Raw genomic sequence first — 1,153,433 nt, forward strand, 5'->3', positions numbered from 1 at the left:
TGTTTGTAAAATTCAAGCCACAAACTGACACAATCTAAAGAAACTACAATCATGTCTATAGATATGAAGTACAGTCATCTCTTGGCATCCACAAGGGATTGGTACCAAAATTCTCAAATGCTCAAGTCCCTTATATAAAATGGCATAGAATTTGCATATAGCCTACGCACATCCTCCCATATACTTTACATCATCTCTAGATTACTTATAATATCTAATACAATGTAAATGCTATATAAATAGTTATTAAACTGTATTTTTTGAATTTATCTTAGTTTGATTGACTTTTTTTCTCCCAAACATTTTCCATCCACAGTTGGTTGAATCTGAGGATACAGAACCCATAAATACAGAGGGCCAACTGTATACCCATTCTCAGATTTGCTATTTTAAAACTTCTTTTTACAAGTGTCAGATTATATAAACACTTGGCCTGTATTCTTCAAAAATATCAATGTCATGAAAGACCAAAAAAGGACAGGTTGATGAAATTTTCCAGATTAAAGCAGACTAAAAGGATTAAAAAATTAAATAAGAGACCTGAGAACTGTGATGAAGGTGGGAGTGAGAAAAGAAAAAAAAAATGTTTTTTTTTTTTTTGAGACACAGTTTTGCTCTGTCACCCAGGCTGGAGTGCAGAGGCACAATCTCGGTTCAGTGCAACTTCCGCCTCCTGGGTTCAAGCAATCTTCCCACCTCAGCCTCCCAAGTAGCTAGGATTACAAACATGCACCACCATACCCGGCTAATTTTTGTATTTTTAGTAGAAACGGGGTTTCACCATGTTGGCCAGGCTGGTCTCAAACTCCTGACCTCAAGTGATCCACCCACCTGGGCTTCCCAAAGTGTTGGGATTACAGGTGTGAGCCGCTGCATCTGGCAAAAATTTTTTTAATTAAATAAAATGCCTACTCCTATAGTGGATACTGGATGGGGAAGAATATTGCTATGAAAGACATTATTGAAGAAATTAGCAAAATTTGGATATGTATTCTGGATAAGACCATTGCAACCATGTTAAATTTCCTGATTTTGATCATTGTACTGTAGTTATATTTAAAAATATACATTTGTCTGTGTAGATGCACGCAAAAGGTGACGTCATGGCTTACTCTCAAATGATTCAGCAAATACATGTGTACATGTCTGTGTGTATGTGTATACACATATATATACACATGTGAAGGACAGACACAGATAAGGGGAAATACAGAGAGAGACAGAGGGGGAGAAAATGGGCCAAAAAGAACAATTGGTGAATCTAGGTGAAGGATAAAAGAGCATTCATTGTGCTATTCCTAGGACATTGAATTTTTCAAAATAAAAAAAGGATTTTAAATGTCAGTACAATTGATAGCTAATTCTGATGCTAGAACAATGTTATCAAGATGTTTTCACATATATCTATGTTTAAATATAAACTATTATTTTCATGTTTATAATGAATGTGATGCATTTTTCCAGTCAAAAGACATGGTCCGCAATGCAAAGTCAGGGCCCACATCTTGGTGTTATGAACAGAAACACAGAGATTAGCACTGTAACTTCCACCTACAGAATATCCAATAGTTGCTTGTTAAGGCCGTGTAGTTTTAGGGAACATTGTTAAGGACATGAAAGATTTTTTTAATCACTGTGACTGATTCCCTCGTTGAGAACAGGAAATTACATAAAATATGGAGAAGTTTTCCTTCTTCCCACTTCAGCTACCAGATGGCAGAAGAGAAGCAGATAGTCTTTAGGGAATGTTAGCAGCCCCAGAGAAAAAAAACCAAAGACACTGTCAATGGAAGTTACCCAAGACACAGCCATAATATCCACCAGCTTCCCCTCCACATTGGTTGAGCATCGCCATCTTGCTGGAAGGCTGAATGGCTTCCCAAGGCTCTAGATAAATCTCCAAGACAGAGAGCTGAAAAATAGAAATTTCTCCAGATGCAATGCTGCCAGCAAGGGGGCTGAGCTCACACAAACTATCCACAGCAGCTGCAGCTGAAATCAGGTGAGCCAAGAGATTGTGATGTGGGAAACCAAAAGTGTCCACAGGCTGCTTTCAGGAGGAGACTTCTGCCAATACTTCACTGCTCCCCGCCCACCTCTACTCATTTGCTCCCCCATCTCCCGAAAAGGAGGAAGATTGATTGATCCAATTGGGGAAATAGTGATCTTTATTGGGCCCTGTTTCACTAGTGGGCTAAGTTGCCGCATCTCAAAAGCAGATACCTCATCAATATTTTGTCTCTTTAACCACTCAAACTCAGGCACAGCTGGCCCTCTTACCTACTTTTTCACTTCGTAGATTTCTGACTGCATGTGGCAGGGACACTTGGCAAGGTCTACCTGAAGAGACTTTCTAAACTTTCTCTCTGTTCTGCCAAAGTGTAAGGTTAACCAGGTAGATCTGTACCACAGACAAAGATGTCTTTAATTTAGTGGGAGGGAGCAGAATCTGAGATCTTTGGTTTTAATGGGCGGACAAAGGACAAAGGAGGGTGACAGGTCACCAGAATAAGACCTATTCAAAGAGCAGGTGTTTAACTTAACAGATGTGGAACAGGAAATACGTTTGTTTAGTTGTTTTTGCTTTTTTTAAGTTCAAAGGATACGGAAATAATGACAAAGAAACAAGGGACTATTAATATTTATCAAGCAGATTTGAAAAACAATCACACAGATGTTTTAAAGGTGAAAAATATAACAGGTAAGTGAGAAATCCAGTGGATTAAATAGTAGATTAGACACTGCTGAAGGATAAGACAGATATCAAGAAATTATCAAAAGATCAACCCATAGAGCAAACAATGGAAATTACAAGAGAGAAGTTAACAGATGTGGATGGTAGAGTGAAAAGTTCCAGCATATATCTATTCAGTGTCAGAAGGAGAAAACCAAGTGAATGGAGGAGTGGTAATACATGGGAGATAATGGCTATCATTTTCCAGAATTGGGTAAGTTTCATAAAGTGCAATAAAATGTTAGCAGCATAAATAAAGAGAAATCTGCACCTAAACATATTTTAGTAACCAAAAAAGAGAAGGTCTTAAAAGCAGCTGGGGAGAAAAGATATATTGCATAAAAAGTAGTAAAACTTAGACTGATAGCTTATCTCTTCTAAAAACAATGGAAGACAGAAACAAGTGGAAATATATGTTCAAAGAGAAAATACAGGCACACCTTGGATATATTGCATGTCAACTTCCAGACCACTTCAATAAAGCAAGTCGTACACATTTTTTGGTTTCTTAGTGTATATAAAAGTTATTCTGAGTTATTCACTTAATAGACTACACTATTTTATAGTCTATTAAGTATGTAATAGCATTATGTCTAAAAATATGTATATACCTTAATTTAAAAAAAATGCTTGATTGCTAAAAATTGCTAATAATCATCTAAGTCTTCAGCAAGTTGTAATCTTTTTGCTAGTGGAAGTTCTCACTTCAATGTTGATGGCTGCAAACTGATCAGGGCGGTGGTTGCTGAAGGTTGGAATGGCTTTGGCAATTGAAAAAAATAAGACAACAATTAAGTTTGCCACATTGATGGACTCTTTTGTGAAAGATATCTCTGTAGCATTTGGTGCTTTTTGATAGCGTTTTACCCATAGCAGAACTTCTTTGGAAATTGGAGTCAATCCTTTCAAACCTGCCGCTGCTTTATCAACTAACCTTATGAAATATTCTAAATCTTTTATTGTGATTTCAACAACGTTCACAGCATCTTCACCAGGAGCAGATTCCATCTTAAGAAGCCACTTTATTTGCTCATCCAGAAGAAGCAACTCCTCATCCGTTCATGTTTTCTCATGAGATTGCAGCAATTCAGTCACATCTTCAAGATCCACTTCTAATCCTAGTTCTCTTGCTATTTCTACGACATCTGCATTGACTTCCTCCACTAAAACCTTGAATCCCTCAAAATCATTCATGAGGGTTGAAAGTAACTCCTTCCAAACTCTTGTTAATGTTGATATTTTCACCTCCTTCCATGAATCGTGACTGTTCTTAATGGCATCCAGAATGGTAAATTCTTTCCAGAAGGTTTTCAATTTACTTTGCCCATATCCATCAGAAGTATCACTATTTATCACAGTTATAGCCTCATGAAATGTATTTCTTAAATAACAAGACATGAAAGTCAAAATGACTCCTTGATCCATGGGCTACAAAATGCATACTGTGTTAACAGGCATGAAAACAACATTACTCTCCTTACACATCTCCATCAGAGCTCTTGCATGACTAGGTGCATTGTGAAAGAAATCCTTTTTTCTGAGCAGTAATACTCAACAGTGGACTTAAAATGTTTAGTAAACCACACTGAAAACAGATTTGCCATCATCCAGGCTTTGTTTTTTTTAGTTCACAGAGCACAGGCAGAGTAGATTAAGCATAACTCTTAAGGGCCCTAGGATTTTCAGAATGGTCAATTAGCATTGGCTTCAACTTAAAGTCGCCAGCTGCATTTGCCTCTAACAAGAGTCAGCCTGTCTTTTGAGGCTCTGAAGTCAGGCCTTGACTTTTCTCTAGCTGTGAAAGTCCTAGGCGGCTTTCATCCAATACAAGGATGTTTTGTCTACATTGAAAGCCTGTCGGCCCAACATAGTGGCTCATGTCTGTAATATCAGCACTTTGGGAGGCTGAGGCAGGAGGATTGCTTGAGACGAGGCCTCATCTCTACAAAACAATTTTTTTGTTGTTGTTTGAAATTAGCCAGGTGCAATGGCACACCGGTAGTGCTAGCTACTTAGGGAGGCTGGGGTGGGAGGATTCCTTGGCCCCAGGAGTTCAAGGCTACTGTGAGCTATGATTGTGTCACTTCACTCCAGCCTGGGTGACTGAGCAAGACCCTATCTCTAAAAAGAGAGGAGACGAGAGGCGAGGAGAGGAGAGGAGAGGAAAGGAAAGGAAAAGAGAAGGAAGGAAGGAAGGAAGAAAGGAAGGAGAAAGGAAGGAAAGGAAGAAAGGAAAAAAGAAAATAAAAGAAAATTCTTATGGATAACTTGCAGCAGCCTCCCTCTCCATCAGCATTTGCTTGCTTCACCTTGCACTTTTATGTTATGGAGATGGTTTCTTTCCTTAAACCTCAGGAACCAAACTCTGCCAGTTTCAAATTTTTCTTCTGTAGCTTCATCACCTCTTTTGGTCTTCCTAGAATTGAAGAAAATCAGAGACTTGCTCTGGATTAGGCTTTGGCTCAAGATAATGTTGTAGCTGATTTGGTCTTCTATCAAGACCACTCAAAGTTTCTCCACATCAGCAATAATGCTGCTCTTTTGCTTTCTTCTCATTTGTGTGCTCACTGGATTAGCAGTTTTAGTTTCCTTCAAGAACTTTTCCTTTACCCTTCTAATTTGGCTGTTTGGTGCAAGAGGCCTAGTTTTAGGCCTATCTTTGCTTTCAACGTGCATTTCTCACTAAGCCTAATCATTTCTAGCTTTTGGTTTAATGTAAGAGATATGCAGCTCTTCCTTTCAGATGAACACTTAGAGACCATTGTAGGACCATTAATTGGCCTATTTTCAATATTGTTGTGCCTTGGGGAATAGAGAGGCCCTGGGGAGAGGGAGCGAGATGAGGGAATGGCTGGTCTGTGGAGCAGTTAGAATACACACATTTATCAATTAACTTCACTGTCTTTTATGGGCATGGGTCTTGGTGCCCCCAAATGATTCCAATGGTAACATCAAAGATTGCTGATCACAGATAACCATATCAAATGTGATAATTTTAAAATTTGAAATATTGCGAGGATTACCGAATGTGACACAGAGATATGAAGTGATCACATGCTGTTGGAAAAATAGCACTGACGCATTTGCTTGACCAGGGTTGCCACAAATCTACAATTTGTAAAAAACATAATATCTGCAAAGCTCAATAAAATGAAGTGAAATAAAATGATGTATGTCTATATTTTTCAAGCCCAAATTCTATACTCAGTAAAAATATCTTTTGAGAGCAAATGTTAAATATAGACACTTTCAGACAAATAAAAACTGAGAAAGCATAAACTGGGTGGTGTTTGTTTAAATAATATAGGAGAGAGCTATATAGTGAAACTGAAATAACCTTATTAATTATATAAACATATATATCATATGCACTCTTACGTCATACTTTGTGAGAGAGAAAAAATAGTGAATCAGTTTACTGGCAACAATTTTATTCTAAAAGATCATCTAAGGAATGTGTTTAGGCAGCAAGAATGCCCACTTTCCCCACTGTTATTCAACATAGTACAAGAAGTCCTAGCTACAGCAATCAGACAAGAGAAAGAAGTAAAGGACATTCACATTGGAAAGGAAGAAGTCCAATTATCTTTGTTTGCAGATGATATGATCTTATATTTGCAAAAACCCAAAGACTCTACCAAAAAACTATGAGAATTGAAAAACAAATTCAGTAAAGTTGCAGGATCAAAAATCAATATCCAAAATCAGAAGCATTTCTATATGCCAACAGTGAACAATCTGAAAAAGAAATCAAGAAAGTAATCTCATTTATAATAGCACAAATAAAATTAAATTAAAATTTTAAAAATGGAAAGATATTCTGTGTTCATGAATTAGAAGAATCAGTATAGTTAATATGTCCATACCACCCAAAGCAATCTACAGATTCAATGCAATCCCTGTCAAAATACCAATGACATTCTTCGCAGAAACAGAAAAAATAATTCTAAAATTTATATGGAACCACAAAAGACCCAGGATAGCAAAAGCTATCCTGAGCAAAAAAATAAAGCTGGAAAAATCACATTACCTGTCTTTAAATATACTACAGAGTTATAATAACCAAAACAGCATGATACTGGCATACAAACAGATACACAGAACAATGGAACATAATACAGAACCTAGAAAAAAATCCACACACCTGCAGTGGACTCATTTTCAACAAAGGTACCGAGAACATATACACTGGGGAAAAGACAGTCTCTTCAATAAATGGTACTAAGAAAACTGGATATTCATATGCAGAAGAATGAAACTAGACCCCTATCTCTCACCATATACAAAAATAAAATCAAACTAGATTAAAGACTTAAATCTAAGACCTGAAACTATGATACTATTACAAGAAAACATTGGAGAAACTCAGAATATTGGTCTGGGCAAAAAAGTGATTCCAGAAACATAGATATGAGATGCAAGAAGGGATTTTGAGCAAGAAAAATGGATGAAATATGCAAAGGGCCAAGCAAATATTCACAGTGTAAACAGTAGAAAAATACAAAATTCAAGATAGAGCAACAAAATATATAACTTGGGGAATAAGTCAACTTAAAGTAGTTTCAAATATTTTATTATTGTGCAGGAGCTGATAAACACATTGATACTCATTTTGGACTCTTCAGTTAAATAGTGATATTAATATTTCCAGGATATATGCTTAAAAAATGGAATTTTCTAAAGAATAGACACTATTAGTAGAGAGAAAAAGTTAGAATGAGGTGAAAATTCATTAAAAACAAAGTAGGAAAAGAAAACAAAAAATGTTTTTTAAAATAGGTCAAATAGAAAGTGAGAACTAAAATAGCAGAAATTAAATGAGATACACCAGTAATCAAAATAAGTATAAATGAAGTCTCTAGATAACAAATAAATAAATATAAATGAAGTCTCTAGACAACAAATAAATAAATATAAATGAAGTCTCTAGATAACAAAAAATAAATAAATATAAATGAAGTCTCTAGGTAACAAATAAATAAATATAAATGAAGTTTCTAGATAAAAAAGATTGTTAGGCTAAACTTATTTTAAAATACTACAAATTTTTTCAATCAAATATTCAAATTGGTCACATCTGAGTTTGCCTTTATACAAATAAAAGAAATATGGAATCAGCAATCTTAGATAGAAAACAGTGGTAGAGCCAGATCTTGCAAATTATTTAATTTGTTTTTTCTTTTGAGAAACTGAGTAAATTTGAAGCTAGAACGCCCATTTGAAACAATTTTTTCAATCTCAATGTTTTTGTTCTATGCAGTGTAGCTTCTGTGAAACTCAGATGTTAAAATAGCTCCAAGTTGACTGGCTTGAGATAAACATGTTACTGGGGCTCCTACTGACCCAAGGCCCCCCTACAAGTGGTCCCCCATCTCTTCATTCCACACAAATAGTCATTTACCCAGTGAGTGTGTGTAGTAAATAATCTTAATATTATTAATTGTTTGGCCTCATTCCTGAGATGCCTGGGTTACCCACACTCTATTGGCTTATTGGACTGACATTTTCTTTCTTTCTGTTTTTTTTTTTTTCTTCTTCTTCTTTTTTGAGACAAGTTCTCTGTCACCCACACTGGAGTGCAGTGGCATGATCATAGCTCACTGCATCCTCGAAGGCTGGGGCTGAAGCAATCCTCCACACCCGGCTAATTTAAACAAAATTGTTTTTGTAGAGATAGGATCTCACTATGTTGCCCAGACTAGTCTTGAACTCCTGACCTCAAGCAATCCTCCCATTTCAGCCTCCTGAGCAGCTAGGATGATAGGCACCAGCCACCATGCCTGGCTAATTTGAACTGACATTCTCTTAACGAAAATACCACAATGAGGTTTGTGGCCATGTCAGAGCAGGAGCTTAGATGTGACAATAAGAAGTAAACAGTCTACTTCCCCTCACCCTCCACTCTACCCCCATGACTATCCTGCATCTAGCCACATCCCCTAATATGTATGTGGCTCAGGGTGACCAGGAAGAAAATAATTCCAGACTAAAACTTCATAAATGAGACATATGCAAATATTTGAGTCTTTTAGAGGGGAAGAAGGGAGACCATTGGTGCGGAGGGCAACAGTTCTGCAGAAATTGACCTAAATTGGGCTAAACCCGGCCTTGCTGAGGGATCCTATGCCTGGTAACTTGATCTTTAATCCTTTCAGGCTAATAACCTTAAATACCTCAAAATGAGCTGAGGTTATTTTGTTCCAGGTACTATACCTGCTAAATAGTCTCCAGAAAAGACAGGTGGGATGGTGAAGTGCGGAATGCAGGAGTGTATAAAAATGCTTTGTGGAAGAGGAAGGGTAGACTTCTCACTGCTGCTACAATCCTCTCTTTTTGGGGATCAGTGTAGCAGCTGATTGTCCCGGTAGCTATTCGGGGAATTTAGAATTCTGCCCTTCAGGTTAGGAGCATGCTTCAGGGCTCTCCTGCCTTGCATCACTATCTTCATGGATTTCCATATTCTTTGTCTTTAAAGAAATGTTTCATCTTCTAACTGAGCTTCTTGGCTGTCCATAAAGTATACCACCATTCCATCATGATACCAAATAGGGATCTTGAGATGAAGGTTTCCTGAATTGAGGAAGAATCTGAGACCATAGCCTACACTCAACAAAGCCTGCATATTGAAAATGGCAGTGGGTCTGAGTTTAGTGGTTATGCCTGCAGATTCTGTGAGAGGGAAATTTGGAAAAATAGGAGTTTCCCTGTGCTTGTTTCCTCATCCATAAAATGGGCATCATAATCTCTTACTACCAGACTGAACATATTAATTCACTATAAAGCATGATAACCAGTAAGAATTCATTATAGTGTTCCCTAATAATAGTTACTTTTATTATTGTGATATCATAATTATTGTCATTATTATCACATTAATGGGTACTTGAACCAATGTCCCCAGGTCATTCCTATATGCACATGGAAGGAAAGGGTTATATGATAAAACAGAAAGAGCTATATTAGTTGACGCCCAAACATCTCTGCTACAGGAACTTATTTTCAGAAGATATGAAGTTTAGAGGGAGAAAGTTTTTCTTGACTGGCCAAACAGAGATACAAACATTGGAGATTTAGGGGCACGTGGAACAAGGAAAGACCAAAGCCCCCAAGGAGAAGAAATAATTACAGGTCAAGGGCAGATCAGCATCATCTCAGTGGCTCAAGCTGAGCACTGATTAAATTAATTGGAGTTAGGGTTAAGGCGGCAAGCTCTGGCAAAGCTGGCAATGTCACTTTGAGCAGAAAATCAGAGTATCAGCCAATGGCACACATGTTATATAAAGCCATCCGTGTCTCGTTTGGAAATTCCCATAGAGAGTGAGCTGCTGGTCTAGCAGACTATTGAAGTCCTGTTACCTAATAAGTGGGAATACTTAGATGGAATACGTATTTTATAAATAGATTCCTGATTACATTAAATAATAGAAAATAATTTTCTGGCCAGTACTGATAAGAGCCCCTTCATTCTCCATTGCAATTATCAGGATAAACCAGAGTGTTTTGTTCATTATGATCAAGGCATGAGCTGCAAATATTGCACTTAAAAAGCATTTGCTCTTATCTCAAAAAGAGCAAGTGGTCTGTCGCTATTCTTACTAGCTCCCAATTTGTAGAAGGTCAGGTTCATAGACTCCCCAGGGATACATTTGAGATATTTTGTGCGTTCTGGATGATATTGTTAACTGGATGACTGAGTTCACTGTAATAGCTCTGACTTTTATTGTTGGGGACTGAAGACTTCAGGCTTCTTGGCTGCAGCTACTTCAAATCCTCATCTTTTCTGATAATTTAACAGAAGTTGTGAGGGAAGGCAAAGCATGGAATGGTTAGCCAAGTGGGAGTCCTATTGAGGTTTTTAATGGTCTCAGGCAATTGGAACCATCTCTGGTCCCAGAGGAGGCTCCTTCCCCTGTAGTAGTGATTACTTACTCCTTAGAAATACTTAATGCCCTGGGGTTAAAGGTTTTGAAAACTACTGCAAAGGCCACTTTAGCCACAGTGCTTCTACAGGGCAATGAGACTAAGCTGGTTATGCATCATACTTAATCGAGGCAGTATATGCATGAGTAGTTTCTCAAAATATCATCCCCAGTCAGCAGGAGCTACATCACCTGAGTGCTTGTCAGAAATGCACATTCTTGGGCTTTACCCCAGACCTACTCAGTCAGAATCTCTGAAGATGGGGTCCAGCAGTCTGTTTTTAAAAGAACTCCAGAAAATTCTGATGCACACTAAAGTTTGAAGAAACCTGGTTTACAGAGACCAACAAGTCTTGACTGTTTTATCAGAACTGACCTGACAAGTCAGCTAGACCAAAATCATGTTGGCATATCAAAAAGTCCTGAACTATGGAAAAATTTACCAACTGTAAAGTAAGTTTCTCAAAGGGCCTAACTCTCTTCTATAAACTGGTGCCCCAGGCTACAGGAAGCACTCTAGGCCATTAGCAAAAATAAATAAATAAAAAATATTACACCAACTCCAACATTCAGGAATTCTGATGCAATTGGTGTAGTGTGCTGCCTAAGCCTCAAGCATTATCCCCAGTTGATTTCAATATGCCACTGTTGTTGGCTGATTGCCAAAACTGACCACATGTTATGCCCCTTCTAGCATCCATACTCTTTGCAAGGTGCCTCTGTCATTTCTCCTGTTAAGAGAAATCTGTTTTTCCACTCTCTTGAAGGTAATGTTGGCCACATGACTTGCTTTAGCCAATGGGACAGTAGCAAACATAATATAAGCAGAAACATGGTGCTATATGTTGGATGTTTGCCCCCTCCAAATCTCATGTTGAAATTTGATCCTGAATGTTGGAGGTGGAGCCTAATGGGAGGTATTTGGGACATGGGAGCAGATTCCTCATGAATAGATTAATGCCCTCCCTGGGGGAGGGGATGAGTGAGTTCTCACTCTATTAGTTCCCAAGTTGGTTGTTAAAAAGAGCTTGGTACCTCCCTTCTCTCTGGCTTTCTTTCTCGCCATGTGATTTTCACACATGCTGGCTCTGCTTTGCCTTCCACCATGAGTGAAAGTTTCCTGAGGCCCTCACCAGAAGTAAATGCTGGTGCCATGCTCCTTGTATAGCCTGCAGAACTCTGAGTCAAATAAACCTCTTTTCAAAATAAATTTCCCAGCCTCAGATATTTCTTTATAGCAACACTAAATTGACTAAAACACTTGGAAGGTACTTATACATTGGAGCTTGCTCATTTATTGCTTTTGGAGCCTGAAACTGCTATATGAAAAGCTTGGAGGTTGAGAGACTATGCAGAAAAGACCCCAGTTAGCCCATCTGTCACAACTCCAAACATCACAAATGCAGACAGCTCCAACTCACTTGCTGACAACAAATGCATGAGCAAGCCCAACCAAGATAAGCCAAATGTGAAACAAGAACTGAACCACCATATTATGAGCTAAATAAATAGTGGTTGTTTTAAGCCACTAAATTTGGGGGATGTCATTAAGCAATCATGGACAGGTGGAAGTTAATGTTTGCTGTCAATGAATGGTAAAAGGAGCTGAAAGGAGAATCATCAAGTCAAGGTCGTTCCAAACACCCCTCTCTTTAGGATTGCTTGGTTCAGCCCACGAGGCCACTCTGAGCCTTCACATCCCCTCCTTTCAGGCAAGAATACCCGATAACCAGTAGATTCCATGAATCTCCTGATTCACTCAGCCATCATTAACGGCAAAAGGAGAACTGGATCATAAAAGCCTAAAGAATTTGGAGAGCTTCAAGGAAGATATAACACAGATTTGAGTCCAAAATATGTTTTTACAGGAGAACACTGAATAGAATATTTATTGTTAAGCATCTGAGACAGCTTTGTTTCTGGATTATCCCCAGCAGGGATTACAGAAAGCTTACGAGATTTGTATATTAAATCATCACAAAAATTTTTTCAGTATGTATAAGGAGATGTATTTCTTAATAGAAAGAAAACCAGTAGGAAATAATAATTAAACATGATCCTTCACTCATGATGTATGGTGGTTCCAATATCCTTCTGCCACTCAAGGTACGATAAGGAGGATGGTATTTTCACTAGGGGGTAGGTTTGATTTGACTCACCTCTCGTCCTTGGTTATGTCTCATCTCTCCATCCTCACTGGGCTTTAGTCCCTCCCCTCTTCTAACTCTATTATCTTATTGCTATCTTTTCTAGCCGGGCCTCTATCTAGTTCCCTTAACCCTTTACTTAATCTATTCCTTCTTTTACAATGTTTTAAATTTTTATTATCTTAAAAGACAGGGTCGGCTGGGCATGGTCGCTCACGCTTGTAATCCCAGCACTTTGGGATGCCGAGGCGGGCAGATCATTTGAGGTCTGGAGTTCTAGACCAGCCAGGCCAACACGGTGAAACCCCATCTCTACTAAAAATACAAAAATTAGCCAGGCATAGTGGTGGGTGCCTGTAATCCCAGCTACTCGGGAGCTGAGGCAGGAGAATCGCTTAAACCTGGGAGGCAGAGGTTGCAATGAGCTGCACTCCAGCCTGAGTGACAGAGCGAGACTCTGTATCAAATAAATAAATAAATAAAAGACAGGGTCCTGATCTATCACTCAGGCTGGAGTGCAGTAGCATGATTATTATAGCTCACTGCAACCTCAATTTCCTGGCCTCAAGGGGTCCTCCTGCCTCAGCTTTCCTAGTAGCTAAAACTACAGGGACATGCCACCACACCCAGCTAACTTTTAAAAATTTTTTGTAGAGACTGGGTCTTGCTATGTTGCCTAGGCTGGTCTCAAACTCCTGGCCTCAAGCAATCCTCCTGCTTTGGCCTCCCAAAATTACAGGCATGAGCCACTGCACCCAGCTCTAATTTACTCCTTCTTATTTCCAGATTTTATCTTGAATTTAACTCTTCCAAAAGGCCCAGTCTAGACTAAGTTACTGGTCTGTTTTCCATATTCATTCTTCCTGTATGTACTTTTATCATAACGCCGTCACCTATATTGAGGTGACTGTAGACGTTGGGTAGCTTCAGAGTAGAATCAATATCTTATCCATTGTTGCATGTTTTCTATTAGAAAAACTTTTGACTACACGTGACAAAAACCTGGCTAACACAGCCTTAACAAAGAAGGTTTATTCTCTGCCTGCTCAAAGTAAAAAGCAATCTGGAGGTAGGCAGTTGGTGGCTGTGATTCATACAGTTTAAATTGCAAATAGGAATTCTAGCCCTTTCTGCCTTGCTGCTTCAACATCCTGAGGTCATGACTGATTTTATTTCATCTTTATTATTATTAATAAACTCGTAGGTGCAAGATGGCTACTATGCTTCTGGGTACCATGCTTACAATTAAGTCAGGAAATGGAAACACCAGCCAGGTTTACCCGTTTTTTCATGAAAGCAAAAGTTATTCCGGAAGTTGCACAGCAGAGGTCTGTTTAGGTTTCATAATTTAAAATGTGTCTTATGGACTTCCATTACCATGAGAGAGTCTAGAGTAGCAAGTAAAAGCAGAATATTTATGTGTGCTGCGTGTGTTACAGTAAGTAGCTAGTCAGACATGAGCAGAGCAGGAGAGGGCTCCCTGTACACACACACACACACACACACACACACACACACACACACACACACACCCCGAGAATGTCAGGCGACCATTGGGTGATGGTCAGGCGGTTGTTAACTGTCTCTCTAAAGTAATAATTTGCCATAGCCAGCACCAGGGAAAGGCAGTTTCTCAATAAACATAAACACCTGAAACTGGTGATCAGAAGCTTCCTAAGAAGATCTCAGGAGCTGGGCGAATGGGTTCATGCATGTGCATTAAGAGACAAAATGGTAGAGTTTAACTGGTATATGACCTTCTAGGAATATCTGACTGGTAAGGGAAGAATACCTCAAGCGAGCATGCGTACAGCTCCAGTAAACACACTGCGGATGCTCCACTCCCAAGGGCTTGCAGGCCACTGCACATGTACACAGCCTACCCCACGGAAGAATCAGGGGAGAAGGACCACAAGACTCCGGAAACATGCCAACATATAAAACTTCAAATCAAAAGGTCAAACCGAGGACTTGATCTCTCAGGTCACTCTCTTGGCCCTCTTGCAAGTGTACTTTACTTCCTTTCATTCCTGCTCTAAAGCTTTTTAATAAACTTTACATTGAACTTTAGACAACTCTTGGTCTAAAACTTGCCTCAGTCTCTCCTTCTGCCTTATACCTCCTCAGTCAAATTCTTTCTTCTGAGGAGGCAAGAATTGAAGTTGCTGCAGACCTGTAGGGATTCGCTGCCAATAACACATGCATATTTGTTGAATAACTATATGAAGAAATTGCATTGCAGATAAGGGAAGATAATACCGAACTTCTCCCTTTAAGAGTCCTTGACTCTCACATCATGAACGCTACAGGACAGCAATATTAGGCAGAAGGTTGTCACACCTGACTCACTGGTGGCAACTTTAATAAAATCCAAGGATTCATGCATTAAACTTTTTGCAGGACATTGGGTGAGCCATGTAGGTGGTATAAATTATGGAATCCAGCCATTCTACAGTCTAATGGAGAGGCTATGTATAGAGGTTGAACTGGAAAAGGTCATTTCAACTTTAGAAAAATTTCTTCTAAGGAAAATTCATGTGGGAATTTAAGGAAGTTAATGTCTAGCACCCATTTTTTAACCCATCCAAATTTGGAACCAACAAGGAGGTGGATGCAGACATCAATCAGAATTCAAAGTATAACTTTTATGTCTCAAAAATGCTAAATGCAGGAAAGTGCTTTCTATCTGCTCTCCAATATGGCTTCCTGAGTGGAATTTGTGTATGAATTACAGGTTCTTGGGAAAACACCAGTTGCCCCATGGGGGCCTGTTCCTGAAAAACTTACATAATGAAAGGGATGAGAATGTGAATGATCTTTGCTAGCAGGCTGGTATCACAGAGCAACTTGACACCAGCTTGGAATTGAGCTTCTTCTGAACTCACCTATCAATTGAGTCTTTTCTCCTGTCCTTCAGAGGACTGGGTAAGGGAATGGAAAAAGACCAGAAGTGTTACCCTTTAGAAATCTCTTTAATGGAAACATGAAATCAGGGAAGGGAGACTCCATCCCCAGCAGACAATATGAAAATGCCTTCTTACCTTCTTCTCTAGGTACACTGATAAATTGTTTTCTTAGCACCTGCTGCTAAACTAGAAAGGTTTAAGAGACTTGTATCTTAAGAGATGCCATGGCAACAAGGATAAAGAACCTGTGGCAGATGGGACATGTTTATCCAGAGACAGTGTTTGCTAGTGGCACCTTACAAAGAGTAAATAATGATGATGATGATGATGACAATATTAGTAACAATTCTACTCTGGAAGTTACTCCAGAAGTGAAGAGAGACGGGTTTTATTTTGAGTGAAAAATGGAAAATAGAAACCAGAAGCATTAAAGGATATAAATTAAGATAAAAAATAAACAATGTGAGAGGGATATGATGAAGAAATTATTAGCCATGACAATTTGGTGTTAGCCTCTGTTTAGAACAGTGTTCCTCAAATTGTTCTTTATTACTGCCCCCGTAAAGAGACTTTTTAGATGTTTTCATACTAATCTCCTCCCCACTCCACCCAATTGATAAAATCCTAACACCACGATATCCCGTGTATCTGTTTATGTTACTCTGGTCCTTTGATGGGCCAAAGGCCACTGTAACATCTAAAATCCTGCCCCCCACCCACAACACCACACACACACCAAAAACCAATTTTATTTCCTTTGGAAGCAATATTGCCCCTGTTGATTGAGAATGCATGGCTTAAGACAGTAACAAATACTTTATATTCTGCGTCCATTTCTTCAGGCCTTTTGGATTCCTTCAATTCCTCATAAAGAGACCTAAAACTCATGACCCAGGAAGAAACTAAAAATTGTTTTAATAAAATGACCAGGTATTTTTAAAACATTTCACTGCTTGAATTAACATTTTAGCAGCCAGGTAAGGTTTTATGTCTCATAATAGCCCATTCACACACCCTGCCCTAGCAACCAATACTTCTTCATATTATCACCATACAAAACTACACAGTCCATCAGTCAATCAGGCAAGCAGTCTAGCAACTTTTAAAAATCAGTTTAGAGGGTTTTTAAAAGGTAGATTCCAAATTTATCATCCTTTAAAACCAACAGTGCAATTGGTAGAAACTATGGTGGTTTGTCTATGTCAAATCTGTGACACAGGCCCCTAAAATAAGGCATTGTATCAGTTAGCTACTGCTGCATAACAACACATCCCAAAACTCAATACCTTAAAGTAATAAAAACTCATTATTGCTCACATGTCTCCAGGTCAGCTGCATATACTTGTGGTCTTGACTGGGCTCATTCATGCCTCCATATTGTATTTTGAGGAGGCAGCTCTGCAGTTCTTGGCTAGGCTCTCTCATATGTTTGGAGGTTAGCTGGCTAAAGGCCAGTCTAGGAAGCCTTTAGATGTTATAATTGGGCTCCCCTCCATGTGATCTCTCTTCTTCCAGAAAGCTAGCCTGGCCTTGGTAGCATGCAGGTATCAGGGGTCCAAAGAGAGAGTAGACACTACACTAGGTAAACTAAGTAGCTTTTATGATTGTTAGATAAATTAGTAAATCACAAGTAAAATAAACAAACACACAGCACTGATGCCCATAAGTACTGATTTCCTTATGAAAAAGAGAAACCGAGTGGCATAATGGAAAGGGAATTAAAGTAAGGGCCAGAGGCTGGATTTCTTATTCTAACTTTCCTAGGATGTAACTTTAGACGAATAACTCATGCTCTTTCATTCTCCATTTCCCCACCTGTAAAGTGTTATGTCTTTTCTTCCCATCTCCAAAGCTTGTTCTGATGAGCAAATAAGATATATATATATATATATATATTTTTTTTTTTTTGAGACGGAGTCTCACTCTGCCACCCAGGTTGGAGTGCAGTGGGGCGATCTCAGCTCACTGCAACCTCCGCCTCCTAGGTTCTAGCAATTCTCCTGCCTCAGCCTTTTGAGTAGCTGGGACAACCATGCCCTGCTAATTTTTGTATTTTTAGTAGAGATGGGGTTTCTCCACGTTGGCCAGGCTGGTCTTGAACTCCTGACCTCAGGTGACCCACCTGCCTTGGCTTCCCAAAGTGTTGGGATTGCAGGCATGAGCCACCGCGCCTGGCCTGAGATTTGAAATGGTGAAGCTCCATATAAACGTGACTTATTGTCCCTTCCCCCATGTGTTTGCAATCTCTGAACCATTCCTTTTACTAATTGCTATAATTAATAAGCAGAAATTTTCTGTGTTACTTGAGTAAAAGGATTGGAGAAACTGTTCTTCAAGAAAAATGAGGATACTTAGCTTTAATGTTTGGCTGTGTTGGTAAAAAGCCAAATGACTTTGGGAAACCCCTATGACCTTGGGAAACCCATATGACTTTGAGAAAGCCTGTGACGCTTGACCCTTAAATTCTTTGAAGGGAAAATCACAGTCCCAGATTTTATTATTTCTGAGGTTTCTTCCATCACTCAGATTCTAAATGAACCGAGCTTTTATTGCAACAAGTTAAAATCTACTACGTTTATGTTAGTAGAGTTAAAAAGCAAAGGAGATAGAACTAACTGACCCAGGCATTCTGGTGGATTAGAAGGAATAAGAGAATATTCTTAATACAGTGAACCTTTGGAAATGAGAGGAAAGAGAGAGGAACAGAAAGGGAAACAAGATTTGAAGAGGACAATAAAGAGGAAGAGTACCGAAGAGCTAGAATGAGAGGAATATACTTAGATTACGGCATTACCCACAGGTCTTAAACTAAAGTTCTATCAGCTGGAACCCAGAAGGGTGTTGAAAAACCAGCACAGGACTTTTACAAAGTGGAATGCTTTTAGTTGGGGCAAACATATTCCATTTGGCCATAGCTCCCAACACTCAACCCAAATCATGCCTTCGTGTTACCTGCTTGCTTCCTTTTAGGAATCTGATTTTGCAATCCCTGGTTGTTACTGAGCAGTAATTAAAACACAGCTCCTCGCCCCAGCAGCTCCAGTTATATACTGGATGGAAAAATTACCCTATGTCTCTATTTTCTCTAAACTGTAAGCAGTAACATCTGATTTAGGGGGTTTGTGGGAATAATGGGGATTAGCAAGTCTAAAGAGCCTAGCAAAGTGGCTGGCTCATAGGAGGTACTCACTCAATCTTCATTCTTTTCTCCTTTCCTTTCCTTCCTTCCTTCTTTCCTTCCTTCCTTCCTTCTTTCTTTCCTCTCTCTCTCTGTCTCTCGCTCTCTTTCTTTATTTTTGAGACAGAATCTCCCTCTGTTGCCTAGGCTGGAGTACAGTGGCCGGATCTCTGCTCACTGCAAACTCCGCCTCACAGGTTCAAGTGATTCTCTTGTCTCAGCCTCCCAAGTAGCTGGGATTACAGTCATGTGCCACCAGGCCTGGCTAATTTTTGTATTTTTAGTAGAGACAGGTTTTCACCATATTGGCCAGGCTGCTCTCGAACTCCTGACCTCAAGTGATCCACCCACCTCAGCCTCCCAAAGTGTTGGGATTACAGGTGTGAGCCAGGGCACCCGGCCTTCATTCCTTTTTTCTATCTGTCTCTCTTGTTTCTCTCTCTTCCATTCATTTCTCTTCTGCCTATTTTCTTCATTTGTCTGTCCTTTTTCTTTCTCCCAGTCTTTCTCCTCTCTTCTCTCCTGCCTCTGATGCAGGGGCTCACACCTCAGGGACCTCTGAGCTCAGCAACTACTCCTCAGAAAGGGAAGTACTTCCTCCAAGATTAGAATCAGCTCCTGCCCCATTCCTACTTTTAGGAGAATTTTACTGCAAGATTCATGCCACAGTGACAAGAGGAGAATGAGGGTGTCTCAGAATACCTTCGATTGGATGGCTTATAAACAACAGAAGTTTATTTTTCACAGTTCTGCAGGCTGGGAAGGAAGCTCTCTGGGCCCATTTCACAAGGGCAATAATCCCGTTCATGAGAATTGCACCTTCATGACCCAATCACCTGCTAAAGGCTGCACCTCTTAATAGCATCACCTTAGAGGCTAGGGTTTTCAACATATGAATTTTGGAGAGATGAATATTCAGACAATTGCAGAGGAGGCTTCCTTTTCTGAACGTGGGGCTTCTAGAATCAGTTTCATATCCATGGACGAAAGTTTTATCAGAAAATCAGGATTCCAAGTACCAAAAGTAGAGAACAAAAAGTGATTTGGAAAAAAAAAAAAAAGGCCAACAGCTGCAGCTACTTACCTCCCATATCAAAGGAAGTTATTTTAATTACTTTACTCTTTCTTCTTTTAGTTGAAATTGTTTGATACGGCCAATACCGAAATACAAATGGAAAAACACCATGGTTTTGGTTTTTAAATGATGATTTTCTTAAATAATTCTGAACTCAATGCCAGTTGAATTGTTTCATTTATTTCTTGATGGTGCTGCCCTTTATGTAAAGTTAACGGTGTGAAATGCACTAAAGAAATATAACTTGGATTTCTGTTAATAGTTTCTGAAACAATCTAGAAGATGATTGTAACCATTAATGAGATTGCTTTTAATTTTTTATTGTAATGGGTTATTTATTCTCTCTACATGGAATTTTGCTGGGTAATTGATTACGTTAGTTTCATTCCACTTTGCGACTTTGAGATTTTTTTTTTTTTTTAGACAGTCTTGCTCTGTCTCCGAAGCTGGAATGCAGTGGCACAATCTCGGCTCACTGCAACCTCTACCTCCCAGGTTCAAGTGATTCTCCTGCCTCAGCCTCCCGAGTAGCTGGGATTGCAGGTGCCTGCCACTGTGCCCAGCTAATTTTTGTATTTTTTAGTAGAGATGGGGTTTTGCCATGTTGGACAGGCTGGTCTCAAACTCCTGACCTCAGGTGATCCACCCGCCTCGGACTCCCAAAGTGCTGGGATTACAGGCGTGAGCCACCATGCCAGGCCTGCGACTGTGAGATTTATGTGTGTTCACAACATTGGAGAACAATTTATGTCTCTGTCATTTCTCTCTTCTCATTTTAGATGCTTGTATGTGCTCTTCTTAAAGAAAAGAAGTTTACCCAAAGTGTTAGGTGCTAAGACGTCTTCCCTAAACTCCACCTGATTGGCCTTCAAACCACAAGCTGACTTTCATGTCTTTAGGGGTTAGAGCCTCTGTTACCCAGAGCTGCAACCTCAGTATAAAAGTCTTCATAGAGTACTGGGAAGGTGAAAAGTGACTTTCCTGACAACTAGGCCATGGTGTTCCTTACTGAACATAAATAATGCTCACAGCTCAAACAAGATGGGATAAGACCACTTGGCACCCAGGAAAAATGATTAAACATGGCCTTCTATTGTTTAACAAGTGACAGATGATTCTTTATGAAATGTACATCCAGCCCTGCTTTAACCTTCCCGCATCCTAGAGAAAATTATTCAGATATCCCAGCTTCTAGACAATGTCCAATCCAGCATGGCCCCTGTTTTATTAAACCCTCCCTAGAGTCATCTGCTACGGGCTAAATGTTTGTGTCCCTTTGAAATTTATATGTTGAATCCTAGCCCCCAAGGAGGTAGTATTAGGAGGTGGGGCCTTTTGGAAGTAATTGGGTCATGAGAGCAAATGCTCATGAATGAGATTAGTGCCGTATAAAAGAGGCCCACGGGAGCTCAGTTACTCTTCCACCATGTGAGGACACAGCCAGAAGGTGCTGGCTATGAGGAACGACCCTCACCAGACACCAAATCCATCAGTGCCTTAATCTTGGTCTTCCCAGCCTCTCTAGTACTGTGAGAAATACATTTCAGTGGTTTATAAGCTACCTAGGCTAAATAGTATTTGGTTATAGCAGCCCAAACAGACTAAGACATCATCCAACATAAACCCATATCCTGTAAGAAGGATTTTCAACCCCATTACCAAAAACCCCTACCAAGAACCCCCCAACTCCTCAGGGAGGGGTTCCTCCTTTGCTGTAGCAAGCTAAATAAATCTCACTTTGGGCCAGGCATGGTGGCTTACACCTGTACTCTCAGCACTTTAGGAGGCCAAAGCAGGAGGATTGCTTGAGCTCAGGAGTTCCAGACCAGCCTGAGCAACATAGTATTATAAGACCCCATCTCTACAGAAAATTTAAAAAGTTAGACAGGCATGGTGACATGCACCTATAGTCCCAGCAACTCAGGAAGCTGAGGCAGGAGGATCACTAGGGCCCAGGAGTTCAGGGCTACAGTAAGTTATGATTGTGCTACTGTACTCCAGCCTGGGCAACAGAGCAAGACCCTGTCCCTAAATAAATTAATTAATAAATCTCATGTTGTCTAACTCAAGGTGTGTTCCTGAAGGTCAGTGAGCTTTTCATAAGTACTTGATTAATGAATTTTCTTTTTTAAAAAATCAACTAATTTTGTGAGCGTCTTCCTTTCCAAACTGCAACTCAACTTCTATGGCACCATTCTCTCCTGATCTTCCTGCTAGTCCCTTATCTTCTCTGCCTCCTTTTTTGTTCCTTTTCCTAAGTCTGCCCATTACAGGCTGGTGTTCCCTAAGATTCCATCCATTTCCTTTTCGTAAGTCACAGTTTTTCATCTATAAAATGGATATAAATGTTTACATATACTGAGGTAGAAAATTGCTAGTTTCCACCAATATTCATTCTTTCTCTCTTCCATAGAAATCAACTAAATTTTTTTAATATTAAAAACTTTACACATATACTAAAAAACAGAAGTTTGTATAATGTCCCCTATGTACGTATCACACAATATTAACCATTATCAATTTGTGACAAATCTGGTTTCATCTGTATCCCTCATCCCAACCTCACCATTATTATTTTGAAGCCAATCCCAGAGACATCAGACATTATATCATTTTATTCATCAATATATTAGTATATTTTTCTAAAAGATAAGTAGTTTTCTCCAATGTATCACACTTAAAAAGTGATAATAATATCATCTAATACTCTATCTGTGTTTGATTTTCTCACAGTGTTTTCTAACTTTGTTTAAATCAAGATCTAAATAAGGTTTATATATTATATTTGGTTGACAAAATCTACACCTTGAATATTTTTGTCCTTGAAATTTTTGTTGAATATACCATTTCTTTTTCTTTTCCTTTTTTCTTTTTTGAGACGGAATCTTGCTCTGTTGCCCAGGCTGGAGTGCAGTGGCGCCATCACTGCAGCTTCTACCTCCTGGGTTCGACCTATTTTCCTGCCTCAGTCTCCCGAGTAGCTGGGACTACAGGTGTAAGTTACCACTCCTGGCTAATTTTTGTATTTTTAGTAGAGACAGGGTTTTACCATATTGGCCAGGCTGGTCTCAAACTCCTGACCCCAGGTGATCCGTCCACCTCGGCCTCCCAAAGTGCTGGGATTACAGGCATGAGCCACTGCTCCCAGCCAATAAACCATTTATTTTGTCCTGTTTTGTTTTCCACCGTCTTGATTTGATAATTAGCATTTCCTAGGTGTTGTTTAACATGTTCCTTCATTCACTGTGTTTTTTCATAAATTGGTAGTTAGATCTACAAGCTTAATAAAAATAAGACATCTTTTAGAAAAATTACTTCAAAATGGTGGTGTCTACTTTAATTGGAAGCACATATGTTCTGCTTTTTTTATGATGTCAGCAGGTATTGCAGATCAGTACCTAGATCAATCAATCTATCTCTCAGTCATTTTTAGGGATTGCAAAATGGAAATAATTCTGATTCTTTTATTTCTTCTTCATTTGTTAGTAAGAATATGTTAGCAAGAATACATTTAAAGAGAGAAAATGTGAATATTTTTAAGCCAGTGCTATTTTTAGTCTCAGTCACATGTGGCTGAAACCATGTTCTAATACAAGGATTGTTACAAGTATTAATTAAAATAACACAGGTAGCATGCCTAGTAAAGGAGGAACAAAACTCATCTGACACAATGGTTTCCTTTAGTGCCTATCAGCTGACAATTCCCAAATCTTAATCATCAACCTAAACCTTTCCAGACCCATGTATCCAATTCCTTAGTAACATCTCTACCTCAGAAACAAAGTGTCCATATCTGAACTTTCTCCATTCTTCTTCCTTTAATTGTATCTAAGGGGAATAATCACCATCAATTTAGTTGCCTAACACAGCAACTTAAAACCATCTTATAGGCTTTCAACTCTTTTGCCTCCCACGTCCATTTCGTTTCCATATCTCATTATTCTGTTTCCTAAAAGGACCATGAATTTGTCCTCTCTACCTGTTCTAAGTCTTCACTTTCTTAATCACTGCTTTAGTTCAGACCTGTGGCATTGCCCTTTTTGACTCCTGCAATAAACACTTCCAGTCTCACCTTTATTATGTGAAAGCACTTCTTGTCTTTGTTGGCATGACTGTTTCCCCATTAGACTAGAAGACATTTGAGGATAGTACATTTGTTTTTCTTTATATACCTAGTGCTTAGCAGAGTCACTGGTAAATAGCAGTTACTGAATAATTAATAAGAATCTGAAACACCTACAAGCAGGTAACAGGGCTCTATGTGTGTTCATGTAATTCAGGGGTGTCCAATCTTTTCGCTTCCCTAGGCCACATTAGAAGAAGAATTGTCTTAGGCCACACTTAAAATACACTAACACTAATAATAGCCAATGAGCTAAAAAAAAAAAAAAGTCACCAAAAAATCTCATAATGTTTTAAGGAAGTTTACAAATTCGTGTTGGGCTTCATTCAAAGCTGTCCTGGGCCACATGCAACTCATGGACCGTGGGTTGGACAAGTTTGACTTAATTCATCTTCAATATAGCCCTATGTGGTAAGTACTATTACCCTCTCTTTACAGAGGAGGAAATTGAGGCATTAAGTGGTTACATAATTAACAAATTTATTCAACTAGGAAGGGACAGAATTAAGAATAGATCCCAGATATTCACTAATTGATGAAAGAAATAAGAAAGGGTGAATGAATTGATAAACAGAGATTATTCTCTATTTTATGAATATCTAGTAAGCCTCTCATCTGGGCTCATTTGCAAAACACACTCTACCACGATGCCAGAGAGATATCTAGAAAAATCCATTGGACCCCAAAACATGTGCTTTATCTTTTTACTAATGCCAGAGATTTCACCATCAGAATCCATTGCCCTCTCTTGAAGTTTTGCTCTCCTAAGTTACCAGTGCACTTTGGAAGACAAATACTTTTGGTTACTCACTGTCATGTATTCTTTAGTGTGGATGAATGAGGTTAGGATGGGTGGAGTTGGGATGGGAAGGATCATGAGAGCTGTGGTCTTCTAAGTTGGGTGGTGATATCTCATGTTGAATTGTAACTCCCACAATTCCCACGTGTCATGGGAGGAACGTGGTGGGAGGTGATTGAATTATGGGGATGGGTCTTTCCTGCACTGTTCTTGTGATAGTGAATGAGTCTCACGAGATCTGATGGTTTTAAAAATGGGAGTTTCTCTGCACAAGCTCTCTCTTTGCCTGCTATCATCCATGTAAAACGTGACTTGCCCTTCCTTGCCTTCCACCATGATTGTGAGGCCTCCCTCAGCCACGTGGAACTGTAAGTCCACTAAACCTCTTTCTTTTGTAAATTGCTCAATCTCAGGTATGTCTTTATCAGCAGCATGAAAACAGACTAATATAGTTAGAGAAGAAGAAACACTAGCAACAGCAGAATCTAACTTCCCCTATGTCTGGATTCTTCATTAGATTTTATTGCTGAATGTTTATGGGCTTTTATGTTTGTTTGTTTTTTTTTTTAATAGAAAGGCTTGGGTCGCCAGAACTGGAAATTAAAAGTGGTAACATGGAAATCTACTGCATCATTAAACTCACTATAAAGATGGAGGAAATCTCACAGCACCAGAATTTATGAGATCAGGCAGGGCCTGGCTACCCACCAGCAACTTTTCATCCACATGCCTGGGTGATAAATTACACTGTCATTTTCAGGGACCATTTGCTATAGAAGAGCAAATTAACCCAGTAATTTTAAAATTATATCTGAGGCTTCATGAAGATGCATCCAGTCTGGTTATGTTTTGGTCCTAAGGCCCTGGCTTCCGGATTCTTCTCTGATCATACTAACTTCAGTTGCTGTTTGATTTAGGAGTACCATTATTTTTATAGGCTTGAAGCCTGTTACAGTGGAAAGCTAGCAAAGGTGAAGGTTTTAATTACCTCTCAATTTTCTCATGACTTTGAGTTCTACCTGTCACTATTGAGTTTCCTTAAACTAAGTTGACTCTGAAACCTGTATGTAATTTAAGAGTTTGAGATATTTGATTTTATTGGCTAAGTTGCATTTATGTTCACTTGAATGAGAAATTACTTCTTCTTTTATGATTGAATGCTTTATGCTATTAATTGATGACTATTGATAATGTAGTATTTGAATCAATACTATATGATTTTTAAAATTAATGTATTTTTACATATGAAAATGCCAAAATATTCCCTGACTCAGCTTAGTTGGAGATTGTTCTCTTGTGTTTAGAAAAGGAAAGCAAATTTCCTCTGCTGTTCTTTTTCTTTATCCTTCCAAAGTCACTCACTCACTCATCCACCCATTCCTTCATTGGCTAAATACTCACTAGGCATCAAATATGTCCCAGACATTTTATTAGGGGATAGGGATAAACTGGTGGGCAAGGGTGGCCCTGTCCCAACTTCACATTTGAGTGGGTTTTACAGAAAAGGCAACAGACAGTTGCAGAACAAGCCTATGTAGGTAAGTACAGAGTGATCTGGACAATTCAATGATGCCATGTAATCCAGCCTAAGCTCAGTGGGTGCTACCAGCTCTCTTTCTCTCCTTTCCCCTTCTACTCTCCTCTCCTGTCTTCTGCTCTCCTCTCCCCTACCCCACATGGCTTTCTTCCCTCTCTGTGTGTCAGCATCATTTATCTTTGGCAAGACATGCTTCTTCACTATGGTTATGCACTGACCCCTGTGCATATTCTCCCAGCATGGAAACCCTGGCAGAAAACTTCTTTTTCCTCTGTGTATATATGAATTTCAGGAAAGATTCTAATGGAACTTTCTTAAATGAATCCCTGTGACCAGTGCAATAGGACACTATTTTTGGCCTGGCCTGAGCTATATTATTTTCTGTGTGAGGATAGGTAAGGTAACATGATTGTCCATTCCAACAAACCACCTAGAATGAGGACCATCCATCACAAATCTCATCAGCATCCTTTACTCCCCTTCTGAGCACTTATCATAATTTGTAAAATATATTATTAAATTTTTGTTATCTGTTAAATGTGAGTTTCTCTAGGCACTAATGTCCATAAGAATAGGGACTGTGGAAAATACTGTGATACTGATCCACCCAGAAGATAATATCCTTATTCTGCTTGCATCCAATTTGTATACCCCTGTATCCCTACCGCCTGGCACATAGTAGGACTTAAAACATATTTGTTGAGTGAATGACTAATGGATACTATTGACTCACTATACTCCCTTGAAATGGTCCTCTTTATCTTTAAATTTCCTCTTTTAATTCCACTGGAAATTTCATATCTTTTTGAACACAGGTACTTAGAGTTTAGTAGCAAAGAGAATGGGATTTCATCATGAATTCAGGCAGATAAGAGTTTAAATCCAAGTTCTGTCACTTCCTACCTGAAAGTCACCTTGCTTCACTGTCCTATGAAGATGTCTGCTTTGCATTGCTAATTTCATAATTAACTGAGATAGTATGCAGCATGCTTATGATTGCGCCTATAGTGGTTTTACAACGTGCCTGCAAATTCTTTGTCGTTCTATCACTCGATAGAGTATAATTCTCCTCCCTGAGAATGCACTGGCCTCAGTGACTCTGTTCTCATTAATAGAATGTGGCAGAAGTGACACTGCATGACTTTCAAGTTTCTCTCAGGGCACATGCCTTTGGAGTTCTGGGCTACCATATAAGAAACCTGGCTACCTGAAGCTGCCATTCTAGAGAGATCACATAGATATAGAGCCCCCGCTGCTCCAGCCCACAGCTGCTTGTGTCTTCCTAGCCCAGGCACCAGGCATGAAAGTGAAGAAGCTTCCAAGATGACCCAACTCTGTCCTGTGCCTAATTACACAGCCACCATCAAGCTGCAAGTGCAGGAGAAGCTGCAACCAAGAGCCTGCAATAGAGCCCATTTGACTTCCAGAACCATGAGAGGTAATGATAATAAACGGTTGTTGTTTTGTGACACTAAGGTCAAATTGGTTTGATATAGAGCTATTTGTAAATAATCATATTAATGAGTTACATGGTAGATGGTCAGTAAATGGTAATTTTAAAGCATAAACTTTAAACCACAAACTACCATCTCAGAGTACAGGATATATCACATATCAAACAAGCAAATGAGGTAAATGATGTTAGGACTAGCTGTCACTTGTAATAATCTCAACTGCTGTAAATAAACTAGAACTGACTTAGCACGCTGCGTATTTGATTTAAAAAATAATGTGTGAGACAATGTAGCCCAGTGGTTAAAGTCATCAGTTTTGGAGACAGACCACTTAGTTTCAAAACTTAGTTGGTTATTTCCCAAGCGCAAGATATCCGACAAGTTTCTTGTCCTCTGTAATATTGTTTTTACATAAAACAAAGATTTTATAATAAGCATAAATGGAATAATTCATGTAAACTTAGCCCACTGGTTAGAAAACAGTGCCTGATAAATGATAGTGATTATTATTTCGGGAATCTGCACCCAAGCAAATGAAAGCTACTGGGCCAAATGGTGATGGACTTCCAAACCGTGAGATACAGGCAGTAAGGAGCCATTGGATTGATTCAGAAAGCCTGACACAGAGACAACAGTCCACACATAAAATGCATGCTTGACAGAATAGCCTGCAGATGCCATCTGAAGATGCCTAAATTATCCTATGGTAATAATTAACATTCTGTAGCATGTATTCATTATGCTTTTTATTAGATAATATTGTTGTTGCCCAGGCTGGAAATCTCATTGTGCCACATTCTTCTGGTAGTAAATTCTCTCCCTACACTTCATAAACTCTTTGAGAATTACATTAAAATTTTTATTTTCCTGGAACAAAATGTATGCCCATGGTAAAATTCTTTCACTTAAATTAGTGAAATCAGAGCAGTAGCACATTAACTTTTTAGGATTCTGTACTGCAAGCACAGATTATTAAGCCTTATCTACTCAAGTCAGGTTAAAATTTTAAGTAGCATTCTGTTATGTGTTGTTCATAAGTTTTCTTATCCATTTATGGTGGAAGAGAGGAGCATAGACATATTAATGCTGCAACTGCTGGATGTTCATTCAAGGTTTTGCCCCTGGGACTATACACAGATAATTGGTAAGGTTAGAGCTTCATATCTCTAAGTGGAATCAATTTTTAAGTGATTTCTAAAAAAAAAAAATCAATGTTCAAGGTTTGCCTTTTCTTTCTTTTTGGCTGAAGATCTGTTCTGCTGGTACAGACAAAAATAATACTACTATTGAAAACTGACAAAACAGATGAACAAAGGAGGTTATTTAACAAAGGGAAGCCCCAGAAACTTCCCTCCTGTTCTCTCCAAGTCTTTCTGTGGCTTAAAGAAATAACCCTCCATCCCGGTTTTGCTGTCTTTTTCTTTTTCCTTGGTATCAAATGAGAACAATGGTTTCTTCAAAGTGAGTAAACACTGATGCACTGGGGGTGAAAGCTTTAGAAAGGTGGATGTTTCTGCCATTATTTTGTGGACAATATGCATAGATACATGCCTGTTCCTTACTTCAGGAACAATATTTTGTCTGTGAAAGGTTATAGGAGAGTGGTCGTTTTATATTCATGTGTTTCAGGAGACAGTTTTTTGATTGCTTGTCAATGGGTAATATGTAAACAATGAATAAAATAAAAGCTTAAAATCAAAGCTATAGAGGTGTCTAAGTTTTTCAGGAAAGGTATACATAGGGAAATTTTAAAGATGAATTTTTTTAATCATGGGGGTTTATTTTGTCCTTTTTTAAAAATTTATTTTTTATTTCCGTATGTTTTTGGGGAACAGGTGGTGTTTGGTTATGAATAAGTTCTTTAGTGGTGATTTCTGAGATTTTGGCACACCAAAAAGAAGGATATTTGTGGCAATTGAACCATCTCAGTCTTCCTCATATAAATATTAAGCCAAAGAGCGTGCAGAGGAATGTCTTACCCATAAGTAACGGGTAAGGAATGTCTTACCCATAAGTAACGGGTAAGGAATGTCTTACCCATAAGTAACGGGTAAGGAATGTCTTACCCATAAGGAATGTCCTCCCTGAGAATGGGCTGGCCTCAGTGACTCTGTTCTCATGAATAGAATGTGGCAGAAGTGACACTGCATTGACATATGCATTGAGTAGATACCACCTGTGTGCAAAATACTCTTGTTACTTTATCAGTCTAATAATAACAGGCCTCACTCTCACAATTCTGAACTCAGAGGATACATGTATTTGGTTTGAGGATTTGGCACATGGAATGCCTTCTTTCATCATAGCCCGCAGTACTCTGGCACAGGAAAATGAAAGTGGAACTCATGTCAAGTTTGAATCTCAAATTATGTCAAAGCATGAGATTATTTTCAGTGCAAAGAGGATTGCAAGGGAGGGCTTACATTTTATGGTTGTGGAAAATTAAGAAAAAATACCTTTGGAAGAGAGAAAGTGGAAATATTATCATATCTTTATTTGACTTCAGCATTTGTATTTTTCATCCCAATTGATAGATAAAAATGGGCAAGAAAATAAATGTATATATTTAGAGAACTGGTTTGTCAAAATATAGCCAAATATCATATTAGTCACTGGGTTATTTTACAAATATTAATAAAATAATAATATTAAAATAACAAACTTAGGCAAACTTACTATCTGCCAGGCACTGTTCAAATTGCTGCATACACATGAATTAATTAAATCCTCTACTAATGAGAAAACAAGTAATGGAGAGTTTAAGCAAATTTTCCAATGTCTCTCAGAGCTGTGGTTTGAACCCCAGCATTCTGGCTCCAGAGTCTGTTAACCACTACATGTGTATGGCCGAAGTTTTAATTGTAAATCTATGGAAAAGATGAGTCAAATGTTATGAACTGCCACATTCAGTGGCATTATGGACTTTTTTGGATTATGGATCTTTTTTGATGGTTGGACATACTAACCAGAGCATAAAAAGTTCTGAAAATACAGGCATTCACTCATTTGACAATTAAATCCTTCTTCAACAACCGTACTCAGCCCTAAGGACATCACAGTGAACAAGTCTTCCTTCCAATTCTTAAAGGGATTCAGTCTCCCAAGGAGACAGGAAAGCTGGGAATTTAAATACAGAGTTATAAGTGTTAAGATGGGGAGGCATCATGGGCATACAAAAAAGAAGCTACTGATTCAGACTTTTTGGTGGAAGGAAATCACAGAAGCTTTCTTGAAGGTGGTGACTTCCAATCAGAGATCCTGGTAAAATAAGACTTTAACCTGTTGAAGCAAAACTAAGGGGTTGCAGGTTTTGGAGAAGTGAAAGAGTCCAGATAAAGAAAGCAGCATACGAATGAGGCACTTCTCTTCCAATTAAGAAATTTTAAAACCACCTTGAGTATATGTGCCTATTATTATAGTAGTTTATAATTAATAATAATTAATACTTTAAATTGGATTTAATAAAATTAGCAGCTATTATTTTCTCATTTTGGAGGAATATGGGAATGGTAGATTATAAAATGACTGTACCTTTTTCTCCTCTTTATTTTTATTTTTATTTTTCATTTTTTTGAGACAGATTCTCACTTTGTCACCCAGGCTGGAGTGAAGTGGCATGATCTCGGCTCACTGCAATGTCTGCCTCCCAAGTTCAAGCAGTTCTCCTGCCTCAGCCTCCCAAGAGGCTGGGATTACAGGTGCCCACAAACTCACCTGGCTAGTTTTTGTATTTGTACTAAAGACAGGGTTTCACCATGTTGGCCAAGCTGGTCTCGAACTCCTGACATCAAGTGATCCACCCGCCTCAGCCTCTCAAAGTGCTGGGATCACAGGCATGAGCCACTGCACCTGGCTCCTCCTTATTTTTAGAACATAGCACTTTAAGATGTGTAATTCATTTAGGAATATGTATATGTGTGTGTGTTATACCCACGAGAGAGGTATTCAAAATCTTTGGGAATTTTGACACTGCATCAACCCATAAGGCCAAAACCCCGGTACTATATAAAAATGTATACATATTTTCCCCTACAAAGCTATTCTGCCCCAACATCACTCATATAAATATTATTTTTTACATCATTATGAAACGAACATCCATCATGTCTCTATGTATCCTCATATAAAAAGTACGGTTTGCTCATCTCTGAAAGGTTGTATAACCACTAAAAAAAAAAAAAAAAAAAATTCCAGTAGTGTGTTTTTCATTTGTTTCAGTTACATAAGTAGGTGTCCTATTTTGCAATAAACAAAAGACCACCATTGATAGTAAAACTGCAGAGAACATTTTGTCAATGTTTCAGGAATGCTTTTTGAAGCAACCCGTGTCTTTCTTTTCTGTTTCAAGAAGATCTGTATCAAAGAGAACTAAAATACATTGAAACCATGCTAGTCATTAGAGCTGGCAACTCTCTGTATTAGGTTAGTGGTATCAAGGTACTTACACACCCCAAAAGCTGTATTTAGTAAGTGTAAAAGTACAGGCTCTTCCATTCAGACAGGGTAAGTGTTCCTTTATCCTGGAAGCAGTCTACCCTGAATTAACATGTGTCTTAACATAATGTTATTTCTTTTGATGCTGGGGTTTAAAGGAGACACATGAACTTCCCGAAGCCACCAAGACATCATCCAGTTTTGTTTATTTTTTTACTCTTTGATAATTTAAACAAAACACCAAGCAGTGCTGCTTCTGAATAATGCTCACAGAATAATGTATTTTAATGTACCCTCTGTATTTCTTCACTCTAAAGGACATTTTAGACCTTTTGTTTTAGCATTATCACCCAGCTACAGATCTGGCAGAGCAACATGGTGTGCAATTTTGTGTCAGTCTACATAATTCATCAAAAATAAACAAGAAAAATTTAAGAAAGCAAAAGAAAATTATAACTAGTAATGAGTCAGTATATAACATAGGCTGAATTACATTATGGTTTGTACAAATATTAAAGTCGTGGTTTCATATTTTTTTTAATTTTTGTATCTACTCAAAAATCAATTGCAAACTAGAAGCTGACTATGGCTTATATAACTGGCTAAAAGCACAAAGATATGAAGGGAAAATGGGAAACCAAAATTGACATTATGGAAATATTGTTAGAACAATATAGAAAGAAAGTGTTTTGAAGAGAGATACAGTTATGTTATATAACACGGAAAGGTGCCCTGAAATGTTAACATGACTGTTTCCATTTTCTGTGAAGATTTCTATCTCCAAGTCTCAAGTACATCATAACGGGTACAACTAGATCCTATTACAGAAGAGCCTTGTGTCAGTGACTTCAGGGTTATCTACATGACATTGTTCCTGGTTTAACTGAATATAATAGTGCCGCATTTATTCAGCATCACTAGATAACCTTTAAATAATGAAATCCTCTTCCTGTAAGCTACAAAACTTTTTTTTTCTTTTTTAATCAGGTTACTCTACCACTTAAAGATTAAGACTCCACAGTACTTGGGAGTACAAAAGCCAAACTCCTTGAATAGCCTGCAATGACTTCCTCACAGCATTTCTAGCATCTTCTCTGTCTTACTTCAAAAATAAATACCCCAGCCATGCAATTGTTTCACGACCCTCTGCTTACTAAAATCTGCCCTAGCTCACCCCCTTAACCAAACCAAAATGATCCTAAGACTTCCCAGCCTGTTCAGTTCCTCTCTTTATTTGTTTTCCCCATCTCTTCCCTTGTCATCAGTTTCACTCTTCGCTTCCTCCAGGACAATGGAAACAAAATTTAAGCATGCATCAGAATCACCTGAGAGGCTTGTTGAACCACAGGTGGCTGGATCACACCCCCACATTTCTATTTCACTAGGTCAGGGGTAGACCCAATCTTTGCATTTCTAGCAAGTCCTCAGCGCATGCTGATGCCCCTGGTCCCAAGATTATATTTTGAGAACTCCAGGAGATCACTTCTCTCCTTTTAATTGCTCTTTCAAATTTCCAGAAGGCTTTCAAACCAGATAACTAATCTTATTAGACTTGAACACACAGCTAAAAATAAATGTCAACTAAGAGAGAGTCTAAGGAGATTTCCTCTAAGACAAGTGGGTTTTGGTTTGTGGTCTTTGTGACATCTATTTTGGTTTCTCAGAGATCTTTTGCATAACACCCTCAGTGCTAGCCTGTGTCCTGGGTGGTTCAAGCTACAGAATCATTGATCTCTAGATGACTGAGTTGTTATTCTACCATGAGCTATAGTTGTTGTGAATTCTATCACCTTCAAATTTTTGCACAGTTATTACAACCAAGCAGAACTCACCAATAGAACGTCTTTGAGCTAGTGTTCTCAAACTTTCACATGCATAAGAATCTCCTAGGAGATCTTGTTGCAAATTCTAATTCAGCCAGTCTGGGTTGGGGTCCACAGGATTCTGCAATTTTTGTTTTGTTTTTTTTTTTTTTTTTGAGACAGAGTCTCATTCTGTCACCCAGGCTGGAGTGCAGTGGCGCGATCTTGGTTCACCACAACCTTAGCCTCCCAGGTTCAAACAATTCTCCCTGCCTCAGCCTCCTGAGTAGCTGGGATTACAGGCACGCACCATCACTCCTAGCTAATTTTTATATTTTTAGCAGAGACGGGGTTTCACTATGTTGGCCAGGCATGCCTCAATCTTCTGACCGCAAGTGATCCACCCAACTCGGCCTCCCGAAGTGCTGGGATTACAGGCATAAGCCATGCAGCCAAGATTCTGCATTTCTAATGAGCTCCCAGGTGATGCTGATGCTACTGGTCCATGAACCATACTTTGAAGGAAAAAAGGTATTAGGTTGTCTTTGGAGAACTCCACCCAAATAATTTTTGACTTAGTTAAAAAACAGAGCATAATGAAGAAACTCAGTAGACACTCAAAACAATGGACACTTCTGCAGGTTAAAATCATCTTTTATCAAATCCTTATAATTACCATGTCTGTTACTCACTCATGTTGTAGTCATAGGTAGTATTTATCCACAAATTCAGCCTTGCAGCAATCTGTCATATTCAGGTGAGTGCCAAACACCAGCAAGCATCTCTTTGAGGGACAACAGACAGTTGTCAATGGTCTTCTACAGGCTCACTACATGTTGTGTTTGTACACCTCAAGGGAATCTGTTTGATAGCACCAAAAATAGCAGGGCTTTTTTTTTTCTCCCAAGATAAGACAGTATACTATGTACTACTCACTCTGGGATCAGGAGACCATTGTCTTGGGTTTTCTAGAAGCAGAGCCTGAACCAAGGATGTGTGTGCACATAATTTATTAAGGAGGTACTTTCAGAAGACCTATGGGAGAGAGAAGGAAGTAGAATACAGAATTGGAAGGAACCAAGCAAGGGTGAGGCCTCAAGAATGGTAGCCTCAACCTGATCGGTGTGGGGGTGCTCTGGAGCACAAATTGCATAGCAAAGTTGTCTGGTACTGGGTCAAAGAGACCAGGCTTTTGTGCCCTCTTACTTATTAGTCATGGCCACTTGGTCATGGGAGAGTTAACCTGCCAGGCATCTCCAGACCAGGTGACTCCCATCAGTCAAGGGCAATTCTCCAGGGAAGGGTGCAACTGTGAGCCATTAGCTGCAGCTCTCGTGGCAGCTGAAGGATGAGGGTGCAGGACAGTAAACAGGATACGAGTGGAGAACCAACAGTGCCAATTGGGAGTGAAAATGGATACACCAGTGGACACAGATTGCTTAAAATGAGGGCTCCTCTTCATGGGCAGATAAACAAACCCTTTCCATAGGGGGCCTTTAGGAGGGATATGGGAATTACGGGCTAGCATGGATACAGAGAGGCCACGTGAGAGAAGCAAACAGCTAGCCTGAGTCCTTGCTCATGACAGAAGAAACATGGGCACATTTAGGACCCAGAAGCAAATCTCTGGGTTTTAAATTAGGTCCTAGTCAGGAGCTCAGCAGGGAGGAATAGGGAGATGTCTTGGGTAACTTGTGGAATAACAATGCAGTCTCTGTTCTGCAAATCCTTCCCCAGGAGAAAGCTTGGCAGGCCTGTATGCATTCTATGGGGCTTTCCTTTCCAGTTACCTTTCCGCAGGCTTCACTTTCTCCAAGTTTGTGCTCTCCCAAGAAATCAAAGAGGCCTTCTGTCCTATCAGATGACAAACATCTCACTTTCTTGGCACCTCTCCAAGAATAAGCAAATGCCAGACTTCTAGATTTTCGTAAATGAAAGATTCCAAAACCTAGAAAATCCTTTCCAGGGCTGATGGGAATATATGTATATATAAAAAGCTGTCAGTTATTTCTTGACCCCAATGTCTGTGCATTTCAAAGTTAATTGCATTTATTTTCTATGTCATGTCTTTCTGGTTTTAAACAAAGTTATGTAAAACAAAGACAAATTTAGTTTTAAATGTCCTAATAGGCAATATTTTGTCCCCAGGATAAACATTCTAAACATTTCTTTGTGCTAAAATTGAATAATGCTTTCTAGTTGTGGAAGGTAAGTACCTTTGGGAACAAACACAATATTGTCTATTCACCACCTTAAAATTAATTAAAAAAAAAAAAACTGTATTAGCAAGGAGTGAAAGACATTGTCTAGACAGCTTCCTTTAGGCAGAATGAACAGTGGCCAGTGCAGCTGGATGTTCTGCCCTTTGGGATATGGGCAGTCATAGACAGCTGAGGGTTCAGGAAGGAAAGGAGGTAGCTAGGGAGATTCTCCACATCTTGACAGAGCAGTAGAGCAAGCTTCAGAACATCATGCTTCTCTGGGGTCCCATTAAGATCCCATTAAGGATCCATTAGGGTGGGCAGCCAGTACAGGCTGCTACAATGGCAGACTCCTGTATCAGTGGAGCTGGAAGCTCCAGAGAGCATGTTCATTCTGCATTCCAGATTTGGACATAATAAATGCCAAATGAAACTCTTGGTCTGCTCCCTGAACCTGCTCCATCCACAGTCCTGTCCACCCTAGTGAATAGCAACTCCATTCTTCTAGTTGCCCTGGCCAAAGTAACTGTGGTCATCTTTGCCTGATCTCTTTACCTCACAGTCCATGGCCAATCTGTTAGCTAATGTGGTTGGCATTCCCTTTAAAACCAGAACTTCATCATTCTCACCACCTTCACTGTTCTCATGGTCCCAGTCAGCACGATCTCTTGCCTGCACTGTTAGAATATCTCTCTGCATGGCCCTATGATATCCATCCCTGGCCCACAACATTCTTAAGAGGGCAGCAAGAGTGATCCCTCGAAAACACAAATCAGGCCAAGTGTGGTGGCTCACACCTATAATCCCAGCACTTTGGGAGGCAGAGTCAGGACGATTGCTTGAGCCTAGGAGTTACCCCCTGTGTAGCAACACAGGGAGACCCCATCAATACAAAAAATAAAAAAAACTTTCCGGGTGTGGTGGCGCACACCTGTGGTCCCATCTACTCAGGAGGCTGAGGCAGGAGGATCACTTGAGCCTGGGAGTTCAAGAGTGCAATCAACATCATACCACTGCACTCCAGCCAGGGTGACACGTGAGACTCTGTCTCTTAAAAAAGAAAAAAGAGAGGGGTGGGGCTGGGTGCTGTGGCTCACACCTGTAATCCCCGCACTTTGGGAAGCCAAGGCAGGTGGATCACAAGGTCAGGAGTTCAAGACCAGCCTGGCCAAGATGGTGAAACCCTGTCTCTACTAAAAATACAAAAATTAGCTGGGTGCAGTGGTAGGCGCCTGTAATCCCAGCTACTTGGGAGGCTGAAGCAGGAGAATCACTTGAACCCAGGAGGTGGAGTTTGCAGTGAGCCGAGATGGCACTACTGCACTCTAGCCTGGGCGACAGAGCAAGACACCATCTCAAATAAATAAATAAATAAATAAATAAAAATTAAAATTAAAATTAAAATTAAAAAATTTGAAAAAAACCTCCACAAATCAGATATATCCCAGTCCTCTGTTCAAAACCCTCCAGTGAACCCCATTTCACTCAAAGTAAAGCCAGAGGTTTTAAAAAAACAACAGCTTCCCAAGCCCTACATGTTCCCCTTCCCTCCTCAACACAGGTATACTAAGTTACCCTTTTTTTTTTTGAGACAGAGTCTCACTCTGTCACCCAGGCTGGAATGCAATAGCACTATCTTGGCTCACTGCAACCTCTGCCTCCTGGGTTCAAGGGATTCTCATGCCTCAGCCTCCCAAGTAGCTGGAATTACAGGGGTACACCACCATACTTGGCTAATTTTTGTATTTTTAGTAGAGATGGGGTTTCACCATGTTGGCCAGGCTGATCTCAAACCCATGACCTCACGTGATCTGCCCACCTGAGCCTCTGAAAGTGCTGGGATTACAGGCACGAGCCACTGCACCAGCCCAACTTTTTAAACTCTTTACCTAATGTAACTCCCCTTGTTCCCTCCAACACTGGCCTCTTGCTGTTTCTGGAACACTCCAGGCATAATCTCACCTTGGGACCTTTGCCTGGAACAACATTTCCTCCCAGCATGGCTAGCTCCCATGTCTCAGGCAAGTCTTTACTGGAATGTCGCCTTCTCATTGCCTGATCTATTTAAATAATAATCCCCCTGCCCTAGCACTCAAACACTCCCTATCATTCTTCTGATTATTTTTCTCCTTTAATTCTTATCACCATTCAATATACAGTACTGAATATTTTACTCCTATATATGGTTTAATTGTGTATTTTCCCCAGTAGAATATAAGTGCCACGAGAACAGTGGTTTGCACCTGTTGTGTTTGCAAGTTGATGCCCAGTGCCTAGAACAGTGCCTGGCATATTAGTGGCCAGAGGAATATGTAATGGAATCTTGCAATGTGTGAAACACTCCACCAGTTACTGTCTAGACTTTGACCCTGCAACTAGATAATTAGCAAAACAGACAGGGCTTCTTGCTTTTACGGGGCTTAAAATCTACAGTTGTACTGCCCAAGTTAGTAGTACTAGTCACATATGACTACTTAAACTTAAATTAGTTAAAATTAAGTAGAATTGAAATACTATTTTTCTTTTTTTCTTTTTTATTTGAGATGGAGTCTTGCTCTGTCACCCAGGTTGGAATGCAGTGACGTGATCTTGGCTCACTGCAACCTCTGCCTCCTGGGTTCAAGCGATTCTCCTGCCTCAGCCTCTTGAGTAGCTGGGATTACAGGCATGCACCACCACGCCTGGCTAATTTTTATATTTTTAGTAGAGATGGGGTTTCACCATGTTGGTCAGGTTGGTCTCAAACTCCAGACCTCAAGTGGTCTGCCTGCCTTGGCCTCCCAAAGTGCTGGGAGTACAGGCGTGAGCCACTGGGCCCCGCCCAGATACCGTTTTCCAATCACACAGACCACATTTCAACAGTCTCATTGGCAACTGGCTTCCATGATGAACAGCCCAGAGGCAGAGCATTTCCAACATCACAGGCAGTTCTGTTGGATAGTGCTGACAGACATGGAGGGTTCCTCTACTCCAATTCCCTCATTTATAGGTGAGGAAACCAAAGCTCAAGGAAATAGTGACTTGACTAAGATCACACAGCTAGTCAATAACAAATCTAGTATGAAACCCAATTCTTCCGATTCCATGTGTAGATAAACACATGCTGAAGTCCTACCTACTTCTTTAAGACAAATCAAAATATGAAACAAGTAAATAAAACAGACAAAAAGCCCTCCCTTTGCCTTATTGGAGTGAATATAATCAACTATAGAAACAGAAAGGGAGAATGTATTAAGTGGGTATTCTCTCTTTTTCCCTGCTATTGTCTGAACTCTTCTTATTTGGGAGATATTTCCTGCTTTATGAGGCTTGGTAAAATGTAGAGCTTAACTCCTTTTTAGACGCTGGGAAAAAAAAATGAATAGCTTTCCCTCCTTATGTGGTGGCTGAGTCATGGTGAATAGGCTTGGTTAATCAGATGCTCCTACTTGGAACTGAAGCCGCCATTGCAAAATTATAACTGAGACAGTGAAACAGATCTGACCTAACCAACTCCATCTTGCTTCTAACCTCCAGGCTCTCCTTGTTTGTTCTGGGCGTAGGCTGAACTAACGTTGGGAGGAACTTAGTTTATAATTTGAAACAAAGAATCTAACAGCCCTTTCCCAAAACAAACCTCCTTCTGGCCTAGAGACTAGACTGTCTTTGTAGGACTAACAAATTAGCCACAAGATTGGAAATTATGGTTTAGGAGTCATGCAGCTGAAGGTTATTTTATTTTATTTATTTTTGAGATGGAGTCTCTGTCACCCAGGCTGGAGTGCAGTGATCTCAGCTCACTTCAACCTCTGCCTCCCAGATTCCAGCGATTCTCCTGTCCCCAGTAGCTGGGATTACAGGCGTGTGTGCCACCATGCCAGGCTAATTTTTGTATGTTTAAGTAGAGACAGGGTTTCGCCATTGTGGTCAGGCTGGTCTTGAACTCCTGACCTCAAGTGATCCACCCACCTTGGCTTCCCAAGAATTACTTTTTCTCTATTGGAATTCTCCTGTTTTGATGAATCTTCTCTGTCTAGGCAGCAGGCAAGGTGAGCCCATTGGGGAGTTACAGAACTTTTCATGGGAAGCTATGAAGACAAAAAAAGGAATGTAGCAGCCGCTTAGGTTCTCAGGTGACTGCAACTGCATACAGTGAACAGGCCACAGACTCAGATTCACCTTGTTTCCTGTGCATTTTCAAATCCCAACTATCTATCCTGCCTACCATTTGTGTGAGCTATCTGCTATTCCTAAATGTTTTTTTCAGCTCAAATCAGCCAGTGTTGAATTCAGTTGCTTGCAGCTCAAGTCCCTGACTGATACAGTGTACCAATCAAATTAAAATGCATTTGATTTTTATTTAATTTATTAAAAAAGGTTTATTTGGTTCATGATTCTGATATTTGGAATGTTCAAGATTGGTCATTTTCTTCTGGTGAGGGCCTCAGGCTGTTTCCACTCTTGGTGGAAGGTGAAGGGGAGATGGTGAGTACAGAGAGAGAGGAAGAAAGGGCTAATATGCATTTGATTTTGGAGGCAGGAAAACTCATCTTTTTCCCTCACCCCTCCTAGGTTTTTTGACTGGGGCTCTGTTAATTAGACTGACAGAAGTCAGATTAACAGAAGAAAAACAAACAGAAGTTTATTAACACGTGCATCATACATACACATGGGAGCACTCAGTAACTCAAGGTCATTAGGACAATAAATTTATAGAGAAGTGATAAGACAAAGGAAAAGGACTTTGAGTTTTTAGGGGTGGCAAATTGTAGGAAGGTAAATTTATGGGGAAACTAGTGGTAGATAAGAGCTAGTTTTAACAACGTCTGTTACCTGTATTTCTCTGGCACCATCTAAGGTGTCAGAAGAACTTCAGCTCTTCCTGGTAGAGATGGGAGGGGATGCGCCTTTAAAAATTAATGTCCTGCAAATAGGGGAAGGGCAGATAATTTTCTTCTATCTGCTATTTCTCAATTGCCTTCGGTTCAAAATAATTCTTATGCCAAAGTGACATATTTTAGGGTGGCATATTCCGATACCTTTCAATTTTAAATGAATGTTTCCTGGTGTTTTTGTTTATATTGAACCTTGAACATCAGGCCATCATTCTGGCTTATATGGAAAATATAATTCATAACCGAACACCAGCAGTAGAAGATAGATTGCTTGAAGACTTGAGCTTCTTATTTATTCAGCAGAATTGGCTGTTTCGATTGATCGTGTATTCAGTGATTAAGGAGCAAAACGTAAACATTTCCAGATTTATGGTCACTCTAGCTTTGTATAACCCTTGAAAAAGAAAATGCTTGGAAAACTGAGGCTTAAAGTGCTGTGATACTTCTAAAGTTCCGATGATAAATATTTTTTTGTGATTTGTATAAAGTTAGACATCAGTAACTGTGTTTAGTCATTCTCATCTACTCAGGAAATCTGTCTGGAAGGAAAAAGCAGTGAGCCATGGTGAGCTAGTGAGAGAATTTTCCAAGTTTGAGAATGTCAACAAAGTAAAATTGTTCATGTGTGCTTAGCAATAAAATAGTCTAGCACTTGAATTTACCGAATTTAATTTCTATTCCCAAAATGATTGGGTATTTAATTTTTTTCCTAAAACTAAAGAGACATTTTTAAAGTTTTTTCTAAAACTGTATTAACCACCTTGACCCAATTGATATTTATAGACCGTCTTACCCAATCACTGCAAAACGCACATTCTTTTCAAGTGCGAGCAGTGGGAGCAGAAGGTTCCCGAGTATAGACCAAGTGCTGGGGCATAGAAAACCTCTCATTTCAACCGGCTGAAATCCTACCGTGTATGTTCCCTGCACATGATGGAGTTAGATTAATAACATATGGTGGAAAACTTCAAATCTTTGGAAATTAACACACTTATAAATAACCCATGGCTCATGGGTTTTAATATCGCAGAGGGCATTTAAAAATATTTCTAACAGAATGATAAAAATAAAGGAAAGGAATTCAAGTGTAAGAATTTTCTAATATCATATATCTCAAGACAATAACAATGATTAAAATATACCTAAGATTTGCATAGCACTTTACAGTTTACATATATTCTGACATTTTATCTTAACAACCACTGTAGAGATGACGTTAATATACATGGATGTCACTCCAGTCCAGAGCAGTACATTAAACATCTCTACACTTTTAAGGAATGACTAAGAGGCCTGTCAGGCTGCTGGTCAACCCCCTGGGAGCATGATCTTGCCCTTCTACCCTGGCTTCCAGCCTTGTCCCATGCTCTCCCCCAATCGGTCCTCCCCCTTTCTGTGCCTGAGCCCGTTCTGTTACTTCCCTTGCAATGCATAATGATATTCAAGAACATTTGTGCATGAACTTGCATGTCTACCTAGCTGTGGGATAGTTTAAACCAAAGTTAGCTATCCCTACCCTCTCCTCCTCACTAAATAGGCTAGCACACATGCAGGCCTTCTCAGTGCAAGTCCAGTGCTTCTTCATGACAGGAAAACCTTGCTATTCGAACACATTTTGTACTGAGAAATTTAATTCCACTTAAAGTAGTGACCAAAATTTCATAGGAAGTAGTGAAAAAATGATTTAATATTGAAATAAGCCTGATATATGAAAGAAAAAAAATTATGAATTTAAGTTTATTTTATTTTATATACATTTTTAAAAATTGGGTGAAAATAATAGTTTTACACTAGTTGCTAGACCAAACAGCAAGTAAATCAAATGCCGGCTTTTGTGTATAAGTAGTATACGTGTAATTATGAACATATACAGGAGATATAATGTTTTTCATGTCACAAATGATTTCTGTAGCATGATCATAAGAAGGGCAAATATTTAAAAATAAATTTGAAGACTTCGCTAGCCTTCCCAATGGTTCCTCTTAACTTTTGATATTAAATTATTCAACTCTAAAGTACATATTTGATCAAAATTCTGGTCTCACTTTTCTTCTTCACTTGTTAATCCTTTCAACTTTGTCTTTATCAGATTTTGGGGAAGAGCTGGGAAGTATGGTTCAAAAAGTTCACTAATTTCATTTTATTAACAGCATAAAATCTAGCATCTTTTACAAGACGTATAATTTTCTGGCCGGGCACAGTGGCTCATGCCTGTAACCCCAGTACTTTGGGAGGCTGAGGCGGGTGGATCACCTGAGGTCAGGAGGTCGAGACCAGCCTGGCCAACATGGCAAAGCCCCATCTCTACTAAAAATACAAAAATTAGCCAGGCCTGGTGGTGTGTGCCTGTAATCCCAGCAACTCAGGAGGCTGAAACAGGAGAATTGCTTGAACCAAGGAGGAGGAAGTTGCAGTGAGTGGAGATCACGCCATTGCGCTCCAGCCTGGGCAACAAAGCAAGACTCCATCTCAAAAAAAAATAATAATTATACTTTTCTTTGGCAATTGTTTGTAATGCATTTACATTATACTATTTAATATCATCCATCAGATGATTTCAAATTAATTTTATATATGCTCATAGTGATCTCTGTAACAGTAGGCAGATGAATCATTAATATTTAGAAAACAAAGATCTCTTCCCCCTTTACTGCAACTACCTCAACAAGAAACATTCAATATAGAAGAAAAGTGTGTTTTAATTAAATTTTATGTTATTAAATGAGTGCCATTTTAGGAGTTATGCAAGGAAACATGTTACAGCTAAAACTGCTTGTTCTTCTCTTTTTCTTGGGCACACACTTCAACTACCCTTCCCAGCCCTCTTGCAATTTGGTGGAGCCATGTGAAAAGTTCTCCTAATGGGATGTGAGCAGGGTGATGTAGGCCATTTCCAGGCTAAGGAAGAGAAGAACTGTGAATATCATCTATATCGTCTTGCTTCCCTATCTGCCAGCCAAATGCAAAGGATCTAGTAGAGGACCGCAAGACCCTAGAGAATGGTGGTTCTCTCTCTTAAGAAATAAATCTCTAGTAGGTTAAGATATTGAGATTTTAGAGTTTTTTGTTATAGCTTGGTATAGCAAGGTACCTCTGTTAATCCATCTTGAATAGCATATTGCATGAGTTCATTACACGGAATTATTGTGTCTATGTAGGATTACTGCTGAATGGGCTAAATTTGTCCTGGAATTTGAAAGATTTTGAGCAGTTATAATAATTCCATTGAACAAAAATTTATTGAGTGCTTATTCTATGTTTAGCAGTACATTGAACATTGCAGAGGGTGTCTGGAGAGAAGATGCTGAAGGGAAGGATAAATTGTTATCTAATCCCACTTCTCACCACCTCACCACCAATATGTCTTTCCTGGACCATTGCTGGTACCTACTCACTGCTCTTCCCAAAACCATGCCAGCCTAAATGCGATCCATCTTCTAAATCATGCCACAGTGTTTTTTCCAAAGCTCCAATCTGATGGTGTAATGCTCAGTTTAAAATCCTCAAGAGCTCAATCACCCCCAACTCCACCTTTGCTTTTGAGATAAAGTTCAATATAAATCAGGAACCCTGAGCAAAAACCTATAGATAGATATAGTTTATATATATATAATATACACAAACACATATATTATGTACATGTTTATATATATAAAAACACTACGTATATAAATTATAGTAATGCCAGCTACTATAACAAATAAACCCAACATTTCAGTAACTTAACACTGTAAAAATTTATTGGCTCTCATGCAAAGTCCAGTTTAAGTGTCTATGACTGTGGGAGCTCCACGCAGTCATTCAGGGGCTCATGCTGATGGAGGCTCTGCCATTTCTGACAGGTGGCTTTGGAGGTTGCCCCAGATGTTGACATTTAGATGGTGCACAAAGAAAGAGTGTGGAGAATCACACATGGGAAATCAGTATGGACAAGGCCTGAAAATGGGCCACATGACTTTTGTGAACCTTCCATTGGCTACATTTCACTCAGGTGACTGCACATAACTTCAAAGGACACTGGGAAAACAGGCCATCTGTAGCCCACATGAAAGAGGAAATGGATTGCTGAATATTTAGCCATCTCTTTTGGTTTTCAAACATTTGTTCTTTTTTCTCATGCTCCCTCCCCAAGGGAGACAACTCAAAGCCTTACCCAGTCACTATGCTCAGCTCAGTTGCAAGGTCACAGGTGGTGGGAGAGACCACTGTACCCCCATGTGGCTTATGATAGTCCAAAGACCTATAATTTAAAAAGATAAATTATCTGCAAACCCTCACAATACACAATACACAGTGATCCAGTAGAGACCAAAGAAACCTCCCATTCATAAAAGGGAATACTGCGAGATGCACAACTAGCAAATTTGAAATCCTGCTACACACACATTGTGAACAGCTTTCCCCATGAGTACCCTTGGGGTTGTGGGGACTTTCTTGCTAGACCCTGATTCTAGCAAGAAACAACTTCCTTCTTCATTTTCCTCATGTCCTAGATCTGCACTCAAGGAGTCTCTTTCTTGTCCATAAACCTCTATGGCCATATCTGGGGAGACTATATCTTCCTTGGGCGATACACAGTTTTCGCAGCCAGATTCTAGCTGCAAATTTCAGATCTCTGATGGTTGTATTGTGGTGTTTTGGTTTCATTCATTCTTAACACATTTATTAGGCATATATTCTGTGTGAAGCTCCATCTAGGTACTGGGTACAGTGGTTTAAGAAGACAAACAAGGTCCCTTTTTTCATGTATCTTACATTCTAGGTAAGGAAACAGACTGGAAGTTGTTTTAAAGTTCAAACAATCCAAACGTTTTCAGTCCTGGCTCACAGTTTCTTTGGCAATGCAAGCGCTTCAAAAATGTAGTACACTCACGTCATTACATAGTTCTGATCCTAAACATAGTTCTCAAATCTGTTTTTTGTTAGTTTGTATTCTAGGCCCAACATCTTTCTTTTTAGCTAAGGGCAACTACTTTGAGGACATATGGAACAGACTCAGGTAGTAAGAAGTTCAAGGCGGTTTATCTGATCTTTGTATCTGGCTGAATAACTTTGTTCGATTACGGAAATTTCCTGGAACATTGTCAAAGTTCTTTCAGTTTCGTCTACCACTATATGAGAGTCCAGCCCCATAACAGGGATCCTTTTGATTTCCTTTCATATTGACTTGAAAACCAGCCATTTCTTGTCTAAGCCTATTGTGATCATCTAATATCTTGCTAAACGCCATCTTTAGTGGCCAAAATGCTGACTTTTCCATCCACTTTTCCCAGAGCAGTAGTTCTCAGAATTAGGTCCCCAGACCAACAGCATCTGTATCACCTGGAAAGCTGTTAGAAATGAAAATCCGGCTGGGTGTGGTGGCTCAAGCCTGTAACTCCAACACTTTGGGTGGCCAAGGTGGGTGGATCGCTTGAGCTCAAGAGTTTGAGACCAGCATGGACAGCATAGTGAGATCCTCCATCTCTACTAAACAAATACAAAAATTAGCCAGGTACAGTGGCACACACCTGTAGTTCCAGGTACTTGGGAGGCTGAGGCAGGAGAATCACTTGAGCCTGAGAGGTGGAGGTTGCAGTGAGCCGAGATCGCACCATTGCATACCAGCCTGGGTGATGGGAATGAAAAGGAAAACAAAAAAAAGAGAAATGAAAATCCACAGTCCAGACCTATTGAATCAGACACTCAGGGTGTGGTGCCCAGGAATTTGTGTATTTATAAGCCTTCCAGATGAGTCTCATGCATACTAATGCTAAGAACCATTGCTCCAGAGCAGGAAGTATATGTTTGTGGGTAGAATAACACAAAAACATACAGAGAAAGTGGGGCGACCAACCATTAGGTTAAGATGATTAAACATCGGGATATTTTCAGACATTGAGAAAGTCAGTACATTTTTTCCCCTGAACAAATTTTTAGGTAATGATTATAGGCTCTTTAAGGATAAGCTTATTTTTCTTTCTTTTTAACTTTTATTTAAGTTCAGGGGTACATGTGCAGGTTTGTTACATAGGTAAACTTGTGTCATGGGGATCTGTGGTACAGATTATTTCATTACCAATACCGATTAGTTATTTTTCCTGATCCTCTCCCTCTTCCTTCCTTGTACTCTCTGATAGGCCCCAGGGTATGTTGTTTCTTTCTATGTGTTTGTGTGTTCTCATCATTTATCTCCCACTTCTAAGTGGCGGTATTTCGTTTTCTGCTCCTATGTTAGTTTGCTAAGGATAATGGCCTCTAGCTCCATCCACGTCCCTGCAAAGGACATGATCTTGTTCTTTTTTATGGCTGCATAATATTCTATGGTGTATATGTACTACATTTTCTTTATCCAGTCTATCATTGATGGGCATTTAGGTTGATTCCATGTCTTTGATATTGTGAATAGTGCTGCAATGAACATATGCGTGCATGTGTCTTTATAACAGAACAATTTATATTCCTTTGGGTATATACACAGTAATGGGATTGCTGGGTAGAATGATCACCTCATTTTGAGTCCTGAATCAACCATCTCATAGATTAGGTCCAAACTCACCCTTTGTAGTGACCCAAGCCAATAAATTCCCTCTATGCTCAAACAAATTTGAGTTGAGTCCTGACATAGATAACCTTGGTCAACTGCTTGACTTCTTTACTGATGCAGCTTAGCATTAATTCCTAAACATTCTTCTATATCTCTGCTAGAGTAGAAAGAGAGAGGGAAGAGAGATTTCTTTCAGTATGAAGCAGTAAATCTTTCTCATACTTTGTTTTTTGTACATTGCTTTATGGTTTAAAAACACATGCATTTGAAGTACAGATAAATCAAAATAGAAAATGGAAACATAAGAAACTCGGTTTTAAGAAATCACCATCTACTGTGTCATTAAGTCTTATAAAAATTTTTCTGCCATTGATAATTTTGGTGTCTCACCCAGACACCCAGTTGATGTAAATGTTGGCTGTTCATAGTTCATAGATGTACCCTTCTCTGGAGAGCTGTCCTTGGCTGTGGGAGCTGCCTCACCCACAATGCCCTGGGAAATGGTGGCTTCTCCTACAAAGAGCCCCCAGTTAGTAGCCAATATGGTGAATTTTTAAAAGCCCAGCCCCCTTGCTTTAAGGGAAGACAGCTCTGTGGTGCTGCTCTTGCTCCAGAGCTCCCTGCAGGAACAGGCTGAGGCTACCCTTTAGCTGAAAGTGATCCTATCTAGTTTCTTTCTGGTGCTATCTGAGTTGTTCCTGAGAACATCTCAGATTTTGCCTCTACAGAATCCTAGCTAAGGCATCATCATTAGCGCCTTCATACTCCATATTCATCTTTTCATTTCTATTCCTACTGAAACTACTCTCAGCATTCTATCTCTCATGGTGAGAGTTAGCTAGAGTTAGCTCTAGCCTTTCCTGTATAGAATAGTCAGTTTTAGCATTTACATCCCTACTAAAAATGCTTTTGAAGAACTTGGCGGCTGGGCATGGTGGCTCATGGCTGTAATCCCAACACTTTGGGAGGCTGAGGTGGGTGGATCACTTTGAGCCCAGGAGTTTGAGACCAGCCTGGCCAACATGGCAAAACCCCATCTCTACAAAAAATACAAAAATTAGCCAGGCATGGTGGTGTGCACCTGTAGTCCCAGCTAACAGGACACTAAGGTGGGAGGATCAGTTGAGCTCAGGAGGTTGAGGCTACAGTGAGCCATGATTATGTCAGCCTGTGTGACATAGGTTGTCTCAAAAAAAAAAATACAAAAACAAACTTGGCTCTGCTTAAAGGTTTCTGTAAAACCCTCCTGAATACTCACCTCTATCTCCCACACACCCCCAGATTTTAAGCATTCTGCTTTGACCCTCACAACATTCTGCTTTATAGTAGTTAGCCTTTTGCAAGCCTGTCTTATTTGAGAAGAGTTTGTGTATCTTTCATCCATGTGTCCCTAAAGCGTTTTTCAAAATTTTCCCCTCAGGATGCACACCAATAAATGCACTGGTGAGGATATCTTAGCTACAGCCTTAGAGCCCTTTAAATGCCCCCTGCTTGGCAGGGCTTGGTGACTCATGCCTGTAATCCTAGTCCTCTGGGGAGAATTACTTCAGGCCAGTAGTTGGAGACCAGCCTGGGAAACATAGCGAGATGCTGTCTCTACAAAAAATTTCAAAATCAGCCAGGCACGGTGACACATACCTATAGTCCCAGCTAGCTACTTGGGAGGCTGAAGCAGGAGGACCACTTGAGCCCAGGAGTTTGAGGCTGCAGATCATGCCACTGCACTCCAGCCTGGACATCAGAGTGAGACACTGTCTCTAAAAATAAAAATAAAAATATAAATAAATAAATAAGCAAATCCCCCTGGTGCACAGCAGGGCTGGCACAAGAGCCTAGAGCAGAACAGAAGGATGAGGAGAGATTAATTCACCCCAAGTGACTATAGAGATTGTGGAAGGAAAGGGGACAGGGAAAGGAGTAAATTAAAGGGAAGCCCAGATTTGCATGAGTGTAACAATATATTCATAAACAGAGAAGGCTTTGATTGTATGGGAAGAGGGGAGGCAGGTCTTTTCCTGGGCCAATCAGATAGTAGGAATGCGGTGGTGGTAGGTATAGCTGCTGGTGTACTTATTATATAGTCATAATGCACTAAGGTCCCAGTCAGGGTAAGGTTCTAGATAAAAGGCGCTATGATCTCAAGGCAGGTGGGGCCAGCTGGAGATAAGAGGTACTGGCATGGCTCCCTATCTTATTTTTCCATGAGTTTTCAAGGTCAATACGAGGTGGGAGACCACTCTCCATAAGAGGATGTCATTCTGTGTTGTAACTCATAAAAAGAATATGTCATTAGTGTGTATAACTTCTACTTGTGTCTGAACTTCCCCTTTTCCCAACAACCAGGGGCAAGAGGTCCCTCCTGCATATTCCTAGTAGTGATTAATCAGGGAACTGGCATTTTGGACACATGGGCTGGGCAATTTGGCATCTTTTTTTTTTTTTGAGACAGAGTTTCACTCTTGTTACCCAGGCTGGAGTGTAATGGTGCGATCTCAGCTCACTGCAACCTCTGCCTCCCGAGTTCAAGCGATTCTCCTGCCTCAGCCTCCCAAGTAGCTGGGATTACAGGCGTGCACCACCACACCTGGCTAATTTTGTATTTTTAGTAGAGACGGGGTTTCACCATGTTGGTCAGGCTGGTCTTGAACTCCCAACCTCAGGTGATCTGCCTGCCTTGGCCTCCCAAAGTGCTGGGATTACAGGCATGAGTCACCACACCCGGCCCACTTTTTAAAATCCTATCTTGACTTGGAAGTATATTTCTTCACAGCCATGCCTTTGATTATAAGTTACATCATTACATTATTTTATGTACAGTAGCCCTCTTATTCATGATTTCAGTTTCAGTTACCTATGTTAAACCATGATCCAAAAATATTAAAGGAAAATTTCCAGAAATAAAAATGTATAAGTTTTAAATTTCACACCATTTTGAGTAGTGTGATGAAATTTCTGCCTATCCTACTCCATCATGCCCAAGACATGAATCATTCCTTTGTCCAGTGTATCCATACTGTACATGCTACCTGCCCATTGGTCACTTAGAAGCCGTCTCAATTATCACATCAACTGTGGAGGTATCACAGTGCTTTTGTTCAAGTCACTCTTATTTTACTTAATAATGACCTGAAAGCACAAGAGTAGTGAGGCTGACATATTGTTATAATTGTTATATTTTATTACTAGTTATTGTTTTTAATCTTACTGTGCCTGATTTACAAATTAAACTATATCATAGCTATGTATGTTTAGAAAACAACATACTATATACAGAATTCAGTATTATCCATGACTTTCAGGGGTCCTGGAACATATCCCCTGTGGATAAGCAGGAACTACTGTATCCTTAAGGGAAAAGAAATGTGGGCGGTGAGATTTTATGACATCATTGTTGTTAGTACATTCTAATTTCATAGCTATTAAAATGTGACAATACATATCTTACAACCAATATAATGCAGAAATATCTAGACTTTGGTTAAGAACTCCGGCTTTGGAAACTAATTTTGATTCAAGGTTCAAATTTTGGCTCTGCCATTTATTAGTTTAGTGATCTTGCAAAATTTACCTCATTTTTCAGAATGAAATAGAAAATTGTAAGCCTTTAAAATCACAGGGCCATTGAGAGTATTGGATGAGTCAGTACAGGCAGGACGCTCACCATAGTGGACAACGGCGCATAGTAAGAGAGGGTGAAGATATTTTGGTTGCCAATCCAACAGCCTTTCTTTTCTCTCTTCCTCATTAACTGAATGCCAATGTTATTTACCTGCCTCAGAGGAACAGCCTGTTAAAAAGTCCAGATTTCTCCTAAACACAGAGGGAGAAATCATAATTTGTGTAAGTCAATCAGAGTTGTTTTATCTCTTGTCAAGTGATTGGTTTAGACATTAGTATGTGATGTAATTTTGGCCAATGGGATATGATGGGAAGTGTCTTGTGAGGACTTTAATAGAGGGATGCATCATGGGAATATTTTGGAAGTTGTCATCTGCATAGGATTGCCATCTTGGTGCTATGAAGGTGCAACACCACCATTATGACAGAACAGAAACAAAGAAGCCCTTGGATTCTTTTTTTTTTTTCTGGTATAACAGCCATTTTTTTTTTTTAGACGGAGTTTTGCTTATGTTGCCCAGGCTGGAGTGCAGTGGCATGATCTTGGCTCACCTCAACCTCCACCTCCCAGGTTCAAGCGATTCTCCTGCTTCAGCCTCCCAAGTAGCTGGGATTACAGGCATGCACCACCATGCCTGGCTAATTTTTGTATTTTTAGTAGAGACGGGGTTTCTCCATGTTGGTCAGACTGGCCTTGAACTCCCAGCCTCAGTTGATCCGCCTTCCTCAGCCTCCCAAAGTGCTGAGATTACAGGTATGAGCCACCGCACCCAGCCTGCCCTTGGATTCTTGAGAGATACTAATGAACCACTGGGAACCATACCTGTAATCTCCTTCCTCTAGACTTCTTGCACAATAAGTAATTAAAGACATCATTAAAGCAACTTCAGTTGAATTTTCTATTATTTGTTGCAAAAAAGGCTTGAAACTGATGCAGTGTTTAGTGGCTATGAGCTCATAAGTATTTCTGCTACTGTTGTTAGTGCTTACTTTACCATCTGTTCCTAAGTTTCCTCATCTAACACATGGGGAATAAAAAGATATTTGCTTTTGAAAATTGTCAATAGGATGGATGAGATAATGCATATAGAGAGCTTAGTCCATTGGCTAGCCCAAAGAAAGCATTTAATGAAGTGTAGCTTTTCCTCCTATTATTATTTTGTTGTTTTAGTGCCACTATTTAGGACAATGATGTGGATTGTATTATTTTTTCACAACCCTATCTTTGCTCTGAGGTCACTTTTAACAGAATATACTTTTATATTCTGTTAAATTCACTTTTAACAGAATATACTATTCTACAACGTACTGACTTTGGGCTTGGCCATGTGTCTTGGTTTGGTCAATGGAGTGTGAGAAGATATAATCTATACCGTGTCTGTCCAAAGGTTTTGAATGTGCTCATATAGTTCTGCTTGCTCTCTTGTATTTCTGCCATTTTCCTTGAGGAGAACATGTGCCAAGTAGTCTCTATTTCTTCATCCTGGGTCCTTGAATGAGAGGCATATGGAGAAGATCTAAATCCAATCTGTAGCCTGAAGCAGAGCTGGCTCAGCTAACCTACAGCTGACAGTCCAGGAAGCTGCTGCGGGAAAAGAATCTCAACAGAAACATAAATTTTCCTTTGAGTCACTGAGACTTGGGAATTGTTTGTTATATAGCTATTATTGCCATGAAAAAAAAAAACTTGACTAATACAGTCAAAAAAAGAGAAAATACAAATTGAGCTTCAGAGTCTTCCCCAAATTTATTGCTTGGTCCAGGGAGACTTGTGACATCTGGGATAGGTCCTGAAACAGTAGAAGAACTGATCGGACCAGTGGATTCTGGGCCCTGCTGATGATCTTCTAAGAGGTGAAAGGCTCAGGCTACTAAAGAGAACTCCTCTTTGCATCATTTAACTGACATGTTTGGGCCAGATTCTTCCTACTTGATGTTTCTTCAGGGCTCCCACTAATGGTAATTGAGACACAGTTGGCTAAGATTGGCTTGGGAGGAGGGGAATAGTTTGGACACCATCAGAGGTATCTTTTGATTAAGCTGTGTGGAACGTAAATTACTTCGAGGGAAGTGAGTTTAAGAAACTGGAACCAGAGCCAGTGCAGAGGATAGAAGGAAGTCGGCTGGTGAGAAACAGGAATGGGAGACTAGGACAAGAAGAACCAAAGCTACAAAGCATGAGAAAGACAGAAGAGCAAGCAGCCAGATGCTCCATAATCGCACATTGGAAAAAATCCAGAGCCGAGTACTGAGTGGAGGTCAGTCCTGGAAAATAGGTAAGGTCAGGAGTGCAGCAAAAACAAAACAAACAAACAAACAAAACAACAACAACAACAACAAGAAGCGTTTGTCAGGGTCAAAGCCATGGCCCATTTGTTTTAAGCCACTGAGGCTGGATAAAACCTACTTTTGAGTAAGTACTGGAGCCAAGAAATTGGGTGGATGGATCCTTAGTGTCCCAGGTGTCACAGGACAATGAGACTCTTCACTCTGGTTATCTGGCTGCTACCCCCATGCCTCTGGGACTCCATTTCGGAATTTCTCATCCTGGTTCTCTGAAAAACTAAGCCTGCCTTAAGCCTCAAAGTCGCGGTGGAGTCCATGGTGCCTGGCACTGCTGTCTGCTTGTCTGGATGTCTGCACATTGCCTATTACCAGATTCCTCTCCTATCTGCCAGGACTCCCAGTGGCTTCCTCTTGCTGGGCCTCCCCTACACTCACCTTTGGAGGAGCTAGGCCCCTGACTTCCACCTGCCACCAAGCCTTCCCCTCCCATGCTCCACCTCCCACTTTGCTGTGGCTCACCCAGGAGCATCCACAATGTTCAGCCTGGTCCTCAGTTTCTGACTGTTCTTCCCATCTTGCTGTGCTCCACTGCCCAGGGTCTGGCACACATGTGGGCTGGAGAAATGCTTATAGCCTCCTTGAGTGACCTTCTTTACTTAACTTTCTGATCCCTGAAATTATATTTTTATAGATATGGTCCTTTGGTTCACATTAAAATATAAATTCCCTGTGGGAGAGACCCTATTAAGCCTTGCAGGGAATTGCTAATTTACATCTTAATGTGAATGAGGTTATTGGATTTTTTTCCCCCCTTAAAGCAATCCTTGATGGAGGTAGGAGGAAAATAGAGAAACCATGATTATCAGATAATAATTAAAAAATGGCTATAGAGACAGGGAAAGGAAACAAAAGAGGAAATTTGGGTTCATGGCTTTTTGTAAGGTGTTCAGTGTGGATAATTGTTCCAGATGCTTCTTTTGACCTTGATGGGTAAAGGTTTTGTTTTGTTTTGCTTTGTCTTATTTGAAATTTAACTCTTACTGCATTATTTCTATATGGAGTGATGCAAAGCAAAAGGATTAATGGTAAATATAAATGTGCCCTTAAAATGAAAATCGGTCTGCATAGGGAAGATGCATAGGATGATGGGTATAAATGAATCACAAAACTGTCTGACTATTGTGTAGGCTGTAGCTAAAGCAACCCAAGAAAGTAGATTTCTCTAAGGAGACTGATCTCTCTGCTGTGATATGACAGTGGGTATGGTCCTAAGTGTGCATTTTCAGAAACTCAGTTTTGCTGGCACATGCAAATAGATCAGCCTCAAAGGATTGACTCATAGCTCTCAAGCTCACAAGAGTATGATGAGAGACCTTTCTAGCTTGCATAATATTATTTTATACATTGTCAGTGCACCTTCTCCTAGTATCAGGATCATTGGGAAGCCAATTCAGTAGCAAGATGGCAGTCTGCTGGAAATGAGTGTACAGAAAGGCTTATCTTCATAGCTACAACTGAGTTATTAGGTGCCAGGAACCACTTTATTTCTCATTCTCAAAACAATCCACAAGCTAGTTATTTTCATTATCTCCCTGTTACAGATGGGTAAATGAGGCTCCAAGAATTTATGTGTTTACCCCAAGTCATCAGGCTAGAAAGTCCTGAGCTGGATTTAGACCCAGGCAAGTGAGTCAGTAAAACAAAACTATGTGGTCTTGGGCTACATGGAAGAACTGAGGGAGGTAGCCATTATCACCATGTGGCTCCTGAGCACTTGAAACGTGACTAGTATGACTAAAGAACTAAAGCTCAAGTTGTATTTATTTCTAATACATTTAATTTAAATAGTTATCTATAGCTAGTGACTTCTACACTGGACAGGATACCTCTAGATGCCTGCTTAGAGAAATCCAAAAGTGGAGAGAGATTTTTTTTTATAAGAAGCCTTTGTCATACAACATCCATGAATCTTAAATATTATTGTCCCCAATTTTCAGATGAGAGCACTGATATTCAGAGAGAATAATTGATTTGCCCAAGGTTTTACAGCTGGGAGAAGAATCTAGGTCAGAGACACCAAAACTCCAACTTTTTCAAAGAATCGGGACTTCTCCATAATGCATGTAACCATGCGCCTATAGTTGGACATTTAGGTTCATTTCAATTTATTTTTCAGAATTCATCTTTCACTGAAATGAATATTTCAGTATATAAGTAATTGTCCCTGAAATGAATTATATATTTTGAAGAGGCTACTCTAAGTGAATTTATAGTGACAGAGTATATAAGTATTACAAATAATTTCCAGGAATATTTACACTTCCCTTAGCCAGGCTACAGTGTTTATTTCATCTGCTGTAAGTGTGGTCATTTAAGGAGGCCTTTGCTAATTCAGTCATTGAAAGATATTATATTGTTTTAGATTTTTATATTTATTAATTACCATAAGTGAAGCTGGACATTTTTCTCTTATTTCTTCTGTAAATTAGCTCTTCCTGACCTTTTTTGAGACCATAACATTTTTTTCCCATTGAGGCCTCCTAGATGGATTCTAGATCTTCAAAAGCTACAAACTGTCAGAAAAATGTATTTGGGATAAATCAGACCTCTCCTTCGGCTGTTTTCTTCTTGTATTCAGAGGAATAACTTTTTAAAAGGAGTCACTTTGGAAGGTTGCATGGCCAGCTGCCCAAATGTGCAGGAACCGTTAACAATTTTACTATTCCTAGGCTTCTAAGAACAAAGAAGTTCTTAAGAAGCTTGTGGGTATACAAAATGAAAACCGAATAATAATAATAAATTAATGATCGGTGATTCTATGACATCATGATTAAAAATGAGCTCCCCTACACTTTTACGCTGCTGGTGGGAATGCAATTTAGGTTTCCACAGCGGTACAACCACTATGGAAAACAGTATGGAGATTCCTTAAAGATCTAAAAGCTGAACTACCATTCCATCCAGCAATCCCACTACTGGGTATCTACTCAAAGGAAAAGACATCATTATATGGAAAAAACACACGTACATACGTATTTATAGCAGCACGATTTGCAATTGCAAAGATATGGAACCAACCTAAGTGCCCATCAACCAATGAGTGGATAAAGAAAATTTGGTACATATACACCATGGAATACTACTCAATACTACTCATAAAAAGGAACAAAATAATGTCTTTTGCAGCAACTTAGATGGAATCTGGAGGCCATTATTCTAAATGAAGTAACTCAGGAATGGAAAACCAAATATGGTATGTTCTCACTTATAAGTGAGGGCTAAGCTAGGAGGATACAAAGGCATAAGAATGATGTAATGGACTTTGGAGACTTAGGGTGGGGGAAAGGCTGGGAGTGGGGTAAGGGATAAAAGACTACATCCTGGGTACAGTGTACACTGCTTGGGTAACAGGTGCACTAAAATCTCAGAAATTACCAATGAAGAACTTATCCACATAACCAAAAACCACCTTTACCTCCCAAAACTATTGAAATAAATATTTTTTAAAAATTTAAATAAACGATGTTAGTATATTTTGTAACCCAAGAACTATCTCCGATAGGTCTCAATCAATTTAGAAGTTTATTTTGCCAAGGTTAAGGACAATGTCTGAGAGAAAAACAAACAAACAACAACAACAACAACAACAAAAAAAAATCAGGGAAACCCAGAAACTGTCTATGGTCCGTGCCTTTTTCCAAAGATGACTTTGAGGGCTTCAATATATAAAAGGGAAAAGTGGGCTGGAAGGGAAAGAGGGAAGGTATCATCATCCACATATTTCAAGAGAAAAGAAGCCAGTGGAGGTATCATCAATTATGCATTTGCCTTGTGCTCAGTGAATGGGCACTTTACGTAAGATAAGGTGAACAGAGTCGCTACCTATGGAGATATTTTACCTGTAGCTAACTGCTTAAGAACAAAAGGAAAGGCAGGTTCTTGCATGACTCAGCTTTCAGTTTAATTTTTTCCTTTTGGCATAGTGAATTGAGGTCCTGAGCTTTTAATTCCTCTCACAATTAAATGTGTATTTAGATCCTTAACTCCTTAGCAGATTAACCTGGGAACAGAGAAATTTAGTAGCTTAAAAGACGCTGCCACTTGAAGATGAATAAGGCAGAAGATAAAACAGCTCTAAAGCAAAGATATGATTTGACAGTAAAAAAGAAATTCAAATTTTATAAAATGTCAGGAATATATCACTAAGTGAGTTACACCTATGCATTGAAATTTGATGATGACGATAGGTGTGGGGTTAAGAGCTAATTAGTGAATCTTAAGTAATCATTATCTCTAAAATGAAAAGCAATAAGAAACTGGAAAAGTTAGTCTTTTTCCATTTGCTTCTCAATTGTATCAACATGAAGTATTAGTTTGGGCCCCACTGGTCATCACCTTGCTCAAACTTGTTTCTTTTTTTCAAGAATAAATGCTGTCTGGCCAGGTGCAGTGGCTCACACCTGTAATTCCAGCACTTTGGGAGGCCAAGGCGGGCAGATCACCTGAGGTCCGGAGTTCGAGACCAGCCTGGCCAACATGGCGAAACCCTGCTTCTACTAAAAATACAAAAATTAGTCAGGCGTGGTGGTGGGCACCTGTAATTCCAGCTGCTCAGGAGGCTGAGGTAGGAGAATTGTTTAAACCCAGGAGGCGGAGGTTACAGTGAGCTGAGATCTTACCACTGCGCTCCAGCCTGGGCGACAGAGTCAGAGTCCGTCTCAAAAAATAAATAAATAAATAAATAAATTCTGTTTATTTAAATTTCATTTCATTTATCATGGGTTTCTCTGCATTCATTTTTATTTTTTAATTACAGCAGTCCCCTTTTATCAGCAATTTCCCTTTCCTCGGTTTCAGTTACCCTTGGTCAACCACAGTTTGAAAATATTACGTTATTTTGGAGAGAGAAAGAGACAGAGGGACAGGAAGAGACCACATTCACATAACTTCTATGGCAGTATATTTTTACAGTTGTTCTATTTTATTATTGTTGTTGTTAATTTCTTAACAACAATCTGTGCCTAATTTATAAATTAAACTTTTTCATAAGTATGTATGTCTAGAATAAAATCATAGCATATATAGGGTTCAGTACTATCTGCGGTTTCAGGTATTCAGTGGAGGTCTTGTAGGGGGGACTACTATATTGCATTAAAGCATTAGTCATTTTGATTACTGAGTGTTTTGGCAGCTCTGTAAATTTTGTGTCTCGGGCAAATGCCTCACTTGCCCTAGTCCTGGCCATTCCCTGGGTGGGAAACATTTCTTGATCAGCAACCTGTCCGTGGGATCTGTGAACTCTGACCTCTGAAGCTTCTTCCTATTCCATCATCCTTTTCAGCCACATTTGAAATTGACATTTGGGAAAAGACTCTCCTCAGGTTGCTTTATACCTGAAATAGTCACAGGTTTATCTGATCTTAGCAATTCTTCCCCCAAACCTAGCAGGCTTATGACCTAATTGCCTGCAATCCGTTCCATGTGATCAATGACCAAAATCAAGGTCTTGGTTATTATTCTGAAGCCCTATTTGCTTCACTGACTCAGATGCCATGTCTCTTTTTCAACTTAATGGGGCTTACCTTATGGGTGTAGGGGTTTAGTAAGAAGGCTACCCACTTACTCTTATCTTTGCCTTGAGTCATTTTATCCAACTGAACAGTTTTACTCAAAACCATACCCCTAGGCACTGAAAAGTTTTACTCAAAACCATACCTCTAGGCTGGGCGTGGTGGCTCACGCCTGTAATCCCAGCACTTTGGGAGGCCGAGGTGGGTGGATCACCTGAGGTCAGGAATTCAAGACCATCCTGCACAACATGGTGAAACCTTGTCTCTACTAAAAATACAAAAATTAGCTGGGTGAGGTAGCATGCATCTGTAATCTTACCTACTCAGGAGACTGAGACATGAGAGTTGCTTCAACCCTGGAGGTGGAGGTTGCAGTGAGCCAAGATCATCACGCCACTGCACTCCAGCCTGGGTGACAGAGTGAAACTTCATCTGAAAAAAAAAACAAAAAACATACCCTTAGTCTGTTTGCCTTGAGGTCTTTTAATCAACTGAAAGTTTATCCTGCTATTTTGTTACATCAATCTTTTATTTTTTTTAATTCCATCTCTTTCTTTAGGAACTGGAAGCAGAGGGCTTTACCAAAATTACGAGGTCCTGAATTTCTAGAATCTCTGTTTCCTCTCATTTTTACTTGCAAGTTGGCAATTGTTTCTTGAGCTCATTGCTTTCTTGTAGCACCTGCGCCAAATGCAGCCAACTGCAATCAACTCCTGAAGTTTTCATCCTCTTCTCCAAGAGCTACCAGTTTATTAGGCTCATACGACTCCTGTGTTATACAGAAAATGGCTGTGAAAGATATTCCCATCCTAATCCCTGGAACCTGTGAATATGTTATTTTACATGGCAAAAGGGAATTAAGGCCAGGCACGGTGGCTCACGCCTGTAATCCCAGCACTTTTGGAGGAAGGGGCGGGCAGATAGTCTGAGGTCAGGAGTTCGAGACCATCCTGGCCAACATGGCAAGACCCCTGCCTCTACTAAAAATACAAAAGAAAATTAGCTGGGCATGGTGGTGCACACCTGTAGTCCCAGCTGCTTGGGAGACTGAGGCAGGAGAATCACTTCAACCTGGGAGGTGGATGTTGCAGTGAGCCAAGATTGCACTACTGCACTCCAGCTTGGGCAACAGAGCGAGACTCCGACTCAAAAAAAAAAAAAAAAAAAAAAAGTGGCGGGGCGGGGAGGGGGGGAATTAAGGCTGTGGACAGATTAAGGTGGCTGATCAGCTAACCTTAAAATAGGGAAATTATCTAGGTGGTCCCAATCTAATGGCATGAGTTATTTAAGAGCAGAGGCGTAAAAGTCAGAGGGATTCCACACAGAAAGGGTAAGTCAGAGAAAACAACATAAAAAGAATACACAGGCACACCTCAAAGATATTGTGGATTTGACTCTAGACCAGCAGTCCCCAACCTTTTTGGCACCAGGGACCGGTTTTGTGGAAGACAGTTTTTCCTCAGACCCAGGCAGTGGAAGAGCTGGGATGGTTTTGGGATGATTCAAGCACATAACATTTATTTTGTACTTTATTTCTATTATTATTACACTGTAATATATAATGAAATAATTATGCAACTCACCTTAATATAGAATCAGTGGGAGCCCTGAACTTGTTTTCCTACAACTAGACAGTCCCATCTGGGGGGTAATGGGAGACAGTGACAGATCATCAGACATTAGATTCTCATAAGGAGTGCACAACCTAGATCCCTCCCATGAGTAGCTCACAATAGGGTTCGCACTCCTGTGAAAATCTAATGCCACGGCTGATCTGACAAGAGGTGGAGCTCAGGCAGTAATGCTCCTTTGCCTGCAGCTCACCGCCTGCTGTGCAGCCTGGTTCCTAACAGTTCCTAAGATATCAGTTGGTGGCTCCTGGGGTTGGGGACCCCTGCTCTAGACCACCACAATAAAACAAATATCACAATAAATTGAGTCACGCAAATTTTTAAATTTCTCAGTGCATATAAAATTTGTACACAACACTGTAGTCTATTAAGTTCACAAAAGAATTACGTCTGAAAAATGTACATACTTTAATTAAAAATACTTTATTGGTAAAAATACTAATGATTATTGGAATCTTCTGAGACGCATAATCTTTTTGCTGGTGGAGAGTCTTGCCTTAATGTGGATGGCTGCTGATTGATCAGGTTGGTAGTTGCTGAAGGAAGGCTGTGGTGGCTGTGGCAATTTTAAAACAAAATACAACAATGAAATCTGCCTCATTGATTGATTCTTCCCTCATAAATGTTTTATCTGAGGAGGCAATGCTACTTGTTAGCATTTTACCCACAGTAGAACTTCCTTTAAGAATTGGAGTCAATCCAAAGGTCTAATATCCAGAATCTACAAGGAACTTAAACAAATTTACAAGAAAAAAACAAACAACCCCATTAAAAAGTGGGCAAAGGACATGAACAGACACTTCTCAAAAGAAGACATTTATGTGGCCAACAAACATATGAAAAAAAGCTCAACATCACTGATCGTTAGAGAAATGCAAATCAAAACCACAATGAGATTTTCATAATCATCAGTCAGAATGGCAATTATTAAAAAGTCAAGGAACGACAGATGCTGGTGAGGCTGTGGAGAAATAGGAATGCTTTTACACTGTTGGTGGGAACGTAAATTAGTTCAACCATTGTGGAAGACAGTATGGCAATTCCTCAAATATCTAGAACCAGAAATATCATTTGTCCCTGAAATCTCATTACTGAGTGTATACCCAAAGGAACATAAATCATTCTATTATAGACACATGCACACATATGTTCACTGCAGCACCATTCCACAATAGCAAAGACATGGAATCAACCCAAATGCCCATCAATGATAGATTGGATAAAGAAAATGTGGTACATATACACCATGGAATACTATGCAGCCATAAAAAGGAATGAGGTCGTGTCCTTTGCAGAGGCATGGATGGAGCTGGAAGCCATAATTCTCAGCAAACTAACACAGAAGCAGAAAACCAAACACCACATGTTTCCACTTATAAGTAGGAGCTGAACAATGAAAACACATTGACACAGGGAGAGAAACAACACCCACTGAGGCCTGTCAAGGGGCCAGTGGGAGGCAGAGCATCAGGATACACAGTTAATGGATAGGTTGATAGTGCAGCAAACTATTATGGCACACATTTACCTACATAGCAAATCCTGCACATGTATCCTGTGCAGCCTGTGGGAACAGATATGCTGTTGTCTAGGCTTTGTTGTTTCACTTACAGAGCACAGGGAGAGATTTAACATAATTCTTTTTTTTTTTTTTTTTTTTGAGATGGAGTCTCGCTTTGTTGCCCAGGCTGGAGTGCAGTGGTGTGATCTCGGCTCACTGCAAGCTCCACTTCCCAGGTTAAAGCCATTCTCCTGCCTCAGCCTCCCGAGTGGCTGGGACTACAGGCACCCGCCATCACATCCGGCTAATTTTTTGTATTTTTAGTAGAGATGGGGTTTCACCATGTTGGCCAGGATGGTCTCAATCTCCTGACCTCGTGATCTGCCGGCCTCGACCTCCCAGAGTGATGGGATTACATGCGTGAGCCACCGTCCCTGGTCCATAATTCTTAAAAGCCCTTAAAAGCCGTAGGATATGCAAATCCTGCATATCCTGCATATGTATCCCAGAACTTAAAATTAAATTAAAAAAAAAAAACTGCAGTCAATCCTCTCAACCCTGCCACTGCTTTATCAACTGACTTTATGGAATATTCTAAATCCTTTGTTGTCATTCCAACAATGTTCACAGCATCTTCATCTGCAGTAGATTTCATCTCAAGGAAATACTTTTTGTGCTCATCCGTAAGAAGCAACTGCTTATCTGTTCAACTCTCATCATGAGATTGCAGCAATTCAGTCACATCTTTGGGCACCACTTCTAATTCCAGCTTTCTTGCTGTTTCCATCAGATCTGCAGGGACTTCTTCCAATGAAGTCTTAAACCCTCAGTCATTCATAAATGTCGGAATGAACTTCTTCCAAACTCCTGTGAATGTTGATATTTTTACCTCTTCCCGTGAATCACAGATGTTCTTAATGGCATCTAGAATGGCAAATCCTTTTCAAAAGGTTTTCAATTTACTTTATGCATATTCATCAGAGGAATCACTAATTATGGCAGCTGTAGCCTTACAAAATGTATTTCTTAAATAATAAGACATGAAAGTTGAAATGACTCCTTGATCCCTGGGCTGCAGATTAGATGTTGCATTAACAGGCATGAAAAAAATATTAATCTCTTTGTACATCCCCATCAGAGCTCTTGGGTGACCAGGTGCACTGTCAATGAGTAGCAATATTTTGAGAGGAATCTTTTTTTCTAAACAGTAGGTCTCAACAGTGGGCTCAAAATATTCAGTACACCATGCTGTGAACAGATGTTCACAGCCTAGCTGTTGTCTAGGCTTTGTTGTTTCATTTACAGAGCACAGGGAGAGATTTAACATAATTCTTTTTTTTTTTTTTTTTTTTTTTTGAGATGGAGTCTCGCTCTGTTGCCCAGGCTGGAGTGCAGTGGTGTGATCTCGGCTCACTGCAAGCTCCGCCTCCCAGGTTAATGCCATTCTCCTGCCTCAGCCTCCCAAGTAGCTGGGAACTACAGGCACCCGCCACCACACCCGGCTAATTTTTTGTATTTTTAGTAGAGACGGGGTTTCACCGTGTTGGCCAGGCTGGTCTCAATCTCCTGACCTCATGATCTGCCCGCCTCGACCTCCCAGAGTGATGGGATTATAGGCATGAGCCACTGCACCTGGTCCATAATTCTTAAAAGCCCTAGGATTTTGTTTTGTTTAGTTTTGAGACAGAGTCTTGCTCTGTCACCCAGGCTGGAGTGCAGTGGTGTGATTTCGGCTCACTGCAACCTCTGCCTTCCATGTTCAAGCAATTCTTCTGCCTCAGCCTCCTGAGTAGCTGAGACTACAGGCACACCCAGCTAATTTTTGTATTTTTAGTAGAGATGGGGTTTTGCCATGTTGGCCAGGCTAGTCTCGAACTCCTGACCGCAGATGATCCATCCACTTCGGCTTCCCAAAGTGCTGGGATTACAGCACCGAGCCACCACGCCTGGCCTAGCCCTAGGATTTTTGAAATGGTAAATAAACATTGGCTTCAACTTAATGTCACCTGCTGCATTAACTTCAAATTTTGCAGCTTCTTCACCTCTCTGTCATAGGATGAAGAGAATTAGGGCCTTGCTCTGGGTTAGGTTTTGGCTTAAGGGGAATATTTGGGCTGGTTTGATCTTCTGTCCAGACCACACAAACTTTCTCCCTATCAGCAATAAGGCTGTTTTTGTTTCTTAACATTTGTGTGTTCGCTGGAATAGCACTTTTAATTTCTTTCAAAAATTTTTCCTTTGCATTCACAACTTAGCTAACTGTTTGGTGCAAGAGGCCTCACTTTCAGCCTATCTCTGCTTTTGACATGCCTACCTCACTCAGCTTCATCATTTCTAGTTTTATATCTAATGTGACAGACATGTGACCCTTCCCTTCACCTTGAACACTTAGAGGCCATTGTTAGATTAGTAATTGGTCCAATCTCAATATTGTTGTCTCAGGGAATAGGGAGGCCAGAGGGAAGGAAGATAGATGGGGAATGGGCAGTTGGCAAAGCAGTCAGAACACACACAACATTCATCACTTTATATGGGCGCAGTTTGTGGCACCTCAAAACAATTACAATAGTAACATCACAGATCACTGATCACAGATCATCCTGATAATAATGAAAGAGTTTGAAATATTGTGAGAATTGCTAAAATGTGACACCGAGACACAGAGCGAGAACACACTATTGCAAAAGTGGAGCCAACAGATGTGCTTGATGCAGGGTTGTCACAAATTTTCAATTTATTAAAAAAAAAAAAGCTATATCTGCAAAGCGCAATAAAATGAAACAAGTAAAACAAGGTATGCCTGTATCTGCCCTTGCTGGCTTTGGTGGTGGAGGAAGGGGATAACAAGTCAAGGAATGTGAGATAGCCTCTAGAGGCTGGAACAGCCCTCAGTTTACAGTCAGCAAGGAAATGTAAATCTCAATGCTACAACTGCAAGGAACTGATTCTGCCAACAACCCGACTGCAAAAACCCAGATTCTCCCTTGGAGCCTGAAGAAAGAAATGCAGCCTGCTGACACCTTGATTTCAGCCTGGTAAGACTCACATAGGACTCCTGCACTACAGATCTTTAAGATAATAAGTTTGTGTTGCTTTCAGCCTAAATTTGTAGTAATTCACTGGAGTAATAATCAAAATCTAATACATGTCCCAAGATTCCATTGACAACCGTTTTAAGAAATATTTTGCTCCCGTAATATATGCGTCACTGTTTTTCCAGACTCGGATACACATTAGCCAGTTGTTCACCACCTAACTGACAAGTCTCCACCAAACATTTTAGGTTTGTGTTATGACAGCCCTCTACTTCCAGTTTCAATTCCTACATGAGTCAGAATAGCTTAAACTATCCTGTCATTATAAATTAGCTAGGAATCCCAGTGATTTCACAAAGGTTTATTACTCATAGAAAATCTGCTATGGGCCCAGCAGAACTCCAGGACACCTCCCTTCCAAGAGGTGACTCAGAGATCCAGCCTGCTTACATCTCATGACTCAGTTTAATCTAATATGTATATTTTTAGGGGGCCACAGCAGGAAAAGAAAACCCTGCAGGATTTTTACTTTCTCAGATGAAAAAATCACTTGTCACTTTTGCTCACAGTCCATTGATTCACAAATAAAACACAGCTCTGCCTAACTCCAAGAAGGATGAGAAATGTAAAGTTTTTTTTTTTTTTTTTGTATGTGCTCAGAAAGAAAGAACTCAATATTGGTGGTGACTAGTGATATCTTTCTATACTTTGTTACCTAAAAAAAAATCAGACTGGGTGTTATGACGCATGACTGTAATCCCAGTGCTTTGGGAGGCTGATGCAGGAGGATCCCTTGAGCCCAGGAGTTTAAGACCAGCTTGGGGGATATAATGAGACCCCATCTCTACTGACAAAAAAAAAAATAGCCAGGTGTGGTAGCACATGTCTGTAGTCCCCATTACTTGAGAGGCTGAGGCAGGAGGCACGCCTAAGCCCGGCAGGTCGAGCCGGCAGTAAGCTTTGATCACACGCTCCACTGCACTCAGATTGGTCCACTTTAAATCTCCAGTTTAAATTAGTTTTAATTTAGACCTTTTAGAGATCTTCTTACCTCCTGACTTGGAAACTTGGAAATTTCAGGGAGAGAAGCAGTGTGGGCAGCATTATTAATTCTTCTCCCACGCAAGAAAGGAAATTCATTGTCTTTTTTTTTTTTTTTTTTTTTGAGATAGAGTCTCGCTCTGTCGCCCAGGCTGGAGGGCAGTGGCGCGATCTCGGCTCACTGCAAGCTCCGCCTCCCGGGTTCATGCCATTCTCCTGCCTCAGCCTCCCGAGTAGCTGGGACTACAGGTGCCCGCGACCTCGCCCGGCTAATTTTTTGTAGTTTTAGTACAGACGGGGTTTCACCATGTTAGCCAGGATGGTCTTGATCTCCTGACCTCGTAATCCACCCGCCTCGGCCTCCCAAAGTGTTGGGATTACAGGCGTGAGCCACTGCTCCCAGCCTGGAAATTCATTGTCTTTTATGGGAACATTTCTTTCCTCTCCTTCCAGGTTGTAATCCTTTGTTTTATATAAATAGTGAGGAAATAGGAGAAATGGAAATAGAAATGACTGTCTGTTGGTGGAAGAACATGCCCCAGTCTTCCTCTGGCTGGGTATGCAGCTGATGGCCTATTTCAAGGTGATTTCCCTTAGGATGGTGATGCATTGTTTCTTGGGGTGATGTCCAGCATAGTTTTGCCTCTGCCCCACCGAGGACCTTGTGGAGAGCAGCAGCCAAGTCTCCCTTTGTCCTCAGCCCCATCTCTGGGTTGGGCATCATATAGCCTGAAGTAGCTACTGGGTTTGCTTCCTTTTCTATCCTTTGTGCTTCTTCATGCATGGAAATTGCTGAAGCCCTTTTGTATGCCCTCTAAGAGTCTCAGAGCACTGAGATACGGTAAAGATTGCCCACATCTTCTTACCAGCATGCAACACCATAGTCCCTTCCTGCCTGGCTCCTCTCCCCAACCCACCACAAGTTCCTGTCATTGATAATGATCTCCACGTGAGAAGCAGGCATTATACTTTATGTCCTGAGACATAAGACAGAGTTACTTTCAGTAACTCTGCAGCTACATCTCAAGCTCTCCCAAGAACTTCCTTCCCCTGCTCCCTCATTCAAGCTCCAGTTAGCTGTAATAGCACAAAGTGGGCCAATAGGTTTTGTAGACCAGATGCTGCCCAACTACATGCCCCATGAGATGCCCATCTTCCTTTCTAAGGGGCAAAACAAAATCTTTAGAAATGGTTTATTCAGAGCATCTCTCTTTCTTTGGTGTGGTGTGGGAGAAGAACCCCTCTCCTTTCTCTCATGAAGAGGAAGGGAAAAGCCATGGTTCTCCTTACTATTCAGCAGCTGAAGATGCCAGTGATTCTCTTTTTACCTCCCTAGTCTCTTTGGGAAAACATAATGTACATAAACAATCAATAAAATGCATTACAATAATGTAAGTGCTATATAAAGTCATTCCTTTATAGTACTACCACTAAACCATTGTAGAAGTTCAGAGAAAGAAAGAGATTAATAAGCTCTAGAAGTAGTCTGAAAGAGTCCTGAGCCAGCATTCATTGAATTTTTGTAGGTGCCAGATACTGTACTAAGCACTTGTGATTGTTAATTTTATGTGGCTATTTGACTGGGCCATGGGGTGTCCAGACATTTGGCCAAACATTATTCTCTGTATGTCTGTGAGGGTATTTCTGGATGAGAGTAACATTGGAATCAGTAGTAGACTGACAATCTTTTTCCTGATATTAACAAAATTATGGAGAAACTGGAGTGAAAGAAGCCACCTCGACGATCCTTTCCTAGATTCACCAAAACTGAACCTGGAAAACTCCATTGCACTAGTCAGTTCCTCATCTGTACCTACATTTAATTCCACTTAACTCATTTCTGCTTCTATTTATTTTTATTTTTCTAAATTTAGCCCAAAGGCTGAGTCAGCCTAGCCTTAATGTCCATAATCAGTTGGGCCTGGCTCACTGAAAAAGTACTGTGGTGCCTTCATGGAGATGACACTGAAATAGGCAAAAGAAAAATGCACGCAAAGCCATTAGCCAGATGAAACTAGAGTCATGCTTCCTTGGCAAAACATCAGTGCAGTATTAAAAAATAGTGAGGAACAGTGGGCAATAGATGCTATCTGTCCAGATGCCATTTCCAGGGTTCTAGATCTGCATTTTGGGGCTGGGAGCAATAGGGCCACTTTAAAGGGGCATCACAGAAGCTGTTGATGTTTCAAATGGGATTAAAACAAAACCAAATCAAACATTCCCCACATGCTGTAGGCAGTTTCAAATAAATGATTTGCCTTGAGATTTTCAGTAGTCTACATGGAAATTCTCAGAACTATTTTTCATTCTTTTTTAAAAAATAATGAATTTATTTATTTCTTCAAGGTGTCAGAGATTTAATCCAAGCTGTAATTAGCAGTTCACCTCTCCAAGTACATTTTACAACTAGATCCTAGATGTTTTCATTTGCATAATTCTTGAATGTCATTTGTGTTAACTTAATATTTTTTGTGCAGTCTTTCTGTTATCAAAAGCTTTCCCTATATTTCATCTCATTTGAAAGAATAAATTCAGATTTCAAAAGGTAATTTTAGAAGTGTCTCTTTTAATCATGATAAATTTGAAACATTTCTTCATTTATTCTCTAGATTTAGTATTTACCTTTTTTAATATCTCTGTGTCTATGTATCTATTATATAATATATTTTATTTATATTTTATACCTATATTTAAACTGTATATACTGCTTTATATTTACACTTAATTTTATATTTATATTTGATCTCCTATACCAGCCGTCCCCAACCTTTTTAGCACCAGGGACCAGTTTCCTGGAAGAAATTTTTCATGGAGGGTGGTGGGGGGGATAGTTTTGGGATGAAACTGTTCCATCTCAGCTCATCAGGCATTAGTTAGATTCTTATAAGGAGCATGCAACCTAGATCCCTTGCATGCACAGTTCACAACAGGGTTCGCACTCCTATGAGAATCTAATTCCACAGCTGATCTGACAGGAGGTGGAATTCAGGAGGTAATGATCACTGGCTATACCGTCTTAAACTTCTGCTGGGCGGCCCGCTTCCTAACAGGCCACAGACCAGAGGGTCTGCGGGCCCGTCTTGTACTATTTACTATGTTGGTAACCAGTACATCTAGGAAATGCTTTAACAGACTTTTCGAATAATATATATTAAATGATATAGTTTCTTCCTAAAAACAGGATTAATCAAGGTATATTTATATGAGACAAAATATGATTTTCAATCCCACTCTGTCAGATTTTTACTTAACTCAGGATAGGCCAAGTATTTGAGTACTTTGAAACTTTACAGCCTCTATTAATGCCAAATAGAACCCTGCTATTGTGTTGTAGAATTAAATCTGCATAAGAACCACTAAGTTACTTTTTCATTTAATTCCTTCCTTCCTCTATAATAGAACAATGCTCTCTTCCGCCGAGATGTCCGTGTCCTAATCCTCAGAACCTATAAATAGGTTTCCTTACATGGCAACATAGACTTTGCAGACATGATTAAATTAAGGATTTTGAGATATTGGAGATTATCCTGGATTATGTAGGTGGATTGGATATAATCATATATTTACTTAAAAGTAGAAAGGGAACAAGAAAAGAAGGTCAGAGTGAGGGCATGTGGGAAGTGTTTGACCCGCCACCAGCATTGCTGCATTGAAGACGGAGGAAGGGAGCCATGAGCCAAGGAGTACGGGTGGTTCTAGTGGTTGGAAGATGCAAGGGAGCAGATTCTCCTCTAGAGAGTCTGGAAGGGAACACAGCTCTGCTGGCACCCCTATTTTACCCAGTGAGACTCATTTTGATCTTCTAACCGACAGAACTGAGATAATGAATGTGTGTTGCTTTGAGCCACTAAGTTTGTAAGTAATTTGTTAGAGCAACAATAGAAAACTAATACACTGTCCTTCTTTGTTTTCCTTTTAGCAATTTAATTAAGTACCTATCATACTAGACCTTGGAAATTAGAAGACAAATGAGCTAGAATATAGAAATTATTGCTATGCTTTTCTGATTTTAAAATTTCCTAGTAAAGAAATATTTCCTTTCCCTCTTGCAAAGCACACTAAAACAAAAGAAAATGAGGAAAAAACACAACTTCCTGACCCTTAACAAATATGTAAGTAAGGGGTGCAACATTCAATGATGATCAACTAGGAATATAGGAAGATGCTGAAACAAGACACCCCACTGAAGTAGATCTAAGACTAAGACAATAGAGTAGAATTCTCCAAAGCACACAGCCTATTTTTAGGGATATTTTAAAAATTTTGAAATGTAATTTACACATGATTGTTTTAAACAACAGAAAGGAAGCCTATCAGCTGGTAGTGAGAGCTTCCCTAGACAAAATTTTCTACCAAAGAGTCAGGGCTGATGAAGACTTACGCAGATATGATTATTTGTAGGAAGCTGTCTCTCAGTGCAGCAGAGTGGAGGAAAGAGACCTTGCTTCGGGAATAGCCCTGAAGCTGCCTTTTTGTGGGCTGGAAGGATAAATGCAAATCTGTTTCACCAGGAAACTTCAGAGAAGATGAAGTAAGATATAACCAGGAGATTAGTTAGCACAGGTAAGGGAAAAATGGGAGAGAAAAATAAATCACAAAAATAAAGACTCCAGTGAGAAGTACAAAGAAAAAAAAATCTGTGCCGAATAACACAGTAGCAGACATGGAAGATAGGATTAAGAAAAGTGAGCAAAATATAACGTAAAAGAATGAAGAGTTAAGAAAGATTAGAGAGAAATGACATATGGAAGACCAACAAGGCAATCTAAGGCACATATAGTTCATCTCAAAATATGAGAAAATATAATATGAGAAAATGTTAGTCATAACAACATTGAATTTAAAACTTGAGAAAGCATTCTGTCTTTCACTGTTAAATATTACCATTGATGTAAAAATATTATAGTAAAATTATTTTACTTTTAAGATAAAGAATCCTTTGGAAATCTTGGTTAAAAAAATTAATCTTTAAGGGAAAAGGCATCAGACCAGCCTCAGACACCCTCACAGCAACATTATATGCTAGAAGCAATGCCTACAAAGTCCTCAGGGAAAGAAAAGGTAAAACAAAAATTTTAAACAAAGTCAAGCAATCAATTAAGTATGCAGTGAACAGACAGACATCTTGGCATGCATTCATTAAGGATTATGAATTCCATAATCCCTTAAAAAATTATTATAGGCCAAATGTCAGCAAACCAAGAGATGACTGGAGAAAATACAGCACATTCACTGTCAATGAAATGATTTAATTATAAGACTAAGACTAAATCAAATGCCAATCAAACCCAGAAAATGTAGGAGTAACATAGTAACATTCAGGAAAGGAAGGAGGAGAAAGATGAAAAGCAATGTAAATATACTGATTACCTTTAGAACCAGATGTCAAAGATATTATAAATCAAATAAAGCAAGTATTAGAAGTAAAGATATATTTAAAGCTTCAAAGATTAACACTGAGACAAGTTACGTGGTAAGCAACTACAGTTTTGGATGCTGAAGAGGAGGAAAAGGAGAAGGGAGTGGGAATTATTACTTTCACTGTTTCTTATAGTAAGGAATAGTCATGAATTGTACAGATGTAATAAATCATGGCACATCCATACAATGGAATGATATGAAGCTGTTACAAACATAGAGGCTGCTCTACATGCATATATATAATTTACAAAATTTTAAAGAGAATAGTGTATAAGAAGAACAAAGAATGTATGTATATAAGTTTGTATACATACACTGGTATAGACTCACAGGCAGGCTAAATAAGGCACAGGAATATAATGCTTCCCTCTCAGAACTTGAAGTCTTGGGGAAAGGCAGTCTTTTTCTCTGTATTCCCCCCAACCCCACCACCCCCCTGTTTTTTTGAGATGGAGCTCAGGCTGAAGTGCAGTGGCACAATCTTGGCTTACTGCAAACTCTGCCTCCCAGTTCAAGCGATTCTCCTGCCTCAGCCTCCTGAGTAGCTGGAATTACAGATGCCCACCATCACGCCCAGCTAGTTTTGGTATTTTTAGTAGAGACAGGGTTTCACCAAGTTGGCCAGGCTGGTCTTGAACCCCTGACCTCAAGTGATCTACCCACCTCGGCCTTCCAAAGTGCTTGGATTACAGGCGTGAGCCATAGCACCTGGCCATACCCCTTTTTATTGATACATAATAATTGTACATATTTATGGGATAAATATGATACTTTGATACATGCATACAATGTGTAATGATTAAAGCAGAGGAAATTGGATATCCATCACCTTAAACATTTATCATTTCTTTGTATTGAGAACATTCCAAATCTTCTAGCCATTCTGGAACATACCCCTTTTTATGACTTTTGAATTTTGTATTTTGTGCATGTACTGCCTATTATAAAATGTATACTGCAGTTGTTTTGGCAGGGAAAAAATGAGTTAGAATCCTGATTTTACCCTCCAGAGTTTCACGCTCCTTTGAGGTGAGACAGATAAACAGATAACTCTTAAATAATGAGGCAAGTGCTATGAAATAAGACGGTACCAGGTGCTTTGGGGAAGTCTAAGAGGCTTAATTCCTACTGGAGGGGTTAGAGAAGCTGAGTTTTGAATGGAAAGAATAATTTAAGAGATATTTGTAAATGGTGTAGATGAATCTACTTAATAACAGACTCGAAATAAAATATGAGGCTGCTGAAGAAGCCAAATATGGAAACATCATCTTGTACCCCATAAATATATACAACTATTATTTGTCAATGAAAAATAAAACAAAAAAATAATAAAAGATTCACTGGTTCTGGTTCCAGCCACCTGGTAGATTGCAGGGCTACTTATTTTTAGTTCAGCAAATACTTTTTACCACCTCACTATATTCCAAGCACCATGTTGAACCCTGGAGATTAGAATTTAAATAAGAAACAGTCCTTTTCTTTAAGGAAGGTGAAATCTAATAATGTCATGTGGTAGATGGCAGTCATAACTTCAAGTATTCACTGCTCTCTCGATCCGTACCCTTTGCAGCACCCTCCCACTATGGGCAGGTCACTTTGCCCTATACCTAAACACCGGGCCCAACCCAGTGACTTGCTTTGGGCAAAACAAGATGGTAGCAGACACGATGCAAGCAGAGGTGTGAAATGGGCTTGGCATTGGCACTTCCTCTCTCTGGTACTTCTGCCATTACCATGAAGTTGAGATAGAATAAAGCCCTTTATGAACCAGCCAAAATGGACACATTCATTTCTGGTTGCATTAATATTATTTTGAAAGAGAAGGAAAAAGCATAAACATCACACAAATCCTTTGCTGTTAGTTATTTGTCTGCAAATCTGCTGCATTTTATAAAACACTATATATATAAGGTAAACCTGGTGGGTGCATCCACTCCAAAGAGTAAGACCTATACCACAATTTTGTGCAAAATAAAAAAGTGTACTACATCTTTGGGGCCAATTCAGCCCAGTGCCAAGCAAAAGGCTTTTCAAGAGGAGCATCTCAGCGAACACTTGGCCCATTGACTGAGTGTCCTTATGCAGTGCCCAACCTGACCTACTGTATGTGGTAGTCCTGCTTAAATTTTAGATGGGACTTTCTGGCAACCTCCGCCTCCCTGGTTCAAGCCATTCTCCTGCCTCAGTCTCTTGAGTATCTGGAATTACAGGCATGCACCACCACGCTTGGTTGATTTTGCATTTTTAGTACAGACGAGGTTTCACCTTGTTGGCCAGGCTGTTCTCGAACTCCTGACCTCAAGTGATTCACCCGCCTCAGCCTTCCAAAGTGCTAGAATTAGAGGCATGAGTCACTGCACCCTGCCAGCTCAGTTTAATAAAGTCTAGAAAAGGAACCTCTTTGAGGAAACACCTATGAAATGCAAGGAAATTTTTCTTTTGATCATGAGCTAAAATATAAGCTTCATAAAATTCTGTAAAAATTCAATTAATCTTGTCTTCTTTCTTCTGGATTTTGTTGAACTGATGTGAGTCCAATTTCTGAAAAGGAAGCTGGAGTCCCATCAGCTGGGTATGCAAACTGACCAAGTCACACAGCCTCTCGGACTTAAAATGTTCACCAACCAGCACTTTGGGAGGCCGAGGTGGGCGGATTATGAGGTCAGGAGATCGAGACCATCCTGGCTAACAAGGTGAAACCCCATCTTTACTAAAAAATACAAAAAATTAGCCAGGCGTGGTGGCGGGTGCCTACAGTCCCAACTACTAGGGAGGCTGAGGCAGGAGAATGGCGTGAACCCGGGAGGCGGAGCTTACAGTGAGCCGTGATCCCGCCACTGCACTCCAGCCTGGGTGACACAGCGAGACTCTGTCTCAAAAAAAAAAAAGTTCATCAATTAGTTGAAATGATTGGATTACTTGACCCTCTAAGTCACTTCTAGGTGGAAAACAGAAAAAAATTATTATTATTTTGGTCAGTATTAATCACAATGGCAAAATTGACTAAAAAATAATGTAAAAAATTTATTTTTGTGTGTGGGTGAAAATTTTGGGCTTCCTGAGGCATAGAGGAACAATCATTTTAACTGAATTGTGCTTTTGTTGTGATTCCAACCACATGGAGTCAGTGAAGGAAAGAAAAGAACATTGAGTCTTGTTGAGTGTGCAATTGATATTTATATTGTAAGTTAATGTATTTTTCTAATCTTGTTGCAGCATAACAGAAATGGTAGGAACGAATCATTGTATTTACAAAACTGATTTGTTCACATTTAAAGAATGGAGAGAAACATAAAACCATGCAATTAGGCCAGCAGTTGAGCAGCCTCATTAAGTACTGGGTATATTTTCCATATGCTCTGATTTCATTTTACGTAATCCTGTCATAAACAACATGTAAGTGGGAACAGTGCACTCATTTGTAAATCATATTCTGTAGGTTAAATGCTGATATCAGTTTTGAGGCTTTTCTGATTTAAATTTAACAGCACATATTCCCCACATTTCAAGGGAATGATTACTGATGTTTTGGCATCAGAAAAATACTTTAATTGTCATTTGAATTATTTGGAGTAAACCCCTTTTTATCCAGAAATATGTCATAATTTTATTTCTGTTCTTTTGAATAAAATATTTGGGAATTTACTTTACCATGACACAGAATATTCTTTATTCTCACGAAACAACCCAGTATTGAGCACTTAGTATACCACATTGTGCTAGGAATAGAGAATATGGAAAGAAGTAGTATAGTAGTACCAGGACCAGTTTTCTTTTCCTTTCCTTTTCTTTTCTCTTCTTTCTTTTCCTTCCTTCCTTTCTTCCTTCCTTCCTCTTTCTTTCTTTCTCTTTCTTTCTTTTTCTTTTCTTTCCTTCCTTCCTTCCTTCCTTCCTTCCTTCCTTCCTTCCTTCCTTCCTTCTTTCTTTCTCTCTCTCTCTCTCTCTGTTTTTTTTTTCTGACAGAGTCTTGCTCTGTTGCCAAAGCTGGAGTGCAGTGGCCACTGCAACCTCTGCCTCCCTGGTTCAAGTGATTCTCCTGCCTCAGCTTCCCGAGTAACTGGGATTACAGTTGCGTGCCACCATGCCCAGATAATTTTGGTATTTTTAGTAGAGATGAGGTTTCACTATGTTGGTCAGGCTGGTCTCGAACTCCTGACCTCAAGTAATTCACCCGCCTTGGCCTCCCAAAGTGCTGGGATTATAGGCGTGAGCCATCGTGCCCGGCCAAGACCAGCTTTCAAGGACCTTTCATGTGCACTTTTAAAAAAATCCCACAATTTTTTTTTTTACCATCAAAACAGATTGTATAAATACCTTCTATTTTATTATACAATGATATACTGCACAACAATAAAAAGGAAGAAATTACAGATACAAGCTACAACGTGAATGAATCTCCCAGACGTACTGATGAGTGAAAGAAACCAGACACGGAAGAGTACCTTTTGCATGATTTCATTTATACTAAGTTCACAAACAAGAGAAAGCAAATCTGTGGTGTTTGAATAGTGGTTACCTGTGGTGTGGTGGTGGTGGTGGTGGGGTGTGTGTGTGTGTTTGTATGTGGGAAGGATATTGACTGAAAAAGTGCATGAAGAAATTTCTGGAGTGCTATAAAGGATTTATATCTTTATTGAGGTGTGGTCACATAGATGTTTACAGAAGTAAAACTCCTCAAGCCCCCACTTAAGATTTTTGTACTTTATTGTACATATATATATATAAAATATCTCCATCACCTTCTTCATCATCATCATCCAGTCTAGTTGAACATCTGCAGTGTAATCATATCCTAAGCCTAGCTGATATATACAAAATTCTATTCTTAAGCAAGTAGTTTGGAATGGAATTAATCTTTATTTTACTTTTCTATTTTCCCTTTACACTCCAATCAATGATTAATTTAATCAAAAGTTCAGTGGGGGTTTTTTTTTTACCAGACATTACATTGCACATAAACTCAATCCTTAGGCAATTTTCTTCATTATCATTTTCTTTGGTAGTCAAAGAAAACCAAAGTTGTTTTAGTTGTTCAGTGCACAGGGGAACAAGACACAAAGTTAGGGAAAGGATACCCTGAGGTCCAGACAGCTCGTATCAGGCCTGTCTGTGTGCTGCCCACTTTTCAAAGATATATGTCTCTAATTAAGGTAAACTGGACAAATGGGCCAGTGGTGATCTCTGTCTTCCAAAGGACAGCATGCAAAAAGCTAGGTGAAAACTGTAATTAATGTGCCACTTTAAATGGGAACAAGAGATGTACTGCCCTTTGTCTAAAAGAGATACAACATGATCTTTTGCTAATACGGTTGAGACTATTCAGCTAAAGGTCCTTATTGTCACTATTATCCTTTCATATTAAGTAACAATGACAATAAGCAAGACTTTATACAAATCAAAGTAAAGAACTGGTGGCGTTTGCAGTTTGCTTTGGCTTTTCTTGTGGTGAATGTTAATTTTCATAACACAATGTTGCCAGGTAATTGATAACTAGAGTCTGCAGCTGAGCACGATGAGGTGTTCAGGGATCCACATTCTAGAGAAAGTCTTCAAAATTGGTCTAGGCATCCTCCTTGCTGCAGAAACAGCTCCATCTTACTTGCCTTCCTGTTGGCCAACCCATTAGCCTGGCTGGGATGGGCAATTTTCTCTATTTTCTCTGGGCTTCCAGTAGATACTCTAGAAGGCTCTTCAGCTTAACTTTCTTGCAGATGCCTCACCCAACAGGGTGGCCTACCTAGCATGTGAGACCCAGCATTGAGATGCTCTAGACTGGACCACCATGAAGAGAACTGTGGAGCCCGGGAAAAAAGGAGAACCTGGGGTTGGAATTCCAGAAGGACCTTCCAAGGGCCTCCCTTATTATCTCCATGGCAGAGAGCTTGCATTGCACTCCTGACAGAGTGTGTCCCTGATATCCTAGCCAGAGAAGCAGCCACAGTGAACCAAGAGAAGGCCATAATGGCTATAGGTCAAAGGTAGAGACACTGGCCTTTTCTTCTTGCTGCCCAACATGCTGGCGGAACTAGGCCTTGAAGGGCAAATGGCAGGGTTGGGGAGGGTGGCTGGGGAAGGGCAGCGGGTAGGAAAATGTTTAAATGCCAGATCCTATGCCACTAACCTTCCACTTCAAGAATTAAGGCACGTAGTAGGGCCTGCAATGGGACAGGGAGAAGACAGAAGACTGAATTTAAGTTGAGTTTGAAGGTGAAGGTTTAACCTGATGATATGGTTTGGCTGTGTCCCCACCCAAATCTCATCTTGAATTGTAGTTCCCACAATTCCCACATGTTGTGATAGGGACCCGGTGGGAGGTAATTGAATCACGGGGATGGGTCTTTCCTGTACTGTTCGCCTGATAGTGAATAAGTCTCACGAAATCTGATGGTTTTATAAAGGGGAGTTCCCCTGCACAAGCTCTTGACTGCCACCATCCATGCAAGATGTGACTTTGCTCTTCCTTGCCTTCTACCATGATTGTGAAGCCTCTGCAGCCATGTGGAACTGTGACTCAATTAAACCTCTTTCCTTTATAAATTACCCAGTCTTGGGTATGTCTTTATCAGCAGCATGAAACAGACTAATACACTTGGTCTGAGTTTTAATGCTAAAAAGTGATAAACTCTGCCCTAGTGGACCCACTGCTATATCCTTAGAATAGGCTGCTTTTCCTACCCTCCCTCCTATAGGCATTCTTAATGCACATCTTCCTAAACCATCAATCAGATCATGTCATGACCCTGTTTAACATCTTCCAATGGGTTCATGACACACCCAGACTAAAGTCCAAAGTCGTTTCTGTGACCTTACATGGTCTGGCCCCCTGCTGCCTCTGTGACCCCACTTCTGCTCACTCCATGTCTTGCTCTGCCACTCTGGCCTCCTTTCATCCCTTGGACATGCCAAGCATATTCTCATCTGAGAGCCTTTGCTGGTCTCGCTGCTGGAAACACTGTTCTCTAGATATTAACATCTCTCATTCAGCTTCCACTCAAATGGCCTTAGAGTGGCCATCTCTGACCCCTATCTAAAACAGCTGCCTCTCTACCTCATCTCAGGGAGCCTTCTTTTCACCATGGTTCTTAGTAACATTGAGTAAAACTACTCAATGTTTTACATATATATATATAGAGAGAGAGAAAGAGACAGAGAGATTATATATATATTTACTTATATAGGTTATAAAACACTACTTAGCACTACTCAATGTTTTATATATATATATATATATATATATTTTTTTTTTTTTTTTTTTTTTTTTTTTTGAGACAGGGTCTCACTCTGTTGCCCAAGCTGGAGTGCAGTGGACATGACCTTGGCTCACTGCAGCCTCCACCTCCCAGATTCAAGTGGTTCTCCCACCTGAGCCTCCTGAGTAGCTGGACTATGGGCGCATGCCACCATACCCAGCTAATTTTTGTATTTTTTGGTAGAGTTGGGGTTTTGCCATGTTGGCCAGGCTGGTCTCGAACTCCTGACCTCAAGTGATTTGCCCACCTTGGCCTCCCAAAGTGCTGGGATTATAGGCATGAACCACCACACTCGGCCCAATGTTATATATTTTTAATATGCTATTGTCTATCTCCTGTGATAGTATCTAAGTTTCTTAGGGGCAATTATTTTTGTCTCTTGCTTATTTTAGTATCCTGGCCAAAGAGTAGTGCCTGGCACATAGAAGGTTTCAAAAAATTTGTTCAATGGGCCAGGCACAAACCTGTAATCCAAGCTCAATCCTTTGGCTCAAACCTGTAATCCGAGTACTTTGGGAGGCTGAGGCAAGAGGATCATGTGAACCCAGGAGTTCACAACCAGCCTAGGCAACATAGTGAGACTCTGTCTCTACAAAAAAATAAAATAAAAAAATTTACCAAAGTGTGGTAGCGCACGCTTGTAGTCCAAGCTACTGGGAGTGCTGAGGTGGGAGGATCACTTGAGTCCCTGGGTTTGAGGTTGCGGTGATGATGCCACTGCACTCCATCCTGGGCAACAGAGTGAGACCCTGTCTCGAAAAAAAAAAAAATTGAATGAATGACCATCTAATACGTCATCAAAGGCAGGGTAAGGGAATTTAGAATTTGGATTGAATTTAAGATTTAGAGAAAAAAATTATTTAATGTTTATACCTAACTGAGTTGAGATTCCTTAATAAACACATTATTAGATTGAAGACTTAACAGTAACAACAAAGATTACTGTGACTTGGTTTACCAATATATAAAATGAAAGATAGGCTTAATCTACACAACTTTGAACTCTAAGGCAGGAGGGCTAGTTTTATGGAATCTGATGTGTGTGATAGATTTTAAAAACAAAATACTACTCTATTTTGTGTCTCCTTTTATCAAAATTGAAGTTGATTTCTCCATGTTTTGAATCTGGGCATGGCCATGTGGCTTGCTTTGGCCAGTAGAACATTAGCAAGCAGAGGTATAAAATGCTATTTTAAATTGGGGCTTTCCTTCTTTTGCTGCTGGGAACTAGGAACTCACCATACGAAGAAGCCATATGGGAATACCCTGTCATCCTTGCCATCCGGATGAGGCTCCAAGCTCCGCATGTCTGCAGCTGCATGAGTAGGCCCAGGAGAACAACACTGCTCAGCTGATTTTAGCTCCAGTTACCGATTCACAGAATTGTGAGCTAATGAATAATTGTTGCTTTAGGCTACTATGTGTTGGTGTGGTTTGTTACACACTAAAGGCTAACTGATATAGTATGTTTGGGCATTATCTACTAATATTATGTTCTATTGTTAAAAACTGTCAAGACTCACAGCTTCAGCTCATCTGTCTGTGAGTGATACCTGGGGAATAGAGGAAAATATACAGGAAGCCCTGGAGAACTGGGTTTGAGCCTAGTGATGCTACTTCTTGGCCCTGTGACCTGGGGGCAAATTGCTTAACCTTTTTGAACCTTGGTTTTCTTATACATATAAAAAAAAGAACAGGCCTAAAATACTGCCCTAACCTCTTGCAACTAAAATTCTATCTAAAGACAGCAACATCAGCATGGTGTGGGAACTTGTTAGAAATGCAGAATCTCTGATCCCACCCCAGATCTGCTGAATCAAAATCTGGAGTTTAACAAGATCCCCAGGCAACTTGTATGCCCATTACACACTGCCTTATCATGCTGGAATCACTCAAAATCACCAGATCCCTTTTTTTTTTCTTTGAGACGGAGTTTTGCTTTTGTTGCCCAGCGTGGAGTGCAGTGGGGCTATCTCAGCTCACTGCAACCTCCGCCTCCCGTGTTCAAGAGATTCTCCTGCCTCAGCCTCCTGAATAGCTGGGATTACAAGTGCCCACCACCACGACCGGCTAATTTTTTTTTTTTTTTTTTTTTGTATTTTTAGTAGAGACGAGGTTTCACCATGTTGGCCAAGCTGGTCTCGAACGCCTGACCTCAGATGATCCACCCGCCTTGGCCTCCCAAAGTGCTGGGATTACAGGCGTGAGCCACTGCGCCCAGCCAAAATCACCACATCTTTAATATCCCTAACAGTGAAGAGCCACCAGCCTTTCCCTGGGATCTATCTTTCCTTTCCAATCTTGCGGGGAAACTTGGTCTGGGATATTTTTCTTGGCTTCTTCACAGGCAGACAGCTTCAGCTGCTGAGGAGCTTTTTTTCCAGGCTCAGCTAAAATTACAGCTTAGTAGTTGAGCTGGGGAGTGGTCAGTGGGGCCTCAGGTTCCTCTTGCTTAAGGATGCCCAGTTGGTTAAACTTTTGATGATTATTCCCCCCATCTCTTAGCCCTGCCTGGAAATGGCCAGGATGTGCCAGGGGAATGAGCCTTTTGCATCTACAACTGCCCCTGCCCATCAGAGCCTGGACTATTGTTTGCACACACATTCCCCCTCCATTTCTTACACTTCACGCCCCGTCTGGCCCTTTCTTTCCTCCTGGCCAGCCGGACCGGCTCAGGCGGCTGAGCATGCCTAGTGCAGCTGCGAGCATGGCCCCAGTCCCCACTGCGCAGGTGCCACGTCTCCGGGTTTTGGTGGCCGCCGGCCGGGAGAAGGAGGAGGCGGAGTGGGGAGGAGGGAGCCCTCCGGAGTCCGGGAGCAGCACGTTGTGAGGGTCCACACAAGGGTGATGCCAGACCGAACACCATTAGGGCCTGGGTGTGAGTGTGACTCGGAGGCACCTGGGGGCCGTTGTAGGGCCGGGAAAAGCCAGGAACTGGCTGGAGCAGCACCCCAGCATCCCAGGGACCAAAGTCTGGGGGGTTTGCATGTCTGAGGTTGCACTTGTGGGAAGACTTTTTGGAACCACTTAATCTCCGTGGCTCTGTGTAAGACCCGCGAAATAAAAAGAGGCAGTAGTACTCTTTGGAAGACTGTTTTAGGGATTAAATGAATAAAAAGCGTTTAGAACACTGCAGGACGCATTGTAGGCGTTGTATGGGTTTATGAAACCGAATATAAACAAATAAGCACGTCCCCCACCTAGCCAACGGCTTTGGGGGCCCCGTTCTGGCCAGTCCTGAGCCCCTCCACACGGCCCACGGCGGGCTGCGGGTCTCCCATACGAGGAGGGTGCCGCTCTTCTGCCCCCGCTCCCTGGGTTCTGCGCCCAGCGCCATCCCGTGCGTCCCCGAACCCTGGGCATGGGGCACATGCCGCGGGGAGCCGCCAGGGAGACCCCAGAGGAGCGCGCCGCGGGCCGGCTTCCCCGGATGCCCCACCCACCTCCTCTTGGCGCTGCCCACTACCTGCCTCGGCTGCTCGGCCCCCGGCTCGCGAGGCTGCGCCCCCGACCCAGTCGGCGCCCACTCCTCGCCCTGCGGGCTCGCGGCAACTGGGCGGCCGGCCCGGCCCCTGCCCACCCCCAGCCCAGCCCGGCGCGCCGCACTGGGCATGCTCCGTAGCCTGGGCAGGTTGGGGCTGCGAGGCGACAGCTCGGGCTCTGGAGCCGGGAGGCGAGAACGAGGAGGGAGGCTCGGGGGCAGGGGAGGAGGGAGCGGCTGGCCGCTGAGGGGCGGCGGGGCCCGGAGCGGGGGACGCGCAGGGCCCGGCGGTGGGCGGGCGGGTCGGCGCTGCCCCGTGGGCTCGCTGGGGAGCCACGGCGGAGACCCCCGCCCTCAACTGAGGTAAGGACCGCGCGGCGGGGAGACGGGGAGGCGGGGAGGCCAGGGAGGGGGGGCGGAGGCAGGCGGGAGGGCGGGACTGGGGTGCGCCGGGAGGGGGCTTGGCGGCGGCTCTTTATGGCGAGGAGGGGGTGGTGGCGCCGCGCCGGGAGCAGTAAGTGAGCTGCACCGCCAACAAGATCTCTCACACACAGACACACACACGCACACGCACACACGGGCGCGCACACACACGCGCGTACACACTGGGTCTCCAGGCAGCGGCCGTCGCCGCATCCCCGGCAGCAGCTCCAGGCAAAGTGACAGGTAGGAAAAGGCATTTCGGGTCCCGCCCGAGGATGCTGCCGCCCGCCTTGGCCCTCAGGGCTTGTTTGCTTTCCGCGGGTGCGTCCCGGACGCGCGCGCGCGCGCACCCGGATGCCCAGCGGGGACCCCGTGCAGGTGCCGGGTGCCAGGCGCCCTGTGCGCGCGGGAGGCAGGGGACCCAGACGCCATCCCCCTTCCCCTGTAGTCATCGCCTGCTGGGTTTCCTCAGACTCTCTCCAGACGTTCACCCTCTTCTGGGCTAGAAATAGCTCGGCTCGACGTGTATATGATTATTTTGGTTGGAAATAGTTGGCACCGTGCAACGCATGTAAATGTGTATGCGTGTGGATCTTCTTGCCTCTTCTGGGGAAATCATAGAAATGATTGACCGTTTCCACTTAAAACAACACTGACAGGCTTAGCACTCATTGGGGGCAGGGTTCGGGCCTCCTAAAAGCCTGTTAGTGAAGGAAATCCTTATTTTCAGAATTTTAAAGTTGCTTTTGCTTTAAACAATTAGACTCTGTATAGTACAGTACTTCTGAGTGTAGACTTCGTATATGGTACTGAATCGAAGTATGGAAATATGGAATTCTCTAATTTCCAAGTGTGTTTAAGTGCAGCTTTATCTAGAATCATAAAACTAGCATTTTCCTAGAGAGAAATACAACTGCCCACTATAGTTTCCATAAATATGGATATATCTGAAAGATGACCCTACTCTTCCAACTTTTTTTCCTCTTAACTTCTGTAGTGATTCTAGCTATTGTTCTAAAACATGTATTTGAAATTTAATTTTGGCCAGAATATTCAGGAAAGGTGTTTTTTTTTCCATATATGTAATACTTAGTGGTCTATATATTTAAGTTATAGGTATGTGGAGATAGCTGTTTAATAATTCTTTTTGTCTGGAAATAATGTTATTCAAACATAGGCAGCTATGTATCATTTTAAAATGATATTGAATTTCCCCTTAAAGAGAAATCAGATTTATAATGTAAACATGACCAGGAAAAGCAACTGGTGACTTTACCTGGGGAGGCTCCAAGGAGGTTAAGAAAGTATCTGAACAACTGTGTTTTTCAGAATAGAAAAATTGTGTGTGTGTTGCGGGGGAAGGTAAAATTTTAACTTTATTCTTTTATTGTTTTCAAGACGGCTGTTTTCAGAAGTGTGTGGTTGAACTGAGACCCTCATATTTTATACTCTTCAAATTTGAGTGGCCTCAGTTATAGAATCATACAGAAGATCAAAAGTCTAGCTCAGCAGGGGCATGTGGTGTAATCCCTCACTATCTGTGTTATGTAATCCAGAATGCTGTTTTTCATAGGACAGTCTTGCATGATCCTTAGCTGGTGTATTGATCTATTATATCATCTTCCTTTTGAACTGTAGTAGTTTAATAAATGATTGCCATCTTTGGAGAGCACCTGTTTTCATAAAAAATCACTTTTTGAAATGGCAAAACATTTTTATTGGCACTTTTATGAACGTAAGACTTGCTGCCAGACGAGTAACCTTTTGAATATGACGTATTATAACATATCTAAAGGTACCATGTGTTAGCTTATGGACTACACTTCCTTCCAACTATATTATTACTCAACAGTTGGAACTTAGTTTTGATTTAGTTTTGATGATATTACTACCCAGCTCTGAATTAATCGCTGTTGAAAATGCTGTTCTACAAGTAACTGTCAAAACAGAATTTCTAACTCCATTTGATCACTGGGTGCACATTTAAATCTGTCGGAATAACTCCACCTTTATTTTGCAAATGCATACCCACGCAGAAAGCTTTGTTCTAAAATACTCTATTGGAAGTTTTATATTTGTATGCCTGAAAATGTGAGTGATGTTAAACTGCTTACATGTCCTGGAATCGTGAGGCGGTGTGTTTTTGCCTTATGAGATAAAGAAATATATGGTAGTTGAAAAAGTGTTACAGGTTACCAAAAACCTTTTGCAGGGAAAGATTTTAAAAATTTGTATCACCTCTGCAATATTTCAACCACAGCAGAGTCCATTCAGTGCCCGTAGCACAGCTAGTTTGCCTTTCCCAAGATTATACACAACTGTCTTCAGATTAATGTATACTGCTGACTTTGGCAACATGGGACAGTTATATTTGGCAATTTCAGTAAACATGGTATTTTCCTAAGATACCACTAACTTCATTTTGGGGTTTGATTTATTAAGAATTGAAATGTTTGCCTGGTATTCATCTTTACCCCACCCTGTAAGTAAAATTGAGGTAAAAGTGAGCTTCAGGGCTGCTGTGCTGTTTTCCTTGTGATCACATTAGCATGCTAATTTGTGAAAGGATGTTACAATATAAGTGAAATTAGCTTCTGAGTTTAGTGTCTGAATTTTCATCCCCAGTTTTTCAGATGTAGCTGGAAAACTCAAATAACAGAATTAATGAAAAAATTTTGCAGATTATTAAAAAAAATTAGTAATTAGCTGAGTTTGATTTTTTATTTTGAAATCTTGAAAGTAAATGTTATCTTTTTGGATTAGAGCACTTAGGTAATGTAAGAAAGATTTTGGATTTCTCATGTTCTCCACACTTAATAGTAAACTATTTTTGGGGAAGTATAAATTTTCTTTGAAACTTAAAATTATTTAGCAGGCTGTGACTAAAGTATTGTTTGTGATCACTTATAAAGTAAGGGAGAAACAGCATGTTGATTAGCACCGCTGACCCAGGTCTTTTAATAAACTGTCTATCTACCACAGTTGAGTCCCTGTAAAACCAAGAACTTCTGTATTTGATATGCCAAATCAGGTCAAGGACTAATGGAGATGCTTTAGTGATCACCGTTGGTATTTTATGTCCAGATTGAAGTTTTTAAAATAGTTGCTTTTCACCTCATAATATATGAATGTGTAGGCCATATTAGTGTCAGTCAAGGAGACTTATCTGCCTGTTGGGAAATAAATACAGCTTTTCATCGCTGGTGGGAGGCAGCAGTGACTTTCTGTGGTTTTGCTGTTGGTTTTCAGATGTGAACTGTGTTTGCAAGGACACTGCTTCATTCTCAGTGCTGTCCATTCCACATTTTCCTATTTCCCTCTCATATTGGGAAAATGAATAAACTTGTGTAGCTCTTTATTCTATTCCTTAGTATTTGTTTGTTTAATAGTTTTGCTTTTGATAAAGCCTCACCCTTTAAAGTAGAAATACTTTCTCAAATTGTAATATTATTTATCTAGTTATGCCTTAGAATGATATAAAGGTTTTACATGTTCCTAGGCTGTGATTCTTTAGCTAACCAAATATAAAAATGAGTTTACTTCCTTGCCAGTGGAGGCAGACCTGGGTGATTATGCATTACTGAGTGGATGAGTGTGATGTTTACATTGTCTTGGTTGGAATTAAGCTTGCTTTGAAAATATCACCCTGGAATAACTTTTATTTGCAAGGCCCACTTCACTCCATTGCAACAACCACTCCCAAACCCCATTTTCTGGGTGGAAGGGTAGAAAGAGTCTGGGTGGAAGCTCACGACTTTGGATGCTTTTTTATGCTGAAGGCGTAACCCAAGTTTCTAGAGGAGATGAAAGTAATAATGCTGTACCTTTCAAATCTCAGCTAGGAGATCCTTATGTTCCAGGGAATGAATGACCAGCAGAGTCTTTATTTTCCCTGCATGCACTTCGTCTACTTTTCCTTTCCTTTATCAAATAAAAATAGTTGAAATGGACATAAATCAGAAGGTTTTTCTCTGAACACCTCTCTTACTCACTACTTATAAAACCTTCAATGAGAATGTCACACACCATGTGACCATAAGATAGTGTTATCTTCTCCCCTTTCCTGGGATTCTCCTTCAAAGCTCAAAGGATCTTTTGGTATGCCTAGGGCTGGGAAATTCCACCTCTAGCTACGGAAATACCCTTGGGCCAGGCAAATCATGGCTTTAAGATACATTGCCCTTCTTGTCCTCCCGAACAATTAAAGCATGTCTTTGGCTCCCAGACATGAGTGAATTGAAGTAGCCATTTCCTTAGAAACAGGAAGAAAAAAGCAACTTGAAGTAATTAATTGTAAGCAGCTCATCCAGAGAGCAGAGACCACAGACCCCTGATTTTACATTTGACATCTCCCTTTCTTCTCTAGAACAGGAGTTCTTCATTTTAGGGCCAAGGATGCAGTTTGGTGGGTCCACGAATGTAGCTGGCAAATGAATTACATCTTTATATTCACTTACTTCCAAGTGACAATTGGGGCAGGTGTTAGGGCTACTACTAGATCTTGGCATTTAGTGGGTTGAAGAGAAACACATGTATTACTTCACATATCCCTTTAAAGAGTTATTTTGATAATTATATTTCAATGAGATTGATTTCCATTGTACTTTTAGGTATTTAATTTTATATATTTAAACATATTATGCTGGGCCAGGCATGCTGGCTCACACCTCTAATGCCAGCACTTTGGAAGGCTGAGGTAGGAGGATTACTTGAGGCCAGGAGTTTGAGACCAGCCTAGGTAACACAGTAAGATCAATTTATGCAAAAAATACCAATAAAAAAATTAGCTGAGCGTGGTGCACATGCCTGTAATCCTAGCTACTTGGAAGGCTGAGGCAGGAGGATCGCTCAAGCCCAAGAGTTCAAGGTTATAGTAAGCTGAGATCGCATCAGTGCACTCCAGCCTGGGTGACAGAGTGACAGTCTATTAAAAAAAATAATAAAATGAAAATATCCTGCTGAAAAGGGTCTTTAAGATTTACCATATTGCGAAGGGCATTCATGACCCACACAAGGTGAAGACCATGTGCTCGAGAAATGCTTCTTCCCAGAGGCAGCTGGCTGGGTGGGTGTTTTCACTGTGGGTTTGCGTTGAGCAGTGGTTGCTGAGATCTTCAGGCGTTGGAATCAGGCACTGAATTCCTGACAAATGCCTTGTTTTAGCTTGAATGCTGACAGATGCCCTCTTTTAGCTGTGTGACCCTGGGCATTCACTCTGAGCCTCAGTTGCCCTATCTGTAAAATGAGGAGAATAACCCTATGGGGCAAAAGTGCTTGGTGCTGCACTGTGAATGATACAGGGTACTGTTACTGCTGCTACTACAGGTGCTCAAAGGATCCCAGGATCTTTGGGTGTGCCCAGGTTTGGGAAATTCCACCTGTAGCTACGGAAACACCCTTGGGCCAGGAAAATCATTACTTTAAGATACATTGCCTTTCTTATGCTGCTGAACAATTAAAGCATGTTTAACAAGTGCTACTGCCCCTTCTCCTAATGGTACTACTAGTATTATGGCTCTCATCTTGTTCTCTTTCATAGGGGTAGATGGCATTGACCTTATCCATACAAAGCAGCCTGAGAAAATTCCTATAAAACTTACAAGGGACACTTACTTTGCCACTCTGCAAGTACAGAAAGTTTCAGTCACCCCACAGGACCACCATGAAGTACCAGATCTTCCTTTGGACTTGCCAAGCCCAGTGACTGCATTCGGACAGAGGGACCTAATATTAACTCAGTCCTAATAGCTTCAAAATTCTGTGACTTTGGTGTTTCAGAATATAATTCAGTGAGCCAGATGCTGTCCCCAGGGTATCTGTCTCCCAGCTAGGCTTTTTTTTTTTTTAAACAAAACAAAACAAAACAAAACATATTAAGCCATTTAGGCCTGGAGGGAGAAAGGCCTGCACTAGAAGAATTAGGGGTCTCTGGCGTTCAGGGGCAGTCACCATAGCTCTTGTTTTTCCATGGAGTTTCTTGGAGAGTACTCAACTTCTCTGCTTTACATAGTATTATAATAACAACAACAAAATGAAACAACAGACATTTGTTGAGCAGTTAAAATATGCCACTTAATCCTTCTGACAGCCTTTTTGGGTGTGTCCTAATAGCATCTCCAGTTTATACTTGGGGAAACTGAGGTTAGGAGATGTTAAATTAATCATCCCAGGATGTTAAAGTTAGAATTGAGACTGAAACTCAGGTAGGCTGACATCAGAACTCCAACTTCTAACCACCGTACTGTGTATTACCTGTCATTAAGCTGGTACATGCTGCAGAAAGACTTGTTACCATAACAAGTTTTGTAATAATTATTTTAAGTGACTAGGCTGAGATATGACAAAAGCTTCTGGCAATCCTGCTGTGAATATGGAATTGGAATAAGAAATTGAGGATAAAACAATGCATTCTTATCTAATCCTAGGTACTTCTGTTTCTGCAGTTGCATGCCAGAAATCCGAGACAGGGAGAGCACTAAATGCTAATTCGTGGTAGCCTAAACAAATAGTTTTAGTTTTCTGGAAGGCCGGTTTTTACCTGGTGAAGTTCCTCATGGTTTTAATGAGGGTGTGGTGTACTCTGATTCCTCTAAGGGCCGGGTAAGTGAAAGGCCCAAGTGTGGCTGACCAGGTGTCAGAGACCTTAGGGAGTGGTGAGGCTTGCACCCATCCAGGGGCCCAATTGTGCCCGTTCCCATGGAGCAGCTACCACTCGGGTCTGACAGGTTTCTGCCAGGTGGGCCTAGGGCCCAGGATTACCAGTGCCTCTGCATTTTCAAGAGAAGCATGAAATCCAGATTTATTTGGAGTCTTCTCATTTTAAAATGTTTGGAAATAATTAAGATGGAAAACAAACCTGTCAGCCCATGGTGTGGCCAAACAAAGCATGTTTGTGGTTTGACCCAGGAGCTCCTACGTTGAGCCTTTTGTTAGCTGTAAGTGCTTGGAAACACCGTGTACTAGAACATGTCAATAGTTTTTGTTTTGCCCTTTAATTTTTTTGGCTGTAAAATTTCTTATAAAGGTTGTTATGGTCATTTATTTCCAGTGTACATAGATTTCAGATTCTGAATTTCTGCTTGTTTATTCTCTCCCTATACCCTATTTTTCCAAGCTGTTGGCAAATACACAAAGTTGAGGGGGGAAGGGCAGGTTTTTTCCTCCTGTTTCATGGTGCTCCTTTAAAATAAGAACACCTGGCCGGACGCGATGGCTCACACCTGTAATTTCAGCACTTTGGGAGGCCGAGGCGGGTGGGTCACTTGAAGTCAGGAGTTTGAGACTAGCCTGGCCAACATGGCAAAACCCCATCTCTACTAAAAATACAAAAATTAGCCGGGTGTGGTGGCAGGCGCCCGTAATCCCGGCTACTCGGGAGGCTAAGGCAGGAGAATTGCTTGAACCTCGGAGGCAGAGGCTGCAGTGAGCTGAGATCACATAATTGCACTTCAGCCTGGGTGACAGAGTGAGACTCTGTCTCAAAAAATAAATAAATAAATAAAAAATAAGAACACCCAAGTGTACAGAAATAGGTGACTTCATTTATGGAGACACAGAGGTTCTCTTGCCTGCCTCACTGATTTGAACTCTAACCAGTCACAAGATGTCCCCCCTGCTATTTGGTAGTAGCTGTATTTGTCCTGAAATATAGAATACAGATCTGTTCCTGCAGACCAGTGTTTCAAGATGCAGTCCGCTTAACAGCCCTCATTTTCCTTGTTGCTTTTAAATGAGAGACCACACTGGATCAAATGAAAATGCAGTTCCTTCGGGATGTGTTTCTCTCATATCTGCCAAGATGCTATTATTGGACAAATCACCAAAGCCCTCTCTGGGATTTCTTTTAATTTTTTTTCATTGGTTTTTTAAAATGATGTAAGTAATACATTAATATGTTCCAATTGAAGTGATAATGCAGAAATATGGAAGCAAAATGCAAAGTACCCTTTTCCACCTACACCCATTCCCAGATACAGTCATTGGCAATAGTTTAGAATGCCTCTTTCCCTCCTTTTTTCTGTACATTTACATGTATAAGTATATATACATGTCATTTTCTTATTACATATACTGGATCATATTGTATACATTTTTGTCTGTGACTGACTTGCTTTTGTCCACTTAACTGTATATCATGGAGAGCTTTCCATGTCAATATGTTAGTTATCTTGTTCTTTCTAACGTTGCATAAAATTTGGTAGTATGGATGTACTGTACTTTATTTAACCATTCTTCTGTGGACACTATTGCAAACTGAAAGATTCAAGATCTTTGTTCGTAGGTCTTTGTGCAAATGTGTGAGAATTTTTTTTGTAGCTAAATTTCTAGAAATGGAACTATTTGGTCAAAAGCCTATGCACACTTCAAATTTTGACAGAGTGCTGATGAATTGCCTTTAAAAAAGGTCTCCATGAAATTTGTGGAACCTCTGATTATGCAGCTGAACATAGCCTCTAATTGCAGCATGTCCCACATTGTTACCTCGCTTTACTAATTCAGTTAGATTTCACTTGTATATGGCATACCAGGAAGTGATTTTAGAAACAGACTATGTCCTTAAAATCCCTTGAAAATACAGTTCTTAATCAAAACAAATTGATCAGTTAAGGGGCTAATGTAAAAACTCTTTTAAGAAAGACATATCTTGTAGAATCAGAGAGTTGAAAATCTGTTTTCTGATCAATTTGGTGAGCTGTGAAACTCTAGACCCTTCCCAGCAGGGACATGTCCATAAGCACCCTTTAATCTGTTGTTAGAGAACTGAGGTGGTCCACAGCCAACACAGACAGATCAGACATTGATACTGGCCTGGGAAAATTAATTTCATTGCTGAAAAATCCTATCCAGGTGTGTTTGTAGCTTTAGGTTTTCAAATACTAGTTATTTAAGAATCTCTTTTGCTTTTTACTTAAAGAATGAGAAGATTAGGAGATAATGCTATTTAATGAGTTTTATTTAATGGATACTTGAATTTAATGTCCTTGACTCTTATTTTTTTATATTTTATTTTATTTTTGAGACAGGGTCTCGCTCCATCGCTCAGGCTAGAGTGTAGTGATGCCATTATGGCTCACTGCAGCCTCATCTTCTGGGCTCAAGCGATTTTCCTGCCTCAGACTCTCTAGTAGTTTGGACCAGAGGCGCACGCTAGCACACCTGGCTATTTTTTTCTGTTTTTGTAAAGACAGGGTCTCGCTATGTTGTCCAGGCTGGTGTTGAACTCCTAGGCTCAAGCAGTGCCCCCACCTCAGCCTTCCAAAGTGTCGGGATTACAGGTGTGAGCCACTGCATCTGGCCTGGCTATGTTTTTTTGAAATGATATGTTGATAAAGGACTATATAAATTAGAAACTATACCTTCTTTTCTTTTCTTCTCTTTTCTTTTCTTCTTCTCTTCTTTTCTTTCTTTTTTTGAGATGGAATGTCACTCTGTTGCCCAGGCTGGAGTGCAGTGGTGCGATCTCGGCTCACTGCGACCTCTGCCTCCCTGGTTCAAGCGATTCTGGGTTACAGGTGTGCACCACCAAGCCCGGCTAATTTTTGTATTTTTAGTAGAGATGGGGTTTCACCATGTTGGCCACGCTAGTCTTGAACTCCTGACCTCAAATGATCTGCCCGCCTCAGCCTCCCAAAGTGCTGGGATTACAGGTGTAAGCCACCACGCCTGGCTGCTACACCATGTTTTCTTTTAAAGAGATATTGGGAGAAATATTGCAGGAAATCTAGGTCACTGATTGATTCCTAACTGTGTTCAGAAGGGACTACTTTGATAACTGTAATTGTTATTAATGATATGAAGTAAATTATTTGTGAATTTTACCACATTCCTTGAAAGACTGAGACTCAGTCAGGGTTAGTGAGTCTTGATTAGATAAATGACAGCAAAGTGAAATACTGTTTCTGTTTCCCAAAGATGGATTTAGTCCTTTCATCTGTTTCTCCAGATACTCATTTTTTAAGAAAAATTCTGGTTTGGTTGGCAGTGACATTCAGATTCTGATTGTATGCCTTCTGCATGTTTATTTTTACAACACACTGTGAATTGTAGAAATATGGTGGGACAGTCATATTTCCTTGGCATTGAAACCTTGCATATTCAAGAAAGTCTGTGCTAGGTTTTGCTCATGGAAATGTTATAGTGTTTCACAGTTTACAGGCAATTTCCTTTGATAATATCTGTGAAAGCACAGTGGAGGGCACCACCTGGTCACTCTTTCAACCTGTATCATTCAGGGCCCTGCTGGGGAACAGATGGCATGTGTACGCCAAGTCCTTTGAGGAGGGCTTGTTAAAGGGACCTTTTGCAAGGTGTGGGCAGGTGTAGGGAATACAATCAGGGTAAATGCTAAAGAAAGACCTAGCAGTGACGGGGAGTTAGTCCTACTCTAAGGAAGGGGCAAGAAAGGCTGACAAGAGCTGTATCCCTTTCTAGAGGGACCCCGTCTGCCTGTAATATCCCTCCAGGGAGACAGAGGGGAATATATATACCTTCCTCACTCTCTGCCTGTCCCCTAAACGCTGGCTAGTGTCTTCCATTAGCCGAACCCAGACAGAAGCCAGAGGGCAGGAGAGAGGAGGAAAAGGGTGGAAAAGGTAAGTGAATGGGTCTGGGAAGGCCAGTAGCAGACCCCCACCCACTTGCCCTCCAGAACAGAGGTTTGCATGGTTGAGTGGTCAGTCCAGGGTAGAAAGCTTATGGTCTGGTTTTGTGGACAAAGAAAATAAAACTGCATCTACAGTGATTAAATTGAAATTGGGAGTTTTCTACAATACCACATGGCTGGTATCAGTAAAATTTGTGGTGGGCCTTAGAGTAACATTAAAAAAAATTTTTTTTAGTTCCCTTTGGAATGGATTATGCTTTATGCTTCTTGGGAAATGCGTAGAATGGGAAATGTTATGTATTTATCTGATTAACCAAAAATGTAGGCTTATAGATAGGACAGACAGAAGGGATTCATAAAGTCTCTCAGCATGGAGTTGGATTCCTAAGATAGATATAATTCCTTTGATTTTAATATTTTATAAAAATATTTTATTTAAAATGTCAGGTACCTGGGGGAAGAGACTAGGAGGAAATTAAGGTTATTACAGTAATTTTCCTTCAAGGAAGTCAATTTAACAGAATCATTAGCATCACTGAGTAGAAATGAACAAGCTGTATTTCCCCATTTGTTCAGCATGGCAGCAAGACTCTGAAATTTCAGGCTCATTTATTCTCTCATTTTCTTGGCCCTGTTGCTTGAAAAGGTGAAGTCTGCTCTTTGGTTTGTGTACTTGTCCTGAATGAACAAGCAATGGAACTTAATTAGAATCATAAAATAATACTGCTATAAGATATATCAGAGTTCATTTCTTCTTACCTCCAAATTGTGTGCAGTAAGAAACCGAGATACTAGTTATTAGCAGCTACTACTTTGCAAGTTCTCAGAGTTGGTCACTCTGGAAAAATCATATCACCTCTCCATCATGAAGGAATTGCACTAGATTAATTCATTTTTGCTTTTACCCTTATATGTTCCTGAAGTCCTTGATTCCAAGGGTTTGGTTGTCCATTACTCACTATCTTCATAGATTAGAGGCAGAGCTTCTTGAGTACCTCTTCATTACTTAGCCCTTAAAATGGTATTCTCTGGAGGTCTCTACATTGCTTTTGACTGTGTTCACTCTGTAAACTCTTTCTGTATAAGATAACTCATTCACTTCTACCATTTTTATAACCCCCAATTTACTGAAGACTCCCCTATCACTGACCTCTTGTCGGAGCTCCAGATATATCCTGTTGTCTGCTGGAGATCTTGACATTGAAGTCTATGGGGACTTTCAAATCAAAGTGTACAAAACAGGAGTCCTCAACTTCACTCCAAACTTGTGTCTCCTTCCGGTTTCTAAATCTTCATGAAACAAGCTATCCATCTGTTGAGTTTACCCCATCAATATCCTTCATTTTTGTTCACTTTTCTCCATTCCTATTGCCGCTAGCCTGAATTTATGTCTGCAGAATTTCCTGTCTTGATTGTTCCAAGAATTTTTCATTCAGTCTCTCTATACTGTCTCTTTCTTATCTGTGCCTTCATTCATGTCTTCTATTGGCTATTCAGTGAGCATCAGGTACTTTAACAGTGAGATCTTGCTCTCAGGAGTTTACAGTTTACTGGAGGAGACAAATAGACACTACTTTATAAGTTTACATCTTTGCCCGTTGACTCTGTTCTCCAAACCAGCTAAAGTAATTTGCACAAAACAAATCTTATTATAGCATTACCTCTAAGATACTTCAACAGCTCCCTGTTGCTATCAGGATTAATTTGTTTTCCTAATTTGCCAAATGTAAGCCATCCCTGGCCTGACCTCTGTGATGAAGTTTTAACTCCTTTATTTGCATCACCTATACTAGGCTGTGTTGAAATCCAAGAACATAAAGCCTGCTGCACTGTGGACACTGTGGCTTTGCACTATGACTTTGCACTCAATCCCCTTCTTCAACTGGCTGACTCCTACAGGCCTTTAGAGACTCCATACAGTTGCCATCTTCCTATAAAGCCTTCCTTGATTTCCACTCCAGTCCAGATTGGGTGCCCTACTTTAGTCCTCCTGTTGAACAGTTTGCAAATTTTAGCCACAGCATGACTCTCTTGGGAAATGGAACAATCTGGTGCATATTAGTGACTAAGTTGATGTCTCTTAAATGAATAAATAACTAAATGCCATTATTGCAAAGTCTGCAGATTGGGTAAATTAGGAAAACAATCTGATGATTAAGCAAAAAAAAAAAAAAAAAGCCAAAGTTTAGTAAACCAAAGCCATCTGCAGACCTATTAAAGAAAAAAGTATTTCATGATTATTTACACTGGTCATTGAAAAGTAGCAGAATAATCAACTTGGAAATATGATAAGTAATTTGAAAATTCTATATCCATTATTTCTGGTAACAGAAATCCTGATATTGTAATCAGTATACTAGATCCAGAGGAGACATTTCCCTGAAGATAAGTTATCATTTTTTTCCTGATAGGCACATACTCATATTGTTTTTCCTATTTTATGAGTTCGATTTTAATCAAGTTATTCTTATTTTTCTTAACAGTGTGTTATAACCTGGAATTAGAAAAAAAATTTCTTATTTCAAACTTGGTTGGAAATTTAGGAACAAAATAATTTATTTAATCAGATTATTTTATTAAGTGGGACTCTTAGTAATTTAAAATGCTTTGTATTCATTTTCTTGTAGCATTTTCTTTTCAAAATGACCTGCAAGTACATCAGTGCCAAACAGAGAAAGAAAGAAAGCCATTAATTAATTGAAGGGAAATATTCTACTGAATACAATACTGTTTTTGAAAGAACATGTTTTATAGTTCCAAAACCAGAAGGGAGCATTTTATTCGTAGTGGTTTGAATTTTGTGAAAAGAGTGTCTTTGACAGTCTTCACCAGGCCCCCCTCCCCAAGCTTGGAGCATTAATAGGACTTAAGAGGTGTTTTCTTCACATTTGGCTTCTTTTTGATTTCACAGATTTCTTTTAGCTTTGTGTCGAAAAGTGCTAAGTATGTTAATTATTAGATATATCATTATTCACATTTCAGTGCAGACAACATTTAGGAGGATTATAGTTTAGTTATTGCAGCTTTTCAGAAAACACTTCATAATAGCACTTGGAAATACAGATAGAGAATATTTCCTTTTATTTAGAGACTTTTTGGACCTGTGAGGCCCTCTGAGAATCTTAAGCTTGGCCCCATTCTGTCCATTTTTCATTTCCTTTGAAAGAGTTTCAAAGTAACTGGTTAAAGTTTCTCCCCATCTGCCATAAGTAGCATAGAGGGATTTCTTGTGCAGCTACCAAAGGGAAATGAGGAAATTTAAAAGTGCAGATGATTTGGGTATTAACACATATCCTGGCAGTGACTCTGCTAGAATCAAGCTCTCCCAAACCATTTTGTTTTATGTTAATTTTTATTTTCTCAGCTACAGTATTATAAACATGGCAGACCAACAGGTTTTCCATAAAGATTGATGATCAGGAGGAATCCACTCCTTAATTAAGAGCAGCAGATGCCTTCTGAAAACCTTCTGGAAATGTTCTACTTTATATTGAACCAAAGTGCTTCCAGCTTTGTTGGAAAGGTTAAGGCAATAATTACATGGAAGGTATGTCTCATTTGTCAACAGGGTTTTTGGTCTAGAATATCTCAAGAGCAGTTCCTGTCCATTTCCTTCTAGAGGTGACGGCAGCCTTCTTATTGCAGAAGGGTTATGGTGCAGGGAACATAAGTGCTTACCAATAACTGCTTCCTATCCTCACACAGGATACGAGACACAGGGTATGAGACCCTCAGAAAGGAAGTCTCTTTCTCTACACACACACACACACTCATACACACACACACACACCGCAGGTGCTTGAGCCACACTGTGGAATGGGATACATAAGAAATGGAGCCAATTCTTTGATATTTTTGTCTTTACTGGATGGCTTTGCAATATTTTAAAATGTTGAAACTTCCAGGATTCTTTAAGACTGGGCCCCTAACCCATTATTTATTAGGCTTAGGCATTGTGCCCTGGGCCTTCAGAATACAATCCCGTTTCATTCTCTCAGCAATTCTGCAGGTTAGGTATAATTACCACCATTCGATACTAAGAAAACTGAGTGATTACAGCACTTACTGAGGGTCACATGGTTCATCAGTGGTATAGACAAGTTTCAAAATAAGGTTGACCTGACCTGAATCTGAATGGCTGCATCTGTGACCGTACAGGCACAGAGGAAAGGCCATATGAGGACACGGGAGAAGGTAGCAGTCGTCAAGCCAAAGAGAGAGGTCTCAGGAGAAACCATGCTTGCTGGCACTGGCACCTTGATCTTGAACTTCTAGCCTCTGGAACTGTGACAAAATAAATTTCTGTTGTTTAAGCTAGTCAGTCTATGGTATTTAGTTATGGCAGTCCTAGAAACCTAATACAGTGGAGGGTTTCTTTTACATGCAGATGAAAGCAGTCCTTGTGATACAGAAACAAAGTATTACAGACCAAAAATATCAGAATAATAATTTTGGCATTTGAACACATGTTCCTAATTTCAAAAGGTGATTTTTGTCTTGAGTTGGTTTAGTTTAGAGAGTATTTGCTTTCACTGAGCTTTCGTAAGAGTTAATTTGTTTACAGGCAGAGATGAGATAAATCATGTCTTTCTTTAGCCTGTTTCTTTATCTGTTTCTTTTTTTCTACATGAATTTCACATACTTCTTTAAGGAGTCTTATAATTAAAACATGTTAAATGAGCTCAAATCTTTTTCCATAATTAGGAACTTGAATCATTGCCTAATTTGTAATTTGATAAGTAATGTGTATTTGTTGAATTTTTCTGCTATCAATGTAAGTCCTGGGGTAATTTTCTAAAACAAAATAAAAACGGTTTTGGCTCTGTTTTCTTAACATATTAACAGTAGTCTACGAAATATTTTAATTTCTCTTTAGTTAGTTGGTGCTTTCTCTTTGTAATTTTTTTTTTGTGTGTGGGGAATAAATTATCATAAGACGTTCATTAAGTGCATTGTAGGGTTTTGCTTAATTTGGTGCCTGTCAGGAAAAAACCCAACAGCACAATGGAGGTGCTATGAATGAGTTATTTTATTTATTAATTTCAATCTAAATTTATCACCAATGGAGAAATAAAATATTTGTAGAATTGAGGTTATAAAACAGCAAACATAACTGCTGAATGATTTATATTCAGTACATTCTTTAATATAAAGATTGGATATAAAGACATCTTCAATATAAAGCATGACATTGATTTGCTTTAAATAAAAAAAGAATATATTTTCACAAGGTCAGGAGATTGAGACCATCCTGGCTAACACAGTGAAACCCCGTCTCTACTGAAAATACAAAAAAATTAGCCGGGCGTGGTGGCGTGCGCCTGTTGTCCCAGCTGCTGGGGAGGCTGAGACAGGAGAATGGCGTGAACCCGGGAGGTGGAGCTTGCAGTGAGCTGAGATTGTGCCACTGCACTCCAGCCTGGGTGACAGAGCAAGACTCCATCTCAAAAAAAAAAAAAAAAAAAGAATATATTAATTTTTCTTTTTCACAATATTATTACTTGAGTGAGCTTTTTAAACAGTATGGTGCTATTTTATTAGTTAGGCAATGCATACATTTGATTAAGTGTGATATAGTTTGTTTAAAATACTATTCAGAACCTGACATAGCTACAGCATAGAATGGGGTCACATAATAAAGGTTCTTCTCCTTTATATATGTGCGTGAACTTTCAGTGAGTCACATGAAATGACCACTGGTTTGGTCATTTGAGTTTATTTGAATACATTAGTTATGAGCTATTTAGTTCTTTCAAGCAGTCATAATTCATTCTCAAATTTTAAATCAAATATGTACTGTAGCTAGCACGTAGTAGGGTTTTAAATGTGTCCTAAAACTAATATGTAAGATGAGGACATGGGCCACAAACTGTTATTTTGCTTTCCTTCCTTATTTCATGGTTTTGTATATCTTATTTTGGATTTGTATGCATTCTGCTGTTTCTAAAATTAGTATCTAAGCAATGCATTTTTAAACATTAATTATCAAGTTTTGTCTTACTTTTAAATTCTGCCTTATATAAGGCAGCATAAATGGGCATTACTGCCTTGCTGACACCTACTTTCCTGGGGTGAAATATATTGACCTTGACTGTAACCTTGACATTTAAGATAGTTGACTAGACTCTGAAAAGAGAAAGACCAGCGTGATTGTAAATCACACCTATTTGTATAACATCCTCAATTACGTAATAAAAATAATCCAGAAAATTGCCAAGATACTTGAACATATTATACGGGGATTGGTCTTAGAAGCACAGACTTACCCATGGGAATTAGTTCATTTTCTGAAGAGTCCTTCACCAAACTGAAAGTTGAGTTTACAGTCCTGAGAATGTGATGCCTCTTTGGTTATTATAACCACAAAACAGTGGAATGGCTGTTTCTTCCTTTAAGCAAAATGATATGTTTAAACTCTTTTTTTGAGGGATGATTTAAAATGTGTTAATTATGTGGCTTAATTTGGAATATAAGAGATGATATAAATTAAATTATCACTGAAATTTTTACCCTGCCTGCCTCACTCACTTTGACCTTAGGACCTTACAAAGAGTGAGAAAAAGCCATCATGATGAGAAAAAGTGATCATCTCAAACTCGTGTATGTAGATGAAAAAGGATATATGTTTCTGTGTGAGGATCCCATGTAGAAATACCTTTATAAAGTTACTTGCAACTACAGCATCAGTAAATTGGGAAGGAAATGAACATTTTTTGAAGTGTCTTGTGAAGGTCAGGAACTCCTCTAGGGACTCTCCTTTGGGAGGAAGTTTAGCAAAATGGTTGTGAGCGTGTATGATGTGCATTGTGGGGTCCTGGCTTTGCTACTGAGAAGCCGAGTGACCTTGGTCAAGTCATTGACCTCGTCCTCCTTATCATCATTTTTTATATCTATCCTGTGAGATAGGTGGCAGTATCCTCATTCTACAGAAAAAGAAACTGAGGCACATTTAAGTAATTTGTTCAGGGCCACATAACTAGCAAGTTGTAGCGCCTCAGCTGGAGTCAGACCCTGCTCAGGATTCTACCCTCTTCTACCCCTTCTGTGTGGTCTTCCCCTCCTTCCAAGGCTGTGTTTGCCTAGCTACCAAGTTGACAGTTTTGATCAAATGGGTTGGTTGCTTTCATGTTGAATGAGCTCAGATTAGGAGCACCGATCATAGGGAAAAGGTTCTGAAAAGGAAATTGGGAGAAGTGACTTATAGCTGGCCATTGCCCTAGCTGATTATGTGTTCTTGAGCAAGTCATTTCACATCACCGGTTTAAATGAAGGGCTTAGGCTTCTAGAACTATTTCTTTTATATTTACCCTTTTATCATCATGAAGTGTTTCTCTTTGTCTCTAGTAATCCTCTGTGTGGAAGTCTATTTTGTCTTATTAATATAGCCAGTTCAACGTTATTTTGCTTACTGTTTGCATGATATAACTTTTTTCATCCTTCCAACTTATTTGTGTGTTTCCGTTTAAAATGTGTCTCTTTGTAGAGAGCATATAGTTGATTCTTGCTTTTAAAAAAATCTATTCTGATAATCTTTGCCATATAGATGGAATGTTTAGTCCATTTACATTTAAAGTTGTTGACATAATTATATTCTGTGGTTAACATTTTATGAAATATATTACATTTGCATTTTGATATTTCTATATCTTCTCAGTTTTCTTTCAGATTTAACTTTATGGAAAAAAGTCACAAGACTTATTTTATACTATACATAGTATACTATACATAGGTTGTATACATAGTATAATTGGTTTGTTGGATGGGCCACACTTAGTAAGACATAAACAGAAAATAGCTTTATTCTCTCCTCTCCTGTACTTTGAATGATATATTTTTTTGGCAGATCCTATAGCTGTTCAGTCATTTTACAGTATTGGAACAACCTAATTTTCAAATATTAGAAAAACATAGTACAATGTAAATCAAAACTTCCATTTTCCCATCCAGTTTGTAGCTTCTCCCCTTTTTTCATGCTTAGGCTTGAGCCCAGGCTTAGCGATCAGCAGTAGGGAAGAAAAGGAATTCCTGGTTTAACTCTCCTCTCTTCCTCTCCTACACATTATCTGGCTCCTCCAGAGTTGACACGGGGGACATAAAAGGGGCCAAGGCTATTGCACGTAGCAGGTGCTGTTTGTTTTCAAGGCCAGTTCTTTCTCATACACACCCTGATGGATTTTTTGGAGAGCCCTTGCAGGTCCATTGGCATCATGCCATTATTTGCTTTGAGCACTGCAATATCAGCTCCTCATATTCCAGTGGAAGATCACTGGAGTGTCTCTGTGTCCTTGTCCAGGCAGCCCACTCAGATGGAGGCTTTTCAGGATCATTCAAACATGACAACCTTCCATAGTATTCACAAGGTCCACAGGAAAACTCTCATCTTAACACCATCAGACCCTGAGGGCACAGCCTGCTTCTACTTCTACTGGGGCTCTGTTGCCTTGCAGATGGCATCAGCCAGCCAATCTGATGCACAAGCCATGGTTTCTGCACTGAAGCAGGCATCCAGGCAGGGAATAGAATATCAGCCTCTGTCATTGCAGATAGCCTCAATTTATTATGGCTTTTCTTTTCTTTTCTTTTCTTTTTTGCCTTCCTTATGAGGTGTTAGAGAGAGAAGGAAAGGGATCTGTTGAATTTTCTTTGAAGAGTTTGCTGCAGTGCAGTTCTTCTCATACACAGACTCTTGGAGGTGATCTCTGGACTGGCTTGGCCATGTGTAGCAAGTCCTATGGACGTATACAAGGAACTCATCATATCACCTTTGGCATTGAAACATTAGCAGAAAATTGAAACAATATTTCCTTTTCTCATCATTAGAAGAATTTAGAGATCACTGGCTTAATAGTAAGATGCACAGATAAGTGTTAAACCTTCAGCTACATTTATAATTCATGAACTGCCACACTGTAAGCTTCTACCTTCACAGTAATGAGAAATACTAAGTACCAAATAAATGCTTAATGAATCAAGTCATGGTGATTGCAGGATATTGGTCTCTGGGAAAGGTAAAGGTGACCAATATAATAAGAGGAATGAGGTTGCTAATCTGCAAAATTCTTTACTGATTTGGTTAAACAATGGGTCACTTAAGTGGAAAAAAATAGAATTCAAAACTACTGTTAGCCTTGTCAAACTAGTTGGTCAGGCTGGCCTATATAAAACCTGAAACTGGATTGACAGGCACTTCTGCTGGAAATCTCTAAACAGTACAGATCATATAGGTATATTGATAAATGTATATATATGTAAATGTGTACTTTTTTGAGGAATATGTATATACTTTTGCATATATATGCAGACATATAAATATGTATTTTATAGACTAATATAACTGTCAGAGAAATGACATAATGATGTCATATAATATATAAAATATAAAAATATACTTTAAGAGTTGGCAAATAATAAATAGCACAGATAAAGGAGAATGGTTTGGAACAAGAAACAGGTAATTGCCCCTAATTTTTGGAGCAGAAATAGATGAATATGAAATGTATATATCAGTTCATTAGTTAGCTTATTTCAAAGTACAAAATAGCCTTAAAAGATTTAATGTGATTTTGTACCAGAATTTATAGGTGACAATATGATAAGAAGTTACTTTAAAGTTATAAATTTAATTTTGACTAGTTAATTATCAATATATTTAAAAATATATTAACATGTGCTTTATCCTAATTAAAAGGAGATTATATCTCAGTAGTGTCTAAGATTTTTAAAAATAACTTTGGTACTTATAAAATATGTGATTATATAAAAAATATTGGAAAATAACTGAAAAGCACAAAGAAGAAGAGAAGAAGGCAAAACTACCTTTAATCTAATTATAATAGGTGGTAACCAATATAGGCCAGAATGAGAAACACCAGATTGCTTTTTGTTTATTGATACATTTTTTCCATGAGTGACAAAAATTGGTCTTTTCATGGTAGAACTTCCTTTGATCTATATTTAATCAGCTCACTTAATTTTCTGTTTAAAACTAATAATTCCTTTCATGGCTAGACTTTGTATGTAGGAAGTGGTTCTAAGATTGTGTCCAATATCATCAGAAATCTGCTTAATATAACTCCTAAAGCTTTATTTGTAGACTAGATATTTGTATAATATTTGGAGCCTTTGTCAGTTGTTAGGAATTATTTTAAGATGTGGAGAAAGAAATAAAGTTAGCTGGTGAATAAGGAAGTATTTTCACACTTAGTCCTGTTTTTAGTTTTAACCCTGGAATTGCTTATAGCAGTTAGTGTGGACCTCAATATTTCATTTTGTAAATGAGCCGTGTCGGTATGATGGTGGGGTTAAATGCAAGGGAGATGCTTTTGTCCTACTTTTCAAGGTATACTTTAAGCAAGGTAAGCATTCATAAAGGAGTCCTAATTTACTAGAAAGCTTGAAGTTTTGGAGCAGAGATTTTCAAAGAAGTTGTATGCAGAGTTCTTTCTGAGCTATGGCCTGATAGTGTCTTTGTGAAAGTATCTTCTTCCCATTTCTTTTGTTATGAAGCCTGTTTTTTAAAATCATTGGCCTTTGGTGAAGATTGAACACATTGAAAAATAACTGTATCGGAGAAAAACTGTGAGTGTTATAGTGTTATTTAATTGAGAATACTATTTATGTGTGTGTGTGTGTGTGTGTGTGTCTGTGTCTGTCATAGGAAAGTATTGAAATGATGCATTACTGAAGAAAAAAGGATTTGTTTACCTTTCCAAAGAGAATCGAGCTATTTGGGACAAAACTCAACATCCTTTTAAATCATATTTTTTTCAAATGTATGTGTATGGGAAATCTTAAAATAATAGATAACTAACTAATAGAAAGGGGGAGGGAAAAAATGGAAGCGTGCTTTGTCACCCGATAACTATCCCAAAATAAGTTTGGCTTCTAACACATTTTTAGTGTGTTTTTTTTTTTTTCCAAATGGGTATTAGATAGCTTCCGTGGTAGAAGTGAGGACTTGCAGAATACTCTGTGTTACTAAAAAATTGCTGGAAAAGTTAACCTGAAATGGCAGAGTAAAGAAGCTCATGTTTAAGCTAATATACTCCAGTAACTTTTGCATCTCTGCACGTTCATCACAGACTGTGAGCATATTGTGTATAAATAATTACCAAATGTTTCGGGGGTGGTGATTCTATTTCTTCTCCATGAGAATTTATAAAGTTGTTAAATTCGGTTTCTTTGGAGTCATCACAGTTTATTTCACTGAGATGTTTACTGGATAAATATTTTCACAGAAGTTTTCATCAACTTCAAAGAGGTAGTATTCAATGCAAAGTATTAGAAGCCTATTGCAATATACATGCAATTTTTTTTCTTTCGACAGTAGACTTGTTTCTCTTTTTGGTTCAAATGAATTCATTATTTTAAACTGCTTCAATCAATTCGATATGTTGTATTCATAGACACAGTGGGTTTTATTTGTAAGCCTCCCCAGAGACCAGGGTCCCCAGGGTCTTGGTGCCACATGTTCTGTAAATGTGACAGGAGAGCTGGGGTGTTTGTACCATACATGGGAGAGGGCTGATTTCTGAGAGAAACTAATGCTGTTGACTCATAAGTTTCTTTTTATCATTTCTAGGTCATACAAGTACATGGTAGCTTTAAAAAAAAAACATGCCATAGGCATGTAGAGCCTTTATAAGTCTCGACAACTGTAAAATGAGCTAGAGAAAGTCACTATCTGGGTCATGTGGAACCATATCTGGTTTATGATATGGGCATGTAGTAATTGTGCTTGAGATTACAGTGGAGCCTCACCTTGCTTATGTTTTTGGCCATAGACTGAAGGTTCCTTTGAATGTTCCCTCAGCTAATGTAGGTATGCAGTTTATAAATAATATTTTCATAAGGACAAAAGTGAGAAGCAGCATTGTACAGCAGAAATGTGAGAGCTGACTTTCCTAGGTTCTGACCTTCCTAGGTTTGAGTATCCAGTCTGTCTTTTGCTAGAAATGTGACCTCAGGTGAGCTCCAAAGCTCCCTCTGAACTTGTCCTCATGGGAAAGGGGAGAGACTAGTGCCTAACTGGGGAGCGGTGAAGACTGCATGAAATACTAGATGCAAAGTGCCTAACACCTCACCTGGTTTATACAATAATAGCTACCTGTTGTAGTTCTGTTCTTTTCTTTCTACAGACATTTGACCATTAAATACACAATTATTTCAACCCATTATTATATTTCTAGAAGTGATGCTTACAGATTTTTTTTTTCTTTTTGAGGACTGCATGCTTTTCATAAAGTCTCTTGGAAAAGTAATCTCTATGTAGTTTTGCTTCTTCATTCATTCAGCATTTGTCAATACTTGTTACTGGCTTGCTTCCTGAGGTCTAGGAGTTTATGTTGTATCAGGAGAGATCCACAGATAATAGAAGTTACTGTAGAATTTTAAGTTCCACAGAAGGTGCATTTCTGAGGCCCTATAAAGCAGAGTAGCAGCATTTGAATCAGGTCAGCTCTTCAGCCCTCGAGAGGTATTTTCATGTTCTTGTTTTCTGTTTTTTAGTGATGTTCCATTTCTGGTGTTTAATCTAGCCATGCCCCTAAATATTTACTTTTCTTTGTGAGACAGGTTAAGACTGTCTTAACTTAGAAGATTCTTCATTTCTTTGGTCACTGGATAGCATTGCTGTCTTTTTTGTCATCATTCCGTTTTGCATTGTTATCATTCTCTTTTGCATTGTTAATATCAGAATGTAATGGTCCTTAGGAAAGCACAGTGTGGCTCGGTAGAGTGATGTGCCTTGTTGTTTCTGATGCTTTTTTGATTCTCTCTGAAGCCTGTTGGTGAGCCTGTTGGGTGAGACATCCTTAGTGTTGACAAGTGGGAATTGTTGATGAGGTTTCCACTGCAATGGTGATGTATCTGTTACTGGTTATAGGGTGCATCGCAGTTAGTTAAAATAGGAGCAGCTTCTCAGGATACAGAAGGGGGAAAATAAGTTATTGCTGGTGTATATATTAGAATATTTTTGGCTGTGAGTGATAGAAAACAGCAGCCTAAACTAACAGAAGTTTAAGAGAAATGCACGCTTGGGAATCTAAGCATTTTGGGCAGATGTGGCATCTCAGCAGTGCCATCAGGGAACCAGGTTCCTTCTGTCTTTCTCACCACTCCTTATCATTTAGCATTTATTTGTCTTCATAGGTGTGAGATGGCTCTGCACCACTCAGGAGCTATTTCCAGGAAATGAGGGATTGGGACTTGTTTACATCATGAGAATGAACTTTCTCAGAGCTCTCTCTCTTGTATCTCATTGGTCAAAACTGTGTCATGTGGCTATCCCTAGCTGCCATAGTATCTGGGAAAGCAAATCATTTTAGCTTAGTATATTGGCTCGTAACGCTATAAATGTTGGCTAAACAAATAGCTATAGCCACCATACCTGGGAATTTTGTTTTTGTCACATCTACTAGCTTAGTTTTAGATTTCATGATTTGGTAAGTATTAGATGCTACTTCATTCATTCACTTATTTGACACATATTTATTAAATGCATAAGGCCTTAGGATATACCATTGCAAATTTAATAAAACTAGTCCTCATATTATGGCTGCATGAATGTAAAATATCTAAGTATGGTTGCGAGCTAATGGATGTTTCTCTTAGCTCATGTAGTAAATGGCAAGAACTGTGATTTTCAAATTGAAAACAACTGAATTTTGTTTAGCTGACCTCCGTCATGTAACTCGTTCGTAATTATTAACCCTACCCTCCCTCCTCTGACCCTCAATCCTTTTACTGATAAATTTGGAAGCCTGCCTCCTGAGGCTGAGTTGCTCTGGTTTTCCCATAATACTCCCTTTTCCAGCTTTTATATGCTTACCCATTAAGTCAGACAAATTTCCTTTTCAGAGTTTGGCATTGTTTCTTTATTGGAAAGGAAACAGATTGTTTTAGGCCAGGAAAGCTTGCAAAAGAAAATAGAAGACCATGAACTATGTTTTTTATTTTCTTGTTTTTAATCATCACATCTCATGTTAGGATTTAGTGTTAGATCTCGGCGTGTTTTCTGCTCAGAGGGAATGTGAGGTTCTTCTTGCACCTGGTTTGTCTTTGATGTGGGGTTGGCACAGCTTTACACATGGTCTTTCCCCAAACCATGACATAAATCCTGCTTTTTATTTTATGGCTAGGGTCAGGTTTCCAGTAGTGGCGTCTGGCGGGGTCAGTAAATCAAATTCCTGGGCTGTGAGGATGATTTTACTTGTGGGTGACTTTCCCTGCTTGTTGTGAAAGCTCAGCTTTAGCGTCACATGGCCCCTTTTTGGCTCTTTCAAATTTTAGTCAAATTGAGTGGTATAATCCATAAAGTGCCCATCTTTTGGCTGTTTCGCAGTGACAGATCACTGAGCTAGGATAAGCAGGTAGCAGATCTGATAATTTATATCTGTGGCCCCAAATCTTTGCCACGAATAAAGGATTTTTAAAAAAAGTTGTTTCCTCTTGGATGTTGGAATTAGAAAGAATTTGTTCATGAAACATCACATTGATACTAATGATATGTTATTCATTTCCCCAATTACATTAATCAAAGGTGTATTTAACTACCTACAATTTCTGACAAGAATGAGATAACCAGTGTTCCTATGTTGATGTTACTTAATTCAAAGCAGGATACCTAAAATCAAAAAAGAAACAGAAGATTTATTGCAACTAAATATATATTTGTTATTTGGCTTTGGAATATTGAAATAAATATTCAAAGCCATTTTTATGATTTTTTTAAACCATACCTACAAGCTTTTCATTTTTCCTAGTGTGATATTTGATTTTTAAAATTTTTGCCTAAAGTATTTCTTTTTTTTTGTTAGAGAGTATTTGAAAAACAGAAAGGTTGTGATAGTTATGATCTGTGCATTTCTCTCTGTATTTTCACAAATAATTCCCATCAAATGAACATTTAAAAAACTTTTTATTATGGAACATTTTGAATATACATAAAAGTACAGTGAATATCACAGTGAACCTTCATATATCCATCATTACACTGTAACAAACTCATGGCAGTTTCGTTTCATCCATTACTCCTCCCCATCAGTGACCTCAACTGGATTGTTTTGAAACAAATCCATATTTGAAGCAAAAATAGATATATCATTTCTGGTTGGTCAGTTATGAACTGAAGATCTATAAGTGGCCCCACCCCAGTTGTTACTATGTCACAGATTATGATTTGGCTTAGTGTACGTGCAGTGACCCATGTGTGCATATTGATCATCAATCCATCGTGGCTTTCTTAGCTATCTTGGCTTTCTTTTGTTAGGAGAGCTTACCTGCAACTGTAGTTTCAGAAAATAGAACAGGCAGCTCTTACCATCACTATACTATATTGGCAGTGAAGGGGACCAAAGTACTGCTGGTTGACATATGAAGTGGTGAAGAGCAAGAGAGGAAAGGCCCCAGATGCTGGCTTACACTGGGGAGTCCACATGGGGCATTGGTGTTGCTCCGAAGGAGAGAGGTTCTGCAGCTATCTAAGCTTAGCCAAGAAGAGTGGAACTCATTTTGGCTATTTGCAGACATGGACATGGTTGCAGGGTTCACGATCCTTTCAGTAGGATGTTGTGAGAATTTCTTATTTAAAGTTTAAAAAGGATTTTTATTCTGAAGTGAAGCAAACACAAGCTAATGGAGGATTTCTCATTTGGGGAGAGGGACTCCCCTGGACTGTGGTCTCCTTGAATGTATGCATTGGCGGTCATTTCAAATCTTTGGAGCTCTTTTGGGTCAGAATCCTGGTCATTGTTTTTGAATCTATATATCATTATCCCCATTGGAAGTTAAATTACAGATGGAACCAAACATATATCATGGTCAGAGACAGAATTACATTCTTGTGAACATTATCCCATTGGTCATTTTAATTAGATTTGACCGGAAACAGTTTATAGTAGTGGATGATTAACTTATATTAAACTAAACCATTTACTTTCTTATTTTGGCTTGAATATGTAAAGTTAAAATAATTTATATTAACAAGTGATTTTGAAAAGTCATATTTAGTATTTGTTAGTGACTAGTAGGTTTCTGTGTCAATTGTTTATTGAAAGTAATACATGTATAATAAAATCAGAGGTATCCTGTTTTTATTTAAATTTTTATGTAGTTTTTTTGTAATCTAAAAGTCTTAGCTAAGAAAAATAGAGCCCATAAATATAGTTTATTGGCTTGGACAATAAAAAATCAATAGAAAGAGGTAGCAGCTCATAGTTCTCTTACCTTCTGCTACCTGCACAGCCCATCACAACCTTTTCACATCATTTTCCCACTGGAAAAGCAGAAACAAGAGTGGAGTTTTATATATTTCCTTCTTTGTTTATACATTTACTTTATGGAATTAAGCAAAATGTTTGAAAATATGTCATTGGGATAGATGTGAAGTAAATACTTTAATTCTAATTTTGAGCAATTTTCATTTACTTTTATCCATTTTCCATTTGATTTTATCCATTTTGTTCTTTAAAAAGCAAATCATTGGAATTAAAATCTGTAAAATGTTTTATGTAGATAGAAATGAAGAAATATTTCAAGTCTAATTTAAAGATTTCCATTTGTTTAATATTATAAATGAAACACAACATGGTAAGATTATAGGCTGGTCTTAAAAATTCACATTTGCTATTTATTGTTACTAGTAGGTAGTTTTTCTTCTATTTTTTCTTCACAGGAAAAGACGATTTCTCTCTGATTCAGAATCCTGAAAATGTGATCTCCCTTAAAAAGGTAGGTGTATGTGCTTTTTAATTTGTGACTAAAAAAATTTTATCTTGAATAAATTACAATCCAGATGATTTAATCGAGAAGCAATTTTTTATGCCACTAACACGTGCCATTGTGAATTGAATTAAAACCTCAGATTCATCTTTCTAAATTCAATATTTAAGTTTGCCAGTCTTTTTAAAGAATGACTATTTTGAGACAAAAGTTGATGTCTACAGCAGTCAATGTATGTGATGTATAATAAGTGAATGCTTCTCAGCAGATCCATTTTTTATTGCAATACATTTATTTCAGCTCATCTTGATGAAATGTGTTCCTGTCTTTTTCAGTGGGTGACATCTTTCTAGGAAACCAAGACAGTGTGGAAATGTAAAATGGTCTGTGGCCAGTAAAAAATGTGATATCTTTCATTTTGTGGTGTGAGATTTCTTTTTCAGTGTGTGGATTGTGATTTGCTGCATACTTTGTCAGCTGTAATAAGGTTGGGGGCATTCTTGGGTGTACGGTATCTTTTTGTAATCCATACAGAGCCTGCAAGAGATTTCCAAATTTCATGGAGTGAACTCATACTAGCTTAGGAGCCACTTTGGCTTTCTTTTTTTTTTCTTTTCTGAGGCAGAGTCTCGCTCTGTCACCCAGGCTGGAATGCAGTGGCGTGATCTTGGCTCACTGCAACCTCTGTCTCCTGTGTTCAAGGGATTCTCTTGCCTTAGCCTCTGAAGTAGGTGGGTCTATAGGTGCCCGCCACCACACCCAGCTAATTTTTGTATCTCTGGTAGTGATGGGATTTCACCATGTTGGCCAGGCTGATCTCGAACTCCTCATCTCAAGTGAGCTGCCTACCCCAGTCTCCGAAAGTGCTGGGATTATGGGTGTGAGCCACAGGCTGGCCTTTTTTTTTTTTTTTTTTTTGGTTTTTATCTCATACTTTTTATTCTGAAATATGGACTGGCTCTCCTGTTCTGAAAGGTGTAGTTGGGGACTTGGTTCTGACTAGAGCCATGCGTTCAGGGAGTGCCTGTGGAGACTGGGAAACCACTCCCAGTTTCCCAGCATGAGTGGTATGGTGGGTCCCATGGGGCTGTCACCCCAAACCACAGGACTGCCTCAGAGATTTGGGGGGTGTTTTAAGGTCACAGTGGTCAAATCTGACCTTGTGCCATTATCCTTTCATGTTATCCTCTAGTTGGCTCTCAGACTGTAAGATTGTAGCTTTTAGATCATTTCTGGGCTGAGAAGTTAGGGTGTAGAAACAATTTGTCCTGATTTAATTATAATAACAAATTCGTGATGCTGATGGTGTCTTTCCTCATTCTTCTGCAACCTCACAAGAGTGACCATTCACCTCCAGCTTTTAATTCCCCATCCAGCTAGCTCCCAGCCATCTCTGCCCTGGGAATGGCTTGGTTCTCTCTGACAGAGCTCACCAAGCAGTTGCTCACATGTTACTTATAAAGCACCCACCTCTAGATAGCAAAAAGTGAAGACTATGGTCCATACTATATCATTGGAAATCTAGTGTGGAGAACGAACATACATTGATTTCCAAATTGGAAATAGAGGAGTTGAAGCTGAGTTGTAATGTTCGGCCCATTTAAGATAAATAGAGCCACCCGTGTAAATTTGGCATTTGGACATAAATAAACCCTATGAGAGTATGCTAGCAGAGTGAACTTACAGAGACCAGAGAGATTGTTGCGAATTTGCTTCAAAATTGGAGTTCAAAAACCTGCTGTATGCAATTATTGCAGTGAATTGACTGCATAATAGTTAAATAAATGTTTTCTTTTTTTCTCAGATTATTTATTTAAATGTTGGCTTCAAAGACGATATAGAGAAACATGAGTTAATCAAAGACAGAGAGTGAGGATAATCTTTGATAGAATGATGACTGCAAAAGAGCTGATAAGTGTGATATAAATGCTGAGTTATAAAAATACACTTTTAGGAAATCCAAATTATTAAACCTTGATCATCTTTGAATAATAATTGGACTTAACTGCAGCATAAATCATCTGTATCATGTATCTGCTAGCAGATATGTATAGAAAAAATTCGACTTTCAACTACTAGGAAAGTTGCTTTTTCGCATTTATCCAACATTAATCTAAAATCCCTCTTGGGAATAAAAACTCACATATCTGCAAGGTCGCCAGACAGTTAGGAGCACATTCTGGAAAAGGCTCCTCAGCTGCGTGGGTGACAGAGCCCAGGAGGCTGTGGAGTATTGTAAAAGTCCTGGAGTATGTGGCAATTAATTCGAAGGATGTCTCATGTGTTAAATAGTCTCATATATATATACACGTATATATACGTATATATATTAGTCTCATATATATGTATATATACATATGTACGTATATATGTACATATATACATATATATACGTGTGTGTATATATACATATATGTGTGTGTGTGTGTGTGTATATATATATATATATATGAGACTATTTAATACATGAGACATCCTTGGAATTAATTGCCACATACTCCAGGACTTTTACAATACTCCACAGCCTCCTGGGCTCTGTCACCCACGCAGTTGAGGAGCCTTTTCAAAACTGTGCTCCTAACTGTCTGGCGACGTATATATATATATATGTATGTATATATACGTATATATATATGACTATTTTAAAACTCTGTATCATTCCTGCTATAAGGAAATATATATGAATATGAAGTGTTACTGAATTAAGAGGTGCTTTTTTATTATAATGTATTTTCTTAATCAATAGAAATTAAATCTACTTTATACTACTACCATTTATACTACTATTATAAATGGCTAACAATTCATTTTGACATTAAACATGGTTCTCATAATCAAAGAAGCTCATAATCAAAGAAGTTGAAAGTTGTTGCTCTAGAACATGGGGAAGGTATCTGAATCATGTTAAGATTGGATCCATGATTCGAGCAAGACAGGGCCAGAATGTTTTTAAATAGTCAGAAGAAAGAAATACTCAGATGTTTATTTTATTAGATATTAGATTAGGTTACTAGGGGCAATAGAGGAACTTTCTTCTAAAAACTTTTAAACAGTCCATTTTCTTGTATGGTAGCTTGGTTAGATGTATTCTTCAGTACGAAAGCTAGCAGCCACATGTGGTCATTTAAATTTAACCACATATAGTTATTTTAATTAAGAAAATTAAAAATTGAGTTCATCATTTACACCAGTCACAATTCACATGTTCATTAGCTACATGTGGCTAGAGGGCAGCACATAGAGCATTATCATCATCACAGAAAGTTTTTTTTTTTGACAGTGCTGGGGACAATTGTCATCACTAGGACTGCTCCATGCCACGAGTAGTACCAACACCACAAAGCTATTCCTAGGGGCTTTGCCCCTGGGGTCCTGGCATGGAATGGAGAAGACAAAGCCTGGTTTACCCTATAAATCGTGGGAGATTTTTATGGACAGGAGTCCTTAGTGAATGCGTGGAAAAGAAAATTGTTTCCCCATAATCTTCCAGCTCCCCTCCCTTTCATTATGGCCCATATCCCCTGACAAGCGGCAGGGGTCCATGTGCCAGTTTGAATTAACATTTTATTGTGTGTACAGTAGACATTTATCCCCATTTGGGCTACCTGGTATCTGAATCCTTTTCCTGAATTTGGGGGCATTCGTCATTGTGTGAAGCTGGGTGGATAAAAGTGCCATTTCTTTTAACTTCCCAAGCAGAAATGCCCACTTTTGTGTTTTTCTTGATGTCTGCCAGCAAGTAGGCACACTCATGGGACTTCAGGTTTGTCACATCTGGGACTGGGGCTCTGGCGAGGTGACTTAGAGAGGCAATGGTTTGGAATTCTGCCCATCACTGGTGCGGGCAGGACCATGGTGGCAGGTCCAGAGCCACCTGTGGTGACCAGCACCAACAGTGCAGTAGGTGAAACAGAGTTAGTTACTGGGAACAAAAGCAATACTAATGGAAAGAGCCTTCCCATGAGTATAAGGAGCTGGACTAGTCTCCCTTGTTCTAATGGACATCCTCCTTACGTGGAATAATAACAGGACAATTTAATTTTATTTGTTATTGTTAATTTTTTTTTGAGACAGGGTCTTGCTCTGTTGCCCAGGCTGGAGTGCAGTGGCATGACTGCAGCTCACTGTAACCTCAAACTTCATAACAGGAAAATTAAAAAAAAATCAAAAGAAACCACTTAGCTGTAACACAAGGAAGATATGCTGACTTGTTTAATGGAAAGGAATATACTTTAATGGAAGAATACATATATCAGAATTTCAAACATCCCCCATGGATTTAGTAATGGAGCAATTCCATTTTTTGTTTTTGATAGACAATTGTGTTTATAATTCTGTTTCTTATATGCACCATGTAATCAAAACTGTTGCCTGTGAATAATCACTCTTTTTCTGATTCCTACTTGGCTAGGCTGGTATGCCTGTTTTATTGCTTTTCCAGAACAGATAGACTCACATATTGTTTCACGTTATGTTTTGAGTTCTTAAGCATATTGTCTCTTCCTCCTGTGCGCTGATTCCCACTTTCGTGCACACAGCAGCTGTGTGACCATCTGCATCATCTCGACAGTGCCACAGCTTCCTCCGTAGAATGCTACGGTGTGTCGCCCGTGGAGGGATTCCTCATCCCAAGCATGATTTTTATGTGGGTAGGCTGCCCGCCTGTGAGGCGAAGTTTCTGGTGGCCCATTTCTTCATATTTCATAATAATTGGTCAGAGGCTTGCCTGGCAGTGGAACCATCACCCCAGGGACAGAGGTTGCCTGCTGTCCATCATCACTTAGGCTCAGCCCTCAATAGAAAAGAAGTATGGTGTGAAGCAGCCGCCCAACCAGAGAGACTGGTGGAACAGCCTCCATTTGTATGTAGGTGAGCTACATGATTTGTCCTCACCAACACAATGTGAACAGTCCTGTAGGGCAAATCTGGGACAAGGCGTCGAAACCCCAGGCTCTATCGTCCTCTTTCCTGTGGTTAGATGCAGATGACTGGGAGGCCTAAGGGGATGGTGAGAGACAGGATCAAGTGAACCTGAGTCTAAATCATTGCGTTGTGGATGGCTCCTCACTATTCCTATTCAGGAATCCACATGTTCCTGAACAGAAAATCTTTAATAGTCATAGTTGCCGTCTTTCCCAGTAACAAACTCTATACAATGAAAGATGGAGCATAAATTATGCGAGCAAGAAAGAGAAATAAGGTTCTATTATGTTAACTCTTTATGTATTTTCAGATTTATTCATTGCAGAGGCTGACATTACCCTTGTACACCCTCATTCAGCCACATAAATCTCATTATTTCTTTTTATCAGGTATTAGCTGACATTTTTTCATTTTTCAGTTGCCCATTATGTGGAATCATCTTCTTGCATTGAGTAGTAGCATGGCTTATACAAGAGTATGATTATAGCCTACATACATTTCCCTACATATTGCCTAGTGTTGCTTACAGATAGGTCTAAGAGTTAGAGGAAAGCTTAGTGCCTCATTGTAAAAACAATTTGCCAGTTTTGTAAATCAGCTTTTTTTTTTTTTTTTTTTTTTTTTTTTTGAGATGGAGTTTTGCTCTGTCACCCAGGTTGGAGTGAAGTGGCATGATCTCGGCTCACTGCAACCTCTGCTCCCTAGGTTCAAGTGATTCTCTTGCCTCAGCCTCCTGTGTAGCTGGGATTATCGGTGCCTGCCACCATGCCCAGATAATTTTTGTATTTTTAGTAGAGACAGGGTTTCACCATGTTTGCCAGGCTGGTCTCGAACTCTTGACCTCAGGTCATCTGCCCGCCTCAGCCTCCCAAATTGCTAGGATTACAGGCATGAGCCACCGCACCTGGCTGTAAATCAGCGTTCTGAGTGAGTTTTTAATCCTCTTGGATCACTACAAAGATTGCGGTAACTGAGAATGCAAGTTCAGTGACTAATTTTGCTTCATAAATGTATAGAAAATGGTTGATGGTCTTATTAGAAAACATTTCCCAGGCTTAATAGTTCTGTATAGATGATAGAGATAGCCAATGAAGATGGAAAGAGGGAAACAATTATACAAAATCATCTTAGATTACAACAGAAGGAGAAAGTATTTGATACTCATTTAAAAGCAGCAAATGTGGTGGTTCGAGATATACATTTTGCTTTTGGCATGACATGTAAATGATTGCTTGGCAGAGATGAAGAATTAGGGATTTAATGTTTTTGCTTTTTAGTTTACTGTGTATTAACTAATAACATTTTCTTCTTCTACAATATGGAAATAGCAACTGTATACCTGTAAGGTTATTAATGGAGGTTTTATGCATGCTGATATATTTGAAATGTTTTTAGTTCTTTAGGAGAAAAGTGCTTAATAAACAGAAATAACTACTTATGTTAACAGTTTATTTCTGTTGACTTAATATACCTACTTTTTCCTCTTAATAATGCCAGAGCATATTTGGGGGGGGGGCTATAGCTTGAACAAAAATAAGACATTATTAATATCAGCACTTTGTAACCTGAGACAGATGATTTAATCTCTCCTGCCATGTTCTCTGGGGTTTAAAGGTGCTATTCAGCAAGATTATTATGAACACCAAAAAAAGTTTGCATAAAATAGCTGCTTGGCTGTCACTTCCATATAAGCTATGAAGGCGATGATGATAATTAAGTCTAGGACTTGTAGGAACCACATATACTCACTCCTACTGCCTTTGTTCTTCTTCATGTCTGCTCTGCCATTGTACTTTTTTTTTTTTTTTTTGAGACGGAGTCTTGCTTTGTCTCCCAGGCTGGAGTGCAGTGGTGGGATCTCGGCTCACTGCAAGCTCCGCCTCCCGGGTTCGTGCCATTCCATTGTACTTCTTAACACATTGGCATATACTCTGTGCTGACTACTCCAGTATGGAGTGCTTCTCAAACTTTTTGGTCTAAGACCCTTCTGTACTCTTAAGAATTGTTCAGAGTTCTAAACAGCTTTTTAACATGCAGCTTATATCATAACTATTTGCTATATTAAAAAGTAAAATGGGGACATTTACAAATACTTATTTTAAATAACAGTGATAAACCCATTACATGTTAACGTAAGTAAGAATTTTTTAAATGAAGAATTACTGTATTTTTCCAAACAATATATGTTTGGTGAGAAGAATGGCACCATTTAATATTTTTGCAAATCTCTTAAAGTCTTGCTTAATAAAAGATATGGGAATTCCCTTATTTGCTTCTGCAGTTTATTGAGATATTGAACATGATGAAGGCTCTGGAAAACTCTTTCAGAGAATGAGAATAATAAAAGGAAAATAATTTCTTAGTATCATTATGAAAATAATTTTGACCTTTCAGAACCCTGAACTTGTCTTGAGCACACAATTTGAGAGTGATTGGTCTACGTTAAATCCCCAAAGGTTGTCTTTAGAGTATTTCCAGTTTTGCCACATTTACTACTTTGTACTAGAAAATCCCTTTCCCATCCAAAATATTAGTAAATAACTATTTCTATCTAGTTAATTCTTATTCAGAGAAATAACTAAGAGGCTAAATTATAATTGTTTAATTTTAGGCTGCAATTTTCCCATTTATTAATTGCACCTTCAGAATATGCTGGCATCTTAACCCATTTCCCCCATTCTCACAGCTGCTTTTAAGTCATTTTTCTCATTGATATGCACTATTATGAGAGCCTCTAAATTGGTCTCTGTTCCAGTTGCTATTGCTGTGCAACAAACCACCGTGAAACTAAGTGCTTGAAACAGTAACAACCACAAATCTGCAGTTAGGGCAGGGTTTAGCAGAGAAAGCTCATCTCTGCCCCTTATGGCATCAGCTGGGGATATTTTGACTGCATGCCAGAGGATCCACTTTTGAGATGATTCACCTACATGCCTGGCAAGTTGATGCCAGCAGTTGGCTGGGAGCTAAGAACTAGGGACTTCCGTCATCACCATGTGGGCTCTCAGTGGACTGCTTGGTCTTCCTCATAGCATGGTGGCTGAGTTGCAAGAGTAAGTTTTCCAAGAGATAGAAGTAAAAGTTGTCACTTTCTTAAGGTCTGGACATGGGAACTGGTCTAGTGTCACTTCTGCTAGATTATAGTCAAGCAGCCACAAAGCCTAAGTTCAAGGAGTGGGAATACAGACTCCTACCTCTCAACTGGAGAAGTGTCAAAGAATTTGGGGACCATGTTTTAAAATTACCATACTCTGTCTGCCTCAGTCCTTCTCACCCGCAAATTGCCCAGTATTTGCATCTTGTCCTCAGATTCAATTTCCTAGAACATAGCTCTGTTTGCCCTGTAGCTCCCCATTTTCTACCTAAGAACAAAATTAGTCTTGCATTCAGAACAGTCCATTTATTAGTTTACCCTATTCCTTCTTTAGTATACCCTGCGTTTTAGCCCAAATTTATCTGGATTTTTCTTCTTTTGCCTTTGATTATACTTTTTTTCTCTCTTCCTAGAATATTATCCCTTTAATCTCTTCACATCCTAACATTCTGTCCTCATAATAAATGCTACCACTCACATGAAGACTTCCTTAAGCTCTCCATCCTTCTGTAGTATGTCTTTCTGTTACCTCTCATCATACAGTTTAACTGTACCATTTTAAAGACCTCCCAATTTCTGTCTTGTACAATAATATATGTATATTTTATATGCTCTACTAGATTTTATGTTCCTTGGAGGAGATCCATATTTTTAAATATAATATTAATCTTTAGTTGCTCTGATATCTTGAGATATATGTAACAAGTGCTTGATTTTTAAAAAAATGAGTGAATGAAGATACGAATGAAATTAACAGAGTATGTTTAGACTCACCTAAAAAGCTATTAGAAGTACTATGATTGTTGATTAAAATTGCTGGTTAGCTGCAAACTAAATAAGTAAAAATTGATGATTTAATTACCAAGCATAAATATTAGACAATATTATTAAAAAGAGATCACATCCAAAATAACAGTACAACCATACAAAAGTTTGGAATGACTTTCCTAGAAATGTATGGTAGGAACTAAGTAAGGAAAGCTACAAAACTGAATTGTAGGACATAAAATGAGTTTCATATTAGTGGAGAGAGATTCTTTGTTCTTGGAAAGCCAGATTCAGTGTAGTAATACAAAAATTTCAGATTTGTTCATTTGAAGTGTACACTCAGTACAATTTCTATCAAAACTAGGGAACTTGACAAAATAATTCCAAACTGCATCTGGAAGAATGAACCTATTAATACTCTCAGAATTACAAGAAATACTTATGAGGGGCACTTGGCATCTTAGATATTAAAGAATATTTTAAGTCAATGATGATTGAACAATGGTATTGATACAGGGATACATCAATGAGTGAAGTATTAAAGAACGTTGTTTTACATACACATGTATGGTAATTTAGTATATGATAAGATTGGTGTTTCAGATTGGTAGGAAAAAGATTAATTACTCAATAAAAGGTATTGGGACACCTGCAAAGTCTTCTGGAAAAATAAAGCAGGGTCTCTACCACACTGCTAATATAGAAATAATTCTATGGATCAAAATTATACATATAACAAGATAAACTGTAAATTTATGATAAAAATCTATGGATAAATATTTTTACAATTTATGTGTATGTGGGGAAGTCATCTCTAAGTAGAAACCGTGAAGGAAAGGATTTAAAAATGTGACTACATATACATATGTTTTACATCTTTATTTTTCAAAATGTCAGCAACCATCTCAACTTGTTTGAAGGACAGACCATATACCGGGAAAACATTTACAAACAATATGATCAACAAAGGCTGATATTTCCAAAGTATAAAGAGCTTTTAAAATAAACTCTGACAACCTTATCAGCAAGATGAACATTTAATAAAGTTGTGGAGTTAAAATAATGAATATGGGGCCGTCAAACATATAAAAAGATGGTCAAATCTGTCAGCAATCAAAAGTGCAAATTAAACCAACAGTGGTATATTATTAGGTTGGTACAAAAGTAATTGTGGTTTTTTGCATCGAAAGTCATGGCAAAAACCGCAGTTACTTTTGCACCAACCTATATTTCTCGGTAACTAAAATGACAAATAAAAACAAGCAAAAAGTTCATAATTGATGATGCTGTGGGCAAACAGTGTAGTTTTTTTTTCAAACTGCACTGAAGGGCCATATTTTCCCAGTCTGTTTTTGACAGATATGATTGTAACATACAGTAAAAATAAGTAGCCAGAAATCAAAAATCACAGATATTCGGAATAAAATATCAAATATGACACACACGCGCGCACACACACACACACACACACACACACACAAAATGTTCATCAGACATAAAATTAACTCTCTCAAAGTGCGTTAAATATTTCTAAATGTTTACTCTCAATTTCTGGACCTAACTCAGTGGACCAGTCAGGAACATTTTGCAGTCTAGCACCATTCTATGGACCACTCTTAGAATAGCACTCCTTTAATGTGCCAATGGGAACATAAACTGGGTCAGACTTTGTGAAGGGAAGATTGGCAGTATGTATAAGATTTTAAATGTGCAAACCCTTCTATTTCTAGGAATTTGTTGTAAGGCAAATTGGATAGTTGTGTAAGATTATTTATCCTAACATCTTTGGTGATAGAGAAAAAGATGAAACCTAAATATCCTCCAGTAGGGTTTTTGGTTAAATAGTTATGGTAGTCAGACTGTGGAATACTATGCGGTCATTAAATAATTAAGCAAATGTATATTCATTTTTTATTATAGAAAATTTCAAATATACACAAAAGTAGAATGAATGCCTAAACCATCTCCATATGACCATCACCCAGCTTCAACTGTTACCCAGTCATGGCCAATCTTGTCCCTGCCCCTTCGATTAGTTGTGTGTTTATTTGTGTGGGAAGATTATCTTGACCTTTTGTAAAGAAAAACCAGGTTATAGTGGAGCATTTATTTACTTGTTCAACAATTATGGATTATACTCTTATGTGTGGTGTGGTACTATTCTAGGAGCTGGGGCTTCAGAAGTGCATTAAAGAAGTAAAAATCTCAGCTTGCAGCTTAAATTCTAGTGGGGAAGACGGAACAACCAACAGTCAAAATTTTAGCATATAGTTACTGATTATCATTACAGAGAAAAGGGGGAATAGGGAGCAGAGGATGTGTTGTCATTTTAGAAAAGATTAACAGGGAAGCCTACCCACCCAGCCTGAGATGGTGGTCTTTGAGTCAAGGCCCTAAGTTGCTAAGGAAGGATTACATGTCATCTGGGGGGGCGACCTCCTCAGGCTGTTGGGGATGGGAGGTAGCAAATGCCAATGCCATAAGGCAGAGGTGAGCCTGCTGTTTCTGAAGAAGAGCAAGGAAGCCCCGGGTTGAACATGAGGAGAGTGCTGGGAGATTGGGCAGGAGGGTGGCGTAGGGAGGAGGGTCTTATAGTCTTCTGTGTGGACTTCGACTCCTGCTCTAAATGGAATAGGGAGCCTTTGGAGAATTGGGACCCAAGAGTGATGGGATGTTACTTTTGAGAAGACTCACGTTGGCTGCTGAGTTCAGAGTACACTGTGAGGGAGCACGTCCAGAAGAAGGAGAATCAGGAGGTTATGTTCCTGTGTAATCAAGGGAGATTGGGGGATATTGATTTTAACGAGGTTTGGAGGGATGGAGGTGGTTTGAAGAGGTGAGATTCTCGATCTCTTTTGAAGATTGAGTCAGTAGGATTTGATCATGGATTCCACGTAAGGTATGAGGAAGGAAGAGGTGGTGAAGGGGATTCCAAGGTTTTGTGCCTGGGCAATTGAAAAGATGGAAGTGCTATTTACTAGAATGGGGAAGACTGCATTATGAGAGGTTTGAATGGAGAATATCAGGAGTTGGTTTTGGATATGTAAAATCGTGATTCCCATTAGGTGTCCAAAATGAAGACAGAACCAGGAGTTAGTTGGATATCAAGAGTCTGGAATTCAGATGGGACTAGGCTGAAGATGTGTAAATGTGGGAGTTGTGAGTCTGGATGAAGTCACTAGAAAAGTGAATGTGGACAAGAAGCAAAGACAAGACTCAGAGGACTGAGTCTAAGGGCACTTAGAGGGTGGGGAGATAGGGAAGAATCAGTGTTAGAGATCAGGGATAAAGTGAGGGCATATGGTGTCTTAGAATCCACCTGCTGAGTGTTTCAAGGAGGGAGGATTAATCAGAGGGGCTGTCAAAGAAGATGAGGACTGAGATTTGACTGAACAGGAGGCTGGTGCAAAAGTTGGATCAGCACAACATGTCAGCTTGAATTCCTTGCTGAGGTATGAATTGTGAAGCATGGAAATGATGATGATGATAATACTAATTATTATTAAGAATTCAAAAGGAACAAGATCTTCTTTTTTTTCAAGAATGCCAAATATATTCCCTACCATTAAAATTGGATATAGCAGCCAAAAAAGAAAGAAAAATGAATTAAAATTACTGAAAGACAATTTTACATGTCCTGTCAGATAGTTTAATTTAAATGTAAGCTGGTTGATCCAGGTGCAGCTGCCCAAACTTGGAATAACATGGGGGAAAAGCCTAGTGAGAAAGCAAAGTCAATTGCAGGAGAGAGATACAGAGTGATGAGAGAGAGAGGAAGAGAGAAAACAAGAGAGAGAGAGAGAGAAAGAGAGAGAGGAGAAAGGGGTAGTTGAAGTAGGTTGCATAGGAAAAACCAGGTGCCTGGTAAACTTTATTGAGTCCCAGAAATGTAAGGTGCCCCCCACCAAAAAAAAGTGTTAGCTGCTCTTAACACTAACTTTAGCCTGAATAGACTTGAAAATGTGTACATTTTTCATAGATGAATAGTTTCCCTGATACTTAAACAATATAGCACGATCTTCAGAGCAGAGATGTGAATTTGTGTCCCTGAGTCTAAAGTATTGAACATTTATAAAATGGTGTGGCTGTAAGAGTACCAGAATTGTGCTGGAGTTTCAGGTTCTTCTTTAGGCAGTTGATTTGATTAAAACAAAAGAAAACAAAAACAAACAACCAACTCACACTTCTGGTCCTTTCTCTGGAAATTATGAATAAAAATATCAATATGAATAAAATTATCATGAAATGATATGAAAAAATATGAAATGAAATTATGAATATCAATATGAAATTATGAATAAAAATATCAATAGAACTTTAAAATAGAATTTTAGCAGTCTCCCTATTTGAGAAGGAGAATCTCACAATTTTCACTGGTAGGCAATTCATGTGGGATTGTAATGCATGAGTGTGGGAAATAAATAAAATGATTGCTTTTTTTTTTTCGTAATGGCCTAAAATGATAGCTTCTTGATTTAATAAACCTTTCCCCTACTCCCTACCACCACCCCTCTGCAACTTACATACAATACACATATTCTAGTGCTTATCAAATTATAAAAGCTGGGCTCATGAAATAACAGGAGGATTTTTGTTTTCTGATATCAGTCAAAAATTGTTTGGAAGACAGGCAGAACAAGTTAAAGTGAAAGCCTAATATAGTGAAGGGAAAGATTTGTGTGCCAGCCACAGATGGACTAAGTTCGTTCTCACATAAATATTATCCTTTTTTTCTTGCCAGGACTGAACTGCAGTCATTGTCTTAATTAACTCAGGGAGTTTTCAGTTACAGCTTCAAAATCTCAGTCTTCTGGAAATTGTCATCTGGCTTTGTGTTGTCCCTAAGTAGCTGTGTGACCTTGAGGGAGGCACTTAACCAATTCAGGCCTCAGTATTGGGAGTCAAGGGTATGGAGGCCCAGTTTAGCTTTCTTCTAGCCCTGATGTTCTGTGAATCTGTTATTCAAGTTTATGGACAAGTTTCCGCAGAGAAGGTTAGTAGAGTTTTTTAAAATTATTATTATTAAGCAATGGGTATTTTACTAAACAGTACTCAACTATTTTTTGCAATGTGTTAATTTGTAGAACATTTTGAAACTCCGCATAGAAAATGAATGCACAGGTCAAGGCTAGCATAGCCTTTCAACCATATTGTCTGGAATTGTTTTTTTTTTTAAACATATAATAAAAATTAAAGTTGAAGAAGAAATGGCAAAAATATATTTTTGATGAGAAAGAACAACTTACACTGATTAGCATTTATTTCAATGAAATATGACTCTTTAAAACATAGGATTTAAACATCTTTCAATGGACATATACATTATTGTCTCAGATTCATAAAAATGTCTTGTAAGCTATCATTTCTCCTCTATTTACACTGTCTTTTGTGGGGGAAATAAAAAGACTAAACAGTGTTTAGATTATCTCTACACATTTTACATTTCTCCCAAAGGCTGCTGTGTAATGGTTGGCATCTGAGAGAATAAACAGGAAATTAGTGAGGCTGAGGTTCTCCTTCATCTTTTGCCAGGGCTGGACTCCTTGCTTCATTTATTTTCATAGGACACCAGAAATCTGAGAACAGTATTTAAGCTGACTACGTTTCTTTTATAGCTGGCCTTTTATAGATGGTCTACATGTGGCAATCTACAGATTGCCAGATCTTTCTGCTTTTCTCCAACTTAGTGTGTTGGCATTTGAAGTACCAAATGTCCTCTTCACCAATGAATAGTTTAGAGGAAGATGAACAGTGTAGCCCTTTAGGCATCGTAAAATACTGTATTTTTTTTCATAATCATGAAGGTAATATGTTTGTTATAGAAAATTTGGAAAATTAATATAATCCAAAATCCTACAACCCACAAATCACCACTTTTGATATTGTACTGTTGTTCTTTTTGGTCTTTCATCAATTTTTTTGACTACTTGTATTCATTAAGCAGGTATTCAATTTATTATTCAAACTGTTTCCAAGGTGAGCTAAGAATGTTAATAGGTGTTCTGGGTCACTGGGGGCATTGGGAAACTTTCCATGTCATATACGTTTGGGAAAATGCCAGATTGAATGATGTTAGACTTAGATTTGTCGCAGACACCCCCCTCAGGGATGAGCTTCCTGAAAGGGCTCTATAACTCTTCTCTACTTGGGAAGGTACATTGGGCAAAGCCTGGAAGTTATTGGACAGAGAACTGGCTTTGGCCCTGCACCCACTAATGTTGTAATGGGGTGTTCTTCAGATGGCAGTGTGGATCTTATTTGGTTTTTGTTTGTTTTACGAAATTGAGATCTCATGCTTTTGTAACCTCCTTTTCCTACTTAATATATTATGAATGTTTTCTACTTTAAATCTGTTTTTCAAAGAGTTGCTTTCTCTCATTGTTATTTTTGAAAATATTCCATTTATGAGAGTTCCATTTATGAAGCTGGGGCCTAGCCCAGGTGACAGATCATTTCAGTCTGTGGGGATACTCTTGAAAGGTTCTGTCTGGGTTATAAAATGTTTATACTCATTTGAAATGTTTCCATCTTCCACACACCCATTCTGACAAACCTTTAATTTTGGACAACTGCTGTTGAGGCTGTGGATTCACAGTTCCCAAAGCCACTGCTAATTTGTTTGCTTTAGAAAGACCTGACAAAAATAGACTTCTTTTAACACAAATGGATAATTTTCTCCCATTGATGGGCAGTTCATTTAAGAATATTTTATTTATTGTATTATAAAAATAGCCTCTTTGAGACGAATGGCCTGCTCCAAGTAACTCTCATAAAACATAGGGATTTTCTTCCATACAGAAATAATTACTTTGATTTAAAATGGGATATTGCCTTCTCAAAGTATTTTTTCCACTATGAAGTATATAGAAATATGTATTTAATGTGTCTTAAAGTCCACTAGTGGGAAGTATTACTATCACCTTTTTTCAAGGCTCATTACCTAAAATATTTTTCTAAAATTAAAAGCAAAGACAAATATGCCTTACATTCAGACCAAATTAAAAAATGGATCTTTATTTTGGATAGTCCCTTTACCTGTGCTTTACTTTCATTATCACAAAAATATCCTTAACGCTTAGCATTTCATAACAGCTGTGAGCAATTTTTATTATGTAATTGGAAGTGTTAAGAATCTGAAGAGAAGGCCTTTTACAGTGATTATCTTTGTGAACAGTGTTTAGATACGTTTTGGAGACCTGTTGAAACAAATACCCTACTCTTTTTTTTTTTTTTGAGATAGAGTCTTGCTCTGTTGCCCAGGCTGCAGTACAGTGGGATGATCTCAGCTCACTGCAACCTCTGCCTCCTGGGTTCAAGTGGTTCTCCTGCCTCAGCCTCCCAAGTAGCTGGGATTACAGGCACGGGCCACCATGCCTGGCTAATTTTTGTATTTTTGTAGAGATGGGGTTTCACCATGTTGGCCAGGCAGGTCTCAAACTCCTGACCTCAAGTGATCTGCCTACCTCGACCTCCCAAAGTGCTGGGATTACAGGTATGAGCCACTGTGCCTGGCCCAAATACCCTACTCTTTATTGATTGTCTCACACTGATTGATAATGGTCAGTTCCTCAGGCATACCATATGTCTTTAAAATATTATAAAAAACTCTGTAAAGTCTTTTGTTTTATAAACAGCTTATCTGGGCTAGGCCTGGAGCATATTCATAGACTGTCCCTTTATGCAATTCCTGGGCAAGTGCATGGCTTTGAAAAAGACTGGAGCTGAAAAGCATAATGTGTACTTTTGGCCTGGGGATTCTTTATAGAGAGTATGCAGATTTCCCCAAGGAAAACTGATTTTGCATGCAAAAGCTGTCTCTATAATTATAACAATTTCCTCTTGCCCTTTTTTTTTAAAAAAAATTCAGCTTCTCAAATTGGTAAGTATAAAATTTTACCCTTTCCACAAAAGCAGGCCTTGCTGAAGGAACTGACTGCTGAAAAATCTCATGCCAAGTCCCTAAAGCAGCTAAAGGGAGACATTATAAGGTTTGAAATGCAGCAGTCTAGGAGGTGAAGGAATGGCGGTCCTGTGAGCCTTGACATCAATTTATGTGAGTGTGTGTGCAAGGTGCCATCCCACAGCTTATACTTAGAAGAAAAATGGACTCTTTAAAGTAAACTTTGTTAATTGAGTTTTTCTTTTTCTGAGGGTTGTGCTTACATGGTTTAAATTGTAATAAAAATTAAAATGCTTGAAATGTTTTAGAGTCGGAGCCCTTTGCTGCTTTAGCTCATGGGCACCTCCGAGAATGCTTCCTCAGATAGCAGCACAAAACACTGGCAGTTCTCCAAGAGAACATTCTTTGAGAACCTCACTGTGATTGGGAAAGGGAACTTCACATTCTGATTGTGCAGAAGTGCAGGCAGGATGTGTAGTCTACATTCTAAGGTTGCTTGTTGTCTTCCATGGAAAGTGTTATTTTATTATATCTTTCAGATATGTTATAGGTGGGAAAATCCGAATAACTGCTTTTATCTTGGTCAGGAAATACAGGGAATTGGTGTACTGGGGAAGATCACATATTACGAGACACACTTTATTTACCTTTGTGGAGTATTACTTTTCTAATAACCAAACTTGTTAAAATGCTAAATTTTATTTGTGTTTTAATAACCCAGATTGCTAAATTGGTAAATAATCTAATATACTAAATTGCTAAAATAATGCCAAACATAATTAAACTTTCATTTGGTTCTGAACAATTTTCAGTGTCCCCAAGTCATTATCAATATTGCATTAATGTAGAAATCTAGTCATTTGGCATCCCTATTAATAGAATGCCAAACAAATTGAGTCAGACATATATACCTAGTGTTGTGTTGCATGCAGCAGGGTAGAAAGGGAGTGCCTAATCAAGCTCACAATGTGATTTTTGCTCAAGTTGTGATGTCTGGCCGGGCGCAGTGGCTCACGCCTGTAATCCCAGCACTTTGGGAGGCTGAGGGGGGCGGATCACTTGAGATCAGAAGTTTGAGACCAACCTGGCCAACATGGTGAAACCCTGTCTCTACTAAAAATACAAAAATTAGCTGGGTGTGGTGGTGCATGCCTGTAATCCCAGCTACTCGGGAGGCTGATGCAGGAGAATTGCTTGAACCCGGGAGGCAGAGGTTGTAGTGAGCTGAGATCATGCCATTGCACTCTAGCCTGGGGAACAGAGAGAGACTTTGTCTTAAAAACCTAGAGGGACTTACTCCTGTTGGAGGCACACATTTCTAACGAGATAATTTGGGATTGACATAGGACTGTGCTTAATAAGGTGTTCAGAGGGGTGGTGCTGATGCTAGGAACGGAGAAGACAAAGTAAGATGATGGCAATGTTGAGTTAAGCTGGGCAGTGACCTGATTTGTTTATCATTTGGAGGAGAAGTCAGAAAAAAAAAGAAACAGCCTAGGTAGAGGATTAGAGATGAGTATGAATATTGAGTGTGTCAGGGAGGGTAATGATAGTCTGAGCTCACTGCATTAAGATGAAGTGTTAAACACTAATAATGTTGAAGCTTATTCCAAACCCCTAGCTTTTCCCCTTTTTCCTTCTAATTACTACTCAGCAAGGTAATGAGTGATGGCTCAAATGTGGGATTAATCAGGGGAGAAAGACTATCAAGTTCTGTTCTGTTTGTGCATCCAGGGGAGAAGCTGCTTAGAGCAGTAGCCAGTTGTTGTCAGCACTCTTCCCCCAACCCCAAATTAAAGGCAGCTTTCTGGAATCATATTATGGCACCTGGGGAGAATTAACATGGCTTCCTAAGATGCCTGAGTAACGACATTTCTTCCTGTCAAAGCACACTGCTGTAAAAGAACACACTTCCTGATGATGGCCTTGACCGACCTCACGTTTAAGGGCCTGTGCACAGTTCTGTTGCCTGGAGTAGGTGATCTGTGACACCGGCCTTTGGTTGCTGTGTTTGGCCATGAATCCACCCTGATGACTATGAACTTCACAGGGTAATTGGCCAGGATATCCCTTCCCTTACTGTCATACTTGCTGAGGTGTTAGTTCTGCAAATAGTATCCTTTGTGGATCTTTGTGTTTGTTTGAGTAGGTGAAGGACTTTATTTTATATTCTTTTTCTCTAGTTACTTCCTTATTTTAATAAGTAAACCTTATTCTAAGGGTTAGTTTCTATGCTGAGAACAGTGGGTCTCTAGACTACTTAAAATTTTCCATAAATCTTACGTTATTCATTTTGTAAATCCTGAATAAATTGAAACGAGAACAGTGCTGATGGTCCTCATAGAAACTGAGGTGGAATGTGTACACATTTTAAAATTTATGTAAATGAGGTGCTTCTAGGTATAACACATATATAATCCTCCCTATATATTATTTAATAATAAAAATGCCTCCACACTATAGTGCTTTATGAATAGATTTTTAAAACTTATTTTTTTCTTTTTTTTTAATACTTTAAGTTTTAGGGTACATGTGCACAATGTGCAGGTTTGTTACATATGTATACATGTGCCATGTTGTTGTGCTGCACCCATTAACTCGTCATTTAACATTAGGTATATCTCCTAATGCTATCCCTCCCCCCCTCCCCCCACCCCACAACAGGCCCTGGTGTGTGATGTTCCCCTTCCTGTGTCCGTGTGTTCTCATTGTTCAATTCCCACCTATGAGTGAGAACATGCGGTAAAACTTCTTATAGTATAATTGAAATGTAAATTTAGTGTAATTAATATGAATTTATTCATTTAATTTGGATTATTGATGGGCTTGATTCTTCTTAATCCTAATGAATACTTGAAGGCCACAGGTAGTTGTTTAGCATTAGCAAAGTTTATCTTAAATTATTTCATATAATTATATTTTAAGTATGATTTTAGGCTCTAGATTTGGCCTTTTTCAAATTTGTAATATGCTTTATCAAACATTAAACACCATTTTAAAGTAATGTAACAGGAATTTGGGAAACAGAAAAACATACCTCTTTTATAATTTTAGTACTTTAACATAAGAGCCAATATCGTTTTTTGTACATTTTGAATCCTCCACATGGACCACACATATTTATAGCTAGAAATGTGAATATATATATATAATTTTGTATTATTCTTCACTTATAAAATTAGCATTTCTGATATTGTATCCGTGTGTGTGTGCGCGTGTGTGTGTGTGTGTATGGCTTCAAATCTTTTATGAAAGAAAATTAAAGGTTATGAAAATATTAGTGCCCAGTTCAATTCCCCTCACTCCACTCCATTTCACATTCTCCAGAAGTAACTTTTCAGAATTCTATTTTTTTCTGTTTATACTTTTATACTCTTGTCTCATGTATGTGTCCCTTATATGTACGTATAAGATATATATGTGTGCACATATATATACATTGTGCATGTACATAGATACACACATGCAGAGTATTGTTGTGTATTCTAAAAATGTACATATCTGCAACTATTTTGTCTGCCCAGTTCTATTCCATTAGTTTTGCCTCACCTATCCTTATATCAGTATCACAGAGCTAAGACTAGGATGAGGCAAGCAAGGTGCGCTGGACATAGAATTGGTGCAGACATCTGCCCTTAGGCTGTAGGAGCTTCGGTTGCCTTCCCTAATCTCAGCCATGACAATAGCTTTATAGAAACTTTTGGTATGTGGTAGGTTGAAGTCTTGGCTATTTTTGGCCCCTTTACCCTTCAAATAAATTTTAAAAAACAGCTTGTCAAGTTCCATGAAAAAAATCCCAGTGGAAATTTGACTTGAATATATGAAATTTATAGATTAAATGAGGGTGGGGAATGGACATCTTTAACATATCGAGTCTACCCACCTATGGATATGCTGGCTCTAACTATTGATTTAGGTCATTTTTAATGTCTCTCAAAAATTACTTTTTCTATAACATCCTACATGTTTTTTATTCAACTTATTTCTGCATGCCTTAGAGTTTTTGTTGTTGTGAATGTGAATTTTTAAAACTGAATTTTCTAATTCACTGTGGTTGGTGTATACGAAAGCGTTGGTTTTTGAATGTCCCTGCTTTTTCTGCAGCCTTGCTTAACACTCCAATTTGTCCTAATAGTTTGTCTACAGATTCATTTGGATTCCTTCTGTAGAGAATGCTATTATCTGTAGTTACTTGGTTTTCATACTTGTAACTTAATGACTATATAATACTTCATTCATCATTTACTTTGCTGTTGAACACATGGGAAGTTCCTGATAGCTTCTATTTTAAATATAATTATAGTGTATACCTTCATACATTTTTTCACCTTTCCAGTTATTTTATTGGGATTCAATTTTGTAATTTCTGTCAAAGGGTGTGAACATATTTTTACAGCTCAGGATATGTGTTGCCAAATTGCTTTGTAGAAAGCTTTAAATCCTTTTACACTGCCACCAGTAGCATGTGAGAGCATCAGTTCCACCACATTGATTTGAATGATGGAAATCGCACCTGGAATGCTGTGAGTCTTCTGACTGATTTCCTGTGTCCATTCCTATCCGAGCTTAATCAGTCCTCCACACAGCAGCCAGAATTATCTTCAAAAATTTAAATCAGATTATGTGATTCCCCTGCTGAAAAATCCTCCAATGGCTTTCCTTTAGATGTAGAATTTAGCCTAAACTTCCAACCAAGATTCCTATATTCTGACCCTTTTCTTTCTTCTAACCTGCTCTGCTTTTGTTCTCCTGTGCCTCGGCTACACTGGCCTTCTTGCTCTTGCTGAAACTTGCTTACCTTATTCCTACCCCAGGGCCTTTGCATTGGCAGCTCCCCCTGCCTAGAACATTCTCCAGATCATTATACTACTACCTCTACCTATCGTGCATTTTTCTTGCTCAGCTGTCACTTCCCTAGAACAGACTTCCGTGGCTTCCCTTTCTAAAATAACCCTTTTTGGTCACATTCTTTTCTCTTTACTTTATTTTCTTTACATATTTTTTTATTATCTGAAATTATATAAGCTTGCTTATTATTTATTTCTTTGTTTACCATTGGCTTCTTCAAGTAGAATATAAAGTCCTCAAAAAAAAAGCTTTGTCTAAAGTGTTGACTATCATTATATATCAAATTTTCTAATAGCATCCTACAAACATTAAAAGAAAAAGGACAAATTAATATTAACTTTTAAAGCATGACATATCTAAAATATTATTTTCATGCATAATCAATATAAAAATTATCAAGACATTTTACATTCTTTTTTTAATTAAGTCTTCAAGATCTGGTGTGTAATTTACACACAGCACATCTCAGTTTGAATGAGCCACATTTCAAGTGCTCAGTAGCCACATGTGATTGGTTCCTTCCATATGTGACAGTGGAGGGCTAGAACAATGCCTGAGACACAGGGAAAAATCATTAGAGACTCGCTGAATGGGTGAGCAAGTGAATGAATGAATGAATTTTATTTAGCATGTGTAAGTAATGAAAATCCAAGTCAAATTAAGAGTAAAATCAAGATCCCATAAAAAGTGATTTATTATTAGAGAAAAGTGAGGCATTAGCACATATCCTTTACTGGAACACTATTGTGGTATCTGAATGGGCTCAGTTACCTGTCACCTTTATTAAGGCTCTCATGTGCTCTGAGCATCTTACTAGGATGAGAAAAATAAGATGAAATCCTTAAGATGTTGGAAGTCTGGTGAGTTGGTAAGAACTTGATGCCTAACTGTGTTGTACATTGTACGTGTTACTGAAACAGCTGTGGGCATCATGAATTAATTTTTCCCAGGCTTTTATTCATATTCAAAAGCTTAGACTAATAGTCACATTTTATTAAGTACATTTTATGGGCCCTTAGCATTTTGCTAAATGCTAAGGGAGCAAGTATTTGCCCTCACACTATTTTAATGTGTATTTCTCTAGGTTACATTCTTAACTTACCTGCACTATCCTCCAAGCATAATTCTTCAAATTTTCAGCTGTATTGAGATTCTAAATGGACTTCCAGTGTGGACTTTTCTTCGTTTTCAGCTTATAATTGGCAAGTTCCCATAGGAAAAAATCATTATTGGTGCTATAAAAGTACTTCTTATCTGTCACATTTGGGAAATGAAAGTTTTGTAAAGGTCAAAAGAAAGTGTGCCCCCAATTATGATGAAGACTTGTACATCATCACAAATAGTTTAATAGCTTGGAACTTATCTTAGTCTCTCTTACAGTGTATAAAGAGAAAGGAGAAAAAAAAAAAAAAAAAAACCAAAGTAGTCACCCCATAGCAATTTTACCATACAGTTTTAGGAGAGATGAAAAGGATCCCATGGAAATCATTTGATCAACATCTATCTATATCTTCTTTGTGGTTTGGAACTGTTTAAGTTATATAAGCCTACAAGTTTATTAGTTCACCTTTATTAATTTGTCAAGGTTAATGACTGCATAATGAGTTGAAGATAATTAAAGATTTGTTGGCAACCATCTGCTAGTGTTTACGCAGTACAGTAAGTTTTATAACTCATCTTGTAATGTTTCCTAAGGAGATTCTTTGCCACCTTACTAATTTTAAAAACACAGACCACGCTGTTGCCTTAGGCAGTGTAAGAATTCTTTTCCTTAATCTTTTAGCATATGACAGCCTATTAGGAAGATCAGATGATACACCTCTAAGAAGCCGGGAGTGTGTTTGCAGACACTGTTGAGAGTGGAGTGATACCAGCCGGTCGGACACATGACCTGGCAGTTCCCCTTTCTTTCAGCAATCTGCTTTGGCAGCCAGTCTGCCTCGGGCATCTGTGCTAATTATTCTGCCCTAGCAGCAGAGCTGTGGGCACTGCTCTAAGAAGGATCCCTCCTTGCTCTCCTTATGTGAAGGCCCATCTGCGTTACGGAAGTGAACAAACTGACTGAGCGCAGTCTTCTCCTGAGTGCCTACTGTGTGCAGCCTCATTATTAATAGATAATGAAGATAGCCATGTCAGATTAAAAGGAGGGATTGGGAACAGTTCAAGGCCCTCTCTGAATGTCTTATTCAAATTCCCATTTTATCTGTTCTCCCTTGACACGCTCCTTTTCTCAAACTCCTGAACTCAAGTGATCCACCCACCTTGGCCTCCCAAAAGTGCTGGGATTACAGGAGTGAGCCACCATACCCAGCCGACCTGCTCCTTTTCTAAACCTCTCTCTTCTTCCTTTCTCTCTCTTAGCAACATCTTGCCATCTCCCCTTCTCTCTCTTTATAGTGAGTAATTACTAGTTGCTCTGTATTCTAGTTCCAATATCTCTCCCATGTTCATCCTCTTGGATCCATTGTCTGGGTCAATACTACTTCTCATCTGTAGAGTGTCATTTGCTTCCTAATGGGTTTCCCCATATGTTCCTGCACTCCCTTGACCCAAGCTCACCTCCACTCACCTTCTGGAAGCACCATTCTGATCCCAAGGTGCCCTGCTGCAGTCTTCCATGGGTTTCCACGGCCAGGTGAATAATGTCAAAATTCCTTAACTAGACCGTCAGGAGCCTCCTCCTCCATGCTGTGAGGTCTCCACCTCACTCCCAGCCTTATCTGCCTTCCCTGAACTGAATGGTCCCTAAACAAAATGAGCTGCTCTCTTTTGGTGTTTCCACCTGCTCTTGAGGTCCCCACCTGAGCTGTCCTTTGCCCCACATGTGTTGTTGTGCCATCACAGCTCTCAGCCCCAGTGCCATCTCCCTGAAGCCCTCCTCGCACTGGAACCTCACCACACCCCTCACCGGGATGATCTACCCATCTTGACCATCTCCTGGCTCTTTAGATCTCTCTGGAAGGTCTCAAAGCTTTTCCCTTTGTTGGATTTTATCCACACACCATTGGAGGCCCTACCTGTCAATTTCCAGAAGGCAGTGTGCCATTGACCCACTTTTGTGGCCACCACAGTATCCAGAGAGCACTTGGAATTCACCTAACACCTGGATGAATGTTTCTTGAATTTCTTAGTCCCTGATATGGAATATTCCTTGCTCTCTATTTTTTTTTAACTAATTTTTTTGTTTAGTAACCATCACCCACAATGACCAGAATTTTCTCTCCTCGCTTCTGGCTTCTCCACAGGGCTCTGAACGCCGCTTACGTGTCGTTCCACCTGTTCTCTATTTTTGCCCTAATTTCTCACCATTTTCTGTTTCTTCTGAGTTGTCCATTCTCCACCCTTTAATTTCAATTAGTCAGTCATAAATATTTGTCCCTATGGCAGGACCAGCTTTTGTCTGGTCTAAATGTAGGAAGTGGCTTGTTTATAATTTCCTAGCACAAGTAGGCCAGTTACTGAATACACCGATATAAAATGTACTACTAGAATATTCAGAAATCCTTTAGGGAGAATTGCTGGTTTTCCTGTGAAAGGGAAAGACAAGTCTTCAGTGGAAACAGCACTTTAATATCAAGTTTTGAATGAACTGTATTCATTTCATTCAAAACTCAGCTCTGACAAATATGGGTAAAGGACATCAGTTTCAGAAATGCAATGCAATGCTTGCAATTATGGAAATTATTTCATGTTTTCCAATTGCTTATATTAGGTTGATTATATTTAATGTTTATTCCTGACACCAAATTTATGTATTTTAGTTATAAAATTTGTGAATTATAGCTGCAAAATATTATAGTTTTCAAGTCAAATTATTACCAGCAGCATTCCTGTCAACTTTGCTTTCCTCAGGACTTTCAAATAGAAATGTTATTAAATATTTCCTTTTTGTCAGTGTTTGCACTTGAAGGTAAATTTAAACATGAGTGTGTTGTTTGGTTTCTCTCATTGTGGATGGACTAGCTAGTTTAATATTTAATGGCAAGTTTTGATGTATACTGATAAGAAGAGAGACAAAGAAACATTATTGTATTTAAATATTATTTTTCTGATTGTAAAAGTGGTGCTTGTCGTAGATAACTCTGTAAATTCAGGAAAATGTAAAAATAAAGATCACTGTTGTTTTACCACACACAAAAATTACTATAACTCAATGTTATATACATTACCTATTATATACTGTATTTTAAAATAAAATTGGGATTATATTGGACATACAATCCTGTTTTTTTTCTGTTAACATTATATTGTGATTACGTCCTACGTGATTTTGTTTTAAACATGGTTTTTAATGGTTGCATACCTTTAAAACAGGAAGAATTATAAGTTATCCCAGGAATCTTCTGTTACTGGATACTTAGGTGTTTTGTTTCATTGCTTTAAAATAATTTCTACTCCTCTTCACAATGTGGATACTTGGGAATTGTCACATCATAGTCAATTTCACAAGACAATATAGATTAACTAGCCATGCACTCTTAATGTACATATGCAGTATTTCAGACATTAGAAGTAGGGAGATCAGTTTTGCTTGATGCAGGCAGTTAAAAATCACGCGCATGTAAAGAAAGGACCAATTTTACTTGCCTCAGTGTTGGCCCAAGTTTGGAGACTAAAGCATTTACAGACCATTAGCTCTATACTTCACTCTTGAGACCACTTGTTGTAATGAGCTGTCAATTATTGTGCATCTAAGTGTAGTTAAAGGGACCATTGGGCTTGCAGTTTAAAAGCCAACATTTATAAATGTGTAGGAATTGAATTATAAATGCAGTGGTTCAGTAAGGATGTACTGCATCATGGACCTGTCTGGATACAGTATCTGGTCTCTGAAAGATTTTAGTGTTCATTAAAAACATAAGAAACTGTAAAAATGTTGTACTCTTGAGCATATAGCTATACAATTTTTATGTTTTTACAATATAGTTTGGGAAAAATATTTTTTTTAAATCAAGAGATTTTAAAAAGTAAAGCATTTCTTTACTAAGGTATTTATTAAATATGCAATGAATTAATTTCAGCTGACATGTTGGAGTGAGGAGAAGGATGGAAATTGGAGATTTCCATTTGATTCAGTGAAGCTACAGTCTATTAAAAAAAGTATATTCTTCACTACCTGTTTATCATTAGTTTTTGAATAGTATTTGCCTTTGAAAATCTGTGTACTTTGAAAATATTTTATTGCAGCTTGTAAATATGGCCTGAGTAACATTTCACATTTTTTCATGGTTAAAGATGCCTTTTGCTTTGAATGTGCCAATTCTAAATATCACTCTTTTAAGAAACTCCTGGAAATCTCTTTTTTTTTTTTTTTACATTTCAGCTATTTAATTTTATCATGTTCTTAAAGTCAATATTTTGTATGTGAAGAGTGCCCCTTAAAGTTTATTTCTTCTTTTTATTTTTTAACATGAAGTAATACCTGCTTGCTGGGATAAACAATATAGATGAGTAAAAAATATTTTGTTCAATTCCACCTTCTCTCTTCATTTTCTCATCTTCCCTAGAGGCAATTACCATGAACAATTTGGTGATTATTTCTTCAGATCTTTCACCCAAACTTTTACAAAGATAACATAGGTAGATAAGTAGGTAGATAGGTAGTTGTTGATCACAGATGTAAAATAGGTTTTCTTATATAAATGACTTCATTTCTTTCAAATGGTATACAAAACCTGTATAACACAGTTATTTACAGATCTATGTTGTATGTAGCTGTCACAAGCAGGAGTTGGCAGACTTTTTCTGTAAAAGGCCAGAAAGTATTTTGGGCTTTGTGGAGTATACCGTTTGTTGTGATTATTCAGTGTTGTAGCACAAAAGCAGCCACAGGCAATACCTAAGTGAGTGGGTGTGTGGGACTGGGTTCCAACACATCTGTATTTATGTATGCTGAATTTTGAATTTCATATAATTATGATGGGAGTTGAAATATTATTCTTCTTTTAATTTTTTTCAGCTATTTAAATATGTAAAAACCAATCTTAGCTCTTGGGCTTTTGCAAAAGCAGGTGACTGGCCTGATGTGGCCCATAGGCTATAGTCTGCCAACCTCTGGTCTAGAATATTAAAATAAAAATCATTTACAAAATTAAATCTCAACCGGGTGAGACAGCTCACACCTGTAATCCCAGCACTTCGGGAGACTGAAGTGGGAGGATTGCTTGAGCCCAGGAGTTCAAGACCAGCCTGGGCAAAAATAAAATAAAAAAATAAAAATTACCCAGGTGTGGTAGCACATGCCTGTAGTCCCAGCTAATTGGGAGGCTGAGATGGGATGGGAGGATCCCTTGAGCCTGGGAGTTCAGAGCTGCAGTGAGGTATGATGGTGCCAGTACGTTCCAGCCTGCGTGACAGAATAGGACCTGTCTCTAAAAAAGTAAAATCTTATATTTTGTAAGAGGTAAATATCACAGTGAGATTGGTGAATAAAGGCAAATAAAGAAAATACATCTTTTATAGAATAGTGATTTAACACTTTACAGACTGTGAATGAGAGACTGTATTTAAGAAACAAGCAACAAGCAATGATAAGAGAAAAAAGGCAGAGAATTAGCTGATGTGAGGTTTCAAGTACTGGAGAGTCCAAGGGGGTCTTAGTGTTGTGACCAATTCACAAACTCCCTTGGCCATTCCCCAGGGAGAAATATTCCTGATCCCTTTTAACATTATGCTTTTATTTGCATGTATCATCTTTTTATATGAACTTTGTTTTGCAGTGTTAGTTGATAAGTCTCATCTTTGTAATTGACAATTGTTTTTATCTCCTGTATTGTATTTTAAAAAGTTTATTATGAAGTGTTTATATTACTTATAAGGAAATAAAATAGTTACATTGAAGATTGCCCAGGAAATACATTTCATTTTAAACCTTTTCAAATAGATGCATTGTAATGTTAAGCCTGGCCCCATTAATTTATTTCAAGGGACGTTCTCTGAATGCCTGAAATACGCTTGACTCCATCAATTCACCAGGCGTGTCTCTTGATGGCAATTCTGCTTTCAGACCAATGAGAACACCGTGATCCAGTTTAGCTGCCTTCTGGAGCAATTGCTAGTTTTAATATAATAAAAATAAAACAATAGGATGTCTATTGTGATACCTGTGAAACTGTCATTTTTCCACTAAAATTACAAAATGCAACATACAATTCATAAAACTAAAAACTTATTTTTAATGAAATAAGAAGCAGTTTATTAAGGTATATTATACTATCTGATTTTATGCTTGGTATGGAACTTAATGAATGTGTGTGGTAAGAAGTAAAAATGGATTAGTTGGGTGTTTTTTTACAAACCACTTGTTCCACATTTTTTTATTGCATTTTGTTCACCTAAAGTAGAGAATAAAATAGTGTGTTATTTTTCCAATGTATAACTTGGCAATTTAGATATAACTCGTAATGAGGAATATTCCTACTAGATAATCAAATATAAGAATCTCTTTATATATGTATATGAATGCACACATGCATATATGAATAAGGGCTTATATCTTTTATTCTTCTTAGAGGTTCATGGCATAAAATTTAGAAACTAGAGACCAACATAAGGAGAAAATAAAAGGATGTGTATTTTTACCACCCAGCCATAGCCCTATTGATATTTGTGGTACTACCTTCCAGTGTCTCGTGTCTGTCTCTGTATGCATATACACATATAATTATAGCTCAGTCCTGTATTTCTCAGTTTATATTTGTTGCTTGTCTACTATGTGCCAGGCACAATGTGAGGCAATAGGGACATGACAGTGACCAGAACCATCCCCTCTTTCCCTGAAGTTTACTTTGTTGGGGGAGACAGGCATTAACCTAAGGTCACTATGTGTCTAGTAGTAATGAGCACTGTGAAGAAGATTAAGACCAGAAAAGGGGACAAATTTGTGTGTGTGTATATGCATGTATGTGTGTGTGTGTAAAAGTAAAGACAGTAATGGAATTGTACTATCCATACTTTTTATAGCTTGCATTTTTAAATAAAAACAGTATTAATATTTTTATTTCACTAAATACACTTCTAAGCAAGTGTTATTTTGAATGCTATACTCTACTTTTCTATAAATGAATTAAGTTTATTTAAGAAGTTGTCTAATATTGTAAACATTGTTTACTTTTAAAAGTTGCTATTTTAAGTATTGCTGTAAGGAATGTCATCCACTGAAGACACGTGTTTTTACACATCCCTAGAATAAATTCCTAGTAGCAGAAGTACTGGGTCAAAGAATGATCATGTGAAGGCTCTTGATGTGTGTTTGATATGTTTTAAAATGTTATATGGCTGCTTCATGACTCAATTTGTTTTCCTTCCCCTAGTCCCCTTCACTCTTCCTTCCATATTTTAAGTTTTAAATCTAAGCAAAAGTAGATAGTATACTTCATATTTAAAGAACTCTTTAATATGTTACCATGATAACATATTACTTTGGTGGTGAATTTTGTGTTTTGTTTCTGAAGTCAGATTCTTATTGTGAGTGAGAGGGCTAATGCACTTATAATATAATTGCATCATTGCACAAGCTAACAAAGTCCTATTGTTGCTTACAAAGTTGGTATGGAATGAAGGAAAAAATACATTAAGCACAACAAACCAGCAGCAGCCTTGGAAATGCAAGAGATTCAGAGCAAGTTTTAACATGTCATTTCATTTGCTTTTTTTTTTTTTTTTTTGAGGTCTGAAAAAAAGTCTAAGAATACTGAACTGCATTACAAAGGAAGCATTCAGTCTTGAGAGAAAACCATTTTAGCTTGCCTTATGATAGATTTTTCTATTCCAGCAAAATAAAATAAAATTTATTATTTTAGGTAAAAATGCCCTACTTTGCTGTCACTTTCCACTGGTTTTCTTTCAGTTGACATTACCTGTAATACTAACAGTCATAAGTCACATACTTACATAGCATATCCTCTGTGCCAGATACTATATTTCCTCATTTTAAAGCTAGATGGGAATTACTTTCCACAAAAGAGAGTGGACGTTTTACCACCAAGGCACTAGAGGTTTAGTAGCTCTAACCCTTTTCAGAAATCATAGACAGAAGTAGAAGGGCGGTGTTAAAGCAATGCTCATTGAACTCTAAGGTGTGCACAAATCACCCGAGTATCTTGTTAAAATGCAGCTTCCCAGGCAGCAGGTCCGAGAGCCTGAGACTCTGCATTTCTAACAAACTCCTAGGGAAAGCCATTTCTCTTGGTTCAAGGAACACGCCTCACGTAGCAGGCGTGAGGTACTTCATACTGCTCATCCTGAAAGCCACCTCTGTGATAAAATAATAGATGATTAAAAATTTCTTATTTTTATTTTTATGTATCTTGTAAGTTTTCATCAGTGATCATATATTAGTCTTATAATGAGAAAAAAAGTGAATAAATTGATTTTTTAAGTAGAGTAGTCCCTTTCCCCAGATTTCTATGGATGGTTTTCCTTGGGCCTCTCTTTGAAGATCTTTGAGGTAGGTCTTTGAGTGGGTTGTTAGACACTTCAGGTGCCCTGCCCATACTACTCAACATTTAACTTTAAAAAAAAACGGTGGTAAAATTATCTATCTATCTATCTATCTATCTATCTATCTATCTATCCATCTATCTATCTAAATGGAGTCTTGCTCTGTCACCCAGGCTGGAGTGCAGTGGCACAATCTTGGCTCACTGCAACTGCCATCTCCCAGGTTCAAGTGATTCTCCTGCCTCAGCCTCCTGAGTAGCTGGGATTACAGATGCCTGCCACCACACCCGGCTACTTTTTGTATTTTTTTAGTAGAGACGGGGTTTTATCATGTTGGCCAGACTCGTCTTGAACTCCTGACCTCAAGTGATCTGCCCGCCTCGGCCTCCCAAAGTGCTGGGATTACAGACGTGAGCCACCACGCCCGGCCCATATTTTTGATATGATATAGTTTGGATGTTTGTCCCCTCCAAATCTCATGTTGAAATGTAATCCCCATTGTTGGAGGTGGGGCCTGGTGGGAGATGTTTGGATCATGGGCACGCATCCCTCATGAATGGCTTAGTGCTATCCTCTTGGATGAGGGGTTCTTTCTCTAGTAGTTTACATGAGATCTGGTTGTTTAAAAGAGTGTGGTATGTCCCCTCTTCTCTCTCTCTCACTCCCACTCTTTCCATGTGACACCACCCGCTCCCTCTTGCCTTTTACCATGATTGTAAACTTCCCGAGGCCCTTACCAGAAGCTTATGCTGGAGCCATGCTTGTACAACCTGCAGAACTATGAGCCAATTAAACCTTTCTTTATAAATTACCCAACCTCAGGCATTTCCTTATAGAGATACCAAAATGGACTAACACACCATCTTAACCATTTTTTTAAATTAGTTTTTGAAATAGAATCTCACTCCCTCACCCAGGCTGGAGTGCAGTGGCGCAGTCTTGGCTCACTGCATCCTCTGCCTCCCAAGTTGCTGGAATTACAGGAGTGTACCTCCATGCCCAGCTAATTTTTGTATTTTTAGTAGAAACGGGGTTTCGCCTTATTGACCAGGCTGGTCTCCAACACTTGACCTCAAGTGATCCACCCACTGCCTTGGCCTCCTAAAGTGCTGGGATTACAGGCGTGAGCCACCGCACCCAGCCAATCTTAACCATTTTTTAAGTGAACAGTTAAGTGACATTAAGTACATTCACAGAATTGCACAACCATCATTACTATTCATCTCCAGAACTTTTTCATTTGCAAAACTGAAACTCTATATCCATTGAACAGAAACCCCCATTCCTCCCTCCCCCAGCTCCTGGCAACCGCCAGTCTATTTTCTGTCTCTGCAAAATTGACTACTCTAGGTTCCTCATATAAGTGGAGTCATATAGTATTTATCCTGTTGTGTCTGGCTTATTTCACTTAGAATGATGTGCTCAAGGTTCATCCATATGGTAGTATGTGTCAGAATTTCCTTGTGTTTTAAGGCTGAATACTGTTCCATTATATGTGTATACCACATTTTGTTGATCCCACATCCATCAATGGACACTTGGGTTGCTTCCACCTTTTGGCTATTGTGAATAATGCTGGTATGAACATGGATGTGCAAATCTCTCTTCACATCCCTGCTTTGGTACTTAGCATTTTTATGCCCAATTTCCAACTGCCTGCATCTGTGTCTTCTTACCTGAGGGTGTCTTCTGACCACCTGCTGTACTCACATATGGGCCGAAAAGTCAGTCCCCCTCCCACCAATTAGGATAGAAATTGGTGTATAACTACACCAGGTCCCTTGCTTCTGGGGTGGAATAACTGGAGAAGTGTATTCTTCACATTTCCCCGAGTTCCCCAGTGGGATCAGACCGCAGTTACCCTTGGTGGTAATCTGCTTGATATCACATTCTATACTGGCTTCCTTCCCTGGTTCACTTTTCCTCAGTCACCTTGTGTTTCCTGGAATATTTCCTCCCAAATAAACTTCTTGTTCTCGAATACTGACTTAAGATATGCCTAAAGGAGAACACATCTAAGAGAGTTAAAAAGGTGCTCTGTGAATATCTATTTACACCCAGGGATACTCTCTTTTTGGAGAGCAACAGTGAGATTTCAATATGTGTGGTGGATTCTTAGTTGGGGGTACATCTGCCTTCCCACCCCATTCAAGTGATGTTCCGAATAAAATTAAATCTGTTCATATGAGCATTTAAACCTTGTTGTAACATTTTATACGTGTTTTCAAAACTCTTTTTTTGCTTCGTTTCTAACTCAACAACTTATTCTCCCAATTTAATTACCATACATGGAGCTGGATCCCGAAGAAAGAAGAAAAACAGCTCTACAAACAAGTAGGTCTTTTGTTGGATAGGATAGTTGTTTTCTATATATAGATTCTTGTTTCTTCCTTTTGCTACCATGTTTAGCCTCTGGGGCTTCTCTTGGTTGTATCTAGTTTGTTGTTCTTGGCTCATTTTGACATTCTCTGTGTATTGTATTTTTAATATTAAATTATGTATTTAGCAGCAAGCTTAGAAATAGATGAAGTTTCTTGTACTAGAGCTGCTACTCAAGATGAAAATGCAATGCAGCCGGCAACGTAAGTCAGAGCTGTGCTTCAGTGTCTTTGGGGGTGTCTGGCTTCTAGGGAGGTGTGAAGTTCCATTGATCTTTGGGAGCTGTTAATGTAGGAGATTAGTTTAAGTATTTACACACCAACCTTATTTAAGGCAGCTACTGCAGAAACTCAGTAAACCATTTCAAAGGGAAAATGTGTGTCTTTCTAAAAACTGCAGCCAGCTTCCACACTCCCCACACCAAAAATAAATCTTTTAATTGTGTATGATGCAGTAGATGCATGCATACTTCAAAAGTCTGCCTAGATCTTCCTCTTCTGAATTTAAAAGATAAATTACTCTAATTGCTGTGTCGTCTAGCTGGTTTATAGTAAATGAATAACTTTCAACGTAGAAAGCAGTTACAGCTACAGAAAATAGACAGTAATGTCACTGCAAGTGTTTCCTCTTTAAAGTCATTGAAAGAGTATCATAGCAGATGTTTTCTGTTTTGGACTGTTTTCCCATGAAACCCATGGATGACGTTTGCACATGATAATTTAGCTCCTTAAGTTAGGAACAAACTTATCTGATTTCATATACTGGAGGTTGGAAATCCTTTTTGTTAACTTAGCACAGTGGTAACTGGAAAAAATAAGCTTTTTAAAAAGTAGGATGAATTGAAGTTGTGATCAGATAAGCAAGAAGTAATATGAAGCCCAAGCAAAGCAAACTTAGTCATTGTTTCTCTGTGCCAACACAGACCATCATATTCATTATGTCCATCAAAATAGGGGAGGTCTAATTTAGACAGATAAAATGAAGTCCATTCTTCTTTGTGAAAGGAATCGGAGAGTTTCCTGGGAAAACAGCTCAGCCTCTCTAAGCCTCTTGCATGTCCATGGGCCTCATGGCCAGCATGTAACAGCATCATGTGAAGTTACATTGCATGCTTAGGGGTGGTACTAATAGCATAACTTGACTCTTTTTTTTTAATTCAAGGAGCAATAACTGACTTTCTACTCTGGGCCAGATCTGCTCTGTTCTGAAGATACCTGAGAATGATCAGTTCTTTCTGTTTAGCTAGTAATCTTTCAGTACATCTATTGCCCCATCAATTGATTTATCAACCAGTTGACTAACTGATCGATCAATCTCTCTTCCCTCTTTCTCTCCCTTTTTCCTTCCTTCCCTCCTTCTTTCCTTCCTTCCTTGCTTCCTTCCTTCTTTTCCTTCCTCCTTCTGAAACAAAATATTAAGCTAAAGCTAGAGTCAGGCAGCTTCCTGAAAGTTGAGCTCTGAATCTTACCTTGGGTCCTCAGTAATAAGATATTATTGGATCTCTGTGACTGGTAATAACTTTACTTGTTGAAGGAATGAGATTGGCTCCTTTGAGTGCAGTTGGTGGTTAAGGGCATAGCCTCTGTATCAGAGTGCTTCTGTTTGGCCCAGGAAGGGACTAACGTGTATGGTGGTTGCAGTTTTAATTTGATATAGATTGTTTCATATATGTAGTCACTGATTTTTAATAAATCTGTTGGTTCGTAGTTCAAAAAGTCTGGGCAAAAGAATCTGGTTTACAAGGAAATCCTGTTCCAACCATGGTAGACTGTTACATTTGGTGACCCTGCTGAACTCTGCCTCCTATCACTCATGCCCTTGTCTATTATATTCCTCATTGACTCTAGACTTGGCCATATAACTTCCTTTGGTTGATGGGACATTAGTAAAAATGATACAAGCAGAGGCTTGATAATCATTTGGGCTTGTTTTCTTGGAATGCTGCTTCCTGGAAGCCAACCTTGATGCTACATAAATGTTTGGACTAGACTATTAAGTGATTGGCCACATCGATAGAGACCCTGAATGATGAGAGGCCGTCTCGCATGTTCCAGCCCCAGTCAAACTCCCAACTGACTGCAGTCTATTGAGTGACCTCAGCTACACCATTTATAACAGAAGAACTGCCCAGCTGAGCACAGCCAACTTAATGAATTGTGAGGAATAATTTATTGTTGTTTTAAATTACTAAGTTTTACAGTAGTTAGTTACAAAGCAATAGATAACTAAAACCATGTCCTACTTTACATGGTCTGTGCAAAAGGACAAAGGGGACCTTGTGTATGTTGTGGCTCATAGAAGACTGCATTTCATAATGCTATAATGCAATTAAGAGCATAGTCAGCAAGGGCACAATGTTTGTGTGTGTGTGTGTGTGTGTGTGTGTGTGGTTGTTAAATTGTGAGATCACTGCTTCTACCTTTGCAACTGAATGTCATGCAGTATTTTTATTTCCACATAGTTATACTTAAGGAAGCTACCTTTAAGAGTAATAGCTCTTTTATTCATTCAGGTTGTGAAAGACACAGAATTATGAAGAAAAGAGCAGTGACCCCAAGTCCTACAACCTAGAGTCCAACTTTAGGAAGTTTTCATATTGTAAAGATGGTTAACATAATGAAAAACTATACTTGATTCTTATTCATAAGCCTGGTGAATAAATTAGTAAATTAGATCCAGTTGAGAGTGCTGACACTCTTGATATCCTTATAAAAGTGCTTGTAAGCATGGACACAGATATGTGGATTCTTCTATTGGATTTATCGTTTGCGATGCCCACCGCTGCATTTCATTCTCTACATTGCAATCAGATTGCTTTTTCTAAACGGCAAATTTCTGACTTATTTCTGCCTATACAATAGCTCCTCACTGCCTCTAGTGCAATGGTTCTCAACTAAGGGCAGTTTTGCTTCTAGGGGCATCTGACATTGGAGACATTATTGACTATACTTGGGCACTACTGTACTATATTGTAGTGACTAAAATAGAGATGCTACTATTTTCTAGTGAGTAGAAGCCAGGGATGCTGCTAACCATCCCACAATGCCCAGGACCACCCCCCGAAAACAAGGAATTAACCAGCCCAAAATGTCAGTAGTGCCTCTGTTGAGAAACACTGCTGTAGGGTAAGGCCCTAACTCCTAGCTGATGCTTCCCTTTCTAATTTCATACCTCTGACCTTTGGCTCATACTTGTCATGCATGCTCCTTATGCAATGGCAAACTACTTCCTATTTTGATATCTTCTTACCTTTAGGTCTTTGCTTATGTTGTTCTCATAGTCTGTGGGTTTTATCATTGTGCTTTGTGCATACTTCTGTTTTTCTGATCACACTGAGTTGCAATTACTTTTTTTTGTTGTTGTTGAGATGGACTCTCACTCTGTCACCCAGGCTGGAGTATAGTGGCATGATCTTGGCTCACTGCAGCCCCCGCCTCCTGGATTCAAGCAATTCTTTTGCCTCAGCCTCCCGAGTAGTTGGGACTACAGGTGCACACCACCATGCCCAACAAATTTTCGCATTTTTACTAGAGATGGGGTTTCACCTTGTTGGCCAGGTTGGTCTTGAACTGCTGACCTCTGGTGATCCATCTACCTTGGCCTCCCAAAGTGCTGGGATTACAGGTGTGAGCCACCACACCCAGTCTGCAATTACTTTTTAAAATCTGTTGTCCCTACAAGCTTGTGAGTTCAGGGTGAGCTAGCACCAGGCTACATGGCTAGGAAGTATTTGATGGAAAGAATGAATATTTGCGTGAGACCACTACTGGAAAAGGGGCTGAAGCTGCATAAGTGGATAGCTGGCCCACCCTCAGCGAGCTTTCCTCACATTGGGTGAATCATTCCCATGGAGGCACTGTGGACAGCAGCTCTCCCTGTGCACATGATTTTAATGCCACTTCACAGTGGTTCTTCCTCTGTCTTTTTGTGTTTTAAACCTTTAGGAGACATCAGTGTCAACTCCAGGTGGGCTTCACAATACTCCAGGTAGCTTTGAGAGACAACGTAAGACATGCAAAGAGTGTGAAGACAAAGCTTTGTGCCTCAAATGTCCTGCTGTAAAGACCAGGGCAGGGGAGAATTTTTGAGAAATGAAGGACTGGTTCAAGGCACTGTCTTTTGCCCCAAGGCCGCATTAACATTAATTTAGCATAATATAGACCAGTTGTTCTCAATCTTGCCTGCACATCAGTATCATCTGGGTTCCTCAAAAAATACCATTGTTGGTGTCCAGCCCCAAGAGCTATTGGTATAATTGGTCTTCCTGAGTTTCAGAATTTTTAAGTTTCCCACGTTTCTGTTATGCATCCAACTTTGAGGACAACTGATATAGAAAGTAGATTATAGATCTTCATGTTAACATTTCCACAGTAATTTACTATTTTCCTTCTTGGTAATGTACTGTTACTTAATAATTTTATAATTTTTAGCATAAGTAATAAATTAGTACTTCTAACTTCATTCAAATTTATAATTGCATTAATTTAATTAATATGTAACTTTTTGGTAAATGACATTGTATAACCCCATTTTTTTTAATATCCTTCTCCCTCTTGGCCCTGAAACTCAGAAGCAATATCATCAAGAAGCAGCTGACCCGTCTTCATGTTGGTGGAAGTTGGAAGGAAGCCATTTTTTAGATAGTGTGCCCAGAAAGATACAAAATTAGAACTTTCCTTTCGGTTCCTGTTCTGCCTCCCGTTTCCAATACCCACAGTTCTGTTTGCCTAAGAGAAAAAGTAGGAGCATCCCCCATGATCCCAGAAAGTCCTTCTCAGAGGCTAATTGTTACTTTTTATGTTTTTCATTTGGTAACCAATGTTATACTTGTTATGAATGTGCTAGTTAGGAAGAAAAGTGAAAGAGCTGTCTAATTTATTCTACTCGTCTTCCCTATTTGGTGGTTGGAATGAATTTTGGCATTATTTTAAATAGGAAAGCTAGAAATAGTAGTTTTATTCATTCCATGACACTGTATGTCAAGCACCAATTTTTTTTAAAGTTTATGAAAATTTGGGATCCAATGACTTTTGCCATTGAGTAGGTAAGCACTGCTGTAGAATGGCTCCTTTTGGCAGAAGATAATAGCTTTCAAGGCAAGAATTATAATCATTTAAGCTGTAGAATTTTAGATTACTATATTGTTTCATTTCAAGAGGGAATGTTAGGGTAGAAAGAAATGGTCAAAATGATATAGATAGTGCAACCCTCCCAACTTCTGCACAATGTGTGTGTATATATATTTATATACACACAAGGTTTTTATTTGTCAAGTATACCTCACTAGAGCCAAATATACAATTTAACTTTAACGATTATATAATTTTTATTTGTCAAGTATACCTTATTAACACTGAAAAAACAAACTAACCCCCAAACAAAGGCAAAAGAAACCAGAACAATTTGTACACCAAAAACAACTAAGGCTCAGAGTAATTATTGAATTCATCGGTTGATCATTTTTTATGGAATATCCTGGGTCTGCCTCTCTTGGAAGTGCTGTGTTGGGTGTGAGGAATGAGGTGGTGAAATGATTTGCCCATGGAGACATATGAAGTTACAGCAGAGCCAGAACTACAAAGCACGACTTTGTTTCTTGAGGGTATTAATTTATAAGAAATTTCCAGGCTTGATTTTTCTAATTTCCCCACCTTGATTTTTTATAGGTATATCCTATAATGGGTTAAGAGGGTTTCCAATAGATGTTTATGCAAGGTTTGTGAGTTTTAAAATGATTGGTTATATTTATGCTGTCAAACCTAGAAAATTTGATTAAAATAATATCTAATAGCCATTTGGTTAATAAGTTAAATCTTTACTTTCTAAAATTTCTTTTTTCTATTGTATAGAAAAGCACATTTTGCTTTTCCTGAATTACCTATGTCTAAGAAAATCCTCTGAAGAATGGAGTTGTGCGTAAGTCCTAGTACTGGGACACATAATTCATGTCCCTTTTACTGCTGTAAATTTTTAGCAAGATTTTAGGTTGGACAAGAAACTTAGAGCTCCCCTTATCTAAGTTCATTTGACAGATGAGAAAATTGAGGCCTGGGGAGGTTGAATTATTTGATGAAGTTTACAGAGCTAGTCTGAAGCCAAGCTGGGGACTAGAAGTCAAAACTTTTTGACCCCAAGGTCGGTACATTTTTACTTTAGTGCAGAGTAAAAACTGTAGGCAACATTTCTTATACACATAAATGCACACACACACACACCCCACACACAATATCCTCACACTCTAAAGTGAGTCTATTTTCAGAAGTGTGGGTTGTTAGTTATGCATTGTCTTAGGTTGGCTTCTCCCAAAGCTGGTTTGAGTCAAGGATTGGAGTGCAAGTAGCTCACTTGGGAGGTGGTCCTGGGAAGCACCCGTAGGGGAGTGGAGGAAGTGAGATAAGGAAGGAAAGTCAGCCAGTACAGTGTGTGCCGATAAGCAGATTCCACTGTGGGCAACTGAGGCTCCTCTGTGCTGGGGCCCTTTTGGAGACTGGGTAGAATATGCTTCCGAGTTGTCCCACAGGAGAGGCAGGCAAGGAGCTGGGCTATTTATTTACCAGCTCCTAGGTCACTGCTTGGGGGCTTTTCCTGGAAGCCTTACTCCTTGCACTTGTAGCTGAAAAGTCTACAAAAGAGGGTTTCAGTTCCTAGAGGAAGGCTTTTTAAGTGTGGTTGATAACTGAATCAGTGGGAATGTGGAGGGATTGGCAGATCACTGGCAACTTCTGTGTGCACTCAGAAAGAATTGCAAATGGGTGTAAGTGCATATTCTACACACAGTCGATTCCAATATGACAAACACCTTGTCTTTGCTCTTTCCTCTTTCCATCATATACTTACTGCTTTCATATGGGAAGGATAGAGCTGAGAAATAAATATTGAAACTGATACCATCAGTGTTGGATATTCTGTTTGCCCCTTGAGAGTCACTCTTCACTTTCTCCAGCCTGCTCTCCTGAGGCTGGGCATTAATTGCAACATTGGTAAGCTTCCCTGCCCTCTGGCTTTAGAATGGGTTCAGGCAGTGGGAGCTTCTAGAGGAGACTGGAGGGAGGAGAACTGTGAGGTCAGTTGCTTAAGAGACTCCCGGGTCTCTTCTTGCCAACATGCTGTTGGTTGACTCTGTCCCCCTCCTGGAAGCCACAGTCGACCAGGAAGATCTCTTCTGTCGTTCTAATACTATTCTTGGTTTCTGTAGCTCTGTCCTCTTACTCCTTCAGGCCTAGGACACGTCATATTCCCTGCATGGTTTCCCTAATCCCTGCCCACACCTGGTAAATAACCTCTTGTTAAACTCCCTTGTTGCCCCGTTTGAGTGTTCCATCTGTTTCCTGCTGGGACCCTGACCGAGGTAACATCTTTGAGGCATTTACTCTCTAGACAGAATCAGATGAAATGAAACAGCTAGAGACATTATGAAGGTATAAGATAATGAGGCATAAATCGTACTCAAGCCCTAAGGACACTCAGCATGTAGGATCCATTAACAAAGAAGGGTTACTTACTAAAGAAGATGTTTTTTGGAGGGGTGCCTTAGGTTGTAATTGGTAATCTGTTTTTCTCCTGCTCTGTAGGAAGCTCTGTTTAGGTAGTGAATTGAAAATTGGAAGTTCTGCCTTATTACCATGTATGCAGTTAATTATAATGTATTTAACTCTATAAAATGGAAAATTTGTAATTCAAAGAAATAGAAGGGTGAAATGGATCTATCCATCTGGAAATTTCAGAGATTTCTCTCATGTGTGCTAATTTTAGATAAGTAAGTATTTTCCCCTTAATTCCTTATGTTTCTCGTCCCTTTAATGGGTTATAATTTATTTTTCTCAAGTTTTTTTTTTTTTTTTTTAAGTTGGTGTGAAAGGCATTTCAAGCTGCTTAGAATAAGGCACTAGCAACAGAAAACACCCATTCTGTATGTATTTACAGAGGGCCTCTTGTGATTCAGGCACTTTGCTTAAGTACCATTAACTCAATAATGAATGATATTTGATCACTGCTTTCAAGGAAATCACAATGTAGTTTGGAAAATAGAAGCCCAAACAAATACTTGTGACAAATATTTTTAAGTATTATAAGTATGTAGAGAATTTTACATGCATATAAATGAGGATTTATAAGTAAGTCTGTCAAGAAAAGGCAGAGAGGTTAGTGAATGACAGAAATGTTTCATAGAGCAAGTGACATTGAGTTGGGTCTTGAAGGATGATAATGAACGTATCAGGAAGATAAGAGGAGGAATGGCATGAAGGAAGGTGTGCATTTCCTGGTGGCTTGAAGATTCAGTGAGAAATATGATTTGGGAGAAATGTTGGTGGCCTTTGGAGAAATGCCTGGACTTCGGCCATAGGATAGAATGGTAATCTGATTCTTAATATGCATCATCACTTAAAATAATATAGACTAAAAATATTAGTTAAAATATACTCTAAAAATATTAGGGGAGTGTAAACAAAACAAAAATAATGTCTTTGGGGATCTTTAGACATTTAATGGGAAATATATTGCTAGATATCATATAGCACATGTTTTAAATACTGAAAAATGTATGATTTTAATTCAGGAGCATCTCAAAACAGGGAGAAGACCCACTGGTATCTTCTGTCACTACACAGCTTTGCTCAGATTTGTGTGCACTTATACTAAATTTGCCATTACACAATTACCTTCTATCACCATAGAATTACCTAAAATATGGAAATATGATGGGTTGCTTGGAAATATGGTGGATTGCCTTTTCTATTTCTAATGATTATATTAGCATCCATACTTCACAATCACCTGTTTAGCAGAACATATCTGGATACACCAACCATAAGAGATATTTGTGCCTTATTCCTTCTAATTATTCTAGTCCCTAAAGCTTAAGGGGTCAGCAATCTTGATGTTATAAGGTGGGCTAATTGATGAAGACTGTCTTATCATTACAACAGTTATAGATGCAATGAATTTTTGAGTGCTGCTTACTAAGTAGGAAACTGATAAACAAGAATTCCACTCCAGAGGCATGAGCAAAATGGTAACTATAGTACATGGGTATTATAGTCAAAGCCTTTGTAAATGGAAACCCCTTAAAACGGTCATGTTAAAGGTCATTATATTGTCTAGAAACTTGAGGTCTCATGAAGTACAGGGAGAGGAACAAAGTCCAGTCAGGTATCATGGAACTATTAATAGAATGCCAACGTCCAGAATTAAGCTTATACTCCCTGTCATGCAGAGAATGTCTTCTTGTCTATCTGTTTTATTCTTTCCTTATCTTGTTTGCTAACCATGTTCTATCTATATTCTGTTTTAGTTATCTCTTGCTTTTTAACAAACCACTCCAAAACTTACTGGCTTAAAACAACCACCACCATTTAGTGCCTTTCATGAGTCTGGGTGGTAACTGGGCTCAGCTGGGCAGTTCTTCTGTTTCATGTGGTGTTGGCTGGGGCTCAAATTCTCTGGGGGTTCATATGAGCTGGAATGCTCAAGAGGACTCACTCACATGGTTAGTAGTTGATGTGTTTATTGGATGGGAGTTCAGCTAAGATGCCAGCTGGAACATCTCAGTTCTGTTCCATGTAGTTTCTTTCCATGTGGCTTGGGCTTCTCACAGTGAGGGAGCTGGCTTCCAAGAGGGAGCTTATAGATGTGCAAAAGTGGAAGTTGCCAGTTCCCTTAAGTCAAGGGCTCAGAAGTCCTGGGTGACCACTCCCAGTGCATTCTGTCAAAGCAGTCACAGGGCCAGCTTCCAGGAGAGAGGAAATAGACTTGACTTCCCAGCAGGAGGAGTGACAAACCATTTAAAACCACATTTTTTTTTTGCAGAAGGCCCAACATGTTCCACGTGTCACCAGCCACCACTATTCACGGAAACTTTCATAAGTGTTCATCATAAATTGCCTATAGCCTCTGTGTCTCTTAGTTCAAATGCCCCCAAGGGACATTCATATTGGTTGCTGACCATCCAGTCACCTGTGGTTGACAGGGCCAAGTCTTGTGCTATTAAAGATTTTCTTTGAAGGGGCTGAGGTGGGATTAGTGCTCTGAAGATTATTTGAGAGAATGCTCTGTGCCTGGCCGTTCCTCTGAGGCTTGAGATAACTTTTCTTTCCATGGTCCAGAGAGCTCTGCCTGACACTTGCCTTCTAACTTTTTCTGGAGTAATTCTCTCCCTCATTTTTCAGCTTTGCTTTTTTGTTTTAAGTTTGTCTAATATGCCTCTTTCCTTTCTGCTCTGTGTCCCTGAGACAAGAAGGCTGTCTTCTCTCTCCCGGTCCTTATCTGTCAGCTAACTTCTAACCTGCTCTTCAGATCTCAGCTCAAATATCACTTCCTGAGGGGAGCATGGAACACTCTGGATTAAGCCACATCTCCTGTCCGTCTCCTTTTCCCTCATCTTGCTATCACACTTTGTAACCTTATACCAGTGTGGCTACTTGATTATGATCTGTCTCCCACTGAAGGCTCTAGAAGGCAGAGGAATGTGTCTGTCTTCCTCAGAGCTACAGTGGCCATGCATTGCTCATGTTAGGTACTGATAAGTGCTTGCTATTTGCATGATTTAAAAATTGGAAGTTGAGATGGTTTGGTCATTTGTCCCTTCCAAATCTCAAGTTGAAATATGATCCCCAATGTTGGAGGTGGGGCCTGGTGGGAGGTTATTTGGGTCATGGCAGCAGATTGCTCATGACTGTCTCGGTGCCCTCCCCGTAGTAATGAGTGAGTTCTTGTTCTATTAATTCACGTGAGAGCTGGTGGTTTAAAAGAGCCTGGCATCTCTCTTGCTCCCTCTCTTCCCATGTGATATGCCTGCTCCCCCTTCGCCTTCCACCATGAGTAAAAGCTTCCTGAGACCTCACCAGAAGCTGGTGCCATGTTTATACAGCCTGCAGAACCGTGAACTAAGTAAACCATCTTTCTTTATAAATTACTCTGTCTCAGGTTTTCCTTTATAGCAATGCAAAATGGACTAACACAGAGGTAGTTGCCCTGAAGAAGAAAGGACCAAGGGGAGAGAATATTTATCTTGATGAAAGAAGTTAAGACTAGCCTCGTTTCAGGGAATATAAGGACATAGTTTATTGGGGACTCCCGCTCATCCCCATTGGTGATACCATGTGAATCAGTGAAGTCCTATTGTTAAGGGTAGAGGCTGCATGTTAGTTTGAAATGTAGCAAGAGTTCCTGCCCAGAGATGGTCCATAAGTGCCTGATTAAAAGCCAACTTTTTCTTTTCTTTATGCTTCTACCACCATGGGGCCCTAAATCTGTACTCAGAGATCTCAGTGATGGCTGAACTTTGTGACCATTGGGCCAGAACTACTCATTCCATTCCTATTTGTTCTCCCATGAAGCCAGTATCTTGTTTGGCTGCAAGCCAAAAAGATTGGTTAGATTACAGCTTGGGATATGACGGATGCACCTCTGAGCATAATCTCCATGAGATAACCCTAACCAAAACTTTTTGTCCAGTTCTTCTGTGGCATGCTATTTATCTAAAAAGAAAGTTAGTAAGTTAGTAAAAGAATCAAAATGCCAGATGGGAAACATAAAGATGGAGAAGGAAATAACTGAGATTTTGTTTTATTTAAAGATTCTACACTCTTTGCATGCTAGGATTTTTCAATCCCCACTTTTAGATTGAGATAAAGATGGGGGCAATCTTGTTTAAGTTCACTTAATTTCCCTGAAATAATTTAATGCTGTAAATATGTACTGAACACTCCATATGTATCTCCGTGGAGGGTGTAAAGACACATACAAGTTGGTATATAATCTTGAAATTTATACCTACCCAGGAATTATGGTATGCGTATATGACATGAGGTCCCAGTGCAACAATCAGATAAAAAGGGAATAATAGGAATTAAATGGGGGATGGAGTAGTCAGGAGTGTTTTTATAGAAAGGCTAGACATTGAGCTGAATCTCCATGGATGAGTAGATTTAGGAAAAGTTGCCTAGAAAGTAGAGGGAGAGGGCATTCTAGGCTGTGAAAGCCCCATGTCTGAAAGTTAAAGTGTGAGAAGGAGCAGGAATGCCCTTTCACACACCAAAGGCAGTGAAGGTATACAGGGTAGGGGTGGGAGGTTAGGGAGTGGAGGGCTATGGCAAGCCACTGAGTGAGATCCTTGGAGGCCAGGTGCAGAGGTGGAATGCTTGCAAGCAGAGGAAGTCATATCATAAAACCTGTGATTTGGAACATTATTTCCTTTGCAGTTGGTGAGGTAGTTTTGATGAGGAAGAGGCTGGAGCCAGAGACACCTCCTGGGAGATGTTGCGGTCAGCACCACAAGGGTGGTGATAGAAACTAAGAGAGAGGGAAGTGCACAAAATGGGTTCAGAGGAAGAATGGGTGGATTTTCATGTCTGGATTCATAGTGAGGAATACAAAGAAGGAAGAAATAAAGGGATCTTGAATCTGGGAAAATTATTTCCACGATCACCAGTACAAAGATTGGAAATGGATGGTCATGCCAAGGTTGTGTGGACCAGAGGAATGGAATAGCTTATAAGCAATGTTAAATAACTGTGGGTTGGTTGAAAGATAAAGGCTGGAGGTGCAAATGAGTGCATCATTAGATGCTGTTGGATTAAATAAATCCAGTGAACACAAACTTGGGAGTTTTACTAGGCATTTTAAGCAGGGAAGTGAAAAAAGAATGTCCCATATCTTCAGATACTGACATCTAATTCAACAGTAAATTATGTTGTTCTACATTCACAACATACCCCAAATTTAAGCAGTTTGTATTGCTGGTATCACTACCTTCTGGTCCAGTCATCACCCTTCTTCACGTGGATTTTGCAGTAGCCTTGGAGCTTGTCTGTTCCTGCTTGAGCCCTTGCCCATCTGCAGTCTGTTCTCAACACAGCAGCCCAAATGATGCTCTGAAATAGATATCAGATCACGTTGCCCTGCTCCTAGTCTAAAGTGGTTTCCCACCTCATTCAGAGAGTAAGCCAAAGCACTCACAAGGGCCCCAAGGGCCTGGCACGATCCCTTCCTCTTAATCTCTGACTTCATCTGTTACTACCTTCTCCTTTGTTCACTCCATGTTGGCTTACCTTGCCAACTGCTTTTCCTTACACACACTGGGCATGGCTGCCCCAGGGCCTTTGCACGTTCTCCCTCTGCCTGGAAACTTCTTTACAATATCTGCAGGACTTGTTCCTCACCTCCTTCAAATCTTTGCCAATTGGGGCCTTTCTTTTAGTGTTGCCATCCCTGTGACTTGTACCTGTCCCTTTCCTTACTTTAGTCTTTTTCCTCCATAACCTTTAGTGTCTTCTAATGTCTAGACCATTGGCTGACTCATTTGTTGTCAATCTCCATCTTTAAAATTGAAGTTCCATGACAGCAGAGATTTCTGTCTGTATCATGCATGGACATCTTCAATGCCTAGAACAGTGCAGGTACTTAGTAGTAAACATTTGTTGAGTGAATGAAACAAATGCTGTTAGAAACTTCTTTTTGAGTGGAATTTTGATTTCCTTGAGATCAGCTGTCAATAATTTCTATCTTTATATTCAGGCATAGTCAGTGCTCAGTAAATGTTGAATAAGCAAATAGAACCTGAAATATAAAATCCTAACATTTCACATTAGCTAGTTCCAGAAAGTTTCAGTACTAAATGTAACATTTAAAAAACGGTGGAGGGGAGGGATGGTGGAAGGGTAGTTTTGGTGCATTTGGCTTAGCCTCCACTTTCGACTTCAGAATTCACATTGCAGTTTGGCAATTCTTTCATTATTACTATGATTATTAATTGGATGCTATTTAAAAATTTGGCTTTTAAACTCTCAGCTGATGTTTTAGGAGATTATACTATACAGGGTACAGAAATTGCTGGGGCTGACTGTAACTATTCATGGCCAATTAAGGAACAGCATTGGCAAGAAATGCAGGGTAGATACACTTGTGCTTTGTGGGAATCCTGGTGGCTATGGCTTCATAGTATCAGGGGACTAGCTTGCTGGGCTTCCTTCTGCAAAAGGGATCTTAATTTGGTTACCTGGTGGATGCTTTTATAAATGAGAAGAATAAACAGTCTTGAGGGACTTACCTTTGTTGGAGAGTTAAAGAGAGAAAGAAAAGAACAAAGTGAAGAAATTACTCTTTATTTGGGAGCATTTCCTTGAGAAGTCTTTCTGAAGTTTGCTTTTAGTTTTATTTGGTATCACTTTTATCTTTTCCCAGGGGATGCAGATGTCTTTTGAAGGAACGCATGCAGAAAAAACAAGCTGTAGGAGGCAGAAATAAATTCTTGAAAGTTTAGTAAGTTTCTGAAGGACAGAACTGCTTGGAGAAGCTGGGCTGTACCACATCTTTAAGGTTGATGTCTGGGAGAACCAACTACTGTGTTTCCTGGTATGACCATTGATGTGTTTGTTGATAGATACAACTAATGGCTAGGTTCTTACTTGTGCTTTTATGTGGGACTTTTTAAAAGAGTTCAAACAATAGGGAAATATGACACAAAGGAACCTGAAAAGCATAAGCAGCAGATTACACCTTTGCTTAACTTTAAGGTTAAAACAATCCATAGAAAATTGTTTCAGATTTTTCTAGCTAGTGAAAATACTATACAGCCCTTTGCAGATATAGTATCTAAGGGGTTTAAAGAAAGTTAAAGGCTGGTGTGGTGGCTCAGGAGGCCAAGGCTGGAGGATTGCTTAAGCCCAGGAGTTCAAGACCAGCTTGAGCAACAAAATGAGACCTAATCTCTACAAAAGAAAAAAAGAAAAGAAGAAGAAGAAAGAAGGAGGAGGAGGAGGGGGGAGGAGGGGGAAGGAGGGGGAGGAGGGGAAGGAGGGGAAGAAGGGGAAGGAGGGGAAGGAGGGGAAGGAGGGGAAGGAGGGGAAGGAGAGGAAGGAGGGGAAGGAGGGAAAGGAGGGGGAGGAGGGGGAGGAGAAGGAGAAGGAAGTTCAAATAAAATTAAGTCCTAGAGAACAAGGCCATACACATACGCAGCCAAAAGATCATTCATGTAACATTGCCTAAGACTTCTCCATGGTATCAGTTAGCAGGATGTTTAAAATCAGTGGCAGAGCTATTTTCCTAGCTCTGCCTAAAAGTGCCAGAGGTATATTGTGTTTTCAGTCTGGGATCCAAAGCCATGTGAGAAGAAACATCAGAGATGAAGGCTTTTTTGGTTTTAAACCATGTTAGCTATGTTTGCACTCATTTCTGTCCTCATTAAAGAGGACAACTGGGGTAACTGAGATAGTGAAATGTATCCAAGGTGAAAGTGAGTGAAAACAAAAATATTTCTCCCGTATGTTTTTGTGATGAGAAGCAGGAAATCTGAACCACTGAGCTCTTAAGAAAGTCCTTCACTGCACCTTTGTTTCCTGTGTCAAAGAGGCCACATTCATTACATAGCACAATTCTTGGAGTGAATCCTTCACTCTCGACAAATGAGTTAAAATGTTTTTCTCTAAAAAATAAAAGATGCATCTTCAGCAAATTTTATTTTTATTAGGAAAAGCCACTACTGCATCCTACTTTTATTCTGGGTGTGTTTTATATTTTTGACAAGTGCTCTCACATCAAAAAAATGTGTCTACATTAATTCAAAATTCATAATGATCACTCTTATCCTGCTGATACAATTATCAAGGTTCTTTTTTTTTTTTTTGGTCTTCTTTCCCCTGCTGTTGCCTAGTGTTTGTAATTATCTTTTCTTGAGTTTGGGCAGGGGAGAGGATAGGGAGAGAATGTTCAGCAAAAATCAGTCATGTATTTAGTGTGCCTTCCCATTCGTTCATTTCATCTTCCATCTATCCATTTATCTTTCCATTCACGCACCCAACCATGCAATATTCATTGATCATCTGTGAGCCACCTGAATTGGAATAGCAAGGATCTCTCCTATCAAGGAGTCTAGAATAAATGCCAGGCATTTACAGTGGGAAAATGTTAATATCAGGTAAATTCTGTCTTGGGGAGAGGTCTTGTGACCTGTTTTTGGGGGTTTTAGGGAAAGCTTCCAGGAAGCAGTACTGTCTCAACTGATACATAAAGGGCAAATTGAAGTTAGCTGGAAGAACTGCATGTTTGGGCTAGAGTGTGGTTAAGCAATGAGGAAGAATTTCCAGCAGAAGAAACTCCATGTTCTAGAGGTCATATTTTATGTGAGGGTTGTATTTCTAAAGTTCTTGCAAATTTGGAACTCCCATGATTCAAAATAATTCTGTCAAAAGATGGTGGATATTTTCATTTACCAGCTAACATGGCCCTGTGGCCACTCTGTAAACAGAGTTTAGAGTTTCCTCTGCCCCAGCCAGCATCAAAACTACAATTCTTGAAGAATTGTTTCGGTGGGGGTGCCTACATAGATCCAAATTAATGTGAGACCATATTAGTGCTTTTGTATCACCTTATTTCAAAGCTGCATGATTCAGGTTCACCTCAAATATGACCAAACTCTGGAGTTTCAGAGCAGTAGCTCATGGCCCATTTGATGGTATTAAAAGTAGATCAGGATGGATAGCATGTGCACACAAGACTAGGGGTGAGGGAGAAAGGAGATAAAATGGATAAGGAATCAGGGACCAGGTCAGTGAAGGCTTGTAAACTGTGTTAAAAGGTAAAATAGTCACATTAACATTTTAAAGAATTTATTCGTGTAGATAGTAATTCATGAATTGGGCAGCATCAGGTAGTAAGTGGTTCAGGGCTCCGCTGAAAGGGCACAAGGGGAACATTTTTATAAGGTGTTCTAGGAAGCAAGACAAAAGTATTTGGTTAAAGTAGAAAGTCCCTAGTTAGAGGTTAATTGGTAGTTTCTGACTCTTTACATGGTATTTTGACTCACATTGATTAGGTTTTGGTTTACTTAGGAACCCAAGGTGCCGGAGCCATCTCAGCCTGATGGCTTCTCAGTTAGTTTTTAAAAGCAATTATAATAAGAGGATGGCAATGGGGATCCTCTGAAGAATGCTGAGGAAGGAATTGGCAAGGTCAGCATGATGCTTTTGTTAAAGTGTAAATAGAAGAGAGCTGAAATTAGACCATATGTGGATTTCAGATATTTTTGGAACATTTATCTTTTATTTCTAATTAAACTTTGCTTATAAACAATGTAAGCTTTTGTGATATCAAAGTCCTCCTCTTAAGGTGTTTTGTTAATTTGCTTTTGAAGAGTCCACTAATCATCTTGTGAGAGAAAATAAAAGACGTGGCCTGATTGGCAAAAAGATTGGATAGAGGTTCAACCCAGAATTGGGGTCTAAGGCTAGGGGAGAATCCGATTAGGGAATCATACTTGGAGGTCTATGGTAAAATAGGTTGTGGGAAATATGGGTTAGACAAAGTTAAATAGACTTCTTTATTGTGGGGCTTCTAGATCCTTAAAGACATTAATGTATGTTAAGGTGCATAGGATGTCATCAACTTGTTTCACAACTAAGGAACCTTTGTTCCAAAAGTAGTCATTACAGTCTGGCTAAGGACTAGTATTCCAAGGAATATGTATCCGTTTCCTTTTGCCACAATAATGCTGCATAATAAGCAACCACAAAACTGCAGTGGAATAGAATAACATATATGTATTTAGCCTGTAAGTTTCGGGGGGTTCAGCTGCTCAATGCTTGACTGATTTCAGCTGATTTCATTCATGTGTCTGTGCTCAGCTATGGGTTGGGCAGGCAGCACTGGGTTAGTTCATATGTCTAGGGGCTCAGCTAGCTGTTAGCTGACCTAGGGTGGCATAGCTAACATCTATGCTAGATCAGGGTGACTCATCCCTGCTAAATATGTGTCTCATCCTAAGATACTAGACCTAGCATATACTCCTGGCTATGGCAGAGGAGCAAGAATGAGAACAAACTTAGTTGTGCAAGCACTTTTCAAGCCTTTCTTTGCATCATGTGTGCTAATATTTCCATTGGCCAAAGGAAGTCACACAGCCAATTCTAGAGTGAGAATGGCACCACAAAGTTACGTAGCCGAGACTGTGGTTACAGGGAGGGAGAATTGTGCTCTTTTTGCAGTCAGACTATCCTAGATCCCAACTTAGAAATTGCAGGATGAGATTACAGTCAATTGAGCAAGGAATGAGGTCAGACTTTTCTCCATGCCATGGCCACAGGACTGTACTTTTGATACTGATACGCAGCCTCACAAATAGATGTCTGTGCCATGTCAAGGAAGAGAGAGTTCATCTGGGTCTGCACAGGTCTTTATTGTTTTTCTATTGAATTATTTCATTGAAGGCTGAAAGGATTGTGGACATCATCTAGTTCTAGTTGCATCGTGTTGGCAGTCGTGAAGGAGACAGTCCCAGAGAGGTTAATTGGGCTCCTTCAATCCCAACAGCTATCTAGAAGCAAATCTGGGCCTTGAACCCAGATTCTCAAGCCAATTGAGTTTTAATTACCTCAAAGAAGCTTTGTTGTGGGGTGGAAGGGACTGAAATGTATTTGCAATCTTTATATAGGAACAAATCACATTCCTCCTGGAGGAAATGAAATATAAATGATTTTTGAAATAGGAAGAATAGAGAGTAGTCATGCCTTGTTAGATGTCTCACAAAGGGCAAGGGGTAAGGATAGTTAAGCATTGACTGATTACTGAATACTGTGGCTGGAGATCCTTGGTAATAGAGTTTCGTTTTCAGATTTTTTTTTCTCCTGTCTCTTCCCTCGCCCCAAGAATTTCTCCTGCATCAGGGAAGTCAACAGAGGACTTCTGAGCGGAGAGTAAGAATTTGTGTTCTAGCTCCTTCTTTATCAAACAGAAGATACAATTGTGAAGGCAGACCCAGCCTTCTAGAATAGCTGGCACATTAACACCTAACTTACCTGACATTGGTAGGGAACAATCTGTGCTACATAAGTAAGATTTTGATAATGAAATCCTAACCATTTAGCACTGTCAAAGTAGCTGTTTTCGTGATGGAAATATTTCTGGTCTAACAGATGTGTTTCCCTGATTTAATAAACAGAATAATTGAAACTTCCAGCCTCATCCTTTTAGACATCAGTTATTGAACTGTGCAGTAATATAGAAACATGCCTTGTAAAGAGCCATGTAAGTGTAAGGTGTTGTTATTGTTTGCTTGGGTTTCTGGAGTATGTGGGCCACTTGGCTGTAACCTTGGCTTTAGACAGATCTGCTTTCTAAATTCTTGTATTCCTTGTTTGTTTTCAGAGGGTTCCCTTGCCCTCTGGCCTCCAGGTAGGTGTAGCCAACAGGAAGCACTGGTGGAAAACTGGAGGGCCAGAAGAGAGAGAGGTCAGGGTGTCTTTCTCTGCCTCTCTGCTTTCTTTGGTATCTCTAGGAACACATGTGTCTCTTCCATGTGTCTCTTCCAATCAGCTCTCACCAGACTCCCCTTTTCTCCACAGCAGCCTGATCTCCACAGCTGTTGCCCTGGTCTCTGTCAGTTGGCTCTAGCCTCTAGGCTCTGATAACGTCACATCCTTCCATTATCCCACCTGTTAGGGAAGATAGCAGCTCTCCTCAGTTGCTAGTCTCTGGGCTGCCTCACTGTCCCTCTGTGGTCTGTCAGTCATTCTCACATCTGTAACAAGTCACCTGATTTGAAAGACCTAGAGTAGTTTCTGTGTTCTGGTTGACTTTGACTAATAACGATTTATTGAATTTGCCTTCTCTTGCAACCCTTACTTCCCTCCTGATTTGCTTCTTTCAACGTACTGTGCAGGTGACATCCACGTTATGCAGTTTATTTCATTGGACATAACAATGGAAACTCTTTTAAGCAATAGAGCACAGTGGTTTTGAGCCTGCGCTCTGGTGTTAGAATGTTTGCATCGTAGTCCTGGCTATGCTACTCATTGGCTATGTGACTCTGGGCAAGTTTCTTAACCTGAGACTGACTTTTTAATCTAAAAAAATGAAAGTAATTTCAGTACCTAAGTTGTCTCAATATGAGTTTCCTGGGAAACAAACTCCCAACTGGAGGTTGGTGTGCAGAGGTTTGTTTATTCTCAAATACTCTTGAGATTAACAACATCTGTGGAGGGGAAAGGACGGATTCAGGACTGGGCAGAGGGAGAAGTTGAACTGCAGTGCAATCTTAACAAGAGCCTTAGTTAATCCTCTGAAGCAGGTTGGGCCCTTATTCACTGATGTTGACCATTGGAGGCAGTTGACCATGAATGGAACAGCTTCCTCCAGCTGAGGGAATTTTCCAGAGAGGACTGACAGTTGAGGGCATTCTGCCTGCATCACTCACAGTAGCAAGGAATCAATTCTTCAGTCCCGAAGCAGTGTCTGGGCGTCACATCACAGTGTCCATGACCTATATCCAGGTGTGTAATGTGAAAGATAAATACAGTGATTAAACCATAAGAAATGCCTTGCTAGGTGCGTACCACTTGGTGAATGCTCAACACTATTAGTTAACATTATTGATGAATTAAATACAGAAGTTTCAGTTAGTGGACTTTATGATGTCTAGTGTAGCTATTCTGAGAGTTTTGACTGATTTCTTCTCCATAACCCAGTCCTAAAGGGTTGAGGAAAAGCAGAGTAAGTGGTCTGGGATAAATAGGGTTCCATGATTTGTATACATATACTGTCATGCACATTTGTACTTTCCTATTACTTTTAATGTGGTGTCTTTAAATATGGCTTACCCATAGGTTCTTGTATCTTTATTCCTTAAGGTATTCAAGGTATTTAGCATCAAATTTGGTACAAATCAATGCAGCTTCCATTTTTCGAATACTTACTATGTAGCCATGGTGCTAAACATGCATCGTCTCGTCAGTTCTCAGGATGACTCTAAGGTGCTGAGATTCCTAGTTTAGGAGGAGGCCTGAGGTCAGTGAAGTTAAATGACCTGCCCCAGGTCACCCAGCCAAGAAGTGGCAGAGAAGTTCTCCTGCCAGGGCTGCCAGATTCACTGCGAGCCTAGGCTTTTCACTACACATTTGGACGATTTAAGCAGCAGTAGGGGAAACCTTCTCCTCCGAAAATAACTCTAGCAAAGTGTAGGTGTTGTTTTGGTAGAAACATTTCAGCTGTTGCCATAAAAATCTTCCCCCAAATGGCTTTGTGAGAGCAAAGCTGTGCAGGCTCTGCTTGTGTTTATGATGGGAGCCTTATGGCTCAGCCACAACACAAATGATTTGTTTTCCTGGCCTTGTTGGCAAAGTGATTTAATTTCTGGGTTTCCCTGAGGAAACAATCTAAACAAATACAGTAGGCCCTCCATATCTGCCAGTTCTGCATCCATGGATTCAACTAAGCTCAGATAGAAAATATTCAAAAAATTTAACAATACAACAATAAAAATAGTATAAATAAAAACAGCATAACAAATATTTATGTAGCATTTACATTGTATTGGGTATTATAAGTACTCTAGTGATGATTTCAAGTATATGGGAGAACGTGCATAGGTTATATACAAATATTATGCCATTTTATATAAGGGACTTGAGCATCTGTGAGTTTTGGTACCTGTGGGGGATCCTGGAACCATTCCCTTACAGATACTGAGGGATGACTGTTATGGTTTGGCTATGTCCCCATCCAAATCTCAACTAAATTGTATCACCCAGAATTCCCACATGTTGTGGGAGGGACCCAGGGGGAGGTAATTAAATCATGGGGGTTGGTCTTTGCTGTGTTATTCTCATGATAGTGAATAAGTCTCATGAAATCTGATGGGTTTATCAGGGGTTTCCACTTTTGCTTCTTCCTCATTTTCTCTTGCTGCTGCCATGTTAGAAGTGCCTTTCAACCTCCCGCCATGATTCTGAGGCCTCCCCAGCCATGTGGAACTGTAAGTCCAATTAAACCTTTTTTTCTTCCCAGTCTTGGATATGTCTTTATCAGCAGTGTGAAAACAAACTAATACAGTAAATTGGTACCAGTAGAGTGGGGCGTTGCTGAAAAGATACCCGAAAATATGGAAGTGACTTTGGAACTGGGTAACAGGCAGAGATTGGAACAGTTTGAAGGGCTCAGAAGAAGATAGGAAAATGTGGGAAAGTTTGGAACTTCCTAGAGACTTGTTGAATGGCTTTGCCCAAAATGCTGATAGTGATATAGACAATAAAATCCAGGCTGAGGTGATCTCAGTTGGAGATGAGGAACTTGTTGGGAACTGGAGCAAAGGTGACTCTTATTATGTTTTGGCAAAGAGAATGGCAGCATTTTGCCCCTGCCTTAGAGATCTGTGGAACTTTAAACTTGAGAGAGATAATATACGGTATCTGGTGGAAGAAATTTCCAAGCAGCTGAGCATTCAAGAGGTGACTTGGATGCTGTTAAAGGCTTTCAGTTTTATAAGGGAAGCAGAGCATAAAAGTTTGGAAAATTTGCAAACTGACTGTGACAGAAAAGAAAAACCCATTTTCTGGGGAGAAATTCAAGCTGGCTACAGAAATTTGCATAAGTAGCAAGGAGCCTAATGTTAATCCCCAAGACCATGGAGAAAATGTCTCCAGGCCATATCAGAGACCTTCACAGCAGCCCTTCCCATCACAGACCCAGAGGTCTAGGAGGAAAAAATGATTTCATGGGCCGGGCCCAGTGTCCCTGTGTGGTGTACAGCCTAGGGACATAGTGCCTTGTGTCCAAGCTGCTCCAGCCATGGCTGAAAGGGGCTAACATAGAGCTTGGGCTGTGGCTTCAAAGTGTAGAAGCCCTAAGCCTTGGCAGCTTCCATGTTGTGTTGAGCCTGTGGGTGCACAGAAGTCAAGCACTGAGGTTTGGGAAACTTCACCTAGATTTCAGAAGATGTACAGAAATGCCTGTATGCCCAGGCAAAAGTTTGCTGCAGGGGTGGGGAACTTCATGGAGAACTTCTGCTAGGGCATCGTGGAAGGGAATGGGGTCAGAGTCCTCACACAGAGACCCTACTGGGGCACTGCCTAGTGAAGTTGTGGGAAGAAGGCCACTATCCTCCAGACCCCAAAATGGTAGATCTACTGACAGCTTGCACCATGTGCCTGGAAAAGCTGCAAACAAACACTCAACGCCAGCCCATGAAAGCATCTGGGAGGGAGGCTGTACCCTGCAAAGCCATAGGGGTGGAGCTGCCCAAGACCATGGGAACATATCTCTTGTATCAATGTGACCTGGGTGTGAGACCTGGAGTCAAAGGAGATCATTTTGGAGCTTTAACATTTGACAGCTCTGCTGGATTTCAGACTTGTATCGGCCCTGTAACCCCTTCGTTTTGGCCAATGCCTCCTATTTGGAACAGCTGTATTTACCCAATACTTGTACCCTCACTATCTAGGAAGTAACTAGCTTGCTTTTGATTTTACAGGCTCATAGGCAGAAGTGACTTGCCTTATCTCAGATGAGACTTTGAACTGTGGACTTTGGGTTGATGCTGAAATGAGTTAAGACTTTGGGGGGCTGTTGGGAAGGCATGACTGGGTTTGAAATGTAAGGACATGTGATTTGGAGGGGCCAAGGGTGGAATGATTTGGTTTGCCTGTGTCGCCATCCAAAACTCAACTTGAATTGTGTCTCCCAGAATTCCCATGTCTTGTGGGAGTGTCCCAGGGGGAGGTAATTAAATCATGGGGGTTGGTCTTTGCCATGTTATTCTCTTGATAGTGAATACATCTTGAGATCTGATGGGTTTATCAGGGGTTTCCACTTTTGCTTCTTCCTCATTTTCTCTTGCTTCTGCCATGTAAGAAGTGCCTTTCAACCTCCCGCCATGATTCTGAGGCCTCCCCAACCATGTGGAACTGTAAGTCCAATTAAACCTTTTTTTCTTCCCGGTCTTGGATATATCTTTATCATCAGCATGAAAACAAACTAATACAATGGCTTTAAATTTATTTGTAATTGGATGTTTAAAGAGGAGCCACAAGGAAAAGTCAAAGTGGGTGGCCCAGGTACGTTTTCATTCAGTGAGTGATACGATAAGGGGAGGAATAAGGTGCATAGGTGAATTCACTCAGTGTTCTTTCTTCCTAGTATTTGGCTCTCCATTCTTCATCAGGAAATGATTATTATAATCAACCAAAATTTTGCAAACAAGGTGGGCATTTAGGTATGTAGGTGTTCAGCATTATTTTTGGAGAACAGAGCAAATCCGGTCATTATTTCTTTTTATTGAAATAAAAGTAATGACTCCTTTTCTGTAGGAAAAAATAATTTTTCAAAATAGGCTACATGGTACTGATGAGAAGTTAGGAAGCTGCATGATATTCCAGTCAGATCAGGATCCCAGACTCCCATCTTTCTGGTCCACTATCTTGATCTTTCCATTTTCCATTGGTCACTTGGGCCAGTTTGGTTTAGGCCATCAGGTCCACAGTGCACATGTGCAGCGAGGAGGGATTAGAGAGAAGAAAGGAATCCTTTTAGTTGAGGCATCTCCTGCCATTTTTGTCATCTTACTCTTAAGTTCCATATAACACTTTAAAAAAAATTTTCTTGACCAATATTTGGTCACATGGTCACATCTCAGTGCAGGAGAGCCTGGGAAATGTAGTCTTGTTTTGGGCAACTGCCTGAATAAAATTGGGGCTCTCTTACTGATGATGGAGAGGAGAATGACTATTGAGTTATAACTGGCAATTTCTGCTACATTTGGGATTGGAATACTAATGCCACAACCAAAAGTTTTGAAATAATGGAGTTAACATTAAAAGGTGAATTTTGTTGGTGTGTGTTTCTCTAATAATGCTCAGTCGTCTGTGGCTGGTGTGCATAATGAACATACACAGCTCCTAAATCTGCTTCACTCTGGCCCCCTTTCCTGGGGGAAACAGTGTTTGGAGAAGCACACTTTATGTCATTCAACAGATATTGATCAGCTACCATATACCATGCACTGTACCAGATCTTAGCAGAGTCTAGGAGCTACAACATTTTCCACATTTATTTGACCACCTCCCCCACAACCCTCTCCCTCCCTCCCTCCTTTCCTTTCCCTCCCTCCTTTCCTTTCCCTCTTTCCTTTCCTTTCTTTTCCTTTCCCTCCCTTTCCCTTCTTTCCTTCCTTTTTCCCTCCCTTCCTTCCTTCCTTCTTTCCTTCCCTCCTTCCCTCCTTCCCTCCTTCCCTCCTTCCCTCCTTCCCTCCTTCCTTCCTTCCTTCCTTCCTTCCTTCCTTCCTTCCTTCTGCTTTTGGGGTACAAGTGGTTTTTGGTTACATGGATGAATTATGTAGTGGTGAATTCTGAGATTTTAGTGCACCTATCACACAAGCAGTGTACATTGTACTTAATAGGTAGTTTTTTGCCCCTGGTCCCCCTCCCACCCTTCCCTTTCTGAGTCTGTAAAGTCCATTATATCACTCTCTATGCCTTTGCTTACTTATAGCTTAGCTCCCTCTTATAAGTGAGAACATATGGTTTTTGATTTTCCACTCCTGTGTTACTTGATTTAGAATAATGTCTCCAGTGCCATCCAAGTTGCTGCAAAAGACATTATTTTGTTCCTTTTAATGGCTGAATAGTATTCCATGGTGTTTATGTACCACATTTTCTTTATCCATTCATTAGTTGATGGGCACTTAGGTTGGTTCCACATCTTTGCAATTGTGAATTGTGAAGACTCAATTCTTTGTTGAAAAGAGCTGCAAAGTCACTTTACAAAGGGTGTGGAAAGCTGAAGAACTTGAGATTCAGGGCCTTTTTAGCTGTCAATCTACTACAGTGTCCCAGGGAGGAAAAGCTTAATTTGTATGGATGCTTGATTCTTTCTGTACCTTTTCTTTCTCTGTTTCCACAAACTCACCCAGTTAAAATTTCTGTTCATTGAACACGATGGCAGCTAGGTTGATGGGATTAAATCAGTTGTCTTTACCTGCCTCAGTGTGTTGGGATCCTCAAAGCTCAGTGAAACCACCAGCTGGTGAATAAGACTTCTGAGTGGGTGGGTTTCCTGATCTCACTTGATGTTTTTTGGGACAATAGCGATGCCCCATTTCCTTTGTGCTCTGTAGCTAAACTCCCAGGGAGTAAGACATGTGGCATAAACATAACCTCATAGACTATACCTACATCGTGCCCACTTTAGCTCTTTCTCACTTTTTTTTGTGTGTGCCTCCAGAACACACAAGACAAGTAAATACAGTATGGACAATAAGTTACGAGTGAGGAGAGAGTGTTTTGAGACAGCCAATAGCAAACATCGTAGAGACCTTCTCTTTATAGGTCAATATCCATTGTCTTAGTCTGTTAAATTCTTCCAGTCATAGACCGTGCAATGTATGCATAAGCTATCAACACTGAAAAAATTATGATGGTCACTAAGAAGACCTTTTTTCTGTACACTTTCAGTGCTTCTTCAGTCATCTGCCATGGGTACTTCTGTTCTTCATCTCCAGATTGTTTCTGGAAGTCCTGTGGGCAGCTCTTTAACACTGGAAACATGCAGTCTCCTCATCCATAAAATGGGCAATACCTCTCTCAATGTATTCGAGAAGTCACGTACACGTCACATATGACCATTACTCATAATATGTAACACTGACATGGCACTAACTATGTGCTGGGTACAGTTCTCAACAGGCTTATGAGGTAGGTGTTATTACAGTCCCATTCTTAGATGATGGAATTGAGGCACAGAAAGGTTAAGTAACATGCCAGTGTTGCAGAGACCTGAGGTTTGCACCCAGGTAGCCTAGCACTGCAGACCTGTTTCATATTCATGCTGAAGGACTAACTGCCTCTGTAGGTGTGAGTACTGTGCATGGAAAAATTAGAGAAGTAAAGGTCTAATTTTGACAGAATTGAGAGGGGAGGGGGCATTGACTTAGGTTTTAGAAATTAACTTACACTCTTAGTATGTAGGTTGCTGTGGCAATTTACATAGCTATTTCTTTCAGGTACATTTGACATTCAAAAGCAATCAGATCGTATTATCTGTTCTTTGAGGGATTACTGGGCTCTGTGAATCTTGAAGGTTACATTTGCAATCAGCATTAATTTTATTGTTAACCATTTTCCTTCATGTTGGTTACAGGGTTGCCTCCCTCCCTCCCTCCCTCCCTCCCTCCCTCCCTCCCTCCCTCCCTCCCTCCCTCCCTCCCTCCCTCCCTCCCTCCCTCCCTTCCTTCCTTCCTTCCTTCCTTCTTTCCTCCCTCTTTGGGCTTTAGTGGAGCTTATAACTAGTTGAACTAGATGGATCAACTCAAGTTGATTATTCAGGAGGCCTTATTATCCCCCAGAGAGCAGACACGGAGCTTGGCTGGACCTCACGGATCACTAGTCCATGTCACTGCACAATGTTCTTCCTCTGTTCTTCCCTATTTTAGTCCAAAATGCCTGCTAAATGGAGTGGAGTGAAGAAGGCACACAATGTTAATATGAAGTGACTTCCCCAGTGCATTTTCTGATTCATCAAGATGCTCACATTAAGCTACATAAACAAATGGAGGAATTCCCCTGGAAGCCAAGGACAGAGAAAAATCATATGAGAAAAAAAAAAGATAAATAAGAGATACCAACTTGCCTTTTATATTCAAGCAGATTTTCAAAAAGTCTCATTGCATGGAAAGTGGCTATAATTTAAACAAAAAGTCATTTACTGTGCTAACATTCATGAAGACAGCAATTCTTGGGATGCTGCATGAATTGGGCAGAATGTTAAAATGCTGAAGGAACCTTGTGTCTGGTTTAAATACATTTTGGTTGGTGTCATATGGGTAAGGAATGGCAGCCTCATTTTTAACTCTTAGTAATTAAAAATTGGAACCTTTAAGTAGAGAGAGAAGGAAACTATAGTGTGGAATTCAAGATAGTGCACTTGATTTTCTCATTCTTGGGGAGTCACATGGGTTTATGAGACTCCTCAGTTGTTTGACGTTTTATTTAAAAAATAAAACAACAAAACGAGCTTTCCCTTTCATCTATACAAGAGTCCATGAAGAAGCCTCCTTCTCTTATGTTGTAATTCACAGACCAAAGAGTTGAGTTTGAGTATATAATTACTCATCTAGATACATTTACAAAATACTAGTAATTTTACTGGTAGTAGCTCATTTATGCTGGGTGTGATGGTGCGTGGTCCTAGCTATTTGGGAGACTGTGGCTAAGGAGCCTCCTGAGCCCAAGAGTTTGAGGCTGCAGTGAGCTGTGATCATGCCACTTCACTCCAGCCTGGGCAACAGAGTGAGACCCTATCTCAAACAAGCAAAACTAATTTATGTTGAATTCTTCCTATATGTCAGCTAGCCTTTCAGCCCTTTACCTGTTCCACCATTTATCTTCACGATAACCCTTTGAAGTAGGTACTATCCTTGTCTCCATTTTACAAATGAGGGAACCAAGGCACAAGGATTCTAAGTAATTTGCCCAAAGTCACACGGCAAGGAAGTTTCAAAGCTAGGATTCAAACCCAGGCTATTATAATCACTACACTACAAGTATTTTCAAACAGTGTTTCCCAGTATCAGTCATACAGATACCATCTGCATGCTTTTTGCCATAGTTGTATTTTACTTCTATTATTATTTAATGTTTCTCACTTTTTTTTTTTTTGAGACAGAGTCTTGCTCTGTTGCCCAAGCTGTAGTGTGGTGACATGATCTCAGCTCACTGTAGCCTCCACCTTCCGGGTTCAAGTGATCCTCCTCCATCAGCCTCCCAAGTAGCTGAGACTATGGGCAAGTGTCTCCACACCTGGCTAATTTTTTTTTTTTTTTTTTTTTAGTAGATTTGGGATTTTACCATGCTGGCCAGGCTTGTCTCAAACTCCTGACCTCATGTAATCCACCCTCCTTGGCCTCCCAAAGTGCTGGGATTACAGGCGTGAGCCACTGCACCTGGCCACTCTCACTTTTTTTTTTTTTTTTTTAACCGTACAAAACAGTATTTAAAAGAGAAACCTTACACCTCTATCTTAAATGGAAAACTATTATGTGTGCAAATAGTAGATACCCAATAAAAACTAAACAGTGAAAACCATTTAGTGTTATTCAATCCTAAGTAGATGCCACTGGCTGTCAAAAACCCTGTGTCAGAGGATGTCCTTTCTTTATTGAGGCAGAGAGATTTTAAAGGCATGCTCTTATAGGGTTGAGACTATTTGATGCAATCAGTTCAGAGTCAGGGATTACATTTTTCTACTAGGAGAGTCTGTCTTATTCCATACTGAATTTGTAAATCATCTAAAATCACCTTGTAGTTTATTAGTGTTAATGGCTCCTACACTCTGAGAATCACTTGTCTAAAATACAAAGATGTTGTACTGTTTTTAGAATTATCTTAGGGAAAGTGAAGCAGAAAGATGTTTAAATGAATTCAGGCCTGTATTATTAAGCCAATCCAAGTAAAGCTATTATCTGAATGATTAGCCCTAAAGTCCCTTACCACTTTATCTGGTCTCTAGAAGGCCAGTTTAGGTTGCTTTGTGGAAAGATGTATGGGTGATTTTTATCCAAGTTATTATCTAAGAAGGTGTGGTTACTCCTGAATTTTAAATCAGACTACTTAGAAAATGGCCTTAAATTGATCCTTTTTTTATCCTTGACAGATACTTATTGGTTGAAACATCAGAGAGCTTTAAGCTTTCTCAAGTACATGTTGGAGACCACTGGGACTAGTGTCCCTTTGTTACCAAGAGGACAGTGTATGATATGCATGATTAACATAGGATTATTATATATTGATTATAGTGCAAAAAGTAAAAGGTGTCTTTTCATCTCTGAGTTTAAAATAAATGAAGAGATTTAACATGTTTTTGTGTGATAAGAGGGATCTTCTTAATTCCCAAGACCTCTTTAAAAGCAATTCATGAACATACTTAAGACTCATCAATTGAACAATAAGTTAATCTGCATCTGAAGGTTTTGCTGATTATCTGATCATATAATTTCCCTGTATTCTGATTATGTTTTTCTGATGCCTTTTACAGTATATGAATTCTTAATCAAGATGATTCCGTTAGCAGTAGCTCCTCTATACACAGTGAGCCCAGGAGGGCAGAGAGCTTGGCTTGATGAAAGTTTTTACAGACATAAAGATGGTGAATGAAACTGGCTTCATCTTGCTCAGTATCTATTTTGAAATATTATATTTAAATATTAAACATTAATATTAAATATTATGGTTCCAAAGTCGTAGCAAGATATTAACTGTGGCTTGCATGGATGGTGAAATTATTACAATGGTCTTTTACCGTTCAGTGTGCTCGTGAACTTCAGAAGGCTTCTGATAGATTTTAGGCCTGTTTAGTTGCCCATAGTTAGGGAGAAGAGGTGGCCATACTACAGTAAGACAAGCTGAACGTCCCTCCACACTAAAGCTGCCACAGGACCTGTGTCGCCAAGGGGCTGCTGCTCAGCTCTAGCCAGGACAGCAGGGTGAGCTGGATCCAACACCGTTTGGTGGCATAATAGAGACCACCTTTATTTGCAGGTTTCATCTGATTAGTAGAGAATTGTGGCTGGGAGTGTGGGGGGGTGGGTCCCTAACATTTGCTGTGGCTTATTTAGATGCAGCCCTTAATTGTCCTGCCCTGCCCTGGGCTAGGTTTTGGAAACCAGAGCTCGTTAGAAGTGTGTCCTGGCTTGGGGAAAAGATGAAAGAAGTCCAGGATAGTTAGGTCCTCAAGGAAATGGACCATGTCTGTTTACTCATCCGTATATACCTGGCACCTGACGCAGCGCCGGGAGCATGGTGGGCACTCAGTAGACACGTGTTGAGTAAATGAACGCACAGAGTTAAATTGGGCAGCTGATGTTTTTGGTATTTTATAATTTTTGCTTGGTGACAGGAAACCACAACAAAATATGTGCCTGTGTGTGTGCATGCATGTTTTATAGCTTCCTGAAGAAATAGAATCAATTTCAGTTTTTGCAACTAAAAAAGAATGCAGAAAGTGAGCTTGGAGTGAGGAGCTGCTTTCTTATAATGACAAAGAATAGTTACAAGCTGTTTTCTAGACCGAGGTAGTGGTGGAGGTAACTTCTGCTCCTTTGTTCTGTGTATCTTTGTGAGAAGGGAGAGCCTGCAAGGGCATAGAAAAGGGAGAAGCCTTGTGGAAAACAGAGAGGTTTCTTCTGGACTTCAGGTTTGGAGGATTAGCAGAACATACTAGAAAATAAGGTTCTTTCTCTTGGGAAATTACTCATGCTGGCAGCCTGAAATAGCATGAAAAGGACTTTTATTAGTGGCAGGTCTTCAGATAGTTTGCTAGAGAGGAGAAGTGCTTCCAAGTTGAGTGAAAGCAGAAAGCGAGCCAGAGTTGCATTAGCAAGTGATTCAAACAATGAAATCTCAAGCAGCAAGGCAGCTGACATCTCAGCACTTACTCTGTGCTGACAGATAAATATAAATTATTTTTGAGACAGTGGTTATTTGAGATATGTAAAAGTTTTTAGATAGATATCATTATCCCAATTTTACAAATAAGGAAACAAGTTTATAAGGTTTGTAATTAGTCCAATGCCCCATAAACAGCTGGTACATAATGGGGCTAGGGTTTGAACGCAGCTTATTTGATTTGAAAACCTAGGTTCTTTCCACATGTTAAGTAATCCCTTGCCTTTTTTAGAATTGCATTTTATAGTTAGCATTTATCCTAAGTGGTTCATGGTTTTTACCAATTTTAAAGGGAAAGTTCTAGTTTTATAGGGAAGATAACGTTGGCTTGTGAACTCAGTGAGAAGATGGACAGTAGAGAGGTTAACTTGTCCAAAATCAAATCGCTCTGATGCCAACCCAGGTTCGTTGGAGTGCAATCTGCTGCTCTTACCTACCATGTTGTGCTGTCTGGCTGATTTTACCACCCAGGAGCTGTTGATTACCAGTGTTTGGTTAATCATAGGAAAGTCTGGCTTGCAGCCATTGCCAGTGCACAAATCATGTTCTGTGAAATAAATTTTATTTTATTGACTCGAAGAGACAAAAGTGAAGCTATGTCTTCTGAATAATACCCAGCATTGCTTGTATTGGACTTTGTATATTTTTTTTCTTGGAGTAGAATAAAGTATGTAGACAAAATAACTTATGAAGCATTTTTATTGTTCTGTGGATTCTGTTCTAACTTGAAAGGTAACTGCTTTTTCACTTTTTAGATTCTACAAAAAAGAGTGTTTGTTACCTGGTGAATCAAAACAGAGGTTCCATTCTGTGATATGAAAAGATAATTATTAATAAACTAAAATTAAATAACACTAATACTATTGGCAGAATACATTAATGCCGATAATCACTGATACTATAATAGATGTTCAATGCAGCCAGCATGAAGAGCTGGAGGAACATTGATGAGAATTTTAATTCATATGATATTTAAGTTTATATCCTTTATTTCTTTAGCATGTTCTGTTTTTTTTGTCAAATCTTTTAGTTTCACGATTCATTAGAGTGGATGACCCAGGCAGATGGAATTGGCAGTGTTTATTAGAATGTCATACCATGCTTTAAAATAATGTTCTCTGCTAATTTGTCCCTTGTTCCCTGAAACAATGAGTTGACTTTACCCTGAGCATCCTGGGTTGTCAGCTTTAAAGTCAATCTTTTGCAAGGTTGAAAGGATCAAGGGCATTATTACATAATTGCTTTGTCTTTAATCCATAGACTTTTGGAGGAAAAGGAAACAAAATGTGGTGATTTGTGTATGTTTTGGGTATTGGGCAAGAGGAAAGAGAGAAGCAGAGGTATACCTGTACCTAAAAAGTTTTCTTAACTGTCACGTCATGGTGAATTAATATGTTGGTGCTTTCTTAAACTCCTCAGTAATGAGAGTCAAAAAACAGATTCAATATGCTGTTCGGAGTTAATATGGGAAAAGATGCTGTATATTTATATTAAAGGGAATTGGAAAGGATGGTATTTGCTCTGGAAACACAGCCTTCGTTCATGTTTACTAGTCCTATAGTAGTTACGTTCATCAATTATGTTTTGTTTCCTAGAATGTACGACATCCTCCATGTTTTTTTCTTTCTATAATTTACATTTATATTGTGTTTTTCCTTTTTTGTGGTAATAAACTATTGTAAATGTGAATAATAAATATATTATACCAGTGCCTCTTGTGGAGGTGCAATATCAGCTCATTTAAAAAAAGCCTAAAAGCCTTTTCTTGTTCTCAGTAAAAATGTTTATAGTCTTACTTTACATATTGTTCTGAAAAGCTGTTTTTTAAAATGTACAGACCTTTCCGGGGGTATGCTGGTATACATTTAACCACTGGTGGGGTGGAGGTGATTTGTATTTTTACCAATTTCTGGGGTTTAAATATTCTTACCATGGCCAATTTTAAGCTAGCAGTTTGGCATCACTGAACGTGGGGATGGGAATAGATGCACACAGTTGTCTTTTGCAGGCCTTGGAAGCTGGCTCAGCCACTGATTTTAGTACCAAGAGATTGGAAGGGGAGCAGTGGCTAGAAGGGGTAGTGGAGAGGCGGAAAACTAAAGAATGTAGAAAATAATAAGAAACTAACTAAATTGGGAGATGGGTTTCTGTTAAAAGAACTTGAGTAAACATGTCGACTCTGTTTTCTGAAACTGCCAGGATGAAAAAAATAACTAAAAGTGGGGGGAAATTTTTCACTAAAAGTAGAGAATGGCTAAATCCCAAATGTTAAGCCTCTGAAGAATATCTGCCAAATTTGGAGCAAATCTGAGCAGAGTCAAAATATGTGTCTCTTAGAGCCCCAGCAGGTGGATTTTTTGCAAGGTCATGGCCAAAATCCCTAATTGGGAACAGAGAGGTTGAAGCCCTAGGTGGGTTCCTGGAGAAGCAGAACTTGTTCCTCTTTTGATGTTTTGTTTCGTAGATTATACAATATCCTCCATGTTTTTTTTTCCTTTCTATAATTTATGTTTATATTCTGTTTTTTCTTTTTTGTGGTAATAAATTTTTGTAAATGGGAATAATAAAATATTATGCTTATAGATTTATTCACTTTAGACAGTATCTGTTGAGTCCTAAATATGAAAAAATTTAAAACGTGAACATTCATATTTTCTTCCATTTTTCCAATCTCTTGATCATGCTACTTATTATTTTTTACATGATCATGATTTATCACATTTTTATTACATTCTATATACTGTAATTTGCCTCCATTTCATATTTAAATAAATTACATTGCAAACATCAGAACAAAAGAAAATATCAAACCAGGAAGCATAATAAATTGGAATAATAGAATTAAGATGAACCACCTGCTTATTAGAAATCATAATGTAAACGAGATAAGTTCATTTATTGAAAGGAAACTGTATTTTGCGTGAGTCATCCAAAAAAGTGATTATAGGCAAACTTAAAAGTAAGCAGTGGTTATAATTAATACAAAAGATGAAGAGTATTTTTACTTTTAACTTTATTCCTTCTGTGGTCTGAACTTTTTCAATAAACTTGTGTTACTTTACCAATTAATTTTTAAAACATCCCAGACTATAGCCATTGATTATAGTGAGACACAGCTGCATCATTTTCATATTAAACAGTGACTGTTTCACTGCCTGTTTTTTGTCACATGGCAGGCCTTCAGTAAATGGTGACTGAAAGAACATTTTCTCAAGATGTTATAGTGTTATTATGATGTGTATCTAATAGTTGCCCCAATCTTTGGAGTCTCTTTTTTTTTATTTGCATGCACCCTTGTGAGGGAAGTGATTTTATTGCTGTTTTACAGATGAAGAAACTGGGGCTCAGGGAAATTAAGTGACTTGCCCAACATCAAACCATCTCATGTCTTCTGAATCATTTTTTAAGTAAAATATTTTTCTCATCATATGACAGTCTCTTAAATACAATATTTTAGTTATGATTCTGTTGACTGATTAGAATCTATATAAACTGAAGACATTTTAAAATTATATTAAATATTTTCTTATTAGAAGCATTAGAAGAGTATAACTCAGTTTAGAAAGATTTCAATCTTTCAGGGGCATGATTGGGAAAAATAACTTGTGTGAAGTAGTTTGTTCTTTAGTAGTCAAGTGGATGAATATATGCAGTGTTGACTTAATTATCTTTGTGGAGTAGCTGTGAACCACCAGTCTATTCTGTGGTTCTATCCTGAAAACTGCCTTTTCAATATAAATAAGAACAATAGACTGTCAGGAGATTTCTGGGGAGGTGGAGGGAACTGCAGGATGCTAGGACTTGAGACTGATGGAAACGTTTGAGGTAGAGTCAGGTTTCACACGTGGTTTGCTGGAGGTGCCATGACTCAGTTTCTTCCTCTTGAGTCTGCCTGTGTAAAAGTGGTTGAAATGTGCACATATGCATGCAAACACTATTGCATTTGGGTGGTGTTTTTTATGGTTACTTCTAGCCTGCATCAGCATTTTGGCTTGGGCGCCCACTCTGTATGATATATTGGCTGAACGTTCATCTCTGAGGTCTGACAGTCGGCTTTTGAGAGCAAATGGATGGCCACAGTACAGGCACGTGCCCGCTATAGCAACTGCCAAGGTTCAAAACAAAATGTCCAGCTTCTCGAGGGCACAAAACATGCTGTTTCTTATATGTTCTAGTGTAATGCAAAGCATATACTAAATATCCACTAAATACCTGTAGGGTGTGCTTCCATTCGCTATACTTTCATTTGGGAAAGCTTTATAATAGTGTGAAATCTAGTACTGATCACACTGTAATTTTTAGAGATAGTAGTACAAGTTGGGACAGATGGGGAGCCTAATAATTTAATGATTTTACCAAGTGCATTGAAAACTTGTCACAATATCAGCTTGGTGGATTAAAAATTGGCAAATGAAATCTGGAGTTTTTAGCATTTTCCAAATCTTTCTTACAAAATACAATTCTCTCTGGATGCCTCTCAAATACAGGGTCCCATGATTAACTAAATGTGGGAGGCACAGCATAAAATCTCTTCTAACAGATTTATAATGAAAATAAGCATACTAAAAGCTTGGAGAAATCCTACAGTATAGAATTCTACTTACATTAGTGTGGATTGGCCATCCTAAAACATCCTGGAACCTTGTTTTGCAGAACATTTTACATTCTCTGAGCATTTTGGGAAATGCCAAATTTTTTATTGTAACGCTGTCACCGATGGATGGGTAAACCTGGGGCTGTTTGTGTGTGTGTGTGTGTGTGTGTGTGTGTGTGTGTGTTACCATGTTAATTTGATGTAGAATTAAAATCCTCTTGAGTTATACCAACAGGACAAAAGTCTCAACATTTTACTATCTGTGCAAGGCAGATAATCTCTAGATCTCATTTTAGACAGTAGTTCTTAATTATTTTTCTTTATATCAGTGCTATTTGTAACTTAAAAATTTTTAAAGTTTTATTTCCTTTCTTGAACTCTGAAGGTATTATAAAGGAGAAAAACAGTAAAAGATGCCAGCCCAACTGGGGAGGTTGGAACAGAGATTATGAATATATTATAACCAAGTTACTACATTTCCTGAATTGTGGGCAATCAGTTGTGCCTTTCTTTCAGTTTATATCCTGAATTTTTTGTAGACTTCAGTATAGAAAAAACAAAGATTTGTTTTAAGGAAGAGTTCAGGTGTGGCCTTCCAATTTTACTCTTCCTATTATAAACAAACACCCAACCTCTGATCAGGTGGCTCTTCTTGTTATGTTTGGGGCCTCTTACTCATTCCCGGGCAGTGTTCCTCGGCAATATGCCTGTGACAAGCGTTTGCTGTATTTGTTGTTCGACTTAGGGTAGTTGAAAGAGTCTCTCTCAGCCACTCTCTCTGGATATTTTGTTGTGGCTGTGGGCACTGTTTGCCCAGCCTCTCACTTTGTAGCGGAGGGGTGGGACTCTGCGTGAAAGGACCAGCGTTATAGTCCCTGGCTTCTCCGGCTAATTCATCCCGAGGCTCCTGCCCCTTCCCATTCTGGAAGGAGCGAGCTTATCGTAGACCTGTGACTGCCTCTGAAGTTCTCCACCTGCCTCAGGCGTGCTCTCCAGTGCCTGTTTCTGACTGAGTGAGGTTGAAATCCTACTGACTCCTTTTCAGGTAAAAAAGCATACTGAAAAATGGCTTTAGGAATAGCAGTTAAGATTTATATAGAGGGGGCAGTTTTGTTAAGTTTATGGTTTCTGTTGTTTGTAGAGGGCTATCACAGTTTTATTTTCATGGTCCCTGAAGGTAAGCAGATATAGCTGTATTTAGTGATAGAAAATACTATATTGCTTAGAGAACCCAAACTTTCCATGAAAATTGTTATATTTATTATTACTTTTTTCTTTAGACTCTCTTATAAGAGAGAAATTGAAGACAAAATTATGCCAACAAAGTATATTAGACACTATGATTTTGTGGTAATTTTGGCATCAATTAGATATTTATTTTAATATCTCTTTTTATAAAATTTTCCTAAACCTAACTGTAACTCGAATAGAGTTTTCCATAAGACATGTATAGGTATGATTTGCTTGGCTGGTAGGATTTCTTGGTGTGTTTTATTTATCACACTCCATATTTTAAAAATTAACTGTGTGTGGGAACAGGGGATATATGGGAAATCTATGTACCTTCTGCTCAGTTTTGCTATGAACATAAAACTGCTCTAAGAAATGAGGTCTATTAAAAAAAAAACAGTCCCTTGATAATACTTTCTGTGAATACTTAAATATAATGTGATAAAGCACAGATGATGTTAAACTTTTTTTATAAGGCATAAATTTTAAAAAGCTAATTCATTTTTCTTTTTCATAATTAGTAATGAAAATATGGGACATATTTCAGTATTTTGTTTTGATTGCCACTTTTTTTGTTCAACCATATTCAGATGGGTTAAATGATTATTTTCAAGTCTCTTTTCCTAAATAAGAAGTGAGAATAAAAATATACTTTGAACATGAACGCGTACTTATTCATTGTCTTGGAAAGTTAATGAGCCATTATGTAAAATTCCTTTCTGAAATCAGACAGTAAAAATTAACAACTTAGAAAGTTAGTTTGTGTATTTGGTAATTATGTTTCTAAAACCCATTTTTTCATATAATATGCACATGTTCATGGACAGAGGAGTGATGCTGAAGTATGAAACTTGTACTTAGTACCGAATAATTGGCTTTGAATAGCTTTAGAAACATATTTCATATTTGCGTACTTTATTTTTTCAGTTAGGCACGCCTTAAACACATGTAGTTATGAAACAAACGGTGAAACCATGACTAGCCACAGATATTTGAGCATAAACAATCTTAATTATAATGACTGAAGTAAACAAAGCATGACCATTAAAATAAACTTATTTTCGACAGATTTATACATGAATAATATGCAACATTCTATGGCAATTTTTAAGGGTGCATGAAGAACTTTCACAGCTGTCTTTTATAGCTGAAGCAGGGACAGTGGCCTAAGAATTCCTTTGATAGTTATTACCTGTTGGAAAAAAACCACTTTATGTGCTTTTTACATTAAAGAGCAATTACATACAAAGTGATGCACTCTCCAAAGATACAGAGAATATTTCCAGACACATTAAAGCATATGAAACTTTCCAAATTTTCAACACAAGTTCAACTGTGTTTTATCTTTATAGACTCTCCCGGGGCTTTGGGGCAAGTTATCTTATACAGACGGAGGCTAGAACTGAAGCATTATAGAGCAGGAGAAGGTGCTTCCAGGAGACAAGGTGTGCAAGGCTTAATGTTGCTTACCTGTTTACCTGCACCTGTTTACCTGCACCTGTCTTCTCTGAAGGTGACGCTGTTGATGAAGCTGCTGTTGAGAAGACCCAAGTAATTGAGACTCGGTCTATGGGCTTGTTATCGGATCACTCCACTGTTTTCCACACTTTAATGTGCGTGTGAATCATTTGTGATTTTGTCAACTGCATATTGTACCACAGCAGGTGTGGGGTGATGAGGCCTGAGATTCTGCATTGCTAACAGGCTCCCAGGTGCTGCTAATGCCACCATTTCAGGGACCACACTTTGACTAGCGAGGAGCTACACCACCAGATACCAAATAACTGCTCAGGTCATTGTTTTTCACTTAATGGACATTGTCTGTCCATAGTGGGCAGTCAGTTTGCGAAGCTCATGACTGAGATGTGATTGAGGGGAATCGACTAGCTGGAGACACTGGCGCCTTTGTGGCTGATATAACTGATGATGTGTGGCTTATTTTCTCTGGAAGAAATGTGTGGGATTGTCACCTCTGCTGAACTTCCACAGCAGTCTTTTCCAGGACTCGTCATCCTTGGCAGCCCCAACTCCTGCCTGTCAGCCCAAGTCTCCCTTTGCGGTTGCTACAGCCACCAAGGGCTCATCCTCTTCTCCTGTCTGCCCTCATGTCCTGCCAATCAGGAGCCTTTTAAATGCATTGAGTTTGATTTGCATCTTGAACCTGAGTCTTCTGTGGCATCCTCTGCCCAATCTGGCTTGCAGGTGCTCCACTTTAGCTCCCTGTGAATTTAAATATAGAAACTTTATTTGTGAGGAGCTGCTTCCTTCCTCTCACTTAACACACAATTTTCCAATGTAATAATCCAGTTTTGGGCATTTGATTTTCATAAAAACTTTCCACGTCTCAGCTTGTGAGATATGTGTCTTGAGTTCTCAATGTAAACACTTTGCCAGTCTGTAATTCCAGCACTTTGGGAGGCCGAAGCAGGAAGATTACTTGAGGTCAGGAGTTTGAGACCAGCCAGGCCAACATGGTGAAACCCCATCTCTTAAAAAAAAAAAAAAAAAAAAAAAAAAAATTAGCCCGGTGTGGTGGTGCACACCTGTAATCCCAACTACTCTGGAGGCTGAGGCAGGAGAATCGCTTGAAACGGGAGGCAGAGGTTGCAGTAAGCTGAGACCGTGCCACTGCGCTCCAGCCTGGGTGACGGAGCAAGACTGTCAAATAAATAAATAAATAAATAAATAGATACTCTGCCAGGGTTCTAGATACCATGTGAATTGAACTCCTGAAGGGAAGGAAGTGGGCAGTGGGGTGTTGGTGTGATACTCCAGATTCTTCAGTGATTCCTTCCTATTGTACTTTCCTCCACAACATTGTTTGTGAAAATTTCAAACATATAGTAATTTGAAAGAATTTTACAATGAACAGCTGTGTATTCACCTCCTAGATTCTACCATGAACACTTTATTGCCTTTATTATCTGTCCATCCACTTATCCCTCTGTCTTTCACTGTCTTATTTTTGATGCATTTAAAAATAAACTGCAGGCATAGTTTGTATATTCCAGCATGCTTATTATTAACTGGAGTTCAATATTTCTTATCAGTTATTCATACGAAATTTCTATTCGATGAAATGCACACATCCTTACTTGTACATAGCTTGAACTTTCAACAAGTGGACGCACCCAGATAAATCAGTCCTGGCAAGATATAGAACATTACCACCACCAGAGAAAGTTCCTGCATTCCTTCCCCAACCTTTACGTTCTTTTCTGAGTCTCTCCAAAGAAGGATTTACTGATTGCAAGTGATTTGTGGTTAGTTTATTTCTTCAAAATTGTGCTTTGATCAGTTTTATTTCATGCAAGTTACTTTCATACTTAGGAATGCATGTTGTACAACACTTTCTTACAAATTAATATTTAGTTTGTTAGGACTAATTTATTTCTGACAGAACTAAAGTTTTAACAAGAGTAGCTTAGATTATCTGTTTTTTACTTGGTACAGATGTTTTCCAATGACTTTATTGATTCTTATCATGTTTTATGAGATGGCTGGTGAGATAACATAAATAGAGATGCAAAGACATGGAGGTAAACCATGTTCTGAGAGGTTCTTTGGGCTGACACACCTGGTTTCTCTGGATATAAAGAAAAAAAATTCCTCTTTCAGGCAGCTGTTTCCTACGAAGATTGTGTTTGAGGATGCAGTCACCTCATCATTTAGCCTGAAATATAAGTTGGTTCACACTGCTTCTTCAGAAACAGAAAGCTCTATCCTTGTAATAATGATAATTCATGACATTCCATGTTTGTGGGCAGTAGTTTCAGTCAGCTTTACCTTCAGGTACCTAACAAGGTCTGGGGTTGATTTGGATCTGCCCTGATGTGGGTTCACAGAGTCGGTAAAACCTCAGCTATCCAGAAAGCTAATTGTCTGAATTGCCAGACTCTCAAAATGGCCTGGAGGCAGAAAGTTAAAATGTACCACAATCTCTTTGGTCATGAAGAAGCAGTTTTTGAATATCTAACATAGCGGTAGGGATATAGTCAAAATGAATGAGTTATACCAGCACCATAAAGTTGTTTAGGGGCTGTAAAGTGCTCACATTGAGTTCTTTGACGGTACCATGAAACTCCCATTTTTGGTTTGCTCCTTTTCACAAGTCACTACTTCAGTGGAATATGAGACTCATCTCTGAAAACTCACACAGCTCCTTAAGCTCTTATTCACACCTTGACATAGTTTTTTTGTGTGTGTGAATATGATTTATAAACAATGGGTTTATTCAGGTATTTTCTGTAAGAAATCCACATTGTATAACTTGCAGTTACCTATCATATGGTAGGCGCTCAGAAGCTTCTTTTACAGTCCCCTTTAGAATGCTACAAAGAAATATATAGTGATTTTCAAAGGTACATCATTTAGTAGACAGTTTACGTTTCCTTGCTCACAAAAGAATGCAAGAGAATATTCCAGTAGTTTCAAAAAGTACAGTATGCAATCCTTAGAACCAAACTGCACAAATATTCAGCAGCTATCTATTCAAAAATTAAAACCAGAGACCGTATTTTGTTAGGGCTAATGTATAGTTGTCAAACTATAGACCAGAACAACAAGAATCTGTATGTGCATATTTATTCTAATCTTGTTTTCCAAGTTACTTAATTTATAGTTGCTTTTCTCTGAGAGGAAAGGACAGAACAAGTTTTGCAAACACTTGCTAAAGTCAGTTTTGGCAAAAAAAATAACTCAGAGAGCCATGTTTTAAGAAAAATAAATTCAGGTTATAAATTTAAGCATCATTCTACTGGGTTGCAACAGTATCTGAGACTTCTACTTTAAATATTTCATCTGATGATGTAATTGGAGGTGGCAGAAGCATATTATCTACATTTATTTGTGCAGTTGTGTATTATGTAAGTGGAGAATTGTGGGAAATAGTGACTATTTCCCCCCTCCTCATAATTTTAAGCCTCAATGGAATAGAAAGAAATATCAATCGATCTTCCATATTTGGCAGAGTGCTTGCAGAGGCCACTGTCTCTGCAAACATGATAAACCTCATTTTCCCCTTCCCCTGTCAACTTGTCAAGAACAGAATTAACAGGAGGATTATATTAAGGCAAAATAATTTGGGGTTTTCTGTTTTGTTTTTGTCTTTGTTTTTAAAAGTTACTTCCATGTGTCTGGCCATGTTTCAGTAATAATGTTTGGCACTTTAATAATTCCTTTCATCTGCAAAGAGCAAATTGTTTTTCTGAAATAATTTCATTTTGTAGAATGACTCCATAGAGCAGGTTGACCCCATCCATGATCTAGAATATAAGAATTCATCATATAACAAAGGACCACCATTTAATGCCAGTTTTAGTATGTTTTCAGCTTCAACTAAAAACTTAAGATTCCATAATAAGAGAGAAGTCACCAAGCCAATTCCCTGTTGAGTGGAATATCTTACTCATTTTCTACATACATCCTACCTATCCTTGAAAGTTCAGCGTAAAACCTCACCTTGCTGAAGCTTTCCTCACTGCTATAAGTCAAATCCCTGTCCATCTCTCCCTTTCCTGAGTGCATATTGCATTGGCTTATAAACCTTTTGGTGTTACTCTCCTGTGTAGATAAAGACTGTTAATTACTCTCTAATTATATTTTATATATTAGTCTTCCCATGTCTTCCAATGTAAGTCCTCTTTGCAGAAACACCATCTTAACACTTATTTTGCATTTCCATTAACCTTTTCTTGTTTAGTGTTTTGGAAAGCTGTCATTTAATAAATATTGTTGGCCGAGTGCCTGAATGTTAAGAGAGGCCACTGTCTCTGCAAACATGATAAACCTCATTTTCCCCTTCCCCTGTCAACTCGCCCTAAGAACAGAATTAACAGGAGGATTATATTAAGGCAAAATAATCTGGGGTTTTCTGTTTTGTTTTTGTCTTTGTTTTTAAAAGTTACTTCCATATGTCTGGCCATGTTTCAGTAATAATGTTTGGCACTTTAATAATTCCTGTCATCTGCAAAGAGCAAATTGTTTTTCTGAAATAATTTCATTTTGTAGAATGACTCCATAGTGCAGGTTGACCCCATCCATGATCTAGAATATAAGAAAAATCTCACTCTGAAGTTCAGTTTCCAAAGACTTGGGAACAGATGATGAACTATGCTTTGCTTGCAGTGCCTCCTGGCTGTAAATATAGGAGCTCTGTCAACTGCTGAACTCTTGGTTGGCCTTGCAAAGCTTTGGTGTGATCTGTGGTCTGGGGTGTAGCGTTGAGCCAGTAAAAGGCATTGCATTGTTTTATCCATCCTGTGACCTTAGTTAGATGCATCGCATGATTGGATCTACCCAATAAGAAAATAAAGAGCAGTAGTCAATGTTTTGACCATACTTTTGGTCCTGCACAGTGTTACTAGTTGCCAACTTTATGCAAACAGATTTACCTCATCTCCTGATAAGTTAGAAGATCTGGCCAAATGCAGACTTGTGTTCTTCCTTTAGAGGAGAAACACGCTCTCCAGTTCCACCCAGCATCCCGACATCTGAATTAGTTTCCTGTTGTTGCTGCTGTAACAAACTGCCGTAAACTTAGTGGCTTAAAGCACAGATTTATTATCTTACACTTCTTGATGTTGGTAGTCAAATAGGCCTGCAGGACTGTGTTTTTTCTGGAGGTTCTGGGGGAGATAATGTATTCCTTGCCTTGTCGAGCTTCTTGAAGTTGTGCACATCCCGTGACTATGGCTGAATCGCTCTGAACTCTGTTTCTATTGTCACATGTCTTTCTTTGATCCTTCTTCCTCTCTCTTTCATTTTTAAAGGATTTTTGTGATTACATTGAGCCCGCTCAGATAATACAGTCACCTCTCTATCTCAAGATCCTTAATTTAATCTTGTCTGCAAAGCCCCGTTTGCTGTGTAAGGTGACTATTCACAGGTTCCATGTTCCACACCCCAAATTCACTTCCCCACTTCTACCTTCAGTGAAGCATCTAACTCCTTCAGGCTGTGACCTCTACAGTGCTGAGGAACTGGCACTGATTTCTATTTCCCTGGAGTTGGATATTTATCCACCAAATAAGATGAGAATATTTATTTAAAAAACTGATTCTCCCCCTTCACAAATTACCGTATCTAGGTATATCTTATTTTTAAATGCTATATTAAATAATCGCACAAAAATAAAACAACTCTCCTTTATTTCTTGGCTTGGTTTTGCTGCTGCTGCTGCTGCTGCTTCTTGTTTTGTTTTGTTTTGTTTTTTTCTCCTGGAGACAGGGTCTCACTGTTGCCGAGGCTGGAGTTCAGTGGCGTGATCATGGCTCACTTCAGCCTCCATCTCCCAGCTTCAAGGAATCCTCCTCCCTCAGCCTCCCTAGTAGCTAGGTCAAAGGGCACGTAACCATGCCTAGCTAATTTATTTTTTATTTTTTATTTTTGTACAGACAGAGTCTTACTATGTTGGCTAATCTGGTCTCAAACTCCTGGGCTTAAGAAATCCTCTACCTCTACCTCCCAAAGTGCTGGGATTACAGGTGTGAGCCACTGCACCTGGCCTATTCTTCTTTTTTTTTTTTTTTCTTTTCAATTTTACCTGGCAATATTGTATATTTCAATCCTTTTTTACATTGTAGTTTTCTTTTCATCTACATTTCCTACTAATTAAGATGTTTCTTCCCTCCTTGGTCCCTTGACTATTAAGCTCTTTAAAGCCTAATTATTTTCCCCTGGGAAATTGCTGCTGCTATTGCTATTTGTGGTTTTCTTCCTTGTTTTTCCAACTTTTAATATAACTTCTTTTTAATCACTAGTCCTTCCTTCACAATTGTCTTATCTTTGTCATCTGACACTGGAGAATAATATACAGTTTGAACTTATGACTGTCATTTATCAGCAGAACATAGTGTAATATTCATGTTTGCTGATAAGAGAGTGGCAAAATTAATGTCAGAAATACAGAAGCTACTTAGTAATCTAAGAATTGAGAAAAACTCATCTATCCACAAATTATTTGAGGCAGGAACAATTTGTCCATCTTTGTTTCTAAGAATCATGACATTTTCTCTTTTGACCTGTCTTATTGTTATTAATACTGATGGTGTAGCTAGTGAAATAAATAGATTTCTTTTTAGTTGATTCATAGATATGCCATTCCAGAACTATAGTAGGACATAGGTCCAGAAGACCGGGTATACAGCATTGGTTGTCACCATCAGCATCAGCATTACCTGGGAATTGCTGGAAATGCATGTTGTCAGACCCCACCCCAGACCTACTGGATCAGAAGCTCTGCGGATGGGCCCCAGAAATCTATGTTTTAACAAGCTCTCCGGGAGATGATGAAGTGCAATCAAGTTTAAGAAACATCAGTGTTTTGTATTGTCACACTAGGGTGCTGGGGAGAAGGGTGAACCCTTCTAGGTCTCATTCTCTAGATCAGTTTATGCATTCATTTGTTTAGCTTCCAGGGATGTCATTTCCAATAAACTACATTCTCCAAATATTTTCAGTTCCGATAAACAGTGCACTAAAGATTCTCAGTTCCAATAAACTGTCCAAGTAACCTTATTTCACCATGGAAAGAATAATCTGTGGATTGGCATCAGGAAGAAATAGTCCTTCTTAGTTTAAGAGTCTACCCATACTGCTTAAAGCCCAAGTTGTGCCAAACCAAATACAAATGTTATGCTGGAGTGCACCAATTTATTCCTCTCAGGTCCGTGTCTCATCCATAAAATCATGGCAGTTCCAATAAGTGATATGATATCAACTCACTGCAATCTTTAAAATGAATAGACAGCTCACTCTATAGAAAAAAACTCTACTCCCTCCCCTCATCTGCCTCCTGCAGAGTCATTCAAAGTAAACCCCACATCTACCACATAATCCCATATTCATAGCAAATCAGATCATCCCTGACATTATCTCCAAATTTGGTGAAAGGTCCATTGGGCCTGTTAAAATATCTTAACTTTATTGAACTATAATTTACACGGAATGATATGGATCCATCTTTAGTGCTCATTTTGCATTGCGTGAGTCTTAGCAAATGTGTACACCACCACCACAATCACAATTTAGGACCTTTCTGGCACCCCAGAAAGCTTGTTCCAGTCTTCTTGAAGTCCATTTTTCCCAAGCCCTTGCCCCCAGGCAACTACTAGTCTGCTTTCCTGTCACTTTTAGATTCTTTTTGCTCTCTCTGGGATTTCATACAAATGGAACTATGTGTTCTTTTTATCTGGCTTTTTTCTTTCAGAATTATGTTTCAGAGATTCCTCCATGCTATTGTTTCCTCTATAGTTTTTTTACATTGCTGAGTAATATTCAATTGTGTGCACATACTACCACTTATTTACCTGTTGATGGACATGTGTATATTTCCAGTGTCAGGCTGTTAAGAGTAAAGTTCCTATGAACATTTGTGTACAAATATTTGTGTGAACATGTTTTTATTTCTTTTGGGTAAATAAGAATGGAATGGCTGGGTGAGGTGGCAGACGCATGATCAGATGTGTAAGAAACTGCCAAATTGGTTTATAAAATGGTTGAACTATTTTCATTCCATCCAACAGTATCTGAGTATTTTCACTAGGCCATTTTTACATGTATTATCAGACAAATAGAAAAAAACCTTAATTTTATGTTGATATCTACTGCATATTTATTTACATTATGCACACATATATAAATGTATATACATACACACAAACAGGGAAATGTATACATATTTTATTATATCATATGAAGAAGCACCAGTTTTCATAGTAAAATATAAGATCTTACTTTATGCATAAAATTCCAACCCATGAGCATATACACAAAACCCTTAAACTACATATAAGTAATTTCTGTGTTTTCCTTAGTGTTTGTTTACTTTAGTCATTTGCTGGCCATTACTGACAGTCAAATAGCAAACTTTTAAGAAAAATAATAGAAACTCTAACATGAGGAAACTTAGAAGCTTTTTTCCCTCTGACTTGGGAAAAGATAACTGCCACAATTTTGGGGCTGTGACTTCTGGTATTGTATCATGCAAAGTTTAAGAACTTCTGGGATAAGCAGTGGGCAAAGGGAGTGCAAATGGAGGAAACTGAGAAAGAATGATTATATAAGGAGCAACAATGATGGACTGGTGGCGAAGAAAGAAAGATTTTTCAAGGAGGGGTGGTTGGAACTTGGAAATCAAATAAGGAATCAAATGAAGATGGAACCCATGGCTGTGGCCCCATGGAGACAGAAAAAGTCAGATTTATACACAGGTCATTGTGACACTAAGCAGAATGTGAAAAAATATATCCAATAGAAATAAAAGCAGCATGTTAGTAGGGGCAGGAGAGCAGAGTAATAAAAATAACCTCGTCTCTATATATGAAATGCTGGAATTGCTGAATAGTGTTCCTGGAGTGTGGGAATAAACGATGTGGTTGAATGGGTTTGGGTTTGTTTTACAGATTTTATCCTAAAGATATGATAACTAATTAAACTACTGCTGTTAATTTGTGTCGAATACCAAGCAGAGCCTCGGGACTGGACTGAGACAGGGCCAAGGTGCTGGTATAAATTTCAGTGACTCATCTCTTGTGTCTAAAATAGCAGTAGGCTTGGGGGCAAAGTATAATCAAGGGAGGAAGTCATTTTGACACATGTTCCCCTTGAAAGCAACTTAGAACCAATGTAAGTAATTCAGTTTCTCAAGCTAGTGTTGGAAAAGGGGTGTAGATGGATAAGGGTGGGAAATGGAAAGTGAGCTTGCATCTAGTCATGAAAGACATTGTGTTGTATGCAAAGACGTTTTGATTTGATCCTACTTGTTTTCAAGATGACTTTAGGCGTACACTTGGGCCTAAATGAAAACATTCTAATGGAATACATGCAAGGGCTCAGCGATTCTTAAGGGATTACTTTCCATGTTTCAAACTTTTATGTATACCCTTTCTTAAAACTGATCTGCCTAACACCTGCCTGTCCTCATCTCATTTTGTAGAAGGAAGATACTTATCTCATCTTTCCAAAATATTAATATGGTACATTGTCCTATGGGATAAAAACATTCCAAGTGCTAAACAGAAAAACACCGTGTTCTGCAACAAAACTGTGCTTAAAACATATTTGTATCATCAGTTGATAAATCGTTAAAAATAATTTTGGCCAGGCCAGGTGGTTCATGCCTGTAATCCCAGCACTTTGGGAGGCCGAGGCCAGTGGATCACCTGAGGTCAGGAGTTCGAGACCATTCTGACCAACATGGTGAAACCACGTCTCCACTAAAAATACAAAAGCATTAGCTGGCTGTGGTGGCGGGATCCTGTAATCCCAGCTACTTGGGAGGCTGAGGCAGGAGAATTGCTTGAATCTGGGAGGCGGAGGTTGCAGTGAGCTGAGATTGCACCACTGTACTCCAGCCTGGGCAATAGGAGTGAGACTTTGTCTCAAAAAATAAATAAATAAATAAATAAATAAAAATAATTTTGAATTTGGATCACCTTCTGTGGTGGCATAAAACTCAAAAGGAGTTCAGAGATTGAAACTTTTCTTAGGGCAAAAACATTTTATCAGCACTTATGTGAAGAAAAATGAAAAACTGGAATAAAATTGATGGTAAAACTTTGTTATTTTAGCATTAAGTAATATTCATAGATGTATGGATTAATTTTTTAAAAGCCCTATCCATCTTATCAAAAGATATATTTCAAGTAAAGTTTTATATTTAATAATTACTAAAATTATATTAATATTTATGATATTTATGTGGTTTTTGTCAATTGCCTACCAGTGAAAACTTTAGTATAACTTAATTAAAATACATTATTTCACCCTTAGGGGCTAAATTCAAAGTAAATTTAAACTTAAAATTCTAAATTATGTATGTATTTTGTTGTATATAGGGATATATGATAGATCGATAAAATACTTTTAGTCACAAAAATGTATTCATTAGGATAAAATTTTGCAGGGGAGGTAGAAAAGAAATAGAAAAAAGGCATTAAAAAACATAAATGTTAAGTGTGAACTTGCTTATTTTTAAATAATTTTGGTGTTTAGATTCTAGATACATTTAGGTATATCTAACAGCTATTATGTTTAAATTGTCAACATTTAGAACATTCTAGAAATTATATCTTTAACAATCCTTTTGAACTTATGATAAAAAATGAAGATAACTTAAAATTGACTTTTGGTGAGTTTTTCTAGATTTGTCTAGAGAGGTATAGGCACAGATTTTTTGAGGACCACAATTATGGGTAATGGAATATCACTGAAGGATTTTGAATAGGGGACTGTTTGATAAGATTGGTGGCTTTGAAAGGGTATTTTTCCATTGTGCAGGTGGATAGGGTGGCACATAGAGGTTGGGGTGATGGTAAACCAGGAACAAGTAAAACAGTGAGGAGAAGAGAGAGGGAGAGTTCAAAGCATGAAAGGGAGCAGGAGACTCAATATTGCTGGCTTCAAAGGTGAAGTAATAGGGCCATGAGATTCCTTGGCTCATGGCCCCATTACTTCAAGGAATGTGGGTGGCTTCTAGAAGCTTGAATGACAACGAAATGGATGATTCCTCTAGAGCCTCCTTAAAGGAATGAAGCCTTGTTCCCATCTTGATTTTAGAGGTGAGATCCATGCTGCATTTCTGATCTACAGAACTGTAAGATGACATATTTGTGTTGTTTAAAGCCACTAGTTTGTGAATTTTATTACAGGAGCAATAGAAAACGAATACAGCAGATTTACCCAGGTTTTCCACTGAGGAAGGAGATGAGTCATTTGATACTGAGTTAAGTATGCCAAAGGTTGGCAGTCTAGACTTGTGGGCATTTTAGCCTCTTTGAGTACATGCTTGTTTTAGTGAATGAGAGAAAGCTGTTATGAAGGAACATTTTATATGAACTTGCTTGTTTTCATTTCTCTACACCTCACTGTCCTCTTCCTCAAAGCTCGGGGTTAGAATAGATTATCTCAGGTTCTCTTCAGCTTGAAAATTCTAAAATTATTTGCCTTGCATAAAATGAAAGAAACAAAACACACCACTATCCCCATAAAATTCCTTCTCTGGTGAGAATGAGGGGAAAAAAGGAGAACCACCTACAAGAATTATTGGTAAAAACACACATAGAATTCACTATAAAACACAAGCATGTGCTGTGCTTCAGATGCCTTGTTTAGGAATGTTTAGTTCTAAATGCTAGACATAAATCAACATATGTTCTGGAATTTTCATGATGAAATCTCTCACTGTGCATCAAAGTAAGAGAAATAGAAAGTTCTGAACAGGAGCATGTATTGTCCTAACAATCTTGTGGCCCCAATATTCATCATAATAAAAATGTTTCTGCCTTGGTATTATTATGGATAGTAATTATTATGGATAATAAAGAATGATGGTGTATTAGTCAAGATCGGCTAGCTTATACTCTGACAATAAACAATTTCAAAATAAAAAAGACCATTAGTACTCATTGTTCAGCGATTTAAATCTCACAAGTAGAATCAGCCTCTTGATGGGGGATTTTTCCATTATAAAGCTGGTGCTACGATCTGAATTCTGCAAATTGGGGCATTTATTAGTTAGTGATCATATGGGATTGGTCTATGGTAGGATGCATGCTGAAGTCAGTTCTTTAGGGCTACATCTTGCCTAAACTCAGTTTAGCATGACTGGTGTTACAACCCTAAATTCCTTTCTGCATAGGGGAATAAGTAATTTCTGATATAACTGCTGCCTTTCACACAAAGGTGGGACTCTTGCTAAGCTGCTAGAGTGCAGTCAACCTTGCCACAAAGACTATGCAGATGACTTCAGTGTTCTCAATTCCTCCCTTGGTTGAAGATCACATTCACGCCCATTTCACCCATTCAAGGACTTTCAGGTGCAAATTTTGCAAGAAAAAGCTCCTCAGATTTCCCAAGAATCATCTCATTAGAAAGGAGTTTGGAATGTGATTCTGTCTGGATGCTATTTCTGTGATACCTTGAAAACTTTGTTCCTACAAAATTATTTAAGCATTTGAGCAAAAAAATAAACAAATGTCCTTGAATTTATTATCCCATATGGGCTTGCCAACTGCTACAGTGAGACTTGTGGAGATGACAAGTCCCCTGTGAGTGAGGCATTTAAGCTGCAGGACCCATATGTTGTGCCTGATTGTAATGCAGAGAAAGTTCTTTGGAAACTATGACCTTAACCAAGCTTTGAATAGCTGACCAAGATAAAGCCATCAGAGATGTCCTAAGGGTTGCCATTCATAGAGGGTCATCAAAAGTCTTTGGCCTCATGCACTTTGTGCCACCCTCCTCACTAACATTCTATTCATGATATTAGTCTTTTTGAGACCTCCCAAATGGTGCTGATCCAATTCATTTCTGCAAACAGACTTCAGATGTTATGAGGTGTCTGTCAGATGAGGCTCAGGGTACCAAGCATTGTTTTTGCTTGCCATATTGATCACTGTTAAAGGTGTATCTCAAAGTAAGTCTTGATAGTCCCTAGCAATCAAAAGTGTTTCCTCAAGTCCTAATTTTTTAGGTGTTTTTCCCTATACCTTCTGAGTCTCTTACTTCAGGCTGCTATCACAAAATGCCATAGACTAGGTGCCTTATAAACAAAAGCCATTTCTTACCGTTGTGGAGGCTGGAAGTCCAAAGTCAAGGTGCCTGCAGATTCCGTGTCTGGAGAGGGCCCTCTTTCTGGTTTGTAGATGGTCTTGTCATTGTCCTTACATGGCACTCAGGTGGGGGGGATGGTGGAGGCAGAGTGTTTGTCTCTGTTCTTTTATAATGCTGTAAATCCCATCATAAAGGCCCCGTGCTCATGACCTAATCCAACTCTAATTACCTCCCAAAGACCCCACTTCCAAATACCATTACACTGGGGATGGGGGCTTCATTATGGAAATTTTCGGAGTGGAGGACACAAATATTCAGTCCCTAGCAATCTCACTAGGACAACAAAGTGAGACAAATAATTGTTCTGTAGAGCTTCTTAGAATAACACCAATGCAGTCTCCCAAAAGAGAGAAAGAAGATCAATAATAGGGGTTCTAGGAAATTGCTTTCAGACCTTGGGCTAATTTTGTGAAATGATTTTGAGAAAAGGAAGGGCAGAGTGAGTAATAGATTTTAGCAACAGTCATGAGAGTGGGAGTTGAGAGGGCGGTGTCTGTTTTGTTGTTCTTTGTCCATAGCGTCTCACCTATAACCTGGCCCATGGAAAATGTTCAAAAAATAAGTTTTGTATAAATGAATTGATCATTAGCTGGAGTGGTTTTATAGCAATAAGAATTACCTTGTTGAAGAATTGGTTCTTCTTTGCCTTTAAATGTCTTCAGGTTTGGGCTCCATTCTTGTAGCTAGCTGCTGACTATTGGTTTACCCCATGTAAAGTGAGTAAAGGGTTGAGGGTTTTTTCTTATCCTTAGGCTATCAATCACCTGCTTCTGGGGCTCTCACAGTTAAAAGAACTCTTTAAAGTTGGCTGTGCTGGAAGCTACCCATTATACCAGACTGAAGTGTCTACGGGAGGCATGTTCTTCCTTTTTTGTCTAAAATTGAGGGTTTTGGGGAATTTGCTCAATCATCCCTAGGCCTAACTCAAGTCTCAGTAACCCGGGAACCTGTGAGCTATTACAGAAGATGCATCCGTAGTATTTACTGAGTGCATGGATGGGTGGTTTACAGACTTCTCCTCAACAAATAGCAGGGCTGTAATAGCAAGTGACAGGGAGCTTCTGGCAGAGGTAGAGACTGAAGGGCAGGTGGTTGGCCTGTTGTCTCTAGGAAATGAGCTCCCAGCTCAGGCGCCTAGGACATGGGACTTCTGATTTTTAAACTGGGACTAGTTGGGTCACCCAGTGCTGAAACCTTGGCCCTCTGCTGACAGGCTAAGGGGCTTCCTGGTGTAGCTCTCCCTTCTCAGCTGTCTCAGCCATGTCCTTCCCATGCTCTGAGATACCACCAGCAGCAACAGTTTGGGGATCATGTGAAGGAAAAGTAATAAATACCTATTCTGTTTGGTCACATCTAATTGCTCATTTTCATCATATTTACAAGGAAGAATACGCTTACAGGGCCTGAAGCTACCACTCAGTGACTTCAGGATTCAACGTGTCTTTCTGCAGGGGTCAGGGAGTCACGCTGCTCTGCCTCACAGCACAGCTAGGAAGAATCTGTCTGTGTCTATTAAACTACAGGGAGAGCACCATTTGAAATCTCCCCTGCCCCGGAGGATGTTGTCCAAACATAAGTGGTGTCCCAGAGTTTTCTCTAACTCTCCAGCCCAAGTCCCTCTTACAGCCCAGGGAAGCCTGGGGCTCACCTACCTCATGAAAATGTGCTGTATTGTTGGTGTCCCAGCCAAGGTACCCCAAGCATAATGGGGTAACTCCAGATTGGGTCACTAAGCCCATCTCCCACTACACAACGGCCACATTTCCCTCCCTCCCTCAGTTAGTTCTGGGGAGGAGGAAGTGATGAGGGCTGGTGAGGCTTCTCCAGAACAAGATGGAGATGCAACTCTAAAACCAGGTAGAGCGGGAGGCATGGGGGAAAGGGCTGTGATACCACAGAGGACGTAGAAATTCTTTTCCATCACCACACATAAGAAAGAAGAAAAGCTGCTAGATTTTTAAGTTTCAGTTTTGGAGTAGTATCAAAAAGGACCATCAAGCTGGAGATATTTATTTAGATAAGAATGCTGGTCTAATTTATCATTATTTTCAACTTCTCTTGCTTGTAGTTATAATTAGTGATAAGTAGTATTTTAAGTGTTTTTTAATGGTTTTTGGAAATATTGTATACAGATGTTTAAAGTTGTATACAAATTGAATTAGGGAAAATGGAATCTCACTTTCCTGTTTGTATGTGTTATTGAAAAATATTATTTTAATTTTACATCAGATATCTTGATACCTCACTGGTATTAGGCTGAACCATATGAAATTGCTGTTTTTGTTGATCAAAATGATTAAATATTAGTTACTTCATATAGCTCATTGTAACATATTTATACCCTGGGTCTTTATAACCAGAGACAAGTGGATTAATCTATGAAGCTATTAAAAAATTCTATAGTAAATATATTTATAAACTGAAGAATCTGGTTTAACGTGAGCTGCTTTCCCTGCACTATCAGTTTTTGCAAGTTTACATTTTTTTCCTGCAAAAAGAGGCAAAATTAATTTTAAAAATCTAAAGCCATTGGAAGGTACCAGAAGATGGAACGTTTCAAAGAAGGAATTAAATTGAAGGTAGAAGGCATCCTATTTCCTACATTGACTTCAACCCCCACCACCTTCTGCAATGATTCTGAAGGCGATCCTTGCTCAAAGATGACCACCTCAGTATTGTGGTCATGGGAAAAAAGGGAAAAGGGATCAGCATTCTTTAGCTCCTTTTATGGCTTTATTTCAGCTGGGTTTTCAAATTTTACTTGAGTAGATAGCTTTATTTGGCTCAGAATGAGTCAAAGTGGTTTTTTGGTGAATGTTTCCTTTACCTTCATAAGCACTTTCTTTAAAGTTCCAGGTGAAACCCCCAGCATGGTGGACACTGTGTCGTGATGTCATTGCAGGTGCTCTATTTGAGAAGCCATCCATGGTTTCTTCAGTTCTAGAAATGCTTCAGATTGATAACATTACTATGCTCATAGGTTTTATGTTGTTTTGAAATTAAATTAATATAGAAAGGAACCATTTGAGGGTGGTGACCTAGCATTGTGCCTCAAAAAAAAAAAAAAAAAAAAACCCTCTGGTTTTTATGATTAGGAGGCAATTTTTTTTTATTCAACTAGTTTTGACTCTTACGGAAATAAAACATCGCCACTATGAACCGATTTATAAGCTGTCAGGTGATCTTATGTGTTGTATACATATAACACACACATCTAGGAGCTGTTTTAAAAATCTTGACAGTTGTACATTCAATTTATGTAATGCTAGCCCTACTGTAAAATACTCTAGTTTTTTTGTTGGGACAGAACCACACCTAAGTGAAACTTGCAGCTAGCTGCCCATCTGCCCATGAATAGTTTACTACCTATTTATGTATTTATTTATTTTTCAGACAGGGTCTCACTCTGTCAGCCACCCAGGCTGGAGTGCAGTGGCACAATCATAGCCCACTGCAGCCTTGACCACCTGGGCTCAAGCCATCCTTCTGCTTCAGCTTCCCCAGTAGCTGGGACTACAGGTGTGTGCCACCATGCCCCACTGGTAGGGGTCTCACTATGTAGTGCAGGTTGGTCTCGAACTTCTGGCCTTGAAAAATCATACTGCCTTGGCCTCCCAAGTTGCTTGGATTATAGGTGAGAGCTACCACGCCCAGCCTAAGACTTTGCTTCCTTGTGGAAAAACTCCCTGGAAGGGAATCCCCTATTAAATAGCAGGTGCTAAATAGAAACCTAGTGTTTGACTGAGTGATAACATTTTCTATAGTTTTTTTTTTATTTATACTGAAATTTAGAAAGGGCATATTATTCAGTTTTGTTCTTCAAATCATCCTTGACTCCTCTCTCTCACACTCACACGTGGTATGGTAAATTCTGTCTGCTCTACCTTCAAAGTGTACCCACCTTCTTTTCACTAATTCCCTTGCTGCCATCCTGGTCTGAGCCAGGTTCTCTTTCACCTGGATGACTGGTCTCTTCTCATCCTGGCTTGTTTCCCACACTGACCCCTCTCCGTAGCCTGTTCTGCACTCAGCACCGAAAGTGACTGACTAAGTGTAAGTCAGCTCCTGAGCCTCCCTGCTCAGAGCCCTCCAAGGGGTCCTCATCTGACTCCGAGTAAAAGCCAGAGTCTTTACTGTGGCCCACCAGGCCTGTGGGATCTGACTCCTTTTTGCGTGACCTCATCTCTAGCTCACTGGGCTTAGTTACACTGGCTTCCTCGCTGCTCTGCTGTCATCCTGGGGTCTTTGCTGTGGCTGCTTCCTCTCCCAGTAATGCTCTGCCTTCCCCCACTCATCCACATGGCTAAATCTCTCATTTCCTTAGTCTTTGCTCATTTATAAAGCTAGATTTCTTATTAACATTAACCCCTACTCTGTTCTCTATTTTTGCTTTTTCCACAGCACTTACCATCCTTTAATATATGGTATAATTTATTTATCATGTTTAGCGTTTACTCCCTCTCTAGAATGTAAGTACCATAGTGGTGGCAGTTTTGTTTTATTTACTGATGTTCACCAAGCACTTAGAAAAGTGCCTCATTCATAGTAGTGATTCAGTAAATATTTGTTGAATAAATGAACGCCCATTCAAGGGTGGTGTGGTGGGTGAACCCTTATTGTCCCTTGACCTTGGATGCCTGTTTTAAAAAATCATGTTTAACAAATCCTAAAGCCATTTTTTTATGGTATGGGTTTCAGACTTCACATTTTACATATCTACTCATGAGATAAGAGTCAAAAGAAAGTTTTTTAAAAAATAGTATTTGTCAAAACCCATTCTGATTGTTTTTTCTTATAATGACAGATTAGTCTCTGCCAACTCATTCCAGAAGCTTCCATTTGATCCTCAGAGGTTTTTAATTGGCACGAGGCTCTTTTCAGGAAAGGGCCACTTTAACATCTATGGAAAAATAATCATGTACTTTTAATTCCACTTATCTGAAACCAACTAGTAAACCCAAAGAAAACACTGGGTGTTTTAATTTTTTGAAGTGGCTTGAATTGTCCCGAGGTCATGGCATCCAGTGAATTCACTTCTTTGTCTTTCCTGTCTGGCCATTTTTGTGCCTTCTGGGTGTGAACAACTCAAGCGGTTTGCCATGTGCCAAACGAGCTGCTGCCTCTTCTCCTTTCCAGTGGGGTGGTCCAGGTCCACTTTGCAGACTGAGTTCTTTTCTCTCTGCAGGTGCCTTCTACTTCTAGCTAGTTATCTTGTGCTTCTCTTCCCAGCCTGTTTATCTAAATGAGTTTCTTTTCCTCCAGCCCAGCTGCCTCCTGAAGGTACAGGAAACCCCCAGTGAAACCATCAGTTCTGCCTCTGATGGTTTGCCTGTCCTTTGCCTCAGACGCTTAGACCTCGGTGCCCTGGCCACAGTGACCCTTTTATTTGCTTTCCTGCTACTTCCCTACCTGTTGTTTTATTTTTTACTTATTATTATTATTTTTTGAGATGGAGTCTCGCTCTGTCACCCAAGCTGGAGTGCAGTGGCGTGATCTCAGCTTACTGCAAACTTCACCTTCTGGGTTCAGGCGATTCTCCTGCCTCAGCCTCCCTGAGGGATTACAGGTGCCCACCAGCAGCCTGGATAATTTTTGTATTTTTTTTTTTTAGTAGAGACAGCGTTTTACCATGTCTGCCAAGCTGGTCTCAAACTCCTGACCTCAAGTGATCTGTCCGCCTCGGCCTCCCAAAGTCCTGGGATTACAGGCATGAGCACCATGCCCGGCCTACTTGTCGCTTTAAAACACAGCCATGCCTCCACCCACTGCCGTGCTCTCTCTTCAAGAAACACCAGCACCACTTCCTGCTCTAAAACATTTGCACACCCCTGCTGAGAACCCTAATGACACTGTGTACCTCCTTTATCACAGACACTTACTCTTCTGTCTTCTGTTTTCGTGGTGTGTGTTGCTTCATTTCAAGGACATAACTATGTAAACTTCCATGCCAGACTGTAAACCCTCTGAGGGTGAGGATTACGTTGTATCTGACCCTATGTGTAAAACTTTGCTGTGTATGGGTTCAGTAAGTATTTCATAGGACCATGAAACATTACTGGTTGAATGGGCTTTGGAAATAAAACTACTGTATAGGCCAGAGTTCTAGAACTGTCCAGATTTTTAAACATTCTGTCCTTTTATCTTCTGAAAATTATAGTTGTATTTTTCCACTGATAGAAACTAAGTTTTAGTTGGAAAATGATAATTTCCGTAGGCAAATATCATCCTATAGTTTAACCCTTCACATGAGTGAATTGTGATTGAAAGAAGATTCAAGGGTGGGTTGTCCATGTTCCTCTTACTATTCTCCATGTGTTTTACATGAAGGCATTTTGCGTTCATTTGGGAATTATTCTTATAGGTCTCTCAGTTTTAATACAAAATGGGTTATAAATATGGCTCTGGTAGTGAATCTCTCAAACTAGAAGATTTCTCCCAGCCACAATTCAGTTACATCTAGAAGATAACATTCACACATTTCTTCATTCATTTCAGCAAAGAGTGACTGTTATGTGCCAGGTATATAATATGAATTGATCAGACACAAGTCCCTGCTTTCGTGGAGCTTACATTCCAGGGAGTGGAGACAGATGAACAAAAAATAAAATGAAAAGTGTGCCAGATGGTAATGTGTGATGCAGAGAAATTAGGCAGGGGAGGAAGGATGGAAAGCCAGGGAAATTGTAATTTAAAATAAGGTGATTGGCAGGGGCCTGAAGGTGGTGAAATAATTAGCCCTATAGGTAACGATGGGAAGAACATTACAGGCGGATGGAACAATGGCACTGTGTGGGAGTCACTTGTCATGTGCGAGGAACAGCAAGGACATCCTTCTTCAACTTGGAGAGGGTTGGGGAGTAGGACTGGTTGATTCAGAGAGGTGGAGGGGAATTCAGACCACTTCAATTTCTTTTCAGCCTCGACACTAGTGACATTCTGGGTTGGTTAATTGTTCATTGTGGAGGGCTGTCATATGCATTGTAGGATGCTTAGCAGCATCCCTGGACTCCACCTACTAGATGCCAGGAGCATACTGTCTCAGTCCATTTATGCTGCTGTAACAGAATACCACAGACTGGGCAATTTATAAACAACAGAAAATTATTTCTCATAATTCTGGAGGCTGAAAAGTCCAAGATCCAGGTGCCAGTAGACTAAGTGTCTGTGAAGCTCTCTGCTTCATGATGGTGCCTTGTTGCTCCATCTTCATATGGCAGAAGGTAGAAGGGCAAAAGGACCTAGCTAGTTTGCGCTAGCCCCTTTATAAGGCACTAATCCCATTAATGAGGATAAGACCCATCATGGCTCAGTCACCTCCTAAAGGCCCCACTTCTTAATACTGTTACACTAGGGATTAAGTGTCAACATGAATTTTGGACACAAACTTTTAAACCATAGAGCACACCTTCTCCCCCACCCCCGAGGTGTGACAACTAACAATGTCTCCAGACATTGGCAAATGTCCTCAGAGGCACAAACTCACATTTGGTTGAGAACCACTGCTTTACACCAAAGTAAGGACTTTGTTAATTTGAGTGGTTCTTTCATTTTAAGGAAAGTCCTCTGGCTGGCTGAAGGGGAACAAAGATGGGACCAAGGAAGAAAATTAGCACATGGCCATTTGGGAGGTGAGGATACCTAGAAGCTGACTGGGGCTGGCTGGTGATATGGTTTGGCTCTGTGTCCCCACCCAACTCTCATCTCAAATTGTAATCCCCACGTGTCAAGGGAGGGAGGTGATTGGATTGTGGGAATGGTTTCCCCCGTGCTATTCTCATGATAGTGAGTTCTCACAAGATCTTATAAGGTGCTCTTCTGCCTTCCCTCACACTTCTCTCTCCTGCCACCATGTGAAAAAGGTCCTTGCTTCCCCTTTGCCTTCTGCCATGATTGTAAATTTCCTGAGGTCTCCCCAATCATATGGACCTGTAAGTCAATTTGTAAACCTCTTTTCTTTATAAATTACCCAGTCTCAGGCAGCTCTTTTTAGCAGTGTGAGAACAGACTAATAGAGCTGGGGTTGGTCAGGAGTGAATCAGATTTTGGATATTTTGAATGATTAACCATCAGGATTTGCTGACAGACTGGAGACCAGGTATAAAGAAGGAGTCAAAAATAACTACGAGGATGTGGGCCTGGGCAGGGAGGATGCAGGCAAGGAGCAGGTTCCTGGGGACGTTGAGAGCTTGGTTTGAACATTTTGTATTTGAGAATATTGATTATTCTCTGTATTCTCCCTCACAATAACCCTGAGAGGTGGGTATGCTCTCCTTTTACAATAAGAGGACCCTGAAGCTCATGGAGCTTGGTTAATTGCCCAAAGTCACACAATCTGTAAAAGACAGAAAGGGACTTAAATCCAGACATGTCTAACTACTAACCCCCTCCTCCTTGATATACTTTGAAGTGATTTTGTATGGTTTAGAAGCCTCCAGTATGAAGTAATAGTATAGTATTTTATACCCTGCAGAGTTTAATTCAGTAGACTAATTTTTCATGAAATGCAGTTCTGCTAAATACTAACATTTCAAAACAGAGACAGTTGTTTCTTTTGCATTTTATAGCAGGATAGAACACAAACATGAACCTTAGGAAGTATTTTGCATACAGTAGTAAAATAAATCACATGGAATATCAGGGCTATGGTTTGAATGTGTATCTCTGTCCAAAATTCATACATTGGAACTTAAACACTGCTGTGTGGTGATGGGACGAAGAGATGGGATCTTTAAGAAGTGATCTTTAGGACTAGTGACCTTATAAAAGGGCTGGAGGGAACTAGATAGGCATTTTTTTTTTTTTTTTTTTTTTTTTTTTTTTGCCTTCCACCGTGTAGGGACACAGTGTTCAAGGGGCCCTCTTAGAGGCACAGACCAGGTCCTCACTAAACACTGAATCTGCTGGTAACTTGATCTTGGACTTTGCAGCCTCCAGAACTATGAGAAATAAATTTCTATTATTTATAACTTACCCAGTCTGTGCTATTTTATTATAGAATCATGAACAGACTAACACAATCAGTGGTTAGTTGGATTTTAAGTGAGTTCTAAGTTGCTATTTCTCCATCTGTCCTGTTGGTACCTAGTCCTACCAGTTATATGGCAAATCAACGGTCTGTGGTCAGTTTTGTTTGGAAATATACCCCGAGTCCCTCTGCTAGGGATCTATAATACACAGACTACTTCTCCCTTCTCCCCTCCAGCACCTCCAAAATATATTAAGCATCTCACAGGTACAGGTGGTGCTAAACCATTTTTCCATCTCGAATATATTTCTATAGGTCTGCTATGGTCATGGCTATGTCCAGATATTAATTCATTCTGTATGGTTTTTTTTTTAAATATACACATCCTTAGAGCTTAGGTATGATGCTAGCAGGCTATTTTGCTCCTCTGTCATTTTTCTGCCAAACCCTTCTGACTTTTTAGCTGTGCTACCACCAGACCACTGAGTGATTAACGTGAATGGATTTTCTTGAAATAGATCCTGAGACCTTTTGCATCTAAAAGCAGGTTCCCTATCTCTTTCAGCTATATAATTGTGTATTTAAACAGTGGGACTCAACAAGGTAATTGCAGTCTTGGAGTTCCTAGCAGAGTGAGCCATCGAGCCGGCAGTAGGGAGCTGTGTGCCATGATTGATTCCGTGGGGGTTTGGGAAATTTGAGGTGATATGAGCCGAACTGCTCTGAAGAGTTGCCCACAGGTATCTCTGCTGTTACACCTTGTATAGTTTTGTGATGACTTAACCTAATATAAAAGATCACACTGTCATTTCTCTTTGAGAATAATCAGTGACAAGGGAGGTTTCTTAGGAGGTCTTTGGCAGTTTATTCTTGATGAGTTTTTGGCAGGGCCAGGTTCATGAATGTGTGACCTGTGGAATTGCACAGGGTTCTAGACTCAGAAAGGTCCTGCCTGTGTTTTGTGTTTGGTTTAAAGATAGCTGTCAGAGTCTTGAATTTTTTTTTTTTTTTTGAGATAGGGTCCTGCTCTGTCACCCAGGCTGGAGTGCAGTGGTGTGATCACCGTTCACTGTAGCCTCGACCTCCCAGGGTCTCCACAGGGAGGCCCTATCTCTACAAAAACAAACAAAAAAATTAGCTGGGCATGGTGGCGCACACCTGTAGTCCCAGCAAGTCAGGAGTCTGAGGTGGGAGGATTGCTTGAGCCTGGGAGGTTGAGGCTACAGTGAACTGCACTCCAGTCTGAGTGACATAGCAGGACCCTATCTCAACAAAAAAAGAAAAAAAAATGTCAAGACAGTAATAGCAGAGCTTTAATTCAAACACAGAGCCTTTATATGCTATAGCTCAGGTTGGAGCACCTATCCGTTAATTAGCAGTTTTGCCCAAAAGGGGCCTATGCAGATCTCAGGCCCCTCAGAATCTATGTTCTAGTTGGAAACAAGGGCTAATCATCTGTATGTAAAACAAGCTTTCAGGCAAGATGCAAAATGCTTCTTGATCAGCAGCATTGCCAAGGTGAAAGTTAACTATGCATGTTCACTCATCATTCAACAAATATTTATTGAGCACCTACCATGTGCTGGGCAATGTGCTAGGAGCTGCGATGGATGCTATCTTGGGTTCCTTGTGAAGCAGACGTCATGACAAAGATTTGAGTGCAAGTGACTTATTGGAAAGATGATCGCAGGAAATACTGGTAGAAGAGTAAGAAAGCAAGACAGAGACATGAAGGAAGCCAATAAATGGTTTGTTTTCACAGAGAAAAACTACAACTATGTGCAACTAGGGCCTAATCCACTGAGGACCAGTGTAGAACATGCCTCGGAATTTTCCGGTAGAAAGACACAGGTTGATTCCTTTCCCACTAACTCTGATCCATCTGGTTGAGAGCTGCCCAGGGTTATTTCCAGCCTGCCCCCTGTGCCAGAATGAACACAACTCCTCAGCTAGAGAAAGCTCTTAGGCAAAGAATCACAGCATTTGTATTAGAAAGCTGTATGTGAATATTAGATTAGTGGGTGCTAAGCGTGAGGGGATGAAGAGTGACAAGTTGGGGCCACCGTTTTGAATAGATTGGTAGGACAGAGCTTTCTGAAGAGGTGACTCTTGAAAAAAGACCTATGTCTTTTTAAAATTTTACTATTTCAAAAATGGGAGTCATGCATCAAGAAAAATAGGATTCTTAAGTCATGTTGTATATAATAGACAAATAATGAACATATATTTTGATCTTTGGGAATGTTTATATTCTTGAAAACATTATAACTTTCAGAGAGTATTTGGCTATTTGGTTGCTAATTTTCTTGACAATCTCTTTTTGAATACTGTGGCATCTTTTCGTCTATATTCTAGGTTTTCTCAGTGTTAGACCATTAGACCTCATGATCAGAATATTACAGTTTTCAAAACCAAAGTTACTGTCTTCTTTAAAGTATGGGATATAGTGTCTTTAGGCATGAACTGCTTTTTTTTTTTTTTTTTTAAATTGGAAGCTATCACTCTTTTTATACACGTTCATTGTGAACTTGGTGTTTCGTGTTTTTAAACAACTGAATGATTATAAGTAAGGAAATGACTGCCTTGAGTAGGATAGTGAAATAATAGGAAGTGAAATATAAATTTTCACATTAGAAAAAAATGATTCCCACTTCTTTGTTGGGACAAGAATGTGAAGAGTGTTCCTTATGATAAAATGACTCCAAATTGACTCACTTTGTCTAATTAATAGATAGGCCTTACTGTTTAGATGTTTGTATTTTACAAATGTATTTTCCAACACAAAACCACTGGAGGGTGAACTCAGGTAATTTTAGCTACATTTTTTTTCCCTGTAAAACATAGTTTCACATAGCTTTAAAATCAACCTTTTTGGGCCGGGCGCAGTGGCTCATACGTGTAATCCCAGCACTTTGGGAGGACAAGGTGGGTGGATCACAAGGTCAGGAGATCGAGACCATCCTGGCTAAAAAACGGTGAAACCCCTTCTCTACTAAAAATACAAAAAATTAGCCGGGCGTGGTAGCAAGCCAGGCACCTGTAGTCCCAGCTACTCGGGAGGCTGAGGCAGGAGAATGGTGTGAACCCGGGAGGCGGAGCTTGCAGTGAGTGGAGATTGCGCCACTGCACTCCAGCCTGGGCGACAGAGCAAGACTCCATCTCAAAAAAAAAAAAAAAAAAAAAAAAAATGAACCTTTTTTTTATTTCCTTACTTCAACCCAAATGGATGCATCTGTAAAATTGTATCTCTCATAAATCATTCTAATAATATTTGCGGTGATTATAAAAGGAAAATACATAGGGCTTGCTAATTATGAGAAGACATTTGTTTGTTTGCTTGCTTAACAGTTACTTCATGCATTGTCCTAATGCTTCTTTGCAGAAATCTTTTAGTAGTTAGTGCCTCTCTTTTTGTGCAGTAAGCAATGGATCAGACTGTAAACTTTTACTTTACTAAGTGAGGCGATGGCAAGATTTTAAGACCAAATTAGGAAGTTTGGTTTTTCTCTGGGAACTATTTCATTTTTAGTCCAATTTTAGTCTAGAAAAATAGGGTTACAAACAAAGCCTAATAATTCATTGCTTAACAGAAGTTAAATGAAAAACTACAGTTTGCATCAACTTCCTGGTTTTTCGCAAAATCATCCTGCATATTCTTTTTAGCTTTGTGTGGAACTGGGGCTTATCACACTTTAATGTGGATATGAATCACCTGGAGTTGGTGTTAAAATGTAGATTCTGCACGTCCAACAAGCTTCCAGATGATGCAGATGCTGCTGGTCTGTGGGCACCTTTGAGGAGCAAGGTTTCTGTGTTGGTTAATTTTATACGTCAACCTGACTCGGCTAAGGGTTGCTCGATAGTTGGTAAAACATTATTTCTGGCTGTGTCTGTAAGGATGTTTCTAGAAGAGATTAGCATTTGAATTGGTAGACAGAGTAGAAGACAGTGTCTTCACCAGTGCAGGTGGGTATCATCAGCAGTTCATTGAGGGGGTGAATAGAAGAAAAGTGCAGAAATGGTGAATTCTTCTCTTTCTGCTTGAGCTTAGACATCCATCATCTCCTGCTCTGCCCTTGGACATCGGTGCTCCTGGTTCTTGGGCTTTTTGACTCAGGCTGGGATCCCATCAATCCTCCTGACCTCCTATCTCAGGCCTTTGGACTCTTATTGAATTACACCACCAACTTTCCCGGCTCTCCAACAGATTGTGGGACTTCTTGGCCTCCCTAACTGCATGAGCCAATTCTTAGAATAAATCTCAGTTTATATATATCTCTCTATATCCTACTGGTTCTGTTTCTCTAGAGAACCCTGACTAATACAGTCTCAGACAACTGGCTTCAGGATTCATCTTGCCTAACTGTGGGGGCAAAACCATGCCTGGGGAGGGGTGGACTGCTTTGAAAAACAAAGAGGTTTTGGAGATAAAGTTAGCCTGAAAATTTTTCTGATTCAGACAACCTTGCATCAGAAAAATTTTGATGAGCCTTGCTTAGGAGTGCAAAAAGCAGATGTTACAGTTTTAAGCAGAAAGGGGCTCTTGATGTTAAGTAAAGGACTGGTAGAGATTACAGAAGAATTTCAGGTACTGTAGTAATTACAGAGGCAGAACTCTTTTCTCCTTAGCAACAGTCTATGTGTGGGGAGCAGAAGCTTGTTATAGCAGAGGTCCCTACAGAGAAATCTGTGTGTGCAGGCAGAGTCAAAAGCAATTGAAACAAGTTTGCACTAATGACTTTGGGGACCAGAGTGCCCTGACAATGGAATAGGAGGGCCATATTATCAGGGGTGACCTCTAATTTGCAATTAAAATGACTTCTGGGCATGTAAATGGACAACTGGGTGGGAGGATTGTGTAATGTGGGTGGCACTCAGTGAATTTCTTTATCTTAGACTTTGATGAAGGAAAGTTATTCCCCTGCTCCTTGCAAGCTCGGTAGTGACAGATGGTTGTTGCTTCCTTGCTGGTTTCTGTTCCTAGAGGAATAAAGTAGGAATTGGTGTTCAGAATTCAGGCTATGGAAAGATACTGATGTTTGGGTGGACAATTTAGGTATAAGAGGACATTGGCTGCTGTTACTCAACCAAGGCAAAGAAGGGTTGTGGAGAGTCATGAAGATTAGGGGTAGCCAAAACTACTCATGTGATCCTTGAGCAGGTTATTAACCTCTTCTAGCATCAGGTTAGTCTGCTTTCATGAGGGTAATAAGGCCTATCTTTGGTGGGTTGGAGATTTTATTTATGAGGGGCCTAGCAGAATATTTAGTACAAAGGTTCTCAGTAAGCGGAGGTGTTATTTTAGAAATTTATCTTGAGGTATAGCTCATGATTAGATTTCAAGATGAGAGCTAGAGTTCTGAATTGAATTTAAACTTGAATTTCATCAATACAGTATAGCGACAAAGCCCAGAGGGAATATAAGAGATGTAGGCAATGTAAAATGCAAGAAAGCAAGATGCTCAGTGTAGTAAGAAAACTGGTAGATTAATATTTTCCACAAATGTGACAAAATACAAATTTATTTACAGAGCTCTTGGCACATTAATGGGTGAAATGCCTGGGGCTGTAATGATTAGAGGAGAGTTAAATTCTTGTAATAACCAGAACTTAGAGAATTATTAGATGCCTCCAGGTAAAAGACCATGTGGGCCTCTCCAGTTGTCTTTCTTCTGATCACCTGGTTGTAGCAGAGAGACTTTATTATTGTCAACCCATAACTCACTGCCTACCCATTAAGCAATTCCACAGATTCTTTCCTAGGACCTGTGCTGTCCAATATGGGCACCGCTTGCTGCAATATGGCTATTTTGCACTCACCACGTAGCCAGTTCAAGTTGAGATGTGTCTGCAAGTATAAAATACACACCAGATTTCAAAGACTGAGTATGAAAAAATAATGTAAAATATCTCATTAATTTTTGTGTAATATATGGAATACATGTTGAAATAATATTTAGAATATAGCGGATTAATGAAAGATATTAATATTAAAAATTGGTTTTACCTTGTCGAATGTGGCAACTAAAAAATTAAAGTTATGCATATAGTTCACATTTTATTTTTATTGAATATTGCTGCCTAGACCACCCTGGGACCTGTATAGGAATTTCCTGGAGAGGCTTAAATCAAACTCCCTTGTTGCCAAACAGAAATAAAACAAAACCAGGCCGGGCGCGGTGGCGCATGCCTGTAATCCCAGCACTTTGGGAGGCTGAGATTGGTGGATCACCTGAGATCAGAAGTTTGAGACCAACCTGGCCAACATGGTGAAACCCCGTTTCTACTAAAATACAAAAATTAGCTGGGCATGGTGGTGGGCATCTGTAATCCCAGCTACTTGGGAGGCTGAGGCAGGAGAATTGCTGGAACCTGGGAGGCAGAGGTTGCAGTGAGCCGAGATTGTGCCATTGCACTCCAGCCTGGGCAACAAGAGCAAAACTCCATCTCAAAAATAAAAAAATAAAAAAATAAAAAATAAAAAAAAAACAACAAAATCTTATGCTGATTCAGGAGAACTTCTGAGCTGAGAACCATTGTCATTTCTCAACAAAAGGACTCTGCATGAGCAAGTTAACTGAATTCCTGTGGTAAACATGTTAGGTCCCTCTAGGTATAGTCTCAGAGATATAACTAAGGTTTTTATATCATTTATACTTAGCTTTTTCTTAACTTTGTTCTAAGTCAGTATTTGCCAACTATTATCTAGGAAGCAATGTTTTATCTCAAAGGTGTCTGTCTCTAGAACACATTCCCCCCCTCTCAAAACAAATACAGTAGAAGAACACTGAAACAAAAGAAAAATCACATAGTGTACTTTTGGTCAACATTTATCTTGCTGTAAAAATAGAAGAAAGAGAAGAAGGTAGGTTGGCATCTATTAAATGGTATTACAATTACTGGTTCTGTTTCTTTGTGGAATATGGGGAATCAACAAAGTAAATTTATTATTTCTGATCCTAAGTTGTCAGGGAGTTATTGAAAGGGAATTGCAGTCCTATTTCTGCAGCAGAACTAATGTGAAAGGAGAATGGTAAATTAAATAAGGTCAAAATGATTTAGCTAGCTGCTTCAGTCTCCTGAATGATCACTTGTAAGATGCAAATAAATGTAGGGCTTTGTGCTATTAAATAGAGTTATGGTTTTTATCTTGGAATGGATACTGTGATGTGGCTGAGTAGTCATATTAATAGGATATTTTTGGTCACTCACTTGTCCTTAGATTATCTCAGTTCCAGAGATGGGAATGATTAAGATTGTACCCTACTCATGAGGAATAGAGGAGACAGTGTGTCAAATTGGAATAGAAGAATGAGCAATGAATTCTTTCACCAGCATATCACTGTGTTCCCAAATTTTGATTTACCATTGTATTCTCTTTCTTAAAGGCCACCTATGAAAATAGTAGAGGGCTATTTTGACTCTCATTTAATCTTTGCTGTATCTTCAAAGTTGAGAGGGATATCACATGGCTTGTGATTTCATAGGAGAGGTTTAGGATTTCAGAAGTGCTTGGATAAGGTTGGTCTATACTCTTAACATGGTGTGAGGAGCAGGAAGATAATATTGCCAATGGGGACTCTATTAGTAAGTGTTAATAAATGTTGAAGTGCTTTTAAAAGTAATTCCAAAATAGTCTCTAGTCTTTTTTGTGTGTTCATTTCTTTTGGAACTATAGGATTCAAAGCTCTGGATTGTAACACTAAATCACCTTGACAAGTCCCTAGAATCATAACTAGGGAAGTACATTGGGTTTGCCTTGGGAAAGAATGATATAAAAATGGAGGTGTGTTTTTCTTCCTACCCTCCCCATCCCAACAGTGGTGGAAAGTTTCATTTATTCATTCAATAAGCATTTATTAAACAGTGTAGAAAGCCCATGTGAGATAACTTTGAGAATAAACCTAAAGGACGGTACGTTGAGTATTTGATTCCAAGTTGGCTTTTTCAATGTTCCCATCGCTGATGGAATCCTGAGAACCCTGTTAGCCTAGCACTGACTGTTTCTTTCACTCTTGGATCTCAGATGGTGGGGACACTGAAATCTAGGGGAAGGTTGTCCGGTACCACTTACAATTCCAGTTTCTCTGGTTCTTCGAAATTGTCCTGAATTTCGTTAAAATCATTATTTTTAGTCTTGAAACACTAGGTTATATTCATAACAAATGGTTTTGATCTTGACAGCATCCTTAATTTTCTGAGAGAAATGAACAAAAATTGGTATTCTAAATGCCAGGTCTCCCAGATTTTTATTATTTCAGACAATTGTTGCAGCATGCAAAATTTTTAAAATTACAATTTACTTATTTTGAGTCTTATCTCTGTTGTTCATGCTCTCCACTGCATTAATCTTCATCTATTTACATTTCAGTCAACCTGTTTATCTGTTGTTAATCCATCTTCTGGCTGATTCCTGTCAATCTCAGCCTACAATAGCTCACTGGGAATATATTACATAAAAGTCATCAAGGGCAGGAGAGAGAGAATGGTATTCTGATTTTGATCTTTATTCAGAATTCTCAATGGCTTTCCCTCGGTGATAGCAGCAGATGTTCCCAAAGTTAGTTATTGAAAATGACAGTCTCAGTTTCCCGTTTTTCACTCTTGACTCTCAAAAATGGATACCAGCTACTTAGTATGTCACTGTGTTGTAGCTTTTTAAAGATTCATGTTAAAACTATTCATTGTTTTTCAGACTAAGTGATTGTAGTTTCTTTAACTTTTTCAATGCTGGGTTTGAAATCATTTCCCTTTCTTACACGTCTGAATGCAGTCCATCAACCAATGCTGTTGTCTCTGTTTTCAAAATCTGTACTGAATCCAACAGCATTTCCCAATGTTAACTGTTACCGCCTTTGACCACGCCACTGTCATCACTCATTCGGACTCTTGCAGTAGCCTGTTAACTGGTTTCGGTGCTTTGTTCTTGCCCTGCCATAGTCAGTTCTCCAAAAGACAAAGCGTTCCTTTAAAACTTAGGTCAGACCAGGCAACTACTGCTCAGAATGTTCTGATTGCTTCCCATTTAATTGAAAATCAGATCCAATCATTGTCTTTTTATATGATCTGACTCCCTTTTACCTTTCTGATTTCATCCCTTCTGGTGTCCTCCTCCTTCACTTGCTGTTTTCCAGCTACGTTGGTCTCTTCACCCTTGCAGAATACAGCATTCCCCTCAAGGCCTTTGCATCTGCTGGTCCCACTCCCTGGATTCCTCTTCCTCTCAGTCTTCTTGAGGCTGACTCACTCACTTCTCTCAGGTCTTTGCTCATAAGTCACTTCATGAGTGACACCCTTGCCAAGGCCAGTTATCTCAAGTGGTAACCACTACCCCTCCCCTCCCCCCAGCTTGCTAGGAATGCAATAAATATTTGTTGAATGAGTAAAATAACTATTTTTCATGGAAAGACATTTAATTTCCTGTTCCATCTATGGGAATAGATAAGGAATGCATAAAATGATCCTCAGCAGCAGAAGGCAGGTAAACATGACAACAAAGTGGGAAGAAATCAGACATGGTAAAAATTCCATATCATATATTTAGTTTTCTTAAAGTACAAACAGTAACAGAATAAAAAGTGAATAAGTTGTTTAAAAATGGAAATCTTCCTTGGAACAGCTAATATTTATAATCAGATCATTATTATGCAATTATGTAATGTTACTGGTATAATTTTGTGTTTTCTAAATATTAAATGCTCCTCCCTTTGCGATTAAATTTAAACTATCAATATGCTTGACAAACTGCCTTTTATAATAAAATGTACCTGTGTGTATAGTACTGTATATATATAATTGCATATGCATGTGTTTGCATTATCAATAATGTATGATTTTTATACTCATAAAAGTTATGATGTATTAGAATTATTTCCTATTGCTAAATGGGAATCTATTGTGATTATTATTATTGGTGTAATATTAATATTGGTAGGTATTAGGCACATATATGCAACCTTGTAGACGGAATATTTCTTCTGGAATCAGATCTTCTGCATGTTATAACTGTGTGAATTTACTTAACTGTCTGGGCTTCTTGCCTTGTTTTTAAAAAGGACATAATAATACATTACTTATTTAAAGGTAGAAAGGTAGAAATACATGGTACTCTAACATTTGACAGATTGCAAAGAGTCATCATTTTAAAAATCACAATGAGATATTATCACACACCTATGAGCATGGCTAAAATAAGAAGAAAAAAAACTAGATGGTACCAAGTGGGTGAAAATGCAGAGTATCTGGGATTCCCATGCATTGCTGGGAATGCAAAATGGTGCCACCACTTTGAAAGACAGTTGGACAGTTTCTTACAGTGTTAAACATATAATACATATAACCCAGCCATGCCACTTGTGGGTATTTACCTAAGTGATGGAAACTTATGCATAAACCAAAATCTGTACACTAGTGTTTATGGTAGCTTTATGTAGAGTCATCAGAAACTGGAGACAATCCAGGTATCTCTCAACTAGAGAATGAAAAAATAATCTCTGGCATATCCATACAATAAAATACTACTCAGCAGTAAAAAGGAACAAATTAGTGATGCGTGCACCAACACAGTTGAATCCCAAAATGCATTACGCTTCGTGAAAGAAGCTGGAGTCAGACTTGGAAGGCTACATACTATATGATTCCATGCAGTAAAGGCAACATTGTAGGAAAAGAATACAGATCAGTGGTTGTGTGGGAGTGGGAAGAGAGACTGACTTTCAAAGGGGCAGCCTGAGGGAGTTTTGAAGTAATAGAATTGTTTTATGTCTTGATTGTGTGGTGGTTACATGGCTGTATGCATTTGCCAAACTCACAGCATTGCACATGAGAGAGTCTATTTTATTGCATGTGAATTAAAAATAAAAATAAATAATTATCTTGATTATTAAAACCAGTTATACCTCTGACGCCAGGCATTGATGAATCCTAAATGTCCTAGGTGGGTGATCACATCTGCTCTTAGTTCCCCATTTTATTTTACTTTAGTTGCTGTGGTTTCCTGGTGTGGCTTTGTCCTGCTTCAGTTATTATTCATGGCATGATGGACTTTGGCTCTGATGTCAGAGGTAGCAATGGTGGAAAGCTTTCCCACATTCTCCCAGAAGCAATTTCATATCCTTAGAGGGACCTTGCCAGCTGACTGGTCTAGCTCAGTGGTAGTGGTGCTGACAAAGGCTGGGATCTTGTCCTGCAACTTCGAATTTGTAGATATATCAGCTGCTTTAGTTCCTTTATAAAAACCAAATAGAAATGAATAGGAAACAGAATCAGAGCAGGCTGTTTTTCAAAGAAATTACTCCAGGCTATGCATCTGGGGCCCTTGTTTTCAATATGGTACCTGTCTCAGGGCTCTGACATCAGCAGCTGTGTTCTGGGTCATGAAAAGTTTGCAGACTCCAGCTCCATCAAAAAAAACAAAAACAAAAACAAAAACCAAGTAACTGCTGTATCGCACTGTGTTGTGCCCCAGTGGGCCAGCATATGAGGTAATGTCTCATGGAACAGATGGTTGACCAGTTGTCTTTGGTTAAAAAAAAAAAAAAAATATATATATATATATATATATATGACAAATATAAATACTAATCTAAACATATAATTTATAACTAGAGAACTTTAGGCATTTGGGGGTTCTTGTAAGCTGTACTTACTCTTCTTCTGTTCTCACTTACTGGCTAGTAGATACATTTTATGTTTGTTGAGAATGTGACTAATGTAAAGGTCCTTGAGGTCATGAATCTCTTGTAAAACCAGCCTGTTTCCAGTTTTCTAGACTATTTTGGATCCTCTGTTTTAGGTATATCACCCTGCTTCTATACAGCTGTCTTAAGAGTGCTATAAACCTAGATTGAACAGGAAACCAGCTTCCTACCAGCAGGTTAGAAGTGACTTACAATAAACTAAAATGAGATATTTTTCTCTCTGGCATTATTCTGGAGCAACAGCTCTTGAGTTTCCTATGCTACTATTCTTAGTTTAATTTGCACAGATCATTTTCTCTATATGCATAGTTATGTCAGTGCAGAAATAAAGGAGTGGGAGAGGAATGTAATTGAGTACTCACTCCAGGTTTCAGGAATGTGATAGGCACTTTTCGTGTATTATTCCATTTAACTTCACAACAATGAGTTAGGTAGATAATTTTGCTGCTTTACAAACAAGGAAACTAGGTCCAGGAGAGGTTAATTTACTTATATTCTCAAAGATAGGTTTCTCTCACTCCCAAAACCACTCTATATTCCGAAGGCTCCATTTGGGAATAGTGTTTTTTTTTTGTTTTTTTTGTTTTGTTTTGTTTTTTTCCCATTTCTTTGTCACTTGCAATGGGGGATGGAGATTGCACTGGTCTTTTGAGATTGAGACCTGGAGCTTCTTCTTAGACCTGGTCTGAGAACCATGTCTGTTCCCTGTTTTACTTTTCAGAGTCCCAAGAGATTTGGCCTAATTTTATGTATTTCTTAAAATCTGCCATTACACACGTTTGATCACTTGGTTCTTTCTCCCCCATGACTGCCTTTAGAGGAAAATTGAGTCCCACAGTTGCATGGCTCTGAACAGGAAACCCATAAGGCTTTCTTATTTTAATAACTCTACCTCTAATCACCACAGGGAAATAGGAAAGCAAAGAGAAGAAAAAAAAACAAATTAAAAAGATTCAAAATAGTTAAAATCTTAGTCGTTGAGTCGTTGAGCCCAGTTTACATAGTTTCTGAAACTTAGTTGTTATTTCTTAAAAGATACTAAAAGTCTTTTTTTTTCATAGAGATTACTTTTATTTATCATTGGAACTGTAGTTCAAAGCAGATTCAAGTTGGTACCACTTGTGAAATTTTCCAGTCACTATCCAAGCTCTAAGATTTTTTTTTTGGGGGGGTGGGGATCGAGTCTTGCTCTGTTGACCAGGCTGGAGTGCAGTGACACAATCTCGGCTCACTGCAAACCTCTGCCTCCTGGGTTCAAGTGATTCTCCTGTCTCAACCTCTTGAGTAGCTGGGATTACAGGCGTGCAGCACCATGCCTGGCTATTTTTTTTTTGTATTTTTAGTAGAGACGGGGTTTTGCCATGTTGGTCAGGCTGGTCTTGAACTCCTGACCACAGGTGATCTGCCTGCTTCAGCCTCCCAAAGTGCTGGGATTACAGGCATGAGCCACCGCGCTCGGCCGCTCTAAGACTTTCATTATGAACCAGTGACGTAAGAAATGTCTAAGAAGTAAAGCTATGTGTCATGTTAAAGAGACTGCCACTGGATGGGACTGGGGAATGTATATTAGGCTTAAAGAACTTTTGCCGCGCCATAATGAAAGCCAGAGCCACGTGTGATCATTGAACATTTGAAATGGGGGTAATTTGAATTGAGATGTGTTGTAGCAGACTATACGTTGGATTCCAAAGACTCAGAATGAAAAAAAAAACCCGAATTTAAAATTTCTGAATAATTTTTATATTGATTACATGTACATTGATTATATTTTAAAATTCTATGTATACTGAGTTAAATAAAATACAGACAGTCCTTGACTTATGATGGTTCTGCTTATAATTTTTTCTCTTAACAATGGTGCAAAAATGGTAACACATCCTTTAGAAATCATACTTCAAATTTTTATATTTTTGCAGGCTAGCATATGTAATGAGTTTCTCTTGCAATGCTGGGCAGTGGCAGTGAGCCACAGCTCCAAGTCAGCTGTGTGACTGCGAGGGTAAACAACCATGAGATATTCAACGCTTAACTATAAAATAGGCTTTGTGTTAGATGATTTTGCTCCACTGTAGGCCAGTGTAAGCATTCGGAGCACATTTAAGGTAGGCTGGGCTAAGCTATGGTGTTTGGCACGTTAGGTATGTTAAATGTATTTTTGACTTACCGTATTTTCAACTTAGGATGGGTTTTTCAGGATGTAACCTTATTCTAAATCTAGAGCATCTGTATATTATTAAAATTAAATTTACCTTTTTAACTTTTAATTTTGAGGTAATTACAGAGTCATATGCAGTTGTAAAATATAATACAGAGAAATCTCATATATCCTTTACCCAGTTTTCCCCACTGGTAATATTTTACAAAACAACAGTACAGTGGCAGAACCATGCAATTGACGTTGATGTAATCCACTGACCTTATTAAGATTTTACCAGTTTTACATGCACTCATTTGTGTGTGTGTGTTTTTAGTTCTATGCAATTTAATCACCTTTGTAAATTCATTATGACACGACCACAGTCAGAAATGGAATTCCATCCCAAGGATCTCTGTGCCACAGCCATCTCCCTTCCTTCTCTCCTCTCTAACCCCTGGGAACCATTAATCTGTTCTTTACCTATATAATTTTGTCATTTCAAGAGTGTTATAGAAATGGAATCACATAGTATGTAACTTTTGAAATGAGGTTTTGTCAGTCAGCAAAATTCCCTTGAGATGCATTCAAGTTGTGTTATCAATAGTTATTTCCTTTCTATTGTTGAGTAGTATTTCGTGTTTCTTTTAACCTTTGTAATGATGCCACTAGAAAGCTGAAAATTACATATGTAATTTGCATTTCTGGCTTTCATTGTGTTTCTATTGGACAGCATTGGTTTAAGGGAATGTTTGTTAGAAGTAATTAAAAAGCATATTTCTGTTCAGATTTTCATGGAACTTTAGGTATTCCTGTGTTAAATGGTGTATTTTGTTCTGCTAACTTTAAATCAGGTTATTTGGAAATAAGCAAGGGAGCAGTGGCTTTAAAAAAATCATTTCAAGAGAGTAAAATTATCTGTGTCCCTCCCACATCCCTCCTCCTGCCTTTTTTTTCTTTCTTTCTTTCTTTTTTTTTTTTTTTGTCAGTTTTTCAGTAAGAAACCCTTTGTATTTCTATCCACAAAAGAAGTTTTTCATCAGGTTAGGCAGCAGAGGGGCATCTTGCAACCACTCCCATGGCATTCAGCACACTGGTTTGAGACTAATTAAATAGCTCATATTTATCTGATATTTTCCCTCTTGGGAGCTCCAGAAACTTTTTTCTTTTTCAACTGAAGCTTCAAAAAGAAACCAGCTCAGTTAGCTTATGAAGGAGGGAAGAAACAGGACACAGGGACACTTCAGAGCAGATTAGAACTGAGGTAAAGGAGAATACCATTTTCAATTAAAATTGCCTGGGGAAATTAGGTAGGCAGAGAATAATTACCTGGGTTGGCACACATCCAAGTTTCTGAAACTAAGACCCTGCTTGGATGTTCTGAGGGATCACTGACAACCACAAGTAGCCAAGGACCTTGAAGTTTATGTCTCATCTCAAATGTATTCAAGAGTTCTGGATACAATGGATGGCTATTTTAAGTCAAATTATATAGCATGAGATGTTCTAACAAAACCCTATAAAAACCAATACCCTTGGGAGGCTGAGGTAATATGGTGAAACCCCACCAGCTTAGCCAATATGGTGAAACCCCATCTCTACTAAAAATACAAAAACTACCTGGCATGGTGGCGGGTGCCTGTAGTCCCAGCTACTCGGGAGGCTGAGGCAGGAGAATCACGTGAACCCGGGAGGCAGAGTTTGCAGTGAGCCGAGATCGTGCCACTGCACTCCAGCCTGGGAGACAAAGCGAGACTCTGTCTTAAAAAAAAACAACCAAAAACCAAAACAAAACCCAAAAACCAATACCCAAAACAAACGATACCACAAAGCATCAGATTAAAGGAGGTTTCTGTGACAAAATAAATATACATTTCTGTGACCTCAGCCATGTAACCAACAGGACACTGGGGCTGAGATTGAACTGTAGGAGAACATGAAGAGGACTGATTAAAGTATAGTTTTAGTCTCTTACCTCCTTAGGCAAGGGGCCCTAGTACATTAACAGTCCTTGGTTAGCATCTTACAAGTACCAAGAAACATCACTGAGTAAATGTCCTAACACAAGGACTTGTCCAACCTAGTCGTGCAAATGAGTCATTGAAAGCAAATCTGCCTTGAATGCAAATGTCAAGATTTAGTACTGTACTCCCCACCCCAGCTCTACCTCCAGTGACCTATTACTATTATACAACTGCTAAGCATGGTTTCTCAGGGTCTGTGCTGCCTGTGGCTGGTGGCACGTGGTGCCATGCTGCCATTGCTACGGGGGGATAGAATCGATGGAAAAGGTTTCCGGTTATTGAACTATAGATTTTTTCTTTCTCATTACCTAGAGGAGGGTCCACCATCTGCTCCACAATAGGAAAGGGATCCAGTCATGTTTCTTACTTGCTTCTAGTGTTAGCTTTTGCTGTGTTTTCATTGTTTCATAATCTCTCAATTTCAAAATGGCACATAGTGGAAGAGGGTTTAGAAGGAAGAAAAGAGAGAAAAAGGAATCGATTATATTTTTTCTCTTTCCTCTTTCAAAATAAAACACAGGGGTAGAGGAATACTTGTATTATTTTCTTTTTTAAAGAGATTTTCATAGACTTGCTGAACAAGGCAGCTGCTGGTATATAGGGTATTTTAATGCAAATTACAGAAATGTACCCCTTTCCAGGGCTGCAGGCCTCACTCACCTCTTGGTCATGGACATGAGCCATATCTGTCTGAGTGCAATGCATGTGTGCTTGGCCACCATCTTGTGCTGCATAATAGATGCAGAAATAGCCCCTATTTTATACTGTGGAAGCACAGATGGATGCGCAGACAGTTGCCTTAAGAGGAAGGGTCCCAGGGCCAGTGCATCAGGGGTGAATTCATGCTCCTTTGCTTACCTGTCATATGACTCTGGATAAGTGAGATGACTACTCTGTGCCTCAGTCTGCTCATCTATAAACCATTTCTATCTCATAGAGTTTGATGAGATATAATGAGTTAATATACATAAAACACTGAGAGTGGTACCTGGACATAGTAATTTCTCATTGATTGGTAGTTATTACTATTTGCTTCTGACAGTTTTGCTGTCTAACCAAACATGTTTCTGAAGGGAGATTTCTTGAGTATTCTCATTTTTTTAAGTCTTATCTAATAAGCCATGTACTAGTGGATATATTAAGCAGGATTTTAATTATATTTAAACTTTTACTTTTTTTTTTTCTTTTTTTCTGAGACAGGGTCTTGCTCTGTTGCCTAGGCTGGGGTGCAGTGGTACGATCACAGCTCACTGCAGCCTTGACTTCCTCGGTTCAAGTAATCTTCCCACCTCAGCTTCCTAAGTAGCTGGGACTACAGGCATGTGCCACCATTTCTGGCTAATTTTCTGTATTTTGTGTAGAGATGGAGTCTCACTATGTTGACGAGGCTGATCTCAAACTTCTGGGCCTAAGCAGTCCTCCCATCTTGGCATTCCAAAGTGTTGGGATTACAGGCGTGAGCCACCACACTTGACCTGCTTTTACTTTAAATATTAGTGTGGTTATGTATATGCTGCCTCTGTGTAACTTCCCAATAATCAAGTCAGTTGAATGAAAGAGCAGTTTAAATTGGTTAACACCATGTACAAAATATAACCTAATTTAATTAAAACATTTTGGCCCATGTTATTAATTGGATACCCTGTCCTAACAAAGCAAAACAAAGGAAACCAAAATTTTTGGTCCTTCTAGGTACTGAGTGTGTGTTTGCTGCTGCTTTTAAAGAATGTCACTTTTCTAGACATCTAGTTTCATAAGGTTTAGTTTAAGGTAAAGAAGAGAAACATCTCTTATAGATTTAGAACTTGGTAGAGTACAGATATTCTTTGCATTAGATATGGAAGTCCAAGAACATTTGGGAGAATTGTTAAAAATGTACTGACTGGTTTTATTTAGGCTCTTTGCTGGTCAGTTAGCTTTTCTTGTGACATAGCTGCAGAGTCAAGACTGAGTTACATAGATGACAAATGCGTGCTAAGTTAGGTGTTAACAGGCAGAATTCTAAGGTGGCCCCCCGAGACTACTGCCCCTTGGTTTACACCTCCTGTATGATCCCCAGGACTGTGACTATGATGGGATGTCACTCCTGTGATTAGGTTATGTTACATGGCACAGTTTACTTTAAGAATAAAAGTTTGTCCTTGATGGACCCTAAAAGGGGTTGGAGAGACCGATTCAGAGAGAAAGATTCCATCAGGGGAGATTCTCCATGACTGGCTTTGAAGATGGTGGGGGCCATGTGACAAGGAGTGTTGATGGCCTCTAGGAGCTGAGAGTGGCCCCCAGCCAACAGCCTGAGTAAACTTGTAAGCACATTATTTCTCTGAGCTTCCAGAAAGGATGAAGCCTAGCCAACACCTTGATTTTAGCCTTGTAAGATGCTGGGCAGAAAACCCAGAAACTCCTGGTTAACATGGTGAAACCCCGTCTCTAATAAAAAATACAAAAAATTAGCCGGGCGTGGTGGTGGGCGCCTGTAGTCTCAGTTACTCGGGAAGCTGAGGCAGGAGAATGGCGTGAACCCGGGAGGCGAAGCTTGCAGTGAGTCGAGATCGAGCCACTGAACTCCAGCCTGGGTGACAGAGCAAGACTCTGTCTCAAAAAAAAAAAAAAAAAAGAAAGAAAAAGAAAACCCAGAAACGATGTCTGGACTCCTGACCTACAGAGCTATGAGCTAATGAATGTGTGTTGCTTCAAGTCACTACGTTTGTGGCAATTTGTTATGCAGCTGTAGAAAACTAATACATGAAGGAAACCAGGCAAAAGAATGTAGGTTAGCAATTGCAAAGCCATTACCATTATCTAGAGAAAAATAACACCCATAAAAAACTTGTAATGAACTCCTCTAAAGAGCCCTGTTTTGCATTGTAGAGCCAGTTGGCCACAGTAAATGACAGATAGAGGTAAGTTTTCTGGGCAGAGTTTAGATGCTTTCTCAGGAGGGGAAATGAATGGCTAAAGTAGCTCTTTTTCTTGGTGTTTACTGCATGACGGCAAAGAAAAAATACAGAATAGGAAGTTGGAATCCCACCCTTCCATGCTTATACATGTTGCTGATGAGGGCTTTCATTTAGGGATCACTCACTTGGGTTGGTGAGAGGAGAACATAGGTGATGGAGTTGGCTGGGTGGAAGTGCTCTGGAGGGTGGGGGCTGTGGGGATCTGAAAACCCAAGCTTTCTCTGAGGGGACAGATGCCTCTCAGCTGTGGCTGAGTTGTCTGCAGCATTCTGTTGCCACATCATCCAAATTTCTAAGAGAAGCTGGGAGTCTGTATATTTATGTGTAGTCTCTCATTTTTTAATGTTAATAACCGGCTCAAACTTTAAAAGATCACCATGGATTCATATAAACATATATGTGGCCAGATCAGGCCCATGGGCAGCCTCTCTGTGAATGCAGCCTAGAGAATTAGTATATGGGGGCAGTTCCAGAGACTGAGAGAATTGGAGGGGGTGAGTGCCATGAGTTCTAGAAGTTTTGTCTGTTTTTTTCACTGCCATATACTCAAACTGAGAACAGCATCTGGCACACAGTAGGTGCTCAATAAATATTGTAGCACGAACTTGAGGAAACATAAACATATTAATACCTTACATGGATATAGAAAATATGACTGCATTGGCGAAACTTGTTTCTAAGATTTGATTACTTTTAATGTCTAGGCATAGTATGATTTGGGCTAACACAGTGTCCTTTTGGCCCACCCACTTTCTTTTTTTAACCTGCGATTCATTTGAGGGCTTTTATGGAAGTCATTAGCTGCTACAGAACAAAGCAGGCATTGATCCCTTCTGTGTTGCTTGGGTGCCTTGCTCCTCTTATCTTGTCTCACTCTGACCCTGACTTCTAAGATGAGTCCTAACACCACCTGCATTTTACAGATAAGAGCTGGTTTCAGAGAGGTGAAGACAGTTGCTTGAAACTGCATAGCTGGTCAATGATGGTGCTCAGCTCTTCTGACTGCCAGGTCTTTGCCCTTCATCTCTGTGCTTGATACCCAGCATGCATTGGAACCAGTCATGTCAGCATCACCTGAGAGCTTGAGCTTCACACATGCTGAATCTCAGGCCCTGCCTCAGACCTACAGTCAAACAGAATGTGCATTTTAACCAGATATGCTGGTGATTTGTATGTTAAAGTTTGAGAAGCATTGTCCTACCCCACTAGGTTCTAAACTTGGGTTATTCCTGAATCACTTTTATGGATTTGGCCAAATCTGAGTTTTACCAGAACTTATGACTCATCTTTTCCACTTAAATGTATTTGCTTAAAAAGAAAATACAACCATGATAAATAATGATGGTAATGTGGTAACATTACTATTATAAGTAGCTGTAAATAATTATAGTTATGTACCCAATAGAAGTTATGTACCCGTTCAATAGAAGAATGATTCCATTTTCTATAAATAGAAGGTAAGTGCTAATGCCCATGCATTCTACATTACCTCTCCATGTACCATTGTAAAATGTCTGTATTTTAAGATGGTACATGGAAACTGTACCATTAATAATAAAGTGTAATAAACCATAAAATATCTCTTCATGGACCATTAGTGGGAGTGTGTTCCACTTTGGGAAATAATGCTATGGTCGATTGTAAAAAGGTCCACAAGGTCTTCCCCACTGTACATTCATGCCTTTGCAGTGTGCAGTGCCCCATCAAGAGGTGGGACCATTTCTCTATCTTTTGAATGTGGGCTTGCCCATGTGACTAGTTTTGCCAAATGATATATTAGCCAATGCGATACAACAGAGGCTTGGAAAGTGCTTGTGCTTTGGGGCCTGCCTTCTTGCTTCTCTTGCAAACTAGAGAACACCAAAATAAGTGGTTATTGATTTAAGCTACAAAAGTTTGAAGTCTTTGTTATACTGCACAATCTCACTGACACAACTGCTTTCCAACATTCTGTTTGCTTGCAAAACAATCATTTCCATGTTCAGTATTAAGTCAGAGTAAAATGATCTGTTTTTGTTCAACCTTGCCCAATTACTCTTCACTTTAAAACAAAATCTAAATATTGAATATCTTGGGGGAGGACATCACATGCTAGTCTCTTTGTGTTCAGTACATATATAGATTCACTAAAACAGGCATGGCAATGTCACCTTTAAATATTTGTACGTTTCTTCCTCCTCTGAGAAATAAAAGCTTCACCCTTGGCTAAAGTTCCCCATCGCTTTGAAATAAGACTATGTAAAACACTGTGGCATGATTAGTGGTGGTTTACAGTAAAATATTGGTGTTTTCTTATGGCTTGAAGGCAGTTCCATATGTATGCTTTTCTTTTGTCAGGGTAAAATAAAATTGGATGTTTTCCATCACAAGGAATCCCCTGAAGAATCACAATAAGACTTTTTAATATATATAAATTTTATCACTTACTGTGTTTTCTTGAAGAATGTGAGTGTTTTCTCATTTTTGGAAAAAGCTGACTGGCAAACTCACTGAATTATAGCCTTTTTTTAAAAGACTGCTTTCATGAAGTATAATTTACATACCATAGAATGCACTCACTTAAAATGTACAATTCAATGGTTTTTAGTATTAATATATTCGCGGCATTGTGCAACTATCAACACAATCTAACCTTTGAATCTTCGTTACCCCAAAAAGAAATCCCATCCTGCTCCTCTAGTCATAGAGAGCCACTAGTCAGCTTTCTGTTTCTGTGGATTTGTCTGTAGTGGACATTTCATATACATGGGAACATACCATATGTGGTCTTTGTGCTTGGCTTCTCTCCGTTAGCATAATTTTTTTTTTTTTTTTTTTTTTTTTTTTAGACAAAGTCTCACTCTATCACCCAGGCTGGAGGGCAGTGGTGCAGTGCAATCTCGGCTCACTACAAACTCTATCTCCCAGGTTCAAGCAGTTCTCTTGCCTCAGCCTCCTAAGTAGCTGGGATCACAGGTGTGTGCCACCACACCCAGCTAATTTTTGTACTTTTAGTAGAGACAGGATTTCACTATGTTGGCTAGGCTGGTCTTGAACTCCTGACCTGAGGTGATCCGCCCACCTTGGCCTCCCAAACTGCTGGGATTACAGGCGTGAGCCAACATGCCCAGCCAGCGTAATGTTTCTTTGAAGTTAATTCACGTAGTCTTGTGTATCTGTGTTGCATTTTTGAATTGCTGGATAATATTCTATTATGTGAACGTACTACACGTTTTGTTAATATGTTTATCAGTTGATGGACATTGGGATTGTTTACAATTGGGCTATTATGAATAATGCTGCTATGAAATTTTACATGTAATTTTTATATGGATATATGTTTTCATTTTTTCTTGGGTTCATATCTAGGAGTGGAATTACTGGGTAATACAGTTACTTCATTTTTAACCATTTGAGCAACTGCTAGACGGTTTTCCGAAGCAGCTGCATCATTTTACATTTCCACCAGCAGTGTATGAAGTTTCCAATTTCTCTAAATTCTTGTCAACACTTGTTATGTCTTTTGATTATAGCTTTTCTAGTGGCTGTGAAGCAGTGTCTCATTGTGGCTTTGATTTATATTTCCCTAATGGTTAAGTATCTTTTCATGGTTATATATCTTTTTTGGGAAATGTCTATTCAGGTCATTTGCCCATTTTTAAATTGGGTTATTTGTCTTTTTCCTGTCCAGTTCTAAGAGTTCTTACATCCTGGATAAAAGTTCTTTATCAGATTTCCTGTTCTGTGGGTTCTCTTTTCACTTTTTTGACGGTGTACTTTGAAGGACAAAAGTTTTTAAAGAGGTTCGACTTATCTTCTTTTCTCTTTTGTTCTTCATGCTTTTGGTGTCACACCTAAGAAACCATTGTTCTGGTCACAAGGATGGTGCCACCCAAGATCACAAAGATTTACTCCTATGTTATATTTACTTTTAAGAATTTTATAGTTTTACTTCTGTGATTCACTTGGAGCTAATTTTTGTCCATGTTGTGAGGTAGGAGCCTATCTTCATTCTTTTGCATGCGAGATACCATATGTGGTCTTTGTGCCAGTTGTCCTGGCACCGTGTGTTGAATAGACTGTCTTTCCCCATTGAATGGTCTTGATACCTTTGTTGAATGAAACAGCTTTTGTTTGCATTAACACTGATACAACTCTGGGATTTGCAATTTTGTTTACCTATTATGGGAAAATATCTTTCTTCTTTGAAAGACCAAAACACGTGGGAAGACATACATAAACACCCCAGACACACACACACACACACATACACACACACACACAGCCTCTGTCTCTCACACACACACTCATGCACACAGTCCCTTCTTTGCCAAAGCCCCATGTAATCCCTTCATGACCCAGAATAATAGTATTTGAAAGGAAAAGTTGGTATGCTGGAGTCTTCATTCACATATTACTACAACTCCAAGTCAGTTGCAATAGTTTGGCTATGATATGCCAGTAGCTAAATAGTTCATGACAAATTGCTTATACTGCTTAACTTCTTTGTAGTTAAGTATTTCAACATTGCCTTCCCCACATGTTGCAATATCTTATATATGCCCAGAATTAGAAAGGTTTATGGAACAATGAGGCAGTTTATGTTAGATAGTTGCTAGGGAATTAAAGAAGAGAAGGGAAAACATGTGTCCAGTCTCTAAGTCTTTGATTACGAAATGACTTGGGCAGCAAGTGGTTTCTCAAAACGAGGAGCATGGTATGGCAGGATCATTAATCAATGAGCTTTTTGGGAACTCGGCCTGTTTCATAGCCTCAGGAGACATAAAAGAGTCATATAGTTTAACATTCCAGCTGTAGGTAGGCCACCTAATTATTCAGCATTCAACAAAGATTTATTGAGCATCTACTCCGTGCCAGGCATTATGGTAGGTATTGGGGAAATACCTAGTGGTTTTCAATAACACATAATCCCTGTCTTCATGGGAGTCGTATCTTCATTATTAATACATAATTACAAATATAAATGTAATATTGAAAATCTGGTAAATGTCATGGAAGAAGTGGCACTGTAGGGGCTAAACATGGGTGAGGGTGCCTGGGTTTGAATGCCAGCTTTGTGGGATTCTTGAATATTCAACTTCTTCATTCCCTTTTCTATAAAATGAGAGTACATACATTTTTGAGTTTTTATGTGGATTATAAATGATGATTCAATCCATGCTTAGAGCCAGCCTGCATCATAGTAAATAGTCACTAAATTAGTAAAGTCAGGGTACATGATGCTGTGTATTCCCTAATTCTGTATATTTGAAGTGGGATGTTGCTTTCTGTAGAGACTTTGGAGTGAATTGGCTTTTTTTCCATTTTAATTATAAAAATAATTTGCTTCATGGTAAAATATTACATAATGGTTAAATGTTAGGTTAAAATCAAAGACCTTACCCTTTAAAAATCTCCTTTTAGTACTGGTCCCCTAGAGGGAGCTAGAGGTAGCCACACTCAGTGTTTCTTGTTTTCCCTCCAGATGCGTTATTTGTGTATAACGATATATATGTCTGTGTATTTACATATAGATTAGTGAGGTTTGTCTTAACACAATGGAGCCATAGTATCCATATTACTACACTACTTCAGACTTTTTAAATTAATAAAATGACCTGAGAATTTGTTTCTATGTCTTTTCATATAGGTACAGATTTCCTCTCTTGTTTTTCATGGTGTAGTCTTGTATTATATGAATGTACCAACCTACCTGAGACCTTATTAAAGGACTGTGCTGCAGTCATCTCTATACATAGATCGTGACCTTCACAAATTTCAATTCAAACTTTATAGACACAGTTTTCCCAGGTGTCATCAGTTGCCTCTGCCTTCTTACCATATGGAAATGGGCTTCCCCTTACTTTTGTGTACTTCTTTTTTTTTTTGAGATGGAGTTTTTGTTGGTTTGTTTGTTTGTTTTTATGAGATGGAGTCTCTCTCTGTCACCCAGGCTGGAGTGCAGTGGTGCCATCTCGGCTCGCTACAAGCTTGGCCTCCCAGGTTCACGCCATTTTCCTGCCTCAGCCTCCTGAGTAGCTGGGACTACAGGCGCCTGCCACCATGCCCGGCTAATTTTTTGTATTTTTAGTAGAGACGGGATTTCACCGTGTTAGCCAGGATGGTCTTGATCTCCTGACCTCGTGATCCGCCCGCCTTGGCCTCCCAAAGTGCTGGGATTACAGGCGTGAGCCACTGCGCCCGGCCTGAGATGGAGTTTTACTCCGTTGCCCAGGCTGGAGTGCAGTGGCATGATCTTTGCTCACTGCAACCTCTGCCTCCTGGATTCAAGTGATTCTCTTGCCTCAGCCTCCTGAGTAGCTAGGATTACAGGCACGCACCACCACACTTGGCTAATTTTTGTATTTTTTGTAGATATGGGGCTTCACCATGTTGGCCAGGCTGGCCTTGAACTCCACTCCTGAGGCAAGTGATCTGCTTGCCTCGGCCTCCCAAAGTGTTGGGATTATAGGTGTGAGCCACTGCACCCGGCCACTTTTGTGTACTTCTGACACCACCTGGAACTTTTCCTCCCACTCCACCTTGAAAAGATCCTGAAATCTAGATTTCAGCCAAATCAGAAATCCAATGTCAAATCCAGATCAACATAAACAACTTAATAACAAAGACAATACGGAAACAGCCATAAAAAAAGACTCTCTTTGCAGATAGATGTAATTCTGTTATAAAAAGAGTTTTTTCCAATTACAGTTCATCTAAGGACATTATACTGCTAATCAGGAAAAGATAATTATATTTACTTTGAGAAGGTTTTAGATAGCCTTGTTGTTCTATTGCTGCTTAATTATTTTAATAGATTAAGAGGGTGAGTAGGATATTAGCAGCATTGTAGAGAGAGTGTATAAACTCTGTTGGCTGAGTATAGCAGTAATAATTCTGATATGATGACTGTGTGTCTGTGTCATTTGTTTGCAACTTACGCCACTAATTTTTTTTTGTTTTTCTGACGTTTTTAAATTTACATTAGATTCTGATTTTGAAGTGCAAAGGACTGTTTTTCTGCATGAAAACTCCAAAAGTCCTTTACATCGATTTGTCTTGTCTGTGTCTGTTTCAGAGGACAGTGCTGCTGTGAGTTTGACGAAGTGGACATCACCTGCAGTCAGTCCAGAGCTGCCCAGTGAGTACTTTACCGCCTGTGTGGAGAGTCTTTGGTTGTAGGTTTCTAGAACTTTCAGTCTGTAAGATGAATCCCTTCATTCTGGCTGATGCTGCTTCTGAAATGCCTCTCAAAAGTGATTCACAGACATCTTCCTTGATGCGGCAGAGCATTAAGCAGGATCTCCCAGCACTTTCTAGGTTCAATTTTATTAATTTCACTACTAACCTTGGGCACTTTACCCTTTGCTAGATTTTCTACTTGCTCTCTGCAATAGTGTTGCCCGCATTTAGTAAGCATCACATGTTTTTGAAGTGATCATTGTCTACAATTCTTTCTGGGGAGAAATGTTTATGTGACTTGTTTTCAGTCCTGTGCAGATTTTGCTTAAGAAGATGCCCACTGATGTGAAAAATCACAACTGTGTACATTATCAGCAAAAATCCTCCATTTGGGGGGAACTACCAGGGGATGATGTAAATAAATTCTTCCAGTGCTCCCCTAATGGTTCATTTTACAAACCTTTAAAGAAACGCAAAAAGGGGAACTGGAAATATCTTTATATGGCTGATTTGTTTTATTTATAAACTGTAACTTGCCAATACGTGTATTCCAGAGCCAGAATCCTAGTGAATATGAGACATGTTCTTTTATAATCCCTTGAGCAAATTGCTGTTTGTTTATTTATTTATTTTTGAGACGGAATTCTCGCTCTGTCACCCAGGCTGGAGTGCAGTGGCGCAATCTCGGCTCACTGCAACCTCCGCCTCCTGGGTTCAAGCAATTCTCCTGCCTCCACTTCCTGAGTAGCGTTACAGGTGCCTGCCACCACGCCTGGCTAATTTTTGCATTTTTAGCAGAGACGGAGTTTCACCATGTTGGTCAGGCTGGTCTCAAACTCCTGACTTCGTGATCTGCCCACCTCGGCCTCCCAAAGTGCTGGGATTACAGGTATGAACCACCGAACCTGGCTGAAATTGCTATTTTTTAATTGCTGTTCCAAGTAAAGCATTTGGACTATGTATCATTTCTTACCTCATTTTATAGTAATGGCGTGAACCAGCAACTTTATTGTGTCTCCTAATAGGTCCTCCTGGAGGATCTGTTCCTCTGGGCTGTTGGCATTTAATGGCGGAGTTTTTTCCTCCAGCGTGTTGCATGTCATGTGAGATACTTCATTATCTTCTGGCAGTGCCTGTGGCTGATTTTCTTCCGGCCTTTCCATGAGGGGAAGGAAGAATCGCACAACCTGACACTTCTCTAAGTGGTCAGTGTTTAATGATGACAAGAGATATCCAGAAAGTAGATTTATTATTGAATGTTGCTATCTATTTTTAGTCAAGTGCGCTATCTTTTACTACTCCCCAAGGATGACTCATAAACCATGTCTTAGTAGGCAAAGAAGAGTTGGGGAGTAGGAGGGACTGAATAATTCTCTAGGGACTTTAAATCAGTGTGGACACATCATCTGCTTTTCACTCCTTCATCACATTAATCTGGACTATCCACTTTCTCTGGATAAGAGTTGTATTATCCTTAAATAGGTCATTTTTCATCAGCTGTATTTATAAATGGTTCCTATGATGAATTATGTGCTTATTGAATATAAACACTTGATTCAAGAGTCCAAAAAAAGAACCCCAGCAGAGCTCAGAAGTTTTGTTAAATATGTTAAGTTCAAAGAAGAAATTCCTCTACATTAAGGAGTATAAATGCCATGCATTTAATTTTACAAAGGCTTGGCTGGGTGTGGTGGCTCACGCCTGCAATCCCAGCACTTTGGGAGGCCAAGGCGGGTGGATCACAAGGTCAGGAGATTGACACCATCCTGGCTAACACAGTGAAACCCCGTCTCTACTAAAAATACAAAAAATTAGCCAGGCATGGTGGTGGGCGCCTGTAGTCCCAGCTACTCAGGAAGCTGAGGCAGGAGAATGGCATGAACCCAGGAGGCGGAGCTTGCAGTGAGCCGAGATGGCGCCGCCACTGCACTCCAGCCTGGGCGACAGAGGGAGACTCCGAAAAAAAAACTTTTACAAAGGCTTTGGATGGCTCCAGATCCTGGGGCTGAAACAGTACATGGGCAGTGTACTCTCGTTCTCACCCAATAGGACCTGATTAGACTTGGAGCCCCAGATGTCACCTGGTGGTTGGTTGCTTATGTTACGCTTGCCTTCCTTCCAGAGAATCCTTCCATATGTCCCTCCATCCTTTCCTAAAAATAAAACCATTTGGCCTCTACTCTAGCATCATTCACTTGCTACATATCTTGAATTGTGAGTTGTTTTTAAAATACTGAACTAAAATCTGATTCTTCTATAATATCTTCCCATACTCAAAATTGGAAACATCTAAACTCTGGAACCTGAGCATTTCTGGCTTTGTCTTGAAATGCCTGCTTTACTTCCCCACACTTCCAACGGTGAGCAGCTCTGACTCTATGTCAGTTCTAAATGTATTTTTTAAGGCCTATTTATATGCAGAGTAGGCATTCAGAATATGTTCTTATTTCTATAAAGGCAAAAGGTATATTTTGGATCTTGCTTATATGTCACATTCAATTTAGCTTTTTTTTTTAAAAAAAAAACAAAACGAATCAGTGTTGGTCAATAAACTCCTAAAATAGAAAATATTTATTTAGAGAACAAAATGACTGTTTTTGAATGAATTATCCTCACCCTTGCATTAAGTGACCTTTGCATTGGGAGCTTTAGATTGGCTCTTGCTGAAGAGGAATGCCTTAGTTTAGTCCAATCAAAAACTGCTTTCAAGTTTCAGGAAAAGAAAGTAAACAACCCTTGATAACTTCTCTCCTGTGGCATTTTAGTTTGGAAGATACACTGTTCTTCTGAAAAACCTATCTAATGTTGGGGGTGCTTTCTTCCTTTTAAATTGTTTTAATTAAATATTCATTATAGACCGGGCACGGTGGCTCACGCCACCCAGCATTTTGGGAGGCCGAGGCATGCGGATCACCTGAAGTCAGGAGTTCAAGATCAGCCTGGCCAACATGGTCAAACCCCGTCTCTACTAAAAATACAAAAAAAAGTTAGCTGGGCATGGTGGCACATGCCTGTAATCCCAGCGATTCGAGAGGCTGAGACAGGAGAATTGCTTCAACCCAGGAGGCGGAGGTTTGCAGTGAGCCGAGACTGTGCCACTGTACCCCAGCCTGGGTGACAGACGAGACTCCATCTCAAAAAATATTTATATTAATTATATACAGAATTTATAACATTAGTGTTAGGCATGCAGCTCACCAAACTTAATGTTGACTTTTCTTTCATTTTGCCTCTACTTTAGAGCCTTACTCATTGTCCTGTCTTCTCTTACACCTTGGAGACATAGATATGTTGTACCAGCTATTAGCATATTTTTTTCTTGATCTAAGATCTATGGCCTAAGGTTGCTGCAGTGCTCTATAGGAATGAGGATGCTTCTTATTACCCTGTAAATACTTTAGTTATTTCAAACTCTTGAGTGTTACAGAAGCTCTTATCCATGGTACAACAATAGCAAGCACAAAAACCTGTGGTTTCTTTCACATTTTCTTAGAGCACATTCATGCCTGCCAAGAGTCGTGAGATGAGCTCTCCAGAAGCAGACTGAGAAGAGGATTTCTGCACAAGTGGTTTATCAAGGCAGGGCTCCCAGGAGAAACTAGTGAGTGGGGGAAGGGAAGGGAAAGGGAAGAAGCCAAGCAGGGGATGATTCAAGCAATGTGCCTGCCCCAGCCTGATCCTGGGGGCAGAGTTGGGGGGTGCAGTGGGCAGCTCTGGAACATAATTGCTCCCTAGAGTCTGTTCCACATCAAGGCAATGGAGCTGGGCTTTTCCACTCCTGCATTAGTCACTGACTGTGGGCAGGTAAGAGAGGGCTATAAACTTCCAAGCACCTCTGCTGTCTTCATCTGCATGTGAAGCAGCTTCGGTGGTTGAAGAAGGTTTTTCTTAAGAAATGTTGGTACCATCCCTTAGCAGCAAAGCACACAAAAGCCGGGAAAGGGCACACAAGACCATTAAAGGGACCCAGTGTTATCTGGGCAGGACACTAGAGTGTCTGCTTTACCAATCCACATTCCATCTTCCTCCCTTCCTCACTCCTGCGGGCACATTTTTAATCCTTAGCCCATTTCCTGGTGTAGCTTAAGCACTTTCAGAGGCTGCATAGGATTATTTTTCCTCCTCTGAGAATGGAGTCAGCTACTGGTTCAAAGAGCTAAGTCCTAAAGTAATTGCAGCGTTGGGAGACACCTAGGTAATTTTCAGTGAGTAGAATTTCTACATATATTAGAGTTTTAGAAATAGAAAACTTGACATTTCAAAGCTTTCCTTAGTAAAATCATGGATAATGATTTCAGTGCCCTGAAAGAAGAGGTGAGGATGTCATGTGATTGTATGATTGGAGATTATTCTTACTAGAAACATTTCCAGGCACACAGGTTAACTTTATTATTCTTCATTCTCATCTCTTTTAGCCATCCTTTATTTTATTTCCTAATAGTTCACCTTTGCCTTTGGAAGTATTTTCTTTTCATAAGCCTTTAAGGGAAATATATAGTGTTTCTTGGGCACCTTCTATTTATTTATTTTATTTATTTTATTTTGTTTTATTCTATTTTATTTTATTTTATTTTGACAGGGTCTGGTTCTGTTGCCTAGGCTGGAGTGCAGTGGCTTGACATAGCTCACTGCAGCCTGGAACTCCTGGGCTCAAGTTATCCTCCTTCCTCAGCCTCCTAAGAAGCTGGGACTACAAGTATGCACTACCATACCTGGCTAATTTGTAAACTTTTTTTTGTAGAGATGGGGTCTAGCTATGTTGACGAGGCTGGTTTGGAGCTCCTGGCCTCAAGTGATCCTTCCAACTTAGCCTTTCAAAGCGCCAGGATGACAGGCATGAGCTACTGTGCCCAGCCCTCTTGGGTGCCTTCTATTCAGTACAGCACAAAATTTCATGATTGTTCACCTGATGTCCTAGACCAGCCAACACTGTCCAATAGAAATATTATGTGAACAACATAGAACATTTTGAATTTTCTTGTAGCTTCATTAAGACAGCAAAAAGAAAGAGGTTACAGCAGCCTAAACTGGAGGCTGGAATGTCCAAAATCACAGGTGAAATTAATTTTAGTTACATATTTAACTTAGCATATCCAAATAATTATTTCAACATTTAATCAATGTAAACATTATGGAGGTTTTACCTTTTTTTGTCCACTGAATATTTTGTACTTAAAATGGCTTTCAAGACTAGCCATATTTCAGTGCTCAAAAGCAACATTTGGCTTGTGATACCATATTGGCCAGTGCAACTTTAGAATATTATAGAGAAACTCTGGTAAAAGGCCTTATTCTCTTTGAATAAGACTCTTAGTCAGTGCTTCTGAATCTCCCAGCTTGGTAACACTACTCAGTAAGGAAATGAGCCAGCACCGTGGTCCAGAGAGAGTGAGCTGATCTGTCCTTGAGGTGCTATTGCTACTTCCATTTTTGGATTTAGTGCCCTGTTGTACATGAATTAGGATTAAAACATTTAGGTTTGGCAGCTCAGATGTCACTGATAACCTTCAAAGGTCACTTAGAAGATAGTGGGCCTTGAATGGAGGGTAGAAAGTAGAAAAATTTTAAAGAGGAAAGGGAGGGAATTTCAATGGGAAAAAAAATCTATATATGTATATAGTGTGTTTTGGGGGAGGATTCTAGAAAAGTTTGGGTATAATACTTTTATGCAAACTCATGGGGCTGGAGTGTTACATATACAATGAGAAAGGTATAGTTAGTGGCCAAACTGATACCAGACTCAAAGAGTCGAATTTTGCAGTACATGAAATGAGATATCACCATGACATAGTATATACGTTGGGACCTATTCTGGTTATTTATTGTTGTGTAAGAAGTCACTTGAAGATATAGTGGCTGCAAACAACAGCAGTCACCTTTTTACCTCTCAGTTTTTCTGTGGTCAGGAGTTAGGGAAGGGCCCGGCTGTGCATTTCTGGCTTGGGTTCTCTCATGCAGTTGCAGTCAGGTGGCAGCTGACGCTGGAAGAGCAGGCAGCTGGTATGGCTCAGCGTTTCTTCCTCCTCACCCAGTCTCATGTGGTCTTTTCTATGTGGTCTCTCTTCATGGGCAGCTTTATTCTCATAGCATGGCAGCTTCAGAGCAGGGGAACAGCCTGCCTGGGCTTCAGTGTGATTATTCTGTCCAACCAGGTGGAAGCAACATTGCTTTATGACTTGGCCTTGGACGTCATGCATGGTCACGTCTATCACATTACAGTAGTCCTCTCTTATCTGTAGGGGTTACGTCCCAAGACCCACAGTAGATGCTTGAAACTGTGTTAAGTACCGAATTTTATATATGTTACATTTCTTCTATTTGATAATCAAGATAACTACTAGTGGCCAATGAGTGGGTAGCTAGAGTGTACAGCATGGATAAGCTAGACAAAAGGATGCTTCTGGATGTGAGAGATTGCATCGTGTTCCTCAGAATGGGATACAATTTAAAGCTTATGAATTATCTCGGGAATTTTCCATTTCGTATTTTTGGACTGTGGTTGACCTTGGGTACCTGAAATCATGGAAAGCAAAATGGCGTCTGCCCAGTTTCAAAGGGAAGAGACTTATGAGTTCAACTCTCAGAGACAGGAGTGTTGAAGTCACAATGTGCGAAGATAATGTTGCAGCTATTTTTGGGCAATATCATCTGCCTCAGGGACCCTCTCCATTGTCACTTCTGTACCCATCTTGCTCTCTTGAGCTGTGCTCTGGGAGTGCTGTGGTATGAGCACAGCTTTCATTCCTGGGCACCCTTCTATACAGCCCTTCTATACAGTGGCTCTCTCTTCTCTCCTTACCCAGTAAGCTGGACTGGACAGTCCTTAACAAAATGTAAAGTCTTCTGCTTAGTCACTAAATGGCCAACCCTGGCCCTCCGTTTATTTTTCATTATCTTTCCTTCTTTATTGTTAGAGGCCTTCCCAAGCAGTGGGCAAACACCAACCCCAGCTGTTCTTCTCTCATTTTTTAATTTGTGGAGCAATTGAGAGAGAGGAGAGAGAAAGAGCAAAAACAAAAAGGAGGAAGAATTTTCTAACCCCTTACTGGTCTTACTGAAAAGACTTGTCTTACCTTCTCCACCTAAGGATGTCATCTCCAGAAGACAGAATTCTTCGGTTTGGCCAACTGCCAGGTTTTTCTCACCATCTTTCCATTTCTAGGTTGATTCTCCTTCGCTCTGTCTCTTGCTGTCCCTGGCCAACTGGGTTTCTCTTCCCAAGGTGATTAGAAGGAAAGGGGAAAAGCATGGGGCCAACGCCATGACCTTTGAGAGAGAACTTTCCTAACAGTTGCTAAGCTCAACATTCTACCAAATACTGTTCCCTCTGGTTTTCATAGGAAAATCCCTCTCCTTTGCCAGAATCTCATCTTTACCTCAACATGGGCTCTGAAACTAGGTGCATAGTGAGCATTGACTTGCTTTCTTTTCCCTCCTTTCTTTTGTGTAGTCATACTTTCAACTGGAAAAGATTGAAATGCCAGCTGTGTAAGAGTTTAGGGGAAGCATGCTGAGTTCTGCAACTTATTTACTATGAAATGGATTCAAAAAAGCTGATGGATGGATAGACCGATGAATGAAGGGCTAGATATTCAAAAAAGCTAGTAGCGTAAAGTGTTCATTGTAGAATCTAGCTGGTAAGTATATGGGTATACTACCCATATATATCACATAGTATATACTTACGCTGTATAAATATACATAATCTTAATTTTTTTCAACTTTGTAAAAGAAAAAGTTAAGAGAAGCATTAACCATAAATTATAGTAGTGGGATACATTTGAAAACAAAATGTTCATTTCCTACTTAACAAATGCTTAAGGCTTGTCTTGGTTTTCAGTTGAACTTTTTAAAAGGTTGTATTAGCATTGTTAATTGTTCTACCTTCAGTTTACCTTCAAGGTTTAAGGGAGCTGGAAAAGATCTAACAGTCGAGTCTAGAAAAATAGTCTAAAATTCTAGCCGTTGCCGTTAGATTTTGTAGTTTCTTTGAGCTTGTCACATATTGCTTGTGAGTATGCTATTGAAGTCATTGTATTACGGTTGTTTTTCTGTGTCATTTCCTGAGGGCCTTTGTGGTGGCAATAGTAAGAACGTCTTATTCCAAAGATAGGATTTCTTGTTTCCTCACCTGTTCCACACACTCCCGTGTTAAATTGGGCATTCTGAATCTTTTCCAGAACTGAAATATGGATTTTTTCCCCTGCATTGGGCATGTTTGCTTTGTTTTATCTGCTTCTATAAGAGAGAGGGAAAAATATAAATCCAATTCAGCTCCCTGGATTATTTTTTGATATATCAATAAAATGTTTAAAGTCATTGGAAATTGTTGCATTTGAAAAGTTCTTAACTATTATACTTTTCTGAAATGAAAAGAAGAGCAGGCATCTTGTCTTTGCTGTCCTCAGGTGGGAAAGGGCAGCTTGCTGAGGACTGAAGACTAAAATAAACCCTCCCAGGAGAGGAACCGGCCGGTGAACTTGGCTGCAACCACCTTGCAGATCAGCTGCTTCATTCCTTTCCATATTTTGTGGCCTGTGGGGGGAATCAAGTGTCACAAAAGCAGGAAGAGAGCAATTTGAGGAAGACTCCAGAGGCGCTGCTGGTAAAAGTGCTGACGTGATCTCCTGACCCTTTCCGTATGGCTGGAGGACTGGTGGTTTTATAGTGACCATTCAGGTAGCTGGGAGGAAGCAGTCCTCCTGTGAAAAATAAGCTGTAAGAAACTGTTGCAACAGTTGTGTTTTTTTATACTCCTCATGTAATAATAAAGTGGTCTAGAATTTGGATAGATGCCATTACATTTTTGCATTGGAGGTATGTTAAAGAGCCCATACTGAGCTAATAGAAAAATAGAAGTTAACCCACTCTTCTGAGCAAGTAGAAGTTTATTGAAAAACTGAATGATGGCTCTTGGTGATTTTTAAGTTTGTCACCTGGCTGGATACATCACAGTGTGGTGGGAAGAATGTGAGCTCTGAAACCTGGGACCTGGGTTGTCCCATCTGTAAAATGAGCACAGTATTACCTTTTTCATTGGTTTTGGAAGTATTGACAGGGAGATGGTGAATATATAGGACTTTTCTTATTGCAGATACTGAGAATCTTCGTCCCCATTTTCCTTCCTTTCCTATAGATGCTGATATTATAAAACAAGATTTTCATGAGGCTCAGAACTAATTTCTAGTGAATTCACTTATTCCTCCTCTTCTGTGGGCTTCTGCTCTTTCTTCTGTACAAGTAGAAAGGAATTAAGAGTCTGCAAGGCACCGATGTTGAGGAGCTCGGGGTATCACATTATTCTCATTTTGGGACCCTTTTCCTACCTAATAGTGCTCTGTCCCTGGGACTTTACACAGTGACATTTCTGTGGATTCTAATCATTTTACCTTCCCATTAGCAACAGCAAGTGTTCTGATTTCTTCCCATCCTCACCAACACTAATTTTTTGTTTTTTTGTTTGTTTTTTTTAAATTAGAGCTTTCTTAGTAGGTATGAAATGGTACCTCCTTGTGGTTTTGCTTTATATTCCCTAATGACTGATGCTATTGTTCACCTTTTCGCTTGCTTGCTGATCATTTATACGTCTTCTCTGCCCTTTGCCCATTTTTTAAGTGGGTTGTCTGCTTTTTTGATGTTGTTGAATTCGTTGTAAGACTTTTTTTTTTTTTATATGTACTGGGCACTTGATCCTTTTCAGATATATGACTTGAAGATATTTTCTCCCATTCTGTAGACTGTCTTTTCATTTTCTTGATAACATCTTTTGATACACAAAAGTTTTTAATTTTGATAGTCAAATGTATCTATTTTGTCTTTTTCTCCCACTTTTCTTGTCATATGTTAGATCCCTTCATATTTTGTTGTTATATTTAAGAATCCAAGTTTATGAAGAATTACCCTAAGATTTACACCCTGTGTTTTCCTCTATCAGTTTTATGATTTTTAGCCCTTATATTTAAGTCATAGAGCCATCCTGAATATGATGTGAGGTAGGGGTCTAATTTCATTCATTCGCATGTAGATATCCAGTTGCCCCAGCACCATTTATTGAAGAAACTATTCTTTCCAAGATTGAATCATCTTGGCACCCTTGTCAGGAGTCTATTGGTTGTAGATTTGTGGGTTTATTTCTTGATTCTAAATTCCATTGCATTGTTCTGTATGCCTATACTTATGTCAGTGACACACTGTTTTTATTACTGTGTCTTTTGTAGTAAGTTTTGAATTCAGGAAATGTGAGTCCTCTGGCTTTGTTCTTTTCCGTTATTATTTTGGCTACTTGGGGCTCCTCTTGAAGGAAGAGTTTTATTTTATAAATAAAAATGTAATACTTTTATTATTGTTTTGTCCTGCAGTGATTTTTCAACTATGGTATTATAGCTCAGGAGAAAGCAGCAACTCCAGTAAATAATCATGTGATTGCATATGGGGTTATTATAGGCATGCTACAATCCAAGGGCTTCTTTTGCTTAAAGTTTTACATTCTAGAAGCCCTGGAAACCTTGATGAGAACTGCGTCAGTGGTATTCAAAGCAAAGCCAGTGCACAGACTGCTGTTAAAGCTGCTTGTTAGCATTCCAAGGAGCCATATTCCAGCAGCCTTTTGGAAAAGAGCAAATGTATGAGCTTCTCATTTGCAGTGATAACTAGACACTGTCCTGATTTATGCATATGTTTGCCTGTACTAGTTATTGCCTTCAATTATAGAAGCAATTCTGAAAACAACTTTCTCTTATGTAAAAGAAAGCTGTGATACAGGCATCAAAATCAGGAAAAAAATCAGAATTGTGATGAGACAGAGTAAGGAAGAAGGCAGGTGATTTTCCTGGGATAAGTCACGTTTGTTTCCAGTATGTTTGACCTCTAGACCATTCCTTTTTGAGTAGAGGAGACTATGTAGGATTTTCCTTTTGGAAAGAACTTTTATCTGTGGATCCTCAGCAACTACTCTTTAAGCACTTCCAGATGGTCTTTAAAGTCCTCATCTATTGGAAGCTGAGAGATTGTTCCTGGGGGTTAGGGGGTGGAGATAGAAAACTGCTTTAACTACTGGATACCTTGACAATGGGAAGCTATAAGAAGGAGACACATGTATTTTTCAGCTGACCCTCATCAAAATACAATTAGAAGTAGGTACATATGTGTGTTTATGTGTATATGTGTGTTTGTGTGTTTATGTGTATATGTATTAGACACTGCTGAGCCTAGAGCACTGAGTGAAACACTTCAGTAACTATAATGGGAGAACTTCTTGGATTAGACAAACTAAAGGAGGAAGGAAGAAATGGGCTAGGGCAGAAGGCCCAGGGTCATCTTCATGGGTAGAGAAGGTTGACTTCTGGGCCCCTGCAGAACCTCCTAAAGCTGAGATGGAGAGAATGCTGAGAAGCAGATTCCTAAGAGGAAGCTGATATCAACAGGCCTGACTCGGGCCAGCCAGAACTCACCACTAAGTCCTTGGTCTTCATGGTTTGGCAGGAGCTTTTGGCATTGCTGTGAGGATAACATTCTCATCTGGTGCAAACAACAAAATAAAACAAACCCCATGCTCTTAGAGAGTGCCTGAGACATTGTGAGTGTTTAATAAATGATAGCTATTATTTTTGTTTAATATACAAAAAGAGTGGTTCTTAAAGGTCATCCCATAAAGCAGCCTTTTTTAAGGATCTCCAGAGGAAGTGTGGACTACAGTCTCCTGTCTGATTCATCCACTGTGAGAGTTTATTTCCCTACGGGAGTGGAAGGACTAGCAACAGTAAAATCGCATTAAACGGGTACAGAATGAAGCTCCTTTCAGTGGATGTGTGCTTTCAGATCTATCACAAGTGTGAGTAGTTGTCATTTTTTAGCCACTAAAATTGATTCAGAAATTCTGCAAACAAAGGAAGGATTTTAGGATGCCGTGCAGCCAGAAAAAGGCCACATGTCTCCTGCTTGTGCTCAGTGCCTTTCATGGAGGTTATTGTGCAGTATGGAAGGTCAGTAACCAAAGTGCATGCTGCAGGGAGAAATACCAAACTGTCAACAGGGATTCCCTTTCAAGGTTCCATTGGAGTTGGAAGTTTTACCTCTTTATTTTATGTTTTCTCAAGATGTGGTGAACTTATTTTTTTTTTATTTGGTACCTTTTAATACATCTAAAAACAGTTTTTACAACAAATCTGGGTTCTTTGTGTTTAAAACTTTTTTCCTTCAAATTTTAAGTTCAGGGGCACATGTGCAGGATGTGCAGGTTTGTTACATAGGTAAACATGTGCCATGGTGGTTTGCTGCACAAGTCATCCCATCACCTAGATATTAAGCCCAGCATCCATGAGCTATTCTTCCTGATGCTCTCCCTCCCCCTACTCCCTGCCCTCTAACATTTTTTTTGAAGGTTAAAAAGGAATTATCAGAGTGATTATCAGGGAAAAAAGCTGGGCAATGTATTACACTTTTTTTCTCCACTGGTAATGAAAATGAACTAGGGCTAATAACAAAATACCGTAGACTGGATGGCCTAAACCCACAGTTCTGGAGGCCAGAAGTCCAAGATCAAGGTGTTGGCAGGTATAGTTTCTTCTGTGGCCTTTCTCCTTGGCTTGCAGATGGCTGCTTTCTTTCTTTGTCCTCACGTGGTGTTTGCTGTGTACACTCACATTCCTGATGCCTCTTTTTGTGTCCAAATTTCCTTTTCTTATAAAAACACCAATCACACTGGATTTGGGCCCACCCCAACAGCCTTATTCTAACTTAATAACCTCTTTAAAGATACAGCCAAATACAAATACAATCATGTTCTGAGGTACTTGGGGGTTAAGGCTTCAACGTATGAAATTTGAGGGCAGTGGGGGATACAATTTTGTCCATAATAAGCAGTATAGGGGTAAAGGAGAACATAGATAAAGCAGGAACTAAGAACCAGAAAAGTGGGTCAAAGTTCAGGGCCATGAAGTTAAGAAAAAGTTTTAGGAGGGGAATCTGTAGACTGAAAATGGCAAAGAAAGGATTTCCCTGACTGACCAGTGTCTCAGTTAGCTTTCACAAAATAACAAACTACCCTCAAAATTTAGTGGCTTAAAACAGTAGCCCCTCATTTAACTCACAATTCACTGGGTCAGCAATTTGGGCTGGCCTTGATTGGGAAGTTCTTTTGGTCTCCATTGGGCTCTCTTATGGGTCTCTGTTCAACTGCCAAGTATGCTGAGGGCTGGGTGGTGTAGGGTGGTCTTAGCTGGCATGGCTCATTTCTTCTCCATGTGTCTCTTGCTTTCCTGCAGAGTAGTTTGGGCTTGTTCACATGACAGCAGCAAAGTACCCAGAGTACGAGAGCAAAACCATGCCATAATTTCTGCCACAATTCTATTGGCCAAGGCAAGTCACAGGCCAGCCCAGAGATTCAAGAGGTGAGGAAATAGACCTTTTTAGGTGATGGCTTTAGGAGACAAGGATTATTTGACTGTCAAAGTCCCATGGCCTATTATATTTTATATTAATAACAGACTTTGCTTATATTCATGTATCAGAGAATAATAACCTGGAAAGGAATTACAAGCGTATTTATTTATGGGTGGTACTTCTGTATTCCCAAATTTGGAGACATAGTTTAATCAGAGCATTTCTTAACAACGTTGGTTGGCTTTTATTTTCCTGTGTTGCTTTGTCATCCAGAACACTGGGAGAGATCCTAGGAGAACTCTGGGTGATAGTTTCCATTTTCAGAAGTCTGGGTGATAGTTCCCTTTTCTTCCCATATCCTACTTTGAATGAAGCCTCCATGGATGAGGTAGCCCAGGGGAAACCTCCAGCTATTATCTTGTGGGGTCAGGTCGTATGAAGCTCTTACAGGAGAACTGGGTCTTTAGGGTGTTGTGTAGGGGGGTAACTTAGGAAAATTCAGCCATAACACCTTATACAGGAGATTATGCTGCATATAAACCCTCTTGGAGAGAGCTGCCACCTTCTTGCCATATTCACTAGTCCTTGGTATCCACATGGGGCTCTGTTAAGGGAGCCCCCCCATCTAATTAGTTCAGGTGTTATATACAAAATGATGTATATAGCAGTGCTCCTTAGCCTCGTTGTGGGATAGTGCACTGAATTTCTATGGAGATGGGGAAGAACATATTAGCATTTTATAGGGCAGAGAGAGGAAACTTGTGTGTAGAGTCTGAAAATTTCAGTATTAAAGTTTTATATTTGGAAAGCAATCATAAAATTTTCAGTACATTTACATAAAAAACATCTTGGCAGATTCTTATATAGTTAAACATATACTAACCATATGACTCCAGCAATTTTACTTCTAGGTTTTGTTTCCCAAGAGAATGAAAACTTACATCCACACAAAGACTTGTAAACGTATGTTCATAGCAGCTTTAGTCATAATAGCAAAAACTGGAAACAACCAATTATCCACCAACAGGTGATGGATAAAAAAGTTATGATGTGTGCATGCCATGGAGTACTGCTTAGCAGTAAAAAAGCAATAGGTCATTGATACAAACAACAAGTTGGATGAACCTAAAAAACATTCTGCTGGGTGAAAGAGGCACCTCACAAAATAATAAATGCTGGGTCATTTAATTTATAGAATGTTCTAGAAAAGGCAGATCTAATCCATAGTGATAGAAAGCAGATCAGTGGTTGCTTACATCTGGCATGTGTGTATTGAAGGAGGGTGATGACAAAAGAGTCCAAAGAAACTTTTGGGTTGATGGACAGGCCTCTAATATCTTGATTGTGATGCCAGTTAGCATAGATACATTTTATTGCATATAGCACATACCTTAATAAGTTTGGCAATTTGGGAGGAATTGCCTATGTTTCTTGTAATACAAGGCATCATTACCCTAGAACAATATAAAATCTTTATGATCATCAAAAGGGAACATGGGTTTGATTAAAGATTAAAGCTTTGATCTACCTTTAGTTTAGGGATTATTCATTTGTCTCTAAATTGTCTATTGTTGAAAACAGTGGGCAGGAATAAACAAGAAAACCATTCAGAGTCTTATCATATTATATACCTGGCTCATGTGACTAAGCCAATATCTTCTAAATTAAAACCAAATTTTAGGAATTCTTCAACAGAAGTATGGAAACTTCACTTATTTAGTTGAATTATGGTAGCTACAGCTGGGTAAAGTTTGTAGGTAATTTTCAACATTTGATGCAGTGCAAAGGACTAAAGATCCGGTTTATGGTTTATAGATCATATGTTTATGTCAATCAAATATTATTTCTTTGATGAAAACTGAGTGGTACAAGTGGGTAAATTTTTGTGTATGCTATGTGAGTTCTGGAAGAGACAAAAGTAAATAAGAACAGGAGAAAAATAGTCCCTTAGAATTATCAAAATCCTATTTTGGCTGTTCAGTCTCCGATAGTTTAAAAGATAAAGCTGAGAGAAAAAATATGATTGTAATATGTTTATTTGGGTTCAATGCTTGATGTAACTTAGCAAGAGAAAATTCTTTGCTTTTAGCATCAAAGAGTTTATTAGTTCCCAGATGTCATTCATTCCCCAGAGTGCTAGAGACAGTGATTTATATTGTCAAAGGCTGACAATGCCAAAATGGAAGCAGATTTTGTTTTACTTCTTAAGCCAAATTATAGTCTAGTTGAAATTACTCAAACGTATCTCATTTTAGTTTCATTTTGATTATCCAAAAATGAGTTTCAGATTTCATCTTCTAAATGTTTTAATGATAAATGATAATGATAATGACCTAAAAAAATTTTATGTTTCCGTCCTCATTAGTGTTTGCTAAATAGTCACTTTTTTGTATTTTTTTTCTGTCATTTGTTTATTCATTTAGCAAATATTTATTGAGTGTCTACCATGCACCAAGCACTGCTCTAAGCACTTGGAAGAGAGCAATGTACAAAGACACATCCCTGATCTCATAAAGGAACATTTTCTAATAGAGGGAAATAGATAATAAAAAGAAGTAAACACGTGAAAGAACAGGATAATTTCATGTAGTGATAAACATTAAGAAAATAAAAGGAAGTGGTATGGTAGAGGCTATGGTAGGATAGGTGATTCATTTGGATTTATGGTCAAAGAAGATTGTACTATGAAGGTAACGTTTGAGCTTAGATCCAAATGATGAGAAAGAGCCAGGAATGTGAACTAAGAGTACCACTTTCTAGATGGAGGCAAGAGCAAGTAAGTTTGCTTGTAAATAAGGTTGCAAGTAAGTTTGAGAAGAACTTATGTTTAACTAACAGTGGCCAGTGGGGAGCAAGTGGTAGATTAAGTCAGAGGGGTAGACAGCAGTTAGATGCATGATCACCTTTAGACCTTCGTAGGAAGGAGTTTTTAAAATTGTTGATGTTTCTTGTTTGTTGTTTGTTTGTTTTAAATGGAATGGGAATTTATCGCTAGGCATGCTCTGATTTCTGTTTTAGAAAATCACTGCTGCAGTGGAAAATGAATTGGGAGTGTACAGTTGGGGATAAACTGGAAGCAGAAAAGCCAGTTAGGTAGCTATTGGATTAACACAAGAGTAAAGGCTTATACCTAAGTGCTGGAGGTGGTGACGTAGAGAAAATAAGCAAGTTTGGGAACTATTTTCAAGGCACTTCAGCAGCAGATGAGTTGGATACAGATGGTAAGGTGAATAAAAAAAGGCAGTGAGGATGACTCCCAGGGTGCCAGATTGAACAATAGGTAGGAAATTTACTGAGATGGAAAAGACTAGAGGAAAAATATGGATAAAAAATCAAATGTTCTGCTTTAAACTTTAAAGCTTTGTATGCTTATTGAGTGTTTGAGTGTAAATGGCAAGTAAGCGGTTGGATATATGAGTCTGGAGCAGTCAGATCCATGAGAGCTGGGGATGCAGAAGTGATTAATGGAAATAGAGACAGCCTCTAAAGCTTTGGGGCCATCTGTGATCACCTAGGAAGAGAAAATACATAGAGGTGGGTCACTCAAACATGTAGAGGTTAAGCAAACCAAAAAAGATCAGGATTGTGGACAAGTGGTGGGTGAGGTCAGGAAAAACTTGGAGATTGTAGAATCACTGTCACTAAGAAAGAGAATGTTTCAAATAAGAGAGAGTAGTTCATTGGGTCAAATGCTGTCAAGATGATTGATGGAGTCAGAAAAGTGATGGTTGAATTTCAAAACCTGGAGATCATTGAGGACCTTGACGAGAGGAAAGAAGAATTGTAATTTGACTGGCCTGAGGAAAAAGGAAGGTAAGGAACTGAAATTTTCATAGGTTGACACTTGTAAGATGTTGGATTGGAGGTAATTTTATCATTGAGAAAGGGCATAGGAAAAAGAGGCTGGTTCTTTGAGGTTACTATATGATATAATCATTTTAGAGAGTGGAAATATAAATACCCAAAGAAGGGTTACTGGACAATGCTTGAGTGTTCATTTGAGATTTGTCCTCATGCATTTAAAGTAAAGACCAGTTTGTTTGGCCATCAGTTTTCTCCAGCCAAACTCCATTACTGCAGTTGCTTAGTAGAGAATGAAGTGTAACCATGTTTGGGGAATTAACAAAGCAAGTATTCTGGAAAGAGAATGAGGCAAGGGAGTGAAGAGTGGTTGTAAGATGTGATGGACAATGGAATATAGGATGGGTAAGAAGGAAAGGGACACCTAAGGACTGTGATGGATAATGAAAGTGTGGTAGGGTCAGTGGAGTGTAGGCCTCAGATTGGTCATTGATGGACTTGGAGTTCTAATAGAGAAGAGGACAATCATTGGGCAGGGAAGGGGTGCTTGCATCTGATTTTGAAAGGAAGTACAGTTGTTGGTGATGATGATGTCAAGCAAATGCACATAGACATGGCTGACTGAAGCTGAATGGACAAATATACAATTGGAAGTTAAAAAGTCAAGGGTGTTGACCTCACCTGTGCTCCTGTTAGGCCATAAATGTTAAAATGTATTGATCCATAGTATTATAGAAAAATGTATAATAGTGTCTAAGTTTCCTTTGACTGTAGTTGATGTAAACTGACTCTTTTTCTGTAGTGGACAACAAACTATACATATTGTAGCCTCAGGCATTCAGAAAGACTGGTCTCTTTCCAAATCCCGCTTTCAAAAATCTCAGAGAAGACAATGACTCGCTCAGCATTGATTGTGAGGCCTCTGCAGGAGCAGTCAGCTCTGACTGGCAGAATTCTCAGATGTAGAAGTGGGTTGTTGGGCAGATAATCCTGTAAATGCCCCTTGCAGACACCAGCTGGTTTACATCAGTAAGTGAGTAAGAAATGCTTGGGCAAGACACACTTCATGAACCAACTCTTATTGAAGAGGGATGAATGTAATTTAAGCTCCACAGTCATTGTTTTTGGCATCTTCACGAGTGGTCTGGATTTTGTTATTAACTTACCTTTCCGGTTTAGCTCAGCAGGAAACTTAGCAGGCTGTGATTGTCTTTATCTATTCCAGGCCAGATATCTTTGTTGCCTAGATGCCTTGGCTTGTCTGTGATTTGTTTGTTTATAAGAGTTGTGCAAATCATAAGGGGATAGCTTCTTGGATATTCAGGAAGTGAATGAACCCAGGTAACCTGATAAAGAAACAGGACATTCCCAATATGCGGGATCCCCCTTCAGGGCTTTCCATGGTCACCATTCCTTCCCTAAGCGTAATCTCTTTTTTGACTTTTTATACCTTAGATTAATTTTGTCTCTTGATGTCTTGATGTTTGTACAGGAAAATCTGCTTATGGTAAGCAGGTACTCTGGCACAGATAAAACCAAGAATGTTTAAGTGACCTATAGGTTAGTGCTTCCTCCAAGGCCTGAAACCCTTGCTGCTCTCCACCCCTCCAACCCTGCCAACCGCCGCCTTCCAGAACAAGGAAGAATAACCTTCTAGCATAAATAACTACTTTACCCTCAAAGTCTGCTGGTAATTATGTAATGATATAAATTGATAGGACACAAGATCTTTTCAGGCCTTTCCTTTTGTGTGCGTGTGTTTTTTTGCAAATACAACTCTCTGGAACATTCATATCAAGAGTCCTGCAGAGAAGAGCCTACTTAGACTGAGCCTAATTGCACAAGGCAGTGTCTAATCTTTCGTGTGTGTGTCTGTAGTGGAGACCTCTCTCCTGATAATGGTAACAGATGCTGATTTTTAAGTGCTGTCTGTCCTTCTGCAACAGATCAGTGCTGGGAGATGTCAGACACCAAGGCAGAGCTTTCCTGGACTCATTTTGGATTGATGGGAGAGGCACTTATTTCAGACAAGCGGTAGCATTCTACGTGAGTTTCTATGGAAACTAACAATGTCAGATGAGATCAACAGCTGAATGCTATTTAATCCAAAGGCAGCTTAGGTTATGTGATTTTGGATAAAAGTTGTCCTGTAAGAAACAAAGGAAAAGATCATTTCTTTCATGGGAACAGACAACTGAAATATGATTTATTTACCCAGCCACATACAGATTACTCCTGTTACGTGTTGAACACATAGGACATCATGACACCTATGTGATAGGTTTTATTCTAATAACTTCTCTAAATGATACCTTCATGATACTGTGTCACAGAAATACAGATTGTGGAATAATGTGACATTCTCCCACAGGTCTTAAGAGAGAATGAATGAAAAAAAAAGATGGCTTTTCTGTATTATACTTTATTTTTCCTCACTTTTCTTTACTGTTTTATTTATTGTGGTATAATTCACATGTGGGAAAATGTACAAATCCTAGGTCAAGACTTTTCATATGTAGTATACCCATATCACCACTTCTCAGATCAGGATGTGTGTGTGTGCATACGTATGTTTAAATGACTATATGCTTGTCACACACATCCACATCCCCCAACCCACACCCCCATATATCCTAATCTTTATTAGCTGCAGCATGAGATAACCAAAGTGAAGTTATTGGAGGAAAGGTAGGTGATGAAGATTAGATTAAAGCAGCAATGGCCCTGAATGAAACGCTAAGGAGTTTGGACTTTTTCTAGTAGGAGCTTGCTCCTCAAGGTATTGTCCAAGGACCAGCAGCATCACTGAGGAGCTTGTTAGAGATGCCAGATCTTGGGCTCCACCTGATCTACTGCCTCCGACTCTCTGGGATGAGGCTCAGCCATCTGTGTTTTCACAAACTTGCCAGGGATTTCTGTGCACACTCAAGTTTGAGAAGCATGACAGTAGACCACAGATCCTGAGAACATAAACCAGTAGTGCTACCAAAGTTTGCACAAGAAAAGAGGAATTTTAAGTGGTGTTAATAGATACTTTGCACAGAAGTGAAATGCTGAACTAAACACAGTTAGACACTTTTCTTTACCATGACATTCTCAGAACCCAGAGTATCCTGATATAGATTGTGAATCCCCTAAAGGGAGTTATAGTGGAATCTTTTTTTTTTCTTTCTTAGTATTTTTTATAAGAACCAAGGGAGGAATTAATATTGCTTGGAACTTTGGAGACACATCATGGTGGGCAGTGACAAGGCAGAGAAAGCATTTCATTAGGAGAGGAATGGAGTAGCATGATGAAAGCAGTGCTCTGCGAATAATCACGTAGAGGCATGCAGGTTTAGAAGACCGGCCTGGTTAGGGATAGGGACTGCGAAAGAAGGAAATGATTAACTTGGACACCACTGGGGAGGCTCTGGAGTTTTCCAGAGCAGCTGGAAAGAGAGTTCTGAGCAGCTGGATTAGAATGGTGATTCTGAGAAGTATGGAGGTATGGCTATTGTAGGAAGAACTAGGTGCCTATGGATATAGTGCCAGCATATACTGTTTTAACATTGAACTCTGAAGGAGTTCTGTTGTCACTTCAATACAAGCAAACATCTCATGGCCCATGAACATGGTTTCGGAAAGAAATAGTCCTTTGCCAACAGCCTGAGGTTACTGCCTGGTCAGTGGGTGCAGGCTGCTGCACAGGTGTGCACTGTGGAGGAGGAAGTGGAGTTGACCCCCCCGAGGGACACCTTATCCATATGTGGGTGTCATCCTTCAGCACAGCAGGAACACTGGTGAACAGCATAGCCTTTGATTTCCAAATCCAGTCTTATCATTTGAGTCCTTTCTGATATCACGCTGTCACCAGGCAAGGCCACCTTTCTGGGTGGCTGCTGTGTTGACTGATTTTGATATCGCAATACCTGTGTCTGTGATTTTCCAGGGCATAAAAGGAAAGTGGACATTGTTAACAGTTCCTCATGACTGAGGCTTTTAGTACAATTTTCCATGCTGTAAATAAATGATGTTACTCAAAGACAATTAGGTTATATTTGAGAAACTTTCTGATTTGTATCAAAAAGTACCCTCCTGTGCCTCTGGATAGCCAATTGGGCTGGACCTATGTTGAATAATTATTCAGTTTGGAAAGTATAACATTTTAGATTTTTAAATAAGAGTAATGTATGCACATGTAATGAGATAGATCAATTCCTGCATCTCCACTTAATTTTTTGGAGGCGATCACTATAGCCGTTTCTGTTTTTAATTCTTATGGTGGTCATTGCTGTAATCTAAGTTAAATCTTCAGTCTTCCAGTACTCAGTTGATCAGTTTTAATATTAGCTATTGACTTACTTAATGAATAAAGATTTATATAAACTACAATCTTGATTTTTTGATACTTACCTTACTATTTATAGTTCTTTCTGTGGCCCATGTTAGTTTAAATAGCATTTTTCTGTATCTTATTCCTCTAACATTTGAAGGTCTGTCTTGACTCCTTACCCTGTAAGATGGTGGTATTTGCTCCACTATCCTCTCTTGAACTTTCTTCCTTCCACTCCCACTTCTTAACAGTCCTCTTTTACGTTGTCAAGTATCCAAGCATTTTCTTTGTCTTATTTTTTCATATCTTACATCATGATAGCTTTCCCATGTCAGTATAGATTGCATTATAAACTGGATTTCAATGGATATATCCTGTAGGGGAGAAAAAGCAGTATCTTTTCCACACCCATCTCACAGTTCATGGCTGATACCCCTATAACAAAGGCAGATTAGCAAGAGAAAAAGGTAACAAATTTATTTAACCAAACCTTTCTGTGATACAGGAGTCTTTGGAAATGAATGCCCAAGTATCCAGGGAAAACTGTATTTTTGTGGACAGTTGTGCTCAAGTATGATTGAAGGATGGAAGGGTACGCTATCATGGTATGTATTAGTCAGGGTTCTCTAGAGGGACAGAACTAACAGGATAGATGTATATATAAAGGGGAGTTTATTAAAGAGTATTGACTCACACAGTCACAAGATGAAGTCCCACAGTAGGCCATCTGCAAGCTAAGGAGCAAGGAAGCCAGTCTGAGTCTCAAAACCTCAAAGGTAGGAAAGCTGACAGTGCAGTCTTCAGTCTGTGGCCAAAGGCCTCAGAGCCCCTGGCAAACCACAGTGTCAGTCCAAGAGTCCAAAAGCTGAAGAACTTGGAGTCCAGTGTTCAAGGGCAGGAAGCATCTAGCACAGGAGAAAGATGAAGGCTGGAAGACTCGCAAGTCTGCTCTTCCATCTTCTCTTGCCTGCTTTATTCTAGCTGCGCTGGCAGCTGATTAGATGGTGCCTGCCCAGATTGAGGGTGGGTCTGCCTCTCCCAGTCCACTGACTCAAATGTTAATCTCGTTTGGCAAAACCCTCACAGACACACTGAGGTACAATACTTTGCATCCTTCAATCCAGTCAAGTTGACACTCAGTATTAACCATCACATAGTAATAAACTGGGGTGAACTCAGCAAGGCCTGTTTGTTCAGATTCTTCTTGGTGTCTGTACAGAGGAGTAGCCTTCTGGAATGAGGGTCTTATGACCTACTTTCAGGGGAGGTAGGCCGAAGAATTTTTTTTTATGACCATGCTTCAAGGGAGAGAAATGAGAGAGGATTAGAGAGTGACCTCCAGGTGCCATATTTTGGGGTAGTGTGTTCTGAGCCCAATAATGATACCTAGTGTTAAGTAGGTCTCATAATTTTTGTAACTATATTATTTCTCTCTGCTCACCTTCTGCCCAGTTTTCCCTTTCATTCTCTCTGTAACCGTCGTATATTGTAAATAACTTTACAACTTCAGCCTTCTAGCCTGTGAATTTTCCTAACTATTATTGTGTTCTGTGCTGTGTCTGAGCTTGATTTTTTCCTGCTATTCCCTGCGCCAGCTCCAAGCCATGCCCACTTCAGTTCCCTCTGGGCATATTCTGGTCTGTAGCATTCCCTGCCTTGGTCTCTGATTGCACACTTGTCCTTGCTTTTTTGTCTTTATCTTCTATTCTTGTTTGTTCTTGACCCTTTCTCTTCTCTTTGGTTATCTGTCAGTTCTCTTTGTTATTCCCTTTCATTTGATTGGGGGGTTGGGAGGATAAGAGGGAAAGGAGAGAGGAGGAGACGAATAACAAACACAGAAGTTCAGTCCAACAACCCTGGCCACTTAGGTAAACTGTTGTCTGCTCTGATGGATCATGGTACACACCAGAACTTTGTTACTGCATTTCCTGGTGGTAGCAGAGATCTCAATTGTTTGATTTGCAGAAATCCTATCTAATACATTGAATCAGTCATATTTCTTCTTCAATTCTCTGTCTCCAATGGTTTAGAAGGAAAGATAAGACCTATGGAAGGAATATTTAGGCCCAGTTTTCTTTGAAATTTATGCAAAACTGGAAGTAAATGAAAAATTAATTTGTAGTGGGTTTGGGTTTATTGCTTAACTACAAAGGAAATGCTTACTTGAATGAAGGCTTCTCTGATTTCTTTGTTACCAGTAATGATTTTATGGCTGGGGTAAATACTGTTACCTTTCTCCCCTTTCTCTATTTATCTTGCCCATTTACACACCTCCCTTGTACTTCCTGCTGTCAGAGAAGCTGAAATCAGCAAATCTGTCTGTAGATCATTTTCTTTTATTCCTCTGATGGCAAAATGGTAACAACAGAGGCATGCATGCATACACACACACACACACACACACACACACACTCACTCCAAACCACACAAGAGAAACCAATGAACCAAAAGCAGAATGGGAAACAAAATTGGCAAAGCATAAAAGAAAAGGAAATGAAAGAAATGTGATTATTGTTGACCAACACTGAATATAATTTTCCAAGTCAGGATACTTGTGTGATGAATCACCAGATGCATTCAAGATTATGTCTAGAGTAGCAATGGAAATAGGAGGCTTTAAGCCAAGGGTATAACCTGCAGGAGCCAAAATAAGGAGAGCTTCTTCCCTAGAGAGCAGGTCATGGGAAGGCAGGCAGGAGCCTTGATAAAGTCAGTAGAATCAGAGAATGGAGCTGAAGCATGACCAGAATGTCAGCATAATCAACTCTCCAGAACCTTGGTTTATGACAATAAACATTTATTTTTGGTCACAAATTAATGGGTCAGCTAGGCTTTTTTTTGCTGGTTTGGATTAGGCTCATTTGGGCTTACTCATGCATCTGTGGTCAGCTAGTGGGTCAGTTGGGGGCTGGCCAATTTTGGATCACCTCTGTTGGGACAACTCAGCTCTGTTCCATGTGGCCTCTCAGCCTCTCTCAGGTTAGCCTGGGCTTGTTCGAGGCATCTGAACAGGGTTCCAAGAGAAGGAGCAGAAGCATGCAAGGCCTTGGGAAGTCTACATTTGGAACTGCAGGTGCAGGTGCTGTTTTCTCATTCTGTTGGCCAAAACAAGTCCCAAGGTGAACCGTAGAGTCAGAATGGGAAGAGATGTCAAAGTTACAGGACAAAGGCCAAGCATACAGGGAGGTTATTAAATGGAGGCATCAAAGCAGTCTGCCGCAAGCTGGGCAGTTATTGAGTCAGATTCATGGGTATGGTAGACTCCCCAGTGCTTGCAGAGTGGAGGAAGTTCAGAGAATAAAACAGAAAGAGTCATTATGAAGAGATCAGCTTTAAAGAAGGGGATTTGGGATAGAAAACCTCACAGGCTCCTTCCTAATAACAAGGGGCAAGTTCCTTCAGGGCAAATGAAAACAAAGGGATGGCTCCTGTGTCCCTTGACAAGCTTGCCTCAGGGTGATAATTCACGTCAGCATTAAAGGGGACCATTTCATCTGGGGGAATCTAACCAATATAAGCAATGGCTGGACCTTCTTAAATTTAGGCATTTTCTGATTTACTAACAGGGTTGAGATAAGGGGCCCTGAATGTCCAATGGACACAGATGAGACTCTCATGCCCTTCTCTTGGCTTAGGCTGTTTAGCTGGGGATTTTACAGGATTGGAGGTGCCTCTTTCTTGTGCTTTACCCTAAATCAGGGAATTAGAGTAGTGGTTTTCAAAGTGTGGACCCTGGATGAGCAGTATCCATGTCACCTGACAACTTGTTAGAAATGCAGATTCTCAGGCTCACCCCAGACCCATGGAATCAGAAACTGTAGGAGTGGGATCTAGGCATCTGCGAGTTAACAGCCCTCCCCAGGTGATGGTGATGCGTGCTCAATTTGGAGGCAGCTGAATTTGGGTTCTGTGTGGTATTGATGGGTTCAAAGCCCATCAAAGAAGTGGAATGGATAGATGGATTTAGCAAATAAAAAATACAGGACATCCAGCTATATTTGAATTTCAGATCATCAACAAGTAAATTTTTTAGCGTAAGTATGTTCCATGTAATATTTGGGATGTACTTTTAATACTAAAACATTATTTATTGTTGATCTGAGAACCAAACATAACCCAATGTTCTGTATTTTACCTGGCAGCCTTGGAAAGAGGTATAGAAAAACTGCAGAAAGTTCAAAGAACATCAAGATTGTTAACAGAATAGAAATTCTAGAGAGAAAGGTTAAAGAAATTAACCTGATGAACCCAGAGAGTACAGCACTGGTGGGATTAATAGGTTGGAGGATTTTATTTAAAGGGAATGCTGCTGAGCTGTTCTTCATGAATGCCCAAATTAATCGAGAAGAAATTTGTTTTAGAAAGAGGCAAGACTTCCTGCCAATAAATGACTTCAGTGGGGGTTCTGAATGATTTTGTGATTCTCAAAGGAGGTCAGATCCATTTGGGATTTCATGGGATTGCATGCAGCCAATACTCCAATTTGTGTTTGTGAAAGAGCAGTTTAGAGAGGCATTTGCCAACAGGAGGTTGGAGCAGGTGATTTCTCAAGGCTCTTGATGACTTCTCTGTTTGAAGCTGCAATTTTTTGCATCCTTCTTTTTTGAAAAGCGCATAGCCTTTTGATTATTTTTCAAATCCGAATGTATCTGGAAGTTTGGTTTTTTAAAACGTGGATATAAAGGGGAGGCAGTAAAGCAGAGGTGTTAATAGGATGCTTTAAAACCAGACCGCATGGATTCAAATCCCAGCTGTGCCACTTCCTAGCCTCCTGCAACCTTTGGTTAGTTTGTGCCTCAAATTTCTCATCTGTAAAATGGGAATTATTGTAAACTACTCATTATTATCTCATAGGTAACTGTAAGGTTTAATTGAGCTTATTCATGTAAAATATAAGAATTGTGCCTAGAATATGGTTAGCCTTCATGAAAAGTTATTTTATATTATTAAGGACTAGAGTCTTTTTGTATATCCTGGACATTCAGAGGTTGTTATGGCCAGAAGCCATTGGTGAATGGTCAGTCCTATGACATGTATGGTAGAAGCATTGTCCCTTGTGAGCAGTAATGTCCTGTCCCTCTCCCTGATCCCTAATCTTGAGGTGTTGGTTAAGCTTAGAGTGATGTTATTCTATGGTCGTATTGCTGCATCCTAATCATGAATCATTTCTCTTTCTCTACTCAGATGAACTTTCCCACATTTTCTAGAAATCCCCAAGATAATTGGGTTTCATTTCCCATTGCATGTTGAATTCAATTAAAAAGCTGTAAGAGAATACCATATAATGTGGCTGAGAATATAATGACATTTCCAAAATATTTTTTAAGGAACTTGAACTCTAAATCAATTTAGTTCTGCTAGTAAGGACAGAGATTTAGTCATGGAAAAATATTAATCTGATGACTAGTTTTTATCAAAATTAAGGATCAATTATGACTAGTTACTTTCAGAAACTTAGTTTTGGAGATGAAAACAAGTGATTTGTTTTCTGAACTCCTGCAGGGAAGAAAAAAAAGGTAATATTGGCCCCATACAATACATAATTTCTGTCTACGTGTGATTGAAGTGTCAAATGATAAATCCCAATCCCCTGTTAGAAACAACAGTTTAGTCAGTCTATTCAGGACTTTACTGTATGTACTTCATGATCAGTTAAGTAAAGAGTGTTTAGGTGGACTTTTTTTGTTGTTTTGCTGAAAAGTTTAAGTTTGTTCTTTAAATGAAGTTCCCTTTTGAATTTGCAATAAATAGTAGGCACCCAATTTTGCAGTGCTTGAATTCTGATAGTAAATAGTGATGGTTGTTATTTTTCTTTTATTAAAGAAAATACAGTATAATGCCTACATCATGGCTTATAATATTAAGTATTTAGTCTTCTTCTTGAGTCTGTGAATGCTGGGCAGTTCTGAGCAAGTGGACCAGGCTTGACTGATCTCAGCTATGCTCATGTGTATGTCTGTCAGCTGACATGTTGGCTGGTGGCTATCTGGGCAAGAGCAGCCTTCTCCTTCACACCTCTGGAGTTGGCCAGTTGTAGGTTGAGGATGGGACAACTGTGCCATGTGCCGCTTATCATCCAGAAGGCTAGCCCAGCCTGTTCATATGGTGGAGGCAGGAGTTCAGGAGTTCAAGAGAGACAGAGAAAGAGACTGGAAGTAGGCAAAGTCTCTTGAGAGCTAAACTGGGAATTGGCACCAAGTCACTTCTGCTGCATTCTGTTGGCCAAAGGAAGTCCCAAGGTCAGTCCAGAATTTTGGGGAGTGAGGAAATAGATTCCACTTCTTGATGGGAAGAACCACAGTATCACAAGACAAAGGTGTTTGGGGGTAGGCCAAAAAAGGGCTCACAAAATCCATGTCAAATCCCTGGAATCTGTGAATGTTACCTTCTATGGCAAAAGATGTGATTAAGTTAAGGATTTTGAGGGGAAGAGTTTATCCTGGATAAACAGATAGGCCCTGCCCTAAATTTAGTCACATGCATCTCTACAAAAGAGAGGCAGAAGAAGTCTGAGTGAGACCCACAAAGAGGAGAGGGTGATATTAAGATGGAGGCAGAGATAGGACTGAAGCAACCTTAAGCCAAGGAATGCTTCCACCAGCAGAAGTTGGAAGAGGCAAGAAATGGAGTATCCCCCTAGAACCTCTGTAGGGAGTATGGCCATGCCAGCACCTTGGTTTTGTACTTTTGGCCTACAGAACCAAGAGGCAATAAATATCTGGTGGGTTTTTTTTTTTTTTTTTCCAGCCTCCCGAGTAGCTGGGACTCCAGGCACATGCCACCATGTTCTGCTAATTTTTGTATTTTTAGTAGAGACAGGGTTTCACTATATTGGCCAGGCTGGTCTCGAACTCATGACCTCATGATCTGTCCGCCTCAGCCTCCCAAAGTGCTAGGATTACAGGTGTGAGCCATAGCACGTGGCCAATATCTGCTGTTTTTAAGCTGTCTAGTTGGTGGTAATTTGTTAAAGCAGCCCAAGAAAACTGATACAGGTGTGGATACAGGGAGGGATAAAGAATTGAAGACATGTTTGCAATAATCTACATATACCATAAACTTAGATAATTTTATATAGCTCTTTTTCACTTAATATGACAAAACATTTATTCATGTTATTACAATACTGTTAAACACTATTTTGAATAATTGTATAATACATAATATATACTGAGTTGATCTAGCTGAACATTTTATTGTTATTGACAATTCCTTCCATTTTTCTGATGAAGCCCTGTGCATAAAACAACATAATCTCTATGCTCTGAATCACCATTCAGTTTCTCCCTTACCACTACACATACCTTCAATGGCAAAAACCACAATTACTTTTGCACCAACCTAATAGTTCTGGGAATTGTTATAACCGCCCTGTGAATGGTCTCACTCTCCCTCCAGCAGATGTACAAACACAGCTATACCAGATTTGTTTTCTGATGAAAAACACAGTTCAAGTTACCTCTAGCTAAAAACTTTCAAAGTTTGCTTTCAAATATTAGTTCTTTAATCCAACACTTAATACTCCTGTGGTAATGTTGTCTAAGTACAATTGTCATATAGCACTTTTTTTTTTTTTTGTAAGGCTTTGGCATCTTGAGGACAGCACTGCTTTTTTCAACTTTGTGTATCCTAATATCATCTGCCTTGGTGTTTTGGAGGTATGGCTCACTCTGCTATCTGCTGCATGATGAGTGAATAAAGGAGTTAAAAAGGGAAACATACTTATAATTGTCTTCTCTTGTCATATATGATCCCAGTTATTCAATATGACTGGATTTGAAATCGACTGGGTAAATTGCCTTGTTTTAGTTGCTTAGGGGAGTCTTAATATTTTCATACCATTGACCCATTTGGCATCTGGAGAAGCCTTCTCAGAATAGTGTTTATTAATACCTAGAACAAAACATATAGGATTACCAAAGAAATCAGTTGTATTGCACAATAGTTCAAAGTATTATGAATTGCAATATAGTAACTGTGTGCATCTTTATATTAATACATAAAATAACATATAGCATTAGGCCTCTTAGTTACTACTATTTCAAAGTAGTGATGACAGTACCCAGCATATTAAGATACTTCAACATCATAATGTGATATTAAGATATCTGTGGTTTTTATTGGTGGCAGAATCACAGATCTTTTTAGTACTACTGTAGTTTGTTGCCAATGCCCATAATTGAAGAAAACTCTGCATTTTAATGAGAGGTAGGTATAAATGAAATTGTAACTTTGTTTTCATTTTAGTTCATGAATTACCTGAATTCTGTAGACCGCAGGTTGAGCACCTGAAAAGCTTTTTTAGAAATAGCTCTAGCCTCTGTTTTCCCCAGTTGTCATCACATAAGTTTGATTAAATATTTTGAGTAGTTTATGAAGTTATGGGTAGGCAAGACATTTCTGAACACTTGCATGTATAACATAGCACCTAAGATATTGTAGACATTATGTAAACTCTTTCTGAATAAAAATACAACCCTCTTCAAGTGCAGATGGAAAATAAAAACTCACTCACTTGGACACATTTCTGTTACTAACCTTCCTGGGTAGTTGTTTTGTTAAGTTTAGTTGTTTAGTTGAATCCTTTCCCTGTTGGTACTAAATTGATAAGTTGCTTGCATATAGTGTAGTCTATGAATAATCCTCTTTGATTTTTATTTGTTGAGTTTGTTCCCACTTCCAAAGGGGCTTGAGGTAGATTGGGTTCTGAAACAAAGTGCAGAATAGAGCAATTATGTAAACATAGATTTCCTGGAGGTCCTGAGGAGGCAGGTACTCCAGGCACCTGGTGATCTGATTTCCACTCTTGGGCATTGCACTCTGGTCTGATTTCTGTAGGTGGAGATAAAATGGGAAGCATTTAATGCAGCCTCCATTTCCTCTCAACAGAAATTATACAAAAATATTTTTTATTTCTTAAAAAACATTTTTCTTTCAAATTTAAATAGCCTGTAATACCTTTCTTCATTTTACAAAGCCCCGACTTATAGCAGCATAATATTTATTAATAGAGTTAAGCAGAATCAATGCATGTGTCCTGTCACACTGAGAACTGTAGTATTGTGGACAATGTTTCTAATGTATTGTGATCGGTTAGCTCTCATGAGAATAAGATGAATGTTTATATTACATATATATTATATATCTCCATCTATACCCATTACTATATCTGTGTATATATATGTATATATACGTATATACACATGACATCGAAAGTATGTGTATGTGTGTTTATCCATGTACTGTGATTAATACTAATGTACAATGATGTTCACTTGAACGCCAGCATTTTTTTATGTGGTTGATCTTTGCATTTTTCTATCTTCAGGCCATCTAAATCCTCTGACTTTGAGGTTTTTTGATTTGGTTGAAACTAATACCAAAATTGGAAATCTTTTATTACACCAGGTTAACTCAAAGAGTTTCTTAATATGGGATAAAGGGATAGTTTGTAAGATTAGGAATAAATGTGATAATCACTTGAAGTTCTTGGAGCATACATAGTGTTTTGATTATTAATTTTGGCATCGCTAAACATGTTAGAAATAAAAAAGGCCAGCAGCCTTTTGTGTCAGATTAACTTAGTAAAAATTACATAAAGAGTTTGCATTATTTATTTCTGTTTTCTGTTTCATTGAGTGGAAAATTTAAATCTGACCTACTGACTCTTTTAACACACTGAGAACTATGTATTTATTTCTAATTTATTGAGTGTCAGAAATATGTCTTCAAATTCCCTAAGGCTCAACTTCAAGGCAGGTTCCTTTATGAGGTTTTCTCTCATCCCCTGCATTAATTTCCTATTGTTGCTGTAGAAAATCCTCACAAATTTAGTGACTTAAAACAACACAAGTTTATTTTCTTATAATTCTGGAAGTCAGAAGTCCAGAATCACTGGGCTAAAATCAAGGGCTAAAATCAAGGGGCTGGCAGAGCTGCTTTCCTTTCTGGGGGCTCCTGAGGGGGACCCTTTCCTTCCTTTTCCAGCTTCTAGCAGTTGCCTGCTTTCCTTGGCGTGTAGCTCCCTTCTATCTTCAAAACCATCAAGTCTTTCTTACAATGTCATCTCTCTGTTTCTTACTCTTACTCTTCCTTTCCCCCAGTTTAAGGACTTTTGTACCTTTGTGATTCCATTGAGTCCACGTGGATAATCTGGGATAATCTCTTTATTTTAAGGTCAGTTGATTCAGTTGATTAGCATTTTAATGCCAGCTTTTTAAAAAAATTTTATTATTATTATACTTTAAGTTTTAGGGTACATGTGCACAACACGCAGGTTTGTTACGTATGTATACATGTGCCATGTTGGTGTGCTGCACCCATTTTTGAGACAAGGTATCTCTCTGTCGCCTAGGCTGGTGTGTAGTGGCACAATCACAGGTCACTGTGGCCTCTAACTCCTGGGCTCAAGGGATCTTCCCACCTCAGCCTCCCAAGTAGCTGGGACATCAGGTGTGTGCCACCATGCCCAACTAATTTTTATTTTTTTAAATTTTCTGTAGAGACAGGGCCTTGCTATGTTGCCCAGGCTGGTCTCGAGCTCCTGGCTTCAAGTGTCAGTCTCCCAAAGTGTTGAGATTACAGGCATGAGCCACCATGCCTGGCCTCTTAATGCCATTTTTCATCTTAATTCTCCTTTGTGATATAACCTAACATAGTCACAGGCTCTGGGCATTAGGAAATGGCTGTCTTTAGGGAGGTATCATTCTGCCTATCACATCCCCTAAACCAGAAATGATCTATGTGTCTTTCATAAGGTGTTAGGGAAACACTATCTCAACGTGCTATTATTCACGTGCATGCTTTATCTCTCCTTTATAATTTAACCTATGGGAAAGACAGGACCCTGTCTATATTATATTTATGTTCTCCTCAGTATATAGCAACACTGAAAGAACCAGGTAAATATTTTTTGAGCAAATGAATGATTCTGTATCCAAGGAATGCATTAGTTATAAGGGAGAGAGGTCAGCTATAGAAAGAGAGAAAAAGAAAAAAGGCAGAAATTGACAGACTATTATCAGCACTACTCATAAGAGAATAGTGTCTTCATATGCACCATTGCCTCTACGCAGCAAATAATTTAACTTGTTAAAGTTATGATCCACTTAAGAGTTATCCTATTCTGTCTCACTATAAATCAGTATTTTGGCACAAAAAAATCCTTCAGCCTCGTGTTGGCTTACTAAGAATAAGTTCCTTGAAGCCTTGCAAGCTCTGGGCATCCTACCTTTATGAAAGTGACGGACACACTCTGTGATGGATGCCCTGTGCAGAGAGACCTATTGGGTAGCCAGCCTGCACCTGTCAGGTGGTACCCACAAACCTTCCTTAAACTCTGTGAGCTTTACAGCATTAAAACACTTCTAAACACATGCAGCTTTTCTATGAAGCACTCTTAAGAACAAAGGACAGTGAATGAATTCCCCTAAGATGTTCAGAAAGCCAAGATTTCCCCCAAGTATTACCTTAAGACTGCATATGAGTTATATATTTTACTCCCATGATGCATTTGTATAGTTCTAAATATATAAAAATTGTTTGTTTGTTACACATCCAGGAAGTGTCCTTTTGAGATGTGTGAGCACATATTCTTACTATAGTTCTGTAACGTAGGCAGGCATTATTTGCCCGTCTTGCAGGTGAGGGATTCAACTCACAGAATGGAAGTGGCATGCCCATCATCACATATCTGGCATGTGATGTGTGCAACACAGTGAGTAATGAATCTAGATTACTTCACCTCTAACTCCATGCTTATTACACATTTAGTACCTCACAAACTACATCTCATGTGGCATCATGATTTGTAGGCCATCAGGTGTTCTGTTAACTTATGAACTGAATAATGCAGCATTTTCTAAAATGTGTTCCATGTCACATTACTCCAGTAATATTCTCTGTGAAGAGTTTTGTAATCAACAATACTTTCAGAATTAAAGAGTGTGTTAGTATAGTAGTGACTATGCATGTCCAACAGAGAAATGTGTTTTAACTTTGTTTTTACCCCAGTGTCTTCCAAACTGATATAGCCACAGAACCCTTGCTTTCTGCCCTCTTGCTATTATCTGTTGGGCAAGGGACAAATTTCTAGGTCCTGGATCCCCAGTTGCTCAGTCATGATTATGCATCCAGCCATGGTGTGCAAATTGAGCTGTTGTTAATGGGCAAAGGTTGGCTTTGCCACCTGGTTTTGTTAGGAGAGCTTTCAGCAGCAAGAACTAGAATACCTAAGTCATTTTGTTTGAGCCCTTGCTAATGAAAGTGTGGTCCTCATATCGGCTGCATAGATGTCACCTGGGAGCTTATTAGAAATTTAGGATTTCAGTCCCCATCCTTGATTTTGTGAAAGGGAATCTGCATTTGAACAAAATCTCCAGGTAATTCATATGTAGTGTAACATTTAAAAAGCACTGATTTTAACCATAAGAACAATTATTTTTTATCTAACAAGAAATACTGAGGTGAAGCGTTCTATTTTATTGGCAACTCGGTAGTGGCATCAAGGACCTGGATGCTTGTCTCCTCATGGTGGTAAAATGGCTGCCAAAGCACCATACATTATCTCTTCCCCCAGCTGCATTTAATTTCAGGATGGAAAGAGGCAGAGGCAAAGGACTTTGTTCTTATGTGGCTCCCTTTTTTTACTAACTTCTTGCTCAGAAGGTCACTTGCAGCCTTCCCCTTAGTTCTTACCCATTAGATGGATTACTGGCAATAATAAATGACTGGCAATAATAAAGACCTCAATTCCCTTTGATCTTGACCAATGTTGTTTAAAAAATATATAATGCTAGCCACATACATAATTTAACATTTCCTAGTGGCCATATTTTTTGAGAAAGCAAAAAGAAAACAGGTTAATTTTAATTATATATTTTATTAACCAATATATTCATACTATTATCATTTCCACATGTACCCAATATATAAAAATTGTCAGCGAGATATTTTATAATCTGTTTCTTCAAAGTCTTTGAAATTAAGTCTGTATTTTATGCCTATAGCACATCTCAATTCAGATACTAAATGTTCATCAGATATTCTTGATCTGTATTTAGATCTCATAAAAGTCACAATTAAAAGTGTTCACATACCTAAGTTGTTCCATGTAATAATTAACCAGTAACCAAATCAGTAGCAGATTTTAAATGTAAATGCAAATTAATAAAAATTAAAATAAATTGAAAACTGGGTCCATCACATTTCACATGTTCAGTAGCCACATGTGGCTAGTAGCTATCATATGAGACACTGCAAGTATAGGTCCTCACTACTCAAAGTGTGGTCCAAGGACCAGCAATGTCAGCATCATCTGCGAGCTTGTTAGAGCTGCTAAATCTTGGGTCCTATGCTAGAGCTACGAAATCAAAATTTACATTTTATTTTAATGCATATTAAAGTTTGAGAAATTCTAGTCTAAGCTGTTCTCAATCTTGGCTCTAATTTAGATTTAATGTGGGAACTTTAGAAAATACTGTTGCCTGCACCCTATCCCAGAACCTTGGAATCAGACTTTCTGTAGTGGGGTACAGGCATTCATTTTTTTAATTGAAGCTTTCTAGGTTATTCTAGGATGCAGCTGTGATGGTAAATTTTATATGTCAACTTGACTGGGCTAAGGGATATCAGATAGCTAGTAAAATATTATTTCTGCATATGTCAATGAGGATGTTTCAGGAAGAAATTAGTAAAGAAGATTGCCTTCACCAGTGGAGCTGGGCTTCATCATCCAATCTGGGGAAGGGCTGAATAGAACGGAAAAGCAGAGGAAGGGTGTGAATTTGCTCTCTCTGCTTGAGCTGAGACATCCATTTCCTCCTGTCTTTGGATCCTGAAGCTCCTGGTTCTCAGGCCTTTGCACTTAGATTGGTACCTACACAACCTTGGCTTCCCTCGTTTTTAGTCCTTCTGGTTTGGACAGGAGTGACACCACTGGCTTTCATGGGCCTCCACTTACAGACAGAAGATTGTGGGACTTCTCAGCCTCCGTGATCATGTGAGCCAATCAGTCTCTTGTAATACATCTGTCTGTGTCTCTCTGCATATCCTTTGGTTCTGTTTCTCTGGAAAGCCCTGGTAAATGCAGCTGCTAAGTTTGAGAACCACTGGCCTAGACTAATCCTGATCCATCATCTCCAATCAGACACATTGTAGCCTAAGCAGTACTATGGTAGAAGCTCTCGGGTGAGTAACCAACTGTGACTTCCCCACTGGGTTTTGCTTCCCTCTGGCCTGTGCACATTTCCAGCAGAGCGAGGGACCCAACTAGAATCAGCTATACTTGCTGGAGTTGCACATTCTTGGTCTTTGTCCATTCACTCACTGGCTAACTCCTTCCTCTCCTTGCCTGTCAGCAGTTTCCTCATTCTTCACCTTCCTCGTTCTCCAGGTAGCAAACAAGGTAGGGCTCCTGCTCTGTGCTGATACCTACTCAGACCCAATCTGGAAGGCCATCAGTGACTGCCAGTTTCTTTCAGCTCCTCATCCCCACTCTTGCCCCAGTGAAAATGGGTTTCCCTTCCCTGTTGCCCTGTTCCCGTCTCTTTTTCCACTTCTAGATGGCATCTTGCACACTTCCAGTCTTTGTTTCCTTCAGGTGCTCATAATTCTGCAGTCATTTTGCTTATTATGTTTTGCCTCTTTGTTGATGATAAGCTCAAATGAGGTATGCATAAAGTCTGTTCATAGAAAGCAGCTCTGAATCTGTGAGGCCAAACTTAGATGTGATTTAATGACCATATTTGGGTACATTGGAAGCTGCCCATGTTCACTTCCCAGGTTTCCTGAAGATTGAGAAGGTGCACATACCTCAAAACATAGGCTTGCAAATTTACGTGCCTCTGTTGCCAGCTGGATCTGCTGGGTTTCTCTTTGGAGAAGGGAATTTTAGCAGGACACACATGAAAAAATAAGTGCTCCTCTGTTAGGAATCTTCAACTGAGAAGCTGCCATCAGTGCAAACAAAGCCATGTTAGAACAAAAGTATGTTTGGTCTGCCCAGCTCTAATAGATGATGTTCATGTCCCTTGGGCTCAAGAACAAAGGAACTGCCTGACAGTCTTTTGAAATCTCACCTGTTTCTTGGTAGAGAAGCTTCTGTGCAGTATACATTTCCATGATAAGTAACTGCTGTCAAATCTAATAAGAAGACTAATCTAAAATTTAGGCTGTATAAAAGTTAGGCTGTGTAATAAATAAAATAACCTGATTATATTAAAAAATAACTGTTTTTATTTGAAGACTGAGCACTTGGAGAAATATAGGAGTTAGCCAACAAAATCAATTCTTCAGCTTACATTTGAAAATGAAGTTCCTGTTTTAAGTGTATAAATCCTATGATAAAAATGTCTCAGACTAGAAAATGCAGTTTTTGAAATGTAAAGTTTTGATGTAGGATTAAAAATGTTATTTTCTTGGCCGGGCGTGGTGGCTCATGCCTGTAACCCCAGCACTTCGGGAGGCCAAGGCAGGTGGACCACTTGAGGCCCCTAGGAGTTCGAGACCAGCCTGGGCAACATGGTGAAACTCTGTCTCTACTAAAAATACAAAAGTTAGCCAGGCTTGGTGTTGCATGCCTGTAATCCCAGCTTCTTCGGAGGCTGAGACACAGGAATCTCTTGAATCTGGGAGTTGGAGGTTGCAGTGAGCTGAGATCGTGCCACTGTACTCCAGTCTGGGCAACGGAGCAAAACTCTGTCTCAAAAAATAAAAATAAAAAAAATTGTCTTATCACATTTACATAATTATTCTCTAATATTTATATTGCAATAAAAATGAATCTGGTAAAATTCCCTTGAAATGTGGGGATGTTTATTGCAAATAGTCCAATGGCTTTTCAGAGAAGCTCCTTGAGAAATATCCATATGATTCAAATTATGTGCAGAACAGCAAAGTAGTAAAAGTATACTATCAACTTTCTAGTATTAGAATTAAGAAATGTCAAGAAGAACCACCTCAAATTTTGGAAGGCCAGAGAAATTTTGATTCTTCTGCAATCACTGTAGTCAGTAAAAGAGATAAACCAAATAATAGTAATAAATACACATATCTAGTAAAATATATATTTATACCTGCTCATATAGTGAAGTATATCTAATTTATCCAATACTATAGATAAGACATGGATGTGTTGTACCTTGCCCTGTTAATGGTGCGCTCACCAATAATCTCATCATCCTCTATGGCCCTAGGCAGAGTTCCTAATACTTTTGTTTCATTTGACAGGTTTGAAAACACTCAGAGAAAAGCAGTATATACCCAAAGTCATAAGAATTGTAAGATTCAAAGTCATTCTTCTTGTTAGCTTCTGTTCTTTTCACTGCAGTATGCTGCCTCTTTATTCTTTGAGGCCCTCAGCCAACAGGATTTTGTAGGCGTGCTGGGCTTTTAGACATTAAAGAACTAGCCAGTGAGTTGAACATTCCATGGTGGATTAAACCAGCCTAATTAACTTGTCTCTCCTCTCTACTACAGGTTTTCAGTCTTTTTTTTTTCTTTATTCTGGAAGCAGTAAAACTTTGAACTTAGTTTTTTTTTGTAAGTTTGAACTTAGTTTTTTTTTTTGTAAGTTTAGCATAAATTTAATGGCAAAATCATGCCCAAACCAACAGATGGTAATATATAATCTTTATTTATCCCACTTAGAGTGAATAGCCATAGATTTCACTCCATAAATACCTATGTATTTGATAAGGATCCACAAACATTTTCTGTAAATGGCCAGATAGTGATTATTTTAGGCCTTGTGGACCATACCATCTCTGTTGCAGCTACTCAACTCTGCATTCGTAGCGTGAAAGCAGACATAGACAGTACGTAAATGAAGTTGTGGCTGAGTGCAAATAAGTCTTTATTTGCAAAAATAGGTGGCAGGCTGGACTTGGCCCATTGACCATAGTTTGTCAACCGCCTAGACTAAAAGGTGATACTCAGATCTGTTGGGACTATTACATAACATATATATATATATATATACACACACCATATTACCTTTCTGAATTCTGAAATATTTCAGACTTGAAGAGTGTTTAGTAAGGGATCAAGAGTGTGTACCTAAGATTTAAAGGAAGTTTTATAAAGGAGAAAGTCATCTCTATTATGGTCAAGCATTAAAGTTCTCGTATACATATGTCTGGAGGGGCAACTAAGGTTCAGATATTGCTAGTGCGTTGATCAGGAATGAGTTTTGTGAACAGCAAAGCATTGGAACACATAGCTTCTTTGTTGTCCCTTGTAACGAGATCAGAGGTAGGCAGTCCAGAGCTGGTTCAAGAGCTAAGTGATTCCCTCAGGGATCCAGACTCTGTCCATGTTTATTCTCCAGCATCCTTAGTTGATGAGCCTTCACCCTGATGCTCATTGTCTCATGGTTGCGAGATACATCCTGTATCTCCAGTGTCAAATGCACACTCCCAGCAAGGAGAAAAAAAGAAAGCAGGGAGAATTGTCTCTCTTAGAGAAGTAGAAACTTACCCCTGCAAATCTCGACATTCCTCTTGTCGGCTAAACAAGGTTACAAGGCTACTCCTAATTGTAAGGAAGACTCAGGAAGCAAGTATTTTTAGTTGGATTCATTTTCATCACCCTGTAAAAACAGGAGAAAGGATGTTGGGTGGGCAAGTTGCACACCATCTGCTGAGGCATCTGTTCTTGTTTGGTGGCTGTTATATTTCGTTACAGATATTTAACATCATATCGTCTTCTCCCCTGGGGAACATATCTTTTTAAGTATCCCCAGTGTTAGCAGCTTGTTTTCCATCTGAGTTGGGAAATTAAATAACATTATTCACATTTTTATGTAAATGTTGTATAATGTGCATATATAATTACTTGAGAATGGTTTTCTTCAGAAACACATTTTCCTATTTTCCTGAGGATTTTAGTTTTGGAGGACTTTGTTTACATGTGACTCTAGTATGCTGAGTAGCAAGGCTTGAGGGAAGAGTGAAGTTGACATAAATGGAAGGCAACTTGCACATTGAGGTTTGTGGGCAAGTGATTGTTCTCATGGGGGATGATTCCATCTAAGAGCAAGATTTTATGAACTCAGAGAATCTTAAGAAGAAACAGTTACTCAGTAACTTTCTTAAAATATAGATCTGATACAGGTATGAGAGAAGAGCAATTAAATAGGCACACAGAGATCATTTTAGTTCTTAACTTGAATATCTTGGGATACTTCCTTTCCTCCTAGAGGTAGTATTTATTCTGTTTCTGGAAACAGGGCATGTAACTTGCTCTTTCTTTGGTGTAGACTACCATAATAAGAAAGGATGGAGGTAACTGCATGATTTTAATTGTGTCTTTTTGCTTTAGTAGAATGTCCTAAAATGACACAAGTGAGAATAGTGTGAAAATAAATACATTCATTTATTGGTTAAGCTTTAAATGTGAGTGAAATTTTCTTCAACTAATTATAATACTAAATTAATTCTAGAATCTGTTTCAATGTAGCCATATAATTATGTAGAACTATAACCCTTTATTGCCCAGATAAATCTTGACCCTGAAATAATGTACGATAGACCCTCATCTGCTATAATTCTGAAAACTGCAGTAAGAAAGCCAAATTTTAATCCAAATGTTTCATGGTTCTTTGGGCTTCCAAGATGACAGGCTCATCAAAAACTATTCCCGACTTGGCCAGAAATGGAAAGATCTTCATTTTGATGGGTAGAAATGAAGAAGCCACAAAGATACATATTTGGACCAAGATTCCTTCCTTTTGGCTTCGAGATCTTTCACTAACAGGACTGAACGAACCAGAATCAACAGTATTGGGAAAAGTAGATAACTAAAATACAGATTTTAACACAAACAAATTTACCAACTGATTCAGAAGAAACAGAAATCAGAGAAGAGACGGAGCTTTAAAATAAATTTAAATTTTATCAGGGAGTTGTGGACAGACTCCTATGAAAAGGAGGACTTCAAGAGCAAGAAGCGATTCTTGGAAATTAAGTCTGATTGTTGACTTTTAAAAACAGCATATTAGCTGAAAGAAAAGATGCAGAACTTTTCTAGAAAACAGAACAAAGAACCAAGAGTTGGAAAAAAAAATGAGTGAAAGTGGAGACATTAGAGAATCATTCCATGTGGTCCTACATCTTCTAATAGAGGGAAAAAAAAGTGGAGGAAATAAAGATGCACACACACACAGATTTTTTAATCATTGTATCATCATCTCCCCTGGGCAACATATCTTTTAAAGTATCTCTAGTGTTAGCAGCTTGTTTTCCATCTGAGTTGGAAAATTAAATAACATTATTCACATTTTTATGTAAATGTTATATAATATGCATGTATAATCACTTGATAAGTGATAAGAAAAAGAATTTGAGTGGACCAGTAACTAAACACATTTTCATGATATTTCAGAATACCAAGGAAAAGGAGAGGATGTTAAAAGAGTCCAGAAATGGGAGTGGGGTGGAAAGTTGACCACAAAGATAATTTCTAGGCCGGGCATGGTGACTCATGCCTATAATCCCAGCACTTTGTGAGGCCGAGGTGGGTGGATCATGAAGTCAGGAGTTCAAGACCATCCTGGCCAACATGGTGAAACCCTGTCTCTACTAAAAATACCAAAATTAGCCGGGTGTGGTGGCGTGTGCCTGTAGTCTCAGCTACTCAGGATGCTGAGGCAGGAGAATCGCTTGAACTCGGGAGGCGGAGGTTGCAGTGAGCCAAGATCCCGCCAATGCACTCCAGCCTGGGTGACAGAGCTAGACTTCCTCTCAAAAAAAAAAAAAAAAAAAGATAATTTCTAGAGGACAAGGGAATGACTTCATGGTTTGGAGGTAAAATTATTCTGAACCTGCAATTTTGTTCTCAGACATACTGCACATTTACCAGGAAGGTGAAATAAACACATTTTCAGACAAGTAAGATCTACATTATTTGATCACCCCAGATCATTCCTAAAAGAATTAATGCAGTGTAAGCTCAATAAAACAAAAGAAGGAAATATGGGTTTTGAGACCAGGTGGAAAAACTAGACCAAGGAATGCAATAAAAAAAATCTAAGACAATAGTTATTTGGCAAATCTTTTAAAGCAGAACAAAAAGTTGGCAAAATTATCAATAGGATTTTTGGGGAACTCAGAAATCCTAAAAGCAAATGACATTTCCCTAACAGGAAGTGTGATGAAATGGAATGGTCTGAGTGAGTGGATGTAGTTTATACTGTTTAAGAGGGCCCCTTCTTCTCAGTTTTTCTTTGTTAATGTTTTTTGAGCAGCACAACTTTAGTGATAATATTGCATGGCTTTCTCTCTGCATTTATGCTTACCACTTGTTTCTGCAGAGAACAATTATGTAATTTTCATATTGTAAATGTTATTCATTCAATTTTTAAAAACGTGTAAAAAATAGATAGTACAGAACATGATATCACCTTGACAATGTAAAAGTAATAATTAATGGAGAAAGATTGGGAAGTAGAAAGGGGAAAAGAAATGAAGAGAAATACAGGGACTCTAATCTGTTATTTTACAGAGAGAGGATTTAAGAGAAACTCAGTTTGGTGAATTAAGAAAGAGAGGTTTAAATACAAGGCTGTAAAAGTCAATTAAAAAACGAAATATTGAAATAAAACTGGCAGAGATGGAGAGAAGGAGGGAATGGCATACTGTGGAGTTAAATGATAATTTCTCAGTAAACAAATCAAGAAATAGAGGTTTGAGCATATTATCTAAAGATACACTCTTCAACCCAGCATCCCAACCATGTGTGGTTATTGAGCCACTGAAAGGAAGCTAGTCCAAATTGAGATAGGCTCTAAGTATAAAATATATACCCAACTTTTCAAGACTTAGTATGAAAAAAAAGAATGTAGAATACTTCAATAATTTTTATATTGATTACATGAATTGATAATATTTTGGATGTATTTGGTTAAATAACATTTAATTTATTAATATTAATTTTACCATTTAAAATTGTTCTTAATATTACTACTAGAAAATGTAAAATCACAAATGTGACTTACACTATACTTTTACTGAGCAGTCCCTGATCTAGAGATTTGGAGGTACATTTGAAGAATGGAAATTAGAAATGATTTATGTGTTCATACCATCCCAGAAGTGGACCAGGGTGCAGTGGGAAAGGAAGAGCTTTTATATTATATTTTATATGTTTTAGAAAATTTTCATACTAAACACTGAGCAGTTTCAAAGGGCTATTTGTAAAGTATATGAAAAGCATGAGGAATACTATGATAACAAACACCCTTAGTCACCACCCAGTTTAAGAAAAAATAAATAAAATACCATAGACTTTGAATGCATTTCCTCCTTCTACTTCAGGCTACTCTACTGTTTTGATTTTCATTTTCTTAATAAACATAGTTATTCTCTTTTTGTAAAAAGTTTCTAATTGAAGGATATCTTGTGTAGTTTTTTGGCGGGGGTTGTTGAATAATTTGTCAGTATTAAATTTTAGAATGTGTGTGCCATTTGATGGCACAGTGGTTCCCTTTGAGAAATGTATTCTGTATGTTTTGAAAAATGCAGACTGCAAAAAATGTATACAGTGACATCATGTTAATTTTTAAAAGCATGTATGTTTATATAATTGTATAATTATAGATCTACATATACATGTATATGCTGACATTGATGTATACATTTACTTGATATATATGTGTATATACATGAGCTTATGTATATATAATAACTAGGACTAGTGCTTGTGTCTCAGAAGTCTTACTGGATCGGCAGAGGAGGGAACTTCATATTCTTGTTTTATAAATTTTCAGAGAGAGAGATGATCATAGAATTATGATTTTATTTACTTAGATTTGTTCATTTTCTGTATTTTTCAAGTAAAAATCCCTTAAAGAAATAAAATACATGTTGAAATATGTTCTAGCCCCCAAGACTATCTTAGAACAGAACACATTGCCTTAGAAGGTAAGAAGCAATATGTTTACAAATGAAAAAGAGGCTAAGTTGCATGAAAGTATTAAAGCCATTATTTTTCTTCTCTCCCACCCTAAGTATATTAGTCCAAGAGGCAAGTGTTAGCACTTTCAAAGCAATACTAAAATTGATTCTTTATCTCATTCTTTCAGTCTAAGACACTTTTAAAGAAACCACCAGTCTTCCTCCAATGTGCTTCATTTTCTAACACAGTGTAAGAAGCATGTGAGCAGATCACATTAATGTAATGATGTGTGCTTCCAGCAGGACAGTCAAAGCAAAGGGGATGCATGAATCTCTCTTTTTTTTTTAATTTGCTGAGTGTAGACCATGTATAATTTTTGGTAATGTTTACTTCTTCTCTAACCATATATGTGCATGTGCATTGAAAAGATTTTAGGAAATTCAAATTACAAACAAGAAATTAAATACTTACAGTAATTCTGCCATCCAGATATAAACACTAATAATATTTTGTTGTATTTATTTCTAGAATGTCTAGACATATACATATAACCATTTTTAAAACTTAGGAAATATGCTGTGCATATGATTGTTTTTCTCATAGAATATTGTGAGTGCTGTTTCATGGCATTGAATGTTCTTCATAGGCATAGTTTTAATGACTGAATTAGATCATTTTAGAGAAATCAATTAAAAATATTCTAAGAGTTTAAATTGGGAATGAATATATCTTTGTGGTGAGGACTGAACATACTTCTTCTTTTACTTGACTTTGAGTATGTAATTGATTTCATGAGTAAAAAGATAATGAAATGCTTACCTTGTCATAATCAATAGTGATTTCCTAAGCTGTTAATGTTAGGTGAATGGAAGTCTTCCCCTGTGGATATGGAAGACATATCCAAGGATACATTGTTAATGAGAACAGACTGGCTGTGCACTTTGATACTCTCCAATAAGTGAAAAAACAGAAACTTCATTAATGGAAAATGACATGGAGCTATATACCCTTGCATTTTAAGACAAAGATGAATCTATATTCTGTCCTTGTCTCAAGGAGGCAGAAGGTTGCAGATTCCTTTTTGCTGTGTTGTTTACCTTTAACTAATGACTCATTTGGCATAAACCAGCATTATCAAGGTGAATTCCACCTGAGCCAAGTCTAATACATGTCATACAAGACAGGATAAGGTGATCATTCTGGAAAGTGGGAATTTGGAATTGTGTCTTCTATCGTTAGTTGAATGAATGGGATAGGCTGAGTTGGAGGAGGAACGATTCTTTTGGGATATGGGGACTCAAGAACGAGTGCCATCTGAGAACCATTAACTTTTTTTAAAAAGTGGAAGATCAGAGACATTCACAAGGACTATAATAAGAAAGAGTATGATAGCTCAACATGAGAGAATAGATGAGGTAGTCAGGTGAGTAGGTGAGTGAGCGAGTGAGTGAGTGAGAGAGAGAGAAGAGGGCGGAATTTATAAAGAGCATAGCTCCCACCTCCTGGATGCCTTCTGCAGGCCAGCCACTTGTCTCCCATGGGGTGGGAAGGGAGTTACCTGCAAAAGGAAGAGCATGGAGGATGAGGCAGGATTTCTTTTCACTTGGCATGTAAGGATGATGAGACTGAAGGAGTAGGAAGGAAGGAAGTAGCTTGAGGTAAACAGAGATTTAATAATAGAGGGGTTTGAAGAGTTGACACTGTCTGGCATTCCATGAGGAAACGAAGACTCCTTGTAAATGACTTGCAGAAGGTTACATGGTTTTTCACAGGAAGCTCCAGGAAGCTGCCTGGTACTGTTGGATATGGACATGAACTATTTATTCCTCTAAGATCCTGACATCTGAGACAAAGCCAGGATGTTTTATACAACTCTGGACTAGATGTGTTCTCTGATGAAAAGTGAAACTGCATCCTCTTTGCATTGGAATTTGCAGGCACTCTCTCAAGCTGCTTTAAGTGAGAAAAAGGGGAACGTATTGAAAGAACACAAGGCTGTGTCCAGGAATCTCAGAGTAAGCAGGGGAGGATCTAAAAATATGAACTGGAAAGCTTTAAAGAATCCAGGCAGTGATTGATTTTCAGCGGCTCTCTTATCTCTGCTCTTCCAGTGCTGTTTTTCTCTGCCCTTGTTTCTCTGTATACATGAGGTTGGGTGACTGTCCTAGATATTTACATGCCTATTTCAGGCAGCTCTTAACTAGCATTCCTGAAGTTCAATCCCAAACTCTCAAGAGAGGAAGAAGCTGATTGGCTCATGTGCTCAGCTTTGAGCACATGTCCCTCCTTGGTCCAGTCAGCACTGGCCAGGGGCAAGATCCCAGCACAAATATGGGTGCCATGGATAGCCTTGTGGATAGGGGTCTGATAATACTTGTCAAGGAAGAAAATTGTGGGCTGGAGTTCTCTAAAATTGTCCGCTACCTAAAATTGACCACTACCCTATGATATCTTAGCAGGTCTGGGACAGGGGACATGATCTTTCACCATCACTGTCTTGTCTTTTCTACCAACAAGAATATCTAGTCCCTTGCTATTGAAAGTATGGCCCATGGACCAGCAGCTTTAGCATCACCTGGGAGCTTGTTAGAAATGCAGACTCTCAGGCCCTTCCCCAGGCCTATTGTGTTAGAGTCTCGTGGTAACAAGATACCCTGATAATTGTAGAGCACTGACTTTTGAGAAATGCTAATTAGATGGAGGAGAGAATTAGGAACCAACACAGACCAGGGCTACTGAGATGGCTTCTTCCACAGGTACCTGTCTCCTTTTATCTGGCAGCTAATTTGTTTTGGCCAAGCTTCAGCTAAGAGCTATCCCCTGCCCTCACTGAGCTCTTATTTAAGGTGTTTCTGCTAGAAACTTGAATTCAGGATGAGCTGGAGAGAGCTGCCTGTGTTCAAGAGAAAGATAGTTTTTGTGTCCATCTTATTGTGTATTGGTACCAAAGGGGTGATCAGTGGGATGAAAAAAGGAAAGAGAAAAGCAGTAAAGGTGTTAAAATCATGTCCAAAAGGCAAGTATCAGCAAGTTCACTTTTAATTAGTTATTACCTTGAGGTTACTTATATTCAATCATTATACTACACCTGTTTTCACTTCTGCCTCTGAAAGTTTTTTAACGTCTTTGAAAAGGCATCTTTTCATAAAGCTTAAGCTCTTTGTGGGCTAAATAACAAGTTTTGATTTAGGAGAAATTACTAGATAATTCTGTATTAAGTCTATTTAGAATACAGACTCCCTCAAGAAACTCACCAGGTAGAACATCTATGGCAGCAATTCAGAAATCCATGCCATTAATGTTTCAGACTTTGAAGTCTAAAAAGATAAATTTCTGACACTCTACCTTGCAGGAACTCTGTTTTCCTTCATTTTCTCTTTTATACTCCCTAAAAGGCCCTGGGAACTAATGTGTGTCCTACAACCTGCCATTATTGTTAAATCAATCTGCTTATTTGCAGGAACGCTTTAATTATTTAGTTACCTGATTGGAAAATCCATATAAATTATTTTCTTATAAAAATCCTTACTTTGTAATAGAAGTGATCAGATGGAAATAACAAGAATTTCTAATTCTGTGGGCAATCAGGTGGCCTCTCTCAATGGGGCCCTTCTGACATGAATTCAGAACTTTCATCAGTGTTTATGTTGTTGGAGTAGAAATGTGTAGTTTCACTGGATCATGTTGGAATTGTTGAAGCCAATTGCTGTAATGCACTTGATTTTTTTGTGACTAAATTTCTGTATTTATTAAAACAGTTTCATTTTGTCTGGAAATGTAATATCCTTTTCTTGAATAGGCATGTGGAAGTATTTGGAAATCTTTGAAGTACTGTTTCTCAACCTGAGCTGCGTATTGGAATCACCTGGGGAGCTTTGACAACTACTGATTCCTAGGACCCATCTCCAGAGAGTCCAGAGTAATTGCTCTGGGTGCAGCCTGGACTGTGGGATTTTTAATCCCTTCCCTCCCCTGAGATTCTAATGTGCAACCAGTGTCAAGAGACATCATCCTGTCGACCTGTTTACCAAACAGGTGTGGATGTGGGCAGACAGGCTTGTCAAAATGCGTTTTCCCAGATGCCATCCCAAGACAACAAATTCATTAGTTTTGGGGCAACTCCAAGAATCTGACTATTTAAGCAAATCTAAGCCCCATTGTGATTTTGATAGAGGAGGCCCTTGCACCACATTTAGAAACCCTTTCTTGGAGATTATTTCTAAAAAGAGAATGACTGGGACCAAAATCTGTTCAGTGTTGTAGTATTAGGGACCATCAGTGAGTGATTGAGGTGTACTTGAAAAGATGACGAGGCTGGGGACTGGGCGTGGTGGCTCATGTCTGCAATTCCAGCACTTTGGGAGCTCAAGGCAGATGGATCACTTGAGGTCAGGAGTTCGAGACCAGCCTGGCCAACATGGCAAAACCCCATCTCTACTAAAAATACAAAAATTAGCTGGGCATGTTGCCACACCCCTGTAATCCCTGCTACTCGGGAGGCTGAGGCATGAGAATCACTTGAACCCCGGAGGTAAAGGTTGCAGTGAGCCGAGATTGTGACACTGCACCCCAGCCTGGGCAAAAGAACGAGACTCTGTCTCAAAAAACAGACAAAAAACAAAACAAAAACAACCGATGACCAGCAGTTATGTGGTATAGGGGCAAGACTCCTGGGGTCACAACAAAATAATAGAGTTCTGATTCTCACAGTGTTTTCGTTACCAGTTCTGTGGCCCTGGGTATGACACTTAATCTTTCTGGTGCTGTTTCCCTTCAACTCCAAAAAGAGGGCTTGGATAATATTAATCTCAGGTCCTCTGAAGCTGCCATACTTGATTATTCTCTGATGGTAAAAATTTTCCATTAGCATAAATTCTTACAGAAACTTCTAGCAGTGCTGTTGATGGATGCCCTGCCTCAGTGGGTCAAAAAGCATAGTGCCTGGGCAAGCGGCAGCATGGTCATCTTGTTAGAAATGCAGATTCTCAGGCCCCACCACAGATTTACTGAAGAAGCATCTTGGGAATGGGTCCCAGCTGTTTTAACCAGCCCTTCAAGAGATTTCGATGCATGCTCAAATTTGAGGAGCATGCCTCTAAAAATAGTACTTGGAAAAAAGAAAGTTGATAAGTATTCTTTTACCTGTGGTGAAGAGAAATCATTTGCTAAACATATAAACATTTAACACTATTTAGAAAGAAATGTTGGCAAGCAGCTTCAAGTGGAAGGGTAACTGTTAAGAGAAATACTGAAATCTACAGCCTTGCTATACAATGTGTGGTCTCCTGATGGGTCAACATTGCTATCTCTGGAGAATTGCAGAATCTCTCTCTCTGCCCCAGATCTACTGAATGAGAATCTGCTTTTTTTTGTTGTTTTTTGTTTGTTTGTTTTTGTTTGTATGTTTGTTTGTTTAACAGGTTCACTTAGTAATTCATTTGCAGTTAAAGTCTGAGAAGCACTGTTCTAGATAAAGATGTTAAGACCATAATGTCAGCTTTCCCTTACTTTTGTAATGTGTACCTATCAGTAAACTGTCCCACCTCACACGTCTGAAATCAAATCCAGTAAAAAAATTTTGGCCCTGTAAGTTGGATCCACACCTATATCAATTTAATAGTTAGTAGCTGTTGTTTACATTGTGTTTTACCTTTTTGGGGCTTTTAAGCCTTTTAAAAAAACATTCCTTATGGGGAAAAAATTGCTTAATACTGTCGCTTTCTTTTTCCTTTTCTTCCTCTTTTGAAAGCTGCCATTTCAGTCTGACTCCCTATAGTACTTGAACATTTTTAAATTATTTTTTTCTAGTGTCTGACCACTTTTCTAAAATGGAGGCTGGGTAGAATATTGAGGGTTTGTTCTGTGGGTTTGATTTTATCTTGATTCATTGCTACATTTCTATATTTGTGTGGGTCTCAATAAAATTACAAATTAGAAGATTAATGTTAAAATGTTACAAATTATAAATTAACATTAAACTGCAAAATGTATGGGAAAGAATCCTTAAGGATCTGCAGAAGAACCTTCTAAATTAACAGAGAACTAGCCTTGTGCAGCAGTACCTTAGGATAGAGATAGGCAACCTGAGATTTCACAAATAGAACAGAGCAAGTTTATGATAAAATGGGTGGAAATGGAGCACGACATACTACGTGTATATTCTTATGTAGCAACTTTTAAAAATAACTCTTTTAATCATTTGTTCCCTCCAAAACTTAGGTACTCTCTCTAGTCACAGTTCCTAGGTACTGGGAAATTTATTGGCTTCAAATTATGAGAAGAAAACAACAGTATTAAAGTGATTTTCATTAAATATGTGCCAAATATGACATTTCTTCAACCATTTTGTCAACTAGGACATTATATCAACTCGTAACTTAAATCATCTTTATGACTTATCTATAAGCTACATTTGCTGTGTGTGCCTTCACTATGTTTGCTATGATTTGGGGAATCAAGAAAAATTCCTAAAGCTAGGAATCTTAGAACACTGGCCTTACATAATTACTTCTTTTCTTCTATGGTTATTCCATATCTATTTTTCTGTTTAGAAGTAGAAATTAGTCAAGCTTTTTAAAATAATTATTATTTGTAATAAAATATATCATAAAAGGGCAGTTTTTATTTGATTTTTGAGGCTATTTTTCTCTCTAGAAAATCAGTTATTGACCTTTTTGGGGGGTTAAAACTCATCTGAAAATCTCATGAAAGCTGAAGAACCTGTGCTTAGATACATGAAAATATGCAGAAAAATATACATTTTGGGCTGAAGATTAACCTTCAGTGTCAGTGCTATAATTTGCATATTTGTCCCCTCCTGAATTTATGTTGAAACTTAATCTCCAATGTGGCAGTATTGAGAGGTGAGGCCTTTAAGATGTGATTGGTTCATGATGGCCCTGCCCTCATGATAGATTTATTTGTTCATGGATTAATGGAGTAATGGCTTAGCATGGGAGTGGGTCTGTGGCTTCATAAAAAGAGTTGGAGACACCTGACCATGTTAGCATGCCTCCCTGAGGTGGCACAGGGCATCACATGGCAAGGGGGCTGAGTGTGCTAACATGGTTAGGTGTCTCTTTCTCTCAGTTCTATAGAGAGTCTCCACCAGCAAGAAGGCCTTCACCAGATGCAGCTGCCTGACTTGGGACTTCTCCACCTCCATAACTGTAAGACATAAATTCCTTTTCTTTATAAACCCAGTTTCAGGTATTCTATTATAAGCAACAGAAAAGGGACTAAGGCAATCAATTAATTCAGTAAAGACTTTTTTGATGACAAAAACAAACTAGCAAAATTAACTAGTATGTTCACCACAGGAGTTTTAAGTGAGACAAAGGTAACTTTTTGGTTCTCATTGAACCCATGGCTGGGTCTAGGGTCTTGATCAGTCTGATCATACTTGGTTTCTTTCTGTTTCTCTGCCATGTCTTCTGCTGTGTTTGGTTTCATATTTCAGTCATTGACAGCTCCAGGCTGATATCCCATTATTCCAAACATAGCAGAATAAAGACTCTAATTTCAAAGTATCTCAAGTAAATCTCAGAACTGAGCTTGTGAATCTTGATTGCTTATATCTGGGTATTTTGTCCATTCCTGAACCAAGATTATTCCATCTCCAGCTGTGGTAGGTCATAGCCCAAGTCACAGTCTTTCACTTTTAGAGTCAGTTTCACAGGAACCTCAGTAACTAACAGCAGGAAAAGGAAGGATTTCTAGATGAACAATCAGTGCCCTCTTATCCATACAGGAGGGTTGATGTTAAGGGGGAAAGACTATCAACATCCACTGCAGAAGCAGAAATGGTGTTAAGAGACAAAGACTATCAGCATCCACAACCATGAGCAACCACTGTTTTAGAGGTAAAGAAACTATATAATTAGCACAGGCCAACTCTTTTTTTATTTTTATAATGCCCAGACTACATGCATGTCTTAATCATTTCTTTAATATAAAATTTCTGTGCACCTAATGAGAAGGTATTTTTAGCTACACATCCATGACCCTTATCCTCATTGTTGCATTTCTCCTCTGAACCTTGTCATCACCTACCTTGCCCAAAAGGCACTGCTTCTTTTAGCCATTGAGCAAGGTGGGTAAGCATATTGAGTTTGCTGTCATATCCTCCTTAAAGGTGCAACAATGCAGATAGCTCAGTCACATGGGATCAAAAAAATGAGGCTTATTCCTAATACTTTAGGCTATACTTGTGAAGCCTCATGGGAAGTTTTTCTTTAAACAAGTCTACAGCACTTATTTTAGGCTTAACTAATCTGATTAGTTGTTAACAGAAAAGGATACATTTAAAGTCCACGGATATGCAAACATTTAATCAGTGAGTATAGGTTTTATGTTCTGTCTTCATTTATCAGTGATGAGAGTGACCTTGGCTATGACCTCCCACAGCTAAGGATGGAATGCTTTTGGTTCAGGAATGGAGAAGATGCCAAGACCTGACCAATTAGGATTAACAAGCTCAATTCTGAGACTTTATTTGAAGTACATTGGAAGTGGAGTCTTTCTTCTGCTGGGGTTAATACTACTGGCATATTAGCCAGGAGCTGTTAGCCATAAGAGATAATATGTTCAACTATGTCATCATTCCAACACAGTGAGCAAGGACTGAGTGCTACTGAAAAATCTGGTAAACAGAAGGTTGTTTCACTTTGGCTATATTTTGCTGGATTTAAATTGAATGTTTCTGAAACTTCTGAATAATTCTGTCATAGAAAGATCCACGACAGGGAACATTTTATAAATAAACTACTCTTATATCAACAGAGATCAAGGCAAAGAAAAGAAACCACTCTAGGTATTTCACACAGGAAAGATTTAATACATGGGGATTGGGTACTTAGAAAATGGCCTGAAATGCTGGTGAATGATGAGGAATGTTGTAGCCATCACTGGACTTTTGAGTTCAAGAGCACACCCACTGTTGCTATTGCTGCTGTAATTTCCTCTAAAACCTGTATCTGTCAAATTGTGATTGCCAGGGGCAGTAGCAGCAGGAAAATGGCCACTGCCCTTTAAATATTTAAGTGCTTCTAACTGGTGAAACTCAGATGCATAGGAGTCTTGGAAATTTAATGTTTAACCTTCTGGCCTCCCTAACCAAGGAAGGGTGGGTTGGCAGTATACAGAGACAATCCACAGTACATAATACAGTATTAAAAAAATGGGTTCCCCTGGGATTTTATTAATGAAGTTCCTTTTTTATTCAAGAGAAACTACCTGTCTATGACAGCTTAAAATAATATTAAGCATCACTAAATGGTGAATTAAAGTTTTTTCTTTTTATTTATTTTAAAAGGTACAAACAGTAAAATTCATACTTTTTGATATATTAGATTTGACAAATTCATTGAATCATGTTATCACTGTCGTAATAGGATACAGAACAGTGTCTTTACTCCAAAAAATTCTTGTCTGTTGTTTGTCTGTATTCCAGCTCTCTTCCCATCTATACCTCCTGGTAACCAAGGATATATTCTCCATCACTACTAGCTTTGCCTTTTCCAGAATGTCATGGAAAGGTAATCATACAATGTGTATTGAATGTGACATTAGTAGAATGCATTTGAGCCTCATCTATGTTGTTGCTTGTATAGATAATCTATTTCTTTTTATTGCTGATCAGTATTCCATTGTGTGTATGTACCATTCATGACTTACATTTTGAAAGAATCACATATTTCCTTTTATTCAAACTCTCCATATATTTTTAAAAAATAACATGGATATTATGAACCCTACTTGCAACTTCAAACTCAGTGTTCTTTATTGATGATTAATAAGGTTATATAGTTTAATTATGATTCCTGGGTAGGATCAAGAAAATTAGACAAATCTCAAGAAATTTCTAGTCTAATATATAGATCAAGTATGCTACCTAGAATGTACCAAGTGCCCATTTATGCCACCTCAATGAGTTTTCCAAAAAAACCAAATATTTTTTAGATGAATTATTTGTTGATTTCCATACTATCCTGGAAAGATCAGTGAATACCACCCATATTTTCATTTGAAAAGATGGACTCATTTTTGGCCTTATTCACAGACAGCCTTTCTTCCAGACAAATTTCAGCATATTTTGATGACTCATTGTAGAAATTGGTTTATTATTTGCAGCAGGAGAAAGCATTGCTAGCCAACAGCTGAGAAAAAGAAAAGGTTACAACATTCTGTTTTAAGTCTCTAAAGGCCTTATTGGGCAGAATGTAATTTCCAGCTGTGGATTCATCCAGCCTTTGAGGACTTATCCCCTGCCTCTTTTCTGAAGTGTTCTATGATTGTTCATTACCTCAAGTTGTCCATTTTACATCTTATTTGAAAGCAGGACCCTGACAGTGCTAAACTTTCTGAGGCTCAGCTGAACTGTCAGAGGTAAAGAAACCAAGAAGTTTGCTTGTATTTATTCTACCCCAGACATTCTGCATATTACATTCATTATCTCACAGCTTTATCAGGTAGGTAGTAGTATTACCAACATGTAACAGTTAAGGAAGCTGAAGTTGAAAGAAGTTAGTTACCATTCCCAGGATTTACATAGCTCATTCAAGAATTTTTGAACCCAGGACTCTCTGGTAACAAAGTTTATGCTTACAACCATTTTGCATTTAAGCTTTCTGTCATTTAGAAGACATTGACGTTGTCATTACTATTTTTTATACATGAATTATGTGCATCTATAATTAAGATGACAACTGCTTGTCCAGATTACTTATCCCTGTAAAAAAATGTTTCCGAACAATGTGAAGTGTGAGTAAATAATACATCCTGCATAAAATGTTTTGTGGATCAATGAGATGGCTTATTAGAAACATTTAGCTTCTTCCAAGAAGGGTTTCCAAAATGGCAAATGTAGTAGAATTCTTTATAACACTTGTACCTGGAGTCAGAAGTCACATGTAGCATCAGACTAACTATATCAGTTGGGGCTTTTAGGGTTGTGCTTTTTGGATTTTAGAGGGATGTGATTTGACCTTTGATTAAGAAGGCATCATGGGGCTGGGTGTGGGGGCTCACACCTATAATCTGAGCACTTTGGAAGGCTGAGGAGGGAGGATTGTTGGGCCCAGGAGTTCAGGACCTCAGCCTGGGCAACACAGCAAGATCCTATGTCTACCAAAAAAAAAAAAAATTGGCTGGGCGTGGTGGCATGCACCTAATAGTCCCAGCTACTCGGGAGGCTGAGGTAGGAAGATCACTTGAGCCTGGGAAGTCAAGGTTACAGTGAACTATGAACATGCCATTGTACTCCAGCCTGGGCAACAGAATAAAACCCTGCCCACGCACCCCCCTCAAAAAAAAAAAAGAGAGAAAGAAAATATCAAGGTACCATGGCTAAGAAGGTATAACAATTTCTTGATACAGAACTTTGTTGCTGTTGCAATGAGGTTCGCTGTATCACTTGAAAATAATTTGAAGAAATTAAATCAGATCAGGGCCTTGTACCTAAGACCTTACATGTGCTTTAGTAGTCATAAAATATGTTATGTTAATGAGGATGCTGACTGGCAATCAGAAGTCTAAAATGGGGCATTACTGACACTTTACATGCTGTCATGGTTAATACCATAGCTGCAGGTCTCCAACCTAGACTATCGAGGGTCTGTGTCTCAACCCCTATCTCCTCTCCTCTCCTCATTCCTCCTCCACCCTGAATTACATGCAAGCCTGGACAATATTGCTTTAGCACTTTCTAAGTATATTTTATGTTGGCAAGTCATATATTTACTCAGTTCTTTTGTGCAAAGCAAGTAAGCTACCAGAGCTCTCCCCTTGGGGCCATTAATCAAATTGTTTTTGAGCTTTTCTGCTCCCCAGGGTGGGGACGTGTGACAAATTTCTTGGTGAGCATACCCTTAAAATGAAAAGATGTTCTTGGGTGATATCAGACAAGGTCAGTTTGTTCTTTGGTCTCATGAAAAGGCTCTCCCAGTTTGTTCACTGTTACTAGTGAACTTGACTTACCTTGTGAGCTTCTGGTTACAGGGATTTTTTTTTTTTTTTTCATTTCATTTTACCTACCTTGGTACCCAGCAGTGTTGGATACATAGAAGGTACTTTCTATATTTTGTTTTTGGAAAATACTTTAAAGTTACACAGGAGAAAATATATCCATGTAATTCAGAGGAGGCTGGATTCCCTTCAGGAATGGGGGCATTATTGGTTTTAATCCTCAGTATACACTTATTAGAAAATAAACAATGAGTTGAATGTTTGACGTAGGTCAAGTAGCATGCAGGAAGGATAATCATAGACCTGCTTTTGCAAAGCGTACAATCAAGAGTAAAAGACTTACAATGTGAGGATAGAATGATGTCACTACCACTTTTATCATTACTCTTGCCTAGTATGTATCGAGCAATAATGAAATGTCAGAACTTCTTCTAAGTCATTTCAATATTAACGCCTTTAATTCTCAAAACAAGGCTCTTGAAGTAAGCACTGTGATTATTCCCATTTTACAAATGAGGAAACTGAAATACGGAGAGGTTAAGTACTTGCTGAAGATCACACAGTTATAAAAGGCATGCCTGCTATTTGAATTTTTGCAGTCTGACTCCAGAGCCCATACTTGTATGTACTGGTCAGATGGAAGAAGCAGGGGATCCCAAATGAGCCCCTCGCCCAAAGCTGTGGGTTAGAGAAGGGTCCCAGAGTCAGTGACATCTGTGCTAAGTCATGGATGATGGGTAGGTATTTGCCAGGTGAAGGAGGAGGAAGAGGAAGGTGTTGAGTTATGTTGTGTTCGGATGATAATACAGAACTGGTTATTATGGTTGCAGTGTGTGTGTGTGTGTGTTTGTGTGTGTGTGTGTCTGTTTGGAGCAGATGATACAGATGCTCGAGCCAGAGTATGTACGTCTTTGTTAAGCCATGTTATTACTAAATGTGGGTTTTTATCTTGTGTATTGTTGTGAGCCACTGAAGGGCTTTAATCAGGTAACATGATAAAACTTACATTTTTAGAAAAGTTAGTTGGGCTTCTGTGTAGACAATGAAAGAAAGAACAGGAGGAAGATTGCCGGCAGGATATTAACTAGGAAGCTTTGCAGCAGCCCAGGAAAGGACGGATTAATACAAAACCTAGAGTCAGGGGAAGACGGGGCAGATGCCAGAGAGATCCAGGGAGTAGAATCCAGCAGGACTTCGTAACTGATTGGCTGGATAGGAGAGAAGAATTAGACAGAAGAGTCACATTTAGAGTATTTCAAAGAAAAAAAATTGAATTCCACAGTTCCTGCTTCAGGCCAGTTTTTCATTGTTCTTACAGTTCATTTTTCTTTAGAAAGGAAAAGGCACATCAAATGTTAAAGAAACAGATGTACCTGATTTTTTATGGACTCCTGGTCCATTTGACTTTCCTTTCTAATGCTATAGTTTCTTGAGTTTACACTACTTGCGGTGGCGAATACTTTCAGTAAACTTTCTTGTATGTCATCTCTTAAAAATTGCAATACCAATCCCTTTAAGTTGCCATAAAAAAGAGAGGGCAATGCAGGATGAGAGAAATTATGCTTGTCTTCAGTATCTTAATGGGCACCATACTCCTTAGATATTAAGACTGAATCTGACTTTTACCCCCCAAATTATCAGATTCTGACCCTATTTTATTTGCACATGTAAACACATGTTTGGGAACAGCAAAGTTATTTCCATCAGCCTTGGACAATGCATTTTTATAATGGCAAATTCTATTCTTAAATATCCCACGTAGGGTTAAAGAGGAAAATATCTTCTGTCCTACGAAAACCATGCCTTGTGCTTTGCCTCTACTCTTTGTTTCTGATAGGGGATACCTGAGCATCAGAAACTGTGTTTCTCTTGAGAATTTCCATCTGCTGGTAGGTTTTCTCTATGGTTCTAGAGAGCAGATAAAGATACAAGTATCCCTTATTATATGACAGTCTTGCTTTTTCTGTACAGTACAGGTTTTCAAGTAGTAAAATTCCTACCTTGTTTAAAATGTTTAAAATCTATACTAATTATTTGGCCCCTTTCCTCTTTGTCCCTTTTAGTTTTGTAATTGTCATTCAAGTGTAAGAAAAATATAACCATGCTTAAGATACTTGAAAAAATCTTTCCAATTCAGAACTCTTTGAATGTAATAGAGACTCTTTAGAATTTTACCATATAGTAGGAAATACTGTTTCAACCACCATATGAACAATGATTTATGATATTTCTTATTGTATTAGCCCGTTTTCATGCTGCTGATAAAAACATACCCGAGTCTGGGAAGAAAAGGAAGTTTAATTTGACTTACAGTTCCACATGGATGGGGAGGTCTCACAATCATGGCGGAGGGCACAAGGCACTTCTTACATGGAAGCAGCAAGAGAGAATGAGGAAGCAAAAGCATAAACCCCTGATAAACCCATCAGATCTCGCAAGACTTATTCAGTATCACAAGAATAGCATGGGAAAGACTGACTCCCATGATTCAGTTACCTCCCACTGGGTCCCTCCCACAACATGTGGGAATTCTGGGAAATACAATTCAAGTTGAGATTTGGGTGGGGACACAGCCAAACCATATCATTTATGAAACAGCATTACCTGGTGGGGAGGAAACAAGTGGCATATTATCAAATGGGATGCTATTATTGCACGAGGTCATGTGGCTGTTAAATGGTAGACCCAGAGCTCCAGCCTTGTTCTGTGCCATTCCTAGGCCCTGCTCTTTCTTACTTTCATACCACACATGTCATTCCTGCCTCTAGCTCACGGCCACAGTCTAATTTTTTGATAGGGAGCAATTCCAGAAATGAAGATTCAAATCCCAACTAATTCTGTTCTACTGAAAATATGGCCCATGGACCAGCAGCATTGAGATCACCAGGGAGCTGTTGATAGCTGCTTGTTTATGGAGTGCTTATTTTGTCCAAGTGAGGTGCCAACTCCATTACATGCATTATCTCATGACCTTCTCAAAAGATGTGCAATGATACAATCCTTCTTTTTCCACAGATGACAAAAGTAAGGATAGGAAACTTATTGACCATACTTGTCCAGTGCTGTACAAGGAAAGGTTGGAGGTGAATTTGGACCTAGCTGTTCTGATTTCAGAGCTTATACTTTTAACCATACACTGCAGTTTAGGATGCATGTGGCGCTGTTTCAGGGGAGAGCACAGTAGGGAGTGGGAAGGTGAGGAGGAAAGGAAACGGATGGCAAATGTGTCGCCTAGGTAGGCTAGCTGCTGTAACAAAGAGGACCACAAACATGTAATGGCTTGAAAATATTTATCTTTGCTCATATAACAATACTGGGCAGGTGAAGGGGTTGATGCGACTGCCACATGTTTTCGTTTATTCAGGAATCCAGGCTGATGAGAGCTCTGTCATTTTTAGCACGTAGCTGCCAAATTCACCCTGGAGTCAGTGTAGCTAGAAGGACGAAATCACCAAGAGGAAGGGATGTTCCTGGGAGGATATTTTATGGGCCATGCCCAGATGTGATACAGCTACTTCCAATCACATGTCATGGGCCAGGACTCAGGTGTGGGGGCCTGAGAAGAGGAGCCGGGTGTGAGTCTCAGACGGGGAGGAATACCTGGATTTTACTGAGTTTTCAGGAAATAGTAGGTCATAAGCCGCTATTAGAATCAAGCCTCTGGGTACATTTTTATATGTTTTATTCTTTCAGGCTTTGTGAGAGGGGGTTATTTATTTCATTTGCAAAGCAGTGAATTGAGATCCAGGGATTTGTCCAAGGTCACGTGGCTTGTTCTGTGCCATTCCTAGTCCCTGCTCTTTCTTCCCATCATACCACACATGTCATTTCTGCCTCTAGCTCACAGCCACAGTCTAGTCCTTTGATAAGAAGCAATTCCAGAAATGAAGATTCAAATCCCAGCTATTCTGTTCTACTCAAAATATGGCCCATGGACCAGCAGCACTGAGATCACCAGGGAGCTAGTGAGAAACCTGCAGTTTCATACTTGGGAGGCTGAGGTGGGAGGATCGCTTGAACCCAGTTTCAGGCTGCAGTGAGTGATGATTGTAACCCTGCACTCCAGCCTGGGCGACAGAGCAAGATCTTGTCTCTAAAAGAAAAAGAAAAAGAAATAGAAATGTGCAATTTTTGTCCCTACCCCATAACTGCTGAATCAGACTGGTCATTTTAATGGGGCCCCCAGGTAATCTGGATGCACAGTAAAGTCTGGGAAGCCCTGGACCAGGTTCCTGGAAGCCAGCCTCTCCACCTACTGCCGCTATGTGACTGTCATCTTCCTTCCGTGTGGGAGAAGTGGATTCACTGCATGTTAGCTACAGGGTATAACCACTGGAGTAAAATTTCAGCCTTTTTGAAGAGTAAACATGTTTAACCTAGAAAGGACTACTTAGCAACATAATATTGAAAGACCGCTCAGCCCATTTTTTGAAAAGCATGAGCTGTTGCCATAGATAAGCCAAACAGGCCTGAGCAAAACAGAGGAAAAGCGAACTTTGCTATTTTGATTTGTGGATGATGATTTGATTTTCTAAAAAGAACAGCTTTGTTTCTTTCCCTGAGAACATAAGATTACTGAGTTCTTAGAGCCTCAGCTCATGCAGCTTTCCTGCTTGGGTATATGGGTAGGGCAAAGCCAGATTAAAGATGCACAGTATCAAGCCATCTGACCTCCAATGCCAGATTTCCTGCAGTAGTCTAATTACCAGTTTATTAGCTGTTAACCTTGCACCACAGTTACAAAACGGCAACTGCTGGTTAGAGTCTTAATAGTTGATAAGTGTCAGGGAGGGTCTTCCTTCTGGTGAGACCAGTATCCTTGTGAGTCTCATGATGATAATTTGCTTTAGAGCTCAGTCACTGGAAGGGAGGAGAGAAGGGACATAATGACCGAGGGTACCCAAGTACTGTGACAGAAGGCCATAGACAGCTTTCCTATCTAGGAGGAATTCAGCCTGAAGCCCACAGCTCAAGGGGCACACAGACCAGGCACTCCTGTTTTGAAACAATAAAATGAAACTGTTTTTTGCAAGTTTTGTTCACTTGATCATTTTGCCCTGTGTCTGTGATTTCCCTTAGAATAAATTAGGAACAGTACCTCGGTTTTAGTATAAGACCATGTGCAGCCACAACAACATTGCCTTAGAAGGTAACTTTATGCTATTTGTATTCAATTAAATCTCACAAGCCACCCAGAGTGAATGTTTTCATGTTGCTTTCTTAGAGATATGAACACAGAGAACAGAAGCTTGCTTAAGTTCAGAGCAAACAGAATTCCAGTTGCACGGACCCTCCCAGTTACAGCTGTGTGTTTATCAATACTTGGTGGATAGGGAAGAGGCGGCTTGTGAACTGCAAGACTTTAATGCATGTCAGTAACCTTCTACTACAAATTGAAATGATCTGTTAATCAGGAAAGGGTTTGCCATTTTTATGCTAGTGTATTTCACGACAGTCCAGTTGGAAAAGAGTTAGTATTGATGTTCTATTGGCAAGGTTTCCAGACCAGATTTGATTTATAAGAACAGCACTGCATATAAGAGTGTACATTGCTTAGATAGGACATCCAGGAACTGTGTTAATCTACATTTTCAGGTACTTCTACTCAAGAGAAGCACAGAAAATATCTTTACAAAGTTCCAAAATTAAATTTTAGAAAAAGGTTTGAACAAAAATGTTTGCTTATTAATTTATCCATGGTTACTCCAGCGAGCTCTCTCATGACAACTCATGGCATGCTTTACTAGATGCTGGGCCCTATGCATGGGTTTCATCTGATATTACCCTAAAAAGGACTCTTCAGATAGATATCATAACCTTCAGTTTACAGTTTGAGGGAGCTGCATTGGATCTCACAACGAGCAGATATGAGCACTGGACTTCCAGGGTCCTCAAAAGTAGCAATCACTGTGAGTACATGATGGCAGCCGACACATAGAATGGACGTGGTCCATACAGGCCATGACTAGGGCAGGTTGTCTCACTCACACAAGGCCTGTTCATTTATTCATTCATTTCTCTTCACTTGTTTAATAAGTACGCATTGAGAAGTTACCATGTGCCAGGATAACACAAAAATGAAAGATTCACAGGTCCTGCCCAAATGGAGTTCCCCACTGAGTTTTTGTTTGTTTGTTTGTTTAAATACAAGCTTTACTGTATTTCCTTTCTTGGATGGTTACATCTAGGTAAGACAGATACGTTGTATGTTGGATGGCCTCAATTAAGCAAGATGCTAATAACTTTATGAAACTGTGGGGAAAATTTGGGGTATGTTATTTGGTTAAAGAATAGGAACATTTCTAAGGACAGATTACAAAGTTAAACCTAAAATTAAACAGTTTGCTTGCCAATGTATTCCTTTTGTGTATTCCTTTATCTGTGAGTTCATTGAATGCTTCCTATGTGCAAGGTATTATGCAGAGTGTAAAAGTTGAATTCAGTTTCTCATGCAGCTGAAACTTCTTTCAGACTTGGACATGAGCTTGAAATAATTAGAGTGCTAGATAGAAATGTTCATTGCCTTGGAGAGGTATGTATAAAGTACTTGGGATTTAAAGGAAGAGAGAATTAGAGAAAACGTGAAGGGGGGGAAATGACATTTGAGCCAGACATCAAAGGACAGACAGGATTGGAAGATGGGGAGATAGGTAGGAATAGAAGATTCATTTTAGCCAGAGAGAACAATAGGGAAAATAGAAGAGTGACTAGCAGGAAATTCAGCTCAAATTTGAGATATGAAAGATATTTTATAGGTATCAATAATTGACTTACTTCCAAAGAGTTCATCATCATTTTAATCTTCCTTGAAGATTATTTTTTAAATCCAAGTAAGATATTTTAAAAATTAGACCGTACATAAAAGTTGAAAAAGGAAAAAAATGCTGACCTTCACTCCAGTGAAACCACTGGCTAACGTTTGAGTATTTTCCTTCAAGTCTTTTGCATTTTGTTTCTGTGCCTCTTTTTGAGTAGTTGAAATAATGTATTGCATTCTGCCTTTTCATTTAAAATAATACTACCAGCACCTACCCACGTTATGAAAGGCTCTTTGGAATCGTCACATTTAATGGCCTTATACTGTTCAGCCATTTGGCTTTGTCATAGTTGACTTTACCCCACCCTATTGCTGGAGTTTAGGGTGTTTCATGTTTTCCATTGCTATGAACAGACTAGCTGTTGGCCAGCCAACCCTTTTTGTATTTCACAAATGGTAAAGCCAAGGCACTTGTAATAAGCCAAGATGGGGACTGACTTGTTCAGTTGCTAGAAGCCAAAAGACTCTTGCATAAAAAGCTGCCTTCTGACTAGAAGAGGGGCTGTGGGGTTTCTAGGAATAGAGATTAATAAGGTGCTTAGGTCATATCCCCTGAGAAGTTTAATCTGAGTGGGCCACTGACCTTCTGGCCTCTGGAAAGGAGATCCGTTGAATTTCTAAGCCCTTTGGTACTCCTCCCATTTCCTGCAGAATTTTGATTGTGGGTAAAGTTTCAAAACACTGGCTCTTCGCATTGGATTTCCAAGTTGGGAAGAGAAGGCAGGAAGACCTATCAAAGGACAAAGATATTGTGTTCTCCACTTCGATCTGAAAGATGGAATGGCAGGGGAGAAAGGAAGGGAAAAAAAGGAGGTGGGTGTCTCTGTCCTAATTTCACTGGGTTTCTCATCCTGTTAGTTGAAGTTAGCAAACAGGAAAGCATTCTCCTTAGGAAGAAAAATGGCAAGAAAACTGATGCCTGCCTTGCTTGGATTTTTAGTGTTGCCAAACACCTATGTTTGTGACTTATTGATTTTGTACTATGAACCTAGCCTGCTTTGCATCAGCTCTTCTTGTCTTTGGTCGCGTCTTTTCTTTGTGAAATTTCACTTGGTGAGGAAATACTGAATTGGAGGGAGATACGGTCCTTACTGAGCATGCTGAAGTAAATCCAGCTATTAAATCCAGCATAAATCCCAGCAGAAAGTAGTGTATCAGAAATGTGGTTCTGTATGCCGAACATGTGTTCATAATAACAGTGCCTGGAGGCATATTTGTATTATAGTTCAGCAAAGGAAGGAGACAGGAAGGAGACTCTTAGCTTAGGGCAAAGAAACATCTGCTACAAAAAAAAAAAAAAAAAAAAGAGGTATACCACATTTATGTAATAAATACTGTTTTGAAAGTTTCTCTGAAATTAGTTTCTCATATTAAATCATGCTTCAAACTTTCTTAGGAACTTCACTTTTTCAAAGAATCGTTCTATTAAATTTTTGAGAGAGAGCAGAATTTCTTAACAGTTAAGTATACTAACCCTGGGATGAGGCTACCTTATTCAAATATTGGCTTCACCATTTAGTATCTTTGTGACTTTGGAAAGTGATTTAATTGCTTGAGGGCTTAATTTCCCTATCTGCAAAACAGACACAATAATAGGACCATCACATAAAGTCTCTATACAGATTCAATGTGAAAGAACATTTTAGAATGCAGTATTAGAAGTAGTTTAATCACTTTAAAATGTTGCTATTAATAATCTGTTAATTAGCAAGTGATATTATGCATGTAAAATAAAATTTTGGAACAATATTTTTCTTACAATGAGCCAGGTCTGTAGGCTAGGCATATTAAAATATTTAAAATAAGTCATGGTATATTAGGTTAAAATGATGGAATGAAAACACTCCAAATCAGAGTTTCAAAGTAATGCAACTGAACTGTAAAGCAAAATAGGTATAACACAATTCTATGCTAAAATGTTTTAATCTTAGGTTTATCATATAACATTTTATTACCTAAAACTGCTAAAACATATAGGTTTTATATTTAAAATGATAGTTTGTATTTAGTTTGAAATGTGGAGCTGAATGATTTTGCAAAATTAAATTGGGAATACGTTATATTTTAGGTACCCTGGAAAATTGTCTGTGGTTAGATGGCTGATACCTTTCCTTCTTATTTAGTTTAATTGAAAAAAAATTGGCATTGAAGAATTAAACACACTCTAAAATTTCAATAAATATTCCATGACTACTTTATTTATCTAGATATCAACTTACTAATAATATCAGCCATCCAAGTTAAACAAAAAGTAAAACATCCAGAAGTGAAAAATACAGCCAAATGTTGTACATGGCTAGTATACAGATCCTGCTATAAAATGCTATTATAAAATCCAGCTGCCCTCACTCAGAGCCTACTGATTCTTATATATCACATAATCTTTCCCTTGTTCCTTCCTCTGAAGACGGTAGGAGCTATAAACAGGAACAGTTTGGGAGAAAGCAAAGCCCGGCATCAAAAGAGATATAGAACAAAATGTAGACACACAACTTTGTTATCACAGGGCATGATGACCAAGGCATTCCTTTCCTCATTCAGTTATTCACTTCTTCATCAAAGATTCTCTAATCATCTGTGATAGTACCAGTCTGTCTTCTAGGTATAGGCTTTAGAAAAGTAGGTAGGAGAGATTCAGAGAAAAATAGGATATAAACATTTCTCTGTCAGGTTGCTCACAATAAGGTTGACGTATTTGTGTTCACAATAATTCATGTCATCCAGAAAAGTGATGTTACAGTTTTATGTACTTCAGAGTCACAGATGGTTTGCTTTAATTTTATTATACCCCCATACTCACACCCTGGACTGCTTTGCAAGTTTCTAGTTGCTTCCTCTCCCTGCCTTTTTATTTTGGATTTCCTCTCTTCTTCCCTGTATCTCCTTAATACTCTTCAATAATATCATTTATATAACACAATCACAGTGCCCACTTACTCACTAGAGCCTCACAGAGATCTGTCATCCGATTCAGCCTATTTTAGCAGGTATATAGGTTAGCTTTTGTTGTGTAACAAACCACCCTCAAATTTTGTAGAATTTTTTTAATCATGTTTTATTTCTCACAATTCTCTGTATTTGTTGAGTGGTTTTTCTGGCCATGGCTGGCTTGGCTCAGGTTGGATAACCTAGGATGGCCTCACTCACTTTATTTGGGGCCTCAGCCAGGAGGACTGGATTGACTGAGACTTCTCTCTATGTGGCCTCTCATCTTCCAGTAGATTGTCTTAACCTTTTAAACATGATAATCTCAGGGTTTCAAAGAGAACAAGAAGGAAACCCCAATGTACAAGTACTTTTCATGCCTCTGATTTGTTTCAAAGCAAGTCACATGTCTAAAACCCATTTTCAGTATCCACGTGGAACGAAAGTCTTCATATCTTGATGGGAGAAGCTGTGTAGTCATATTACAAAGGAGTGTGATCAAGGGAGGGGAAGACTTTCTGGTCATGCTTGGAAATGGTCTACCATGCCTGGAGAAGGAGTGGTAAATATATCCCCCCAGAAGGGACACACTTTATCTTCAGGCAGAAACCATTGGCCTGAACTAGTCATATACATGCTCCTCCTTCTACCCCTGCCCCCAACTGAGGCTGCATGCAAAGGAGGATGACAAGTAAATAAAGCCCTCTATGTATTAGATTTGTCTCACATGACAAGTAAATAAAGCCCTCTATGTATTAGATTTGTCTCACATGACAAAGTTCTATTTCACTTATTTTCCCTTGACAAAATCCATTGAGGCCTTTCAGAGTTAGCCATATTCAAAGACACCATGAATTTCCATCTTCAACTCTTAGGTGTCTGAAGGCTGATCTTCTAATAGGTGGGGTTTGGGGGATGGTTTTATGAAGTACTTTAAAGTTTCAGAAGCAAGATGCTGTCTTGCTGCTGATCATTTATAGTCTCGAACATTACATGTTGCATTTCACATAAGAATTCTTATCCTTTATGGCCTAGCTCAGAAGCTTTCTCCAGGAGGCCTTTCTACCCTTTTCTCTCCTGGGCAGGGGTTATCTCTCCTGGTTCTAAATTCCTGTAAAATATTATTTTGCTTATGTTGAATAGTCTACCTACTCTGCTGGATTTGAGTTTGTTAGGATAGAGTCTGTGTCTTACCCACTATTGAATTCTGTGTAGTATCTAGTCTAGCAGGGACACAGTGAAATAATAAATCATCCCTTGATAAAGAAGGAGGAGGCTATATTTAACCCTAATGCCCTACTTTATTCCCTTTCTATTATATTTTTTAATGTTCCATTTAATTGTTTTCTATCCCTGAGTCACCAACACTTAAGGCCACTGTCATGTATGGATTCCTCTGTTAATTCCTTCATTGAGAAAAGTCAGAAGAGGGACACATTCATTCATTCTATACAGGTCTATATTGAGCACCCACTACGTGGCCCATATATTTGTGTGACAGAGACACAGCAGAAAACAAAATATATGTAGTCACTACTCTGGTAGAGGAAAACACAAACAAGATATATAAAGGATCAGAGATGAAGTTGTTGATGTGTGTTACGTAGAAAAATCTAGGAGGTAACAAGAAAGAGAGATCCTGATGGTGGTGAGATGCCATTTTGTTCTGAGTGGCCAGGAAAAGCATCTTAGATATGGTGACATTTATACTATGATCTGCAGGCAGTGAGCCATGCCGATATTTAGGGAAGAATGGTCTAAACTGAGGTAATGGTAAATGCAAAGGCCCTGAGGCAGAATTGCAAGTGGCCTCTATGAGGTACAGGAGGAAGTCCATGTGGTTAGAGTCAAGTGAGCATGGGAAAGGAATAGGAGATGAATGGAGAGAGATATAAGGCTAGATTATGTAAGGTCTTACAGCGTGTTGTATAGATTGGCTTGTATCCCAAGAGAGATAGGAGCCTTATGAAGAAAGGGTAAAGAACCAAAGGTATGGAGAATTACATGGGTTTGAAGAAAGAGATGGGGGCGAGGGAAATGTATGATCTTTTTCGTCCCTCTCCTCCAACATTAAGTGGATTTCTCACCTTGGTCCCCCCTGTGAAAAATCTACTTCCAAGATTGACTCTGTGTTTGCTAATCATCAGTATCTATGACATGTATAGAAATACCTTCTTCCACAGGAAATAGATAAATAGATCAGAGATAAATAGACTATATAGTGTTTGCTGGTAATTCTTGCCATTTTACCAGATATAATCGTTTAAAAAAACATGTCCCATATTTATGTAGTGCTTTATTATAATTTAGGTTCTCAAAAAGATTAGTTTTTAAACCAGGTCTAGAGTTCTGCTTAAGTTGTTTCAACAAAACCCAACTCATTATATGTTATAAATGAAAAAGCAGTTATTTAAATTGCAATGGCCTTGATGTCACAGGACTATAAATGAGAGGATGCCCAGGGGAGGGGAGAACGTTCACTTTCAGCATGATAAAACATCCTGCATGAAGATATGTTATTTTTACAAACTCATTTTCTGCAAAGAAAACCATCAAAAAACAAGGAACTTTCTGTGTAAGTGTGCTAGGAATGTTTTTTTTAAAAATTTGTTACAAAAGTAATATAATAAATGTAAACAATTTAGAAATTTTTAGCATTTTAAAAATGTAATTATAGTCAGTTTATAATGGCATTATTTTAACCAGGGCAAACCAGCCTTGTTATGAACACATTTGTTTATTTTCAAGATAATTTGATTAGAGCCAACTTATTGGTTTCATGTGACTAATACTGGGCTGTGGTGTGCATTGCTTAGTCAAAGAAAAAATTAAATTATCATTTTTACTTTCTGTGGCCTTTAGTAAATAAAGGCTGATTTACTAAATAAAGCCTGACTTACTAAGTTCTTTTTAGCATAGTATAGTTCTCCTCATAGTAGAATTCATAGGAAATCTTGGCCCTCTTTTATGATAAATTGATATGCTTGGGTACATGCCTATTTATTACTGCAATATAGACCTGCTTTCTGAGGTTCTTCTTTCTCAGGAAAGTAAATAAACATTACAGAGGATATTTGCTACTCTGTGTGACCTAGTAAAGAGTTCTCCTGGAGAAAACTTTGCAAATAACATGATCAACAAATGCATGCTTTGGGGCCATAAACAAAATAAGCAAAAAAGTTGTTTTAGATCCTAGAAAAGCTTGATGGAGCATTCTACTGTCTGGTAAACTAAAGACCAGAGTAAATATGGCTCCAGGTAGCAAGTGAACAGCCAGACCAGGGTCAAGGCCAGCATTCGCTTGCAGGGGTTAGAATGCTGTACAGCAGTGAAAATAGTGTCCATGTCTGTTGTGAAATAGAACAATGCCATAAATGCGTAGACATCATCTTTTCTATCTTGGGAGCCTCCTGCAAAGTGACATTATAGGCATATCTGTTTTCAGATGGGGAAACTCCTTGAAATATAGTTTGTGGGATTCTCTTTCAGCTTCACAGTAATTGGTTGAAGCAGGTCTTAAAATTGGTTCTTTTCACATGGAGTGCACTTTACCATTAAAAGGAATCCATGTGTCTCATGAAAATGTGAGTTATCTTGTGTAAGTATGTGTGTTGGTGGGTATTTGAAATTAGCCTGGAGTTTAGGAGTTTTAGGGGTTTTTCCATCTACTTTTAAATTCTTGGACGTAGATGCCTACAATTAGGTAGTTTATCAATAATCAAATAGGCTAAAATATAATGAACACATTTGGGATATATCTCCACCCATAAACCTTCATACTTCTTTGTAAAAGTTGTGCTGAAGAAGTATGTGTTTATCATATTAGGAGGTGGTTATGGGTATAGTGGAAGAGACAGATTTAGGTTTGGAAGGTAATAATTAGGGAAGGTTCTCTGGCTTCTGGTTTTACTTCAATGTTTACATCTATTTCTTCAGGCCTAAAGCCTTTTGTCCCATTGTCAAAGAATAGTTCAGGACCAGTGTTTTATTCCATGAGGCCAAGAGAGAAAATGCCAGTTGTGTGGCCAATCACTTAAGCTTAAGAATGTGACATAGTACTTTGCAGAGAACTAAGAATGTATCTTGAGGTACTACATCTAGGTTCAAATATAACCACAACATACAGTGGGATTCACAGTTATTTTAAGACCATGCCAGTGAGGTCATTCTGAGTCATGACCTCATGGATAGAGGATTCTAATCAACTGCTGAAGTCTACAGAGAACTAAATGAACGAAAGAGTCCTGAGATCTGGTAGGAGGGAATTTTGAAGCGCCATCAGTATCCTTGTATAGACTTTCCATCCCCTAGGATCTGTATGGTCAAATAACCAGAAAGGCTTCCATGGTCACCTTCCTGGACACCTGGCTGTGAGCCAAACAACTTCTTCAGTCTCTTGCCAGGTCTCTAGTCTGTGAGTCAAAGAATACCATATTTATGAGTGATCTTTTGAGATAGTGGGTGCTCTGTGAATTTCAGGTAGTGTTTTTTTGTTTGTTTGTTTTTTCCTCACCAGGGAGCATCATAATTTTTCAGCATGTTTGTTAACAATGTACATTTTATTTTAAAAAAATCATGACAATAAATTCATACATTGCCAAGTAACAGGTGTCTGCTATCTGATTCTGTCAGATAAACTTTATACGTTTTCTGGAATATATGAGTTAGAAAACTTCAGGTATCAGACTCAGCTGACTCAAGTACTGACATACCAGGCATTTCTCTGTTTAATCATCACTCAAGTCATGGATGAAAGTATTAGGAAACAGAAGGGATTATGAAGATAACTAAAGTTATTACTGGCACTTGAACTGAATTTGTCTTAAAATATCAGTTTACTTTGATATGTGCTACAAAGACCTTAACCATGTTTCTGTCTGATTCTTTTGTGAAATGAAAGTACCAATACAGAATGAACTGTTTTGATAAGCTCCCTCACAATTTTAAAGTATAGAGTTAATCTCTAAGAACTAATAAGCAATGATTCAATTTTCTTGATTTTATTTTTATGAGCCACAGTTTTATATCCCACTGCTTATCTGATTTGAAAATGGTTGTAATATTTTGAGAAAGTTAATATCGAGTCATGCCAAAACCTTAATAAACTTAGTCTTGAACTAATATTTCAGGCTCATGAGGGATTTCTGTATGCTAAGATAGATTTTAATATTACAGAAATGCAATAGTGACCTTTCCATAAAACCTTAATAAAATTACTTTGTTCTATAAACTGAAGAAGAGATGGGAACTTTCTTGAAAGAGAATATGCATGATTTATCTGCATTTCATGGCTTAATCTTATATCTCATTTCTTCAGATCTCTTATGTTTTTCTTTCCCTTAAGGCAAACAACAGTAATTTCCATATTTTTAAACTAGAGAACAGACAGAATTTTTCAAAGGCATGTTTTCCCTTTGCACCAGTGAGATTGGGTTTTGGACTGGCAGTTCAAGGATGTGGTTCTATTGCAGCTCCACCAGCAGGATTGTGGCACCTTGCCAAGCTCACCTGAGGTTTCTTGGCCTATGTTCCCACTCTATTACAGGAAGAGCTCAGATTAAGTATGAAATCCCTAGGATTATCTTTTATCAACTGTTGCTTAAATGTTATAACTTTCATATTCTTCAACATTCTTGTATTTTGTTGATATGGTTCTTAAAATTGTGGCACAGAAATGTACAAAATACTGTAAGCAATGTTAGGATCTGAAAGTTCACTAATTTTATTATAGCCCTTTATCAGTGACCTCCCTAAGACTGCGTTAAGGTTTCAACAAGTACCTCTTCACCATTAGCTTATTAAGGTTGGAGTTCACCAAAAGTTCAGATGTTTTTCACATAAAAAGGCCTTTTTCCTTTGTCCTGTAGTTGCTTTTTTTTTTTTTTAACTTCTACGATCTTTGCATTGCTCACTTTTACATCAATCTTGATAATTTGTCTTATTCTTCAAAGCAGTCCTTTTGTAGCAGTGAGCCCATCTCAGGACATATTTGGACATCTGGAATACTGGAGGGAGCACTGGTGGAGATGTCTTAGGAGGCTGCTGAAAACGAGGGAGTGGAGTTTTGGAAGGGTGAGGAGAAGAGTGATACCATAGGATTGCCCTGGGAGGGAGAATACTGAGAGCCAAAAAGGATAAAGGACAGAGGAGGTGGAGGGATGGCCACATGTGGAAAGAGGATCAGGCTGAAGGTAGGAGTTACATTCTAGAAAGGTTAAGAAAGATCAGGATCAACATAAGAACATTGAGCTTAAAGACCAAAAGTTTCAGCTACTCAAAAAGGCATATTTTGAACAGAATATATATGCTAGATTCCATATTTTAAGACATTTACAGTGAGTTGACAGTTAGGAAATGAGGGTATCCAGCAGTCTTTTTTCCTTTTTTCACAAAAATTGGCCATGGGAAGGTATAACATAGATGGCCAAAATATACCTTAATTATAAGTCTTCTTCTCTGTACAACTTCAGGGCACAATAATTAATTTAGTGACAGTAGATATTTTATCCCCAAAACTCAATTTAACTTATTATCCGTGCAATTGTCATACTTGAATCTTATCTCTTTTCCTGTCTTACCTTGGGGGTTGGTTTCAAATATGGCAGAATAGAAATAAAAATATATATACAATGGCTTAATCACACTTGTGATTTCACCAGTATTAAATATAGGCAGCAACATTGATTTTATTAAAATACTCCCTATAAATATTCCCCAAATAGCATTGTAGACCAATTAATGTCATGGCCTAAGTGGCTAGATTGTGATGTTTTTATAAAACTAAGTTTTCTCTATCATATTTGGAACACTCTACAAACAAAGCCAGGATTTAAAGACACAGTGATCTATTTAAAGTGAATAATGATTTTATAAGGGAATAAAAAAATAAAAGAAACTTGAAATTATTCGGATTTTTTTTGGATAATATAAAATATTTACTGATGTTGATGCTGAGGTTACCAGGATCTCTGTCCTCAGGTCATTTCAAAGTGGAAAATTGGAAACTGATAGTAATGTGGACATCTCCTTTATTGAAGCAATCCTTATTTTTTATTAAACTACCTCTTATTAAAGCAGCTTAAATACAGTCCCAGGAAAGGATGAGTTTCCCTCATTTTGGTTGGAGGCCATATCTTTAGAGTGTTTTTTTACTTGAAATTAAGGAACTTTCGTCATGAGAACCAAGGTCAGACAATGAGGGTGTTCGGTCAAAAGGTTTGTTAAGTTCTATTAATAGTTCTACCATATTTGAGGGATTCTAAGCTTTCTGAGCTTTACTTTCCACATTTTTCCAGTTGTGTTAAGATTTCTAACTTCAAGAGAGTATGTAACTTCAAAAGAGTATGTAAAAATACTTGGTAAATGGTGAAACAGTAAGTGGATGCTGGGTGCCTTTATTGTGAGAGCTTCGAGAAGTGTGTCAGGTCAGGGGTAAATAGCCCCTGCTTTTAGAGCAGAGTGGTGACTTTCATTTCTCATTACTGCAGAAAGTCCAGCATCTCTTGCCTAATGAGAATGTCATCCTCCTGGTCTCCAGGTCAGGCCGTTGAGTTCTCTCTGATGTGTCTTTGAAACTTGCCGGCAGTCTTGTAGCATTTTAGAATATGCTGGATCAAACTTTATCCTTTCAGGGAAAAAAAAAAAAAAAAAAAAAAAAAAAAACTAATTGATTGCAGACACAAGGACCAAAGCAATTTTTGTAACTGTTCATTAGTACCGACACTTGGGAAAACCAAGGATTTGTCTAACAAGGGGCAGGGAACTTAGTTAAAGAAGCTCCATTTTCTCTCTCTTTTTCCCCAGCCTGCGGATATGGTTTGAATTAGAAGTTAAAGAAATTTGCTAAAATGAAACACCATGTGAACTCTTTGGAATCGCTTCACATCCAACTCTCTGACCTTTGATATCCTTCCTATTGCCTCTGGGCCTTGTTAGAGTGAGGAATGTTTTTCAGTTTCTATATAAGCAATGGAAGCAAACATGTTTTAAAATAATGCAATAAAAGCACCCATCTTATGAAAGGGACAATTATTTGAAGACTGTTGACCTTACAAGAATTGGACAAGGATTTGGCATCTTGAAAGTGTGCTTTGATACTGAAGAGTTGTTCTAGAAATGCCACTATGTCATTACTCTGTCAGTTACTCTTCAAGACACAATAGTAATGCATTGTTTTAAATCTTGCTTGGCCCATCTGAATGTGGCTTTCATTTTTTCATTTTTGGAAATGTATTTCAGGAAGGATATATATGGTTATTAAATAACATTTATATTTCATAGGAGCTCAAATAATGTTTAATCAAATGTTTATTAATGTAAACTAAGAAGGCATCACAGAGATAAAACTAATATAAGCTAAGAAAACATCAGATAAATTACAGTTTCAGGATCTGTATTTTACAGACAAGGATACTAAGACTCAGAGGGTTAAGGGGCTTCCTCAAGGTCACACACCTAGTTGGGACAGAGCTGGGGCTGGAATGTAGGTCTTCCATCTCCAATTGCCCTTCTCTTTCCATTCCAGCATGCTATATAGCTCATATTAATTTAATATTAATTGTGGAAATAGTGTAATATATAATCAAAGGCAGACTCATTTTTAAAAATGGTTAATTTACTTATAAAACTATAAACTTTGTATTTTTCTGATTCACTTTTACAATGTCACATTAGATTTATTTCAAGTTGTGTGAATGTTATTGCTGGTATTTCTGATGTGAATGAAATAGACTCAATTCCACTCTCCCTGCTGGTCTATCAGAAAAAGCCAAAGACAGCATCTAATATTTACACCTAGTTTTAATGTGCAGCCTCACTTACATAAACCAATTTGCACAGTAAATTTCCCATTATTTTAAGTAATAGTTAATTAGTAATGCCAAACCTGAGGAGGAGGGGCCTGAAAAGGTGACACTTTTAATATAAGTTAACTGAGATTAAGGATTTTGTTTCCTTTTCCTTTCAGACTGGGTGTATTTTTGTGCATAAAAAAGACAAAGAGGAAGAAAGGTTTAGAGATTTTGAAAATAATGTGCATGTATAAAAAAATTAAATCAACCTCCCCAAACCTCAAATTCCATGTAATTTTTTTCTCACTATCTCTATTTTATTAGTTCCATCTCTGTACTTACTTTAAGCTTTTGGACTTCAGGTGGAACAATTTTGGGCACATAAGGAGATAAATGACCTTGTGTGAGATTTGAGATTTATGTAGGTGACATTTTTTTGACCAAAGGTTACTTTCAGATCATGGGGCAGTACCCCTGTGTGGATGAACATATGAAGACTGTTGATTTCGGATATCCTTAAGCTTGAAAACTTGAGGAAGAATGTTTTATTTTCTCCTTCTATGGTCTGAGCTCAGTTCTAATATGCATGGTCTTAGGCTTTATCCTCTTCTTATGACTCCTGTATAATAATAGCAAAGATCTATTTATAAAAGTAGCTTGGAGAATTTTTAAATACAAGGAATTTTGATTAAATTGAAGAGCTCGTTGTGTGTGTATGTTTATTTTAATGAGAAAATAGTTTTAAAATAAAGAATGCCTCCAGTCCTTGAATTTGTGCCTGCTCCTTTCCAAAGCACTTTGCCCATTTTTGTGAAGTCTCATTTTACAATCCTCAGGCTTACTCCATACTCACGCTGGAGGCAACCTTCAGAGAGCTTATTCAAGTGAAGATAAAATAAAAATCTTTCCTTTGAAATAGTCCAATAATAAGGCAAAATCAGGCTTCTAAAAAGAGATTTCCCTCTTGACATATATGATTCATGTTGGCGATGTTTTGCCTGATAATTGTGGCAGGCAGTCCAAGGGCAAATGAAGGGCAAAGTACAGAGGGCTGGGCATAAGAGACAGGAGGACCTTATGGGCTGCCCAGAGGTCTCCTCTAAAGAGACAGTCTCTAGGGATAAGAACATCACGCACCTCATGAGGACATGTCCAGGATCAAGCCCCACCAGTGAGGACCTAGGTGCCAATCTGAACAGCCCTTACTAAGGGACAGTGATCAGAGAGGGTCTAAGGAGAACAGAGGTTCAGGCCATAGAGGTGGTGTGGTTGGAATGTTTATTCTAGAAATTATTCATAGGCACAATCGAGGCTGTCAAACTTGGTAAAGAATGGAAACTCATTCTACAGGCCTGGTTTTAGCCTGCAGCAGGCAGGCAGCAGGGTATGAGTGGAGAACAAAACACTGTGAACAGCATTTCAGGATACTGGAGAGAGGAGCAGGTATACACAGAAATGGTACTAAAGTGTGCATTTGGGCTGGGCACAGTGGCTCACACCTGTAATCTCAGCACTTTGGAAGGCAAAGGCAGGTGGATCACCTGAGGTCAGGAGTTTGAGACTAGCCTGGCCAACATGGCGAAACCCTGTCTCTACTAAAAACTCAAAAATTATCCGAGTGTGGTGGTACACACGTGTAATCCCAGCAGCTCGGGAGGCTGAGGCAGGAGAATCGCTTGAACCCAGGAAGCAGAGGTTGCAGTGAGGCCAGATCGTGCCACTGCACTGCACCCTGGGTGACAGAGTGAGATTCAAGAAAGAAAGAAAGAAAGAAAGAAAAAGAGAGAGAGACACCCAGAGAGAGACAGAGACAGAGACACAGACAGAAGTAAGGAAAGAATGGAATGGAACGGAATGGAAAGGAAAGGAAAGGGGAAAGGGAAAGAAGAAGGAAGGAAGGAAGGAAGGATGGAAGGAAGGGAGGAAGGAAAGAAAGAAAGGGAAGGAAAGGGAAGGAAAGGGAAGGGAAGGAAGGGAAGGAAAGAAGTCACTGCGCTCCAGCCTGGGTGACAGAGACAGACTCTGTCAGAAAGAGAGGAAGAGAGGAATGAAGGAAGGAAGGAAGGAAAGGGAAGGAAAGGGAAGGAAAGGAAAGGGAAGGGAAGGGAAGGGAAGAAGTCACTGCACTCCAGCCTGGGTGACAGAGAGAGACTCTGTCAGAAAGAGAGAAAGAGGACGAGAGGAAGGAAGGAAGGAAGGAAAGAAGGATTAAGTGTGTGTTTGTGTAAGAGAAGAGTCCATTGTCCTTTCTGCCTTGATTTGTTTTGGGGGTTGGTTGGGAGCTCCTCCACAGAGTAAAATATTCATTCATTCATTCATTCATTCATTGTTTACTGCTATATGCTGGACACTATAGTAGCAAGCAAGGCCCCAGCCTTCACAGAGGTCATCATATAGTGATGATACAGATAAACAAATAGCTGTTTACCAGGTAGGGTGGTGAGTTCTTCAAAGGGGGAAGCACAAGGTGCTTAAATGAAAATACAGAGTGGTGCCTGGCCCAGTTTCTTTAAATAATAACCAGTAAGTTTAGGGGAGTAAATAACCAGTAAGTAAATAACCAGTAAGTTAGTGAATGAGAAGAAAAGAGAAATGTGCAAAATGCTCAGTACTGGGGGGCAAGGAATCAATTCTGATAAATACAGAGAGGAGAATGTAAAAGGAAAGGTGGTGAGGGAAGATGCTGCTTTCCAGTGCAGCTGAGGGCACGTTTCTTCTAGAATCCTTGTGTTTTAACATAATCTTTCTCCTCAGCTCATTTGTCAATTGCAGTTCCTTAAATTTAAAGGAATTTGCTGGTTGACTCTTAGCCAATATTTTTTCCTGAGTTCTTAGGAGAAATATTAGCATTCATAGCTTGTAGTTAACAGGGAGCGTAAAGGTTTGGGCCAAAAGAGGTAACTGCTTGAAGTTATTTAAGTGACTGTGAAGTCTGCACTGCAGATTAAAGGGATGTTGTGTTGGCTGAGGGTTTGGTTATGACTCAGTCACCCTTTATTTACTTTCTTCAAGTTGCCTGTCATTCTTAACTGGTTTCTTCTTACTTAACTCTTAAGGATGAAGCTTGAAAAAAAATGGTTGAGAAAATTATCATTTACTTCAGGCTCTCAGTATCTACTCTTGGTCTTGGATGGAAAGCAAGTACTGGCCTTCAGAGTCTCCATAGGCTTGGTTTTCCATGGACTTCCTGAGAAAAGCGTGCATTCTAGACAAATGGACTGTCTTTCTTACCGAAGCTTTAGTTCCGAATACCTAGCCAGCTTCTTTTCCTGGTAAATTGGGCTGGGCTGGATAAGGATTTAAAGACCATTTTCCTCTTTCCCCTTTTTTCCCTTTTGCTGGAGACTTGATCTAAGGCTGTTTTCTCAAACCTTAGCTTACATTGCAATCACCTGGCTAGCTGGATACGCCGTGGATTCCTGGACCCCACCAGCAGACTTTCTGATTTAGGTCTGGATGGGGGTTGAGATTTTGCATTTCTAAGAAGTCCCAGGTGATGTCTGCTGTCGGGGTACCATACTTTAAGAACCAATAATCTAAGGCAAATCCAGGGACCTAAAGATTCTCTAGTCTTTCCCCTATGCTCCCAGCCTGAGTTCCCATCTTGGCTAAAAAGAAATAACTCAAAGAGTATTCCTGCAAAGAAGAAACTTAAGCTGAGGAAGAGGTCAACCTAAGCCTCCATTCTCATAGTCCCCACTCTGGAACCCCAGGACTTTTTAAAGACTGGGGTCCTCTGTGACCAGGAAGCCCTGGGTTAAGAACCCCTTGAAAGATCCAGGAGAGACCAGTATGGAATCTGTGACCTCTACCTAAAACTATACTTAATTTGTGCATGTTTCCCTTTTGTTTTCTATGTTCCAAGACCTCCTCAGAACTACTACTGTTAGATCAAAAAGGGCTGAACTCTCCCTGAAAATTGTTGCATATGGCTAGCACCTCCTACTAAGGGAGAAGTTGTTGCTTTCCTGCACGGTAAAGTATAGACATCCACCATGTATTCTGTTAGTTCTGTCCTTGAAAACAGTGACAAGTTCTACTTTTGAGAGAGGGAAAAAACTGTTACTATACAGTCTTTCATTTACAAATATCCCAGGGTGCTCTAATCCTCTTATTTCTCAGAACTTTTATATTCTTTAGGGCTGATGATAACTCTGTTTATGTTAAATTCTCAGTAGTAATAAAATACCCTCTGCTCTTTGCTGCCCTTAGTAAGAACAGAAATACTTTATTTCAGAGGCATAAAAGATAAGAAACAAGATGACTTTTGTATAAGGTGTAAGGAAGGGATCCAGTTTCAGCTTTCTACATATGGCTAGCCAGTTTTCCCAGCACCATTTATTAAATAGGGAATCCTTTCCCCATTTCTTGTTTTTGTCAGGTTTGTCAAGGATCAGATGGTTGCAGATATGCGGCATTATTTCTGAGGGCTCTGTTCTGTTCTGTTGGTCTACATCTCTGTTTTGGTACCAGTACCATGCTGTTTTGGTTACTGTAGCCTTGTAGTACAGTTTGAAGTCAGGTAGCGTGATGCCTCCAGCTTTGTTCTTTTGGCTTAGACCTAAAACCATAAAAACTGTAGAAGAAAACGTAGGCAGTACCATTCAGGACATAGGCATGGGCAAGGACTTCATGTCTAAAACACCAAAAGCAATGGCAACAAAAGCCAAAATTGACAAATGGGATCTAATTAAACTAAAGAGCTTCTGCACAGCAAAAGAAACTAGCATCAAAGTGAACAGGCAACCTACAGAATGGGAGAAAATTTTTGCAATCTGCTCATCTGACAAAGAGCTAATATCCAGAATCTACAAAGAACTCAAACAAATCTATAAGAAAAAAACAAACAGCCCCATCGAAAAGTGGGTGAAGGATGTGAACAGACACTTCTTAAAAGACGACATTTATGCAGCCAAAAAACACATGAAAAAATGCTCATCATCCCTGGCCATCAGAGAAATGCAAATCAAAACCACAATTGAGATACCATCTCACACCAGTTAGAATGGTGACCATTAAAAAGTCAGGAAACAACAGGTGCTGGAGAGGATGTGGAGAAATAGGAACACTTTTACACTGTTGTGGGACTGTAAACTAGTTCAACCATTGTGGAAGTCAGTGTGGCGATTCCTCAGGGATCTAGAACTAGAAATACCATTTGACACAGCAATCCCATTACTGGGTATATACCCAAAGGATTATAAATCATGCTGCTATAAAGACACATGCACACGTATGTTTATTGCGGCACTATTCACAATAGCAAAGACTTGGAACCAACCCAAATGTCCAACAATGATAGACTGGATTAAGAAAGTGTGGCACATATACACCATGGAATACTATGCAGCCATAAAAAATGATGAGTTCATGTCCTTTGTAGGGACATGGATGAAGCTGGAAACCATCATTTTCAACAAACTATTGCAAGGACAAAAAACCAAACACCACATGTTCTCACTCATAGGTGGGAATTGAACAATAAGAACACATGGACACAGGAAGGGGAACATCACACACAGGGGCCTGTTGTGGGGTTGGGGGAGGGGGGAGGGATAGCATTAGGAGATAAACCTAATGTTAAATGACAAGTTGATGGGTGCAGCACACCAACATGGCACATGTATACATATGTAACTAACCTGCACGTTGTGCACATGTACCCTAAAACTTAAAGTATAATAATAACAAAAAAGAAACAAGATGACTTTTACTCTGGAGCATATTTATAATATGTCAAAAACAAATTCTACTAAAATAGATTTATTATTCATGAAAGAGAAAAACCCAGTTAGATTATATATTCCTTTCCTCAGGCTTCTATAGCCCGCACCCCCCTGCACACTATATATATATTTTTTTGCTAAAGGTTGATATATCTTGCATGCTATCAAAAAAATTTCTTTCTAGCAGTCACTTCTGTAATTCACTACTATAAAAATGATTAATATGTGTGTACACGTGTTCTCACTCATAAGTGGGAGCCAAGCTATGAAGATGCAAAGGGATAGGAATAATATGGTGGACTTTGGGGACTCAGGGGAAAGGGTCAGAGTGGGGTGAGGGATAAAAGATTACACATTGGGTACAATGTATACTGCTTGGGTGATGGGTGCACAAAATCTCAGTAATCACCACTAAATAACTTATTCAGGTAACCAAACACCACCTGTTCTCCAGAAACCTATTGAAATTTAAAAAAGATTAATATACAAACTATCTTCTGTTTCTGAAAGATCAAAATACTGTTAAGCCAGGGGTGGATTTACTAAGCACTTAAGAACATGACCCCTCAGAGGACATCACGTGTAGATAGGCCCCACTTCTGCCACTGAGCCCTCCTGTACCATTATTGCTCCCTAGCTTGAACCCTCACCTGCACCATTCTAAAGTTGAATGACAAGGGATTATCAGGCTGGAAAACCTCAGTCATGGACAACTATGTACTTTTAATATGATTTCAGCTCCTTGATGTGTTCTAGAGGATTTTGGAGGGCTGGCATAGGAACTCAGATGTCATTTCCAAGGGAATTGCTACAGGCAAACAACCAACATCCAAACAATCTTTTGAAACAGCTCAGTTATTCTCTTAGGAAGCTGTTATACTTCATTGTATTCTAATTTCTTTGAAACTGATTATTGCAGATTGAATTAAATTGCCAGGGCTCAGAACACAATACCTGAAAACATGGCGCCTTGACATACTGAGTATTTTGAGATAAAGGAAATTGAGAAAACTGCAGAAGCTGGAAGGTCAATCTCTGACCTTCTTTCCTGAGACACCTTCATGTGACAGGTGTCCCACTTTATGCCTGGAGGGAAGGAATGATAACACAAAGATACCAAGAAGAATGTGAAGAGACCTTTCTCAGTTCCCCCCAGTTCAAGACCATTATATCGTACCCACTTTTGTCTAATCGTGCTTCTATACGACTATCCATTCTTTATCAAAACTAAACATAGAAATATACAATTATCTCAATTTCTGTCTTTGTTTCTGAAGGCTCCTGTGTCACCTAAAACTCACATTAAATAAATTTGTATATCTCTCTTGTTAATCTGTCTTTTGTTATAGAGGGTCTCAGACATGAACTTTGTGATGGATGAGGAAAGATATTACTTTTTCTTCCCTAGAATATATTGACAGTTATTCATTATATTTAAATTAAGCTGGATCTCTAAATACTCCAGGCAACTAAGCATATTTTAGACATGTTTTGTAAAATCCTGATAGATTGAAACCTATAACACGATCACAAATGTCATCTAATAAATTTATAAACCTGGATCTTCACCCCAGGTAACTAAACATATTTTAGACATGTTTTTTAAAATCTTCATATAATGGAACCAATAGCATGATCACAAATATCACCTAATAAATTTATGAAGGCAATACACTTTAATATTTTTATTCATCTATTTGTAATTATTAAATTTTAAGGAAGTTACACTTGCCCCTCAGTTATGATTAATATTGAGGTACGAGAGGCAGGGACAAATAGCGAATGCTTGCTTTCTGTTTTTATTTCATTCCTGTGCAATTTGTGTTCTTTTATTACACTCCAGGAAATTGTTTTTAATCACGTGATGCTTTATAATAGATAAATCATAGCAAAGGCTATAGATTTCTTGTAGCCCAGAATTCATTAAAGTCTAATTCCAGTACCATCACAATCAGTTTTTTCCCAAATATAAGTATTGCAGAGGTTTCAGTTAACATTCATTTTAGTCAGTATATTAAGTAACTCCTTACTAAGTAATGAATAAGGATCAGTCATAACTGGGATGTGTGAAGGCTCCCATTGTACAGTGAAGGTTTTAAATTCTGAAAGGGGAGAACAGCGTTTTACAGCTTTATGTATTTATCTCTTCCTGTTATTTGTTCTTGCCAAGATTTCTGCTAGAAAACATAGACATTATTTTAAGACTAATTTATATGAAAAGAAACGAGTTTTAAAATTGTATCCTCCATTTGCTTTAGAAAATATTTTTTCTGGAATATAAAAATTACAGTCACTATGAATATTTTAAAATACAGGAAAGTATTAAAGAAAAGAAAATTACCTAAAATTACATCAGCTAGCTGTAACTACTATTTGTTTTGGTATATGTCTTGCTAGTTTTTCCTGTTGTAAAACAGTGTACATATGTAAGCAATATGTGTATAATATATAACATAAAAATTTGGATCAGACTCTTGTGTAATTTTATAGCCTGTGGTTATTTTTTTTCTTAACTGTATGTTAAGAGCATTTGTCTTTGCTTCACAAGAGTTGTGAATATTTTTAGAAACTCTTCTAAATTTGCTATTGTTAAGCAAATAACTATTCCTTTAAAGTACTATTTTTAATGGGTACAGTATTTAAGTACTAGAGTGTGTTTAATCAATTGCTTAGTGATGATTATATAAGGCCAATATTTTTCTACCATAAACAGCACAACAGTATTCTTGTACATAGATTTTGTACACATTTACATAGGATAAATCCTACTTGTACAATTACTAGATAAAAGAGTATGGATATTTCAAGGCTATAGAAATGTATTACAAGGCCGGGCACGGTGGCTCACGCCTGTAATCCCAGCACTTTGGGAGGCCGAGGCGGGTGGATCACGAGGTCAGGAGTTCAAGACCAGCCTGGCCAATATGGTGAAACCCCGTCTCTACTAAGAATACAAAAATTAGCCGGCTGTGGTGGCACGCACCTGCAGTCCCAGCTGTTCGGGAGGCTGAGGCAGAAGAATCGCTTGAACCTGGGAGGCGGAGGTTGCAGTGAGCCGAGATTACATCACTGCACTCCAGCCTGGGCGACAGAGGCAGATTCCGTCTCAAAAAAAAAAAAAAAAAAAAAAAAAAAAGAAATGTATTACAAAATTCTTTTTTACCAGATATGCCCTCACCCCATCCATCAACAGCATTGCATATTATCATATTTTTCTTCCTGTACTCTTTGTATGTTTTTTGAAAAGGTTATTTAATGGCTTAATAAAAATGGAGGTATTTTTGCAAATGGGGAAGTTATCCCTAATGATACAATATATTAATGTCAAATTAGATTCTTACTTGAGGTAAAGCCATTTATTTAAAAGCCCTGGATGATCTGATGACAGCTTGTTGATATGTTTTTAGAAATATAAGGATATCTTATTTAAAGATTGAAGAGCAAGGCACTGAAATATGTGTGATAGATTCAACTAATTTACTTGTGGTCAGTGGAAATTTTATCTCAACTCTCTATGTTCTGGAAAACAACTTTGGTTGTGCCATCATGAGGTCACTTAAGGTCATGGGTTATTTGGTTTAATGGGATTTGTATGGTTGGATGGGGAAGGGATTAATTTGTTATGGAAAATTTTTTTGTCATAAGGTTGAAGTTAAAAGTTGCACTTAATAAAATTTATAACTGAGTCATGGTGCATTTATTCACTTGAAAGCTATATGTTATCAAGTAGAAGCAAATGCTTTTTCAGATGAATTCATTTTTTCACAAATAGGAATAAAAAATGAAGAACACCTTGTTTGGCTTCGGGGGAGCTGCAGGATTTGAAGTTTATATTTATTGCTGAGATGCAAAATTGTTACAAGACATTTGGAACCTGGGGAAGAGTATGCAGAAATAATGTCATTAGTCCTCAAAGGGGCTTTGGAACAGAAGGACAGGAATGATCTGAATTCATTTCTAGGTGAAGTTTATTCTGTACTTTTCTTTCTGTCTTCCTCTGATGATTCAGTTGAACACACATATGTTGAATGACCATTCCCTTCAAATCAGAGCAGTCTCTACTGCATTCCAAACTTATTTGGCAACTTTTTAGTTCTTTTAAGAAAGGTGCTCAGCTTCAGGGGGCCCAATATATGCATTTTCTGGGCTACTATAAAAAATTAGCACAAACTAGTGGCTGAAAGTAACCAAAATTTATTCTGTCACAGTTCTGGAGGCCAGACGTCTGACATCAAGGTATTTTCAGGGCCACATTTCCTCCAGGCTGTGGGGAAGAACCCATTCCTGGCCTATTTCACCTTCTGGTGGCTGCCAACTCTTCTTGAACTGTGGCTACATCACTCTAATCTCTGCCTCCGTAGTCGCATTTCCTCCTCCTCTTCTGCTTGTGTCAAAACTTCCCCTGCTTCCCTTTTGTAAGGACATTTAGGGCCCACCTGGATGATCCAGAATAATCTCCCCATCTCAAGATCTTTCGCTTAATCTCATCTGCTAAGTCCCTTTTTGCCCTGTAAGGTAACATTCATGAGTTGCAGCAGTTAGGAGGTGGGTATCTTTTGGGGGCCATTTATTCAGCCTACCATACCCAGGTACCTTAGATATGGCTGGTTTCACATACTGCCCTCTGTTCACTCTATACCAGAACGTGAGGCACATGTCCAGAGACAAAAAATTCCTTGTGAAAGTATTGACCTAAACTGGTCTAGGTTGGTGGTGGTGGTGAGGGAGGGTGAGCAGCACTGACTCTAAAGTTGATCCAGCACATCTGAGATAGGTGGTCTGGTAATTCCTGAAGACCACCTTATAGGTCTAGCAAGGAAGACAAGACAGCAGGTTTAAAGACTCAGGACAGAGTAGGCCAAGAAAACCAAATCTCTTCCTTGGTTCACCCCAACCGAATGGATAGAAGGCCATCTTTATGGGTAATGCACATGTCCTACTTGAATATTTGGCCCCTCGACAGCCCACCTCAGCCCCCTTGTGTTCCTCCTAACTCTGCCAGTTTCTTATTATCATCTTTAGAAGGAGCTTTTGCCACTTACTCTGGAACAAGACCTTCTAGGACTCCCCTTCTTTCTTGTCCCCCGCTTCCAAAGTTTCTTGCAGTCCAGGGAGTTTTTCCTCTGCCCCAGTGCAATAGCTAATCCGATCCAGTTGCACAAGGATTTAGAACAATGCGACTATTTAAAAGCCTTCTGGCCTCCTTCCAGTAACTGCTCAATGTGTTTACACTGCAAGAGGTTTCAGGCTGTCTATTCTTTGACAATGTAAAGTCTCTTTCACTTCCCGTGTTCCTCAAAGAGAAGGTGGATCCTTTACTGTGGGCTCTGCATGGTGAGATGATGCCATTCTAGGAGGTGGAGGAGACAATTAAACCTTGAAATATCTTGTAAGTGAGGCCTTGGAAGGCAAGCTAGAGAATTTGAGAAGAGGAACTTTTGGCATGGTACAATCAAAGCCTTTTTTTTTTCAAGCCAGTTGGCTGTGGGTTGGGATTTGAGATAATTGCAATAAGAATGTAGTTACAGGGTGGCCAGTTCCTCCCCTCTTTTAAAAAGAAGTAACTGTCCCTTTAACATTCTCTGCAGTCACTGGGACTATAATGTGTACCTTCATTTGTTCCCATTTTAAATCAATTATCCGGATCAAACTATAGTGAAACAGGATTGGCTGGGTCAACATTTTCTAGTCTGTAGGTCATCATTGCACCATGTGTGTAAAATAAGCCAGCTAGTGCCCCTGAGGTCAGGCCCTAGGAAGTTTTCCACAGATAGCACAAAGAACAGCCTCGACCACAGCCACCAGTTTCAAATTGGGAACATTCAGGATACTCCAACATCATTTTGCCAGAATACTTCTTACCTTGTTCTGAACCCCAATGCTCTGAAGGAATAAGCAATGAAATGAACTTTCACCTCCACTGCAGAAGAGATTAAGGTCAAAATTACCCTCCTCCTTCACCTCCAAAGTTCTTCATATAGTGAGACTATTGTGGTGAAATTAGTACCCAAGGTAGAGATGAATATTTTAGTTGTTAAGAATAGTAGTGAGGTCTGAGAAACATCATATACTGGGTACTCATGTTGATGCTGGGAGAACCAGAGTTAAACCAATGGAAGATGATGCAAACTGTAAAAAGCTTTTTTTTTTTTCATTTTTATTTTTGATATTAACTTTTTGTATCCAAAGCCTCTTATTGATTTAAAATGAAACCAAAGGGGTGAATTAAAAGGGATGGTTGTCAGGAGTGAGACAATCATAGAACACATAAAATTCTGCAGAAAAGAGATGTTTTGCCCACCATTCTTCACAGCCTGGCAAACTGGGATGGCCACCATGTTGTTTTTTAATCTATTTTTCAAGCTAACACTTAGCTCCCTGTAGTTGGTTATTAAGGGGGGTCTGTGGGTCTATTTTTCTCTGCAGATCTGTTTTATAGCATAGAAGGCATGAATGCACATCATCTACCTCAGAAGCTTGTTTCTAAGCTTCTTGGGTAGAAGCTATGTGGTTATGTGTGTACATACATGCTATATTCATCAAGCTATGCAAAAGGTTTCAAAGTCAAACTTATTTCTTCTGTGTAACTGATAGAAGGCTTTGTATACTTCGATTATCAACTCCACATTCCCCCTACCCTCAGCCTTTGGTAACCACTGTTCTACTCTCTGCTTTTATGAGTTCAACTGTTATAGATTCCACATGTAAGTGAGCACATGGATATTTGTCTTTCTGTATTTGGCTTATTTCACTTAGCATAATGTTCTCCAGTTCCATCCATGTTGTCACAAATGACAGAATTTCTTCCCTTTTTTAAGGCTGAATAATATTTCACTGTGTGTAATACACCACATTTTCTCTATGCATTCATTTGTTGTGGGATACTTGGGTTGATTCCATAACTTGGATATTGTGAATAGTGCTGCATTGAACATGGGAGTGCAGATATCTCTTTGACCTACTGATTTCAAATCTTTCCAGTAAATACCCAGAAGTGGGATTGCTGGATCATTTAGTTCCTCAAAAAACTAAAATTCCATTTTTAGTTTTTTGAGGCACCTCCATACTGTTTTTGACAATGGCTATAGTAATTTAAGCCAAATGTATTTTAACTTTGAAAGATATATACTTTTTATTTAGCTTTTAAAATATTCTGATTAAAGTTATACACAGTATTCTCTTAGAATGTTCACATTCTCCTTATTTAATTACATCCCACTTTTCATTGTAAATGTTGTGAGTTTGTGCTGCAGCCACCTCCTCCTCCTCCTCCTCCTCCCTTCTGCCCCCACCTAAATCTCCCTCCCTCTGTGTCTCTCACTCTTGCTCTAAGTACTTGCCAAATATATACCCAATTCAGAAAACAATTAACTTTTGCTTTTACTGATCATTGTTTTACTATTTTTTTTTTTGGCTACATATTACATATCTAGGTTTGGTTTGTAATGCTCTCATCTTTTCTTTCTAAAAAGTTTATAATTTCTGCTTAACTCAAGAACGATTAAGGGGTGTATGTATGTGTGTGGGGGGGGTGTGAATGTTTAATTTCCATGTATATAGATGTTGTACACTCTCTGTCATTAATTTATATGTTTCCTTGTTGTTGTCAATGAGCATGACCACAATATTTTCTGCCTTTTGAAAAATGCTGAAATTTCCTCTAGGGCCTAATCGTGATCGGATTTTGAGATTGTCACATGTGTGTGGGTAGCCAGGGTGCAAAGAGGGAAAGAAAAAAAAATATTTAGAGAGAGAATAAATATATTAAGAGAGAGAATAAATCTCATTAAGTACTGTTATTTAAATTGTGTTACTTTGAGTTATTTAAGTTGTTTGTACTAAATTATTAAGTATGATATTCAGATCTTCGAGATTCTTACTTGTCTTCTTATTCTGTTATTCTGAGAACCATTGTCTCCTGTTTGTGACTTTGCTAATTTCTCCTTGTACTTTGTCAATTTTCAAATGTTGTGATGCTATGTGGTCACATGCTTAGATATTAATGGCAGTTAATGTGATGTATTATTACTCTGTCTCTGCTTTTTCTCTTGAAGTCTGTTTTGTCTCATGTTATTGTTACACCTGTTTTCTTTTTTTCTTAGCATGTGCCCATGGTATCTTTTTTCATTCCTGCGTTTTCTTTTTTATTTTCTTTTTTTTTTAATTTTAGTTCTATCTTTTTTTAATTATACTTTAAGTTTTAGGGTACATGTGCACAACGTGCAGGTTAGTTACATACGTATACATGTGCCATGTTGGTGTGCTGCACCCAGTAACTCGTCATTTAACATTAGGTATATCTCCAAATGCTATCCCGCCCCCCTCCCCCCAACATCCCTGCATTTTCAAACTTCTTAGATAGTTTTCAAAATATTTCTGTAAACAACCATAATTTTACCTAATCCGAAAACCTCTTTTATAAGTGAATTTAACCAATTCGTATTTACTATGCTTGGTGATGTGTCATTTTATTTTGTGTTTCCTACTTATAATATGTTCCTGTCTTCTCTCCATTCTTTATCTGCTTACTTTTTAAAAGAGGCTCGAGTTTCTTTTGCTATTTCTCCCCTGCTAATCATTTGGAAGTTATGTTTTTTTAATTTTAATTTTCTATAGGAGAACTCTTAAATTCATAACACCCATATTTAAACTTCTATTTTCCTACTGATGTCTAGAGTTTTTAGTATCTCTGTTCCCTTCCCAAAATGGTTTTACTTCCCTTTGTCTCAAACTTTGTTCCTCCAACCACTTCACTGGCCACAACTCATATATTGATATAATCTAGGATTTGGGTTGGCTAATTTTTAAATATATTTTTTCTTTTCTACTTTTTTGGCATAGTACAATAAAACTTAAGATTAAGCCTATTGTTTCTTTTTACTTTATTTTTCTTAACATTATTTCCCATATCTCTCTTATTTCTCTATTTATTTTCCCCTGACAGAGTATATAATACATTAAATTTTTCAGAGTAGATTACTAAATCTTTCTGATTACTTACAAGTCTGTAAATAACTACATTTTTCTCCTAAAAGTTGAAACAGTATTGCACACAGAATTTTAAATCCAAATTTATTTTCCACAGAACTTCAAAATTGTCTTACTGCATTTAGCGTTGTGGGTGATGTACCTGATATCGGTCTCATTGTCATTTACCTCTAGCCTATCTTTTCTCTTCCTGCATCTTTGAGAGATTTCATCATTTCTGCATATTTTGTGTCTTCAGTGTCACCATGAGGTATATTTGGGGGTGTATATCTTTTTCCCCCATTTATACTACGTGGAATCAGTGGATTTTTTCACTTTGAGGACTCAAATATTCAGGTTTCAGAAACGTTCTTCTACTGTTACTTTATTTCCATCCCTCCATTGTCTCCATATAAGGTTGGTAAACCTTTCCTTTCTATTTTCTATATCTCTAACTTTTTCACCCAGGCTGGAGTGCAGTGATGCAATCTTTGTTCACTGCAATCCCTGTCTCCTGGGTTCAAGCAATTCTCCCCGCCTTAGCCTCCCGAGTAGCTGGGATTACAGGTGCCTGCCATCACACCCAGCTAATTTTTGTATTTTTTAGTAGAGATGGGGTTCCGCCATGTTGGCCAGGCTGGTCTTGAACTCCTGACCTCAGGTGATCCACCCCCTCCCCCCACCCCAGCCTCTCAAAATGCTGGGATTATAGGCGTGAGCCACGGAGCCCGGCGTGGTGTTGCATTTTTAAGAATCCCTTGGCTCAACACTTCATCTGAGTTTTCTTTACAATTCAGCTCATCTATTAAGTTTTATTTCAACAATCTTGTTTTAAATTTCTAGTATCTGTGGTTAATTATATTTTAGGAACAGAATATTCTCTCTCTTCCCTCTGAAAAAATCAGTATGCTGAAGTCAGGTCCTGTTTTTCCTGCTCACTCTCTTTCCTTGGGTGTAAGTTTTACTTGATGTGTTTGGTGTTCTTCCATGTTCTTTGCATTGCTTAACTATTTGGTGACTCATTGTTGTATGCTCCCCTGTCATGCAAGATGTTTGGGTTGTAGTTATTGCATACATACCATGGTGCATGTTGCCAACAAGGATGGGTAAAAGGAATGCTGAGTTCTTCCTAGTTGCAGGGAGCCACTCTGAACAGTGCCTAGCCTCTCTTTAAATGTCCTACTCACTGTCTATAATAAAACTGTTGCAGGACTTTTCCTTAGTTCAGCTAAAAACAGGGTTCTTTGTCCCACAGCCATGAAAATTCAAGCTCACAGGCAATTTAAATGGCAAGTAAGACAGGTAAAAAGGAAGAAAATGGGGCAACAGGGGCTCTTGCAAGCCCAGAATCCCTGCTAGAGGGCTTCCTTCTAGGCCATTGGAATCCCAAGTTCCACACAGAAGGAGGAGGGGCCAGACTCCTCTCTGCTACAAACATTGTGAACACCCCGAGGCCCCACCTCAGTGGGCAGGCTGGTTGGAGTTTCTCCAGGGACCCCCTATGAGCTGGCTGTCTCAAAATCAGACGTTCTCTTGTTCCCCGCGTGGCCCAAGGGGTGAGGAACAAAGGGGTAGGGGAAAGAGAGCCTAAGAGAGGGCTAAAGAGAGGACCAAGAGCTATAAAAAATTCTGGCTACTCCTACGTGATTCTGCAACTTATACCCTGTGGGCTCCTCCTGCCCATATGTTCACCTTCAAGCCCATAGTGCCCTTAGCTATTTACAGCAGGCCTCTCTTATGTATCGATTTTGGTCTACGGTTTCCTTATTTTATCTGGTGCCTTCAGATTTTAAAAAAAGAATATATATACACACACACACACACACACACACACACACACACACACACACACACATACACATCTTGTTATTTTGTAGGATTTGGAGAGGGAATGGAAACTTCCCAAATGATCACCTCTGGTATTTCTTGATTATGATATCTCCAGGTTTAGAGAAAAGAAAGCAAGTTGGGGGTCAGACAAAGGGAAGAAGAAAAAAATGTATTCCACATATTTAAAGAAAATCTCCTGCAAACACAGAAATGCGAAGTGATTAACCATCCTCAATTGTTTTTTCATTTTATATACTAATGAGCTATTCTTTTTCATTTTTAGGTCTCGAATATAATCATGGCCAAACCTTATGAATTTAACTGGCAGAAGGAAGTTCCTTCCTTTTTGCAAGAAGGAGCAGTTTTTGACAGATACGAAGAGGTAAAGAAGTGTTATTAATCTTTTCTCTCAAAACATTCTAATAATTATTACATTTTAATTACAGTATTGAGTAAATATTCTTTGACATAAGTAAGAACATCTTTAGGATTTATAGGTTGGAGTTGTTGAAAAGAGGCAAGTTGTGAGCTAGAGTAATAATGATAATGATACTATAAATTTTTGAGTGCTCACTATGTGCCAGATGACCTTCTAAACATTTTATGTGTATTATTTGTTTAATTTTTTACAACAACCTTACAAGGTTGTTGCTATTAATATTCTCAGTTTACAGATGGGTTTTATATAGTAACAGTTTTTGCTTAATGCAGTGCTTTTGGCAGTCATTCTACATATAACTTTGTATGTGTTATAAATGTAATAGTGATTGAACTTTGTGCCAGTCATGCTTTGCTCATTTCATTGATATAAACCATTTTGACCAAAGCTTTGCATGCCTCTGATTCTATCATTTATTGTCTGTGCCCTTGCAAGGTGGTGATGACTCCAGACTTTCTATAGAGCAGGGGCTTTGGGCCACCAATCTGTTCAGAATGGCTGGGTAGGTGAATTAAAGCCTCATTTGCATTGTAAATGCATGATTTTTCTTCTGTTGTACTTGAATTTGAGGTGACTTGGGAAGGAGTGTATAATGAAATTGATGTTTCCTTTACCAAGAAGTTGAAAGTAAAACATACTAAAACTTCATTTAGAGTCAGAGTTGGTTCCTTTCAAAATCAATGAAATGTATGAAGTGGCTAATTCGCTGATCTTCCCAGAGGTCCAGATTGTCAGATGCAGAAACTAGGTCTTCTGTGAGCTGACATAGCTTAATACTTGTTGACTTGATATTTCTGTAGGGTGCATCTCTAGATTTACAGGATAGTCACTTTTTAAGTAAACAAAATTGCAAATGCTAAGGATGGACCTAAACATGGTTACTATTCCTTGTTTGAATTAAAATATTGAAGTAATAGCTGTTCATATGTCTGAAATTGAAATAACAGTGAACTGCATTCTGCTATAAGATGAAACAGAATAATATTCTGCCATCCAGAGACAAGCACTGTTAATTCTTATGCAGTTTTCTTCTAGTCTTTTTTCATATTTGTTTTTCTTTTTTTTCTCTCTCCCATGGTTGAGATCATAGAGTAATATTTTTAAAATATAAAGCAGATCCCATTTCTCCTGTGTTTAAAATGCTTCCATCACTTCCCATTGTAGCGTAAAGGGAAGTTCACAGAATGAAATACAAGGCCTTCTATAATTTGGCTCCTGCTTAATTACCTCACCTTCATTTCTCTCCAGTTTCCAACATACAGCGTATGTTCAACTATAGCAAATCACTTACAGTTTCCCCCATAAACTATTCTACTACATGGTTTGTTTATGCTACTCCCTCTTCCTGAAATGTATTTATTCCGACTGGTTTGATTGGTGAACTCCTCTCATCTCAGAACCCAGATGAGAAATCTCCAGTTCTGTGATATCTTCCTTGACCCATTGAATGAATAAGAGACGATAACTTATTTTTTGCCACCACTAACCTATCCTTGCATATTTTACACTGCCTTCACATTTTATTTAATGTTTCTTTCTCTCAAACTATATTCTGAGTTTCTTGAAGTCAAGGATCGTATTTTACTTATCTTTTTCTCTCCAGGGACTAGCAGAATACCTGTAACCACCAAATTCTTTGTGGATGTCTAGCATCTAAAATGATTTTAGATCCAGTTGATTCCAATTCAGACTAATAATTCAGAGAAGGTAATTTTGAAGAGATTACATGCAATCATTGGTTCAGTATATCTCCTACTGTTATGTAAGAAAAAGCTATTGGAGAAAAAAGTACTTGACAACAGTGAAATGTGATTTGATGAACCAGAGATTCATTTGAATCCTTCTTATTTCTTGTGTTTTTTTTTTTTGATTATTAATCATCACAGCTCATATTAGGAAATACTGATCACCTGTGCTTCTAAAGGCATTTGCTTTTCCTCTGGATTCCTCTACAAACTAGGCAAAGTTAGAAGAAAAGAACCCTTGAACAAGTATTAAATACAATGTAACTAAGCTTTCAACTCTTTCAAGTGCAATTTTACTAGGATTTTGAGCAAAAACGTTTTAACTTTATAAAGTAAACATGCGTCTTCATGATAACATACCAAACCACAAAGCTGAAGAATATTTCAAGCTGGATGACAGCCAGTTTAAAAAATAATCATTTCCCACTCCTATAAGACTCAGTTCTTTAGAGCCAGAGCCATGAAAACATTTAAGGCAACAACATGTAAGCAGAAAAGGTTCGTTTCTATGGTTGGTACATGAACAGCCATGAGGGATTACAGCTGAAAGCCAGTGGGAGGAATAAGATTGGAGAAACAAAACCCAAGCATCCCTAAAGTGTCATAGCAAAGGTACCTTTTGTGAAGGGGCATAAGTGCTGTCAGCACCATATGATAACTAATGTTATTATCATGAACTCAAATAGCAGGTAAACATAAAATTGTATTCCATGTATTTGTTTAAAGAAAGCAGCTGGGCGCAGTGTCTTACGCCTGTAATCCCAGCACTTTGGGAGGCCAAGGTGGGCAGATCACTAGGTCAGGAGATTGAGACCATTCTGGCTAACACAGTGAAACCCCATTTCTACTAAAAATACAAAAAAAATTAGCCAGGCGTGGTGGCACATGCCTATAGTCCCAGCTACTTGGGAGGCTGAGGCAGGAGAATTGCTTGAACCCAAGAGGCAGAGGTTGCAGTGAGCCAAGATCATGCCCCCACACACCAACCTGGGTGACAAAGTGACGCTGTGTCTCAAAAAAAAAAGGAAGCAGGGAGTAAGCAGTCAGTAGGTGGGGGAAAAATGTTTAATAGGCACTGTTTTAAAAATAGTCAATAAATGTAGTAAGTGCAAATGCATTTAAAGTTTATTTTATTATTTCTGCATTACTGAAGAATTATTTTTGAGGCAGCCAGATTTTTACAAATGACCTAAGTGGTAGGCTGTGATTGTATTGCCATGACACTTCTAATTCTGTACTTTTCTAACTTTACTTGACTTACACGTTATTTAAATGCAAAATATATTTTGTTTCCTAAGTGATGCTTAACATTAAATCTTCAAAATACAGATTCGTCTCTTGTGGAGGAGAGAAATAGCAGTGCTTTTAAAAATACATGCAACCCAGATATCTCTAACTCAACCAGCCCCCTGACTTTCCTATAATATCCACATCAAAGATCTGAAGAACCCATTCCCTGGCAGGTCAGGGCCTTCCCAGTCTTTCCTAGAATTCCTAGGTGCTTACCCACTCTTGGTGATGACTTATGTCCTCAAATGCTTCGCTACCATTCAGTTTCCAGGACTGTTGACTACTCCAATTTGTTTCCTTCCCTAAACCCACTTTAACATCAAATCCCAGAAATACAAGGATGTTGTATAAAGTAGACTTTTTACTGAAGATTTACTGGCAGCAGAGGAGAATTGCATCATACACCACACCAAGACAACTTTAAGATTAAAAATCGGATATCATGCTGAATAAGTTTCATTAGCCAGCCCAGCCAGGGGTGTCTCTCTTTTTTCTTCTTTGTCCCTCTCCTCCATCAAGATTCATGTTCCTGTTTCCTTTATTTTATTTTAATCACACTCAGAGTCCTTTTTCACTTTTCCAGATGCTTTTTTCTTAACTGTCAAACATTTTCTGTCTCTCAATCTAAAGAAGAAAACTTCAAAATTCAAGTCCCTCCTCATCCTGAGCTGTTTGGCTCCCCTTTCACCTCAAACTCTCCTACTCAGACTCTCCTGAGATCTTCCCTTTTGCATAAGCCTGAAAGTCAAAGTATGTCCTTAAAACACACGAAATCTAAAAAGAGCTTTATTCTTAAGAAGGAGACTGCCATCATAGATAAGTGTTCACCAACAGAACTTTCCACAATGATAGAAATGGTCTACATTTGTGTCGCCGTTATGGCAGCCACATGTGGCTGTTCAGCATTTGAAATGTGGCTACTGGGACTGAGGGACTTAAGTTTTTAATCTTACATAATTTAAATTCAAATTCATATAGGTACATGGGCCTAGTGGCTTTCTTATTGGATGGCATAGATAATCAACTCAAACTACAACCAGATTTAAAAATTCCATTCTCCTTTCTTGACACTAAGGAACATTCTCAGTGCATTCCATTGGAATCTCCAGAATTCATCATCCAGTTCTTCTTAGGGGCAGCCAGAGCGGGGGTTCAAATGTTTTATGGATGACTCACCTCAGCCACTGACCTCGTCTTTCCCACATCATAAATCCCAGCTCGGGCTACCCCTTCTTCTTGCCCATGGGACTTTCTTGTATCTGAGTCCAGCTGCCTAGATGGAGTCCCTTTTCCTAGCAAAGTCTTGGTCTTCTTGGTCTTTATACTAGCCTCCCCATCTTCCACCCTACACACACACACACACACACACACACACACACACACACACACACACACGGAGGAAAACTGAGACAATTATTGCAGGTGTCAGGATCAAAGGAGTATCAAAGTGCTGGGTCAATACAAACCTAAAGTGAGGCACAGTGGGACAGGCTGACTTTGGCCTCTTTCCAAGGTGGTTCTGAAATCAAATTGTGAGCAGCCACACCATGAAGCTCAGAAAAGCTCAAGCAGCCTACACCCCACAGGCTGTTCATCAGCAAAGCAAAGCGCTTTCCAAATACAATTTTCAAAAGACTTAAAAACACAAGCCTCATATAAAGTATTTTGATTAAAAGATATATTTAACTAATCAGGGAGGACATTAGCAGGATGATAAAGCTAGTTCCAAGAGCACTTGAGGAAGAGAATTTTATGTAGGAAAGGAAAGGAAAAGTGAAATAAGTTTTGTCAATTAGATACAAAACTGGCTAATGTCCTATAAGGCAATAAAACTCTAACCTATTATAGATTTGCCTTTTTCTACTGGACACAAGTCATCTACATCATTATAGAATAACAGCAGAAAAATGCTATCTATTAAACTTCGAAGAATCTATGTCCCAAACAACAGTAAATAGTAGGTCAAACCAAAAATACATTTTTCTATAGAAGTAAATCATTCTTAGGTATGCCTCTTCAATCATGCTTTGATGTAACAATGAAAAGAGGGATGGCCATCTTTGCATATTATTTTTAAGCTTGAGATAATTTAAATTCAATTATAAAACAATGTCCAGATATACCTGTATTTACACTAAAAGATACTTACAGTCATCAAAATGTTAATAATCATAATAAATTAGTTTTTCAACTGTTATAATCAACCTATTAGTTTTTCAACTTTTATAATCAACCTAAGGGTAGAGAAAACATTTAATTATTTTTGACCAAGCATAACAAAAAAGCTGTTACCTTTATCTATTTAAAGTAAGGGTGCCAGACAGATGCTGGAAAGTAGAAGGGACTTGGAGAAACAGAGGAAAGTCCAGAGGCTTTATACTCTCAGCAAGAGGGAAGGTTGGTAGTTGATGTACAATAGAGGCTTGCAGATATGATTTAAAGTATAAAAGTAGCCAATCACAAACCAAAAATAAAATAATTTCAAATTTGGAGTTGGGGGAGAAAAAGTAGTGAAAATGTGTTAAATGGAGTTAAATTGCTGTGTTTTTATCCCAAGAAACCGATTTCTGCATATTCCTGGTGGATAATTAGTTTAGTTACTGGCTGTCTTGCCATGAGTCCTGTTTTCTTAAGCTCCTGTCTCTATTAGGGTTGGACATATGGAACAGAAACCTGTTGGTGCCACTTTATTATGCACTGCAGTAAGTACTGGCTTCATAGTTTGGACGGCAGCTGTACTCACCGCTATACCAACACCACTGGCTGGGCTTCTCAGTTTAAACTCCAGGCTTTCAGCATGTGGCCCTGAAGCCCTTTCACTCTCACCCCTCCACTTTCTTCCACTTGCATATTGTGATGAGAAAGGTGGTAGAATGATCTCCTTGTGGTGTGTGAGGAGAGGAAGGGGCAGCAGGGCTGGGGGACTGACCCCAGAAGCCTCAATGAGGAGGCCTGTTTCAGGCTGAGTCTTGATAGGTGAGTCAGTCAACCACTCAAAGCACAGCTAAGAGGAAGGGAGAGGCCAGGGCTTCTGCAAGGGTGTGAGTATGACAGCACATTCTATTGAGGGGGTAAGGGGATTATTCAGCTAGGGCAGAGGGTAGGGCAGTGGAGTACAGGGGTGAAGGCACAGAGATGGCCAGTGTCCACACCATCAATGGGTTTACTTTCCAGCCCAGGGCATTGGCATTTGATTCAGAAAGCTCTAGGGAACCTTTGATGGGGTTTCAGCAGGGCAGTGATCAGTTCTGGATGACCAGTGACAAGTGGATGTGGCTGGATTCCTTGTGGGAGTAGTCTGGAGGGTAGTGTTGGGCTTGAAGGACTTAATGGACAGTCAGTCACACATATGGAGAAATACGGGAGGATTTTGAGTGTAGGAATAAATGAGAAGATTTTTCTAACCTGGTGGATGTAGAGTATGTGAGAGAATAAGTGTAGAATGAGGTTGGAATTTCTAGCACGGGAACTGGACAGCTCAGATGCAAGGTGGAGAGAATGCCAGAGAAGGGGGTACATGTATGGATGCATTTATATTGTTTCTTTCTGAAATGACGAAGAACCAAAAGCAAAAGTGATATCTTCTGTAGTACCTAAGAAGCATTTTGCATATAATCACATTAATACTAGTTAAAAATACGTTGAATAGAAAGGGAAGAACGTAATAAATGATCCAAGAGGATGAACACATGGGCGCATCTTCCTCTCTCAGTCCTCCTCTCTCAAGGTGATTGTTGCTGCCTGATGGGATGAAGGAATGAGGACCCCAAGACCCTCACAGCCACAGGCTTCCTTCACTCACCCTCTTATGTGGGTGATACTGCATTCCTCAGGGTAGAGGAATTTTTTTTTTTTTTTTTTTGAGACGGAATTTCGTGCTTGTTACCCAAGCTGGAGTGCAATGGCACAATCTCGGCTCACTGCAACCTCCGCCTCCTGGGTTCAAGCAATTCTCCTGCTTCAGCCTCCCAAGTATCTGGGATTACAAGCATGTGCCACCATGCCCGGCTAACTTTTGTATTTTTAGTAGAGATGTGGTGAAACCCCGTCTACATAAACAGAAAGTCTATTTATACAGAAAGGTTTGAGGAAAAAGAACCTCTGACAGTTAGAATATTCTGAATTATAATTAGGGGTAAGATTGTAAATGTGTATACTTATATGAGTCTTTCACACACTCTGTATATTGTATGTGAATTATCATATTGGAATCATTAGGCTACAACAAGCTATATAGCAACTTAATGATGATAAACAATCTTGAGTACAGTTGGCCCTTTAACAATTCGGAAATGTTTTAAAGACATTACAACTTAATCCATGGTGCGAACCACTGCTCTAGAAGGCTGAGATAAAGCAATGAACAAGACAAACAAAGTCTCAGTCCTTTGGGAGTGTATGGTCCAGCGGCAGGAGACCAACAATAAACCAATAAGCATAGAAATGAATGGTTTCCAGCAGTGTTCAATACTCTTATGTTACTAAAAGGAGTGATAGAGGGATCAGAGAGACAGGCAGACACTGAGGAGTAGGGGAGGGGACATTGCTGTGGGTTGGGTGGTCAGGGCAGGCCCTATTCAGGAGGTGGCATTTGAAGTTGTAGCTGAATGATAAGAAGGAGCTAGATTGGCCGGGTGCGGTGGCTCACACCTATAATCCCAGCACTTTGGTAGGCTGAGGCGGGCACATCACCTGAGATCAGGAGTTCGAGACCAGCCTGGTCAACATGGCAAAATCCCATCTCTACTAAAAATATAAAAATTAGCCAGGCATGGTGGTGCGCGCCTGTAGTCCCAGCAACTCAGGAGGCTAAGGCACAAAAATCGCTTGAACCTGGAAGGCAGAGGTTATGGTGAGCTGAAATTGCGCCACTACACTCCAGCACTCCAGCCTGGGTGACAGAGCGAGATTCTGTCTAAAAAAAAATTTAAAAAAAGGAGCAAGTTTGGCCAAGAACTAAGGGAAAAGCATTCCAAGACATGGAAACAGCAAATGCTAGGCCCTGAGGCAAACAGTCTTGGCATGTCGAAAGAAGAGCACCAAGGGTGGAGTGAGCATCATGGTCAGGGCATGGTAAGAGGAGAATTCTGAGAAGCAGGCAGAAGCCCCTCATGTGGAGCAGTAGTTCTCTCAAAGTGTGGTCCCCAAGCCAGCATCATCAGCACCACCCAGAACCTTATTAGAGATGTGCATTCTCAGGCCCATCCCACGGACCTATGGAATCAGAAACTCCAGGAACTGGCCCAGGTGTATGTGCATTAACAAGCCCTTCAAGGAAGTCCGGTGCACACTTAAGTACGAGAATAAATGGTGTAGAACCAGGCCGAGGTGTTTGGATTTCATTCTGATTGCTATGGGGAGCCATTTTCAAGAGGGACTGGCATGATCTGATTTACATTTTGGAGACAGTTACTCTGGAGGCCATACAAAGGATGTTTCGCAGGCGGGGGCCAAAAGGTTGGAGAAGACCAGGACTTTAAGGAAGGTGAGCTAGAGGCTTAATCCTTCCTTTTCCTGACTATGTCTCCATGGGCGATTTTCTTAATATCTCTGTGCCAGAAAAATAGGGGATGTTAAGGTGGATGGGTCGAAGAATATCAGTTGTTCTCCTTAGGATTCTGTGAGTCTGCACACACCTTTCTTGTCAGCACAGCTGTGTGACTTCTTCCTGATGTGAGAAGAAAGCCAAGGCCAGGCATCTGAGCACCACCTCAGTTGGCCCGAACACTGAAACAACCCAAAGCACCAAAAACTAAGATCAGCCAGGTTTTTGCAAAGCAAAACCCAAAACAACATTCAGGCCTGTTCCTTCCTCTACACCAGCCTTTGAAATAACAGTGCTGATAATATTATCTGGTCTCTCATGCCCCCAAAGCTCAGAGCTCATTGTCATCCAAGCATGAGACCTTTAAGGAAAGGTCTGTATTGTAGGTCATCTCATGCTGAAAAGTCATAGAACTGGGTCAGCATACTTTTTCTGTAAGGGACCACATATTAAATAGTTTAGATTTTTGAGTCCTGCAGCCTCTGTTACAGCTATTCAACTTCGTCATTGTAGCCCAATAGCAGCCATAGAACATAATATGTAAATAAATGAGCAGGCATCTAGATTAGAAGACAAACAATGCCACATAGAAATGAGTAACAAATTGGTTTTGATGGTAATGGTAGTAATGAAATAATTCTAGTTTCAAGTAATTATTTTTACTCCTCGTGTTCTTTTACTACTGTGTTGTATTTTTAATTTAGTCACCCTCTATTTCTCTTCCTTATCTTGATAGATCATTGTATCAGTTTATCACCTTTTGCTGCATACATAACAGACTGCTCACCTTTCTTTTCTAAGATGCTCTCATTTTTGTGGGGTGGGGCAGGGGCTTGCTCTTCTCATTTTCATGTCTCTTCCCTCTCTGAAGTTTCTTTGGGCTTGCTTCTATTTCTTCACAACAGTAGAAGATAACTCTATTTCCTGGAGGAATGGAAGCATCTCCCCCATGAAATAGTGTCTCAGTCAGTTTCACGGAAAATGGTAATCCTTGAGATCCATGCTTCAAGGATGCAAGAAGGACGTCTTATTCATGGAAAGATGTGAGATGCATCCATTAGGAAACTAGACAAGGAAATCTGGGGTCCCACTAGATTTACAAGGAGCTTGTGGAAACAACACAAGACAGGAAGAAAGTATGGAAAAAATATGGGCAATTAAATTAAAATATAAGTGTAAGCACCTAGGGGTTCTTGCTGCCAGCTGCACAAAGAAAGAACATGGCATTGTAGTAAAGAAAGAGTTTGGGCAGGCGTGGTGGCTCATGCCTGTAATCCCAACACTTTGGGAGGCAAAGATGGGCAGATCACTTGAGGTCAGGAGTTGGAGACCGGCCTGGCCAACATGGTGAAACCCTGCCTTTACTAAAAATACAAAAATTAGCTGGGCTTGGTTGCAGGCACCTGTAATCCCAGCTGCTCAGGAGGCTGAAGCAGAAGAATCACTTGAACCCTTTGGCACAGATTGCAGTGAGCCCAGATTGCGCTATTGCACTCCAGCCTGGGTGACAGTGACAGAGTAAGATTCTGTCTCAAAAAATAAAAAATAAAAATAAAAGAGTTTAATAGAGACAAGGCCAGCCACACCACTTGAGAGATGAGTTAGTATTCAAGTCATCTCGTCCAAAGCTGCTAGTTTAGGGGTTTTTTAAAGGCAGTTTGAGGGAAGAGGAGGTGCGGGGGGCTAGGCTTCTGCTGATTGGATGGGGCAGGGATGAAATCATGCTGAATCGCTTCTGGGTGGGGCCATAGGAGTGGGGTTGGCAAGTCCAGGTGGGTCCTGGTGGAGACATGGGTGTGAGGCATGCAAAAAAAAACCTGAAAAGATATCTCAAAAGGCCAGTCTTAGTTTCTACAATGGCAATGTTATTTGCAGAAGTAACTGGGGACATTGCATATCTTCTAACATCCAGAATAATGGCTGACAGTCATATATGTCTGCACCTTAGCAGGACTCAGGCTCTCCTCTCAAACAAAAGTGGTTGGTTTTTGGGCAATGCCTATTATCATTTAAACTGTAGCCTAAACATCTTCCAAAGTTACCTTCGTCCAAAAGCCCAGGAATAATTAAGGAAAAGGCAAGGTGGGAGGTGGGTTAGCTTAGCTAACTGTTGTAATTTTTCTCACTGATATAATTTTTGCAAAGGCAGTTTCATAAGGAACTAGCTGAGGATCTACTTAGGTCTCTCAAGTCCTACTGTACTATGCTAAAGAATTAAACACAATGGCTAAAATTACAGTGCTGATTCTCTATTGCTTCTTCTCAAATGCTCAATATTAGCTACCTCAAGCCGTGTCTGTGGGCCGCAGGTGAACAGGAGGGTGTTGGCCAGGGCATCCTTTTAATTAGGGTTGATGAGTGCAGTCTTGCAGATCATCAGGCTAGTGGTGAAGAGACCCGAAGGACATCCTGGTTTCATTCTCTTTGCACATCTCTTTGGAATTGCACTCTCTTAATGCATGTGGTGTAGCCATTGAATTAATAGAGTTCATTCAAGTGTGGACAAATGAACAGTCCGATGAAATATACAGCACATGTTAAAATGAATTCTTTTTTCCGTTGAGCAGTCTAGGGAGAAGAAATTTTTTTTAAAAATCAAGTTAATAATTTTGAAGTCCCTTCTCGATTGATAAAATTGCACTTCTTTAAACCTGTGCAATTTCATGCCACTGAATTCCCTATTCCTGAAAATTTTCAGAAATTATTTTTTTCGTTACTTGTTTTGGTTGTTTTTTGAGAGGGTGCTGTATTAGTGAGGGTTCTCCAGAGAAACAGAGCCAATGGGATATATAGAGATATATAGGTAGGAAGAGATTTGTTATGAAGGATTGGCTCACACAATTATGAAGGCTGAGAAATCTTATGTCGTCTGTCTATAAGCTAGAGGCCTAGGAAAACGAGTAGGGCAGTTCCAGTTCAAACCTGAAAGGCCAGAGAACCAGGGGAGCCAATGGTGTGTAAGTGTCAGTTGAGTCCAAAGGCCCCAGAACCAGGGGCATCAGTATCCAAGTTGAATGTCCCAGATCAAGACAGAGTGAATTCATTCTTCCTCCACCATTTTGTTCAATTCAAGCCCTCCGTGGATTGGATGATGCCCTCCTGTATTCGGCAGATCTTCTTTATTCATTCCGTCAATTCAAACACAAATCTCTTCCAGAAACAGCCTCACAGACACACCCGGAAGTAATATTTCATCAGCCATCAGCCTTAGCCCAGTCAAGTTGACATATAAAATTAATCATGACAGGTGTTTTTTAGCACAGACAGTAGTAAATCACTACTACTTTGAGCACTCACTAGGTGCTGGACCTTGCACTTGACAAATGGTATACATGATCAGGAAAGGATCCTGATCTAGACCCTAAGAGAGAGGATTCTTGGATCTCGCCCAAGAAAGAATTAGAGGTGAGTGCACAGAGTAAAGTGAAAGCAAGTTTATTAAGAAAGTAAAGAAACAGAAGAATCGCTATTCCATAAACAAAGCAGCCCTGACAGATGCTGGTTAGCTATTTTTATGGTTATTTCTTGATCATATGCTAAACAAGGGGTGGATTATTCATGAGTTTTCCAGGAAGGGAGCAGTAATTCCTGGAACTGAGGGTTCCTCCCCTTTTTAGACTATATAGGGTAACTTCCGGACATTGCCGTGGCATTTGTAAACTGTCAAGGCAGTGGTAAGAATGTCTTTTAGCATGCTAATGCATTAATACGAACATATAATGAGCAGTGAAGACAACCAGAGGTCACTTTCTTCTAGCCATCCTAGTTTTGGCAGCTTTTGGCCAGCTTCCTTAGTGCATCCTGTTTTATCAGTGGGGTCTTTGTAACCTGTGTCTTGTGCTGACCTCCTCTCTCATCCTGTAACTAAGAATGCCTAACCTCCCGGGAATGTAGCCTAGTAGGTCTCAGCCTCGTTTTACCCAGCCCTGTTCAAGATGGAGTGGTTCTGGCTCCAGAGCCTCTGATTTAAGCATTATTTCACTTAAGCCTCGAAACAACCCTGTTTTAAGTAGGTCTTTTTAGCTTCCTTTTGCAGTTTACAAAACTGAGGATTAAAATGGTTAAGCATGTTACTTGGGGTTTCACAGGCTGGTTACAGACTTAGCAGGAAAATGGCCTGCCAGCTAGCCTACAGTGGATCTCCAAGTATGGTTTCAGACAGCATCAGCAACATTTGTGAGCTTGCTAGAAATGCAGATTATTAGGCCCCACCCCAGACCTACAGAATCAGAAACTCTGGGGGGAGGGTCCAGCAATCTGTGTTTTAAGAGCCCTCTCAGTGATTCTGATGATGCAGCTCAAGTTTGAGAACCTAGGTCTAGGGAAAGGTAAGGAATTGTAGACTTACTAGAAGGAAACAAAATTAGATCCATTTAAAGTTCTTTACAGCTAATCTTCCTCAAACAGGCAACACAGAGAAAAGGGTGAAGACTGTTGAATAAAAGAGACTTCTTTATCTAGGCTGAACATATTAGATTTATTGAACCCTTGACACAGTGCAAAGTACTTGACATCAGTCATCTCTTTAAACCCTCAGGTGGTGGTGAGGGCTAAATGAGATTTTCCACAGTTTACAGATGAGGAAAGAGAAGCTTAGGTCACTTAAGAATTGCTTGTTAATCAACATGTAGTACGTGATGGAGCTAGCGTCCAGAACTAGTGTATTGCTAAAGAGAACATACACAGGTCACACAGCTTTATGACCCAGAATGGCTGTCAGCAGAGAAACGTGTTTTTGAAGATATATATGATGTATAAAATACATAATTAAAAAGTCTTTCTAAAGTTCATTAATAGGCTAGAACCAAAGACCTGTTTAACTTTTTACTCACCGTTTGCATTATTTATTCTAGACCATAAGTATTATACTACTAAGTCTAGGTGTTTTTAGTCTAGTTCTCTTAGGGAAATGAGAATGGGAAGACTGTATTTTTCATATAATTTCCCCCACATTCCCCAAGGAAAGTATTTACCAGGGCTTTTTTAGGTTTTTTGTTTTTTGTTTTTTTGAGACAGATGGAGTCTCACTGTGTTACCAGGCTAGAGTGCTGTGGCATGATCTGGGCTCACTGAAACCTCTGCCCCCCAAGTTCAAGCGATTCTTCTGCCTCAGCCTCCCAAGTACCTGGGACTACAGGTGCATGCCACCATGCCCAGCTAATTTTTGTATTTTTAGTAGAGACGGGGTTTCATCATGTTGGCCAGGCTGGTCTCGAACTTTTGACCTCATGATCTGCCTGCCTCAGCCTCCCAAAGTGCTGGTATTACAGGCGTGAGAGCCACTATGCCTGGCCTTTCTTTTTTTTCTTTTTCTTTTTTTTTTTTTTTTTTTTTGAGACAGGACCTCACTCTGTCACCTAGGCTGGAGTGCAATGGCACAATCATAGCTTACTGCAACCTCTAACTCCTGGGCTTAAGCAATTCTCCTGCCTCAGCCTCCCTCCCGAGTAGCTGAGATTACAGGTAAGAGCCACCACACCCAGGTAATTTTTTTTTTTTTTTTTTTTTTTTTGTAGAGACAGGGTCTCACTATGTTGACCAGGCAGGTCTTGAACTACTGGGCTCAAGTGAGCCTCCTGCTTTGGTCTCCCAGAGTACTGGGATTATAGGCATGAGCCACTGTGCCTGGCCCCTAGTCTTTAATTTTTTAGGGGGGAGAAAAACTAGGTAAAATATACTATATGGAAAGAATATAATATTTTCTTTCAATTGATGGACATAGACATAAAATATTGTCAGCGAGAAAGCCTATCTTTTTAATATTTATTTTGATAAACTAACAAGGAGCATATAATTTATAAACTACTTTCTCTTAAAGCCATAAATAGTAAGCACTTGCTCTGAAATGCTGCTTTGTCAAGAACGTTAATTGAAGCAGATGAGCAGAGTCAGTATAGCTTCCCAGGTCCAGCCTGCATTCCCTTTCTACTGCAGAGTTACCCTGAGGACAGCATGCTGGCACCTCCACGGCTCTTCTGCTGTCAACTTTTCTTCTCCCAAGTACCTGAAAGGGCAGGTGATCCTCTTAACTTTGTAGACATGTGAAAAGGAGACTAGTTTTTGAATGCTCACCAAAAGCCAAGTTGCCAGGATATTGTTTGCAAATACAGAAAGGGTTTTTGTACTAAGTGGTATTTAAGGCAAAATCTTTGCCAAAGAACTCTATCCAGAAGCTTGAAATACACATAGTTGGTTAAGGGAATGCATTTGGAGTTAAACAGAAATAGGTTCAGTTTTGGCTTTGGTACTCAAGAGATGTGACCATGAGTCAGTCTTAACACCCACCAAGCACTAAGCCAGAGCTTCCTTGTTTGAAAAATGGGAGTGATAATACCTACCTCGCATTGCCATCATAAGGAATAAGTAAGATGGATTTTTTAAAAATGGAAGTCAGATTATGCCCTTCTTTTGGTTTAAACCTTTAATGGGTTTCTACCTCATTCCAAGTAATTTCCAAAGTTCTTTCTGTGTCCTGCAAGTCCCCTACATGACCTACCATTTCACTGTCCCATTGATATTCCCTGAGCATTCTAGGCACACTCTGACCTCGGGGCCTTTACACTTGCTGTTCTCCCTCTGGACTACTCTCCCCTGTACAGTCCTCATGGTTCACGTCCTCACTTCATTCTGTTTCTGCTAAAATATCACATTCTCCAAGAGGCCTTCTTACTCACCTACACACACAGGCTCCTGACCCTTCTGGATGTTTTATTTGTTACATTTATCACTGCCTGATAACTTACCCTTTTTTGTTCATTGCTGAAGTCCTTCTAGAAGATAAGCCCTGAGAGTAGACTTTGTTTCCTGCTGTATCCCCACCAGGGAATTAATTCATCACTCAACATATTTCATAAGTACCTACTATGATCCAGCAATTCCTTAGTTACTTATCTGAGACTGAAATTCATTGATATTTGCATGGTTCCTAATTTTTAAGGAATTTTAAAGCCCCAAAGAACTGGAACTGAAAATGTCACTTTGGAATGTGGAGAAAGGTTAAGCCAGAGACACTATCTGTGGCAGCTATGGAGGTGTGTCGCTTAAATCTCCCTTCAAGAGGCAGCTGCCCCAGGAGTCCCCTCATTGGACAGTTTTGCTGCAGGGGCTTCAGCACCGTCAAAATGTCCCTGCCCAGGCTGTACTGAACATGGCAAGCTGCTACAACCGGGCCTTTCCTGCCCAAGTGAGGCTCCTCTGGTGGGCGTTCTGTGCTCTGCAGCTGCAATCCAGCAATGTTCTCAGCTGTACTGCAAGCTGAGACAATTCCTCCCCAGTTCTCCCTGCTCCCTCCTCTCCTCTCTCAGGTGTTTGTTCTGAGGTCTGGTTTGGAGGCTCTCCCTGTCACTCGGTTTCTCTCCCCTTTCTCTTTCACAGGCATTTGCCCTAATGAATTGCTCACATTTCCAATTCTGTCTTGCCTGTAGTCTCAGCTACTCAGGAGGGAGGCTGAGGCAGGAGAATTGCTTAAGCCCAGGAGTTAGAGGTTGCAGTAAGCTATGATTGTGCCATTGCACTCCAGCCTAGGTGACAGAGTGAGGTCCTGTCTCAAAAAAAAAAAAAGAAAGAAATTTAAAAAAGAAAGGCCAGGCATAGTGGCTCTCACGCCTGGCCAACATGGTGAAACCCTGTCTCTACTAAAAATACAAAAATTAGCTGGGCATGGTGGCATGCACCTGTAGTCCCAGGTACTTGGGAGGCTGAGGCAGGAGAATCGCTTGAACTCGGGAGGCAGAGGTTGCAGTGAGCCCAGATCATGCCACAGCACTCCAGCCTGGTGACACAGTGAGACTCCGTCTATCTCAACAACAACAACAACAAAAAATCCTAAAAATGCCCTGGTAAATACTTTCCTTGGGAAATGTGGGGGAAATTATATGAAAAATGCAGTCTTCCCATTCTCATTTCCCTAAGAAATGTCTTGGGGGTTTGTTTCTAGATGGAGAAGCCCTTCCCTCAGGGTAAGAGGTCCTCAGGATAAGCCTCCAGGACTCTGCTGCCATTTCCTGAGGCCGACTCTGAGCTCACTGCAGAATTCTCTAGGTGGTAGCAGTGGTTCTTGTGTGATGTTCCAGTAATTGCTGCACTTATTTTAGACACAATAAAAAGTGACAGAGCCAGCATTGACCCTAAGAGCCAGTGGGGACTGTGTATCTTCAAGGCCTAAATATAAGCTATTTCAGAAGACAAAAGTCCAACTGGAGTGATGTATCATGCAGCTCTTATGGAAAAAAAAAAAAGCATTTTCAAAAGCTGCATTATTTAAACGAGAAATGCATATATTTAAAGGGAAGTTCCATAAAAGTCATTTGAGATTCCTTTTCTTTCAATGACTGTATTCAGCATTGTCTATTATCTCCATATATCAATAGTTTAAAATATTTTTTCATAGACCTGCCTTTTCAGAAACATCTTCTATGTCACTGTATTTTTAATTACTTGCTCAGTGTAATTTATTATGCTGGAACTAATTGTGTTTTAATTAGAAATGCTTTGCTAAAGAGAAGAACTTATCAGTTTGCAGCGGTGTTTCCGGTGCAACTACAAAGCACGTCTCCTGTTTTTTTTAGGATTTTTTTATAAGGGGACAGCCACATAATGTGTTTTGAATATTTGTTGTAAATATTTATTAAGAATCCTGTTTACTTGCCTCCATAACTCTAAGTTGTTCCTCTTTAATTTTTCCTTATTTTAGTTGCTAAGGCAACTGTTTTGACTACTGTGACAGTTTTCCTGCCCAAGAAAGTTACTTTGAGTGACCACCCACTCCTCTTGAAAACACATTTTGCTTTCTCCTTCCTTCTGCACGCTGAGAGGTAGTTGTTGAATATTTTAGGAATAATTTCTTCACCTCTTTTCTGGCAAGAGTCAGGGAACCCTCCCAGAATCTGAGCATCCAGATTTTGCCTCACAATCCTCACAGCAGAGACACTTCAGGGAGGGAAAATTACAAACCTAGACAGATCCGGAGTGTTCAGCCATTCAAACTGGCCTGCCTCACAAATCAAGTCCCAAAGATTTAACATCTATATCGTCAAGTAAAAGATAAAGTGGGAATCCCTAGCTATTAGTGACCATAAAGTCAATCGTTAGAAACAGTTTGGCCTCTCCCAGGTGTCTAATCTGGGCATTTCATTTCTCCCCCAGATTCAATCATAGTTAAGCTGATTAAATTCTCAAAGAACCAAGGATATTTCTGAGACCTTGTATCTAAGTTCTTTCAGGCTGCTATAACAAAATACCATACACTCGGCAGCTATAAACAACACATTTATCCCTCACACTTCTGGAGGCTGCCATGCTTAACATCAAGGTGCTGGTAGATTCGGTGTCTGATAAGAGCCCATTTCCCGATTCCAAGATGACACGTTCTTGCTGTGTCTTCACACGGTGGGTGAAAGGGGCAGCCGTCTCTCTGGATTCTTTTATAAGGGCACTAATCCCATTTATCTCCCAAAGGCCCCCACTTCCTAATTCCATGACATTTGGGATTAGGATTTCAGCATAGGAATTTTTGGTGGGGTAGAGCACAAACATTCAGACCATAGGAACTTGGTAAGCACCATCAGGCCAAATTTTATTTTATTTTTTAAATATATAATATGAGAGATCAGAAAAGATGGTGTACCTTCCTTTGTTTCTTTTCAATAGCCTTCATCAACTCTTCCAAGCCAGGTCACTTAGAAAGTTGATGATGTTCTTTATTCCTGAGGTAAGAATAAAATGAAAGGGGTGGATTAAATCTTTCTACTTGACACCAGAATAAGCGTTCTCTGTATCTCACTGTCATTGCTGGAATGAGCACTTTAAATGCTCATGGTTGATTACTGAGGGAGAGACATTTTCATTTTTGTTCCTATTGGTTTTGAAATGAAAGATAGACAGCAGGTTTATCACCTTTTGAAGTTGCTGAATAACTCACTTCATTGCCCTCTTGTCATCTGAGAACGTGCTCTGTCATGTCAGGGAGGCGCAGGGCAGAGTCTCCCCAACCAGGAATGACCTCTTCTGTTCACTATACCCCAACATGCCCTTGAAAATAAAAACTGTGTTGTGATGACTCATCTGTGGCAGCAGCTTCTTGGCCTGATTGTAGACTGAGGCCAGCCTAGGCAGAGTGGGATGGAGGAGTTGGAGCAGGAACAAACAGAAGATGACCTTCTGTGCAGAAACCACATTTTCAACAAGTCTAAGTCAACCCAGAGTTACAAACTCTGGGTTTCCCTTATGCTTAGCTTTGTATTCTAGCTCACTGGAAATAGACATGCACTAATACCATTGCTCTTTTTAAAGATCTGTGTAACAGAAATGGATTCCCTGTCAAAATGTATTTGTATTTCTGCCTCATATTATATATTATCTGCATCCTCTTGGGTGACTTGCCTCACCTCAGTTAGGAAAAGTTTTCTCATCTGTAAGGTAGGGATGGTGGTGTTTACCTCATTTGTCTTTGGTGGTTAATAATAATCAGTACTAGCAACATTATAATGATTATTATTACTATGTTTTATGTTAATAATCAATACTGGGCCAGGTGCAGTGGCTCATGCTTATGATCCTAGTGCTTTGGGAGGCTGAGGCAGGAGGACTGCTTGAAGCCAGGAGTTCGAGTTCAGCCTGGACAACATAGCGAAACTCTGTCTCTACAAAAAAAAAAATTTTTTTTTAATTAGCCAGCCATGATAGTGAATGCCTGTAGTCCTAGCTACTCATGAGGCTGAGGCAGGAGGATTGCTTGAGCGCAGGAGTTTGAGGCTGCGGTGCTATGATTGTACCAGGAGTTTGAAGCTGGAGTACTATGATTGTACCACTGCACTCCAGCCCGGATGACAGCAAAATTCTGTCTCTTAAAAAAAAATCAATACTGGCCGGGTGTGGTGGCTCACGCCTGTAGTCTCAGCACTTTGGGTGGCCGAGGTGGGTGGATCACGAGGTCAGGAGATCGAGACCATCCTGGCTAACACAGACAAACCCCATCTCTACTAAAAATACAAAAAATTAGCCAGACGTGGTGGTGGGTGCCTGTAGTCCCAGCTACTCGGGAGGCTGAGGCAGGAGTATGGCGTGAACCCAGAAGGCAGAGGTTGCAGTGAGCTGGGATCATGCCCCTGCACTCCAGCCTGGGTGACAGAGCGAGACTCCATCTCGAAAAAAAAATAATAATAAAACAAAATTAAAAAATCAATACTAATTTACTTAGTTCAGACTATGTGTCAAGCGCTCTAATGCCCAGAAATAACCTGTGAGATAGGTATTGTGGTTGATGTTGTTGTCTCTGTTTTTAGAGATGAAGAAATGAATATCTAACCACATTTGGATCAGGTTCATCTAAAACCCTAAAGCCTATGTAAAATACCCAATTGTTTCTGCTGCTGGTGAGTTGGTTTTTATGCTTACATGTTTCTCTCACCTTCCACAGGAAGCTGTAATGTGAAATATGTACCACCAGATAAAATAACGGAAGAGGGATTTAGATTGAAGGGAAAAAAGTAAACAAGGGAGAGTACATCAAATGAGGGGTAAATTTAGCAGGCAGCAACTCAACAAGCAGCAAAAATGATCTGTAAAGTTGAAAGAGGTGAGCCTCAGATTTGCTTCTGGTGTTCCTGGTGGCTAAAGCAATGTAGAAAACACAAGCTGTTGTAGGGTTCACAGTGTCCATTAGATTGTAAGGAAAGCAACAGGTCAGTAGGTACAGAGTTTTTCCTGGTCCTAGGATCTGAGAAAAAATTCTTACAGAATTCTTACAAAATACACTCCCCCATAAAAAACTGTAATAAGTACAGAATGTTTCAGTAGTACAGTTGTTCAGTTATCTATGTGGTAGGATTCACGGGGAATCCATAAGAAATGCAGTAATTAAAACCAAAACACTTCAGAAACCCATCTGATCCTTTTTGATGATTACTGGCGTCAGTGGCAAGGAGAATAGCAGAGGCTTCTTCAGGTATGACTGCTGAGCAGTTACCTGGGCCCACTCCTGAACAGTGTCAGTCTTTCACGTGTCAGCCTCAAAGCAGGTGTAGCATATTGTTCAAAACACTTGATCTGCATGCCTCAATGTCCTCACTTGTAAAATAGGTATAAATAGTGAAGCAGCGTTGTCTGTCTGGGGTAATACCCGAGGTTCGTTGTCCCACAGCCATGGAAAACTAGGACGTGGACACACCAGAGTGAGGTTAAGAGTGGAAGTTTAATAGACGAAAGAAAGAGAAGAGCTCTCTGCACAGAAAGGGGTCCTGGAGAAAATGGGTTGCCACTTCCGCAGTGAAATGCAGAAAGTTTAATAAGTGAACTTAAGGAGGGGGTGTGTGATTTACACAGGGGATGAAAGATCGATTGGAGGAGGTGTGCCATTTGCAAGTGTGCAAAGAAGCTGGCCACTCCACCCTAATCTTTTATTATGCAGATGGGTATTCTCGCTGGCTGGTGCCATGTTGCCTGGTCCTTACTGTACACGTGATGACAAAGAAAAGGGAAGATGGAGCCTCCGTGTTGAACATACCTGGCTTCCAGGTAGCCTTCTCTTGGCGCAGCTGCCAGCATTCACCTGTACAAGCTTCCAGCTTGTTTATCTATGTCTGTAGCTCAGTTTTTCAGGCTGCTCTTTGTTAGAAAAGAAATGATTTGGGGCTACTTTTATTAAAAGGGAAGCCTTGCCAAAGACTCCTTGTACCGGCACTATCTGCCTAATAATTTCTTTCTAGCTCCTATATCAATAATAAAAATGGTACCTCCCTCATAGGAATGTTGGGAGGATAATAAGTTAATGTAGAGAAAGTACTTAGAGCGTTGCCTGACTCTTAGGAAGCACTGTGTATGTTACCTAGCAATAGTAGGCATATTACTAGGTGCCACAGGCCTTTTGAACTGCTCATCAGGAGACTAGAACGGCATCTCCCTGTTGGATTCCAGCTGAGCATCAGTTACTGGTGGAAGGGGGAAAGGTCTATATTTAACAACTTAACCCAATAGGAACATCTGTCCAAAGAATCACAGGCCATCAAAAGGAATGCAGGAGCTACACATGCTGTTATTTTGTCTGACAGATTTTTTCACAAGGTAATACTTGTAGTGCATAGCAAGGGTCTGTGATGGAGCAGCTACAGCCGTGCCCTCTGGCTCCTCATGTGGAACGTGAGCTGAGAGGCCCAGTGTCCTTTATCTCCTGGGATCTTAAAGCAGATGGAAGAGGCACAAATGGAATGAACATTCTATATCCTTCCAAGCAAGAGACCAAGCTCATGAGGGTAAAAGCAACTTAATAAGGACCCATGCCCATCTATTACATCAGTCCATAAATCATTCTGATGGCAGGATGTTATCACTGAGGGCTTTAGTTTAACTTGAAAAAAATAAAAATTTTTGGCTCTGAGAGAGGAAGTGTTTGTGCAGAATCACAAAGGATCTGCTAGGTATGAAGCTTAAAGGATTTCCCTGGAATAAGGAGAGGAAATAAATAAGCCATAAAGCATCTCTTGGGCTCTGAGCTTTCAGGATCTGATAGAAAGCTGGACCTCTTGGTTAATTCCAAACCAGACTCCACCTGCTTTCCCAGTCTGAAGGCCACACCCATCATTCTCCCTGGTTTATGAGGTCTCTTTGGTAGTAGTCACACATAATGTGATTTAAATTGGATGAGATCCCTTATGGCCTCTTCCTCAGACTCCTCTTTGTTTCTCTCCAACCTTGACAAGGTCTTTTTAACTTCCTCTCCATTCTTATCAAACCAGGAAGCAAGGAGGGTGAGTCTCATGTGTACCTAGTGGAGTCTACCTAGGCAGTGTTCGTTTATTGACCGTCCAACAATCTTCTGGTGATAGGCAGAGGGGCCCTGCTTGGTCAAGGTTGCCCAAGTCAGACAAGCATGGGCTTTGGAATCAGAGAAGCTGGCTTGAATTTCAGGTTTGTTACTATTTGACTGTGGCTTTGAAGAATTTAGTCTCCTCTGAATCTTTTCCCTCGCTTCTCTCTGAAACCGCATTGGCCAATATGGTAACCACTAACCACATTGTGGCTGTTTAAATGAAAAATTAATTAAAATAAAAAATTCAGCAGCTTGGTTGCATTACCCACATTTCAAGTGCTCCCTGTGGCTCATGGTGAACGTATTGGGCAGAACCCATCTGGCACATTTCCATCATCACGGTAAATCCGTTGGACAATGTTGATCTAGTCTAAAACCTTGCAGAATTATCATGAGATTTATGTGAGATAGTATTTGTGAAATACCTCACACAAGAGCCCTAAAATGGTAGCTATTTTCTCATAAGTACGACCATTTAGTCAGCATTTACTTTGTCCCAGGTACTTAGACATTCTCAATATTAATTCTTTGAAAGCCCTGTGAGTCGGTATCAGTTTTCCCAGTTTACAGCTAGGAAAAGTGAAATATGGCAAGGTTAAGCAGAGTAACTGCAAGATTCTCCAGCAGTTGCCTGGTGAGGAGGCTGACATGCAAACCCAGGAACCAACCACTACAAGGCCTGGGCCTCAAAACCACTGTGGACTGCCACCTCTTCTGAAGGTCTTCTTTCCCAGAAAACGCAGTTTTGGGATGGAATGTGAATGCCTACTCCATTTCACATTTCTCTACGTCCTAATGTATCTGTCCAGTGACAAACACAGAAAAGCCCCTGGCCAACTCATGTTTAAATAAGGTAGAGTTAAAGCTTTTATAATCTGGTCCAAAATAGCTGTCCCTAGCTGGTAATAAGACTTGACTATGCCCTATTTGAAGATGCCAACTCCACAGTATAAAGATACAGACATTTGCAGTTAACTTGGGAAGTGATGGCGAGAGAGAGGGCAAGAGAGAAAGGGTAAGAAATAACTACAACTCACAATTAAAATAAAATCAACTACCACTTAGCTGTATCCCCATCCAAGGAATTTCTCCACTTCAATCAGAGTATTTGGCCTGCTGAGCTCTCTGACATTCCTTATGAGGGGATTAAACTTTATTGAACAGAATCACTTTAAAAATTGAAATAAAGGAAAAATTTTTAATGTTAGTTGATTTGAAAGTAACTTGAATCTTTGAAAAATAGGTTGTGATATTGATTAATGTTGAAACAGCATGTGTGAGGGAAAATATACTAAAAATAACACACAAGTGAAAAACATACTCTATCTTTGATAAGAGAGGGAAGTGTCTCTGTAAGCCTGTAGTGGCACAAACCCCTCAGAGCGGGGATCTCTGAGCCAGAAATAGCTTCTAGCAATGGTGATCTCCAGCAAAAGTGATTCTAGACTCTCAAACAGAATGCCTTCTGGCCTCCGCTTAAGTGGTTTCACAAAAGGTGTTCCTGTCCCTTTCTAGCCTTGCTCTCTAGTGGCCTAAGGAAAGAGTTGGGCTGGATGAGCTAACATGTCCTTGAGCTCTAAGGCGTGACTGATGAATTTTAACTAATATGAGAATTAAAATTCTGCCCGCCCCCCCCAGGAAGTTCTCTTATGGTTTGTTTCTTTACCAGAAAATTCTGTTACCATTTAACTGCAAAACAAATAGATTCCCAAAGGAGAAACGTTCCAGCTTTCTTTTATGATCTCCCCTGCAGGGCCCAGATCTGGAGGAGGATTTTTCTGACAATGGGACTTCACAATAGCCTGGCCTCAATCTGGTCAGGGAGCCATAGCCCACTTTCAGGTCGGGAGGGATTCATGTGAAATTTAAAACTGCTGTTAGGGAAAAAAGAATAGAGATGATGTGTCTTTACTCACCAGAGGGTAGGGTTATTATGTTTGTTAGTAGGAGGTGGTGAGAAACCAAATTAGATTGTGTTTTAGTTCCTTTCAGCTGATTACCTCTCATCCTCAGATTTGCTCTGTGAATTCATGGGTGGTTTGAAGCATTTGGTCCAAGAACCTTTCAGCCACAGTTGATGAGCTGATTGTGGGTTTTGTCGTGAGCCTGGTCTTTAGTGTCAGCTGGGTTTCATTCTAAGATCCCCCTGGAGAATTTCTATTCTGATAATTGCTTCTCTTAACAACTGATATGTTTTTATTTTATGAGCTGGATGGGCACCTGGTAAATATTTTTTTCCCTTTTTTGCTTTTGTTGCTAGGGAGCCCAGAGCCAAGTTGCTATCCTGTTATAACTGTGTAGGACCTTATGACAGGCATTTCTGAGAGCTGCCTTTTACTCTGGCCTTAGTTTACTATTCCACTTTATTTTTCTTCTCTTTGCCCAGATTTCTCATCCTATTTTGAAAATGATTTCTTCACAGTGTCAAACAGTGCTCCTGGTTCAATAGGAATTCCCAGGAGGTGCCTCAAAGTCACCCCCAACCTCGAAGATGAGTTTGTATGCATTACAAAAAGGGACTCCTGCCTTTAGGCAGAGGGCCTCAACCAGTGCCCTTGTATTTGCACTTCTATCCTTGGCAGTCTTCCAAGGACTTCCTTGACGGGTTCTGGGCCTGGTGCAGCCCCCTCAATTTGAGCAACTTCTTGTTTATTTGTTTTACATATTGGCCTGCTGCAAAATCTTTTATTAAAAAAAAATTCATTTGTTCATTCATTTTTAAGTTAATTTGTTAGTTTTATGGTGCTTTTGATGTGCTAGGTGCTAGAACACAAAGGTAAACAAGACTGCTTCAAGGACTCTGCCCTCTTGGAGGTTGCTGCATTCTGGTGTGGGAGCCAGTCAGTAAATCAAGGATCAGGGAGAGCCTCTCTGAGGAGGGGATAATGAAGACAAGGTCTGTAGAATGAAGAGGAGCCTGATGCACCAAGGGCAGGAGAAAGAGACTTCTGAGCAAGAGGAACTGCAAGTGCAAAGGCCCTGATGCTAGAGAGAGCTTGAGGGGTTGCAGGAAAAGAGTTTTTATGGTTGTGAACAAGAAATAGAAGGAAGAACAGAGAGTGGCATGAGATAAAATTTGAAGGACCCAGATCGTTCCGGACCTTTTCAGCCAGGTAAGGAGTTGGGATTTTATCCTAAATATAATAGGAATCCATTGAATGGTTTTAATAAATTCATTCAAAGTTTAAAGAATCAATCTGGCTCCTATGGGCTGCAGAAAAAGCAGAAGTGAGAAGATCAATCCATGGGAGAGATAATACTGGTTTGGGCCAAGGTGGGTGGTGATGGAGAGGGTGTAAAGTGGGTGTATATTCGAAATGTTATAGAAGAAGACTTGCTACTGAAAGTGAGAGGAAAAGATGAGGGAAAATTAAGGATGACTCTTAGTTTCAATAAGTGACCAGATGCTAGTGACATTTATGGAACTAAGGAAGTACTGTGATGGAGAAACTTGGAGAGAGGGGAGAGAATAAAGAATTCAGTTATGGACATACTTATTTCAAGACATCCTAGTGGAGATGTCAAATAGCAAATATTTGAACTCACAGAGGAGAGGATGGGGCTGCTCTTACAAATTTGAGGGTCATCAGGAAATAGATGATATTGTAGACACAAGATTGAATGAAATCTAGGAACACAGTGGAAATGAGAATTCCCAGAACCAAGTCCTGGGGACTATGTAAAAGTTGAGTACAGAAGGAAAAGGCGGGAAATTAGACTAAGGTAATGGAGCACAACCAGGGTTGGAGAGTGTTTCAAGAAGGAAGGAATAATCAACCTCTCAGAGATCAAATCAGGTGAGGAAAGGAAGGTGTGCACTCTTATTTTGCAGCATGCTGGACTGGCCAGAGAAGTTTTAGAGGGTGATAGAAATGGAAGCCAGATAGAGTTGCTCAGATGGTATGAAGAGAGGTAATGGAAACAGTGAATATTTCCAAGATATTATGTCCTGAAGAGGATCAGGGACATGGGGTAGTAAGTGGAAGTAAGAACAGCTAGAAGACATTTGTGTGCTGATGGGAATGATCTAGTAAAGAAAAAGAGCAAACCTGATGTGTGTTAGGTGGTGAAAAATGAAGGATTGAAGTGCTTGTGTAGGTGAAAGAAGATTGAATCCAGAGCAGATGCTGGGGGGTTGACCTTTGACAGGGGAAAACATGCTTTATTGGGGGAAAGAAAGAGAATTGTGTCCACCTGATGGCTTTTCCTTACTTGATGAAACACTGTAATTGACTGAATGTGAACAGGTTTCAAAAAGCAGTGGACTCATCCTCTCAAAGAGTAAGTAACCATTGAGAAGGAAATATAAGATTAAACGTCACTGTTGACTATCCATTTGAGGTTTATAATCTTGAATTTAAACTAAAGCCAGACAGTTCCATTTTGTGATTTTCACCACCAAGTTTGGTAATAAAATATGCATAAAATAGACTTCGTCTTTTGGCCAAGAAAACACTAAATGAGACATGGAAGTTGCAAACCACCTGTGAGGGAGTGATTGCAATATTGGGCTGCTTTGGAAATAAGCTAGATAAGGATGGAAGTAAAAGGAGGAGGGAACTGGTGTGTAGTGAGAGATTGGCAGGGATAATCAAAAGGGATATTTGACTTTGCAAAGAAGTCAAATATAGGAGGGGAGAACTGTAGAGCTAGGGGCTAGAAGGACCAGATGGAATTCCAAGAGTGAGATATTAGGAATTGAAATGTCCAGGTGGTAGTGGCAAGCTCTCGGGGTACTCAGGGGGGAAGGAAGAAAAGATTTTCGTATTTAAGGAGGCTAAGGAAGTGAAAGTTCACTCTCAAAATAAGTTGGAAACCCATTCTTATTTATTATTTGTATTTCATGAATCATCTCAAATCCTTACTTGGAATTAGGTGATAGGGTGCACATAAGTAATGATAGTGGCTAATTCTTTGTGGATCTACTCTGTAAACACCATTTTACGATGTACTTTTGGGCACTGTGTACCGAAATTCTTCATTGCCATCAGGATATTTGTTGGGATATATTTGGAAATGGGCTAATTCTCATGTCTTGATTAGTTGATAATTCTCATTTTTTTAGTCAGTAACAACATAAGACCCGCCATGGCCTTTTGGGTAATAGCTAATGCTTTTCAGGCAGCACGGAAGACCCTTGCAATGAAACAACTCTTCTATACATGTCCCATCACACCCCCTGTCATTCTCTTGAGGTGCTCTAGCCACACAAACAAATTTCTAATGTGAGGTCAATACCTGCTCACTCTGCCTGGCATGAAGATTCATCTAAAGTATCAACTTCTGGGTTAAGCCTTTTCTAAAAGGTTGAACTGTCCAAAAATGCCATTTTGAAGGGTCAAAAAATGTCATATACTGGCGCTTTCATATTGTTAATAATTTGCTACCACTATTACAAGTCTGAACCACGCATTGTTGATAGAGCTATTACTTGCTGAATTGGAATTCTGTGTTATGTGCTTTATGTTCACCATCTCATTTAATTCCAGCAATAAACCCAAAAGGTGGGTGGAACTACTTCCACTTGTTAGACAAGGATTCTGAAATTTAGAAAGGGTCTTTCTGGGAGAGAGTACATAACAAATGGTGGAACTGGGTTTTGACTCCAAAAGCAAAAATTATACCATGCCCTTTCCTTTGGTCTTATTCATGGCAATGACAGCAGTACAGAGCACACGCCTGATACAGAGTTGGAATACATAAATACATACAGTAATACTTCATCTGCCAGAAAACTACCCAAATTGAAGGCTGCTTTGTTCAGGGACCCCTAGGACTACTTTATGATGGCCTAGTATCTTGGCATTGGATTTACCTTGATAAATGTTGTTGTTCCCCTGTAATTTAGAAAGATAAATTTTAACAGGTGAAACTAAGAGTCTGAACGGCCCTTAAAACCTTAATCCTGTAATTACTATTTATTTGTTTTAAGGCACTGCCTTGATCCATGTTTGCCAGACAGGTTCCTAATTGCTGGCATTGAAATGATCTAGGAAGCCAATTTCTTCAGCTCATGAAAAGAACATGTAGATTTGTTGAAGTGTGGATGATAAGTATTGGTGTAGTGCAGTCAGAGGGCACAGGACATCTATGTTCATTTCCCAAATGCCCTTTTTCTTTCATTCACATGGATTTTTCCTCTCATTCCTAAGCACAGTGGTGCTCTAATAAGACAAGAAGTCAGTTGGCAAGTGTAACACAGATGCTCTGATGCCTTGAATTTGGCTAATATTCCTTCTTCATTCAAACGTGATTCTGTAGCTTTCCCTGAGTTTCTGGTGTCAAAATTCAAAGCAATGGTTGTCAAACTTTCGTGTGTGTCCGAATCTTCTAGAGGACTTGTTGGAACACAGATTGCTGGGTCACATCCCCCCAGACTCTGACTCAGTCCATCTGGACTGGGGCCCCATATTCTGCAATTCAGTAAAGCTCCCAGCTGATGTTGATGCTGCTGGTCTAGCGACTACACTTTAGCTCTAGGGGCTGTTCAAGATCTGCTTTACAGGACACCAAATGAGGTTAGATAAAAAAGCAAAAATCTCAGCAAATATCTGAACGCTAGATTTTACAGACAAAAAAAAAAAAAAGAAAAAAACACAAAACAAAAACTAGTGACTTAAAAAATAATGTATCTCCTGATTTTTGACATCAGTGGGCTAGAACTTGGGAATCCTTCTTCCAAGATATTAAGGAAACTTTCTTCTCTGTGACTTTCATGCTTTCAGTCAGTATGCTTTGTTCTTAAACCTATCCTAGAGCAAGATGTTTTATTAAATTGATCAGTTTTACAATATAAACTTGAAAGCAAAGAGTTTTCAAAATGAAAACATTCCATAATACAATAAGAATTGTGGATATTAGATACAAAAGGGTGATTTCTAATTTGTTTAGAAGCTCAGCAATATTTTCATTTTTATTAGATTCAAAATGGTGTGAGTCATGAAGATCAACACATTTCTTTTTGACAGGAATCCTTTGTGTTTGAACCCAGCTGCCTCTTCAAAGTGGATGAGTTTGGCTTCTTTCTGACATGGAAAAGTGAAGGCAAGGTATGGCCCAAGAAGAGCAAGTTGTTCTTTCTGCTTTGTGGTTTAAGCCATTTTGTTTCTCAACAAGTAGACTGAGTGCTGTTGATGAACCCTACCCTTATTCATTCATTCAAGATTTTTAAAAATGTGCCTACATGTGCCAGGCGTTGAAGTATACAGTGATGATTAAGGACATTATCCTCATAGATTCCAGTCTAGGAGCAATGTCAGGCATTAAAAAATAAGTTACAAGTCATTGAATGTTGTGAAAGAGAACACTGGATTGTCAAAGAGCTTAATTTAATCTTGGGAGTTAGAAAGAAATCTGCCAGAAGAAGAGATGCTCAAGCTGAAATCTAAAAGGTACATTAAAAGTGTGTTCATCTCATTATACCCTGGGACTTAATTCGATGTATGATACAGTGTCCACATTTAATGAACAATTGAGCTGAATTTAAGAAAAGAATTAAAGTTATATAAAAATTAGCATTTTTCTCCCATTTCATGTACACACATGTATTTAATGATTATTAGCAATGTTTTATATATAAAAGTAACAGATTTTAGAAACATTTTTATATTCAGCATTGCACATATATATGTCTATATATATGTATATATATGTGTGTGAAATGGAATACTTGGGGTCTTGATTATTTCTGATTATTTACAATAATTATTATTACATGGTTTTAATTACCTCTTCAAGCTGACTGTAATCAGCACTGCCTTCATCATCAGAAATTTTTGCCAAGCAGTTTGCCTGTATCATAGGTATGGCATAATTTAAGCTCATTGCTGTGTTGTATTCTCTCTCTTCAGGAAGGACAGGTGCTAGAATGCTCCCTCATCAACAGTATTCGGTCGGGAGCCATACCAAAGGTACCTGTGATTGGTGTTTGCTTTTCTAAACACGGATTTACTTATATTGGAAATGGCCATGGCTTCTAGAGATAAAAAACTCACTCTTTGTATCCAGGCTACTTAAAACATTTGATCTCAGTTTTGAGAATAACATGTGGTTGCTGGTTGTGGTAATGTCACATTTATTCACATGAAACCTCTGTGACTCTCCTCTGGTGAGAGAGAGGCTTTGTGGACAAGCAGACCCTAATAAAAGGCTCTTCTATCCAATTGCCATATTCCAGGTCCTCCAATAACTACAATCAAAACTCTAAACAAAGACCCTCACATCTAGTTTCTAAATCAAAAATTTTAGGCCAGACACAGTGGCTCACACCTCCCAGCACTGTGGGAGGCAGAGGGAGGCAGATCCCTTGAGCCCAGGAGTTTGAGACCAGCCTGGGCAACATAGTGCAACCCTGTCTCTACAAAAATTACAAAAATTAGGGTGTGTTAGCATGTGCCTGTAGTCTCAACTACGCAGGAGGCTGCGGTGGGAGGATCCATTGAGCCTGGGAGGCAGATGTTGCAGTGAGCCAAGAATGCACCACTGTTCACCAGCCTGGGTGACAGAGCAGAGACTCTGTACCTCCCCCAACCAAAAAATTTGTAATACCTTTCTTATCAGTTGATTTCAAGGAATATATAGTGTTACAAATTTCACCTCTTCAGGTTTTAGAATAATGCTAGGTGTCTGGGCCCTTATGTTTATTTTTACATTAAATGTGGTTTCTTTTTACCACGTTTCTTCCTCCATGCTCTGTGATGTAACTTATTTTTTTTTTCTATCTGTGTACCTCTATACAGGATCCCAAAATCTTGGCTGCTCTTGAAGCTGTTGGAAAATCAGAAAATGATCTGGAAGGGCGGATAGTTTGTGTCTGCAGTGGCACAGATCTAGTGAACATTAGTTTTACCTACATGGTGGCTGAAAATCCAGAAGTAACTAAGGTAGCTTCAGTTAAATGGCCTCCTTCTCTTCCCCACCATGTATATATGTTGTGTGTTTAATTTTAGGTGTGCTATATTTTTATATACTTAAATTGTATGGTAATTTAAAAGTTAGCATTGCTTTGCTGACATGTTTCTGTAGAAAATCAGCAATTAAAATACCCTTTTAGCATGTCACTCCTGTGGGCCAACAACCCAAATACCTACTATGATATGTTGTAGGGATACTAGTCCAGCACTTCTCCAACTTGAGTGTATACCAGAATCCCCTGAGCTCTTGTTAAAATGCAGATTCGGATTCAATAGGTCTGAGGTGGGGACAAGATTCTCCTTTTCTAACAATCTCCCAGGTGGCATGGATACTACTCATCTGACAACTACAGTTTGAGTGACAAAGGTCTAGATCAGTACCACCCAGTAGAAATGCAATATGAGCCACATATATAATTTAAATTGTTCTTGTAGCTGGGTTTTAAAAGTAAAAAGATACAGGTAAAATTAATTTTAATAAAATATTTTATTTAACCCAGTAGACCTAAAATATTGTCATTTTAATAGAAGATCAATATAATATTTATTAGTGACATATTTTACATTCTTTTGCTCATACTAAGTCTTAGAAATCTGATGTGTATTTTCAAATCAGACTAACCACATTTTAGGTGTTCAGTAGCTGCATATGGCTAATGGCCACCATACTGGGTGGGCAGTACGGGTCTGGATGGTTAAGAAATCCAAACTCCCCCTCCCAATAAGTTATTAAAATATTGGGTTAAGATCAGTCTTTTAATACCATATCCAACATACCATTGCCCTGGCAAGTGAGTCTCAAAGAGACTTCTCGAAGAAGTAGAAAGCCTCTTAAATATTTTGTCTGCTAATCATGTGTTTACAGGGTGATTTTACCTCTGTACAGAGCTCCCATTATCTTTCTGTAATGTGTGTGAAAAGGACTAAGCCTTCACTTTCCATGGCAGAAACATGGGTTTGGGGGAATGGGGAGGCATTTTGTCTTCTCATTAACCCTATAATTGGAAACTCAGTGTAGGTTGAATGAGAGAGGGTTCCAACAAGTGGAAACTCAGTGTAGGTTGAATTTCTAATATCATTAGAAATATTGAATTTTAGAGCTAACAGGAAATGTACAGGGAAGATCATTTGAGGACACTGAGATTACAAAACTTAACCATGAATCCAGGATAACTTATGGCAGAATTGAGTTCTGTTGACCCCTAAACCATCAAAGCTCTATTACCCTCACTCACAAAGTATGGCCCTCATTCCAGAAGTACGGACCCCTCCTGGGAGCTTGTTACACATTTGAGTCTCAGGCCCACCCAGATGTTCTGATCCTGAATCTTCATTTTTGACAAGATGCTCCAGGTGACTCGGATGTGTGGTGAAGTTTGAGAACTCCTGTTTTGTAGCTCTGGAGGCAGAAATGGATGCTCGATGTCACATAAGAGCGTTTGGTTCTGTCCTTATTGTGGTGGTTTTATGCTATCTTTCAGGTCACCTCACTTTGGGAGAACAGATTTTGCAGTGCCTTCAAGTTCTTTTATTACTCTTCTGAGATCAACTCCTTCTTTAATTACCAATTCATATTACAAGAAACAGGATGATGCAGTATGAGCTCAAGTATTGGGGCTTTGGGGCCACATTGCCTGGGTTCAAATCCTTGCTCGTCCCCTTCCGAGCTATGTGAAGCAGATATACAGCTGGACCTCTCTGTGCCTCATTTTCTTCATCTGTAAAATGGGAACAGTACTAGAATATCTGCTCTTAGGATGATTGTGAGGCTTACATGAGTTATGACGTGGGAAGCACTTTGTGTACTGCCTTTCTTATTGAAAGCCCTCAATATGTGTTAGCTATTAGGATGACAGAGGCCAAGAATTTTAGAGTTCGAAATGGACCTTAGGAAGGGCTTCTCACCTCATTTTTCAGATGAGAAAAATGAAGCTAGAGAGGTAAAGGAACTCTGAGACCACACAGCAAGCTGGGCCAGAGTCCAACCTAAAACCAGGTCTTCTCATGCCCTATATGCTGCACCCACTTTGCCCTGTGCCCTGAGCAAATACAGTCCTGGGGAGATGGCTCAAATCAGTAAATCCCATAATGTTTTTGCTTTCCATAATTTGGTTGCTGTTAGTCTTGGCCCATTCTAAGAACCACGTTCTGAAACATACCCTTGAGTAGATTATGGATGTGTACCGTTGGCCCTTGAACAATGTGGGGGTTAGGGCTACCATACCCGTGTGCAGTTGAAAATCCATGTATAACTTTTGACTCCCCCAAAACTTAATAGCCTACTGTTAACTGAAAGACTTATGATAATATTAACAGTCAATTCCCATACTTTTTTATGGTATATGTATTACCTATTGTATTCTTACAATAAAGTAAGCTAGAGAAAAAGCAAATGTTAATAAGAAAATCATAAGGAAGAAAAAATATATTATTCATGAAGTGAAAGTGGATCATCATAAAAGTCTTTATCCTCATCATCCTCACGTTGAGTAAGCAGAGGAGGAAGAAGAGGAAGAGGTTGGTCTTGGTGTCTCAGGGGTGGCAGAGGTGGAGGAGGTGGAAGTGGAGTCAGGAGAGGCAGGCACATTGGTGTAACTTTTACTGAAAAAAAAATCCATGTATAAGTGGGCCCACATAGTTCAAACCCATGTTGTTCCATGACCAGTGGTATATGTTTGAGGGTTGGGGGTGGGGGGATGTATACTTCAAGGGAAGATTTGAAGGTTTTCTCCTAGTATTATTGCCATTGAAATTTAAGAGCAGCTAGCCAGTTAAGAACTAAAAAATAATTCTGTATTGGATTTTTTATTCAAACTCAATACTATTTGAGCCTGCTCTTACTGAAGAAACTAAGTGTTTCAGCTTCTGGGAACTATTACATTGAATTTCATTAATAGCATAATATATAAATAAATATAAATCTCATTGTCCAAACCGGACAGTGCATTGTCCTTTCGGTTGATTGACACTGGAGAAAATATTGAGTACATTTTTTCACCAAATATACCTGCATGTGGATACTCTTGCCCCCTTCCTTATCTCAAAACTTAAAATAACCATATTTACCACCTTCAGCATTGACAACATTTTCTCCATCACCATCGTTTTATTTCTATTCCTCTATATGTGTTTCTATTCCTAATAGAACACACAAGCCATCAAAGTGAAAGTCTTTATATGAAATACACATAGATATAATTACCTCAGTTCGAAATGGTGGCAGGATACATAAATCAAATTGGGTCAATGAGAAATGTAGAGATTTCCCAGGGTACGTGAAATAGTGTTTGTGACTCAATGAGTGGTTCTACTCAAACGTGAGTATAGCCTAGGAGCCTAGAATCAGGGGGCCATGAAATATACTAACAGCCCTCTTACTTAGCCCATGCAATGAGAAGGTGCATTTTTGGTCAGTTTATCACAAAAGTCAATTCGAGCAAGTAATCATTTTTTAAAATTAATTCATATATACCTTAAACACTGTAACTTAAAGCATATAAATGTTGTTCTATTGTTGACTAATCTTTTAATGTTAGGGACAAGCCTTTTCATTAATTGTGGATCTGTTGAGTGGGTTTTATATTTTGGGTTTTTTTTTTTTTTTTTTTCCCCCTGTACTTTACTCTGAATGCCTCAGATAGCCAGTTTGGTTTCTTTAAGGTGGATCTGAGACTAAGGACACTCATTGGGCAGAGTGCAATGGAATGCAAAATCCTACAGTTCTGTGACTTTTTTCCCTAATCTTTTAGTTATCTTGTCTACACGGAATTTGAGAAAAATATTTTTAGCAACTTGCCTTTAAAGAAATCTTCCCAAAATATTCAGCTAGAGAAACAACAACGCCCTTTCTTTCCACAAGATCGTGTCATTGGTTTATGCAATTTTTATGACAACTGACAATAAATAGGTTTGAAAACAAAAGTAACTCATGGTAGACATGTAAGGAGAGAGTAAAAGAGTACAAAATATTGGAAAGTGGCTTGCTGGCTGGGAGAGTCCAGCACTCCCTGGGCAATCTGTGTATTTTGTTTGTCTTATAAACACCTGATGAGTCTTGGTCTGACAAGTGAAATGTAAGTTAAGTGAGTTTCTAGTACAGAACTTCCTTATGAGTATCCTATGAGATTCATGAGTCTTTTTTTTTTTAATTCCTAGGCTCTTATTACACTTAAGATCTGACCATTTGGAATAATTCACTTAACCCAACATTTAATCTAGGCAAAAGGGTAAACTTTGAACTTAGTGTCTTTTATACCAAGGACCATGTTCCATGTGGAGGAAGCTTGCCTGACTTTCAGCAAGCCATTTTCCCTTCTGTATTTTTCTACTTCTCAAAGAGGATCTCTGATAGGTTTTTTTTCATATTCAAGTGGGTGCTTTAAGAGTCAATAAAATATTATCTGAAATCTGAGTTTCTCAGGGTTGAATTTTAAATAAATACAAAATACTTTCCAGTGCGTATGACTCTGAAAATATGATTGTGCTTTTTTCAGTAAAAGATAACAGCATTGTTAAGAGACACCTTGGTAGCTCACCTTGTCTTTTCTTCAGCTTCTCTCTCTGCTTTGAGAGTAAATAAGTTTGTGTTGCCACTCTTACCTATTTAGGAGATTTGTGCTCAGTTCTATATACCTTTCTCCTCTACCAATAAGTCCCAAATCAAAGCTTTCAACTCTTCTCACCTGCTTCTCCCACAGTTATTTTCATCTCAACAAATGTGCTCTCAGTTGCAGAGACCATTCTCAGTTGCAGAGACCATGAACACCTTCCTCTTGTGTCCTATGTTAGTCTGTTCACAAATACTGTTTGCTCTACCCTCAGCAGGTATCCAGAATCCGGCTGCTCCTCACTGACGTCATCACGACACAGTGGCCCAGGCCAATGGTCCAGGCCAATATCATTTCTTCCGCATTGTGCCCCAAGAGGTATCTAACTGGTCTCTTTGCCTTAGCCTTGCCCATTTTGGTCTAGTCTAAAAACAGCAGCTGGAGGGATGTTTTTAAAATGTAATTCAGATCAAATCACTCCACTGCTCAGAACCCTCCAAGGCCCTGCTAGATATCATCCCCACCTCCCTTCCCCTTTCTACCTTAATCTCTCTCTTTCCTCCTACGCATTTTCTTCCAGCCTCTGGGACTTGGCATTTGCTGTTCCTTCTGTCTGTATCATGCTCTTTCCCAGTTACACACAGAGCTTTCTCCCCCACAGCCCTCACGTGTCTGCTGGAAAATTGCCTTAGCAGGAGCGCCCCATTTCACCAGCCTTCAGCACTTCCTCACTCCTTTTCCTGCTCTGTGTTTCTTCTTAGCACTACTTACTTACCATAATATCCATTTATTCATTTATTTTCTTCCTCTGTCTGCAGGACAGCACTGTTCTGTTCACTGCTGTATCTGCAACATCTAGAACTGTCAGTGCCCAACACTTAGTGAGTGCTCAATAAAAACCTATTCTATTGAGGTATTTATGTTGACTAAATGAATTCCAACCCAAGTGATAAAGGTGTATAATCCTTAATGTTGTGCAACTCAAGTTTGTACAGTTTAGTTGTTAGAACAGCCAGGAAGATGATCCTTTGACAACAAGACTGAGAAAATGTGATTCAATGATAGTCTAAAGGGAAGACAGAACTCTGGGATCCCGTGTGTTATTTTTAGAGTCACATTTCAGGATGTAATAGGGCTGCTGCTAAGAATCCATGACAAGACTGGAGGTTTTGACCCTGGTGTCCTGGCCTCTTTCCAGTTTGGATCATTATATCCTCCTTACCTAAATCCTTCCTGTCGTTACAGTTAGAGAATTTAGCTTTCATTTCCTCTCCTAAACAGCTGCCTGTTAAAAAGAATTACTAACAAATTGCTGTCATATTTACCCCAAACCTAGTACGCCTTTCGCTAATAGGCGAGTCTTATACATCATAAAGCTTAAAACACTTAAGAATAAATGCAGCCTACTAAAAAAAAAAAAAACAACAAAATTTACCCAGTGTGATGGCAGATGCCTGTAATCCCAGCTACTCCAGAGGCTGAGTCAGGAGAACTGCTTGAACCCAGGAGGTGGAGGTTGCAGTGAGCCGAGATCGTACCACTGCACTCCAGCCTGGGCGACAAGAGTGAAACTCCATCTCAAAAAAAGAATAAATACAGCCAAATGAAGGTATTTTCCCATTTTTTTCTAAACTGAAATAAAGCTCTTTTTTTTTTTCCTGGAATCATTCTCATCTTTTTGCTCACTGTTTTACAAGGCACTATACAAATAATTGAATATGAGCATTCTAATAAGTTAATTTCATTAGAAAAGCAACTTTAGTTCCTCTCATGTTTTCTTCTCGCTCAGAATACAACTAGCTTGGATGGATTTTGGTGTCTAGCAAAGTTGAAGGCAGTTCAGATGTCTTTCATTAATAAGTTACAGCTGGCACTGCACAGCAAACTGAAATCGCAGAGTCACCAGACGTAAGATGGAAATGCAGGCCTCATTCAACATCTCCATAAATAAATCTGTTATTCTATACCAAGTTGAATTTTCCTTTGATTACAAAAAATAAGCTGTTATTATGACGTTCAAAATGCAAATATTGGGATTGAGTTTAGACCAGACTGCTCATTATACTTTATGCAGGTTTGTAAATATTTGGCAAACTTCATAAATTATGCCTTGTAATCAAGTCATCAAATAAGCATATGAATAACTACTATAGAAATTAAATTACAAAAATATTATGTATTCTTTTGTGTACAAAAAGATAAAGTCAGGTTATTTGTTACCAGTAATAAAATATTATTTTAACAAATTGGGCTGAATGTCAAAATTGCTTTGCTAAACTTGAATTGTGTTGAGTGAAAGACTTACTGCAATGGTTCCAGAAGAAGGAATTTATTCTTTGTTTCACTAAAAAAAAAATTGATTGTCTATTTAAATTGAGTCCTCCTGGCTTTGCTAACATCCTGCAAAGCCTCCAAGCCCTGCAACCAGTTCCTCTACTGATATTCAACCACAGCATTACCCCAAGGGATCAGAGACTTCAGCCTTGTCTGGGGACTTCTTAGAAATGCTATTGCATTTCTTAAAATTCAGTTTTAATTATACCGTATAGCCCAGTGGCTCTCAATACCTGAGAACTTATTAGAGATGCAGATTCCCAGGACCTGCCCCACCCTACTGAATCAGAAAGCTAGGATTTCAGCGGCCTTCCAGGTGATTCTTATGCACACTCAAGTTAGAGAATCACTGCTATGCAGAAAAGCCCAATCACTAACATTTATATCCTGCTTTACTTGCAGAGGCCTTGAAGAACTTACATTAACTTAGTGGTCTGATGCCCAGGCTCAACTGAGCTGATGCCTGCTGAATACTAAAGCAGCTAAATTGTAAATCTGAACTGCCTATTGATCACCCAAACCCCAGTATACTAATTAATAAAAGCTTCTTCACCACATTGCTTCAACAGTTTTTGAGGCTCAAATGTGGGATGAGTGTGTAGGTCTCTGTGTTAATTTTTGTTTTGTTTTGGGTTTCTTTAACGTTTCCAAGACTGAAAGTTGACATTTTCTTGTTAATTGTTTTTCTTGAAGCTCTTCTGAGTTCATTGGAAACAAATCAGTGAGGGGGGGCATTAAGCTGTCTGGAGTGCAGAGCTGTGAATCAGAACAAATAATTGAGTGCATATTCTTAAGTTTAAATGCCCCATCCCACCTAAGAGTTTTCTTTTTGCCAAATAAGGATAATGGGTTTTATTGTTATTTCTGTTGCTGGGTTGAATTTACGGACCATCAGTCTCTGCCTTACATGGGCTGTGGTCATCAGAGAATCTGTGGAGCTGGTGAAATCAGTCTCCTGGGGCCTCCCATGACCACCTTTTTCCTCTGTGGCTCCTTCTTCCTTGCCTGCCAGTTCTCATTTGCTCTTGCAAGACCATCTCTCCTAGCAGCTGCTACCTCAGTGTCTCATCCGTGATGGCGCTCTCTGAACTCTGAATTATTTATTTGTGCATCACCAAAAGTGATAGTTCCTTTAGACCAGATTTTTGAGCTCAGATGCCTGTGGGAGCCAGGGAAATGATGTGAATAGCTGAAAACATGTCAGGCAAAGACAAATACAGGAGGGTGTGGACTTTAGCAAGTTGGAGTGCACATACGCTGTTGAGGGGGACACTTTCACTTATTTCCAGCTAGTTTTCCAACTACCAAAACATGGGCCTGAGGTTTCTAGATTGTTTTCATGTCCGTTTAATACTAATGTGGATTTTTTACATGAAATCTCTTGATATTAAAATGTTGGCAACTCATTTTTTAAACATTGTGCAAAATGACAAACATGTCTGTGGATCATTTAGAACCATAGCTATAGACATCAGGCACCATGTAGCATTAACACACTTGCACTAAAGTGAATGCTAATATTGACTTAATGTGTTCACCTTATTGGCATTTTAAATGAAAGATACCTGTTTGTTCCTTTATTTCTTCATTCAGCTATTCATCCAGGAATATTTTTTTGATGAAACCTGAACTTGGACAAATCATTTCAATTATATTAATCTTTTTAATCCTCATTTGTTAAAGAAAGGAATTGCACCATGTGTCCTTTGAAGTCACTTTCTCTTATAAGACTTAAGGAAGGACTGGCTGGGCATGGTGGCTCACACCTGTAATCCCAGCAGTTTGGGAGGCTGAGGCAGGCGGATCATGAGGTCAAGAGATCGAGACCATCCTGGCTAACATGGTGAAACCCTGTCTCTACTAAAAATACAAAAATTAGCCAGGCGTTGTGGCCCATGCCTGTAGTTCCAGCTACTCAGGAGACTGAGGCAGGAGAATCGCTTGAACCCAAGAGGTGGAGGTTGTAGTGAGCCAAGATCATGCCACTGCACTCCAGCGTGGCAACAGAGTGAGACTCCATCTCAAAAACAAAACAAAACAAACAAACAAAAAAACTTAAGGAAGGACTCTCTTTGCAAAATAAAGTGTACCAGGAGCCAAGGACAGTCCAGGTTAGTTGCTTTGACAGGACACTTGTGTACACATGGAAATCCCTAGATAAGCTTAACCTGGACTACATCATCATGACACCAGGAGTCAGCTACTAGGATAGGAGGCTTTGTGGTTGGAGAGGTGACAGAAGTCATTCTGGGTACTTCCTGTGGACATTAAAGGTTGAGAGATCCTGAGATAGAATGCAAGAAAATCAGTTGTTCTCGGCTTCAATCAGTTACACAAGAAGGAAAGATCTGAGAAACATTCAGTGTGGAATCCAGAGGTTTTGTTCCTGGGTAAAGTTAGAGAAGCTAAAATAGAGACCAGATTCTAATTCTGATTAACTGGGAGTACGATGATACAGCTAATCAGAAATTGAGGGTCTGGTTACTTTGGATCAGGGAGAAAAAGGAACAATGAATTTGTTTAAATTTTTTTCTCTGAGGAACCTGTTAGTTGCATGACCTGCTATGGGTGATGCAATAGGACAGAGACCATATACTACTTAGGATCCTTAGGGGCTTGTCCATGGGGCGAGCTCTGTTCTATCTCTGTGGCACATCTCTAGGCCTCTGAAATCCTGAAAAGGTCTACGTTTGTTTGTTTGTTTGTTTGTTTTTGAAACTCCCTACTTTCCTAAGGAATTAAGTGTGGATTTTTAGCTGGCATTTTTCTTAGTGCTGGACTTACTTAAAAGCTCCTGGTCAAAATGATTCTTCAGGAACATGCAGCTGAAGCTAGAGGATATTTGCTGTTGTTTTCAGGGAATTTTGTCACCTGTATCAGTGAAGTTATTTCTTTGGATGAGACTATCAAAGATGAAAGAGGCCTCAAGCCTCCGCTTAGCTCCCAGGTTCTCTGCAGCTGCACTGACCATGTTGACAAGGTCATTTAAACATTTGCATGGACAGTGTGTTTTTATACTGTTGACTGGTATTTCCTGAATGCTAAAGGAATGTTGCTCATGATAGAGGGTGTAGTTGCACGACATTCTATGTAGAAAGCACAGGATAGTAAAAAAAGAAAAGAAAAGAAAAGAAAAAGAAACTAAAAATCCCCTAGAGTGTATTTCCCCTTCTGTGTCTTTTCTTAATTCAAGTGAAATTTATATAACATAAAATTAACCATTTTAAAGTGAACATTTCAGTGCCATTTAGTACATTCACCATGTTGAGCAAGCACCACTTCTACCTACTTTCAAAACATTTTCATCACCCCCAAAGGAAACTGCATGCCCAATAAGCGGTTCCTCCCCATCCCCTCTCCCCATAGTGCTGATAACCACTCTAATGAGTCTTTTTATTCCCCACACACTTTCCTTTTTATATGCAGTTGGACTCATGCTGTTTAATATACTGCATTTTATTATATGCATTTTACTGTTTAAATTAAAACTTTTTCTTAGGTTTCAATGTAACCGCAAATCCCCATGATCTGTGAGGTGGATTTTCATGGGCGCTCAGCTCTTGCTGTTTTAGAAATCATCCAGCCTCCTTCACAGTTGTGTTTGAAATACTGGCTCTTCATGGGGCACATGGTTTTCAGTGCTGGAGCCTTTCTCACCACTGCATTTCATGAACTTGACAGGTTTCATAAGAAGAGACTGTAGACCCAGCCCAGAGAAGCTCATTTTGTCCTAGTTGCAAGTGTTATCAAATGACTCCAAGGGAATGCAAAATGAATTACTCTAATTGCACTAGAAGCATAATGTGAAGTTTGTATTTCACCCTTTGGCCCCTGGGAGAGAAAAATGTCACTGACTTTAAATTGCTTTTCCATTTTCCACATAGCCCCAGTTTCCAGTGCTAGCAAAAAATTGCCATTGGGAACATAATGTATGCTGACATGGGCCTACATGTATTTGTATGTTTTCTCATCTGTGCGGCAAAATTAAAAACTGGATGGCATGAAGAAGTGGGTAGAATCCCTTGTATTACATGAGACTTTGTTGCCTCCAAGCTCTATGATCTGGAGCCAGTAATTTAATGATCATAATCCGGGGTCAGCAGGTGCAGGCCATGGGCTGAACACAACCCTTAGCCTAATTTTGTATGTCCTGTGAACTAAGAATGGCTTTTACATTTTTGAAGCGATGTTTAAAAAATAAATTAAAAAAAAAAACAGGGAAACTAGACAACATGGAACTATGTGTGCCCCTGAAGCCTAAAATATTTACTATCTGGCTCTTAATGGAAAAGATTTGCTGGTCTCTAATAATAATACTAATAATAGTAGCAGCAGCAGCAGGAAAATAGTTTATATTGTATGTCAGACACTGTTCAAAGTGCTTGATATGTATTATCTCATTTAACTCTCACAAGTCTGTGGGATAGGTATTATGATTATCCTCATTTTACAAATAAAGACGCCCAGAGAGGTTGAGTAACTTGACTTTTCCAAGGCCATACGTCCAGTAAGTGGTGTTTTGAGCCCAGGCAGTGGCTCTCTCTAGTGCTCTAGATCCTGAATTCTACCACCACCCTGTGCTGCAATTCACAGTTGGCTTCTTTTTCTTTTTCTCTTTTTTTTTCTGAGGCAGAGTCTCACTCTGTCCCCCAAGGCTGTAATACAGTGGTGTGTTCTCAGCTCACCACAACCTCTGCCTCCAGGGTTCAAGTTATTCTTGTGCCTCGGCCTCCCAAGTACCTGGGATTACAGGTGCATTCCACCACGCCCAGCTAATTATTGTATTTTTAGTAGAGACCGGGTTTCACCATGTTGACCAGGCTGGTCTCAAACTCCTGGCCTCAAGTGATCCACCCACCTCGGCCTCCCAAAGTGTTGGGATTACAGGCGTGAGCCACTGTGCACAGCCAGTTGGCTGATTTAGCTTATCTGTATAAAAACTGGGGCAGGGAGTGGGGGGAACAGCCTCTTTCACCTGTAACACTGTGTGATGTTAATGTACTTTTTAGGCAAATGTTTTAAGATCATTATCTGTGGGAGCTATAGTCATACAGTAGTACTTCCCGAATTAGTGGCCCGAAAAAAGGATTCCTTAAAAAAGTCCACATATAAAGGGGGTTCTTTGGTCAGCTAAGCATGAGAAAGCCTTTAGACAGGTTTCTTTATGGTAGCGCTTTCAGAAGAAGTATTTCTTTTTTTTTGGAGGAGCTGGGTCTCAGATATATTTGAGTCTTAGCGCTTTACTCTTTTTTTTTTAAGTTTTAGGGTACATGTGCACAACGTGCAGGTTAGTTACATATGTATACATGTGCCATGTTGGTGTGCTGCACCCATCAACAGAAGAAGTATTATTCTTACGTGGATCTTAGCAAGGAAGAAAGCTATTCAGCTGTTTCCTAAACTTTTTTTTTTATTTTTTGATGGGACACCATTAACATCTTTCAGAACCAGTGTGGCACTGAATAAAAGTCAGTAAATTATATCATAGAGGCATTATTCAGCTCAATATTTTTCTAGAAGTATCAAAACAATGATGTAATCTAAGGATTCGTTTATTCATATTTACCATAAATATTCTATTTATTTTCCCTGTTTTTCCACTTCCACTTGTCTTCACTCCTCACTGTTTTCTGCTGTGTGTGGGGAGACTTTACCTTAAAAGATAGAGAACCAGGTAATGAAACTCAATCCCACCGATTTAGTTTCCTTTTAGTAGCTCTTATATTGAAAGTCCTATTTAGTTTATAGAATTACCTATAGATTTGATTTGCTTGAACTAAATTGGTTGATGCTGCCTAGTTAAGAGTTAGACAAAGGCTTCTTGATTGATTATGTTGATCTCAGACTAAGCAGGTATGATTGTCATCAAGTTGAAATACTATTTACTTTGGCATGACTTAATTTGCCAACATTGTCAACAGGTACATGTCAGGAAGAATGTGACCTTGGGGGTGATAAATACAGGCCATCAACTAAAGAAACAACTTTATGAACACCTTTTAATTCACCAGCTGTTTACTCATCCCATACCAACAGAATTTTACAAATTTGACTGAGTTGAGTCCAAAAGTAATGCTGTCAAAAAACTGATGGTTGCTGACTGGCTTAAGATGATGCTTTTGGTTTTCTCAACATTTTAAAATCCCTCCGTTCTTCTAGAGCTCTCCATTTGGATGCCAAATAATGTTACATAAAATAAACCAAAAATCTGATTTTCTTTTTGAAAGATTTCTGGGGATGTAGGAATGTAGTTGGTCTGTGGACTTTCAGGCACTAAAGAACATCATGTGTTGTATATCTAAATCAGAAGCACAAGTGAATATAGGCATTAATGTAAGTATACTCTACGTATACATTTTTCCCTCCTGATCTTTAGTGTCCATAACAGTATGTTTATTGTAGTAGATATTTGGAAATAGATGCAGTTATTTGTGACAAGATTCTATAGATCCAATAGGACATTGCTACAGGGTATCTATTAATATATAGAATCAGGCTTAGGCAATGCAAAAATTGTGTCTAAGGAATGCTAACAAAGCCATTTGGTATGGAAGTTTGGGACTGCAGCTTCTGAACAGCACAGGTGTCCTCTTTTTCTTGTGACTATTTAGAGGCCCTTTTTGACCTAACTGGCCAGTGTTGTCAAGATAACCAGCAAGGCTGATAGACTGTTTTGACTCTCTGGGAGTGACTAAATTAATTTTGTCTAGGAATGTATAAATATTATCCTCACCCATTCAATTATCTCTTTCAAACATAGCCACCCATACTCATAGATGGTAGCTTATTTCTTGCACAAATACTCATTCACCATGCTCTGAGGGTTATTTAAGAATCATATGATTTAATTTTGTCTAGGAATGTATAAATATTATCCTCACCCATTCAGTTCTATCTTTCAAATACAGCCTCCCATACTAATAGATGGCAGCTTATTTCTTGCTCACATACTCATTCAGCATGCTCTGAGGGTGATTTAAAAATCATATGACACTTAATATATTTCTTCTTCCACTTTCATCAACTTTACTCTGTAGCTTCAGACTGTGTCAAGAAAAAGAGGCCCCAGTTGCTCTCTTTTTCCCCCTTTCAGTTCTTCTCTTTTAGAATTTGAAAACTTTATGAGGATTATTATCGACTTCCCAAGGGCTTTTGAAATTAATGTTGGGTTGTCTTTTTAATTTTTGTGGGGGCAAAAGTCCTGTTGCTTTTTAGCCACCAGTTTCAGAAGTAGGTTGCTGTCAGTCATTATCACAGGCTCACTGATGTAGCTTTCTATCCTGGGTTTATCAACTGGACTTGTGTAGGATGGCAGCTTAGCTCCTTTATTATGCAGGAAAGTCTTCACTGTCTTTTTTCTTGCACTCGTCTTTCTTGCAGCAACAGTTCATGGTGAATTGCCCTCTTGTCCCATGGGCATGTGGGCGTTTCCAACACTGACATTGATATCTTGTGAGACTAACACTTAGTACCTGCACTTGTGTGTCCTTGGTGGAGCCAGGAGAAATCAGCTGACATGAAAGAGAGAACTTGTTTAATTTTTACTTCTTAACATGATTTAGAAGTTGGTCTGTTATACAAACAAACATTAGTGGTTTTGTTCCTTTTTAATTTTAGGCTGGATTTAGTGTCCTAGATGAATACCTTTGAAAGACAAAATGTTCATTTCAATTGTCAAGTCCTGCCTGTACCATCAGCTTCTCCACTCTCCACCTCTGCCACTGGGGTTTTATAATTCCCAGGCCTCAGACCTGGACCAAATGCTGTGGGAATGGGGACTCAGGCTTTGGGAACACTGGCCCTTAGCGTCTGGCTCCTCCTGCTGCTCTGCTGGCTCTGGCCTTGGTCCTTAGGTCTGGACTGGACAGTTGGTGGCCCAAGTCATGTTCTGATGTACCCCAATTTTAAGAAGTAGACCTCTGTCTGGTTTCTGTACTGGCCCAAGTCATGTTTTGATCATGTACCCCAATTCTAAGAAGTAGACCTGTGTCTGGTTTCTGTACTGAATCATCTAGTAAGAGTTATCCCAAGAAGCCCAGATCTTCCAGACCAGAACTATCTCAAGCAGGAGGAGCTGTAACTTCCAACAGTCTTCCTCTGGGCCAGCTCCCTGCTGCCTGATGAGATCCTGGAAATCACCAGCTCCTGAATTTCCTGTGGCTGTGAAATATCCTCTTACCCAACCTCCCTACGGCTGCCTGCATTGCTTTTATGTTGCCTGTAACTTTCTTTCAGATACTTCAACACATGCAGTGGGGTGTGTGTGAATTTTCATCCAAAACCAGGGAATGAGAATTTAAAATTTTAAATGCTTACCCTAAAGGTAGGTAGTTAGCGTTTGAAAAATTTGAATCAAAGCTTAAAGATCAATCATTATATATAAATTATAGCTCAATAAAATTAATTCAAAATAAAATAAAACAAGCCTACCCTCCAGTGGCCACCTACACATCCCCTTCAGTTAATTTTCTCTCTCATTAGCACCAGGTGCTCTGATACTAGCCTCCTGGAGTGGTTGCTACATGATAGACACCTGGAGGCTTGTTAAAATGCAGATTACTGGGCCCTGCCCCCAAGTTGCTGATTCTGTAGATTTGGGATAGGGCCTGAGAATGGGCACTTCCGGTAAATTCCTACGAGATGCTCAACCCGCTGATCAAGGGAACCACACTTGAGAACCTCTGGCATAATGCAGACTGGAACTACCTTTTCTTTGGTGGAGTTCTTCATGGTATTCAAGATATGCAATTTGTGTAGAAATAAGGTACAAGCCCTGGTATCCTTGTGAGCCTAGGGCACAGGAATCTGGCAAGCCCAAATGCCTGCCTGGTATCTGTTGGAAGCTTGTTAGAAATGCAGAATCTCAGTGCAGATGCCAGGCTTACTAAATCCAGCTCTGTGGTTCACAAATGCCCCCAGGTGATCCAAATGCACATTAAAGTTTGAGAAACACCTGTCCAAACCAAATTTAGTTCACATCATCTAGTTCAATTGTCCTCAACTATAGGTTCACGTTAGAGTTACCTGCAGTGTTTAAAAAAGCAGATTGAAAGACAGCCCAAGTACAATTCTAATTATTAGTTAGAATCTCTAGGGTGAGACCCAGGCTTCTGAAATGTCTTATAAGTCCCCCAGGTGATTCTAATGTACCACAGGTGCTGGGAACTACTAGTCTAGTCTCTCTAAGTGCTATCCGCATAGTTCTTTTAACAATGTACTAGCTGGAAATGTCTTCCCTTTAGCCTGCCCTCAAAGTTAAATACTGACAATTTAATGCCAACTAAACCTTCTCCTAATTCAAATGAAATGATTTCATTTGCCATGCTTTTTTAAAATTTTTTTATTTTTTATTTATTATTATTATTATTATACTTCAAGTTTTAGGGTACATGTGCACAACGTGCAGGTTTGTTACATATGTATACATGTACCATGCTGGTGTGCTGCACCCATTAACTCGTCATTTAGCATTAGGTATATCTCCTAATGCTGTCCCTCCCCCATCCCCCGACCCCACAACAGTCCCCAGAGTGTGATGTTCCCCTTCCTGTGTCCATGTGTTCTCATTGTTCAATTCCCATCTATGAGTGAGAATATTCGGTGTTTGGTTTTTTTGTCCTTGTGATAGTTTACTGAGAATTGTGATTTCCAATTTCATCCATGTCCCTACAAAGGACATGAACTCATCATTTTTTATGGCTGCATAGTATTCCATGGTGTATATGTGCCACATTTTCTTAATCCAGTCTATCGTTGGACATTTGGGTTGGTTCCAAGTCTTTGCTATTGTGAATAGTGCCACAATAAACATATGTGTGCATGTGTCTTTATAGCAGCATGATTTATAGTCCTTTGGGTATATACCCAGTAATGGGATGGCTGGGTCAAATGGTATTTCTAGTTCTAGATCCCTGAGGAATCACCACACTGACTTCCACAATGGTTGAACTAGTCCACAGTCCCACCAACAGTGCAAAAGTGTTCCCACCCCTCCACATCCTCTCCAGCACCTGTTTCCTGACTGTTTAATGATTGCCATTCTAACTGCTGTGAGATGGTATCTCATTGTGGTTTTGATTTGCATTTCACTGATTGCCAGTGATGATGAACATTTTTTCATGTGTCTTTTGGCTGCGTAAATGTCTTCTTTTGAGAAGTGTCTGTTCATATCCTTCGCCCACTTTTTGATGGGGTTGTTTGTTTTTTTCTTGTAAATTTGTTTGAGTTCATTGTAGATTCTGGATATTAGCCCTTTGTCAGATGAGTAGGTTGCGAAAATTTTCTCCCGTTTTGTAGGTTGCCTGTTCACTCTGATGGTAGTTTCTTTTGCTGTGCAGAAGCTCTTTAGTTTAATTAGATCTCGTTTGTCAATTTTGCCATGCTTTTATAGACTCATAAGAGGAAACATGTTGGTGGTGATTTATCTACAGTCCCTATTTATTTTAGAATCTGAGGCACTGGCTATATGTCATGGCAAGCTAAAACTCAAATGCCTTCATGAAACTAAATTTCTAGCTTAAGATGAAGGTGTAGTTCCTGCACTGAATAGCCTTCATCTGTAGATTTGTGAAATGTTGCAGTTTTACATCTAAGCACCTTATAAGGAATTCTATCTTAGACAAGATTAGATCCTGTGGCAATCTTTACTTGAAAAGCTTCATAGTTTGCTCCAAGTGCATGGAAATGTGTCTTATTTCTCTTGAATGCCCTTTAGGTCTTAACAGAATTCACAGTGCCAAGGAGTCAAAAACTGTATTTCAAATTATATACATTCCTGACATATTATTTGAGCAGATTAAAACTGATTGATAGAGCAATTTAGGCACCTTGAAAGTAGCTGCTTGAAAAATGCCAACTTTTTCTTATCTCCATTCACTTAAACAAAAATGGGCCAGGTGCAGTGGCTCATGCCTGTAATCCCAGCACTTTAGGAGGCCGAAGCAGATACATAGCTTGAGCCCAGGAGTTTGAGACCAACCTGGGCAACATGGCCAGACCCCATCTCTGCAAAAAATACCAAAATTGGCTGGGTGTGGTGGCTCACACTTGTGGTCTCAGCTTCTGGGAGGCTGAGGTGGGAGAATCATCTGGACCCAGGGAGGTCAAGGCAGCAGTGAGCCTTGATTGTGGCCACTGCACTCCAGCCTGGGCAACAGAACAAAACCCTGTCTCAAAACAAATAGAAAAGTAAAACAAGAAAACAACAAAATTAATTGATCTAGATTTGTGAGTTGTCGATACCAAGAAGTTCCCATGTTTTAAATATTTCAGATGGCCCCGTCATTGATTATTCTCACAGCTCAGACATAGGGAAGATGAAAGCTGCTGCCTATAGCGTCTTGCATCCTCTTGCTTCCACATACAAGAAATGTGAACTTCAATCCCCTAAAAATGTGCAGGTCAGAGTTTCCATTCTAGTGAACACATTTGTTCAGCCCAGGTGGGGTGGGACATGACAAAAACCAAGAGTGGGTCTAGAACCATGGGGCTCTTCCCAGGGCTATCACTATGAGATAGAATATCCTGTGTGTAGTCACTCTCAGAAACAGCAGCTCCCTTAGGAAACTGCTGTGTCCTGAATGTTTGTGTCCCACCAAAATTAATAAACTGAAATCCTACCCTCTAAGGTGATGGCATTAGAGGATGGGGCCTTTGGGAGGTGATTAGGTCATGAGCGTGGAGCCCTCAGGAATAGGATTAGTGTCCTTATTTTAAAAAGGTACCAGATATCCCCCTTGCCCTTTCCACTGCATGAGGACATAGCTAGAAGGCACTACCTATGAACTAGAAAGCTGCCACTGAATCTGTTGGTGCCTTGATCTTGGATTCTCCAGCCCCCAGAACTGTGAGAAATAAATTTCTGTTGCTTATAAGCTACCCATATATTGTATTTTGTTGTGTGTCAAACAAAGACAAAAACCAAACTCACATCTTATATGGGCAGTGGAAGGAGAACTCCAAGTTGAGGGGGGCTGCTCTTTTAGACCTATGATTCTCAAATTCTCATGTGCACACCAGTCATCTGGGGATCATGCTAAAATGCAGATTCTGATTCCATGGTTCTGGGATGAGACCTGGGACTCTGCATTCCTAACAAGCTCCCAGATGATGTTGATGCTGTTGGTCTTGGGGCCCTTTGAGTAGTAAGGGTTTGCAACAGTGCTTCTTAAATGTGTGTGTGCAAAAGAATCACATGGAAGGCTGATTAAAACGTGGATTCCTATTTCCCATCCTGAAGATTGATTCAGCCGGAGGCCTGATAATTTGCATTTTAACAAGTTCCCAGGTGATCCTGATGCTGCTGGTCCCCAGACTACATTTTAATAACAAGCCTCTAGTTAACTTTTGAACAACTTAATTAAGATACCTTCACTAGTAGCCTCTTCTGTGAAAATAGAGAGCCAAACATCAAAAGATGAAGGAGGATGCTACTGAGTCCCTTTGGAGAAAATTACGTCACAAACTTGGAGAGTGCCACAGGGTCTCTGTTCATTTTTCCATTGACAATATGCTTCTTTGACTAAAGACTAAAAATAATTCTTCAGGATCAAAACCTAGAGATAAGATTGGAACTCTAAGATTGGAAGTAGTGCTGCCTGATGAATAATAGGACTAGTTATTTTAGGATGATGGACCAGCCTATGCCTAGTGAAAGCTTAGAAATACCAATAGCAGACTGGGCACGGTGGCTCACGCCTGTAATTCTAGCACTTTGGGAGGCCAAGGCAGACAGATCATCTGAGTTCAGGAGTTCAACACACCCTGGCCAACATGGTCAAACCCCCTCTCTACTAAGAGTACAAAAAAAAATTAGCCGAGAGTGGTGATGGGCACCCACAATCCCATCTACTCATGAGGCTGAGGAAGGAGAATCGCTTGAACCTGGGAGGTAGAGCTTGCAGTGAACCGAGATCCCACCACTGCACTCCAACCTGGGCGACAGAGCAAGACTCCATCTCAAAAAAACAACAAAAAAAGGAAATACCGAAAGCAAAATGTTATTGGTGGCCAATTCTTAATATACGTCATGAGATTTGGGGTGATGTTTACTTCTTACTGTGTATTTCTTTGCTTTACACTTTCCTGTGAAGCATATTTAAATATTGTTTTCATAAACTGGGGGAAAAACCCTAACCAATATTTTTAAAAGAAAAAAGTAAAATATATGCTCAGTGTAAGTTCATAGTATTTTTGGTTTGTGTTTGTTGTATCTGTGTCTCTCTGCGTTTGTATTTTCATGGGAAAGGGATTATTTTTGTCTATGTCAGTCCTAATGTTCCCGGGGCAAAGGTGATAGATGGGTAAGAGCAAGGTCTAAACATATGCCTGGAAGTTGGACAGGGCCTGGGGTGGTGAAAATAAATTTAAGGAGTCCCAGAGGAGAGGTCAAAAGCTCCAGGAGAGAATTAGAGGCAGCTTCTCTTTCTCTCCTTGCCCTCCAAACAATTCAGCACAAGCCCTCAAGTCCCTTGAAGAGTCTTTCTTTCCCCCTTCTTAGAAGGGCTGAAACACACTTTAAGTTAACTTAGGAATGGTTAGAAAAGGTTAAAAAAATGGGAGAACAGTAGCAATTAACAAGCTGCTAGGGAAACAGGGAAACCGTGCTGATTCGAACATCAGAGCCGACCTCCTGTGGTCTGGTTCCCTAGCACCCGGCTCAGGCTTCGGCTTGGGGTGGCCGGACCAGAAGGAAAGTGCCCAGTGTGGCAGAAGTCATCTCAGGAGCATGTCGCCATCCAGCCAATGACTTGTGTTCCAAGGACTGGAAAATGCACTTCCTGGACACTATGTAGATGATTACCACACGAGCTTATTTTCAGCAATTCAAAAAAGAATCTCCAATTCGTGGTTTATTGCTTCTGTTAGTCTGGAAATGGTCAAACAAGTTGATAGGCGTCTAGTTCACGCCTGGTGTAACTTTCCAACAAAACTCCAGGGCTCTACTGACACCTGCTGGCATTTCATCTACTTTATGTTTAAAAAAAAACCAACAAGACAAAGAAGCATTAATATTTTTCCTGCAGTCCTTTGCCCTTGTTGTGTTACTTGTACTTTACCTGAACGATAATAGAAGGGGCCTTTACCATGTCGTGAGGAGAGAAGTGTGGGCAAGCCATTGGGTGAAAATAAAAATCCCCAACACGAAGAAGGTACCACAGAGCTCTTGTTGCCTGTCTGCCCTGCACCAGCTGCTCTGTGACCTTAGGCAAGGCCATTGACCTCACTTTCATCATTGCAAGAAGAAAGAGGCAGCAACCTTCCCTCCCAGTTCCCTTTAGGGCTTCTGAGGATGCTGGTGGCATTTCCTACTAACTAAAGCATGGGCCCTGTCACTGGAGTGATGGCCTTAAAGGTCACTCTCACTGACCTTTCCATCACAATAAACAAGATTCCTTGCCAGCGTTGTATGTTCAAAAGATGGATGAAAGTTATTTAAGCCTCTTCAAAGTGCACCATCTCTGTAATTTATTTCGACAAACAGCTAAATTAGAATGATCAGAAAAAGCCCAGTGAACAGTCTCAGAAATTGTCCACTTTTTTTTTTGTCCTAGGAAACTATGGACTTTGTTTTGTGTTTTAGAACATGTAATAAGCCTGCAGGTTGAGAAAATGCATCCCAGTTAATGCCAACCCAATTATTTGTGCTTTTTCTGTCTATTCTTGGGAAACTCTGTGTGGGCCTGTGGTTTGTTAGGTCAATAACAGGATATTTGATAGTCTGCAGGGAGTTATAGTCCATATTTAGCCTGACAGAGGAAGTGAGTTCTGCTGATGAAAAATAATTGAGGCATTTCTTTAATTCTACTATTTCATTTCTTCATCTTCCTTCAGAATCCTGACCCCACTATGATGCTTGCTGAGGCTTTCGATGCTATTTACAGCTCTGCTTTTGCTAGTCACAAAAGAAAATTTACCTCTTATAACCCCTAAGTCTTCCCTCAGAAAACTGTTAGGTATGACCAGGATCAGTAAAAACTGTTAGATTCACACCCATTAGTTTGGCTACTACTTAAAAAAAGAAACAAACAAACAAAAAAACCCAGAAAATATCAAGTGTTGTTGAGGATGTAGACAAATTAGAACCCTGAGCAAAAGGGTTCCCTTGTTGCATTTGCAGTCCTTTGTTGGTAGGGGAAAAATGGTATGGCCACGATGAAAAACAGTATGGTATTTCCTTTAAAAATTAAAAAATAGAATTACTATATGATCCAGAAGTTCCACATCTGGTTATTTATCCATAAGAATTGAAAGAAGTAACTTATTTGTGTATCAATATTCATAGCAGACATGCAATTCACAATGGACAGGGAATCCATCAGAGGCGAATGGATGAGTATATTATTCAGCCTTTAAAAGACAAGAAATTCCGACACATGGTAGAGCATGGATGAACTTTGAGGACTTTATGCTAAGTGAAGAAAGCCAGTCACAAAATGACAAATTCTGTATGGTTCCACTTATATGAGGCACCTAGCATAGTCAGAATCACAGAGACAGAAAGGAGAATGGTATTAATATTTATCAAGGGCTGGGAGGAGGGGGAGATGGGGAGTTATTTAATGGATATGGAGTTTCAGTTTTGCAAGATGAAAAGAGTTCTGGAGATGGCTGGTTATGTTGGTTGCATAACAACATGAATGTACTTACTGCCACTGAATTTTTCATTTAAAAATGGTGAAGGTGATAAATTTTATGTTATGTCCATTTTTAACACAATTAAAATTAAAAGGTTAAACAGCAAAAAACAAAACAAAACAAAACCATACTCTGTTAGAACGCAGTCATCACCTTTGCCCTTACAGAGATTAAATTGCTTGACTTTTTAAAACCTCGTTCTACTGGGCAGTGCTGTCCAACAGTCCCATCTGTGATGATGGAAATTATCTGCACTGTCTGAGCCATCAACCCCATGTTGGTGTTTAAGCATGTAAAATGTGATTAGTGCAAATGAGACACTGAACTTTATATTTATTAAATTTAGCCATATGTGTCTAGTGGATACCATACTAGACAGTGCATATAGAGTATACGTCTATATTACTATCTATTCCAAGATATTTTCCCTTCCTCAGCACTAAGCCGTAAATCTAAGCAGTCAGGCTGTAAACCTAAGAAGGTAAGGAATCAGCTTATGTGTGGGCCACAATTCTATTTAACCCAAATATCAATTTGCTACGAAGTGTTTTGCCGAGCGTATGATTCTTTTATGGCATTCATTGGCATCAGTTTTTGGACCCAAGGGCAGAGTTGGCCTTAATTCATGGGCTGAGCTTTTCTAGTAAATGCCCTTTTAGAGACCCAAATTCCTCTACTGCCATGCACAATCTCCCTTCACTTGTCCTTGTAAAACCGTGGAGTGATGGTATGAACTACAAGTGAGGTCCAAGTCCTTATACAGAAATTATGTGAGCACATCGCTCTTTGCTCTGATCACCCTGGCAATGAAAGAATGTTTTACTTTTTAAGGCTTTGCTGGAAAACATAGTTAGGTAAGATATGTAACAAACTCTTAGATTGAAAGGATCACACAATAAAATTGATGAACCCCTATTCATTTATCCTCTAAAGTGAAAATAGTTAAATATGTCATGTATTTTATAATGCTGGTTGGAAATAATTAAGATTGCCAGCAACTGAAAAAGGGCTTATATTTAAACAAGCTGCAAATAGAAAGCTTCACAAGTCAATCAGTGGGCAACATTCCTTTGTGGCAGCCCAAAGTTTAATGGCACAATAGATGGCACATTTGTCTTCATGGAAAGAATGAAAGCTGTTTATTAAAGAATAAAATATGAGCCTGCAAAATATAGATGGCTGTGTGACAGGAAAGGGACAAAAGAAGAGTTTGTGTTTTTATTACACAAAATGGATACAATCTATCTAATAAAAACTGCTCTATTTGACTCCAGCAGATTTGCTCACCAAGAATATTTTTTCTTTCTCTTTCAGCAATGGGTAGAAGGCCTGAGATCAATCATACACAACTTCAGGGCCAACAACGTCAGTCCAATGACATGCCTCAAGAAACAGTGAGTGTTGTTTGCATTACTCTTTTTTCTTGGCAGTTATCAAACAAATGGTCAGATGAAGAGATGAAGGCTAGGTGGTTCCTTCCTCCAAATTCCTGCTTGCCTTTCCCTCCATGCTCCTGACCTTGGAGTTGACCAACACACACCTGTACTCTTCATACCGCGTAGAAAGGCATGCATGATAAACCCATAGCCCAAAACCTATATGAAAAGAACAGTTGATGGTCAAAGGACACTGGAACCTCAGTCACTCTGTATCCTGTCAGTTGTGGGTACTGACTTTTGTGTCCCCAGATTGAGTTTTCTGATAGACAGCTCTGCATGTCTGGAGCCATCGCTGAGTGCTGGGGTAATTCTATCCTCTGCTGCATAAAACTGAGAAATGAGGAGTGTGACCAAGAGAAGCACTTGCCAATGCACCTGTGCTAGGGTGAAAAAGAAGCCTCAGCCCCAAGTGCAGTGCTCCTTGTTTAGCACACCATCAGGGATCCAAAGATACCTCTGAATTTTTTTCTGTAGGATTCAGTTATTTAAAGATTTGATCAAGGATCCAGTGGTGATTTCCAAATTTATTTTTTCCATGAAAGAAGGAATTACTCCAGCTTACAGTATCTGAAATCCAGATGAGTACTACAGTGGTGGATTTAAACCCTACCCAAGTTAACCTTTCAAGGTGACATGAAAATCACCCACAAAGGAATCCTAGCCAAAGTCAAACATCAGCCAGTTTGAAAAGCAGTGATCCATGAAGGTGGGAGCCATCTGCCTTCACAGGGCCATTGGCAGGCAGTTGTGAGGTGCCAAGGGGAACCATGTTGAGAAATTGCAGGGATAAGCCTGTATCTCTCAAAATTATGCCCCAGCACCAAGAGTGTGATTCATCATACTCACTTGGCAACGGGCCACGAGGTTAGTCCTAAAGGTACTGTCATGTCTTATCTTCTGGTCATTGTGGCAGGTGCTTACAGGTGTGGTCTCTAGGCTATAAATCCCGGCTTCACCATGGCAAATTCTTACACTTGTGCCTCACTGTCCTCATCTGTGAATCAAAATTACCATGCAGATGAAATTGGAAAGTATTCATTATTCAGTACTACTTATCTTGTTATGGTATCCCTCCAATTTTCTTTCACCCTTTTAGTGGAGGAAAGTTATTTAGTCTTATCTATTTCTATGTGTTGTGCAGCTGCTTCTCCTTTTCCTCTGCAGTTGCCCTGGCATGTGTTTTTAAAGAGAAACCCAGTGGATATTCTGATGTAACGACTTCAGGCACTGATAGTCCTAAAGGGTCAAAAACTTTTAGAAGGCTTGCTTATACCTGAGTGACACAAATATCTCTATCTGACATGAGATCTAACAACATCCTGCCCAGATCCCTTTATGAAGCTGGTGTTCACCCAGCCATCATCTGCCATGAGAATGGGCTCACCAAGGCCTCAGACCTGTCCACTTCTTCAGAGCATTGCCGTCTGCTGAAGGGGAGCTTCCATTCCTGGAAGATTATACTCTTCCCTCCTCCAGGAGGAAGTCACATGAGTTCCAGCTAAATCAAGCTCCATCTGAAACCACAACTTTGTTTAACTCTTTTTTCTGCTCAGTCTCCTCTCACTCTCTTCATCCCTAAAACATCCCGTTATTAAAGTAGTTAGTGGTGCTTCTACGAAACTTAAGACAGAAACTTTACTAAATCATCATGTTCTGCAAATTGTTAGCACATTATTGATTGGAAACAGGAAGAATGGGAGTCATTAGCTAAGAAAAGTCCTAGCTCCAAAGTACAGATAAATGTTCTGAGTCTCCTAAAAGCCTGGGGAAAGCAAGGAATTTTTCACCATCAATTTGAGTTGATGAACTAGTCTTACCACTGGAAATTAAGGAGGCGCCCATGTGATCAGTTCTTCGCAGCACTAGGAGCTGGGAGTGATGAGTCCTCATGAATCCTCAAGACAAGGCTGGCTGGTGTCACCGTGCAGTTGCATTTCCCACCACCTTAATATATTATTACAGAGCAATAATCGAGCAGACCAATCACAAATAAGTACCAACAATGTGTTTTGCTCAGTGGAAGCACCCAGTCATCTCATTTAGCTAGGGTTGCCAGATAAAATAGAGGACACTTAGTTACATATGAATTTTAGTTAAGAAACAAAAATATTTTAGTATAAGTATATCCTATGGAATGTTTGGAACATACTTACAGTAAAAGAAAATTACCTGTTGTTTTTCTGAAATTCAAGTTTAACTGAGAGCTCTATATATTTATGTGCTAAATCTGACAACCCTAAATTCATCTTATAGCACATAATTGTCTGATTTTCAGAACCAATGTTCTTGATTTAAATGAACTTTTAAAGTTCTTAACAGAATTGAAGCTGCTCCCTCTAAGAAACATTAAGGCAATGTTATTGCTATTGTTTTGCAGCTGGATGAAATTGGCATTTATGACCAACACAAATGGTAAAATTCCAGTTAGGAGGTAAGTAATCATTCCTATCTGCTGTCCGTGTCCCGGGTCAACGCTTGTGATCCCAAACCAAAGAGAGAACCCTTCACAAGTATTTGTGTGTTAAATGCTTTAAAGATATTTCTGGAATCTTAGTTTCAATTGCTTTGACAAATGCTATATTCAGTTTGTAAAAATCATTTATGGAAGTAAAACTGCATTTTTTTGGTCAAAATAGGTGGCAAAAGAGGTACTTTGACAATTTAAAGAACATCAGAAAATGTAGAACTGTTTTTTAAAATCGGCAAATAAGTGGTTTTTAGGATTTATGTTTCTTTTGCTTATTTGCCATGAGAAACTGTTAGCTAAACTTAAAGATTTTATTGTGCACCTACTGTGGAAGGGTGTGGACCGTGTCTTGAGAAGTGTGATGCCTCTGAACAGAGCATTTTCATTCTGGGCTTTGCTGCTCCTCTGGTGCTCAGGGCAGATGGGGATCCTTCTCTGGCTTCGTGCTGCCTACTCTCTACGTGTACTGTAACTGACACCACACACTCTGTGGAGCTATCCTTTCCACCTTTGCCCTGATGCAAGTAACAATGACAAAGAATAAAAAGGCTTGAGGCAGGGCATGGTGGCTCATACCTGTAATCCCAGCACTTTGGGAGGCCGCAGCGGGTGGATCACAGGTCAGGAGATCAACACCATCCCGGCTAACACAGTGAAACTCCGTCTCTACTAAAAATACAAAAAGAAAAAAAAAGTTAGCCAGGTGTGGTGGCAGGCACCTGTAGTCCCAGCTACTGGGAGGCTGAGGCAGGAGAATGGCGTGGAACCTGGAGGCAGAGCTTGCAGTGAGTCGAGATGGCACCACTGCACTCCAGCCTGGGTGACAGAGTGAGACTCCATCTCAAAAAAAAAAAAAAAAAAAAAAAGACTTGAGTGGAATCAAGAATAAAGAAAACATGGACAGGATACATCCTCCACATGTGTTCTTTAATACTTAGGTGGACAGATTTCACCCTCTGAGGATTCCCCATGCATCCCTCTTTTCTGCTTCTCACTTCCTTCCCGGGGTTAGGGTTTACACATGGTCTCTGGGTACAGTTGGAAACTCTTTCCACAGTAGTGATGGGAATTCTTTACCAAACTCTCCAGTACCTTTTTGGTTGGTGTTTGTTTTAAGCATTCATGGAAATTCCAGAAGCTGGGCTGGGCCCCAGGGCATCTGCTTTTCACATGAAGACAGGCATGTATCTGGATTCGTGAACCTAAGCCCACAACCAGAATCAAACATGGGTTCCTCAGATGCCAACTCTCTCTTCCAGGGTTCTCCAGACTCAGGTTCATGTTCACTTCTCTGGACACCACTTTAGCAAATACGCAAATCAACAAATAATAACAAACAAAACCCAGAACTACTGGGTGGAATCCTGTCTTAGAACTGATCTGTCTTTCAGAGATAACCAGGTCACCGGGTGCGTAGCATCCGTGTGGATGCATTGAGCAGTGGCATGTGCTGTGGCTCCTGGCATTTCTGACTCTCCTTTGCCTCCTTCCCTGCCCAGCTGCTTCATTCTGCTCTGCAGCTTCCATTCTGCATACCTGTGAGACTATCTCCATACTCCCTGGACATTACTCTTTTCATATCTAACAGAATTGTCCCAGAAGTCCTCATTTTTCTCAATCTTGTATATTAAACAATCACGACCTAAAGTATCCATGTGACCACTTAAGTGTCGAGAAAATGTAAAGCATAGAAGTCATGAAGACCTTAGATATATATTTTTTTAATTTAACTCTTTATTGAGGGCTTGCTGAGTCACGGACCTCATGCATTTGTTGTGGTCTTTCCAAATCTATCTGTAGGATTCTCTGCTTTTATTTAATAACTTGCTAGCAAGTCAACTTTCTGTCTGCTTTAGAAGATTGAAAAAAGCCCTGTTAGCAGCCTTGACTGATGGTTGTTGGCAGATACTTTATGCTTATCCTTATTTAAAATCCTTTGCTCAGTTGAGTAATAGCAGAACAATTATTTTAATGTATCCCAGTACCCTACAGCTATTGCATTTTTATTTAAAATCAGAGAGCACAAAGCAGTGTGAAGAATAGAAATGTAGGTTGGATGTGTTTTTACATGCCTTACTATCCTGCTTTTTCTTCCAAGATGAGGTTCAGGAAATGGGCAAAGTAGAGACACATAGATTGTGATCAAAGCACTTCTAACCAGCAGTCTTGGTTTCATTTGTATGTATCCTATGAATCAAGTCATTGTCATACAAGCTTTGAAGTTGTTTCTGATTCCAGTGATTTTTATCTAACATGTTCACATACAAAATATTACCACCTTTTTGTAGAAATAGCTTAGATATTTTGGCATCTTCTTTAGCTCTCTTTGACATGGACTCCATGGTGCTTGCCAGTATTAACAGGTGTTTGACACAAGACGGCTGTGATTTGGGGGCAGTTTGTTAGAGTTGATGGAGAATTGATACCATGCCAGAAAAAAAATCAGATAACTCTATTGGTGAATGAGCTTCCAAGAGTTAGTTGGAAATTGTTGTGTATGTTTTAATGGATATGAAGAGTAAACACTTTTAAAATGTTATTTATTCACTATCATTCTGAAGTTTTTAAAATGGAAACTATTAGTGTACTGTCCATAATATTAAAAGAGATCTGGCTTCATAGTGATTACATAGCTTGGGAATGGTTCCTGCTCTTTAGCATTAAACCAAAATTTAATATCCAGGAAATTGCAGGAATAACACATGAAGAAAGTCTTACCTTTTGTTTCCCTCTTCTCTTGTCTTGCTGTTTACATAACCCATGCAGTCTGCCTTTCTCTCAAATTCACAAATTTACACTCAGTGTATCCTCCCACTCAGACCAAAGTTTTGGAAATAACAATTCTCTTTTGCCACCTTCCCTCCTCTCTCGTAACCTGGAGTGAACACCAATGACTAGAAAATTGGGAAGTGAGTAGCCAGACAGTAGTTATGGGCAGGGGCTGGAAGAGATCCCAAGCAAAACGGCTGTGTTAAAGAAGGCTGAGAGCCGCAGGTGCAGTCTTGGAAGCACCCCTATATAATCAGCCCAACCATGTCCTGAAGGCCCAGCAGCCCACGAAGAAGGTATGATGCTGCTGGGGCAGTTGCCCCATCCTTCACTCAAGAGTTCTCTGTAAATTTTAGAACACGGTGTTAAAACCATTGTGTAGATTGCAGACCCTGTTTCAGCTAGCAAAGAGTGGGACTCCCTTAGTTTCTAGGATCGTTGCTGTTTTAGCCACTTGCGAAGTCCCCCGGAATAGAATTTAACCAGGACTCTAATAGGACTGGACACAACTCAGGGGTGTTTGCTTTTGTAGCATTTCTTTTGGGGAATGGGGGTGGTTTAGTTTGATTCAACAAAAACTCATTGAGTACCAGTTAGCTATGAGGCACTAAGCTTATGTGAACATGGGGCTATATAGAGATTTGAGTAAATCACATTCCCTTTGTAAATGCTCTATGTTCCCATGAAACACAGCCACGATATTATCTCGCTTCTTGCCCCCCTCCATCTCCCTTCCCCTTGAGACATTCTTCTACTTTCTATGTGTTGGCACCTGGCCAAACCCTAGCCAAAAGATTCAATTTCTGTGTAGGAAACAGAAGCGATTGGTACCCAGGTTCTGTTTCACCAGAAAGACTCAGTCTCCACACCCGCTGATTTCATGCCCACGTTGATCAGTTTTCATCTTGTTAAGCCAGGCATGTCCAAACCTAACAGAGGCTTCAGTTAGCTGGGATACCCCTGAGATTGCTATGCAGAGATTGTTCTCCTGAGAGCAAATGCCAGATCCTGCCAGAGTCTTACTAGCTAGGTTAACACAAACTTTTTATGAAATAATAGTCACCCTGAACAGCTACTTTCCCCTAAATTAAAAAGGCTAGAAAATTTTTGTCTTACCCCAAATTTAATGTATAAAAATTACCTGAACTCTAGAGATGAAAAATGTAAACATAGCACCCTCTATACTAGGAATCTTAAGCATTTATTGATGTCACACACATTTCCCTCCCATATTTGTAGATTTGTTAAAGAGAATTCACAGGCCTCCTTATATTTGAATACAACTGTCTCAAGAACTCTTAAAAATGTACTTCTTGAAGTATTCTTGGACCTGGCATGAAACAATAAAGCTGTGAATGAACACATAATTCATTTACCTACAGCTACTTCTTAGTCTATTTTGGGAAGTCCTACTCTGCCCCTGAAGTGGTGCTTTCTCCCACTCAGGAAGAGGAACTGTCAGCACTCTCATTCAGAACTTGCCTTCTACTTAGCACGGATGGCGGAAAGTACAAAAATGCTGGGCATGAGATGCTGTTAAAAATCCTTCTGTGCTCACAGGGGAGGCATTCCAAAGCCAGCCCTCATGGATATAAGTAAAACTCCATCCTCAAGTCAAGCTGGACTTCTGAATGTCGAGTTAAAATGAAATTATCATGGTAACACATTACCTGGGCTTCCAATCAGGGAGTGAGTGAAGGCTCCTTGGTGGCTAAGGTATGGCTCAGAGCCAAGTGTGGTGTTCCAGGGTACCAGGTCCTCTGCTCAACAGCTTTCATTCTGAGTGGCACCAACATATTTATAATGGAGAGTCTCTCCTAACTTTTATCATCACCAGGAAGTGTGTTCATCAAGGTGTTATCTATTCTACTAGCCTTGATGCTCACTGTTCTAGTTAAAAGGCTATCCAAAAATACTATGTCTTGGGGTACTACTGAGATTTGTTGAAACATTGGATAATTGTTCCCCTTCCCCCTCACCCAACCCATCATGTTCACAGTAAAGTCCCTTATCCTTGAGGCAGCTGACATTTCAGAGGGGCTCAAGGGTGCTTAGCTTGAAAACAAGAACAAAATATGTCTGATCACGCCCGTGTCAACTGTGGTTAAGTGTGGGAACCAGGATAAGGACAACTGAAGGCATGGATTGAGTTGTAAGGGGCCGCCTCCTTTTCCCTAGGCCCAGATATTGTCAACATGAGGGTTTGTTCTAGAGCTACTGTCTTATCTGCCACATTCCTTTTTCGTAAGAAGGCAATTTGGTAGCATCAGAATTTATCATTGTTTTTGTCCAAAAATGTGTGTCCCAGGCCAGGCACTGTGGCTCATGCCTGTAATCCTAGCACTTTGGGAGGCCGAGGTGGGTGAATCACCTGAGGTCAGGAGTTTGAGACCAGCCTCACCAATATGATGAAACCCCGTCTCTACTAAAAATACAAAAAATTAGCCAGGTGTGGTGGCGTGCACCTGTAGTCCCAGCTACTCGGGAGGCTGAGGCGGGAGAATTGCTTGAACCTGGGAGGCAGAGGTTGCAGTGAGCTGAGATAGTGCCACTGCACTCCAGCCTAGGTGACAGAGTGAGACTCTGTCTCAAAAAATAAAAAATAAAAAATAAATGTGTGTCCCTCCAGTGCCGCTTGCCCCTTGTTCTCCCAAGCACCAGGGGGACCCCTGGTCTTAGATTCAAGTTGCATCACTAGACTAACCAGCTCTGGGAACCAGAGGGACACTGGAGGAACTAGTTTGGGAAATGAAAAATATCTGCAATGAGAAGTAATTTTATTCTCCTCTTCCTTTTACCCCAGTCTCACTCTCCATAGTAGGACCTGGATCTTTGCATCAGAGAAAACATAATGAACAATAACTGGAATGTGTGTTTCTTTCTTTTCTGCCCTAGTATTACTAGAACATTTGCATCGGGAAAAACAGAAAAGGTGATCTTTCAAGCACTCAAGGAGTTAGGTCTTCCCAGTGGAAAGGTATGCATTAACTTAATAATGTATTTCTAAAACCATTTTGTTTATTTATCTTCTCATATGTAATGAGCTAGATTATTTATATTAAACTGATCTCAATTAGATTTGGAATTATATGTCAGTGACATATAGTACAGTTAATTTTCTTTTCTTTCTTCTTTCTCCCTCTCCCTTCCTCTCTCCCTCCCTCCTTTCCTTCCTCCATTCCTTCCTTTTGTTTCCTGGGCATTTTAACCTAAATCTCTAAAGATGTAAATAGTTTGCTTCAAATGATTTTTGTCACCTTTCTTAAGAAAAGGAAATGAAGGCCAGCTCGCTGTGTTACACAGTTTTTATTTTAGAGAAGCTCACCAACACTGCCTCAACCAGGCACAACATTAGCATGAATAATTAACTAATAAATTCAATTCTACAAGATGGCTATGCAATATTTTGTGAAGCATCTCTCCCCGCACCATTTGTATTCATGGCCCTTCAAATTTAAAATAATTGAAATTAATTTATTGACTTGAAGAAAGATTGAAGCCTGGTACTATTTTAGTAAGTCCTATTTGAAATATAAATTTCAGTTTGAGAAGTAAAATCTTACATGGTTACCCTAAGCCCGTTCACATGGTCTTGCGAAAATTCACAAAATAAGCATAATTAAACCTTGGGCTTGATTTATTCAGCATCCCTCAGGCAGGCACTTTTCTCCCTCAAGGTGAGTTGGAGGAAATATTTATATTCGTTCTTTGGGGTATTTCCCATAGCAAGGCCAGCTGTAGCCAGGTGTTTGCACACACAGAATCTGGCAGCATGATAACTAGAAACACTGATGTACACGCACTGTTTTTTAGTGAGATGGCCTGGCAGTGCCTGGAAGTTGGCCTCCTGGCTTCTGTCAGCAGGAATCAGAGATGAAGACCCTGAGTCCAGGTGGTCTTCACTGTGCTTCATGACCCTGTAGCTTCTCACCCTCCAAGGGAAAAAAGGTTCTGTGATTCATAACATGATTTTATTCCTTACAGAATGATGAAATTGAGCCCGTGGCATTTTCTTATGAAAAGTTCTATGAACTGACACAAAAGATTTGTCCTCGGACAGATATAGAAGATCTTTTCAAAAAAATGTAAGTTCCACTTATGAGGAAGTGCCATATAAATATTATCACTGTCCTTTTCGATTTTTTAAAACGTTTTTGTCCTATTTTAATAGAGTATGTTGGTAGCATCTAGAAATATCTAGTCAGGGTTACATTTTTAACCCCATACTTTATCAGTGTAAAAGTTCACTCTGAGTTTTTGAGAAACTTTTACATATATTAATTGCAGCACCTGGAACTTTTTTTTGCATTGGCTTTACTAACTACCTACAATTTTAACCTGCTCCTTTAGGTATTAACCCATGATGTGAACTAACTAGATTCAATTTGGAATGTTAATATGTTTTTGAAAAGTTTATTCATTCCAATTATTTCAAATGGATGACTTACATGTTGTTTTTGAAATAACATCTTTTGAAAATGGTAAAAAAAAAAAAAAATTGCAGACTTTTTCTGTGACCTAGTGGGAGTGTTTTCTTTCTGTTGTTGTTGTTGTTGTTTTATTTTTCTCCTCTTATGAACAGTCTCTGGCCATTTTAAGAATTCACCACTACTTCAAGGTTAGAAAATAAGTTTAGAATTATCATCAACAAATGTCAACATGTAAATCGTACCTACTGTAGCATCATATACAAAAACTTACTTTTTCTAATAAATTTCTTTTCAGCAATGGAGACAAAACTGATTATTTAACGGTAGACCAATTAGTGAGCTTTCTAAATGAAGTAAGCTTTTTCATACATTAACTCCATAAAGTCTGTGTGCAGTGGCTTGCCTTCTCTGGTGTCCTCATTGCATGCCTGCATCATATGCCCGTATTCGCTTTGCTTCTGACCTGCTGATCTTTCCATTATGGCTTTACCAGGTGCAAAAATCAGCTGCCGCCCTGTGTGTTCATGTGCTTTCTTCACATTGGCTTTGCACACCGCTTTTTGTTGGTTTCTGGCTGTTATATGTAGCTCTGGTTCTGTGTGTATGTGTGAATTGTATAATATATTCATTTAAGTAAATGTGTCTATGTTTTTGCAAGATGATATTTAAGGTACTTTTTTTCTATTGATCTCATTAAATAGAAAGAGAATGGATTGAGTTTACTACACTGTAGTTGGATTCTCCATTGCTAACTTTATCTCATACCTTTGCATGGACTGGAAAGCTTTATTTTTGTCTTTTAATGGATTGCATGTAAGAAAAATATGTTGGCTCAAATAGAATATTTTGACAACAAGCAAAACACTTGAGTTCCTGGGTGAAAATATATTGAGTTTTAGGCTAATAGGATTGCAGGTTAAATTTGTACTTTTTCTTTTTATAACAAGCTCAGAGCTAATTTTAGAATGTGATTAACTTAACAACCAAAACTGATAGATAGAATTGCTTAAGCACAAGAGAAAAATATTTTCGAACAAAAAAAGTTTGCAACTTTTATTACAACTAAAATGAACTACTTTTTTCTTCACACATACAAAAAAAGTTTTCCCTTCAGTGAAACCCATCAAGACTCTTGTTAATCCAAAATGGAAAATTCACTTTTTTTTCTAACACATTAATAAGAGTTTGAGTGAAGGATGGAGAGTATGCTTTTGTTTCAAAATAATTTAAGTTAATCATTATACCATATAAAGAGAAAATGCAAGAAAAGATGGTATCATGCCAGATAAAACGATTATCTTAAAAGATAAAAAGGCAGACCTTAATTTCCCACTTCATAGAGACAAATTACATCTTCTTTTCTTCCCTTGTGAAGGTTCAGTGGCTTCAAATTTATAAAGGTCGCACTTTAGAAACTATGTTAACTAAAGTGTAAATGCACTGATGCAAGAAAGAGAAAATCCTACCCCACATATCAGACAGATGCCTCTAAAATAATCCTTCGTGTACAATACAATGTTTATTTTACTTGAAAACATTTCAAATTTTTCCACTCCACTGGTTTTTAGTCATATAAATACAATGTTCATAATCTTTACCCAGATACTATCCACATTCTTATGCCACAGCTGCTCAGAAGTTAAATTGCTTTGTTTTGTTTCTTTAACCCCTTCCCCTTCTTCTGCCTTTTGTTTTTTGGTTTCTTGTTTTGTTTTGTTTTATATCCCTTGGCTTCTTCATGCACTTTGGTTCAGTGATCATCTTAGGTTTGGTGAAGTGAAGAGGGAAGACGGTTTAGTGTAAAGGAGAAAATCTACCACATCTTCAGTTTGCCACTTCCCAAGACAAGGCCTCTTGTGCTCTTTGGGATGAAGCCCTCTCTTAAACATTACAGAGACCTTAATACTGCATTTCACTGTTAAAGGATGAAGCAACTCTTAGGTCTTGAGGATAAGTGCAGTATTTATAGGCTCTTATCTGATGCATTTCCTTTTATGGGTTGTTTTTGTTGGTGTTCCCAACAGTCACTCCTGTAATTCTTAGACATAACATTTAATTTTTTAAAAATATCATCATCCATACTTTCTTGTTCTGCCATTCAGATTCTTTCTTTATTTATTATTTGTCAACCTTTTATCCCTCACAATTACAGTAGACAATAGTATTCTTTTTTATAATAGTGTTTCCTTCTATTTGATGTCTTCTTAACATTAAGGAAGTACCTTAAATTTTGGGGTGTGACTGATGGAATCAGTGTGATTCTAGATTTCTTTAGGTCATAGGGACTGTAAGACTACTCAGGAAACTCTATAGCCTTTATTTTTAATCCAAGTGTCTGCCCTGAATTTCTTCCTTTTCTATCCTAGTGAACTCAACTGGAAGAACTAGACAAAAACATGAATGTCGGCTTGAAGAAGCCTTGTCAAACATAGAGAACATTTTGCCTGTTCCTTGCACCCCCTCTTTTGAGTCCTACCCTGGCCCCTCTTATCTCTCCAAAATCAAAAACACCCCTTGGGCAGAACAACTTCAATACTCATAACAAAAGGAGACAGACAGAGCTCACTCAAGAAAGAATGGGCATTGGAATGCAAGGGTCTATGACTCCAAAAGTTTAAACCTAAACATTTTCAAAATGCCTTAGCCACATAGTCTCAACAAGCCAGTATTCAACACTGCATTGGAAGCCCCTGTGAAGGTTCCTTGTGAAGGTTCAATGGCTTCAAATTTATAAAGCTTGCACTTTAGAAACTCTGTTAACTAAAGTGTAAATGCACTGATGCAAGAAAGAGCAAGTGCTACCCCACATATCAGACAGATGCCTCTACTTTTAAATAATCCTTTGAGTACGATACAATGTTTATTTTACTTGAAAATATTTCAAGTTTTTCTACTCCACTGGTTCATATAATGAGACAAAAAAATAAACAAGTCCCATGAACACTGGAAAGGACAAGGTCCTAGTCTCATTTGCAGATGTTGATTGTCTACTCTGATATAAACAATTCAACGGAAAAACTGTTTGAAGTAATTAGAGAGTTCAGCAAGGTAACCAGAGAAACAATGAGCAAAGCAAAAAGCTGGAGACACACATACACTGCCATTAACCAGGTAGAATAGATAGTAGGAAAACATAAATCCCATTTATATTAGCAAAAGACATGCTGGTTCCTACCACCTTCCAGCTGGTTAATCCTTTCACTCTTTCTATGAAGGTTTTTATTCATATACTAATGTGTATCTTCAGGGGGCTGCAAGGAGAGGAGAGACTATATATATAGTCCATTTACTGCTTTGGTCACCCTGTAGGGTGACCTCCTCCCTATCCATGCAATCAACACTGACTAGATTTTCAGTAGTAGCTTTAGACCTGACTCCTCATTGGCTTCTCAGTATTTCCTTGTTCGTTGCTCCCCAAAGTGTGATCCATGGACCAGCAGCATCGGCACCCCTTGGGAGCTTATTAGAAATGCTCAGTCTTGGGTCCCACCCAGACCTGCTGAGTCAGAGTCTGAATTTAACAAGATCTCCAGGTGATTTATCTGCACGTTCAAGTTTGTAAAGCACCATCCTAGTGGATTACTGGATTCCTCCTTGGAATGTTTAGTGTGAGTGGGAAGAATATGAGAGCAACATATACCTTCTGTTATTCTCCATTAAGAATTTAGCCATAGGAATCCACCACTCAGAGCTAAAATTTTGCCACATCTATGTCTCTTAGTCTCATCCAATGGACTGAGGGAAATCTTCTTTGCCTATAATATGAAAATAGCAAACTAGAGTCCAGGAGGGATAGCAGAGGCACTTAATGTGAGCTGCCACGTGGTGAGACACTACTACTGGCTCAATTGCTTGTATGTGGCAAGACTAGTTAAAATCTCTTGGCTTTGGTTAGTTTTACCTCCCTTTCCCTATTCCTAATGAGAAGCAAAATTGATTTTTAGTTTTACCTTCATTCTTTGTTTGACTTCTTACAAAGATGATAACTAGGGTCCTGCAGAATTGGGAGATGGGTGGAGGGCAGGAGAGAGAGATCAAAACAAGGAAGAGATGGAAAAGGCCTTAGGTGGCCACAGGAATCAAGGAGTAGCTTTACTTTCTTGTTGCTGGTAATCTTCCCCCTTCCTCACACATATCATAGGATCACATCAGGGCTCAACCTGACTTTTTTCTTTTTGCAGATGAAAGAATATTTTAAAAGGACCCATGATCTCTTTCCTTTTACAAGATCTTTATGCTTTAAATGCACAGGCAAAGAGAGAGAAGGAGGGTATTTAGTCTTATGAGTAAGCTTATCCTTGCCAATTATTCCTTCTATATTTTTAAAATATTATTTATGTCAACATTAATCTCTCCCAGTGCTACTTGGATTGAAGCCAGACGATGCCTCTTCTCAGCACCAGTAAGGACGTAATAGTGGAGTTCTCTTCATCTCCTCCTTACTTACTTGGACACAGTTCTGTGACCTATCTTTGGAAGTCATTTAGAATCTCATTTTACAAAGCACTGGATACCATGGGGTGAATAACCTGAGTACCTTGTTTCCCCAAATCCTGGCTGAAAACTGATGGTTCCTCAGAGATGTGAAACATTCACCTCACTGTGCTTGTGTCTCTGTGGAACTCTACTGCAGCCTTATTACTGTGAGATCAGCTGGAAATGATCCTTCTCCTCTTCTTTTTCCATATGAAAATGATAGTTTTCTGACGCTAATGCAAATCTTATATTTGTTTCCTTGCCTTTGGATTACTCAGATTGATTTGTGTTACCTTTTTGAAGCATGAAGATTTTAGGGAGAGCTGAAGATTGTTATCTAGTGGAGCAGAAGCAAAAACAAATGCAATTTCACATTGTCTGCACTTCATGCTTATTTGCTGCGAATGTAATTTGCAGAATAGGGGATTATGATACATCCATTTTAGGGCTTGGTTTTCCTGGCTTTGCTTTCCCATAGGCAGGATGGTCTAATGAATGTCATACCCTCTGACTAAATTTTAATAGTATTTAATTGGGAGGACATCTGAAACACTGAACATTCTTCTATCCTTGTGAGACTTAGGTACTTTTCTTTTTACTGATGTGCAAATATGTTAAAATGCATACCTTTATATGTTAGGTAAAGTGATTCTTATACTTGAGCACATCAGAATTACTCAGAAGTCTTATGAAAAACACAGATTAATAGGTTCCACCCCAGAGATCAGCAGATTCAGTAGATCTAGGGAGGGACGTGAGAAGCTGCATTTCTAGCAAGTTGCCAGGTGTTGGTGAGGCTGATGCTGCCATCCACAGATCACACTTCAGGTAGTACCTTGTCAGAATAAACACATGTATGTATATTTTAAAATGCACAAAAATGTCTGAGTTCTGTCTCCTTTCCTAATTTTATCTCTTCTCTCTCCTGTAGCTGAATCCCTTTTTTCTCTCATTTTTTAATTCATATGGATTTGCCCCATCATCTCCATGAGTTCAAAATATTTACCAACAAACATATTTTTAAATTTAAAAAACTTAATTTTAATAAGGAAGAGAAATAAAGTGGCCACCTATGAACATAACAGTGCTGGGGTCTAAAAAGGACCTTTTTCATCCTGTATCCATCTTCTTCCATGATATTATTTATGGAGATGTGAGAAGGGATGTGCCTAGAAAGATGGGTTTTTTGTTGTTGTCAGTTTGTTTGTTTTTAAAACAATGCATTCTCACCAGAACGGTGGAGCTCCTTGTTTCCTTGAGTAGTGGGCTCCATTGCACGATGGCATCAATTTCCTAAACAAGGTGTAGCATGCCTTCACTTGCCTGGCATTCCATGGTCCACCTCACAATCCTCTTTCCTGCATATCCCATAACTTTTGTTCTTGGTGGCCTCGAGGCCTGCTGTTAATATAACAGTTTCTGTTGTAGCATATGCATGAATGTTAGCTGTTGTGAGCCATAATTTCTTAGATTACAACAGAAGCATGCTTCATTGGGATAAATTGATGAAATTTGGTATTGATTCCTTATGAGTTAATGCTCTTAACTCGGTGGGGGAGGAGGGGACCCAGAAAAGGCTGGGCCCCATATGCATGAGGAAATGACATCCAAGTGCTCTGTTGGCCAAAAGCATTCATTCTGTGTATAGCTCACTTTTCCAATGCCCATTCCAAAGCAAATAGGGAAGGGAAATCCATATGAACTTCTAACAGTTGCTTTTTAAATACCTTTCCAACAATGTTTTTCAGTCCGTGCATATATTTGGGTAAAGAGTTGTCACCAAGGTCCTATTTATTGACCAGGTTTTGCTCACACCTGCTTATCTGTCATTATTCCAAACTTCCATTGAGGTTTGCTTTATTTATGCACTTATTCATTATTTTTGTAAGGGCTGAACAGGGACACAGTGCTGTCCTCTAATCCTCAGTGAACAGAAAGGAAGTTTAGTGGGCCCACTGCCAACACACATACACACACAAACACACACGATTGGAGCTGAGTAAGTTAGTAAACTGGGTTTTTCATCATTGCCATGAAGTTAGGATGATATCATTGCAGGGACAGCATTGCTCCTGGTGCCTCATGTCATAGCAGGAGCTCTTTAGGTGTCAGTTTGAAAACAATAATGTCACCAACCTCTTAAGTCCCGTAATCATTCATGGACTCTCTGCCCAGAGAATTCTATATTGTTTATAGCGTGTAAATATGCTTGTACTGATTAATTTTCATCATTACAATTGGTTCGTTTTGAAAAAAATAGTTACTCAAGAAAATGAAATTTGTTGAGTGCCCAAGAAATCATGGATTGATGTAGAAAGGTGTTATGAAAAAGAGATGATGTTTGCCTGTGTAACATTAGGATTTTTGTTGTTATTGCTTTTGGGGTTTTTGAGGGGTGCACTTAAATTAGTATATTACCTATTTGAACTATTTTGGGGGGTTGGTGTTTGCTTTTTAAAAATATTTTGACCTCACATTTTATAGATATTCTTGCCAAATGTCTTCCCTGTTGTGTGGGAACTGGAAGACAGTACAATTGACATGCACACTTTATTATGTATCCTTCAACTTTTGAAGGGGAAAAAATGTATTCTCTCTCTCTGTCTAGTTCAGGGAGAGTAACCCAAAAGTATTCCCAAATGTGGACTTTTTGAAGTATACTTTAAGGAGAAAGGCAGGAAGGCAGTGAAGTCCTATCTTTGTAATTATAAACATGACAGTCTAGATATATTTTGTTTTATAAATTATAAACTTAGTAATGTCTAATGCCTCAAGGCCAAGAAATATCAACCTAAATGGAGTTATTTTCTTATCATAGCATCAACGAGATCCTCGATTGAATGAAATTTTATTTCCATTTTATGATGCCAAAAGGGCAATGCAGATCATTGAGATGTATGAACCTGACGAAGATTTGAAGAAAAAAGGTAATAAACATGAAAAAAGGACTTAAAAAAAAAAACAAGAAAAGATGCAACTTTTAAAGCCTTGGTTTATTTAAAGGTATCTGTAAATGCTTTGCAACTCCCTGAGCCATGGATTGATGACTATTTTTTTTTCCTGCTCTTAAGTTCGTATAAATTTTACCTTTCATCAGAATTAGTCCATCCTGACTGAAGTATACTGTTACATTTATTGTATTATTAAATACATTATAGTGATGTTTCCCCATGTACTTTCTTGTATTAGATTTTAGTATTGCATATTACTTGAAATATTAAAACAACCAATACAGTCTCTACTTGCAATCCTTGAAAATAATTTTTGTCATATAAAAACTTATACCTTTTCTTTTTCTCCCTTTTGTTTTGCCAAGCCAAATAAATTTAATACGTGATTTGATGTGCACTAACCCTCATTTGACCTCTGGTATGAAAGATAAATACAATTGATATGAAATTAAATAGTCAGGAATCGCCTTAGCTAATTGCTGGTGTTTCTGGACCTTTGTCCCTTTCAAAGAAGCTTTGGAAACAAAGGGTTGTTCGCTCAAATATTTGTCAAAGGAAAGGCATGGGGAGAAATTTTAAAATCAGTCCCACAGCAGTGAGAAATGCTTGCGGAACATGGGAGGGAGAGCTGGGGGTACCTGAGCTAGAGCCTTTGGCGTTATGTCTCAGTGGAGAATGTAAAGAGATGAAAGTTCAAGTTCCATATGTCCCGTATGTCCGTGAATCTCAAGGTCTCAGTTTCCTCCTTTTTAGAACTATTTTTTTCTTTGTATCTAATGCCAGCGAGTGTGGTTGAATGGTCTATATGTTATCTGGACCCTCTTTTTAGGTATACCTGGCCCTCTACACTCCATGATTTCACCCCTGATATTTTTCCAAGCCCAATAGTTTTCCCTTTAGTTGTAGTTGTACAGTTTACACTTTCTGCTATGGCTGAAGATAGCTATTTTAAGCAAGAATGCTTCATTCCTTCCCTCTCTGTCAATATTCTGAATATCATAATTTATTTCACATTGCTTATGATTACAGCAAAGGGAGGTACAGCTTGGTAGAAAATCTAACACTTCGCATTCGCAGGAGGTGATATGATTCTTGTCACTTCCCTGTGACCTTGAGCTAGGAACTGGCCTCCTGGGCCTCAATTTCCCTGCTTGTAAGGTGGTGGGGCTCATGCAGTAATTTGGCTAGTATTTCCCTTCCCTACCTTCATTCTTTGAAGTTTGTAGAGGGCTGACTGGGTGCCAAGCACTGTGCCAGATGCTAGGAATTCAAAACAATAGGAAATGTCCCCAGCCTTGAAGGCAGTTGCGATCTGTTCAAGGAGAAAGACAAGTGATTCAACAATTCCTTGGCAGTGTGATAAATGTCATGATTGAGGTGTGTCCTTGTTTATTTCCAAATTCCTTCTAAGTTTTAAAGGTCTATGAAGTGACCATTGACACATCTAAAAAGGGTAGCTTGACCATTTCACAAGTGATGGAAAATTTAACGTCTGTCATTTTCAAGCATGGGTGAGAATGGAGTACAAAGCCATTCTTATAAACTTCTGGTAAGACCCTACATTGGTACAACCATCTTGGGGAATATTTTGGCAATAGTTTATAAAGTGAAAAATATGCCTCTTATACAGCCCAGCATTTTCACTTCTAGGTATGTACCCTAGAGAATCTCTCATCCATTTCCCAAACTCTGGATACCAGAGCAGCACAGTTCTCAGATCTCTGCTCCATCTATATTCACTCTGTACCTGAGCTCATCCAAGCCAATGGCTTTACATTTCTTCTATTAAACTCTCCAGTCCTAACCTCCAGCTTACACTACAGACTTGTAGTAGAACTCTCCATCTGGATGTTGAATGGGCATTTCCAATGTATATATACAACATATTTCGATCCTTCCTACCCCTAGATATGTTCCTTTCAAAGCCTATAAAATAGTACCGTTATTTACCCAGTCAAAACCACTGGGCTCATGTTGGACTTGTTTCATTGTTTCACATCATGTCTGGTTCATTTGCAAAACCTGTAAGATCCAGCCTCAAAAGAAATCCTAAATAAATCACTTCTCACCATCTCCAACATTACTGACTATCCAAACCTTCATCATCCCTCTCCAGGCAATGCCTTCTCCTTCCTACTCAGTGCCCTACAATTTATGCTCCACACAGCAGCCAGAGTAAACCTTTTAAAACCAAATCTAATCATGTTATTCCACCCTTTGAAACCCTCCAAAGGCTTCCCAACACATTTAGAATAAAATCTAAAATACTTAGTGAGGACTAAAGCCCAAGTGATATAGCCTTTGGCTCCATCTCCAATCTCACTTCAAGCTACATTTTTCCTTGGTCACTTGCTCTGTCTTGCTGTCATTGAATGATGTTGGCACGCATACACCTGCATCAAGGTCTTTGCACTTGATGATCCTTCTGCCTGGACTGGTGTTTCCTGGGTGTGCACGTGGCTTGCTCCTCACACATGTACATGACCTCAGAAGGGCTTTCACTGGCCCATATTTAACACAGCATCCTGCCATGCTTTATCACCTTCCTCCCTGCTTTCTCTGTCCTTCTAGTACCTCTTTGACATTATATTTATTTGTTTACTTATTTGTTTCTGTCACTCATAATATGAGAGTTTCATGAAGGCAGGGCTTACCTGTTTCTTCTATCACTGCATCTATCCTGGTGCCTCTAAAAGTACTTGCTCTTTAGAATGAATGAAGGTGCCCAAGGAAAGAGGTATACAAATTTCTACTTTCATTTATAATTAGAAATGACCTAACTATCCATCAACCAAATAATGGATAATAAATTATGATATATTCATATATGGACTTCTGTACCTTCAGTGAAAAATAAATGAACAAGATCTACCTACATAGCTGGTATATAAAGATAAAAATAGCAAGTTGCAAATGCACACAGTGGGATAGTTTTTACATAAAATTAAAAACAGCCCAAACTACCCGTTGTTTGGATAAATGCATATGTAGTAAGGTTGCAGAACCATTTTGGAGGTAAACACCAAAACTAGGATACTAGTTATCTATCTGGTATGGAATGGAATTGAGGTGGGGTATACAGGATGCTGCAGTGGCATCAGAAATTATGTATTCTTTTACATGTAAGTCAAATAATCAAAAATGTAAATCAAATAAGGCAAAATGTTGAGATCTGACCACACTGGTGTAGGCCCGTGGCTATTCATTATGCTATCATCTGAACACTTCTGTAAGCTTGAAATCAGTTCATAACTTGCAAGTTCTTAAATAAAACAAAAACTTGAAGCTGTCGATGCATCAACCATTTATAAGTTGCATAAATACTGATTGTTGCTCCTGTAGTTACCACTTGGGCTCTACCCCATGTCAGAAAGGTGTGATCGAAATGAAGGGTGGCTTTTGGGGCCACGTTTCAATGACCACTGTATACTCTTCTCACCAGTCCTATAACCTGACTTTTAGATAAAATTGAAAACTGAATTGTTTAAACTCAGAAGCACCATCATCTCCAAGAAAAATCCCTTTTCCAATTCAGTGAGAGCAATGTCTTATAATTAATACATTTTCCATTTTTAAAGAGCACCTCTCGTATCTATTCTCATTTCCCATTATGAAGATCTTGGAAATCAGATAGGGCCAGTCTTTTTCCCCAATTGACAGAAGAAGAAGCTGAGATCTAGGAGCCAAAGGAGTGAGTAGCAAGAGCAGAACTTGATACAGGCCCCCTGGACCCCTGGTCACCATAACTCCCAGTGCTGTGTTTCTGAACTTGGGGGACCATGTACATCTGCCATCATGGATGTAAAAGCAGAATACCACCTGTTTGTGGAATTCATTATGTTACTTATAATGTGCAACTCTCTTATTTCATTCAAGTTCTGACAGATGAAAGTTCTTGGGAAAGAGACTGTGAAGACGTTTTTACTCTTAAAATTTAAGCTGCCTCAGCTTCCATGAATAAAACATGAGATGTGCATCTTCAGAGCTACAAGTGCTACTAAGATGTTCTTTTTCCCCTAGGCCTTATATCAAGTGATGGGTTTTGCAGATATCTGATGTCAGATGAAAACGCCCCAGTCTTCCTAGATCGTTTAGAACTTTACCAAGAAATGGACCATCCTCTGGCTCACTACTTCATCAGTTCTTCCCATAACACTTATCTCACTGGCAGACAGTTCGGCGGGAAGTCTTCGGTAGAAATGTACAGACAGGTTCTCCTGGCTGGTTGCAGGTGAGGAACTCAAGATGGCAATTTGTTTTTTGTGTGTGATGCCCTTCAGTTTAATTTACTTTTCTCTGAAAAACAGGAAATAGTAATCAGGATGAAAAGGAAATTTGTTTATTCTCTTTAATGGATTATCATGATCATTTAACCTTGAGAAAAGAAGGACAGTATCTCTTTCGGAAAAATCTGCAGTCATCCAAAAGACTTTACTGTGAAAAGACTTTTCTTTACTGTAAATTTAAAATATGCCCCCAAAACCACAAAAAAGAAAACATGCATATTGTAAGAAGGCATGTTGAGTTTTTTGTTGATTATAGGTACTTGTTATTAGCACCATGCTCTAACCAATTGAGCTAACTGGCCATTGATTATAGGCACTTGTAAATTAGCTTTTTTTTTTTTTTTTTTTTTTTAGTATTTATTGATCATTCTTGGGTGTTTCTCAGTTTCTCAGAGAGGGGGATGTGGCAGGGTCATAGGATAATAGTGGAGAGAAGGTCAGCAGATAAACATGTGAACAAAGGTCTCTGGTTTTCCTAGGCAGAGGACCCTGCCGCCTTCAGCAGTGTTTGTGTCCCTGGGTACTTGAGATTAGGGAGTGGTGATGACTCTTAACGAGCATGCTGCCTTCTAGCATCTGTTTAACAAAGCACATCTTGTACCGCCCTTAATCCATTTAACCCTGAGTTGACACAGCACATGTTTCAGAGAGCACGGGGTTGGGGGTAAGGTTATAGATGAACAGCATCCCAAGGCAGAAGAATTTTTCTTAGTACAGAACAAAATGGTGTCTCCTATGTCAACTTCTTACTACACAGACACAGTAACAATCTGATCTCTCTTTCTTTTCCCCACATTTCCCCCTTTTCTTTTCGACAAAACCGCCATTGTCATCATGGCCCATTCTCGATGGTCGCTATCTCTTCGGAGCTGTTGGGTACACTTCCCAGATGCGGTGGCCGGGCAGAGGCGCTCCTCACTTCCCAGACGGGGCGGCCGGGCAGAGGCGCTCCTCACTTCCCAGACGGGGCGGCCGGGCAGAGGCGCACCTCACTTCCCAGATGGGGTGGCGGCCAGGCAGAGGCACTCCTCACCTCCCAGACAGGGTGGCGGTGGGGCAGAGGCGCACCTCACATCCCAGATGATGGGCAGCCGGGCAGAGGCGCGCCTCGCTTCCCAGATGGGGCGGCTGGGCAGAGGCGCCCTCCGCTTCCCAGACAGGGTGGCCGGGCAGAGGTGCCCCCCACTTCCCAGATGGGGCGGCTGGGCAGAGGTGCTCCCCACCTCCCAGATGATGGGCGGCCAGGCAGAGGCGCTCCCCACCTCCCAGACGGGGCGGCTGGGCAGAGGCGCTCCTCACCTCCCAGACGGGGTGGCGGCTGGGCAGAGGCGCTCCTCACTTCCCAGTCATGGCAGCTGGGCAAAGGCGCTTCTCACATCCCAGACGGGGTGGCGGCCGGGCAGAGGCTGTCCTCACTTCTCAGACGGGGCAGCTGGCAGAGGCGCTCCTCACATCCCAGATGGGGTGGCGGCCGGGCAGAGGCACTCCTCACCTCCCAGATGGGGTGGTGGCCGGGCAGAGGTGCTCCTCACCTCCCAGATGGGGCAGCCGGGCAGAGGCGCTCCTCGCTTCCCAGACGGGGCGGCCGGGCAGAGGCACTCCTCACCTCCCAGATGGGGCAGCTGGGCAGAGGCGCTCCTCGCTTCCCAGACGGGGTGGCCGGGCAGAGGGGCTCCCCACATCCCAGACGATGGGCGGCCAGGCAGAGATGCTCCCCACTTCCTAGACGGGGTGGCGGCCGGGCAGAGGCTGTAATCTTAGCACTTTGGGAGGCCAAGGCAGGCGGCTGGAAGGTGGAGGTTGTGGTGAGCTGAGATCACGCCACTACACTCCAGCCTGGGCAACACTGAGCATTGAGTGAGCAAGACTCCGTCTGCAATCCCAGCACCCCGGGAGGCCGAGGCTGGCAGACCACTCGAGGTCAGGAGCCGGAGACCAGCCCCATCAACAGGGCGATACCCCATCTCCTCCAAAAATAGAAAAACCAGTCAGGCGTGGTGGCGCGCACCCACAATCCCAGGCACTTGGCAGGCCGAGGCAGGAGAACCACGGGAGTCCGGGGCAGGGAGGCTGCAGCGAGCCGAGACCACGGCAGTATCGTCCAGCCTCGGCAACGGAGGGAGACCGAAGAAAGGAGGGAGGGGGAGGGGGAGGGGGAGAGGGAGAGGGAGAGGGTAAATTAGCTTTATTTGATGTAAAAGTTCAAAAATTTAGTTCTCTGAGAGTAGAAATTATTAAAATGGTTTTTGTTTTATAGAAACTGGCAAATATTTGAGATTTAAAATATGGCAAAAATGATGAAAGTGAAAAATAAGAAATGTAGTTACATTATGTTTTTTTCTTGGTTATCAATTAAACAATATTTTTTAATTCGTATTTTTTTGGATATGGAAATATGTTAAAAGAAATTAACTGTCTTACTACTTCCATTTGCAAACTTCCTCTGAATACCTGAGTATGAATCACTAAACATTTTCTGAAATGGCCAAAGTAACATTATCCAGCCTATCAAAATTAAAAGTAATTTTTAAAATTTTTTTTATTTTATTATTATTATACTTTAAATTTTAGGGTACATATGCACAACGTGCAGGTTTGTTACATATGTATACATGCGCCATGTTGGTGTTCTGCACCCACTAACTCGTCATTTAGCATTAGATATATCTCCTAATGCTATCCCTCCCCCCTCCCCCCACACCACAACAGTCCCATGTCATCTAAAACCCAGCCCACATTCATATTTCCGCAGTTGTCCCCAACCAAATTGTCCTTTTTTTTTTTTTAATGGGGACAGTGTCTTACTTTGTTGCCCAGGCTGGAGTGCAGTGGCATGATGTCAGCTCACTGGAACCTCCCCTCCTGGGTTCAAGCAATTCTCATGCCTTAGCCTCCCAGGTAGCTGGGATTACAGCCTCCCAAGTAGCCATCACACCTGGCTAATTTTTGTATTTTTAGTAGAGATGGGGTTTCGCCATGTTGGCCAGGCTGGTCTCCAACTCCTGACCTCAAGTGATCTGCCTTCCTAGGCCACACCATGCCCGGCCCCCAAATTGTCCTTTATTGCAGTTTTGTCACAAGTAGGATTTCATCCAGAACCATGATGCTTGTTATATTTCTTAAGTCTCTTAATCTCACTCAGACAATCCCCTTTTGATAATACCAACCAGATGAGGAATATAATGTGGTTTTAACCTGTATATGCCATGAAATAATCAGGTTATTTAATTTATTCAATTTTCTGTTCTGGAAGAAAACAACTTATTTTGATGCCTTTCTTTTAATTTGTATGCACACTATTTCATTGTAAAGTTTCAATATTGTAACTTCACTATGTCCCTAGATGTGTTGAACTTGACTGCTGGGATGGAAAAGGTGAAGACCAAGAACCAATAATAACTCATGGAAAAGCAATGTGTACAGATATCCTTTTTAAGGTAACTTTAAAAATAATTACACAGACTTTTCCAAACTCTGTGAAAATGCAGGAAATAGGGAGATGGAGAAGAGAAAACAAATGATTCATTTTTTCAAGCATTATACCTTCATATTCCCTTCTTTCAGTCTTGAGGAAAAAGTCAAGACAAAGATCTTTTCCACTGAACGTCCCCTTCATGATACTGTTCTTGCTTTCAAATGGTGACTGTGTTACATAACAAGGTTTCTCTGGCAGAGTTTACCTAGTTTTACTTACCTTAGAAACAGTGTCTCCTTTTGTTATCTACTTATTTGCTTATTTACTTTACATTATTCCTAAAGGACTTCAAGGTGGCATAAAAAGATAAATAGAATACAGGAATAAAATAGATTGTAAATAGGGCCTACAAGAATAAGAGAGGCCGGGCGTGGTGGCTCACGCCTGTAATCCCAGCAGTTTGGGAAGCCGAGGCGGGCAGATCACCTGAGATCAGGAGTTGGAGACCAGCCTGACCAACATGGAGAAACCCTGTCTCTACCAAAAATGCAAAATTAGCTGGGCGTGGTGGCACATGCCTGTAATCTCAGCTACTCAGGAGGCTGAGGCAGGAGAATCGCTTGAACCCGAGAGGTGGAGGTTGCAGTGAGCCGAGATTACACTGTTGCATTCTAGCCTGGGCAACAAGAGTGAAATTCCATCTCAATAAATAAATAAATAAATAAATAAATAATAAGATAATGAGGTTAGACAAATCAAAAGAATGAAATTCTGTGGTTTGCAAATGTCAGCTGCAGCTGTCTGTCGGTTTGGTATAACTCAGGATAGATATTACAACACCAGGAGCAGCGGTTCTCAACTCCACCTACATGTGAAACATCACCATGGGTATTTTCAAAAACATAGGTGCTGCTGGGCGTGGTGGCTCACGCCTGTAATCCCAACACTTTGGGAGGTGGAGACAGGTGGATCACTTGACGTCAGGAGTTCAAGATCAGCCTGGCCAACATGGTGAAACCCTGTCTGTACTAAAAATACAAAAATTAGCTGGTGTGGTGGCGTGCACCTGTAATCCCAGCTGAGGCAGAGTCAGAATTGCTTGAACACAGGAGGCGGAGGTTGCAGTGAAACCAGATCATGCCATTGCTCTCCAGCCTCAGCAACAGAGCGAGACTCTGTCTCAAAAAAAACACACATACACACACACGCAGATGTCTAGATGCTATGCATAGTATTTCTCTTAGCCAAGATGTTGGAGAGTTTTGACCAGCAATGAATTCAAGATAATACTTCTTGGTATGTACCAAGGGTATATTCAAGTGGGAAGCCATGAATTTGCATAGCCAGGAAGAATAACTAAATGACTACCTCAGCCATAAGGAATGCCTCAATAAAATATTTCAAGATTATCTAACCTTGGGCTTTATCATGTCAAATGGATTTGCCTAGATAACTATTGTGAAATATTTTTCTGATTAACTGAATGATGAGATTTGCCCTGTGATTAGCTACAAACCAGTAAGAATTTGGGGATTTTTACCAAATATGATGCTCTGGTTGTAGAAGTGCTGGTTTGAAGCCTTTCTTTCTAAAGCTAAGCAGAGACGGGGCCAACCATCTCTTAAAGCCTCTCCTATTTCATGGAGAATAGTGAAAGGGAAGATTATGTTTAGCTCCTTCAAATGTTGTTTTCTGTAATTAAGTTGTGTGTTACAGATGGGGGGTCAAGAACACTTCTATGTTTCACTTACATGTTGCTTGACCAACGAGAACCCCTTCCCCCGGCCTTGTAACCAGGCTAATAGGAAACAAGGGATACTGCAAATGTCACGTTAGTACACAGAGGTCTACATCAAGTTAATGAAGTATAGCCCAAGACTGATTTCCAAACACAGAGGAAAGTCAGTAAAAGCCTCCAGCAGTCCTTAGGTTACTACCCACACTTTTCTGCATGAGGTGGGGAGGAGTCATACAGTGGTCTGGAGTGAAAACCTCTGTGCCAGAGATCACCTGCTCCTCAAGAAGAAAGGTGGACTCTGAACTCCTGGCCTGGCAGATTAACAAGCCGCAAACTGGCATGCCATTTAGGTGAAATCTCTTGTAAGTTAATAGCACCATAATTCTGGAGAAGTAAAAGATAGCTTAAAAAATTGTCATTAACCATTAACTGCACCCTGGCTATAACCACAGGGAACTCAACCTTTAGAGGTATCAAGGTAGATGGGGGCTCCAGGTCTGAATTGCTGGAATTGACTTTCTGAAAGACTCAATTAATAGTCTTTGAATAGTTTTGGGTGCCTTAATTTTTTTGCTCTTTTCTCTCATTAACATTTTTTTTGTTTTTAAAGGATGTAATTCAAGCCATCAAGGAAACTGCATTTGTCACATCAGAATATCCTGTAATTCTCTCCTTTGAAAATCACTGCAGGTATAATGATCCATTCTGCCACAAGTCTCTATGTGGTATTGTTTCCTAACCCCTAATGCCCACTCCTGCTCTACAACTTTTTAAGCAGCTGAATAGTTTGTTTTGTGAAGTACTAAGTTCAAATAATTCTCCAGCAAGGGCACCTACTCTTATGCAAAGCAAAAAACAACAACAAAAAAGGAAAAACTGACAAAAAACCACCCTTGTCCCCCCAAACCAAATCATTTTAATGTGTTTCAGAAATACTTGTTCCAAATAAAAGTTCAGAGATTGGGACACCTTACTTAAAGTTCCATTGAGCTGGAAGATCTGACAGTATATTTGAAATCAGATTTGATGAACTTGAAAGACATTTTTTATTCTTCTTTCCAGCTCTTAGTTTTGGAACAGAATCTCCTCCTTCTTTTAAAATTATACCAGTTAAAGTTTTTGATACATCTCACATTAGCATTAAGAGGACAATAATGCATTTTGCCAAGTGAGAATCTTTAATGGCCTAGTAATGGGTGCTTCTTATTCTTGGACGGTTAATGGGTGTTTGAATTTACAAATGCCACTTTTTCCTCTCCAGCAAATATCAACAGTACAAGATGTCCAAATATTGCGAAGATCTATTTGGGGATCTCCTGTTGAAACAAGCACTTGAATCACATCCAGTATGTATTTTTAACAAACCATACTTCCAGCATGAATGGATTCGTTTTGAAAATTTCTGAAGGGTCAAGTAGTACTAGAAGACTAATGCTAAAGATCTTCATATTTATTTAAATTCTTTGGTACGGAGAGCTTACATCATGCTTCAGAGGGATGTAAAGAGACACAAAATAAACATCTGGTTCAATTTAATTTGGAGGATCTTTGGGTCTTATGGTTTTCAGATCTCAGTCTTAAAATTTCATAAAGCACCCAGGCCAAGAGTCCAGATTCAGGTCAGTTGTTCTCAAATTCAGTTACATGTTAGAATCACCTGCAAAACTGTTAAAAACACCTGTGTCAGGGCCCCACTTGGAGACTGATTTAATTGATGCAGGGTCAGCCCTGAGCATGGTGTTTTAAAAGCCCTCCAGGTGAACTGTATATGCACCCAGGATTCAGAACCCATGGGAGGCTCATGCTGTGGAAAGTGCCCTGGATTGATGTCACGACATCCTGAAGTTCATGTTCCTAACTCCAAAATAAATCACTGGGCAATGTTGCACATACATTTTTGAACTTCATTTTAAACCTACTAATTTCTTCATAAAGCAAAGAACATTAACCTGTGCTCCATAGATAGGCTTTATGAGATCTGTGAATTCATTCTAATTGCATGCAATTTTTTTGTATATACTCATTCTAGAGAGTTAATCACATTTTTATAAGGATCCATGACCTCCAAGAGATTAAGATCCACAATCACAAGATGTTATGAGCTCCAAGGCAGCTAATGAAATCAAAGTAGAAAGACCTGCTATTGACAGCAGCACCTGATGGGCTCAAACCTGGTAGCATGAGGTAGTGGCAGAAGAACATCACAGCAAATGACAGCAGGAAGGTGCTTTGTGCTACATGTAAACACTTTATGAGGTTCTGTTCAGAAGTGTGTCTATGGGAACTGAAAAAAAATATGAGAGACAAGGATATCTGTATCCTTTGTCCCCCTTCCTTCTTCTCTTGAACTTGCAGAAGCAGTTGCTGCAGGTGACCTGCCCATATCCTTGCAGTGCCTCCTGTTTCCCTGAACACTGGCCTGACTTTCCACTGCCAACATCCACAGCTTTTTGCCTGAGAGTGAGCTCTGGTCACTGGAGCCTGCTCTGCCACACATGAAAGACCAGCAGTGCCAGGGAATTATCACCCCTATCCCATGCTTCATCCCTTCCGAGGTGGGATAACCCTGAGCACCTGCTCTTCTCTGCCTCCCAGGGTTTCCCAGCAGGATCGTGCTCCAGCTGGCTGCAGTGATAACACACCCTTGATGAGCTGCCTGTCTTCTTTTTCTCACTTTCCCACACCTCTGTTGGAGTTTCCTTCCAAGTAGACGACCTGGTGCAATACTACTTTTCTCTGAGGCTGATTTTAAGGGAACCCAAACTAAGAAACAGCTCTGATTTATTTTATTTGTTTTTACCTAGGCCCTCCGTTTATCTTCCTGATTAGGTTAAGGTGATTGCTTTTGTGGAAAGTTCACTGTGTTCTTAGTGAAGTGATGTGCACATACTTTTACCAGCTGAAGGGTGTCCAGGTTCTTGGCATCTTGAACAAAGAATCGGACAAAATACACAAACAAAGCAAGGGAAGAATGAAGCAACAAAAGCAGAGATTTATTGAAAATGAAAGTACACTCCACAGGGTGGGAGCAGCCCGAGCAGAGGGGCTCAAGAGCCCCATTACAGAATTTTCTGGGGTTTAAATACCCTCTAGAGGTTTCCATTGGTTACTTGGTGTCTGCTCTATGTAAATGAATAGGATGAAGTAAAGTTAGAAAGTCATTTACTTGGTGTACATCCTTTGTAAATGGAGAGGATATTTCCTGTCATAGCTGAAGTGTTTCCATTTGATTTAGTTCTAGGAAGTCAGCATGAATAGGCCTTATATTCCCTGCCTCAAGACCCTATTCTCCTTTGAATACAGGACAGGTGTCTTGGGAGGCATGGGTAATATAAATGGGAATAAGACCTGCTCCAAAAGCTAAAGAGCTTTCAACCTTGGGAGTGGGAGCAGGACACAAATGTGAACACATAACTAGAAAAGAAGATGGCCTATGGTGCTTTATTTGTTGGAGGCGTCCTGGTACAAGAGAGATCACTGGGGAATGGGCCAGTTATACCACGCTGCTGGAAGGAAACAGCATTTCAACAAAGGGTTTTATTTGAGGCAAGACAGACATATGAGTGCACAGTGCCTTACATACAATAAGTAGTATAAAAGCAAGTTTTGAAAATGAATGGATGGGTGGAGGGGTGGGTGGGTGGGCATATAGAGAGATGGGTGGAGGAATGGGGAATGGAAGACTAGATACAGGACGGTTCTGTAGATCAGAGGTGATAGCATACAGGGGCAACTCCTTTGCAGGTATAAATCTAAGCAAATGATGCTGTAGTCAAGTTCAGATTCCAGGAATTGGAACAACTCCCTTCTTGATTCCCTTATCAAACCTACGAAACCACAAAACCACAATCTCAAGTGTTGAGGGTTGGGTCAGCCTACTGAGCAGACAGGCTTACTATACAGCCTGACACTTGGGGGGATCTGGGGAGCCTCTCACTTGGGAAAGCTAATTCTGAACCCAGCCATCACAATTGTCCCTTGCACTTTACCAGATACTTAAAAGGTGCAAGGCCCTCTGGGGAGCAGGAATCCCTCCCCGGCACATCCCAGGCCAGACCCCTGCTCCACTGGGGAGGTTGGAGCAGCTCTGCACACCTCTGGAAACTATGTGGATTTCAAGTTTGCAGCACTAGTCTAAGGAAAAGCTGAATGGGTGTGCTAATTTGGGTTGGGGAGTGAAAACAGAAGGCTGTGCCGCCTGCCATCTAGTGGGTGTTGGGTTGCATCACTCCCAGGCCTCCCAGGCTCCTCCTGGACTGGGAAGGAGAATGGAGAAGCACAGCCCTTCCTTAATTCAGCTCTTTCTGTTTCTCTCTAGCTTGAACCAGGCAGGGCTTTGCCATCCCCCAATGACCTCAAAAGAAAAATACTCATAAAAAACAAGCGGCTGAAACCTGAAGTTGAAAAAAGTAAGTGAAACACACACATATATAATGGAAGCATACATAACATGTGTGGACATTTCAGCTGTTGAGAATTCAATTTATTTTAAAACCACTGATTTTGGGGGGAAGGGTGTAGGGGTGATGTTACAGGTACTTTTCAGAGCAAGATTGCCACATTTCCATTTAAATTTAATTTCCATATCAATTAATTCATGCAGTAGGAAAAGCATATCTATATATTCAAATGCCAGAATTTGGAGAGGGCCCAAGGAAAATTGAGAGGAAAGTAGAAGCATTTTAGAATTTTTCAAGATATAAGGAACCAGCATTTTATAATTTTACACAGTCTAAAGTCCTCATAAGTTTCCCTTTTCAGTTTGCCCCGTGCTCTATACCTATCTAGGGATACTAGGTACATATGAGTGTGTGACTGTGTATATGTGAATAGAGAGATCTAGAGACAAATGATTTTATATAAACATGTTTCCTTTTATTCTCCCAGGATGATTTCCTTGAAAATATTTTCTTTCAGAGTATATCCTAGTTCAGTGAATTAATGGTATCAAATATTGGCATGATTACACTTCATTTTCCCCCCAAGTATTCTAAATGAAAAATTTTAAATTATGTTAATGACAGTTTATTTTATTACAAAAGCAATAATGCCATAGAAAAATCAAGACAATGAAAAGTGTAAGAAAGTAACAGCACTAACATATATTGTACACGTATTCATATACTATAGACACATGTACGTAATGTACATGTGTAGATATATACCCACATTTGTAACATGACTGAGATCATATTAATGATACTGAGTTTAAATTTTTAAAATTTAACCAAGTAAGTATACTTACATCAGCAGGATATAAATCTACATACTAACTTTAATCCTAATGTATGAAACACTATATAGAATTTAATATATATGACATAGAATTGTATGCATTTATTATAGCATGATGTAACGAGTCCCAAGTTGATGGATTTTCACTACTATAAACATGCTTGAATGTTATTTTGTATGTTTGTGCAACCCTCTCCTTGAAATCAATTGGTGCAATTAGAGTTATTCAGCCAAAACGTATATATATTTTATATTGTGATATAGTTTGTTATGCTTTCTTTTAGGAAAGTTCTACCACCTTAGACTCTTCACCAGTCATATATGAGAGTGCCTGTTTCCCACCAATATCCTTAATGCTGGCTGTTGGCCATTTTTAAATGTGTGTCCAACTCATAGAAAAAAATTGGTACCTTAGAGGTTTTTTTATTTGTGTGTCTTCAATAACTCCTTTTTTGCATATTACTATTTGTGGTTTGTCCCTATGTGTTTTCCCATTTTTATTATTTTGTTTACCTTTATCTTTCTGACTTATAGAAACATTATTTAGTCTTATTTTGTATAGTAGGATATAATCCCCATTAAATCAGTTGCAAATATTTTTTCCTGAAGTTTTGTTGCCAACCTGCCTATTTTCTATCAGTTCCCCATAACTGTTCATAAACCTTGGTCTGTGCCAGATTCTCCAAATTATGGGCTTTTGTTATCTAGCCTTAAATCCTTCACGAGGACTGAACCTCCTCTCAAACTTGGTGACCAGAATTTTGGGCATTTCACCCATGTCCCCGCAATTCTTCATCATGTGTATATAAGGTGGTTGTTGCAGGTTTCTTACAAGGTCGAGACCACCAGGAAAGGGCGAGAGAGAGATCACTGCTGAACCTTAGAAACATGGCGCCTTGGTGCCTAAACATTCTATTTCTTCTCCCTTTTCACATCCTCCTCAGTGTCGATCTCAAGGCCTAGGGTTTGTATGTTACCTAGCATCTGTCACCATCTCTTTGTGTGTTTTTGCTAACAGAACAGCTGGAAGCTTTGAGAAGCATGATGGAAGCTGGAGAATCTGCCTCCCCAGCAAACATCTTAGAGGACGATAATGAAGAGGAAATCGAAAGTGGTGAGCTGTTTGCTTTTATTTTAAGTTGCATGCTTTGAAAATACTTTTTAAATAGGAAAACCAGGCTGGGCACAGTGGCTCAAGCCCATAATCCCAGCACTTGGGGAGGCCAAGGTGGGAGGATTGCTTGAGCCCAGGAGTTCAAGACCAGCCTGGGCAACATTTTCGTAGAGATGAGACCCCATGTCTACAAAAAATAAAATATTAGCCAGACGTGGTGGCCTGTGTCTGTAGTCCCAGCTACTGGGGAGGCTGAGGCAGTAGGATCCCTTGAGCCCAGAGGTTCAAGGCTGCAGTGAGCTATATGTAATCCTACCACTGCACTCCAGGCTGGACAACAGACTGAGGCCTTGTCTCAAAAATAAATGAGTAAGAAAACCAGGAATTTCTTTCAGAAGACCCTTTTATATAATAATGCCGTTTTAATTCCTCATAGTAATATTTTGGTATTCTTGGTATTTTGCCAAACACTTCCCATTTTTTCTGGCTACTAAATTTTAATGGCCTTGTCATCTCCCTTCCTATTGGCCATTCAGCTATTCAGCAGAAATTCATAGCCAGAGAATCCCTGAAGCACTTGCTGTAGTAGGCAGAGGAAGCAATATAAGGAACATTTTGTAATCCCTTTGTATAGACAAAAACATGAACTTGAGTCTGTTAATGATGAGAGTAGAGAGGCAAATAATTTAAGAGACCCTCAGGCAAGTGATAGGTTTGTCTCCACGAAGTGAACTAGAAACTAAAAGCCAGTATTAAAATTTCAAGTTCAAATTCCTTCAAATAACCAGCTCACCAGAATTATCTCTGTGTAGCTAGATAATTTTAAGAAGGCAGTCTTGCTTAAAATATTTGAGTATGTGCTATTACCTTCTCTTTTACTTTGATCACATAGCAACAATCATAATGTTCAGTTGTAAATGGGTCATTTGAGAGTTTGGGGATGATTTTAGAGAATTATTTGTTTGTTATGTTTCATGAGAATTGATGAACGAAATGACAAGGACTTGCGTTGGTTATACAATGCCTTGGATTTATATACAGGCATACCTTGGAAATATTGCAGATTCAGTTCTAGACCCCTACAATGAAGTAAATATTGCAAAAAAATTATTCACAAGAATTTTTGTTTCTCAATGCATACAGAAATTATTTACACTGTACTGTAGGCTATTAAGTGTTCAATAACAGCATTATGTCCAAAAATGTAACTTAATTAAAAAATACCTATTGCTTAAAAATGCTGACAATTATCTAAACCTGCATCATATTGAAATCTTTTTGTGGAGGGTCTTGCCTTGAGTGATCAGGGAGGCAGTTGCCAAAGATTGGGTTGGCTGTGGTAATTTTTAAAAATAAGACAACAATGAAGTTTGCTGCGTCGATTGACCCTTCTTTTCACAAAAGATTTCTCTGTAGCATGCAGTGCCATTTGATGACACTTAACCCAGAGCAGAGCTTCTTTCAAAATTGAAGCCAATCCTCTCAAACCCTGCCGTGATGCCTTCTCAACTAGGTTTATGTAATATTTTAAATCCTGTGTTGTCATTTCAACAATGCTCACAGCATCTTTACCTGGAGTAGATTCCGTCTCAAGAAACCACCTTCTTTGCTCATTCACAAGAAACAACTCCTCATCGGTTTAAGTTTTATCATGAAATTGCAGCAATTCAGCCCCATGTTCAGGCTCCTTTTCAAATTCTAGTTCTCTTACTCTTTCTACCACCTCTGCAGTGACTTCCTCCACTGAAGTCTTGAACCTCTCAGCGTCATCCATGGGAGTCTCCCAAACTCCTGTGAACGTTGATGTTTTTACCTCTTCCCATAAATCATGAATGTTCTTTCTTAATAGCATCTAGAATGGTGAACACCAGAAGCTTTTCAGTTTACTTTGCCCAGATCCATCAGAGGACATTCTCTTTTAGGAAAGCTAGACATAGAGCTAAAAATCCAAAAGTTGGAAGAATTAACTAACCTTATTCAAGACTCCTTAATAAAGACTCCTGACTGTGGAACAGACTTTATAAGTGACTCAGTTGCATGTCCAGTCCTTGGGTTTGACATTACTCCCAGAGAAAAGTCATAATGACTGTACTTTCATTTGTTTTATGTGGCGGGGAGGGTCTAGGAGGCTAAAGATATCTGATACTACTCAGTTGATACTTGTTATTATGGTCATCTGTTACTATGCAATAAACCATCCCCAAATTTAGGGGCTTATAACAACACCTTATCATTTTCTGTCATAATTCTGTGGGTCATGTGGGCTTAGGTTGGTGGTTCTCCCTTGGGTTTCTCATGCTTTTGTCAGCAGATGACATCTGGGGCTGACTGGCTCCCTTGGGTGGGTTATCCAGGACAGCTTACTCACATGCTGGCAGTGGATGCTGGCTGAACGCTGGGAGCTCAGCTGGGCCTCACTGACCATAGTACCCCTGTGGCCTCTCTCTGTGACTTGGGCTTCTCATAGCACGATGGCTAAGTCCCCCAGATGGAACATCTAAGAGCCAGTGTCTCAAGAGGCAGGAAGCAGAAGCTGCTAAATTAGTTAAGAGCTAGGCCTGGAACTGGTGCAGTATCACTTCCTCTATGTTTTATTCATCGAAGCAGTCTCAGGGCCCATCCAAGTTCAAGAGGGTGAGTGAGTGACAAGGTCACATTGCATAAGAGCACAGAGGAGGGCAGATGATACGGCAGCTGTCTTTGGAAAATATAGTCAGCCATGATGCCTACTATATTTTTTCACATTTTTTTGCAAATAATAAATCTAAACAAGATTTAAGAAAAATATATTTACAGAACTATGTTTCAAATGATCAAGAAAATACTCCTAAGATACAAAAAAGATGACTATTCAGTAAAACCAGTTCCTTTAAGTTAAATTTCATAGATGGTAATTAAAATATGTAAGGCATTACTGATACAATAATCCAGTAAAACAAACTGCAGAAATAATGGAATAAATTAACACGAAAACAATGTTAATAATAATTACTGCCATCGTTGTACCAACAGTGGACCAAGCAGCTTACATTATGGCCTTATCTAACCTGTATACAGCCTAATGAAATGGGTATTATTATTATTATTATTATTGAGATGGAGTCTTGCTCTGTCACCCAGGCTGGAGTGCAGTGGCGCGATCTCGGCTCACTGCAAGCTCTGCCTCTGAAATGGGTATTATTACACCAATTTTTCAGATGAGAGGACTGAAGCTTAGAGAGGTAACATATTTTGCACATGATCCCACAGCGGGCAACCGATTGCACTAAGATTCAGTCCCGGAGCTACCTGATTCGAGTCAAGACTTTTGTACCTTACAGTACTGCCCTTTCAATTCACAGGAATATGGTGAAAACATAGATATGCAAAAATACTTTTTTAAAAAGGAGAAAGAATAGAACGAATGAAAGTCAAAGATGTGATGTTTCCTAAACACACACAGTCATCTGAAATTAGCATCTGTATGGCTTCATGTATTATTCTTAAAGGTGCTTTCCCACCATCTACATCCATATGGTAATTATTCCTCCAGGCAGAAAAATATTTGCCTCTAGTGACTCCCATGTTATTCCAAAATATACTTGAGATCTGGGTTAAGTCTTAACAGAAATAACCACATGATTTAGTATCCACGTCGGAAAGTACCTAGGGACAGAATCATCCACCTAGATGGCACAAGGCTCCTGTTTCACCTGTTATGTGTGTGATTCTTAGGTTGCCTCAGTAATACTTGGCTTTGGTTCTGGTCAACCAGTCGGCTATAATTACCTTAGTGCCACTGTATGAATCCACTATCTATGTGTGGCTAGAGTCTCTAATTTAAATACATCAACACAGCAGGCAAGGGGAAACCAAGCATAGTTCAATAGGGGAGGCCTGCCTGGAGGCTGTAGAAAATAGAAAAGGCTTTCAGTCAGTGAAAGCAGGTGCCCAGGCATTAGGCTGGATTTAGATTCAGAAGGACATATGGCTCCCAGGGTAGGAGACAAGTAGTGGAGAATATCAAAATTGTATGTGGTTATAGGTGTGTCTGTGCATATCTGCACACTCAGAAAGTGATCATGTATTCATACAATTCTCTTAAGGTGGTCATTAAGTCTCCACCACTTGTTTGGGGTATGCCCCTTTCCTTCAAGTGGTTTACATCTGTATTGGCAGTTTAGACTAGACATAAATTAAATGAAAATTTAATAGTGACATGAGAAGTTTTGAAATCTTGGTTACTGACTGTAGGTCATGGAAACCTAGTCCTGGAAGAACTGTGCTAAGAATTCAAGAGACAGGTAGATCCATTATCTTGCTGTGTGATTTCAGACAAGTCAAATCATATCTCTGCATCTAGTTCCTCGTTTATAAGTAAAGACAGATGCTGGATTAGATTATTTTAAGATGTATTCCATTTCCTCAAATCCTTTTCTTCCTGCCTAAGCCTTACAATTACCCACTTGTTGTTGTTCTTGTTTGGATTTTGTTTTTTTAATCGTCTGCCTCTACAATATCCCTTCATCAGAATTGTTAGCTCCGGAAGAGGAAGGTGGCTGTTTCTTTCCCTCACCCTCTTCCTGTGCCTGGAGAGATACTTCACAAAATAAAACAGTCTATCTAGAAATTCTGAATCCAGATACTACCAGTTGAAAGATACCACTGTTTTATTATGACTAAGAAAGAAAAAGTAGTTTCCATTCACTGGAAAAAACCGTCAGTTGAAGAACATACTACAATATCAGAAATATTAAATACAAAAAAAGTACATCTTAGAATCGGTGAAATCATTTTTTCATTTACTCCTGTTCTTTCATTCTCCTTTGTACTTTTAAACATGCTTTAAAAAAATCTATCTCATTCTTATGGGTCTGCTCATCTCCTTTCTGAATTTCTCAGAAATTATTTTAGTGGGTTTTTTTGTTTTGTTTTTACAGTAACGTTCCCTCATGCCCTGTGGTGTGACCATGTGGATTTATATTGTCCTCATCCTGAGGTCTGTGGGTTTCTCCTGATCCTGGCTAGATTTTAGGCAAATTCTTTATCTGGGAATTACTGCAAATAGTGATTGTGTGAATCCAAATCTCACCTCAGCATGTTGCACATTTTCCAGCAGGTACTTCTTTTTTTTTTCCCACGAACATCCTGGGTGGATTCTGGCATTCTTGTCACTTTCCTGGACCAATGAACACAGCGTGTGTACTTCCTTTCACAGACTAGACCACGCTCCAGGGACACCAGCTTTATTTGGCACCCACTTCCACTTCTCCTCCTACCTGAGCCTGACAAATGAGCCCTGAGCCTTTGAAACCTATGCTAGGTTTGACAAATAGTTTGCAGGAGTAGCACAATCCTTCTGAGGCCTTTCTTTTTTCTACCACTCCAAGCTATAAGTCATTATGCCCATAAAATTCAAGTGGACATTTTAGTCTCTTTCAAAATTATCCGATGTACTTGTTTTCTTGCATCTTCTTATTTACTCTTGATGTCATGAAAGATCAAAACACCTTTTTATGAGTTATAGATATTCCTGCAGTGTTTGAGGCTTTCATTTTTAGAATTAGTATACTAGAATAGAAGTAGCCATCCACTTAAAAAAAAATTATTAAGCATCAAGCATTTCAAACCACATTTTAGGTGCAGGAGAAATAATACATAACAAGATGTGCTCCTTGACGTTGAATAGGTAAGAGTTTAGTGAGAGTTTTACTTGAAAAAATACTGCATATATCAATGTCCCCATTTTCTTTTAGCATCCTTTTTCTCTAAAAGTGCTTATGTTCTACCCAAGATTGTGAACAAGGTCTGACTACTTGGCAGTGGTTTGGTGTCATGGATTTTCCATTTGTCTTTCACACAGCTGACCAAGAGGAGGAAGCTCACCCTGAATTCAAATTTGGAAATGAACTTTCTGCTGATGACTTGGGTCACAAGGAAGCTGTTGCAAATAGCGTCAAGAAGGTCAGAGTCCCCTTTCTTTCATCACTCTCAAGAGGTAGCAGCTGTTATTTATGAAATTTTGGAAATGTGAGAACCACAAGAGAATAAAGTAACCTATAATTCCCCTTCTAAATTGCTTAGGATACGAGTCTGTGCTGGGTGACCAGAACTTGACACATACACAATATTAAATTTAAAAGGACATTTAAATTACTCATTAGTCAGGGCCAGTGTTAACCACTACCCATTTGGCCAGTGTCCTCTAAATATTATCATTTATTGTGTTATTGCAGCTGGGGAGGGAGAAAATGACAGCATCCCAGGGGTAAGGTTTAATCTTGAATTCATCAGGAAAATGACCCCTGAACATCCCGAGTCTAGCCCTCATTTGAGAACTAGTCCTGCTAATTATATACCTTCCCCCTAAAGTACAGTAAGCATAAAAATGTTTCCAGATATTCAGCCAAGGAAAATAGTTATTCATATACTTACCTTTTATCAGGCATAGTCTAGGCCATAATGACCTAAAAGTGTAAAACACACTTGCCTTCTGCCCTTAGGCAGCTCATGGCCCCCAGTATTTTAGGGAAAGGGATCGGAAACAGCAAACAAGCAAGTAGTCAAATAACTATATAATTACAACTTACGGTAAGTGCAATTATGAACATAAACACGAATGCTGAAGAATAATGAAGTAGAAAGAATAAGGAAACCAGAACGCAAGGGGTCAAGAGGAATTGGCCATGCACAGAGATAGAGGAATCACTTTCCATGCGGAGGGACCACAGTAACAACAGCAAGGGCTGTGAGTAGAGTGGCTTGAGTGAGGGTGGAGTGAGACAAGATGAGATGAGGCAGGTAGGTGGGAACTGGGTGATGTAGGATTTTGGAGGCCATTATGAGAAATTCAAATATTCAGTGAAATGTGACACTACTGAAAAAGTTTAGAGAAGGGGGCAGTGTAGCCTGATTCAAGTTTTAGAAGATTGCTGTGGTTGCCATATGGAGACTAGTTTAGGAGGAAACAGGAGTGGAAGCAGGAAAAGCAGTGAGGACAGGCTGCTGCTCTAGGCCAGATGAGAGTCCCCGATGGTCAAACCAGACAATGCATCAGAGAGGACTGAGTGGCTTCAAGACATGTTGAGAAATGGGACAGCCTACTGATGGATGGAATGTGGGAATGAGAGAGAAAGAAGTGAGATGACCCTCTAGTGTCCTTGTTTGAGGAACTGGGTAGGTGATGGTACCATTTACTGGCATGGGGAAGACCGAAAGAGAAAGAATTCAGGAGTTTCAAATGGGATGACTATTTGAGATGCCTGTGAAGTATTCAAGGGGAGGTGTTCATATAGCATTGCCATCTGACTCTTTCTCTGGGTTCATTTCCTAACTGTCTAACTTTGGGTAAGTTACTTAACCTCTGTGTACCTTAGTTTCCTCATCTGCAAAGTGAAGACGATAACACCTATTTCATGGGGTCACTGTGAAGAGTGGATGGTTTGTGACATGTCAAGAGCTTAGCGTGGTGCCTGGCACATGGTAACTCCTGTAAAGGTATTAGTTGCTGGTATATTATCATCCTTTTCATCTTTATCATTGTCATTATCCTCATGATCACTGGCGTCATTATCACGCGTATATAGAAGACAGGTTGAGCTAGAGATACAAGTTGGGAGTTCAAAAGATCGTATTTGAAACAATGGAAATACTGAGATGATTCACAGGGAAAGGTGGAAAAGAAGGCCCAAGTGGAGCCCTAGTTAAAAGTGGAGCCAGAAAAGAAGAGCAAGGTATGGCTAGAGAAGTAGGAGGGAAATTAGGCAGTGACACCAAGAAAACCAGGAAAGAGAACAGTGTTAACAGAAGGACTGAGTGGTTGACTGTAGAATATGTTAAAAATCTTAGACAAATTAAATTTAACAGAGTTTAGTTGAGCAAAAAAAAACAATTCCCAAATTGGGCAGGACCCAAACCAGAAGAGGTTCAGAGAAACTCCAGTGCAGCCATGTGGTGGAAGATTTTTTGGCAGAAAAAGGAAAGTGACCTACAGAAAACAGAAGTGAGGTACAGAAGCAGCTGGATTGGTTACAGGCTTATTTGCCTTATTTGAAGAGAGGTTGAATAGTTGGCCACCTTTGATTGGCTGAAACTCAGTGATTGGCGCATGAGTAGGTTCCAGTCTGTTTACACACCCATTCAGTCTACAGTTTACTATGTGAAAGTTTATGAAGAAACCTTTAGAATAGGTAAAGAGACACCTTTAGGCTAAACTTAATTTAACAAATGCTACTGACTGATTAAGTAAGAAGACTCAAGAGTGTCCTTTGGGTTGTTAGCATGGAGGTCATTGGCAACCTTAAAGAGACATTTCAGTGGAGTGCCAGGCAGGGTGGTGACACTGGATCACACAGATATGAATGACTAGAGACTATGCTTTTGAGAAGTTTTGATGTGAAGGGGAGCAAGAAATGGACTGGTGGCCAAGGGCACCTGAGGAGCCAAGGGAGTGTTTTCTTTTTCGGACGAATGAATCTGGAGTGTGTTTGCAAACTTGGAAGTGGTGCAGTAGAGAGGAAGAGCTTAGTTTTGCAGGAAAGAGAGGGGATAACTGCCTGGAATTCCTTGAGGAGGTGGAGGAGGGTGGGATTGCTGTGGTGCAAAGGTGTGGCCCTTCACAGGAGCAGGAACACCTGATTAGTGAAGACAGTGGATGAAGATGCAGGTAGGCAGATACATTTGGTGATAGGAAGAGGGGAGAGTATTTGTCTGATGAGCAAAGCCAAAGGAATATTGCCTTTACACCCTATCTTTTCTGATATAGGGAATTGTGACTACTCTGAGAATATTGAACGTCTATTAAGACTCAAGAGTATTGTTTTAATACAAAAATTAGCCAGGCGCCATGGTACGCACCTGTAATCCCAGCTACTCAGGAAGCTGAGGCAGGAGAACTGCTTGAACCCAAAAGGCGGAGGTTGCAGTGAGCCAAGATTGTGCCACTGCACTCCAGCCTGGGCAACAGAGCAAGACTCTGTCTCAAAAAAAAAAAAAAAAAAAAAGTTGCTAAAGCCTTCATCAATATTGTCTTAGTGTCTTAGTCAGTTGGTGCTGCTATCACAAAAATACCATTGGCTTAAACAACTAAAAACTATTTGTCACCATTCTAGAGTCTAAGAAGTCTAAGATCAAGGTTCCACGCAATCAGTTCCTAATGAGGGGGGCCTTCTTCGTATTTATGTCCTCATGTGGTGGACAGAGAATAAGGAGGCAAGCTCTCTCTTGGCTTGGCCCTCATGACCAAATTACCTCCCAAAGGCCCCATCTTCAAATGCCATCACATGAGAATTAAGGTTTCAGTATATGAACTGGGGACAGTATGGGGGGCTGCACCAGCAAACAGTCCATAACAAATACCCAGACATGAATGCTGAGTTACTCAAGAGTGACCATTCATGCTGCTTTTCCTAAGCCCCATGACTAAAGCGCTAATTAAATAATTATAATAAAACATCTAAGTAGGTAAAGACTGTCCACGAAGGAGAGAAAGAGCATTAAGATTAGTCCTTCTGGTGCATAAAACAGTGAGGCCATCCATGGCTTTTTGTCATCAGTAATGTCCCACCTTAGCAAATAAATAGAATAACAAGTTTACCTACACTTATTTAAATATCTATGTATGTATGGCTAATAAATTTGGAATTTTGCCCTTTAGAGAAGTAAACAAATTATTTCCTTTCTCTAATTAGGCTTCAGATGACCTTGAACATGAAAACAACAAAAAGGTAACAAAATAATTCCCTTGCACATTTTAAATCAGATGCATCTAATTTAAAAAATCTTCAAAGGAGGGAATCAGTTGTGGTGAAAAAATGATTAAATCCTGATAAAAATCACAAAACTAGGGCAGATGAGTAAGATGATTTTCTAAAAGTAGGTATTTAATGCAGTAAGGCATTTTCTTCACTGGAATTAGAGATTTCATTCCTGCAGTGGAACTACATGATCATCAGCATATTGAATTTGAAAATAAAAATGAGCGAATAGGTCATCAAATCCATATTATAGCATAATAGAAAGGATGATCTTAGTTCCCACTACATTGACATTCTGGAAGATCACTGATTAATTTTACACTGCATAACTTCTAGGAGTATTATTTGATGTTATTAGCTATTGGCCTTATTGTAGGAAAGGTAAAGTTACATTTTCACTTTCTTTCATCCTCTTCAAAGTTCTTCAAGTGATCACAGTGGTTTTATTTAGTAAGTATTTATGGTTTATCCTACAACAGTGAGACTGACAGCCACAGGCAGAAGTTTGCCTAATAACTTCATTCTCATACTTCAGAGGTTCGGAAAATACTGCCTTGCTGCCTGTGAGGTCCTATCCTATTTGAAGTTGAGATCGTATCTTCTCACCCTCTAAATATTAAACTTGAAAGAATTATGAATAAATATGGTCACAGGCCTGTCCCAAAATATTTGTGAGTACATTACTCTCTTGTTATAGAATTTCATAATTCATAATTTGAGTCAACAGTATACAGATTGACATTTGGTCATTGTCATTTATTAGCTAAGTTATTTTAATTCTCAAGGCATCAATCTTCTCATGTGGTCAGTGGGTAGGACTCTAATCCCCACTACACATCACAGACAGTAATGAGACTGTGTGTGCAAGAACTCATCCTGGTGCCCAGCACATAGCACTGGTGGTATTTATTATTATTAAACACACATGGAAGGAACGGACATGGCCGTTGTTTGGTGGGGGAGCAGGAGGACACATTAAGAAAATGATAAAAACAAAAACAAAACCAAATTACATTACTTGATTATTGTTTCAGGCTTTTATTGGTGAAATCAGTTTGATAATTTAGAATGCTCAGATTGTTAAGTCATCAGTTAAGACAAACAAATTGACCATTTTTGTTTTTTTTTTTTTTTTGAGATCGAGTCTCACTCTGTTGCCCAGGCTGGAGTGCAGTGGCGTGATCTCCGCTCACTGAAAGCTCTGCCCCCCGGGTTCACGCCATTCGCCATTCTCCTGCCTCAGCCTCCCGGTAGCTGGGACTACAGGTGCCCGCCACCACGCCCAGCTAATTTTTTTGTATTTTTAATAGAGATGGGGTTTCACAGTGTTCACCAGGATGGTCTCGATCTCCTGACCTCATGATCCACCCGCCTCGGCCTTCCAAAGTGCTGGGATTACAGGCGTGAGCCACCACGCCCAGCATCTGACCATTTTTTAACTCATGGATTACATCATCCAACTAAGCAATTTATCCAACTAGATTCACTTTATGCAGGAAATTTAGCTTTGCAAAGTTCTCAGCAAAAATATTGATCACTTTTGAAGGTATTATTTTTGTTGTTGGTTTTGTTGTTGTTTTTTCTATCAATAAATAAACTAATTTGTTTTCTTTTTTCTGTATGCAGAGTAATGCAATTTCAATATGTCCTATGCAGCAAGTTATTAGGTTACTTTTAAGATTAAGTGCTTTTTAAATACTATAAACCACGTATGTATGTGGCTTGCATTCTAGAGTGCTACAGTGAAACATAGTCCCCAAAGAGGCAGCATCATTAGCACCTGGGAACTAGTTACAGCAATGACTGGCCTCACTGCAGACTCACTTCAACAGAAACTCTGAGTGTGGGGCCCAGGAATCTGTTCTAGTTTAAAAAGTCTTCCAGGTGATTCTGATGCACGCTAATGTTCGAGAGTCACTATTTTTGATGTTGTACCTCAATTTGTAAAAATATGATGCTATATCTATTTCATAGCATTGCTGTGAGGTCCAATATAGTCATTTTTTTTTTTTTTTTTTTTTTTTGAGATGGAGTCTTGCTCTGTTGCCTGGTCTGGAGTGCAGTGGCACAATCTCAGCTCACCTCAACCTCTGCCTCCTGGGTTCAAGCAATTCTCCTGCCTCAGCCTCCCAAGTAGCTGGAATTACAGGCTCACGCCACCACACCCAGCTAATTTTTGGCATTTTTAGTAGAGATGGGGTTTTGCCATGTTCGCCAGGTTTGTCTTGAACTCCTGGCCTCCCAAAGTGCTGGATTAAAGGCGTGAGCCACTGTTCCCGGCCAGTAATTTCTTGAATATTTTAAAGTCCCTTAAAAATCTAAAAATGTCCTACAAATGTAAGATAAGCTTAATATTTTATGATTACCTCCTTTTGCATTATTCAGAGCTACAATAGGCACTAACTTCTTAAAGTATCCTTTAGTATAATTGAGGAAGAAAAAGTCTTTACCTTTCAGTTTGTGTGTGTGCAATTATCTTTATTAAGGAAATCTGCAGCACGTATCCGTGGGTCCTACTGAAGTAATCAACTTATATGTTTTCTTCCTTGTGCTTGTAGGGCCTGGTCACTGTAGAAGATGAGCAGGCGTGGATGGCATCTTATAAATATGTAGGTGCTACCACTAATATCCATCCATATTTGTCCACAATGATCAACTACGCCCAGCCTGTAAAGTTTCAAGGTTTCCATGTGGCAGAAGGTAACATCAAAGGTTAAATGCAGTCGCCTTTTTTGCTTGATTTTCTTTTATGGTGCTGATGAGGTTTTATCTAATTTGTTGCCATTTTTCTTTGTGGGTATGGGGGCTGTTCCACCTCACCTTATTTTTGTTTCACAGACCATAGAAACCACCTTGGTATGTGGTGACATTACATTGTCATTCACGACTTCAACCACAAGGTGGCGATGAGAGACTATGGATTTGTTAGTGCTGGGCATGTAGCTTCTTCTGTTCCCAAGTGCATTCACAAGACTCCTTTTAATCAAAAGCTGGTTTTCAAAAAAACATAAGAAGTATTTAAAAACTTCATTTCTGGGCTAGAGAAGCCATCGTAATCATCATTATCATCAAAAATTCATATTTCGGTGGTGGCTGTGGCAATTGGGGTACATGTAATTTCTTTAATGACTCCCAATTTAATTCAGCACTTATTTTTTTTTTTTAAAGACAGATGTCTCCATCCACAGGATGTCAATGAAAGTAGGAGCTACTGACATGATAATGTAGCATTAGCCTCCAAGGCCTCATGATTCAGGGTGTAATTGCATTTATTTATTGCTGTTTTTCGGTGAAGGTTTGATGGCAGAGTTCCTGAATCCATCTTTGCTTTTCTTTTACAGAACGCAATATTCATTATAACATGTCGTCTTTTAATGAATCAGTCGGTCTTGGCTACTTGAAGACACATGCAATTGAATTTGTCAAGTATCCTTATGTATCAAGTGGAATGAGTGGTTGACTCACGTTGGTTTGGCAAGAGCCTCTGAAATAGATAAATGGCTAACATCTCATTCTGGTCGTGGAGTTAATAAAATGATATGTGGGAAAGACCATGGCAGCTGTGACAATCTGCCCAAATGAAAATTGTTTTTATAATCCACACAGTGAACTGTGATCTTAAGCATCATTTGTAAATGTGAAATCTGCTCTGTGCTGTCTACTTGTTTGTCATTGTTGGCCTAGACCTTTGTTGTTTTAGCTCTTTGTTGTTTATTTTTCTCTGCTGTAGGACTCTTTTTTTCTGTTTTCCTTAATAAGTTACAGTTATAACAAACGGCAAATGAGTCGCATTTACCCCAAGGGAGGCCGAGTCGATTCCAGTAATTACATGCCTCAGATTTTCTGGAACGCTGGCTGCCAGATGGTTTCGCTGAACTATCAAACCCCAGGTAGGAGCTGATGTCCAGTGACCCCAAATTCCATGAGAACGCTTTGACAGGATGGTGCCAGCACTTCCCATCAGTTGGCTGTGGGCATTTTTTAAAGGAAGCAGACATATGGCAAAGCAATGTGTTATTGGATTTATATAATGGTGAGAAATCAAAAAAAAAAAAAACCCAAAATAGAGCAAACAATGGTAGAAGATAATGTGTTGTGATTGGAATTTAATTCCTTTCATAAATGCCATGACTATTCCTGCTAACCATTATCCCATATTCCAAAATATTTCTCATTTTTCTTCCTTTTGGATCAAAGTTGTTATCTTTGTTTCCAGAGGCAGAATTAAATGAAAAGAATTTGAGTATCTTTGTACAGTAACAGCGACTCATTTCTCCTTTGGCAAACACCCTGACCACTGTGAACATTCAGCAAATATGACCGATGCAGGGGCACTTCACTAAACAAATACAGAATATTTTGGAGTAAATGCCACTAAAATGGTATATAAGGAGTTACATATTTGAAGAGGTACTAATCTATAACTTGGTCCTCCAAAGTGTACTCAAAGTCAGGTTTCCAATATATAATGACTTTTTTTTTTCTGGAAGGAAAAGAGTAAATTTTTATAATTGATAAACACATTTTTAAAATTTTTGAGGTTTGCTTAAGAGCCTAGGATCACAGTATCAAGACTAGAGGTAGCAAAATAGAAATAGAATAGATAGAAATATGCCACAAACCCTCTTCACTGTAGATGGTCAATTCTACAGCATGGTTCTTACAACTGGTAAAATAAAACAAAACCAGAAAGCTCTTTTTTCCTTCAACTCTTTGCCATTAAGAGAACTGCCCATGCTTCCCAATTTGAGGATTTTTTAAAATCTATTTTGTATTTTAAGAATCCCTGTCCCCTTGTTCCCTGCTATGTGGATTGAGTGGAAGATCCTTTGACTTTCATTCCTTTGGCATGAGTGTGAGCTGACTGTGCTTCTCATGCCTTGAAGGAGCCTCCCCAGTGACGGGAAGCTCCTCCTACCGGAGTCGCCATTCTGCATGGGGTCCCCACAGTGCTTGCTAGGTTAGACTGTGACGTGATAGCTACCAATACAATCCTGAGTGTTTCTAGCTGGGGCCCAGTAACAAGGCTCTGATGACTTCACTTACTTAAAAAAGCCCAACTTGTGTTCTCAGTTGTCAGTGAGTCCATAATATGGATTAAATGGCTAGCCCAGCTTATGTTTTATTCTGTAATATTAGGTTTAAACACAACATTTTGAAGAGGAAAAAATATCCATCAGTTTACCCATTTCTTTTGCGGATGGGAAGAAAGAAAAAATTTTATTCACTTGCAAGACAGAAGTCAAAAGCCATGTGCTGCCAGTGTAGACCCCACTAGAGTAATTCCCCCTGCCTCCCATCCTGGAAGCATGCCACCAAGTTTTATGTGATACTTACCTAGTTCATTTTCCAGTCTTTTAAATCAAGTTTCATATTCACCCTCCCGGGTATCTCCAGGGTTCCTCTGCCCAGGGATCCTGAGACCCATCCTCTCCCACTGTAGCAGGTTGGATATCTCTACTCTCAATACTCATCAAACAATGGTGTGACTCCTATATTGAATCCAGTTTTAAAAGTGACCTTTAGCATGATCTTTATGAAAACACATTTTATGTTTAATTTAAATGAAACATGAGGTCAATTCAACATGGAAGAGAGTATGCCTTAAATAGACCAAGCAGAACCTTGTAGTATTGAAGAGGGGCCTGTGGGCCTAGGAGGAATCTGATACCTATTGTTTAAAATCACCCCATCAGGGTCTTTTTTGTCTAGGAAGACAAGATGCTAAATTATTTTTGTCTCTTGACAGATTTAGCGATGCAATTGAATCAGGGAAAATTTGAGTATAATGGATCGTGCGGGTGAGTAATATGATTTAAACTGTTTTCACCTAGATTGAGAACTCCATACTACAGCTCTAATGAAGCCATGTCATTTTCAATTAGGGGCTACAGAATTTAAGCTGGGTTTGAGGGATGGAATAGAAAGAAATGAAATACCTAGAGAATATTTGCACATATACATTCTTCATCTACCCCATTTCACTAAGCAGGTTTTGGGTTTTTTAAATCACAAGTGAAGCAGTTCATACATATCCTACAGTTTAATCCTCTCACTTTAAAATCCATAGCGGAGGATTTTATGTCTGGGACAGGTAATAATCCCTGCACACTTGGACATTAACTGGAGATGTAGGCCTTAAATATATGCATTTTACCTAGGACAAATCAAATAATGAAGTTAATTTCATATGTAATGAAGTTGTAGGTGTCGAGCTGAATTTCATTCAGTTGGGAATAAACCTTTGTCCTCTACTGATTCTTTTTTGTGTCTTGTAAGTAGCAGTTATCAAAGAATAATGCTGTGAATATTGTCCTAGTTTCCTTAAATAGCACTCTTGAAAACTGTGAACCAAGAAGTGAAATAGGAAATGTTAATTCTACAGAAACACTGAAAGGTTAAATGAAAATATAAAATTAGAATTCTCTTGAGATAAAAAAAAAAACTATGTGGTCATCCCCTCACCCCACCTCAGCCTCATGCATCTGTCCCCAAACAAGTAAATATTAATAACTCCAGACCACTGCCCAAAGGCCTCTAGAGGAATCCAGTGGAAAACTATCCCGTCATAATGATGCTATTAGGAATTTCTTCATGGTGGCTCACCTGATTGGATATCTTTTTATCACTGAACACTGCCAGTCAAGATAACATTTTTCAGCGGTTGTGAGTTAGGAATGACTTTTCAGCATGCACTCTGCCTCCCTCTGCCAGCCTGGTGAATGGTTCTCTGCCAATGTGGCTGCAAACACAGTGACCATGCTATTCCCCAAATCACCCACCACTTACGTACCTGGAGCATGCCCTACATTTTCCTCTGCTGTGTGCTTTGGAAGAAAATAAATTGTGTAGCTGGGAAGAGAAAGATCTGAATTCATATTTCAGAATTTCGTGAAAGCAATTTCGTTATTTAATGCCAAGTGTTCCAAGCCAGGAGATTTTGCGCATAAATTGCTTCGTAGATCTCCTCCTCTCCCAAGTAGTGGGCCGAGGCATCAAGCCCCAGGGGTTCAGCCCTGGACTGTGAGTAAAAGCCCTAGGCTGGGAGTCTAAAGACCAGGGTTTGAGCTCAGCTCCCAGCTGCTCCTGGTTCTTGCTGTATTGCCTAGAGCAGGTGTGTTACACCCAGAGCCTCCCTTCTCTGCTTGATCAAATGGAGACGGTGACACCTGTCGCACAGGGTTTGCTGTACTCAAAGGAAAAAAAATGTCTTTTTTCTAGAACGAAACAGGGAACTGAAAAAGACTTTGTCCTTTGACAAAAACCGAGTCCTTTCTGATGAGACCCACCTTTGGGCTTCCCTCTCAGTCGCTGTAGAATCCAGTCTGAGCAAGAATCGTGCTTGTTCAGTTTGGTGAAAATCCCCAGCCCTTGGTATCTGACCACCCTGGATATCCTGTCACCTTGGCCGGCCTTCAGCAATAATCCTATCAAGTCAGTTTGGCCAGAAATCCTTATCCTTGATGTTTCCTCATAGTAGTTTTCCATCTGCTGGCGCTCACCTTACTCCATGGTTCTAAATCTCCATGTATGCTTGTTGGGGTAAGGGTTGAGCCCTTATACCTATCACCATGGCTCCCTACCCCTTTGAATAAAGTCCACTTTACCATGTTTAACAAGTGTTTGTGTACATTTTTTTCTTTAACAGTTTACGACAGCTCAGTCAGGTTGAATGAGTGTACGAAAGTACTTCAGGAACTGCACATTTCTGTGCAAAAGTGAGATTTAAGAAAAGCTTAAGGCCTTGTGATCAATCACACACACAGACATTGCAAAATTCAATGAGTGCTCTGTTCAGTTGTCCTTTAAGGACGCCAAGGAGTCAGCCTCGGCACTCCTGGCTCTTACAGGACCTGTTGGGCATGGCTGTGCTCACTTCTGAAAACTTGCAGTGGCCGGGTGATGCTTGAAGCACTTTCCTCGCCCACCTCAGCGATCACACCTAAGATGCCATCAGCTGTCTAACATGCCATGAGGAATCCTGGCAGCCTGGCCTGATGCAGGGAGTATTGTTTCTGTATAAAAAAATCCTGACGGCTCGGCCCAGTGGCTCACACCTGTAATCCCAGCACTTTGGGAGGCTGAGGCGGGCAGATCACAAGGTTAGGAGATCGAGACCATCCTGGCTAACACGGCGAAATCCTGTCTCTACTAAAAATACAAAAAATTAGCCGGGCATGGTGGCGGGCGCCTGTAGTCCCAGCTACTTGGGAGGCTGAGGCAGGAGAATGTCATGAACCTGGGAGGCGGAGCTTACAGTGAGCCAAGATCGTGCCACTGCACTCCAGCCTGGGTGACAGAGCAAGACTCCATCAAAAAAAAAAAAAAAAAAAAAAAAAAAAAAGTCCTGACAATCCTATGTTGTTTGTTTTTCCTAGAATTTCTGCTTAGCCATTATTAGCACGTGCAGTGTCTCACTCTCTCCACCGTTATTTATTTTTTCTTAAGACAGGGTTTCGCTCTGTCACCCAGGCTCAAGTGCAGTGGTGCAAACGTGGCTCATTGAGGCCTTGACATCCTGGGCTCAATCCATCCTCCCTCCTCCACCCCTCAAGTAGCTAGGGGTGCCCACCACCACACATGGCTAGTTTTTTTATTTGTACAGATGGGGTTTCACCATGTTGCCCAGACTGGTCTCGAACTCTTGAGCTCAGGCAATCTGCCTGCCTTGGCCTCCCAAAGTGCTGGGATTACAGGCATGAGCTACTATGCCTGACCTCACTGGTCATTTGTAAATGCGTTCATTTATTTTAAAATACCTTCACAGAAAAGGATACTGTTGCTACTTTAGCCTGAATTCTGTGCTGATGTGTTGGACGCTATGTGACTGAAAGCATACACCTCACCAGAAAGGCTGAAAAATAGCCTGTGCAGTGGGGCAGCCCAGCTTGATAAAGTATCAGTGATGCTGTTGACTCTGTAATCTCCTAATTCCCCTTCCCATACACCCAGCTGGTGGCAAAGGCTGTCAGTGGCAGGGAAAAGAGAAGAAATTGCCGTCACCTGCATGCCTCTGTGTTCCATGGCGATGGTAGATGTGGGGCCCAGTGCTGCACAGGAGCTCCTGTCACTGGTGCTCGGGCACTGCATGGTTCTCACCGTGTCACCCTTGTGGTTCTCCCACCCACCTGCAAAGACTTTTAAAAACTGCCCCTTTGGGCTGAGTCTGAGGACTGCATTTCTTAAAGAGGCATTCTGTGCCCTTTAGGCCTGTGGAGGCAAAGAATCCCTGTTTTATATAGAACATCAGTGTGCAAAGTACACAAACACCCCCAGGATCTAGCAACTGTAGCAAAACGTCAGATACCCTCCTGGGAAAACCCTCTGTGCTCCCTGGCTGATCTTGTGGGAGGGCGCACCACTGGGCCCAATAAGTGTGAATGTTACCAGGAAAGTGAGCAGTGCTTTTAACAGTCTCGTTTTTGAAGATGGAAAAATGGAAGACATTTCCCTAATTGCAAATGAAACAAAATAGTGTAAATTAATATCTAAAATCTTTTTAGACTTTCATAGGAAAGTGAGTGATTGATATCAAAATGGTATGACATTTTATGATTCAGAGGCTGTTTTTTATACAGCATTTCTCCCTTGCCCACAGGCCGTACATTCTAAGAACCCCAGTGGATGCCTGAAACCACCAAACCCAACATGTATTATATATATTGTGGTTCTACACATTGCATGCCTGTGATAAAGTTTAATTTATAAATTAGGCATAGTAAGGGATTAACATCAATAACTAATAATGGAACAGTTATAACAATATAGTGTAATAAAAGTTATGTGAATGTGGTCTCAAAATATCTTAATTTTTTCTCTTTTTTATGTTTATTGGCTATTTGGATATTCTGTTTTGTGAAGAACTTCTACTCATTTTCCTATTGGGCTTTCTATCTTTTAAAATAGATTTTTTATTTCAAATTTTTATTTTCCAACTTTTACATTAGGTTCTATTTTAATATTTTTGGAACAGAGTTGACCAGGGGTAGCTGAAGCCTCAGAAAGCAAAATTGCAAATAAAGGGGGATACTGTATAGCATAGCAACTTGCAGTTATCATCAGCAGCCATTTTGCTTTCTTGCAGCTGAATAAAATAATGGCATGTTGGACAACTGATGGCATCTTAGGTATGATGAAATAGGATGCATTTCCTTATGACCCCATTTTCTCATTCTTGGTGCTCCTATCCACCCACCTGGTTAGCAACCCTTCTTCTCTCCCTCTCTTGCCTTCCAAGGCCCTACACAGTCCACAGAAAATCCTTGGATCCCTGTCTTGGCATTGGCTTTGGCCTTGTGCCTGTGCCTACTGCACAGACCTAGATGTCTGGAATGAGTTCATTTTCTGTACCAGAAAGCACCAAACAGACCATCTATGTCATTTGCAGGGCCCAATGCAGAATGAAAATGAAGGGCTCCTGAGAATTTAGGATGGTGGATGCAGAGCATTAAACCAAGCATGGGGCCCTTCTGAGTTCAGGGCCCTGTAGAACTGCACAATTAGCACATCCACATAGCCAGCTCTGGTGCCAGATTCTGGCTTCAGCTTCCCTATCAATGCCCCAGGTCCCTGCACCCTCACAGCCACCAGGGATATGAGAGGCAACCTCTGCTGCTCTCTCAGACTGCCTTGGACCCAGAACAGATGCTCCTTTGACCTTCAAAGAAAGCTTGCTAAGTGTCCTATCCCAGGCCAGGGCTTATCTCATGGTCCTGACAAGCTTCTGCATACTCTGTTTTACTCTCTTCAAGTATACAAAATGAACCCATTTCACCGGAGCGTGCCTGCTTTGGAGAATTGGATATGGGTTTCTTGCCCCTTTCCCCTGCCATTTCTCATTTTGGATCAATTCACTCCTTCAGAGATGAGTGTTCTATGCAGATTTGAAAGGGGGGATGTGGAAGAATGCTTTTGACCCTGAGATGTCATTGTCATCCCGTTTCTTATTTTGGTGGGTAGGAAGGGCTCTTGATCTTTAACAAAGGACTGTGGAAAGTGAGGAATCTCTGGACACTCACTTCCCAAGGAGATTCAGAACTGGAAAGGTGACTCCAGTCCTGTATTCATCCAAGTCCCGACCTTCCTCGGGAGGCAGAATCCCTCATTTGCCACAGCTGGGGTCCAAATGCTGCCTGTGTCATGAAAGCCAGAACCACCATTGTTACCTGCCCTCACAGTCTGTGTCGGTTTTCCTTCCAGAGAAAGCTGGTGGGCTTCCCTCGGAGATGCAGGCGTAGTATTGTAGCTACTCACCTACTTTCCATCCTGATTCTTTACCTTTTGCTGTATCATCATATTTTCTAGTTGCCAACTCTAGCCACAAAAAAAGCTACAAATCTAAAATTCCATGAATACAGAAGATAATCTCTTCTATATAGAGAGCTTTTATATTAATATTGTGGGTTGCATTCTCTTGGAGACAAGAGTGTTCAAAATTACCTTCAACATTTCAACAATTGTGTAAATTTCTATATTCTTGATAAAAAATCAGTGTTGTCTCTTAAAGATTCCTTTTTGGACTATCAAATGTAAGGGAATATTTTTAACACTTTGTTTTTTGTTCAGACTTAGAAGATAACAATGAATGGTGACTTTTTCAAAACTAAGAAAAGTGACATTAAACTTTAATGAAAAAATATCATGACTCAGGATCCCTTTTGGGTTGTATTTTAACAGATAATAAAGTTGACATCATCTAGACTTGAAATTAATAAAAGTTATGCTTCTAAGAAAAATTAGAGATTTGAGTTCCCATAATTTTGATTCTTTTACATTTAAAAGCAAACCTTTACTTTTGGGAAAAAGTACTTTTATTTTCATTGATGTACTGCTCATAGTATGGATTCTTTAAATCTATGGTTATACTTATTTCTAATAATTTTTTAATTTTTTAAAAGTTTTTTGACACAAGTTTCAGGGAAATTATAGAATCTGTGATTATATGACCACTACCCCGTGGACATGAGGGGCAGACATTGTGTAGTGAGGGTAATTGCAGAACATTTTCATCACCTCAAAATCTGTATCGTTTAGCTTTCATCTCCTAATAGGAATTTTAATCTACCCTCTGTCTCTGTATTTGCCTATTCTGAACATTTGATATAAATGAATTTATATAACATATGGCCTTTCGTGCCTGGCTTCTTTCACTTAACATAATGTTTTCAAGGTTCATCCAGGTTGTAATGTGTATCAATACTTTATTATTTTTATTGCTGAATAATTTTCCATTGTATGGATATACCACGTTTTGTGCCATACATTCATTCATCGATGGACATTTGGGTAATTTCCATCTCTGGATTATTACAAATAATGCTGCTATGAATGTTCATATGCAAGTTCTTCTATGAATATGTCTTTCCATTTATCTTGGTTACATGCATAAGAATGGAATTGCTGGGTCATATGGTAACTCTATGTTTAACTCTTTGAGGAACTGCCAGACTGTCTTTCTAAGTGAATGCATCATTTTACACTCCTACTAGCAACATATGAGAGTTCCAATTTCTCCACATTCTTGTCAACACTTATTGTTATCTGACTCATTAATTACAGTCATCCTAGTGTATACGTAGTGATATCTCATTGTGGTTTTGATATTCATTTCTCTGATGACTAATGATGTTAGACATCTTTTTATGTGCTTCTTGGTTTTTTGTATATCTTATTTGGAGAAATGTCTGTTCAGATCATTTGACCATTATTTAGATGAGTTATTCTTTATGTATTCTAGATACAGGCCTCTAATCAGATATATGAATTGCAATTTTTTTCCTTTTTGTGACTAGTCTTTTTACTTTCTTCATAGTGTCTTTTGAAGCATAAAAGTTTTCAACAGAAAATCCAATGTATCATTGCATGTGCTTTTGGTATCATGTTTAGAATCCATTGCCAAATTCAGGTCATAAAGATTTGTCCTTATGGCTTCTTTTAGGAATTTTGTAGTTTGGCTCTTGCATTTAGTTATTTTATCCTCTTTGAGCTAATTTTTGTATATGGTATAAGGTAAAGATCCAGTTTTATTTATTTATCTATTTATTTGCATGGAACTATCCTGTTATCCTGTCACTATTTATTTAAAAGACTATTCTTTCACCCATTGATTGGTCTTGGCATCCTTGTCAAAAATCAATTGGCCATAGATACGTGGATTTATTTATAGACTTTGATTCAGTCTCAATGATTTATGTGTTTTTCTTTATGTCAGTACCAGACTGTCTTGATTAAATCTTGTAGCTTGGTAATAAGTTTTGAAATCAAGAAGTGTGAGACACCCAATTTTGTTCTCTCTTTTAACATTGTTTTGGCTATTCTTGATCCCTTGAGTTTCTATATGAATTTTAGGATTAGCTTGTCAGTTTCTACCAAAAAGTCAGCTGGGATTTTGATAGAGATTACACTGAATTCACACATCAATTTGAGAAATACTTCCAGCTTAACAATATGGTCTTCCAACCCATGAAGGCAAGATGTCTTCCCATTTATTTAGCTCTTCTTTAATTTTTTTCAACAGTGTCTTGTAGTTTTCAAATTGTAGACACTTATTTTTTTTAAAAAAGTTTATTCCTAAGTGGTTTATATTTTGCTGCTGTTATAGAATTGTTTTCTTAATTTCATTTTTGTATTGTTCATTGTCATTGTATAGAAATACAATTGACTTTTCATATGTTTATCTGGTATCCTGCAATAGTGGTGAATTTATTTATTCCACTCCTTAGAGTTTTTTTTTATTTATGGGATCATGTCATCTGTGACTAGAAATAGGCTTACTTCCTTCTTTCCAATCTGGATGCCTTTTAATTTGTTTTCTTGCCTGATTGTTTCTACTAGAAATGGAGAAATAATTTATTTTTATTTTCACCTACCTCTAGCTGAAATGTCAACTACCTTTGATTGTGAATGTAGACAACAATCCACAGTCACATTAGTGGTACCCGTGACTCTCTCACCAATGTAAATCACAGACATTGTCATATTTCACTACTGTTGTTACAGCTGTCTCAAAATATTTTTGTACTTTAGATTATTGTCATCATAATTAGATCTTACCATTAGATCTTATAATTTAATGCATTATTAAAAGTACAATTAATACAGAGGTAGAATATCACATATTTTTATATTTTGATAACTATAGCTAATATAATTGGTTTTTCATTGTTATTCTTTGCATTTTATTTTATACATATAAAGAAAAGTATTTAAAGGTGACCAGGGGATAAAAAAGTTCCAGAGAAGATGATAGGATCAGGAAGTCCTGGATACCACTGAGGCTGCAGCTCTTTAAGGTTGTGCATAAGGGCGGGCACATTCTCTTCCATCCTTAGGACCCTCTGCCTAAAATCCTAGCTCCTGTGTTACAGATGGAGAAAAGGAAGCATCCATTGTTTCAACTAGCGAGTGTTTTAGTCTTTGTAAAACCTACTAATAAACTTCTATGCTATTGTCCTACCAGGTACCTTCTCAAACCAGATTTCATGAGGCGGCCTGATCGAACATTTGACCCCTTCTCTGAAACTCCTGTTGATGGTGTTATTGCAGCCACTTGCTCAGTGCAGGTAAGGCCCCTGCTCATCACAAGGTAGTATAAATGTATATGCAAGTGGTCCTTGAAAGAAATTATAAAATATTGAATGTTAAATTGCAAGATCCATGTGCTGCTCACAACTTTGACTTAAGATTCCACCCCCTTTTTAAAAAATGAGACCCATTTTTTCACTAGTAAAATTATTAGCTACTTAAAGTGAAAGATACCATCAAAAAAGTACCTGCTACTTGATTCCATTTATACAAAATTCTAGAAAATGCAAATTATAGTGACAGACAGTAAATCAGTGATGGCCTTTGAAAAAAGGGCAGGGAGGAATGGGTTACAAAAGGGCACAAAGAAACTTCAGGTGATGATACAAATGTTTATCATCTTAATTATGGAGGTGGTTTCGCAGATGTGCTCATATGTCCCAACTGATCTAATTTTACATTTTTTTTTGTTTGTTTTTTATTTTTTGACACTGAGTATCACTCTGTTGCCCAGGCAGGAGTGCAGTGGCACAATCTCGGCTCACTGCAACCTCCTCCTCCCGGGTTCAAGTGATTCTCCTGCACCTGTAGCTGGGATTACAGGTGCCCACCGCCACACCTGGCTAATTTTTATATTTTTAGTAGAGATGGGTTTTTACCATGTTGGCCAGGCTGTTCTCAAACTCCTAACCTCAGGTGATCTACCTGCCTCAGCCTCCCAAAGTACTGGGATTACAGGGATGAGCCACCATGCCTAGCCTAATTGTACATTTTAAATGCATATAATTTATTGTATGTCAAATATACCTCAAAAAAGCTGTTTCAGATTGTTAGCTAGAAAATAATGTAAACAAAAAACCCTAATAAGTGGCTATAGTCATTTAAACACTAAATGAAAAATCATCTCTCCATAGCTTTATCGTGGATAGACTAACATTATAAAACTGTCCTAGCTGACCAATGTCAATATCAGTAATGACAGACAAATTCTAGCTTCACTTTTCTGTGTGTCTCTTTTCAAGACTTCTAAAATAATTCATTAATAAGTATGGCATGATGGAATTAGAGCTATGAAGGGTCTTAGGACATACCTGAATTCATCACTTCATTTCATAGGTGTAGACACTTAGGTGAGATGAAGAGGCCGTGGACACTATTTGTATTATGATTCATATATATTTTTTCTTTGTTTTTTTCTAGACAGTTCTAGAAGGCAGAACATCTGCTTGAAACAGCTGGGGTTTTTTTGCCTATAGTAGTTGTTCGATAATGTTTTGGTTTGATAGAAATGAATACATTATTGCCATAGATAATTGAAATTCCTGCTCCCACCCAAAAGACAGAATTTCTTACTTCCTGATTATTTTTTGCTACTGATGCTTACACAGAGCTTACTTCTCTTTGCTCTCTTTCGTGCTGCTACAGGTTATATCAGGTCAATTCTTATCAGATAAGAAAATTGGCACCTACGTAGAGGTGGATATGTATGGGTTGCCCACTGACACCATACGTAAGGAATTCCGAACTCGCATGGTTATGAATAATGGACTCAATCCAGTTTACAATGAAGAGTCATTTGTATTTCGGAAGGTAGGACATTTTCAGCACGTCAAACTTACTCTAATAACTTGGGAGCCATGTTTTAGTTCACAGACGCTACACGATACAGGGGCACTTATTCAACCGACAACATCTTCTTTTTCTCTTCTCCTAATGGCTAACTTCTGTAGCTGTCATAGGATCATTGGTTCTATTTGGCCCTGCCCTCCTTTTGGTTCTCCTCTCCTCCTTGGAAGAGCCCATCTCCTGCACAGCAGTGCCTCAGCTCTGGGTTTACCATCTTTTAGAATGAGTCCTTGCTGGTGGACACCATCGTACACTAGAGAGTTCTTCCCTACCCTGGAAGTTACTGGTAACTTACACTATTCCTTTAGCCAAGTAGTCAGGTAAGATGCTGCACTCCAAAATTTTGGTCAATAGATGTCACTACATGGGTCAGTTGGCATGGTCCTGTCTCTCCTGAAAGAGTGACACCTGTTGCCTACTTGCAGGTCTTATCCTTCTTGTACTGTTGTTAGTGTTTTATTTTTTTCTCCTAATACCGTATGTTGGATCCTAAAAACAATCACAGCCATTCTCTCTAACGTTCGGTTGTTAATCTCTTATTCACCTTTTCCCTTGGTTTATTTTTTGTCTATTGAAGATGCAGTGGAAAATCCGCACACCGGCAGTGCTGTCTCCAAGAATGTTCACTTTCCTTTCTTACTTACTCTGTTGTCCTGACCACAATGATTTCTTGCTGCTTCTTTAGGCACAAGTTTTCCAGCTGGTTCTGCTCCATTTGTACATCATGCAACACAGATAATCGGCTTCTTTCCTTAACAAAATAGGGATTATCCATTTCAGAATAGAGTAACTGGCTTACAGAAACCAAATGAAGGGAGATCAATGTAGGTTTGATGAAACAGGCCATTTTGACATTTAAGTTTACCCTGGGATCCACACAATCTTCGCATCCCATTGTCTTCTTCTCTGCCCCTGTCAGGATATGGTGTAAATTACATGCATAGCTGTGATTTGGTTTTTTCCTTCCCTGGTATTTCCAATTTGTTATAGCTGGATCCGTTACCAGTATGGCTAGTGTTCTTTGGCATAGTGAATAATCCCTACTCACATTTCTAGAAGCTGAGAAAGTTGACTCAGGCATTCTTTGTTTTGGTTGAATGAGAAAATACCCAGCTTAGTGTTTATATATAATAGTTCTGGCAGTAGAAACGAGATGCCAATTCTGAGTCCTTCTCTGTTCTTCAGAAGTTAAATCGTTTTTTTCATTGCTAGCAAGTGCTTTAAAAACTTTGTTTTCTTTCTTGTCATTGTTGTATTTTTCACTAATCTCACATGGCAAGAATGGCAAAGCCCAAGCCTCTATTCACTGCATAAGGAGCAAGAGAGAGGGAAATTGGCTAATTTACCATGGTTTCTCCTCTTCATCTTCATTAAGCTGGAATTAAATTATAGCCTTTAGATGTAAATAGGCAACCAGTCCATTGTCTAGCTTTAAACATAGCACTCAGATCAAGCAAGATGTCCTGGTTGCTTTTAGCCAATAAAAAGGCATTCCTGATTAAACACATTGGATACCCTTTTTGTAATGTTGCTATTTTGTAACTGAATCAGGTTTCTGCTATCTGAACTCAGATTTTATGTTCATTTATTACGTTTGGGGATAGCAGGAGTAGGTGTCTTAGAATCAAAGTATGTTAATGTTTCTAGCTACCGCATCTTACTCTATTTAACATCCCAACATTTGCTGGAAACTGAGGAGTACGAGAAACAAGGAGGACCCAAATTTATATACAAAAGTTATCTCTTATGCATGAAGCATTTATTCAGAGATACTTAATTTATTTATTCAGAGATACTTTATTTATTCAGAGATACTTTCGTATTCTTAAAAACAAACAAATATAGATGTCAGCAATATGCCAGATATTAGATCACAGGATTAGATCCCCAATTCCCAGGCCCCACTCTGTCACTGATATGTCTAAGATCAAGGAAAGTGGCTTTATTTCTCATCCATTATATGGGTGGGGACAAGGATCAATCACAAGGGTTGAAGTGGTAATCTTTAACATTCATTTCATCTAACATTTTTCATGAGATAATTTCCAGGAAACATGTTCCAATTGCTTTTCTCAGTGTCTTGGGCACTGTAGCTCATGCAGTACATTTTGGGGAATGCAGATGGATCATGGACTTACTTTCAACATCACGGAACATTTAAGAACAGCATGGATTTGGTCCACACTCCTTAGAGTCATGGTTCTTGGGCGCTGCATTGGAAAAATCAGTGAAAGTCCTGTTCTGTTTGCAGGTGATCCTGCCAGACCTGGCTGTCTTGAGAATAGCTGTGTATGATGATAACAACAAGCTGATTGGCCAGAGGATCCTCCCGCTTGATGGCCTCCAAGCCGGATATCGACACATTTCCCTTCGAAATGAGGGAAATAAACCATTATCACTACCAACAATTTTCTGCAATATTGTTCTTAAAACATATGTGCCTGATGGATTTGGAGGTAAGATAAACATTTGGGTACAGAATATGATATAGATGAGGTCCTAGATTATAAGATTATAAAACATCTTGTCCATGCTTTAAAAAACAACAAAAATACTGTCTATTCCTGCTAATGCTGCCAACCCTGATTACCTTGAATACATCAAGAATACATCATAACCTCAGGTTTCATAGTAAGAAATGAAAATGCAAAACGAGATGATCTTTAAAGTCCTTTCTTATTTTAAAATACTATAATTTTATGTTGTTTATCAATTTTTACAAACACATTTTGTGAAGGGTATATTTATATTGACAATCAGACTAGGGAAAAAAACATAAATAAGGTGAAACCATAGATATCTTATCAATAGTATCGCTAAAAGATTTAAATTGAATTCAGCTATCAACATGCCTGAATTTTCTTCCAAATCCACAAGAAAGTTCAATTTCATAAAAAATCCTAGTCATCAATCTACATGCTTTAAGGTAATCAATGGGAGGAATCCAAAGCTAGATTAAGTCATAGGATTTTGCTTACATGCAAACATGTTAACTTTTTATGGCCTCCATCTAAGCCAATACATTAAAAGAAAGCAAAGATCCTCTATATTGTCAGCCTGTTGAACCATAAGGAAATAGTACAGCAGGATGATGGCATCCGATTAGCCAAGGGTTCAAATCCTCACTCTCCACTGCTGGCAGGGTGGTCTTGGGGAGAGGATGTAACCTCTCAAACCCCTCATTTCCTCCCCTGCAAAGTGAAGATAATAATAACTACCTCCCTCATAGCATTATTGTGAGGTGCTTATCATTAGAGTACATGATATAGCAAGGCTCAGAAATGTATGAGCGCATGGGGGTGGGCGGGGTGTCTGTAGACACAGATATAATTTCTATACTTTACTGGAACACATCACTATTTTGTCTGGGGAATATGGGATAATTTTGCTGTTTGTTTTTAGTAGTGCATGCTTCTGTGGAGGGCAGATTTTCTGCAACTAAACCACAACTTTACCAGTCTAATATCAGAGTCAAAAATTAAAATAAGCCATGAGGATTTTTCCATCCCAAAATTCATAGTCCAGGCTCCTTCCTCCTTCTCCTTTGTCTTTCATAAAAAAAAAAAGGAAGCACATTAGAAGCTACAACATACAGTAATAGAGGTAATAACCCATAAAAAGCCTGGAAAGGGATGCTGTGAGGCTGGGTAAGAGGATCAGAAAGGGGCACTGGAGACAAGTGGTGGGTTTAGGAGCAGCAGTCCGTGGCAAACCTCAGAAACCTCCCTGCAACACAGCATGGTGGTGGCCATGGGGCATCAGCTGATGAGTTAAATCATAATCCACATACGTGAGCTTAGAAAGCAGGAACTGTGGAATACCTCATACATTTTAGAAATAGTTGTATAAACCCATATGATGGAAGATTTAGAAGTTTTGCCTCTGCATGGGTTAACTTCCCACTGAAACTCTAATTCATTCTTGGGAACTGAGCCACTCGAATAGAAAAGGGAAAGAAATCATTTGTTTAGCTTCTACTTTATGCCAAGAGCTTTATGTAAAGAGATCCAAAAGCATGAAGTTGTTCAGAATGGATGTAAGCATAGGGAGATCTGTGCTGCAGAAACATCTGTATTTACAATGTAGCTTATTACCCATGTTGTATTTAAGTATTGAGCCAAATTAATCTCTTTAATATTAGTCCTGCCAGTATTCTTTCCTAACATGTCATTGTGGCTGCTTACTTTTTATCAGAAGCGTTTGAAATTTCTATGTACCATTGATGAGATTCTGCAGTCAATGCCTTAACCAGATTTGACATTCAAATACAATTTATTCAAAATTCTCTGGTCATTTATTTTATATGTGAAGAAACCAGGGACAGACATTATGTGGTGTCAGGGTCTTCCCTGTAGATAACAGAAGAAGAATATGAGGACTGTCTTTTTCCAAATCTCTGATCTTCTTTATAGCTTCTTGACTTATTCAAAATATACTTATATTTTCTCTGTTTAGCCAACCTCCCACATTCATATCTCAGTGTGTTTATGTGCTGAACCAGTGAGACAGGAAATCTATAGAGTCTGTGTTCCCTGGAGTATTGATATTCCCTCTTCATTCCACAGGAACAAGTTCAAGATGAAGCTCAGCACCATCACACTCAGCATTTTCTAGAAAAAAAAATGGTTTTTTTTTCCCTAGGAAAAAAAAGAAACTCATCAATATACATCATTAGATTTATATTTAGCTAAAGAAAGATAGTGTGGATTTTCATTACTTTTTTCCACAAATATGCGTAGCAGGTTTATTCTATAAAAAGTTAAGTAGCTAAAATATGTATCAGAGAGCAATTCTGAGAACACAGAGGATCAAATGAGGGTCACTCACAAATCTGCTGCCCAGAGACAGCTATTGTTTACTTCCAGTCTCTTTTTTTCCTGTTTGTTTATTTATTTATTTGAGACGGAGTTTTGCTCTTGTCACCCAGGCTGGAGTGCAGTGACACAATCTCGGCTCACTGCAACCTCCATCTCCCATGTTCAGGCGATTCTCCTGTCTCAGCCTCCCGATAGCTAGAACTACAGGCGTGCACCACTATGCCCAGCTAATTTTGTGTTTTTAGTAGAGACGGGGTTTCACCATGTTGGCCAGGCTGATCTTGAACTTCTGACCTCAGGTGATCCACTTGCCTCGGCCTCCCAAAGTGCTGGGATTACAGACGTGAGCCACTGTGCCTGGCCTTTTCTGTTTTATTTTTAATAAAATTAAATCTTACTATACTGCTAATTTGGAATTCTAATTTTTTTTTAGAATATGTTTCCATGTCATGAAATATTTTTATATTTTTATTAGCTGTATAGCATTACATTTTATGTCAGCCATAATTTAGTTATGGATAAACACTGAAGTTTTCTTCCTTGGCCGCTGAGGAAACAGAGGCAGGAATTTGAGTGCAACTCCTTCTGCTTCTCCTTCTCATTTCTATAGCATAAAAACTCTCAAAACTGGCCAGGCGCGGTGGCTCATGCCTGTAATCCCAGCACTTTGGGAGGCCGAGGCGCGTGGATCTCATGAGGCCAGGAATTCAAGACCAGCCTGGCCAACATGGCAAAACACTGTCTCTACTAAAAATGCAAAAATTAGCCGGCCATGGTAGCACACGCCTGTAATCCCAGCTACTCTGGAGGCTGAGGCACAAGAATTGATTGTACCTGGGAGGCAGAGGTTGAAGTGAGCCGAGTTCCTGCCACCGCACTCCAGCCTGGTTGACAGAGCAAGACTCTGTCTCCAAAAACAACAACAACAACAACAAAATAACTCCCAAAAGACACAAAGAAATAACAGAGCAGTGATGGCTACCATGAGTTCTGAACCCTTCCTGGCTGTTTCTAAGCAGCCCAGATGCAAAATGTCCAACAATATAGTCTCCTATCAGAAAAAAAAAAAAAGTAACATTTAGGACAGATGATTAGGAATGAATCATGAAAACTTGGCTTAATTTTTTCAATATTATTTTGCTACAAAACGTAAAGAAAAACAACCCTGTCTTTTACTCCCTCTGTCATACACAAATAGAAGTACTAGATTGGGTGCTAGGAGCATTCTTCCTTTATCAAATCCAATGAGACTCCGAGTGCTGGGATTATCTTTGCTGCTTTATCTGTAGGTGCCAACGCCACCGTAGATGGCATTTGCCCATTGCAAGGCTTTATCATTGTTAGACACTGCTGTAGGAGACAGGAAGCAGTTCCAGGGCTAATGGCAATGAAACGAGTGTCAGTATTTCTTTTTCACCCACTGTTGCTTTGGGTGAGTTTTATCACTTGTGTTTATTTTATTATTACTGAGTGAAAGGGGAGCAAATAAGAGAGTTGATGCTTTGCTTCCGAAATCTATGGAGCCTCAGCATTGTATCGAAATGTCACTCCCCGCTGTGTTTCATGAGCCTGCCAGCGCTTTGTTCCTCGGGCAGTGCTGATCATTACTTCTGCAACCATAAATTTTGCCTCCTCTTCTACAACTGTTTTATGTCAGGGAAGATGAAGTGACCCTCTATTTCTTTGTACATTTCCCCTTTCCACCTTCCCTATGATTAAAAATACATCTTGGGTCTCTGCCCAGGGTTTTCATAGGGTTGCTTTCCAACCATTTTTACAAAGATAGTTGACTGTTTCTTATATCAGATATTTCCAGAGAAAGAATGTTCTTAATTAAGATGCCATTCCTGGGAAATAATCTCAGGACTTCCTGATGCAGTTTAAACTTGTTCCATCTGTCCTCTTCCTTAAGGGTGCTAAAATGTCATATTTTATTAAATATTTGTTGAAAAACCCAGTTGCATATTCACAGTGATATCTTTCTTGTGGCCTTTTCTGTACTACAGAAAATATTAGTCAGACTTCAAGAAGAAAAGCTCTGGAGGGGAAGGGGGCAGGATGGATTATGGCAAAATACTTTGGAAATTGCTAGACTAAGCAAATTTAAACAGGCTTATCTATTGCATGGCTCCTGGGATGTATGGTGAATGCCCAAGGGGAGAGGGAGAACATGAGCATTTCCCAATCTTATTTGACACAGGATCTTGTTGCCCAAGCACCTACTGTATTTTCTACCATTCTAGGAAATGCAGTTTGAGAAATGCTTAATCTTTTGGTAGGAACCCAAAGGACTAAGACAAAATCATAGACTTGGGATTTGCCTTTCTTTATCAGCACCACATTGCAGCTGATAGGGGAAAAGGATTTTTCTTCTGCCTGTACCTCTTGGTAAGTTAGGAATAGTAGAGGGGAATGGGAGGGAACCTGGGCCAGGAGTGAGCACATAGGGGTGGGGAGGGGGAGTGTAGGTGCCATGGGCAGTGCTCACCACTGAGGCACTCAGTGATTTGAAAAGCATTCGTTAAACAAACAAAAATCAACTGAGTTCTCCTGAAAAGCCAATAAGCATCTGGAAGTCTGTACTAAGGAATTGCTATCTTCATTTCCATTCTTAGAGACACCTAAATTGATGCTTTCAACTCTATATGAAAGTCAGGAAGCATGGCAGGGAGGAAGGGAGGGGAAAAGCAGGGCCTACATGGAAAGTCTTTACTAGGAGAGACCAGCTTCATGGAAATGACATTATGCCCAGAAATAGATGGTGTTTTTAAAAATACACATAAGTAGAGCTTTAAGTTAAATCTTAATGAAAGAACCAAATCAGAAAAAGCAGACTGGTTTCTTTTAAAAAGAGAGGTTCCGGAGCCCCTGCTGTGGCCTCCAAGAATCTAGGGTGTTTTAAGCCACCCACATGGGTTCTGCAGAGTCAGGAGTTTGCATGCATCCATCTCTACCCTGTTAGATGTACAATGTGGCTCCCCCCTAGCAAGGCCTACTCACCTGCCAGTGGATGCCGATCAGCACTGGAAATGAATTCTTGCCACAGTGATTTATCCTGTGGAACCCTAAACTAAATGGGAAATAGGCAGCCACAGTACTCCCCAATAAAAGGAAGGAAGCCCAGTGAAATGTCATATTGGCACCAAAGAAAGATACTGGGTTTACTTGAATATGCAAAACTTTGGCCAAGAATATACCAGATTTATTTAACCACTTCCTCAAGTTATTTTTCTGGGCTGAGGCAAGGAAAAAATAAATACCATTTTTCAAGTACAGTTACACCAGTAGGTAAGTATGAGATATTTGAGGTAGAGCTTTTCATTCTCTGATTACAGATTATTTTAAATGTGGCTATTAAAAATCAATTTCCTTTTTTGATATGCAGCACTCTTCGTATCTACCTATCCATATGTCTCACATATATATGCCTCTGGCCAGTGGAGAAACTGAATTACAATGAAAAATTATCTTAAAGATGCCAAGGCAGGCCTTGGCTCCCTAATGCTGATCCCTTTGCACTTTGGCAGAGAATTTTTGTCAGAACTGTCCCAGGTATTCAAATGCCATTCTTCTGCATTGTTCTATAACTCCAGCTACAGAATGAACACCTGCCACCACATGACCCAATTAGACATCCTAGAAAGGGGTATCCAATCTTTTGGCTTCCTTGGGCCACATTGGAAGAATAAGAATTGTCTTGAGCCACAAATAAAATATACTAACACTAACGATAGCTGATGAGCTATAAAAATAAATAAATAAATAAATAAAATTTAAAAAATAAAAATAAAAAAAGTTTGTGCATAATTCTCATGTTTTAGGAAAGTTTACAAATTCGTGTTGGGCCACATTCAAAGCCATCCTGGGCCACATGTGGCCTGTGGGCCATGGGTTGGACATGCTTATCCTAGAAGTATCTAGTTTGTTATATGAAATTGCTAGGAATGAAGCATCCATTTCAAATAGCCTGCTAACTTTAGCCTTGCTCAAGGCATTTAGTCCTTTTGTAATCTCTTTTTTGTCTTATCTGATTTAATTTGAACAAACCTTACTTTACACTTTTCATATTTTTGTTGCATTTTGTTCAAGAACATTATATTGCATTATTATTGTATATTGTAATTTCTTAAAGGTAAAGGCAGCCTCTAATTGCAAATAAAACATCTCAAATAAGACGTTTCAAAAAATAAGACCAAATAAGGCAGGATGTTAGGATCTGGCATCATATGTCCCTAATAGTGTCTAGATTTGTTAATATTGGTAATTCAAGATAGATTTAAGTAATGATATTTATCCAGCTAATGGATAAATCTTCAGCAGGCTCCGATTTTGTTGTATCATTTAGGTGACATCTACATAATCCGATAGCAGATGGCTGTTGAGAGGATCTCAGATAGCTTGCCTGTGACAAACAAGACAATATGTGGATTCAGCTAGGTCAGGATTGTGTAGAATCAGCCCTAGAAGCTGAGACCAAGACATTGCTGCATAAACAGGAGGAAAACCACTGGTATTCTAGCAGGAGGTCTCCAGGGGCTGCTGGACCCTCCATAGTCTTAATGATAAAGCCTGCCTTGTACACTTAAGCACATGACTTTTTATGGAAGATGCATACCCAAGAATTTAAGTAGTGAATTTTTTCCCCCTCAATTACTGTTGGCAATCGAATGTACAGTTGTCTTGTTCTCCCTCTGCCCTGGTTTCCTAGAACTACTGTAACAAATAACCACAAACTGGGTGGTTTAAAACAGCAGAGATTTATGGAGGCTAGAAGCCTGAGACTAAGTGGTGGGCAGGGCCATGCCCCCTCTGAAGGCTCTCGGGAAGAATCCTTCCTTGCCTCTTTCTGGCTTCTGGTGGCTTCAGACAGTCCTTGGCATTCCTTGGCTTGAAGATGCACCACTCCAGTCTCTGCCTCTGTTGTCACATGGCCTTCTTCCCTGTGACTCCATGTTCTCTCCCTTCTTATAGCGACACTAGTGATTGGATTTAGGGCCCACCCTGATCTAGTATGATCTCATTTCAGTCCTCTTCTAAAACCTAAGCAAAGACCCTGTTTATAAATAACATCACGTTCTTAAGTTCTAGGTAGACAGGAGTTTTGGTGGACACTATTCAACCTACTCCACCCTCTTAATTCTGCTTTTAATTTTTATTTTTTATTCTTTATGAGACAGAGTCTTGCTCTGTCGCCCAGGCTGCAGTGCAGTGGCATGATCTCAGCTTACTGCAACCTCCACTTGCCAGGTTCAAGCAATTCTCCTACCTCAGCCTCCCGAGTAGCTGGGATTACAGGTGTGCACCACCACATGGGGCTAATTTGTGTGTGTGTGTGTGTGTGTGTGTGTGTGTGTGTGTGTGTGTGTATTTTTAGTAAAGATAGGATTTCACCATGTTGACCAGGCTGATCTTAAATTCTTGACCTCAAATGATCCACCCACCTCAGCCTCCCAAAGTACTGGGATTACAGGCATGAGCCACCGTGACCGGCCTCTGCTTTATTTTCTTAGTAGTCCTTCCATTCATCATTCTTCAATAACTATTTTAAAGCTTATTAAGAATAAATTTTGTTAGGAATGCCTATCAGGCATTTGAGTTATATAAAGTGCTATATTATTTAACTAAACCATTAACTTTCTGATAAAATGACAAAGAAATCATTTTTTGCACTAAGATATTCCTAAATTCATCTTTTTATAGAAAAGTTGAAAGCCCATCTAAGTATCTACCAGTGGGGAATAGTTTGATATAGAAAATCAATGTGACATTACCCATTTACTAAAAATAATTTTCAGAACTATGCCGATATAATATATGCATCAGTGAAAATGCAGGTTATATAACTTCTAATAAACCATGGAAAATATGTATTCATGTGCAAAAATGACACAAAAATATACAAAAATGCTTGGTTAGGATAGATGGATCATTTAATATCTTGCTTTATTGATTCTTTAATGTCTTGCTTTATTGATTCTGTAACTTATTTTAAGTAATTAAAGTATTATCTGTTATTCCTATGGAAAAGACTACCAGTTACTCCTCAAAAATGCCATATACTCTCTTCAGGCCCCCAGACTGATTATATGTTATTAAAAATTAGCGAGTATTTGTTTCCTAACCACCCAGTCCTGTGTGTTATCACTGAAATGTGCCATTGGGATTGGATACTTGGCAAAACATATCTGACGTGGGAATGTACAGAGAAGCATAGACCAAGTATATCTCCTCCAAAGAAGGCCAGAAAAGTTTAATGGATACAAGTTAAACCTCACTCTGCCTCATAATGGTGTGGACAAGTGGCAAGAAGAGGCATTTGGGAGTCAGGCACAAAGAGTTGCGCTAAAAGTCTAGGTTGGTCAAATTGTGTCTTCATGTGCTGAAGGACCTTAATCATGCCCACTTCATGGCATCCTGATGACGATGAGAAAGCCATGTGGTTCTCCTAACACAGCATCACCTCATGGTTGACCAGTGACCACAGGGCAGAAGGATGCTGAGTAGAAAGACATGAATTGGCATCAGAGGAGTCTTCTGAACATTGCATTTCCTCTCTAAGCAATGGAGGTAGACCCTGTGTCTCCTCCAGACACTACTGACTGAAGAGAGATGTCAGCACCATCAGCACCACTAAAAGTAATGTTGGGAGCCAAAGTATTGCCATGAGAATCACCGAATTGTTGTGAAGAGAGATAGCAGCAGTATGAATGCAGAGATCGAGTTGCCACCTCCTGCAAGCACCTCTAAAAGTAATGTTGGGAGCCAAAGTATTGCCATGAGAATCACTGAATTGTTGTGAAGAGAGATAGCAGCAGTATGAATGCAGAGATCGAGTTGCCACCTCCTGCAAGCTGCCACCTCCTGAGCCTACTTGAGGAACTTAGCGTCACAAGTGGGACAACCAGCCTTTATGTCCCTCAATGTGATGCATATAAAGTCACAGCACCTCCTAGAAGTATCCTTAAAGAAAGATGTCAAGAGGGATTGCTTTAGACTAAAATTGACTTAAGAGACATAATTATCAGAGACATAGTGTGAAATTTGGTACCTTGATTCAAGCAATGTAACTATAAATAGGGGAAATATTAAGATGGGCTGTGTATTATATCATAGTAAAGAATTACGCCAATTTTGTTGGATATAGCATTGGGATGGTTGGCTCCAAATTAAATTTAGAGCTGCAGAGACAAGTTATTAGGAATTAAATGTTCTGATATATGGAATTCACCTTAAAATATTTCAATAGAGAGGAAAGAGAAAAAATGAAAGGAATATAAAGGAAATGTGGCAAACAAATGTTTATAATTGTTGGGTTATCATCATAAATATATGAGGGGTTATTGTACTGTTCTCTCCACTTTTGTGTATACTTGAAATGTTTTGTAACAAAGAGTTTAAAATATATAAATAAATTCCTAGAATATTAACTTGCCAAAAATAATTGTCTGTGATTTTTTTTCCTGAGCAAGATTTAAGAACTAATTTTTCCACAGCTGTTGTTGAGAGGCAAAGAGTTCTTAGGGATCATGGGTGATAAAAACAGACCTTCTCACATGCCACTGGTGGGAGAATAAATTGATGCAATTTCGGTGGAGTGCAATTTGGCAATAACTACCATAGGACAAATACTCTTACCCATCATTCTAACTTCTAAGAATCTATTCTATAAATATATGTAGAGGTATGCTATGAAATGTTCAAAGACATTCACTACAATACTTTAATAGCAAAGAACTGGAAGGACAAGCTGTCTACCAATAGGAACTGGTTAAAGAAATTATCACCCTTAAGAGAATGGAAAGTTTAAGCAACCCTTATAATTAATGTATTAGAGCTATATTGCCAATATGAGAATGTTTCCCAAGATATTTGACATTAAAAAATGGTGCAGAAAACTATGAACCCATTTGGAGTTTTAAAAAATATCTGAAAGGATACAAGAAATGGATAATAATAGTTACCTTCTGGGTGTAGGATTGGCAGGAGAGAAAGTTTTCACTTTTCATTTTATATATTTGAATGTTTACCATGTGCAGATGTTATTTTATTTTATTTGTTTATTTATTTTTTTTTTTTTTCTGAGACAGAGTCTCACTCTGTCACCCAGCCTGGAGTACATTGGCACGATCTCTGCTCACTGCAACCTCCGCCTCCTGGGTTCAAGTGACTCTCCTGCCTCAGCTTCCCAAGTAGCTGAGATTACAGGCATGCGCCACCAAGCCCAGCTAATTTTTGTATTTTTAGTAAAGACGGGGTTTCACCATGTTGCCTAGGCTGGTCTTGAACTCGTGACCTCAGGTGATCCACCCTTTTCGTGTTCCCAAAGTACTGGGATTACCGGCATGAGCTACTGCGTCCGGCCAACCATGTGCAAATGTTATTTTCTGTTATAAAAAGGAAAAGAAAAAAAAATTGAAACCTAGAGAATTATGTGCCCCATGTACTGAGAATGTTATCTTAATAATTATCCTAAGATTGTAATTAGGAAGGCGATTCTGTTAGGGAAACCTTTATAAACTTACACAGTATTTAAAATGTATAAATTATGGATGGTTTCGAGTTAACAAGAATAATTTTGCCTTCTATAGTATGAGTAAATTGTGCATGATTATATGAAACTCTGAAAGTACTTGGAAATCTTCAAATGGCATTAATATAAAATATGAAATTCTACTATCTTTTAAGTTCAAGTTATACCTGAGAAAACACTAGAGAAAGATTTCATTTTGTCTACCATGGAACCAAAATTGGCTTTGAATATGTATTATCCTTCTGTATCGAAAAATAAGACCTACATGCCTCAGGTACTTTTTGTGTTCATCATCTCATTGAATTATCATGATTATTCTGCAGGGCAGGTGGTATCCACCCTAATTTCCAGATAAAGAAACTGAGGCTGGGGACATTAATCAACTTGCTGAAAGTCACACACAAGTGAAGAAACAGTCTAGAACCCACACACTTCACTCAGTTTGTCCTGACACTTTGCCTCCTTCATATCAGGAAAAACTTCGTATCAGGAAAAACTAAATAAAAAAATCATCTGGTCTTTGGCCCTTGATTTTAACTCCTTTCTTGTTTTCTGCAACTAGCTGTGCCTTCCTCAGTGTGTCTTATGTCCTAGGAAAAGATTGTTAACAGAAAGCACAACAGGTATCCAGGATTGTAGTTTATTAAGCAGTGTTTTAATGAATATTTTCAGTAAAACAGAGAATCAACGGCTCATTGAGTTTTTTTTTTTTTTCCCTAGATATCGTGGATGCTTTATCAGATCCAAAGAAATTTCTCTCAATTACAGAAAAGAGAGCAGACCAAATGAGAGCTATGGGCATTGAAACTGTAAGTAGAAATGATTGATTAAAGATGGCCAAGTTGTGGGAGTTTGATTATCAAACAGTGTTTACAAAAACAAGACAAAGTAATGAATTAGCAAATTTAAGGAGGGTTTTTAAAACTGAGCTCATCAATTCAACAACAGTTAACTTTCTACAAAAGTGTGGCATGTTTAATAAAATGTGACTGCCATCAGTAAAATCCACTTCATCATCAGTGGCTTAACTCACACCTGGGGACCCCTTCCCCATTAGAAAGACAATGCAAAACATTTGTTATACTTTTGGGAAAGTTTAAAATGTAGGTGGAGCATTTCTAATCAGAAAAATGCAACATCCGAAAAGTTCCAAAATTCAAAACTTTTTGAGTGCTGACATTGGATAGTCATACCTTTGCTTTTTGAAGTTTCACTGTACATAAACTTTCTTTCATGAACAAAATTACTAAAAATATTGTATAAAATTACCTTCAGGCTGTGTATAAGATGTATATAAAACATAAATGAATTTTCTGTTTAGACTTGGGTCCCATCCCCAAGATACCTCATTATGTATATGTAAATGTTCCAAAATCTGATATCCAAAACATTTCTGGTCTCAAGCATTTCAGATAAGGGATATTCAAACTGTACTGTACAGGATGTTTCTATGATACACTGAAATACCAGTTAACCCAGTTCAGTGAATTAATGATAATTGCTTTTTATTTTTAATTATTTATTTTTTAACAGATAGGATCTCGCTCTGTTGCCCAGGCTGGAGTGCAGTAGTGTGATCATAGCTGACTATAAATTTAAACTCCTGGGCTCAAGCCATCCCTCCACCTCAGCCTCCTCAGCAGTTGGGACTACAGATGCATGCCACTGTGCCTGGCTAATTTTTTTACTTTTTTTGTCAAGACAGGGTCTCACTCTGTTGCCTAGGTTGGTGTCAAACTCTTGGCCTCAAGCAATCCTCCCACCTTGACCTGCCAAAGCATTGAAATTACTGGCGTGAGCCACCATGCCCAGCCAAAATGGCATTTATTATTGATTTTTCACTGTTTGCCAGCCTTACATCCCAACCTTCTCCCATTCCAGTGCACACGTGGGTTGTTTCTTTGTTTTTAAATGTTCTCTTTACCAGACTCCTCAGTTTGGAATGGATGTAGCATCTCTCCAATAGCTAGAAAAAGAGAAAGTATTCTCTGCTTGTTAAGAAGTTGGATCTTCTTTCCTTGGCTGGATCCTTTGCCTTTAAGAGAGTAGAAGTCTAGGAAGAGTATGGTAGAAGTTTACTGGATTCAGTAAAATAAAGAATGTACAAGATATTTGACCTTGAGTGACATTCATTTGGGTCAGTGTAAATGTTTCTGTTCCAGAGTGACATAGCCGACGTGCCCAGTGACACTTCCAAAAATGACAAGAAAGGAAAGGCCAACACCGCCAAAGCAAATGTGACCCCTCAGAGTAGCTCTGAGCTCAGACCAACCACCACGGCTGCCCTGGCCTCTGGTGTGGAAGCCAAGAAAGGTGAGAGAGAGCCGTTGGGTTCCTTATCTTCTGCACCCGCCTTAATTACACAGTGTACAATATCTATAGCTTTAGGAAATATATAAATTCGAAGTTCTTTGTGGGAAAGAACCTTTTACACAGTGATGTTAACTATTCATCCCCACTCTCTTCCAGACCCTCCCATAGGTCATTACCTGGACAGGCCGTGGGCTCATGAACCAACATAGTTATTCCTATTGGACATTTCTAAATTCTCATACTGATAATTTTCCCCCATAAGTAGAAACATGATTATTTGTTTGTAAAATTATCAAATGAGCACTTGAAGGCCAATTCCATGTGGTTACCTGTAGATGAAACAAAAGATCATTAAGAGGTGGCATCACAAAGAATCACGTGTCTCATATTCAGCCAGTATGTAGGGAAACAACTGTGCTGGTTATTTTAATTGGTTTCCATATGAATTGGCCAGACATCCATTGATTGGATGGCACCCATTCCATACTGGAGGGAAAGTGGGCAGGGAGAATGCTGATAGGGAGTGGCAAGGAGTTCATTTTTCTTGTTCTGGAAAGAATTCTGGGGTCATCCTGAGAAGGTCATGGGAAATGAGTCAAAGGAGTATTTGAAGAAAATTATAGTCTTGGCAGAAGAATTCATTGAAAGTGGGCATGCTAAGGGCAAGGTAAGAATTATGATACTCATGCTTCTGTTATAACACACCTATCACATTGTGTTAATAAAGTATTAACAACCAGACAAAGAGGTTATTGCAGGTGAGACCACACCTCATCATCAGTGTGTCCCTGGAACCATGCCTAGTTAAAATCTAGTAGTCTATTTTCTCAGGAAGTAAAGGACTGTTTAATGAATGATAGGGGCAAGGAAATCCAGATTAAGTTGGAAATTGTCAAAAGGAAGGAAGAATAGAAATAAGTTGGCAGCTTGAGGCCGGGTGCAGTGGCTCATGCCTGTAATCCCAGCACTTTGAGAGGCCGAAGCGGGCAGATCATGAGGTCAGGAGATCGAGACCATCCTGGCTAACATGTTGAAACCCCGTCTCTACTAAAAATACAAAAAATTAGCCAGACATGGTGGCGGGCCCCTGTAGTCCCAGCTACTCGGGAGGCTGAGGCAGGAGAAGGGCGTGAGCCCGGGAGGCGGAGCTTGCAGTGAGCTGAGATAGCGCCACTGCAGTCCGGCCTGGGTGAAAGAGCGAGACTCTATCTCAAAAAAAAAAAAAAAAAGAAAAAGAAATAAGTTGGCAGCTTTGATATGGGCCTTAGGCAGAAAGGGGCTTTTTGATAACTCAGACTTCAAGGACAGATCCCAGAGATAGATGGTACCATTGAGAGAAGTAGAGGAGTTAGGAGGAGGAGCTGCTTTTGGTAAGGAAGATGATTTTGGTCCTGTATATCACTGAGGACAAGCTGTTGCTGATACATCTGGGCAGAAATATGCAATTACCAAATCTATATCAGGTGGAGAAGAAGAAGGAGGGACAGAGAAACAGAATAAGAATACTTAGAAGGCAGAGTGAATGGGAAAAAAGAAAAAAGAGAGATCTATGTTCTAAGAAGAATTAGTTTTGAGAAGATGCTGTAGACAAGTCCAGAGAAGTGAAGACTACAAAATTATAGTTGAACCAGGGGTGATTGGATGATGAAGGTAGAAACATGGTTAAAAAAATGTGAGACATAATTTAAGACATAAAATGGTTGTTTTGGAGGACAGTAGCATGTTGGTAGGAACTAATAAAGAAAAACAAGGAAAATGCAAAAGAGAGTACATGGTAAAACAAGGCTATAAGGAAGATCTGAATCAACAGAAAGGGTGAAATTCAGCTGGATAAGGAAGGAAGAGATATGTTCTGTCTGAGCTAAGAAGAATGATGAGTGAATAGAAGTTTCAGGATAGACAGGAAGAATTCTTGACAGACGGTGTATCAGTCAGCTTATGCTGCGTAACAGATGACCTCAAATTTTAGTAGCTTAAGACAACCACCATTTATTGAGATCATGTTTCATTGGGTTGGTTGGTCTAAGCTGGCTTGGCTAATCTCTGTGTCTTGCTTATGCACCTGTGATCAGCTGATAGGTTGACTGGAAGGTAGATGTGGGATGACCTTATGCACACATCTGTCATTTGGCAAGTTGTTTCACATTATCCTGAAGCCTGAGCAGGCTTGTTCATATGGTACTCCCCGAGTTTAAAGAGCAGCCCTTTTCCAGCCTCTGCTAGTCTCCCATTGGCCATAGCAGGTCACAAAGTGAACCAATATTCAAGGGGTAGAGAAATAGACTCTACCTCTTGATTAGAGGAGAAAGAAATAGTGGTCATTTTTGTAGTATAACACAGATAGATTTTATCTGATCTAAGAAGTTGGTTAGGTGGCTGCTTTCTGCTGAGAAACGTAGAGGTAGAACTGAAAAACAGCAGTATAGAAAAGCTTTGGAGTTGCCCCTGGCTGGAATAGAATGATCCACAAGAAATAAGGAGAAGGTCGGCCACATAGCACACAGGACCCTGGTGAGGGTCGGTGGTGTGTACTAAGTTGATGTAGCTTGATCTCATTACTTCTTCAGCAGTGCCCACAAACTCAGCAACAACTGTGGACAAAGTACAGCTTAGGGAGTTGCAAGCCTGAAATTATCATAATGTGTATGGTCTGGGACCAAAAGTTTGAAGACCATTAAGTTATGACACTGTAACAGTTGGCTATTGATGTGTAACAAGCAATCACAAAAGTCAGTAATTTAAATAAGTAAGCATCTATTATAGCTCATGAGGTTGTCTGGGTGGCTTTTCTAGTTATGGGTGGATTAGTATCAGTGACTCAGCTGATCTTAGCTATGCTTATTCAAATGTTTGGGGTTCAGCTAAAGTGTCATTGGCTGGGGCAAGTGGGCTGTCTTCCTTGTGGACTCTCATCTTTCATCAGCTTAGCCTGGGCTTGTTCACATGGTAGTTGCAGTGTTCTAAAATGGAGGTGAAAGTACAGATGCTCCTTGACTTATGACAGAGTTACATCCTCATAAGCTGAACATATCATTAAGTCAAAAATGTGTTTAATATCTAAGCTACCGAACATCATAGCTTAGCTTAGTCTAGCCTATTTTAAATGTGCTCAGAACACCTACATTAGTCTACAGTTGGGCAAAATCATCTAACACAAAGCCTATTTTATAATAAAGTGTTAAATATTTTGTGTAACTTATTAAATGCAGTACAGTGTAGAGTATACAGCTGACTGGGAGCTGAGGCTTGCTGCAGCCCCAGCGCATATCCCTAGCTTAGGAAAAGATCAAAATTCACAATTCAACATATGCTGTCTACTGAATGCATATCACTTTTGCATCATCACAAAGTTGAACCACTGTAAGCTGAACCATCTGTATATCAGGTTCCTTGATGAGTCCTAGACTTAGAACTGGCATGGCATCCTTTCCACTACATTCCATCATCCCAAGCAAGTCACATGGCCCAGCTCAGATTCAAGAGTTGGGGAAACAGATTCCACAGATTGATGGGAGAAATTCCAAAGTCACATGTAAGTAGGTGTGGAAACAGGGAAGAGTGGAATTTTTTGGCCATTTTTGCACTCAGTCTGCCACCCTGATCATAATATATAGGTTAATGTTCCAGTGGGGTAGATACTAGAGGGGAGAGACTTTTCTAGGAAAGGAAAAGGTTAAAGGGAACCAGGAACAAGATGAAAGTAAAAAGCTTGCTTGGTAGGTGTGAGGGAGTGAGTGAAGTTGGCAGGATGGAGATTGCAGTCAGAAGAGGTTACTCTAAGCTACTTGTCTTGGAGGAAGGGCAGTTTCAAGCAGTGTTAACATCCCGTTTACAACTGTCAGTGGGAGGTGAGGTAAAGTGGAGATGAAGATTTCTAGAATGGAAGGCATCATGAAAACAGAAAGAAAAGTCACTCAGCATATTCTTCTCATGCGTATTGAATCACTGTGTTGGACGTCTGGGAATGCCTGCATAGGAAAACCACAATTCAGATGTTTATGAAGTTCATGGGGCAGGGCAGTGTGTGACCTAAAAGGACACATGTGGAGGTAGTTAGGCTCAGCAGAGGCTGCTGTAAGTGAGAGGTCTGTTCTTTTGTATGATAGTTTTTAGGAGAATGGCATGGAAGTACAAGAGAGAAGTCTGCAGGTGTTCTTCTCACGCCTCTCCATGGATTGGGGTGGGGTGGGGAATAAACTCTACTCCAGGAGCCTTTGGGGGAAGTGATGTCATTTGAGAAAGCAAGCCTCCATTTCTTTCCAGAAAACTGTCTTAATTTGAGTCACCCCAAAGACCCTGAGAGAAGGCTTCCAGTGCAAGTAGTTTATTCTGGGAGGCAGTGGACATGGATAGAGACGTGAAGAAGTGACACCAGGGAGGGAAGGCAGCCAGTAATTAGAATGTTTTAAAGCCAGTTGCCAGTAGGCACCTGGAACTTAACGCCTGGAGAAACTCTGGGGGCTGGTATTGGACATACTTCTCAGAGGTCTCCTCTTAGAGGGATGAGGGAGCTGGGGAATGTATACCCTGACTCCTGTCAGCCTTTTCTTGAGGGTTCCCGTGGAAGGGATAAATTCTCGGCATTCAGACGATGGCAATTGGAAGTGAACTAGAAGAGCTGATGTAGAGAGGGCATAGTGTGTGGCTCGAGCAGACGGCATTTGCTGCAGACCTCTATGAAGGTGGGGAGGTGTGAAATTCCAAACTGTTTTTCTTAGACATTCAGCCAAACAGCGACAACTGCACCAACACGACTTTATTTTTTTTTTCTGATTTTAAGAACAAAGGATTAAGAAAACCCAGCTCCTAATTTCCAGATTAGCGATTAAGAGAAAACAAGTTATTGTTAAGGAACTATGCTGATATGAACAAAAACTTTATGTAGTGAAACTTCAATTAGCTAAAACCCAAAATGTGCTGCCTAACCTACTTTCATACCAGGGAGGCCTGTAGACCTGCACAGTCCTATATAGTAGCCACTAACCACATGGGGCTACCACTAACCACATGGGGCTATTTGAATTTATTTAACAATGAACTTAAAAGTTAAACCTTGAGTTCCTCATTCACACTAGCCACATTTCAGGTGCTCAAGAGCCACAGGTGGCTAGAGGCCATCAGTTGGACAGACCCACGTGTGGAACATTCCCATTATTGTGCAAAGCTCTATGAGGAAGGCTGTTCTTGGCATGCAGATGGAACTGTCCTCTTCTGTAGAGTGTGGTTTCTTTTTCTAACTAAATCACTTATGGGAACCAACATTTTTACAAATTGTGTCTTTCCCCCAAAACACAAAACCAGGTAGTTGAGGGAAGTTTATGTTTTTGTAGGTTCCTTTTAATCAAGACTTAGTTGAACCAAGATCAAAAAGAAAATAAAAATTGAGAGAGAGAAAGTAAGTTTCATCAGACTGGGTCAAACTCTTAGAATTTGCTAGATCTCTGGAGGACCTTGCATACTCCCCAAATCCTGTATGTTCATTTTACAGATGAGAGAGCTGAGGCCTAAAGACAGGGAGCTCTTTGTGTGCCAGGAGTCACTCCCTTGCCTTACCCTGCCTCAGTCACTAGAGAGACAGCTTGTGAAAGCCAACTTAGGAGATCAGTAGAGAGCCCCATGGACCCTTTATACCCCGATCATAAAATGTTACAGATCACAAGGCTGATTTCCCTCAGCCAAAACTTTCCTTCTGCGGCCTGACCACCCTATCATTGAATGTGCACATCTTAAGATGAATGAAAGGGAAAAACAAGAGCCTGGGACTTGATGCCTATCTTTCTTGAATATATCATACCTAGCCTTTGGGATTCTAATGGAAATCAATTATAGCACAGAGTACACATTCATTTTGTTTGCCTAAGATGAAAATCTGCAGTCAAACAGAAACTGTTTGAGGATCTGGCTACAACTGTTGTTGCCATGACAACACCTGGCCTAGCATCACTCAGATAGCAGGATGACTTAGTGTATTACCCTAGCTCCTCCTGGTATGCTCCTGTTATACACTGGTTTGATTTTATTATTTCCTGTATGTTTAAGGCATTGCTGTGCTCAATAGCACATTGCTTAAATGCTAAGATTGAATTTGGTAAAAGGGAGAAGCCAGAAAAAAATGTTTTATTCTTTCACGATGACTGAATTGAGAATAGAGTTGGGAATTAGTTGACTGGCATGATATGCCTTGAAATACAAAGGTAAGAATAAGGATAATAGATACTTTTGTGCCTGATCAGCTCCCCTTTATGGGTTCACTATCCCATCTCACAGCTCCTATGAATTTTGGCTGATTGGGCATTTCAGCTGCTCTTCTCCATAGAATTGCCCTGGGACCATGAGAGTTCCCTTGCCTGAAAGGTTTTGTGAAACCTCTGTAGCACTCAGCTGATTGATCCAGGGTTACAAATGCCCAGCCTCTTTTTGCCAAGGTGGAACGACTCTTGGGTGCCATTTGTACTGAAGAGCTCCCTGCAGGATCAGACTGAGGCTGGATTTCTACTGGAAACACACCCTACCTTGTTCCTCTGCCCTGCTCCACTTCTTTCATTCCCTTAGGGGTTTCTCCTGAGAGTCTGCCCTCAATCAATCACTTGCACATGAATCCCCTTCTCAGGCTCTGCTTGTAGGAAACCTGACCTAAGTTAAGACATTCAACATTTCAATTGTCCAGTTAATTGCTTTGTAATAGGAACTTAAGATGTTTATATTCATCATATGTAAAGCTGCTTCAAAGTCTTTCGATGAGATTTCGATATGTCAATTCTATATTACCAGTTATTCTCTCTGATTTTTAGTATACATAGTGACTTAATTTTTTTTGTTTGTTTAGGTATTGAACTTATCCCTCAAGTAAGGATAGAAGACTTGAAGCAGATGAAGGTAAAATTGGTTGACTATTTTGCAAGCACTCTTGTATTACACATATTGGTGACACCAATATATTTTTGTTTCTCACCAAGTGTAATCATTGTGATTACAAAAAGAAAAAAACAAAAAACCTATTTTTGATTCTATTTTTCTCCCAAAGGCTTACTTGAAGCATTTAAAGAAACAGCAGAAGGAGCTAAATTCTTTAAAGAAGAAACATGCAAAGGTACAGTGTTCTAAAGCTACTATTTTGTGTTATGTATGGATGAATCATTTGTAGCCAAAAACACTACTTTGAAGCCGATACCAGACCACTTAACAGCAATAACTCATTCTAACTGGTTAACAATGAAATTAAAAAATAGAATCGGTTTGGGAGTGCTTGTCACTTGTTTGTAGTCTGCATTTCTAACAATTCTTTCAAATGCATAACAAAGCTTCATCCATTTAAAAATTGTTTCACTAGGCCGGGCACAGTGGCTCACGCCTGTAATCCCAGCACTTCGGGAGGCCAAGGTGGGTAGAATAGGATGTCAGGAGTTTGAGACCAGCCTGACCAACATGGTAAAACCTGTCTCTACTAAAAATACAAAAATTAGCTGGGTGTGGTGACATACCCCTGTAATCCCAGCTACTCAGGAGGCTGAGGCAGGAGAATCGCTTTAACCTGGGAGGCAGAGGTTGCAGTGAGCTGAGATCATGCCATTGCATTCCAGTGTAGGTGATAGAGTAAGACTCCATCTCAAAAAAAAAAAATTATTTCACTAATAACATGACTATATAAAATATTAAAGACCAGCTCACAATTCTAGCCACTAGTTATCTAAATTGCCAGGTCACTGTCACATAGTTTGCCATACACACTGGTGCATGGAGGGAGATGCTAGCAATCTGTCAACCTCCCACTCACAGCACCAAGAGAGAGAACACTTGTCACTTTTTCTCCCTTATGTAAATCTTGCCCAGTAGCCTACTTCTGAAATAGATTTATTTTTGCTTTTTACCCATAAGAAGTGATATTTTGACAGTGTTTGTGAAAAATTACAAGAGCTAGTTGCAAATTGTAAGAGAACAGCAGGAGGTGGCCCCAGGAATTCTCCTGTGGGTTGAAAAACTTCGTGGCCCTCAAACATCGTCACTTCCAGACTCCCTCACAGGTAAAGAAGAAAAAGGTAGTACCTCTTTCCTTCCTAAGAACATATAATAACCAGCTGCTGCTGGTAGGATAATGTCTGTCCTCTTTTATTAAGGGCAATGAGAGCAAGAGAAACTTAATTTATAATTTATTAATTTGAAAGAACTTCTGAGTTCTTTTAAACTAATCTTGCATTCCTGTTTCTTTATTCTCTGACCCAAGCCTCAAACCAAGGCATGTCCTTCAGAACTTGGCTTGAGTGATGTACCTTTTAATCATTCCACGTATTGAGATGCCGAGAACATTGTCTGGAACCCTGTCCCCTGTCATTTCTTTAAGAGTTTGTGCTAACACTGATTTTTTGAGAAGTCATTTCTTTAAGAGTTTATCCTAACACTGATTTTTTTTAGAAGTTAGGCCTAATCTTATCCTAGTAATGTTTCCTGTATTACAGAACTGTTGGGCTCAATGGATTTGCTGATACAGTCACTTCACTTCAAAGACTGTTTCTAAGTTTCATCAATAATTCCATTCAGTGAAATTCCTTACATTGCTCAGTGGGGTTATTGGAGACAGAACAATTTAAAGTAGGGGCTTCAATGTTGTTGGTTATTGACAACAGGCTGAACTATGGAAAGCCAACAGAAAAAGAGTAAGAATGAGAAATAAGAGAGAAAGCACCTTAAATGACTTTAATTATTTGGAATAGAGTGGATGCCCGTATGCTGCAGCACTATCTAACAGATTTTTCTTGCATTTAAATTGGATCTCTTTTATTGAGCAGACACCTCAGTGGCCTTTGGGCTAGTTGGAAACATAAAGATTTTGGCTTCATTTAATATTTTCTTGAGGCATGGCCAGAAAATATGCTGTGGCGGGTGGTAATAATAGCAGCAATAATAGCAGCTAGAATTCCTGCATGCTCAGTAATTCTCAGATGCTGTGCTCAGCACCTTATATGCGTTGTCTCATTTAAGACTCTACCCTGTAAGGTAAATTCTATGAGAGTCTCTATTTATATGTGAGGGAATTAGGAATTAGTGAAGTTATCTGATGTCCCAGAGTTAGGAAGCAGCATAGCTGATATTTGAACCAAAATCAAGAGTCCAGAATCTATAGTCTTGCACCATACTCCTGTGTAGGATATGGGATGCTCACGAAGTGGACAAGTTCCCTCATTGGGTCAAATGCAGTGACAGCACATGGGACATTAGGGAAAATCACTATCAACTTTGGGCAGTGTTGATATACTGCTGATTATCAGGACTGTGACTAAGGAAGGATGCCCCTCAATTTTTAGAACTTAACCTACATCAGAGTTGTCCATTAACTCCCTGGAGCCATCATGCCTGGCCCAAGCTAACTTCTAAGATGAAGAATATAATGAATATTTACTTGCCTAATATACACCGATGCCAGCTCTGTTAACATGTTGTCTTTAGGCGAGACATGGTGGCTCATGCATGTAATCCCAGCACTTTGGGAGGCCAAGGCAAGCAGATCTCACCTGAAGTCAGGAGTTTAAGACCAGCCTGGCCAACATGGCAAAACCCTGTCTCTAGTAAAAATACAAAAGTTAGCCAGGCATGGTGGCAGGTGCCTGTAATCCCAGCTACTTGGGAGGCTGAGGCAGGAGAATCACTTGAACCCAGGAGGCAGAGGTTGCAGTGAGCTGAGATTGTGCCACTGCACTCCAGCCTGGGTGACAAGAGCAAGACTCTGTCTCAAAAACAAAACAGAACAAACAACAACAACAAAAACATGTTGTCTTTAAAACCAAAAAATGAAAAACTGTTTAAGGAGAGGGGAACAATGTGGTGAATCTATTACCATTGGACATACTTCATGCCTGATCTCCATATGACGTGTTTATCCTAACACTGATTTTTCTGTCAGTCAACACTTTTAAAGTGGCAATACTAGCTTGTACATATTGATACTTGCTTAAGCACATATTCTTAGGTATTCTGATAACAGTTATATAAAGGAGTACTATAATTATATGAGTTTTGTATCTGTTAGCTTTTGCAGGGTAACAAACCACCCTAAAATATAGTGACTTAAAACAATGACCATTTATTTGGCTCACAATTTTGTGCATCATTAGTTGGAGCTGGGTTTAGCTGGAGGGTTCTTCTGGTCTCAGCTGTATTCACTCATGAATCTGCTGTTACTACCAGTTTGGTTGGCAGATGGGGGACTGGCTGATTTAGGTAAGCCTCTGTTAAACCAACTTCCTCTCTGCTTTATGTGGTCTCCTGTCTTCCAGCAGGCTAGTCCAGGCTTGTTCACATGGCTGGGGTCCTGAGAGACCAAGCAGATCAAGCATAGTTTCTTGTGGCCCCAGCTCAGAACTGACACACCATCACTTCCACCTCATTTTTTGGCCAAAGTAGGTCCTAAGTCTGGCCTTATGAGGTCTCTACCTTTTGACAGGTGACAAAGTTACATCAGAAGTGGGAGTGGATGCAGAAAGGGAAATAACTGTGGCCATTTTTATAGCCTACCGGCCATTCAACAGATTAGCTTATTAATACTTAAAAAAACACAACTTCATTAAATCACCTAGTTTTTAAGTGGTGGAGCCAGGATTTGAACCAAATTCAGCCTGGCTTGAGAACTCAGACTTGTAACCACTATACTCAGCTGCCTCTGATGTTTCCCACACTAATTTTTCTTCTCTTCACACATCTTTTTCTTTATGGTCTCAGTAACAGGTTTTTAAGAGCAATCATGAACCTATCAGGGCACAAATATCTTGGGTTCCTTCAGGACTGGTTTTTCAACATAAGGTAATTGGGCCAAGAGCTGGAGGCTTTACAAAAATATGTATTCTTATGCCTATCTGACACTTAGCTATCGTCTCTAAGAAAAGAGTATAGGAAATACAGAAATACATTTTAAATAAACTCCTCTCCTCTGCATGCTAAATTTTGAGGACTGTTTTTTTAGGAACATTGTGTAGCACTTTTTACTATCTCTTGACCCCTTGGTAGAAACCCCACTAATCGCCTGCAAAGACACTTATCAAGCCTCCTTAAAGAAACAGAGGTTTTATCCTCTTGCCACATAATAGTGAGAATTAATTCCCACATCCTTTCTGTGAAAGGACATCGACAGCTCTTTTATAATAGTTTTCAGCCACCCAACATGGAGCTAAGGCTTACCACCCCAAAGCCTTATGTCATAAAATGACCTCCTGATGAAGAAATATGGCCTGGGCTGCACTCTCCCTACTAGTGTGCCCCTGGCCCAAACAGCCCTTGGTAGCTAAGAACAGGGAGTATTATTTAGTCTATATCCAGCAACTGTAGGGAGATCTCAGCTCCTACATATCAGCCTAGATCAAGCTTGTCCAACCTGCATGCAGCTCCCAGGCCACATGCAGCTTAGGATGGCTTTGAATGCAGCCCAACACAAATTTGTAAACTTTCTTAAAACATGAGATTTATGCACAGACTTTTTTTTCTCTCTCTCTCATTGGCTATCATTAGTGTCAGTGTTTTATGTGTGGCCCGAGACAATTCTTTTTCCAATGTGGCCCAAGGAAGCCAAAAGATTGGCCACTGCTGGCCTAGATAAATAATTCTACTTTTTAGACTTAAAGAGAAGCAGAGAATCTATGAACTATATCTCAGCAGTTTAAGAAATAAATGTATGGTCCCAAAGAGAGCTTATTTCCAAACTTGCAGGTTAGCTACCAGATAGAAAAGGAACAGTGGGGTGAGTGTGAGGTTCTGCCATTTGCAAATAGGTGTGCAATTTGCTGTTAGGATATTGAGAAGAAAAGATGGGGGTGACGACCATTTGCACCCCAGATGGATATAAAAATGCTCATTAAAATGCCTATTTTTGGAAAATGGCAATGGTCAACTGCCTTTGACCCCCTGAATGTACTGGCAATCAAACTTCTACTTGTCTCATACTTTCTAGAACCACTTCAATTCGAAATGGAAACTAGGGTAATGGTTTTTCAAGTGTCTATTATATGAGACACAGAAAAAGGAGAATTAATTAACAATAATCCTCCCCCAGCACATGACTCATTGGGATCCAGAGCTGCAGTTACTTTCATTAAGAGACAGGCATGCTTTTCAATTGTCCAATGAGGTCAATTCCTCACAGCCAAAAATGTAAAACCCAAAGTTGGATACATATCTCCAGTAACATGTTAGAAGGGGAATTACAATTCAAATGCCTATGGGGACCAAGCAGGAAGTAGCTGAGGGAAGTTGGACAGGTGTTGACTCCACAAAAGCTGGGAGCACTCATCTCTATCCACAGGCCAAGTCAGTCTGAGCTACCACCATTGGTGCCTGGAGAGTAGATGGGTCAGTCGTGTCCTCTTAAAGGAGAGTCAAAAAATCAGAAAGCTTATCTGAATTTCCTGATCTTTTACTATCGGCGTCTAATTCAACCTCTTTTTGAAACTGCGTAGGAAAAAACAAAACAAAATCCAAAACTAAAAATTACATCTGCAGGCAGGATACATTTCTTAGGCCACCAGTTTGCAGTATCAACATTAAATGAGTCAAATGAAATGCCTGAGAAGCCTCCTAAACTCTGGCATTTTTAGTAAAGCTACTGATGGAAAATTTTCTCTTTGCTATGCAAGCAATTTAGCCGACAGCACCAAGACTTGTTAAACTCATCAATTTTAATTCATGGTCAGACCTTAGTACCAGACCTATAACTTAGTTTTGCAGTGGAAAGGGGCAGAGACACAGCAGTTGCCCTCAGAGTCCACCTATTGGTAATCTCAGAGTTACATGCTGAGCAAACATGATTTACTCCAATTTTTCAGCACCCTCTGTGGTGCGATCATTCACGCCCATATCAGTCACAAGAATGAATTGCAGCAGCAGTTTTCCCCAAAAGAAGCTGAATTTACTCTTAACTTGGATAACAAACATACATAAATTCTTCTGAATGCTATACATGTTTTTCCCCAAAATGTCCCAGTTAAGATTTACTTTAAGTCAACACATTTAATTTTGGTACTCTTGGCTTGAATGAATGAGAAATGTATGTCTCTTCAATAGTGTTTCATGATTTAACTAAGGACCAAAAGAATAAAATCAATAATGGACATTTTTTTAAGCTAAGATGGACTTAGAGATCATTTCATGCCTCCTTCATTTTATAGCACAATGAGCTGAGACTTGACCAGAGTCACATGGAAATCAGTAATTCGGATCCCCATTTCTTTCTGAAAGGACAGGTGGTGTCTGGGAATCAAGTTATCCCAAAACACTTCAGCAATCACTGCCTACTGCACAGGGATGGAGTTTTGAGTAAAAAGAGAAACAGAGACAATTTTTTAGGACCAGCTTTCCTGTTACTGACATTAATTGTAATCACTTTAATTCAATATGCTTTCAGTTTTTCAAATTATTTTTGCATACGTTTAGTAACCTTGCATCTCATAAGCAACTCATGAATTCGGTTAGGCAAAGGTACCTAACTCAGTTTTCTTTTCTTTTCTTTTTTTTTTTTTTTTTGAGATGGAGTCTTGCTCTGTCATGCAGTGGCATGATCTCGACTCACTGCAACCTATGCCTCCCGGGTTCAAGCAATTCTCGTCCCTCAGCCTCCAGAGTAGCTGGGATTACAGGAGTGCACCACCACGCCTGGCTAATTTTTGTATTTTTAGTAGAGTTGGGTTTTCGCCATGTTAGCCAGGCTAGTCTCGAACTCCTGACCTCAGGTGATTTATGCGCCTCAGCCTCCCAAAGTGCTGGGATTACAGGCATGGGCTACTGTGCCCAGCCCTAACTCAGTTTTCTAATAAAGACATTGAGGCCTGGGAAGATTTATATATGTTACACAAGGGCAGTTGTTTAATTATTGGCTGAGCTGGGACCAGAATCTAAGTCCTCTTGCTATTTTCCTATGGTGACTTTTTATTCATGCAATAAATACTTCTTGAGCATATACTTTGTACCAGGCTTTGTGCCATGTACTGGTAAAGAGAAAAGACCTGCCCTGCTCTTGTAGAGCATATTACATAGAGTTGAATCCATCATAAACAACTTTGTGGTACAAAGAGCCCTATTCCTCATATCTAATTGGATTAATAAGGTTCACCAAAATATTTTCTTAGGAAAATAATCTGTGTCAATTTACATCCAAGCCTCAAAGTCTCTACTTGTCCTGTTCTGCACTAAAATATTTAAAGAAATAGTCTTCACCCTCCTTTCAATGATATTTGCAAGATAATATAGGACTGTGGCACTTCTGATATATTTTGAGACCTGCAGAAAGCCCCTTATTTATTTAATTTTTTGCCCAGGAAAAATTAACACATGGGTTAGCCAACCATAATGATTTCTAAATCTTAGAAAGAAGACTAGGAGGAGGGCATTTTAGTAGGTACCAAAGTATTACAAGAGTAGTTAAATATATTCAGGGATACATCAACATGTTCCTCTATTCCTGGGGCAGTAGATCAAGCATGGAGGAAACATTTATTGATTTAATTAGTCTGATTGATATCCCTATCTCAAGTCACTCTCTGTATGTTATCATGGGTATTGAATAGTATAGATAGGTTTGTATGTCACTGTGTTTTGAATAAGCTGTAACACACATTTGATACATTAGATTTACTTTTAATCCTAACAACCCTATGAAGTAAATGTCACTATCCCAATTATAAAGATGAGCATACTCTGGAAAGGTAAGTGACTCACCCCAGCACTGAAAAACCCATGTCCTTAACCCAGTGCCACATTGCAGAAGCTCTGGAGGAAATGTGTTTATAGCACAAAGGTGCACACACATTGGTAATATGGCTAGATTTATGGGGCATTCCAATTACAAATTAAGCCCAGATCCACAGCAAGCCCACCTAGCCTTTGTTCCCACTGTAAGTTCCTATGTTGGGAATCTCCCTATCCAGCATCACCCTTCTCCACTCCTTCTCCTAAAGACAAGAATGCTGAGGCCTTGTGCATGAATGCGTTTCTAAAGAATTTATATATAAATGAATTGTAGATCAAGTCCTGTGTTAAGTCTCTTAGCTGGGAAATTAAGGAAGTCTTGGTAAAGACTTAAAAATTCCTTCCCCATTTATATTTTATGAAACCGTTAAAAGAAGTTCATGAATTAGATTTGCATAAAGTCAAGCCTACCTTAGAAAGAAAATAAATTTGCTTTTAAATTAAGGCACTCTTTTCTTCAATAAGTGAAAGGAAATATGACGGTGAGAGGGGTTATATAACCTGAACAACATGTACACCCATTCCAGTCATGAATAGCATCCCATTTCTCTGGTTCTCAAGAGTAAGATTAGGCTATAACACCAAGTATCATTTAGAGTTGGAACTTTCTGATTGTACTGATTTCCTCTGTGCTTGGGAGGCTGAGCAGCTAAAGAAATCTGATTTCATATAAGTCATTGGCTGTAGCTAAATGCCTTTTTCATTGTCCAGGAAGAAATAATGTTTATATTGAAATACCTACTTTCCAAAGCATTGCAGCCCCAATTTCAATGGTTACGTGAAGCAGATGGGAAAATGTTTTAAATATCTGTAAAACAGAAGGCCATAGCTCCTGAACACTTTATCCTCATAAACTGCTTCTAGATAAGTAAGCCAGTGAAAATATTAAGTGATGTAGATTCAAATTCGGCTGATGGTGACAAACACAGTGATGCCTCTCATTATATAATAATGGCATTCAAGAGCTCCAAAATGTGCAGGTGTCTAGAAACCATGTCACATGATGAGTAGTTACATTTAGCATATGCAAGAGAAGAAACATGGTGGCTGAACTTGCATGTTTGAGGACCAATGTGTGGAAGGGGCAGTAGGCTAATTTCATGTCTCAAACAGCAGAACAAAGATGAATGGGTGGAAATACTACAGAGATGTGTATATGTAGAAGAAAGGACTTCGAGATGATTGGCACTACCCACTGCTGAGCAGGAGTGCGTTTGAACTGGGCATGTTCACTAGACTGAGGCTAGAGACTCCCATGTTGGGAATGCCCTTGGACAAAAAAACCGGTGTTGAATGGGAGATCTGGAGTCTGTAGCGTTCTCAGATTTGGTTATTCCTTGAATTTCTAAATGAAGACTCTAGGGAAGCTGGTGAAAGTTATGCCAGCCCTATATGGTGTAAGCCATGCTAAGAGTCCAATTCATAACTGCAAATCCTTCTTGCTCAGGAACACAGTACCATGCAGAAGTTACACTGCACGCAAGTTGACAAAATTGTGGCACAGTATGACAAAGAGAAGTCGACTCATGAGAAAATCCTAGAGAAGGCAATGAAGAAGAAGGGGTAATGCTGTTTATTTCCTTCTGAAGACTTTCTCTATGTTTATATTTTGTCTTTTCCCACAGTTTTGCTGCTGTTTAGGTCAAGGAAGAACTTAGTGTTGACTTGATTTTCATCATTAAAAATTATTCCTGGAAAGTAAGAAACTCATTCATTTTAAATGCTCTAACATCATAACAGGTCAATGAGTGGATGTAGCTTCTGGTTTGGGGAAGGTTCTCAGCAGAGATTCTGATATCTTTTAATTCATCATAATTATTTCTAATATGAGAAAGAAATCTTAGCCTCAAATAATTGAAAAAATACCTCTTTACTCTGAGAATTGATTGTCCTTTTTGATTTTGAACTAATTTTAAATTTACAGAAAAGTTTCCAAAATACTACAGAGTTCCCTTATACCCTTAACTCACTTTCCCTAAATGTTAACATCTCACATAATCATAGTACGGTTGTCAAACCAGGAAATTGACAGTGGTGCAATACCATTAACCAAGCCACAGTGATTTTTCACATTTTACCAGTTTTTCCACAAGTGCTTGTTTTCCACTCTGGGATCACCTCCAAAATTAAATAGCATTTAGTTGTCATCTCAGTATGTGATAATTCCTCAATCTCTCCCTGACTTTTGTGACTTTCACTTTTGAAGAGAGCTGGTCAGTTGTTTTGTAGAATGGCTCTTCTTTTGGATTTGTCTGATATTTTCTCATGATGAGAGTGAGGTTATGCATTTGTGGCAAGCACACCATGGAAACAATGCTGCTTCCTTCTCAGTCCACTATATTGGGGGGATGGGGGTGTGACATTAATATGTCCCATTATTGGTGATGTTAACCTGGATGACTTGGTTAAGCTAGTATCTGACAGGTTTCTGCACCGTCAGATTACTTTTTTCCCTCTATAAATACTTTGGGGAAAATTCCATGAGACCATGCGTACATTCTATTTATCTGAGAAATTATTTTTCCTGCCTTTGACCTTCTCCATGGATTCCCTCTGGTTTTTATCTCTTTCCTTCAATCTCTGCTGATGTCTTCTAGTTTTCCACAACCTTTGGCACAAGAGAAAAGGAGAATGAGATTTCTTTTTCCTACTTGGGTTTTTTGGCATTTGGTTTTTGTTTTTTATTTTTTGTTTTAACAGTCACCCAAGATATACCTAGAAAACTAAACTCTGAAAACAGAACAGATTATGTTAGTTATAATTTTCTTGGACATTGGTTCATATTGCTGAAATTTCAGATCCCAAGATCTAAGTTCATGACATGAAACCAATGTAAATTTGCTTGAGGAGTAAATGGTGGGTAACTAAAATGCCTGCCCTGGTATCAGGCCTCACTATTTGAGAGGTACCCTCATTTTTATTAAAGTTGTATTTTTCAGAAAAATACAAATCAGGCACTGATTATTGAGCATCTGTTATTATGTATCATCTGCCTTTTGTTTTCCCCGTAGGTTTCACTGTGTATTATTGAGGCAGAAATGTGCCTGTTGCTTAGAAAACATTTTGATCTGTATTTTAAGTGAGTAAGTGAGTCACCCACCTCGGAGCTCATGTGGCAATATTGGTAGTGATTACAGTAAGTTTTGAGGAGCTGTGATTCTTCTAGATTCTAACCACATCAGCTTTGGCCTATTTCTTTTTTGTAAATTAATTTCTCATATTTAATGACATTTTAGGCTATAATATTGAAACTGATGGTAGACAGACTCTAATACCAAGGAGCAAATTGTTGATGACTTTATAGTACTCTCCAAGAATAAGGTTATTTGTATTTACAAGATACCTTTTCAAAAAATGTTTCATGCATTTTTGTGGATCAGTGTATTTAGAAACACAGTTTTGGCTTAACCAAACCAAAAATTTGTATTAAGGAGATTTCAGATCCAAGCACCATAGAGTAAATTTCTTTGCTAAAAATAATATTACAGTTTTCTGATTCAATCAATCATGAGTGCTACCTTTAGAAATTTTAAAAAAATTGATAAAATATGTCTTTACCTCATGATTGTTTTTACTCTCAAGATAATGTGGGATCAAAATGTAATTTATTATAAACTTGGTAGTTATTAGAAGTGTCCCTGGTGTGACACTTAACCCCCCAAACAGGCTATTGAGTGCTCTTGGAGGTCTCTCAGCAAATAAAGCCCTGTTTTATCCTAAACGTAGATGAGACTGGAAAAGTCTAATCTGTAGATTTCTTCCTGAGCCTCTGCTGTCAAACGCAGCACTCCTACCAGGCTCTTCACACAGAGCATTTCCAAGTACTCTAAACAGTAGAATCTTAGCAATACATTAAAAGTTACTTCAAAATCAGACATCAGATACTTTCTTCTGGAAAGCCGTATCTGAGGAGAGTTTCTCATCATTAATATTGACCATGGTATCAAGGTTGCCTGGACTTAGTCTTGCTATGTCACCCAGGCTGAAGTGCAGTAGCACAATCTTGGCCCAATGCAAACTCTGCCTCCCAGGTTTTAGCAATTGTCCTGCCTCCACTTCCCGAGTAGCTGAGACTACAGGCACATGCTGCCATGCTGGCTAATTTTTTGTATTTTTAATAGAAACAGGGTTTCACCATATTGGCCAGGCTGGTCTCGAACTCCTGACCTCAAGTGATCTGCCTACCTTGGCTTCCCGAAGTGCTGGGATTACAAGCATGAGCCACTGCACCCAGCCTCCCTGGACTTTTTACTGCAACTGAGTTGCTAAAAAGTTAGTGAAAGGGGAAACTGTGACAGTCCTTGGAGCTTTCTCATGCAGGATCTATTTTTGAAACAAATGAAAGGTTTCCCCTTACTCTTACCTACTCAGCTGAAAGGAAAGATTGACCTGGGAAAGGGAAGCTTTATTCAAGTGCTTCCAGCTTTGGCTAATGACTACCTCTCATATGCTTTCCACTCAAGGATCTTTAAGGTGATGGTAAAAAGATGAATGGGGGAACAAGGAAAGACAAGCTAAAGTTGGGAAAATTCTAAATTACAGAAATTATTTTGCATAGCCCGAATATAAAGAAGGTTGATGCACTAGAAAAGGGAAAATAAAATCTTGATTTTCAAATAAATATTACAAGTGCATGCCCTTATGCCCTCAGATGAGAGTGTTGAATAAAACCTCTCATTGCATTTACTGTGAAAGATTTGTCTAGAATTAAGTCACGGGAATGTTTCGGCAGTGCTGCAAACTTATTGAATAACAGAAGAGAGAAGAAACTTGCTCAGTGCCAGCCATTGAGAAGTGCTAGATTTGATGCGAGACCTCGCATTTTTAGAGTAATGCTTCTCTCAGAGGAACTTGGAATTATATTATAATGAAGCATTCTGACTTGAGCTATAATAACCTAGAGTATACATGCTGAAGATGAAGCTCAGGACCTGTTCTTGTTTCAGCAGCGATGTGGATATTCCAAAAGGAAGACATAATCACTGAAATAAGCAGTAATAGTTGCTGGGCACTCGCCTAGCATATATTTCCTACTCACAATAGAATAAGAAGCAAAAATTGCCCTGTGGTGCCAAGGATTGCTATTTTCTCCTTCACTGGCATATTTAAAAGACAAAAATCTGGCTTTATAACGAAATGGAAGAATGAAAAATTCACTTCAAGTCTGAGGACCTATTTTCCAGTTTTCATCCCAAATAATATTTTATTGAATAAGTGAAAAATAGCTTGAGAAAAACAGGAACCAAAATGGAAACTGACAACAGCCCCTTAACAATGAAATAATTGTTAGGTTTGAAGTGCCTCTTTGTATAGTGGTTGAATTGAGTAATCATGAAACAGATAATATGTTGTAAGGTGTGAATCTATTACTAGAAAGACCAGTGTTGCCCAATGAGCCATGACATCTCATATTTGATGAATATATTATCTTCATCAGAAAGCTTTGTAGCAAAGACCCATGGGAATGGGAAAATATCTAATTTCTGGCATACATTTGCAACTTTCCATTTTCAGGGGAAGTAATTGTCTCGAAATGAAAAAAGAAACAGAAATCAAAATTCAGACGCTGACATCAGATCACAAATCTAAGGTAAGAAAATGCCCATTTTTACAGCAGTGACTTGCAGAAGACACTTTGTAATTTTTTAGAAGGAGTACCTAGTGTAAATCAGAAATAACAGTAGCCCAGAGCTGGTCTAGTAGCCCGCAGCTGATCTGGGATGTCAGGGGAGCCCAGGGTTCATGTTTGCCTCAGACTCACTGGCTTTAAGAAGAGCCATTTCATGGAACATCTTCTTTTGTCTTGTCTGTTAAACTTTGCTAACAATATTTATGTTGCCTGCCTCAGAGGCATCGAGGAAAACAATAAATGAAGATACTAAAAGGAAATATTATATAAAATACAGAATATACTTCCCTATAGAAATAACATTAAACATAGGACAGAAAACCGCCCAAATTGGGAGGTGATACTTACTCCATCCTAACTTTACATGGAAATTTGGGATGAGAAAAAATTAAGAGCTGATATTCTAAAAGAGAAGCCTAATTACTCACATTTTCTTAAAGACAGGAGAAAATAGGAGCTTGAGAGACTTTAATCAACTTTGTGGGCATTTGGAGAACTAAGTGTTAAGTCCCAGTTAAGAATGAAAACAATTCTTCCAGCAATGATAGTTTTTAAATGAAAAGGAAAAAAAAGAAAAAAAAAACCAACAACAACTGTTAAAGAAAGCTCCCAAAAATAGCTGTGGTTGAACCAGCCAGCCTCATCTATCTATATGCAGCTGTGTCATCTGGCCCAATGGCCCTGCTGCATGCATGGAGCAGGCAAGATGTTCAAGATGTTCTCCTTGGTAGCTGTATGTTTTGTAGGGCATGAACTCTATAGAGGCAGTAAGGCATGTGTCTTTAAGAGTTATTCCCCACTCTCTCTCTTCTTAACTAGAATGTTTGAGAATTAGTAGTTGTGCAAACTGTCATGATTCTTAGATGCTTGGCATCAATAAGAAAAGCCTTGGCAACAGTATCAGTTTGCTTTTGCTATATAATGAACTGTGTCAAAGAAGAGCACATTGAAAAAACTACTACAGTTTATTAGGTCACAATTCAGTGGGTCAGAAATTTGGGCCATACTTCTGCTGATTTTGGCTGGAGAGGGCGTATGGCCTTACTTATGTATCTGGTAGTTGTCTGGCTGTTGCTTGTTTTCCTACATGACCTATCAACCTCCAGCAGGCTAGCACAGGCTCAGTCAGAGGGTAGCCACAGGGATCCCAGCATAGCAGAAGGGCAAGTACTTTCCAGCCTCTGCTTGCATCACATTTGCTACTATCTCATTGGCTAAAGCAAGTCACAGGTCACCCAGCTTCAAGGAGCTGGAGAAACAGACTCCAGCTCTTGACAAGAGGCACTGCAAAACCCCACTGCAAAGAGCTTGGATATTGGGTGGGGAGGACTTTCTACCCTAGTGTCTATCAGGGTTGACACAGTAAGTCATGATCCAGAAATAAAAGAACACACAGCTCTCTATTCAGACATGTGGGCTTGTGGACATGAAGCTGGAGAAACATAAGGTGATAAAGAGAATCCTGATGGAATTGGTAAAAGAGCCTAAGGCCCACACAAATCAGAGTGTTGGCTGAGTGTGGTGGCTCACGCCTGTAATCCCGGCACTCTGAGAGGCTGAGGCAGGTGGATCACCTGAGATCGGGAGTTTGAGACCAGCCTGGCCAACATAGTGAAACCCTGTCTTTAGTAAAAATACAAAAATTAGCTGGGCATGGTGGCACGCATCTGTAATCCCAGCTAATTGGGAAGCTGAGGCAGGAGAATCGCTTGAACCCAGGAGGTGGAGGTTGCAGTGAGCTGAGATCATGCCACTGCACTCCAGCCTGGGCAACAGAGGCAGACTCTGTCTAAAAAAACAAAACAAACAAACAAACAAACAAAAAACAAAACAGAGTGTTGCTAAGTGAGGCAGTAAAATAAGGGTTCACAGTTAACTATTCAGAGCCAAAGCAATTGATTTATTTTGATAAGCAATAACTTCCTGCTTCCCATTGATTAATACATATTATTTTTTGGTGGTTATAGGTGTCTCATGATTCACCAATTAAGTTGGTGGGAGGAATCTGAAATACCTGAATAATGTTGTGCTTTTGGGTTCATACCTGACCTATGAGGATTACAATGGCACCGTCCCCTTTTTCCCAAACAGGTCAAAGAGATTGTAGCACAGCACACAAAGGAATGGTCAGAAATGATCAATACCCACAGTGCTGAGGAGCAAGAAATCCGAGACCTGCACCTCAGCCAGCAGTGTGAGCTGCTGAAAAAGCTACTCATCAATGCCCACGAGCAGCAAACCCAGCAGCTGAAACTGTCCCATGACAGGTGGGGGAATTGCCATCTCCAGAGTAAACATCTAATATTTAAAAACAAAAGCTGATTTTGTGTGTATAAGAGGGCCAAGGTAATAAGTGAAATCAATTTGACGTACAACATGTAGCTCTTTTGTGTATCTCATCATATGGCTGATTATGAGCAAGATGAGCTATAAGAAATGGCCCCCAGGGGCCAGGTGCAGTGGCTCACACCTGTAATCCCAGTGCTTTGAGAGGCCAAGACAGGAGGATTACTTGAGCCCAGGAGTTCAAGACATAGCAAGACCCCATCTCTATTTTGAAAAAAGAAATGGCCCCTGCCATCAGAGAGCTTACAGGTGTTGGCAAGATACAACACCCATATGAAAAGTTAAGTCAGATAACAAAGTAGCATATGACACATATTTTAAAATGTCATGGGCACTAAAGGCATCCAGCTCAGAGGAGCTCTACCTTTTCAGAGTGGTCATGGAGACTTTTCAAAATGGTAGGGCTGGAACTGGCCTTTGGAGAATGATCTGGAGTCTCTTAGGAAGAAAAGACACACAGAGAGATAAAGACCAATCAGTTGAGCTCCTAGAGTGACCAGGTTCTGATCATTTAATAGCTACCTGTGGAGAGAGTCTCCATTTCCCTTCCTTACAGTGTTAGGACTTCTGTGAATTTTGTAAAGATAGGCCTGATTAAAAAACAGCAAAGTATCAGTTTATTTTGGCCTGTACCCACTTCAGCAAAGTGAATATTGCATTTGAAATACTGCAAGCCATGAGCTGGACTTATCCCTGAGCAGAAGAAGGTTGGTGTTTGTTACATCTTTTTATCATAGCTCGGTTGCAGCTTGCTTGGTTCTCACTTAGTGCCTACCGTATGCCACAGTTAGGGTCTCTTGAGACACAACAAGAGTAGAAAATAGAAGCATTATACAAATAAATCAAACAAAAAAATGTGTTTAATGCCAACTGCATAAGTTATCTGGCTGCATGCCCAAATTCCCAACATTACTTTGGAGTGACAGATACTGCCACAAGAACAAAGTGTTTTTGCCCTGGTTTCCCATTCTCATTTGAGGCAACTAAATGCAGTCTCCCATGCTCCATTTTCTGTGGGATAATGCGCTGTACCCCCATGCATTTTAAAGCATTCTATTTCGTCCTATAGGATTAGAAGTTGTCTTTTCTTTTTTCCTTAGAAATGCTCTTGATTCACTATGCAGAAAGTTGTGTTCATCATTCTGCCTTTGATGATTGCTACAATGCCAGATTTTAGGTGCCTACCCTTATTCAAAGATACTTCACGGAATACAGCACGGCACTTGTCTAATCTTCTTTTACATTGTTGAATAAAGAGAAAAACATTAGCTCACAACAGTAGGCATTATCTGAAAGGAAAAAACAAAATATACTAATTCTTGAATTGCTTAGGAAGTCATTTGAAGAGATCATGACCTAGTTACTAAAATACTTTAAAAAATAAATCCATGGGCTTCATTCCAAGATGGCTGAATAAGAACAGGTCCAGTCTGCAGCTCCTAGCATGATCGATGCAGAAGATGGGTGATTTCTGCATTTCCAACTGAGGTACCTGGTTCATCTCATTGGAACTGGTTGGACAGTGGGTGCAGCCCAAGAAGGGTGAGCCAAAGCAGGGTGGGGTGTCACCTCACCCAGGAAGCACAAGGGGTCAGGGGACTTCCCTTTCCTAGCCAAAGGAAGCCGTGACAGACTGTCTCTGGAAAAACAGGACACTTCTGCCCAAATAATGTGCTTTTCCCAAGGTCTTAGCAACCGGCAGACAAGGCGATTCTGTCCTGTGCCTGGCTTGGCAGGTTCCACGCCCATGTAGCCAGGCTCACTGCTAGCGCAGCAGTCAGATCGAACCGTGAGGCAGCAACCTGGCTGGGGTAGGAGCGTCCACCATTGCTGAGGCTTGAGTAGGTAAACAAAGTGGCCAGGAAGCTCAAACTGGGTGGAGCCCACTGCAGCTCAGCAAGGCCTACTGCCTCTATAGACACCATCTCTGTGGGCAGGGCATAGCTGAACAAAAGGCAGCAGACAACTTCTGCAGACTTAAACATCCCTGTCTGACAGCTCTGAAGAGAGCAGTGGTTCTCCCAGCACGGCGTTTGAGCTCTGAGAACGGACAGACTGCCTCCTCAAGTGGGTCCCTGACCCCCATGTAGCCTAACTGGGAGACACCACCAAGCAGGGGCCGACAGACACCTCATATAGGTGGGTGCCCCTCTGGGACAAAGCTGCCACAGGAAGGATCAGGCAGCAATATTTGCTGTTCTGCAGCCTCCGCTGGTGATACCCAGGCAAACAGGGTCTGGAGTGGACCTCCAGCAAACTCCAACAGACCTGCAGCTGAGGGACCTGACTAGTAGAGGGAAAACTAACAAACAGAAAGGAATAGCATCATCATCAACAAAAAGGTCATCTACACCAAAACCCCATCTGTAGGTCACCAACATCAAAGACAAAAGGTAGATAAAACCGCAAAGATGGGGAGAAACCAGAGCAGAAAAGTTGAAAATTCTAAAAACCAGAGCACCTCTTCTCCTCCAAAGGATCGCAGCTCCTCGCCAGCAATGGAACAAAGCTGGATGGAGAAGGACTTTGACAAGTTGACAGAAGTGGGCTTCAAAAGGTCAGTAATAACAAACTTCTCTGAGCTAAAGGAGCATGTTCAAACCCATCGCAAGGAAGCTAAAAACCTTGAAAAAAGGTTAGATGAATGGATAACTATAATAAACAGTGTAGAGAAGACCTTAAATGACCTGACGGAGCTGAAAACCATGGCACGAGAGCTTCGTGACACATGCACAAGCTTCAATAGCTGATTCGATCAAGTGGAAGAAAGGGTATCAGTGATTGAAGATCAAATTAATGAAATAAAGCAAGAAGAAAAGATTAGAGAAGAAAGAGTAAAAAGAAAGGAACAAAGCCTCCAAGAAATATGGGACTATGTGAAAAGACCAAATCTGTGTTTGATTGGTGTACCCAAAAGTGATGGGGAGAATGGAACCAAGTTGGAAAACACTCTTCAGGATATCATCCAGGAGAACTTCCCCAACTTAGCAAGGCATGCCAACATTCAAATTCAGGAAAGACAGAGAACACCGCAAAGATACTCCTCGAGAAGAGCAACCCCAAGACACATAATTATCAGATTCACCAAGGTTGAAATGATGGAAAAAATGTTAAGGGCAGCCAGAGAGAAAGGTCGGGTTACCCACAAAGGGAAGCCCATCAGACTAACAGCGGACCTCTCGGCAGAAACCCTACAAGCCAGAAGAGAGTAGGGGCCAATATTCAACATTCTTAAAGAAAGGATTTTCAACCCAGAATTTCATATCCAGCCAAACTAAGCTTCATAAGCGAAGGAGAAATAAAATCCTTTACAGGCAAGCAAATGCTGAAAGATTTTGTCACCGCCAGGCCTGCCTTACAAGAGCTCCTGAAGGAAGCATTAAACATGGAAAGAAACAACCGGTACCAGCCACTGCAAAAACATGCCAAATTGTAAAGACCAATTAGGCTAGGAAGAAACTGCATCAATTAATGGGCAAAATAACCAGCTAACATCATAATGACAGGATCAAATTCACATATAACAATATTAGCCTTAAATGTAAATAGGCTAAATGCCCCAATTAAAAGACACAGACTGGCAAACTGGATTAAGAGTCAAGACCCATCAGTGTGCTGAATTCAGGAAACCCATCTCACATGCAGAGACACACACAGGCTCAAAATAAAGGGATGGAGGAAGATCTACCAAGCAAATGGAAAGAAAAAAAAAGAAAGAAAGAAAAAACAGGGGTTGCAATCCTAGTCTCTAATAAAACAGACTTTAAACCAACAAAGGTCAAAAGAGACAAAGAAGGCCATTACATAATGGTAAAGGGATCAATTCAACAAGAAGAGTTAACTATCCTAAATATATATGCACCCAATACAGGAGCACGCAGATTCATAAAGCAAGTCCTTAGAGACCTGCAAAGAGACTTAGACTCCCACATAATAATAATGGGAGACTTTAACACCCCACTGTCAATATTAGACAGATCAATGAGACAGAAGGTTAATAAGATATCCAGGACTTGAACTCGGCTCTTCACCAAGCAGACCTAATAGACATCTACAGGGCTCTCCACCCCAAATCAACAGAATATACATTCTTCTCAGCACCACATCACACTTATTCTAAAATTGACAACATAATTGGAAGTAAAGCACTCCTCAGCAAATGTAAAGGAACAGAAATCACAACAAACTATCTCTCAGGCCACAGTGCAATCAAATTAGAACTCAGGATTAAGAAACTCACTCAAAACTGCAAAACTACATGGAAACAGAACAATCTGCTCCTGAATGACTACTGGGTAAATAATGGAATGAAGGCAGAAATAAAGATGTTCTTTGAAACCAATGAGAACAAAGACACAACATACCAGAATCTCTGGGACACATTTAAAGCAGTGTGTAGAGGGAAATTTATAGCACTAAATGCCCGCAAGAGAAAGCAGGAAAGATATAAAATTGACGCCCTAACATCACAATTAAAAGAACTAGAGACGCAAGAGCAAACACATTCCAAAGCTAGCAGAAGGCAAGAAATAACTAAGATCAGAGCAGAACTGAAAGAGATAGAGACACAAAAAACCCTTCAAAAAAATCAGTGAATCCAGGAGCTGGTTTTTTGAAAAGATCAACAAAATTGATAGACTGCTAGCAAGACTAATAAAGAAGAAAAGAGAGAAGAATCAAAAAGATGCAATAAAAAAAGATAAAAGAGATATCACCACCGATCCCACAGAAATACAAACTACCATCAGAGAATACTATAAAAACCTCTATGCAAATAAACTAGAAAATATAGAAGAAATGGATAAATTCTGGGACACATACACCCTCCTGAGACTAAACCTGGAAGAAGTTGAATCTCTGAATAGATCAATAACAGGCTCTAAAGTTGAGGCAATAATTGATAGCCTACCAACCAAAAAAAGTCCAGGACCAGACAGATTCACAGCCAAATTCTACCAGAGATACAAAGAGGAGCTGATACCATTCCTTCTGAAACTATTCCAATCAACAGAAAAAGAGGGAATCCTCCCTAACTCATTCTATGAGGCCAGCATCATCCTAATACCAAAGCCTGGCAGAGACACAACAAAAAAAGATAATTTTAGACCAATATCCCTGATGAACATCCATGCAAAAATCCTCAATAAGATAAATACTGGCAAACCAAATCCAGCAGCACATCAGAAAGCTTAACCACCATGATCATGTCGGCTTCATCCCTGGGATGCAAGGCTGGTTCAACATATGCAAATCAATAAATGTAATCCATCACGTAAACAGAACCAATGACAAAAACCACATGATTATCCCAATAGATGCAGAAAAGGCCAACAAAATTCAACAGGCCTTCATGCTAAAAACTCTCAATAAACTAGATATTGATGGAATGTATCTCAAATTAATAAGAGCCATTTATGACAAACCCACAGCCAATGTCATACTGAATGGGCAAAAACTGGAAGCATTCCCTCTGAAAACTGGCACAAGACAAGGATGCCCTCTGTCACCACTCCTATTCAACATAGTGTTGGAAGTTCTGGCCAGGGCAATCAGGCAAGAGAAAGAAATAAAGGATATTCATCATCCTGGCTAACACGGTGAAACCCCGTCTCTACTAAAAATACAAAAAAATTAGCCGGGCGTGATGGCGGGCGCCTGTAGTCCCAGCTACTTGGGAGGCTGAGGCAGGAGAATGGCATGAACCCGGGAGGCGGAGCTTGCAGTGAGCCGAGATTGCGCCACTGCACTCCCGCCTGGGCCACAGAGCGAGACTCCGTCTCAAAAAAAAAAAAAAAAAAAAAAAAGGATATTCATTTAGGAAAATAGGAAGTCAAATTGTCCCTGTTTGCACATCACATGATTGTATATTTAGAAAACCCGTTCATCTCAGCCCCAAATCTCCTTAAGCTGATAAGCAACTTCAGCAAAGTCTCAGGATACAAAATCAATGTGCAAAAATCACAAGCGTTCCTATACATCAATAACAGACAACCAGAGAGCCAAATCATGAGTGAGCTTCCATTCGCATTTGCTACAAAGAGAATAAAATACCTAGGAATCCAACTTACAAGAGATGTGAGGGACCTCTTTAAGGAGAACTACAAATCACTGCTCAATGAAATAAAAGAGGACACAAATGAATGGAAGAACATTCCATGCTCATGGATAGGAAGAATCAATATCGTGAAAATGGCCATACTGCCCAAGGTAATTTATAGATTCAATGCCATCCCCATCAAGCTACCAATGGCTTTCTTCACAGAATTGGAAAAAACTATTTTAAAGTTCATATGGAACCAAAAAAGAGCCCTCATTGCCAAGACAGTCCTAAGCAAAAAGAACAAAGCTGGAGGCATCATGCTACCCAACTTTAAACTATACTACAAGGCTACAGTAACCAAAACAGCATAGTACTAGTACGAAAACAGAGATATAGATCAATGGAACAGAACAGAGCCCTCAGAAATAACACCACACATCTACAACCATCTGATCTTTGACAAACCTGACAAAAACAAAAAATGGGGAAAGGATTCCCTATTTAATAAATGGTGCTGGGAAAACTGTCTAACCACATGTAGAAAGCTGAAACTGGATCCCTTCCTTACACCTTATACAAAAATTAATTCAAGATGGATTAAAGACTTAAATGTCAGACCTAAAACCATAAAAGCCCTAGAAGAAAACCTAGGCAATACCATTCAGGACATAGGCATGGGCAAGGACTACATGACTAAAACAAAAAGCAATGGACACCAAAGCCAAAACAGACAAATGGGATCTAATTAAACTAAAGAGCTTCTGCATGGCAAAAGAAACTACCATTAGAGTGAACAGGCAACTCACAGAATGGGAGAAAATTTTTGCAATCTACCCATCTGACAAAGGACTAATATCCAGAATCTACAAAGAACTCAAACAAATTTACAAGAAAAAAACAACCCCATCAAAAAGTAGGCAAAGGATATGAACAGACACTTCTCAAAAGAAGACATTTATGCAGCCAAGAGACACATGAAAAAATGCTCATCATCACTGGTCATCAGAGAAATGCAAATCAAAACCACAAGAGTTGCCATCTCACACCAGTTAGAATGGTGATCATTAAAAAGTCAGGAAACAACAGATGCTGGAGAGGACGTGGAGAAATAGGAACGCTTTTACACTGTTGGTGGGAGTGTAAATTTGTTCAACAATTGTGGAAGACAGTGTGGCCATTCCTCAAGGATCTAGAACTAGAAATCCCATTTGACCCAGCAATCCCATTACTGGGTATATACCCAGAGAATTATAAACCATGCTACTATAAAGACACATGCACACGTATGTTTATTGTGGCACTATTGACAATAGCAAAGACTTGGAACCAACCCAAATGTCCATCAGTGATAGACTGGATTAAAAAAATGTGGCACATATACAACATGGAATACTATGCAGCCATAAAAAAGGATGAGTTCATGTCCTTTGCAGAGACATGGATGAAGCTGGAAACCATCATTCTCAGCAAACTATCACAAGGACAGAAAACCAAACACCATATGTTCTTACTCATAGGTGGGAATTGAACAGTGAGAACACTCAGACACAGGGTAGGGAACATCACACACCGGGGCCTTTCGGAGGGTGGGGGACTGGGGGAGGGATAGCATTAGGAGAAATGCCTAATGTAAATGACGAGTTGATGGGTGCAGCAAACCAACATGGCACATGTATACCTATGTATCAATCCTGCACGTTGTGCACATGCACCCTAGAACTTAAAGTATAATAAAAAAATAAATAAATAAATGAAATAAATCCATGGCAGAAGCACTTTTCAAAGCAACAGCAGTATTTTATCTTTTTCTCAAACCCCTGGTGGTTGTGTTTCTTCCTCATGATCACAACTATTATTCTTTGTTAAAAATCTTTGCTTTCTTGACATTTGTCAGCAACATTTGGTCATTGGTGTTTGTTGAATGAATGAATACAGAAAGGTCAATTTCCTAACAAGTTATGGTAAAATCTGAGAGGGATCTTCTTGTGTCCAGAGTTTCTATACATGTTCCTGCTGGAGTGGCTCTAGGGTAGCTGAGTGAGCAACTCTCCAGTTCAGTATTGCCCATCTCTTTGGATGCAGAGCAAATAGCAGTGCCTAGGTAACCTGACTGCTTGGATGCTGGTTTCCAGGCAGTGCTTTCAATAGATCTCCATAGGTTATAGAAAAAAATTTTTGTAATAATATACTATGTAGCATTTTAAGTTTTATTCCTTTAATGCGTGTGTGTCATGCATACACATGCATTCACACATGCAGTGGTTGGTCACCTGGAAACCTGCTGTTTTGCTATTCCCTGTGCTTACTTGAAACCATTTAGTCCCTTTCATTCCTGTGGCTGATAGAAACAGGAAGGCCGTTTGTGATGGTTAGAACATTCTCTCTCTCTCTTCCAGCCCATCTGATCCCAAATAATATGAAGCAAAACTGAGATCTTTATATTTGTGGGCAAAAATACTGTCTCCTCATCACAGGCCATCACTGTCACTTCACCACTAGGTGGCCACTGCCCCTCAAGGATCAACATCCACATAGCTTGGGGTCCCGTCCCTCCTTTTTCCGAAATACAGAAGTCGATGAGCTCAATAATAGAAAGAAAAAAAAAAAAGAGTGAGAGGAGTGAGCCTAGTCATATTGCTATAAACAGAAGTATTTTTGTTTTTTTCATGTTTAAATTATGTCTATATATATAAAATGTAAACTTTACTGTTGTAACCATTAAGTGCATGACATTAAGTACATTCACTTTGTTGTGTACCCATCACTACCACCCACCTCTAGAACTTTCTTATTTTCCCCAGGTGAATCTCTCTACCCATTAAACACAAACTCTCCATCCCCCCTCCCTGTTTGTTTTCTTGTTTTTAATACATAGGGAAAGCAAGGAAATGCGAGCACACCAGGCTAAGATTTCTATGGAAAATAGCAAAGCCATCAGCCAAGATAAATCTATCAAGAATAAAGCAGAACGGGAAAGGTAAGTCTGAGAGTGTTCACTGCAGGAATATGGCATTGACTTGAGGACACAGTCTCAACTTTCTTTATGTGTGTACACACACACACAACTGAGACAGCAAAACACTTGTGGCTTTTGACTAGGAATTCTGCTATTATAATTGCAATGGAGATTTGTTATTATCACTGTAGAACAATCGTCCACATTTTCTGGTTGCTTACTACCACCAGTAAAATTAGTTTACATTCAATATATATGTGCTGCTTTACAAACAAAGTTGCATAAAATATGACATAATAATATAATTCTTTTTTTTATTTTATTCATTTTTTTTTTTTGCTTGTTTGTTTTGAGATGGAGTCTTGCTTTATTACCCACGCTAGAGTGCAGTGGCACAATCTCAGCTCACTGCAACCTCCGCCTCCTGGGTTTGAGCGATTCTCCTGCCTGAGCCTCCCTAGTAGCTGGGATTACAGGCATGCACCACCACACCTGGCTAATTTTTGTATTTTTAGGAGAGATGGGGTTTCACCATGTTGGCCACACTGGTCTTGAACTCCTGACCTCAAGTGATCTGCCCGCCTCAGCCTCCCAAAGTGCTGGGATTATAGGCGTGAGCCACTGCGCCCAGCCTATAATCAATATAATTCTGAAGCATCCTTCCCAGGTTCCACTGGGTCATTCTGCAAGCCTCTCCCCTGCTCAGGTGTCAGTCCGTTCTGGATGGGCCGGTTCTGAATAGCAGCAACAGTCAGGAGGGTGGTCTTCTTCAGTAGTCCTTCACATGGGATCATCTTGAAAGCCCCCATCCCATTTGTCTCATTTGTCCTTATGTTAGGTGAGTTTTCTGGAAGCAGATCAAGGCAGGAATTGATGTGCTTGTGATTCACTGAGGAAGGGACCTTCAGAGAAAGGGAGTGAGAAAGCAGGAAGGCCCAGGGCAGGCCCTAAGCAAGGATGTGGTCTCACCTAGGGTCCCAGTAACCTCAAATAAAAAATTCCACCACAGATTTGTCCCTCTTTGAAGCAAGAGCACCTGGCTTTTGTGTTTCCATATTAGGCAGTCATTGGCTGCCTGAGACTGGGGGGAAGGTTTGTGTGTCCTCTATAGAAGGTGCCAAGTGCAAGCCCTTTAGACACAGCTGGTGAAGGGGATCTGAGGAGCTGTCAATAGTCATGTTACCCAAGGGATAGGCACTTAATTCCCAGCGATCACCAGTGCTGCCCATCATCCACCTCAAGGAACATCTGAGAATACAAATGCTATCAGCTCCATAACCAAGAGCCTGGGTTACGCCACCAGCAGTTAGGGACAGTGGGGTTCCTTCTTTTGGGGGAATAATACCTAGCAAGAAGGTGGCCTTTTGGCCAAAGTCCAACAGAGAAAAGCTGTTTTATGAGCCAGGTGCAGTGGCTCACACCTGTAATCCCAGCACTTTGGGAGGCCGAGGTGGGCAGATTACCTGAGGTCAGGAGTTCGGGACCAGCTTGACCAACATGGTGAAACCCCACCTCTACTAAAAATACAAAAAAATTAGCTGGGTGTGGTGGTACCTGCCTGTAATCCTAGCTACTCAGGAGGCTGAGGCAGGAGAATTGCTTGAACCCCAGGGGCGGAGGTTGCAGTGAGCCGAGATCCTGCCATTGCACTCCAGCCTGGCCAACAGAGCAAAACTCCATCTCAAAAAAAAAAAGAAAAGAAAAAATGTCATTCTCTGGATGTTATTCTCAGATAAGCAACTTTGTTTAAGGGCCTTATATACATGGAAATGACACCTTCTTCAGTTTGAAAACACCGAATATTCCAGCCATGATAAAACCTCATGAATTTGAACTGTTTTAGACTATCCAAAGTGAAATATAGAATTAACCATGACAAATGTGCCAATTAATAGCTTTTTACCATCTTTTTCAAATATGTTACAAAGTAGACTTTAGCTCGGTTGAGGTCAAATTATCTTCAATTTGGAGTTACTGCTAACTTAATTAGCAAGGTTCTTAAAATGTATCTTATTTTGAAAAATGTACTTATTTGTTGTAACTTTCTGTTTTTATTTGTGCAACTGTATGTGGGTACGTGAGAAAACTTTACATGTATACAATGCCCAGTGATCAAGTCAGGGCATTTAGGTTGTCCATCACCCAAGTACTATACATTTTTGGCTAAGTATTGTCACCCTACTCTGCTATGTCTTATAAGTTTGTATCCAGTGGTATGTGGTTCCAAAATATCTACAAATTGGCTGTTTTTTAAAAAATAATTTTTCTATACCAAATGATAGTTATATTCTAAACCCATACTGTGTGTATGTTTGTATCCACTTTATCAAACTGAGGAGAAATAAAATTTAAAAATTTGTCATAGCACTAAGAAAGATATATAGAAACTGAAAATCATACTTACATTTTTAGATCAAAGAAGACATTTTAACAGAAATTACCCAATATTTATAACTGAATGACAATGTAAACACTATTTATCAATGTGTAGAGGGTAGTTAAAGTGATATTTGGAGTGAAAAATATAGCCTAGATGCATATATTTTTTAAAAGATGTGAAAATTAATGAGCTAACCACTCAAAGAGAATATGAAGTTGGAAAAACAGAGTGAACCCAAAGATTTCTGATGGAAAGAAATAAATTTAAAAAGCAAAAAATACTGAAATAGAAAACAAAATGCAATAGAGAACATTCAGAAAAACAAAAGCTTATTTGAAAAGAATAATAAATCAGTTAACTTTCACCAAGACTAAAGAAGAGAGAGAAAGCACGAATTAGTGATGTTAGGAATGAAAAGGGGAACTACAGAGAAAAATGCTTTGAAAAACTAAGTCTACTATTTAAAAAAACTACCAATAAATTTGAAACGTTAGATGGAGTGGAGAATTGCTTTGAAAAATATAAATATCCAAAACTGACTGAAAATGGAGAAAACCTGAACAGACTGGCAATTATTACAGAAGTTCAAGAAGTTATAGGTCTTTTCACTCATGAAAAACACTCTACCTCACCAGTAGTCAGGGAAATGCAAGTTAAAACAATGAGCAATGCCATTCCATAGAAGCATCCAACTGACAGAAAGTCTGATAGTACTAAGAGTGGGCAAAGATATGGGGAGAGAGTAACACCCAGACACTGCAGATGGAAATGCAGTTGGGGACAACTGGATTGGAGTAAGGAGGAGCCTGTTCGTACCCTGCCAAGTGGCAAGTCTGAGTATACACCCTACAGCAGCCTTTGCCTGTGTGCACAAGAAGATATGCACCATACTTCATCCACTCATCTGTTTATTCAACAGACACTTACTGTGTCAGGTATTACAGGGCCCACGCACCCGATCGTTGTAGCGTTGTTTGAAAATAACCTAATTTTTGTTAATGGCAATGAGGAAATAGTGTAGTCTGTTCATAAATTGAAAAGTCCATACAGCAAATGAAAATAATGAAGTGGTCTGGAACACAGGTGTATCTCTAAAACATAAGACTAAGTGGTAAGCTATGGGAAGAAACCCAGACTATGTTACTCTATGGGTATATTTAGAAAACACAGGAAACGATGCCACTGTGCCTGGCCAGCAACATCAGCATCACCTGGGAGCTTACTAGAAATTCAGACTTCCCACCCCAGGCCCACTGGATCAAAGTCACTAAGGGGAAGGCACAACAGTCTGTGGTTTTTATCATCTCTCCAGGTGATTGGTATGCACAGGAAAGTTTGAGAAGCTCTTATATTACACATGGGCACATCTGTATGTGGTTCAAAATATGAAAACATGGGTGAGAAGATCCACACCAAATTCACAATAGTGGTAACCTCTGGGGAGAGAGGAATAAGGAAAACTGAATCAGGAAGAATACAAATGGGGCTTTAATTACATCTGGAACTGTTTATTGCCTTTAAAAATGTGAGATAAACATGGCAAAACATTAAAAATATCAGTTAATCTGAGGGACACATACACAGATTTTTAAATATTCTTCTCTGGACATTATATGTTTGAAAATACTGCAATAAAAATTAGAAAAATAAAGCAATAATTCCATCCAGAGAATTTGATGGAATATAGCTCTTTATTGTTTGATATAATATTAATTTCATTCAATGTCATACCAACCATTATTTGTGCCCATTGCTTTTAGGCGAGTCAGGGAGTTAAACAGCAGCAACACTAAAAAGTTTCTGGAAGAAAGAAAGAGAGTAAGTATTTTATTATATTTTTGGCATTCTTCCTTTAAAAAACTATAAATAATAACTCATGCTTAGCCACCAGACCTCTAGCTAATTTGTTTAATTTGATTTTTCTGTACATTAAACATTCCAGCTTCTCTGCTCCCTGAAAGCTAAAATAATGTCTCACTAAAATCTTTAAGGTAATGATTTGGCACCATTTTATACAGAAAATGAAGCCAGGTTTAGTCATGCGTAAGTCCTCTATTATTTTCTAAGATTTTAGCAGGAAAGATCCTCCCAGAAAGAATTATGAGTTTAAACTCTCCAAATTTTGAGATGATTTTTTAAAAAATTATTATCTCTTTCACTTAAATTATAAAGTTACAAGTCATCTGTCATCCCTGTTTTAAGATTGTAACCCAAAGTTTATCAGAATTTTTTTTTTTTTTTGCAGCTTGCCATGAAGCAGTCCAAAGAAATGGATCAGTTGAAAAAAGTCCAGCTTGAACATCTAGAATTCCTAGAGAAACAGAATGAGCAGGTATTTTACCTAAAATAAGTAAAACATGCAGGCAGCTAGCCAGCTTTGGGATACACATGCCATGGCCCACAGTGGCCAGTGGCTTGCATATTGTAATTGAAAGGCAGATAGAAGAATTTGTTGCCCATTACTATATTTTCTCCATTATACCCAAAAAGAAAAGAAAGTACCAGTTTTTGGAGCAGGAGCAGAATCTGGCTGTGCCAAAAAAAGAATATTTGGATAAATTATGGGGATTATGGGAATTCTAAGAATGAAATTACTAAAAGTGAGAGGATGAAAAGAAGAGATTACGAAGTATTTCTCCATTTTCATTTAGAGTTTTACAATTTGCAAACTATAGGCAAGGGATATGATGTTTAAAAGCAAATGAGAGAAACCACCTATTTTCAAACTCAATCTGAAAACGAAGCTTAAAAACCTCCCTGGGGCTTACAGGTGGTATCTAAAGTCATGGGCCCCCATCACTCTACAAATCACTGAGCATGAGTGGATACCATAGTGGATACACTAAATAAAGAAATATACACAAATAAAGAGTTATCCAGGCCGGGCGCAGTGGGCTCATGCCTGTAATCCCAGCACTTTGAGAGGCCGAGGAGGGTGGATCAGGAGGTCAGGAGATCGAGACCATCCTGGCCAACATGGTGAAGCCCCGTCTCTACTAAAAATACAAAAATTAGCCGGGCCTGGTGGCATGCACCTGTAGTCCCAGCTACTCAGTTGGCTGAAGCAGGAAAATCACTTGAACCCAAGAGGCGGAGGTGGCAGTGAGCCGAGATCGCACCACTGCACTCCAGCCTGAGCGACAGAGTGACTCCATCTCAAAAAAAAAAAAAAAGAGTTACCCGAACAGCAACTGTTTAGTTAGGCCAATGGGCATATACCAGCACCAAGGTAAATGTATTTTTATCTGGTGCATAGTACAGGTGGGCACCTTTCCAAATGGGCTACAGCCCATCAGCCTTCTACAGTAACCTTTAATTAATGGAAATCCCTCTAGTTCCTATGGCAACAAGACCCTCAGTTATCATTTACATTTCAGACTCTCTCAGTTCAAATGTTATTCTTTAGGTGCAGTTGGTATAGAAGTTATTATTCCTAGGTAATTCAATTTAGAAACGGAGAGGTTTTGATGAAATATGTACTTGTGCCACATTATTCCTTCCTGTTTTCTCCCATCTATAAAACAATCCTATTTAAGGAATACTTTTTTCCAGAGTAAATGACTCCCCTTGAAGAATACTTAAGTAGGAATTATACTAAAAAGTACCTTTGAGAAAGTAAAAGAAAAAAAACAAAAAAAATAAAACAAAAAAATAAAATCATTTTTTTGTATGGCAATTGGGTAACAGATAAATCTGACTTCTAGTTTCAGATTCTTTACTTTTTGGTGGACAGAAATTTTATTCATCAGCATACTTCCTAGTTATGTTTCCCATTTCCTTTTCAGCTAAGTGCTTCTATTCATAAGCAAGTCCACTCCAAGGGGACAATACATGGTTATTGTCCCACAGGTACAATTCATTTGACCAACTCATAAACACATCACATTCTGGTACAAGTTACCTAGCTTATGTTTTTGCTCTTAAAGCACTTCTCAGAAAGTGCTCCTGGGGGAAATATGGGAATATGAATAAGGATAAAGTCACCATCTCCAAAGCTTTAGAAGTCACTTCAGTGATTCAACAATGGGTAGGGATAAGGATGCCTTGGAGAAGGTTTTTAAAAATTCTCCCTAGAAGAAGGGCACAGTGAAAGGTAAGGCACAGTTATGTGTTAGTTAACTAAATTAAGAAACTACTTGGAAATTAATTGTGTTGCTTAGCAACAAGTTTGACTAAAGAATGTAAATGTGCTCAGAATTACTCATCACTACAATACTGGTGTATGCCAGAGCTAGAGAATACAGTCATCTTGTGTCGCTAGTTTTGGAGCCGAAGTACATAATTTTTAAAAATCAGTTTGAGCTTTTATCCTAATACATGGCTAATTCAAGCCACACCAGAGTTCTTGCATTAAACTGCTAGATTAGTGATAGCTGTATTGATTAGATTGTATTGGGAGGGTGCTGGCTTTTTGTTGCAGAAATTCAAATAATGTCTTTTAAGGTCTACCACCCACGACTGACACTTTGAGTCACAAAAGCTTGGGAAAGCATAGAACATGAAAAGGCTTGAGACCTGATAAAGATTTAATGAGATTCAAGGAAAAGACATTCAACATATCATACTGATGCTTCTGGCAAGCAAAGAATTTGGACTTGGGTTTCTGTGTTAAGCTTTGCTTTAGAAATATGGCCTGTTCAATTGCAAATTCAATCCCAGATCTTTCTAGTACACATTTTTTGGCATTTAAGGGTGAGAAAGCTCTCAATTCACAGTTACTCTGTATGGTACAACACTGTCATGGGCACAGTGCAAAAGATACAGTGACTTCATTTCTTTCCTCATAAAAAGGCAAGGTCTGGAACTATATAGTATAACTGCCTTCATAACCAGGTAAACATTTCATCAGCAAGAACAGTTCTTTGTCTCCAGACAATGCAGACTTCTACAACAATCTTCTAAATAATTGTTAAATCCCAAGACATTTTTTCTAAGCCAGAGATAAATGTAAACATTCTCCCATAGTATTTCCCTCAAAGGTTTCTTTCTGTTCTCCTGTGACCCTACTCCTAATCGGTGTCCCAGATCTCCCCTTCCAAAGCAAGGCCTGGAATGGATTCAGTCCATTAGCTAAACCAGTGTTGGGGGCACTGGCAGAAACAAACCAGGCGTCAGTATGTTTTGGTCCTGATTCTGGATCCTCACCTTCTAGGTTATTTGTAAGCCACTTTATGTCCTTGCCTACTTGGTCAGCCAACTATTCACTTAACACTCTGAAGGTTGGGGATGTTTTTCCTACTTGAGTTTTTTCATAGACTTCCCAGCTACACAGTATATCTCATCTGTCTTGACATGTACCATTTCAAACATTAACGACTCCATTACTGTCACACACTCGAGTCTCAAAAATTGATTTTTATCATCAATCCTATCATTTAATAAAGAGAGGTAAAAGGTTTTGCTTAAAGGCCAGGTTCTCCACTTACTGCCACAGAAGAGAGGCACAGTCTGGGAATGACAGGCGTTGGTTGTTTGTTTTGTTTCTTTTTTTCTGTTGAGATCAACTACGGGAAAGTTTGTCACTGAGGGGTGTGTACATGTTTTATCCTTAGCTTTTTGCTTTTCTGTATATGGTTTTGCATTCATTTTTCAAATTCACTTCAATATTCATTTATTTTCTTTGTTTTGTATGTATGACTCAATTTTGACATTACTATTTTTGTACAAACAGCTTTTGAAATCCTGTCATGCAGTGTCCCAAACGCAAGGTAGGACCGAAACTCTGATAAGCAAGACGTTGCTTTCCTTCTCAACTACGTCCGTATTCCCTGTGCAGTCTCCATTTATGAGTCACATCTGGTCATAACTAATATCTGAAGGGTTTGGATTTAAAAGCTTGACTATTCCATGCTTGGATTTCTGATGTCATATTCATGCCAAAATGCCCTAAGTCTTTAGAGAATTACTTCTGACGGTATTTGAACCTGTATTTTCTATTGCAGATCTAGGAAACAGATCATGGTAATAAAGACATAACCAGAACAGTGATGTGCAGCTGTCATTTGGACTGACCGGAGCTAAGACAGGGTCACAGAGTCAGATCACTCACAAATGTTAATATGACTCCAATTAATTTTTAAAGCACCCGCTGAAAGTTGGTTGGTGGTTTTTAATGATGGAGCTGTGCTGTGCATGTAGAAACCTTACACGATGACTCTTGTCATGCTCTCTGCTAAGTCCCATCTGCCAAAGACCCTAATCACTCCTCATAAGTAAGGTGATCATATAATTTATTGTCCATACCAGCATAGTTCTGAGAGTGAAAGGCAGCTCTGTTCATAATATCTAGGACTACAGGCATAAACTGGAATTGCCTCAGACAAATGAGAATGAATGGTCACCCAACTCATACAAGAACTTAGCTGTTGGAATAGTCTTGTAATGTCCTATGATTCTTCCTTCTACACCGTGGTCAATACTTTCTTCAGAAGCTAAAGGGGGACAAGCACAGAGAATCATTTGCTACTATTTACCGAACTTGGAAGTATTTAATTTCCAGTGCTGATAATGTTTCACTGTCATCCCTTATGAATACTGTTTGTGTCATAGTTTCATGTTTGTATATTTTTCTCCATTTCTTCATTTCTCTATTAGAGTATTACTATACTTTAGGCATAAAAAATATCTGGGCAGAGGGAACCAACCATCCCAAATTTACACAGAAAGATTTAATTCTTTGGTGTTATTATATCCATCCTCACCAAAATGAAGCTTAACGCCAAAATATAGAAGTAAGAAGAAGAAGGAAATCACAGTATAGTCTGGGGGTTAAATTAATTTTGTCACAAGAATTCATTTGGAAGATGCTTCTCATATAATCTACAGAGTTGACCAAATCCCCTCCCAGTGACCTTCCATTTAGTTGGAATATCTAAGCAGACATAAATAGTAACGTCGGGGCACTTCAGAATCTTCATCTGATTTATATCTTCATAGGTCCATGTTTCTATTTTCAAATGTCCTTTATTTCAAAGCAGCATGTCACTAAAAAAAAGAAATGGGCAATCCTCATTCCTCAAAAGATACGTGCATTGGGTTGGGCAAAATCATCCAGGCTACCAGTTGGATAATAAAAGTCGAAATGTACTATTTGATTTTTTCCTATGTTTCCAAGCAAGTATTTCTCACCAGACACTGACCCCATCATATCCCCTTTCCTCTTCTCAAATTAGCTGGTTTTCTTAGTGACAATCTGAACTCATGAGGTTGAATTCACCATTGCTTACTTCCTGGTAGTCCATAAAAAGTACCCTAGAGAAGTAAGAGCCCACAGGGATAGAGTTTGCACAATAAGATTCCTGAAAGCCTGCATGTTCCTGTAACATTCCATTTACAGAAGACTCCAGCCAATCCAATGTAATATGCTCTCACCTGAACTTCTCTATCAATTAGATTTTTAGGGAATTACTTTTAACTAAATTTCAGGCTATTTAGGAAATAAGTTGTACATAAGCAATGCTTATTCTAATGTGATAAAATTATCTACACACAGTCAAAGCAACGTGTCAATCTGTAGAAACTAAATCAAACAGTTTGTGGTATAGTCTAAAGATAAAGCAAGTGGTCTACCCTCTTCTCAAGTGGTTCTCCTGGCACTGTGTAAACCAGTCCCCAAAATTTAATGTGTATAAAAACTTCCTGGAGATCTTGTTAAAATGAAGATTTTAACTGATTCAATAGATCTGGGGTAGACTCCAAGATTCTACGTTTCTAAGAAGGTCCCAGGCAATGCTGATGCTGCTTGTACATGGACCATATTTTGAGTAGCAAGGATGTGGTGACAGGATCATATTTATGGGAGAAGAGAGGCCAGGGTTGTTAAGTGCCTTCAGTTACGGATTTCAACACACGTAAGGCCATGTTTCTGATGTTATAGGCGAAGGAGATGCAGCAGATGGTGAAATTGGAAGCCGAGATGGACCGCAGACCAGCAACAGTAGTATGAAACTCCAAAATGCAAACTGAAGCAGCAAACCCACAAAGCATCAAAAGACTCACTCACAAACTTCTGAACACAAACTCCATGGATGAAAGCTGTTTATTTTGTTTCCTTTATGTGTAAACAAGATGATATCTGAAACCAGAGAGACTTGGAATGTCTGACTGACTTCTATTTAACAGCTTGAGTATTGCATTTCCTTGGCCAAACAAAAATAGCTACAAATCCACAAAAATTTACTATTCCAGTAAGGCAGAGTTCAACCATTGATAATACAACTTAAACATGTTTGCTATAAAATACCATCACAAGTAAATGAGCTTGGTGTGAACAACTCTCCTTTGTGATGCCTTAGGACATGTTTGAACTGCAGCAAAAAACAAAAACAAAAAACAGTGCATTAGCAATTTCATAGCAAGTGCATGCACTAGGAAAAGAAAACTCTGTCTACAAATTTATTAGCAGAAGTGGCGGTCTGCTAGACAAATAATTTTGCAAAATTTTTCTACATCTAAGTTACCTCATCAGTAAGTGCCATGTCTCTACCATGCCATCAGAGGCTAATTTCCTGTAAAAGTTGTGGAAATTGTTAGAACAATAGAAAAATAGAGCAGTGTATGTGTGCCAAAACTCATCATTACTCAAAGGAGAACTGTGTTAGGCACATTTAAGAAAGTTTACATCTGACATTGCTTTATAGGAATTGTTTCTGCAGATTCCGGGTATTATAATTCACACCATAAAGATTGTGAAGTGGTTATTGGCAAACGTTTGTAAATGTGACCATGTATAAAGTATTTATACTCTTTAATTCACACTGTTAGAGAGCAAAATCATCTAAGTATTGCCACATGACAAGATTAGTAAACAGGAATACTAGAACTATGTTTGCATGATACACAAGCACCAATAAAGACTAATCCATACACAGTTAACCTAATGCCAAATAAATACTGGTTAAATAAATGTATGGCACAGAATATAATTTGACTATCAAGACTTTTAGCATAATGAAAAACCCTCTCTCTATATATATATGTGTATATGAATTATGTGGGCATTCTTGATACTTCAAGTTCTAGTTTGAAAAAAATACATAACTAATTTAATTTTACACAAAAATATTTATGCAGATTTTCAGAATTTCATATCAGGAAATGACCTTTTTATGTCTGTTAAATATCAAAACAATTTGCTACAGTGTTAATTTGCATGGTCTTTAAGCCTGCTGTAGTTGAGTTGCAGACAGTGCATGAAAAAGTATTCCGCTGGGAATTGAGCCATGCCACCAAAGCCAAGAGGAGCGCATGGAAACCCGGTAGTCTAGAACTAATCAGATTACTGATTTTAGGGCACAGCACCAAATGAATTGTTGTATATGCTTGTAAAAATTGATTCTGTGTGTTCCTCTGAACAAAGCGGAGAAAATGATGATACCATCAATATTGAAATTAAACTTCCAACTTCTCTAATAAAAAATTAAAACACGCATAACACTCGTCAAGAGTATTTGCTCCCAAGACACATTCTAGCAAATGTTTTGCCTTTTTCATATACATGATATCATCGTTATTTTCAAAGGGGGCTTATTAATACCCTCAGCATGTTTTTCACCCAAATGATGCAAAACATGCAGATTCTAGTTGACTTCAGATGTAATAGACTTGTTTTTCTCCTATTTATGATTTGAAGTGGATTCTGTAAAATATCTCTTGTTCTTAGTTTCCTTATCTGTAAAACAGTGGAGTTAGACTACATATCTTTTGGCACTAACAAACATCTCATGAAAAATTATGGTTAATAAAATATCACCACATTTGGATTGCCAATTTTCAAAGATTCTGAGTGGCTTCTCATCATCAAATCAAAGCAAATCAAATCCAAGAGCTCAACTATGCTCACCATTCTGTAACACTTGACTGAATTCATCACTTGCCTCCTGTTGTTTCTGCTTTGGAGAGGTACTACTAGTTTTTCCATTTTTCTTATTTCTTCCCTGGCTTTTCATCCTCCTAGGCCACCATAAGCATTTATATTTTCCAGTGTTATATATGGAACCAGTTTTTTTTTCTTTGATCCAGGTTACTTTTAGTATTTGAGACATCATACCATTAATCCATTGTAGTAGGATTAAAATGTACACACAACTCAAATGTGCAACAAAAGCATGTGTTGCCTGCTATTGTAAGTTCATATTGCACTCAAACCTTGCCTTATCCCTTATTATGAAGAAAATTTAATAGCCAATTAAAGTAACTCAGTGTCTTCCAGTTTTGTTTTTTTTTAAAAAAAAAAAAAAACATTTTCAGGGACATGTTTAGTTACTTGAGAGTCAAATCCCCTGTTAGAGATCCCTCCCCATTCAGGAGATCTTGCTTTTTTCCCCAGATGGCATCTGGGTATGAGGGAAGCTCACGTGTCCACCTGGCAATTGGTAGGAGCATCTGGTTTCCCCATTGTTGGACAGGTCCTAACTGCATTCTACTGCAGCTTTGCAAAGTGGGCCTTTCCACCCCAGTGGTTCAAAGTCCCTGCTCTGCCAAGTCCTCATTCTGGTATCAGTTTATTCCAGCATTCTTCTCAGATATGCACAACTTCCAGGTCTTTGGGGGCTGTGCAGGAACCAAAGATGCTGTCTCAGGCCCATCCATCAAAACACTCCTTTGGACATTTGTCAGCTACTAGGGCCATGTAGTTTCAATACCACAGAGTTTTCTAAATCCAGGAGGCTTGAAATGTTCCAGAGCAATGCCCCAAAAAGCAAGAAGCAAGCAAGCTTTATACTGCCCCAAGACTATCTGGGTTTCTACTACATCTTGCTTCTCCCACCATCAGAACTTTTTGTTCTTATTTGGGAGCCAGGGCACTTGAGTCTCAATTCTTACCTTTATTCTTTCTTTCAGCCCAGAAAAGATATTCAACTCCCATTCCTGACTGATGGAATACCCATACAGTACTATACTTCTCTTTTCCTAAGTAGGTTGCTCTTCACATTTTAGGGGAATAAAAGGCTTCACGGAAAAAGAGCCAGGTTACCAAGATAGGGAAACACATCAGAAAGTACCATCTTTCATCAAATTGAAGCCATTATTGATTATAGCATATACCATTATTTTATATACCACACAAAATGAAACACACTGCCAATTAAACTATAATACCCTATCCAGTGATTGTCAAGGCACATCCCAATTTCAGAGATGTTAAAATGTGAAAAATACATACATCTTGGAATCCATGAAATATGTAGTATTCCAAAAGTAGTATACAAACTCCTCAACCCTAAGCCTTAAAGAGGAGAGGAAATTTTAAAGATAGGACACAAGAGAATCATTTTATCACAAAACTGAAACTGGTTTTGTGGAACTGAAAAATGGTTCCAAAAAAGGAACCATTCTGCAACTGAGTTTCAAATTTAGCAATGAGCTTCCTGGAAAGCAATTCAAAAAGGGGAAGAAATCTATCTTTCACCGTCTTTATTTGAAGAATCTTGTTTCCTTTAGCTGTTTCTTTCAATCACATGCCTTTGATTTCTACTTCTTTGCATGTAATTCTCAAATCTATAATTCTAGGCTTTACCTTTCTTTCCCGAAGCTCTGACTCTCCCTCTCAGATTGTCAGTAGTTAAATAGGCGGCCATGTGCACATTGTATGTGATTAATTAAAAAAAAATAGAGACTCTTTCTCCATCTGTCCTCCCCACATATTTTAATAGTCCATAACCAGTGCTAAACCTTGTGGCCATCTTTTTCTGCTCCATCTCATTTCCTCCAGCACCCAATCTGTTCATAAAACTTATGAATTCTGTCCTGTCTTGGAAACTTTCTTCTCCTTCCTTATAACTCAACGTTCAGAATTTTAAACTTGCTGTTCAATTTCTTTGCCCTCCGAATCCCTTTTACACAGAGATTAATCTTCCCAAATGACACCTGCAATCATATTACCATTCTGCTTGTAAATGCAGAATTCCTGTCTACTACCTAAAGAATAATGTTGAAATTAGTGATAACAGCATTCATTTTCTGCCCCCAACATGCCCACTCATTTTAGTCAATATGAATTTATCACTATTCTTTGTTCACATACACATAGTACACATCTTTTCTAGCCGCATTACATAATAATGTTCTATTAAGTCTTGAAAAGCAACTTCCAAAAAATGCTATTCTGAAAAGTTCTCTCATTCTCCCAAGCAAGAAGTAACTTGCCCTTTTTCATTTATCCATTTATACTTTAAAAGCTATTTAAGCATAAGACTTTTCCACCAGTCCTGACTAATTTCTTTTCAGGCTTTGTTCAGTTGCTCTTCAAAGAAGAGGTAGTCACTAGATATCGAATTACTAAGTTATTTTCTATGAAGTAAAATAACCATCTGTATAGCCTCTTGGGCAGGAAATGCCTTTGAAAACTTAATGAAAACCTAAAAGAAGCTTTTTTGCAAAGTGTCTTTTCAATTCCAAGAAAAATAATTTTTCTCAATACTTATTGTTAGCATACTTTTAAAACAGTGCAATGATCACAGTGGCCATCAGGGATCTAACAGTGTGGATCCATCAACATTAAGAGATTATGGAGAGTGAAGAAGGAATACCCCTATTATTTTATTGCTGAGGTTATCTTAGGGATGCCTCGTTCAAAACTCTAAATAGCTTCTCCTTCTTCATCACTTGTGCAAATCTAACAGAAGGCCACACATTTCTACAACTTTTCTTTGATGCTTGACATTGAACAGAATCTCAAGCACATATTTTAATTGCATCTTTAATATCATAATAAATCTGGTGGTACCTCTGGGATGAATATTTATGAGCCATCTTCTTTAATAATATTTTGTGGAAAACGTTCTGCTCCATAGGTTAGAATAATGAAAAAATATTAGGCAGGTGGGGGGAGTAGGGAGATGGTTAAAATAGCAGCATCATTGCTTTTACATTAAAAAATTGGTGTCTACACTGTACTTATCGTGATAAATGATGCTGTGCCTTTTCCACTCCTTTCCTCTCCTAGCATTACCTTCTTGGAAGGTCAGGGTAAGGGGCAATTTCTGAAGTACTTCATCCTGGAAATTTTTGAGTGTCCAGCACAATAAAATTAGGAAAAGTTTCCAAGGAAGGCCAATTTAATATTGTATACCTAATCACTTGCACCAGGACTCAATAGCTTTAGATGAATCAGAATGTACCAAAAACAAAACAGAAAAAGGATTTGACCGTCTGTCATTTCGGAACTTTGATATCATATAATGTGAATGAGGAAATGTTATACTGATCCATCAAAATTGTTTACCCTTTTCAAGCAATTCATGGATTTTCTCAAAATTCACATGCAGCTTTTAACAATTCTATCTTTTGTTTTTCCTTAGACAAATCTTGGTATTTTGTTAGGGTGTGGTATTTGTTATAGCACAGCATATTGAACCCTACAGACTCTACCCCTGTATTATGAATTCACTTATACTACATCAAGTAGCCATATAAGTGGTTATATTAGACATTTCTTCAGCATTGAACTAACTTTATTTGTTCATGGATTAAATATTTATTGGAAAACCACTCTTAACCTCTCTACCCTTGTAACCCAGTTCCAACTCATTCTGCTCACCACACAACAGCCAGTAAGTAGAGAGACAAGGAGTTGGAACAAGGAAGGTGACTTTAGTTCAAAGAGCCAGAAAACTGAGAAGATGGTGGACTAGCGTCCTAAAGTACCATCTTTGGTCAGTACTCATTTCAGACTCTTTATGGTAAGGGTGGTGGGAAGAGGAGGAGTTGGGATCAAGAGGTGACTGACAACTGCAGACATTTGAATGCCAACAAGGGTCTGAGGAGGTTGGAAACTTCTTTGTCTTTGTCTTTAGCCAAGTCACAATGTTCCTATAAATCTTTAACAAAACATAGTTGCTTACATACTCTCTCTTTAATCCCAGAGTACAAATACAAAATTGCTATTTTTGTATTTTATCTGTGTGCCCAAATTAGCCTAGCCTATGTGCAGGAACAGGAAAAGGTCCCTTAAACAAAAATGGGGTCAGTTATGTTAGTTCTTTTAGTGTTTCACTGTTACACACTTCCAACTTTTTCTTTTTTCTTTTTTTTTTTTTTGAGACAGAGTGACTCTGTCGCCCAGGCTGGAGTGCAGTGGCACCGTGTCGGCTCACTGCAACCTCCGCCTCCTGGGTTCAAGTGATTCTCCTGCCTCAACCTCCTGAGTAGCTAGGATTACAGGCGCGCACCACCATGCCTGGCTAATTTTTGTATTTTTAGTGGAGATGGGGTTTCACCATGTTGACCAGGCTGGTCTCAAACTCCTGACCTCAGGCAATCTGCCTGCCTCGGCCTCCCAAAGTACTGGGATTACAGGCATGAGCCACCGTATCCAGCCCTTCGACTTGTTTTTTTACCAGTAATGCACTCTATTTTAAAAACTTATCAACAGTTTTAGCTTTAGGCGATATTCATAAGGTAGATGGGTGGCATTAATGGCCCCAATATTTTATGCACAAAATTATTTAGAACAGTGTATAAAATTACCCTGAGGCTATGTGTATACAGTGTAATGACACATAAATATATTTTGTGTTTGGACTTGGATCCCATCCCCAAGATATCTTATTATGTATATGCAGATATTCCAAAATCTAAAAACAACCGAAATCTGAAACACTTCTGGTCCCAAGCATTTTGGATAAGGAACACTCAAGCTGTAGCAGCAAACTGGACACGAGTGGAGGCACATTTTTGTTTCTTCACTTTGAGTCTCTGACACTGCCGTGAGAGCACATGAGAAGGCTGGCTTGCTGGCAGGAATGGGCGACTTCCAGAGAGTGGAGTTATCTCGTTCATTTTACCAGCTGACAATAGATGTGTGAGCCTGCAGCTGAGATCAGCCATGCCTTTCCCAGAGCCGTGGGAACACCCAGCCAACCTATAACCATATGAGAAATAGGAAATGGATGTTGATTTGAGCCACTGAGTTTTGGTATTTTTTGTTATGTGGCCATAACTAACTGATACAGCCAAGCTCTGGGAACAGGAAGATGATAAAACAGTCTCATTTCAAAGTCCCAGAGACTGCAGCTTTCAAAAGCCACTGGAATCACCTATAGGCATGGAACATGGTTTTCTCAGGGAGTGATTCCAGCTGCTAAGCCTCATGTTTGATGTTTCAGGTTTCTTTTTATTTGTAACCTTCTGAGGGTCTGCTGTTCACTTCCTCTAAGATGGACTGCTGATGATTTCAACTAACTTTGTCATTTGACAAACACCTCCTCCTCCCCTTCCTTCTTCTTCCTTCTCCTCCTACTCCTTCTTCTTCTTTCTTCTTTGACTTTCTCCCTCCCCCTCCCTGTTTTTTCATTTTTTTTGGTTTGCTTTTAAACCTTCTCTCTTTTTCCTTTGGGCTCCCTGGTCACTCAAATGACATCCTGCCACAGTCTTGGATGCTAATATTAAGTAGCTGCTTTCGGACTGGTCTGTTTGAGTTATGGGTCCTAAAATTGCAGATAAATGGGGAATTACTTTACCACATTACTTTGTCCAATTGCATAAAATATGGGACACAGATTTTTAAAATGCAATAGTCTAGCAATGGAAATATATGGTATTGAGTAGTTACACGGATGTTAAAGCAAAATTCTTAAAAGAAAAATATAGGAGCATATATTAGATATTAATAAGAGGAATGTATTTAAATATACTTAGAATAATTTAAAAGTATATTATGCTAAATAATATATGCTGAAATAAAATTCAGCAAAGTAAAAATATTTTCTAAGGCTTGGAAGTCTATTAAGCTAAACATCTGCCAATCTTATGTCCCAGCAATTACACTCTAAGAGTGATGAGTGTAAGCCAGGCATGGTGATACACACCTGCAGTCCAAGCTACTTGGGAGGCTGAGGATATAATTCAAGGCTATGCCTCCTCTTTATTCCCAGAGTACAAAGTAGTGTTCTATGATCGCACCCAAGAATAGCCACCACACCCCAGCGTGCAATGCATAATGAGACCCCATCTTAAAAAAGAAGAAGAAAAAAGAAAAAAAGAAATGAGTGTACTGTGTAAGTGTTCATCAAAAAGCATGTTCTTTATTCATAATAATAAAAAGCTAGAAACAAATCAGATGTGTACCAATAGGAGGATGCATTGATGAAATGTAGTATACTCACACGGTAGAACACATGAAAGTACTTACCTTATGATTCCACATACATGAAGATCAAGGAAAGGCAATGCTAATCTTGAAGGAAGTCAGAGTAGTGGTCCTCTCTGAAAAAACCTTCCAGGATGATGGTGATGGTCTATGCAAGTGGTTCTCGAAGTGTGTATCAAGGATCCCTTGGCAAGCCATTGTGTCCCCCAAGAGACTGTCAGAGGGTCTGTATAGTCCTCTTGTTTCCAAATCCATCTCTGTGGGAGGCCAGATTTCTTCATATACTGCAGTGAAAATGACATACCACAACAGACCAAATGAAGAAAAAGACATTAGAACTCAGATGGCTTCTGTAAAGCCATACGTTAAAGACATTTGCAACAATGTAAAACAATGCCACTCCTCCCACCAACTTTTAGAAAATATAGTTATGTTTCACAAAAAAGTTATTGTAATAGTACAATATTGGTTATATATTAACAAGTGACAGTTTTGTTATTTTTATTGAATTGAGAAATATTTTGAAATTCCTGTTTCAAATTTTTAACATAGTAATGCTTACAGATATAATTCACATAAACAAACTCTGAGTTTTTTAAAAATATTAAGAGTGTTAAGGAATCCCTGAGGCCAAAGATTTTGAGAACTGCTGGTCTATAACTTACGCTGCGTGGAGGTTACATGGGTGTTTATACAGGTAAACACTGATCAGGGAATCAGGGAATACACCTAAGATTTGTGTCTTCTGTTGCATGTATAATTCTCAATTAAACCCATGTTTTAAAAATATAGCAATAGATATATGCTCATGGTATAAAGAGAATGGGGGGAATGAAATATAATTTAGTATACAAAAATACATATACACATTCAGAAGACCAATAGGGATGATGCCAAAATAACACAGTTTACTTCTGAAGCCTTTTGCCTAGTGGAAACCATCGAAGAGGCATAATTACTCAGAAGAGTTTTGAGCATAAAATTAATTCAGCAGGCTTTGCTGCTCCACAAGGAAACTATTCTACTCCTCTCAAAAGCCTGTGCTGAGTGAGGGAGGCAGAGTTGGATGTGGAATAGACTCTCTTTATTCTTCCCTTCTAGCATTTTCCATGCCAACTCTCCAAGTCTGCAACAGAAAATGATTTGAAACAATACAAGAGTAACTTAAGAGAGAGCCTCTCACAAGGGACAGGAAATGACACACCCAAGAAAATAGCAGAAATATCCACTTAGGAAAGTTGGCAGCTGTCAGATTAAAGAGAACCCAGATGATAAATTTGGCATAAGTTCTCCCAAGGGGATCTGCAGTAACATTAAATGATAGTGCAAAGCAAAATGGAAATGGGTACAACTGGGATCAGCTGAGATAGATGAAACTTTCTACTTGTAGAAGTCAGTGTGGCAATTAACAGTCTAATTTGGGATCCCACTGACTACAGCTTAGATCCTAACTCCGCTATTCACTAACTGCGGACTTCAGGCATCCTACTTAATGCCGCAGAATTGGAGCTTTCCATCTGTAGAATGGATGTAATGCCACCTACCTCATGGTGCTGCTGTGAGAATCAAGTTAGCTTTTGAATCATTTAATACATACAGTTCCAGGCATATCCTAAGTGTTCAAAGAGTGGTATTTTGAAGATCATTTGTGGCTGTGTTTACCTTTTTAGCTGAGAACTCCTCTTCATCTTAATACATACTCTATAGAAACTCTTTTAGGAATTTTAAAATAATATCATGTCATTATTTTTGCATGATATATAAAGGTATGATTTTAAATATTTGGAAAAAATGTATTAGATTGATATACTTTTAATAATTGGTTAGCAAAGTTCATTTCAATAAGATGTTTAATAGAGTAATATTCATTAGATACCTCTGAAGAGACAAATTGCAACTTTTTCAGTATACCAAGCTTTAAAGGAAGATAATACATTTTATTTATTCATTTATCAGTTAATAGATATTTGGGTTGTTTCTGATTTGGGGCTATTATGAATAATGTTGCTATGAACATTCACATACAAGTTTCTGTGTGGATGTATGTTTTCTTTTCTCTTGGGTATATACCTAGGAGTAGAATTGCTGGGTCACATGGTAACTCTACGTTTAACTCTTTGAAGAACTGCCAGACTGTCTCCCAAAGTGGCTGCGTCATTTCACACTTCCACCAGCAGTGTATGAAGATTCTGAGTTCTCTACATCTTTGTCAATACTTATTACCTTTTTTATTATAGTCATCCTAGTGTGTGTGTCGTTGGTATCTTATTATGGTTTCGACTTTCATTTCCCTGATCCTTAATGGTATTAAGCATCTTTTCATGTGCTTATTGGCAAGTTGTATATCTTTTTTTGTAGAAATATATATTTCAGAACCTTTGCTCATTTTTAAATTGTGTTGTCTTTTTATTATTGAGTTGTAGGAGTTCTTTACACATTTTAGATACTAGTCCTTTTTCAGATATATAATTTGCAAAATTTTTCTCTCATTCTGTGGGTTGTCTTTTCACCTTCTTCATGGTGTCTTTTGAAACACAAAAATTTAAATTTTGATGAAGTTCAATTTGTCTATTTTTCTCTTTTGTTGCTTGTGCTCTTGGTGTCATATTTAAGAAACCATTGCTTCATCCATGGTCACTGAGATTTATGCCTGCTTTCTTTTAAGAGTTGTATAGTTTTATCTCTTACATGTAGGTCTTTGATCCGTTATGAATTCTTTTTATATCTACTGTAAGGGTGAACGCCATTCTTTTGTATATGGATAGCTAGTTGTCCCAGAACCATTTGTTTTTGTTTTTGTTTTTACATAAGTTCTAGAGATCTACCGAGCCTCTGTTGAAAAAACTTTTTCTCAATCAAATTGTCTTGGCATCCTTGTCAAATATCAATGGATTACAAATGTGGAGGTAAACTCACTGTTAAACTCCCATCATGTCCATTGGCATTGCTTAAGATGTGGATGACCTTCACCTAGCCAAATCCCATGTGTCTCTTCTACATGCTCATCAAAACCTCTCTGCAATGTTTGACAGTCAACCATTGCCCCATTCTTGAAACACTCGCTTGTCTTTGTCTTCATGACCTCAAACTATGTGGAGGCACAAACTTCCCATGCTCCAGTCCCACCTTATCTAACAAAATGCTGTATTTTCTTCCTTTCACGAGAAAAGATGGATCTCAGGAATCTTTTGTCTATGATGCTTCCATCCCATGACACCCTTCCAAATTCTTCCCTTCTCAGAATGGAATGCAGAATTTATGACCCAGACCACATCTGTTAGCCATTAGTTCTAGACTTTTGTCTTTTACACACTTATTCTTATCACCTCATGTAGATTGCAAGTTCACATTGTATTCCTCTTCTATTACTGCGTAACAAATGACCACAGAGTTACTGCAAACCCACTTACTATCTCACAATTCTGTAGGTCAAAGGTCTGGGCACAGTGTGGCTGGATTCTCTGCTCAGAATCTCACAGGACTAAAGTGAAGCGTCAGCTAGGCTGTGTTCTCATCTGAGGCTCAGGATTCACTTCCAGGTTCAAGTAGTTATTTTCAGAATTCAGTTATTCGCAGTTATATGATTCAAATCCGCACTCCCATGCTGGCTGTTGGTTGATCAAAGATAGTTCTCAGCTCCTAGAAGCTGCCTAGTTCCTTGTCACAAGGCCGTATATATAGGTCCTCTTTACAACATGACAGCCTACCCATTCAAAGCCAGCAGCAGAATCTCTTTTAGCATTCCTCTTTCAGGAAGGATCTAGCAATCCCTTTTAAGGACCCACTTGATTAGGTCAGCCCTACCAGGATAATCTCCCTTTTGATTACCTCAAAGTCAACTGGTTTGACTTATTATATCTGCTAAATTAATTACATCTGCAAAATTCCCCCATTTCAGGTAATACAACCTAATCAAGGAAGTTAAATTTATCAGATTCATGGTTCTGCCCATGCTTCATGGGAAGGGGTTATTCAGAGTACATGTGCAAGGAGATGAGAGTATTGGGGGCCGTCTTAGATTTCTGCCTAAACACCACATGCACGCACACACACACGCGCGTGCACACACACACACACACTCATAGCACAGACCCCGAATGTTAAAGTTAAATCTAACATGTTTATAGCATTTAGTGAGCTCTCTCATTTAATTTTCATGTTACAGGCAAATGGAGAACCTTATCACCATTGTACAAATGTTGAATCTGAGGTCACAAAGCAACACCATGGAGATTAAAAAACAGAACCCATTTATTCTCCTGTGTCCAAATTTCTGTTCTCTGTAGAACCACCACACTGTCATAGAGATCATCACATCCTATACTTAAAACCCAGGAACACAAAACCACCTGACAGTTTACAATGAACAAAGAGCATTTGTCAAAGGCACAATGTCATTTCATTGTCATGGCAACCTATTAGTACAGTTTTTATCATTTCTGCTTCAAATGAGGAAATGAGTGAGTGAGCCCCTCAGTACAGCACTTAGCACAGTAAAGAACAAATAATACAGCCTGACCAACATGGTGAAACCCCGTCTCTACTTAAAAAAAAAAAAAAAAATTAGCAGCTCATGGTGGTGGGCGACTGTAATCCTAGCTACTCAGGAGGCTGAGGCAGGAGAATCGCTTGACCCTGGGAAGCGGAGGTTGCAGTGAGCCAAGATCATGCCATTGCACTCCAGCTTGGGTGACAGAGTGAGACTCGGTCTCAAAATAAAATAAAATAAAATAAATGAACAAAGAATAAATTCCCTGCTTTTGGTGCTGTTATAAATTAATTTATGGATACCATCATACAAGGTGCTGTGAGGAAAATGCAAAGAAACATGATCCCTGCACTAGAAGGATTTATTTGTTGAAAATACCTCAGGATTTGATAAATCCCATGCATTCCCAACATTAATTAGATTTGGTTTAAAGAATGCCAATCAAAAAGGGAGTTCAGCAGGGTAATAAAATCTAAACAGAACTTTGCTTTTGAAAGTCTAGTCTACGAGTCAGGAAACTATATATTCCACTGGCCAAATCTGGTCTCTCACCCGTTTTTATATGGCTCATGAGATAAGAATGGGTTTTATGTTTCTGTGGTTGGAAAAATGTTAAAAGAAAAATATTTGGTGATTCATAAAAATTATATGAAATTCAAATTTCAGTGTCCATAAAAAAATTGTATTGGAACACTGACATGCTCATCCACTTAAATATGACCTCTAGTTGCATTTGCGTTATGACAACAGGGCCAAAGATTTCTAACAAAGACCATATGACCTGCAACGTCTAAAATGTTTGCTCTCTGGCCCTTTGCAAGGAAAGTTTGCCAGCCTTCAGTCTAGCCCATTTACCCTAGAGTAGAGAAGAGGGGAGGGATGGGGGTGCAGAGGCAGAGTGGCAGGAACCCAACTCTTTAGCTTTGGGGGAGGAGAAGCAACAAAGTCTTCTTGGAGCCCTCAAAGACACAGGGTTTCTGAAGTCCAGGGCCAGGAAGTGGCAGAACCTTAGATGGTTCTGATGCCTGACTGATTCCAAGCCTTGGTTTCTGCTGCTTTTGGAACCTTTGCAGACAAAGGGAGCTGCCAAGAATGAAGGCTTCCTTGGGCCCGGCACGCTTGCCCTTGCTGGGTTGGACAGGAGACAATGGCTACAGTGACCTCTGGGACTGAGGAGTGGGCACCTCCCCCACTCCCCAGGTGTTTAAAAGCCCTAGTGTGATTGTGTGGTTCTGAAGAAGAAGACAAATGATGCGGGATGTCACAGTGTGTGTTCTGCAAAAAGCAGAGCCTCGGACAAAAATTTGAGTGCAAGTATTTTATTTGGAGGTGATCCCAGGAAATATAATGAGGGTTTGGGGGATGGAAGTAAAACAATAAAGGAATAATTATGGAGAATGTTACCTCTGTGGGCGATGGGCATAATCCCCCTAGATATTCGGCAGGATGGTGTAGCATACACCTCAGAATTGTCCCACCAGGGTGGAGACAAGGGGTATTTATCCATCAGCATTCCCTTCTCTTTGGATGGGAGTTTTTCTTGAGGGTAGTGACTCCCTAGTAGCTCCAGCCAGCCCCTCATGGGCCAAGCAAGCTCCTGGAGCCAGAGAAGCCCTCAGGGAGAGAGCTGCATGTGCCAGAGGCAGGAAGTCTTAGGCATGAATGAGATAGTACTAAAGCCATGGGAGGTTGAGGAGACAAGGGAATATGAGTGGGGCACCAAAAGTGTCTACTGCAGTGGGCTCCCCTTCAACTTTGGAGAGTTAGCAGCATTGGGAGAGAACATGCAAAGTAGACTTACTTTGTTTAAAAAAATGATACTTCCAGCTGCTGGAGTGTGCCCGATGTTCATATATGTGCCTTAACTTTCCTGTTAGATGGCAGACTCCTCAATGTTATGCAAAAAGACACATCCTGAAGTTTTCTTAGTGGATTATTTGATAAGGAAAAAATATTAAGAGTTATTTGCTTCCTCTTTTCTTTTTCTCTGGCTATCCTCCGGTATGGATGTTATTCGCAAGAAATAGAAACAACAACAAAAGTCCCGAATAATCTAAAATAAAGTACTCTTGAATGATCAAAATTAACTACCAAAGTCAGTGAGAGCTAACCAGCTCTGCATTATTATTTCCCATCTTAGATATTCTAGCCATTAGGACAGAAAACATGAAAGACACAAATACCGTAATGTGTGCTATATTTTAGTAACAATAAAACCTCTAAAGATATGACTGCATTGTGGGCTTTGTTTAATGATTAACAACAAAAAAAAAAAGGATGGTGCATTTCCAGTTGAAACTGAATCCAGCCAGCTTTCCAGATTTCAAAGGCTTTATAATGGAAGAAACAGCCCATAAGTGGGTCACAAACAATCTTGTCCATTAATCATCCCAAGTCTAGCAGATATGCATGCCGGGTGCCAAGAAAATCATGAGACTCTGTCTCAAAGACAGTGTGCCTTTCTAAATTTTCTTCTTAATGTAAAAGTCTAATATTTGGGTTCAGTGATATTTTGCATTTGTATGAGAAAATGGACCCCACTCTAAGAGCAAGGATAAAGCAACACACCCAACTTTCAAGAGGCAAGAAGGATCCTTGGTAATCAGAGTCTCAGGTTTATACATCCAGCAATGACCTCCCTGTTGATGCTCAAATACTCAAAGCTGCCATTGGAAATATAATGGGCATTTCAAACTTAACTTATTCAAATTAGAATTCCTGTGTTTCTTGCCTGCTCCTTCCCAGCCTCAGGTTAAAACTCTCAGGATTATCTTCGATTAATGGCTTTCTCTTGTCCCTTTGGTATAATCGATAAGTATTATCAGCTCCTCCTCCAGCATATTTCTGAAATGGAATCACTTCTCAACACTACTGAGATAACCACCCTGGTTGTAACCAATGTCATCTCTTGCTTTGACCACTCTAACAGCTTCCTGGTTTCATTTGCATCCACTCTTGAGCTCGTGCAATCCTCTCTGCACACAGTAGAAGAGTGATCTTCTTAAAGTATAAATCAGACTGATTTTGCAGCTCATCTGCTTAAAATCCCATAATACTTCCCTCTCCACTAAAAATAAAGGCCAAATTCCTTTCCTAAGCCTATAAACCTTCATGTGATTCTGCCCGTTATTCCAGGTATCTATTGTTGCATAACAAACTATCCCAAAACTGAGTGCTTGAAGTAACAACAATTCATTATTTCTCATGGTGCTCTAGGTTGGCTGGCCTCAGCTGGCTAGTTCTTCTGCTCCACTTGGTATTGACTGGGGTCACTTGTATGGCTGTGCTTGGTTGGGAACCCAGCTGGGGCTGAAATGTCCAACATGGTTTTCCTGACACATCTGGTGCCCCAGTTGGGATGTCTGCCTGGGCTGCTCGCTCCTTCTCCACATATCTCTCCACATTTAGTGGTCAAGTTCAAGTTTCTTTACCTGGACGCTGAATCTCAAGAGAGCAACAAAGGAAACTGCCAGAATCAATTCTTAAAGCCTAGGCCATGACATTCCATTGGTCTATGCCATTGGTCAAATTAAGTCATAAGGTCAGCCCAGACTCACGGACTCAAAGGGGAGGGAAGATAGGCCCACCTCTTGATTGGAAGAAGGATATTAATATACAAGAATGGGAGAGATTTTGGGCAGCCATTTTGGAAATAACCTTCCATACCTACCTGCCTCTCCAATCTAGTTTCATATCAATCTACCCCAGTCACACTGTGCATCTTTGTCATTCCAAAAGGTGCTGAGATAGCAAGTACTAGTGTTCCCCACAATATCCTTCCACCCATCATCTTCCAGAATAGAACTGAATCTCAGCTAGGTTCATGACTTCCCAGAGTAAATACTACATTTCCTAGGCTCCCTTGAAGCCAGGTATGAACATATGACCATATGATTCCATTCTGAGCAATGGAACGTCAGGAGAATTGTCCAGTGGAAGTGTTGGTGAACCTTCCTTAGAATACAGCAGTGGCCTCTCCATTAACCTCTTCCTCCTGTGCCCTGTGCTCTTCTATGCTGGTTGGACCTATGGGGACATGGAGAATGAATGTCTTGCCACGCTGAAGAAGCCTCAGTCTCTGAGCCCACATGATGGCCAACCAGCCCTGGAACAATGATCCCAGGATGTTTCTTTGAAGGAAATAGACTGCTAATGTGTTTAAGCTACAGTTAGAAGGTGTTTTTCATCTTTCACAGCCACTTAATCCTTACTGCTGGGCATTTGCAGTGGAGGGAACAGCAAGAGCAAAGGGCCAGGGGCTGGAGAGCATCCAGAATGGGAGCAGAGCCAAGGGGCTGAGTGATTGCAGAAGAGGCAAGGGTAGCCAAATCATGTAAAGCCTGGTAGGCCTGGCTTTTCCATCTGGATGAAATGGGAAACAATTACAGAGTTTCGAGGAAGGCATGACAAAGCCTTACCTACACTGTAGAATCACTCTTGATCTCATGTGCAGAACTGGCCATGGCAGCACCATGGCAGAAGCAGAGGCTGATTAGGAGGTACTTATCTAGATGACAGAGAGTAGTGGCATAGACCAGGGAGAGGGCAACGAAGATGGTGAGGAGTGGTCAGATCATGTGTCTAGTCTGAAGGGAGAGATGCCAGGATTTGCTGATAGATTGGATGGGATGTGGGCTATGATGGAATGGGAGGAGTCAGTGTTGGTCTAGAAAGTTTTGGTCTGAGTAACTCCCAGCTACTTGGGAGGATTGCTTAAGCCCAGTAGTTCAAGGTTACAATGAGCTATGACCATGCAACTGCACTCCAGCCTGGGTGACAGAGCAAGACCGTGTCTCTAAAAGAGCCCTTTGCTCTTGCTGCTCCTCCAATAGAAATGCCCAGCAGTAAGGATTAAGTGGCTGTGAAAGATGAAAAACACCTTCTAACTATAGCTTAAACATGTTAGCATTCTATTTCCTTCAAAGAATCTGGGATCATTGTTCCAGGGCTGGTTGGCCATCCTGTGGGCTCAGAGACTGAGGCTTCTTCAACCTGGAAAGACACTCATTCTCCATGTCCCCATAGGTCCATTATAGTTAGCGGCAGCTAACTTTAATGGAGTAGGTTGACAAGGAGCAGGGTTTTTTTGCAAGGGTGAGGCATTAGGAGTTTGGTTTTGAACTTTGTATTAGCCAGAGTTCTGGAGAAACGGAACCAATAGAATGTGGAAAGAGAAAGAGAGAGGTTTATTTTAAGAAACTGGCTCACACAGTTATGGAGGCTGGCAATTTCAAAATCGGCAGGAAAGCAGTAGGCTGGAGACCCAGGGAAGAGTTGACTTTACAGCTTGAGTCTGAAGGCAGCCTGGAGAAGATTCTCCACTTTCTCAGAGGACCTCAATCTTTTCTCTTACAGTTTTCAACTGATTGGATAAGGCCAACCCATACTACAGAGGGTAATCTGCTTTATTCAAAGTCTACTGATTTAAATGTTAATCATATCTCATACCTTCACAGCAATATCGAACCTGGTGTTTGACCAAACCTCTGAGCACCATAACCTACCCAAGCTGACAGATAAAGTTAACCATTAAGGCTGGGCACAGCAGCTCACACCTGTAATCCCAGTGCTCTGGGAGGCTGAGGAAGAAGGATCTCTTGAGCCTAGGAGTTTTGAGACCACTCTGGGTAACACAGTGAGACCCTGTCTATAAATTATTTTTAAGGTTGCATTTAACTTGTTGTGGTGGTGTGTGTCTGTAGACCCAGATACTTGTGAGGATTGCCTAAGCCCAGTAGCTCAAGGTTACAATGAGCTATGACCATGTGTCTGCACTCCAGCCTGAGTGTCAGAGCAAGACCCTGTCTCTAAAAAGAAAAATCCCCATTGTGGACATGTTTAGTTATAAATGGCTTTCTATAACCCAGTATAGATGTTGAGTAGGCATTTGGCAAACATTTGAGATCATGAACATATGCATTTTGTTTAAAGAAACAAAACTGAATGATACAGTCAACTGAGTGAGTGTAGAACATATAATCTTCCAGATCCTCCCACTTTTTTTTTCCAGTATTCTGACTGTCCTGTGACCTGGCCAGCTTCATGTTTAATCCCTGAAGCCTTAAATTCAAGCTGGGGCCTTCAACATTTCCACGCACTGGTAAACTTGTTTGCATTGTTGCCCAAAACTCTAAAAGGTCAAACATGTTGTTAAACACATAGAAACTAGCCCCTGCTCTGAGCCAAATTCCTTAAACTTCCAGATAAACTTCATAACCCAACCCCCTCACTGGAGACATACCTGGGTAAAACATCTCTTGTATCACTGTCCCTCACAAGGAAGCTGCAGCACCCTGTCTATATAAATTCATCTAAGAAACTCATTGGACAATCAGCCTGGTGTTTAGCGCTTCTTTGGAATCCCCACTGGCCCCATCTCAGAACACTCTGAAGCAGTCCCTAGTGGGAACTCTCCTGCCACCACTTTTGAGGCAACTCTAGCTGCAGATTCAGCCAGATGGAACAGTAGGAAGAGACAAGAAGACGTTTGAGGATTAGCATTTCCATCTTAAGAGTTAGCACAAGCCAGGCATGGTGGCTCACAACTGTAATCCTAGCACTTTGGGAAGCCAAGGTGGGAGGATCGCTTGAGCCCAGGAGTTTGAGATCAGTCTGGCCAACATAGGAAGACCCTGTATCTACAAAAATAAAACAAAACAAAAAACTACTAGCCAGGTGTGGTGGCACATGCCTGTACTCCCCACTACTTGGGAGGCTGAGATGGGAGGATCACTTGAGCCTGTGAGGTGAAGGCTGCAGTGAGCTGTAATTGCACCATTGCACTCCAGCTTGGGTAACAGAGAAAGCCCTGTCTCAAAAAAAAAAAAAAAAAAAAGGAATCACAAGCGAGGAAGAGTCGCCAAGGAAATTGTGAGGAAACCAGTGACTCATGAGAAATGCAAGAGAGTGAACTGTTCTGGAAGCCAATGAGCAAAGGGCCTTGATAAAGAAATAATCAACTGTGTCAAATTTGGCTAAGTCAAGTACGACCTGAGAATTTATCATTAAATTTGGCATCTTGGAAACCTGAAAAACCTCATGTATCAGTTTAGGTTGAACCCATGGAGAAGCAAAACCAGTAGAAGATACCTGTTAAGAGATTTACTGCATGGAACTGGCTTATGTGATTATGGGGCAATGAGTGGATAAGTCCAAATTCCACAGGCATTAGGAAGGACAGGCTGGGACTCTCAGGCTTCTGTTCACAGGCAGATTGTTTTTTTCTCCAGAGAATCCTCAGCTCTGCTCTTAAGAACTTCAGCTGATTGGATGAGGTCCACCAGATTATCTAAAATATCTCCCTTGCTTAAAGTCAATTGATAATAGACTTTAATAACAGCTGCAAAATATCTTCACAGCAGCACCTAAATTACTGTTTGAATAAAATTTCCTAACCAAGTTGACACATCAAAGACCATCACACCTCAGCAAGACCAACTTGGGTGGGTCCCAGTTGAAGTGGGCTCAAGAGAATGGGAAGAAAACATGGAGATAGTGCTTGTAGACAGTCATTTCAAAGAGCCATGCTATGAAAAGAAGCAGAGAAATGAATCGGTGACTGGAAGGTAATTGGATCATGGGTTAAATGGCTGAGGTAGAATTTAAGAGAAGACCATTAGCAGGGAGGAGCTTGAGGGACTGGAATTGGTGAGATTAGAAAGCCACAGCTATGGATAGTGAAACCACCAAGAAGAGGAAGAGGAGGAGGAACATTACAGAGAGTGATCTTGAGTCGATAGCTAACATATTCAGAGAATGAGGCGTCACTCATTGTTGGGATGGGAGTAACAGTACATGGTTGCATGAGAAAGAGTAGTGGAGTTACAGTCCGATAACATCAGATATGAAGCTGAGAGAGAAGGGGCTGTCTTGGGGGGAAAAATAAGACAGTAGTCTGGGAGAACAACAATGAAGATTAAAGGAGACACACACCCTTCAGACACAGTGGCACTAAAGTTTGGGAGTTTACAGCTCCCTCTTGAAAGGGCTGCATGGAAAGCAGTGTCCCTTCATAGAATATCCTGATCTGAGTTAGAGCAAGCAAGGGAGGGGTATTTGCAGAGAAGAAGTTGCAGATTTCAGGAATTTTGCTGATGACTGTTCATGAGTTCCAGAAGATAAGTGGGGTGGGAGATGACATTCTTATGGGGGGTTTCAGAGCTGTATAAGGAGGAGCTGAGGGCTGGGCTCATGGAGGTCCCTGACAGGGTAGGGATAAAGGACACAGGAGAATAGTCTGGATAATTTCCAGATGGTGGTAGTGACACTGTGGATGCTGAGGAGCAGACAGGGGCAGGGAGAGTCTTGGCAGCAGCATAATGAGTTCTAGGCCCTATTTTCCCTTTTACTAATGGGGATATAAAAGCTGGGAGTAGGGGAGTTGTATCCCAGCTCTTAATCTTCCAGGCCTCAGTTTCCTCATGGAAACTAATCTAAGAGTTGGGATACAATGGAGACATTGCTCTTTAAAGGAGTCTGGTGTAGACAAAAGTTAGTGTATTTGTTCTCTTTCAGTCTTAAAAAACAAGGGGACATCTTCGACACAAGGAAAAGTGTTTGCTTTCCCCAGACTTAGGAAGCTATAGAAAAAATTCCTGCGCTCTATTTATTGCACATGATAATGAGGAAGTGAAAAGCCCTTTGCTGCCCCCTTTCCCTCGTGGTCTCTATGCCTCATCTGAGCATATGCACCAAGGCTGAGTGTACAGCAGCACTCAAGCTGAGATGACTGATTCCCTCCTCCAGCCTTCCCCCAGGCCAGCAGTTCCTAAAGTGTGGTCCTTGGACCTGCAGTATCAGAGTCACCTGGGAACCTATTAGAAATGCAAGTTCTCTTGCTGCACTACAGTCCTATGGAATCAGAATCTCTGGGGAAGGAGCCCAACAATGTGCTTTAACAAGCCCTGCAGGCAATTCTGATAATTGTTCAAGGTTAAGAATCACTGCTTTAGACACAACACACATTTCGGTCAGACAGAATAGCCTCCAGTTTTCCTGGTTTTTCATACTGTTTTGTATCCCTGGACTTTGATGCTTGAAAATCCTCCCCTGCAGTGGATCTGCCTCCCACACCCTTCTAGACCAGTTTGGTCAACACCTCCCCTGAGAGGCCCTTCCTAGCCAGGCTGAGGGAGACACGCTCCTCTCTGCATGCAGAGAAAAATTCCTACCGTCTTCTACTTGAGTATTTATTATATTGTTTCATAACTGTTTACTTGATCTCACTCCTGAAGACATGGATTTTATCCTCTCACATTTAACATTTGAAATGCCTATTATGTTTTAAGGCACTGGAGAATAAGAACTTTTTTTAAAAAAAGATTGAGATCTTTATTCTAATAAAAAGGACCAGACAACGAGTAATGTAAATGAATGTGTTTCATTAGTTCTAACTCTGAATGTGTCCTGATCGATGGCATGCCATGGTTTAACTGGCAGCGTGTTTTGCTTTTGTAATAGTACATAAAATAATGGTGTGGTTTACAATAATGTGGAACCTTAAATTTGATGAAATGCAAACTGTTAAGAAAGTGATACGTTATAAGGAGAAAAACAAAGCCTGGATGAAGGATGGGTGGAGAGAGGGTATCATTTGAAACAGAATGTCCAAGAAAGGCTTCACTGAGAGGGTCCCATTTGAAGACATACCTCAGTAAGGCAAGTGAGGAGTCCTAGGGATATGGAGGAGAGTAAGGGTGTGGGAAGAGCATTCAAGGTAGAAGGAACAATGAGGACAAAGGTCCAAGTGCAAGAAAAATGGTGTGTGTCTTGTTGATCTGTTTATAACAGAGCTTAGAACAGTGTGTGGTAAATACCCATAAATGTTTCTGTAACAGACCTCAACCATTGGTAATGTAGGGATACTTTTAGAACATAATGATTACAATGTATTTCAACTTCATGCCCATGCTGGCATTACTGACTCCTGGAAATAACAAAGCAATGTGATAGAGAAGTGTAAATTCAGGAAATACTGTTTTCCATCTGTGGTGTTGCAGGCTTTATGACAGGTGTTGGGGATACAGATAAATATGGTCCTTGCCCTCAAGGAGTTCTCAACTAGCAGGAAACACAGAAAAATAACCACAATATAAAGCTATAAAGGTACAGTCACAGGTGTATGAAATGTATTATTGTAGCCACATAAGAAGGAGTAATATCTGTGTTTATTTATACTCCTGTCAAACCCTATTTCAAATTTCATTCTCTTGGAGGGAAGTAATAAGCAGTCTTTTAGCAGTAATTGGGTTGGACTATTTGTCTATGAGAAGTACATCTACCATATGGTTTCTGATCTTGATATTTTATCAAATCTCCAATTGCCAAGGTACTTTAGATTCCAGGTCACACATCGGACATTCTTAAGAAATGGGACATAAAACATGGCCTAAAGGTTACGTATTCTGCTACTAATGTCATTTTTTAAATAATAATGCATCAAAGCACTTGAATGCTAGGACAAGATGCCCAACAAATGCAACTTGCTACTCTGTTCCAACTTGTGACACTTACAAACCCGTAACACGGATTTCCGCCCTCATTTTTTTTGTTCTTTTTGAGATGGAGTCTCTCACTGTCGTCCAGGCTGGAGTGCAGTGGCATGATCTCTGCTCACTGCAGCCTCTCCCAGATTCAAGCAATTCTCCTGCCTCAGCCTTCTGAGTAACTGGGATTACAGGCATCCACCACCATGCCTGGCTAATTTTTTGTATTTTTAGTAGAGACTAGGTTTCACTATGTTGGCCAGGCTGGTCTTGAACTCCTAACCTCCTGATCTGCCTGCCTTGGCCTTCCAAAGTGCTGGGATTACAGGCATGAGCCACCGCACCTGGCCTCCTCCATCATCTTTTAAAAGATGTGGAAGGTGAGCTGATTCCAGCTGGCTTTAAGTGCAGCTGAGTCAAGTAATCAAAGTCCTGTGGCCCTGATTTCTCTCTCTTGGTTCTGATTTTCTCTATGTTACTGGAAACTCTGTTTCCTCATGGTGGAAGCTTAAGTTGTCACCTTCTGGCAGCTCCAGACCTTACATCCTCTTAGCCAAGTCCTGAGAAGAACAAGAATATCTTTCCCACAAGCTCTGAGAAATGCTTTATCCTTCCTCATAAGGTCAGATATTGATCCCTATACCAGTAATCAGTGCAGATTCAACATCGCCAGAATTCTATGCAGTGAGAGTTGGGGATAGTATTTCCTTTGAGAGAAATAGAGTATGGGTAAAGGAAGTAGTAGTACATACCTGCGGTGGGGCAAGAGCAAAACAGAAGATGTCTACTAAATCTCCTATCAAAACATGAACTTGATTGATCATCACACCAGTAATGGAATGGCCCCTGCCTCATAGCTCCTGAATGACTGACATACTCCTGCCTCTTTTGTCCTGTCCTCACTTTTCTCATACACCCAGCTTCATATGCTATGGACTGAATTATGTCCCCTCAAAATTAACATGTTGAAGCCCTAATCCCCAAAGTGATGAGTACTTGGAGATTGGGTTTTGGGGAGATAATTAGGTTTAGATGATGTCACGAGGGTGGGGCCATGTGAGGACATATACAGAAGGCAACATGTGGCTTATTCAGCAATCCAGGAAGAGAACCCTCAGCAGAACCTGACCATGCTGGTGCCCTGAGCTTGGACTTCCAGCCACCAGAACAGAATGATGAGAAAGAAATCTCTGTTGTTTAAGCCACCCAGTCTATGACATTTTGTTATGGCAACCCAAGCAGAGTAGTATACCATAGAAAGGCAAAATTATTTGGACATTCTGGTTTACGCACGCTTCTGGAAATTTGCAAGGGAACAGTGAAACTCAATTCTACTTTTTGTTCTAGTTGAAGTAATTGTTGAGACCTGCACTGTCTAATACAGAAGCCACCAGACACTTGTGGCACTTGAGCATTTGAAATATAGCTATTCCATATTAGAAACACCAGACTTCAAAGACTTAATAAAAAATGTAAAATAGCTCATGTAAACTAAAAGTCCTAAGCCCTCCTCCACCAACTGAATGGACACCCTCTTGGCTAAGACCGACTGCAGAGAAACCTTAAAAACTAAGTTCCCGGCCACGTTGGGACAAGAGGTCAGATACGCCTTCTTATTTCCCTTCCCTTTTGTGGTTTAGGCACAATAACTGACCATAATTAATGTTAAAATAGAGGTCATAAGACTGACAGAATGGACTCTTTGTGGTAAGAAAACACCAAATTACAAACAGGACCTCCCATGCCAGGCAAGAGTTATCATGCACCACCCCCCGCCCCCCCCCCCCCACACACACACTTCAAGAATAAACCAGGTTCTAATTGCCAAGGTTTTTTCCTTTTCTCCTTGCAGCTAAACAAGCACTGGCCTCAAGAGAAGCAATATTAAAACAATTTGCAGCTCACCACCAGCCGCTGACTAACGGCGCCCCCCTGTTCCAACAGCCGTAACTACAGCTTTGATTGGACAAGAGGCTGATTTCAGTAACTTCCTCCTGATAAGAAAACCACAGCCATGGACTGATTCTGGCCGGTTTATTCATGGCTGTGCACTTGGTTGCCTTTGTGTCCTAAAAAGGAGGTGTAGGGCCTAATTGTAATACATGTAAATGTTAATTCTCCACCCCAAAGCACACATGGTTATATGTTACCTGCATGTTTGTTCAGTACACATGCCCCAGGACCACCTTCATAAGTATTTGAAGCTCTTCGTATAACCTGTTGACTATGTATGTTTGGCCAACCTGTTCAACTAAAATTTCTGTCTAATTCCTCTCTCCCTCAAAGTGCCTATTTCTGGTCTTTGCTGGAAGCTACACTTCCCAGCTGGTAGGATGGCCACTTGGCAGGCTGTAAACTTTTACAAGAAATAAAGTCTCATTTTCTAAATGTATAGATCTTGTGATTTTTCAGTTAACCCTCACTGCATATTTGTTCTTGATTAGACGTTGAGAAAAATATTTTGGATATATTTGGTTAATTAAAATACATTATTAAAATTAATTTTACCTGTTTCTTTTTTTACTTTTTAAAATGTACCTACAGGATATTTTAAATTGTGTTAAATTATGTGTGTGTTTCACACTGCATTTCTAAGGGACAGTGTTGCCATTGAGATTCCTGAGATGCTCTGAGTCAACCATTCATTTCACACTCTGGTTCTCAAGGTGTCGTCTCCTCTGACTTGAAGCATCAGTACTACTTAGGAACTTGTTAGATATACAAATACACCACCACACCTCAAACCTACAGAATCAGCATCTCTGGGTGGGATCAGAGCTGAGCACACCCTTCATACTAGTGCTTCTGAAACTGATGGACCTGGAATGGGATTACTGGACTTGGCAAAATTAACCTTTGCAAGAGGATCAGGTTTACTGAATTGCAAAGCAATTTAAAATACTGGATTTTGTGCCAAAAATGTTCAAAACTAGACAAGAATATTGAAGCAAAGCAAGCTGTTGTGCTCTGGAAGAGGGCTGCTTGGCTTGGCGAGGGGTTTGGGTCGTAGGGTGAGATAAATAAGTAATCAAGCCCTTCTACCATTTAGTTGAAAATGAGAGATTGGGGGATTTGACCTCATAAACTAATATTTATTGAATTTGATTTTAAACATTTGATTCTAAATCCTCACAAACACCCTTTGTGGTGGGCACTATTATCAACTTCCTTTTGTGGGTAAGGAAACCGAGGCACAGCGAAGCTGATTAGCCATACTTGGCTAATTAAGTATGGTTCAAGGCCATACTTGCTGGAGTCAGAATGACTCAGGCTACAGAATGTCAGGCTACAGAATGAATCAGGCTACAGAGAGCAGTGGGCTTAACACTGCACACATTGTCTTGCCCAGGCTAGACAGATTAGCTAATCTAACTAATCTGTAAAGTGGGTATTTCTACACTAGTCATTCCTGGCTACCATTAAAATCACCTGGAGACACCCAAAACACACACTCCTGCCTAGGCTCCAGCAAACCAGAGATTCTGATTCCATTGGTCTGAATGCACTCAGGAGTGCATAAGAGCCCCCCAGGACGTCCAAAACAGCTCCCACTTGACAGGTGATGAAGAGGAGGCTGGGAGGAACAGGGCTGAACAGGTTGTCAATGGCTAAACTCAGGTTCTGTAAATTGGGCAAGGGCTTCTCCAACCAGACTGTACACAGTCCTTGGATATCTCTCAGATGCACGTTCCGAGGCAGTAGGGCTGGATGAGGCCTGCAATCCTGCGGTCTCCAAGGGACAGTGATGCTACTGGTCTCAGAACTACACTTTGGATTTTGGACAGCACTTTGTCAGATGTCCCGAACCATGTGGTGTTTCCTGGCCAGCTAGAGAGCTGCGGCTTTCCTGACAGTCTGGTCTGGGAGAAGGTATTCTGCTGAGGTGCACCCAGATTTGGGATTCTTTAAGATCCCAGGTTTGAGATCCGTTCAGTGATCTCCAAGACCCAGCTAAGGAGGAAGGCCTTGGAGCAGAGTTGGAGTTCCACTTCTTGAGATGGAGGAAGATTCTGGGAAGCTGAAAGGAAAAAACTCATGGTTACTGCCCAGAGGCAGGAATCGCCGCAACACCACCCTTCTCCAGTTCGTCTGCTCTCCTCTCACCCAAGCTCAGCCTCTGGCTTCCCACTCTTCTCATTCCCTCTGACTCCAGCCTGAGCCATGGGGTGGGGTGTCAGGACAGGGACAAGCAGCCTCTGCCTCCCAGGGGATGCACGACTTTCTTCGTCTTGCTGGAGGGTCAGACAGAAGGAATTCAAGCATTTCGATGCGCATTTCTCACTCACCCTTCTACAACCCTCCCTCACCACTGCCCCGACTTTCAACACCAGTTCTGCCTCCTTCCTCCAAACTGGTTGGCGTGGCACGGGGTTGGCCCTTGGCTTCGCAGTGCCCGGAGGTTCGGGGCGAGCACTGGACCAGAGCCCAAGTTCCCAAGATCCCATTCCACGGGGAGATGCGGACTTTAGGTGGACCCGGAATGGAAGGAGGGTTTTTGCTGCCCGCATGCCCCCAGGGCTCTTTCCGGGAAATGGAAGGGCGAGTCCTTTGCTTCCGCAGCCTCCGGTGGGAAAAGATGCCACGTGGCGCGGTGCGGGCGGACTCAGAGGCCCCAGGCGCCCCCGGGAACTGCCACCTCACTCAGGGCCCGCGGTCCCTGGCGAAAACGGGCGTGGCGCCAGTGCTCAGACCGTGAAGTGGAAAAACGGATCATAACCTCGCGTTAAGGGGAAATTCAGTTTTTTTTCTCTGAGAAATGTATCCTTCCCTAACCAAAATCCAGCACCTAGGGCCACCCATCCCTCGGTCCCTGAGCCCACCCTCTCCCTGCAGGCACAGCCATCCCAGGTTCCGGCCCATCAAGTTGGGAAATGAGACGATCCATCAGTGCCAGGCTCCCGGGAGCTGCAGCTGGCTCCAAGTGCGTGGCCGGAGGCGTCCCCCATCTGCACGAGTCCCCAGAGTCACCCGGGAATAACTGCGCCGCCGCCGCCTCCGCCGCCTGGGCTCCCGACCTCCGCGCGACCCGCGTTAGCTCGCGTTGCCTGCTGTGGCTTTGCTGCTCTGGGCTACAAGGCCGGGCTGGCTTGGGTTGAGACTCCCGAGGCTGCAGGCAAGGCGGTGGGTACAAACTTCCGTAGATCCTGCTGTTTCTCTGAAGAAGAAGAAAAACATTGGCCCCGGAGAATTAGATAATCCTGGGGAAGAAATAGATTTGGGCCTGGCACCTGCGGGGGTAGGTGCCCACGCGGGGTTGCTAGGCCAGGGGACACCTCTGGTGGACAGCAGAGGCCTGGGAGATCTCACAAGCAGGGGCAAGGCTGGGGCACCCCCAAATCTGCTTGTAAGTTGAAACAACCCTAATGGTCACCATGGAGAAAAAAATAACCGAATGGGATATTTTCACACCCTTATTTTGAGGGACTGTTGAAAAAATCTCCAGGGCTTTTATCAGGTGTGGGGCCTCCCAGAGTTCGTATATGGCCCTCACTGGACCAGGGGAGAGAGGCCGGGGACAGGCCACCCTTGAGCGCAGCCAGACAAGGGATCTTACATCCCGCCTGCGGCGTCGGGCAGCGCACCTGGCGGGCTGGACCGGGACAGGGGGCGGTGCGCACCGGGGCTCCCAAGCAGCCTTAGCGGTGGAGACCTTCCGAGGGGAGGGGAGCCTGCGGTTTGTCTCCCGTTACGGTGGAAGACTGCATTTTTCCTCCAGTTCCGATCTAGGGTGGAGAAGTCCCTTCTCCCGCGCCCTCATGCCCAGATTGGGGAATGAGGGGACAGCAGAAAAAAAGCCCTAACATAGCCCAGAGCCTCCAGCAGCTTTGGGCGCCCTGAGGCGTTGGAGGTAGGAGGAGGTGTGAATTTCATTCCCGCCTCTCTGGGCATGGAGCTTAGCTTAGCGAATAGGGACCCTACAGAGGGAACGCCAATGAATGAGTCCACCTTCTCTCCTGGTCCTAGGGCCCGAACCCACTTGTCTCCAGGGCTGGCGCCAGCCCCGCGCGCAGATACCGCTTCCTCTGGGTAACCGCCTGGACTGCCTGCGCGCCCTCGGAGCCCGCCTGGTTGGCAGTCTCTGCTTCGATCTCCTCTAAGCAGAATCTATTTTCTGTTTGGAAAATCTCGTACAGGTCCTGGGGTTGTCCCAGGACCAAACTGCAGCGAGGATCCCCGCGCGCCCCTGGCCCTGGAACGCAGCATCCTCCCCATTTTACCTGGAGGCTAGGTCGTTGGGGCTCTTCGGGGGAATTTCCCTGGGCACGGATACTGTGCTGGCGGTTTAGAAAAGAAAAAGGAAAAGAGAGAAGCGAAGCCTCTGTAACCTGGTCTCCTTCCTCTCCTCGGTTTAATACCCTGCCTCCCCTACTAGTCTCCAGGCTTTTCTCTGGACCCGAGAAGCCCGCGGCCAGTAATCGCCAGGGTCTGTCTCGTCGCCCATCCTCCCCGCCCCAGAGCAAGGTCGGCAGAGGCTTCCCGGGGCATAAGACCTTCAAAGAAAGTCTCAGAGGAGCCAAGACACGCTACCAGGAACTTTCGTCGCCTTTTAAAATTGTCAGATAGACAAGTAAAAACAGTAGCTAACTAAGGGAACAATGGACTCTTGTGACATGTGTAACTCTTCCAGGTACCCCAACACTAAAGACCCCGTGGTTCCTGTCGCCATGGCCTGAACGTACTCAACTCCAGCCCCGGGACTGACCTCTCTCCCTGAGCTTTGGAGCGGGTTTGGACCTAGCCGTTGCAAGTAGGCATGACTTTTATCACCCATCGCTATACCCAGAGCAGCTGCTCGAATGTGCCAAGGAGCCCAACTCGGGTGCAAAGCGCCGACGTCTTTCCCAGGTTGAGGACATCGCGAGCCAGAGGTGCAGGCAGCGAGGCGCCCAACGGTAGAATGCATCTTCCTTCCCGCCGGCAGAAGCCGTCAAGTCTGGAGTTCGCAGCGGGCGCGCGGGCCAGCCCAGGGATACTGAGCCATGAGCAACCAGGCCCACCTACCGCCGCGCCATCCAAAGGTAACACCACAGACCACGGTCCATGTGTCCTGAGCAGCGCACACTTCCTGCACGTTCAGATATTACATTTTAATAATGAAATTCTGAGCACCCCACCCCATCAGCCAAAGGATATTACTCAGATTACTTCCCTACTAAGATCACTCAGACTTGGGGCATGTAGTTCTGGAGGTATCCTTTAGGAAAGCTATGTCGAAGACCAGAGAATTGAAGCCACTCCTTCCACATGTTGTCGCTACTAGAGTAATAAAGTCATAACTAACATATCGCTTCTTATACTCCCATCCCATTCGCCTTTCCAATACACTCTCCCTTTCCCACTATCTTGTTACTAAAACATCTTGCTATGCTTTTACAACGAGAGAGAGAGAGAAAACAAAGTCCTAAACTTACAACATCAGAGCACCCCAGGGAATTCCAGGACTCCAGCTACAATGCAAGCAAAGCTTCAATAGGAGACAGTGGGCTCTGGGCCTCCACTCTCACCCTCCTTCCCAAAGGCCATTAATATAAATTTTCCTTAGTTCCAAACACATCTTCAAGTTAATATGCAGATAACTTCAGATAGACAATTAAAAGAGTAATTGGCCGGTCACGGTGGCTTACACCTGTAATCCCAGCACTTTGGGAGGCCGAGGCAGGCGGATCACGAGGTCAGGAGTTCGAGACCAGCCTGGCCAAAATAGTGAAACCCCATCTCTACTAAAAATACAAAAAATTAGCCGGGCGTGGTGGCAAATGCCTGTAGTTCCAGCTACTCAGGAGGCTGAGGCAGGAGAATAGCTTGAATCCAGGAGGCAGATGTTGCAGTGAGCGAAGATTGCACCACTGCACTCTAGCCTGGGCGACAGAGTGAGAGTCTCAAAAAAACAAAACAAAACAAAAAAAACAAAACAGAGAGAGAGAGAGAGAGAGTAGTAACCAAGGGAACAATGGACTCCTGTGACATCTCATAGATTTTTAGGGTACTGCATTATCCCAGAATTCAGGTAGCAAAATACGTTAAATGAGACACAGCTTGTCTAACCTTAGGCCTATTGTGACAGATGTCATTTCTTGGAGAACAGACTCATTAAAGATTTTTTAAAATCCTCAAATGAGTTTTAATTCAACCTTACAGAAAGGTGCCCTGCCCAGAAGTTAACAAGGTTTTCCTCCCTCCCGAGATAGCAGAGTGAATTGTTTATCACTGACCAAAAATGTAAGACTGACCAGAACAGTTAACTAATCACGGATTCAAAAGACAAAAATGATTTACTTGCTACTGAAATTTTGAGGAATGATTACCTGGCCCCTCACCATTTACTTATTTAGGGTTTGCTATAAGGATGCAGTTCTCTATATTGCCCCATGCTGAAGGCAATTCTTCTAAATGAACTCATAAATGGTATTTTTTTCAGGACTTAGTGTGAACATAGCCAATAAAAAGGCCATTATTCTGGTGGCTTGTTTCCTCCACTGGTTACCGTTATTGCAGAAATAACCATTGTTTCATTAGAGTAGATGCAGGAGACACCAAAGAAGCACTAGGATGAGGAAAATTACACCAAGGGCATGCAGACTGAGTGCACTGGAGCCTAAACTCAATTTTCTGATTCTTTCCAAATATTCTAGGGCTTAGCAATGTATGTGCGAAATATTCTTGTGCATACATTGCTCATGCGCACACTTATTTTTGTACTCTTTGCTCTGGATCTAAACCCTTGTGGGATAGAAACTGAAAAATAATTCTTGTGCATACATTTATTTTTCAGTTTCTATCCCACAAGAGTTTAGATCCTAGAAAGGGTTGCAAAGGTCTTTGAAGGCAATGATTAAATGAAATAATTGTTCTATGATAAGCTGAACACAAGAAAAGTTTTGGTGAGTAGAAAGTCTGGCTTAACAGCTGTGTGCATCTTGTTTGTTTAAATTATTTCTGCTTCTGTTATTCGGGTGTGCGTCCGTTGTCTGTGTGTGGGTTGCAGAGGGATGGCTTGGTGGCTGTGGGGACAACAGAGCAAGGAGTACATTTTTACACTTTACTGTAAAGTGAACTGAAACCTCAATAAACCAAATTTCAGCTGCAACAAAGCCAAGCCTTTTCCTTTTGAAGCTATAAATATGCTTTTCTTATTAGTATTGTTCACTAATTTTCATAGTTTTGTTTCTTGATTCTACAAATACAAGTCAATTGCTTGCACAACCAAGTATAAAAAGATGCCCCTAACAACTTAAAAAGTTTAATTTTATTTAGAATAAATTTTGCATAGGCCATTCTTTTGCATATGCCATATGTGGGTAAATTATCAAATAAGGAAATGAAATAGGGGTTCTATAGTACATAAGGCATTGTTGATTTAGGGCCTAATTTGCTTTTTATTGCAAATGGATAAATATGGATGGATGAAGAGTTACATCTTTGCATTGATTCCCTATTCAATAGATATTTCTTCCATCTGTATCCTTCCTTCCACCCTACATCAGTTTGTCAACTTCTTTCAAGACTCACCTTCTCCAAGAGACCTTTTTTCATCAATTTCAACCACTCTCCCACCTGGGATGCCTGTCTTACTTTTTTTTCCCCCTGAACATTTATGCAGACACTGTGCTAGGCTAACTGGAATCTTTATGTAAATTCTTCTCATCCAAATTGAAAGTTCTATGCAAGGGGCTCTTCTTGCCCTTTTATAAAACAGCAACCACTCAATGGCATGAGATTCATAAAGGCTAATTCAGTAAGTATCCATATGAATTGAAAAACAGCCTTTGAAGGACCTAGAAGATCTAGAGGAGATCCCAAATCCAGTGTGTTTAGGTCACACTGCACCCTAACAGTTTCTATTGACCACCAGCAGCAATAATAAAAATTGACACAGTCACCACCCACACAGGTGTACATATTTATGTCAATTTCTCCTACCATCTTTTAGACTTGAGAAATGAAAAGTAGAGCAAATTCTGGGGAACATTGTTAATATATTAAAATGCAATTTAATGGCAAATTTTTCTCCTTGATCACCTCTTTGCTTATTTTAGAGAACCAAAGAGTTTTTTTCTAGAATGATTAGAAAGATATTTAATTAATGTAGGTGAAAGTTGTAGGTATAATGACCTAACTCCTATTGCAATGTATCACAGTGGATAAGATGATAAATTAATGGGCATTTGTTAGCCATGTTTAAGATTAAACATTAAAAAAGTCATTAAACTGATTGTGCTTTGAAAATAATCCCCCCAGAAAAAAAGAGTTAAAATTGCTTCCTTTCTTCTTTCAACCCATTTGAGTACTCTAGGGTACACTCTCCAGTGTCAACAAAGAGATCATTTATATCAGGTATAATTTTCAAAGGAACAGCCATCTCATTTGTAAATCAACTACTACATTTTAAGATCAATGACCAATGCTACTACTCACCTAATCTTTTATTATTAAGGCAGATAATCATGAATTAATTCAGTTGATCTTTTAACAACTTATATAGTGAAGATATCTGCAATAACATACTGCAAGAGAAATTGTCAAAATCTTTTATAGGTGTCTCTCCTACTTGTGTAATGATAAATATCTTTTGGTTTTCAAAGCATCAAGCATACTGGAAGTAGTAAGTATTCGGTTAATGTTTATGGATCTATTTGTACTTTGTTTATTTATACTCATTGGCCCATTTGGTTTAACTAGCCATCCCCTGAGTTATTTTCCCAATTTTTCAGATGAGAACAAATAAAATCTTTAGAAGGTCACAAAAATAATAAGTAGTGAATCCTGGACTGAAATCTACTCATTTCTGTCCTCATAAAATACTGGAGAGAGAGAGAGAGAGAGAGAGAGAGAATAAATACTTTATTACATGTCTCATTGTTTTCCAGTTTTCCAGTACTACAGGAAAATAAGTGTTTAATAATAATTGCTAACATGAAAAAATGTAACACATACAAATGTTATATCTTCCACTTTCAACTGATGAGAACTGACATATCAATCTTCTGTATAAAATCATTTCTGTTAAGTTCTGTAAAATTTGCATCAATTCTTCTATATATAATCATCTTTGTAAAGTTCTTGAGAAATGTTTGGATGAAATACTGAACTACAAACATAAAAGTCAAGATGTCAAAATATAATGTCAATTTTAATATTACTTTATAATTTGAATTGCTAGTGATCTAATGATTGATACAGGAATATGTTTGAAAGCCAAAAACATTATATAGATACTTTGTGGCAGATATGTCAGAATGTGATTATACTTAAAACAGCATTCTATAAATTTCAAGAATGTGAATTAATGATAGAGATTTCAGGTTTCAGATTATTATTTGATATTGAATAAAGATTTTTATGGAAGTCAAAATATGGAGTAAAAATATTATATAAGGAGAAATGAAGATAATCTCACAGAGTTAAAGCATGTGATTTTTGTATTTTAATTCTAACTGACCATGTGACATTTGGGAAGGTCATTTAATTTATTTGAGCCTCAGTTTTGGGGTATGTGAAACCACAGTAACTCATATCTTTCCTTGCCTACCCTCTAAGATTGGGGAGAATCAAATTAGATAATGCAGGTGAAATACTTCGCAATTTTCCCTTTAATATGACATTGTTTTATAACATTATATTACTGATGCAACATTTATTTGCATTATGAAATATCTTCTAAGGAATAAAATATTTGGACATCACTACAATTGATGAGGACTGCATGTGTATTTTTGAAAGCTGTATTCTGATTTACAGAGCAAAACTAAAAAATAAGCAAGCTACCAAATATGTAAATACAGGAATTAGCCCAGTAGTATTTGTTCTTCTGTTCCACTACAGGCTTTAGAGTAATATCAGTGTGTGTTTTTCTTACATAACTATGTGACATTACTTAGGGCATAATTCTAAAATTTCTGTCCTAGGAGACACTAGATAACTCTCAAAAACTTCTGATTTGCTTGCATCCCTTTTTGGCAGAGTGGTCACAGTATAATGCGGGAGGGTAGGTGACCCCAGAGTTCAGAGTCCTCATGCACCCGGGAGCAAAATTCACAGGAAAATAAGCCCACATGGAGCTACTGCATTGTCTGATGGCCTCGTTCGAGGAGGCGTCAATTTAACTTTAAACCCACGAGCTCATTGAGAGCAGGGGAGAGAAGGGGATGTCTCCAGATTCAGGAAACTGTTGCCATAGCATTTTCCCTTCTCTATTCCTGCATAGCCCTCCTCCCCCGAATCAGCAACAATTTTTGCTCCACCGTTTTCTTTCGGGAACCAGATGCGTTTTCAGAAGACAGTACTCCAGTGATAAGGTATCTACACCACGTAATAACTGTACCTGGTAAGGAGATTTAATAAGGCTGAGGGTGGTATTAAGTTTCTCAGAACAGACTCATCTTTGCGGATGCAGTTGCAGAACAGGAAACAGACCCAGGGAGAAGTTTAGGTCCCCCCAAATCTCATTGGCCCTCCGCACAAGCCAAGCCACAGCCACTCCTGCCACACAATCGGATTGCTTTCAGCACTCGCAGCCGTGGACCGCCGTGCGGTCCTTTCCTCTGCAGTGAGCTGATTTGCTCTGCCAGCAGCTGTCGGTGCCGCACTCGACACCGAGTCCTAGCCAGGCGCTCACAGAATTCGCGCTCCCTCCCTCCTCCTTGTCTGTCCCCCGCCCCTCGCTCACTCCGGCCCACTCCAGCGGCGACTTTGAGGGATTCCCTCTCTGGCGGCCTCTGCAGCAGCACAGCTGGCCTCATTCGGGGCACTGCGAGTATGGATCTCCGAGGAAGAGCGGTCCCCAGCATCGACAGACTTCGAGTTCTCCTGATGTTGTTCCGTGAGTAGCGATTTGGCGACTGGGAGAGAGGACGGGCACTCTTTGCAGAGAACAGAGCCGGCAAAGTGAAGCCAATTAGCTTGAGATAAAAAATATGGCCCTTAATGTTTTGCGGTGTTTTTTTTTTTTTTTCTTGTAGGGGAGGAGGGAGGGCCTTCCCCGCCGGTGGCAGGGAATTCCCCTGAGAGCCATACACCTCTGTGGCATATTCCAGACAGAGCCTAGACAGGCCAGCTTCGTGAGGTCAGAGCATTGGCAAGAAATCTTTACTTTAAAATCCCAAGATGTAGAAAACAGCCAGCTATATTACAAACAAAGTCAGGATTTTAAATTTTTTTAATTGTATTTTCATTATAAATTAACAGCGAAGGAATGAGGCTTGTTAGACCCGGGTTAGAGAAACGGCTCGTAGAGCGCACAGCTGCTGGCAGAGAACTTTGTCACTCCAAAGCCTGCAGACCACTGTCTCCCCACTCCAGCGCCCGAGACGCGTGGGCTCCCTGAGCCCTGAACTGATGGAATTGTTTTGTTTGTTCCGCAGATACAATGGCTCAAATCATGGCAGAACAAGAAGTGGAAAATCTCTCAGGCCTTTCCACTAACCCTGAAAAAGATATATTTGTGGTGCGGGAAAATGGGACGACGTGTCTCATGGCAGAGTTTGCAGCCAAATTTATTGTACCTTATGATGTGTGGGCCAGCAATTACGTAGATGTAAGGAATCTTTCCCCCCCTCAGCTTGCTCCTAGGGCTCCAGGGCGAAGGGCACCCTTCCTCAAGGCTCTTCGAAGACCTGGGTTGCCCTCCTTCTTTCCCACACCCCGGCAGGCTGCTCCCGAATGCTGCATGGGGATTCCAGCTTGTAATGCCTTCTGTTCCCCTGCCTGCTTGGAAAGTAAACCCCCTTCTCTCCGCTTCCCTATCGGGGCTGCACGTAGAGCATCTAACCGCATGTTCCCGGAACCTGGGATGCGCGCGCGCAAAGGAGCGCCCAAGCGTGCAACCCAGAGTTTGGACGCGCCGCCCTTCACAGCCCCCGCCCCGGGGCCGGGCGAGCTGAGGGGGCGCGGGGCGTCTGTGTTCCCAGCTGATCACAGAACAGGCCGATATCGCATTGACCCGGGGAGCTGAGGTGAAGGGCCGCTGTGGCCACAGCGAGTCGGAGCTGCAAGTGTTCTGGGTGGATCGCGCATATGCACTCAAAATGCTCTTTGTAAAGGTAACTCCGAGCCCAGCGGGCAGAGGGGCCGCAGGCTCCGCGTGGGTGTGGGAAGTGGCGGCCCCTAGGTTTAAGAACCCAGACGCTGCCGGGACGATTGAAGCGCACCTCCCCGGCTCAACAGGAAAGCCACAACATGTCCAAGGGACCTGAGGCGACTTGGAGGCTGAGCAAAGTGCAGTTTGTCTACGACTCCTCGGAGAAAACCCACTTCAAAGACGCAGTCAGTGGTGAGTGGAGGCTGGCGTGGCTGGGGAGGGAGCCTGGGAACTCGCAGAGCAGGCTTGGAGAGAGAATTCCTCAAGGTTTTGGAAACCGTTCCAGGCTTTGAGGTCCCAGGCCAAGTCTTCCCTCGGCTTGCTCTTTAGGGCGGAAGAGGCGGGAGCGCCCATGAGTCTTCTGGGTCTCAGGCCTTGTAGATCCGCCAGGAACCGCAGGCGTGGGGACCCAAACGTCACCCGTGGCCTGATCCTAGATAAGAAGTCCCTTGAAGGCCTGTCGTTCCCTGGTGCTTCAAAACGACCTCTTATGATTTGGCCATTGAAGGACCACGGAGAAGGGCAAAGCTGCATTTTAATTTTCTTCCGCACCCTGGTTTTGTTTCTTATTCGCTAAAACTGCAAGGGGGCAGTGCGACTTTCCTTTTCAGTCAGGATGTGATGGCCTTTAGTGTCTTTTTGCGCATGGCAGCATGGCTCGCACGGGATATTCAGTCATCGACTGCAGCTACCTGACAGTGGATTCTGCACCATGTATAATTTACTAGCGTTTCTGGCCCATCCCTCCGACAACTCACCCAGATCCTCCTCAGCAAAACGAGCGTTCATCCCCCAAATAACAATATTCCTATCTGCAGACACCGTCAAAGACCACATTTAAATTTATTTTATTCTTTATAAGTTGTCTATTTCACTCATAATGAGGCCCTTCATCACCCAGGCACCTGAGTTGGAAAAGGATTTTTATTGAATACATACATAAAAATACGTGTGTCATCTTTCCCTTTTCACCCCTTTTTGTTATCACAGTAAAAGGAGGATTTTTTCTTTTTCATCAAAGTTTAGATGCAAGATGTCCCCCAGTTAAATTAGACCAAAAAGGAAAAAGGAAAAATCAAACTTAGGTCAGAAAAAGAGCAATGGGAGGCAGACCTTCAGAGGGGATGCATGTGTGTAAGGACAAGCATCCAGAGGACCAGCAATCTGTCCGGCTTTGTTGAGGAAGATGTTTTATTCTTTGCCAGGCCCGTGGGAAATGTGGAAAACCAAGTCACTGTTCCTTCTGTGTCTTTGGAATCTCCATTATTAGGGATTTTTTTTTTCTTTTTTGAAGTGCGGTCTCACTCTGTCCACCAGGGTGGAGGGCAGTGGCACCACCATAGATCACCGCAGCCTGGAGTAAGCTACTGGGCTCAAGAGATTCTCCTACCCCAGTTTCCCCAGTAGCTGGGACTACAGGCATGTGTCACCATGCCAGACTAATTTTGTAAATGTGTGTGTGTGTGTGTGTGTGTGTGTGTATTTGTAGAGACAGGGTCTCACTATGTTGCTCAGGCTGGTCTAGAAATCTTGGGCTCAAACGATCCTCCCACCTTGACCTCTGAAAGTTTTGGGATTACAGGCAGGATCCACAATGCCCAGCCTAGGTTTTATACAGTAACAAGGGTTGGGTTTTTAAGTATCATTCTCCTCTTCAAAAAAGGAGTTCCAAATTAATATTGAAAGAGCCCTGGCTCTCAAGATAATGGGTGTGTTTGTCCTTCATCACCACTTGATGCCATTTGTAGAGCCCTAGCCCTGGCAAGGGAACAGAGAGGACAGGAGGGGTGTGGTGTCTGGAACTGAGAGGCAATAGCCACCTCTCTGGCACATTAGGTTAGGAACAATGAGGGTTCTGCCAGCAGGAGGGGCCTAACTATTGCTTTGGGCTCTTGCTGTAGCTGGGAAGCACACAGCCAACTCGCACCACCTCTCTGCCTTGGTCACCCCTGCTGGGAAGTCCTATGAGTGTCAAGCTCAACAAACCATTTCACTGGCCTCTAGTGATCCGCAGAAGACGGTCACCATGATCCTGTCTGCGGTCCACATCCAACCTTTTGACATTATCTCAGATTTTGTCTTCAGTGAAGGTAAGTTGTTGGGGGATGGAGGGGAAGAAGACCTAGTTTATTTCAGGAAGGATGAGAGAGGGACCTACCAGGGCCCCAGGATGTTACCACTTGGATTTCCTCTAGGTTGAAATGACACTGCCTGCCTCTTTAATAATTTTCAAAGACTAAAAAAGCAGTAAGCTGAATGTATGAACTTATCTCAGTAGTTCTTTCTTTCTCCCTCCCAACCTTCTCCCCGTTTACCTTCACTTTAGTCCTTTCTTCTCAATCTCCCTTTGTTTCCTCCTTCTTCTTTTCTTTACCTTCTTCCCTCCCTTCTTATATTTCATCTTTCCCTCTCTCCCCATCTTCTTTCCTTTGCCAAAAGATGAACCTTCATAGGGAGAAAGATTTAAAAAGTCACTTTGGAAAAAACTGTAATTTTGATGCAAACTTCCCAAGGAGAAAGCAGCTAAAGTATTTAAGACGTTAGTTAATCTAGAGAGATACAGATGGGGGAAAGGGCCTTTGCCTTTCTGGGCCCATTTCTTCTTGTTCTCTCGGATACTTCTAGTTGAAGTTTCTGCTGCTGTGAGTCCGAGTTTCTGTGCATCCAGAAGGCAGTGGGGGTGGGTGTGTATGCACAGATCATGGACTCATCAAGTCTTTCCACCAAGCATCTTCGTGAGGAGGATGTCCTTAAGCTCCAGGGAGGGAAGGGTACCTGAAGGCTGAGCCGTTTAAGGCCAGCTGCTTCTGCTGAGTGTGGAGCAAGGCTGTCTCTCAGTCTGTTTAGCCTCTGAAAGGGGACCCAGCTGTGCTGTGGCAGGTTCAGGTCAAACACATTCTTTTCATCTCAGCACCCCTGCAGAGGTAGGGCACAAGGGGAGTCAAAATCTCTGCAATTTGTTCAAGTCAAGCAACAATTCACATTGGGCAATTGTGGGATAAATGAATTCATATCATTTATTCTCTCTCCCTCACAAAGGAGGTTATTAAATTTTATATTCTGTTCATTCTACATGGAAAAAAATCGGAAAAAATTTTGATTGCTTTGTTTATGCCTTTCTTTGGGTTGGAGACCCCCAGGTGAATACAACAATTCCAATGTTCAGGATATGAGAGAATCTCCACCTTTGTCATCTATGATCATTTTCCAAGGCATCCAGCTTTCATAAAATGCAGCTTCCACTCAACCTATTCCAGAATAGAATGCACCACCTTCCACCTTGATTATTGAGAAGGCATTTGAGAAGTCCTAAGATAAGTTGTCTTTAAGAAAAGACAGGTGGAAGGATAGGCTATCCTATGTTAATGTATTTTCTACAAAATTGAAGCTACTAAACGGTGTCAAGACCTTAACAGTTTTTAAAAATCTTTTTGTTTATGGAAGCATTTACAAAATGTAACAGTCAGTGTCTCTCTTAAACTGAAAATATTAAGCATAATCAAGTATAATTTGACTTCTTATGATTATTGATGACAAGGAATTTATTATGAAAATAATTGGACTATGTAATGTCAGTTCCTAGTCCCCAGGACCCTGCCATAAATGCTTTTGAGTTTATATGGGTACTCTTAATAGTTTATGACTTTCTAGTTTTTGCTGATTAGCTGTTACTAGGCACTTCTTTACTTCTTGTTACCACTGGTGCTATAATTGCTGCTTCTCCTAGCTCCTTACCATTCTGTGTTATTTTTAAGTCGTTGTTTATAGTTGCCTATGGCCTGAGAAATCAAACCTCATAGATTTTTAGAATGATGTATAAAGTAAGAATAAATAAGTACTGAATAAGGAGCACAGCTACTTTCCTAAAAATCAGTACAATTCATTGCATGGAGTAAATGGTGTCTTTTGTTTTAAAACCAATTTTGATCCACTTAAAGGTCCTAGATAGGGAAGGCTGCTGGGTAGACATAGAGAGTTTGTAACTACATATAACTTCCTAAATGCAAATAGAGAAGTCACAGTCAAATGGCACTTGTCTCACCCCAGGCTTTTATGGCTAATAATTAGGATGTTCTCTCCTGTATGGTGTCCCCAGGCTTACGCCTTGACATTCCTGGGAGGTGGCAAGCCTCATTCAGAATCACTCACTGGATCAGTGTGCCTTTGTGTGGCTGCGTTTTTTTGTTCCTGGCTCCTCCTTTCTGTTCCTCTCAGCACCTGCCCCGACTTTGTTTTGTAAGAGATCATTATTTTCAATTTGGTGGAATTTTAAAGATTCCTTTTGGTTGCCTTTTCGGGATCTATCACTGGGCCTTTATCCCCAGAATACAAGCTCAGGGGCCTTTCAGTGTGTGCATGTGAGTGGAGTATGCTTGCATGGAGAAGGAATATCACGTCATATATCTGCACACCTACTGCAGGGGTGTGTCCGTGTGTTCGTGTGTGTGTGTGTGTGTGTGTGTGTGTGTTTGTGTGTTCGTGTGTTTGGACTGTGGCCATTGTCAAGCACAGCATAATGGTTTCCTGTGAAGAGTCTATTCCCTGTGTAAGGGGGTCATACCTGGCACTCTTCACACCTGTCTACTGAATAGGCCTTATGAGAAAATCAAGGAAGTGTCCACGAAGTCGGTAAGTGGACACTCACAAGGGCTGAGAGCAGCCCAAATGCAGGTTGACATCTTTATCACACGAGTCCCTTTAGTGCATTGTACTTGACTACTACACTGACCCCCAAACAAAAGTCTCTTAGCCCAGCAATGAGCTCATGAAACTTCAGCTTCAATGTGCAATGACTGTGGTGATATTGTTAGCACGCAGAGTTGGTTTCACTTAGGTCTGGGAGTGGGCCCCAAGAAGCTCCGTTGCTAGCAAGGTCTCAGGTGACACTGCTGGCCCATGGAGCACTATAGAGAGTTTGAAGGATTAAAGGCACAATAAGCTTCATTGGGTGACACTTGGAGAGGGATTTGTGAGAAGGGAAGCCCCTCACAGCAGGAGACTGTGCAGAGGGAAGCTTATGGGACCACCATTCAGAAAAGGAAGAGGACAAGGGAATGCCCAAAGCAGAGGGGCTTTGGAGAGGGGTTTATGTGTCCAGGTGACATCTGCTCAGCAGCACAGCAGGGAGTCCATGGGTCCCAGAGCTTCTAGAGGCAGCAGTGCCTTGGAGCCTTAGAACTCCAAGGCCCTGTCTTATCAATGGGTAACAGCTGTTGCATGAGGTTTCAAGGAGTATGCAAAGCAGGCAGGCTCCATACAGCTGCAAATTTTCTTGTTTAAGCTATTTTACAAATAACTGGATGTGTAAAGATTTGGGAGTTTGGTGCCAACAGGCTTTTGAGCTAACAGTCTCAGCCTGCAGTGAAGAAATAAACCACCTAGAGGCCAATACACAGAGGCCATCTTTGGCTCATTTATTTACCAAATACACTTTGTACAGCAACTATCACCTCTGCAATAGAAGCTATCACCCCTGCAATCTGAGACACTCTGTTTCTCATTTGGGGCTGATTACCTTGTTCTTCCCCAATTAATTCCTGAGGGCCTCATTCAAAGTCCTGCAATTCCCTTTGAGAGCCCCATGTGATTTCTGGCTGAGATGGGAATGGGGATGTGTCGCTGGGAGGGAACAAACCAGCCTGAGTATTCTAATACCTTGAGTAAAAGGAAACTTTTATGTATTATGTCAGAAAAAGTATAATAGAATAGGAAGGCTACCTCTGTTTCCCTTTATTCAGGATTCAGGTCTATCAGGCATTTAAAAGACATCACATATAGATTGGTCCCTTTTTAATTCTCTCTCAAGGGGCAAACATAACAAAACAAAACAAAACAAAAAGAAACAAAACAGAACTGCAGAAAGATACTGAGATCCCCATTTGCAATGGAGCAGCTGAGACACAGGGAGGTGAAGCGAATTGGTGAAGGCTTCCCTCCTAGAACCTGTCTTTGGGTATCAGAGGTTTTGTCCTTAGTATCTCAGGGCCGCAGCTGCTCCTGCTGAGTAGCTGTAATCAACATGTGAGTGTGAGAGGCATTTACAGAGTTTGTTGGGTACCCCCAATTCATGAGCTTTTTATTATTTTTCCTAGCATCATGATTGGGAGACGCCACTTAATCTCTATTTTACCCAGATCTGCGGGAACTTTAGTGTTAGTGGAAATGAACATGGCTTACATTTCTCTATATACCAGCCCCCCAGTAGAGCGTCCTGTGGAAAGCTGTCATGTCACAAATGCATGAAGGGTTTGCTGATCCAGAGAGTTTTGTAGACCTGTGACTTACCTGGCACTTCCCAGTCAAGAAACATGCCACCCTACATAGTTGGTCCTCAAGGCCTCCTGAGTAAGCAGCCAAAGGTAAATAATCTGTTATGAACACAGCTGAGAACTGTGTTGAGGACTCCAAGATGGAGCCCCAGCCTTCGGCCATGGAGTTAGCCAGTCATAGAATTCTGTGCTTCGGATACTGTCCTCTGGAGAGAGCATAGGATATGCCTCAGAATTATCTCACCTGAGGGTGAGCAAACCAGTGTTTACCCACCAAATGCCATCTATCACTGATGGTCGCTGTGGAAGCATTAACTCCCTGGGACTTCTGACCTACTTTGTAGTCAAAACTTGTTGGGATATATGGAACTGGTGAATGCCAAAAGAAGAATGGACAGTGTCTGTGTCCACTACACCTAGGTACTGGGATATAAGAACTTTTTCTGCCACACTGAAACTTTCAGTCTAGTGGGATAGGGTGTATACAATGCATGTCATGTTCCTGGCATACAGTGGCATCAAACAATACTTGCTCTTATTATTTTTTTCTTCTCTAATACTTAAATCTTTTTTTTTTTTTTTGAGATGGGAGTCAAGGCTGGCCTTGAACTCCTGGGCATAAGCAATCTTCCCACTTCAGCCTCCCAAGTAGCTGGGTGGTGATGCCACTGTGCCTGGCGAATGCTTACATCTTGATGAGGGTATCAGCTTGTCTGCAGTCAAAGGTCTCCAAAGCCCACTCATCTTAACAGCTTCTCAGTATACAAAATACATTTTGCTGATGTTATAGGAGTCCAGAGCCAGCACAGGGAACATATGGAAAGAGCGTCAAACCCTTTCTCTATCTTGCCCTGCCAAACAACAGGAGAAGCACAGCCAGCAAAAAGCTTGCCCACCTCTTCAAACAGTTTCAGTCCATGGTGCTAGGAGAGCCTGAGGAAGCAGAGAGCTTGCCTCTGCTTCCATTGCCTATCCCAATGCCATTCACTGGGGGTGCAATGAAGCGCTCTTGTAGTTTATCTCAGGGAGTCAATATAATTTTTAAATGCTGTCATGAAATAAAACACATATCTAGCAACCAGCACCTAAGATAAATTATGATTTTAGTGGGTACACTTGGGTTAAGAGTTGAGGAGACTTTTGTTGGCAACTGGCAGCTGGCAACAGATTATGCATTTATTGTTTGTTTTGTCTTCATCTGGTTCCTTCCAACGATGAGGCTGGTTTTTGTCTCTTCCAGCCACAGGCCATTTACCCTGGGCCCCTGTTGTGTGTACTCTAGAGCCCTGAGTCCACCAAGAGCAGAGGCATGAGGGATCCTAAGTCCTGTGGAGGTGGACAGGGAGTCAGGGGTTCAGGGAGGTCTGAAGGCAGATGTGGTCCGGGCTAAGCCAACAGAGGCTCTTCTCCCTGGCAGAAGTCAGAGGCCTTCCTTGTTTTGTAACCTGTGGGTTGCATAATCAGTTTACAATACAAGATTTTAACCCTGGAGTATATATAGTTTATAGATAGAATTCAGAGGAAAAAATTTATATCTTTATTTTCACTAACTTCTGATTAATATTTAGCATTTTCTTTGTTTATAAATGAAGGTGACAGACCACAGTAATATTAGCAGTACCCGTGACTGTCACCAATAGAAATCATAGGTATTTTCATCTCACATTAGTTTGTGCAGATCTTGCAAAGTAACATTTATGCTTCTCACTGCTTTATAATCATAGCCAACATATATGTGTTCCAATAAGGAAATACATATATTGCTGTATCTGAAATTCTTTTAAAAATATTTGATGGCTGAATTTCACTTTCCCTTGTAATTGTATGTATTTTGTTTTTTATGCATTCATAAACATTATTCCGAGAAGGGGTCCTTAGTTTTATTATACTTGCACAAAAAAGATTACAACCTTTTCTTAGTAGGTCATAAGCAGCATTGTTTTAAATGAAACAGAATAGAATAGAGCATAAATTATTAGATGCATAAAGCAAGGATAATTATTGTTTGTCAAACTTCTGCTTTAGGTCTCTGCATGTACATATGCTCTAAGCTGCCATGTAAAATATTGTTTTTTTTTTCCCATGGGTCATAGGCAGAGATTAAAAGCACTGTCTTAAGCCTGAAAGAGAAAAGCGTGTCCTGCTTTTATGGGTTCATAATCCCTCATCTAAAACCCAGATCGAACTAAAAAAAAAAAAAAAAAAAAAAACAAACAAAAAAAACCTTGGTGCTAGATGGTTTTCAGAATTCAGAATATTTTAGACTTTAGGAAGACTATACAGTGCACAATTTATATATTACATGAGACCATGGAAGAGTCAGGGCAGCCCCATGCAATCAAACATATTAATATCTCTGTTTCCTGCGGTGAAACATGTGAAACGTCATACTAAGTGGGATGACTGAAAACTACAAGCAGCCTCACATTAGACTAAGTCAGGTTTTGCTGCCAAACAAGTGATTACAAAGTACTTTTGGTTTTCAGAGCTTTGTGGATTTTGAAACAGTGGATGAGAGAGTGGGCTCAGGAATTCCTTTTTATATGACCACTTACTGATTAGGGGTTGGTAAGTGCGGGATTTGGTAGTAGCTATGATACTTTTTGACATCTTCATAGTTGATATCCTCTTTGTATTGCCCTTTCCTGTGGTGTGATTAATTCTATTTTTTTTCCTAAAGCAACAAAAGATAATCGTCTGAGAAATAAATCATGATAGCATTCTAAGCATATTTTGTCTTTCTCTTTCTTTACCATACTATATCATCTTTTCTCTAATTTTCTTAAAGAATGGGATGTGAGACATTCTTTTTTATTATCGATTTAGAAATAATACTTTTGGTACTTGAGCTCCAAAGACTCCCATATTTAGAAGAAGTACACAGAAGACTTAAATGTATAAGACTTCTATCATTATAGTGAACAATGACAGAAAAGCTACTCTGTGCCAGGCACTGTGCTTGGCCTTCTGTAGTATGACGTTGGATACTCACAGCAACCCTGTAAATTAGGTGTCATATCGATTTTACAGGAAACTGAAGCTTAGTAGATTAAGAGATTCACCCAGGGTTGGACAGTGGAAGATCTGGGATCTGAGCCCACTATCATCTCTTTCTCTCACAATGTTCCATTACATCTACTCCCTCTTGATGCGATGATCTGAATCTATGGAGACCACTAAAAGTTCATGTATATCTCTATTTCTACAGCTATATCTAACTATATATCTGTTTATTCATTGCTATGGTATAAACCAAGAGAAAAGAGAAGACATGACTTTACAAATTGGTCAAGGTCATTTGGTGCCCCATCCCCAGATTCTTCCCAATCCAACTCCAACCTCCCTTCCTCCTGAAGCTTTGTTAACTCCCCACCCTCCCTGTCCTGAATACTTGTAGTTGGGGCCACACAGAACACCACCTGTCCATGTTCTCCAGTGATTTTGCTACATAAGCTCTTGCTCCCAGACACAGCTCTTTCTCCATTGCCTCTCCCATTCTGCCTAGGAAGGTAGATGTTGTTTTTCGGGCTTCTGGCTGATTGTTTGCCTGGGTAACTAGAGTGTAAGCAGGAAGAAGTGAGCTAAAACCATGGTCTACAGTCTGGGTAACTATGAAATTGCTCTGCAGGGGAGAGAGTTAAGAAGGGAAGAGGCAGAGGCTAGAGCCACAAGGGCAACCTCGTAAAGATGCCTGGGGCCTACTCAAGTAGCAGCCTGGAAAGGTGCATAGATGAGAGTCTGAAGGTCCTGAGGGCTTTGCTACTTTTTGTGAGATAATTTATTTTTTATTTTTACCGTTTAACACAGACTTAGCCTTATTACTAAATAATTTGAAATCAATGTATTTCTTCTTAATATTTTAAAATTTTAAAAAATTCTTTGTTTCTATTCAATGTATTGTATTAAGTAAGAAAAAATTGTATGACGTTGCCACTAGCGCCTGCAAACCAATCAAACCCTGCAATCTGTGTTAACATTACATGGGCAACAGAGTGTTATCATGAGGAAAATAAATAACCTTTGTTGTTAACAAAATTCCTACCCCACGTGATCCATTTCTATTCATTGTTCTCTTTAAAGAGGCAATATGGTATCATACTGGAGAAGAAGACCGCCATGCTGGCATCATGAAGTTCTAGGCCTGCCACTCTTTCTGATACACTGTGTCATCTCAGGTCCTGTCCCTGGAGCAATGGATGTATTGGTCCAGGCTGACCTTCAAAGTCTTGGGACTCATTAGAATGGAATCAAATAGTGGGGGGAAAAGTTTCCTGAAAATTCTTTTTCAAACTTTTGGTTGTAATAAGAAGAAAGGCTCAGTTTAGTCCTAATAAGTCCTTAACATTTCTCTACCATTTGCCAAACTATCTTTTAAAAAAGCTATTTCTAGTAGAATTTCTTTTTCTATTATATATATGTGTATTATATAGATACATATACACATGTGTGTATATACATATATATATATATATACACACACATACAAAACAGTTGTATTTAGGTACAATTGTATGCATTTAAGCATGTTATTTAGTAAATATCGACTTATGAATACACCTGTGAAGCCATCACCACAATCAAGAAATCAACATATCCATCATGCTGGAAAACTTCCTTGTTCCCCTTTGTAATAAGTATCCAGCTCATTGAATTTTCAGATGCTAGATGAACCTCTGCAACCAGCATGCAGATCAGGAAACCGAACTGACAAATCCTCCTTTCTGCTCCACCTTGGGATTCTGCGGCCTTTTAATGCCAGTAGTTTAGGTCTATTAAGTGCTGCCCCAACTATAGTGTTAAGTTGTTTGAGTTCAGATCAGGCTTCATTTACTCCTGGGCAAACCACTTATTATCGTTATGACTTGATTACCTTATGTGTAAAATGAGTATAATAATATTGTGTACCTCAGAGGGTTGTTAACCAGATAATCTTTGTGCTTAGAACTGATTGTTAATTTAGGGACTAAGAATGTCAAGTATACAGCTTTCAAAGGCTGTATATATGAAAGTAAGTCTCCACTAATTGTTATTATTAGAGAGGAAAGCTCATCCCTTTTCATTTCTGCTGATCTCAGGCAAGGTGAGAGAAGGGACTATGTCAATAGGGATTCTGGAGGAGACTGGAATACAGTAGGTACTTAATAAATGTTTACTTGGTCATCTGGACTTAAAAAACTTGGTGTTTATGAAGAGACATGTAAAGCTTGTTTATTTTTCACTTGAGGCTCCTGATTTTGGTTAAAAGGCCACCAGTTACCCACAAGAAGCAAATGAGCCTGTTCTAGTTTCTAGGAATATAATTCTGGTTAGCCTGACAAACTTTGACCACTAGAAGTTCTCCCAAGGATAGTTTTTTGTTGATGGTGGTTCTATGTAAAAAAATGGAGACTCAGCACTATGAAGCTATCTTGAATTTTAGGAGGCTGAAAAATAAATCAACACTGAGGTGCTGCTAACATTTGTGTTCTTGATCTAGATGCTGGTTACATGAGATGTTCATTTATAAAAATTCATCAAGCTCTACACTTACTTAAAAATTATAGCATAATTTACCTATATTACATGCACCCTTAATGTTTATCCCAGCATTATTCACAATAGCAAAGTTATAGAATCAACCTAAGTGTCCATCAACAGATGTATGGATAAAGAAAATGTGGTGCATATACATAATTGAATACTATTTGGCCATTGAAAAGAGTGAGATGGTGTCATTTGCTACAATGTGGATGGCACTGGAACATTGCATTAAGTGAAATAAGCCAGATACAGAAAGACAAATATTGCATGTATTCACTCACATGTAGGAGCTCAATAGATTGACCTCAGGGAGGTAGAGAGATACCAGAGGCTGGAAAGGATATGGGTGTGTGTGTGTGTGTGTGCGCGCACGTGTGTGTGTTTGTGTTGGGGAGAGTGGACTAAAGAGAGGTTGGTTAATGAGTACAAACATATAGTTAGATAAGAATAAGTTCTAATATTCAATAGCAGAGTAGGGTGACTATAGTTAACAACCATGTGTTGTACATTTCAAAATAGCCAGAAGTGAGGACTTGAAACATTGTTTACACATAGAAATGATAAATTCTGGAGGTGATGAATATCTTAAATTCCCTGACTTGATCATTAAAGTGTATGCGCATAACAAAATATCACGTATCCCATAAATATGTATGAATAGTGTGTATCAATAAAAAATAACAAAGTAATCAACAAATCTAAAATGTATGGTTTAATGCTTTCGTACTTATATTTGCAACCATGTAAACATCTCCTAGATCAAGATCTACAATATTTCCAACACAGGTGAAAGTTCCCCTGTGTTCCTTTCCCCAGATATAAGCACATTCTGACTTCTATCACCACAGAGTTAGTTTTACCTGCTCTTGAACTTCATATAAATGGAATCATACAGTATGTATACACTCTTTTGTGTCTGGCAATTTTCTGTCAGCATAATATTTCTGAGATGCACCCATTTTGTTATGTGTAGCCATAGTACATTCCTTTTTATTACTGACTACTGTTCCATTATATGAACATATGCCACAATTTATCCATTCCATTTTGATGGACATTTTGGTTGTTTCCAGTTTTAGGCTATTATGAATAAAGCTGCTATGAACATTTATGTTCAAGTCTTTTCCTGTTGACTATGTTTTCATTTTCCTGGGGTAAATGCCTAAGAATGGGATGCTGGGTATGTTTGTCTTTATTAGAAATTATCGAACAGTTTTGCAGAGTGGTCATAACATTTTTCAACAAGGGTGTTACAAGTTCCTGTCATTCCACATCATCACCAACACTTGGTATTTTCAGTCTTTTTGAAACTTACATATTTTTATATAATGCGTTATGTGTACATATTACTTTAATAAAAAGTTAAAAATGAATCAACAATAAAAACGATGATGATTGTGTCTAATGGTGAAACTCTGAACATTTAAATAAGTTATCTGGATGTTTTGTTGACATCTGCCAGGAATCCAATAATTACATGTTGTCCTATTTAATTGATGTATTTTTATTACTCATTATGTAGAACGATTAAGTGTTAACCTAGGGGTTTGTTAGGGAAAACTATTTCTGAAAAATAGTCCCAAAGCTTCCTTGAGAAATCTTTTTACATCCATTTCCCTTTTTGTTTTGTAGAACTTATGATTCAGGATGTTTTGACCAGAGCTCACTGCTTTTCTTCTTTCCCATTGCAGAGCATAAATGCCCAGTGGATGAGCGGGAGCAACTGGAAGAAACCTTGCCCCTGATTTTGGGGCTCATCTTGGGCCTCGTCATCATGGTAACACTCGCAATTTACCACGTCCACCACAAAATGACTGCCAACCAGGTGCAGATCCCTCGGGACAGATCCCAGTATAAGCACATGGGCTAGGGGCCATTAGGCAGGCACCCCCTATTCCTGCTCCCCCAACTGGATCAGGTAGAACAACAAAAGCACTTTTCCATCTCGTACACGAGATACACCAACATAGCTACAATCAAACAGGCCTGGGTATCTGAGGCTTGCTTGGCTTGTGTCCATGCTTAAACCCACGGAAGGGGGAGACTCTTTCGGATTTGTAGGGTGAAATGGCAATTATTCTCTCCATGCTGGGGAGGAGGGGAGGAGGGTCTCAGACAGCTTTCGTGCTCATGGTGGCTTGGCTTTGACTCTCCAAAGAGCAATAAATGCCAGTTGGAGCTGTATCTGGCCCCAAAGTTTAGGGATTGAAAACAGGCTTCTTTGAGGAGGAAACCCCTTTAGGTTCAGAAGAATATGGGGTGCTTTGCTCCCTTGGACACAGCTGGCTTATCCTATACAGTTGTCAATGCACACAGAATACAACCTCATGCTCCCTGCAGCAAGACCCCTGAAAGTGATTCATGCTTCTGGCTGGCATTCTGCATGTTTAGTGATTGTCTTGGGAATGTTTCACTGCTACCCGCATCCAGCGACTGCAGCACCAGAAAACGATTAATGTAACTATGCAGAGTTGTTTGGACTTCTTCCTGTGCCAGGTCCAAGTCGGGCGACCTGAAGAATCAATCTGTGTGAGTTTGTTTTTCAAAATGAAATAAAACACACTATTCTCTGGCCTTTGGCTGCTTTCTTGAAACAAGAAAACAAAGCTAAAATGGTTTCTTTGGCGTCCAGAAGAGAAAGAGGAAAAGATGAAGACGGATTTTGCATGTTTGCAAAAAGAAAAGTAAAGACACGGCAGAAAACCAGTGAGGGGGAAGTTGGCTTTTCTAGGTGAAAAAAACATGGATTTTTTTGGCAAATACAAATAGTTTTAATAATGGCGCCTCTTGACCAGTTGGTCTAATATTGCTTCTGATGCTTCTTGGTCTTGAGTTTGGCATTTCACTTTGGATTAAAAAGGTGGGCTGGAAGTAGTAGCCTAAGTTAACTTCTATTTGAAGGAAAATTCCTAGAGAAATGCACATAGTTTGAATTCATTCACTTTCTAAATAATCATTTTTTCCCCAGAATGTCCGAGTGGGAGTAGGGAAAAATCTTTTCTCTGGTTTTAGAGTGGAACTCTCTCCCTCCACATATACAGTCTCCACCATATGAGAGGCAGCTCATGAACTCCTCTCCCTAAGTCTTCAAACTGCTGACAATAGGGTATCCTCAGAAGTTCATTATCCCAGCAATCTCACCAAGTATCATCCAGTTTTTGTCCTATTTCCCATTTGTTTGCTGTTCTATTAACCACAATCTTCTTGTCTTCATGATCTCTCTTCAGTGTCTGCCTCTTACCAGTGAGGGAAAATCTTTAATTCCTCCTAAAATTTGCATGTTGCCCAAGGAAAAAAATACCTTTGGTGAAAACTAAAAGATGGTTAACTCCATTCTTATACTCATCTGTGATCTGTGATCTTCTCACCCACATTCCCCAAACTTGACAAAACTTTTCCTTTTTAGCATCCCAGTATTTTCTTTAAACGTTGTATTCCTTATTTGGACCCATCTGAATATCTAGGGGAGAAATGGACACTTAGATTTATCTAGGACTTCACAGTGAGTTACCATTCCCTTCTGCAACCCTTTTGAAAAAGAAATCTTAAATCTTTCCGAGTCATATGTCTGAAAATTCCCTTCTGTGTATGTTTTTCTTTAAACTTGCTTTCACAAAACATAAGGCTTATTATTAGTTTTGGAATTGTCATGTAATTACATCGTTATGTAAATGTACATAACACCTACTATTGTTTTGTGCACCTATTGAGTACAGGCTCCGTAGTGCCTATAAAGTAATGAACTTGGCCTTAGTTTCTCTAGGGAAGGACTGACAAGAGAACAAACAACATACAACAAACATGTCATTCTCAAAATGTCAGAGTGCCCTGAATCTTTAGAAAGTGTTGACTCATGACCACATCTCTGTGTCTCAGCTACTTCAATCTTTCCAGAATCCAAATAACAGTGATTTTTCCACAAGTAATGTGCAGGATGTATAAAAAGCCATTATTACGATTACTGTTATGATTATCAATATTGTTTACCATGTAATTTTCACCTAGCTATTTAAAAATTTTATGTCAAACTCAGTCTAGTTGCCTCTGAACTGCGCCTTATTTCTCTCAGCCATGTCTTCATCGTTATCATCAATTAAACACCATAAAGGGGAGCCTCATGACATAGAGCAGGAGCAGTGGTCTCTGGACAGGTCTGTGCCTGGCAGCCTGGCATTCTCCCAGCTCAGGGTGTCCAGGAAGACGGACTCCACCCCAGGCCTCAGCTCTGGGCCCTCTCCATACTCATTGTCATTGCCATTGTCCTAACATTTTGCAGCTGCTCCTGGGCCAGGAATAGCCTGAGGCAATGGCCCATTTATCTGCATTGCTTCTCAAGCTTCAGAGACAGGGAAGAAAACATATAAAACACAGATGCTCAATTACCCCTTGAACTGTCATTTTTCTTTTTTTACTGGGATTTTAAACACAAATGCCTGTGGGCACAAGAGGATGTTGGGCCTGGTTGCTGGGTATGCCTGCCTGGAAAAGCCAGGCCAGATGGACCATATGTGGATTTCTCTTGAGGGAGGGTGACTTTGATTTAAATTCAGAACATGGTTCTTTGCAGGATTCCCTGAGTCCCAGGAAACAGTTCCCAGTGAAACAGCCTCAGAGGGGCAGAGAGCACTCGCTTATCTGGAGCCTGAGAATGCCCTCCAAACCATCATCTCTCTCTTTTTGTCAATTGTCCAATCTTTCCATTAGCAAAGCCTTGGCAAACCACATGGGTGTGGGAAGAGACATCTGAGAAACGTGAATGGAGAAAGGGGAGGAAAGATGGTAGGAGTGACCTGCAGCATCTGGGTGAAGCAGACTGCTGCATGTGTAGGGGTGGGTTTTACCAGGCAGGTGGTTCAAACTGGCATTGTGCTCAAACACTTCCCTGGAACAAACACCAAGCAACCTGGGCCAGAGAAAGCTTTAAATCGTTGTGTCTCAAAGTGCATTCAAAGGCACGCTGTATTAGAATCATCCTAGGAGACCTTTGAAAGATGTTAGTTCTAGGGCATCATCCCAGACATTATTTGAGAATCTCTGTGGTGAGGCCCTAGAATCTGTAGTTTTACTCTGCTCCCCAGATAATGTTGATGGAGAAATAAGAAGACTTCTGGTTAAAAAGCCTCTACTATCAATGTATGTACAACATTATCCAAATTATTAGGCTTCTCTGGGTTCATGTTTTTTCATCTGAAAATGAAGCTTACTTCATTTTTTTTGAGGACTCATGAAGCACCTGGAAGTCCCTAGCACAATGCCTGTCACATTGGAGAGACTCTCTAAAAATTATCATTAGTGGCATTTTGCTAGCACAATTCTTAACACGTATGTTCAAATTTTACCTGCCAAACAAGAGGTCACGAAAGATTCAAAGGGACTAATACAAGAGTTTTAGCCAGGCGCGGTGGCTCACGCCTGTAATCCCAGCCCTTTGGGAGGCCGAGGCGGGCGGATCACGTGGTCAGGAGATCGAGACCATCCTGGCTAACACGGTGAAACCCCGTCTCTACTAAAAATACAAAAAAATTAGCCAGGCATGGTGGCGGGCGCCTGTAGTCCCAGCTACTCGGAAGGCTGAGGCTGGAGAATGGTGTGAACCTGGGAGGCGGAGCTTGCCGTGGGCCGAGATCGTGCCACTGCACTCCAGCCTGGGCGACAGAGCGAGACTCCGTCTCAAAAAAAAAAAAAAAAAAAAAGAGTTTTAAATCTGACTTCTACAGTTTTCTGTGTCAATTTATTTTGGATTCAGAGAATTTTTATGCAGGGATTCCCCTCCACCCCAGTTCAGTAAATCACTCAGGGGTTATCAGTTTTGGGTTGAGGGGATCTGTCAGAATTTATGAACTTGGATGGGAAAAAATTATACCTCCAGTTTTTACTAACCTCAAATGAAAAGTAGAATTTCTTTCAGTGGTGAACATGGGCATTAAACCACTGCAGTATAAGAAGACCTGTGAATTTGTCATCAATAGAAATAGCCACATTACACTTGCCAGCTATATCTCAAAAGAATCATTTATACTCATTACTTTGAAATTATGGTAGTTATTTGACCCATCAAAAGATCTTGTTATTTAATGCATTATAGCCACATTTTAAAATTGTGATAATGATACTTTAATCTTTTTTTTGTAAGCCTACATATTTTACTTTATGCATTTAAAAAACTTTTCTGAGAAGGAGTTTATAAGCTCAGACAGCCAAGAGGGTCCAGGGTCAATGGTACTTCAGCTGTCATTTAAAGTGACAGAGCCTGTCAGGTTGTCTGCTGGGAAATGGTTTACAAAGGCACACATGACAGATGAGATAATAAGTATTTCTTAGCACTGATCTTGTGCTTTCTAGACGCTGCTCTGGGTACTGGGACACAGCAGTGAAGAAAATACATAAGAACTCCTGCCCTCATGGAACTGAAATATGTGGGGCGTGTGTGTGTGTGTGTGTGTGTGTGAAAGTGTGTGCACGTGCATGTGTGTATACCTGTCTATTTAGGTACAGTTTGAGGATCCTAAATCTGAAAATCTGAAATACAAAATGCTTCCAAATTCAAAACTTTTTGAATGTTAACATGATGCTCAAAGAAAATGCTCGTTGGAGCATTTTGGATATCAGATTTTCAGATTTAGGATGCTCAATTGGTACGTATAATGCAAATATTCCAAAAATCTGAAAAAATCCCAAATTTGAAACACTTCTTTTGGTTCCAAGTATTTCAGGTAAGGGATACTCAACCTGCATTATGATTAATGTGCTGTCATTACCTAACTCTTTGGGGCCTTGGTTAACTCAGTCTAAGTGAATCATATAAGGTCTTGAAGTCTTTTCTAGCTTTAAGTTTTTAGAAATGCTGACAATGATGAGGCATAATGAGCAAAACTTTTGTCACGTGAGAAAATCAGGATAAGAAATTTCTTTGCTTTTAGAACAATATATTTTGATCCAGAAATCAGCAACCCATAGACTTTCTCATGTACTCTTTTTGTCTTTAGTTAGGTCTATTTATGTAGGAGATGCTCTCAGGGTCCCACTCGTGTTCCCTCATCCCTTCCTGGAGGTCATTTGCTATGTCAATTTTAGCAAAGGGAACAAACTTTGCCCATGTGCAGGGCGAGGAGAGTTGATGCTGCAGGAACAATTCTCATCTAATGATGGATAGGAGATAATTAAATATACCAGTGCCCCTCTCAAGAAAGACAGTTCTCAAGTGTCTGTCAGAAGGTCACCAATGGGATTGAGCCCCAGTTGCCTATTGTGGTATCCCATTCATTAAGACACAGTTTCTTGACTTTGTTCTCCTCTTTGTCTTATTTCTTCACTCTGCCATGTTGACCTTCCGGGGATCATCTTCCAAATGAAGTATTTGTGTCTAAGTCTTTATTCGAGCTCTTCTTTTGGCAGGACCTACACCAAGATAATGTATTCATTTGACTTGAAACACAGCTCAATATGTACACATTTCAAGGATCAAATGGACTGATTTTCCTGCACAATGTGGATTGGTACTGTGTCATGTCACTTTCACAAAATTTCTCCTGCTTGCACATTTTGTATCTGCTTCAGATCAATTTGATCTTTTCTCTGCCTGGGATTTCATTACCATTTTTTTCGATGACACTGTACTGTTCATTTGATCAGTTTGATCAAGCAGTCTGAACTCATTGGGCTGTTAACTTCATGGTATGATTTACTTTTCCACTGATTGCTACTAAATGTGTTCTTCCCCAGGGATAAAGGGGACATGACTGTCATTCAGTCTGATTCCATCTGTCTAGTCTAGTTTAAAAATCAATCTCATTCTAATTCAAAGATAATACATCTCTCCTTTGCTCAAGTGAAACTTCTACTAGAGGAAGAGGTAGCAACTGGGAGGTAGTGCAGGATACATGGTGTGCTCTTGTATTCCCCCTTTCTTTCTCTTAAATACCTTCTTCAAATCATGGGGTCTCACACTAATACATGGCCCTATTCTATGTGGACCAGTGGGGAGCGGAGGTTCCAGTAACCTAGCTGGCTGTAGTCAGCTGCCTTGGAGATGCTATTGGAGGAAAGGGAGAGGCCTGAGTCTCATTTTGGTTCCACTGAAAACTACAGCTTCTGCTGTTCGGAGTGGTCTTTGTGTAGATGACATATGTGGTTTTTAGAGTAAGGGTCAGCTCCACCTTGACCCTGTCTCCATGCAGAAAAGCAGCCATATTTCCCTTCAGTTGCCCCCATGGTGCACCCCTCCAAAGCACTCTGCAAGTTGGACATCCTGTTACTTAGTTAAGTGGTTTGACACATTCCCTGCTGTCCTCTCCATGTCCCATCAAACATACTCAAGGGAACTCCATGTCTTCTTCCATGCCCAGTAAAGGCAGAGGAGACCTGTCCAGGGGAGGTTGCCTCCACCTTTGTCTGCCCTGACATGTGATATACAATGCCTTTTTTTCATCCTGCTAGCTCAGGCTACTTCCTGAGGGTTTTTACCTTCCAACATTTCTGGATGGAAAATAGGCTGTGTATATAAAAGTTCCCCCATCCTCCAGCTTCACGAGATCAATGTTAATGTCCCCCTTGTCTCCCAAAGTGGAGGAGAGAGCCCAAATTATCTTCTAGGCTCCCAGAGAGCTCTCACCACACCCTCTTGAATCCAGGTTCTATTATAAAGACACATGCACACGTATGTTTCTTGTGGCACTATTCACAATAGCAAAGACTTAGAACCAACCCAAATGTCCATCAATAATAGACTGGATAAAGAAAATGTGGCACATATACACCATGGAATACTATGCAGCCATAAAAAAAGATGAGTTCATGTCCTTTGCAGGGACACGGATGAAGCTGGAAACCATCATTCTCAGCAAACTATCATAAGAACAGAAAACCAAACACCGTATGTTCTCACTAATAAGTGGGAGTTGAACAATGAGAACACATGGACATAGGGAGGGGAACGTCACACACTGGGGCCTGTGAGGGTGTGGGTGGTTAGGGGAGAGATAACATTAGGAGAAATACCTAATGTAAGTGATGGGCTGATGGGTGCAGCAAACTACCACGAGAGGTGTACACCTATGTAACAAAACTGCATGTTCTGCACATGTAACCCAGAACTTAAGGTATAATAATTAATTAATTAATTATTTAAAAAGCCCTCAGATCAGTTTTGCATCTTTGGAACAGGGAAGTAGAATGAGAGTCTTCAGCCCTGAATCTGGCTTTCCTTGAACTTGGCCTTCCAGAATTTAGTAATTTTTTTTTCAGTAGTGGTATCGACATCACCATCTTACACTCTTTACAATCCCTAGGGATGGATATATTTGTCTTTACGTCATGTCATCACAATGTTACATACAACTTTGTACCAACTCATTTGCACTCCCCAAGATCACAAAGAAATCATTCTTGGTTACTCAATAAAATAAATTTGAGAAATCACTGTTTCCAATAACACAATGGGGAAAAGGCAAACATTTATTTTTATTTGCAAATGCAGTTTCTGCCAATAGTTAGTGCTCACAAAACCTTTTAAGCTACAGTAACTTTTGGTAAACTCAATGAATACTTTAAAAAATACCCGATGGTAAGAAAATTACAGAAAAATTTCCATTACACTGTCGAAAATGTTTGGAATCCAAAATCCACTATTTTCTGCAATAGTTTTTAATGTTTGTTCTGGTTTAAAAAAGATTTTCTTTTTCTTTTCTTTCTACTTCTACATAGTCCTGGTTAAATTAATACAATCTGTCTCATGAACATTTAGGACTGCAATTTTCTGGATTTAGATTGTTTTTATTCTCACATATTTATATTAATACTTTAATATTTTACATAAAACATTGATTTGCTGTTTTATGAAGCAAAATCATAGATCATATTTATGGAGGCATTTCCAGTTTGAAAGAAAACTGAAAATCTAATCAGTAGAAGGTCATTTTATGCCTTTTTTCCTTTTTAGCAGTAATAAATAATTAGCAACCTATTAATTACAAAAATTCTTAATTATGCTTAGAGCAACCAGAGCGCTATCACAAATTTAAATTCATATTTGTTACAGTATGTGAAATAGTTAAGAAAAGCCTCTGTTTTCCCAGTTTGGTAACAAATGGCTTTTGTCTGATGCATAATTAATAGAAACTAATGATGACTATGTAGCTCTTCCAGAGTTTTAAAGGCAAATCTATATTGGCCTACAGTTAACATGCAAATTCATCCAACAAGCAACACAAAATGTATTGTAGTAGTCATTCATTTTTATCAACATTCAGGAAGATCTAGACAGCAGCACGACTCTCCTATGTCGGAAACACATTATAACATGGGCACAACTGAAGTCAGATCATACCTGGTAAAATACCCTCTTGCTAATTCATCCTCTAGAGTCAGTTCAGACTTCCAGCACGATACATGAACAATAGCGATTAATACTGTGGTACAAAGGTAAATATAGACAAGAGTTTGGTGTGCTAGCATACAGAGTTTTAAAAATGGTGACAAATGAAACCAAACATCTTGCCCTGTTCTCTCCTCTCCCTTGGTGAGCCTGGAATTCTCATGGTCTCACTGAAACATTCTATTTTGGGAACTGAATCCAATGATCCTAGCACTGAAATTGCTCCCTGGGAGGGAAATTTGGCCACAAGGGAACATTGTACCCATTTGAGAAAGGGCACTGAGGGAAACATTGTGGTGTGCAAAAAAATGGTTTGCTACTAGAGGCGTTCATGGAAAATGTGATTTTTAAAAATATTTAACTTTATCCCAAGGAGTGGTATACTGTGGCTCAAATTTTATTTCATTATTTTTGGTTGGATTAATGAAACGTGCACACTATCACCATCACTGTTAATTCTTCTTCCACCAAATAAGACACTTGTTAGGATAAGAAAGATATTTTACTAAAGCTGACGGTGATTGAGAGTCATTCAGTATTCAAAGTTCCTAAAGAATCATTGGTTCTCTTAAAGGGATAAAAAAGTAGGAAAGGCTTTGTTCAAACTCCTCTAGTAAACAAGTATTACTTCAACTGATACAATGGCTACATGACATCAAAGTACTATAAATTATCAAAACTATCGTACAGAAAAATTACAAATTCGTTGCAAAATACATTATACTGCTACCATTAAGAAAAAAGTGCTTTTTGTTTTCCTTTCTTTCTTTTTTTTTTTTTTTTGCCAGAAAAGTATTCTTTCAATATAGAAAATCCTACATGTTACCCTGCATGTGGCTAGGATATATCATAACGGAGTTTGTACTGAGTCCTTCTGATTTGCTGGATGAAGGGCTGAAAAATATAATAATGACTTATTAAAGCCGTGCTCCAAGTGACCACACCGGCTGTCAGTGGAGAGATGCCTGTTTAAGACACAAGAAGATGCCCTGGTCTGTTGAACCCTGCCGGTAATCACGCTGTCCCACCAATTGGCTGGTCTAGAATGCACAGGCCTTTTGCATGTTCTGTGTTTCCTTTTGTTCTCCTGAATTATTCTCATGTCCTCATCTAGCTTTGCCACCTACACGAATCCTCTGCTCAGTGATGCCTGTATTGTCTCATGAGGGGGACGATGCAAGACGGTGGACCTGCTAGTTTTAAGAATGGATGTCCGAGGAGTTCCTGGGCTGTTGCTCTCTGAGAGGGCTCCCTCACCAACATCAAGTCTAGGAATCCCCGGAGCACTGAAGAAACCTGTGAAAACACACAGATACCAATCTGAGGACTAACACAGACACCTAACCCAGTCCCCAAAATGTTTTCCCCATTCATCCTATCAACAACTTCAAATTCCAGAAAGTTACCTTAAGGAGAAAGATGTTGTGAAAGCAAAAGCATGTCTTGTCTTTGTTAACATTTCGTGTTTTCCTTACCTTTTTCAAGTGTGAAATAACAGGTGTAAATGACAGCTCAACTAAGAATGAAAACTTATTTACTAAATAAAATAACGTGGCAATCACAGTGATAAGAGCAGCTATTACAAAATATTTAGTATGTGCAGGTGCTGGTCACACGTGCTTGATGAAGCATAGTATAAACAGGGAGCCGTTTTATTTTTCTAACAACTGCAACCACACAGGCTCTGTGGAACCCCTTTCTTTAAGAGAAACAAGCTTCTGTAAGGATATCGAACACATCTCATTTTTTTCTTTGAAGGTCTTGTAATTTTCCTTTTAAAGGTATATCTTACTTTATGTATATGTTTAGAGATGAGGTCTCACTATGTTGCCCAGGCTCAAACTCCTGTGCTCAAATGATCCTCCCACCTCAGCCTCCTGAGTAGCTGGGAGTACAAGCATGTGCCAGCATGCCCAGGTTCCGCTGCACAAATACTAAGAGTGTGGCTCAATGGATTTTTACATACATTTACCCCTATTTACTTTCCACTCCTATCAAGATATAGAATTTTTCTACCACTCTAGGAAGCTACTTTTAGGTTTCCTTCCTGCCAACCCCTATCTCCCTGCAAAAGGTCACCACTATTTTAATTTATAGCATAACTTAGTTTTGCTTACTTTTGTACTTTACCAAAATGGAGTCATATATTTGATTTCTTCTCTATCTGGCTTCTTTCACTCAGTGTTGTATCTGTGAGATTCATCTCCGATGTGTGGCAAAAGTTATATCTTTTAAATTACTGTGTAGTATTCACTGTCCAATTATACCACACATTATCCATTTGGGAAACAACCTCGGACTGGTTTCCAGTTTTTTGAAACCATTAGGATTAAAGTTGTTCTTGTACATGGTTTTGAAGAACATTGGCACTCACTGGGTGTGAGACTACTTTCATATGATACATTTTTAGTCACTTTTTTTTTTTTTTTTTTTGGAGACGTAGTCTCGCTGTGTCACCTAGGCTGGAGTGCAGTGGTGCGATCTGGGCTCACTGCAAGCTCTGCCTCCCAGGTTCATGCCATTCTCCTGCCTCAGCCTCCTGAGTAGCTGGGACTACAGGCACCCGCCACCATGCTTGGCTAATTTTTTGTATTTTTAGTACAGATGGGGTTTCACCGTGTTAGCCAGGATGGTCTCGATCTCCTGACCTTGTGATCCGCCCACTTCGGCCTCCCAGAGTGCTGGGATTACAGGCGTGAGCCACCGTGCCCAGCCACTTTTCATTATTTAGACTTAGTCCAATCCAGTAAAAATTTCAATCTCTCTTTTTTTGTTTATGTTTTTGTAGGTCCACACAACCTATATGAGTGATTCTACTGGGGCTGTTCCCTAAGATTTAGGGGTGAGGAAGGAGGAGATATTACCATTACAAATAATTCTCCTCCAAAAGGCAGCCACACACTCTCTTTTATTGTCATAAGATAGGAAGAGAGGTGTGTATGGGGCCAGTGTTTATAGTAGTAGCCCTGCAGAAATGATCCTCTGAGCAAGTCCTGTGGAAATCTGGCAGCTCCTACAGTGGTGATTCTTGGATGAAGCATCATTATTTTCTTAGCTCGTCCTAACTAGCAATCCTTGGAAAACAGGAAAGACCCCACTCGGTCTCTTACATGCATTATATTAACCATGATCTTCATTGCCCTGTACAATCTAGCTCCTGCCCATCTCTCTGACAAGACCTACCTTTTTCCCCTTTCTGACTTTACTCCAGCAATATAAGCCTTCTTTCTTGGCTTAAGGCCTTTCCACTTGATGCTCCCCATGCCTGGGACCTTTTTCTCCAAGATCTTTGCATGGCTGGTACCTTCTTCCTATTCAGGTCCCAGCTCGGTTGATCCCTCCCTAGAAAGGGCTTCCTTCACTCTTCAGCTTAAATCAGTGATAGGGTTTGGCTCTCTGTGCCCACTCAAATCTCACCTCATATTGTAATCCTCACATGTCAAGGGAGGGACTTGGTGGAAGGTAATTGGGTCATGGGGGCAGTTTACCCCATGTTATTCTCAAGATAGTGAGGGAATTATCATGAGACCTGATAGTTTTATAAGTGTCTGGCATTTCCCCTGTGCTCTCTCTCTTTGTTTCTCTCCTGCCACCGTGTAAGACATGCCTTGCTTCCCCTTCGCCTTCTGCCATGATTGTAAGTATCCTGAGGCCTCTCCAGGCATGTGGAACTGTGAGTTAATTAAACCTCTTTTATTTGTAAATTACTCAGTCTTGGGTATTTCTTTATAGTAGTGTAAAAACAGACTCATACAACCAGCTTTCAATCCCTTCTCCTGCACACTCTGCCACATCACAGTATGTTTTTCTTTCATAGTATGTACCACACTCTGAAATTATTTTATTTATTTGTTTGTTTATGGTTTATTATCTGTTTCCCCAACTAGAATGCAGAATCTAGACCTCACAGTCAGAAAATCTGGGGTCATGCACGGTGACATCCCAAGCTATTAGATGTCCCCAGCATGTAATAGATGCTGAATGAATGAGTATGGCATAGAGCACCTGATTTACTCTTCTAACCAACCCTTTGGGATACAGGCCAATCATAAACCATTTTACAGATGAAGAACTTTGGCATAGGAAAGGCTGAGTCACTTGCCCAGTAAACGAACAGAAGAACAGAGATTCAAACCCAAGTGACTATTTCCAAAGTCCATGCCCATAAACCAGGATCTTCCTGCTGGATGTGGTAAGCCAGTCTTAAAAACCAGAGAGATATGGGAAAATCCAAAAACTATTCTGAACTTTAGCAACAGCTGCTGCTTCTCACCTTGTGTAGGTCCTTCACTCTTGGAGGTAAACTGTCCCGGATCCTCCGCATCGCCTGGAGGGGAGGCTCGTTGAAGTAGGGGGGCTCGCCATCGATCATTTCTATCACCATGATCCCGAGGGACCAGATGTCCACCTGTTAGGCATACCCTGATGGTTATCTCAGGCAAGGAGAACATTCTGAAATGTCAAGTGTGTCCACAGAACCTCATACTCATTCACAAGTGAATATGGCACTTGTAACCTCTCAACATTTACAATACAGATTTATAGGCTAAACTGCTGGGTTACTGAGTTTTTGCTAACAATCTTTGCCTTTTATGGACAACTTCAGTGAAGGTTCCACCCATCAGATATAAATGAATATTTTAACATTCTAAAGTTTAGTGCTTTCATTTTTACTCTGTAAACTTTAGTAGTTAACTGTCTATCAGGGCAGACGAGAAAATCATCCGGTTTAATGCTATGAAAATGGAGAAGAAAGTTGTATTTAAACCATAAGCAAATAAGAAAGTTTTGACATATTTGTAACAAACTGCAAAGGGCTACCTTGCAGGATGCAGAATATATTCTGATTCTTTTATTAATTTGCTTTTAAAAATAGCTCTTTTCTCCCCTACTTTGGGATTTCCTTCCACTACCTTTTATTATCATTTCAAAACAGCATGCACAAAACCTCACTTTACAAAAGCATTTTCAGGGATTGGAGAAAAGAAAAGGAAGAGATGACAAGCAATTAGTAAAGAATGGGAAGTCGAGACAATGAGGAGCCATCACTGTGCTATAAACTCCCAGTCCCACTCACTTTCCTGTTAGGAAAGTTTCCTGTTAGGGCCTCATTATACCTCTTATCTGATGAACGTATTGCTATTATTACCCCTTGCAGTGACCTTCACCGAGAATTTCTCTCTCAGGACCACAGTGAGAAAAACAAGTTGAGGACTCATCCAAGGTCAAGCAAACAAGAGAAAGAGAAAGATTCTGCCTTAACTTATGCTGATGTCCTTAGCTCACGGCCATGTCTTCTCATGCTTCTCTTCTCCCAGATTCACCATCCACACCATAAAGTGTGGAAACACTATGCCTAGCCGAAACATACCCCTTGGCTTCCATCTGTATGTAGCCTTATGTGCCTCTAAGCTTCCACCCATGCTATTACCTCCCAAGACGGCCCTTCCTCTACTCCTCTGGCCCTGCATTTTCACATTTCCAGGCCCTACCTCTTAAAAGATTAAGAGTGATTGTTTTCATTCCAGTGGTAACAGAAATTGTGCCATGTTTTTGACTATGATTCACATATTATTTTTTTCCTATGAGAAAACAGTGCAGGTCCTGCACTGTGAGATGTAAACTGTGTTGAAAACAGTGGGTCATTTGAATATCACCTCTATTTTGTGGCACTTTCTTTGATCCTCTTTCCTTTCTCTGAATTCTCATGCCTGCTCATCTGCATGTCTCCAGCCACTTTGCAAGTTGCATTGCCTTGCTTTGTGTGTGTGCCTGCTACTAAGAGTGGGATCAGAGTTGGAGTGACTTTCCCACAGTGTCCACTGTAGGACTGCAATAAACAGTCCGTGGATAAACACTGCAGTGATCTGCCCCAGGGGTGGCCAGGCTCCCACCTGCCACAGCCTACCTACTCTGTGCCTCATCTAGTGAGTGGGGATCAAATGTGGAGTTAAAAGTCATTGCCCCCATCTCCTGTGGTCACCAACTATCTCAGAACCAATGGGTCCCTGAGCCTGTCCCCAGTCCTGCCACGCCTATGACTGTGACCCCCTTACCTCTGTCCCATAAGGTAGCCTAGAAATCACCTCAGGGGCCATCCAGTAGGGAGTGCCAACCAATGATTTCCTCTTTGGCACCTCTTTGGAAACTTGAGCACAGAAACCAAAATCAGACAACTTTATCTGAAAAGGAAAGGAATGCAACAAACTAGCAATTTTAAAACAATGTCTGCTAGACATGAAAATACAAACATACAGAGTTTCAAATTTAAAACAAAACAGTCTCATCAACAGGCCTTGGACATATCAGAGGAGGGACTGTCAGACCCTTTTATTGGAAAGGCATGGTCCATTTTAATGGAGAAACTTCTCCCGGGCCCACCAGGATCAACTTCCAAATGTCTCAACTCCTGCTGCTTATATTACTTCTATAAAGTGATGGAACAACAACAAAAAATCTTTACAAATTAAATACACCACAAACAACAAATTTGTTACATCCCAAGCCTACAAGTTTAATATAATGTAACAGGTGATGCTTTCATATACGTAAGTTGCTATTCTTAATATGAGTTTTGAACAAACTGATGTAATTTAGATTCTTTTGAGTTGAGCACATTTAGATTTCTATGTACCATGAGGCGAATCAAAGAACCATCTCTTTTCTATATTTGAAATATTGCAAGGCCTTTGCTTATCCAGGATGTGGAAATGTCACTTTTAGTACTGGATACCCTTCCCTTTTTGGTTTGCTCCTTTGTCCATGACAGTTGAATCTACCAACGTGAACATCAATGCAAGTGGAAACACAGGCATAGAACCTGGGTGTTGGCACTTGGTTGTCGGGGGTTTAAGGTGGTCATCCTAAGGGCTCAGTGTATATACATGTTATTTACCTTAGATATCATCAAGGAGGAAAAAAACTTGGAAATTTCTTTCCTAGAGCTCATGTACTCTTAAGAACATACTGCACCCTGGGTGTTAGGCACCCTGCTGGTTTATGAATTCTAGATGACCGGGATTCAGTTTATTTCTGGAAGCCATAATTTCTAGTCATGATGACCTGGTCTGAACTTCAAACAGTCTTATGAAAGTGACATCAAAGAGCCACTTAGAGTTGTTGGTGATAATAGAACACAAAAGAAAACAATGGTTCAGAATGACCACTTGAAGTGAAAAAATTTTTAAAGGTAAATAGTACAGTCTCCAAGGTATGAATTCTCTCTTAATTCTCTTCACACCTCTCTGAACTTCCTCTTCCAACCTTTTTTTTCTGGCTCTACCTCTGCCGCCTGCCTCTTAAATATTGGGGTTCCCTAGGGTTCTGGTTTCCTCTCTCACATCTTCTCTTCTTAGATTCTCTTACTGGATACTGTTTTTCTTTCTATGCTTAGTTCAGACCTTGCTCCTCCATTCAAAACCTGTATTTCCAACTAGTGTATATTTCTAAATGGATGACCATAAGTACTTCCAAACTCAGCATCCCTCTCTCTGCTCCAAAAGCTGACCCCTTCCCTATCAGTCCTGTTCTAGTGAATGACACCAACATCAATCCAAGAAAATCATCCTTGACTCTTGTCTCTATCTCACCCCAAGTCTTCCTGGTTAGAGTTAAAAAAAAAAAACTATCTCTGTGGCTTCAACACCCACAATAGTGCTTGGCCCATGATAGGTTTTCAAAATCAAAATTGTTGCATAAATTGATGAACCTCAATCATAAGAAGTGAAAGATCCCTTGGAGAATGAAGAACAAGTGCATTAATATATTATAAAGATCAGGCTTCAGCAGGGAGGTCTGACCCAGAGACAAGATTCCCCCTGCCACACATGTTATTATGGTAATTTCCAAACATACAGCAAAGCTGAAAGAATTATAGAGTGAACATCCCTATCTGCATGAGTAGATTCTATAATTATTAATGTTTTGCTGTGTGGGCTTTATCACACACCTATCTCTCTATCCATCCATCTATTCATCTAATTTTTGATGCATTTCAAACTAAATTGCTGACAGCAGTACACCTCACTCCTAATTTAGCATTAACTGGAGTTCAATGTGTTTTTTTAACAGTTTAAAAATTTACATAGTGTGAAATGTACACACTTTAGGTTTATCATGTGATGAGTTTTGATCTCCCAGTACTATCAAGATCTGGGTATTGCCATCGCTAGGGTACGGATGAGAAGGTCCTTGGGATATGAGTGGTAGTGAAACCCTTGAAGGGCCATAGCATGAGAAAAGAAGATGGTCAAATATGAAATACTGGGCACCTAGGGTGATCGAAATTGAGGCATTACTGGAGACTGAAGAGAAAGACATCAAGAAATCAGAGAAACAATGGAGAATAAATTGGGAAAGCCAAGGTAGGGATAGCAGCAGCTAGGACACAACAGGGAGATGAAACCAGGTAAGAACTGGGAGTTGCTGTTGTGCTCAGCAATGAGGGCATCCCTAGTAGCCTCTAGTTTCAGGTTGAGTCAGTGGTGGAATCCAGAGAGCAGTCAGGTAGATTTCAGTCAGAGTGCTTTTCAAGAAATGAGATGTATTTTAATATAGATAGAAGAAATCCAGCATTTACAAACGTGGTGAATATGATAATGATGACAATGATAATTATTACTATTCTCTACAGTGGGTTTCAACCCACTGGGAGATATTCATATCTCCCAGAATTCACATCCATCCAAACTGCAGAATGTGATCTTATTTGGAAGAGTCTTTGCAGGTCTAATTAGGGAAGGTGAGGTCATACTTGATTGGGGACAGGCCCTAAATTGCATGACTGATATAAAAATAGGAGAGGACACACAGACACATAGATAAGAAGACCATGTGAAGGCAAAGCAGAGACTGGAGGGATGAGTTTACAAGCCAAGCAACACTGAGGATTGCCACAACCACCAGAAACCAGGAGAAACGTATATAAAACTTCTCCCTCAGAGCTTCCAGAAGGAATCAACACTACCAAAATCTTGATTTTGGACCTCTGGACTCTTGAATCATGAGAATACATTTCATGCAGAGAGAAGAAAATGCCACTCAATTGGTAGCAATTTGTTATAGCAGTCCTAGGAAATGAATACACTCACTGAGCTCTTACTACCTGCCAGGTAACACTTTAAACACTTTACATGTACTATCTCATTTGACAGCTCCCAAGAAACTAACGAGGTAGGAAATATTATTATCTCCATTTTACAGAGAAGTAAGCCAAAACACAGAAGTGGTTAGGCCACTTTGCCAAGGATACAGAGCTAGTAACTGGAAGAGCCAGGATTCGGGAATTTAACCACCACTCTGCTGCTCTGAAGAGCAAAGTTACAGGCTGAAAGAAGGGAGTTCCCAGAGTGGTAGATGTTGAAGAAAGAGGAGAGAGTGAGGATAACTTATGACAGGGTTTTTAAAGCATCCCTTCAGGAGGGATGGGATGGGATCCAAGGTCTTGCTACTTAAAGCATCATCTTCATCAATAGCAGCAGCAGCAGTGTCACCAGGGAGCTTGTTAGATTTTCAGAACCTCAGGCCCCACCCCAGACCTACTAAAGTCAGTTTCCACTTTAACAAGAGCCACAGGCTGTTGGTATACACATTATAGCTTGAATCATAGATCACAGTTCAGTCAAGAAACAGAAGAGGGAGGAGGTCACATGAACAGGTGGGGATAAAGGGGCATTTGTTTGCACAGAGTCTAATCTCTTTAGCATACTGACAAAAGCCTTAACATTTTCACCACACCCCATCTTCCTACTGCTGGCGCAAACACACTAGAGTCCACCTGAATGGTTTTTAAAGCCCTCTGTAATCTGGTGCCTTTTCATGCAGCCAATTTTATTCCTCATGGCTTTCTGCACACACTAAAACCATTCTTAGGGACCAGGGCTGTTCCTAGAATGTAGAATATCCAGGGCTAAAACCCAGAAAGTTCTGGGCAAATCAGAAAGAGGTGGTTATCTTATGGTCCATTCCCAACTCTGAGTTTTTTTGATGATTTTTCTTGCATATTCAACTCTTAGGTATACATCGAGGGCTTTATCAAATCTAACATTCTCCAGAATTCTCAGGAGCCCATGTTGATCACTCTCTTTTTTTTTAAATTTATTATTATTATACTTTAAGTTTTAGGGTACATGTGCACAATGTGCAGGTTAGTTACATATGTATACATGTGCCATGCTGGTGCGCTGCACCCTCTTTTCCAAATTCAGAGAATTTGGCATGCACTCAATCCTGAACTGTTTTCTGGTGCTGATTTTCCGTCTCTAGCTAGAGATGACATTCCTTGGGGACAACAATTCTGCTTTCTGATTGCAGAGCCTTACTGTGTTCCTTAAGAGTTGGGCAAACAAACAGCAGAAACTCAGAAAACAAATGCTACTAGATTTATTTTATATTGACACAAAAACATAATAGTATACCAGGTGACAGAAGACACACTGAAGCTCTTTCTGAAAACATCTGAAGCATACTGAAGATAGCTGTTGCTAGAATCAAAGTTGGAACACAGATGAAATGAAAATAACATTTTGGAAATTATTAATGTGATTTTTTTTCATTTCCTTGTTCATGATATTCTCACTAATTGGCTTAAGGCCAGTGATTTGGACCAGTGGTGGTACGATTTGAATTGGAAGGGATTAGATTATTCCCAAAGAAATGCTAGAGAAGCTGGTTTAGCAGAGAGGTGATATTCACAATTTCTTATCAAGAATCAACCCCAGAGGACTCAGATCATAGAATTTCACATGTAGTATGAAAAAAAGGGCCTTGTAGTTGTGATACGTGGTCCATAATCCATGGTGCCCTATTATAAGAGGAGTCGATAATGCACAGAAGTAAAAATCCTACAGTCCACCCCTTGTAGTCTGGGATAATTTGCAGAAGGAGAGAAAGAGGAGTGATGTTGACTATGTCAGGTCCTGACCTCCTTATGATATATCACTTTTTTTCACTCCAAGCAGATGGTGGTGGGCTTTGGAAATATCTGTGTTGCATACATCCCCATACAAATAAGGGAGAGGAGAAGCCCCACAAGCATGTGTTCAGAGGTAATATTCAAAATATTCAATAACTAGATTAACGTAGGCCAATTGGAACCTAGATAGAAAGTCAAGCAAAGTCCTAGAGTTACCCTGGGAAGGATTACCATTTTTAATGAGGTGAGGAGGGTCTTGGGAAGGGGCTGGAGTGATGGGGGATAGCCTAAGGACTTAAAGCAGTGGCTCTCAACCAACTAGCATGAAAATCTTGCAATATTTTAAAAACGGGTGTAGACATGTTGGTAAAACTGACTGAACACCAGCCTTGGCCATACCCCGTGTGAAAGGAAAATAAAAACTCAGGACCCCAGTTCATTCTGCCAAGAGGAAAAATTGAACTAAACGCTGAGTCCTGCAAGAAGCTACCTTCTGTTTTGTTCCTAATTAGACAGCTACAGGTCATAGGTAAATACCTCCATAGGTAGTGACTCTATGTTCACATCATATTCTGTAAAGTGCCGATTTGCTGAGCATGAGATCAATACATAATTGACAGTTCTCCCACCTGCTCCTTTTCTCTTGCAACAAGTGGATGACCATACCCTCCCTCTTTCCCCTCCAGCTCACTTTTCCCCTTTCCCTCAAACTAACCTTTGGAGAAAGGCACAGACCACAGACAGTTTCTATGAATCCATGTTTTTCATTTCTTCTTCTTCTGGACATGTCCTTAACCTTGGTAAAATAAACTTCTAAATTGATTGACACCTGTCTCAGATACTGTTTCGTTTTACACCAGCATGTAAAATGTACTCCATGGAGACACGGCGCTATAGTGTGGGTGGAAGTGAGCTTGTGGCAATGCTACTGTCTTCCATGGCCTGTGTGGGATGTGCAGGGGTTCGGAAGTTCCTCCAAATCTCAGTGAGGGAATGGGGAAGGGTCTGGCACAAGCCTGTGGTTGGGACAAGGAGGCAGCCTGTAGGGCACCTTTTCACCCGTGAGTGAAGAGGCTGCAACTGTGATGTACAGCAGAGGTGAGCCCCTGGACAGCCCAGCCACCAATAGGACCAGTCAATCTTGCTACCTGGTCACCAGTCCAGGTAGCAGGAGAGTCCAATGAAAGCAAGGCAGGGAGGAGAAAGGAACAAGAAGATGCTTCTTATCTCCTTCACCCTGAGGTCCCACGAGCCATGCTTGTCTTTCCTCCCACACTCCATCTTGGGAATAAGTGAAGGTGGAGAGGAGAGGAGGGAGTAGGTGGTGGTTAAATCTGAAAGACTGGGTTTATAAAGGTATCATTTATACCTCATAATAATGTAGTTGACTTTGATAGACAATGTTCAAATCATTCAAGCCAACTAAATTTAATGCATTGAATTAAAATAGATATTTTTAAAAAGAATCTAGCCAGTAGGACTCTGTGAAGAAGTCTGGGTTAGTTTTAGGAAGCATAGAAACCATAATTGGGGTGTGTGTGTGTGTGTGTGTGTGTGTTTATTTCCAAAACTAGGGTGTAAGTAAATTTGCAACCCCAATACACAGAGAGTAGAGGAGGAACAAACGTTCCAGTTTTGTTTGCCTATAAATTTAAGAAACCTGAATGGTTAAGGAGGTGAATATATCAGCATTTTGCTATTGGCAGTTTTAAATTTCAGTATATCTAGTGTGGGTTTCTCTTTGCTGGCATGAAAAATGCCCAAACCCCTCAAAATCTGGCATCCTAATAACCATCTCCCTGACAAAATGTGAGATGAGCAATTGAAACTCGACACTTGGAAGTGAGGCCTGTTCTGCTGCTGTAGGAGTGTAAGTGCTTTTGCATGATTCTCTACTCATCCAAGTACATAAAAGGGACAATTTTCTAAAAGAACATAATTGCACACAACATTTGTCCAAATAAATCTGCAAGTAGATAATGAGAACTCAAGTAATGAGTACAATAAAGCACTGTAGGCAGATCTTAAAAGCAGATCACATAGACGCTAAGCTGAGCCTTACTTTGGGTAGAATTGTGCAACCGGGCTGCTTAGGAAACCACCTTCGTCTCACTAATGCAGTTAGGCTAAGAGAACTACCACTAGTATGTTGTCCGCCCCCTAAAAGGAGAAAATGTAGCTTGTTACACAAGGACCACACAAGGAACTTTAGTTTAGAACTCAGACAAAGCTGCAATTTAAACATGAGATCCTATCCATCTCTCACGTGTCCTGGCCAGGAATCAGGGTTCCCACAAAAGAATGGTGGAGGGTTGGGGGGTAGTGAGGGTGGGCAAAAGAGAGTCTATCCACAGGGCAGCTACAGGTTTAAAGATAGAATGTAAAAACCCTTGCTCTGTAAACTGCATGCACTCTAAAGAATTCTGTGTCTGCTCTAGGGTCTTGGCTAATGCAAAAGGGGGCTACTTGTGTGCCTGGTTTCTGGGTGCTTCTTTGTAAGGCAATGGCACTCAGTGTACAATGTATGTAGCATCAGCCTCACCTGAGAGCCTGTTAGAAATGCAGCTTCCTGGGTACCACGTAGCCTGAGTGAACCAGAATCTCTGGGGTTGGGGCCCAGGCATCTGTTTCTTGTCAAGCTTTCCAGTGGGTTCTGATGCTCAGTAAAGTTAGAGAACGTTATGGAAAAAGCAGGTAACAGTGGCCAGAAAAAGAAGTCTTCAGGCATAAAGATGCAGATGGTGGCATTTGGAGGTGAAACTAATGATCACTGAAATAGGAAGTTGCAGGAAGATCTGGGCAGGGCACCAACGGCATTTGCTGTGGTACAACTCACCCTCCTTATACCACTTCCCTTATCACGATGTGTGAATCCAGGCACAGTGTTGCCAGACCCTTTGATTTTTCAAGGAAGACAGGAATCTGAAATTTTATATGACATCTTCCAAGTTTTGATTTGTGGCAATCAATTTATAGTAAAAAGAAAAAGAGATCACAAAGACCACTTGTGTGTGTCTCTTTTCCATAAACTTATTGGACTTAGCGGGTCATGGGTTTGAATTCCGGCCAATGAATTTGTCAAAGGTCAGTCACTCACTGCTCACTGGCCCCTAAGTAATTCATTTATCAAATGTTGGCCCTAGGCCAAGGAAAGGTCATGATGATTCTACACAACACTTAATTACAAGGGCAGAGGAAATGCCTTCTGACTTAGCATCTACCTTGTCCCTGGTATACTTCTGAAGGTTTTACACACATTACATTATTCATTCCTAAGCCACTCTATGAGATACTATTTATTTTCCTCTTTCAAATCCCACACACCACATTCTCCCTTCTTAACACAAATTAGTGACTTGTTAGATATTATTTATGCCATAGATAATAATTGAATGATTTACTTTTAGTTGATAAAAGATAATTTATCTAGTCTTTTGAGAGGACAGAAAGCATTCATTCTTTCAAACCTGAGCAATTCTCGGTCATTTTTCCTAACTTTAAAAAATTTTTTAAATTTTTTAGTTTTTTTTTTTTGGAGACAGGGTCTCACTTTATCACTCAGGCTGGAGTGTAGTGGTATGATCTTGGCTCACTGCAGCCTTAAACTCTAGGGCCCAAGCAGTCCTCCTGCCTCAGCCTCCAGGGTGCTAGGACTACAGACAAATGCCACCATATCCAGCTAATTTTTTAGTTTTCTGGTAGAGATGAGATGGGACTTCAATATGTTTCCCAGGTTGGTCTTGAACTACTGGGCTCAAGCAATCCTCTTGTCTCAGCCTCCCAAAGTGCTGGGATTACAGATGTGAGCCACCACGCCCTGCCAACTTTTTAATTTTTAAATAATGATAAATCCACAGGAAGTTGCAATGTGCACCCGTCTCTCCCTAGTATTCGCATCTTACACGGCTACAGTACAATATCAACACTTGTAAATTGATTAGGTCTAATTTATAGAACTTATTCAAATTTCATCAGTTACAAATGAACTCATTGTGTGTGTAGTGTATATAAGCATACTCTGAAATTTTATCATGTGTTGCCAACTAGTCAGCTAACCAAGGGAAGGCTAGTTACCCGGTGAGTTACTACGGTGGGCAACTAGAGCTTGATCCTGCTGAAGAAGTCTGGGAGACTGTGTAGAACAGTGCAAAAGTCATTGTGGTTTTTGCCACTAAAAGTAATGGCAATTACTTTTGCACCAACCTATTATAACCACCACCAAAATCAAGATACCCAACTGTACCATCAGCACAGGACTCCCTGGTGCTGTTCTTTACAGACACATTCCCACAACCCCAAACCCCTGCCAACCACTCATCTGCTGTGCATTTCTATAATTATGTTATTTCATGAATGTGTGTGTGTGTATATATATAAATATATGGAATCATATAGTGTGTATCCTTTTGAGATTGGTGTTTTCTCACTCAGTTTAACTTCCCTGAGGTTCACCCAAGTTCTCGTGTGTATCAATTGCTTGTTTTTATTGTTAAGTGGTATTCCATGACATGGATATATTAATACTATTTGTTTAATAATTCGCCCTTTGAAGGACATTTAGGTAGTTTCCACTTTGGAACTATTATAAAGAAAACTGCTATAAACATTTGTGTACATGTTTCTGTGGGAAAATAAGTTTCCATTTCTCTGGATAAATGCCTCAGAGTGCAAGTGATGGTCGTATGGTAAGTCCATTTTTAATTTTGAAAAAGAACTGCCAAAGTATTTTCTTGAGTGGCTGTGCCATTTTAAGTTCCTATAAGCAATGTATGAATAAGTGTTGTTATCACTATTTTTCATTTTAGTCATTCTTAAATGTGTGCAGTGATAGCTCATTGTAGTTTTAATGTGCATTTCTCAAAGGCTAATGATGTTGAACATCTTCAAACAGGAAGAGAACCCAATATCTCTTGTGTGGCAGACAGTATTTTCCAAAAATGCCAACAATAATTTTGCCTATCCCATGAGCTCTTCTTACAATATGACTTAATTTTTCTCACACTGAGGAGGACTCTAAACCCCTGCCCCCTGAATCTGGAAGGGCTTGTGACCATGGTGAAAGTAATGCTATGTGATTCTGAGGCTAGGTTATAAAAATGCCATGCACTTCCACTTCGTTTTCTTGGGATGCACTCTTGGGACCCAGTTGCCATGCCATGAGGAAGCTCAAGCCACATGGGGAGGCCACCTATTTTGTAGATGTTCTGGTGGCAGCTCCAGCTAGCCTGCCTGGACTGACTACCTGACATGTGAGTGAGGATGACTTCCAGATAACTCTGGCCCCAGGCATTATCTAACCACAAGTCAGAGCAGCACTGTTTTGCTGAGCTTAGCCAACCCTTGGATCTATAAGAGACAATACTAAAATGACTGTTGACTTAAGACTGTAAATGTTGAGATGCTTCGTTATAACAGCAATAGATAATTGAAAAAGTCTTCTCCACTATATAATGTTGTACACTAATAGACTCATATAATAACACACTCTAAGCCTTTTCTTGGAGTAGCCACACTCCATTTCTGCTCTCTTTTAAAAGAAAAGTTTCCTTTTCCTACAGATACTGGAGAAACCACTGGAGTCAATATGATGCACTGTTCTGAACATGAATGAGTAAACTCTGGACAAAATGGCCAAGAGGCACAAGATCCACTCAATATGCTCTTGCTTCCTCTGCCTGGAATGCTCCTGTTTCTGGCAGCCACAGGGTCCAGTCCCCGATGTCTCTGCTGTAACGCCACCACATCAGAGGGATCTTCTGACCAGCCTCCATAAGACAGCCCCCATCACTTCCATCACTCCCCATTCTCCTTATTATGCCTAAATTAATCCTAGGAAACTTAGTACTTATCACCCCTTGTTTGGTGGGGATTTTTTGTTTATTTATCTATTTGTTTATTATCACATTCCCAGCCCCCAAATAAGCTTACTAGAGGAAGTGATTTTGCTTTGTTCATCCCTAGGATTTAGAACTGTCTGTTACACGTAGTAGACATTCAGCAAATGTTCAGTAAATGAATGAGAGAACAAACCAATAAGGACTAAAAGCATCTACAATGTGTCTATTTATGTGAGCTCTTTACAGGGTGCACAGGGATGCAGGAGGTGTTTGAGACAAAGGTTCTGCTCTTGAGAATGACAACTCAATGATTTAAAAATCTTGCACATTGAGGGGAGGGGAGATCTTTAAGTAATTTGATTAAACAATGACTTCTTATCTTAGTCTCATTTCTGATTTTGATACTGGATATGATCTTACAGCAAGGAAGCCTGTACCATAAATTTCTAGAAACAGGGAAAGAAAGTCTTGCTTGAAATTGCTCTGCTAGACCAGTTTAATGCTTTGCAAATTGCATTCTGACACCGTGGAGCCTTGCGTAGGTGCTTTCCGGAGTCAGGCCAGGGAGGATTCTTGACCTTTTCTCATAGCTGTCCACTCATATGGGAGATTAAGAAAAAATGCATACACAGTCTTCTTCTACCTGTATCCACATCCCTTTGCAATGTGACTTTGCATCTTCTCCTATCAAGAGGCAGAGTTTATATCCCTACTCCTTGAGTCTGGTCTTGAATATTTAGTAAATATAATATAAGCACAGGATTTGAAAGGGCCTACACATCAGGGCTTGCCTCCTTTGGTGCTCTTGGGAACTTTGCCACAGGTATCATGTGAATAAGTCCAGGTGACTCGGAGATGAGTGATACTTGGCCCTGTTACCTGCACTGTCCCTGCTGAGAGCCAGCTGACTGCCAAGCAAATGAGTAAGACTGTCACCATAGGCTGATCACAACTGCAAGAGAGAGCTTAGCTGATGTCACATGATGCAGAGATGAGCTGGTACAGAGATGAGTTGTCCCAGAGGAGTCAGCGCAAATACTGGCTCAGAGATAAGTCAGCAAATAAATGGTGGTTGTTTTAAGCCACTAACTGTTGAGTGGATGTAGCAAAACCTGACTGATACATGCTACTACTGTACCGTTCTTTCTTAAGAGAAGCAATGCAATGGTTAAAGCAATGAAAAAAGCAGGACTTAAAACTCCTCATTAAACACATTCCCAAGTTTGCAAATTGTGTATACATGTACATGGAAATACAGGGAAAATCGGTAATGGGATTAGGAGTGATCTTTGTCTTATCCTCTATACTTTTCTGAGTTTACTACATTTTCTACAATAATATTTACAATCTTTTTAAAACAACAAGAAAGAAAAGCCAAAGTGCTTGGACAGTTTCTTCTGGCTGCCCTCTGATCATTCCTGGGCAATTTCTGATATGACATGAACATTTTCCATATGGCAGGGGTTGCAGGTGTAAAAGACAGGAACATCAAGGGAATGGTTGGCTCCATTCATGCCAAGGCCATTGCCTCTGGTGGGAGTTTCAGGGGGCTCAGGAGAGCCTAATGGTATAGAGCTATGCTTTGAAACTCTTCCACTTAACTAAGCCTTCCTTGGAATGTCAACTGGTTATTTCCTTGGCTGTTATATTCCATGCTCTGTGCCCTGGTGTGGCTGATGAGTTTCAGCAGAATCCCTTGCACAGGTTGCAGTGATGTGAAATACGGAAATCTGGGCCTAGAGGTTTGCCAGTGTGATAAATATCCTCTGTTTGTCCTACTGGATCCATTTTCCTCCCTCCTCCAAGCCTTAGGAAACCAACCTATATTGACTGCATTTTGGCTCCTAGCTGATTTCAGCCAATAGGGAGCACCAGTAGGACACTAGAAGGAAGAAGAGTGAGGTTGGAGGATTTATTCTCTCAGCTCTCATCCTGCAGGTTCACCTTGGTTTGGCTTCTACCAAAGATCAGAGCACCCGCCAGGCAGCTCCGAAATCTATAGCAATCTCCATTTCCAGATTCTAGTAGCCAGGACCTTGCTTCACCACTTCAGGCATGGGGTAGTAGGAGTAATGTTCCATTATAAAGTACTGCACTAATCCTCATACACTATTCCTTATGATTTTTCTACATCTGCCCACGCTTTTGTAAACTGTCCTTTATTACACCATCCTCAAATTACCCAAGGGGAGTTGATCATCTGTTACCTGCATGGGCTCTGGAAGGTAATGTGGACACATGTATTCATGTGAATAGGTTGGATGCACCCCTAGAAGAGTCAGCTCTTCTCCTCCAACAAAAAACAGATGTGGCAGAAAAGGAAAAGAAATAGCCATAGTTTCTATTACTTCCTATACTCATTGTTAAGGAGGCAAATTATCCATCAAAGTCAGGCAATTCTGACTAACAAGGTGACACAGAGGAAGGGATGGTAATTTCTTTTTTGTAAGTGTTCTGGGAAGAGAAGTGGGTGACTTGTGACTAAGAAAAATTAGAGTTATAAAAAAGTGCTTCTAAAAGAGTTATGCCCATGACAGACAGAGTGACAAGAAAAACTACGAACGGGCCAAACATGAACGTCTTACCCGGCCATCGCTTGTCAGGAGGATGGAGTCACTTTTTATGTCCCTGTGAATCACTCCTTGGTTATGAAGGTAGGAGAGAGCTCTCAGAACTGACAGGCAGACAGTAGCTATCTGTTCTTCATTCATTCTGGAAAGGAAATAACATTTAAGGAACAAGACAGGTTTAAGAACATCTTTGAAATGCTCAAGAGAGGCAACTCCCTTGTGCTTTAGTGAAACAGTCCACGTGCTCCAGCCCATATCTGAAAAATCTGCAGACAAGGGAAGGAAGTCTTCGGGATCTGACTCCCAGAAAAAAGGCTTGGCACTGAGAATGACAGGGACCAAATATAAGTCAAAGGAAAGAGATCACTATTTGTCAGCTTTTTGGTCATTCATGCAAATGCACTTCCAGGAACTTATTTATTTATTTATTTATTTATTTATTTATTTATTTATTTATTTATTCATTCATTCATTCATTCTTTGAGATGGAGTCTCGCTCTGTCACCCAGGCTGGAGTGCAGTCTTCCTTTTTTTTTTGAGATGGTGTCTTGCTCTGTCACTTAGGCTAGAGTGCAGTGGCACGATCTCGGCTCACTGCAACCACCACCTCCTGGGTCCAAGCGATTCTCTCTGCCTCAGCCTCCCAAGTAGCTGGGACTACAGGCGCCCATCATTATGCCCGGCTAATTTTTGTATTTTTAATAGAGATAGGGTTTCACCATATTGGCCAGCCTGGTCTTGAACTACTCCTGACCTCAGGTGATCCACCCGCCTCAGCCTCCCAAAGTGCTGGGATTACAGACAGGAGCCACTGTGCGGGGCTCCATGAACTCTTAACAGATAATTCCATAGGCATCAACAAGCCTCCAGGGTCCCACAGAGTCAGCACACTGAATAGGTAGATGAAGGTTTCAGGCGTGGCTGTTAAATGATCATAAGAAAATCCTTTAACTTCCTTGGGTCTTATTTTCTTCATCTTAGAAATGGGGACAGCCACAGTTTTCAAGGCTGAGCTTAGGCAAAGTGGTCTTTGCATCTCTAATCCTCCCTCTGGGACCCACCCGACTTCCCATTCACCCTCTCTCTTCTTCCAAGGAGCTAGAGGTTTTTGTCGCTTCAGGTCCCTTCTCTCGAAAGGAAATTGGACCTAGGAAGTTACTAATAACAGAGTGTGAATGGATAGTATTTTAATAAATGGACCATGGGAATGAGAAACGAAGCAAAGCATTGGTTATGGCCTCCCATATCTCATGACTGCACCCCTGTGGAGAAAGTTTTTCCTTCTCCACAGTTTTAGAGGGGGAGGGGGAGGTCAGCTGCCCAAGGTTGCGCAGCTAAGAAATGGCCAGGTCATGATTCAAACCCCACCTCTTTTTTAGTCCAGAACGCATGCTTTCCCACTTTCCCATTTTCCCACACTGCCCTCACCACTTGAATGAATGGATTTTCCTAATGAGTGAAATAGTTCAGCCACAGAGGAATCTAGGTGAGAATTATTTGGATGGCACAGGTTGTTCAGTGCCCTCAAAATGACTCATTTAAGCAGCTGCCTAACTCATCTATGTGCAAAACTTCTTCCCTATCCCATGTTAAATAATAAATGTAAAAGAGGTCCTAAAGCGAACTATCATCCAAACAGAGGAGACTGTCAGGAGAGACAGAGGGTGTAAATGACCAGAGCCCAAATTTAAGGACAAACTTGTGAAACTCCAGTAATCCCAGGTAAATCTAAGGTCAGCAGAATAAGGAAATGAATGGCTTTGAATTTTCATTTCAGTTTAGTTGATGCTAGAAAATCCTGATGGGATTCAAAAGTAAGGTATAAAGTGGTAGCCAATTAGGAGAATACCAAAAGTATAAAGTTGATGAGTATGAGGAAACACACCCTTCCCCTCAAGGAGGATTTGGCCTTTGGGAGGCCGAGGTGGGAGGATTGCCTGAGGTCAGGAGTTTGAGACCAGCCTGGCCAACATGGTGAAACCCTGTCTCTACTAAATATACAAAAAATTAGCTGGGCATGGTGGCCAGTGCTTGTAATTCCAGCTACTCGGGAGGTTGAAACATGAGAATTGCTTGAGCCTGGGAGGCGGAGGTTGCAGTGAGCGGAGATAGCGCCTCTGCATTCCAGCTAGGTGACAGAGGGAGGCTCTGTTTCAAAAAAAAAAAAAGATAGCAAAAGAGGATTCCACAGCACCAGTCTCATACAAAGGCAGGTGACAAGAAATGTTTTTGCCTGAAACAGAGGAAGCCTACAACTTCTGTGTTCTGGGTTTTGTGGTATGTTGGTCATTATCCTGAATTGTTTTCACACGACCATTTTCACATGTGGAAAAACACATTCCTCAGAGGTTTACAGCATATGCAGCAGGGACAAGCTCACATATACCTTCAAATTAATTCAGAACCAAGAACCACCATCTTTAATAAAATTATTTTCTCTTGAATTCCGTGAAATTTGAGTTATCTGAAAGAGGTATAAAGATTCTTTACAGGTCGACTATATCAAAAATTACTTGAATCTAACCCCTAGTCACTAACAGAAAGATCCCATTTGACTGGAACACGTGACAAATACTTCCTAATCCAATGTCTTTGAAATTAGCATGGCCAGCTGGAGAATCGTTGGTGCATTTCTTCTTCTAGTTCTTTTCTATAGGAAAAAAGCTTGGCATGGAATAAAAAACCCTTCAGTTCTAGAGTAACCTCAAATTCAAATCCTGGCTGTATCAGTTATTAAATGTGTGGTCTTAAGAAGGATACCTTTTAAAATTTTGAGATAGAGTCTTGCTCTGTTGCCCAGGCTGGAGTGTAATGGTGCAATCAGAGCTCACTGCAGCCTTGAACTTCTGGGCTCAAGTGATCCTCATGTCTTAGCCTCTTGAGTAGCTAGGACTACAGGGACATGCCACCACACTCAGCTAATTTTTAAATTTTTTTAATAGAGACAGGGTCTCGCTAAGTTGCCCAGGCCGGTCTCAAACTCCTGTGCTCACGTGATACTCCTGCCTTGGTCTCCCAAAGTATTGAGATTACAGGCATAAGCCACCATGCCTGGCCAATAATATTTTTCCTGTTTGAATTGTAGCTTCATCACCTGGCAGACAGGTACACCAGCATCTGCCTCATAGAAATATGTGATGGTTACATGATTAACATATGAAGAGCTTGATGGTGCTTGGCACTTTCCCTTCCCTTCTATAACCCTCTGTTTCCTGGAAATTAGAAGGATCTGACGTAACAAGATGTTAAGTTAATGCTAACACTTCAGTATGTATAAGAAATACCTGAGTATTTGGGTACAGCATGGATTCTCATTTAGTTGGTCTGGGGTAGTACCTGAGTTTCTGCATTTCTAACAAACTCCCAGGTCCTCAGACAGCACTTGGAGTTGCAAGGGGTTAGATGTTTTATCAACCGATCAATAAATCATTCAGTAAAGCAGTTATTCAATATCTACTAAAGGAAGCTCTCTGAATTCTGAGTTTAAGATTTCGAATACCAAGTATTCATGGTGTTCCTTGACACACAATTTCGTTTTGCCTCTGGAGTTACTGGGTCTTTAAAAGGGAAATCAGTTGACAATCCTGGATGAGAAAATTAGAAAAGAAAATGGATTTTAGGGACAGACTGTCTTGAGTGGTTTCCATGGATACAAAATAAGAATGGAAAGGAACCTTGACAAAGGTAGAGCTGGAGACCTGAGTGGCTGTGTGAAGCTCTGGAAGGCAACAAAAAGGTTTCTCCCCTGAATATATTTTTATTTTTTGCTTTATATGTGAAAAGCAAAAAAAGTATATCACATTTGCCTTATGCTTAGATCTTTCCAGTATATTTGTTTCTACCAATTAAGATGATCTTATGTGTTTTTTTGTTGGGCATGTCTTATTGCTACACCATCAAGAGTCTGCCAGCTGAGTTGTTGGTGATAAATGTCTTCACTCGCAAAGCTTTATTTTGAGGTAGCCTACTCCAGACTGAGAACTGTAGAGCCATGTAACATCTCATTTCAGTGGAGAAAAAATTGCATGTTCTATCCTTCACAGGGTTTCCCAGCACTTTCTTGTTACCTTGTTTTCCACCAATTATGTACCTGGATCCACTTTTGATTCAGGTACCATTTCAATAACATCAGCTAACACTCAATACCTCTTCCTCATGACAATCCTTCCTTAACTTTTTGGCATTTTATTTACCATCAAAACCAAAGTTAAAGTTTCCCAAATGTAACATGCTATTTTGTATGTCTATTCCACAGAACCTTGCTTCTCCAAGTATGGTCCGTGAACCAGCAGCATTGCCATTGCCTGAAAGTTTGCCGTAAATGCAGAATCTTACACCCTCTCTATTGAGTCAGGATGCATTTTGATAAGATCCACAGTGATTTATGTGGACACTGAAATTGAAGAGGCACTGTCCTAGCACATATTCTTTCCTCTGCCTTCAATGCCCTTTTCCTCCTACTTGCCTTCTTAGTAAACTCCTATTCGCTCTCAAAATCCATCTCAGATGTCACCTTATATTAAATAGAAATATTTATTGACTCTTTCTGAGAGAGACATTTAGGTATTCTTCTATGCTACATATATATATCTTCTTAATTCTGCACAGGTATTATAATGTATTTCTCATCAGTGATGTCCCTGAGGGGATATATCTGAGCCACATTCATTTGTATCTTCTGCATCTCTACCACTTACAAAAGAGCCTGGCACATAAAAGGTGCTCAATAAATACTTAATGAAATGGCTGGAACTGGCACATCAGGGAGGCAAATAGCTGAAGCAATAGGCTGGTAATTAACCATCGTTACTTGCAAGCATATTTTAAAACAGAATTGCAGAATTTCTCTGTGCCACCCAGATTCATTATTTTGATACAAAACTTCAAGTGATCCTCTCCTTGTCCCTTCCTTCCCCTGGTATCCTTGGTGTCTTAGCATGCAGCAATGGTAGGGTAACTCAGGAGAATGAAATTCAGCTTTAGAAATCTATACAGGTGACAGGACATTCTATTATTTGTCACTGAAGCTTCATTCTTAGCAGGTTGCTTATTTTAAATCAATGGGTATTAATATCCTTCTGAGGGCAAGGAGAACATTAACCAAATGAATGAACTATACATGCCTGAGAGCATAATGGGCCCTCTGGGGAATGTAGGGGAAAGGGTAGTCATATTCCCTGACTCCAAAGTGCCTGCAATTTATGAAGAGTTCATAGTCACTGCGGCTTTATCCTGGAGAAGAATAAGAAGCACCTCGAATTCTCTGGATAATAAAGAAGCTTACCTGGTGTGAGTCACAATGTCTGTCAAGGCACCACCTTCTAGAAACTCCATGACCACCCAGAGCTCATCGCCGACAAGGTAGCTGTTGTACATGTCAACCACATTGTCGTGGTGGTAATCCCGCATGATCACGACCTGGGGAAACGGGAAAGATACTTTTGACTTGTGAAGATGAAGTTGCTTTTTGTTCTCTTGTGGCCACATCTACAATTGCAAGTAAACTGATTGAGAGGTACTGATTGTGGGGAAGTTTATTCAGAAAATCTATTACAGACAAAAAGCATCAAGGGTAGCTAGTAGAAATAAAAAGAATCAAGGTAGCAAATTTGAGAGAAAATGGCAGGTCACTCTGACATTGGAGAGACACAGAGAGAAAATGAAAACAAGTAGAACCAAAGCAAGATTTGCATTCACAAGAGGGAGTTTGGTTGACCATCTTTGGGGATATGATCAGATATCCCTAAGGGTCTCCTTTAGAATGCACTGTTCACAGTCCTCTGCTGGTTATCCTAGCAAAGGGTCACCAACTCGTAGTAATTGAGGGAATGAGTCCCACAAGTGAATGAAGTAAACTATCTACTATTAGAACTGGAGCCACACAAGACCAGCTTAACTTCTCCTTGGAAGTAGGTATGGGTTGAACTTGAGAGATATTTGGGCTGAATTGAAAGAATATATATTGAAGATAAAAATAAGTATGGCATAGAAATTAAAAAGGCTAAGGAGCCTGCTTGCTGGAGAGAGCTTCCAGAAATTGCTGCCCTGTGGCTGTTTCCACTCGAGTTTTCAGAGCTAGTGTTAAATAATAAACTACAGAATTATTTATCTACATCATATTGCTCTGTGTGTTCTGGCATTGTGGTTTGGAAAATAAATCCAGAAACCAGGAATGGTGGACTGGAAAGATGCTGAAGCCCAGTCACCTGGAACTCTCTGTGAGATTTGGAGTGTGTGTAAGAAATAAGCACCCGTGGGAGCTGGAGATGTGTGGAGATATGAGCCTCCATGATAAACAGAGTTCAAAATTGCAGCTGAGTGCATTTTTACAGTGCCTGTTTATGGACCAAACACCTTCTTACTTCTCAGAGAATGGGAGTCCTTACAATAGAAAGACAAAGAGGTCAAGCAGCCGTAGATTGTTCTGGGAGTTAGAAGATGTGGATTGTACATGCTTTCCTGGAGACTAACATCTAACACTGATACCCTGACTTGATATTTTAGGACTTAGATCTCTCGTCCACAAAAACTTATCTTTCCCCTCAATGCTCTCATAAAATTACTAAAAGAATATTACTCCAAAATACTTTATGTGTTTTCTAACATAATTACTCATGTTTCCCCACCTATTTTAGAGCTCTTAAGTGATAAGTTTAAAAGGTAAATGAGAAAGTGGAAGGTAAACGTTAAAGTACAACAAATATACAGAGAAGGGTTAATTCCTTAACATATCAATAGCTCTTACACATCAATAAAACAAATGCTAGCACCCTAATTGAAAACTGTGTACAGAACATATGATTTAGTGAAGAAATAAAAATGGCCTATAACCACATAAAATTCAATTTAGCTACACTAGTAATAAAAGTGCTAATGAAAACAGTAAGCTTTATTCATACCTAGCAGATGAACAGAGATAACATGACAGTGTCAATGACGCTAGTGAAGGTGAAACAATACTATTGGTGAGGGTCTAGATTGGTACAAACTTTCTAGAAATTAACACTGTATATCATTTCTCTAAAAAAAGTACATATCATTTGATCTGTTCATCCTACTTCTAGGAATCTAATAAATTATCAGATATGAAGCCAAAGACTTATGTGTAACAACACTCACTGCAAAATAATAAAAGTGACAAATTGGAAACAGTATAAATCAGAAACTGGTTTTAAATATGATACATGTATATGATAAAAGATTATTAAGCCATTAAAATTGTGTTTTGACATGTAGCTAATAGAATACGTTAATATATTTTATTTTACATTAATAAAAATAAGTAATGTATGCTGATATATTTTATTTAATATTAATTTTATTAGTATTAATGTTAACATTAGGTGAAATTTAGAAAGTCACAAAACCACATACATCTAAAGTTACCTCAAATTTATTAAATCAGTGACTGGTTTAATAAATTTGACACATGTATATGATAGAAGATTATAAGGCCATTAAAATGGTCATTAAATCTACTTTACATTAATAAATATAAGTAATACAGGTCAATATATTTTATGATATTAATTTTATTAGTATTCATGTTAATATTAATTGAAGTTTAGAGAGTTACCAAACTACATATATAGAGAATTATCTCAAACAAAAGAAATTTGTAAACAGAAAAATATAGAAAGGAAACACTGAAATATTAATGTAGGCTATTCCTTGACTGGGATATCTGTGGGACATTTTCTTTACTTTCCATGTATTCTACAGGAAGAATTCATTATTTTTATAGTTAGGAAAAATATTTTAAAGTTCCTAAAGGGTGATAGTCCATTGGTAAACTGACCCTGGTCTACTGTTTTAAAAATTGTTTATGGAGGGTATATTATGATATCATAGTAGTGTAAAATATATACATACTCATGTAGATACAGTGTAGCATAAGAGTTAGAATTCGCTAGACAGAGATTCAGATCCTAGCTCTACAGTCAACCTGCTTGACCCTGAGCCGGATCTCTTAACCTGAGTCCAGGTTTCCTTGTAAAAATGGTGATAACATCTTTCTATCTCACAGAGTTGTTGTGAGGATCAAGCTAGATTAATGCTTAGTACAGTGGCTGATACACATGAAGTACTTTATAGAGGTAACAGCCATATATGTGCATAGAAAAAAGACTAGAAGGAAATATTACAGGGGACGCTATTTTTGTCTTTATATTTTCAGTGCTTTTCTAATGTCCTAAAATGTACATGTGTATAACTTTTGAAATGGGAAATAAATGTTACAAAGGAGAGAAAGGATGACCCAAACACACTCTTTACCTCATTGAAAAGCAGTTCTCGTCTCTGTTGCTTCCGGAGGTCCATTTTCTTCACTGCAACTTGTTTCCCTGTGTGTTTCTCGGTGGCGATGCATACGATGCCGGTTGAGCCTTCCCCGATTTTGATAAAGTTGTCCAAGTATTCCCTGGGGTCTCCTGGGCTGACCACCAGCTGCAGGGCCGCCCGAAACTGTTCATGGGACACCCTGGAGGGCTGCTGGTCGGAGGAGGAGCCCCAGCTGGGCGGCGGGTAGGTGCTGGATGAGAGGCTGAGGGAGCTCAGGTAGGAAGCCGTGGAGATGTACTGCGAACTGCTCTGCAGGGAGGGGTGATGGTACAAGGTGGCTTTGTGGTACCCAGACGGGTACTGGTGACTGCTTGAGGAATAGCCCGATTTGCTTTGACTTTGAGGTAGTTTGGCAGGGCCCCTGGGGTAGGTGTCAGACCCTGACAGTGGAGGGCTGAGGACCATCTGTGCTCGATCGTAATCCACCTGGGAAGACAGACATGGATAAAGAATATTCACATGCTAGATCTGAATGCCACAGCTGAGTGGTGAGTGAGCTGACTGACAGCTGGCAGAATGAGGATCACCAGTGGGAGATGACAGGCTCTGGCTGGGGCACCAACAGGACCGGCCACACCTAGGGAAGGGCCTTCTGTGGTGCACGTGCACCACAGCAGGAGGTTACTTCACGTGTGTCATATCTAAGGTGTACTTGCTTGTTAAGCCCTATTTTCTTGTTCAGGAATGAAAAACCTCATCCCTCATTAAAGGACATTAGTTTTCAGCTAGCATTTTTGGGAGACATTTCAGGGGTAGGAGGCCTTTTCCCATGCTTCTGAATCCACATACTAGAGGGTGGTATGGACATATATGTATAACACAGGTATAACACAGCAGATGTAGGTACAGGGGAAAACATGGCTCCCTGTGCTAAGTTGTGTGAACCACAGGGTGAACATGTGCAATGTTCTCACCAAATAAGTACAAATATAATTGAGAGCGATCAGACTTTGCAGGGGTATGTGTGAAATGAAAATGAGGCTAGACCCGAAAGAGACCCCAGCAAAGAACATCCACTCTGACTTGGAAGAGTGGGATGAGGGGATTTATTGGAGGAGAATGGGGAAGCCAGTGAGGGGATTACTGGTATATGATACAATATGTAGGTCCAGCAGTCACTTCCTGGAAAGAATCAGGAAGGAGCTCTGGCCACTCCTGGAATTGCTGAGGCAAGGATGGTAAAGATACCACATCTTGTCATGTGGTATGCTCCTAGCCCAGGGCAGAAAGTGCTAATCCATCAATGCACTCTGTTTTGGAAGGTCCTGATGACAACACAGTGCTGGATACATAGAAGGTACTCAGAAAAGATTTGTTGATTGGACTTGAGGCTCTTTCTTAATGCAGTGCCCCAGAAAGTCTCTATCACTCTACTGGGTGTAATGGAATGGCATTAACTTATCCCACTCCCCTACCATCCACCCCAAGGACCTAGATCTATTCTAATATAGTAGCTACAAGCTACACGTCCCCATTTAAAGTAAACAAAAATAGATTAAAAATTAAAAATTCAGTTTCTCAATCACACTAGTCACATTTTAAGAACTCAGTAGTTACCACATCACACAGTACACATATAAAACATTTTCCTCATTGCAGAAAGGGCTATTGGATGGCACTATTCTAGATGAATTGATTGTTCCCATGCAGCACATTCATTCATTTATTTCAAAAATTAATATTTGAGCAACTATGATGTGCTATACACTGTTTTAGGTGTGAGGGGGAGGGTCCACCAACAGTCAAAATGAATGATATCTCTGCCCTCCTGGGGTTTATGCTCCAGAGAAGGAAACAGATAATAATAAAGAAAACCAGTAAATATACAGTGTGTGTTTCAGTAGTAATGAATAATATTAAGAAAAATAAAGCAGAGTGAGGGGGTTGAAAGTAATGAGATGCCATCTTGGATAGGGTAGTCACAGAAGGACTCTCTGAGGGGGTTCCGTTGGAGCAGAAGCCTGGCTGAGGGAGGGAAAAAGCAAGATCCCTTTCCTAGGAGGGGTGGTTTGGGCAGTGGGAGTGGCACATGCAGGATTCTGAGGCAGATCCAGGCTTAGTTTGTGAGGAAGAGCAGACGCTCAGCTATAGTGGAGTGTGTCCACTAAGGAAGATGGGCCGAGAAGCTGCCAGGGGACAGATCATGAAGACCTTGGCAAAGACGTTGGCTTTTGTTCCGAGTGAGGTGGGAAGCACTGGGGGTTGCTAAGCAGACAGGAATGACACAGTCTGACTCTCTGGCTGCTGGAGGAGAGACTTTGGTGGCAAGAGTGGAAACAGGGATGCCAGCAGCTTATCACAGTTAATGTGGGCTGAGATTAGGGTGGTTATTGTAGATGGGGTGAGAAATGGTGAAATCTAGGGCAGGATTTGAAGATGGAGCTGACAGGATTTGCTGATGGATTGGGTGAGATCTTGAAAGACAGGAATCAAAGATGGCTATCAGGATTTTGGCCTAAGCAACAGGCCATTTAATGAGATGAGGAATCCAGGGGCAGGAACAGGGCTTGTGGGGTTTGATAATCAGCTTCCAAATTGCTCTCAATGACCTGTGCCTCCTGACATTCATATTCCTATGTAGTCCCCTTCTACACTGTATTGGGATTAATCTATGTGATCAAAGAAAAAGGCAGAGATGATGGCAAGTTCCTTTGCTTTCTTACATCATTTATTTTGGCTTTCACCAGCTGCCATGTCATGAGGACACTCAAGAATCCTTTGGAAGGGTTGGGTGCAGTGGCTCATGCCTGTAATGCCAGAGCTTTGGGAGGCTAAAGCTGAAGGATCACTTGAGCCCAGGAGCTCAAGGCTGCAGTGAGCTATGATTGCACCACTGCACTCCAGCCTGGATGACAGAGTGAAACCTTGTCTCAGAAATAATAAAAATAAAAATAATAATAAAATAGAGAGGTCCATGCAGCAAGAAACTGAGGACTCCTGCTAAGAGCTAGCTAGAAATTGAGGCCTTCTGGCAAACAGCCATGTGAGCCATTCTGGAGGTGGATCCTCCAGGTCCAGTTGATCCTTCAGATGACTGTATTCCTGTTTGACACCTTGACTGCAACCTCATGAGAGATTCCAAGACAGAACCAATCAATCAGCTAAGCCCTCTCAATTTGTGACCTACAGAAACTGTGAAATAGTAAATGTTTGTTATTTAAAGTTTAGGGGAAATTAGTTGAACAGCACTATTTTTTGCTTCATGAGGCAGTTTGTTTTAAGCCATGAAGTTTTGGGATAATTTGTTATGCAGCGATATCGATAGCTAATACATGGTGGAAAATTAAGAGTTCTTTTAGCCATGTAAAGTTTGGGAGAGTGATTAGACATCCATGTGGAGGTGTCACTTAGGAGACTTAGGCATGCCCCAAGTCCAGGGAAGAGTTAAAGCTAAAGACATGAATCTGAGAGTCATCAGTGCTTAGTTCATATTAAAAGCCATGATACTGAATGTGTAAGAGATGGTCTGAGGACCCCAATGTCTAGATACTAGAAAGAGCAGAGGGATCTTGCAAAAGGGAGCAGAGAAGGAGTGACAAGTGCTGTAGAAAGGAAACTAAGGAAGCAAGGTGTCCTGGAGCCAAGGGAGGAAAGTATTTCAAGAAGGAAGGGCTAATGAATCCTGTCAAATGCCACTGAGCAGTGGGATGGGGCATGTTGCTCATCGGATCTGGTGACATGGTAGAGGCAAGCAGGTGTTTCAAGCTCCTGCCCCACCACGATGCATAAGAAGGTGGTCATTCTATCACATCATGGAGCAATAACTGCACACAGTGGGCTCTTTAAAATTGCTACCATAGCACCATTCTCAGTCCCCCAACGCTACCCATTGGTTCTACAATGACAGTGCCTGGCCTGCTGAACATTCAGCAATGCAGCCCTTCCAGCTTCAAAAACACTACACTTTACTAGGTGAATTCACCACTCAGACAGCCTTGGCATCAACCAGCAGGAACCAGGGTAGCTGCTAAGCTGCCCTTCTGCCCTGGTTGCAGAGAGAACACATGCTTTTGACGGGCATAGGAATGAATTCTGACTGATAATTTTAGTCAAGTCAACCTCTCTGAGTCTTAGTTTCCTTCTGACTCTGATAATTTTAGTCAAATCAGCCTCTGTGAGTCTTAGTTTCCTTATCCGTAAAATGGAACAATAATAATACTTACTTCCTTTGTTCACTGAACTCTAAAGGATCAAATACATATCAAAGTATTCAAACAATGACTGGCCAGTAAGTTCTACTTGGTGTTATTATTATATAAAATGCTTAGCACAGTAATGAGAATGCAAAATAAAATAAATAGTAACTGCAATATTATCAAACTAGCTAGCATTTATTGAAGACATACAATGCCCCTGTGGTATATATATTCCTATATATTAATACTCAAAGCAATAAGACAAGATGTCTTTAACATTAATATATTGAACAATGTATAGTTAAAATATTCAAAAACAAGCTGATTCTTTTCAAAGCCTCTGTATTTGTGCTACACAAGGAAAACGTGTGTGTGTGAGTGTGTGTGTACGATGGAATGGGGAGAGAGAAGTGTCAGTGTAAGTTAAACAACTGGATTCTTCCTTCATTAAGCTCCAGATTAGTCAAGTCTAGGCTAGTCAGCAAGGCCAGGGTGTGAAGGGAAATAGTGTTTTGGCTTTTATTTCTGAAAGTGGGTCCTGGGAGCCATCACTTGCCATTATCACCCTGTGTCTTCCTTGGAGGACTGGCTCCTCCTGTACTTTCAACGAAATTGAATTCATTCCCCACAAGCATGTATAACTGATCTCTGAAGATATATTAAAAATGGGAAAGCTGCATCCTGCAGGAATCACAAACACCGCTTTGCACTAATTTAGGCCACTTTTCTTCCTTATCACCTGTCAGCAGCATTATCAGAGTCCACCCTTAACAGCTGGCATATGACATAAAGAAGAAGCCTGCCTGCACCAAGGGGACAATTTCCAGGCAAAGATGGAATGCAGAGCTCTTTGCTGAAAGCTAACCATCTTCAAAATAGGCCATGAGACAAAAAGGTGCTGTTGTCTTTCATGGCTGCTGGTAAGAGGTGCAGACTCTTAAGCAATGGTTGAGGAACAGCCAGTATCACAAGAGACAATGTTTTGAATGAAACTCGTGGCATACTCATCAGAGAATGAACTGTTCACTTCAAGTGAGGGGACATGTGGTCTTCCCTCAGAGGACAAATAGCTGACTCTGTGAAGGAGAAATGCATGGGTGACCCCATGTGGGGCCACCAAGGTGCTGAACCATTGCCTTCTGTTGGATCTTAACCCACATGTGGGGTTCCATGATGGTGCGTATCACCAGCCCACACACTTTCAACAGGTCTTGTTCTTTTTATTCTGGGAATCAAGCAGGGGGCAACTGAATCCCATTTTGTGGTTGATAAAATAGAGGCACAAGGAGACGAAACTGCCCCCAAGCAATGCAGGGCAAACAGCTCCATACTTCCAAGGGGACGACATAACCTAGTTCTTCTGTCGGGGTCAGTCCTTCACTCCCAGTGGGAGGGCGCCCAGCACACTGGCCCACAGGCCGGCTCCCTTGCCTGCCTTGGCATTTCCAACATTCATTGTCACCTCCCTGGTCTGTATAATCAAGGCTGGGCATTCTCTCCTCACTAAAATACACAGGGGTTCTCCTAGGAGCCATCGTGGGGCCTCTTCTGTCAAGCAACTGCTCTGTTAGAAGTATATCCTTGCAGTAGTAACAAATATTTCTAAGAATAATGATGTTTGATATTTATTGAGTGCTTTCTACATGCCAGGGACTGTTCTAAGCACACTGTGTATATTCTTGCACGTAAACCTCAAGCTGGACAATTAAATAAGCTCTGTAATTCCTCCATTTTATAGATAAGAAGACTGAGGCACAGTGGGTTTAAGTAGGTCATGCAAAGATCCCAAAGCTACAAAGAAGGGAGAAATGGGATTCAAATCCAGACAGAGTCGCTTCAGTACTTGGGTCCTTGAAAAATTCACAGAGATAGGCATGAATGATGGTGGGGGGGGGATGTGGTCTTAACAGGGGTGGGCAGAGTGGGCAATGACGATAACCACAGAGATAAAGCCTGGTCAGGGTGTTTCACTGGGGGCCCAGATGTTTGGGCAGCCTGGGGCAAAATGCAAGAATTGGACCAGAACATGATGGATGATAATGTCTAGGAGAGGGGGTGAAAGACAAATTAAGGGTTTTTTTGTTTTTGTTTTTTTTTTTGGCTTGTTTGTTTTGAGCAGTTTTGGCTTAGAGAAATGAGCTAAAAAAAAGAGTAGTCATCACAGCAAAACGAGTTGATTATCTATGTACATCATTCATCATTTTCCTTTTTGTTTTGGTCAAAGCAGAACTCTGCATTGTTACAACACCACTCAGGCTTTCTTCTGTAAGTTCTTTCAAGGAAGGAAGTGCAAACTTTCTTCTGCGATGAGACCTCCTCACATAGCTCTTGGACTTTCATAGTCATGTAAGTGTTCCATTCTAAGTTGTCTTTCTCATGATAGCCTATATTTGGAAGGCAGAAAACGTAAATGATGAATTTGTCCATTCCTACTGTTTTACACACACATGTTCATGCATGTGAGAAAGATGTGCAAAGCAGTCCAGCTTAAACTGTGCAATCTTTTCTATGACCTGATTTACAAATACATTCTAGAAAAAAAATGAGTAGGCTTGAAGTTCATAAAAGCAGACCTATCTTTGGTATTGTGAAAGGGATTTGGGATCTGATTATTTAGTGAAAACACAATGCAGTGGAATGGGACTAGTGACAGGAATGATATTTAATAAGCAAATCCAGCGTATCTCTCATCACCCATGATCCAAACCATTTCCAAAAGATTTATGTACATAGTTTACCCTTGCAGACCTTACAGCAAGGGCACGGAGTGCAGAGCAAGGGTGGGAAACCGCAATGTAAGAGAAAAAACAACAAAGGCATTCTTCCCATCCCTCCAAAGAGAACAGTGCTGTGATTTTGTAAACGAGTAACTCCTTACAAAGGAGACCATGGTCTGCAAAGTTTTCAGGGGGAAATCCATATGGCATGATGTAATGAGAGAAGACCAGGTCAATCGTCTTGCAAATTATCACCCAGGCTGCTAAATTGCTTAGCTGCAGGGTTACCAGGTCATTAATTGTCATTGAAAATTGGATACATTTTAAGAAGGAATTCTCTCTACAGGAATCTTTAGAAATATTGACAAAATGAACAAGCAGTCATGATTGTGATTTCCTCTTTTTTTTTTTGAAATGGCTAATAACATACACTTGTTTTTTAGCTTCCTGACACTTTTTTGTATACCATATAAATTAATTCTTTAAAAAATGTGCTTTGTCATGTCTTTATTCAAACATGATCAAAAAAGAAAAAGAGCAAAAAAGAATATATTATATAAGGGAATAAATAATCCCCAGTTAACAACTCAGCCGGACTACCTTTCTACAATGAGCTCAACATCTCTAAAGATAGGGTCAGACACAGGCTTGTGATGTATCAAAATTATAAATAATTATAGCGATGAATTCACTTAATCAATCAATTTCACCAGAGCTACGCTGGGGTGGACGGGGCATAAAACTCCACACAGCTATCAATTGCTCCGATTACAGCTGGCTGTCAGCCAGAATTCCCCTGATCCATGTTAGTTAAATGCACATTAATCTGAATTTGGCAGTGTAATCAAGGACCTAACTGAACTGTGAAATTGAATTCTGCAGTAGAACATAATTTGGCCATTTTATGCCAAGTCTGGGGGGGAAGAAAGCTTGGTTAGGGGAGGGTGGCAGAAAGAAGAGAAGGAAAAGAAAGTACTGCGGGAGCATCTATTTGGCACTGTGGCCTTCTGTTCTGAGGGCGGGGGGCCGTGGCTGGAGCGTGCTCGACTGGGGTGTGTGGACCCCACACAGTGTGGGTCTGTGCCCACAGAATGAGGACTCGGAATGTTCCGTGAAGGATGGTGAGTTACAGGGAGTGGGCGGCAGCTGGTTCCAGTGCCTGAATGTGATGCTCCAATACACCTTTTCAGAGCACAATAAAACAAAGACTGCTCATCTCGAAAATGAAAACGCCAGGCTGGGTGCTGCTTACTCTCCATAAATCAAATGCAAGATAAAAGTGAATCACAGTACCTCTATTATCTGAGCATGGAAAGGACATCTTAAATTGTCCTGACTTGACTCAAAGGAAAATTTAACAGGACCAGGCTTGGCTTTGGGAAGGGAAAACGACTGCTTGTAAGAATTCTGGAGAGAATCATTAACTTGCATTCTCTGTAGGGACATGATAGAGATTGGCAATTAGGGGAATGGGACTCATTAAACCCTATAACTCGTCTGTCTCTCTGGTTGTGCCCTGCAAATGCACACTGAGAGTTGGACAAGTGGCTCATGACCCTACAAACTAGCAAAGCCTAGCTATATGAAGCAATGAATAAATCTGAGATGTGCAGGCTCAGGCATACGGGTATTCCGGGCTCTTCCTCCACCTCTGAATTGGCATATCCAATTAACCCCCCACAGTTGCTGCTTCAAACTCAAAGAATGTGTCTTCTATTCAAGAGCAGTGAGACAGAGCAGATTGGTCTGACCTGCGATCCGTCATCGCCTGCAGTGATGTGGAGGGACTCTTCGTCTTTGGGGACTGGTTTGCAGCCTCAGAATATTGTTCAAATATGTCAGGGCCTCTGAGAGAGCTAGGAACGGACAATGCCAGGTTAAATTCATTTTGTTTTTAATTTGGTAATGGGAAAACCCATTCATAATGACCAAAATACAATTTATTTTGAATCACAAGAGCATTCATGGGAAGAAGTGTCCATTCATATGCAAAGGACACCTAAAGTTTCCATCAGAAGGGACAGACATTAGAGATAGTGCACTCAGTCAGTCCTTGGATGTTTTATGAGCCTTAATGAAGACCCTATAGGTAAAGAAAACAAATCTAAATATATCCATTGTTATATTAAGTGATCAAGTGCTTCTCTCTTTCCCCCTCAGATTTTTAGTGCAGCCCATCAGTTTTCACTAGCACTGTCATTCCATAACCCATTAAACCCTGAGTGGATCTCTGAACCAAGTTCTGCAGGGATCCTCAGTAGAAAAGAAGTTGCTGTTTTGTTGTTGGAGCCATGGTTGAATCTGGGCATGACAAGTACCACAAAGAACAGTGAATCATTAAATTATTGATGCGGGAAGACTGGGCCCACTGGTTCAAGGGCTTTTTCCTTCCAGGGAAAGCAAAGTGATAGCTAAGCGGTGAAAACACATTGCACTGTTGACCCCAGAAGGAAGTGCTGGGAAATCACACCATCCTTTTCTTCCCATCCTTTTTGTTTTGTTTTGTTTTTTTAGACAGGGTCTCACTCTGTTGCCTAGGCTGGAATGTAGTAGTGTAATTATAACTCACTGCAACCTTGAACTCCTGGGTTCAAAGGATTGTCTTGGCCTCCCTAGTAGCTAGGGCTACAGTTGTGTGCCACCATGCCCAGTTCAAAGTAGGTACTGAAACACTTTAGAGATGATGGAACAGAGAAGATCATACAGTTACTAAGGGCTTGAATCCAGGGAATCTGATTATAGTACTTGCATATTTCTGTAATGGGTGAGAAAATCTGGATTATCTTTTAAAAAATCAAACAAGACTACCGCTTAAGGTCGAATAAATGCATATGAGCACCTTAGGGATTTCTGCACCTAATACTTCCTTTACAGCCCATAGTTCCAGCTTTTACCCATGGTTTACACTCTGGGTGGCATTAAGGAACTTCTCAAGGATTCCATCCTACAGGATGGAAGAACAGGAAGAATAAACAGCATTCCATGGGCACAGCAAATCCACCTGTCAGTCACCACCCATTCTTCACCAGCAAGGTGAGGCTACCTGTAGGATTTGTGTCTGGGCCTGGAGACTTCATGTCCACCTTTCTGCCCCTGGATTTTCTTCTACGGAAATGAGAATATTCTGGAACACATAGACTTTGGAGTCAGTGGGACCTAGTTTGGAATCCTGACTCAGTTATTTGCCTTTATAAACTTGGGGAAGTCCATAAAGATTTGGAGTCTCAGCTTCCTCAACTGTAGAGCAGAGGTGATCCTGAATTCTTCTGGAATTGCAAAGATTAAGTTGAGTCATGTTTGCAAAATGCTTAGCACAGTGCTTGGAACATAGTAACCCTCACCTCACTGCCACCATTCATCTACATGCTCCACATGTAGACTGATGTGTAGATTACTCATATTAGTAATTAAGCTGCTGTAATTTATTAACTTACTTAACCCTCATACTATATAATGAGACACGGGCTGTCTTTATCCTTATTTTGTACATAAAGAAGTGGAGGCACAGTTAAGCAACTTGTTCACCCAGTTAATAAGTGGCAATGTCAAGACTCAAACCCAGGCAGTTTATCTCCAAAATCTATACCCTTAACTGCCAAAACGTGCTTGATAAATGATAGCTATTGAACAGTTGTCCTTAACTGGGCCAAGTGTGCCCTCCTCTGCCTGCAGGACATTTGGCAGTGTCTGGGTATATTTTGGTTGTTAGGAGTGAGGGAGGGATGCTATGGACATCTAGAGGGGAATGGCCATGGATGCTGCTAAACACCCTATGATGCACAGGACAGCCTCCCACAGTGAAGAATTACTAGGTCCAAAATGTTCATAGTGTCAAGGTGGTGGACCCTGCTACAGAGTGAAAGGGGATGATGCAACTTAATTGTGAAATTAATTGCTAATTAACTGCTAATGCAACTTCATTGCTTCAGGTATTAAAAGGAGCTTATAATCAGGCAGGTTGCAGGCTTTGCACCCACAGAAGCTGCCCCTGTGCTACTGGAAATGCATGCAATGTCTGGTGAAAGGCTTAAGCCCAAAGAGTTGGATCCCAGCTCTGCTGTGAGCATACTGAGCCTCTTAAAACCCATTTCCTCATCTGTACAAAGGGGTCAAGAATTCTTGCCTTACAGATCTGTGAGGCTCAACAAAACATGGCATGTATCTGGTACACAGCAAATGCTTAATGAACTGGTGGGATTGTTATGCTGGGGGCTTCTCAGTAGGGAACGGATGTGCTGGGCCAATACAAAGACACAAGTAGGTGGCTGCCTGGTCTCTGGAGAGCACAGGAATAAGCAAAGTCAAATACGTGGTGGCAATTTCTCCAGCTAGCTTCCTTCCGTGGAAGGCAGATTTGTCTGCAGGCGAGGGTGAAAAGCATTCTCTCTCCACATCTGGCAGTTTTCATAATTTTGTGGTGGGTATGGTGCTATATGGTTTTTGTTTGGCTTTGCTTCTCACCCTCCCAGCCCCAGGGTTTCATCTGCTTAGTTCCAGCAAAATACACTTAAATGTACGGAGAGGAGGCCAACATCAACAGACTCATAACATTCTTGATTCCTGTCATGCTAGCAGGGAAATTAAGTAGGTAGATAACATTGAAGGGTTTGTTTTTTTCTGTGGGTTAACATTAATTTTTTTTTTCTTTAGGACAAAATGTAAAACGGTGTCAAACACACACACACGTGTGTGCACACACACATACACATGACCCTCCTCATTTCTGCTTCATCTGGAGACCTACACAAGTTTTGTGCTTCCTTTTATTATTGGAGATGAAAACATGACCCAGCCTCCTTTAGGAGTCTCTGCAATGCAAGGCCGACTCATCTGAGTCGTGACCGCTATTTCTTCCCTCAGCTGGAAATCCAAATGTGATTGGTACACTCTAAGAGTACCGTTCTAAAGACACAGGCACCTCCGTCTTTTCAGAGAAATGTTGTATTTTTAATCAAGTAAACGTTTTAATTACTAACCTGCCTCCCACCTCTTATCCTCCCACAAAACACAAAACCTGCTCATGAATCTCTCACGAGTTTCCTGTGAAACATGGAGCAGCAGCTTGCTTCTTTGTATTTCTGATTATAAGGGCTGAACACCCTTGGTAGAAGTTTCCATGAGTGAATATGCTGTTTTTGTTGTTGTTGTTGTTTTTGGTGAGCCCCAATAGTTTGTGCATTGTTTCTGGGCTGGCAGAGCCAGATTTCAGGGCAGGTCTGCTTTGTCTTATATTTGGAAGTCTGCAGAATAGAGGGAGCCTGTAGGGAATTAAAGTGAATCACCCCTCCCACCCTCGTTCTTCTGTCACTTAGACGAAAGTTCTGGTGGCCACTGGGACTTCTCATGGATTTTCTTGGCAAATGCAGTCGAATCCCCGAGATAACATACGCCCAAATAATAGGAAAATATTGAGCAGGGAGAAACACCAGACTTGAGTTCTTGTCCTTGTTTTGCAACCAACTAATTATGAAACTGTAAGTGTGTCATGTGGCTCTCTAGGCCTCAGTTTCCCCTTCTAGGAAATGAGTGTGCAGGGATTGCTAGTGGTGACATTAAATCCCAAAAGCCCATGCTATGTGAAAATGTGGACTCAGGGATACCAGTTCATCCTTTTTACAAAAATAAAAATAAAAAAGAGAGAAGACTGAAACTCCAGAATTAAGAGTTCTAAAACTCTTGACCTCTAAAACTATTTGGACTATAGACATGTGTAGCCCACCCAATATTCATTTCCAACATCCAGGAAGAGCCAAATAAGGCTCCAGGACCAAAATGCAGCATCATCTGGGCAATGTTTTCTCTGTAACTATGACCCCAAACAACTCCCTAACACAAATATGCAAATAAGCCACACACACACAAAATCTTAGATAAAAAAATAACCACTGCTGTTCAAAGCCTGAGGATGTAACTCAATTCAGCTATAGAACATGTTAACTTATTTATTTCATATCACTCACAGAAATGCACAAGTGATATGCACAAGAAATGGAATAAACTATCTCATGTATCATGAGACATGCGTATGAGTTCAAGTAGATTTTGCTTGTGGTTAATTAGACCTCTTTCCAACAGTCACCCTGGCAAGCACACAGGAAGAGAAAGCAGTCATGATATCCTCAGTGTGGGTGTTCAAGTACATTAATACCACGAGATAAAAAAAAAAAAACACTGTCACTATGTGAATTTTAACTGGAGGAACATATCTCAGGCCTCTATTTATCAAGATTTGTTTTTAATTTTATATCCTGGGAACTAAGGTGACAGCTTTTTTGTTTCTTCTAAAGAATGGCTGAAGTAACTCCAACAATACACTTAAATGGCTTCTCTTCAACATCTTGGATGAGGTTAATGAGAAATAAGAAGCAAAGGAAAAATATCGACTATCTATAATCAATAAATCAGGTGAATGCAGGCAGGCTTGGGTTCCAGAGTTTTCTGTGCTGCTCACCAAACTGTCAAGAGTTTGGTATAAATAAGGTACATGACTGCCCTGTGAGAAGTCATGTCCCTCTCACCTGCTTCAAGACCTCTATGTAATCCACATTCCACACCCTACGGTCCATGTTCACTTTTGCTGGACAGGTAAGGTAGCAAAAACATTTCTAAATGACAGGGAAAAATAAATCACTTGCACATTCTCAAAGGTATTTTCCAAGACTTTAGACCTTCGGACCCATAGACCTTTGCCTGTGCTTTTAGTTTCAGTAACTTCTCCAGCAGTGATTCCCAAACTTTAGGATATCATAGACCAGTCAAATTTCAAAGCAAACTTGGAGCTGCTAACATTTTAACAAAATTTAAAAGAGGAATTACTACAAAACAAAGTGAAAGGGGGACAAAAATTGTCCAGTGGTCCAGCAACCATCTGTCACTCCCAAATTTCATATAAAAACCAATATTTCAAATCAAATATAGTAGAAAGTACATACTCTTAATATGAAGGACCATCCCCTGAGTTGAACAAAATTAGCTCTATTTAAAAATTACCATGTTATCCTGAGTTTCTTTCCTTTTTAGCAGGTCTGTGCAAACTTTGCCAGGATGTAGGAACCACTGTATGGCTCGATCTAATGCTCTATGATTGTATATGACTGATCCACTCCTTAACAGGGAACTTAGTCAAATACAGTCACATCATATTTATCACTCATATATCAGAATTCTATCTTTCAAATAAATAAGTTTATTTGCCTTTTAATGAGAAACCATGTAGGAGGGCCCAAAAGATAGATTTTTATTTTAATGAATATATATGCCTTATCCTAAACCTCTGCCCTGGGCCTCACAAGTGGAGATAGGGTGGGTTTTGATATTGATTTTCCCTTAAAAGGCAAACAAGTACTTTGCAATCTGATCGTATAAAAAGGTCGTGCCAGCACCACCCTTGTGGAGGTTTTTGCACACGTGAGGGAAAGGAGGTAGCAAACATTACCTTTGGAATGCACATTGTGGGCTCGGACAAGCGAGGGTAGGTGTAGGAGTTGTAGGAGTGTCCTTGGGGATGGGTTTTAAATGCACTTGCTCCAAATGGCATCATCGGTTCCTGGAGTCCCGAGCCTGACCTGGACCTCTGCCGCATGGTGGGCTGAGGGCTTGTCTGATTCAGGTACGAAGACTTTGGCCTCCTGTCATAGTCATCCAGGCTGGGTCCCCATTCACTTTCACTGTACGCCAGGCTCTCCTTGGAGCACCCGCTGGTCCCTGCAGTTCTAGAAGGTGTGAATTGGAATGAATAATCCAGAGGGGAGCTACTCGAGGCTCTCTGATACTCCCACTTGAGGTCACTGTATTCACTTGGTTTGCTCAGTGAGTCCAAATGTGAGTGATAATCGGCAGAAAATCTGGCAAAATCGGATTTCAAAGGCTTCACCTCAGAATAGTAGGCCTCCCCGTGCTTCATTTTCATTACGTGCCCATTTTGCTTGGCTGCGTGGCTGCCTCTATAATACGGGTCCAGATCATCTCCATAGAGACTCTTCTCCCTGTACTTTTCGGTCGTGTAGTCAGCAGTAGTATCGGATTCGCTGGAATACTGGGAGAAGGTGATGAAGCCATTTTCTTCCGCGTGGCCTGGACCGTGGCTGGAGGCTCCCTGATCTGGGGTGGGTGGGCTTTCTTTCCTTAGGGAGTTGGAGCGAGTCACCGAGATGTTGTCAAAATCCTCTAGCAGGCCGTTGATGGAGGTTTCCTTGCAGGGTTTGTTTCCTCTAACGATTGTCTGGGAATAATAAAGGGAATATTGTTTAAAGAAAATATTTCATGGATTTAAATTGCTGGCGGCATCCCACCCCCACTCCATCCAAATTAAACTACAGAAGAAAAAAGACGCCGGGAACACTTAACACAAAATGATAAAGAAAATCTGTTGATTGACTTTAGTGGTGAAGTAAATCAAATAGTAAACAATCTCAAATTGCATTTTTCTTCTTACCTATCTCAACAGAGACATCAAATAACCATCAAAAAGCCATGTAGGAGACTACATAGAATATAACTGTTTTATTTACCAGTTTACAGTCAAATCCCTTCCCCCTACTTCTTCTACCAATAATCAGCCCTAACCACCTAATGATGAGCTGATAATTATAATTTAACACTCTGTAACTGTTTGGTAATAAAAAATAATATTTATTACTGTTTTACATTCATTATTCAGATGATTTTCAAAACCAGAAGGCATTATCACCCAACTATTAACATAACGAGAAATGGGTGTACATTTTTTGCCCTTATATGGAAGACATAATAACTGAGGTTATGAAATTTTATAGATGAGGCGGCACTTCCTGAAACTGTAATTAGAAAACAGACTGAAGATTATTTGTGTGATTTATGATCAAATGTGATATTCTTATTAAGTATATATACTTATACTATACTGCTTGTTTGCTATGGCCACACTTCTGTGTAACATCACCGCTGAATTTTGGATGACTTAGTAACGATGGTTGCACCTGGATCTTAGTGACAAATTGTTCCCTTTAATGAACCTAAATAACACAAGAATACCAGGAACTGAAAGACATCGCAAACCACTTACAAAGCCCGTCAGCCGTGCCTTGACAATGACAGGATTTGCAGGCAAATATGATGGGGGTGGATAAAAGAACAAAGAACAAAGTGTTGTGACTTCAGACTTCCAGGATTTTAGGAGAAAAATACTTTTGAGCAAGTAGCAAGGAGTTCAAAACCATCTTGGATGGTACAATAGAAGATTTCAAACTGGAGGAAGAAGTCAAAGTTGTGCTGGAGCTGATGTTTTATAGATCTATCCATGGTGAAACAAAGGGTTTATTTTTTTTTCTTTCAAAGAGTCCTGGACTAATAGTTTTGTACTATACCCTTTTCTTTCAAATAAAATTTTTATTCTAGAATAGTTTTAGATTAACAGAGAAGTTGCAAAGAGAATACAGAGTTCTCATAGACTTCTCATCCAGTTTCCCCTTGTGTTAATATCTTGCATTGCTATTAAGGAAACTCCATGTTCCTATAGATTTCATTAATTTTCTCCTAGGGTTCCAGAGTTCCATCCAGGATAGCTCATTACATTTATTTGTTATGTCTTCCGAGTTTCCTCTGATCTGTGACAGTTTCTCAGATTTTCCTTATTTTTTGATGACCTTGACAGTTTTGAGGAGTACTGGTCAGGTATTTTGGAGAATGTTCCTCAATTGGGGTTTTCTGGTGTTTTCCCCATGTTTAAACAGAGGTTATTTGGTTTGAGGAGGAAGATCAGAGAGTAAAGTCACATTTCATCGCATAATGTTTAGGGTACATATCGTCAACATGACTTAGTAATGATGATGTTAGCCCTGACTACCTGGGTGAGGTCATATTTTCCAGGTTTCTTATACACACAGTCACACTCCCCTCCCCTACCTTTCTGTATATTGTATTCTTTGGGAACAAGTCAGTAAGTGTAGCGTCTACTCAAGGGTCAGGGATTTAAGCTTTATCTTCTTGGGTGTGTGTGTGTGGTGGGGGTAGGGTATCTATATAAAGTAGTTGGAATTCTTCTGCACAGGAGACTTGCTTATTTGCTCCCATTTACCTACTTATTCAATCATTTATTTATATATAAAGATGGATGGACTTATGGTTATTTATTTTATACCTTGGGTTATAAGCCAACACTCTATTATTTGCCTTGCTGCTCAAATGGTTCCAGCTTTTGTCACTGGGAGTTCTCTCAGGCTGGCTGCTGTGTCCCTTTGATGATCCCTCCTCCTTTTATTTTTTGAGCACTTCCTTACTTTCTTTCCCTACAAGAAGCTCCAGGTTTATCTTTATTTTCCTTGCCCTTCCCCCCAAATCAGGCATTTCTCCAAGGAACGCTAATAGTATTAGAAATTAAGATTTGGTTCCAGGAATACTCATTGCTACTGGGTGTCATTGCCAGGCCTCAGCAAACAGAGCTCCGAAATAATATGCTTGTAGACTAACTCATGAACACACTCACACACCTATAATTATATCCATCCATCTGTATCTATATTAACCTAAACATAAATCCACATTAATGTCTCTGAATCTAATCAAGTACCACATAGTTCATTCTTGCCATTTCCTTACCTGTAACTTCCTCTGCAACAGTAAAAAACATGGGCCCCACCATCTGCCAGTCATTTGCCTATTCAGTGCTAGTATAACTGTTCAGCAGTTTCAGATTAACTCACTCTACCATGAGAAACAACTTTGTCAACTCAAGTACCATGTTTATGTCCAGTTCTTTAAAATTCCTTTACACTTGTAGTTTCCATTCAAAGCACTGTTTCCAAAGTTCCTTAAGTTAGTGTCTTTTTTCCTGCACCCCCTTCAACGAGGTTATGTTATACATGTGTAGCTGTTGGATTCTTTGGTCACATTCTGCATTCTATCCCAGGATCCTCTGATCTTCTGGTTTATTTTTTGTTGTTTTTTGAAACTACATACATTAATTAACTCTTTGTGCTGCAAAGCTCTATGGGTATCGACAAGTGCAAAGCATCATGTATTCACTGTTAGAGTGCCATACAAATTAGTGCCACCAGCTGCAAAAATATCTCCTGAGTTTCCTCTAGTCAAACATTACCCTCTCCCCAAACCCTTGATATCACTGATCTGTTTTCTGTCCTTATTGTTTTGTCTATTCCAGAATATCATATGGATGGAATCATACAGTCTGGAGCCTTTCAGCTTGACTTCTTTCACTGAGCATAATATAGTCAATGTTCATAAACTAATATCCTAGTCTTTTTTTTTTGTCTATTCCTTTTTTATTCCATAGTGTGGAATTCATTATATGGAATGTAGTCATTGTTGAGGGTGGTGCATAAATTGATGGATTGATTGCCAAAGTAGGGGATGCTCTGTTGGAGCCTCCCTTAGAGAAAGAAAGAATCATGTATATAACCTGGGACCTTTCCTCAGAGGAACAACATCCATGCTCACCCCACAGATTAACTTGGGAGAAACAATAACTGTGAAGAGGAAAAGATGAGCAGCCTTGGCAGAGGAAAGATGAAACAGCTATAACTCAGCCTTAAAAATATCAAGTCTCTTTCAGCAGCTTCCTATTTCATTTCAGTTGTATCTTCTCTGTTTACCACTTATTTTATTTTATTTTATTTTTGAGAAAGAGTCTTGCTCTGTCACCCAAGCTGGAGTGTAGTGGCATGATCTTGGCTCACTACAACCTCCGCCTCCCGGGTTCAAGTAATTCTCCTGCCTCAGACTCCCCAGTAGCTGGGATTACAGGCACCCACCACCACGCCTGGCTAGTTTTTGTATTTTTAGTAGAGACAGGGTTTCACCATGTTGGTCAGGCTGGTCTCAAACTCCTGACCTCTTGATCCACCCACCTTGGCCTCCCAAAGTGCTGGGATTACAGGCGTGAGCCACGGCGCCTGGCCTTGTTTACCACTTCTCTATTTCCTCAGGGTGGCCTTCAAGCCCTCTTAGACTTCTGTTCTGCTACCTTCTATGGATTTAAACTTCTGGCCTCCTTTCCTATTCAATAATGTCTTGCACTGTTTTTTAAAGAAAACAGAAACAGTTTGTTTGTATCACAGTGTATCAACTAAAAGTTTTTCCTTTTGGACAGAAATTATACTCTTGCACATTTTCTACTCCCTCTCTTTATGAACAATAGGCAGGTTACTCAAACAAAATGTCATCAGGAATTCATGGTTCCGCCAAAAGTAGCTTCCTCGTGTGTTTAATCCCAGGCATTTGTGTTGACAGATGTGCCACATGGTTAATGAGTGTGAAGCACACCAAGGTCTTAAAGGGCCTTCTGAATTACTGGATCTACTCAGATACTCCTTTAGCAAAAATCTTATCTTATCCAGACTTTCTCTGAACTTGATAAAGAATGCTTAACTATATTAGATTTTTTTCATATTCAATGTTACCTTTAGCTCTATATCCTAGAAAAATATTACTTCTTTAAATTCTGTCCATCTTAAACAATATTCCAATTATTCTTTCTTGTCTGCCCCCCATGCCTTCCCATCTCTGAATACACAAAATATTCAGTCTGGTACCATGGAATCACTTCCAGCACCTTAATTTTGGAAAGAGTCTAGGTCACCTCTTCCTTTTACTGAGTAAAACCTGAAACCTGGAGTTGACTTTGCCAACAATATTTAACAAACAGGGGATTTGAACCCAAGTCTCCTTTCTCCCAGTCTAGGTCTCTTTCTATGGTATGCTTTAGACTCTTTTAGGCTAGACAAAATATTACCAGTAAGCAATGCAACGTTGGTGTGTGACATCACAACCCAGCAAATTGGCCATTGGTCATTGTGGTGCATATTTCTATCGTGCGCTCCACTCTCAGAAATTAGTTGCTGAATGTATGGAATATGGATAATTCTAGATTCCAATTTCAATTTCAGTACACACTTGCTATGTGATTTAATTTCATTCTTTATTTCATTACCTGTTCTCTTATTTGTAATAGGGATATTATCACTTGATGGTATTTAGTGATCCCCTTCCCCCTAGAATTGTAGCTGCAGATAGAAGGAGGTGCTACAGAACAGTTTTAAAACATCCTAATGCCCTCAACGAAAACACTGCCTTCAGTGGATGGAAATTTGTAAATATGATATGAATTAAGAACATTTCTACACATTCATCAATGAAGGCTAAGAAAAGCGTGAAGATTATTTAAAAAATGATCAGAGAAAAGCCAGCTAAAAGTCTAGGGAAAGTTTCTGGAAGAAGAGAACTATGAGGCGCATCTAGGAGGAAGCAATAGATGTAACTAGAGAGAGAGAAAAAAGAGATAATCACCAGCTCATCATTTACTGGACAACTGAGGCTCAGAGGTGATCTGTATGCCTTCAGATGCTACCAACTTTGGGGTCAGGATGGCAATTGTGAATACAGAAGAAAGGCTCTCTGCTCATATCAAATTGGTATCCCAATTATTTGTTTGGAATTTATGTCCAAAAAACCTATTAGTTCATCTTCACAAATTAACAAATGTCTGTGATGGGGGGTAGACTGTTAGTGTTAGAAATTCACTACAAGGACACAGGTAATTTAGAAGGAAAAAAAATCATTCCCTGTGTGATTCCTTTGAGATAAGAGCATTATTGAACACCTCCTTTGGAAGTTCCGGGTCCCTTAAATCTCCCTATTTTTACACTAAAACCCTTCCAATTTGATTAATGAGTTGATTGGGTAGACTTTAAACTAACACTTCATTTTTGAGAAATACTGAAATAATAAAATTTACATGTCAAAAAGAGGCATCTATTTATCCTAAAATATCTATAGATGGATAAAAAACAGAACTATAGTATCTATGTGTCTAGGCCTATACTACCTATCAATATTTTTAGATTACTAAGAACAACATAATTAAGGCCTATTAAATAGAGCTTTTTCTGTCATTAATCGTGCTATAAATATCTTATATTTAGGAAATTAATAAACAAAAGGAATCAATACAATTTCATAGGGATTTTTTGTCTCCCAAGTGTGTTCATTAACATTTCTATAGGAGATTAGAGGGTCACTATTTCATCATGTGAATTAATGTGTGGCCTCAGAACTGGGGACCTGCTGTTTCTGTGCACTTGTCACCACGTATCCCGAGAAAAATATTAATACTGCTATAAGCTAAATGCTATTTAGAAGAAATGACAAAGACTGCCAATTGATAAGAAACATTGTTTAAAAATGTAGTATTTATTATCATTATTTTGTATCTTAGGCTTATAGCACTTATGAGATAGGTAATATAAAGTGTTATCTAACCTTTTTAAGTCACTGTCTCTTAATCCATAAAACATTGAGACTAGATCCTTACCTCACAGGGTTAATGTGATTATTTAATACAGTAATATGTGTAAAAAACTTGGCATGATTCCTGACATATACGAAGTACTTATAAGTGCTAGTTACTTAACTATTGGCCGGGGCGGGGTGGGGGGCTGTGGTGGTAAATTTTACTTTTAAATTAGGTTGATAATAAATGAAGAAGAAAGGAAGCTACAAACAACACCTAGAAGAAATAAATCTAGCTTCATATGGTGGGAAAAAAGGGATAATTGATGTGGGAGACTTTAAAGTACTATTAGTAACTTTAGATACAAAATACATATTTCTTGAATTTAAACAGATGTATCTCAAATTAATTACAATTGTTACATAAATATTCCTTCTGAGATCTAAAAAGCGGAATACTTTCACATTAACAATCAGCATTCTATAGTTATTTTTCTTAAAAACGTTAATGTATGAGTCAGAAAAATTAACCAAGTTAGACTTTCAAGATTTAAATGGAAAGATAGGTATAGAAAAGAAAAGTTGATAGAAATACAGTAAAATTTTGATAGTGGCTGTCATCTCAGGGTGGGAAGACTAGGGGTGATTTATATTTCAGTCCAGTGCTTCTCAAACTTTAAAGTGCACACAAATCACCCAAGTATCTTGTTAAAGGGAGACTGTGATTCAGTAGGTCTGGGTGGGGCCTGGGATGCTAGAGTTCCAAAAAGCTCTCAGGTGATGAGGATGATGGTCTGAGGGTTACACTGTGTATACAATGGGGTTAATGCATTTTCTAGATCTTCTACAATCAGGGTTACCTTTATAACAAAAAAGTTAGACTGAGGTATGCTTTTCTGTATAAGAAGAGTCAGCATTATATGTATATACATACATATATAAAAATTATATTAAATATGCATTTTATTAACTATCTATAATATAGTGTTAAATGTACTATATGTATTGTATTCTATATATCCATACATAGCGCTAAGTACATTTACACTATATATACACATCGGGAATTACATGTTCATTTTCTCATTCCCTTTGAAGATGAAACATTTCTCCAGCTTAACCAAAACGATGACTTTCATTTATTTCACCATTTTGGTACACCTGCTTCTTTAGCATCATGCCCTTACTATAAGGCTAGAAGCCTTAGAGTTATTGATGAACAAAATCTGAACACTACAAAAGATATGATGTGGTTACAAACATTTAGAAAGAAGAAATTTTAATCAACCAATAGTGAAAAAATGAAAGAAAAATCTAAAAGCCAACCAACCAACCAAACAAAAGGGCAAAGAAACTAAGGCATGTCCTAAGACAGTCTTTTCTTAGATTTCATTTTCATGGTTAGCATTTGAAAATGTTTGTTGATGGTATAAATGTATCACACTTTAAATAAAGCACACACTCTTCCGCTTCAATGAAAACTATTAGCTCAGTGTTAATAAGAAGGGGGTTGCAAAATGTAAATGTTTGTTAAAAACAAATTGTTGCCCCACCCAAAAAAGTAAAAGAAAAGAAGACCCGTTAAATCAGAACCAAGGCAGTATTTGTTTTGCTGATACAGGTTTCACTTTATAGAATCATAAGTGGCAAGGCAGTAATAATGAAAATCCAAACATGCAGAATTTTCCAACACGGTTTAACCAGGCTTCCAAACAGAAGAACCACTAATTATTATTGTCCATCTCTGGTGTTCATTAAAACAAAATTGTGCACTTTTATAGAGATCAATAATACAATAACTGCAAGAGGATTTGTGGATTTTATGCCATGGAACCTCCAGGCATTAAAAGTCAATGCAACCCAATCTATTTGAGTTTGAAGCCATGGTGCTCATTGTCTTTCCATTGTACCCTGGATCAGCTCAGCATCTATTCAGGCTCCCAGTGACAGTGGCCATATTTCATAGTGCTCCTTCCATGGGCTGTTGGCTGGTGATAAGCTATAATGGATCTGTCTGTGAAAACAGCTGTCTCCCCTTGTTCCCCGAAAAGAGATGAAAAAGTGCCTCTGCCCTCACAGACTGTATTAACCTTGACAATAATGAAGTGTGTAATTAACAGCTTTGCCCTAATAGGACCTCACATCTCTTTTTCAAAAGCAGTATCTTCTGTGTGCCTCAAACACGTGTTTCATTTTGTCTTTCAGGTAAATATAGCTCAGGAGGTTAATAAGCTAAATATTTCCACAACTGAAGTATAAACAAAGATTCTCTCAGAACTTATGTACTTTTAAACTGTCTATCTAAATTCTTACCTGTTGGTAAAGAACTGGCTTCCTTGTTTTTTTAAGGCAGGTAGCTGGAAACATCAGGTAACATAGTCACAACAAACAGATTTGATCTACTTAGATCCTTATAGGAAGAAACGGTAACTCTTGTTTGGATTTTGTAATATCATTAGATATTTTCAATAAATATTTTCACTCGCTATTATCAATAGATATTTTATCGATTTTCTTTCAGTTCTCTACATATACCTTTTATTTGGTAACAACAGTGGGTGGGGCTAATTGGGTGAACATTTGAGCATTGCATATCCCTGGAAAACAAGATAATTCAGGCAACATATTTCAGAGTGGAGGTAGTGGTAAGGGATTCTAACCAGAAAATCCCTCTTTAACAAATTATGTAATAATCTTAATCACATGGAATCCAAAAAGCCAATTTCTGTTTTTTTGTTTGTTTGTTTTGAGATGGAGTTTCGCTTTTGTTGCCCAGGCTGGAGTGCAATGGTGTGATCTCTGTTCACTGCAACCTCTGCCTCCCGGGTTCAAGCGATTCTCATGCCTCAGCCTCCCAAGTAGCTGGGATTACAGATATGCACCACCAAGACCAGTTAGTTTTGTATTTTTAGTGGAGATGGGGTTTCACCATGTTGGCTAGGCTAGTCTCAGCAAACTTAGGTTACTCATAAAGGTAAGGCATCTGTCTCTTTCTATTCTAAGACTTAAAAACATTTTATCTTTAAAAATCAAGATGTTTTAATATATTACAAATTTGTTTTTTGAAGACAAGGTCTTGCTCTGTCATCCAGGCTGGAGTATAGTGGTGCAATCATAGCTCACTATAGCTTCAAACTCCTGGGCTCAAGTTATTCTGGGTAGCTAGGAATACAGGCATGTGCCAAAATGCCTGGTTAATTAAAAAAAAAAATGTAGAGAGGAGGTCTCATTATGTTGCCCAGGGTGGTCTCAAACTCCTGGCCTCAAGTGATCTCATGCAACAGCCTCCTGAAGTGCTGGGATTACAGGTATGAGCCACCAGGGCTGGCCAAGAATTGTTTTTAATGTGCTACTAGGAAATGTAAAATTAAATATGTGGCTTGCATTTTACTTGTATTGAGCAGAACTGATCTAGAGCAGAAGTCAGGAAGCCATGTGACTCATGGGCCAAATCTGGCCCTCTGCCTGTTTTTGTAAATGTTTACATATGGTGAGAGTATGGCTGGATTTGTGCACCACAATGGTAGGGTTGAGTTGCAAGAGAGACTATATGGCCTGCAAGGTGTAAAATACTTACTCTCAGGCCCTTTACAGAAAAAGTTTGCTGAACCCTGATCTAGATACACAGGTCTCATCTTTGGAGGGAAAACTCTGCTAGTATTTGATTCATGGGCTGTGCCAAATAAAAAGAAATAAGCCTCCCCAAAAGCTGAATGTGGTTTCTTAGAGGGAGGGAGTCATATGGCACCACAGGCGTCACTTCGTTTACTGTCTGCAGTTCTGTGACAGAGGAGGACATGAAACACAGTTCTCCCCACTCCTGAAGAAATGCAGTTTGTTGGCCAAGTCAATTGACTAGAATAAGCAACCCAAATAAACAACCCAACACTGTTCGCAAATGAGCTTTTCTGGAACAGCAATTCGAGAAGCAGACTGGCCAAGTTCTTGCTGGGTGGTAAGGTCACCTTAGGCAACAGTAGGTGTTGTGGGCATAAACAAGAATCCATCATTTCCTCCCTCATGCCCTGTCCTCCATATGATCTGAACTTTAAAGAATTTGTGAACTGACGAATAAAATGACTGCCATCAGTCCATAAATTTGTTTAATAGAGTTTCTAGTCACTACCATGGTTTAAACACTTGCTGTGTGCCAAGATGATTAGAAGTATTTTTCCAATATATAATAATCATAATATGACTCCAAGGTATGGCATTATTACCCCTTTATAAGAAGGAAGAAAGTGAGGCTCAGAGAGGCCAAGGAATTTTCCCAGTGTCACTCAGCTAGCAGGTGGGAGGTTTGAAAGCAAGGCTCACACCTACCTGTTACAAATGCTGCCTCTCTATAGAATATGAAAACCACAACACCCTGTCAGCACCCTCAACTTCAACTCTCAGGAGTAGAAAGGATAGTCAAAACTCAGAAAGACAAGCTCCAAACTCTTTGAGATACAATGAAAGAAATGTAAGCATATTCTATGGGGGGCAGAATATAAAATATTTCCAGAAACAAAGCTTTTTAAAGAAAGGATGTTCAAAACTCAGAATTTATGGAAATTGGGGAAAAATAAGTTGACTGGTCTTTGAAATAATTAGCCTTTAAAGCAACTTGAAATTTCTTTCTCTATAACAAAGGAAATGTTACATTGCATTTACTCAAGATTCTGACATTTAAAAATGTAATAACTAATAAAACATGTAGTCTACATATCAATTGCAACTACCTCCCCAAATCAACCAACTGATTAAATTATGCTCTAAATATTGCTAATATGCAATGCTAAGGGCCACAATGTATTGCATTCTCTTATAGCACAAGGCATATTTATTTTAAATTTAGCCAAGAAAAATTCACCTTTGCATGTCCTAAATTTAAATTTCTGTTGTTGTTGTTTTACCTGACATTTCAAACAATCTTTACAAATGTGGAAATTATCTCTTGGAGGCATAATAAATGTTAAGAAACTTGTTAATCTGGAAATAAAACCAGTAGGCAGTCAAACAACATTTTAAACTATAAAGTTGGTATTGTAACTATGCACTGTAATTCATATTTCAGAAATTGACTGTTCTTAGATGCCAAGAAAAGAGTATGCCTTATGCAAAAAATAGAGGAGAAAAGTTGCAATCCAAGTCTTCCATATGTCTCAAAAGTTTGAAACTTCTAACCCCATTAAATATTAAGGTCATCACGGACATAAAGATGGAGAGAATAGACTCTGAGAACTCTAAAAGCAGGGATGGGAGATGGTGGATAAGGAATGAGGGTTGAAAAATTTCCTGTTGGGTACAATGTTGAATATTTCGGTGATAGGTACACTAGAAGCAGAACCCCCACCACTATGCGTGTAATATCCATGTAACAAACAAGCACATGTACCTTAGTCAGCTTTACCAAACATTCCTTGATATTCATTACTAATTTCTCTTTGGTGATCAAAGTCAGAGTACCAGTTACCCCTAGGGGAAAGGTGCTCATTGGGATGGGGCCCAAGGGAACTTTCTGGGTGATGAAAATGTTGTATATCTTGATCTTGGTTGTGGTCACAAGAATACATACATTTGTAAAAATTTGGCATATTTTACGTTTATGATTTGTATATCTTATTACACATAAATTATTCCTTTGTCAAAATACATTGGAATTGCACCAAACCAAAAGTTTGCTTGACTTGTCCAGCAAATATGCAGCACTCTATGGGCAGCTTCTGCAAAGGTGGGACATTGGATATACTCAGAATGGGTGTTTGCCAGGCAGTTGTCATGCAAGTAGGTAGGTAGCAATGGGCACTAGAATGTGGATGAACCATGCAGTTTAAGTTGAAAGGAGATTATTAAGGGAGAGTGCTGATAAGTAAGGAGAATGAAGCAAGGTCAAAGACTGAAAGTCTAAGGGAGAGAGAACAGGTGTTGTGGGATGTGGCTGTGGGTGGGTGGCTGGGTCAGAGGGGAAGAAAATCCCTTCTCTTAAACCCAATCAGAGATACAAGCCTGTAGCTGAAATATTCCAGTAACTCTTAGCAAATGCCAAAGAAATGATGCTATTCATACTATTAGGAGTTGGCAGGGCTAGGCACCGTGGCTCACACCTGCTATCCAAGCACTTTGTGTGGCTGAGGTAGGAGGACTGCTTGAGGCCAGGACTTCCAGACCAGCCTAGGCAACATAGCTAGATCCCATTTCTACAAAGAAAAAAAAAAATAGCTGGGCATGGTGGCAAGTGCCTGTGGTCCCAGCTATTCAAGAGGCTGAGGTCGGAGGATCCCTTGAGCCCAGGAGTTGGAGTTTGCAGTCAGGTATAATCATACCACTTTACTCCAGCCTGAGCAACAAAGTGAGACCCTGTATCAAAAGAAAAAAAAAGAGTTGGTAGGTTAGGCTCCCTTCATCCTCAATCTCTTTACCAATCCCACCAGTGGAGCCTGATGCCTATGTACTAACTTGGCTTACCCAGAGAAACCTGCAAGTCTATGGTGCTTTCCTTTTTATTTATTTATTTATTTATTTATTTAAATTTTACTTAAGTTCTGGGATACATTTGCAGAACGTGCAGGTTTGTTACATCTAGGTTTTAAGCCCCACATGCATTAGGTATTTGTCCCAGTGCTCTCCCTCCTCTTGACCCCCACTCCCCGGACAGGCCCCAGTGTGCGATGTTCCCCTCCCTGTCTCCATTTGTTCTCATTGTTCAACTCTGTTCAACCATTGTGGAAGACAGTGTGGCGATTCCTTAAGGTGCTTTCCTTTTGCACAGCAGAAACGCTAACTCTGCAACATTTCTTTCATTTAGATAAGCTATATACAGAATCAAATCATGTCTTTTCTTTTTGCAAAACGAGACATTTATCCCAAGGATCTCTCTCTCTCTCTCTCTCTCTCTCTCTCTCTCTCTCTCCCTCCCCCTCCTTATCTAGGGGTAAGAGATGTGTTCACATTTAAAATATTTTGTTCCTTTGAAACCCAATGGAAGGTTTAAGAATGCACCTTGAGGATTTCTAATAACCTGTAGGAAAGGCTAAGGCAGTGAGAGATTCTGCTTCATCTGGCAGCTTCAATTGCAGTGGCTCCCAGCCATGCACATTGGAATCATCAGAGTGGAGGCCAGGGTCTCTTCCCAGACCAATTACATCTCTGATCATCGTTCTAGGGTTCAGTAATTTCTGAAGCTCTTCAAGGGATTCCAATGGGCAGCCAAGTTTGGGAACCATATTGCTAGAACTTCTCCTCCTGCCACTCAAAGCTTGGTCCCTAGGCCAGCAGCATCACCATCACCTGGAAGTTTGTTAGGAATGCAGAATTGCAGCCCCATCCAGATCTACTGAATCACAATCTGCATTTTAACAAAATCTCCAGGTAATTAAAATATACATTGAAGTCTGGACAGCACTGGTTGACCAAGAAAACCTGCAGGTCACATTTGCAGGCTTCTAAATTAGTCTGCCTTGGGGAGGTCTTGTGATTCATGGCAACATCCTGTTCCTGAGTAAAGAATTATCTGAGTTCCTTATCTTATTGACACACTGATTAATGAGTAACCTACTGACATTGAAAAGGATGCTGATTTGTTTCTGAATTATGAAGTTTTGCTGGTTTGTATCTGAATCAGGAAGTTTCACTGATTGTCTTGCACATAGATGTGTTAGCCTGTATGTTGCAATCTGTAGACAATGACAATAATCCCTGTATTGTACCCTCCAATGAAAAAGGACAACTCTGATATGGGAGTCCCTCTCCTTTCTCCCATACTTTCCTATAAAAGCCTTCCAACTTGTAACAGACTTTGGATCATTCCCAACTTTGCTGGTGTGTTTTCCCAGGTCATTTCTCACATTTGACTTCCAATAAATCTTTTTAATCAACTTCTGCTTCGACAGCCCTAATTTTGGTCCACAACCATTTGCCTTTGATTTAGTCTTTACTCCTAAGGTCCCCTTTTCATGATCCAAACCATTTCAACTCAATAAGGATTTTAAAATCAGTCCATTCCCTCTGTGTATATATAAAATCATATATTTATTACAGAGAGAATTTACTGATATATATATAAACACATATACACATACATTTAGATATATGTATATTTAGGTGTATTTAGAGGTGTGTGTGCATATATGTATATATACACACATATACATATATATACACATATACATATATATACACATATACATATATATATATATAGAGAGAGAGAGATAGTATCAAATAAAAAAAAATCTAGCCCCTAAACTTCAGATTAATAGGGTCATTCTTTCATTTAATAGAAAAAGAAACAGTAATTCAAAACAGAAAAGGAAAAATGATTGATTCACAACACCAAGGGCACCTCTGGACATTATGCTCCTAGAATGCATTCTGTGACTGAATGATGGAGCGTATTTATCCCATGTGTTTATCCAAGAGGGCAAGTTTAAGCCCAGAATGCAGGACTCTGAAAAGAGTTTACTGAATAATCCCATTGATTCCCTCAATGATACTAACAGAACAGCACGAACCCTTGTACCAACAAAGAGAGATGATCCACTTCTTTCCTCTCTAAGCTGCCTTGCCAAATTGAAGCTCCTCTTCTCTAAGTTATATCTCAGATAAAGCTTAGTTATATCTTAGATAAAGCAATACACACACATCAGAAGAGACTCAAACAACATTATCTTTCCTGTTTCCAAAATTGTATTCTATCAGTTGTTTTCACATAAAGACCACAGATTTAACAAAAACATAAAATCCAGGGGTTCTTTAACAAGAAACATAAAATCCGGGGGTGTTTTTGGCCCAGGAATGTTCTTGAAGACATCGTTCACTACTTCATTAAGTGTCCCCCTAGAAAGGCCTCCTGACACACTTATTTACAAATTAGAGTTAGAAAGCTTGGCTTTCCTAGAGGAAATTCTGCTTTTCCCACTCCCCTTTTCTGTTGATAGAAATCTTGTAACTGTTTCAAATGGACTCCCCAGAGGCTTGAAAAAAATCAAATTTATAGCTTAACTATTGATTTTGTTCATGTGTAAGGCCTGTAGTCTACTTGCATTCCCTTCTGTCTCTTCTTCCTTCCATGATTTACGTGTTTCTTGGCCTTCACTGTTGAACTATGTAATTTGCCACACCTTTATTATATGGAATTTCATTGTACATTAATGCTATTCCACTTGGGAAACAAAGTTGATTTTTAAAAAATTCCTCTCAATGACCACTTCTGGTCTTTAACTTCCTCCCTTATGAAAATGTATTTAAGTAGTCCTCAGCAATTTTAAAATCCCTTGATCTTACATCTGACCCAGGATGCCGGAGCAGGTCCATCAACTAGGGTCTTCTGAAGGCTGTTTACTCTTTAGGAAAATACTACCCCACTGCACAGACAGAAAACTATATAAAAAGCTGCCAATGTCTTCAGCATCTTAGAAATAGACTACAGAGGCCAGGCACGGTGGCTCACGCCTGTAATCCCAGCACTTTGGGAGGCCAAGGCGGGTGGATCACAAGGTCAGGAGATCAAGACCATCCTGGCTAACACGGTGAAACCCCGTCTCTACTAAAAATACAAAAAATTAGCCGGGCATGGTGGTGGGCGCCTATAGTCCCAGCTACTCGGGAGGCTGAGACAGGAGAATGGTGTGAACCCAGGAGGTGGAGCTTGCAGTGAGCTGAGATAGCACTACTGCACTCCAGCCTGGGCGACAGAGCGAGACTCCGTCTCAAAAAAAAAAAAAAAAAAAAGACTACAGAGAAATCGTGGCTTGAGGAGCTTTTAAAAATCCTTTAGCCCAGACTGCACCCAAGAGCAAATATTTAATAAATAAGAATCTCTGGGGTAAAGACCAGGCAGTGGTAGTTTTAAACCTCTCCCAGGCAATTCCTAGTATTTGAGGTTGAAAACCCGTGTCCTAATGCAGTGCGTATTAAACCCTACTTGGCACATAAATGCCCCAGGTATCTCCTTAAACAGCAGACTCCAAGGGAGCAGGTCTGGCATAGGGCTCAATATTCTGAATTTCTAACAAGCTCTTAGGTGAGGCTAATACTGCTGGCTGCAGAGCATGCTCTTAGTTGCAAGGTCTCAAAGAATAGATTGTGTTCCCTTGGTGGCTGAACTGGGGTTTACATATTCCAGGGAAAATGAAATCAGCACCATGTCCTAGAGAGAGTGCTGGATTATAAATCTGGCAATCTGGATTCTAGTGCAAGTTCCATCTGTGGCAACTATGAAGCCTTCACCAAATCACTTTCCCTTGCTGGGGCTATGGTCCTTATCTGTACTGAGAGGGTTTCCCTGGCACCCTTCTAGCTTCAAAATTCTGTTGCTTTGAAGGCTCTCTCCATGTCTCAGCTAATCCAGATAGTTATAGCTCCTACAAAGTGCAAAGCAGCTGGCTTGATTGAAAAACAATCTGATAGGTGCTTACCTACTGGGAGAGAAAACTGTATGCATGAACTGAGGTTTGTGTATGCTTTCCTTCACTTTTAAATTCCTAAAACAAGCACTGACCCTTTATGTGAACAAATCCTAGGTTACTTACATGAGCACATCCTGTCACATGCCATTTGGTGTCCTGACACATTCTTAACAATGTCAGAACCAAACTCGAGTAGGTTGATGCAAAAGTGGTTCCAATTCTCCTCTCCTGTCTGTATGCATGTCCTTTGGAGTGTGACTCTGCGCCTCCTCCCATCAGGAGATGGAGTCTGTTTCCCTTTCCCTTGACTTTGGGTTTAGCTCTGGCCAATGGAATAGAGCAGAGATGATGTTGTGCCTAATCAAGTCTACGTTTCTAGAGGCTGTGCAGCTTGAATCCTGCCTGGTTACCATGTGTACAAGTCTGTACTAGCCTGGTGAATGATGAGAGACATGAGGAACAGAGACCAGTCTTTCCAGCTGAGGGCATGCTAGTCCAGCCAGCCTCTAGCCAACTCAGAAGCTGATGCGAGTGAGCCCTGATGAGGCTAGAAGAACCATGGGTCAAGCACAGGCCAAACTGCCAACTTGCAGAATTGTGAGGAACAATAAACAGTTTTTAAAAAAATTTATTTTAAGTTCCAGGATACATGTGGAGGACGTGCAGTTTTATTACATAGGTAAACATGTGCCATGGTGGCTTGCTGCACCTATCAATCTCTCACCTAGGTAGTAAGCCCTGCATGCATTAGCTACTTATCCTGATGCTTTCCCTCCCCCAACGACAGGCCCAGTGTGTGTTGTTCCTGGCCTATCTCCCTGTGTCCATGTTTTCTCATTGTTCAGCTCCCACTTATGAGTGAGAACATGCGGTGTTTGGTTTTGTGTTCCTGTGTTAGTTTGCTGAGGATGATGGCTTCCAGCTTCATCTGTGTCCCTGCAAAGGACATGATCTCATTCCTTTTTATGGCTGTGTAGTATTCCATGGTGTATACATATCACACTTTCTTTATCCAGTCTATCATTGATGGGTATTTGGCTTGATCCCGTGTCTTTGCTATTGCAGGTAGTGCTGTAAGAAACATATACATACATGTATCTTTATAATAGAATGATTTATGTTCCTTTGGGTATATACCTAGTAATGGGATTGCTGGGTCAAATGGTATTTCTGGTTCTAGATCCTTGAGGAATCACCACACTGTCTTCCACAATGGTTGAACTAATCTACATTTCTACCAACAGCGTAAAAGCATTCCTATTTCTCCATAGCCTTGCCAGGATCTGTTGTTTCTTGACTTTTTAATAATCACCATTCTGACTGGTGTGAGATGGTATCTCATTGTGGTTTTGATTTGCATTTCTCTAATGATAGTGATGTTGAGCTTTACTTCATATGCTTGTTGGCCGCATAAATGTCTTCTTTTGAGAAGTGTCTGTTCATGTTCTTTGCCCACTTTTGATGGGGCTGTATGTTTTTTTCTTTTAAATTTGAATAAATGCTTATTGTTTTAAACTCTTTTTATATTGTGGTAAAATATACATAAAATTTACCATTTTAACTATTTCTAAGTATAAAATTTGGTGGTATTAAGTCAATTCACAGTGTTGTACAACCATCACCACTATTCCTTTCTGGAACTTTTTAAAAATCATCTCACATAGAAACTTTGTACCCATTAAACAATAACTCCCCTTCCCTCCAGCCTCTGGTAACCTCGAATCTACTTTCTGTTTCTATGACTTTGCCTATCTAGCTTCCCCATATAAGTGAAATCACACAAGACTTGTTCTTTTGTCCCTGGTTTATTTCACTTCGCATAATGTTTTCAAGGTGCATCCATGTTGTAACATGTATAAGAATTTCATTCCTTTTAAAAGTTGAATAATATCTACCACATTTTGTTTATCCATTCATTCATCTGTCAACAGACATTTGGATTGTTGCACCTTTTGGCTGTCGTGAATAATGCTCCTGTGAACATTGATATACAATAATCTGTTCAAGTCCTTGTTTTGAACTATTTTGGGTGTACTGAGTAGTGGAGTTGCTAGAGTTAAGTCCACGTTTAACCTTCTGAAGAATCAACAAACTGTTTTCCACAGCAGCTGCACCATTTGGTATTCCCACCAGCACTGCCTGAGGATGCCAGTGTCTCTGCATCCTTGAAACACTTGTTATTTTCCATTAAAAATATTATTTTCATCATAGCCATCCTAATGGGTGTGACTTAGTATCTCATTGTGATTTTTGATTTGCATTTTCTCAGACTATGTTGATTTTCTTTTCCTGCACTTATTGGCCATCTATATATCTTCTCTGGAGCAGTATCTAGCTATATCTTTTGCCTGTATTTGAGTTGGGCTGTTTCTTTTTATTGTTGCTGAGTTGTTACAGATTTTTCTATATTCTGGGTATTAATCCCTTATCAGATATATTATTTGCAACTATTTTCTCATATTCTACGGCTTTTCGCTCTCTTAACAGTGTAATTCAGTGCAAAAAGTTTTGCATTTTGATAAGTCTAATTTATCATTTTTTTTCTTTTGGTGCTTGCGCTTTTGGTGTAATTTTCAAGGAATTATTACTAAATCCAATGTCATGAAGCTTCCGCCATGTTTCCTTCTAAAAGTTTTATAGTTTTAACTTCTGTGGTTACATTTTGACCCATTTTGAGTTAATTTATATATATGGTATAAGATAAGGGGCCACCTTCATTTTTTAGGCTGTTGGGTATCCAGTTCTCCCAGCGTTATTTGTTGAAAAGATTATCCTTTCTCCATTAAATAGTCTTGGTTGCCTTGTGGAAAAGCATCTGACCTCATATGTGAGGGTTTGTTTCTAAGTGCTATATTCTATTCCGTTGGCCTAGATGTCCGTTCTTATACCATTATAATATTATTTTGGTTTTAATTGTAGTTTTGTAGTAAGTTTTGAGATCAGGAGGTATGAATCCTCTAACATTGTTCTTTTTCAAGAGAGTTTTGGCTATTTGGGCCCTTTGGGATTCCATATGAATTTTAGGATGGTTTTCCTATTTCTGTAAAAAACACTGTTGACATTTAGATAGGGATTGGATTGAACCTATGGATGACTTTCGTAGCATTTTCACCTTAACAATATTATGTCTTCCAATGTATGAACAGAGGATGTCTTTTCATTTATTTATGTCTTCTTTCTCTCAGTAATGTTTTGCAGTTTGAGTGTATTTTAAGCTCTTTAGCTTCAGAGTGCTTTGTTACACAGACTTATTTGTCATAATAGATAACCATTATTGATCTTAGTCCAGGCCACTGACTCTAAGGCTGCTGATTTCTCTGCTGGATAGAAAGCTCCCAGCAAGGGATTAACCTTTCTTATCTGCAAAACAGGTTGTCAGGGGAACTGCTTCTCTGCTGTCCTCACATTTCCCTGCAGAGTCTTCCACTGGAATAATACTTCTGTTCTCTCCCACCTCCCCTACTCATCTGCATGTGGCAGGGAGTGTGGCTTATCTGGCAGGGGAGAAAGGAGAACGGTTAGGGCCTATGCATGGCTCAAAGGACCTTCTCTTCATTTTTTCTGGAGAGTTTTCCTGTCGGCATAGCCTGTGTTTTCTACTTCCATGGGGTAAGGACCCAGAACTTCTCTTCTGGAGGTTAAGAGTCCCACTCTGACCCCAAACAGGCAGGTAAGTGTGTGTAAAGTGACTCCTCTGTAGCAGGTTGACCAGTATCAGCCTTGCAGAGCTCTCTCTTATATCTAAGCTGGAGGGTGAGATAGAGGTGTATATTGTACAAGGCCTCCTTAGTAAATGGGGCTTTATAATAATAAAGCTGATATCTGGATTCCCATCTATCTTTCCCACAGCCTATTATAAGGGAGAGTCTGCAAAGATATTCACATTGCCTTAACCTCATGTGTAAGCGTAATAATTTGAATTAGCCCTGGAAATGAGAGGAAAGCAAGCAGAATTTCCAAGAATTTAGAAATTGAGGAAGAGAGTTGCTACCAGAATGGGGGAAAGAGGTCAGGAGACAAAAAGGGTTAAAACAGAAAGGGCTGGTTCTATAACAAGAAAGTTCCCCTTTATTAATCTTTATGTGCTATCATCTGTCTCTTGCATTTGATCGTCCCAATAGCCCTAGGAGACTTATATTATTATTATACCTCATTTTACAAATCAGAAAGAAGAAGTTACAAGCATTGACTGAGGTTCCACAGCTTTTTAGTGGTTGTAGCAGGTGAAATATTCTCTCGATTCTTCCCTCCTTCCCTGTGATGATGATATATCTCACCGTCTGCATGTGACTTTTTAAGAGCCTCCCAGTAGAGTGGGACCCACTGACTTTGAACTTGGCCGTGTGTCTTGTTTTGGCCACTGGAATGTTGGTGAACTGACAAAAGCAGAGGCTATTATATATATCGATTGGTTCCTTGAGTCTTTGCCATCTGCCCTGAAAAAAACCTGACCTGGGCAGTTGCTGGTCCAAAAAAAATGCCAAGAGGCATCCAGAACAGACCTGAACCCAACCTAAAACCCGCAGCCAACTCTAAGTGACCTGAACCTCAAAGCAGAGTAACCCTACCAGCCTAAGACCCATGAGCAAGAAAAAGAAATGTTTGCTGTTATAAGTCATTAGCATTTGTAGGGTTGTTTGCTATGTAGCATTTTGGCAACCATAGTTGACGAATACACTGGTGAACTCGGGATTAAACTCCAGGAATGCACTTTGGGAGGCCGAGGTGGGAGGATCACGAGGTCAAGAGATCGAGACCATCCTGGTCAACATGGTGAAACCCCGTCTTTCCTAAAAATACAAAAATTAGCTGGGTGTGGTGGCGCACTCCTGTAGTCCCAGCTACTTGGGAGGCTGAGGCAGGAGAATCACTTGAACCCAGGAGGCGGAGGTTGCAGTGAGCCGAGATCACACCACTGCACTCCAGCCTGGCAACAAAGCAAGACTCTGTCTCAAAAATAAATAAATAAATAAATAAATAAATAAATAAATAAATAAAATAAACTCCAGTAATGTCTGAATGCAGACCCCTTGCTCCTAATGTTGCTACCATACAACCTAGGGAATAATAGTGCCCATGGCTAGCTGCATTGTATTCAGGTGGAGCACAGCCCCTTGGTATCTGGGATGTGCTAACTAGCGATGCTCACCTGTCATGCATTAATTATCTTTATGGCTAGTGCTTCAGGCTGATTCGTCAGTCAGTTTCTGAGAATCTAAAAGTTCTTCTTGCAGATCATTCTATTCTCATCATTTTGCACTGCAGGAATTTTCCATGCTAGATTAGTAGCTAGTAAAAAGCTTGGTTTTCATGCAATATTTGACAGAGCTGAGATTCAGAGCTGCTCCAAATCAGTCAAACGTGACCACAGCATCTGAGCTGAACACAGAAAGGACCCTCTTCATCAATCAAAGTTCGGTTTCCTCTGAGGGAATAATTAGAACTGAATCCAAGGATATTCCCCATCTTGCCTGAACTGTACATGTAACAGAGCTTTAGCAGGCAAAACTATCCATTTATTCAATCTACTCTAACTAGAAAATAACAAAACAAAAACCAAAAGGCAAGCAAACAAAACAAAGATGTCATCACTCACGAATTTCAGTTCTAATTCCTCTAAGTCACAGATGGTTTAGACAGAGGTGGCTTTGATGTGAAAGCCAAGTTGATTTATTTTGCCTCATTTTATCTTAGCAAGGAACCCAGGAAGGTGGGAGGGACTACTTTCAACATGGAAGCATCACAAAGTGCAGCAAGCTGGAAAGAATGGTGCCCTGGAGGGGAAAGATTATAGACGCCTCCAGTGTAGAAAATGGCCAAATGGCCTACAAGCTACCTGCCAATGACACAGTGACTTTCTGGGTAGATGGAGCTCTCAGGAAGTAATGCAAGCACTTTTGGCCTTTCCTGGGAAGTGTTTCTAGTTGGGGAGGGAGAACACATTGGCAGCAGCAAGCTTTACCTGGAAGAGAGGAGGTAGCCATCCATTTTCCTTATCTGTGTCAACTTCACCTTCTCTGTTTTCTTCTTCCCGCTTCTGTGAATCCCTTCCATTCATTCTACCTCATTCCCTGAAGACTCCAAGTTCTGCCCTACTTATATCAGAGAATCAGCTCCTCCTGGCACCCAAAGGTTTCTGCCTCTCCCTGGCTGATCCCCAGCTCACATACAGCTTCTGCCTGAGAAAAACATTTAAGACTGTCTTTCCATATTGTTCTTCTTGATGAGCTAATACCCCAACTGGTACGTTAGTTAAGCAAAACTGTGTACATCCTCACCCATGATAGGGCTTTCCTGACTCCAGATAGCTTATGGATTCAAGTTATTTTTCTAGATTTACAGATAACATTAGAGTGCTTATGCTGTGCTGCTATACACACCCTTTGAAGTGCCTGCTCTCCGTCTCTCTCTGTATATAATCTCCATAACAACCGTATGAGATTTGCACTATTATCCCCATTTTACAGGTGTGGAGATTGAGTCTTGAGCCAGGAGGTAGAAAAGCTGTGCCTCTGAACCCAGGCCATCTAGCTACAGAACCCACATCTTAACTGCTACATTCACATTGCTAACATCATAAAAAATGCTTTACTTCCTGACAGTTGTGTTAAGAGCTTTACATATATTTTCAAATTTAATCCACTAAAAAATCCTATAAGATTGGCAGAATTATGATCACCACACCACAAATTATTGATATCAGGGTAAACACACCTGATAGCAATAACTTAAGCACACCCTTAGAATAACCCTGTATGGCAGATGCACCTGAATGTGTGTTCCAAGCTAGGGCATCCGGGAGTGGCCAACCTGATTAGTTCCTTGTCAATGATAAACATCAGAGCCCCTGGGCTCTTCTGTGGAACACAAGCTGTCTAGGGCACTGAGGTCCTGAGTTTTGGGTTAAATGAAGGTTGCCAGCTGGATGTCATTAGGGGGAAGGTGCTAAGTGAAAATGCTACATAAACTGCATGCTATTTGCAAGCAATTGTGGTTTTCCTGCCACTGGACCCTCTCCCCTGTATGTGAGCCCCCTAATAAAACCCATGTCTCATTTTCTGGCTCTGGGTCTCTTCTCTGGCCTCTTGAATGGGGTCCCCTTTGCTATTGAGGTTAACAGGGGTTTGACACAACAGCATATGGCACGAGGACACTGAAGTATGGAGGATAAGCCACTCAGTGAAGGTCACAAAGCTATAGTTTAAGTGGAGGAATCAGGTTTTGAAGCCAGGTCTCTCTAGAGCCAAAGCTTGTTCTCTTAGCTAGAAATCCTATTCACACCCCTGCATCCAAACTTGTGACCTCTGATGACTCCTCCTGCTTTGTGAGTCCCTCCAGCTTGATCTGCTTTGTCCCTTTGCCACCTACACACCAAAATGACACCTCTTTCTCCTCCCTCTTTAGACATTTAGAGAAAAGATACCTGGTTGTCTTGTCAGTTTTCCGCCTCCAAGGGGCCATGGAATGCTGTAGGCTAGGCATTCTATGGCAGGGAGGAAAAGCCCAGGCGTGTACAACTCCTCACTGGGGCGTTATCTGGCATGCAGCTTTATTCAGAAGCACTAGGTACCCCAGTACAAGGAACCATAGAGAGAATAAGTGTTCTAATTTGGGTTCCCTTGAAAGCAACTCAAGGAAGAAGGACTTTAGTGCAGGTTCTTTATTTGTGAGGAGATTCCAGAAAGCCACATGACAGACTGAAGAAAGTGCAATGAAAATGAGAGAAATCCACATTGGGTGCCCCAGTGAGCTGGTTAATGCTGTGGGCAACTGGGCCTCTGTGCTGCAGCAGATGCCCTGCAGAGCCATGTCAAATGCAGGTCAGAGAAGTGGGGGTATTTATCCAAGAACTTGCTTTCCACATTGGTTAAGGATTACCTCTGGGGGCACTCATTGCCTGGCATTTCTGGGCAGGATTGTTATGTCAGAGAAAGCCCTTGGACACAGAGCAGAGAGAAACTGTTAGTGTGCATGAGATGAGTCCACCAAAGCTGCAGGTAAACTCAGGTGTGTTCAGGGGATATGAAGCAGGGCATCTTCATGACTGCTGTAGCCAGCTTTGCACATGGATAGATGTAGGTTTGAATATCTGCTCTGTCACCTAACTATAAGGTCTTATGCGAACTATGGAAACCTCTCTGTAAATATCAGATTCCTTCCCTAAAAAACAGACATAATGATATATTGCTAGATTGGAGGAAGGATTAAGTGAGACATGGTATGTGTTAACATCTGGCACACTGTCAGGTATACAGTGGACAACTATTATTGCTTCCCCACTGGGTTAAAAGTGAAGAGAATTGCCAGGCAAGGTGACTCATGCCTTTAATCCCGACACTTTGTGAGGCCAAGGCAGGCGGATCACTCGAGACCAGGAGTTAGAGACCAGCCTGGTCAACATGGTAAGACCCCGTCTCTACTAAAAGTACAAAAAATTAGCCGGGTGTGGTGGCATGCAGCTGTAATACCAGCTACTGGGGAGGCTGAGGTGGGAGAATGGCTTTAACCTTGGAGGTGGAGGTTGCAGTGAGCTGAGATAGCGCTACTGCACTCCAGCCTGGGTGACAGAGCGAGACTCCATCTCAAAAAAAAAGTGAAGAGAATTTAGACAGACTAGATGGTCAAAAGTGTAAGCACCAGTGTTACTCACTTTACTTAAATTTCTGGATGCTTAGTAGGTTGATATGATTTGGATCTGTGTCCCTGCCCAAATTTCATGTCAAATAGTAATCTCCAATGTTGGAGGTAGGGCCTGGTGGGAGGTGATTGGATCTTGGGGGTGAACTTCTCATGAATGATTTAGCACCATCCCCTTGGTACTATTCTCATGATAATGAGTGAGTTCTCACAAGATCTCAGTCTTCAAAAGTGTGTAGCACCTCCTGCCGCCCTCTCTTCCTTCTGCTCTAGCCATGTGATATATCTGCTCCACCTCTGCCTTCCCCCATGATTGTAAGTTTTCTGAGGCCTCCCCAGATGCCAAGTAGATGCCAGCATCATGCTTCCTGTGCAGCCTGCAGAGGAGGTGAGCCAATTACTCTTTTCTTTATAAATTACCCAGTCTTAGCTATTTCTTTGTAGCAGTGTGAGAATGGACTAATACACAGGTGCTTGTCAAGTGAAGGAAGGAGTAAAAGACCCCACATGTGGACGGTAGCCCAGGAGGGGCAATAACTACAATTATATACAGTGGCATGAATAAGGCTGAATCTCATAATCATAATGCTGAGTGAAAGAAATCAGGCACAATCACACAGGTACTAAAGAATTCCATGAAAATTAAGTTCAAAAACCAGCAAAATGTATAGTTGGCAGCGGTGACCCATGGAGGTGATTGAGAATGGAAGCGGACACAAGGTGAGAATCTGCTGGGGTGGGTCTATAACATCGTGATTCTTGATCTGATGTGTTTCCTTTGTGAAAATGTGTTGGGCTGTACACTTCATAACTTGTGCACTTAAAAAATACATTAAATGTCAATTAAAACTTAAAAACATAGGGGTGAGAGAGTATAGGCCTTGGTTTTCAAGCATTGTAGGACCTGCCTCCCCATGAAATGAGAAACAGAGACACCAAGAGATAATTTCCTTCTGTGTGCATCTAGAACAAAGAGACGTAAGAAAGCCAATCAATTTTAGAAAATTAACTAAAATTTGATATAAAAGATCTTTTGCTGATTTATGTTTTAAAAATGAAAGTCTATATTTCATATTCTCTACTAACTTCCTCCTCCCATACCTTCTAATTACAGAGGGGAAAAGAGTAACGTTGGAGTTGAAAAGCCTGGCAGACACCACGTTCGACTGAGTGATCAGAGTGAGCGCCGCCAGCCATGAAACACACTGAATCTGGAACAATGGTACAGCCCACTATGGCTTCTCTGATAGTCCTGCCAAAGGTGCATCACCTGAACCTGACTATGAGAAAGTGTCAGCCAAAGGAAAATGGAGGGACATTCTGTAAAACAACTGGCCTGTGCTCTTCAGAAGTGCCAAGGCCAATATAAAGAAAGGCTGAGGAACTGTTCTGGAATCAATAAGACTAAAAAGAGATATGACAAAATATGCAACATGTTACTTTCAATTGGATCTTCATTATTAGGGCAACTGGAGAACCTTCTTGGGGCCTGATAAATAAGTGGCAGTAAGGTCTCAGTGTTAATGTCTTAACATTGATGGTGGCATGTGGCTGTGTAGAAAACGCAGGCATGGTGGCTCACACCTGTAATCCCAGCACTTTGGGAGGCCAAGGTGGGAGGATCACTTGGGCCCAGGAATTAAAGACCAGACTAGAGAGACCCTGTATGTACAAAAAATATTTTAAAAAATTAGCCAGGCATGGTAGGTAGCATGTGCCTGCAGTCCCAGCTACTCGGGAGGCTAAGGTGGGAGGATTACTTGAGCTTGGGAGGTTGAGGCTACAGTGAACTATGATCTTCATGCCACTGAACTCCAGCCTGGGCAATGCAACAAGACTCTGTCTAAAAAAAAAGAAAAGAAAAAAGAAAAGGAGAAAAAGAAAATGATGCTTCTTTTTGGTACTATTAGTCGATTTAGACTGCTTTAACAGAATGTCACAGACTGAGTGGCTTTTAAACAATAGAAATCTATTTCTCACAGTTCTGGAGGCTGGGAATTCCAAGATCAAGGTGCTAGCAGGAACAGCGTCTGGTGAGGGCACACTTCCTGGTTCACAGACAGCCATCTTCTCACTATAACCTCACACAAGGGAGCTGTATGGGGTCTCTTTGACAGGGACACTAATAACATTCATAAGGGCTCTGCCCTTATTGACCTAATCAATCACCTGCCAAAGGCCCCACCTCCAAATATCACCACACTGAGGGTAAGGATTTCAACATACAAATTTTGGAGGGATACAAGTATTCATTCTATAGCAGGTAGGTAACACACTATGGTATTTGGAATGACAGAATGTCAGGTTGGCAAATTAATAGATTCAGGACATAAAGTTCTTTATATGGTACTTGTAACTTTTCTGTAAATTTGAGATTATTTGAAATAATGAAAAGTAAGGAAGTTTCTATGAATGCCTTAGCCAAGAGGACTCCAGAGCTTGGAGGACAGCCAGTCAGTCCAAAACTTGAGGTGGAAGCATTCCTTCGTGGTGTGGATTTGAACTGACAAGTAATCCTCCATTGTCTCTAGGTAAGACATGGTGTTCAGACATCCATGATCTCAAGTGATGTCTTTTAATTTGACTTTCAATCTTGTTTTCAAAATCAGAGGAAAAATATTTTAAATATCAAATATCTTCTCTGCATGATCAGACAGGGTATTTTTAAGAGAAAAATGTGTGTGCAATGTGCACATATTCTGAAATTAAAAGCAAGTTAATAGGGGGATTCTAAAATGAATTAATTTATAGGAAGCTGCTGAAACACTATTTGAATCATTTAGATTAAATGTGCTTTACTAGACAGATCCACTTCTACTGTGTTCTATTATCAGCAGTAGATTGGCCCTGACAGCCCTAATAAATTAAACTGTCCAGCTGCTGCTCCTTCATCTATCTGATGCAGCTGGTGATGGAAACAAGAATAAAAGAAGAGAAAAGGAAAACCCTAGAAATGAAGGATCTTCAACATGATGAAGAATAAAGCAACGTATCTGCAGATTTTGTGAATTAGTGATGCCTCTTCACCAAGTTGTACTTATTGTCGGGAACATATGAATTCAACCCCCTGGTGGAAGGGCTCAGGATGAGAGAACCGCTTCTCTTTGGAGTCAGACACCTGGGCTTTGTGTAACAGGGCATTGGCAACCACATGATGCTGGGGTGGGAAGGGGAAAGCACTTTACACAGCCTCTCTAGTAATGAAGACAGACTTGCCTTTGCCTCCCCAGGCCCAGTTCAGTGGCTGTAATTTGCCAGCTGATGAGTTGGCTTTCAGGTAGAGTCACAGCCAAGAGAATGAGTCAAATGAAGACGTCACCTGCAGTTGCAGCCCCGTTTGTCCTGCCCTAAGCAACTGAGCTAGTGCCACCACTTTCCAAATTGATGAAAATCAAAGTATCATAGTTTAACCTTGCATAGGTGCCCACATATCCAGGTCGAGGGCAAAACATAAGTGTGAAAACACTGACATTTTCCAGGCAAAGACACTCAAGGGGACAGAGCAGGCCGAGATGCAAACTCTTCCTTTCCTTCTGCAAGGCCTGTGTTTATGGTGGGGGTCACATGGGGCAAATGAGTCCACCAAAGGCACGGTCCTGGAGTTCTGCTGCCAACCCTCAGCCACCAGTGGTCAAAGCCATCAGAGGCAGGAACATGAGGGTGTTTTTGCATTTGGGCACTGGCCATACTATCCTGGAAGATTTTACACCAGCAACACAAAACATTAAAAATGACTATAAATTTTGACAAATTTTCAATTTTAGGAATTTGGAAACTTTGGCCTGTATATTAGTCGGTGGAACTTTAGCATAGACATTATGTCTTCCTGTTTAAAATTCAAATGGATCCTCAAAAATGGTTCCAAATGGAGTGGAAAGAAATCCAGACAGGACAGATGGATATGTAACACTCTAAATCCATTCTAGGGAAGGTCTGTAATCAGCCTGTGACGGTAGAAGTAAGTGCCAAATGGTACTTTTCCTTTGAGGTAACCAAGTGTACTAGCTTTTGTTTTGTTTTGTTTTAAATAAGACACAGCCTTTGTTTTCTAAGAATAACACACAAAGGAATAAAAACGACTCAAGCCTGCCCCCTGGTGTGAAGATAGATAAAAGCAACTGCAAGGGCTTAAAGGCATCTTCCTGAAAGTATCTTGGTGAGAGCTGAAATCACACCGCCATACACAAAGCCGAATGGATATAATTGGCTAATAAACTTCACAGTTATTTTTATATTGAATGTCTTCAGAATTGGTATAGCCACTATGGAAGGCATCAAAGAAGTGGAAGAATTAGCTTGCATCCTCCAGATAATCATTACTAAACACTTCCCTTGCATGCTGCCCCTAGGTAGAGCTTGAATGTGGCCTTGCACAGTAAGCCTGTACTGGCAGCTATCTCTGTTGTGTTTCTCTGGAATTCTAAAACAAAACTGCTGGGCATGGGGTTTTGATGTGGTTCCATCCCATGACTGTAGACCGATTCTGCATGGTGCAGTGTGCTTGCAGCATTATTACTTAAGATCATATATATTAATATATTTAGCCAAATAGCAAACAGGGGATGTACCTGATGTTTGAATTAACAAATAGGCAAATATAAGATGTCGGCATGTGCAAAAGATCCTAAGGCATTTCCTTTTTGGTCTTTGTAGCAGACTCTGTTGACAGGCTACATAGATGCGCTTGGATTTCTTTAACTGTTCTGGCGTGTCCCTCCCTCGGCATCTGTGTGCTTTGTTTCTAATGGTCTGTGCACGTAATTTATTGCTGTCATTTGAATGTATGTGTCCCTCCACATTTCACAGGTTGGGAGTGAAATCCCAGTGTGAGGTGGGGCTGTCAGGAGGTGGCTATGTCATGAAGGTGCCACTTTCATGAATGAGATTAGTGCCCTTATAAAAGGTTAAGGGAGCTAGGTGGGCCCATTTCCCCTCCATCTCTTCTGCCACGAGAGGACATGGCCTTTGTCCCTTTTGGCCTTTTTGTCCTTCAGTGCTCATTCAAATGGACATCTCGGAAGCAGACTGTGCCCTCACCAGACGCAAAACCTGCTAGCACCTTGATCCTAGACTTCCAGCCTCCAGAACTGCGAGAAATAAATTTTTATTGTTGGTAAATTTTCCATTCCCTGTATTTTGTTACAGCAGCAGGAAAGGACCAAGATATTCATCTCCAATGGACTGTTCTTGGCCTATTGGGATCCCTTTGCCTGCATAGGTAGAGAAGTGGTAATGCCGGGGAGTAATATGCCACTCTGGAATAGGAATTATTTTAAGTGGAGACAATTGAGAAAAAGTGGATTCAGAATGAACTCTCTACTCTCCTCCTATCTGCCCAAAAACAGAACATAAAGTCCTGTTGTGAAGGTGTCCCTGCCCCCACCCAAACTCCCATTCCAGGAAGGGGATAACGGCCTTATTATCAGAGAAGAGATGGTACTGAGAGAGTCTACACAAACACACCTTACTCACTAACCCTATCTTTTATTTGTTTCCCCATGTATTTACCTTCCCACAATTTGCCACCCCAATCATCAAAAGCTCTTTTCTTGTCACTTCTCTACAAAATTATCCATCTTTGTTAAGATGCCATATAAGCCCCAAGTTCTAGTCACCCCTTTGAGTTACTCACCACGGAGTTCTCCCGTGTGTATGCAAGCTGCACGTGCTAATAAACTTCAGCCTGTCTGTTTGTTTTTACTGTTGTTCTTCACCTATCTTTCATCACTCTAATTTGCAGGGCCTCAGCCGAAGAACCCAGAAGACAGAGGAAAAAGTTTTTCCTTCCCTATATGGGAGTGTGAGAGCCCAACTCTGCCTCAAGAGAGAAGAAAGTCTAAGGAGTTACTTGTGCTCCAGAGCTCCCTGGGAATCAGACAGAGGTGGGAACTTACTTGAGATTGTCCATTACTCACTTTTGTCCCTTTCCTGCCTATTTCCTTCATGTAATTACCAGTTTTTCTTGGGAACATTTCCTCCATAAATCCTTTGTGCAGGAACTACCGCTGTGATGTCTCTTCTAGGGAGCCGTCCTGAAAAACTCTGTTCTCCTCTTTGCAGGCACAACAATGTCATTCTGCCACCACCATGCCCCTGAGGCACAGGGTGTCTGGTCCCCCATGGAAAATGCTGCAGGGATATGTACTGATTAGACACTGAAACAGAGCAGACAGCAGACCCCCAAATCTAATGCTCTCAATGAGGCCCGTCCTCTGGGGCTGCCCTGCCCTCAGCTCCTACACGCGGCTCCAGTTCTCACTGGGCCCTGTCTGTTGTTCCTCCTGGCACACTTAGCGCATTTCCTCTTAACGTCGTCTCCGTCTGGAGAACATATTTCTCAGTGTATTTGGCCGTTCTCACACTGCTATAAAGAAACACCTGAGACTGGGTAATTTATAAAGAAAAGAGGCTTAATTGGTTCAAGGTTCTGCAGGCTGTACAGGAAGCATAAGTCTGGCATCTGCTCAGCTTCTGGGGAGACCTCAGGAAACTTACAATCACAGCAGAAGGCAAAGGGGAAACAGCCATGTCACATGGCCAGAGCAGGAGCAAGAGAGAGAGTGGGGAGGGGCCGCACATTTGTAAACAACCAGATCTTGCAAGAACTCACTCATTATCATGAGGACAGTACCAAGAGGGATGGTGCTAAACCGTTCGTGAGAACTCCACCCCCATGATCCAATCACCTCCCACCAGGCCCAGGCTCCAACATGAGTGATTACAATGCAACATGAGATTTGAGCAGGTTACAAAGATCCAAACCATATCACCCAGCTACCCCCAGAGGCGCTCCCTCAACCCATTCTCATCTTTGCTGAAATGTTACTTTACCTTCTTGGGCCACCCCATTACCCTGTCACTTTTTCCCCTTTTCTCTAGTTTCCTCATGACATTTATCACCACGTGATGTTTATTAGTTTTTACTGTATCTCCCCCCCATTAGACTATACAATCTATTAAAAACAGACTTTATTTTACATATTATTCAATCCCTATTACCTAGAACAGACGTGAGGAAAAATTGTCTACAAAAGTCCAAAGAGCTAATATTTTAGGTTTTGTGGGCCATCAAGTCTCTGTGGCAACTACTTAACTACTCTGCCACAGCACAGAAGTGGCCATATAAAATGTAGAAATGAATGAGTGTGGTTGTATTCCAATAAAACTTTATTGACAAAAACAGATGGGATGTCCATTTTCCAGTGCCACATAGGAAGCTTGGAGGTTGCCATGCCATCCTAACACTAATTTAAAAACTAAACAAACAGAAAATTTCAAGAATCTTCTTAGTTCTGTCAGAGAAGTAAGGCCACAGGGCAAACTGCTCCTCCGAATTTGGAGAGGCAGACAGGAGGATACAGAAGATCACAGCTTACCAGAGCAGAAACCCACAGGCAGAACTGTCCATGGGAACCAGTACTAGGTAGGAAATCTGAACTGGGATTGAGGAGTTGCTGGAAGCTCAGTGTGCACAGGTCTGGGAGTTAAAATCTCCAGGAGGGCCCAATCTGAGGGGGCACCCACCCTTTTGTGAGTTTTATCTCCAGGAGCTTAACCAGGTTCTCACAGTGACTATCAGAGAAAAATCTGTTCATGCTTCTGTCAAGAGGAGGGAAAAAGAAACCACTTAAAAATATGCCATAGCATTTAGTTCTTAACAAGGCCTTCCCTCAATAGAAATCACTTTATCAGAGCCTAAACTGTTGGTTTTTAATTTTTTTGCAGAGCCTAATGGACCTGGAGGAAAATAAAAACCCAACTCCATTTCCCCCTAGCCACCCTGTCCTAGCTCAGGGAAAAACTGAGAAGCTGAATGAAGCTCACAGTCCAGGGCACAGGCTCAAGACAGACTGGGTCCTAATCACAGGTCTACACACTGAGTCCTAATCACAGGGCTATGGAACCCTTCCCTTCCCCACACCTCACCAAAGGCCTATTTGCCACCGTTTCTGACCCAGTGCATCACATCTGGCTATCAACAAACAATCACAAGGCATACAAAAAGGTAAAGACCACAGTCTGAAAAGACAGAGCAAATGTCAGAACCAGACTCAGCTATGGCGCGGATGTTGGAACTATGAGACTGGGAATTTAAAATAACTCTGATTCATGTGCTAAGGGCTGTAATGGATAAAGTGGACAGTAAGCAAGAACAGATGGGCAATGTAAATAGAGAGATCAAAGTTCTGAGAAAGAATAAAAGAGCAATGCGAGAGATCAAAAACACTAACAAATGAAGGATGCTTCTCACGGGCTCATTAGTAGGCTGGGCACAGCTGAGAAAGACTCTCTGAGGCTGAGGATATCTCAATAGAAACATCCAAAACTGAAAAGCAAAGGAAAAAAATGCTGAATGAAAAAGGCATAGAATATCCAAGGACTGTGGGATAATTAGAAAAGGTATACGTTTAATAGGAATACCAAAAGGAGAAGACAGAGAGAAAGGAACAGATGGAAAGTTGGAAACAATAATGACTGAAAATCAGACACCAAACCACAGATCCAGGAACCTCAGAGAACACCAACCACGATGAATGTCAAAATTAAGCCTAGCCATATCGTTTTCAAACTACAGAAAAATCAGATAAGGAAAAAAATCCCAAAAGATGCCAAAGGTGAAAAACACCTTACTTCCTTAGAGGAACAAAGGTAAGAATTTCATCTGACTTCATGGAAACCATGCAAGCAAGAAGACAGTGGAGTGAAATATTGAATGTGTTGAGAAAAAAACTCCACCAATCTAGCATTCTATACTCTGTGACATTATCCTCCAAAAGTAAAGGAGACTTAAAGGCTTTCTCAGACAAACAAAAATTCAGGGAATTTGTTGCTAGCAGATCTGCCTTGTTAAATGTTCAAAGAAGTTATTCAAGGCAATAAAAATTGTTATAGGTCAGAAGGTCATATCTACATAACAAAAGAAAGAACATCAGAGAAGAAATAAGTGAAGGTAAAATGAAATTTTTAACTTGTTATTCTTAATCTAACAGATCAATTTGTTCAAAATTATTGTAGCCACAATGTATTAACATATATACAAATGTGCTACCGAGCCATGAAAAGATATGAAGGAAACAAATGCATATTACTAAGTAAAAGAAGCCAATCTGAGAAAAGCTATGTAATATATAATTCCCACCACAGGACTCACTGGAAAAGGTAAAACTAAGGAGGCAATAAAAGGATTAGTGGTTGTCCGGGGTTAGGGTGTGGGAGGGATGAACAGGTAGAGCACAGAGGATTTTTTAGGGCAGCGATTCCTTATGATATGACAATGGTAGATACAGCTCAGACATTTGTCAAAACCCATAGAATGTGCAAATGAAAAGTGAACCCTGATGTGAACTATGGACTTTGAGTGATAATGACGTGTCCATGGAGGTTCTTTGACTGCAACAAACATGCCACTTTGGTAGAGAATGTCGATCAAGGGGGAGGCTGTGCATGTGTAGGGGCAGGGGGCATATGGAAATCTCTGTACTTTCCACTTAATTTTGCAGTGAACCTAAAACTGCTCTAAAAAGCAAAGTCTATTAAAGAAAATTCACAATAACCTAAAACAGATGTAGGCTAGATTTGGCCAGAGGGCTACAGTTTGTCGAATCTTGACTTAGAATAAGTCCTTCGTTGAAGAAGTAAAAACAATAACAAAAACCACCAACCAAAGTGTGTTCCACTTACTGCTGCTGCATAATAAATCACCCCCAAACAACTCTTTGATTTTGCATAATCGTGTGGGTCAGGAATTTTGGAAGGGCATCTGCTGGGCAGTTGTCGATCACTGTAGTCAGATATTGGCTGGGGCTGCAGCCACCTGAGGGCACAAGGGCCAGACATCCATGATGCTCACTCCCGTGGCCTGGCAGCGGATGGTGACTCTTGTCTGGGGGCACAGCTAGGCAGTCTGCTGGAGCACCACATGAGGCCTCTCCAGCAAGGAGTTTTCTCAATGCTGCATGCTGCCCCCACAGCAAGCAACCCAAGAAAACCGGGTGAAAGCTACATGGCCTTTCCTTTTCTAGTGCTGAGAAGCCTCAGAGTAACTTCTTCCCCATTCTTCTGGTTACAAGAGAATCACGAGCCAGTCCCACGTCAAGGGGAGGGAAGGTAGACACCACCTCTGATGGGAAGCATGTCAAAGACACTGTGGCTAATTTTTAAAATAAAGCAATGTTGAAACTACACTCCATTGTACTTCTACTTGGAAGCAGGGGGTGGGTAGAAATGAAATTAATATTTATCACTATGAACCATGCATGATGTCAAATACAGTACACATGTTAGCCCACAACAACTTCCTGAATTAAAAAGGGCAGTTCCTATATTACAGATGAGGAACTGAAAGCACAGAGAGTTTCAGGTGCTCCTCAAATTACGCCAGTAGCGAGTAGCAGATTCTAATGTCAACGCCAGATGTGCCCAATGTTCATCCTTCCAGACTATTTCATGCTGCTGGAAACACGGCAAAGACAAGTACCATGTTGGGAAGGGAATCAGCGTTCTCTTCGGCTAAAGGCTTTGTGTTCTCTATGGTAGGGTTTCTCAAACTTTAACACATATATACATCCCCCAGGCATCTTGCTAAAATAGATTCTCATCCTTCAGGGCTGGGCTGGGGACTGAGATTCCACATCTAACAAGCTCCCAGGGGATGCTGCTGCTGCTAGCCTGTGGCTTGCACTGTGGGATGTGGGGCTCTATGACACAGCAGGGTGATAATACACTGGGGTGCAGTGCCCAGACAAGGCCCAGAGAGCCAAGCAAAGCATGCGTCCTTCCTTAGGGGCCTGATAACCTTCCCTATTCTGGGGGCAGTGAGAGTCTAAGGATAGAAGTCCAGGGGTGGGTAGTGGGTGGAATGTGGTTGAATTCCTTGGCAGTCTGTCCCACGATGCCAGTAGGCATAGGAAGAAGTTAGAAATTGCCATTTTCTTCTGGGAAAGTCTTTTTGTTTATTCTTTCACTTTGGTTTTTCTGGAGTTGTACAAAAATACAGATAATTGCAAAAAGCTGGACTATTGCAATTGTGTGTGGTTCAGACAGAATAAGCCTGAGAGGCATAACTGAGTCCAGAAAAATGCCAAGTCATAAATCAAAAGTGAGATAAAACTAATTATTCCAAGTGAGTCGATGGCACAACACTTGTTTATCTCAATACATAATCGGCTTCACTAATTAAAATGCAAATTCGATTGCATTTATAACTGGTAACCCTGCCAAGTTAAAGCTTCAATACATCTGATGTGTGAGCTGTACGAACTTTTCAGGGACAGTAGGTGGCGCCCGTGTACTTTTCTTGAGAAAGCCAGGCTGCTTTAACCATTTAAAATTTCAATCAGTGGAAAGAAACGAGTTAGCCCAGTGGTTCTCAAATACATTGAGTCAAAACTCTGGGGATTGGGCCCCAGATCTGTACTGTAAGTAATTCTTCCCAGACGATTTTATTTTTATACCAGTTGGTTAATGTAATGACATTGGAAACAGCTAGCACAGTTAAGCGCTTAATTGCTTAATTGTAATATGAGAAAACTGAGGCTGAGAGATTTACTCAATTTGCAGGGATGAGACCCAAGAATCCCAATCCTTTTTTTTTTTTTTTTTTTTTTTTTTTTTTTTTTTTTTTGAAATGGAGTCTCGCTCTGTCACCCAGACTGGAGTGCAGTGGTGCGATCTCGGCTCACTGCAAGCTCCACCTCTTGGGTTCGCGCCATTCTTCCGCCTCAGCCTCCCGAGTAGCTGGGACTACAGGCGCCCACCACCACGCCCGGCTGATTTTTTGTATTTTTAGTAGAGACGGGGTTTCACCGTGTTAGCCAGGATAGTCTCGTTCTCCTGACCTCGTGATCCACCCGCCTCGGCCTCCCAAAGTGCTAGGATTACAGGCGTGAGCAACGACGCCCGGCAAGAATCCCAATTCTTATCTGAACAGCTCTTCTACCAAAGCACGAAAAATAAAAAAAGTGAAAGTTTACATGAGGTTTGTTGTCAAAGCATCAAAGATACCTTTAAGCCTCTAAATTGTGTCCTGAAATTGAAGATACATCTCAGAAGAAAAGGTCGAACCTATCAAAAGAAACGCTACAACGAATTAACATTCAGTGGAGGTAATATTAGTATAAGGAAAAATAAACATTATGTAAGTATGTGACAAATAGGCTTGTAATGTGGCTCTCACACAACTAGATGACAGCATACTCCAAGGAGCATACAGCGCTGGGCGACACTATCAAGGGAGGAGGAACAGCTCTAGGAAGTGCCAGAACACGCAGTAAATACTACATAACTCCAAAAAGTCAGGTACCCCCCAAGTTTTAACCCCTCTAAATTATAATCAAATTGATAAAACATAGCTCCACTCCATGTGGCTACAGAGTTTTCTGTTAAGATCCCCTGCCCAGTGTTATTGCTGAGACATATGTTGATACACAGGACAGACTATTACGGCCTGGAACTTTTTTTTTTTTTTTTTTTTGAGACAGAGTCTCGCTCTGTCACCCAGGCTGGAGTGTAATGGCACAATCTTGGCTCACTGCAACCTCTGCTTCCTGAGTTCAAGCAATTTTCCTGCCTCAGCCTCCCGAGTAGCTGAGATTGCAGGCATGTGCCACCAGGCCCAGCTAATTTTTTTTGTATTTTTAGTAGAGATGGGGTTTTACCATGTTGTCCAGGCTGGTCTTGAACTCCTGACCTCGTGATCCACCCACCTTGGCCTCCCAAAGTGCTGGGATTACAGGCGTGAGCCACTGCGCCCAGCTGGAACTTATTTTTAATTCAATCATCAAATCTTTATTGAGCAGGGTGACAGGTACAGTTCTATAAGTACAAGTAACTTAAGGAAAAGCTGAGATGAATCGATATTTTCATAACATATCATATGTTTCAGGACTGGAGGTTTTAAGAGGAAGAAAGGAAGGTAGAAAGTGGCTTCTCTCAGATTCTTTTCTCTCTCTTTCTTTCTTTCTTTCTTTTTTTTTTTTTTTATCTCACTGTTGCCCAGGCTGGAGTGCAGTGATGGGATCATGGCTCACGGAAGCCTTGACCTCCTTGGCTCAAGTGATCTTCCCACCTCAGCCTCCTGAGTAGCTGGGACTACAGGTGTGTACCACCACAACTAGATAATTTTTGTATTTTTAGTAGAAACAGGGTTTCGCCTTGTTGCCCAGCCTGGTCTGGAACTCCTGAGTTCAAATGATCTGCCTGCCTCAGCCTCCCAAAGCGCTGGGATTACAAGTGTGAGCCACTGTGCCTGGCCAGATCCTATTGTTTACTGTTGTTTTACTTTAGGTAGACCAGAGAAAATAGAAACAAAGAAAGTCTGGAAGAAAAAAGCCATGACTGCTTTTGATCTCAGGAAACTTAGCTATTATCTAGGACATGGCAAGATAAAACTGAAAAACAATTCTATTCCTTCCACACTTCTCTTTGAAGGAGACACACTTGGCAACCTGGCCACACTTCTCTTACCCCTTTTCACTGCCCAATACTCTCATTTCTCAGACACCAAATCCCTAACAAACTTCTCAACTCCCAGTTCTTCCTGGCTTTTTCTCCTGCCCTGTCTGCTGTGTTCAGGTCCCTTTTACGGGTGCCGTTGGATGAATATTTGAACATTCCTAAAGATGAGGAGCTCACCTTTCCAAGGCAGCCCCTTGCATTGCTGGATAAGACATTTCCAAGTCTTGCCCTATTGAGGTAAAGTACTGGAGTCTCTCTGTGCTGCCTTCACTTACCTCTTCCTATTTTTCCTTCCAGGGGATTCCTAGAGGTTACTAAATTCCCCTCCTGTGGGACAGTCATTCAGTGTTTGAAGAAAGTAATTGTTTACTTCCCCCTCCCTTGATTCTTTGACAGAAGATCACCAGGGCTCTCAACCAATCATCAGTGCTCTCAACCAATCATCAGTGCTCTCAGCCAATCATCAGTGCTCTCAGACAATCATCAGTGCTCTCAGCCAATCATCAGTACTCTCAGCCAATCATCAGATCACCTGAATTCTAGATTTTCCATCATCTCAGCCACCTTTTTTCACATGCAACTTGTTAAACGTTGTCCAAGGATGAGATGGAATGAAACGGACACCTTTAGTGTACAGATAACATGGCAGGAAGTTCTGTTGTAACAAGGTGGGTACAGAAAGTGAGGGCAGAAATATGAATCAGCAACACTGCCCTTCCACCACAGCCTTTATTTGCCCATTCACAACACTCTGTAATCAGAGCTAGATCACATGGACAATTATTTCCCCTTTGGAGTAAACATTCCTAGAAGGAAGGACTCATCCCTGATTTATTCAATGTTGTGTCCTCAGCACTGGGCTTGGTATTTGGCTGGCATTTGTTGAAACAAAGATCCTGAAAGGGAACAATGAAAATTTGAATTCAGGTCTCTTCAGAAGGATTGCGGAAAGCAGGAGGAGGATTCTGGGACCATCATGACCTAAACAATTCTCCCTCTCCTCCATGTTCAACTCCAGGGTGTCCACTTCTTTTGACCACATGGCGTCTGGGGCTGATGGGCAGTTGGACCAGCAAGGCTTGGGTGCTGAGGACATCTCAACAGAGAGAGCTTGTGGGCTTGCTTCCACCTGGATAGGGAAGAGGCTGCGCTCTAGCTGCACATGGGTGGACAGCAGGCTCAGGTCCTGGGAAGAACATGGCTCACAGTGATATGGGGACCCAAGACCGTGAACTATGGCACCATGGATTTCCCAGCTCTGGAGATGTGGTGTTTAAAAGCTATACAGAGTCTCTGCCCTGGAGGTTGGGAGAGTCTGAGAGATGGTGGAGGAAGAGAGGGATTCCTCCGTGCATCTCAATGGGGAATTGACAGTCTGCCTGCATCACGCCATCAGTCCCCAGGTGTAGTTTCCACTTTGTCTTCCTCTAATCATGGGACTACTACCACACAGAGAAAGAAAATAGCCAGAAAAAAATATACATATTAATATATTATAACCAAAGGTATCCAGCAGCCAGAGAAAGAGAGAGAGAAAGAGAGAGAGAGAGAGAGAACAATGGCTCAAAACAGATTAAACCCTTACCCAACAAAACAGAGCTACCGGAAGAGACAGAAGACAACTTGAATGTAAAAAGCAACAAAAGCATCTCTGTTGATTCAAGCATGACACAAAAGAAAGTGTCTGGAAATAGGCAATTCAAAGCATGGATTGAAGGAGAAGATGGTCACTGCTGAGACATGAGGTTTAGACTGACAAGTAGAAGAGATGTCTCAAAACCTATGCAAAAATATAAAGAGAGGAAAGTCATAGGGGAAAAAGAGACTTAACATGCAAAATAAGGGAGTGTCAGAAGAATAAAAAGGAACAGATGGCGGGCAGAATTTAACAAATAATAGATGATAATTTCCTCGAGCTAAGGACCTGAATAGACAGCTTAAGAAAATGTCATTAAGTTCAGGGCAGGACTGATTAAAAAAAAAAAAAAAAAGACACACCTAGGCATATCCTGAAAAATTTTTCACTCTTAGAATAAAAAAAGTCTCTTACATATTTCCAGGAAAGAGAGAATATTAATGGGCTGATTTGAAAAAAAAAAATAAAAAATACTTATGTAGGCATATCCTAGAAAATTCCTTAATTCTAAGAATGAAAAAAACTCTTATATACTTCCAAGAAAGAATGAGAATACCAATGGGCTTATTATCTAAAAACCTGAAGTTTAAATAAGTACAGTCCTGCAGTTGACTTAGGTCTGACTGTGGTGGCTGACGGGCAATGGCAGGCCACTCCTCCTGAGAACAGCCCACAGTTATCCAGAGAGTGCTCACAGCCTCATGCAGCAGGGCCTGGGGTGTTATGCCCTTCTTTGGGGATGGTCTCAGCTAATGACTTATTGAAAAATGTTAATAAAAGTCAGAATTGCTATATCCAGGTGAGAGAACCCCATGGTGCCATTGATACTCCATGGTCTCAGGCTCAGGCTAGACTGGAACTGAAACCACAGCTCTGTCCATAATATTCTTCAGCACTCTCCTGCCTACCTTATTCTGTCATGGGTGCCTCCTGAGACATCTCCCTCAGTAAGTCACTTGCAGAAGAATCCCCATCTGAGGTTCTGCTTCTAGCAAGCCCAACCTGAAAGGAAAGGACTGGGAAACCTATACTCAACCACGATATAATTCACTCATTAGCAAAACCAAAACCAAATATTTACGTGATTATATGTTAGATTTAAGAAAGCAAAACATGATCATATATTACAGTTATCTCTAACCATTTTAGAGGTAATGCTAGTCAAGACTTTATCCAAATAACAGATGATCTAGATCTTCCCTTTCAATATGGTACCCACTAGACATATGTGACTATTTAAATTAAAATTAATTAAAATAAAATCAAATCAAAAATTCAATTCTGAGTCATCCTCAACATATTTCCAGAGCTCCATATCTCCATGTATCTGGTAGGTACCCTAGTGGACATTTACATGATCACAAAAAGTTCTACGGAATAGTGCTAATCTAGACATTGACCTCAAGATGAAGTAAACATGAGGAGGAGGGGGAAACCTGTTAATTCAGTTAATTCAGGGGTGTCCAACCCGCGGGTCATGGACCCATACCCGGAGTGTCTGTTGACTGTTGGGAAGCAGGGAGCACAGCAGGAGGTGAGTGGTGGGCCGGTGAGCATTACCAGCTGAGCTCTGCCTCTTGTCAGATCAGCAACGACATTAGATTCTCATAGGGTTGCAAACCCTATGGTGAACCAAGCATGTGAGGGATCTAGGTTGTGTGCTCCTTATGAGAATCTAATGCCTGATCATCTGAGGTGGAACACTTCTATCCTGAAACCATCCGCACCCCTGTCTGTGGAAAAAACTGTCTTCCACAAAACCGGTCCCTGGTGCCAAAAAGGTTGGGGACTGCTGTGTTAAGCAACACACCTGGTGTGCACTCAGTCTGTATCTCTCTCTATGTTTCTCTCTCTCTTTATTGAATTAATTCTGAATGGATAAGTAAGACTGTCTAGGAATGATGTGTTATAAAATTGCTAAATAAGGGCTCTTAAAACACAATGTGCAGAAAATTCTAATAGTTTAGTGCTGTATGTATAAAATGAGTCCGTCAACATCTAGGAGTTAGGGAAATAAAAGTATTTCAAAGTCTCTGTGTCACAAGGAGTGGAGAAAGGGAAGAAGAGGAATGGAAGACATTTTTCTAATTGTCTCATCTTATTGGAATCAGAAATAGGGAGGACATATTGCATTTTGTGGGGAGAGATAACAGTTGATATTATTGGGGGAGTGAGTTGGGAGTTTGTTGAAAAATATAGTAAAAAAGGAAGGTATCTGATCACAAGAGCACAGAAAGTGGAGAATCCATTAGTGGAATGGAAAAGTGGAAACTCCAAGTTAATAAAGGAGAGGAACAGAATGAAAAGCAACATGATCAAATCAGCAAGAAATAAGGAAGAGGAGAAAATAAAAATGTACATTAAATAAAGCATTAAGTAATAGGGAAGAAATGAAATCCAGTAGATGAGTTATGATACTAAATATAAATGTACCAAATTATTGTACCAAATTCCAGTAAATGTCAGACTGAATAAAGACAAAACAACATAAAACTAAACAACTATATGCTGTTTATAAGACAATGCTTACAGATACCCAAATAAAAGTACAGTATTAGACTAAGATAGGTACAAACAAAAGGAAATCAGGTTTGAAAGTATAAGACAAGGGGGCATTTAAAGTTAAATGCATTAAAGAAACTCTTACTAATGCAAGAAATCTCGCAAAACAACAGGAAAGTTGACAAAGGATTTGAATACGCAATTCACCAAATGAATGGTCCAACAGTTAACAAGATATGAAGAGATGCTCAAACACAATAGTGAAAAGAGAGGAAATAAAAACCACAATGAAATCCTCCTTAGACCTGCAAATATTCAGTTTATAATACCAGGGCATGGTGAGAATGTAAGGTGTGCAACCTTGTGCTTTACTGGTGGGGAGTACACTGGTACCATCATTCTGGAGAGCCATCTGTCAGTACTTACTAAATTCAATGGTACATATGCTTTATGATCCAACAATCCCACTTTAGGGTCATGGTATGTCTTGTAGTCAAGACAATTTTAACCCAATGCTAAATATGAGGTCCAATATTAGACAATAAAATATTGTAAGAAAAACATAGGAAAATCACAATTCTAGAGACAGACTTAAACATACTTCTCTCAAAATTTGGCAGAAAGAGTTTTTGCTATAAAAATAAGTAAGGCATAGGAGAACTGTATCAGAAAATGCAACTTTTGTCCAGTCCTATAGAAATTTTAGCCTGTCTTGGTTATCAATATCTCAGTCACTGACATATTCAATTTCACATCTCACCAAGCACTGACATCATGCCTAGCCCATGACAGGTATTCAATAATGCTGAACAAATTGAATGTTGAATACCTAAAAAAGGTATGGATATGGTGAACACCTTAGAAAAGAGTAGAATTTGAACACTTGGAAGGTGCTTCTAGAAAGATTTTTATGCCATGTCCAGGATGGGGTAGAAATATTATAAAGGTAACAGAATTTCTTCCAACTTATCTGTTTTCTTGAAATTAAGATTCATGTTTTCTCCTTACCTCTCTGTCTTATAACGTGCTAGTGTTCCCATTATACCCTTGACAAGTCACAGCGATCTCAAACACAGCTCTGTGCTTTGTGGAAAGGCCCTCGCTCTGGAGTCTCCTGAGCTGGGTGGAGCACGCCTCAGCTCTGCTATTTGAGAGTTGTGTGACTGTTGGCGAGTCCTTTGGGTTCTCCGAGCCTCAGATCACCCAGTCTGTAAAAGAAGGATAATACCTACCTCACAGGGGCTTAGATGGGGTAATGTGTATTCAAATATGTTACTAACCATGAGCCCCAGTCCTACATCCCAAAGTGAGTTCGCATCTCACAGAAACAAACAAACAAATTATGAATCTGTTATAAGCAATTAAGTAAGGATTCTTCACATTGGTTTGTGGGCAACAGAACTTTATAACTGGGCATAAAATAGATGCGGGCCATTTACATCTACAAGTAGCCATTCATGAAGGTTAAAAAAGTATTATTACTACCAGTACCACCACTGCCACCACAACATCCACCAGCCATCTCCACTGACATCACTGTCTCCACAGCTTCCACCACCACCACTTCCACCACCTTTAACCACCTCCATCACCTGCAAACCACTTCCTCCTCCACCATCAATGACCTCCACCACCTTCATAAGCTCTAGCTTCAACACCATCTCCTTATATTTGATAACTCCTTCATCCTGATGTTCTCACTCTCTGCCCGGACACCCTCTCATTTGACTTGATTCATGCTAGTTTAAAGCTAATGGAAGAATAATCCATTGAGGATCTACCCTTAATTGAAGAGCTAACTTCAAATATGAGCCACTTTCTACAACGCTGTGCCAAGAAGCTATGCGCCATGCTGGGTAGTCCCCTCATATCTTCCCTTGCTGCACCACGCCCACAGATGGTGTAGGACATAGTGCTGTGCACAGGTTTTTGGTGTGAAGTTATCAAAAGTAAGACTTTTTTGAATTTCACAATGATTTTTATTTGTCTTCATATTTTTTTCTTTTCTTTTTCTTACGGAGAAGGTTTTGCTATGTTTCTCAGGCTAGAGTACAGTGGCTATTCACAGGCACCATCCTAGCTCACTGCAGCCTTGAACTCCTGAGCTCAAATGATCCTCCTGCCTCAGACTCCCCAGTAGCTGGAACTACAGGTGCATGCCACTGTGCCTGGCTCTGTCTTCATTCCTTCCCTGTGTTCTCCTAGGTTTGCTGGTTGCTGACAATTTATAGGCTTGTCAATTCCTTGGCTTTATTTTTATTCATTAACTTGAAAATCTGAAGCACAGCTGATGGGTTAAAAAATAGTTTCCTGTTTTAGGCTCATTGTTTCCAAAATCAAATCAGTGACAAAACCATGAAGATCATAGGATTTGGAAGGTGAAAAATCATAGCATTCAGGACTGCAGGTGCCACCAGCTAATTGGGCTCACTGGGCTCTGAAACTGCAAGGTAAGAATATAAATAGGCCAAATAACTATGGGTAGTAATTGTGGATTCAAAGACTCGACCTTTACATAAAACAATGGAGTTTCTTACCCATTTGAAGACAATGAAATTATCAATAAAAATAAACTAACAATCAACATAAGTTTCCAACAATAAGAGGGTTTTAAAATTATGACACATCCGTAGAATTCTAATGTGGCCACTAAAAATAATATTGCAAATCCAAAACAAACAAAAACAGAAAAAGAAAAAAAAGAAAAATAATAAAAATAATCTTGCTGTCAGTGTAATGAGACTAAGTTCATAGTTCCCAAACCATATGCCAAGGTACCCAAGGGAACTAACTGCAGCGAACTTACAATGCTGTGGCAGGCTATTTTAAAATTTTGAAGGAAACAACAATATCTAACTTGTAAGATACCATCTAAATTACTAGTGCATCTTTCAACATTAGATTACACTACATGTATTTTGATGACATCAAATGTAAAGCAGTGTATCTGGCAGTTGCCATGACCAAAAACAAACAAACAAAAAGTCCTGTGTGAAAATCAACGTGGAACAGGAAATGAGGGTGAGGGTGTGGTATCCAACCTGGTTCCAAGGTTGGAGAAGTGAGGCGGTGTCCAGCAGGCCTGCACATTTCACCAGTGTTTCAGAATGAAATATAAGTATTTTGCAAATTTCAATTTACATGTATTTGTTGTTATGCCATACTTACAGTTTGGACTGAATTACCTAATAAATGGAATGGCTTTTATTTTTATTTATTTATTTTTCTAGGAGGTGCTGTGACAAGTTACTGAGAACCAAGAAACTTTGGTAACCCCTGAAATTTGGTGAAAAAATGAAATCAAAACTGTGTAAATACAGTGAACAATCTCACTCTTCCGTGCATGTGTACGCACATGTGTCTGTGTTAAAATGGTGTAAAAAATACACCAAAATTCAAAATTCAAAAAAAATGACAGGTCTTTATTTTTTTCTCCATAGTTTTCTAATTTTGCTAAGCTGCCTATGATGAATACTTAGTGCTCTCAAGTGGTAAAAACATAAAAATGAAAGGTTTTTAGAAATAACTCTCAAAGGAAGCACATTTTCTTCTATAGATAAAAATATCTGCTAAACATACCACAGGGTTTCATTTCTAGAGAAGGTTTATCACATTCAGCTGTTTCTCCAGCTTTCTGCTGTAAGCTAAGTGGGATCTGGCTTTAGGACATGGAGATTTGAAGAAAGCTATTTCCTCATGCACCTCTCCTTAGTGTTGTTTAAAAAGTGCTCCTTTTCCCCACCCCTACAGACTTCAGAAAGTGAACTTGGCTTGGGGTTTCCAGCCAATGAGGTTTCCAGCCTCACAGCTCACATGTCCTGCAAAGATGCTGCTGACCCATGAGGCAGGAGGTGAGGGCTGCTAATGTCAGATGCTGCTGCAAGTAGTCATTGCTCTGCCTCCTGCTTCATGGTAGGAGCAATGGCCTGCAGCACTGCAGCAGCCTGCAGGTTTCGGGTGAAAGATACCACTGGAAGCCTGCCCTTAGAAACCTCACACTTGAATGCACCCACAAGTGAAAGAGACCTGCGGTATTTTTCCACTCAATGTTTTTTCTTTTCCTTTTCTTTTCTTTTTTTTTTAAATGGAGTCTCGCCCTGTCACTCAGGCTGGAGTGCAGTGGCACGATCTCTGCTTACTGCAACCTCCACCTCCGGGGTTCAAGTGGTTCTCCTGCCTCAGCCTCCTGAGTAGCTGGGATTACAGGTGCCCGCCACCACACCAGGCTAATTTTTATAAATTTAGTAGAGACAGGGTTTTACCATGTTGGCCAGGCTGGTCTCGAACTCCTGACCTCAAGTGATCCTCCTGCCTCTGCCTCCCAAAGTGCTGGGATTATAGGCATGAGCCATTGCGCCTGGCCTTTCCATTCAAATTTATAAGAACTCTGAGAACTCACACTTAAACGGTTTAGAGAGTTACATATAAATTATTCCAAATGGTATTCCTAAAATGATGAAGACATACATGTATAATTTTTGTTTTATTAATTGAGAGAGAAAATCTCAAAATATTGTTCTCTTCTTAAAAAAGGGAATTTTCATTATACTTTGTACATGTGACCATTTGGTTTGATTCATTTTTTATTTCTTGACTGCTAATGTTTTAATGTATTAAGCTATTCAATCCTTACTCCAGCCCTATGAGGTAGTACTGTTATACCCACTTCTAACAGATGAGGAAACAGAAGCTCACAGAGGTTAAGTAACTTGCACTAGGTCATATAGCTGGAATATGAAGAATCAAGATTTTTTTATTTATCTTGGATGGTTTGGCTCCAGAGGGCTCTTAAGCAATACATTGTCACTGCCTCTTTGTAAAGTTACTATTTGTTTACATAGGGATATTCATTCATTAGGTATGAATATAAGACTATACTCTTCCATAAAATCCAAAGTTACATCTCCAAATTTTGTAGGAAGTATAGTCATTTTGTTCTCAAAGCTTTCATAACAAAATATTTATATTTCTGTTATAACATTATGTTTTCATTTGTCTTTACAATTCTTTCTCCCTCACTAGACTGTGCACTCTGTGGAGGTGAAGACCAAATACTGTTGTTTTTTCTCTCAGAACATAGTAGGTGCACAATAAACATCTGTTAAGGAAATGAAAGCTGATATTATACTGATAGCAGTTGCCACCGGTGCTGTGCCTTTATCCCCTCAGTCCACCCCAGAGGCCACCTGCAGAAATTTCCTATCCATGCTGAAGGTTCCCTGAGTCTCTCTACCACAAGGTGTCCTCTGGCTGTTGGGGAATGCATGGCCAAGTGTGGAGTTGCCAGGAAATTAACTCCTGGGAGCAAGGCACAACCAAGAAAGCCTGGAGTTGGTGGGTAGATGTCCCAACTTCCTTGCTCCTTGCTGGGCTACTTGTGAGGTGTGCTCCATGTGGCTGGCACAACTGAGTCGGCTTGCCTATGGGGTTGCCTGTTCATCAACAAACCAGGCTTCTTCTCCTTTCTGGCCTCAGTACCCCATTCCCTCAGAACTGTAAGGAAATGAATTTTGCGAAGTGGATTCTTGCCCTGTCAAGCCTCTGGATGGGAAGGCAGTGGGGAATGTAGCCCAGCTGACACCTGAATTTCAGCCTCTGAGACCTGAGGAGTCAGTGAAGCTGTGCCAGACTCCTGACCCATAGAAACTGCAAGGATACTAACAAATGTGTGTTGTTTTCAGCTGTTATATTTATGGTAATTTGTTACATAGCAATAGAAAACTAGTATAGCTTTTGATACCTGGAAGTGGGGAACTGCTATAGCAAATACCTAAAAACATGAGTATTAGTTTGCTTGGGCTGCTATAACAAAATAACACAGACTGGGGTGGCTGCCTTCTTACCTGTATCCTCACATAGCCTTTTCTCTGGGTGGGCACCTCTGGTGTCTCTTCCTCCTCCTCTTTTTTTTGAAATATTTAAAAAATACACACAGGGTCTTGCTATGTTGTTCAGGCTGGTCTTGAACTCCTGGACTCAAGTGATCCTCCTGCCTTGGCCTCTCAAAGCGCTGGGATTACAGGTGTGAGCCACCATGACCGAGCTCTTCCTTTTTTTTTATAAAGGCACCAGCCCTATTAGATTAGGGTCCTACCCTTGTGACCTCACATAGCCTTAATTACTTCTTAAAGTCCATATCTTTAAACAATGTCACATTGGGGATTAGCATCTCAACGTATAAAGTTTGGGAGGGACACAGTTCAATCCATAACAATGTGGAAGGGCTTTTGTAACCAGGTGGGTGAAGGCTGGGGGAATTTTGAGGAACACGGTAGAAAAAGCCTAAATGACGTGAACAGACTCAGAGTAGAAAAGTGGACATTGAGGATGCTGATGGTGAAGGCTCAGAAGTGAGGAACACTCATTGGAAACTGAAGGAAGGAGAAGGGAGAATCTTTTGTAATGTGAAGTTCGGTGAAATAGTCTCCTGAGGTTGTGTGGAAAGCAGAATTGAAGTGATACTTGGCTGTATAAAGATTTCCAAGAAAAGTGTTGAAGGAACCCTCTGGTTTCTTCTTTCTGCTTGTAGTAAAATGTGTGAGGAAAGAGGAAAATTGGGAGGACAATTTTTCTTAAAAAACAGAATCAGAATCTGATGATGTAAAAAATTCCGATGATCTCTAGATGGCACAGATGCTAAAAGGAAGAGATTCACTCTCAGGAAAGCATGCACTAGGGAAAAGTCTGAGTGTGACTCTACAGCTCTTTGTTAGAAACTTAGAAAGATCAAAAGACAAAACTATGCAGTTACACGAAGGGGTCTTTTAAGAAATTAAGGGTCTGCCCTACAGATCTTCTCAATCAAGCCAGAAAACCTCAAGGAAGCATATGGGCATTGTCCCTCAATCATCTCAGAAGGAGGCCAAGGAACAGGAAGGCTTATCTTTAAAATATCTGTGGATATGGCATCACCTAATGGAGAGAACTGCAGTGAATCCACACAAACTCTACAAAGTTCTTAAGAAATTGTTTCATCAGGAATACTGGCCACTTGGCCTGAAAGGGACAAAGAGAGCATGAAATAAAGGAGGCTTTCAGACCCTTCCAATTCTACTAGCAGTGGAAAGCATGCTGACAAAACTACTCAGGATGCAAACATGTGCTGCCTTTCATGAAAAAGAAGGGCAGAACCAAGAACCCTGAGGGAGGAGCCTAAGCCACAGAGGGCCATTCCCATGCCTTGAGATGTAATCAGGGAACTCCTAACATTTGCCTGGCTGGATTTCAGAAGAGTCATGGACCAGTAATTCCCTTTTTCCTTCCACTCACTTGCCCTCACCCTGCCCCCATTTTGAATCAGAATTTTTACACCGGTTATCCTGTGCTGTCCCACCATTACATGTTGGACAGGCTGGGGGCATATAATTTGTCTCTTTAGCTTCACAGGTCCATGGATGGAAAGGAATCGTGCCCCAACAGCTGTATTTAATAGATTACTCCCAAGCACTCCATCAATACCTAATCACAATTTAGATGATGAGAGTTTGGACTTTGAGATGATGCTGCAATGAGATGAGACTTTGGGATCTTGGGCTGGGATGAATGTATTTTGCATGTGGGAGTGACATTGGGAACCAGGTAGACAGACCCTAGGGTGACCCCTCAAGGATTCCCACCTCCTGGTGATCATGCCTTTGATTATCCCCTCTCCATGAGTGTAGGCAGGATCTGTGGCTTGCTTCTAACCAATAGAATATGGTAAAGGTAAGAGGCTGTCTCTTCTGTGTCGTTACATGTCAAAGGTGAGGGAATGTCACTCTCATGGTTAACTTACATTATATGGCAACACTGATGGGATATCACTTCTGTGAGTACATTATTATATATATAGTCCAAGCAGACTAGCTCTTGCTTTCCTGCTAGCCTTGAAGAAGCAAGCTGTCACGCATTCTGCAGCTGCAAAGAAAAGAATTCTGCCCACAGAATTCTGACTAAATAAGCTTGGAAGTGGATTCTTCCCCATTTGAGCCTCCAGATGGGAATGAAGCCCAGCTGGCCCCCTAATTGCAGCCTTGTGAAACCTTGAGCAAGAAGATCCTGTTAAGCCATGCCTAGACTCTGAACTCTGAGAAACTGTCATAATAAATATGTGTTCTTTGAAGCCATTAACTTAGTGGTAATTGTCATGCAGTAATAGAAAGCTGATATGAAGATTCTCAACAGGTGATGGATTCAGTGATTCTAGCAAACACTTACACAGGTACCATCTTAGGCAGCCATTAACCTTACAGGTAACAGTAGTAGCATCCAATCAGATAGTGATGTGCTGCTTGGAAATGATTTTAAAGTGATAGATTTATCATCAGTATAAAGTTGACAGCATAATGCTTCCACTTAAAATTACACAATAAAACACTAAAAAGGATAGGATTTGATAGTTCCACTAAAGCAGCCTCTAGCTGCCATCTTAGTGTCCCAATTTCTATAAGATGCTAAATGAGAGATAAAATTAAATCTTTCAAGTTCCAAGCATGAGTGGGAGTCACAGAGAGCCACATGCCTTTCTTCTTTTGATTTAGAAGGATTATTTTCAGTTAGGTCACCACTGCTGGGAGAGAAGAGCTGGGGAAAAGAAGATGTCCCCTAGAATATCATTTCACATTATATAGAATTTCCCAGGTATCAAAGCACAGCTGTCCTTATTTGATGAGTTCAGCTTTCAGGAGTTCAGAGAGGGCCACTCTATGGGAAACCACCACAGTTCTGGAGACAGGCTTGTGATCTGGGGGGTATGCTGTTTGACCTAAAATATGATGAGCTCAGGGAGCATCGAGGCCATAGTGGAGAAGGAATGAGCAGCACACGTTTGAAAGCTCACTCATTTGCTTCTCGTTGCATGATTTCATTGACATTTCCTATTTAAATATTCTGCCTAACTCACTTGAGAAGACTGCGTGGATTACATGCATAATGAAAGACTCTGCAAAGGGCTCTGAGTACTCTACAACTAAAAAATAAAGTCATATGGCAGTAATGATAGGGAATCATAGTCAGGTAGGTATTTATAAAGATGTCCTTGTCAGATTCTCAAGGGAGAGCTCATGGGCTAAATCTGGGATTTCTACATGATCAAATCAAAAGCATTCCTTACCCACAGAAATAATATCTGCTATTAATGTGCTCTGTGGTCTTAGGAAAAAACACTGTGCCTACCTGAGTCTTAGTTACACAATCTACAAGGTGAAAAGGTAAGAAGGAAGCAATTTTATTTTCTGACTTAGCATCGTTTATGCATATAACAGTTTTTCATGCCCATACTTATTACCAGGAGGCACAGTGATGTGGTGATTACAAGCCCAGGTCTTGGAGTCAGATAGGTATAAGGTTTGAGTCCTAGGCCTTTCCAGTTACAGAAGTGGGATCTTCAATAAATCCTTTAAACTTTCTAAGACTTGCTTTCCTTACCCAAAAGACGGAGTTACTACTCTCTAATTGAAAAGGCTGGTATGGGGCTAAGTAAGATAGTATCAGTCAGTTGTCCTATAAGGTTGCACAACAAACCACCCACACTCAGGTTCATACAATGAGGTTGGGGCTGGGTGGCTCTGCTTCCAGTTTCAGAGATGCGGGCAGTCTGTCATCTAAGGCATATTCTTATGATGTTGGCATAAGCACAGAGGGAAATCTTAGCTGTCCATTAGAAGTCTGCTCACATCACCCCATTGGCCATGCGAGTCACATGCAAATTCAAGGGATGGGGAAGTACTCAGTCCTGTATGAGACTGTGGTGAGAAAAATGAAAAATTGAGTTTATTTATTTAGTTTTTGAGACAGGGTGTCACTCCATTACCCTGTCTCTAAAAAAATAAATAAATAACAGGGTTCAACTTAGAAATTGGGTGAATTTGCACTAATCAATCATACTGAGTCAAGACTTATCTGTACAACTGGGTTAAAACTATTTGTTATTATAAGTGCCACAAAAGAATAAATCTTAAACATTTTTTACTCTGTAAAACACCATCCGATATTTGGTAACGATACTCTTGACTTTAGTCAGGCCTGTTGCCTAAGAGATTTCAACAAAAACTAGAGATTACTATAGATTTGACACCTGCATTGCCTTCATATCAGCTTCTGCTCTGGGAGTAGAGTTGGGGTAAAACACTCAAGTGGAGGTACTCACAGGAACCCTCAGTATATGCGGTCCCTGTGTGGGTTCTTCTCTATCACTTCCTCCCAGGCGTTACAGTAGGGGAACACAGCCACTGCAGGAATGCTGGGAACAGCATTTTGAACCATGAGAAGAGGCCTTGAGGGATAGATCTAACCACCAATTGGTGGTAAATAACTTTTCAATATAACCTATAACTGACAATTGCTTTAAAATGGTACATTCAATTTGTGTTTACCTTGGTCTTGAGGTGGCAGGAGATTAAATCTTTCAAGTTCCAAGCATGAGTGGGAGTCACAGAGGGCCACATGCCTTTTTTCTTTTGATTTAGAAGGATTATTTTCTAATAATCCTTGGCAGGAGATTACAGTTACTCCTTGATGGGGAGTAACTGAGAGCATTCATTCATGAGGTCTCAGTGACCCAATTTTAGTTGGGACCCTAGGAGCAGTCTTCCAAATGCCAGGATCATGGACCATGAATCTCCAGTTATTCTCTGCTGGTTCCAGGGAGCTGCAGGTGTGATAGATGTGACATCACCCATTTGTGATTACAGAGCTGTCACACTGGGTACCAGGATGGCCCTGCCAAGAGGCCTGGAGGTGTGTGGTTAACATTGGCCCTCCTCCAAATAGAAGAAGTGGTGGGTACCCACAGGGGTAAATTCCCTGGGGTGATACTGTCTTCTCTGAAAACATCAGCTTTTGTTTTTAGAGTAATAACTAGGCCATGTGAGCTTAAGTTTGTTCAAAGTTTAAGAAAATCTTAAAGTGGCTTATGTAAAACCCTGCAAAACACTGATGTAAACAAAGTTGGTTCTTATTAGTGGTTGATGTAGTTTGTTACTTTTAAAGGGTGTGAGAAAGAGACATTTATGGGGAAAGATGGTGTGTTGACATGGTGCACATCAAAAAATAACCACATTAATACAATCAAAAACTGCTTGGCTGAAGTTTCCAGATTGGATGGGATCATAAAAATGAAGAAATAGAATAAATCTACCTTTGGTTTTGGATTTCTTCTTTTATTTGGAAACAAGATTACCTTGCCCACATCTCCTGAATTTAGGCAAATGAGAAAATGGGGGCCAGTGTGATGTTTCTATTCCACAGTCTTTGTGGCGGTGGGAGGGCTGAAAAGGCATACTGACACTGGAAGGAGGGATTCCAGGAAGTAACAGGCACCGAGAGAAATGTGAGTGTCCAAGTCCATTGTCCTCACTGGTTTTGCAAGTATAAAAATAATATAAACAACTTTAACAAAGGATCAGCAATCTCTCCTCCCGCTGAGGGCCTTGGTTCTGAAGAACTCAATGCAGTTCTTCTGAAGTGGCATTTTTGACAAGAGGTTTTAAAACATAGGTAATCTGTCTAATGGGTTTCATTTTATAATTGCTTTTACTTTGCAATGAAATTAACTGTCTTTATAACATATACACTCTTTCTTCTTTAAGAAGGTTTGAATTTTTATTAAGTGTCTTCTGATAATCATTAAGTTGGAAGAACTTCCTGCATCCCAACTGTTCACAACCATTTGACTAACACACCTCTAACACCTGCAGGATTACATGTTAGATCAATATATTTGGTACACTATACATTGGGTCTGACCCTTAAATAAATCAATTCATTTTGTATTAGGACAATTTCTTGATCTGAGACCTGTGTCCTTCATGCACAGAGACTTCACAAAATAGCAAACTCCTGACTGTGGCTTTCAAAAGTGCCCCGTGCCATCCAATCTCTACTTGTCCATCTGGCCATATCCCCCACCCCTCTCCCCATCATGCTCTGCTCTACCCAACAGATGATCTGTTTTTCCTTTAAACTCCTCAAGCTTATTCCTGCCACAGGGTCTTGGGACTAGTTCTTCCTCCTTCCTTTGAATATATCTCTTTCCAAGGTCTTCTCCTGGCTCCATTGTTACCTCTTAGAAGTGCCCTGATGTTCACCCAGATGAGAACTTAGAAATGAAAAGGCGTGACCCAGCTCAGTGAACATGAAGGCACTGGACTTCATGTTGCAAAAAAGATGCTTCTAGCTCAACACTATATTTTAGCAGAAGCAGGTCTAAAAGAAGGGAGAGGCAAAAACAAACAAACAAAAAACACTGATTTAAGAGGATAGGAAAGTAATGGGGAACCTAATCTATGAGCTTTAAGAAGAGACCTGTTAAGGGAGCCAGAAAAGTCATGAGGGGGCAGCCCCAGCTCTCAGAATTGCTGGGAGCTTCACTCAGCTAGGAGCATGGCAAACATCTGGAAACAGTTTAAACTGCTTGGCAACAACTCTCAGAAAGTAAAGGAGGCACTAAAAGAAATAACTCCTTCTGGCTTAATTCTGACCAACAAGGAAGACCACATCAGTTATGTGTAATTGAGAAGGAACCTTGGGGAAAACTGTTACCTTAGGTCAAAGGGAAATAATGCTAGAAAATGTCAGATAGTTGCCCTGTATTTTGGGAAAGCAGATTTTTAAAAATATTAAAGGAAAGAGAGAATCCCATGGAAATAAAACTAAGAAAAATGATATAGCTCTAAATACAATGCAAAATTGAGCATCACAAAAATAGAGAAAGGTAGAGAATTTCAGAGTAATTAAATTAGATTCAATTTTGGATGAGCTTTCAACATAAACTACGATGGGAGAGAAAATAAAACAGTGGTCTTCAAGAATGGGATGGCCAGACCTAAAGATTTACCTCTCTTGATTTTTCCTGTTTTTGTGAACAGAGAAGTTTTTAAAGCAGTACTCAGCAGCAGTCAATAAAAAAGGAAGAGACAGAACCTCAGCTTTGAAAGATTATAAAATACCGAAGACTACAAAGACAAACAAAACTAAGTCAGAGCCAGTTTTGTATTGGTCTTCTCTGTGACTCTTCAATCTTTAAAAGATAAAAAGAAGATTGTTAGGAAGACTTTGAAGGCTAAATTAGAAAAGGGATGGTAAATAAGGATCTAACAATTTAAAAAACTTCAAAAGAGCTGGTTTAGAGAAATTATATAGTATACACGAAAAGGGATGGAATATTGTATTCAATAATCTTTGAAAAGGTTGTAGAGATTAGAAGATTGCTGGCCAACTGGAAAAGACAAAAGTCTCTATTTTCATTTAAAACAACAAAAAAGTCAGTAGTGTGTGAAAGGCAAGTTGCAGAAGCCACAGATAATCACATTTAATATAAGTTCCAAGATAGTGGTTCTCAAACTTTTTGTCTCAGGAACCTCTTAAAATTATTGAGGACCTAAAAGAGACCTTAGTTTATATTATATCTATTAATATTCACTGCATTAGATATTAAAACTGATAAACTTATTTATTTACTTGAGACAGGTTCTTGCTCTGTTACCCAGGCTAGAGTGCAGTGGTTCAATCGTGGCTCACTGTAGCTTTGACCACCTAGGCTCAAACGATCCTCCCACCTCAGCCTCTAGAGTAGCCAGGATGACAGGTGTACACCAGCATGTCTGGCTAATATTTTTTTTATTATTACTTTTAGTGGAGACGAGGTTTTGCTATGTTGCCCAGGCTGGTCTCAAACTCCTGAACTCAAGCACTCTTGCTTTGGCCTCCCAGAGTGCTGGATTACAGGCATGTGCCCACCCAAGAAAATTTAAAACATAAGACTATAAAGCACATGATCCATTAAGCATCCACCAATGAATGACATTATCACATGTTATGTAGCTTCTCCATTGTATACACAGGAAACGAGAGTAAAAAAAGCAAACTTTAATTTTGTAGACTCCCTAAAAGAGTCTGAGGAACCCCCCATAGGTTTAGACCACACTTTTGAGAACCACTGCAAGAAACTTTTCACCATAGGCCCAAGAAGACATGAACACAGATGTCCATGACAATATTATTAATATTTATAATAGCAAATACTTCACAATATCCCTTAGTAGAGAAATGGATAAATTGAAAAAAAAAGCTAGAGTAATTTTTAAATAAATTCATTTTCTACACATCAGTGTGAATTAATCTCAAAACACTATTAAGTAAAAAAGCAAGTTAGAGATTATATACATTATGACATCACTTCATAAAATGCACATATGCCAAATAAAACTATCTAATATTATTTATATAATTCTACCTGAAAATTAAAAAGAATATGAAGCAAATATTAAGATATGCTTTTTTCATTTTAGGTAGAAGCTACAAAAGCTTTTAAATATTATCCTCTGTATTTTGTTTTTTAGCATTTTCAAATGATTTCTAGGCTGTAACAAAGGGAAAGGGTGATCATTATGTTGTGGCTTTAGTTCACCTAGAACAGCAGTTCTTAAAGTACATCTATCCATCAGCAGCACCAGCAGCATCTGAGAGCTTGTTAGAAATGCAAGTTATCAGGCTCACTCCAGACCTACTGAATCAGAATACCTAGGGTGGGGCTTGGGAATCTGAGCTATAACAAGCCCCCAGGGAAATTCTTATGAAAGTCTAAGTTTGAGAATTACTGGCCAATCACAAACAAATACGACCATTCAACCTGCCCTTTACATAATGCATCTAATTCAGCACAGATTTTGGTAATATTGCTTATGATGTTCTCATGGACGAAATGACATTAGATATAAAAGGAGTTTCTCAATGATATTTGCCAAATGTTTTAAGGGGAACCTCCCCCTTGGGGTATTCAGGTTATCTTGGCTAGCCTACATGGCCTACATGGCTAGCCCAAAAGTTTGGGCACACAAACTGTTGACACAAGTACAAGCTAACTTGTGGCTTCTGGTTAAATTTCTGACAGTTTGGAAATCCCGGCTGGTGTAAACTCACATTGATTATACCTTATGTGGATACATTCTTTTATACTACTTAAATCAAAGTCAAAGTGTGGTCCTCAGACCAGCAGCATCAGTACCACCTGGAAACTTATTAGAAATGCAAATTCTTGGGCCCCATCCCAGTTCTACTGAATCAGAAATTCTGAGAATGGAGCCCAGCAATCTGTGTTTTATCAAACTCTTCAGGTGATTCTGATCTACTGTATGGCTGGAGAAACCCTGGCCTAAATAAATCTCCACAGAGGAGAGGTGTGTCCTGGTAAGCGTGACAATGGGTAAGCATGAGGTTCTAAACAGGAACAGCTGAAATCCTAACTAATCAAGGAAGAGTGTTGGTGGCAACGGCGGATTTCCACTCGGAACTAGCTTGGCAAAGCTTGCTGACAAGTACTGAAGAACTGGCATTTTCCACAACATCAGGGGCGACACACTTCCTCCGTTGACTGTTTTTATGTCATGATCTCTTTTCTCATTTTCCTTTCTCAATTTAAAGGACACTTTGACCAAACCAACTAGAATGGTTGGTTCTATTTAACTTAAATAATTTTGCCAAAATGGCTTTAAACATGCATGACTATATCCAGTCTTTTCTGTCCATTTATTCATTACTTCTTACTTCAAGGACTTTTTTGACTTCTGAGATATATTCTCTATACTTTATCATATATCATTCTTAGGTGACTTGTAAGATTTTTCCAGAGAAGCCATTTCCAAAAAATGGGATCATACAAACTATATAACATAGTTTGGCCCCTTAAACCTTTTAATTTTTACTTATTGTAAGAGTCTGGTAGTCACAGGATTCTGTTTGACCACCAATGTTGTCTACTGTCTGCCAGTGGTGTTAACTGAACTCATATGTGGAGACATATTTACACTCATATTTGGAGAAAGATAGGATTCGCTTTATAGGAGTTTAGTGTTAGTATGAGGTACTAGATTTTTTGGGTGTCCTTCAGTTAAATGGATTTGATTAACTTTACTCTTTATGGGTGAGATCCAACCTAGCTGGATCTTGTTTTTGTCACTCCTTGTCTGTTTTTATTTTATTTTTTCCCTCAGGGGCACAATTGTGCCTGAAGTCTCATTTGCAGAAATCCAGAACCTGCTCTATACTTGAGATGTATCTTCCAGTCATCACCCAGTTAACATTTAAGTGTCTATAACTAATATTTTAGTCTTTTCATTTCATATGGACTGAATGCTCATGCATTTGGCACAAGGGCTGGAAAGCCCATACTAGTAAGAGAAGCACAAGGTTTAGCAGCTTAGAAGTGAGGAAATCTTGCTCCAACTCTCAGTGGGACTGATTGTCAGAGAGGAAAGGATAACAAGCCAGCCCACCTAGGAAATGGAAGAAATTAGGTAGAAGATTCTGCTAAGTCCCACATCCACAGAACATGATGTGTTACCACTAAGATGAAAGCCTCTTTCTTTGCTCTCAAACAGGACCTGCTAGGATGTGGACAAGTGAAAAACCGTGGTGAAGTAAATGATACTTTGTCCTAACCGAATAATGCATACACTCTAACAAGATGGCACATGTCCTGGGTCTTCAGCTAGAATGTTTATTATTATTATTTTATTATACTTTAAGTTTTAGGGTACATGTGCACAACGTGCAGGTTTGTTACATATGTATACATGTGCCATGTTGGTGTGCTGCACCCATTAACTCATCATTTAGCATTAGGTATATCTCCTAATGCTATCCCTCCCCCCTCCCCCCACCCTACCCCACAACAGTCCCTGGTGTGTGATGTTCCCCTTCCTGTGTCCATGTGTTCTCATTGTTCACTTCCCACCTATGAGTGAGAACATGCGGTGTTTGGTTTTTTGTCCTTGTGATAGTTTGCTGAGAATGATGGTTTCCAGCTTCATCCATGTCCCTACCAAGGACATGAACTCATCATTTTTTATGGCTGCATAGTATTCCATAGTGTATATGTGCCACATTTTCTTGATCCAGTCTATCATTGTTGGACATTTGGGTTGGTTCCAAGTCTTTGCTATTGTGAATAGTGCCACAATAAACATACGTGTGCTTGTGTCTTTATAGCAGCATGTTTTATAATCCTTTTGTGTCCGGAATTGGTGGGTTCTTGGTCTCACTGACTTCAAGAATGAAGCCGCGGACCCTCGCGGTGAGTGTTACAGCTCTTAAAGTAGCACGTCTGGAGTCTGTCCCTTCTGATGTTCAGATGTGTTTGGAGTTTCTCCCTTCTGGTGGGTTCGTGGTCTCGCTGGCTCAGGAGTGAAGCTGCAGACCTTCACGGTGAGTGTTACAGCTCTTAAGGCAGCGCATCTGGAGTTGTTCGTTCCTCCAGGTGGGCTCGTGGTCTCGCTGGGCTCAGGAATGAAGCTGCAGATCTTCACGGTGAGTGTTACAGCTCATAAAAGCAATGTGGACCCAAAGAGTGAGCAGTAGCAAGATTTATTGCAAAGAGTGAAAGAACAAAGCTCCCACAGTGTGGAAGGAGACCCGAGCGGGTTGCCAATGCTGGCTCGGGCAGCCTGCTTTTATTCTTTTATCTGGCCCCACCCACATCCTGCTGATTGGTAGAGCCCAGTGGCCTGTTTTGTCAGGGCACTGATTGGTGCGTTTACAATCCCTGAGCTGGATACAAGGGTTCTCCACGTCCCCATCAGATTAGTTAGATACAGAGTTTCGACACACAGGTTCTCCAAGGCCCCACCAGAGCAGCTAGATACAGAGTGTCGACTGGTGCACTCACAAACCTTGAGCTAAACACAGGGTGCTGATTGGTGTGTTTACAAACCTTGAGCTAGATACAGAGTGCCGATTGGTGTATTTACAATCCCTGAGCTAGACATAAAGGTTCTCCAAGGCCCCACCAGAGCAGCTAGATACAGAGTGTCAATTGGTGCACTCACAAACCTTGAGCTAAACACAGGGTGCTGATTGGTGTATTTACAATCCCTGAGCTAGACATAAAGGTTCTCCAAGGCCCCACCAGAGCAGCTAGATACAGAGTGTCGACTGGTGTATTTACAATCCCTGAGCTAGACATAAAGGTTCTCCAAGGCCCCACCAGAGCAGCTAGATACAGAGTGCCGATTGGTGTATTTACAATCCCTGAGCTAGACATAAAGGTTCTCCAAGGCCCCACCAGAGCAGCTAGATACAGAGTGTCGATTGGTGCACTCACAAACCTTGAGCTAAACACAGGGTGCTGATTGGTGTATTTACAATCCCTGAACTAGACATAAAGGTTCTCCAAGGCCCCACCAGAGCAGCTAGATACAGAGTGTCGATTGGTGCACTCACAAACCTTGAGCTAAACACAGGGTGCTGATTGGTGTATTTACAATCCCTGAGCTAGACATAAAGACTCTCCACGTCCCCACCAGACTCAGGAGCCCAGCTGGCTTCACCTAGTGGATCCCGCACCGGGGCTGCAGGTGGAGCTGCCTGCCAGTCCTGCACCGTGCGCTCGCATTCCTCAGCCCTTGGGTGGTTGATGGGACTGGGTGCTGTGGAGCAGGGGGTGGTGCTCGTCAGGGAGGCTCCAGCCGCACAGGAGCCCATGGAGTGGGTGGGAGGCTCAGGCATGGCGGGCTAAAGGTCCCGAGCCCTGCCCCGTGGGAAGGCAGCTAAGGCCCGGCGAGAAATCGAGCACAGCACCGGTGGGCCGGCACTGCTGGGGGACTCAGTACACCCTCCGCAGCCACTGGCCCAGGTGCTAAGTTCCCCATTGCCCGGGGCCAGCAGGGCTGGCTGGCTGCTCCGAGTGCGGGGCCCACCAAGCCCACGCCCACCCGGAACTCCAGCTGGCCCGCAAGCGCCGCACGCAGCCCCGGTTCCCGCTGGTGCCTCTCCCTCCACACCTCCCTGCAAGCTGAGGGAGTGGGCTCCAGCCTTGGCCAGCCCAGAAAGGGGCTCCCACAGTGCAGTGGGCGGGGGCTGAAGGGCTCCTCAAATGCCACCAAAGTGGGAGCCCAGGCAGGGGAGGTGCCAAGAGCAAGCGAGGGCTCTGAAGACTAACAGCATGCTGTCACCTCTCACTTTGGGTATATATCCAGTAATGGGATGGCTGGGTCAAATGGTATTTCTAGTTCTAGATCCCTGAGGAATCGCCACACTGACTTCCACAATGGTTGAACTCGTTTACAGTCCCACCAACAATGTAAAAGTGTTCCTATTTCTCCACATCCTCTCCAGCACCTGTTGTTTCCTGACTTTTTAATGATCACCATTCTAACTGGTGTGAGAATGTTTCTTTAAGACTCTGCTTCCATCTAGAATGTTTCTTACCCAATGATAATGATAATGATACTCCAGGGTAAGAAAATAAGTCTTAGTTTCATGTGAGAATTTTTCTTTCCCCATGGTGATAAATAGTAGAAGACTTTTCAGGGCACACTGCTCATTGCATTTTCTGGGTTTTGTAAAAACTTGGGATATAAGAAAAATAATGAAACTAAACAAGCAGATTTTTTTCTAATCCCAACTTTTTAAAGATATGGTCCACCTTATTATATGATCATTAGTGAAGTGCTAGCCTTCTCTTAGGGAGAAAATTATGTTCAATAGTAGGATATTGCCACATGCAAACTAGTAGAGTTGGTTAGTCAGTTTCTAATAAATATCAATTGATATCTGTTTAAAATGACAGCCTCCTTTTGTTCCCAAAGCTTTATCTTCTCAAATATCCATTTTTTTGTGTGTATGTACTTAACATTTTAGTTGGTTTGAAAAGTTTTGAAATTCTACCAGAAAATCAAACTCACAAAATGCAGAATTATAAGACTCTGTATTGATCTTTGGGCAGAACAGACTCATATGTTCAATACCAGAATAGAATGACCAGCACTGTGCATGAACAATGGAATCACAGTTCTAATTTAGTCAGGTCAGGTGATATTTCATAAGCATTTCCCATAATGTATCAGCTGTTCTCTTTCTTTGCATCCCTTTAAAAATGTATTCAGTTTTGTTCTGCATATTATTTAAATATAGTTTATGCAGTATTCATGTTAACGCAGAATAACATATTCAAATAGCACAGATGTCTACTAATATAATGAACAAGGAAAGAATCTGAACTTCAAGCTTTGTATAGATTATGAAACTCTGGAATGATCCACTGGATAATATGATTATAAGTTTCAATGATGTTTAACTCCCATAGAGAACTTTTGGGCAATTGCCTGCTAGTCTATAGAATTCTTATCATTCTGAAGAGCAGAAGAAAACTGCAATCCCTGGATTTTCTTTGTAGTAACTTGGCATAACTGAAATTTTTTTGGGGTCTGCTTTCTGCTTACATGTAATTACTTTTATGAGCATTTATTGCCAAAAATTTCCTAGTTACATATTTAAGATAAATTATATCTGATTCTAGGACTCAAATTACTTGCTTTTATTTGAAATAGCTCTCTCTTAGGCTATAAAGACAAATTTGAAAGCTATAAAGATAAATATGTGCGTATATGTTTGTGTGTATATATACACACATATTTATTTGATTATATAAACATATATATGTATATGCCTAAATATGCATATGTATATATATTTATAAATACCATTATTAAAATCTATTGGTAGTAAATTTTATATGAAAGAAAAGTTTAAATATTTTGAGAACAAATGGAAAACAACAAAAGGTGGTCTAATGTTGGTCAGAGGCTATCGCTAATATTAACCAGAGTGGATGGATAATATGCTTCAGTATAAAGTCTAACAAAAACACCATTTAAAGTCGAAATAAAAATGTCCTATTTTGTGATCGTGTTTTATGTGTCTGATTATTTAAAAATCACATCTAAAGCCAAAGTTCCTTTTCATGGGCTGCAATTTATAAGAAATGGTGAAAATTGTAATCATGAAAGAATAATTGTGAATAATCTGTGAATGTTAAAAAATATGTGGTTTAGGCATTTTATAGCTTGCTTATAAAGCTGATGCAGTGCATTAAATAAGAGCATGATTCTTAAGCCCAGCCAAAGATGGAGCCCTCACCATACCTTCATAGGAGCCAGCTGGATGGGTGTGATGCATGAAGGGTCCACCATAGGCTTTGGCCTGTTGGCCGTATCTGCTAACAGGCTGTGCCACTGCTGGGGAAGGCCGGTAAACTTCTGCTCTTGTGGATCAAACCCAGTATGAACCCTGTGTTCAAAGTTGGATGGGCCAGATATTTCAATCTTTTTCTTTTTCTTCCCAAACATGATGCCAAAACCTGGGAAATATAAATAGAAAAGAGGCAGCCATTTATATCTTGCCAGCAGAAGACGAGGAGAAAGCTATTGTTAATTCACTCAGGGCAATATCTTTTCAGTTATTCCTCTAGATCCCAGCTGCAAAAGATAAAAGTTGAATTTTCAGGGTGTGTAAATTAGATAATTTTATTCAATTTTTTTTGTTCCCTCTTTAAACTTGCCATGTGGATGATAGTTCCCTGCCCCATTGACTTTGATTTGGCCATGTGACCTGCTTTGACTATGGATGGAAGAGACAGTTGGGAAGTTCAGGGCAGAAGTTTTTGGAGGCATTGTATGTTTCCACTTTTTCCTTGTGCTCCTGTCACTTGTCACAAAGATCTCTCTCTCAGGGAGATGACACTTCCTCAGCCTAGGTCTTGGAAGGAGAGATGCATGAGGGCAGACACAAGCCCAACCTCCAGTCTGAAGCCAAGACCAGGCAAGCTCAACTGAGATATTATTGAGCCACGGCTGACTCGCAAATGAGAAATAAATGTATGTAATGAAGCCACTGAGATTTTGGCCTTGTTTGTTATATAGCATTATTAAAGCTGACCAGTACACAGGGAGAAACATTTCAAAGTTTGGTATGTACTTAAAATCCAAAACATTTGTGGGGAATAAAATATATGCATACATGAAAAATGGGTTGATAATTATAGTCACCACATAAAGGATCAAACAAGTAAATATTTACAAAGCACTTGGAAAAACATCTGTCACAAAGTAATTACTTCAAGTATTAATTATACACCTCTGGACAAATATACAAGAAAGTTGACTGATATTACCTGCAGAGAAGGGTACCAGGGGAAGAAGGCAGGGAGGAAGACTCACTTTTCACTGTATATTATATTTACAGTTTTTTACAGTGTACTTTACCTGTTTGAAACAACATAGTTTACCTAGGTGAAACATAGCCAGTGACCAGAAGACCGCTAGAAAATATGTAAAATAGGCAAAGTATGCTTTATGATGTTGAAAACACATAAGGTAACCTGGGTTTGCATCCCAGGTAGGTCACCTATTCACTGTGATCCCAGATAATTGCTTTTTCCTCTCTGCATCTACTCATCTGTGAATAGAACAATCATCATTTTGGGAATCCTTACAACACTGCATGGGCATTGTGAAAGATGATATTTTGGCCTACATGTTGATTTGTTGAGGAAGACTTATCTCAGCCCTTGGACTGGAATAGGTGGGTCATATATTCCTACACTTCTTTTTTTTTTTTTTTTTTTTTGAGACAGAGTATCGCTCTGTTGCCCAGGCTGGAGCTCAGTGGTGCAATCTCAGCTCACTGCAAGCTCTGCCTCCTGGGTTCACACCATTCTCCTGCCTCAGCCTCCCGAGTAGCTGGGACTACAGGTGCCCGCCACCATGCCCAAGCTAATTTTTCTGTATTTTTAGTAGAGATGGGGTTTCACCATGTTAGCCAGGATGGTCTGCATCTCCTGACCTCGTGATCCGCCTGCCTTGGCCTCCCAAAGTTCTGGGATTACAGGCATGAGCCACTGCGCCCAGCCTATATTCCTACACTTCTATGTATATATTCTTCACAGCATTTATCCACTTGCGATTAATTAATTACATATAATGGTGTGCTCAGTGTCTGTTTTAACTACTAGAATGTAAGATCCATGAGGGAAAGGATGCTTCCTGCTTTTTCATTACTGTTTGCCTGGCCTATAGTAGGGCTCACAAAATATTTGTTGATGGACTAAAATCACCCTGAACAGCACATTTATTCAGTAAATAGCACATGCGGTTGGAGCTCCATGTTCTCTCACTCTCCCTTCTTTACTTCCCTTCATCCTCTGTTAAAACTGTTACTTCTTTTAAACACTTGTCCCTGTGTGGTAAGCAGGGTCTTCCCATGCCTTCCAGTTTTCTCAAGTTTCTTTTCCATCCTCTACCTACATAAATATTCTCTCAGCAATGCTCAGACCATTCACAGCCTTCACTCCCTGGACTCCGTCAAAACCCATCGCATTCATTCTGGTTGTTACTTCAGACTAATTTGGAAGGGCCGTAATGAAAACGGATGAAAGAGTATAAGGACTTCAACTACCTTGATATATTATCTTTCCTGGAAAATATAGTTATAACTTAAAACAATTCTGTAAGTACTTTACTACAAGTAGGTCAATAAATACAAGTCAGCTGACCTTAAACGCTTGGGCACACCCAAACCAAAGTGTCAAGAAGTAAAGGAACCCTGCTGTCATAGACTGCTGCAGAGATGGCCCACAATGTTTCATTCTTCCTGGTATCCATGCCTTCAAGGAGGACTCTCCCACACTGACTCTGGACTTGGATATATAATTTGCTATGGCCAGTGAGACAAGAGAAAATATGACACCAATACGCACTGTGCCTGCACACTGTGGCTTGCCTGCCCTCTTGCTGTCCTTAGAAACAGCAGTCAGCATGAAAACAAAGCCAGCCTATCCTGCTGGAAGATGAGGGACCGTGTATCCCAGTTACCTGTCTCCCCAGCCAGCAACTAGTCGACCCTGAGAAGCAGAGCTGCCCAGCTGACCAGCAGCTATCCACGTGAGCGAGCCTAGTCAAAACCAGCAGAACTACACAGTTGAACTGAACTTAAAATTATCACTTACAGAATCAGGACACAAATAAATGTTTTTTTGCTTTAAACCATTATGTTTTGGAGTAGACTGCTACACAGAAAGAGCTAACATAACAAAAACCCTGATTATCATCCTCTACCTTGCATCTTCAGATGCTTGCCATTTTTAGGTTTCTATTTTAGCTGCTTCAAAGTTTCAAGTAACAACATCCAATCTGGGTAACTATATTAGCTGTTACACAATTGAGTGCTAACTCAAAGGAGTTTTGATTGTGATATTGCTATCTGGTTGAAGGCCTGGAATGTTTTCAGTGGCAGGAAATTACACCAATAATTAGCTCTATACACCATCTCTCTGAATTATTTAGTGAGCATAAAATACATTTGAAAATATAATTTGGCCATTTGTTGGCTGAGTCCGCTTGACAGTTCAAGAAATTTTAGCTATGACCATTTATTTAAAATGCAAGATGGAAATTATTTCAGAAACATCATTTGAGAAGAGCTATTTGGCCTGTATTCATACCTGAACAAGCACTGAAAATGCTAGGCCAAATATTTTTAGAGGCAGAATAGAAATGTCTTATTATTCCCTCTCTCATTGTGAATTTCCCAGTGGTTGCTATGCCACTCAATGAGAGCATTGAAAAGAAGATATCAATGAACTAATACTGTTTCTGTTTTTAAATAAGAGAGTTGTGGAGAGGAAATCCACAGCTGAATTAATCTACCTACACTGCATCGTGTGATACAGCACAACTATAATTTTAATGGTCAAACATGCAGTTCTACCTCTCCAGTAAGTTTGAGTTAAAGAGTTACAAAGGAACAACTTAAAAGGAAAACACAAAACAGCTCTAAATCCTGAAGCAATATTCCTGGGAAGTTCACAGGTGCAGAGACAAAATCTCCAAGATTTATTGTGACATTCTATCAGCAGTGGCTACTACTCTGTTAGCAAGGAGGAGGCCCACACTCAGCTGAAAGACAGAGACAGGGTCCTAGTGCCTTTTAGCACCATGGGACAGAGGGACGCCTAGTAGGGAAGTGAAGATCTTCTTGGCAGATTATTTCTTCTCTCTGATGTGCTCATGCTCAGTCTCTACCTACTAGGGCACTAAAAATTCAATGCGTCTCATCCCACATTCATGGTAGCCCTCTGTCAGGGGTCCCAAAGACCACCCCCAGGCTTGATGATTCATGAGGAGAACTCATAGGACTCTGCATACAGTCATACTCGTGGCTGTGATTTATTACCGTGAAAGGATACAAAACAAAATTAGCAGTGGGAAAAGGTGCATGGGGCCAAGTCCAGAGAATACAGGTGCAGGCTTTCAGAGGTCTTCTCCTAGTGAACTCACACGGGTTGTGGTTAATTCCCCCAGGACTGATTGTAACAACACACGTAAAAAGCCATCTACTGGGGAAGCCCATCAGAGATGAAGGGCCTGAGGATTTTATTTTGTACTGGTCACATAGGCACCCCTTGCTTAGTCCATATTTAAATTCCAGGAGGAAAACAGGGGTTGAACATAAACCTCTTTTTTTTTTTTGCATAAACAGTTTAGGCACAGCAAGCCATTCTTTATCAGGGAATGGTGAGGAACTTGCTAAAATCCAAGTTCCCAGATGCCAGCCAAGGGCCAACCTTGCAAATAGGCTTTTTTTCTAGGATATGCATCCTGAAGCCTGCTAGACTAACTCTTTTCTGCAGAGGAGGTGTTATTATCATCGCCCTTTCATAGAAGAGGAAACAGATGCTCAGAGTCCAGGTTAGCAACTTGTAAAACTGGAGATTTAGAATCTCAAAACACAAGCTTTTAATCACTTGTGAGAGCAATGTATGGCTGCCCTGTATTTACCTTCTCTGCCAGTTACACCATCCTACCTTTCTTAGGGAACCCAGTTGGTGTGGATGGTGAGGTTTCTTGGGTCCTGTCATGTCTCTCCATAAAGGCCCTCTCTGAGAAATTACAAACTGTGTCACTGAGCAGGTGAAGCTGAGCAGCCTCCCCTACAGAAGAAAAGATCCCTACTGCTCAGCACCCATGTAAACCAAGGGCACAGCATACCTCCTTCCACTCCTCAGTGTCCAGCAGACCTAATTCATGACAGCTGCGTAGGTATCTTTCAGTACAGAAAGTTACATAGGTTTAGAAGTAGGCAATTCAAGAATTAATTTGAAATATTTCTTCATTTCTTTGTTTCATTATTAAACACTTTATTATTTGTTTCAGTATGTGAACATTCACCTGGCAGTTTGATTCAGCTTTAACCAAGTTGGCTCCTTCGCTAAATAAGTTTGGGAAAAAATGAATTACATAAGGTCCCTTTGTGGGACATTTCAAGGTCTTTATTATGCTAATATTAGTTTAGTTCCTAGAGAAGGATAGTAAACAGATCCCAGAATCCTTCTTTCTGAAAGTTTACTGCAAAACTCACAGCAAACACAGCTTTGATGGATGGTTTCAGTCACCCTATGTTCTTCTATGAAAGATAAGTCTTAGAAGTCATAGAAGAGACTGAAGGAAATCCAGATCCCCAGACTCTAATACCCCATTTCTGCTCTGACATCTTCATGGTTATCTCAGCCCTCAACCTGTTCTCAGGGACAGCCCAGCTTTGTCCCTAACTTAGTGGGTTGCCCTGCCTTAAGCGTATGCCTAGTCTAAAAGCTCCAACATGCAGGCATCTCCCAATTCAGGTCTCTACGAACAGGCATAGGGAGCAGGGAGTCAAAGAAGAAATAACAGGCAAATGCAGCAGCACCTGGTACTATTCGAGTCATGCTGGTTCGGGTGATGGTGCAGCACCTCATTAGGGACCAGAAGATGCTACTTAAATAATATTCATCTAGGATGAACTCTGTGTCAGACACTGCTCTATATGTACCAATTCACATATTCTGTTCACAGTAATTCATATTGTAAGGACTATTATTATTTCTGCTACACAGATAAGGAAACTGAGGCCTACAGGAGTTAAAAAAAATGTGCCCAAGTTCATTCAAGTAGGAAGAAACTGAAATGGAATTCAAAACCCGGCAGTCCACATTTTGAGTACAAACTGGTCCATGCTCTGCTGACTTGAATACTAGTCCAGCCCCCATGGTGTAGCACGCTGTGTAGCCCTGGCAGCCTCTCTCAGATGGAGAGTCCTCCATTCTACATGGAGTTAACTCCAGATATGCATAGCTCCTGTAATTGTTTGGATAACTCAATGAGAAGGTATTAGAAGAAAGCCCTACAAGGGACTGGATGATCTGAATGTTGCTTCCATGATAGACAAGGGAGTGGTTAATACTGCTCATAATATCTGCTTGCAAGGGAGACTTTGCTGGTTCTTCTGAATTGATACACTACAACTCTCTCCCCAGACCCAGATTCAGTCTCTTCTCTTCTCTGTGCCTTTAAGTTGATTTATATGACTGTGTCACTAGAACTTCCTTGTCTTTGGTTTCTAGGGAGATTTGACCAATTACAGGCAATTTGTAGGTGGAGAAAGAGGTTGGGTATTTATTACCCTGGTTTTCTTTGCAAAATTCCCTTGTTTTCTTGCTAAACTTATTTCTCTGGTTTTCTTGCCAAAATTCCCCAATATTTACAAGCTTCTGTTGCCATTCCCTTTTCCCTCCAGTTTTCCCTCCAGTTTTTAGTCCCCGTGGGGCTAGATGTGACATCTTTCTGCAGTTTTTAGTTTGTGGGTATTCCTACATTTTTTATTGGTTCTCAGAACCTTGCTTATATGTGCTAGGTAAATCCTTCTGGAGTGCACCTTCTGCTTCCCGCCAGGACTCTGACTGGCATGTAGCATACTTGTGGGGCTTATGGTCCCCACTTCCCAGGATTCACCAGCAATGCCTAGGGACTAGGGAATATCCACAAGAAGCCACCACCCATTAAAAGGGGCCAAAGTCTCCATTAGCCATATGGAGACCCCCGTTTCTTGCATGTATTCCTTTATAACTATTTTAAAAATATTTTTGTTGCCTTATTTTTCTCTTGGGCATAAAGCTTGAGGTGTTCAAAAAAGCAAGATGGGCATTCTGTGAAATTACCTTCTTTACAAAATTATCTAAAGGGTAATGGCAAAAGAATTTTATCAAACAATCTTATTGCCTCCTCAGGCAGACCATTTTCTCATTAATTTAGGGTTCTGGTTGAAAGCAGGGACCCAGACTTCCTGGATCTGAATCTGAGTCCTGCTACATTTATCAGTTCTGCATTCTTGGGCAACTGGCTTTGCCTCCTTTTGCCTCAGTATCCTATGATAAATGGTAATAATAATATTCTCCCCCTCAGTGGGTTGTTGTGAACATTCAGTGAACTAAGACATGAAAAGTGGCTTAGATCTGTGTCTGGCTCCTAGCGAGTGCAATCCAAATTAGGATTTTAGGGAATGGAGTAGGAACTCTACTATAAGCCAGGTCCAATCAGTGGCTGAAGTGCCATCTCTCATCACATCAGGTGGACACGCAGAGGTAGAGGAGCAGCTACTTGACCCCTATTACAAATTGAGAAGGTTCCAGCATTCTTCAACCTTTTCAAAACAATGACTCATGGCTCAGTCCTGTGTCCCATCCATGGCAACATTTTAAGGTTAATGACATGGATGGTGGTGATGGTCACATGAAAGTGTGAATGTATTTAATGCTACTGAACAGTACAATAAAAATTGGTTAAAATGGTAAATTTTTTGTTGTGTATATTTCATAATAATAATAGTAATAAAAGATAATGACATGGATATGCCCCAGGAGCTTTGATTGCCTGGGAGGAAGTAGTTGGCAGGCAGAAGCCATACTGAAGACGGGGTGGGGCACGCACAGGATGGGGTGGGGCAGGCAGAGCAGGAGGTCACTTATTAGAAAATCCTTTTGTCCATATCCCCCCTCAAAATCTCAAATTGTAATATAACATTTGGGATTAAGAAAGAAATATGTCAAACTGTGTTGGTCTAATAAAGTGAAGAGTTAATATAATTACTGAACTATTAAGGTTTCCAGTCATTCAGCCAGCTAGAGACATAGTAGAAAGAATAAGACCACAGAATTTTAAAATGGTGACTTTAACATACCTCTTAAGAGTGAATCTTTTCTTATTGACTCCCTCACGAAGAGAGATTTTTCTTTTCTTAGCCTCAGATCTATTTTTCAGAACTTGGTAAATGTAATAATGGAAATTTAAGTACTTTAGAAATACCTACCTGTGTTCATATAATTTAGGTTTAATGACTGGTCCTTCACTTACGGGAGAAAGGTGACTGTTTCAGAAATCACATTACAGAGGGGATGGCACCAACCACACCATCCACTTTCTGAGATGTCATTGCTCAGATATACATTTATTATAGCCTCAGAATCAAGAACAAAATATTCTCCAGTCTTTTAGCTATGCTGATTTTAGGGAAAATGAAACATAGATTACATATTTGGGATCCATAGGAAAATATAAAAATCTTGGGATGGGTTCATCATATAATCTAAAAATAAAGTTGTTTTCTAAAAAAAAATCATTATGTGTCAAAGTTGTTATAAATGACATAGTTTCCTTTCCTTGGATTCATCTACTACAGTGTCTCCTAATAGGACCCATTGGACAGTCACTATGTTCCACTGGGTGCTTCCCACTCCAGGAGAAACTGTATCAAAGCCTGTTGGGTGAATACAATGATTATCCTTGTACCTGGTCCCCATTTCTATTGCACAGATGCTCATTATCCAGTTGCTTTGTGACCTGGGCCTGTTTTTTTGACCTGGGTCATAATTCAAACACACTTGCCTTCTCAACAGGTGTAGAAACAGCTGTAGCCCCTTTTCTTCTTTTGTGGATCTGATTCTGGCTTTAATTTCTACCACTGGGATGTAAACCCCGACTTCATACCTGAATCTTTGTTTCTTATTTGTCCTTCTCTACTTCTGTGAATGTCTTAGACCCTTCCCTCTGATCATGATGTTTGGATCTTACCTGTCTGCTGGTTTCTTCTTATCTAAGCTTTCTGATTCTGCCCTGATTCTGAAATCTGTGCCCACAGTTGGATTTAGCATATACATCCATCTGAACTGCACACTTTTTAGACCCTCAACATCATCAGACCTTTCTGCTCTAACTCAACCCCTCATCCTCGCTTCAACTCCTCACCCTGGCTTCAACTCATCCCTCTCAACTTTCTGCAATATCCAATATCCAGTATTGACAAAAGGCACACTTTAAGGAAAACATATTTAAATTTAATCATTTCCACATTGGCAGAATGACAACATAATATTGAGATAATAGCAAAGGGAAAATCATGGGTTTTAGAGTAACATCAATGTAGTAAGTACTCAGAAAAACTGCATGGAAAGTGTGTTAAATATAACAATCAAAAGCCACTACTTCACCATGGTTTCATTCTTTACTATAAGTTTACTTCTCCTTTATGCCAATGAGCCCAAATATGGAGACAGAGCCCAAACCTCTCTCTTAATCTCTGTGTCTATGCTTCCAAAGCTCCTCTTGGATTATTCTCATTTTTGACACTCAGCATCTCCAAAACTTAACTCATGATCTCCTACTTGCTCTACCTGTTTCTTTCCTACATATCTCAATCCTTATATAGATAGCACCCCATTGCATTAAATTGTGGAAGCCAGTTCTGAGAGTTCACTTTGCCTTTCTCTTCTGCATCATCCTGCATATTCAATCATCATCAATTCCTGTCCATTCTGCTCCCCAGATGTCCACTACATCTATACCTCTCTCTGAATTCCCACTGTATTAGTTTCCTAAAGTTGCTGTAACAAATTTCCATAAACTTAGCAGCTTAGATAATGCAATGTATTTTCTTACAGTTCTGGAGGTCGGAAGTATAACATGGGTCTCACCCGGTAAAAATCAAGGCATTGGCAGGGGTATGTCCCTTTCTGGAGTCTCTAGAGGAGAATACATTTCCTTGTCTCTTCCAGCTTCTAGAAGTCACTTGTATTCCTTGGCTGATACTGCATCTCTCTCTGACTGTTATTCCATCTTTCCCACTTTCTTTTTATTTTTCTTTTCTTCTCTCTCTCTCTTTTTTTTTTTTTTTTTGACAGGGTCATGTGCTGCCCCCCAGGCTGGAGTGCTGTAGTGTGATCTTGGTGATCTTCATGATCTTGGCTCACTGCAACCTCTGCCTCCTGGGTTCAAGCGATTCTCTGGCCTCAGCCACCTGAGTGGCTGGGATTACAGGCATGCACCACGATGCCCAGCTAATTTTTATATTTTTAGTAGAGATGGGGTTTTCCATGTTGGCCAGGCTGTTCTCAAACTCCTGACCTCAGGTGATCTGCCTGCCTCAGCCTCCCAAAGTGCTGGGATTATAGGCGTGAGCCACCGTGCCCGGCCCATCTTTCCCATTTTCCTCTGACTCTCTTATTTTGTCTTTCTCTTACACTTTTAAGGATGCTTGTATTATATTGGACCAGCCTGGATAATCTCCCTATTTTAAAGTTATCTTATTAGCAACCTTAATTCCCCTTACAGATTTCAGGGATGAGGATGATGACGTCTTGCTGGAGATGTCTACCACACCCATTGTCACTGCTCTCTCCATGTCAGCATCATTTCTCTCTCAGGCTACTATAAAATTTTCTAGCTCAGTTTCCCTTCAACTAAACTTGCCCCTCCCAAGCAGTTTTCCACCCTGTAGGCAGACAAATCTTTTGAAAAATATAAGTCTGTATCATTCTCTCTCTCTCTCTTAGACCTTTTCTATGACTTCTCACCGACCTTAAAAACAAAACCAAACTCCTTATCAGAGCTTACAAGGCTCCTGGGGACCACCCCTTGGTACCTCTCTAACTGTATAAATTCCTTCTCCCTTTCATTAAGCTTACCATCCTTAGTCACTCCCATTACCTTAAAGCCCCTCATCCCCTCTAACTTCTCCCTCCCCTGCCTGTCTCCACCCTCTCATCTTGGCCCTCACCCAAAGTCTCTTTTCTGGTCTCAAATCAAATGGAACTTCCTTAGGGAGACCACTTCAGACCCCAGAATACTTTTTTTCTTACGTGCTCCCACAGTTCCTTGTCTATTGGGCTACAGAAATTATTTCAAATTACAGACATGCATGAACACATTCTGTCTACCCTGTCCACGCCACCATCATTTCTCTCTTGGCCTATTACAAAGTTATCTAGCTCAGTTTCCCTTCCACTAGACTTACTCATCCAAGCAGTTCACCACCCTGTAGGCAGACCAATGTTTCTAAAATGCATGTCTGTATTATGCTCTCTCTCCTAAACTTTTTCTATGACTTCTCATTGTCATTACACACAAATCCAAACCCCTTATCCCAGCTCACAGTTGTGGATGGTTCTAACAAAAAGAAGCATACAAAACAAAAGCTAAAAGGGAACTACTTTGTTCCTATCACAAAGTTTCAAATCCAGACCATTTTCTATTTGTTTGTGGTATCCCTGCACACATCCTGATTTTTTATACATAAACATAAGACCACTCTAAGTACATTGTGTGGGACTTGCTTTTTTTTTTTGGAGTCATTTAGCCTATTTGGGGTGTTATGTTAAAAAAAAGTAAAAAAGCAAACCTTGGCTATCTTTCCATATCAGCACACATATCACTTGCTTTTAAAGTCTCCATAGCATTTTATAAAATGGAATGTACTATAATTCATCTATTGATTCTTTTATTGATTAACATTTACGTTCTGGAGCTCTTAAAAACATCATTCCTGTGAGAACTCTGCTAGATGTATCTATCATTCTGCATAAATACAAGCACGTCTGTGGCATAGATTGTCAGATGTGGAAATAATGGAGGGAAGGCATATGTATTAGTTTGCTAGGGCTGCCAAAACAAAGTAACACAGATTGGGTGGCTTAAGCAAGATAAATTTTGTTCTCACTTCTGGAGGCTGGAAGTCCAAGATCAAGGTGTCGGGAGGGTTGGTTTCTTCCGAGACTTCTCTCCCTGGCTTGTAGATGACGTCTTCCCCCTATATATGACTGTGTCCAAGTTTCCTTTTCTTATAAGGACAAGGGCCATATTAGATCAGGGGCCAAACTAATGACCTCATTTTAATTTAATCATCTCTTTAAAGTCCCTACCTCCCAAATTCAGTCACATTTGGAAGCATTGGAGGTTAGCATTTCAATATATGAACTTGGGAGGTGGACAGAATTCATCCCATAAGAGCAAGCATGTTTAAAACTTTTTTAAATGCTAGCAAGTTGGCTTTCAGAAAGCCTAGATACTTTCCTTTCCTATCAACATTGTTGGAAATCAAAGTTGGTCTTCCTTAGCAAGCCATAAGCCCCTTAATTTCATTTTGATCTTATCTGTGCCTGGCACATAGTAGATGAGCAATAATATTTGTTGAATGAATAGTCACTGAGACAAAATATTTCCCTTGATGGAGATAATTCATGGTTCAAGCAGAGTGGCTTCTAACAAGCAGACAGCACACAGGGTGAGATCAGCAGCAAGTGACAGGAATGCATCCCAAATGCTTCTAAGGAACCCAGATAAACACACAGCTTTTCAGGGGCAGAGTGGAAGAGAGAGGACCCAGTCCTCTTTGATTTTTTCCTTGTATGTTTTTATCACTCCTACAAAAATATTAATTAACTACTTGTTGTATACCAAGTACTATAGGCAAGGCAGTGGTGTTTGAGACCTTATAGAGTAGAAGGGAGAAGAAAAACCAAGCACAGTGAAGTCTAGAGTCAGTCTTCTGGGTTCAAACCTTTGTTCTTCTACTTACTGGGGCAAATTACTTAATCTCTTTATGCCTCAGCTTTTCAATAAAGTGTAGCTAATTAATATCTATGTCAAATGTTGTGAACATTTAATGAGTTAATACTTGTTAAGCACATAAAATACTGCCTGGCATGGAATGAGCATTCCATAATTGTTAGCTATTATTATTATTGTAAAGGAAAGAAATAAAATGTTACAGAGATGAAGAGTCCACAAATCTCTCCATACTATCTTCACAACTTTCTGTGAATTTGTAATAATGTTTTTAAAAGGACACACATAAATGTACACTTTACTTGAATTGTACCCCCCATTTGTACATCTTACATAGTTAGGGTACCATATCAAGACCAGGACTTTGGCTTTGGTACAATGTATTTATATATGTCTATGCCATTTTATCACATGTAGTGATTCCTGTAACCACCAGCACAATCAGTGTATAGAACTGTTCTATCCCCACAAAGATGTGCTATACTTTTAAAGTTACATGTTCCCTCACTACCCCCACAATTGCTAAGCCCTGGCAACCTGTAATCTGTTTTCTATCTCCACAAATATATAATATTGAGACTGTTATATAAATGAAATCATAGATTATATGACCATCTGGGATGGTCCTGTTTCCCTCTCAGCACGAGGCCCTAGCACTCCATCTACGTTGTTCCATGTATCAATAGTTCATTCTTTTTTATTGGTGAGTAGTATTTCATGGTATGCATGTACCATACTTTGTTGAACCACTCACTCATTGAGGGATAGTTTGGTTGTTTCTAGTTTTTGGCTATTACACATAAAGCTGGTATGAATAATACTGTACAGGTTATTTTTTTGATCGCTTGTATTACTAATATTTTTATATTGGTTATATATTAAAGTGGTAAACATTTTAGATAAAACGAAACAGATTAATTAAAATTAGTTTTACCTCTTTTGTGTTTCAAAATATGACTACTGGAGTATTTAAAATTAAAGATGTACCTTACATTATATTTCTACTGGACAGCATTATGAAAGTGTAACTTGTAGGAGAGCAGCTGCATGCCTACTCGTGATACAGATATTGGGTTGGGAATGCTTTGAGTTCAGCCTTTATGGATAAAAAGGGGCAGGTCTTGCGAACTTGAAACAGAGCATTCCAGGCAAAAGGAACCAAGGATAAAGGCCTCAAGAGAGAAAATGATTTGCCTTGTTCAAGAAACAAAAGCAGCTCCTGTGACTGAAGCAATACTTATTTAAGAGGAGAATGAAGTGGTCCACCATCTGTAAACATCGTCTAGATAGTCCCAGATTCTCCAGGTTTTTAAAATATTTTACATCAATGACACTAATATCCAAATACACCCATCTACTTTCTGAAGGTAATGACTAGGAAAACTAGATAAAGTATTTTCACAGTAAATCTTTTAGCGAAGTAGGGTTTCCCCAGACAGATACTGGCCCATATTTTAATCCTGGAAATACCACTGTTATTTGTTTGTTTAAAATTTACTGGGAATTATGAGTAGATTAGTCGATCAGTTAGCTTTGGCTGCATATCACACCATCCCAACATTTAGTGACTTAAAATGACAACCATTTATTTGGCCCCAAATACTGTGGGCTGATAATTTGTGCTGGGTCCAGTTGAGTGGTTCTTATGGTCTTGCCTGTGTTTATTCATATATTCTGTGGTCAGCTATGGGTTGTCTGGAAACTGACTGGTCTAGGATGGCCACATGGACTCTCATCTTTCAGCAGGGTAGCATGGGCTTGTTCTTGTGGTGGTATCAGGGTTCTGAGAGCACAGAACAAATACCTCCTAAGACCTAGGCTAGGAAAAGGCACATAAGATTGGTTCCACTAGCTTCTATAAACAATGAAAGCTATAAGACCAACGCAGATTCAATGGGTGGGGAAATTAGTCTGCTTTTCAAAGGGAGGAGCTTCAATGTCACATTGCCAATGATTGGCTACTGTGAGACATAGAGAATTAGGATTATGTTTGCAAATGACCACAATAAGTAACAGTGGCATGCTTCTAAGTGGTTAAAAACTGGCTATGGAAAAAGGGTAAACAAACCCTGATTGTAATGTCTGTCAACTTTTATGGTGCAAATACTTTCACATAGCTAATTTCAAGCTACCAATGTGACATTGCAGAACTTTTTTTAATTAAAAAAATATTTTTAAAGATGAGCACAATTGGCTCTCACAAGCTCATGTGAGCCAGCTCCAGATACACTAAGAATAAACCCTAATTCTGGTAGTTGGCAGAGGAATGCTGTAATTTCTGGAAGTCACCACTCAAGATATCACACTGAGATCTTCTGCCCTCTCTTAAAAAGGCAATTGCAAGGAGCTACATGTCCCACCAACAGGTAAAAAGCCCCCCATATAATTGGGTATAAAGACTTTAGAAGTCTTTGCAACAGTAACTATGAGATACGTGGTAGGTGTTGTTCTCATCTAATTATCAAACTTCTCAGGTGATTGAAAATTGTATTGTGGGTGTGTGTGCATGTGTACACACAGCTGGCGATCAAAATGAGATCTTCCATAAATCATAATTGGAAACACTGTCAAGTTTAACAACATCAGAGCCTGCTTTCTTTCCTTCAATCTTCAAGAAGATAAAAACTGATGCATAGGAATTTCACATCAAGCCAGAGAACCTTATGTAACATTAATTTTGCTTTATTTAGATTGGTCAGATGGGTCACACAAACACTTGCATAATTCTGCTCTTTTCCATCTGAGGGTCATATGCTAGCACCACCTCCTGGTGAGACTATGGGCTTCATATGGGCAACTGCAATGGTGTTTGACTTATTTCCAAAAATAAGTTACTGCTACCACTTGTTTGAAAACCTCAGAGCTGTACGTTTTCTTAAAGTTATGGTAGAAATAAGTTGTCAAGCTGTCCACTTTTAATGTCATTGATCATATGAATTTTAAACGATAGAGTATTGGGTATAAGAAACTTTCCTGTTGAAGAAGACTGGGCCAAATAAGAAGGGAATTTGCTGTTACGAGTAAAGAATGGAATCTTCTGAGTAGTTAAATACTACAAAGTTGTAGTACAATTTTAGATAAAAAATCATAGTTCTTTAGGGTTTTGTTTGTTTCTTTCTTTTAAACCACTAGAATCTGTCATTGGATATTGCCTTGTTCCCAAACAATCTAACATTCTGAGCAAATAGAAATGGTAGTCCTGTTGACATGTCAGCTTCAAACTGAACTTTCCATGCATAGAAACCCCTGCTATGGTGTATAAGTCTCACCTTCTGACTCTTCTCTTCATATTTGCTTCTCTATAACAGCAAGTATGCCAAAGGGAAAGGGCAAGAATGGGCTTGGTTTGTGCAGCCTAAGTCAGATGAACTGAGAGTCACAATAAGAGAAGCAAAAACAATAATAACTAGCCTCTGACTGTCACTCCCTTCCAAATCTGAAGTTGCCCACTTCTATTGTAAAATCTTTTCAGATTCTCACTTACAGCCTGCCACCTGAGGCTCTCAAACCCCAGAAGAACCTGAGGATAATCCTGGCATGAGGGGGATAAAGGCAACCAGGGCACTAAAGGCTTTCAGAATTATACGGCAAAACAGAGGCACTGCACGTGGATTACGCAGTAAACTGGCTGTGGGCAAGTGACAAGTGATTTGCATTCCAAGCAAAAATCTGTGGTAGATTAAGATTATTTTAATTTTCTCTCCATTCTCTCTTCCCTTAGGCCTCTCTCCATCTTTTCTTTGATAAGTATTTTTTGTGCACCTGCTGAAGCCGGGCACTGTCCATGGTACTGAAGACTCAATAGGGAGGCAGACAAAGATCCTTACCACCCTTATGGGGCTCTCATGATAGGAGAGAAAACAATAAACAAGTAAATAGGAAAATTACATAGTATATTAGAAGATGATAAGGCCCGTGAGAAAAAAATAAAAGCAGAAAAGGGAATGGCGAATGCTGTGGCAGGGGAAAAGAATTTTTATATTGTGTGGATAGGGATGAGAGGATGTCCTTAAATTAAGAAGGAGATATTTGAGCAAATATTTGAAGTTAGAAAGGATACCGTTCATTAGAGTATCTGGCCAAAGAGTTCTAGTAAGAGTCAACAGCAAGTGCAAGGCCTGGAGATGTGGATATTCCTGGTGGGTTCAAGGAATAGCAAGGAGGCTTGTGAACCTGAAGAAGGGTAAGCAAACAGCCAAACAGAGGGACATGAGACAGAGATGGAACAGGAAGTCAGGCCGCACAGGGCAGTAGTTCTTCAAGTGTGGTCGCAGACCAGCAGCATCAGCATCACTGGGGAGCTTGTTTAAAAATGCAAATTTTGGAGTTCCACCACAAACCTACTGACTCAGCAGCTCTGAGGGGCGGTGCAGGGAGACTCAGCCATCCATTTTGACAAAGCTCTCCAGATGATTCTGATGTGCACTCAAGTCTGAGCAGCTGTGATTGAGGGCATCAGCTGCCACTGCAGGGCTTTGGTTTTTTTTCTCTGAGAGGAATGAAAATTGATTTGATTGTTTTATTACTTAATCTAAAACAATGATTTCAGTTTTGATGTAAGTAAGTGATTGTATGGTTTCCAGGTATATTCATTTTCCTAGACCATGCTGGGGCTCAGAAACTAGTACCCCAAAATATGGCATTTTGACATGCTGAACTGAAGAAGCCTCAAGGATCCTCTGGCCTCCCTCCACCACCCAAAGTCTCTCCCAAAGAAGCTGAAGTTCCTTTATCTGCCTAAGATCCAGACCCACCAAGGTGAACAATTGTTTTTTTCTTCCTTTCCCTGTTATCTCATTATCTGTTGCAGAAAAGAAGACCAAGATGTGACCACACCTGAGAAGACCTTTTTTATGGGCATAATGAATTGTCTCCAATGACTATGTAAATTCTAGAGAAGGCTATTTACAAGTTAATATTTATTCCCCTTTCTATCATTTATTGCCCCTCAATAGAATTCTTCTTCTCCCACCTCTCATAACTGGTCTTACCAGGATACAAGCTCCCATTCTTTCTTTAACCTCAAGATAAAATATAAGTTTCTGTAACCTATTGGAAGAGGGGTCTTCATTCTAAAGGCATTTTAGAATGCCTTCATTCTAAAGGCATTTATTTAATGCCCCTACTAAAGGCATTAAATAAATTTGTATTTCTTTTCTCCTATTAATCAATCTTCCTCACGTCAGTGATTTTTCAGTGAATCTTTAGGGGCCAAAAGCCTATGGCTTCTACAACCACAAAAGGTAGCACAGTGAAATGATCGTTTAGGATATGTCTCCCTAGCATGGTCTCCTGGGGGCTTTCTTCAGCCCCTCTGGGATCTTCTCTGGACAATAGCTGGTCCTGGAAGACAGAAGGCCCTTCAGATAACTATATACTACAATAGAAGCTTGGGGTTTACCTGTAGAGGTCTTTTACTATGATTCTTGAATAATTTTGGCACTGGAATTTTAATATATCTAATTTATAATTTAGCATAATTTGGTGCCTATGTGATGGGAAAATCAGCAAAATATTGTCAGTGCTATACACCATGCATTGGGAGTTAATAACAATTGCATTTCCAACTGTGATCACTTCTTGGTCATCTTTTCTAAGATAACATGATGATGTTCACCATGTTCAATCAATATGATTATAGGAATGCTGGTTTAGGATGATGGCGCTAACAAGAAGACTACCTAAAATGTCACCAGCAACAACAGCAACAAAAGCTTCACAATGTTTATGGATTTCACATGCTCCCCTTTCTGTAATATGGAACTCACCCTAGAAATTAGCTGCCCAGCTTACAACTGGGCAAACATGTGCCCAGCTCCCTTTGCATCCAGGTACTGCCATGTGACTTATCCTGGCCAATAGCATGTGTACAGAAGTGAAATAATTCACTTCCAGATTAGGGATTTTATGTAGGCTGGATGCAGAGAAGAACAAAGTGCAGGGGTGGTAGTAAAACTTCAAGGTAGAAGGAGCCTGGATCCCTGAACTGCTGTATGGAGGAAATCCACTTGCTGACCAGGAGCACCTGCACTGGACTTCATGCAAGCAAGAAATTAAATTCTACTGGACTAAGCTAATGAAGTTCTGGGGTCTAGTTGTTATAACAATGGGCATTACTCTAATATACTTATCATTTTTTTTTCTGATAACAACACTATACTGTCAGCAAATAGCATTAGCCTCACATCAAAGAGAAAAAAGCTAAGTATCAGAATGAAATCACTTGCCTAAGGTCACTCAGCTAGCTAGTGGCAGATGCAGGATTGATGTCAAACTCCTCTGGCTTTTAATATATGTTTATTACATTATATTTAATGAGCCAAGGAATGGAATGCAAATATAAAATGGCAACAATGGTGGTTATTAGCCACTATGTGAATTTTCAGCAGTAACATTTTAAAGGAAGACTGTCAGTCAATAGAGCTGTTAATAAAATTATCACATAGTTTAGAAGATGGATTCTATTGTAATACATTATAGCAGATTAAGTTTTGCTCCTTTAAATGTATAAATCAATGAAGCCAAAACCATTGCAATGGTAAAATCTGATGTGGTTTGGGGCAATATTTTGTTTTTACCCAACCTTGATTTTAGTCTAGAAGTTTTACATTCCTACGAAGCAATCCCACTATGTGACTGGCCACTTGTTGGTCTGGCAAAATAACATCGAGGAAGGAAATATTGCTAGAATAATAACTCCTAATTTCTGTGCTTGAAGCTGTGTTTAAGAGGTATTTAATGTGAAGTTTCTAGCGAAGTTTATTTAAATAGCATTGTCATTTCCCTCTCTCTGTTATGCATAATAATAAACCTTTTAAATTCAAATCTTTGAAAAATGCCAAAATGCATTTTCCTCTTCAACTTAATACTACTATTTAATTTGGGTAAGTTTGTAGAACAGTGGGATCTCAGGCACTTTTAAAATGGAAAGGGGCTTATTGATCCTACTTTCAATAATGTCAGATTTATGAAATATGTAAACTCAGCAAAAATTACCCTTCCCTTTGGAAATGTAAGGCAGGACTACACTTTGGAGACCATATCCAGCAGGCTTTTTCTGAGCTCTCGAGTAAAGATAAGGAATCTTACATTACCATTGAGAGGGTCAGTTTTAAAATATATTCCCTCAGTAGGAGAAGATGCGAACTTTTTGAATAACACGAGTGCTTAAAGGTATTGCTTTATATTTCTACTTTTCTATGTGTAACTGGCTTTTGTTGCCTCCCATTTAAGAATCACAAACTAGAAATTATCCACAGGCTCATCAGTAGTGGAATGCATAAATAAATTGAGGTATATTCCTACATTGCAATGCTACATAGCAGGGAGAAAGAACCATTTGGAAAAGTTCAATGAATTCCACAAACATAAAGTTGATTGAAAGAAAAAGGCAGCTACGAATAAGTGCATATTTTATCTCATGATGGGGGATTTTATAAATAGGTCAGAGGCAGAAAGTCCCTTCCATCAGGATTACACTGTACCATAGAAAGAGCCCCAGATGACATATCAGAATGGTCAACATAGAGTGACGTGCCTTCTCTGGGGCTCAATTATCTCACCTGAGCAAGGCTCCATAGATCCTAACCAAGAGTGTAGAGCTTTAATGTAAACTGAAAGGAACTCAGCATTTCCTTTTCTCCCTAAACTGTTCAGTGGGTTGACACCCTGTTTATAAAGAACATGAGAAAAGTCATCACAAGAAATGCTTCAACCTCCAATGGTTCCCTCCAGTAAATCAGACCTCAGTCCCATCCAGCTCTAAAATTCTATGATTCTTAGCTGTTTTGGGAATCAGGACTATGGAAATCAACAAGGCATATATCAAAAATGGCTGAAAAACTGCAATATTACAGCATCTATACTATATCTATCTACCCAGACACAAACATTTTGATTACACAATGGAACTTTGTCAGATAGCCTTTAACCCTTAGGGAACATCATTTCGTTTTTATAAAATAACCAAGAGATTTGCTGCTGCTGTGGTTTTTAATTCGCCCACATTCTTCTGTAGTTATCGTCTTGTGTCCTAAGTTGTACCAAAGGCAATATTCATGCTTGGATGATAGTTATTGTTTTAAAAAATGGTTCATAGCCTTCAGCTTCATGTTACATATTATAGCCTCATAAATACAAGGCTAAAAGACATTTACAATCAGAAAAACATCCATTGAGATGCTGCCTTGACCCATAAATGTCTAATTATTTTACTAAAAAAAAGAATCCCTCAAAAAATGGGTATGGGAGGCATATTTTGGTACTACAACTTGTGAGTCTTTTTTTTTTTTAACAGGCAGAGTCTTGTTCTGTTGTCCAGGCTAGAGTCATGATCATGGCCCTGAATTCCTGGGCTCAAGTGATCCTCCCACCTCAGCCTCCCAAGTATCTGGAACTATAGGTGCACACCACCATGCCCAGCTAATTTTTTCTATTTTTTTTTTTTTTGTAGTGATGAAGTTTCCCTGTGTTGCCTAGGCTGGTCTCAAACTCCTGGGCTCAAGAGATCCTCCCACCTTGGCCTCCCAAAGTGTTGAAATTATAGGCATGAGCCACTGTGCCTGGCCAACTTGTAAGGCTTGAAAGGACAACTGGATAGTCACCATTGTGTATCAGTTATTAAAATGCTGAGTTATTTGATAAAGCAGGAAATGTGGCATTCAATTTAATATCTCATCCACCCACTCCCCTGGGCCCACAAATCCATTCCTCCTGGCCACATGAATGCTGGCTGGAGACTTTAATTTTCAAACTCCCTTGCTGCTAGCTGTGAACATGTGGCAAAATTCTTGCCATTAAGATAAGAGGAAATTATGTGTGACTTCTAGCTTTTCTTTATTTATTTTTTGAGTCAGGGTCTTGCTCTGTGACCCAGACTGGAGTGCAGTGGCATGATCACAGATCACTGTAGTCTCAATCTCCTGGGCTCAAGCCATCCTCCCACCTCAGCCTCCTGATTAGCTGGGACTACAGTTGCACTCCACCAGGTCTCAATATTTCTTTTCTTTTCTTTTTTTTTTTTTTGAGATGGGGTCTCGTTATGTTGTCCAAAAGCTGACCTTGAACTTCTGGCCTCAAGCAATCCTCCTACCTTGGCCTCCTAAAGTGCTGGGATTACAGGTGTGAGCCACTGTGCATGGCTGGTCATTTTTCTAAAGATATAGAAATGCTTGCCCTGCACTTGGCCCCTATTTTTCCTTCCCACTGCTTAGAAATGGTGATAATTAGAAGAACCTTGAAAACCATATCTTAAGGATGGCAGAGCCTTTCAGTTTGACCGGACCCCTGGGTTATGTTGTGGACTCCATGGCCCAGGCTATTAAGAAAGAGAAATAAGCCTCCATCTTTAATGTATAGGATGTTGTAAGACTCTTTGCTACAATATCTCAGCCTTTTCCTTAACTAGCCTGCCAGGAAAGTGCTTTCTGTTTAGTTGTAAATGAGCTGAAGAAGAAGGGAAGGAGGAAGGGAAAAGTAGAGTTCAGCACTATTTCTCAGAATAACAGAAATGAGAAAGAATCCAATATAACTTTACAAAGATATTTACAGACATGCCCTCCATTTGAGGGCATAACTTGAGTCATATAATTGAAATTAGCCATTTACTGTATTGAAACAAGCATGATATAGCCTCCTGACTGCCCACAGGAAGACACTAATAGCAAGCTGGAGTCCAGTGACAATAACAGAAAGAATGAAAGGGCAGGCATCATTCTTCAATGCAGTGAGAACTTGGAAAAAAAAAAAAAACTTCAACAAAAGCACAACAACAGCAAAAGGCGGAATGAAAAAAAAAAAAAAGAGAAAGAAAGAAAGAAAGAATGAAACCACAAAAACAAAAAGCAAAACCAAGTAGGAAATACTACCGTGGAGACAAGTTCTGTTCCACAACATTTTGAGTTATGACATTAGATTGCCTGATCAATGATACCCATTTCCTTGTTCTCCAAGTGGCCTTCTTACTTCTGGCTACAATGTCTCCCCACCTCCACCACCATAAGCTCAGATGAACAAGAAAAAACAAAACAAAATGCAAAACAAAACAAAAAAACAAATAGCAAAAAGTTGTTGAGTGCTTTGTATGTGCGTTTGTATCTGTGTGTATGTATAGGTATGTTGCTTGTCACATTGATTTTTAGCATAACTCTATGAGATATGGATGAGTATTGTTACTATTCTTAGTTTTAGATGAAAAGATGACAACCTTACAGTGAAACAGTGACAGATCTAGTCTTCCACATTCTTAACCATGATGCCACATTTCTCCCTCTCAGCCAGGGCAGAGTGTGATAGATTAAACATGGCTGCAAATTTTGTGTCCCTTCTTTCATTAAGATGTAGAGTAGATCGGGCATAGTGGCTCATGCCTGTAATCCCAGCACTTGGGAAGCCAAGGCTGGTGGATCACTTGAGGTCAGGAGTTTGAGACCAGCCTGGCCAACATGGTGAAACCCTATCTCTACCAAAAATACAAAAATTAGCTGAGCGTGGTGGTGTGCACCTGTAATCCCAGCTACTTGGGAGGCTGAGGCAGGAGAATCTCTTGAACCTGGGAGGCAGAGGTTGCAGTTAGCTGAGATCACACCATTGCACTCCAGCCTGGGTGACAAGAGCAGAACTCCATGTCAAAAAAAAAATTGTAGAGTATAATTCTCCTCCTCTTCAGCCTGGAATGCCTATAGTGACTGTGGCAGAGTTATGCTTTGCCAGTCTGTGTTCAGGCCCTAAGAGACTAGCAGCTTCCATTCACTATCTCCTGGAGCACTTGCTCTTAGAGTATTGAGTTCAACTACCCTGAGTATTGAATTCAACTACCCTAGCCATGTACAAGTGCTCCAGTCAACAGTCCCAGCTGAACCCAACCCTTCATCTGTTCCCACAAAGGTCTACATATGTGAAGCTATCTTGGATTTTCCAGAAAGTTCATCTTCTAGTTGCATACCACTGGGGAAGCTCTAATAATACCCTGTGGAATATAAAAATCACCCAACCAAATGTTGATCAAACTCCTGACCCACAGAATCATGAGATATCATAAAGTTGTCTTTGTTGTAACACTAAGTTTTGGGGTCATTTGTCACACAGCAGTAGATCACTAGAACATAGAATTTTGTAACTTAAAGCCCATAATGTATATATGCAGATTTATGTATGTGTGTTTATTCCAAATGGTTCCACATATGAAATGAGTAATTGTTGCATGCTTTGTTAATACCTTTTCAAAACATTTCCTGCCTAATGTGTTTAATAGTATCTAAAATCACTTAAGTAATAGTAGCTTGCTAGTATTAAGGATATTCATTTTTGAATATATGGTTAATAATTATACCAAATAGATCAGAAGCTGAGAAATGGAAATTTGAGTAGAATCTCCTTGAACCATTTGAGTCATGATAGCTTCCACTGAGAACAAGAGGAAAGAACTATTTTCCTTAAGAATTGCTTTTTCACATAATTTGTCCTTTAAAAAGAGAAGCCGTGTGTTAGGGTATCCATCTAAGAATTTAAATTCATAGCTCTCTCATACAACCTAAGATAATAGCACATGTACTCCTAAATTCATACTGAAAGCACATAAATCCAACCAAAGTGGTAATAGAAACCTAAACATAAAGCATGTACATATCTATGTCTTTGTTTTTTCAGAGGAAATTTTGAGCCTAATGGAGTATTTTCATTTTTTTTCCTTTGTGATATGTTGCCTGAAGAATGTATAAGGGAGTCTATTCTTGCCTGAATTTAAATCCTTCATGATTAGATGAAAAATATAATGTTACGTTTATACACAAAGATGATATCTACCTGCCTTCAGCAGGATGCCAGATCATGAAGGCTGAGTCATCCACTCTTTCTCCTTTGCCCTTTCTTATAATGAAGGAAAATAGCCAGGATTAGGTAAGGGAGTCAACAGATGGACCAGTAACAAGGGGACTGGCGACTTGGAAAGGGAACCTGTGAATTTTACGAGAGCATAACACTGAGAACGAGAACGACACTTTTGCATATTGGAGTGGCATGCTCAAACCAATAAACAAAAGCATGTTAGAAGTTGTATTAGCTGTTCCTGGATACCAGGGTGCTATTTACTTGACTGACATCATCACCTCTGTTCTACTGATAAATTTTATTAAGATGCTTTCAGTTTTGTTAATTTGATCTGGATCTATTAAGGCAGTTACCTAAGTGCAGAAATAAAAGGGAATATCCACATCTATACTGGGCATACTGGGCATTGCTGGGGAAGGCACGAGGAGCCTGCATGCAGATCAGCACTGACTCAGTGGCCTCCTGGTGCCCAATATCATGGCATATTCAAGAGATCTTTTCCTTGGATCCACAGGATCATAAGAGACATTTTTAATGTATAATGGAACACAAAATCCAACCTTGTGCTGATTGTAGAATCAGTGGACATGTCTATAATAAAAGTGATTTACAAAAAATATTGTTATATTCATAATTACACATGTTGTAATGCAATATATGTAACACATCTTTCAAGACACACACAGCAAATATTCAAACAGTGGGCAATATCCATTTTTGGAGGTAAAACGTCATTTGGTTTTTATTTTAGATCTAATAAAAAGTGTATTTAGGATGGTTTCTCTTGAACTCAGATTACCAATATATTTACTTGCTAGTTTTTATTTCTTATATACTTATCTATATGCACATGACAGTGTTACATATATAACAAGCCTCCTTCTAGAAATATCTTAAAGAAACTGAATTTCCCTTTTTAACTTTTATTTTAAGTGATTATGTTATTTTTAAGTGGTTCACATATGCCTTTTCTTCTATATTTAGGTGCAATCATATCAAAAGTCCTCCTCTACTTTGCTTGGACTAGAATTTCTTTTTGGATTAAAATTTGAATAAATCTCTCACGGTGGTTTTTGTAGGAAAGTATATCAAAAAATAATATTGTTTTTCTCAAGAAAAAGAGAGAAGAGCTTTATCTATTATCATCTAGGCAACATCCAAGCTGAGAGCATCTCTGCCTTGGTTTGGGTACTGAGAAGTGGCCACAAGCTAATTCCAATTTTGCTTTCTAATTTACCCTACGAGAAGAAACCCAGCCAAGCCTAAGTTATTATAAAGGTACACCTGACTTTATTTTTATTTTTATTTATTTTGATTTTTAAAATTTTATTATTATTATACTTTAAGTTTTAGGGTACATGTGCACAACGTGCAGGTTTGTTACATACGTATACATGTGCCATGTTGGTGTGCTTTACCCATTAACCCATCATTTAGCATTAGGTATATCTCCTAATGCTATCCCTTCCCCCTCCCCCCACCCCACAACAGTCCCCAGAGTGTGATGTTCCCCTTCCTGTATGTCCATGTGTTTTCATCAATTCCCACCTATGAGTGAGAACATGCGGTGTGTGGTTTTTTGTCCTTGCGATAGTTTCCTGAGAATGATGGTTTCCAGCTTCATCCATGTCCCTACAAAGGACATGAACTCATCCTTTTTTACGGCTGCATAGTATTCCATGGTGTATATGTGCCACATTTTCTTAATTCAGTCTATCATTGTTGGAGATTTGGGTAGGTTCCAAGTCTTTGCTATTGTGAATAGTGCCTCAATAAACATACATGTGCATGTGTCTTTATAGCAGCATGATTTATAACCCTCTGGGTATATACCCAGTAATGGGATGGCTGGGTCAAATGGTATTTCTAGTTCTAGATCCCTGAGGAATTGCCACACTGCCTTCCACAATGGTTGCACTAGTTTACAGTCCCACCAACAGTGTAAAAGTGTTCCTATTTCTCCACATCCTCTCCAGTACCTGTTGTTTCCTGACTTTTTAATGATTGCCATTCTAACCGGTGTGAGATGGTATTTCATTGTGGTTTTGATTAGCATTTCTCTGATGGCCAGTGATGATGAGCATTTTTTCATGTGTTTTTTGGCTGCATAAATGTCTTCTTTTGAGAAGTGTCTGTTCATATCCTCCACCCACTTTTTAAATGGGGTTGTTTGATTTTCTCTTGTAAATTTGTTTGAGTTCATTGTAGATTCTGGATATTAGCCCTTTCTCAGATGAGTAGGTTGCAAAAATTTTCTCCCATTCTGTAGGTTGCCTGTTCACTCTGATGGTAGTTTCTTTCACTGTGCAGAAGATCTTTAGTTTAATTAGATCCCATTTGTCAATTTTGGCTTTCGTTGCCATTGCTTTTGGTGTTTTAGACATGAAGTCCTTGCCCATGCCTATGTCCTGAATGGTATTGCCTAGGTTTTCTTCTAGGGTTTTTATGGTATTAGGTCTAACATGTAAGTCTTTAATCTATCTTGAATTAATTTTTGTATAAGGTGTAAGGAAGGGATCCAGTTTCAGCTTTCTACATATGGCTAGCCAGTTTTCCCAGCACCATTTATTAAATAGGGAATCCTTTCCCCATTGCTTGTTTTTGTCAGGTTTGTCGAAGATCAGATAGTTGTAGATATGCGGCATTATTTCTGAGGGCTCTGTTCTGTTCCATTGGTCTATATGTCTGTTTTGGTACCAGTAGCATGCTGTTTGGGTTACTGTAGCCTTGTAGTATAGTTTGAAGTCAGGTAGCATGATGCCTCCAGCTTTGTTCTTTTGGCTTAGGATTGACTTAGCAATGTGGGCTCTTTTTTCGTTCCATATGAACTTTAAAGTAGTTTTTTCCAATTCTGTGAAGAAAGTCATTGGTAGCTTGATGAGGATGGCATTGAATCTATAAATTACCTTGGGCAGTATGGCCATTTTCACGATATTGATTCTTCCTACCCATGAGCATAGAATGTTCTTCCATTTGTTTGTATCCTCTTTTATTTCATTGAGCAGTGGTTTGTAGTTCTCCTTGAAGAGGTCCTTCACGTCCCTTGTAAGTTGGATTCCTAGGTATTTTATTCTCTTTGAAGCAATTGTGAATGGGAGCTCACTCAGGATTTGGCTCTCTGTTTGTCTGTTATTGGTGTATAAGAATGCTTGTGATTTTTGTACATTGATTTTGTATCCTGAGACTTTGCAGAAGTTGCTTATCAGCTTAAGGAGATTTTGGGCTGAGACGATGGGGTTTTCTAGATATACAATCATGTCATCTGCAAACAGGGACAATTTGACTTCCTCTTTTCCGAATTGAATGCCCTTTATTTCCTTCTCCTGCCTGATTGCCCTGGCCAGAACTTCCAACACTATGTTGAATAGGAGTGGTGAGAGAGGGCATCCCTGTCTTGTGCCAGTTTTCAAAGGGAATGCTTCCAGTTTTTGTCCATTCAGTAAAAGGTACCCCTGACTTTAAAATAGGCCCTGTTCCTGTCAAAGAACTCCTGGTCCTTAATAAAAATCAGCCACACACTACAGAAATCTAGATAAGAAAGAGCTTTGTTCCTAGTCTCTGAATGTGGAATTTGTTGAAGGAATGAACAAATGAAAGAAAGAAGAGAGATAATCAGCGAGGAAGGACAAAAAAAACTAGATTTTCCTACAGAGGTAATCTTGATATAGCCATATATTATAGATTAATTCAGTTTTTGAAGGCAGCCTAGGAACTAACGCATCAATTTTTAAAATAATTTCCATGAAAATGTTTTACTCCAAATTATGCTTACATGACAATAACTGGAAATGCAACCCATTTATATACATAACATTTAATGAATGCCTGATATATTTCAGTATGTATGGTTATTTTATTTAATATACATGTGAAATCCTGGCACATACTAGATACTCAGTGATATAGTTTGGCTGTGTCTCCACCCAAATCTCCTCTTGAATTGTAGCTCCCATAATTCCCACCTATCATGGGAGGAACCCTGTGGGAGGTAATTGAACCATGGGGGTAGGTCTTTCCTGTGCTGTTCTCATGATAGTGAATAAGTCTCACAAGATCTCATGGTTTTATAAAGGGGAGTTCCCCTGTACACGCTCTCCTGCCTGCTGCCATGTAAGATGTAACTTTGCCCCTCCTTCACCTTCTGCCATGATTGTGAGGCCTCCTCGGCCATGTGGAACTGTGAGTCAATTAAACCTCTTGCCCTTACAAATTACCCAGTCTCGCGTATGTCTTTATTAGCAGCTTGAGAACAGACTAATACACTCAGTAAATCCTAAAAAGCAAAAAGTTGAAAATAAGTATCTGTTCAATCTCAGAATTACAATAATATATTTCCTTTCCTTTTACTTTGCCCACATATACAGATAGGAAGTATAGATACAAATAGATGGCTCTTGAACAGTAGTCTGCATTTGGTAATTCTTGAGCAGCAATAGCTTCACCTATAAAGGAGGCAGCAAATGCAATTCCTGCATTAGATGGGAAATGTCTATTAGATCCTTGAGGTCCCTTCTGACTCTAAGGTACAGAGACTCAAAGAATAATGCTCACCTCCCCTTCTCTCTACCTATTCATCTTTATGCAAAACAATTGTCCATATGAAAGGAAAAAAATAACATGGGCAAGAGAGAAATCTTAACATTAAGTGACAGACATAGAATGTTTTTAGTGTGTTTGACATATTATTACATTTAAAATAACTACAAAATACCAGTTGGCCTTCCTGTTATAACAGATGGAAGAAACCTGGCACCTAATCCTTAATGTGTTTCCAGGAAAGGGATTCAAATTGTGTTTATTATCATATTTACTGGAAAAGAAAAAAAAGAATTAAAAAAGAAATGAATCTCTCAAATCTCTTTCCTTAAATAAAATCAATAATACTTTTAAATAGGTGCATTCCAAGAGAACTTTTTTCAAATGCTGGACATGTGTCAGTATCTGTCAATAGAGTAGCCGTGAGCTACATGGAGGTTTTGAGCACTGGAAATGTGGCTGCTGAGACTGCAGAGTTAATTTTTAAAATTATATTTAATTTTCATTAATTTTATTCAATTTAAATAACCACATGTGGCTAGTAACTTCCACACTGGATAGTACATCTCTAAAGCCTTGGAGGTTATATGTTATCTGAGGAGATGTCAACAGTATTTATAAATGATTCTACTATTATTTATCTGGTTGATTTAATGGCAGTTTATCTGCCTCCTAACTTTTCCTCTTATCTGTTCTAACAATAATCAAGTTGAAACTGTTCTTTGAGCTCCTACTTGTCCATCAGTATACTGTATTATAGTTTTTATGGGACATTTCTGCCCACAGATACCCTCTGGGAAATTTTCCCTTGCCCACAATCCTACCGCATGGAAGCCTAATTGTTGTAGACAACATACTTGCCCTACCAACCCCCAGCACTCCTGGGAGGGCCACTGACCCCAGTGCAGTCTGCTCATAAGCTGCCCAATAAGGAGCTTAAAATCTGGTGAGAAAAGTTAAACTGGGCTAATTGGAAACATGGATTTAGAATCAGAAAACTAGGAGATTCTGCTAGTTAGCATGCAAATGGGACTGATGTAATACATTTTGATATGTTGTGCTACAGAAGACTCTGGGCTGCATAATGGCCCCATGTAAATGGGAATTATGAGGAAAGAAAAGCCCCAAAAGCCAGGAAGTCTAGCAGCAGAAACAGAATGAGAATGGCACGGCCTTGCTGAAGGGAGTAAGACTGAGTTTCCAAGTCTGCTTCTACTGTGGCCTATTTTTAGCTATCCTTGAGATCCACAGTTCTAACAATGACTCCTCACCCTTTTTTTTTTCTGAGCTAACCCAAGAGAGTCTCTGCTTACTAAGATACATAGATTCAACAGGCATATGTGGAATTGAACCCTCTCCCTGCCTACCCCCCAAAAAGAACTTGAGACCCTATGTGTCCTGAAGTCAGTGTACTTGGGGATCAATACTAGAGGAAGAATACGATACAAGCTTTCTTATATGTTTCCCTCTGAGATACTTCCCTCTATAGATCTTGCTGTGGAGTAATCTTTGACATTTCTTTGACATTGGAATCTTAACTGATTTTGTTATTTGAAATGAGGAAAGTCATATGGAACAGGCTGAGATGTCCTGGTTTGGCAGACAAAGGAAGGCAAAATTTGGCAGGATTCTTGCTGCCTTAAGTTGAGTATGCAGAAGCAGAGCCTGAAGCAGTGATTTAAATGCTCGAGATTTATTGAGGGAGTGCTTTCAGGAAAGCAGGGCAGGTGGAAGTGAGAGCTGAACAGGCTGTGACCTGAGCTGGAGTCTAGTCTCAGTCTAATATCAAGGGAATATCCAGGGAACTCTGGAGCATAAGCTGCCTCCCAGGCAAAGGGAGCTTGTACCCCATGTCAGTCATGTTTGTAACCCATGTCAGTCATCACCTGTGAGTTCAGCATCTTGGGTGGAGATGCTTCCATTGGCTGAGAGTAATGCCTCAGAGAAGGAGCTAGCTGCAAGTCATTAGTAGTCAGCACTCACAGCAGCTGGGGTGGCCCAAGGAGGGGGAACTGGGGATCTGGGTGAGCCACTTACAACATCTGCTGCACACTTCCTCCTAAATAGGAACTCTGGCTCCTGGGGAAAACAGTACATTTACAAATTGTTTGTATTTTAATTGAGTAAAGGGGTTTCCTCAGACTGAGAATTGCAAGGCTATGGAGATCCTAGAAGCTTTCTGAGTAGACAGAACTAAATATGTATGACAAAAAATAAAAGAGGAGAAGAGTTAAAAAATGACAAGTTATGACAAACAATAAAAGAGGAGAAGAGTTAAAGCAGTCCAGCTGCATACTGATAGAAGCACAGAGGAGATTCTTTTCTAATGCAAGGACAATAAAATAAGGGTCATACAGCTTGGGGGTGACAAAGCTCTAACTTAAAACCAAAAGGACAAGTAGGACCTCAGTACTTAGCACACAGCATGGCATACAGTAGGTGCTTTTAAATATTTGTTCAACATTTGAATAAATGAATGGATAAAACTTAACAGATTAATAATTAATTTTATTTATTTATTTATTTTAGAGATGGAGTCTCTCTCTGTTGCCCAGGTTGGTCTTGAGCTCCCAGGCTCAAGCAATCCTCACACTTCAGCCTCCAGAGAAGCTGGGACTACAGGTGCATGGCACCATACCCAGCTCCAATTAATAATTAATTGTTCCAAATATTCATTTCTTCCCCATTCTGTTACATTATTCAGTTCACATTCTTAAAATTAACATTTATGAGAGGAAGGCATGTTTCTAAAGAAGAAAAGCAAACTATATAGTCAGCCAAAATATTTATGGATAACAAACAAATTAGTCAACTGATACCATGTGTCTTGCTGCTTATTCTGTTAGTCACAAGGCTATTTGGTGACAACTTGTTATGAGCAATGTTTAATTTTTAATTCTGTAACACTTACTTACAACATAGCTATAATTGTAAATTGGTAAAGTAAGGCAACAAAAACTGTTAGTTTATTTTCATGCTGCTGATAAGAACATACCCAAGACTGGGCAATTTACAAAAGAAAGAGGTTTAATTGGACTTAGAGTTGCACGTGGCTGGGGAAGCCTCACAATCATGTTGGAAGACAAGGAGGAGCAAGTCACATCTTACATGGATGGCAGCAAGTGAAAAAAGCATGTGCAGGAAAACTTCCCCTTACAATAATCATCAAATCTCGTGAGACTTACTATCACAAGAACAGCACGGGAAGGACCTGCCCCCATGATTCAATTACCTCCCACCGAGTCCCTCCCACATGTGGGAATTAAAGATGAGATTTGGGTGAGGACACAGCCAAACCATATCAAACTGCTTTAGGCAATATATGAATTATTTAAATTGGGTCAATCTATATATTTAATGTGAATACTAAAATATTACACTTGATCTTTTTATAAAATTATGATTTATTATTTTTGAAGGACCTAATAAACTACAATTGCAATTTCTACAGAAAGAAAAATAAGAGAGAGTTTAGTAGGATCCTATTCCTGGGAACTGTGTGAATATTATTGATGTCATTTTTTAACAAACAGGAAAGAAAACGGGATAGTTTCAATTTCAGCTTTGCTGGAAAACATGGTTGGGAAGTGAGATAGAGGGAGAAAGGGACTTGTTCTGAATTCTGAATTGTGTTTTCTCAATATGAAAATAAAGGAAAGTCTTTAGGAGAATATTGAAAAGGTAGATCAGTATACACACATACATATAAATATGTACATATACGTGAAACACAGTCCTGGCTTTGATATGAAATCATCTTGATTGGTGATAATTCAATACCCAGAGGGACAAAGAAACTTTGTTAATCCACTCTCAATTGTGTTCACAGTTTTGTATATTTGCTGATATTTAATATGCTTATGTTTTGTGCATTAATGCATATCTGATATTCTGACAATAAAATTAGAGAATAGTGAGTCCAAATGGGTGTTGGCTAGCATTTCAGAGACCCTAACATTTTATCATTGAAGAATATCTAAAGACAGAGGAAAATAAATATGTTTTCCTGAAAACCACAGGGAAATCAAAATCAGGGTATGTGTGTGTGTGTGTGTGTGTGTGTGTGTGTGTGTGTGTGTTTGTTGTTATAATTATTTTGCATGGAAGACAGAAGGAAAGGAATGTCTTTTTTAAAAATTTAAAGCAATAAAAATATTCTCTTTCACTTCGTAATGTATTCAGCTTTAATATGAAGCTCAGGTTTTCCTCCACACTTGGGATCTCTCTTCCAACAAATCTAATGTAACTCAGCATTCTAATAGGATGCATCACATTCAGACCCTGGCTTCTGCACTCCAGCCTCAGCATAACGCTCTGTCCTTACTAGAGGGAGTAGAAGAGCTAAGGCTGAGCAGCTCAGGCTTGTAGACTCTCAGATATATTGGTTTCTTCTTTCTTTTTCTACTTTGATTTTCTAGGAGCAGGGCCTGCACCATATGCTGCAACAGGTGGCCTTAGACATGAAACCCTGGGTGTGACCACACTTAAGTTTAGAAAAAAATGTTGATTCCAGCAACCCCTCCATTGTAAACACTCACTAGTTTCCATTTACTTGTAGATAAAAGTCTGAACTCTTGGAACATCAGCCAATTTCTCACCTGTGTGTTCTTAACCTCATCCAGAATGGCTATGACCATTTGGATTTCAGTTTGACCAGAAAACTGTTAACTTTATCTTTTTTAACTGTGAATGGAAACTGATATTTTCCTAAATTATGCATGTAAGCAACAGACCATAATCGTAGTAGCAGTACCTGTGACTCTTTCACTCATGGAAATCACAGGTATTTAAATATCATAGGACAGTATAGTGGCTTTCTTGAAATACTGTTTATGCTCATCACCACTTAAAATTGTAGTAGGTATTAGGCCTACTGCCAGGTCTTGTTATTTAATGTGTTAATAAAGAAGCACATATGCTATCATATTACAATTTTTTCAACTTTCTGAAAACTTCAAATGCCTATAGTTGAAATTATTCTAAGAAGGGACCATGGGCTCATCAGATTGCCATCCCATGGCACAAGCAAATGTCAAGATCCTGTCTAGCCTCAGTTTCTACCAATCCTCTCTACCTTCTCTATGTTTCTGCTCTAACAAGACTCATTTTTTCCAAAATAGTCTTTGGTTGTTCACAGCCTTGTGTCTTGATCTCATAGCTCCTTGGGATCTTTATTTCTGTGGGAAATTGTGCCCTTCGAGAATGTATTAGAGAGAACAAGCTTGAAGAAGCTGTAATTGTCCATTCTCATACTGCTAATAAAGACATACCCGAGGCCAGGCATGGTGGCTCATGCCTGTAATCCCAGCACTTCGGGAGGCCGAGGCAGGTGGATCATGAGGTCAGGAGAGCAAGACCATCCTGGCTAACACGGTGAAACCCCGTCTCTACTAAAAATACAAAAAATTAGCCGGGCATTGTGGCAGGCACCTGTAGTCCCAGCTACGCAGGAGGCTGAGGCAGAAGAATGGCGTGAACCCAGGAGGTGGAGCTTGCAGTGAGCTGAGATTGCGCCACTGCACTCCAGCCTGGGTGACAGAGCGAGACTCCATCTCAACAAAAGAAACAAACAAAAAGACATACCGAGACTCGGTAATTTATAAAGAAAAGAGGTTTAATTGACTCACAGTTTTACATGGCTGGGGAGGCCTCAGGAAACTCACAATTATGGCAGAAGGGGAAGCAAACATGTCCTTCTTCACATGGACAGAGAAGTGCCAAGAAAAAGGGGGAAAAGCCCCTTATAAAACCATTAAATCTCATGAGAACTTACTCACTATCATGAGAACAGCATGGAGGTCACCGCCCCCATGATTAAATTACCTCCCACTGGGTCCTTCCCACGACACATGGGGATTATGGGAACTGCAATTCAAAATGAGATTTGGGTGGGGACACAGCCAAACCATATCAGAAGCCTTAGCTGATATTCCCAGGCAGAGTTTGAATACACAGTTGACCCTTGAACAAAACAGGTTTGAACTGCATGTGTTCACCTAGATGCAGATTTTCTTCCACCTCTGCTACCCCTGAGACAGCAAGACCAACCTCTCCTGTTCCCCATCCTCCTCAGTCTCCTCAGCATAAAGCAAGGATGAAGATATATACGATGGTCCACTTCCACTTAATGAATAGTAAATATATTTTCTCTTCCTAGTAATTTTTCTCAGTAACATATTCTTTCCTCTAGTTTACTTTATTGTAATAATACAGTATATAATACATACACCATACAAAATATGTGTCATTGACTCTGATATCAGTAAGACTTCCAGTCAACAGTAGGCCATAGGTAGTTTAAGTTTTGGGGGAGTCAAAAGTTATGCATGGATTTTTGACTGTGTAAAGGTCAGTACCCCTAAGCCTCACATTGTTCAAGGGTCCACTGTCTATCCTTTGTGCTTTTAAGATTCTTGGTACATGCCTTATCTTCAATCTTGAGAACATTTTGTGTCTGTGCATCTGTCTCTTCCATTATATCTTATGTTTCTGGATGGTAAACACCTTTTTTTTCTCATCTCCCAACTCCTGGCATAGTAATTCTCATATTGCTGACATTCAAAAGATGCTTAAGAGGTCAAGGTGAGGTTATTTTCCTGGGAACAACAGATAAACAAAGCATTATAAATAGTCAGGGCAAAACAGTAGAGTCGTGCAGTGATGTGGCAGACCCATTTAGTTTCAAGGACAATCTCTGAGAATAATACGGTGCTCTCATTTCCCAACATCACTGCTTCCCTTAAAATCAAATTAAGAATTGATTTCAAATAAAATCCCAACAGAACAAAGCATGTCTTCATGTAATAAACAGGGCTGGCTCCAGGCAAAATTGTGATGGACAAAAGCGCATCTCAGGAATGCTGACATCCCTTTTCATCAGCCTTGCTTTTCTTCCATGAAGGTGCCATGTGCATCTGCATAGCAGGTCCTCTGGGTTCTTTGGACATACTAGTATGTTTAGGGATATTCCCTGTGGCATGTAATCTAGGCCTGTCCTCCTAAGAGTTCAGATTTATTTCTACTCTCTCTTTTTCAAAACCTACCTATGTGATCCATTCAGGCAGCCTTGTGCTGAGAGCTAATGGATGATGAGTTTCAAATCAGGCTTCATTCACTGATTAAACAATGGCTACTGAGCACTAGTTGAGCACTTCTTAGGTGTCATGTGCCAGGCGCTATGCCACAGAGATAAAAGCATAGTCTCTACCATCAAAATGCTCACAAAAGGAGATGGATCACTATAATTTAGTAAGTTAAAGTTATATCAGCAAGCACAGATGGGGCCCTGTCTTAGTTTGGGTTCTCAGAAGCTGATCCTTAAACAAGAGTTTGAGTGCAAGTCCTTTACCTGAGATATCTCAGGAGGAATGGTAAGAACATGAGGAAGTGAGATAGGACCAAAAAAGCAGCCAGTGCAGAGCATATTTCCAACAGGTTACTACTGTCAGCAACTGGAGCTCGGTCCTGATGAGGGTCTCTGAGAGGTGGTATAGGTTGTACCCCAGGGTGGTCCCATCTGAAGGGCAAGGAAGTGGGACATTTATTCAGCAATTCCCATTTTTTATGGGTTGGGAACTGTACCTGACACATTAACTCCTTGGCATTTCTACCCTGAAGTGTGCATGGCCCTGAGCATGTTTCTGTGACCAGAAAAAGTCCTCCGGAGAGAATCCCCAGTGTTTGCAGGAAGAAGATATAGACATGTAGAGGAATGTTAAATGCTAGGGAGTCCTAACTGGGTCTGCTCCAGACTGGAGCAGGGGTGCTGCCAAAGAAGGTTTTCCCAAGGACAGGCTGTCTGAGAGGTGTCTTCAAAAAGGGACATTCCTACCCTAGGATAGGATCAGCGTTAGCAAATATTTTATGTCCACTTCAGAAGAATGTGTATTCTGCAATTGTTAGGTGCGGTGTTTTATGTATGTCAATTAGTTTAAGTTTGCAAACTATTCTGTCAAATCTTCTTTTATTCCTTTTGGTTTGTTTAACAGTTACCAAGAGTTGTGAATTTGCCAATGTCTCCTTTTAATTCTATCAATTTTTGCATCTATGTTGAGGCTGTATTATTTGGTACACAGATATTAAGAATCGTTATATCTTTCTGGTGGAATGATTCTTCGATAAAGTATAATACATTTTTATCTCTAAAAATGCTTCTTGCCTTAACATTCACTTGAGTTTTTATGTAAACTTAGCTGTATCGGCTTTTTAATTTTATTTTTTTTGCATGGTCTCTTTTATTAGTATTATTTCTCCAACCTCTCTGTATCATTATATTTAAGGTATGTCTTTTGTAAGCAACATATGCTTCTTATTTCTTTTTTATTTAATCCAGCCACACATTCTGTATTTCAATTGAAGGGTTTAGTCCCTTCATATTTAATGTAATATAGACGGATTAAAATAAACTATCTTGCTTAAAAGATGTTTCCCCCAACTTGTCCTATCTTTATTTTTCTCTGCTTTCTGGCTTTTTGGGTCAATCAAGTATTTGTTATCATTCCTTTTCCCCCTTCTATTAGCTAGATAATTGCATATTATTTTGCTTTTCTTTGAATAATATTCCTGGAGATGGCAACATAAATCTTTATCTCTTTATAGTCTTTTTTATGTTAGTAAGCTTACTACTTCCTGTTCAATGTAAGAGCCTTGGAATTGCATTTGCTTCATACTATCTTTTGTAATTCTTTACAAACTGAAAGCCATTTATTAAAACATTATTATTTAATATAGTTAACATTCATTTACATTTATTATTTCTCTTATACTTTATTCCTTTCTGCATGTCTGTGTATCCCTCCCTCTTGATTTTCTCTCGCTTAAATTTCTCCTTTTACTTCAGGTCTCCTGGTGAAAAATACCCTGTTTTTGTTAGTCTATAAACACCTCCGTTTTACTTAATTTTTGGAGGCTTCTTCACTATATAGAGAGTCTTAGGTTTCCTTCCAGAACCTAAAGATGTAATTCTATTGTCTGAAAAGGGTGTTGTACAACGCTTCCACCTACAACGAGAAAAGTTTGACAATTTATTTTGAAGCTATGTTGACAGGTACTAGAAAGCTACTAGGGCGGGCTGGGCGTGGTGGCTCACGCCTGTAATCCCAGCACTTTGGGAAGCTGAGGCAGGCGGATCACGAGGTCAGGAGATCGAGACCATCCTGGCTAACGCGGTGAAACTCTGTCTCTACTAAAAATACAAAAAATTAGCCAGGCGTGGTGGCAGGCGCCTGTAGTCCTAGCTACTCGGGAGGCTGAGGCAGGAGAATGGTATGAACTAGGGAGGCAGAGCTTGCAGTGAGCCAAGATCATGCCACTGCACTCCAGCCTGGGCAACAGAGCAAGACTCTGTCTAGAAAACAAACAAACAAACAAAAAAACCTACTAGGGCAGCCAGAACTCAATAGGTGAGGATCTTGGTGAGAAAAGAAAGATGTGAGGTGAATCTGACATTCTGAGCTTCATTTCCTCTCAAGGCATTTCCTCACTTAGAAGAATTACAGATTCAAAACCCAAGCCATGAAGCACAAAGCAGTGGCCAAAAGGTTGCAACACTGAAGTGAGCTTGCAATGGTTTTATTGGTCTGGGGAATTACAACTTGAATATTAGGACTACAAACACTTGGGGACCCAAGGTCCTGGGGAAAGGGAAAACATATTGAGGTGAACCCCACAATCTGTGCCACTTTATGTTCTTGAGGTTCTTTATGTTCTTACACAAGTTCTTTATGTTCTTAAATAGGTGTAAGAAGGGAAGTCTATGCCTATATATTCACTTTGATGGTCAAAGGAGGCAAGAGGGGGTTGCCATATTTTGTACAGCTCCTCATCCATTGGAATGACAACATCTTGTATATGGGATGATCCACAGGTGAAGTAAAAATGTCTAATGATGTTCAAGCTCTAGAAGGTAGCTTTATATATTCTGTGAAAGAAGCTGTAGGATTTACTCTAACTCCATTCCAGACATTAGGGTGCTAGGACTTAAAACTTAGTGCTTAAGTAATCTGCACTCTCAGAACACTTGGATACTAATAGTTGGGCTGATACTCTTCCCTTTAGGGACCGAAGTGAATCTATATTGTTCACTAGAAATCTCCAGAGCAAATTCCACAAACCTTCTTAGGAATGCTGCTCAAATATTCACACACACTCCCTCACATTTCTATTTACCCAAAAATATCTCATGCTGCAATTTAGGTTCCTGCCTCTGGTTCTGTTCTCCGAAGGAATGGAAAAATACATGCCCCACAGTCGGTGAATAGTTATATTTCTACATAGAGTGAGACTCGGTTAGCTGTTCTTTTGGGAATGAAGTTTCTACACACTAGCTCATTCATGTGGAAGATAATCTGTATTTCTCAGAAATTTCAGAAAGTGGTGCTGCCTATTTGCAGCTGCAATGTAATTTCCATTAATATAGGACCAGATGAAGGTAAATACAACTCCTTATGAGATATTATAAAGCCTGGGGGATCTATCTTCTGCTTCTTTTTCTTTCTTCCTCTTCTTTTTCTTCCTCCTTGTTGTCTTCTTACACATGGATTTGTCTGAGATATAAAGTTGTGACCAAATCTGTTTCCCTGTTTATCCTGGGCATATAGTGGATTATGTTTCCCAGTCTCCCTTGTATCTAGGCACTGGTAGATGATGTGAGAGCAGGAGGAGACATAGGCCAGGGTATTTCTTTCCTTTTCCATTCCGGTTTGGTATCTTTTTTTGTTTTGTTTTGTTTTGTTTTGAGACAGACTCTTGCTCTGTCACCCAGGCAGGTGTGCAGTAGTGTGATCATAGCTCACTGCAGCCTTGACTTCCTGGGATCAAGCAATCCTCCTGTCTCAGTCTCCCAAAGGGCTGGGATATGGTCATGTGACTGAGTGAGGCCAGTGAAATATGAATGTAGTGCATTTACTTGACTTCTGGGAATGGTCCACAAAATTCCCCTGACTGATCTTAGCTTTCTCTTTCTCCTCACATGTCAGTTGAATAGATAGTTCTCTGCAGACAGAGGAGAGTGGAACAAAAGCCTGGGTCCCTGATGGAGCATGTGGAAGAAGACTGCCAACAAGAACCAGTCCCATTGGACTATGAAGTGAATAAGAAATAGGACTTTATTGTGCTAAACCATTGGGAATTTGGACTGTTTGTCACAGAAGGTAGCCAACTGTGACTACAGAGATACTGGAACCAGGAGCTGTAGTTGTTAGGAGCACACTGACTCTCTGGAAATAAACTGTTTGGGCTCAGATTATGGTTCTGCCACTTACACTAGTTATGTGACCCTGGGAAACTCCCTAAGGATTATGGTTCCAGGATGCACACTGGACTGGGGTATGAAGAATAAACTCCTATTGCATTAAATCACTGAGAATTTTGAAGCTGTTTGTTACAGTGATGTGCCTGCTCAGATTAAATCAGAGTGCATTGAAGATATGAAAGTCAAGCCATGAAAGACTTCAAGGAAGGGCAGTATTCAAGGTTTAGAAACGTGCAGAAAAAAGCTATTGATAACTTGCCAGTTTTCTTTATTATGAAGCATGTGGACATACTGGTTTGCTAATGTAACATGATGATCCTCTTTTCCTTCCTCCCGGGGACATTTAGATGTTTGCACTGCATCCTGCATGGCCTCTGTTGCTTTCTATAAATGCATTTTTTTTTCTATTCTCCACTTCAATCAAAAAAACTAATGACCAAACTGATTACACTCATTCCTGCTGAATGTTTCTTCAGTTAGGCATTAGTATTTTTAAGCCTCTTAATAGCTTTTCCTCCTCTTTCCCAGGAATTCTAATAAATAGGTAGAAGGTTTTCTTAAGACTAAAAGCTGGCTGGAAGGCAGATCTGATGTCCACTGGGGATCTTTGGGGTGGAAGTGGGGAGGATGCCTGCCTTGGCAAATGTCCTTCATTCTCAGAGGAGGCTGCTGTATAGAGGATCTAACCAGATTTTCTCCTTTCCTTCTCCTAGGACCACTTGCCAGCCCCAACTTCTCAGGACTATAAATGCACTCTCTCCTTCCAGCCCTTCATTTAATCTCTTTCCTTCTTGAATATAGCTTGATTCTAACATCTCTAAAAATCTGAATCCAGCATTTCCCTTGTCTTTCCATAGCACTGATCTCAGGCTTGTGACACATGTTCTCTAGCACACTGAGTATCTTTTTAAGCATTTTCTAACTGGGTAAACCTTATGTCACTTCAATTTTTGCTGACTCAGTTTTCTCATCTTACAGTTTTCCCCCTTGGTGACTGGTGTCTGAGTGGGTTCTTCTAAAGTTCATATTTTGAAGTCCTAACTTCCAATGTCTCAGAATGTGACTTTATTTGGAAATAGAGTCATTATAGATGTAATTAGTTTAGATGAGGTTATTAGGTTGGGCCTTGATCCAATATGTCTGGTGGCCTTATAGAAAAGGAAAATATGGACACGGATATACACAGGGAGAACCACAAATAATCATGAAGAAAGAGATCCACAGGACAAGGAGAGTAAAAGATTGCCAGAAAACAACTAGAATTTAGGAGAAATATGTGGAACAGATTTTTTCCCTCACAGCTCTCAGAAGGAACCAACCTTGCTGACACCTTGATCTTGAACTTCCAGCTCCAGAACTTGGAAACAATAAATTTCTGTTGTTTAAGTCACCCAGTTTGTGGTACTTTGTTATAGTAGCCCCAGAAAACTAATACAAAGGGGATAACAGTATCTGTATAATTGGGATGTTCTCAGAATTTCAAGAGGTGATATGGTACTCATAGCACAGTGTCTAGAACATAGCATGTGCTCAATATCAGCTGGTACTACTTCTGCTAGTACTTATCTACTGAATATGTCATGTCAATGACACCCTCTGTGTTATGAAGTACAGCCCCATTCTGCCTGCATCCCTGGCCTGGAAGTTTCTGATAAAAAAATTATCATGTTGGAGCCCATCTTCTTGATTAGCAAAGTGTTGCTACATGCAATGAACAATATTAATTGGTCCTTTAGACTGCTTTTCTTTGAGCTAAATAAGCCTTAAATAATTTTCTTAATGGGTCTCAATGCCTTAATTTTTAAATCATCTTTGTAGTGGCAAAAAAAGGCTTTCCAAATTCTTCAGTAATAGAATCTAGAATCTGATGTGCTCTCAGCAGGAGCCAAGTCACCAGTGTAATAAACAGGAAAACCATGTGGGCTATTTATTCTTTGTGTGCTTTGCCAAATCCAGTATCTGCCCTTCTCTGTGCCTCAGAAGCTGACCCATGTGGACCATTCGACAGAGACTCCCTTGGTGACTGGTGTCTGAGTGGGTTCAGTCACTGGGAGGCACAGGTAGATGATGTGAGGGCAGGAGGAGACACAGGCCAGGGTATTTCCTTCCTTTTCCCTTTCTGTTTGGTATCTTTTTTGTTTTGTTTTATTTTGAGACAGGCTCTTGCTCTGTCACCCCAGGCAGGAGTGCAGTAGCATGCTCATAGCTCACTGCAGCCTTGACTTCCTGGGATCAGGCAATCCTCCTGCCTCTCCCAAACTGCTGGGATTACAGGTGTGCGCCCCTGCAGCCCACTTTGGCACACTGGAAGTAGCTGCATCCTTCTATGATTACAGCTCCTGTGAAAACACTTGCACCCCCTATCCCCTTTGACCTAGGAACAGTAAAGGCTTCCTGTTGCTGCTAGTCCCTGGAGGCCTCAACATCTTTTGTTTGCTTCCATACCTCTGCAGGTAACCCTTGCATTGAGACCCCTTCGTCTGAACCACCTGGGATGGATTCCCTTTCTTATCTGTGTCCTGACTGATACATTCTTGAAGTTTAAAGTTGCCCCTCATGCAGATCCTGAGGCAAGCATCGAGTATAAGGAGTTTATTTGGGAAGTACAGGGACCATTGTTAGGGAAGCAAAGATGTAATATGTGAAAGAGAAGAAAGCTAATTAAGGGTGAGCTGGTGAGCCAGTGACTCAGTGTGTGACTGAGGCTCAGTTCTGCTAGGGAACTCTGAGAATAGGTATAAAGCAAGTATTTCCAAATTATCTCACCTAAGAGGCAAAGGAGCCGCCCCCTCCTGAGAGATTAACTGGCAGAGAGCTGCTCTTGGGGACTGTGTTAGTTCACTGAAACCTCCAGCCTATCTTATGCCCAGGCTGTATAGCTTTGCTCAGGATGGAAAAAAGAGGCCTCAGCCCCAAGGCTGCCCATACTGGCAGCTGAGAGCAAATGGAAAAGTTCAATGTATATGGGTGGTGCTCAGAGAGCGTCTACTGCATATATCAAGTCTGCATATTTTTCTTTTTAGATACAGTGCCAAGATTCTCATTTTCAGGAAGCTTGAGTCACATCATCCCTCCTGGATATCTTCAAATGACACTTTAACTTGTAGTTTATCATTTTCTGTCTAACTTGTAAAGTATTTCCCCTGCCCAATCATGGTCCCTTGTGCTCTTTATTTTACTGGATTTTATTCTAAAACTCCAATTTTACCATATCATTTTGAATTCTGATTTCCTTCACTGCCTACCAAAAATATTACTTTACATGATGCTCATCATACAGGGGCGTCTTTGGGTATTAACTGGGTCAGAGTTTCTCCAGGTTTCATGTTTTTCAAAAGCATGGGGCCAGACATAGAAATACATGGTGATTTTGAAACCCGCACATCGTGGCTTCAGATACGGCCAAACACTTTTTTTTGAGGCACTAGGGTGAGTTCATTTGTCCATTCAATTAACATTTATTCTGTGTCCACCATGTGCCCAGCACTGAGGACACACATAGATGCACAGAACAGGGAATCTTTGTCCCCATGAGCACTCAGAGAAACAATTACCTGAAAAAGCAATGATCTAATTGCACTGGGGTATAACAAGTGCTTAGATGAAGAGAAGCCAAGAGAGGGAGGTGTGTGTGTGTGTGTGTGTGTTATGTGTGTGCATCTGTGTGTATGTGTGTAGGGATTATCCATTCCAGAATTGAATGCTGGGTCCAGGAAGGCTCTGAGATGTGGGGAAAGGGTTGGATGGATTGGCGATGGTGGGGGCAGGGACTGGGATAAGGATGTGCTAAATATTTAAGCAGACACCAGGGTGAGAGAGAGGCCAGAGCCCTTTGGGGAGACGGAAATAGTCTAAAACTGGCCAGAGAACAGCCATGGTGGAAACCAAGGGCAGGCACAGGGTGAAAATGCAGATTTAAACAGAGGGCAGACTTTGCTTCCTTCCTATTTCCAAGCTAGACTTCTTTTGAGAGTCCCATGAGAAGCCAGCAGGAAATGTCTTGCTTCAAACAAATTCTACTTCCCACCCCTCTACCTGCCTCCCCAACACCACGCACTTTGTGTTATTTAGGAGAGGACAGAGAATCTCTTTAAACTCGAGCGGCTTCTTCAAAGGAGACCTGAAATACCCCAAGGCCTATAAGAACAGAGGGAAAACACCTGTATGTCCACTCAGTTGATAACCAACCCTGACTCAGGTCCCTGGTTCTCCTGCTGACTGCCCATCTGTCCTTGGTGGGCACAAGGCTCCCCTGCTTGGGGCTTCTTTCCTGCTGCTGATAGCATCCTTGTCTGCCCAGTGATGGCCCCTTCCTCTTATCCTCCAAGCAAAGCCAGGGACAAGCAGAGACCAGGAAACATTGGTAATTCCTCCCAGGACACCAAGAGGTTAAAGCTCACATAGCATGAACACAGGATGGGGTGATGAGTGAGTCAGGGGCACTCCAACACTTCACCTGTGCAGCTCTATGCTTCAGTTTCCCCACTAGCAAAAAAAATCTGGAGTTGTTAAATGTGTTGTCATATGAAACAATTTAGGACGGTGACTGGCAAAAACGTGTGCTATATAAATTCTAACTTACATTTTTCTAGTTAGTCCTACTCAGTGATGATTCTCAGATTACCAAGTGATAGAAGCCTCAATTAATATAAAGTACCACTGCACCAATGTAGTTTCATCACTGCAGATGCAGTGACATTAATGTGGACTCAGTCATATGATTCTAAATGAGCATCCTGAATCATTAGAAAATAGTTCCATCACAATAACAACTTCGTTTATATAAGAGAAGTGATATTTCAAACTGTTCCCAAAGAACCGCCAGCCCTTATTGCCTTTGTTTGTATAATTAACGTCTGTAGTTGAACATTTCTCTCCTCAGGTACTGCTTCATTTGTTTTCTGAGTCAGGAGGTGTCACTGCTCTGCAAACACGCTCCCCTCTGCAGAAACCGTGGGAGGTTCTGTCTGCCACTTCTCAGTTCTCAAACTCTGCTTCAGAAAGAGGAGGAAATAAGGATGCAGGATAAACTCACCAGTCTTTGGCTTCCTTTCATTCTGTGGCCAGCCTAATTGTCTACTCAGCCAAATACCAATTACCTGCATTTGGTGTTACGATGACTTCAATAGCAGATGGACACTCAATTGATTGCAAGCAGACTCTTAATTATTTCTCCTCCTTCACCCCTCTTCTTCCTTTGTGTCTACATCAGGCAGCCTAACTCTCTCTTGGGTTCCCTAACCTCCCTTGCAACTTCACCAAACCAATAATTACTCGTTTCCCTGGCCTTCATGCTTCAAGTGTTTAATGATTTGGAACTCAGCAATGAAACCGCTGATAAGCAAGGGACATCTGCAAATTGGCTTGGAGGAAGCTATTTCGGTAACTTGAACTAGATAAATAGATTATTCAGATTCTAAGTCTTTATCTGAAATGGCTTTCTGATCCTCCATATCCATAATTATTACCTTGGGGTTTAAAGTATCTTGGTATTAGAGTGAGAAGAAGAGTTTAACAGCTAATCTCTCTTAGATATCTCTGTGAATTCATGTGTAGACTCATATGTGCTTATTTAAAGTGTGTATGGAGATAACTGGAACACATCTGGGCTTCTGGGTCATTCTGAGGCACATAATTGCCAAGCAGGCCTGCAGGCATCGGAGCTCATAAGAACATTTACATACAGACACCCTCACATGAAGATCAGTTCTTCTTTGAGGATAACAAGATGCTGCACTCTAGATATTTGAAAAAAACATACACCTCTCCATCCTCACAAAAACAATCTTCTTTGCTCAGCCAGTCAGACAACAGTATCATAAAAATAGGAATTGACTCACTTAGGTCAGCTGATAGAAAAACTGTCAGCCGAACTGTCCCTGGTCAGAAAGGCAAAGGAGAGTGGTGGTCACAGGAAGAAGAATCAAAATGCCCAGTGGAGTTGTGCAGAGGGCAGGCTGACAGCGACACACCATCTAAAATGCCCCCATGTGGGGTGTGTAGTGGCTGCTGTTCTTCAATATAGACTGCTAATTCCCAGGGAGAATTAGCTTCTGATGAAAATCAGCATTGGTCTGGTATATCATATCATTTTTGAAAGAAGAAATATGTGCTTTAGATTGGGTTTCCTCAGAAGACTGACTCTGAGATGAGGATTTGAGTGCAGGTAGTTTATCTGGGAATTAGTCCCAGGAAGCAATGGTAGGGAAGTAGGGAAATAATTCAGGGAAAAGAAGACTGTCAATGCAAGGTGAGTGAATGAGAAAGTGAGTACCGTGGGCAACTGGGCCTCAATCCTGCTGGGGACCTTCTCTGGAGAGAAGGTAAATGTACCTCAGAGTTGATACCACTGCCAGCCCCTGCTTCCCACCCTGGATCTAGGAAGCTGCAGCATTTGTCCATCAGCTCTTATCCATCACTGGTTTGAGAGGTTTGAGAGAGATTCTTCCAGGGGTAGTCCTCAGCATTTCTTTCTTTCTTTCTTTTCTTTTTTTTTTTTTTTTTTTTTTTTGAGAAGGAGTTTCACTCCTGTTGCCAAGGCTGGAGTGCAATGGCGCAATTAGGCTCACTGTAACCTCCTCTTCCCGGGCTCAAGTGATTCTCCTGCCTCAGCCTCCCGAGTAGCTGGGATTACAGGTACCCACCACCATGCCCAGCTAATTTTTTGTATTTTTAATAGAGATGGGGTTTCACCATGTTGGCCAGGCTGGTCTTGAACTCCTGACCTCAGGTGATCCACCTGCCTCGGCCTCCCAAAGTACTGGGATTACAGGTGTGAGCCATGGTACCCAGCCTTCCTCAGCATTTCTGTCTGTACCCACAAACAGGCTCAGCAGCCAGAGAAAGCCAAGGGCATATAGACAGGGCAACAACATCTGTGCACCTTGCAGCTGCCTGCTAGTTTCCTAGAAACATATTCTCAGACATGCCTAAGAAGAAATGCACTTGTAGGTGTTTCAAACGCAGGGGTCCCTGAGTTACCAGGATAAAACCCATACAGTCCCAACAGACAACATCTGTACCAAAAGAGGAAAGCACTTGATTACTGAGGACACTCAGACGGTGGTGGGAGTGAGGAAAGGAAGAGCGAGGGTAAAGAAGAAAAGTTGTTATTAGAATTAAAGGTGATCCAAAAAGCTTTAGGCAACTGTCATGAAAATCATAAGACTCTACGGAAAGAAAAAGACTGTCGGTCATTTTTCAACCACCATCCAGTCTGTACCACCTTGACTGAATAGCCTGAACTTGGTAGGGTTTAAATAGTAAACAACCTTATTCCAGATAGGCTCTTCTGCATAGGTGTCCTTTCCTTGCTGTGGACAAAAATTTGTGAAGACATCATGGATTTCTAGTCACGTTTATTTATAATAATCACCTAATTTTAATGATTAATATTCACAAATAAGTCACAAATCATAGTCTATTACTATTATTTACAATGAAAACTACAAATGTACTCCAATAAAAGTCCCTCTTACATTCTTTATATCTAAACAATATTGCCCATTTCTTCACAGAACAATACTTATTTCCTGTCAAGAAAACCCCATATTCAGTCTGCAAGTTATTTTTATAAACATTTTTATTTGAGGTCATTAGTTTTGACCTTTGATTTACAAACTTGGTCCTGTTTCCAAAGGATTTGACAGGCAATCACAGCCCTTATCTTGAAATGGGGCTGGTAGTCCCTCCCTCTAAAAGCTTCTAAGATTGCAAAGCCTACCTTATTATGCAGCATCGTGTTTAAGTCCATGTGCAAAGAAATCACTCAACCTGCCCAGGTACATAGTGGTACATACATCACTAATTGTTCAAACTTTGCTGATTATACATTCTTCCTTCCAGAGAATTAATACTGAAGCAATTGCTCACTCTGATAGAGTACTTGAGCATAGTCAGAATTTTTCATGTAAAAGAAAACAGCCAGACATCAGGACCTGTTTCATCAGTATTGCTTCTAACTGTACATTAACATCAAGAAATATTAAAGCCACATTCTTTGTGTGAAAGCAATAAGAAGGTTAAAGATGGCTTTTGTAATTAGCTTTTGAAATTACTTGTTTGCATCACACCTTCCATATGAAAATGCAAATATGCTCTCAGAATGGGATTCCGGAGTGTTAAGTATTCATCCTCGCTGCTGTATGCGTAGGAGTTTATCCACAGAACTTTGGAAGGGTCAGCCACAATTTTATTTCAACTGGCAGTTAGGTTATGTTTTATTCCATGGATAAACTTCTATATAATATAATTTAAATTAAGGAGTTCAACACTAAAGGAATTCTAACTCTCAGTGATTTTTTTAAAACAGATGATTCAACATCATTCATTTAATTAGTTTAGAGGGGAAAATTTGGAAATTAATCATCACCCTAGTTCTTAAGTATTCATGATGCCTTTTCAAATAGTTGTAAAATATACCTTCACAAACTTTGGAAATTTTGGCATTTTAAAAGATTTAGGCATGGTCATGACAAAGTTCCAAAACTGGGAGGAAGGATGGTATCCTAGAATGAGTGAGAGTTCACCTGGGCCAATCAATACCAGCTTGGCAGCTGTGTAAGCCTGACGGACAAATCCTGGATTTCTTCCAGCTCCAGTTTCTTCATTAAAAAAAAATTAAATAAATAAATACATTACTCTCTCCCCACCAACACATGAACTCACAAAACAAAAAGTCTATATTATGAGTTTACTAAAAGAATTAAATAAAATAAAGTATATAAAGTGACTGCCACAGTAGCCATGCTAGTTTCTCCTCTACCAGCAAATCATGGGTCAATATTATAATATATTTCCACTTTATTCTGAGTGTCCTGCAGTTGAATTGACTTAAGGTTAAGCAAAGAAGAATGGCAACTTTCCTGGTTCCGTGGATGGCAAATAAGTCATTTATGATAAGAGAATAAAATTGATCCTTTGTGAAGGCAATTGATATTCCTCTTTCAGGAAGGGGATAAAAGTGGCACTCCTTGTAAATCTGACATTTTTCTTGATAATCTAAGAGTGGGATAAGACCCTCTTAACACAGATGGCAAGGAGAAATGGCTTTGGCTTTTTATTCTCCAAATGCAAAAAGTCAATGCAGAAACAAAAGTTTGATTCATTGTAGTAGTTTCTCTCCCTCCTCCCTTCTGCTTCCATTCTCTCTCTCTTCATCTCTCCTTTACCTGTCCATTTCCATCTTCCCCTCCCTCCCTTTCTCTCCCTCTCTCTCTCTCTCACATGCACATACACTACACAATTTCCCCATAAGTAATACTAATAAAGCCAAAGAACAGTAATTACAGACATCTCTAACTCAAAGAGCCATATAGTTCACATTAGTGGAAACTTGTCAGTAATGTAGAATTTCAATGTAGTTCTGCATATATATTATGTGTTACTGTATCATAATCATACATTTACACACTAAAACCAAAAATGCTGTTGAGCAAATAAATTTTGAGTCATATAATAAAGCTCATTAACACTTTATAAAGATACGCATTACGACCAGCTGCCTACAAGTAAGGAATATAACCATGCACTCATAAACACTTTTGAATAAGCTGTGTTGAACAATTTATACTTTTAAAATAATACCTCTATCTAGTTTCTCACTTCAATCTAATGTAAATAATTGGATGTCAGTTGTATAAATTTATGACTGTCATAAATCTTTGGAATTAACTCTATATAGAGTTATTCAAATCTCATGGTCTATAGAACCTGCCTATCATCAAGGTCCTTTTTTTTTAAGGTTTTTCAGGACAAGTTGAATCACATAAGATCTCTATTAGCTAGATGACATTGAATTGAATATAGAACAATATACTACTTACACTTTAACTTTGCACTATAATTCTAGTTTTGATTTTCAATGATATATGTCCAATGAGGAATTTAAGATAAATAAATTGGACTGATAGGTGCAAAAAATCTTATTATATTAAAACAATTTCTGAAGGTCAATTGCAAACTAGAGTTTTAAGTATAAAATGAAAGTCTATATTATTTTTAAATTTTAAGTAGTGAGATACAGTGATGGCCGTGTGTGTGTTTGTGTGTGTGTGTGTTTGTGTGTGTGCATGTGTGTATTTTAAAGAGGTGAGTTACTTTTTCTGGGAGGGTCATGGGGTATGACTTTGTATTTCCTCTTCTCTCTTTTTGTTAAACATTTTATTTAGGTATAACATGTATACAGAAAAGGGTACAGCTTAACGACTTTTCACAAAGGGAACACATTCCTGAAACCACAGTGCAGTCCAAGGAGGAAAATGCTAGAAGCCTTCCTCAAGCTGTGCCCAAGTAACCAACTCCATCAAAGGCAAAACATTATCTTAGCTTCTCCCACCAGAGATTGATTGGTCTGCTTGATTTTGAACTTAACATGAATAGAATCATTACATCATACAATTCTAAGTGTGTTTGATTCAACATTTTGTATTTGTGAGATTAATTCATGTCGTGATAGGCCATGTTCTTTCTTATTGCTGTCTAGTATATCATAGCATGACTATACCATAATTTGTAAGTTCATTTTACTGTTGATGGACACTTGGGTTGTTTCTAATTCAGGACTTTTAAAAATAATGCTGCCTGAATGTTCAAGTACATGTCTTTTGGTGACATGTATGATGCATTATTATTGGGTATATACATACCTAAGAGTAGCATTGCTGTGTCAAAGGATATGAGTATATTTGGCTTTAGTAGAGTGTTCCAGTCAGCTTTCCAAAGTGCTCAATTTACACTCCTGCCAATAGCTTAAGAGTTGCTCCACATCCTTATTCACATTTCCAATTGTCAATCCTTTCATGATTGTCATTCTGGTGGGTGTGCAGTGGCATCTCATTGTGGCTTTATTTTGCATTTCCCTAGTGAGTTTGAGCTTCTTTCATGTGCCTTGGCCATGTAGATATCCTCTTTTGTGAAATATCTGTTCAAGTCCCTTGCCGATTTTCACATTAGGTTCTCTTCCTTTTTCTTACTCATTTGATGGAGCTCTTTATAAATTCTGGATATGTCGAACAAACGTACTGAAATGTTTTCTTCCACTTTATGGTTTTCCTTTTCGTACTCAAAGATGTATTTGATGAATACTTGTTAGTTTAGTCCAATTTACATATCTTTTCCATTATATTTATTACCTTCTATGTCCTATTGAAAAAGTCTTTGCTCCCACCAAGTTCATAAATACATTATCCTGCTTTTAGATTTACGATCTATCTGAAATCGATCTATGTGTATTGCAACTGGAGCTTGAATGGATTCTAAAAAGGGAAATGCAGTGACCTTTAATAACCCTTGCTTCTGAAGGAGAGCATTTCTTAACACTTCCAAGGAACTATGGTAAATTTGGGAGAAACTGACCCAACAGCCACATTAATTAAAATGTGAAGGTTGGCAAATATCTATTGAAGGAATCTTCCAGTGAATATTATCTCATTAACTACTACTCAAAACAACTGAATAAAAAGGATACTGTTGAAAAGCTATTTACAAAGAAAGCACAATACCTTCGTTTCCTCTGCTGGTAACTCTCAAATTCTAAAAAAAAAAAATTCAACTTTTAAATTCTAAAAAAACTTCTAAGTTCTATAAAAACCAACCCTCAGCATATACATGTTTAGAAAAGCTCCATAGACCAGTGTTATCTAGTAGAAATGAAATGTGAGTCATACATGTTAACTTTAAATTTCCTAGTAGCCACATTAAAATTAAATATCAAGTGAAATTAGTTTTAATAATATATTTTATTTAACGTAAGATATCCAAAATATTTTTATTTCAACATATGGCACTAGCCACACTTCAAGAGTTCAATAGCTCCATGTGGCCATTGGCTACCATACTGGGTAACCCAGCCATAGACAGTTACATGAATACAATGACCTCCTTTATAAATATTACAATTTACATTATCTACAGATCAATCCATTTTATATTCATATGACAGCCACATATTGAAAGAAGAACACAGTGGTTCTCAAGGTGCAACCTCTGGACCATCAGCATAGGTATCACTGGGGATTGGGAGAAATGAAAATTCTTTTGGAATCAGGCTCTCTAGTGGGTGGGTCTAGCAATCTGTGTTTCTGTGATTCTCATGTGTGCCCCAGTTTTCAAACTAGGAATAACAGATCCACATTTTTGTTTTATACAGTGACATTTACTCTATATTACAACATTGTAAATATACTGTCTTGTCTGAAGCAGAAGCATTTTGGGGGGTTATTTAACCTCATAGTCAGGTTATCATCTCACATCTTCCAAATAGGACTGCCCATGGCACGACAAATGGTCTACTACTCTCTGAGACAGACGTGTGGGAGAAAGTTTCTTTTTTCTGTTTCCTGATGATTCTCAATTGCCACAGGCATCTATTACATTTGCAGAAGCAAAGACTTGGACCCACACAGTAATAATCAGAGTAAGAAAATTGTATTATGGAGAAAAGCAAATAACCACTTTCATCTTATTAGCTCTGTATGTAGAAAGTGAATATGTAAAGAAGTACTTGAAGAGTTTTTATTTTTTTAATTTTCATTTTTGTGGATTAGAATATACAATCTGGGAAGATCCAGTTTTACTAGATGAATATCTCTGCAGAGGCAGGGAACTTTCTCCAAACTTCTCATTGCAGTATCCCCAGCACACAGAAGAGCCAGACACCTAGTAAGTTCTCAATAAACATTTGTTGAATGAATGAATGGATGGATGGATGCTTGATAAACCTTTCTCCATGTCTTAGATTCTGGCTTAGGAAGATAAATTAGCTCAGTTGCTGGAAATCCCTTATTATTTTAGCACAAAATGACCTGAATCATCCATTTTCTGTTTTTCAAGCAGCTTTCCTCCTTCCCCCAAAAGACTTCTTGCCATCTAAACATTCATTTAGAGAAGGTGCAGATTTTAAGGGAAGTTCTCTTTTGTTAAAACGCGAACTCCATAAGGGTAAAGATGTTGTTTAGTTCACTGTTTTATTTCTGTAAGTCAGAACACTGCCCATCATGTAACAGATGCTGAATAACTATTTGTTGAAACAATAGATTTTATCCTTATGAAATTTCATTACGGCCCTTTTCTCTCTCCCCTCTACACACAGCCATGGAAACTCATCAATTTATGTGTTTCTCCGTGTTGTTTTACCTGCCCCAAATATCTCCAAATATGCTATTCCCTGTATCTACCTAGCTCCCACCAGTCTTCCAGACCCAGTTAAAGACTTTGGCCCTCTCAGAGAAGCTCCCCAACAACTCAAGGTTGTCTGAATCTTTATGGTTGTGTCTAAATCTCCAAGATTCTACTCCACTTAATCCAACACTTGTTAGCTAGCATGATGTCTTTCATTTACTAATTTTGCATCCTTGTATTTCATAATCTTTCTCTTACCATATAGACTTGTGGCTTCTTGAAGGCTAGAACCATGGAATACATTTAGTTTGCTCATTAAAAAATCTTCCCCATACCTTTATTAGTCTGTAGAACATATTAGGCATAATTATGACTTATTTTAAAAAGGAAGATTTTAGACAATACTTGTTGTCCAAGAACAGTCTTAGTTGACTATTGTTAGGCTGACATAATTATTAACAGCTCTCCTTTTCACTCTCAAACCAGTCTTGGTTTGGACAATACACATTTTCCCAAGTTATGGCCAACATTGATTTAGTAAAACATTGACTAATGTTTTAATACAATAAAATGTTGACATGGGCTAATTGACATTAGCCCATGATGTTAGAACTGTTTGACCATATGATGAATTTGACACATACAATGCCTTTTGCTAGATACTATCTTTACTTATTTAGATTTGTAAAAGGAAGAAAAAAATCAGATAGCATTACAAGTGGGAGAGGGCTTGATTAATCTTATCAGAATCCTCAATATAATGCCTAGAAACCTTTCTGAGAATAAGAGGGAAAAGTGGTATAACCCCTCAACTATATACTCTTTTTCTTTATTTGAACTTTTAAAGCCTTTTCACACATGATTTCCTTTGATGTTTACAACACTCCTCTTAAGTAGTTCAGGGTGGTAGATACTGGTATTTCTTTTTAGACATAAGGAAAAACAACTCCATGGAGTTATACTCTTTGGCCAGCCAGAAAGAGAGGATAGTAGAAATCCCAGTGCTTTCTATTGTAACTGTATAGCTCCTTTTCTCCCCATGAATGCATGATCTTTAACTTCTTTCCCATAAGTAATGATACTTATATCCATTTCCCAATGAAAAACAAACATTAATTACAAGAATCAAAAAGCACTTCATCTAAGGAATGTTTGCAGACATGCCATTTGGTTTGCTTTCTAAGTCACAGGGCTAAGAATGATCATACCTCCCATTCACTTCACACTGGACACCTTGTTAGGATGCCTTTGGCTTTGTTTCATACCAAACTTAAGGAACAGACAAAGCATGGATTTCACTTTGTTTCACTCGGAGCTCAGAGAGGTTAAGAAGTGAACTCAGGACTGCACTGCCATCTATAAGTGATGTAGCTAAGCATGATTTAAGACACCTGATTCCTACCTAGGTCAAGTACCTTTGATTTTGACCAGTGAGAATTCCATAGAATAAAATGCCAAATTTCCCATGAAGCTTATTGTAATGAGATATAACTTGATTTTAAAACACAGAGATGTAACAACTGGAAGTTAACAAAATAACCATTTTTAAAATTTTTCCTATCTTTCCTGCACTATAAATAAGCAAGTGAAGCACTTTATAGATTCTGAGTTATTTCCATGTTTTCTATTTTGAGTAGTGATGTTTGAATAATGTGGAGATAGAGGAAACTTTGAATTAGGAACAAATCCTTAAAGAACGGTCACAATGCCCTCCTCTGCATCCCCTGTACTACAACCAGATCTCTGCTTGCTGTCTTTTGTGTCCTATCAGCTGCAATAAGCCACCACTATTTACAGGTTGTTTGAAATACACAGTCCTGATTGTAATATTAGAGGTCTTTCTAGCTTAAGGGCTCAGTGAATGTTTCCCCTTCTTCAGTTACTCCTTTGGTTTTTACTGCAGATTCTCCTTGTCTCACTTTCTGCCCTAGAGAGCAGATGCCAAATAAAATAGGCTGGGAGCTTCTTTTAGGTGCTTTCCAATTGCTTCCTTTCAAGGCTGCACTTACTCATCCCCCAGGTATGAGAAACAATCTGTATGGAAACACCAGTTCCTAGTAGTAGAGAAATAGCCTTGGGTGTATATTTTCTTCCCCTCAGGCTATTCCTTTTGAAACTTGAAAAAAAAATATTAAGCTTATGAGGGAAAAGAGAAGGGTTATTTTGCTTCTTGTTTTTTTTTTTTTAATTTTATTTGCAGAGACTAGGATGCTCTGGGGAAGATGTGAGATCAACATATACATAAGTAATGCTCCACAAAGAGCCACTCCTTCAAGCTTGGTAGGAATAAAAAAAACTCTACATCTCTGTGATAGATAAAGGAACTTGTATTTCACAAGTGGGAACCTGGAGGACTTGGAAAAAAAAGTGAAATATCATGTCACATGGGGAATCAGAGTGCCTTCCTCTCTACATGCATGCATTTGTGATGGAGATGTCTCAGTTGGTGAAGGGTTGGAAGGGTGGACCTTCAAGCACCCGGCCCCCTCATGCCTATGGCAAACGGGGATACTTGAGAACCTCCTTCAAATTACTAAGCAGTTACCCCTGAGCTGCAAAAGGAGACAGTTAACTCAGCATATCAAACTAGTTTTTTGAGTTCTAACACCAAAGATTAATTTTGTCAGTTTTTGAACTCCTTATAAATAGAATCACACATACATACATTTTTGGGGAGTCCAGCCTCTTTTGCTCAACATAATGTCTGTGATTCATCCATGTTGTTGTGTGTATCAACAGCATGTTCTGCCAGGCACAGCGGCTCACACTGTAATCCTAGCACTTTGGGAGGCTGAGGTGGGAGGACAGCTTGAGCCCAGGAGTTTGAGACCAGCCTGGACAACATAGTGAGAACTAGTCTCTACAAAAATAAAAGAATTAGCTGGACGTGATGGAAAGCACCTGTGGTCCCAGATACTAGGGAGTCTGAGATGAGGGGATTGCTTGAGCCTGGAAGGTTGAGGCTGCAGTGAGCTGTGACTGTGCCACTGCACTCCAGCCTGGGTGACAGAGTGAGACTCTATCTCAAAACAAAAGTGTGTTCTTATTATTGCACAGCATTCCACTGAATGAATAAACCAAGATTTCTCATTCTTCTGTTGTTGAACTTCTGGCTTGTTTCCAGTTTTGTGTTACTTTGAATAGATCCATCATGCACTAGTTTTCCTTGGGTATACACTTAGGGGGGCTATTGCTGGATCATAGTATAGGCTTATATGTAGCTTTAGATGATAAAGTATCCACTAGGCTGTTATACCAGGGAGAAGAAAATCCCAAGCAATAAAAGAAGCAATCAAAAGCAAAAATACCTTAAGACAGAAAAGTCATTTTCCTTGACACAAAATAATCCAATTGTCAGTGCAGATAGGATTTGCATTTTGAAACTCATCCATCTCAAGCTACATGCTGCATATTTGAACTTGTCTGCAGGCTAGATTCAGCACATAGGGTGCCCCAAACATGTTTTGTTCCCCCAGAAAATCAGGTCATTTGTTGTTTGCATATTTTTGTTTTTTAATAAAGCAATGTTTAAAAATTAGGAGGTTTTATATTAGAAAACTCTAGCTTTCAAGCTTCCTTTAAAAAACTGGAATATCTGGCCCACATTCCCATAGAGCAATGATAGATTGGAGATAGGTAGGAGCCATTGCATTTACACAGGCCTACGTTTCCCTCTTTGCAAAGTTCTCACCCCCTGCCTACTTTCCCTTACACCGTGTGGTCTCCACAGGCATGAGAACCCTGCTCCACCCTTTGACCAGTCAAGCAAAGTCATTTACATTTCTCTCTATATATAAAGTATAGAGACAACAGTTCCAAAGATGAAAGTGTTCTGAACTGTTAAAAGTTTGTCTTTGTGCATGTCAAACTTTGAAATGTGTGAAAATATTCCTGAAATGTACCACTATCATGTTTCTAAAAAATGACTAAATAAGAGGGACAGCTCAATACATGTTGAATGTGAGTGTTCCATAAATAAAGAATGTGTGGAGAGGGGACCAGCTGAGCTTGCCTCTGACTAGAGAAACGTCACTCAGGATCTATGCCCACAGGCCCAGTCTTCTGATCAATACCTGTTAACCATGTGAAAAAGATACTGCACAAGGGATAAGAATACCCCTCTGATTCATTCAATTAAAGACTTCCTGGACCAAACTCAATGCCATTATAATTGGTGCACTGGGCAGTAGCTAATTGCTCTAAGTCATTTTCAGGCAAGTAGAGAGACAAAGTTATTTCATTTTTGGTAGTATGCAGTCTAGGTAATTTAAAGGATCCCTATGCTAAAATGCAAATATATCCTGGATACATTTATTAAAAGGTCAATTTTGATGGCCTGGTATGGTAGCTTATGTCTGTAATCCCAACACTTTGGGAGGCTGAGGCAGGAGGATCACTTAAGCTCAGGAGTTCCAGAGCAGCCAGGGCAACACAGCAAGACCTCGTCTCTACTAAAAATATAAAAAATTAGTCAGGTGTGGTGGCCTGCACCTGTAGTCCCAGCTACTTGGGAGGTTGAGATAGGAGGACTGCTTGAGCCCAGGAGCTTGAAGCTGCTGTAAGCCATGACTGTATCACTGCACTACAGCCTGCACAACAGAGAGACCCTGTCTCAAAAAAATTTTAAAAAGAAGTAATAAGTTTTGCTAGGCTCAGTAGTTAGTAAATGAAATATCCGAGCTTCCCTCCACCTTTGCCCTCAAAAATAAATGACAGAGAAATGACACCAGAGAAATGATTTAGGAATTAAACTAATGAAAATGACTGGGTAGCTCTAAAGGAATATGATGATAACAACACTGCTCTAAAGACAAAGCCTAGGCCCTGGGCAATGGGAGGCAGAGCAGCCAAGCCTGAGAGTCAGTCCCTAGCGTGGAATCCCAGAAGACAGCCAATGTTTCTGACTCCTAGAGAACACAAAGCAATGCTCTCCATGGGAAAACATCCCCAGTAGAGGCCCTAAGGATTCCTGCATGCTTGCATCAATACTCAAATATTACCCATGACCTGAGGAGCTTTGGTCACCCAGAGCCCCAGATGACCAAATAACAATCAACTGGTTTACTGTACCGATTGTACATCATGTATTAGAATTAGCAGGTAGATATGCAATCACGATGTGTAAAATGTACAAAAAATTAAAAACGGAATAAACATGAAACATGAACATGAGCTGACTGCCATGGTTCCTTTGCCATCTCTGAACTGACTTAGATGTGGAAACCTATAAAGGGCCCGTGATATTCCATGGTTTATAACCCTTCAGTTGTTCTCCACTGTTATGCAAACTGCAGATCTATTAGCTGCCCAGTTATTTTGTCCCAAAGATTTCCAGGATCTCTTAGCCACTGTTAGATCCCTGTGGCTCAAGGCACCCTGACTGCCACTTTAATTTTGCTATGCATTATAGTAGTTAAGACCACCTTACCTCTAACACTAAGCACTGCTACTTAGCCTCTGTTGTTCTGGGCCTCATGATCCCAGCAATATTAGGAAGATTAACTCCTGGACAGCTTCTTCAAATGTCAATCCCAGCCCATAGATGGCAGCCTTTACAGATCACCTTCTCAAAGGTGTCAGCACTCCTTTTCAGGATCCCTTATTGTCTTTGTGAAGGGAGTGTCCTCTGGGTCTTCTTAGTTAGAAGTAGTCAAATGATAGATTGTACCTAAAACCTTTTTAACATGCATTCTAACATCCCTCCTCTCTGAGCCATCAGACCCTTTATTGAGACTGTCAAAGAACTTGTGGCATTTCCTCATTTGCTGTAGGCCATCAGAACATACAGGATTTGAAGAACCACCCCAGAAAACTATCGGGATCAGCTCCAAGTGTCCTTGACAAACAACTGAATCTTGACTTATGAGTGAGTGTCTCTATATCAATGAATACCCTCTGATCTAGCATTATATTGTATGGTGAATGTACCTGATAACAATTACTTAAGCATAGGCTAAGAATGACCCTGTATGGTGCACCTGAATGCAGTTGGGAATTCTGAGCTAGGGAATCCAGGAGTGGCCAACCCAGAGAGCTATTCCTTTTCTATGAGGAACATCTGGGCCCCATCCTGTCATGTGGAATGTGGGCTGTGCAGGGGATTGAGGCCCTGTGTTTTGGGTTAAAAGGTTGCCAGGTGGAAGTTATTAGGGGAGGGTGCTAAGTGAAAATGCTATATAAACTGTATGCTTTTTGCAAGTGGTTGTGGTTCTCCTGTCTAGCTCACCACCACTGGACTCTCTCCCCTGTATGTAAGACCTTCATGAGACCCAATGTCTTGTTTCTGGCTCTGGGTCTCTTCTTCTGCCTCTTGAACTTGGTGCCATCCCCAGTGAAGTCAATGGGAGTTCAGCACAACATATATCCCCCCCTCCACTCTAATACACTCAAGGTCCACTCCCGGGTGGGTTTCAAGGTACTTCAATTGTTCAGTGGATAGGCTATTTCCCCCTGGAGAGGGCTGATACTTCTCTGCTGAGTCTACACTCTAGTTATCATCATGGAGGCAATGAGCAGTGGCAGAGAAAGATCTTAAGACATGCAAGAATTATCTCATAAGGCACCTGCTTCAGGTGAGATTCCTACATAACTGTTGGGCAAGGAAAGCTGTTCTTCTCTGTCAGAAAAAGAAGGATGACTCCTGTCTTCCAGGGTGGTTTAAGGGAACTTAGAAGTTTAAGGTCCTCAAGCTCATCCATCCAAATGAACTCATCCCACATCTCCTTATTCTGAACATGGCCCTGAGTTTGAAATAGGAGATTTTACAAAGCTGTGTATCCTGTCTCCTTGGCAGCCCTACCAGCCTTATAGTCAGATCCTGGGCCTGTGTTACAACACAGTCTGCCCTGCAGTGACCAGAGATTAGTCTCCTTTAAAGTAGCCACAGATGACGTCCTCTGGCTTTCAGAGCATGCCTTAAGTTGGCAATGAACCATCCTCAGCTTAACATTTTCTTTCCGCAGGTCAAAAGTAGCCATCTACTTCGCAATCTGCATAATTATCAGTGCTCTAATAGCCACTTTGTGTTGCAGCTAGTAGGCCTCCTAACACCTGACCTTCCACTTAAGCCATTTCCCAATTTACTGCAGATGAGAGCTTGAGTAATTGTAATGCTGCTGCCTGCCAGGGTTTATTTTTATCCCAATTTACCACTAAATATATGATCCTTATTGCTTTCAGACAGGTCAGTAATCAAATTCCAAAATCCTATCTGTAGGTTATCTTGTCTGCAACTACTTGTTTTAGTTCAGTTTCCCTAGGACACTGAACCTGAGACATGCACTAAGCGCTGAGGTTTTAATTGGAATATGAAATCCAAAGGTGGGAAAGAGAAGAGATAGGAAATGAAGCAGGGAAGGGTGAGCAGCAAGACAAAGTGAGAAGTTACTGCTGTGACCACTGCATTACCATGAAGAAATACAGCCAGTGGTCCAGCAAAGCATCTGCTATGTGACACGCAACACCTCTAAACATGCTGGACAGAGACATGCTGTACAGGCCTTGAGAGAGAGATCGTCAGAGAGAGAAATGGAAATGGAATTTACCTGCCCTGCTACCTTCTCTTTCCCACAGGAGCAAGAAGCTCTCAACCAGGTACAATCTTGTTCCCTGGGGAAACATTTGGCAAGAGGTAGTTTTATGTCTAGAGGCATTTTTTATTTTCATTACTTGGGGGTGCTATTGGCACCTAGTGGGTAAAGGCCAAGCGTGCTGCTCAATGTGCTGCAAGGCACAGGACAGTATCCCATGAGAATTATGCAGTCCAAAATGCCATCACTGCTGCTGTTGAGAGACCCTAACCTAAGTACTGGAAAAATCAAGAAAATCTGAAGAGATAAATGAGATGTGTCTAATTAAAAAAAAAATGGAAAAAAAGATGAAAGATATGGAAGGCATTTCACAGAAGAGAACACACAAAGGGAAAACTAAACATGAAAAGATGCCGAACCTCATTAGTAACCAGGGAAAATCAAATTACAGCAAGATTCCATTTCACACTCAATTGATTGACAAAAATTAAGATATCAAGAACACCAGGTATGAAGAGAATGGTGTTCAAAGGGAATAGTCAAATACCACTTGTTGGGAGTGTAAATTGCTACCAGTTCTGTGGGAAAGAGGTTAATGTGTATTATGTTGTAAAATTGATCATATGTGTATTCAAGGTGACCACTTATACCATTTGGATCGAGACTGTCCTGGTTTTAGCACCAAAAATCTTGCATCCTGGAAAACTCCTCAGTTCTAGGCAAACCGAGATGGTTGGTTACCTATACATCTTATATCCTAGGAATCCACTTCTACATATACTTCCCTGAAACACTCTTGCACAGGCACCAGGAGAGATATAAAAAATGATCATACTACCATTTTTTATAATAGCAGATAATGGAAACAACAGAAATATCAATCTATAAAAGAACAGATAAATAGATTGTGATATATTAACACAATGTAGTATTACTTAGCTGTGAAAATGAACTACGAAAGTTTCCATTCTGCCTCTGAGGAGCTTGATATGCTAATGTTAGCCTGTTAAACTTCACAGTAAAATCTGCTGCACCTGGTGACTTGGGCGAGCTCCACACTTGCAACACAGACCCAGGAGTACAATGAAAGTGGCTTTGGAAAACTGTAGAATAGAGCTGCTATTCAATTTACGCAACTCAGTCTCAGAGTGGAGAAATCCATGAATTGAAAATTACCATCTCACATACATACTGCAGTGGAAACACACACATGCACAAATCTCTATATAAATATATCTCTAACATCAGCAGTCTTCACAGAGACTTGGCCTTGTGAGAATCTAGAGCCTCGGAATTTGCTTGTGACCATAAGTCAAACTCTTCATTCGTTTTCACAAAAACCTACTCACTATGCTTAGCACGCTTATAAAAGTTGTCCCATAGAAAGAGTTTCTATCCTGCAATCTGCATCATCACAATAGCTCCCTGAAGCCACAAACACAGTCACATGCTGAAAAGTTATTTCCTTCAAGTCTGCTTTCAACCACATTGTTTTCTTCAATCACTTACAAAGGTATTTCCTCCCTCCTTTCTTGTTGAAATAAATACACATTCTACAAACTCTTTTTTTTTTTTTTTTTTTTTTTTAAGACAGGGTGTGTTGCTCTGTTTCACAGGCTAGAGGGCAGCAGTGCAATCCTGGCTCACTGAAACCTCTGCCTCCCAGGCTCAAGTGATCCTCCCACCTCAGCCTCCCCAGTAGCTGGAACCACAGGTGCATGCCACCATTCCTGGCTAATTTTTGTTTTTTGTTTTTTTTTTTGCTGTTGTTGTTTGTTTTGTAGAGATGGGGTTTCGCCATGTGGCCCAGGCTGATCTCGAACTCTTGAGCTCAAGCAATCCACCTGCTTCAGCCTCCTAAAGTGCTGGGATTACAGGTGTCAGTCACCAAGCCCAACCTACAAATTTTTTTCTAAGAGATAATCTTAACAATTTTGGTAACCCTATTACCACACCTGACTGTCCAATCAACCATACATTCATCCATTGACCTAACTTTGTTCATCTTCCCATTTGTCTGTCACTTTTTCATAAACATATTATTCTGTCTGCAAATTAACTTTTATTTTCTTGAATTCTGGTACATTTTACATATTTCTTGTCTTTAATCCTCCTCTCTCTCCCTCACCATTCCCAAGTAACCTGAGAGCATTATGAAACACTATATTCCTATGTCTTTAAATACATACTATCCTACTGTCTTTTCTTTTCTGTTCTTTTCTTTCTTTTTTCTTTTCTTTTGAGATAGGGTCTTGCTCTGTTGTCTAGCCTGGAGTGCAGTGGTATGATCACAGCCTATTTCCCAGGCTCAAGTGATCCTCCCACCTCAGCCTCCAAAGCAGCTGGGATCACAGGCAGTGCCACCATGCTCAGTTAATTTATTTTCTGTAGAGATAGCATCTATTTGCCCAGGCTGGTCTCAAACTCCTGGGCCCAAGTGATCCTTCTACCTCAGCCTCTTAAAGTGCTGGGATTATAGGCATGGCCCCCAGCCCCTTCTTGCTTTAAATTCTCTTCCAATCTTATTTGGCTAGGGAATACCTACTTACTCTGTAATCTTTTATTCAGATGTTTTCTTCCTGGTAGATTGTTTGCAATCTAGTTCTTCTCTTTCCTTTATCAATGTCTTTTGCAATGTGACTTTGAACTCCTCTAACCAGGAGGTACAGTCTATTTCCACATCCCTTAAATCTGAGCTACTCTGTGAATTTCTTTGATCTATATGTTGTAGAAGTGATTGTTCTGAGGCCAGGTCTTAAGCAGCCTTGCATACTTACACTTATTCTCTTGAATAAGTGATCCACATGGCTCAGTTGCCATAAATAAGTCTTGGCTAGCCTGCTGGAGAAGTGAGTTGCCCTAGCCACATCCAATCAATCACCAGACATGGGAGTGAAGCATCTGAGACTATTCAGCCCCAGCCAACCTGTCAGCAGACTACAGAGCAAACCTAGCTAAGATCAGCCAAGCTTAGTCCAAATCAGTAGAAGTCCCCAACTCACCCACAGGCTCATGATCAATAACACATGCTTATTATTTTAAGTCACTGAGTTATGGGGCTATTTGTTATACAGCAACAAGTGATACTCTTTTTACTGATCCTGTTCAATAGCTACAACATACTTCTAGTATAGCCCTTACAATACTACAGTCTTTTGGTCTTTCTCTTCCATAAACATAGAACTCCTTGGGACCAGGAGCAATTTTTGTTTTGTATCTCAGAATCTAAATAGTGCCTGCTGACTTTTTAATAGATGAGTGTCAGAAAAATGTCAATGATTAATTAGTTAATTAAGGATTACACTGTTGCCTAAGTCAAGGGACTCTTTTGGAGGCAGACAAACTCGGGTTTGAATCCCAGCTGTATTTCCTATGTTACTTCAGATAATTTGGTTAACCTTGATGAGTCTTGTGTGGTCATCTCTAAATTAAAGACTGGAATAATATACATTCTGCAAGATTGTGGTGATTATATATATATATAATCATGTATAAATATCTCCCATCTGACAGAGGGGATATCCAACATATAAGAATTAAATGATAAAATGCATTTAAAGCATTTAATATAGGACTTGGCTTCTAGTTGCTCAATAAATGATAGCTCTATTCATATGATCATGATCATCACCATCATCTTTGTTGTCACTTCTTGTAGCAGAAACTGTAGGTGCTCTATCCTCATCTCATTGGCAGTTATCATCATTGTGCAAGTTGACCTGATGGTGGCTTTCAAAAGCAAACATCTGGGACTCCGCCTGAGGGCTTCCTCTGGCTGCTGGAGTTTTCTTGGTCTACATGTATGGCACGTTACAAATACCAGGGAGTCGACACTCCACACCTCCACCTAAGGGAGCAGCCCTTATTCGAGATAGATGGGAGAAGATAGCTAAATACTCTAATTTCCATGCCCTTGGTTGGGATAAATCCAAGTTATGTTCTATGCTGTATCCCAAAGTTACCTAATGTGATTGTACCCCTCTTGATCACAGAAATGATAAGGCACCTTTTCTGTCTTCCTTCTTTCCTCTGCCTCACATCCACACTACCCTACAAACGTATGCTGGCATCACCTCTGAATAAACACCACTCCATTTTTTTTGTTTCACTCTCTGCTTCTGGGGAAATCAACCTAAGGCACCATTACTCTTTCTAGTTTATGTTAGTCTTGTTGCTCCAGAATCCAATCATTTCTTAAGGAACTTTGACCTCCATTTGAAAGGCCTAGTCTTTTAATGATCTCTCCAGCTAATCAAAGAGTTTTATCTAGTCCAGTGGATGACAAGACTAATCACAGAATGGCGTATGTCATCTTTAGGTCTTCTTTGTTTTCATCCTGGCTCAATTCTGTAAGTATATGAGGAAAGGGTTAACTTGTGCACTGGTAGCTCTTTGCTTATGTTGATGGGCACCTGGAAACATGGTATTGATTTGGGCCAAGTCAGAGGTGAAATGTACTAGCTAGTGATTTATAAGGTGCTGTGAAAAGTCTAAAACCCCACCAGCATCCTGTACCAGCTTGTCCATGCTGTTTATCAAAATTGTACTGATTGATGGTTTGCACCTGTTTACTTCTTAACAAAGCTTGCTTTTAGCTACCTGAGCCGTGTGGTACAAAATACCCCTCAGTAAGCTTGAGCCTTGGCTCTCCTGTGAACTTGTAGAGTCTCATGTGACTTTTTAATTATCCAGCACTGTATAATTGCTGCACTGGGTCTGTTTTCTAACGACTAAAAGCTTTACAGAAGGATCTGGGGTGGAGGAAGGAAGAATTCCTACACCATACAAGTTTAGAACCATTTCAGACAGTTATGAATATTGGAAAGCAAGCTGCACTTTGCTGAGATCTTAAAATATCGTTCAGTTGAGCTATCATGAAAAACTCTTCTGAGCACAGACTTGAGGGTTGTCCACCCTCCAACAGTAGCTGTTGGCTTCTTGCAAATTTGGACCTACAAGGTCATTGCATACATTTCTTTTCCTCTCTTCCCTACCCTATGGACATTGCACAATGGTTACATAATACAAGATGTGAAATCCTCACTGCACAGAGGATAAATTTCTCTGGTAACCATTGCTTGAATCCGTATATTCTCATCTTTTTAAAGCACCAATTTGAAATTGGATTTTAATTTTCCCTTCAACATTCCATCTATGAATAACCCAGTATAAAAGTTTTAGTGTTGAAGTTATGCTTGACTAAGTCACTAGTCCTTAAAAAACTCTTGTTTCTCATCTAGAAGGACACCCTTCCCACAGGCTGCCTCTCAGTGGCTTGAGCAACAATGTTCTTAGAAGTCAGGAGCCATCCAGGAAGCAGGAGAAGAGCTACAAACACATCTGGAATGCTCAAGTCTCCGAGTGTTACAACATAACCCACCTAGAATATGAGATTTTGGGCAGAATTTTCTTTATTTTCACAACTTGACATCAACACCCTCTAAGTTTCAGAAGCAGGCCACAGACATATACATCATAAGCAGTTATTTGAAATAGTAGAATAAATTACAATCTGACTGTTGTGTATTAAAATGCAAATAGACAGCATACCCTGCATATGGAAATTAGAATTATATTTGGAGCTTCATAGGAGCTTGGGTGGTCATCTATGCCGAAATATCTTTCAAATTCATCCATCTCCAATGCCACATCCCTAAGCCAAGTCAGCAGTATCTTTTATGTGGGTAAGAGCACCCTGCGTGGGGGGTAGTACCCATGTGTGGGGGGTAGTAGCGACCCCCACACATACTAATTGGCTATAATAAAGAAGAATGGCCTTTAAAAAATGTAAATTCTTTCATTCACCTGCTAATGACTTTCCAATAACTTCCATCTTTATTAAAATAAAATGAAGACACTTTCCCACATCTAAACAGCTCTCCAGCTTCATCTTCTACATCCTGCTTCTCCAAAGCCCCTCTCTTAAAGTGATACTGGCCTGGTTTCCAAACCTTGAATATATCCACATGGATCCTGGTTCATGACACATGGACGGTATGATCTTCAAACCCTACTTGGCTGGATTTTTTTCTATCACTCAGTTCTCAGCTCAAACTCTCTAAGTGTTCTGCTCTGACACTCAAACTAAAGTAGTCCCTCATCCCTTATCTCGTTAACCTGCTTATCGTGTTCATAAACATTATCAATGGTTGTCAGTTTCCTTTTCATTTATTTACTTACACTTTCCACTAGAATGTCTGCTTCTGTAAGGCCATAAGCTTGCCCTTTTAGTTTCCAGTGCCTACAACAGTTTGCAGGCCTATAGCAGTCACCCAGAGAATATTGTTGAATCAATATATGCATGTTTCTGTGTTTTTAGTATTGTTTAATTTAAAATACATTTTAAAAGGACAAAACCATAAGGTAATTTATTCCCCTACCTTTATATGATGGCTGTGGATGAATTAAAGACTCCAGAGGAGTGTGGCTATTTCTATTCTGCAACTTTTCGTTGGTGCTTGTCAGTCTTCTTCATTTTTTCTCAGTGTTCATTTTAGCAAGAGGTGGAAGCATTTCACCACAGTGTATTTCTGTAACAATATAGTACCAAAATGACTCAGAACCCCACTAACATTATGCTGTGCTTAAAAATAAACATATAGCCACATTTACTTTACATTCTCCCACATGCAGTGCATTCTTTTTTACTGTTTCTATCATTTTCTCAGGCATGCAGCTACGGATCTGTATATTATTACCAGGACACCTCAGGTAGGATTAGACTCCTCTTAGTACCTTGGCTGCTTCTGTACCACAGCATTTTCTCCACTGTGAATAATTATTCTATTACAAATCCATCTCTCCAATAGATGGTGAACCTTGTGGGGCCAGGAACTGTGACTTTGGTTCCTGAATCTCTGGGACCTAGCCCACTACCTGGTAATCGTACATTTTCAATACAGTCAATTCTTGATATTTGCGGTAGTTATGATTTATGAAGTCACCACAAACACTAAATTAGCAAATACCGAAGCACTGTTACTAGGAGAAATAGAGGGTTAGGTTTCCACAACTCTGTGGCTCCAATATTTTTGTCAAATAATCAATACATAACTTTGTTTTATGTGTGTCACTGTTTATACATATTGTTGATTTATTAAGATGGAACTCACAATCAACAGCACTGTAGCTTATGCCTCCACAAAGATTTTCTAACACATATGTTTTCTCCATAAGGCGTGTGACAGCCTATTGTGCTTAGGAACATGAGACAGCATGTCAGCCCTACACTATGGGGCCATTTCAAACCATGGAAACACCAACATTAAGCACAAAAATGTAAAAGATATGAGAAGGTGAATCTGTAAATATAAAATCACAAATAATGAGAATCAACTATATACATATTGGCTGAATCACAGTTATATGCAGATTATACAAATTCCCAACCTTGTTTATTGTTCAGCATACCCCTGACATTTAAATGATTAAATAATAAATATTATAGATAGGGTAGAAAAGGACTACATACAGATTTTATATTCTTCATGAAAGACCCAGGAAATGAAAGCAAATATTATTTCTTATATTCTCTGCTGTCCTATTAAAAAGACAAATTCCAGCAATCCTATCAAAATATTAATAACATTCTTTGCAGAAATAGAAAAAGGAATCCTAAAATTCATGCAGAAACACAAAAGACTCCGAATAACTAAAGCAATGATGAGCAGAAAGAATAAAACTGGAGGCATTAAAGTACTTGATTTCAGATTATACTACAAAGCTATCGTAACCAAACCAACATGTTACTAGCATGAAAACAGACATGCCGATGAATAGAACAGAATAAAGGTCACTGAAATAAATCCACGCACTTACAGGCAACTAATTTTGCCAAAGGCTCCAAGAACATACATTGAGGAAAGGACAGTCTGTTTAATAAATGATGCTAGGAAAACCTGATATACATATACAGAAGAATGAAACTAAACCCTTCTCTCTCACTATATGCAAAAATCAACTTAAAATTGATTAAAGACTTAAATGTAAAACCTAAACTATGAAACTACTAGAAGAAAACATTGAGAAAACATTACAAGACATTGGTCTAGGCAAAGATTTTTGGGGTAAGACCTCAAAAGAATAGGCAAAAAAACCAAAAGTAGACAAATGGGATTACATCAAGCTAAAAAACTTCTGAACAGCAAAGGAAACAATCGACAAAGTTAAGAGACAATCTACAGTATGAGAGAAAATATTTGCAAACCATCCATCTGACAAGAGGTTAATAACCAGGATATATTAGAAACTCAAACAACTCAATAGCAAATAATAATCCAATTAAAAATGGACAAAAGACCCAAATAGACATTTCTCAAAAGAAGACATACAAATGTCCAACAGGTGTTTGAAAAAATGCTCAACATCACTAATCATCAGGGAAATGCAAATCAAAACCACAATGAGATATTATCACACTCCAGTTAGAATGGCTACTATCAAAAAGAAAAAAAAATAACAAATGCTGGCAAGGATGCAGAGAGAGGGAAATACTTGTATGCCGTTGGTGGGAATGTAAAGTAATACAGCAATTACGGAAAACAGCATGGAGGTTTCTCAGAAAACTAAAAATAGAACTACCATACAATCCAGCAATCCCACTGCTGAGTATATATCAAAAGAAAGGAAATCAATGTATTGAATAGATATCTCCACATCCATGTTTATTTCAGTGCTATTCATAATGGCCAAGATATGGAATCAACTTAAGTTTCCATCACTGAAAGAATAGATAAAGAAAATGTGGTATATGTATACAATCAAATACTATTCAGTCACAAAAAGAAATTAATTTCTGTCACTGGCAGCAATACAGATGGAATTGCAGGTTATTATGTTAAGTGAAACAAGCCAGGCAAAGAAAATGTTCTCACTCACACGTGGGAGCTAAAAAAATGTAGACCTCACAGAGGTAGATGGTAGAATAATGGTTTCCAGAGACTGGAAAGGAAAGTGGGGAGCAAGAGAAATGAAGAGAAGTTGATTAATGAGTACAAAAATATAGTTAGATAGAAGGAATAAGTTCTAATATTTGGGAGTGCTGTAGGAAAATTACACTTAACTGTAATTTACTGTATATTTCAAAATAACTAGAAGAGAAGAATTGTAATGTTCCCAACACAAAGAAAAGGTAAATGTTTGAGGTGATGGATATCTCAATTACCTTGACTTTATTTTCACATTGTATACATGTATCAAAACATCACATGTATCCCCAAAATAGGTACAATTATGACATATCTATAAAAAATGAAATCCCAGAGCCTGGGTATTTTCTTCTGCATGATATTAATTATTGCTCCTCCAATTTTCAGAGAAGTTCAAAGAAAATTTCCCTGAAAATAATTGTAGGTTAATAGTTCGCCTTGTCCATTATAGGTCAACCTAAATTCCTAGAAAATTTTTCCATTTTTCTCCTTGGATGAGATAAGAAATAACAGCTTTTTATTTCATTATATGCACCAGTTATCTGCAGGTACAAAAGGTCCATACTTAGTTCCTTGTATTTTCTGTAAAAACGCAAGTACTCTGTGAGAGGTACAATGGAGAGATCACACTTTACATGGCTATTTTCCAGTGCATTTGAAAAATGTTTAAGACCCCCTTAGAATATGAATTTATGTTTTAAAGGTGTTGTGAAGATTTTCCAATTAAGTTTACTTCTCAATATTTTAAAATGGTTACCCTTAACATTGATTTACTTGTACTTCATAGAAAGTAATTTGTTGCTAAAATTATCTTCTACTACAAGGCTATAGTAACCAAAACAGCATGGTACTGGTACCAAAACAGATATAGACCAATGGAACAGAACCGAACCCTCAGAAATAATACCACACATCTACAACCATCTGATCTTTGACAAACCTTACAAAAACAAGAAATGGGGAAAGGAGTCCCTATTTAATAAATGGTGCTGGGAAAACTGGCTAGCCATATGTAGAAAGCTGGAACTAGATCCCTTCCTTACACCTTATACAAAAATTAATTCAAGATGGATTAAGGACTTAAATGTTAGACCTAAAACCATAAAAATCCTAGAAGAAAACCTAGGCAATACCATTCAGGACATAGGCATGGGCAAGGACTTCATGTCTAAAACACCAAAAGCAATGGCAACAAAAGCCAAAATTGACAAATGGGGTCTAATTAAACTAAAGATCTTCTGCACAGCAAAAGAAACTACCATCAGAGTGAACAGGCAACCTACAGAATCGGAGAAAAATTTTGCAATCTACTCATTTGACAAAGGGCTAATATCCACAATCTACAAAGAACACAAACAAATTTACAAGAAAAAAGCAAACAACCCCATCAACAAGTGGGCAAAGGATATGAACAGACACTTCTCAAAAGAAGACATTTATGCAGCCAACAGACACATGAAAAAATGCTCATCATCACTGGCCATCAGAGAAATGCAAATCAAAACCACAATGAGATACTATCTCACACCAGTTAGAATGGCGATCATTAAAAAGTCAGGAAACAACAGGTGCTGGAGAGGATGTGGAGAAATAGGAACACTTTTACACTGTTGGTGGGACTGTAAACTAGTGCAACCATTGTGGAAGTTAGTGTGGTGATTCCTCAGGGATCTAGAACTAGAAATACCATTTGACTCAGCCATCCCATTACTGGGTATATACCCAAAGGATTATAAATCATGCTGTTATAAAGACACATGCACACGTATGTTTATTGCAGCACTATTCACAATAGCAAAGACTTGGAACCAACTCAAATGTCCAACAATGATAGACAGGATTAAGAAAATGTGGCACATATACACCATGGAATACTATGCAGCCATAAAAAAGGATGAGTTCATGTCCTTTGTAGGGACATGGATGAAGCTGGAAACCATCATTCTCAGCAAACTATCGCAAGGACAAAAAACCAAACACCACGTGTTCTCACTCATAGGTGGGAATTGAACAATGAGAACACTTGGACATAGGAAGGGGAAAATCATACACCGGGGCCTGTTGAGGGGTTGGGGGAGGGGGGAGGGATAGCATTAGGAGATATACCTAATGTAAATGATGAGTTAATGGATGCAGTACACCAACATGGCACATGTATGCATATGTAACAAACCTGCACATTGTGCACATGTACCCTAGAACTTAAAGTGTAATAAAAAATATGTACATAAAAATCAAAATCAAAGAAAGAACATGCAGTAGCTGAAAAAAAAATCTTCTCAAAAGCATGCTCTATGTTTTAAACTATTATTGCTAGGATCACTAGGACTTAGTAAAAAGCAATGCCTTACACAGGCAACAATAAATTCTAGAAGGACAGTTCTGACAGCTGCTTTTCAATTAGTTCAAAATAGGCTAAAATATAAGTAGATGTAATTTCTTTTCTGCATCTTTTGATACCCTATTCAAACAGTTTAGAGTATCAGCAGACAAGTCACGTGTCATGGAATACAGTTTTAAAATTGATATAATCATGTGGGTCTACTGCATAATAATAAGATAATTCAATATATTTGACAGAAGTAATACTTTGATCCAGAAAAATAAAACTAAATGCATTTTGTAAATTTCTGTATTTTGTTAGCATCATTATATTACATTTTCTATATAATTAACCATTTTGAGTTTATTTTCTAAGGATTCGTACTACTTTTAATTTTCTATTTATGCTACAAATAGCCAAATTAATCAAGTAAATATTAGATATCATAAAATTACCTTAAGACATTCTCACATCATCACTAAAACTCTCCTCTCATATTTCTTTCTCTTAAAATATGCCATTAAGAAGACTTTACCCATGTATCTCTGCTAAAGCCGTATTACCATTACTGACTTTTAAAAAGCAATCTGGGGGCCAGGTGTGGTGGCTCACCCTGTAATCCTAGCATTTTGGAAGGCAGAGGCAAGCTGATCACTTGAGCTCATGAGTTTGAGACCAGCCTGAGCAACATGGCGAAACCCCGTCTCCACAGAAAAATACAAAAATGAGCTGGGTGTGGTGGTGCAGGCCTGTAGCCCCAGCTACTTGGAAGGCTGGGGTATGGGGATGGCTTGAACCTGGGAGGTAGAGGTTGCAGTGAGCTGAGATCATGCCACCGTATTCCAGCCTGGGTGACGGAGCCAGAACTTATCTCCAAAAAAAAAAAAAAAAAAGAAAGAAATCTGAATGCTGAATGTTTAGTAGACTATGTTCAGATAACAGCTATACCATTCTGAACATGTTGATAATGCATATTTTAACAAAAGGTACAGATGTCAATTAAATTTAGAATTTGCATTTCCAACCTTCAAGAGGAAGGAGTTGGCTTCGTATCCACAGACTGGCTCCACCTTTTACTAGCTGCACGATTTGAGGCAATTTATTATTCCCTGAGATTATTTACTCATCTGAAAGATGGAGATGAATACCATTTTCTATAAAATGGCCTATGCAGAGTACCTGGCCAATAATGAATAGTAAAAAAATTAGCGTGCATTTTTTACCAAGTACAAAACCATTCCAAGCAGCATTTTAGTCACCGAATTTAGCTCTTCAAGCCAAAAATCAGTGACCTGATATCTGCGAATAATTTGATAAAGAAACAAACAAGCAAACAAACAATCCTAAATGTCCTAGCTAAGCATAACTAAGTTTTCACATAAGTTTATGCCATTTCGTTTTGTTTTCTTGTTTTGTTTTGTTTTTGAGACCAAGGACCAAGTCTCATTCTGTTGCCCAGGCTGGAGTGCAATGGCACCATCTTGGCTCATTGCAACCTCTGCCTCCCAGGTTCAAGTGATTCTCCTACCTCAGCCTCCCGAGTAGCTGGGATTACAGGTGCCCGCCACCATGCCTGGCTAATTTTTGTATTTTTAGTAGAGACAGGGTTCCGCCATGTTGGCGAGGCTGGTCTCAAACTCCTGACCTCAGGTGATACACCCGCCTTGGCCTCCCAAAGTGCTGGCATTACAGGTGTGAGCCACAGCGCCCGGCCGCCATTTTGTACTTCATTTACATAGATTCTCTGGACATTTTACTCCTATATTGGGGATGTTGGAAATCAGATGCTCATTCATGATATGCATTCAAAACATATAACAACTGCATTACAAATGGCACCTGACTCTGAGATATGAGTATATTATTAGGCACATTGGTAAGTGACCAATATCAATAATATATTCATATCTCAGAGTTAATGAGCCTTCTTCTGTTTTATATACCATAGAATTTTAGAGTTTAAAAACTCTAAAATTTAAACTTTAAACATTTTAAACTCTAAAATTCTATGGTGTATAAAACGGAAGGAAGATTTACTATCAGCTCTACTAGTATAAACAGTCTCTGCATGCTTTTTTCCCCTCCTCACACTCAAGGATGGCAGCCCCTTATGCAAATACATTTCAAGGTAACTTAGAGACTGGAAGGGTTCCATCAGATCTGCAATTTAGAACGGCTGTCGTATTACTCACACTTTCATCCACTTTTCCTTGTACCCAGAGATGCAATTTTGTGAGTAGCAGGTTTGATACATGGTCTGTGCCATTATGTTAGGAAAATAACATTTTGTCCTCCCTTTATGGAGAATGGGCTCAAGACCTTGTCCTCATTAATATTGAGTTCTAGCCAAATAAACTCCAATGGGTTGCAAAATCATGAAAGATGCTAGATCCCATTAGATTAAAACCTTCCAACAACTCTGAGACATTAGATTAAGAGGAGAAAAATAATAAACTGAATTGAGAAAACTCAACATACAACATATTTTTTAACCTATTGTCTTTACTAGGATAGAACCTTTCCAAAAAAAATTAATATGGATCATCTTTCTTAGAAATATATCTTCATCACTCTGCCAATTTTTCTTTGTGTATACTTTATAACACGGATAATTTAACACTTTCAGTTAGATGCTGCATTCCTCATTCAGTAGGTGAACTCCAAGTACACAAAATCATTCCATTACCGGGTTTGACAGTGTAAAAGCCAGGCAGAAAACAAGCTGGCAGAGACAGTTTAATATAAACCTCCTCTGAGGATTTGAAAACAACATCACATTTGTTTCCTGCTCCTCATCTGCCCCCCTGTGATCTTTGTCTCTATACATGATAAAATATTTATAGCCAGAGCTCAGCATTTTTTCTTTCCCTTCACTGTTGGAATAAGGTATGTTCTGTGTCCAGAGGAGAAAGCAACATAATAGAAACTCTAAAAATTGAATAAGTAACTTTTGGTGCGTAGAAAACCTAACCCACTCACAAATGGATTTTCTTTCATTCAAAACAAGAAAACTATGACATACGGGACTGCATTTTGGCAGAAATTATTTATGCATATGTCCAATGAAGGAAATCCTCTCTAGAGAAAATTCTCAGAGCATACAGAACAATATTCTGTTTGGGGATTTCTCCAAATACAGATTGAGCACTATTTTATTTTTCTTTTCAGGTAATAATAAAACTCAGTTTTTGAAAACATCTTCACCTTTTCCTACAGGAAAATATCTGGTTTGAGTTTCTTGCCTTTTTGAGACATTTCCTTTGAGACAATAGAAGAATTGAGTTTCTAGGACTGTGAACTATACTATTATCACATTACTGCTTTTTTTCCCCCATTTAGAGAGCAATTTATAATGTGTTGGCTTTTATTTTTGGAGTAACTCTTCTTTACACTGAAAAGCCAAGTGAACAATTATGTTTAGATATATTGATTTTCTGCTCCAATAGAAAAAGCACTTAAAGCTTGTATTAACTAGATGACCAGGTTCTAGCCCATTGTGTTTGCCTTGTAAACTTAATTGACTACATTGTTCTGTCTCTGGGCTTCCTCAACCTAAAACCAAGGTAATAACAGGGTGTACTTCCTCTATAACACCTACTTACACAATTTTCAGAGGATTAAATACAATGATGTATGTGTGAGAACTTTAGATACTGTAAGGTACTACACAACATTAGGTTTAGAAAAGCTATTTTAATTCCTGTGTTTAAGTTATATGGAAATTAACTTAAATTTAATCTGACACCTAAAATGGTAAAAGATAACAGTTTACAACTCCATTGTAATGTCTTTGGAGTGTGCGAATTCACTAACCTTCACTTCAGTGAATCTGCACCTGTCCAAGCTGATTCTGCTGAGTTTAGATTTCCTAAGACAAAAGATGAGATGGGAGAAGAGTGGTGAGAGAGTTAGACAGAGATAAATGTGCTACTAGGAAGTGAGTTTTTCACCATCACTCTCCTTCTTTAAAACAGGGATTCTTAACTGGGGGTCGTAACTGTCCCTGGGCTCAATTAGATAGACTTCAAGGGTTCCATGAATTTGGATAGAAAAAAAGTTATTTTTATTTTTTTTAGTCTTTAACAGCCAATAAATCCCAATAATACTGGAAGGAGCTATGACCAAAAAAACACAAACCCTTTCATATTACAAGTGTTTCAGATGCCTGGAAATATCATGTATACTTTGAATGCACAGCAGTTAGTAGACTTGCTATTAGATCTTCTTATACTGCAAAATCAAGAAATATATATCACCATAACACACATTTATTTTATTTAATGTTTTGATAGCTCTGTATCAACATTACTGCCTTTTAAAAATAATCCTAGGTATTTTATTTTACACATTAAAAAATTATGTTGCCACTGTGATAATAGCAATTCCACTCCCAGGTATATACCCCAAAAAACTGAAAACAGGCACTGAACAGAAATGTAGTACAGGAATGTTCATAATGATACTATTCATAACAGCCAAAAGGTGTTGTAACAGCCAAATGACCATCAAGAGATGATTGGATAAATAACATGCAGTATATCCAATCAGTCGGATGTTATTCAACGGAAAAAAGAATAAAGTACTCACACATGCTAGTGTGGATGAACTTCAAAAACATGTCAGGGGAAAGAAGGCAGGCACAAAAAGTCACATATTTTATAAGTGTACTTATATGAACTATCCAGAATAGGTAGATCCATAGAGACAGACAGCAGATTTGTGGTTACCAGAGACTTGGGAACAGGAAAATGAGGAGTAACTGCTTAATGGGTACAGGGGTTTATTTTGGAGCAATGGAAATGTTTTGGAATTAGATAGTGGTGGTAGTTGCACAACTTTTTGAATGTACTAAATGTCACTAAGTTGTTCATTTTAAACGAGTTAATTGTTTCATAAATTTTATCTCGATAAATATGCAAAATAAAACATTTTGTAAAAATTGGCCCCTGGTCTTCTGGCGACTGCCAAAGACATCTCTCTGTGGCACAGCAGAAGGATTAAAACCCTGGATATAAAGGGTTTCCCACCATTATATGGGCTCCTCTTCCCGTGGCTCAATCGAAGGACTCGGGCTTGGCATCACTTAACAGTGATCCAGATTTTCCTAGCATGCTACAGTGCTCCCTGAAGGCTCCACAGCTATATAGGAGCAAGAATGTTGGCCAGGTGTGGTGGCTCACGCCTGTAATTTCAGCACTTTGGTAGGCCGAGGTGGGCGGATCAGCTGAGGTCAGGAGTTTGAGACCAGCCTGGCCAACATGGTGAAACCCCGTCTCTACTAAAAATACAAAAATAACTTAGCCCAAGTATGGTGGCTCGCACCTGTAATCTCAGCTACTCAGGAGGCTGAGGCAGGAAAATCGCTTGAACCCGGGAGGAGGAGGTTGCAGTGAGTTAAGAACGCACCACTGCACTCCTAGCCTGGGTGACAGAGCGAGACTCCGTCTCAAAAAAAAAAAAAAAAAAAAGAATGTAGCCAGTAAGCACAAGGCTTGCTATCAAAGCCATTCATAGTTTGTGTGTGTGTGTGTGTGTGTGTGTGTTTAATGTACTTCTAATATTAACTGGGAAATATAGTTCAGAAAATAGAGCATGACTAAAAGCTTTCCAGGTAAAGGTAATATTTAGCTATCACAAAAACTATACATTTAAAATGTCCAGAAGCAATAGACTTTAATATTTCAGTGGTAGGGTTTTCCTGTGCTGTCACTTCTCCCATATATCATGTTTTGGTAATATCTTCATTCTAGCTGTAATGCTTCTAGAAGTTTATTCCTTTAGGCTATTTTTTAAAATTCAAATGTACTTTATAATATCCACTATTAACATGTACCATGAAGAAAGAAAAAGAGCTGGTCTAGAATGAGAGTGACAGAAAATTACTAGAGAAAGAGGTTAAGAAGTTCATTCGAAGGGAAACTTGAATGAACTGAGTGAGTGAGTGAGTGTTATAGACAACAGCAGCGTCAACAGTCATCCAGGCCAGGGAGTTAGCATGTACAAATGTCCTGAGGTTATCAATGTTTATAAATAACAGTGAAGACTTGTTTGGCTGAAGCAGAGTCAGTGAGAAAAGAGTGGTATAAAAATAAGGCAAGGCCGGGCGTCGTGGCTCACGCCTGTAATCACGTGTGATTACACCGCCTGTAATCACGTGTGATTACACCGCCTGTAATCACGAGGTCAGGAGATCGAGACCATCCTGGCTAACATGGTGAAACCCCGTCTCTACTAAAACTACAAAAAATTAGCTGGGCATGGTGGCGGGCGCCTGTAGTCCCAGCTACTCGGGAGGCTGAGGCAGGAGAATGGCATGAACCCGGGAGGCGGAGCTTGCAGTGAGCCGAGATCGCGCCACTGCACTCCAGCCTGGGGGACAGAGCGAGACTCCGTCTCAAATAAATAAATAAATAAATAAATAAATAAATAAATAAATAAATAAATTTTTAAAAAGGCAAGGTAAGTAGCCAGTGACCAGACCACGCATGGCTTTTCAGGCTACAGTAAATATTTTGGATTTTATTGTAAGTCCCAATAGAATCCAATGGAAGGTTTTTTTTTTTTTTTTTTTTTTTTTTTTTTAGAAGAAGTCTTGCTCTATCGCCCAGGCTGGAGTGCAGCGGCGCCATCTCGACTCATTGCAACCTCCACCTCCCAGGTCCAGCTGATTCTCTTGCCGCAGCTTCCCGAGTAGCTGGGACTACAGGCGTGTGCCGCCATGCCCGGCTAATTTTTGTATGTTTAGTGGAGACAGGGTTTCCCCGCCAGGCTGTTCTTGAACCCCTGACCTCAAGTGATCCTCCCCACCTCATTCTCCCAAAGTGCTGGGATTACAGGTGTGAGCCACCGTGCCTGGTGTCTGTTGGAAGATTTTATTGGTCTTACAATAAAGTCCAATAAAACGAGGAAGCCATTGACGAGCTTGGAGCAGCGGGTGCATGATCTAATTTACATTTTAAAAGTTTCCTTGGAATTGGTGGAAACACTGCAGGAGGGAAAAACTGAAAGTGGGAATATTAGTTAAGAGGCTATCAAGTTTGCACAGGTGAAGAATGGCAGCGGGTTTGCACAAGGGTAGGAGCAGTAGTGGGAACAGTGAGACGTGGTTCAATTCTAGATGTATTTTGAAACTTTAGTTGACTCATTGATGGCTTTGAGGTGCAAGGGAAAGTATTTTGGCCTGAGCATCAAGATGGATAGGAGTTCTATTTACTGAACTGGAGAGAATCAGATTTAAATGTGTTGGTTAGAAAAATCAAGGGTTCAGTCCCAGATGCCATGATAGATTACAAAAATAAAATACGGCCTCAATTCTTCATCTTTCACTGTATAAGTGCTTTCTACCAGGTAACATTGTAGGTCTCTCCCTCTCTGGCTCTAGGTTTAGCCATGTGATTTGATTTGCTCCATGGGACATTACTGACGTCTCCACATTTTCAAATACTTGTGCATTTCGAACTGTTCTTGCATCTCTGCCATCATCATGAAATCTGTCCAGCTGGCAGATGCAGAATGAGATACATAAAAAGAGAAGCCATGTGGCCCTGGTCACCCTAGGCAAAGGCAGCCTAGATTAGGGAACGGTCACCTGATAAGTATGTGCAAATCCAGCCAAATCACCCGAGCTATCTAGTCCACCCACTGCAGTTGCCTGACGATGCATGAGCAAGCCCAGTCTAGATCAGCTGAACCTCACAAGTTTGTGAGCTAAATAAATGTATAAATAAATTTGTGGCTGCTTATTATGTAGCATTTTCATGGCAATAGAGACCTGACTCAGGATGTTTCCTTTTCACCCAAATATGAGTAATGCAATAGCACCTCATGTCAGCCAATCTTAGTCTGTGGGCAACAGAACACTGCCCGTCCATTCTAGATTGCTTGCACATTACAAATGTAGCAGAAGATTTGTAACAGAAACTGAAGCATAAATGAATGACTAAACCACAAAATCCAGGTTATTTACTTCCACAGGCACATTCCAAAAAAGGCCCAGCTTGGCTGATCCAAAAAATTTTTTTTTAATTTGTAGTTTATGGAGATTTATTTATGTTTTTAGTACCAAAGTATGATATTTTTAAGAGTTATTGTCAAATTTGAGAAACTTCTCTCAAGTGTAAGGTTTCAAGGCACTCGTTTTCTTTGAATTGCCAGCCCTCAGCTACTTATTTGTCATCAGTGTCCTCATTGACTTGGTTTTCGATATTCTCTTGCACAATAAGGAACAGAGGTGTATGTTGCATGAAACCAATGAAGCCAAAAGCTCAAGGCCACTCACTTGTTCGTGGACATTATGGGCTTGGGAAAAGCCCTAGAAATATGTTCACATGGTCATATATCTTTACAAAATGTATCAAATAAGAATTTTTAGCAATGACTTTCAGTATCACATTTCTTTCTAGGTGTTTCTTGGAGTTGGGGTAGCTATGGTTATTTGGGGGCTCCAGCTAAAAGGGAGGTTGTTGGCAATGCATTTGGTTTGTAATTAATGGGATATATGTATGTGTTTTGCACTCAATTTCCATTATAGTTCATCTTCGCTAGTCATTCCACTGTAGGAATGGCTTCCAGGAGTTCTCCAGCATCTCCATGTACTGACTCAACCGGCATCATAGCACAAAGATGCAGGATGAAAGAATGAAAAAGACCTAGTATTTGCTAGCACAGTAGCATAATTATAGTAAAAAAAAATTTTAATTGCGTATGTTAAAATAACTAAGAGTATAACTGGATTGTTCGAAACACAAAGGATAAATGCTTGAGGTGACGGACGTCCCATTTACCCTGATGTGATTATCACACATTGCATGCCTGTATCAAAATATCTGACATAACCCATAAATATATACACTAACTACGTACCCACAAAAATTAAAAATTTAAAAAATTTTTAAAATAAAATGAAACACACACACACAAACAAACATGCAGGATGAGAGGGCATATTGCATATAACTGTGCCCTGCAACACTAGATGTATGTGCCCGGAAGAAGTCTGCCTTTTATAAAGCTTCATAAGCCCTGCAACATGGGTGCAACTACGTGCTGAGGATGCTAAAAAGTATTTGCAAAAATTTACAGAAATATGGTTTAGAAAATTGTCAAGGTTGGAATATATCATTTAACTGCAATAAGGAAAGATGTTTTGAAGGTTATTATTAAAACAAGAGAGAAATTAAACTTTTCTGCTTTGATTGCATAAAAATAAGACTGTACCATTTTTGGTCATCTTTAAATTTACGATGTAATGGAAGAAAAGCTAAGAAATAAATGAATGGAACATGAAAAAACAATTAAATGATTAAATCAATAAAAATTATTCTTATATCAAGAAGCCCCTTACGGCAAAAGAATTTTCAGCACACACCAACAGCAACAATTTATTAGAAGGAAAATTTTGAATAGAGGTAATGTTTTGGTTCTTATTTGATAAATTTAATTAATGAAGAAAAGTGAATCATGAACATGGGGAAATATTTAAATTCTTACAGATTTGACACAAAATACTAACAAGTATGGAGAGAACATAAACTCATCATAGTCAGAACAAGGAAGACATTGATGAGCAACTGGTGATGTATTTAATCAGTTTAAAGAGTATTAAAACTAGTCATTATATGAGTAAATTTTAAATGCACTGATATGTTATATTCAAGAAATGCAATAAAGATTTTCCAAAGTTTGATAATTCTAAAAAAGTATGTGCCATTACAAATAACAAATTATGACACCAAAAGGCATTTTTTAAAATTTCAGTAATAAGAAAAAAATTAATTTGACATCCTAGAGGAAAGGCTGTGTTATATTTCTATTTTCTCTATAGAATGATGTTTCAAAATAATTTTTATATGTAAAGGTAGAGAGATAATCAAAACATTTACAGCCCATATTTGTAGGAGTCAAGGTATTATAGAGGTGGGGTGGGCAGTTTCCTAATAAAGGTACATTGTCTCTCTGATTTTGTGATGTTTTCATTGTCAGCTTTTTAACTTGGTAATTTGTCATAAATAATTTTCCCATTCTAAACAAATTCTCACCTAAGTTTGAATCCACAGACACAGCTTCCAAACTCATGTCTTTTTAGGATTATGGATCCTGTTTGGTGGGCCATTGGCTACTTTTCTTGAATATGATTGCTCAGAAGTTTAAATTTAAGAAGTCAACTGAAATATATATAAAGGACAATCACAGTTCAATTGACTTAGAAACATCGCAGTCAAAAAGTAATAGCCTCAGCAGCTCTGTCTGTATTTGTGATGGCTTGCACACAGCGATTTAACTTCTGGAATTCATCTACCTTGGGTGTTGTGTTCAATAAACTGAAATCCTGAAAAGAATAAGTGATTCTAAGTGGAAATGATGTTAACTAAATGCAGGTCAAAATTGAGTACAGGGATTTTTTTTAAGCAAATAAAAGTATAAATAGAACTTTGATTATATGGCTGAAGGGGAAAGGCACAAGGATTTTTTACCAAGTATTTAAAAGTATTAGTGACCAAAGGGGAGGGAGAACATTAGAACAAATACCTAATGCACACAGGGCTTAAAACCTAGATGACGGGTTGATGGGTGCAGCAAACTACCATGGCACATGTATAGCTATGTAACAAACCTGCACATTCTGCACAGAACTTAAAGTAAAAGAAAAAAAAGTATTAGCGACCAAAAAGGATGATCAACTATGTATGCTAGACACCAAAGAGGTGTGCTCTGGGATATGATTAATTCAACAGAATAGTAAAAGTGGAAGTTATGAGTTTGGAATGTCTGGTCCAAAGGCTTTGCCAATTAGAATCTTCATAATTTTTAAATCTAGTGTAGTTCATGAAGTTGTATGGCCTTTGTTTTCTTTCTAGAAATCCTACCAATCTTAGCATTTGAATACAGGGAATATCAAAGGTGTATACTTCATTTAACCTACTGTAAATAAGTCATACTTCCACATTTTTCTAATTGGCAAAAAAAATACATTATTTTTTAAGAGGTAAGAAAACGTAAATTATTTCTATTTTACTTTTGTAATGGCAAAGCTGTAGCAAATTAAATACTATCAAAAGTGTACTATACGGTAAAAGTTGCAAACTGATGACCCAAGGGCAAAATCTTTTCACTGATTAACCAAATCAGTGTTTGAAGTGGGAGGTTTATGATGTCATGTGTTATTACTGGTGAAGTTAACCTTCTTCATTTGGTTAAGGTGGGGTCTGTCACACCATAAAAAGTTACTATATTTTTCCCTTTGCAATCAATAAATATCTTGAGGGTGACATTTAAGATTATGCAAACATCCTGCTCTCTACAAACTTTGTCCCAATGTTTTTAGTATCTGTCAGTAGATTGTGTCTGCCACAATTGTTACTATGCTATTTGCCAAATGGTAATTTTCTGTTTCTCTCATTCCTTCTACATTTATTAATTAGAATTCTTCAGTCAAGGAGAGCTGTCCCTTCTCCCCCATTTATTTATTTATTCAATTATTTATTTATATCACCATGTACATGTGGATATTTATTTTATTCTAAGGGTTATAATGCAAAACTCTTGCATATAATGCAAAACGATTTTATATTTAGTTGCCCCAATTTTTCCAGTTCTGGCCACTCGGGGCTCCTGCATGTTGGTTTCCGTGTCCTGTGTACATGTTCTTATTATTTTTGTGTGCTACCTTCCTTTTTGGCAACACAAAAATTCTGAGCAGTTCTCATAGTTTCCCTTCTCCAGCCATGGACTCAATCACTTCTTCCAAGGAGCCTCATTTCCTTTTATTGGAGAATGGTGTTTAGAAACCACCAAGATCTGGGTGCTAGGTGCTATAGTTTGAGTGTATGTGTCCCCCCCAAAATTTATATGTTGGAACTTAACCCCCAAGGTGATAATATTAACAAGTGGGGCCCTTGGGAGGTGATTAGGCAATGAGGGCCCTGCCCTCATGGACAGGATCTACGGCCATAAAAGAGGCTTCAGAGAGCTGCTTTTGCCCTTCCATTCCTTCCACCACGTGAAGACACCGAGATGGTGCCATCGATGAGGAAGGATCCTCCACCAGACACTGAACCTGGTGATGCTTTGATCTTGGATTTCCCAGACTCCAGAATCACGAGAAATAAATTTTGTTGTTTCTAAGTCACCCAATCCCGGGTACTTTGTTATAGTGCACAAATAAACTAAAATAAGAGGTGCGCTCTTTGCTACTGGAGTGTCATTAACTGTAGGTTCTCTCAGAGTTAGGAAATATACATATGTGTACTAACCCATGCATGTGCACACATCTGTATTATAGATAACCTCAATCTAATCACAAGAAGCCTTCAGACTAATCCAAATTGAGGGATATTTTACAAAATACCTGAATAGTACACTTCAAAAGAGTCAAATTCACAAAAGAGGAAGGAAAAATAACTCAGTTTGCAAGACACTAAGGAGACAACAACTAAATACATTTTGGATCTTGGATTGAACAGAGAAAGGATGTTAATGAGAAAACTGATGAAATCAAATAAGGTCTATAAGTTCAGTTTACAGCAGGAGTTGGCAAACTACAGCCCATGGCCAAATCCTTCCTAGATCTGTTTTTTTTTTTTTTGTAAATAAAGTTTTATTGGAACACAGATACCTTCATTTGTTTATGCATTGTCTATGACTAATTTCTCACTACAATAGCGGAATTAAGTCGTAGTGACAGACACCTAAAATAGTTCCTATCTGGCTTACTACAAAATAATGCCAATTCTTCATTTATAGTATTGTGCCAATTTAAAATTCCAATTTGGGTAATTGTACTATGGTTATACAATATGTTAACATTAAGGATGAAGAACATATGGAAATATTTATACCTTTTTTTGCAAGTTTTCTGTAGGCCTAAAATTATTTCATAAAAATACAAAAAAATTAGCTGGGCATGGTGGTGGGCACCTGTAGTCCCAGCTACTTGGGAGGCTGAGGCAGGAGAATGGTGTGAACCCAGGGGGTGGAGCTTGCAGTGAGCCAAGATCGTGCCACTGCACTCCAACCTGGGTGACAGAGCGAAACTCCCTCTCAAAAAAAAAAAAAAAATTCATAATAAAAATTTAAAATTTATTTGAATAAGATGCTAACATTTAAAATACAGGAGATTTCACATAAAACTTCTGTTTGTAGTTTCTTTTGAAAAGTTAGGATGTCTGATAACGGTGGCCAACAATCAGAGCAAACTGAAAGTTGGTACCTTTGATTAATGTGTATGATACTGCTGGTTGTTGTCTCAATATCCACTTCCATAGCATCAGAATCCTGATTTTATATAGGCACGAGGTATTATATAAAAGACCATATTTCTCAGTATCTCTTGTACCCACAGGTGGTCAATGGAATGCAAGCACAAGTGTTTTAGTGAGACTTTAGGGAAAGCTCATTAGAATGAGACGGCAGGCTGAATGAGCCCTATTTGATCTTCCCTGCTTCTACTGATTCTTGCCTAGAAAATTGATGTGATGGCTGGAGTTTCAGCAGTGCTCTTGGACCATGAAGTGAGAAAGAACTCATGTATCTATCCCCACTGCAGGTAGAGCTCAAAGATAGAAGAAACCTGTGGTAGATTTGCTGTGTTTTGTTTTTTTGGTTTTTTTTTTTTTTACATATTCTTGTACTCATGCCCAACATGGCAAAACTCTGTCTCTACAAGAAATACAAAAATACCACCAGCCAGGTGTGGTGGTGTGTGCCTGTAGTCCCAGCTACTCTGGTGGCTGAGGTGGGAAGATTGCTTGAACCTGGGAGGTGGAGGTTGCAGTGAGCTGTGACCATGCCACTGCACTCAAGCCTGGGCAACAGGGAAAAAAAAAAAAAAAAGAGAGAGAGAGAGAGAGAGAATTGTCTCAAAAAAAAAAAAGGAGAATTAGAATTTTTCAAACAAATGCTAAATCATGTTCTCCTAAAAACAGTCATAAAAATAGACATGTAAAATAATTAGTTATTTATATGATAGCAGATTTTAAAATATTTAAGATTATTTTTATTAAATATATAAGAAGTGTGTATTAAAATATATTAGAAGTGACAACCTATAAATTAAAATACTTAAGAGCTATTAACATTTTATATCTCTAATAAAAAGTAGTACAATTCAAATTGATGTTTTTATATTTACTATTTTTAAACTAAATGCCAGCTTTCATCAATAAAATTACCATGACAAGAGGATGTTTCAACTTATTAGTGCTACTATACTGCTATGTTTTCAGATAAATTTTTAAAAAGTACACTTCTGTGGAACCTTCTGCTTTTAAACAATTATCTTAGTTACATAAGAAACTTAGGAATGTCAAGCCCTTGCTTTCAATTTAGGTATTTATCATTTCTTCTGCATCACAAGCCTTTACCAAAAAAGCAAGAATATATGCACGCTTACGAGTGTCTCAGCCTCTGAAGACTCTTTGTAAAAGGTAAAAAGCTCTTGACAACAATCTGGAGAAGCTATGATGATATGGGTGTGTTCTTACATGTCATGCTGACTCCTGTGGATTGAAGGCATACACATACACCACTAAATTGCAGACACAAGCAACCACTATTAGCCCAAGCAAGTGATTTTCTGTTTCACTAAGCTCTGATTGCTGATTTCAAATTCTTGTATGCTGGTTTGCTGTGCTAACCCTTGATCTATTATATAAGGACTCAGCCTTATCTAATGAAAAATGACCGGGATTCACATTTGCCAATGGTTAACAGGAAACGTTTCCCAAAAGCAAATCCAGAGGTTAGATAAGAGAAAATTCCTGTGCTGCCATATTCAGCAAGAAACCTCAGTGAGGTCCAGTGAACACTGACATAGTGGGAGAAAGCTTGGGTGGATATTATCTTGACAAGGCTTGATGTATGTAGGGACTGGGGGCTTCATTCACCAACACATTTTGGTTGAGCATATCCCCCTGGTGAAGAAACAAGCTCTAAAGTATCACTGTCTAATAGAAATATAATGTGAACCATAAAACATAATAATATAGAAGGTCTGAAGTGAATATAAAATGTCAAAATTAATAGAACAATTTTATAATCACATTATAATCAAATGTGAGTCACAAATATAATTTTAAATTTTCCAGTAGCTGCATTAAAAGGAAAAATAAAGAGGTGAGTTTAATTTTAATAATGCATTTTATTTAACAAAATATAACCAAAATATCACCATTTCAACATGTTTCAGTAACACATTTTCACTCTTTTTTTTCATCATAGGTCTTTAAAATCCAGTATGTGTTTTATGCTTTCAGCACAAATCAATTTGGAGTAGCCACATTTCAAGTTCTCAGTAGCCACATGTGGTTAGTGGCTCCTGTATGGGGCATTCAAGTCTAGAGGAACTCTGTGATTTACTGTGATGGTTAAAGGATCTTTGGAATAGCAATAACCAGAGAGGAAAACAATGACATTTCAAATATAACAGATTAATAAAATTTCTAAAACATGTTGATAGAAATTATACTAGCAAGACAAAAGCTGACACCAACTAGTTGGGGTTTTATTTTAGTTTTAAAATATGCCTGTTCTAAAGCAGATACTTTGCAGTGTAGAGGAAGTATGTTAATGGAAGTTGGCTCATTTGTAACTAAAGTACTTTGCAAGTAGATGAATTTTGGGGACATTAAAGTATGCCAGAATAAAATCCATTAAGCCTTAGTTAAAATCCCAAGCAAATAATAAAGCACATTTATTTATATTCTGCAGCGTGGGTAATATAGAAAGTCTGAAGTGAATATAAAATGTCAAAATTAATAGCACAGTTTTATAATCAGCTACCAATGAAAGTATTAGTCTTTAAAACAGAATTCATTTACATTGAAAATTGACATGTAAGGATTTTCTCTTGAGTCAAATGAGCTCATTTAAATGATCTATAGATACATTAGGTCAAATAGAAGGTACAGAGGTCAGGTGGCATGTCAAGCTGTAAAACTTCTAGCCAAAAATTAGTACTGCGTCAAAAATGGAAAAAACTCACTCTTCTGAAAGTTTAAGTAAAAAAAAAGTTTTAATAGCTTAAGTACTCTAACATCAATAAAATATTTCAAGCATTAAGGCTGCCAAATTACCTGATAACTCAGTAATACTTAAAGTGTGCTTTCTAAGGTAAATTTTCACTTGCATTCCAGATTATGAAACAAATGGTTTGTACCAAACATAAATGGAAAAAGTTATGCATTTTTAAAACTTTCTGATGATATGTTATGCATGTGTTCATTATAGAAAAATTGGGAAAATGCATAAAAACACAAAGTAGAAAAAAAATCACTCAGAATTCCAGTACTGAAGACATTGTTGACATTTTAGTCTACATCCTTCCAGGTTTAAATTAGCATAATTATTACTGCCAGGTCTTTGTGATAAAATAAACTCATGTGAGCTCTCTTGTAGATCTGATTCCTCCAATAGCTCTGATAATTCCACTTGGTACATACATACCCACACACTTCCCCTCTCCTACACAACTATCTACCCAAGGGCTATAAGGAGTTCAAGGGTTCTCTAATCTTGGATTGGTCTGTCAATATCTGTCTCCTGTTTTGCTCTTTCTCTCACTCCATCCTCTTCAATCATACCCCAACAAAATCCCCAAAATAGTAAGACCTCTGTCTGGACATGCTTTCTTCCAGTTAGCTCTAAGGTTTGTAATTCTCCCTTATTTGAGAAGAAATGGTGCTTGCGTAGACACCAATTATCATCTTTGATTATTTACAACCCTAAAACAATAGCATAATCTGGAAAAGACATCAACTTCTCTCTCTTACCAATACTGTTGGAACTAGCTGATAAACATAACACTTTGTTTGTATTTTACTGGACACTAATTTGTGTCTGGAAGAACCTACTTTCTCAGAACTAGATTTAAATATTTATCAGGTGTTTAAAAGGGCAGATACTGGCTAGGGACTGGATAATGAATTATGCATAAATCAGACATGGTCTTTTGACCTCACAGAAGTAATAGTTTAGTAAGGAAGATAGTTTGTAATCAATTAAACAAATGCATGCATAATTACACACTGGGATAAATTCTTTGAAGGCAGTGAACATTGATGTTGAGATGAGATAATACATTACTTTTATTCAGCTTTATTGAGGTATAATTGATAATTTATGTATACATTGTGAATTAATTACCATAATCAAGCTAATTAGCATATTCAACACCTCACATAGTTACCAATCTCTCTTTCTTTCTTTCTTTCTTCTCTCTCTCTTTCTCTCTCTCTCTTTTTCTCTCTTTCTATCTTTTGACAGACTCTTGCTCTGTCACCTAGGCTGGAGTGCAGTGGCACAATCTTGGTTCACTGCAACCTCTGCCTCCCAGGTTCAAGCAGTTCTCCTGCCTCAGCCTCCTAAGTAGCTGAGATTACAAGCACATGCCACCACATCCAACTAATTTTTGTGTTTTTAATAGAGACTGGGTTTCACCATATTGGCCAGACTGGTCTTGAACTCCTGACCTCAAGTGATCCACCCGCCTCATCCTCCCAAAGTGCTGGGATTAGAGGTGTGAGGCACTGCACCTGGCTCTTTCTTTCTCTTTTTAAACAACATTACTCATCTTAGTTCCTGCCATGATGGCTGGTCATTTGAAAGACTGGCAAGAATTCAGGAAGTTCTCTACCCATCTCTCCAGACCTGATTCTCTGCTCAGAAGCATACCACTATGGTACAAAAGTAAAAATAAAAATTAAAAATAAAGTCCAAACACAATGATCTGTATGGAGAGTTCCTACCCTGGTTTTAACACATTTTAAATGGCTTCCTAAGGTTGGATCATTAACATGAGGATGCTCTCCTTTTAATGTGAAGTAGAAATCCTTCCAAAGACCATCATAGAGAAGAAGGTGTCTTGAGGAAGCTTCTATTAGATTTCCTGTGGTAATAGGTGAATTTATCCTGTTAACTCTACTGTGGGCTTGAAGTTGATCTCAGATGTGCTAAAAGAAAAGTTGTAATATCAAAGTTTTTGACAGCTTTCTGTATTAGGAAAGTTGAAAACCTGGGGAAATGTTTGGGTCTTTGTTTACCAGAAGCTCTATATTGAGTGTCAGTATGTGCAAAAGTAGGCCAAAGGTCTGTTTGGAAAAAGTCAAAGAGCTAGGATGGCCTCCATGGAAGAGTAAAATGAATTTGGTAATGGTGAGTGGGAAATTAAATAAATCAAAAAGGGAATGATAAGAGAAGGGATACATACAGGGAGAGACAGACTAACAGACAGAGATACAGAAATGACATTAGGGAATAGAAGGAGAAACAAAAGAGAAATATGTACACAGAAAGATAGAAGAAGAAAGCAAGAGAGAAAAAGACTGATAGACACACACGCGCACATGCACACACACACACACACAAACACATACACACAGGCCACGGGGTGGGAGTCAGAGAAAAACCCCAGGACCTGCTAATAATTCACACAGCCAGTGAGAATTTCCCTGTAGCTAAAAATGTCTGATGCTTTCAGAAATGTTAATAACCAACACTGATCTAAAAGTTTTCTCTCATTGTGTGTAATAACTACTCTCTGTAAATCTTAATGAAGTCGGCTAGCAAATACTTCCCCTAGCATTAGAGGTGTTTTGCAGAAACGAAGGAAGAGACAGGTAACCAGTCTAGGACAACCATACTGGTGAGAGAAGACGCTATGGGATACAAGAGCCCCAGAACAACAAAAGGGAGAAGCAGGTTTCCCTGTGGCTGACTCAGAAGTGGTGAATGAACTGTCATTTGTCAAAATTATTCTTAAGGAAAGTATACATAATACATAATGCTATGTACAGGAAAAGGATTTTTCATTTAATGAATATTTACTAGCTATGTGCTTTAAAGATCAGATCTCATTCTTTAAAATAACCCTACCAATTGGTTGTAGACACTTTCATTTTTTCATATTAAAAAAATCAAGGCCTAAGAAAGAATTTCCAGGATGTGGTGCAGGGAGGGGGAACCCAGGAAAAGATCAGTTCCCTGAGTTTTGTTGACTGAGCTGAGACCAAAGAGACAAAAGTAGCTGGAGTTTTCCAGATGGAGTACCAGAGGGGAGAGCTGGAGAGAGACTGGGGTAGGGGGAAAGTGAGGCAGGAGTGAAAGGAAAAAATAAAAATTCCAGAGAATCAGAGATTTGTACAATGTCTCCCTCAAGTATTCGACTGAGTAGTGATCAATTCAAACATGTGAGGAAACTACTTGAGGATGAGGAAAGAACCACCTAAAACGTTTAGAGGTTACCATGGCCAACCTTCACACAAGGCCAGTAACGGTTTCTGTTTTCATCAGCAAGACTGGAAAGGCCGAAGATCCGTGGACGTTAGGTAAAGTACTCAGGAAGGTCTTGCCAAAATAGATGGGAATAATTACCCCAGATTGAGCGCTGCCCTAGTTGCACTGAAGAAATCTTCAAGCAAGACTAAAAAAACAAAAAATAGAAACAAAAACAACAAAAAACAGCTTCCACGTAACTTAACTGTGTCTCAAAACAAAGCTCAAGAATATTGATAGGACTATAAAAATATCCACCACCGGCCAGGCGCAGTGGATCATGCCTGTAATCCCAGCACTTTGGGAGGCTGAGGTAGGTGGATCACCTAAGGTCAGGAGTAGTTCAAGACCAGCCCAGCCAACATGACGAAAACCCGTCTCTACTAAAAATACAACTTTGAGACATAGCAATAGAAACAATCTATTTTTTCTTTTTTTTGAGATGGAGTTTTGCTCTTGTTTCCTAGGCTGGAGTGCAATGGCATGATCTTGGCTCACCACAACCTCCACCTCCCAGGTTCAAGTGATTCTCCTGCCTCAGCCTCCCGAGTAGCTGGGATTACAGGCATGCACCCTCACCCCCGGCTAATTTTGTATTTTTAGTAGAGATGGGGTTTCTCCATGTTGGTCAGCCTGGTCTTGAACTCCCGACCTCAGCTGATCCACCCGCCTCGGCATCCCAAAACTCTGGGATTACAGGCATGAGCAACCGCGCCAGGCCAATAGAAACAATTTAAAATGAAACACATAGAGAAATGATCTAAAATAAATGAACAACATATGACTAACCTGTGGAACAACTTCAAGTAGCCTAATTTAAGTGTCAGTGGATTTTCCAATGAAGAGGATACAAAGGAAGGGACAAAAGAGGCATTTGAAGACATAATGGTTGAATAAATTTCCAAACTTAATGAAAATAATGTATCTAAAGATTTAACAAGCCCAGTGAATCCTGTCAAAAATAAAATCAGATCAAATTAAAAAATTTTTAAGTTTATTGTGCATATAAAATAATAGTTCAAGAACTAAGTGACCTCAAGCCCAGTCATAAGAGGAAGCTCAGAGGCATGATGTTACAGGCTGGCTTACACAGCAAAAATGGGGAAGTTGTTTAACCTTTAAAATGATGGGTTATTATCATGAAGGTTTCAAGATCACAGAGGATTGGTTGAAAGTGCTCATCTTATACCATCTTTAGAAGGCAACTTAAGATTGGTTTACGATGATCAGAAGTGTTTACAAGAAATAACTTTAAGTTTCGCTTATGTGGCCAAATTGGCTTTGTCTGTTCGGAGAATTCTGAAGTCTGGTCTCCATGTTATTTTATGTTCACAACTCCAAGCACAAGAAACATGAAGAAAATGACACTATAACACATCATAATTATATTGCTCAAAAACAGTGATAATAAGAAAGTCTCAGAAGAAGCCAATGGGGGAAAATATATGAACAGAGAAAAATAAAGTCGCCATCAGATTTCTTATTAGAAACAGTGCAAATAGGAAGACAGTAGAGATAAATCTTTACTGAAAGAAAAAAAACCCATCAATCTAGAGTTCTATGTCCAACAAAAATATATTACAACATTGAAAGTGAAATAAAGATATTTTGAGACAAAAAAAAAGCCTGATGGAACAAATAGAAAAGACATAGCAAGGTGATGGACATAAACTGAACCATATCAATAATCACATTAAATGTAAATGGTCTATACACCCCATTAAAAGACAGAGATATCAGATTGGATAAAAAAGCAAGACTCAACTCTGTGCTGCCTCTAAGGAACACAGTGTATAGATAGACACAAATAAATTGAATTAAACAATGGAAAAGGATAGGCTAGAACTAACCAAAAGAAAGCTGGAATGCTTATTAATATCATAAAACATAGATTTCAGAGCAAACAATATTACCAAGGATAAATTTCATAACAATAAAAGAGAAAATTCATCAAGACTGAACAATCCTAAATGTTTATATGCCTAAAAACAGAGTTTCAAAATACATAAAGCAAAAGCTGACAGAACTACAAGGAGAACTAGACAAATATGCAATTATTATTGAAGATTTAATGCTATCTCAATAACTGATAGAATAAATACACAGAAAATGTTTTAATTGCAGTAGTAATTAGTAATAATTAAAAAAAGCAAGCAACCCAACTAAAAAATGGGCAAAAGATTTTGAAAAGCCTTTAATGAATAGCCCTTCATGAATATTTAGAGATGACAACTATACACATAAAATATGTTCCATATCATTAGTCATTAGGAAAATGTAAAATGAAAACAAAATAGAGTATCACTATATTCTCATTAGAATTGCTATAATTTAAAAGATTAACCATACCAAGTGTTAGTAAGAATGTGGAGGAACTGGGGCTGGGCATGGTGGCTCATGCCTATAATCCCAGCACTTTGGGAGGCCGAGGTGGGCAGATCACGAGGTCAAGAGATCAAGACCACCCTGGCCAACATGGTGAAACCCCATCTTTACTAAAAATACAAAAATTAGCTGGGTGTGGTGGCACGTGCCTGTAGTCCCAGCTACTTGGGAGGCTGAGGCAGGAGAATCGCTTGAACCTGGGAGCTGGAGGTTGCAGTGAGCCGAGATCGCACCACTGTACTCCAGCCTGGTTACAGAGAGTGAGACTCGGTCTCAAAAAACAACAAACAAACAAAAAAACAATGTGGAGGAACTGGAACTCTTACACATTCTCGGTGGGAATGGAAAATTGTATAACCCACTTTGGAAAACAGTTTGGCAGCTTTTAATAATGTTAAACATATGCCTACTATATGATCCAGCCTTTTCATGCCTAGGTATTTACACCAGAGAAATAAAAGCATATTCCCATATAAAGGCTTATATACACATTTATAATAACCTTATTTGTAATAGCCAAAAAGTGGAAACCACACAAATGTCCATCAACAGGTGAATGTATAAACAACTTGTGCTATATTCATACTATAGAGTACTGTTTAACAATAAATAGAATAAAATATTGACACATGCTACAACATGTATGAACCTTAGCATAATTATGCTGAGTTAAGGAAGCCAGAGGAAAAAAACATACTGAACGATTTCATTTATATAAAATTCTAGGAAATGCAACTTAACATACAGTGTCAGAAAGAAGATCAGTGGTTTCCTGGGGACAGAGGTTGGGCACACAGGAAAAGGCATGAGAGAAATTTTAAAAGGCTGTAATAAAACTTCAGAGTGACGGAGATGTTTGCTATCCTGATTCAATTGATGACTTCATGGTTGTATACATATCTCAACATGTATCAAATTGCATTCTTTAAATATGGGCAGTTTGTGTGTGTGTGTGTGTGTGTGTCAGTTACAATGCAATAATGCTGTTCATTTTTTTAAGGAGAGTAAACATTCAGTTTTTTAGTTGCAATAGTAACATTTCAAGTGCTTGATAACCACGTGAGGCTAATGGCTACTGTCTGGTCTGTGCAGATATAAACATTTCCATTAATGCTGAAAGTTCTTCTAGACACAACTGCTCTAACTCCTCTACCGTATTTAATAAGTGAATGATAAATTTAAAAAGCACACAGGGATTATTCTTCCTCTCACAAATGCTTCAGGTACTTTATCCAGTATTTACAATACTCTGTAATATATGCAAAGTCTCTCAAATATCATGATGCCACACCACAGTGAAAAATTTTTCTTTCCGCAGTTGAATCAACACAAGTTCTTTCTTTGCTTTTTTTTTTTTTTTTTTTTTTTTTTAAATCACAGCTTGCAACCATTTTCTAAGTGCTCACTGACTTCTCTACTTGGCTAGAGCTATAGAAATAACCAAACATTCCAGCTGCGTAAAATGATCTCTGTATTTAATCTCTCTTGTTATACAGAGATAACAAGAAACTTGCATGCATTTGGAGTGCAACTCATGTTTGTGAAATATATTACTATACTGAAATTGCTGGCAATTCTAACATCATCCTTAGTTTATGTTATGGGAGTTGAATTTCAAGTCACCAGAAATTCAGAAACAGGTACACTAAATTACCTGCCCAAGGGACAGTGCCATTTTTAATTTATGCTATACTTTCTTTTGATTTTTAAATAGTCTTTTCCAAAAGCTAAATGACATCAATTTTCGATATGAACCTGTACCTCTGCCCCAACTTTTTCTCAGGGGTCAGATTAGTGACCTGAGTGTGACTGAATAATCAATCTTTTTTGAATAATCAATAATTTTCCAAGCATAATTTGAGAGAATACAAGACTGACTGGAGGATAGAAGGGAAGTATGTTTTGTCCTCAGAAAAGTCCAGTTACAAGAAAATGCTCAAGATAGAAGCATATCTTCTCACCATGACTCTCAATTTGGAATCAGTTAAGATAAAAGTGAGGGTCAAAAGGCCTAATCAAACTTGGACATCGACCCATGAAAACACAGGTCGTCACTGAAGCAGTCAAAGTCTTTGCTTCTGTCTAGCTTTTCATGCTCAGTTCAGTATCTCATGCCAACCAGAAGCTATATTTGGCAGTTGCACATATTTCATATTTTAGAGGGAGAAATAATTATTAAGAACTCTGGTACAAAGCAATTTCCAAATGTGGAGTCTATAGGGAAAAGGAATTAAAAGCGTTCTTTGGTGGAAAAATGTCGGAGCCACTACTGGACTTTAACAGCAAACACCTTAATTAAGTGTTAATACCTTGGCAGGGATTAGTTGACTGCTGGCAGAGAACAAGGTGCTCGCACAACTGAAGGATTAGAAGGGAGCCTGGCAGCAATGTGAAGGCTCTAAATACCAGGGGCTTATTTGGGGAGTGGGGCATGTCTAAGACAAATTGGTATTCTCTAGAAATGATGTGAAAGGCATTTGTGTGGAGGTGGAATAAGAGGCCTGGCTCTGTCTTTTTGCTATTCCTAACCTGCTAGGTAACCTGTAGATTTGGTAATGCCTCCATCATTCACCCTCCTTTTACCTATACCTTTTGCCATGTAACATTGCAGTGGCTCCCCAAAAGGTAGTTATACTTCTCTACCCCATGTGACTTGCTTTGGCCAACAGACTGAGCAACGTATTTGTCCTCTAAGACTACATCTTGAGAGACCTATGTGTTTTCTCTTGTGCTCTTGCACCACTGCCCTGAACTTGAGAACATACCTTGGCTAGCCTGCTGGAAGATGAGAGACAGAGCAGATTCGAGTTGCCCCAGTCTTTTGAGCTGAGGCCAGCCTCAATCAGCCAACAGCCAGCCAAGTACAGAAATGCAAGTGAACCTAGCTAAGCCAAGATCATAAGAGCTGATTCAAGATCAATGAGCAATAAACATTCACTGCAATATGCCTCTGAGGTTTTGTAGTTGTTTGTTATGCAGCATGACTGCAGCAGTAGATAACTGATAGGGCACCCATGCTCTCTGAAATGATTGGAAATGAAAGGGTTTAACTAGATGGTCTCTCGGGTGCCATACAGCTCAGCCTTCTGCAACTGAACCAACACAAAGTCTTGGGCTGACCCATCAAAATCTTTTCTCTGTCACCTTAGACATACCTATCACAGAATGCACTGTCAAACTCTACCCCATCAATTGCCTCTAAGTTAACCTTATCTATGCAAAGTCATCTGCTGGACAATTATAATTTACAAGATTTGTGCACTTTACTTTTTAAATTGTCTGCAAAGTTGAAAGACAGGAGTGACAAATTTATGGCTCCATGAGACCCAGTAAAGCTTCCGTTTGCTTACAGAGAATAGAGAGAGAAAGGAAGAAAAGAGGGAAGAAACACAAGAAGAAGGGAAATAAGAAGGGAACAAGACAATCCAATACCTTAATGAATTGTGCACACTCCTTTAGATTACTCTTGAGCCCACCGTTATTTTTCTTATCCCAGCCAATCTCACTCAATTACATTATACACACAGTCCCGGGAAGAATCTAAGTATGTCTAGCACAGTTAGCAATAACGCTTTTGGATTAAGCTTTCAGAGGAATGAGCTCAAGTCTCCACTCTCTTGGTTAAGAATGATATGACTTTGGCAAGCTACTTGACCCCTTTTAGCCTCAATTTTTTCATCTATAAATTAGAGATTAATACCTGTCCAGACTACTTCAGAGGGTTATTCTGAGGAGAAAATGTGACAACATCTGTAACACTGATTTAAAAACCCTAACATGCTTCAGAAAATGTTAGGCTCTATCATGAGGACAGTTGCTAAGGGCAAAGGTCTTTGTTAGGGAAGTGATAAGGTAACTAACTTAGTTAAGACCTGGGGATCTGTTGAGGTCTTGCATGGAATCTTTGATACATCCACGTCTTCAAGCAACACTAAGAAGGATCCCAATGATCTAGCAGAGAAAAAAAAAATTCCTCCCTCTTTCCTGTCTTGAAAGCAATACTTGGAAAAATATCAGGCTACCCTTGGAAGTAGCTACTCAGGGATCTTGCCTTTGTGTCCTTACTTTAAACCCTACCTTAGAAAGATAAATGGAGGTTGGATGCTAACGGTGGTCCCAAGGTGAACAGATTTTCTTAAGGCACAGAGCAGGGAGAGCTGAATAAGGTCATGTGCTATCCAACCCTCACCACCCAAGGGTATCCAGGTGCCACACAGAGCTGACCTTCTTAGAGAAGATTCAAATAAGGATCCTCCCCCAACCCCAATGTTACTGTGAATCTGTGCACAGCAAGAAAATCAACAGACAGATGGCACTGTAAATATCAGGTGCCAAGTGTACACTGCTTCTTCTATGCAAAAGCCAAATAAAAAGTGAAAGAGAATCGTCTTACTTTTATTATTGTCTCCATACAAAGGTTAACTATGAAACTGAAGCAGATCGGCCTGTAATAAAAATAAGAGCCCCATTATTTCACCCAAGTCACTTTCTCATTAATCAGATGGAAGTGGGCTTTAATTGTTTTAATCTTGTGTAATAAAAGCATCTAAATGTCCTATAAATAAATTATACACACTGATGATCACTCTCTTAGCTGAAGTCCCTTAGGCATCTTCAGTATAAGCAAATATACCAATTTCTGTTCAAACTGCAGACATTCCACTCACAACCTTTGCTGTTATATAGTCCTCTTTCATTTCTGCTGTTTGCCCTATACTCCTGTTGCAGAAAACTCTCTCTCTATCATTTCAGGATGGACCTAAAAAAAATTGATTATCTGGATTTATCTACATACTTGATCTCCAAATGGTAAGGCTTCAAAAGTTCCACCAATATCTGGGTACAGTCATAAGCAAACATTCCTCAAACATGCCTAAAACATAATTCACATGTAGGAAAAAGAATTAACAGTGGATCTGTCACTTGTTCTTTCCCTCCTTGGGATGTCCCTGAGGATGCATTGACCTAGACAAGAACAGATCTCCTTGTAAACACTGTGATGGGATTTACTAACAGGATGATAACCCAGAAACTTCTCTAAGGTTTTAGCAGGTTATTCCTGGTCTGCCTTGATTGCTTCAGGTAATTAGCTGGAATTTATGAGACATAGTCTGCTGGAGAATGGACTTGAGTCACGTAGGCTCCCTACCTGTGTGACTCATAAAGTATAAAAAGCTGGCCAGGCATGGTGGCTTATGCCTGTTATCCCAGCGCCTTGGGAAGCTGAGGCAGGAGGATCGCTTGAGCCCAGGAGTTTGAGACCAGCCTGGGTAACACAGGGAGACATCGACTCTACAAAAATAATAAAAAGATTAGCTAGGCATGGTCTTGAACACCTGTAGCCCAAGCTACCTGGGAGGCTGAGAGGGGAGAATCACTTGAGCCCAGGAGGTTGAATCTGAAGTGAGCCATTATTGTGCCACTGCACTCCAGCATGGGTGACAGATAGAGCAAGACCCTGTCTCAAAACAAGCAAACAAGCCAAAAAAAAAAAAAACAAAACAAAAAACAAAACAAAACAAACAAACAAAAACAACCCTGAGAAGCCCTAAATCTAAATGGCTTAACTGAACTAACTTGTATCAGACTCTTAGGTAATGCCTGTCAGCGACTCCTAAACCAAAATGCATCCCAGTGCAGAAAAGGGGACCTTTAGGAAGTGTATCAGAGGTGCAAGGCCCCTTCAGAAATAGACGTTGGAATACTGAGATTGTGCTTATGATTTGCTCGTATTTTTTGCTAGTTATCGGTGACATTTCTATGTTGGGTAGGGTCCATGATGCTTTGTGGAACAACAATGTGCTAGAAACAATATCTATTCTTAAAGAGTAAGTAAATATTTCAAGGGAAAATGCCCTAATTCTTTGAAGTCTTTGGTGAGCTGAAAATGGCCCCTCAAAAGATATCCACGTCCTCATTCCTGGAATGCATAAGTTTTACCTTACATGGCAAAAACTTTGCAAGTGTGATTAAGCTCAGGATCTTGAGATGCGGAGATAATCCTGGATTATCCAGGTGTACCCTAAATACCATCATATATATCCTTACAACAGAGAGACAGAGTGAAATGACACACAGAGGAGATAGCAATGTGAAGAGAGGGATTTGAAGATGCTGGCCTTGAAGATTGCAGGATGTGGCCACAAGCCAAAGAATGCTGGAATCCACCAGAAGCTGGAAGAAGCAAGGAACAGATGGTCTCCTATGGCCTCTGGAGGAAGTGGGTCCCTGTAGATACCTTATTTTTAGGTCATTGATAATAACTTCAGATTTCTGGCCCCCAGACTGAGAGAATAGATGTCAACTGTTTTAAGCCATCATGTTTGAGGTAATTGGTTACAGTGGTCACAGGAAATTAATACAGAGCCTAAAGATTAATACAAAGTCCTGAAACATCAGTTCATTAAGTATAAACAAAAACCCAAGAAAGCAATATGGCTTCTTCTAGAACAAATAATTTATGCCTAATAGCTCATTCAACTGGCAAAACTGGCTTGTGCTCCTAATGTAAGAGCTAGATCATTTAAGCTCATTATAAACAAAGACTTTTCTGATGACATTGGCATTCCCAGTCTTCACAGACCTTTAAAATAAGTTTAGTAAGTGGATAAATGAGTTAAAATATTAACAAAATAAGAGCTTGGAATAAACATCAGCAGTTGTTGACTAAATGGGGGATTGTGGATTGAATAGACAATTGGCAGACCCTTGGGATTAACTCCCTGAAGAAACAGCATCACAGCAGAACTTCACATGAATGAGATGTGTGTGGTCAACCACCAGCTTGAATGATGTTCCACACCAGCCCAAGGTCATGCATGCTGTGACTTCAGCCTATCTCCTCTTGCCTTTGGGGTAATGGTTGACACACCCACAGCCCTCAGCATGGTTTCTTGTTTTGTTTCCACATCACTCTCAAATTTCAAGTTTTGTTTTTCATGCTACTATGATTTGGTTCCTGCACTGTGGTTTCAGCAAAATCAGCTCATTTTAACTATACTGAGAAGCATCTTGGGAAACGAGTGGTTTAGGTTGCCCATGGTATAAACTGCTGAAAAAGTTTTAACAGCAGGAGAATGGGGATAGAGAGAGGACAGTAGACAGACACTTCACTCTTTCCAAGTCCCATTTTCAGAGTACGTTCTTAGTATTTGATTTGAGATGAAGCCGTCCCCAGTCAAAAGTAAACAGAACATATATTACAAAGCTAACTATAAGTAATATTAATTACCTGACATTGGGGCTCATTCATTCTTTTTCTTCTTTCAATCTTAGCGATTAATTGAAAGTTGTCAGTATCAAGTTATTTCTTACTAAATTGCCATCATTTAGTCAAAAGCTGAAAATGGTGCATTTATCTTTTTTTAATGTCATCTTTGCTGTGAGTGACACCACATCAAAAAGCAATTTTTGCTTTTAATATATGAATCACATTCGACATATCACCAATGTCACAGTTCATCCTCTTAGAACAAGCTTGTAGAACTGTGACATTGGTGACTCAGTTTGTGAAATGAAAAGGGCCACAAAAAGGAAAAAATCCTTTACAGCTTTTTTTGCTTATTAAATTAAGCAAATAATAGGTGGTCAATTTAATACCTGTAACTCATCTTGGCTAATGAATGGGTTACAAAATGATTAACCTAATTTATTAGTGTTGCAATATTCTGGGTACTCTATATTATTTTCATGCATTGATCTTACACTTCTACACTAGTGCCTCTTTACCTGTAATGTGTACATGAATGCCTTGGTGAAAGGCAGGTTCTAGCTTTGTAGGTCTGGGGTAGGACCCAAAAATCTGCATTTTAACATGCTTTTGGTGATACCAATGCTGCCAATGCATGGATCACATTTTATGTAGTAACGTTTTAAATGAATGAAGAACAGAAAAATGAGTTAATTCTGCCTAAATCCTCTAAATCTGAAAAGAAAAATGAGATAATAAAAGAAGGGGGAATGCCAATGTAACAACTAAAAGAAAAAGAGAAACATGAATCCAGTTTTGTGGAATATATATTGTTTTCTCAGTACTTGTGGCCTCAGCTTTTTCTCCCCTAAAAATCAGTAATCAAGAGAGGATATGCATCAAAGAGAAGAAAGTTTTAAAAAATGACTCAGAGAAAACCCAATGTTAATAAAAAATGCTCCCAAAACTTTCTCATCTCCCATACAGAGAATAAAATCTTCTCTTATCTGGTAATGATCTTCCAAAGACTGAGATAGCCTTTTATTTGTTATCCAAATGACAAACTTCCCAGACACTTCCCTTTTGGCTGATAGACTTCATACAGCCATAGCCCTGCCCTGCCCCACACACCCTGGACACCTGTCCCTTAAGGCGCTTTCCCATCGAGGGCTGCCTCCATCATGGCAGTGCAGGTCTTGGAACGCATCTTTTCTCTATCACCTACATCCCTGCCCAGGCTTTCTTGTCCAGGAACCGCACAGACATTCCTTGAGCTGAACCAGAAAAGCCAACAGTACCAAATCTCTAACTTTTAAAAAATGTACTCTTCAAATTGACATATGGCTTACTACAATATATACAACATACTACAGTAAAGTGCACAAATCTTAAGTGTATGGCTCAATGAATATTGGCATATTTGGACACCCACGTAACAACAACTCAGACCAAGATCTAAAGCCGTGCCATCCAATAGAATTTTCTGCAATGCTGGAAATGTTCCATAAAAAAAGATAATTATGCACTAATTCATTAGCCATTAGCCACAGTGTTATGAGCACCTCAAATCTCATTAATGTGAATGAGAAACTTATTTAATTAATTCAATTTCAAATAGCCACAGTGGCTAGTGGCTGCCACAGGAACCGCACAGACATTCCTTGAGCTGAACCAGAAAAGCCAACAGTACCAAAAGCAAGAGCAAACACATTCAAAAGCTAGCAGAAGGCAAGAAATAACTAAAATCAGAGCAGAACTGAAGGAAATAGAGACACAAAAAACCCTTCAAAAAATTAATGAATCTAGGAGCTGGTTTTTTGAAAGGATCAACAAAACTGATAGACCACTAGCAAGATTAATAAAGCAGAAAAGAGAGAAGAATCAAATAGACGCAATAAAAAATGATAAAGAGGATATCACCACCAATCCCGCAGAAACACAAATTACCATCAGACAATACTACAAACACCTCTACGCAAATAAACTAGAAAATCTAGAAGAAATGGATAAATTCCTCGACACGTACACCCTCCCAAGACTAAACCAGGAAGAAATTGACTCTCTGAATAGACCAATAACAGGATCTGAAATTGTGGCAATAATCAATAGTTTACCAACTAAAAAGAGTCCAGGACCAGATGGATTCACAGCCGAATTCTACCAGAGGCACAAGGAGGAACTGGTACCATTCCTTCTGAAACTATTCCAATCAATAGAAAAAGAGGGAATCCTCCCTAACTCATTTTATGAGGCCAGCATCATCCTGATACCAAAGCCGGGCAGAGACACAACCAAAAAAGAGAATTTTAGACCAATATCCTTGATGAACATTGATGCAAAAATCCTCAATAAAATACTGGCAAACCAAATCCAGCAGCACATCAAAAAGCTTATCCACCACGATCAAGTGGGCTTCATCCCTGGGATGCAAGGCTGGTTCAATATACGCAAATCAATAAATGTAATCCAGCATATAAACAGAACCAAAGACAAAAACCACATGATTATCTCAATAGATGCAGAAAAGGCCTTTGACAAAATTCAACAACCCTTCATGCTAAAAACTCTCAATAAATTAGGTATTGATGGGACGTATCTCAAAATAATAAGAGCTATCTATGACAAACCCATAGCCAATATCATACTGAATGGGCAAAAACTGGAAGCATTCCCTTTGAAAACTGGCACAAGACAGGGGTGCCCTCTCTCACCACTCCTATTCAACATAGTGTTGGAAGTTCTGGCCAGGGCAATTAGGCAGGAGAAGGAAATAAAGGGTATTCAATTAGGAAAAGAGGAAGTCAAATTGTCCCTGTTTGCAGATGACATGATTGTATATCTAGAAAACCCCATTGTCTCAGCCCAAAATCTCTTTAAGCTGATAAGCAACTTCAGCAAAGTCTCAGGATACAAAATAAATGTACAAAAATCACAAGTATTCTTATACACCAATAACAGACAAACAGAGAGCCAAATCCTGAGTGAACTCCCATTCACAATTGCTTCAAAGAGAATAAAATACCTAGGAATCCAACTTACAAGGGACGTGAAGGACCTCTTCAAGGAGAACTACAAACCACTGCTCAATGAAATAAAAGAGGATACAAATAAATGGAAGAACATTCCATGCTCATGGGTAGGAAGAATCAATATCATGAAAATGGCCATACTGCCCAAGGTAATTTATAGATTCAATGCCATCCCCATCAAGCTACCAATGACTTTCTTCACAGAATTGGAAAAAACTACTTTAAAGTTCATATGGAACCAAAAAAGAGCACGCATCGCCAAGTCAGTCCTAAGCCAAAAGAATAAAGCTGGAGGCATCATGCTACCTGACTTCAAACTATACTACAAGGCTACAGTAACCAAAACAGCACGGTACTGGTAACAAAACAGAGATATGGATCAATGGAACACAACAGAGCCCTCAGAAATAACGCCACATATCTACAACTATCTGATTCAAATCTCTAACTTTTTAAAAATGTACTCTTCAAATTGACATATGGCTTACTACAATATATACAACATACTACAGTAAAGTGCACAAATCTTAAGTGTATGGCTCAATGAATATTGGCATATTTGGACACCCACGTAACAACAACTCAGACCAAGATCTAAAGCTGTGCCACCCAGTAGAATTTTCTGCAATGCTGGAAATGTTCCATAAAAAAACATAATTATGCACTGTCTAATTCATTAGCCATTAGCCACAGTGTTATGAGCACCTCAAATCTCATTAATGTGAATGAGAAACTTATTTAATTAATTCAATTTCAAATAGCCACAGTGGCTAGTGGCTGCCATGTTGAACAGCACAGCCCTAGAACATTTCCAGAACCTCAGAAGTTTCTCTCATGCCCTGTTCCTGCCAGTATCCTCCAAACTTAACTCCTCTTCTGGCCTCCATTACCACAGGTTAGTTTGGTTATCTTTAGTTTAAATTTATTGTGATTGAAAACATATTTTAGTTTTTTAGATCTGGTGCTTTATTTGTATGATAATATGAAAGCAATTAAGAAATAACCCCATAGCTGTGCACAAGAAAACTCAGTATCTTACTTTACTATTGTTATTATCATTGGCATTATTATTTCAAATACTTACTAGTTCTCACTTGGCAGTAATTAATTTTTGAAATATCCATTGAGAGCTACCAACTCACACACATAATTCACACACACACGATTCAGATAAAAATATAACCTTCAACTTATCCAGTATTCATTTAAAGTAATATAGAGACAGAACTTTCTAATAATCTACAATTCTTACAAAACATATCTGATATTTGAATGTATACAATTGGTTTTATGCCTTTTCCCACTTATGAGGTTGAAAAATCCTGATGACAATGATTATTTTAGATCTGACAAAATACAGAAAACTGTTTTGTACATAGCACCTGTCCAGGGCTCACTCATGGAAAGCAGAGGATAAATGAGGGTTCTGAAATAAGTACTAATTTAAATGCTTGTTTTGAAATGAATGTTAATGGGAAGTCATATTATTGCTGTTCCATAGATTGATGTAATCACATGTATTTCCTGCCTTTTATAATATTTATTACCCACTAAATTATTGCTACTAAAAGTAGCCAGTATACAAACTGTTTGTTCTGATCCATGACAAGACAAGGAATCTGCACAAGGATGTAAATCAATTCATTGCTTCCTTCATCAAGAAAGTCTTATGTGAGAGAAGCATCAGCTGGACTACAGTTTAATTGGACTGGACAGGGTGTTGAATGATTTACATGGTAGCCCAAGTTCCATATCTCCTTGCTGACCAGTAACAGTTTGCAGATGGCACATGTCCTCAGGCTAGATTTTGAGCGCCACTGCCTTACGCTATCAGCTCTTAAAAGCTGCTTTTCATTAAGACAAATTATCCAAACATTATTCAGTTCTGACTTCTCAGTGTTTTATAGCTCCTGGCTGTTTAGTAAATAACCAATAAAATATTTTAAGTAAATAAATTGTTGTTGAGTCACATAGATCTTCAGTTATTGAGTGCATCACCCTTTTTCATTTATGGCCTAAACATTCTACCAGAGGGAAATTACTACTCTCTTCGTGGCAGCAAATGTTTGCCTCCCTGACACCTCCTAACACGTACAAGCAGTATGATCAGACTCAACAGAAATATTGTTAAATAGTCTAATTCTATTTAACAAAACTCTGCTTTAAGATAAAAGTGACATCATTTTGAACAGACAGCATGAAGCATAACGTTGATGAAGGAGGCTCTAATTTTAAAATTATAGTAATGATTTTTTAAATTAATAAAAGAAGAATTGGAAAGCCAATGCAACAAAACTTTTAAATCCTTCTAAATAAATCCTCTCAATATTTGGGTGGTACTGGGCAACATAATTGTATAAAGCACTATGTATTTGACGAAATACAACTACTCATTATATGGTACTCAAAATGGTTAGCATTTTCTGTTGGAGTGAGTTAGTCATGGTTTTTATGTATAAGCAACCAAAAGTTACCTTGCTTTCTGGAAGAATAAAGTAATTTATGAAATTTATTGAAAGGATAACAGATAGCTCACAGTGTTGCCTAAAGAACCAGGATGGACCAAAAGAAGCTACAGCAGCAGTAGATTCTATGACTAGAATTCCACCCCAACCTGCCCAATGAGGATACATATGTGCTATTAAGGGCCATGATCGCTTACACTGTAACCACCATCAGTACTGATGATAGTTCCTACCATCCCTATGGTCCCAACTGATACCACCTCCACCAATAAAATGGATTCTCTCCTGCCCCACTTCTTTACATTATAGTCTAGAGTAGGTTTATCTGATTTCCCAAGCCCAGGCCACATGTCTGTGCCCTAGCTACCAAGAAAGTTGACAGTGTATGGCATTTTTGGCTTCTGCAGTCTCCCAAAACAAGGAGTTCTCCCAGCTAGAAAAGAGATTGTAGATATTTGGTAGCTTCCCAAAATTACAAATGTGCACTGCAATGTGTTTCCAAATTAGTCATGCTAAGAGATTATATGAATAATTACTACTGTATAGATATAAATCATTACTAATGTATTCAGAATCTATGAGGTAAAAGGTCCTCTAGTGTCTTTGAAACACTATGTCTTATTCAAAATGTAGTCTTATGACTCAAAATATTTCAGCACAAACACATTTAGATGCTTTCCATCTCGGGAGAGGCTTTGCAATATTCAGCTTCCTCCTCCATTTCTCTCCCTCACAATGTATTTCCCAAGGCCATCATCTAATTAACATACACAAAGATTCCTACAATACAACTGTCTTTGAAACGACTGGTTTCTTCATTAGCTTGCTTCTCTCTCCTCATCTCTTCTGATTAGCAGCTGATAAAAGGAAATCAAAAGCACCTGATACCCATTTTTCATGATGGAGAGATTTCATTTCTCTCTGAAGCATGAATAAAATTCAATTTTACAGTACTTTCTTCTCCATTTGGAAAACGAGGCTCTGAACACTGAGGCCTTTATCTAGCAAAGACCCCTTTCTGAAAATGTTTGCTTACGTTGTATCAAGTAAGCAATGGACTAATACATTTCTTTTGTAAGAGTCATCACTATATACACAGCATCAAAGGCATCTACCTTTAATTCCTTGGACCATATCAATTCTATTTCCATAACAAAAGATCATTTGTCATGATTAATACTTATGATGTGTAGCTGGGTATGTTGCTATGAAAATATGGAAATAAAAAACCCATTTTAAAAGGAAAGGTTACAAGGATTCCTGTTTTGTTTTTAGTAAAAAATTCATGTAGGGAGTCTGCTCTGTAAGATATCAACAAACATTTACTTAGCAACTAATATGTGCAATGATGTGCATAATCAGATGCTGTGTTTTTCTTTTTTGTAAATGACCAAACCTCGTGAGATAGATATTGTCTTTGACTTTATGAAGCACACATCTGGTGGAAGAGATTGGTAATAACATGTAAATTAACAAACTGAACAGTATTATGAAGGAAGTACACAAAGCTACACGGCGGAAAGTAATCAGGGGAGTCCTGCTTGACATAGCTGACTAAGGAAGATGTGGTTGTATGAAAAGAAATAAATCATATGAAAAGTTGCAAAAGCCACAAGCCAGAGGCAGGGTCAAGCAATCACAAAGTCCTTGAAACAGAAGGGGTTTGATAGGTTCCAGGACTTCTAAGGACACAGGTAAGGCTAGAACTGGGCAAGGGGCAGATCACTGTGGCAACTCTTAGGCCTCAGAAAGGAGCATAGATTTATTCTAAGAGCAAGAGGAAAAAACTTACTTATATTTTCAAAAAATCATCATGCCTGCTGTGTGAAGAACAGATTAGGGATGGCCAAGAGTGGAAGTAGGGAGATAAGTTACGGAGTTACTGTGGTCTACCAGGGGAGAGATAATGGTGGCTTGGATTAGCAGTGGTAAGAGGTAGATTTAACAATATGACAAATTTTTGAGGTGGTATATATCCTATTACTCTGATTTGATCATTACACATTGTATACATGCATCAAAATATCACACATAGCCCATAAATATGTACTTATCAATTAAAAACATTTAAAAATAAGACTAAGGAAATTGAATGATAAAATATGTAAGAATTACTGATTTAATATGGGGAATCAGCGTGAGGCAGACTGTAAAAATGACCCCATTTTGCCATCCTTCCTTGTATCCAAGCCCTTGCAATGTGACTTCACAACCCCTCCCATCAAGAGGTGGAGCTGTTGTCCCCATGACTTGAATCTAGGCTTGGCTATGTGACTTGCTTTGACCAATTGAAGGAGACAGAAGCACGCCAAAAGTTCTGAGGCTAGGCTTCAAGAAGGCTTGCAGCTTCCACCCTCACTTGGAACCCTGTCACTGGCATGAGAACAAGTCTTCTGCAATATGACAGACTACACAGAAAGTGGCCTCAGTTATCCTAGAAGTTCCAGCCATCCTAGAAGAGGGCAACCCAGACCAGCCAACCCCAAGCTGATCTCCAGCAGACCTCACACACATGAGCCAACCAGCTGGCAACAACCTAGCTCAGCCTAGTTGCACAATAATTCCCCAGACGACCTGCAGACCAATAAGTGACATAAATGCTTGTTCTAAATTGCTAAATTTTGAAGTTGTGTGTTACATAGCAATAATCTATTGTTACAGTGGGAAAGTAAAGAATCAAGTATGTTTACACTAAGTAACTTATAAAAGTGCAATACCCTACTCAAGAAAGTTTGCATTTGTTTTTTTGGTTAAGATTTATTATCATCAAAAAAGGCCATGCTACTCGCGCATATAGTATAATGTATTGTTTGAGGTTGGGTCTATATTAACAGCTATGACCGTGAACTATATGATAAATTCCTATTCTTTAAGCTTCACATTAATAATGCCAAGTAAGAATGCAGGAGTGTATATAGAGTTTCACAGCGGAGTATTTTTTTCTTAATTCTTGGGGCCTATTAACATACAATTTTCCACTTCTTATGTTACCAAGAAGGACATTATACATACACACACAATCACTTATACTCATATCCCTCTCCTAATCCCATCATTGTATGAAATGTGATACCCCATAAAGGGAAATCCTAATCAAAAAACTAACAAAGAGCAAAATATATTTCTTATGTTTTGCCAAAGCCTACTGAAAACACAATCCCAAGTAGGTGCTCATCTGTAGACTGTTGTATAAGAAAGAACACTGGAGGAAGACCAGAGAGACAAAGCAGAATACCAGAATATCTCTGATGGCATTTAAGCTCCAGAGCTCCACATGGATCAAGATGAGGCTAGACTTCACCTGAGCCCTTATTTTGTGCTTGGCTTCTCCTCCTGCCTATCCAGTTTCCCTCACTCTTTTACAGCTTTCTCCAGAGAGCATTCCCTCAATAAGTCATTTGCACAAAGAATCTCCATCTCAGGTCTGCATCCAGGGGCTCCTACCTAAGATGCCTTTTTGCAAAGTTTGATACTCAAGACTCCAATCAATTCTCCCCTTCCCACATCTTTCCAGAAAGTTTCATTTTGCTTAAGATAGTTAGCATCAGTTTTTACTTTGTTGGTAACCACTGAAAATTAGGAAATAATGTAACTGCCCAGTGAGTTCATTTTGCCCACTGCCCAGATATTAATACAACTGTGGATTTATCAAGACGGGGGAATTGCAATAAAGAAAAACTTTAATTCACCTTATTGCTACTTAAATTGGTCTCCCCCAGAATTTGGAGACTGGGGTTTCTTAAGGATGATTTGGTGGGTAGGGGGCCAGGGAGTGGAGAGTGCTGATTTGTCGGGTCAGAGATGAAATTACAGGGCATCAAAGCTGTCCTCTTCTGTTGAGTCCATTCCTGGGTGGGGCCATGAGACCAGATGAACTAATTTACTGATATGGGTGGTGCCAGGTGATCCATTGAGTGCAAGGTCTGAAAAATATCTTGAGCACCAGTCTTAGGTTTGACAATAGAGATGTTTTATCCCTAGGAGCAATTGGGGAGGTTTAGAATCTTGTGGTCTCTAGCTGCATGACTGCTAAACCATAATTTCTAATCTTGTGGTTAATTTGTTAGTCCTACAAAGGCAGTCTGGTTCATAGGCAAGAAGGGGTTTTGTTTCAGAAAAGCATTGTTATCATGTTTCTTTCAAAGTTAGACTATAAACTAAGTTCCTCCCAAAGTTAGGGCTGTGCCCAGGAATGAACAAGGACAGTTTGGAGGTTATAAGCAAGATGGAGTTGGTTAGGTCAGATTTCTTTTAGGTCAGATTTCTTTCACTGTCACAATTTTCTCCCTGTTATAATTTTTGCAAAGGCAGTTTCAATAAATTGTATAGAAAGGAACTCAACTACCTTTGTCTATCGGGAAATGTCTTTAAAAAGTTTCAAGAGGCAATATATCTCAGGAAATTAAATCTGTGAAAATAAAACATATGATTTTAAGGATTGCATCAGCTGACCCAATGTGATGTGTTAACAAAGATGTTTAAAAAGTAAATGTAATCTTTTCAATTACAGTTACATTAGCATGATTTCAATAGCCAAATGAAATACCCACACCCATTAAAGGCAATTATTATGTAATAAAACACTCTACTTATTATACTCAGGCAGTTAAATCCTACTGAAATAATCTTTCTGGCATAATATATGACTCCAGAAATATCCTGCATATGCAATCAGCTGCAGTAAAATCTTTGCAAGTGCCATTGCTTCAAGTTAACCTTTTTTTAGTGTCTTGAACCTCAAAAGTCAAATACACTTTGAAAACATCAAGTCTTTAAATTATTAAATGCTTTCACATTTCACCCAATGAATAAAACAGACTTAATTAATAGAGAGATCACAGCCTCATTCACATTAGCAACTCAAATAAATGCCTCATAGGGCTCCACTGGAGATATGCAAAGACACAGTCTTTGACCTGCCCCGCTGGCAGCTAGTTTTCAAAGGTCTGTAAAGTTTATGCCATGAAGATGACACAAACCATGATTCAGCCATGCATCTGACAGCCTGTGGGGAAGAGGTGTGAGCTGCCCTTAAATTAGGCATGCAGAGATGCAAAACACGGCAGTGTGTGTACACAACCCTCCTAACTAGACAGAGTTTAACTCATTTTATAGTTCAGTTCAGTTCCTAAAAAGTCTCCTGTAAATGAGTTCAAAGCAAGAATCCAAATCAAGGCTCTAATGAAAGGAACCCTGAGATGAAATGTACCAAAAAGTGAGAAATCCTCTTTTAAAACCAATAACCACTATCCATCTTATTTGCTTTTCCATATGGCATTTGATTAAAGTAAGATGGCAACCCATTGCAGAAACCTGTCAACCCATTGCAGAAACAATTTGCCAAGAACCTGTTCTTCATGGCTCTTATATATGGATATGGTATTCTGTTTACTGTCTGCCTTCCCCATCACTGAAACATAGCTCCATGAAGACAGGGTTTTGTTTCATCACTGAGGGGCCACAGGGCCTGTGCTGGCCCACAGGAAGTGTTCCATAAGTATTTGCTGGGTGAAGGGAGAAAAAAAGAGAATAAGTGAGGACTGAATTTGTGCTAATTAAATCCCAAACTCATACTAATAAAAACAGCAGCAATGCATTTGTGAAGACATTGAAAATGTTAGTTTTCAAAATACTAATATTAATATTCTATAAAATATGTGGAAGATAACATTTTCCAGGTTTTATGTCTTGAGAAATCAGAGGAACACAATCTAGTTGAGAAAGTAAAGCATTAGTTGAGCCAAAAATGTATCTACGTATCTGGTTCTCTGATGCATTGAGTGGAGCTGGCCTTCAGTGTAGCTCAGAGGGTAATTGGGACACATGCCCCAAATCCAGTAAATAGCAAAGCAAACACTGGTGCATTCCCCTACAACTGCACTGTTTGATACAGTAGCCACACACCACCCCCAGCCTCCCATCCCGGCAGCTGCTGAGCACTTGAAAACTGGCTAGTTTGTTGAAATATGAAATGCGTTGTAAAATACACACCAAATCTCAAAGTTCTGGGACAAAAAGTAAAATACCTCATTAACACTTTTTACGTTATCTACATGTTAAAATGATATTTTGGATGTACTGGGTTAAGAAATATATTATTAAAATTAATTTCTCTTGTGTCTTTTTATGTCATAATTGGCTCCTGAAAAAATTAAAACAATGTATATAGCTCATGTTAGCGTCTCACATTAAACTTTTTTGGACAGTGCTGAACTAAGGCATGTCCTCTCTCTACACAGCAAAGGCCGGTTACTGCAAACATCTGTAACTTATTACCCAGAGGGCCTTTATCTCACTATAGGAACACACCTAGCCCTAGTGCAGGGAAAGTCCGTAGTGTCAAGTAGTTCATGACTCTGGAAGCAGTTTTTAACTGATGGCAGAAAGAGAGCTACTGGTTACACCAGCTTTCTTGCCTTTCACTTGGGACAATTCAGGGGCATGTTCTACAATGTCTCCTAGAGTTCCCCAGCAGGATTGAGCACCAGTTGTCCATAATGGCAACTCATTTGAAAACATACTTTTCACCGAATTCTTTCCCTACCCTGTCTCATTTCTCCTCTCCTAGGTATTTCCTGGGGTTACTTCCTCAATAAACTATACTTGTGTCAGAATCCTTTCTCAGGGTCTACTTGTGGTACAACCCAAATTAAGACAATATGAAAAAAAACTCTATTACATATATTCCACATCTTTTAATTCATTAAGGAGTTTTATTACAAGTCCTCATAAACCTAACAACTTCTTAAAGCTGAAGTGTAGTGATAGCCTTATGACTATCAGACCTATTTTCATGCTTATCCAAGATAGGTTGAAAATAAAATATGATGAATATAAAAAGAAAATATAAAAGTTAGATTTCATCAAATCAAATACAGACTTTAACCCCACTCTAGATATTTCATTGGTTTCCACTCAGTCCAGTCTTTAATAAGATTTTAAATCTCTGTTCTCTTCTTCGATTTTGTTTGGGAAGCTCTGGATTTTTAAAAGAAATACCAGAGTTCAGAGGTTCTGAGATTCAGTGGAGGGTTTTGTCATATTTCAGCATGGACTTGAATCCTTAGGTCAAGTGCTTCAACATTTTCTCCCTCATAAAATGGCCTGACTTCAACAACCAGGTACTGATGAATACACTAATGAAATGTTCCATATTCTAGGTCTTCCAAGAACATTTTTATGCACATGTATACTGATCTCCTTCATGCTGTTCTATTTTTAAACTTTTACTTGAATTCTCCCCCTCTTCTTTCAAAATACTTTGGTAGTAGTAGAATCAGTTCCCTGGATAAAATGCATCCACTCTTTATTATCTCACACCACATAACCTGTCATTACAGTGTTTTAGACGCCAAGCCCCACAGTGACAAGAACAATCAAATGTTGAATTCGGGCACAGACAAAAGTAAATATGGATGTTTGTTGCTCTTGGTATATAAATAACAGGATTCTTTGCAGAAGGAGTTTGCTTCAGAAGTTATGCTGCCCTTGGGAGCTACTTCATAGCCTTATTTGGATTGCAAGCTTTTTTATACTTTCCTACAATAGCAAATGTATGCGATACTTTCTGGGGCAACAAAGAATTGTGTGCATGCCTGCTTTTGCTCTTGAGGCAGCCTTAGCAGGGAATAATAGTGTTGCTAAGTCATTTATCTGAAAATGTGAGGTATGGATGTCCTTTCTAGCCTTATGCTTTGTGGTGAACTCATCATACTATTAACAGAAGCATAGAATCCAGCATTTTACCTTCCCAATACAGGTGGCCAAAACATTAGCATAGAAGGGAGTGGCATCAAACACATGAATGTTTTCTCATGTACTGAACCACAACAGATCTCCCCACATGCCAAACCTGTGCAACAACAGTGATGTCTCCTTTCTATCCATGCCTACCACGGGCTAGCTCAATTCCCATCTTCTATCTCAGCGAGTACCTGGAAGGGAGTACTTTGGATAGTGGTATGCTGAAGCCAGCTCGCATAGAATAGTGACAGCTGATTGCAGCCTCTTGTTTCAGCCCCACTACAGTGACGTTGTGACATTGCATTGGTAGCTTGAAATTGGCCATGGTATTTAGATTTTGAAAACTTGCCAAGGCTAAAATTCGAGGCTTTCCCCCTTGGAGTCTAGGTTGTTAAATATTCATCAGTTCACCACTAAATGTGTGGGAACTAAAATGAACATAGCAGCTTATAGAAATAAAGTGTTTTCTATTTATGTCCTTGCCCCAGTAAGGACAAGAAATGCCTCTGTGACATCCACAGGCTCCCTTCTTTATAAATTGTCTACTTTGTCTTCTGGCTGGAGGCCATGTCTAAGGAAAAGAAAGGCAGCAAAGTTTTCACCAACAAAACAGGCTCTGGGGCTCAGGTTTCAGAGCCCACTGAGTGTAGTTCCAGGTCTGCTCTCCAAAGAGGACAGAACCCCTTGTGACTCCAGCCACAACACAGTCCCTGGAGGAATTATGCACTAATGTAATCTTTGCTTGGCTCCTAGGAACTCTTACTGAGAAAGCAAGCAAGCATTCAATATGAGAACACAATCAAATAAGGAAGATTTCACTTAACACTACGTCCTACAAGATAACAAATCCAGGAAAAGTATTAATTGAAAGGGTAGCAAGTTATATAAGATGATGCAGAATGTAGCTGGGCTTTTTAATTTTACTATCTCTTTTCACTGCTAAACATCTGATAACACCATGTTTTAATAAAATTACTTTGTAGCATATTTACATTTGTCAGAACCTGTTTCTTATCATATCCTATAGATAAGTGTTCCTCTGTTTGCATTATGGGAAACTTCTATTTGGCAAGGTGAAGAGATGATCACGATCATCTTTTGAGAAGTATTCAGCTAATGTCTGCTTGTTGCCTCACACCTATGGGAAATCTAAAATTGTGATATTTCACAGAATTTAAGGGAGAGATTGTTAAAACACAGATTCCTGGCCACACCCCAGTGAGTCAGAGTCAGTAGGTGAGGAGCCCATGAATTTGCATCTCTATCAAGCTCCCAGATGAAGGAAAGGAATCCTCACTTTCAGTAGCCCTGCTCTGAACAATGTTACATCTTGAGTAGTTGGTGATGCCTGTGGTACAAGGTCGAAAAAGGAGGCTCTCCTGGTCCCATGCATGGGGCTTTTTTGAAACCCACAACGTTTACCCAAACCCAGCTGCGAAATGACTCCCTGGAGGCAGGAAGAGAATGTTGCCTGGTCTCAGGAATGTTGGGTCATGGGGAACAAGTCCCTATAAGACACCAGCAGACTATTTTAAACTCTGTCTAGGGTTACATTCAAGTCGTAACATATACCAACCATCTCATTCTCTATTCAATATCCGCCTGTCAGCCATTTAGTCAAATAAAATCTTTTAGGAAAGAATACAGCTTTGAGCTGCAAAAAGCTGCTATCCTACTGGGAGGGGTCCCCCTACGCTAATGTTTTCCAGGGCTTATATTGAAAGTGTGTAAATATTTGTAATTAAATTGAACCATGTAGCTGTCCTTCCCATGTGATGTTATTGGGTAGCTGTGACCACCAGAGTGTTATAGCATGAGACATATTTACTGAAAATCATAATGGCTTTCAATAACTGAAGTACCACTTTGTTTTGTGGGGGATGTCAAAAATTAGAGCCAAAAACAGAGACAGAAACTTAAAAAGCTCTTTCCAGACTTTTAGGACAATGACAAAATAGTGAAAAAATCTTGAAACTTTATAATTTAGTTCTCCATGCTATTCATCAAGAGTTCCAGTATTGAGGGCTAAATGATCTACTTGATCAACAATTCATTCTGGTTAACAGCCAAAAAATGGCTCTTGTTTTCAATTCTTAGCAAAACTGTCTGATACAAATCTTCCGTTCTCCCATTTGGATAGGGACTCATAAAAGGTGTGAAGTGTCAACATTAATTCTACAAATCTACTGGGCTGCTCCTGACAGAATGGTCAGAAAAGATCCCAGAAGTTCTCAACAGAGAATTTCAAGTTTTTGATGGTTGAGAAAAAAAAAATGTATATTTGAGTTTAGCTTCTTTTTGAAGTTCATCATCTATATCAATTCATCTGACATTTATCTTTTTTCTTTTCTTTCTTTTTTTTTTTTTTTTTTTTTTTTTTTTTGACAGAGTATTACTTTGTCGCTCAGGCTGGAGTGCCGTGGTACGATCTCGGCTCACTGCAATCTCCACCTTCCAGGTTCCAGTGATTCTTGTGCCTCAGCCTCCTGAGTAGCTGGAACTACAGGCATGCATCACCAGGCTCAGCTAATTTTTTTGTATTTTTAGTAGAGACAAGGTTTCACTATGTTGGCCAAACTGGTCTCAAACTCCTGACCTCAAGTGTTCTGCCTGCTTCGGCCTCCCAAAGTGAAACATTGATACTCTTATCACAAAATTACAGGGCCTGTTCTAAGAAGGCAGTACATTCATTTAACACTACAGAATATGCTAAGTAGTTTTCCTTAGAGCATAAGCATATGAAGTATCACTAGTGTCATTTCAGAGTAGACAAATATGTTTGACTCTAATACCACAGGCTAATCTAACCCAACAGAAGTTTAAAAGGAGAAAGTTATCTTTAGCTTTGCTTTTCCTGATCCCACTGTTTTTCAAAGAAAAATAAATATCATCTTCCAGGTATGATGCTGTATTAACTGAATGTCCAATCCAAACACACAGAAGGACATCTCTGCTTCTGGGTGGGCTCTTTCCTGTGTTACAGGCCCGTTTAGAATCAGGTGGTGATTATTAAGAATCCCTGCCCTTGAAATATCTGTACACAAAAAACTGTAGAACACTGATGAAATTAAAGAATATCTAAATAAATGGAAGGATATTCGGTGTTCATGGATTGAAATAATTCATATTGGTAAAATGTTCATTCTACACTGCACAATCTATAGATTCAAAATTTTGCATCAAAATTCTATCAAAATTCCAATGGCAATTTTTAACATCAGAAGTAGAAAAAGCAGTGTTAAAATTCATATGAAACCACAAAGACCCTGAATAGCCAAACCGATTTTGAGCAAGGACAAGAAGGCTGGAGGCACCATACTTCCCAATTTAAAATTATATTACAAAGCTATAGTAATCAAAACAGCATGGCACTGGCATAAAAACAGACACATAAGTGGGTAACTATGTGAGATGAAGTATATATTAATTTGCTTCACTATTGTAATCATTTTATCATCTATACATCTCTTGTAACATGTTGCATATTTTAAATACACACAATAATTTTTTTTTAAATGGATTGGAAGTCATACTCCCCCTCCTTAAGGGTAGAGTAGCCACATAAAAAATTGTTGAGAATTCTTCTTCACAGGAAAATAAAATAAACATAGACCAATTGAACAGAATAAAAAACCAAGACATAAACCCCACACATATACAGTCAAATAATTGTTGACAAGGGCAGCAAGAATACAAAAAGGGGAATGAACAGCCTCTTCAATAAACAGTGATGGTAAAACTGAATATTCACATGTAAAATAATAAAATTGGGCCCTTCTCTTACACCACACACAAAAATCAACTTAAAATGGATTAAAGACTTAAATGTAACACTTGAAGATGTAAAACTCCTAGAAGAACACAGAGAAAAAATTCTTTGACATTGGTCTTGGCAGTAAATTTTTGGATATAGCACCCAAAGCATAGGAAACAGAAGCAAAAATAAACAAATGGGACTACATCAAATTAAAATGCTTCTGCATAGCAAAGGAAACAATTAACAAAATGGAAAGACAACCTATGGAATAGTAGAACATATTTGCAAATCTTGTATCTGATAAGGTGTTAATATCCAAAATCTATAACAAACTCATACAACTCAATAGCAAATAAAATAAAACAAATACCTGATTTAAATGGGCACAGGAAGGATCTGAACAGATATATCTCCACAGAAGACATACAAATGGCCAACAATATTAAAAGGCACCTGACATCTCTAATCATCAGAGAAAAGCAAATCAAAATCACAATGAGATATCACCTCATGCCTGTTAGAATGGTTATTATCAAAAAGACAACAAATAATAAGTGTTGGTAAAGATATGGAGAAAATGGGACTCTGGTACACTATTTATGGGAAGGTAAATTAGTACATCCATTATGGAAAACAGTATGGAAAGTTCTCAAGAAATTAAAAATAGAATTATGTGGTCCAGTAATCCCACTTCTAGGTATTTATCCCAAGAAATTCAAATCAGGATGTTGAAGAGACACTTGTGCTCCCTTGTTCACTGTGGCATTACACACAATAGCCAAGAAATGGAAACAAACTAAATGCCCATGAACAGGAAAATGGATTTTAAACTGTGGTGTATATACATAATGAAATATTTTCAGCCTTAAAAAAAGAAACAAATCCTGCTATTTGCAACAACATGGATGAATCTAGAGGACATTATGCTAAGTGAAATAAGCCAGAGACAGAAAGACAAATACTGTATGATCTCACCTATACGTGAAATCTAAAATAGGCATAATCATGGAAGCAGAAGGTAGAATGCTGATTGCCTGGGGCTGAGGGGAAGGGGAAATGGGGAAGCAATGGTTAGAGGGTTCAAAGTTTTACTTATACAAGATAAATAGGTTCTGTAGATCTACTATATAGCATAGTACCTATAGTTAACAATACTATATTGTACCAAGATGGTAGAACTCAGTGTTCTTATCACACATACACACATGCACACACATGAAATTATAATAAGAGGGGCAGAGTGAGAGGAAACTTTGGGAGGTGATGGATATGCCTATAGCTTTAATGGTGGCAGTGGCTTCACAGGTGTATACTTATCCCCAAATTCACTGAGTTATACACATTAAATATGTATAGCTTCTTACATGTCAACCATTCTGCAAAAAAGTAGTTTTTAAAAAACCTACCTTATCCTAACTGATACAGACACATATCAAAAATAAACCAATAAGCTGTTAAATGAAAAACAAAACAAAAAAAACAATCTTGAAGCCCAACTCTCATCTGATGACTAAACCGTGCAGATTAAGCAACAGAATGAAGTTGGTCCCAATAAGACTGATGTTTTAGCAAATATGACAAGAGTGAATTGAGTTGCAAAACTGCAGGAAAAATGGAACAAACAGTATTTTCCCGTTTTTTTTATTTTGAAACATTTCAAACTGAAGAAAAGTTGCAAGAGTAGAAGAATTAATGCCCAGACAACCTTCACCTAGATTCTTCAAAGATTAACATTTTGCCACATGTGCTTTCTCTGTATGTGTGTATATTGTGTTTATACGTACATATAATTACACATATACTTAAACACACATACACATATAAATATATGCGTATCCTTTTTTTCTGAATCACCTGAATGTACCTGCAGGTATGACACTTCACCACTAATCAACACATTTCTCATAAGACAAACCCATTCTCCTGTGTAACTATGACATACTAATTGCATTTGGGAAATTTAACATTGATACAATATTATTATCAAATATATAGTCTATAATCAAAATCTCCACCTTAAACCAATAATGTCCTTTATAGTTTCATTTTCCAGGATCTGAACCAGAATCACACACTGCATTTAGTCATCATTCTTGATCTCCTTTCATCAAGGACACTGTGTTGGCTTCCATGACATTGACATTTTAAAAGAGTGCAGCTGAGATTTTTCAAGACAGCTCTAAATTAGGATTTGCCTGAGTTTTTTCTTAAGATTATGTTCATAGTTAACAGTTTTGGTAGGCATACTGTGTAGATAACATTAGGTCCCTTTCTCAGTGTATCGTATGGGGCACATGGTTTTAGTTTGCCCCATTATTGGCAATATTAAATTTGATCAATTGGAAGAGTCAATGTCTGCCAAATCTCTCCATTTTAATGCTACCTTTTCCCATTTGTAAGTAATAAATGTGGATATATCACTTTGAAGCCTATGCAAATATTCTCTTGCTCAGCACCCTTTAGCCCAGTGGTTTTAGCATCTGTTGATGACTCTTACCTACATCAATTATTACTACGGTGATGGTAAAATAAGCATTATGGCTGAAGGCATTACCTATACTGGAGATTAGAGTCCAATATAAAAGCCAATTAACTCATATATAGAAAAGAGTCTTCATTAGGATTGATCTTGTTATTGCTTAAGAAACAGTTTCTTCTATTTTCTGAGATAATGCATTACTGGTGGATAACTTCGAGTACAGTTGTGGTTATTTTTCTAGAGTAACTGGATATATGTGAGGGTGGAAATGCATAGAACTAAATATTTTTAAAGGCCCATTTTAGGATCTTTAAAAAATAACAGATGGCTCTGAGTGGATGGTCTCTGTGGCAGAGACATTTACAGTACATCATATACCCACAGATTTACCAATTGTCCTTGCAGTTGGGAGGGACCCAGTACCTAGCTTTAGGCAATGACCTATGAGTGGAATTGATAAATCACTTTTGCACTGAAGGTATTACAAGCACACGTATAACCCTCACCTGTCTCCTTTGCTCCAGCGGTGACCATGGAGACTGAGTATTGAAATAATGAGCCATAACATGATGCTGTCCTGGTTGCTAAATCATTGCATGAAGAATAGCTGCACTGGAGAGTTTCTTGACCTGTAGTGGAGTTTGCATGAGTGAAAAACAAACTCCTATGGGGGAAATGCTAGAATTTGGGGATTTTTTTAACCACAGTATAAATCTAGCCTATCCTAATAGTATCTAAAAGCCAGTTTTCATTTTCACCAATAATCTAAAATTTATAATAATCATCTTTGGGTTAGGATAGTAGTTTATTAATTTATTCATAGTAGTAACTCAGTAATTGGTGCAAAAATACTGATTGCCTATGGAACAACATTTCCTATCCCTCCCTAGCCTCCATTTTTTTTTTTCCTGGCAGAGCCAAATTCCAATTATAAAAAGTGAAAATGTTAGCTATTTTCTGTGGCATTCTGGAGCTGGCTAACACTAATTCTATGAGAGCTGTTTTTGCAAGGTGGTTGATATAACACTGGTAGCTTAAAACTGGCCATGATGGGAGTATTCACACCCAGAAACTGCAAATGCTGCAAATCAACCCTCCTCCCATCAAGCCGCCCTCTCCCTGCTTCTCCCTGCCCAACCCTCCTGCTAAGAGCTAGTTGTTGAACATTTAACAGCACATTCTTAGATATTTTCTTTCCCAGGTTCTACTGCAAATAGGAAGGGCATGTGACCTAATGTTGCCCAAGAAGATTTGAGAGGAAATTAGATACAGGACTTCAAAAAGTCAAAAGAAATATGTATATATGATCACCAAGAGACATGCACTAGAATGCTCACTGCAGCACTACTCATAACCCCAAACTGGTTACTGTTTAAAATGATAACCAAGTAGAATGGGCTGGGCATGGTGGCTCACGCCTGTCATCCCAGCACTTTGGGAGGCCCAGGCAGGCAGATCACAAGGTCAAGAGATCAAGACCATCCTGGCCAAAATGGTGAAACCCCGTTTCTACTAAAAATACAAAATTTAGCTGGGTGTGGTGGTGCGAGCACGTAGTCCCAGCTACTCGGGAGGCTGGGGCAGAAGAATCACTTGAACCCGAAAGGCAGAGGTTGCAGTGAGCTGAGATTGCGCCACTACACTCTAGCCTGGCGACAGAGCAAGACTCCATCTCAAAAAGGAAAAAAAAAGAAAAAAAAATATTTATATATATATATGTTCTAATTGAATATATATATATTCTATTTGAATATATATATTCTACTTACTTGAATATATATATATTCTACTTACTTGAATATATATATATTCAAGCAGAATATATATATATATTCAAGCAGAATATATATATATATTCAAGCAGAATATATATATATATATTCAAGCAGAATATATATATATATATATTCAAGCAGAATATATATATATATATATTCAAGCAGAATGGACAATGGAATACTACGGAGTAATAAAAATAATTTACACACAAAAATGGCTGTGAATCCCACAAACATAATGAGTAAAAGAAGCCAACATGAGACAGTACATAGTGTGAAGTTCCATTTACAGTTCAAGAGGTTAAAATAGGTGAAACTAATCTAAGATGTTAGAAACTTAAAATCATGCAACTAATTACATTTGGAGAAGGTAGTGATTGAAAAGGGGCATATGGGAGACTTCTTAGGTACTAATGATATTCTGCTTTTTGATTTGAATGCTGGATGCATTCAGTTGTGAAAACATATCAAGCTATATATGCCTAACAATATGTGTACATTTCTTCATTAAAATGTTTTTTTTTTTTTTAAGAGAGAGAAGAGACAAGAGAGAAAAGAGACAAACTTTGTTTTCCTTCCAACATTAGGATATGCTCCCATAAGATGCTGATGCCTGACCATGGCCCCCACGTTCAGCCAAAATACACAGACCTGAGGGTATATATTGACAGACTGCGGGGAGCTGGATCCTTGGCAGCAAGGCTGAACCACTGCACCAATCTTGGGACCCCTTCCAGACTTCATTTTAATAAGGATGATTTTTATCAGGCCACATGCAGTTATGTCATCAAAATTACTCATTTTGATTTTGGATACAGGCAGCCTTTGATATTGCATGGAGGAAAATTTTGAAAGATGAGATCATAAAGGAGAACAATTAACCTATTTAAGTGAATAATGTTCAATCCTGGATCAAATAATCAACGAACTTATCCTCATCATTCTATTTATTAAATCAGGTCTGCTAAGGTCCACTCACCTGTCTGCTTAAATGTCACCTCCTCATTAAAAGCAGAATTCCTCACCCAGCCACATGGGTTCCTTCTATTGCCTTCCTTTGTCTTAGCACATCTATGTGTCTGAAATTATATTATTTGTCTATGTTTCTTTTCTAGGACATAGGCTCTGTAAGAGTAGAGACCTTTCCTATTTCATTTAATGTGGCCTCTCTAGTATCTAAAACTGAGCCTAGCAGAGTGGGCAATCCATAAAAGTGCCCATTTCCAGGCAATATTTAAGCTTTCTGTAGAGTACCTCTTGGATAGTTTGGGGTTACCACCTTCTCTGGTCCTTCAGTCACCCCCTTGCCTCCCTCTGCTTCTTGCTGCCACATACAGCCCATGCAGGTCAGTGGTATTGGGGGTTTGTCCCCTTCTCCTTGTACCTGGGATTCTAGGGGATATTTTTTCAACTAGTTTTGTTCTAAACACTTCCATGATAACAACGACATGGAATCAACCTAGGTGCCCATCAATGGTGGACTGGATAAAGAAAATGTGGTACATCTGCACCAGGGAATACTATGCAACCATAAAAAAAGAATGAAATCATGTCTTTGCAGCAGCATGAATGCAGCTGCAGGCCATTACCCTAAGTGACTTAATGTTTAAAAGATACAGTTAGGGAAGCATAGTCCTTGATCTTTTAAAATCCTCTTATAGAAACAGGGCAATTAGACACCAAAACTGAAAACCTATGGGCAACTTTTATTTTTTTAATTTTTGATTACTATGGGCACGTAATAGTAATATAATCTTTAATTCTTTTTTTCTTCCTGTTTAAGTTATACCAGGGTCTTCACTTTTTTTAATCTAATTTCAACTTTTATTTTAGACACAGGGGTACATGTGCAGGGTTTAGAAAAACAAATCTCACACTTTCTCATAAGTGGGAGCTAAACATCGAGCACACATGGACATAAACATAGGAACGATAGACACTGTAGACTATAGATGGGGGAGGGAGGGAGGAGGCTGTGGGTTGAAAAATCACCTATTGGGTACTATGCCCATACCTGCTGCAATATAGTCATGGAACAAACCTGTATATGTACCCCCTGTATCTATAATAAAAGTTGAAATTAGAAAAAATAAATAAAAAGTAAAGGGGCCAGGCGCGGTGTCTCACACCTGTAATCCCAGCACTTTGGGAGGCCAAGGTGGGTGGATCACTTGAGACGAGGAGTTCTCAACCAGCCTGGCCAACATGGCATAACCCTGTCTCTACTAAAAATACAAAAATTATATGGGTATGGTGGCACGCGGCTGTAGTCCCAGCTACTGGGAAGGCTGAGGCAAGAGAATCGCTTGAATCCAGGAGGCTGAGGTTGCAGTGAACCAAGTTCACACCACTGCACTCCAGCCTGGGCAACAAAGCAACAGAGCGAGACTCCATCTCAAAAAAAAAAAAAAAAAAGGGAAAGAAAGAAAAAAAAAAACCATAAAGAAAACTGGACTCTGGCCTAACTTAAATAAGAAGGGAGGGAAAAAAAGAATGAAAGAATATATGACTATTATGTTCCCATAGTAATTAAAAATTAAAAAATAAAAGCCCATAAGTTTTCAGTTTTGCTATCTAATTGCCCCGTTCATTTCTTTAAAAGGATTTTAAAAGATCAAGGACTATGCCTCCCTAACTGTATCTTTTAAACAATTTCAAAACAATATAATGACAAGCATCCCTTTAACACAGTGAGTACACAGAGTTCTAACTTACTAGGCCGAACTTCTGACTAATCAAAAGTACAGCACAGCAAATCTAGTGCAATTAATATCTGCTAGAGATGTGAAAATACAGACATATGGGGGCATGACTTGGCCCACAGCATAAACAAATTGACATTGAAGCAGGACATATTTCCAGCTGTGTGGAGATGAAGCTTTCTTCTCTCCTAATCAGTATAGCGAATATTATCTGCTAATTCTGCCCATGGATAAAATATGCCATTGATACACAAGGCAGGGGTTCTAATAGTTCCTCTACATCCCTGCCAGTCTGCATAACTACACAGGTGTCTCTGTGACATGCTCTACCCTTTAGCTATCCATGCTAAAAATACTTCTTTGCAAAAATTGCCATAGGGCGATGACTTTGACTTTGATATAATTTATCATGTGGCTATCACTTTCCCCCATCTTTTTTACTTTCAATGATGCTCTGAACTCTTCCCCTCAAAATTGAATCTGACAATTGCAAACTAAAGAGATTTAAAAGAACAAATGGTCTTCCAGCTTCCCTTCAAGCCCGGTTAGACAGACTTAATATACCTTTAGCTCTGCTATGGGCTAGAGAGCACATCTAAGGTAGACAGCAAATTGAAATGCTCCAACAAAGGTGATGGGATGGAATGGCTTCACCTTTTCTCTAAATATTTGGCTGCTTTTCCTCTTCTTTTAATCATTGTTAAACCACCAACCAGCCATTCTCCATCTGATATGACCTCTGGCATTGAAATGAAATATTTATAGAGAAAGGAGCTCTTTAAAAACTAAATATGGTACCAAGAAATTAGCTAGTAGAAGAATATAGAACTAGGAGAATGTGTGATGTTATCCTGCAGAAATGTGAGAATAATTCTTTTGAGGAGTTTTTTCTAAAGGGCAGTAGAAAAGCAGGGTGGTAGCTGGAGAGGCCTAGAGTCAAAAGAGTTTCTTTTTTAGATGGGGAAAAAATAGAGCTTATGTGTATGACACAGAAAGGCCAACAGATAACGCAGGAGAGGGGGAAGAGTTGCCAGAGTGATGTCCTTGGGCAGGCAAAAGAGGACGGTTGACTTCCTAAGAGGAGGGCTTGGACTCTGCAGGAAGCACAGGCAGTTCATTCTAAGAAAAAGAAATGAAGGCAGAGAACATGAGCGCAGATGAGTGCAGATGTGCGGTTGACAGTGCGATGATGGGGACATGGGGATGTCTCATTCTGATGGCTTCTATTTTCTTAAAGAAACAAGAAACAAGAAAATCAGCTGAAGGTGAAAATGAGGGAGAAGATAAGGTATAAAATGGTTACCTAAAAGAACAGGAGAGTAAAGGGGCTCCAGAAACATAATATGACTACTCGGCAGCTCTAAGGACTCATGCGTGGTTTGTAGTCATGGCTGTAAAGTGAAACGAGCCAGCACAATGGTGTGTTTCACTCCATCTGTGTTTAGCTGGGTGAGTGTAGGCAAGATGGGCATGAAGAGTTGAATGTAATCTGGGCTAGACTTTTGCCAAGTGATTACAAAGGAAGGGGAAAGGAGCAATGTGTGCCTAGAAAATGCAAGACAGTAATTAGAGTAATGCAGAGTAAAATGTGAGCTGAAACAGTAGAAAATTGGGACATGAAGAGAGTGAGAGACAACAGAAAGGGGGTAGGATGCATGGACTTCAGGTCACAGTGGGGTTGAAGAATTGTTGGAGTTGAGGCCCTAAAGGAAATATGAGCCCTCAAGAAGTTATCCTCAGTGCCAAGTTGGACATCAAGTTGTCAAGGATAGATAAACAGCAAAGATAGTTACTCTATTGTTCATGGCTGCCATAGGGACAAACAACTCAGATAGAGCTGTCTTAAGGAAAAAACTGTCCAGCAAGAAAGATTAGAAAAGGACAGAGGAGACTCCTGGGTATAAACATAAGAGAATATGAATATAAGAAAGCAAGATGTCACAACAAGAAAAAACATCCTTGAAACAAGACTTCTTACAGCAGCCATAGCAATTACCAATCTTCATAAAACTTGTGGGAAAGCTCCTATAATTTATCTAGTCAAACCCATTTTACAGACAAGTAACTAAGACCCAAAGAGGTGGGAGGATCTGCTTAAAAGCCACATAGCCCTAACAGAGATATTTTGACTCACTTTTTGATAGAGAACATTATTGTCTTTATGTAGGCTGAACTATATGAAATTGACCTATTATATGTCAAAAATGGTTGAATCTTGCCAACTTCATGTCATTCAACCTAACATACTCCAGTTTTCTTTCTACTATAGCAGAGTGTCAAGAAAGAGCAGATCTATAATTTTTTAATTTTTTTTTTTTCTGAGATAGGGTCTTGCTCTGTCACCCAGGCTAGAATGCACTGGTGTAATCACTGCTCACTGCAGCCTCAAACTCCTGGGCTCAAGGGACCCTCCCACCCAGCCTCCCAAGGAGCTGGGACTACAGGTGTGTGCCACCACATTCAGTCAATTTTTTAATTTTTTTTTTTTTTGTAGAAATGGGCGTTTCACTCTATTGTCCAGGCTGGTCTTGAACTCCTGGCCTCAAGTAATCCTCCTGTATCAGCCTCTCAAAGTGATGGGATTACAGGCATGAGCCACCACACTTGGCCTAATGAATTCAAATATTTTTAAAATAAACTATTGCCATCCAGGAACAGTGGCTCATGCCTGTAATATCAACACTTTGCGAGTCCGGGGGAGGGCGGATCACTTGAGCAGGAGTTTGAGACCAGCCTGCCCAACATGGCAAAACTCTATCTCTACAAAAAATACAAAAATTAGCCAGGTGTGCTGGTACATGCCCATGGTCCCAGCTACTCAGGAGGCTGAGGTGGGAGGATTACTTGAACCCGAGAGGCCGAAGTTACAGTGAACAGAGATCGCACCACTGCATTCCAGCCTGGGTGACATAGTGAGACCCTATCTCAAAACAATAAAAAACAAAAATAAATTATTACTCACTTTCTTATTTTATCAAGAAAATGTCTGCAGGCAGCTATGGGAGTTAACAGCAACAAATTTCCGAAAACTAAGGTTAAATTTAACCTCTAGTGAAGAAATGATAAAGAATCCAAAGGTAATGGATGAGAGCAGCCACCTGGAGCTATGACCAAGAGATTAGTGGTGACCCTCAGAACTAAAATAAGATGAGCTGGGGGAGGTATAATTGGATGATTATAAATATAATTCTTACAGATAAGAAAGTGCACTACTGGGGGAAGGATGATCAGCAAGGTGTCTATAAAAAGAAAAAACAGAGTCAAATCCAAGAAAGAGGGTTTTGCAGGAGTCTCTAGCCCATCCCTGTGAAGGAATATCCCCGCTAGGGGATGTATGCCATTGGTCTACAGAGGTCAATGACACCAGCCAGGAAGCTCATGTCACCGGCTCTAAACGCCCCAGTCTCCTTGTGAAGATAATCTGGCTTCCCATTTGGTTATGACCATAAAGAAGCTGCCACTGTCAAAGCACACATAGTTGGAATTTCTGGTGGTTGTATTTCTCATAGAATATTAATAGATCAGCATGATTGCTTTTCATGCATTACTCCCTGTGTTTGGTGGATGTGGTTAATGTGAATTTACATTTGCGAAATAATGAAGTAGATGTTGTCAGTGCCATGCATATCCCCTGGGTCCTCCAGCAGAGACTTTCCTCCTATTTCAAGGCATCCCTATTCTTCTTGGCCCAATAGTCAGGTGGAATGTTCAGGGAAGGCTGGATGTGTCAGGGAGTTAACACTCCAGGAGTGACCCTCAACCAATGAAGGGCACATGTTGGTTGAAAAATATTCCAACTTCCTCACCCCTCCATGGGAAACTGAGGCATTGTCTCTCCTTGAAGGTTTTCAGGAGATCTGCTTTTGAGGAAACTCAAACTAAGAGAGATAAATCCTCATGATGAGAAGTCAAACTTCTCACTCTTCAAAATCAAACCAGGGCTATGATGAATTCAACAGGGTGTAGAAGGCCATCCAAGAGGATCTCTCTGGAAGACAAGCTGGCTTTGCCTAAAGAAGTACAACATGTCACAAAGCTCATTCAAGTGTACCATCTCCACTTGAATAATCACAGAAAGAGAAGTGGCTTTTGCTTGCATTAGTTCTCTTTAAGTTCTTTTTTTTAATTATCGTTATACTTTAAGTTCTAGGGTACATGTGCACAATGTGCAGGTTTGTTACATACGTATACATGTGCCATGTTGGTGTGCTGCACCCATTAACTCATCATTTATATTAGGTATATCTCCTAATGCTATCCCTCCCCCTTCCCCCCACCCCACGACAGGCCCCGGTGTGTGATGTTCCCCTTCCTGTGTCCAGGTGTTCTCATTGTTCAATTCTTAGACAGTGCATGAGTTTGGTAAATTTCACTTCTATTTTTCTGGAAGTCACCCTTCTTATAACTAGTTCATAAGTGAAAAAGGAAAGCCCAAAGCCAAGTTACACATTGACTTGATGTGGCTAGGAAGTATATGAAAAAGAGAAGAGAAAGAAAAGAAGATAAAAGCACAGGACAAGTGGGGGCAGAGAGTGGTAAAAAGTCAAGTCCGTAGGCATCAGAGTAGATGTTCGCATAATAGAGGGCAGAGCTGGAGCCTTGGCATACCTATGGCTAAGTGCCTTGTATATTTTATTATTTAATTCTCACAACAACACTACAAGGTTGTTACTGTAGTTGTCCCATTTTGCAGGTGAAGAAAACAAGGCTTGAGGTGAGTCTAAGGTAAAGTACTGGTCAGCAGCAGAGTTAGGATGTGTGCTCAGGCAGTCTGAGTCCTGAGTTCATGCTCTGCAGTAACTGTTCCCTATTGCTGTTTTCTCATACTGGACAGAGCACTGGACAGTGAGGGAAAGTTATGTTTCAAAAGGTTATATTTCAGAGCAAGGGCCAGAATGAGGAGGAGATGGGAGATCCACAAAGCAAAGCAGGATATGGGGTCAGACCCGCTTACTATGGTAAATGCTTTCTTACATCGCCATGGTAAGAAAGTGTCAATCTGGGACTACCCAGGGTGCTGAAGACCTGATGCAGTTGAACACTTCATTCAGTGTGACACCTCACTCCATGGGAACACTCCCTACTGAAAGAGCTTGGGGGAAAGGAGGAACAGATACAGTCCCAACACTTCTCTTCTGAAAGTAAAGAATGAAAGCTATGATTGGAGAAAACATGAACATGCACAAAACTGTGATAGAGCAAATTGTGGATACTCACTCACACCTACCAGAATGCCTAACAGTGAAAACACAGCCATTACCATCCCTGGAGATGGGGAGCCGCTGGACTTTTCATACATTGCTGATGGGAGTATAAAAATAGAACAACCAATTTTTTAAAGCTTGGCTTTTTCTTATAAAATTAAGCATCAGCTTTATTATTTAGCAATTATATTCTTCAGTATTGATCCCAAAGAAAAAATGTACAGGATTATTCATGGAAGCTTTATTCATGATAGCTAAAAATTGGATATAATCCACATGTTCTTCATCAGATGAATGAATAAACAAACTCTGATATAGTCATACATTGGGATACTACTCAGCAAAGCAAAAAAGAACTACTCACTAGAGGAGCTGACGGACGACCAAGGTGGGCAGATCACGAGGTCAGGAGATCGAGACCATCCTGGCTAACATGGTGAAACCCCGTCTCTACTAAAAAATAAAAAAAAAAGAAACAAAAATAGCCAGGTGTGATGGTGGGCACCTGTAGTCCCAGCTACTCGGGAGGTTGAGGCAGGAGAATAGCGTGAATCCAGGAGGCGGAGCTTGCAGTGAGCCAAGATGGCGCCACTGCACTCCAGCCTGGGCGACAGAGCAAGACTCCGTCAAACAAACAAACAAACAAACAAACAAAAAACTACTCACATACAACAATGGATCTCAGAGGCATATACTAATAAGCACAGCAGTATGTACTTTCTAGAAGAGGCTATACTAACTAAAGATGACAAAAGTCAGATCAGTGGTTACATTGGGGGTGGTAGCAAATGACTGGAAAGAGACATAAGGATCATTTTAGAGTGATAGAAATGTTCTATCTTGGTTGGGGTGTGGGTTATACATATTTATATATGTGTCATAGGGCTATAAAATTTAGATCTGTGCCTTTCACTGAATGTAAATTACACCTAATTTTTTAAGGGGAAAAAAAGAGCTGCATCAGTAGACTCACTCATAATGATACCAAGTTTCAGGGCAGCTTGGTAAATTCTTTGCTCAGTTTCTGATTCAACAAAAGCTGTTTAGCAGTACTGTTCATTCCACCCACAGGGTCCCATGGCCTCATTTCCCTCCACAAAATAATTTCCCAAATTCATTCTGTCTGCTGTCATTTTCCACAAGAAAAAATGGTGCAACTACAGATGAGTCTTGTGACTTTCCTTCAAGTACTAAATATTATCACACTTTTATTTTTTATTTTATTTTTATTTTTGTGGGTACACAGTAGGTATATTCTACTAAAGGCCCTCATTTTCAATTAGCAGCAAAGGGCAAATGTATTAATGCACCTTAACCAAGGTAATTATTACAATCATATGCTTTTTACTAGTAGATCAAAGCACAGAAAGCATAAATCTTGAACAAGTATGTATCTATTTATGGGGTAACATACTTTTCTTTTAGACAGAATATTGAATCTAAATTGCAGTTGTACCTCCTATGCTAAGGAATCTTCCTTCCAATTGGCCCATTTGTTAATTTCCCCTCCATAGGTACATATTAGAATTCTCTTGGGAAGATCTAATAGAAATTATGCACTAATGAAAAAATTCTTTAAATCTAAGATAAATTGATTTTTCTTCGACATGTAAATAATTGAACATATGATTAATTCATTATGAGAGAGTTAAATAGAAAATTTTGATATCATGTAGTAAAGAAATAGTGACTCTTGAAAGTTTTGGGGAAAGTGAAAAGATGGAAAAACTCAGAGAAACTAGAATTTGAATGCTTATCTTGTGCTGAATGCTTGAAGAAGTGCTTTATATATGCAATTTCATTATTCCTTATAGCATTATTGTGAAGCAGGAATATAGCACAGGTGACAGATGAGGAAACTGAGGCTCATAGAAACTAATATGTCCAAAGTTCAGAACTAGTGAAAGGTAGAGTCAGAATTTCATACCAGGTCTAGATAACTCCATAGTCTATATCTTTGCTGCCCAAAAGTAAGAGACATTCATCCACTGACTCATTAAACAGATGTTTATCAAAGTGCCTACTGTTCTAAGCACTAATGATGTAAGTGTAAGCAGTAACCCATTCCTTGCACTGTGGGAGCTTATATTCTAATGGGGAGTATGGTGGCTTTAAGTTATATCCACAAATTATATGATGCTCCTGTTTTCACTAAGTAGAACTTAATTTCCCTCCTCCTAGGTGTGAACTGGACTTAGTGACTTGTTGGTTACAAACAGAATAAGTCAGAAGTGGTATATCATTTCTAGGAATGGTCTAACACATGTGACTTTCTCTTGGATCACTTGTGATGGGGAAATCAGCAGCCATCTTGTAAGGACACTCAAGCAGCCCTATGGAGAGGCCCATGAAGTGAGGAACTGAGACCTCCTGTCAAGAGCCATGTGAATGAGCCTAAAAGCAGACCTCCCACCAACCCCCAAGCCCCAGTTAAATCTTCAGATGAGACTGTAGCCATGATCAATCCTTGACTACAACCTCATGAGAGAACTTGAGCCAGAGACGCCCAGCTAAGTTGCTCTTGAATTTCTGATCCATAGAAACTATGGGATAAGAAATGCTTTTTAAGCCAATAAACATGGTGGTAATTTGCTACATAGCAATTAAATAGATAAATAAAGATATATTCACTATGAGCTAATTATATGAGATGTGCCAGGAAGAAAAAAAGGTTTGAAAGAAATGGAAAGGTATTAGTGCAATTTTAGGTATGAGAAGGCATCTCTGAGAATTTAACATTTCACTTGAAGCCAGCTACTGTGTCTCATCCCTGTAGTTCCAGCCACTCAGGAGGCTAGGCTGAGATGGGAGGATTGCTTGAGCTCAGGAGTTCAAGAACATTTCACTTGAGATATAAAGGATGAGAAAGGAGAGCTGTACATTGGATGGCAGCATGGAGGTAGATACCTGGTTCCTTCGGTAAGACTGGTGATATGGTTTGGCTGTGTTCCCACCCAAATCTCCTCTTGAATTGTACTCCCACAATCCCCACATGTTATGGGAAGAACCCGGTGGGAGGTAATTGAATCAAGGGGGCAGGTTTTTCCAGTGCTGCTCTATGATAGTGAATAAGTCTCACAAGATCTGATGGTTTAATACAGGGCAGTTCCCCTGGCAGGCAATGCCAGCATGTAAGATGTGACTTTGCTCCTCATTCACCTTCCACCATGATTATGAGGCCTCCCCAGCCATGTGGAACTGTGAGTCAATAAAATCTCTTTCCTTTATAAATTACCCAGTCATGAGTATGTCTCTATTAGAAGCATAAGAACAGACTTGTATATACAACTACCTATAGCAGGGCGGTAGAAATCAAGGACCAATTAGAGTAAAAGAAAGAATAACTAAAGAGAAATAAGGAAGATCATTATATATTTTTTTGAAATATTAGCTAGAAAGGAGAACAAAAGTAGTGGGGAATCTAGCATGGGCTATGCCAGGGTCATTGATGAGGACAGTGGTGCTGCTGCTCTTTTATGCATGTGTGAGGATGGGAAAAATCCCATTAAAAAGGAGAGAATGAACAAGGTGAGGATGTGCAAACAGAGGCACAAATTAGGGATTAGACAAGAATGATATTTCCTGCATCACGACAAGAAGGGATGGTATAGGCTAAGCACTTGGGTGGGTTTATGTGAAGCTCTATGGGCATGAGAATGAGGAAATGCCTGGCTTGTACTCTTATAAGTAGAATACAATTCCCTTCACAAATGTGTTCTAGTGTTTAATTATTTAACTATTAGTTAAAATATTAACCAAAAGAACACTACTTGTGTTTATTGTTATTTTTAATTCATTGATTTGGGTCTTGAGTCTTCACAATATCTCCCATGTTCGTGTGTATAACTTCTCCGTGATGAAAAGTAAGTTCTCCAATGCTATATTTTAATATTTTTACATTTAGATGTTTTTATGTTGTTGTTGTTTTAAGGATAGGATCTCACTCTGTTGCTCAGGCTGGAGTGTAATTGCATGATTACAACTCATTGTAGCCTCAAACCCCTGGGCTCAAGTGATTCTCTCACCTCGGCCTCCCATGTGGCTAGGACTACAGGTGCACATCACCATGCCTGGCTAATTTTTTAATTGTTTGTAGAGACTGGGTCTCATCGTGTTACCCACACTGGTCTCAGACTCCTGGCATCAACCAATCCACCTACATTGGCCTCCCAAAAGACTGGGATTACAGGTGTGAGTCACCACGACAGGCCAATACTTTGGGAGATTTTAGATTACATTTAGCTCCTTAACCTAACTTTTATGGTAGTATATAGAATGAGGCAGGGAGTTGTCCCATTTGATAGTTCACCCTTTCCATACTAATTGGAAATGCTACCGATCCTAAGTTTTCATATAAACATGAGTTGATTCCTGGACTACTAATTCTTTCCAGTGATATGTTGGTCTATTCCTGTGGCTAGACCATACTCTTTTTCTATACCCTTTTCACCCGCAGAAAAGGGTGTTCAGTATACATGCATAGTTTAATAAATAATTATAAAGTGAACTCTCAGGAAACCACAACGTAAGTTGAGGTAGAGAACATTTTGAGCCCCTCTAAACCCTCAGAATATCCATTCCCATGTATAACCTCTTGCCCTTCCCTACACGTAATCTTTCTTCTGGCCTTTGGGATAGTTATTTTCTTGTTCCTTTACTTTTCTAGGTATTATGATGATTATTTTTCCTTTACTGACGGAGCTCTCAGATTTAGCATCTCTTTTTTTCATGAAATGAACAGTGCCTAATACAGCATCCTCAGGAATAGAGAAAAATATTCAAATGGACAAGACATGGCTTTCTTTTACATTGGCAGCTATCACTGATATTTATCAATATAACTGTTTAGCATTTGACAAAGGAAACCTCCTCTTTTTAGAGTATTAAATATTTATTGACTATGTATCTAAGTGGGTTCCATTACTATCTAAATTCTAAATTTTAGGAACATAATTGGGTAGGCCTGGGAGAAAGCTGTGCATGGCTCTTCATGAATTTACTGCTGATATAATGGACATTTGTCTAATATATATATATAATTATATATATATCTAAAATATAATTAAATTTATAGTTCACTTTTAAAATTATGACAGTACATTCTGATATCTGGGCTAGACTTTTTCAGTATTGTTCTTTTTTTCACATTTTTCTTGGCTTTTTTTCTGAGCAGTTTTTTTTCAGATACATCCTAGCACCAGATTTGATGCTTCATAAAATTATATTAGCATTTTGGTTGATACTACATTAAATTAACTGATTATAACTTTTCTGTAAGTTTCTAAGAACTTGGCATTCGTTGGGGAGGAAGGGAGATAGAGAGCTCAGTAGCCATCTTTACATAATTCCTTCTAATTATGTTTATACTATATTTAATACTATAGGCAAAATTAATTATAGCCCCTTAGAACTATTATTACAACTCAACTTAAAACACTTAATAGCATTGTTAGTAGAAGATTTTCTACTAAAGGCCCTTGTTTCCAATTAGCAGCAAAGGGCAAATATATTAATGCAACTTAACCAAGATAATTGTTACAATCATATGCTTTTTACTAATAGATCAAAGCACAAAAAGCATAAATCTTGAACAAATTATGTATAATAATGATTTGTACCCCATATCAATTCTAATACACATATCCTATAGTAAAATGCATGCTTTACCATATTTAAGCTAGGCTCCCAACTCTCAATAACAACATTTCTTTAAAAAATCTCCCATGAAGCTATTGACATCACCAGACACATTTTCTGCATGCTTTGGAGACTAGGGGTCCAAGGACCAAAAATAACTTTTCTAGATTTGTGGTAAGAAGGTAGCTCTAAGTGAGCTTTTATTAGCATGGGGCAAAATTAGATAAAAAATACACAATAAATAACACTTCTAGAACCCTTTTCACCTCTGGTTTATTTCTGTGAAAGACTAAATCAGAGGAAGAAAATGATAGCTAAAATCAGAAATAAATATGACATAATAGGGTGCAATTTGGAAAGTTAGGCCAAAATTTACCAAGGAAAAAATGGCTCATCTTTTGCTTCTTGAGCTTTGATTTTCAAAGCAAAGTTTATTCATTCTTTTACTAACTCCATTTCTAGTTTGAATCTAAAATCATATCTTCTTAATCAAAAGCAAAATGTTATCCATGTCTTGGAAGATGCTGAGATGTTTATACCATACACATCATCATCCCAATAAGACTAGGCATATACCATCCATATATCTATTTTTATTTAAAAATTTATACATGTATTATGACTAATCAAGATTTTAAATGTAAGATTTCTATACTCATAGAAATATATATATAAATACATAAAACAATACATCTTAGTTATTTTCCTCCCATACCCATTTTCTCATATAGTACACACCCCCCTTGGAAGCTGCTACTCTAAACCATTCAAACATTGAATAGTAGTTTGCTATGAGTAAATCTTTTCACATGGTATAACCATTTGAATGTTAAGTAGACAGAGATTTAACTTGCTTTTAGTGTGTTCTATATTCATGTCATAAACTTCAAAATTTATAATTATACATAAGTTATTATTTTATCCTCTCATATATCATCAAAACTCTAATGTGCTAGTGCCTTTACTTATCTAGGTATTATGATGATTATTTTTCCTTTACTGACAGAGGTCTCAGATTGAATGTCTCTTTATTTCATGAAATAAACAGTGCCTAATACAGCATCCTCAGGAATAGAGAAAAATATTCAAATGGATAATATATGGTTTCTTTTATATTGGCAGCTGTCACTGATATTTATCAATACAACTGTATAGCATTTGACAAATGAAGCCTCTTCTTTTTAGAGTATTAAATCTTAATTGACTATACAGCTAATGGGTTCCATCACTGTCTCAATTGTAGATTTTAGGAACAGAATTGGGTAGGCCTGAGAGAAAGGTATGCATAATTGTTCATGAATTTACTGCTGATAGAATGGACCATTTGTCTAAAATAAGGTATAAAGAAATGGAGAAATTTTAGGAAAGCTTATGTGGGTCAGGTCTCAATGTGACAGCTCACCCATAGAAGGCCACTGTGAGAAAGGAAAGTTAAAAGGATGTTGTGTTTGCCTGGTCTGGAGCCTGGAGAGGCGAATAAGATAAGAAGATATCATACACCATATTTGTGTAAACTGGGATGCTGTGGTTAACTAGTATTAAGACCAGACATCTTTTCCCACACTGAGACTCTAATATCCAGCAGCCTTCTAGACATCACTTGGAGCACTCGCCTGTCTAACAGACAACTCAAACTCAACATGCCTAAACCTGAATTCCTGATCTTCCCTCCTGAGCTAACTTCACCCACAGCTGTCTCCACTGAGGGGATGGCAACTTCTTCCTTTTAGTTCTCGAGCCAAGAACCTTGGCACTATCCTTGACCCTTTCCCCTCTCCCGTACCAATATCCCATGCCTCAGGGAATCCTGTTGGCTCTATCTTCATAAAATATCCAGATTCCAACTACTTCTCACTTCCTCCACTGTTAACATCTGTCCTGAGCCACCACCCACTCTCTCCTGCATCAATATAAATGTCTTGGAACAGGTCTCTTAGTTTCTCCCCTTTCCCCTATATAGTTTGTGCTCAGCGCAGCAGTCCGAATAATTTTTAAGTGAATCAAGTCATTTCAACTTTCTGCTCAGAACTCTGCTTTGCCCCTACATGTCCCTCAGAGTAAAATCTGTCTTTGCAATAACCTTCAAAGCCTTATATGATCTACTCCCCACCTCCCTTTCTCTCGCTGACATTGTCTCTATTACCTCCCCTTGTTCCAGCCACAGTGGCTTCCTGATATGTTCCTTGGGTGCCAGGTGCACTTGTGTTTTGCGCTGTCATCTATTCCATCTTCCTGGAACATTCTTCCCCCAGATATCTACATGTCACCTCCCTCAGCTCTTTCTAGTCTTTCTTGAATCGCATGTCCTTAATAATGATGCCCACCTGGGCCATCCTGTTTATTACTGCAACACCCCTCCCACCACTATACTCCAACCCAGCCCATCCAACGATTCTTACCTGTCCTCATTTATGTAAGAGCTTATTACCTACAAAAATAATACTCTTCACTGGATCCAATAAGCCATCAACTGTGAGTCATGCCAGTATCTTACTATGACATGCTACTGATTGTAAGGTAGATTTTGATGTCAGGGATATTAAAATATAAAAATATGTGTACCTTGGAATCCGTGACATGTGGGTGGCAGGCAGTGTTTATCTGGGAGTATCATTCCTTACCTCCTACACAGGGTTAAAACCGGATGACAGGAGAGGGGTCCCTGGGTGCTCTGACTTCTGACTCCATTCTCCCTTTCATTCATTAAACTCATCTTTCCTGGGAACTTACTTTGCATCAGGCATTGTAGATACAGTAATAGAAAAGAAAACAGCTCCTGCTCTTAAAAGGAACTTTCAGTCTAGTAGGAAGTCTGACAAAGAATCAGAAATTGAATTATAATGTGTTAACTGCTGTGATGACTATAGGGTCCCAGAGGAGGCCCCACCCACCAACATCGTCAAACACTTTCAAAGCTAAAGAGAGAGTAGGCATGGTTATCTGCTTTTTATTTTCTTTTTTCTCTTTTTTTTTTTTTTTTTTTTTTTTTAGACGGAGTTTCGCTCTTGTTGCCCAGGCTGGAGTGTAATGGCATGATGTCGGCTCACCGCAACCTTCATCTACTAGGTTCAAGCGATTTTCCTGCTTCAGCCTCCCAAGTAGCTAGGATTACAGGCATATGCCATGTGCCACCACAATCGGCTAATTTTGTATTTTTAGTAGAGATGGGGTTTCTCCATCTTGGTCAGGCTGGTCTTGAACTCCCGACCTCAGGTGATGCACCCACCTCAGCCTCCCAAAGTGCTGGGATTACAGGAGTGAGCCACCGCACCCAGCCAAGTTTGTCTACTTTTTCTTATTTCCAAACTGTGAAAATGGAAAACATCAGAGTACTGACATGAGAGGCACCAAATAATGTATCCAACTAAAGTATTGCTGCATATCTATCTATTTATCAATCAATCAAGAGAATCATTTAAGGTCCAGATAGCTGCTTGCCTCCTACCTGAAGTATGAATTTGAGCACCAGATTCTTTTTTTCCATTTCTGCCTCTAAGCACCGTGTGATATTCTGAATTTCTGTTTCATCAATTCTAACCAAGGAGGCAGGGAACTCTAAGAACTTCTCTATCTCAACATCTTCGATTCTATTTTTGCTTAAATAAATCTCAAGAAGGTTATCTTCACCCTCAGGAAAGGTGTCTGTTTTGTTTCTCCTATGAAGATATGTTACAGAACATCGTGTTCAAATAATGTCTAGTGATATTTATTACACAGGCTAAAAGTATGTGATACTTTAAGTCTAAATTGTTTAATTCTATGATCCCATTTATAATTTGCAATACAATGTTGTAACTCTCAGTAAGTTAAGAAAGGAGAGTTAGAAACAGTGGTTGTCTCATTTAACATGATGTTCTCAAAGATTCTGAAGGCCAAAACAGCTCTTACCTCCCCATTTAATAGATTTAACCACGCTAAAAATCTTCCATCTGTAAAAATTATTTTAACTAACCCAATTTTTGTATTCATGCCATTCAATACATTAATCAAATTGTTTAAAACAGAATCTTGGCAAGAAATAAGGTACATCAATTAACTACAATTCTACCATGAGACTGTAATTTAAGTCTCATGAAATGTTAAAAAAAATAAAATTAAGTAGCAGATGCCAGTGTCCTCTGAATAATCTACAATGATATAACCAAATAATGGGAATCTCAGAATAGATAAAATAGGTTTTTACTGGCTTAAACTTTAATTAAAAGGACTATTCTTGATGCTCTGTTTGTACTTCTACAATATTATGAGGGAACTTGTTCAGCTTCCACTGCTAAGATACAAGATTGCCACTGCTGAGATATAGGATTGGGAATGACAGTAGCTTCAAAGATAAGAGGAAGATGTCAAATGAATTCCATTTTGAATATATATTTGAATAAATTCAGCTTAAGATATTACCCAGATAGAAGCATCCAGCGAAAGTTGGAAATACAGCTTTGATGCTCAGGGAAGAGGTTGGAACTGCAGACACAGATTTGGTGATAAACATTTTAGAGGCCCCAGTAAGAGCCATGGGGCTGGATATGATTATACTGGGAGACAGAAACCTGAAGATAAAAGCAGAGAAAAATCTTCTTTGTAAATAGTATTTGTGGATTGAGGACAAGAAGCCGAGAAAGAAATGTTTTGAATATACAAGTAAAATGTAGGGTTCAGTTGGAGAAGCCAAGTCCTATATCAGGTGGGAATGTATGAGATCCAAGCCTCAAACTTTTGCAGGAGGTTTGATAGTATTAATATAGGAACCTCATTGCAGGAGGAAGGGAAGACATCAGACATAGATGGATCGTATTCTCTGTGAAGTGAAAGGCAGGGTCACATGCAAAAAACAAGAGAAGAAGTAAAAAAAGAAAAAAAAACCACATGTAGCCACACTGTTGCTTTGAATTTCACAGTCTGCCTTACCTAAGCTCTTACTCTTTGCAGGCAAATAAAGAAATAGGTGGATAAAGTGTGTATCAAATTGAACAAAATGGCAGTTTAGCCTCAAAGGAAGACATTTTCTTTATTTTAATGTACTACCTCCTTTCCAATAATTTCAGTAAGCCTTCATATTATACTAGATTCAATTCAATTTTCAGTGTATCTTTTGGCTTTTAAAACACATGTATCAAGTTAAAACTTTAATCAAATATCATAACCCCTGGCTATTTTTCTGGTCTATAGCCTATGCTCATCATAAGAATTCTTGACATTAATACATTATTTTAGGTAAGGATGTAGAATATTTATTCCATAGTTATCACGCACATGGAAGTCATTTTTCTCCCCAAAGGTGGCAAATTAGTATTGACTACATTTTATTATACACATTATCACTTGCCTTAGTATACTCATTTATGACGTGTATGATTACAACAACAAAATGCAAACAGAAACAAAAGGTTTGGTGATAAGGGACACTGAGCACAGAATTTTAATGTTATATTTCAAAATGGCTATGATGAAATGTGCTAGCTCAACTGAAAGAATCACAGCACACCTGTTTTGCCAACTTTTCAAGTTAACAAATTCTTTTCCAGTCTTTGTATTTCCCTCTGAGTGTATCTCCTTGGAAAATTATCAAGTCTCCAAGTGAAGATAAAGTGGTATCTCCAGATATGGAAATGTTGCAAAGGTTTCATTTTACAGAGAATTGCTCAAAGATGAGGATGACATAAGATTACCATCTTAGAGGGGAAAAAAATGTCTAAGGCATAGGAGAGGAAAGTGTTTGTATTTGTGAAGACCTTCTGCTAGTAACTTTGAAAAAGTTGGCAACCAACAATACTTTGATTAATTTGATCATGTGTTGTCCCTTGCAAGAATATGTCCAGTATGTCAAAACAAACAAATAATTGTTCAAGTGGCATGTCTGTAGATGATGTCAAAATTCCCAAAGGGCAATTTTTTGGGCAGCCTCAAGGTCAGAAAAGCAGTGTCCTAGAATAGACTGACCCACATATCCTTGACCCTCCCCACCTGCCTATCAGTCAGACACCCAACCAATGAGAGGCACTGCTCTAGGGGGCTTCACGCTTCCCATCTGTCCATCTTCCATTCTTAGTACATAAGCCTTTGTCCTGATGCTTGTCATGTCATGGTTGAAAGATGGCTGACCTGTTTCCGGGAATCACAGCCTGATTCCAGCAGGAGGAAGACAGCAAAAAGCAAAAGATGAAATAATTAAGGGGTATATTCATTGAGTGTCCCTTTTTAAGAGGCTTTTCCAGAAGCACATTCAACAACTTCACATTCCCATACCCAGCTGGAAGGGAGGCTGGGAAGTTGAGTATTTGAGCTTTCAAGGAAGAAGTAGGCTGTGAATGATTTTAGGGTACCCAGTTCACAGCATCTTCCATACTGGCCCCCAGGAAGTGCTCAACAAACATTTACATGTCGTGGATGATTTGTGTCCTGGCTGTGACACACACATGCCATGTTCATTCTAACACTGGCCTCATCTCATCTTGTACCTTGTTTCCTTGATCCAGGAGAGCAAACACTTTCCCCTTTCTCAAAGCCCTACTCACTCTTTTAAGAAAAAATTTATTAAAAATGCAGTATAGCACATGTACAGAAAAGTTCATAAAACCTAAGTGTACAGCCTGATCAATTTTGATAAAGTGAACACATCATTTAAGAAGAAACTGAAAGTTATCAAAGCCACAGAAGCTCATGATGTTTATGTCATACCGTTATTTAAATATACTCTAAGATACACCTATATAATTGATATGTGGATAAGAGGACATGGTAATCTGTTTTATGGATAAGTGAAGACTGTTAAAATTGGAACACCTGGGTTTTCAAAATATAGAATGTGTTTCAATACTTTTTTAGTCTTGTATAATCCATCAGACTGGACATTTGAAAAATGTCACAAAAGTTTCCTGTTGAGATTCTATCATGCCATCAGTAATATAGCTAAAGGCAAGTCCTATTAATCCCAGATGAATTTAAACTGCATTGCACTGTGGATTTTAAATAGATTTAAAATAGGCTAATAGGTACTTGCAAGGGATAAATTTAAGTATTTCTGAATCACTCCTCATGCAGCTGCTGAAGATGGCAAGAAAAAATTATTCTTCCTTAAAATTATATTTAAGCACCAGTAAGGCAACAGTGATGGTTTAGCTTTAGTAATAATAATTTAACTAAAGCACAGTAAATTCACATATACTCTTACCGTGAGCATGAAGTGAAACATTCTGCAGATAAGAGAAATAAGGCATAAAGGGGTCAAGTTACTCGCCTGGTTTCATAAAGGTAGTTAGTGATCATGCCCTACTTGTCTCACTTCTTCCTATTGTCCCTCTCCCTCTTTCTATTCCAGCTCCAGTATTACCCTTACTATCCTTAGAAGCAGCAAAGCAATCCCACCTCCAGGTCTTTGCACTGGTGGTACCCTGTGCCTGGAGTGCTTGTCTAGATTTCCACATGGTTCTCTTGCTCTCACTTCTAGCAAACCTCTGCTTTTAAATTATATCCCAATAGAGCTTCAGTCATCCTTAAGCATTCCCTGGGCTTCTTATTTTATGTTTTTAGAGTAGGAGAGCTAAAGCATGGGAGTGGTCTCTTGGGTAAGTTAAACTCTCTAAGCCTCAGTTTTTCATCTATAAAATAGAAAAACTGACACTTACTCTGCATGGCTATGAAAAGGATGTGCGTATGTGTGTGTGTGTGTGTGTGTGTGTATACATTTACAGTGGTGTGCTGGTAAATGTTTAACTACTGGCTTTCCAAAAAAAAATTATTGATACTGCTAAGTGCAGATTTGGGAATAGATATGCAGTAGACACCATGGTACAGTGTTTCCCTCATACAGGTGCGATAGATATAAATAACCACACAATCACAGATAATAGTAAAATGCAGTAAAATAATGAGGAAGTGGTGACTTTTGAGTGTTTATTTCTTTGTTTTATAACAAAACTTATTTAATTGTATGTTTACGTAATTTAATTTTAATAATAGCTAAAAATTAGCTGTCTCCAGCCCATGTGTCTGTGTGTGTGTGGGGGGGGAGGGTATGTGTGAGTACACATATACAATTGAATAAACAAAAGCTAGTGCTACTGATAGGGGGAAAAAGCCACAATATTTTCTTTGTTTTCTCTAAATAGAAACAAATTAAAGAAAGCATTGACTTTGTTCAATGTGATTTTATACCAGTGATGCTCATAGATGACTATAGTAACAGCTTCAATGTAATGTGCAGAAAATCCTAGACACATTAAACTAAGAAATACACAGACATCTCAACCAGGGAAGCACAGCAAATGTATCTCCAGTAAAAAGGCAAGAACCTATCATTGATGAATGTTTGGTCACACTAGATGCCTGGTCTCTTTATTGATACCTCATTCTGACAGGTTTCCAAAGACTTGTCAGGGCACATACTCAAGTCATTACAGATCCAGATAAGCTTTAAATTGAGGTCAGGATGAAATCCATCCCCGTTACCACCCAGATTCTAAACTGCTAACCCTCTTCAACTGTATTAAATTCCAAAGAGGGAATATGATGAAAAGAGGAGAGAAGCCCTACAGTGTTAGAACTGGAAGGTAAAATCTCTTCTATAAAAGATATTGTTTGGCAGATGAAGAGCAGAGATACACCTGGTTATCACCTTGCAAAAAACAGCATCACATACAGTGCCTTGTCTTTTTGTATTTTCTGGTCATATCCAAGCCACTGTTGTACTTTCATGTTTGTTTAAACTGGATATGTGGACACAATTTTATCTATAACTCTATTGGTCGCAGAAAGACCCTCTTCCTATTCTTCTTGTCTTGGATAACAAAGGGGTTCCAAGATTCAGCTTAATCCTAGAGTTTTACCCCCACCTCCAAGAAGCAGAGAGACTAGTATTTAAACCCAGGGGGGTAAAACTTACCTTGAGCCAAGCAGCTGGGAACACAGCCATGTTGGTGAATTCCAGGTCTTAGAGCTTTCAACAACCATCAAACACACTAAGGCTATGCAGGTGAATAAAGACCAGTCACTATCCACAAAGATGTCTGGGTTTACTTGCAAAGATACAACTATTGGAATATGGGAGTCCCTCCCTCCACTGGAAGGTGTGAAGAGGGTTCCTAGCTGAGCTCTATGGGAAGTTCTCAGTATGCCATTTGGGGTAAATCAATCCTTTGTAGAAGTTTGTACTGGCTGCCAGAAAGGCAAGCCCTTGATGACTCAAGTACATCTGAACATTTCTGTAAGATCTCTAATTGGTGGGTTTTCTTTCTTCTTTAAAAAATACTGTATGTAGCAGAAGTTATGTCTTATTCACAACTCTTAGCTTAAGCAGGTGTCATTCTTGTTTCATCTTACTTCCAAGTCTGCATTTTTCTTGGGGACAGATGGCTATCAAACTGCTCTCCCTTTCAGAACAGACACCAGATGCCCTCGCAATTCAAAGTGAAAAACTAGGCTCGGCTCTTCAAGGTGTCAGCATTTATACTTTAACTTTAAAAACTCACTTAAACTCTCAATTATTTCAATGAAAAGAAAAGTTTCCATTAAGCCATTCTTTTCTAATTTTTCTAAAAACATTGCTTGTATACAGTGTTTACTTTTTCCATTATTAAGAGTCAGTATTAGAGGCGACCTCAAGAGCACTACAAGCTAGACCTATTTCAGACCAGGAAGGGTCCACAACACTTAATGGACATTGCTGGTTCCAGACCTGGATCCTTTTCCCTGGTTCCATATATGATGGTCTGGGGAAGATGGGAAAGACCAGGAGTTTGGGGGCAGACAAACTGTCTCCTGAATTTCTTGCTGACATTCTAGGAGAAGCTGAAATAAAGCATCCCTTCTCCCTTAACCTCCAGTGACGGTTACAAAGTCACTCTTGATCACCATATGGGTTGGCATCAGTCAAAAATTGCCCCAGGAATGATACCAACAAAATGAAGTGGCTCATTTTCCCCTAATTCTAACCACAGGGGATTGCAAAAAGATGCTGATGCAGGTCAGGAAAGGAGGGGCCTTTTTACGCCCAAGCTGCAAGTAAATGAATGAGCAAATGCTTGAAGACATTGAGGAGGGAGCTGACAGAATTTAGTTTAAGGAGCTTCATTCTCCAGCATTATCTACCCCATTTCCCAAACAGCTTTTCCATGAAAGCCCAAAGAGCCTGCTTTATGCAGAGGCAAAGGAAGCTGTACCCCTAAAACTTCCTCTACGGGTCCTGCTATTGTGTTTGAAGTTCCTGCAACCTACTGTTTTATCTCAAGACTTTCAGAATCAAGGTTACAATACAAACCTTATTGGTGCTGAAGACACACTATGCCATAATTAAGGTATAGCATCTTATGTAAACAAATTAATCAGATTTGTTTGCTTGTCAGAGAGCAAACAGTATAAAGGGGTCCCAGAAAAGTTAAATTTTGAGATAACACATGAAAAGAGGAAAAGAGGGGAGAGGGAAAACCATTCCAAGGCCCAGGGGAATGCGAGGATAGAAAGTTTGGGCTGGGGACATTACACAAAGGTAGAATGATCTCTTAAAAAAAGCCAGCTTATCAAGAGTTGAATTTGATTTTTATTGTTTTAGAGACAGGGTCTAACTCTGTTGACCAGACTGTAGTACAGTGGCATGGTCATAGCTCACTGCAGCATCCAAATCCTGGGCTCAAGTGATCCTCCCACCTCACCCTCCTTAGTAGCTGGGACTACAGGTGCACAACACAACACCTAATTTTTTATTTTTTGTAGACAGGGTATCTTCAGGTTCCCTAGGTTGGTATCAAACTTCTGGCCTCAAGTGATCTTCCCATCTCGGCCTCCCAAAGTGCTGGGATGGCAGGTGTGAGCCACTGCACCCAGTTGAATTTGGTTATTTTATACTTTGATCTTTAATAAAAAGTGATGAAAGGGGAAAGGTACTAGGCATTTGTGGAGATATCTCACTCTGTACCATACAGTCTTGTAATGAGATCTGGTCTTCATCTTCCGTGGCCTCTCCACATCACGGGGAATGGGTGTTGGGAATGGGTTTCATTCCTTGGCTTCCATGACCTTCCTTCTCCTGTTTCTGCTCCTACTTCGTAGACATCAGCTTTCAGTTCCTGTTTCATTTGCCTTCTCCTTACATGGCAGTAAAGTCCAATATTCAGCGTCATTTCTCTCACCTTTTTCTTCTCATTGTGTAGCATATTCATTCACCACCTTTAGTCACAACTCACATGTAGATGACGTAGAAATGTTAAGTTTTAGGCTAAATATCACCTTTAAGCCCTGGGCATACACTCCAAAATCCCTGCTTCCTGGAAAGACCTAGGAGGCTGTCTTTGGGCACCTCACAGTCCACATGTCTGTCTACAATTGAACTCCTTGTCTGTCCTCACAAACATGTTCCACCTTCTCTTCCATTTGAAGTTGTAGGAAAAGACCCACCACTCCCCCAGTCACCCAAAGCAGGACCTTGGGCACAACTTGGATTCCTGCCTTTCTGACAAGTGCCAACAGGGCAGGTGCGTGCCGTGTGCCACATCCACCCCTCACCCGACAATGTCTTTACTGCTTGACCTATATAAGACTTCCAAGTGCTGGCCCCTTCATCTCTCTGATGACTTTTCTCTGACCACTGAGTCCTTCTTTTCCCACCTGTGCATCAGGCTGGATTTGGACCTGACTCTCAATGAGAGCAGTAAATAATTCAGGCACTGGTGATTCACCAATCCTTTTAGAAAATATAGCTCAAACCAAACTGCTCTATTATAATTACTTTGCATAAATCTGCTTTATAGCTAAGGCCAATGGGCTGGTGATAAAGCAAAGAAGGACTCCTTTAAAAAGGCATCCGGTGGGTGACCCATGAGCCTCATAGAGGCAACAGTCCCAGGGACACCTCCCTGTTGATTGGGTCACACCTCCAGGGCTTCATTCAAACTGCTGACTCCAGCTGAAATGGCTCCCTCCCAAGTCTTTGCAAGACTTTGTCTTTGAGAACTAAATCCATGTGAAACCTCATTTATGGAATTTCTTCTGCCTGTACCTCCTTCACAGATAGAACACCCTCTTCCCTCCTGATCTGAGAACTTCTGCCATATCATTGTTCTTATTTATTGCCTGCCTTTCTCCCCTACCAGACTGTAAGCACCTTGAGGGGTGACTCAATGACTATTTTGATCCCCACTGCATGCAGTGCATGCTATACTTTTTTATTAGGCAGATAAATAAATAAATGAGCTAACAATGTAAGAAAATGTTTTTAACATCTTCACATTAGCAGGGGAAATCAATGAAGATGTGTTGAATATTTAAAGGATCATTCCAAGTAACCATCTCTCACTAAAGAAAAACAGAAGCAGAAAGTCATACAATCTAAGATACCATGTCTAAGGGTTGCGGGAGAAGTTTGGTAATCATGGTGAGCAAATCTCTGGCCCTGGCCTCTAGATTAAAAACACATTTTATGTCAAGAAGTCATAATCGTTCTACAACAGAGCCAAGAGCCAAGTGCTTTTCAGAAGTGCTGTTTGCAGGAATTATACTCCCCAGTCCATGACAGTATCAGGAGTTATTTTCACATGAGGAAGTATCCAAAAATCGCCAGGAACTTTTTAAGTGGGACAGTAACTTATGGCAGACACATCTCTGAACACATCTACAATTTAATTTTCAAGAAACTTAAGTGGAGACAATCCTTTTGAGAATATCTAACAACAGACTCCAAAGAAAGAAGCTCAAAGAAAAATATTTGAATAGAAAGCTGGAGAATATATTACCATTTCAGAGATGACTGATATTCCATTTATATTTTACTACATGTTATGGTAGTATTCTCCAGCAGCAGAAAGCAAGACTGAGAGACTCCTAGGTTACAGGAGATATATTTAACCTTGGATCAAGTGGAAGTTGGCACCTGGAATCCTTCTAGGAATGAAGCAAGGATATGACTCAATCAATCAAACGTTCTGGCAGAAAGCGAACAGGCAGGCAGACAGGCAGGCAACTGAGATGATGCTCGTTTAGAGAAAAGGGACTAAGTCAAGTTCGCTCTACTGCCTCAGCAGAATACCTTGAAAACTTAGGTGGGAAAGGTTTTTTTCTAATAACTGATAGCGACTCATCAATTGCACAGCCTAACCAGGATGCCATTTTTTTCCCATGTGGGCAGAAGAGTTTATGTATCACATCAATACACTGGTCACTCCCTCTACCTCTCAGTTCTTTCTTCGGAGCTGACTTTATCCATTTATTCACCCATCATTTAAGCATCCACGCTGCAAAAGATACTGTGCTAACTTCCTGAGGATATGAACTATATTATTGACTTTATGAATCTCACTGTTTCATAGCAGAAGTATAAAACAAATTGGTAAACACATACATGTTTTAAAAAGATAAAATTTTGTAAATAGTATCAATGTATGCTGTTACAAGGTAGCCTACTGGGCAGACTACCTATACCAATAGGTTACCTATAGGTTGGTCAGTGAAGGTGGAAAGAGAGCTGACTCAGAGTGTTCTAGAATTGTGAAACAAGTTCCAGAGGGAGAAAAAGACAAGAATTCATATCCTTTGCCCACTTTTTGATGGGGTTGTTTGAACAGACCTGTCTCAAAAGAAAACATTTATGTGGCCAACAAACATATGAAAAAAAAACTCATCATCACTGATCATTAGATAAATGCAAATCAAAATCATAATAAGATGCCATCTCATGCCAGTCAGAATGATGATTATTAAAAAGTCAGGAAACAATAGATGTTGGTGAGGTTGTGGAGAAATAGGAACACTTTTACACTGTTGATGGGAGTGTAAATTAGTCCAACCATTGTGGAAGACAGTGTGGCAATTCCTCAAAGATCTAGAACCGGAAATACCATTTGACCCAGAAATCCCATTACTGAGTATATACCCAAAGGATTATAAATCATTTTACTATAAAGACACATGCACACATATGTTTACTGCAGCATTATTTACAATAGCAAAGACTTGGAACCAATCCAGATGCCCATCAAACATAGACTGGATAAAGAAACTGTGGCACATATACACCATGGAATACTATGCAGCCATAAAAATGAATAAGATCATGTCCTTTGCAGGGACATGGATGAAGCTGGAAGCCATCATTCTCAGCGAACTAACACAGGAACAGAAAAGCAAACACTGCATGTTCTCACTCATAAGTGGGAGTTGAACAATGAGAACACATGGACACAGGGAGGGGAACAACACACACTGGGTCATGTTGGGGGGTGGGGGCAAGGGGAGGGAGAGCATTAGAACAAATACCTAATGCATGTGGGGCTTAAAACCTAGATGACAGGTTGATAGGTACAGCAAACCACTATGGCACATATATACCTATGTAACAAACCTGCACATTCTGCACATGTAGCTCAGAACTTAAAGAAAAATTTAAAAAATTTAAAACAAGCAAAAAAGACAAGAATTGATGGAGGAGCTGGAAAATGGATATAAATCATTGAATCTCTCTGCATAAGCAATAAAGACTAATAGGACAAGGCTAAAGAATAGAGAGAAAATGTGGGTTAGCAGACTGGTGGTCTTGATGAAGGAGAAATGTTGCTTATAGGAGAAAATAAGCAGATGAGTTAGAACATTTAGTCAGAGAGCAGGACATATGCACTGTGATGTTGGACATGGTGGTACTTCTGGTTACAATAGCATCCAACATGTGACCTTGGGAGGGTCTAAAAAGGTCACTGGAAATGAGAACATCAAGGAATTAAGAAACCAGAGGGAAAAACATAGGCACATTGAGTTTCCCTGTTTTTGGAAAGTTGGTCATAAAGATATTTGCAGAAAGTCAGCATTTTATCTTTTTTTTAAGGCAACAGTTCTCAAATCTGATATTATCTTTCTTTGTTCCTCCAAGTATCATACATTCGACGAAAGAAAAACCACATCTTCAGTATATGAGATCCCCTGGATGGCTTTTCTTCTCACTCTCATTCCCTTTCCTACAGCACATTTTAATTTTTTTTTCCCATGAAGCTATGACAGTCTGTATCCCCTAGGCCTCCTCTCAACACACACTGCTTACAACTCAGCTTCCACCACCCAGAGAGTTTTGCCCTTCTGGATCCAATACATGGTTTCCATAAATACCCTCAGGCATATGTTACAAATATTAACTCATTAACAAGAACCTTGAATCTCTCCTAGGTACTCATTTTCCAAGAGGAACACATTAGTCGGCCATGTTGAAGAAATCAGTCTATAGGCAAAGAAAAGAAAGATTGAGTATCCTGTTTCCTACTGGAAACAACTACCTATTTATAAACTTTCTAAGCTATACGTACTACACATATTTTAATAATTGCATCTATACAAAAGGCATTTATACAATTATTTTTTCCATTAAATTGAAAAGTATTCACCTGTCCAAGTAAATTGTTCTAAAATGATTGGGCATTTTTCCATGTAAATATTTAAATGTCTTTAAAACTAACTTTTGTAATTTCAAAGTTATGTTTACCATCAAAAATTTGAAAATGAGAAGGTGCAATGAAATCCAACCATAATCTCACCACTGCCAGAAACAAACCCTCATAAAATTATCTTTTGTTAACACCCAATTATATACAATAAATGGATCTCACTATATGTGCAGCTTCTAGCAGTACATGGTATATAGTAGATGTTGAATAAAATTTGTGGAGTGAATGAACATACGTAATGTTTTGTATTACACTTTAAAACTTCTTTATGCTTTTGAAGGAGGATGTTATAAAAGGAATACATGGAACTTATAAAAATTTAAAAATCCAATAGTTCAGAAAGAGTAAAATAAAATAAATTCTTGTCACTCTGTATTGCCATTACCTGGAAAAAGTCCCAGTAGAAATCCTGGAAACTCACAGAGGGAGAGAGGAAGAGAGAGAAAGAAACATGCAGATATAAATATGGAAATATACTTAAGAAAAATGGTATTATTCTATATGAGGTTTAGCAATTTGCTTTTTTCCACTTAATATTTATTAAATATATGTCCATATCAGCATATACAAATTTACTTTTTTCTTTACAATGGATCATCCTATAACTTTATCATTAAATTGATGGACCTTTACACTGTAGCCTGATTTTACACTGTTAAAAGGAATGCTCTAATAAATATTATTCAGTCCCCCAACAAATACCATTTGCCATACAATGAGCCAGACTGGGAATTTAGATATTAACAAAACAGCTAAAATCTCTAACCTCAGACAGTTAATGAACTCTTAGATCTACTAGAAGAGACAGATAAGCAAAAAAGCAAAAATGAACATATCATTTCAATAATAATTTGCACTATGAGGGAGAAGAACAGAGGGAACAACAGAAGAGGCTTCTATTGGATGGGTAGGAAGGTCCCTCTGAGGATGTAACTGATAATTTGGGAACTAAAAGATGAAAAAGAGCCAGGCTGCAAAGAGATGGGAGGCATCAAAGCAAAGGGAACAACAGACACAAATGCGCCCATGAGAGACTTTGCTTCCAGGAAATTGGAAGACATGGGACACGGCTATTGTATACAGCATGTAGCCCAAGGCTAGGCTGGAGAGGTGGAAGATTAATAGATCTTGTAAGATGCTAAATGAAAAGTTTAAATTTTATTCCAAATGCAGTAGGAAATTACTAAGTGAAGGTGACCATCAGATTTGCATTTTTGAACGATCACTCTTACTGCTGCAGGAAAAAAGGATTGAAGAAAGGCCAGCAAGGAAAGTTGTTGGGGTTATCACAGGAAACAGGCAAGTGACAGTGGTGGGGCTTGGTCTAGAGTTGGGGCAGTGGAAATGGAAATGTGTGGAAGATCAAAGACTACAGTCAAAATTTGGTGATAGATTCGATATAGCAGATGAGATGGGGAATTGTCAAATGACTCCTTCCAGACTGTTAGCAACTAGGTAGCACCTTTTTCTAAAATCAGAGAAGGAGCATGATTTATATTCCTTTGGGCATATACCCAGTAATGGGATGGCTGGGTCAAATGGTATTTCTAGTTCTAGATCCCTGAGGAATCGCCACACTGTCTTCCACAATGGTTGAACTAGTTTACAGTCCCACCAACAGTGTAAAAGTGTTCCTATTTCTCCACATCTTCTCCAGCACCTGTTGTTTCCTGACTTTTTAATGATCGCCATTCTAACTGGTGTGAGATGGTTTTGATGTGCATTTCTCTGATGGCCAGTGATGATGAGCATTTTTTCATGTGTCTGTTGGCTGCATAAATGTCTTCTTTGAGAAGTGTCTGTTCATATCCTTCACCCACTGTTTGATGGGGTTGTTTGTTTTTTTCTTGTAAATTTGTTTGTGTTCTTTGTAGATTGTGGATATTAGCCCTTTGTCAGATGAGTAGAATGCCATAAAAAATGATGAGTTCATGTCCTTTGTAGGGACATGGATGAAGCTGGAAACCATCATTCTCAGCAAACTATCGCAAGGACAAAAAACCAAACGCCACATGTCCTCACTCATAGGTGGGAATTGAACAATGAGGACACTTGGACACAGGAAGGGGAATATCACACACTGGGGCCTGTTGTGGGGTGGAGGGAGGGGGGAGGGATAGCATTAGGAGATATACCTAATGTAAATGACGAGTTAATGGGTGCAGCACACCAACACGGCACATGTATGCATAGGTAACAAACTTGCACGTTGTGCACATGTACCCTAGAACTTAAAGTATAATAAAAAATATTTGTATATAAAAATAAGAGCACAAGAAAAAAAAAGAAAAAATAAAATAAAATAAAATGGGAGAAGGAGAGGAGATGAACTGAGTTATGAGAAAATTTAGAGTTCCACTTTGGATATGTCAGTTTTGGGTTGCCTTTTGGACAACCAAGTGGAGATGCCAATTAGGCACCTGTGTATATTAGGGTCTGGATCTCAGCATAAAGGTTTGTGCTAGATATAAAATAAAGAATTCATCAGTATATGAATGGTTCTATATCATCCAGAGAGAGATGAATAAGACTACATGGGAAAAGTAGGTTGAGAGAAGAGAAGTACCCCAACCTGTGGAGACCATTTAGAGAAGGCTATTCTGGAAAAGAAGCCAGTAGAACTATTAGCTGTGGCATATGTTACACAAAGGAGAACTAAGAACTCTGTTAGACTGAGAGGTTGGGAGACCAAAGGAAAATCTACTTCAGTGGCAATGTGGGGGCCAAAACAAGATTGGAATGGGTTTACCAGTTATTAGGGAATAGAAAATATAGGAAGACAATTCTTAGGAGAAGTTTGACTTTGCAAGGTTGCAGAAAAAGTAGAGTAACTGTATGAGTTATGGGGTAAAAAAAATGGCTCATAGCTATTGCTACATGTGTAATGTAAAGATGGGAAATCCTAGAGCAAATTTGTGTATTAATGGGAATAATTCAATATGGTGAGAGGGGAATAAACATGCAAACTACTGAATGTAGAGGTTAGACTGTACAGGATTCAAAGTACAGGGTTGGCCTTTGACTTTCTCCAGGAAAGAAAAGGCAGAAGGATAAAACAGGATTCAGACACCAGCTGATTTACAGATTTGTGATAAGAAGATGTTGGGAATCTTCCCTCTGGTGGTTTCTGTTTTCTCAAAAAAGCATGAGGCAAGTCATCAGCTTAAAGCCTGTGCAGTTAGTGCATGTGAGAAGAACAGGTAAGTTTGAAGAGGAAAGGTAAGATATAAAATTATTTGCAGACAATGGAAAAAGTAGCTTCCTAGAATTTCCAGGTAGTGTTTTATGTACATTTAAATTTGGGGCTCGTGAATTTGTAGTGAGATCAATGTGCCAAGTGACTCTTGCAAGCAACAATCATGAGTGGCTGGGTTCATCAAGGATGATGGTTCTCAAAGCACAGTCACTGGACCAGCAGCATCAGCCTCAGCTGGTAACTTACTAAAAATGGTAATTCTTGGGCCCCACCCCAGATCTACTAATATCAGAATACCTGGGTATAGGACACAGCAATATTTTTTAAGAAGATTCACCATTCAGGTGATTCTGATGGATCTTAAACGTTTGAGAATCATAAATCTAGGGAGAGCTTTGCATAAATACAAAGAAGGGAAAGGAAAGAATTAAAAAGTATTTGCAAGACCATGATTATACTGATGATCCATGGAATAAAAACTAGATAAGTAGTGAAGTCATCCTTTATAGATATCTATCTCAGCCACTTTTAGAAAAAATACATTCTAAAAAGTATGATTCTTGAATAAAAGGTGTGCAATTGTAAACTGTAATACATATTGCACAATGGCCTTCCAAACACTTTACAAAGTCATCCATAGGGCAAAAGAGGCCCACTGTAATGTATGCTTACCCAACAATTTTTTTCACTGCTGTCCACTTAATAGGTGACAATCGTATCTTTGGGTTGTTTTTGTGTTGTTATTTGTTTGCTTATCTTTTATTGAACTTATGTCCCTAAAATGAAATGTACATGAAAAGGATAGAGCTACTTCTCAACAACATGTAAGAAAAGGACCAGAAGAGTTTTAACTGGAACTTGCAACAAGTCTATGGTATGATTATAGCTCCATTAATAAGAATGTGTGTGTGGTTGAATATCAGTGATATTTCCATTCACTTCTGTCCTGGGAAGATTTCTATGGGTCTTATATTCAGTTCTGGATACCACAGTGTGAGACAGAGATTTATAATCTAAAATTCTACTCTAATGATAATGTGCCTTTCTGCAGCCACTGAACATGAGGTATAATTGTTTTGGGAATATTTGGCCTAGAATATAGACTTTTGTGAAAGGAAGAGAATAAAGAAATGAGAGAGCAGCATGACACCCATAAAGAAATACCTGTTACAAAAAAAAATGTTTACATTAGTTGAGTGTGATGGTGTGCGCCTATAGTCACAGCTACTCTGGAGGCTGAGGTGGGAGGATTGCTTGAGCCCAGGAAGTGGAAGTTGTTGTAAGCCAAGACCACACCACTGCACTCCAGCCTGTAATAGAGTGAGACTCTGTCTCCAAAAAAAAAAAAAAAAAATGAAAGAAAGAAAAAGAAATATCTGTATAGTTGACAAATGAAAGATAGTGTAGTCTTCTTCATCATAATTTTCTAAAAGATTCAAGGGTAGAATTTATAAGAAGACAAGTTTTATTACAATCTATAAAAACCCTTCCTAATAAAATAGAACTGTCTTCGCTAATCCTTTAGGCTTCTTAGCCAAGGTTGAATGATATTAGCTGAGCACTAGAACAACGATCTTCACCTTCTTCTGTAACTTTGAGATTCATGACGCTTTGAGGATTCTAAGCTTCATTTTCATAGAGATAACTCATTTTATCTGTTTCTTCTATTGAAATTTCTATCACAGCCTGTTTTTCCAACCAAATGATTTGATATTCTCATTTAGCTTCAAGCATAAAGGTCACTTTTGTTTGTTAAACTTTGACTTTATTAGCCAACCACTATCAAAAACTCTTTTAAATTTATGACCATTTATTGTGGCATTTGACATCTGTTTGAACTTCATGCCTATGGGATGACAAGAAGAATGTACTTAGAGACTTTTTAGTTCTCAATATTCTTACAGCAGGACAAGTTTTGACAGAATGATAAATATTGCCAGTAAGTAGAAAAATTAATGTGTAACACTGGTACTACTGTTTGAATTTACAATAATGCAGTTCGTTGTGACTGTTTTGGTAGATTTACTTCCAACTTCTCCATGGCTGATGAAATGACTGATTATGGCCTAACAACCTTTGTTACCTCCACAATCTACTTTCCAAGAAGTAAATCAAAGTTGCAAACATCAACCTGCTGCCAGCCTGCTCTTTTCCTAAAGAGATTAACCCAACATCACAAACATGACTAACTGGCCTCTCTCATCTACAAATCTCCCCCAACTAAGGAGTTAGAGATTCTCCATCACATTCCCAGCTCCAGACGGACAGACACCATTGAGAGCTAAGATGCCACAGACACCACCGAGAGCTAACTAGTGAAAGAAACAAATATAAAGGCATCTTCTGAAAATTCAAAGACTGCAGGAGAGTTTGAAAAGTCTTCTACCAACAGTTCAGGCAAGTTAAAGGGGATATCTAGATCTCCAGTTCACTCTTACATGCTTTTATTTTACAGTAAGATATGGAATCAGTAAACAATAGAAGACATAGAGGTTTCCTACTTCAATATTACTGTTGTCCCTATGAGAAAACAAATGATGAAAACCTCCCATGTAACTTTTTCAGGTCATGGCTGGGGTAATTTAGTGGGTCACTCTTCCCCTTCACTGTAACCTACAAGGAGAAAAGGGACACTATCTACAAATATTTACTAGCCATGGGGGAAAATATTAGGCATAGCACACACAGCTAATTCCTTCAATGTCAAAATATTTATTTAGATATAAATATATTTAAATCTGGTTCTTATGAAACTGTTTCATAGATTTTTTTTCCCAAGTGACTAATAAACTATCTAAGAAGTTTGTCTAGAAATTTGCTTTGCTTAGAAATATTCTGTTCTTATGGAACTGTGAGACTTGTATATATATATAAACATATATATACATTATATTATATATATACACACACACATACACTTATACATATAAATCTTCTGTTCATATGGAGCTTTTAATAGACTTTAATAGACTTTTATATTTATAGAATATATAATATAACCAGGTAAACTATTTCTGTCAGGAAGAAAAACTAAAATTTTCTTTCTATCTCCATCTCCATCATGATTTCAAATTCATTTAATTAAATGTAATATTGGCAAGATTTGTAATTCAACATTTCAGTATATAAAAATTTATTAATTCATTCTAGTAAGAAAAGCCAGCATGAGTTAAATTATATCAATCCCAAATAGCTTGAGATACATTAAAATTAATTCCACATATAAAAGTAACTAGGAAAAGGGCACAGCGCTTCATGTATTGCTACTTTATCTAGGAGTACAGTTTCAAGAAGCAAGAGTGAGAGACATGGGGACTAAAACAAGGAAGCAAACAGAGCCAACACAAAAATGCTTTATGGTGCTGGCCACCAATAAGGTTGGCTGATTTTGCTTGATCACAAAGAACCATCTCCTGAGAATCCGTAAAAAATGCTTCTTAGGACAGTCAGTCTGGGGAAGTAAAAGAGCAAGAATTTTTTTAACCGGCTTTTGTTTCCCTTGGGTCACAGATTAGCCCGATAGGGCATGAACTTCCCATACTTCTGGGTTGTGCATTTGTGGGCAATAAGTGGGATCTCATGGAGTCCCATGCTTTGGCTAGAAACAAGGACAATCTGGGTCAGGAGGCAAAGGGCATATGGCTTAGGCATCATGTGAGGTTAGCTAGGTTGTACTCACGAGACAATGGCTGGAGGTCTTAATGGGCTAGTGGTCATTGCAGTGATTGGAAGAAGAGACAGTGACGACAAGATGATTGGAAGGGCATATGAACAATGATAAACGCAGACATTTTATAAATATGGGAGAAGGGAGGTAGTGTGCGCACACATCTGCTTTCCTATGCATTGAAAGCATCTGAAAGGGAACCCCAGAAATAATTACCATTGATTATCTGTTGGAGGCAGTAACTTCTTACATAGAGAGGTAAAGAGACTTGCTGCATACATTTTTGTGTTTTGATTTTTTATTGTTTTGAATATGAATGTTTCCCATTCAAAATAATTTTGAAAGTCTTTGAAAAAGAACGTAAGCACATACTTTAAAATCACAAGGAAGAAAAATATAATCTCAGGAAGTAGAGAAAAACTGGGCATTGGACAGGGGTGGGAAAGTTAGGAGATGTGATTGTTCTGCATCCCCCATTTTTAAGAGTGGGTGAAGAAGAGACTGCATTGGTCAATAAACAGAGATGCCAAAATATTGGTTAAAGCTAAGTGGCAACCAACAGAAGGAATGGAACTAGAAATGGGGGTTAATTTTCATTTTATTCCCTTCTGTACTATTGTATATGTATGTGTATATATATATATGAATTACTAATAGTAAAAACACTATTTAGTACAAATTAAAGAAAAAAAAAAGCTCCAAACCATGCTTCAAATACTAGCTAAGTAGAGAGCCACTAAGGTGCTGCACTAAAAATATTTCAAGTCAGAAAATCACAACTAACCTGAAGACACTATTATTTGAAGAACACCCAAGCTTCCGGAAATGTTTAGAAAACAATTAAGGACAAAAACGAGAAAAAAAACAAGTGCTTGTAACTCAGAACATGGCTAGTGTTATGAAAGCAAACACTGCACAACAGTAGCTCATTTTATAAATGTAGGTTTACTAGAAATTGACATCCAGAATTAACAGCTGCAGTTGCCTGAAACTACAAAACCCTTTGAACAGAAAATCAATGACCACTTACTATGCCAAGCCCAGAAAGCATGGAAGGATAAGCAAGGGCACATCCAAGCACACATTTGCGAACTATAAAGGGCAATCCTCCACCAAAGTACTTGAGAAATAGCAGATTTCCTGAGAGAATATAGGGACAAATAAGGGGTCCCTATGTGAAAATGGAGATATTTTATGTGCAAATAATTGGAATGACTTGCTGAAAGCAAACAGCAGAAAAAGAAGAGTCTAAGAACATGTCAGCCTTCTAAACAAACCTTTGAAATAAATGTAGATCAAGTGGATGTTGGAAAAGCTGATGTAACCTGGCACTTGTGATTTATCTAAACCAATTTTTAGGCAAACATGATGCAATTATATATCTGCATTAAAGTATCATTGTAAGAGAAAAGTAACCTGCTAATACACCTCTTCTGGAAACAAGTAGAATTTAAATAAGTAGGAAAATTACTCAGAATCCATTAAATTCACTTTTCCATCAAGCACTCCTAACTCCATGTCTTTTTCTGTAAATCCAGAAATAAAATCCTAAAGCCTTTTCAAAAACCCATCCCCTCAAATCAGGTTTGTAAGGCACCATAAATGAGCTGGAGAAGTTGGTTTTCTCAGTGGTATAAAAGTAAATAAAGGCAACAATTAACATGGGAAAGAAAATTCAAATATTCATTTAAGCCTAGTGATTCCTCCAGAGGCCCACCTGGAAGGCATGGGATCATGCTGTGGTGGGAGACCTCCTAGCCCTTTGCCACCAACAGTGTAGTCTGTGGATCATTATCATTACCTGAGAACTTGTTAGAAATGTAGAATCTCAGGCCCTAATTCAGACTTGCTCTATCAGAATTTACATTTTAACAAGAGCTCTAGTGATCTGTATGTTCCTTGAAGTCTGAGAGGTGCTGTCATAGTTTCTCAACATTGACCCCAGAGTCACATGGTAGTGCTTATGATAAAACACAGATTTTCAAGTGTCTTTTCAAACTTGCTGACTCTCCAAGATCAGCCATGTAGATGCATCAAGCAATCACTTCAAGTAATCTTTCAAATCAGGCACAGAGGATAGACATATACATCAATGGAATAAAACTAAGAGTTCAAGAAAAATTCATACATCTATGGTCAGTTGATTTATGACAAAGGTGCCAGGACAATACATGGGAAAAAATCATATTTTCAACAAATGGTGCTGAGACAATTAAATATCCACATACAAAAGAATAAATTTGACCATACCACCTCATACAATATACAAAATTTAACTAAAAATAGATCAAAGACCTAAATGTAAAAGCTAAAGCTATATAACTCTTAGAAGAAAACATAAGGGTAAATCTGCATGACATCAAATTTGGCAGTGGTTCCTCAGTTATAACACCTAAAGCACAAGCAACCAAAGAAAAATGATAACTTTGGCTTCATCAAAATTTAAAACTTTCATGCAAAGGACGCTATCCAGAGTGTGGGCCAGGTGTGATGGCTCATGTCTGTAATCCCAGCACTTTGGGAGGCTGAGGTGGAAGGATTGCTTGAGGCCAGGAGTCTAGGACCAGCCTGGGCAACACAGTGCAACCTTGTCTCTATTAAAAGAAAACAACAAACAAACAAAAACAGCAATCAAAAAACAGAGTGTGAAAAGGTGACCCACAAAATGGGATAAAATAATGCTAATATTATATCTGATAATGGTCTAGTATCCAGAATATAAAAAACTCTTACAACTCAACAATAAAACACAATTAACTCAATTTAAAAATGGACACAGAATGTGAATAGACATATTTCCCAAAAAAATACAAATGGCCAATAAGCACATAAAAAGATGTTTCACATCATTAGTCATCAGTGAAATGCAAATCAAAACCACAATAAGATACCACTTCACACTCACTAGGATGGCTAGAATCGAATAGTCAGATAATAACAAGTGTTGAAAAGGATGTGGAGAAATCAAAACTCTCAGGTGAATGTAAAATGAGAGTCTAAAGTACAGTCACTTTAGAAAACAGGACAGTTCCTCAAAAAATTAAACATAAAACTACCTTACGACATAGCAATTCCACTTAAAGGTATATACTCAAGAAAACTGAAAACTTACGTTCACACAAAAACTTATACAAAGTGGTCATAGAATAAGCATTATTCATAAAAGCCAAAAAGTGAAAACAACTCACATGTTCATCAATGATGAATGGATAAACAAGATGTGGTATATTCACACAATGGAATATTGTTCCACCATAAAAAGGAACAAAATATTGATACATGCTGCAAATGGATGGACTTTCAAAGTATTGTGCTATGTGAAAGAAGCCAGTCACAAAAGACCACATATTCCATTTATATTAGATATAAATTACACATATAAGAAGTATCCCAAATAAGCAAATCCATGGAGACACAAAGAAGATTAGTTTTTGCAGGGGCCTGGGGGAGGAGAGAGTGGAAAGTTTCTGATAATGGGCATAGAATGTCTTTTGGGGATTATAGAAAATGTTCTAAAATTAGATAGTGGTGTTGGTTGCAGAACTCTTTCAATAGTCTAACAATCAAAATCAGGTGCAGTTCTCACGCAAATCCTTTTTTATTCAGTTGTGGTAGTAGCACTACCAAAGAAAACACTAATGGTTTAATAGCTAAGGGAGAGAGATGGACGAGGAGCTAAGATTTTACATCTGTTTTTGAGATAGGGTTTCACTCTGTTGCCTAGGCTGGAGTGCAGTGGCATGATCTCAGCTCCCTGCAACCTCTGCCTCCTGGGTTCAAGCAATTCTTGTGCCTCAGCCTCCCAAGCAGCTGGGACTACAGGCATGCAACAACATGCCCAGCTAATTTTATTTATTTATTTATTTATTTATTTATTTATTTATTTATTTTGTATTTTTAGCAGAGATGGGGTTTCACCATGTTGGCCAGGCTGGTCTTGAACTCCTGGCCTCAAGTGACCTGCCCGCCTCTGCCTCCCAAAGTGCTGGGATTACTGGCATGAGCCACTGTACCCAGCCAGTAGATATGGTATTTAATTATAATATTATCAGAGAATGATGTGGTAAAAATAACTTTCCAGGCCTCAGCTTTGCTCCAGTTCCTGCATCTTGAATTTTCTTTTTCTTTCAAGACACAAGGCAGAGCATTTGTATCTTTCAAGCCCTATGTCAAAAGTCACCTCTTTGAGAACCCTCCCAGAACCAGGGACAGAACATAAAGACCCTACCTCCTATATCTATATCCCTTATTTCTGTAACTCACTGTATTTTAGAGCTCTGTCACTGTGTGGGCTTTCCCATCGAAAATGAGTTTGTCCTGCAAAGAGATAGCTCTTTGCAAAGCTACCTTCTCTTTTCACTAAGTCCTCTCCAATTCTAAGTCAGCATCCTCAGCTCTAAAATGGTGACACTAAGGAGTGTGTTATCCATTAAATGAGCCACAGATAAGAGAACCTAGCATGACTGTGTCCTGAATAAATGCTAGCTATTATTATTCATATTATATTAATTTCCTATCGCTACTATAATAAATCACCACAAACTTATGACTTAAGACAACATAAATTTATTATTTTATAGTTCTGGATGTCAGAAGTACAGAATGGTTCTTATGCATGAAAATCAATGTATTGGCAGAGCTGGTTCTTTCTGAGGGCCCAAGGACAGAATCCATTTCCTTGCCTTCTTCAGCCTCTACAGTCTACCCACATTCCTTGGCTTGTGACCTCTTCCCTCATCTTCAGAGCACATCACTCCAACCTCAGCTTCTGTCATCACATCTCGTCTGATTTGACCTTATTGCCTCCTTCTTATATGGACTCCCGTGTGATCATGTTGGGCCTACTCAGTTAATATAAGATAATCTCCGCATCTCAAGATCCTTAACTTAATCATATCTGCAAATCCTTTTTGTCATATAAAGGAATGTGTTCTGTGGTTCTGGGGATTGAGATGTAGAGATATTTGAAGAGTCATTATTCTGTCTACCACATACACTATTCTATATTTTTAGTATCCTAGTTTCCTCCATTTCAAATGCCATGCCATTTGTCATCTCCCTTTTAACAGTTGGTGCCCCACATTTAAAGGTTTGGCAAATACTCAGTGTTGGCAAGAAAGTGAAGCACCCATACGGCAGGGTGGAGCTTAAATTAGCATAAATACCTTTGAGAAAAACTTGAAAGTACCTAATAAAATGCAACATTAACACACCCTGTGACCCAATCCCACTAATATATACATACTCTAGAGCAACTGAGACCCACATGAACAAGAAAAATGAAAGTTTAGTGGCATTGTTTACAGCTGCAAAAAGTTGGAATAAACTTACAAGTCAATGTGGCAGGGATACTAAAAATTCCCCATTCCCTTCCTGAATACAAAGCAAGACTATGTTTTCCAGGTTCCCTTGCAGTTAATTTGGGGGCCTTGTGGCTAGGTTTTGGTCAATGCAAAGTGGGCAACAATAACGACTCCCTTCCAGCAAAAAATAAATAATAATAATAATAATAATAAAAAATCCAATGCAACCCTGCCTTCTAGCTTAGTAGACAGCTGGATGATCCACTAGAAACTCAGGGGAGGACCTAGAAAATGACAATCATGCAAGATGGAGAAATCTGAGATCCCGAGTTAGCACATGCAGGAGAGTTCCCCAGCCAGAAGCATTAACTTTGAACTTCACATGAATGATACAAAAGATTTTATTGTGGATTTTGGGAATTTATATTAACAGAGATGGTATTATTTACTCTGACAGTAAAACGGACAAAGAGACAAGACAGAAATAGACAAGTTGAGGTGTGTTCAGACAACTGAATATTGTACCACCAGTGAAACTGAATGTATTAGCACTTTGTGTGTACCCAGGGATGAACTTAGAAACACAATGATAAGCAAAGTAAGGTGCAGGTTATATATAATATAAAATGAAATTCCTTACATTGTTTGAAAGAATACATAACATTTCTACATACTGTTTAGAAATACTAACACAGGGAGAAGTACAAAAAAGTGTGTGAAAATAAGAAGTATCAACACCTAGAGAGTGGCTTCTTTGAAAACAGTTTGGCCGTTCCTCAACTGAGTTACCATATGGCTTGGTAATTGCACTTCTAGGTAAGTACCCAAGAGAATTGAAAATGTATGTTCACACACAAACTTGTACATGACTGTTTATGAAAGAAGCAGTACTCATAATGTCCAAAAAGCAGAAACAATTCAAATGTCCTTCAACTGAAGAATGGCTAAACAAAAATTATTCAGCCACAGAAAGGAATGAAATACTGATCCATGCTAGAACATGGATGAACCTTGAAAACATTATGCTAAGTGAAAGAAGCGATCGCAAAGGAATAAGTACTGTATGATTCCATTTATATGAAATGTTCAGAACAGGCAAATTCATAGAGTTAGAAAGTAAACTGGTAGGAGTATAAGGCTTGGAGTTTGGTGGGGTAGGGGAAAATAGGGGATGCTTTCTAGTGGTGACTGAGTTTCTTTCTGAGTTGATGAGAAGGCTCTAAAATTGATTGTGGTGATGGCTGTACAACTCTGTGAATATCATTGAATTGTATACTTTAATTGTATGCAATATGAATATAACTCAGTAAATCTGTTGTTTTAAAAAATGAGAAGAGTGATTATCTCTAGAAAAACAGAAGGTAATGCAATCTGGGGAGAAGTATACAGGAATCAACTAGTATATTAGTAATATGCTATTTGTTACACTGGGTGGTAGGTATGTCAATGTTCATTATATTATTCTATTTTTTATGTGATGAAATTGCTTATAATTTTGTTTAAATGCTACCTCTGGAAGGGAGATGGGTGCCCTTGCCAGTGTGGGAAACATCATCAACATCATCTCCAAATTCTCGGCCAACATTCTGAGCCTTTAGCATACACTAGATATACTATGAAGCTTACTTAAAAATATAGATCTCAGGGCCTCACACCAGATCTCTCAAATCAGACTGTCTGGAAAGGTAACTTGACCCTGCAAAATGAACAATTCAGTTAGAGAACAAGTGATACTACTTTTCTGTTGAGGCAATCCAAATTTTTTTTCTTTTTTTTTTTTGGCAGGCTCATCATGATAATGCCTCCGATTCTAGGATTTGGGAATAACTTGGTGTTTAAAAAAATAAAAAGGAGAAAACAAGAACATACCATGAGGCCACAAGTATCTGCTTTTAGAAAGTAACAGCTGAGACAACTGAATGATCACACTCAGGCAAATAACTAGATTTTTTTTCCTCCCATCAGGGACTTAATTGGGTGTATTTATAAGCACCACTCCTTCAAAACTCTGAGCTCAGGAGCTCTTTGTGCTGTCATTATAGTTTTTTAAGATGCTTTGTGTTTAATGGCTGTTTGTCAAACATTTCTTAAACTATTCACATCCCACCTTCCTGATTTCTACCACACAGCACCTCTACAATTATTTATTTACAATTTCATTTAAACCAACTTTATATTGACTCATAGCTGTCACTGATTTTTAAAAGCTTATGAACTACCTAACATAACAGGTTTACCAGAACCACTCTTCGGAGAATACTACTTGAATGGCTGCAAGGTCAGAATTTTACTCTGAGGAAGCCTCTCCATTCTTTTAAGCTGTCAAACTTTGGAAAGACTCTGGCCATAGGATTCTATTTATCTTTCCTCTGACATTCCATTTTGTAAGCATTTTCCTAACGCTGAAGCTCTCCCTTCCAATGCTAAAATTACATTTGCTACATCCTCCCGAGACTCATTCCTTTCATTTTACCACCTTATTTTTGTCAGAGTTAAGTCCATGGTCACAGATGCACTTCCAGGCTCCTTCCACCTGTGCAGCAGTGGTTCCCAACCTCCTCTGCTCCTGGAGGGCTTTCAGCACTACATACCAGATCAATAAAACCAGAATCACATGGAATGGGGTCCAGAGGTTGTAAATTTGAAAGCATCAAAGGTGACCCCAGCATGCGCTTTTAGGAAAATACAAATAGCAAGGTAAACCAAGAATGTATCAAACAGCCAGCCGTTGTGGCTCATGCCTGTAGTCCAGTTACTTTGGGAGGCTGAGGTGGGAGGATTGCTTGAGCCCAGGAGTTTGAGAACAGCCTGGGAAACATAGTGAGACCCTGTCTCTGCAAAAGATTAAAAGAACTAGCCAAGCAGTGTGCACCTGACGTGGGAGGATCCCTTGAGCCCAGGAAGTGGGAGGCTGCAGTGAGCCGTGATCACACCACTGCACTCCCACCTGGGTGACACAGCAAGACCCTGTCTCCAAAGAAAAGGAAGAAAGAAAGAATGTATCAAGGGCAGTGTTTAACTAGGCTTAATTTAGACACAACAGTTTATATTTCTTAAGTGTGATGCCAAATTTAAATAATACTTTGACCAGTAGCTGTTAAAATTGTCTAATTGCAAAATGTACCTAAAATGTACCCTCTCTGCTATTACCCTAATGGAGAATCTGTTTCCCAACCTGCATTAATAAAAATGTACAAGGTCACATTTCGCCATATCTCACAAAAATGAATAAAAGACTTGCAAAGTTAAGTTTCACCACGTATATATACACACATACACATAGACACATAGACATATATACATACACATGCATACATATATACATACATATGCACGTACAGTTGCTAGATATTCAAGAAGTAACTATTCAAATAACTCTAGAGATATGAAAAACACTATGGAATCCAGCTCACAAAAGAGACATCTGGCAGCCACATCAGCAATAGAAGCAGTATAATAGTTTATGTGGATAGTATGATTTGCTGCAGACTTTCATATATTCTGTGCTGCCTAAGCACTACTTGAATATCTGTTTAATGACTATGGAATATTTAAATTGAGCAAAATGAGCTCCAGATTGTTTACAAAGTACTGGCCAATGATCCCCTCCTTATAAATTAATCTGCCCCAAAATATGATCAAATTTGATTTCTTGAAATGTACTTATCATCGTGACATTGTATACTGTCTCACAGTTCTCCTTTGGATGCCACTTCCCAAAGGCCGCCCAGTAACTCCTAAATGCTACTAAAACATTCTCTCTGTCTCTCTCTCTCCCCCACCCCAAAAAGAAATATGTGTTCCTAGAATTCAGGGGTAAAAAAGAAAGCTTTTGGTTTGTTTTGGTTTTTGCTAATAAAGAACAGTCCAGGACAAATTCTACCATGCAGGGGATATTAGTCTAATAATACAGAGTGAGAACAGAAGGGAAAAGTGGCACTATGACCAGAGGCCAACTACTTTCACTCTCTTAAAGGTTGCATGACTGCCTGAGACTGGACAGCCCACGGAACTGAACAAGAATGGCTGCATTCAACCTAGCTGGTCTATACATCTAGAAACTCAGTCAATCTTGTATGTATCTATATATTCAAATTATGTAGTCCAGCACTTGAATACATGTATTCTTTTCAAATATTATCTTTAAAGCACACTTCCAAAATTTAAGAATAACATGTGCTCACCCTGCCGCTGAAACAATGCAAAGTTGGACAATGGAAGAAGTTACTATGCTCCTTCTAACCATTCTACATCCCTTCTGCAAACCACACCCTCCAAAAACTATGGAGTCAGACTGCCTTCTTCAAACACTGGCTTCTCTCTTGGTGGCTTTGATTAAGGTGAGTTTATCTCCATCCGCCTCAGTTTCCTTATTCTCATAAAGAAAATGAATTATAGCACCTACATCATATACATACCTAGTTGTGTAATGTATATTGATAATATTAGGGGTAATGGGGTTGCTCTAACCTGTTTTAGAATCTAAGATATTTCCTAGGGGATCACCTTTCACTAGGTCTTTTCAAGAAAATATTTTTGAGCACCAACATGTGCCAATCACTATTCTAGTTCCTAGGAAGACAGCATTAAAATAAAAGACTATTATAAAAATGAAATGTCAAGCCACAGTCTGGGAGAAAATATTTGAATAACATACCTTAAAAAGGCCTTATATCTAGAATATTTATTTTTTAATTTCATAAGCTCAATAACAAAAAAAACCGATGTTTAAAATGAACACAAAATTTGAAGAGACAATATCACCAGAGAAGATGTACAAATGGCAAGTAACACATAAAAATGATGTTCAACATCATTAGTCATTGGGGAAATGTGAAATAAAACCACAATGAGATATCACCACTCCCATCAGATTAGCAAAAATTTTAAAAAGACTTACTATAAAGTGTTGGAACAATTGGAACTCTCAGACAGAAAACAGGTTGATAGTTTCCTATAGAGTTAAACATGTACCTACCATATGACCCACACATTACACTCCTAGATGTACACCCAAGGGAAGTAGAGGGATATATATGAAAGTTCATACATAAATGTCCATAGTAGCATCATTTCTAATAGACAAAAGTTAGAATCAACTCAAATGCACATCAACAGATGAATGGATAAACAAATTAGATAGTTAGAAGGAATAAGATCTAGTGCTCAGTAGCATAATAGGGTGACTACATTTAACAATAATTTATTGTATATTTCAAATAACTAGAAGAGTGAAATTGGCATGTTCCTAACATAAAAAAATAATAAATGCTTGATGTGATGGATATCCCAGTTACCCTGATTTGATATTACACATTGTATGCTTGTATCAAAACTTCACAAGTACCCCACAAATATGTACAACTATTAGGTATCCATAAAAAATAAAAATAAAAAAGTTTAATAGTAACTTAAAGCTAAAAAATCTATAGCAAACTATATAGTATAACCATACAATGGAATGCCACTCACAAATGAAAAGAAATAAACTATTGATATAAGCAACAATATAGATGAATCCCAAAATAACTGTGATGAGTGAAAGCAAAACAAGAGTAACTTATGTATGATTTCACATATATAAAAAATTCTAGAAAATTCAAACTAATGAACCTCACAGAAAACAGAGCAATAGGGACCTAGGGTAGGAGATATAGGAGCTACGGGGAGAAGCAGTAGAGAGGGACTGCTATGGAGCAAGGACAAACTTTTAGGGGTGACAGATATGTTCATTAGCTTAACCACAGTAACAATTCCATGGGTGTATATTGTAAGGCAAGTATATCTCAATAAAGCTCAAAAATAAAATAAGAAAAAATATAAACAAGGTCTTTATCGTCTTAGGAGTAACATTATGATAGGAGTAAAGCTAGACAGAAAAAGTTTAAATAGGCAAATACATACCACATAGTTTTAAGTAATACAGTTAAAATTAATTCACATGATGTTCACCAAAAAATGTTCAATAACGTTCATAGCAGCAGTGTTTGTAATAGCCCTAAATGGAAAACCAGCCAATGTCCACCAAGAGCAGAAAAAACTGTGGTGTATTCATACAGTGGAATGCTACATAGCAATGAGAATAAGTGAACTGCAACTACACAAAACCTCACGGATGAATCTTACTAATAACATAGTGAATGAAAGAAGCCAGGCACAAATGAGGACTTTATGATTCCAATTTTAATCGATGCCGACAAAGCTGAGGATGGCATTTGCCCTTGGGTGTAGTGAGCAACTAGAAGGAAATCCAGCAAGGGCTTCTGAGTGCTTGTACAAAGGTGTGCTCACTAGGTGAAAATTCATCCAGTTATAGCCTTAAAATGTGTGTCCTTTTTTGTGTATATGTTAACCTTCAAAAAATTACTTTAAATAAAAATGAACCCATATGATAGGATAGAGATTAACTGGCTATTTCAGGATGAATGTCAGAAACACCTTTCTGAATAGGAAGCATATAAGCTGAGATCTGAAAAACAAGAATGAGCCAGGTCCATCAGGTTCTTGGTCAAGTGCATTCTAGGCAGGTAGAATGGCAAGTGAAATTGCAGTGGACTTAAACAGGATGGCCAGGCAGAGAATGGTATGAGATGAAGTGGGAGGAGTAGGTAGGAGTATGTTAGAAAAGGGTACTATAAACAAGGCAAGGAGTTTACATTTTATTTAGATCTAAAGTGAGGCCGTTGAAAGATTCTACATAGGAATTGTTATGAAATGATGGGCATTTTTGTGAGGTTTTTTAGCTGTTTGAGTCAGTTTCATCATCAGTGAAATGAGAATGAAAATAAATCATATAATGCACATGAAGGGCTTAACACTGTGTCTAGCGTGTCTTGAAAAAATGATTGTGGTTAATATTGCCATATTTCATTGACCAAGAATTTAATTGACCAAGACACCAAGAATTGCAAGATGCACCATTATTTTAGGAATCACTGAAAAAGAAAAAAGAGTTGCCAATTAAAATATCACAACACTGTTAACTATTAGAGTTTTTAGTTTACCTTGTAAAAGTGTTCTTTCAGATTTACTGAGTCAGAGCTTTATATCATATGCCACTCTTTCATAAAATACATAAATAAAAAATAAATATATAAGAAAAACAAATCAGCTAAATTCTTACTAAAATGTCTGTCCATTCATAATCTGACTATCCTGAATCATTTTTGGATTCAGAATCCCCAAATGCCATATTTTGAGCATTTGTGCAGGCAACAGCAATGACACGAGGGTGGACACCTGGAAGTCATGTGATCCTTTCGCTATCTATATTGCTAGCCATATGTCTTAGTCTGTTTGTGTTGCTATAAAAGTATACCTGAGGCTGGGTAATTGATAAAGAAAAAAGGTTTATTTGGCTCATGGTTCTGCAGGCTGTACAAGAAGCATAGCACCTGCACCTGCTTCTGTTGAGGGCTTCAGGCAGCTTCCATTTATGGCGGAAGGCAAAGAGGCGCTACTGTGTGCAGAGATCATGTGGCAAGAGGGGAAGCAAAAGAGAAAGGAGGAGATGCCAGGCTCTTTTCAACAACTAGTTCTTGCAGGAAATAAGAGTGAGAATTCACTCACTCCTTCCAGAATGGCACCAAAAAATTCATGAAGGATCCGCCCCCATGATCCAAACACTTCCTACCAGGCCCACCTCCAACACTGAGGATCAAATTTCAACAAGAGACTTGGCAAGGCCAAACAAACCATATCCAAACCATAGCACCGTATAAATCTGGTTTAATATCTGCATTGAAAATATGAATATGAATGCCTGCCATCATTCCTCAGGAACACAGAGTGAAAACTGAAATGCATGTGTGTAGTCCTTGGAGTTTCTTGGGAAGAAAGTCATGATTAGGCCTCAGTTGACATTACTGGGCCATCCCTCCCTTCTGAAGCAGCTCTACAAATCCATACACTCAGGTTTGGGCCATCCTCATTGCTCCATCCCCTAAGACAGACCCTCCCCAGCTCTGACATGGAACAGTAATTACTTTCACAGGTCAAACTGTCGTTCAGGTATAATTTTGCAATGGTCCCGTCGGTTATAATTCTCTGTGTTCTGAATTTTCTGCTTTTCTCACTGTGGTCCCTCATGATTCAAAAATAAGTCTTTCTAATGATTAGTGGTCTACCATAGCAATTCTTTTTGTTTCTACTATTTGGAATTGTTCCTTTCTTCTGCTTATTAAAATGGTAATTAAATTTAATCCCACCAACCTACTCAGGGGAAAATAAAATCCAATATGCTTCTATTTCACATGCCAAATGACAGTTCCTGCCAGACTGTCACATAACTCAAACCAACAAGCCCCTTCTCTAGTGTTCCCTTCCTTCAGGCCAGACACACAGCTTCTCATAATGAAGGTTGCTCTGTAAAACAGAAATTACATGCACCATTCAGAGAGCTCCAAAGTCACACTACAATAGAACTCCCTAGTTCTGAGTCATTGGTGTCTAAAGGTCAGTCTGATTTCATGAAAGTTCTGAATTATAGGAGATTGGAATTCTGGGGTCAGTACTTCAGGGTTATGAGGGCAGGCTCTGGAGAAAGACTTGACTGGGTTCAGAAAGTGGCAGTGTGGCCTCTAAAGCCTCAGTTTTGTCCTCTGAAATATGTGATTATAGGGAGCATATATTCAGGGCAACTTGAATCTGTGTTCCTGGGAAATTTAAAAAATTAAATATTAAAATTAAATACAGGAATTACAATTGTACTAACTTCATAGGGTTATTATGAGTATATTATCTGTCCCATTAATAGTGAAATAAAGGTTAACTGCTGTGATGGTTAACATCATGTGTCGACTTGACTGGATCGCAGAATGCCCACATATCTGGTTAAATGTTATTCCTGGGTATGTCCGTCGGAGTGTTTCCAGAAGAAATTTGTATTTGAATCAGCAGCCTGGGTAAAGTGAATTGCCTTCCCCAACATGAGTGGGCATTATCCAATCCATTGAGGGCCTGAATGGAACAAAAAGGCAGAGGAAGGTTGAATCTGCTCTCTGCTTAACTGCTTGAGCTTGGACATCAGTCTTATCTCCTGTTCTCTGCACTCCTGGTTCTCAGGTATTCTGACTCAGATTGGAATCCATACTTTCTCTCTGGTTCTCAGGCTTTTGAACCCCACAACTGGCTTGACTGGGTCTTCAGCTTGCAGATAGCAGATCATGGGACTTCTCTGCTTCCATAATTATGTGAGCCAATACCATACCTTATAATAAATCTCCTTTCTCCAGAGAACCCTGACTAGTAGAGCAGCCATGACTATTACTACTGGTATCAGTTCTATTTTTTCTACTGTAACCATTACTATGCAGATGATGCAAGGTATAGAGAATATGGGACACCTGGAATCTTGTGTCTGCTACTAACTGCTGAGACCTGGTATTTATTTTACAGGAGGAAACTTATAGTATAATATGAGTTTAAGAATTATACAAGCCAGGCATGGTGGTGCACACCTATAGTCCCAGCTACAAGGAAGGCTGAGGCAGGAGGATCACTTGAGCTTAGGAGTCTGAGTCCAGGCTGGGCAACATAGTGAGATCCTGTCTCTAAAACTAACTACATGAATAAATAATAAAAATTAAAAATAAAGAATTATGTAAATAAGAACACTCAACATTATAACAGTTTTTGGCTGAATTGGAGTCTCAAAACTACAATTTCAAGCTCTCAGTTTCCATGATTTTAAATACGTATAATTTTTTAAAAAATCCTATCCAAACGAAAGACTTTCAAGTCTACACATAGAAGAGCTTCAGGTACCAGCAAATGTCATAATGTACATTCATTGAGCACTACTAAGTGCCTACTTCTCTGCTAAGCCTGATTTATTCATTCATTTCTTCCTTCAACACACACAACAGTGATCTCTTAATATGTGCCAGGCCCTGGAGATAGCAGGCCAAACAAAATAGGCAAGATCCTTAATCTCGGGGGAAAGATATCTTACTGGTGAAGAAGAAAGATAACAGAAAATAAACAGATAAATGAATGAGATAATTTCAGATGGTGAAAAAAATACGTAGAAAGTAAATCAGAGTCACATTTTGGATGGAGTGATGGCAACCCACAGCAGCCCAAACAAGGTACCTAATAATATTTTTTTAATGCTTAGGAAATCAGTGCTTAGAGAAACTAATAAATTTGACCAAATTTCACAGCTAGTGGTCTGGACAGGGTCTGCAATCCATGCTTGCCAAGTCCATAATCCAATCTCTTACCCATTACATAAACTGCCTTTGCACACACTCTATGATTTATGTCAAATTCCAAAGCTATCAATTCTCAATTAATGAGGTCACACCTGGTGAAGGCCAGGCATGACCAATCTCTGGCAGTGGGACTTTCTTCATAGGAACACAGAGCAGCTAGGGGTCATCAGCTATCTTTGTCACATAAAATCCAGCTTTTATTTATCTAAAACAAATACTCAACTCCTTCTGTTGTAAAATCAAAGAAGGATTTTTTAAAAAGAAACACAAAAGAAGAAATGCAAATTCAGAATAAACACCCTTGGTATCTGTTCACTTCCTTTTAAAATCCAGTTTTAACAAAATACCCTGCTAAGTCAGTTTAGCAAAATCCCTCCACCTTGACATCTGATCACTCTCCATATCTGATCAGATTCTTCCTCATCTTCCACTATTCCTCAGGTATGTCTGATCATGCTGGACTGTCTTAAGCAAGAATTCCATTAGGTCAGTTTAGCCATCCTCCTTACCCAGATGTTTCCTCTTGGTAATTTTCCATCCACTCCTACTCTGCTCCTTGGCAATATAAATTACTACTGGTCCATGCTGTGTTCAGAGTTAAGCTCCATCTCTGTCCCTCACTGTGAAATCTCATTGCTCGGTCCCTCTACCTATCATGATGGTGCTAAATAAAGTATTTTTTACTCTGCTTTAACGAATATCACTGAAACACCCTCCATCAACTTGGGAACAGTATCTCACAAGGATGAATCTTGGTGGAGACTGATAATCTGCAAAAACCAAGAATTCAAAGGATTCCAAGGAAAGCAAATATATCTGAACAGATGCACATAGACCATAATATTCCTAAGGCAATTTAATATTTAATCTCTGAATGGATGAAAATTATCATAAAGTCTATACCTGATAATATTCCACGGAAAACACTAGAAACATGGTCTCAGAGGTCCAGAAGACAGTCATTAATTAGGCTTCTAAGTTTTCCACTTTCTCTAGAATGCATGAACATCTAAAACCAAACAAAATGATAGCTGTATCACTGTAAAAATAGAACACAGGCTGGTATGAAGGACTGCAAATATAAAGAAATATGGGTATTGGACATCATTTCAACTAAATAATATCAGCCAAATAACATATAGTAGCTATCAAAGTTACTTTCCAATTTGTCTTGTCCAAAAGTTGAATTGATCTAATAAAACATGAAGCTATATAGGACAAAATAATACCAAATCACTTAAATCACTGAGAGAAAATATACTCTGCATGAGAAAGCCAAAGAAAGAAAGCATCAGGATAAGCTGAGGGCTTGGGTGCATATATTTCATGTTACCTTGTAATGACAATATGTCCTCACTAACTCACTATAAGTTCACTTCCCTGAGAAATGTTTAGGATGCAATTTTATCACCGATTTTCCTCCCATTAAGTAAGGTTCTGAATATGCAAATGATTTTTCATTTTAATTTCAGACTAAATCAGTATACCAACACAAATCTATTTCTTACCAAGGTTTCAAAATAGAAGCAGCAGTACAATGGCAAAATAGGACACAAAGATGAAGAGCTAAGATCACAAGAGGATAGGGCTAAAGAATCTCTGTATGGTGTCTTTGGTAACTTATAGTTCATTTCCAGGAAAAGATAGATATTTTCAAATGCAATCAGTCCAGTAAATTAGGGCCAACGAACATGTGACCAGAGAAATTTCACTGGGTCAGAAATCTTTGTGGAGACTATAATTATATTGCTCAATTTTACTTTTACCTACACTAATGAACATTTAAAAAACATTTTTTTTTTTTTTTTTGCCTGACCACATTCTTTGCTATGCTTCTGATAATGGCCTCCTGATAATCCTTGCAGATCCTCTCTACCCCCGTTCTCTGTCAAGGTGGTTTGGGAGAAAGTAACTCCACTCTGATTTCTGACTCTAGGGGTGGGTTTGGACCCAGGTGGGAATACAAAAGCCACACATTCCCCAGGCAACAGTAATTAGACAAGGAACTGGTACTGGCACATGACCCACAAAGGTTATATTAGAACTACTGAAATTCAGTCCTGAGACTTTTGTTAGAACTATTGGGCTAGAGAGTATTTTTTGCTGGATTTTGAGATCAGTAGGATCTAAACCCAAGAGCTGTAGGGGGGCTGTCCATGTTGCCAGAAAAATAAGATAGCTTGCCCAAGAAAGAAAACTATACAGAAACACTCAGAGCTGAAAGATGGGGAAGAAATGGCACCAGGATAATGTTTTTGAGCTCCCGATCCAACTGTATTTCTGGATGTTTCTGCTATACAGGTCAACAAATTCCTAGTTTTCTTGATCCACTTTGAGTTGGGTTTCTGTCCCTTTCAAACAAAAGAATCCTGTTGAAGATACTCCCTGCTTCCCATAACATCCAGCTGCAAAGACAAGTTTAATCTATAGAAAATCTATTCATTATTTCCTCTTCATAATATCAACTGTCATGAAAATGAATTTGAGAGTTAGAAATAAGTAGAAGGAAAGCTTATTTTCTTTAAATGCATTTTATAAAACTCAGATTTCCCCTATATGCAGAAGGCCTCTCCTACTTCATTTTAGAGTCTAATTAAATTGGGCCACAACCTATTTTTATTGAAAGAGTTGTTTTCACTCACTGCGTCCATTCATTGATCTACTCCTCACCTCCTCCAAGGAGAAATGAAGGCAATATGTACCCCATGGGGCTGCTATTTGGATTAAAGGAGATGTAAGTCTCAGTAGGTCACAGAATTCTTATTGAATTCATTTGTTTAGTAAAAATTCATTGAGCAACTCTACGTGGAAGGTGCTACGCAAGATGCTCTAACTTAACTAGATCAAATTTAGCCTCTTCCCTCCTGCCTCTTCCAGTCCAATGGGACAAAGAAGGAGAACAAAACACACATAATTAAGAAGCAAGGTGACCCATTTTACAAAGTATGGACCAAGGCAGGCACAACAAAAGTGGAATCACCTCAGATGTGAATGTTGTCCTCTGAAGTTGTGTAACACGGAGGCCCTGAATATAAAGGAATTGAATGGGGAGCCCTGAAATGAGAACCAGGGAAGAGCAGAACTGTAACACTCAGGTTCAACAATTAGAGTACCCCAAGGTGGTAAAGGAAGGCTCAATGTTGGTGATGCAAAGCCCCGAAGCACCACTCTTCCTCCAGCCCTGATAGCTCTCCCCAAATTTATTCTCTTTATTCTTTCAGGAACACCAGAAATTTTGAACACTTTTCTGTTACTCCAAGTGGGAAACTCTAGAACCCATGGTGCCCTCTGGTGTGTAAAACAGGTTTCCTGTCCATACCAATGATAATGGCCAGGTGCGATGGCTTACACCTGTAATCCAGCATTTTGGGAGGCCGAGGCGGGCAGATCATCTGAGGTCAGGAGTTCGAGACCAGCCTGGCCAACATGGTGAAACCCCTTCTCTACTAAAAATACAAAATTTAGCTGGGCATGGTGGTGGGCACCTGTAATCCCAGCTACTCAGGAGGCTGAGGTGGGAGAATTGCTTGAACACAGGAGGCGGAAGTTGCAGTGAGCCAAGATCATGCCACTGCACTCCAGCCTGGGCAACAGAGCGAGACTCTGTCAAACAAACAAAAAAAGATGATGAGTTTCTTAAAACCCATCCATATCTCAAATCCAAGGTTAACTGTGATTATTTTCAGAACACAATACTTTGTAGCCTGCTTAACCTGAGTATCCTATTGGCAATCACTGATATGACCTAACTTTGGATCCCCTTCTTGCTCCACAATTTTAAAACACCTTCTCTACTATCCTAAACGACCTCAACTGATACATTCTCATCGAGAAAGCCATCTGGGTTATTTTTGAGATCCTACTTCAGGCTGCTAACTGCCCAACATCCATTCTTCACTTTTTCCTGATCAAATACACTTTATCACTCAGTTAAAATTCACTGACATTTACTGTTTATCCACACATACAGAGGACTAACACTTGCGTTTCTGCTCTCAGCATACTTGTTACATTCTCTTCTTTCTCCATGCAAAATTATTTTTGGTTTGGGGTTTCTTGCAAGACAGACTCAAAATCATTTTGTATTATATATTCTCCAGCTTTCCCAAGTTTCAAGATAGCTATTCCTAAAAATGATCATGGGCATGAACAACATTTTTGGGGATACAGAGTTCCAAATAATGCCATGGAAGATACAGCTTATCAACTGGTCCACCAGTACCCTACAAGAATGCAGGCCCGGTGTGGTGGCTTATGCCTATAATCCCAACACTTTGGGAGGCCGAGGCAGGCAGATTGCCTGAGCTCAGGAGTTCGAGACCAGCTTGGGCAATATGGTGAAACCCCATCTTTACTAAAAATACAAAAAATTAACCAGGTGTGGTGGTGCATCTCTGTAGTCACAGCTTCTTGGGAGGCTGAGGCGGAAGGATTGCCTGAACCCAGGAGGCAGAGGTTGCAGTGAGCTGAGATCCTGCCACTGCACTCCAGCCTGGGCAACAACAGAGTGAGACTCTGTCTCAAAAAAAAAAAAAAAAAAAAAAGCAATTACATTACATTACACAGTCAAATGATTTACTCTTAGGAATATTTTATCTTTCTGTTTCATTACAAGGTCAGTTGTAGCCTTACTTATGTTTCATTTTTCAACTTTATATGCATTTATACTAACAGCTCCCTGCTTAATTATGTACAATTGAGCACCTATAGTTATATCATCTTGTTCATTTGAGAATGACTTTGAGGGCAACTTAACACTCTGGCTCAATGCTCTTTTACCCACTGTACATGGAATGTTCTTGTCTACACTAATAAATTGCCCAATCAATAGCTCACAATTGACTAGCAGAAGATAAATTTTCTTTTCTTACAACAACTTCTAAAGGATCTCTGAAGTTTGGCAGGCACATGACAAGGGAGGCAACAGGTATAGATGTAGCAAGCCCTATTAGTATCCACCCATATGCCTACTGACTTCCAACAGTCAGTATCTGTGTTTCTAAGGGCTTTTCCATATCATGGGAGTTTGGAAATACAGAGAAACTAACATTCTCTGGGAACAGCCTTCAACTAATGACTGATGGGAGTTGGTGTATAAATATCTCAGTTCCCTCCCCTTTGGGTTGACTGATTTGGAGGCATGAGTTTTATACCATTTCCCAGTTCCTCTATTTTAATACTCCAATTTTGGCAGCCTTTCTGCTATGATTTAGATGTACATGTCCCTCTGAAATTCACATGTTGGAACTTAAACCTGAAGGTAATAATACTAAGCGTCTTTAGCAGGTGATCAGGCCATCAGAGCTCCACTGTCATAGATGAGATTAGTGTCCTTATAAGAAAAGCTTAAGGAAGCAAGTTTATCCCTTTTTTACCCTTCTGCCATGTGAGGACACAGCATTCATCCTTTTCCCTCTGGAGGACATAGCAACAAGATGCCATCTTGAACAGAGGAGAAGCCCTTTCCAGACACTGAATCTGCTGGTGCCTTGATCTTGGACTTCCAAGCCTCTAGAACTATGAGAAATAAATTTCTATTATTTAAAAAGTACCCAGTCTAATGTATTTTGTTATAGCAGCAGGAATGGACTGACAGTTTCTGATATGGTTTGGCTGTGTCCCCGCCCAAATCTCACCTTGAATTATAATAATCCTCACGTGTCAAGGGTGGGGCCAGGTGGAGATAACTGAATCATGGGGGTGGTTTCCCCCATACTGTCCTCATGGTAGTGAATAAGTCTCACAGATCTGATGGTTTTATAAATGAGCTCCCCTGCACAATTAATCTTGCCTTCCGCCATGTAAGACGATCGTTTGCTCTTCCTTCGTCATCCACCATGATTGCGTGGCCTCCCCAGCCATGTAGAACTGTGAGTCCATTAAACCTCTTTCCTTTATAAATTACCCAGTCTTGGATATGTCTTTATTAGCAGTGTGAGAACAGACTAATAAACTTTCCTTCCATGTGTTACTTACCCTCTCTCTTAATGGTATTCCATGAACGTTCCAAGTAAACTACTTGCTCTCGAATCCTTGCCTCAAGGTCTGTTTCTGGGGGGGAAATCCTAACTAAAATAGAGGAATTACACTTAGGAATTACTAAAGGAATTACACTTAGAACTTGAGAAAATACTTTTTACCTTTTTTTTATGCTTGTAGAAGATTAATCTTAATCGATAGAGCAAGGCAGCACAATCTGCTATTTACTAGCCATAAAATGGGAATAATGATAACACCTAACTTATAAGCCTACTGCAAGAATTAAATGAGATAGTGTTTACAAAACATATAACACAATATCTGGCATATAATACATGTTCAAAGAACTTGATTACTGCTCAATCATTGTTTTAACTCTGAGGCACATCTTTTCTTTCTATAACCAAACAAAAAACTGAACAAATACATAGTATGTGCCATAATTCCATACTTTTTAAACATTAGACAGTTTCAAAAAAATCCCTGTTGTGTTTCATTTGAATTAAACCAAAATGGAGAAAGAATATTAAATCTCTAAAAGGAAGGCCGTGTGTGGTGGCTTATGCCTATAATTCCAGCACTTTGGGAGGCCAAGGCAGGAGGATTGTTTAAAGCCAGGAGTTCAAGACCAGCCTGGGCAACAAAGTGAGGCCCTGTCTCTTAAAAAAAAATTTCCAAAAAGCAGTTATGGTTTATCTAGAGAAGAATTGGCAGGACTGGAGTAATGGTGTCCTTAGCAGCATTAGAATGAGGTTAGGGTTTGAACCAGCACTAAAATTCTACTTCCAAATGAAAAAACGTGAGGGTCTTTGCAGGAGACAAATCATATGCAATTTGAAGTGCACTGCAAAAATGGTCCCCATCCCTACCTGGGATGCTGTCCCATGTGTATCTACATGGCAATTTCCTCTCCTCCTTCAAATGTCACTTTCTCAATTATACCTATTCTGACCATCCTATTTAAAATCACGCCCTTTACTGCCACCCATCACAGCCCTTTTGATTTCCCCTTATCCCACTCTATTTTATAAAGCACTGATGACCTTCTGGCATTCTATACATTTATTTATTATGCTGTTTCCTGTCTGTCTCTCCTTCTTTTTTTATCTTCTATGTTCACAGAAGAGCATTTTTATCTTCTATATTCATTGATATGCCTCCTCATGGTACATGCCACATGAAGTAAGCAGAATAGTACTCAAGGTGCAGTGAGTGACTCGTTGGGAATGTTCATTGTAACATCTGTTTCCTATTTTTTAATCTAGTCTTTACAGGAGAAAGCAGACATAAACAGACACCACCCTAATAGACAGATCCAGTTATCTTGTTTTAATCCTACTAAGTTAAGTGAGTAACTTAGAGCCAAATGTTCTGTTTTACAGTGATACTCACAGTCATTGCACACCCTGGTCTTTGTAGAAAAGAAAATTCTTTTCAGTGGGTGGACTGTGCTCTGTGTTTAAAATAAAATTGAGGCCTGAAAAGAAATGGGAAGCTACTGCTATCATCCTTCTATCCCAAGCAAATAAAAACTCTAGGGACAACTCTGGAATTTTCTATCTCACTTGTTTTTTATTATTTTTTAGTAAGGTACAGTGATATTGTTATTCTTAGTCGCCCTGGGTGATTCCAATATTGATTTTGAGATTTTTCCAGCCATTCTACAGAATGCATATCATTTATAAGGCTCTACTTCACTGCTGTGGGCACAGTTGCATTGTGAAAGTTTTATATTTTCCAGATGATAATATCATATGAAATATGATACCATCCTTTTGCGTTTTGATAATCCCTACCTCCAGCAAGCTTAAGACCATATGATTTCTTTTCCATTTCAGTTTAGTTCAAATAAAACACAACAGAAATTTTTAAAAAATGTCCAGTGTTGAAAGAAATTTTGAAAAAGTAGTTGCAGCAGCCTATTTATGCAAATGTTTTCACCAAATATCTCTAAACTCTATACTTTTAAATAAACTTCATACCAGCATAAAGTCTTACTTCTAAATTTTTTTTCTAGGATAAAATTTTTAAAATGCATCTTTCTAAAATGTCATTTGCGTTATATTTAAATTATTAAATAAGTTGGTCCATATTTTTGGGAAGCAAAATTAAGAAGACACAATATATGAGGATAAAATGATCCAAAAATATAGAGCAATTCAAAGGTTATAATTTGAATTATATTCACTCAAATTCAACGGTTATACATTCAAGACTTTAATGACCAAGAGGGTAATATAAACAATTAAAATGGCCTGATTACAGGCAGTAGGGAGTGATGGGGACTGTGACAAAGTGAAGACTCCATGACTGATCCATGTTAAAGGCAGCTGTTACTCAGCTACAGCAAATGATTGCCATGAAGAAACATGGTCAGTGTTGACAAATTTTGCAACTAAGTGTATGCGTCTGTATTTGTGTGTGTGATTTTTTGAATAAGAGAAGCCAGAAATCTAGATTTTTTTTTCTGGGAAATTTCACACTGTCTGTGTTAAACAGAACACATCTATACCACAAAATTAGACACTGCTCTAAATTGACATAGTCAAATATTTAGTACCTAATAGAATTCACAGTGTTCTACACCTTTCAGCTTTAGAAGGATAGCTCAATTCAATTTCAAAGATAGTAAAAATCTCCAGTTTTCATATCCTGTTACCTGGGGGTTAGTAGGCTCTAACTGGTAAGTGATTCTTTCGACCAGTGTAGACTCCTAATATCCCAACACAGGAACTTGCCTTAGAAATCCAAACTGAAGCACACAAGGTAACTGCTGTCATAGATAGTATCCATATATTACTTTAAAAAATCCCTGGCATTTATCATCCTAGAATCTTCTATCTCCGAGAATTCTGCCGCAAATATATCTGACTAGAAGCCTAAAAAGCCCTTGGGACTCACCCTGGGGAACCTCTTGCTGGGATCACTCGCTTTGATTTATTTCTCTCCCAAACTTTCCGATTTCTTCCTCATTTTATAGTGCATCTGTTGCTATGGAAACATTGGTGCCGAAGACTTGGGCAGAACCATATAAAACCCCAGCTTTCACTATACAAATCAAGTGATAATTGAGCAGGAATCACACCACCAATTAGGCATATTCATACCAGGTCTGGGACAATAGAGCAGTAGGTGTTAAGCTGCATCTAGCAATCAAATAATTATTCTCAATGTTTTTCAAGAAGCTCAGTTTATTTACTCTATTGTGGGGAGGCCGGCTCTCAGCTTATAGTTTGCTTCACCACTTTCTCTCTTTTCCATGTGTTTAGAATCTCTACCTTATACCCATGTCCAATATTGGAATTTTTTTCTTTCTCCAACCAGAAACAGGTAGAGGGTTTAATCTTTCTCTCTACCTCTTTTTTATTCACAGAAAATAGAAAACTAGTATTAGTGTGAAACTAGTTTGTGTGTTTTTAAAGAAAATGGATGAGATAACTTTTAGATTAGCTAATTTTAGATTAGCCAATTTTTGTTTAGGACTCCAAACAGAACTTTTCTTATCTGCTGAGTTGCTGTATACCACAGCATTGATTGCCTTGGATTCAGATGATACAGGGTTTGACTCAGCTTCTTGAATCTATCTAACTGCGTGATATTTTGCCTTGAGTGGCCTTTTAAATCATAGCACCACCTTTTCACATTTGCATTCAAATTTTTTAGCCTGGGTAATATCCATTCATCCATAGACATTTATTAAAGACCTGACATGTGTAGGCATAAAGCCAGGTGCTAGGGATACAAAGGTGAAGAAACAAGATGCCTGCTTTAGAAGAGTTCCCAGTTTAGTGCAAGAAGGAAGTTAAAAAAAAAATCTACAAAACATTGTGATGACTGTTTGAGAGGAACAATCCAGAACCATGTGGGAGGATTTTGGGGGAGGGGTGGGGTGGGGGAAGGTGGTAGCTGTATAGAAAGTTTTCAATGAAGGGGTGATACTCAGATAACAGAAGATCATTTTGGAGGTAAGAATGAAAGAGAACAGATAGGAGGCTGACAGAAGATCTAATTGAGAGATGCAAAGGGGAGTGGCAGTGGAGACAGGGAAGGGCACATGCAAAAAATGTTTTTTAGGTTGCAATTTATTTATTTACTTATTTATTTAGAGACAGAGTCTTGCTTTGTCGCCCAGGCTGGAGTGCAGTGGCGTGATCTCAGCTCACTGCAACATCTGCCTCCTGGGTTCAAGCGATTCTCTTGCCTCAGCATCCCAAGTAGCTGGGATCACAGGCGTGCGCCACCATGCCCAGCTAATTTTTTTTTGTATTTTTAGTAAAGACAGGGTTTCACCATGTTGGCCAGGCTGGTCTCGAACTCTTGACCCAGATAATCCACCCACCTTGGCCTCCCAGAGTGCTGGGATTACAGGCGTGAGCCACCGCGCCCAGCCAAGTTGCAATTTAGATACTGCTTGGCTGTGAGGGTAGGAGAAGAGTAGACTCTACTTGGAATCTGAAAGAGATAGCACACAACCTGCAGGTAGGTAGCTGTTATCTTAAAAACCCTCAAAAAGGGTTAAACCACTACTTAACTCAAGGCGTGAATAACTATTATTCAAATATTATTGGCAAATTATTTTTGTTTGTCTGTTTCTCTATCTCTAATACCTAGAGAAGACAGAACATTGTCCTAAAAACCACCAGGATGAGAAAAACTCTAAGTTGTTTCTGTAAAATTTTTTTAAATCCCCCTCCTCCATCAGTGTTTTTATTTTTAGAAGTTAAATCATACCCACATAGCAACTGTTCCTACTTTAGAGGAAGAATCTTTCTTTTAAACAAATAAAGTGTGAATTTTCTATTCTTCCAGAAAGTTCACTTCCTGGGTCAGTAAACTGTAATGTAGCTATAAAATAAGGGGGCAACACAGCTGACAGCTAAAAACAATTAGCTAAAAAATCATTATTATACAAACACCATTTGCATGATTCCAGTGACCGTTAGAAGCAAACACATGAAGTTTCCTCCAGAAAATAGCTAAAGAATTTCTTAAATAGTATGCCAAATTTGAATTTTAATTGGAAATGAAGCTAATAACTGTTGTGTCTATCAGAGATCTTATATTTGGAACCAAAGGTGGGAGTTTCTCTCTCTCTGTTTTTCTCTTTCCCCTTCTCTCCCTTCTTCCTTTCCTTCCCCCATTATGTAAGTGGTTATCAAAAGTGATGGAACCAATATTGATTGCAGAAAGTCTTCTTGGTTCAGTTGGAAAATAGGGTAATAGAAGAGTAGTAGGGGTATGAACCAGTGCTTTAGAGAAACAAAGGTACTCCTTATGGCCAATTTACCTTTATCATCAATGACACAATGGCAATTCCGTTGAAAATTAGCAAACGAAATCCCACAACTGGACATCTGTTTAAAAATGTAAGTTAAATTTGCTTCTTATACAAGCAACCAAATATTGATTTTTGGTTTGGAACATTGAGTTAATCATAATACCAAACAGTGCAAGGCAGTCCATTCATTTACTTTCCCTTTTCATGAGGAAATCTGCATGAACAGAAATGCTGAATCTGAGGATTTGAGAGTATTGGAGAGTCAAAGTGGGTTGATTAATCTAGTGACTTCTAAATTATCGGAGGTTCAAGGACCTCAAACAAAACTTTTCTTATCCATTGAATTGTTGTATACCACAATGGCCTTTGGATTCAGATGATCCAGAGCTTCTTGACTCTATCTAGCTGCATGATATTTTGCCTTGAGTGACCTATTTTATGGTGCTCTTATGAAGACTAATTAATATACATAGGTAAAATACTTGGATGTGGGCTTAACACAACTTGTTCAATATGTTAGCTATAGTCACAAAAAGTATAATCTATTCTTCTTATAATCTACATTGCCGTTGCATGATTAGCTAATTATGCATGTGTGTCTCAACAATTGAGTGTTACCTTTCTAAAACAGTTACCTGAGCAGGCCTGATCCTAACATTTGAGAGACAAGAGTACAAAAGGAGTCCCACATGTTACAGATCTCAATATTTAAATACTATAAATCAAGCTAAAAAAATGTTAATTTAAATGTGTTATATCTTCCTGGCTTAACAAATATGCCTTCATAACAACGTAGAAGCCAGATTTAAATTTAGAGTACTTAAATTCCAGAACATAGCAAAGCAAGGAGACCCAGTCTTTGCTCCCCTCCCCATCCCTTTCTCTTTCTACCATGGCCTCCAGCACTTGTGTGGAGACTACAAAGTCCACAAGTCCAAGCTCCATTTACACCTCCCACCAACAGTCTTTTTTCAGCCCCCATTGGGCCCAGGAGCCCCATGAGCAGTGAATTCCAATGTCCCAGCTATGCAGAGCAAGGCTCAGAAGGAGGCAAAGAGCTCAAGGGGAAACGCCGGGTCTTTGTTGCAGAGGAGCAAGGCTGTCCACGTGCTGAGAAGTTGGAGTGCAGAGCAGCAGAGCGCTCTAATATGCAGTGACCAGGACAGGGACCTGTCTTGCTAATTTAAGATTATTTTCTCTGTCCTGTTTTTAGCACAAGTGAAGAACAATTACCTCTTTTTTCTCTTCCACTTACAAGTCATCTTTCTTCACAGAAAAGTTTATAAAGAGTTATAAAAGCAACAACATGATTGTTAAGTTACCTGGACAGCCACAGACATTTCCTATTTATCATGAGAACTGCAGTAAGAATATGCACTGATCTAAGTATGATCTTTTAATATTTAGTTAATATAATAACTTTATCAACCAAAGTTAATTGAACCAAGAGGCTGGTATTCATGGTGAACTAAACTCAGACATGACTGTTGGGCTTGCTGAATGTAAGATCATTCAGAAAAGAAGGCTAGACCTGTGTTGGTGCCTGATCTATTTCCATATTATACCTCTTGCTTCTGCTTCATTGTTTCTTTCAGATTATACCTTTCTAGGATTTTCTCTTACCTGAGAAAATGGGACCTTTCTTTCAAAATTCCTGCCGGTATATAAGGATCAAGCTGAAAAGCCACACTCTTCCCAACATGTCACTACTGGCTCCAAGAGGAAAATGTACCTTCTGTGTGGGGCACCCACATTGCACCTTCAATGATGCACATCACAGTGAACATTAGACCATGAACCTTAAGTTAAACTCCCATGTCATAGCAAATGTTTCCTATGGGAGGCAAAGAGAGGGATGAGTGGTATTCAACCCTGTTTACCCCTAAGTCCTAGGGTAATGGGCATTTCTGTTGTCTTTTTTTGTTTTGTTTTGGTTTGGTTTTGGCTTTTCAGCACCCATCACATCTCTTGTGTTTCTTTCATTGGAAAGGGGTAGTGGGCCTACTAATCAAGGCACCCCCCCTCCTATCCCATGCCCAGTGGGCTGGGTGTGGGGGAAGAACCCCAAGCATAGCAGCCAGTGGACTGTGGTCAAGCTCTGAACAAGTCATTCTTGGCTGGAGTCTGTTTCCAAAGTGCCTGATATCTAGACCTGGAACTGACTAGCTTCATCTGCTTCCAAGCTGTTTTGGGGTGTGTGTGTGTGTGTGCGTGCGCGTGTGTTTGGGATTCCCCATCCCCCGCCACATTCCTGGCAATTCTTTTAGCTACCTAATATCCTTCTAGTAAATTCCTTTTGCTGGAGTTAGGCAGAGTTTCTTTCATTTGCATGCAATCTAAGAGTCATTGCTGATACACTTGACAGAGCCCCTGACACAAGAGATAATCAATGAATGTTTGTTACACAAATGAATAATTACAACCTAAATGTATATCACTGCTTATTTGTAAAATAGTGGATTTTTAAATTCTGATTCATAAAACAACACATCATTGACTAATTTTTTTTTTCCAAGGCAGGGCCTCACTCTGTCTCCCAGGCTGGAGTGCAGTGGTGCGATCTTGGCTCACTGCAACCTCCACCTCATGGGCTCAGACATTCCTTCCACCTCAGCCTCCTGAGTAGCTGAAATCAGAGGCGTGCGCCACCACGCTCAGCTAACTTTTGTATTTTTTGTAGTGATGGGGTTTTGCCACGTTGCTCAGCCTGGTGTCAAACTCCTGAGCTCAAGTGATCCACCCACCTCGAGTTCCCAAAGTGGTGATATTACAGGTGTGAGCCACCGTGCCCGGCCTACTACACTTTTTAAAATTTGGAAAAGTGTAACAAAATAAAAGCCATCCATATTTCCACCACCCAGAGATTGCCTAACTTTTTAATTTTGTTCTGTTTTTTTTAATATACCTGCATGATGTTTTCATTTCACAAAACACATATTAACAATACAATATATGTAGTAGTGCATTTTGTTTTTTTCCACTTAAAATTGTGGTGAAGTTTGTTTCATGTCATTATATAATCTTCATAATAATTAATTTTAATACCTATATAATAGTCTGTTATCTTGGGACATTAAATATCTTTACCAAGCTCCCAAGTTCTAGTTATATAGGTTCTTTTTAATTTTTATTACTATGAAATATATTATAATACACAATTTTACCTGCATCTACTTCCTTACCAAAGACAAAAGAAAACATAAAATAAAAAACAAGAGGAATAGTGTGTCAAATAATTTAAACTTTTAAAAGCTTTTGACAATTTTCTTTTTTTCAAATGGTGACAGAGTATCACTCTGTCACCAAGCCTGGAGTGCAGTAATGCGATCTCGGCTTACTGCAACTTCCACCTCTCAGGTTCAAGTGATTCTCTTGCCTCAGCCTCCCAAGAAGTTGAGATTACAGGAGTGTGCCACCACACCCAGCTATTTTTTTGTATTTTAGTAGAGATGGGGTTTTCCCATGTTGGCCAGGGTGGTCTCAAACTCCTGGCCTCAAGTGATTCACCTGCCTTGGCCTCCCAAAGTGCTGGTATTATAGGCATGAGCCACCGTGCCTGGCAGACATTTTGGTAAGTATTTTTAAACTTCTCTGTAGGAAGGTTGTATTATGTAACCCTCCCACCACAAGTAATGAAAGAGATTGTCCTTCTCGCTGCATCCTTGCCAGTATTAAGTTAATTTTTTGTATTTTTTACTTTTTTAATACATAAAACACAGCACCTCATTGTTATTTTAATTTGCATTTCTGTGATTAATAGTAATAACATTTATTAAACATGTGCATTGGTCTTTTATTTCTTCCTTTTGAATTATGCATTCAGATAGTTGGACAATTCTATTGGGGTGCTATTGTTTACTCACTGATTTGCAAGAGTTCCTCAGGGCTATCATGAACTGTCATGTCATGTTTGGTGTCAATATTGTTTTCCATGATTCTGTTCTGTTTAAAATGCATGCATTGCTGCATATGAAAGTTTAAAATATATTCAAATCTTTATTTTGCTTTGTGATTCTTCCCATTGATTTTATATTTAAAAAGTACTTCCCCTAAAATTAGTTAAATATTTGATTTTAGCTTTTTTTTCCACCTTGCATATAAACTTATCAATTTATGTGGAATTTTGTTTGGAGGGTCATGTAAACAGAGGTTCTTAGTTGAATGCTTTCTATACACTTAGCCAATTTCCATGACGTTTTTGTCAAATACTCCTCACTGTTTCATAATGCCTTCTTCGTCATATTTCTGGTTCTAAGAATAACCTAAATCTGTTTCCAGGCTCTTCTATTCCACTGAGCTATTAATCAATTCTTACACCAGTACTACATTGCTATAATGATTGTAGCCAATGATCAAATTTACTTTTGTTTCAACAATGGTGCCCATTACCACTACCAGTTCCATCTCCTACCTTCACCCTCCAACCACCCACATCTACCACCCACCACCCCCATCCATACCACCTCATCCCACCACCTTCATGTACTCGTCTCCACCATCAAACTTCCCCCTACCTTTACCACCCCCAGAACTCCACTCTCCACACCACCTGTATGTGCCACCACCTCCCATCTTACCACCACCACTCACCTCCCCCACCACCACTACTATTCTTTTGAAAAGTTTTCTTTTATTTTTATATAGTGGTTCTTCCAGATGGATGTTAGAATCATTTTGTAATGTTCTCCCAAATCCCAATGTAATAAAACTATATAATTGATCTGGGAAAAATAACTGTTTCATAATATTCATCTTTCTACCAAAGCATAAGGTATGTCTTTCTTTGTTTGCTCCTCAGTTTATTGGTTTGAGTAAAATTGTATAGCTTTCCACAAAGACTTTTATATATTTCTTATTATTCACGAGTATTTTATGTATGTTTCCTGTTTTTCCCACTCAATTTATATATTTGTGAATTCATGAATAGAATCATTTTCCATTCTACTTTTTAGTTAGTAAAACACTGGCATTTTGGGTGGCCATCAATTTTTGAACATGTATTTTATAACCAAAAACATTACTGAAATTTTGTACTAGTTCCTTTAGGTTTTAATTGATCCCATTGTGTATCCATCACTTTTAAACAAAATCAAGGCACACTGTCTAATTTTTGGTTACTTACATTAAAAACTTTACTTAAACATAGGCATTAAATGCTATTTTACTGTTTATTTTTAAAAATCACCCTTTTATGAGACTAATATAAAAATCTGAAATTGAAGCCACTTTAGAAATCTAAAACATAACATGTGTTCCTCTGTTGAACTACATTCATTTCCCTTGGGCACTCAGTCTTACTATTCAAAACTACAAAAAGGGCTCTGAATGAGAGACATTAAGTCACTTCTCACTTGGATTAAACAGGACAAATTTAGACAATTAAACGAAATAAAACAATTCAGGATTTTGACAGAAACACACCAGGAACTTGTCGCCTTATAAAGAGCAATTTCTCTCCTAATTTAACTCCAGAGATAATGTCCAGGATGATTTTTAAAATAAAACAGTGCCCACCTAGATATGGTGAGAAAGCAATTGCATGCTCTTCTATATATGTGCAGATACCTTTTTCCCCAGATAAGCACACATTTCATATTTCAAAAGATCAGAATAATAATACCAACAAATTATTAATTCACAAAATATTTGTTGCGTTCCTAGTAAGTGTGGGGTTCTGTGTTATTGGGAAAGATTAGAGGGTTATAGTGATGATTATGGACAGGAATTGAAGAGACAGTGGCATATAACAGAAGCTCAACAAATAATTAAATGTATTATTTATTTATTATTACACATAATTATTATTATTTATTGTTTACCATTAATTTCCAGAAGACTGAAAGTCTAGTTCACCATTGTCTTCCAAGGGCCTAGCGTGGCAAATATACACATGCAATAAATATTTGCAGAATATTTGTTGACTGATTGATGTATTTTTACAAAAACCTCAGTTGCCAAAAAAATATTTTGACTCAATTCTTAACTTCTAGCCTAAATCAGTTCTTAAAAGATGCATTTGTTAAAGCCAAGAATACTCTCCTTTTGAAGTCAGAATAAGGTTCTAAATTGCTCTTTCTATACTAGAAAAGAAAAACCTTCTAAAAATCAGATCTTGAAGTTGGCACAGGAAAATACTATGAGGCAGAGTATTCATTCCTTCACTCATTCGCCAAAAGTTCATTGAGCACCTTCTGCATATAAGACATGAAATAAATGGCCATTATAGAGCTTACAGACATAGCCAAACAAACAGGAATTTGCAAACTGGAATAAGTGCTGTTGAATAAAAGTAAAAGGATGATGAGAGAGTTGGGTTGGTGGGGAAGAGAGGCCAAGGAAGCCCAAGGGATGAGTATGACCCAGACTGGTAAAATATAGAGGGAAGATGGTTGGGGATGTTCCAGAAACAGACAGAGGGTCAGTGTGACAGCATCAAGAGGAAGAGATGCACAAGATGAGGATGGCCAAGTATCAAAGGCTCTAGGAGTCTCTGGAATCTGTCCCAGGTGTGTGGGTGGTATTTTATGCAGGGAACTGACATTATCCTATCTGCTCTGGATGAAGGATTAGAAGAGCCAGGCAAGGAACCAGGGGTCTTGTTAGGAAGTTATACTAGTGGTCCAGGTAAGAGATGATAGCTTGCAGTTTGATAGTGGTGGTGGTGGGGATAGAAATAATTTATCAAGATGTATTTAGAGATCTATAGAGAAAATAGCATTTATAAGACTGCATGATGGTTTTAAATGTGGAGGGTCAAGGGAAAGGAGGTGTCAAAGGTGATTCTTGGGTTTCTGGTTAAAGCAACTCGATGGATAGTGGTGCCATTTACCAGGTTAAGAAGGACTAGAAAGTTGTTAGCTTATCTTTGTTGCTATTATTGTTTTTGTTATTTAATGCATTTTGTTTGTTTTGCATTTGCTTGGAAGGTTAGCAAAAAGGATGGAAAGCAACATCAACAAATCAACTGGGGGCACAGTATGTTTGAGATACTCTACAAGACCCAGGTCCTGGGTTGTCTTGGCTCCCAGGTAAGTGACATGCATAAATGAGGTACTTTTGAACCCTGCTCTTCCCTACCATGGTTGTGTATATAAAGCCTCAAATAGGTTGGTTCCCTTAAATAATCTTTAAAGTATTTTCTGAACCCATGCTACTCTATCTTTACCTTCTGCTCTTATGCTAACATAATGTTAATGTTGTCATCAAACACAGTTCATAGGGATGTTGGTGTACTGGGCTGAAGAGTGTCTCCCAAGAATTCATGCCCATCCAGAACCTGTGAATATGACGTTTAGAAATCAGGCATTTGCAAATGTAACCTGGTTAATTTGAGGTCATACTGAATAAGGAACAGGTCCTAAATCCAATATGAATGACGTCCGTATAAGAAAAGGGAAATTTGGACACAGGGACAGAGACAGAGAGGAAGATGCCATGTGAATACAGAGGCAGAGATTGGAGTTATGCTGCCACAAACCAGGGAATGCCTGGGGCTACCAGAAGCTGGAAAAGGCAAGCAAGGATCCTCCCTTAGAGGTTTTGGAGGGTGCATGGCCCTGACAACACCTTGATTTTGGACCTCTAGCCTCCAGAACCATGAGAGAATAAATTTCTGTGGTTTTAAGCCACCCAGTTTTTGGTAACTTGTTATAACTGCCCTAGGAAACTAATATAGTTGGGAAATTTAAGGGAATTAACATGTTTGAGCCTGAATCATTATATAGGGCACATAGCATAGGTTCAGGAAATATCCATTTCCCTCTTACTCATAACAGTCACCACCATTTTCCTGGTGGTTTAAATTATGATTAATCCATACATCTACTCATCTAGATAGGTCTTACTATTCTGAGGACTGTTCTATAAGTGAGGAAACTGAGGCTTAGGAAAGTTAAATAATTTTCCCAGAATCACAAAGCTAAACATAGAAGAGTCAGAGTTCAAACACCTGCCTCCCATACCTACAGCATTTCAGCAGGTCCTGACAGAGTGGAGAGGCACTGCCAGACTAGATTTTCAATGCTTAGATATCAATGGATTCAATGCTTAGATATCAATTTTCAATTAAAACTCACATTTATTAATAAAATAACAAGCTGCAGAGACCTAGTACAATCTCTACCCACTCACAGAAGAACACTAGGTTTTTAGTCTAAGGCCAACGTTACCAAGGAACTTGCCATTGGCTTATATTGCTTCCATTTAGCAGTGCATCTGCCTTGCACATATGAACTCCAAGTCAAGGTATTATCAGATTGGACATTTATGGCTTTAATTTACTTAAATGCATTTTCCTTATGTATTCCCCCACTTCATTTTGATGATACTGACTCATTCTCGCCACCTAACAAGACTATAAAAATAAATAGTGTGAGTGCAGAGGAAACTGTCTCCAAACTTCATATGCTAAGATGCCCATCCTTTAAATTATAAAGCAAAAAATAAACCTATGCTTTAAATTTACCTTTCTCCCTAACTAACCTGGTTATCTTTCTCCCCAGGATTGAGTTGTTGTGCTGCTGAATATAACAGATACACAAATCTAAGGTGGCACAGCTGTTATTATAAGGTGTCAATTTCATAGAATTCTAGTGTAGGAGGGACTTCTAAAAAGCATCTTGTCCATCTATATCAGGTAAGAGAAAGAGTGTCTACAGCCTCCAAGCCCCAGAAGAGAAGCGGTTGCACTAGAAGATTTTTGTGAGTTACCTAAGACCCTGTGGCTATGTCTTGGTAGAACTCCGTAGAATGCCAGGTTTCCTGATTTTCCTAAAAGTGTGTTCAGTCTTTCAAGCTGTCATCAACTATTAACAATGACACTTTCCTCTGGCTTTGTGCCAACTTTTCTTTTTGTTTATTATTCTGGCCATAAAAAGACCACCATAAATAGCCTCAGCGTTTCAGGTTCCCTTAATTGATATCTAATGTTGACAAATTAACTCAGCCCGAGTTGAAAGCTCCATATACACACACATGGTTTCAAGAAGGGCGATCGCGCTTATCCTCCAAACTGAGCAGTGATGATCCCTGGACTTCTCAAGTTTACCCTCTAGGAGGCTGACATGGCACACAATTTTGACAAGAGTTTGGAACCAAGATCCTCTTCCACGCCCTGCCCACAAGGGTGCCCACAAGCAGAAGTTCTCTCTCTGTCTCTCCATTACAACCCACCAGGCGCGCGCGCACACACACATGCGCGCACACACACACACACACACACACAAATAACAAAGGAAAACACAGCCTCATAAAGGCTCAGCTATTGCATCCTCCAGTCCACACCTGCCAAAAGACAAAAACCATGCGGGAATCCTGCTCTGGCAATATGTCCAACACTTCTCGGGAAAAGCAGCGCCGTGGCACCCCCAGGGCGTGCGCTGCTGTATACACACAAAGAACTGGTGCTGGGCTTGCGAGCAGTTCGGGGTACCAGCACGCTCTCAGGGCTGGAATCCGGGGTTCTCCTCCACGCCCTCCCGCCCAGCAAAATGGAACCATCCTTTATTTGGTTGGTAGAGAGCCCAGGCTGGATAGTAGCGCATGGGTTGAGGGTGGGCGGTCCCCTATCCCTACCCTCCAGGCAGCAGGTCCCTAGCCTTTGCATCTCCTAGGACATGCAGGATCGCGCTGTCACAGTGGTCCTCTTCGCATCCTCTCCCGGCAAAGAGAGATGCTCCGGTTACCAGCGGCGCGCATCCCCGCAGGCGCCTCTCCTCTCGCCGATACCCACCCAGGCAGCCCCGACAGGCGCGCCTGCCTACCTGGTGGCCGGCTGTCAGCGAAGCGGCGGTGCCTCAGCCCCTTCTCAGCTGCTACAGCGCTCCCAGCGCCATGTTCCCGGTCTCCCCGGGCGCACGCTGAGGAACTACTACTGGCTGGGTAGGGGCAAGGGGGGCGGGGGCCAGCGGGAGGGGGTGAGAGGCAGAGCCACAGCTTTCTACTCTCCACCCAAACCTCCCCCAGCTACTGAGCATGCCCAGCTGCCCGGCTTCGCCCCTCGGAGGACTGTCCATGAGCGTACGCAGCTGCTCCGGGTTTTCGTGGCGGCCGGCGGGAGGCAGGCTGTAGCGGCGGCCGGGGGTGGAGGTGAGGGGGAGGGTCGGGGGGCGTGTCTACACTCAGGGTGCAGGAGCCGGGAGCTGGAGCAGGCGACCAATCCAATCACGTTTACTCCCAGTCGTCCCCGGCGGGGGCAGCTCCTGCACGCCCTCTCCCCCAACACTCGGGATTTGCAGAAATGTTGTTCAGGACCATTGCAGGATTGAGTTTTGCTTAAGAGACTAGCAGAGGTGGGGAGGAGGAGGGGCTGAGAAGCAGAACAGTGGGCTGGCCTCTTTGCCACCACCTGGAGCGGTGATTCTCAAACTTTCATGTGCCTGTGAATTAAAATGCAGATTCAGATTCAATTGGCTGGGTCCTGAGATTCTGCAAGCCTAACAACCTCGCAGGTGATGCTGCTGCTGCTGGCCCTCCCACCACTCCGAGTAGCAAACATCTAGAGAACCCCTTATCTGTGACCTCTCAGTGGCCATCCTTCAATCCGCCAGGCTAGCAATGGTCTCTGGTGTCCACAGAGACACCTCCAGCCTGGGGTTGCTGAGCCTTCCCTGGAAGGAGTGTTTGTGGGGCTAGGCTGTGACCACCCAGCTTCTCCTTGGCTGCTGTCTGATTTCGAATTTAAGGCCCAGGGGAAGAAGGATTCCTGGACCTTTTCATGCTCACTTTGCTAGCTGGCTAGTAAGCCAGTTGCTGGATGAGCTGCCCCGGTCAAGTCTGAACCAGTCTGCCTTGGCTGTCCCCTTGCCTTTCCTGAGCTGCGACAAAAACTCAGACTGGGCATCAAAGTGTTTATTGTACCTCTAATAGTAAGCTTGGGCTTGCCTAGTTAAGAAAGCTGACAGATTATGACAAACATAGAGCGCATTTTTGTACCAAGAGATGTCAGGCCTTTGTGTTGTGATGTTTGGGCTGAAGTTTGCAACGATATTTGTGGTTCAACTTAAACTTCCCAGTTGCCTACTCCCCTCCCAGACTCTTGAAGTCTCCAGCATTATCAAGACTCTAGTGAATGAAAGACATTCACGAAGTAGTCCTGAGTTTTCACCCTTGGAAATGAAGAAGCCACGCCCTTGTCTGTCTTCAGCTGCCACAAGAGTACCCTTATGAGCTAGTAGTGGATATGGAATCTGATCCCATAACTAGATAGCAGGTTACAAAATAAGGATTTGTATGTCTCCGTTCCCTATTATACTCAATGACCTTAGACAGTTTTCTAGCTAATAGTATAGTAGTTATCATTTCCCCTTGCTTGTTTTCCATTCACTTAGTACCTTTAATATTGTACTGGCCATATCAAAACAGAAACCACAGGATAAGTGGATGATTACTTTTCTCCCTCAGTAGTCCCATGTCCTTGTGTATCATACTCATCTCTTCCTTCTCAAAGCTGCACACAGCCCTAACAACCTACCCACTGCCACCATTGTCACCCCCACAACTATATGCATAAATATTCTCTACTTTTGACTTTCTTATATGTGTGCTCACATAGATGCAAAAGCCAGAACATATTTTTACTGAGATATCATTTATTTGTCATTGGTTAGTATCAGTTAAAATTTTTATTTGAAATATTGAACTTTAATCACTTAAAATAGCCTTCCTGTTATACATAAAGTTTGTGTTTGTACATTTGTTTCTGCTAGTTAAATATGATGATTGTTAGCTGCCTCAAATTTATTTTGGAAGCGTGCAAGGTAAAAATTATAGATGAATAATAATGCTATTTCTGTAAATACTGCATTGCATGAATTCCTAAGGGTTTTCTTTATATGTAATGTCATTTCTTGAGGGTTTAGCCTGCAGTATTTGACTAAGGACCAACATCTGTGGGTGGGAGGGATACAGGAAGCAGGAGCAGGCAGAGGTAGAAGCTAAGCTGTGATGCAAGCCAATTGCAGCCTTTGTCAGCCCCTTATGGAGCTCACTAGCTAGGGTGATCCTTCAGAATGACCATGAGTTGGTCTGAGATAGTCAGTCCTTTATATCCACATCAATCATTGAGCATGGGCTGTTCCTAGGAGGGGCACGAACTTAAGACAGGCAGCTCTGGCAATTCTTACAGGTAACAACAGCTAAAGGCCTCTGTCAGCTGTAGTCCCTGTGGCTGCAGTAACAAATCCTTCACTTAAGGGGAATTTAGGCAAAACATTCCTTTGTCCACCACATTGATATATTTATTGAATACAACACTTTTGAACACACAAAGTAGAACTCTACTGATTTGTCAGAGAGATTTTAAAACTTTATTTTTGAATAAGTAATAGACTTTCTCTCTGGCTCAAAGATTTAAAAGTTGGAAAATAACCTGTAATCAGCCATTGAGAGTATACTATCTATTTAGGTATCTGGCTGTATGCATTTTTTATATGACTAGTTTAATTATGATTTATTGAGCAGGCATGTATTTATTGTCTACCATTTAAGACATAATTTTCTCTGTCAAAATCTGTATTCGTAATTTGTAATGGGGTAGGAAAAAGTGTTTGATAGTAAATAGAAGTGTGTTTTTCAATAAAACAGAGCTACTGACTAGTCAAGATTTCATGAGAAACTAATGTCAACCAACCTTGTTGACACCAAAAACTGTGACAAGATGAACCTGAGGGGTGGAGAACTTTGTAGATTGGCTGACAGGGATGTGTAAGACAGCATGCTGGAACCCAGGTTCAGACTACCCAGCTCATTCTCTTTACCTTCTCCAGGCTATGCACCTACAAATGGCTGGAATTCTTGAAAGATGATCCGCAACCATAAGGGAACCAGCATGGATTCTAGAAAGGAAGCAGGACATTTGCTCAGATAGTGGAAGTAGGGAAAGAATAGGAGGTGGAAAAGAATGTTCCAAGGAACATAAACAAAAGCATATAAAGAATAGGTCTCTAAAGAATTCCCCCAAGGAAACAGAAAAAAGTTTGGACAAATATTTTTTCCCGAGTTTCAATGGAATGAAAGGCAATATAATCTGAATAATGTTTTTTAAAAGCACCATAAAGAAATATAAGGATTTAAAGACAGACAATAAGACTAAAATGAAAGATAAACTAGCAGAGTTCAGGGAAAAATAAAAGCCATTAAACCACTCAAAAGGTAAGAGACTAAGGGCCAGGCGTGGTGGCTCACGCCTATAATCTCAGCACTTTGGGAGGCCAAGGTGGGCGGATCACCTGAGGTCAGGAGTTCAAGACCAGCTTGGCCAACATGGTGAAACCCATTTCTACTACAAATACAAAAAAATTAGCCGGGCGTGGTGGTGGGCGCCGGTAATCCCAGCTACTCAGAAGGCTGAGGCAGAAGAATCACTTGAACCCAGGACGCAAAGGTTGCAGCCGAGATTGCACCACTGCACTCCAGCCTGGGCGCAACAGAGGGAGACTCCGTCTTACAAAAAAAAAAAAAAAGAAAGAAAGAAGGAAAGAAAGAAAGAGAGAATAGGAAAAAAAAAAAAAGACTAACCACTGAAAACACAGTGATAAATAGACAAGTACTTAGCTACTAACAAATAAGTATAAAACAAATCATAGATCATTTTTATGAAATACAAACAAAGGAGATGCAACACATGTACAACCAGTAACATGCAGGAGCTGGCTTGCACCAGCTTGCAAGAGCTGATTGGGCATATGTACTGCTTCCTAACTCCATTTTCAGTAACAGCTTGAAATCAGCCACTGTGGAAGTATTTACCCCACACAAATGGACAAATGCTACAAATCAGGGTTTTGTTTGTTTGTTTGTTTTCAGACAACTGGTTATTACATATCTACCAGAATACCACCTTTTACAACCTTTGCTGTTAAAAAAAAAGAATAAAATGGAAGAGAAAAAAAATAATCAAAGATGTAATAGAAACACAAAAGTTAATTTCCTGAAATAGAGAGTGTTAGATCAGCAGAACAAAAGAACACAATTGTCTCAGGGAAAAAAAAGAATCAACCTGGAACAATTAACCCTAAAATATATCCTACTGAAGTTACAGAACTTCAAAGACAAATAATGTTCTGAATATCCAGACAGAAAAGGCAATTTACATATAAGAAAAAGAAAGTCAGTGTGCATTTAGATTTCTTCACTCTCATCAAGCAATGCCTGAGGGTGTTCTGAGGGAAAGAAAGGGTGACCTAAGAATGTTTATTTTCCTACACTGGTGTTCTTCAGATTTTCAAGGCAACAGTCAATTGTTCTCAAATGCAATAAATCAGTATACACAGCAGAAAAAAACCTTTATAATATTCTACTTCATTATCAAATTTATACAACTAAGAGATAAATTTAAAACATAAATCTCATGAATGATGAAGCTGTGGTCAAATGTGATAATGATAATCATATTTATTTTAAAATAAATCTAAGACTAAACCACTGTGTTTGGCAGTTTTAAATCAGAACATAAATATAAACCTTGACAATGTCAGTATCATTGGATAACTTACTAAAATCTGAAGGTAGAAAGAAGGGAGTTGTAAGGAGGTTTAAGTATAATGATTTCCTCAGCAAGTGGTCAATGTATATTATTAAAGTTGCCGCAGATAGATAGAAAACCCCACCTCTGATCTCATCATGCTTTTTTCACAGTCTATTTTTCTTACCTTTAAGGGAATATGTTTCAAACTTATCTGTCGATATGAAAAAAACCGTTTTCTGAAGTTGAGAGATTACTGCAGGCACATTTTAGCTTCTTTTCTTATTTAATTTTAATAAGATTAAATACAATTTAGTTTCAAAGTAGCTTCTGTGCTATCATCCACATATGGATGATACTTGAAAAAGTATATCTGTCAACTTATCCTACTTGTTATAACCTTATACTTTTATCTCTTTCTATACAGGAAGATTTATGGAATATTATAAACCAAGGGACATTTTTGATGAAAAGATTTTGGGTTGATTGTTTACTTCTCTGTATTCCTTAAAATTGCTTGAAATTTTAGACAATAAATGCATGTGTTTTAAAAAGAAGCCATTATTCTCTTCAAAATATCCCAAAATATTATTCTCTTTTAAACATATTAAAATTTTACAGAAAGCTGGGTGCAGGGATACACACCTATAGTCCCATCTACCCAGGAGACTGAGGTGGGAGGATCACTTAAACCCATGAGTTCAGTGCCAGCCTGAAAAACAAAGACCTTGTTCCTAAAAATAATTTTTTAATTAAAAAAAAAGCCTTACAGAGTATGAAAATGGAATGAAAACAGATAACTAAAATAAGTCTGGATTAAAATTATTCGTTTAGACAAAAATGAAGAGAAGACACAAATCACCAGCATTGGGAATAAAATAGGTACTGAAACTGCAGATCTCGAAGTCATTAAAAGGATAATTTAAGTAAATATTTGGAAAAACTTTGTGTTCATAAATTCAACCACTTACAGTAAATAAACAATTTCTGAAAACCACACACTAACAAAAACTCAAGTAAGATGAAATACATAAGCTGAATAGTCCTGGAACCACTGATGAAAATGGAATACATAACTTAAAAAGCTCCCCAAAATGAAATATCCAGAGACTTAAATTTGAAAAATAACCTGTAATCAGCAATTGAGAGTATGTTATCTATTTAGGTATCTGGCTATAAACTTTTTTTAATATGAAGTGTTTAATTATAATTTAGTGAGAGTGTTTTACTGGAGAAGTCTACTGGAAGAAGAATTAATGTCATTTTTTCACAATTTTCTTAAGAAAAGAGAAGAGAACTTTTCCCAACTCATTTGATGAAACAACTCTTACCCTGATAACAAAACCAAACAAATTCAGTAGGAGAGAAAACGAAACTACAAACAAATATTTTCCGCTTCCCAGCTTCAAGCGATTCTCTTGCTTCAGCCTCCTGAGTAGCTGGGATTACAGACATGTGCTACCACTTAGATGCAAAAATCCCGAAAAAAAAGATACCAAACTGAGTCTTACAATGTATAAAAGTAATTATACTTTGTCAAGTGGGGCTTCTTTCCAGAATGGAGGGCAGATTTAATATGGAAAGATAATGTAATTCACCATAATAAAAAATGAAAAAGAAAAAAAGTAATATGATCACATCAATTGATGCAGAAAAAAATTTGACAAAACCCAACACATGTTTATGAATAAAAACTTTCAGCAAGTTAGGACTAGAGGGGAATTACCTCAACTTGATAAAAAGCATCTACAAAAAACCTCTGACTAACATCAAACTTACAGGTGAAAAGATCGAATGCTTTCCCCCTAAGAGGCAGAACAAGGCAAGCCTGAGTATTCTTACCAATCTTACTCAATACAGTAATGGAAATTCTAGCTGAATTCTAGCTCACTGAAATGAGGCAAGAAAAATAACTGTCTCTATTTGCAGATGACATGATTGTCTAGGAATCAAATGCCAAAGAATCTAACAAATAACTCTTAGAAATAATAAATGAGTTCTGCAAATCTGCAGCATACAAGATCAACACACACGCAAAATGTTATTTCTGTGTGCTAATCATGAACATACAGAAAATAAAATTTAAAACACAATGCCGTTTACAATTGCTCCAAAGAAGATGAAATACTTAGGTTTAAACTTAACAAAATATATACAGTATCTGTATGCTGACAATGACGATTACAAAATACAAATGAAATAAGTCAAAGTAGACCTAAGTAAATGGAGAGGCATACTATATTCATAGATTAGAAGACTCAGCATAGCAAAGGTATCAATTTTCCCTAAATTGATCTATATAATCACTGAAATTTCTATAAAATAGTCAGTATATTTTTTATAGATATAGACAAGTTTATTCTAAAATTTATATGGAAAGGTATGGGTCTAGAATAGCTAAACAATTTGTTCAAGAAGAGTAAGGTGGGAGGAATTGCCCTATCCAAACATTAAGACTTACTCTATAGCTGCAGTAATCATGACAGCATAGTATTAGCAGAGTGCTAGACACAAAGATCAATGGAATTGAATAGAGAACCCAGAAATAGACCAATATAAATATGAACAACCAATTTTTGACAAAAGTGAAAAAACAATTTATTGGAGTAAGATAGATTTTCAGCAAATGGTGCTACAACAATTGAACATATATAGGCAAAAACACACACACACAAGAAAAAAAAACAAACAAAAAACACAACCTCCTCACAGCTAAAATCAATGGTGAAAGACTGAAAGCTTTTCCTCCAAGATCAGGACAAAGACAAAAATGCCCACGTTTACCACTGCTATTCTATATAGTATTGGAAGTGCTAGCCAGAGAAATCAGGCAAAAATACAAATATAAATAAAAAAGAAGAAACATCCAAATTTGAAAATAAGAATCAAAATTACCTTTGTTTGCAGATGACATGATCTCTGTAGAAAACCCTAACAAGTCCATACACACACACACACATACACACCTGTTAGAACTAATATTAAATTCAACCCGATTGCAGGATACAATATAAACACACAAAAATCAGTTGCATTTCTATATAGTAGCACTGAACAATCTCAAAAGGAAATTAGGAAAATAATTTTATTTACAACGGCGTTAAAAAGAATACAATGCTTAGAAATTAACTTCACCAAAGAGGTGAAAGACTTGTACACTGAAAATAACAAAACACTTTTTTTTTTTTTCTTTTTTTTTTGAGACCAGAGTCTCCCTCTATTGCCTAGGCTGGAGTGCAGTGGCGCCGTCTCGACTCACTGCAACTTCCGCCTCCCAAGTTCAAGCAATTCTGTTGCTTCAGCCTCCCAAGTAGCTGGGATTACAGGCGTGTGCTACCACACCCTGCTAATCTGTGTGTGTGTGTGTGTGTGTGTGTGTGTGTGTGTGTTTTAGTAGAGACGGGGTTTCACCACGTTGGCCAGACTGGTATCGAACTCCTGTCCTCAGGTGATCCACCCGCCTCGGCCTCCCAAAGTGCTAGGATTACAGGCGTGAGCCACCATGCCTGGCCCAAAATACTTCTTAACAAATTAAAGCAGACTGATATGGTTTGGATTTGTGTTCCCACTCAAATCTCACGTCGAATTAAAATCCCCAGTGTTAGAGGAGGGGCCTGGTAGGAGGTGACTGGATTATGGGAGTGGATTTCCCTCTTGTTCTTCTCATGATAGTGAGTGAAATCTGTTTTTTTGTTTTGTTTTGTTTTTGTTTTTTATAAGTGTGTAGCACCTCCCCATTCACTCCGTTCCTTCTGCTCTGGTCATGTAAGATGTGCCTCCTTTTTGCCTTCCACCATGATTGTAAGTTTCCTGAGGCCTCCCCAGCCATGCTTCCTATACAGCCTGTGGAATTATGAGCCAATTAAACCTCTTTTTAAAATAAATTACCCAGTCTCAGGTAATTATTTATAGTACTGCAAGAATGGACTAATACACAGACATAAATAAATAGAAAGACAGCCCATGTTCATAGATTGGAAGACCTAATATTGTTAAGATATCGATACTACCTAAAGCAGTCCACAGATTCCATGCAATCCCTAGCAAAATCCAAATGTTTTTGCAGCAGAAGAAAGATCTATCCTAAAATTCATATGGAATCTCAAGCGACTTGGAATAGCCAAAACAACCTTGAAAAAGAAGAACAAAGTTAAAAGACTAACATTTTTATTTCAAAGCTCTCTACAAAGCAACAATAATCAAAAGAGTATGGTATTGGCATGAAATCATAGACTGATGAAATAGAATAGAGATCCCAGAAATAAACCCTTGCATATTGTCAAATGATTCTTGACAAGGTTGCCAAGACCATTCAGGATGGGGAAAGAACAGTCTTTTTAACAAACGGCACTGGGAAAACTGAGAATCCACTTGCAAAAAGTGAAGATGGGCCCTTTGTTACCTAACATCATATACAGAAATTAGCTACATTTTTACCAAAGATGTAAATGTAAGTGCCAAAACCACTAAACTCTTAGAAGAAAACATAAAGGAAAACCTACACAACATTGGATTTAGCAGTAATTTCTAACATGACACCAAAAGTATAGGATAAAAAAGAAAAATTAGATAAGTTGGACTACATAAGATTTAAAACTTCTGTGCAAAAGACACAATCAGACACAATCAACAGACTGAAAAGGCATCCCATAGTATGGAAAAAAATATTTGTAAATCATATATCTGGTAAGGAATCAATATCCAGAAGATAGAAAGAACTCCTAAAACTCAACAACAATTAAAAAATCTTTAACATAAAATAGGCAAATAACTTGTATGACATTTCTCCAAAGAAGACATAAAATAAGCACATGATATGAAGCTTAACGTTACTAACCAGAGAAATGTAAGTCAAAACCACAAATACCACCTCTCACTTATTAGCATGGCTAGTTAAAAAACACAGAAAATAGCAGATGTTGGCAAGGATGTGGAGAAATTAGAACCCTTGTGAACTGCTGGTGAGAATGTAGAATGGTACAGCTTCTATAGAAAACACTATTACAGTTTTTAAAAAATAAACATAGAATTACCATAGAATCTAACAATTCCACTTCTGGGTATACACCCAAAAGAACTGAAAGCAAGGACTTGAACAAATATTTGTACCTCAATGTTTATTGCAGCATTATTTGCAATAGCCAAAAGATGGAAACAACCCAACCATCAACAGACAAATGAAAAACAAAATGTGGTATACACATGGAAGGGGATATTCTTCATCCTTGAAAAGAATGGAATTCTGATACATGTGACAACATGGATAAACCTTGAAGCCATGATGCTAAGTGAGCCAAACACAGAAGGATAAATATTGTATAATTCCACTTAGATGAGGGGTCTAGAATAGTCAAATTCATAGATACAAGAAGTAGACTAGTGGCTACCAGAGGCTAGGGAAAGGGAGGAATGCCGAGTTATTGCTTAATAGATACAGAGTTTCAGTTTGAAATGGTTAAAAAGTTGTGGTGATGGATAGTGGTCATGGTTGCAAAAGAAGGGGAGTGTACTTAATGCCATTAAACTATACCCTTAAAAACGGTTACAATGTTAAATTTTATGTTATGAATATTTTGCTATAATAAAAACAAATCTTCAACCTAAACCTCATACCTTACACAAATATTAACTCAAAATGGGCTTAGATGTAAAACATAACACTCTTAAAAAATAGCAGAAAATCTTCAAGATCTAGGTCTCGGAAAGAGTTCTTAGACCTGACACCAAAACCATGATCTATAAAAATTAAGATTGATAAATTAGACCTCATCAAAATTAAAAACATATTCTCTGTGAAAGACCATGTGAAGAGGATGAACAAACAAGGTACAAACTGGAAGAAAATACTTTCAAACTACCTATCCGACAAACGGGGTATATAAAGAACTCTCAAAACTCAACAGAAAAAGAAATCTAAATGGAAAACAGTTAAGAGACAAGAGCAGACATTTCACCCAAGAGAATATACAGATGGCAAGTAGGCACACAAAAGGATGTTCAATGTCATTAAACATTAGGGAAATTCAAATTGAAACCACAATGAGATGTCACTAGACACCTATCAGACTGGCTGAAATAGAAAATAGTGACAACACCAAATGCTGGTGAGGATGCAGAGAAACTGTATAAATCATTCGTTGATAGTGGGAATGTAAAATGGTACAGCTACTCTGAAAAACAGTTTGGTAGTTTCTTACAAAACTAAATATATTTTTATCATATGATCCAGCAATTACATTTCTGGGCATTGTTATGGGGTGAATACTTGCATCCCCCTAAAATTCATATATTGAAATCCTACAGGCCAGTTTGATGGTATTAGGAGATGGGGTCTTTGGGAAATAATTAAGATTAGATGAGGTCATGAAGGTGAAGAAAGAATTTGTGTCCTTATGTAAGTGCCGAGAGAGAGAGCTGCTTTCCCTTTCCTCCATGTGAGATTCCAGAGAGAAGACCACTGTACTTAGACCCTCACCAGACACTGAATCTGCTGGTGCTTTCATCTAGGACTTGCCAGACTCCAGAACTGTGAGAAATAAATTTATGTTGTTTGTATCTTTTGTTATAAGTTTGTGGTCTTTTGTTATTATAGCCTGAATGAACTAAGACAGACATTCCTCTCAGAGAAGTGAAAACTGAAAACTCACTTTCACACAGAAACATGAACAAGAATTGTCATAGCAGCTTTATTTGTTATAGCCAAAAATTGGAGACAGCCTACATATCCTTCAATAGGTAAATAGTTAAACAAACTGTGGTACATATTAATACGTACCATGAAATAGTACTCAGCAATAAAAAGAAGTGATTGATTTGTGCCACATCATGGATTATAAATCTGCAGGGAATTATGCTTAGTGAAAAATACCCTAAAAGGTTATATACTATCTGTATAACATTTTTGAAAAGACAAAATTTTATGAATGTAGAACAGACTGGTAGTTGTCAGGGTTAAGGAGGGAATGAGAGGTGCAGGAGGAAGGTGGATGTTGTTATAAAATAGCGACAGGAGGTATCTTGTGGTGATAGAACTAAGTCTTGACTGTGATGGTGACTGTATGAACTACACATGGGGTGTAATTATATAACTACACAGAGAGAGAGAGAAATACATACCTACATACATATACATATACATAAAATACATATGCATATATAAAAATAGCCGGGTGTGGTGGTGCGCACCTGTACATATGTATATGTGTGTGTGTGTGTGTGTGTATGTATTTATGTATTATGTATGTATTTCTCTCTCTGTGTGTAGTTAATTATATATATGTGTGTGTGTATATATACATATATGTTATATATAGATCTACACATATATATGTAATATATATTTTATATATAGAGAGAGAGAGAGACAGAGAGAGAGAAATGAGTACAAGCAAAACCAGAGATATCTAAGTAAGATTACTGAATTGCATCAATGTCAAGATCCTGGTTGTGATAGTGTACTATAGTTTTGCAAGATGCTGGGGAAAGCTAGGTTAAGAATACACTGCTCTTTCTTCAAGATCCTGGTTGTGATAGTGTACTATAGTTTTGCAAGATGTTGGGGAAAGCTAGATTAAGACTACACTGCTCTTTCTGCATTTCTTACAACTACATGGGAATCTACAATTATCTCAAAAAGAATTTCAATTAAAAAGTAATTCATGGCCAGGTGCAGTAGCTCACGCCTGTAATCCCAACATTTTGGGAGGCCGAGGTGGGTGGATCTCTTGAGGCCAGGAGTTTGAGACCAGCCTGGCCAACAGGGTGAAACCCTGTCTCCACTAAAAATACAAAAATTAGCCAGGCATGGTGGTGGGCGCCTGTAATCCCAGCTATTCAGGAGGCTAATGCAGGAGAATCTCTTGAAGCCGGGAGGCAGAGGTTGCTGTGAGCCAAGATCACACCACTGCACTCCAGTCTGGGCAACAGGCTCAATAAAATAAAATAAAATAAAATAAAAATAAAAATAAAAAAATTAGCCAGGGGTCGTGGCGCATACCTGTAATCCCAGCTACTTGTGTGGCTGAGGCACAAGAATTACTTGAACCTAGAAGGTGGAGGTTGCAGTGAGCCGAGATCATCTTGGGCAATAGAGCAAAATTCTGTCTCAAAACAAACAAACACAAGTAATTCATATATCCTTAACTTACCTTACCAACATTTACTGAGCACTTCCTATGTCAATGCTGTCCCACAGAACTTTCTGTGACAATGGAAATGTTCTATATATTCATTGGATAATACAGTAGCCACTGGCCATGTGTGGCTACTAAGCACTTGAAATGTAACTAGTGTGACTGAGAAACTGAATTTTTAATTTTATTTAATTTAAGTCTAAATAGCCACATGTAGCTAATGGCCACCATGTTGGGCAGCACAGTCCTATAAGTCAATTACTAAGATAGGTATTGGCAACCCTAAGATGAACATAGCCTTCCGGAAACTAAAAGTCTATTTAAAGGAGGCTAATAAACATATCAATATTATAAACCATATGCCGGAGTAGGATTGCTCATATTTATTTTATGTCTCAAAGATGAGACACCTGACCTAGCTGGAGTTAAAGCTGTGAGAAAATCCTTGCAAAATGAAATATCCTGAGCTGTGTCTTCCAGGCAGTTAATGTAAGCCAGGTGAGTTAAAGCCTCTTGACTTTGGTGATTTGGGAGAAATACTGCCCCAGGTACAAGAAACAGGATTTATAAAGGCACATGGACATGAAAGGACATTCAGGAAAGGCAAGTTTTTGGTAAGCCAGGGCAGAGTCAATGAGTATAGAGAGATAGGGAGGGGCTGGATGGTGAACGCCTCAGATGCCGTGCCTTAGCACTTCAATTTCATCATGAAGATTATAGACAACATCGAAGTGTTTTAAGAACAACATAAGTAGGTTGACATCTTTAAAATATCACTTGCAGGGTGGGCGCAGTGGCTCAAATCTGTAATCCTAGCACTTTGGGAGACTGAGGAACGGAAATTGCTTGAGCCCAGTAGTTCAAGGCCAACCTGGGCAATGTGGCCAGAGCCTGTCTACAAAAATTTTTTAAAAAGACATTAGCTGGGTGTGGTGGGGTGTGCCTATAATCCCAGGTACTTGGGCAGCTGAGGCCAGAGTAGCTGGAGCCCAGAAATTTGAGGTTGCAGTGAGCTATGATCATGCCACTGTTCTCCAGCCTAGGCAAGAGAGCAAGGTCCTGTCTCAAAAATAAATAAAATAAAATAAAATAAAATAAAATAAAATACCACTTGCCTCTCAATGGATTAGATACAGCAAGACTCCAGTTAGGGAGCTACAGGTGTAGCTTCTGAGAAGAATACCTAACGGCTCAAATAAGGCAGTGGAAGTTGGAGTGGGAAGAAGGGAATAGATTTAATAAACATTAAAGAGGTAGAATCAGGAAGATATATCCAAATGGATGTAGATGATAGGGTCACAAGTAATATGCTTGGAGATAGCTTCCGAGCATTTGACTGGGATAGCTGCTAGATGGTGGTGCTGTAGGGGCAGAGACAGTTAATGAAAGAGAAAGAGTGGGTTTGGAGTAGAATATGTAGGACTTTACTTTTTTAACATGTTGAGATTGAGTGGCCTGAGAAACGCCCAAAGTCTCAGACCAGTCAAGGAGGCATTAAGAAGCACAAATCTGGGGCCAGGCAAGGAAGTGTGGAAGACATGCTAGTGTGGGTGCTACCTGAAACCATACATAGAGTTAAGATTGCCCAGGAAAACTGCATCAAATGAGAATGGCCCAAGAGTGTAACTCAAGCAAGCACCAACATGAAAGGAGTGGGTGGAGGAAGAAGTGACCATAAGGACACTGAGAAAGAGCTGAGAGAGGGGACATGAAGAAAACCAGGAGCAGCCTAGAGAAGGCCAGTGGGTCAGCTGCTGTCCTGAGTAGGAAGGAGTCAGTCCACTTTCACAAATACTCCTACAGTTCTCCTTTTCTTTCTAGCCTGAGAGATATCAAAATTAAAACATTTTGAGGCGAGGTATGGTGGCTCATGCGTGTAGTCCTAACTACGAGGGAGGCTTAGGTGGGAGGATCTCTTGAAGCCAGGAGTTCCAGACCAGCTTGGGGAACCCTGTCTCTACAAAACAAAAATTTTTTAAAAATAGCCAGGTGTAGTGGTGCTCACCTGTAGTCCCAGCTACTCAGGAGGCTGAGGTGGGAGGATCACTTGAGCCCAGGTGTTCAAGGCTGCAGTGAGCCATGATGGTGCCACTGTGCTCCAGCTTGGGGACATAGTGAGACCCTGTCTCTTAAACACACACACATACACACAATATTTTGGTATCAGCACATGAAATTGGCAGACATCAGTAGAACAGAGGAGTCTAGAAATAAACCCAAATACGTTTGAGAATTTCGTTTATAATAAGGGTGGCTTTATAAATCAGTGAAGAAAAAAATATATTTGTATGGGTTAAAGATTATAGCTAAAGTTCTGTAGAATTGAGCTTAAGCGCCTGTGGCCTTAAGCAACAGTAAATTACTTTATCCCATTTGGTGAGCTCTATCCTCTTTCTGAAAGGGAAATAAACCCATGTAACTTTAAGGCCATGGACTTCAGTGGGAGTCAGGAAAATCTCCGGATGAAATCCCCTTGAACAATTTGGGTCAAACTTCACTCGGGAACAAGGTTAGGAATTCTGAATGAGATTGCCAGATATTGAAAAATTTTAAACATTCACTGCTTACATATCATAGCTCAGAAATATCACAGCTCAGAAAGTACATGTTGTGCCAGACAAGCAATTAAGAGCTTTTGTTGTGTAAGTTGTTGATACACAAGTGTACTTCATAGCTTCTAACCTGCCAAAATCCCAGCATGCTGAGGAATATCAGTACTAGACATTTTTTTCTCTAAGAAGAAAAACATCATCATCAACACTGCCATGCAAAGGCTGTCCCCTAATGTGTCTCCAAACCATGGTTTAATTTTGAGTAGAAGGGTAGAAAATAAAGTACAACCTCATCTACCAATGGTGTATCCAGAGTATCTTCATCATTGTCCCTAGGCCATGCTCAGTTGATGAAAAATTAAGACTCACTTGTCATTTAGTAAAGCTGTCATCATCAAGAACAGCATGGATTCATGTGGAGGGTTTGTAGGGCACCGCTCTTTGTTTTGCACAGGTGTAGTGATTTTAAGAGAATCAGAGAGTTGATGAGAGATTTGAAGAAGGTATCACATACTCACATTAAAAAAAAAAACAGGCTCTCTGCCCATTAAATTCATCCTATTCTCATTTTAACTTTTTTTCTTTTAAAGCACATCCTCACTGATGCCACCTAAAGCCTTAGTTGCCTCTTGGAGGGGAATGTAAAAGGCTCCCCTTTTTCTGGAAAACCTAACTCAATCTTATGAAGATCCATCAGAATCTTATGAAGATCTAAGACGGATTTATTCAGAAAAGACAGATGAGAGAGTATTGCACTTTCTTTTCAGTATCTGGTGTTCGGAGGTAAAGCAAAAGCTATTGCCAGGATGAAAAGCCAGGACTGTGTGGCCATCTATGCCAGGTAGAATATAGCAGGGAGACTATTTTTACCATGACAGGGACAAACTTTTATTTCTGTAAGATGGGCCACAAACATAACATTGGAAATGTTTCTAAGGATAATAAGGACAGTCATTTTCTTCTGAGAACATTATGATCTATACAGCAATAAATTTAAAATATATTAAAGAGAGAGAGGAAGTGAGATGGAAAGGGAGAAAGACTCAGAGTGAGAAGGGGCAAGTTTGAGACTGAGTAATATTTAGCAGCTGTTTGACCTTGGTCATGGTCACTTATGCTTTCTAAGCTAGTTTCCTTATCTGCAAAATACAGATGTCAGTTATGCTTTTTTCATGGAGTTCTTTTATCAAAGGAAGGTTCCGTAAGGCAGAGGAGATGTCCTACAATCAAAGCTCAAAGGCCTGGCTCGGAGTCTTTACTCAATGATTTTGAATGAATGTCTAAAAGAGTAGTTATCAGATTTCTGTGCATCAAAATCATCTGGGAGGTTTATTTAAAATAATAGTGTCTGGCTGTATTGGATGTCTACCAATTCAGAGTGAAACCTGGGCCTCTCACGGCCCCTGAGTGCTTCTAAAGCACAAATTCGATGTGGCAGATGCCCTGGCGTACCACCTAGATACCCCTTCAAGGAAGGATTTGTTTTCTTGCCCCTGGGAATGTGGCTGGCAGGCAGCCTTTAGCTCTCAAGTCTGCTTCCTCTTCTTCCATCCTTAGGGGTTGTGTCCCAAGGGCACTTCCTAATACACATCTCAAACACTAAACTCTGTCTCTAAGTCTGCTTTCTGCACAACCCATCCTGCTACATTTGGGAAATATGAACCTGAAAACCAGATTTAATTATGTTCTTCATCATCCTAAAAAACCTTCTTAGGTCTTCATTGACTGCAGAATCCTTTGCATGAACGTTAAGGCTCTTCATGATTTGATACCAATCTTTCTTTCCTTCCTCATTTCTTTGTTAAGTGTTTCTCAATCCCCAAGCCAGAAAAAAATGGACTATTTTCTGCTTAACCAAGCATCTTCACGATGGAAGCTTTTGCTTAAGGGTTCCCCTGACATGAACTTACTCTTCTTTTCCCTGTTAAAATCCTATTGGTTCACGAAGGTTCCTTTCAGGTGCTACCTGAACGATGAGATCTTTCTTAATTCTCCAGTTTCACGCTAGCCTCATTCCCTTGCTATAAGTTGTGGTGTTTTGGTGCCCTGCTCACCAAACTTAGCTTCTCAAAACCAGAAATCCTGTTTTCCAGCATTTTTTCCGCCATATCACTCAGCCTAACACCTTAGTTATAGTGGATACACAGATTATTTGTTGGATTAGTCAGTGGTACTGAGGCAGTAATTTATTAAAACACAAACTTGTACTGCTAGAAAAAACCCATAGACTATATCATTGACACTATTGCCTGCATTTAGTGCACAGATAAGAAAGCAGAAGGTTAAAAAACTTGTTTAAGGCTGTATAATCAATAAGTAGTAAAATGGTGGCATAACTTAGATCCGACTTTTTATTGCATATATATTTTAATGTTCAATTTTAAAATTATAAACATAACACATAAACATTTAAAACCACTCTGCCATGATACTGTAGTGATGGATGCAAATCATGATAAATTTGTCCAAATCCATAGAATGTACAATGCCAAGAGTGAACCCTAATGTAAACTATGAATTTGGGGTGATAATAATGTGTCAGGGTAGGTTCATCGATTTTAACAAACGTACCACTCTGGTGAGGGATGTTGATAATGGGAGGACTGTGCGTATGTTGGGGAAGTGGGTATATGAGAAATCTCTGTATATTCTGCTCAGTATTGCTGTGAACCTAAAACTTCTCTAAAAATAAAGTCTATTAAAAATCATTGTTGGTAATTTTTAATGCAGAATATGCAATCGATTAAATTCCTATAAAGGTTTACATCTGAATCATAAATTTGTTTCTAATTTGGTTATTTGGTCACTTCAAACATATTAAAGCATAGCCAAAACATCCGAACACAATCTTTTGTTTTAACAAAATTACTACCACATGCCTATTTAAACATATTCTGAAACTCAACATCACAAATTTAATTGACTTTCTCTTTGTCTTCACATCACTTTAATAATTATTAGATTTAGAGTAACCTCTGTTTTTTGATATTACCCAAAGGCTTCCCAAAATTATTTTGATAACTTCCCAGGGTTTCAATAATCTCACAGGAACCTGGGAAAAAAGCATTTATCTTCCCGAACAAGCTCTAAGTGATGGTTCTGAATTACTAGTATATGAATAATTTTTTAAAATAGTGTTTACAGTATTATCTGCATTCATGACCACAAACTAAACACACCCATACAATCAGTCCCAGAGCAAGGAAGATAGCCTTACAAGTGAACAGAAGGAGTTTATGCAGTGGATGTGTTTCACTCAATTTTTGTTTATCTCTGTAGCCATGGCAATGACTCTTGGTCAACTGTGAGAATTAAACTACTGGAATGCTTACATACTGACTGTCTAATGACACTAATCTATATGCTCAAAGTAGTGGGTCAAGATGAACCGAGTTATCAGCATGTTTACAGTAAACATGAAGGTCTGTGATGTGCACCCAGGACCTGGTGTAGGGTTTGCACCATGGCTGATTACGTGGAAGGAATGTGACAAACTCCGTTTAAGAACTTTGGATCACAAGATTCAAGCAAGCACTCTTGGGCATGGTCATCTCACACAGATCCCTGCAGTTTACAGCTGGAGATGTATCCAGAGTTCCTCAGAGAAGGAGGACAAGAAACCTTACTGTTAACCTTCTAGCCTGTGCCTGTATAGTATCTTTTTTCTGTTATTCCTGCATGCATCCTTTGCTATAATAAATCTTAACCATGCCTATAACATTATGTTGAATTTTATTAGTCCTTCCAGCAAATTCCCAAACTGGTGAATGGTCGAAGAATTACTGAAATAACTAACACTTCAGAAGCACCCCCTCTTGTTCCCTTGAAATCATTACCTTCTTCCAAGAATAACTACCATCCTGACTTCTGGCAGCATAGAGTAGTTTTGCCGTTTTTGAACGGATGTATTTAGAATCATATAGTCTGTATTTTAGTATCTGACTTCTTTCACTCAAATACTATGTTTATGAGAGTCATACATGTTGCGGTATGCAACTGTAGTTCATTCATTTTCATTATGGTAGAACAGTCCATTGACTATAGCACAATTTATGCTCTCATTCCTCTGTGGATGGATGTTTCGGTTGTCCCCAGTTTGGGATTATTATTGATATTGTTGCTACATTATGTTCTAGTTCAAGTCTTTTGATAAACCCATGAATGCACTTCTGTCAGCTATATACCCAGAAGTGGAGTTGTTGGACCATAGGAAGCATATATGTTGACATTTATTTAGTAAATATTGCGAAAGAAATTTTCAAACTAGTTGTACCAGTTTACCCTTCCACTAGTGGTATATGAGAGTTCCAACTGTTCCACATCTTTGCCAATACTTTACACTGTCTTTTTATTTTTATTTATTTATTTATTTATTTATTGAGATGGAGTCTCACTCTGTCGCCCAGGCTGGAGTGCAGTGGTGCGATCTCAGCACACTGCAAGCTCCACCTCCCGGGTTCACGCCATTCTCCTGCCTCAGCCTCCCGAGTAGCTGGGACTACAGGCGTCCACCACTATGCCCAGCTAATTTTTTGTATTTTTAGTAGAGACGGGGTTTCACCGTGTTAGCCAGGATGGTCTTGATCTCCTGACCTCGTGATCCGCCTGCCTCGGCCTCCCAAAGTGCTGGGATTACTGTCTTTTTATTTTAAATCCGTCTAGTTAGAAGGTGTGGCATTACATTGTTGTTTGAATTTGCGTTGCTCTGATAACCAATGAAGTTGAACATGTTATCACATGATTATTGACCGTTTAGGTATGATCACGTGGAGTACTTTTTGGCCATGTTTTTCCTATGGATTAGTGCCTTTGTAATTCTTTACATATTCTGAATTGAATTCCTTTATTGGTTATGTATTGCAAATATATTCTCCAACTGTGATATTTGATTTTCCGTAACTAGTATAGTGCATTTGATTAACCAATCTGCTAACTTTATTCTGCTCTCCTCTCCACCATCCTTTACTCAACAAACATGTATTAATTAACTGCTACATATCTGGGCACTTGGTCAATACTGGGGGAAAGTATTAAGCACAGTGATTCCTGTTTATACTCTTCCTGAAGAGATTATTGTAGCTGACTTTCATCCTAAACCAATTAATCTTATTTAAAGGATGTGAAAACTACTCTTCTAAGGGTTTTAGGGTTAAATTTTCTCCAGACATTACTAACCTTTTTTTTTTTTTTTTTTTTTGTAGCGGTGTGGTTAAAGTTTTACTGTATTCTACCAATGAAGACTGAAGTAAAAAGAGGCGAAAGTACTGTTGGCTTACTTTGCAACTATGTCATGTCATTGTCTGTATTAGTCCCCTGGTCATAAATGTTTTTGCTGCCACTCACACAATATGTAAGTATTATGTCTTTGTTCCAGTGTCCCCAATCTACTTCTGTATCACCTTTAATATCGGTTATACCACTCCTCTGTTTCCCTGACTTCCATGTCTACCATATATTAAATATTCACCAAATGAGTCTGCATTTTTCTAAGTCTCCAAAAGCAGATCCTTAAAGATTCACACGCAATAGTTTATTTAGGATGTGAACCCAGAAAACAAGTGTAGAGGAGTAGGGAATTGAGAAAAAGGAAAAAAAGGCTGTCAAAAAAGGGCAGGCAGATGGGTGTGGTGGCTCATGCCTGTAATCCCAGCACTTTGGGAGGCCGAGGCAGGTGGATCACCTGAGGTCAGGAATTCAAGACCGGCCTGGCCAACATGGTGAAACCCCGTCTCTACTAAAACTACAAAAAAATTAGCTAGGCATGGTGGCAGGCACCTGTAATCCCAGCTACTTCGGGAGGCTGAGGCAGGAGAATCACTTGAACCCAGGAGGCAGAGGTTGCAGTGAGCTGAGATTGCGCCATTGCACTCCAGCCTGGGCGATGAGAGCGAAACTTTGTCTCAAAAAAAAAAATTAAAAAAAAAAAATAACAAAGAGCATGCTAGCAAGTCAGTCACCACTCTTATCTCAATCCCAGTGGAGAACTCTGCGAGCAAGTGTAGAACAAATGCCTCTGAGTTAATTCACACAAAGAACAAAGGAGCTGGGGTGTTTATACATGGTCTCCTTTCAGTCATTGTTTCAGGGCTTCTCCTGAGTTGGGAGGTGTGTGTTAATTTTCCAACACATCTCTCCTGCCCCTCTCTTAAGAAGAGCATTTTCTGCTTCCAAATCAAGCAAACATTAACAGGTGCTGGCAGCTGAAGTCAGACTTTTTGGTGCTGAATTACGTAAGTTCAGGTTAGTAGATAGAATGTGGAAGGGGAACTTGAAAAAGAAAAGTATCTTTAAGGTTAAAATAACGTGCATACAACTTCATTTTCTTTTAAATTTTTCTTTATGTTAAAAGTTCTTGACTACCTAATGATAGTACTAAAAGAGTTAATGCTCTTGAACACTTCCATTGCACTTATATATATCACTATTTGGGCCTTAGTTGGAAATGACATCTGCTAGAATCATCTTTTATTAGTAGGACACTATCCAATTTTTTAAAAACATACATAATAGGCCCTGGGTAATAGAGAATCCCAAAATAATAAGGCTATTATTTCTAAAAATAGAAATTATTGAATAGGTCTTCTGGGTGTCAATCCAGAGTTAAGATGGTGCTCCATGGTGTAAAAGACCCAAGGCACTGTTATCTTGCTCCGTCAGGCATGGCTTTTATTCTCAGACTTACACTCTAGGATGGCTGCTGGAGCTCCAACCAATCCAGTCTCTCATGACGGCCTAAAGGAAGGTGGGAGGATTGAAGCAGAGATGCAATGCACTTCTCAGAAACTGCACACCCTACCTCTGCTTGTATCCCATTGCCAAACACTTGGTCACATGACCAGACCCAGTTGCAAGGGAGGCTGGAAAAAATCTTTATTCCAATTAGCCACATGCCCAACTGAAAAGGAAGCTTTACTACTGAATAAGAAGGGGGAAAGATATTTGGGGCAACGGTCACTCTCCTTTCTCACAAGTCAAAAAAAAAAAAATGGGATTTTTAAAAAAAAATCTAAAATGTAAGTAACCTCTAACAAAGTTTTAGCTTAAAGCAGTCATTACCGGGACATAAAAGAAAATAAGTATTTTCCTTGGACTCTTCCTGAACTTAGGTTAGAATGTTATCAACTTAAAAAACAAATATGTTAAATTTACAAACAGTATGGACCTATTCCAGAGAAGTGGAGGGGGTGATGTATGTATGTCTGTGAATATGTGTAAGTTAGAAACCTAGAGAGTTCTTTCTTTTTGATCCCAGCCATGTTATAGAGATGGTGATACAATTTTAACCTATGTGAAAAAGAAATAATATAAATATGTACTTTGAGTGCATAAATAAAAATTCTCAAACATGAATTTGTTTTTATAGGTCTTATTTCTCATCAGCATGGTATTCCAATTCAAGCCATTTGTTTGGTTCCTCAATCTGCAATGTTCAAGTCATAATAATATCATAAGCATATTTAAGTCTTATAATTACCAGAAACATAAATAGTCCCTCAGGAAACTGAATTAAAGATTTTTGAAAGAGAATAGGAGAGACATTTTCAAGGTAGGCTTTCCTAACCACCATAAGAAACACACCCAAGGAAAAAACCGACCACTGGCATTGTCATTGCTCATCAATGCACAGATGTATTTCGCGGTTAAAAATAAAACCACAGGTCTCTTCACAAGAAAGATGGGTAGAAAACAAAAAAATTGTGATTCTCCTTGGATGATTGTGATGGATAATCAGAGACACAGCTTTTCATGTTGATTGGTCTCGTCTTTCTGGAGACCAGAAATGGAATCCATCTGGACGCTTGCTAAAAGACAGCAGACGGAGTTATACCACATGACACAGAGCAGTTTTCTCTATCGTAATCCACCAATGGTGTTCTTTGCAAGTATAATATTACTGGAGACCTGAAAGATAATTTTCCACTCATGATTTAGCTCCAGATTTCTTATGGCTGTGGATCCTCCATGTTAGGAGAGAAAGTTTCTTAAATATCCGCAGTACTTTCCTTTTTTAAAATTGGAAAACAAAGAGAGACACACTAGCATGACTCTGTACCTGGAAAGGTTTTAGAACAATTCATGAAAGCCTCATTTGTAGCCATCTTGAAAATAAGTGTATGTTAATGAGCAATAACAATAAGTTTTAAAAAGTTAATTATTATGCCACAAAAGCAAATAAACTGTCTCAATCATAAAATATGTCAGTTATTACATATAAAATGTAAAAATACTTGACTTCATGTATTTGCAACTATCTTCTAGCTCAAATCTTTATCCTTTTAGACCCGAAATCTATATTTACTTCAGTCTTGAGGACCTAGTTTGTATTTTTTCCTTCATTATATCCCTTTTCATCTACTTCTGTCCTTATCATTTTTAATACTGGTTTGCCACTCCTCTGCTTCCTCGACTTCCCTCCCACCCTATATTACATACTTACCTAATAAGTCTTCCTACTATCATTTTTCTAGGTCTCCAAATTAGTTTCCTCTAACTCTTACAAAAGAACATTTTTATCCACCATATTTCCCATTCTCCCAAGGAGGATATTTCAAGTTAAGATTTCCATTTACTTCACCAAATCCCTTAATCTTTCTTTTGAAACATCCTTTCTGTGCTGATTGAAAGGGCCACGTGACGTTTTATTCATGCATTCAACAAGGGTTTTTAAATGCATGCAATTATTTAGTTATATCCTTAAATGAGAGGCTGAGGCAGAAGGACCGCTTAAGTCCAGGAGTTCAAGGCTGCAGTGAGCTATGATCACATCATTGCACCCCAGTTTGGTAACAGAGTCTCAAAAAAGGGCATGGAATAAATCCATGACAGCAAAGTCACTATTAGATGCACACAAATAAACACAGAGCCCGGATCTCTGTGAAAAACAGAGCTTTACTTTTTTTTAAATCAAGTTCCTCATTGGTCTCTCCAGGGTTCATGTTAGGTGCATGTTAGGTGGTCTCCCTCATTCATACTTTGTTTCCTGGACCCCTCCATGGGTTTTTCCCTCTGGACCACCTACCACCAGGATCTCACTTCTCCGTCACTAGGTTCTTTCTGGTCCTGCATCCATCCCATAGAGATGAATCTTTATCAGGTCATTTATATACTGCAGAGCTTCTGGGCAGCTTTCAGGTCCTCCAGTTCTCTCCCAGAAAAATGCCTCCAAGATCAAGAAAATGATCTCTTGTTAATATATATCAACTCTTAAAGCATAGCTTATGGACAATTTTATGCTAAAGAAAGATCTCTTCCCAGAAAGGGTGAAAGAGAAAACAAAACACCTTCAGAATGCATTAGCAACACATATGAGAATGACCATATGGGCTGGGTATGGTGGCTCATGCCTGTGATCCCAGCACTTTGAGAGGCTGAGGCAGGAGGATTGCTTGAGCTCAGGAGTTTGAGACCAGCCTGGGCAACATAGCGAGACCTTGTCTCTACATCTTTTTAGAAAAAAGAGACAATGACCACATCCTACACACCCACAGCCTTCTAATTTGCCATATTTACTCTCCCTAGAATTAGATAATCTGCTTTATTTTTATCCTGTTACCACATAGTTGGAGAATGTTAAAGAGGCAAGTATATTAGACTCATTGCAAGTTTCTGTTCTGTAATCTCACCAATGTTAGGGCAGAACAGCAAAGCTATCCTATACGAGAGCTCGTGCATGATTCCCCTTCATGTGTCCTTTTTGTTTCCCCAGGAGCTACGTTCCTTTCCCCCACAGACTATTCCTGTTTCTCACAGTGATAAATATAAAATTCACAGGCTTGCGTTGATTGGCTTATCTTCCTTGGCATCAAGGAGGCTAAAGTGTAGACAAGGAGACTAACTTTAATAATCAGTAATTTAAATGTAAAAATTACAATGGTGGAAAAAAATAGAGTTATATAATTCTATAAGGGCCAGTAGAAGAGAGATTTAACCTAATGAAGGATGTTTGGAAAATTTTTAGAGAATGTAACTCTGAACCGGAGAACTGAAGACAGGGTAGGCATTAACTAGACAAGGGGTCATGGGAGGGGAAGATTGCAGGGAAAGACTTTTCTAAGAAAGTCCACATCCCTTGGTGCAAGGGAGCAGAAAACCTACAGGAATTGAATGTAAGAAGGAGTAGAGAGCTGGCAAGTTTAAAGCAAAAGAGAGTGTGGTTTAAGGGGAAGCTGGAAATGTGGAGAGTGGGGGTAGTCCAGACCATGTAAAATCTTGCAGGCTGTGTTAAGGAGTGTTGGCTGTAATGTAAGACAGATGGAAAGCCATTGAAGGGTTTTAAGCAGGGTGTGGGATGTAAAAAATTAGACTTAGCTTTGAGAAGTTTGCTTTGGGGATGCTAAGTGGAGAAAGAATTGGAAGAAAATAAAAATGAATAGAGAAGCCAGTTAGGAGGTCTAGGTGGGAGATGAGGTAGCTTGACCTATGCTGTGCAAACAGAGATGGAAATAAGTAGATTTGAGAGACATTTAGAGGATAGATCTGTAGAACTTGTCAATGATTTGAATATAAGATAGAAGGAAGAGATAATTCTCAGAGATAATTTTAGAGTTTCTATCTTGGGGAACTGGGTAGATGGTGGTTCAACAGGACGTGGTTTACCAGGGAAGAAATAGCACATGTTGGAGGATTCTATTTTTTTTTTCTTCTGCAGAGGAATTTAGTCTCCCTCTCTGATTTAGGCTCAATTCCACTGGAAAAAACCTTGAGACAAAGATTTAAATGCAAGTCATCAGTCTGGGGAAGCCAACGTGGAAAATGAGTAGAGAAGAGGGCAGTAAGAAAGGGAGTGAAAGAAATCTAATGTGTGTTGATGAATAGGTTGCCACTGTGGGCAACTGGGGATCAACCTACTGGGAACCTCCAGGAGATGAGATACAATGTGCTTTTGAGTTATTTCACCTTGGGGATGATAAATATGGAATATTTACATGCTAAGTCATATCCATTATTTGTTTAAGGACTCTCCCATGGGCATTAATTCATAGCACTTCTGCCCTTGCCTGTGTTCTAGCCAGTGATGCCCCAGAAACCAGAGAAAGCCTCAGAGTGCAATGGGAAGGTGAATGCTGAAGGGATATTGGCAAAAAATAGACAGTGTCTGTTGCTGTCTAGTGCCCTCCAATATTTTCAATTTCACCATTTCTATAAGTTTATTCACTCTATCTTGATAATTTTGTCCTTTTCAACTCCTGCCTCATATCTCAAATTTTCTTTTATTGCTACATTTTAACTAAACCATTGATCCACAAATTCTTTGATCTTCAAGTCAAAATGGTAATTTCTATACCACTGCACACTCATAACTTTATATATTTATTATAATGAGAGAGTAATATATTGTGAAACCATGCATGATTTTATGCCCAGTTGTGATGAAAAGCTAAGAAGATGAACTCATAGCCAAGCATGCAAAATGTTGGTCACAATGAAATAACACTATAAATAATATTGACTTAAAAATGGAGCCTTCAGTGCATTGGTCTTAAACTGGAAAGAAAGAGTAAGTTGAGTGCTTTAGGGGCCTGCTCCTAAGTTACTCCTTATTTTTATTAATGACTTCTATGATGGAGCAGAGAACACATTTTTCAACATTTGCTGATATTGCCAAGTTGGCAGCAACTGCCAGTGCTTTGGAAAGCTGCAATGTACAATCCAGGGCACCACTGGGCACAGACTAGATGCTTCATAAATACGTGGTGACTGATGGACTAAACTTGAGTACAATCTTTGCAGATATTCTTCCAAATCCTATGCCAAACCTCTCCATTCTCCTGGGCTCCAGTCTTCATCCCCTTCTTCTCTGAGGACACCTGATGTCCTATCAAAGACGTGATTTTGGATTCCTCCATTGCACTTTCTCCACCAACGAGATTTCTATATTAACTCATGATTCCTTCTTGCTAAGTTGCACTTTCTCTTTTCCTCCATCAACTATCTTCTTCGATCCTTCTCCTCCATGCCAAACTCTCTTCATTCTCCTGGCTGGAAACCTGTTCAAGTGTTCCCTAAATTAAAAACCCATCTGCTCTCCCTTATGCAATTCCTCTGAGCCTCTAAGTGCTTCTCTGGAGAAAAATAGCCTCGACCCACACCTCCACTTCATCATTGCCATTTATTTCTTAATCCCTCTGGCCTTAGAAGGAGCCTTATGGAAGAACTCTGGTGCAAAGCCTTTTATATCCAGTTCATGGTACAGCTCCAATCACTTGCAGCTGAGAGCTGAATGCTCAATGAAAAAGTACTAGTCAGCACTTTGCAGCTTCTCTTCTCCCCACCCCAATGTCTTAAAAATCTCCATTGCCTCCTTTCCACTGGCTGAGAGTCCTTCATCTTTAGCTCTTTTTCAAATACATTTAAAGTTTCTTCCAAAGTTTTCTTCTAACCTTGGCCCCATTCCTTCCTTCTCTAAATTCTTTTACTTGAGGAACTCTTCTTCTCTGATAGGCTCCACTATGACTGCAGACAACCTGTGAGCTCTCCTTTTTCCTTGTTTATCTCTCACCTTTGTCCCTTAATGTTACCCCTTGTGTAATTTACACTTGAAAATTTGACAGTGTGTTATTTCTGTTGCACAGCTTGAACATTCCTATCTCTATACCTTTGCTTATGCAGGTTCCACTACCCACCATGGTGCCTTTTTTGCCCTTTCTCCGATATCCACTTTCCCAATTCTGTGCATTCAGGAAAACCCAACACCATAGTTACCTCTTTCAAAAAATCTGTGTGGATATCCTTCAGACAAAAGACATTTACCCTCATACTACATTATCTGAACTTCCATCAACATATTCATTTCTTTTCCCCTATGTACCAGTTATGAAATTATATGACGTTTTCCCATACCTGTTCCAGTCCCTTCAAGCGATCCCAGATTCATCATACAGATATACTCCAGGAGACGGTGAAAAATGTATAGGGCACTGTGGAACTCATTTCTGGAATTATGCCAGACCACCTACCTCTTCTCCCATGTTTTTATTCTCCCACCTGCAGCTTTCTAACTCCTGTTTATTTCGTTGTGGATTCCCAACACCACTCACTGCTGACCCTCCCATTTTGCTCTTCAGTTGGACCTGCTTCTCTGATACCTTTGGATATAATTTATATTACTCATAAGAATAATGGGCCAAAGATTATGCAAACCCCACCCCAGGACTCTTTAACTTTCTTGGTTTTAAATCAACATAGGGTGGCCAGATGATAAAGAGGCTGAAATTCTCTGGAATTCAGGTATTGGAATCATGCTATTGCCAAGTTTATCAAGCCCATTACAGTTAACACTAATCCTTTTAATATAGTGAGTGCTCAAAATAGAATTTTAATTAATCCATTAGTTTCTTTGCATAATAAATGTTTGAAGAATGAGATTCAGGGTAGGGTGTTTTGAAGGACATAATGGGAGGAAATTTATGTGCTTTGGGAAGTCATCTGAGACAGCAAGTTCTGTAGACCGTCTGCACAACTAGAGAAACTGGACTCTTAGAGCATATTGGCAAGCCATTTGGTTTGGTGATTAGATGTGAATTTTCTGAGTTCGAATCCTGATTCCATTGTCCACTAGTGATCCATAACTTAACCTCTCTGTGCTTCATTCCTTCAGTTGCATGTATAATACTGTACGTGATTGATATGGAGGGTAAATGACATAGTATCTAGGATTAACAAAGAAATTAACAATGTCTGATATGTACTCAATAAGTGTTAATTATTATCATCAAAGGGAGAAGGGTATAGAGAATCTGAGAAAAAAAGTTTGTCTTCTCTTATAAAAAGTTGTTTTCTTCATAATTTTACCTAGCAAGGGACTTGAATAGGGTCTTCCTAATAGCTGCAACAAAGTGGTGAGCATTATTTAAAACAGATCAGATACTTAATCTGTTACTTAAGGAACCCAGACTTTTTCCACATGTGTTCCCTGTCTAGGTCCTTGAAATCCACTCATTCAGTCAGTGGATGGCAAAAATAGGATGAGTATCAGGAATGCCATATTTTTTATGAGTGAGGCATCCGTAGCCTCTACTCACATCTCATTGATCAGAACTCATCACGTGAGTGCAGCTAGCTGAAAGGGAGGCTGGAAGATATAACGTGGCTATGAGCCAAAAAAAAAAAAAAATGAAGAAATGGACATAGGTGAGTACTTGCTGTTTTGGCCACTAGTACCATTTGATAAGCATTTACCCTCCGGAATTAAGGGACCATTTCCAGAGCATGATCATCACAGGAAGTAGCAAGTAGCAAGCTCATGCACATGTTTATGAGCATTGCCACATTCTCCATAATGGACCCTCCTCCTCTCACTACTCGTACAGGGCCACATGGGGTTCAGGGGTACAAAGGATCAAGGAGCATAGGAACATGCCACTTTTATTAGTCAACAGATGATCACAAAAGGCCCTTTATATGTATGCACTAGGCTAAGAAATACTAGGAAAAATAGCCAGGTCTACGTAAAACAAAGGTTTCTGAGAGTTTACCTGAGTAACAAGTATTCAGTAGAACAACATGAAATAATTAATATCTGCTTTCTTTTTCTCACTCAACATTCTTGGACAGAGCTCCCTCAAAATAGTCAACTATTTTTAACTTTCACTGCCTAACATATTTAGAGCTGTCTTTGTGTCCCAAACTGATGAAAAAACATTCAACCATAATGTAAACCACATAATAATATTTTAATATTAGTATATTTAAAGCTAAATTCCAAATACAAATGTATAACTGACTTGGCTTGCTTTTTGAATCATGACATAAAGGAAAACATTCATTTCAAATAGCATTATTTTTATACACAGAGTAATAATTAACACAAATAACACTTAATATGATCCAGACACTGTTACAAGTACTGTACATGTATCATCACACTTCGTTTTCTTAATTACTCTGTGATTTCATCTAGCTCTGGTTTCCTACTCAAATATCATCTCAAATTGTAATCCCCACATGTTGAGGGAGGGACCTGGTGGGAGATGATTGGATCATGGGGGGGCGGTTTCCCCCATGTTTTTCTCATGATAGTGAATGAGTTCTCCTACGATCTGGTTGTTTGATAAGTACCTGGCATTTCCCCTGCACCCTCTCTCTCTTCTGTTACCGTGTAAGACATGCCTTGCTTCCCTTTCACCTTCCTCCATGATTGTAAGTTTCCAGAGGCCTCTCCAGCTGTGAGGAACTGAATCAATTAAACCTCTTTTATTTATAAATTACCCAGCCTCAAGTAGTATCTTTATAGCAGTGTGAAAAATAGACTCTGTGAGGTAGGTGTTATCTCCATTTTAAAGATGTGGAATCATCTCTCAGAGATGCTGGGCAATTTGCCCAAGGTCACACAGGCAGTAACTGGCAGGATAGTTATTATATCTCAGATGATCTTGTTCCAGAGTCTGTGCACTTGACCAATTCAAATATTAGCTCTCTCCTCGACCCCCACCAAGATTTGAAATTAATTACACATAACAGAGAACTCTAGGTTCAATGGAATCACTTTACATATTCCTTTCAGTTTTTTTGAAATATCCCATAAACTCATAATATTTGAGCATAAAATGTATTAGGCAAAATATTCGGATAAAAATAAAATACAAACTCTGTTTGGACTAATAAAAATGCTTGTATCATCCACATGGGACATTCTATGAAAAAATATACTTAGATTTTTCCTTTATTCTGGGTAAACAAATTAACATCTGTTATACTAAATAGGCAAGCTTAACCAGCCATGACGCTTCTCAACAAATATGTTCTGGAAGGTTTTAAAAATATATTTATTCTGGAGGCTTCAGAGAACTAGATTGAGCAGCTGGCAATGCCTAACAAGGCTCCTATTTCCCCTATTCATTCTCATGAAAACATTCTCTTTCAAAGAATCATTCAGACGAGTATAAAAGGAAAATATTAAAATATGGAAAAGTCAGGAGAAACAGAGGGTTGTAGTTCTGCAAATAGTAAGATCAAATACATAAGATTTTATTTTCCTAGAAAAATGGATGATTTGAACAATTTCATTAATTATTTTACCCAGTACCAGGGAAGGTCATTGGAAATAGACCTTGAGTCCTTAAGCAAGCTCAGTCCTTCTCTCAGCCCACTGGGCTAAGACATTAAAATAATTATATCATAAGACACCAAAGGACCTGATTGAGCTATTCTGTATTTGGACCTGGTTAGATATATACAGCATCATGGTAAATAAACACTAGTACATATGCTATATGAGGGCAGTGGTTATGATTCATCTGGGAAGAAACACAAGGGAACATGAAGGCACAAGGAAACTTTTGGGGGCAATAGACATGTTAACTGTCTTGATTGTGGTGATTGTTTCCTGGTGTGTGTGTGTGTGTGTGTGTGTGTGTGTGTGACATATAGATGTATGTCAAAACTTACCAAATTATATATTTTAAATAGGGACATTTCTTGTATGACAATTATACTTCAATAAGGGGACTGTTAATTTTTTTTTTCAGAGACGTCGATCTTAGTGATCGCTAAGCAGCATCCAGCAGGAATAATACGTGACTTTAGCAACTCCTGGGGCTTTCCAGTGAGGCCTAGAGGGATCCCACCCTGCCCAGGACTCAGGAGAGAAAACAACCTTCCTTCCTCATACAGTTAATAAATGTTAAGTATGGTGGTAAGCATTGAAGATAAAAGGAAAATTTCAAAATAAAAGATTATATGTTAAGACCAAGAAACAAAATCCAGCTATCTGTAGCATACATAAGACAGATCTGAAACATAATAATAAAAAAGGGTCAAAAGAACAAGAAATTGCTAATCCAAATTGAAAAACAGAAATCACAGTCTTAATGCTGGGGAAAGTTGAATTTACAGATGAAAGCATCAGTTTGATAAGAGAAAGATTGAAACTGCCTTTGCAAAATTATGAAAGTAAGGGAAATCTGACATAGTTGACTCTATTTTGCTTCTAACTTTCAAGCTATCATGGGTCACTCTTGGGTGTAGACTGAGCTGGCTTTGGGAGAATTTAATTTATAGTTTAACCTTAAAGCAAAGATGATAATAGCTCTTTCCAAAACTATTAATAAACCACCTTTGCAAGTAAAACGAATGAAAGGCCACATGGTTAGGATTATGAGAGGGGCCCGAATTCTGCTAAGATGTGGGTGTAGTTTCTATAATCCCTTACTGCTCAGGAATCATGTGGCCAGAGGTCACAAGATCTGTGACTTCCCCAATTACTCCTATAGATAGCATCACTATTATAAAACATAAGATTTTTTTTTTTTTTTTTTGAGATGGAATCTCGCTGTGTCGCCCAGGCTGGAGTGCAGTGGCGTGATCTCTGCTCGCTGCAAGCTCCGCCTCCGGGGTTCATGCCATTCTCCCACCTCGGTCTCCCGAGTACCTGGGACTACAGGTGCCTGCCACCACACCCAGCTAATTTTGTTTTTGTATTTTTAGTAGAGACGGGGTTTTACCTTGTTAGCCAGGATGGTCTCAATCTCCTGACCTCGTGATGCACCCACCTTGGCCTCCCAAAGTGCTGGGATTACAGGTGTGAGACACCACGCCTGGCGGATTGGTTGTTTGAGATATCTTTCAGACTGACTCCACCTGGACTCTGGACTCATGACTCAACTACTCCTGTGGCCCCACCCAGAGGCTGACTCAGCACACAAGGACTGTATCCCATATCCCTATGATTTGATTCCCAACCAATCAACATTCACCATTCCCTAGTCCCCTGCCAACCAAACTATCCTTGAAAACCCCTAACCTCTGTTAGATATGAGTTCTAAATTTCTTTTCAAAGAAACAGTATGTCAATATGTTCAATTCTTTGCCTTCTACTTTTAAACTTAACTTCCTCGTAAAGCAACCTTTTTTTGATTACCTGCTCCACCCCAACTCTTTCCAATTACCTGCTCTATCATAACCATTTTTCCCACTCACCCCGTCTCTCTCTTTAAATTTAAACCACTCACCCCATCTCTCTCTTTAAATTAGCCAATCAGAATTAGTGTAGCCTGTGCAGTCTAACCCTAGCCAATAGGGGAACGACACAGCAGTAGGGGCCACATGCGTCAGGGGTAAGTACCCCTTCCCCTCCCTTGTCCAAGTGTGCACTCACTGTGGCTCGGTCTGTAAGGGTGCACCCTTCTACAGAAGTCACTTGCCTTGCTGAGAATTAAAAAGAAAATTTTATATTCGAGTGCAATTTCTTTTGCAGCACCGAAACTTTATTTATAACACCTCTGAGTCTTCGGAGAGATTGATTTGAGTAATAATGACACCTCCTAAGTGGCATGGCTGGCCTCCCTCAATTAAACTCTTTCTGTATGGCAATGCCATGGTCTCCATGAATTAATTTTTTCTGTGCAGCAGGCAGGAAGAACCTGTCGAATGATTACAAGATCATCTTTTAGCACGACATGAGAAACTTAGTGGGACTATTCCCCAGTGATGCTGGTGAAAATTACACATATATGTGTGTGTATATATATATACTATTTACAGTCTCTGGAAATTGTTCTAAGACTATACAGCAAATGACACAACTATTCAAAACAATCTGCCAAAATTCACTAAAAACAGTGAGAATCTGTGGTATTTGAACTAAGACTACTCTCTCCTTCCCCACTCCCAGCTCAGCAAGACAAAAACTTCACTCCAGTGTAGTGTAGCCAAGAACCCAAGGCTCCTCCTACCCCCACTTCCTAGCTTGGAGGACTAGCTTACTGGGAGAGGAAGGATTTCAGCATTCCTCACCCTGCCCTCAGCTACCTGTGGATGAGCCTAAGTTCTCTGAAAGTTTAGCCAACAGGGAGGCTTCCCTCCTCCTGCTAGCTTCCACTGATAAGATGGAGGCTCTTGTTGGGGCAAAGCACCTTTGAGACTACTGGGGTCTCTTGTCTCCATTTATAAGGCCATGGTTTCATGCTAGGAGAAGCAAGCAGAGGTTAGCTGAGACTACTGTCTCCTCTTCTGCTTAAAGTTCAGCTTCTAAAGCAGGGATGTCACTCAGAGAATAGCTCATCACTGTTCCATACCGCCTGCTATCTGCTACCTTTTGCCAGTTCAAGAGCCTTGGCTCAGTGATTCTGCCTGAAGGTCAAAGTAGGCCTTAAAACAGATAAATCCTAATTTCTTCACAAAGGAAGTGGCTTCATTTGCAACAGAGTATGAAGATGTTTAATCCTGAGGGCATTCTCAAGAAGGATAAAGTTTGTGGTGAAAGGTAATTGGGAAAATACTAGCTACTCGCTGGAGATATAGATTCAACTGTGGATGAGGGGATTTTCCAGAAAAAATGGGGAAAGAGACATCTAAGGAAATCTTTCCTGAGGTCAGAACAAATCTAAAACGCTGAATTTAGTTTGACAGTGTTAGTATGCAGAGCAATTTATGCCCTAGAATACTATTGAAAACAACAGAGCAATCAGACAGCAATTAAAGGCTCTTAACAGCTGGGCATGATTAGGGAAGTGATAGTCAAAGAGCTCTGTCAGAGCCAGCTAACCCAAGGTGACCATAGGCCCAACCAAGGCTGCAGCCCCTGAAGGTTATCATCATAAGTTTAATAATACGTGAGGAAAATAGATACCAATAAAATAGCCGATCTAGTTACTAAATAAAAAGACAATAAAATAACAATAATAAGCCCTAGAAAGGCAGAGGTGATACTCAGAGTGGCTACTATATATTATCTAAAATGTCCAGTTTCCAACAAGATATTACAACACATGCAAAACAAAAACAAAAACAAAACAGCAAAGCATGATCAATATGCTGAAAATATAGCAGGCAATTGAAAATACCTGTAAGATAAACCAGATGTTGGATTTAACAAACAAAACCTCAAAGAAGCCATTATAAATATGGTAAAAAAAAAATCATGATTTAAAGAGTAAAAGAAGGTACAATGACAATGTTGTATCAAATAAAAAACAACAATAAAGAGAAATTATTTTTCAAAGTAGGAATTTTAGAAGGGAAAAATAAAATGAAAATGAAAAATTCTCTTGAGGGGCTCGACAGTATATTTGAACTGGCAGAAGAAAGAACATGTAAACTTGAAGATAGATCAAAATTGATTACACAAGTTGAAGAACAGAGGGGAGAAAAGAAATAAGCTATCAAGCCATGAAAAGACATGAGGGAGACTTAACTCATATTGCTGAGTGAAAGAAGACAATCTGAAAAAGGCTACATATTACGATTTCAACTATATGACATTTTGGGAAAGGCAAAACTATAGAAGCAGTAAAATGACCAGTAGTTGTCAGGAGTTTGGTGGAAGGTGGGGGAGAGATGAACAGATTAAGCCCAAGGGATTTTTAGGGTGGTAAAAATATTCTGTATGAAAATACAGTAATAGATATGTTTCATAATTAGTCAAATCCCATAGAACTGTATAACAAGAAGTGTAAACAGTTTAAACTTAGAGTTCATAGAACCTTAAGGTAAACTACTGATTACAGTTAATAATATTGCATGAATATTAGTTCATCAACCGTAACACACGTGCCACACCAGTGCAAAATGTTAATAATAAGGGAAATTGTGTGCTGGGGTGGAGGAATTGGGTGGAGTGGGTATATGGAAATCTTTGTGCTATATCCTTAAATATTCTGTAAACCTAAAATTGTACTAAAAATAAAGTCTATTAATTATTCTTTTAAAAAGTGAACAGATCCTCAGAGAAATGTGTTATACTATTAAGGAAACCAACATATGTATAATGAGAGAACCAGAAGGAGAGAATAGATAGAAAGAAGGATAAAAATAATTGAAGAAATGACTAAAAACTTCCAATATTTGTTGAAAAAGATTGATCTATACAGTCAGGAATCTCAAGCAGGATAGAAAGGGATCCACAAACAAGCACCTCATAGTAAAAATGCTAACCAAAGACAAGAAGATGGCTGAAAAAAGAAAATCTTGGAAACAGCAAGAGAAAAATAACTTGTCATTTAAACAGACTCCCGATACAATTAACTGCTGAATTTTCATCAGAAACAATGGAGGTTGGATGGCAATGGGAAAACATTCAAAGTGCTCACAATGAAAACCACACTTCATCAAGAATTCTATAATCAGCAGGGCTATCTTTCAAAACCTGGAAGTTAACTGAAGAATTTTCATTAAAAAAAAGTAAGTAAAAATGTTGCTGGGAGGTCTGCCTTATAAGAAATATGAAAGGAAGTTCTTTAGGCTGAAAGCAAGTGACACCATATGGTAATTCAAATTCACATGAAGAAATAAACAGCAAAGGTGATGATAATTTTGTAATTATAAATACTATAAATGTGTATTTCTGTCCCTTATTCTATTAATTATTTTTAAATTAATTGTATAAAAATATGTATATAATGAATTGTTTGACCTATGACATAAAAAAATAATGTTTTTGCCAAACACAGCACAAAGGAGGTGGGTGAAAGAAGTTACTGGTGGTAACTTGAATCCAGAGGAAGAAATAGAGGTTCGGAAATTATAAATGAGGAGATTAATATAGCAATATCTATAAATATATACTTGCTCTCTTTTCTTCTTTTAGATTATTTAAAAGGCATAAAATCATAAAGTTCTGTTTATAACAATTTATTGGGGGTTTGTAACATTTGTAGATGTTATAATAGCACAAAAACTGTCTCACTGGAATTTAGTATAAATCTGAAGCTGGTTTTGTTAAGTTTGGTGTTTATAATTAAAGTCCTGGAACAACCACAAAAGGAATAACCCAAGAAATAAAGTAAAAAAAACAATCACTAAAGAAATTAAAATACCACACAAGAAAATATTCACTCCATACAAAAGAAAGCAATAAAGGGAAAATAGAGGAACAAAAAGAATGAGACATTTAGAAAACAAAAAGTAAAATGAGAGATGTAAATTCATCTACATCAATAATCACATTACATGTAAATGGATTGAACAACCCCATAAAAAGACAGAAATAGACTGGATTTTTAAAAAGATTCAATTATATGCTATTTACAGGAGGCACGTTCTAGACTCAAAAATACTACACTGAAAATCAAAGTTGGAAAAAGATTGATCATACACACAGCAACCATAAGAAAGCTGGAGTCACTGTGTTAATATCAAACAAATTTGGCTCTGAAACAAAAATAAATGTTACTGGAGATAAAAAAGGAAAATTTAATAATGATAAAAATGTCAATCCATCAGGAAGATATAACAATTATAAGCTTGTATACAATAAAAGACTGCCAAAATACTAGAGGCAAGAACTGACAGAAATGAAAGGAGAAATAGGGAGTCTATTATCATCATCAACAACAACAAAACACTTGGAAAGTTGAATATTCTGCTGTATTCCAATGAATACAGCTAGGTCAAAGATCACCAAGGAAGCAGAGACCGGAACAACACTACAGAGCAACCACACTTAACAAACATTTATAGACCACACCTAACAACAGTAGACTATACATTTGTCTTGATTCTTCTGCATTCTCCAAAATAGACTTTATGCTGGGCCAAAAATAAACCTTGCTAAATTTAACAACGTTCAAATAGTACAAAGTATCCTCTCTGACCACAATGGAATGATACATGTTACAACATGGATGATGAATCTTGAAAACATGCTAAGCAAAAATGCTAGTTGCAAAAGACTATACAAAACGTCCAGAAAGAGTATATCTACAGAGACAGAAAGTAAATTAGTAGTAGCTTAGGGCTCAGATGGGAGTGAGGCAGGGGAGAATAGGAGAGTGATACCTAAAGATTTCAGGCTTTCTTTTTGAGATCATAAAAATGTTCTAAACTTGATTGTGAGTATAATTGCACATATCTGTAAATACACTGAAATCATTGGATTATACACTTTAAATGTTGAATTGTATTATATGTGAATTATATCCCAATAAAACTGTTTAAAACATGTTAGATAATTCCCAAATAGAACGTTACAATAATAAAATGTGCAATCCACAATGAAGAACTAAGACCTAGGAATATGAATGCATCAAATAATATAGCACTTATATTTTAGAAGCTGAAACTATAAGAAATACAGAGAAATTCACATAAAAATTTTATAGCCTAATATTTTTATTTATTTATCTCATTCCATGACAGATTAAGTAGACAAAAATAAAAATTTACAAAACTTAAATGATATAATTTATTGCAAGGGTTCATATGCATATTTATATATACACACACATTGCTTCTTGCCTAAAAACCAAGTATTAATTCTTCTAGACAAGCACCCCAGGAATACTCACAGAAGTTATCGAATATTAGACCTTAGAGGAAAATATAAGTAATATTTGAAATGTAAAAATAACGAAAATATGCTCTGATCACACTGCAAAAATCCAGAAATAAATAAATCCAGAGAGAGAGAGACTTTTAGCTGACTTTCAAGGAAAAGAGTAAAAAGCAAACATAGGTAAACTTTGGAAATGACAAAGAAGAAATAATCACAGGTACAGAAGAAACTTTAAATAATTATCTTAAGGTTGTACATCAAGGCCAGTTAAAGAAGTGAGGGGTATAACAGCTATGTGTGTTTTTAAAAAAAATCCTAGCACTTTGGGAGGATGAGGCAGGTGGATTGCCTGAGCTCAGGAGTTCGAGACCAGCCTGGGCAACATGGTGAAACCCTTCTCTGCTAAAATACAAAACATTAGCCAGACATAGCGGGGTGCGCCTGTAGTACCAGCTACTGGGGAGGTTGAGGCAGGAGAATTGCTAGAACCCAGGAGGTGGAGGTTGCAGTGAGCCAAGATCGCGCCTTTGCACTCCAGCCTGGGCAACAGAGTGAGACTCCGTCTCTTTAAAAAAAAAAAAAAAAGAAAAAAAGAAAAAAGAAAAAAAACTCTATATATTAATCAGATGGTTTTTTCTTTCCCCTTCTATATTCCCTACTATTTTGTAAGAGTGTCAAATTCACAAAATCATAAAGAGTCACATTTGAATGTATCCAGGAAGATTGCTTATGTCTGGCAATCCTGAACACGAGGAGAATACCATGTCTGATGGAACTTTGTGTTTCCTTGGCTGGATTGATGAGCAGAAATGTCTACATGTTCACTGGAGTGAACATGCATGGGGAACTAAAAAATAGACAGGTCGACTGTACCAGACCTGGGCTTAACTGTCTACAGATATATTTCTTATCTCTCCCGTCACCCTTTTTTTGTTGTTCTGCGTGGAATTAGAGGTGAGGTGAGGCTGATTCCTGCAGATTCTATACCTCAGGGTGAGTCAGCCAGCCTCTGATGGGGTTTCACCTATGGTGGCACTGGTGGTGGTTAGAAAGGTGCAGGAAGGGTCCTTCTGTCATCCTTCTTCCTCTTGAGCAGATGATATCCTAGTAGCCCTGTCTCCCTGTGTGGCTCCAGCTCTTCTATGCCATGATGGTTCCAACCTGCACTGGAACCCCTGTCCCTTGGGTTTCAGTAACATTGCTTCTTCCCTCTCTCACATCAGCCTAGGATGGTAGCACCTTCCTGCTGCAGTTAATCTCAGATTGTTTCATATTCCCATGTGTCTTCCCAGTACTTCCATCACCTCTGTAATCAGCATACTCTGCCTCACCCCCAAGCACCATTACTAAAACCCTCAAGTGGGTTTTACCAACCCTTTTGATTATCAGTACATCAAGAAATATATTCTGCAGTTACACGTGTGCATGTGTGAAGTGACATATTTCTAAGTTTATTATTTGCTTTAATGTTTACAATAGTTGAAAAATTAGAATAAGGCACTGTTAATAATGGTATACCCGTAAAATGGAATGTTGTATAGGCATTAAAAAGAATAAGGCAAAATTTTATGCTTTAAAATAATTTTAGTTAACAGGTAATAATTGTACATATTTATGGGATATGAAGTGATATCTCAATAACTGTATATGATGTGTAATGATCAAATCAGGGTAATTGGCATATCCATCACCTCAAACACTTATCATTTCTTTGTGCTTTGAACATTCAAAATCCTGTCTTCTAGCTTTTGAAAATATACAACAAATTATAGTTAACCATATTCACCTTACAGTGCTGCAGAACAGCAGAACTCATTCCTCCTATCTAGCTGTAATTTTGTACCCATTAATTAATCTCTCCACATTCTTCCCTACCCCCTACCCTTCCAAGCCTCTGTTACTCACATTCAATGAGCTCAATTTTTTTCAGCTCTCACATATGAATGAGAACATGTGGTATTTATCTTTCTGTGTCTGACTTACTTTGCTTAACGTAATATCTTTCAGTCTTATTCACATTACCACGAGTGACAGGATTTCATTCTGTTTTTATGACTGAATAATATTCCATTGTGTATATATATCACATTGTTTTTATCCATTCATCTGTTGATGGACATGTAGGTTAATTACATATCTAAGCTACTGTGAATAGTGCTGCAGTAAACATGGGAGTGCAGGAATCCCTTTGACATACTCATTTCCTTTCCTTTGGATAAATACCCAGTAGTGGGATTGCTGGATCATATAGCAGTACTATTTTGAGTTTTTTGAAATACCTTCACAGTGTTTTCCATAATGGCTGTACCAATTTACAGTCCCATCAATAGTGTATAAGAGTTCTTTTTTTCTGCATCCATGTCAGCAAATGCTATTGTTTGTCTTTTTGAAAATAGCCATTCTAATTGGGGTGAGATCATATATTTTTGTGGTTGTGATTTGCATCATTTCCCTGTTGATTAGTGATGTTCAACACTTTTTTTTTTTTTTTTTTTTTGAGACAGAATCTTGCTCTGTCACCCAGGCTGGAGTGCAGTGGTGCGATCACGGCTCACGGCAGCCTTGACCTCCCAGGCTCAAGCAATCCTCCCACTTTAGCCTTCTGAGTAGCTGGAACTGCAGCTGTACACCACCACACCTGGCTAATTTTTGTAATTTTTGTAGAGATGAGGTTTTGCCATGTTGCCCAGGCAGACTCCTGGGCTGAAACAATTCACCTGCCTTGGCCTCCCATGGTATTGGGATTGCAAGCATGAGCCACCTGTTGTATTGAGTTCCTTTTATGCTCTGGATATTAGTCCTTTGTTGAATGGATAGCTTGCAAATATTTTCTCCTGTTAAATAGATTGTTTCTTGTCTCTTCACTCCGTTGTTGCTTTTGCTATACTGAAGCTTTTTAATTTGATATAGTCTAATTTAGCTATTTTTGTTATGTTGCCTGTGTTTTTGAAATCTTAGCAATAAAATCTTCACCAAGACCTAAGACATTTCTCCTGTTTTCTTCTAGTCTAGTAGTTTTATCGTTTCAGATCTTATGCTTAAGTCTTTAATGTATTTTGAGTGAATTTTTGTGTATGGTGAGAGATGGGGATGTAGTTTCATTTTTCTGCACATGGATATCCATTTTCCCAGCACCATTTATTTAAAAGGATATCCTTTCCCCAGTGTAGGTTCATGGCACCTTTGTAAAACATTAGTTGGCTGTAAATATATGGATTTGTTTCTGGTTTCTCTATATTGTTCCATTGGTCTATGTGTCTCTTTTTATACTAATACTATGCTGTTTTGATTACTACAGCTTTTTCTATTTTTTTGAAGAATGTCATTGGTATTTTTACTGGGATTGCATTGATTCTGTAGATTGCTTTGGGTAGTATTGTCATTTTAACAATATTAATTCCTCAAATCCATGAACATGGGTGTCTTTCCATTTGTCTGTGTCCTCTTCAGTTTATTTCATCAATGTTTTGTAGTTTTAATTATTAAGGCCTTTCACTTCTTTGGTTAAATTTATTCCTAGGTATTGGTATTTTATTTTTTGTAGCTACTGTAAATGGGATTGCTTTCATTGGATTGCCAATGGAAAGGAAATCATTGCCTGTAGCTGAATAATAAAGTAACTGAAAAAGAAATAAAGACAATGATTTCCTTTTCAGCTACTTTATTATTGATGTATAGAAATGCTACTGATTTTTGTATGTTGATTTTGTGTACTGCAACTTTACTTCATTCATTGTTCCTTTTTCAGAGAATTTTGGTTTTTAGGTTTTTCTAGGTAGAAGATCACATCATCTGCAAAGGAACAATCTGACTTTCTCTTTTCCAATTTGGATGCCTTTTATTTTTTTCTCTTGCCTGATTGCTCTGGCTAGGACTCCCAGTCCTACATTAAATAAGAGTGGTAAAAATGGGCATCCTTTTCTTGTTCCAGTTCTTAGAGGAAAGGCTTTCAGCTTTTCCCCATTCAGTAAGATGTTAGCTGTGGGTTTGTTGAATATAGCCTTTATTGTGTTGAAGTGTATTCCTTCTAAATTTTTTAGCGTTCTTATCATAAGGAGGTATTCAATTTTATTAGATGCTTTTTCTGTGTCTATTGAAGTGATTGTATGGTTTTTGTCCTTTATTCTGTTAATGTGATGTATCCTATTGATCAATTTGCATATGTAGAACCATTCTTTCACCCCTGGAATGAATCCCATTTGAATATGGTATACCATCTTTATGATGTGTTGTTGAATTTGGCTTGCTAGTATTTTCTCAAGGATTTTTGCATGTATTTTCATCTGGGTTATTGGCCTATAGTTTTGTTGCTGTTTGCGGTGTGTCCTTGTCTGGTTTTGGTATCAGGGTAAAGAATTTTTTGATTTGGAGTGAAAAAAATCGCCAAGATATATTGTTAAAGGACAAAAATGAGGTGTAGACCATGTATATATATCTCAAAATGATACATTTGAAATGGAAGAATAATGGAGTGACATAATTTTTAAATTTTTTTAAATTAAAAAATTATTTTATTTTTGAGACAGGGTTTTGCTCTGTCACCCAGGTTGGAGTGCAGTGCTGCGACCGTGGCTCACCGCAGCTTAATCTCCTAGGCTCACTCAAGTGATCCTCCTGCCTCAGCCTCTCAAGTAGCTGGGACCACAGGTGTGCAACACCATGCCTGGCTATTATTCTTATTTTTTGTAGAGAAGAGGGTCTCACTATGTTGCCCAGGCTAGTGTCAAATACCTGAGCTCAAGTGATCCTCCCACCTCAGCTTCCCAAAGTGCTAGGATTACAAGAATGAGCCACCACACTCAGCCCATGTAGTCGTTAAGGATGATAAGGAGACTTTTTGATATTGCCTACTTTTTCTACCTTCTATGCATATGCTAACCTTCCAAAATTTTGTAATCTTTAAATAAAAATGATTATTATTAAACATGAAAATGTATACAAGGTGCCTAGCATAGTTAAAACAACAACAACAACAAGAGCCTGAGCTGCCAAAGTGGGCTCACTGGATTTGAAACTTTCCTCTACTCTTTATTAGCTACATGACCCTGATTAATATCCTTAACCTTTCTAAGAGACAGCTTACTCACTTATAAAATGGGGATAATAATAGTACCTCCTCATAGCGTGGCGGTACAGTGGGATGACCTATGAATAATACTTAACATAGAGCACAGCCTATAATGAGTCTTTTTAATCACCTTGGACTATCTTGTTTTCACTCTAATCTTAAAATTAAAGGAGATTTCTTTATCCAAACCTAGGATGAGTGTGTGAGGCAGCATGGTGGAGCCATCTAGGGGAAAAGCAAAGAAAAAGATTTCTCCCTGTCTATCCCTACTCTGTACCTAACTCATAGATCAAGGAATTTGGTCCCTAAAGGGAAGGAGGCCCCACCCCCACCCATGTAGCTATTACATGGGAGTTGTTTTCTAGCAGAGCCCTTTCATGTCACCACCACCCTCATGAAGGTGTTAAGATGCTTATAACAGTGATCTGTGGCACTAAATCAAAGTGCACCAAAGTAATAAACATGAGGATGAAAGCAGGTGGGGCTTGAGGGATGGAAGATGGTGATTATATTTGAATTCTGAATTGAGCAGTTAGAAAAAAATAGACTCTAGCAGCACCTTTTGACACACATATTTACAGTGGCCAGATATGCATGTCTTCCAGCAAGGAAGAGGAAGAAGAAGAAAAAGAAGAAGAAGGAGAAGGAGAGACAAATCAAGATTTTTTATCAAAGAAACTCCATATTTTGTATTGTAGTGGGAATAACAGATTGCTCCCCAGGTGAAAGATCTGCATTGATAAGCCTTAAAAAGCACCAGAATGTTATTTCTTCAGCCTCTGTAGGAATCTTTCCCACCATGCTGATGGGAACTAAGGAAGTGTGCGCCCTCTTTCTGGGCAGTAGAAGAACTTCATGGACAACTCCAAATTCAAGGATGACTAGTCAGGATAAAAAGAGGCTATAAAAAAGATGGAGTAAATAAAAGATTAGATGTATCATCCCTAAGATATGGAGCAAGCCCATATACTTAAAAGATACTCTAAAGTCTAGAAAATAAACATAAAGATGAAAAGCATAATCTTCAAACCTTTAATGACATTCAGGAAATCATACGTTCTAAAAAATAAAACTCAAATATAAGGTAAGACAAGTTCAAGTAAAAAGGAAATAGATTAAAGGAAGACAGAAAATGTAAAAGACCAGAATATGGTAAGAGCTTAGAGAAATCTATAAAGGATAATTAAAATCAGTCTTAGTCAATAAATGGAGATAAGAGATAATAAAAGGCGTTAATGGATAGATAGATGGATGGATGGATGTTGAGGACGGATGAAATACATGGGGGTTCATTATGCAATTATATCCACTTTTAAAATATTCAAAATACTCCATGTCAATAAGTCGTAAAATAATCCTTCTTAGAAATAATAAGACATTGCAGAAAAGCAAGTCTCTAATTTGGAAAACTCCAAGAATGCAGAGGTAAAGTTCTAGGACTTAAAAAGATGAGTAGAGAAATTAAAGATATAGAGAAGAAGAAAAAGAAAGCAAATAACCCAATAATTTATTTATCTATAATGTAAAAAATGAGATTAAATAATGAAAAAAACTCACTCCTGTAATCCCAGCACTTTGGGAGGCCAAGGTAGGCGGATCACCTGAGGTCAGGAGTTCGAGACCACCCTGGCTGACATGGTGAAATCCCATCTCTACTAAAAATACGAAAATTAGCCAGGTGTGATGGCGGGCGCCTGTAATCCCAGCTGCTGGGGAGGCTGAGGCAGGAGAATCTCTTGAACCTTGGAGACAGATGTTGCAGTGAGCCGACATCATGCCATTGCACTCCAGGCTGGGTGACAAGAGGGAAACTCCGTCTCAAAAAAATAAAATAATAATAATAATAATGAAAAAATAATAAAGTTATTTTGCTTTTTAAAGCCAGAGGAGAAATTAAATCTAAGAGGAGAAATTATTTCTAAGGAGCTTATAATAAATGGGATCAAATTAAAGAAAAATATGTAAGAAATATATATTTTTGGTGGCATTTTTATTTCAAGGAGAGAGAAACAAACTTTTACAAGAATCAAAGAGGAAAAAAAATAAAATAGCAAGTAAAAAAGAAAATTCCTCACATGACTTGTCTACAGCTTTTAAAAATTGGAAACCAATGGTGCATTATCTACAGTGGCTTATGGAGAAAAGACTGTAATGGAAGACTCAGGTAGCCAGTTGTATCAAGCAGGTTTCTTAGTGGCAGACAAGAGAATCTTCTCTAGGTAGTTTTAGCAGACAAGTCTTTGTTAAAAGATCCTTGGTCATCTACAGAATTTTTGGGAGGACCATTATACACTCAAGAACCAAGCAGTCTGAGAAAACAACTAACCACACCCACCCACTCTTTGGCAGCTATACAGTAGAAAGAGAACCCCAGTGTCTCTGATCCATCTGTTCCAGATCTGAGTGCTCCTGTGACACACATACATAGTTCAGCGGTATTGTGGGTTCAGTCCCAGGTCACTGCAATAAAGTGTATATCCCAGCAAAATGAGTCATACAGATTTTTTTAGTTTTACATTTATCACTGTAAAACCAATAACAATTTTACAACTAGTTTTGTACATAGCTGTTATATGTAGGGCCATCTGTCTTTAAGTAGGGATACATTACTGTAAAAAAGAAAAAGAATACTAGATAGTTTTTCCTTCAAGTCAAGTATTTGTAGTTTGAATACATCTCTTGTTTTTTTTTCTTAAAAAAAAAAAAAGTTGGAGTCAATCCTCTGAAATCCTGCCACAGCTTTAACAACTAAGTTATGTAATATTCTTAATTTTTTATTGTCATTTAATAATGTTCACTGCATCTTCTGCAGTAGATTCCATCTCAAGAAACCAGTTTCTTTGGTTATTCATAAGAAGCAACTCCTCAACCATTAAAGTTTTATCAAGAGATTGCAGCAATTCAGTCACACCTTCAGGCTTCACTTTTAATTCTAGTTCTCTTGCTATTTCCACTGTATCTGCACTGACTTCTTCCAATAAAGTCTTAAACCCCCCAAAGTCATCCATGAGGGTTGGAATCAACTTCTTCCAATCTCCTGCTCATGTTGATATTTTTACCTCCTCCTATGAATTATGAATGTTTTTAATGGCATCTAGCATTGTGAATCTTTTCCAGAAGGTTTTCAATTTACTTTACCTAGATCCATTAGAGGAAACACTATCTATAGCAGATAAAGCCTTACAAAACATATTTCTTAACAAGACTGGAAGATCAAAATTACTCTTTGAATCATGAGCTTCCAAATAGATATTGTGTTAGCAGCTATGAAAACAAGATTAATCTCCTTGTACATCTCCATCAGAGGTCTTGGGTGACCAGTTGTATTGTCAATGAGCAGTAATGTTTTAAAAAGGATCTTTTTTTCTGAGCAGGAGGTCTCAATAGTTGGCTTAGAAGATTCAGTAAACCATGCTGTAAACAGATGTGTCATTATCCAGGCTTTGTGATCCATTTCTAGAGCACAGGCAGAGTAGATTTAGCATAATTCTTAAGAGTCCTAGGATTTTTGGAATGATAAATGAACATTGGCTTCAACTTAAACTCACGAGCTGTATTAGTCCCTAACAAGAGCCTCAGCCTGTTCTTTGAATCTTTGAAGCCAGGAATTGACTTCTCCTTATGAGAGTCCTAGATGGCATTGTTTTCCAATAGACAGCTGCTTTGTCTACAATGAAAATCTTTTGTTTAGTGAGCCACCTTCATCAATCAGCTTACCTAGATCTGGATAACTTGCTGCAACTTCTCTGTCAGCACTTGCTGCTTTACATTGCATTTTTATGTTATGGAGATAGCTCCTTTCCTCAAACCTCATGAAACAACCTCTGCTATCTTCAATCTTTCTTCTGCAGCTTCCTTATCTTTTTCAGCCTTAATGGAATTGAAGAGAGTTAGGACTTTGCTCTGGATTAGGCTTTGGCTTAAGGAAACATTGAGGCTCGTTTCATTTTCCATCCAGACCACTCAAACTTTCTCCATACCAGCAAGAAGATTGTTTTATTTTCTTATCATTTGTTCACTGGAATAGCATTTTTAATTTCCTTCAAAAACTTTTTCTTTGCATTCACAACTTCACTGTTTGGCACAAGGAGAATAACTTTTGGCCCATCTCAGCTTTTAACGTGCCTTCCTTACTAAGCTTAATAATTTTTAGCTTTTGATTTAAAGTAAGAGACTTTAACTTGAAGACTTCCTTTAACTTGAAGACTTAAAGGCCATTTTAGGGTTATTAATCTACCTAATTTCCATATTGTTGTGTCTCAAGGATTAGAGAGGCCTGAGGAGAGGGAGAGAGATGGGGGAACCGTTGGTTGGTAGAGCAGTCAGAACACACACAACGTTTATTGATTAATTTCCCCATCTTATATGGGCACAGTTTGTGTCACCCCCCAAAAAATTACAATAGCAACATCACAGATCACCATAACAGATATAATAATAATGAAAAAGTATGAAATAGTGAGAATTACCAAAATGTGATACAGAAACACAAAGCGAGTACATGGCATTGAAAACACTGGCATGGACAGAGATGGCTGGGAGCAGTGGCTCACGCCTGTAATCCCAGCACTTTGGGAGGCCGAGGTGGGTGGATCACTTGAGGTCAGGAGTTTGATACCAGCCTGGCCAACATGGTGAAATGTCTCTACTAAAAATACAAAAATTAGCCAGGCCTGGTGGCACATGCCTATAATCCCAGCTACTGGGGTGGCTGAGGCAGGAGAATTGCTTGAACCTGGGAGGCGGAGGTTGCAGTGAGCCAAGATCGCACCACTGCACTCCAGCCTGGTCAGAGAAGCAAGACTCCATCTCAAAAAGATAACAAAAAAAAAAAAAAAAGAAAACTCTGGCGTGGACAGACTTGCTCAATACAGGGTTGCCACAAACTTTCAATTTGTAAAAAACACAGTATTTGTGTAGTGCAATAAAGTGAACCATAATAACACAGGACATGCCCATGCTTTGCCCCTCCCTGCTTTATTGAGGTACAGTTGACAAATAAAAAATTACATGTATTTAAGGTATACGACATGGTGTTTTGATAGAAGTACATATTACCTCTTGTAATGATTCCGCAATCAAACTAATGTATGTATCCATCATTTTATGTAGTTACCAAGTATGTGTGTGTGGTGAGAATACTTGCAAGTTACTCTCTTAGCAAATTATGTTTATCATACATTATTATTAACTATAATTACCATTTGCCATACATTACTGCTAACTGTATTTACCATGCTGTACTCACCACATTTAACATCTTTAGATTCCACATATAGATGATTATATTAGTCCGTTCTCATGCTGCTAATAAAGTCATACCACAGACTGGGTAATTTATAAAGGAAAGAGGTTTAATAGACTCACAGTTCCACATGATTGTAGAGGCCTCCGAATCATGGCAGAAGGTGAAGGAGGAGCAAAGTCATGTCTTACATGGAGGCAGGCAAGAGAGCATGTGCAGGGGAACTGCCCTTTATAAAACCATCAGATTTCTTGAGACTTATTCGCTATCACAAGAACAGCACAGGAAAAACCCGCCCCATGATTCAATTACCTTCCAACCAGGTCCCTCCCATGACATGTGAGGATTAGGGGAGCTACAATTCAAGAAGAGATTTGTATGGGGACATAGCCAAACCATATCAGTGATATTATCTAATATTTGTCTGCTGTATTTGGGATATACTTGCCAGAAATTCGTCTGTCTCCCATGTGTCCATGGACTTATGGTTTCATTTTCACTTCTTCATATTGAAGGGTATTTCTGATTGACAGGAAGATCACATGCAAAACCCTGGCTGCAAGGAAGTCTGGGAAATGTAGTATTCAGCTTTCTAGCCACATAGCCGTGCTATTTAAAGTGTGTTTCATGGACCAGCGGCAGGTCTCATTTTGCTAGTTGTCAAAGAAATAGTACGTACAGAAATTAAAAGTAGTTCTTTAGAAATCCTTTATCTATTTAACAAAGTAGTAGAGTCTGTTGAATATGATAATTTTTAAGTGAGGTTTATTTTTGTGTTTTAAATTTTGTTGTTTTTTTTTCTTGTTGTATATTACAAAAGTATTGATCTGTGGCAGATTGAAAAGAAACTGGTATGTACCACGGATAATTTGAGAAAAATTGTTATATAAAATACCTGTCAGTTAGCTAGAAGGAGGTTGAAATGAATGCCAAAAGAGCCAATGTATATTAGATAAGAGAAAGACATTCTCTTCTATGCAAAGATGTAGAGCCTATATATCATGATACGCTTTCTGGAAAAATGAAAACACTAGGGAATAGAATAAAAATAAAAACATCTCCAGACTGGGAAAGTAATGGCATAAGAGATCTAATGATGAATATTTAAACCAGTTAAACATAGAATTGTAAGTATTGTTGAAAAAATATAATACACATTTAAAAATCTCCTTTCCTTTGTAAATGGGTATAGTGGCTGACCTCCAAGATGGCTCCCCAAAAACCCCACCTCTTAGTCTTTATGGCCTCCTGTGGTTTCCTTCCATATCAAACAAGACTGATTTCTATAACCAAAAGGATGTCGAGAAAATCATCGCATGTGAATTCCAAAGCTAGGTTATAAAGCTCATTGCAGCTTCCATCTGGCTCCCTTGGAATCCGTGGCTCTGAGGGGAGCCAGCTACCATGTTGTGAGGATGCTCATGCAGCACCACGAAGAGGCCCGGGTGGTGAGGAACAAAGACTTCTGGCCAACCGCTAGCACCATGTTGCCAGTCAAGTGAGTGCACATCGTGGAAGCAGGTCCTCTAGCCTCGTCCAGCCCTCAGATTACGGTAGCCCTGATGGCATCTGGACTGCAACCTCATGAATGACCCCACGCCAGAACTGACCAGCTAAGCCTCCCAAATATCTGGCTCACAGAAACTATGAAATAGTGAATGTTTTTTGTTTTAAGTTTTGAGGGTTATTTTTTTGAACAGCAATGTATTAGTCCGTTCTCACATTGCTATAAAGAACTACCTGAGACTGGGTAGTTTATACAGAAAAGAAGTTCAATTGATTCACAGTTCTACAGGCTATACAAGAGCCATTGCTGGGGAGGCCTCAGAAACTTACAATCATGGTGGAAGGTGAAGGGGAAGCAATTGCCTTCTTCATAAGGCAGCGGGAGAGAGAGTTAAGAGGGATGTGCTGCACCCTTTAAACAACCAGACCTCATGAGAACCCATTCACTATCATGAGAACAGCAAGCCGGGGGAGGTCTGCCCCCATAGTTCAATCACCTCCCACCAGGCCCCTCCTCCAACATGTGGGGATTACAGTTCGACATGAGATTTGAAGGGGAAAACAAAGCCAAACCATATCTAGCAATATATTAATATATTTTCTGAGGTAATTGGTTACACAGTAATTGATAACTAATACAATGAGAATAGTTTTATTATAAAATAATATTATTATTATAAATAATTAATAAAAATATATTTTGTTGGATAATATAGTTAATTGAATATACCCCCAACATCATGGTAATTTTGAATGTTAGCTGTATGTGTTTTAATTTAATAAAACTATGCTGATAACTCTCAGTCTCCTTGGTTCCTCCATTGTGAAAAAGGATATAGTTCTAATAAAGACAGCAGGTAAAGGAGATTTTCCTTTAATAAACATTTTCAATAGGAAAATTCTCTATCACAGGATATTAAAAAAATTGTCCTGTTCTGATTTTCTCTTTTATCCTAAATATTTGAACAGGCCTAGAAGGTGCAAAATTTTTTTTTTTTTTTTTTTTTACTTTTAACTGTCAGTTTTGAAAGGCATACAAGATAGAGGATCGTTTATTGTCACTAGAGGGTTAAAATGACCATTTTATATCCAAGAGACAAAAGAATTTACCCCACGTTATGCTGCCCTATGTAGAAGACTGTGAGAGTAAGAATTATCCAGTAACTGCAGCCAATGAGAGACTTCTGTCTTGACTGGCTCTGGAGGATATGCCTTTGTGCTTTGCATAGCAGAGTTGGAGAAAATGGGCTTACCCCTTGTAATACCACACAGCCAAGGTGCTGGAACGTTCATAAACGACTTAGGGAAAACGGAGCTAAGGAGATGCCGGACTTACCATGGTTAAGACTTGTGTGAATTAAGTGGTTTTCATCTAAACGTGCTTAGACTTTTTGAGGTTTTATTGACTTCACCCCACATAGTACTGCTTCTACTACCCTTAATCTTATTTCCTACCATATAAAAGCTGATGTTAATACTTCAGCAAGGAGTGCCAGAGAGTAAAATCTCACATGCCCTTGCATTATGCCAAATACTTTTCCATTTAGAAAATACCTCTTATGTGTAAGAATAAAACCAGAAGGCATATGGAGATTAGACACTGCTAGTAAATTAATTTTCCTGTTGTTAAAAGAAGCATATCATTTTCCATTTCTACTTTTAAAAGTTTTGTATATTTTAATATTCAATTTATTTGCTTTCATTAATTTTAAGCTTTTGCTGGTTATAAACACTACTATAAAGAAGAGAGTAGCATACAAACCACAGATAGTATGTAAAGGGTTGTAAACAAAAGACAGAGACCAATAGCAGCCTAATGTTTAAGTGACAGGGACTAAAGTTAATGTTAATGTTAAGTGACAGGGATTAAAACAGTTTCATTTTAATCATTTGGAAAGTATATGAGCATTATTATTATAAAATAACATGTCAGGAAAACAATTTTAAGCCAAATGCTATTTTCCTCCTACATTAAAGAAAAACAGCATTTCCAGAATTTCATGTTTAAAAAAAATCCTACACTGTCATACCTGCTCTGTGGTCACTTTTCTAGAATCCATTCAGCTTTTAATTTGAAATAAGAAATGATTTGGGGTTGGTGGGTGTATTAGGCCATTCTTGGATTGCTATAAATACCTAAAACTGGGTAATTTTTAAAGAAAGAGGTTTAATTGGCTCATGGTTCTGTAGGTATTACAGGAAGCATGGTGCTGGGATCTGCTCAGCTTGTAGGGGGACCTCAGGAAGCTTACAATCATGGCAGAAGGGGAAGAGGGAGCAGGCATGTCACATGGCAAAAACAGGAGCAAGCGAGAGAGACAGAGTTAGGGAAAGGTGCCACAGGTTTGTTTTCTTTGTTTTTTGTTGTTGTTGTTGTTGTTGTTGTTGTTTTGAGACGGAGTCTTGCTCTGTCACCCAGGCTGGAGTGCGCTGGCGCAATCTAGGCTTACTGCAAACTCCGCCTGCTGGGTTCAAGCGATTCTCCTGCCTCAGCCTCTCGAGTAGCTGGGACTACAGGCATGTGCCACTATGCCCAGCTAATTTTTGCATTTTTAGTAGAGATGGGGTTTCACCATGTTGGCCAGGATGGTCTCAATCTCTTGACTCCGTAATCCACCCACCTCAGCCTCCCAAAGTGCTGGGATTACAGGTGTGAGCCACTGCACCCAGCCAGTGCCACATAGTTTTAAAGGACCAGCTCTCCTGTGAAATCAGAGCAAGAGCTCAGGTATTACCAAAGGGATGGCCCAAGCCATTCACAAAGGATCCACCCACATGATCTAAACACCTCCTACCAGGCCCCACCTCCAACACTGGGGATTAAAATTCCTATAGCAGTGGGGCTGAAAACTAGAGGAAGAAAAATAGTGGAAGATATTATGAGGCTTGGGCTGTGCTTTGCATGGTTTCCAGCTCCTAGTTCCTCATATAAAACAACAAGGAGAGTGCTAGACAGAACTTGATCCTGGATAGTAGAGGTGTGCCATCCTTTAATTTGGTAACTGCATAAAAGACTTCCTGTGTTTTCTTGTCCTCCTCTTTAATAATTTACTTTACTACTTTTTCAGTTACAATTCCTACTATATGTTCTTCTACCCAAGTAATACATTTAAAAAAACATTTTCAGGTAAATTATTTTAACAGAAGAAGAAGAAAAGGACTTTCTATAAAGCAGTGAACTTCACACAATGAAATATCTCCCCCTAGTTAAAACGGCTATTACAAAAAAAAAAGATGCTGGAGAGGATGCCGAGAGAAGGGAACTTTGTAGGAATGTAAATTAGTACAACCACTATGGAAGACAGTACGGAGATTCCTCAAAAAACTACAAACAGGACTACCATTTGATCTGGCAATCCTACCACTAGGTATTTATCCAAATGAAAAGTGAAACAGGACATCAAAGGAATACTTGCATTACTATGCTTATTGCAGCACTATTCACAATAGCCAAGATATGGCATCAACCTATGTGTCCATCAGAGGATGAATGGATAAAGAAAATGTGGTATATATACACAATAGAATACTATTCAACCATAAAAACTAATAAAATCATGTCATGTGCAGCAACAACTGTCACTGTGTTAAATGAAATGTGCATATTCTCATTTACATGTGGGAGCTAAAAAAGTTGATCTCATGGAGCCTGAGAGTAGAATAATAGATATCAGAGGCTAGAAAGGGTTTGTGTGTGTGAGGGAGGGAGGGAAGATGAAGAGAGGTTGATTAATAGGATACAAACATTCAGATAGAAGTAACGAGTTTTAATGTTCAATAGCAGAGGAGGGTGACTATAATTAACAACAATATATTGTATACTTCAAAATAGCTAGAAGAGAGGACTTGAAATGTTCACAACACATAGAAATGATAAATACTTGAAGTGATGGACACCCCAAATATGCTGACTTGATCACTACACAGTCTATGCATGTAACAAACATCACATGCACACTTAAATATATGCAAATACAATGCATCAATTAAAAAAGCAGGGGGCTTCCTTGGAATCTGACCACAGCCTTGATGAAAAGTGTTCTTAAACACATCAATAACAAAAGAAAGGAACCACCGTTAAGTAAATGCCCACATCATCTCAGGTACCTCCTCTGTGTTTTCTCATTTAATCCTTATTAAATGGAGAATTCTTGAGGAATCACTGAGTTAGAGGTCAGAAAATTGAAATTTAAATATCAACAAATAAGTAGTGGATGAATGGCCCTGTGTATGACTCAAAAGTTCATTTCCTTTAAAGTGTTTTCTTGTACTCATGAGTATTTTTACTATTTCTTAAATGTCTGAAAAATTCTTACTCCCTTAAACCCTGCTGAAAAGTCACCTGTCCTGTGACTTTTTATTTTATTTTATTTTCTATTTTTTATTTTTTTGGAGATGAGCCTCACTCTGTCACCCAGTTTGGAGTTTGGCGTGCAGTGGTGTGATCCAGGCTGCAACCTCTGCCTCCCAGGTTCAAGCAATTCTCCTGCTTAGCCTCTCAAGTAGCTGGGATTACAGGCATATGCCACCACGCCCAGCTAATTTTTGTATTTTTAATAGAGACGTGTTGGCCAGGCTGGACTCGAACTCCTGGCCTCAGGTAATCCACCCACCTCTGCCTCCGCAAGTGCTGGGATTACAGGTGTGAGCCACAGCACTTGGCTGTCCTGTGACATTCTGAGTCCTCTAAGAATATTGCCATCTTGGCACCTAGAAAAGTTATTGCCATAACCCGATCGCATTTCAGTCTCTTACCAAGATTGTGAGCTCCTGAAAAGGAGGGGTGGTATCTTCTTTGTCTTTTTATGCCTAAGACCTAAGAAGTTTGGTCCATAATAAGAACACAATAAATGTTGAATGAATAATCAATCAGTCTGTTTGTCTGTCTATCTAGCTAACTAGTTATATGTATGTGTATATTCTTTCCACGGGAGACTCTTTTGTGTTAGTAGGCTCTGATTTGAAAATTAAAATTGACTGTTAAGATACATGCACATCTTGTTAATTATATGATGGTGATGCTCCTTACCTAGCTGATATCAGCTGCTCTCGAGAAACATCTGTTTAACCCAGGGGCTTTCAGAATGCAGCAATGACTGTGCTCCACAGAAGGTAGGACCATGTGGGTTGCCTTATGGAAGACCTGGGGTGGCAGACCATAGACTTCATGGTGAAAACTACCAAATATGACTTTAGCTAACTTAAGTAAAAAAATTCATATATTTGAAATATCTTGGTTAGCTTTAAGAATGAACAAAAGTTCTAGAGAAACAAGTTTGAAAAATGAACAGTAGTCAAGGGTAGCTAGGTGGCTGGCTAAATCATGGACTCCTATTAGGGCACCATTGCAGACTACCGGACACTTCTCAGGGAACTTTGGCCCCTACTCCCACAGCAGCCATGGTCTGGGTCTTTCAATATCCTGGGAGGGATCATCCCATTGTCCCAAACTAGGCCACGTTGATCATGCCCTGGGTGCCAGGGAGTGAGGAAAGAGAATGTCTGTGAGGAAAGAGAATGTCTGCTCCTTTTATCTTCCATGATTGAAACTAGGCTTTGCATTATACTTATTTGGGGATAATCCCTAAATGGAAAGAGTATTTGCTTACTAATAACCACTCACAAATAATAGTTATACTAGATTGATTGCATTGATGGCTTAAGGCCCTCCACTACCCTGGTGCTGAATTCTGGGGGGAATATCTACTGTCTCTTACCCCTTGTTTCTATTCCTACAGTGCTATTTGGCCATCCATTATTTCTGTTCTAGGAAGTGGCAATGATCTGCTATTGGCTTCTTGCTCCTACCCTCAAATCATAATTCATATGTTGTCTCATTTTATTCTGTAGCTTTCTTGGTTCTCCTTTTTCAGAAGTGTATTCTCATCCCCATTCCGATCCCCACTCCTGATATGACTTTAAATGTTGATTTTTGATTAATAGTCAAGAGAATTAACACATTGATTTGGAATTTTAAGCAAGATTGGAGATTGCTTACATCTTTGAAATTATATCACAAACTTTTCTAACCATTCTTCAGTTTGAGTGTATATCAAAATCAGTGGTGGCGGAGGATGTGGTATGCGAAAACACACATTGCCAAGGGCTGCAAACAAAAATAGAGCTACCTTTTCTGAGGAGTTACACATTTCAAAGCAGGTAATTATTTTATTTATGAAAATGGATTAATTTCAAAAAGATTTTTATATCTTCTAATTACATTAATCTGTTTCAAAGAAAGCAAACTAATAAAGTATATAGAACAACAGTGTGTACATTATGATAGGTATCAAATGTGTGTGAATTCTTGCCCTTGTCCCCTACAAAATCACCCTCTCACAGGAAAGATTCAATAAACTTTTAATAATCTAAATTAAGTAGCCCATTCTAAGGAAGCATTTAGTTTCTTGTTGTCTGACAAAACTGTGACAAATAGAGAATGTGGAACTTTAAGATCTGTTATGGAAAGGAAAAAATTAACAGCAGGCCTGAGACATCCAGAAGTAATGAATTCAGTCCAATCTTTATGTGAATATGGTAATGACCTAAAGACAAGGCCCCCTGGTAAACATAGTAATGGTGTTGATAGGTGGAATTATACCAGGGGGTCCCGACCTATAAATTTTTTAATGGGATATGTCTGGTTTCTCTTGATTATTTATCATAACACAAAATTGGAATTTATGTATTTGTAGGTCATGAATGGCTGAAAAATGAAGGGTCATACCATAAACTGTAACTGAGAGAATATAAAATGGACTGTTCTAATGTAGGACTGGATCTCTTTGTGTGAAATTTCTCTATACACATTGCTTAGGAAGAAACTTGCCTGAAACAAATATTCAATTAAATGAAAAAGAAAAATAGCCTTTTGGGATCTGTGCCTCACTTTGTCAGATTCCTCCAAGAAATTCACATTTCACATGTGCCTGTTGATTTTCTGTTTCCTTTGAATTATTAGTGATGTTTAATATTGGGTAGGATCTATAACTCTGTGAGTCTCCTTTGACAATTAAACCTTTTGTGTTTAAAAAACTTGGATGTGGGCGCTGGGGTATGGACAGGGAATGGTGCAAACACTGATGTCAACTGAAACATTTCAGAAAAGATGCCCCCTGAACAATCATGTGGATATATCCAGAGGAATTTTTACCTATATCCTTAAATCCCTATGGATTAATAAGGGCTAGGGGCCTTTGGGTATAGCTTTTAAACGGGTATTTAAGCCAAAAGAACAAGAATTGCAATAAAAATGCCTAGAATGAGTGAAGAAGAGATCCCAGAAAACACCAGTTATTTAATTGCCAGGGAAAAGAAGACAGTTCAGCTAGAAAATACAAAATAATGATTATTAGAGGAGAAGCAGTAGCATGTGATATCTTGGAAGCCATTCAGGAGCTTTAAGTGTGAGGGGTCAGCTACAAAGTCAAATGTCACAGCAGGTCAAGAAAGATATAATCATGATGATAATGTTAATAAAAAATAGGGAGCACCTACTCCATAAATTATTGCTAATTATTGCACCTACTAATTAAGCACCTACTCCATAAATTATTGCATACCCTCCAAACTAGTCATTATTATCACTGTTTTACAAAAGAAGAAACCGAGGCTAAGAAGGTTAACTAACTAGCCCAAGATTACACCATCTACTACTACATGTTTGAGTGAGGATGCCGACCTAACATTCTGATTTGAAGCTCTGCTTCTGTCTTCTGGTCAGGAATAGCTGAAATGCTAGATCTACTGGGTCTGGAGAGTGGGAGGTATTTTCACCCACAGGATGGCAGTTACAGTGAAACGACGGAGGCAGGAGGCAGTGGGTCAGTGGGTGGACAGATGGAAAGGAAAGAGTAGCTATGAGGATTCCACATTCTGGAGACGCTGAGCTGTGAAAAGAAAGAGAAGGGTGGTGACTGGGGGAGGGTTTTTTTTAGGTTAGAGAAGAATGGAATAAGTTTATAGATGAAGAGGAAGGAACCAACACAGAGGATTGGTGGAAGTTACAGAAGAGAAAAGGAATCAATGAAGGAAGTGACTGAAATAGGTAAGAGAGACAGGGGTAAGATAACAGGGAGAAGGTTTAGTCTTGGATGGGAGAAGCAATGCTTCCTGTCTTGAGAACGGAGGGAGGAAGGTTTTATGGAGGCAAGTGAGGGCAAGGGACTCTTGCTTGATGGCCTCAGTTTTGTTTTTTACTGAGCAGCAAACTCTGAGGAGTAGCAATGGTTTCAAGAAGTTTGGAGAAGAAGCAGTTCTAAAGCAAATAAAAGAGGTACTGGCCTAAGTGGCACTACAAAATCTGACTTTTTAATGGTATAAAAGACACACTTGTGCAGTTTTCTTCTGCAGCCTAACTTGGTAGAAACCCGAGTAAGGACAAAACAGTTTCTCCGCTTGCCTTTGATCCTGCCTCAATCCCTAAGATGAATTTCAGCCATTTGGAAGCATTGGGAGAAATTTTCTGCCTGTCTCTCTGTTTCTCGCTTACTCTGACAGATGACATCTGCTTAGCAAAAAGCTCATTGTTATGTGCAGTCCAGACCTTCTTGATGATGTCTTTTGGGACCAGTGCCTTTGAGAGCCTTGGATGTTTTCTCTGCTGCTGCCCCTGTATGGTAACTCAGCAGGGCCTCCCGATCCCTATTATAGGAAAGGCAGCAATTTCTGGCTGCTTTGCCGATGACACGTGGATGGGTTCCTTTCAGGCTGGGAGTCAGTCAGCCCCCGATTTTGGTCACAGAGTCATTCCACACTGTCAGATCTGGACATATAAGAAATCATCCTCATCTGATCTAGTATCTAATTATTCTAATTTTAAAATTAAGGCAAAGTTACATACAGTGAAATGCACAGATCTTAGCAACAGATTTTGGAAAAGACATACACCCAAGTATCCTGCAATTCTATCCAGATATAGAACATTTCCATCCCTTCATAAAGTTCCTTCTTGCCTTCCCTCACTTCCAGAAACAATCAGTGTTCAGATTCACTCATCATGGATTAGTTTAGCCTGGTCTAGAACTTGATAGAAATGTGTCTATCAGTACAGACTCTGTTGTGTAAGGCTGCTTTCACTGTACTTGATTTTTACATTCATCTATTTTGTCATGCAAATCAATATTTTGTTCATTTTTATTGCTAAGTAGCATACTACTATATGATTATATATTTATGCATTCTATTGATGGACATTTGGGTTGTTTCATGGTGGGGTTTCATGAATAAGGCTGCTATGAATAAATGTGTACAAGTACTTTTCTGGGCATATATTTTTATTTTCCTTGGAATTACTGGGTAGTTTATAACAAACTGTCAAATCTTTTTCCAAAACGCACCTTTTTACACTGCAACCAGCAATTATAAGAGTTCTAGTGCTTTTATATCCTTGCCAAAGTTGTTGTCAGTTATTTTAATTTTATATGCTAGTGGGTATGTATCTAGCTGTTGGTGACCAAAGTTTATCTGCCAGTAGGCTCCTTGAGAAGAGCTTTTCAGAACAATATCTATTAATTATTGCACATTCAAAACATGTTTTACTCTTTTTTCTTTTTTTTTTATTTCAAGACTTGCAGAAAAAGCATTTAACGAAATTCAACATCCATTCATGATAAAAAAAAAACTTTCAACAAATTAGGAATAAAAGGAGAATACCTCAACACAATAAAGGCCATATATGGAAAATCCACAGCTTACATCACAATGAATGGACAAAAGTGAAAAGCTTTTCCCTTAAGAACTGGAACAAGACAAGGCTGCCCACTCTCACCACTCCCATTAAACACAGTGCTGGAGACCCTAGCCAGAGCAACCAGGCAAAGAAAGAAAGAACATCCAAAGTGGAAAGTTGTTTGCAGATGACATGATCTTATATCCAGGAAAAACTAAAGACTCCACCAAAAAACCCTTAGAACTGATCAACAAATTCAGCAAAGTTGCAGAGTACGAAATCAACATACAAAAATCAGAGGAACTTCTATACATCAACAACAAACTAGCTGAAAAGAAGAAATCAAGAAAAACAATCCTATTTACAATAGCTACCTCAAAAATATATAAAATGCTTAGGAATAAGTTTAGCTAAGGAGGTGAAAGACCTCTATAAGGAAAGCTATGAACACTGATAAAAGAAATTGAAGAGGACACAAAAAAATAGAAAGACATCCCATATTCATGAATTGAAATAATCAATATTGTGAAAATGACCATACTACCAAAAGCGATCCATAGATACAATGCAATCCCTATAAAATACCAATGACATTCTTCACAGAGATAGAAAAAGTTCTAAAATTCCTATGGAAGCACAAAAGATCCCGAATAGCCAAAGCAATCCCGAGCAAAAAGAACAAAGCTGGAGGCATCACACCACCCGACCCCAAAATACACCGCAAAGCTACAGCACCCAAAACAGCATGGTGCCAGCACAAAAACAGATACACAGACCAATGGAACAGAATCGCAAACCCAGAAATGAATCCATGTATTTACACTAACTGACTTTTGATAAAGGCACCAAGAACATTCACTGGGGGAATGGACATTCTCTTATTAATGGTGCTGGGAAAACTGGATATCCACATGCAGAAGAATGAAAGTAGACCCCTATCTCTTATCATATACAAAAATCAACTCAAAATGATAAAGACCCAAATGTAATATCTGAAACTATGAATCTACTAGATGAAAACATAGGGGAAACATCTTGGTTCATTGGTCTGGGCAAAGATTTTTTGGGTGAGACCTCAAAACACAGTCAACAAAAGCAAAAATAGACAAATGGAATTATATCAAACCAAAAAGCTTCTACACAGCAAAGAAAACAATCAACAGAGTGAAGAGACAACCCGCAGAATGGGAGAAAATATTCGCAAACCACTCATTCAACAAGGGATCAATATGCAAAATATACAAGGAACTCAACAGCAACAAAATAAATAATCTGATTTAAAATGTGACAATGTGCTGAATAAACAAACATCTCCCAAAATAAGACATGTAAATGGCCAACAGGTATATGAAAAAATGTTCAACATCCCTACTACATCAGGAAAATACAAATCAAAACCACAACGAGACATCATCTCATCTCAGGATGGTTATTATCAAAAAGACAAAAAATAACATGCTGGCGAGGATGCATAGAAAGAACTTTTTTTTATGGCTAATCATAATTTTAATGCAGATATTACAATTATCATTTTCAAAAAATAGATTTCCTTAAGCAAGCAAAATAATGACCTTACAGGCTGCTCAAAGCAAATTTGAAAAGAGGAAAAAAATGTTCTCCCTTTTAAGCCTTTTTTTTTTTAATTATACTTTAAGTTTTAGGGTACATGTGCACATTGTGCAGGTTAGTTACATATGTATACATGTGCCATGCTGGTGCACTGCACCCACTAACTCGTCATCTAGCATTAGGTATATCTCCCAATGCTATCCCTCCCCCCTCCCCCCTCCCCACCACAGTCCCCAGAGTGTGATACTCCCCTTCCTGTGTCCATGTGATCTCATTGTTCAATTCCCACCTATGAGTGAGAATATGCAGTGTTTGGTTTTTTGTTCTTGTGATAGTTTACTGAGAATGATGGTTTCCAGTTTCATCCATGTCCCTACAAAGGACATGAACTCATCATTTTTTATGGCTGCATAGTATTCCATGGTGTATATGTGCCACATTTTCTTAATCCAGTCTATCATTGTTGGACATTTGGGTTGGTTCCAAGTCTTTGCTATTGTGAATAATGCCGCAATAAACATACGTGTGCATGTGTCTTTATAGCAGCATGATTTATAGTCATTTCGGTATATACCCAGTAATGGGATGGCTGGGTCAAATGGTATTTCTAGTTCTAGATCCCTGAGGAATCGCCACACTGACTTCCACAATGGTTGAACTAGTTTACAGTCCCACCAACAGTGTAAAAGTGTTCCTATCTCTCCACATCCTCTCCAGCACCTGTTGTTTCCTGACTTTTTAATGATTGCCATTCTAACTGGTGTGAGATGATATCTCATAGTGGTTCTGATTTGCATTTCTCTGATGGCCAGTGATGATGAGCATTTTTCCATGTGTTTTTTGGCTGCATAAATGTCTTCTTTTGAGAAGTGTCTGTTCATGTCCTTCGCCCACTTTTTGATGGGGTTGTTTGTTTTTTTCTTGTAAATTTGTTTGAGTTCATTGTAGATTCTGGATATTAGCCCCTTGTCAGATGAGTAGGTTGCGAAAACTCTCTCCCATGTTGCAGGCTGCCTGTTCACTCTGATGGTAGCTTCCCCCGCTGTGCAGAAGCTCTTCAGCTTAATTAGATCCCATCTGTCAATTTTGGCTTCTGTTGCCATTGCTTTTGGTGTTTTGGACATGAAGTCCTTGCCCACGCCTATGTCCTGAATGGTAATGCCTAGGTTTTCTTCTAGGGTTTTTATGGTTTTAGGTCTAACGTTTAAATCTTTAATCCATCTTGAATTGATTTTTGCATAAGGTGTAAGGAAGGGATCCAGTTTCAGCTTTCTACATATGGCTAGCCAGTTTTCCCAGCACCATTTATTAAATAGGGAATCCTTTCCCCATTGCTTGTCTTTCTCAGGTTTGTCAAAGATCAGATAGTTGTAGGTAAGTGGCATTATTTCTGAGGGCTCTGTTCTGTTCCATTGATCTATATCTCTGTTTTGGTACCAGTACCATGCTGCCTTGGTCACTGTAGCCCTGCAGTATAGTTTGAAGTCAGGCAGCGTGACGCCTCCAGCCTTGCTCCCTTGGCCCAGGATTGACTTGGCGATGCGGGCTCCTTTTTGGTTCCATATGAACTTTAAAGTAGTTTTTTCCAATTCTGTGAAGAAAGTCATTGGTAGATTGATGGGCATGGCATTGAATCTGTAAAATACCCTGGGCAGTACGGCCATTTTCACGATATTGATTCTTCCTACCCAAGAGCATGGAATGTTCTTCCATTTGTCTGTATCCTCTTTTATCTCCTTGAGCAGTGGTTTGTAGTTCTCCTTGAAGAGGTCCTTCACATCCCTTGTAAGTTGGATTCCTAGGTATTTTATTCTCTTTGAAGCAATTGTGAATGGGAGTTCACTCATGATTTGGCTCTCTGTTTGTCTGTTGTTGGTGTATAGGAATGCCTGTGATCCCTGTACATTGATTTCGCATCCTGAGACTCCGCTGAAGTTGCCTATCAGCTCAAGGAGATTTTGGGCTGAGACAATGGGGTTTTCTAGATATACAATCATGTCGTCTGCAAACAGGGACAATTTGACTTCCTCTTTTCCTAATTGAATACCCTTTATTTCCTTCTCCTGCCTAATTGCCCTGGCCAGAACCTCCAACACTATGTTGAATAGGAGCGGCGAGAGAGGGCATCCCCGTCCTGTGCCAGTTTTCAAAGGGAATGCTTCCAGTTTTTGCCCATTCAGTATGATATTGGTCGCGGGTCTGTCATAGATAGCTCTTATTATTTTGAAATACGTCCCATCAATACCTAATTTATTGAGAGTTTTTAGCATGAAGGGTTGTTGAATTTTGTCAAAGGCTTTCCCTGCATCTATTGAGATAATCATGTGGTTTTTGTCTTTGGCTCTGTTTATATGCTGGATTACATTTATTGATTTGTGTATATTGAACCAGCCTTGCATCCCAGGGATGAAGCCCACTTGATCATGGTGGATAAGCTTTTTGATGTGCTGCTGGATTCGGTTTGCCAGTATTTTATTGAGGATTTTTGCATCAATGTTCATCAAGGATATTGGTCTAAAATTCTCTTTTTTGGTTGTGTCTCTGCCCGGCTTTGGTATCAGGATGATGCTGGCCTCATAAAATGAGTTAGGGAGGATTCCCTCTTTTTCTATTGATTGGAATAGTTTCAGAAGGAATGGTACCAGTTCCTCCTTGTACCTCTGGTAGAATTCGGCTGTGAATCCATCTGGTCCTGGACTCTTTTTGGTTGGTAAACTATTGATTATTGCCACAATTTCAGCTCCTGTTATTGGTCTATTCAGAGATTCAACTTCTTCCTGGTTTAGTCTTGGGAGAGTGTATGTGTCGAGGAATGTATCCATTTCTTCTAGATTTTCTAGTTTATTTGCGTAGAGGTGTTTGTAGTATTCTCTGATGGTAGTTTGTATTTCTGTGGGATCGGTGGTGATAGCCCCTTTATCATTTTTTATTGTGTCTATTTGATTCTTCTCTCTTTTTCTCTTTATTAGTCTTGCTAGCAGTCTATCAATTTTGTTGATCCTTTCAAAAAACCAGCTCCTGGATTCATTGATTTTTTGAAGGGTTTTTTGTGTCTCTATTTCCTTCAGTTCTGCTCTGATTTTAGTTATTTCTTGCCTTCTGCTAGCTTTTGAATGTGTTTGCTCTTGCTTTTGTAGTTATTTTAATTGTGATGTTAGGGTGTCAATTTTGGATCTTTCCTGCTTTCTCTTGTGGGCATTTAGTGCTATAAATTTCCCTCTACACACTGCTTTGAATGCATCCCAGAGATTCTGGTATGTTGTGTCTTTGTTCTCGTTGGTTTCAAAGAACATCTTTATTTCTGCCTTCATTTCGTTATGTACCCAGTAGTCATTCAGGAGCAGGTTGTTCAGTTTCCATGTAGTTGAGCAGCTTTGAGTGAGATTCTTAATCCTGAGTTCTAGTTTGATTGCACTGTGGTCTGAGAGATAGTTTGTTATAATTTCTGTTCTTTTACATTTGCTGAGGAGAGCTTTACTTCCAAGTATGTGGTCAATTTTGGAATAGGTGTGGTGTGGTGCTGAAAAAAATGTATATTCTGTTGATTTGGGGTGGAGAGTTCTGTAGATGTCTATTAGGTCCGCTTGGTGCAGAGCTGAGTTCAATTCCTGGGTATCCTTGTTGACTTTCTGTCTCGTTGATCTGTCTAATGTTGACAGTGGGGTGTTAAAGTCTCCCGTTATTAATGTGTGGGAGTCTAAGTCTCTTTGTAGGTCACTCAGGACTTGCTTTATGAATCTGGGTGCTCCTGTATTGGGTGCATATATATTTAGGATAGTTAGCTCCTCTTGTTGAATTGATCCCTTTACCATTATGTAATGGCCTTCTTTGTCTCCTTTGATCTTTGTTGGTTTAAAGTCTGTTTTATCAGAGACTAGGATTGCAACCCCTTCCTTTTTTTGTTTTCCATTTGCTTGGTAGATCTTCCTCCATCCTTTTATTTTGAGCCTATGTGTGTCTCTGCATGTGAGATGGGTTTCCTGAATACAGCACACTGATGGGTCTTGACTCTTTATCCAATTTGCCAGTCTGTGTCTTTTAATTGGAGAATTTAGTCCATTTCCATTTAAATTTAATATCGTTATGTGTGAATTTGATCCTGTCATTATGATGTTAGCTGGTGATTTTGCTCGTCAGTTGATGCAGTTTCTTCCTAGTCTCGATGGTCTTTACATTTTGGCATGATTTTGCAGCGGCTGGTACCGGTTGTTCCTTTCCATGTTTAGCGCTTCCTTCAGGAGCTCTTTTAGGGCAGGCCTGGTGGTGACAAAATCTCTCAGCATTTGCTTGTCTGTAAAGTATTTTATTTCTCCTTCACTTATGAAGCTTCGTTTGGCTGGATATGAAATTCTGGGTTGAAAATTCTTTTCTTTAAGAATGTTGAATATTGGCCCCCACTCTCTTCTGGCTTGTAGGGTTTCTGCCGAGAGATCCACTGTTAGTCTGATGGGCTTCCCTTTGAGGGTAACCCGACCTTTCTCTCTGGCTGCCCTTAACATTTTTTCCTTCATTTCAACTTTGGTGAATCTGACAATTATGTGTCTTGGAGTTGCTCTTCTCGAGGAGTATCTTTGTGGCGTTCTCTGTATTTCCTGAATCTGAACGTTGGCCTGCCTTGCTAGATTGGGGAAGTTCTCCTGGATACTATCCTGCAGAGTGTTTTCCAACTTGGTTCCATTCTCCCCGTCACTTTCAGGTACACCAATCAGACATAGATTTGGTCTTTTCACATAGTCCCATATTTCTTGGAGGCTTTGCTCATTTCTTTTTATTCTTTTTTCTCTAAACTTCCCTTCTCGCTTCATTTCATTCATTTCATCTTCCATTGCTGATACCCTTTCTTCCAGTTGATCGCATCAGCTCCTGAGGCTTCTGCATTCTTCACGTAGTTCTCGAGCCTTGGTTTTCAGCTCCATCAGCTCCTTTAAGCACTTCTCTGTATTGGTTATTCTAGTTATACATTCTTCTAAATTTTTTTCAAAGTTTTCAACTTCTTTGCCTTTGGTTTGAATGTCCTCCCGTAGCTCAGAGTAATTTGATCGTCTGAAGCCTTCTTCTCTCAGCTTGTCAAAATCATTCTCCATCCAGCTTTGTTCCGTTGCTGGTGAGGAACTGCGTTCCTTTGGAGGAGGAGAGGCGCTCTGCGTTTTAGAGTTTCCAGTTTTTCTGTTCTGTTTTTTCCCCATCTTTGTGGTTTTATCTACTTTTGGTCTTTGATGATGGTGATGTACAGATGGGTTTTCGGTGTGGATGTCCTTTCTGTTTGTTAGTTTTCCTTCTAACAGACAGGACCCTCAGCTGCAGGTCTGTTGGAATACCCTGCCATGTGAGGTGTCAGTGTGCCCCTGCTGGGGGGTGCCTCCCAGTTAGGTTGCTCGGGGGTCAGGGGTCAGGGACCCACTTGAGGAGGCAGTCTGCCTGTTCTCAGATCTCCAGCTGCGTGCTGGGAGAACCACTGCTCTCTTCAAAGCTGTCAGACAGGGACATTTAAGTCTGCAGAGGTTACTGCTGTCTTTTTGTGTGTCTGTGCCCTGCCCCCAGAGGTGGAGCCTACAGAGGCAGGCAGGCCTCCTTGAGCTGTGGTGGGCTCCACCCAGTTCGAGCTTCCCGGCTGCTTTGTTTACCTAATCAAGCCTGGGCAATGGCGGGCGCCCCTCCCCCAGCCTCGCTGCCGCCTTGCAGTTTGATCTCAGACTGCTGTGCTAGCAACCCGCGAGACTCCGTGGGCGTAGGACCCTCCGAGCCAGGTGAGTGATATAATCTCGTGGTTCACCGTTTTTTAAGCCGGTCTGAAAAGCGCAATATTCGGGTGGGAGTGACCCGATTTTCCAGGTGCGTCCGTCACCCCTTTCTTTGACTCGGAAAGGGAACTCCCTGACCCCTTGCGCTTCCCAGGTGAGGCAATGCCTCGCCCTGCTTCGGCTCGCGCACGGTGCGCGCACCCACTGGCCTGCGCCCACTGTCTGGCACTCCCTAGTGAGATGAACCCGGTACCTCAGATGGAAATGCAGAAATCACCCGCCTTCTGCGTCGCTCACACTGGGAGCTGTAGACCGGAGCTGTTCCTATTCGGCCATCTTGGCTCCTCCTACTCTTTTTTCTTGAGAGGCAGTTTGAGTTGTTGGATTAGTTATAGCACTAAAATTAATGGATACGGAACCATTAATGGAAATAATGTCAAAGAAGGATGATCTGGGGTGGCAAATGGCCACAGACCTTTCAGGGAGCAACCAAGAGGAGTAGTCCTGCTGTTTGCAAGGTAGGGCTGCCATTCTTTATGGATAGCATCCTGGGATAATATGATAAGTGGATTATTAAAGTGGCTCCAAATCTCACCATCCCCTTTGTAATGTAAACTTGAAGTCTTTTCCAAAAAGAGGTGGAGATTTTTTTGACTTAGCCCCATAATGCAACAGAAGTGATCAAGTGCCGGGTTCTGAGACTAAAATTTAGAAGGCCTGGTACATTTTAGTGTGCTCTCTCAGTTCTGCCTCTGCTGTGTGAACAAGCTCGAGCTAGTTGTCATCCCATCTCTAAGAAGTAGCCAGACCAAATCCCAGGCAGACCAATAAGCCATCCTTGAGAAATCTAGCCCTCTTCTTACCCACAAGCTGACCACAGACATATGATTGGCCCAAGATCAACCTACCCATAAATTTATCAGAAATAATTACATGGCTGTTGCTGTAAGCCAGGCATTAGCAAACCTCAGCCCATGGGCCAAATCTGGCCTGCTGCCTCTTTTTGTAAAGGAAGTTTTATAGAAACACAGCTATCTTCACCTGAACCTGCTGCTATAACAAAATACCATAGACTGGGTGGCTTAAACAACAGACATTTACACTTCACAGTTTTGAAGGCTGGGAAGTCCAAGGCACCAGCAGATCTCATGTCTGGTGAGAGCTGTTTTGTTTTCTTCAGAGATGGTGCCTTATTGCTGCATCCTGACATGGTAGAAGAGGTGAATGCTGTATCTTCACATGGTGGAAGGGATGGAAGAGATGGAAAGGATGAACTTGGTCCCTCAAGCCCTTTTATAAGGCATTAATACTATTGTACATATATTTGGGATACATGTGATATTTTGATACTGATATACAATGTGTAATGATCAAATCAGCTTAATGGGATATCCATCACCTCAAACATTTCTCTTTGTGTTTGGAACACTGAAATTCTTCTCTTCTAGCTATTTTGAAATATACAATAGATTATTATTAACTACAATTTCCCAACTGTATGATCAAATACTAGAACTCATTTCTTTTATTTAACTGTATTTTTGTACCCATTACCCACCTCTTAACACTATTGCACTGGGGACTAAGTTTCAACATGAATGTTGAACTTCATACCATAACATTCATACAAACATTCATACCATAGCAAAAGATAAACTCATTTGTTTACATATTGACTATGGCTTCTCTCATGCTATAATGGCAGCGTTAACTGTAACTATAGTTGAGACAAGTAGTTGCAATTGAGACCGACCTGCGAAGCCTGAAATATTTACTTTCTAGCACTCACAGAAAAGTTTTTTGACCCCTTGTTAAGTCACTGAGCTTTTGGGTGGTTTGTTACCCAGCAATAGCTAACTGATACACATGGTAATTGTCAGATAAATACAGAGAGGACTTTGAATAGTTTCCACTAAAATAGAATTCATTTGTTTGTTCCTTTATTATATAGACATTGATGGTCTAAAGTTTTGCCATACACAACACAGATATAGCTCTTACCCTGACTGAGCTTACTGTTCAGTAGGGAAACAAATTTAAAAAGCAATCAGGGTATAATTAAATAGGTGGATGAAGTCACAGGGAGACTAGGTGACTTAGCCATTCATGGACATGGTAGCAGCAGCAGCTGGTACGGATGAGGGGATGTTGTAGGCATTGAGGAGCATAGTTTTTGTGAAGGTAGAATGGACAAGTCTAAGGCAAGTCTAAGCCATTATCTTGATTCGGGAGAGTGTGTAGAAATCTCTCTCAGGGAGTACATTAGGGAGATGAAAGTGTCTGTATCCTTATGTGGTGGTAGTTACACAATCTATACAGTATTAAAACTCATAGAAGTATACACCAGGAAGAGAGCCAATTTTACTGTATGTTAATTTAAAAAATCTATGCCAAGTATAGGCAATAAAATACTTCAAAATTTGATGAGAAAGTGAAGCTCATTATTATTTTAGAGGTAAAGTAGTTAAAACCTTACTTTCCCTGATTAACTTATTAATTTCTAGGGGGATCTACAGCAAATTCAGAATTTAGTGCAAAGCTATCAGAGCTCCAAAAAAATCATTGATATCGAGTCCACTGAGAGAAAGCAAAAAGTTTCATGAAACCTTGAAGTGTTCTATGTACCTATATGTGGACCACACATGAGCTGTATGTGGTTATAAAAATACCCCAGCTATCCCAGATTCTCAGCTCCATGACAGACATTGTTCTCACTTCTAATTCTGGAGCACCACCACTGTCTTTGGCCACACCTACATACGCACATTTTCAGAAGGTAATTTATTCTGTCCAAGCCGACAACTTGAGGTTCCACAATCTCTGCTGCTCTCACACTCCCTTGAACAAAGACACAATTATTCACATTTGATAAAGTCTTCACTTATGCTTCCTGATCCACTTCTGGGCAGTATTTTTTAACAAGTTTTATGTTTTCAGCATACACAAAGACATTTATTTCCTTAGGATCTTTTCCTATAAGCAAGCTATGCTACTCCCAGGTACCAGTGAGTGCTTCAACTGGCAGTGTTTTGAAATTTAAACCAGAGGTGTCTAAGGGGCTGTGAGGTTGCTAAAAACAATCCACTGGGTGCCAGAAGAAAATATAGGAAACAAAAATATTTAATATGCCCACTTGCCCTGGTTCCCTCTCTTGGTTTAGATGTCATATACCCAAAGGAAGGTCAGGTGTCACACATGTACCCAAAGTACCCCAAGGAAAAAGAGTGAAATGCTACATTGCTGAGGAATTGGCAATAGCGCCCCTGCTGGACTTCCATGTGTCAAGACAGATTTGAGCTTACAGGTGCTAGTTTAAGTGATTTATAGATGATCTTGTTTTAACAAAATAAAACCATGTAAAATGGACAAGTGGCTTATAGAGTTTCCCTTCAGAGAAAATTGGATTGAAGGCAATGCTAGTAAAGCAAACAGAAGCCATCAACAAGGACCTGGCATTTCTCCTATTCTTAATGAAGGACTGTTCTCCAAAAGACAGGCTCCTCCCAGGGAGTGTGTGTTCGTGAACAGGGCTGGGGGCTGGTGCTGTCAGATAAAAAGCTTTCTTTGTTTACAACATGAGGACCATGTGGAAAAGTGAATGCCAAAGTTGCCAGAAGGGAATGCTGCAGTTCTCAGAAAAAGTAAGGGATATTAGGCAAACAAACAATAGCTGTTCCTAATGAAATTCTCTTAGATTGGCACAGTTTAAATGTTCAAATCACTTTGGTATCAGATCGGTTTGGATCCTTTGTTATCCTGGAATCACTTGAAAGCTTGTGTGCATTTACTGTTTTGCTATTTGTGCTAATTTTTATGTTTTATTTCTCCTCATATTAACTTCTTGAAAGCAGAAGTGTGTTGTATAGCAGTGTTTCTCAAACTGAGATCACACAAATCACAAAGGGATCCTGATAAAATGCAGATTCCTATTCAACAGATCGGGGGGTGGCACCTGAGAATCTGCATTTCTAACAACCTATCAGGTGATGCCAATGCTGCTGGTCCATGGGCCACTCTTTGAGTAACACTGGTCTAACTCTAGGTAGATCAATTTATCAGGGTAGGAGTATAACACAGCTGTTTATTATGGATTCTTAATTATGGGAATTATTCTGTGACTGCCTTCTATAAAGAAATTCTCTGTTGGGTGGAGCTTCTTCACCCTTTTTTCTTCCTTAAAGATGTCAGGAAAAATCAGAGAGAAGAATATAGCAAAACAACCCTTTCCTCCCTACCAATCACAAAGTGGCTGCTAGCTTATTTGAAATGTAAATATAATGACTCTCATCAATGGCACTATGTTACTGAATTATCCTCAGCAAACTGAATCACAAGCATAAGAAGGCTTTTTCAGAAAAGTGCTGTTGAAGACATTTCAGGACACCTTACCTGCTTTTCTTGACACAGCTAAAATCTTCCCCAACCCCATAGTCCCTGCTCATACCTGTAACACTCATTTGCCCTACTGATTCAGAGATAAAATTCTCTACTGAATTTCACTGTCATTTACATATTTTCTTTGCTTGACTTGTCTTTCCTAGAAAATATCAAACTCTTGGAAGGTCAGGGATAGTAATAACAAAAACAATTACATCGATTAACACTAATCCTTAACATTAATCATTTACGATGTGTCAGGCACTGTACAGACTTTGTATACATTATTTCATGCAGTATTCTCAATAACTCTCTTATTCCTACTTTACAGATAAAAAAACTAGGCTCGAAAAGAATAATTAACTTACCTGAGGTATGGGAGAGACTACAATTTGCTACCCAATACCTATTCTCCATTTCTTCTCTTGCAATAGAGACTGAATTCCATGTGGAGTACCAATGCAGTTAGCTAAAAGCCTCTCTTGGCCAGGCATGGTGGCTCATGCCTGTAATCTCAAAACTTTGGGAGGCTGAGGTGGGAGGATCACTTAAGCCCAAGAGTTTGAAACTAGCCTGGGTGACATAGTGAGACCCCAACTCTACAAACATTTTTGAAAAATAAAAATAACAGCCTCTTTTGAAGGTAGGTATGGCCAGGATACTAGCATGTAGCCAAGGAGATGTAAACAGAAAGGTGGCATAGAACTTGACGATGGAAAATGAGAGCTCAGACTTCAAGTAAATAAGCAACTTATAAGATAAGAACTTGTCACCCTTCTGACTCTCTTCTTTTGTCAGACCTTCTATGATCATTTGATGTTTTTAAACTTTGGCAGCCATCTTTAACCAAAAGGTGACCTTGGGGATGAAGGCCATACACTAACATGGTGGGGCCAAAAAATAGGAAGAGCCTGGGTTCCTGGTGACCTTGAAGCTGCATTTCCAATTCAGGACTAGTAGCTCCAGACTGCTGTTACATGAGAAAGAAAGAAATATGTAAGTGCTATTTGAGCCATTTTAGATTACCCCTCACTCTGGGCCTGGACTTACCTAACTGAAATGTGTCTCACAGTTAACAAGAGATGTGGCTTAGATTCAGCCATAGGCCATTTCATACTGTTTTCCTACCCTCAGTGCCCAGCTGAAAACAGCACGTTGTATGCTCTGCTTAGTTTGGCCACAAGAATTAACTCTTTACTAAGAAGAAAAAAAAAAAGTCCCTTCCCAGGATTTGCTTTCATGGTCTGCTTCGGTAGCACAAGTCAGGAATGAACCGGCATCCCTCTAAACAATTAGAAAATGGGATAAAGATATTTCTAGAATGGTGTAGATACTTATCAAGATGTTTCTTTTATTAATTGCTATTCTTGCACTCCACATTTTTCTCATTTGCAATCCATACATCTGATATTGCCATTATCATTTGCGCATTCATTTGGCACCTATTTATTAAGCACTTATTACATGCTAGGAAACAACCTCGGGATGGAAGAGTGAACAAAGCAGACAATATCCCTGGTTTATGGCATTTATATTCTTATGGTGGGGAGAAGAGGACAAACAATAAACAATAAAATAACAGGTCAGGTAGAGATATGTTTTATGGAGAAATTAAAATGAACAAGGGGGATCATGTTGGCAGGTGTGTTAATCAGGATTCCCTTGAGGGACAGAACTAACGCCTGTAATCCTAGCACTATGGGAGGCTGAGGCAGGTGGATTGCCTGAGCTCTGGAGTTCGAGACCAGCCTGGGCAACACGGTGAAACCCTGTCTCTACTAAAATACAAAAATTTAGCTGGGTATAGTGGCATGTGCCTGTAATCCCAGCTACTTGGGAGACTGAGGCAGGAGAATCACTTGAACCTGGGAGGTGGAGGTTGCAGTGAACTGAGATCGCACCGTTGCACTCCAGCCTGGGTGACAGAGTGAGACTCCATCTCAAAAAAAAAAAAAAAAAAAGGATATATATATATATACACATATATATATATGTGTGTATATATATATGTATATATATGTGTATATATATATGAGAGTTTATTAAATATTAACTTACACAATCACAAAGTCCCACAATAGACTGTCTGCAAGCTTGAGGAACAAGGAAAGCCTGTCTCAAAACTGAAGAACTTAGAGTCCGATGTTCCAGGGCAGGGAGCATCCAACATGGGAGAAAGATGCAGGCTGGGAGGCTAGGCCAGTGTCACCTTTCACATTTTTCTGCCTGTTTTATATTTGCTGGCAGCTGATTAGATTGTGTCCACCAGATTGAGGGTGGGCCTGCCTGTCCCAGTCCACTGACTCAAATGTTAATCTCCTTTGGCAACACCCTCACAGACACACCCAGGATCAGTACTTTGCATCCTTCAATCCAATCAAGTTGACACTCAGTGTTAACCATCACAGCAGGAATGGGATGCTTACCTGAAAAAAGGCAAGAATGCAAATCATGGAAATTTAGTTTCCCAGCTTATACTGTCAATGTATGCTTTTATTCTGGGAATGGATGCACAAAACCTGGTGATAGAAGATTGATACATTTCAGAAAATGTTCTACGTGACGCTTGACAACTTTAAGAATTTTTTATGTACTTGTTTGAGCATCTGATGTTCAACAGCTCCAATTGGACAATAACTGGTTTGCTTTTTCTTCTCTTTTCCTTCTGCTTGGCTTCCATGTCATTCCAGCAGAAGCCCAGTTGCTTCTTTGCTCAAATAGGATTGTACCTTTTTATACCAACTTGGAGAAGAGAATGTGAATAAGTGAGTAACTGAGTATGTGTGTGAGCTTGGGTTCATGCCCCAGATATACAAGTGCATTTAAGAAGAGCTGGAATAGACAAGATAATTCTGATATTTATTTAGTCAAAAATGGAAATTTCTAAATACTGAATTCTAATTCTTCTCAGTCCTTTGAAAATGCAAACTTCCTCCCCACATCATGTGGTCTGAAAAATAAGTGGAGGTGGAAAGAGAAGTAGGAGGAGATTTGAAAGCAGTAGAAGGAAGGATAATGAGGCGGCTGCTAAAATTTTTGCACAAGGACATGAAGACTTCCCTTAATGTTTAAAAACGTGATCTTGCAGCCTTTTCCATTTTGACTTCATTTTCCCCATCTACTGAATTAACGAGAATCTGGGTGATCTGTAGGTCAAGCATTTGCTGGAAATAAGAAGGCCAGAGCTAATAGCCATTGGCTTTGCCTAGGACCATAATCCATCTGCCCAGCACAGACATCAGCTTTCCTGTCATTTCCACAGGAAGCCCCTCAGAACCCTAAAGCGACTGGCACTTTTTTTCTCATCGGAATTAAAGTTAGCAGCTTCTCATCTTCAATGTGGAAATGTACATAATCCTATGACAGTATACTATTGTCTCTAAAGAGAACTTCACATTTAATTTTGAGTTTGTGTTATATAAATCATGCAGTTCCATTAGTATGTCTTCGTGCTGTGATCTAAATTCACAAAATCTGATCCCATCCTAAGATGCTGATATTCTGCTATTCTCTGCTAATGATACAATCAGAAACAAATATTTTGTTCGTCTTTGTATTTCATTTTGGTCAGAATTGCCTAGAAGCAGAGCCTGAGACAGAGATTCAAGACTAGGTGACTGAGGAAGAGTTCTCAGGAGGAAAGGAGTAGAGGAACAGGTCAGAACGTGAGAAAAAACTTAAGCAAGGACACATTCTCAACTGGCCTCCGGCCTCAGCCTCATCCCACGGGGAGTTCTGCAGTGTGAGTTGTACACTTCTCTCCTGATCTCTCATACCCATGTCTATCAGTCACTACTTGCTGGATATCCCCTTCCACCTGAAGGGAGGGTTATAACTTACTGTAGAGGGCAGCTCCCATTGGCCAAGGGCAATTCTGTGCAGAACAGGGCAGTTATGCATCATTGGCAACCAGTGTTTATAGAACTTGAGATATGGGTACTCTGGCAGATGGGTGCACCAACCTGACAGTGAAGATCCAAAAGCATCCCCCCTTCTCTTTTCCATCCTGGAAAACTTCCTGATTGCTTTATCTTGCATTGTTCTTTATTTTTTTTATTTTTAATTTTTGTGAGTACATAGTAAGTGTGTATATTTTTGAGTCACATGAGAGATTTTGATACAGGGATGTGACGCATAATAATCATTTTAGGGTAAACGGAGTATCCATCACCTCAAGCATTTATCATTCATGCTACAAACAATCTAATTATAATTTTATTTATTTAAAAATGTACAATTACATTATTTTTACTTAGTCAATCTGCTGTGCTAGCAAATAAAAGTCTTCTTCATTCTTTCTAACTATTTTTTTGTACCGATTAATCATCCCCACTTCCCCCAGGACCCCCATCCGCACTACCCTTCCAGTCTCTAGTAACCATCCTTCTATCTCTATCTCCACGAGTTCAGTTATTTTAATTTTTATCTCCCACAAATAAGTGAGAACACCTTGCAGTATTCTTAAATAATTACTTCCTTCTTCTCCTTCAGAAAAGCTCCTTCTCAAGGTCTTCTTCATTCCACTCCTGAAAGACATGAGTGATTGTATAATTCTTTTAATAATTGACCCAACCTGTGAATGAGTAATGGCTTATCAAGAAAGAATAGACATTTAAATTTTGTGATCAAGGCACAATAATATAAAGTTTGTGCCCTGAGCCCTGTCACATTTATTGTTGTACAAATGACTACCAGGATTTTTTAGTCTACTTTTTTTTTTTTTTTTTTTTTGCTACTATTGGCTATTCTATAAATAGCTTGGGGCATTCTGTAAATAGCTTTGTCTTTCTATTTCTAGCATCCAACAGGGTTTCTTGCATGGGACAGACATTCAATAAATGCTCATGAATAGCTGAATGAATTAAAGAATAATGGGGTGGCTGTTGAGATATGAATGTTTACTGTAAGAATGCGAAGATTCAAAAGATTAAAAGTGTATAAGGGCCAGGCAGGTCATGCCAACAAGTAAAAGTGATTGTGGCCAACTGGAGAGCAACATACAATAGCCTATGAGGGCCAAAACCTTCAGCTTTCCCAGATCATGAAAACTGGTTGAGAATGCCGACATTGATATTTTGATACTTTATCCTAAAAATAAAATCTAGAGATTCAAAATTGTATCTGAAATTTCCTTATTTTTAGATGTTGACAGATAGCCTAACTAACAACAACTAACATTATAGGAGCCAATCCATACTTGTATTAATTGAATTTCACTTGGGAAATTTTTGGTTTGTTTCCACTGCCATGGAATAGTTCCTGGTTGGTAATTATCATTTGTTTCACTTTCAGTGAGCAACTAAAAAACTGAGAGAACAAAAGAGCAAAAGTCTTCTATCATCTTCTTCCAAAACCTACTATTCAAAAGTAGCTCAATCAAGAGCATCTTTTGATTTTCTCTATAAGATTCTGCTTTGAGTCTTTTCCTGTCTTATGGCAGCTTTTTATTCCACCTTTTTTATTCCTGTATATACTTTGGAGGTTACTATTCTCAATTCCTCAATTCCTTGGCCTCCTTTGTCTTCTTACTCAGCTCATGGAGTTCTTATTCCCCCTTCCATAAACCTTGAGGAGGTCCATGGCTGTGCTTCAAAATGGATCTGTGAACATCTGGGAATTCCTTTGCAAGATGGTATGTATGTGTTTATGTGCATTTTTATGTGGAGAAAATGGCGATTTCTATCACATTCTAAAAGGAGTACCCCATGTCCATTCACTTTTTTTTTCTTTTTTTGAATTTTTATTTTAGAATCAGGGAGGATATGTGCAGGTTTGTTACAACGGTATATTGTGTGATACTGAGGTTTGCAGTATGAAGGAATCCATCACCCAGGTAGTGAGTATAATACAAAATAAGTAATTTTTCAGCCTTTTCTCTTCTCCCCCACCAGTAGTCCCTGCTATCTATTGTTCCCATCTTTATGTCCTTGTGTACTCAATGTTTAGATCCCACTTATAAGTGAGAACATGTGGTATTTGGTTTTCTTTTTCTGCATTAGTTTCCTTAGGATAATGGTTTGCAGCTGCATCCATGTTGCCACGAAGGACATGATTTTGTTCTCTTTTATGGCTGCCTAGTATTCCATGGTGTATATGTAACACATTTTCTTTATCTAATCCACCATTAATAGGCACCTGAGTGGATTCCATGCCTTTGCTATTATGAATAGTGTTGCAGTGAACACACATGCTTGTATCTTTTTGGTAGAATAATTCATTTTCCTTTGGATATAGCTAGTAATGGGATTGCTGAGTTGAAGGATACCGCAACTCTTAGTTGAGAAATCTCCAAACTGCTCTCCACAGTGGCTGGACTAATTTACATTCCTACCACAGCGTATAAGTTTTCCCTTTCTTCTGCAGCCTCAGCAACATCTTTTATTTTTTGACTTTTTAACAAAGCCGTTCTGATGGGTGTGAGATAGTATTTCATTGTGGTTTTGATTTGCATTTATGTGATGATTAGTGATGACGAGCATTTTTTCATGCTTGTTAGCTACATGTATGTCTTCTTTTGAGAAGTATCTGCCCATGTCCTTTGCCCACTTTTCTACGGAGTTGTTTTTTTTTTTTTTTTTTGGTTTTTGGTTTTTGGTTTTTTTTTTTTTTTGCTTGTTGATTTGCTGAAGTTCCTTATAGATTCTGGATATTAGACCTTTGTCAGATGTGTGGTTTGTGAATATTTTCTCCCACTCTGTGTGTTGTCTGTTACTCCCTTGATGGTTTCTCATGCTGTGCAGAAGCTCTTTAATTAGGTCCCATTTGTCAACTTTTAGTTTTGTTGCAAGTGCTTTTGAGGATGTAGCCATAAATTATTTGCCAAGGCTGACATTGAGAAGGGTATTTCCTAGGTTTCCTTCTAGGATTTTTATAGTTTGAGGTCTTACAGTTAAGTCTTCAATCCATCTTGAGTTAATTTTTGTATATGGTGATAGGTCGGAGTCCAGTTTCATTCTTCTGCCAGTTATCCCAGCACCATCTATTGAATAGACAGTCTTTTCCCCATTGCTTATTTTTGTCAACTTTGTTGAAGACCAGATGGCTGTAGGTATGTGGCTTTATTCCTGGGTTATCTGTTCTATTGGTCTATGTGTCTGTTTTTGAACCAATGCCATGCTGTCTGTTCACTTTTGAAGCTTCATGTACACTTGCCTGGACCTTATAGCTGGTCATAACATGGTTTCTTCCCCTTAGTTTAGAAAATATTTCAGTGGATCCCCAATGCCTCCATTCTTAGATTTTGATAATCTAAGAATGCAAATTCTTTAGATTAGCATTCAGGATCCATTACCATCACTTACAATCCTTGTGCCCTATGTTCTGTCAATTGCAAACTATTCACAATCTCAAGTTCCCTCATGCTTCTGTTTGTAAGTATGTCCCCAGCATCTCCCAACCTCTCATCCACCTGCCTAAGTGTAGCTAATAAGTGCCCTTGGGTTGGGTTTCCCAGAAGTTGACCCTAAGACAAGAACTTGAGTGTGAGTTTTTAATGTGGAAGTTAATGCCAGGAAGCACTAGTAGGGAAGAGGGAAGTGAGACAGAGAATGGAAAGAATCTGATAAAGTGTGTGTTATCAAACCAGTTACCACCGTGGGCAAGAGGAGAAACTCTGTCCTGCAGAGGAACTCTAAAGGACAGTGTAGAACAACTTCAGAGCTGTCTCAACTGCAAAGTCAGAAAGCTGGGATATTTATCCATCAACTTCTGGAAGTCACTGGTTGAGGACTTCTTTGGGGAAACTAAGGCAGTAATTGGGTGTGTTCCAAAGCCAGGAAGAAGCCGTCAGGTGGTGAATGTTTGATGTTCCCGGTAAATTGTCTGTAGCATAGAAGTTGAGTGTTGAGGGAATATGGGACGATCAATTACATGGGTGAGGAGTGTCACTCTACTGCAGCAAGTTGATCACTTGCCTTCTCCAAGCCTAAGCTATATCTTTTATATCTTAATTCTCAGCTCTTACTCATTGTCTGGCAGAGCGAATGTTTACCCATGATCAGTGAATAAATGAAGTGTATTTCCCAGGCTTATTCAAGCTCTTTATTTGAAAAATATGAGCATGTGGAACAATTTCAGGTTGACCTGGACATTTGAACTCTACCTGCAAGCACAGATCTGGAACATCACTGCCTTTGACTGGGTCATTGGAGTAAAGTCGTTATCCCTGCCTATTGCCCAGAAAATAATCTGTGTCCTTCCACATAGCATGTACTTTTTCAGCAAACTCAAAGCAAGGTAACTTTGTGGCCAGACTCACCACAATTGATCAGTTTTATTAAAGCCACGCCTAAGAGGCAGCCTTTTAATCCTCAAAGTAATTCCCAGTGTGAGCCTTTCAGGCTAATCACCCTAGTGATTGAACAGGGTGAGAAGAATGAACCACTTTCTGACCTTTTAGTGAAGTCAAGTGCAGGATAATGCATAGAGCATTTTCTTGATGATTTTATCTTGACACAACTGAATTTTTCTTAGGAAAGATTACAGCCAGACTTTTGGTGTTAAAAGTCTAAAGAAATACTTTTAGATTCACGAGTGGAAGTTCCTACATGTTTTTCTAGAAGATTTGTTAGGAGTCACAAGCTCAAAGACATTAAAGAAGAAAGGTCATTTTAATTATTCTACAAATATAGCTGTACTTTTTATTTCCACTTATTACTTTTTTCTCTAGAAATGGCTTTTTATGCTAATACTCCTAATTCGCTAGCATTGTGAGCGAGTGCTCCACCTGTCGGCCACTGCTGACATTACACCATAATTAAGCCGTATTTTGTTTTCTTTCAATGCGGCCTCCTGCTGGAACATGCTTTACAGCAGTAGTTATTAAACCCAGAATCACCTGGACAACTAATAAAGAACACGACCAGGTTTCCTGAAGTAGGACAGGGCCTGAGCTTTTGTATTTTTACTAAGTTCTGACCTTCACTGAAGTTGGAGGATCACTGCTGTTGATCATGCACACCAGATTTTCTCACTTTGAGCAATTGTTTCATGCAGAACACTAATGACAAATAATTTTAAATGTATATCACTCAAAAAGTTAATAAAAACAATAAAAGAAAATGGAAAGCATGTATTACAAAAACAAATTAATACTATTTTAGTATTAATCTAATTAGGAAACATTTCATTGTGTTTCAATGCTGAAGAAGCACTAAATAAATGCTCATGGAACTTGCAAGTTAGTCTCACAATAGGTGTTTACCAAATACTGATCTAGAATGTCACAACCTTCCTTTATTTAGTCTTCACTGCCAAGTTTTACCTTTAAATCAAGTTCCTCTACACTCTATAGTCCAAATTTCCCTTCCAGCCCAAGCTCCATTTTCTGATCATTTAAGTTATCTTTATTTAAAAGGCATTTATGTATTTCTATAATTCTGCACATAATTTACTATTGCTTGATCTAAATAATTAAATTTAAGCCAGTCAAGTCATATTATAAAGGAGACTGCAACTCAAAAGATGATTTGCATCTAAAGCAAAATTTTATTTTTATTATTTTTTTATAATCTTAACTTTTAGATTCAGGAGGTACATGCAAAGGTTTGTTATCTGGGTATACTGCATGATGCTGAGGTTTGGGGTGCGATTGATCCCATAACCCAGGTACTGAGCATAGTACCCAGTTAGATTTTATTTATTTATTTTAATTTTTTTAAAGTTTTATATTTTTTTCCATAACTTATTTGGGTACAGGTGGTATTTGGTTACATGAGTAAGTCATTTAGTGGTGATTTGTGAGATTTTTGTGCTCCCATCACCCGAGCAGTATACATTGCACCATATTTGTACTCTTTTATCCCTTTCCCCCATCCACTTCTCCCCCCAAGTCTCCAAAGTCCATTGTATCATCCTTATGCCTTTATAGCAAAATTGTAAACATTAAGTTTGAACCTCAAAATTAATTTTCTCAGCTCAAATATGAACAATTTCAGGTCAGCATACATTTAAAAATTCTGCAAAAATAGTAAAGCTTACCACTTCAAACCAACTACTGTGGTTAAAATGAAAAAGAAAGTCAAACCAACAGAGTAACCACACCAAATGTTTGTGAGAATATATAGAGCTACTAGAATTCTCATACATTGCTGTTTTGGGATATAAACTGGTACAATCAATTTCAAAAAAAGAAAAGTATTTTGTAAAGTTAAAACATTTACAACCTGATGCTCCTGGAAGAAAATGTATCTAAGAGAAATGAAAACATGTGTCGACAAAAAGACCTGTGCAAGAGTTTTCATAGCAGCTTTATTGATAACAGTCAATCTGTTATAACAGCCAGAATCTGTTATAACATAAATGCCCATCAACAGGAAAATGGATAAATTATGTTACATTCACATAATAAAATACTACTCAGCAATACAAAAGGATGAACTACTGAGACACACAACGTGGTGAATCTCACAATCATTATGCTGAGCAAAGAAAGATAGACACAAACAGGTACTTAATGTATGATTTCATTTCTATGAAGTTCAAGAACAGGCAAAATTAATACATGGTGATAGAAATCAGAACAGAGGTTACTTATTGAATTGACTGAAATGAGGCATAAGAGAATGAGGCATAAGATGACCAAAATTTCTATTTGAGAAATGCTACATTTGTCAAAATTCATCCAATTTTATATTTAAAAGCTAGGCATTGCTCTGTTTATACATTTTATGTCAAGAAAAATGAAAAAATATGGGATTTTGAATCAAGTGAAATGTTCAAGTCATCTATTTATTGTCTTAAACAATGAGAAAGCCTGGTGGAGGCCTATGAATTGTCCTTTGCACTGCTATGAAGTGTGGATGTGTGTGTTGCGTGCATGCATGCATGTGCTCACGCATATGGTAGGGATGCTAATAAACCCAAAGCTGAAAAGGATCTTGCAAAGGTAGAGGTGAAAAGCTATCTAGATTTTGTCTAGGGATTGAAGTTAGAGATATTGATCCAAGACAAGACAAAATGCACTTTCTTGAACCAGGAGAGTCTGAATATCTAAATCTTGGGTGCTCAAGTCCTTTCTCAAAGGAGTGAAAGGCAAGTTGTTTATTCCAGGTGAAAGCCAAGGTAATTTACTTAGGTCTAGAAATAAATGCACAGCAAAAACCATAGGTGAAAGAAAGAGTGAAAACAGATGAGTTCCCCAGGTTTTGGGAAGAGGTTCAAATAGGTCAGAAGGTGATGGGCATCCTCCTGTTGGTGAGATCTCAGCATACCTGGGAAAGGGTGAAATGATGGATAAGGAGGTGGGGGACTTGGCACTGGAATTAAACCCATGATCTATCCTCTAAGTGGCTCCTTGAGTTTCTCAATGAAGCTTCACCAGAACCCAAATCAGAGGCAGCTACTATTTCACTGACAAATCAGATGATTCTCTAAGACTAGGTGGAGGACCATACATTGGACAGGTTCATTTCTGGATAAATTTCCTCTGTTAAGGGAAAAGAAAGACATCAAAGGTGAATATGTCATCAGTAGAGACGACAGCAAATATGTTTCCAATTTTAGTGTACTGGTCAAAAGAACCATCTTGGCTGACTGCAGTGGTTCTTAAGCCTGGCTGTGTTGTAATCGTATGAAATGCTTCAAAAAATACCCATAACCTGAGCCCCACCCACAGAGATTCTGATTGAATAGGTCTACAACGGGCCTAGGTAACTCTAATATGTGACCAGGATTGGTTTACAGCAGTGGTTCATAAAGTGTGGTTCTTAGACCAGCAGCATAAGCATCACCAGAGAATTTCTTTCTTTTTTTTTCAGACAGAGTCTTGCTCTGTCACCAGGCTGGAGTGCAGTGGCGCGATCTCGGCTCACTGCAAACTCCGCCTCCTGGGTTCAAGTGATTCCCCTGCCTCAGCCTCGCAAGTAGCTGGGACTACAGGCGTTTGCCACCACGCCCAGCTAATTTTTTGTATTTTAGCAGAGATGGGGTTTCACCATGTTGGCCAGGATGGTCTCAATCTCCTGACGTTGTGATCTGCCAGCTTCGGCCTCCCAAAGTGCTGGGATTACAGGTGTGAGCCACCATGCCTGGCCAAGAATTTCTTTAGATTTCAGACCTCACCCTAGATCTACTGAATCAGAAACTTGGAAATGAGGCCCAACCATCCTTGTTTCATCTAGCCCTCTTGGTGATTCTAATGTATGATATAGTTTGTCCCCCAAGTTAGAAATTTTGTTGCAGGGGGGATTTTCATGATTATGTATTCCTGGATTGAGGTTTAGAGTCTCTAGTTTTTGGAGTATTTCTCTTTTTATGCATTGGTATTATTTTTTATCTCAAGCAATGATGGGCTTTCTTATGAATTGCGTACGGATGTTGCTAATTTCTGCAATTCTTCCTCTGTTTCTTGAATTCTCTGCATCTATAATTTGTATCTCCTTTGCAGCTGATTGCTTTTGCTCTCTTTTCCCATGTATTCTCTTCCTAAATCAGCTGCTTTTACAGAAGTATGTCTTTATGTCCCTTCAGGATTTCTACACTGTGCTGCAAGGTTTTGCATTCATTTTCCAGGAGAGCTTTGCTGAATGCAGTGAGCAAAACTCACTTTCTTTATTTGTTCTTCCAGTCCATGCTTGGTTGACACCTCACCCTTCAGCTTGGATGGGAAATGGCCTCAATCTTCTCTAGCTATTGTTAATGAAGATTCTACCCAGGAGATATATCTCATCTGTCATCTCTGATTTATTTTATCTTCCCACTCTGGTGATTTGCCAGTTATTTCAGCTGCCCAATGCAATTATTCAAAATGTCCAATTCTTTTTTGTGTATGGTAAAAAAAACAAGCTTCCTCTATGTCTTTCCGAGTTTTATAATAAACTGTAATTTGATTAGTTCTCTCAGCCAAGTGTTCCCTTCATCCAGTTTTCTGTTTCCTGTGGTACTGCTCCATGCCCTCTTTAGGTCTAGATTTTTCTCTTTAACCTTCAGAGGCCAGACTTCATCTTCTCTTTGCCGAACTTAGCTTCACCAAGGCTTTTATTCACTTTGAAAGTTTCAAAAAAATCCTTGAAAATATTTGTGATATTTTTATCAACCTTTTGCCTTCCAACACCTTGTTCTAGTTGTTTGATTTTGTTTTATTTGTTTTCTTTTGTGTTCTACATTTTGCACTTCCTAGTTTTCCCAAAACAACAAGTACACTTCCTACCAGCATTTCACTGGCTATTTTATTCATTTTTGAAAAGATTCTAGTTGGAAACTTTATGCAGTTCCTTCTTCAGAGGGGTGTTTCTTTTGTATCTTGATCTTCACTCCTCAAAAAAGTCTTTGCTACTTCTTTTGTTCATATTTGACAATCTTTATTGATTTTAAGGTAGTCTTAAAGTTTGATAAAACTGTTGTGCTGTCGTTCGTTTTCTTTGTCTCTTTCTAGAAGAAACACCCTCTGGAAGAAAATGGCTGATGAACAATTTCTTGATAAGGCACTATGAGTTATTGACTCACAAGGCCCTTCATGAAAATCAGGGTTGCCCTGCAGTCTACAGGGAATGTAGCTTGTGGCATCCCATGATCTATTGCTTCAGGCCTGTCTGGAAGAATCACATTCTTCACGCCTGAAACACCTGGTTGCTCTTCTGTATTTACTTGTTTCTGTATTTGTTGTTTCTTTGTTGTCGTAGAATCACTAGCCTCTCCCAATAGGCCAAAACCATCTTTCGAGTACGTGTTATCTCAATTTCTGCATTTTCTAGAGGCCTCTTATTTTCTTCTGCTAATTATTCTCATTCATTTTATTTACTTGAGTCTTCAGTATCAGAAGTCTCTTGCATTCTCAATGATGTATTTTTCAATGACAGAAGAATGTTCTTCTAGAGCAGGAATTGGCAAACTATGATTCATGGGCCAAATCTGGCCCCATCACCTATTTTTGTAAATGAAGTGTATTTATAAATAATGTTTTGTAAATAAAGTTGCAAATGAAGGAAATGCAGCTATCTCCATTAGTTTGAGTATTGTCTTCTTTTTTCTTTCTTTCTTTTCTTTCTTTTTTGAGACAGTGTCTCCCTCTGTCACCTAGGCTGGAGTGCAGTGATGCAGTCGTTTGAGGCTACACTGTAACCTGTAGAGACAGGGTCTCTTTATATTGCCCAGGCCAGTCTCAGACTCCTGAGCTCAAGCAATCTTCCCGTCTCAGACTCCCAAAGTGCTGGGATTACAAGCATGAGCCACCATACCCCATCTCTTTGCATATTGTCTATGACTGCTTTCACACTATAAAGTCAGGGTTGAGTGATTATGGCAGAGACTATAAGACCTCTGACCATATGAAAAATACTGCCTTGCTCTTCACAGAAACAGTTTGCAGACATCTGCTCTGCAGCTTTCTCAATACCAAGTGCAACTCTTTGCTCTAATGAAGTGGGTTGGCACCTGGCCCTGCTGGGTCATTCTCTGATTTTCTGTATGCCCCCTTGGGCTTGGACTCATGGATATCACCTTCAGGTATTTAGTAGGCTTACTAATTTCCTCCCTAGTTTCAAGTATGGGCTTTTTCAAACGATGTCCATTGAGGAATTTCTCAGTCTGCCCTCATTCTCACCCATATCCTGAGCTATCTTTCTTGCTGCAAAGTATCAAAGCCTCAGTTTCTTTATAAAAACAAGCACAATCCTTATCTGTTGGCAGTTCTGACGTGCTTAAAATAACTGTTTGCATTAGGTGGACACTGAAGAGAATGAGAATTCAACCCACATAATTTTTAATTTTCCACATTTCACATCTCTCAAAGCACATCTTGTTTGAAGGACATATAAAGATATACTATGAAGGCACTGATGCAAAAAAAAAGTGCAGAAGTTCCAAAAACATCAAAATATAATATATAATCAGCTTATATTTTATTATATTACAAGATTATTCTAATTCTCTGCCCCTTTCTGAATCCACTGTCTTTCCAATGTGACTTTGCCACTCTTCTTACCAAGAGATTTTCCCACCCAGTGACTCTGAACTGGCCTTGGGATTAGCTTTGGTGAATAGAATGAGCTAAAACTGGTGTTGCAGTTTTGAGGCTGGGCCTCCAGAGACTTTACTTTCATTTTTATTCTTCTATCCTGGCCACCACTAGCAGAACAAGCCTGAGCTAGCTTGCAAAAGGATGAGAGGCCCTTAGAAAGAGAGTTGTATTTTTCAGGTCAAAACCATCCTAGGGCAGAGGCTTCAAACCGACCCACCAGTGGACCTTTCCCCTAACCGAATGACAGTTCTGCAGTAATTCTTTCGAAACCGAAGTCTCCTGTCTCATTTCCCTATTTTTTTTTCACTTCAGTATTTGGTCTAAACCTTTAAACTTCATGCTATAGTGTAAATGATTAATAGACAAAGTATTTTTCTTATTAACAGAACTCTGCATTTTAACTGAGATGATAGATATTTTATCTTTAAACAGAATTAGTTTGTTAGGGTTGCCGTAATAAAGTACCACAGACTAGGAGGCTTAAACAACAGAAATTCATTTTCTCACAGCCCTGGAGGCTGAGATCAAAGTGTCATGAAGGTTGGGTTTTTCTGAGGCTGCTCTCTTCGGCTCATTGATGGCCATTTCCTCCCTGTGTCTTTACAGAGCCTTCCCTCTGTACATGCCTATGTCCAAATTTTCTCCTCTTATAAGTGCACCAGTCACACTGAATTAGAGTCCACCCTAATGATCTTATTTTTACTTAATTACCACTTTAAAGATCCTATTTCCAAATATGGTTACGTTCTGAGGTAATGAATGGGGATCAGGACTTCAACAAATGAATTTGGAGGGACAAAATTCAGACCGTAACAGTGACTTTTGGTAAATGCCATTCAGCAAAGAGTGGGGATGGAAGAAAGCTTCCAGAATGAGGTTGCTCTGCAACGCAAAAGGCCAGTGGATATGGAGAAAGGAGACAGGGCTAGAAACTTCAAACCAGTGAAGCAGCTAATTTTCATTGAACACTTACAGTTGCTAGGCAGTGCACTGAGCAAATTACCATCATTTGTTCCTCATAGCAACCATATTAGACAGTTCCTATTATATTTACCATCATAATTTTTTTCAGGTTATACAATGATATAAGCAGCAGAGCTGGTTGTTTTTTCTTTTCCTTTCTTTTCTTTTCTTTTTTTTTTTTTTTTTTTTTTGAGACAGAGTCTCACTCTTTGTCACCCAGGCTGGAGTGCAATGGTGCGATCTTGGCTCACTGTGACCTCCACCACCCGGGTTCAGCCTCCTGAATAGCTGGGATTACAGGCATCCACCATCACCCCTGGCTAATTTTTGTATTTTTAGTACTGATGGGGTTTCACCATGTTGGCCAAGCTGGTCTCAAACCCCCAAACTCAGGTGATCCCAAAGTGCTGGGATTACAGGCATGAGCCACCACACCCCACCTAGAGCTGGATTTTTAACCCACTCTATCTGACTTCTAAACCCACTTTCTTTCCTCTAGCAAATGCAAATAGAAATTGGGTCCCACGCAAATCTAAGTGATTGGCGGTTGCTTCAGGATCATAGCCAGGAGCAAAATGTGAGGACTAGCAGAACTCAGTAAATAGTAAGTGAAGTCAGATGGGATACATCATCAGAGTATAATTCCCAAAAACTTCAAAAGCACTACTTCCTCATAAATATGTAGGAAAGGTGTGTCAATTTGTAGCAGAAACTCATTAATGGCAGAAAAAATGGGACAGTAAACCTGGTTCAAAGGAGGGTTAAATAGACTGAAGCACATATTATCAGTGAAAGAATGTGGAAATAAGATTGTTAATTAGATAGAAAACTAGTTAATGTACTACGGGGAAATACAACTGTGGTCCTGTTTTATTGCCCTGTAGTACAGGACAGAAATCATTCGCAATTTACCAGTCTTTGCAAAGTTAATCTTTAACGTTTTTTATTACAGTCTGGGCCCTAATCAATAGGAAATAGTGAATCAAAAAAGGTACATTATGCCAGAGCTGTTTTATCCAATACAGTAGCCAAGTTGCATGTAGCTATTTAAACTTCAAATTAAATTAATTAAACTCATGTACACTACAGTTTCAGTTTTTTAGCGAAACTAGCCATGTTACAGGTGTTCAACAGACACATATGGCTGGTGGTCACCATATGGAACAGCTCCCATAGAGAACATGCCCATCATCACAGAGAGTTCCCTTGGGCCACACTGCCCTAGAGCATCAGATGAACCACAGGCAGGTTTATCAAAGAATATTGTAGCACGACATGAAAATGCAAAGTTTTGGATAATTTTTCATAATAGCAAGAGCCATGAATTGTAGGAACTTGAGTTTCACTTGGAGAGTCATGAAAACTGAGTTGAGAGCTTGACTGTGCTGGCAGCCAGTATGCCAAAGGGCTTTTTTCCTGAGATATTTGCATGGAACTTCTACCATGACCCATCCCAGTTTCAAAGCATTCTTACCATATGCGGCTGGGATGCTGTATGTGCCCTAATACTGCCCACATGTGAGCCTTTTTCCCTATAAGTGGCATCTCAAGACAATGGTCTTTAAATGTTCTTTTCTCCAAATTAAAAAAAAATTTGAGACAGAGTCTCACTCAGGGTCTCTCTGCAGCATCAACCTCTCAAGCTCAAGTGATCCTCCCACTTCAGCCTTCTGAGTAGCTGGGACTATAGGTGTGTGCCACAACATGGCTATTTTTTTATTTTGTGTAGAGACAAGGTCTCACTATGTTGTCCAGGCTGGTTTTGAACACCTGGGCTCAAGCAATCTTCATGCTTTGTTTAAATATTTTGTTGCCATATTCCAAAACTAATCTGGAAAAAGTATAGATCCTCTCACAACTTTAAAATTGAATTCAATGATGTAATAGCACTCTTACATCATATTTTAAATATACCCAAAGGAATCTTAATACTAAATGACATTTTAAAATTTAGCATCATTCATCAAAAAGAACAAATTCTCCAATGACAGTCAGAAAATTTACATCATTTCTTTTATTACCTGAAATCAAATTTTTATTATGATTCCCCTACAGAGTTTTATCCTAATTTATTTTATATTTGAAAGTTGTTTTTAGTCATTCTACATTCTTCTAAGCACCAAAAATATATATAACAGATTGAAATTTTTTGTTGATGATCATAAAATTTGAAATATTTTAAAATATATTGAAATAAAATTGTAATTATTAGTAATTCACAATTGATAAAAGCATTATAAAGCTATTACAAATTTTGATAAATAAATATTAAACAGAAAAGCAAAATTTTATCACAAATGCATCTCTTAATGAGATAAATGGGACTTTTTCCCAATTCATATATTTGTGGATGTCTATGAAGGTCACAATTCTTTCTTTCTTTTTTTTTTTCTTTTTTTGAGACAGGGTCTCATTCTGTTACCCAGGCTAGAGTACAATGGTGTGATCACAGCTCACTGCAGCCTCCTCCACCTCCTGGGCTCAAGAAATCCTTCCACTTTAGCCTCCTGAGATGCTGGGACTACAGGTGTCCAACACCATGCCAGTTAATTTTCTTTTTCTTTTTCTTTTTTGTTTTAGAGACAAGTTTGCCACATTGCCGAGGCTGGTCGTGAACTCCTGGGCTAAAGAAATCTGCCCACCTCGGCCTCCCAAAGTGCTGGGATTACAAATGTGAGCCATCTCACTCGGCCCATAAATATTTATTTATTGCTAAAAGAACATAGGTCTGATCATGGACTCTATTTGTATTATCATATGTATATGTGTGTGTGTATATATATATATATATAGTTACTGTGAAAGCTTGTTCTTGTAAACAAGTACATAAGATTAAAAGGGATTTTAATACAGCAATGGCATTCAATTGCTTGAACTTTCCAAATATATGCCAAAATCACATTGTTGCCCATCATACAACTCTTTTTTTTTTTCTCTTTTTTTCTGAGACAGAGTCTTACTCTGTTGCCCAGGCTGGAGTGCAGTGGCTCAATCTCGGCTCACTGCAAGCTCCGCCTCCTGGGTTCACGCCATTCTCCTGCCTCAGCCTCCTGAGTAGCTGGGACTACAGGCGCCCGCCACCACGCCCGGCTAATTTTTTGTGTTTTTAGTAGAGATGGGGTTTCACCATGTTAGCCAGGATGGTCTCAATCTCCTGACCTCGTGATCCGCCCTTCTCGGCCTCCCGAAGTGCTGGGATTACAGGCGTGAGCCACCGCACCCGGCCATACAACTCTTTTAATAATTCTATCAGCTATGAGCTTTATGAAGCCCTCCGTCAATTTTGCTGAAAGCTCGTAAATGGAAATCCCCAGACTTGTAAAAGGATTTCCATCCCAATCTCTAGAATAGTTCAAGATCTCATTATCTGGGAGAAACAGCAAAAAGGTGAATCAACTACTATTTACAAAGTTTATTACTCTTTTAACCAGAGATATACTCTGAAAAGCTTTGGAAAATCAAAATATTGCTTATTTCTGTACTTTGTATTGTACTTTGCAAAAAACATTTTATTAAATGCTTTTAAAATGTCTTAAGATATCACATGCCTTCAATACATTTTTTTCATGAAAATCTCAGAGGTATAGATCAATGAGTTAAAAAGTCCCCTGAATGACGTAATTGGCAAGGCTAGGCCTAATTTTAAAACCCATTAGCCAAACCCATCTTCTCTGTCAGCAAAAGTGGGACATTATTTATCAATACAAAAAGATGGCTGGGTGCAGTGGCTCACGCCTGTAATCCCAAGCACTTTGGGAGGCCAAAGTGAGTGGATCACGAGGTCAAGACATCGAGATCATCCTGGCCAACATGGTGAAACCCCATCTCTACTAAAAATACAAAAATTAGCTGGGTGCGGTGGTGCACACCTGTAGTCCTAGCTACTTGGGAGGCTGAGGCAGGAGAATCACTTGAACCAGGGAGGCGGAGGTTGCAGTGAGCCGAGATCGTGCCATTGCACTCCAGCCCAGTGACAGAGTGAGACTCTGTCTCAAAAAAAAAACAAAAATCAATACAAACAGCTATGTTATGATACATATGAAAATATCTATCTTACAGAATGTATCTTGAGGGGCGTATTACCAAACACATGAGGAAAAGAAATTATGATGTTATAAAATGAAAATGATAAATCAATATACTATTTTCCATTACTGAATTTGTAATTTTTATTCAACGTAGCTAAAATTATGAATTATTTATAAACAACAAAATATAACAGAAAACATGTTATTTCTTTGAAATACATACTTATTTACACATCTGGACTTGTGTGTATGTATGAGAGTATATTTGTGTTTGTGTGCATGTTGTATTCTGGTGTTCTGTTTTTGAGATTAATGAAGTAAGACTTGTATTAAAAATTAGAAAGAATTTCTTAAATTTTATTAGATCCCATAAATGAACTTTCTCTATGTATTTACTTTACAAGAAAAGCATAAACTGCTAAAAAACAAATTGGTCTAACAGCAAGTATATAATTTTTTTAATTGCAAGAAAAAAATGTGACATTTGTAAGATGAAACCAGATAAGGTTACTGTATCAAGATAAATAGCTCATGATATTATTTGATAAAAAGGTTTTATTTCTCTTATTTAATAACAACAAATGTGAAAGAAGTCTCACAAAATTTTACCTCTGATTTGTATCCAGAATAAAGGCTAATCCTAGAAAACAGACCAGTTAAAGTGAAATGAATTAGAATCCCCCATCTGTCATTTTCATTCATTCAAAGGTCCTTTTCTTCCCTTTTCTAGGGATGAAGGTTGAGAGACCAAAACATTGCTTACATTTAAACACATGAAAGAAATTGATATTTTAGCTTTCAGTGTTTCTAGTGATCTCTTTGCTTTGTTCTCCTGGAATCTTCCTCAAGAGAGATTCCTCCTTTGATAGTATTCAGGAATTTAAGAGATTAGGTTGCTCACTCCTACTTCCATACTCTACAAAACACCTGAATTAAATATTTAGGAATGAATGAAATACCACATGTCAAATTCTGGGGACCTAAAAGTAGAACATAGAAGAAAATGTGTAGTTTAAAACATGTATTAAGAAACCAAAAAGAGTCAGAAAAAAAGTGAGCCAAGCATTCAAATAAAGAACATGGAAAAGAAGCAGGAAAGCACATCCAATAAGCAAGGACATAGAAATAAAGGTCATAGCAGAAATCTATGAAATTGTGAAAAATGGAAATAATGGCAAGTAGCAATAATTAAACTAGCTCTTTGAAATGCTTAATAAAAAGGACAGGTTTCTGGGGAGACTGAAGAAGAGAAGGGGGAATTTGCAAATAAACAAATCCATAAACTAAAAAGGATAGACTACATATATATATCTGCAACAGAAATTTAAAATAAAAAAGAATACTGTAAATTACTGTCTCTAAATTTGAATATATAGATGGTGTGAAAAAATTCTTAGAAAAATGTAAACTGCCACAAATCAGAGAGAACTAAAATGGGCCAGTAAGAATTCAAGAAAAGGCCTCCTCTTCAGAAATGCCCCCAGATCCAACCGGTTTTATAAGTATGATCTCCCAAACGTTTAAGAAAGGGTTAAGTCTATTGTTTACCACTTTCTCTAGAAACTAGCAAAAGAGAAAAGGCCATCTTTCTGTAATTGATCAAATAAAACAGAGTTTAAAACTGACTGCAACACTCAAAGAATGAAAAGAGGAGAGTGATGTGACCTGATTTGCAACAATTGAATTCTTGTAACTTAGAATGAAGTCACTTTTGCCGCTGCTTAGGGCCTGGACTGGGTGAAGTTTAAATTACAGGTAGGAGGAGGTCCAGTTATGGAGAATACCACAGTGGTCAGGGTGAGAGATGATAAGAACCTGAATTAAGAAAATAAATGTGGTGGTGGAAGAGATGGATTAGAGAGCTTTTGAGGAATTAGAATGGACAGGTCTTATAACTGATTATTCTTAAGAAGTGCTGGTGAGCAGCGGGGACTCTGAGGCCCAAGAGACCAAGGGAGTCACAGTTCCATTAGCCAGGGTTGGGGGAAGGGCAGGAACCAGAGGAGGGTCACCAATAGCCAAAGTTGGAGTTAGAGGAGGAGGATATTTGGTGATTTTGAGATGCCATAAGCTCCCCCAGAAGCAGATGTAAACAGATAAATATAAGAAGTCAGATCATAGGAAGAAAATCTGGGCCAAAGATTTGGAAGTTTTCAGCATATGGAAGGTAATGGAAGACATGAGCATTGTTGAGATGCAACAGCCAAGACCGTGTGTAGAGAAAAAGGGGTAAGGAACAAATGGGGACATCAGCAGATATTTTTATTGCCCCTCAGATCTCCTCTGCTAGCAATTATACCCTCTACCTGAGGACTTTCTGTACTTGGAAGATGGTTGCCAATGCAGTGAACAGGCTGGAAATGCCATAGAGTTAATGCCCCTAGGAAGAGCCCTCAGCTGGTGAAAGCTGGGAGTTGTTGGTAGATAGATCCCCCAGCCTCCTTCCTGCTCGCTTGGGACAGCCCTGAGCTATGTCCTACACTGTCTCACAGAGCCCCCAGTGGAAATGAGCTCCAGATGTCTACAAATGTACCTTTTATTGATAATGTATATTTTATCAGTGTTTCCCTTCCTTGTCTTACTTCTCCACTTCCATAACACTGTTTAGTGGAATTGCCCTCTGAAATAAATTACTACACTCAGATTCTTATCTCAGGGTCAGCTTGCGGGGAAACCCAAACTATCAGAGTAAAAGAAGTGCCAAGAAGGGGGAACTTTGGAGAGAGGCTGTAGAGGAAACTAGGAGAGTCTGGAAGGCAAAAGAGTAAAGAATTTCAAAAGGGAAAGAACATAAATGAGGCATTGAAATCATAACATGAGGCATCGAAAGTAATGAAATTAATAGAGATAGAAAATAGAATGATAGTCTCCAGGGGCTGGGAGTAGGGGAAAATGAGGAGTGGTTTAATGGGTATAGAGTTTCAGTTATACAAGATCAAAAAGATGTAGAGATTAGGTGCACAATATGAATGGACTGAAAACTCATGAGCAATACACTTAAAAATGGTTAACAAAAGGAGAAAGTTGAATGAAACAAAACTATTGGTAGTCTTAGATTGAGCCATGACTGCAATCTACCAGTTTCTCAATCGCATGCTGATAATTTTCCAAAAGTTAGTGTCAATTGTTTGCTGTTACTTACTGTGTAAAAAATTATGACTATCACTTCAGTCATAAAGGAAAAGCTGGTTTCTGATTCCAACTAGTTATGCAACTTGGACAAGTTGCATCTTTTCCCTGGCTTAGAGCCTCCTTCCTTGTAAAGTGACTGAAATAGACTTGGTGATACCTAGATCTTTGTCTCCTCTAACATTCCATAATTTTATGGCCTAAAGTATAATTATATTAAAATGACCATTTCACAGTATGTCATAGTTTTGCTCAAATATTCTTTCTATAATTATTTTCATGATTCTAATTCTGCATTTTCCTATATAATGAAATTAACAGATAAGAAAGAACATAAAAAGAAGGCATAAGCAGTGGCATCTTACAGGGTTTAATTCTTGACTTGGCACTATTGTTATGAGAATATGAACTGTACATAAGTTATTGGAGTTAAAGCCATTCATTCACTCTTTAAAAATGGTTAAGATGATAAATTTTATGTTGTTTGCATTTTACCACAATCAAATATTTTAACAGTGGAAAAAAAAGAGAGGATAACACATAGTGTCAAATGCTATGACAAAGTCTCTAAAGATAAGAAATGAGAGATTTATGGGCTTGGCAAAACTGGGGTGCTGATGAACTTAGAGATTTCATTGTAGCAAGAATGACACAAGCTGAACAGCAATTGTCTGAGCTGTAATTGGGCAGGATTAGCATGTAGGAATCTTTATATGAGGGGTAGGAGGAAATCAGAGAGAACTGCTTCTTGAGTAGTCTTATACTCCTACGAGAAAACATTAAAAAAAGTTCCTGGATTAATAGATAACCTAGTTATGTTGATCTCTGTGGCATTCTGTCATTTTTTCATCCATTCTATGGTCTAGTGAGAGAGAGAGAGAGACAGAGCCAGGAAATGAGAGAGAGACAGACAACAAGAGAAAGATAATTGTGAGAAAAACCAGGCATGGCTCCTGCACCTAACTTCTCACCGTGTAGCAGTCCAGTGAGGAGAATGGAGGGTAAGCAAATGCTTGTAAAACCTAATAATGAAAATGAATACTCATACAAATAGCACCTGTGGTTAATGCTCTGTGAAACAGAGAGAAATATGGTGCTATTAATCCATAGAATTGCAGCTGGACGTATCCAGGAAGACAACATCAAGTTTGATGGTGCAGGATGAGTAGAAGTTATCTGAAGAAGGGGAAAGTGGAGGAAGTGGATTAGAGACAGAGAGGAGAACATGTCAAAGGGCCTGTGAGGGGAGGAAGTATGACAATTTGTGAGCCTGAAAGAAGACTCCAGTGACTGAAACAGAAAAAGCCCAGTTCAAGAGCTAGCAAGGTACGTAGGGCCCCAAGGGTACAGGCTTTTTTGGCCATCTTACAGAGCACTGACTTCATCCTAAGAGCAGGAGGGTCTGGGAATCTTTTACTTGGGGTGGGGATAGGTGAGTGTTAAGGTGGTAGTTGGGAGTGTGGATGGAGGATGGGCAATCGTGGATGAGACAGGTCAGTTAGGAGGATCCAGCAGCAGACCTGGCAAGAGATAACAGTGGCCAGTACTAGGGTGGTGTCAGTAGAGATTTGAGAACATGGAAGGGTTCAAAACATATTTGGAGATGTGATATCATCAGGGTCTTGAGTTTCCTATGAAGAAGTGGACTTAAAGAGTCCCAACAGGATGAGGAGTAAATTAGGCAGAATCCAGAGGTCACCCAGACTAGAGTAACAGGTTCATCAGAACATATGTCATCACATATTGTGGTGTCAGGAAGGGGTGGGGCTTAGGAGAGATGCAGGTAGTTGAGTCAGTACAAGTATAGCCTCCAGGTAAACAAGGTTAATTAAGATCATCATAATTACAGGCACGGAGGGCTGCACTGTGGCAAGTCAAGGCCCATTTAGTATCAGATAGGTGGGAATTCTCAATGTTACAAAACGATTAGAGCCCTCAAAGGATTAGACATCAGAAAATCTACTATCTAGACCCATTTTCTACCTATTGCCCTTTGGCATTCATCCATTCATTCATGTATTTGTCCATTAATGTATCAGTTTATTCACTTATTCAACAAATATTTATTGAGTGCTAATATGTGAAGGCTATGTGTTAGACACTGAGGAGATGAGGAAAAAGACACACCACTGCTGCTTTCATGAAAGTATGACCAGTATGTGCTGGTAAAGGTTTAACATCTGCCTCTCCTCACTCACCTCTCCCAAAATCAAATAGTTGCTTTGTAGTTCATTCCACTTTCAATGAAGTAAATATTCCCACTGTGCCTTATTTCAAGTTACCAACATGATGTCAACACTTCACAAAATTTCTGGAAACTTACCAGCTGGTCCTCAGGAGCTGCTACAAGCCAGCTCCAATGTCACTGGACCTGACACTCTAGTAAGGAAAACAGGAAAAATCAATAACCAAATGGGGAAGTAAATATTATGATAGATTATTATTTCATTATTGGCAGCTAGTGAAGGGTTCAAAGGGGTGCTCTGATAGCAAGCCATAAAGAGGGAGAAGTGTCTTTAGTTAGCCAGAGTAGTGAGGCAAGATCTCCTCAACGGAGACCATGCAAACTGAGACCTGAGTGAGAGAAAGGGTAATGAGGCAAGACCTCTTCAACTGAGACCATGCAAACTGAGATCTGAGTGAGAGAAACCAAATGGCAGCATTCTAGGCTGACAGAATGCTCACCAAAGAAAATCTCCTAGAGTTTGGGGTATACGTTTCTCTCTGTTACTTTTTCTGTGGGAATTTTTTCAGACTTTTGGAATTCCTTCACTGAAGTTCACATTCCCTTTCTCATTCTCTCCTGAACTTCTCTTTTTGTTACACCTTCCCATGCTGGTCTTGAACTTGACTATGTGATTTACTTTTGTCAATGGGACAATGGCAAGCAGAGACTTGCAAAAGCATTCTTTACATTTACACATTCACTCTTGGTCCTTTGCCTTCTCCACAAGAACATGTGTGCTAGCATGCTAAAGGATGAGAGACACGTGATGTACGTACATACACATAACAGTCATTTCTTTTGGTTTCTGTATAGTATTTCACCACATGGATAAGTTACATTTCATTTATTTCCTCATTAATGGACATTTAGATTGATTTAATCTTTCTGCTATGTACAGTTGTTGCAATAAACACTCTCCTAACATCTGCTTATGCATATATGCAATCATGTATCTACTGTGAATTCTCAGAAGTGGAATTGTTAAGTCAAATGCTAAGCACATTTTCAATTTTATTCTGCCAAATTGCTCTCTAAAATGGGTGTCTCACTTGACATTCTCAGGGCAATGCTTAGAAGTTTCATTGTTTTCAATACTTTGCCAAGACTTGGTTTCAGCAGATTAAAAAAAAATTTCCCCATCAAATGGAAGAATTTAGCATTTCTTTTTCTTTCTTTTTTTTTAATTCTTGCATTTTTCTGAAAACTAATCAGGTTGAGTCTCTTTTAAGTTGTTGATTGGCCACTTGAGTTTTATTTTCTGCTTTTTTCTTAAGTTTTAGGATGTTTGCTCATTTGCACATTCAACCAATATGTATAGGTTACTTACTGTGGCCAGGCCCTCTTCTGTGCATTATGAGTTCAGGTGGTGAACAAGACAGACAAACACCATGGCTCCCTTAGGGTTTGTATTCTGGAGAAACTGGGATAGGCAAGAAATAATCTAATAAAAGAACAAAGAAATTTCTTTGTTCATCCATGAACAAAGCATCCATGAGAATTTGAGACAATGAAGAAAATTAACATGTGATGTGACAGTAACAGAGAAGGGGCAGTGAATTCCAGTGGGTGATCCATCAGGGAGTGGCTTTCTGAGGAGGATACATTTAAGTGGAGATTTGAATAACAAGAAGGAGCCAGATACCTACAAGCTGTGGGTGGAGATGCCAGCAGAGGAAGCAGCAAGTGCAAAGACCCCGAGAACACAAATGTGATGTGTTCTAAGGGTAGAATGAAGGCTTCGGTAGTTGCATCCCAGGAAGAAAAAGGCAAGGAGGTAAGGGGTTAAGAGCCCATATGATGCAGGGACTTTTATTTCATGCCAAGATGCTGATGTTAATCTAAGAGCAATGTAAGGCTTTGGAGGAAGCAGGGGTGCATGATGTAGTCTGATTTACTTTTTAGAAATGCCCCGCTAGCTGCTGGGTATAAAATGAATTGGAAGGAAGAATTAAAGAGAACAGTCAAGAGACCACTGAAACGTTCCAGGATAGAGATGACAGAGGCTTGGACAAAGTTGTTAGCAGAGGAGATGAGGAGAAATGGGCAGATTTAGGATATACCTTGGAGAAAGAGGTTACAGTACTTTGCGATAGATTGATTGGAGAATAGAAGTGGAGAGAACCGGAATAATCAAAAATAGTTCCTTTGAGTTTGAACAAGTGAGTGAGTGGTAGAACCATTTACCGAGATAGCCAAGACCAGAGGAAGTGTGAGTGGAAATAGAGATGAGTGCAAAACCTCTTGGATGTCTGAATGTCCTGGCACTAATATTAGTATCAGGGCTTAGCAACTGTGTAAGTCAAGATCCTGCTGATAAATGGGACCTGAGGCCAGGCGCGGTGGCCCATGCCTGTAATCGCTGCACTTTGGGAGGCCGAGGCAGGTGGATCACTTGAGGTCAGGAGTTCGAGACCAGCCAGGCCAACATGATTAAATCCCATCTCTACTGAAAATACAAAAATTAGCCAGGCATGGTTGCCTACGCCTGTAGTCCCACTTACTCGGGAGGCTGAGGCAGGAAAATTGCTTGAACCCGGGAGGCAGAGGTTGCAGTGAGCCGAGATTGTACCACTTCACTGCAGCCTGGGGGACAGACGAAGACTCCATCTCAAAAACAAAATAAAACAAAAAAAAGAAAATAGGACCCAGTGAAGATTGTTCAAGAGACTTCAATGAGGAGATTTCTTAGGACGTATGGGTAGGGTTAAGGGAAACCACAGGATGGTTATGGTATCCCGGGACTTGCCATGGTAGGAGGCTATTACCACCACAGGCCTGAAGGGGAAAGGGGAGGAAGCAGCGGTAATGGAGCTTAATAATGGTAGGGACCTCAAGGCAACCACTGCCACAAAAACAGGAAAGACAGAGAGGGAGTCAAGGGAATAAATGCCCTGACTTCCCTCTCTCCTCTCACCAACCTCTCTTGCTGCTGGCTCCCAAATCCAACCAGAGACCAGAGGGCAAGGGAGTCTAGGCCAGGAAGTACATAGACACCATTACCGCTATCCCCTCCCAAGACCTAAAGCAGGGCAGAAAAGGGCAAAAAATGGGTCTGGTTGGTGGGAGGAAGGTGAGCAAATAGAACAAAACTGGCAAAGCAACCTATAGAATGTTTGCTGTGGCACATGGGCAAGTCACCCCAAGGTCCTTTTTCATGCTGGTTTTGAGGACACAACAGTTAGCAAAATAATCTTTTCTCTTCCCACTCATGTTGATGAGACTCAGTGGGACTCACTTATACTCCCACATTTCAGTAGACAGTAATAATGATTTCATTCAAAATGTGGAGTCCGTATGATCCCTCTTCATGCCTGACTTCCTGCCTGGATCCAGTATGATCAGATCTTTGACTGTCCTAAGCACTTTCCATGGCTCTGTACCATTTAATTAATAAAAACCTATTTTTTTTTTTTTGCGTTGCATTCAAGGTCACCCTTCCTATTTTGGCTTTAGCCATCATTCCTCAATATTTCTCCTGCTCTCTCCCTGCAAAAACCCTAGATTGTGGTCTTGTACTTTCCAATTTTTTGCCTTTACTCTTGCCCATTTCTGCCTTTTTTTTTTTAATTTTAGGGACAAATGAAATGCCTGAAATACTCTGGTGAGCCTCCTATACTCAAGTTAACTGGACACAAACCTGCCTTGCCACTGTTCTCTTCTGTGTGGCATAGAATCGGTCGCTCATAAATCAAAGTCATGAGGGTTGAGGAAAGGGTTAAAACTAACACACCTTGAGGGTTTTTGGCACATGTGTCATCTCATTTACTCCCAGCAACAATCCAATGGAATCAGGATAACTACCATGATGAGAAAACCTGGGCTTAGACAGACATGGTGTTTATTGCACATGAATTACATATCCAGTCACACTCGGGTGTTCTGATCTCTCACTTTTCCAATGAGGAACTGAAAGTCTGAGAAGTTAAATAATCTGCTCAAGATCTCTCAGCTAACAAGGGATAAAAAGACAGAGGCCGGATTCAAGCTCAGATCTGTGTCCTCAGGCACTACACCATCATCATCCTTCGCAACAGAAGGGAAAAATAAAATTACTGGTTGCCCTCTACAGGCGAAGCATAGCGTTGAGGGTTTTCACGTAACATTGTCTCATTTAATCTTAACTGTAACCCTGGAAAGGAAAGAATGTCCAACAAGGAGGCAAAAGTGAGCACACAGACGGGATTCAAACTCTATCAAAGAGTGGCTGGTAGCTTCTGCTGAAGTCCCTTCTCCTCTCCAGCCTTCAATTAACTCCATCTGTTGATTACATCACTCTATGAAAGATGAAGTTGGAGGCTTATAAAGAAAAGTTTGTCCTGATAGGCACAGTAGTGGTAGCTCCTGGGAGAAAAAGAAAAGCCTGTATATTCTGGCTGGTAGAAAAACAAAAAATACAGACTTCTCCCTTGAAGCCACCGTCTTACCAGTTAATTCTCACTGGATCTTTATTTACCACTTAATCCTTTGTCACGGTTATGAAATTAAAATAGGAATTCATATGCTTTCTTTTCCTGATATCTACCTTAAAATACTTAGCCAAGTGTTTGCTGCAGGAAAACAAATATCTGGATTATCTCATCCCCTCACCTAATCTGATTCATGCAAAAGCACCACACACATATGCACATACACACACATGCGCACACACACACACACACGCACACCTGCACACACCTGCAGCGTCATACCCAGATCGGTGCTGACTTGCATCTTTATTCCCACTAATCTTTTAATTGCAATACCTAAATCTTCCTTCTACTCACACTTTAACTCTATGGTGGCCAAGCAAATATTCTGAAATATACCTTTATTTTCTAAATAGATGATCAGATTATATAATCTTATAAACAACATTAAACTCCTCATTGCTGTTTCCTTGCTAGAGCTCCACTAAAACAGGAGATAGGATATTATAATTGAATACAAGTTTGCAATAGATAATTACTAAGTGGATTTCTAGCAGGAAACAGCACTCTATTCAGATGATTTAGTGAAAGACATCAAATGAAGAGCCTATTAACAGAGGCACAGGCAGCATTAAAGGAACCAAAAAGAGGAAAGATGAGGCATCCATGGCTATCATCCATAGATCTGAAAGGATGCAGGGCAGTGATGATGTTACCAGAGCCAAGTGAGAGCTGGAGCCATGGAAGATGAGCTGTCAGATGGATGCTATAATTATGCAAGGACTCAGCCATTTCTAGAACTGGAAAGTCAAAGCTGACAGAGAGTGGGGAAGAAATGACTCTGAGCTCTTTTCTTACCATGGGATCTCCAGCAGGGCCTCCCATTGGTCATATTCAGAAGAAAGCCAAGGTGCAAGGGATGCAGGTATTGCCATTTAGAGTGATCAGCCTCCTGGGGCACAGAGCGGAGCAGAGAAGACTGAGAATGGATATGGAAGGAGGACAAAAGAAAATGGCCAATGCATCTGCCTTCTTTATTCCCTACATGTCTAGCATCAATAGTGGCCCCACTGTAGCAAAACCCTAGCTTCCAGTGTCTTCATTCATTTATTCAACATGGATTCGTTGGTTGCATTATTAAATTTTGGGAAACAAAAAACCAAGCTTTACTCATAAGGAACAGATCATTGAGATATGTGAGAAAGCATATCTGGTAAAATATATCTTGGAAGCATTTCTTTGACCCTCTTGTATTTTGCTAGAAGCCCTCTATCATGAAATTAATGTTTATAAATATGTCAGTAATATATTCTAGTAATCTGTATCTGAACTTTACTGTGGATCACACTTCAATCAATAAGGAAAACCTATATTTCTGGAATGTTTTAGAGAGTTCAATGTTAAACACATTGATCTTGAAATCCTTCCATTAGAAAAAAAGGTTGCAGATTCTTGAGGGCATTTTTTCAGGAGAGTAATAGTTCCTTGTTATCCTATATTCTTTAAGCCTTACCATTATCGGGCTAGAACACCAGAAACAAGCTCTCCCAGGCCACTTGAGCTTAGCTCTCCACAGAAAGCCTTCATTAGGCTATGGTTTAATACTTTGGGTTTAATTGAAGGTCAGTGTGAAAAATGGCCATGTGAAGCAATTTTCTGCTTATGTTACAAAATTACTTTTATAGATGACATTGATTATGTTCTATGATGCTCTTTATATAAGCAGCCATGTCAATTCCTCTTAGGAGAGTTTCTCTGGAAATATGATCTCTGCTTTTTTTCCCCTACTTACCATAATTGCTAAAGCAATGATATTAAATTGAGTTTGTAGAACATTGTTACCATTAAAGGGATCTTCCATTTCAAAAAATATTTACCTATAAAGACCAATTTTGTATCTTTGAAAAAGTCACCACAAATTCTTTTTAAAAGTATGTAGAATATAAATTAAGAACTAGAGTTAAGAATATTACATATTATTAGTTAATTAAACCTAACAGCAATGGAATAATTAACCATACAAGACCAAAAATCTAGGTATATGTATGTATGTATTAAGATGTATACATACACAAACATGTATGTATTTGTGCATTTGTATATATATGTGTGTGATTATATGTATGTATACACACATACTGTACAGTATATCACAATGGGAAAAAGATGAAGTGAGTGATACAGATAATAGATAAAATAAGCCATAGGAGAAAAACCACAATGTGTCAGAGAAGGCAGCTATGGTTTCATTCATTAATTTATTAATTTCACAAACATTTATTAAACTGCTTCTATGGTCTAGATGATTCAAAGTGGTATTAGGCAATACTTCTGTCATCAAGGAGTTTTTGGTCTAGTGGGGCAGGATGGGGTGAGCAGGCATGTAAATTTATTATAGGAATGTGTGTCAAAGTCAAAATAAAATACAGAGACAAATCTCTAAATTGAATGTTTTATTTGGGAATCACAGAATTGCAATTTGGAGTATACACACAGACTGGTTCGTCTTCAGTATGCCTGAAGATTGGGGCTTTTATTAGAAAGGGAAATGTTGTACGCTGTTTTGAAGGAAAGCTCATTGGCACTAGGAAGCTTTTGGGAGCTGGCAAGTTCTGAATAGTAAGTGATGGTGGAAGGTGAAACTAGACTAGTTATACTCAAGGCAGGTCATTTCAATAGCTATGAGATAAAACTGGTCTTAGGGCTACAGCAGGCTGTTTCAGCAGCTGGGCCTGTGGAAAATAAAACTTTTGGATCAGGTGCTATGTGTCCCATGTGCTTTTTATTCCTGGCCCCTCAACTCTGATTTAGTTGGGTATGACAAGAATGGCAAAATTTGTATAATCAACTTCCACACGTGTTATAAGAGGAACATTCTAGATGCTGCTGAGAGTCCAGAGCTGGTGGAATTTGGAAAGGCAGAACACCATGCCATATAAGAAGCACCATCAAACCATGGTGGAGACCAGGAGAATTAGGAGTAGATTTGAAGGACAGCCTGCATACCAGTCTATCTGGAATAAAGTGTTACTAGAAAACCCTAAATAGGTATTTGACTGCAATAAGAACTCCATACACAGTGCTAATTTTATCTTTTTTTAAACTATTTTTTCTTTGTCATTTTCCTGTCAACTCTCATATGATTATTGCAAGATAATTCCTAGTACAAGCACTGTGGTAGATTACTTGCCAAATGACGCCAATTTTTCACCCCTTCCTGTATCCACATTATGTGAGCATGCAGCCTGCAATGATCTGTGTCCCCACAAAACTAATATGTTGAAATTCTAACCCCTAAGGTGGTGGTATTAGGAGGGGAGGCCTTTGAGGGTAACTAGGGTATGAGGGCAGAGTCCTCAGGGATGGGATTAGTGGCCTTCTAAAAATGGGCCTAGAGAGCTCAGTCACCCTGCAACCACCCGAGGGGTTCTTCCTGTCCACTGCATAAAGAAAGACCAGGCATTGTCATACAGAAAGAGTTTAATAGACATGAGGCTGGCAACACCACGTGGGAGATGGAGTACGTATTCAAATCATCTTGTTCAAAGCTCGTAGGTTAGGGGTTTTTCAAAGGCATTTTGGTGGAAGGGGTGGAGGTGGCCAGGTAACAGGTGCTGCTGATTGGCTGGGAAGGAGATGAAATCACAGGAGGTTGAAACTGTCCTCCTGATGGCTGAATGGCTACCAGGTAGGGCCATAGGAGCTGGGTTGGCAGTCCAGGTGGAGACACAGATGTCAGACACGCAAAAAAAGTGGAAAGATATCTCAAAAGGCCAATCTACAACAGCGGTGATATTCACAGGAGTAGTTGCAGAATATGCATATCTCATAACATCAGCAAAATGGCTGACAATTGTTTATGTCTGCACCTTAGCAGGACTCAGGCTCCACTCCTTCCTCCAGCTTGATGACTTCCTATTAGCTTTATAAAAGCAAGGTCTATTATCATTTACATTACAGCCTAAGTGTCTTCCAAATTTAGCTTGGCCCAATAGCCCAGGAATAATTAAGAGAAGGCAAGACGGGGGTTGGGTTATCTCAGCTTACAGTTATAATTTTCTCACTGATATAACTTTTGCAAAGATGGTTTCAACCTCTTTTATCATAGGAGGACACAGTGAGAAGACAACCTCTATGAACCAGAAGGTGAACGTTCAGCTGACACTGAATCTGTTGATACCTTGATCTTGGACTTCTCAGTCTCTAGACCTGTGAGAAATAAATTTCTGTTGTTTGTAAGCCACCTAGACTATGGTATTTTGCTGTAACACCCACACAGACTAAGATGCAGCACCTCCCATCAGAAGGAGGTGGAGTCTATTTCTCCACCCTTTGAATTTGGTCCTGGCCATGTGACTAGTTTGAACCAACATGGTATAAGAAAAGGATAGTGTGCCAGGTCTGAGCCCAGGCCTCCAGAGAACTTGCATATTTTTTCTCTCTTTTGAAACCCTGCCTTTGCCATGAGAACAAGTCTAGGCTAGCTTGCTGGAAGATGAGATGCCATGAGAAGCAGCAATAAAGTCATCCCAGCCAAGATCCTGGATATGTCAAAGAGCACAGCAACAATCAATAAAGCTACCTGTCCAACCAGCAGCTGACCAAAATGAGTGAGTGAGATCCACCAGACCCAGCTCAGATCGGCAGAACCACACAGTTGACCTGAAAACTCCAGAGAACTAATAAATGGTTGATGTTTTGTGTTGCTAAACATAAAGGTGTTTTATTATGCAGCAATAGCTAACTGAAGGATTTAGGAAAAATAATCAAGGTATTATGGGAACACAATGGAAAGTGAGAATAAAATGGTCTGTCATAAAGTCAAAAAGCCCTGTATTCCCAGTTCTATTGTTAACTGACTGATGCCCTTCAGCAATTTACGTAAGCTTTTGGATTTTGGTTTTCATAACTGTGGTTTAGATAAGATAAGGGTATTTCTGATTAAGGATGGAAAAGTAAAAACATTTTTATTTCAATTCCCTCTTGAAACATATCAAAAAAGAGTAATAAACAGAGGGGGAAAATCTTCAAGAGTATGCAAGAGAGCTAAAAACATGTCCATGCAAAAATGTGTACACAAATGTTCATGGTGACATCACTATTTATAATAGCCAAAAATTGGAACCAACTCAAATGTCCATGAAAAAATGAATAGATGAATAAAATGTGACATAGTCACACAATGGAGGATTATTTGGTAATAAAAATAAAGTACTGATACATGCTACAATGTGGATGATCCTTGAAAACATTCTGCTAAGTGAAAAAAGCCAGACACACACAAACACACACACACGCACATGCACACAAACATATATTGTATGATTCCAGTTAAACAAAATGTCCAGAATAAGCAAACACATAGAGACAGTAAATTAATGGTTGCCAGGGACTAGGGGGAGGAGGAAATGGAAAGTAATTGCCAACAGGTATAAAGTTTCTCTTTGGGGTGATAAAAATGTTCTGGAATTGGATAGTGCTGATGGCTGCACAACACTGTAAATATTTTTTAAAACACTGCTGAATTGTACATTTTAAAAGGGTGAATTTTATATTATGTAAATTGTCTCAATTTTTAAAACTGTATAAAAAAAGAAAGAAAAAGGGGCTACAACCTCAAATCATGGAAACACAGTTGCCCCAAACTGAAATCTGCACAAAAACGGCCATGCATTACCAGTCTTAAAGCGAGATGCAAGAACTCTGGTTGCAATGCTGAAAAAAAGAGGTAGTGACTGTCAATTTCAAATGACAGCTTGCAATTAAAAAATTTAGTTGTGAATCACACCAATTTCTTGAAGGCTGTAAGTAGAGATATACGTGAGAGGCCCAAGGGAAAATCATATGTATTAAAAGGATGCCAGAAACAACAGATTTTATTAGAGCCAGACTGTCACAGAACATTCCTGATTTATTCACCTACAAGTTATGTAGCATATATCTGTACTCATTCAAAATGCATATTCATTAGGTACCAGTTTGAGACTTGCTGATAGACGCCACTAAATAAAAATAAGGGAAGGATATAATGTAAGTAAAAGGTAGATGAAGAAAATATGGTGTATAACAAGAGGAGTCCCAGAGAAACTTATAGGTCCCCATATTTTCAAAGAAATGACGTGCACCATGATGACTCCAAAAGAAAGAAAGAAAAAGGAACAAACATCACCCCTTTTGGGAGGTGTCATCAAACACCCCCCAAACGTAAGATAAGAGTTCAAACAACAACTTTGTAAGACAAAGTAGATGAAAAATCATCTTGCAGAGCCTAAGGAAAAAAACAGAATGAAAATATAAAAGCATTCCTGAGATAAAGGGCCCACTAGTAATAACAGGTATTGAAACATCACTGTGGAAAGTGTAATCAAAATCATGATGGACAGGCTTGAAAAAAATCACACAAAACAAAATGGAAAAGAGCAATGAAAACAATTATAAAGGAATTGACAGAGAAGACATACAAAGGGAACTATAGGGAGCTATGTTTTGGTGGACTCTGTTGGTTTCCTATTGCTGCTGTGATAAATTATTACAAACTTAACAGTTTAAAACAATACAAGTTAATTATCTTGTAGTTCTGGATGTTGGACACCCAAAATGGCTTTCACTGGGCTAAAATCAAGGAGGCAGCAGGGCTTCTTCCGGAGGCTCCAGGGGAGAATAATTTCCTTGCCTTTTCTGGCCTCTAGGGGCTACCTGAATTGTTTGCCTCAGGGCCCCTTCATCTTCAAAGCCAGCAGTGTAGCATCTTCAAATTTCTCCTTAACCCTGCTCTCATCCTCATGTCCCCTTCTGGTTTTTGTTTGTTTGTTTGTTTTTGCTAAGGACACTGTGATTACACATCCTAGATTAATCTAAGATAATCTCACTATTTCAAAATCCTTAATTGTATCTACTAAATCGCTTTTCCATGTAAGGTTACATATGCAGAAGTTTTAGGGATTAAGATGTGGCTATCTTTGGGGAGAGGGGGCATCAGTCTGCCTCTAATGGGCACTGATATGGTTTAGCTATGCCCCAACCCGAATCTCACCTTGAATTGTAAAAATCCCCACATGTCAAGGGTGGGGCAGGTGAAGATAATTGAATCACAGGGGCGGGTCCCCCATACTGTTCTCACGGTAGTGCGTAAGTTTTACAAGATCTGATGATTTTACAAATGGAGTTCCCCTGCACAAGCTCTGTTGCTGCCGCCATGTAAGATGTGCCTTTGCTTCTCCTTTGCCTTCCTCTATGATTCTGAGGCCTCCCCAGCCATGTGGAACTGTGAGTCCATTAAACCTCATTCCTTTATAAATTATCCAGTCTCAGGCATGTCTTTATTAGCAGCATGAAAATGAAATAATACAGACACCAACATATATCCTGCTGAAATTACAGAGGTTTGAGGATAAAAAATCATATGGGAATCATAGAGAGAAAAAGTAAGTGACATACATGGGGAAAAAGTTAGCTTCTGTCTCCCTCCAGAAATAATAAGTACCAGAAGATTAGAGTAATATTTATAAACTACTGAGAAGAAAAAACTGTGACCCAAGAATTTTATACCCCCTAAATTTCCCTTCAAACGTAAAAATAAAACAAACCTTTCAAGTATACAACCTGTCACGCCTAAGAATTCGTTTTGGAAAAAAAGAAATTCCTGAGGATCAAGTCCAGTCAATTTGGAGTTGAAAAAAAATGAAGAACTCAGGAAAAGAAATGTTGAATAAAATGAGAGTAAATCTCAAATGCATTTAAACATGAAACTAAGATGAAATCTCTATTGACATTATGATTGCAAAATAGATTATAAATATAAAATTTAAAAATGTAATCTCCTAAACTCTGGAGATAAAGGCCTGTTTTCTACACTAATTTGCTCAGTTTTGAAAACAAAGAATCAATAGATCCTGAAAAAGTTGGAAAAACATGGCTCATTATTGAGGAAAGTTCTAAAGATTTCCAAGCCAACTCTCTCAAGTGTTGATGACAAATTCTTATTCTTTTTAATTCCACAGAATCTCCTATCTATTAAACAACTGCTTCCTAAGTCAGAAGGGGCTTGGCAAGAATACAAATAAACAACAACCAAGTAACCACTATCCCATGTATCAATAGCCATCTGTGGATTACAAAATGCTTTGATGCCCATGATTGAAGTTTGGACCTTGTGACACCTCAGTAATTGTGCCTGACATCTTCCATTTGCCCCTTAAGATAAAGATCCTCTCTCTTCCTTTCTCATCCTGCTCTCCTCCCCAGAAGTCAGACCTATGCTGGCTACATTTGTGGAACTGCTGTGTCCTCTGACTTTGTTTGTTTGCTCTGGGCCAATAGGGAGCCCCAAAAAATTGGAGGGAGGGAAGAGACAGATTATCCTGGGCTAGCTCTGTCCCTCTGCTAAAAGTCACCATTCCTTGCAAGGCAGCAAACTCTACAGGAGTCTCTCCTTCTGTGTTCTGGGAAACACTCGTTTCCTTCATCATTGTGGCTGCAACCAACTTCACCCTCTATTGTGGTTCCCCTATACCCAAACTTTTGTAAACAGCCCCTTTGTTAAAACTTCTTGGAATTATCCTATTGTGAGAATTCCCTTTGGTTTATGTTGGGACACTGATTAATACAGTTTTCTTATATCCATTTTAAATTGAGCTAGCCAAGGCTGAAGTAAGTTACGTGATTCTAGACACAAGGGTCATTCTTCTATGTTGTCTTTCTTCCTACCTAGGATTAAATTTGGTTCAGAGCTATCTACAAAATAAATGGTTGAGGCACCTGCTCATGATCCTCTGGCAGGAAAAAATTCTAATTAATCTCTGGGGTGAGGGGTTATAACTCTAACTAGTCTGGTTAAGTTAGAAATAAGCTTGCAATGAATTATATGTCTAGCTTCAAAATTTTATTTTAAACGTAATTGACTGATAATACACAGCTGACTCTTGAACAGCATGGATTTGAACTGTGCAGGTCCACTTATATACAAGTTTTCAATGAAAGTTACACTGAGTGTGCCTGCCTCTCCTGTTTCCCCTTTCATCTCCTTCATCTCTTCCTCCTCTGACACCCCTGAGAGAGCAAGACCTATTTCTCATCTTCCTCCTCCTCTTCAGCCTATTCAATGTGAAGATGATGAGACTGAAGACCTTTATAATGACCCAGTACCACCTGATGGAGAGTAAATATATTTTATCTTCTGTAGGATTTTCTTAATAACATTTTCCTTTCTCTAGCTTACTTTATTATAAGGCTACAGTAGATAATACACATAACATACAAAATATGTGTTAATCAACAGTTTATGTTATTAGTAAGGCTTCTAATCAACAGTAGGCTATTACTAGTTAAGTTTTGAGGGAGTCTAAAGTTATACACAGATTTTAGACTCTACAGGGGGTCAGTCCCCCTAACCCCTGCTTTGTCCACGTGTTAGGTAAGAATAAAAAGCAGTTGTGTCTCCCATCAGTCCTTTCCTTGTCTTTTGCTTTTAATGCCTTCGTGTAGCTCATCAGCAACAGCCTGGGTTCTTTCCACTCGCACTCTTGTCTGAAGTCTACCTTCAGTTCCTAGGCATTCCATATGCCCATCACCCAGTTGCTGTGAAGGTTAGATGCCAAATGGCTTCCAGCCACTCTTTCCCCAGAGGACTACTTTCAGTGCAGAAGGGGTGTGTTGCCAGGAAAGTTTTGTCTTCCCTCTATGTAACCATGGACAAACAGCCAGTGACTGAGTGATATAGGGATATAAATCTGTGATAAGGCTTATGTTTTAGAGCTCTCCCTATGGGATCTGCCTGAGGCTAGACCTTACCTAAGACCACATCCTTGCAATCCTTTCTCATCCCTTTTAATCCCCTTGAGGGTTTACCCTGAAGAGTGCTTTCTCGGTACATCACACACACACAGGGATCCCTGTCCTAGGCTCTGCTTTGAGCCTGCACTTCCTGTGCTGTGATTTGATAGTCTCTGTACAAATTCCATCTTCCCTTCCCTTGTTTTTCAAACATTTCACATCCCTTATTGTGTGTGAGTCATTGCTTTTATGTGGCCCAACATCAGGAAGCTGTAGGTAAGACTATTAGTGCTCACTTTAATTATTTCTTTAGAAGTCATTCTGGGTCTGAAGATCATTACACCCAACTTCAAAGCAATCTTGACTCATATTTCATTCAGTCTATTTCACAATTCTGCAAAAGTAGGAATAAAACAGAATTTCCATGCTTTCTCCAATAAGGATCTTTAAATAAATAACATATTCATAAAGTTCTCCCAAGATTCTATTGTACACAAATACCAAGTACAACTTGTAGTTGTACTTAAAAAAGAGTAGTTGCGTTTAAAAAAAGTTGACATCAACTCATAACTCTAGCATGTCTATTCCTGAAAGCAGAAACAATACTTGAGGTTAAGGAAATAAAACAGAATTAGGTTAGTTAGTTAGCTTGTGTTATTAAAGTTAACTTTAGATCCCTCCTAAGATGAATCACTTATTCACCCTCTACTGACACAATTTGTTATTTTGAAGAAGAGAGGGTTTAGGAGCTAAGAAATGGTTTACTTTAAAATATCTTTTTAATAGTGGTGAGCTTTTGAGCGAACCATAAAACTGCTGTACAATAAAGATGCTCATTAAGATAACAAAGGAAGGGCGATAAAAGTGAAACTGTGAGCTGCATCCTCTGTATCTGTATATGAGTCGTTAGGAAAATCCTCGTGACAGCAAACCAACAGAATAGGCAATAGGTGGCGCTGTTGCTATGTGTAATGCCTAGCAAAAGACAAGATGACGCATAAGAGGAAAATATTTGCCAGAGAGCAGAAGACAAAAACATACCCCTAACTTCTGAATTCTCCAAAAGATGGCAGTGTCATTTCTTTGTCTCTCTTGTCTGAGCTCCACCACTTATCATTGTCTTGTTGAACTGAAGTGCTCAATTTTTGTGTTCCAGGCCAAGGCTATGGCCAACGTGCCGTTTTTATGTGAAGGTTGAAAGGATTCAATAGATCTCTGATATTGCTCAGCTGATCCGAAAAGACATCCAAATGCAGAGGAGATACAGATACCCACTGGAATAGGGGTCTTTAAAAATAGAGGATGTCCAGAAACTCCTCAGAATACATTGATTTCTGTAACATTTGGTAGAATTATTCCACAGTTACCTTTTGGAAAAAAAATGAGAAATATTTGGGAATAGTTCTTGAAGTTTGTTATATGATCTGGCTCTGTGTCCCCATCAAATCTCATTTTGAACTGTAATCCTAATTGTAATCCCCACATGTTGGGGGAGGGACCTCATGGGAAGTGATTAGATCATGGGGGCAGTCCCCTCATGCTGTTCTGGTGATAGTGAGTGAGTTCTCACAAGATCTGGTGGTTTTATAAGAGGCTTTTTCCCCTTTCACTCTACATTTCTCTCTCCTGCCACCATGTGAGGGAGAACATGTTTGCTTCCCCTTCCGCCATGATTGTAAGTTTCCTGAGGCCTCCCTATCCATGTGGAACTGTGAGTCAATTAAACCTCTTTTCTTTATGAATTACCCAGTCTCAGGTATTTCTTCATAGCAGCATGAGAACGGACCAATACAGTTTATAAAATAAAAAGATAATTTGCAATAAACTTCCATAAAATTCAAAATAGTTTTCAAAAGGAGCATTAGCTATGCTAAACAAAAAAGCAGCAATATGAACAGTGAATAAATAGCAAAGTCTCTTTAAAGTATTGCTTTAGGCATGGAGAATGGATTTTTTTCTTTTTTATCTGTGATGGGATATATCATCCTAGTGTTAGTTTAGTCAAATCAGTCTTCGTGGTTTAGAAAGATGTCCAGCTGTGAAAAGGAAGTCATCTTGGGATTAAAATTTGACACAAATGATCAACAAAATGGAGAATATTTTACCATATTGGACATGCATTTTCAGACAGATTTGTGGAGATAAATTGTTTCTGATTCCAATGGTCACACAAGAAGATACTGGCCTCTTCAAACTAATTAATTGAGTATCTTCAATTATTGCTACCCCTTGAAGAGTTGCAAACAAAGAAAAATAAGTTGCATTGTACAGTATAGTGAGAAATAAGGAGCGACAAAAATGATGCCTCAGCTGGGCATGGTGGCTCACACCTCTAATCCCAGCAACTCTGGAGGCTGAGGCAAGAGGGTTGCTTGAAGTCAGAATCTGAGACAAGTCTGGCTAACACGGCAAGACTCCACCTCTAAAAAAATTTTTTTAAAATAAATACATAGCTGGGCCTGGTGGTGTGCAACTGTAGTCCCAGCTACTTGGCAGGCTAAGGCAAGAGGATTGCTTGAGCCCAAGAGTTCGAGGCTGCAGTGAGCTATGACTGCACCACTGCACTCCAGACTGGGTGACATAGTGAGACTCTGTCTCTAAATATATATATATATGAAAATAATGCTTCATAAAGTTTGTAAAATTCTTTCTATGCACCTGATAGTCTAAGCAACTTTTTAAGATAGGCAAGATCGTTAATACTGCCAATTTAAGTTTGAATATTCAAGGCAGTTTTCCAGCACTTTATACCTATTAAATTATTTAATCTTGTAATGGCCATATGAGGTAGGTATTATTATTGTCCCCCTTTTCCAGCAAAAGAGACTGAAATAGAGAAAAGTTAAGTTGCTTCCCAAGGATATACAACAAGTAAGCTAGCTGGAATTAAAACTCAGTCTGAAAAACTCATACAATCATTGCATCATCATTTTTAGAGGTAAAAATAGACATTAAAGTTTATATAACAAGCTATTAAAGATGCAACTGGATTTAAAACCAAGGTATTAATGATCTGTGGCCTGATGGTCTTCCTTGAGTTACATTCCATTTTTCTTTGGATAATTCCTGACTTGCCAAAAATTACATTCCCCTTGAATATAAGTGCCATCTAGACTGGTCTACATAGAGACTGTGGTAGGCTGGTATACCACAGATATTTCTCTGCACTTGACCACAGTGCTATCTGGAATTTCATGCCCACCCATCTCTGTAGGTTTCAGAATAGAGTCAGCCTGCTCTTGCAAGACTCTTCCCAGATACAAGTTCTCATCTGAGAAGTCTATAGTGGCCAGTTTAATGCTGACCTCAAGGAAGAAGGGGAAAGAGAGTGGTCTTCAGACTTTAAGATTCCAGACCTATCTTCACTTTGGCAAGAAAAAGGAAATTACTAGATGATTGCAAGTATATGCAATATAGCATTCCTGAAAGCAGCTTGCCCAGTCTCCAATATTTTCCCAAGGATACGTAAGGATGATAGGACAGAAGTGTAGAAGTCTCAAATCTTAAGAAAATAAGATACTGCTCTCTTTAGCTAAAGCTTTGCTGAGCTTTCTTGGTTTATTCCTGTTCAAGCAGTTCTTACAGTTTCTATATAGGATGCTTATTGTATCAGTCAGCTTGTGCTGTGTTATGCTACAGTAACCAGACACCCCCTACCTCCAAATCTTAGTAGCTTACAACAAGAAACAGTTTTCTTTCTTTCTCATTTTACATGTCAATCACAGATTGACTTAGGCTCTTGTATCTCGAGCCCATGCGGGCTGAATGAGCAGCCTCTACCTGGGACCTACCAGGCCCCTGGCTGTGAGAAGAAAATGATGTGAAACCACAGAGTGGTTCTTAGAGCTTTTGCTCAGAACTGGCTTCTGACATTTCTGACCACATTTCATTGGCCAAAGCAAGCCTGATGTCAATGGGGAAGGAAAGTTTAATCCTTTATAAGGATGGAGAGTCCCCTAATATTGGGAATGATAATACAATGATCAGACTTACTGAATTACATTATATTAGGCATAAGGAGGCTCCTATCTGAATAAATTAATAGGGTGAAAATACAAGCAAGCTGTAGAAGCTTCAACTAACTCTATAAAAGAAATATTCAAGGAGTCTAAGCATTGAAACTCTTTTCAACTTTTCTCAGCGGAGGCACAGTGAAAAAAATTAAAAGTCATTTCAGGGCATGGTAGTTGACTTGAGAGGGCAGGAAACATAGCCCAGGGAGCTGCTGAGCCCAAAGTGGAATTGCTCCTCCATCAGCAGCTATAAAGCATGGGCCAGGTTGTACAGCTCCTTATTTAGTAACATTGGCAAAAATCCAGGCTTCATTTATAACTCACTGCATTGCAGTTCTTTTGGAGTACGTTACCAGGACTTCATAAAGATTGATTGAGTTCTGGGAAGCCATTGGGTTGAAAGTCCAGATGTACATAAATCAAGTTATAGCATCATTTAATTCACAATGTATCTGCCCAAGTCATTTTGGGGTGGAAGTGAAAAGATTTATAGTAAGTCTTATGGGATTTGATGATCTGAAAAGTAAGAGATATTAAATGGGTGATTTAGCTGCAAGAGTTAACTGCAGTAGTTTAAAATTGACTCAAGTCTTCATTGCTACTGGTTTAAAATGCATCTTAAATAATTGGAAGTATATTTTGGGAGCTCTTTAGGGTGAAGAGTTAAACGTGATTTTTGGCAGTCAAAAATAAGATCTGATTTATATTCAGAAAAAACTCATCCATCAATAAAATATATGTCAGCAAACTACTTTATATCTTAAAGCACTGTTCTCTACCATACTTAGTTCTAGATCTAAAAACTTTTACATAAATCTGTTCTATGATAAGAATCCAAAGTTCTTGAACTTGATAAAAAGAATTTCTGTGATCCTTTTAGTCTTGAGCCACAAATCAATCTACAATTGAAATCACACTTGCTTTTATGTGGAAGGACATGAAAAGTCACAATCCCAATTCATGCCCTCATGGTCTCTCACTAGCCAGGCACCTGGAGATCCAAATCTGTAGAGTAGGTGAAGTTTGCTATAATCTTCTCTGAGCCCAACTGTTCTGTATTGCTTTCTTTTTTTTGAATTCTTTTTTTTTTTTTTTTTCAATGACAGCCTCCCTCTGTCTCCCAGGATGGAGTGCAGTGAGGACTCCAGTGATCTTCCCACCTCAGCCTCCGGAGTAGCTGGGACTACAAGCATGAGCCACCATGCCCGGCTTATTTTTTTATTTTTTATAGAGACCAGGATCTCACTATGTTTCCCAGGCTGGTCTCAAACTCCTGGACTCAAGCGATTCTCCAGCTTTGGCATCCCGAAGTGGTGGGATTACAGGCTCCTGACACCAGGCCTGGCCTTCAATTTCATGATGTTTCTTAATGCCTCAATTCCCCTTTCCTCTTTTCCTATCTTTTAATCTTTTCTATCTTTCCTTTCAAAATCTATTCTTTAAAAGAAGTTATTTTTAATTAAAATTTACCATCAGGTACCTTAAAGGCTGAGGAAATTTAATCTATTAGCATAGGCAATTGTATGCAAGTATCAGTAGAAAACAAAGTTTTGGCCAAAGGAAGGGTGATCTAAAGGGAAATTAAGACAACTGAAAGTGAAAGTGGGATATATTCCTCTCTTTTTAAAATCACACAGTGGAGCACATTGAAAAACAAGTATTCAAAAGGACAGTTGATTAATACGGATGTTACATTTCTGTCTGCTCCTCTGACAATTTTACAGGCATTTTTGATGGAACAAATTCTTAAAGGAACAGAGTTTTCTCCCTCATAATGAAGAGTACTTCATTATGAAAGACTGAACTCAATATTTTTTCCAATTAATACTAATATTTATTTAGTTTTACTTAATGTTCCTGAGAAATGTTGACTCTACATTTGATTTTATTAAATGTTGTATGTGAATTTACTTTCCTTCAATCTTTAAAAATTGCAGTTAGAAAAATCTAGATTCTTTCCCTGCCTTTGTTACTTCTCTAGAAGTACTGTGAAATTAGGGAGTGGAGTTTGAGGTAATACTTGAGGGTGTTCAATTCTGAAATTCTCCATTGGTTCTTTTAGTTGAGGACAAGCTTCTTTAGTGAGAAAAATTACTGCCAAATTTATCTCTTTGTTAAATTGGAGCATGTGTGTATTACTTAAGCATAAAGCTAAGTACACTGTATTAACCATTGCAATGCCATTTTCTACTGGCTATTAAAAATTATTAATGTAATATGTAGAAAACTACCCAGTGATTTCTAAAACTGGATCTTAAGTTTAAAAAATGCACTATTGATTACTATAATACATTTTAAAATCTAAATTTAATATCTAAAATGTAGAGTATAATACATTTCATATCTAAAATATAATTACAATTATCTACACTTCCTTTTCATTCTTTTCCTATAGGTGTGTTGTTTTTACATTTTGTCTAAATTACTCTTCTCATTTCATTTGTTTGATTTTTGCTTTCAATTCACCTAGCTAATACACTCTTTAAAATGTATCATAATTTTTATTCATTGTACATTATGTTTTATATGTATTTCATTCAATAAATGCATGGACTTGATAATAAAAATTCAGGCTACACCAAAGGGCACAAAATGAAAATATAAAGTCTTCCTCTCTCCCTACAACTGTCCTACTTTCCAAAGAGGACTATGTTTAACATTTTTTAGTTTTGGTTCTTGTGGTGATTAGCTTGGAAATTCTAAACCACTGCTGTTCAATAGAAACATAATGTGAACCATGTTTAATCTGTCTAGTAGCCACATTTTAAAAAGCAAAAAGGAACAGGTGAAAATAATGTTAATGATACATTTTATGTAATATCATTTATCCACAATGTTATTATTTCACATATAGTCAACATTAAAAAATGAATATTTTAAATTCTATGTTTTGTCTTAACTGTATTTTATACTTATAGCACATATTAATTCAGATTAGTTACATTTCAAGTGTTCAATGGCCACATGTGGCTAGTGGCTATCATATTGGACAGTGAAGATCTAGATAATATGCTAAATACATCAAATTTTTTGTTTAGCAATTTTAAACAGTATTTGCTAATTTCCTGCCAAAAAGATGAAGAATTTAACATCTTGTGCTACCCATTCTATCTTACAAATCTCATTAAATATGTATTTTTAGGTCTCCCATTACTCTTCTTTATTATTTTGAAAACTATACCTACTCTTCTTTTCTTACACTCGTATTAGACAATATCCTTCGAATTCCAGCTATGCAAGGTGTGGAAACTAATATTCCCTCACTTCTCTCCACCTCTCCCACTATGCCTCCAAACTTTTGTCAAGCTATAATAATTACTTTTAAATTGTTAAGGTTCATAACCTTTTTATTCTGTTCTGTCACTTTAATAAATTTAATTTTCTTGTCTTGTTTTAGGTCTCTAGAAATGTAAAACATGTGACAGTATTTGAAATATTATGAGTCTGGCAATTTCATTGTACAATCAAGCAGTGTAATTGAACCCTTTGGAAGTACAATCTCCCACTCTCAATCTGTGCTACTTAAAGAAGAAACGTTGAATATTAAGGACAAATAAATTCTCGTTTCCTGTATTCTATCAGTTTCTCAGAATTGTGCTTCAGTTTACTTTGTTTCATATGAGGATCATGGCTCATTATTCAATGTTGTGGTCTTTCTTGAATTCTCTTATTACCTTTCATTTACCTTGTTAACTAAGATATATACTGGCCATTTTATTTTTAGATTGTCATGTCTTTTCATCATACCACTTAACATAGGAAAGTGACTGTCTTCTTAAAGACTGTCTCTGGTAGCTCACTAAGTTCCTTTTCTAATTTGAATTTATTGCCTTCTATGTCTGCTGCTAAGCTATGATTCTGGGATTTAATTTCATTGCTCTATTGGCTAAATTTGCAGTTTCTTACATGCCAAGTCTTTCCCTTTCAGCAAACACAATAATTTATTGAATTATATTCTCTAGTAACTTTTAAAAAAACATACACAAGAGAAATAAACTTTCTGAAGCTTTGCATGTCTGAAAATGGCTTTATTTTCCATTTACACTGGACTGGCACATTTTAATTTTCTAAGAAACATCAGATATCTATAATAGCCTTTTATGCTACAAATGCACATTAGTGTGTCTATACCCTGTGGAAATTAAAATCCAAGTGAATCAGTAATTACACAGTTATGGGATGAAATAAATTCTTGGACTTCTCCCCATTAGAGTCCCCACAGTGAAGCAATATTCCACACTTTACCTTTAGCCACTGTTTTGTACCAGTTGGGAAATCAAAACTTTCATTAAACCAGCCTTCCTGGTAGATACTTGGAAGAATTACAACACTCTTTAGCATGTTTAGAAATGTCCTTATTCCTGCCCACATTTTATAAGGACATAATCACGTGGTAGGTGCCTTTGGGACTTTTGAAATGCATTCTGTGAATGAGAAGAAATGCAAACATGTTGGCAAAACTGATTATTTTCATTGTGGATCTCACGCTTGCTTTGGCCATTTTTGTTATCTTTTATTTAATGGCTGCCACTGTTATTTTCATCTCGGTCATTTTCTATATTTTCAAAAGGGAGATGGAAAAAAACTTTGACTTCAACAAGCGCCGAATCTGGGCGCTGGATTCTAGCAATGCTACTGAGGAGCCTTTGGCAGGTGGCGCAGAGAAAGTCAGCTCCAAGCTGCTTCCTGTCCATTGTCCAGCTGTAGGAGAAGGGTCTTTCCTGCCCGAGGACAGTGGTCCTCTCTTCTAAAGAGCAAGGAGCTCTCTGAGGTGGAGGAGGGTGTGAAGACTTCCCAGAACACTGCACCCACCTGACCAAGAGGTACTTTTTAAGGTGAGCATATTGGACATTGACCTTCATTTTCCTCCTTAATACAAGTAAAACGCATGCTTGAGATGAGAGGAGAAAAACAAATTATTTTAATCACTGCCTTCTAGTTTTCAAAATTGGAGTTGTCATCGTCTATAAATACTGCAAAAGTTTTTGTTTTTAGCTGAGTATCAATTACCCAACAAACCAAGGAATCCTACCTATGTTATTTTCTCTCCCAAGTACTGATTAGACAAAGGGCAAAAGAGGATGAAACTTCAGTTTTAATCTTCTCTAACAGTTCGGTTAAAAGGTTTGGTAGAAGAGAAAGTTTGAGAAAATGGATGCTTTGATCATCCCTATTCTATTTCACAGCTTTGGTTCAGTGGAAGCAAATCAGTTTTGCCTTGGTTTTTGACAGAAAAAATGGCTACCATAGGTTCCTGTGTTTGGGTTTTTGTGGTATAAATCCATATATTTTATGGTATTTGCATATATGTTTGTTTTCAGAAGGTTCTGGTAAGTTGATTTAATTTTAGCAGTTGTGATTACAACTCTTAAAACCAAGTCCTTGTTTATATATTTCATCTCCATTGCCTTGTAGATTTCTGACTTCTTAACTTTTTAAAAGTATTTCTTACAAACAAACTGAAAAATCATTTCAGTCTAAATGTCAGATAACACTTACATGAATTCCTTACAAAATGTAGCAAAATCATACTCAATAAAGGAAAAATAATAGGCTTAGCCTCCGAGGCCATAAATGCATAAACTTTTAGGAAAAATAATTGCTTTAGTATAATAATGTTATCCATAGATCAGTCATGCCACTTGCTGAAGAGTACAATAGCTCCTCCACAGAAGAAACTGGTTAAATGTTGTTGAATGAGTACAAATTTTAGTAAGGGATTTTAAAATCATCTCCATTGCATCATTTCCAGGTTTATGCACAGAAGTAGAGGGGCTGACCTACCTGGTGGGATGGGGGATGCACAATGGAAGAATACCTTATAAACAATTGCCCTGGCCGGGTGCGGTGGCTCACGCCTGTAATCCCAGCACTTTGGGAGGCCGAGGTGGGTGGATCATGAGGTCAGGGGATCGAAACCATCCTGGCTAACACAGTGAAACCCCGTCTCTACTAAAAATACAAAAAAATTAGCCAGGTGGGGTGGTGGGCACCTGTAGTCCCAGCTACTCAGGAGGCTGAGGCAGGAGAATGGTGTGAACCCAGGAGGCAGAGTTTGCAGTAAGCCAAGATCGTGCCACTGCACTCCAGCCTGGGCAACAGTGAGATTCCATCCCCCCTCCAAAAAAAGGAAAAGAAAAAAAATTGCCCTTAATTGCTGATTACCTGCATGGAATTTACAATTATGGAACCGGTATTTAATGAAATGGTTTTTCAGTTCTAAGAAAACTTGACTACCATGCAAATATCATGAAAGAGGCACCCAGAGTATGTTTCTGTTTGTCTTTAAATCTTGCCATTAATTCACTCCACAACATATGTACAGGGTCTAGAGGGATGAGGAATAATTAGGTAAATTTTGATTCAGAGGAGGCAGAAGCATAGGTCCTGCATGTGAGGCACTGGTGAAGTCAGGTATCCCGGGGAAGAACTAAGGGGTAGGGGTAAGGAAGAGGAGGGTGGAAAAGAGACACAATGTGAATGTAGGATGTGATGAAATTGAAGTATACCAAGACGAACATTCACTTTTGCCTTGTGTAAGCTTTTAGATACTGAAGAAAACTCTACACTCTACTGTGCTAACATTCACTGGGGATGGGCCATGGTTGGATCCCAACAAAGATTTCTTGTGTGGTCTTGGCCATTTGCCCCAGAGTTTTCTTGTGTATCTCCTATGTGTTCCTAATGTAAAGGATTAGGGTTGATGGCAATGATTTGATAAGAAAGGAAATCAAAATTGCTTCACGTTTGAACATCTTCTGAAGCTGACCCTCAAATTCCACTACACTCCCGTCTCATACCTGGCTTCGGAGGACCTGCTGGCCCTGCAAGGCGTTTAAGTTTGTGTAACCTGCCAGGTTCCTCCAGCTCCACTTGAGTTACTTTTGCATCCAAAGCTGTCTTTCCCTTAGCTTCCATTTGGGTTCCAGAAAGGTAAGTTTAGTACTGCTAACTTGTAAATTCAGTTAGGTGAAAATTCATTTCTAAGACTTATTACTTATCAGTGATTCAACCAGGGAACCCAGGTACCTATTGGCTCTATTTTTTAGACTATGCCAGCCCACTCTTAAAATTCAAAAGGGTCTTGAGAGTCATTTAGTACACTTCTCATCCAATATTTTCTATAAGACACTTGTCCAACCCACGGTCTGTGGGCTGCCTGCAGCCCAGGATGACTTTGAATGTGGTCCAACATAAATTCATAAACTTTCTTAAAACATTACGAATTTTTTTTTGCAATTTTTGCTCATCAGCTAGCATTAGTATTAGTGTATTTTATGTGCTAGCATTAGTGTTAATGCATTTTATGTGTGGCCTGAGACAATTCTTATTTTTCCAATGTGGCCCAGGGAAGCCAAAAGATTGGAAACCCCTCTTCTATAATATCCCTGAAAGATAGTTGTTCAACTTCTGCTTAGCCATACTGCATGAGATGGAATTTTTTTCCCTCATAAGGAAGTGTGTTGTTAAGAAGTTCTTTATAACATATAGTGGAAATCTGAGTCTCCACATTGTCCTATTTTTACTCTGTTAAGCAATCCAGAAAACAGTTGACTAAGTACAATGACTTCACTGGAACCACAAACTCTAAGAAGAAAGATCAGCTTCTCCTTTTATAAATTTCCTGCCTTCTACTCAAAGCATTGAATAATGTTGCCTTTTTCAGTGCAAATAACCCATTTAAGATCATAATAGTAAGATAAATCTAGAATTTATTGTGTACATTATTAGAAAATTCTTGATTTGTCCTTTCTGACTTCTTGTACATATTTGTTAATCAGGAATTTTGAAATTCATTTCTTCAAAGCTTCCTCAAGTCTGGGAGTGTTGCCAATTTGCATGGAAGAACAACATTTCATGACTGCATTCATAACGATTAAAATGTAATTCTAATGCACTAACCCAATTTCACAGCACATCAAAAATTTAATTCAACCCAAAATGACTCTCACAGATGTCTGATAATTTTCCAGTGGATGTTATTTGTAAGGTCAGATAAATTTGAGCATTTTAGAAAATTGTCAATCTCGCCAATACAATTTTTTGTAAATACAGCAACAGGAATACTTCTAGTATCAAGCTATGCTAATCTTTACAGAATGAAGCCCCTTTCATCAAAGGTAGCTGAGAGTGGAGAAAATTGGGAAAGAGTCCAGCCATTGCATTTCTGGTGGGTTCAGCTAAAGGGGCCCTGGGGCTGCAGTAAGGAAGTCCCCATGTTCAGGATCCTCATGGCTTTATCAGTAGGTTTGGGGGAGTCAGAGTGTTAGAAGCCATAGATTTTCTGACTGTGGCACATATACACCATGGAATACTATGCAGCCATAGAAAATGATGAGTTCATGTCCTTTGGAAGGACATGGATGAAGCTGGAAACCATCATTCTCAGCAAACTATGCAAGGACAGAAAACCAAACACCGCATGTTCTCACTCATAGATGGGAACTGAACAATGAGAACACATGGACACAGGAAGGGGAACATCACACACCAGGGCCTGTTGTGGGGTGGGGGGAGGGGGAGGGATAGCATTAGGAGATATAACTAATGTAAATGACGAGTTAATGGGTGCAGCACACCAACATGGCACATGTATACATATGTAACAAACCTGCACGTTGTGCACATGTACCCTAAAATTTAAAGTATTAAAAAAAAAAAAAAAGAAGCCGAAGACTTTCTGGCTTTGTGGAAGGCTGAGGGTGAGCAAGCTTCTAGAAGACAAAGAGAAAGTCAGTTCCTGGAATGCATATCTATAATCCCTGTTTTGTTTTTGCCTCTGGTGACATTTCTAACAATATACAGTTGGCTCTCTCTATCTATGGGTTCCACATTCGTTAATTCAACCAACCATGTATGAAAAAATATTCAAAAAAATTTAAAAAGAACAATATAAAAAATAATACAAATTTTAAAAATATAGTATAACAACTACTTACATAGCATTTACACTGTATTAGCTTAAAGTATACAGGAGGAGATTACTTAAAGTATACAGGAGGATGTGCATAGATTAAATGCAAATACTATGCCATTTTACATAAAGAACTAAAGTATCCTTAGATTTTGGCACCACTGGGGATCCTGGAGCCAATCCCCCATGAATACAGAGGGATAACAGTAAAAGCGTTTGGATCTGGGAGTCCCTTTAGGATCTGGACCACACCACTTACTGGCCGTTTATTTCTATCAAGTCATTGCCTCCTTTGGCCTCTTTTTCTCCGTCTGAAAAGAAGGACATGCAAAACTAATGCCTTGTAAGGCCCCTTAAGTCCTAAACTACTGTAAATGTTATAAAACAAAATGAGTTTAAAAGTGAGATGCCGGCCAGGCGTGGTGGCTCACGCCTATAATCCCAGCACTTTAGGAGGCCGAGATGGGCAGATCATGAGGTCAGGAATTCGAGACCATCCTTATCAACATGGTGAAACCCTGTCTCTACTAAAAATACAAAAATTAGCTGGGCATGGTGGTGTGCACCTGTAATCCCAACTACTCGGGAGGCTGAGGCAGGAGAATTGCTTGAACCTGAGAGGGGGAGGTTGCAGTGAGCCAAGATTGCGCCACTGCACTCACTCCAGCCTGGGCAACAGAGCAAGACTCCGTCTCAGGGGGAAAAAAAAAAAGTAAGTCTCCTGGTCGGCCAAGATGGCAATTTACACACATGGTTTCTCATCATCTGTCACTATACTTTGCTAATACCTGGGAGATGCATGAGTTGTGGGAACCCCCAAGGGAAAAGGTGAGAGTTTTCAGGAGCACTTGTAGGACTAAGGATAAACCCTCAGAATAAATTTTCTTGGGGACCCGACATTTATCTTCATGTCCCTCTTGCACTACCTGCTCACAATTAAAGTACAACATGATATGTATACCTGCATCCCACAGGTATCCATTGTCCTGTTAGTTCAGACAGGCTATCTAAACGTCTAAACCCAAGCATTTTTGTTCTGTGTACAAGCAAGGTATCTGTTTTGTACTCAGTATTAATCACTTAGATTATTTTGCCTCCCAAGATATCAATTTGTTCAACTATAAAATGAATATATGCTGTAAATACTATCAAATAGTCCCACCTGGGTTAATATGATTTTAAGGGTATATTGAGTAGCTACGCTTTGCTATTAACTCTGCCAGGTGGTTTGGCAAAACAAAGACACGTAACACATAGGTGTAGACTTCAAAAGAGTTCTCATTTTATTTGCGTTTGAAAGCATCCATGAACCAAACATAATTGGAAATCTCAGGTAAAGTAATTAACTAAACAAATAAAATGTAATGCTTTTTCAAAAGTTAAAGTTTCAATAAAGTCCCAGAGTTTGCCAGCTTTAATTTTGTTTATTTTTAATATTCTGTGTTTTGAATGAGAAAATCAAGCCAGGCAATCTAATTGTTTTGCATTGTAAATCATCTTATTTGACTTATAAGACAGAATTTGCTAAAAGTAAATGAACTATTTCTCACTCGTTTCTTGGGTATGACATCAAAAACACAGGGAAAAAAAAGAATTTTTTTCAAAATTAAAAACTTCTTTTTATCAAAGGACACAAGCAACAGAGTGAAAAGGCAGCCCACATTATAGGAGAAATGATTTGCAAATCATATGTCTAACATGGAGTTAATATCCAAAATATATAAAGAACTCCTACAACTCAACAACAACAAAAATAAAAAACCTGATTAAAAAATGGTCAAAGGATTTCAATAGATATGTCTTCAAAGAAGATATACAAATGGACAATATAACATGAGAAGATGCTCAATAAAAGCCACAATGAGATATTACCTCATACCCATTAGAGTAGTTTCTATTTTTAAACAGCAGCAGAAAATAAGTTTTGTTGAGAAGGGGAGAAATTGGAACTCTTGTGTACATAAAATGGGTGCAGCCACTATGGAAAAGAGCATGGCGGTTCCACAAAAATTAAAAAGTAGAGTATGTGATTCAGCAGTTCCACTTCTGGGTATATATCAAAAAGAATTGAAAGCAGAGTCTCAAATACATATTGTACACCAAAGTTGATAGCAACATTACAATAGCCAAAAGGCAGAAGAAATTAAAGTGTCCATTGATGAACGAATGTATAAACAAAATATAGTGTATTCATTCAATGAAATATTATTCAGCCTTAAAGAAGGAAATTCTTACACATGCTGCAACATGGATAAATCTTGAATACTTTTTTTTTTCTTTTTTTTTGAGACAGAGTCTCCATCTGTCGCCCAGGCTGGAGTGCAGTGGTGCAATCTCGGCTCATTGCAACCCTCGGCCTCCCAGTTTCAAGTGATTCTCCTGCCTCAGCCTCCTGAGTAGCTGGGACTATAGGTGTGCACCACCACACCCAGCTAACTTTTTTTTTTTTTTTTTTTTTTGCATTTTTAGTAGAGATGGGGATGGGGTTTCACCATGTTAGCCAGGATGGTCTTGATCTCCTGACCTCGTGATCTGCCTGCCTCAGACTCTCAAAGTGCTGGGATTACAGATGTGAGCCACCGCGCCCAGCTGAAGACTTTATGTTACATAAAATAAGCCAGTCACAAAAAGACAAATACTTCCATATAATTTCACTCACGTGGGGTACACAGAGTTGTCAAATTCATAGAAACAGAAAGTAGAATAGTAGTTGCTAGAGACTGGGGAGGGGGGAAGTAGGGCATTGTTGTTTGATGGGTACAGGATTTCAGTTTTGTCCGAAGAAAAAGAGTTCTGTGGATCGACAGTGGTGATGGTTACACAACAATGTGAATGTACTTAATGCCCCTGAATCATACACTTGAAAAATGGCTAAGACAGTAAATTTTATATTCTGTACATTTGAACACAATAAGAAAAATAAAAAAGAAAGTAGATCAATTATATTCTGGCTATTATTATTATTATTATTATTATTATTATTTTGAGACAGGGTCTCACATTGTTACCCAGCCTGGAGTGCAATGGCGTGATCTCGGCTCACTACAGTCTCGTCCTCCCAGGTTCAAGCTATCTTCCTGCCTCAGCCCCACAGGTAGATGGCATTACAGGTGTGCACCACCATGGCCTGCTAATTTTTGTATTTTTCTCTTTTGTAGAGACAAGGTTTCACCATGTTGCCCAAGCTAATCTTGAACTCCTGAGCTCAAGTGATCTGCCTGCCTCAGCCTCCCAAAGGGCTGGGATTACAGGCGTGAGCCACTGAACCTGGCCCTGGCATTTTTTTTATCATTATAAAATGTCACACTTATTGCTACAGTGCTGTTATATAAAGGACAGGTCTCCAAATTGCCTTTAAACAGGATCGTTTAAAAATCCCAATAATCCAGCCAGCTGTGTTGACATCTATAAAATTATTTTTCTTAAAAAAAAATTACTCTTTTTGAAAACCAGTTACCTTGAAGCACTCAGAGCACAATTTCCACCCAATAATTGTGGTTTTGTCCACCTCCCACATTTGTTCCATTTTTTGTGTTGGGTTAATCTCATTATATATGTATTATATATATGTAGATATAAATATATCTATCTATATACATAGATATCTGTTATATCTATGTATATAGATAATTATATTATCTATAATATAATTATATAGATAATATAATTACAGATAATAATATAGACAATATAATTATATCTGCATACAGATATAACAGATATCTATATAGGTATAATTCAATTATGTAATTGAATTACATATAGAATTATATACATACAATTTATTTTTTTGCCTGATTATAAAAACTAGGCTATGGGGAATGATGGTCTTCACAGGGGGTATTTCGTATAGGTAAACTATCCAGATTATTTGGCTTTTAAAAACTGTATAGGACATATATGCCCAATCTCAACCATGGCTGCATAATAAAATCACCCAGCAAGCTATTTAAAAATAATCGTTTTTTGGTTCTAGGGTAAAGACCTGACATGGAGATTTTAAAAACATCACCAAGTGATTGTAATGTGTGGCTAGAATTGAAAACTACTGCCCTAGGTTCTCAATCATTGAATTATATTAGTCTGATCATTTGGTTTGTTCTTGGCACTGATGACCATGAAGTATCTTATCTTAGTTTGTTTTGTGTTGTTATGACAGAATACTTGAGACTGAGTAGTTTATAAAAAATTGTTTATTTTGCTCATGGTTCTGGAGGCTGGGAAGTCCAAGAGCATGGTGCCAGCATCTTGTGAAGGCCTTCATGCTACATCATTCCTTGGCAGAAGGTAGAAGGGCAAAAGAGCATGAAAGCAAGAGAGAGAGGTGGCCAAACTTGCTTTTATAACTAATTTACTCCCACAATAATGACATTAATCCATTTATAACAGCAGAGCCCTCATGACCAAATCACCTCTTGTTAGGCCCCACCTCCAAACTCTGTTGCCATGGGGGATTAAGTTTCCAACACATGAATCTTGAGAGACACACTCAAGCCATAGTTTATTTACATTGATTAGCTAGCTTTTCATAATGAAGAATTCAATATTAGTAAGCCACACCATGAAATTCTACAAATAAGTACAGTACGTTCTTAGATAAATTAAAAACAATTCATAACAATTCAGTAGCACATTTATCAGATTTGCTTTCAGTCTTGAACAAGGTAAGTCAACAATTCATTTGATGCTTAATGGCAGTTAATTCTTATGAAGATCATTCAAATATAAAAACACAACAATGACCTGAAAGCCTAACCTGAAGGTTCTTATCAAGAGATGCCAAAGTAAAGACAACAGAAAACAATTGCAGAATATTTACTATGTGATTGTTCTTATGGGAGACTCCTGAACTAGGTGACAAACATATTCTCAGAGATTCAGGTTCATTATTTCTGTTGGGCATTAAGCCATTATGCTGTAAATTTCCAAGCATGAGTTCTTCCCAAAGCCCATTTATTCTTCATATTGCCTCATGCATTCTCAAAGTCCTAGCATCAAACTAAAGGCATGGTTTATTTCTTCTCTGGGAGCTATAGAAGTAAACTCCATTTGAAGTCTTGGCCCTATGCCCTACACATTGTTGCCAGAATAATCTTGGCAAAATTTATGCTCAAAGACTTGTAATAACTCTCACTCACCTAAAATAGAGTAACTGTGAATAACTTAATCTGGTATTCTTAGTTTTCTAGACACTATCTTTCCAACCTTATTACCAATGATTTCACTGTGCATTGCTGAGATTCAGCTGACCTAAACTAAATGTGGCTAGTCTGGGCTCCAAGCTGCAGGTTGGGCCCAATGCCTCGTCCACAGGTCCCTCTTCCTTCTTGAACTGGCAGCTATGTGAGGCATGATCTTCTCTTTGTGATGGATGGCTGGAGCACAAGAAGGACATAGGGAAACATGTTGACTTTTACAGTGTAGGCTTGGAGTTGGCACATTGTCACTTTGGGTTATGTTCCATGGGCCAAAGGAAGTCACGTGACTGGGCCCAACATCAGTGGGGCAAAGAAGTGCATGCTGTCTATAGAAGTCACGGAGGGGAGTGGTGAATACATATTTGATGAACCATAATATAATATACCCATAAAATGTAACAGAATAACATTTTTCATAATCAATAACATTACTAATATTATTAAACAGTTTTTATTTTATGTAAAATAAAATGAAGGCTTAACATTGCCTGGGTGAAGTTTGATATAGGATTTGAAGTCCGTGTTCTTAAATTGTTGAGTTTTTTTATGACTTCCATTGAACAGAGATCAGGTCCATTTACTGGAAAGAATTGTTTGGAAACCGAGTTCTTTCTATGGCCATTTTTCAAGGCTGGAAATTGTTCCATGATATGTTCTTTGAGTTTCTTTCTCTACCTCCATCATCCCTGATAATGGCTAAGCTCTCCCAGAAGTGCACACAGATGAGGCCAAATGTAGTACTGTCTTGGTAGAGAAAACAGGGGCTTTGGTACAAGTAAAATGAGTCCACCACAGACTGGCTCTGAACTCAGGTCAAGTCATGTAAACTCACAAGTCTATATAGTTACTTAGTAAAACTTGCCTGAACTGACTAATGGGTTGCTGTGTTGATTACGTGAGATACTATCAGAAAACACAATTCAAAATATTAATTATAAAATAGATATCCTTATTTATACAACCAAAGTCACATGTCACTTAAAGAGGGGGATACATTCAGAGAAATGTATTGTTTAGTGATTTTATCATTGTGTGCAAACATCATAGAGTGTACTACACAAACCTAGATGGTATAGCCTACTACACGCCTAGGCTATATGGTGTAGTCTATTGCTCTTGGGCTGTAAGCCGGTACAGCATGTTACTATACTCAACATTGCAGGCAATTGTAACACAGAGGTATCTAAACATAAATAAACTTTGAAAAGGTACAGTAAAAATATGGTATAAAAGATAAGAAATGGTATGCCAGTAAAGATCACTTACCATGAATGCAGCTTGCAGGACTGGAAGTTGCTCTGGCTGAGTCAGTGAGGGAGTGGTGAGTGAATGTGAAGGCCTGGGACATTACTGTACACTGTAGACTTTATACACACTGTACACTTAGGCTACACTAAATTTATTTAAAATAATTTTCTTCATTAATAGCCTTAGCTTACTATAACTTAAACATTTTTAATTTTTAAAACTTTTCAACTCTGTAAAAATAATACTTTGCTTAAAATACAAACAGCATACAACTGTACAAAAATATTTTCTTTATATCCATATTTTTTGAAAAAAATTTATATCTATTTTCATTTTTATGTTGTTGAAAACTAAGACATAAACAATACATTTGCCTAGGCCTACACAGGGTCAGGATCATCAATATCACTGTTTTCCGCCTGCACACTGGAAGATATTCAGGGTCAATAACATGTATGGAGCTGTCATTTTCTATGGTAACTATGCCTACTTCTGGATACTTCCTGAAGGACTTGCCTGAAGATGTTTTACAATGGACTTTTTGTTTAATACGTAGAAGGAGCATACCCTAAAGTAACAACAAAAACTCTAGTATAGTAAATACATAAATCAGTAACATATTTATTATTATTATACATTATTATGTACTGCACACAATTGTATGTGCTATGCTTCCATATGACCGACAGCACAGTAGCTTTGTTTACACCAGCATCACCACAAACAACATAAGTAATGCATTGTGCTGTGATGTTGTGATGGTTACGATTTCACTAGACGATAGGAATTTTTAAGCTTCATTTTGATCTTATGGGACCACCGTCATATATGTGGTTGTTGACTAAAACATTGTTATGCACTTTTGAAATTACATAACTGTAATTTGTCTAGACTACAGTCCCTATAGATTCTAGTTTTTTTCTACTGTTTACTTATTTAATTTACTTTGTCTTTAGCTAGTAGTCAGTTGTCATTAAGAATAAAGCAAAAATTTTCATTTATAAGTGGCTAATGGCATTCCTACATTAATTCTTGTCCTTAGAGACCATTGACTGAAATAGATTATAATAAATATGATCAATTAGCTAATCATTTAATGAATCATTCGGGACACAATAATTGTTTCAAAATTTCCATTGCATACCACCACCTAATAGATATTGACCACAAAAGAAATATCTCGGGGGAGGGGGGAGGGATAGCATTAGGGGATATACCTAATGCTAAATGACAAGTTAATGGGTGCAGCACACCAGCATGGCACATGTATACATATGTAACTAACCTGCACATTGTGCACGTGTACCCTAAAACTTAAAGTATAATAATAATAATTAAAAAAGAATGAATTAAAAAAAAGAAATATCTCATTGAATCAAGTAATTTTTTCCTCATTTTTATACGTGATAATTATCTCAATAAATATCTCAAGACTTACTAAAATTCAATAAAGTAGCCCTGTTAAAATACTTAGGATTGCTAAAATTCTCCATTTCATTTTATGTGTGAATGGTTTGCTGAAAAGAAAAGAAATAAATGATTGAGACATATATCCTGGATTTATTTTTCATCTTGGATTTTGATCTTTAGCAATTTTATTTAATAACATCTCTGTGAAAACCCATGATTTCATGTCATTGGTAGTTTTGACAAGTTCAAAAGAGCCAATCACAGATTTATTTTATAACAAGATTTAGGCTGGGCGCAATGGCTCATGCCTGTAATCCCAGCACTTTGGGAGGCTGAGGCAGGCAGATCATTTGAGGTCAGGAGTTCAAGACCACCCTGGCCCACATGATGAAATCCCGTCTCTACTAGAAATACAAAAGTTAGCTGGGTGTGGTGGCACGTGCCTGTAGTCCCAGCTACTCGGGAGGCTGAGGCAGGAAGATCACTTGAACCCAGGAGGTGGCGGTTGCAGTGAGCTGAGATCACACACCACTGCACTCCAGCCTGGGTGACAGAGCGAGACTCTGTCTCAAAACAACAACAACAACAACAACAACAACAACAAAAAAACAAGACTATGTTTCTGAAGTAAGCCTGCCAAATTTAGGCAATGTATTTGGAAAGACTTTTTAGTTCTAGGTGTTATATTCCTTACAGCTAGATTCATTTAACTGGAGAGTACTTACAGTATGATCGAGAAAAATAATACAAACATAACTGCTGTGGAATCATGGAACTGTGTTTATATATCACAGATCTCAGAGATATAAATTAATCATTCAGTGAGAAATACCATCCCTGAAAATGGACATGACTATAATAAAATCAATGAGCAGCTATATATAAAATCCATCTTTCTTAAACGTATTAGTGTTTTATAAACACTAATATAAAATACAAATGTGAATAAATACAAATTTTCTCCAACAATTTTGTCTTTAGTTTGAAAAGTATAGGCTTTTGCAAAGTTCATAAATTGGTATGTAAACATTTTCAGTTATCCTAGGGTGGAGATCATCTTGAAACTTCAAAGTGAACATATTGACATAGGTCACAGAACAACACATTAATAAGAGCCCCCAAATGAATTGCCACACAGCAGACTTCATTCCGTCTTTTTTACATGATGAAATAGTCTTCCTGTTAATGAAAAATGCTCCAGGCCCTGAGAAGGCCTGGGCTGCATGAGTCAAGGAGAGGGTAGCATGAAGACAAAAGGATTCTAATTCCAAGTAGTAGCATATGGAGAGCCCATTGCCAAAGGGTTTCAATTCCTCAATCATCTGTGGTCTTGACAATGTGACTGTGCAACTAACTCCTCCCTGCAGACGATGGTGGCATCTGTTTCTCCACCTTTTAAATCTGGGCTGGCCTTTGGACTTGGCGAGGCCAATAGAGATTTGAGCCTGGGTCTCAAGGGACCCAGCTTGAGATTGGCCTGGGTCTCAAGGGACCTGGCACTTCTGCTCCCTTTCTGTTGGAGTCCTGCCAGCATCTTGGGAACAAGTTCCAGAAGATAGCTAGAGGATGGGAGCACATGAAGAGCAGATCACAACCATCCCTGGGGAGCCCAGCCTGGACCAGCTACAGCCACCCGTCTCCCAAACATGGAGAGAGACCCCCGAGTTTAGCAGAGCTGCATACCTGACCCACAGTGAACCACATATGCATGAGGGAGTCCAGGTGAGATCACAGGAACATCCAGCTGCCCCATAAGCTTATAAGCAGTAATATCTACTTATCATTCTTAACTACTGCTTTTGAGTTGTGCCAACTCATGCTGAGGGTGCAGTGTTTTTTAGAATATCTCAGTGCTTTCTAAAAAATTTTTAATTTTCCCCCCCACAGAAACTGCTATTTTCATGCTAGATTTAATCAAACTTACAGTGGTTTTGTAGTTGTGAGATAATTCATTGGCTTAAGCACATTTATCGAAACTCCTATAAAATGTGTTTGAATTAAGTAAGCAAATCAATTTCTTGTCTTGTTGTCCTATACCTTAGACTAGCTAACTAGTAAATTTGTACATAGTAAAAAGTAAATAGTGAAAAAAGGTATAAGTAAGAAGTAGTAAAAATAAAGTAGCAAAATATTTTGTTCAAATAGCACTGCCAGTACCAAAAGCGGGAGTCCAAATGAAAAAAAAAAAAACTAAAATGAATATTAGTTTGCAGATTTAAAAGTTAGTTCAATTGAACATATAGTATTGAAAGCAGAAAAGATGTCAAGATGACAGAACTAAGTCTAAATGTAACTTTGCTCTCAAACATGTCAAGGTATACATTAAAATGAATAAAAAATTTTCACAAATTAAATTAAAAAGTAGCTCGGGAGGCTCAGGCAGGAGAATGACGTGAACCCGGGAGGCGGAGCTTGCAGTGAGCCGAGATCGCGCCACTGCACTCCAGCCTGGGTGACAGAGCGAGACTCCATCTCAAAAAAAAAAAAAAAAAAAAAAAGTAGCGAACACATATCCTATAAAACACGGATAATATAGAGAAATTCTGAAAGGGTAAAAACTTTCAAAGCTTAAACAAATCCAGACCAGGAAAGTATAAATACAAATTTGAAAGTATGATACTAATGTCAGAGAAGTTTGAATTCAAGGAAGAGTCTAAAAGAGTTTAAACACATAAAGATGAAACATTTATAACACGCATTTACTTAAATAATAAGGTAGCAATAAATAACATAGCAAAAACAATGACAAAACCATAAATTTCAAGAAATGCTAGGAAAAAATAGATACAGATAAGAAAAAATTTGAAATTCTGAACAAAATAATTGAAGCTAAAGTAATAAAAATATATTAAATTCTATAGTCTTATAGAATATACTTCACTTTAATCACTTATATTTATAAAGCAATTGGCTATATATTAGGGGAGAAGCAGAAATAGTACAGACTACATTCTTGATGCACACAGGAATACATACAAAACATAAAAAATAATAACAAAAATCAGGGAGAAAAACTACAACCACCTTGAAATTTGCAATTTTCTTCCCATAAATGTCAAAGATCAAACAAGTAATCAAAATTATAATTGCAAAGTATTTAGAAATTATTATAATTAAAACAATAAATATTAGAAATTAAAAGCAGAGAAAAATATATAGCCTTGCATATCTATATAACTAGTAGGAAAGAATAAAAACAAAAAAATTTAGCTACTCAAGACCAAAAGTTAGAAAATAATAACAAAATAAACCTAAAAAAGGGAAGAAAATAATAAAAGCAAAATTAATTAGGAAACAGAAAGTGGGTAAATAGATTGAAAATAAGCAACTAAGGGCAGATTAGTAACTATAAGTAACTTGCTAATGAACCTAGTCACCAAAAGGAGAAAACACAATATTAAAATTTGAAAATGAAGAGTAACCAAAAACAGAGAGGAACCTGAAACTACCCAAAGAAAGTATGTTGCACACTACAAATAAATTGGAAATTTTTCCTAATATTGAGGATTGTATTGAAAAACAGAATTCCCAGGATTGACCCCAGTCACAGAATGTAACACATATTTACACATTCGCTTCCTAGAAGCAATCACAAGAAATTGATACCACTTACCGCTTTGGGAAAGAAACTTGGCAGGGAAAGGAGCGAAGTTCCTTTTTAGTTTTATTCCTTTCTGAACTGTCTGTATGTCCAAATTTGATTTTTTTAAAATATAGGCTTATTGGGAAATTAGATTATATATTTATTTGTAGTAAGGCAAATGGAAAAAAATAAAGAATAGTGGCTCATGCCTGTAATTCCAGCACTTTCGGAGGCCAAGGTGGGCAGATCACAAGGTCGGGAGATCGAGACCAACCTGGCTAACACGGTGAAACCCTATCTCTACTAAAAATACAAAAAAAAAAAATTAGCCGGGTGTGGTGGTGGGTGCCTGTAGTCCCAGCTACTCGGGAAGCTGAGGCAGGAGAATCGCTTGAATCCAGGAGGCAGAGGTTGCCATGAGCCGAGATTGTGCCACTGCACTCCAGCCTGGGCGACAGAGTGAGACTCCGCCTCAAAATAAATAAATAAATAAATATGAAGAATAAAGGGCACAATCATGAGTAGAACACAAAGGCTGATGATCAAGGAGTCAAGCCAGAGTGATGATGGGTGGAGATTGGAAGAAACAGACCCAGAGACCTTGTGCTGGGCAACATCTGTTTCTACACCTGCCTGGCTACCTGACGTACTATCACTCATAGTTCTAAAGTATACCATGTTGGTATATTTATTAGTTTTTCAATATTTACTTAGATTTATTTTGGAAAAATATCCAATATATCCAGCTATTTAACAAAATTGAGGATTAAAACTATTTGATTTGGTGCTATTTTTGGACATGCATATTACACCAACAGAATAGCTGCTGATGCAAACCTGTTTGTTCCCTCTAGACAAGGAGATTAGAAACGGTAGGTAGATTCCTCCTTAAGAAAGAAGCAAATAACTTGAAATACAATTTGTTTTGTTTCTTGTATTTGAAAGTGCAGTTTAAACAAGCCAAATAGACACCATATGGCCTTCAGTAATTTGACATTGAAGAGCAATGCATGATTTGTATTCTATTTCCAGCTACTGCACAGTGAGTGTGCTGTGATACCATGTTTTTAAATTCCTCTCTGCCTTTGCCCTTGCTGTCTCTTAGAGGCAGGACATTTATTTATTCACTTATTCATTTCTTCTCTTTTTTATCCAGTGAAGTCTAAAAGAGATTGAAACTAAAAATAAATAAATAAAAAAGTTCAAACTAAAATTTCTCCTTTTTAGTGACCTCACTGAAGCTGTGTCATTATCTGGGGTAAATACCCAAGGTTTGTCTCTCCGCCAAGAAGATTAAGGACATGGACACACAGGGCAAGGGAGTTTAGGAGTGGAGGTTTACTAGCTAAAAGAAAGAGAAAGGAGAATAGCTCTCTCCCTCGTGAGAGAGGGGCTCCCGAAAGGGAAAAACCAGCCTGTGGCATACTGCACCAGATTTTATAGGCAGGCTTCAGGAGGCAGTGTCTGATTTACTAGGGCCCACAGATTGGTTGGACCAGATGTGATGTTTATATAACGCACAGGGAAGGCTGGCCACCCCACCCTAATCTTATTATGCAAATGGGTTTTTCACTTGGCCGGGGCCATCTTGTCTGCTCCTTACTGTACACGTAGCTGGCAAAAGAAGGGAACATGGAGTCGCCATTTTGCACATGCCTAGTCCCAGGTAGCCTTTTCCTCTTGGCACAACTGCTGGCATTCACCTGTGCAAGCTTCCAGTTTTCTTGTCTATGTCTGCAGCTCTATTTTACAGGCTGCTCTTTGTTAGAAAAGAAAATGATTTGGGGGCTGCTTTTCATTAAAAGGAAAACTTTACCAAGGACTCTCGTACCCTCACTATCTGCCTAAATAATTTTTTCTTAACTCCTATGTCATCACCACCTCTGTGAGTTAATATTGTTTTGTTCATACCCCTAAGTATAGCACTATTTTGTATTGTGATGGTATATATAGCCCTGACTCCCCCACTAAACCCCAAGCTTCACAAGGTCAGGGCCATGTTTCATTGTTTTAGAAATCTGTAACACCTAGCATGTCATAGATTATTTTTAAATGTTAAGAGAATTGCATTAAAAATTAAATACTTAAATATTTTTAGATCAAAGCATCAAGGTTAATATCTTTGTAAAGGGAATAATGTCCTATTATGAGTGGTAATAAGATTTTCCCATTAAGTTTGATTGAAGAACCCCAGTTTCACAATGCAGAGTACTAACCACTATACAATCACAGCTGAAGGAAGCCAGTTTCAAATACCACAGATCATCCATCATTTTATCTAGCACATGGATATATATGGCCACATTCGGGTTCCCAATAAGTAATGAGAGAAACAGAAGCATTTAATGTTGCCAAAAAAAAGAATCATAACACGACCATGCTGATCTGTTTGTCTGTCATGATAACTAATGCAGCTTTTTTTGATAACCAATAGAAATAATGAATTCCCTACAAGTACATAGTACTTAAAATAATATTTTAATAACCTACTTCAACATGAATTTTCAGTCCTCTTGGATGGCTAACAAAATGATCCCCTCCTCCCCAAAATTGCATCATGTATTTGTTCATTTAACTTTTCAATCATTATTCATTTATCAGGTGCATGTCAATTTAGTAGACACTATGCTAGAGACACTTATACAGCATAGGCGAGTGTTTTAAAAAGTAAAAATACTTTATGCATTCATCTCTTCCTCACTGCACTGCCTTGACCCCACACAAGAAAGGGTGTAGCAGTTTCTCTTGGGTTTTGCTTATAGCTTCTCCAACAGATAAGAATATTTTATTTCATTTAATTTCATTTTAAATTTATTACTTCATGAAAGTGAGATAAAATTTGCCTAATTATCATAAGAAATATGGAAATGAATACTGGACATTTTCTAAGCACATGCATAGCACAGTGAACTCACTGCTTCCACTCTGTGTTTCTCAGTGATGGAGGAATTAGTGAGTCCATCAGTGCCTGCCATGGGGAGGGTGAGGGGCAGGGTTCAGGCCTCACATTTAAAGCAGGCCTCATCCTGTTCCAGATGTAATCGCCACATACATTCACATGCAGCCACAGCGGGAAGTTGCAGGGTTGAAAGATAATACCACTTGAATCCTTGAAAATAAACACTAAAAATATATCCAAATGTTTAACCCAGTTTGCTCATTTTTTCCTTCTGTTTTCTTCATTTTGGTTACTTCTTAATTTTGTTTAAGGCTCTCACTAAATTATTTGAATCATGATCCTGGCTCAGTATTCTTATTTTCTCATTTTTCTCAGTGCCTTATTTCCTAAAACCTTAAAAGTCAAAGATCCCTGGAGGGACAGGTGGGGGTGAGGGGAGAAAGACAAGATATAGAACTTTCAAATATGTCTTTCAAAAGAGTGCCATAAAAAGCTTTTAAGACAGTATTTATTTACTTACAATTTATGCCCCTGAAATCAAAGAAAACACAGTATGGTGTCTCTTCCCTCAATGTTATTGCCCGCCTCCCTTCCAAATGGCATTAATTTAAAATGAAAAAATAGGGTAGAATTCCGTGTTCTTCCTTCTTCCCAACTTGGTAACACAATACGCACGCTCCTCCTGCCCACCAAATTCATGCCTTTTATCAATCTCATTGGCATAATTACAAGGAGAAAATTTCATTTTAATTGTATTCATTTTATTTTAGAAAGGAGACTGAAACTCTGGAGGATTTATAAAAATATTTACAAAGCTATGAAGTATGTGCTTAAGTAAACTAATTTCACCGGTTCTCTTTATACTTTTTAAAATTTGAAAGTAGGGAAAATTTAAAAATAAAAACATGCTATATTCTCACATTAAAAAAAAATCCTATGAAAGGGAGAACTCAAAAATTTGTTCTCTAATCCTTTGCCCTTGAGGTCACCGCTGTTCAGAGCTTGATATTTGTTCTTCCCAAGTTTTTCTTAGACTTATTGTGAAATATGTAAGTGCTTATCTTGTAAAAATAGTATTGAGCACAGGGCTTATCCTTCCTTGTCTGGTACCTGGGGAGATTTGGGCAGGTGGAGATACTGGTGTATGAGGAGGACCTGATAAGGAAGTAGTTGGGCTCTGAATTGGTTGGTTTGCATTTGAAAGGTTTGCTAGCAGGAGAGTTGTTGACTTACTATTTCTAGGAATTAGTGAACCCTGTCGGGCAGGAGCAAGGCCCTGGATGTCAAGCCTTCACAACACAGAAAATCAAAAGACACAAGGCTAATATACCTTCATACCTGCTTTTTTAATTTAAAGAAACCCAGAGAATTTGCTTAAGTGTTTCAAGCTAACAAACATTTTATTCGTGTGGCATAAATAATATATGAACAGACTTTTATGAGTAATATAACATCTGCAGCTCTTAGAAAATAAAACATAGTTAATTAGGGATGGCATGAATTATGTAATCATTACTTTTATGTTTTGTTCTTTCTAGGTCATTCAAACTGTCATCTACATATGAATAACAATGAAATTCTCATAAAGAAGCAGAAATACCCAGGAGGCATGAAGAGTCATCATGCTTCAAAAGTACATGTATTAGGACTTCATGACCTCAGGAAAAGTAGACCCCATAACTCTTAAAAGCTCAACCTTGGAGAGGAGAAACATGCTGTTTGATGACATAGCACAGAAACTTGTTGAAATATCCTTGGAGCTTGAGATGTCGAGAGCGAGCCATCAAAATGTTCTCAAGAATTAAATTGAAAAATGTTGCTTCAAAATGTCTTAGCCAACCAAATACAAACATTTTTGTCATTGTGACAAAAAAAAAGCTCGCCAGTTGTCTTTGCTAGTCTCAGCACAGCCCAAGAGGAGCATCCTTCATGAGCCAACTGAAAACCAGTGTGTAGTCTATGCTTCTGACCAGATGGGCTTCTCTTGTCACCATAACATTATGTATTAGGACTTCATGTATTATGTATTATGTCAACACTTTATTCATTATGCTGATCATACTCTGTATTTCACTTGCTCTGGTTATTTGTAAAGCTTTTCCTATTTCATCATTAAATTATCCTTGCATTTTAGCAACTGCATTTTAGTCACTCTATATTCTTTATAGTGCCTGCCCAAATGACATATTAATAAGCATTTTTTCTGAATCAATAACCACCCCCCAAAAAAATCTGCAGCCATGGTTGTAAATACTGTACATTCCAAAGAAAAGTGGAAATGAATGAAGGACCAATTTTGAGGAAGAATTAGGGTTCTCAAAAATTCAACAAGTACAATCAGTAAGTTTTTTAAAATTTAACAAATTCAACAAGTATGTCAACAAGTATTCAACAAGTTAGAGTTATAAACATTTGTTCAAAATTTTACACGTGGTTAATACCTTCAGAGCAGTTAGCAGCAAGATTCTCATTTTTAAACCTTTACCCCTTTGTTCATTTTAAGGCAAGATGGAGACCATGTTGATGTCAGAGCAATTGGTCCAGGGTTGTGTGAGGAGCCACTAGGAAGGGAGAAACAGGGAAATGTGGACCCAAACAGCGTAGTGTTCCCCAGAAACTTGGGTTGGACACAAGAGTGTACATGCAGGAAAAAGTAAAATCAAGAAGGTGTGTTAATCTAAACAATGCTGTGAGCAAATGAGACACAGGTCTCCAGGGGACACTCTGAGAAACTACACAGAATACACTTCAAAATTGTCCACCAGAAAGACAAATGAGAGAAGGGATGGTCCATTGGCTGTCTTCTACCATTGGTCATGTTGGCCGAAAAGGTGTTCACGACCGTGGACTTCAAAGATTGCACCTGCTTCAGAATGGCTGAGTAGTTTGCAGAAGGCATCTTAACAGACGGTAACAGAGAAGCAAGAGATAAGTGCTGCAGCTGATGCAAGGTGCTGGCAGTGACACTATCACAAAGCTGGTTGCTGTAAAAATGTGGCCAAGAGGATGTGAGCTACAACACAAGAGTGGTTCGACATCAATTCTCAGAAGCACATGAGTCTGATGCAAATCTATTGTTCTTGAAATAATGAGCACAGGACCATATTTGTCCCTTCTGGACAATAGTCAGAGAAAGGAGCACCCACAGAGAGAAAAGATCTGGTAATACTAGTTAGGGAGTGGAAGAAGCCAGGTGATATAGTTTGGCTGTGTCCCCACACAAAATCTCATTGTGAATTGTAATCTGAATTGTAATTCCCATGTGTTAGAGCTGTGACCTGGTGGGAGGTAATTTAATCATGGGGGTCGTTACCCTCATGCTGTTCTTATGATAGTGAGTTCTCACGGGATCTGATGGTTTTATAACAGGCTTTTCCCCCTTTTGCGTGGCACTTCTCCTTGCTACTGCCATGTGAAGAAGGGCGTGTTTGCTTCCCCTTCTGTCATGATTGTAAGTTTCCTGAGGCCTACCCATCCATGTTGAACTGTGAGTCAACTAAACCTCTTTACTTTATAAATTACTCAGTCTCGGGTATGTCCTCATAGCAGAGTGAGAACAGACTAATATACCAGGGCCCAGAAGAAGCCTAAGACTAAACTGCACCTCTCTGTGCTTTAAACACAGACCAACACCTGGATGAGTGTTTTTCTTTTTCTTCTGTGCATATTTTTTGTATTTGGCTGCTTTTTAACTTGCCAGCTCTGACAGAACAATGCCATCTCTGAGACACTTTTTATCTACACATAAATTAAGTTACTTTATTGCTTTAGTTTCTCTGAGTTTTGTGCATTTTAGGGAGAGCTCTCAGTGTTTCCTGCTTACAGTCTTAGTTTAGGCTCCTCCAAAAGCCAACCCTGAGAAAATGATGTAGATACATGTATTTTATTTTATTTTTTAAGAGACAGGAGTCTTGCTATGTTGCCCAGGCTGGACTAGAGCTCCTGGGTTCAAGTGATCTTCTCACCTCAACCTCCTGTGTAGTTGGGACTACAGATGCATGTCACCATGCCCCAGGTAGTTTGACAGGTGATCCCAGGAAGTGCAACAAGGGAGTGAGGAGTGAAGTAGAAAAGGGAAGACAGCCAATGAAAGGTGTGTGCACAAGGGAGCAGGGAGCAGGTAACTGCAATCTCAAGCTTTCTGAGAGTGTGGCCCAAAGAGTGATAGGGAATCTGGGCTGTTTATGCACCAGTTCCAGTTTCTCATTGGTTGAAAATTGCTGCTGGGAAATTAAACTCATTACACTTCTAGGCTGCCTTGCATATAGGCAGAGCAAACTCCTGTACTGCCAAGAAAGCCCCACAGGCAGAGAAGCAAGCAGAGAGGCGTGGATAGTTGAGGTAGAAAGACATGGGTGTGTCGCGCAGCTGCAGTGAATCCAGACATTTGGCTGACGGACATAGATTGGGGCATCAGTAGCTTCTACAATACATTCTGAGATTATTTTGCAAAGGACAAAAATCCTCGAGCATGGAGAAAAACAATAGCAACAGTCTTCTTCTAGCATCTAGAAGGAAAGATGATAAGTTAATTAGTAAAGGGTTAGAGGCAGTTAAAATGAACTCTGAAACTGAGACTATTTGTTAAACTTTGCAGACCAAAACTTTAAACTGGAATTGGATCCCTTTAATGAAAATCCCCTTTGCTATTGCTGCAGAACAAATGAGGAAAGAAAAGAAACCAACATGTTTATTGCTTTCACCTATAAACCAAGAACCTCACTGAACTATGTTAAGTAACAACGGTTTGGCTCTGTTTCTGTGAAGACTACATGGGGGCTGATGGATATTTTTAAATTTTCTCTTACTAGTCATTGCTCTGGTTCATTACTAAGATGGAGCCACTCAAAGAATGAGTGCTTTCTGATAGAAAAGCTGGATGACAAGATATGAAAATAGGTCTTAAACACAGTGGATTTCACCAGGGCTAGAAGCATGGGCAGAGCCAAAAGAGGCCAGAAAGGAAATACTCTCAGTGGTATCATAGATTTTAAAAATTCACCCCAATTCTTCATTTCCTCTTAATTAAGTTATAAATTCATACTACTGCCTAGTGGACTGAGTGAACTGCCCCACCCCTTGATTCTAGATTTGGCCATGTAACTTGCTTTGGAAAAGAAGTTGTTAGCAGACCTGGCATAACCTGTATGTTGGCTTAACTTCTTAGCAATTGTGATCATCCATGAGACGAACATGTCCCATGGGCTGCTATGTCTTCTCCTTCAGCCTAGGCCCTGGAAGGAAACGTGGAGCAAACTTGAACCCACCATAGCCAAGAGCTTCAGTCTTGGGACATAAATACGGAAATAGAGCTGCCCAATCAAGCATATTCTAAATGAGTCAATAGCAGTCAACTCAAGAACCCAAGCATGACAGCAGATGCTTACTTCTGTGACCACTAAATTTCTGGGTGAATCTATGAGGTAGCATTATAGCGGCAATAGTTGACTGATATAAGTGGTAGATTATTTTTTTTCTTGCCTGTAGTTAGGGTGATAATTATAACAGGGGAATAAAGACTTTTGCTAAGACCAAAGATTTACTGAGGAAACTAAAAAACATGAAATTATTGGAAAAGAGCCAATGGGAAGGGCTCCCTGGAGGGAATCTGTAGAGGATTCTGGGTCAAGTGACTGCTGTCCCAGTGACAAAATTCTGCCTCCTCTCCAGTGATTGTGGATGATCTGAGTAGATGAAGACGATGAGGCTCTCCAAAATAATGTTCATCTCTTTTCATTATTTTTTGTTTTTGATAAACATTACAGAACGTTTGGAAATAGTTAACACTCAGGTTTTGAAAAGGTGAGCTTTCCTGAGTATATAGGGGAGGTTCTCAAATGAAAATATATTTTAATACCTTTTAAAATACTTAAACAAATCAGAGCTCCTTTATGCCGATACATCTCTGAAGAAAAGCTTATTCCAAACATCTGTGCTATGAAGATAATGTATACATAATATTATACTGACCTTTTGGACACAGAAGGATATACCTTCAAATCTTTTCGAGTACAATAGAAAACTATTTAAATAATAAAGATTTAGGAGAGTCATACGAGTGTTTTTGAATGTTTGCTTATTGACTTTAAATATACTTCAAATTAGAAAATCAACATTATTATTATTATTATTTTGAGACAGAGTCTCACTCTGTCGCCCAGGCTGGAGTGCAGTGGAGTGATCTCGGCTCACTGCAACCTCCGCCACTCGGGTTCAATCAATTTTTGTGCCTCCGCCTTCCAAGGAGCTGGGACTACAGGTGCCCACCACCATGCCTGGCTAACTTTTTTGTATTTTTAATGGAGATGGGGTTTCGCCATGTTAGCCAGGCTGGTCTCAAACTCCTGACCTCAGGTGATCCGCCCACCTTGGCCTCCCAAAGTGCTGGGATTACAGGCATGAGCCACCATGCCCAGCTTAGAAAATCAACATTATTGAAGAACTTGAGATGAAAGTCAAAGATCTAGCCTTTGCACCCCCATATTCCCTAATCTGACAGCAAGCCTTACTGGTTTGTGGGGAGGGATTTCTATAAAAATTTTAACGAATAAATAATCCCTTTAACATTTATAATCTATTCCAGAACATTAAAAAGATGGAAACCTTCCTAAATAATTACATGTGGCTTGACGAATGCTAATATTATGCCCAATAAAGAGAGCACCAGTAAAGAGAATAGACATTAAGCTCGATGCAAATAAAAATAATGAATAAAATATTTTCAAATTTACTGCAGCAACATCTTAAAGTATTAACAATGCATGGCGATCAAGGAAGGTTTATTTTAGGAATGCAAGAATGTTTTAGTAATAGGAAACGCATGCATGTTTAAAGCACTGGATTAACAGAATAAATGGAGCAGAACATATACTATCTCAACAGTCTTTGGAAAAGTATTTGACAGACTGTATTAGCCACCCCTGTCTAAAAAGTTAAAAACTCTCAGGGAGTTGGGAAAAAGAAGACATTTCCTAAATTTGACAGATTGCCTTCAAGAAAACTGTCAAATACCAGTGATAAAATGTTAGGCTTATTCTCATTAAAATCACAGGCAAGGCAATAATTCCACAAATCCCCATTATTCAAAATACTCCTGAGGGTCCTATAAAAAGAGACCAAAACATTGATAAATACTAGAAAAAAATAAATCCTTTCACATTAAAATTTAAAATAATGAAATAAAAACACATTAAATAAATAGATTTGCAAGATGTCTAGGGATAGCAAAACATACAAAAACCATCATTTCAATATAGTAACAATGAGCCATCAATAAAAAGATCCCATTCAAAATACAGCAAAAGCATAATATCTGTTTCCCCATAAAACCTTAAAGTTACTAAAAACTCATACTTAAAGTCAGAAAAATAAACCTAAACATCAGAAAGTGAGTAACATGGCTTGAAATGGGAAGCCTCAAATTTATAAGTTTTAAATTTTTTCTTAATCTATTCAGCATTATCCCTATTAAAACTCTAAGGGTAATTTTAAATGAAGTTATTCCAGTTGATTCAAAATGCTATCTCTAAGAGTAAATGCATAAGAACAGCTGGAAATATTATAATAAAGATAGCATTCATATGCGTAGAAAAGGAATAAATAAATGGTATTTAAATATGTGGTGCATACCATTATTATTCCATTTACACTCTACACAGTTGAGGAAACTGAAATATAGGGAAGTTAAATAGCCTGTCAAAGGTCACACAGCTGCCAAGTGGTGAAACCAAGATGCAAACTCGGAGCCAGTGCTCCTCACTTACTTACCAGCATGCTATACTGCCTCTGGCAAAAATATGCATGTGTGTATACAAATATTGGACAAAAAGTTGACATCCATCATATGCAAAGTTCCCATCAATCAATATTAAAAACAAACAACTCAATAGAAATAAAAATGGGAATAGTGTCTATAAGCAATTTTCAAAAGAATAAATAGTAAATGTATGAAAAAAATGTTCAAACTCACAATTGGGGAAATGCAATTTAAAAATAACAACGAACATTTATAAAGTTTACAAAAATTTTAAAAGAGCTCTGATATCCAGTGTTCAATGAGGAAGTAGGAAAATAGCTTTCTACTCCACAATGTTGGAAATCAATTTGGCATTACTAGTCAAATTAAAAATCAACTTTAACTTAGCCATTAGCCTACTAAAATACTCACATATGTGCAAAAATACGTGTAAAAATGATTGTTATTTCTAAAAGTGACCGATGGAAATAACCTCAATCAATAGAATGGACTGGTATGCAGTCACAAAATTAAATAAATACTGACATGGAAAAAATGTCAATTTGAAGTTGTTAAGTTTTTTAAAAGCACATGGAAAAAAATTGCATACAATGTGATCCTCTCTTCTATTTTATGTATGTGGATGTGTGCACATGTGTGTATCCACTTCTAAATGCATTGTAAAAGTTCTCTATAAATACCAAAGTATCCATTATACTACCCTCAGTTATTTTTATATGTGTGTGTTTGTGTGTATGTATATATATATATATATATATATGCTTATTATACCAAAATATTATCCACAGAGAAGAGAAATTAGAAAAGAGAAAAGGTTTCAATGAAGAATGAAGATGGACTTTTACTGTTACTCTATATATTTCTATAATTTTTGAATTTTTAAAATAACAATATATTGTATAATTTATAAAAGGAAAATAAATCAACAAAAATTGTTTCCACAAATGAAAAAAGTTCATAAAACAAAAATACTATGTTTGATTAATATTTAACTGTCAAATTACCGTTTATAGATTCTGGTTACTACCATAATCAATTAAAATCTTGCCACTCAAAGTGACGTCCTTGGACCAGCAGCAACAGCATTACCTGGGGGCTACTTAGAAATGCAGAATGGCAGGCCCCACCTCAGACCAGCAGAATTTGAAATTTAGTAAGATCTCCAGGTGATTCTTATGCACATTCAAGTTTGCGAAACACTCCTCTAAGATTTTAAGCATTTTGTCTTCTGCTTCAATCACTGACAAAGAAACTGCTTAAAAAGTAAAATACCTCATTGAATTTATTTTTTAATATATAAAAAAATACTGGAAAGTGTCTTCAAATATCAAAGATAATATGTGGAGATAATCCTTTCACAATATTAAACAATATTTTTAAATGTTCAAATGTTAAACATAAAATTAGAATTTTTCCATAACTTGGGAAGCAGAACAACAGAGTAAAAAAAAAAAAAATTACATATCTTAAAAAGGGCAGGGTGATCTTTGTAGATTCTAATTTTCCCTTTTGCATCTAAAAATCAATGTGTTTCTGCTTTCTGAATGAAAAGCCAACCAAGCCCCAGATGTCTGGATTTCCCCATCCCCAGGTGAACTTACACAGGGCATCAAGAAACAATATGGAGAAGTAGACACATGGTTCATACTCCATTACCAGACACTCTACAGAAGGTTCAGCTTCCTGCTTTCACACAAAAATCAAATTTATCCCCTTCACGCCTTCACAACCTCTCACATAAATCTCACCCAAATTCCTACTTGGCATTCCCCAAAGGAAGATGCTCCCTGGACCAGGTGTGACTTCACCTCTAATTATTCTTTACTACATCTGCATGTGGTTTTCCTCATTATACTGCGATTACATGAGGAAAGGGCCTCTGTTGCCTGAGCAACCAGAACCAGCACGTGCACATGCCTACTGACTGCAACCCTACTTGTAGTTTTTCTATTATGCGCTTGGGTCCTCTCACTTTTATGGTCAAAAGAATGCAATTCTTTCCCCAGTTCTGCCCTTTTTCTTCTTTTGTGGCCCTGTCTACAGTGTCTGGCTGATTTGTCTAATTTCTCTTGAATGTATTACCTCAAATTCTCTTGTTTCCATGAGCTTAGATTGATGCTTTCCATCCTCCTAATCAGACTCTCCCTTTGAATTGCTCCGCTGCTGAAGACTGCCGCCCCAATATTTTGCTTACCTTTTACATGTGTCTCTCTACAATATTATATTCACCATGAAAAAAGATTCAATTTGCAAAGATTCCTTGTCTAGACTTATTTCCTGCCTTTTTCCTCTTGCTGTAGTTATTTTGCTACTGAATTACAAGGCTAATAGAAAAATTATGACCTCTATTATTATAATTCCTGGTAGTAAGTCACATAAAAATATTATATGCACAATCTCTTTTTTTTAAAAGTGGTGGTTCTTAACTGTGGCTGGATGTTGGAATATTATGGGTAGCTCTAATAAATACTAATGCTTGGGTTCCATCCCCAGAGGTTCTGATGTAATTAGTCTGCGGTGCTGCCTGGGCAGGGAATTTTCAAAACCTCCCTGGATGATTCTAACGTGCAACCAAAGTTGGGAAGCATGAAGGCTGATAGCTTTTCAAGCTAGCCCTTTTCCATTTTGTTATTCCTTGGCATTTATGATGGTAAATTACAAATGCACCCTATCCTTAAGGGTCTTTTGCCAGTGTTGGCCTATTTGCCCTCCAAACCATTATTCTTTCCTTGCTGTGGGTAGTGCATTTCAGGGGGTAAATATCCATAGGCTCTTTCCCAGGCTCATGAGATAGCTGGTTCCAAAAGAGCTTCACCCAATACCCAGTGGGAGGCTCTTCCAGGAACCTGGAGGGTGGGAGAAAGGGTGGCTCTTCCCCTCTCTGTGCAGTGCCCCTAGCTGTGTCCTCCTGTGTCTCCAGCTCCTGCCAGACAGACTCACTGCGGCTTCAATTTCTTAGGCATAACCTGGTCCACAGACTTCCTTAACACAGCACTTTCCTTTGATTTCCAATTAAGGGCTATTAGTAGTTTCCTACTGTATGTAAACTCTAGGGTATCTCACCACTCCATTTGGCAACTAACTCAGTTCCTCCATCACCTATATGACCAATTCCCAGTAAATTTTCCTCTGTGTTAAATACCTTAGAATTCTTTCTGTTTTCATGGTAAGGCCCTGCTTGACGCAGTTTTCAGCCTACTGTCTAGTTTCCCAGATGTTGTATATCTCTGATGTTCCCTCCACTAGAGCCCACTCTGATCCTCATGAATCAGATACCATCTTAATGACACCAGGTCTATGTCACATTGCCAGATACATACATCGCACATTGACCCAAGATCTGTTGTTCAGAGTTACTGCCTTAACAGTGGAGATATAAGAGAAACTTCCCCTTCCAGAAAAATTACATATCACTAATATTATGTTCAGAAGTAGAGCGATATATCCCTCACCAGAGCTTGGAATGGGTTCTCTAAGGCCTTTTTAATCCCAAGGAGCATCAATATCACCCCAGAGCTTTCAGAAAACCAGAATCCTGAGCCCCACTCTAGATATGGGTTTTTAAAAATTGACATATAAGCTAATTCATACTCTATAAGATTTATCTACAGTCATGCATTGCTAAACAACAGGGATATTGTATTAGTCCATTCTCACACTGCTAATAAAGACATATCAGAGACTGCGTAATTTATAACAGAAAGAGGTTTAATTGACTCACAGTTTCGCATGGCTGGGGAGGCCTCAGGAAACTTACAATCCCGGTGGAAGGGGAAGCAAACACGCCCTTCTTCACATGGTGGCAGGAGCTAGAATGAGAGCCGAGAGAAGGGGGAAGCCACTTGTAATAAAATCATCAGATCTCATGAGAATTCACTTCCTGTCACAAGAACAGAATAGGGGAAACCACCCCCATGATTCAATTATCTTCACCTGGTCCCACCTTTGACATGTGGGGATTATTACAATTCAACATGAGATTTTGGGTGGGGACACAGCCAAACCGTATCAGATACATACCCAAACCTGGATGGCATAGCCTATATACCTAGGCTATAAGCCTATTGCCTTTAAGCTACAAACCTGTACAACATGTTACTATACTCTTTACCGTATACTGTAGGCAATTATAACACAATGGTAAGTATTAGTGAATCTAAATATAGAAAAGATACAGTAAAAAGATGGTATAAAAAACAAAACATGGTACACTTATAAAGGGCACTTACTATGAATGAAGCTTGCAGGACTGGAAGTTTGTCTGAATGAGTAAACAAGAGAGTAGTGAGTGAATGTGAAGGCCTACAACATTCCTGTATATATACCGCTGTAGACTTTATAAACACTGAACACCAAGGCTACACTGAACTTATGAAAAATGTTTTTGTTTCTTTAATAATAAATTAACCTTAACTTAGTGTAAACTTTATATATTTTAGTTTTTTAAAACTTTTTGACTCTGTCATAATAACATTTAGCTTAAAACAAACACATCATACAAAAATATTTTCTTTATACCCTTATTCTATAAGCTTTCTTCTATTTTTAAAATTCATGTTAATTTCATAGAAATATTATTTTAATTGATAAAAGCCAAGTATTATTTCACCCATATGAAATTTACATGAATGTATATAAAATGTTCAGAATAGGCAAATCCATAGAGACAGGAGATTGGTGGTTGCCTAGGGATTAGGGAAGGAGCAAATGAGGAGTGACTGCTAATGGGTCCAGGATTTCTTTTTTGGAGTGATGAAAATATACTGGAATTAAGTAGTATGATGATCATACAATACGGTGGATATACAAGAAACTCCACTACATTGTACACTTTAAATACAGTCATAAGTTGCATAACAAAGTTTTGCTCAATGACAGACTGTATACACAATGCAATTGTTTAATTTGTTTCATTGTTTCCTAAAACCACATTGCAAGTTAAGAGAATATATTGTCATGACTATAAATGCTTTATTGAATTTGATCGGTTCCTGTAATTATGTATGAAAAACGAGACTTCACAGCCTTTATTCAGAATCATACTTTATATTGCTTATGTCTGACTCTGTAACAGTTCATAAAATTATACAGCATGTTTGGATATGATGAAAATTTAGTATTATCTAACATAAAGCCAAAAGAGAGAGATGTTGGAGAAATCTAGTCCAATTCTTTTATTATTCAGTTGAAGTAATTGTAAGTTACAAATATTAAGTGGTTTGTCCAAAATCAGAAAGGTAATTGGTGTCAGATCTGGAACCAGAAAGTAGAACAGGGTTTAGGAAACATATTCATTATAAGGTTTAACTGTTGTAATTATTGCTATTATTGAAAAAAGAAAAAATTGCATTAAAATGAAATGGATAATTGACAATTATCGAAATAATTGTTTCAAATGACTCACTTATCTACATAATTCAGACAAAAGTCAGCATTGTAGTTTCCTCCTAATTAAATAGATATTTAATACTAGTTTTCCACTGCATGAAAATTAAAACAGAAAAGCCTTTAGAATCTTATTGCTTCCTCTTGTTTAAAAACATTTAATTCATTGCATTTAGTATTTCTATGATTTATTCATGTTGAGGCATGTATCAGTACTTTAATCCTTTTTATAGCTAATATTCTATTTTATGGATATACCACATTTTGTTTGTTTATTCATTAATTGATGGGCATTTGGGTTGTTTCCCTTTTTTGACTATTATGAATAATACTGCTATGAACACTCATATAGAAGTTTCTGTGTGAACATATGTTTTCAATTTTCTTGGGTATATATATACCTGGGGGTGGGAATTGCTAGATAATATGATAGCTCTATGTTTAAATTTTTGAGAAACTGCAAGACTGTTTTCCAAAACGGGTGCACTATTATACATTCCCATCAGCGATGTCTAAGGGTTCCATCCACATCCTCACCAACACCTGGTATTGTCCATGTTTTTGATTCTAGCCATCCTCATGAGTATGAAGTAATATTTCAATGTAACTCTGACTTGCATTTCCCTCATGACTAATAATGTCGAGATTTTTTTTTCATGTGTTATTGGTCATTTATATGTTTCTTTGGATAAGTATTCAACTCTTTTATTTTTTAATTGAGTCACTTGTCTTTTATTGATGAGTTGTAAGAGTCCTTTATATATTCTGGATACTATAACTTTATCAGATATATGATTTGCGAATATTTTCTCCCAATCTGTGGGTTTTTACTTCTTGATAGTATTCTTCATAACACAAAAGTTTTTTTTAATGATGTCCTATTTATCTATTTTCTCTTTGGTTACTTGTATTTAGATCTTATATTTAAGAGGTATTATGCCTAATCCAAGGTCACAAAGACTTACTGCTATGTTTTTGGCTAAGAATTTTATAATTTTACCTTTTATATTTAGGTCTTTGGTCCATTTTGAGTTAATTTTTTTGTATAAGATGTGAGGTAGAGGTCCCACTTTATTATTTTGCATGTAGATATCCAGTTGTCCCTGTATCATTTACTGAAAAGACTCTTCTTTTCCCCATTAGATGGTCTTGAAACCTTGTTAAAATTCAACTGACCATAGGTGTATTGGTTTATTTCTGTACTCTTAGTAGATTCCATTGACCTATATCTCTATCCTTATGCCAGTACCACACTGTTTTGTTTACTACAGCTTTGTAGTAAATTTTGAACTCTAAAGTGTTAGTTCTCTAGCTTTGTTTGTTTTTCAAGAGTGTTTTGACTCTTCTTACTGCATCCCTTGCATTTCCATATGGACTTTATAATCAGCCATGTCAACTTCTGCAAGAAAGACAGCTAGGATTTTGATAAGGATTGTGTTCAATCTGTAGTCCAATTTTGGGAATACTACCATGTTAACATCGTCTTCCCATCCATGCACGTGCAATAGCTTACCATTTATTTGGTCTTCCTCAATTTCTGTCAACAATGATTTGTAGTTTTCAGTTGCAAGTCTTGCACTTCTTTTGTTAAACTTTTTCCAAATATTTATTCTTCTTAATTACATAATTCTCATAATTAATAAAATTCTGAAATTTTCTTAATTTCATTTTTGTGGCTATGCACTTTAAAACTTGCCTTTTAACAAGACTTCCAGATGATTCTTGTGAACATTAAGTTTGTGAAGTGCTTCTCTATTGACAAACTGAACTCACGTGACATTCCACACAGCACTGGCAAATTCTGTCCCGTAACTCCGCTAGCTCTCCAACAAGAAGTGACTTGACGCAGCCCAAGGATACTACTTAACACAATGAATTAAATGTTTTTAAATAAGAGGAAGCAATAAGATTCTAAAGGCTTTTCTGTTTTAATTTTCATGCAATGGAAAACTGGTATTAAATATCTATTTAATTAGGAGGAAACTACAATGCTGACTTTTGTCTGAATTATGTAGATAAGTGAGTCATTTGAAACAATTATTTCGATAATTGTCAATTATCCATTTCATTTTAATGCATTTTTTATTCTTTTTTCAAAAATAGCAACAATTACAACAGTTAAACCTTATAATGAATATGTTTCCTAAACCCTGTTCTACTTTCTGGTTCCAGATCTGACACCAATTACCTTTCTGATTTTGGACAAACCACTTAAGATTTGTAACTTACAATTACTTCAACTGAATAAAAAGAATTGGACTAGATTTCTCCAACATCTCTCCCTTTTGGCTTTACGTTAGATAATGCAAAATTTTTATCATATCCAAACATGCTGTATAATTTTATGAACTGTTACAGAGTCAGACATAAGCAATATAAAGTATGATTCTGAATAAAGGCTGTGAAGTCTCGTTTTTCATACATAATTACAGGAACCGATCAAATTCAATAAAGCATTTATAGTCATGACAATATATTCTCTTAACTTGCAATGTGGTTTTAGGAAACAATGAAACAAATTAAACAAATGCATGATTCCTTAAATTTTGTTGACACGGGATTTAGTTACATATAAGACTCTTTTCCCCCAGCCAGATTAACCCTGCTCTGTATATGTAATTCTCATCTTCCCCCCAAATTTCACAATAATAATTTTATGAAAATCAGTATGTAAGTTGCTGCATTGGCATGAAAGGCTACTAATGTGATACCTTTCAAAGATAAAGTGAACGTTTTTGTAAAAAGCCACCACACTGGAGGCATTTAACAATATTCATCTTCCTATGGCATTACTACCCTAGATGTACTTTGCAATATTAATCAAGCCTTGCCTTACTTCAGGCTTCCTAGAAATAGAGCACAAGGCAGGGATTCTTTCTTGCTCGGTGATTTATTGAGGAAGTGCTCTCAGAAGAAACTGGTAAGAGGCTGAGGAGAACAGGAAAGGACAGGAGAAAGGGGCTGAGCAGAGATGGGGATCTAACTGGAATCTGGCCTTTGCTGATTACCAGAGCAACTCTGGGTGCGAATGGTGAAGTGCTGTTCTATTGACAAACTCCACTCAAGTGACATTCCATGCAGCACTGCCAAATTCTGTCCCATAACTCTGCTAGCTCTTCAACAAGAAGTAACTTGAGGCAGCACAGTTACAGAAAACAGCACAAGAACCAAAGATACTAAACAGTGACTTAAATGTTTTTAGATAAGAGGAAGCAATGAGATACTACAGGGTTTTAATTTCTGTGCAATGGAAAACTAGTATTAAATATTTATTAATTAGGAGGAAATGACAATGCTGACTTCTGTCTGCATTATAGACAAAATTGAGTTCTCCAACCATGAGGCAAGGTGTTGGCTTTTTGTACCCCTGCACTATTCATTTGATGGGTGAGTGGACTGTAACTTCCAGACGTCTCTTGGTAGGTGGGTCCCACTGGCCAAGGGCATTTCCCGGGAGAGTGAACGGCTGTGAGCTACTAGCAGTAGCAGTCACAGCAGCTGGGAGGAAACACACTGGTCAGGTAAAGGGCCAGCATCTACCAAGGTCCAGTTCCACAATTAGTGGAGAAATATTTAATAACATTATTTTAAAAAATAATTAGGCTATATGACTTTGACACTTTTTCTCTAGCAAAGTGACTAAAGAGAAGCAGGTTTTTAACTGGGTTTTTATTTCTGTTGTGTCTCTAGACAAAGCCATGCTGATGTTTGATAGTTTGTTTGTTTGTTGTTTTTTTTTTAAGAGATGGGGTTTCACCATGTTGGCCATGCTGGTCGTGAACTCCTGACCTCAAGTGATCCACCCGCCTTGGCCTCCCAAACTGTTGGGATTACAGGCGTGAGCCACCACGCCCAGCCAGAATTTTTTTTCCTAAAGAATAGAATAACATTATAAAATTTTATGCATTAAGGACAAATTTTATTTTATGATTTTCATTTCAGTGAGTCACAAGATATTCAACACAAAATGAAACTTCACAAAATTTCACAAAATGAAAAATTCATTTCAGATTCAATATCCACCTCCATCATCCATATTCATTCTTCCAATGTCTCAGGCCAGAAATTTGGAGTATGTGGCTTCTCTACCTCACACAATTTGCCCTAACTTTAATATATACTCAGAAATTACTGGCTTTTCACTGTTTCTATGATTCCCATGTGTAATATGCAATACTCACCATGCATACAATAATACAATAATTCTGTGTCACAACCACACCTAAATTGGTAAGTTTATAAGATTATAAGCTGAGAGGTTTTGCTGATCTTGGCTGAGCTCAGCTGGGCAGGTCTTCTGGTCTTGGCTGGGGTTCACTCACACACAAGCAGCTGACAGTTGGCTGATCTAGGATGGCCTCAGCTGGGATGACAGGCTGTTTCCTCACCTTCCAGCAGGCAAGCCAGTCCCAAGAAAGAGAAGGGTGAAACATGGAGGCCATTAATTGAGCCCATCACATGAAATGCATCTGTCACACCATCACCGTCTGATATCAACTCTCACCTGGATGTTTGCAATCGCCTAACTTTTCTCCTTTCATTCACTATGCTGCCTTACAAATCTATTCTCCACAAATCAGCTAGAGCAAACCATTTAAATCCTAAGTAGAATGCTACCATTCCTCTGCTCAAACTACTGGAGAGGAGATGCCACAGTCTTTACTATGGTCTTCAAGACCCTATGGGAGGTAGCCCTGTCTTACAACCATAGCCTCCTACCACTGCCCCAACATGCACACCGAGTTTCAGCCACAGCATCTGCTTCCTCTTTATTGATCTGCCAAGGACATGAATGACTCAGAATCTCAAACTTATTCTTCCCTAGAATCCACTGAGCCTACTCCCTCTTTTTCTCAAATGGCAACTTCTCAGAGATGCCTTCTCTGGCTAACGTATATGTACTAAAACCTCCATCCAGCACTCTATGTCATCCTTACTATGGTTTATTTTTCTTCATAGCACCTATCAATTGGTGAAGTATTAAATATGCATTTTTGTTTGTATGCATCTCTCTCCCCGCACCAGTATGTGAACTCCACCAGACTGGAGAGCGTGTTTATTTTGTTCACTGCTGTAACTCCAGTGTCTAGAACAGTGCCTGGAACACAGTAGGTGTTTAATAATGATTTGTTAAGCTAAGCCAATGAATAAATATTCTTTTGCCCATGAGATGATGTTTAAAATTTTTCAATTATTCATAACTGCCTGTAAGGAATGAATGTTAGTGAATTACTGTGATACCAATGAAAGTTAAATGATGCAATGAAGATCGGGTGGATCACAAGGTCAGGAGTTTGAGACCATCCTGGCCAATATGGTGAAACCCCGTCTCTACTAAAAATACCAAAATTAGCTGGGCATCGTGGCAGGCCCCTGTAGTCCCAGCTACTCAGGAGGCTGAGGCAGGAGAATCGCTTGAACCCGGGAGGCGGAGGTTGCAGTGAGCCGAGATCACGCCACTGCACTCCAGCCTGGCCGACAGAGTGAGACTCCGTCTCCAAAAAAAAAAAAAAAAAAAAAAAGATGTAAATATTATTATTGTTTGCCATCACCCTTATCTGCTGTCTTGGCTTTATGTCATGCTTAGATCTTTTCCAGGTGCAATTTGAATTGATGCAACTAATGGAAACTAGAACAGAAGTTCATATTGCCCTATTGTATTACACTATTGGACTCATCAATCAGTATCACCAGGTGCATAAGGAAAATTTCAAAAGTAAATCAAGAGAAAGAAATATGATCGCAGATTAACACAATGTAAATTTATTATTTGTACTTTTTGTCTAAATGGTTTGCCTAAAAGACTGAAAGACATTTTATATTAGTTAGAATACTTGAGGATAGTAACATAAAAACTTTCCTTTCCAACTTGTTTATAAAAGGAAATCTTCACTGTTTTGAACATCAGTTATTTTAAACTTTTAAGTTGTTAGCACAGGAAAAGCAACAAAATTCTAAGTGCAGTAATCACTTTACTGCGTGGTCATATGAAATCAAGGCAATGTTATGAGTATTACTGGAAAGCTGGACAGAGTAACTGGAAAAGTGACTAAAACTATGCAAAACTAAGCAGATTGTGTCTCTAGAGTATTTCCCATCTCAAGTTTAGTTATTTACTAATTGGGCAACATCTGACCTATCTTTACTTGTGAGAAAATAAACAAACACATAAGCCAACTCTCAGAATATGGTTATACATAGGTGTAGCCTATGACTTTGAATGTATTTGTTTGAATAGCGTAAAACAAAATAAAAATTAAATCTTGTTACAGTGCAAGAAATGGCAGTCATTAAACTAAGATGAGGCAAGTGTCATGAAGTATGAAAATATGGTACTTGAATTCTATTTATTAGAAAGTCTTCACTGAGCTGAGCATGTTTTTTTTAACAAATTCAATTACTGATTTGAATATTTATTATACTTAATTATTGCAGCCATGAAAAGAGATGCTGGCTGAGGCTGCATTTAATAAAAACATTTAATCAGCTTGAGGTTAGTAAACCATTTAATTTGTTTTTTCATGAAGATTTAACTTCTAGAATAATTTCATTTATGGATTTTTAGGTATAGCCCTAGATTCTGGTCTACATAGTATACAAATCATTTTAGAATGACAGTAGGTTATTTCAACTGCTTTTCTACAGAAGTGTTAAATAAGGGAGTAAAGTGTTGGCTTTTTCCATAATTAAAATAAATGTACAATGAGCAGTAACATCCTGATTTCACTGCTATTTTGTTTAATCAACATAATGATGTAGATTTACTCTGTATATATATGGAAGAGTGAAAGAAGGTTGGGAAGGAATAACTATCAATTAATATAGGTGATATAGTAGTTATTTTTGCAAATCAACTATAATTTCTGAATGGATATTCAGACCATATTTACATTACATAGAAGAGGCACACACCAAAAGATTTAACAAATGTGCCAAATATTGGTGAATATTTAGTCAGGTACCAAAAGGATGTTGTATAAATTAGGATGCTTTCGACCATAAGAGACTCATCTCAAAAATGGCTTGAAAATGTGGGGAATTTTTATCTCACTTAGTGTGAAGTTAAAGGTAGGGCAAGTCCAAATTAATTCAAGTTAATTAAAACCCCAAGTTCTTGGAATTTGCTCTGCTAGTCTTAGCTGGTTAGCCTTTGTCCTGAAGTTTGTAACTTCATGACCAGAAGATGATTGCAATATTTTCTAAGTATAAAGCCTGAAGGTGTAAACCAGGTAGTCTCAGCAAAACCAATGATGCATGGTCACCTTTCCCTTAGTTGACAAATACTTGCCTTCCAGATACTTTGAATCAGAATGGGCATTTTAACTAAGATCCAGTGCAACTAAAGGAATAATCAAACAAATGATAAAATAATTATTCTGAGCTGAAAACACAAGTCTGAATATTGGAAGAGGTTCCTGATTTCCAGGCAGAATAGATAAGCAAAGATATCAACCTAAACACATCCTGGTTATAGTCTAAAATTTAAAGAATAAATGGGAAAAGATTACGAACTTTAAGGAAGAAATAACAACTTACACATAAAACAAAAAGGAAAAACTATCTGTTGACAGATTTATCACCTGCTAGATAAGAGCAGAATAACTATTCACTAGGAGAAAATGGGAGAAGTTAGAAGATATTGGAGTAATATTTATAGAGTACTGAAGAAAAAACAAAAACCAGAAATTCAATACACAGCTAAGATATCATTTACCTGTAAATGATACATGGTAAAATAAAGGGAAAAATAAGGATATTTGCAGATTCACAAGGAGAAGTTAGCCTTCACATACTCAGCTGAGGAAAATCCTAGAGACAAAACTCTAACAAAAACAAACTAGCCGGGTGCAGTGGTGCAGGCCTGTAGTTCCAGCTACTCAAGAGGCTGAAGTAAGAGGATCACTGGAGCCCAGGGGTTCTGGGCTGTACTGTGCTATGCTGATCAGGTGTCCACACTAAGCTCGCCATCAATATGATGACCTCCCAGGTGGGAAATGGAGCAGGTGAAAACTCCCATGCTGATCAGTAGTGGGATCCTGTCTGTAAATAACCACTGCACTCCAACTGGGCAATATAGCAAGACCCCATCTCTAAAAAACAAACAAACAAACAAACAAACAAAAATGTTTCAGACAAATGTCAAGATAGAGTAAAAGAAGAAAGTACTGAAGGCCCTTCAACATAAATTGGATCAGATAATAAAAATAATAGCAAAGTTCTTTTCATGCTGTATCCTTAATTCTTCACCATAATCTTAGGAAGTGAATGTATTAATTATCTTTTGCTATATAACAAATTACTCCCAAAACTTGGCGGCTTAAAACAACAAATATTATTTCACAATTTCTGTGGGTCAAGAATTTGGAAGTAGTGACTCTGGCTCAGGGTCTCATTTAAGGTAGTAGTTCAGGATGCCAGTCAGGGCTGCAGGCACTGAGGCTGCTTCCTCAATGGCCCACTCACATGGCTGTTGGCTGGAGGCCTCACTTTCTCACCACACGGGCCTCTTCATAGGACTGCCCGAGTGTCCTTACAGCGTGGCAGCTGGCTTCCCCCAGAGTGAACATTCTGAGAGAGAGAGAAAGAGAGAGTTAGAAGGCATGCTGTCACTTCCACTGTATCCTATTCACCAGAAGTGAGAGACTAAATTCACCAAACAGAAAAGTGAAGGAGAATGAGGCTCCAGTTTTTTGGGAGAGAGTTGAAGAATGTATGGATATTTTGAACAACCACAATATAATTCTTCTTTTCACAGAAGCACAAAAAAATTTATTTAACTTGTCCAAGTTTACACAGTTAGCAGGCAACACCTTTGAGAAAAAAATCCATGTAGTCTGATACAAGCACCCAAACTCATAACCACAATGTGAATCTAACTGCTTTTCAATTAAAAAAGAAAGAAAGATTCCCTTCAAATGTGGCATATGCATTCACATGGAGCATTCATACTGCCAGTGACAGTACCATAGTTATATGGAATTAGAAGTTCTAACTTATCTTGGCCAAACTAAAGACTTAGGGCTGGGTAGAAGGTTGGAGGGATGTAAGGTCATTCTCAAGATCTCATCTAGGAGAAGAAAACAAAATGGGGAAGTAGAAGACAAAATGCTTTTTTAGGTTGGGAAAGGACTGGGAGAATCAAGCATCTAGAAATGGGCACAAAGAGTTACCTTATTTTATTTAAAAGAAAATAGATGTTTGACTATTAATGCCTGAGAACGGAAGGTGATTATTAATGAGATGAAAAAGTTCATCAGATTCTCCAAGTTAGGAGGGACTTGAAGACCAAATTGATAAAAATAAAAAAAAAGATGTCATAGTAGAATAATCTAGATAATAAGCAATCAATGAGACTGAAAAAATAAAATCAAGTATATCATTTGTTACACTAAATATTAATATACCAGATTCTCTCATTAAAAAACAGAGAAAGTCAAATTGGATTAAATAGGAACAAAAAGTTAGCTATATAGTATTTATCAGAAACATTCTTATAAACAAATTGATAATGAAAGATTAAAAATAAGAGATTTGAGGCAAGGCAAGCAAAAAGAAATAAATGTTAAACAAGGAGAAATTAAAGGCTACGGACATTACCTAAGGAAAAGGATGACATAGAGTTACAGTGGCAAAAGTTAGGAAGCAGATGACATAAATCTATATGCACAAACAGTATGGCCACAAAATACATTAATTAAAAATTACTAGAAATATAAGATGAGTTTGATTAAAATACACTGATTACAAGGGATTTAACATACAAAAATTAGGCTGATGTGGTAAATTTAAATATAATCAAATATTTAGGAAAATAGAACAACACAACAAAGTTGATTACATATATTCATTTTCCAGATAGTATACTTTATGCCTATGAAATAGTTCTTAAAATCAATTATATATGGCCGGGTGCAGTGGCCCACGCCTGTAATTCCAGCACTTTGGGAGGCCAAGGCAGGTGGATCACGAGGTCAGGAGATCGAGACCATCCTGGCTAACACAGTGAAACCCCGTCTCTACTAAAAATACAAAAAAAAAAAAAAATTAGCTGGGCGTGGTGGCGGGAACCTGTAGTCCCAGCTACTCGGGAGGCTGAGGCAGGAGAATGGCGTGAACCCAGGAGGCGGAGCTTGCAGTGAGCAGAGATTGCACCACTGTACTCCAGCCTGGGCGACAGAGTGAGACACCGTCTCAAAAAAAAAAATCAATTATATATTTAACCACACACACACACACACACACACACACACCTTTTCTAAAAAATCGGGATTTAATAGCCATATTATCTGATCATAGGCTGTTGAAGATAAATGATTTAAAGGTGGCCTAAAGTTTAAGTACTTGCAAATTAAGAAACATCCTCTCTACATCAAAGAGAAAATCACAACTAATGTTACTAATTTTCTAGGAAGCAATTTAAAGAACACTAAATCCAAAACCTATGAGACGCAGATGAAACTGTGTTCAGGGGAGAATGTATAGCCTTAAATGGTTACATTGATAAAGTAAATGAAAGAAAAAAATAGTTTTTATCCTAGGAAATTAGGAAAAAAGCAAATAAAGTGAAATATACTACTAAGAAATAAAGGCAAAATTACTGAATTTCATGAAATAGAAAACAATAAAATATATTAGAAAGGATAAAAAGGATTTTAAAAATCTGCTCTTTTAAAGAATCTGTAAAACAGAAAGCCTTATGGTTCAGATTAAAGAAAAAAAGTTTGTGTACATGTGTGTGTATGTATTATTAAGAAAGGAGATATAACTTCACAATCAAAGAAGTTTCAAATAATTGCAGTTATATGGCAATAAATTTGAAAACTGAGAGGACACAGAAGATTGTGTAACAAATTACAAATAATGAAAATTGACCTTATTCTGAAGTAGAAAACAGGAATAGATCAAGTTTCATGCAAGAGTTTGGAAAGATGATTAAAAATGTACCCTCTAAAGAGCAAGCTGGGCATGGTGGCTCATGCCTGTAGCCCTAGCTACATGGGTGGCTGAGGCAGAAAGATCACTTGAGCCCAGAAGTCCAGAAGTTCAAGGCTACAGTGAGCTATGATTGTGCCAGTGCCCTCCAGAAGAGAGAAAGAAAGAAAGAGAGAGAGAGAGAGGGAGGGAGGGAGGGAGGGAGGGAGGGAAGAAGGAAGGAAGGAAGGAAGGAAGGGCAGAAAGCAGACCAGACCAGATTTCATAGCTGTATTCTGTCTATCCTTAAAGAATAAATAGTTCCACTTATATTTTAAATATTCTAGACAACAGAAGAAGGAGGAAAGTTCTTAGGAAACGATAAGAGAATTCAGAAGAACCAAGATTCAGTAGCCTACAAAGAATGAAAATATGCTCATAGCAAGACAGCTTTTGAGATATTCATTTCAAATTCACAAAAACTCCCCCATGCAATCTTAAAGAGGCTTTACTTTATTTAAGCCAAAGAAAAGTGCAGATCCTGATATGAATATATTTATCTACAAAAGGCTCATATTCTGAAGTAATACTATTCAACTCTCATTCATTCAAGAGCTGTTCTGTAATTGTTCCAATATAAAGGAGTCAAAACAATTTCTTAATGGAAGTATTAAGTAGTGCTCTATGTTGTCAACTAATTTATTTCCCATTTCAAACATTAGTTGACATGTTTTCATTTCTCTTTTGGAAGGAAACAACTAAATATGTTATCAATCCATCATTTACTTGTACAATACATAAAGTTCTAAATCACTGCACAGTGTAAAATGGCAAATAGACTTCCCCATAACACAAAGCCATCCTGAAAAGTTTTGTTCATTTTAGAAGAAAAAAATTTTTAAACCTGAGCACCATAGGATATGAGTTTTGTAAATAATTATGAAAAGAAAACAAAAATAACAAAACTCTACTAATCTTAGCTCGATCTTATAAAAAGTTCCATAATGAGTAATCAAATTTTATTTCCAATTAAATATGTTATCACCCAGTAGTATGCCATACCAGTTTCTAATTCATACTTCAATTATCTTCTAATTTAAATTAATGACTATAATTGCTGTTATAAAACAACAGCTCTATAGCCTGCTATTCAGACCAGTAAATAAGAGTTTAAGGGTTTGTGATAGCAAATGAAGTTTCTTATTGGATTTTAAGAAAAATTTTTATAAAAATGTGTGAGGTTATTCAATAGAATCACATTTAATTTGCCAAGCATTTTGCAGAATGCCTAGGACTATGTAAGAAGTATTAAATTTGCATGCCCTTTGAATAGTTGTAATTTAAAGATAAAAATTGGTTTAATACCAGACAAAGATAGAAGCACAAGTTAGGTTATTAGAGAATTTAGCCAGTGTATCAGTTTGTATCGTAAGTCATTGGCAAGAACAACGTGTACTTTTCTGTCACCTCCCAACTAGCTATGTTTTGAGCAGTAGGAATATTTAATACCCTTTCCTCCCATTTTTCCTTTGTGTTGTCCAAATTCTGACAACTCTACTGCCAGATAGCTCAGGGCAAAAATGATAAAGTTCAAGTTAAGAAGGCTCTGCAGTGTTCTCAGTTCTCCTCTGGTGAAAGAGGAGAAAGGTTGTGTTTAATTACGAATCTGGGATTTCCAAAACTTTACCCATGCCCTGCCTGTCCCCTCATTAGTATGAAGCTGTTATTTAAATAGTTCAGCAATAACGACTTTAGTAGCCTCCCTAGGTTAAAAAGATTGAAATTAAATGTGTTTATCTATTGTTCTACTATTCAGTTACCTGATTATAAAATCAAAGATTATTTCATGAAACTCAGTACCCCTTCAGGGAAAAAAAAAAAAATTCCCTAAAACAAAGTTAGGAGAGTGAATCGGACCACATGCTTATCTCCAAGGTCTCAATCAACCAACAAATGCTTACCCAACTTCTATTCAAAATATTTGCACCAGTAGTTCTGATATGACCCAAGCAGAGTTTACACATTATTAATCTACTCCTTTCAGTCTTCTAGATGTGTTTCCTCCAAAATCTACCAGATTCTCAAATAACTTCAGAAACTTTCTCCAGAACAGAAACAAGGTTGTTACTGATATCAACTTTGTCTCCAAACATGGGGAAGATTATCATTGGAAAGATCTATTGATGACCTATAATACATAGTTGGAACTGTTTATCCACAGAAGTATTCCCCAAGAATCAACCACAGAGCCAAGATGGAGCTTATGTCATTGTTATGCATACTTCTTTTATGGCTTGTAAGGGCAGTTCATACTATTCTGATTTTACAACTGAGACCCAAGGAACCTGAGTGACTTGTTCATCATTGCTAGGTTCCATTATGTCAAAAAAACAAACTCAAATGTGAGGCTTTGCCTACACTGAGAAACAGTGGTTCAAGAAACGGAGCCCTGGTTCTGTTAAAATAATCTGAGAGTTATGTGGTAAGTAGTTGAGAGTGAATAGGGTAGCTTTGAGAGGTGACAGCGTGCTGGCAGTCCTCACAGCCCTCGCTGGCTCCAGGCGCCTCCTCTGCCTGGGCTCCCACTTTGGCGGCACTTGAGGAGCCCTTCAGCCCACTGCTGCACTGTGGGAGCCCCTTTCTGGGCTGGCCAAGGCCGGAGCCGGCTCCCTCAGCTTGCAGGGAGGTGTGGAGGGAGAGGCGCGAGTGGCAACCAGGGCTGCGCACGGCGTTTGCGGTCCAGCTGGAGTTCCGGGTGGGCGTGGGCTTTGCGGGCCCCACTCGGAGCAGCCGGCCAGCCCTTCCGGCCCCGGGCAATGAGAGGCTTAGCACCCCGGCCAGCGGCTGCGGAGGGTGTACTGGGTCCCCCAGCAGTGTCAGCCCACTGGCGCTGCGCTCAATTTCTCACCAGGCCTTAGCTGCCTTCGCGCGGGGCAGGGCTCGGGACCTACAGCCCGCCATGCCTGAGCTCCCACCCGCTCCATGGGCTCCCGTGCGGCCCGAGCCTCCCCGATGAGCGCCACCCCCTGCTCCAAGGCGCCCAGTCCCATCGACCACCCAAGAGCTGAGGAGTGCGGGCCCACGGCGCCGGACTGGCAGGCAGCTCCACCTGCAGCCCTCGTGCGGGATCCACTGGGTGAAGCCAGCTGGGCTCCTGAGTCTGGTGGGGACGTGGAGAACCTTTATGTCTAGCTCAGGGATTGTAAATACACCAATCGGTACTCTGTATCTAGCTCAAGGTTTGTAAATACACCAATCAGCACCCTGTGTCTAGCTTAGGGTTTGTGAATGCACCAAGCCACACTCTGTATCTAGCTACTCTGGTGGGGCCTTGCCTTTGTGTCCACACTCCGTAGCTAGCTAATCTGGTGGGGACGTGGAGAAACTTTGTGTGTAGCTCAGGGATTGTAAATGCACCAATCAGCGCCCTGTCAAAACAGAGGACTCCGCTCTACCAATCAGCAGGATGTGGGTGGGGCCAGATAAGAGCATAAAAGCAGGCTGCCTGAGCCAGCAGTGGCAACCTGCTCGGGTGCCCTTCCACACTGTGGAAGCTTTGTTCTTTCACTCTTTGCAATAAATCTTGCTACTGCTGACTCTTGGGGTCCACACTGCTTTTATGAGCCGTAACACTCACCGGGAAGGTCTGCAGCTTCACTCCTGAGCCAGCGAGACCACAAACCCACCAGAAGGAAGAAACTTCAAACACATCCGAACGTCAGAAGGAACAAACTCCAGATGCGCCACATTAAGAGCTGTAACACTCACCGCGAGGGTCCCTGGCTTCATTCTTGAAGTCAGTGAGACCAAGAACCCACCAATTTTGGACACAGTTTGACAATAAATTTACACTCAAATATCTCCAAGGAATCAAACTTACAGATTAATAATTAGTAATCAGGTCACGTAAAGTAAATTATAAAAGAGCATTGATACCAAGATTGGCAGAAAGTTTTTTGTGTGACAAAACCAAGTTTTGGCTGAGATACACACTGCTGATGGGAGTCTAAATTGCTGTATATGTCGGGAAAACAAGTTGTCTTTATCTTGATGTTATAAATAACCTATGACCCAGAAATTTAACTCCTAGACATATACTCTAGCGAAACTCTTGAACGTGTGCGTCCAAAGACATGTATAAACATGATCATAGTAGTATTGCTTTTAGTAGCAAATTCTGGAAACATCCCAAATGTCTATCAATAGTAGAATTGATTTGAAAGGGGTGTGGAATGGTAATACAATGGAATAGCCTACTGCTGTTTAGATAAAGGAACTCCAATTAAACATACCAACAAAGATACATTTCAAAAACAAGACGTTGAAAGGAAAAAAGTCATCAAAACAACACACAACATTCTACCACATTTTTATAAATTCTCAAAATATGCAATATTAAACATGCATCATTTAGGGAGGCATTCAATGTAGCAATGCATTTTTAAGAGGCTGGGATGATAAATGTAAAATTCAGAACAGGTATTATCTCTGGGAACAGGAAGAGGAGGATGCAGTGTTGGGAAGAAATACATATAAGTACAGCAGTAGAGGCAGACTTTTTTTTCCTTTTCCTTTTTCCTTTATTTTTCCTAGCTTTCTTTTTCTTTAGATATGGTATGCTTTGTATTTTTTGTGCTTTCCATATATCATACAGTATATTTTGGTGTGCATGAAATACTGCTTAATAACATTTTTATTATTTTTTATTTGACTTTTAAGTTCAGGGGTACATGTGCAGATTTGTTATATAGGTAAACTTGTATCATGTGGTTTTGTTGCACAAATTATTTTCTCACCCAGGCATTAAGATTAGTACCCATTAGTTATTTGTCTTGATCCTCTCCCTCCTCCCACTCTCCACCTTCTACCCTCCAATAGGCCCCAGTGTGTGCTGTTCCCCTCTATGTGTCCATGTGTTCTCATCACTTAGCTCTCACTCATAAGTGAGAACATGCAGTATTGGGTTTTCTGTTTCTGCGTTAGCTTGCCAAGGATAATTGCCTCCAGCTCCATATTCCTGCAAAAGACATAATTTTGTTCTTTTATATGGCTGCATAGTATTCCATGGTGTATATGTACCGCATTATCTTCAGCCAGTCTATCATTGATGGGCACTTAGGTTGATTCCATGTCTTCGCTCTTAACATTTTTAAACAGTCTCTGAGTAGAATAGGGTAGGTTGGTGTAAGGAATTACTGTTTTTAATTGGAAGCAATTACATACTGCATTAAAAAGCATATATATATAGACACACATATATATGTTTTACATTCACATAATCAAACCAAAGCTTTCAGAATTTTCCGCCAAAAAGTATGTGTGGAGGGAGAGAGAGGGGTGTTATGGTGCATTTGTAGGCCCTGAAATAAAGTGATCTCCATATTTGCTTCCATTTGTGTATAAATATTTTTTAAGCATATATGCATCCTAGAGTATGGAAAGAAAATTTCTGGGAAGATTTACAAGAATCTGTGGCAGTTGAGAGTAGGTTCACTTTCGCTTTATTGTGTAATTTATTGTATTTTTCATTTAATTGTACTTTGTAAACTAAATATTTATTGTATATTTTATTTCATTTTTTAATTGCCATATGCAGCTTTAATTTTATAACTAAATTACGTTCTGATCCAGGGCAGGAGGTGGGAGAAGAGGATGAGAGAAGGGCGGAATCCTCAAGACAGCAGCATTCTGCGCTCCGCCCTGGAACGCCCAGCGCAGCTACCCCATCCCGCCCAGGCCGGCCACCTGGCGTCGAAGCCAGGCGCGAGGGGCGGAGGCGGAGGCGGAGGCGGAGGCGGAGGCGGAGGCGAGCATCGCCCCACCGCGCACGCTGCGGTTGCCCCGGCAGCCGCGCCCTGCGTGGCGGAAGCTCACAATCAGCCCGGTCCCTTCGGCTCCCACCCCGCCCCCTGCGCTCACCTGCCCGCGCGCTCGCCCTCCGGGGACCCGGGGCCCGTGGACACACACACCCAGCCCTGCTGTCCCGCGCGCCAGCTCGCCAGCCCTACCCAAGGGACACCATTCACGCCTGGGCGCCTCCGCCGGGCTCCGGGAGCCCAAGGTCGCCGCTGGGCCAGCGCTGAGCGTCAGAGGACGAGAGCAGGGGCCTCCCCGGTCGCCCCAGAGATCCCTGGCTTCTGATCGCCCGGAAGACTAAGAGGTGAGCATGACACATGGCCTTTCCTTTGACATTACATCTCTACCCCCTCCACTCCTCTCTTCTCCACATTTTTCTGGAAAGTAAAAAGTGGAAAGCACGGTTGAGAACCCCCAACATGTAAACTATCGCTTACACTTGTGGGTGAGCTGAAACCCGCAAAAGTTTGGTGTATTCATAAGGAGCCTATATTGAAGGACTTTGCTAAATATTTTACAAGGATCATATCTCATTTCCTTTTCACACAGCCCCATGAAGTGGGCACCATTGCTATTCCCAGTTCACAGATGCAGAAACTGAGGTACAAACTAGGTAGGTAGCATATCCATATTTATCCAACGAGTTTGTGTAAATAATGATACAGGGAAGGGAGGATCACAACGGATTTCCCCACCTCAAACCCTACATTCCACTGTACCAAGCTTGTCTTCCTCCATTCCTCTTTCTAATGATCCTCCCTTGTCGCACAGCCCCCCTTTGAGAGTTAAATGACCTGAACACACGCACATTCCCACAGATTTTCATGTAATTTCCGAGTATTCAGACCCCGAACATGGACCTCAAGTCAAGACATTCTGCTCTATTCCACTACCTTGGTAGATGGTTAGATGTGTCTAAGGTGGCCCAGGGTCATGCTGGGGAAAAGTGCAGGTGTACTTGTATGTGGAGGATCCTATATGCTGCTCAATTTACAAGGAACCCAGGACCCAAGGGCTACACTTGTGTGATTTCCTGCAGTGGGGTGAGCTCTTGGTCAGTCTTAGCAGTTGATTGTAAAGGACACTATACAGGGTGCTGCCCTCTCCCCAGCACTTCAGGGCTTTAGTTGGGAGGGAGGCAGTCCACAGGAAACCGACCCATGGACCTACTGAATTCATCACTGTAGCTGCTAATTAATTCTCCCTTAGGGATGGGTGCTAACAGAGGCAACACTGAAGTCCCTGATTGGGAAATCCTTATTTTCACAAATCAAGTGGCATTGATTCAGTCTAATCATTACCTATGTAGGAGCATCTTGCCCTATTCCATAGATGACACATATACATATGCAGTATGATGACACTGCACCTAATCGGAATATGGCTGATAATAATAAAACAAGCCATAAATAGCAGCTAAGGTGAGTGTCACCAAGCTGTGCAGCAAAGTCCAAGTGGATGACTCTGAGGCAGCCTCAGTTGGTTCTCTAGTCCACCGCACGTTATAAACAGATTAAAAGGCAAAGGAGGCCTGGCCCGGTGGCTCACGCCTGTAGTCCCAACACTTTGGGAGGCTGAGGCGGGTGGATCACCTGAGGTCAGGAGTTCGAGATCAGCCTGGCCAACATGGTGAAACCCTGTCTTTACTAAAAATACAAAAATTAGCCAGGTGTGGTGGTGGGCACCTGTAATCCCAGCTACTCGGGAGGCTGAGGCAGGAGAATCGCTTGAACCCAGGAGGTGGAGGTTGCAGTGAGCCGAGATTGTGCCACTACACTCCAGCCTGGGTGACAGAGTGAGAGTTGGGCTGAGGGTCGAGGGTCATGGGATAGGGCAAGACACCAGGGGAGTGTGTGAGGACAGAAAAGAGTCTTGAGGACCTAGCCCTGGATACCCAACATAGGCTTCTTGAAATGGGGAGTCAGCAAAGGAGACTGAGCAGGAGGGGGCATTGGTGTTGGATGGAAGCAGGCGATGGAGATGTTGGGGTGCCTAGAGAGACACATTTAAAGGAGAGAGAGCTCACTGCCATAGAGAATGTAGGTGAGGGAGCAGGATTGCAATGGAGAAAAATGGTGCATAGTTTCAGCTTTTGTAGTAAGATGGAATCTTTTCATTGCAAATATTGGAAACTCAGCTAACTAGCTTATACCAAAATAAGGTGGCAGGGGGAGAAGATATATTTACCCATAAAGTGGTAGATGGCTTCTGGCACCATGGAATCCATGTTGCAACTAATGCCATCGATCTCAGTCTCTCTCCATCCTCCAAGCATGGACTCTCTCTGTGGCACCCAAGAGAGCTACCTGCGCCCCAGCCCCACACCATACTGCTTAACAACTTCAGCAGAAAAGTCTTCCCTCATAGTTCTGGATGATGGGCTGCTGATTGGTTGATGTCTTTTATGCACATATGCTTGAGCTTCAGTGTACCTGGAAAGGGATGGTTCCCTCAAATGGGCCAAGCCTAGGCCACAGACCCTTTCCTCTGGCAGGGGACAGAAGGGACAGCCCCATTCAAACGACCCGGATAGGATTCCCTATGTGATAATGGGGTTCTTTTCTCATAAGAAATGAAGAAACAACTGGATTCCCTATGTGATAATGGAGTTCTTTTCTCCTAAGAAATGAAGAAACAACCGGTCATACCTAGCATGGCCTGCTACTCAATCCAAAAGATTTTCCATACAAGGAGGTAAAATTACATACTAGAATGCCCATCACAATTTAACAGGGAGATTGTTTATGAAGATTTGCAGTTTCCTTGCAGCCATTTAACTACATCTTTTCCACTTAAGATGACATAGGAATCACTCATCACATCTCTGATATGTTACAGAGCCCAGTAGATTTGTTTATAATGAACACCTCAAAATTATATGTTTTTATAACACCTTAAAACTATTAAAACCTGCATGATCTCTCTATTGTGCTGGTGTGAAACCATGTAGATAGATGGTGGGAACTCAAACCCTTACCATGGCAATTTAGTTAACCTCAGCTTCTTCATGGTAAAATGGTAAAGTGTGATGAGGAGGGAAGGTTAAATGGATAATAAGAAAACCACCTGGCAACCTATTTTTAATTATGATGGAAGATTTGTTTGAACTGTTTTAACTTTATGCCCACTCAATATTTTTGATATTTATGTATAAATCCTACTTTCTGAACATTTCTTAAAAAACAATCTCTGTTCTTAAGGAAGTTCCAAAATATTGTTATTTAATCAAAATGAAGATGATAAAATTAACTTTGAGTTATTTTTCTTTTTTGTTGCTTCAGCTTTAGTTTTGGTCCAGAAAGCATTTTCAAGGAGCTGGTCAAGCATGGCTTTAGCAGATAAGAGACTTGAGAACTTACAGATCTACAAAGTTCTTCAATGTGTGCGGAACAAAGACAAGAAGCAGATAGAGAAGCTGACCAAGCTTGGATACCCTGAACTAATCAATTATACAGAACCCATTAATGGACTTAGTGCTTTGCACTTAGCCTCAGTTTCCAATGATATTGATATGGTCAGCTTTCTCCTTGACCTTGGTGCTCACCCTGATGTGCAAGACCGAATGGGCTGTACTCCCACAATGAGGGCTGCAGAACTGGGCCATGAATTGTCAATGGAAATATTAGCAAAGGCAAAGGCTGATATGACTATAGTTGATAATGAAGGAAAAGGTAAAAATCCCGACATCCTCTCCAGCAAATTGCAATTCATTTTGTAGCCAGAAAGCAATAACATGGACTCTTTTTGTTTTCCAACTTTAGAAGTGAATTACTTATGGTTTTAAGGGAAAGGCTAAATTCTCACTCCTATACCTAAACCTACTGTCTCCTCATACTTTGAAAATGAGATAGCTATATCTTAGGGAAATCAGTTATGAGAGCTTGCTCATATACTTAGATTAATTTGTGTTTGGTGGTTTCTTTTAAATGAGGAGAATTTTGAACATTATACACACTGATTATTCATTATAAATTATAAACTCTTCTTTAAAACAAAGATGAAGTAGAGCATTTCTTATTCTTTTTTACATTTTAGAATTTCAGGAACTACTACACCTAGGACTCCAAAAGGATTTTGACCCCCTCAATAGCAGTCTGATGTAGGAAGGACTTGCACTTGGAAACTTGAAAGGACTAAAGTCAATTCTGGCATAAACTCCAACTTTCTAGGATCATTTAAAAATGTATTTGGAAATACAACTTCAAACTTTAGACATGACCTTTCAACAGTGATTCAGAGCAAACAACTGCACTTCCACACCGTTAATCCCATCATCTCAAGACCATGGTCTGAGGACTTCTTGCCCAAATAACTTAAGGTTCAGGCAAGAATTGACACAGCCTCATAAAAATAACTGAGATAATTACCAATAAGCTTAATGTAAACTGATAGGTTTAAGCAGTTGTCCTGAGTTTCTGCAGATACAAGGCCATTAACATCAGCCCTGCAATCGAGAAATGAATCTCATTTGATAATGTGAATATTTACTGACGAGCAAAATCTACTTTTCTAACTCTCTTCAGACTTGGTGTTTGATATGATTACTTGCTTAGAACAAAAGAGGACAAAGAAAAGGGATAATTACATATTTAATTGTACCATGTAAGAAAATAAACTTCAGATGCATTCAGGGGCCAGATGTACTTTGAAATGCTAAATCCTGAAAAAACGGTATCCTCTCAAAGCTCTATAGAATACCATTTCCCAAAGTGTGTTCATGGACCACTGAATTGCCAGGATGTTGAGAAGTACTACAGGCAAAATTGGTTCCACGGTCGCATTCATTAGAGACACATTTTAGGCATTTATCTTTCACATTGTTGGCTAAAAAATGGTGACATTTTCCATATTTATTTGACCACAAAATAATTTTTTTTAATGACATCTTATATGCCTGGAGTTTTGTGGACTAACCTTTGGGAAACACTATAATAGAGAAACGTTTAACTTACTGAGTTTGAAACAGATGCAAATCACAAAGAAAAAAGAGAGAAATTCTATAGCGTAACAATGTAAAAGTGTACATTTTTAAAAAAAAAATCAAGGTAAAATTGGAAACAAGGTCAAGTAAATACTTGCAGCAAATGCAACAGGCATATGGCTAAAGGAAACAAATCTCATGGGCAGAACTGAAACTATAAAAGGAAACAAATGTAAAATCTTGTTTCACACATAAGCTTGTTAGGATGGCTGCCTGCAGCCCTCACTCTGCATAACCCAAGGTACTGCCCATTGTACAGAGTACATTGTCTCTTCCCACATCAACAAGCCTCACTCAGCTTGCACATCCCTCAGTTTGGCTGCCAGTGGCCAAAGTGCTTTGCTTATTCCACAGTACCCTCTCTGTCATTGACATCCTATTTTCTGGTGACTCATGTTTGACTCACTGTACATCGTTCCTAAAGGATAAGCAAATATTTAAATGGCTAAGTGGGTCTTTAGGATGTGAGACATGCCCTAGGCCTAAGCGGCACTTTCTCTTGGAACAATTTTACAGAATATGGAGCAGGTAAAGCTCTAAGCCAATACATTCTTTCTTGTATGTTGTCCTAGGGAATTAATTACAATGTGGAATCATTCTCCTTAAAAGTTAAGCTATAATAGTTCCTTATAGCACCCATTCCCATTCCATTGGTTTTTGCATTTATAGGCATGTGTACTCAGTCCTCAATGCCGTATGCCAGTTCTATGATAAGGTACAATATTTTTCAAACTGTTTTCCCTTCAATTTAGGAATGCTGATTCGTGTTCTTTGTGGCTTAAAGAGTCAGCCCAGATACACTTTAACTGTGTGTTGCACATGCCATCATTATGAAATATTCATTTCATAAGTGGCTCTGGGCCTTTTGTAATGAATTCAGCCTCCTCGAGTATTATGCTTAGGTTGTTTTGCTGTTGCTGTTGTTGTTGTTTTGCTCTTTTCTTGCCTTCTAGGTCTTGCTCTTTCTTTGACTTTCTCTTTTCAATAATATCCTTGACAATCTTTTCTTTTTTTTTTTTTTAACTGTTCTGAGTAACCCTACTTTAGGTACATCAGTTTATATAAAATATATTTAGGTTTTGATTTTCATATACATTTTATTTTTTATTTTAATGGTGAAATTTATCCAATTTATAGTTATCTAGATTTCCCATAGGTTTGGCTTCAGAAACATCATTTATATTGTGAAGGCAAAATATATCTAATATATAAAATACATGTGAAAGTATTGTCATATATGGTCCATATATTGGTTTTACTTTCCTGTATATGTGTGTTTTTCTTTATATGCTTGTAAGTGTATTTTCTAAAATTGATGGGCTTTTTAGTTATTTTAATTTTTTTATTATTATTTTTTAGTTATTTTAATGGTTAACTTGATACTTCATATGCCCTTAAACCTGTTTATTGAGTTAGCATCTTAAACAGTATTCATTGATTCTTTAATCTGTTTAGTAAGATTAGTACAATAGTATAAATTAGATAAGATTAGTACAATAACCCTTCCTCTTACCTCTGCTACTTCCCTTCTACCACTCAATTTTATACTCAATTATAATTACTTAGTTCTTTCAATGATTCCCTTTAAATAATAAGTACCCTGTACTTTATTTCCTTACCTGCTTTACATAATATCTCAGTCTTAGCCCTAAAAGATGAGAAGATCAAATACTTATACTATTTCTCCTTCCTTCCCTTCCCTCCAAATTTTTGATAAATTATATTATTTTTACATTATTACGGATTGCAATATATTTTTCTCTATCTAAAATTGCTAAGGTGACTTAGCTTTGGTTCTGTGGCTAAAGAGATTCAGTATTTATGACTGTTCTTTTAGTCACATATTCTCTATTGATCTCTTGGAAAACTCACTTTTGCCATCAAGTAGTTTAAGTCACTTCTTTGGGCTTGTATCCCTGATTACTTATATCCTTAAGACTATACATGTCTGTTGTTTTTACAGAACAAAGGCTTGACTGGGTATAAAAGTTTCCTGTTTTTTTTCCCCAAGTTATAGTGTAGAGATCCTTTGATTATACTGTAGCATTGAATGTTGTTGTGATAAATTTCTGAGGGCAGCTGGACTTTTCCCCTTCATGGATTAGTTGAATTTTTGCCTGGATTCTTATGAGACACTTTCTTTGCCTAGCTTTACCTAGGCATGCCTTGTTGACTGTTCTTAATCAACTTTTCCTAAGACCCAACGTACCCTTTTAATCTTAAGATTCAGGTCTATCTTTGCACTTTTATTTTTGAACAAGTTATATTTAGTTTCTTTGCTATCATGGAAATGAATGAGCCAGTAATTTTCACTGGTATATCTTTTCTAGTATGTATCCTTTTTGCGTGGCTTTCAGTATCAGTTTCCTTTTTCCTTGCAGTATTTTTTTTTAATAGGTGGCATAGTGGTTTCTTTTTTGGTTATTCTTTGAATGGAGTCCCTTTTTTGGAATGAACTCGTTACAAAGTCAGTTTGGAGTTTGATTGTTATTTACCTAGGACTTTCTTAGCAACACTCTGCCCTGGGTTTGTAACAGTAACCCTGATGTGTAGTATGCTTTTGACATGGATTATATTGAAGGCCTGTATGTTACAGGTCCTGGGTGTAGGGATTTAGCATTTTCCTTTCTCCAACGGAACAAAATGATTTGCTAAAATGGCAGAGCCACTTGCCATCTAATTAGCCACTTGGCATCTAATTCACCTCTTTACTGCTATATCGACAGCCTGCTTCTTACAAACATGGTCAGTCTACACATTTCATCACCCAGTACCATCTCTTTTGCCATTCTGCAGTTTTAGAGGGGACCGGGGGACTTACAAGTAGCCCTTTGGCACACATAGCTATAGCCCTTCACATTCCAAGAAGGGACACTCAGGGTACGTACTGCAAGATGCCAAATACTCAGGGTCAACAGGGTTCACCTATCAGTGCTCCAATTCTTCCATAAGCCAGGTCCTATCACATGTGATTGTGACTGTTTTCTAACGATGTCAGGAATTAAGATTTTTTGTTTTTTGTTTCCTGTCTTGGTGTTTTAGTTGGTTTCAGAGAGGAAACTGAGGCAGATATGCCTTTAACTAGCTAAATATGGATTTTTAATAATTTTACTTCCTTCCTGTCAAATATGTATAGATGTTAAATACTCTCTGGGGATTTTATTTCTCTGCAGGTGTTTTGTTTTACTGCATTTTACCGACTAAGCGGCATTATCGCTGTGCTCTGATCGCCCTTGAACATGGTGCAGATGTCAACAATTCTACCTATGAAGGAAAGCCAATATTCCTTAGAGCTTGTGAAGATGCACATGATGTTAAAGATGTGTGCCTGACATTTTTGGAAAAAGGAGCCAATCCTAATGCAATCAACTCAGTATGGCTATTCTTGTGATTACAAATATTTCTTGTTTCAATTACAGCATAGTATAATCTTTGCATTTAAATATGATGACATTATCCTGTTAGCTGATAGACTGTTCATTTTGATTCAAAATGCTTGAAGATGGTATACTTTTATTATCTTCATATTGCTGTGATTCTACAGTCTGTTTCCTAATTATGTTGGGAAACTTGGTATTTATTATGCATAATGTCAAGGTACCATTATAGGAAATAGTAAAAAAAGGCATTGCTGATGCCTAATAGGATTTATCTTCTTAGAAAGAAAATATATAGTTCTGCTGTTTCTTTTCTTTTTCTTTTCCTTTTTTTTTTTTTTGGAGACAGCGTCTCACTCTGTTGCCCAGGTTGGAGTGCAGTGGTCCAATCTTGGCTCACTGCAACCTCTGCCTCTCAGGTTCAAGCAATTCTCCTGCCTCAGCCTCCCGAGTAGCTGGGATTACAGGTGCATGCCACCATGCCCCACTAATTATTTTTTGTATTTTTAGTAGAGACAGCGTTTTACCATGTTGGCCAGGCTGATTTCAAATTCTTGGCCTCAAGTGATCTGCCCACCTCTGCCTTCCAAAGCGCTGGGATTACAGGCATGCCCAGCCTAGTTCTGTTGTTATATCAATTTCGTTCACTCTCCTTATTTGGCTAATTTTGAGTTTTCTTGTAATTGCCCTTTCTTGACACTAAACATTGATTTTCTTCTCATTATAAAACACCTATGACCTAATTTTATATTAGGTGTTGATATTTTATCTCTCTTTCTCCCTTTTTATTCTGCTCTATTTGCAAGAAATACATTTTTTAGCATGATATTCTCACAGGGGCATGCAGTGTGACCTTGACTCTGATTTTAGAATTCTACGTTTTGGATACTGACCCATTGTACTTGCTTAATTTTTCCTCTTTGTTACATGAAGCTAAGAAAAATGTAGAGAACTAAACTTGTAAGTGTAAAGCTAAGGTCAAATGGATTCAGACTGTATTTGTACTGATTCTGCTACTTAACATGATGGGTATAAACAGCATCTCATATTGGACTGTTTCATGTCCAGTCCACAGGCCGCACAGCTTTAATGGAAGCGTCAAGAGAAGGGGTAGTGGAAATAGTTCGAGGCATATTGGAAAGAGGAGGTGAAGTGAATGCATTTGACAACGACCGGCATCACGCCGCTCATTTTGCTGCTAAAGGAGGCTTTTTCGATGTAATAATCTATTCTTTGCTTTAAAATTTGTTGCTAAAACTTTTCTGTCCTTTTTCTCAAATTTTTTATATGTCATATAGAGTACACTAAGGCAGACATTTTTCTGAGTTACCTATGTTGTTTTCATCTTGATTTCCCCAAATAATTCTAAAATTATATTTTTAAAAACTTCATCTCTTTATTTAGTTTTATGTGTTTGCTAATTTACTTATTTAATATTATTCATAGTATTTTTCTGTACACTCGATGATAACAATTTAAAACTTCTGCCACCTGGGACTACTGTATTTTATGACTTCATTACATACTAGAGTCTTCAAAATATAATATGATCTAATTATGGGAGAACAATGCCCTCATACTCTTATCTCCATGGTGTTTGTGTGTATTAGATAATGATATACCTGAATTTTAAACTCAAGTATTCTGATTATCTAAACATACAGCAAAGAATATCTCACTGATACAGTAACATTGCAGAAACAAAATAAAAACACTATTTTTTAAATTCTGAATTCCATCTGAAATTTCTTTACTCAATTTCTTTGAGTTTTAACATAGTTATCTTCATTTATATCACTATTTTCCCTGCAATAAAAGTATACACAAAGATAGAAACCACATTTGGTAAAGAATTTTCCCCTTGGATGCTGCTTTCCATGCTCTGATGCTTTCTTAAATTACCTACACTAACAAAAATGGTAGTGCCCCCTCTAAGTATAGAGTTTTCTATACTCTAGATCGATGCTATTTAATAGAACTTTTGGTGATGATGGACATATTCTATGTTTGTGCTATACAACACAGTACAACACAATGGCCACGTGGCTTTTGAGTACTTTAAATGTGGCTAGTGAAACAAACAAATGAAACTTAAATATTTTCAGTTTAGTTCATTTCAATTTGAATTTTCAATAGTCATACGTGGCTAATTGATATTGTACTGGATAGTGCCGGTCTAGCTGTCAGTCTTTATATAGTGAATGTACATTCCTATTCCTCCACAATATCCACTATTTATTTTACAGATATTGAAGCTTCTTTTTGCCTACAATGGAGATGTGGGGCTGATTTCGATAAATGGGAACACACCACTTCATTATGCTGCCATGGGTGGTTTTGCAGATTGCTGTAAATATATAGCTCAGCGAGGTAAAATTGTCTAGCAATTTTGTGCTTAAAGTACTTATGATTTACCCATGTCATAGATAAGCAGAGAATTTGGGCCTATCACTTGTCAGTGGCTTATTTTTTTCTATAGCAAAACCTCACTCATATGTAGAAAGAAAATTGAAAATTATTTCTTATACTACCCTCTGTTAAATCATGAATCTGCTCTTAAAAGTGATGAAAACCCATTTGTCCAAAAATTTTAGGTTATTTTTAAAAACCTAAAGGGGATTGTTCCTGAGCCAACTAATTATTCAAATACTTATGGTTGAGGGCGGGGTGTGGTGGCTCATGCCTGTAATCCCAGCACTTTGGGAGGCTGAAGCAGGTGGATCACTTGAGGTCAGGAGTTCAACACCAGCCTGGCCAACAAGGCAAAACCGCGCCTCTACTAACAATGCAAAAAAAAATTAGCCAGGGGTGGTGACGGCGCCTGTAATCCCAGTTACTTGGGAGGCTAAGGCACGAGAATCACTTGAACCTGGGAGGCAAAGGTTGCAGTGATCCAAGATCTGTGTCTCAAAAAACAAACAAACAACAAAAAACTTACAGTTGATTAAGTTCCTTATTTTAAAAATGCCAACATCAATCTAAAAAAGGACACACACTGGAAACCATTTGCTTTCATTTGAATTTTTAGTTTATTTTAAAAAATGTTCCATTGTGTCAAATGCAAAGATAACTTTTCTGGATAATTTGCAGTTATGGGGAAAACAATTTGGGGGAAAACATGAAATGAAAATTTTCATGGAAAATTTGAAATGTAAGCAGAATTTTTAATTTTAGATTTTCCTGTAGCTTTTAAGTATTAATTTAGAAATATGAACTATATCATATATAGCTTAATGAGTTTCTTAAAATGAAAATATTAATTATATTTAAGGATATGTATTTTTTGTTAATTACATGCTAATTAAATGCACATTAAAAGCTTTTTAACTCTGTTAGAGATAGAACTGCATTTTGCAGAACTGTATATATTTTTTCTAGTTTATGAGAAATAGGCAAAAACTTAAAGTTCAACAACTCTATAATAGAGCAAAGAAAGTGTTTTATTTTTCTGTCTTCCACACAGACACAAAATTTTAGAAGTCACTAAAATTATAAATAAAACTAACATGCCCGCATTACTATAATAGCATAATAACATCCATTTTTACTTGTATGAATGTATACTTTCCCTATGTCCCCAGTGTGATAAACCCTTTTAGCAAATGAGAAAAAAATATATCAAATGCAATTCTGGTTCTCTCAAACTGTCTTAATTGGTTTTGTTTTCAAATCTGTCTCTATTAGCAGTTTATTCTGACATTTCAGATTTAACATTATGTATTTCTAAAAACTAAAGATCCACTCAAGTTGAGATGAATTTCTTTAATATGTTGACTTATTTCTTATTGGGACAAATATCACACATACGCTATCATTTATGTATTCCTGGAATAAAGTCACAGAAAGCACATTGAGAAGCCAAGGACCAGAGCCTGGGTCATGCAAAAAGGCCTAACTCAGTGATGCAGAAAAGATCCATTTTCCTAGAAGAATCAATCATGAGACTATTTTAAAGCAAATGTTTGAAAATGTTCTGAGTTCTGTGCATGTTCGGAAATATAAACACGTCACCAGATCCTATGTGGGTGACCCAGTTTCACAGCAGAAGTGTTGTCAGTTACATTTCTACCTTTAGAATCTTACATCTAAGGCAATCAGAGCAGGAAGAAACCCTTAGCGATCAAATGCTTGTTTCTGAATAAGCTCCCTGGGCTTAGTCTCTTCTGTACTTAATTGTAAAGCATTTGTGCTGGCTGGATTCATTTCTCACATTTCCTCATGATGGTCCTCTTTCGCCCCCTCGTCCCCCTGCTGGAGCAATTGACAACTCCCTGTAAGCATGTGAGAGCCACATCCAAGGGCAGAGGAGAGGAGCTCGTGGAGTCCTCCTCCTCCTCTTCCTGGGCCCTCAACTCCCTGAGTTCTGCAGCACCAGCCAGCTGGAAGTTGAACATCTTTACCACAGAGGAGCATAAGTCTCACAAGGAATGAATAGATCTTTATTTACTAATCATAAAGGAGGAGACAGAAAGCTCCAAGTCAAAACGACAGGAAAACTGCCTTTAGCTCTTTAAAGTGGGATGTTGGAGTCTTTTATACACATGGAAGTTTCTAACTAGGATTAAGTTGGAAGCTGCAGAGGGTAAGCTAAAACAGGATGAAAATCCTTTGGTCCTTAGTGCTGGGTGAACATAGAAGAAGAGGCTTGAGGGGTGGGATCAAAAACCCCCAGACACCCTGAGTAAGCAAAATAAATAGCTAAGTAAAAACAGCATATCAGAATTAGTATGGAATTGCACTATGGAATTACTACGCTATGGAATTACACTGTAGAGTCACTGTTCTGAAAACTATCCAATATAGAAATTTTATAACCTTTATTGTCCCCATAGTCTTTTTTAGTTTCTGTACTACTAGTAAAATTATCAGCCTTAGTATAAAAGTGTGTGTGTGTGTGTGTGTGTGTGTGTGTAGTAAAATAGATTTATTTTTCTTTTTTACTTTTTATTTTTTGATAGTAAGTATATATATTTGTGGAGTATGTTAAATGTTTTGATATAGGAATACCATGCTTAATAATCACATCCTCTAGAATGGGGTATCCATCCCCTCAAGCATTTATTCTTTGTGTTACAAATAATCCAATTACGCTCTTTTAGCTATTTAAAAACATACACTTATTATTGATTATAGTCACCCTGTTGTGCTATCAAATAGTAGGTGTTATTCATTCTTTCTATTTTTTTACCCATCATATACAATTTTAATTTTTGGCAATACTAAGGAAAGTATCAATCTTGAAAAACATGGTCTGACTGCTTCTTCAGAGTCTTACTTATACTTATTATAGACAACACAGCCTTTTTGGTAGCACTAAATGGATTCCCTAACATGTTCAAAAAAGTTTATTTCTTTGGTGAATATTTATAAATGATGTTGGAATCATCATTTTGTTAAATAAGGGACCAAAAAGGAAAATGAATTTTAATGTCTAACTTGCACATAAATATAATGCTGAACTCCTCAGATTTAATTACAAATTACTTTTTCCTCTGTGAAGGTTGTTCATATGGCCATACCACAAAACAGCAGATTAGTATAAATTACATTATTTAATGAAGAATACGGAAAAAATATACTTAAAATTATACACAGATTTACAGTTTAAATCATTCAAAAGGAAGTGGGTATTCTGCATCTTTTCAGGTTCAGATCTGAGTTCATAAGGTCCTAGGTAAGCTGTTTGAATCCAGCTTCTTTCCAAATTTAAATGTATCCTTGCTCTTTTCCTGTTGGCCTGAAGTCCCCTGAGCAAGTGTACCAATATGGTATGTGTTTCAAATATCTCTAGGGATAAATGTTCTAATCCTATTGTAAATTGTAAACGTATCTTCTTCAGAATTCACCAAAGTGATGCTCACAGAAAAAAAAAATCACAGCTCAATTTTGTAATTATAACAGCAAAATGTGCACATCTCTATATACATATAATTTGGGGACACATTTTTTACTAATCACGAGAAATTAAGACAACAGTTGGATGAGTGTCACTTATTAGCCATGCAGATGCCTTGGCACCATTCATAATTATGATGCTTTATGTTTTAGGATGTGACCTGAAATGGAAGAATTTAGATCATAAAACGCCCAGGGCTGTGGCTAAGGAAGGCGGCTTCAAAGCAGCAAGCAAAGAAATACGCCGAGCAGAGAGAATCGCTAATAAACTAGCCAGGCCAGGAGCCAAAAATCCAAATCCACTGTGGGCCCTTAGACTGCACGATTGGTCCGTAGAACGTGAGGCTTTCCTCCGGGAAGCCTTTGCGGTTTTAGACAGGGGTGATGGAAGCATCAGCAAGAACGACTTCGTGATGGTGTTGGAGGAAAGGCAGGATTATGCAAGCTCAGAACAGCTGGCTGCCATCGCTCAACTTCATGAGAAAACCCGGGGAGGAGGGGTCAATATTAATGAATTCTTTAAAGGAACCAGATATTTAAACAAGTCTTTTGTCTTAGGATCGTATGGACCTAAGAAAAAGGAAAAAGGGATGGGCAAAAAAGGAAAGAAAGGGAAATTTGTCTTACCCCTTCCAATCTGTGTCATTCCTGAGTACGCGTTTCCACGCCGGCAGGATGGTGGGCCACCGTATTACATGATTGAGACCTACAAGAATGTCACTGATAGCAGCCGGTTCAATAGGGATCATCCCCCAGAACATCCCATTCAGGATGACTCTGCTTGGTACATTGATGATTCAGAGAAGGTATTTTCAAACATTAATATTATCACCAAAGCAGGGGATCTGGCTTCTCTGAAAAAGGCCTTTGAATCAGGAATACCTGTGGATATGAAGGATAATTATTACAAAACTCCGCTAATGACGGCGTGTGCAAGTGGAAACATAGATGTGGTCAAGTTTCTTCTTGAAAAAGGGTATGCGTCTCCGTCGGGTGTGGCTTACATTTTCACGAGTCTTCACATTTCAAGGAAGTGAAAAGATGACAGAATTTTAGTAATATAGAAAAGTGCTACTTTATTAAAGTCTATAATAAGGCTTTAATATATAAAAGCCTTTTATTAACAATTAACTTATAGGCTTCATTAAAGAATGTTATTAAAGAATGCTTTATTAAAAATGCTGATTTATTACAGGCTTTATTAAAGTCTATGAAATGCCCTATAAAAGTATGTGTTCATATTATTGATGGCTAGAGTTAGAAAAGGAGAATTTATGTTAGATTTATGTTATGTTAGATTCCTAGCGCATTTATTAAAGCCTGTAATAAATTAATTAAGCCTATAGATCTTATATGGGAAACCAGGATAATGGGAGCATAGGATTGTGTATGCACAAATATATTTTGCCAATAGCAATTATGCATGAAGTGAAGGCCAGTAAGTGTTTACTCAGGGTAAATAGAGTCTTCTGATTGTTACTGGCCTTCTATCAGTGGCAGCACGGCTCAGTCCTGTCTCAGAGCTTCACCTAGATGGTGTGGAGTCACTTTTTAATCTGCCTCTATTTGAGGATCTCAACAATTTCGAACAAGTGGAATGGTGGCTATAATAACATGTTTTGGTCCCCAAACCTGCTGCCCTCCTCCAGTGTGGGGCAGCCTTTTCCTTGGTCATGTAAATATTTTTAAAATATCAAATCATGACAGTTTTATAATACTTAACTTTTTAGACTACAACAATCACTCAGGTTTAATTCCTTCTTCTACCGTAGTTGTATAACCTGGGTGAGTTTCTTAATATTTTTGTGCCTCAGTTCTGTCATGTATGTAATGAGACTGTAGTGGGACTCATGCCACAAGATTAGTTGAAGATTAGATGAGTTAAAATATGTAAAGCTCTTGTTAACACAGTAATTGCATACTTGAGAAATAAAGTACTAATCTTATTAGTACTTTAATGTTAAAGAAAGACTCAAATTTGTATATTATCAAGAGAGCAACTAATGAGAACATGAACTTCTGGACAGTGAATTTCTAAAAAGGACTAAAATGTTAAATAATACATGGTAATATTTATAATTTATTAATGAAGTTTCATTTAAAAATGTATTACATGCAGAGAAAGTCACAAAATGAAATATGTCCTGTCAGCTTTTATCTTCATTGGATCTGATTTTATAATTTTCCTTGATTTTAACCTTTGCAAATCGTAATCCCTAGAATCTAAAGTGCCTTTTAATGTAGATATACACAAAGAAAGTTAAGACTGTCAAATAATGCAGAACAAAGAGGTTTGAAGAAAAATTATGGCACAAAGTTTACAATTTAGCAACTTGATAGAACTCTATGAAATCTTACTTTGCATTTTTAGTGTCCAGTCATTGGAAAACCGTATTTTTAGTTTGTTCATCTATCTTATTTTACAGAGCTAACGTTAATGCAACAGATAACTTTCTGTGGACTCCACTTCATTTTGCATGCCATGCAGGCCAACAAGACATTGTTGAGCTTCTTGTTGAATCTGGAGCTTTAATAGATGCAGCTTCAATCAACAACTCAACTCCTTTAAATAGAGCCATTGAAAGCTGCAGACTGGATACAGTAAAATACCTACTTGATATTGGTGCTAAATTCCAGCTGGAAAATAGAAAAGGTATGCATTCATATTATTGATGATTAGGGTTAGAAAAGGAGAACTTATGTTAGATTCTAAGCCCCTTCTGATTCCATTCTCATAGGCTTGCATTGTCCACTGGGTTCCTGGTACAAACACAAGCCTGAGTTAAATATTATGGAAGTTTATCTTATACCAAGTACTTCTCCACTCATTGGTGTTGGAGGGCCAATTCTTTATGTTTACAATCTTTCATGGACTGAAATACTTTTGTAAAATATAATAAAATTATTTATTAGAAAAATAAAATGAAAAAAATACAAGGCCAAAACTTTGTTTTTAACCTTTAAATTTTAATAACAGAAAATTATATTAAGTTGCTATAAACATTTATAAATACTTAGTTTCTGTAGTTACTTCATTATGGATCAGTAACTATTAGTCTGTGGACTTGCACCAGTTTGCAGATGACACATTGAGTTATTACACTGTTATGACTGTTAATTACTAATAATTGCATACCCTATAGACTTTGGGTTTCTCTTAAAGCTGGACAAAGCAATTCCTGAATTGAGGCTTCCCTGACTCTAGGAAGTAAACACACAACCTACCTTGTATCATAAATACCATACAGGAAAAATTAAAAAATCATTTGAATATATTTGAGCTCCTTGTTTGGAAGTACCATTTTCCTACATTGGAAGCCATTGCTTCCTTTGACTGAGGAGCATCATACCTCTGGTTGGTTCAGGCTGCCTCTGAGTCACAGATACTACTGCACCTGTCCTGCCTGATGATATTATAGATAACATATTGCCCAGCCATCTGCCTGGAGCACCTGTGGCCACTAGCTTCCCCAGACCTTTTGGAATTTACCTCCTTACATCAAGGAAAGGGGAAGATAATGTAAAATTATCTATCACATAGAAGGAAATTTGCACAATGTGGGGAGAGAACAATCAATTTGATATTTAAGATGTAATATAATATTTCCTATCACTCTTTTAAGAAACATAGTAAAAAAAAAAACTAAGGAAAAGTAATTTTCTGTATTTAGATGGCACTATAAATCATGGGATCTTAAAGCTGGGACCGCCATAGAGAAAATCTGATCTAGCTCTGTGAACTTCTGTATATATACCCCTTGCTTTAGGAATCACCCTTATTAGGGCAGGCTTAGAGCTGATGTGCTGAGATATTTTTCTACATGGTTTATCATTAATATGTTTATAGTCACTCTGAATTTATGTTTATGTTTCAACAGGGCATAGTGCCATGGACGTTGCAAAGGCATATGCTGATTATAGAATAATTGATCTGATTAAAGAAAAGCTAGATAACTTGCCGAAACCAGCAGAAAATCAAAAACTAAAAGGCAAGACACCTCCTATACTGAAGACTGAAGGCCCTGAAATTAAGAAAGAAGAGGTAAGAAAAATGGTTGACTACCCATTAGTAACTGGAACTCTTTAAAAATCTGTTTTGGGGAAGGCAGAAGCACTATTTACATATTGTTATACAACATGGGTAAGATAATATGCAGTGCATACTTTCAATAGCATTATTATATAGTACTTTTAAAGAAATATCTAATAAAATTCTTATCACTGAAGAGCCTAAAAAGTACTCACTGCAAAGAGAATCCATACAAAAACCAAATGGGTTCAGCCAAATACAATTAGAATGTTGAAAAAGAAAACCAAAACTGGTATTGGATTTGTATATATTTGGTCCTGAATTATACAGATTTGATGAGATGGTCCAAATAGGGAAGGAGACTAACCCTTATAAGGAGTGAAGTAAAGCATGATTTTTCTTCATTTTGGTCTCATTACCACCATATCCCCTTTCATTGCCCACCACTTCCCCTTCCTCCCACCTGCCACCTCCACCAAGGAATTTTAATGAATACCACTGAATTCTGGGATATGGAGCCATTGTCTCTAGAATATCCTGCAAAATGATTGTAGGTTTTCAATGTTTCTGGTAATCCGGAGTGATTTGGAACTTCTAAACTGCAGTGGAAGGTTGAAGTTGTTGCCCATGGGAGTTACTGAGACATCAAGACTTTATCATTAGCAGGAAACCCCTAAGTGTGTCTCTAGATTGGAAGCTTTTCTTAAGGGAGCAGAATATCTACTGGAGACTCTTGGCTGACACAGGACAAGAGATGAAAGTCAAGAAGGAAAAGTTTTAGTGTCATCAAATTGGAAAGCATTGGGGAAATGTAGGTGGTAGGGAGTAGATAGGATGAAGGGATTGTAGACAGACAGCAGACTTATAAACATGGAGGATGTTAGAATGGCAAAAGGTGAAGGAGGATCAGTCAACTAAAGTTCTTCCATTGTCATTTTAGTAGGCCACAGATCAAAGATGGGTATCTCAAAGACTTACGTGATCTTCTACCAATACTTCTAATTAAAGTTAAACAAGGCAAACTATCTCTCCCCATCCCCAAAGTTATAATAATATACTATTTTATCTCAAATTATAACTTGTACAGTAGCATTTTTAGGTTTCTTTCTGGCTTCAGAGTAAGATGTGAAACAGCAAATAATATTAGAAAGTCAGTATAGATTTTTACAATTTATAATTTTTTTGTTCTTGTTTCCAGGAACTGCTGTCATCAATTTATGGTGTACCAACCACATCAGAGGGAAAGAAAGTACAGAAGGGTAATGTGGTTCATCTGAATTCATTGATTACCAGTGGTTATACTAAGAAAGTGGATATCACATTTATTCCACGGAGGGTAAGTGCTTCGAAAAGATCTTCATAGCATGGTAGAAGCTCATAATGTCATTTTTTCAAAAGCTTTTTATGTAGAATATCCAAACAAATCTGCACAGTTTGTCTTTCATAGTTACTACTTGTGAATGTTCTTTTGCCAGGTTCTGGTACTTTCAACTCAGTATGCCCAAGTAATAGCTCCCAGCATCTAGTTCTCTTTCTGTTACTATTTCTGTATTGAGATTTACATTTTCCTAGAAAGGTTGAAGTCTTTCTGAATCAATGGCATGATCTGCAGCTGTTTAATCACTAACTCCTAAGGATACTTTTTTTTGGTACTTCTCAGACCCAACCCTTCTTTGTACTTAACTACTACCAGCTCATGCAGGAGTTTCATATAAATCAAGACTGGATTTATTCAGTAGCTTCCGAAAACCTCCACAACTAAAGAGGTGGAGACATCTTTTGGAGAGAAGGGTTGTCTTTCCATTGGCCATCCAACCAGGCTGAACAAGCAGCTCCCCTCGCCTTCTATTATAAAAATAATTTTGACTTCCACATAAGACATATAGGTAGTAAACCTAGATGATCTTCTAATTCCTTTGCTTCCCTGTTTTGGCATCCTAAAAAACGCACAGCAGCTGGTCTGAGCATAACTGGCCAGAGAAGTAACTGAAGAATATTTCCGACATTATTTGTCTAGACAGTCATCATCAAAAACAGTGATGCTCATGCAACCACTACTGTCATATGAGAGGGGGGGAAGAAGTTAAAACACATCTAAAAGTAAATTTAATAGTTTTAAGTTAAAACTATAAACAAATTTTTAAGTTAAAACTGTGTATTGAAAATTGTCTGGATATTAGCATATTTACTGGCTGTCATACTCATACCTGCTGGGGTATGGCTATTTTTCTTTTTAAGATTTGGAGTCCTGAAGCCACAACAGCAGAGCTGATCAGGAAGAGGGAACTACGGCGAGAGAGGTTTACACATGAGGTGGACTTCGACGATTTTATGATGCCTTTTCAGAAGAACATCACAGAGAAAGCTCGAGCACTGGAAGCTGCCTTGAAGACCTAAGTCATAGCAGTTATTTCTTGGGGTAAATGCTTTGAGGCCCAGGGACCAATCTTTGGAGAAAGTAGATATTTCCATCAAAGCCAAAGCAATCCATACACCAAGAACTTGTTACCAAGTATTTCTTTTTGCTTTAACAACTATAAATATTCTTAGCTGTCTAGAGAAAAGATGTATGTTATTTTGAAATGAATGGTATGTCATTCTGGATAAATCCCCAAGCCCCTTTATGAATGTAGTGAAATACATGGCATGTGGGTTATAAACGTTGCTGTCAAAAGATTTACCAGGTCTACACCATTATGCTTATTACTTTTTTAATTATCCTTTTTATTTATTAAATAGAGACAGAGTCTCACTATATTGCCCCAGCTGGTCTCGAACTCTTGAGCTCAAGCAGTCCTCCCAACTTGGCCATCGAAAGTGCTGGGATTATAGGCATGAGCTACTGTGCCCAGCCTGCTTATTGAAGATACATTTCTAGTGGAAATTGATGAAACAATTTAGGTTTTGGAAAAAGAAGTAATATTTAATCTTTTAAGGAAGGAGTTTATTTCTCACATGCCATTATAAACTATGTGTATTAGATACCTTGGGTTGAATACACGTTTAACAGCCCTAGATAGATAGCCCTAGCCCTAGATAGATAGCCCTAGCCCTAGATAGATAGCTATTAGGTTGGTGCAAAAGTAATTGCGGTTTTTGCCATGACCTTTAATTGCAGCAAAAACTGCAATTACTTTTGCTCCAACCTGACAGCTAGGTATCTAGCTAGCTAGAAAGGCAGATAGATAGATAGATAGATGATAGATAGATAGATAGATGATAGATAGATAGATAGATAGATAGATAGATAGATAGATAGATAGAGATTTATTGCAAATAATTGGTTTACATAATTTTGGGACCCAGATGGTTAAGTGCTAAATTTGTAGGGTAGGCTATCAGGAAGTGCAGGCTGGAAACATGCAGGAGCTGTCCCTGAAGTCCACAAGTGGAATTTCTTCTTCATCATGGAAACCTCAGTTTTGTTCATACACCTAAATACTTCAGTATGTCTTTCCTAAAATAAAAGGCATCCATTTACCTAACCAGATTACGATTGTGAAAATTTCAACTGTTGTTAAAGCGACTGATGGGATCAGTTTCACCTAGATTATCTAAAACAATCTCCTTTACATAAAGTCAATGAATTGTAAATGTTGGTTGCATGTACACAATTCCTTCACCACAACACCTAAGATTAGTATTTGACTGAGTTACTGGGTGCTACAACCTAGCCAAGTTGAGTCATAAAACTGACCATCTCCGGAAGTGTACTCTGGAGTAAAAAGCTAGCTGAGACATTACTCACACCAAGAAATGCAGTGGGTACCGAACAGGAGCTCCAAAAATATCCAACGTCTCATTGACAGAAAGAAGCCACTTTAGAATCTGCCTTACCAGAAGGCACCAATTGCAGATTACAGCTCTGTCAGTCACATATGGATTAAATCCCTTTCCTCTAACCTCCTCCCTCTCTTTCCAACCTTGGAGGGACCTTTCACAGGAGCCAGTTAGGGAGGAGAAGGGAAGAGAGAGAATGAAGCAGGTAACTAGGCCCACCCCTCTGGAGGAGACAGACCTGAACAGGGGTTGCTTACAAGCATTGCATTTGGATCCCAAGATTTGCTATTACAACTAAATTTTGTCTGTTTTGTAAGGTTTTGGTTGTTTTTTTGTTCTCTCTTTTCTTTTTGTTTTGACATAATTTCATATTTATGGAAAAGTTGCAATAATTTGACAAAGAATTCTTATATGCCCTTTACCCAGATTACCTAAATGTTAACCACTTACCACATTTGCTCTATCTCTTTCTCCCTCTACATATATGCATATGTATGTTTAATTTTTGTCCCTGAACTATTTGTGTGTCCGTTGAAGACATGATGAAGACATGATGTTCTTCACATGATGTTTTCATATTTGTGTGTCAGTTGAAGACATGATGTTTTAAATATTTCATTGTGTATTTCCTAAAATCACGATGTTCTTTTGCATAACAATATTACCATTGGCAAACTAAGGAAATTAACACTTAAGTGAACTATTTAATCTATAGACCTTATTTAGATTTTGCTATTTATCCCAATAATTTCCTTTGTACTCCCAGGTCATGAAATACATTCGCTTGCCCCATCTCTTTAGTCTTTTTTAGTTTAGAACCACCTGTATTTCTTGTTTGTTTGTTTGTTTGTTTATGACAGTATATAAGAAGAACACAAGCCACTTATCTTGTAAAATGTCTCTCAACTTTGGTTTGTCTTAAATGTCTTCAAGAATAGATTCAGGTGATGCTTTTGGGGCAGCAGTGCTACAGATGTCATTGCACCCTTCTCAGTACATCATATCAGGAGGCACATGATGTTGATACCTGATGTAAACTTTAACTGCATTTGCAGTTGAGAGAAATGTAAATAAAAGTAAAGCTGCAGTAATAAATCATAACTGCATAAAATTAACTGTAGTACATACTGTACAACTGTGGTAATTTCATAGCCGCCTCCTGTTGCTATTGTGTTGAGTTCAATTGTTGTCTTTTCTCAAGCTTACTTTATTGCACGAATACAGTATTTATAACATACAAAATACGTGTTAATTGATTATGCTATGGGTAAGGCTTTTGGTCAATAGTAAGTTATTAGTATCTAAATTTTTTGGGAAGCAAAACTTATACATGGATTTTTTATTGTAAGGAGAGTTGGTGCCGGTAACTCTCTAGTAGTTTTCCTTGTACTTAATGAATATCTGATAGATAGATACTTTGAAGCTATGGAAATTTCCTTCTACTTTCATACTTTCACCTACTAATTTTAGCATCCATGGATGATTCTTGCCTAAAATAATTATTACAGTGACAGTTGCCATAAAGTAATTTCTACATTTTGTCATTCTTTCCATTTCTTACTTGGCCTTCTGCTGTTGGGCAGAGCTTTCTTTTCTTCCTTATTAATTTATGTACTCAAATCAGTACAGACTCATGCATTCCCTTTTTATTTAATGGGAATTATATATCTGTGGGGACCAACTCAGAACTCCAGGGTTGGTATAAAGATTATTTTAAGCCAAAGACATTTGAGATTTAACATACCATATGCAGGGGAAAAAAAAGTCTTCTCAGACCTTTGCTTATCTGACTACAAGCAGTAACTTCTAGGAAATAAGGCTGCCATAAATTCCTCTTCAGGTTTGATCTACTTCTAGAACACAAGTAATCCTACCCCAAATCCCTTCTCCAGAAGTGTTGTATGGCCCCGAAGGAAATTTAAGGACCATTTATACCTGTATAGATAAACATTATCACATACTTTTTTATCTCCTGTTTGTTCACCTGAAAACTCGTGTATCTTTTTAAAGTCATTGTGTTTACATAAACCTCTTCTCCCCCTCCCCTTTGCTTATCAAGATGATTATAAGCCACCGATTTTAACTATCCTTTTGAGTTACTCATCACTGAGTTCTCCCAAGTGTATATGCCTTGCATGCATAAACTTGTTTTCTCCTGTTAAAATGCCTTTTGTCAGTTTAATTCACAGGCTCCAGGCATTGAACCTAAGAGGGTAGAGGAAAAGTTAATCCTCCCGTATGTGATCCTTTACTCTCATTATTAATTTTGATGCTCAAATTGTCCCTGATTTAACTAGGGGAAAACCCTTCAAGTTGGCTCCTGATAAAAAGACATTTTGTTTTCTAAAACAATCAGAGGACTCTTTATTTCTTGAATGTGAGGGAAAATGCCCACCTTTGGCTTCGTTCAGGAACAAGGAAAATGAATCTGCAACAGCAGATTTTCAGAGGTGATCACTTTCTGTTTTCACTCTAGTGAGTACATTTTTTAAATGTCAGTTTGATAGATAGTGGTGTCCTGGGATCACCTTCAGCCACTTGCAAACATAAACTGAGAGTAAGCATTAATGTTAGGTCCTATTAACTCTCTTTCCCCACATACGGAGTGTTTGTATTCATTTTAATGGCTCAACATGTTTAAAGGGGAATTGTGTGAGGGGAACAGTCACACAATTGACTGAGTTTATTTGGAGTTTAATGCTAAACCCAAACATAGCATAGCCACAGTTCTAACAATGGCCCATAAGAACATCAGTGCTATTCAAAGAGTGATCCACAGGCCAGCAGCATCACAGGGAGCTTGCTCCCACTACCTGCCGCCCAAAATTATGGTACTGAAGTCTATATGAGCGTAACGAAAATTTTGTAGAGGAAATCTTACTGGCATAAAAAGACTGTCAATGTTGCATGAAAAGTACCTACATTATAAGTAGTATAATATCAGACTTGCAAATGCACAACATGTACATAAATAGTAATTTTTCTGGGTCTTTATGAGTTATCTGACCTTTATTGTTTTATTTTGGCTTACCTGTATTTTCTGTTTTTCTTTTTTTTTTTTTTTTTTTTTTTTTTTACAATGTACACGTATTACTTTGGAATTAACAATTCTTTAAAAAAAAGAAAAAACACAAGTTAACACCGAAGTCCGTAATACCAAAGTGAGTTTATTAGTATTTGCCTCTTTTATGCCTTTTTGTGCATTGCATTAAGATTCTCTCAGAAGAACGGAGCCAAGAGTTCAGGAGCAAATGATGTGTGAAGGAAGTGCTCCCAGGGGAGAGCAGTATGGGGTGAGGGGTATGAAACAGGACAGGGAAATGAAAGGAGCCAAACAAGGGTGCACTTTCAGATGAAACCACAGCTTCTGAGTAGCCCGTGGGGAGCTGCAGCGCACAGGCAAGGAGCTGGGTTTCTGGGTTCCTGTATCCTGCAGGATTGAGGGTGTACTGGCGAGGCTGTTCCAGTGCTCGAGGGCAAGTCTGCAAAGGTCATGGTGGGAACTATTGGCTAGAAAGCATGCAGAAGCTGTAACTGCGTGCATAGCACAGGAAAGGGAACACATGCACTTATCTTTAAATTTACACCTTGGTGAACTGGGTAAGACTGTGGGTTTTATATTAGCAGACCTGGATTTGAATCTGCATATTGTTAGTCATCTGCATTTACTGCCTGCTTGCCTATGGATCAAGTTACGAAGGGTCACGACTCCGAATTTCATCATTTATAAAGTAGGGATAATAAAATGTCCCTCAATGAACCCTTATGAGACTCTAGTGGAATAATGTCTTTAAGGATGCTCAGTCTGTGCCCATGCCTGGTTGGTGGTCAACATATGGTTTGTTTTTAACCATCTTACAGTCTCTATCTGAAAAGTGAACCAAAAGAAGGCACAGGAAGGAATAAGGACCCAGACCTGAACAGTCAGAACAGAAAAGGCTTCCTGGAGCAGATTCACTTTCAGACCATCGAAGTCATTTAAACATATATATGTGTGTGTGTGTGTGTGTGTGTGTGTGCATGTGTGTGTGTATATATATATATATTTTTTTTTGAGACAGGGTCTCATGGAGTGCAGTAGCATGATCTCAGTTCATTGCAACCTCCACCTCCTGGGTTCAAGAGATTCTCCTGCCTCAGCCTACCGATTTTTTGTATTTTTAGTAGAGATGGGGTTTCACCATGTTGGCCAGGCTGGTCTCGAACTCCTGACCTCAAGTGATCCTCCCGTTTCCGCCTCCCAAAATACTGGGATTACAGGTGTGAGCCACCACACCTGGCCCTAAACATGTAGATATTTTATCTACATATTTATCTACTTTATCTAGTTTCTGATAATCAGAGAAAAATGAAAAATCCCTATTTGCCATGAGATATACTTACTAATTTCAGTATAGTTCCTGTGGATAGTGGCCCAAAGGTTATCTAGGTAATTACTAGTTAGGTAGTTAAAATAATATCTTAGATCAAGCTTCCTAGAAATAGAAGCTGAGATGGGGACTCTAGCGCAAGTGACTTATTAAGAAGGAATATGTCAGGGAATGAGAGAAGCAGAATAAAGCAGGGAAAGACCTGAGGGAAGGTTGTGATCTCAGGAGGGCATTAGCACCAGCCTAATTTCCTGGAGAGCTTTGGAGGATGAAGGGAACCACAGAGGTTTGTCCTGCCCAGAGGGAAGAAGCCTGGGCTGTTACATCCTGCATCAATCAGTCATTAACCAGCCCCTTGTCAGGAGAGAAACCTTTCAAGTGTCACCTGGCTGATTCGCAAGGTGGCTCTGATCAGCCAAAGGCAATCCCCAGAGAAGTGGGTAGCGCTTAGCCTCCAACCACAGCAGCTGAGCACTGGGTGGGCCAGCTGTTTAAGGGGATCTGGGCAGCGCACCAACAGCATCTGCTACAAATGGCATGCTCTTGTGTGCAAAGTTCAGGTGCAAAATTTCAGATGGTGACTCCTTGAGATCACTTTGCATGACACACTTTGTTTTTAAAAAGAATATTAATTTCAACAAACTTCTGAACTTGCCTCATTGTTAAGAATAAAGATGAATGAGCAAGAACAGCATTGATAACTGATTTGGCAGCTAGTTGAAAGGGGAATCACAACTTGAGTGTTACCAACTTTAGTGTTATCAATGGTTAAAAATGATAAACATGAGAGACAGAAAGATGTATGCAGCCTTATGCTCAGGATAAGGTAATGTCTAATTGGTACAAATCAATCACCCCCAGTGAAGTTAGTTTAGCAACTTTTATTAAAGTCACAATGTAGCCGTAAAAAGTGCCCAAAAGAACTACTGAGCCTGTACTTTTTTTCAAAACGGGGGGTGTAAAAAGAGAGAAATGGGAAAATTCAAATGCCTTCTCCACGCTGGCATAAATTTGAAGTAAACAGTCATCTGAACTATGGTATTATTAACTATTTACACAGTATGTATATTTCATTATATGGATTTGTATTTCTGTAACAATGCATCCTAGGGGAAGTTTACAAATGAAGGTAGATGGGGTGTTTGTGTATATCAAATAACCATGTGCTAATATTCATAGATCCTTAGGTAATTATTACTACATCATGAATTTTATCTGAGTAATAAGGAAGAACTGAATATTCTGTTGAGATTCTGGAACTTACTGGAGATTTCTTTTATCCTAGATAAATAATTGAGTATTGTGTGATGTATGATGTGATACGTGTGTGTAGGTATGTGTTTATTCAGGATTAATAATGATGGTATTTTCCTTTTATCTTCAGTAAATAAGACTTTGAAGAGGAATTAATATGCAAAAAAAGATTTATTTTTCATAGGCTTAATGACTTTTTGTAAGATGGTTTGAAATAGCCATATATTTTTCTAAATGTGGGAGATTGTTATGTTCTTCATTATTGAGACTCGCAGGCAGCAGTTCGATGCTTTCCTCTGAAAAGCATTAGAAGTGAGAAAAATAAGTGAGAGAAATAAGTATTCCCTCATAAAAATTAAATAATGAAATTAACACATAAAGAATTAAATGAACAATGAGTATTATTGATGTCTGAATATGTCTCACACTAAAGCAACACTTCCCAACACTTCCCAAAGCTAACAAGTCAGCCAGAAGGAGAATTGATCAGCAACAGAAAATCATGGAATGAGAGAACCTAGGCAGACCTTGTGTGTTCAGACTCTGCAGACCTCTGGTCCATATAACACATGCGTCTCAGTTAGAGATTGAGACTTTTCATGATGTCCAAGGCTGCTACTGCTAGAATGCTGACTCTATCAGCAGCCCTTGTTCTACATACAATTTGGTTTTATTCATTCAGCATATATTTACTGAGCACCGATAATGAAAATCCTAGGTCTGTTCCTTGCTCTCTTCATGGTGCATGACAGGAGAGCAATTCATCCAGTTTGCATGTCCCAGGTTTCTGCATTATTTGGCTTCCAGTAGGATCCAGACAACAGGAGACAACAAAAGATGAGAGAGGGAGGAGAGGAAAAGCCAGGTAGTTCCCCCTTTCCATCTTTGCCTTTGTCGGCATCCCTGTCAACAGCTGTGTCTGTCTCCCCCATGACTCCACTCCCCACTGTGTGGGGAGCTGTGTATCCTGCTGTGGTCCTAGCCTCCCCCATGTGACCCTGGCCCCTAGGCTCTGGTAGTACTACCCACTCCCTCTGTCCCTTAGGCCTCCAAGGGTGGTACCAGTTTCTTTTGTTGTTAGTTTCAGGGCTGCCTCACTGTGCTCTGGTTGTTTCCTCAGCCTCTTCTATTGCTTGTGCAACCAAATCCTCCCATTAACTTCCATTCTGTAGGAACTCAGAGTTGTTTCTGCTTTCCCACGTGGATCCTGATTAATCATGTATCAAGCACAATGGCATGTCTGGATAAAATGGAATGCAAAACCAGGAATAGCCCCTGCCCTCATGGAGTTTATAGTTTCATAGGAAAAGCATATTTTCATAGAATAATCCTAAAATACTTATGAGATGATTGCACAAGATTGAATAATTGAAGATTATCAAAAGACTCACAAGATTTCACAGTGTGTATTTGAGTAAGGTTTTAATACAGGTGAAGGATACATTAGGACAGAGCACAGATGATCACAGAGGGGTCTAGGGCTTCCAGGCACAGCCCCCCAGGGTCCATTTTAATCACTCGGTACAGGACACATTTTATCTTCAGATTACATACGATCACCGTAAGTGTGAATCCAGGTATATAATTTATTGACGGGTCTTTCATACCCACCAGCCATGTAGCTAAACCCAGGCTGTATACCCTGTTAGACCAGGTACAAACTATCAGTCTATACAGTCCTAAACAATGTAGACAAGCTAATACAGGCTGCCTCCAGGGGAATTTCGAGCTTTAAATAGCACATTGCACATTATAAAGTCCTCAGTAGCACATTTCATTCTTACCTTGACCAGACTTCAAGCATCCCAGGAGACAAACAGAGGGCTACCCCAGGATAGCTGCAAGGTAACGCTACCTTATACAACATATGAACTTATAGTGGTGCTACAGAATAGGGGAAATTTTCACTAATGAAATGGTATTTTAGCTGAACTCTAAAGAGTGAGTGAGGAATTAAGTTGACCCAGAGGGAAGAGAGGAATTGAGTAGAAGCAGCAGCATTTTGCAGTGCAGACCCATTCCAGCAAGTGAAATAAAAGCAATGTGACAAGAAATAAATAAAAAACGGTCAGGGAAAAGAGGCCAAAGCCACATCCTGGAGAGATTTGTAAGACAACCATATGGATGTGGAAAGTGATGGATTTCCATTTGATTCTGCTGATTCGTCCCTTGTCCTAGAAATTTTCTTGACTTTAGCAACACCACAGTTTCCTGGTGCTTCTCAATATCCTTTGTAGCCATCCTTTTTGCATCAGGACTCTCAACACCAGCAGACAATAACAAGAGAATTATTAAGACTTAGAAAAAGAGAATTCTTAATACAGAATTTCAAGGGGTGGATTGAGCAAGACTGGAGGCAAAACATCTTCCCTGAAAACCATTTCTCTCTTCCTTGCTTGCTGACATTCTCACTGTCTGGCTCCCTTGCTCTCTCTACTTGGCTTTAGTCTGTGTGAGCTCCAATCTTAGCCAGAATGTAGCAAAGATGTCCACCAGAAGCTCCAGGGTTACATCCTAGAACTCCAAGTGAAATGAGGTACTCTTTCCCAACTGGTCCTGTAAAAACCCTGATCGCACTCTCCATGGTCAGGCTTGAGTCAAGGGTCTTTCTCCACACCAGTCATTATACAACAGGACACAAGATTCTGATTGGCCAGATCATTCTGTCAGCCCATGACTCAGGGAATGAGTCACTCTACCCAAAACACCAGACTGCTACTTGTATAGGTGTGGGCTCCCAAGAAAAAGTAGGGATTATTCTTCCCCAAAAAAAGAGTTAGGGATGCTGGAAAGGCAGAAAGAAAAGGGAAGGGAAGGGGAAGGGGAAAAGGAAAGAAAAAAAAAGAAAGAAAGAGAAAGAGAGAAAGAGAAAGAAAGAGGAAAGAGAGAAAGAGAAAGAGAAGGAAAGAGAAAGAAAGAGAAGGAAAGAGAGAAAGAGAAAGAAAGAAAGAGAGAGAAGGAAAGGAAGGAAGGAAGAAAAATGAAGGGAGGAAGGAAAAAGGAGACAGGAAGGGAGAAAGAAAAAGAAGAAAAAAGAGAGGGGAAGAAAAGAAAGGAATAAAGAAAGAAGAGAAAGACGGAGAAGAAAACAAACCAAAAAAGTGGCTACTACAACCTCCGCCTGACCATTAAATGTCGGGATTTCTCAAGACTCAGTTTCAAACCTTCGTCTCACACTATGAGCTCTCCCTAGGCAAGCTCATTTGCACTCTCTCCTTGGAATGACCCCCACATTTGTGTCTTAAGCGCAGTTATTTCATCTAAGCCTACAGAAACATATCTAATTATACTTGACATCAGTTCTTGAATTTACAAACGCTCCTGAAACTCAACAATTCCCAAATCAAACTTTAGACCTCCACTGCCCATCCTTAAGTCTAGTTTACTTCGAGTGTTTTCTAGTTCAGTAATGGAACCACCAACATTCTGCTATGAAAGCCAAACTCCCAGATATCATCATGACTTGCTTCCCCAAGCACCCACCCACCCCAATTCAACTCCATTTAATCTCATAAATTCTTGTGACTCTTCCTCCAACTATCTCCACCCTTACCGCCGTAGTCTACCTTATCATCTTACCCAGAAAACTGTAAGAAATATTCTGATCTGTTCTTTTATCTCCTTCTGTCCTGCAGTCTGTCTATACATTGATGCCAGACAAGTCTTTTCAAGGATGAAAAGTGATTACTTCAGTACTCTACCTACCATCTAATTCAAATACTTTCAAAATTACTGCTTTTCTTAATAATGTAAGACAATGTACATGAACATGGCCTATGATCACCTGAGTGGTCTGAGCATACTTACTCCTCCCCCAGATCAGGCCTTTAAACACTCTGCTGTAGACAGTCTGTTATTTTATTTTATGTACATGCTCCCACCTTCCATTAAGTTTTTGCATAAACTGTATCCTCCTTGTCCAGGAATTCATTCTCCCTCCTCTTCCCCAACCCCTCGTCTGCTTAATTTTCCATTCCTTTTTCATCTCAGAGAAATCATCTCTTTGTCAGGGCAGCCTTCCTCACCTTCCTCACGAAGTTAAATTCTCTTCCTATATACATTCATAGATCACAATGCACCTTCCTTCACGGCACTTACCACAGTTGCAACTATATCTTCACCTGTGCAATTATTTGAATAATATTTAATTATTTGACACCATAACTGTCATGACTGAACATTCCAAAATATACCACATATTTTCTGGCCACATTGATGGGATTATAACATAATATAAACTTGAATTATTTTAAAATTTGTGCACAACTGAAAATCACATATGTACTTTCTCAGCGCCTCTTTATGTGGAGAGTTTATCTTATACTAATTCATCCCTGACTATTGTACTCCTGAGTTCCTGCCTCTGTTCTTTAGAATGGTTTCTGGGTTTTTTTCTGCTGGACTGTATTAGCCTTCTCTTTTGCCACTGGGAACATAGCTGTTTGTAGCTATCCCAGGTGTATAAGTAACCTAAATGGCTGCTTATAATTTCTGCCCACTAGGAGAGGGACTCCTTTACGCCATTAGTCTCCTAATGAATCTTAACTCTGCCCCAGGCTTCAGGATACATAAACATTGCCAATCATTCTTAAGAAGTGAAGGGATTGCAAATAAGCAAAGAAAAAGTAGTTTTAAACATTCTTTCCAAATGACCTTGCAAGAGTTTTTTCCATTTTTAGAGGGAATAGTGGGAGTCAGAATTGGCAGAATAAAAACAGTGTATTCCTAGACCATATATCAGCAGATAAATGTGTTCTGCAGCATTAAAATTACCCTTGTGGTGCTCATTCCTGGATGTACCATGTGTTCTGTGATGTAAATCAGTACATAGCCTTATATTTTCCTCTGTGTCATGGACCCACAGAATTGCAGTAGCATGAACTGGTTGGCAACAAAATTCTTTCCAGTGCTTCATAAAGCCTTTGGCTTTTCTTCATTTGATATGTGTGAGTAGGAATGCACAAAAAACAAGAACAGATGATATTATTTAAACCGTTTGGTAAGAAATGTCTGACAAGAAAAAAGAAAACATATGTATCGATTCAAGTGCAGTAATTGGCTTGGCGGTTTTCTATATTATCCTTTCTACTTGTAAAAATCATCTCCAGTGCAGCAAAATGTTCTTAAATCCTTTATACTTCATTCTAAAAATCAATAGTGCAAAGATGTTAACTCTTTTTGGGCTTTTGGAAAACAAAACAAAAACCAGAAAAGAGAGGATAAATGTTTTCATTTTTATCTAAATTTTTCTGGTTGTTTCTGGTTTTTCCGTCTCCACTTCATTATTACTAACATGGAATTATTGATAAAGCTTAAAAGAAGAGAAACACAAATTCAGATTTTAGGAACTCACTTGAAATCCTTACTTAAAGACTAAAAGTCATTCATTTATTCATTTCATTCAATAAATACTAAGGATCTACTATTTTCCAGTTGGCCTCTTTGGCACTGGTGTATAATGCTACACGCAGCACTCACCGCTCCCTTGGTTCCTGCCACCATAATAGGGAGATAGCAATTAAATAAACACAGCTATATTATTATAAATTGGGATGCATGTTACCATGGAAAAGTACTGGGTGGAGTTTTAGTTTGAGAGTCAGGGAGTGCCTCTCTGAAGAAATGCCTACTATGAGACCTAAAAAATGAGTAGAAGCTGTCAGATTAAGGGGAGGAAAGGTGTTTTAGCCTGTTTTCTGTTACTATAACAGAATACCACAAACTGTGTAATTTATAAACAATAGACATTTATTTGGTTCATAGTTCTGGAGACTGGGAAGTCCAAGGTCAAGGGGCTGCATCTGGTGAGAGCCTTCTTGTTGCACCATAACATGGTGGAAGGGCAAACAAGCAAGTGAGACAGAGAGAAAAAGTAGGCCAAACTCCCAAGATAACTAGCCTACTGCCAAGATAACAGCATTAACCCATTCATAAGGACAGAGCCCTCATGACTAACCTCTTAAAAGCCCCACCGCCTGATAGAACTATATTGACAGTTAAATTTCAATATGAACTATGGAGAACAGTTTGGAGGTTCCTCAAGAAACTAAAAAAATAGCTACCATATGACCTAGCAAGCCCACTGCTGGGTATATACCCAAAGTAAAGGAAATCAATATATTGAAGGGATATCTGCACTTCCATGTTTGTTGCAGCTCTGTTCACAATAGCCAAGATTCAGAAGCAACCTAAGTGTCCATCAAGAGATGAATGGATAAAGAAAATGTGGTACTTATACACAATGGAGTACTATTCAGCCATAAAAAAGAATGAGACCCTGTCATTTGCAGCAACATGGGTGGAACTGGAGGTCATTATATTAAGAGAAATAAGCCAGGCAAGAAAAGACAAACATTGCATGTTGTCACCTATTTGTGGGATCTAAAAATCAAAACAATGGAACCCAAGGAGATAGAGAGTAGAAGGATGGTTACCAGAGGCTGGGAAGGGTAGTGGGGAAATGGGAGACAGGGTAGAAAAGGTTAATGAGTACGAACAATAATTAGAATGAATGAATAAGGCCTGGTATTTGATAGCACAATAGGGTGACTGTAGACAATAGTAATTTAATTGTAAATTTAAAAATAACTGTAATTGGATTGTTTATACCAGAAAAGACAGACGCTTGGGGTGATGGATAGCCCATTTTCCATGATGTGATTACACATTGCATACCTGTATCTAAACATCTCATGTACCCCATGATGCAACTACCATATATCCACAAAAATTAAAAATAAAACATTATATAAAAATTTCCACATAATTTTCAAAAGGGATACTCTATAGTGGCGTGGGGAGGCAATCTACACATGAGGGGGCAATACCTGCCACAACTCTGAGGTCAGAAAGAGCCTGGCTTGGTGAAGAGCAGGAAGAAAACCAGAAAAGCTTGCACAAAGATGGTGGTAGCAAGGGGAAGCCAGCTTAGGACAAGGTTGACGAAGAGGACGGGGCCAGATATCGAGGAACTCTCAGGGAAGAGTAAGGAGTGTGGATTTCTTTCCAAGTTCAATTGGTTTTCACATTGCTGATAGCATCTCCCAAGTGATTACAAGTCACATTGCTCTGTATCATCCATAAATTATCCTCAAGAACTCCTAGGGCCATAACAATTTTATGAAGGACTCAGCTCTGATAATAGAAAGTCAATATTTTTAGTCTCTAGCTTTTCAAGTAGGCAGCTGGAAGTATAGCCAAAGGATTTCAGATTTCACAAATGTGAGAGCAAGAGACATCTGCTAGTCTCTGTTCAATCTCTAATTTTCCTGTGTCTTTCTAAGTGACACAGAATTAGTAGGCTTAGAATTTGCTGTAAAAACTTGTTAAATTCATGCTTTGTTCCTTAACAGCATCTTAGCTCTTCTGCTTACTAGCTTTGTGACTTGGCAAGTTGTTTGACCTCTCAGATTCTGTTTTCTCATGTATAAAATAGGGACACACTACAGTAGTGATTAGCACTATTCACCAAATATTTCCTGCTCTCTCCACTCTGGACACATGGTAGGATTATACTCTCTGCCCCATTCCCTTGTAGTTAGGTGGTGTCAGGTGACTAGTTCTGACGAATGAGCTATGCATGGAAGTGAGGTTTGCCATTTCCAGGCTGGAGCTTTTGATTGCAAGTGTGAGGCTCTCTGAGCAATCCTCCCCTCTGCTGCCGGCCGCTCTGTCAGCCTAGGAAATATGGAGTAGGATGCAGAGTTGCCCATCAATGGACATGGTGGGTTATAAGCAACTGGGACTTTAGGTTATTGACCAGCCTCACTAACAGACTTACTTCATAGGTTTGTGATTAGAACTTGTATTCATCCATTCTTGCACTGCTATTAAAAATACCTGAGACTGGGTAATTTATAAAGAAAAGAGGTTTAATTGGCTCACAGTTCTGCAGGCTATACAGGAAGCATAGCAACTTCTGGCTCAGGGGAGACTTCAGAAAGCTTCCAATTATGGCAGAAGGCAAAGGGGCAGCGAGGCACTTCACGGCCAGAGTAGGAAGAAGAGAGAGGGTGGGGAGGTGCCACACACTTTTAAACAACCAGCTCTCATGAGAATTCACTCACTATACAGTATCAAGCAGTGGACGATGCTAAACCATTCACGATAACTCTGTCCCCATGATCCACTCACCTCCCACCAGGCCCCTTCTCCAACACTGGGGACATGGTGATTTGGGTGGGGACATGCATGATTTGACATGAGATTTGGGTGGGGACACAGATCCATACCATATCAGAACTTAATGGGATAATAGACACTAGGCAATTGTTATACTATCTGGCACACTATGAAGTACTAAATATAGGTTTCTATATTTCAGGTTAGCATTACCGGATTTCTCTGCCCAAGCATTTGCGTAGCTTTCAGGATTTAATTTTCAAGCCTAGAATTGAATGATTCAAGTTACTGTTAGAAATATTTACCCTGACATTTAATTATACATGCAAATTATTGGTCATCAAGTTTGTAAATCATATTTTTGGTTTATGATAATAGGTGATATGCAAGAACCTCCAAGAACTGAACATTACTTTGCTCACAAAAGTAAACTCATAATGGCTGAAAACATATCTAATCTCCTTTTCAATAAATAATGATATGCAACTGATAGCTCTTGCCAAATGTAATTGAGATAAATCTTAACTGTTTGAAAATATTAAAGAAGTATTTACTTTTAATTCATTACAGATGCAAAATGTTTGGGTTTAAAGGAGAAAATCAAAAGAAAACATTCTAAAACAATATCAATTTCTTTCTCTCCTTGCCATTTTTACAAACATACTCTACCTATAAATAAGCACCTGTATAAATTATGACTAAATCTATTTTTACTGCTTCACAGTAAATCTTCTGCTGAATATATGGGGCCTTAATCTCTGGTGTATTATGTACTAAAGGCTAATAGATTTGGCAGCAAAAATAGACAGTTATATTCCATTAAAAACCAACTCCATAATTCATGACTGGACTTGGGGTCTGCTTCCAGCCCCATGGCACACCTGGCTCCCAAAGCTCTAAAACAAAATTTCCAGTTTTATAATTGCCAGAGTCATCGTTTTCTCCATTTAAAAAAACACATCAATATTTATGTTGTTTTCCATGTGTTCTCAAAATGACAGCTTAAATGATTTGACAATAAGTAAGGTTTGATTAAATTCAGTAGTCCCTTGACAGGGGTGGTTTGTTTGATTATTCAAATTATTAATCATCATGCCATCTATTTAATTTTTTAATATTTAAATGAATTTTTTCTTGTAAAAGAAAATCTTGTAAACAAAATCATATCAGAGAAAGCCCTGCAAATTACAAGGAAGAAAATAATCACTCATAATTCCAACCCTAGAAAAATATCACTGTTGACCACTTGAGGACTTTACCCTAGTCCTTTTATTCTGCAAACATTTGCCATAGAGGTGCAATAGAACACAAAATAATATATGCTGCTTTTAAATATTTGTGTATAATTATAAATGCAATCTATATAGTTCCTTATAAGGAAATATGAAAATTATTAAGTCAAAAACATAACCCAGGGAAAAAACCATCAGAGATAGTCATTATTCATATTTTAGTGCTTCCCCTAAAAGCAGCCATTACTTAGCTACTTTAGCATTCACTCAAAAGGTGTATTATGCAGAATGGTCCTTAGCAGTGCAATCGTATTTTCCAGAGTGCCAAACATTTATTCACTTTTGAGTTCGAGCACCCACACACGTCATGCATTTGCAATATGAAGCAACAACAACGTGTTACACGCTGGTATTATCAATGAAATTAAACCTAGCCTGTCCTCTCCAAGAGCTCCAGGTCTGAGGAGGATGTAGACTAGGAAACAATTATAATACAGAGTGATTAATGCTAGGATTTGAGATATGCTCAGGATGCCATGGCACTGCGATGGAACACAAACCTCGTCTGGTGGAGGAGAAGGTTTCAGGAAAACCAAAAGCTTCCTGGGGGCTTTGCAGTAAGGCTAGTTCTCAATGGATGCAGCCAAAGACAGAGGAATAGAGCCACAAGTAAGCATATGCAGTCTAGGATCAAAGGCAATTCCATATGGTTGGAGGATAGAAAGATAGTGACAGGAGATGAGGTGGGAGAAGTTGGCCTGCAGGATTTGTATTCCATAATAAGAAGCCTGAATTTTATGCAAAATACAACAAAGCAGTTAAGCAGCAGAGTGACATATTCAGGTATGCATTTAAGAAAGAGCACTCTGGCTGCAGGAGGGGACAGATAAGACATGTGGCAAGGCTGAAGCTAAAGAGAACAGTAAACAATGGTCATCATCCAGATTAGAAATGGAGAGAGCCTAAATGAAGGCAGCAGTAATATAATGAATATTAAGAAAGTCAAGGAGGCTTAGACTATTTCTATCTACATGCAGCTTGGGGATTAACCTCAGATGTTGATCATGCTTGCCAAATTATTAATAAGACAATATCTCAAGACCTGCCTTGATAATCTCCTTTCAGTCTTATGATATGAGGTTAAAAACAAGGCAAATAATATATCTTGGATTCTATCCTAAAGGGATCAATGTAAGAAACCTGAGTAAAATTCTGACACCATAATTGAAATCCAGGAACAGAGGCCTATGCTACATCACATACGGAGAGCAGATGGCTCAGAGTGATCATCTCAAGAACTTCTCATTGGGCAACGTGACTTTTGCAAAAGAACTAGGAAAGTGTTCCTTTGGGCCATGATGATTTATCAAGGCTAGAAGTTGAAATAATAAATCTATTCTGAACAATATACTTACTAAATCGTAGTCATTTATAGTCCTCTAATGAGACAGGTACTCAAATGGGTACACATTTGCTAGGTAAACAAATGTATTGCATGGGGAATTAGGGATTTACAGCTAGCAGGGGACATTGAGGCTCAATATTGATGGTTTGCTTTTTCCATTTCGGTTGCTAATGTGATTTATTTGCAGTTTTCTTAATCAAGGTGACTGACACAGAAACTATCTACATTTTTTAGCACAGCAGTTAAAACAGTCCACAATACATAATTTGGCTCCTAAATAATTTCTCCCCCAACAATTAGAACTTTCCGAAACTGCTTTAAATCGCCTTATGAGGGTATCATGAGTTTGTGGACATTGGAAGTATTAAAAGAAAAAAGCCTGGAATATCAGTAATGAAATGCATCAAGCAGGAATCATACATACATTAAAATACTGGTTTATAGTTTTAAGGGCGTTTTCTTTTTTTTCTGTTGCAGCTATGCGAAGATATGCTTATGTATTAATTGTTTTTCTTGCTAACACTGTATAAGCAAATTCAACTAAATTGATATAAGATTTTGCATACAAGATTAGAAAACCTGATACCTAGAATTATTTTAACACACATTTTTCAAGTTTGCTTATGACTTCACTAGGTTAGAACTTCTTAAAAAGCAATGCTTTAAACATTTTATTCATTCAACCTTTATTGAAAGCCAACATTGTGTTGCTGGATATGCAAAAATAAATCATGTATAGTGAGCTATTAAAAATTTTTATCAACTTACAAACTGAGTACAGGTATCTACTCTCACTGTAAAGCCTTAGCAAAAAAAAAATTGATTAAAATAATGCATAATAGTACATAAAAAATTAAAATCTTCCATTAGAGGAACAAAAATTATGAAGAATTTCTAGGAGATAGAAAATAATTATGTACAGAGAAGATAATTCAAAATACATGTTGGAGAAAATTACTGTTTCAAAAGTCAGACATGTCCAGAGAAACTGGAAGGGAGGAAGATAGAACTGATGGGAAACATGGCAGAGGGGGACACCCCCATCATGTGATGGCAAGAAATGCTGTTTCCACCTGAATGAATTCCCAAAATCTAAAAAACAGGAAAGTGAGATCTGAGCTGTATTCATAATTCTTTAACGTTCTCAGTATTCTCTCCAGCACTGCTTACTGAACTTGTTCAGGAGTGAAGCCACGTGTCCCCTGGGAGTGTGCTGCACTGGCAAGAAGAAATGCATGACTCACAATTTTGACAGTGACTCTATAGAAAGAAAAAAAATCTGTGACTCAGGGCCTTGGGGAGAAGACATCTCTTCAAAAACTCATCTGATTTTTTTTCATGCCATGTAATTACTCAGAGAACATTAAGAGTCTAAAAAATTTCAACACTGGTGTCTAAGAGATATGGAATTACCTTTTGCCTGAGATGCTGGAAGCAGTGGGGGCAAGTTTGTAACTAGAAAGATTTGAGCAAGTCCAGGCTCAGGTATCCAAATTGCCCTCTTTGCTGTTGGCATAGGGGATTGAGATTTTCTGGGTCTTAAATAAGGTTTTCTTTTTATCTAAGGAACTATAGTTTCTATGCAAATCTGAGGGGGCTTAGAGAAACCTAGCGTGGAAAAAAGAAACTGTCAAAGCAGTGTTTGGGGAAATTTCACGAATGGTGGGCATAGAGAAGCTGACTAGACAAGAGAACGTGAACATTGTAATGATATCAAATGGAAAATTTGAAAGTTTATTTTGAAGGAGATGGCTAAAAACAATTTTATTCTGAATGAGAATGTGATTGCCAAGAATCAGTCTTCAAGCAATCCAGGATTTAAATTTCCTTGTTCTAGGCTCAGAATTTAAATAGGGAAAATGCAGGAGTTCGCGGCTGTATGAGCTATGATCATGCCTCTGCACTCCAGCATGGGCACAACAGCGAGACTGTATCTAAAAGAATAAAAATAAATAAAAAATAAATGGGCAACAGGAAAGACTTTAAGACCACTCTCCTCTCGCTGTTCACATGGCTGGGTTCTTCCCATTATCCAGGTTTCAATTTTAAGATCACATCCTTAAGTATAGTTTTCACTGAATACTTAGCAATTTGATCTTATATAACACATTGAAATGCAACACGTGTGTTTCAAAGTCAAGTGATTAGAAGACTCTGGGCCCTAACTGCTGTTTATGGAAGTATGCATCCATAGCAGATGCTGTCAGAGCTCCCATGTACACCCAATTCCATTAACAGTCTCCTCTGATTCTTCTTCTCACTGACAGCCTCTCAGCAAGTACTAGTGCTCTCCCTGAGGATTTTCTCTGGCTGCAGGAGCATGTTTCAGCGTGCAGGGCAGACTGGAAGAATCTGTGAGTTAATGCCTCAGGAAGCAGCCCTCAACAGACATCAGACAGGAAATGCTGGATAAATATCCCAACTCCTCACCTCTTGCGTAGGACAACATTGAGGAATGTCCTGCAAAGTCTCCCTAGAGTCCCAAAGGGCCTGAGCCCCAGTTACCCACAGCAGCAATTCTGCACATTAGCACACTCCTTTAGTAATTTTCCTCCTTTCCTGTCTTATTTCCTCACTCCTGTCCATTGTTTCCTGGGATCACTCCCGAAGCAAATCACTTGCACTCACATCCACATCTCTACTTCTGGGGAGTCCCAAACTCACAAGACATTTTTCTACAAAGGAAAATCAAATATAAAAGAAAGTAGAGTAAGAAGAGTTGGGACCAACAATGACTGATGATTAAGCAGCAAGAATAGCGGCAATTAAAAACTGTAGATAACACTATGGATGCACTGATGACACAGTGTCTTGGCCAAGCCCTGTGGGAATTCATACTGTTTGCCTGTGTGCAGCAGCGGTGCAAGTTTTGCAGTGTTGTGAAATATTTAGTGGACGCTGACTTTCACAGAATCCTGAATTACTGTTCTCAATAAGCTCCAGTATTGTGCTATTTCAAATGTAGAAATACCAAATTTTACTAATTGTGAGCGCTTAATATAGTAACTTACTAGCAGGTTATATAATGAAATGATATCATATGGCATATCATTTCCCATAATAAAGAAAAAGCTCTCAGTGTTCTACCAGTTTGGGCCCTTAAGACTCCTGATAGGCAGGTAGATGCTGGACCACACTCTCTTCCTGCACTAAATAGAGGTTGCAGACACTGGGTAAAACCCCAAGAACCACAAGCAGATGCCCACTGCTTTCCTGGCAGCCTGACCCTTGCACCAAAAATACTTTAAACAATAAGTTCCCGGTTCTTAAAAGAGCAAACATACCTTTAAAGGAAAAAGAAAGAATACACAAAAGTCTTACCGACCTTGGGTTTAATATTTACTCTTCTCTTTCTTAGGTCAAAGCTACTGAGTATAAACTGGGCTCCTGCCAGGTTCTTACCATATTCCTTCAATAGTTGTTTTTCAGGAAGCTCTGTTTTCTGGAAGAGATAAGAAAATAGTACCTGGGAGGAAATGAGCCATGCTTGTGTTGCTGAGTGATTCTAACATGTTGGGTGGGGGAGAGGCACATAGATGTTAAATCATTCACCCTTGGCAGAGAACATCCTTTGGGTAGAGTGTTTCTTATCCTCCTCCACCCAGAAGCCTTGTTTCTAGTTTCCTGTGCTTGCAAGCTTGTCTCTCCCAACTAGGCTGTAAATGAATTGAGGGCAAGGATCTTGTCTAATTTACCTCTACATACCCAGGACAAGAAGCAAGGGTGTAAATGCCTAGTTCCCTTGCCCAGGTAAAGAGAAAAGCGCATCTGAGGCAAGAGTCCACTGCAGCGCCCCCTGCAGGCTCCACAGACGCGGTCTGAATTCACCGCCAGCTTCACTTCCTTCCATTCCCTGTCCTACTTCCCCCATTCCTTTACTGTCTCTGTGGAGCCTTCCTTAGTAAACCACTTGCACACAATTCTCAAGGTTTGCTTATGAAGATCAACAGCTATGACATCAACCCATAGGACAAAAAAACAGAGCAATAGAAAAATTAGTAGGCAATAGAAAAATTAATGACTGCCATGTCATCTTAGAGAAGGATCCTCAATTTCCACTCAAATTAGCTTGAGTGGAAAGTTTACAGAGGACTCTACATTGCTAGAAGTACTGGACGGGCTTGGGGGAATTCGCAAGTCACCTTTACTTGCTAGGGCCACATGGTGTCTCTCCTCTGTTTCTCTTAGCACTTGTACTCGTCTTTTTTTGCTGTGGTCCCATATTGCCTATGATGTTTTACTCTAATGTAATGTGTTTACACGTGACTGTGGCTTCCTAAGGCAAAGAAACTCTTGCCCTGGCTCTATAGAGAACCAACTTATCCAGTCCCTTAATTCTGTAGGTCCAAATGCCAGACAAAAATAGAATAAAATAAAAAAACAGACTCTGATGAGCCCATCCAAGGTCCAGTCCCTGCCCCATCCAAATCAGATTCAACAGTAGAAACAGAGTCATCTGCCATGACACAACCACTTCTTTGACGGTACTGTGGGCATGAGTGGACTTTTTCAGGAGGAATTATGCACTCAGGGTAATGACTGACATCTGTAGGTCAATAACAAGCCAACATTGCTTGTTAGATTCCCAGTCCTCTTGAACATGTTCCATCAACTCCATTCTCATGGGCTTGCTCACTGTCTACCAACATACTGGGCTAAATTTGCCTCCAGGCTTCCTCTCATTGTCCCTCAAATTATATAGGCGTTGGCTCTTTTCTGAAAACACTATCCTTCATTTCCTACTTTCCCCATGAAGCCTTTCCCAGAATTCCAATTGTCCCCTAATGCCTAAATCAACATTTTATTTTGTCCATTTACCCATTGGTGCATGGTAGCACCAGGGTTGTCTTCCTTACTTAGAAAATAAGTTCCTCCAAATCAGGGAGAGACCATGCCTCCTATTTCTTCTGTTTCACCTATATCATTTGGGACGATTCTGAGCACGTAGTCAGCAAAACATAGCTGCTTCTCCCTAATGTACTGAATGAAGTAGATAAAGCTTTTCTACAGCACCTATTTCAGTGCCTTAATCATAGGCTGGATAAGAAACTTTTTGTACTACTGCCCCTCGGGCCTCACCACTACAGCATGAGCTTATTCCACTTCCAACTGCCAGGATCTGTATCTCTTTGCCAGAGGGCTTTTTCCCAAGCAGCAGGAAGCCTTTCTGGCCTTGGGCATAGTAGACTGGATAGTCTGGAATATTAATTGCTGGCAGCACTGAATTCAGGAGCTGGTGGAAGTAACCCAGCTCCCTCACCCCTCCATGTGTGTCCAGACTTGTTTCCTTCCAATGGGTTCATGGTCTCGCTGACTTCAAGAATGGAGCTGCGGACCTTCGCAGTGAGTGTTACAGCTCTTAAAGATGACACGGACCCAAAGAGTGAGCAGTAGCAAGGTTTATTGTGAAGAGCGAAAGGACAAAGCTTCCACACAGAGTGGAAGGGGACCCAAGCAGGTTGCCACTGCTGGGTGGGGTGGCCAGCTTTTATTCCCTTATTTGCCCCTCCTGTGTTCCATTTCTGTCCTATCAGAGTGCCCTTTTTTCAGTCCTCCCCATGATTGGCTACTTTTAGAATCCTGCTGATTGGTGCATTTTTACAGAGTGCAGATTGGTGCATTTTATAATCCCTTTGCTAGCTACAGAGCACTGATTGGTGCGTTTTACAATCATAGCTACAGAGTGCTGATTGGTGCATTTTACAATCCTCTTGTAAGACAGAAAAGTTCTCCAAGTTCCCACTTGACCCGGGAAGTCCAGCTGGCTTCACTTCTCAGTAGGTTAACTCTGAGTGTTCTACACTGTTTCCCAGAGTTCCCCAGTGGGCTTGAGCCCCAGCTGCCCACAGTGGTGACTTACTTGATAATGGCCTCCTGTGTCTGCCTTTCCTTCCTGTCTCACTTCTACACTTCCCTGTTAGTGTTTCCTGGGATCACCTCCCAAGTAAACCACTTACACTTGAATTCTTGTCTCCGAGTCTGCTTTTAAGGAAACCTAAACTAAGACAATGTTCAATAAATGCCAATGGAAAGGTTGAAAAGGTAATTTTCACCTTCCCCCTCACAGGTAGAGAAGCTAGGCCATTGACAGGGTTGGATTTCTCAAGACTGGCAGGATAGAGGACTCCACTCCTATGGAAGCACCTTTCAAGAAGAGACGTTATGGGAATCAGTTTAAAACACAAAGCACTGCATCCTTGGGGGCATCTGTTAAGTTCACTGCACCCAACTAGACCTCCTAGAGAGGGCAGGTGCTGACAACATAACTGCCAACAATTTACTGGTCCAATTTGTGATAGGCAATATATAACTCGGCAGCCCAGAAGCCACATCCCCATTTGTCCTGGTTTTCATTAATTCAAAATAGAGGAAGAAACCAATAATGATAATAATAATAACAATAACAACAACTATTAGACTTTCTGCTAACCTGGGTGAGCAGCATTTGACTTGAGCTATGAAATCAGAGAAATGTCCCTTTCTTGCATCTTAATTTTGCAACAAATTCAACCTGTTAATATAGTCCTTCAGGAATTAAACAGACAAAACCACACAAATGCTTGGAGGATGATGGGAAAAACCAGTTACTTCTGACTAACTGGAAGGGCAGCTTGATCATTTCTGATGGTTGATTGCATAATTTCAGTCCTTGAACATTTAATGTGCCATCCCTTTGGTTGCTGGAGGAATGCAATTGCTCTATGAAATGTGAAGAGACTTGACAAGAACTGTTTTCATGGTTATGTGCCAAGTTCTTGCTTTAACTTGATTGCTTAATCAAATGTCTACTCGTGATATCTTTGGGAGTTTCTAAATTTCATTAGCTCTTTCCTTAAAGAGAAATTAATCTACTTGGCAAGGAAGGTTTATTCATCATAGGTGAGCAAACATTAGCACTTTCTAATAATTAGTTCCAAGATCCAGTTTCTAGATACCTACCAAGTTCAGCCCTGGTTCACAAGAAATTGACCTATTTTCAGTGGAAGCACTGTAACCAGTGCAATAAACTCTATCTCATAGATCAGTGTTAATCTGTCATCACAGCCAAAATGATTTGTTATAGCAAAGCAACAATCAGAGTAAATGATGCCTGTCCCTTCATTAAGGAAATCTAGAAGAATGCTCTGTCATGAGTTTAATCTGAGATTTGCCTGGCTATCCTGATGAAAACCATCTAATGAATATGTAAATTTATCATTGTCTTCTATTGTAAAAATGCACAGCAAATTTTCTGCTTGGCTATGCATAATCAGAAGAGAAATCCTCACTGCTGTGAATTTGAACTTGAATAAAAATTGTCTTCTCAGGAAAACAGCATGCTAGATGGAGGAGGGGTTAACAAGAGCCTTCAGTTTACAGATGTAGGATGTCTTCCTGCTGTTAATTATTGTGGTAGGCAGTGTAATGGCCTTCTCCCCAAAGACATCCACATTCTAATCCTTGGAAACTGAATATGTTACCTCACACAGCATGGGGCCCACTGGCACTGGACCCCTCCAGTTGGCAGGTCCATTGAGGCTTGGGTACATGGGTAGACATTCACCCTCATTTACCATTCTGCTGAAACTGTATCTCTAGGTTTCTGAATGGGAAGAAGGAGCCTACTGGAAGGAAGAGTCATGGCTCCTGGAAAGTGGGGGAAATGAAGCAAAATGGAGTTCTTTCCAGAGTTGCCAGATTATTTCAATAAAAATATCAGACATGTGTGAGTAAAAAACATGGACAAAATAGCAACAAAAATGCAATATAGAAAGATTTCTGGAAACAATCCATAACGTCTTATATTTTGCACTGAATACAATGACATTTTTTCATTTCTTTATTTTTCAGAAACTCAGGTTTTGTACACTTGAACTAGAAAAGCATCACATAGGTCAAGACAAGAAAAAAAATTTTTCAAACATCAGTTAATGACATGAAAAATAATAAAAACTATTTAGTTAGATTGTTTAGACTTTTATAAGGAAGACTAATATAAATTTACTGACACATTTCTTCAATGTGTTTCCAGAATAAAAGCTCAAACTCTCAATGCTTTCAGAATAAAAGACCACACATGATCTTAGGTGTGGTAAACACCCTCCAGAGTACTTCAAATCATGGGTTAGACAGAAACTACAGACCAGCAATATCCAATGGAAATATAGCATGAACCATGTTCAAAGAAGTTGAAGGAAACATATGAAATTATTTGTAAGAATCTATCTTATTTAACTTGATATAGCAAAAACATCATTTCAATGTGTAAACAATATAAAAATTAACAAAATATTTTGCTTTTTCAAATCTATTCTTGAAATCCGATGTGTAATTTACTTAAACCATATCTCAATTTAGATAGTAAAATTTATCAGAAATAATTAATCTGTAGTTACATTTCATAAAATTTATCATTGGCAAGTAAGATTCACATACTCAAGTTGTTCTAAGCATACATTAAAAAGTTTTCAATAACTGAATCAGTTTTTTAATTTTTAATTACAATTAAATAAAATTAGAAATTCAGTTCTTTAATCACAGTAGGCAGCCGGGCACGGTGGCTCACACCTGTGATCCCAGCACTTTGGGAGGCCAAGATGGGTGGATCACGAGGTCAGGAGGTTGAGACCATCCTGGCCAACATGGTGAAACCTTGTCGCTGGTAAAATACACACACAAAAAAATTAGTCTGGCGTGGTGGAGCGCAACAGTAGTCCCATCTAGTCAGGAGGCTGAGACAGGGGAATCGCTTGAACCCAGGAGGTAGAGGTTGCAGTGAGCCAAGATCGTGCCACTGCACTCCAGCCTAGTGACAGAGCGAGACTCTGTCTCAAAAAAAAAAAAAAAAAAAAAATCGCAGTAGCCGCCTTTTATATGCCTAGTTGACACCTGTAGCTTATGGCTACCATATTGAACATCACAACACTAGCTCATACACAATGATTATAAGAATGTGTGAGATTTGTTTCACTTTCATAAATTTTTTGTGCTAATTTTCTATGTGACCCACTTTTTTCTCCATGTTTAATCTGAAGCCTTTAAATGAGAGGCCCTTGTGTTCTTGTCAGTGGTGTCAATAAGGAAGTGAAGAAGGTAAGGAAAGGGGAGAAGTTTCTATGAAAGAATGGAGGATGTTGGCAGAAGCTTCAGAGAAAGGAAATCAGCCTAACTCTCCAAGATCTGTTGGGCAGAAAGAACAGAGGTTCCCAGGGCAGTAGGATGGGCCTGGAAATTGTTCTAGCACACTTTCAGACTGGGCTCTTGTTTACAAATGACAGAAACTTGATTCAAACTGGCTTTGACAATGAAAGTACTCTATCAATTCAAATAAATAAAACATCTACATGTTCTGTAGTGAGAAGCTCAGGCATGGCTAAATCCAGAGGATCAAATAATGTCATCACAAATTTATTTTTCTTAATCGCTCAGCATCAATGTCCCTGTGTTGCTTTAAATCCAATCAGGGTTTCACCACAGTAAAAAGATGGCCACCAGCTACCCCAACCTATGTCCTATTCTTAACAACTCTACCAAAAAGAGAGTACTTCTTTCTGAAAAGCCCCAGCCAATGTCCTGGGCTGATACTCCCTGGTCTGGGCATAGATCTTATGCTCATTCCTCAACTAATTCCCAGGCCTGGTGAATTTCCCAGCTTTGGAGATGGAGGGTTGGATCTGACCACTCAACCCCCATGAATTAGAAAAGGGAGAGTGATTTGTTCTTCCAAGGGAAAATCAGGCTGCTATAGCTAGGAGAAGAGGGAATGGATGCTGGGCAGGAAAAATTTCTTGTGTGTTAAATCAAGACTTTTGACAATGAGGAGGCTAGTCAGTTCCCCCAAAATAATTTATTCAGACTTTAGGTGTTTCATGAAGAAAATTGTATCATCTGCCAAGCACCTAATCTCCTTTCCCCATTAGTCAGTCACATGGGAATTCATACCTTTTTAAAGCTACCTAACCTTGAAAAAGTTGTTTAATCTCACCATGATTCAGATTTTCCATCTATAAAATGGAAATGATAATAGGGCCTACCTCATACATTTATAATAAAGATTACATTTAATCTTATATAATAAGATAATATAATAAAGATTATATTTAATCTTTTATAAATGTATGAGGTAGGTCCTATTATCATTCCTATTTTATTTGTTCTTATTTGTGAAGTGCTTGCAATAAAGTCTGGCAGATGACAAGGGCTAAAAAAACCCCACTAAATAAATACACTAAAGTGTGATATTATACATTTTTCTCAGAAAAGAAGATTCATTGACTTCTCAAATGAATTCATCTAGGCTTCTTCCCATCAAGGTGGCCTCCAGAGAGATGAGAAACTACTGGAAATGTTTACTAAATAAATGAGTCTCATTTTCAAAGGAAAGGTCATAGACACTTTTTAAGACACACGGATGTCCTTTAATGCGGCTCATCTGTATTGTAATTTCTGTGAGCTTGCATTAGAATGTAATTAAATTAACACCAATGCAGTCCTCCTGTCAAGGAAGCTCTGCCTAATGTAATGGCGTCAAGGAACAATCTGAGCATTACACATATCATGAGGAATTGTTTCCATCCCCATTCTATTCTTATTGTCACAATATTTGGTTTAATTAAGTTATATAGGATAGTAATTATAGCAAATGTAGTTTGGCTGGGAAAATACTCCTTGTGATATGAAGGTCGCATCTCCAGACACCACTGCTGGGGAAGGCAGAATTCAGTCCCTACTTAGGACATAAAAACTCTCAGACACATAAGAAGACTGAGAATAGGAATTGCCTGCTCCTGAAAATGCCAAATTGATATACGGTGAGAAGCCGAGTCTTAGAGTCCCTTTATTGTTGGATACATTCAATAAATAAAAGGAAAGAGCCACCTATAAAAGGTAATTCAAGGGACCACATGCTCTACCTTTCCAAAAAGATTAGTCTAAAATTACAGCCCTAGGGTCAGTTCTCTGATTTGGCATTGCCTCAAGTAGGCCCTTGCCTGTTACAGGGACATTTGCTACCTGGAGGGAAACACATTAACATTCTAGCACCACCACCACTGTCATGTAGGTAATGTACTAGATTACTCAGCCGGGTGTGGGAATGTTCCCATTCCTCACTCTTCCCCATACCCATGTCCTTGCCCAAGAACTCTCCAGTTCCTTCCTCTAGAAAGTGTGCTTTGTCCCATGTGGCTTGCTTTGGCCAGTGACATATGGGAAAGAATGAGGATGTACTGTTCTGACCCTAAACCCAAAGAAGGGCTGTCCCTTTCTGCTCACTCCTCTTGGTTTCTGCCACACCATTCTTCTATTCTAGAAGAATGTGAGACATATGGAACAGAGGCACCCTGGCCAATCAGCAACTCTGTGAGTGTGATCATCAATGCTAATCATTAAACGCCACTGAGATTTGGGGTGGTTTGTTGTGCAGTATGGCTGAGGTAACAGCTGACTAATACACTAGTTATTCAGCTAAGACAGAGAGACGCTCTGAGTGTCTTAACCATAGCAAGTAAAGTTTCCTGTAAGACAAGGCAGAATTTGTAGCCTTCATTGTAGCCATTCCCTGGCCCTTTTTCCTTGCTTTGTATAATTATAGAATCTAAGGAGTGAAATACTCAAGTTCCAGAATTTTTTACAGCTAGGGTGGCCATATGATGCATTTGTAGCCAGTGATACGTTGTTTTTTTTTTTTTTTTCAGGGGACTCCTGGAAATACTTTTGCCGTCATGAAAAAAGCAGACTTTTGTTACTGCTCTTCTCCCTTCTTCCTGCCTTGAAGGCAGTCATGATTCCTGAAACTAATGCAGCCAAGGTGCAGCCAGGAGGGGAGCAGCGTGAGGTTGAAAAATCAACAGCTTAAGGAGGGCAGAGTAGGAAGATGGAAAAGGCATGGGTCTTTGATGATGTTGCTGAGTTAGCTAAACCCCAGTAACAAATGCCTCAGTCTTCTTTGTCTTAGAGCTAAAATTAGTGTCCATTTTGTTTAAGCCCCTATTAGATGGGTGATATCTAATGTGATATCTAAAATTAAATGAATTTCTAACTGATATGCCTAATTTACAGTTTGGCTTGGAACTGGCTTAGTCTGTTTGCATCAGAAAGATGGCATAGTTTCCCCCATTGGGTATTAGAGAAACTAAAATAGAAAGAAACTGAAAGTTTTATGGCCTACTGAGGTCAGAAGGAGGGGAGAACAGGGAAGCAGCAGTCTCAACCTTTAACAGCAAATAGAAGTCCCCTAGGAATTGAGATGGGGAAGACTTGGAACACCTCTCTTCTCTGTGTCTTGTCCTGTTTACCTATTAAAACCCAACCCATCCATTCCTAGCCTCTTCCATGAAGCTTTCTCAAAATCCAGCCAGAGTGAACCACAGCTTTCTCTGAATATCTAGAGTTGTTCATTGGTTTTGATCTATGTGTGCCCCTCAATTGACACATCACACTTGTCCCTGCATGAGTCCAGCTGTGTAATGTGTCTTATCTTCCCTACAAAGATAACCTCTTAATCTCTGCAGAATCTCCTACAGAACCTAGTAAATACTCAGCATACATCAAGTCTTTAGTAACCAGTAATAACAACTAATTACATAAAATGAATATAAACTTGCTTTATAACATGCCTGTCATCACACCCCTGCTTATGGGTGTATCTGGAAACTTAATTAGGAGTTGGTAGCAAAAACAGTCAGCTATTTCTCTTCTATTGCAGAGGAAATAGATTAGGAGAGTAATGAGAGAGGACAACAGAGAGGAGAAACAAAGAACAGTTCAAAGTCACCTCCGAAGAGACCAGAGTCTCTGTATAATTTATTCCCTCTTGGGAGCATTCCTATCAGTAGTTCTGATGAAAAGAGAGTTAGCAATCTGGCACCGTTTTGCATATTTACACTGTTCCTTAAAATATATGTTGAATCATTTAGACTTTTTAGCTTCCACTTTAGTAAAAAAAAAAAAAAAAGAGGAAAAGTCAAAGCTGGAGAGTGCTAGAACTCATAATTAAGAAGGAGGGGAGTCTTACACTGGTCCCCCAGAAGCAGACACTGAAACAAGGGTTTGAGTCCAGATGGTTTATTTGTGAGGTGACCCCAGGAACCATTGTAGGAAAATGTGGAAATGAGACAGTGAAGGAAAGGAAGCTAACACAGGTGCATTAATGAGTGGGTAATTGGAAATCAGTCCCCACGAAAAGCTCTATGTAGAACACAGCTCCAAATTGTTCCCCATGTGTGATGAGGAGCTGGGATATTTATCTACTAACTCCCATTTGCACTTGGGCCCATTGGGCACTCCTAGACTGCCCCACTCATAACTGATCATGCTCCTGCAGCCAAAGAAAGTCCGTAAGCAGAGAATCCAAGGTGCTTGCAGTAAGAAACCATTGGCATGTGCAGGAATACTGAGTATTGATGATATGTAAATAGGGCATCAATCGTGTCTGCTATATGGGGAAAAGTAAAGGGTAGCAGAGTAGGGGCTGGGGGATGAGAAAGCAAGGAATGAGGAGCACTCACTTGGGGAGGACTGACAACTGTGTAGCCAGGTCTCAATGAACAAAAGTAGGCATTCTGTTGAAACTGCTGGGGAAGTCTATAATATAATACCTCTCCCATTTATCTTAATTGTCTTTAGATATAGAATGCCTTCAAAATCATAAGGGCCAAAACTTATATTTATCAACCTTCCTGTCCCGTATTGAGGGAATAATAGAGTACATCCATATAGCAGAATATTCTGAATCTGTTTAAAATTATGATGCATAGTTTCAATAAAAAGAAAAGGTATTTATAATTTAAAGTTAAGTGGTTTTTTTAAAAGGCAAGATCTAAAATTGTATATCTGGTAGGATTTCCACACTGTAAAAAACATGTACTGAACCAATATTGGAAGAAAATGTTAACTTTTTAAAAGTTTTTGAGTGGTGGGATTGTAGTTACTTTCCTCTGCTTCCTTATAATTTTCTAAAGTTTACCTGCTTTCCACAAGGACATGTATTACCTATAACTATAAAGATTTTTTATGAAATCTCTAAATATAAATAAATGTGTGTGTATATATATATATATATATATATATATATATATGTATATATCGCCACTCATTGCCACCAATGGTCCTGTAATAACTTGGCCCATCTGAGCCTTTGTTGTTAGATTCTGTTTAGGACTGTGCTCAAGGGCACTGGCTCCCAGGAGATTAACATCTTCAGCTTTGCTCTCATTTCCCAAGAAGTCGGTGTCACATTTCAGTTCAGCCAACGAACACGTATTCACTAATTTAATAAATATTGATAGATTACCCAGTGTATGCCAGGCACTAAATAAAACCAAATATAGTTTCCAGCCCTCATGGAGGGAACTGAGTAATAAAAGCAAACGAATAAAACTGTCCATCTTTGAGTAGTCCTATGCAGGAGAGATGCCTGGTTGTATTAGAATCTGCAGTAGGAGATTTGGATCTAATGGGTTGGGCTGCCCTCAGGAAGTGAGGGTCAACTTAAGATCCCAAGGATGCATGGAAGTTAACCAGGCAAACATTAATTGGGCTTCTAATGTGTGCAAGGGGTCACCATGCTAGAGTCTTGGGACACAAACTTCTGTCCTCAAGGATCTAGCCATCTGATTGCCAAGCCACAATCAGGATTCCTAAAATAAAAGAAAAATCCCCACCGGTATGAGATTAAGGCCCCGGATGTCTATAAGAAGTTCAAAGGAGTAGCAATCAATAAGGGCTAAAGTAGTCCAGAAAGACTCCAGAGAAAAAGTAGCTTAGGTGCACTTTTTTGTCAGCCAGAAGGACAGGCTTGCCTAGCAAGGGGAACTGCATGAGCAAAAGTCCAGAAGGGTCAATGCCAATAATCTTCATATAAGAGAGTAAGATGAGAGGTTGCAACTGGAAAGGTGTCCCGATCCTGACCCCAAGAGAGGGTTCTTGCATCTCACACAAGAAAAATTTCTAGGCCAATCCATAAAGTGAAAGCAAGTTTACTTAAAAAGTAAGGGAATAAAGAATGGCTACTCCATAGGCAGAGCAGCCCTGAGGGCTGCTGGTTGCCCATTTTTATGGTTATTTCTTGATTATATGCTAAACAAAGGGTGGATTAATAATGAGCTTTCCAGGAAAGGACTGGGCAATTCCTGTAACTAATGGTTCCTCAGGCTTTTAGACCACATAGGGTAAATTCCTGACGTTGCCATGCACCTGTACATTGTCATGGTGCTGGTGGGAGTGTCTCTTAGCATGCTAAAGCATTATAATTGACCTATAATGAGCAATGAGGATGATCAAAGGTCACTCTCATTGCTGTCTTGGTTTTGGTGGGTTTTGGCCGTCTTCTTTACTGCAATCTGTTTTATCAGCAAGGTCTTTATGGCCTATATCTTGTACTGACCTCCTATCTCATCCTGTGACTTAGAATGCCTAACCATCTGGGAATGAGGACAAGAGGACAGCTTCAACTTTTCATGACTTCATCTCCGACCCAACCAATCAGCACTTTCCACTTCCTGCACCCCCTACCCATCAATTTATCCTTAAAATCCCCAGTCTCCAAATTTTTGGTAAGATTGACTTGAGTAGTAATAAAACTCTGGCCTCGCATTCTGCCGGCTCTGCGAGAATTAAACTCTTTAAGGCAATTTCTCTGTCTTGATAAATCGATTCTATCTGGACAGCTGGCAAAATGAACCTGTTGAGCAGTTACAAGCGTAAAGGATGAGTACTGAGTGGAAAGGATGGCCTGTCCTTGGGAGTCGGGTAAGGACACTTGAACTCATGATAGAAGCTAGGGAGCAGAGAGTGATCAGACAAAAGTTGTATCTATAGGAGGATGGATGTGGATTACTGAGGCCAGTCCCTATGACCTCTCTCTTTCCAGGGCCAGGAACTATTACTGTTTTTTGTGACTTTGGTAAGTAAGTGAACCCAGGGCATGGTTTGCAACTGGCGCGTTGGTCATTTTTATGAATCGATTTGTGCAAACCCATGGCAAGCTTTCCTAATATAAACAGGTGGAAAGAGAGAAGTCAGAGGGGCTGGCCTCAGTAATCCAGACAGCAAATCTTACAGGGAAGACCCTCCTTATATCCTGGGGAAATTGGTATATGAGAAGTTAACTGGGTTTTTACCCTCTGAAAAGGAAATTTCTATAAGAAAGGGAAGCATCACTGCATTGCTTGATAACATCTGTTTTATCTTGCTTGTTTTATCTGACTTTCTCCCATGGCCAAGGAAACATGATGAAACAACCAATTTCTTTCCTCTTTTAGAAGCTCTGATCATGGAGGAGACCATATCTGCAAGTCATCTAGGACTCAGCTCTTTTAGAGCTATCCATGGACTGGGAGACCCTTCTCCCACTTCAAGGAGCCCCTCTTTTGTACCCCCCAAACTTCCTGGCTTACAAAATTTGCTGCCAGATGTGGTGGTGTGGGAGTGAGGGTGGGTGGCATAGGTCATGTTGGTAAAAGGCCTCCCATAGGTGGGAAAACTGCAGAGCCAGGGGGCCTAGGGGAAGGCATCTCTTGCCTAGCAGATGCTGACAGAGGAAATGGCACATTCTACCCATGCATCTGTCCTCATGATTCACATGCCAGCAATTCCTCAGGCTAGAACATACCTTGTAGGTCATTTTCTAGCACAATGCCGTAACTAGATAGCCCCTAGGTCTCTCTAGGAAAGGTGAGTTTCTAAATTTTTTTGTATTCTGTCTGTAAAGTACTGCATACTTTAAGGACTTTTTAAACAATAATAGAGAAATCAGCTTCATCCCTGCTTCAAGACACATCACAAAGCTCCAATCACAAAAACTCTAGAGTTTCTGTAGAGGGATTAAAGTGTGGCAGTCTAGTGACCTAAAGGGATTTGACTTGAAGCTGTATTTGCTTAGCACACACGCTGTTTTTATCTTGATTTTAAGTTTATTGGTGCAGCACATGGAAATAATGGGCATCAAAGCCCACACCTCCCAAGCTGGTCCTTGATGCCATCACTGAGCCCTAAGTGAGAGGCTTGCTTATAATAGTCCTGCATTCTCAGCTTCCCTTAACCCCAAGAATAGAACGGTGTCTTGCATGCGGAAATAGGTTATTGGTGAATAAATTGCTTAATGAATTATCTAGTTTCCCTAACAGAGCTGGTTACTTCTTTCTCATGTGAAGGTGAGCACCTGGTGAGAAGGTTCTCAGGAATCAGGTTCACCTTGAACACCATACTCAGGCCTTGGCAGCTCTCTGGGCCTGCCTGGCTCCTACAAACACCATGCAGCGTTTCTGGATCTCCTAGGCCCTCTAGTGGCTATTCTTAGGCTGAAATCCCTCAGAACTCAGCCTCTCAGCTCCTGGTAAAATTTCAGCCAGTCCCTGAATTTAGAAATATGTATATATATTTATTTTGCTTCTCGTAAACTGCAAAGAAATAAACTTAATTATGTCTAGTTTCTGATCAAGATTTATCTGGTCTCATAGCCTTCCCCTGGTTTGTGTTTTAATGAGCTTTTTATTTTTCAGTTGAAAGATTATACCAGATGTCAAGACTTAACAGGAATCAAGACAGCATGGATTGACATAAGGGTAGACATAATTATCAATGGACAGAGTACAGACTCCAGACACAGACCTACACCTATATAAGCAACTGATTTTCAAAAGTATCCTGCTTGCCTGCTTGTACCCCCAAATGGGCTCTCCCTCACCCCAAATGCATCTTTAGGTTTGTTTCAGAGAATTCCTGATGGTCTTTCTCGCACAGAAACACACAAGGGGTCTAAGTGGGTTCTTTATGCAGAAGAGCGAAGATTTCCAGGTCCAGTGGGCCCAAGTGCCTTCCCCTGCAAAGCCTTTGAGTGATTCCAGGCACCAGGGGCATCAAAGCCTTGGTGGGACCACAAACTATTGCTGATTTTTATGACTTTGGTAAGCATGTGAACTCAGGGCATGGTTTGAAACTGGCTGTGTTGGTCATTTTTATGAACTGATTTGTACAAACCCATGGGAAGCTTTCCTAAATATAAACAGTCTGCATTATGGTGGTATCACCTTCATCTGACCCCTGGGAGCTCTAAAGAAAAGCCCATCATACTCACCTGGCCTTCAGCCTGACGAGGGGATTAGGCCACTGGCCAGGATGAGACTGAAGGAGGAAAGGAACCTATACAACTACTCTTCCCTTGGTTGAAAGGAAAGTCCAGAGAGAATAGCTATTTGCAAATATCTGGGCTTCTACTGGGTGCTTACTGTTGAGTATCTTATATTGGGACACAGGTATGTTTATCTCCATTTTACAGATGAGGAAATTGAGGCTCAGAGTTAAATATATTTCCCAAGGTCAACTAAGTAAGTGGCAGGATTAGGATCCAAACCCAATTCTAACACTCTCTAAAACCCACTCTTTAGCTAGCCCCTGCCTCTTAGCTTTGGGGTTCAGGTTCTTGACTCAGTCTATGCAAATGTTGCCTTCTGGAATTTGGCAGTGCACAACCTGCACATCTGTACAGTGTAGCTGAAACCAACTTCTGGGTTGAAACCCTTCCATATTCAAGATTCTAAGCCTGGGCTAAAATCTAGAGCCTTGTTACTCAAAGTGGTCCCTGAACCTCCAACATCAGCCGCGTTTTGGGAGCTTTTCAGAAATGTAAATTTCTGCTCTCCTGCTGCCACTCCCCCCAACCCCTTTCTATTGGATTACAATCTCCAAGAATGGAGGCTGCACCCAGGATTTCTCAGCTGTTATGTGCATTCAAATCACTGGGAATCTTGTTAAATGGAGATTCTGGCACAGGAGTTCTAAAGAGGTAGTGCTAAGCTTTTGCTTCTTCGGGCAGTTCCCAGATGATGCCGATGATGTGAGCCACACTTGGAATAACGCAGCTTTAGATGAGTAAGTCTCAAACTTGAACCTGTATTCAAATCACCTGAAGAGCTTGTTAATACACAAATTGCTGGGCCCTACTCTCACATGGTCTTATAATAGCCATGCACCTTCACCTTTACTTTCACCCCAAGAATAAAACAGTTTCTTGCACACAGAAATAGGTTATCCATGAATAAATTGGTTAATTAATTATCTACCTTTGCTAACAGAGCTGGTTACCTCTTTCTCATGTGAACATGAGTACCTGCTGAGAAAGTGCTTCAGAGCGTCTGGAGTGGAGCCTGAAAATTTGCATTTCTAACAAGTTCTGGGCCCAGCATGGTGGCTCATGCCTGTAATCCCAGTGCTTTGGTAAGCCAAGGCAGGAGTATCACTGGAGGCCAGGAGTTTGAGACCAGCCTGGGCAATATAGTGAGACCCCATCTCTATAAAAACTTTTTAAAAATTAGCCAGGCATTGTGGTGTGAGCCTGTTGTCCCATCTACATGGGAGGAAGATCCCTTCAGCTGAGAAGTTCGAGGCTGCAGTGAGCTGTGATCTAACAAGTTCCCAGGTGATGTTGCGATGCTGCAGGTTCAGGGACCCCACTTTGAGAACCAGTATTCTAGCCTATCAGAACTTCCTCTAATTAGACAACTAACTCCATGCTTTCTGGCATTTCATTTTTATAAAGCCCTATTCAGTCCTTGAATTCTAGCATTTTAGAGCTGAAAGGGACTTCAGAGGCTACCTTGTCTCAATTAAAGAAATGCAGGTCAAGGGTCCCACTCAAGGCCATATAATTAGCCAAGAGGCAAAGTCAGGATTAAGCATCCTGACTCTATTTCTATGCTGTTTACTCTGCATCCTGCTGGCTCCAAAGCTCAATAAATTCCCTGGCATCCAGCAACTGCAGTATTTTTGGTGAGCTCTCCATCCCAGGCCAGCTTTGAGGTGCTAGAATCCCTGTCAGACACATATGTCATCCGCACAATCATGGAAACGCAGTGGCCTCCTACCTAACAGCTCTGTGAAAGAGGGCTTTGGAAAAAAACAGCAGCTGTGCTGGCCACTGTAGCAGAGAGAAAATGCAGCAGCTAGCAAGCAAACCCAGACAAGGTGAGTCAGCATAGAGGCCCTGGGGCTAAGGAATATACCAGGATACTGCCAACAACTGGCACCCAGATTCTCCTGAGCAAATCTGAGAAGGTCAATCAACTTCTCCGTGCCTGAAAAGATGCTTTTCTTTAGAGAAAACAATACTCTCATTCAAGGGAATGAACACACAAGAGGATATCAAAAATGTGCTTGGGGTGGGAGTTGTATCAGTCCTGCTGCATGACAAATCACCCAAAACTTAGTTGCTTTAAACGACAACCATGTATTCTTGCTCACAAGTCTCTGAGAGAAAGGAGAAATGCTTAAGATCCCTTGAAGCCTAGACTTGGAACTGGCATATCATCACTTCCTCCATACTCTACTGGCCAAAGCAAGACCCAAGGTGAGCCCACTTCTTAATGAAAGGAACTGTAACTTTACAGTATAAGGATGTAGAGAGGCGGAAGGTTCGTGGCCATTTTTGCAATCTACGACAGAGAGGTTTTCTTAGTTTAGGAAAGTCTGAGACAAAGATTCCAAAGCAAATGGTTTACTTGGAAAGGAAAGGAAATACTGGTAGGGGAGAGAAAAATGGAGACACAGAGAAGCAGCAGCCAGTAAAGGGTGCAAAGCCAAGTCGGCTAGCACTCTGGGCAGTTGGAGTATAATTCCACTGGAGAACTCTGGAAGCTGGTGCAGGACACAGGCCTCATCATTATCCTACCTAAAGGAGGACGCCAGGATGTTTATACATCAATCCATGATATGGTTTGGATCTGGGTCCCTGCCCAAAACTCACATTGAATTGCAATCCCCGATGTTGGAGATGGATCCTGGATCCTGGTGGGATGTGATTGGATCATAGTGGTGGATTCCTCATGAATGGTTTAGCATCATCCCCTTGGTGCTGCTCCCATGATAATGAGTGAGTTCTAATGAGATCTAGTGGGTTAAAAGTATATAGCACCTCCCTCACCCCAACTTTCTTTTGCTCCTGCTCCTGCCATGTGAGACATCTTATACCTCCTTCCTCTTCCACCATGATTGGAAACTTCCTGAGGTGTCCTCAGAAGCAGAAGCCATTATGCTTCCTGTACAGCCTGCAGAATTGTGAATCCATTAAACTTCTTTTCTTTACAAATTACCCAGTCTCAGGTATTTCTCAATGCACGAACACACTAATATAATCCGTATCAGTCATTTACTGAGGCTGCTCTCAGAGCACAGAAATTCCCTGTAATTTCAGCCTTCCACTCTGGGCAATGTGGCTTAAGAGGTCAGAGCAAGACCTTGGCAAAAAAATAAAAAAAGAAAAGCAGATGCAGCTAGCTTAGCTGGACCGTTGTGCCCTGCAGCGGTTAGACAAAGAGGATAAAAGGGAAGGAGGATATGAGTAGGGCACCACCTACAACATATCCTTCACTGTGATGGTGATTAAAAAGAAAAAAAAAACTCAAGTTTCAGATTTATGTTATTTTAGTCAAAACATCTTTTTTTCTTTTTTTAAGACTGTTTACTGTATTTTGGATGATGCCTCAGTTCTCTTGCTGGCAAAGGTTGGAACACTAGATGGCATTGTATTAAGTTGTCCTATAACTCAGGAAAAAAAAATGCAAAGGGATGTTCCTAGTTGTCTTTGGAATTTAACAATTATCAGCATGAGTTGAGAGCAAACAACTGTTCCAGCCAAAGTGATGATGGGTCGCTTCAGCTCTACCAAGGCCACCACTCCATCTTGATCTCACACCTTGGCAGCAACATCACAAACCATGGGGGCCAAAGCACAAAGGGAGCAGGCTAAGATAGGAGGCATTTTCTAAAAACTAGGATTCGCAAAACCCATGGGAGGAGAAGCAGTAAGGAGAACGAAGCCTTCTGCCTCAAGAAAGGTCTTTGAGAGGCACAGAAAAATGGACTGCAAGAAAAAAACAGTAAACTTATAGTAAAGATTTATTCTTACTATAGTAATAGTAAAGATTTATTCTTTGCTATAAGTTAGATGTCTTGATGTTGCCTGAAAAGAGATACTGCCTTTCTCCCTTGAATGTAAATGAGAGAGAACTCTTAATGTCTTTTACAAACTTAGAGAAAGCCCATACCCAGCCTTCACAAAATGCCATGAGAAAAAGAGGGGCCAGGTGTGGTGGCTCACGCCTGTAATCGCAGCACTTTGGGAGGCCGAAGCGGGCAGATCACCTCAGGAGATCAGGAGTTCAAGACCAGGCTGGCCAACATGGTGAAACCCCGTCTCTGCTAAAAGTACGAAAACGAAAAAAATGAAGAATTTACTCTTGGGGGCAGGAATGGAAATGAGAGTGGCAATAGGATGAGGTTGAAAGTGAGGGTCAAAGGCATTTAACATTTTCTTTAAAATATTTTAAACAAGTGAGATAAAATGTCAACAATGATCAATTCCTCATAATGGATATTAGGTGGATGTCATCTTATTATCTTTATCTTAAATTTCAAAAAAGGAGAGAAAAGAAAATGATGTTCTCCTGTAATTAGCAAGGGCTGATAGGGTTCAAGAGGTGACACTGATATGGATCTTGAGTAACTGTTGACAAATACTTCCCTTTACTGAGCTTCCATTTTCTTGTTTATAAACTGAGGATAATGATAGTAGCGATGTCAGGGAATTGTCATAAACCTCAACTAAAATAATGTACTCGGAACAGTGCCTAAAGCAAGGTGGGAACAGTGCCCAAAGCAAGGGGATCCCTCAAAAAATGCTTGCTTGCCTAGGACCCTCACCAGCCACCACCACCAATGTGAGTACAGGGATTAGTTAGGCTCATCTTTCTCACTGAGTCAAACCATACGATTGGCTGGTTGTCTGGATGTGATTAGAAACAGAAAAATCTTAAATAAAGCCTCATCCTGAATCCTCTCAATCCAGAGACAGAGTTGACCTAAGACCAAAAAAAAAAAAAAAAAATAGAAAATAGTTTTTGGAAATATGGGTGAAGAGACATCTCCTCTTATGGAAACAGGGATTCTAGAATTTAACAATAAATATCCCCAACTTTCCCCAAGGCTTTAAAATCTACCTTGAAGGAGCAGCTAATGTATTTCTAGAACAGACTTCGGTGTCTTGGTGTGGCCTGTAAAGAGATACTGTCTTTCTCTTTTGAGTGTAAGAGAGAAAGGACAGTCTACTCAATAAAGAGTGCTGGGAAAACTGAATATCCACACACAGAATAATAAAACTAGATCCTATCTCTCACCATATACAAAGATCAACTCAAAACAAATTAAAGACCTAAATGTAAGACAAGAAATTATAAAACTATTAGAAAAAAACATAAGGGAAATGCTTCAGGACATTGGTCTGGGCAAAGATTTTATAAATAAGACCTCAATAGCACAAACCACAAAAGTAAAAATAGGCAAATAGGATTATATCAAACTAAAAAGCTTCTGCACAGCAAAGAAAACAATCAACAGAGTAAAGAGACAACCTGAAGAATGAGAGAAAATATTTGCAAAGTATTCATCTGACAAGGGACTAACAACCAAAATATACAAGTAACTCAACAACAAACCATCGTCGTCATCATCATCATCATCATCCAATTTTTATAATGGACAAATGGTCTGAATAGACATTTCTCAAAAGGAGACACACAAATGGCCAACAAGTATAAGAAAGAATGCTCAACACCACTGATCATCAGGAAAATGCAAATCAAAACCACAGTGAGATATCATGTCATCCCAGTTACGATAGCTAATTATTTTTTTCTTTTTTCTTTTTTATTATTTCAATAGTTTGGGGGGAGCAGGTGGTATTTGGTTACATGAATAAGTTCTTTTGTGGTGATTTCTGATATTTTGGTGTACCCATCACCTGAGCAGTGTACACTGTACTCAATGTGTAGTACCACCCCTGAGTCCCCAGAGTTCATTATATCATTCTTATGCCTTTGCATCCTCATAGCTTAGCTCCCATTTATAAGTGAGAACATATAAGGTTTAGTTTTCCATTCCTGAGTTACTTCACTTAGAAAAATGGGCTCCAACTTCATCCAGGTTGCTGTGAATGCCATTATTTCTTTCCTTTTTATGGCTGAGTAGTATTCCACGGTATATATATACCACATTTTCTTTATCCACTCATTGGTCAATGGTCCTTTAGGCTGGTTCCATATTTTGCAATTGCAAATTGTGCTTCTATAAATATGTGTGTGCTGCTTTAAAAACATGTATACTTTTCATATAATGATTTCTTTTCCTCTGAGTAGATAGCTAGTAGTGGGATTGCTGGATCAAATGGCAGTTCTACTTTTAGTTCTTTAAGGAGTCTCCATACAGTTTTCCACAGTGGTTGGACTAGTTTACATTCCCACCAGCAGGAGTAAGGTGATATCACATTTTGGTTTTAGTTTGCATTTCCCTGATAATTAGTGATGTTGAGCATTTTCTCATATGTTTATTGGCCATTTGTGTATCTTCTTTTGAGAATTGTCTATTCATGTCTTTAGCCCACTTTTTGATGGGATTATTTGTTTGTTCTTGCTGATTTGTTTGAGTTCCTTGTAGATTATGGATATTAGTCCTTTGTTGGATGCATAGTTTGTGAATATTTTCTCCCACTTTGTGGGTTGTCTGTTAACTCTGTGGATTATTTCTTTTGCTGTGCAAGAGATTTTTAGTTTAATTAAGTCCCATCTATTTATTTTTGTTTTTGTTGCATTTGCTTTTGGGTTCTTGGTCATGAACTCTTTGCCTAAGCCAATGCCTAGAAGAGTTTTGGGGATGTTACCCTCTAAAATTTTTATAGTTTCAAGGCTTAGATTTAAGTCTTTGATCCATAAGATGGCTAATTATAAAAAAAAGATAAAAAATAGCAAATGCTGGCAAAGATGTAGAGAAAAGGGGAACTCTTGTACACTGTTGGTGGGAATATAAATTAGTACAGACATTATGAGAAACCGTAGGGAGTTTTCTCAAAAAACTAAAAATAGAACTATCATATGATCCAGCAATTCCACTACTGATTATATATTTAAAGGAAAGGATATCAGTATGTCAAAGAGATATGTGCACTTCTATGTTCATTATTTATAAATAAATAAATTATTTATAAATGAACTCCAATGTTCATTTATTCACAATGGCCAAGATACAGATCAACCTAAGCATTTATCAACAGATGAATGGAAATGAATGCTTGGTAACAACAAAAAAAAGATGAATGGATAAAGAAAATGTGATATATATGTATGCAATGGGCTATTCAGCCATATAAAAAATAAAATCCTGCCATTTGTGGCAACATGGATGAGCCTGGAGGACATTATGTTAAGTGAAATACCACATGTTCTCACTTATGTGTGGAAGCTAAAAAAGGTGAGGTATGGAAGTAGAGAGTAAAACAGTGGTTACTAGAGGCTGGTAAGGGAAGGGGGAAGGAGGAAATAGGGAGAGGTTGGTTAACAGATACAAAATTACAGCTAGGTAAGGTAAATAAGTTCTAGTGTTTTTCAGCACTCTAAGGTTACTATAGTTAGCAATATTTTATATTTCAAAATAACTAGAAGTAAGAATTTTAAACATTCCTAACACAAAGAAATGATAAATGTTTGAGAAAGCAGGTATGTTAATTACCTTGATTTGATCATTACACATTGTATATAGGTGTCAAAATATCATACTATACTGCATAAATATGTATAATTATTAAGTGTCAATTAAAACATGTGTAGGACACAGCTAAAGTAGTACTGAGAGTAAAACGTATATCACTAAGTGCATACACTGCAAAAGGAGAAAATCCTCAAATAAAAATTCTAACCTCCCACCTCAAAGAGAAGGGAGGGCATGACAAAAATAAGAGCAAAAAAATCAACAAAATTGAAAACTTAAAATCAATAAAGAGCTGGTTCCTTGAAAACATCAATGATATTTACAAACATCAAAGCAGATAAAAAGAAGAAAGGTCGGTATCAGGAATGAAACGGAATATCACTACAGATGTTTTCAACAAAAGGTGATGGCACAATTAAACATCCATAAACTATAAAATGAACTCTAAGTTTCACATCTTATACAAAAATTAACTAAAATTTATTATCCACTTGTGATATGGTTTGGCTGCGTCACCACCCAAATCTCATCTTGAATTGTAGCTTCCATAATTCCCAGGTGTTGTGGGAGGGACCCAGTGGGAGGTAATTGAATTATGGGGGTGGGTTTTTCCATGCTGTTCTCATGATAGTGAATAAGTCTCACAAGATCTGATGGTTTTATAAAAGGCAGCTCCCCTGCACATGGTCTCTTGCCTGCCACCATCTAAGACATGCCTTTGCTCCTCCTTCGTCTTCCGCTATGATTGTGAGGCCTCCCTAGCCATGCGGAACTGATGAGTCTATTAAACCTCTTTTTTCTTTATAAATCACCCAGTCTTGGGTATTTTTTCATAGCAGTATGAAAATGGGCTACTACAACTTGTAAACCTATAAAACCTTTAGAAAAAAAAAAAACACAAGAAAAACTCTTTGGTATATAAAACTAGGCAAAGGGTTCTTAGACACCAAAAATGTGATTCATAAAAAGAAAAATTGAAAAAGTGAACTTCACCAAAGTTAGAAAATTTTGCTCTGTGAAAGAACCTATTAAGGAGATAAAAAGACAAGGTACAAACTAGAAGAAAATATTTGGAAACCACATACATGTCAAAGGACTAGTACCTAGGATATATAAAAAGCTCTTAAATGCAACAGTAAACAAACAATTCAATTAGAAAATAGGCAAAAGAAAGAGATATTTCACTGAAGATGTTATATTGATGGAAATTAAACACATAAAAAGAAGTTCAACAACATTAGCCACTTGGAAAAAGCAAATTAAAACCACATTGAGATATCATTACACATCTATCAGAATAGCTAAAATTAAAAAAGAATTAACAAAACCAAATATTGGAAAGGATGCAGAGATATCATATCACTCAAATATTGCTGCTGGGAATATAAAGTGGTGTGGCTATTCTGGAAACAGTCCCACAGTTTCTTAAAAAAGGAATAAACATGCACCTGCGAGGCCGGGTGCTCATGCCTGTAATCCCAGCACTTTGGGAGGCCGAGGCGGGCAGATCACAAGGTCAGGAGTTCAAGACCAGCCTGGCCAACATGGTGAAACCCCATCTCTACTAAAAATGCAATAAATTAACTGGATGTGGTGGTGGGTGCCTGTAATCTCAGCTACTCAGGAGGCTGAGGCAGGAGAATCACTTGAACCTGGGAGGCGGAGGTTGCAGTGAGCCAAGATCACGCCACTGCAGTCCAGCCTGGGCAACACTGTGAGACTTGTTCTCAAAAAAAAAAAAAAAAAAAATGCACCTGCTATATGGCCCAGCAATTGCTCTCCTGAGCATTTATCTCAGATAAATAAAAATTTATGTTCCCACGGAAACGTGTACATGAATACTTATAGCAGATTTATTCATAATAGCACAAAACTACAAGGCACCCAGATGTTCTTCAGGTGATGCATAGTTAAACAAACCATTCCATACAATGAAATATTACTCAGCAAGACAATGGAAGGAGTTATTGATACATGTAATAATCTGAATGAATCTCCAGGGAATTATACTGAGTGAAAAGAAAAGCCAATCCCCAAAGATTTCACACGATAAGCCTTTCTTTATATAGCATTCTTAAAATGACAAAATTAAAGAAATGAAAAACAGATTGCTAGTTGCCAGGGGTTAAGGACCAGGTAAGGGTGGAAGGGAAGTTGGTTTGACTATAAAAGTATAGCATGAATGATCCTTGTGGTGATGGAAATGTTCTGTATCCTGGCTGCATCAATATCAATATCCTTGTTGTGATATTACACTACAGTGTTGTAAGATGTCACCACTGGAGGACACTGGGTAATTGGTATACAAGATTCCTTTGTATCATTTTTTATAAATTCATGTGAATCTACAATTATCTCAAAAAGTTTATTTTAAAAAAATGTTAAGGCTAAAGCAAATTTTAAATATGAAAGAGGTCAAGTGGAGAAATAATTGGAAAGAGCACTGGACTTTGGGTCAGGAGTTTTAGATTCAGGTTTTGATTCAATCAACTTAAGTAAATAACTCCTCTTGTCTAAAATTATTTGTATAATGCAATTGACAAGACCTGCTACAGTTATCTCCCAGAGTTGATAATAGGTAAAAATTATATTAATTAAGAGAAAAACTTTAAAAACATAAGAACCAAGGCTCTATATAAATATTTGGTATTTAAAAGCTTGCATTATATAAATGATGCCTCAAAGCCTATTTCTCCTGGTAGTTTAGAAATATAATTACCTGGATAAGACCACCAACTAATTTCACTTTCACCATCATTCAGTAAATCTCAGAAATATAAGCAAAGAACAATCTTGGACAAGAGAAGAGAAGAGCCTGATCTCTTTTCCAACCCTATGACTCACTGAAGAAACCAGGAATATGCCACGTGTTCTCTTTCTGCTGCAAGGGTTGCTGTGAAATAACCTCATTTAAGCTGTGTTGTACAGAATGGACCACCTTAATGCTGAGATTCCAACATTTTCTATTTCAGGACTGGTTTGGGGAGATTGCACAGAGTTCATCCTATGATCCTTCATGTGAGAAGGGAGCCATTCGGCCATTTATAGCCTAAGAAGACAGAGCTAGAAGGGATAAAGCCAATCTTGGCTATTGCTGCTATGGGAACAGAGGGTAGAGATCATCTGCTCCATTGTAGAAATTTGGAACTACAGTTGACCCTCGAACAACATGGACTTGAACTGTTTGGGTCACATACATGTGGACTTTTTTCAATAAAAGCACCTGTCTCTCTTGCCTCCCTTTCCACCTCCTCCACCTCTTCTACCTCTGCCACCCCTGAGACAGCAAGACCACCCCCTCCTCTTCCTCCTCATCCTACTCAAAGTGAGAAGAGGAGGAAGGCCTTTACGATGATTCACTTCTACTTAATGAATAGTAATGATTTTCTTAATACCATTTCCTTTTCTCTAGGTTACTTTAGAATACAGTTACTTTAGAATACAGTGTATAATATATATATATAATATACAAAATATGTGATAATTAGCTGTTTATGTTATCAGGAAGGCTTCTGGTCCAGAGTTGGCTGCTACTAGTTAGGTTTTGGAGGAGTCAAAAGTTAGACGTGGATTTTCGGCTGCACAGGATGTCTACACTCCTAACCCCAACCTTGTTCAAGGGTCAACTCTACTGGGAAGCTTTTGCAGCCATTAACTTTCAGTGATTTCAATATACTCTAAACTGGCTTTTTAAAATGAGGGAATATATAAGCTCATTTAACAGGAAATTTAATAAAAGCTGGTTGATCCAGTACCCCAGTGTTATTACCTAGGACTTAGGTTCTCTACATTTCTTGTCTTTGCTATACACACAGTTGACTTCATTTTTAAGGCTGGTTCCCACCAGAGGACAATTGTGGATTCATCCACTTTCATTCAAATCTGGGGAGAGAGCGGGAGAATAGCTTGTTCTTTAGAGCAAGGCAGAACTTTCCAAGAAGTCTTCCACGAACCTCCCTTCACATATCATTGGCCAGAACTGAGTCACAGGACTTTTTATAAATGAATCACAGACAAGGGGGTAGGAGCTAACCCTTAACCCAATCAGAGTTACTCCTGAAGCTGAGGGTATTCTTTGCAGTCACATGGACTACATGAAGATAGGGCACTTGAACAAAATTGAGGTTCTATTAGGAAGAAAAACTGAGGTTGTAAGTGCTATGTAAGTAGTTGGTGCTCAATAATGCTGCCATCCTGTCTTAACTTAGCTAACAGGACTAAGTGACATATTTCTGAGGACCCCGATACTAAATGGTGTAAATATAGGGTAGAGTTTGATTTTTTTAGTTTTGAATCTTTCTTTAAACTGACTGTGAAACTTCAGGAAGTCAAGTTATTGAGCCCTTGTTTTCTTATTTCTGAAAGGAAATAAAACTGTATAACCTCGGGCAAGTTACTTACCTTTACAATGTGTCAGCTTTCTCTTTTGTGGATTCCTTATCTAAAGTTTAATAGTACTTTACTCATAAAGTTGTATTAGTTTTCTAGGTTTTCCATAACAAAGTACCACAGACTTTGTGGCTTAAACAACAGAAATTTGTTTTCTCATATTTGGAAAGCTAGAAGGCCAAAATCAAGGTGTCGACAGGGTTGGTTTATTCTGAGGACCTTTCTCCTTGGCTCGTAGATGACCATCTTTTCTCTATATCTTCGCCTGATCTTGCTTCTGTGTGTGTCTGTGTCCTATCTCCTCTTCTTATAAGGACACCAGTCATATTGGATTAAGGACTACTTTAATGGCTTCATTTCACATCTTTAAAGACCATATCTCCAAACAGGTCACATTGTGAATACTAAAGGTGAGGACTTCAACATATGAATCTTGGGGTGATACAATTCCATGCTTTTGATGTAAGAATTACGTGATTTAATACATGTTAAGGATGTAAATCTATATAGTAGATGCATACTCAACATTAGTTATAAAATTATCTTATTTTCAGTAGTAGCAACAGATATAAAAACAATAGTATTTGAAGTAGTAATAGTGTCACTAGCAGGGATAATAGCAGAACTGTCTGAGAGAAAAGGAGAAAGAATCCCTATGCAAGGAAGGGGAAAGATATACTTTATAGAGAAATGAGACACAGGAGAATAGTATTTGTTTCACACTCTTCCAGCTACTATGGCTGTGTAACATAGTATGTCAAAACTTACTGGCTTAAGTCAACAACACTTATTTTCTTCATGAAATCTGCAGTTTTGACAGGCCCAACAGGGATAGCTCGCTCAAACTCTACTCGTCATCAGCTGGAACGTTCAGAGTCTCACTCACATGTCAATGCCAGCTGTCAGCTGGGACCTCAGTTGGACACGTATGTGGGGCCTCTCCACATGGCCTGGGTTTCTGCACACATTGTTGCTGGTCTCCAAGGGTGAGCATCCTGAAAGAGAAAAAGTGGAATTGTAGTGCTTTTTATGACCTAACTTCAAAAGTCACTAAAAAGTCCTTTGGTTGCATTCTACTCATTTGAGGCATTTATAAAGACTGTCAAAGTTCAAGAGATGGGGAAATAGACTCTTCCTTTTGATGGAGAGTGTCAAGGTCTGGAAGAGAATATGGGACTGCATTTACTGCTGTAGTCATGTTTGGAGAGTATAATCCTCCATTCATACCTACCTTCCCACACGAAGCTTCTCTTTCTGGAGCTTACTTTCAAACACTTGGGTTTGCGATTTTGTTCCAGATCAGAATTGGATCCTTATGCTATGCTACCCAACTTCCAGAGATTTGAGGATAAAATGGCACATTTGGCAGAAAACTTTTGAGAAGATCTTTATCAAAGAGGGAACTCTCTAAATAAAGGTTCAGTGTGCCTCATAGTTCTCTTTCAAACAGGAACATACAGAAAGGGGGTTGACATTTTGATTTCCCAGATAATCTTTTGTTTTTATGATTTTGGATATAAACATGTCTCAGACCTGAACAAGGAACTCAGATTTTTATCCTTAAAATTAAATCTGAAGAATAAGGAGAACCACATGCCCTTATCAGCTCTAATATTCTAAGAAAATGAGAAAAAAAATGATTTAAGAACATTTAAAAGTTGTGCACTGGGTTCATCAAAGATTCTCCCATTGAAGAGAAAATCTGAGCTGTTTCTTGCTTCATATTTGAATGCTGTGCATGGTTTTCATGATGGCAATAATAATTTACTGCAAAATGCTTTTATTGAGTTGCCTTTACTGAAGAGGCCCTGCATGCCTTTTCACCAGCTTGCTACAATTAAAAGCAGCAGTAAACAGAGCCTTTCTATTTAGACTGAAAAGCAACGATTAAGCTTACCCAGCTATAAATAGGAGGCAGCTTCACATCTATGGCCCCAACTGCACACATTAAAGACTCCAGCTCCAAATGCCCCCAATTTATTTCTACAGGACAAACCAATAAATTGTCAAACTCTGACCTTAAAAGTGACAATTTCTTAAAAAATGAAAGTAGGTAAATTATGCATAATTATAGATAATTACTGAGATGTCTATGAGGCCAGGAAATCAGTACACATGCTGGAAATCTAAATTTGCATGCTGATAGCTTCTCCTTTTACCATTATCAAACCATGGTTTGCCTTGAGCAGCTGTCAGAGATGGCTTTTCTTTGCTTGGGGGCACAGAAGAAAATAATGGACTTAAGAGAGAAGATGGAAAATATAAAGTTATTTTTTAAGATTCCCGTTAGTTCAAGTGATTCAGCAAGGAAACCAGAATACAGGCAGTTACTGTTAAATGTTTTTGAATAAAAATGTTTAAATGCAAGCCATTTATCCCACCTATAAGCTGTAGCTATCTGAGTGTTTAGAGATTTGAAGGCATTTGATTCAACCTCCTCACTTTCTGCAGCAGGAAACTGGAGGCTAAGAAAGCCATGTGAATTGTCCAAGGTCACATGGCTTGACAGCAGCCGTGCTGGAACTCAGTAGCTTTTCTGACTGTCACTGCAGCATCCACTGAATGGAAAAATTTGTTCCCTTTTTATTATTTTTAGTATAAAACCCTAGATGAATGAGATCTAAGTCATAAAAGTCCATAGGGTGCTGTATTTCTTTGAGTGCAAGACAAGCTTCCAAAGGTGACAGGATTTTCCCACTTGAAGAAACGTGGTCCCCTCTGCCTCAGTATCCTCCATCTGAGCCAAGAGCTGCCAATTTCCAAAAGCCCAAGAAAGTAAGTTTCCAAAATATGTCTTGGGTGATCATATCTTTTTTAAACTTGTGAGTCCTCTTCATTTCGTGTTTGCATGTGGCCTTTGTCTCCCAGTGATTTTCCAACTGCCCATGACTCCCCTTGGGTCATGCGCTGGATATTCTCTGTTGCCTTCTGTCACCTTCTCAACTCTGTGCCCAGGAGACTGGCATTTATGTATGTATCAATGTCACCCTAGTCCTTTGGCTATAATCAGGCTGAGCTATCAAGGATACTAACAGAAGACCGGATAGCAGGGAGATAAAGAAGCCACAGTTTCTATTCCCCCAGTTCACTTCCTGCAGAATAAAGCACAGTTGCCCAGCTGAGCCCAGCCCACATTACCAAACCCCAGAAAAATTAGTGAGAATTAACAACTGCTGTACTAAACTACTCCATTTTTAGGAGTTTTTTTTAAAATTCAGCATTATCTGACTGATACAAAATATGACACCTGCAAAGAATTTAAGACAACATAACCAACTTGAAATACAGATCAATAGTTCTGAGACCCAGAAATGGAGGTGAACTCAGACTGGGATTGAGTTTGCAGATTCACTTGACTCCACATCCAGAAGCAAATGGAGACATCTGGGGCCCTGTGGGGTAGCAAAACTGAAAGTATCCCATGGGAAGTAAGAGATTCAGTCTTCAAACTCATTGCTTGGAACTAGTAACAAGTTTGAGGTTCTCTCATGCATTAAAGGGGGCTGAAATAAGCTCTTAAAACCACCGTCTGAACTATAAAACTGGATAGCAGGTAAGCCGTAGAAAATAAAGTCTTTTATCCTGAACTTAGGCTTAACTGCTGACTTGGTAGCTGAATGTGCGAAAACCTCAATTTCAGTGCAGTTTGGGAGCCTTGAGCTACCAATATAAGACCTGGTTTTTGACTAAATGTAATTGAGAAATGGTGGAAGAAGAAATTAAATATAAATCTGCAAGACTGTGAGACATAAAATGGCGGAGAGAGAAAGAGACAGAGAGAGAGGGGGAGAGAGAGAGAGACCTCCATTCAATAATAAAATTCCAAAACACATAAGGAAGTAATGCTAAGAAAGACAGCAACAAAATAAACTAATAGAACTGAGTTCACTCCAGATGAAATGGAAATAATAAAATAGACTATTACCCACTAGTCTTCACTAAAATAACTGCTGAAGAATGTATTTCAGGCAGAAGAAAACACCCTAAGAGATATAGAAGAATGGAGTGGAATGCAGAAACAACAGTACAGAATTTCGTAAAATATGATGATAAATTTAATTAACTATTGACTCTTAAAAAGAATGGTATTTTTCACATCATGAGATAAAATTCAAATAACACCAAGAAAGACATAGATGGGAAAGATATTATGTGTGTAATAAAAGCATACTTAGTTATTGGGTTATTTGGGAGAACAGCAGAGATACTAAATCACTTAAATTCTGTTCAGAATTTTTTTTACTTTAAAATGTTAAAATGTTAAAACTATCAATCAAACAGGAAGAAAGAAAAGAGGTAAAATAAGCAAAAAAAAAGAGGATGGTAAACATAAAATATATAATAACTAAGTCCAAATACAGCAGTAATCAAAATAAATGTAAAGGAATCAACTTACTTATAAGAGCAAGATTATCAGGCTAGGTATTTAAAAATCCAACCATATGTAGTTTATAATAAACACACTTAAAACATAATGGTCCACAAAGGTTGAAAATAAAGAAATGGGAAAAAACAAGTAATTCAATCACTAACCAAAAGAAAGCTGATATGGCAATATGAATGTCAGATGGCACTGGATCTAGGCCAAAAAGCATAAAAAGAGACATTATGTAGTGATAAAAAGAACAGTCCTGGCCAGGCGCGGTGGCTCACGCCTGTAATCCTAGCACTTTGGGAGGCCGAGAAGGGCGGATCACGAGGTCAGGAGATCAAGACCATCCTGGCTAACATGGTGAAACCCCGTCTCTACTAAAAATACAAAAAAGTAGCCTGGCATAGTGGCGGGCACCTGTAATCCCAGCTACTCGGGAGGCTGAGACAGGAGAATGGCGTGAACCCGGGAGGCGGAGCCCGCAGTGAGCCGAGATAGCGCCCCTGCACTCCAGCCTGGATGACTGAGCGAGACCGTCTCAAAAAAAAAAAAAAAAAAAAAAAAAAAAACCAGTCCTGTATTTGAATGGCTAAGATTATGGCTTGAAATATAAAAGAAAAATGCTGACAAAATTACAAAACAAAATTGAAAAATCTACTATCTTGTCTGAGATTTTAAAACACATATCAAAAGCCAGCGGAGTCAGCAGAAAACACCAACTTGTATTAAAAAGCTGGAAAATAATAAACCCACTTTATAGATGTAGAAACTGGGGCCTAGGCAAGTTGAGTGATTCATGCGAGATCACAAAGTTTGTATGAATTCAAGCCAGGACTAAAACTCACACTTTCTAAATAGTAATCCTATGCCCTCTCCGTTTTATAACATTAACACATGTAGAATAAACTGCATATCTGCAGAAATGATTAGCCTTTCCTATGTCCTTAAGAGAATCCTTAGTGTGGTAGCATATCTGTCAATGTTCCACTCAGGTTACCTTGAATTTCTTTTACTTTTTCAGTGTGCCTTTTCTTACCTCCTGCATATTATGTTTCTAATTATCCATCTCTGTGATTCTCTATGGAGAACCACCCTTAGGCCACTGGGGTGTCTACTGTGAAACAGAAGTTCCTGGGATGTTATGCCCTCAGTCACGGCCCTTATTCAATGACTGACCGGTGTGGGAAAATGTAAGCCCAGCTCCTTTGCCTTAGAGTTTGAACAAATCTAAGGTATAATTTTCACTCCGAAGCTCCCCTGTGGGATCAGGCTGAGGCTGAATCTCTGCTTGGCTTCTTCCCTTATCTTTCCTGCTTTTTACACCCAGTTCTACCTTGAAAATTTTCCTCAATAAATTGAGTTGCATGTGACTTCTCATCTCAAGGTCTGCTTCTGGGAACCCTTTCCTAAAATGAGGACCATACAGCTCTGTACTAGAAGTAAAAAGAGAGTAGAAAGTGGTTCTACAGAAAACCAAATACAGCATGTTCTCATAAGTGGGAGCTAAATGATGAGAACACAGGGACACAAAGAGAGAAATAACAGACACTGGGGCCTATTGGAAGGTGGAGGGTGGGAGGAGGGAGAGGATCAGGAAAAATAACTAATGGGTACTAGGTTTAATACCTGGGTGATGAAGTAATCTATACAACAAACTTCTGTGACACAAGTTTACCTATATAACAAACCTACACAAGTAGCCCTGAACTTAAAAACAAACAAACAAACAGGATTATTCCATAAAAGTATGTTCTCTATTTAAAAAAATTTGAAGTAAATGAGAGTCACCCATAATCCCACTATTTGTAAGGCTATTTTGGTCATTTACCTAAGTATATATACTGTACAAGTAAAAGTGTGATAATGCCAAAAAAAAAAAAAAAAAAAGTAGTTCTAGGGAAAGAATATTTGAGTGGTTAAGGTTTCCTGCTGCTTTTATCTTTGGGAAATTCCAGTTTGATTTGGGCACTAGGAACCTGGCATAGTGAATGTAGTGTCTGCCAAGCTAGAAGAATACTGCTGCAACTTCAGACTTCAGGTCAATTACTATTGACTGGCCAACTTTCTGTCCCGATCATACCCTCTTGGGTCCAATTCCAGATTAATAATGGCCCAATTCCAAATCTGGAGGATTCCTGGCCTCTCTCTCTCTCTCTCTCTTTCAATGCAGTTGCTTACTTCCCTTAAGACTGGCTCTGAATATACAAGAAGGCAACTCCGGGATTCTGGCCTTTAAGATGCAAGACCATGGGTAACCATACAAGCAACATCATGGGCTTTCCAGTTGGTTGAGCCATTATTTCAGCCTCTACTTTGTATCTCATAGCTTCACATTTCTTTGCTTTCCGAGTCTGGATTTAGAGGTGGGCCTTGTCTAGAAAGCCAGGTCTACCTTTTTTCAGGCAAAAAGTTTCATTAACCACTGTGGCTTAGAATAATATTTCTGTAATAAAATATTTACTATGTATTGAATGCATGCTATATGCCACTATACAGATGAAGAAATGGAAGTTTAGATATGAAGATTAACTTGCCCAGATTTATGTGGCCAGCCCTTGCCACAAACCAACCAAGGATTTAGTGAGTGAGACATGAGCCTGACTCTGCACGTATCCTACAAGTCATAGCATTCCCTACCCTGGTTTTGCTGACCCCAGGCTCTAGCACTAGATTTATCCTTGGTTCTCTTACTGAGTGCTCTAGTACTTTCCTAGTTGAGCCCCTGACACCCATCCTCTGTCAACTCATTTTCCCCAGGAGCTGACACCTGCTCCTCAAAGTATGTCTTCAACTTCTACCTGCCGTTTTTCACAGAGACACATGGAGAATTTGCCCCAAATACACATCTCTAGGGACTTTCTGCTTCAATGCCCTGCCCTCCTCCTGCCAGACTGAACCATGGCAATGGGGCCTAAAATTCTCAATGCTATCTTAGGTTGGGTTCCCCAGAAGCAGAACCCAAGAAAGGGAAAATCAGGCACACATTGCTTCAGTCCTCTTGAGGAAAGATTCTCAAAAGAAGCATCTAAAAGAAGAAAAGCAGACAGGACAACTAGGGTAAGAAGCCAAGCAAAGATGCGTGCTCAGGAAAAATCTAAACCTGGCCTGATATGAGAGAGGATCTGGGCATAAATTACAACACTGACATGATGGTCCTCATCATTAAGACAAGGTGGTTCGCCTTTTGTACTCCTGTATCAGCCAGTCATTGCCATTGACTTCTCCTGATAAAACCATTTAGGGAGTGTAACTTTCTGGGCATTAACTTAGGGTGATACTTGGGGAAGAGGACCTCTGTTAGCTTTTAGCAGTCAATACAGCAGCTGGAGGCTAGAGCCCCTGCTCATCCACCAGCATCTACTACAAGTGCCTGGGCCTTGGGCAATGAACGTGGGACTTCAGCAATCAGATCCCTTTTCTCATCCCACCTTCCTGCTCCTGGCCTCCTCCTACTCCCCATCATCCTGTGTGGCTGGGGCCCCCCCATGCCATGTGCCTATCCACAGGCTCCTGGATTTTAGTACCTGCTCAGAGTCCACTGCATTGGCGCCTGACACTTTATTAGTGTTCTAAAGCTTTGTTTACAGTTACCAGGACTCTCTAGATAGCAGCAAAAAGTCAACAAGGAAATAAAACTCCACCAGCTGGTGTATTTGTTGGGGATAAACTCACCACACAGGAAACAGCTGGGTACATGCTCACAAACGTCAGTACCTTGCTGGTCCCAAAGGCTCATCTGAAGTTGCAAGTTTGAATCCCCCTTTCCAAGCTGGTCTGTTTATACGCACTCCTCCACACCTTCAGTTCCTTTACACCATGTGAGCCTCAGGAAGCTGAGGCAGTAATGAGCTTTGAAGCTGTTCTACTGCCTGTGACAGCCCACAGGCCAGTCATTTGATCCAATTGCTTGATGCTACCTCCAGCAGCCTCTTGGCAAAATCTCTGCCATTATATACCATTGTTTCCTTATTCTAAAGCTCACATCTTCTCATGCTGAAGTCTATATGCTTCCTAGTGTATGAAAGTAACACTTTAATGTAGCCCTGAAGAAAACTGTCCAGCCCATCTGGACATCTGCCAGTCACTAGGAAGAGAATAGATTTTTCAGGCACAAATGTTAGCACACTAAGGAGTAGACGGCTGAAGGCCATCTTCACTGACTTTATAGTCAGTGTGTTCTTTGTTCAGCAAAACTTAGCTCCTAGTCCCGAGCCAATTCCAAAATGCTGAATTTCATCCTTCCACTACTTTGAAAGCATTTAAGGTCTAATGAAAGGGATTAGGCCTGGAATTGGTGCCAGAAATTAAAATGAAGGCATAATTTGCATGTTTTGACAATACCTTCACACTTACACCCATGCCATGCTTTCTTAAACACTCCTGAAAATATGTGAGAATCCAGATTTCATAATCCACTTCTTCTGGAATGCCATGTAGAAACATTCTCATTTTGCTTTCTCCCTGCCTTCTGATTTTACTCACAGGCTTAATAATCACTGTAAGGATGGGGTAGCCATAAACAGCAGAGCATTGAGCTTTAGTGCACTCAGATGTTTGTGTATTTCCCCCTTTACCTTGTATATAAAGCCATGCTAAGATTCGCAGTTAATGCTGGAGCTCACCTTGAAAATAGCACCATCTTTCTCCTGAAGATGCTCAAACTCCAGGTAGTAACCTCAGGTTGTATCATAGCTCCTTCAGGGTACTTCACTGCTTTTAATAAGCACGTGATAAAGATAATGTCTTTCTCGATTCTAATGGTATTTCTTAACAAAAGCCTAAGCTGCACCAGGATGAGGTGTTGTAATATTTTCACAAGTGTTAAAAAGGATTACTGCTCTTCCTAATATTGGTCAATGTGCCCAGATGGAGACTATTGCTTTTGCGCATAACGTCTAAGCTTCTTTGCCAGCGCACAATTGTTTAAGAAACCACTTTTCTTGCTATGCCCTGATAATCTTGCTTCTTGAATAACTCATTTCCATCAAGAGCAGGACAGAATCAGAACAGCATGGACAAGGATAATCTCTAAAATGTGGTTTCAAATGGAGAAGTATGATATGGTTTGTCAGAGGCCTGGAAGGTGCACATTGTTTAGTAGGTTGACCCAAAGCCATCCTCAAGAGGTAGGATGGGTTTTTTTGTGTGTGGTTTTTTTTTTTGGTTTGTTTGTTTTGTTTTGTTTTGTTTTTTGAGACAGAGTCTCACTCTGTCACCAGGCTGGAGTGCAGTGGAGCGATCTCAGCTCACTGCAACCTCCGCCTCCCGGGTTCAAGGGATTCTCCTGCCTTAGCCTCCCGAGTAGCTTGGACTACAGGCTCACGCCACCACATCCAGCTAATTTTTGTATTTTTAGTAGAGATGGGGTTTCACCATGTTGGCCAGGACGGTCTCGATCTCTTGACCTCATGATCCACTCGCCTCGGCCTCCCAAAGTGCTGGGATTACAGGCATGAGCCATTGCACATGGCCTAGAAGTAGGATGGTTTTAAGAGCACTGCACATTATTTGACACTTCTACCCCTGAGAGTAGGGTCTATGTTCCCACCCCTTGAACCTGGGTGGGCTTTGTTACTGCCTTGATCAATACCAAAGTGCAGCAGAAGTGACACTATAATTTCCAAGGCTGGGTCTGAAGAAAGTCATGTAGCTTTTTCCTTGTTCTCCTGGAACACATACTCTTTGTATCTTCAGCCTCCATGTAAGAAATTTTACTGTCCCGAGGCTGCCCTGCTGGACATACTAGGTGGAGAGACCACTAAGAGAGAGAGAGATGATCAACAAGCCTTAGCTATTCAGGCATCATACATGGGAGCGACAAAAGCTTCAAGATGGCACTAGCCCTAGCTACTGCTCAACTGTTATCACAGAGAACCCAAGGCCAGAAATGCCCAGAGGAGCCTAGTGGACCCCAGAACTGTGAGAGATACTAATAAATTGTTATTGATTTAAGCTACTGTGTTTTGAAGGTGTTGGTTCCACTGCAATACATAATGGGAACAGGAGGTGCATTACACATAATATAATGTACAATTCAACCCAAAGGACTCTCCTACCCACCACTGGATACATGCCTATGAGAGTTGGCACTGCTGTGGGTGCACAGAGCCAAGGCCATGCCTCACAAGACAGTAGAGTGGGTGGATGTCTGCATGCTATGATTTGAGAATGACTCAAAGTAATCTCCCTCAGGGGGGCTGCTCAGGTCCCTGACCTCTTCCACAGTAATTGCCTTGAGAGGATATGCAATCTTGGAAACTTGCCAAATGTTAGAAATCCCCTTGTTCAGTGGGTTTCAAACTAGGAACACTCAGGTTTTGAGAAGGGATTCCAAGGAAGTACAGTGAAAGCAAGCCTTCTAGAGACACAGTATTCTCTCTCTCTGGCCTCAGAGGGAGGATTTCTTCCCAGCCTCAGGGGTGGAACTGACCCAAGGTGCCCATCAGTGCAACACATTCTTCTTGCCATTGTGATTGGTATAGGGCTGGACACGTAGTCCACGTCAGGCCAATCAAAGTGAGTATCAGGACATTCCCAGGGAGTTCTGGGAAAACAATGTTCTCCCTTTTTCACTAGATTGGAATTTAGAAGTATAGTACTTTGAGAGCTGCTAGCAAACATAGGAAAAGTGGCAGAGAATCCTAGTAATGGAGTGGAAAGAGAGGAAGTAGATCTGAGAAGAGACAGAAAAAAAAAGTCGATCCTAACGGCTTTCAACCTGATATTCAGCTGTTCTTGAAGCTGATCTCCCCTGGACTATTTTGTTATGTGAGCTCACAAATTTATTTTGTTTGGTGATTTAAGCAACTAGAATTTTAAAAATCAATGTGTACATATATGCTTAGCTTCTCTTGGAGTTTGTGTTTTAGCAGTAGAAGAAAATGATTTCTGCTGCTAAAAACATGTTTGGAAATAGCTGATCTTATCCTAGTGATCTAGTCCTTTTTGTTGTGCCAAAGGAAGTGCTAAAATCAGAATGAGAACCATGGTCACCTGACATAGACACAAGTGATGATGATGATGATGATGATATCAATGTTCAAGTACTAATTCTGGGCAAGACACTGTTCTAAGTGCTATGAATATATTACCTCATTTAATCATCTCCAAAACATTATGAGATATTCTGTTACTATCACCATTTACAAATGATGGGATTGAAGTACAGAGAGGATAAATAGCATCCTAAGATCACACAGCTAGTAAGTTGTGATGCTAGGATTGAACACAGCTGTTCTCTTAGCCATACCCTACACCCCTCTGACAAGGTAGAGTGCCTTCTCATCGGCCCCTGGGTTCTGGGCTCTCTTTCCACGATGCCTCTATTCTTAAAGCATGCAACCCAGAAGGTTCCTGTTAAATGTAAGTGAGAGAATTTCTATCACTGTGGACCTGTTTCCATCATCTGTTTTTATTCTAACCACAAAGTATATGACTTACTCATGTCTGCTTGGTTTTGACTCTTTACTAAGAGTAAGGGAATGCAGTGATCAAAGGGAAGGAAGATTTTTAACTTAAGTTGTCAGCTTGCTTCTGCTTCCAAAAAAGTTTCATGCTTAAAAATATGGCACCATGCTTTATTCTTCAAAAGAAGAAAAGTCAAATTGTAGCTGACTCCAACTCCTTGTTTTACTTAGGTGGAGGAAGATTCAATCTCAGTGAGTATGATTTGTTCCTGCCCACCCCTCAGCTCCCAAAATGGCCCAGGAAGTTGTATGCAGCATAGAATTCGATGTCACTGTTATTTGGTCAACTTGTATGATCATTGTTCAGATTTGTGTAGTCCCTGGAAAGAAGGTGCCTCTGACAGTTCTCTGTCATTTTGGGGTACAGGGCACCTTGTTATATGGCTGCTTCCCCAGGGCCTAGTGTCAAGCTTCTCTTCGTGGGTGTTATATATATATCCTATTCTAAGAAGATGCTAAGGTGTGAGATTGGAAGCCACCATCCCTCTCTTTGTCTCCATTAATCTCCACCTCTCTGCCTTTGCTATTTCCGCCCATCCCTTCCTTTCAGTGAAGAACACAGATCCCCTCACTGCTCTGCTCCATTCTTTATAGCTCTTTGCATATTGCATGGGTTTTGCCTAAATTAGAATGGACCTTAATAGAACTGTGGGGCTTTTAAACATTCAAGCATCATTTATTTTAATATCCCCCTAAATACCTTTTGCAAAATCTCTTAGAAGTCCAACCGATTTAAGGGTTAGTGTGTATTTTAATTGACCATTCAATTTCAAATAAATGTGGAGGAAATTACAACCCTCTTAACAGAGAAACGACAATTTAAGGAGAATGAGACCTTGATTGAAACCATTAGGAACTTAGAAACCAGACTCTGATGTGGTCAAAGAAAACAGCCCAGGAATTTATAAAGCCTGCCTTATTTTGCTTTGAAGAAAAACTTGAAAACCATAAAACAAGGTGAGATGTTATCCAAAATTTTGAAGCTATTTAATAAACAGATTAATGCAGTTACTTTTGTTTGGCATTGAGAAACATTGGTTAACCAAAATTTTATTACAAAAATAAAATAAAATAGTTAGTTCTCACCCAGCCTATGGACTTGAGGCTTAGAAGAAAGACATTTTAATCTCCTGTCATCTATTAACATATTTTTGATCAAATCACATAATCAGATAAATTCTTTTTTTTTTTTTTTTTTGAGATGGAATTTCGCTCAGTCGCTAGGCTGGAGTGCAGTGGCATGATCTCAACTCACTGCAACCTCCCCCTCCTGGGTTCAAGTGATTCCCCTGCCTCAGCTTCCCAAATAGCTGGGATTACAGGCACACACCACTACGCCCAGCTAATTTTTGTATTTTAGTAGAGACGGGGTCTCACCATGTTGGCCAATATGGTCTCGATCTCCTGACCTCATGACCTACCTGCCTTGGCCTCCCAAAGTGCTGGGATTACAGGCATGAGCCACCGCACCTGGCTTCAGACAAATTCTTGATCAGATGGGCTCCCTAAGAACACTCTTTTCTTTCTTTCTTTCTTTCTTTCTTTTTTCACATTTTTTTCCCGTAGGTTATTGGGGTACAGGTGGTATTTGGTTACATGAGTAAGTTCTTTAGTGGTTATTTGTGAGCTCCTGGTGCACCCATCACCTGAGCAGTATACACTGAACCCTGTTTGTAGCCTTTTATCCCTCATCCCCCTCCCACCCTTCTGCTAAAGTCTCCAAAGTCCATTGTATCATTCTTTACTTTGATTTTTTGTTTGCTTGCTTTGAGACAGAGTCTCACTCTGTTGCCCACGCTGGAGTGCAGTGGTGCAATCTCAGCTCACTGAAACCTCTGCCTCCCAGGTTCAAATGATTCTCCTGCCTCAGCCTCCTGAGTAGCTGGGACTACAGGCATGTGCTACCACTCCGGGCTAATTTTTGTGTTTTCAGTAGATACAGGGTTTTTACCATGTTGGCCAGGCTGGTCTTGAACTCCTGACCTCAGCTGATCCACCTGCCTCAGCCTCCCAAAAAGCTGGGATTACAGACATGAGCCACTGTACCTGGCCCATTGTATCATTCTTATGCTTTTGCATCCTCATAGTTTAGCTCCCACATCTCAGTGAGAACATAGCAATGTTTGGTTTTCTATTCCTGAGTTACTTCACTTAGAATAATAGTCTCCAGTCTCATCCAGGTTGCTGCAAATGCCATTAATTCATTCCTTTTTATGGCTGAGTGGTATTCCATTATATATATATATAAAAAACTGGGTATTTGTGTGTGTGTGCGTGTATATATATATTATATATATAATGTATATTATATATGTTATATATAATATATATAATATATTATATATAATATATATTATATATGTTATATATAATATATATAATATATTATATATAATATATATTATATATAATGTGAATATATGTAATATATATAATATATATTATATAATGTGTATATATATAATATATATTATATATAATGTGTATACATATAATATATATATTATATATATATACTGAGATTTTTTGTTTTGTTTTGTTTTTTTGAGATGAAGTTTCACTCTTGTTCCCCAGGCTGGAGTGCAATGGTGTGATCTCGGCTCACTGCAACCTCCACCCACCGGGTTCAAGTGATTCTCCTCAGCCTCCCGAGTAGCTGGGATTACAGGTGCCTGCCACCACACCCGGCTAATTTTTGTATTTTTAGTAAAGACAAGGTTTCACCATGTTGGCCAGGCTGGTCTCGAACTCCTGACCTTCAGGTGATCTGCCCGCCTCGGCCTCCCAAAGTGCTGAGATTACAGGCGTGAGCCACCACACCCAGCCTGGTGTTTTTGTTTTTTTTGTTTGTTTGTTTGTTTTTTGTTTTTTTGGGATGAAATTTCACTCTTGTTGCCCAGGATGGAGTGCAATGGTGAGATCTCAGCTCACTGCAACCTCCGCCTCCTGGGTTCAAGCAATTCTTCTTTCTCAGTCTCCCGAGTAGCTGGGATTACAGGCACCTGCCACGACACCTGGCTAATTTTTTATATTTTAAGTAGAGATGGGGTTTCATCATTGTGGCCAGGCTGATCTTGAACTCCTAACCTTCAGGTGATCCACCCGCCTTGGCCTCCCAAAGTGCTGGGATTACAGGCATGAACCATGGCACCCAGCCTATACCAGCTTTTTATCCGCTCGTTGATTGATGGGCATTTGGGTTGAGAACACCCTTTTCTATCCGTCCATTTCATTTATTTCCCATTTCAAAAATTACTCCATAAACCTGATCATCCCCATAAACACAGGATAAACATTTGACAAAATTCAGTGCCTTTTCATGATAACAAATAGTAAAGAAGGAAATTTTCTTAACTAATAAAAGTCAATACACAAAATTCACAGGTAACATCATACTACACAAAATTGAAAAGATTCCCCACTAAACCACGAACAAGACAAGGAGGGCCACTCTTACCATTTCTATTAAACATTATACTGCAGCTTCTAGCTGGGGCAATTAAGCAAAAAGAAGTAAGAAAAAATGGAAATAAGTAAATGACATCCAGATTGGGAAGGAAGAAGTAAAATCATGTCTATTTGCAGATGGCATGATCTTCTATGTAGAAAATCCTAAAAAATCCATGCATACACACAAAAAGCTATTATAACTAATAAATGAATTCAGCAAGACTACAGGATAAAACATCAAAAATCAAAAATCAATTCTCCTTTTGTACACTAGCAATGAACAACCCAAAAATGGAATTAAGAAAGACATTTACTTTATAATAACATTAAAAAGAATAAAATACTTAGGAAAAAATGTAAGCAAATAAGTGTGTGGTCATTTATTTTTTATGTCCTCTGGACTAGGCCTTGGGCTACCCAGACATTTGTTCAAGCATTATTCTAGGCATGTCTAGGCATGTTTGTGAGAGTGTCTCTGGAGGAAATCAACATTTGAACCAGTGGGCAGAGTAAAGCAGATTGCTCTCCCTAACATGTGTTGGTTTCAATGCATCAACGAAGACCTCAACAGAACAAAAAAGCTGAGTAAAAGGGAATTCCTGCCTGACTACTTGAGCTCGTCTTTTCTGGCTTTTGGACTCAAACTGAAACATCAGCTCTCCTGGGTTCTCCAGCTTGCTGACTGAAAATCTTGGAACTTCTCAGCCTCCATAATTCCATGAGCGAATTCCTTATAATCGATTATTCTCTCTTTCACAGGTACATATGGGGTGTGTATATATATAAATATATGTATATATATACACACATATATGTATACTTCTAGTTCTCTTTCTCTGGAGAACTCTAATGCAAGATTATAAAAAAATATTACTGAAAGAATTCTTAAAATACATACATAAATTGAAAGTCATTTTATGTTCATGGATTGGAAGACAATATTGTTAAGCTAGCAACACTCCCTACATTAATTTACAGATTAAACCCAAGTCTTATCAAAATCTCAACTGCCTTGCTTACAGAATTTGACAAACCTATCCTCAAATTCACATGGAAATGTAGTAAACTCAGAATAGCCAAAATAGTCCTGAAAAAGAGGAATAAAGTTGGAAGACTTACACTCCCTCATTTCAAAACTTACTACGTAGCTACAGGAATCATCCTGAATACTTTGTACTGGCATAAGGATAGTTATATAGATCTATAGAACAAAATTGAGAGTCTAGAAATAAACCCTTACATTTATAATCAATTGATTTTGGACAAAGATGTCAACACAATTCAGTGAGGAAAGAATAGTCTGGTGCTGGGGTGACTGGATATCCTCATGCAAAAGAATAAAGTTGGACCCCACCTCATATCATATACAAAAATTAACTCAAAATGTAGGAGAGATCTGAATGTAAGCACTAAAATATAAAAATCTTAGCAGAAAACCTAGGTATAAATATTCGTGATCTCATATTAAGTGATAGTTTCATATGTATGACACCAAAAGCACAAATCAAAAACTTTTGTGTGTCGGAGAACATCATGAAATAAGTGAAAATAAAAACCACAGAATGGGAGAAAATACTTGCAAGCCATATATCTAATAAAACACTTGCCGTATAAAGAACTCTTCAAAGTCAACAAGAAAATGACAAACAACTCAATTAACAAATGGGGAAATGATCTGAATGAACATTTTTCCAAAGAAGATATTCAGATGGCTAATAAGCACCTGTAAATATCTTCAACATCATTAGCCACTATGCAATTATAAATTAAAATTACAATGATATATCACTTTGTATCCCTTAGGATGATTAAAATAAAAGACAGACAGTAACAAACATTGGCAAGGGTAGAGAATTGGAACCCTCATATATTGCTGATGGTATTGTAAAATGGTGTAGCCATTTCTGAGTAACAGTCTGGCAGTTCTTTAAAAGTTAAAAATAGAGTTACTGTTTGTGTGTGTGTGTGTGTGTGTCTGTGTGTGTGTGTGTGTGTATTTGAGACCGGGTCTCACTCTGTTGCCCAGGCTGGAGTGCAGTGGCGCGATCTCAGCCCACTGCAATCTCCACCTCCCAGGTTCAAGCAATTCTCCCACCTCAGCCTTAGAATTACTGTTTGACTCAGCAATTCCACATCTAGGTAATAATCACCAAAAAAGTGGAAACAACCCCAATGTCCATCAACTGATTAACAGATACACAAAATGTGGTATACTCCATACGGATTATCATTTGGCCATAAAAAGGAATGAAGTACTGGCTTATACATTCTAAAACACGAATGAACCTTGAAAACATTTTGCTAAGTGAAAGAAGCCCATCACAAAAGACCTTATATTTTATGATTCATTTATATGCAATATCCAGAATAGGCAACGTCATAGAGACAGCAAGTAGATTAGTGGTTGCCAGGCAATCGGAGGGGAGAGAAGGGAGATAGCAAATGACTGTTAGTGGGTACGGAGTTTCTTTTGGGGGTAATGAAAATGTTCGGGAATTAGTGGTGATGGTTGCACAACTCTGTGACTATACTAAACAGTATTGAATTACACACCTTAATATATTTTATAATATATGAAGTACATCTTGATAAAGCTGTTCCAAACACTTTATATAATATATGCTAAATATATATTATATAACATTATAATCAATATAATATATATCTCATATTTATTATTGTGTATTATATATTGTATAAATGTATATATAACTATATAGTATAAAATTATAACAATTGGACATGTTATAATTGTTATGAGCCCTATATATATCTCCTGTTGCAGCGTAAAAGCTGGAAGTCCCTGAATTCGTTTGAAACCTAAAATAATTTCCTTCTTACTTAAATATGCTGCCTTAACATCCTTTAAAGGTCTGAGAATTAAAACAAAACAATACCTATCAAAAACTTCCTTGTGACTAGTTTATCCCTAAGTCAAGTTGTTTTCTATTTATTTGTTTTCTTTTGGTTTGGATCAGATTGGTTTGTACATTATGTGGTTAAGAGCTTCTGCTGGGCTTCTAGTACTGGCCATCACCACTAGTAGCTATGATACAGGGAAAGTTATGTCCCTCTCTTTGCCCAGGTTACCCATCTGTAAAATGGGAAAATTTTTGAGGCCATCACTAAATATCAGTAGACTAAAGGACTAAATGACCTCTTAAAAATTCAGGGTTCAAGACAACCTACAGAATGGGAGAAAAATTTTGCAATCTATCCACCTGACAAACACCTAATATCCAGAATCTACAAGGAATTTAAACAAATTTACAAGAAAAACACAAATAACTGCATTAAAAAGTGGGCAAAGGACATTAACAGACACTTCTTTGAAGAAGGCATTTATGTGGCCAACAAACATGAAAAAACGTTCAACATCACTTATCGTTAGAGAAATACAAATCAAAACCACAATGAGATACCATCTCATGCCAGTCAGAATGGCGATTATTAAAAAGTCAAGAAACAACAGATGCTGGCAAAGTTGCTGAGAAAAAGAAATGCTTTTACACTGTTGGTGGGAATGTAAATTAGTTCAACCATTGTAAAAGACAGTATGGTGATTCCTCAAAGACCTAGTACCAGAAATACCATTTGACCCAGCAATCCCATTACTGGGTATACATCCAAAGGAATATGAATCATTCTATTATAAAGATACATGCCCGCGTATGTTTACTGCAGCACCATTCACAATAGCAAAGACAGGGAATCAACCCAAATGCCCATCAATGACAGATGGGATAAAGAAAATGTGGTACATATACACCATGGAATACTATGCAGCCACAAAAAGAAATGAGATCATGTCCTTTGCAGGGACATGGATGCAATTGGAAGCCATTATCCTCAGCAAACTAACACAGGAACAGAAAACCAAATATCGCATGTTCTCACTTATAAGTGGGAGCTGAACAATGAGAGCACAAGAATACAGGGAGGGGAACAACACACACTGGGGCCTGTGAGGGGGCCGGGAGAAGGGAGATTATCAGGATAAATAGCTAATGCATGCAGGGCTTAATACAGAGGTAATAGGTTGATAAGCACAGCAAACCACCATGGCACACATTTACACATGTAACTGTATTAGTCTGTTTTCATGCTGATGATAAAGACATACCCAAGACGGGGCAATTTATAAAAGAAAGAGGTTTATTGGAATTATAGTTCCACATGGCTGGGGAGGTCCCACAATCATAGTTGAAGGCAAGGAGGAGCAAGTCACACCTTACGTGGATGGCAACAGGGAAAAAGAGAGCTTGTGCAGGGAAACTCCTGTTTTTAAAACCATCAGATCTCATGAGACCCATTCACTATCACAAGAAAAGCATGGGAAAGACCCGCCCCCATAATTCAATCATCTCCCACTGGGTCCCTCCCACAACATGTGGGAATTATGGGAGCTACAAGATAAGATTTGGGTTGGGACACAGAGCCAAACCATATCATTCTGCCCCTGGCCCCTCCCAAATCTCATGTTCTCACATTTCAAAACCAGTCATGCCTTCCCAACAGTCCCCCAAAGTCTTAACTCATTTCAGCATTAACTCAAAAGTTCACAGTCCAAAGTCTCATCTGAGACAAGGTAAGTCCCTTCTGCCTATGAGCCTGTAAAACCAAAAGCAAGCTAGTTACTTCCTAGATACAATGGGGGTACAGGCATTGGGTAAATACAGCCATTTCCAATGGAAGAAATTGGTCAAAACAAAGGAGCCACAGTCCCCACGCAAGTTCAAAATCCAGCAGAGCAGTCAATGTTAAAGCTCCAAATGATCTCCTTTGACTCCATGTCTCACATCCAGGTCATGCTGATGCAAGAAGTGGGCTTCCATGGTCTTGGGCAGCTCCACTCCTTTAGCTTCGCAGGATACAGGCTCCCTCCCAGCTGCCTTCACAGGCTGGCATTGAATGTCTGCAGCTTTTCCAGGTGCATGGTGCAAGCTGTCGGTGGATCTACCATTCCAGGGTCTGGAGGATGGTGGCCCTTTTCTCACAGCTCCACTAGGCAGAGCCCCCATAAGGACTCTATGTTGGGGATCTGACCCCACATTTCCCTTCTGCATTTCCCTAGCAGAGGTTCTCCATGAGGGCACTGCCCCTGCAGCAAACTTCTGCCTGGGCATCCAGGCATTTCCATACATCCTCTGAAATCCAGGCAGAGGTTCCCAAACCCCAATTCTTGACTTCTGTGCACTTGCAGGCTCAATACCACATGGAAGCTCCCAAGGCTTGGGGCTTGCACCCTCTGAAACCACAGCCCAACCTCTACATTGGCTCCTTTCAGCCATGGCTGGAGCAACCGGAATGCAGGGCACCAAGTCCCTAGGCTGGACACAGCATGGGGACCCTGGGCCGGGCCCACAAAACCACTTTTTCCTCCTAGGCCTCTGGGCTTGTGATGGGAGGGGCTGCCATGAAGCCCTCTGACATGCCCTGTAGACATTTTCCCCATTGTCTTGGGGATTAACATTAGGCTCCTCATTACTTATGCAAATTTCTGCAGCAGGATTGAATTTCTTCTCAGAAAATGGGATTTTCTTTTCTAATGCATTGTCAGGCTGCAATTTTTCCAAACTTTTATGGTCTGTTTCCCTTTTAAAACTGAATTCCTTTCACAGCACCCAAGTCACCTCTCGAATACTTTGCTGCTTAGAAATTTCTTCTACCAGATACCCTAAATCATCTCTCTCAACCTCAAATTTCCACAAATCTCTAGGGCAGGGGCAAAATGACACCAGTCTCTTTGCTAAAACATAACCAGACTCACCTTTGCTCCAGTTTCCAACAAATTCCTCATTTCCATGTGAGACCATTTCAGCCTGGACTTTATTGTCCATATTGCTATTAGCATTTTGGGCAAAGCCATTCAACAAGTCTCTAGGAAATTCCAAACTTTCCCAGATTTTCCTATCTTCTTCTGAGCTCTCCAAACTGTTCCAACCTCTGCCTATTACCCAGTTCCAAAGTTGCTTCCACATTTTCAGGTATCTTTTCAGTAGCACCCCACTCCTGGTACCAATTTATTGTATTAGTCCATTTTCATGTCGCTGATAAAGATATACCTGAGACTGGGTAATTTATAAAGGAAAGAGGCTTATTGGACTTACATTTCCACATGGTGGGGAGGCCTCGCAATCATGATGGAAGGCAAATAGGAGCAAGTTACATCTTACATGGATGGCAGCAGGCAAAAAAGAGAGCTTGTGCAGGGAAACTCCTGTTTTTAAAACCATGAGATCTTGTAAGACCCATTCACAGTTGTGAGAACAGCACAAGAAAGACCCACCCCCATGATTTGATCATCTCCCGTCGGGTCCCTCACACAACACATGGAAATTATGGGAGCTACAAGATAAGATTTGGATTGGGACACAGAGCCAAACCATATTAGCAACAAAGCTGCATGCCCTGCACATGTATCCTGGAACTTAAAATAAAATATAATACAATTTTTAAAATGAAAAATGAAAAAAATTTTTTAATTCAAGATTCAGTCATTAAAACAGGGACATATGCCCAATAAATGTATTATCATTATTTTAATACTTAGCACTCTGTTCTGTGGATTCTTAAAAGTAGCTTATATTTTAAACCACTTAGGCCTTATAACTGGGGGAAGATTCCGTCTTATCCCAAATTGGGAGAATGCAGGAAGCATGAAGGACAGAGGGTCAATGGAGTCACAACCTGTAGACAGCCTGAAAAACCAAATTTGGGGCATCCCTTTGTGCTGCTCTACAAATAGCTTTCATTTGCTTTTCCTATCTGGCTTCAAGATTAATTGCTAAACTTGGAAGGAGGACCTTGAAGTTTGCTCATAAATTTTCTGTGTTTAAAAAGAAGAGTTTTATCATTAATATTCTGGAGTGAGCATGAGTCAGGGAGAGTGACTCAGGTCATGTTCTCAGAGGTGGCTGGCTATAAATCCACTTTTGCAGAATATTAATCTCCCCTGGCTCCTTTGAAAAGTTAGCAATTATTAGTAGATGGTGTGAAAGAGAGTCTTTAAAAGAGGAATGGTAAGACAATGTCACCTTGAGTTTCTTCCAAACTCATTGCTATTAGAGAAGAGAAAAGCTGTTCCCTCAAACAAACTTTGGAGAGGAGTTGTCCTGGCAGGCACAGGCAGCAAAAGGAAGTCACAACTCCACTAGACGGAGCCCCCATAGGGACTCTGTTGTGGGGGTCTGACCCCACATTTTCCTTCTGCACTGCCCTAGCAGAGGTTCTCCATGAGGGCACTGCCCCTGCAACAAACTTCTGCCTGGGCATTTAGATGCCTAAAACTTACCGCATATGTGTACTGGGTCCCAAAAAAAACCCTAGTACCTTCAAGGAAAGATAAGGTTTCATGAAGCAATTTGACTCAATAATTAATTGTTCCTACCCGGTGATGGAATACCCAGGTTGCCTTGAAAATATTAAGCCAATCATTTGGAGAATTTGAATCTCTTGAATGTAATAGTTAAAGGTAGATAATATTTATGTCTTTGGGCAAGTGTAAACAGGGTCACAGAATTAGGGGATTCAAGAAATGGACATTGAAGTATCACCACCCATTCCAAGCCCTTGCCTGAGGAAGGGATACATTGAAACCACAACACACTGGTTTTTTTTTTTCCTTTCCTGTATATTTATATTAGTTGGCTCTTAAAATGTGGTGCCCAGAAGGCAGCATGGGCATCACCAGGGAACTTGTTAAAAATGCAAATTATCAGGCCCCTCCCCAGACTTACTGAATCAGAATCTCTGAGGTTGGGACTCAGAAACCTGTATTTTAACAACCCATCCAGATGATTCTGCTGCTTGCAGAATTACTGCTCTAACTACAGCCAGTAACAGAGCTACTTTTAAAAAGCAAGTGATTATAACAGTTGGGACTATTGTAGGCCGAAAAAAGAAAAAGAAAGAAAGAAACTGGACCACAGTGGTCTAACTAAATAAGGGTTTATTTTTTTGTCACAAGAAGAATGGAGTTCAGCTACCCTGGGCTGATTCTGCAAAACCAGAATGTCATCGTTGTCCCAGGCTCCTTCTACCTTGGTAAGTGGCCTTTTCCCTCAGGTTCAACACTTCAAGGCCATAAGATAGCTGCTTCACCTCTGCCATGTTCAAGGCAGGAAGAAGAATGAGAAGTGCAAAAGGTAAAAGGTACATGCCAGCTGGGTCTCTCCACTTCTAAAAGGCTGCCTGGAAGCTTCAGCAAGTGACCACCACTCATGTGGCATAACATATAAAAACATTAATCAAATATTTCATCATCAGGGCTGGAAGGGACAATAGGAAAGTACAAAGAGTTTAAAAAGAGTGGTTAAGGCCAGGCATGGTGGCTCATGCCTGTAATCCCAGCTCTTTGGGAGGCCGAGGCAGGAAGATCACTTGAGCTCAGGAGTTCGAGACCAGCCTGGGCAATGTGACGAGACCCCATCTCTACAAAATACACAAAAAGTTAGCTGGGCATGGTGGTACATGCCTGTATTCCCAGCTACTCAGGGGGGCTGAGGTAGGAGGATCACTTGAGCATGGGAGGTGGAGGTTGAAGTGAGCTGAGATCACGCCACTGCACTCCAGCCTAGGCAACAGAGTAAGACCCTGTCTCCAAAAAGTAAAAAATAAAAATAAAAAGAGTGGTTAGCAATTGTATTGCATAAGGTCTAATTTTGGTAAAGTGTGCTTGATTTTATTTTGGAAATTATTCTTAAGATTGAAAATGCAACGTTTGCCATTGTATTTACACCTTTCTTTATTATTTCTTCATCACTGGATGATTTTTACTCTTGATAAAAGTTTGGAAGTTGAATTGCTAGCACCAACTGTAATATCGGTGTGTAATGCTGGGCCACTGTAGTTGAGGAAGATGGCTCATGTTGTCTTTTCTTGACTGACTTCATTCCACTTAATTATGGAATTTTGTTCATATCTTAGGGTTACTTCCTGGCCAGAAATTTTTATTTTGCAAACAAGTCCAAACAGTAAAATCTTTATTACAGAGAAATACTCTTAAGTCCATTTACTTTGATATATACATCTTTCATCAGCTACGTTTTTCTTCTTGGCAGCTAGGGTTTACATTTAATCAAGAAAATGTCCTTCTTGCACTTAGAGTAGGCACCCTCCTACCCAGCTCTGCCTCTAGTCCCAAAAAAGCCATCTGATGCTCACTACTGCCTGTCAAACATCCTAATGGATTATTGCTCCTCTCCATCAACCCCCACCTGAGGAGCTAGCCAGCAGAATGCTCAAACACCCAATCCACACAGGCAAAATAAAATGATGGGGGGAGCAAAATCTGGAAACTTGGTACTCAGAGTAGGGTCTTCCCACCAGGAGCATCAGCATTTCCTGGACCCTTGTTGGCAATGCAGACTCCCAGTCATCCTAAATCTGCTAAATCAGAACCCACATTTTAAAAAGACCTCCAGTGGTGGTTGTGCATATTAGTTTGAAAAGCACTGGCCTAAAGCAGTGGTTCTCGAAATATTGCTCTAGACATGCAGCATAATCATCTTCTGGGAAACTGTGAGAAATGCAAAATCTCAGTCCCATCCCAGCCCTGTTGAATTTGACACTTTAGGGGTGGAGCCCATAATCTGTGTTTTATCAAGCCTTCCAGGTGATTCTGACATAAGCCAAAATCTGAGAACTTCCCCTATAACAATGGTAGTCAACCTTACTTATACAAAGAAATCATCTAGGGTATTTAAACATTACAGCTGTCTCCTATCTTAAATATTTCTGCTCACAGGAGGAGTGTTTTAGGTCAAATTTCCCAGAAGAGCACCAGGAAAGACCACATCTATGTCTAGCCCCGCTCTTCTTCCTCCTCTGTCACATAACACTTAACAAGAATCCACATTTCAGACTGTTCCTTATGAGCTCTCCCACATTGCCACACATTTGTTTCACCAGGCAAGATGAAAACAGCCTGCTGAGCCCCAAAGGAATAAAGCGTGGAAGACGACTGGAGAACACATTTGACCAGTTTGTAGGGTCAGTATCAGGGGCTGCAGCCTAGGAGGCCTGGATGAATGCTGCTTTCTACATAGACAGGTTGTGGAGGGGAAAAGACCTGATTCTCAACACCATTGTCTTGGCGCCCCTGCCACAGGTAGTAGATTAATTACAGAAAAATAAATAGTCCTGATTTCCCATTCCTCCTTGTATGCACACTCTTTGCAATGTGATTTTGTGATTCTTCCAATCCAGAAATAGACTCTGTTTCCCTACCAGTTGAATCTGCTCTATGACTTGAATTCGCCATAGAATGTGGTGGAAAGGATGGTTTGCCACTTCCAAGCCTGGCCTCCACAGGCTTGAACACTCTCCTCTTTCTCTCAGACCCTTAGCCAGCACCAAGTGATGATACCCAGACAAACTAGCCTGAGAGACTTGTGCCCCAGTCATGCCATCCCCCCCAAAACAGCCAGCTGACCACCATACATGTGGGCAAGACCATCCTGGAGCAGCACTCCTCTAGCTGACCAATGACTCCCATATGAGCCCAGCTGAGAACAACAGAGAAGGGCCCAGGGCAAAAGGGTCACACACTGACCTGTAACCTTGAGAACTAATAATGGCTGCTATTTGAAGACACTGACTTTTGGGGTGCCTTGTTAGGCAGAATTATTGTGACAACAGTTCAATAATACCTCACAACTTTCAGACCTTTCCTGGAGAGACCCAAATATGGGACAGAAACATTAAACTACAAACTACAGACAGCTCTGCACACCTGACTCTGGGTGTGAGGAAATGGACCATGGAGAAGGCAGAGGCATTGGTGGTCAGGGAACACAGCACTCGAGACAGAGCAGGCTTAGAGCTCAGTGGGGCTCGTGAGCTGCGAACAGCACAGCCTGGAGCCTTCTGTGAAGTCACACGGGGAGGAAGTGATGAGAAGGCAGGTTCTATTTCTGTTATGTGATCTAGAAAAAGTACCTGGGAAGCCAGCAGGGAGCCAATCAGGGAAGTTGACTGATGGGGCCAACATGGGCTTCCGTTTTATGAAAGATGTGGAAGAGAAAGAGAGAAGGGCCCAGAAGTGTGAAATTTGGGGGTAAAATTAGAACTAGGTTTTTTTTGTAGCTTTAAATTTTTTCTTTATTGAGGTATAACAAAAATACAGTAAATTGGCTGGGTGCAGTGGCTCACGCCTGTAATCCCAACACTTTGGAAGGCCAAGGTGAGAGGATCACTTGAGCCCAGGAGTTCAAGGCAAACCTGGGCAATGTAGGGAGACCCTGTCTCTACAAAAAATTTTAAAATTAGCTGGACATGCATACGCCTGTGGACCCAGCTACTCAGGAGGCTTAGGTGGGAGGATCCCTTGAGCCCAGGAGTTCGAGGCTGCAGTAAGCTGTGATCATGCCACTGCACTCCAACCTGGACAACAGAGTGAGACCCTGTCTCAAAAAAGCAAAACTAAAAAAAGCAAAACAAATGAAAACGCAGAACAGTACATTGCACAGATCTTAAGAGTCAAGCCTGGTGAATTGGTGGTGTAAGCTCCCAGATCAACATGAAAGGCTTTGTAGCACCTGGAAGTCTCCCTTGTGCCCATTCTTGGTCAACTCTTCTTCTTCAGAGGCAACCCCTCTTCTAACTTCTACCACTGCAAACTAGTTTTGCCTGTTTTTGAACTTCATATAAATGAAATCATGCAGTATGTGCCCTCAACTCTGTTTTTTTTTTCTGCTCATCATTTTGCCTATAGAATTCTTACATGGAGGTGCATGTTATAGTAAGATGTTCTTTTTTATCATTCTGTAATATTCCATTTTATGAATATACTACAATTTATTCTGGTCTACTGTTATTAGACATTTTGACTTTATGAATAGGGCTGTTATGAACATTCTTGTACATGTCTTTTGGTGCACACATGTTCTCTTTCTCTTGCTAAACCAGTGGCTTTTAATCAATCCCTCCTTTGTTCATCAACTGGTTTGAGTAATGACCCAACACCCTTGGTCACCCATTCCCACAGGCTCAGTAAGAATCTGCCCCTGAATTCAAAGCCCACTCTAGGAGGAAGGGCAAGAGGAGGAAAAGGGAGAGAAAGAAGAAGGTAGCTCCAGTGACTACAGAAATGATATCAGTTCTTCCTAACTTCACGTTTTGTCTCTAGTGGCTATCTGAAGTGCCTAAAATGACATTCATTGGAAGTAAAGACGTGAAGATTCCTTTAGAGATGCAAATATGCTTTTTAGAAGGGTAAATACATAAAAGAATTTAAATGTTACCTTTGCTGGTCCTTCACAATGTTCAGATTATCCTTTATTTATTAGCTCCCCCACTACCCAGAGTGGCCTCCCCACTACTTGCATCCATTACCTGGGAGTTTGTAAGAAATGCAGAATCGCGGGCCCCACCCCAGACCTGGAATCAGGATCTGCATTTTCAAAAGATCCCCAAGTAATTCCCGGGCATGTTAAAGTTTGTGAAGCCGTGTATTATCCCACTGATACTTTATACAAAACTCTATAAACATAGAGAGGAGGAATAATTGTTCTCATTTTACAGATAGGGAAATATGACGCGGAAAGGTGAATTTGATGTGCCAAGGGCACCTTGCTGGTTCTCTGCCAGGGGAAGGTCTCTAGGTGGAAGCTCTGTTGATTTTCGGAACACAGATATTTCCATTATTTCACACTGATACCCACTGGCACTCCTAACGCTTTATCAGGCCAACCAGCCTGCCTCTCTCTAGAGAGCAGTGTCCTAAGGGCATGCACTGTGTAACTTTGTTTGGAAGTTGGCATGAGGAGCCACCAAGGACATAAATGTTGCAGTGTGGTAAGTGGGGGTAAAAGGGGCAGGGTAGAGGAAGGGAAAAGGAATGAGGAACCCCAGCCACCACGTGAAATGGCCCAGAGGGGCTTGGGAAAGAGGAATGAAGGGGCTCCAGAGACGCATTTCAAGTTCCTGGCCTTGCTGTCTGCTCCTCCCTTGCCTGCAGGCAGGAGGTCTGTGCTGTGACGCAGTCTGTTAGAGCCTGTTGGCAGCCAGCCTGGAGTTGGCCTGCACCCCCACTGCAGAGCTCTCAGCTACGCAGGGAGAGTGGAGGCTGCCCAGCGCACCTTTGCTGGGTACTGCAGAGCATCCATGCCACCTGCACCAGAGGGAACACAGCTCTGCAGTAAAGCCAGTTAGACTGCAGTAACCCGAGATGGGTGTAGCTCAGACTGCAGTAACCTGAGATGGGTGTAGCACCACGCCCTTGGACACCTGCAGGGTCCGAGGACCCTGGGTTTTTACCATCTGTTTCTGCACCCCCCTCCAGGAAGCAGCTCCAGTTTGCAGAGTTGCTCTGCCTACCCTGAAGATGTCTGGATGCTCCCCATTGACCCTGAGCCCCACGACGGTCCCACAGCCAGGAAGACTGGCTCAGCACGGCTCATGGTTCAGATCAGTGAAACTAGATTCCATGGCCTCCTTTCAAATCCAGCTGGAGGAGGCTGAAAAATACCCCCAGGGCTCTGCCTGCCTGTGTACTGGTATGGGAAGACTCCAAGAAAATGTACAGCCTCCCCCACACCACCCCCACAGGCGCCAGACATCAAAGGTATAGTTAGCAGTGGCCTTCCAAAAAGGATGGCTCTAATGGCAGAGGTTTTGGGGCAGGCAAAGGGAAGGGAGTACCACTGGCTGGTGAGGGAGCTGTTCAGGGCAGGTAAAGAAGCTTGTGGGGAGGTAAAGCTACAATGTGTAGTGAGCTGTCCCCATGGAGTGTGAGCCCGATCAACCCCCTCAGTCTAAAGAGTAGGACACCTGCCTCTGCCTTGTGCAGCCTCCCCGGTGCTCCCAGCTGCCCGGTTTGCCTCCATAAATGTTACTTTTCTGCCGTCCATATTAAATGTTACCCTTCCCCAGTGTTCATAGAGAGAGGAGACAGATGCCTTTCTCTATGAACCGCTGCAGACTGTATTCAGTCAGGGCCTAGTTGTGTGGCAAGGGCACTGAATCCAACCTCCCAGCAGACAAAGCCATGCAAGGAGGGTCAAGTTTCCAGGCCCAGGTTAAAAATCGTTGTGAGTGTCGGGTGTATGTTGGCAGGTGATCAGAGGTGGGGAAAGGAGGTGGAGGTCCCTGAAAAGCATCAGCCAAAACCACTGCTTAGGGATTAACAGCTTTTCAAGCAGCCTGGGATGTCCCTCTCATGAGGTTTGCCAGAATGGATGCTACTCACCTTCTTCCCTACTCCCTGCTGTGTATACCTGTACACAACATCCAAAGCAGGACACATCAGGGAATTCAATCCAAACCCTATCGCGACAGTGGAAATTTAAAAAAATCTTCATGACAGAAAAGGTTCAGTGTTGGATGTCACATGGCAAGGGTGTAAAAGAGTTAATTCAGATACCATCCTATCTGAAATTCCATCCTTATTTTTCCCACCTGTTTAACTGAAGCAGATAGGGCTTAACAATCTCGCTCAGATTTCAGTCTTCTCTCACTAGTCACCTAGATACTGACAGTTCACTCATTTATTCGATTAATAATTATTGAGTACCTGTCATGCTAGAGTCACTGTGCTAGTGAGAAATCAGTACACTGTCTACCATATAGGCATTCACTTATTCTACAAATATTTATTGAGCACCACCTGCTTACATAGCACTGTCCAAGGTGCTAGGGAGGGTACAAAGGAAGACAGCAGACAAGCCCTCAAGAAGCTTCAGATACATGTGGAGAAACGTGCAAGCCCACAACGCAGCCCATTTGTACTGTCAAAGAAATGGACCCTTGCTACAGAACTGTGGATCTCCTGAGAGCTTGTTAGAGATAGAGCCTCACACCCCACCTGAGACCTGCTAAATCCGAACCTGCCTTTTAAGGAAATTCCCCAGGAGCTTCCACGCACATTAAAGTTTGAAATCTACTGATCTAGACAAAAGAAGCTCTAAAAATTCAGGGGAGAGAGAGATTATCGTGCACATCAGTGGTCAAAAAAAAAAAAAAATCCATGAAGGAGTTTGCCTTTAAAGGATGTCTGGGCTTTGGCCGAGTATAGAGAGCCCAAGGAATAGTAATTTCCCACCTCCAATGAGTTAAAAAAAATATGTCTGCAAACTGCGGAAGGCAGTGACATTTTTCAGACACATTTTCCACAACAGCAAAAGCTTTGACTCAGGTAGGATGAGTCTGCAAATTCTTGTTGCTGATGCTATCAGGATCCCCAAATGGCAACTCGCCCAGTTTGGACAGCTTCAAGGTCAGATTACCTGCTGTCCTGAAATGGACAGACCCAGGAAAGATTCCTGGCCTTGTCCAACCCACCTGTCAGTCAAGTAGATCAGCCAGTGAGAAACTGGCTCATTATTTTCCAGCAGTTACTCAGCCAATTGGCAGTCCCCAGCAAATTGAATTCTGGAGTGGCATCGTGTGAACATCGGTGTGGTGGCTGCTTTATCAAGCCAGTCCAACAGAGCAGATAAATCACTGAGAAGTTTTGATTAGAGGCTGTTGGCACCATGACTATTGTTTCATAGTAGATCAGACAGAGCAGGTGTCTCAGTTTTTCTTGCACTCATCCTTCCCATCGCATTCCATTTAAGAATTAAGATTTTTGTTTTCAATATGAAAATTGAAATAAATGAATAAACAGATCTAAACATGACTCTACTGTTATCTCTTGTTTCTAACTACCACCCACAATGTCTGTTTGTCCAACAATTGAATCCAAAAAAGATTGTACAGAACTTCACAATTGCATAGTTATATAGAAATTCTCATTCACCATTGAATGAACTGCTTACAATTCAGGCCTGTAGTCTATGGTGATAAAATCTGCCCATTGCTTCAGAAGTCATGCCAGGGAGGATTTGTCAGGTAAGCTCTAAAGACAACACAGCCCAACTCATTTACCATTGGGCCATTGTTTTCCAGAAGCAGGGATGTGTTTGTGATGAGCCATCTACACTCTCTAACCTCCGTGGCCATGGCTCATGTTTATAAGGCAGCTGGCAGGGATAGGGAGGTTGGGTTGAAGCTGAGTAGCAGGACCTGGCTGGCTCACATGAAGTGGATCCTAGGATTTTGACTCATCAGCTCTGTCTTAGTCCTGTTAATTTGATGCTTAATTAATAACAGGGCATTAACATCTGCTGTGAACATACTGCTACTCATCACCCTCCCAACCCTCCCTGCCTTCTCATCTCATACCTGTCTCCAGGAAGCTGGACCCACTTATCAGCCAACTTAGTCTCTCAATTATTACCAAAAATGTGTTTTCAACTTGGTGCACACTAGGGGTGTGCCTGAGCAGGATGGCGAGAAGGGGCAGGCACACACTGAGAAGCGTAGACATACTCCCCTTTATCTAAGGGCTCTGCTATTTAGGAAAGGGCTTTGTGTGAGGAGGTTCGAGCCTCAAAGGCTCAGCTCGTCATTTTTCCCGTGCCTTTCAGAGATGGAGCATATTGTGCTGTGTTTTTGAAATGATGAAATGAAAGTGTGAGGAATCTGAAAGCCATATAGATAAGGAGTGGTTGAAGGAACTGATGGAGCTGAGATGAAACGTTATTTCAAACGTTGGAGGCGTCGTCGTGGGAAGAGGCAGCAGGTGTGTTCTTTGTGGTTCCCGCAGGTGGGATATAGGTTCGGTAGAAGGAGGCACTTTCTCACAAAGAAAAACCACCCAACAATGGGAGGCCAGGCCCTGCTTCCTGAAGAAGGAGCCCCCCCATGATGACAGGTACTTAAGCTGAAGCTCCACGACTATGTATAGGAGTCACCTGCATTATAAGCAAAAGGTGGAATAGAACTCAGCATTCTTTTAACTCTGAAAGCCTACAACACATGCAAAGCTAACCTTCACAGAGTAGCTCCTATGGTCTCACTTTACAGGTATTATCCCACTTAACGCCCACAGCAGTCCAATAAGCTAGGTACAGTTATTATGTTTTGTTTTGTCTCTTTTTGTCCTCACTTCGGCTTGGAATGCTCTTGCCTCAAATATCTCCCTCCTTTCCCATTATTCTGATCTTCTTAGGGTACTATTTCCTCCCCAGTCCTTCCCGGTCTTCCCAAAGAGGGGATAATATAACCACCCCTCCCCCATCTCTCCATCCCTTACCCTGTTTGATTTGTCTTTATGGCATTTAGCACTGCCTAAAATAATGCTGCAATTATATCTGTTTATGACCTGTCTCCTCTGGGAGAACAGAAGGACTTGGTTGGCTTTGCTCAGTGCTCCATTTCAGCGCAGAGAATCAAGGCCTGGCATAGGGTAGGTGCTCAGGACGTATGCATGGAAGGAATAAATCAGTCAGTTTTACAGATGAGGAAACCTAGGCATTAAAGAGGTAAAGCAACATCCCAAGGCCAGACAGTAAGTAAAGAGAAGGACCAGGTTGAGAGCAATTTGACTCCAGAGTTCACATATGTACAGACAACCCCCTACTTGTGATGGTCCAACTTCATGGTTTTCAACTTATGATGGTGAAAAAATAATAAGCATTCAGAAGAAACGATACTTCAAGTACCTACACAACCATTCTGTTTTTCACTTTTAGTACAGTATTCAATAAATTACATGAGATATGCAACACTTTATATAAATAGGCTTTGTGTTAGATGATTTTGCCCAAATATAGGCTGATGTACGTGTTCTGAGCATATGTAAGGTAGGCTAGGCTATGCTATGATGTTTGGTAGGTTAGGTGTGTTAAATGTGTTTTATAATATTTTCAACTTATGAAGGGTTTCTCGGGACATAGCCCCTTTGTAAGTTGAGGAGCATCTGTACCCCATTTGACCCTTTGAAAAAAACATGTATTCTCAAAGAAAAGCTGAGACATCCTTGTTAATTCAGTGGCTGGTGCTGGCTCTTGTTTTATGACTTCAAATGACTTGTGCCTATAAGCAGGCGGTCACTGGTTGCCACCAACATGGTGTCTTAAAAAGCCCATTGAGAGAGGTAGAGGGCAAAAGGCAGAGGGCACAAAGTTACCTTTTGCCTCAAAGGTCTGACTGCACAGTGATTTGCTGAATGGAGCAGGTGAGTCAGAAAGGTACAGAGAACAGCTTGGCAGTCACCTGGTCCTAATCTATCCCTGGGCAGATATATTGAATCTGACACAGCTCCCGTGCCTGGAGTCCTCAGAATCAAATTTGCAAACTCAGAGCAGATTTCTTGCGTCTCCAGGCGATTTGAAACCATATGCAATGTCACCCTTTCACCAAAGGAGCTGAATTTATGTTCCTTGTTTTCTCCCTCCCGGTAAGGCTTGGATTTTTCCATGACAAAAATCTTGTGCATTTGAATATAAACAAGTTATAAAATGAAATCCACATTGACTTTTGCAGTTAATTAAAAAGAATATGGACTTGAAAATCAGACTAACTTGAGTTAGAATTCAGGTTACCACTTTGAATCTCCATTTTCCTACCTGAAAAATAGAAACTAAGCCTTCTCGCATGGTTTTTGTAAGGATTAGATAAAAAAAATTGAAGGGGGCATCTGCCATTGATTTTCTCTTCTATTGTCAGAGCATTGTTTTCCGGCTAGACGCCTTCTAGTCTTTCTGTAGCTGGGTACAGGAAGAAGCATTGTCTGAAGGAGTTATCGGTGTGGAATCCAAAACAGCTAAATTGAATTAGCAGAAAGACAAGGGCATTCCAGTACATTGTGGCCAGGGAAGTGCTGTACTCACTCATTGTTTGCACTCCTGAGGTCAGGCTTTCAGGTCAGACCTTGAACCCTCTGCCTGCTTCACATCCTGGCTCCTTGGGAAGCCACTCCTGTGGCTTCAAAGGGGCAAAACTAAGAGAATGGTGGAGCTGGCACTTTCAGGACCAGAGCCTGCCCTGGCCACATCCTCCCTTGGAACCTACAGTGGAAAGTGGGGACAATTTTGCTAGGTCACACCTTTTTGAGGACCTTGCTGGGCTTGTGGATCTGCCAGAAAATTCTTTCTTTTTTGAGGGACAAAAGCCTGCTGCTCAGCAGTTTTAGATTAAGCCTAATGAGTTCTCTCTTGAGATCACCATTGTTCTAAGCTTAATATCATCCTCATTGACCTAGTGGTATCAAATTCTGTTGGCATACCTCTTACTAACAAAACACATCAAATATGTGTTTATAAAACATGATATTAAATTATAGAATATACCAAGAAATATGCTTGTACAGTGAATCTGTGAGCTTCTATTGCTACCATTAAACGTTTGCACCTACTTCTAGCTATCACCAGAATGTGTTCCGCTAGCTTCTAATATAAAGTCCTACACAGCTGTATCTCGTAATTTATAAGGTAAGGTGGGAAAATGCATCTCAGGTCTCAGCTATCTCCAGTGGGAGGCAGGTTCTACCACTTTCAAGACTCATAACACAGGAAGGGGTGTTCAAAGGTGCAGGGTAAACAGAAAGATGGTGTTCACTGCTAGGTGTCTCAAAATGAATGTGAATGTTCATGCACTCTTATATACAGCATTTGAAACAAAACAAAACAAACATAAAATTAAACCTGACATCTTGGGAATGAGAAATTCTAAGGGTGCCCAACATATAGTAGGTGCTCCATAAATAAGCTGAATGGATGAAAGAGTAAATAACTAGGTAGATCATGGAGCCTCTGATATCTGAGTAATACGGAAGTGTTCATAAAAAAGGGAAGCCTCAGTGAGACATATAAATCCAATGAAATATGTTAAGTCTCAAAAAGGGAGCAGATAATTACTTTTGCTTTATGTTTTTCAATGGAGTAATAAATAATACAAGAATTCTGGTCTCTTCTCTGGAAGCTGTTGTTTACTTGGTGAAGTTTTCCTGTTTTTTCCTAATAAATGATACCAGTTTTAATGCCGTGCTGCCCAAAGATAACATCTGATATGCCCTTAGAGTCAGTTATACAAAGAAATATAGGTTTAGCTCTGGGCTTCTCATCCTTGAAACTGTAGACATTTGGGACTGGATAATTCTTTACTGTGAGGAGTCGTGCATTGTAAGATGTTTAGCAGCCTTCCCTGGCCTCTAACCACTAGATGCCAGTGGCATCCCTACCCTATGTGATAACAATTAAAAATGTATCCAGACATCACCAAATATCCCTAGAAGGCAAAATTGCCTCTGGTTGAGAATCACAGACTTAGGCCTCAAAAATGGGCAACTGTTAGACAAATTTGATTTCTAGGCTTTTTCAAGTTGTAAACTAACTTTTCTCTAAGCACAGCTCTGCCATGGTATTTGCCTTGTATTCAATTAGGGCCTGAACAAGATAGTGATAGAGACCAGAGATCTCAAAATGTGTCTATAAGATAAGCTGTTACACCAAATGATATTATTTCAGTTAACTATTTACATAGTCCTATTGTTAACAAACCACTCTGGAATTCAGTGATTTAAAACAATAATCATTCTTATGTTTCTGGGTTTACAGATTGGCTGGAGCCACTCAGGGTCCGTAGGTTGACTGGGGCAATTTTGTTCCATGAATATTACTTTTAGACCCAGACCACAAAGGTAGAAGCTACTAGGGAGAAGCTCTTCTCAGGATGGAGGAAGAAGCTTCCAGAAGCACTAGCAGGAAAATGCACTGTCTCCTGAGGTCAAAGAAGGCACTCGGCACACACTGTCATGTCCGTCCACTACTGCTAGCCTAAGCAAGACACATGGTCAAGGCCAACATCAGCTGGGCAGGAAAGTACACACTTCCCTTGAAGACTGGGGCAAAGGAATTCATGAACGCCGAAGACGACATTTTCAATACAACCAATGAGATGGCGTCATGGGTCTTTGGTTCTCACTGGCTCCATTTCTTTAACAGACAAAGATGGGGAGGTATCACTGGCGTTTGAGTCATGTTTGCAAAACATATTAAGATCCCAGTGGGAAAACGCACAACACAGAGAACAAAATTTCCTTAGCTACATTTAAGAAATCTGACTATTGAATCAGTAGGCTGGTGGTTTTATTTGTTTTGTTATGTTTTCAGGACCCTTGGTAAATATTGTCTTAATTTGGGTTAATTACTTTTAAAGGGAACCTCAAGAATCAATGCAAATTATTTGATATTTATTTCGTATTCTCCTTCCTTGTGACTAGAATACTAAATAAATCACTAGCAGCTTGACAACAGCAGCAGCCTACAACAGAGGTATAGAATCTGTACTTTTGTTCTGCCTTCTTATGTACTCTGCATTAGTCATGGCCATGGTAGAGAATTCTGTGGACTGTTTAAGCTTCTGTGTTTTTCTGAAGGTATATAGAGGAATGGAATGGGTCCAACAGCAAAATTATTATTAGAAGGGAATAGAAATTGCCCACTAGTTGAATCTTCAATAAATATCTACTGTTGATTTCATTAACTGATACATGTGAAAGCTAAAAGATAGTTCAAATATTCCTGATACATCTTCCCAAGGACCTGACTGAGGTCAACCCCAAAATCTTACAGATGAGAAACACTGAATTAAAAAAAAAAAGTCCATATATTGTTCAAGTTTTCCCTTTAGCAATAACAGATCCTAAGCTAGATCAGCCCAGGCTTTTTAGCTCCTAATTCCAGAACCTTCCAGCATACCATGCCTGCTTAATACAATAAAGGAACTGCAGGTATTTGGCCTAAGGGAGATAATAGTCATTTGGGATTTTAAGTAAATGAGAATCTCTTCCATCTGGATGCAGAACGCCAGGGTCTCAAATTGGGCAGGCAAAAGGCTTATTTTGAGGACAATGGAACATTCCCCTGTGGTCCCATTCATGGAGATGTGGGATGAGAATGAAAGTGAGGATCTTCAGCCTTCCTGACAGAATGTCCATCCTGTCACCTGAACCTCTGTCTGCCAAGTACAGTGGGGACTTTTCATTCCTGTGCTGCTTTATAGCTTTCTGACATCTGACACTGTTGGCTTCCTCTTCTTAGAAAAATTCCCTGGGAATTTTTCTGATCCCACTTCTCTGATGGCTGCTTGTTCATTATTTTTGCAGTTTCTTTTTTTCTGGACTTGTCCTAATTAATGGTGTTCCCTTTGGTCCTCCCCTTTCCTCACTCCACGTGCTGCCCTTAGGGTCTAGAATCGTGGCTCTCAAATCTTCATCCCCAGCCCAAGTTGTCTTTTAAGCCCTAGAGCCACATTCTCAACCTTCTGGTGCACATCTCTTGGCTCATGGGGACCTGACTCCACATTCATGTCTCCCTGTGCCTGCCCTTCAAACACCATCTCCTTCTCTGGCATCTCCCCACTCAGGGAGCAGCAGCATCTACTCAGATACCTAATCCAGAAACTAGGGACTCAATGGAGATTCCACTGTTCCCACCATGCCTCACATCTAAGCAGCCACAAGCTCTGTAATTCTACAGCCTCAGTATTTCCTAATTATCCCCTTCCCTTCATTCGCAGACATTGTCTGAGTTCATTCACATCTTGTCATTTCTTACCTGGAACTGTGCACTGACTTCCTAACCATTCCCTAAACCCAACCTCAGCCCTTCGGCCCTCCATCCCTAAACCATTCTCCACGTGACCACAAGCCATCTTGCAGTATAGAGCACACATTTTTTTCTCCTTTTTTGTTTTTTAAGGGATGGGGTCTTACTATGTTGCCTAGGCTAGTCTCAAACTCCTGGCCTCAAGCCATCTTCCCGCCTCATCCTCCTGAGTAGCTGGAACTGCAGGTACATGCCACCATGCCCGGCCCACAAATTCTTCAGAGAGCTTCTCTAATAATGAATAAATTCAAGTTTTAGACAGTAATCTGATTTATATCAGTATTTGTACTCTGAGCATGGGACATTTGTTTATTTATTCCACATTATTTATTAAGTGCCTATTCTGAGCCTGACCTTGGCAATAGAATAGCAGTGAATATTTTCTTTAAACTCATTCTCATGGAGCTTAAAACTTAGTAGGGGGAGGCACACAATACAAAATTAAATAGATATCTATAATGAATAATATATTAGTTTGGTGCAAAAGTAATTGCGGTTTTTTGCCATTGAAAGTAATGGCAGAACCTACAATTATTTTTGCACCAATCTAATAAATCAATATAATATATATTACGTGAGAAAGTGAAAAGTGCTTTTGAGAAAAGCAAATCAGAAAAGGGGAGTTGGGAGTGTTGTGGGGGAGGGTTGAAATGCTAGGCAGGGTCTGAAGAAGACGACATTTAAAGACCACAAGTGGGAAAGGAGTGAGCTATGCGGATAACCTGGAGGAGCGGGATTCTGGGTGGGGAACAGCAAGTACAAAGGCCCTGAGTCAGGAGTGCACTTGTCAGGTGGAGGAAGTAGCAAAAGAGACCGATGTGGCTGTAAAGTGAGAAAAGTGACAGTAGCCAGCTTGCATAGCATCCCATTGCCAATGGTTGCAGCAGTACCTAGAAAGAAGGCCAGCACTGAAATCTAGTGTTTTTGGCTTTCTCTGGTATCTCTGAGAAAGTGTCAGTCTGGCATACCCATTGTCAGAACAATCCACTTAAATAATATGTGTCCTAGTCAGTTTTTGCTGCGCAGCAAACAACTTTAAGTCTCAGTTACTTACAACTACAAGCATTTGCTTTTCTCACTTATGGATCTGTGGGTTGGGTGATCTTGGCTGGGCTCAAGATCTTGGGTGATCTTGGCTTGACTGCAGGCTGTAGGTTGGGCTCATGTCTGCCCACCTTGCCTCTGAGTTTTTCCTGAACCGAAAGACACATTCTATGGTGACCACAGAAGAAGAGGCCCAGCCAAATCATGAAGCACTTTAAAACCCCTGCTCATTCACATGTCATTGGTCAAAGCAAGTCACATGACCAAGACCAACATCAAATAGATGCAGAATTATATTCTACATGCCCTAGGGGGAGGCACTGCAAACCCACAGCAAAGGATGTGGAAGTATAATTCTGCAATAGTAAAAGAGTGAAGAAACAAGACCAATCATGCAGTATTTCATTATACTGTAGTCCTGCCTTGAATCTCTATACACTTTTGCAGGTTAGAACGCACTTCCACACGCCTTTCTGTGATACCTATTTAAAAGCCTTGTAGATAGTAGGCACTCATAAAACTACTTCCTTAATAATGAAATCTATGGATAAATGCCTTATTTCATATGATCCATGCAACAATTAGTGAATTAAATACAAATATCTTCATTTTACAGATGAGAAAGAATCTAAATGACTTTTCATTCAGGGTTGGCAGACTCAAGGCTCAAGCCCAATTCTTTGCTCTCTAAAGCAAAAGACAAAAATTCCAACATTACCTCAAAATTAAGTTTACAGCAACATGAGGCCTATATTTGATTACAGTTGTCTGGAGTTTGAAGCACATTTGGTTGTAAATAGTTTTGGTTAATCTGACATTTTGTGAAACACAGTAAGGGCCACAGTGAGTTTCTGCTGGGTTTAGGCTTCTTTCGGAGATTGGCCTGGCTGAGCTAGGCAGGCTGACTGCTCATTCACCCATTTATTTTTCATTCAATCAACATGAACTGAGTGTTTATAAGAAGCAGTGTTTTTAAAGCTAGGGCTTCCACTGTAAACAAAACAGACAATCATGGAGCTCTTTGAAAGGCAGACGGTAGTATATATGAAGTTGGGAGTGGTAACTACTCTGAAAACAAATAAAACAGAGTTGGGGATAGGAGGTTAAGGAGCATGATGACCAAGGTGAAGTAAAGGAAAGAGGAGAAAGCTATAGTCCCCATGGCAGAGAAGGATTTGTATAGCTGGTAACAAGAAGGATCAACTCAAAGCACCAGGAAAGGAATTGGATTAAATAGACAACTCTTGTCCAGGGTTGGTGGCTCAACCTGCACGAGTGTCCCCAGGAATGCAGCCCCCACCCCAAAGGCAACAAAGACCCTGCTTTTAAACTGACTGTTGGGGTTTCTTCACTTCCTGAAACTATTTGAAAGAGTCATCATTCTTGATTTTCTTTCTTAGTTAAAATTTGAAATTCAGGTTGAATTTTTAAAAACTGAGTTCTGTCCTAGAACTTCAGACAGAGGAGGTCAAAGTATCTATAAGATGCTTACATGCTAATAAAAGATTTCACACCAGTAAAGTGCATTGAAGGGCACTGTTGGTGGGAGTGAGAGGTTCTGAGTGGTCTTCTCATCTCCCCATCAGGAAAATAAAAGAATCTTGAATATGATTTGCATAGAATTCTGCCATAATTCAAGATATGACCTGTAATTTTATTACAAATATTGTTGTTTGGCTCCCACCAAGTGGATAGATGGGAGTAGCACAGAGGAAGGGTGCAGAAATGAGAGAACCCTGAGTAACAAGGAGAGGTTAGGAGAAGAGCCTTTTTATAATCACTCTGTTCTCTCTGGAAGGAAGAACATCTTTGGGAAACTTTAGGCAAACAATTTCCTTGCATTCACTTTGACAAGTACCATCTGTTAATGGCAAATGATCCTGGATTTTCATTTACAGTATAAACACAAAGTTTCCTTTTAAAATAACTTTAATTTGTAAAGTTAGTACAGGTGGTATATTCTTGGATTAGTTTTTTCAACCTCCCCTTTTCTTTCCAAGAGGTTGGATGTCTTAGAATTATATTTTCCAGACATCCTTGTGGTTAAGGCTCTGGATGAATTCTGTTGTGCCAATTAAATGCAGTTGCATGAGTTTTGTAAGGCAGAAAGAAAGTGAAGGGAGCCTTGCTGCAGTAATGGCAGCTGATTAGTAAGCTTTGTGAGATTTGAGCACATGCAGGAGTCAGACTCATGCTTCTACTCTAGTCGACTGAGGCAGTTATGATGGCAGCAAGAGTGGAAAACGTGAAAACTGTGGTTTCTTCCTGTTGACATGGATAGCAAGTTCCACTGGTGCCTCTGACTTCCATACTCTTCTCACCATTTTATAAGCATCTATTTCCCTGTATTAAATCACCTTCTACTTGAAATACCTAGAGTGGTTTCTCATTACTTTATTAATTTAACACATGTGGCAAAATTGTGATGTGGTAAACACTGGTCTCATGGTGACATGACTAGAAACACACATTCTCAGAATTTATACAAAGGATACCTGAATGGATTTCGAAAGATTACAATTTGGAGGCAAAGTAAAGCTGGAAATGCCAAGGGAAACTCATTAATTGATGTCCTATTGCCTTAAAAAATCTATTCAATTCCTTTTATGAAATCTGTTTTCAATTAATCCAATTGTCTTGGAGTCCTTCAGCTGACTGATTTTTCAACTGGTTTGGAGGAGGTTTTTTGGACATTTTGGTGGAATATAAGGAAACAGAGTTTGTCTCTTTGACTACCTTCATCACAGAGTAAAAGCTACATGCTTACCTGAAGCCACAACTCCACGTGACTTACTATTTCAGTTGACCTAGCCCTTGAGCTTCTGAGGAAAGCAGATGTTGGGCTCAGTGGGTGGCTCCTTCAATAAACATGAAGAATGGCTTCAAAAAAAGCTATGGATAAACTATGAGTGGTTGGGGCTCTATCCCAATGGCTGGGGAGGGTGTGAGGAGAAGAGAAACATAGCAGTGACTGCTAGCCCTGTGAGATCTTATGCACCCAAGAAGTCCACTTAATTTATCAGGGAGGTCTTAGGAAAATTTAGCTGCCTCAGAAAGCCTGAAAGAAGACAGGTAGAGCACTTGAAAATGTCTAGAAGTATCTGCACCATCAGTAATGTGAGCAAAGGAACATTTTGAATACTGAGTTAGCAAGTCTTGCTCTAGCACTGAGGAGCCTTAGGTTTTAGGGGATTGCATAAGCAGAAATTGCCTCTTAAACTACAAGATTCTCTTTTCCTTTTTTTGCTTTGGTAGATCTTTGTTGTTTTGCTCACCACTGTCCACTCTACCAACTTTTGTTAATCATACTCCACTCTTCCTTTAGGAAATACTCCCTTTCCAACTCTCAGCCCATGTGAAGATGGGCTGACTGGCCTGGCGTGGGCTGACTGAGTACATGACCCAGGCCTGGCAAACTAGATCATTCCATCATCTAGACCACTCTGATTGGTTCAGACATGGTCACATGATGTAAACCTAGACAACCCCAGACAATGAGCATGAGTCTGAAGACTTTTGATGGCACCATTTGAGAAAAGGATGCTCTTTTTGTTGGTGTAAATAAACTGGTGGATGTAGCCTTATAACTGTAGGGAGACCTCCCTGTGAGAAAAGCTTTACCTGAGAATGAAGCTAACATGAAGGAAAGATGAACAAATAAATGAAAAAAGAGAGATGAAAATAGAGACAGAGATAGTCCTTTAAATGCCATATGAGCCCTGGATCCAGCCATACCTGAAGTCAGAACTACTCCCTGGACTTAGTTACATGAACCAATGGATGTTCATTAAGGCTTAGATCAGTTTGAACTGACTTTCTGTCACTCACAATCCAAGGCACCCTGACGAATGCTTTAATTGTTCTTTTTCCACATTAACACAGTGCTGATTAGAGAGCATAGACCTTTATTTTCTTCCTTTTTCTACAACCCCCGCCCCCACCACCCAGAAGTCTTCTGATGCCTGGTTTTATCCTGTATTCATTCAGCAGACATTTATAGAGCACCCACCATATGCCAAGCATTGTCCACAACAACAGTTTTAGAAAACTAATATGGCATAGAACTTGCCATTAAAAAATTCAGTCAATACTGCTTTCCTAAAATGCATAAAGGATCACAAGTTGGTCATTTTGTTTTCTCCAAATTTTCAGCTTTCAAAAAAAAAAATTAACTCTCAATTTCAAAATGTTTGTAACTGTTACCCATAAATTTACTTTATTGCATATGAATAGTTTAATTTTATAATAGCATCAATTTTCACCAAATTTCTTCATGTTTTTAATGTTGTTATCACATCTTCACCTTACGAAACTTATTTAAGCTCTCTGAGCCTTGGTTTTCTCATCTGTAAAATAAATGGGTAGAGGGTACTGATATGCCTGGTATCTGCTCAACCTGAAATTCTGACAGTCTGCTCACCTATGTTGACTCCTTTCTTCCTTTGAAACAATTTTTTCCTCTGCCCTATAGCAACTTCTATAACACATATCCCCCCCCGCCCCCCCAACCCCAGAGAATTAAATGCATTTCTCAGAATTCAGGAAGACTGCCCTGCTTTCATTCCTAATGCCTGTAACCTGTTCTCTATGAAGCAGCCAAACCGATCATTCCCAACTATATATGAAACCTAACTCCACATTTTCCACTCCTATTTAACATCCAGTGGCATCCTATCACCCTTGCAATAAAATCCAAACTCCTTATCTGATCCCTGTTGATATAGTTTGAATGTGTGTCCCTGCCCAAATCTCATTTTGAAATGTCATCCCCAGTGCTGGAGGTGGGGCCTGGTGGGAGGTGATGGGCTCAAGGGGGAGGATTTCTCATGAATAGTTTAACACCATCCCCTTGGTGCTGTCCTTGCAGTAGTGAGTGAGTTCCCATGAGATCTGTTCATTTACAAGTGTGTGGCACCTTTCCCCTCTCTCTCTTGCTCTTGCTTTTGCCATGTGACATGCAAGCACCTGCTTGGCCTTCTGTCATGATTGCAAGTTTCCAGAGGCCTCCCCAGAAGCAGATGCCAGTGTTATGCTTCTGCAAGCCAATGAAGCCTCTTTTTTAATAAATTACCCAGTCTCAGGTATTTCTTTATAGCAACACAAGAACAGACTAATACACCTGCCTTTCTCTTCCTCTCTCATCTTACTTCCTCTTCTCCCTCTTGCTCACTATATTCCAGCCACTATGCCTTGAATTTGCCAATCTTGTTTCCCTTCCAGAGCCTTTGGTCTTGCTGCTCCCTCTTTCCAGAATACTTTCTTCCCAGATCTTGACAAGGTTTTCTTCCACACTTCACTCAGGTTGCCCATTCAAAGATATTTCCTGACTCTACCCGCCATTAAAACAACATCTTACTCCCACTATTCTCCATACTTTGTTTTATTTTCATCTCAGCTCTTATCACTCATTGAAATTATAATGTATCATGTTATAATGATGCTATCTTATATAATTAACATTTAATTTAATATAATTTAATGTAAATTACATTAGCATAGAGAGTAGCAAATAGTAGAGGCTCAGTTGGCTTTGTGGAATGAATAATTTTACTCTAATTCTCATAATAGCCATCTGTTTAGCTTTGAGCTATTTATGACAAAAACCTACCTTAATCACAAGCCCTGCTTTTAACATCTTTTGTTCGAATATATGGACAGTTTTTTTATCCAAGTGGATTTTAAGAAACTTGAAGATCCTACAGACATCCCTTCTTTTGTGAGTTCTCACAGACTGCCATTAGCTAGTAGAATTGTAATTATATTTTCAGAAGGAACTGTATACTCTACAGATTGAGAAAGGTTTTTCTTGCATTCTTAAAAGATTCAATTAGGAAATGGCAGAATTAGTTTCTAAGACAACCTGTAATGGGTAGCATCTAAAACTTGGTTCACCAGGTGGAATCACAGGCAAGTGCTCAGAAATCGTGACATTAGACCCAGAGTTTAAACCAGAATGATGTGTTCTACTGATGAGGTCTTTCTACTTTTTATCAAACTCATCCTATTTGGCCATTTGATTCTAGAAATATGGTCCAGGCAAAGGTCACGGTAAGCCAGACAAAGTGTTCCCAGTTCATTCAGAAAGCAGCTCATGGAAACTATCTCAGAGTCTTTAAGTGCCTATGCCCCAGGTTAGGAGATCAAGGACAAGAAATCTGGGTGTAACTCCTGGTGAACAGAATAAGGCTTAGAAGAGGAAAGGTCAAGAATCTCCCTCACATACATGTTTACTCAATGGTAACAAGAATGCACCAGATTTTTCACAACAGTACTATTTGTAATAGCCAAAAATGGTGAGAATCCCCATGTTCATCAACAGTAGAATGGATAAATTATGTTGGAATTCATGCGTAGATTAGTGTACAAAAAATGAGAATGGATGGTTTACAACTGCATTGAATGATACAGATACATATTGTTGAGAGAAAGAAGACAGTCAACCAAACACAAAAGAGTACATACTAAATAATTCAGTCTAATGTTCAAAAAAACAAACAGACTTAATTCATGGTGTGAAAAATCAGGATCGTGGTTACCCTTAGGGAGTTAGTGACTAGAAAAGAACATGAAAGAGGCATCTGGGGTACTGGTAATGATCTAGTTCTATATTTGGGTCCTGGTTACACAGATGTGTTAACTACCAAAATTCATTCAGTTGTGCACTTATAATATGCGCATTTTCCTGTATTTATTTCATATTTCAATAAAAAGTTTACTAAAAAAATTTCCTCATGTGCTTTAGAAATTTTAAGCCAAGAAAATTAAGAAAGCCCTCTTTTGCAAGCACTCACAGACTGATATACCAATTTTCAAACTCATAAGAAGCATGTGTTGAAAAGACGTTGACTCTTTAGCTGAACCTCACAAAAAGAACTCATTTGATTCTGAAGATGTCACACATCCTGAGTTTGTGAAAAGAGAAGGTTTGGCTTTCAGGATCCCAAAGCATATGTTTTCCAAAATCTCACACTTTCCCTCTTGGTCATGATCATTCACCAAAACACACACACACACACACACGTGTGTGTGTATGTATGTGTGTGTGTGCATAACATACATATACATACATATATGTATATATATATAATTATACAATATATAATTTAAGCAATTACTGTCTTGTGTGCTGTATTCCAAGCTTTTCCCACATTATTAATAAAAAATTGTCCTCCATCTTCTAGAAATTTTCAGTCTACCTGAATGTTTATCATATGTATAATTGAACATTTCCCTAAAGCATAAAGACTCAATCAATGGGCTTCTACTGCTCACTGAGATAATCACCTTTAAAAAGACAAATATTTTTTCTGCTAGATCTCTTTATCTTCACTGTGAGTTCCTCTTATTTTATTTCTACATCAATGTTCATATTTAACTTATTATTTTACCTTATTTTTAAATTTCTTTTATGTTGAGCCTTGATGAAAGCCATAGGTTCTCTCATATAATTGTATGTGTATGTATGTATATGTACATAATATATACATATATGTATATGTATGTGTATGTACATAATATATACATATATGTATGTGTATGTACATTATATACATATATGTATGTGTATGTACATAATATATACATATATGTATGTGTATGTACATTATATACATATATGTATGTGTATGTACATAATATATACATATAGGTATGTGTATGTACATAATATATACATATAGGTATGTGTATGTACATAATATATATGTATATGTATGTGTATGTACATAATATATACGTATATGTATGTGTATGTACATAATATATACATATATGTATATGTATGTATATGTACATAATATATACATATATGTATATGCATGTATATGTATGTTATACACACACTAATTCCCCTACATCTCACCTGTATAAGCCATTTTTTTAGTTGCTATAAAGGAATATCTGAGGATGGATAATTTACTTTTTTAAAAAAAGAGGTTTAATTGGCTCCCAGTTCTGCAGGCTCTGCAGGAGGCATGGTGCTGGCATCTGTTTGGCTTCTGGTGGCAGCTTCAGGAAGCTTAAAATCATGGTGGTGGGAAAAAAGTCCTGGCGGAAGGTGAAGGGGGGCTGATGTATCCTGTGGTGAGAATGGGTACAAGAGGGTAGGAGAAGGGAGAGATCCCAGACTTTTAAAGAAACACATCTTGTGTGAACTGAGCAAGAACTCACTTATCACCAAGGGGATGGTGCTAAACCATGAGGGATCCGCCCCCATGATCCAATCACCTCCCACCAGTCCCCACTTCCAACATTGAGTATTACATTTCAACATGAGATCTGGAGGGGACAAACATCCAAACTATATCATGACCCTTCCATCTACCACCTTTTCTACCATCACCACCACCAGAACCCTGAACCCACATGCCATAACTCTGAAATTTTTCCCCACCACCACTATACTTTTTGGCAATTTTAATTTGATTTGATTGATATGAAAAGATTCAGAGATGACAAACTTGGAAGGAAATGGCTATAGGCTTCATTCTACCTACAGATAAATTTTGTTTGGTCTTCACAAGGTATTTGTTAAATTTCTGAATGTGAATGTCTTTAGACTGGGCAAATGGTCTCCAGTTAACTGTGGTTCCCCAGCACTTCTTGCTATTTAACTCCCAACATACTACACTTATGTTTCCCAAAATCTCATACCTTCCCTTTCTTATATTTTCTGCCAAGAATATAAGACATTTTGAGTTTTCCATCTTTGTTGTTGTTGTTTTACTTTTTTATTTCAATAGGTTTTTGGGAAACAGGTGGTGTTTGGTTACATGAATAAGTTCTTCAGTGCTGATTTCTGAGATTTTGGTGCACCCATTACCCGAGCAGTGTATGCTGCAACCAATGTGTAGTCTTTTATCCCTTACCCCCCATTCAACCTTCCCCCTCCCCAAGTCCCCAAAGTCTATTGTATCATTCTTATGCCTTCACATCCTCATAGCTTAGTTCTCACTTATGAGTGAGAACATACAATGTTTGGTTTTCCATTCCTAAATTAGTTCACTTGAAATAATGGTTTGCAATTCCATTCAGGTTGCTACAAATGTCATTATTTCTTTCCTTTTTATGGCTGAGTAGTAGTAGTCCATGGTATATATACATACATACATAGACACACACACACACACACACACACACATATATATATACACATTTTCTTTATCCACTCGATGATTGATGAGCATGTGGGCTGGTTCTATATTTTTGCAATTGTGAATTGTGCTGCCATAAACATGCATGTGCAAGTATCTTTCTTGTATAATGGCTTCTTTTCCTCTGGGTAGATACCCAGGAGTTTTCCACCTTTGAATTAATCCTTAGGAATCAAAAAACATTGCCCTTCCCCACTTGCCTACTGAAGGTCAAACAAGCCTCTTCTGGGGAGCAAAAAGTCAAATGGAGAATATACATGTTTGTGTGACTGTTGTCCCCATGGTTTAGTGCTTCCAAGGTACCAGAGTTGATTGGTTCATTGAGGGGTATGTGTGTGTGTGTGTGTGTGAGAGAGACAGAGAGAGAGAGAGAGAGAGAGAGAGAGAGAGAAAGCTAGATCTCAACCCTACTAAGGAAAGGATCAGATATGCTTACAATGCTCCACCCCTGTAACTAAAATTGTCTTTGCATAAAAAGTCACAATTTAGAACTCCAAACTACTCATACCACAACATACAGAAGATTTACTCACCAAAAATCTCATGATACTTAAGAAAATATTATCTCTAAACATGAGCCAAGTTGGTGATGAAAAAGAAAAAAAAAACACACAAAAAAACACAAAAAAACAAAAACCTCCCTGCTAAAAATCCAAACAATTTTGAGATTAGCAAGCGCCTTTAGAGTAGAACACCAGCATTGCCTTTATGGAAAACTCCTGGAAATGAAAACAACAGGCCCTTCATGAGATAATTAGGTCCTCCTTCCTCAACTCAATCTGAAAATATTCATTTAGAGCCCAGACAGCCTGGTATCAGAAATTAAACCCCTGATTTCTGTGGGGTCTGATGGTTCAGAGTTCATGATTCTTGGTTAGCTGCATCAGTAACTGCTGTATGGACCATATAAAACCACTTGCCTACCCTAAGCCTTGGTCTTTTCATCTGTAAAAGGTTTGCAAACCAACTGATTCTATTTCTAAAAGTTACTTTTGGTTCTAAAATCCCATATTACAAAATGTGATATTCTATTTCTTAACCTGGGTAGTGATTGCACAAGTATTTGCTTTATAATTATTCTTTAAACATATATGTTTTATACAGCCTTCTAAATAAGTAATGTTTGACAATGTGTTGAAAGGGAAAAACATTCTATCAGAAGAAGCCAGTCTAGTACCATTCTTGAATTCATAAAAGTAGGTGTGAAAATTAAATGTCAGAGGCAAAAAGCCAAGAGCAGATTGAAGCTTGTAAAACTCCTGAGGCTTCAAACCATTTCAGTGATAAGCTAGAACCAAAGAAAGTAGAATGAATGGGAACTTGCAGGGCAAGAAGGACTGTTATAGGCTCATACAAATCCCCACAATGGTCCTAGGAGGAAATTGAAATCTAAAGGCTGTTACTTAATGGCCAAATTCTTAGCGAAATGTGACCGTGGACATAGGAGACACTTTCTTCTGGTTTACAATAAGGAGCATCTTAACATTCTCAAAATGACTTGATTGTAAAACTTTTTCCTTCATTGCATTTATTTCTTTTGCCAAGCACTGTGCTAGGCCACAGCAATACAGAGAAAACTAAGGTATGTCTGCTTTCAAGGAACTTGCAGACTTAGAAGCCTCTATGTCATTTAGAAAAAATTTCAAGCTTATTGCTTCTCCTGAGACCTCTGATCTCTTCTAAAAACATCCTACTCCCCCACTGCTGGACTGGCTCTCTGATGTGCTTCAGAAAGCTCCCGCCTCAGGCCAGGCGTGGTGGCTAACACCTGTAATCCCAGCACTTTGGGAGGCCAAGGGGGGCAGATCACGAGGTCAGGAGACTGAGACCATCCTGGCCAACATGGTGAAACCCCATGTCTACCAAAAATACAAAAAATTAGCTGCGCATGGTGGCATGTGCCTGTAATCCCATACTCAGGAGGCTGAGGCAGGAGAATTGCTTGAACCAGGGAGTTGGAGGTTGCAGCCAAGATCACGCCACTGCACTCCAGCCTGGCAACTGAACAAGACTCTATTTCAAAAAGAAAGAAAGAAGGAAAGAAAGAAAAAAGAAAGGAAGAAAGAAAGAAAGAAAAAGAAAGAAAGAAAGAAAGAAAGAAAGAAAGAGAGAGAGAGAGAAAGAAAGAAAAAAGAAAGAAAGCTCCCACCTTAGGGCCCTTGTACTTGCTATATCCTCTGCCACACAGTCTCTTCTCCCACCTTTACTTCTTTACTTGGCCCACTCCTTCTCACCATTCAGACCTCAACTTAAATGTCAGAGATGATTTTCTTGACTTCCCAGTTAAAAAAAATTTCCTCCTCCCCCACCTCAGTCATTCTCTACTTCATTTCTCCAAGTAATATTCTTCCAAATACTCCATATTTGAAAGTATCTTTTGCCGTAGATGTTTTTTAAAATGTATTTCTAGTCTTTTTTCTCTCAATATGAAGAACTTCTAGAAGACCAAAGGCAATGCTTTGTCCACTGCTACATCCCAGGGCTCGTATCAGTGCCTGGCTCATAGTAGTTGCACACTAAATATTTTTAAATTTTATTATTATTTATAAGTGAGTGAATAATATGAGGCAAACTCAAAAAAAGTTTTCCAAATGACTTTTAAGGTTCTAGTTAGTCTTCAGATTTATGTGGTCCTAAGTAGTGTCAAAAGATAAAAGTTTCAGGGAGCTGGGAGGTAAGAAAGAAGAGATGAATCCTGATAGCATTCGTGCCTTCTTTGATGGTTGGGATCATAGAGGGATTCACAGAAGGTGTCATTAGTGGGAGTAGGAAAGATGCATATAGTTATTCAATATACAGAAAGAGAGGAAGGCATTCCAGGTCAAGTGAACAACATAAGCAAAGGCACAAAGAGATAAGAATGCACAAAAAGTTGGTAGAACAGAAGACAAATGGAAGGGTAGCGTAATTTATGCAATGGTCACGAAAAGCTTTGGACTTTATTCTAAAGAAGACAAAGATTCGAAAAGTAAACCAGCCTCACTCATCTCATAGAACAATTAGACTTAACAGCAGTGTGAGGAATGGGTGTGTCCATGAACACTTTGAAATTTTGGCCAAAATTGTACATGTATTTGTGAGCATGTGATATTTGGGCATTTTACTGGGGAGAGAGAACCTATGGCTTTCATCGAGGCTCAACATAAAAGAAATTTAAAAATAAGATAAAATAATAAGTTAAATATGAACATTGATGTAGAAATAAAATAAGAGGAACCCACAGTGAAGATAAAGAGATCTAGCAGAAAAAAATATTTGTCTTTTTAAAGGTGATTATCTCAGTGAGCAGTAGAAGCCCATTGATTGAGTCTTTATGCTTTAGGGAAATGTTCAATTATACATATGATAAACATTCAGGTAGACTGAAAATTTCTAGAAGATGGACAATTTTTTATTAATAATGTGAGAAAAGCTTGGAATACAGCACACAAGACAGTAATTGCTTAAAGACAGGAAAGATAGGCAAATTCAGGTCCTAATGAGCTAAGAACGGATAGAAAAAGAGAAAAGTAGAAACCATACTTAGGTATGTTCTATGTGATTCCCACCTCTGCCTCAATAATCCATTCTTTCGTGGTGGGTTTCTCTTTCCTGCTAAGCAGTTCCTCCCACACCCCTATAGATGAACAGTCAATTCTTTGGTTATACTTGAGCCAGATCTCTGGTGATACAAATGCCAAAATGGCTTGACATTTAAAATATCAGAGATGACCCAGCTGCCCTAAGTGACAATAATGCTATTATAGTGGGGGTAGAAACAGCCCCAAAGGAGAGAAGAGTGGGATACTAATGGTAAAGTTCAGAAAAATAAGAATTAAGATGAGATAATGAACAACAGGGAGACTTGATCCAAGTCAAGTCAATGGTCATCTCACCATGGGGACCGATCGGAGAAAAACTGAAGTTAAATAAGGACGCTGGCGAGAGAAGACAACAGGCAGTGGAGTCAGATGGCCTCATCCTTGTAGAAGCTATACACACCCATTTGAAGAGGAGGTAGTTGGATTAGAGGAATTGGCTGTAATTCAGTAGGAAAAAGTTGCAGGAGCCAGGAGGCTGAAAGATGCCTGCCATCTGGAGAAACTGGGGAAGGAGAATTGGAAGTCAGGCGGATCAGGGGTGGGGAAACGGTAAGGAAGAAAGGCTATTTGGCAGGAATACTTTGGGCGGGGTCAGCTTCTCCCACGATGCTCTTAATTCAGGGATGTAACTTGCACACTCTTCAGTAGAAGCATCAGCAATAAAAGAAAATAATTTTATTTCCAAATCCTAATAAATCTATATTTTGAACTGATATTTAGGAAAACTGTCTTTTAATATGTAAATGTGTTTCACATGCAATCCTTTTGGAAAAACACCAAATCTCCAAAATCTTTAACAGTAATTCTACAAAGTATAATATATTTCTAATTTTTTGGTTGGGGTAAAATAAATTATACCAGATTTTTCAAGATATAGAATTTCTTATAGGAGAAGCAGAATGCACTAGAAGTCATTGAAACACTGGCAGGGCTAAGTAGAAAAAGTTAAGGTTAGTAATGGTTACAGGTACAAGCTCTTAAACGAGAACACCCAAGATCACATCCTGGCTCCACTAGTTTACTAATCGTGTGATTTCTGGCAAGTTCATAAACTCTATAAACTTCAATTTCCTCCACCATACAATGGGATTAGTGCCCATGCAAGGAGTTATTTTTTTTAACTTTTATTTTAGATTCAGGGAGAACATGGGCAGGTTTGTTACAAAGGTATATTGCGTGACATTGAGGTTTGGAGTAAAATTGAACCAGTCACCCAGGTAGTGAGCATAGTAACTGATAGGTAGTTTTTCAACCCCTGCCCCCTCCCTACATTTCCCCTCTTATATTCTCCAGTGTCTGTTGTTCCCATCTTTATACCCACGTGTACCCAAAGTTTAGCTCACACTTACAAGTGAGAACATGTGGGATTTGGTTTTCCATTTCTGCATTAATTCACTTAGGGCAATGGTCTCCAGCTGCATCCATGTCACCACAAAGGCCATGATTTTATTCTTTTTTGTGGCAGCATAGTATTCCATCATATATATGTACCACAGTTTCTTTATCCAATCTATCATTGATGGACACCTAGATTGATTCTGTCTTTGCTACTGTGAATAGTGCTGCAATAAACATACAGGTGCACGTTTTTGGTAGAATGATTTATTTTCTTTGGGGTATATACCCAGTAATGGGATTGCTTGGTTAAGTGGTAGTTAAACTGTTAGTTCTTTGAGAGCTCTCAAAGAGTTATTATAAGGATTAAAATTAAAAATAATAATGCTTGTAAATTATTTAACACAGTGCCTCATATATTTTGGGAGCTAAATAATTATTATCTGTCATTTCCATCATCATTATTATCAGTTAATTTGAGAGCCTTCCAGAATTATTTGCGGACAGTACTGATCAAGATTGTGGTTTTTCATCTGCTCCTGACTTGCTATATAAACTTCACCAAATGATTCAGCTACAAAAGAGGAACAGGGTCTATGTCCATGTTGAATCTCAAGAATTTAGATCATAGACATTATTGTTATTATTAACACTCTACTTGCAAATAGGAGTGTTGGTCTCTTGTGTCAACTCTACAACAAACTCACCACAGGGCTAGACAAGCCACACATCTGTTCTAGGTCTCTGTTTCTTCATCAGCCAAGATGGATAAATTACACAATCTTCAACGTTCATCTGAGTTCTAACATTCTATGATTCTGCAACTGCTGTTTCAAATGTGGCACTTGTGAGTTATAAACAACATAACTTCCCTTCACCTGCATTGGACTACACCTATGGGGACTGAAAGTGCAGTATGTGGTGGGTATGTGACCTTCCACAGGTAAGAGATGAGTTGCCCTCCTCTGCCTGCATCCTCACAAGAGCCATTTTGTTCTGCTCCTGTCTGACTGCCTCTCCAGTAATTTTCTGCAGCAAGCTCTAACCTTATCCCAGCCGGTGAGAGGAAAATGAATTCACCCAGCAGTCCTATGCATCCCTTCAGATGTTGCAGGGAGAAAGCATGCCAGGCATTTCACTGTTAATTATCAGCAGCCTGGCTGCTATGGCACCTTGCTGTGCCAATTTGAGAGATGAGATTCTTTACACTGCTTATTAGGCTCAGCTAAATAAATATTACCCAGCATTAATGTTGTCAGAGATACAGTCTGAATTCAGCTCCCTTGAGTGGCTGTTGGTACCCAAGCTTTTCACCATCAATTTTTCTTCCTGTACCTCCTTCCCTTACCAATCCACCACTAATCTCTTTCTCTCCTCCCTGGATGTTCAGCTGGATTCTGACATCAGAGGACTGAAATAATATCACTGATTTAGCTCCTTTGCTTAAGGTTATCAAATACTTGTGCTGCTACTAGATTTAAGGGCCCCATTATTAGTTACTTTGTAGTCTTGTCGTAACAGATTTCAAATTTCTGAAGCATGTATTTTGAATTAGAGCCCGCCCTCTCCCCCAGCAAAGTGAGTTTTGAAAGACTGAAGCCCTCTGGCTACAGCAATTGGTTTAAAGGTGAACCCTAATAAGGCCAATCATGCCCCAAAAGAATGAATTTCAGGATTTATTTTAGCTATTTAAAAAACAGAAGTTTTCTTCTTGGCTGGATGTTGAATCTAGAAAATATAGCCCCAAGGAACCACTGTTAGCTATTTTGCAACCATGAAGGTAGATGCTACCCATAATGGAGCCGACATATAGTAAGTGGTGGAAAGAATTAGAGAAAAGAAACCCACACCTGTTAAGAGCCTAGATCAAGCTTTACCTAAAGCCAAATCAATCTTTGGACATTTCAGTTTGAATCCTTATGGCTCTCATATTATTTAATTCTGAGTTGGAAATTCTAATACTTTCAGCTACATAGATGTGTTTGTTACAAGTGGTCTCCTGGATGTGTCTATTTGGAGCAAGTGTAGGTGAAGCCCTGCCCACATCACTTCAGATCTTACCACTATAATGCTCTCCTACCTGAATTCCCACTCCCGAGGGCTAACTGTAGTGATTTTGCTTCAGCACAAGATAGTACAGAAGTGGTGGGTAATAAAACACCACACCGAGGCAGCCCTTAATAAATGATTGGCTGCAGTTGGTGAGTAAATATGCCAGCTTCCTTGCTCATTTTGTGTAATGCTGAGACACATGTTCTATACAAGCTCTCAGAGTTCCTCAGGGGGATTGACCCTAGTTTGTTTGATAACAACCCTTCATTGGCTGCCTTCTTTTCTCTGTCCCATTTCTCTATTGGTTTGTTGGTATCACCTTCTGAGTCACTTGTACTTGGGTCCACAATGAATTTATACAAAGTAACATCTGCTTATACCTTTTAAAATGCACCCTACAGGGAGTCACTTCCAAGATGGCTGAATAGGAACAGCTCCAGTCTGCAGCTCCCAGCGAGATCAACACAGAAGATGGGTGATTTCTGCATTTCCAACTGAGGTACTTGGTTCATCTCAATGGGACTGGTTGGACAGTGGATGCAGCCCACAGAGGGTGCGCTGAGCAGGGTGGGGCATCGCGTCACCTGGGAAGCACAAGGGCCAGGAGATTTTCCCTTTCCTAGCTAAGGGAAGCCATGACAGGCTGTAGTTGGAGAAATGGTACACTCCTGACCAAATACTGTGCTTTTTCCACAGTCTTAGCAACTGGCAGACCAGAAGATACCCTCCTGTGCCTGGCTCGGCAGGTCCCATGCCAACAGAGCCTTGCTCACTGCTCATGCTGAAGTCCAAGATTGACCTGCAATGCTGAAGCTTGATGGGGGGAGTGGCATCTGCCATTGCAGAGGCTTGAGTAGCTCACGGTGTAAACAAAGAGCCCAGGAAGCATGAACTAAGCAGAGCCCACCACAGCTCAGCAAGGCCTACTGCCTCTACAGATTCCATCTCTGGGGGCAGGGCATAGTAGAACAAAAAGCAGCAGACAGCTTCTGCAGACTTAAACATCCCTGTCTGACAGCTCTGAAGAGAAGAGTGGTTCTCTCAACATGGCGTTCGAGCTCCAAGAACGGACAGACTGCCTCCTCAAGTGTGTCCCTGACCCCCATGTAGCCTGACTGGGAACACCTCCCAGTAGGGGCCAACAGACACCTCAAAAAGGCAGGTACCCCTCTGAGATGAAGCTTTCAGATGAAGGATCAGGCAGTACTATTTGCTGTTCTGCAGCCTCCGTTGGTGATACTCAGGCAAACAGGGTCTGGAGTGGACCTCCAGCAAACTCCAACAGACCTGCAGCTGAGGGGTCTGACTGTCAGAAGGAAAACTAACAAACAGAAAAGAATAGCATCAACATCAACAAAAAGGACATCCACACCAAAACTCCATCTGTAGGTCACCAACATCAAAGACCAAAGGTAGATAAAATCACAAAGATGGGGAGACACCAGAGCAGAAAAGCTGAAAATTCCAAAACACAGAGTGCCTCTTCTCCAAAGGATCACAGCTCCTCGCCATCAAGGGAACAAAACTGGATGGAGAATGAGTTTGACATGTTGATGGAAGCAGGCTTCAGAAAGTCGGTAATAACAAACTTCTCCAAGGTAAAGGAGCATGTTCTAACCCACCACAAAGAAGCTAAAAACTTGGAAAAAAGTTAGACAAATGGCTAACTAGAATAAACAGTGTAGAGAAGACCTTAAATGACCTGATGGAGCTGAAAACCGTGGCACAAGAACTTTGTAATGCATGCACAAGCTTCAATAGCCAATTCAATCAAGTAGAAGAAAGGATATCATAATTGAAGATCAAATTAATGAAATAAAGCAAGTAGACAACATTAGAGAAAAAAGAGTGAAAAGAAACAAAAAAAGCCTCCAAGAAATATGGGACTATGTGAAAAGACCAAATATACGTTTGACTGGTGTACCGGAAAGTGATGGGGAGAATGAAACCAAGCTAGAAAACCCTCTTCAGGATATTATCCAGGAGAACTTCCCCCTAACCTAGCAAGGCAGGCCAACATTCACATTCAGTAAATACAGAGAACACCACAAAGATACTCCTCGAGAAGAGCAACCTCAAGACACATAATTGTCAGATTCTCCAAGGTTGAAATAAAGGAAAAAATGTTAAGGGTGGCCAGAGAGAAAGGTCGGGTTACCCACAAAGGGAAGCCCATCAGACTAACAGCGGATCTCTCGGCAGAAACCCTACAAGCCAGAATAGAGTACGGGCCAATATTTCAACATTCTTAAAGAAAAGAATTTTCAACCCAGAATCCCATATCCAGCCAAACTAAGCTTCATAAGTGAAGGAGAAATAAAATCCTTCACAGGCAAGCAAATGTTGAGAGATTTTGTCACACCAGGCCTGCCTTAAAAGAGCTCCTGAAGGAAGCACTAAACATGGAATGGAACAACAGGTACCAGCCACTGCAAAAACACACCAAATGGTAAAGACCATTGATGCTAGGAAGAAACTGCATCAATTAACTAGCAAAATAACCAGCTAATGTAACATTATAATGACAGGATCAAATTCAAACATAACAATATTAACCTTAAATGTAAATGGGCTAAATGCCCCATTTAAAAGACACAGACTGGTAAACTGGATAAAGAGTCAAGACCCATCAGTGTGCTGTATTCAGGAGACCCATCTCACATGCAAAGACACATATAGTCTCAAAATAAAGGGATGGAGGAAGATCTACCAAGCAAATGCAAAGCAAAAAAAAAAAAAAAAAAAAAAAAAGTAGGGGTTGCTCTGATACAACAGACTTTAAACCAACAAAGATCAAAAGAGACAAAGAAGGCCACTACATAATGGTAAAGGAATCAATTCACAAAGAAGAGTTAACTATCCTAAATATATATGCACCCAATACAGGAGCACCCAGATTCATAAAGCAAGTCCTTAGAGACCTACAAAGAGACTTAGACTCCCACACAATAATAATGGGAGACTTTAACACCCCACTGTCAATATTAGACAGATCAATGAGACAGAAGGTTAATAAGGATATCCAGGACTTGAACTCAGCTCTGGACCAAGCAGACCTAATAGACATCTACAGAACTCTCCACCCCAAATCAATAGAATATACATTCTTCTCAGCACCACATCGCACTCATTCTAAAACTGACCACATAGTTGGCAGTAAAACACTCCTCAGCAAATGTAAAAGAACAGAAATCACAACAAACTGTCTCTCAGACCACAGTGCAATCAAATTAGAACTCAGGATTAATAAACTCACTCAAAACCACACAACTACACGGAAACTGAACAACCTACTCCTGAATGACTACTGGGTAAATAACGAAATGAAGGCAGAAATAAAGATGTTCTTTGAAATCAATGAGAACAAAGACGCAACATAGCAGAATCTCTGGGACACATTTAAATCAGTGTGTACAGGGAAATTTATATCACTAAATGCCCATAAGAGGAAGCAGGGAAGATCTAAAATTGACACCCTAACATCACAATTAAAAGAACTAGAGAAGCAAGAGCAAACAAATTCAAAAGCTAGCAGAAGGCAAGAAATGACTAAGATCAGAGCAGAACTGAAGGAGATAGAGACACAAAAAACCCTTCAAAAAAATCAATGAATCCAGGAGCTGGTTTTTTGAAAACAAAATAGATAGAGCACTGGCCAGACTAATAAAGAAGAAAAGAGAGAAGAATCAAATAGACACAATAAAAAATGATAAAGGGGATATCATCACCGATCCCACAGAAATACAAACTACCATCACAGAATGCTATAAACACCTCTATGCAAATAAACTAGAAAATCTAGAAGAAATGGATAAATTCCTGGACACATACACCCGCCCAAGACTGAACCAGGAAGAAGTTGAATCTCTGAAAAGACCAATAGCAGGTTCTGAAATTGAGGCAATAATTAATAGCCTACCAACCAAAAAAAGGCCAGGACCAGACGGATTCACAGCCGAATTCTACCAGAAGTACAAAGAGGAGCTGGTACCATTCCTTCTGAAACTATTTCAATCAATAGAAAAAGAGAGAATCCTCCCTAACTCATTTTATGAGGTTAGCATCATCCTGATACCAAAGCCTGGTAGAGACACCACAAAAAAAGAGAATTTTAGGCCAATATCCCATCATCCTGATACCAAAGCCTGGTAGAGACACCACAAAAAAAGAGAATTTTAGGCCAATATCCCTGATGAACACGGATGCAAAAATCCTCAATACAATACTGGCAAACCGAATCCAGCACATCAAAAAGTTTATCCACCATGATCAAATCAGCTTCATCCCTGAGATGCAAGGCTGGTTCAACATACACAAATCAATAAACATAACCCATCACATAAACAGAACCAACAACAAAAACCACATGATTATCTCAATAGATGCAGAAAAGGCCCTTGACAAAATTCAACAGTGCTTCATGGTAAAAACTCTCAATAAACTAGATATTGATGGAATATATCTCAAAATAATAAGAGCTATTTATGACAAACCCACAGCCAATATCATACTGAATGGGCAAAAACTGGAAGCATTCCCTTTGAAAGCTGGCACAAGACAAGGATGCCCTGTCTCACTACTCCTATTCAACATAGTATTGGAAGTTCTCACTAGGGCAATCAGGCAAGAGAAAGAAATAAAGGGTATTCAATTAGGAAGACAGGAAGTCAAATTGTCTCTGTTTGCAGATGACATGATTGTCTATTTAGAAAACCCTGGCTGGGCACGGTGGTTCACACCTGTAATCCCAGAACTTTGGGAGGCCAAGGCAGGTGGATCATGAAGTCAGGAGATCGAGACCATCCTGGCTAACACGGTGAAACCCCGTGTCTACTAAAAATACAAAAAAAATTAGCCAGGCATGGTGGCGGGTGCCTGTAGTCCCAGCTACTCGGGAGGCTGAGGCAGGAGAATGGCGTGAACCCGGGAAGCGGAGCTTGCAGTGAGCCGAGATCACACCACTGCACTGCAGCCTGGGTGACAGAGCGAGACTCCTTCTCAAAAAAAAAAAAAAAACAAAAAAGGAAAAGAAAAGAAAACAAAACTCCATCGTCTCAGCCCAAAATCTCCTTAAGCTGATAAGCAACTTCAGTAAAGTCTCAGGATACAAAATCAATGTGCAAAAATCACAAGCATTCCTATACACCAATAACAGACAAACAGAGAGCCAAATCATGAGTGAACTCCCATTCACAATTACTACAAAGAGAATAAAATACCTAGGAATCCAACTTACAAGGGATGTGAAGGACTTCTTCAAGAAGAACTACAAACCACTGCTCAACGAAATGAAAGAGGACACAAGCAAATGGAAGAACACCCCATGCTCATGGATGGGAAGAATCAGTATCGTGAAAATGGCCATACTGCCCAAGGTAATTTATAGATTCAATGCTATCCTCATCAAGCTACCACTGACTTTCTCCACAGAAATGGAAAAAAACTACTTTAAGGTTCATATGGAGCCAAAAAAGAGCCCACATAGCCAAGACAATCCTAAGCAAAAAGAACAAAGCTGGAGGCATCATGCTACCTGACTTCAAACAATACTACAAGGCTACAGTAACCAAAACAGCATGGTACTGGTACCAAAACAAATATATAGACCAATGGAATAGAACAGAGGCCTCAGAAATAACACCACACATCTAAAACCATCTGATCTTTGACAAATCTGACAAAAACAAGCAATGGGGAAACGATTCCCTATTTAGTAAATGGTGCTGGGAAAGCTGGCTAGCTGTACATGGAAAGCTGAAACTGGATCCCTTCCTTACACCATATACAAAAATTAACTCAAGATGGACTAAAGACTTAAATGTAAGACCTAACACCATAAAAACCCTAGAAGAAAACCTAGGTAATACCATTTAGGACATAGGCATGGGCAAAGACTTCATGACTAAAACACCAAAAGCAATGGCAACAAAAGTCAAAATAGACAAATGGGATCTAATTAAACTAAATAACTTCTGCACAGCAAAAGAAACTATCATCAGGGTGAACAGGCAACCTACAGAATGGGAGAAAATCTTTGCAATCTACCCATCTGACAAAGGGCTAATATCCACAATCTACAAAGAACTTAAACAAATTTACCAGAAAAAAATAAACAACCCCATCAAAAAGTGGGCAAAGGATATGAACAGACACTTCTCAAAAGAAGACATCTATGCAGCCAACAGACATGAAAAAATGCTCATCATCACTGGTCATCAGAGAAATGCAAATCAAAACCATAATGAGATACATCTCATGCCAGTTAGAATGGGGATCATTAAAAAGTCAGGAAACAACAGATGCTGGAGAGGATGTGGAGAAATAGGAACACTTTTACACTGTTGGTGGGAGTGTAAATTAGTTCTACCATTGTGGAAGACAGTGTGGCGATTCCTCAAGGATCTAGAACTAGAAATACCATTTGACCCAGCCACCCCATTACTGGGTATATACCCAAAAGATTATAAATCATGCTACTATAAAGACATATGCACACCTATGTTTATTGAGGCACTATTCTCAATAGCAAAGACTTGGAACCAACCCAAATGTCCATCAATGATAGATTGGATTAAGAAAATGTGGCACATATCCACCATGGCATACTATGGAACCATAAAAATGGATAAGTTCGTGTCCTTTGGAGGGACATGGATGAAGATGGAAACCATCATTCTCAGCAAACTATCACAAGGACAGAAAACCAAACACCGCATGTTCTCACTCATAGGTGGGAGTTGAACAACGAGAACACATAGACACAGGGCGGGGAACATCACAAACTGGAGCCTGTCAGGGGGTAGGGGGCTGGGGGAGGGATAGCATTAGGAGAAATACCTAATGTAAATGACGAGTTGATGGGTGCAGCAAACCAACATGGCACATGTATACCTATGTAACAAACGTGCACGTTGTGCACATGTACCCTAGAACTTAAAGTATAATAAAAAATAAATTAATTTTTAAAAATGCACCCTACAAGTTGTGGCTTACATGATTTCCACCGTTCCACCCCCAAATAGACTGATGCATACCCAAACCATTTGACATAAACTCAGCCTAGAAAAAAGCTATGAATTCAAATCCAAGTAAGCCAAAGTGTTCTTTCCTGTCAGTGCCAGCCAAGCAGAGGGTTATGGACTAGACGGAAGATTTTAGGAGAGAAAGGGAAGCAAAAGCATGAACAAGCCAAGGTATGGAGGATGCTCATTCATCCTCAGGCTCCAGAAGTGGCAGTGAGCTGTCTGGATACTCCACTGAAAGTCAGAGTCAATGAGGTTATTAATCTGGTGGTCCTAAAAGATGAGCAGCACAGACACCTTGAATCTCTGGATACACTTCCCCCTCTGCATAGCCTCTCTCTCAGTTCCTAAACCCTCCATGCTAAGAAAAACATCACCAGGCATGGGGCTTTGCCAGAAACATTCACTCGAAACAGTACCTGGCAAATGAAAAATGCACTTTTAAATTATGTACTTTCTGACTAGTCTTCCTAATGGTATGTTGACTATTATTTACATGAAAAATGTCAAAATGTGGATTCCTTTGTTTTATTTTTATTTGGGGCATTTTAAACAAAACATTCACTTTAATACTCATGGAGAAAGGTCTACTTCTCTTTCATCTTCCTCTCTGTCTTCCAACCAAAACTCCTTGCCAAAGAACATGGATGGCCAACAGGACTTGCACTGACCGCATCGCACTCCTACTAGAAAATTACGGATGGAGGAACCAGCAATTTCTAGATGAAATGGCCCTATTTCCTCATTTTACCACTAAGGATAAAGAAGGATCATGCCTGTAATCCCAGCACTTTGGGAGGCTGAGGCAGGCGGATCACCTGAGGTTGGGTGTTTGAGACCAGCCTGACCAACATGGAGAAAGCCTGTCTCTACTAAAAATACAAAAAATTAGCCAGGCATGATGGCACATGCCTGTAATCCTAGCTGAGGCTGAGGTAGGAGAAGCACTCGATCCCGGGAGGTGGAGATTGCAGTGAGCCATGATCACACCATTGCACTCCAGCATGAACAACAAGAGCGAAACTCCGTCTCAAAAAAAAAAAAGAGGGCAAAAAGTCTTCGATGACAAGCCTGGACAGGACTTTAACAGTATATGCTCCAATTTATCCCTGTCACAGATGAGGAAACTGAGGCACAAATCAGTGAAATGCTTTGTTCAAGACTTTACAGCTAGTTAGTGACAAAGTCAGGGCCAGAACTAAGGAATCTTGATTCCATGCCCTCTTCATACTATCCTCGTCAATTCTGGTTTAAGTTTTTCGCTTGATTTGCATGTTTGCTTTATCTTAAGCTCATATTTCAACCCTATAACCTATCTTGCATGTGATGTGGGTTGTTTATTCTTAGAAAAATCTAAGATTATTCCACTGTATTAGTGGCCTTGCCTAAATAGATGCATTGGGGAGAAATCCTCCCACATAATGAATTTTGTCACTGAGACATTGCAAGAAGTAGCCCATAGCCTTTTCTTATCCTTTTAGAAACAGCCTGAAAAGTTCGATTATCCTCCAGATTCAACCTTAGTCCATTTGGTTTCATGCTCATTCCTAATCCCAGACCACTTCCTGGCCCTGAGCCCAGGTACTGGTATGGCCTGGAAAATGCCAGAAGCCATATGGACTCCCCAGGCTACCTCCTGGATGAGGATGGATGGCACACACCGAGGAACCAACTCTTTCCAAGAGATAGAACAGATGGCATTCCAGATATGAATATGTATAATGTAGACTGCTAAGTTGTTAAATAAGTATGTATTTTTAGGTGGATTCATGAAAATCAAGAATTTTATAACTAAAATGAAAGCCAAGCAAATGAAACCACAAACACCATTGAAAGCTGTGCATTACTCCATGTTTGTTGGTATTGGCCTCCATA

General features: G+C 39.3%; 4 protein-coding genes and 1 long non-coding RNA gene across 28 annotated transcripts; 3 read left to right on the plus strand and 2 right to left on the minus strand.

Annotated features, from left to right (window-relative positions):
• Positions 1-44,901: 44,901 nt before the first annotated feature.
• On the minus strand, positions 44,902-80,048 carry LOC117977182 (uncharacterized). 2 transcript variants are annotated; one of them, XR_010111007.1, is made up of 5 exons: positions 79,681-80,048; positions 59,503-59,615; positions 46,694-46,791; positions 45,337-45,423; positions 44,902-45,119 (listed from the first exon to the last, which is right to left on the minus strand). It is a non-coding gene; the product is annotated as an uncharacterized LOC117977182 (long non-coding RNA). The 2 variants fall into 2 exon arrangements; XR_004668174.2 differs by having other exon boundaries at positions 44,902-45,423.
• A 2,631-nt stretch (positions 80,049-82,679) lies between these two features.
• On the plus strand, positions 82,680-518,265 carry PLCB4 (phospholipase C beta 4). 18 transcript variants are annotated; one of them, XM_055104913.2, is made up of 41 exons: positions 82,778-82,906; positions 110,242-110,297; positions 165,329-165,383; positions 230,117-230,179; positions 320,909-321,007; positions 350,417-350,497; positions 351,299-351,358; positions 352,187-352,330; positions 376,192-376,271; positions 378,694-378,747; positions 384,448-384,529; positions 385,537-385,637; positions 386,278-386,335; positions 393,277-393,385; positions 397,430-397,640; positions 401,039-401,132; positions 403,459-403,538; positions 404,110-404,194; positions 407,167-407,257; positions 409,102-409,197; positions 415,040-415,140; positions 418,866-418,901; positions 421,490-421,631; positions 422,273-422,357; positions 422,697-422,821; positions 424,681-424,732; positions 433,390-433,492; positions 434,880-435,044; positions 437,332-437,536; positions 449,148-449,236; positions 450,590-450,740; positions 457,567-457,616; positions 457,765-457,830; positions 466,909-467,024; positions 470,976-471,051; positions 473,182-473,357; positions 482,352-482,453; positions 486,573-486,630; positions 487,058-487,144; positions 490,484-490,520; positions 492,689-494,240. In XM_055104913.2, exons 5-41 carry the CDS (start codon positions 320,924-320,926, stop codon positions 492,775-492,777), a joined length of 3,621 nt encoding a protein of 1,206 aa, XP_054960888.1. In that variant the 5' UTR covers positions 82,778-82,906; positions 110,242-110,297; positions 165,329-165,383; positions 230,117-230,179; positions 320,909-320,923; the 3' UTR covers positions 492,778-494,240. The 18 variants fall into 18 exon arrangements, with proteins under 18 accessions (XP_034803172.1, XP_034803168.1, XP_054960888.1 ...); XM_034947289.4 differs by lacking the exon at positions 165,329-165,383 and adding an exon at positions 321,500-321,566; XM_055104914.2 differs by lacking the exon at positions 165,329-165,383 and having other exon boundaries at positions 490,484-490,536; positions 492,688-494,240.
• Positions 518,266-528,561: 10,296 nt separating this feature from the next.
• On the plus strand, positions 528,562-544,315 carry LAMP5 (lysosomal associated membrane protein family member 5). Its single transcript, XM_003810558.7, has 6 exons — positions 528,562-528,695; positions 529,237-529,409; positions 529,783-529,914; positions 530,039-530,144; positions 531,854-532,042; positions 543,433-544,315. The coding sequence occupies exons 1-6, from the start codon at positions 528,632-528,634 to the stop codon at positions 543,609-543,611; spliced, it is 843 nt and encodes a 280-aa protein (XP_003810606.3). The 5' UTR covers positions 528,562-528,631; the 3' UTR covers positions 543,612-544,315.
• A 6,861-nt stretch (positions 544,316-551,176) lies between these two features.
• Positions 551,177-853,199, minus strand: PAK5 (p21 (RAC1) activated kinase 5). Of its 6 annotated transcripts, XM_055105069.2 has the most exons (12): positions 852,884-853,189; positions 832,769-832,874; positions 788,803-788,891; positions 725,572-725,721; positions 658,367-658,581; positions 594,061-594,846; positions 579,707-580,198; positions 576,717-576,850; positions 571,448-571,574; positions 558,170-558,295; positions 556,387-556,521; positions 551,177-553,409 (listed from the first exon to the last, which is right to left on the minus strand). In XM_055105069.2, the coding sequence occupies exons 5-12, from the start codon at positions 658,568-658,570 to the stop codon at positions 553,254-553,256; spliced, it is 2,160 nt and encodes a 719-aa protein (XP_054961044.1). In that variant the 5' UTR covers positions 658,571-658,581; positions 725,572-725,721; positions 788,803-788,891; positions 832,769-832,874; positions 852,884-853,189; the 3' UTR covers positions 551,177-553,253. The 6 variants fall into 6 exon arrangements, with proteins under 6 accessions (XP_054961044.1, XP_034803439.1, XP_034803440.1 ...); XM_034947548.4 differs by lacking the exon at positions 788,803-788,891 and having other exon boundaries at positions 852,884-853,199; XM_034947549.3 differs by lacking the exons at positions 788,803-788,891; positions 832,769-832,874 and adding an exon at positions 734,255-734,309.
• Positions 853,200-1,021,179: 167,980 nt separating this feature from the next.
• ANKEF1 (ankyrin repeat and EF-hand domain containing 1) lies at positions 1,021,180-1,047,598 on the plus strand. The gene is made up of 10 exons (XM_003810567.6): positions 1,021,180-1,021,609; positions 1,024,587-1,024,976; positions 1,029,460-1,029,659; positions 1,030,732-1,030,881; positions 1,031,910-1,032,033; positions 1,035,712-1,036,534; positions 1,037,985-1,038,211; positions 1,039,437-1,039,600; positions 1,040,787-1,040,924; positions 1,041,827-1,047,598. Exons 2-10 carry the CDS (start codon positions 1,024,631-1,024,633, stop codon positions 1,041,983-1,041,985), a joined length of 2,331 nt encoding a protein of 776 aa, XP_003810615.1. The 5' UTR covers positions 1,021,180-1,021,609; positions 1,024,587-1,024,630; the 3' UTR covers positions 1,041,986-1,047,598.
• Positions 1,047,599-1,153,433: the final 105,835 nt, after the last annotated feature.

The sequence above is a fragment of the Pan paniscus genome, chromosome 21, assembly GCF_029289425.2.
Source record: "Pan paniscus chromosome 21, NHGRI_mPanPan1-v2.0_pri, whole genome shotgun sequence".
In the NCBI taxonomy this organism is placed as follows: Eukaryota; Metazoa; Chordata; class Mammalia; order Primates; family Hominidae; genus Pan; species Pan paniscus.

Excerpts from the sequence above, each read along its gene's own strand:
- PAK5 (XM_003810560.6), bottom strand. The coding sequence starts at position 658,570 with ATGTTTGGGAAGAAAAAGAAAAAGATTGAAATATCTGGCCCATCCAAC. Across the intron at positions 580,199-594,060 it reads CCACAATGTGCATTCCAAAG|GTGGATTACGATCGAGCACA; the intron begins GTAATGTTTGCT and ends CTGTCTTCCCAG. Across the intron at positions 553,410-556,386 it reads GAGTGAAGGACCTACACAAG|GTTTCTTCAGTGCTCCGGGG; the intron begins GTGAGAAGCAGC and ends GTGTTTTCACAG.
- LAMP5 (XM_003810558.7), top strand. The coding sequence starts at position 528,632 with ATGGATCTCCGAGGAAGAGCGGTCCCCAGCATCGACAGACTTCGAGTT. Across the intron at positions 528,696-529,236 it reads AGTTCTCCTGATGTTGTTCC|ATACAATGGCTCAAATCATG; the intron begins GTGAGTAGCGAT and ends TTTGTTCCGCAG. Across the intron at positions 529,915-530,038 it reads TCAAAATGCTCTTTGTAAAG|GAAAGCCACAACATGTCCAA; the intron begins GTAACTCCGAGC and ends CCGGCTCAACAG.
- ANKEF1 (XM_003810567.6), top strand. The coding sequence starts at position 1,024,631 with ATGGCTTTAGCAGATAAGAGACTTGAGAACTTACAGATCTACAAAGTT. Across the intron at positions 1,024,977-1,029,459 it reads AGTTGATAATGAAGGAAAAG|GTGTTTTGTTTTACTGCATT; the intron begins GTAAAAATCCCG and ends ATTTCTCTGCAG. Across the intron at positions 1,038,212-1,039,436 it reads CCAGCTGGAAAATAGAAAAG|GGCATAGTGCCATGGACGTT; the intron begins GTATGCATTCAT and ends ATGTTTCAACAG.
- PLCB4 (XM_034947277.3), top strand. The coding sequence starts at position 320,924 with ATGGCCAAACCTTATGAATTTAACTGGCAGAAGGAAGTTCCTTCCTTT. Across the intron at positions 418,902-421,489 it reads AACATGAAAACAACAAAAAG|GGCCTGGTCACTGTAGAAGA; the intron begins GTAACAAAATAA and ends TTGTGCTTGTAG. Across the intron at positions 457,831-466,908 it reads TAAAGAAGAAACATGCAAAG|GAACACAGTACCATGCAGAA; the intron begins GTACAGTGTTCT and ends CTTCTTGCTCAG.